Below are 1,025,344 nucleotides of genomic sequence, written 5' to 3' on the forward strand. Positions count from 1 at the left end.
ATCATAGTAAAGTAGTAATTACTTTTCATTGTAATCCATTTCACTAAAGACTTAGTAAGACATAGTTGACATAATTAGATGTAATATTTTCCCATGCTTAATGGGGATGAAGACTGTCTAATAAGTATAAGCAGTCCTTAAAAGAATCACTTGCTATTATTATGTCCACCAGCTGACTGCTCCTTAGTGCTGTTTTGGTTCCCTGATTCAGAAGCGAGAGACAATGGATGTTGACATGCCATTGAAGACAGCACCAATGCAAACCTATCACAAAGAATTTCTCTAATTGCGCAGTCAAGAACAATAACTAAACTTTGAAAAGCATTTCACTTTGGGCAAAGTCAATCACTCTTCTTATCTTCATAGGAATGCTGTAAAGTGTGCTTTATTTCCTTTTCACAATAATAAAATGGGCATAGAAAGATAAAGTGATTAGTCCTCCAACATCTCAGGTTCAGTTTGTTAGAGATCCCATTCCCCAGATATTCTAGAATTTAACTACAATAGCATTTTGGAAATAAAATCGGTTTTAAGACACAGAGAAACATTAGCATGGCACTTTTCCATACCCAAATTTATTTTTAATAATAATATGCTCATATTTTTAGATATAATTACAAACTAACTAAAATACTTTCTATAAAATAATTTTTGATAATATGACTACATTTGAATATCAAACAGCATAAAATGAGATCAGAAGTACTTGTTTATTGAATATGAATTTGGGTTGTAAAATACTATAAAAATATGACTTGGAAAGTATTGCACATATTCTTTCTGTTTGCAGGATACGCAGCTTTGCTATATCAAGTTAAGCCCCATCTTGATTCCTCCACTGGAAGGAATATTAATGTGTTCTCTTTATAGGGATTTCACTAATATTTAATATTTGGTGTCATGCCAGGTATTTGCTTTTATTAGTACAGTTTATGTATGATCATGTACCCTTTATATCCTCATAATTCCCGCTGAAGCAAGCTCTGTTTATGCAGGAACGTTAGAATTTATTAACATGTTGTTGCAAGACAAAGAATGCATTTTTTTTCCAGGGGAGCGTAAAGCTTTAAGTGTCTTAAGTTGGCCTCCAAATTTATTTTTGAAATTCTTAATAAACAATTGTTTAGGTTTCAAAGTTAAAATACTATAGACTATAATTATTGAATTACAAGTTCAAGGTTTAAAATTAGGATATTGAAGTAACTTATTTCAAAGAGCAAACATAATTCTCTGTGAAATCCAGTTTGAATACCCCAAGAAATTGTTTGAGAAAAGCTGTGTCAATGAGGTAGCATGAATTCCATCTTCCCATATAGGACCCCAATGAGAGAGTACTTACGGCTGAGAAATTAAAGTGTGCCAAAAAAAATAAAACAAAACCTCATTTATGGGAAACTAAATAAAATACGGGACTTACTAGAAGTACAGAAAACACCATTGTGGTCTAAGGAAAATATCGGGGGATACATTTTCAAAATTCACAATGATTTATATCTAATGAGTCGATGAGCTCCATTTCAAACCTTGATTCATCAGACACTGAAACGCTATTTCTACTAAAATTTCTCTCTATTTCTACCCAAAATACAGCGGCTGAAGATCCATCTGATCTAGGTTTACTTCTTGGATGTATGACTTTGGGCCATTTGCTTAAAATTTATGACTCTCACCTACAAAATGAAAGAAGAAAGTTCTACATTTCACAGATTTATGAAAGTACCTTATGAGATTTCACATCAATGAGTCCACACATTATACTGATGCTTCTTTTAGTGTCAAGTACCCATCAACATTTTAGGTAAACAACCCTAAACAGTCTACATATATGCTGCTCATGGAGGTAGCCGTCTTGAAGGAAATACTATTTACATCTGTACTGTGCAATGTGAAACTCAAACGCAAGAATGTAAAACGGAAGATCTACATGAATACAGGAATATGATTAGATGGATGCCATTCATGCTGTCATTCTCACTAAGAATGGTTCAAGTATTTAAGCCAATGAAAGGCTGCTGTTACCATGATTAAGCCTTGTAGGCCTGAGCTGAGCCAAATAAATACCAGAGAAGAGTGAAATATAATTCGTTAGTCATATTATGAGGATGTCATTTTTTTAATAGTTAAGGAGGGTCAATTCAATCAAAAAGCAAGTTGGTGGTGCTCAAAATGTTGGATACTCAGTGGTTTTATATTATATAAAAAGTAATGAAAAACCCCAAATTTTATAGCCAGTTAATTAAAGATATACTTTTTAATTCACTCCTGTGCCAAAAACATTTAATTGGCATGTTTTGTGTTTAAGGGGTCCATGCAGGACACATACAAAAAAGGATGCACAGAGAATAATAATGGCCTTTAACTTTAATACAACTGACTAGAACAAATAATATGATAAGTGTATCAAGCAGGATAGATGAGACTATGCTTGAGTAACAAGCAATCCCCAAATCTCAATGATTTAGAAGAACAAAGGTATACTTCTCATTATGTTTCATGTTTCCACATGTCAACAGGGAGATCTATTCATACCTGTTCAGAAAAATGTGTGAATGTGTCATTGTTTCCAACATCTACTTTTCTGGTTGATGAGGCAGGAAATAGGAACTTGAGGAATCACTCACTAGCTTTCCAAGTTTTAATGGGTCCACCTAAAGCCATTGATGATATTTGAATTCACCGTTCAGCTCTTATGCTGAGTTCAGTGGGACCTAGTCAGTCATTCCCTACCTTAACATGCCAGTGTTTTTTTAAAAAATGATTTTGAGGATGCATACTTAATTCATCCCAGTCAGTCACTTGGGAGATGAAATATAATATAAACTGAATTAATTTGCAGATAGTGACAAATTGAATAGCTAGTATCTTGGGTAATTATAGTTCAAACTGACCTTCACTAGTAGGGAATGAAATGACGTTAAGAGCTTTTGTTCAATAGCAATAAATAGCAGGTTGGAATTAAAAATATAAAATATATGTGATGGGAAAATTATAATGAGCTAGCATTATCCTGTAAATTGAATAAATATTGGCAGTCTACCACTTTTACTTGTAAAGTTTCTTAGGTTGTATTATAAATATGGTGGTAGGAGCTGGAGAGATAGCTCATCAGTTAAGAGCTTACTGCTCTTGCAAAAGATTGGATTTATTGTCCACCACCCACACAGTGGGGCACAACCATCTATAAATTTAGTTACAGGGAATCTATTGCCCTCTACTGGCCTCCACACACACCAAGCACATACATGTGTACATACGTAAATGCAGACAAACACTCAAACACATAAATCTTTATATAAATATAGTGGTATTAATCAGGTGAGCACTAGTATGAAGATAAGTTATTTCCAAACACTGCTTCTTAGATCCACAATTTAGTAAATCAACATATTTAGAAGCAAAAGCAGAGATTTCCAAAAACTATGGTTGCAGATTGGAGGACAGAAAAGTTGTCTTTTTTTATACAGACAATAAATATTTTGAATTTTTGCCCGCAAAACCTTCTTTTTTGTAACTATTCAACTCTACTCTGTCACTGAGGTCCAGAGCAGCCATATTAAGTAAATGTCTGCTTGTGTACCAACAAAACTTTATTAACCAAACTGGGCACCAGACTTTGACTATATACAGACCCCTGTTTTCTTCTTTATAAGTCTTTCAGAATAATAAGGTATCCAAAATGATTGCAGGTGCCACGAGTACAGGAGGGATCCAACTTGAGTCATTTTCTTATAGGTCTTGTCCTTTGCACAATGCTTTCTAGAAAGATCCTAGTGAATAAGCTAGGATTTAATTAAATAAAGTAAATTAAATTATCCAAAATGCCACCACTGCATGAAAGTCCCAAAATATTCCAAAACAACTGTAATATATTATTCTTCAAAGTGCCATGAATATGAAATTAAAAATATATTTTACATTTCCAATATGTCAAATAGTTATTAATCATATTTTCTTTGAAGAACAAAAATATTACTTATAAGAAAATATGATGAAACACAGAAGGGTATTATAGTAATGAGATTACAAAGAAGAAAAACTAAGGAAGCAGAATATATTTGCAAAATATTTTTAACATTTTTTTCTATGTTCTTTATAATTAGCCAAGAACAATGAAGCAAATGTCATCTTTAGACACAAGTGAAGATGGAGATAAGAACTTGTCATTTGTCCAATATCAAGATAGTATTGATGGAGACAGAAAGAACTAGATCCCTTCAGTTTCCAGTTCTACAGCCTGACAAGTGTGCAATGGCAAAGGCACAGGAATACATTGACCAGAAATATTTCCTATAAAAGTGAAAATTAGTGCAATAATAAACACAATTTCACACATGGAGGTTGTGTATTGTCTACTTTTCTAAATTCTATGATGTTTCATTCATGCATTTCTATAATTAATTTTAATCTTTTTCACACACACATCCATTCTCCTCTCATCTTCTCCCTGCCCTTATGAAACCTTTCTCCCCTGCAAGACTCCTTGAACTTACATATCATCTATGTGTGTATGTGATCCACCGAATTTAATAATTTGGAGACTGCCTCAAGGAAAGCCCAGGATTCCACATGCCACCTTTCTTCCTACCTAAAATGGTCTCCACAGACTCTTCATCTTTAATTCAGTCTGGTTTGTAGTTAGCCACAAGCTCTCCCTTTTGATGAAACTCTGAAAGCAGAAGCATAGTCATGAATAAATGGCAAATACTCTTGAATCTTAATGGTGACCATTTCCAAGCAGCACTTTCACCTCAATCCTATTGCACCACCTGCCCAGATCAGTTTACTATGTCATCATTATTGGGCTAGATAATTCATCATCAAAGGCCTATCTTGAAAATTGAAAAATACTTAAAATAACATCTCTGGCATCAATTTACCAATTGTACCCATACTCAAAGTCATAACCACAACAAACTCTTTTAGACATCACCAAATACCCTCAAGGGAGCAAAAATTATCTGCTTTTGGAACTGAATTAATATATTAGCTTAATTGTCTTTCCTACTTCTTCCATTCTTTCTCTATATTCTACATTCAGAGGCATATACAGATAATATCTTGTAACAGCATATGCAAGCTTATGCTAATTATTGAGTAAGACAGTTAGAATGCAATGTAATTTCATTTCTGTGGTCCCACATTTCTTCCCAATCTGTTCTGAGCTAGGGCTCCAAACTAATACGGTAGTACTGCATGTACTCACACTGGGATTTCTTCTCTTTCTCCAACATATTCATGTTGTTCAAATGGGAAGAAACTTTGCCCATGCTGTTGCCAAAGTCTGAAATGTATACCTTCAGTGTTAGGCAGAATGTTGACCTCATAAATTGTCCCAGTCACTGTGTGAATAAATTGGTCTATGTGGTAAAGGATACTAAAGTTGTCCATGGAATTAAGGTCCTTAATGAATGGGCTTTAAGATCTCCTGTGCAACATAGACTGAAGACCAGCAACTTTCCAAGACTCCTCCAGCCTTTAGGCCTAGATTTGGATGACGGAACTACTGAGCCTTATGGACAGAGTAGCTTTCAGGTCTCAGCTTCTCCATGTACTGTTGACATACCAACCAGTATTGTAAAAGACAACCTATTAACTATTGCTAGTTCCAACATAGAAAAAGGAACTACAGTCTAAGGGATCAGGGTGGTCTCTAAAGCTGGCAAAGGCCAAGGACCAGATTTTCTCCTAGAAGAAGAGTCACATAAGAACAGAACTCAGTTGACACCATGACTATAAACCAAAGAGACTAGTGTAGGATTTTTGACCCTGACAACTGTAAGGTAGCATATTTAACCATTGAATTTGTAATACATTCTTACAGTGGCGACTCCCATGCTAACACCTCTACCCTAAGGTTCAATGTAAATGTCTTCTCCAGTATATTGCCTACTATGATAACCATTACTGACTTTATTCTCCCTCCCAGTTCCAATAGTTCCACACCAGTCTTTCCGATACATTCCTCCTGATACTTCTAGCCACTGTTTGACAATAGAGCTCATTCATTGCAAAGCAAAAGCAAAAGCAAAAATCTCAAATCCACCTGAACAGAAAGTAGAAAACAATGACAAACTTGGAAAAAATAAAATAAATGTGGTGGTAATTTTATACGCCTTGGGTCAGGAATGCTGGAGAAAGAACCAGGTTTGGATTAAGTAAAGAACGTTTGTGTTGGATGAAAAGAAATTTTTGACGGTAGTTGGAGAAATTGCACAAGGAAACACGCTGCCAGGAAGGGCCACAGAGGCCGAGATTGTGGCAACACTCGCAACAGAGATTAGATAATGCAAGTCTGGAGAGTCAGTGGAGCTCGGCCTGCAGCATTTACTCCACGGCCTGCTTCTTCTTCCTCCAGCTTGAAAATGCATGTAACACAAAGCAATGACTCACAGGACAACATCTGCATGTAATTGCATTTCTGTTCCAATAATAAATGTTTCAACTGCTACGCTATTTACGAAAGCTGTTATCATAAAGAGCTGAGTGGGGGAAATTCGAAACACAAATGCTTATCTTAAGAAGCCTTTCCTTTGCAGTCCTGTGTCCAAGTACCTAGTGCCAAATTTACTGTAGTGTTTGAATTGTCTTGAGGGATTTATCTTCTCTTTTAAATTGATTTTCAGGTGTTTGATTCCCTGCAAAAGCCCTTCTTGTCAGTCATGATTTTCATTATATTTTTGGACCAAATGAAATGAAGACCAAGTACTAGAAATTGTTCATATTTCTTACATGAACTTACTATCTAAAGTTTGGACTTACTGCCAGCCTTAGAAGGTCATCTGTACATTCTTTTTTTAAGTTTTGGATTTTCACATTTATTTATCTATTTATTTATTGTGTGTGTGTATGTGTGTGCACGTGCACATGTGTGTTTTAAATGCCATGGTACCTGTGTGGGGGTCAGGGGTCAAAACACAAATTATGGTATCATGGTTTTTACTTCCACCCTATGGATTCTAGGGATGAAACTCAAGTCTTCAGGCTTAGTGGCAAGCTCTATTTTTATTAATTTATTTATTCAATATACATCCTGATCACAGTCCCCCCCTTCCTTTCTTCTCCCAAACCCTTCTCCCTCCTCCCCTCAGCAGACCCCCCCACACCAAGCAGCCCTTTAATCACTCCTAAAGGGGTAGGCCTACTATGGGCTTCAGCAAAGTATGGCATATCAGTCTGCCCGAAGACCAAGCACTTCTCCTGTATTAAGGTTGGGCAAGGCAGTCCAGCATGAGGAATTAGCTCCCAAGACCTACTCTAAGCACTGGGGACAGCTCCTGCTCTCATTGCTGGGAGTCCCACATACAGACCAAACTACACAACAGTCACATATATGCAGAGGGCCTAGGTTGGTCTCATGTAGGTTCCCTGGCTGTTGGTTCAGACTGTGAGTCCCCATGAGGCAGGTTAGTCGCTTTTATGGGTTTTTCTGTGATGTTCCTGTCTCTACTGTTTTCTACAATCCCTCCTCCCTCTCCTCAGCAGGACTCTGGAGTGTGGCCCAATGTTTGGCTGTGGGTCTTTGAATGTGACTCCATCGATTAATGGATGAAGGCTCTCTGATGACAACCGGGGTAGTCACCCATCTGATCACAAGGATGGCCAGTTCAGGCTATGCATCCACTGATGCCAGGTGTCTTAACTGGGGCCATCCTTGTAGACTTGTGGAAGCTTCCCTTATTTCTACCTGAATCCTTAGAGCTCTCCATTTCAGGCATCTCTTTCAGCACTGTCCCCTCCACCCACCCACCCACTCCATAACCCTATCCTTCAAGTTCACAAGTCCACCCACGCAAGTACAATCCAGAGATAGTCTCTATTTCCCCTTTCCAGGGAGATCCAAGGCCTGCCCGCCCCGCTTAGGCGCTCCTTGTTACATAGCTTGTCTGGGTCTGTGGATTGTAGCATGGTTATCCTTTACTTTACAGTTAATATCCAATTATGAGTGAGTACATACCATGTTTGTCTTTTGGGAGTCTGGGTTCCCTCACTCAGAATGATTTTTTTCAATTTCCATTTTCCATCAACTTTTCTGATGTCATTGTTTTTAACAGATGAGTAGTACTTTCGTTTTTCAGTTGGGGGACATCTAGATTGTTTCCAGGTTTTGACTATTATGAATAATGCTGCTATGAATATAGTTGAGCAAGTGTCCTTGTGGTATGATTGAGTATCCTTTTGGTATATGCCCGAGAGTTGTGTAGCTGGGTCTTGAGGTAAATTGTTTCCCAATTTTCTGAGAAACTGCCACACTGATTTCCAAAGTGGCTGTACAAGTTTGCACTCCCACCAGCAATGGATGAGTGTTCCCCTTGTTCCACATCCTCTCCAGCATAAACTGTCATTTGTGTTTTTGATCTTAGCCATTCTGACTGGTGTAAGGTTGTAACATGAGGGGCCTTGCTTGTTTGTTGGGGTTTTCTGTCCTTCCCTGTTCCCACAGCTGTTTAACCCCAAATAAAATCACACATAGATCTCTGTAGGTTATAATGCTGATTAGCCCATTAGGTCAGGCTTCTTACTGGCTAACTCTCACATCTTGATTAACCCATTTTTCTGATCTATGTTAGCCATGTGGCTCAGTACCTTTTTTTCAGTGGGGCAGCTCACATCCTGCTGCTTTGGTGATCTGGGCAGGACTGGGAGGAATCAACTTCCTCCTCCCCAGAATTTTCTTGCTCTCCTTGCATCATTTCCACTTCCTGTCTGGTTTTCCCACCTACACCTCCTGCCTGACCAATCAGCGTTTATTTAAAACATGATGGACAGAATACAGACAATTCTCCCGTACCATAAGGTGAAATCCCAGCATCATATTGATTTGCATTTCCCTGATGGCAAAGGATGATAAACAATTCTTTAAGTGTTTCTCTGTCATTTGAGATTCTTCTGTTGAGAATTCTCTGTTTAGGTCAGTATCCTATTTTTAAATTGGATTTTTTATTCTGTCTAGTACCTTGAGTTCTTTATGTATTTTGGAGACTAGCATTCTGTTTCTCCCTCCACCCTGTGGGTTTCAGCAATGAAACACAGGTCCTTTGGTAACAAGTTCTTGTATCCTCTGTGCCACTTGACTAGCTTTACAACTTCTTTCCTGTGAATAATGTAGTCAAGACAAAGAAATAAAATGACATATATTATCTTTCCTTCTAAAGGAGTGTAAAATGACTAGCAATCAATGTAGAAAAAGCAGTAAGAACTAAGAGACACTGTTGTTTTCCCAGATCAGTCTTCTGTTCCTCATCACCCTACAGTGGCAGATAAGCTTTGTGTGTGTGCGTGTGTGTTAGTATGTGAGAAACAGGCTTCTTCCTCATGAAATTCTCTAAGCCACCAGCTCCACCAGCATGACTAGCAACATTGTGCTGTTTAAACTTTCTTTTGAAGGAATGTGTGTTGTGCAACATAAAGCAATTTGGGGTTTTAAATAATTCACGTTATTTTATACTCATTTAGCTGTATAAAAGTCACTCCATGAGCAAAGCACAGAAAATCTTCAAGCCACACAGAAAAGGAAGTCACGCCTCTTAAATGTCTGCCTCTTTCCATTCCACTAGGCAGATGTTTCAAGATGATGTTGCAACTGAAAGATTTTAAAAAAAAAAAAGCTAAGGTAGCAAATGATGCCAGCAGGAAAATCTCCAAATAATAAGAGAAAGGACTAATTTTCTAATGGTAATTATAAAGTACATTCCCATTCGCCAAGGTTTGTAAATTCTAAATTATATTGCTAGGTTTCTCACCTTGTTTGCACTGTTTAAAACATCAGAGTTGAATATTAAAACCAAATGAAATCTTAGAATTGTGTTTTAGGAATATGAAAATCTAAAAATATGCCACAGTTCTTCAGAGACATATTTGTGTGTTTGTGTGTGTGGGGGGGGTGGTTGACATTGGGAAGAATTCTGCTGTAGCTCAACTTGTCCTTGAATTCACTTCTGCTTTAGCCTCAATAATGCTGTGATTACAGGAATGAACTACCAAACTCAAGTCTTCAGAGTTATCATAAATCTTAACATTTCCTTATTGTGCTTGAGCATATGTGCCATTGCATTCTTGTGGATGTCAGAAGATAGCTTGTAAGAGTTGCTTCTCTACCTCCATTATAGGGATTGTGGGGATCAAACTCAGGTTGTTAGAATTGGGGGCAAGAATTTTTACCTGCTGAGTTGTTTAGTGTTATCTTTAGTGAACTGTATGTTTTTCTAATCTGTAAATGGTGGCAGTTTACAATTTCTGTACCCACCCAAAGTCCCTGATCCATGACACAGATGAGAGTAGAGTCAGATAGAGAGAGAGTTCATTCCTTCATCAAAGAATAGAGAGCAAATTTCCATGTCAGGAGTCATAAATTAGGATAGATCAAAACAGCATAAGTAAAGGTTGGAAGAATTTTAAAGCTTATACTTTAGTAAAGCAATATAATGCATCTCATCCCCTCCTTTTTGAACTAGAGGCAGTGTGAATTCAGAAGTATTGAAACCCATGAAGACATCATGAGTGACAAGTGATTTGTTTAGCATGCATCCCTTTATGATATAATAAGAAAGGCCCTTACCCTCCCTAGAATGTGTTTCAAGCCTATGACCCCAATCTAATCATATGAAAACAACAGGAATATTCTACAAAATATTGGACCAATCCTCCTCAGAACTATCATGGTCCTACAAAGCCAAGAGAAGAAAGAGACATATTGTTGCAGCTACAGGGGATGCAGAGAAATGTGATAGCTCCATATACAGTGTGGTGCTTTGCATGGGATCCTGAAACAGACAAAGGATAATTGCTGGAAAACTGGTGAAATCCACATAAACTCTAACGTTTAGTTAGTAATAATCTAGCAGATTTGGATTTCATAATTTTGACAAATGTACCATGTAGTATAGGAGTATGGCATTAGCAACAGCTAGGTGAAGGAATATGGGAATTCCTTGTACATTCTTGGTAAACTGCTCATTAATCTAGCATTATTCAAACATTCAAAAGAGATGAAATACATAAGAACAACCAAGCAATATGCAACAAGCAGCAATTATGACTTATGATTAATTGGTTCAGGAATTTTTAATTGTGCAAAAGCAACATGCATTCAGTAGAAACCATACTTTGAGAATTGTAGTGTTTTCCTACACTTAGGGAATGTGTTATGATTCCCCCAATTCATCTCTCTCTCTCTCTCTCTCTCTCTCTCTCTCTCTCTCTCTCTCTCTCTTTCTGTGTGTGTGTGTGTGTGTGTGTGTGTGTGAGAGAGAGAGAGAGAGAGAGAGAGAGAGAAAGAGAGAGAGATGTTTGTATTGTAAGTATATGATATATGAACTTGTAACTGTAGGGTAGGTATGTGTGCATGCCGTTGTAGATGCATATTTATATATGCATGTGGAGGTCAGAAGTCAATGTTGGTATTTTCTTCAATAGCTCTCCACATTTGGTTTTTAAGACAAGATCTCTTACTGTATCTGAAACTCATCATTTTCACTGGGCTATTAGAGAAAGATTTGCAGATATCTGTCTGTCTCCACCCTCTAAACTCCCTCTCTAGCTAATATAATCCACTTGTGACACTGAATAAAGGCAAAGAGCTACAATCCACATTCAGCTACATGATCAAGACATTGTATAATTCTACTGCATTCTCTGAAGCTAACCTATTTGACAATGTGTGTGTCATAGTTAAAACTTGTGATGATTTCATCAGTAAATAACCCTATTGCAAGTCAAGGATCATCTGTACCATATTAGTTTTACATTGTGGTCAGAGAAAGAAAAAGAAAGTAGAGAATGATCAATTGGAAGCGTGAAGAACAGATACACACAAGCAGAGACAGGCAAAATGAAACAGACAGCAATGGAAACAGACTGATGGGCTACTTGGTGTGTCAGACTTACTGGCTTAGTTATGTGACTCCTTGATACGGTCTTATACTATAGATCAGAGATGTATGATTCTTTTAAGACCCAGCAAGTTGGTGTAGTCTCAAAACATACATCAGAACACAGGAAGATTTTGGCCTGACATTATTTACTTTCAATTTTAAGTCTTATTTTTCTATGTGATTCTAATGGTTTACATACTTTGCATTTTGAGAATTTCAATTTAGCAAGTGTTTTAGAATTCTTGAAGACACTAATTACCAAACTTTTGATGATGAAAACTTCCATGTGCCATACTAACAGGTAGTTCCATTTAGAAATCTATCTAGTTTTTAGTTTTCCTTTCTTTAATCTATTTTGGAATAGAAATGGTGGAAACAAAATAGACAATTGTTTTTTTTTATTTTCTAGAGATCAAAGTCTCATAGTTATATTATATATAATGCATATAATTTATAGTTTTGTACATATATATATTATATAAAATCTTTTGGGGACTGCACTCTTAATAGAGGTGTTCCAAGATTTAACAGATTTCCCCTACATTTAACTTTACAGTTCATACCTAGTTCACACATATTAAGCATTTCTACAGACCAACATGTGAATTCATGCACTCATACATTCCAGAGTGGAAAATTTTACACAAGAGACTTGAAACATTATTAAGCATAAATCAAGATAGTCTTTACAAAATTGTGAATTATTAGAGGACAATCAATGAGATTTAATTGGTATATCACATAAGTAAATTCAAGTATGTACTTCATGGAAAAGTCATTCCTCACACCCAGAACTCTTTCAACACCCATCTCTCATGGATGTTTACCAGAGAACTTGCATACAATGCAATATGAATTCTTTATCTAGGAATTGAGATTTTGGTAGTTTTTGATGTGTTGTAATTAGAATACAGAGATAAATCTGTGAATATGTGACAGAAAATGCCAATTTCCTTTGCATTAGTTTTCTATGGCAAATGCAGAGTTCTTGTGAGCTTGGATTTAAAGTTTTATGCAGCCAATTATATAAACTCTTTAGCAAGAGCCAAAGTTCTAAATTGCTCTTTTCCACTGATACAGCATACCAAATCTGTATCTGATTAAGCCTGTTGAATTTGTTATCAGTATCAGAAACTATGTATTCTGTCCAGAAAATTAATTTCACTTAGAAATGTATATTTTGATAGTTTTACTATAAAAACAAAAGATGACCAGAAAGGCAATAAATCTTTAAGAAACCAAACTTCATTTTTCCTGATAAATAATAAGGTTTGCCAGTAAGCTGGAAGCAAAGTTGTGATTCTAAGGTATGAAGACGCACAGTGACCTTTACATCCAATTAAGCTGCTCATGAAGGATGGCTCTGGTTCTTCTCTGCCAAGCATGGAGTTTAGCACTTAGCATATACTCAGCATTATTTCTATAGCTCCAAGTTTATCAACCTTAATATTATTTACATTTTAGTTCCCATAGTTCTTTGCTGAATGTGTTTTGTGTTTTGCTAGAAGCTTGTTATGAATATTGCAAGATATTAAGCAGAATTTCTGGTCTCCACATATTGTAGGCAAATGGCACCTCTACCCACACATACGTATAATATAACCAAATATATCTCTAGACAATTCCAAATGTTCCATGGGGTACAAAATTTTACCCATTAAAAACCACTAGTGTCAGGCTGGCTATATGGTTTAAAGAGTAAAGACATTTTCCTCTAAGGCCCTCAACCTAACTTTAAATCTACATGCTAGAAGGAGAAAATTGATGCCTGCAAGCTGTCCTCTGAGCTCCATATGCATGACGTGGTACATGTGCACCTCCTGGTCCTATAATAAACAAATATATTTAAAAAAACAAGCAAAGCTGACTGGTGGGGGTGCACACCTTTAAACCCAGCACTTGGGCGGCAGAGGTAGGCAGATCTCTGTGAGTCTTCAAGAGCTAGTTTCAGGACAGGCTCTAAAACTACAGCAAAACCCTGTCTCGAAAACAAACAAACAAAAAACACAAAAAAATAAAAAATAAAATAAAAAACAAGCAAACATTGGTATCTCTCTCTACATCTGTATCTGTTAATGCACATCTTTATAAAAATACATGAAAGAACGGATTTTGTAGCAAAACATTCAGGTTTCCATTAGGTATGATCAACTGGATAAATAAGAAAGATGAGTGAGTTTTAATACATATTAAAACATGTTATTAATATACATTAAATACTAGAAAGTTTTGACACCTCCCATGCATCTCCATGCCCTATATATTTTATTCTCCTGCCTACCTTTTCTCTGCACAGTTCTCAGATACTCCCTGGGATGTAAAAGTGAATTGTTTTGCTGACTCAGCTTAGTAAATACATAACAGATCACACCAATCTGAAAGCCAAAGATTGTTGCATGTATAAGAACTAGGATGGTCTTAGAGGAAAACCAGGTGATTTTTATGGAAAAAGTTTTTCTTTAAATATCAAGAGACTGAACCCTAGTGGATTCAGACTATAGTGGTGTGAAAAATGAGATTTGGCTTCTGAAAGCCAAGAGAGTATGTTCTATTTCCAGTCTGGAATGCTGAGAGGAGTTAGACTTGTAGGGTACTCTGTCTCATTAAAGGGTAGCCAGAATGGAACAGAAACAGAGGAAAGGTTTCAGCTGGCTGGCCTCAAGTTTTTCTTGGCTACCCCTTGATGAGGAGGAAATTGGAGATATTCCTGTGTCACCATGAGTGCTATGGATGGAGTGCCTGGAATTGAGAGCTGGGAACATGCTAAGAATTATTTGTGGTGTAACTCTAGAAAAGAGGTACTATGCCAAACGCTGCTCCGAGGAGGGCATTGCAGGCTGGGAGGAATGATAGGATGAAGCTAAACGCCAAGAGCACTGGCAACCCTACCTTCATACTTCATACATGCTCTGCTAATGAATTAGCTTTCCTCTACTGCCTTCTCACAGTAAGACTGCCCTTTTAGGATAACTTAACTGCTCATCAAAAGAGAAATTCTCAAGTTGGTTTAGTTTTAAGTCTAGATGGATCATACTTTGAAAGAAAAGTTACCGTTCCCATTGAATTAACAAAGAATTCTTATGCTAAACTGAAACAGAGATGGCAGTTGAGTTGACTTTAAAGGAGAGATTTTTCACATTAAGGATGCGATAGCTTTCAAATTTCTTACTTATATATGATTTAGTATATCATCCAAAATATTTTTTAATCCAAAAATGTTAGAGAATAACATATACAAAAGATAATTCAGGCCTACACACTATATCCTCAAATACCTAAAACACCGTCTGGTAATCTGTAAGATTTCAGTTCATTCTTTAAATTAAATCACAGTTGGTAAAAGTAAGCAGGTGGACTGAGTTAGAGTACTTGTGTTTATTTTTCTTTTACTGCTCATTTAGGTTTTGTGTGTGTGTGTGTGTGTGTGTGTGTGTGTGTGTGTGTGTGTACATGGGAATACACAGAGATCAACCTCTATTGTTGTTTCACGGGAGTTGTCCATATTGTTTTTTGAGACAGACTCACTGGAACCTTGGACTCATGAAGTAAGAAAGGAGGGCTGTCGAGGATGCCCCAGGGATACACCGGTGTCTATTCCTCCCCAAGATAGGGATTTTTTTTAGCATGAATCACCACACTGCCTCTTTCAAAAAATGACTTCTGGAATTAAACATTGTCCTCATGTTTGCACAACAAGCATGTTACCCATGAAGCTATCCCTTCAACACCTTTATTTGAAAAATTTGAATAAGTCACTCAATGACTCTGAGGCTTAGATTCTTTGTTTAGAAAATGGGAATCACATTTACGCCTATAAACACTATGGGGATGAAATAAAAGACTATGTAAAATATTCATCTCAACAGATTACTCACAGAGCATACATACTCAAATATACCATTTAAAGTAAATCGTAAGACAGGTGTAGTGGAATATGCCTCTATTTTTGGTTACTGGAAGGATGAAGCAGAAGGATTATGAACTGGGCTACATAATGAAACTCGGAATCTAGAAAACAATCAGACACTTTAAAGAATGCTTAACTGGTATTGTTACTCTTAACATTTCATCCTAAGCAAAATCATAATTTAAATAATTTAGCTATTTTTCTTTGAATCGAAATCTCTGGGTCTGTGTTTTCATTAACACAGATAAGTCACCTTAGTTCCATTAGTCTTATCTAATGAATAGAATATAGACATTAGACTCTGAGGTAGCAAATGGTCTTGAGTAGGCCATTAAAATTGGTTGTGAGTCTTTAACTTTATAATTTTCTTTTAAAAAAAGATATTACTTTTTACATCTCAAGTCTTGCCCCCTTCTGAATATTAAATATTAAGTAGAGAAAGTGTCTTATCTTAACTTTTGTTCGGCATTTAATTGTCCTGGAAACCAGTTTCAGTGGACATCTACATTGATTAAAACAATAAAATTCGTTTGTTTGAATTATGAACACACATGAGAAAGCCTGCTAACAAGTATAAAGCATCATATGAATGTAGGCAGTGCCCTGTCACTTCCAGGTAATTCTTCTATTCCATCATTCTTTAAACAGGAGCAGACTACTTGAAAATATTGAACAACATTTACACACTGAGAATTGTTTAACGACTCACAGGCCACGTAATCTTAGGATACAGAGAAGAGACCATCATTAGCATAAATTCAGAACAGAACCATTTATTCCAAGTGGTTCTGGTTTTCCAAACATTACCGGCTCTTGCATAAACTAGTGTATATGACATACTTGATTGTTCCTTCCTATACTATGTGACTTCCATGAATTTGACCCCTGGTTTAAATGACTTTTATGGCTTCATTTAATTACTTCCTTGTTGATTTGGTTATTTTTTTCACTAATAAATTGTACTGAAATTATAGTTACGCAGTAACATATAGTCTTGTGGGAGATCCAAGCATGGTTTGGGGACTCATTAAGCCATCACACACATGAGAGCATGAAAAGTAAAGATAGTTAGCATATATTTGTACTACAAAACATTATGTTTATGTATACATATGCAGATAATACATGAGAAAAGAATACCTATACAGTACCCTTAAAATTAGATAAAAATGATTACAAATAACACACTCACATTTGAGCTAGTCTTTGAAGCACTGTCAGAATTTGAGCGTAAAGAGAAAGTGGTTATGCAGGTATTCATTCTATAAAAACAAGTTGCACATATATGCATGTATGTGCTTAACTACAAAACGTTATGACAAATATAAATATGAATCATTACATTTCTTGAGTTGGTATTGCTGTCTGTGCTCTTTTGAACATTCTGAAATGTGATCTTTAATATATATATATATGTATATATATATATATATATATTTCAATTAGGCTAACAAAATTACTTTGTCAAGCCCTTCTGACAATATTTGGGTGCACTGATAAAATGGAAAACTGAGAGGGATTCATCCATCTAAGTCATCAAAAACCCTAAAACCAAGATAATTTTCTCAAAGAAATAGAGTCTGTACTGCTTTCTGTGTTCTTTGCTCAGTATTTCCTCTTATAACATATGGATAATATTATTCATCCCCCTGAGGTGTGTGATTATTACTTGAGATTCTAGGGCAATTTGTTCAAGTACTTTAATGAGTCCAGTGTATTTGAAATCAGTTCAGAAGATATTTCTTTCATGGGCAAGCAGACCAAGAGTTCAAGACCCACTTAATTCATCATAGCATGAAGGGTCTTAACAGAATCTACCTAATGGGTGGAGAGTGAACTCTTCATGCACGGTCATTTGAACGAAATTGACAGTGGGTTGTATAATGGCTTAGAGGGCTAGGGATGACTGTGAGATGAATAGAGAAAGAAAATTGAGGTCAGATATAGAACAGAAAAAGTAGGGGTGGGAGATAACAAGTAAGAAAATGTTGAATTGGAAGATGGAAGGTAAGAGATTAGGAATCAGGAGATCTAGGGATTAAGCCTAACTGTAGGAATTTATATATCCTAATTCTGTTTCAAAATCAATAAGTGATGCAAGTAAAATAGATCCAATTAAATAGATAACAAAGAAAGAGGAGGCAAGTGTAGCAGAGTCATTAGGGCTGAACATAGTGCTTACCTCTGAGAGCCGTAGTAACCAAGGTCCAAAGAAAACAAGTTACACAGGTTCCACGAAATACAGAAATAACTGAACGTTTTCGTACCATAAATCCATAGCTATCTTTTCAGTCAGTAGGTCTTGTATTATGCAGAATAATATCCCTTCTGTGATGGCTAATCTTGATTTTTAACTTGATAGGGTTTAGAATAAAAACAAATTTCTGGATATTTCTGTGGGGTATTATCTATATGGGTTAAAGGAGGACTTTGTGGGTTAAAAAAGGACACAAAGGAGGAAACAGAGAGGTGTGAATATAGTCATAATTCATTGTATGAAATTCAAAAACTAAAAACAATGGGAAAAAAAGATCGCCATGACATTTGTAGCAACATATTTATTTAATTTTCAAAATTATCATAATAAATCTTTTAAGTTAGAGAAAGTAGGAACTCCAGTTTTGCCCCTGATATGGGAAAAACTTCATTATACTTGCTAATGGTGAATATTTCAGCTCAGGAATATTCTTGCTCCAAGAGAGAGATCAATGGGTTCACTTAGTGAATTTACCAAGGAAACTATATTTTCTATGTTATTTGTCAATTAAATCACACCAAAATTTCAAGAAAATAAATTCAGTACATGAGTAGGCATGGTTTCAACAAAGAAACACATACAATGAAAACTGCCCTTCTGTATCCAGACTTCCCAATGTTATTGCCCACAAAGTCCTCTCAGCATAACATTCCACACTTATCTTCTCATAATAATCCGCTAATAAGTTTATTTGGAACCAAGACTCAAGGCCAAAGATCTTCAAACCCAGCATGACAACACTGGGTTGGCTTCCATCTGCCTCTTAGCGCTCCTCTGTTAATAATCCAATAATCCAATTTTATTCAGCGCTTTATCCTGAGGTATGGAATGCAGCCTGTTCACTTGCTTCACAGGTGTCCAGCTTCAGAAATGTTTTCTTATTGTCAAAAGTGTGTGTGTATGTGTGTGTGTTGGGGTGGGGCGTGACTTCAAGATTTATAGGGAATTAAAGGAAAAGAAAGAAAATGAGATTCTATTAACTCCAATATGGCATATTTCAATTTGTCTTATTCAAAGGACAACAGAATATGACTCTGTTTGCTATGCAAAGTAGAATTAAAGAAATCTATATAGGGACTGGAAAGATGGCTTAGCAATTAAGGGTGTTTATTATTACAGAGGTCCTGGGTTTGGTTCCCAGCACTCATGTAGTGACTCACAACTATCTATAACTCCACTTTGAAAAGATCTGACATCTTCTTCTGATCTCTGCTGGCACCAGACATGCACACAATTCACAGACATAAATGTAGGCAAAGCACTCATATGCATAAAAATAAGTCCAATAAAAAACTTATGTAAAGAAAGAATTTCCTCAGTTGTTCAAAGGATAACTACCAAGGGAAATACCATGGGGCACTACAGACAGAATATCTTAACCAGTAGTTTTGTGAAAAGGTCTTTGCCACCTTGGTGCGGGAAGTCCTTCTGTATATGTGTTGCTTTTATCGGTTAAGAAATAAAGAAACTGATTTGGCCTGTGATAGGACAGAGTAGAGCTAAGTCAAGAAAATTAAACTGAATGCTGGGAGAAAGAAGGTGGAGTCGCGAGACACCATGTAGCCGTCAAAGGGGAAAGACAGGAGTTTCCAGCTGGAACCTTGTCTGTAGGCCATGAACCTCATGGTAAAATATGAAATAATGAAAATGGGTTAATTCTAGATGTGAGGCCTAGCTAGCAATATGCTTAAGCCATCGGCCAAACAATATTGCAATTAATACAGATTTCAGTGTGATTATTTCGAGTCTGGGGAGCCTGGTCTCTGCCTATACCACCTCAACTCTCTTATGTTATTAAACCTCATAGTCAATACTACATTAGAGAACCAGAATATGTTTGCTTCCATTTGCACAGAACTCTTAGCTTGGGCAGGTGATTCTTACCATCTCCCTCAATATACTTTAGCAGAAGGAAATATCTCCCTTTAAGTTATACGCCCCTTGTCTCAGCTTAGAATCGACAATGTGCTATGGAGCAGAACTCTGCTCTATTTACCTACCAGCTACCAGAAATGTATACACATTGACCAAATTTTATATCAGAAAAGTAGACAATTCTGAATGTTTCAAAGAGAGAATGAAACAGAAAAGCTGTCAAAGAGAAACAATGCCTGAAAAGTGTGTCCTCTTTTTGTCCTGCCCTAGATACCCCATAGTCCTATTTCAAATTCTTAAAAGTCACCTTCTAATTCTGAACTCCCAAGTTTAGTCTTCTCCTGTTCATGTTGTGGCTTCTGACCTTCCAGCTGATCTACTGATAACCCAGCATAAGACAGATTAGCTAACCATATGTTGAAAGGTTCAACCATCCCTTAGGGGGTATTGGGCTACTTGGAAAATTCCATGTCCTGGCAGGGAAAATACAGTCTGACAGAATTTTCTTATCACTTCATGTATTTCACAGGTCTGAGAGGACTGGATCTTCTTACTTGTTTTACCAACCTCCATCAAAACAAGACTAGGTGTCACCTAAACCGCTAATCAAAACCTGGATTTTATTGTGATTCAAGCGAGAAAGCAGAAAGAACACTGACATTTTCTTGGCTCTAAAGACACCTTGTGGATGTGGTGGGGGGCTCACAACCAAAACATTCCTCAAGGGATACGATACTAAATGTCACTATTTTTGATATTTAAAAGCATATTAACCCCAGAATGCAAATACACTTAGTCTTGCTTTGAAAAAATATTGACAAACATGAAGAGCATCCTATTTAACAGAGGTTGCAGTATGCATATTCTTAGCATCTTCACAAAGTTTTATCTAAAATATTGAGCCAATTTTCAAAGGCTTTGTTCTGATCCTATAAAATTTGCAATAATTCTCTGCATTCCCATAAACGGGATGCTACTTTTTGGGCTGAAGTCATTGTCAGCAGGGATAACACCCCTTCCATATTTGGAAATCTCTTTATTCCAAGAGATCAGGCATTAAGTAGCAGGATGCCAAAGATGGTCAAGGTACAGAATTTTTCAGTCATCACAATGACATCTCCAGTTTCAACCATTTCTCTTGTTTATAGTCTCAAGGCACCTCCTTCATTTGCAGTGAGCATCTGTATTCTTTACATTATCACAGCAACCTTTTGGTTTTGTTTCGATAGAGATTATGAAGATGTCATTTACATATTCTAAAATTCACCCTCTGTGGGTACCATTGGTTACCTTCCCCTGTGCTTTGACAAAGTATCTGACAGTATCAACTAAAGAAAGGAAGGGCTTATTTTGGTTCATGACTGCAGATGGGTCTCAGTACATTGTGGTGGAGAAGTCACAGTGAAGTGTCTCTATCCACAACACTGGCATGAGGCTTATTACATGGCGCAGATTAGAAAGCAGAGAGAGTTACACTAGAATAAGGGATAAGTATAATTTTCAAAAGCACATTCTAGTGACATACTGCTACTAGCCAATCCCTGTACACACAGTGTGGAGCACAGCATTCAAAATATAAAATCATTTTGATGATTTATACTGAGAAAATTGCATTGTACTACCATCACTTTAATTCATTTTTATTTTTAACATTGCCATTATCCTGAAGAAAGTCCTTCATTAATCTCAATTCTCTATTTCCTTTCATGACCTTGACAACTGGGCATTTACATTTTTTTTTCCTGCACAGATTTGTCTTTTCGGGATATTTCATAGATTTGTTTCACCTTGCCTGTCAAAGGCATCTGATTGGTCTAATAAAAATCTGAATGGCCAATAGCTAGGCAGAGAGAAAGGAAAGGCAGGGCTGGCAGGTAGAGAGATTAAATAGAAGAAAAAAATCTAAATTCAAAAAGGATGGTACTTGGGAGGCAGAGGCAGGCAGATCTCTTTGAGTTCGAGATTCGAGGTCAGTCTGGGCTACAAGAATTAGTTACAGGACAGGCCTCAAAGCTACAAAGAAACCCTGTCTCAAGAAAGCAACAACAACAAAACAAAAACAAAAAAGAACAAAAGGAAGAATAAGAGAAGAAGGAGAGCTCAAGGGACAAACCTGGGGCAAGAAGCTAGGCAGCAATCAGATAGACAGAGAAAACAGCAAAGGTAAGATATATAGAAGGAAGAAAGTTAAGCATAGAAGTAAAAGACAGATAAAGAGAAACATCTTAATTTAAGTTAAAATTGATAGCTAGAAATGAGCCTAAGCTAGGCCAAGCATTCAAACCTAGTTAAGTCTCCATGTCATGGTTTGGAAGCTGGTTGGTGGCCCAAAAGAAAAAGCCTGGTAAAGGGGTTCAACAGTTTAAATCACCAATGAAAAGATATGTAACTTTGGGAGGGTAATATTTTTATATATTAAATCTCCATCTTGAATTTAAAATGAATAACAAGTCTTAACTAAGGGTTCTTGCAAAGATTCGTTGAATTGCAATATGTAAACTTTATCAAATAGTCCTCTTAACTAATTAGGAATAATTAGAGAATTCATGTTTCAGCATAGTTTTAAGAAGCCCCCCAAATTCCTTAAATATGGGCTTGCCCATTGAATTATTTCTGAAATACTTTATTCATATTGCCACTGTCCATTTATGTAACTATTTTTCTAGATAGTTATCCAACTTTTATAAGGAAAACCAAGCTGCTTGAATCCCCATCATTTAATATAGATCATGACCATTATTTTTGAGCCAGGTGTGATAGTGAACACAATTTTTATTAGATTTTTTTTTAAAAAAAATACCAATCCAAATTCCTACTCCCTCCCTCTTCCCATTCCCTCCACACACCCTCCCACCCCTCTCCCCTCTAATCCTAAGACAGGGTAAGACCCTTTGCTTTGTGGAAGGTCCAAGGCCCTCCCTACTACATCTAGGCTGAGCAAGGTATCCATCCAAAGAGTATAGGATCCCAAAAAGCCAGTACATGCAGTAGAGATAAATTCCAGTGCCACTGCCAGTGGACCCCCAGTTTGTCCCAGCCACACAACTGTCAATCACATTCAGAGGGACTAGTTTGGTCCTATGCTTGTTCCTTTCCAGTACAGCTGGAGATGGTGAGCTTCTATTAGCTCAGGTAAACTGTTTCAGTGGATGAACCCTTCATCGTCTTGACCTCTTTGCTCATATTCCTTCTACTCTTCAACTGAACCTTGGGAGCTCAGTCCAGTGCTCCCATGTGAGTCTCTGCCTCTGTTTCCATCTGTTGTTGGATGAAGGTTCTATGGTGATATTTAAGATAATCATTCTGAATATAGGGCAAGACCAGTTTGGGCACCTGCTCCTCTATTGCTTAGGGTCTTAGCTGAGGTCATCCTTGTGGATTCCTGGTCATTTTTCTAGAGTCAGGTTTCTTGATAACCCTATAATGGCTCCCTATATAAAGATATCTCTTTCCTTGCTCTCATATCTGTCCTTCCTCCATCTCGACTATCCCATTCCCTCAAGTTCGCCTCAACCCTCCCCTAACCCCCTCCTCTTCCCCTTCTCCCCTTTCTTCTATCCCCTGTTCCCATGCTTCCAATTTTGTCAGGCGATCTTGTCTGTTTCCAACTTCCAGGTGGGTCTATATATGTTTTTCTTTGGGTTTGATGGTGAACACTTTTAATCCTAGCACTTGGGAGGGAGACAGGTGGATCTCTGAGTTTAATGCCAGCCTGGTCTATAAATGTACTATTCTCTGGAGGTCTACAGGACTGTTTCAAAAAATCAAAATCAACCAAACAAAAAAAACATGAAAAAAAATTGCGTGTGTCTGTGTGTGTGTGTTGAGGGTTACATATATGCAGTACCCACTGAGGCCAGAAAAGGGTCCCTAGAGTTTGCTATAAGCAGTTGTAAGCTGCCTGAACAGGGTTCTGGGAATCTTACTCAGGTCTAATTGACGAGCACCAAGTTAGTGCACTTAACTATTGATTCATCTCTCCTGCTCTGAGCATAGCCATAAAAAGAGTAATTGAATGAAAAGCAGTGCTACGCAGTCTTCCATCTATAGGTCTCATCTATTGTCATCCTGCTTTGGCCAGTTGTTTCTCCCAGAGAGACCTTCATGAACTCTTATGTCTAGATGGCTTATTTACCAGGGGTATAAAGAAGTTTTAGTGGATTTGGGTAAAAGGAGACTATGGTAAGACATGGATGGATGGGTGACAGCAAGGGGTAATAGGTTGTAATTATCGTTGTCATCCTTCCCTGCCTTGGTTCTGCCAGAGGCTACGTGGCTGAAGCTTTTGTCAAGACAATACATTTCTGTAGCTCTAGCTCTGTAATGTCAGCAAAGTTATAGCTTTCCCGTTCTCCTTTAGACCTAACAGTTTTCCTCTGGTGCTAATCCTTTGCTGCTGTCCCATCCTCTGTCAATCCTTTAACTGTGTTCAGCCATCTGTGAAAGATTCATTTATCTCTTTCCATATTAACTCATTTGGATGTGCCATCTGTTTCCTGTTGAGACCCAAACAGGTACGATGACTGAACATACTTAATGCTTCACAATTCCCATGCCTGCTATAGGCCTGAGGTGTTGAGGTGGTAGTGGAAAAAAATTACTTCACTATTAAAATAGTTTGCCGTATTTACAGTTTTTATTTTATATGTATACATGTCCATTGCCACATGCCAAGGGGCCAATGATTTCCATGTGAGTTGTTTGTAAAGCATTTTGCTACAAGATCATTCTTTCCAGTGCACCCTGCATTGAAGATTGCAGAACAGTATTTGACCTGATGAATAGAAAAATTATAGTCCTTCCGGAACACTAAGACTCTGCAAGTAACACAATTCTTTGAACTTCTAGGTGGTGAGATGTCTTCTAAGTTATTTTTATCAATTCTATTTGAGGAGCAATACTGGGCTTACGAGGCCATAAGTTCTAGTTCAGAAGTAGGTTTCAGATCAGCAGTCACCAGACTCTGAGGCCAGGAAATAGGTGTAGGTTCGAAGACCATCCATGGACACCTAGATTTCTTGGGTTGGTAACTCAACATGCATTTGTCATATATTCCTTATGTAGCATGGTCCTCTTTGCTGTGTTCTTAAGATAAAGGAGACTAGAGATTAACCTTCAGTGCATTATAGTATCACTATTGCTTTGTGTTAGTTGGTGTCTTTTCACATATGAATAAAGAGTTACAATCACTCAAAAGACCATGACATTGTTATTTGTTTTTCTAAATATTTTTAATTTTTTTCTTCAAATGCCACAAAAACCCTTGAACAGAAGACACATTCTATTTTTTTTGAGGTGGAAATAAACATAAACACTTGACAAGATTTGATTTTTTAAAAAAATTTAAGAGACTAACATAAGTAGAATAAAAGAAAGCTTTCAGAATAATTCTCTATATTTTGCATGTGACTTTATATGTATTTTAAAACATTAGAAAAATAAATATTCCAAATAGCAATAATTATAATGATTAATCATTGAAATGTCAGTCTGTGATTTCAAAAACTCATTGAACATTTTCATAGTCTATATCTTTTCATCTTCTAAATTAATTCAGGAGAGACAGATTTTTGAACCTGCATGTAATTTTTCTTTACACTATTTGGCCTGTTTTTATACACACACACATTATATACATCTTGGAATATAAAGCAACCTGTTCTGTAAGCATGATTTGGGTAGGTATGGAAATTTAGCCAGTTACCTAACATTTCTAAGATTTGGTGCATTTTGTTCCTGTTTTTTCTTGATTTCTATACCATATATGCTTTAAAGTACAATGGCACATAGAGAATATTAATAGGGCTGGGGAGATGGCATATTGTGTAAGAACTCTTGCAGCAAAAGCATGGCACTATGAGTTCAAATTTCCAGAATCTATGTAAAAGCTGAGTGTGACCACACATAACTGTAACCCCAAGACGATGGAGAACTGGAGGCAAGGGGTCTATGGAATTTTCATGCTACCAGCCCAGATCCAGGTTCAGTGAGGAACTGTTGCAAAAAATTAAAAAAAAATAATGTAAAGAACGTTTCAGGTACAGAATGGATAAAGAAAATATGGTGTGTTTACACAATGTAGTATTACTCAGCTGTTAAAAACAGTGACATCAGGAAAATTGAAGATAAATGGATGGTACCAGAAAAATAATCATCCTGAGTGCGGTAACTTAGACCAAGAGAGACAAACATGGTGTCTACTCACTTACAAATGGATAATAGCTGTAAAGTAAAGGATAACTGGCCTACAATTCACAGACCCAGAGAGGCTAGGTAACAAGGATGGCCCCATGGGGATCTTCCAGGAAAGGGGAACTAAAAGAGATCCCATGGGTGGACTGGTGGTGAGTGGGAATGGAAATATGAAGGATCAGGTTGAGGGGTGGATGAAGGTAGAGAGCACTGAATGATATAACTGGAAATGGGGGGCATTTCAGGGTCAGATAGAAACCTTGTGTAAGAGAAACTTCTAGGAATGTACAAGGATGACCCCAGCTAAGCCTCCCAGCAGTAGTGGAAACATAGCCTGAACTGGTCGTCTCCTGTGACCAGGCAAGACTTCTAGTGGAGGGACTGGGACAAAAGCAGTCACATAACCTTCAATTTACAGGCTGTTCTGCCTTTGGAATATGCTGGGGTAAGTGTGGGGGGCACAAAGATTTTGGGAGTGGCCAACCAATGACTGGTCCAGCCTGATACCCATGCCATGAGAGTGAGCCCACTCCTGACACTACCTGGAGTGCCAGGACCTAGAGTCTGGATGGTACACAGACCTAGAATAGAACCAAATATGACTGGAGAAAAAAATGTCAATGTAATAGGTGACTATCACAATTGTAATCAGAGTCTTCATCTAGTAACTGATGGATACAGATGCAGAGATTCACAGCCAAACATTAGCCTGTGTTCAGGGAATCCTGCGAAGAGAGGGAGGAAGGATTGTAGGAGCCAGAGGGGTTAAAGACACCACAAGAAACCCCACAGAATCAACTAACCTGGGCTCATAGGGGCTCAAAGAGTCTGAACCAACTACCAGGGAGCCTACATGGGACTGACCTAGACCCTCTGCATATATATTACAGTTGGGTAGCTTGGTCTTCTTGTGAGTCTCCTAACAGTGGGTGCAGGGGTTGTCACTCATGCTTTGGCTGGCTTTTGGAAACTTATTCCTCATACTGGGTTGTCTTGCCCAGCCTTAATACAAGGTGAGGTTTTTAAGTCCTACTGCAACTCGATACACCTTGCTTTGTTGATACCCATGGGATGCCTGTCCTTTCCTGAACAGAAATGGTAAAGGAGTGGATGGGTGGGAACAGAGGTGGATTAAAGGATTGGGAGGAGAGGAGGGTAGGGAAACTGCAGACAGAATGTCAAATGAATAAATAAATTTAATAAAAAAGAATACTTCAGATGCACACTTGACCATACATTACACACCTACACCACACACATATACACCATTAATGAAAGCATCCTGTGTACTAAAGTCATGAACACATGCATAGATTATGATGTAAAATCTTCTTGAGGCAATATATAACTTCATGGTGTCTTAAGAAAGGAAATGCTCTACTCATTGAGGAGTGGTAATGGTAGTGTACTTGTGTGTCTATGTTTTGTGCATTCATTCAGTCACATTGGCAGGGAACTGCGAGAAAATAGCTTTCAAAGGAAGTCAACTTTCTCATACTGTGGGGAAAGAAGATATGTTCAAAGCCTGTTGAATTACTATTTACTACTTATTTAAATGTCATGTGAGAGCCCATGCTAGACACAAGAAACTTATCAAAGTGGCCAGAATGAGCTATGAAAACTATATATTTGGATCTGATTATTGTTCCCTGGATATTTTTTCTATCCCTTTCTTACGTTTCCTAAGTTTTCCCTGAAGGCAAATTCTGGGTTGAAAGTTTGGGGGATCAATTAATTCCAAATTCATTTTAATAAAACCATTTCTGGTTCTAAACAGTTTGGAGTCAGTGAAAAGCTAATCCCCATATGGGTAAGGTGGTGGGTTCATAACAGGCCGAAGCTGACTTGATCAGTGGTAGAACAGCAAAGTGGGGTGAAGAAGCCTATTAGTCACTTTGCCCTCTTCTTTCTTCTCCATAAAGATCAACATCGTCGCTTCCTTCATTCTTTATTGAAGTCTAAGAATACCTCGTCCTGAGAGGACAACTTCCCAAATGATTTGCAAAGTCAGTATTCTACAAAAAAAAAATTTGATAGAAACTCAAATATCCTGCTCCTGCTGCCTATCTTGTAATCAGTGAATATATACCCAAATGACTTAATTTCTTCTGAATATAGAAATTTTTTGAGACAAGGACTCACATAGCATACTATGGCCTTGAACTTGCTATGCAGTGGGAGATGTCCTTGCACTACATTTATCTCCCTGGTGCTCTAATTACAGACATGTGTCCCCACACCCAGTGTATGTGGTTGTTGAAACTGAAATTTAAACTTCATGCACACTAGGAAAGCCCTCTGCTAATTGAACTACATCACCATCTTCTTTTTTTCTTTTTCTTTTTTTTCTGAAGATGAGAAAATGTTAATTTCTCATTTTTAATTTCAAAGACATCCAACTTTTCAGAATTCATTGTGTTTTCTGGCATTAAGAAGCTTAATCCTAAGAGGTTAGGGAGATGTTTTAGTAAGTAAAGAGTTTATCATGCAAATTTGGGGGCCTAAGTGCTCATCCACAATGCCCATGTAAAAGTCAGGTGTGGTTTCTTTCTTTCTCTTTTTTTCTTTTTGCTTTCTGTGCATGCCAGTACCAAAGTTTTTTTTTTTTTTAGTTTTTATTGCTTTATAAATAATACTATTCAAAATTTCCACTTCCTCCCTACTCCCATTTCCTTCCCGCTCCCCCTCCCCCTTTCCCTCCCCCTCCCCCTCAAGTCCTAAGAGAGGGCAGGGTACCCTGCCCTGTGGGAAGTCCAAGGCCCTCCCCCCTCCATTCAGGCTTAGGAAGGTATGCATCCAAATAGAATAGGATCTCAAAAAGCCAGTACATGCAGTAGATACAAATCCCAGTGCCATTATCATTGGCTTCTAAGTCTGCCCCAAGTGTCAGCCACATTCAGAGGGTCCAGTTTGATCCCATGCTCATTCAGTCCGAGTCCAGCTGGCTTTCGTGAGCTCCCATTAGATCAGGCACACTGCCTCAGTGGGTGGACCAACCCCTCGCGGTCCTGACTTTCCTACTCATCTTCTCCCTCCTTCTGCTCTTCAACTGGACCTTGGGAGCTCAGTCCAGTGCTCCGATGTGGGTCTCTGTCTCTATCTGCATCCATTGCTGGACGAAGGTTCTATGGTGATATTCAAGATAGTCATCAGTCTGACTATGGGACAAGGCCAGTTCAGGCACTGCCCAGTGTCCTAGCTGGGGTCATCTCCGTGGATGCCTGGAAACCCCTCCAGAGCCAAGCCTCTTGCCAACCCCAAATTGGCTCCCTTAATTATCTTCTTCCCTGCTCCCATATCTATCCTTCCTCCATCTCATCCATTCCACTCCCTCAAGCTCTCCCCAACCCTCTCCTTCCCCCTTCTTTCTCTCCCTCTCCCCTTCCCTCCACCCCACCCCCACGACCATGCTCCCAACTTTTGCCTGGCGATCTTGTCTGCTTCCAGTTTCCAGGAGGATCTATATATGTTTTTCTTTGGGTTCACCTTATTACTTAGGTTCTCTAGGATCGCGAACTATAGGCTCAATGTCCTTTGTTTATGACTAGAATCCACTAATGAGTGAGTACATACCATATTTATCTTTTTTGGGTCTGGGTTATCTCACTCAGGATAGTGTTTTCTATTTCCATCCATTTGCATGTAAAATTCAAGATGTCATTGTTTTTTACCACTGAGTAGTATTCTAATGTGTAGAATACTACTTTATCCATTCTTCCATTGAGGGGCATCTAGGTTGTTTCCAGGTTCTGGCTATTACAAATAATGCTTCTATGAACATAGTTGAGCAAATGTTTTTGTAGTATGATTGGGCATCTCTTGAGTATATTCCCAAGAGTGGTACTGCTGGATCCTGAGGTAGGATGACTCCCAATTTTCTGAGAAGCTGCCACACTGATTTCCAAAGTGGTTGCACAAGTTTGCATTCCCACCAGCAATGGATGAGTGTTCCCCTTACTTCACATCCTCTCCAGAATAGATTATCATTGGTGTTTTTGATTTTAGCTATTCTGACAGGCATCACCATCTTTTTATGGAAGATTTTATTACATTTAAAGTTGACTGGGTACACAGGTTCACACAGCTGCAGTTTAGGATGAAATGACAATATCATACAACATAGCAAGGGTTTCAATTGAATGGAAGGTTGGAAAGCATTTCTTTATCATAAATAAGATCTAGCCTCCCAATGGTAGATACTTAGGGATTTAATACCCTTTGTCAAAGATGCTATTCTCAGCATAATAAAAACAAACACTATCATGAACAAAGCCTGTATAACTGTTCTCTAGCACAATCAGTTTGGACAAAATTGCAGTCTGGAAATTATTTGAGTGGAGTTTTTGCTATATGAAAGTAAGCTCTTTTTAAACTGAATATTTTTACTCTTTTTGATCACACACTCTTGATCACCTTGCTATCAGATCACAGCCTGATTTGTTTCCTTGTGATAATAATTCAAATTGAGAAGCTGCTGAAACAGTCAGTTGTAGGTACCTCATTTTTCTGAATCCCACTCCATTCCTCCTGCTCCATTCAGTATCACAGCTGGCTGTCCAGGGAGCAAACCCTTGGTACAGCTAGCCTCTCCCTGACCACCAAGGACATGCTGTTACACTTAGAAAATATCTACAGACAGAATGCTTATGTTTGTTCACAAATATAATGACTTAATAATAAATAGCAATGCTATTAAAAGTGATAATATTTTGATTCTGACACTATTCACGGGAATATCACCACAAAAGGATACACACACACACACACACACACATTGTATTGTATTGATAACCAAACTTGCCATCAGGTAATCTTTCTGTATGTTATGAATACGTATTGCTCTAACTGGCTAATAATAATGCTAGTTTGGCCTATGGTATAATAGCTCAATTATATATATATATATATATATATATATATATATATATATATATATATATATAAAATATAAACTCTTGAACAAGATGTGTCATGTGTGTGTATACAGGATAAATATTAAACTACCAGGTCTAAAGAAGCTTAAAGCATTGTTAATAAAACTTCTATTACTGTATAAGATTTCTCACATCACTTAAAAAACAATTCCCAAATTCTGATTCCAGACAATCATTTATCCATCATTACAGTTTTACCATTTCTAGAACTTAATGCTATGCCAATTATTGTATCTGACTTCTATTTCTCAGGCTGTTTGAAATTCATTCATATAGTTTGCATAAACAGAGGCTTTCCTGTCCTGACCACCTAGTCTTAAATAATTACATAAAAACTTATTACCAAGTGTTTGACCTATAGCTCAGGCTTATTATTAACTAGCTTTTTGAACTTAAATGAGCCCATTTCTATTAATATACATTTTGCCACATGACTCATGGCTTTACCCGTCCTCTAGCTTCTTGCTTCCCTGGCGGCTGTCTTGCCTCTCTCTGGACTCTGCCCTTCTTTTCTGTATTTTCAGTTTGACTTTTCTGCCTAGCCTTATTCTTCCTTGCCAAATCAGCCTGGCCACATCAGCTTTATTAATACCAATGAGAGCAATACATATCCACAGTGTACAGAAGGATTATCCCATAGCAAGTTATCAATAGTTGTCCTCCTTATTGAGTTCTATCCCACGGAATAGATATACCACAATTTTTAGGCTAATTCAACTTCAATAGATATTCAAACTATTCTTATTTGAGGTATTATGAATACTGTTACTATTAATCTTGTTGACAATACATTTTGTGGATACAATGCACCCAGAGAATTTTTGGATATAATTTTTACTTTATAAGAAAGTGGACAGGGTGTTAAAAACGTCAGGAGTTAAAAAGTGCTTAGTGCACTATCAGAGGACAGAAGTTCATATTCTTAAATTCATATCAGGCACTGCACAAATGCCTGTAACTACAGCTCTAAGGGATCTAAATCCCCCTTTCCTGGCCTCCATTGGCATACAGGCACACTCACACCCACACAAACTTCATTTAATACTGTCTCTTCAACTCAGGGCCAATGGTTACTAGGTAGCAGTATCCTTTGTGTCAATAGATTTTCCTATATTTCAAAAATGCCAGAGATCAAGAATTTAGGGGCTGAAGAGATGACTTAGTAGTTAAGAGTACTTGCTGCTCTTTTAGAGGACCTGGATTCAATTTGTAGCACTTATAACAGAAGGCTCACAAATGCCTGTGGTTCCAGTTCCAGGGCATCTGATCACCTCTTCTAGCTCCACAGGCATGGGATGTACAAAATATATACTCAGGCACATATGCAATATACATAAAATAACTTTTTAAAAGAAAAAGCTTATGCCATATTATTGACAACAGTGTTTGAGAGTTTTGGTTGCTCCAACTATTTAGCAATATTTGAAAGACTCAGTTGCAGTGTGCATTTTTATAAATATTTTTTCTCTTAGTGTGTATTTGGTGAGACATATTAGTTAGCTGTATAAGAAATTATCTGTTCTCACCCACTTTTATGTAGCCAGAGACTGTTCATACTTTTCTGGCTGTCCAGACTTGAATAATCACACAGAAATTATATTAATTACAACACTGCTTTGCCAATAGCTTAAGCATGTTTCTGGCTAACTCTTACATCTTAAATTAAACCCATTTCTACTAATCTGTTTATCACCACGAGGCTATGGCCTTCCAGTAATGTTCTGGCATTTCAGCATCTTTCTCCTTCGGCAGCTATAAAGGCCTCTCTCTGACTCTACCTATTCTCTATATCTCTATTCAGATTTCCCACCTGGCTTTGCTCTGTTAGGCCATTGGCCAAACATCCCACATCACTTTCACCTTTTTTCTTTCTTTCTCTCTCTTTCTTTCTTTCTTTCTTTCTTTCTTTCTTTCTTTCTTTCTTTCTTTCTTTCTTCCTTTCTTTCTTTCTTTTTTGGTTTTTGTTTTTTTTGAGACAGGATTTCTCTGTAGCTTTGGAACCTGTGCTGGAACTAGCTCTTGTAGACCAGGCTGGCTTCGAACTCACAGAGATCTGCACACCTCTGCATCCCGAATGCTGGGATTAAAGGTGTGTACCACCTCTTTCCAGCTCACCTTCGTTCTTAACAGCAAGGTAGTGTGCTCTTGGTCTATGCATGCCCAATATTCCACAGTTCTATCCAGTAGTGTGTAAACCAAAGTCAACTGGGGTCTATTGAGGTTAAGATTTTCTTCATCTGAAAGAGACAAGTTTACTAGAACTCTTTCCTCCCCTGCTCCTTGCTCAGTCCTGCTCAAAGCAGATCTGGGTGCTGGTGCTGTGGACACATCTTGCCACTGAGAGGGAAAGGTCAAAAGAACCATAATAGATAGTGGCAGTGCTGAACCACCAAAAGAGCAGTGGCCTAAGTTTGAAATTCTAAATTTGTAAGGAAATAAAACCTTTACTCGCTGAAGTCACTGTATTACACAAATTCTTTCTGTAGAATCAACTAAAAGTTCTCACATTCTTATTATTTATACAACATAAAAGAGAATTGGCTCCTTTCATTAATGAAAATGCCTATTGACACATGTCCTCATTTCTTCTAGTATGCTCCATGATTTTAATCTAAAAACTAAATTCTGTTTTTCAGCAAAATGTATTTTCTTAATTTTGGCTGTGACTAAAACCTTGTTTGTTAAAAACTACATAATGTTTTACGAGGGTAGTATTGTTCAATAAAAATTATTTTTATTTTAATTCAATTGTTCTTCATCTAATAGTACAAGAACAATTTTGGTTTTGACATTATATAATTAGAAATGAGATGTTGTTCTATATTCAAATGCTGTTTTTGACCCCAATTAGGATCTATTCTACTCTCAACTTTCCAAGTTTAGCATAGGGAACTTTGTTCCTAGGGTGCTGTGGGAAGTCCTTCAATATATGTGTTGATTTTATTGGTTAATGAATAAAGCTACACTAAGGGCCTTTTGATAATAAAATGAACTAATACATACATTATTATCAATATGTAACAAACATATAAGTGAGTTGCCTCTCTTAATTTGTGATGATACTATGTTATTATTAGGGTCCAAATTGTTTCCATTTACGTCTTTTTAAAAAGAGTCTATACCTTGTTGTGCAATCTGTTTTAATTATAAAACTGAATTTAAAACAACAAATGTGTGTGTGTATGTGGTTTGTAAGTATATGTATATGTGTGCTTGTTCATGTATTGGGGTGTGGTGGTCAAAAGACAGCTTTTGCGTATGCATTATTTCCTTTTCTCTGTGTCTGAGAGAGAGTTTCTTCGGTACTGTGAAAGCATACAAACTTTTAGAGATTCTTCTATCTCTGCCTTCTGTTTCCTAAGGCACATGGGAATACACAGACTTAAACTCTTGCGTCTTGCTTTTATGTGGGTTATGAAGATCCAAATTCAAGTGTCGGGCTTATGTGGCAAACACCTTAATCTATGAGCCATCTCTCCAGACCCTTCTATCTTTTAAAATATTGCTTTCTATAAAAGTTGCTAGGATTACCATGGGAATATTTTTGTTGTAGTTGAATAACAGAGTAATAAATAACTAATAGTATAAATAATAAAGTATTTTCTTGGGATTGTAGACTAGGGATATGTAGGAGGAGGCCACCTGTTCATCCCAGCCACCCAGAACCAAAATAACCACACAGAAACTATATTATTTAAAACACTGCTTGTCCCATTAGCTCTAAGTTATTATTGGCCAACTCTTACATCTTAATTTAACCCATTTATAGTAATCTGTATATTGCCACATGACTGGGCTTACTGTCAAGATTCCAACCAACATCTATCTTTCGTGCGGCTACATGGTTTCTCCTCTACTCTGCCCTTCTTTCTCTCAACATTCAGTTTAGTTTTCCCTGCTTACATAAGTTCTGTCCTATCAACAGGTCAAGGCAGTCTCTTTATTCACCAATGGTATTCACAGCATACAGAGGGGAATCCCACATCACCTCCCTCTTCTGTTTAAATAAAAAGGAAGGTCTTAACTTTAACATAGTAAAATTACGTATAACAAAACAGGTATCAAGTAAGAATCGCAATTATAATATTTATAACTACTTTATCTTTTATCATAACTAAGGAAAACTATATTACTAGTATCTATTCTTCAACTCCATCAAAGACTCAAGGATATAATATTACCTAAGTAGACAGGAAGTGCATTGTAAACAACTTCCAAAATTCTAGAACTGACAGAGACATCTCACTGCTTGGACAGTCACCTAAAGTTCTTTTGTATCATTGGAGTATCCATCTTTAGTCTATAGGCCCATAGTTCTGCCTTTATTGGGAGTTTTTAGTCACTTTCTTCTGTATTTTGTGGAATGTCTACAAGACTCTTTCATGAAGCAGGAACCCTAAAGGATCATATAACCTTTAGGCAAGTTCAGCAGTCATTTTTCTATGCGTTGTGCATGTCCAGTTTATCAAGCAGTCCAGATAAGAGCTATTTCTTGCTCAAATGGCTAACCAACTCCATAAGGAGCCTCTTCAATATCATTCTTCCTCTTTAAGTAATTGGTGCTGCCAGGAGCAGATGTGTCTCATTGTCATGAAAAGTCCTAAGTCTTAAAACATTTTAAATGCCATATTCTGAAGGTCTCTGAAAGATTTGAAGAATACCTAACTGAAATCTCTCTATATATATCTAGAAAACCTAACTAAAATGACTAGAAGCTTGAATATTATAGATGACTCTCTATTAACTTATATTTCTTAATTAAACCTTACATTTTTAAATGAGCTTCACAAACAAAAAACCTTAATCAAGAGCAGAAATATTACATATAACAAAATTGATCTAAGATTTGTATCAATAAACCAAGATCCATACCAATACAAATGTCTATAGCATATCCCTCTTTAAATGTAAACAAACATTTATAAACAATATTTGGGAATATGGGCGTAGTTCTTCAAACTGTTTTTTGCTGTTTATTGGATGAAGCAATTTCTTGAGAGTTGTTCAAGGCAACCTTCAGGAGTCTTGGTCCATCAAATCACATTAGCCTGGAATGAATTCACAGGTTCTTATTCTCTGTGGAAACAAGAGCAGAACCTCTTTTCCAAAGAAACAAATCCTTAGACCCAAATTTTAGAATCAATACACCTTTAATATATATATATTATATATATATGTAGGTTTATCTTAGCAGCCCATACAATGAAATGTCTCTCTGTACATACCTCATTCACAGTCAAAAAATTCAAAGAAAATACAATAATATCATAATCCAGACTCTCTCTGTGAATTTTCCATCTTTAAGTGACTTATTTATCTTTATTCCTTTTAATCCATGACTGTCTGTACTCTGTCTCTTTAAAGACTTTGTTTTATATATTTTAAAACAATTTACTTCTTTTCCAACTCTCTATACTCTTTTTCTTCTCTCTCCTAAGCCTACGTACATTTTAAAAATACATTGTGTCTCATTTAGAGGTCTTTTGTGTCTAAAACTGTCCTACTGTGTATCTGTAATTCTTTCCTGTCCAGAAGTGTTCCTTAAAATGCTAAGCTCTTCTTAAAATCTTAAGCTGTGGCATTACTAGAGTATACACTGTACTTCCTGCATGCTCTACACAGTCCAACATGATAGAAGTCCGTTCACTGCCTCTGCAAGCCATGCACATTGCCCCAGTTTTAGCGACATAGCTGGCCCATGTTGCCACCAAGCAAGCCATAGCTCATTGCTCACACACCCCCATTCAAATGCTTGGTCTCCTGAAAGAGCCAAAGGTTGTGCTGGCAGCATGGCCCAGAAAGCCAGCATTTCAAAATGGCACTTTTTTCCTACTATAGCTGAATCAGGAAAAACTCTTTTAGAGGAGCCTTGTCCCTGATTGCTTCTAGCAAACAGAGACCACCCAAGAAAGTGCCACTACCAAACCATCCTTACCTCTGTTTTTTTGAGTCTAGATTTCTTTTTAAAGCTTTGTCAAGTTTTTATGTGGACTTTATTTGATCACGTCGGGCATCAGTTTGTAGGAGGAGGCCACCTGTTCATCCCAGCTGCCCAGAACCAAAATAACCACATAGAAACTATATTATTTAAAACACTGCTTAGCTCATTAGCTCTAATTTCTGATTGGCTAAATCTTACATTTCTTATTTCTAGTAATCTGTGTATCACCACAAGGCTGTGACTTACTGTCAAGATTCCAACCTGCATCTCTCTCTAGTGGGGCTACATGGCTTCTTCTCTACTCTGCCCTTCTTTCTCCCAGCATTCAGTTTAGTTTTCCCTGTCTACCTAAGTTCTGCCTTATTAACAGGCCAAGGCAGTTTCTTTATTCACCAATGGTATTCACAGCATACAGAGGGGAGTCTCACATCAGGGAAAAATATGGGGAATGGTTTTGTCTGGCATTATTGTAGATGACTGGACAAGCATGAAACATATGGAGCCCAAAGATTTTTGTGACCAAAGAATATTCTCGAGTAGTAAATGTTAGTGCATAAAGTCTTGGGAGATATTTGCTTCATCTTATAAACTAAAAATGTATATGTGCACACTATAGAATCAATTATAGGAAGGCTTGCATGTCCTGGATATGTTTCTATGTAGCTATAAACTTAAGAACCATGCAGTAGAAAGGCCAAAGTTGCTTGGATATAAATAAAGTATTCATAATTACTTGGAAATAACTTCAGTGACTAGCTGTTAATATTTATTAAGAAGATAGGCATATGCAGTCATATTTTTTGTGGATTCAAGTCTCAGCTTCTTCACACTAGATATTACATCACTGTGAAAGATTATTTGCTATCAGTGACTGCATTTTCTTCTCTGTGAAACTGGGTAACTTTGATGACTGACAAATGCAGTGTATTTACTATAGTGTTATATCCTGGGGATGAGCTAAGCATCCAAGAATTACTACTTCTAATTGTTATTCACACAGAATCATCAGCCTCATTGTGTGGACAAAGAGAATGCAGCCACGAGAGTGATTTTCAAATTCAAATGTTTACATAATATATTATGCTGAAAAATGAACCTGGACCAACCTGACTCCAAACTCAATGATTGTAATGGTTCTTCTACTATGTATCAAAGGACCTCTAATTTCTTGCTTCCTGTGGTCTCTATGTTTATAGGCATGCATGCTATTTGGTGCACCTCTATGAGAAAAACCACATTACAGCTGCAGACAAGACTGGCTTTCTTTAGTATTCAAACATCTGATCTTTATGACAATGTGGCTCTCTTATGACTTCATCTGGAGACTGGAAGTGGATCATCTTTCCAACAGAAATCATTCCTAAATCACTGGAAAAAAACTATTGGTATTCTTTGCTTTATGAAAAGACAGTATGACATTACTAAGATTTTGTAAAATTGGGGTTACTCTTTGACTCAATATGCAGGACCGTACGAGTATAGTAGATACATATAATAAATACATATGTTTATGCACATATGTAGATACATCTTGTCCTCCCCAAACAAAGTTGTAGCTCAGCTCCCTTTTATTGGTCTTTACTAAAATACTTTAATTTAACTAGTGAACTCTCACAAGGTCACATAAATTAAGTAGAAATTTGTTACAATACAAACTATTAACAAAAATGTATCAGTTCTTAATAATCTACATAGTGTGGTCTTTTCTTTTCCCTTGATGATAATATAAGAGTGACAGTTTCCTTTTTTAATTATGTAAAATTGGAATTTCATACTATGCATTAAATAAAATTATCCTTTTCTGTGGAAGTAGACACAAAGATCTATCTCTCAACAAGAAGCTATTTACAGTTTCCTTCAATGAAGTGTTACTGGGTATATCGGCCTCACACTAGAGCAGGCCCCATGTCTAGAAGAAGTTGGCCAATACAGGTCAGATTCCATGATTTTTGTGTACTTTTGTTATTATCTTGTCATTTTAATGCTTTGTTACTTTTGATTTTTTAGAAAGAGAGAGAAGAATTTGGGAGGATTTGGGAAGATACGTGGTGGGTAGAATATGAATAAATGCATTGTATAAAAATGTAAATAAAAATTAGCTTTTTCCTCAGTCTCATACATTTTAGGCTGTCATTTTCCTTTAGCATGCATATAAATAAAGTTAGCATTCAATGTCTTCATTTTATCCTTTTTTTTTATATCTGGACATTCCCAATTGACCTTTTCATATAATGAACTGAAACAGTAATTCAGTTGTACTGTGTTTAGCTGAAATAATATGATGTTTCTTTGCAGTTTTATTCCTTATGATTTTTCAAGATATGTCATGATAAACTGATATATATATATGCATATGTCTACTATATGGGTGGACATGTGTGTGCACAAGAGGTATATAAACTGTCATATTGTTAATTAAATTGGCAGTTCCAAAGAGTAAAAGATACTGAATAAAAGTAGTGTTAAGAGAGGAAGAAGAAAAGGGTAAATTTATATGCTAAGTGTTTAAAATATGGTAGCTTATTCCTTTTATTTCTACTGGAAAATAAACAATACACTTTTATGTATTTGTTACTTAATTTTGAGAAAAAATATTCTGTTAAATCAATAACTGGGTAATTCTACTTGCTATTCTAGGTCAATTTGACTCTTATATGTTTGAAATAATGTAACTGTAACCCAAGATTTCTAACAGAGTTTGACTCCTTCTCTTTCTTTGGAAGTAACTGGGAATGTAATTGACCAGTCAAGAGTAGCCACTCTACCATTTCTTTGAGGGTAAGATTATGGTAAGGTGACCAATTATCCTATTAGCTTGGAATTGAAAAAGTTTCCAAGAGATGGGACTTTCAGTATCCTAGGAACGTCTTGACAAACCACAATGACTTGGTTAGCCTAGAGCAGAGAAACTTGTCATGAGTGTTACAAATTACACTCATCTGGGTTTGATATTAGAACATATAACCGTCCTTCAACTGCCCAGAACTGAGATCATCCCTGGAAATGTGCACAGTGTCTAAATGGAGGAAAGAATCCTGAAACCACAGCAAAATCCAAAGATTTCAAATGGTTATAACGTGTCCATTTGTAGTTCAATTTCTCCAAAGTAGCCAGGCTATTGATGTGAAAACAAGGAATAAATCAAATTCGGTAAGTGAAAGCAAACTCCCCATAAGATGAGTGTCACATCTAAGGCACACATCAACTTAAAGTTTTACAAAGAAGGAAAAATAAAGTTTATGAAATAGGTGAAACTGCAATTCTGTCTTCAGAACCAAATTAGAAAGGAAGTGTTTTTTTTAATCATCATAAGCATTTCATTTTATAAGATGACCAAATGCCCATTTTATGTGAAAAAGTCAACCATAACTGTAAGAAACTTAACAAGAATAACAAAACTGTGCCTGAAACTCTTACCATTGGCCACATTCAGCTTCAAGCAGAATTGGGAATCACTTCTGAAGGCATCTGGAGGGAAGCAATGAGCTCTAAAGGAAAGATATTTGCTGTTATGAACAAAATCTTAAATATTTTTAAAACCACTAATGCCCCTCTTATTTCATGTTCACTATCTGTCATGTTGTAAGTATCTTGCTTGAGACCTTTATAGTCTGCTTTTATGTTGATGGCGCTAGTTCGATAATGTGTACAAAATGTAAAAGACTGGCTACAGCGCTCTGAACAACTTGCAGGCTGTTCAACAGGTTTGAGAACTCTCTCAGGATCAAAGTTGGCCACACTCTCCTCCAACAGCCGTTCTTTACTGCTTCTCTAATCCTCGGGAAGGATCCTTGTCAAGGCTTTCCCCAATGTGTGAAGTTTATTTCTTGAGTTTCATAAGCCTCCAGTCGGCCCCTGGAAGGCATTGTCTTAGTTAGGGTTTCTATTGCTGCGCTGAAACACTGTGACCAAAAAGCAGCTTGGGGAGAAAATTATTTTATTTGGCTTACACTTCAAAAATCATTGAAGGAAGTCAGTACAGGAACTCAAACCAGGCACAAACCTGGAGGCAGGAGCTTTTGCAGAAGTAGTGGAGGGGTGCTGCTTACTAACCTTCGTTCACATGGCCTCCTCAATCTGCTTTCCTATGAAACCTAGTACCACTAGCCCAGAGATAGCACCACACACAATGGGCTGGGTGAACCCTTCCCTATCAGTCACTAATTAAGAAAATGCCCTGCAGGCCTGCCTACAGCCAAATTTTACGGAGGCATTTTCTCAATTAAGGTTCTTTCCTCTCAGATGACAGTAGTCAGTTGACATAAAACTATCCAGTACAGGGATGTTTCAATTGCAGGGGAAATTGCTATCTAACACCCCACCCCCATCCTCTCACAGTTCCTAGAACTCTCTCTACTACTATTATGTCATCTTTAAAAATAAGTCCACTTTTCATAAATGGGAGAAAAGAAGAGATGCTTGTTTGTCTGGGCCTGTATTATGCTTAATGTGATCATCTCGAATCCCACTGACTTCCCTGCAATAACAAGATCTTGTTCCATATATACAATTCCAGTTTGTATATATATATAACATAATTCTTTTTTTAAAAATTTATTTATTTATTAAAAATTTCTACCTCCTCCCATTTTCCTCCCACTGCCCCCACTCCCCCCTCCCGCTCGCTTTCCAGTCCTAAGAGAAGTCAGGGTGCCCTGCCTTGTGGGAAGTCCAAGCCCCCCCCATCCTAGGAAGGTGTGCACCCAAACAGACTAGGCTCCCATAAAGCCAGTACATGCAGTAGAACCAAAATCCAGTGTCATTATGATTGACTTTTCAGTCTGCCCTCGTTGTCAGCCACATTCAGAGACACCGAAGATACTATATAACATAATTCTTATCCATTTCTCTGTTGATGGACACAGAGGCTAATTTTTTTAGTGTGGCTATTGCAAATACTGTCTCAATAAACATGGAATGCAGGTCTTGTTTATAGTTGATGGCTTTGTTTTGTAGGATCTATCTGGATTACACAATGGTCCTATTTTTAGTGTTTTAAGCAATCTCCAAGCTGACTTCTATAGTGGATGTACAAATTTACATCTCCAGTCAAAACATCTGTGATGGGCTTTCTGCCCCCACATCCTTATCAGCACTAGATTTTTTTCTTTTTGATAACAGCCATTTCCACTGGGGTGAGATAAGACTCCTAGTGTAGATAAAGGGAATGCTTTTTTAGATACTTACTGCCAATTTGAACTTCTCTTGAGAAGTGTCTGTTCAGATCATTTACTCATTGTTGATTGGATTACTTGTTCAATTGGTGTTCAGATTTGGAGTTATTTATATATTCTAAATATTAGTCTTCTGCCAGATTAAAAATTGTCAAATCATTATAGTTTTTTCCCATTACTGTTGTTTCCTTTGTTCTGCAGAAGCTTTCAGTTTCACACAATCCAATATGTCAATTTTTGCTTTTCCTGAACTATTGGAATCCTATTCAGAAAACAGTTGTCTGTGCCAATATCTTGAAATGTTTCTCCTGCTGTGTTCCAGTAGCTTTAAAATTTCAGGTCTTACAAGGAGGTACTTTATTGATTTACAGTTGATTTTATAACATGAGGAATATAGATTTAATTACACTTCTATAGATGTGGACATCCAGTTTTGCCGGCATCATCTCTTCATGTTAAACTATTTTTAAATTTTCTTTTTCTTTTTTTTTTTTCGTTTTTTGAGATTATAATATAATTACATTATTCCACTTTTCACTTTCCTCCCCACAAACCCTCACATATACTACTCCTTGCTCTATTTCTAATCCATGGCCTCTTTTTTCATTAATTGTGTTCCATAATTATTTATGTTTTAGTATAATATATTTATTACATCATTTATAACTAACACCTGTTCAGTCTTTATGGTGTTACCTGTATGCATTTGTTTTCAGGGCTGACCATTTGGTATTAGTTAGCCAAGTTGTGTGCTCTTCCCTGGGGAAACTGTATCTCCTGCTTTCAGCAGTTCATACTTGTTTGTAGTTCTTTAACTAGAATTAAGGATTCATGGTCTTTCCCCTGTCCAACATGGTATGTCTATTGTTTTTGTTCTTATTCAACTGATGTTTAAGCTATCATATTGGTAAGACTTTATAAAATTCTTAGGAGACACGATCTCACATCAAACTCCCTGATCCTCCGCCTCTTACAAACTTTCTACCGCTCTTTAGGCAATGATCCCTGAGTCTTAGATGCCGGAGTTGTTTTAGAGATGTATCAGTTGAAACTGGGCTCCATACCTCTACATTTATGTTGGTTGGGGTATTCTGTAGTCATTTCTCTCCATCTGTTGCAAAGAGAAGTTTCTTTGATGAGGAGTAAGGACAACACTTATCTGTGGGTATAAGGTCAAGTATTTAGAACATAGTTAACGATTGTGCCAGATTTAACAGAGTGGTGTTTGGAGTTTCTCCTCCAAGATCCCTGAGTTCACTATCCCAGGGCAGTTGACTGGGTTTCCAGTAATAGGCATGATTTCCCTCTTGTTAGTGGGTCTTAAGTGCAATGAGAGACCACAGAGGTATGAGTGTCACTACTGTACCTCTAAGGTTTCCGTGTCATGTAGTCATTGTTGTGGTTCATAGGTATTATAAGTGAGTAAGACCATTGGTTGCTCCCCTCCTTCGGAAGGGCATCTTCTGGTTCATGAAAGCTAGTCCTTGGGGAGAAGGCTTAAAATATTTTCTCAAGCAAAATAGCTCAGTGATTTCTTAGCAACATACCTTAGTCAACAAAATGTCTACTAATTTATCATTCTATCTTTTCCCAGAATATGATAAGAAATAAATTAAAGAACCTCAAGAAAAAAGAAAAGAGAATGTGGCTAACCCTAGGGCCATGATTCACTTTAGAAATGTACCATCGCTTAACCATAGCTGACGCTGATCTTAAAATATTAAATTCTAGTCTCTTAAAACCTCAAAAGGGATTATTCAGAAGGAAGTCAGAAGACAAATTGGAAGAGCAAACAAATCTGCCTTATGAGTATTTGAAACCTTAAGAATAAAATCACTTCTACACCCTGAATGTTTCTGCCTAATATCCAATGTGTCAGTAAGGTTCTTAAACACAGACATGCTGAGTTTAAACAATGCTTTCTACAAAGAGAATTATAGCATAGATTGAATTATATTTCTTGATGCAGATGACGCCCGGCTGCCCACAATAGATTGTTGATATATTTAGTGCTCCTTTCTCCATGGCTTCCAATTACTCAGCTGCTGCCCAGGGGTGTACCTGTTGTGTAAACAGTCTGTGTTTGATAAAGAAGAACTTCCGAGGCAATTTGAATGATGTGTGGTCTAGAGCAGGACACTAATCACAGAAATGTTGGAAGATGGTAACACAAAGAAGTAAATCCGAAGACCAATTATGTTCTTTTACCAGATTGTTTTAGATATTTTTTCAACCCATTAAAACAAGTTAGAAGGGTACAAATATTAAAATTTCCATGGTTTGTCAATTTGCACAACAACCTGCTAACCTGGGACTCAAATGAATTTATTATGTGTTCAAGGATAAACAGATGTTACCTTTGAGTTTTTAAAGACTATAATGTAGCCACATAGGTTTCCCTAACTGGACGTCTGATCTATCAATACCATATGAATGTAAAGGCCTTTAGCCATGGTTCAGTGGAGTGCTCTACTACTTGTATAAGTCTAAATTTGAAAATAAAAAAATCAAAGCAAAAATTTGGGATGCAGATCCTTCACACCTGGATCCCTTTGTCAAGACAGGAACATATGCTCATTATTTTCATGTCCTTAAAAAACCCAGAAATTTAATTGAAGCTTAAGTGTAATTGAATCTAAAACCCCTATGACAATACCTAAGCAGACAAATAGATATACTCAGGTGTCTAACCCTAATGCTGAGTATATGTTTTTTTTTTAGAGTCAAATGTATTTTGATTTTTTTTGAAAGTAATTTTATTAAATTATAAAAGTTTCCATTTCCGCCCCTCCTCCCAACACCCTCCCACTCCCCCACTCCCTCTCCTCCTCCCTCTTCGTCCCTAAGGGCAGTCAGGGTTTCCTGCCCTGTGAGAAGTTCAAGTTCCTCCCCCCTCCCTCCAGGTCCAGGAAGGTGAGTATCCAAACAGACTGGATCCCCAAAATCCAGTATATGCAGAGGAAACAAGTCCCAGTGTCATTGTCAATGGCTTTTCAGAAAGACTCCGGGCCAGCCACATTCAGAGAATCTGGCCACATTCAGAGAATCTGGTTGGATCACGTCCTCGTTCAGTCCCAGTCCAAATGGCCTTGGTAAGCCCTCATTAGATCCGTCCCCTTGTATCAGTGGGTGATAGCATCCCTCGCAGTCCTTATTTCTTTTTTAATTTTCTTCGTCCTTCTGCTCCTCATTTGGACCTTGGGGGGCTCAGTCCGGTGCTCCAATGTGGGTCTCCGTCTGTATTGCCATCCATCGCCAGATGAAGGATCTATGGTGATAAGCAAAATATTCATCAGTATGGTCACGGGCCAAGGCCGGTTCAGGCACCCTCTCCTCTGTCCAGAGAACAATCTGGGGATCTCTCCTTGGACCTGGGATCCCATATATAATCAAGTCTCCTGTAAACCCTAATATGACACCCTTAGTTGAAATATATTCTTCCCTGATCCCATATTCATCCTTCCTCCCTCCCCCCCATCCCGGTCCACCGAGCTTTCCCCATTCCTCCCCTACTCCCTTCTCTCTAACCGTCTCCCCTTCCAACAACCCTCCCACCGCCCCCCACCATGCACCCGAGGTTACCTGGGACTCTTGTCTATTTCCTACCTCCGGGCGGATAGCTAAATAATCTTCATCAGGTTCTCTTCTTATTTAGCTTCTCTAGGATCTCGAATAATAGGCTCAAAGATCTTTAACTATGGTTAGAATCCACTTATGAGTGAATATATACCGTGTTCCTCTTTTTGGGTCTGGCTTACCTCAGTCAGTAAAGCGTTTTCTATTTCCATCCATTTGCATGCAAAATTCAAGATTTCATTGTTTTTTATCGCTGAGTAAAACTCTAATGTGTATATGTTCCACACCTTTTTTAACCATTCTTCTATTGAGGGGCACCTAGGCTGCTTCCAGGTTCTGGCTATTACAAATAGTGCTGCTATGAACATAGTTGAACAAATGCTTTTGTAGTATGTTAGGGAATCTCTAGGGTATATTCCCAAGAGTGGAATTGCTGGGTCCTGAGGGAGGTTGACTCCCAGTTTCCTGAGAAACCGCCACCCTGATTTCCACAGTGGCTGCACAAGTTTGCATTCCCACCAACAATGAATGAGTGTTCCCCTCATTCCACATCCTCTCCAGCATAGGCTATCATTGGTGTTTTTGAGTTTGGCTCTTCTGACAGGTGTAAGATGATATCTCAAAGTTGTTTTGATTTGCATTTCCCTGATCGCTAAGGAGGTTGAGCATGACCTTAAGTGCCTTTTGGCCATTCAAAGTTCATCTGCTGTGAATTCTCTGTTCAGTTCAGTACCCTATTTTTTAATTGGGTTAATTGGAGTTTTAGTGTCTAGTTTCTTGAGTTCTTTGTATATTTTGGAGATCAGACCTTTCTCTGATGAGGGGTTGGTGAAGATCTTCTCCCAGTCAGAAGGTAGCCTTTTTGTCTTACTGACAGTGTCCTTTGCTTTACAGAAGCTTCTCAGTTTCAGTAGGTCCCATTTATTCATTGCTTCTCTTATTGTCTGCGCTCCTGGGGTTCTGCTTAGGAACTGGTCTCCTGTGCCTATATCTTGTAGACTACTTCCCACTTTCTCTTCTATCAGGTTCAAAGTGGTCGGATTAATGTTGATGTCTTTAATCCATTTGGACCTGAGTTTTGTGCATGGTGATAGATATGTATCTATTTTCATTCTTCTACAGGTTGACATCCAGTTATGCCAGCACCATTTGTTAAAGATGCTTTCCTTCTTCCATTGTATACCTTTAGCTCCCTTGTCAAATATCAGGTTCATACATTTGTGGGTTAATACCCGTGTCTTCTATTCGATTCCATAGGTCGACTTCTCTGTTGTTATGCCAATACCAAGCTGTTTTCAATACTGTTGCTCTGTAATAGAGTTTGAAGTCAGGGATGGTAATGCCTCCAGAAGTTCCTTTATTGTATAAGATTGTTTTGGCTATCCTGGGTTTTTTGTTTTTCCATATAAACTTGATTATTGTTCTCTCAAGGTCTGTGAAGAAGTTTGATGGGATTTTGATGGGAATTGCATTGAATCTATAGATTGCTTTTGGTAGAATTGCCATTTTTACTATGTTGATTCTCCCAATCCAAGAGCAGGGGAGGTCTTTCCATTTTCTGGTATCCTCCTCAATTTCTTTCTTCAAAGACTTAAAGTTCTTATCAAATAGGTCTTTCACTTCCTTGGTTAGAGTTACCCCAAGATATTTTATGCTATTTGTGGCTATCATGAAAGGTGATGTTTCTCTGATTTCCCTCTCTGCTTCTTTGTCCTTTGTGTATAGGAGTGCCACTGATTTTTTGGAGTTGATCTTGTATCCTGCCACGTTACTAAAGGTGTTTATCAGCTGTAGGAGTTCTTTGGTAGAGTTTTTGGGGTCGCTTATGTACACTATCATATCGTCAGCAAATAACGAAAGTTTGACTTCATCCTTTCCAATTCGAATCCCCTTGATCCCCTTATGTTGTCTTATTGCTATTGCTAGAACTTCAAGCACTATATTGAAGAGGTATGGAGAAAGTGGACAGCCTTGTCGTGCTCCTTATTTTAGTGGAATGGCTTTGAGTTACTCTCCGTTCAATTTGATGTTAGCTGTCGGCTTGCTATATATTGCTTTTATTATATTCAGGTATGATCCTCGTAAATCCAATCTCTCCAACACCTTTATCATAAAGGGGTGTTGAATTTTGTCAAATGCTTTTTCAGCATCCAATGAAATGATCATATGGTTTTTTTTCTTTCAGTTTATTTATATGATGGATTACATTGATAGATTTGCGTATGTTGAACCAACCCTGCATCTCTGGGATGAAGCCCACTTGATTATAATGGATGATTTTTCTAATGTATTCTTGGATTCGGTTTGCCAGTATTTTATTGACTATTTTAGCGCCAATGTTCATGAGTGAGATTGGTCTGTAATTCTCTTTCTTGGTTGTGTCTTTGTGTGGTTTTGGTATCAGAGTAACCGTAGCTTCATAAAAAAGAGTTTGGCAATGATTCTTCTGTTTCTATATTGTGAAATACATTAAGGAGTATAGGTATTAGCTCTTCCTGGAAGTTCTGGTAGAATTCTGCATTGAAACCATCTGGTCCAGGCCTTTTTTTGGTAGGGAGATTTTTGATAACAGCTTCTAATTCTTCATGACTGACAGGTCTATTTAGATTGTTCACCTGGTCTTGGTTCAACTTTGGTATATGGTACTTATCTAAAAAAAATGTCCATTTCTTTTACATTTTCCAACTTTGTGGCATATAAATTTTCGTAGTAAGATCTAATGCTTCTCTGAATTTCCTCTGTGTCTGTGGTTATGTCCCCCTTTTCATTTCTGATCTTATTAATTTGCATGGTCTCTCTCTGCCATTTGATTAGTTTGGCTAGGGGTTTGTCGATCTTGTTGATTTTCTCCAAGAACCAGCTTTTTGATTCATTGATTCTTTGGATTGTTTTCTGTGTTTCTATTTTGTTGATTTCAGTCCTCAGTTTGATTATTTCCAGTATTCTAGACCTCCTGGGTGTATCAGCTTCTTTTTTTTCTAGAGCTTTCAAGTGTACTTTTAAGTCTCCAATGTGTGCTTTCTCCGTTTTCTTTAATTGGGCACTTAGTGCTATGAACTTTCCTCTTAGCACTGCTTTCATAGTGTCCCATAGGTCTGAGTATGTTGTGTCTTTATTTTCATTAAATTCAAGGAAGACTTTAATTTCTTTCTTTATTTTTTCCTTGACCCAGGGGTGATTTAGTAGTTGACTGTTCAACTTCCATGAATTTGTTGGCTTCCTGGGGGTAGCACTGTTGTTGAATTCTAACTTTAATCCATGGTGGTCTGACAAGACACAGTTGGTTACTAATATTTTTTTGTATCTGTGGAAGTGTGCTTTGTTACCCAGTATGTGGTCAATTTTCGAGAAGGTTCCATGAGCAGCAGAGAAGAAGGCATATTCTTTCCTATTTTGGGTGGAATGTTCTATAGATATCTGTTAAGTCCATTTGATTCAATACCTCCAATAATTCTCTTATTTCTCTGCTAGGTTTCTGTCTGATTGATCTGTCCATTGGTGAGAGAGGAGTGTTGAAGTCTTCTACTATTAGTGTCTGTGGATTGATGACTGCCTTGAGTTCTAGAAGAGTTTCTTTTACATAAGTAGGAGGCTTTATATTAGGGGCATAGATATTCAGGATTGAGACTTCCTCCTGGTGAATTGTTCCTGTTATGAGTATAAAATGTCTGTCTCCATCTCTTCTGATTGATTTTAGTTTGAAGTCAATTTTGCTGGAAATTAGAATCGCTATACCTGCTTGTTTCTTAGGTCCGTTTGCTTGGAAAACCTTTTTCCAACCCTTTACTCTAAGTAGATGTCTATCTTTGTGGTTGAGGTGTATTTCTTGTAAACAGCAGAATGTTGGATCCTGTTTTCTTATCCAGTCTCTAAGTCTGTGCCTTTTTATAGGTGAATTGAGTCCATTAATATTAAGTGATATTAATGACCAGTGGTTGTTGACTCCGGTTATTATTATTTTTTGTTTGTTTGTTTAATAGAGTTTGTATGTGTCCCTTCTTTGAGTTAAGCTCGTGAAGGGTTGCTAGATGTCTGAGTTATTGTAGGCAGTGTTGGCAATGTTGGATTCCTTGGATTGTGATTTTCCTTCTATTACTTTCTGTAAGGCTGGGTTTGTGGCTACGAATTGTTTAAATTTGTTCTTATCCTGGAATATTTTGTTTTCTCCATTGATAGTGAATGATAGCTTGGCTGGGTAAAGTAGTCTGGGTTTGCATCCATGGTCTCTTAGTTTCTGCAGTACCTCTATCCAGGACCTTCTGGCTTTCATGATATCCATAGAGAAGTCTGGTGTAAGTCTGATAGGTTTACCTTTATAAGTTACTTGCCCTTTTCCCTTTGTAGCTCTTAATATTCTTTCTTTAATCTGAATGTTTTGTGTTTTGATTATTATATGGCGAGGGGATTTTTTTTTTTGATCAAGTCTATTCGGTGTTCTGTATGCTTCTTGAACCTTCATAGGAATATCATTCTTTAGGTTGGGAAAGTTTTCTTCTATAATTTTGTTGAATATATTTTCTGGGCCTTTGATCTGCAGTTCTTCTCCTTCTTCAATCCCTATTATTCTTAGATTTGGTTTTTTTTATTGTGTCCCAGATTTCCTGAATGGTTTGTGATGAGAATTTGTTGGATTTGCTGTTTTCTTTGATCTGAGCATTTATTTTCTCTATGGTATCTTCAGATTCTGAGATTTGTTCCTCCATCTCTTGTATCCTATTGGTTATGCTTGATTCTGTAGTCTCTGTTCGTTTACCTAGATTTTCCATATCCAGCCGGCCCTTGTTTTTTGTTTTCTTCATTGCCTCCATTTCAGTTTTCAATTCTTGAACTGTTTCCATTACTTGTTTGATTGTTTTTTCTTGGTTTCCCAGTGTATCATTCACGGATTTACTTATTTCTTCAAACTTTTTGTTATACTTCTCATCCATTTCTTTACTCATTTCTTCAATCCTTTTGTTGTACTTCTCATCCAGTTCTTTAAGGGAATTATTCATATCCTGTTTAAGGGACTCTATTGCTTTCATCATGGCATTTTTTTTCCAATTCTTCTGAATTAAGAGGTTCAAGTCCTTCTATTGTAGGGTCGTTGGAATCTGGTGATTTCATGTTGTTTTTTAGATTATTGGAGGAGTTCTTGCCTTGGCGTCAGCCCATCTTTTCCTTCAACTGCTCTATATTGGATCTTCTGGTACCAGGTCAGGTTCCCTTGTTGGGCAGGGACTTCACTTACAGAATGCCTACCTTTCCTCAGGCAGTCTATTGAAACACAGGCTCTCCCTCCTGCCGGGTTGCACTCACAGCCCCAGCCCAGCGCGCAAGGGTGCAGCTCTGGGGAGATCTTGTGGCCCCAGGGGGAGGGGAGAAAGAGAGGGAGGTGTACCTGGATGAAGGCTGGGATGGGATTCGGGAGAGCTCCGCAGGGTATAGCCACCACTGCAGTGCAACCAGAAAGTCGAGGGGGGTGGGGAAAGTCTGAATTCCTTCTAGCCGAAGACCTCAGGCCAGGAGCAAACTCACCCCTCCTCCAGTGGATGTCTGCTAGAAGATCACTGTCTCTTGCTGGCCAGGAATGTGGCTGAGGTGATTCAGGGCCTGTCTGTTAGGCAGGCTCTCAAAGCACAGGAACTGCCCCTGCCTGGCTGAGCCTACAGCCCAGGCTCAGAGTGCCAGGGAGCAGCTCTGGGGAGATCTTGTGGCCCCAGGGGGAGGGCAGAAAGAGAGGGAGGTGTACCTGGATGAAGGCTGGGATGGGATTCGGGAGAGCTCTGCAGGGTATAGCCACCACTACAGGGCAACCAGAAAGTCCTGAGTATATGTTTTCACAGTTCTATTCACCATGCTCCAAAACCCAGCAACTAGGAAAGACGTATGTGTGTTTTTGGGACAAAGTCACTAATAGTTTTACATCCTTAGTACACTAGTGCTATAGTAGTGCTCTTCAAAAACAATGATATGCTAGTGAATGAAACATGGCAATATATTCAAAATACACAGCATGATCATTGAAGGTTGATCTCAGCAATGTATGTTGCCATAAAATATAAAAACCAATCAGGGGCTAGAGAGATGGCTCAGGGGTTAAGAACACTGACTCCTCTTCCACATGGTGGCTCACAACTGTCTGCAACCCCAGTTACAGAAAACCCAGCAAACATACATGCAGGCAAAACACCAATGCACATAAAATAAAATAAAAATAAATAAATTCTCTTTAAAAATAAAAAATAAAAACTAATATATATAATTCACTATATTAATGAGCTAAAAATATAAGAATTATTTGATTATCATAATGTGCACAGATACAAAATTCAATGTCCATACCTGACAAAAACTCTCAGCAAATAGGAGTAGAAGGAAAATTCCTCAATATTATAATGGAACCATTGTAAAATCCACAGATACCATTATATTTCATGATGAAAGAGTGGAAATTTTATAAATAAGAAGTTCAGGACATCCATTTTCACCACCCATGTGTAATGTGGTATAGGAAATTATAGACAAACAAATTAAAGAAAAAGAATAAAGGCATCCAAGTTAGAAGGTAGAAGAACAGCTAATTGTATTCCAGATCACAAGGTAGCTTGACAAAAAAAATCCAAATCCATTAAAATATATCTTAGGAGATTCTGGAACTATTCAGTGAGTTGAGCAAAGTTGCAAGTTACAAGAGAATCAGACAAAAAAATAATTGTACTATGTACTGGCATTCAACAATAGCAAACAGAAATAAAATAATCTAGAATATAATAAACATATGAAAATCTTAGGGATGGACTGGACAATGTGATGGTTTAAATGTAAAATAGCCCCTAAAAGCTGATATGCTGAATGCTTTGGTCCAAAGTTAGTGGTTCTGTTTTGTGAAATTGTATAAACTGTAGGATGTGAGGCCTGACTGAAAGATATCATTATGGAGCTCTCTCCTGGTGGGTTATTTCTTATCCTAACCATTTCTTCTCTCCTCACTCACTCTTTCTTCTTTTTTCCTCCTCTGTTTTTTAACTCTTTACCCCTCTCCTTGCATGCTTCCTATCTTCCATGAGCTAAGAGTATTTTCTTCTACATGTTCCCCCTGCCATAATGTCCCACATCAGCACAGAGTCAAGAACCAATGAAAGAAAGGATTATGAATTGAACCTCTGCAACAGTGAGCAGCCAATCTTTCCTCCCATTAGTCTCTGTTAGGTAATTTTGTCACAGCAACAAAAATGTAACTAATACAGACACCATATATAAAAGATATGCATCAATAACCCTAAAACTTTCCTAAGATAATCACTATAGCTATAGCATTTTTCAAGGTTTAGAAAGTTAAGATCATTTCCACCAACATTGATTTATAGATTTAATGCAATTCTAGTAAAAATCCTAGCAGAGTGCTGGGGTAATTTCTCAGTAAGTAAGAGTACCTACTGCTCATGTAGAAAGACCTGGGTTTGAATCTCCAGCATCTACATAAAGAGTTGAGTATGGTAACATGTAATCCCCAGCAATTTGGAGGTTGGAGACAGGAGAATTTCTAGGCCTATATGCTGCCAATCTGGCTCCAGGTTTGGCGAGAGACCCCGTCTTAAGAAAATAAGTGGAGAATGATATAACAGGACAACCCACATCATACTCTGACCTCATCATACATAGTCACATAAACATGCATATGAGCACAAACACACACAAAACCTCACCAGAATTTCTGTAGTGATTAAAGAGAAAGTCATGCAATGAAACATGGTAGATAAAAGATAGTTTCTTTTTTATTTTTTTAAAAGGTAGTTCCTTTAAGATAAAGACACTAAATGATAAAAAGGAATACCTTATTCATAGAGTGGTGCAATTAATATTTTTAAAAAATGATTATTTTATCCTAACTATTTATAGGCTGAATTTAATCACAACCAAAATCCCCATCTCACTCTTCACTGAAATAGCAACTCTATCCTAAAATTCATATAAATAACAAAAAAATCCCATATAGCCACAAGAATCCCGAGCAAAAAGAACAATGCTGAAGGGATTATCATTCCAGAGCTTAAGATATATTTCAAAGCTATAGTACTAAAAATAATATGGCACTGGCACAAAAACAGGCATGTAGACCAACAGAACAAACTAAAGACTACACTATCAATATACATAAATTCAAGTATTCAATGTTGTCAAAGATAACATAATCACACACTAGCAAAAAAGTATCTTCAACAAATGGTTTTGGGAGAAATTAGTTAATCATGCACAAGAATAAAATTAGATCAGTTTTTATCACCTTAAATGAAAGCTAACTCCAAAGGTATCAAAGACCTAAACATGAAACCCGAAACACCGAAACTGCTAGAAGAAAAACTAAGCAGGTCCCTATATGATATAGGTGTAGGAAAGAACATTCTGAATAGGACTCCATTTGACCAAGAATTAAGGCCAGTAACAACTGACAAGTTAAGCTTCATATAACTAAAATGTTTCTGCATAGTTAAAGAAATAATCAACCCAGGGAAGAAGAAGCCCACAGAATGGCAGAGAAACTTTGTCAGCTATACATTTGACAGAGGTTTAGTACCAGGAATAAAGAATTTAAGAAATTAGTGGAAAAAAAGCAAACAACACCCCACCACCACAAAATATGCCTGGGACCTGAGCAGAACATTCTCAAAAGTAGAAAAATGGCTAAGAAGTATCTCAAAGTGTTCATCTTCCCTAACAGTTATGTAAATGCAAATCAAAATAACTTTGAGAATTTATCTAACCCCAATCAGAATGGCAAAGATAAATAAACCAATCCCACAACAAATGGTATAGAGGTGGGGGGACAAAGGGAATCCTCATTCACTGTTGGTAGCATGGCAAACTTGTAAAAAGACACTATGGAAATCACTGTGGAGAACTCTCAAAAACTTAAAATGAATCTACCATATGACACTGCTATATCACAGCTTGGCAGACTCCCAAAGGACTCCATGGATGCTTTATCAGTCTGGTTCATTGCTGCTCTCTTCACAGTAGGTAGAAAATGGAAACAATCTAAAAGTCCTTCGACCAACAAATGGTTAATGTTAGTGTGGTGCGTCTATAGGAAGGAACACAGCTCAGCTGTAAAGAAGATGAAACTTTGTAAAGAAGATGTGAACTTTGCGTTAAATGGATGGAACTAGAAAAGATCATATTGAGTCAGGTAACTCCAGCATTAGAAATACAAACATCACATTTTCTCTCTTATTGGAAGTTCCTAGCTCCAAATCTTCAGATGTGAATATATATCCTGGACTAACTACAGAAACCAGGAAAGAGCTGGGTGGTTGTGGCATACAGCTTTAATCCCAGCACTTGGGAGGCAGAAGCAGGCAGATATATGTGAGTTCTAGGCCAGCCTGGTCTGCAAGAGCTAGTTCCAGGACAGCCAGGCTACACAGAGAAACCCTCTCTTGAAAAACCAGAAACCAGGAAAGAGATCAGGCTGGGGTTAGGAGCAATAAATACAGAAGAAGAAGAAGAGAGGAGGGTAAAAAAGCAGCAAGAATGTCTGAAAAAGTAATAAAAAGTCATACCATTAACTATTTAACTTAAATAACCTATAATACATTTAAGTCTTTATATAATGAAATTTTCTTATATGTGCTCACAATCCTCCCTCCAAGAATGAAAGACCATATACCAAAAACCCATCACCAGGTCCAGAGAGCCCTCTTTTGAGTTATTGCTCAGGGTTCCAGAATAGATTTCCAAACTTAACAGGTTATTGTTGCTGTTCTTGTTGCCCCACAAAGGTGAAAAAAAAGTCTCAATTGCTTAAGACACCATTCATCCTGGGCTGGAACTGACTTGAAAATCTCCTACCTGAGGATTAGCTTTCACGACCCTACAAGGCACTGTTCATGTTTCCTTAAAAGAAAAGCAACCAAAGTTTCTCCTGAGCTATAACACCTGTTAACCACAACAATAACCATCGCGGAAGAAAATCTCTAATGGTATAGTAGTGACATGCATACCTTGTCACGAACCAACAGTTCTTTAATTTCACTTAAGACCCACTAACAAGGGGGAAATCATGCCTGGTAGTGAAAACACAGGAAACAACTCTGGGCTAATGAACTCCTGGATCTTGAGGAGCAACTACAAACACCACTGTCCTGAACCAGCAAATCATTAACCACTTTTTAAATATTTGACCTTATAACCACAGAGCAATATATTGCTTACCGTCATCAAGGAAACTTCTCTTTGCAACAGATGGAGATAGACCGCTACAGACAACCCCAGGCCAATAAAAATTTAGAGGTAGGGAGCACAACTCCAACTGATACATCTATAAAACTGCCATACCTAAGGCTCAGAGATCATTGCCTCCGAATGGGCAGAAAGATTGTAAGAGCCAGAGGATCAAGGAGTGTGATGTGTGATTGTGTCTCCTAGGAATGTTAGAATCTACCCTCATTACGTCTTATCAACATGATTGCTTAAGCTTAAGCTGAATGAGGACAATAGACATACTAAATTGACAATGAATCCTCAACCCTAGTTAAAGAACTACAGACAACTAAGGAAGGCTGAGAGCTTGAGAAATAGTTTCCCCAGGGAAGAGCGCACCACTTTGATTATCTAATACTGAATGGTCAGCCTTGAAAACGTACATACAACGATGCAAACTGAATAGGTTTTGCCTATATATGTAGGAATATATAACTACAGAAAACAATTAAGGAAAAAAAGAGGCCATGCATTTGAAAGAAAGCAAGGAAATGGATAGAGACAATGATAATCTCAAAAACTAAAAAAAAACAAACTTAAAAATATTTTTAACAAACAAAAAAGGAAAAGAAGTATTGGTTCTAACTTTATATGAAAACAACACATTCACTACCATTTTATATGACCAACATTTTAAGTCAAGTGGCCTTCTTTTATTGAACTTTATTAATATTTTTAGTTTACATAAAAATGGATTCCATTGTGGCATTTGCACGTGCATGTGACATCGTATATAGCTTGTTTCTATCCATTCATACTTTCTCCCATTCTTTTGTCCCCTTACCAGTTTCTTCAGCTAGTCCTATTTTCTGTTTTCATGTTATATATGTGTACACACACATGTAGAGGTAGGAATAGATAATTAAATCTAGATTCCGCATTCCTCCTTCTTTATAGGTTACCCATTACTTCCATGATTTTATCTCTCTTTCAGCTAAATAAAGTTTCATTGTACATAACATAGATACATTTACATTATGTGTTTTTTGATTGAAGATATATATATATATATATATATATGTATGAGAAAAGTTATCCTATCTTCCTTGAAAACCTCTAATTTCCTCCATATTCCTGAAAGTGTCACAGTTTTAATCTTCTTTATGACTGAATAAAGCTTTGCACATTCCTTTTCCTTTTATCAGGTAAATACTTAAACTACTTTCATAGTTTAGCTCTTGTAAATAGAACAAGAACGAACATAAATGTACTTAAATGCCATCTGGGTGCATAGTGCATTTTATTTTTTTAAAATAAGTATTTTATTGCAAAAATAATGTCTTATATTTATTTGTATACTCAAGAACATAAAACAGCATCCAAGGCACCTTCCATAAACCTTTGTTGAGAATTTGAAAAATTGTGCTCAGTGCAACAGTTTTTGTTCATTGGAGATTTCGTTCTGTTTTTCTTCCACCAAACAAGAAAATTTATTATCTTTTAAATAAGTAAATACATATAAAATGTGTATATATAAATATAAATGTAAGCAATATATTTATTTTTTTCTCTTTGGAATCTTGGTATAATTTTGAAAAATGGATATCATCGGGTATCATATTCTATATGTTGACTATTACTCAAGCAAGAATTTCTATGCTACATCTCCTTGGGAAAAGGATGCAGAAGGACTGGCCTAACACATTCAATGGAACTTTCCTTTTCTTGGAAGAAACTTTGTACCAGAAGAACAAAATATCTTCCTCCAAAACTGATTAGGGTATAAAATTCACTAGGAGGTGGGATGCTGCTTCTGAGGTTTGCAGAAGGATTTTCATAGGTGTCATCTCAACAACTTCTCTGGTCCTTCAGTACAATGTTTTAACCCCCTAATATTTGAAGTATGTCTGTTGGAAAGCCAAAAGTTCACATTCAAGTTTCACTGTAGAAGGAATAGTATCAAATCTCATGAAGACATTATGTTTAGGTATCTGGATTATCTCTTTTGTTGCTCTGCTCCATTTCATAGTTAGTAACAAGCCAACAGAAATATGATTTCTATCCTTACCCCAATTTTATGGTATTTTCATTAGCAGTAAAAGAAACAAGACATTGTTAATCTTAGGACTCTATACAACCTAAACAGTACCTTGGAAAACAATCACTAGCCTTATCTTTTGGGGAAAAATGGTTCAAGAATGGATTTCTCTTTCTACCCTTGGTTATATTAGAACTCATTTTGTAGGCCACACTGCCCCCAAACTCAGAAATCCATCTGCTAATATAGTAGTATATTATATTATTTGTGTTTTAATAAATAAAGCTTGCCTGAAGATCAGAAAGTAAAGCAGCCATACAGGCCAGGGAATAGTGGCACACACTTTTAATCCCAGGATTTGGGTGACAGAGACCAATGGATCTCTGTTAGTTTAAGGCCACCTTGGGTTATACAAGATTGAATCTGTCTAAAAGAGAACCAGAGTTTACACAAAGGGGAACACAGCACTTGGGATCACATGCCTTAAATCCCAGCACTAGGGAGGTAGATACAGGAGCGATATGGCTGGGTGGAAAGAGGAATGACTGTACAGGGTAAGAGAAGGAACTCAGTGGAATGTGGAGGGGAGTGTGTGAAGCCTTCAGGATTTGTGGAGACAGAATCTTGTCCATTTTCAGTCTGAGGTAGAAGAACCACTGGCTGACTGCTTTGATTTCCAATCTTCAGGTTGAACCCTAATATCTGTCTCTGGGTTTTCATTATTCCTGCTACATGTTTTTGCCTCCAGGGTACTAGAATTAAAGGCATGTGGCACCATGCCTGGTTTTAGACTAGTCTTAATCTACATTTGACAAGTCATCTACTTTAAATATCACCCAATATAGTCATGAACATAGTAGAGACCAATCATCCACATCAAAAAGAAAGGAAAAAAGAAGCGATTAAAGAAAAATTTGATGGGCAAATGGCTAAATAGAGAATCTTAAATTCAAGGTTCATGGACTGTCTATGTCTAAGCCTCTTTCTTGTGGCATTCTCACTATTATTGCCTCCAGAAAAGTTGCATCCCCACATTTGTGTAAAACATTATTTCATTCAAAACCCAACTATCATAGAGTACAATAAAAAGAAATAGTAAAAAGTTGGCCCTAGGTACATATATATGGTATCCACATATATGGTATCCATATATATACTATCTATATATATGGTGTCCATATATATATGGTTTCCATATATATGGTATCCATGTATATTTGGTATCCATATATATTATATATATGGTAAAAAGATTGTTTAATTTGTCAGCATCATTTTTTAAATTCATCCCTCCATAAATATACTTACCAAACCTCCAAAAAAAGATAAGAGCATATTTAAGTTTAGCTAAACAGATGATTTCAAAGCCTTTTTAGAAGATCTGATGATGTCAAGAGTCATACATAGATTTTTCAATACAAAAATGACATGGTGCTAAAATGTACTTCAATCCTTCTGTTGTCATTGAATGGAGTCATGATTTTACCTCATCCCATTTTTATTTGATTGTTTTACTTCAGTTTGCTGAGGTCTCTTTACATCTTGCAAATTTCTGTATGTTAGAACAAAGAGGGAAAGGGATGACATGAAAAGAGGGAAATAAACTTGACATAGAAGGAGAAAGGTGGGGACAAGTTCCAGAGATATTTTCCATGCACATTTCCATAGTAAGGCGATGGTAATGAGGACTTGCTACACACTAAATACTGGGTGGGCATACAAGGCACCATGCTAGCTGGACATCAAAGAGAGAGCTATAAAACACAACAGCTTGGCAGATGCTTCTCACTGAAAACCCCATTTACACCAGCTTAAGAGAGCCTGTTTTCTCCCGGGGAGGCTTTGGCATGGTTAGAAGAAAACATCAAAGATGGTTCAGACTTTAAATCTCCTCCAAGGGTGCAATCAGCAGGACAGGAAATAGGAATCATCCTAGGAGGGATTTTGGAGGGAAGGAGTATATCAGAAAATGCTCAAAACCCTGTACATGATCTCTTGTGGTGTGGGTATTCAACAGACGTGATATGGTGGACAGCTTGGCACCCTGTCAGTAGCAAGCCTTGTCTTAGCCTCCTGCTGAGAAACTGCATGACTAGGCTACACAAGAAAAGATAATTCAATAAATACATTTTTATTTTTTTCACGGATGACTTAATATTTTGAAAGGACATCATAAAAATGGAAGCCTTCATTCTCAAACAACAGAAGCATAAATAAATCTCCAAAGATTGAAGACCAAAGGCCTAGGGGATGCAACTAGAATTTTCCTGAAATTATCTGGCCCGGTAGACAAGAACTCCTGGTAACGCAGCAGGGTCTCTTCAGGCTTATAATACTGCCATGTGACCAAGGGAACAAGAGTTGCCAACAAACACAAGGAAAGGTCCTTGATTCCATGTCACTGGCAAGTAATGACAGACTATGAAATCCATACATCTACAGAACCCAAATAAAACCAAAATTTCACATGTGGTCTGCTACTAAAGTTGGACAGCAGAAGTGAATGCAGACAAGCTTTCCTAAATTAGCAGAGTGCTACGAAAACAAGGCAGGAGCTTCTGTAAAGAGTAGGAATGGAAAAACAAATGAATGAGATACAGTAGGTATGCATGACTTTTGTATGCCTGTTTATTGAATTAGTATACTATATGCATATGTGTGTATATGCACACAGCCATCTTAATTTTAGCAAAAATGAGAGTTTCTACAATGAAACAGAGACACAGATGTGAGTTATGTTACTATGACTGTCACGATGATTTCTTGAACCAGGCCCAAACAGCATGGCTTTTACCAGATATGACTGCTATACAAACTAAGTGAGAGAATAGACACAAAGCAAACACTAGCTTAATAACTATTCAATATTAATATAAAAATTTGTTTTAGCCTTTGTGCCTCATATATACTCAATAAGTTCCCGTTGTTTAATTAAGAAATTAAAGCTTCATACTTCATTTGACTTCATTCTACACTCTAATTTGTGACATATAAAATGGAAGCTTCCTTTCCTGTAGTTATTTTAATCAGTTATTAGTGCATTTTAAAATTGTACCTAACTTTCCAAATTGAATTTTAACTTTTTAAAACAGAGCAAATGTCTGTTCTTTTCCTTGTTATCAGTATTTAGTCCCGCAAATGTTCATTCTGTAAACAGCAAAAAAGATAAAAACAAAACCATTAAAACAATGTTTCTGTTTTTATATTTGAAAACATGATTGTATTTTAATGAGTAATTTATGTACAAACTAGTATCAAAACAAAGAAAATACAAAACATATAGTATTTCATTTGACATACATCATGACTTCCTTATAGATTCATTTACAAATGAGCTTATAAATAAGTAACAGTCAGTATGGAAACTCAAAAGAGTAACAAATAAATGAAATAGAATGATTATTTAATATTTAATAAATAGTAATTTATAACATTATGTTTTGGCTAACCAATACATGTACCACTGTTAACTAAAATTTTTATAATTTTAGTAAATGATCAAATCCACTAAGGGCACTTATTTAAATTTAGATTTTGTATACTTTGCCATGGTACATCAAAAACAATAGAAATTATTTTGAAATAGCTATAAGACTTATATTTTCATATAAGCACCCTTGCTACATAGAAAATATACAGCTACTCTCTCAATGGATGAAAGATGCATTTATACATATGCATGAAAAAATGCTTCCAAAAGTACCAGAACTCCCTGAACTTCAGTTATCACTGTCTGTTAAAATCTTGATTGATTTTAAATGTAACAAAAAGCTTCATACAACCTAAATGCCCCTCGACTGAAGAATGGATAAGGAAAATGTGGTACATTTACACAATGGAGTACTACATAGCAGAAAAAAAATTATATCTTGAAATATGCAGGCAAATGGATGGAGCTAGAAAACATCATATCGAGTGAGGTAACCCAGACACAGAAAGACAATTATCACATGTCTCATAAGTGATTTTTAAACATAAAGCAAAGAAAAAACAGCTTACAAATCACAATCCTTAGAGAACCTAGACAACAATGAGGACCCTAAGAGAGACATAAATAAATCAAATCTACATGGGAAGTAGAAAAAGACGAGATCTCCTGAGTAAATTGGGAGCATGGGGACCATGGGAGAGGGTTGAAGGGGAGAGGAGAGAGGGGGAGCAGAGAAAAATGTAGAGCTCAATAAAATCAATAAAAATAAATAAAATGCTTCATACAATACTGTTTTAGCTCAGTACAACTCAGGATGTGGTATGTAGTTAAACCATTTGAAAAGGAAAAACAAGTGAAAAGTTCTTTACCAATTTATAATCAGTTAAAATGAACTTTAAGTCAACTTCAAAATTATCCTGCAGTCATTACTATGGGAAGCACTTCATACTTAAGAAAACACTGAAGCGGGCAACGTCAGCTCCATCATACTATTCTGTCTTATGTTATTTTCTCCATTTCTTGAGTTAGTTCAACAATAACAATAATAAAGCCTTTAAATATATAAAAAAATTATCTTCAAAGACATCTTCAAGCTCCATCCAATTAGCGAGTTCAATTCTAATAATTGATAAGACTATTCACACCACACGTTCTAGACCTTTTTACAATTATGAAAGTTGTACAAACAATGATTATTTATTCAATGTTTCTTAAGATTTCTCTAAGGAACAGATTCTCTAGATGTGGATAGGTATTTCTGTTTTTAAAAATTTCTGAACTGCTTTGAAAACCTTAGGGTTAAACAGTGTTAATTGAACATGTAGGAGTTATCAAAGTGCAAATAGTCTGTATGCTATTGATCTGTAAGTGGTGTACCTGAGCTGCTGCCCCTCCCCCTGTTTTCACACATAACTACTCTCCAACAAATCTTAGATCTTCAAATAGAACTAAGAGTCTATTGTAAGGACTTTGGCAATCTTACATTATAGGGGTGACTTGAGATCTATATATTTTACCCTGAAAGTGGACTCACCATTTTATGAAAGCAAAATCACTTTTCTGCTCCCATGGTGTAGAAAGAAATGGTTGCTATAAAATGTTAGTACCTGAGAGCACAGGGCCAGGTGCTCACAGTGGACTGCAATCTTGATTGTTGTACCCAGTGAGCCAGCAGAGTAGCCAGTGCCAAGGGCAGAAAGGTGTGCAGTGGCCTGGAGCACTTGCAGATCCTGTCCCAGACATCCTATCCAACCAAAAGATAACTCTGACTCTGGACAACAGCAGGATAACCAAGAAGAATCTCAGTGATGGTCCAATATTTATGATGCTTCAGAAATCACAAAACTTGAACCAGACCAATGACTCATTGCAATAAGTATTTGCATGTAAAGTTGTTTGAGCAAATATCTATATACTGTGTGACACACAGCTATTTGCAATACTGCTTTGAATAATAAATGTAGCATGAAAAGGTGGAAAAGATGGCAGAACAGGCACATGGTGGAGCGAGGCAGAAACAGAGTTCGCATGATGGTTTAAGGTAGCCTGGAGCTCACATAGGCTCTACCCCTGAACATGCCACAAGATCACCCTGGCTCTGAGCAAGGGCATAATGTTTGAGATGAACAACGGTTCGTTTTTCTGGATTTGGCCTCTTCAAAAGGCCTCTATGGACCACGCTGCAGAGAGGGGCCATACTGGTGTCTTTGGTCTGTGCTGCCACTATACGTTGTGTCAATGTCCATGGTCCGGACTGCTACTGGAAAACATGTTGAGGTTCATAGTCTGTGTTGATGTTTGATGTTCATATAATCATGTGAAGATATATGAATGTCTGAGGCCTGGATCACGTTGCTATCCATGGTACATGCTGTCACCGGGGACCATATTGGAGTTGATGTTCTGCGCTTCTATCAGAGGTCTTGTCTGTGGTCTGTGGTGTTCCCAAAAACCAGGTAAATGCTCACGATCATTGCTACTGCCAGCTGCTATGGGAAAGAAAACTTCTTTTGCAGTGGTGTTGCTGACTGCAGACTCATAATTGAGAATGAGAGACAAAGACATTGAAGGCTTTTGTGACCACTCCCAAAGGAAAAAGACCAGACAGGAAGCCATTGAAGAGAGTCCTTAAAAATTGTGAAAACGATGCTGAAGTATAGCTCTTCACGGTGTATGGTTTCTGGAGGGGAGATGGGGAAGGTTATATTTAAGGGGCTGGCCACTGGGAATTGAACCCTCCTGCAGTGAGTATATAGGTAATACAAATTGGACTTGGTGTATCTTTTTCTTTTCTACCCTTTCTTTTGGGGGGGGACACAAAGGCGGGAGGGTGGACCTGGGAGGAATGGAAATTGTGATCAGAGTACATTGTATGAAATTTCCAAATAATCAATAAATTAAAAAAAAAGTGTTAGTAGCGAAATTTCCAGTCTTGCTCCAGATGCTTTGACTGATCCATTTGCATCCATCTATGTACAGATGCTTTGACTGATTGGGTCAGTCTACTCATCCGTTTGCATCCATCTATGTACAGATGCTTTGATTGATTGGGTCAGTCTACTCATCCATTTGCATCCATCTATGTACAGGTCCCGCCTGTACCTACAAGCTTAGAAAGACCAAATTATTCAGAAGATAAAGTTGATTCTGTTTTCAATCAAATCTACTGTTTGTTCTAGCAACATGTTACGCTGAATGTGACATCAGTGAACACAATGAATAATAAGAAAATATACAGTCACAATCACATTATGCATTCCAGAGTCTTTTGTTTGCTCATTGGTCCCATTCAGAACTACATCTTGTATTAATTTAGCATGTCTTCTTTAGACTCTTCTGATCTCTGAGGGTTTGTTATTGTTTTGCTTGTTTTTTAGAACCTTGATAGTTTTGAAATGTACCAGTTACTCCTTTGGGGAACAACCTTCAATTGAGGTTGGTTAGATATTATGCCATATCTTTCTTGGGTATGTGTTTGGGGCAAGAAAACTGTAGAAGAAATTACTTAGCCATATATTATATCTGAGGTTTAAGATGTCCACAGTCACTATTATTAGTATCAATGCTGCCCACTTGGTTAAGATGATGTCTAACAGGGTTCTTAAATATTGGTTTATTATCTTAAAATGAATACATCAGATGGAAGTGATACTACTTGAACCAATATCCTATTTTTATCTAGGCCATTAGTCACTAATTTTAATATCACTAGTATTTTAGATGACTTTTTCCTGAGACAATTATAGTATTAACATTATAACCCTAATGGGAGCTTTCTTTCTTTTTATATGTTGTTATTTCCAAATGTTATTATATTAACTTGATTAATAACACTCTAACTTCACTTCAAATTTTGAACTATTTGTAGCTGAATGCATAAAAGAGGTTGAGGATGCAAGTCAAATAATCCCAAGCTAACTCAAAAATATTCCAGTTATTAGTCTTTATTGTAAGGGGAAAACTCATGAAACAGGAAATGAGAAGTCCAATCTCAAGGTGTGAAATGCAGGAACAAGAGAGAGAGCACTGAGAGGGCCAGTGGTTTTCTCTGGGTACCCAAAAGGTCACGCCCCAACCTGGTCCAGCCTCTGAAAGGTCATTAGCTGAAGGAGGTTCTCCATCACCTCCCTCTTTTGTCTAAATAAGACAGTTTCAAGCCCAATGCAAACTATATAGACTAGGAACAGATATCAGGTATAAAATTAGGATTACAACCAGCATAAACAATATTAAGAAAGGAATGTATGCTAAATGTTTTAATAAACATTCTATCCCAAGGAGTCTAAGTCTTGTGTTGGAAGTGGTTTGGCTAAATCATAAGAGAAAGGTAACTGTGACTACCTAATCTTCAACCCCATCGAAGGCCTGAGAAGGGAGATAATATTACTTGAGTAGGCAGGAGGTACAATCAAGTAGCTTCCAAAATGTGCAGTGTATGACAGAGACAACTAGCTGGCTACCTGAGCAATCACCCAAAGTCTCATTTACAATGTGAAAGCAACCAACTTTGGCTAAGGCCTAGAGTAACTGACAGACCATTTTCAGAGTCAGGAAAAATTTTCAGAACTGACTTACCCTGTCTTGGCAGCATTTGGCAGTCTTTTTCCTTGTGTCCTGTTTAGCAAATTCAGACACCATGCACTTTGTCAGTGGTTGAGAAATGGGCAGTTCCTTTCCGAAAGACCAATTGCGCCAAGAAGGAAACAAATTCCAAGTGGAGTGTCTTCTGTACTCAACATTCTCTCAGGAATAGATTGGTGCTGTCAGAAGCAATTGTGTCTCACATCAGCAGAACCCTAAGTTATTTAAATACCATGTTCTACAGATCTTTGAAGTGGTTGAAGATTACCTATCTATACAGAATACAATCTTTATGTATTGAAAAAAACCTAATTAATCTGACTATAAGTATAACAAACATGAATGACTATTGACCTATAGTACTTAATACATGTATAACTTAAAGACTAAAACTTCATATCAAAATATTAAATAATCTGTAAACAACTGTGCAGTAAATGAAGACAATGACCTCAAAATATAAACAATGTATAAGTATCTTGATCAGAGAGGTAGGAATATATAATACAATATGATAAATACATCCTAAAAATTGTATCAATATATGAAATGTCTCAAACAGAGGTAGAAACATACATGCACATAATCTAACAAAATTACTTTGCAAATATGTACAAATATTGTAAACAGAAACACCAAATATAAATTGAACTTATATCAATATACAAGAATCTAAACCAATGTAAATTGTTTATTGTAAATGTAAATTGGTGATCCTTTTTGGATAGTTATTTTTTTTTCTTTAAGCATCCAAAAGTCCAGGATCACTTGACTTTATGAAGATGTGTATTTTTCTGTAAAGACAATAACAGAACCCTGCCCCAACCCTATATGAGGTTTCCTTACCACCTGTATGGTTGTTACCTAGGTGGATGAACTGTCATTTCTCTTTTTCAAGATATTTCTCTTTTTAAAAGGGAATCTTTATTAATTTTGATGATATTCATAGTTTTTCTTCTTCTGTGAAAACAAGAGCAAAATGCCTTTCCCAATGTAGCACATCTCATGGTTTCCATTGTGAGGTCAACACACCCTTGAAATTCACCTGCTGGTTTAATTCAGAAATTTTTTTCTATTATCTAATGCTTCTCTGCTGGTGTTGTTCCTTTCTCATAAGCATTAAGAAAATTTAAGGTTAATAAACCATTATGCAATCTATTTCTGGGGGTATTTCCCATCCCTTTCTGTTTGTGTAGCATCTCCTTTATAGTTTGATTTGACCTTTCTATAACTGCCTGACCTGTAGGATTGTTTGGTATACCTATAATATGCTTTGTATTATAAGCAAAAAACTGTTTCATTTTCTTAGATACATATGCTGAACCATTGTCTGTCTTTATTTGTGCAGGAATATGCATGATGGCATAACTTCTAATAAATGCATGATGACTGAATCAGCCTTTTCTGAGATCAAGGCAGTTGCCCATTGAAAACTTGAATATGTATCAGTGGTGTGGTGCACATGTTTTAATTTTCCAAATTCTGTAAAGTAGAACATATCCATCTGCCATGTCTCATTCCTTTGAATATCCTTTGGATTATTCCCTGCAGGTAACAGTATTTAGTTATAGAAAGAGCAAGTAGGACATCTCTTATCTTGATGTCATATAATAGGAAACTCTTTAAAATTTTGCTATTGTCATGATGTTTTTCATGAAATTCTGAGGCCTTCAGCACACTTCGAACTATTCAATTTATAGATATTTACATCATTTCTACTTTAATTCATTGTAATCCATCATGGAAGAGGTTTTGCTTCCTCCTCATTTTAAGAGAAAACACTGACTTAATATAAATAAGTACACAATTTGAAGTACAACAGTAGAATACCATATATAATGGATTCCCCACTCAGAACACAATGCTATACCAGCATCCTGATGGTACTCTACTCTGAAAGCAAGCAAAGCATACATAGTTTACACATAAATAAAGAGCTAGGACAGGGATGGCAGGGTGGAGATAATGGATGAAGAGGATGTTCCTTTTGCTGTTCATCTAAATAATGTGGAACTGCTAGCCAGTGACAATTTCCATACTTAAGACAAAATATGGGTAAAAAGGCTAAATGGGTAAATGGAAATTGGGTGCTTGATCAAAAATAGTTACTGGCAGTGATGTAGCTAAGTGACTGAATACTGGTCTAGTACTCACAAGATACTGAGTCCAATCACCACCATCTAAAAAAATATCAAAATAATTTCAAAAGTGTCCAAAGAAAAGCAAGCAGGGTTCTTTGGAAAAATCTTAGAAAGGTCATAGCTAACAATCTCAGTGGGATTAGAACTCAATGCAGAGTGAGAGTGACAGCAGTGTAAATGTGGAAGGTGAAAAAAATTAAATGATTGCTTGATATCATCAGAATTCTTCTCTATGAAAAGCCAACGAGTGAGTAAGTAGTTTGATATGTGTAGGCTTTAGGGTCTCTCTTCACTAGCTCAAATCTGGAATACTTACTTCAGTTAACACATGAAGGAATTATCATGCTGACGCTGTGGAGGTGGACCATAGTCTGTCAAATTTGAAACAGCAAGCTTTGCTCCCCCACTTTGCAGTTTTCTCCTTTTTCTTCCGTATTATCTTACATACCTATGAAGAGACCGGAAATAATAACAAAAAATATTGACTGCAGTAATTTGAAATGAAGTTCAGCAATTTGGGAATGCTGGCTAAGAATGGGTCTTCAGTTATTTTTTTTTCTAGATAGACAAGTAAGCATTACTTTTGGAGTTTAATTAAATAACTTGTTTATAATTGATTTCCCTAACTAAGATATATTACACACGCATCTGAAAGTTAGCCTTTAGAAGTACTTTATATGAAGGATTTTTGAGATGGCTTGATCCAAACTGACAACAATTCACTGTTATGAAATGGCCTCTTAACTTGAAATTTTATGATATGAGTAATTTGAACCAAGTTCTTGCTTTAAATTATTTCAGTAAGTTGGAGTAAAGCAAATACTAACATTCTCTCCATCCTTTGATTCATCTCTGGCCTGCCGTTTTGTGTAATGTTCCCCTTAAACATTATACCTTTGAAATATAAGCTTTTAAAGCATAATAGTGGCTAAATAGAAGAGGATGAACCAGGGGAGAACTTCAAATAATTTAACTCTAGGAGGGTTAAAAAATATATAAAATGTTAAACTCACCCTTTTGCGAGTGAGATATCAATTCTATTTTTCTTTTACCCTCTGGGCTTTTCTTGAATCTTTGAAATCGTTTCACTAGAACTGGAATCCCTGTGAAGATATGTCTGTGTATTTATTCTCAAGTAGCACAGAAAAATTCTTGAGAATTCTTTGATAGCTTAATATTATATTATACAATTTTAACTAACTTGGAAGTTATATAGAAGCAAACAAAATGCAAGATAGGCAAAAATGTGGAGCCATTAACTAGAGAATGAATAAAAAGAGAAAAATAATTGAATATTTTCAGTTTCCACAGTGTTCTATTAGGTGTCCGGAAATTTAGTTTCAACCCATGTCACACTTTGTATACATTTGATTTGAAGTAAGAGAATCAATTTTAGTAAAATATCAAGTAGCTGCTTTTATATCTTATATTTCATTAGAGTAAATATTGGTATAAGACATAGAGGATCCATGTCTTACGTACTATTTTGCAATATTGGAATCAAAATATTAACTAAGTTGCTTTTCATCTAAGAATTTTGTCAGCAATTTGCTTTTACCTTGTAAGAAACAAAATATTTTCCCCAGCAAACAGGAAACAGACTAGAGACTGACTCTAATGATCATATTCATGCATTCCTTGAGCAGAAATGAAATAAACCACAGGCCAGATTTGGAGTGACCACAGTGAGCCTTATGGCTCAACAAATGTGGTTGTAAGATGTGGCTTTACTGAAAAATATTCACCGCTAAGCAATTTGAGCACTTCTAAGGATTTTATTTAAAAATGTGGACTTTTCTGTGGAAAAGGAGTGGGATTACCTCCATATTGGCTTTGGGGTACAGATATACTGAGTTGTCTCAAACAAACCAACACAGTTTCCCAAATTATAAGATTTTTTAAAGTAATTTGTAAGTCATAGTCCGAAAAAGCTTTTAGTATATATAGTGAGTGGGTTTCCATTTTGTTTTGCTGACTTTTTCTAAGGTGATATTTGGAGTGCAATTTGCCTACCTGACGAGTACTGTGCCACTGTTGTACAATCTCAGTTCTTGACTTTTTTTAAAAGAAGTTTCACCATGTTGTCCAGGATGATCTCAAACTTGAGATCCCCATGTTTCAGTCTCCTGGGTATGGAAATAACAGGTGCAGTTCTTTGCTACATGAGGAGGCATCATGATGGAAAAGATGCTTAATGTTTGAGTACCTTATTTGAATAATGTATATTGTGTAGTAAGAAATATGTATACTGTCTGATCTATATCAAAGCTTCCCACTCTTAATTTCTTGGCTGTAAGGGGAAAGTGAATTTTCAGAGTTCTATTTTTAAAAGAAAAAAAAACTGAAAAATGCTGACATTCATTCAGTCATTTTGGAAATTGTAGTTAAATGTATAAAATCTTCTAGCTTGTCATATGTTATATTACAATCTAAAATTTCCCTTAAACGTAGGTATAGTGCAGAAGAAATTATCTTGACAAAAAGGTGTGAAGGAAATATCAGACGCAGGATGGAAGCACTGTGTTCAGGGTGCACTGCTTCCTGAGACAGGCGCTAACTCAAAAGAGCTGGTTGAAACCACCACAGAATCTCCTGAGTGCTGTCACTTTCAGATTTACACTCATGGAATGCTAGCAATACAGATGACTGGTTTAATTCCTTAGGACTCTTTGATTGCCTACTCACACCATCTATTTTTTTTAATGCTTCTATTTACTTGTAGTATCAATGAAAATAAAAGTATGGAACCCACTTTACTTACTCATATAGACAGATAAGTGAAGATGAGGAAGAAGTCTTATTTCTGTTGTCTAGGAGTTATCCATGTGTTTCTTCATTAGACTCTAAGCTCCACGAGGGACATTAGTATCAGCATTACTACGTTTATTTGCACATAACATAGGAACTTAATAAGCATTTTAGTTTCATTGGTTTTATCTAGGGCAATCAGTTCCTATTCATGTGTTTCTTCTGCTTGTTCTCATTTGACATTTACAATGACTTTTCAATTAGGCAACATTAGTTTCATCTTGTCACGTCCCAAGGTCACATAACAGGAAAACAAAAGAATTGAGACTAGAACCCAATGGCTTTTTACTCAAAATTTAGACTCTCGCTTTTATTTGTTCTTTGAAGGAATATTCGTAGGAAATAAATAGACTCAAAATATTTTCTTAATCAAATAAAATAAAATAAAATAAAAGGTTCTGGTTCTCTCTGTCTCTGTCTCTTTTCCTCCCCCAGTCTCTCACCTAGATATTTACTATAGGAATCCTTCCCTTGATCATAGAAAACCAGGACTTTTGAAATTCATGGGTTTTTTTTCAATTTTGAAGGAACAAAAAATGCTCTGCCCAGTCCAGTATTTTCCCAATTACATTCCTGGTTGAAACATAGGCACCGAATTTGGAACCTGGAGCCTATTTCCTGTCTAAAATGGGCTTCATTCCTTCGATACAAACACTTGTTTTTTATTGAAAAGTTGTTTATAAAGCTGAACTGCTGGAATAGATTTCTCTTAATGAACAAAAGAGTGATGGAATATTTAGCTGGAAGGAATTCACAGAGAGTTGCATGCAACTAGCAAATAGTTTAAAAAATTTCAGCTTAAATGCAGACTCTGATTCCAAACAGGAAGAACGTGCAGGTAAAATCTTCTAATGTAATAATTGAAAATTCTGAACAAAAGGAAGTTGACAATCTCTTTCAACTGCATTGTTTGTTCTTATCCCCAAGAATCATTCACTCAGTAAGTGCTAATGGCTATAAACTCTGCTACATGCACCAAGACACAAAGTTGACTAGCACACGAGATAATTGCTATCTTGCATTTTCATAAAGTGGCAAATGGCTGTTATTTTATTTATGTTTTATTAATATGTATTAATTACACCAGTTAATTAAAGTCACTCTGACGTTTCCATACCTGCACAGATTGACTGTGCCCATCTCCCTTTCTTATACTACTCAATGCCTTTGCCCCCAACACCCTTCGCAGTCTCTAATAGTGCTTTTGGATTTCCTTTTGTATCTTTACCTTTCCCTGTCTCAAATGTTCACTCCTCCATTTTTTTGTGTTACATGGTTGATAATGGTTTCCACAAATGCATGATAATATGGGTTTTATTTGTTTTTCTGTGCTTCGTGAATCTCATTCAGCATAATGTTGTCTAGTTCCAGCCATGCTGCTGTGAATTATAAGATTTCCTTTTTCCCTCAGACTGAATAAAAAACCTAGTGTGTGTGACACATTTTATTTTATTGAGATCTACATATTTATTTAATATAGATGTACCCCATGCAGCATTTATGGATGCCACAAAATGGCATCTGGTCCCCTGGAACTGGAATTAACAGGTGATTGTTAGCTGCCATGTGAGTGATGGGATTCAAACCTGAACCCTCTGGAAGAGTGGTCAGACATTTGGGTTGATTTCATATTTTGGTTATTGTGTGTAATACTGCAATAAACATAGGGTACAAGTATTGCCTGGGTATAAAGGGTTCGACTCCTTTGTTAATTGAATTGCTGGATAATACAATAGTTCTATATTTATGTTTTGAAAAATCTCTGTTGTTTTCCATTACTGCTTTATTAATTTACATTCCCACAAACGCTGTAGAAGTGTTCCCATTTCTCCACATCTTTGTCAGGATTCGTGTGTATGTGTGTGTTTGTGAGTGTGTGTTTATGTGTGTGTGTGTGTGTGTGTGTTTCTGTGTTTGATTATAGTCATTCTAATTGGAATATGATAATATCTCATTGTAGCTCTGGCTTCAGTTTCTTTTATGATTGGTGAAATAAAGCACCGATTCATAAAAAAAAAATGGTGGCTATTTTTATATGTTCTTTTGAGATGCCTCTATTTTATTCTTTAGCCAGTTTTTAAAGTTGGATTTTGTTCTTTGATGGTCATTATTTGGAATTCTTTACATTTCTGAATGCACTAACTTGTTTGACATGCCATTTGCAGGTATTTTCTCTCCTGCAACTGCGTATTAATTCTTGTGAATGTTTTCTTGGCTGTGGCGAGGAAGTCATTGTCATTTTAGGGAAATTAGATTCAATCTAGAGATTGTCTTGAGTACTATGGTTACTTTAATAATATTAAAACTTCTGATCCATGAACATTGATTATATTTCTGTGTACCCTATAATATATCATCCAGTTTTATGGCTTTTACTATATAGGACTTTCACTTTCTTGATGAAATTTTTCCTAAATATTTTTAGATGTTTAGTGATTTAGTGAACATGATTGGTTTCATTTCTTTTTTAGAAATTCCATTACTTGTATAAAAGATGTTACTGTTTTTGTATGTTGATTTTTTTATCCAGCTATGTTTCTGAGTTTTTTATATAAATTCTAAAATTTGGGGATGGAATAGGGTGGCTTTCCTATATATAGAATCGCATCATCTATGAATAAGGACAATTTACTGACATTCTTTACTACTATACTTTTTAAATTTACTTGCTAAGACTTGATATGCTATATTAAATAAGAATGGCGAAAGTGAACATTTTTTCCTTATTTCCAATCTTAGCGGAGACGCTTTCTGGTTTTTCTCCATGAGCTATGATATCTTCTGTGTAGTTATCATCTATAACCTTTATTATTATGAGGCATAATTTTTATATACCTAATTCATTGAGAGTTTCTATCATAACATGCTGTTGAGCCTTATCAGATACTTTTTCTGAACTGATTGTAAGGATCACTTTTGGTCCTTTGCTCTGTTTCTGTTTGTATCACATTCATTTATTTACATATGGCAAATTTTTACTATTATAGCACTAAGATAAATCCTACCTGATCATGGTATATGATCTACTTGATAGCCTCTTAAATTCACTTGCATCACATGGGTGCTGGGTCCAAACACAGGCCCTCTGCAAAAGTAACAAGTGATCTTAACTACTGAGCCACCTCTCCAAGCTCCTAAAATTCATTCATTTCTCTCCCCTTAATTAAAAATAGACTCTCTTCTCATAAAATGTATCCTGATTAGGAATTTCCCTGCCTCTGCTTCTCCCGGAGAGATACAGGTCTGTCGTCATGTACTTTATTCTGTCAATGTCTGGTTTTGTTCATCAGAGAAATTCCTCATAAAAAGCATTTTCCAAGGTTATCTTTATTTTAATTATTAGAAGAATTGAGATTATTTCTTGATTCTCTTTTAAAGTGCTTCATTGCCTTTATTTATTTTGGGTTTATTTAATTTGGGTAACATGCCATGATACGTGTTTGGAAATCAGAGGACAACATACAGGAGTCCTTTTGCTCTTTGTGCCACGTGGATTCTGAGGATCACACTGGAGTGATCAGGCATGACTGCAAGCATCTTTACCCTTTTAGTCATCCTGCTAATCCTTCATCAACTATAAAATCATCAGGTTCTGATTAATTTTTAATGTCAAAATTTTTAATTTATTACTTTACAATTTCATGCCATGCATATAATGCTCTTTGATCAAACTCCTCGCTAAATTGTTCTCTTCTCTGGCATCCCCTTCCACTGCCAATCAAATCCTTCTCCTTCCTAATTCTCTCTTCTACCTGTATATCCTTTTGTGATACATGTGTTTAGTTGGATTTTGTCTACAGAGCATAGGTAGGGTTTCTTTACTTGAGTGAGGAATGATTCCCCTCCCCCACAAATCTTTAACTGTCCTTAGCTCCCCAGAGAGAGGTGGAATCTTATGATCCCCACTCCCATCCATAGTAGAATTTTGATGACCCAAGTCTAGCACAGGTCTTGGGCAGGTAGCCACTGCTGTTGTGAGTTCATTGGTAGAACAGGTGTGCTTCGTCCAAAAGAGAACATTCCATAGCATTTTTTCCCATCCTCCAACTCTTATATCTTTTTTTCAGACCGCTTTTCCACAATCCTTCCTGAGCCTTGGAAGGGTGGTGTAATTGTCCCATTTAGGGATGAACTCTTTACAGTCACTTGCTTTCAGCATAGTGACCAGGTAGGTATTAGTCTCTACATAAACTGTCATTCCTTATAAGTAAAAGCTCCTCTGAAGAAGGCTGAGAGTGACAAAGGTCTACGGCTATAAACATACGTATTTAGAAAGAAGTTTAACATTATGTCTATTTAGTAATGTAAGAATAGTATCTTCCCAAACATGGCATAAGATGATCTCCCCTGCTATAAACTTTATGTTTGTTAATTGGGTTACAGGATAAAGGTATTCTTTGTGACTTTTTCACCTATCTTGTGATTTGGTTAACCCTATCTCCCCACTCTCTCATCTCTATTCTTCAGTCCTCCTCACTGCTTTAAATTTCCATTCCCCCATATTTTCTGTCTCTGCTTTCATATACCTACATTCTATGTGAGGCCACTTAGGCACAGAAATACAGATGTTGCATGTTCTTTCTTTGTGTATATTTACTTTCAAATCTCTAATTTTGGGTGTTCGATTTTTAGTAAATGTAGAAGGCAAAAACCTAAAAGGAAACCATGGAGAGCAAATGCCTTAAGGTATGATGTACAGTGGAATGGAGCCTAAATCAAAGTATGTCTTTAGTTACAAAGATGACTAACTGGTTCCTCCTGTGATTTTATTTGTTTGTTTTGAGGCAGAATCTAATCATGTAGCTCTGGCTGCCCTGATAAACTCCCTATGTAGATGAGGCTGGAACTCAGAGAGATATGCCTGACTCTTCTTAAAGGCTAGGATTAAAAATGTGTGCCATCACTCCCTTATATTTTATGGTTTGTACCGCTTTGATGAATTTCTGATCCATACTCTTCACAAGTTTTCTGATTTATTTGTATTATTTATCTGAATTCTCTTACGTCGCACGAGGCTTCTTTAGGATTCAAATTACTTCTCAAGTATGTCATAGTTTCCCTTTGAAGTGAGGTTTAATTCTGAAAAATTATTGCAATAATGGGCTTTCATCTGGTTGTCATGAACAAACTAAAGGGATGACAGGACTTTGGTAGTTCCAAGGTTGTAGATTTGTGAGAGTCTGCTAGTTATGTACAAGTGTCATCAAGAACTGTGGCTCCTGGTTAATGAGTTTACACAGCCATGGAGATGGACCATTATCAGTCCTTTCATCTTCTGATACATGAACAAAGATATTACTGCAGTGACCACTGTCCTGAGGCTGTTGATGCAGAGAGTTACTTCTCTTTGACTGCACCAGAATGTCAGTTATTGACATACCAAGTTTAAACAAAAATGTCTTCTCATCCCCTGCTGAATCTCAGACTGGGTTTTCCATTTCTTTCCTACCAATGTTTCCTTTTGATTTTCATATTTGATTTTTGTGTGATGATAAAATTTAATTTGGTCTGGGTAAGTACCAAAAAGTGATGCTGTTGTACTGAAAAAGCATGTGCCACCACTGCCTGGGTATTTTGTATAATAGTATGGTATTATGATTCCTTTAAGATTTTTAGTTTATAATTCATTTATTTGTGTGTGTATGTGCGTGCGTGCACGCGTGCATGTGTGTGTCTGTGTGTGCATATCATAACTGTGAAGGCTAACTAAGTCCAAGGATCTGAACTCAGGATGGTGGACTTGGTGGCAAGTACCTTTACATACTTAACCATGTCAATGCCATCCATCCCTTGAAGCTTTAATTACATAAACTATTGTAGATTGTTTTAGCCTGGGCTTTCTTTTCTAGAAAATAATCTAATTTGATGTTATTCTCCTTTAAAACAACATATGCAGGAATAGGAAAATATAATGAATCGGTGTGAGCTGACAAGTTTAAATAATTATCAGTAGTAATCAATTTATTTCATCATTCATCTCCATCTGTTTTTGTTTTTTGCTTACCTTGGTCTAGGAGTGTAGCTCAGTAGGAAAGCACTTGCTTACTATGCTCTAGATCTTATGCTCAATCACTAGCACCACCACATATACATACACATCTACGTTGTTTAGTTTCACTAGTAAATATTTCAGTATGAAGCCACCAAAGGACTTTAAAACTAAAGAAAATTTAATCACATATATCCAAACTAATAATGACTTGTTAGTGTCCTCTGGTACTCTGTGTTCAAGTATCTTCAATAACAACAAAAGCATCTTTTAAAATATTACTTTGTTTAAATTTAATTTGCTCATGACATGAAGTGGAAGCTAAAATTCCAAGGTTCTACTTTTCTCGAATGATTGTGGTTACACTCAATTTTCAGAAATGGTTTGAAGTTAATTCAGATTTTACTCAAGCTATGGTTTATCTATCACAAATTATATTTTTATTGCACAACAGTATTTGAGGATTATAAGGCAGATATTAAGAATACTGAGTTGGCGTATCATCTAACCCACAAGTCAAAATATGTAAAAAGATGTCTGTTACAATCGGACAGTGTAGCCAATTGATTCTGTTGGCAGTAAATGCATGGCTTGGCACTACTAGCCTTGGGTAGCAAAGAGAGGACAAACTCACTGGTAGGGGACAGAAGAAGGAATTCTTTTTGTATTACTGAACAGAAGGACTTGCTTCTTCTGCTTGGCATCCTTCCCAACATATATTCTTCATAGTAGCTCCCCAACATAACTATAAAATGAATAAAACATGCTATCAAGTGCTGTGCTTGTCTCTCAGTGTGTTGTACTAGGCACTCCATCCTAATGGAATTTGAAGTTTATTTTCCTTAAAGGATTTCTTTTCTCCCAGCAGTTTCATTTCACTGTAGTTAGGAGGAAGACATGATTCTATTTTAAAGTGACTCACATCATTATACATTAGCTAATTCATAGTTAAGTCACACAAGCACCATTAAATCAATCTTCAGGCTTGAAGATGAGCAGCTTGGTGTTTTCAAATTTTTCAAATTGATGGTTCAGTTTAAATTCCAGCTTGAACAAGAATTTTCTGGAGTCTAAAACTTAGTCGTGTGTTACATGGATCCCTCCAGCTTCTGGGCTAATTTTTGACATTGGAACAAATGTATTTGCTTGCTCTATAACCACTGAGTACAGATAACAAGGCTCAAGCAAATGCAGACTGCATAATAAGAGTATAATCACTGTTGAAAATCAACTTCAGAGCAGGTCAACAAGGCATAATCTGCTGTCCAAATGATCTGTAATTTGCCTCTCCAGATAGTCATCTTGGCCCTGGAGTAGTTTAAAAGGTAGTAGCTGCCAAAAATTGTTAACCATTAAACAAAGATTTGCTTTTCTTTTATGTGGCAGGAACAAAGGTGCACTTCTAAGCCTGTGTCTGAAAAATACATTGGTTTTCAATTCAGTCCTTTAAACAGCCTTGCTTTTGGTTTCCAGACAGATGTTTTTAAGAGGGTTTCAGTGGGGGAGGTGTCTTTTGGTGTATGCTGTATGTTGTTGTTTCTGTCTTCATTGGATGTCTTGTGCCAAACAATACGAGTTTTATCCCTGGAGGTAAAGTTGACATAAAGAAAACTTGGAAATGCAGAGTCCTAAAAGGAATGTGTGCAATATTGGAATGTTGTCCATTCATTGTCAGAGTACATATGAGCAATGCATCATCAAGGAGAGCAGCCCTTTACTGAGGGAACTGATAGGTCAATCTCCTACTGAACCATGATGCAATTTAACAATGTTCATATTTTCTTTTTAGAGTAGCAAAAAGAGATGAAACAGCATTTTTTGCTCCTTTTCAATTTTGTTATTATTATTATTATTATTAAAAATTTTCATCTCCTCCCCTCCCCATTTATCCCCCTCCCCATTCCCCCACCTCCTTCCTCTCCAGTTCAAAGAGCAGTCAGGGATCCCTGCCCTGTGGGAAGTCTAAGGTCCTCCCCCCCTCCATTCAGGTCTAGGAAGGTGAGCATCCAAACAGACTAGGCTCCCACAAAGCCAGTACATGCTGTAGAATCAAAACCCAGTGCCATTGTCCTTGGCGTCTCAGTCAGCTCTCCTTGTCAGCCACATTCAGAGAATCAGGTTTGATCACATGCTCCATCAGTCCCAGTCCATCTGGCCTTGGTGAGTTTCCATTAGATAAGCCCCACCATCACAGTGGATGGGCACACCACTCGCGGTCCTGACTTCCTGGCTCGTGTTCTCTCTCCTTCTGCTCCTCATATGGGCCTTGGGAGCTCAGTCCAGTGCTCCATTGTGGGTCTCTGTCTCTATCTCCATCCATCGCCAGATGAGGATTCTATGGTGATATGCAAGATATTCATCAATGTGGCTACAGGATAGGGCCAATTCAGGTGCCCTCTCCTCAGCTGCTCAAGGAACAAGCTGGGGACATCTCCTTGGACACCTGGTAAGGGAAGATGGGGAAAGAGAAGTGAGAAGGGGAGGAAGGGGAGAGCATGGGGGAATGGGTAGTTGGGTTGGAGGAAGAGTGGATATGGGAGCAGGGAAGTAGATATCTTAATTAAGGGAGCCATTTTAGGGTTGGCAAGAGACTGGACTCTAGAGGGGCTCCTTTTCAATTTTATAAAGTTGTTTACTGCATTGCTTCAAGCTTCATAGAATCCTGTAGTTTTACTTTTCAGGCAACCCCATAAAATGCAGCAAGCTAAGCACCAGGGGACTCAAGATGCATATACACCCAACTTCTCATGGATTCAATTAGGTACCATCAGGAACTGAAGGTCCAAGATTCTACTTAGATATCTGTTCTCAAGGCAGCCTTCTCCCAAGGCAGTGGGTCTTTTCATAATTACATTGTGTCTCAGCCAAGTTCCCCTTTTAGGATTCAGAATGTCTATTTCAGCTGTCATTGGTAAAAGGACAATGCCAGGTTTTTCATTAGAGTAATGCACCCATGTGCCAAAGCCAATGAGATATCATGTTACTTGTCAAATTCTTTGCAGTAAACATTTTGGCAAAAAAAATCGCTGCTTTCTTCTAATTATTAGTGTATTTTCCTATCAGATTATATATATATATATTTGTCTGCTTTATTATTTTTCTTTCCTCCTTCTCTGGTATTCTTCAATTTCTTTCATTTTACTTTTGAGTCTGGGTCTTGTTTCATATCCTAGGTGGGTCTGGGACTTGCTAAATATAGGCTGTTCTGAAAATTGTGATTTTCCTTTCTGTGCTTTCTAAGTGCTAACATTACAGGTGTGTGCAAACATGTCCTACTGAAATAATATTTTATAGCTATAGAATTCTATCAAAAACTCTGAACATTTGGAGACAGATAATTATTTGCTGTAAGCAGGGCATTCTGTGTGTCATATGGTGTTTAGTCGCATCATTGGCCTCTATAACCTATATGCCATAGAGATCCCCAAGTCACAGAAACCACAAATGTCTTCAGAAACTGTCAAGTGTCCCTTGGATGCCATATTTTCCATCTTCTGAGTTATGAGAAATATTTTTAAACAGCAAGTCAGGTATTCATGTAAATGTATTTATTAACACATTAACCGGTATTGTATAACAAGTGGTCCTTGACATGTTAGATATGACCTTTGGGCTTAGGGTACCCCAAGCAATAAAGCAGGTGTTTACCATGAATGTGGCTCTGGGGTTCCTTCTCAAGCACACACACACACACACACACACACACACACACACACACACACACACACACAGAGAGAGAGAGAGAGAGAGAGAGAGAGAGAGAGAGAGAGAGAGACTTTATTAGTACATGTTTGCACACTGAATTTCTAGAAAGGAACCCTATATAATGCCTGTCTTCACAGAGGTCAACTTGGAAACTCACAACTTAACCAAACTTAAAATATCTCTAGCAAAAGTACTAAAGTTGGTCAAAATGGATGAGGACACATTCTGTGAACTCCCATATTGCCTTGGCTCATGATCTCCCTATTTTTCTACAAATTTCCAAACCAGAGTTCAGATGTTGATTCTCTCAAAGCTTCTTGAGGAGTGATCCTACTGTTATGAGCTCTTTAGGGGTAATGGATGTATGCTTTTGATAGTATATTTCCTAATTTATGGATACTGTATATAGTTTATTATTCTCATCTTTATAATAACCTTTTGAGAAAAGATGCCCACATGACTGTCTGAATGACTGGCTCAGTTGATTATTGTGGAATAATTTGGCAACAATACTAAAAATGTTTCGAGACATTTTAAAATAAGAGAATGATACAGTTGATTACTTAGTAATGTTGTCGATGAGTCATTGTCCTGGAAAGATTTGAATAATGGAAAGCCTGAAGCCAGGTTACAGAGCGGAGAGAGTGAGGAGGCTGCGTCTGGCTCCCGCTCTCACAGCCATTGCAGTACATTGAGCTCCATAGAGACAGCGCCGGGGCAAGCGAGAGCCGGACGGGCACTGGGCGACTCTGTGCCTCGCGGACGAAAATCAACTAAACATGGGCAAAGGAGATCCTAAGAAGCCGAGAGGCAAAATGTCCTCGTATGCATTCTTTGTGCAAACTTGCCGGGAGGAACACAAGAAGAAGCACCCGGATGCTTCTGTCAACTTCTCAGAGTTCTCCAAGAAGTGCTCAGAAAGGTGGAAGACCATGTCTGCTAAAGAAAAGGGGAAATTTGAAGACATGGCCAAGGCTGACAAGGCTCGTTATGAAAGAGAAATGAAAACCTACATCCCCCCCAAAGGGGAGACCAAAAAGAAGTTCAAGGACCCCAATGCACCCAAGAGGCCCCCTTCGGCCTTCTTCTTGTTCTGTTCTGAGTATCGTCCCAAAATCAAAGGAGAACACCCTGGCTTATCCATTGGTGATGTTGCAAAGAAACTGGGAGAGATGTGGAACAACACTGCTGCAGATGACAAGCAGCCCTACGAAAAGAAGGCTGCCAAGCTGAAGGAGAAGTACGAAAAGGATATTGCTGCCTACAGAGCTAAAGGAAAACCCGATGCAGCGAAAAAGGGGGTGGTCAAGGCGGAAAAGAGCAAGAAAAAGAAGGAAGAGGAAGATGATGAGGAGGATGAAGAGGATGAAGAGGAGGAGGAAGAAGAGGAAGATGAAGATGAGGAAGAAGATGATGATGATGAATAAGTTGGTTCTAGCGCAGTTTTTTTTCTTGTCTATAAAGCATTTAACCCCCCTGTACACAACTCACTCCTTTTAAAGAAAAAAATTGAAATGTAAGGCTGTGTAAGATTTGTTTTTAAACTGTACAGTGTCTTTTTTTGTATAGTTAACACACTACCGAATGTGTCTTTAGATAGCCCTGTCCTGGTGGTATTTTCAATAGCCACTAACCTTGCCTGGTACAGTCTGGGGGTTGTAAATTGGCATGGAAATTTAAAGCAGGTTCTTGTTGGTGCACAGCACAAATTAGTTATATATGGGGACGGTAGTTTTTTTGGTTTTTTTTTTTTTGGTTTGTTTTTGGTTTTTTTTCATCTTCAGTTGTCTCTGATGCAGCTTATACGAAGATAATTGTTGTTCTGTTAACTGAATACCACTCTGTAATTGCAAAAAAAATTGCAGCTGTTTTGTTGACATTCTGAATGCTTCTAAGTAAATACAATTTTTTTATTAGAAAAAAAAAGAAAGCCTGAAGCCAAAGAGATTATTTTATATTCTTCCTAAGGATACACAAAACATAATACCAGAATAGTGGCAATGTTGATGAGAATCTAAAGAATAAAAGGGACAATCATTTCAGAGAAATAGTACGACTTTAAAGGAGAAGCAAAAACATCACAGAGTATTGTAAAGTTAAGAGGACTCTTAAGTTTAGAGTGAAAGGGTTAATAGATATGGTTGTCCCATCATATGCAAATGGACATATGGATATCAGTCAAAAATGTTCTGGTATACTGAGGTTATTATTCTTCTTGCAACTTTCTTCACTTGAAAATAAAATTCCAAGGACTTTTTACCTAAAATTGAGCTCAACATTCACAGGAGGTAGACTGAATCACCTTTGGATAAATAGTACATGTAAAAAGGATGAATGAAGTAATAAAGTATGAGTGAAAGAAGCTAAGACTCACAGTTCATATAACTTGGATCCGAAGATGATCTGTGTGAAGACTCACATGACATTATTCACCTCTTCACATTGAAAGAAAAACTGCTAACATATTCAGAAGTGCTCCTTAAGATGGAATCATTTTTACAAAAGTTGTTATACTGTTGTAGTGTCCATTATCAATACAAAATAATGATTTACAATGCAGAGTCCTAGTCACTAATTTTAAGTAAATGATTAGTGAGTATCTGAAACATTTTTTTAGACCCTAGGGATATAGTGGCTGGTGAAGGAAAGGCTTCAACTTCAACTTCATGGACTGGAGTATGCATTCTAATAGGAGGGATAATAAGGAATGAATCTGTGATGTGTTATGTAGCTATGTGTGCAATGAAGAAAACTCAGGCACCCTAATGGGACTGGAGGCAACTAAAGTGCTATTTTCAATCAAATGAACGATCATTTAGTAGAAATAAGAAAGAGGTTAGGAAGCTGGTCATACCAGAGACCTGAAGATCATTTTACACAAAACGATCCCAGCAGATGCAAGGGACAGTTTGGCTCACTAGGGAAGTGTGTGAGAGGCCAGGTGGCTACAACAGAATGAATGACATGAAGAGGAAAGGAAGTTAAGAAGAAACAATACCATTCAGGGTTTTGTAAGCCATGGAATAAACAAGGTTTTTTTTTCTAAATATGATTTTTTTAAAAAAAAAGTATTAGAAGATTTTGAGCACTTGAGTCAGAGAAATTCAGCCACTTGTCATTACTCTAGCTATATAAAAGTATACAAATTTAGTTTTATAGTCCCTGCAATATTGGAAGGTAAGCTAGAGAGGTTCAAAAATAAGTGTTAAATAAGTCAACTTGCTGTGTTTGGCTCATAGAGGCATTAAGGTACAGTTGGTGTTCACATTTCTGTTAAGATGAGAGTACCTAAGGAAAGAATCGGGATAGTGGATGAATGGCCCCTGAAACATCACAATATTTGGATGTCCAGTAAGGAGATTTAAAAAGATCAATTATTAAACGGAGGTAGAAAAATAATGTGTCCTAGAAGTCAAACCAGAATGTGTTCTAGGGATTTGTTGACCAATTTTATTGGATGGTGGTTCTAGGTTAATTGAGAACACAAAACTAACTACTAACCAATGAATTTGTGAGCAGAAAGAGCTCACTGAAATTGTTAGAATGGGCACAGGAAACTTCAGAAGTGGGTAAAGTAGAGACCATAAACTTAAAAGGGATAAAGATTAAAGTCTGGAGAGTAGGAAATGAGAATAAAGAAAGCCCTTTTCTCAAATGTGATATGATTGTCAGATGTCCGTCACTGTAACAAGGATACCTGAGAAAAATCAACTACAAGAGTAAAAATTTACTTTGATGTATGATTTCAGAGATTTCATCCAAGAATCTCTTGCCTTCATTTTTTTCTGGGTTTATACTAAGGTATTAAATAGTGAAGAAGACACAATGACCCAGAGGAAATGAGAAAAAGGAACAGAAAGATCTTCAATATATCTTCAAAATATCCCCAGTGCCTTATTTCCTCTCATTAGGCCCCACCTCCTAAATTTCGAACATCAATTAGCCATTAAACTAGAATATATGAGTGCTTTAATTTATAGATGAAGTCACAACCATCATGATGCAATCATTTCCCAAAAGCCCCATTCTAAAGATTGCTGTATTTGGATCAAACCCACAAAAGGGAGGAATTTAAAAATTAATATGTGAAAATTTATCATTAAGAGAAAGGCATAACAAAGCCACATTTTCAATCAACCTAAGATGTATTTTTTTAAATTCTTTCTTTCACAGAAGTTGGTTGGTTTCCTGATCTTTGCAAATATTGTGGTTTTAAACATTGGCTCCAATCATTTGAAAGGTCCTCATGGGAGTACCAAGGATTTCTGGTTATCAGCTCATTGACCTCTCAACTACACAGAGATAATCATCCTTTTGCAACTAAGATCCCTGATCCTATTCAAGCTTCTCCTGCAGCAGGCCTCATTTAGCTTTGTTTATCTTGATAAACAAGTTTCATCAGAAAGTACACTCTGTTATTCATAGATAACTATAGAAAGTGCTAGAATATGAACTTACTTTAATAACATCTATTGCATCACCTGCTGAGGCACAACTGCAATGAAAGCAGAATGATTAACTACTTCTATTCGCCTCTCCCTGCTCTACCTAAAGGGGATGTATTTGGAGGATTACATGATTTAGTCACATTTAATTACATTTTTATTTCCATGATATTTGACAATTTATGTAGAATAAATTCTTTAAGTTTTCCATCAGGCACTTCTATCTTTTCAGGAAATATTTTTAGTTACGATATCCAGCCTATAGAAATTAGGTTTATTGCTGCAATATAACAGGGAAGATTTTAAAACTTGACAGCAGTTCAGCAATTTAAGGAGTATTCACTTATGTTTTTAAATATCGAATGAATCAACAGAGTTATTTGAGCTGTTTCTCTCAATTTTTTGGGTAGAAACCCTGTATCAAATACATGTCTTGCAAATCTCTCTTTTCTAAGTTGTATTTCACTTCATTGATGATTATCTTTGCTGTGCAGAAGCTATATAGTTGGATTACTACGCCATCATTATTTTTGTTTGAGTTGTTTATGCTTCTGCTATCATAACTGAAAATCATTACCAATCAAATTAAAAGAGTTTTCCCTTATGTTTCCTAGGGTCTTATGATGCCATGCCTTGCATGTACATGAATTTTTTTTCATTATGGTAGAGTCAAATTTCATTCTTCCGTATGTGGAAATACAGATTTTCCACCACCATGTTTTGACAAGACTATCCATTCTCCTTTATAGTCTATTCTTGGACAGTTTTGTCAAGTATGAGTTGATCATCATGGGTTTATTTTTTCTCTCTCAAACTTTATTTTATTGGTATATATATAATTTATAACATAATCATACTATTTTGACTCTAGTTTTGTAATATATTTAAGTTAAGATGTTTGATTCCTGTAGCTTAGTACTTTCTCAAGATTGCTTTGAACTATTTGAGCTCTATTGTGGTTTCATAGGATTTTTTAAAATTTCTGTGAAAAGTGCCATTGGAATCTTGTAAGAGACTGCAGTAAATCTACAGATTACTTTGAGTAGTTACGTGCTTTTTTTGCAATATTAATTTTTCTGGTCTTTTAACAAAGGATATATTCTCTTTTTGCTTTCAATTTCCTTTTAATTTTTTTTAGTTTTTTTTAGTTCTTGGTATACATTTTTTCTTGAGCACATTTTTTGTTTCTATATATTTCATAATTTTATAGTATTATAAGTTGGATTTTCAAATTTTCATTCTTAGAGTGCTGGCATTCAAACTCATTGTCTTGCATATGTTTAACATGTAGTATATTACTAAAGTACATCCCTGGATATGTTTTATTCTACTTTCAGATTGTTATGTATAGAAATTCAGTGTGTATATGAATGTCGCTTTTGTATTCAGCAGTTTTACCATAATTGTTTATGTTAAGAATTTTGGGTATAAAATCTTTAAGGTTTTTTTATATATATAATAATTTCACCTGTAAACACACTATTTAATTTCTTCCTTTATGATCTTATAATCTGGACATTTTTATTCTCTCTCTCTCTCTCTCTCTCTCTCACACACACACACACACACACACACACACACACACACACACACACACATTCTGTCTAGGATTTTAACTAATATGTTGAAGAGATATTGGCAGTAGGTTTTGTTTCCATCCTCAGATGTCTTAGGTAAAAGGTGGGCTGGTCATACAGAGCTTTTACTATTTTGAAGTATACTATCTCTATACTGTTTGCTGAGTTTTATGATGAAAGAATAATTTATTTTTAATATTTTTTCTTTATATATTGAGATGCTTTATGAATTTTATGCTTTATCCTATGAATGTAGTACATTTTCCTTATTAATTTGAATTTGTTGAATCTTCCTTTCATCCTTGAGAAATATCCCTCTTGATCATGATATATGCTGTATATGGTCATGTGTCATATACTGTCAAATTTTGGTTACTTTTATTTTGTGTATATTTTTAAATCCATTGCATGTGTTGAGGCTTACTTATGGCCCGGAATAAGGTATGTATGTATTGTTTCTTATAAGAATAAGGTATGTATGTATTGTTTCTTATACTCATTTACTATATAAGCATATAAACAACTTATTTTTATTTTTATTGATTCTTTGTGGATTGAACATCATGTTTTCCTTTCCCAGTTATCTCCCTCTCCCCTCTCATTCACCCTCTGCCCTTGCCAAACCTCCCAAACAAAATCAAATTTTAAAGAAAAGCCAAAAACAAAACAAAACAAATAATCAAAGCAAAAGAAAGAGACAGACAGACAAAAGTGACTTCTCATAGAAGTTGAAGTATGACCTGTTGAGTTGAGTCACACAATTTATCTGCAAGTCTATTCATCTTCACTTGCAAGTGTTCATTGTCAGAACCGAATAAAACACCCAGATATCAATCCCCACATCTTTGAACACCTGATTTTTGACAAAGAAACAAAAAATATCAAATGAAAAAAAAGAAAGCATATTTAACAAGTGATGCTGGCATAACTGGATATAAACTTGTAGAAGAATGAAAATAGACACATATCTATCACCATCCATAAAACTCAAGTTCAAATGGATCAAAGACCTCAACATAAATCCAGCCACACTGAACCTTATAGAAGAGAAAGTGGGAAGTACACTTGAACACATTGGCACTGGAGATCACTTCCTAAATATAACCCCAGCAGAACAGACACTGAGAGAAACAATTAATAAATGGGACCTCCTGAAACTGAAAAGCTTCACTAACCCCACATCAGACAGAGGTCTGATCTCCAAAATATACAAAGGACTCAAGAAATTGGTTATCAAAAGAACAAATAATCCAATAAAAAATGGAGTGCAGACCTAAACAGAGAACTCTCAACAGAGGAATATAAAATGGCTGAAAGATACTTAAGGAAATGTTCAACATCCTTAGTCATCAGAGAAATGAAAATTAAAATAACTTTGAGATTCGATCTTACACCTGTAAGAATGGTCAAGATCAAAAACACGGATGACAACTTATGCTGAAGAGGTTGTAGGGAAAAGGGAACACTTCTGCATTGTTGGTGGGAATGCAAGCTGGTACAATCCCTTTGGATGTCAGTGTGGTGATTTCTCAGAAAATTAACCAACAACCTACCTAAAGACCCAGTAATACCACTTTTGGGTATATATCCAAAGGATGCTCAATTGTGCCACAAGGACATTTGCTCAACTATGTTCATAGCAGCTTTGCTTGTCATAGCCAGAACCTGGAAACAACCTAAATGCCCCTCGATCCAAGAATGGATAAGGAAAATGTGGTATATTTACACAATTGAGTACTACACAGCAGAAAAAAAACAATGATATCTTGAATTTCCCAGGAAAATGGATGGAGCTAGAAAACATTATTTTGAGTGAGGTAACCCAGACACAGAAAGACAATTATCACATGCACTCATTCATAGGTGGTTTTAAAAAATAAATCAAAGAAAATCAGCCTATAAACCATAATCCCAGAGAACTTAGACAACAATGCAAACACTAAGAGAGACTTACATAGATCTAATCTACATGGGAAATAAAAGGTAGAAAAATCCAAGATCTCCTGAGTAAATTGGGAGCAAGGGGACCTTGGAGGAGGATTGAAGGGAGGAGGTGAGAGGCAGGGAGGGGAACAGTGAAAAAGGTAAAGCTCAATAAAAATCAATAAAATTTTTTTAAAAAAGATAAAAAAAAGTGTTTATTGTCACAAGTCATCGGTATAGCTCAAGGCTTCTGTTGTGTCCCTAAAGTGGGATCTCACTGGGGCTCCTCATGGATTTCTTGTTGTTGTTCTGTGTCCTGGAGATCCTACTGTTTTGGTTCTGTAGGTTTGTCTCCTTCAGCTGCTTCAACAATTTATAGATAAGGTGGATTTTGGGATTTGCCAACTCATAGCACTGGTTCTGGGTTTGGGTGGTAGTTGGGTTAGTTGACTTACCAGATTTGCCTCATTATTAATATCCAGGTGAGTTCTCCAGCACTACCTCAACTAGCTTACTCAATGGATCCTGCATCAAGGAGCAGTTCTGCTTTCAGATCCTTAAATCCCAGGTCATCCACACACAAAATACCAGGACTACTGTTTCCCAGGCAAGGTGCAGGATCCTCTTTCCCAACTGTTTTAGAGGGCATACAAGGGAGGGGGTCAGCTCTCCTGCTCTCTGGACTGACTAGTCTGTGCTCCTCTGGATAACAGGGTCATTTCTAGTGTGCTTCCCAGATGGGGTGCAGGGTAAGCTTTCTTGTGTGCTGCAGTTGATGGGGGATAATTCTCCAACTCTTGTGACTCCAGGGCCAGCTCTCTCACCTGTTGATTTCATGGGCTATGACTTCGTCATGAGCTTTGTAGCATACGTAGTACAGGCATCATATAACATTGCTAAGGTCAGAGTGAAGGTGACTTCTAAAATATACATGATTCTGACAAGAAAAAGAGATGAAAACCAATCAGACAGTGTAAAGATAGGATCTTAATTCTCTTCCTTTGACAAAAGCTAGATGGGTTCTGATTGTGTCCTATCCAAAGGCCAGAAATTCTAGAAGTGTTTGGTGGCTCTACTTGATAGTTTGATTTTACCCACATAATCTGTAACATGATGGGCTGGCTTGTTGGGGTTTTCTGTCCTGCCCAGTTCCCACAGCTGTTTAACCCCAAAGAAAATCACACAGAGGTCTCCATAAGTTATAAGCTGATTGGCCCATTAGCTCAGGCTTCTTATTAGCTCTTATGACTTATATTAACCTATTATTCTGATCTATTTTAGTCATATGGCTCGGTACCTTTTTTCAGCTGGCAGGTCACATCCTGCTTCCTTAGTGATCTGTACAGGACTGGGAGGAATGGGTTTCCTCCTTCACAGAATTCTCCTGTTCTCATTGCATCACCTCTACTTCCTGTCTGGTTTTCTTGCCTATACTTCCTGCCTGGCCAATCAGCATTTATTTAAAGCATGATTGACAGAATACAGACAATTCTCCCACACCAATAATCTTAGTAGCAATGTTATTAATCTTTAAACTCAACTGCTATTTTAATTTTATCCTCTCAATCACTGTTGGTTCCCACTTGAATAGTCTTGCTATAATCTAATTCTATTTAGATTCCCTTGATTATCTTCTAAGGTCAGAAATCAGAAAGTGTAGAGATTCTAAATTATTCTATGCTTCAATTTTAGTCCTTTTCCTAAGTGATTTCAGAGCCCCAGATCTGGAGAAGAAAGATTATATACCTAGACAAACATCATCTGGTCGGGATTTCATTGAAGATGGACACCTCTGTCATACATTCTAGGTTATCAGAGAAGCAGAAAGTATATGATGGAGTCCATCCTCAATGATTCTCCTACTTCTCTGGTAACCTAGAGAGGGATTAATCACAATTTCCTCTTTAATATTTTGATTACCATATAAAAACATGGAGATTTCAAGGCCCACTCAGGGAACACTTTTCCTCCTAGTCAAGAAAATAGAGTCTAAGTTCTACCACTGGCCCTAAATAGAAATATAACATTCTGATATGCTCCAAAGAGTAAAATATTAATACTATTGTCTCCTCCCTTAAGATTAATCCAGTTAGACTTGTCAACTGTCTAGTTAGGAGATCACCCCACAAAGAAACTGATTAAACCAAAGACATGCTAAGAAGAGGAGAGGAATAATTATCCACTAAATGAGTTCTAACTTTAAAAAAATTACAAATTTTAATTTTTCTTTCTTATCTTTTTTTTTCATTTTGGATATTGGAACATAAGTTCCTTGACACTCTGAGCTATCCTCACTCATTCTCTTATGCCCTTATCCCCTGACATGCAGCTGCTTGTTGATCTCCATTGCTGAATCTATCAGCTGTCTTAGTCCCTAACTCAAATGAATGATTTTCTCCCTTCTTCCCTATCTCCCTGGTTTCTAACAGCTATGGGGATTTATAGTTTGCCTGTTTTGGTTTTCTCTCAAACTCTGCTAAAATGGTCCTGGAATTTCCTTCCGATTATGTTTCTAATTTCTTTTACTAATAAAACTAAGAATCCAAAAAGTAATCCCAAAAGTTTCAGAACTTTTAAATAAGAGCCTTTGGTTTTAATATTATCCTTGTGATCCAGAATATGTTATATAGCTTTTAGATGATCAACAACACAAAAGCACATACATTTAAAGACATTCCTGGGAGATGTAGCAATTTGAATGAAAACAACCCCTATAGTCTGATAGGGAGTAGCACTAGTAGATGTTGTCTTATTGGGGTGATTGCGGACTTTTTGGAGGAAGTGTGAGAGTGGGGGTGAGGTTTGAGGTTTCAGAAGCTCAAGCCATGAACAGCGCCTAACCCTTTTTCTCTTCTTGTTGTGTGCCAATCCAGATGTCAAACTCTCAGCCCCCCTTTTCAGAATCAAGTCTGCCTGCATGCTACTACGCTTCCTGCCATGATGACAATGGACTAGAACTCTGAATCTTTAAGCCAGCCCCATTTAAATGTTTTCTAAGAGTTTGCCATGATCATGGTGTCTCTTCAAAGCAATAGAAACCTTAACTAGGATAAGAGAACTTAAAGGCTTTAATAAATATTTTCAAGGATCATAAGGTTTATGATTTCTATTCTAAAAAATGAACAATGATCAATTTATAATATAGAAGTGCTGATTTTTCTATGATTATAGCTGTTTTCTCAGCAAAGGTGTCCTTTGAAATGCTATACTAGCCGTCAGGCAAGCTTAGTTGGCACTTTGTGTGTGGGTGTGAGCATGGGGATTTTTATCCGAACTGTCAAAAGTACTTTTCCAGGTTTTCTGTGATGATTACCAAAGATTTCATGGAAATCCTTGAGAGCACAGCAAATATCAGTCCTGTTTATATCAGGACTCTCTTGCTTATAGCAATTCCATAATTGTTTGTTGAAATTTATTATTAAAACAAAAGAAGTTGGCAATTATAGAAGAATTTTAACTAATAATATTCTGATTATTTTGTAATGAACAAGAGGCTCATTTAAATGCCCTTATAGTTATAAACATTAGCTCTGGCTTAATACTGATCTTTATAAAAATTATTTAGTAGCTGGGCCATGTTAGCACCTGCCTTTAAGCCCAGCACTTAAGCCCAGCAGAAGCAAGCAGATCACTGTGAGTTCAAGGCCAGCCTGGTCTACAAAGTCCATTCCAGCACAGGCTCCAAAAAGCTACACAGAGAAACCCTGTCTTGAAAAATAAAACAAAATTATTTAGTAAAAATGAACCATCAAAGGGTCTTTATTCTACCAAAAGGAGGAAGCTCCTCACAAATAGTTGTTAGGAGTTATATCAATATATTTAATAGACATTGTGAAGGTCAAACAAATCTTAATGCAGTAGGCAGGCAAAAAATAGAAAGAAAATTGGCAAAATTGTGAAATAACTTAAATATTTTAGTCATAAAAATTTGGGGAGCCAAGAATCCCAAAGGAAACTGCTTACATATCAAAAATGTTGATGTCAAAACTATTCTATACATTTTCAACTTCTACTTGCCCAGAATTGAAGAACTTCACTTTATTTCAACAACATAATTGAGAAATTCTTTTAATAATGAGGACTACAACTGCTAGTAAAATCATAGATAACTTGGTTGACTCCATCTCGATGAAGTTTGAGCCAAGAGTTTGACTTGGACGTCTTCAAGAAAAAGAATATTTAGCATGCTTTCTTTTTCCATTTTATATATTTTGCTTCTTTGTAAAAAAAATCAGGTGTTTGTAGGTTTGTGGATTAAAATACGGCTGAATCATGCCACAAGGACATGTACTCAACTACGTTCATAGAAGCATTGTTTGTCAGAGCCAGAACCTGGAAACAATCTAAATGTCCCTCAATCGAAGAATGGATAAGAAAAATATGGTACATTTACACGATGGAGTGCTATGCTACACAGCAGAAAAAAAATAATGATATCTTGAAATTTACAGGCAAATGGATGTAGCTAGAAAACATCATATTGAGTGAGGTAACCCAGACACAGAAAGACAATTACTATATGTACTCACTCATACATGGTTTTTAAACATAAAGCAAAGAAAAACAGCCCACAAATCACAATCCCAGAGAACCTATACAACAACAAGGACCCTAAGAGATACATACATGGATCTAATCTACATGGGATGTAGTAAAAGACAAGATATCCTGAGTAAATTGGGAGCATGGGGACCATGGGAGAGGGTTGAAGGGGAGTGAGAGGATGGGAGGGGAGCAGAGAAAAATGTAATGTTCAATAAAATCACTTTAAAAAGCAAAATATTAAAAGTAACTCTTAACTGAGTGTTGATAGTGTGCTGCTTCTCCTCTTTACTCTGGGTTGACTTCATACTAAGTGAAAAAGTGATGTGGTTAGGCTTTGAATTTGAATAGCATGATCTGTTTGGATTTTTGCTAATAAAGAAAATATATTGTAAACTATATATACTGAGCACTAGTAAGATATAGAAGCCTCATTTTGGTGTAGGAGGTTCTTATGTTCATGTGTTGCTTATAATAATGGCACAGCTTAAGTTTTAGACTGGGAAGGCAAACAGGTGTTACCGAATTACCCCTAGTAATGGTGCAACTTAAGTTTTTAAGAAACACTTAGCATTTTAAGAAGTGCTCCTGGACTGTAAAGTATTACAGATTCACAATAGGATAGATTCAGCCATAAATGACCTCTAAATGGGTCACAGTGTTGTATGGGTGTACATAGACTTGGGAGAGAGAAGAAAATGAGTATAGAGAGTCATAAAATAAATTTAATGCTTAAAATAGAGTAGAGTCTTTAAAGAGACAGAGTATAGATAGTCATAGATTAAAAAAATAAAGAAAGGAGAAGTTATATCCAGAGAGGTGAGTGGGTGCTTGCCTGGACTCTCTGTCCCAGAAGAAAGCACAACCCCTCCCTCCTCAGCTTCTGCAGCAGGGTCTTCGGTGTCCCACGGGACCCGTCCCTGCCCCCACTGCTGCCGCCCTTTTGTCTCCTGTGTCCTGTAAACACCAGGTAGCCCTGCTGCAGTGTTGAGGAGTTCTATACAGAGTCTCCTGGGTCCTGGAAATACCAGCTATCCCTGCTCCAGTGCTGAGGAGTTCTATCCAGAGAGTGCTGAGGAGTTTCATCCAGAGAGGAGGAGATGGGCAGGCGCCAATTCAAGAATTCCTCCAACAACCTGAAAGGCAACATGACATCTCCAGAATCCAGGGATCATGAAACTAGAAGAATTGAACACCCTACTCCAGAAAAAATAGAAGAAATTGACTCTAAACAGATCTTTATGAAAATAATAGAGGAACTTAAACAGGAGGTGAAAATCTGCCGTAAAGAAATGGAAGATAAGTATAACAAAGAGATTGAGGAAATGAGTAAAGAAATGGAAGAGAAATATACCAAAAGGTTTGAAAAAATGAGTAAATCCATAAATGAAATTCTGGGAAACCAAGAAAAAACAATCAAACAGGTAATGGAAACACTTCAAGATTTGAAAACTGAAATGGAGTCAATGAAGAAATCACAAGCCGAGGGCCGGCTGGCTATGGAAAATCTAGGTAAACGAACAGAGACTTCAGAAACAAGCATAACCAACAGAATACAAGAGATAGAAAAAAGAATCTCAGACTGTGAGGACAGCATAGAGAAATTAAACGCTCTGACCAAAGAAAACAGCAAATCCAACAAATTCTCATCACAAAACATTAAGGAAATGTGGGACACAATAAAAAAAACAAATCTAAGAATAATAGGGATTGAAGAAGGAGAAGAATTGCAGATCAAAGGTCCAGAAAATATATTCAACAAAATTATAGAAGAAAACTTCCCCAACCTAAAGAACGATATCCCTATGAAGGTTCAAGAAGCGTACAGAACACCGAATAGGCTGGATAAAAAAAAAAAAAATCCCCTCGCCATATAATAATCAAAACACAAAACATTCAGATTAAAGAGAGAATATTAAGAGCTGTAAAGGAAAAAGATCAAGTAACTTATAAAGGTATACCTATCAGACTTACACCAGACTTCTTTATGGAAACCATGAAAGCCAAAAGGTCCTGGATAGAGGTACTGCAGAAACTAAGAGACCATGGATGCAAGCCCAGACTACTTTACCCAGCCAAGCAATCGTTCACTATCAATGGAGAAAACAAAATATTCCAGGATAAAAACAAATTTAAACAATATGTAGCTACAAATCCAGCCTTACAGAAAGCATTAAAAGGCAAATCACAACCCAAGGAATCCAACAATCCCAACACCGCCTACAATAACTCAGGCATCTAGGGACCCTTCACAAGCAGAACTCAAAGAAGGGAAAAACATACACTCCACTACCCCCCCCCCAAAAAAAAATAACCGGAGTCAACAACCACTGGTCATTAATATCACTTAATATCAATGGACTCAATTCACCTATAAAAAAGGCACAGACTTAGAGATTGGATATGAAAACAGGATCCAACATTCTGCTGTTTACAAGAAACACACCTCAACCACAAAGACAGACATCTACTCAGAGTAAAGGGCTGGGAAAAGGTTTTCCAAGCAAACGAACCTAAGAAACAAGCAGGTGTGGCCATTCTAATATCTAACAAAATTGACTTCAAACTAAAATCTTTCAGAAGAGATAGAGATGGACATTTCATACTCATAACAGGAACAATTCATCAGGAGGAAGTCTCAATCCTGAATATCTATGCCCCTAATATAAAGGCACCCACTTATATAAAAGAAACACTTATAGAACTCAAGGCAGTCATCAAACCACACACACTAATAGTAGGAGACTTCAACACTCTCACCAATGGACATCTCTCACCAATGAGACAGATCAACATCTCTCACCAATGGACAGATCAATCAGACAGAAGCCCAACAGAGAAATAAGAGAATTATTGGAGGTATTGAATCAAATGGATGTAAAAGATATCTATAGAACATTCCACCCAAATAGGAAAGAATATACCTTCTTCTCTGCTGCCCATGGAACCTTCTCAAAAATTGACCACATACTTGGTAACAAAGCAAACTTCCACACATACAAAAAAATATTAGTAACCACCTGTGTCTTGTCAGATCACCATGGATTAAAGTTAGAATTCAACAACAATGCTACACCCAGGAAGCCAACAAACTCATGGAAGTTGAACTGTCAACTATTAAATCACCCCTGGGTCAAGGAAGAAATAAAGAAAGAAATTAAAGTCTTCCTTGAATTTAATGAAAATAAAGACACAACATATTCAAACCTATGGGACACTATGAAAGCAGTGCTAAGAGGAAAGTTCATAGCACTAAGTGCCCAATTAAAGAAAACGGAGAAAGCACACATTGGAGACTTAACAGGACACTTGAAAGCACTAGAAAAAAAGAAGCTGATTCACCCAGGAGGAATAGAAGACTGGAAATAATCAAACTGAGGGCTGAAATCAACAAAATAGAAACACAGAAAACAATCCAAAGAATCAATGAAACAAAAAGCTGGTTCTTGGAGAAAATCAACAAGATCGACAAACCCCTATCCAAACTAATCAAACGGCAGAGAGAGAACATTCAAATTAATAAGATCAGAAATGAAAAGGGGGACATAACCATAGACACAGAGGAAATTCAGAGAAACATCAGATCTTACTATGAAAGCTTATATGCCCCAAAGTTGGAAAATGTAAAAGAAATGGACATTTTTTTAGATAAGTACCATATACCAAAGTTGAACCAAGAACAGGTGAACAATATAAATAGACCTGTTAGTTGCAAAGAATTAGAAGCTGTTATCAAAAATCTCCCTCCCAAAAAAAGCCCAGGACCAGATGGTTTCAATGCAGAATTCTACCAGAACATCCAGGAAGAGCTAATACCTATACTCCTTAATGTATTCCACAATATAGAAACAGAAGAATCATTGCCAAACTCCTTTTATGAAGCTACAGTTACCTTGATACCAAAACCACACAAAGACACAACCAAGAAAGAGAATTACAGGCCAATCTCACTCATGAACATCGACGCAAAAATTCTCAATAAAGTACTGGCAAACCGAATCCAAGAACACATTAGAAAAATTACCCATTATGATCAAGTAGGCTTCATCCCAGAGATGCAGGGCTGGTTCAACATACACAAATCTATCAATGTAATCCATCATATAAATTAACTGAAAGAAAAAAACCATATGATCATTTCATTGGATGCTGAAAAAGCATTTGACAAAATTCAACACCCACTTATGATAAAGGTGTTGGAGAGACTGGGGATACAAGGATCATACCTAAATATAATAAAAGCAATATACAGCAAGCCGACAGCTAACATCCAATTGAATGGAGAGAAACTCAAAGCCTTTCCACTAAAATCAGGAACACGACAAGGCTGTCCACTCCCTCCATACCTCTTCAATATAGTGCTTGAAGTTCTAGCAATAGCAATAAGACAACATAAGGGGATCAAGGGGATTTGAATTGGAAAGGATGAAATTAAACTTTCGTTATTTGCTGATGATATGATAGTGTACATAAGCGATCCCAAAAACTCTACCAAAGAACTCCTACAGATGATAAACACCTTTAGTAATGTGGCAGGATACAAGATCAACTCCAAAAAATCTGTGGCCCTCCTATACACAAAGGATAAAGAAGCTGAGAGAGAAATCAGAGAAACATCACCTTTCACGGTAGCCACAAATAGCATAAAATATCTTGGGGTTACTCTAACCAAGAAAGTGAAAGACCTATTTGACAAGAACTTTAAGTCTTTGAAGAAAGAAATTGAGGAGGATACCAGAAAATGGAAAGATCTCCCCTGCTCTTGGATTGGGAGAATCAACAGAGTAAAAATGGCAATTCTACCAAAAGCAATCTATAGATTCAATGCAATCCCCATCAAAATCCCATCAAACTTCTTCACAGACCTTGAGAGAACAATAATCAAGTTTATATGGAAAAACAAAAAACCCAGGATAGCCAAAACAATCTTATACAATAAAGGAACTTCTGGAGGCATTACCATCCCTGACTTCAAACTCTATTACAGAGCTACAGTATTGAAAACAGCTTGGTATTGGCATAAGAACAGAGAAGTCGACCTATGGAATCGAATAGAAGACCCGGATATTAACTCACAAACCTATGAACACCTAATTTTCGACAAGGGATCTAAAGGTATACAATGGAAGAAGAAAAGCATCTTCAACAAATGGTGCTGGCATACCTGGATGTCAACCTATAGAAGAATGAAAGTAGATCCATATCGATCACCATGCACAAAACTCAAGTCCAAATTGATTAAAGACATCGATATTAATCTGTCCACTTTGAACCTGATAGAAGAGAAAGTGGGAAGTAGTCTACAAGACAGGCACAGGAGGCCACTTCCTAAGTAGGACACCAGTAGCATAGACAATAAGAGAAACAATGAATAAATGGGATCTACTGAAACTGAGAAGCTTCTGTAAAGCAAAGGACACTGTCAGTAAGACAAAAAGGCTGCCTTCTGACTGGGAGAAGATCTTCACCAATCCCTCATCACACAAAGGTCTGATCTCCAAAATATACAAAGAACTCAAGAAACTAGACACTAAAACTCTAATTAACCCAATTAAAAAATGGGGTACTGAACTGAACAGAGAATTCACAACAGATGAACTTCGAATGGCCAGAAGACACTTAAGGTCATGCTCAACCTCCTTAGCGATCAGGGAAATGCAAATCAAAACCACCTTGAGATACCATCTTACACCTGTCAGAATAGCTAAAGTCAAAAACACCAATGATAGCCTATGCTGGAGAGGATGTGGAGTGAGGGGAACACTCATCCATTGTTGGTGGGAATGCAAACTTGTGCAGCCACTGTGGAAATCAGTGTGGTGCTTTCTCAGGAAACTGGGAGTCAACCTCCCTCAGGACCCAGCAATTCTACTTTTGGGAACATACCCAAGAGATGCCCTATCATACTACAAAAGTATTTGTTCAACTATGTTCATAGCTGCACTATTTGTAATAGCCAGAACATGGAAACAACCTAGGTGCCCCTCAATAGAAGAATGGTTAAAGAAGGTGTGGAACATATATACATTAGAGTTTTACTCAGCGGTAAAAAACAATGACATCTTGAATTTTGCATGCAAATGGATGGAAATAGAAAACACTTTACTGAGTGAGGTAAGCCAGACCCAAAAAGAGGAATATGGTATGTACTCACTCATAAGTGGATTCTAGCCATAGTTAAAGGTCTTTGAGTCTATAATTTGTGATCCTAGAGAAGCTAAATAAGAAGGTGAACCTGAAGAAAATCATATAGTTATCCTCCTGGATAGTGGAACTAGGCAAGATTGCCAGGCAAACTCGGGTGCATGGGGTTGGGGAGGTGGAAGTAAGGGAAGATGGTCAGGGAGCCGGGGGTGGGGGGTATTGGGGAAGGCTTGGGGGAATGGGAGGGGGGAGGGAGGAAGGATGGTTGGGGGAGCAGGGAGGTTTATATCTCAGCTAAGGGAGTCATTTTAGGGTTTGCAAGAGACTTGATTCTGGAGGGGTTCCCAGTAAAAATTGAATAAAAAGATTTAAAAAAAATTAAAAAAAATAATAAAAAAAAGAAAAGAAAACGCTTTACTGAGTCAGGTAAGCCAGACCCAAAAAGAGGAATATGGTATGTATTCACTCATAAATGGATTCTAGCCATAATTAAAGGTCTTTGAGCCTATTATTCGTGATCCTAGAGAAGGTGGATAGGAGGGTGAACCTGAAGAAAATTCAGGTAGTTTTCCTCCTGGAGATTGGAAATAGACAAGTGTCCCAGGTAACCTCGGGTGCATGGGGGGGTAGGAGGGTTGTTGGATGGGGAGAGGGTTAGAGAGAAGGGAGCAGGGGAGGAATGGGGAATGCTCGGGGGACTGGGAGCGGGGGAGGGAGGAAGGATAGATATGGGATCAGGGAAGAATATTTCTCAACTAAGGGAGTCAGTTTAGGGTTTACTAGAGACTTGATTATAAATGGGATCCCAGGTCCAAGGAGAGATCCCCAGATTGTTCTCTGGATAGAGGAGAGGGTGCCTGAACTGGCCTTGGCCCATAACCATACTGATGAATATTTTGCTTATCACCATAGATCCTTCATCTGGCGATGGATGGAGATGGAGACGGAGACCCACATTGGAACACTGGACTTAACTCCCTAGGTCCAAACGAGAAGCAGAAGGAAAGAGAACGTGAGCAAGGAACCAAGAACAGAGGGAACCTTCATCCGAAGATGGATGGCGATACAGATGGAGACCCCCATTGGAGCACCGGACTGAGTCCCCCAAGGTCCAAATGAGGAGCAGAAGGAGGAAGAACATGAAAAAGGAAATCAGGACCGCGAGGGGTGCGATCACCCACTGATACAACTCTAATGAGAGTTCACCAAGGCCAGTTGACTGGGATTGAGCGAGCATGTGATCCAGCCAGATTCTCTGAATGAGGCCAGATTCTCTGAAATTGGCTGGCCTGGAGTCTTTCTGAAAAGCCATTGACAATGACACTGGGACTTGTTTCCTCTGCATATACTGGATTTCTGGGATCCAGTCTGTTTGGATGCTCACCTTCCTGGACCTGGAGGGTGGGGGGAGGAGCTTGAACTACCCACAGGGCGGGAGACTCTGACTGCTCTTGGGGATGGAGAGGGAGGAGGGGAAGGAGTGGGGAGAGTGGGAGGGGGTTGGGAGGAGGGGCAGAAATGGAGACTTTTGTATTTTAATAAACTTTGAGAAAAAAAAAATAAGCTACATAAAAATGGAAAATTCATAAAGAGTCTGGATTATGTATATTGTGTTTTCTTTGAATTTTTTGACTGTGAAGCAGCTAAGTACAGAGAAACATCTCATTGTATGGGCTACTAAGTTGAACCAGCATATATGTTCTAAAGGTATCATGACTTCCATATTTGGGTCTAAGAATATGATGCTTTGTAAAGCAACATTCTTTTGTTTTCACAAAAGATGAGAATCTGTGGATTGCTTCTACACCAGTATGGTTTCATGGACCAAGGCCTCCTGAAAGGTTGCTGTGAACATTCTCGAAAAATTATTTCACCCTACTGGTGACTAAGATGAACTTAGCACACAGAATACACCATAAAAGACCTAATTAACAGTGCCCCCATATAACACAAAGCAGTTTGGAGAGAAAAAATTGTATCCATATTCCAAAATATTGTTTATAAATGTTCTTTTTCATTTAAAGGGGGATATGATATAGATATAAATAATTTGCATTGGTATTGATCTTGGTTTATTAATACAAATTTAAGTTCAATTTTGTTATATGTATATTTCTGCTCTTGATTAAGGTATTGTGATTGTATAGATCATTTAAAAATGTAATATATAATTATGAAATATAGGTTAATAGATAGTCATCTATAATAGTCAATATTGTAGTCATGTTAGTTAGATTTTCTAGATGTATAGAGTTTTATTTCAGTTAGATATGTATTCTTCAAATCTTTCAGAGTCCTTCAGAATATGATATTTAAACGTTTTAAAAATTTAGGACTTTTTATGACAATGAGAGGCATCTGCTCCTGGCAGCACCAATTACTTCAAGAGGAATATGGGCATCAAAGAGGCTCCTTAGCCATTTGGGCAAGAAACTGTTCTTGCCTAGACTGCTTCACTGGATATGCAGTACCCACAGAGAGATGACTGCTGAACTTGCCTAAAAGAAAGATGGTCCTTCGGGGTTCCTGCTTCATGATAGAGTCTATGAGACATTCAGCAGGATTCAGAAGAACATGACTGAACTGTCTTTAAAATCTCTTGCTTCGTGAAAAAGTTTGCTGGATACTATGGGCCTGTAGGCCGAAGATGGATGCTCCAATGGTACAGAAGAACTTTGAGTGACTGTCCAGGCAGCAAGATGTCTCTGTCAATTCTAGAGTTTTGGAAGTTGTTTTTAATGCACCTTCTGTTTACTTAGGTAATATTATATCCTTCTGGAGTCTTTGATGGAGTTGAAGAATTTATACTTATATTTATAGTTCTCCTTAGTTATTATAAAAGATAAAGTAAATATAAGTATTATAACTGTAATTCTTATTTGATACTTGCATTGTTATATGTCATTTTACTATGTTAAAGTTAAAGCATTCCTTTTTGTTTAAACAGAAAAAGGGAAATGGTGTAGGAAGTTCTTCTGTTCATGTGTTTCTTTCATTGGTTAATGAACAAAAAAAAACTTCTTTGGGCCTGATAAGGCAGAACTTAGGTAGACGGAGAAGACAGAACTGAATGCTGGGAAGAAGGGCAGAGTGAGGGAGTCCATGGATCTTCTGCCTGAGACAGACACTGGTTAGAATCTTGCTAGTAAGCCGCAGTCAGGTGGCAATACACAGATTAATAGAAATGGGTTAAATTAAGATGTAAAAATTAGCCAATGAGAAACTAGAGCTAATGGGCCAAGCAGTGTTTTAATTAATACAGTTTCTGTGTGGTTATTTCGGGTGTAAGCTAGCCGGGTTGCTGGGACAAACAAAGGGAACCCTCTCCTTGTAACATCATTTCATGGAGCTCTCTTCAGTAAATAGGACAGGTGTCAGGTCATCCATTATTATGATGCTTCCTACCCCATCTTGTAAATCAGGTGAAGGAATTACATGGAAAGCTTATAGGGCTGACATCACATTTTGACTAGCTATTTCCTTTATCTTATATTTTACCTAAATTTTAAAAACAGCAGCAATGACTACAACAGTACTTTCAAAGAATAAGTTATTAAAACCAGCCCTTTGGCAGAGATGTGACATAAAACTTCCTGTTTGCAGTCCCTACTTATTTCAAATTTGAGAAACGTATTTTCTTCTCTGCCTCAGTTTCTTGCTCTATATGAAATATATGTCTGAAGTAGAATGGAGGTTTGGTTGAATAAACAATAAGTGTGCACTGTATGCTTTAAAGAGTGAAAAGGAACAAGCCCGTGCTAGAGGCAGTCATAAGGAAAAATCTTAAGTTCCATGAGATATCAACCTGGACATGACTCTACCCTGTGCTTCCCGCTTTTGATTGTAATGTGGCCACTTACAATAAAAACAAAATTCAACTCCCCCAAATGAACTGTGCACCTGAGTGCTCTGGAAAGTGCTCTTTATTTCCTTTTTCTTCAAAAGCCTACAGCCTGTTGGCCAGGTAAAATAAGAGAACATGTGGTCTTCATTTATTTCTTTCGTGCTCACCGCCAAGACTAAGAGCAGGGTGAAGAGTGAAGATCTCTTGGCTGTCTCCTTTGCTTTCCTTTAATCTTACTCTATTTACTAAGAGCTAATAAAAATCTGAAGTGCTTAACTCTCAAGTGTTGCTTTTCTTCTGAGCATTAGTATTTGATTTGTTCCTTGGCTTAAGCCCCATCCCCCTTTTACTATCAAACATGCCATTGTTAACAAATATCCTTTGTAATGTTAGGTACATTCTCTCTCTGTCTCTCTCATTTCTTGTGTTTTTTAGATTTGTTCGCAATTTGTTTTCTTTTTAAATATTATTTGTTGTGTTTATTTTTTTACATGTATACAGTATATTTTGATTATATCTACCAACTACCACCACCATCCTCACTTCAGCTCACCTGGGACCCTCTAACCATAGTATCTCCCTCCCCACTTCATGTCTTCTTTCATTTTTATTATACAAGTAGTGCTTTCCATATGTATGTGGGTGTAGGGCTATGTACTGGAGAATGGATAACCTATCAGTGGCCACATCACCTCACTGCCATGCTATAATGATTTCCCCTTCCACAGTAACATTAATTGCTCACTCAGAGAGGGGCCTGGCTTCATGACCATCTTTCCTCTTCATTGTAGAATTTTGACTGCATTGATCTTGTGCAGGTCTTATGAGTTCATGAGTGTCAGGATGACATGTCATGTCTAGTAGACAGTGTTTCATACAATTCATCCTTTCCTTCTGGCTCTTAAATTCTTTCTGTCCATTCTTTCATGATATTCTTTGAATTCTGGAAGGGAGGGTAATATTGATGTCTCATTTGGGCCTGGTCACTTGCATTGACTCATTCTCAGTACTTTTGCCGGTTATGAGTCTTTGCATTAACTGTAGCTCACAAAAACAAACATCTATGACCAAGGATGAGAGCAGCAGCGCTCTTTCCCAATTATTTTGTCTCCCATCATTGCTTGAATTTTTTTTTATCTTTTGAAAGCTGATGGTCTTTTTCTCTGCGATTTAAATCATCGTTATTTTACAATACAATTATATTGGATTTATAAAAGCAAAATCATTTAATTATAAAAGTAATAATTTACAGTTTTGGAAAAGAGAAGAGATATCTCTGATCTTATTAACTAATAGCAACAGCTCTTTATTCTCCTTTAATATGTGTTACATATTCTATTCTGATAGTGTTCATAGAATTTCACTGAAACTATCTTTGGTACACATTATCCTAGAAACATGATTCCAAGTTCACCAACATACCTTTGTAATTATTAGATCTGACACTCCAGTCAGTGGCATTGACTCAGTTTACTTAATCATCTTATTGTCATTGTGGCATTTAGATAGGTAATATCTCCATGTAAGGCTCTGTTAACACTGACAGGAAATTGTAAAGCCATCGGATTTGTACAGAATTTACATGGAAAGACTAACAATTGATCTTTGAGTATGTTAATGACAAGTTGGAAAAAATACTTCTTTGGCATATAATCCAACTGAAAATAACTCTCTTCCTTCTTTTCCAGACACACCAAATAGTAGATTGAGGGAATGAGCAGGAATATAACTACAGTATCAGCATTCTTTTAAAGATATTAAGAATATTGCCATGCATAGTCATGAAATTTATTTGCTGCCATATATTCTCCATTATGCATCCTTGAAAGTATAATGTTTTATACACTAATTCTCCAGGTTAAGCTCATTAAATCTTTATCAAAACCTTTAGTTTTTATTCAAGATAAATGTTTTCCTATAAAATGTTTTATGACACCAGGGATCTTGCTGTGAGATTGGGTCTCTTGGTAATGTCACAAGCAACCTTCACAAAGTCTCACCAACATGACTGCTTAGACACACACTAACAATTAGTGAAAAAAGGAGGCCATGAATTGGAAAAAGAGCAAGAAGGGTTATCTGGGACATTTTGAAGGGAGGAAAGGTAAGAGGGGAATGTTGTCATTATAACCCGAAAAAAGTAAAAGACATAATTAAAAATGCGTAATGAAAGGCTTTTCAATGTATTTCTACAGTCTAATATCCATACAATATAGTGTTGTATTTGGAATCCTCTAAAACTTAAATTTCTATTTCTATTTTAAGAGGTTTTCTTTCCTGAGTAGACACTATAATGTTTGAAGAATCAAAGGTGAGTAAATCTGTGTGCCTCACTATTATCAATCTTAAAGTCTTTATTATAATTGTGGAACTGCAAAAAATACAGAAGCATGCTTTTAATCATTTCTGTGTTATCCACCTCACTGCCTCATTTAAAACACTGTTTCTTAGTCTGGATAGCAATATTCCTTCTGTTCAAGATTCTGGTAACTTTTTAGCAAGTCCTTGAATCTATCTATAGAAATCCTTGAGACTCTTCATGCAGTTGGCTTCAAGTCAAGCACATTTAACACTCAAGCCCTTTAATGATCTTTGAAAACGATTCTTTTTTTTCCTTATTCATTACTTTAGCAGATTTTCCCTTTTAACATATTTTTCTTCAATTTGTTTTCAATCATTAACATTCCTGTTTTAGCAAATGAATCCTTCTCTGGATATTTTTTGATAGCCCTTTATTCTAAAGTATTTTCTTTATTTTGTGTTTGGGTACTTGTCTCTCATGTAGAATATAGACATTTTTATCATATTTAGCCAACAAATGTAATAAATTTATTATTTTGCATTATTTCTACCTGTAAAATAAAGTTCTTTGCATCATCTGTCTCTTTTAATTTTTATTTTATTATATATATTATTATATTATATCACATCTTATTATATAATTACATGTTATATATTTACTGTATTATAACATATATTATTTATTTTATTGTATTGTATATAGTATATTACAATATATAGTATGTTAGATTATATTTATTACAATTTTATTATATTATATTATATTAGTATTTTCCTCCATATATGTTTGCATACTATGTACATCCAGTAGTCATGAATGCTAGAAGAGGATGTCAGACCCATGAACTGGAGTTACATATTGTTGTGAGCTACCATGCGGGTGCTCAGAATCAAACCCAAGTCCTTTGCAAGATAAAGTCAGTGCTCTTAACTACAGAGCCATCTCTCCAGCCCCACATTTTTCCTCTTCATCATTTTTCTGTATTACTATGCTAGTTTTACTTTCCTGATATTTTAGATTGCTAATTTTTAAAAGTATGCTTTTAAAGAGATAAAATTTTTCTTATAATACTTTGGCAGATACACATGCTAACATATATACAAAACTTAAATGTTTCAAACCAATGTTATTCTGTATAGTTAGTGTTCATTAATAAAGCAAAAAAAACCTCAGAAAATGGAGTTCTTATAACAACATTTAGGTTATTTTATAGCACCATTTTCTCTAGACTATGGGAAATAAGTCTTTAACTCTCTAGAAATGTCTACATCCTATTTTATCAGTATCTATAATTCCACTTTCATTCTTTCACAAAAAATATTTCTTGTCACAGTTATATTTATTTCCTTTTCTTCTTATAATGCTGGGGACTTGTATATCCTAAGCAAGCACTCTGCCAGTGCAGTACACATTCAGTCACTATTTCCACATTTACTAGCCTTATATTTCCTATGTTTCTTGAATATTCAGGGGTCAAAAGCATAGTTCCTTTATTATGAGCTCTTTTCTATGTTTTTAGTTCCTCACTGTTATGTTGATAGTAGACACTCTATTCCAATGTGAACTTTCTGTGTCATCTTCCTGGAAAGTTTAAACATCTTTGAAACCACAGGAAATAGTCTATATAATATAACGAGCTTCAAATGCTCACATTGGCTCAGATTAAGTTAATTTCATAATAAAGCCAGTTTTAGGATGATATCACCTATTTAGTAGACATTTTGAGATACATATATATGTGTGTATGTGTATGTAAAATTATATAGGTTTCTTATATCCTTCACCTCAACTCATCATTCAAATATAGGTGAAGCATAACTTTGTGTTAATTGCCATCCACTATTATTGGGCTAATGTAAACTAAATGTATGCTATGATTAAACTAATTTTCTTGTAAACCCCCTTTACTCTAGCTCTGATCACTGTCTCATTTTCCTTTGTTTAGTTGACTTTTTTCTTACTATTAATTCTTCCTATGTCCTACAGTATGACAATGTAAAGGTAATTCATTTAATCAAATCTCTCAGTTAATATTTCAGTTATCCCTTTCTTCTCTCTGACTTCTCCCCTAATATCCTCCATCTTCATGTTCCATTAAGGTAAGTTGCTTTTCTTGAATCTCTAATCATTGCTTTTTCAAAACTTTTCTTTTTTTTTTCAAAACTTTTCTTTACCACTATTTTGAGGAATTCTTCCTTTTGTGTTTGGTCTAATATTTCAAACCATTACTTCTTTCTTGATTTACTGTGGGGTGGTTCATGCTCTAGGAACTTTCTAAATAAAAATACAGGAAAGGTTAAAGAAAAAAGAGCCTCTATTTCACTCCTATGTTCAATGAGTAGGACAGCTTATATAGGAGTTTAGTTGGAAATTACTTTCCCGAAGAGTATTTGGAAGGCAGTGCTCCATCTCCTTCCAGATACAGCGTTGCTAAAAATGGTTTTAACACTCATATTTCATATTGAACTTGACATTGTTCCCTGGACAATGTTAGATTTTTTTTCTAACCATCTAAGATCTGTGACTTTGTAATCATACATTATGATGTAGGTTATTTTTATTATTTGAATCATGATCTCTGGAGATATTCTTGAATAATGTGGCAGAGACAGCTTAACTTCCACTGAGATTTATTTTCTCCTTCCTGCAAGAGTCTAGTCCCTTAGACCTTACTCCTTGTACCCAGTTACGCAAGAAGGCATCTTCTCACAAATAGGTTGGCAATAACAATATTGTTACTCTGGTCTAAGGCAGTAAGAAAATGAATGAATTACTCGTCTTTCTTTCATTCCTTTTCCGGATAAATTCATGAATGCCAAGATGTAGGGATGGAAAAAAAAATCATACTTGAGCAAAGTGATGATTCCTTTAGTCATGTGAAAAGGGGCTTTACAAAAAGTAAGAAAAGTTTATGAATTTTGTTAAGCTACTGATGTTTAAAGTGTTCTGTGACTGATTTATTTCTTTAAATTATCCTTCTAGCTACTTTCTCTGTTCTCCAGTTTCTTCAGTATTTATCATTGTAATATTAGACATTACAGATTAACTTTCTATTTTAATATCTTTTCTCTCGTGATATCCATCCCCAACCCTTTTACTACTTTAAATAAGATTGGTTTGAAATTTTCATACAGGGGATGGAAAGATGGCTCAGGGTTTAAGAGTACTTGTTGCTCTTGCAGAGGACCAAGGTTTCATTCCCAGCTGTGACATGGCAGCTCACATCTCTAACTTCAGTTCTAAGGATTTCATGCCATCTTCTGACTGCCACGGGTGCCAGGCACACATGTGATATACATACATATTGTAGGGAAAAGTCATACACACAAAATAAAATATTTCTAAAAGAAAGTTTCACACAACCCTTTCTTCAAAAAGAAATAAACAAACAATGGCCGAAAAAGCAGAGACATCATTTATTTTAATTTCCAATAATATTTTCCTTGATTCTTCACTTTTTATAATTTACAGTTCTTATCTGGTTAACTCAATATTTTGTGTATCTCTGAGAAAACCATTATAACATTCACTATTTTCATACTTTTTGTAAGGTACACTTTCCCTATTTTATGTGCATTGGGGACTATGCTCCAATGTCTTACGATGGAAGGATGTTATGCTCCTTTAATTTGAAGCAATAGCAGTATGAATGGCATATATAGAAGTCATGGATCTCAGCCACTGCAAATGGGCCTTTTATATGATATGGGGACACCATGCAGAGTTAGAGTGACTGAATGGTGGATATTAGTATTGTCAGGTACTCACACTGTACTCTCAGCTCTATTTTAAGGTATGAGAGCTGAGTTTTAAGATTCTCCAGTTTTAAGATTCTCCAGTTTAATATATGAAAAGAATAAGACCCTTGGCATTGTTACAGGAATTGGGGAGAAATGGTTACCTGATTTAAAAATAAGTAGTGTGGGTTGGTTGTAGAAGCTAAACAGTTATAATTGACTAGGACATTGTAGGAGTTTGTGAAATAACTGGTGAGTTAACAGTTCCTTTGCCCAAGACATGGGAGACTGGATTTGGTTTGGGGTTGCATTTAATTGGTCTCCAAATGAGGCAAAAAAGACCCTGGAAATAAGTGAAAGATAATGTAGATTTTTAGGCTGTGCTTAGCTTTTAGATTTCTTCCCTAAAGAACCAGAGACAATGAGTTGAGTGACAATGATTTGTGAGGCAATTTTGGAAACAGAAATAAAGAAATGAAAACAATAAATTGAGTAAGAAAAGTGAGTTGCCCTTGGGTCAGTAACATCTTTGTCATACTTAAGGGAAATGACTGTTTAAGGCCTAAAATGCCTCCTGCTGCTTTGGAGAAATTCCCATGTAGCTAACCAAGGAGATTACTAAGACTGAAACATGGTATGCACGTAGGATGCATGAACTATCCATCCATTCAAGCTGTGCTGAAGTCAGTCAGTGTAAGGGCACATAGTCGGTGACACTGAGAAAAGATAGTGGGAGGTGCTAACACATGTGGCCAAGTAGAATAGAAGCATTTGTCTAGAAGGATCAAAGCCAGAGATTTCAAGATGCAACAAGGTACCATAAAAAAAAACCCTCCATGACAAAGGACAGCATATGCTTCCAGCATAGAATAAGCAATGCTAATGCTGCAAAAACAATTACATCCTTTCTCTTTCCAATTCTTTCCTAATGCCTCCCTCTTGATCGGTTCCACTGAAGTACTGGAATATTGAAGGAGAAATCCAAGTTCATGTCCCTGTATTCTGGAGGATTCAAGCTTGGTACATCATTTACAGTTATCATTTATATCTTAGGCTAGATACAGATTTATGAACTGAGACTTTGCAGCTGTCTATAACCACAAGAATTACATGCTATGTCAGAATGAGCAGAATAAATTTATATTAGACTAGGAATGTTTAAGCCTTCCTCATATAATTCTATCAGCAAAGTGAGCAGTAAGAAATAATGTTGCATTTTGCTAGTTATAGTCTTTTTTCTTATTTGACTTATATGTATCTTCCACCCTCCCTCATCCTGGCAGATCATATTTTCCAAAAATAACAAAATTGTAATGAAGAATGGAACAGCTCAAAATATCTGGATAGAGAATATAAAAGTTTAGCTAATTTTTTTTCCAGTACTCATATGGCCTGAATCATGTTATCCTTCTAATTGTGTGGCTTTTCTTCCTCATATTGTGCCATGGGAAAGATCTGTTACTTCCTGCAGAATGTCTTCAGAAATCCATGTTATTGTATTTTTCTCCTCTCCTCCCTTTTTGAGTACACTTCCTTTTCATATCATACGATCGCAGACGGTGTATCAGGTTCATGCCTGTGTCTCCAGAATCTAAATATTATCTGGTATATAGCATAATTTAATGTTGAATGAATTAATTTATATGTGTGCTTACATAAATATCTGACAGACGTACACAAGATAAATTAGAGCTTTCACAAAGGTGTTTTATATAAGCAAGTGCATACATACGTGGGTATGCTCCTATGCACACACATGTATATCGCGTGGAGGCCAGAGTGCAGCAACCAAAGATGTCCTATCTTAGGTATGGTCCACCTTGCCATTTTGGGGGGTGGGGTGGATGAGACAGGGTTTCTCTGTGTCACAGCCCTACCTAACCTGGAACTTGCTCTGTAGACCAGGCTGGCCTTGAACTCATAGAAACTTTCCTGCCTCTGCCTTCAAAGTACTGAGATTAAAGGTGTGCACTATCACTGTCCAGCCTACCTTGCCTTTTAAAAAACGGTTTCTTCTTCACCTTGAAGTTGCCAAATATGGTTGATTGGCCAGCCAGCAAGCCCAATGGCCCCACCTGCCTCAACTTCCCAATAGTGCCTGTCAACACACCTGGACTTCTTTATGTATATTCTGGAAATTGAATTCATGTCGTAGTGCATAGAAGGCACCTAATCAACTGAACTACATCTTCAACTTTAGAGAAAAAATTATAAGGTCTTAAAACTATCCTGAAAAATTTCAGGATTTTGGTGGCCATAAAGCATAAATCACTTATGGAAATATTTCTCAAAGTGTAATTTTTGAAGCAGTATGATCACCCTGGAAGTTTGTTGAAAATATAAATGATATAGTCCCACTTAGAAACTGTAATGGGGGGTCAAATAAACTGTAATGAGGGGGCCAAATATCTGTATTTTACAAACTATTCACATCATGATCAACTTTAAGGATCACCATTCTAATATTTGAAATACTTCTAATCCTGCAGAGTGCTTAAGTCATTTCTGGGAGAAGATGATATATATGTTAAACATGCCAGAATTAAGACCCATATGACCTCTTTCTCCTTAATGCCATTCAAGCAAACCATCCAAAACTAAAAACTGTCCAACACAGTCCATTACAAGCAGATTCAGCTGGATAGGATTACAAATGAATACTATTGTCAACATCTACAAACGGTCTCCAGGTGTGTGCATGGGGTAATCCTGGCCAGGAAATCACAAGATTATTCGCTTCATTTAGTTTTACTTTTTAACAGTCTGACATTTTAAACTGCATGACTGGAGTTTTAATCAGCCAGACTGATTTCTGTGCCTATCTTTGTACAATAATTTGCTTTGTGGGAGAGTTGAATTAGCAAAGGTGTTAAGCCGAAAGTTTGGGCAAAAAGAGAGCATGTATGGTCGGTCAGTCCACATGGAACCTGAGATCAGAGTCCCTAAATAGACAAGGATAGTGGAGATCCATATAGAAATTACCCAGAAAATTCAATTAGTATTTGTTGATTCCTTCACTTGTGGAAGTGGTATGTTTTCAAATTTCTATAAACTAAAGAAGAAGGGACATCTTAGGCCCTAAGACCTCTATTTTTGCCCATTTGGTTGGTTCATCAACAGGACCCAGTAGATGGATCAAAAACACAGGAGGAAAACACATTTTTTTGATTAAGGAAATTTACAACATAGACCCAAAACAAGAGGAAGCCAGGCACTGGTTGCTCATGTTTTTAATCCCAGAACTCAGAAGGTAGAGGCAGGCAGATCTCTGTGAGTTTGAGGTCAGCCTGGTCTACAAGAGCTACTTCCAGGACAGGCTCCAAAGCTACAGAGAAACTCTGTCTTGAAAAACCAAACCAAACCAAACAAAAAACAAGAGGAACCAATCAACAAGTAATTAACAAAATTACTAAATAATAAACCAATTTAGAATACCAGTCACAATGGAGGGGAGGAACGAAGAATGATGAATAAAAGTGCTTATCACCTAGGTGTCAAAGGCACCTGTCCATCCTTGGGAGAAACTCTGTTCAATAAGGAAGCTGCTAGCTAAATGAAGATATTGAAATTAAAATCAATGAAAATTTCATAAAATTAAATTTTCAATGCCCAAAACAAATTTTAATTGCTAAATGGCTACAAGTGGCTTCCATATTGAACAGAATAGCTTCAAACATTCTCATTATTTTAGAAAACATTACTAGATTCTGCTGCTCTAATATCAAACATACTTTTCTGTGTAATTCCAAGGATGCTTAAATTCATAGAATATGGGCAATCAAAAGGCCAGTGGTCAGTGCACACATATTTTTTTATTATTGATAAATTACAATCCTCCATGAAATTCAATGCAATTATGCCCCCTTTTCTATATTTACACATTTCTCAAGCTTATATTAAACAGAATTGTTAAGTTATATGACTGGAGGACACTCACCCTGGGCCAAACGCCTAAATAGTAATGAAATATACTGTATTCTTTAGGGATATATTTGTTATATCCTAAAAAGCCAAGACAAAATGAAAATATGAAATGAGAGAAATTTGTGTGTTAAGACATGTATAAATCAAGACATATATGTCCAGTTTTAGTCTCTATATAATTCCATGAGCACAAAGTCCCACCACTCTCCAAGAAACTAAAGCCAATTAATAGCTGCTGGGAGAGGGAGAGTTGGTTTTTGTTAATACTGGCAGACCATACATAAAGGTATATATGGGCAGCACAAATTGGACTTGACAGATTTTAGAAAAAAAAAGAAAGAAAAAAGAGAGCATGAAGTTGGATGGGTATTAAAGGAGGATGGAATTGGGAAGAGTCAGGGGGTGAATATGATCAAAACACATTGCACAAAATTCTCAAAGAACTAGCACAGTGCTTTAATTTTTTTAAAATACAGAGTTTGTATCCAGGCAAGTGTATTTTGTTGGCTTTACAGGAGACTTCTAGCATCAGGCTTATACATCCTTGATAAAGACATACACCTATAATGTGTCTAGTAGTTATGAAAACCTAGAGCAGTATAAGCAAATGAGCATCAGTATGAAGATCAAGAGAGGAGAGATTGATAAACAAGTTCTGGTTTAAAAAAAAAAGCATGTCGCTGATCAAACTTAAGCCACGTAAGCAACAGCTCTTATAAAATGGCTGGTTGTACTCTAACATGGAAGGTGAGAGGTGCTCTTGAGTCCCTTTCCCCACCTGAGGAGCTACGGACAGGTAATGCTTTCTGCGGGGAGAAGGAGATGGTTTTCTCTAACAGTGTAGTCCACACCCAGAATTATATGGGCACCACAAATGGGACTCAGTAGGTTATTCAGATAAAAAAAAGGACCTGAAATCAGGAGAGGTGCGAACGTGGGGGTGGATCTGGCAAGAGTGGGAGTGAATATAATAAAAATACATTGTATGAAATTTTCCAAGAATTAATAAAAACACTGTATCACAAAAGGAAATTGCCGGCTATTAGTTCTTTAAAAATATTCACGTGCCAAAAAAGGCATTGAGTAGGAAAATAAAATCAGAAGTAAGTGAGATCTCAAATGAATTAACTAAGAAACCAAATCTAAAGTCATTAGTATTCTTCAAAACCCTAAAGCCAAATTAGACAACAGTATAGAGAATTCTTCTAGGATACATGAGTCATTTATTAAACATTTTAATCTATTAATCAAAAAGTCAGCAGTCATTAAGGGAAAGAGATAGTATTTATAGGTAGGACAACTTTGGACCACAGAAAAATCATTCCTGGGAATACAATATAAGGCTGGCAGTTGCTGGAAAAATAGTATCCCAAGATGCTGTATTTATTAGTTAACAATATATAAGCAGTCTAAAGCTATGAATAACTCCCTAGTCACACACTGTCAATATTATCTCCTAGGTCATCTCTTTGCACTTGACTAATTGACTTAGGCCAGTATCATAATCACTCTTCCTAGTTTGGGGAAAGTCAAAGAAACTGGCATTAAATTTATAATTGGAATCAATAACACTGTAGCTTAAAAACATTTAAATATTAAAATCTGAATTAATCTGAACTAAATACTCTACCTCTGTTTTTCATTATTCATGTGTGTGTGTATCTATTCCAGAATATAGCAAGTTTTTCTCTTTTTCTCTCCCTTCCTTGCTCTCTCCCTCCCAACCCCCCTTCCTTTGTATGTATGTGTGTGCACACATGCATGTGTGTGTTTCTATGTGGATGTGTTTAAGTGTTCACATATGTGTACATGCATACAGAGTATATATATATATGTGTGTGTGTACATATAAAATGCATTTTTTATATTTTTATTTTTCCACTTCAAACTCTATTATAAAATGTATTTTTGAAGATTTGGCTAAGTAAGATAATGCTTTCCTAATTTCCTTTTTTTTCTGTTTTGTTCACCACCATCAGAATATCTTCTCTAACGAAAAACAATTTCCTCCTGTTCCAGATTCCAAGACATTACTCCTCGGGAAGGGCCAGCAAATGTTAGATTGGTAAGTTACATGCAGGTTTCTAAGGAATTTTTATTGAGTTTCAATGGATATGCAGGCTAAAATGCCATTTCTGTCTTTTATTATACACTAAAAGTCTGTATTTCAACCAGCTCAGCAAAGAAAAATTTAGTTGCAACACATAGCAGATGGTAGGAAGGCTATCATGTAAGACTGTGTCAGTTGTACAGTATACAATTATGAGAAAAGGCATCTACAAAACTTTGGATGTGAGCAGTATTTCCTTGAGATGCATTGCCCAATTATGCACGACCACCTTAAGAAAGAAATCTTTCTATATAATTGTTTTTTGTTATTTGTTCATGCAAATATGTATTTATTGGGTGCTGGTCATAGATCTGGCTCTGTGCAAGACGATGGTAAATTACATTGTTGAAGTTTCAGTCCACATGGGATTAAAGCTATATTAGGAGATTAAAAAATAAGCAAACACTCATGATAAAACACAATAGGTATGGCGCCACAACAAACACAGGCTGAAATAAGTACAGAGGCAGTGAGTCTCATTTGGAAAGGGAGTCATGTTAGATTCCTAGAGGAATTGATGGCTAATTTGAAATATTAGGAATGAATGGGAATTAGGACAGTTAACTGATACAGTGGGGATGGGCAGGAGGTATATGGGGGGGATGGGCAGGAGGTATATGGAGGGGGGGATGACATTGTTGTAGCCAGAAACTTATGCTTGACAAAGACTCAACCATGGTGAGGCGTCACCTTATCAGTTGTTCCCTGACATGGTTTTGTTATATACGATTATATTTGTATCAGTGCCCATGTCAGAGCCACTTCTGGGGTCAGCCTTAAAAAGATGACATCTTTATGTAGAACATGGGCAGTTGGACGTTTCACCTGCGTTGTGACAACCATCCCTAATATTATGCCTTGATCCAAAGTACTTGGAGCGTTTTATACCCTATTTTACACCTCAATCAATGATGGAAGCCCAGTTAAAACAAAGTGTGTCTTTTATGTTATCTTCAAATGTGGTAGGTATCCAAAATTGCTGATAGGAAATAATGAAATAGTCATCTATCATAAAACAAATTAATGTAAGATAAGATTTAGGGGGCTTTCCCCTCTTTTTTTTAACCTTTCCATAAATGAAATCCACATGGACTTTCAAGCCAAGCAGAGTTTGAGACTTCTTTTTCTTGGTTTCACTAATGTTATTAGTGAACATATATGAAATGGTTTCCTGATATTGTAATGTGACAGAAAAAGACATTTAGGTAAATACTGTTTGCTGCTAAAGGCCCATGATGTCATGTTCTAATTACAATCATATAAAGACTTGAAAGTGGCTTTATAGGTGTTGGGCTATTTCTGAGAAAGCTATAGTTGTGTGCAGTCAGTAGAAAGAAAATACAGTATCCTGTTCCAATAAAAGGTTCAGACATGGCAATAAATCAAGCTTATCTTTCAGGAGGTAACATTAGGTGATCAGTTTGGGTATAGCATTTGGTAATATATCTGAGATACTATGTGCAGTTGTCATAGCCCATGCATCTAGCAACAATTCCAAGGGTAGTTTTATGTTGAAACAAAATGTGACAATGACATGCCATTTCAGACTTGTAAACCCTCAATGACAATAACTATTGCCTTGACCCTATGGAAGTAACTTTTGTGAAATTTCATAAAATGTCTTCATATCCCCACTGAAAAGTTGCCAAGGAGTGTGGAGGGAGTTCTTAAGTTGTTATTAAATTCAGTTTCAGCTTTTTGTGTAGAGTTGTTAAAATGGGTTTCATGTAGATCAAGCTGGTAGGAACTATGTAGCCAAGGATGATCTTGAATTCCTGATTCTCCATTCCCTATGGTAGGATTACAAGTATAAACTACTAAACCTGGTTTATGTAGTGCTAAGGACTGAACTCGGGGCGTCATTAATGCTGAGTATGTACTCTACCTGTTCAGCTAGATCCTTAGCCCTTAAACAGGCTGCTATGGACAGGGAAGCATCTATTGTAGGGGTATTGATGACTGTGGACACATAACCAAGAATGAAAGACATTGAAGACTACTGTGACAAACCCCCCAAAAGAAATATTTGAGACAGAAAGCTATTTAAGAGAGACCTTAAAATTGTGATAAAGACACTGAAGTATAGCTCTTCACAGCTGACGGATTTTGGTGCTGGTGGGGTGAGGAAGGAATTAGTTTTCTTTAAGGGGCTGACCACTGGGAGTTTTACAAAACTCCAATGAGTATATGGCCAACACAAACTGGACTTGGTGGGTTTGGGGGGTGGGGCACAAGGGTGGGAGGGTAGACCTTGGAGGAATGAGACATGAGTGTGATTGGGGTACACTGTATGAAATTCCCAAATAATTAATAACAGCTATTTGGGGGAAAATGCAGTTTAATACACTTATCAATTTTAGTCCTCAGAGGTCTCTCTGGTTCTTTTGCATGCTGGTCCAACACCCGAAAATTGTCATCTCAGTTGATCTCCCCATTCCTCAGGCCACATATATTACCAGGAAGCTTCAACTTAAATCCCTATTCTCCCAGGACTGAGCCGTCATGTTTCATACCAAAATCCTTCACCATAACTAAATGCTGAGTCTAGACTACCAGTGTCTAGACCAACTTTGATCTCCAGCCTGAAGACATAAGGATATCTGGATTAATCTCTTGAACATCATTTCATACCTTTGGGCTGCCACTTTGGTTCTAAACCCATCCCTAGTTCTTGTAATTGCATTCCTTCTCTGTGCCCAGTATGGTTACCTCAACTAGTACCCTCCAAGATCATCTCATTTGCAGTCTGTACTCCAGAATCAAGTCAGCCTGCTAAGAAATATGTATTCTTCATTCAACCAACAACCTCAACCAATCTCCTGTCTTCCTGCTGGTGACAATGCTAAATGTCTCAAAGGCACTTGCACCTTTTGTTAACATTTCCTCCATTTTTTAGACATTCCACTGTATCTCCATCTGTATTCCTGTTTTCTCTAGCTACCATGGTTGTTTACTGTTATCTGTATCTGTGTTAGTTCAGTTTCTCTCAGAAACAGAATGAAGTGGGTGAGAACTAAAGGAACACATCTATACAAACAAAACTAGAATTGGAAAGGGAGAAGACTAGAAGTATATTCAGTTGTGACACACTCTGATTTCCAAAGGAAGAGAGGGAACCATTATACCAAAAATCAAGCAGGATAAGTAAAAGTAATCCACTAAAAGATACCACGTGTCAGACTGAGAATCTGCCCATTACATTTAGGCATCATTAGGGAGTACTCTGGGAAGCAGATCTGGTGAAAACTCAGAAATAAACATCAGAGTGCAGGGCATCTTCAATCAGTTTTATACCCCCAATGCAGCAAATTTGCTAGGTATATGCACATGGCTTTCATAATATATCAAGTTTTCTTCAAAAAAGCTGGATCTAAATCCCCAACAGCTTACTCTAACCCATCAAATGAATGGTTTGTCCTGAGATTCCAGTCTCTCTGTCTCGCCATTTCCAGCAAAGTCAGTAGACAATCAGGTCAAGTCTTACCACAAACAGTATTTTCAGCCTCCCAAGTTATTTTTTATGTAGCTTTTAAAATTATTTTTGTACTGCTAAGAATCATACCCAAGGGTTATGCTTGTTGGGTCAATATTCCACCAATGAGGCATAAACCCAGTGATAGCAGTTAAATTCTGGGAAAAATAAACTGAGACATCCAGGAAACGAGAAAAGCTGATATAATTTTCCCCTGCAAATTAAAACAGAACAGTCTGCATAGAAACAGAACAGATTTGGAGGAAGCCACTGACACAAAGCCAAAAGTCAGAGCAGGAAACTCCGACACAGGGAATCAAAGCTCAAGGTCAGGATTTCCGGAATCAGGAATCACAACAGAAGTTCAAAAAAAGCCATCACTAGTTAATCAGTCATCACTTGCTAACAGCTGCTGCCATGTTACATGCATGAGTTTCCTGCAAATCAAAGCAATCTTGGAAAGTTCCTATATCTAGTATTCTTTATTCAATGTCAAGGTACGGGCTAATTGGTTTCTGGTGAGGTTTGTCTTCATGTCTTGCAAACGGCCAACTTTGTGCTATGGCCTCACATAGCAGGGAGGGAGGGAAGGAAAAAAGAGAGGGAGCTGTGGAACAATGGTTTGTATCCTGTCAATTGTATTGTAATAAAATGCTGATTGGTCAGTAGCCAGGCAGGAAGTATAGGCAGAGTGACCAGGCAGAAAGGAGAGGCAGGGTGACAAGAACAGGAGAATTTGGGGAAGAGGAAAGTTTGGTCCACAGTTGTGACCCAGCCACAGAAGAAGTAAGATGTGATTGCCTCGCTGAATAAGGTACCAAGTCATGTGGCTAGCATATACAAGAAAAATGAGCTAATATAAGTTAGAAGAGTTAATAAGAAGTCTGAGCTAACGGGCCAATCAGTTTATAACTAATGTAGACCTTTGTGTGATTTCTTTGGGACTTAACAATTGTAAGAACCCAGCAGGACAGAAACCCTGACAACAAGAGGAAGAGAGTGAGCTAGTTTTTTTTTAATCTCTTCTTAACACAGAACTCATTCTGTCATGAGGACCCCACCCTATGACCTCATCTTAGCTAATTACCTCCCAAGAGCTCACTAAATCAAGAGTTCACTAAATATCTTTAACATAGATGTTAGAAATACAACATGTAAATTTGAAAGAGATCCAAAGACTCAATACCGAACATTCAACTCTCCAGCAGCTCACAGATGAAAAAAATAAATCCCAGCCCAATTAGGGAAAAGTGACTGAATAGTTTCCACCCCATCTCCTCAGTACTTCTTATTCTTCTGCTTACATAAATACTAATATCTTCATGGAAGCCCCTCTCTGAGACTGGGGTAGCAAATTATGATGGGGAAGCATGAATTCCTTTGTTTTGAGAGCAGATTTTGTACAGGGATTTCACAACCTGAAATTTCATCTGTCCGGGATTTCTTGTGAGTCCCTCTTCCAGTTTATAGAAGTGCAACATTTGAGCTTCCACCTACTTTAATAATTCACATGTCCAGGTCACATGTTACGCAAGAACAAGACCCAGGTTTTTCAAGATATAATTCACACACTGTAAAATTCAACCTTTTGAAATATACACTTCAGTGGTTTTTAATATAGTCACAAAGTTGCATGAACATAGCTACTGTCAAATCACAGAACATTTACATCACCCCCAGTAGAACCCCATACCCATTATCAGTCACTTCCTATCTCCTTATGGCCAAACTGATGGCAACTACTAATATACTTTTTGCCTTTATGCAGTTGTTCGCTTGGGGATATTTTGTATAAATTAAGTTATACAATATTCGATCATTTGTGCACTTAGCTTTATGTTCAAAGTTCTTTCATGTTGTAGCATGAATCACTACTTCATTCCCACATATGGTTGAATAATATTCCATTGTATGATGAATATATTACATCCCATTTATACATTAATCAAGTGATAATCATTCAGGTTATTTCTATCAACTTGGCTCTTATGAAAAATACCACAGTCAACATGTTTCATTTATCTTGAGAACATATCTAGGAATAGAGCTGTTCAGTTGTGTTAGCTGTGTTTAACTTTTGGAGAATTCCATACAGACCTAATTTAAGTAATTTGTACCTAGGTCAATCTCAGTACACCACATAAATATTACAACTATTGAAATCTTTTTGTACATTTAAATGAACTATAATCCTTAAAAATAGTTGGGAAGCAAGGTGTCTCATCTTTGAGTTTATGATGTATTTGGTAGAAAATGGGGCTCAAGAACAGGCATCCCAAAGCGCAGAGTAGATTCTACAGGGAAGCCAAGGATGAGAACACCTATAATTCCAGTCCTCAGAATCTGAAGCAGGATGATTGATATGAGGTTGAGGTTAGACAGTGAGATTTTGGGTAGAGACACTGCCTCAGAAAGGGTAAGTAGAGAAGATGGCTCATGGTAGAAAGGAAACTGCCACTGAGTCTGGTAATCTGAGCTTGATTCCAAGAACCCACATGGCGGAAGGACAGAACCAACTCCTGCAAGTTGTATTCTGACTTCCACAAACACTCTGTGGTGTGTGTACATGTGTACTTGTGCACCACACACACTAAATTGGGTACACACAATACATAAATTAAAATGTAATAAACAGAAATTTAAAAACACAAAAAAGTGAAAGAGAAAAATCTCACTTTGCTTTATGCATTTCAGTTTTGTGGACCTTTCAGCTGAGTTTGGAAAAGAGACTACGCAAGTGTTAGTTATCTCTCAGTTACACTATATTGTAATAGAATTAGAGATTCACAGGCACATTACAGAACATTAGAGCATAAAAATTTGGAGAGTTTCATAACCTTTATCAAGGTCCTCAAGTAGAAAGTTAGATTTAAATATCATCTAGCCCCAATCTTAACTGATCTGTGATAGGCATTCCTTTCCAATAAATAAATTTCCATGGTCTTAATATAGACTAGGTGAGGTTCTTATATTAGGAACTTTTTCTACAATGTGGGAATTATGCAAGTTTTAAGAGGTATAGCTAAATAAGATGTTCTTGAGTTCTTGGCGGTGCCCAAGAATACCCTAAGAATGGAATTCTTTTCTTCGCAAGTGAGTTCTCATAATGACAACTTGTCATAAAAGCCTAAGCCTGACACCTTATTAGCCAAGGGTTCTCTCTCCCTACCATATGCTCCTTCCCAAAATCAGAACTGCTCTCATAGCGGTATCATGTTTTTGACTCTCCAAAACTGTAAACAAAGAACATTTCTAGTCTTAATGAAGTTAGCCTGTCTCAAGTGTTGTGTTATAGTGATATAATACAACTGACATGCAACTTTAACTATCCAGCAAACATTTCTTCTTCTTAACTACTACAAAAGTGTCATAAGCACAGTGCACAAAAATAACTAAAACACTGGTAAAAACTGAACTGAATAAGTTCAAATTTGACTAAAGGCATTACAAATAACTAAGAATAGTATAGGACTATTTCAGATGCTCTGGACATCAAGTTATACCTGGAATATGAACCTAGAGAATAGGATGCATTTTGTCTGTATCAATTATGGACGTATTTAGTATTTCATCTGCATTATGAGTATGCTGATTATAATTATGTGTCATACATGATACCATAGTCCTTCCTGAGGGTAGGAGGAGTTTTGAAGGTTAAAAAGCTTGCTAAAAACTGTCCTATCACTGTGTGGACTATTTTGCCTCTCCTTCCACAAGCAAACCACATTAGTTTCAAAACCATCCTTCTTGATCGCCTCTGCTTTTATTTAAATTACTGCACTTGGCATTTGATAAGATCTTGAGTAGGTTTCACATTCTTTTACCTCCTTGTAATTTCCATATTGTCTTTCAGCTTTTGTTTCTTTTAAGTTTCTAATGATGCCTAGAAAAAGCTACCTTAAGAGTTTTATCCATATAATGCCTTAAAAACCTGGAGTCAAACATATATATTCTTACTTGGGAATATCATTTGGGTCCATACTTTCACTCTAGGAGGAAGGACAGAATACTGGCAGCTGTAAAACATCATAAACATTATGATACTATTTTATCTGGCATAGTCTAAACCTATGACATATTGTAGACTTCAGGAAAAACATTATATTATAGTTTGTGTGATATGAAATGTAAAAAAGAAGAAGGCATTCCAAAAGACAGGTGGTCATCCTCCAAGGTGTCAGATTGTAAGAGTGCATATGATTTGGGTATAGAATGTTTGCCTGACATGGACTGATGACACATAAAAATGACTAATCCTTTTATGGTTTAACTATGTCCAATTTATAGATCTTTCCTTGTAATAATACCCATTAATCTTTTCACTCCCTGGAAGGTAGGGATTACCATTTACTCATTCAAGAGGTGAGGAAACTAAAGAAGGATGAATGTTTAACAAGGTATGCAATTAGAGATTCAAAGCCAAGCAACCTTCAGCTAAAGTCAACAATTTGATTCCAAGATGGCACAGAGACTATGCATAAGATTGGGAATAACTTTGCTGTTCATTCTATTCAAGCATTCATTTATTCACTCACTGCTGTAGGGACAAAACAAACTGATCCTTAAATTTTATCCTCATGCAGTGGTGTATGTGGCACACGGATGGTTCATCATTTGATTAAGATGCAAACAGAATACCTGGACCCTGACTTCTGGGTGTTCAGAGTCTAAGAAGAAAGAATACTGTAATCATAGGAAATATTCCAGCAAATCAGTTCATACAAAATCATGGAAAGAAAACTTACTATTGGTTATAATAAAGGTAAATTTCATAACATGTAAGTGGACTAAAATTAGAAAAAAATGTATTGCATAAAGAAGAGGAAGGGATACAGTTCAAAGATGACTGGTATAATAGTAAAAGGAATGTGATTTGCCATGAAGAATTATTCAGGATGAAAGACAGAGCAAGCTTGTTAGACTAAAAAATGGCACCCAAAGCACCATGGACACTTGAGTCTCTGTCTAAATGCATCGTGACTTCTCTTGTAGCATCTGAGGATGCTGCCAACACATACCAACATCTGGAGGCCAGCCTTGAAAATCCTCTCCATTCTGGATGACCAAAGAAAGTACTGACCTAATGGAATATAATTATGAATTCTCTCATCTCCCAATTCGTATACTCTGGTCTCAAATGATAATGATTTCAGCAGACTAGGAAGAAAACACGTGATCTCATTGGATGCCTGACAGACTGACTTGATTCCAAATGAACCTTCTTTGACCTCCCCTCCTCCTCTCAAACTTGCCAGTGACAGAATAGAGGAAAGTATTAAGTTAGTTCCTGTAGAATAATTTTTTTTAAAAAATGAAAGGAAGTAAGGAAAGGGAAAGGAAGAAAGAAAGTGTTTCTAAAGCTCCTTTCTGAACTCAAGCTGTGGCAACACTTTGGGAAACTATTTCCAAAGAAATTTTTTTCTGCTTGACCAAAGGTATAATTTTTCCTCCAGGAAGTAAAGGCACCTCATGCTGGTGTAATTGAGTTTCCCCTGGAAGAAGCTGTTGCCCCCTGGGTGGTCACTGCTGTTGAAAATTAAAAGCAGATGTTTGGCAGGTTGACTCTCCATGCATCACACTCTATGTTTTTCCTATTTTTGTTGGAGGAAAGTGAATTCAGGACATCCTTAATGCTAGGCCTCCATACTCATCAGTGACACGACCATACAGTATGCTTTTATTGAAGCTTAGAAAGCAAACCAGCTATTCAAAACACCTTCCAGTCCCCAACTTATTGTTTGCCCTCTCTCCCTGTCATTGATATAACCAAGGCACACAACAGTCCTATTTAAGGAATTTTTATGGAAAAACACAAATTGGCCAAATGAAGATTTTCATAGGAGTGTTCTTTTGTATACACTATAAGACAAATATCTATGATTTTAATCTTTCATGTGAAGGGGGAGCCAAAAATGATCCTTATTTCTCTCACATGGTACAATTAGGAGAGGATGGTGTATATTGATGTGTTAGTGCATTCATCTACTAGAGTAATTAATAAACTATAAATTAGAAGGCAGTAGGTTAACATTATACAACTCAGCTTTACAAATATACTACTATTTCTTAAAACTTTAATATATATATATATATATATATATATATATATATATATTACAATTTCCCTCTGGTTACTGCATGCTTGGTTTCTAGTCATTTATAACAAAACTCTTCTAAAGAACTGTCAGTGTTCCCTGCCTCAGTTCTCTTTCTCTGTATTTAATTTCTTTATCTTGCAATAAAATCCATTTGCATTAAAAACTCCCTCCAAACACACACACACACACACACACACACACACACACACACACACACACACTCAGTTTTGAGTCCTACACTCCAACTTTAGAATAGATTTGTGCATCACTTCAAGCTTAGAATAAGCATGTCTATTACTTCTATCATCTTGTCTCTGTGCTCTTCTCTGGTGGTTCTTTAAATAGGATAGCAAAAACCAAACTATGCCTTTATTCCATAACAAAAATACTAATGCATTGTCAGCTAGTATGTGTAGGCAGCAATATTTCCTAACATAACAAGCTTGTCAAAACAGGGTACTTTGTCAAGAAAACACATCAACATGCCTAATTACAATAATGTGTTTCTTCCCACTTTACTCAGGGTTAATAAACACAGTGCATGTTCATTTGTGTTCTGTGTACATGTTAAGTACAAACATATCACTCGATCATTGTATAATTCTATAATTATACTCACTTAATGTCTTGTTTCCTTAAATGATAATTGCAGGCTAAGTGATTGATTGATTCGCAAGAATATTCAGTCTCCAATGTTAAACCCTGTCAGCAACATTTGACTAATTATGGGATGTAAAGATGAGTAACTCAAAGCTTTGGAATCATCTTCAAAGCCTGAAGCCATTTTGCTCCTTGTTCTCTTCTTCTCCAGATCTTATAGTATCTTTCCAAGTCCATTGATAAGATGACTTTACTTGCAACTGTCCTCCCTGAGTTCTGTTTTAAGTTTCGATCTTTTAAATTTATTCCAGTCATTCTCAAAATTCTTAAAGAAGCTGTTCTAATAAGGGTCCATTCACATATACATTACTATCCCAAAGTTGTTTTTAACCCTTTTTTGTCATGTGTAGTTCATTAGAAGCATTTTTACAAAGTTCTTCTTGCCATCACCAAAACACATTATATACTTTGCTGCTAGGATGCCATGCTAACCAATTTTTTTTTCTATTCCTCTTATTGATGCTTTTTGGGCTCATCATCTCCTTAAATTACCTTTCTGTTTTCTTTCCAACCTCACTCTAGTAGATCTCTTTTCAAAATATTTAATATAATGTATTATATTCATATGTTTTATTATATATATTTATTACTATATTTTACTCCATAATATATTGTATATTTATATAACCATATAACATAATTTATTATGTGTCATATAATATAGTATATATATATGTATATATATACACATTAGATCTCTGTTCTAAAACCCATTCTCTTATGTCTAACTGCCTTTTCAGTATTTACTGGTAATTAAAGAGTATATTTTAAAAGTTGATATCTTGCTCAACTGCTCAAACTTATCTTGAATTCTTGGACTTGAATTAGTTTCTCATCTCATCCTCGCAAGTAGTTGAAATTATAGACACTCACCACCATGCCCAGTTTCAAAATGAAACTTAATTACTGTTCTGCTGTTTTAATAAAACATAATAGTTTATTTTAGCTTATGGTTTTAGAGGCTAGATATCCACAATGGTGGGAAAGACATAATAGCAGGAGCATTAAACTGAGAGAATATATTCCTATCCACACTTAGTGTCTTAGTCACTGCTCTGTTGCTGTATAGAGACACCATGACCGAGGTAACTCCTACAAGGGAAAGCATTTCTTTGGGAGCTCACTTATAGTTTCAGAAGATTAGTCCAGGATTATGACAGAGAGCATGGTGGTATGCAGGCAGGCTTAATTGTAGAGAAGTAATTGAAAGGTACATCACGATCTTCAGGCGTGGGGCAGAGGGATACTAACTGGGTCTGGCACGGTCTTTTGAAAGCCAAAAGCCCACCCACAGTGACATATTTCCTTCAATAAGGCCATACTTACTCCAACAAGGCCACCACACCTCCTAATCCTCAAACAGTGCCACTCCCTAATGATTAAGCATTTAAATATATGAACCTATGCAAACCACCACACTCAGAAAATCAAGAGAATAAATTAGAGGTCCAATAAGGCTATAACAATCTCAAATCCTGCCCCCAGTGACACACTTTCTCCAGCAAAGCCCCATATCCTAAAAGTTTTACACATTCTCCAAATAGTACCGTGAACTTGGAGTCAATTGTTCAATTCATGAGCCTAGGAGGACATTTTTCATTTTAAATTGTAATATTACTTTTCATATTCTCTTCTCTTGCCATTCGCTGCCATTCCTTTTCTTCCCACTCAATAAAGAATATTGAAGTTAATGACATCTTCTTTCCTTTAACCAACATCTCCTGAAGAACTTGGAGACGGGCTGGACTGGTCCCATATTCACAGTTGATCCATTGGAAATCCGGCCACTTCTTTCTGTGACCTTCTTTCAGCACTCAGTTCTAAAGTTCAGTGCCTCTATTTGGATGATCATGGTGGTCCCAATTGGTTTCTCTGATGCTGCCAAGAAACACAAAAACAGACAAACAAACAAACACAAAAAGATATCAGATATGCTCTACACCCAAACCTGACCTCTTCTGGACTTTATCTTTTTTAGATATTCTCACAACTGTTATCTTGCATCATATCACAAAAGATTTCTTAGACAAAAGCATTATGACCTTTCAGGAAAGGTTTATTACATTATCAGTTATTAGAACTTCTCTTCTCAAATGAAGTAAGTGCACAAGAACTGACTTTGATTTATTTATTTTTAAATGTACTTGCTTTCTGCATTTATTTTCCTTGCTTCTAATACTATTGGGGGAAAACCCACATATATTAAGGTTATTTGATCTATTCCAAAGGGGGCCATATCAAAGAGAAAGGAGCAAGTTCTTTGTCTAATCTTGATTGTAATCCCCCCCCACCATCTATTTTAACATATGGACTAACTCCTAATTCCCTGTCCAGCTTCTACTCCACATTTACAAAATGATTCCATGTTGCCTAAATATTTTAAAAAGTAATTAACCTTCTTCAGAGAGAAACACATGAAAAATAAAGAAAAAAGTAATTAACTTAATGTTACTAATCACAACCACAAATAGTTAAAAATGCCAACATTCAAAATGTCAGAATTCAATTAGCAATTAGCAGCAAATAAAATACTCTTATCAAATGTATGACTATACCATCATTATATTCAATGAAAAATACTATATAATAACAAACTTACCATGAAACAGTGATTTTGAACAGGTGGGGGAGACAATTCTGCCTACTAGGGATATTTAGCAATAAGTAGACACATGTTTTTATATGTCAACATGAGGCTTGTAGTTCTACTGTGTAGAAACCAGGAATGTTACTAACTATCCTATAGTACACAGGACAGCATAATAACAAAATCTTAAATTACCTGGTCCCAAATGTCAAGAACATCAAAGAGTAAAATCTCTAATAATAATATGCTTATCAATTTATGTACCCATAGATGTTAAAATAATTTCTATTAAAAGGTTTGAATTTTTTTGGATTTTATTTATTTATTTATTTATTTATTAAAAATTTCCACCTCATCTCCTCCTCCCATTTCCCTCCCACTCCCCATTCTCCCTCTTCCCCTCCCTCTCCAGTCCTAAGAGCAGTCAGGATTCCCTGCCCTGTGGTAAGTTCAAGGTCCTCCCCACTCCATCTAGGTCTAGGATGGTGAGCATCCAAACAGATTAGGCTCCCACAAAGCCAGTCCATGAAGTAGAATCAAAACCCACTGCCATTGTCCTTGGCTTCTTAGTCAGCCCTCATTGTCAGCCACATTCAGAGTGTCCAGTTTGATCACGTGTTCAGTCCCAATCCAGCTGGTCTTGGTGAGCTCCCATTAGTTCAGTACCACTGTCTCCGTGGGTGGACGCACCCCTCGTGGTCCTGACTTCCTTGTTCATGTTCTCCCTCCTTCTGCTCTTCATTTGGACCTTGGGAACTCAGTCTAGTGCTCCAATGTGGGTCTCTGTTTCTATCTCCATCCGTCATCAGATGAAGGTTCTATGGTGATATGCAAGATATTCATCAGTGTGGCTATGGAATAAGGCCAGTTCAGGCACTCTCTCCTTTGCTGCCCAAGGAACAAGCTGGGGACATCTCCTTGGACACCTGGGAACCCCTCTAGAGTCAAGTCTCTTACCAACCCTAAAATGGCTCCCTTATTTAATATATCTACTTCCCTGATCCTATATCCACCCTTCCTCCATCTCAAAGATCCCATTCCCCAAGTTCTCCCCAATCCTCCCGGTCTCCCTTCTCTCTCCCCATCTCCCCTTACCTCCAACCCCCCCACCAACCCCCCTGCTCCCAACTTTTGCCTGGCAATCTTATCTACTTCGAATATCCAGGAGGATAAATATATGTTTTTCTTTGGGTTCACCTTCTTATTTAGCTTCTCTAGGATCACGAATTATAGGCTCAATATCCTTTATTGATGGCTAGAATCCACTTATGAGTGAGTACATACCATATTCATCTTTTTGGGTCTGGGTTATTTCACTCAGTAAAGTGTTTTTTATTTCCATCCATTTGCATCCAAAATTCAAGGTGTCATTGTTTTCTACTGCTGAGTAAAACTCTAAAGTGTATATGTACCACACCTTCTTTATCCATTCTTCAATTGAGGGGCACCTAGATGTTTACATTGAAGGTACAGCTTTGTTTTCTTATTTCCGAAAATGTTAAAAATATTAAAATATATAATTTTAATGATATCCAGGTGGCAATAAATTGATTTCTAGAAGTACTCTGACCAAAAATTGGTGGCAACTAAATTCTTCTACCATCAAACAGATACTCTAGAGATAACCTTAAAGCGCAAAGAAAAGTGCATTGCACCTAGAATGTATGGACAGACAGTGTGTGGTAATTTATTGATTCCAAGTCAAAGTATGATTGTATAGTTTCTAAGTGGTTTGTTTATGTTTATTTTAACAATATATTTCTCAACATGATGTATTTAAATCTTTTTTGTGTCTAGTAGGGTTCTATAATTTCTGTAATTAAGGGTGATGTGAGATAACTTAGAAAACTTTTATGCTCAACTACTCCAATCTCAAAGGCTAGGAGTATATTTAAGTTTTGGCTCCCTGAGAGAAGACTTGCTTGGCATTGATAAAGCTCTGGATATGATACTGAGTACTACATTCAAAAACGTCTCTTTCGGACTTGTGTCGCATATATAAGCAAAACTTTTAGTGCAATCTGTAGCCAGTGAGAGCCATATCAAATTAGAAATCCCACATGTATTGTAGTCTCCACTTTAAGAGGCTAAACAAGATATTAGCTCCATAGAACATGGGTATTTAGACTTTAATGAGTATCTACTTCAACCATTTGCTTTCTATTACAAATGAGAAAAGAGGGGCTCCCTGAGGACAGGAGACTTTTCCAAGGCCACAGAGCTGGTTAGCGGCCAATCCTGGACAACAGTTCAGTTCTTCAGTTAGAATATCCTGGGATTTTTCCAGCAGACTAATCTTTCTTTGCTTGACTTATTTGGAGTCAGTCTTTCCAAAACTGCCGTGTAAAGTTGTGTTGGCTAATTTATTATGGGCATATAAACTTGGCCTAAGTCCCTGAGCAAGCTATTTACTTCCATTCTTTTGTCTCACAGTCCTTTCCATTAAGCAAACAGTGCAATGCTCTCTAAGGTAAGCTGAAAAGCATTTACAATTCAGACTTAAAAAGAATAGTATATAACACATAACATTTAATATATAATACTGCATAGTTAATAACTTTGGCCATGACAGTTTTCAAAATGTTATATATTGTTTTTTTTTGTACAATTTGCTCTTTGCCACAGAATATGAAAGTATCCATTTTAAAACACACTAAATACCATAAAAAGTGATTTGTCAAAGTTAGGCAAATTTTACTTTACATAATTTTGGTCAAAGAATACAATGACATGGAACAAATTTCATGTATACCATGTTTGAATGAACATAAAGAATCTTGCTTAGTCTTTTTGCCAAGCAAAAGGGATGAAGATGTTGATGGCTGTTGACCATGTGCACAATTTCATTATTTTGAAATATAATCACATTTAACTTTAATGTTTACCCTAGAGCATATTTTGGTGTTATAGCTTTGTTGATAATAATGCAACCATAATGCCTAAATGATGAAAATTTGGAAAGAAAAATAGGCTAGCAAAAAATATTGTCACAACAAAGCTTTATAGCATTTTTGATTCAATATTCATCTATTTAAGTATACATTTAATCTAGTTTTGGAACTTAGGTTTAATTAAATAATTTTCAGAAATGAATTAAAGAAAGTAACTTTGGACTTTCATCTTACAGTTTAGTAGCATGTGCCCTCCATACTTAAATTCTACGGGTTACTCCTGCTTTGGACCCCTGTAGAACTAATTATTAGAACATTGGAGTCCAGGTCTTTCCTTATTGTATTTTCCTATCTTCTCTTTATATCTTTTCTTGTGAGCTAGACACTGAAACATTGTAACAGATACTTCAAAAATGCCTCGAGTCAGGCATGCAACTTTATTAGAAGACTCCGCTGGAGCTTTTTGCAATGAAAACCAAATAATTCTGTGTTCAGATGGAAATGGAAATATTTCATCTTGAATTATCTTTACAAGATGATTCCAGCTCTTACATATGAAAATAACAGTTGAGATTTTTATCTGTGAATTTCTCAGGAGCTCCATTTTCAGACTATGTGGTCTATTTTAAACACACCATATGGATTATGTACTCTAAGAACTACTTTCAACTGGAAAAAAAAACTGTGCAAACACAAACCACCCAGCTCTAAAGTCCCAGCTGGCACTTCTGTTACCCGTAAGTGCTCTTTTGTGTTTATGTTTCTTACACCCACATGTATATATGTTTGCAGTTGGAATCCTTCACCCCTGTCTCTTAAAAATTCCTTGAGCAACAAGGCAGCCCAGAGCAAGACTTTGTTCCATATCTTGACTCACTAAAAGGCCAACACTACAGGGAGAGGGCTACTGTGAGAATGGAGTTCAGCGCTCTCTCTTCCCCCCTTTTCTATCTGAATACGTTTCTCTTATGCTTTGTTTCCTTGAAGCGGAACTCTTCTTTTTACAGAAGCCATTTTGTGCAATAAGCCTGAATTTCCCCCAAACACATGTTCGTTACTGGCCTTCAAAAAGAAGTCTTATGGAAAGACTTCCATGGATTAAGTGTGAGGAGTAAAAATTTCTTTAAAATGTTTATGAACAGAATTTTCCATATTAAGGTACTCTGCAAATATGTTAACTGAGAAAGTACAATTTGTTTCTCTCTTAATATATTTCATTATAAAATCTCCTATTTTTCTTGAGTTTCTACTGGAAAGAATATGTCACAGGACTCATTTGTGCAGCTACTAATAATGTTAATGTCATTAAGTACATTTAACAATAATATTACATCACTCCATTATAGTGTCTTTAATATATGATTTTCTGCTTTCCCAGGTGGCCACTCGGGAGGCTTTTTAATTAAGTAGAGTGAATGGCAAAGGTGATGGCCTATTTCACCCCTGATGATAGGCTGTTCATTACCATAGTAACATTATCATATATCTAGGAGCAGAAATAATGATTTTTAGCATAATGAACGACATGACAGGAAATGCAGAAAATAGAACTCTTAGCATTATCATTTAGTGTTAATTAATTGCAAATAAAAATATTTAACTCTTTGTTTTCCCACCACATGATTCATTATCCTGAGAGCAGGGACCATACTGTCCTTTGTTGTTGCCCTTGGGTATAACAACATGTGTGCGCATCAATGAAATTTCTGCAATGATTTAGTGAATTGCTGATCCTCAGATTGGGGTACTACATTAAATTTTCATGTTTTTCTCTTCTTTTCTTCAAATTCAATAGACATTTTCACAAATGATCATAGAAATATGTAGGTATAAGACCCAAAGGAAACATCTGGTGGGTTGAATGGCACTCACTACTCTGAAAGCTTCCTATAGTGAGCATTAGTGGATGTTCATCTCTTTTGCCATTAAAATCTCTAGCCCAGACGGCTTCAATATATCCTTAGAATCCTATTCCCAAGCTTAAGGACACACATTGACAGGAAAACCATCTATAATCACAATTTCTATCTTGTGCAACTGTTCAAAGGCATTTGAAAGATGGTGGCTACTTCTCTGGATGCATCAACACTAAGGAGACATAAATACTTTGGCAAAAACATCAAAGAACAAGTTTTTGTTGATAACAAACAAACAAAAGAAATTTACTGAAGCTTCATTTCCATTCCCACTTTAAGACATATATGTGTTACTGGGAAAAAACACAGTATCTTCAACAAATGGTGCTGGTCAATCTGCATGACTGTGTGTAAAAGAATGCAAATGGATCCATACTTATCACCTTGCACAAAATTCAACTCCACAGGAATCAAAGACCTCAACATAAAACTTTATACACTGAACCTGATAGAAGAGAAAGTGGGAAATAGCCTTGAATTCATTAGTAAAGGAAAAGACTTTCTGATCAGAATACCATTAATACAGGCACTAAAATCAACAATCAGTAAATGGGACCTCATGGAAATGAGAAGGTTCTGCACAGCAAAGAACACTCTCACATACCCACCAAGCCACTCACAAAATCTTTACCTATAATGATGTACTGCCTACAAGATATACTAGTGCAATGGTGGCACAAAGTTTGTGGGAGTAACCAACCAATAACATTGACTTAAGGCCCACTCCACAAGATGGAATCCATACTTGACATTGCTTAAGTGACCAAGAATCTGAGACCACATAGCCCAGGGACCTAGGGTGAAACTATATAATATTGATCTAAAAAATGACTGAAAGACACTTAAGGAAAAGTTTAACATCCTTAGCCATCAGAGAAATGCAAATCTAAACAATTCTGAGATTCCATCTTACACCTGTAAGAGTGGCCAAGATCAAAAACACTGATGACAACTTATGCTGGAGAGGATGTGGGGTAGACAAAACACTCCTGCATTGCTGGTGGGAGTGCAAACTGGTACAGCTACTTTGAATATCAGTATGGCAATTTCTCAGAAAATTAGGAAACAACCTACCTCAAGCCCAGCAATACCACTTTTGGAATTAAAATCATACCTCAAGGACATGTGCTCAACTATGTTCACAACAGCATTATTTGTCATAACCAGAACCTGGAAACAACCTAAATGCCCCTCAACCAAAGAATGGATAGGGACAATGTAGCACATTTACACAATGGAGTACTACGCAGCAAAATAAGTAATGACATCTTGAAATTTGTGGGCAAATGGGTGGATCTAGAAAACATCATATTGAGTGAGATAACCCAGACCTAGAAAGACAAATACCATATGTACTCACTCATAAGTATCTTTTATACATAAAGCAAGGAAAAACCAGACTACAATTCACAAACTCCGAGAAGCTAGACAACAATGAGGACCCTAAGAGAAACATACATGGATCTAATCTACATGGGAAGTAGAAAAAGGTAAGAATTCCTGAGTAAACTGGGAGCATGGGGAGCAGGGGGGAGGGTAGAAGGGTACAGGGGAGGAAGGGAGGGGAGGGGAGAAAAATACATAGCTCAATAGAAACGATTACAAAAAGAAGAACGTAGGTTGAGAAAACCAAGAGGAGAAGGCCAGTAAGCAGCATCCCTCCATGATTGTGCTATTGCATTAGCTCTGGCCTCAAGGATCCTGGCTTGCTTGAGTTTCTGGCCTGACTTCCTTTGATGATAGACTGTGATATGGAAGTGTAAACCAAATAAACCCTTTTATCCCCCAAAATAGAATACTGAGTTTACTATTTACCATCCACTCTTTTCCTTTAGCTTGCTGTTAGATTTCTCATACAAGATTCAACAAACTCTGTCCTAGATTTGGTTACCTAAATACACATCCCCCACTCTTAGAAAATCATTTATTCATTCACCAAGTTAATGAATAAGCTTTCAGCATTGCTATCATCCTGAGCACATTTCTTGGTTCTAAAGTTACAAGAAACGAATCATGCATCAAGAGTACAATCTTAACTGGGTGATGGTGGTGCACGCCTTTAATCCCAGTACTCGGGAGGCAGAAGCAGGAGGATCTCTGTGAGTTCAAGACCATCTTGGTCATAGAAAAAGTTCTAGAACAGGCTTCTTAACTACCGGGAAAACCTGTCTCAAAAAAAAAAAAAAAAGAAATGAAAGACTGCAGTCTTAGACAAGAAGCTACTATGTTGTTTGTCAACTAGAGAAACGAAGTGGTAGGCACCTCTGAGTGCAAACTCCAGTTTAGATCATGCTGTTTACTCTTTTAGTTCTCTAGTACAACTGAAAACTATACGTCCATCAGAAAGAAGTCTAGAACTTCAATCTTGCTGTGGAATCTAATAACTAACTGTGCTTTAGAGTGGTGCTTCTTCTGAGAAACAGATATAGCCGACCCCACATAAACCAGGAAAAGAAAGGATTGCTCATAGAGGCCACTCAAACTTGATTTCTTCTCTTAATTATGATGTTATTTATAATTATGAAGTAAATTATAGCAATGTGTCACAGGCAGAGTTCTTTTTCACTAACAAAATATTTTATATTTTATCTATGAGAATGAGTTAATTTTACAAAGTACATCAACTAATTCAAGGTAAGAATTGTCCATGGCATCCTTAAGAATTCAAAGCAATTGTTTGGGTGTTTGGTGTTAATTATCACTGTAGTTTATGATTTATGTAAGAAACTTGTAGAGGTTCTTTTTCCAAACTCGTCACAAACTAACATGCCAACAATTGAGCAAAAAGAAAAAAAAATTTTAAGCAGACTTAACATTACAAACTCTTATAATTTCTTTATATTTTGCCCATTTTTTTCAAAGTATTATTTGAGACAGCTTACAAGCAAGAGAATATATTTTAAATAAACCAAGAAAGAGAGATTATGGAATGAAGGAGAGAGAAAGTGCATATAATTCTTTTAATGGAACTATAAATGAGAAGTTTAATGCAGGGCTTCCAGTTGGCGAGAGCAATAAGAGCAGCGCCTAGTAATTGAGATCTTCTTAATATAAAGGACCTCATGTATGTGTTTTCTCTTGGAAGTTGTATGGAAATTTACTCATCTAAAGGGCCAAAAAGATGTCTCAGTGCTTAACAATTCTGAGTGTTCCTCTAGAGGACCCAGATTTAAGTCCCATCACCCATAAGGAAGCTCACCCATGCCTCTTCCCATATGAACTGGATCTCCCTTTCCTAGTAGAAGTTCAGATTTCACGAAGTGCTACAAACTTATCTCTATAATTGCAGATAGTATTGTATTTCTAGCTAATAATAGTGATAGCAGTCTTACCTCTTCATTCTCAAATGTCTATCCGCACAGACACATCAGAGCAGTTCTCTTCCACATGCATCCTCCTTCCAAGCCTTTTCATTGCACTTTACAGAAATTCGAGATTCCTCTACCTTGTGCAGGACTCAAAGTATCTGGCCTCTGACTTAGTATCCATTCATCTCTCTGAACTTTTGTTCAGCTCTGCTTTAAACACTAGAGACATGTCTTGTTTGGGGAACACACCAGCTTATTTTCTCCTTAAGGTCTTAGCTCTTACTCTCTCTTCTACCTAGAAAACTGCTGATTTTCACACAACTTCTCTTTCATATGTTCAGATATAATGCAAATATTCACTCAACAAGTACTCTCCTGATTACAATAGGATCGTTGCATGCATTACTTTTGATCACACCACTGGTCTTCCTTTCTCCACCTTGCCATCTGGAGTGGTTTGGTTCCCGTATTTCTTTGCTACTTTGTCAGTATAGAAGGGGCACAAGTATAGAAACCCACAGAAAAGAGACATATCCTTTCCCCCTCTTTGTCATTCCACAGTCATTCATGGCATATGGGATATCAAATTAATAATGAATGTTATTATATATAAACTAATTTTAAATATAAAATGTACAAAAGGAAAAAGAAGTATACATGCATCCTAGTTAATTCCCTTATCACAATATATGGTTAATGTACAAATCTATGTATTCATTTAGCACAGGACTAAGCAAACTTCCTGGAAAAGCTTAGAGAATAAATACGTCAGACTCTGTGTACCATATGGTCTTGTTCTCAACTAAGCAACTATGTCCTAGCACAAAGCAAGAATATCCATATGCTCTAAACACATAGGTGTATCTATACCTCAAAACAACATTTATCATTTTAAAGCAGCCTTTGTATTTGGTTTTCATGTCATAGTTCATTAGCTAGTGATGTAATATGTGCATCACAGTTTGTATTAGTAAAATGACAGCTGATGTTAAAGGAAAAATCAAACACACACAAAAAAAATTTAAGAAATCTGGAACAAAGGTATTACCTCCCCTATAAGCCCTCCCACTCTTGGGAGTTATTTCTTACTTTTCCTTAATAAATCTCTTTGCTCCCTGAAAAAAAAATAACATAGTATAGCACAGTGAAGTAAAACTTTATGTCTAGAAAAAAAATGGAACAATGATAAGACTAATAAAAGGAAAAGCAAATAGCAACAATGTCAATAGTAACATCCTTGATTAGAGCATACTCATAAGCCTCTCAATGTATGAAGTTGAAGAAGTGAACCTCACTCTTGTAGATGCTCTTGAAATCACACAATCACACTTAGAAAAATGTAGACAGGCCAAGCCACACCAACCAAGAAAAAATGGCAAAAACATGTTCCCCTAAACTGAAATGTATTCATAGTCACTGGAATGTATTCAGAGGCACATAGCCAGGAATCCAAAATGGTTGAAGAATGATTTAAAAGACCCCAAAGGACGTTGCGGGTGTAGCTCAGTTTTTAGAATGGTTGTGTACCATACCAGTGAAAGAAACCTGTAATTCAAGCACTTGGAAGATAAAAGAAGGGGGCTCAAAGGTTCAAGGTCATAGTCAGTAACAAAATTCTTGGGTGGTTTAAAAGTACATTTGGACAACCCATCTCAATTTGCTCATTGAAACAGATGAGAATAATTTTGTAACACTTTTTTTTGTATTTGTAAGGGGGTCCTTAAAATTGTTGAGAATTTTATACATGCATATAATTTGTTTTGATAAAATCCACCCCAATTCCTTCTCCTTCAATTTCTTTCCTGTGACCCTTCTATGTTTCCCTCCCAGCTTAATGTACTATCATTTTCAAATCCCAGTGAATCCACTTACTGTTGTCTACAGTGATCTGTGTAGGACCATGTACTGAAGCTTGGGTAGCCTGTCAGGGGCTACATCCCTAAAGAAAATGGACTCTCCAAAATTGTTGATAGTTCTCAGGAGGGGTGTGGGACTTTCTGAGCTCCTTCCTGAAACATGATAGGATTTGGGCTAGCTTGATCTTGTGCAGGTCAGTTATCCTTATTTTATAAAATAAGAGACAGGTGATCGTAGAAGTGGACTGAATAGGTTAGTAAGTAGTGGTAACAAGCTTGGGATTTGGGAATTGGGTAGATCTGAGTTCAAGTTGTGATTTGGTTACCAGGTAACTAAAAAAAGAACTTTCAATTTCTGGACACCAGTGTCAATGGGACGCTTTCAGCAGTTCCCTCCCTACAGTATCTGAATCTGAGTGTTGTCAATTAGAACATAGGCTGGAGCTTCAGGGAACAGATGAGTCTGTATCTGTGTGGATACAGCAAGCACTGAATGACTTGCCACAACACTAGACACATTATAATTATTTGATGATATTGATTCTATCACTTATAGATATCTATTTTTTGGGATACATATTTTCTCTTCTTCATGTAAAAACACGGAAAACTGCCATAATAAGAAAACATACATATCTTACCCTAAACTGGTGTGGAGGCCCAAAGAGGCCAAAAGTCAGAGAGTTTGGGACTTGTTTCTAGTTCCTTCAAGGTCATTGTGCTTCCACCTAGTTGTAAATCAGAGAGTTCTGCTCTTTCAAGGCTATTGTCAACAGGTGTGGCTAATCGCCAGACCTTGTGCTCCTGGAATAGGGAAGTAGTTTGTTCCTTCCTAAAACAAAAGTCTAAGGACTAACTAAGTTCCAGTTCCCTTTATGGAAATAACTTGGGATCCCACCCAGGGAGTGGTTTGCCCATGGAGTGTTTGGTCTAGGGTGTGAGTCTAGTGACTTTTAATTGGTATGGTAATGCAGTCTTTTGACTTATTCCTGCCTTTTGGGGTCAGGGGTATATTAAGCAGTTGGAAATTAAACATGGGCAAATTTTCAGTACTCACTGAAAAATTCTCTCCCAATACTATCCTTTATGTTTCTGCATTTTATTATTTTCATTTGCATCTTCATATTCTTTACTACATTCTAAATTTCCACGCCTCCACTTTGGAGAAAGGTATTTTTGTCGAGGCTGGCCCCCATCGAATTGGCAAAATCAGAGAAAAGAACAGAGACATCCTCAGAAAGATATGGGAAAAATACCAAGAAAGTATGTAAAGAAGCTCCCTCAAAAGATTCCGATGACTATGGCCTGGTTCAGCTGCATCTCCAACCAAGAATCAAAGGCCTTAATTTTAAGTAACCTAGAATATATTAGAAGTTGAGACAAGACGAAGAGTATGTGAGGATTTTATTTTTGTTATTCTTTTGGCCCTTTAAGGGGCAAGCCACGCCCACTCCCGGGACCCCTGACCTCTTCCCACCATCTTTGTATACACACTCTTACTGCTCTACTCTTGGCGTGGGCGCACCTCCCCATTTCCCTCTCCCTCTCTCTTCTCTCTCACTCTCTCTCTCTCTCCCTTCATAACCCCCTGAATAAATATTTCAATCTCACTCTACACGTCCATGTCTCTGTCTTCTGCCCGCCTGTCATGTGTCTGCCTGCCGCAGCACTGGCTGCTCCCAGAGCCCGCCACCTGCCACAGGTCGCTCGGGAACTGCAGGGGGATCTTGGGCAGGCCGGGGATTTTAAAGTGTCTGCCTGCCCACAGCCAACCACTCTCCCAGGACACCAAGCCGCTCTCCCAGGATGCGCTGGCGCCTGCTCTGTGAGCTCGCTGCCTGCTCACATGGCCCCTGGGAATCTTGCAAGGACCCACAGCTGTCTCTGCTGGACTAGCGGCGGCTCTGCTATCCTGCCGAGGTCATGCTAGCATTTTTTAAAGTATAAAAATTTTCACCTGGCAGAAGCAGAATAAGTCTGCCACAGATTGTTTCAACTCCACCCTCCTAATTGTGGTTGCTAGAATATGCATCTAAATCTAGATTATTGTTTTTTAATTTAACATAGGGGATAGTGTTAGTCAAAGCATGACTTTGAGATTCAAGCAACATGATACAACATGATACAATAAATTTACACTAGTAAATTTCACTAGTGTTAGTGAAGTTAATCATGTTTTCATGTGTTCTCAGTTGATGATCAAGTCTGTATTTCCACTGAAATATCTTAGTCTTGTCATCCATAATTCAAGGAAGAATGGGCATGCAACCTTATTCTTCTAGCCACTTGGAGATGTGATGAAATCAGGTAAGGGCTTCTGTTAACGATTTCCTACTTCTTCTAAGACAGCACCAAACAAGATCATCTCTTCTTTTCCTTTGGAAAGCATTGTACTGGGTGGGAGCATTCCCTGGTAAAAATTTTAGTGCTATATGCCTGCTGTCTCAGTGCTGGGGAAACAGAGACAGGACAGTTCTTGGAGCTCACTGGTCAGCAGCTCTCACTGACTAGGTATGTTCCAAGTTCAGTGAGAGAACCCGTCTCACAAGATAGCAAAAGTAGAAGACATTTGACATTAACCTCTATCCTTCTTGTGCATGTGCACACATATACATGTGTATCCTTGCACATGTGTACATACACATACACACACACACACACACACACACACACACGTAATGATATATAGAGATACAAAACGAAAGCCCTGGATCTGCAGGTGGTGCCAAGTGCATACACAGTACTTCAAAAATAATCTATTTGAGCCTGATCAATGCACAGTTCCCTATACTCTAAGTATTAATTTTCAAAGTATTATTCAAATTGTATATTTGAAAAATCATGTTTCTAGTAATAAACAGTGAATGCACTACCTACTTTGAAACCCCTTAGCACTTTCTGAAGCCAAGAGACCTGCTTTTTTTCTAAGTCAGCAGAGAAGTGGTGACCTCCAGGAGGTGATTCCAGCTAGTAGGTCTTACCATGCTATTATGAGGATCTTGAATGAGAAGTGGTTGTTTGGTGATAAGTCAGAGTTTATTCAGTGGCAAGTAAAATAATTGTTCATCCTGGAAAGATGAGCCATTCAAACAGAAGTGAAGTAACAGTTGGAGAGTGAGAGGCCCCATACAGACTGTGACAGCTAGAGAGCTTAGGCAGATAGTGAAACAAGCCCATTGTCCCTTCCTGACAGCAAGCAACAGTTACAGATTTAAGACAGGAGCCAAAATGGCAGCCACTGCTGCCCTGAGAGTTAGAGTTCCAGATGATCTCACACACAAAATAACAGTTACAGATCTCATGCAGAAACTCTAAAGTAGCTGTCACTAGCCCCTGAGCAAAAGTAAAGAGCCTTTGGGTCCCAAATACAAAGTTATAGTTACAGTTAAAGATCTGAGACTGGAATGGAGCATTATAACCTCCCACAATGAAAGCAGACAGACATCTGGAAAGACTAAACACAAAATTATAGAAGGACAGGAACTGAGAAATATCAGTCATAGAGAGAAAAAAGAAACAAAATGACAAACTTCACTGGAACAGACAAACAGCTCCCATTAAGTTGGGAGGGGCCCATAGGAGGAGTTCCTCTTGGGTCCCTGGGTGTGTATTTATAGGTTCCTGGGAGCCCTGCATGCTGCTCCTGACTTCCTCTCATTCCTGATTGGTCCTACCTTGGGAATTCTCTCTCAGATATGCTCTTTCCGGCCTGCCCAACATTTTGCAACAGCTGCAGTGGGAGAGGGGCACCTGAAGGAGCAGCCCTTTGTTGAGGGACCAATGTTTGTTTCCTAACCAGCCCAAGATCCTCCTCAATGCCTTCCATGGTTCCCTAAGTACACATCTTGTCTCTCTCCAAAGAAAGGTGCTAAGAAATAGTTGAGTTTCTTAGTAAAATGAACTTCAGTGGCTCAAAGGTGTGGTGTATGGACAAAGGATATAAACAGGAGTACTGGAGACAGAAAAGTTAGGGGAAGGCCCTCATAAGTGTTGGAACTCAGTAGAATGAAAAGGCTTAGGGCAAAGATGAGAGAGAATATAACTAGAGATACCATTATCAACTTGGAGACACATGGAATTATGTAAGACAGCCAATATCTAAGCTGGACAGTGTGTGTGTTCATTAGTATAAAACCACAGAGGATGAACTTATCTCTTTTAAAGCTTGGGTGTGATTTTTCCAGGTTTAAAACGCAGTGGCTATGAGAAAGCAAATGTGGAAATCAGTAACATAAAATTTAGAGACCACACTGGAAAAGGTAATACAAACAGACAGACAGACAGACAAACAAATAAAATAATATGTAAGACACACAGAAAGGGTAACCATGCAAACAAACTAAACTTATGCTCATTGGAATATCTATGGCTTAGAACAGAGGTTCTCAATCTAGGTCAAACAACCTTTTCACAGGGGTCACCTAAGAACATCGGAAAACACCTATAGTTACATTACATTTCATGACAGTAGCAAAATTACAGTTATGAAGTAGCAATGAAAATAAATTTATGGTTGAGGGTTGCCACAGCATGAGAAACTGTATTAAAGGGTTGCAGAACTAGGAAGGCTGAGAGCCACTGTCTTAGAAGACCATGGGGCCTGAATGAAAGCACTGAATGAGTCATTTGGGTTAAGGGGAGAGCTGAAATAAGGATGGATGGTGTAATGATCTGTCTCTTTAAGAGACAAGCCACGCCCACTCCTTCCCCCATCCACTGAGGCAAGCTGATCTTCATCTTCCAGACTTAGTTTTCTTTTCTGTCTTCCTCTCAGAGAGGCATCTTTGATCTCTCCCCCATCTCTGCTCTTCTCCCCCTTTCCCCTCCCTTCCATAACCACTAAATAAATATCCAACCTCACTCTGCATGGCGTGCCTATCCATCTGTCTCCCACCTGCCACTGCTACATGGCTCGCCGCTGGGAACCAGCCACCTTCAGAGATCTGCTGCTTGGTATCTTGTGCTGTCCCTGCCTGGGACTGGCTGCTCTCAGGACCTATTGCCCGCTGCCTGCCACTACATGGTCCACTGCCTGCCACTGTTTGAGGATCAACAGAAATTTTTTAATTTTTCCATTACAGATGGGAAATCTCAGTTCTGAGTTTTCCAATGAAAAAAAAAATGGAGGCTATAATTGTAGAACACCTTCTCCAATCAGAATAGCATGAAGCAAAGGCCAAGACCACAGCCAGCTCACCTCCTTCAGAATTCTATCTCTGGTCTTTCCTGGCTATGTAACCTTAGAAATAGCACATCATCTTTCTGTTTCTCACTTTTCTTATTTCTAAAGGAGCTCTAGCCATTACATTTCACAAATGAAGTGAGTTAATATCTGTAATATATGGAAGAGGCGGTAAAAGGGACAGAAAGGGAGAAAAGATCTTTCATAGCTGGATATTTGAATTTGAAGACTCAAATGATTTATGTATAATGCCAAAGTGTCACACATAGGCCATGAAGATCAGTCCTGCTGTGTGACTTTTTCTAGGGAGATATAAACACGCAATTATTTAATCTAGATACGACACTGACAACAGACTAAAGAAACAATTTCCACCCAATTTTAGCTTGACCCGTCTGACAAGTTTATGAGGGTTACTTGCAGGACCCTATATGGGAGGTAAGTATGGTTGACAGAAAGGCAGTTGTGTCACCTAAAAGTCCACTGCAGCTTGGTTGATGACTCATGACAATTGAATCCATGGGATTTAGTCTCGAGCACTCAGGCAGCTCTCCTGACTAGTGTCTTCTCCCTTAGCTGTTGTTCACTGCCTATAGCAATTTGGAGAGGGACCTTGCTAATCTTGTAACTTTCTGAGCTTCTCATGTCTTGTACATTTTGTGATCTTCCCGGGCCTTCATCACCTTCGTCATTCCAGGAAGTAATGCTTTTTTTTATTCAAGGGAAATAAATGCACCAGGACCTAAGCAGTGGAGAAATGGAAATTTGAAATTGTTTGAACCTCCAAAGTTGAGCCTTTCTTGAGCTTTGCTGACGATGCCAACAGGATGGCAAGGAAGCATGAGAAAAGAATAATATACATGATGTAAGGATATTCAATGTTGCTTTCTGTACCAAAACACTAAAAGAGAACATAGTAGTTTGCATGCCTCCCTTTTATTATTGTAGTTTGACATTGAACTGGAAAAGCTCTTTGCTGTGAGAAAAGGACAGCATTATCATTCAGATTTTCTTTAGTATTTTATATATTCGTATTCCTAGCCTAAATCAATTCCCCATATGATATTTCCATATTCATCTTGGAATGTACAGAATGATATACCTACCTCCTTCCTATCAACATGTCCTTTGTGATATATGGATTTCATCCCATTAGTAATTGAAAAATAAATTTCTGGAAGCCAGTCTCTTAGCAATTGATGTGCTATTTTTCTCCATTAAAGAGAATATCCATGAATTCACTAGCAATTGCAGCTGTAAAGTGTTTGGTAATGATCTCTGGTTACTTGTCAAGGAGCATTTCTGTCTGACTATGAAAATATAGCATTAATATGATTTGTAACCATTCTACTAGTTCCTAATTTCTTCCAGCAACACAGAATGATTTTTTTACCTCATGTCTAAATTTTATTATCGGTGCTTACTACATTTGGTCTCTTCTGAAGGTACATCTTCTAAGTCTGACAAAGGAAAGGTAAAAGCTAAAATGTCCCAAGCAATCCCTCCAACTCCACCATCTTTTAACTCTGATTGATTCCAAAGCTGAAAGCATCCATCACTCTTTGAGCTAAAGTAAACTCATTTTTATGACATAAAATTAAATCACTGACAGAAATAAAGTCTAAAATTTCCCCAAAGTAGTCCATATAAACATAAGCCATATAATTGAGTTGAGGTAAAAATATTTCATTGAAAGGCCAAAGTAGGAATTTTCTCCTAATCTCGGACATTATTTAATTTGCTTCATTATAAGTACAGAAAAAATATCTTTTCATGTAAATCACTTTTCTTGTAAGCTATTCTTTATCATCCTTCTTTTTCCATGTCTTTATCAGAATGAGGAATAAAGCAATAACAAAAGGTTTAAACTTTTCGCTGACAGCTTTTCAAAATCCCACTGAGTTTTAGTGACTAAAGGAAAAATACCTATATCTATTCATTATTCACAATATCTAAGTGAAAATTCCAGAGAGGGTGTAATACACTACTTCCATCTTGTCCATCTGAACGTCCAGGGCACCTTAATATATTGGGGCTCCTAATTAAACAGCTCTGAAGAAAACATGCACACGTGTGTGCACACAGAAACACAGACACATGCACACACACACACACACACACACACACACACACACATGCAGTAAAACTGATGAATCAGTTTGTACTTTCAGGATTTTGCAAGGACAACTTCAGCTCTTAGAAACATTTTCTGCCTTTCTGTCACTTGCCTTTCCAGAATTGCAGCATCTATACAACGTGGACATTTTCTAAGCCAACTCTTTTCAGGTTTGCCACAAAAATGAACAATAAATAACACATTGACACATCACAAAACATTATTTTTTCCTCTAAGGTTTTGTGTTGTCATTTTCACATTTTCTTCTATGCTTGAAAAATTGTCTTTTCTGTTAAAAAGCAAATTTGAAATTATTTAGTGGTTTAATAAACTTCCTTTAATTTTCTCACACTCCCTTCAAATGTACCACCATTTTAAAACCACTCTCCTTTCTGGAGTTAGTGGAGGAGAGTATACTAAGTTTATGAAAATTGGGGATCCACATAATGTTGCCATGTTTTGGCCATGTGGCCTGTGACTGATCCTGGAGTCTTTCTCAGCCCAGTAGGCTTTATCTGTAAAACAATAATATTAAAACTGTTAGATTAATGGACTGTTCAAAGGTGGGACAGTTGGTAAAGAAACCTTGTAAGTACAAAGAAGCTGTGCAAGGGCAGTTTTCTTTCAAAAACATCTTTGTTATCAGAACCATTTGGTCAAAGAATGCACTGGCTTTCACTACTCTGTAAGAAAAAAAAAAGACACAGACTCAGGTATCAGCACTTTGTGCCAGACAAATTCATGTCTTCCCTCTGGTAGCCAAAAAAATTTCTTTTTTATAATTCAAAACTACCCTAGGCCTGCCCCACTGTTAATATTTTAAAGTCCATGTCTACTGATAACGTCTCTCTCTGACTTCATATTCTCTAATTCCCCTGTCTTCCCCCTTATCCTTCACTACTACTTAAGACCCAGCCTTGACATCCCTTCTTGCACCTTGCCAAATAAAGATATGTTTCTTTTTGTACAACCCATGATTTGAAGATAAAGTTAGAAATGGATAAGAAAGAAAGATTGAATATTTATCTCAGTAATATATATATGTGTGTGTGTGTGTGTGTGTGTGTGTGTGTGTGTAGGTATGCATACCCTTGTGTGCACATGTGGAAGCCAGAGGTCAAAGTTGCATTTTTTCCTCTGTTGCTCTTGAAAGAAAATGTACATAAAGTATTTTTATCATGTTTTCCCATCTCCAATTGCCCCCAGAGCCTCCCCACTGCCCTACCCAGTTTTTTTTGTTTTTTTTTATTATTTTTGTCTCCTTCTTTAAAACAAACAAAAAATAAAAAGTCAGGAAACACACAAAAAAACCACAAAAATACAAATCAAAATAAATAAACAATAATTAATAAATCAAAATAAAGACCAAACAAAACAAAATGAGACAAAAGTCTAGAAAACACCATTAAGTTCATTTTATGTTGACCAACTACTCCTGGCCATGGGGTCTACCCTGAAGTGTAATTAATATACCCAATGAGACTCTATTGGAAAAAAATCTTATTTTTCCTTTAAAAACAGTTACAGATAGTTTCTGGGTTAGCGGTAGGAGCCCATATCTATTTCTCCCTCTCAGTGCTGGTATTCTGGCTTGAACCTTTGTAGGCCTTGTGTATGCTGCCATCCTCAGTCCTCATCAGAGCAGCTTCTTGCAAGCAATGGTAATTAACACAAAGTTGTGCAACTTGGCAATGTGCAGAGATTGAGAGTGCTCAGTCTTGAGTAGGAGGGATTCTGCCTTCAGGTACGGATCACCATTCCATCACCATCCCAGTAAATTGGTGACTCAATAATATTCTAATCAACATTTAATTTATATCACGTGGTTTCCCATTTGGAAACAATTATACGTCCTCTCTAGCTGACACTAACATATGCTTGCCATAGGCGTCAGAAAACCTTACATTTTAGTTTCAATCATTTTTGCTGGTAGTTGAAGTCCCTAGATGAGGATAAAGAAGCATAAAAGTGAAATAAATTTTATGGATATATACATGTATACAACACACATATGTACACATGTATATACACACATACATATATATATAATATATAGTTAACTGATATGTGGATGTTAAATTGTAAACATTCTTTCAAACACTGCTTATTTTAAAATGTCAAATATTATTTTATATAATGTCAAATACTATTTTAGGAAAATAAAGAATGAAATTCTTACAGAAATATAATCCTTGTAGAAAATAGATGTAATTTTTATATCACTGTTTTATCTTTGTTCAAATAAATCTCTGTGTATATCAAATGCACACATACTATATTTAAAAATGTATTAAATATAATAAACATCTCAAAATTTATATTTTCAATCTATAAAGTTAAATATATGTGAGATATATAGTCTATTTCAGTGATACTGTCAGAATACATTTAAATTCCCAATTGATGAATATAGTAAATAACTTATAAAGACTTTTAAATAAGAGAAGTAATACAGACTAGTGTAAAGAATCCATGTAGAGCCTGATGTTAGTGGTGCACAGTTTTAATCTTAGCACTCAGGAGGCAGAGGCAGGTTTAACTCTGTGAATTCAAGGCCAGCTTGGTTTGCAGAGTGAGTTCCAGGACATCCAGGTCTACACTGAGAAACCCTGTCTCAAAAAAACAAAACAGAAAGAAAGAAGAGAAAAGAAATGAAAAGAAAAGAAAAGAAAGGAAAGGAAAGGAAAGGAAAGAAAAGAAAAGAAAAGAAAAGAAAAGAAAAGAAAAGAAAAGAAAAGAAAAGAAAAGAAAAGAAAAAGAGTCCATGTGTTTGAGCCAAGCCAGTCTGGATTTAAATTTTTTTCTTGGTTTTTCAAGACAGGGTTTCTCTGTGGCTTTGGAGCCTGTCCTGGAACTAGCTCTTGTAGACCAGGCTGACCTTGAACTCACAGAGATCCACCTTCCTCTGCCTCCCAAGTGCTGGGATTAAAGGCATTCACCACTACTGCCTGGCTTGGATTTAAATTTTTATAACTCACTATGTAATATTTAAAGAAAGTCAAGCCCATTAGCACCAAATCTTGTATAGAATATTGTGATTCAGATTTTCTCTACATGTTATAAGGGCTTAAGTGAGCCACAATTTTTCAAATAACATGGTTACCTTCTTATTTCTATGCAAGGACTATGTGTGAAATTATTTTTTTCCCAAAAAGTGCCAAAATAAATACTTCAAACAAAACAGACATTCAATAAATGTTTGCTGAGTAAATCAATGTCTTCAAATTTACTTGGCAATGTACATTATATACTTTCCTTCATACTGAAGAACCCTCGAAATCAACAGAATTAATCATTTTCTTCACCTAAGACATGCACCTCAATTTTAAAAAATAAACTTTACATTTTTAATTTCTTTTAAATTAGTTGTCTTCTATGGGGCTCCTCATGCATGTGGGTTATAACAAAAGTCACCTATTTAAGGGTAATATACCCCACTTTAGCTGTGCTACTGCTGCACCAACTGTCATCCACTTGAACATCCATGAGCATGCTATCCCTCCAAAGAGATACTTATGATTTGATTCTAGCTTGGTTTTTCTGAGATCAGAAGCAGCTCATGAGAAGAATCCACTGGGGAAGTGAAGCCAGGCAATTTCCACCCTTTCTCCTTGGTTCTACTTATTTCCCTGTAAGAACTGTATCATTCATGTTCTTATGAGACCTTCTTTTGGAATACAGATAATACATGAAGGAGGGCAGAACAGTTCTGTGTACTGTAAGCACTGATAATATATCGTGCATAAATTATACCTGTTAGAAATCGTCTGGTCTGGGCCTAATCTTTGCTGTTTGGGTGATGTGATGAAATGAATTATGGAATCTGACTGAACCTCAAATATGTTTCTTCTGTAAAAGGGAGGCAGAGTTTCCAGAAGGGATGTTTGAAGGATAAAAGCAACTTCTAATCTACTTTCCATCTGTATGGATTTAGCTATTGAATATTACCCTTATAAATATATTCATATAATATGTGATCCTTTGGGACTGGCTTCTTTCACTTAGCATAACATTTTTAAAGTTTACCCATGTCACAGCATGTATCAGTACTTTGTTCCTTTTATGGCTAAACAATACCCAATTATTAAAAAAAATTTTAAACATTATACTACTTAACAAAAGCTGTGGTAATAAAGTTCAAATGTCTTTTTGCACTGAATATATACATCAAAACACCAAATTTTAGCTCTAAGATTGACTTTAAAAATCTGTAAGACTAGCCGAACAATAGTGGCACATGCCTTTAATCCCAGCACTAGGGAGGCAGAGGCGGGCATATCTCTGTGAGTTCGAGGCCAGCCTGGTTTATATGAGCTAATTCCAGGACAGGCACCAAAGCTACAGAGAAACCTAGTCTCAAAGAAACCAAACAACAACAACAACAACAAATCTGTAAGAGTTAATTATTTGAATCCACCTCCTAACATTATACCTGGACTTAGGATTTAACATAAAAGGTTAGATATATAAGCATTAAAGTCTTTAGCAAATTAAGAAAAGGAAGGTGAAGAGATTCTGAAGGTAAGAGGACTCAATCATATCGATGGATACAGAGCAGTGGTTTTTAACCTGTGGATCGCAATCTTTTTGGCAAACCTCTATTTTCAAAAATGTTTACATTGCAATTCATAACAGTAGCAAAATTACAGTTACAAAGTAGCAACAAAAATAATTTTATGGTTGAGGGTTACCACAGCATGAGGAACTGTATGTATTAATGCTGCTCATCTGCAGCATTAGGATGAGAACCACTGACTTAGAGGAAAATGAAAGAAAAACACAGGCAGTTTCTGGAAGCAGAGGATGGTCTGACTTGATATCCAATGATGAAAGAAGGCCTCAGACCTTCAAATACAAGGAGCTGAATTGAACAACTTGAATAAGCTTGGAAGTAGATCCTTCCAAGCCTTCCCGAGGAGAACCCAGTTCACTGACACTTTGGTTTCAGCTTCGTTGTCTGCTGAGCAGGGAAAGCAGACATGCTGCCTTTAACTTCTTTCCTATTGAGCTGGAGACTTTTGTGCTGTTCTAGTCAATGCCCATGGCAATGCATTCCAGCAGCAATGGGAAACCAATAACTGTATGAGTGTCTTACTAGCATTTACTTTTATAACAGATAGATTTAAAGCTAGTGACAATCCAAAAGGACTGCACTAAGATAGTTGAAAATAAGATTTACCAGTGAGATGATAATGTAATCAACGATTCATACCAGTTTTGTTTTATATACCTACACCTAAATAATTTAACTGTGAAAACTGTAATTTTGACAAAAACTCCCTGGGTAGAAAGGCTATAACTGTTAAGACCTGAATGACAATGGATACAAAGAACTGGACACAGGACTTAGAAGAGATGACTCCTTATTTTCCTAATTGTCACTGTCCCATAAACCTAAAGCCTTCACTATATTGATATTTTGATACCAACAGGATCTCTTCAAATCACATAATGTTAGTTAAAACTGACAGAATTTGAACTGACGAGCTCTAAACAGAAAGACATTTGTATTAAAGGAGAATGTTTGCCTTGACTAACTAGAAGGTCTGAAGGTTAACTCTGCACTCTGTCTAACTTTTAACCACATTATTCTTTCTTTGGTGTTGGACAAGTTCCAGAGTCTTGCTAATGAATTTATTGCTCTTACATGGAGAAAGTCAAACAAATGTTCTTTAATGCAGAAATAAGATGAAAGTTTTAAGGACAGCAGTTATTTTCATTATAATTTATGTTTTACTAGCCAAGTATATGCAACAAAAATCTTTGAAAATTGACTATCTTTTGTGAAAAAAGGACAAAAGAAGTATTTTCTTTGTAATTAGTTAGCAAACTTAAAATAGATACATTTATTAATATAGAGGAGAATATATCAATGAAAATAATTGTTGGATAAATATATAATTTCAAGCCATCTCTTCTAAGTTCTGTGTCTACCTCTTGGTATCCATTGTTCAACAATATCTATTAGGGTAATTTTTGGATGGGGGAAGGTTTTCCCTCTCCGGAACATGATGATGTCTGGAGAAATTTTTGGTTGCCACGGCAACTAATTGCTACTGATATCATTGTACATAGAGGTTAGTCCCCAAATACCAGTATTATCAAGGTTGAAAAACCCTTGTCTAAAAGAATCTAGACATAGATAAGCAATGAATAAAGATGGGGGTTCTTTATTTAGGGGAAGTAGTAAATCTTATATTAGCACAAAATCTCTGGGAGAGGGAAGAAGGACAATGACAAGAAGAGGAGAAAAGTACAAAAAAGAGAGGAGGCAAAACCAACTGATTAAGGAAATTGTAAGAGAAAGTTAATTGTCACACACACAAAAAAGGAGGGACATAGTTTAGAGGATTTGTTTGTTTGTTTGTTTTTTCGAGACAGGGTTTCTCTGTGTAGCTTTGGAGCCTGTCCTGGAACTCACTCTTTAGACCAGACTGGCCTTGAATTCACAGAGATCTGATTGTCTTTGCCTCCCAGTGCTGGGATTAAAGATACGTGCTTGGCTGATTTTGATTTTTTTGAGACAGTTTCTCTGCGTAGTCCTTGCTATTCTAGAATTCACTTTGTATACTACGCTGGCCTCAAACTCACAGTGCTCCACCTTCCTCTGTCCTGAGTGCTAGGATTAATGGTGTGTGCCACCACTTCAAGGATAAAGGGGGCAGTTTTAAAAAGTATTTGGCCAATGAAGCATACTGTCCCGGGGCAGGAAAATTGAGTGACAGCTAAGAAAAAGCAATGTGATCATTCAAAACTACAGTACGGGTGATCCCTGAATAAAAGCTTTAAGTGAACTGATATTAGAGAGAATTTCATGACTTGAAGTATTAAGAATAGGCCTTTTCAAGTACTATAGTTAGCTAGCTTTCCACTGCTGTGACAAAATAAACAGCAAAAGCAACTTTAAAGGAAGAAAGATTTTTTGTTTGTTTGTTTCACAGTTTCAAAACATACTCCATTGTCTCCATTGCCTCTTGGCTGTGGCAAGGCAGAACATCACAGAAGGGAGAATGTGGTAGAATAAAAATGATTGTCTCCTGATAACTAGGAAGCAAAGAAAAATAAATGAGCCAGGATCAAAATATAGTCCACAAAACATATTCTTGAAAATCTATTCCCTTTAAATGATGCTTCAACTCCTAATTTTGAGTTGAACTACAAACTCATCAACTGATGCACCCTAATAATCTAATACTCTTCTAAAGGCTCTACCTTTGAAAACCGTTATACTGGGGACCAAGACTTCCATATGTAGACTCTTTGTGGAACATTTCAGACCCAAAGCATAACATTATTTAAAATAATGACCCACAAATAAGTGTTTTCTTATCAAGGAAATGTCTCTGTGCAACAGGAAGAGATCAGTATAGATGGTACCGCAACCAATCAAAATGAAAAAGCAAAATTTTGGTGTGCTAAAGACTTTGTCTCAAAGCAATAAGGTGGTAATTAATAGAAGAAGTTATTCTGCTCTTGCTCTCTGTATATCTGTGGGCACCCACACACTTATATTTAGGCTGAGGAGAGGGATAAAAATTAGGTACTCTCCTCTTCTCCAATTCCCCTTCAAGTTATAAAATATAGTTTATGCAATATCCATGAAATAAAAGCCAGTTGCATCTCAACATTTAGCCAAGTGAGATGAAGGAAATGCAAAAAGAAAGAAAGATCATTGGTTACATTGGTGCTTTGTCGTGAGCCCCATGCTGAGGGGCATCTCTAGGAGTCCGGTCTCTTCGAGGTTTGCATGTTCCAGGGCAGGGGCGTGTGGATTGGAAATGCCAGGCAGACAGAACAGAGATACAAAATAAAAGACAGAGACAAAGAATAGAATTTGGAGGGCATTTCAATGAATACTGAATTTGTCTGCATTTCCTTTCCATATGCTTATATACCCCAATCCAAAAAGGGGAGAAGACGAAAGACTGCTTTAATATGATACAAAGAACAAACAATAACTTCTTCAATACCTGACGCATGAAACAGCTCGACCCTGAGTTAAGTATTTTGTTGCTTAGGTAAGACATGCAGCAACCACATTTTAGGCCAACTATCCTTTAGGGAGCCACTCCCTGAATCAAACCTCCTGCCATATCCTTGAAGGAGCAGGAATAGACCTGAACTCCCCGACCTCCAGTCAAGGTGGAATTGACCCACTTCTGTGGACTCCCACAGTGCTTAGCCTGAGAAGACCCAACTGTCAAGTTGATTGTTTGTACACTCTAGCTGTTTTTTTTTTCTTACCTAAATGGTATAAAGAATTTAAGTCTGATTCTCCCAGTGGAACCTTGCATTGATTTGACATTACAATTATGTCTTTGCATAAACTACAAAAAATAATTCATTTAGCTGCCTGTTTCCTCCTTGGTGGGTTGCAAACTAGACTGCCAACTATTAAGCCAAGCTTGAAAATCTGTTTCTTTATTTTTTGTGTGTTTTTTATTGACTTTTTTATTGAGCTCTACATTTTTTTTCTCTGCTCCCCTCCCTGCCTCTCCCCTCCCTGTCCAACCCAAGCCTGCTCCCTTGGTCCCTAGCAGTCAGTCTCCTTGTAGTATTTGTGTGTTAGTTATTTTCTTGTTGCTTTGACAGACCACCTGACAGAAACAGGTTGAGGAAGAAAGGATTTATTTTGGCTCACAGTTCAGGGGATACAGTTCATCATGGTAGTAAAGGCATGGTGGTAGGTTATGGCAGTGAGAGAATGCCTCTGCCTAGGAAGGAAATACCACTACATATGCCTGGGCAGGAAGAATATGTAGTAGCATTTCATTTGTGTTTTAATAAATAAAGTTTGTCTGAGGATCAGAAAAGTAAAACAGCCACACCGACCAGCCTTAGAGACCAGGCAGCAAGGACACACACCTTTAAACCCAGTAGCCACACTAGCTTGCCATGAAAATGAGGTGGTAGTGATGCATGCCCTGAATCCCAGAACTAGAGAGTATTATAAAATGGGAGGAGAAAGTTCTCAGGCTCAGTTTCATTCTGAGATTCCTGGAGGCAGGATTGCCATTTCAGACTGAGATAGAGGTAAGAGCCAGTGCCTGGCTGCTTTGCTTTTCTGACCTTTAGGTTGAACCCCAATTTCTGTCTTTGAGCTTTTATTAATTGTGCATCAAGCATAGCCATATATAACTCTCTAGCCTTGGCCCTAACAGTCCTATGTCTGCCTACTAAGGTTCAACCAAGTCCAAAATGTTTGACAACTTCCTCAGAGAGTGTCATTGGCTAGGGACTAATACATAAGCCTGGGCCGGGGGGGGGGATTTCACAATCAAACCATAACAAGGGTCACGTTGTATGACTGTTCCCTGGAATGAATCTATGAGTTGGCAAGTCACAATGTGGCAGTAGATTTGAGTTACTGAAGCAAATCTTTCATTTGGGGGAATGCAACTACAGAAATCATTTTTCTATTTTGATGTGGGTGACTGGCACCCCACATCTATTCTCTAAAGGCAAATAATTTTGCCTAACCTTTGGGAGAATTTCATTCCAGCATACTTTAGATTTGGGTGAAATAGTCTAGTGTAGTGAAAGCTAGCACGTAACATGATATTTACTCTCCCTAAAGTCTCTAATATATCTGCTTGGGGTTACAAATAAAGCCTAGTATTACAAGTATTTCAGTCACTATAGTTTGACTGATTTTGCCAAGTATCATAGCATACTGTTTTATCCTAAATAGGTGTCCATGAAGAGGTGTGGTAAAAAAAAATGTCTTTAATCCCAGAGTCAGAGGCAGATGGATCTCTGAGTTCCAAGACAGCTGATCTACAGAGTGAGTTCCAGGATAGCCAGAGCTACACAGAGAAACCCTGTCTTAAAAAACCAAAACCAAAAAAGAAAAAAAATATTTTCTTTGAAATAATTTGAAAGATAAAGTATATACCATCTGTCAGGTGGAGTCCGTAGCACCTTTGTGGAAGGAGGGGTTATTCTGGTATTCTTTGCGAAAACAGTAGAACAACATAGAGAATATTCATATGAAAACCTTACTAACAATCCATTAGTACTTGTACAAGTTGTTCCCACCATGCAGCACTCCCTCACTGGTCATGCCTATCCAGAACCAAGTCTGATCATTCTTTAATTTTGTATGCACTTCTGCTTCTCACCTTCCATCTACCACCTAAATTCAACACTTTACAAGGTCCTAGTGGGATCTTGGCATTTAGCTTGTAGAACATCACCAGACCTAACTGTATCAATGTCCACACTGAATGTTCATGCAAAGAAATCATAGCTTAGTGCATAAAACCCTATTGCCTTCATAAATGCTGTGATAACACTCATTACATCAGCATGGAGCAAGAAAAAGGCATTCAGACTTAATCCGTTTTAATCTCAGGTATTTCCTAATATAAAAACTGAGCCTTTTCACATTCTTTAGAAGGATTAGCGAAGGCCAACATGAATAACAAATTGACATTTCTGAAGTCTTGGAAGAGCCAAAAGCAATACAAAAGGAAGGCAGACAGATCAAATTTCTGAACAGAATTATTTTTCTAAGCAAAGTTTAAAAGTTAACATTGAGAACAAATGTTAAACAGTTCTGTGTGGTTATTTTGCTTTACCTGGAACATATTTTGTCAAACAGTTAAATCTCCAATTTATAAAGACACATTTTTATATTATGGAGAAAAAGGCAGCTCTTGTATGTGGCAGTCATGGTAAGAGGTTAAAGAGATAAAACATAGTAACTTACATAAATGGTTTTACATTATTTTACTCATTATACTCTCTTAAATATTCTGAAAGTAATGGCATTAATTTTTTTAAAGTGAAGAATGTGTTGGTTTCTGTCAAGTAATTGCATATTGAAATTGAAAAAGATTTTGAAATAAGTGACGTTGGCCTTTCCCATTGTGAGTGAGGAAAGTCAGATCAAAAAAGATTCCCAGCATCCTATGTCACCAACTCAGAAATTTACAGAAGCTTAGTTAGGACTGTTTTGTTTTTCCAAGACAGGGATTCTCTGTGTAGTTTTTATGCCTGTCCTGGAACTAGCTCCTGTAAACCAGGCTGGCCTTGAACTCACAGAGTGAGTTCTGCTGGAATTAAAGGCTTTGTGCCACCACCACCTGGTGGGACTGGGTTTTTTTGTTTGTTTGTTTTTGTTTTTTGATGTCTCATCCAATTGTATTTTTTCAGTCTGTGTATGAACACCTAACCATCGGGTATATATGTGGGTATAACTGTGATTTGTGCTTCCATGTGTTTCTATGTGCACACATGTGTAGAGACCAGATGAAAATCTAGGGTTCCATGTTCAGAAATGCCACTGTCTCTTGAGATAGTGTCTCTCACTGGCCTGGAGCTTACTTACCAATTAGGTCATGGCAGTCCTGCAAACCCCAGAAATAGACCTGTGCCTGTTTTCCCAGCACTGGGATTACACACGTGGACCTCATACCTGGCTTTTTTTATACCCAGACCCTGAGACAAGCTGTGAGGTATAAGTATAAGTTAACCCAAGTCCTTTGACAGTAAGTCTTATCTAAAATGAAAACACCTCTAAGAAAAGGTTCATATGGGTATTCTAGATGCTCACGCATTCTAAAGTCACTCTTTATAAAACCAAATCATCCAAGGTTAAAAACCACTGGTCAAAACTTTTCAGTGTCTATATAAACTTTGACACAAAATAGGAGCAAACACTGACGCAAAGGGAGAGAGAAAAAGACACTCACCAACACTTCAAATATCATGGGGTGAATGGGTCAAATTACAAAATTCTCTAATGAGTCTACTTCTAACATTAAATTTTCTTCCTCTTCATTCCCCTCCATAGCCAGGAGTTAGGGAGTGGGAGGAATGAAAGAAGATTGATTTGTGTCCTCAGCTCTGGCTTTATCCTGATGTTTGCTCTCAGTATAGACATTTCAAGTCTTCAGCACCCATCAAATAACCTTCAAAAACTGCCTTATTTCTTCTGTGTATCATTGGCTCAGTTTTTTCACCCAGAACAAAACAGAAACAAACATTAAACCAAACCCGAGTAAGAAATGGTCAAGTCTCAACAACTTCAGTGATCATGAAGGATAGGAAAACAGGTAACAAGTTATTCTTAATCAAGAATAGCTATGAGGAGGACATAAGTTGGTTTACCAGAATCCACTTGGGGAAAAAAAAAGCCAGATATGGTGGTTTAGAATCCCAGTGATGGGGAAATGGAGACAGACAGATCTCTGGGGCTCACTGACCAGCCATCCATCCTGGACTACCTGCCATGTTCCAGGCCAGTGCAGGAACCTGGCACATACATACAAAAGGTATGTGCATGTTCCTGAGGAATGACATTCAAGGTTATTCTTTGGCGCATCACACATACAGAAAATTACAGATGGGCTGGGACATGGAGGTGCATACCTGTAATTATAACACACAGAATTCAAAGCAGGGGGATTTCTGTGAGTTGGAGGCCATCTTGGGCTACCTAGAGTCAGCCAAAGGAACATAGCAAGATCCTGACTCAAAGACAAAGAAAAAAAAAGACTTATAGTTGTACTTTTATCACAGCTTGTGTTACTTTTGAATATATATGTGGTTACCACACTGTAAAAACTTTAACAGAAATACTTAATAGATGAATTTCTTTTTGTATTTCTTCTCTATAATTTTATATACTAAGATATAATGCTACGATAAAATACTCAAATCTGAAATATAACACTTTACGAATTTTTACATGTGCATGCATTTGTTGTACTGTCTCCCAGATGAAGATATCAAATATTCTCATTATTTTAAAAAGGTTTCCTTGTACCTCCAAGCTAGCTAATAACACTTCCGTCACTCAGGGGAAGTAATTCTATGATTTCTACAAAGAGGATAAGTTTTTTTCTGTTTCTTACTCTATAATTAAGTTGCACAATATATACTCTTTGTACATTTTTTTCATGCATACAATGTTGCTAACGTTCATGTATGCACTTTCATATAAGTGGCTTGTTCTTTTGTATTGATATTCTGTAGTGCTTCATACAACACAGACCTTTGTCAATAGATACTTGTATGCATGGACTATTATGAATAAAACTACAAAGAAAAAGATTGTGCAAATAATTTTATTAACATATATAGCTGTTTCTCCTTGCTATATAACCGAGAGTGAAATTCTAATACTGAGTAACAGGCAATATCAACTATTAAATTGATTTTTTTCACTTGTAGGAAGATTTGAGGGACACAGTGATTGCTACTGATTTATTTTATGCAAAAGGACAAGCAATAGATGAGCTGATGATTAATTATTAATATGTCAACTGAGCTTAGCATTAAGCCAAAAGTAGAATTTCTCTTGAAACTGGAAAAGTTTCACATAGAAAGTGGTACTTTTACCATTTACACTGAAACCATTTAACCTGGACTTTGCTGAGAAAACTGGTTCATCCAACTGACTGAGAAGATGGGAACTGGGGCATATATCTAATCCCAGCTTCAGTATTAAATTGTTTTTTGACCTTGGCCAAATTGTTTAAACTCTTGTCTTCTAATCATGACATTGGTCAGAGTCTTCTCCACTGAAATTTTATAGGGGCTCCATAAATGGCAAGTCATAAATTCTAAGATTGCAAGGCAATAAAGCTGTCGAGGAAGGATTGAGAGCTGAAGAACAGACTCCAGAGTTGAGATGTATGCTTACAAGAACCAGGCTATACCTGCATCTAAAGTGCCACCAAATTAATTTATGAGGTTCTCTCTCCCCTTTCATTTTCTCTTCCAGTTCTGAATACATACTGACTTAAAATAAGTCTCAGCTAGCCACATATGCTCTATGTTAGTTCATGAAAAAGAAGTGAGCTGCAAATTACATCAGCGGTTGTGACACATTTGGCAATATCTTTCTTCTTCATGCTTCAGTCACTGGACTTGCTGTGTGATGAGAATCCCAGAAGCCTCGTGCGACAGTCCCAGAAATTTTCTCCGGGTCAAATACCATGAAATTGTTTCATATTGCTGAATCTCAACATTGAGTGAACTTCATTAGAGCCAGTTTTCTTAAGTTTCTCATGTGGGAGAATATTTTTTTTTATTCCTGCAATGTTTAAAAGCTTGAAAACAAGATAGGACAATAACCCTCAAGTAGAGATGCCTTTAGAACAGGAGGGCTGATAGATTTTGAAGGCATTTAAAATAATATTCATCACTAACTTCGGGAAGTAGTGTGTCTTAAAAGGAAAATAGCATATATTGTCCATTTTACCACATTCTAACACTGTTTTATTGAAATATTTAATAGCACAGTAATGGCCAACTTAAGTAAACTAATGCAAAGCTGTTACTCAGGATAGTGTTTCCTATCGCAACCATCCCATGGGAATTCACTAGGAGTATCACACAATTAGAGGTTACAACAGAGACTAGAAATACAGTAAAAATTTTGAAAATGACTATAATATTTATAACATGAATGTTATGAAGAAACACTTGTTTTATAAAACTATCAATTTCTGTAAAGTTAAATTTACCTTTTCAAACAAGGTGTAAACACTTTAGGATGATTCTATTCCACCTGGCTAATATTTAAGACTTAACTAAGTTGGTAACCTTTTGTAATCACACTTTTGGTCAGTCATCCCAAAAAAGTGAAAATGAAGGTCTACATAGACATTTTTATATAAATTTCATAACTGATTCGTTTGTACCAGTTAAAAAGTGAAAACATCTGGGTGGTGGTGCATGCCTTTAATCCCATCCCTTGGGAGGCAGAAGCAGGCAGATTTCTGTGAGTTTGAGGCCAGTCTGTTCTACGGAGCTAGTTCCAAGACAGCCAGAGGTCTTACACAGCTCAGTCTTGAAAAAAGCTGTCTTGACAAAAAAAAAGTTAGAACACTTTCTCTATTTGTCACCTGATGAACAGATAAAGAATGACATATCAATACTATGAAATATATCTGTGCAATTAACAAACTCTTCATGTCAACAACAACTTGAATGGGTATTCACGGAAATATGTTGAGTGTAGAAAAGCTCATCTTGAAAGGTCATGCCATGATTTCACTTCTATGGAACATTTTAGTGCATTTAGTCCACTGTTATGAAATAACTAGCATTAGGCAATTTATACAAACAAAAATTTATTTCCTCACAGATTTGGTGTCTGGTAAAATGCTTGGCCTCTATTTACATGGTTTTCTTTGAACATAGTATACTTGGGAGAAGGCATAAAAATGGAAAGAATGGCAAAAACTGTTTTCTTGTGGTACAAGAGCAGAACATGAGCCCATTCCCCAAATTCCATCTACAAGGTTTCTAATCCCTTATGTGAGCATTTTGCCTTTTGACTTTACTATCTCCTAAGGGACACACCTCTTAGTTCTATCATGTTAACAACAAAATTTCAATGTATTAACTTGGGAGAAACCATTCTGATAGTAGCAAAAAAAGTGATCAAAATAGTAAAAAATGTGACAGAGGACAAGTTAGTGATTGTCAAGGACTTGAGGCCATATTATGTGGCACACAGGTGTGATTATAAAGATGAAGCATGAGGAGGTTTGTGATAGAAAAGTCTTATATATTGATTATAGTGGTAGTTACACATTTATATGTAATAGAATGAAATAAACATATTGTCCTTTTACTGGATTGGATCACATTTTTTTTGTAAACTTGAAATTAACAGGAAAGAGAGAAGACTAGAGTATATGGAATCTTTCTAGTATTTTTACAACTGCTTACACATCTACAATTATTTAAAAACACTTTAAGAGTTACATATCTTTATCAGTATCTAAACACTTATCACACAGACGCAGGAATATACACACACAGGAAGGCCCCATTTTCTTTTACTTTTTCATTTTCTTTTTCTTTTTTCTTTTTGACACAGAGTCTCACTATGTACCCTTGGCTGGTCTGGAACTCACTTTGTAGACCAGACTGACCAAACTCACAGAGATATGCCTCCCAAGTACTGGGATTAAAGTTGGACACCACCATGCCTGACTTCCCTCTATTTATTGAAAACAATTATCTTCTGAAAATATATCATTCATAAGATGGTGAATTTTCATAAGTAAAATATAAAATCATTGCTAATATCAAAGGAAATGTGTTTTTGTTGGTGGTGGTGCTTTTCTTTTTATAGGTAGCATCCATTCACATTAACATGAAACCAGTGATGTCAATATTTGTGGGTAAGTGTGCATGTGTTTGTGTATACATGTGCTTGTTTGTGCATTTATATGTGTGTATACATGTATAGGCCAGAGTTTGATATTAGGTATCTATTTCAGTATTCTAAATTTTGAGGCAGGATTTTTCACTCATTCAGAGGGGTTATCTGCCAAAAGAGCTCCAGGAGCCCCCATCTTTGTTTCTCCAGCACTAAGATTATAGATATGTTCCACTATGTAACTTTTTACATGATTGCTTGGGATCCAAACTCAATTCCTCATGTTTGCAAATTTAATACAAGTTATTGTATCAAAACAAGGAAGTGGTACTCCATTCAATCACCAACATGGATTATATTTTGTTTATGTACCATGTTATTCATCATTCCAGAAGTTATGTATCATGCATGGAATAAGCCTATGACTATAGTTCATGCATTTGACCTTCAATAACCAAAAATTTCCCATTTAATTTAATGTAAAAGAAAAACAACAACAACAATAATAAAACTCTCTGTTGTAAACATACAAATGGTGCCTAAGATCATCATTGTTCCAAACTAGCTAACTCCAAATTCTGTTGGAAGAAATCAAATTCTGTTGCTATGAAACCAATGGTTACTCTAACAGAAATATTAGTCATCCGTATTTTTGTGGTCATCAGATAAGCACTCAACATTCCTTTTCACTCATCCTCCACTAAACTCAAGTCATCAAAACTAAATTGTTCTTCTCTAATATTCTTTAAAGACAGCTCAACAGACATAGGAATGCTGTCTACAAAGATTGGTGAGATCAAAGATAAGGTGAATTTTGAAGCTGTTTCACATTAAGAGGTGTCTAGCTAAGGCAACAGCATACAGGAACAAAAATACACTGTTTTACTTAGAGCAAAAGGATCACTCTCTGTGTTAAACACATGTATCCATGTGTGCTCTGATGGACCTAATCACAGTTATCACTTGCTGCCATGACACTGGCTGAGGTAGGAGAGCTGTTGTCATTGGGAGGGAGTAAAGCCAATGTAAAGTATGGAACACTTCCTTTGATACACAAATTTCAACTCACCAGGACAAGTCTTTCCTTTTGCCAAGGATTCCTAAAATCTCCAAGAAATGACAAAATAAGAAAAAGATGAGGGAGCCAGGAAACCCAGGGCTAAGATGTCACAATAACTTCAGATAAAAAGTTCAGACCCTTGGAAGATGGGGATGAGAGAACGTCAGTAACAGATGTTGCTCTTAAATGGTCCTCTTAAATGGAAGAATCAAAAGGGAAGGCACTGGAGTACCATCTGTTCATTCCCAGAGGTTCCTGACATTCAACTCCATCTGGTCCATCTGTCATTCTGCAGGTCTTCACTTTCATTCACACTTAAGCACAGATCTCTGCACCCTCCTCTGAAAGAAGCCAGGTATTGATATGACAGACAAACGTAACTGTAGGAAATAATAAGAAAGCATCAGTGGAGCAGAGGAGAGGAGAGGAGTCATCTGTGATGAGATGCCTTAGACTGAAATTCTTCAATCAGTGGTTTTCAAGCAAGAGCAACTTGATCACTACAGCAATATAGGATAGTGTGTGGCAATATCTTTGGTTTAGACTGGCACAACTCAGCAAAAGTAGGGGGAGATGTCACTGACTTTTACTAAATAGAAACTCTGATCTACAAAAAAAACATAATTCCAACTAAGCATGTAATCGTAGTTTTCAGGACGTGGAGAAAGGAATACCAGAAGCTTAAGGTCATCCTCACTTCCCCAGTAAGTTCATGGTAAGAGCTACAAGAGACCCGGCTTTAAGAAGATAAAACAAGCAATTCTTAAAGGTTGGCGTAATAACACAGATTGTGCCTAATTATGTAACCAAGAAAGGCCAAGTAAGGTTTGGGTTATTTCTGAGCTACAGAAGGAGTTCTAAATGAAGGTATACATGGTACAAAAAGTCCGATTTCTATAGCTAAAATCTCAAGGGCTTCACAGTTAGAACTCAGAATGCACCTCCAATCAGCTGTATGAGATCAGCCAAGTACTTAACTTTTCCAACTTTTTTCTTAATATCTATACCAACAGGGTCAGAATTCTAATATCAGCACCACAAGAATTTTTAAGGACTAAAGAAGATATTGACCATGAAATAGTTGTCACTAATGACGCAAATATCAAGCATTCCCATGACCCCCAAGGAAGTTCCCTTCACTTTCCATGTTCTTTATAACCTCTTCAATGAAAATCATATAGGCAGAAAAAAAGGAGATTAATTCATCTTCCCACAGCTCAGCATTTTCCAGTCTCCTTGATCCTTTTCTGCCTTCTTTTATTTTTCTTTCTGTTGCAGAAGAAGTAAGACTTCCTATCCATCAGTAGTCATGGACTTTGAAAAGGGCTTGAAGTAACACTTTTTCTTCACATGGTTACTCTCCAATAATGCCACCAAGGATCTATGAACTTAAGGGACTTAAGGAAGCTCTTGGGACATTGTTTACTCTGAGAAGACAAAAGGTCAACAGGAAATGTATACTTCAAACAGCAGACAGCCTTTAAAGATAAAAGTCATTCTAAGCACACTGTAAATCTTGTCCTCAGAACTGCTCCCTCAGCAACATCAATTCACTCTAACTCTTCACAGAAGGAAGCATAAATAAATAAATATCCATAAAACTCTAATTTTTTTTCTGAAAACTCCCAAAAACTAATGAGGGACAAAAATCAGCAGATCCAAATTATCAGAAGGGAGCTGTTGGCATTAGTACAAGCATTGATATAAAAGGGCCCCAGCTTCATTTTGGTGACCAGGTTGAAGGTATGGTGATCTCTGTTCATTTCATACTCTTAATAAAGAACACTGACTACAACTACAGCAAAAACATCTTCAAAATAAAAGCTCCAATGGTGGAGGCAGTTCATTTGGGGGCATTAAAAGCCATCAAATAACTCCTAACAAAGGCCCAGATAATGGGGGAGAGAGATGGCACGTGGCTCACACTCCCATAGTATTAAGAGTAAACATGGTAAAAATACAGGAAATATGTCCCGGGAATTTCCAATATTATGCAGAAACAACTTGAATAGTGGAGACAAAATAGCTAGAGAAATACTTTTGTAGGTCATTATTTGACACTTTTGATTTAAAGAGGTACAACCAAGGTTACGTTACAAAGAGTGCACAGCTAATATCCCCAACGGTTCCATAGCACTTCTGTGTTGCCACAAAATATGACAGTGGGTTTCAACAGTAACATCAGTACATTTGTTCAGTCTCTAGCGCCATTTAAATTCTGAATAGCCTAATCCTAAATTTGCAAACACACTGATGGACCAGGCCCACAGGTGGCCTTGAAGGTAGGGCACAAGGAGCTACTCTCCGACTAGCTTTATTAACCCCATTGATGTTTCTGTTACTGCATCCTTGCTTCCTTACTTTAGTTAAGGAAACTGATCAAGCCCAGATCTTTCTGCTTTGGGAGCAAAAACTAAGGCCATTCAACATGTTTTACAGGGTGCTAAAAGGCATATGCAGATATGCCTTGCTCATCTCAACATTGATGCTCATGGTTTCCCATCAAATAACACAGCATGGAATATACCCAGTGGAAATAAAGATCTAAAGAGACATAGCCCTGAATTTCTGTCATATTACTGTTGAATGCAAAATATTAGACCTAAGACTTTCATGCTAAGATGCCCATATCATTTATTCTTAGCTGGAGCTTCTTTTTCTTTTTCATTCTTTTTTTGTTTTTGGTGTGTGCGTGTGTGTATGCATGTCTTGCAGACAAATGTTTGTCTTGAAACAAGATTGCAAAACTAAACCATTTAAAATACGTTTATGCTCAGCAAACAGATTTATAATTCAAGAATCATCTAAAAAAGCTAGAATTTTCAATATGATTCAGTAAATATGTTCTGAATACTAGTCTGCAATTTCCTAATTCCATTTTCTGTGGGTACTACAAGTCTTCAAAGAGGCAAAATTATTTTAATTGAAGCTACTCACTCTGTATTTCTTGACAGTTCTAATACATTAATAAACCCCCGTTTTCTTTAATTATTGAAAAATACTTTTTCATTCAATATATTTTGGTTATGTTTCCCCTCCCCAATTCTTATCACACCCTTCCAACCTCACTACTCACAAACTTTATATTATTTTTTCTCTCTCTACTTAAAAACAAAAAATGGAAAAAGGAACACATACACTGCCCCCCACCACAAAAGACAGAAATGAAAATCAAAATAAGAAAAGACCAATAAGACCGAAAAAAACCAAAACAAAGAAAATGAAAACAAAGAGTTTACAAAAAAATATCATTGCGTTTGTTTTGTGTTGGCCCACTGCTTCTGAACATAGGGCCTGCCCTCAAGTGTGATTGATAAACCCAGTGAGACTTCACTGGAGAAACCCTATGTCTCTTTTGCCAGCAAGTATCAATTGCAGATAGTTTCCTGTTAAGGGCTGGACTTTGTGTCCCCTTCTTCTTTTCAGTGCTGGGATCCTATGTGGCTTGAACCTGCACAGATCTTATGCATGCTGATACAATTTTTTTAGTTCATATATGCTCATTAGTCCTATAATGTATGGAAGACACTGTTACCTTGGAGTCATCCATCACCACTGGCTCTTATAATTATTCTGCCTCCTCTTCCACATAGATCCCTAAGCCTTGAATGTAGGAATTTGGTGAAAACATCCCTCAAGTACACTGATCTTTTCTTTGTCTCCTTCACCCTGGATAAAGGCACTCAATTTATTTTATTTTTAGTTTTTTCAGTGCTATAGTTTCTAATTAATATTTTTTATTGAATTTTAGAATAGATTTGAAAATACTTGCAAAAATATTTCTGCAATGTGATTTAACTGTTTGTAGTTATCTTCAATCAATGCTTAATTTTATGTTGGTTTCTGATAATGCTGTATATATTCATTTTTGGGGACAGAGTTTTTCCATGTAGCTATGGATCCTGTCCTGGAACCCGCTTTGCAGACCAACCTGGTCTCAAACTCACAGAGATCCACTTGGCTCTGACTCCTAAGTGCTAGGATTAAAGGTGTGTGCCACCATCACCTGGATTTATCTATTTTTTAAAAAGGACCTACCAGATCCCAGCTTCCATCCAGAGGGCCATTGGAGGGGTGAGTTTGCTTCGGGCCCGTGACAGGGGCCCGGCGAGGAGGAGCTCGGACACCCCCCCGACCCCATAGACTCCCAGGTCACTCTGCACTGGGGGCTCCACCCTGCTAGCTCCCCCGCCAGCCATCCCAGCTTCCATCCAGAGGGCCATTGGAGGGGTGAGTTTGCTTCGGACCCATGGCAGGGGCCTGGCGAGGAGGAGCTCAGACTCCCCCCGACCCCATAGACTCCCAGGTCACTCTGCACTGGGGGCTCCACCCTGCTAGCTCCCCCGCCAGCCATCCCAGCTTCCATCCAGAGGGCCATTGGAGGGGTGAGTTTGCTTCGGGCCCGTGGCAGGGGCCCGGCGAGGAGGAGCTCGGACTTTCCCAGACCCCATACATTCCCAGGTCACCCATGAGTGCTGGTTATACCCTGCTAAGCTCTCCTGCCTGCCATCCCAGCTTCCATCCAGGTACAAATTCCTATATTTCTCCCTTCCCACTGGGGCCATAAAATTTCCCCAGCTCAGCTGCCTTGCACACTGGGCCTGCTCTGTAGGCGCATCCTGGAAAGAGGGAGTGCCTGTGCTTCAATAGCCTGCCTGAGGAAAGGTAGGCATTCTATCAGTGAATTCCCTGCCCAACAAGGGAACCTGACCCGCTACCAGAGGTTCCAATGGAGAGCATTTGAACGAAGAGATGGGCAGACGCCAAGGCAAGACCTCCTCCAACAATCTGAAAAACAACATGAAAACACCAGATCCCAACGACCCTACAACAGAAGGACTTGAACACTCTAACCCAGAAGAAGTGGAAAAAAGTGCCATTATGAAAGCAATAGAGTCCCTTAAACAGGACATGAATAACTCCCTTAAAGAATTGGATGAGAAGTATAACAAAAAGTTTGAAGAAATGAGAATAGAAATGGATGAGAAATATAACAAAAAGTTTGAAGAAATAAGTAAATCCGTGAATGATACCCTGAGAAACCAAGAAAAAACGAACAAACAAGTAAAGGAAACAGTCCAAGAATTGAAAACTGAAATGGAGGCAATGAAGAAATCACAAAACGAGAACCGGCTGGATATGGACAACCTAGGTAAACGAATGGAGACTACAGAATCAAGCATAACCAATAGAATACAAGAGATAGAAGAACGAATCTCAGATTCTGAAGATACCATAGAGAAAATAAATGCTCTGGTCAAAGAAATCAGCAAATCCAACAAATTCTCTTCACAAAACATTCAGGAAATCTGGGACACAATAAAAAAACCAAATCTAAGAATAATAGGGATTGAAGAAGGAGAAGAACTGCAGATCAAAGGCCCAGAAAATATATTTAACAAAATTAGAGAAGAAAACTTTCCCAATCTAAAGAACGATATTCCTATGAAGGTTCAAGAAGCATACAGAACGCCGAATAGACTGGATCAAAAAAAAAAAAAGTCCCCTCGCCATATAATAATCAAAACACAAAACATTCAGATTAAAGAAAGAATATTAAGAGCTGCAAAGGAAAAAGGTCAAGTGATTTATAAAGGTAAACCTATCAGACTTACACCAGACTTCTCTATGGAAACCATGAAAGCCAGAAGGTCCTGGATAGAGGTACTGCAGAAACTAAGAGACCATGGATGCAAACCCAGACTACTATACCCAGCCAAGCTATCATTCACTATCAACGGAGAAAACAAAATATTCCAGGATAAAAATAAATTTAAACAATTTGTAGCCACAAATCCAGCCTTACAGAAAGTAATAGAAGGAAAATCGCAACCCAAGGAATCCAACATTGTCATCACTGCCTACAATAACCCAGACAACTAGCGACCCTTCACAACCACAACTCAAAGAAGAGAAACACACAAACTCTTCTACACACACACACACAAAAAAAAATAATAAACGGAATCAACAATCACTGGTCATTAATATCACTTAATTTCAATGGACTCAACTCACCTATAAAAAGGCACAGACTTAGAGACTGGATAAGAAAACAGGATCCATCATTCTGCTGTTTACAAGAAACACACCTCAACCACAAAGATAGACATCTACTCAGAGTAAAGGGGTGGGAAAAGGTTTTCCAAGCAAACGGACCTAAGAAACAAGCTGGTGTGGCCATTCTAATATCTAACAAAATTGACTTCAAACTAAAATCAATCAGAAGAGATGGAGATGGACATTTCATACTCATAACAGGAACAATTAATCAGGAGGAAGTCTCAATCCTGAATATCTACGCCCCTAATATAAAAGCACCCAGTTATGTAAAAGAAACACTTATAGAACTCAAGGCAGTCATCAAACCACACACATTAATAGTAGGAGACTTCAACACACCTCTCTCACCAATGGACAGATCAATCAAACAGAAATTCAACAGAGAAATAAGAGAATTGCTAGAGGTAATGAATCAAATGGACTTAACAGATATCTATAGAACATTCTACCCAAAAAGGAAAGAATATACCTTCTTCTCTGCAGCTCATGGAACCTTCTCGAAAATTGACCACATACTTGGTAACAAAGCAAACTTACACAGATACAAAAAAATATTAGTAATCACCTGTGTCTTGTTGGATCACCACGGAATAAAGTTAGAATTCAATAACAATTCGAATACCAGAAAGCCTACAAACACGTGGAAGTTTAACAGTCAACTACTGAATCATCCTTGGGTCAAGGAAGAAATAAAGAAAGAAATTAAAGTCTTCCTGGAATTTAATGAAAATAAAGACACAACATACTAAAACCTATGGGACACAATGAAAGCAGTTCTAAGAGGAAAGTTCATAGCACTAAGTGCCCAATTAAAGAAAACAGAGAAAGCATATATTGGAGACTTAACAGCACACCTAAAAGCTCTGGAAAAAAAAGAAGCAGACTCTCCCAGGAGGAGTAGAAGATTGGAAATAATCAAACTGAAGGCTGAAATCAACAAAATAGAAACACGGAAAACAATTCAAAAAAATTAACAAAACAAAAAGTTGGTTCTTGGAGAAAATCAACAAGATTGACAAACCCCTAGCCAAACTAATCAAAAGGCAGAGAGAGAACACTCAAATTAATAAGATCAGAAATGAAAAGGGGGACGTAACAACAGACACAGAGGAAATTCAGAGAATCATGAGATCTTACTACGAGAGTTTATATGCCACAAAGTTGGAAAATGTACAAGAAATGGATTGGTTTTTAGATAAATACCATTTACCAAAGTTAAATCAAGACCAAATGAACAATCTAAATAGACCTGTTAGTCGCGAAGAATTAGAGGTTGTTATCAAAAACCTCCCCACCAAAAAAAGCCTGGGGCCAGATGGTTTCAATGCAGAATTCTACCAGAACTTCTAGGAAGAGCTAATACCTATACTCCTTAATGTATTTCACAATATAGAAACAGAAGAATCATTGCCAAACTCTTTTTATGAAGCTACAGTTACCCTGATACTAAAACCACACAAAGACACAACCAAGAAAGAGAATTACAGGCCAATCTCACTCATGAACATTGCCGCTAAAATACTCAATAAAATACTGGCAAACCGAATCCAAGAATACATTAGAAAAATTATCCATTATGATCAAGTGGGCTTCATCCCAGAGATGCAGGGCTGGTTCAACATACGCAAATCTATCAATGTAATCCATTATATAAATAAACTGAAAGAAAAAACCATATGATCATTTCATTGGATGCTGAAAAAGCATTTGACAAAATTCAAGACCCCTTTATGATAAAGGTGTTGGAGAGATTGGGTATACGAGGATCATACCTAAATATAATAAAAGCAATATATAGTAAGCCGACAGCTAACATCAAATTGAATGGAGAGAAACTCAAAGCCATCCCACTAAAATCAGGAACACAACAAGGCTGTCCACTCTCTCCATACCTCTTCAATATAGTGCTTGAAGTTCTAGCAATAGCAATAAGACAACATAAGGGGATCAAGGGGATTCGAATTGGAAAGGATGAAGTTAAACTTTCGTTATTTGCATACGATATGATAGTGTACATAAGCGACCCCAAAAACTCTACCAAAGAACTTCTACAATTGATAAACACCTTTAGTAATGTGGCAGGATACAAGATCAACTCCAAAAAATCGGTTGCCCTCCTATACACAAAGGATAAAGAAGCAGAGAGGGAAATCAGAGAAACATCACCTTTCATGATAGCCACAAATAGCATAAAATATCTTGGGGTAACTCTAACCAAGGAAGTGAAAGACCTATTTGATAAGAACTTTAAGTCCTTGAAGAAAGAAATTGAGGAGGATACCAGAAAATGGAAAGACCTCCCCTGCTCTTGGATTGGGAGAATCAACATAGTAAAAATGGCAATTCTACCAAAAGCAATCTATAGATTCAATGCAATTCCCATCAAAATCCCATCAAACTTCTTCACAGACCTTGAGAGAACAATAATCAAGTTTATATGGCAAAACAAAAAACCCAGGATAGCCAAAACAATCTTATACAATAAAGGAACTTCTGGAGGCATTACCATCCCTGACTTCAAACTCTATTACAGAGCAACAGTATTGAAAACAGCTTGGTATTGGCATAACAACAGAGAAGTCGACCTATGGAATCGAATAGAAGACCCGGATATTAACCCACAAACATATGAACACCTGATATTGGACAAGGGAGCTAAAGGTATACAATGGAAGAAGGAAAGCATCTTTAACAAATGGTGCTGGAATAACTGGATGTCAACCTGTAGAAGAATGAAAATAGATCCATATCTATCACCATGCACAAAACTCAGGTCCAAATGGATTAAAGACATCAACATTAATCCGACCACTTTGAACCTGATAGAAGAGAAAGTGGGAAGTAGTCTACAAGATATAGGCACAGGAGACCACTTCCTAAGCAGAACCCCAGGAGCACAGAGAATAAGAGAAGCAATGAATAAATGGGACCTACTGAAACTGAGAAGCTTCTGTAAAGCAAAGGACACTGTCAGTAAGACCAAAAGGCTACCTTTTGACTGGGAGAAGATCTTCACCAACCCCTCATCAGACAAAGGTCTGATCTCCAAAATATACAAAGAACTCAAGAAACTAGACACTAAAACTCTAATTAACCCAATTAAAAAATGGGGTACTGAACTGAACAGAGAATTCACAACAGATGAACTCCGAATGGCCAAAAGGCACTTAAGGTCATGCTCAACCTCCTTAGCGATCAGGGAAATTCAAATCAAAACAACTTTGAGATATCATCTTACACCTGTCAGAATAGCCAAACTCAAAAACACCAATGATAGCGTATGCTGGAGAGGATGTGGAATGAGGGGAACACTCATCCATTGTTGGTGGGAATGCAAACTTGTGCAGCCACTGTGGAAATCAGTGTGGCGGTTTCTCAGGAAACTGGGAGTCAACCTACCTCAGGACCCAGCAATTCCACTCTTGGGAATATACCCAAGAGATGCCCTATCATACCACAAAAGCATTTGTTCAACTATGTTCATAGCAGCACTATTTGTAATAGCCAGAACCTGGAAACAACCTAGGTGCCCCTCAATAGAAGAATGGTTAATAAAGGTGTGGAACATATACACAGTAGAGTTCTACTCAGCGGTAAAAAACAATGACATCTTGAATTTTGCATGCAAATGGATGGAAATAGAAAACGCTTTACTGAGTGAGGTAAGGCAGACCCAAAAATAGGAATATGGTATGTATTCACTCATATGTGGATTCTAACCATAATTAAAGGTCTTTGAGCCTATTATTCGTGATCCTAGAGAAGCTAAATAAGAAGGTGAACCTGTTGAAAATCATGTAGCTATCTGCCTGGAGATTGGAAATAGACAAGAGTCCCAGGTTACCTCGGGTGCATGGGGGGTGTGTGTGGGAGGGTTGTTGGAAGGGGAGAGGGTTAGAGAGAAGGTAGTAGGGGAGGAACGCTAGGTGGACTGGGATGGGGGAAGGGAGGAAGGATGGATATGAGATCAGGGAAGAATATATTTCAACTAAGGGAGTCATTTTAGGGTTTACAGGAGACTTGATTATAAATGGGATCCCAGGTCCAAGGAGAGATCCCCAGACTGTTCTCTAGACAGAGGAGAGGGTGCCTGAACCGGCCTTGGCCTATAACCATACAGATGAATATTTTGCTTATCACCATAGATCCTTCATCTGGCGATGGATGGCGATACAGACGGAGACCCACATTGGAGTACCGGACTGAGCCCCCCATGGTCCAAATGAGGGGCAGAAGGAGGAAGAACATGAAAAAACTCAGGACCGCGAGGGGTGCGATCACCCACTGACACAAAGGGACTGATCTAATGAGAGTTCACCAAGGCCAGTTGGACTGGGACTGAATGAGCATGTGATCCAACCAGATTTTCTGAATGTGGCCGGATTCTCTGAATGTGGCTGGCCTGGAGCCTTTCTGAAAAGCCACTGACAATGACACTGGGACTTGTTTCCTCTGTATATACTGGATTTTTGGGATCCAGTCTGTTCGGATACTCACCTTCAGGGACCTCGAAGGAGGGGGGAGGAACTTGAACTTCCCACAGGGCTGGAAGCCCTGACTGCTCTTAGGGATGGAGAGGGAGGGGGGAGGGGGAGAGGTGTTGGGAGGAGGGGTGGAAATGGAAACTTTCATAATTTAATAAACTTTGAAAAAAAAAAGGACCTACCAATCCCACTCCAAGAAATTGAAAATGCTGGCTTATTGCAGACCAGAGAGTGCAAGATCAAGTCATTGCTCGGCTTTTTTACTAAAATGGTACACAAACCAACAGAGCCACCTTGCTTCTTAGTGGAGAATCCCATGGAGGATTAGTGGAGATCTGAGTCACATGATTTTCTTGCTGCTTGATGGGAATTTCGGCTCATTTCCCACTTCAGAACAGCAGACATCAAGAAAGGAAGGCAGAGAGTGAAGTTACAAACGAGTCTTGCCTCCTAGCTTATGCTGCCTTCTTGAAACAGGAGGATGCAGAAATTCAGCTCATGGAAAATCTTTGTTTCACTAGCTCAGTCATACCTCATAAAGCAAGGCGCTGCATTTGACTCTGAATTTTGGAAAATAGAAGTTTTAAGTTTGGTAGCTCCATTTTGTAGGATCTTTAAATGTTTTAATTTCAACTATTTATTGTGAATTTACTATATGTATAAACATATCCACCTCACCCCTCCTTCTAACTTCTCCTAGACACCACTACAGTTCCCCCTCAAATTTACAACCTCTTATTTATTGTTTTTATAAACATCTGAGATTAGTACTGCTCATATATACATAGATATACGGCCACCAGTTAGGGGACACTTACAAGAGCCCACAACCCTGATGAAAACCAACTACCCTTTCTCCTACAACCAGCAAACGCCACCGTGTTCAGCTAAGAATGCTGCCTTGGGAGCCCTCTTCTATGCATTCTGGAATACTGACTGGATTGATGGGCCAGTCTTATATAGGCAGCCACAGCTGCTGTGAATTCATGAGTGCAGTGGTCCTGTGGTATCCAGAAGACACTACTTTGTTCAAGCAGGCCTGACCCAGAAACCTCCACCACAGTAGTCCCAGGCCAGCCACCTCCACCTGACCGTGTTCAGACCAGTAACCTCCGTATGAGCAGTCCCAAGCAAGAAACATGATGGGAACAGGCCTGAGAAAACACCTGGGATTGCAGAGCAACCTCCAGGACCCCCGAGTGACCACCAGGAATACAGAGTGACCTACAGGGTGACCAGAACCATGGCCTTGACTGTACCATGAGGAACAGACGTCTGAGCCTTGATTCCACTGGCACCTGGAAGATTGATCACTAGAGATACAGCCCCAATACTACACCAATCAGAGGGAAAGATGGGTAGACAAGGTAAGAACACAGTCAACACCACAAAGAGCCACACGACAGCAACAAAAACTAGTGGCTCTACAACAGAAGATTTGAACACCCCATTATAAATGAAACAGAAGAAAATGACCTGAAAAATAACTTTAGGAGAATGTTTGAGACCATTAAAGAGGAAATTAGAGATTCCCTCAAAGAAATGGAAGAAAAGACCAAAACAATGGGAAAAAAAATCAACAAAACTTGAAACCGACCAAAATAGAAACAATAACGAAAACACAAACTGAGGAAATTCTGGAAATTGAAAATGTGAGAAAACAATCAGGAACCACAAATGCAAGCATAAACAGCAGAATACAAGAGATGGAAGAGAGAATCTCAAGCGGTGTGCTGAAGATACAATAAACTTAGAAGTCAAAGAAATCATTAAATCTAATAAAAGCTCAACACAAAATATCCAGGAAATATGGAACACCATGAAAAGGCCAAACCTATGAATAATAGGGATAGAAGAAGAAGAAGTCCAATTCAAAAGTACAGAAAAAATATTTAACAAAACCATATAAGAAAACTTTCCCAACCTATATAAAGATATGCACATGAAGAGACAAGAAGCTTAGAATACCAAATAGACAGAACCAAAAGAATAGTCGCCTTGCCACATAATAATCAAAACACTAAACATGCAGATAAAAGAAAGAATATTAAAAGCTGCAAAGGGGAAAAGGATAAGTAATATATAAAGGCAGAAATATCAGATTTACACCTGATTCTCAATGGAAACAATGAAAGCCAGAAGATTCTGGTCAAGCATTATACAGACTTTAAGAGACCAGGAATGCTAGCCCAGATTACTATATCAGCAAAACTTTCTATCACCATAGATGGACAAAACTAGATATCCTATGAAAGAATCAGATTTAATCAACACCTAGCCATAAACCCAGCCCTACAGAAAGTAGTAGAAGGAAAACTCCAATACAAGAAAGTTAGTTCCATCCACAAAAACACAGACAATAGATGATCTCACAATGGCAAATCCCAAAGATGGGAAAAACACACAAAATAATATCGCTAACAATGAAAACTAAGTAACAGAAACTAGCAATTCCTGGTCATTAATATCCCTTAATATAAATGGATTCAACTCTCCTGTAATAACACACAGGCTAAAAGATTGAATATGAAAGCAAGATCAATCCTTTTGCTGCATACAAAAAACACATCTCAACTTCAAAGACAGACACTGCCTCAGAGTAAAGGGTTGGGAAGAAATTTTCCAATCAAATGGACCTAAGAAACAAGCTGGTGTGCTACATCCACGGCTGTCTCGCCAGTGTAGCAGAAATGCTGACTAGGCAGGCAAGTGTTGCCGGAGAATTGGGATCTGTGCTTCTTGGAGCTATATTCCAGGCGGTCCCTTGGCAATCAGTTGTGGTGTAATGCCACCTGAGTCGCCATTTGTACTGACTCGACTTGGAGCCATATATGTGTGTCTTTTTCCTTGTCTTTGTATTTTTTGTGATTCTTGCATATTGCTAACAGATCAGACTATTCCAGGCAGTTGCAGATGCAAACAAGACTGCTAAGGACATTTTTAAATTCCGCCCCACTATTAATTAAAGCCTTAAAAGAAGTAGCCAGTTCTGGGAATTGGCAGGGTCATCATTAGGACAATTCCTTGATGATGTGGAACAAAAGGAGTTAATTTTACTGGGAAAAACCTTAGAAGCCTTAGGCATTTGCCTGAGAAATATGTACAGTTATAAATAGAAGGCCTATGAAACCTTTCTTGTGGGAAGAAAAAGACCTAACCTAAGCTGACAATATCTGAGCCTGAGAATTGAGAAGGGAGGAGAGTTGAGGTTAGTGATATAGAGTAAACTTCAGAGAGATTCAAGACTATGTATTAGAAATTTCCTAGCAGAAAGCTTTCCCAGGGAGAGAGTAGCCTTCTTCTTTCCCACCCAGGCACACAAGGTCACTTAGCTTAAACCAACCAGCCACCTGGTACAAGCTGATAAAGATAGTCTAGCTCAAGGGCAATAGTCTCTCTGAAGGCTAGAAAAAAGAGTTTATTTTAAAAAATATGAGAGAGCATAAGTCCTTGTGCTCAAGTCAAAGCATCTTCAAAGATTCTTTTTGTAAACTGTTTTATGCTGTTCTTTTCTGTTTTATGATTTTATGTTTGATGATGCATGCCTTTGCCAAGTTCTTTGATTGTAAAAAATATATAATCCTGCACTGAAAAAAGTAAAAACGCAGCAGTATTTTCAAAATACATTGAGAGTGACTGTCTGTCAATTTCCTCGCCGTATCCTGAAATCTCCCTTCCTTCGTCCTGTTCCCTCACGGTCTGAGTGGCTCCCCTGAGCCGGTCCGTAGCACTGGTGTAGCTATATTAATATCTAACAAAATAGATTTCACTCAAAAGAGACCAAAAAAGGACATTTCAAATTAGTCACAGGAAAAATCCATCAAGAGGAAATCTCAATACTGAATATCTATGCCCTGAGTACAAGGGCACTCTCACATGTAAAAGAAATACTTCTAAAGTTTAAATCACACATCAAACCCCACACAGTAATAGTGGGAGATATCAATATCCTACTCTCACCACTGTACAGGTCTATCAAACAGAAAATTAACAAAGGAATAAATGAAATAACAGTTTTTTCAACATTGTAAGCACTGTGAAATTACCTGTATTCTAGTAAATAAAATACTTGGAAAAATTATTCTATCCCATGATTAGCACCCATCCCCTTCTTAGCATATACCTTATGGAAGAGGCTCCAGTAATCTCAAACAGGGCTGTAAATATGACCAACCATAAAACACAAACTCTAAATGGAAGGAGAGGAACCCAATAAGGAGGCAAAACTCAAAATTACATTTCTCATTCTGTAATTTGATGGAGAGTTTCACTTCATATGGAGAAAATGAGTCCAATCACTGTAAACAATAAATCAGGAACCAGTATCCAGGAAATTGGGCAGGAGAATAAACAGAAATGTTGATGGTCACAGGAGCAATAAGACATAAATCAGAAGCTAAGAGATTTTAAACACCTGAGAGGAGGCCAACATCTATGGTTCAACTCTGGATAACTCATTAGGAATCATTAAAAGATCACTGTAGTCCAAGAGTTATAGAATCTTCTTCAACAGATGCTTAAGATATCACTAATTTATATTTGGTTTGAATCTTCAGTCACAAATGTAATTGTGTAATAATGTCCTATACATCTAATAGAGCACCATTAAGATGCTCTATTTGCATATTTCTTGACACCGTTTTTGGCAGATTTTTCTCTAACAAAGTATCTCCTCAATCTAGAAAGAGGTTATATTCCTGAGTCATGCAAAGGTATCATGTGGGCTAACAGCAGTTTTGCTTCAAAGTTTAATACAAGGCCATAGAAACAATAGTAGGAGGCTGTTGTATAATATTTTTTAAGATGTGTTAAATTTGCTTATACTGTAGAACATTTGTTTAATGACGTAAAGATGTGTTGCATTCCTTTATGTTGCATTTCCTTAACTCTGTGAAAATGTGTTGCTTTGCTGCCTAAAACACCTGGTGGTCTAATAGAGAGCTGAACAGCCAATAGTGCCGCCGGAGAAAGGATAGGTGGAGCTGGCTGGCAGAGAGAATAAATAGAAGGAGAAATTTGGGAAGAAAAAAAATCAGGGAGTGAGAAAAAAAGGAGCTAGCCACCTAAATACACAGCAAGCTATGGAGTAAGAAGGGAAAAAAAGATATATAGAAACAGAGAAAAGTAAAAGCCCAGAGGCAAAAGGTAGACAGGATGATATAAGTTAAAAAAAAAGCTGGTTAAAACAAGCCAAGCCTAGGTTTGGCATTTATAAGTAAGGATTAAGCCTCCATGTTTATGATTTATTTTGGAGCTAGGTGGTTCTCCCCCCCCCACAAAAAAAGCCAAAATAATGATTAAAAATACAACAACAGGAGATCAGTTCATAGATTCAGATGACCTGCTTTCTATATGTAGCATCAATGAACACGTCCTGTGGTTGAAAGTCCTCTTTCAGCAAAGTGAAATGTGGCTTTAGCCGATGTTTTAGTTCTTTGGCTATGTTACCTACTTCTTTTTTTTATTTATTTTTATTTTTTTACATTTATTTATTTATTAAAAATTTCCACCTCCTCCCTGCCTCCCTTTTCCCTCCCCCTTCCCACCTCCCTCTCCCTTTCTAGTCCTAAGAGCAGTCAGGGTTCCCTGCCCCGTGGGAAGTCCAAGGTCCTCCCCCCTCCATCCAGGTCTATAAAAGTGAGCATCCAAACAAACCAGGCTCCCACAAAGTCAGTCCATGCAATAGAATCAAAACCCAGTGCCATTGTCCTTGGTTTCTCAGTCAGCCTTCATTGCCAGTCACATTCAGAGTGTCCAGTTTGATCACACGCTCCATCACTCCCAGTCCAGCTGGCCTTGGTGAGCTCCCATTAGATCAGTCCCACCATCTCAGTGGGTGGACACACCCCTTGTGGTCCTGACTTCCTTGCTCATGTTCTCCCTCCTTCTGTTCCTCATTTGGACCTTGGGAGCTAAGTCCAGTGCTCCAATGTGGGTCTCTGTCTCTATCTCCATCCATCGCCAGATGAAGATTCTATAGTGATACGAAAGATATTCATCAGTGTTGGCTATGGGACAAGGCCAGTTCAGGCACCCTCTTCTCTGCTGCCAAAGGAACAATCTGGGGACCTCTCCTTGGTCCTGGGAACCCCTCTAGAGTCAACTCTCTTGAAAACCCTAAAATGGCTCCCTTAATTAAGATATTTACTTCCCTGCTCCCATTTCCACCTTTCCTCCATCCCACCAATCCCATTCCCCCAAGCTCTCCCCATCCTCCCCTTCTCCCTTCTCTCTACGCATCTCCCCTTACATCCACCCCACCCCCACCCCGTGCACCCAAGTTTTGCCTGGCAATCTTGTCTACTTCCAATTTCCAGGAGGATAACTATGATTTTCTTTGGGTTCACCTTCTTATTTAGCTTCTCTACGCTCATGAATTATAGGCTCAATGTCCTTGAATTATGGCTAGAATCCACATATGAATGAATACATACCATATTCCTCTTTTGAGGTCTGGGTCACCTCACTCAGTAAAGCATTTTCTATTTCTGTCCATTTGCATGCAAAATTCAAGATGTCATTGTTTTTTACCACTGAGTAAAACTCCAATGTGTATATGTTCCACACCTTTTTTAACCATTCTTCTATTGAGGGGCACCTAGGTTGTTTCCAGGTTCTAGCTATTACAAATAGTGCTGCTATGAAGATAGTTGAGCAAATGCTTTTGTAGTATGATAGGACATCTCTTGAGTATATTCCCAAGAGTGGAATTGCTGGGTCCTGAGGTAGGTTGACTCCCAGTTTCCTGAGAAATCTCCACACTGATTTCCACAGTGGCTGCACAAGTTTGCATTCCCACCAACAATGGATGAGTATTCTCCTTACTCCACATCCTCTCAAGCATAGGCTATCATTGGTGTTTTTTATTTTAGCCATTCTGACAGGTGTAAGATGATATCTCAAAGTGGTTTTGATTTGCATTTCCCTGATCACTAAGGAGGTTGAGCATGACCTTAAGTGTCTTTTAGCCATTCGAAGTTCTTCTGTTGAGAATTCTCTGTTCAGTTCAGTACCCCATTTTTTAATTGGGTTAATTAGAGTTTTAGTGTCTAGTTTCTTGAGTTCTTTGTATATTTTGGAGATCAGACCTTTGTCTGATGAGGGATTGGTGAAGATCTTCTTCCAATCAGTAGTTTGCCTTTTTTTCCTTAATGACAGTGTCCTTTGCTTTACAGAATCTTTTCAGTTTCAGGAGGTCCCATTTATTCATCGTTGCTCTTATTGTCTGTGCTACTGGGGTTCTACCTAGGAAGTGGTCTCCTGTGCCCAGGTCTTGTAGACTACTTCCCACTTTCTCTTCTATCAGGTTCAATGTGGTCAGATTAAAATTGAGGTCTTTAATCCATTTGAACTTGAGTTTTGTGAATGGTTCTAGATATGGATCCATTTTCATTCTTCTACAGGTTGACATCCAGTTAGGCCAATATCATTTGTTAAAGATGCTTTCTTTCTTCCATTGTATAGTTTTAGCTCCTTTTTTGAAAATCAGGTGTTCATAGGTTTGTGGATTAAGATCTGGGTCTTCTATTCGATTCCATTTGGTCAACATCTCTGTTTTTGTGCCAATACCAAGCAGTTTTCATTACTGTAGCTCTGTAAGAGAGTTTGACATCAGGGATGGTTATACCTCCGGAAGTATTTTTTTTTGTATAGGATTTTTTGGCTATCCTGGGTTTTTTGTTTTGCCATATAAACTTGATTACTGTTCTCTCAAGGTCTGTGAAGAATTTTGTTGGGATTTTGATGGAGATTGCATTGAATCTATAGATTGCTTTTGGTAGAATTGCCATTTTTACTCCGTTGATCCTCCCAATCCAAGAGCACGGGAGATTCTTCCATTTTCTGGTATCTTCTTCAATTTCTTTCTTAAAGTTCTTGTCAAATAGATCTTTCACTTCCTTGGTTAGAGTTACTCTAAGATACTTTATGTTATTGTGGCTATTGTGAAAGGTGATGTTTCTCTGATGTCCCTCTCTGTATCTTTGTTCTTTGTGTATAGGAGGGCAACTGATTTTTTGGAGTTGATCTTGTATCCTGCCACAGTACTAAAGGTGTTGATCAGTTGTAGGAGTTCTCTGGTAGAGTTTTTTGGGTCGCTTATGTACACTATCATATCATCTGCAAATAATGAAAGTTTGACTTCTTCCTTTCCAATTCGAATCCCATTGATCTCTTTATGCTCTCTTATTGCTATTGCTAGAACTTCAAGCATTATATTGAAGAGGTATGGAGAGAGTGGACAGCCTTGTCTTGTTCCTGATTTTAGTGGGATGGCTTTGAGTTTCTCTCCATTTAATTTAATATTAACTGTTGGCTTGGTGTATATTGCCTTTGTTATATTTAGGAATGAACCTTGTATCCCTAATCTCTCCAAGACCTTTATCATAAAGGGGTGTTGAATTTTTTCAAATGCTTTTTCAGCATCTTATGAAATGATCATATAGTTTTTTTCCTTCAGTTTATTTATATGATGGATTACGTTAATAGATTTTCGTATGTTGAACCAGCCCTGCCTCTCTGGGATGAAGCCTACTTAATCATAATGTATAATTTTTGGATGTGTTCTTGGATTCTGTTTGCCAGTATTTTATTGAGAAGTTTTGTATCGATGTTCATGAGTGAGATTGGCCTGTAATTCTCTTTCATCGTTAAGTCTTTGTGTGGTTTTGATATCAGGATGACTGTAGCTTCATAAAAGGAGTTAAGCAATGACTCTTCTGTTTCTATTTTGTGAAACAGTTTAGGGAGTATAGGTATTAACTCTTCTTGGAAGTTCTGATAGAATTCTGCATTGAAACCATCTGGTCCAGGGCTTTTTTTGGTAGGGAGGTTTCTGATGACAGCTTCCATTTCCTCGTGACTTACAGGTCTATTTAAACTGCTCACCTGATCTTGACTTAATTTTGGTATATTGTATTTATCTAAAAAAGTGTCCATTTCTTTTACATTTTCCAATTTTGTGGCATACAGGCTTTTGTAGTAAGATCTAATGATTCTCTGAATTTCCTCTGTGTCTGTTGTTATGTCCCCCTTTTCATTTCTGATCTTGTTAATTTGTGTGTCCTCTCTCTGCCATTTGATTAGTTTGGATAGGGGGTTTGTCAATCTTGTTGATTTTCTCTAGGAACCAGCTTTTTGTTTCATTGATTCTTTGGATTGTTTTCTCTATTTCAATTTTGTTGATTTCAGCCCTCAGTTTGATTATTTCCAGTCTTCTACTCCTCCTGGGTGAGTCTGCTTCTTTTTTTCTAGAGCTTTCAGGTGTGCTGTTAAGTCTCTAATGTGTGCTTTCTCCGTTTCCTTTATGTGTGCACTTAGTGCTATGAACTTTCCTCTTAGCACTGCTTTCATAGTGTCCCATAGATTTGAATATGTTGTGTCTTTATTTTCATTGAATTCAAGGAAGACTTTAATTTCTCTCTTTATTTCTTCCTTGACCCAGGGATGGTTCAGTAGTTGACTGTTCAGTTTCTGTGAGTTTGTAGGCTTTCTGGGGTTAGCATTGTTGTTGAATTCTAACTTTATTCCATGATGATCCAATAGTACACAGGTGATTACGACAATTTCTTTATATCTATGGATGTTTGCTTTGTTACCAATTATGTGATCAATTTTAGAGAAAGTTCCATGAGATGCTGAGAAGAAGATATATTCTTTTCTGTTTGGGTGGAATGTTCTATAGATGTCTCCATTTGGTTCATTACATCTGTTAGTTCTCTTATTTCTCTGTTAAGTTTCTGTCTGGTTGACCCGTCCATTGGTGAGAGAGGAGTGTTGAAATCACCCACTATTAGAGTGTGGGGTTTGATGTATGCTCTGAGTTCTAGTGATGTTTCTTTTAAATATGTGGGTGCTTTTATATTAGGGGTGTAGATAGTCAGGATTGAGACGTCCTCCTGATGAATTGTTCCTGACATGAGTATAAAGTGTCCATCTCCATCTCTTCTGATTGATTTTAGTTTGAAATCCATTTTGTTAGATATTAATATAGCCACACCCGCTTGTTTCTTTGGTCCATTTGATTTGATAACCTTTTCCCAACCCTTTACTCTGAGGTAGTGTCTGTCTTTATGTTTGAGGTGTGTTTCTTGTAGGCAGCAGAATGTTGGATCCTGATTTTGTATCCATTCTCTCAACCTGTGCCTTTTTATAGGTGAGTTGAGTCCATTGATATTAAGCGATATTAATGACCAGTGATTGTTGACTCCGGTTATTTTTCCTGGTGGTAGTGTTTGTGTGTTTCCCTTCTGTGAGTTGTGCTGGTGGAGGGTTGTCAGATGCTTGTGTTATTATGGGTGTTGTTGGCTTCCTTGGTTTGTGATTTTCTTTCTAGTATTTTCTATAAGGCTTGATTTGTGGCTACGTATTGTTTAAATCTGCTTTTGTCCTGAAATATCTTGTTTTCTCCATCGATGGTGAATGCAAGCTTTGCTGGGTATAGTAGTCTGGGCTTGCATCCTTGGTCTCTTAGTTTCTGCAGCACATCTATCAAAGACCTCTGGCTTTCATGGTTTCCATTGAGAAGTCAGGTGTAATTCTGATAGGTTTCCCTTTATACGTTACTTGACCTTTTTCCTTTGAAGCTCTTAATATTTGTTCTTTATTTTGTATGTTTTGTGTTTTGATTATTATATGGCGATGGGATTTTTATTTTTTATCCAATCTATTTGGTGTTCTGTATGCTTTTTGTACGTTCATGGGAATATCCTTCTTTAGGTTGGAAAAGTTTTCTTCAATAATTTTGGTGAATTTATTTTCTGGGCCTTTGAGCTGTAACTCTTCTCGTTCTTCTACACCTATTATTCTTAGGTTTGGCCTTTTCAGGGTGTCCCAGATTTCCTGGATGTTTTGTGTTAAGAATTTGTTGGATTTGTTTTGTTCTTTAACCAGTGAGTTTATTTCCTCTGTAGTATCTTCAGTGTCTGAGATTCTTTCTTCTATCTCTTGTATTCTGTTGGTAATACTTGTCTCTGCAGTTCCTATTCGTTTACCCAGATTTTTCATATCCAGCCTTCCCTCGGTTTGTGTTTTCTTCATTACCTCCATTTCATTTTTCAAGTCTTGAACTGTTTCCCTTACCTGTTTGATTGCTTTTTCTTGGTTTTCTTATTTTTCTTGGGTTTCTTTGAGAGATTTATTCATTTCATCTACCTTTTTGTTTGTTATCTCCATTTCTTTATAGCAGTTTTTCACCTCCTGTTTAAGTTCCTCTACTATTTTCATATAGTTTTGTTTAAAGTCGATTTCTTCTATTTCTTCTGGAGTAGGATGTTCAATTCTAGTTTCATGATCCCTAGATTCTGGTGATGTCATGTTGCCTTTCAGGTTGCTGGAAGAATTCTTGTACTGGCGCCTGCCCATCTCTTCCTTCAAATGCAGCCAGGAGAGTCTTGGTGTCTTGGTCCAACCTTTACTGTGATTGACTCTGGGTGGATCTCCTCAGTGCAGGCACAGGAACTGTTCCCTGGTTGTCTGGTCTGAAAAGTTGTCCTCAGCACAGGGACAGGACTCTTGGAGGTCTTAGGACCCCGCAGACAAAAGGACGAACTCTAGGGGGAGGGGAGAGTTGTGCAGAGCCAAGAAGCCCCTGCAGCAGAAGCTGGAAAGGTCATGCACTCCCCTCCGGGGCGGGTGTGCACTCACCCCTCTGGGTGGGTAACCTCAGTGAAGGAGCAGGACCTGTTCCTGGGCCAAGGACCTCACAGACAATAGGGCAGGCTTGTGGGGGGGGTGAGCAGTGGGCAGGGAAGTGTGGAACAGAGAAGCCCCTGCAGCAGAAGCTAAAGAGGCCCAGTGCTCCTTTCCTGGATGTTCTGTCCCGTCCCGGGATGGCACCCACTCACCGGTCTGAATGGTGCCTACTTCTTTATCTCTGGCTTTACACACATGTTATTGCTTTTACTTGGAATGTTTGAACTTTACTTATCACTGTGTTGACCCTCCATATCCTTTAATTCTTAGCATAAATACCAAATCTTCTGGAAGGTTTTCACTTTTACCTTGCCTAGGTCCTTTCTTCTAGAGTATTTCTGTGTACTGTACTCCATCTCCCATGAAAATTCACAACAGATTTCACTGGAGTTATTTATTTCAAGGTTTATTTGTCCCACTAGCCTTTGAACACCACAAGGACAGTAAAAATTTCTTTGTTACAGTTCAGAGCTCTGTCTCTACTTATACAAAAGGATATCGGTATTTGTTAGGAAAAACCATAAATGGTCTCAAGATGTACATGGGAATCAGTGACTCTCAGTCTCCTGAATGATCTCAAGGTGTGTGTGTGAATCAGGGAGTCTCTGTGAATGATCTCAAGCAGGATATGAGAATCAGTGAGTGAGTCTCAGTTTTGAGATTTTTCTGGATTTTGTATACGACTTCAGGTACATTTATCAAAATTCACAAGATTCACTTATCTCCTGATTAAATAGCTCAGTATTTGAACCCTGACTTCCTATCTATACATATTTCTCTAAAATGAAAGTACTATATAGATATAAATATATTCCTCTGAAGTTATGCATGTTTTAAAATGTAAAAAGTAATTTACATTTTAATTTTACTCAGTAAATCAAAGAGAACAGAGCCATACGCAACCCTCCTTCCAATATACCTATTTAATAAATTCTGATTAATTAAGATTACGTTAACTTCGAAGAATATGATCTTGATATTAAAAGTGGAAAGAAAGGGGGACAGCTATCTGATAATTGATGTGGAATTACTTTGATCATTTCTTTCAGTAATAAAATGAAGATAAAGAACACCAGAGGTATTATTTGTGTGGATGCCAATAAGATCAGAGGGAATTCTCACAGTCCTGTTTTCTGGTCTCCTGACCTTATATGTAGCAGTCACGTCTTGGGAGACCAAATCAGATCCTGTGGTACTAGAAGGGAGTAGACAGATCAGACCATTTAAATATTACTAAGAGCAGGAACAGATTTAGGGAAGAGCGGCATATATCCCCAAAGGAAGAAAAACTCACTCTGTTGGTGGTAAGAGCTTCAGTAAATACTTAAGAGCATAAACTCTGACCTGGATGCCCTGAGTTCTAGCCCTACCTCATACTGTGTGTGAACTATTAAGGAAATTAGACTCTTGATGCTCTCATTTCCTCATCTACAACATGAGGAGAGTTGAAGTTACTACATTCGGCAGCTGTTGTGCAGGCAAAACGAAGTAATACTTTCAAGTACTTACAGAAACACTTAATATGATCAGTATTTGATTTTCTATCTTTTTCTGCTCCATATTTAATAGCAGAGGCAGGGAAGCAGTTGTGTTTGAAAAGCACACAGTACACAAGATTTCTCTAATCTAGCTGGAGGCAACTGGCAAAACAAAGGAAATTGTGAAATCCCTTTGGGTGGGATAGACAAAAGAGCTACTTAACTAAGGTTACTTAGAGGCCAGACTGTAATACCTTTGGGATTCTCCAAATCCTCTGACTTTGATGCAGGTAGTGGCAGTAAGAGACAAGAGAAAGCAGGTGAAGGCACCAGTTAACACTGGAGGGTGGCACATGAGAAAACAAGAGCAGACAGACCGCAGATGGGGAAAATGTCATGTGACAATCATAAGACTCCTTCTGAAATGACTGTCAAGCTTTTCTTTCAGTTGTATCCTAGAGAATAAGATGAGAAGTGTCTCTGAGGAGGAAACATCTAGAACCCCAAGCCTGGATAGCTGTCTAATAGTTCTTTAGCTCAACAGAGAAAATCCCCTTAGAAAATTAAAAATGGTCAGAACACCCTTACTTCCAACAGCTCCTCCCAGAATTGTACCACACAAGCATTGAGCTGGGAGACATAAATTGTAGTTCTATAATCAGTAAGTGGATTTCAAGCCTGTTGTTCTCACTTCATTAATTCTATACAATTTCTTGTCACCAAATTACAGAAAGGAGCTTTCATTTGAAAAGTCTTAATACTTGAGGCCACTGAATCATCACTAAGATCTCAGAAGGAATGTCTACATAAAACCCTCTAAAGCCATTTAGAGGAAGAAGACATGAATACTGACATCATTTATAATGGTTGATCTATCACAATATTTGCTCTTCTCACAAAGCGTCCAGAACATTGTTGAAGCTTGTCCTTAAGTCACTTGGCAGAAGTTCTGTCTTGGATTTTTGCCTGGCAATGGCTTCTGACTACCCAGTTTTCTCATCTTTCTGCACAAGCTGTAACCTAACTTTGTGACTGGGCTTGCATACGTAATTTGAGCTGTGTTTCACTGCCAGGTGGTTTCTTCCTCCTCAGCTAATTAGTCCAGATTCCCCTTTAAGGCATGGAGGAACTATCAGTTAAGTTAAAAGAAAACAATAAGTCAGGGATGACAGTTTTTGAAACTGTTGATTGCTTTCCCTATTGTATCATATGGTCATGAGGCTTATTCTACACTTATGGGTAAAATATTCAATTACTCATTAACTCAGTTCAGACACATCAAGGCTTGCCCTGGTTTAACTAACATTTTAAGCCATGTCCCATGGAAAAAGCACATTCTTCTCAATAAGGTGTTAAATTGATACACTAAAACCTAACTATCCAAGTGATTTTTGTAATCATTTTATTCACAGCTTAACAGTTCCAAGATGAGGGTTTGAAACCAAAATCATGGTACTGGAGTTCATGTTTTAACTATAACATTGGTCCATCTTTTGTGGTTTTTAACTGTGGGATAATGATAGATTTATCAGCTTCCTGATAGTAATGGGGGTTACTCCAAGTCCTTCAATACTCCTGCATATTTGATGAAGACTTTAGTAGAAGGACTAGCAGCTTCAAATATTGGTCTCATTTGTTACTCCCTTCTTTAAACAGTCTCAAAACTGTGGTCCAGAGAAAAGAGCATCAATATTGCCTAGAAACTGGTGAGGCAGATTTGTCTGGCTTACCTCAGAAACACCAATCAGAAACTGGGTGTGTGGGAGAGGGGGGTTGTCAGCAAGCCGAGCTTTAAAAACTGTGTAGCTGATTTTGATTCATCTCCATCAGATGGAGCCCTATTGCTAAGCATATGTCCAAATAGTTATGAGCAAAGCCTATATATACATATTTCAACCAAATCCTTAAGGCTGAGCCCATTATCAAGAATCTCAGATCACAGAAAATGGTGTTAGGATCGTTGCTACTTCTGTGAGGGAAAGAAGGGGAAAAAAATCATCCATTTCTTGGTAAATTTCCCCAATGGTTTTAACAATCGTTACCATATGCAAAATATAATGTTCTCAAAGATTAAATACCACTTCTGGGACTTAAAGAAAAGAGGAATAGAAGACCATACCTGGGAAAAGAAATCTCTTTCCTGCTATGGAAGAAATATAACACTTATTATTGGGTCATTCTAAAATCTGTTACATTGATTTGCAGACAAAGAAACTTTGTAGACAGAGTGGCCAAGATAAATGAGAATACCTTTCACAGTGACTTTCCCAGGGTTGACACATAACCTTAACAAGAAATTTTCCTGAATAGATTAACCTAATCACTAAAGTTCTCTTTTACTTCAGTCACAAAGGGGAATGGAGTTTAGGTGAATTTGCCTTGAAATCAGAGTGCCAGACTCCTGCACATTTTTGACATTCATGGAATTCTTGAGACCATCAGTAGACCACCCCTAAAGACAAAGAAAAAGGAGAGGAAAAGGCCAACTGAAGGAAGTTCAAGCAGCAATTATCAACTCTATTTCCAGGAATATAACCTAAGGAAACACTTTACTTTACAGTCACTAAGTAGCACTAAAGATAAGTGAGAGTCTGTCAACCAATGGATACAGGAGAACTGGGTTATCTTCTTTCTAAACTTATCTGTAGGAAGGGCTCAAGATTCCTGAGCACTGAAGTCACCAAAGTTCTAGTGGCCACCCTACCGTGGCCTGGTCCTCTTTAAATCCAAATGCTTCTTTGGATTAGCTTTGCCAGTTTATGATGCTTGGAGAAAATCAAAATAATTTGTTAAGTGGAATTATATGACTAGGACTATCCAGATAATTTTAAATGGATGGAGGTACTGACATGAGTCCAATAAAAACATTATCACCAACTTATTACTATAAGACAATTGAGAGTAATAGATAATAATTGTTAAGTTTTACTTTACCACGTTTTAAGGGTGTATGTTTATTCAGAAGAATAAATTAGAGAAATAGTCTATATTTTAGTTCCTTCTTCAAGAAACCACCAAGAGAGTATATAAACATTACATTTTGCTTAACATCAAATATTAAAAAAGAGAACAATCAAGGCTAAGGAGATAGCGTAGTGAGCACAGTGCTTACTGTGTAAGCATAAGGACCTGGACTTGATTCCAAGAACCCATATTAAGTAACAACAACAAAGCAAACATGGTGGTATGCACTGGTAATGCTGATGCAGGAAGGCAGAAACAGGAAGCCAGTCAGCCTAACAATGGAGTCTAGGAGTCTGGGATAAATAATCGGAAGCATCACCCCAGCCCCTGGCCTGGGAGTTGCATTGGTCCGGCCAAATTCCAACTGCCAGCCTGCCAATTACTGACCCCTCCCTGGGTCAGGACCACTCCCACAGGGTATTTAGGCTTGTGCTGGAAAAAGGAACACATGGTTTCAGGGTTGCATGGGCTCCTCTTTTTGCCATGCTGTCTCGGTTCACCCGTGAGTGCTGCATTTATTAAACATGGGCATTTCAATTTGGTCTAATCTGGTTTGATTGAAGTTCTTTGCATTTCAGAGCGACTTTTCTTAAGATTAAACCAAACAATGTGCACTCATGAGTACACATGGCATCTGCACATGCATGTGCACTCATGCATACATATACACATACTCAAACACAATGAGTGAAGAATTCCTCTGCTGTTAAAAGAAACATTCAATTTGCTTAATCTTGTGTGTGTGTGTACCAATAATTTAAACTAGCTCAAAAGTATCTGGGTGTCTGAGAGATGTGAGATGAATGGGAGTGCCATAAAAACCCATAAACATTGAACCAATTAGAATAAATATTTTAGATCTCCTTTATAAGCCAAGATTTCAAAGGGGAAAGTCGTTGATTCAGTGACATAGATGCCATATCCTTTACCTACTAATGGCATTTCTTACCCCTACCACTGAATCTCTTCTTAAGAAGCACCAGTCCTTCAGACTTGTTCAGCTGAGGCTGCTGTGCTAGGGCCCAGGGGCAGGCCAATTAAGATTCATTATGTCACATCAAGGAAAGAATTCTAAAAGCTGGCCCACGACCAAGAATGCAGCATCCTCACCCTTCTACTTCAAGCCCTGAGATGTTCTCAGTAAAAATAGCCTTAGCAAATCATAACTGCTAGGAAGGATAGAGATAATCTCTATAAGGTCACAAAGAGCTAAAAAAAAAAAAAGTCTCTCGAGATCAAACAACTCTTACTAAGAAAGGGTCAGAAAATTCAGGATATAACCATTCATTGTTTTTCTGAGCCTCAGACAGAGATGCTGAGATTCTGGGATGGGAGTGTCTGCCATAAAGATCAAGAAGCATGCTCAAGCAACTCCTAGTTCCACACTGACTAAAAACCTCATTTTAGAGTCCTGGGTAAATTAGTAATATGCAGCTAAATAGCTCAAAACAGACAGTCATCACAGTGACAGACTTGTAAAAGGCAGTTGCAGGAAATTGCACAAAATAAGCAGAATAAATATTTCTGGAGAGAATTGGATGTTTTTTTTTTCAACAACCACCTGACAGCCCAACTTTCTTTCAAATTTTACTGTTCCTCCCCCACTCTTCTTTGCCAGATGAATGTACTTCCAGCTGGACTTAGGAGAGGCAATGGTGTCAACCAGCGACTCGTTAAGAAATACACACCTGTCATAAATGCAAGAGTCTCTCAAGGGATATATTGAATTGCGTTCCCTGCTTCCTATGAAAAGGTGCAATGAAAAAAAAAATGAATTAACTATCAACTACCAGATGTTTCTAGCATCTCTATTAGTTTGAGTAAGATGAAACAATTGCTACATTGTACAGATGTTAACTCACATAAACATAAGTAAGTATTTAGGATGTGGGAGGAAGGCTCAACTAAATGCGTCTTGAGAATAATTGATATTTTCTTCTTGGCAATGCTTTATAATAACAGGAAGAATTCCTTCTTTCACTGACATATTTTAGCAACACATTTAAGAATAAGTGGGCATATATTTAAGGGTACAAACTTGTAGATGTGCACTTTCAGTTTGACATTGCTTGATGGCATCCACTATAATTATTTCAATCTTCCTGGTGATGCTCATAAATGTGCAGTTCAGGATTCAAAAGCATTCTGGTTACAGGAATTTCTAAATATTACAAACTATATTCTTCAGACATGAATGGAGTCTAGTAAAGAGACAGAGCTGTTGGTACTCTAAAATTATTGAGAAGAAATATGGACAAAATGTTTGGGTCACTCCTGACCCTACAAAAAAATGCCTGATGTTCAAGTATATAGAGAAGTTACCAACCTAGCAGGACTTCTTATGCTTTTTATCCTGAAGACTACTTTCTGCCTGATAAATTTTTATGGAACCCCAAGTACATAAAATAGAAATACAAATCAAATATTTACTGATAAAATATCATAAGGAGATTTATTTTTAAATACTATTTGGTATAAATGTAACTTTGCCATTTACTAAAGACAAAACAGACTTGCATATTAATGGATGTTTTCATTTATTTTGACCATTTTGTATAAATACATAGTACAAAATGATAGACGTATGTTTATGACCATTTCAAAAAGTGTTGGAAATTCTGCTCTAGTTACAATCCAAAAAATTCCTTTAGTGATTTTTTTGCAACTCATATAGCAAATTTTAAAACAAACATGCTAATGCAGTGCAATCCAAAAATATATGAATTGGATACTTGATGGCAATGACTGCAGCAAAATATTAAAAACAGCTTTCCATAATTATCTCATGTTTTTGTGTAAGGATAGAAAAATGGTATGTATAGTAAAAAACCATTGCAATGCATGATGCATAACAGTCTTGACTGTGAGCCTCGGTGTTTCAGGCGGCGTTCATTGGTAAGGTGTGGTGTGACAGCACAGGCATTGTGAAGTCAGCAGACTGTGTGTACAAAGGCAAGGTTGCAGAGAAAAGGTGCAACACCACAGAGACAAGAATTGAAAGAAACACCTCAAATTCATTACATATTTGTTTTTGCATTCATATTTGATCTCTGCAAATTCAGAAACCTTTTACTGATGCCAAAGTTTTCAAGATCCCATCATTAAGATCTACAGCACAAGGAACTATGCTGTGTAACAGCAAGCTTCTCAGATGAATCGCCTTTGGATTCAGCTCCTTCTCACCTCAACATCAGAGAAAACCCTAGAATGGAAGGTGCAGGGAAGACACCATTTTGTGTCTTCTCATATAGGCCTCATAAACAGGGTTTCACTCCTATGCTACATCTGATGAGTTTTTTTCTAGGGGCTTCTGAGAACATCCTGGAGGATTTTGAGAGATTATATCTAGGGCTGCGCAGAAAGAAGGCTGAAGTCTATTAACAACATTTGCTAGTACTCCAGAGAGAGATAAGTGAGCTCATGTGCAAGAATAGTCCAGATTGAAACTCTGTTAAGAGAGTGAGCTCTGTGGTCAACTAGACTGAGGTTCAAAACTATAGCGTCATTACTTTATAATCCCTTTTACACTGGGGAATTTATTCAGCGTCCCTAAGATTCTGTTTCTTCTCTCTCCTCACAAAAGACTAAATAATATTAACCCAGAATATAACAAATGAAATAAATACATGGAAATAGTTTCACTCATTTTGCTTCCCTGACTAAGAGAAACAAGAATGACAACTATTACTATCACAAATAGTAGTAATGGCAAAAGACAGCATCAGTAACTCTTTGGTTTGAAAACATAGACTTGAGATTTTCCTTATGTGATTAGAGATTAACAATAATAAGGAGAGATACTGGGGAAAATGAGGAGAGAAAAAAGGAGAAAAAGGAAAGAGGGAGAAGGAGAAGGAGGGGAGGCAGGGAGCTAGGAAAGGAGAGAGAGAGAGAGAGAGAGAGAGAGAGAGAGAGAGAGAGAGAGAATATGATCTGAATTTTTATTAACCAAGTAAACTGGAACCAGAAGCATTGGCATTTATAGCCCAAAGGTAATTGTTCTTTGGTTGAGTGATGTTCTCAGCCCCTGAGACCTTTTCCAATTTCTCTTAGTTTAGCAGGAGCTACATCTATTGGAGTGACATTTAGGGGAAAAGAAAGTGTCTTGACCTCTTCAAGTAATGTATGAGCAAAAAAACAGATGAAGCAATAAAATATAGTCAGGGAGCACTGGAAATCTTTAAGAGGGAAAGGAAAAACAATGGCGTGATAGAAAACATATTTTACTTTCTCTGATACTGGTACTATGACTCCACATCCTGAAGGGTACCCAAAAGCTACTTATCCTGTATCCTAGAGAATTCAGTGTGTGTGTGTGTGTGTGTGTGTGTGTGTGTGTGTGTGTGTGTGTGTGTAAGAAAGGAATTGATGAGCACTCAGATGTTGTGAACAGAGGTGAAATTTCTGTTCCCTATGGATACTGGGGCCACCAATTACAGAAGAGGGAATTTTAGAGTCACAGATGATAGATGCTTTTGAAACACTTGTGCTCCAGTTAAACTACAGTTAAATCTGTTAGACAAATGGCCAGCTTCCAGATCAATAGTGGGAGGACATTTTCAGAGGGAAGAGCGGAAAAGAATTTTAAAGAGCATTGCTCATGGAATAATAAAAGAAAAACAGCTATAGATCATGGACTTTTATTCCTGGAATAAACCTTCAAGATCATTTAATCCAAACTCATTACTTACAGATGAAGAAATGTACATCTTATGAATAACAGACCCGAGGAAATGGCCTATTAAAACCAGGCGCTATTGTATTGTAGAGAGGGAGAGAGTCCAGAATTGAACATGCAGACTGAAGAGTCTAGGTTCATGCTGTAATTTAAATCCTAGATGATGATACAACTGAATCTTGTGGATCGAACACTTCCATTTTAGCTTCCAAGCAAAGGTAGTGGAGAATGACATACTCATAATAGAATGGCCAAATGGGTATCACAAAGAAGTAAAGTGCTATATAACCAGTGTCAATAAATGGAGGAGATAGCATTTATATTTTAAGTTTTGAGCCTATCAAACTTAATTATCTTAATAACGAATTACTGTTTTCCATTGGGATGAATACCCCCACAACACTGTTAAGGAAATAAAGCAAGTTCAAATGTATACATTGTGAGACTATTCGGTTAAAGTTGTAGTATTATAAAGAACAAGAAAATATTAAGGTTAATCAAAAGATCTGGTGATGAACAATACTTAGATACATGATGAGATAAATATTTCACAATGCAAACAAATGACCATTTTAAAATCAAAACTATATAAGTTAAGATAGGCTTTTAAATAACATAACCCTACAATCTTAGATAATGCCAATAAAAACCATGAAATGCACATATCAGGTGTGCATGGAGTAAAACAAAAAGTTCATGATTTCATCTTCCATGGAATTTATCTGTGTAACTGACAAGTAGCGATATATAAGCAGCACATGTTTTCTAATTTGATAATAACCATTTAATAAAAACTATTAGCATTTCTGGAGGCAAAAAAAAAGCCCAGGAAATGAGTACTAACAGTTATGAGCACCTACTATGTTGCAAGCACATTCAAAACGTCTTTCACAGAGCACTTTTCAGTTACCTGTGCCATCGGGGCTATTTTTAGCCCAGTTTTCAAATTTTATAAGGAAGGACCCGTAGGCACAAAGAATTAACAGTTCCTGATTCTTAACACGCTCAAACGGGATCTGTGCCCAAGCAGGCATATGCTTGAATTTATGGTTTTAACTAATATTCTACACATGGATCAGAAGATGAAAACCATTGTGACAATAGGAAAATGGTTTTAAAAACTATAGATCAAGACATGAAAAGATCAAACATATTACAATGAAAATAAATATAAATTTATTAAACTCATTTTAAAAATAGTTCAGTAATAGATTCATATATTATTTATAGGAAACAATAAGATAAACCAAATTACTGAAAAGTATTAAAAGTAAGGACTGGAGTGTGAGTCTTGAAGGTACGTGTCTTAAATCCCAGAATTTAAGAGACAGAAACAGGAGATCTCTGTGAGTTCAAGGCCGGTATGATCTACACGAATTCTAGGTCAGGCAGGGCTACATAGTAAAACCCTGGCTTTAAAAGGTGGGGGGTAAGAACTGGGAGATTACTTGGTGATTAAAGCACTCCTTGGACTACCCTGATGACATAAGTTCAGGTCCCCAGAATCTAGTCAAAACCACAAGTCAAAAGCAATACTGATACAAATAAAAAAGAAATAAGGTACCTTGATTAAAAATATAGCAATATGAAATATTTATTAACATGATGGCACAAATGTCATAGTAATCATTGAAGAATGCTGGAAATAATCTTAATAGGGGGTATAGGTAAATTATTTAAAAATGTTATAAGATATAAAATATTTGAAAACATTAAAGTCATTCTATTTTCTGAGATAGAATATTTATTTGGTGTTAGGAATAATCCTAAAATGAGCCTCTCCACCAATGCAAATAATTCCAAGAGCCTAAAATGTTTGTCATAAATATCACCTCAGGTTTTTGTCACCCCTTATACAAAGCGTCTGGAATGTAATTCCATCCTGCAGTCTACATCTTAGGAAGCCCCCCTCCCCCTCCCACGTCAAACCTTGACCCCTCCCCAGTGAGAGTCAAGGGAACGCACCAAATCTTGACCCCTCTCCACGAAAGGTCAAGACCACTCCCACAGGCTATTTAAACTGCTCCCTAGAAAATAAACATGTAGTCTTCCCTCTTCATCTTCGGTGGTCCTGTCAGATTTCCATTCCACCCCCTTGGGCCACCTGAGAGTGCAGACATCCAATTAAACCTGGATCTCTTTTAATTTGGTTTGATTTGGTTTGATTGGAATTATTTATGGTGACAGAAAGGCTCGTTTTTAGGAATATTCCTAACATTTTAATGTTAGGAATAATCTTAAAATGTGCCTCTCCACGGACACAAATAATTCCAATTAGACCAGATTAGACTGAATTAAAGATGCCCATGTTTAAAAAATGTAGCACTCCCAGATGGCCAGGAGAACATGGCAAGAGACCATGTTTTCTTTTTCTTGGAGTCAGCATATATAGTCTGTGGGAGTGGTCTTGATTCTCCTTGGGGAGGGGTCAGTGCTTGGTGGGCTTTTCCGGAGGTGGAGTCAGGATCAAGGCAACTTTTGGGGGAGGGGGATTGAGATGGAGTTTACTGCTCCATTGGTGCTCCATTGGTACCCCAAGGATGAATGCCAGGGGATGGGTGATGCTTTCAATCAGTTGGTAAAATATTAATTCTTCCCTAATAAGGTTTTAATTCCAGTTAAAATCCCATCAGCACACATGAAGAGTCTTTAACAAATGACCCATGTCATATGAATACTAAATAAATTTTAAACAAAGATATCAAAGAACTGAAAGAAAATATCATCCACCTGATACTAAATTAATATATACATAAACTGATTTTATGGGTATTTTAAATTAAATTTATTATATATCATGACACATTAATGACAAAGGGAGACATCCATTAAATTACAGCTATTTGACATATATAGTCTCAACTTACATGTGTACATATACAAATTATATAAAAGTATGATGTGAGTATCAGGCTAGGAACATAGCTGAGTCAGTACTGTGCTTTTCTTACAAGCATGAGCACTGGAATCCAACCGTTAGAACCCACTTAAAAATGCTGGAGGTAACAGCATGTACTTTTAACCCCAGCACTGGAGAATAGAAAATGGGAGCATCTCTAGGGGTTGCTGGCTAACTAGCCTAGCCTACTTGAAACCCAGGCCGAGGCACACAGGTATATTTGGACACAAACTTGCATGTATGTATATATACACACATACATTAAATGAATAATTTCATAATTTATTTATGTAAATTGAATACTACACATACAAACACACACAGTACACATACATATACTTATGTAGTTCAAATGAAGTTATTCCACTTTGGCTGACAATACTCCCTACAAGAGCCATAGACTAATAAACTACCTTAAGGGAAAAAAAAGCCGTAACAGAAGGCATGGGAAATCTTTTTGCATTGTTGGTCAAGGGGGTCTAGGGGCCTCTGACAATAATATAGGTTATTGTTGTTGCTACTGGTTGACTCCCAGAGTATCTGAGATAGATCTGACCTTAATGTCTACTCCTTAAAGACACGTTTTATAGTACCAGAAGGTTCTATGTAAGCTTCCAAAGGAGGGAGGCAACCAGTAGTCCTACATAGCAACAATGCTTATGAACCACAATGATGACCAGCATGGAGGGAAAACCCTAAGGATGCAATAGTGGCACTCATATCTTGGTGGTAATGAAAATCTAATTGAACTAAAGCCATGCTCAACAGAAGGGAGAACATGTCTGATACTGGAAACCTAGGCAGCACCTGGAAATAAGGAAGTGTGAAGGAAAACTTCTGAAAAGTATCTGTGTCTGCAGAGACTGACTGGCTAATTAGAATTCCAGTACTAACAATAGATTAAAGTCTTTTGAAACCTATTAACTGAGTCCACCACTAGTTTCCACAAACCTAAAAACTAGGACATTAGATAACATTTTAAACCTGTAAAAAAGTTCGACACATTTTTCTATACCCATCTCACCTCCCCTATGTACTCACCAATGCATTTAAATTTATTTTTATTTATTTTTTTGTTTTTACATCTTATCCAAAGCTTCCCTTCCCTCCCCTCTTCCAAGTCCCTCCCATACAAACAGGGGGAAGGATTGTAGGACCCAGTGGTGTCAATAGCACCACAAGAAAACCCACAGAACCAACTAACCTGTGCTCACAGGGGTTCACGGAGACTGGAGCAACAACCAGGGAGTCTGCATGGGACTGACTTAGATCCTCTGCATATATGTGACAGTTGTGTAGCTTGGTTCTCCTGTAGAACTCCTAGCAGTGAGAGCAGGGAATGATGTCTCTGACTTTGTTACCTGCTTGGGGGACTCACTTCTCCTGCCAAATAGCCTCATCCAACCTTGGTGGAGGAGGAGAAATCTGGTCACCAATGCATTTTTGGTGCAGGAGAATTGTCTGTATTCTGTCAATCATGTTTTAAATAAATGCTGATTGGCCAGGCAGGAGGTGTAGGTGGGAAAACCAGACAGGAAGTGGAAATGATGCAAGGAGAGCAGGAGAATTCTGGGGAGGAGGAAGCTGATTCTCCCACTCCTGCCCAGATCACCAAAGCAGCAGGATGTGAGCTGCCCCACTGAAAAAGGTACTGAGCCACATGGCTAAAATGGATCAGAAAAATGGGTTAATCAAGATGTGAGAGTTAGTTAATAAGTAGCCAGACCTAATGGGCCAATCAGCTTTATTACGTACGGAGTCCTCTGTGGTTGATTTTCTCTGGGACTAAACAGCTGTGGGGTACTGGGAGGGACAGAAAAACACAAACAAACAGGCCCTTCATGTTACAGTTTTAAAATTGTTTTCACTTATTACTTTCTTTGTTTGACAAAACAATAAAAACTTCATGTAACTGTTTACATGTTGGAATATGGAATTTAGGGTAACCTTAATCTGTGGTTCTGGGCCATGGTCACTCAAAACGGCCCAGAATAACTATGACTTATTCTCTTTAAGATGAGAGCTGTGGTTTTTCTGAGTTTACAGAGGTCATGGATTTCAAAGGAGAAACTACTATACTATATTAAACCAGCACAATTTCTACTGGTTTTCTCAATATACAGCTTCATCTCCATAGATAAGTGTAGCTCTTAACCCTCATCAAAGAGACTTCTCATTGCAACAGAATGGGAACATTACAGAAAACCACAACCAGACAAGATACAGGTAACAAGTGATTGATGGTGTTGTTACATCTCCAGCATAACTCCTGCACTTGAGGCTAGGGAACATCATGGGGGAGGGGGCGGAAAGATTGTAAGAGCCAAAGTACCAGGAACGCTCCTATGAGATTATGTCTCCTAGAAATGACAGTGAAGCTTCACCTATGAATAGCTCAACAATACGGCTACCCAAAGAAGTACAACCAAATATGTTACATGAAAGGGGGGCTATCATGGGGCTTCAACACTAGAAAAAAAAATCTACAGGCAAATAAAGAATGCCAAGAGTGGGAGAATTAGTTTTTCCAGGCATGAGTCTCCTAATTGGTTGTCCAATACAGAGTGGTCAGCCCTGAAATCATTATATATAGATATAGATATAGATATATAGATATATAAACATAGATGTAGATATATGCAATAGTAACTGGACTGGGAAGATTGTATTTATAGATTTAAGTGCCTACAGACAAACAAGCATTTTTTTAAAAAATTAATTAATTTTGCATCCCAACCACAGCCTCTCCTCTCTGCAACCCTCCTCATTGAGACCTCCTCGAGGAATGGGTTCCCAAGAGCTAGCCAAAGTACCAAGGACAGCACTTGCTCCCATTCCCAGGATTCTCACAAATAGACCAAGCTACACCACTGTCACATATGTACAGAGGGCCTAGGTCAGTCCCATGCAGGCTTCCCGGTACTTTGTTCAGATTCTGTGAGTTCCCATGAGCCAGGTTAGCTGCTTGTGTGGGTTTTTCTGTGATGTCCCTGAGCCCCCGGGCTGCTACAATCTCTCCACCTCAGCAGGACTTCCTGAGCTCAGTTCAATGTTTGGTCTCTGAATCTGCCTCCATAGTTACTGGATGAAGGCTCTTCAGTGACAATTGTAGTAGTCAATCTGGTCACAGGAGACAGCCGGTTCAAGCTATGCGTTTACTACTGCCAGAACTCTTAGCTGGGGCCATCCTTATAAACTCCTGGAGGTCAGACGTCTTACTTAGCTGGGATCAGCCTTACAGAGTTTCCATTGATTGTATCAGGCTTCTACCTGGTCCCGTAAAGTCTTCCTTTCTAGTCATCTCTCTCAGTACTGTCCTCCTCCACCCCCCTCCCCGCAATCCCATCCCTCATGTTCCTATGCCTTCCTCCCCCAATCCACCCTCTATTTCCGTTTATTGGAGAGATCCAAGCATCCTCCCTTGGATGTTCCATGATCTCTTCCATTTCCCTTTCCAAGGGAGATACAAGTGTCCTCTCTTGGGCTCTTCTTGTTACCTAGTCTCTCTGGGTCTGTGTTTTGCAGCATGGTTATCCTTTACTTTACAGTTAATAGCTACTTACGAATGAGTGCACACATTGTTTGTCTTTCTGGGTATGGGCTACCTTATTCAGGATAATTTTTTCTAGTTCCATCCATTTGCCTTCAAATTTCCTGATGTTATTGCACAAACAAGCTTTTCTGAAAGCATGCACACACACACAAACACACACACACATACACAAGAGTACTCATGTGCATTTGTGTATGCATACATTGGTGCAAGTACATGTTGATATCAATAGCAACTAAGCTAAAGCCAGTTAAAGTTTTAACATGGATAAGGGAAGGCTCCCAGAGGCTCCAACCCTATTGATGCAGTTCTTGGCAGTTGACAGCTGCTGAGGAAAGGTCACTCTTTGGGGATTTGGCCACTGGTAGGTTACTTATGCCCCAATGGCTAGTCACATACCCATGTACATTTAGGAAGCACTAGTTGGGTTAAGAGGGTTATTAATAACAAAAATCATAATAAAAAGAGAACATGAAACTGGGTAGGAGATGGGGTAGGATGCACCAGAGAAAGTTTGAGGGAGATAGTAGTGGATATATATGACCAATAAACTTTGTACAAATGTATGGAACTTATTTTTAAATTAATTCAATTTTTATGTATATTATATCACAATTTTTTAAAAATGGGCTGGCAAATGTATCAGAAGGTAAATGTTCAGTCTTAAATGATAGAAGGAGAAAACTGACTTCCACAATTGTCTACTGTCCTCCATATACACACACACACACACACACACACACACACACACACACACATACACACACTGTGGCACACATACTTCTCCCATGTATACTTGTACACATAATTAATTGATAGCTAAATAAATGTTTAAAAATCAAAGTAGACTATTAGGGGACTATTACAAAGTCAAACATTTAAGCTGTTCCCATTCTGCTTAAAAAGGGAAAAAATATAAAAACATTCAACATTTCCAAATACATATGTACTAATACACACACATATGAAAGCACATATGTGTGGCTTTTATTAAATAGTTAACATTGTGTCCACACATTACATTAACCTGATGTACACAGAATTTCATCCAGATAATCATGTGACTGTATGTGGTAACTTAGGTTACAATTTTATTTAAAATGTCTTTACGTTTATAGAAATCACAATTATACTTAATCTAGCATCATTTACCTTATAATTATATGGCCCAACATAAATTACTAGTGTTCAGAAATTAAACATCAAAATAAGAGTCCTTGGGTGGTCTTAGGAGCTGTGCATCTTTTAAGCAGAATGTTCGGCATGTTGACTTTACAATTGCATATGTTTAGAATACAGATCAATGAAGGAATGTGTCCTCTAGTTTGCTCTGATGAATGACTCTCCTTATCTTTTCTTCTTTCCTGCTATTATCTTTTTATCAGGTTGGAAGCAACCTAGAAAAACTTATCTTCAGATCCATCTCAACCCTGAAAGAGGGCTGGCATTACATCAACAGTTGGTGGGGATGCATCTATTTATGGCCTTTAAGTAGAAGATTTTATAAGTTCCCTGATAACACAGGTCTGCGCTATCTCCTGCTTTTAAGTAAACAACATTCTTCACTTTTTCTTTTCTTTCTTTCTTTCTTTCTTTCTTTCTTTCTTTCTTTCTTTCTTTCTTTCCTTCTTTCTTTTTCTTTCTTTCTTCTTGGCCTTAAATGGAAAAAGAAACAATTAAAATCTGTGTCTTAAGTTCCAACCATTGTTTAATTTTCTCATTAAAGAAATACGTTTAAACCAATTAAAGTTTAAAAACTATTATCTCATAAACACCATTATTTCATTTATGTGAAATTCTAGAAATGGAACAACTTCACTTGCAGTAAGAAGACCAGCAGCTGTCTGGATGCAGGGACAGGTGATTTACCCTGAAAGGCCACAAGGTCAACTTTCCAATGGGAGCTTTGCCAAAAGATTATATATAATACTACAATTCTCCATACTATACACTGGAAATGGGTGAATATTATTTTGTAATCTTCAATATTGCCACCTTCAGAGTATACCTAAGATTCAATCAAGCGACAGGAATTATGTCTGGGTAAGAATGTTTAGTCATTTGCATAGGGTTAGTTATACTTACTGTCAGCAATTATTTCATTATTTCAGCATATAAATGTTACTGCTGAGGAGAAATTTTTTATCCCCTTTAATTCAAAACTGTTTGGAAATACATTTCCAGAAAGATAATTAGACCAAATGATACAGGCTCTCTTTTTTTTTTAAAAAAAAGTTCTTTTCTTTTATTTTTTTAAAAAGAAAACAAACTATTGTTTTTTTCATTTTTCATACTATTTCCAGTTTCTACTCCCTCCCCTCCTCCCATTCCCACCACCCACCCCACCTTCGCCTCAGCCCCCCATCCACGCCTCAGAGAGTGTAAGGCATATTGCTTTGGGGAAGGTCCAAGGCCCTCCCTACTACATCTAGGCTGAGCAAGGTATTTATCCAAAGAGAATAGGTTCCCAAATAGCCAGTACATGCAGTAGGGACAAATCTGGGTCCCACTGCCAGTGGTCCCTCAGTCTGCCCCAGCCATACAACTGTCAACCACATTCAGGGGGACTAGTTTGGTCCTATGTTGGTTCCTTCCCTGTCTGGCTGGAGTTGGTGAACTCCTGTTAGCTCAGGTAAACTGTTTCAGTGGGTGAACCCATCATGGTCTTGACCTCTTTGCTCATATTCTCACTCCTCCCACTCTTCAACTGGACTTTGGAATACAGACATTCTTAATGTACTTGCCAATGTGGTTTCTTATAAAAAATTTATACTAATTTACATTGTCTCTTAACATTAATTAATATCATTTTCATGTCTCTAGAACTGAGTATTACTGTCTTTTTAACTCAATGACTTTACAATGACCTCTCCTTATGGTCTTTCAACAGAGAGAGAGAGAATGGTAAATGGAAAAAATAAAGACAATAAAGAGATAGGTTTTAATAGTTTGACACACAAACGTTAGAGGATGTTGAAAGCTAAATAATAGTTTTTAAACTTTAATTGGTTTAAACGTATTTCTTTAATGAGAAAATTAAACAATGGTTGGAACTTAAGACACAGATTTTAATTGTTTCTTTTTCCATTTAAGGCCAAGAAGAAAGAAAGAAAAAGAAAGAAGGAAAAAAAGAAAGAAAGAAAGAAAGAAAGAAAGAAAGAAAGAAAGAAAGAAAGAAAGAAAAGAAAAAGTGAAGAATGTTGTTTACTTAAAAGCAGGAGATAGCGCAGACCTGTGTTATCAGGGAACTTATAAAATCTTCTACTTAAAGGCCATAAATAGATGCATTCCCCACCAACTGTTGATGTAATGCCAGCCCTCTTTCAGGGTTGAGATGGATCTGAAGATGAGTTTTTCTAGGTTGCTTCCAACCTGATAAAAAGATAATAGCAGGAAAGAAGAAAAGATAAGGAGAGTCATTCATCAGAGCAAACTAGAGGACACATTCCTTCATTGATCTGTATTCTAAACATATGCAATTGTAAAGTCAACATGCCGAACATTCTGCTTAAAAGATGCACAGCTCCTAGGACCACCCAAGGACTCTTATTTTGATGTTTAATTTCTGAATACTAGTAATTTATGCTTGGGTGTGGCCCCAGTTAGCTAGAATAAAGAATTTTAATTGGCTATAAATTTGTGAGTGGTCATCTCTACTGGATTGCCCATAACAGCACATCCCCATATTAGTTTTGTTCTAAAGACCTTCCTTTAGTAGCTCTTACATACATTACATATATCAACTTCTCTCAACTTCATCTATGAAATTCCTTCTTGTCCTTATTTCTGTTATAAAAAAAAACAAAAGCTTGAGGAAGAAGGAGAAAACAGAAATGCAATAATCAACTAATGGAAGAAACTCAGTTTCCCCTCATAATTTGGACTCCAGAGTTAATAATCATTTTAGTGGCTCTCCTCCCAGAATGCTTCAATTTGTCCCCTTTGACCCCTCTTGTCAAGCTCTAACCTCTAGTAATCCTTTACATCGTCCACTAGTCCACTAGTAATGTGAAGTAGAACCAAAATTAGCTCTTTTGCCCTTCTTCATTACCATATTCAAAGTCGTAATGTCCTACTGATTCTCCCTCATGAAAATTCTCAAAAATCCACTTCAAATGCCAACCCCACTCCATTGTCTTCACTGTCACTGCCTTGCTAAAAATCTTCATTATCTTTCAAATGGCCCATGGTAGCAACCTGCAAAAAGTCTTTTCGTTGTGAGGACCTCTTCACTTGCACCATCTCCTACAGCCACCTAGCTTCCCACTTGAAGATACAAACTGCACCTTTCCCATGGAAAACTTTCCAATGGTTTGCCACTGTTTATAGATTGCTTAGAACTACATCCTTCTGACTCCTGAGACTTTCCTCAATCTCATCTCCTTGTATTACTCCCTACTAATTGCTGATACAAAAGGCATCACTATTCTGCAGCAAACTTATTCCACTTCTGTATCCCATGTTTTCTTTTTATATATTGTTTACTCTGCCTAATTCAGATCATAGATACCTACATCTGTCAAGGCCCTTAGGTCCAAATTATGTCCACCAAAGGGGACATTGAGGACATCAATGGCTCATACTGAGTGGTATGGGGGAACCTATAAAATCTCCAGAAGAGTCATGAATCAGCTTATATACTCTCTTCCCAGGAAAACTACTGAAGTACTGTAGCCTCCACCCTATGACTGCAGCTCTTCCCACTCCTGCATACCTCACGGTAAAGTTCTGCTTCTATCATCAGAAGGCAAACTCATAATCTGCCACCTACCTGACTCTTTTATACATCAGTATTTCCTACGGGAACCTCTTACTGCAGGGTCCTAGGCCACAGAGGAGCTTTGAGCTCTCAGTGACACAGGAGAAGAACACTTTTAAGTTCAGTACTAGGGAGGAAAAGCAACTTCCCATGAGTTAAAGAGAATGTAGAGTCAGGCAGCTAGAAAATTTGTCAGTCATCTACTATGTTCTTATATTATTATTTTTTTAAAAAAATTGTTTCTGAGACAGTCTTAAGATGTTGCTCAGGCTGGCCTGGCCTTGAGCTTCTTATCCATTCTTACTCTGTCTCTTCAGTGTTGGGGTTATAAACATGGTTTCCTTGCTCTTTGTGGATTTTATTCATAATTTTCTTTAAAACTTGTCACTGCTTTCCCTAGCATTTGGCTCCCAATTTTATGGAGCATACCTCTACCACAGTCCTTAACGTACGTTACTAAAATTCTGCACTTGCTTCTCCTTCAGAAGCGCCATAAAACCCTTGATTATCATGGCTGTACCTGATTTTTCTCTGCACTGTTCTCTTACCTCATGTAACCAATGCCCGGCACATGGCACAAAATTCTGTGAGAGGTGCATGAATAACACCTAAAGAAGCACTAATTTAAATTACCTTTATCCATTAATATTTCAGTAATATAAGTTTACCTGAAATGATTTTTCCTATCCCTCAAGTCAAGAGAAAAATTAACTTCTATTCTAATAAAACAATAATGTATAGAGTACTTAACCAATAGTAAAAGGTTAGAAATAGTATGTGGTTTTCTAAAATGGGCAAGGGAAATTGGACTCTAGCATGAGTCTTCTGAAGACTTACTAAAACATCAGGATTTCCTGATGGCGTTCACAAAGATGTAACTTTGAAATGGAACACAGTAATAGAGAAGACGCCAGAGTAGAGAGCTCAGCTGTAAAAGTCATTTTTAATGAATTCTGTATGTTTTGTTAATAACCATGGGATTCACATTGATATTATTTTCCTTTTACTTTACCATCATAAAGTGGTCCCCATAGATTTGCTGACAGCTTCATGAGCTGATTGTGACAATAGTCTATGTCCAATGAAAAGAAATAGGCAAGGAGGGAATATATATCTTTTAATATGAACACAAAGAGAATAGTCAATAATTAGAAAAATACATGTTTAACTTATTGAAAGAGCATTTGGTCATCCACAACTAGTTCAAAAGATTTAGCATCTGTCTTTGCTAGCCACTTGGAATAGGGCTTTTAAGAAAGATTTTCTGCTAGTGGGCTGGCAAAATGGCTCACAGGGTATGAGTGTTGATTTGGAATCTTGGTACCCTGAGCTCGATTCCTAAAACCCAAATGGTAGAAGGAGAGAACTAACTCCCACAAGACATCTTCTAATCTCAAAATATGCACACAGACCCAGACACACAAAAATAAATAAATACAGTATTAAATTTTAAAAAGATTTTATACTGTTGACCCCCTTTCAATGAAGGTATTTTTAGGCATGCATAGGTACACGATACATAAAGTAGATATATATTTTTTAAAACTACTAGTAATGAATTATAAAGAAATTAATTTTAAAACAATCCCCAGTACACAGATAATTTTGCCACATTTTAAAGACTAAGGCAAATTTGCATACCATTGAGATAGATGTTTATTTACAAAAAGAAAGAAATCATGTCTGAATGTTTGATAATGAAAGCCATAGGGCAACTTCAATGTTTTTTCAAATTTTATTAATATTTTTATTTTAGAACCATCAGTACTGAGAACACTACTTTGCATACATACCAAGCATTAAATGACAGAAATATATTGAAAGCCATTTCAAAAAATATTAGAAATTTTGTCCTGTACCATATTTTTACATGTAGAACTAAAGTTAGCAAGCTTTAAAATAAAAAATTCCAGTACAATTCAACCCAAAGATATATCAATTTGATATTTACATGCAGAGAGATAACGATATTCAAATATTAAAATTTTGTCCTTCATAAACACAAAAATTATTGTATACACAATAAAAACAATGCAATTTATAAAGTACTCTAACCTCAGATCTAAGCCATAGGATTTTATACAGCACTCATTCCAGCTGTGCGTTACAATAGTCTCTTAGTTTCTTTTCTGTTGCTGTAATGAAATACCCACAATACCAACTAAGAAGAATGGATATATTCAAGCTCATAGTTCCAGTCCATCAAGATAAGGAAGCTGAGGCATCAGGAACTTGGTGGTCATATGAGGTTATGCAAAGAAATTAATGCATGCATGATAGTAATTGGCTTGCTTTGCTACTTTTACACAATCCAGGACCCCCAGCTCAGAGAATGGCCCCATCCATATTTAAGATGGACCTTCCCACATCAATTAACATGATAAAGAAAATCTTTCCCTCAGAGACATTCTCAAACCCTAACCTTAATTTATATAACACCTCAAAAATATGCACGAAGGCCTGCTGCCTCCAAGGTCTCAAGATGACAGCTAGAACTGCTCATACCAGACATTTGCCATCCCTGTGTGTCTTTCTTATATGTTCAGAACTAAGCATGCAGTAGTGTTCTGCAATGCAACAGGGATGTGTGGTGCCAGAAGCACATCAGAATAATTATACATTTGGTTTTGAGAAAAAAATTGGCATTCTTGTTTATGACTAGAATCCATTAATGAGTAAGTACATACCATATTTATATTTTTTGGTCTGGGTTATCTCACTCAGGATAGTGTTTTCTATTTCCATCCATTTGCATGCAAAATTCAAGATGTCATTGTTTTATACCGCTGAGTAGTATGCTAATGTGTAGATGTGCCACAATTTCTTTATCCTTTCTTTTTTATTTATTTATGTTTTATTAAAATTTTCACTTCCTCCCCTCCTCTCAATTCCCTCCCCTCCCCTTCCCGCATTCCTCCTCCCCCTAATTCTCCAGGCCAAAGAGCAGTCAGGGTTCCCTACCCTATGGGAAATCCAAGGTCCTCCTCATTCCCCCCAGGTCCAGGAAGGTGAGCATCCAAACAGATAAGGCTCTCTTTATCCATTCTTCTATTGAGGGGCATCTAGGTTGTTTCCTGGTTCTGGCTATTCCAAATAATGCTGCTATGAACATAGTTAAGCAAATGCTTTTATAGTATGATTGGCATCTCTTGGGTATATTCCCAAGAGTGGTATTGCTGGATCCTGAGGTAAGTTGACTCCCAGTTTCCTGAGAAACCACCACACTGATTTCCAAAGTGGTTGCACAAGTTTGCATTCCCACCAGCAATGGATGAATGTTCCCCTTATTCCACATCCTCTCCAGCATAGATTATTATTGGTGTTTTTTATTTTAGCCATTCTGACAGGTGTAAGATGGTATCTCAAAGCTGTTTTGATTTGCATTTCCCTGATAGCTAAGGAAGTTGAACATGTCCTTAAGTATCTTTTGATCATTTGAAATTTTTCTGTTGAGAATTCATTGTTTAGTTCAGTACCCCATTTTTTATTGGGTTATTTAGAATTTTAATGTCTAATTTCTTGGGTTCTTTAAATATTTTAGAGATAAGATCTTTGTCTGATGTGGGGTTGGTGAAGATCTCCCATTCAGTAGGTTGCCTTTTTGTCTTAATGACTGTGTCCTTTGCTTTATAGACGCTTCTCAGTTTCAGGAGGTCCCATTTATTCATTGTTGCTCTTATTGTCTGTGCTACTGGGATTATACGTACATTGATCCTATAGTTCGTGATCCTAGAGAAGCAAAATAATAAGGTGAACCCAAAAAAAACATATATAAATCCTCGTGGAAATTGAAAGCAGATAAGATCACCAGGCAAAAGTTGGGAGCATGGGAGTGGGGGAAAGGGGAGAGGAAGAAAGAGAGGGGAAAAGGGGAGGGTTGGGGAGAGCTTGGAGGAGTGGGGTGGTTGAGATGGCAGAAGGATGGACATGGGAGCAGGGAAGGAGATATCTTAATTGAGGGAGCTATTTAGGGGTTGGCAAGAGGCTTGGCTCTGGAGGGGGTCCCAGGAGTCCACAGGGATGACCCCAGCTAGGACCCAGCTAGTTGAGGGTGCCTGAACTGGCCTTGTTCCATAGTCAGACTGATGACTATCTTGAATATCACCATAGAACCTTCATCCGGTGATGGATGGAGATAGAGAGAGAGACCCACATTGGAGCATTAGACTGAGCTCCCAAGGTCCAGTTGAAGAGCAAAAGGAGGGAGAAGATGAGCAAGAAAGTCAGGACCAAGAGGGGTCGGTTCACCCACTGAGATAGTGTGCCTGATCTAATGGGAGCTCACCAAAGCCAGCTGGAATGGGACTGAAGGAGCATGGGATCAAACTGGACCCTCTGAGTGTGGCTGACACTTGGGGCAGACTGTGGGGCCAATGATAATGGCACTGAGATTTGTCTCTACTGTATGTACTGGTTTTTTGGGATCCTAGTCTATTTGGATGCATACGTTCCTAAGACTGGAGGGAGGGAGGAGAGCCTTGGACTTCCCACAGGGCAGAGTACCTTGTCATCTCTTAGGACTGGAGGGGGTCCAGGTGGGGGAACAGGGTGTGTGTGGGAGTGGGAGGGAAGTGGGAGGAGGGGAGTAAGTGGAAATTTTGATTGGTATTATTTATAAAGTAATAAAAATGGTCTAACATAAAAAGATGTGCATTTAGAAGTGAAAAGTTAAAAAAAATCGCATTGTTGTACAATAAGATTTATTTTACTATTGTCCAATTTCTGTGACATGCCAGCTCTAGCCCAAAGAGCTACAGATTATATAACTGGGGCTTAGAAAATAGTAGAGGTAGATTCTTTAATTCTTTAAGTTGAGGAGGACAACTTACATGGAGCCTCAGTATTAAGCCCTGCTCAACACAGTCTCCTCAGTACTCTTTGCCCATATAGTCTGAGAGAAAGAACAGTGAATGAGGGTGAAGATGAGAAGGAATAATGTGGAAAATGTCAAGTTCATTAGAAAATTTTGGCTTGAGAAAGATTCATTTTAGCTACAACCTGATTGCAGATAAGAAGGTAGAATAAAGTCAATTTTCATATTTTCATCTACTCTTCCTTCCACATTTTAAAGAATGAAACAATTAAAAAAAATAAAAAAACTTGATGCGAACCTAGATCATTCATTTCCTCTCAAGTAATGAACCTTCTATAACTTAAGAAAAGTCATATGAACTTCCCCAGGCTAAGGCAGTTACAATATTCATGAGTTTCTCATTAAAGAGCAGAAAAGAATCCAGTTTAAAATTCTTGCAATGGTAAGTTTAATGTTGCAGGTAGTATGCAGAGCCACTTTAAACATATGGAGAGTGTTGCATTACAATAGAAATCACTTAGTTTCCAGTTATGAAAGCCTCGGTTTGATTTCATGGAAGGCTTGGCCAGTGAGGAAGGATGAACTAGCAGTCATTGGTGCTCTCAGTTTAGTTCTTTGCTTAATTTCATTGAGGACAAGCTAAAAGAAATCATTAATTAAAATTTGAAAAGCTATACAAAAGACGGTTGTTTATCTAGTTAAACTACTATTTTTCCTGCCTGTCATCGCAGCATTTAAATGAGGATATATCCATTAATTAAAGGAAAGAGCATTTTAGAAACATCTGTGTTTCCAAATATTAAGTTGAAGTTCAAGCACTTCTTATAAAATTTTACAATGTTTATATGTTCATTTAAAAATAGTCATTTACATATTTTTCATCCTAAAATGACTAATCTGCTAATCCATGCAGCTTTGGCATAATATCAGCGGTTCAAGCTCTGATATGCATAATTCAAATCTCTGTTTCCCTTCAATATGCTAATGAGATGTTCTCTTGTTCATACTTTCATCCAACATTCACCTTGTTCTATGTCTCTTCCTTTTCTCTTCCCTCCCCCCTCTGTCTTTATTATCAACTTTAGCAATTTGTTTCAATTTATAAAATACCTTGCACCATTTATAAGATAAAATAACAGTATTGCTAATTTTATGGAACCTTTATGACCCAATAAGAACTAGATGCAGCCAGCTTTTCATAGAAAAAGTTGGTACTGAATAGGAAGATTCCTATCTACTCTCTAGCTCACACAGTATCAGCAGGTACTATGGAGGCTGAGGCAGGGTGAGAAATTATCAACACTCTTTTTCAGTTGTGAACACTTTGGACTATAACAATGTCCATATGGCAAGTTATGCCTTTGTGTACGATAGTGGTATGAAAGCTGTAGGAGTAATAAATCACCTTCTGATTATATTGAAGACCCACTCCACAAGTGGAAGCTTATGCCTGGTACTTAAATATGGCCAAGAATCTATGGTTGTAGATTTCATGGGTTCCAGGGTCAAAGATACTATTATTCTTCTATAAGGGCGCAATGTCAAACTGCCCTAAAAATTTATATCTCTTTACTCACAGTTTGGTGTAGCTCTTAAATCTCACTAGAGTAGTTCCTTTGTGCAATGGATGGTAATTAATGTAACAACTGGTCAAAGTGTAGAATGTTCCACCACTAATGGGAAATCTGCATCACACCCATTCCCCAAGCTCTGGGACAATTGAAGAAGAGGGAGTGGAAAAATTTTAAAAGCCAAAGACCAAAGAGAACCAGAGGGAAATAGTGTCTTCTAGATATGACAGAATTTCTGTGCTCATGAATTCACAGAAACTATAGTTGTTTGCACAATGATGTAGGTGGGTCTTCTTTCTATTTGTTGCTTTCATTGGTTAATTACTAAAGAAACTGCTTGGCCTGATAGGTCAGAACATAGGTGGGTGGAGTAGACAGAACAGAATGCTGGGAGAAAGAAGCAGAGTCAGGCAGAGGCAGAGAGCCACCCGCCAAGAAGCTGCCAGGTCAGACATGCTGAATCTTTCCTGGTAAGCCACGACCTCGTGGTGACATACAGATTATTAGAAATGGGTTGAATCAATATGTGAGAGTTAGCCAATAAGAGGCTGAAGGTAATGGGCCAAGCAATGTTTAAAAGAATACAGTTTTCGTGTAATTATTTCGGGTAAAGCTAGCTGGGCAAGTGGTGGGAAACGGCCCGCCATTCCTCTTACAGTACAAGACCTGCGCAAGATCAAGCCAGTAAACAATGTAGCATGAAGTGGGAAGGGAGCCCTGAGCTCACATGAATAACAGAGGAGATAATAGAAATTGATAGTTCCTAGGAGGAAGGAGAGCCAGTTTTCTTGAAGGGTGTGTTTCCTGGTAGATTGATCATGCTCTGGTGGTGTCCATACAGAAATACATGGACAGCACAAATTAAAGTCAATGAGTTATTAAAGAATTTTTAAAAAGAGGACATGAGTTGTGGAGGTAGAAAAGTGAATGTGCATCTGGGAAGAGTAAAAGGGAATAGCTGAGGGGTAAATATGATAAGAATACATTGTATGAAATTTTTAAAGAATAAAATTATTTTTAAAACAAACATTGAATTTAATGTTAAGGCATGAATATCAACTATATTCACCAAAAAGTATATGTTGAACATCTATTATAGCATCAACAATAAGCATTGAGGATATAATAGGAGATAAGTGGAATTGGTGTCCTTTATATATGAATCAACTAAGAAGACTATTAGATAATTTAATAAGTTGCTATTCAACAAGTACACTGTATATTACCAGTATATATCCAGGAATTTGATGGTAAATGGGTGAATTCTGTCTAGAAATCAGAGATTAACCTTACAAGAGAAATAAGGGAAAATGATTCTTATATTGTAAGAGTACACTAGATTCACTAGATTCTTAGACTGTTCCTCTACTAAAGAAAGTTGGAGACATTACTTAAAACAGAAGTTTTATTCATTGAACTGCCAACAGTGGAGTAGACAATTGTAAGTTCAGGGAATTGAAACAAAACCACAGAAATATAAACACATTATCAAGGTGCCTTTTCTTTAGAGTCATGTGAAAAGATAAGATAATATTCAAATGTTGAAGAACTGATGAAAACATTTGATAGTCTCCCAAATCTACGGGAATGAAATTGACAGTGGAAGATTGTTAAAATGAGGAGTCTGGTAGCCATGCCAGTCTGTAGAAGAAACTTTGAATTCCCCTGAGAAGTTTCAGAGTGCACTGGTAAATGTCATCCTCCACAGATATTGAAATAAATGTTGCAGGTATATGCGATATGTAATAAATACTTGAATAATAGGTTAGATGATCAGGAGATGGTGGGACATAGCTAAGTGGTAGAATCCTTTTCTGGTCTGCACAAATACTTCGATTCCGCCTCTATAATCATACATATGCCCATGGAGCACACAAAGAAGCTCAACTGATCAAATGATTACATCTGTGAATCAATGGGCTGAGAGCCCCTCTTTTGGCCAGCTGCGCATTTAGGAATATACAGTGGCTGGATAGTAATACGGAAAAGGCAACTGGATGCCAAGATTCAAAATAATGTTAATCTGTAAGTTTCTAGAGCAGATACACTAGGGAAGAATGGAAAAAGGGTAGCAAAGCAGTGCAGCTAAGCCGATCACTTCTAACCACTTCTTCCCATTTTCATAATGTACAAGAAGGAGAGAGATAGAGAGAAGAAAATGGGAACAAAGAAGGCAGGGGAGGGTAAGATCTAAGTTAAAAATCAGAAAAAGCCCTTCCTCTTAGACATAAATCATAGTTTCCTATACTTATGGGAAAAATATGTTGTCAATGATGATATTAACTAATTATGTTAATATCAATTTTACTTTATACTATATTAGATCTGATTTTATATTAACTGCAGTTTATGGGGATTGTTGACCTCCCTCAATTTTCATACTCTTTCTAGATCCTCATTATTTATTTAGTTAAATTACTTCTTCACATTGTAGAAATTGCTTTCTGAATTATAAAAAGGGAAGGTGTCACATTGATTTCTCAGAAGAAAAGAGTTCTTTAAATATATGCACATGCTTGCTGCAAACAATTGAGTTATAAGTGAACAAAAAGCCAAGTTTTTATTCTGTGGCTGAATGATAAATGGGGTGACCACAGCCCAGTTTTTATATATGCTAAAGTTTCGTCCTTCTCTTCTCTCATCAAACTTAACAAGAACAAACTCACTTCCCTAAAAAGCATAGTTATTCAAACAACAGACCTGGAAATATTGAACTGCTTTCTGGAGGTGCCATATATTCATGTATATTTGAATCTTTTTTCTTTTCCTCTTTCAAGCAGATATTTTGTATGATGTGTTTCAATGCAAAATTGATTGAGGGGTGAGAAGCACAAAGTCAGGAGATGCCTCATTAAGGATCTTAGAAGCAGGAAGAACATGGCCACACTACATATTTTGGAAAAATTGTGATACAGGATTTTTAGCACATAAACAGAATTACCTTGAAGGTATAAATTCAATAATGAAAAGGGCAATAGAAAAAGTATATTCAAGCCACATCCAATATCATTAAGCTGTAGGAACTTCCTGATAACTGTTCCAAAGTTTAGGCTTTGCACAGATATTGTGGTGGTATTGTATTTACTTTTAATTTTTATTGGTTAAGGAATAAAGAAACTATCCTAGAGAAATCAATGAAAATTTCATAACCTGAACATCCTTTAGTCATGTATCTTCATGGGATTACAATGGAATAAAACAATTCAAAACAAAAGGTTAATATGCTGCTGTAGGATTTTATTATTTACTTTAAAAGAAAGATTTAATGTTTTTCTTTATGTGTGCATGCATGTACACGTTTTTTGGTGTGTTTGTATGTGTATGTGCATGTGTCTGTATCTGTGTGTGTTGGTAGGTATCTGTGTGTGTATCTGTGTGTGCTCACACCTCTTAAGTCCAGAAGAGAGTTGAGTCCAGTTGGACCTCCTGGAGATGGAATTACAGGTGGTTGTGAGTTGGGTGACTTTTGATACTAAAAACTGAACTCCAGTCCTCTGCTAGAAGAGCAAGTGCTTCTTTTTATTTTTAATTAAATTTTTATGCAACTTACTTTGATCATGCTTTTCCTGTACGCAACTCATCCTAGATCCTCCCCATTTCCCTATCCACCCAAATTTATGCTCTTTCTCATCTATTTTCCCCCTCTCTTTCTTCTCTCTCTCTCTCTCTCTCTCTCTCTCTCTCTCTCTCTCTCTCTCTCTCTCTCTCCCCTTTTCCTTATATCTCTATCTCAAGAAAAAAACAAACAAAAAGAAAATCAAAACAAATAAATCCCAGTAAGACAAAAAAATGATGAAACAAAAGCTCCCAAACTAAACAAAAACAAACAAATGAAAGAACATAGTTTCTTTTGTGTTGGCCAACTACTCCTGGGAATAAGACCTGTTCTAGATGTGATGATTATACTCAGACTCCACTGAAAAAACTGATTTTCTCTTGACCAGCAGGTATTAAATTCAGAAAACTTTTGTTTTGGAGTGGGATTCCATGACCACTCCCACTCTCAATGTTGTGATTTTGTCCTGTTTAAACCTGTGAAGATCTTGTGTGTGACAGCAAGTACTCTTAACCACTGACTGCTCACTATGGCTATTTATTCTTTACATAACATTTTTTCCTGAGCAATTGATAAGCATGCTATTAGAATATAACGTTAATAATTCACTCTTTGGACATCCAAACACAAAAATATTACTTTAAAAAGTTTTGAACAATAACTACATAGCAAAGATGGGGACTGGTGAGTTCAGTTACCCAGTACTCACATAAAAAGCAACCACAGTTGCAAATCTCTATCATCCTGGACACAGAGTCAGGTAGATTCCTGGAACTCACTGTCCAAACAGTCTAGCGGAATTGGTTAGCTTCAGATTCAGGGAGAGCTCTACTTCAAACAATAAGGTTGAGAACTGTCAAAGAAACCCAATATTAACCTCATCAAAGAAACTTCTTTTTACAACAGGTCAGAGACCATTGTAGATATCCACAACTGGTCAAAATGCACTTAACAACTAATCATGAGGCACCTATCCCGAATTGATGTTTAAACTACAACCCCTACACCTAAGACTCAGGAAACATCTCAGAAGAGGGGTCGTAAGATTATAAGAGTCAGAGAATCAAGATGTCTGCTATGAGGATAGTATCTTCCATATATGACATGGAGCTGCACTCATGAAATCTTAACAATATTGTAGCCTAAACAAGACCTTCACAATGACACTCCATATTCCAATGGGATAGGGGAAATACCATATGTCTCCCCCCTAGGTGGAAATGATTAATGACTGAGGAGAGATGGAGAACCAGTCTTCTCCAGGGACTAGACCCTGATAGGTAGGTTATCCAATCCCAAACTGTCAGCCCTAAATACGTATACATAAAAACAACTATAAATGAACTCAGCAGGTTGTATTTGTATGTGTGCATGTATGTATGTGTGTATGTGTTTGTATAACAACAGTAATTAAAGAAGGAGTCATGAATTTGAAAGGGAGTGGGGGGGGTCACAGGAGTTGGAAAGGGAGAGTGCGGGGTGGAAATGATGTAAAAAATTACTCATGTATGAAATCCTCTCAGGAAACTGGGAGTCAACCTCCCTCAGGACCCAGCAATTCCACTCTTGGGAATATACCCTAGAGATTCCCTACCATACTACAAAAGTATTTGTTCAACTATGTTCATAGCGGCACTATTTGTAATAGCCAGAACATGGAAACAACCTAGGTGCCCCTCAATAGAAGAATGGTTAAAGAAGGTGTGGAACATATATACATTAGAGTTTTACTCAGCGGCAAAAAACAATGACATCTTGAATTTTGCATGCAAATGGATGGAAATAGAAAATGCTTTACTGAGTGAGGTAACCCAGACCCAAAAAGAGGAATATGGTATGTACTCACTCATAAGTGGTTTCTAGCCATAGTTAAAGGTCTTTGAGTCTATAATTTGTGATCCTAGAGAAGCTAAATAAGAAAGTGAACCTGAAGAAAATCAAAATGATAAATAAATATTAAAATAATAAATGCACTCATAAGACAAAATTCTACTTGAAGGACAACATCTGAGGATAAGAATATATGATAAAAGTTCACTTTAGATGCCAGCCAAATGAGAAGTTGGCTGTTGAAGAAACACTGAATGTTTCAGTCTTTTGCTGAGAGTTGCTAATATGGCAAAACTATTTTAACTATTCTCATGGACTTGGGCAAGCAGAAACCATACACTAACTTTAGAACATGCTAAAAACTTAGAAATAGCAGTAATTGTTTATTTGATAAGGATATTTCCTGAAGGTCGTTTTTTTCCCTGAAGCTTATTTTTAAAGTGACTTGGACTAAGAAAGGAAATTCTCTTCCTTTGTGTCAAGTGTTCATACATGGAATAAGTTAAATGAATCTTACAGTATTTGATCTTGTTCATTTATAAACAGTGAATAATGAGGAAGAACTTGAAAGTATGAATAAATGAAAATGTCATCTCAAGAATTAATCTTCAGTATATTTAATTTAAGTATATTTAATCTATTGAACTTTGAATTCTTGCAACTCATTTTCATTACTTACATGTTCATGAGGTGTATTATTATTATTGGCCTGTGTGTGTGAGAAAGAGAGAGAGACACACACACAGACAGGGGCGGGGAGAGAGAGAGAAAGCACGCACATGATTATGTGCATGCGTGCCATGGTACTTGTGTAAAGTTCAGAGGAAATTTTGTGAAATCAGTTATCTCCTTTGACCTTCTCATGTGTCCTTGGGGTCAAACTCAGCTTACCATGCTTGCATGGCAATTGCCTTCACCCACTGATTGATCCTGCCAGCCCTCACATTCATATATCTTAAAGAATCAAGTACTACAAGCTTTTAACAAGAAATGAAGGCTACCTACTTCCCTAATTTGAACAGTTCCCTCCCCAGAGGTGCAATGACAGAAATATATCACTTGTTCGGCATCTGTCCATACAAGTCATTATCCATCCTTCTGAGTATAAAGATGAAGATGTTCTCCCAATTTCTCTGCCCTAACACACACCTTCCATCTCCATCCTCCCACTGTATTCATTATGTAATTATGATCTGTCTGTCATTTGGTTTTTACATTATAATGACACAGTACATCCTGTTCCTGGAAATGCATAGTTTTGTTTTTCTTACAGTTAGCCATGGTCTTGTATTTGATTGTTTGGCTTTGGTATTCTTGCTAAGCTAACTTATTTCCCAATTGTCTTCAAGTTGTGTGCATTTCTCAAGACATTAGGACAATTGTATAACTCTGGATAAATTCCTTCAGAGTCTCCTGGGCTGCCATCCACACCTACATTAGCAATCTGCTGTCACAATTTAGGGCCATAAAACAGCACACATTGATTATCTCACAATTTTCTTCAGGCAGGAATTCAGGCAGTTCTCAGCTGAATTTCACAGGTTCTTGGAGGAATTCAGTACCTTCAGTTGTGTTTGTGAAACTGAGGGCTATAGACCAACATCCTCTATTTTGTGGCATATCCTCCTAGTCACATAAGTGGCTGTCTGCTTCTTGAAGGTGAAGATGATGATACCTTTCATACTCCCAACTTCTTCTCTTATTTGATTAGGTCATTCCCCAGAAAAGATAATCTATGTAGTGTCTATGTAGTGGCATTTCAATTGTATTTTAATAAGTAAAGCTTGCCTGAGGATCAGGAGAGTAAAACAGCCACACTGGTTAGCTTTACAGACCAGGCAGCAAAGACACACACCTTTAATCCCAGTCGATATGATGACACACACCTTTAATCCCAGCAGACATAATGGCATACACCTTCAATCATAGTAGCCACACTAGTTTGCCATAGAAACCAGGCAGTAGTGGTACATGCCTTTAATCCCAGTGGTGCACACCTTTAATCCAAGCCGTAGAGAGAATTATAAAATGGGAGGAGACAGCTCTCAGTCTCATTCTTAGATTCCTGGAGGCAGGATCATCATTTCAGACTAATGTTGAAGTAAGAGCTAGTGGCTGGCTCTTTTGCTTTTGGGATATTCAGATTGAACACCAATTTCTCTCTCTGAGCTTTTTTTTAGTTATGCTTCAAATCCGCCCTTGAAGAAACATAAAGTCAATTTATTCAGGACTTATAAACTATCTATTTAAAAAATTTCTTTATTATTACTGTATAACACAATCTATTATCCTGTAATATTCACAGGGCCCACCCATACTTAGGGAGGGTATTATACAGGCACATACACCAGGCAGTGGAACATTGAAATCCATTTTAGCCACTACACCTAACAACTAGAAGCCTTTAAGGAATACCTCTCTGCTATTATTATGAGTATTTTCTTAGTTTCTTAGTTTCTCTGAAGTTGGATTCCTAGTTCCTAGAATCCATGGTCTATTTGAGGTTTATTGGACATTGAATAGGGAACTGTTGGTTTGAAATTGTTTTTTTTTTTCTCTTGAAATTCTGAACACTTCATTGCCCACTAGCCTTCACTAAGTGATAATAAATCTGTTTTAATCTAATCTTTGATGCTTTATATGAAGCTAGGCTTTGCCTCCTGATGGTTTATAAAATATATTTATCTGTCCCCAGCTTTGTGAATTCTTTTGATAATTTGCCTTGGAGTTTGTCTGCTTTATCTATTGTTCTTAGGAACCAGTAACTCCTTTCACTCAGGTCATTTATATTCTTTACAAATTCTAGGTAAAAAATAGTAGAATTATTTTATGACTGATTTCCTTCACTGGATATTCTCTATCCTATATTCATAAGATTTTAATTGATTTATATACTACATGGACCTCTTATTTTGAAATGATACAATTCTATTTTCTACTCTGCCTTATTAATGGACGATTCTATATTTTATTTTCAATAAGTTTTTATTTCATATTGGTTTGGGCTTTTTGAAACAGGGTTTCACTGTGCAGCTCTGACTGTCCTGGAACTCACTATGTATTGAACAGATTGGCCTCCAACTCACATAGGTCCTCCTGCCTTTGCCTGTGCCTCTACCTCCTGAGTTCTGAGACTAAAGGTGTGCACCACCACAATGGCCCTATTTTTGGAAAGTTGGTAATCCTTGAGAATTTCATAAATGTATACCATGAAATATGTTCATATCCACTTCTCATTTCCTCCTTCCAATTCCTCCGTGTCACCTTAATGAACATCATGGATCTCAAGGCAAGGGTCACGCTGCCCTTTCACAAGGGTCACATGTCAGATATCCTGCATATCAAATATTTACATTATGATGCATAACAGTGGCAAAAATATCATTAGAAAGTATCAATGAAAATAATTTTATGGTTGGGATCACCACAGCACAAGGAACTGTATTAGAGGGTCACAGCATTAGGAATAACGTAACTCTAATAAGTTGTGTTATTTCCATTTCTGAGGTCTTGTGTTCACTGCATGTTTCCTCTCAATATATTATTTTATTCTGTGTATATATGTGAGTGCCTACATGCACATATCTGGTGCCTATGGAGTCCAGAGGAAGACTTTGGATCCCCTGGAACTGGAATTACAGATGGTTGTGGGCCACATGGTGTGGGAACTGAACTCAGGACCTCTGGAAGCGTAGCAAGGACTCTTAAATGCTGAGCCATCTCTAGAGTCCCTTAACCAAATGTTTGTCTTTTTTAGCCTCCAGTTCTTGCTTCAGATTCCTATTTGCTCTGTTTCTTATGAAGTTTTTCTTCCCGTTTCTATTGGCATTTTATATTGGATTTTTTTCCCCACAAAATCTCAGGTGTCCTAGTGTGTGCATAGATGTGGAGCACTCAAGAGGTGACATGAGTTTTGGGGTAGGTAGTGTCTTTTAGTGCTATTCTCTTTAGGATACTATGTGATAAGCCTCTGATCAGAATGTCTTGAGCTGATTTATTTATCCTAGAGGTCAGATTCTCTAGTGACAATGCTTTTCACATCATGTATCTTAAGTACATCTCTTAACTAACAATATTATTGAGCCATATGAAAAAAAAGATGGCTGAAGATGTCAGGTACTATATAGAAGGTTTCTATTAGTCCAGTGTCTTTTTTTGGTGCCTCTGTTTTAGCTGAGGCCAGTACTGCTGTAGTTAGAGATGATATTACCATGTCCAGTCTCCTGTTAGAACAGTGAATGAATGTCTCTTCATATGCCTAACTTTGAAATGGAGATGCGAGGGACTGAATTCTAAAACAGATTTTCTTCAATCAATTTTTCTGCCTTCCAAATCTCCTCCTTTTGGAATATTCTGCACATTAGGCTTAGTTCTCCCTTTACCCAACTTTTAAATAAAATTTAGTTTTCTTCAGCCCGTTAAGTCATTTAACTCCCATATCTTTGCCTGCTAGTACTCAAAATTTTTAGTAGTTTTAGAAAGTTAGCTTACAAAATAATGGCCTGCTTTACGGCATTGAGAAACATTATTTTTTTAAAAATTTTTATGATTTAATTATCTTTTATTTTATGTGCATTGGTGTGAAAGTGTCAGATCCCCTGGAACTGGATTGTCAGACAGTTGTGAGCTGCCATGTGGGTGCTGGGAATTGAACCTGGGTCCTCTGGAAGAGCAGTTAGTGCTCTTAACTGCTGAGCCATTTCTCCAGCCCCCGAGAAACATTATTTTTATTGGTCTGCCTTTCTCATCCTCCCACCTCTCTCCTGCCAGTGCTCTTCTTTGCTCCTGGTTTTGTGTCATATTCCATTACGCACCCCCTTAAGATCCATCTCTTCTTCTTCTCTCATAGTTCCATTTCTAGTATCATGACAAAATTTTGTCATTATCATCTCCTATTTCATACTTTGTCTCTATATATTCATGCCATTCTTGTTAATTAAGCGTAACTACGCAATCTTAGAATTCACTGTATAGCCCGGCCGGCCTCAAAAGCACAGGGATCATCTTGCCTCAGTTTCTGAGTATTGGGATTATAGATGGGAACCAGTATATTTATGTTTTTTAAAAAACACTCATCTTTCTCATAAATCAGACTATTTGAAGAGAGAGGATCCATGTATTTATGTGTTCTTTCTACCATTCTTAACTATTTATAGGGCGAACAATGTCAATCAAAGGGAGAAACTCGACAACTGATTTAAAAGCATGACTGTAATAAAACACTTGATAAAAAGCTAAATTCTGTAAAAAAAATTCAAAAGCTTGTCCCCATAATACAATATACTATATGTTAAATATATAATCACTAAAATTAAATCATGTTGGCAATTGCAAACACTAATGGAATAAAACACAGCAAAAGAAATGCATAAAATATTTAACATAAAATAATTTATTAGTAAAAACTGATGGAAGTTCCTTGGTAGAATTATTGGGGCTGCTTATGTAACTATCATATCATCAGCAAATAATGAGAATTTGACTTCTTCTTTTCCTTGATCTCCTTTTCGTGTCTTATTGCTCTAGCTAAGACTTCCAAGAGCTATATTGAATAGATATGGAGAGAGTGGAAAACCTTGTCTTGTTCCTGATTTCAGTGGGATTGCTGGGAGTTTCTCTCCATTTAGTTCGATGTTGGCTATTAGCTTGCTGTATATTGCCTTTATTATGTTTAGGTATGTTCCTTGTATCCCTGCTCTCTCCAAGACCTTTATCATGATGGGATGTTGTAGTTTGTCAAATGCTTTTTCCACATTTAATGAGATGATCATGTAGTTTTTATTTTTCAGTTTGTTTATATGATGAATCATGTTGACAGATTTTCGTATGTTGAACCATCCCTGCACATTTGGGTATATATCCAAAGGATGCTCAATCATTCCACAAGGACATGTGTTCAACTATGTTTATAGCAGCATTGTTTGTCATAGTCAGAACCTGGAAACAACCTAAATACCCCGTGACTGAAGAATGGATAAGGAAAATGTGGTACATTTACACAATGGAGTACTACACAGCAGAAAACAATAACAACATCTTTAATTTTGCAGGCAAATTGATGGAGCTAGAATACATTATTTTGAGTGAGGTAACCCAGACCCAGAAAGACAATTATCACAAGTACACACTCATAAGCGATTTTTAAATATAAAGCAAAGAAAGCTAACCCACAAATCACAATCCCAGAGAACCTAGATAACAATGAGGACCCAAAGAGAGACATATATAGATCTAATATACATGGATAGTAGAAAAAGATTAGATCTCTGGAGTAAATTGGGAGCATGGGGGCCTTAGGAGAGGGTTGAAGGAGAAGGGAGCAGAGAAAAATGAAGAGCTCAATAAAAATCAATAAAAATTTTTAAAAAACAACAAAATAAAATGATTAATCTTCAAAAAGTTGACTGATATGCTAATTATCTCACCAATAAATAATAATAGAATAAATGGTTAACTACTTTGAATTTATGCTTATAGGTTAATCAGAAAAGAGTCTAAGGGTCATTGATTCCTATAATCGGACAAAAGTTAAATTTGCACATTTAGCAATGACAATCACTATTTTACTCAGCTCAAAGGCTCAGGATTGGAGTCTTAGGGTTACTATTGTGACAAAACACCATAACCAAAGAAACTTGGGGAGAAAAGGATTTATTTGGTTTATACTTCTACGGTACTGCTCATCATTGATGGAAGTCAAGACAGGAATTAAAACAGGGCAGGAAACTGGAGGCAGGAGCTGATGCAGAGGCCATGGAAGGGTGCTGCTTACTGGCTTGCTTTCCATGGCTTGTTCAGCCTGTTTCCTTAAATAACCCAGGATCATAAGCTCGGGGGTGACACCATTCACAATGGGCTGTTCCCTCTCACATCAGTCACTAATTAAGGAAATGCCTCACAGCTGGATCTTAGGGAAGCATTTCCTCAATTGAGGTTCCCTCCTTTCAGATGACTTTAGCTTGTGTCAAGTTGACACAAAACTAGCCAAGACAACTGGAATACTAGAATATGGAATTATTCAAACTCTAGCTCTGTAATAATATTGATGGCTGAAGTTGGAGTCTCGGTCACAGTATATATGATCTCTTCATATAGCTGAGGTTTCCTAGTTCTTAGTAATGAATGTTCCCAAAATAGAGAGCCAAACAGAAGACAATCATTTTAGACTGGATTCTATTTATTGAATGAATCTCAAAGTACCACTGAGGTTCAAGGGAGGATATATGGATTCTGACTCTTGATGGGAGTGTGGTGTGGTTCTTATAGAACTTGTGGGACTGGACAAATTGCTGTGGCAGGTTTTTGAAACTATAATTGACTGCACTTGTTTTTCTACATTAAAAAGAAGAGGAAAGAACATTGAGAAGACTCAGTGGGTAAAAATACTTGATACACAAACCCAGTGGCTTGAATTCAATCCCAAGGTACCATGGTGAAAGGAGAATCAACTCCTCTAAATTGTTCTGTGACTTCCACATGTGCACCTGTCATGTGATTTTCCCCAAAATTACAATAATAATAATAGTAGAGGATGAGACTAAGGAAGAGGATGAAGAAGAAGAGGAGGAAGAAAGAGGAAGAGGAGGAATTTTCTAATATTTATGTGGAAAATCAAACTCCAGGACAACAACGGAAGAGGAGGAGGAGGAGAAGATACATACAACTAATCTCTTGGTCAGGGTGGTGTTTCATAGTTGAGAGACAAGTGCTAATGTAACCATTGCTTTATTAATTAACTCTGATTTGCTCTAAGGTAATGGATAAAATCCCCAAGTCTAGATAATCATCAACAAGTTCAACTAGACCCTATCTTCCCATCACCACTAAAATAAAAAAGAATAGTTGGTGCAAATACATTTTCACTAGCATACTATCTTCTAAAAGTACATCAGTAACATCTCCTGTGACAAACATACAAACAAACCAAAATGAGGCAATCCATAAACATATGAGTGTCAGGACTGGATATTAATTTGCTTTCTCTTCAAATAAATCATTGAGCATTACTTCTCTGTGAAAGTAATTTATAGAAGACAAGTTCATTCTTTGTAACTAAACACAGGCCACATTATTAAGATGTACCATTACTTGCCTCTCAGCTATGTTGACTTATATTTATGGAAGCATTTTGATTTTTAAAATCATGCTCAATAAACATTTAGTAATTGCTTGTCATATTTTTCCCTCAGAAACTTGGAAGTCTGCTTAGAGACTACTAACACAGAGAATAAGTACAGTTCCATTAAATTTTATGCAATGGTTATTTGATGACCCTAGTCAAATTCTAGGTTGCTTTTAGTAGATTATATCAGAAGTAATGTAAGAGGAGTTTACAAAATTCATGGGTGATAATTCACATCTGAGGTTGAAAGAAAGAGGTGGAAGTAAATGTTGCATGAAAGGGTGACTTAGAGCTTTGCCTATTTCGAAGAAGATTTTAACTAAGTGAACAAAATTTGCACAATCAATTGAAAGGTTTTTCCATTAAGAAAATAACTTAGTGATGTCATCACACCTATTGAGAATCAGAAACATGACATATATAATTCTAGAATCTGACTTTGCCTAATGAAATTTCCTGAAAGATTTATTAGAAAAAGCAATTCCTAGGGCTCCTTTTACTATGTGAAAGGTCAGGGACATTGTCTTGTAATATTTATCTTTGGGGAGTTGAAAGAAGATCTCATTTGGTAGCCCAAGCTGGTCTGGAACTCACTGCATAGCTCAGGCTAGCTTCAACCTCAGCAATATTTTTGTTACCATATCTGTCTTAGAATTTGCATTTGTCACAATAGTCCTATGTGAGACTAATACAAATGATTCAATTATCAAAATTACCAATTATTATCAAAACTTTTTTTGATAATAGCTTTGTTTTATTTTGAATAATTTAATAGAGAATTCTTACCCTTATGTAAAACAAACATTAACTCATTTTGTCCTCATTGGGAACTAGTGATGTAAATACTATTATCTAAGTAATTTATTATAAATATTATAGATAAATACATAAATAATATGATAAACAAGGAACTACAAAGAGGTCAAGGACTCAGAGGTGAACTTAGGTAGTCTGACTCCAAAGTCTATGTTCTTCTGACTTTTGAGAGATTAAATCACAAGCATGGAAATGAAGTTTTTAGAATCATGGAACTGTAGCACCAAAGACTAGTAGCCTACAAGTTGTATGCGTCATTCTTTCCCAGCCTTTTGTACAGGGAGTTATCATTGTATTTTCCACTTACTTAGAAAGAACGAATATAGCACTCCAAAGCCTACAACTGAGGAGAAACAATACTACTCAACTGACCTCACAATTTCCATTGTGGAAGTCATTTTTACAGTAAAAGATCTCTACAAGCACCATTGGAGTTTTCCAGTGATACACATGTAGCTGGTACTAACACCTCCCCCACTGGATCTTGCTAACATTGTGCCTGGGTAATGGATGCTATTTCCCACAGATACACAATTAATGTCAGGGAGGAGTTCTTCTATAAGGGCTCATCATCTATAACCATAAAGATTATCATTTCTGTGCCTATCACTCTGACTCAGCAACCAGACTACATCTCTGCTGGTATAATCACTGTCTAGAACCAAACCTGTATCTTTCCTAGGCTTGATGTCTTCAACTTTGTACTTCAGAGTACCCAGATCCAGCAATAAGACAAACTATTGTACAGGGGTGCTTTATGGAGACAATTCTACATCCTCGTCTAGAAACAAGTTGATATTTCACATAACTATACCTGAAACTTTCCTGATCCAATATTATCTTTTCTCTCTGGAGATGAGAACAAGTTCCAACTAAAAGTAAAAACAAAATTAGCTTACATATAAATAATTTATGATGTGTTTGGATTATGCATTTTCAACTTTTACGTTAAGTGCATAGTATCTGCCAGATCTCACAAGCTGGTTTTGGAAATTTAACTCCACAAACTGACTTTATATAAAATATTGATGAACATTAGAGATGTGTTACTGAAGGAAAGTTCATGGTGGCCCTATTCTGCTCGTCATGAGTTGCGTTAGGAAAGCAGGACTCATTCTTAGTTATTAGCATGAAATATGAATAGATAACAGGTGAAATTTTTCATTCTTAGACAGTTAACTCATACAAAATTAATTGAATATTATATATTTACTGCTTGCTCAATTGTGCGCATGTACCATGGAAAATATCATAATGTCAATTATTCATTCTTACAAATAAAAATTTGAAGAGAAAGATAATCTGTCAAGGTTCTATGCTGAAACAGTGAAAAATATTATCTTCCATGGAATTGGAGCTTTCAGGGCACAAATCAAGCTTTGCGTGTTCAAGTTCCTTAGCTTTGCACAGCTGAATACAAGTGTATGCTCTTATTTCTAGTAGAGAAACTAACATATAAATATGACTTACTAAAGAAGTTGGTTTGTTTAAAGTATGCTTTGAATCTTGCAAAAGAATGAAGCAGGTGCATACTGTGTGGTTTCCCCCAAATGTCTGATTTTATTTTGGAACTCAGGGCATCTGATAAGCTTAATTTGGTGGTTTTAACGTTTGCTATAGTGTAAGGTGAGCAAAAAGGAGACTGGCTTTGCTATGGATGTTAAATGATTACTCATAGTTTGGTTTGTCTCTCCCTCCCTTGATCAAAAGGTCAGGGGCAGATGGCTAGATGTCATGGGTATGAGCTGCAAACGGAAACACTTGACTGCAGTGAAATGAACCATGTAACCATGTGGATCTCAGAGGCACACTAGGAAGGATAAATTGGTCATATTAAATTTATTATATTCAGGGAGAAGTATAGGTAAATACTCCGAAGGAAAAAGTGAGAATGACAAAAGCAAGGATCCTAGGAGTAAGTAAATTTGGAATAATCTCTCCTTCTTCTTAAACTTTACGTTCTCCTTTAAGCTTACAAATTCTCACTGTATTCATATCTACTCAAATAACTGACATGTGGTTAAAGGTCAACAGAAAAAAAAAACATTCTCAGGGCGAGCTGAGAAAGGACCAATTTTCCCTTTAAGAAGTCTTGCAGGACAGGTTTTGTTTGTTTCTTTGGTTGGTTGGTTTTTCGAGACAGTGTTTCTCTATGTAACAGCCCTGGCTGTAGGACTGTTTTTACTTCCTGTTGGTTCATTTCTGTTTTATTACTCCTTCCCTCCTCAAGCTTCTAAATGAGGACAAACTTTACAGCATAATTTTGAGCCCTAACTTCTTATTATTCATTCACACATTTACAGTTAGTCATTTTACTACTCTTGCTTCAATTTTTCTGCTTCAAATTTGATCAACTTCTCTAACATGCTTTAAATTTTTAACTCTGTATACACACATACTCCCACTTCCCCAGGAAGTGACACATCAGGCTTCCCTTTGGTTGTCTGACTTAACCCCCAAATTCCAGCCCAATTGATCTCACATAAGATGCCCCAGGTTCCCAAGCATAAGTTTTTTTCTGATATTTTCTTGCCACTCACCATCACACAGGCACTATGTGCTATAGACTCAGCCCCTCATGGACGTATAAGTCTGTGCCATTCATCCAGTCCTTCCAGACCAACCATGCCTGTTTTTTACCACCAAGACCTCAATCCTGGAACAAATATATCTCCTGAAAACTACAAGCCAAGTGGGATAGGAGATCGGAAGACACTGTTAATTCATGAATAGATTAATCACATACTTGTTCAGATAGTACAAGCTAAGAAAACATGGAACGATTACCTCTCTACTGAAAATCACCTCAAAAGGTACCAAAAGACTAATATGAATATTGTATCTTAAATAGAAGTTAATACATGTGGACAGTGTGATTTTACATGGATAGGACTCTTTTTAAAAATGGAAAAAAGAAAAAGAAAAACCCAAAACTTTTCCCTTCTTTCAAATAGTTAATATATGGCATCAGTGTTATAGCAACATAGGCATGTACACAGCCAAAGAAATGACTCCAGAAAAATGCATCACAATATTATAAAATGACAAGTACTTTTTGATACTTGCCTATATTTTAAAATATTTCTGTAGTGATATGATAAAAATAATGTATGATTTTAAAATAAAGTTCTTTCCCTCTCTCTCTCTCTCTCTGTCTCTGTCTCTCTCTCTCTTTCTCTATCTCTCTCTGGATGTTGCCTAAGTCTGTCAGGTACTAACTGAGATAAATTATTTCAAATAATTAAGAAAAATCCATAAAAGGAAAAGATATCGAGACAGAGCTTTTCCATATATTTTCAAAACTACTATTGAACTCAAGGGGAACCTAAATAATCTAATGGGTTTTTTTTTCATTCAAGAAGTTTTCAAAATTCCAGATGTGTAGGAAAAAGATAATAAAATTATAATACCATTGTTCTTTTATGAAAACCTTGAGTTCTCTTGCTAATAGTTAAGGATACTGATTTATTTAAAACATAACATGTTTCTGCTTCATAACAACATCTGTATTATTTTACATTTTTATTGGCAACTTTCACTGCACCCTGGTGATTTCTAGAAATCCTCATACTTCCTTGCTGGTCAGAGTTTCCAAAAAATAATAAACAAATGATTATTAACTATGATCTTTTTATTCTATGACCATGTACTCCATAAGAAGCATTTGAAAAGACTGAGCTATTAATTTGTGGGGAAATTAGGTGCATACACCAGATCTCAACTGCAGAGATATTTTGTGAGGTAGACAGACCATCTAGCATAGATAGTAAAACACCCACCGTAAATATATTGTACCCAAGAGAGAGCCTCAGCATCTGGCCTTCCACTAATATCACACACACTCCTTGTGGAATGTCCATTGTTCACAGAGAAGCTGCTGTTGCGGGTGGTGTTGCCTGCTGCTCAAGGACCCATCCAGGATTTCTCAGCTCAGGGTGATTTAGATTCCCACGGGACATAGTAATGACTAGAGCTAGTTTTGGCTCTCACATCTTGAAGATTATGCAGTGGGTAGAGCTCAAAAATTATATTAAAAATAATGCAAAGCACCAGACAGCCCCTTCGTCAAGGAATTTTAATGTCCAAAATGTCAGTAGTTTTCAGGTCCAAAAGCCCTGGACTAAATTCATAGTTCCATTGGTGTCTGGGCACTACTGATATTTAGCACACAAATATCTCCCTGAAGAATTAAGACTACAGAGGGAAAAAATAATTCATGCTGGTAGCCTTTAGGAAGTGTATTTTTTTTAATACTATATCTACTGAACAGTCAGCAGCTCAAGTCACTGCAGATAGGAAAAGAGTAAGGGTACTTCCTTTGGCTTTACCCTAAACTACCCAACTCATCCCCACTGACACCTCATGTTCCTGGTACATTTTACCATTAACCCTGACAAGACATGTTCGCAAAGCCTTCATCCCCACACTAGTTTCTATGATGCCTAATATTTAAAAAAAAAAAGGGTTACCTAATAGGAATGGGACTTTTTTTACATTCAACCCTGATTCAAGCTGGATCAAAGAATCAGCTTGTCAATGGAGAATATTTGGGAATATTAAAGACCTTCATGGTGCCATAGCATGTCCAAATGTATGCTAATAGAAAAAGTAGTCATCAAATGCTGTTTTCTTGTCCTCATAGGATCAATGTTAGAAATGTCTTGGCCTCCTCTTTGATGTGATCAGGCCATATCACTGATTTTGTTCCTCATGATGCACATCTATCTTGTATTCTTAGGTATAGTTCTTAACATGCCCCTACACTGTTCTTCATATACTTTTTTCTCCTTTTCCTGTTGGCTACAGATGATACAATTGAATTCCAAAGCCTCAAGTATACAGTCATACTAGAAATGGAGCAGGTTGCCTGAAAGGCTGAATGCAGTGTGGACTTCTTCCACAATATATCAACCTCACTTAGCTTATTTCACAAAGATTTTGGTACCTCTTGGCATTTCAAGTACGTCTTCCTTCACCTATTGAATCCAGCTGCATTTAAATGCAATCATAAGAACAAGATTCATTAGAAGTTTCCTAAATGATTTAGAAACTCGGATTTTGTGAAACTACATATAACAGTATTCTAGCGAATTTGGAAAAGAGAAAGGGCTTCTATGCTGTTACAGGCATGGCAAGTGGAAATAATTTGATCAAAGGCATAACCACTTACAAACAACTGGCATCCTGCTTTTAGCTATGGAAGCTATAAATGGGTCATGTAATTGTATTCACCCATACATATTATACACACCACTGATTGTGTGTTAATGTGTTTAAATTTTGTTTCGAAAACAAAATATACTGCCAGCATGCTCTGGGTAAACAGATTCTTAGCCAAAATGATGAACAATGTCTTGAAAAAGAGAAAGAAAACATAGCAATATACAACAGTATTTTCACTTGAAAGCAAAAAACCCCAAAGCAGTAAGGTTTGTAAGATAGAGGAATTATACAGACATGAACTTTAAGAAACGTGTATTATAGAGGCCAAAACAAGCCGAACATGCTAAATATTACCTTGCTTTCCAGATACTTATATTCCATATTTGGAAGTGAAAGCCATGAAGTGAAACAGGATGAAGTTGCTTTTTGCTGTTAAGTGATTTTTTTTCTGTGTTGAGGGATTTGGCTATGCTTCAGTTTTCTGGAGAAACTCTATTAAAAGAAAACAACATTTAAAAAAAATCTTTGAAACCACAAAGGGCTGAAATTTGAAGTAGTAAGAAAGTTTGGTTTCAAACCTAGAAACGCATCTGATTTTATTTTATTTTAAATTTTATCCTCAAGGAGCATATTACACGTTTTAAGACATTCTTGAAGGCAGCTTCCAAAAATCTTTCAGTTCATAGGAGTATTTGCTAGATTGCAACATTTTCATCCACTTACTAATGTCTGAATGCCACCATCACTTATGGCTAGTTCAATCCAGTGTGTGTTGTCTGCTCTTTGGGTCATTGTGGGGCGTCAAACACAGCTTTATATATCTTTTGTATGTATGAAGTCCCCACCATAACCGGGCAAAAGTGCATTATCAAGGCTAACACTCAATCTGGAGCCATTTAAGCAGCTACACAGTCACACTCAAAATTGCAGGAGTAGATATTGTGTGTCCTATAAAACCACCATATTGGTAAATTCTTTTCTATTGATTTCCATGAAAATGCAAAAACATGATGCATTTAGTAATGTACTTGTACCATTTATAAGCATGTTTCCACTGGCGATGATTGTGATTTTAAATAGGTATCAATATGAATCAAGTCTAGTAAAAAAAAATTACATTTCTGATAACTGGAAAAATTGTCTATAAACTAGATTCTGGCCTCATAGACTTTAAATCTTGTTTGCCCTTACTATCCACAAACATCATCAGGAGTTATCGTAGGGCATACTTTATGCATTAGTACAATCTCTGTCCTATGTCTTCGACCATAACACAAGATATCTCATCACAAATGGGTAGCATTCTGGGAATTTTTTCTCTCATTAGATAAAACAAGTAATGAAAACATATGTGACAGACTTAGTTAAAAAAAAGGAGAGAGAGAGAATAAATTTGGGGGGAGTCAAAATACTTCCTTGCTTTGAATTTTAAACTAGTATCGTTCATCTGTGAGCAAAGGTAAATGAAGGCATTTACATCCTAAATTCAGTTTGCTCTCAGTTATATCCACTCCTTCCCAAAGCCTGGAATACCTCAAAATTCTCTTACTACAAACGGAAGTGAATGGAGGAAGGAATTTTGAATGGAAAGCAAAAGTAATCTTAATCAAACTTTGGTTGAATTATCTCATTTTTTCTCCTGGTACCCAAGGAGAGACTTGTCCAATAGCAGGTCCTCGAGCTTAAGCTGGATCACAGTTAGGGTGCTTCCCTAACTTCCATTTTTCTATGTCCATTTCCTCTGTTCATGAAATGTCAGGAGCCACCTTTTTGTGGTAACTTCTACCGTGTTCCTAGCCAAGACTGTGAGTTCCAAGGTAGGAGGATAAGAATTAGAAATGTTAAGTAGGAGGAACAGGGATAAGAAGGAAACACAGAGACGTAGCATAGTATCGGGAAGGCAATTCAGTGCCTTCTGCATACCAAGTTCTGAGTTTGCCTGTGTTTAATTTCCATACACTTTTAGACCCCAATACAAAAGGGGGGGAAGAAGACAAAAGACTACTTTAACATGAAACAAAGGACAACCAGAGCAGTTACTTGCTCCCATACTCTAAACATCAAACAACTATATTCTTAGTTAAGCATTCTGTTGTTTTGGCAATGAACACACCTTAGACCAAGTATCCTGAAGGCAGCCACTCCCTAGGCCAAAACTCTTATTTCAAAAGAAGTAGCAGAAGTGTGCTTGAATTCTCTGACCGTTGGTCAAGGTGAAGAAAATCTATGGGCTATCTTAATCTCCAAAATACCTAATAACCACACCCTAGGTCAGGGTGTGTAGCCAGCTTGTCGACAACTTTGAGCAAGCAAAACAAGCTCAAGCTCTCTGGCCTTCAGACAAGGTGAGTTAAAAAAAAATTACATCATGGCAATTTTCTGACTTGTAGAAGTCAGAACATAAAAGACTCATCATGTGCTTATTTGGTGTTAACATCTATCAACTAGAACTTTCTCTTATTTTCTTCACCTTCTTATTTCTTCCATCCTCTCTCTAACCCCAGGGAATATTTTTCAGCAAACCCTAAATGTACTATTTGCCAATAATTTTAATCCATGCATGTCTATGGTTAAGCTTGTATTTCCTTTTTAGAAAACTTTTAGGCAGAGTATCACCATTACTCATGCTGACCTGGTACTTTCTATCCAGCCAGGACTTGCTTTGAACTTGCAACCCCAGCTTCCTGAATATTGGGAATAAAGCCATGAGATACTATGCCCAACACTAAATTTACATTTCTAACACAAGGTTTTAAGACAAATTTACCATTATCCATAATGAAAATATGAATTTTTTTGATTTCTGCAAGGAATCTTGCATTTATCTTCACTGTTTTTTTTTGTTTGATTTTTTTGTTTTGTTTTTTGAGACAGGGTTTCTCTATAGCTTTGGAGACTGTATGACACCCCTGCCGAGCATATCTTCACTGTTTTAATAACAGAAACTGAGTCTATTCCATGCTGTTCATTTTTATTATTTGCAGCAGAAATGACATTTCATGCAGATTGACAATGACCCTCTTTGTTTGAAATAGAGCTGCAAATAAACTTCTGCTCCACAAGCTCACATATGTTATATTTTTTTAAATTGTTAATAATGGTCATTAATTTATCAGCATACATACTTGTATACAAATACAAACAGAAGGAAACATGTGGACATCTCACCACTAGCATTTTAGTTGAAATTGAGAGAGAATTCAAGTGGTGTCTTTAGTTCAAGAAGAAATTTCTGAGATTTTACTAATCTCACTAGGAAAACAAAACCTGTTGAGAAACTCTTCCTTGGGGAATTTTCCTTTAGAGCCATAAACATTCTAGGTTAAGGTGAAAAAAAAAAACAAGTATATTAGTAAGAGTGTTGATGCGTGCCTTGGCTAAGGAATTGTGGTAATGTTAAATATGATAAATTCCTTTATAATTGGGAAGCCCACTCTGGGCTAGAATCCAGGGGTTCTGGAGTAAACCCTCACAGAACTTAAGGTCTATGAAACAGGCAACTACATAAGAAAATACAATACAATATTATTCTTATTACAACTGAGAACTTATAGAGGCTTTCATAATATAGAACAGTTCTCAACTTGGGGGTCACAATTCCTTTTAGGGGTTCAATGATCCTTTCACAGGGGTCACCTAAGACTACCAGAAAACACAGATATTTACATTAGGACTAGTAACAGTAGCAACATTACAGTTATGAAGTAGCAACAAAAATAATTTTATGGTTGGGGGTAAGCACAACATGAGGAACTGTATTAAAGGGTCGCAGCATCAGGAAGGTTGAGAACCACTGGCGTAGAGTAACAAGGTTAAACCAGAACAACCTGGGACATGATAATGACAGTGAGATTCAATATCCTTCCTGGTGTAATTTTACTGTATTAAAGGTATGGCTCTGGGAAGTGAAGAGAAACTGGGAGGAGACAACAAAAAGCAGGCAAAACACTTCAAGGGCAGGAAATGTTAGCACCATGAATGACGGTAAATAGCTAGGAGAATGGTTAGATGTACATAGATTCAGAATGTGTTTTAGAATTAGTACCCATGGGAGCTGGGTGATGGACTGATCTGTGTTGAAAGAAAATGTGAAGAACAAATTCTATATCTCAGAATAAAAAATGTTAATACTGGGAAACTGACAAGATAGACGAAGAGGCAAGGCTTTGTGCATATCTGTGAAAGTCTGATTAGATTAGTTTATTTGAGGTAGGAAGATCTAACTTAAATGTGAGCAATAGCATGCCGCACTAGCCACACTATCACTCTTTGGGTTCCATATAGAACAATGTGAGCTGAGAACAAGTCAGTCTCATATTTACTCATTTCTTCTCACTCTGTCACCTCTTTTCTCTTCTCTTCTCTTCTCTTCTCTTCTCTTCTCTTCTCTTCTCTTCTCTTCTCTCCTCTCCTCTCCTCTCCTCTCCTCTCTTCTCCCCTCCCCTCCCCTCCCCTCCCCCCCCCCTCCCCTCCCCTCCCCCTTCCCCTCCCCCCTCCCCTCCCCTCCCCTCCTTTCCTCTCCTCTCCTCTCCTCTTCTCTTCTCCTACTCCTGGCTCTTTCACCCATGGCTGTAGATGTACTACGACCAGATGTTTCAAGATTCTGCTGACATGACATCCCTGCTATGATGGACTGACCCTTGTTGTGGAATATTAGTTTAAGATGTGTTACATTCATTTAAGCTGTGAAACATTTGTTTAATGCTGCAAAGATGTGTTGCATTCTTTTGTGTTGCAATTATTTAACTCTGTAAAGCTGTGTTACTTTTTTTGTCTAAAACACCCAATTGATTAAAGATTTAATTGATTAAATTGATTAAAGAGCTGAATGGTCAATATCTAGGCAGGAGAGAGAAATAGGCGGGGCTGGCAGGCAGAGAGAATAAATAGGAGGAGAAATTTAGAGAAGCAGGGGAATCAAGAAAAGGAGAAGGAGAGGAGGACACCAAGGGCCAGCCACCCAGCCACAAAATAAGAAGGAAAGATACATAAAGAAAGGTAAAAAGCCCGGAGGTAAAACATAGTTAAAGAGAAATGGGATAATGTAACTTAGAAAAACTGACTAGAAACAAACTAAGCTGAAGGTCGGGCACTCATAAGTAAGAATAAATCTCCGTGAATTTATTTGGGAGCTGGGTGGAGGGCCCCCAAAGAGTAGAAAATAAAATAAAACAACTACAGCCCCCCTTCAGTAAACTCATACTTCTTCAAGATACTTTGTCAGGTATTTCGTCAAAACAATGAAACAACTAACACAGAACAAAAGGTAACATTAACAATGGTTTCATGAATTTGGAAAATGAGTTAAGATATTTGGTTTTTAGATTTTCCTATTTCAATTCATGGTCTAGGGACAGACAAATACCTCAAATTAGAGATTGCCCTCACGGCTCATGAAATTCTTTAGAACATGTTTATGTGAATTGATCATGCCTATAATTTAATGTCACTGTGTGCTAATTTACAATTCAGATACAAATACAGCCTTGCATGTTCGGGTTGTTAGCTGAATTACCTGTGACTTTAGTCTATGTTCATAAAGTACAAACTCTTAAGCCAGGCAAAAGGACCACCACTTACCTAACTTTTTGCTATAAGCAAAGAATTTTATGACAAAAATAAACAGAAGCATACAGACCTAAACCCATAAATTATGTGGGCTACTACTTTAAAGAGCCACATATTTGCTCAAGGACTAGGGGAACTTGTCTAAAGCAGAACAGGTCCTAGGAATTCTCTCTGAATGTGATTTATTTTTGCCAACATTCTCTTTCAGTTTAAACACATTCATTTACATACACTTAAATTCCTTTAGATGTTTGACTTTAAAGTTCTACTTGTGATGTACAGAGTTAATTTCTTCAGTAAGATCGGCAGTAAAATACATTAAGACAACTTTCCTCTCGAATCTACAGTTCTCAGACAAATCTCACTCTGAATGTTAAAAGATTATCTGGTAGCATTTCTTTTGAGGTATTTTCTAAAGCATTTACAAGTATGTGTTGTATATATAACAAACTATTGGAACGTCTGGTTTACTTCAAATGTGTTTTCTTTCCAAATAGTCCTTAACTTTTTGACAATGTAGGATTTTCTAAATTAAATTTATTTTTGTAGTGATGAGACTCAAACTCAAGCCTTGAGCATACCTAAAGCTATGCCACTGAGCTACAGCTCAGATACATACACAGTCCCCTTTGACAAAATATTTGAAATACCTACTTTTTGTATGTATACATGCTAGTGTATATCAATACAAATTATTGTATTGCAAAAGTAAAAAGTAAAATTTAAAAAAAAAACACAACCAGAAAATAATGAAATTACAGAATCTCAAGGCCACAAAGGCAAACAGATATATATTACCTCTCTGGTTTACTAAGGGGACAACTAAAAATAAAAGCAACCATGTACAAAATTTGATCTCTGGTGAACATAGCAAAAATTGTCCATTCTCCAGTCTTTGCAATCCATTTTCCACATATCTATGTTAATCATCCTTAACCACCAGAAACTATGCCCAGTCAATAGTATAAATCAGGTTACTTCATATCCCAGGCTATTACTGAGTGCCCAGAAAGTCTCACATTATTTATATTTTCTGTAAAATAATCTTGAGTTCCTACTAGGAGACAACTTTATATAAAATGATATAACTGCATTTGGGGATATAGATCGTATGAGTATATATCATATTAGTATATTATTCCTAATACAAAAATCTCATCTGTTAGTTTAATTGAAAACTTTACTTTCTGCTCACTTGTAACTTACAAAAAGACATGTTGAACAAGTTAGTTATGTCAATACATGTCTGTTAAACCCATGCATTACATTCCAAAAGGATTGAAAGAATATTTTAAATTCTCTGCTTATACTGCTGCTCTGTTAGGATCACTGATCCAATTAAAAACATTCATAGACAGAACTGTAACTCTCTGTCTTATTTAAATGCCAGAAAAATAGTGCACTTCTGTGTAGCTGTCCTGCAAGATTGGGGCTAATAACTCTTATTCTTATAAATGACCTTAGTACTTTCAATTGGCAACCTAGCACCTACCAAAGAGCCATGCCCCCAAAGATAGCACGTTGTCTCTCCTTTTACTACCCAGAGAAACATAAAAGGAAGATCCACTTATTGAGTTTGTTGCTTGGTTCCCACCCCATCCACTCCTTTCCCTGCCTTCTGTCTTCTTGGCCCAACTTTCCTGAATCCAGGAGACACGCCTGGTCCCTTGGATACCTATTACTTTGTCTTAAATACAACTGGAACTCATTCTCTGACACTCATACCTGGGTCTGCTCCTCCTCACAGACTTTAGGCTCCAGGATTTCTCTATTTAGCCAGCACATCCACCTGACTGTACTTTGTGATCCAGAGTAGAGCAACAATGGCCGTTCCCTGAAGGCACTCTATGTCAGCATGGATCTTTAACTCATCAATGGCTTCAAATCAGATCTTTCATTATAGCTGATTCTACATGTCCACCATAGATGCCCTGAACTGCTCCAAAATGCCTTTACCTACAGGCTTCTCTTCTTGGAACATCACTGGCTGACACACAAGAAGAAGAAAGTGTGACATATTGTAAATCAACTCTTAAAAAAACCGGACTCTCTGAATGTGGCTGACAATGAGGGCTGACTGAGAAGCCAAGGACAATGGCACTGGGTTTTGATTCTACTGCATGGACTGGATTTGTGGGAGCCTAGTCTGTTTGGATGCTCACCTTCCTAGACCTGGATGGAGTGGGGAGGACCTTGGACTTCTCACTGGGAAGGGAATCCTGACTGCTCTTAGGACTGGAGAGGGAGGGGGATGGAAAGTGGGGGAAGTGGGAGGGAAATGGGAGGCGGGGAGGAGGTGGAAATTTTTAATAAATAAATAAAAACAAACAAAAACAAACAGACAAACAAAAATTTTCCTAAAAGAGACTATATTTCATGACTCACCACAAGTCACATGGCCATGTTTCTTGTCAAGGGGCACCGGACGCAAATCCACTCAATTACTTGTTAAAACAAAAAAGACATTGCTAAGTGGTATTAACAATTCACTGACACCAACTACAAAACCCTAATTTTATGAGTTTTTTGTTCGTAACATAGACTATTGACAATAAAATTGGTCTATATCTGATAATATTCACCAATAGCTGGAAATAGCTTTAATCTTAAGTCAGATATAAAAGTAATTGACTGAGAAGTAAACCCTTAATAGGTAAACATTGTCTGCTAGAAATATTGTCAACAATAACAATGTATCTTTATCAATAACAACTAATGTTTCATTTATGAGGCATTTTTCTATGTACCAGTCACACCTCTAAACGCTTTACCTATATTAACTCATTGAATTATCCAGAAACGCAATGATATAAATAACATTTTATTTTCATTTATTGAGAAAGAAAAATAGGTGCCATGTTTAAAAAGGCAACAGTTCTCATGGTTTGCTTATTTCTATCAGCCTTTAAGTTACTCTTTTTTGTCTGAACCTGTTGTTCACTTTACATTTTGTCTTTTTATTGAATATTTCAAGGTAGGGATTACTGACATATGTTATTATTCAGGGATGTGATTTTCAAACACTTTCTACAAATCCACAGCTTAAATTTTCATTCCTTGAGCAATGGCTTTGGACTGTTGGAGGGAGAGCCGCTTGTTCATTTCTGGCCACCTGGCTAGCTTAGACCGAAAATAATCACACAGAAACTATATTAATTAAAACACTGCTTGGCCCATTAGCTCTAGCTTCTTATTGGACATCTTAGTTTAACCCATTTCTATTAATCTGTGTATAACCACGAGGTCGTGGCCTACCAGCAAAGTTTCAGCACGTCTATCTCTGGCGGCGGCTCCATGGCATCTCCCTCTCCACCTTCCTTCTCCCAGCATTCAGTCCAGTTCCCCCCCACACCTACCTAAGTTCTGCCCTATCAACAGGCTAAGGTAGTTTCTTTATTCATTAACTAATAAAAACAACACATAGACAGAAGGACCTCCCACACAACTGAACAAAGTATTTTAATTTTTATTAAAGTTATGCTTTCAATGTAACATCTATCAGGTTTATGAATGTATTTGTATTTCCCTAAGATTTTCAAGGCTTAGCACTTGCATGTAATTCTTTGTTTGTTTGTTTGTTTTTCTTGTTTGTTTGATTGGGTTTTTTGAGACAGGTTTTTCTCTGTGTAACAGCTCTGGCTATCCTGGAACTTGATTTATAGACCAGGCTAACCTGGAACTCAGAGATCCAGCTGCCTCTGCCTCCAGGTGCTGGGATCAAAGGCTTTCTCCACCACCACCTAGCACATATAAGCAATGATGCAGTAATTTTTGTATAGGTATATAAGTTAAATGATTTCCCTTTTTTTTTTTTTTTGACGAACAGTAAATGACCAATAGAAAACGAACTTAATGGTATCCTTGGAGGTTTGTTGTTTCATTTTATCATGTCAGGAATTTTTCTAAGTTTCCCTTTCTAATTTTACCTTTACCTTTTTATTTTTACTTTTTACCCTTTATTATTATAAAAATATAACACATTTATTTGGTTCTTCTGGTAACGTCAGGGCTTCTGCTGTGAACATCTTCATCTGTTATATTTAAAGAAATGTTTCTTTGTAGGCTTAGGAGGACACTACTTTGAGAACAGCTCAGAAAGAAAAAAAATGTTGCTAGAAATATGCTAGATTTCTGCTTGTTAGAAAACCAGATGTGAAGAGAAAACACTATTTTCACCTAAGCACAAAGACAATCTTGAAATGCTACAAAATCCAACTTGTACAAAACCCACGTGAGAATGGAAGACAATCAAACTCTGGGTGAACTAAATTCCAGAAAGCAGCAACCCATCAGAGGGAAGAAAAGAGCAGAATGGTGGGTGACATGGAAATCTATAAAGTACACAGTTTCTAATAACTGTTTAGTGGCCAAATGTGTGAGACTGAGAGATAGCTTAGTCAATAAAATGTTTGCTATACAAAAAGCAATGGGGATCTGAGCTTTCCTTCAGAACCCAGGTTTTGAAATTTCCCTGTATGGTAGGTAGTATGCTCTTGCAATCCAAATGCTGACAAGATGAGATAGGCAGACCTTGGGGCGTACTTGTCAGCCAGGCTAGACTACTTGACAAGTTTCAGGTCAGTGAGAGACTTGTTTCATTAAAAAAAAAAAAAAAGGTGGATAGAGCTGAGTAATGACTGACACTTCAGGCTGACTTCTGTTTTCTATATGCAAATGGGTATATGTACACACACACACACACACACACACACACTGCTAAGAATCTTAGCTACAGAACAAGCCTACTTTGACCTACCAAATCATTTATGGGTTGTCACTAAGTACACGAGAAATGGTGCCAAAGGGAGCTTTGGGCAGAAAAGGATTTTCTCTTTGGATAATTGGGTCTTTCCCGTGTTCAAGTTCTTCAAAAACAGAACTGAAAAAATATATAATTAAAGTACACTGGGCCCTGAGGCACTGCAGGACTGTGGCTTGTCACATAAGCTAAGAAAAACCTGTCTATAACATTCCTAAAATCATAGGCGCTGATGCTGTTTTCTTAAATATAGATTGCATAGAATACAGTTAAGTATACAACATAATCTCCTACCTCATTAGTTACAAGGGAAATGCAAATTTAACCAGAAAGTTTGAAGGCTGACAGTATTAAATATTGTTAAGACATTAAAGGTAGCTAGAACTTTCAAACACTTTAGGTCAGAGTGTGAAGTAAGGAAAACATTTTTTTAAAAAAAATTATTCATTTATTTAACACTCCACCCAAACTTTCCCCTCCCTTCTCTCTTCCCAGTCCCTCCATCCCCCCCCCCCATTCACGCCTCTTCCTTTCCTGTTTAGGAAAGGGCAGTTCTCCCATGAGTATCAACAAAACATGGCGTATCAAGTTGCAGTAAGACTAAGCACCTAGGGCTGGGCAAGGTGACTCAGTATGAGGAGGAGGGTTCCAAATCCAGTAAAAGTGTCGGAGACAACCCGTGTTCCCACTATTAGGAGTCTCACAAGAGGACCAAGCTACACAACTGTTACATATACGCAGAGTAAGGCAAGCACTTTCAAAACTGTTGGGCAGTTTTCAAATTGCTAAGCATTCATGTTTCCTCTGACTCACGGACTTTACACTTAGGTAATTATTTAAGATGAATGAAGAACACGTGTTCACAAAACAAGCTGCTTGTAAATGATCAGAGAACCGTATCTTATTCATCATAGTTCAACGACATGTGCTCAAAAATGTGGACTTGAATTAAATTTTGTTGGTTCATATAATCAATTACTATTCAAACATTAAAAAATATGGCATAAATTTTCTCAGTAACATTATGCTAAGTGTAAGAAGAAAGCAAGAGTACATATCCATAAACCCATTTATATAAAGTTCTGAAATGGGCAAAATCATATATGATATGAAAATCAAAACAGTAGTTGAAATGACCAGAAAGAAACACAAGGGAGCTTTCTCAAATTATAGAAATGACATTTTATTTTGTTTTTGATAGATAACACACACACAATTGTCCAAACATATTTGAGAAAAAGGTTTGTGCAATTTTTTGTAGCTCAGTGTAAAAATATAGGATTGCATCATCACTAGGTCAGAATATTAAAAATGACTCAGCTCTAATTTAGTTCATGACACAGAGTTAGAAACCAGGTCCTGCAGGCCACTCAATATTGATATTAAAAAATAAGATCACAATTGATCAAATTTAACTGTTGAGCGCAGACATGACAAAGCTGGGTATTACAAAGGTACTAGCCCAAACTCATCAAGAGTTGTCTCCCTTTATCTCTCTCCACAGTGGTATCTCATGCTGATTCACTCAAACCTGCAGATGTGCCACTGCCATAATCTTTCAGTGTCAGACATAAGTGCTTAGGGTCAGCGCTTAGAGCAGTGGAGACCCTCATCCTTTGCACTGAGCTTATCAATTGCAAGGCTTGCTAGAGCTGTACCAGGAATGGCTTCATTAGGTCATTATTACCAAATGCAGATATTATGGTCTGTCTGAAGGTCTCTGCGAACACTCTCTCAGAAGATGCCTTGGAATTTCAATGAAACCACTGTGGATGACTAAGGGGAAAAAAACAAGTCTTCTAATGTAAACATCGAAATAGCACTTCTCACACTTTAATGTGCATTCAAATCACCAAGGAATCTGTCAAAACCCAGATCGTGATTCAGAAGCACTGGAGTGGAGCTCAGGGCTCTCTGTTTTTAATAGACTCTCAAGTTATCGGGAGAAGTTGCTATTCCTTGGAGCATACTGTAAATTTTACAGAATGGATTTTCTTTTCTTTGTGACTATACGCTTTGTATCCAGAAAACACCTTTCTCTGTGTGCAACTTATAAGTGTAAACTTATAAGCCAGGTTTGCACACTTGACAGTTTCAGTGTCAAAACATATAAGCTGAGGTTCCAGCAGTGAGCAGAGCATCTTCATTGTCAGCTTACCAAATGTGGAATCAGAGAGATAAGAGATACATCTCTAGATGTGTCTATAAGGGTGATTCCAGAGAGATTCAGTTAGAGATAAGATGGATGGAGGTGGATCCATTCAATGAGCTTGAGATATAGACTGAATAAAAAAGGGGAAAAGGAAAAGGGGAGCATGCATATCTATTTCTTTCTATATTTTATGTGTATTGGTGTTTTTGCCTGCATGTATGTGAGCATACAATGTGCATACAGATGCCTGCTGAAGTTAGGAGAGGGTGTCAGATCCTCTGGAACTGAAAGTACAGAGAGTTGTAAACCACCATGTAGTTGCTGAGAACAGAGCTCGGGTCTTCTGGAAGAGCAGCGATGCTCTTAACCACTAAGGCATTTTTCCAGTTCTCATTTCTGCTTCATTTTATTCTTTAAATACTGTATTTTTATTCTTTATACATGAGTGTTAAGCCTGCATGTAAATGTCTACATACCTTCCTGGTCCTCATAGAGGTCTGGAAAGGGTACCAGATCGTGGAGAACTGGAGTTACAGACACTAATAAGCCACTATGTGGGGCCTGGGAACCAAACTTGCAGTCTTTACAAGGGCAGCAAGTGCTCAGAACCACACAGCCATGTCCCTAGTTGCTCATCTCTGAATCTTGACTACCAATACAATGTGACTCACTTTCTGTCATGCCTTCCCACCATGGTGAACTCTATCCCCTCAAGCTGTAAACCAAAATAAACCCTTCATTTCTTAGGTTGCTTTCATCAGTCATTTGGTCAGAGCAACAAGAGAAGTAATTAGTCCAACATTTGAGGATGAAAATCAGCATTTTTGAAATCCAGTCTAGATTTTACCAAGTCAGTATCAGTACATCTCTGCTCTGTGTCCATCAATTTGTGGATTACCATTGAAAATTCCATGAAGGACAGATTGTTGAATCTCCAGAATTATTTGAGACAAGAGCAGTTGAATATCAGCCCACATGGCAAGCAGGAATAAATTGGGTGGCAGCCAAGGAACAATGCAGGTCCAGAAGACCCTGTCTAGAACGGTCTGGAATTGACTTTCACAAACAAATGACAAAAGTGTTTAATTCCTAACGTCTCTGCTATGTGAAGTGCTATTCCTTTAAATGACATCAGGGAAAAAAAATATTTTTCCTAAACTGACTTTTTGTGCAATGGCACAATAAAAATAACAGGGTTATCACTGGGCAATAGTGACACACACCTTTAATGCTAGTACTTGGGAGGCAGATGCAGGTGGATCTCCAGGTTCAGGGCCAGTCTGGTCTACATAGTGAGTTTTAGGACAGCCAGGACTACACAGAAAAACTATCTCAAAAAAAAAGATAGGATTACAATGACAGTGTGACATGGAAATATTATAGGGAAATATTTTAAAGACAGCTCTTTCCATAAATTTTCAAGAGACTAAAAATACTATCTCTATGCAAAAACTAGGCCTTCGTTTCAAGAAAAATGCACTTTAATCCTTGAATATAAGGAATTTAGAATATTCATAACCCCAGCCATTTTAAGCATTTATCACTTAAGATTTAACTTATTCACAGTGAAAGTTTGTTGAAAGAAAAAATACTATATAAATGTACAAAAGCATAGAAAATAGTATAATAATATGATACTAACAGATAATGGCGACTCCTTTTTGGAGAAGAAAGTGGGATAGAGTGATTCATCAAGAAGTGTAGTTTTGTGGAATATTTGGATTTTTGCAGAAAGAATGTGCTCATCATAAATTTGCAGGAAGCAAACCAAGACACCTGAAAAATACTCTTGAGATACTTGTGACAATGTAATCTAAAATATCTTGCAGTTGGTGGTTATTTTTCTCATTGCTTTAACCAATGCCTGATAAAAACTAACTTAAAGAAGGAAGGTTTGTTTAGGATCACAGTCTGAGAAGATACAATCTATCAAGACAAGGTGGCTGGATCATGAGACAACTGGTCCTTTGGCCTCTTCAGCCAGGAAGCAAAGACATGAATGCTTGTGGTCATTTTCTCCTGTTTATTCAGATGTAGACCCTAACCCACAGCATGACACCATTCTCATTCAGGGTAGATCATGCACACTTAGTTTCTTCTCTGTAGAAATGGCTTCCCTCACACACACATATAAAGATGAACTTCTTAGGTGACTCTAACTCAAGTCAGAAATGATGCTAAACCACTATATTATATGTACTATAATTTTATTTACAAAAATCCTTCATATTTCTGCGGGTCATTTCCTGGAACTTTGAATTTCATGCACTGGTGGTAAACAAATTTTATTTATTTCGTCCACTGAAAAGTAAAAACAGATTACATACTCAGTTTTTCAAGCAGTACTAATTTCAAAGAAACCCTAAGAAGAAGTTTCAGAGATTTTTCTCCATATCCCTAAAAAATGATATTTTTTTTGTTGTAAGAAACAAAAGGAATCAATGTGAATGGGTGAGAGAACACCCTAGGAGAATTCTTACCATTGGTCGAAACTGGATTCTGAACATAAGCTCTGTTGCTTGTACATATGTTTCCTCAACATGTACATCAAAACACAAGATGGTTAACAAAAAGTTTGGTTAACTCACAACATTGGAAATCTGGACTAGAACACAAAAAGATCTCCCTTGACTTTTGCCTATTGGTTACAAGACAGCTTCTGCAATTCTAACTGGACACCATATCATGACAAGATAGCAGCCCAAACTGACAAGGACTTTTTATTTATGCAGGCGTTTATCAAGAAGGATCAATTTTCTCAGCAACCTCTACAAATTTCTCTCAACACTGAATGGACCAGATCCGGATTACATGTCCATTGTTAAATCAATCACTAGAAAAGAGGTGGAAAAGGAGTTTTCATCTATACTCAATCATATTGCATACTCTGGGGCTGGGCTTCCTTTCCTGAATACAGAAAAGCCAGGTTTCAAGATAACAACAGAAGAATTAAAATTACTACCCAACTGCCAAACAACTAAATTTAGTAAAATTGATAAGTAAAACGACAAATAGGATCAAATGACCTGCCTTTATAATGTATACTTGGAATATAAGATGAGACCGAGAGTGTCAAGCACTGGCTTACCCTAGCTGTTCAATGAATACCACATTTCTGTTTTATCTTTCTCTTCAATAACTGAAGCATATTTCAATCAGTAGGAATCATTATACTAGGAAGAAAAGGAAAAAAGTTCAGAGGTGGAGTTTTCTCCATTCAAATAGATAGACCAACCCAAAACGATGGTTCTCAATCTTAAGTGTGGATCCCAGTACCTGGAGTACTTCACAAGTCTCAGATTTCTGAGCCCTACCCCTAAAGGGTCTGAAGTAAACTGCAAAGGCATGCAATTCTAACAAGCTCCCTAGTGTGCTAAGGGTGCTATTCAGAATCACTCTTCCAAAACCACTGCCCCTCGAGTAATGCAATAAGCCATGAGAGTAATGTGTAAGCCACGAGCATGATGCATGAACTATGAGCATAATGTATGAACCACAGGCTTAAGTGATGGGATCATTTGCTTCCTGAATGCCCACCAGTGAACTCAGGCTCAGTCCAGCCAAATGACCTTGAAGAAAAAAGCTGCGAAATATATCGCATTTCTGATGTTTCAGGTTGCTTCCTAGTTTCAGAGCCTCAGACAGGAAAGCTTCGTTCAGAGATAGACCTCACAGGTAAATCTGAGAGAACAGGAAGGCCAGTCACCCCAACTAACTAGCTACCATTATCTCACCTGCCAACTCCACAACAAAAGGAAAGTGAAATAGCAGCCATTCAAATATATGAAATGCTTTTAAGGGCTTAGAAGTATTATAAGTAAACCATCCTTCCTTTCTCCTGTGCCTGATAAAACCATTTAAACAGAGACCCCAAGTATTTAGAGCTCTTTTACTTCTTTGCCAAGGGACAATTCTTCTTGATTGGGCTCTATCACAAAATCCAGAGCATGGCCCAGACAAACTGGCTAGACAAGTCTGCTTTCAACTGCTTTGCCAACAGTGGACCAAAGAAATGGATTGGAAACTTTTTCTGTAATTCGATGCAACAAATTTTTCAAAACAATATTTTAATTTGCATACCAAGCCAAATTCTCTCTCAGAGGAGGGATAGAACACATTCCATTGTGTAAGACAATACTCACTCATTCCCACACAGTGATGTCAGTGCTCGGCAAGAAATGCTCTTTCTGACATTCTTTGTCTGGCTTGTAAAGTTCCTATTATAAATTGTGAACCACTTCAGAATCAAGCAAGATGTTGCAAATACTTCTGTTATCATTTTCGTAAAACCCAAGGAGACAAGCCTGTCACCAACTGTCTGGCGCGCAATTATTTAATGACTTTTCCCTCCTGGCATGAATAGGATTTCTGAAGTCTATTTTCACTTCCCAGGACTTTCTTCTCAGAGGAATTCTGATTTGGATAGTTTATTTTTGCCAGCTTTTAACAGCCACGGAGCAATCTCATTGTTTACTAAGATAAGAGGAGGTATGTCAAGGTTGTAGGGCTGAATGCTGGGAGGGATTCTGAGGTTAATGGGAACCACACTAGGCATTTTGTCAGGAGTACAGGAAAGATCAACACATAAATGGTGGAGGATGGCATAGAGAAGTACAGCATAGCATGAACATTTTGGCAAGAGCTTATTTTCACTATTTCTCAAAAGCAAGTTAAAATATCTGATTAATCTCTACCTACCTGTGTACATATCTACTGTGAAAATTTGAGAATAAAGAATACAGACTATGCATGATAGCACATACCTTTAATCCTAGCATTCTGGAGGCAGAGGCAGGTGAACTTGTACGTGTTTGAGACCAGCCTGACCTACACAAGTTGCAAGACAGCCACAGCTGCATAATAGAGACTCAAAAAAATACATAAATAGAAGATATTTTAAAAAGCACAAAGAATAAAGAATAATTGAATTCCCATTGAACTATAATCAAGTGCTAGTTTGTTCACTGTAAAGAGTTAAAATCAGAATAGTAAGGAAAATGCATTTAACAAATTTTAAATTAAAATAAAAATATAACAGCATGACAAAACAGAAATCTCCTTGTTTTGCCATGTGCAGTTGCATTCTCACTACATAATTTGTAAATAATCTTCCAATTATTTTATGACTTTGTTTAATATATATATATATAAAATAGAGAAAATCTTGCATATTTCTAATAACTGCATATTGCTGTTGCTCAATAATTGCAATACTATAGTTTTATTGTTTGCATTGAATGCTATATTTGGAACCTACCTACGTAGATACATATAGCTGTAGAATATTTTTCATGTTCTAATAGTAGTGTAGCATTCAATTGTAAGTAAGTAGGCAGAGTTAAGGAGATGCCATGTAGCTGCCAAAGGAGACAGATGCCAGACCCTTATTGGTAGGCCACAGATTCGTGTCAATACGTAGATTAATGGAGATGGGTTAATTTAAGATGTAAGAGTTAGTTAATAAGAAGCCTAAACTATTGGCCAAACAGTGTTGTAGTTAATATAATTTCTGTGTGATTATTCAGATCTGTGTGACCAGAAAACAAATGAGCAGTCTCCGTTTAAAAAATGATGTCCAACGTTCGGCAATGTATATCCACATAAAACCTAAGAAAGCTTTTTAAAAGGGCTTCTAGAACCACAAAAATGGGAGCCAAGTACAGCTTCTTGGTAGCTGCATGTTTTGTTTTTTTCAGATAGGCTCTGTTTGCTGGCAGTGAGCAGAGGCACGGCTCTGCTGTAAGAAGGTTTCCTGATTCAGCATTAGCAGCAAAAACTATTCAGCTTCTTTATGAAACAGCTTCCTGAATCATGCTGGCAACTCAAACTCTGGCTCTTTTAGGAGGTCCTGAACTTCAATGGGGTGTGTGAGCAGCCTGTTACTAGTTGCTTAATGGTGACTTAAACCCGCTGCATCCGTGCATCCCTGAAGCTGGGGCAATGAGAATGACTCATAGAGGAGGGGAACATCCCTCTGCTATGTTGGATGGGGTGGAGCCAACAGGCACGGCTCAGAGTTGGTCCTAGCCATGCCTGCTTAGCACTTTTAAAAGAAGGCATTCATGGTCAGAAAATAATTACGGATATGCAATAAAGACATATTCTGATGGAAAAGACATCTAAATGGGTCACAGTATGTTTTAAAATGTACATAGGCTTGGGAGAGTAAAAAAAGAGTATAGACAGTTACAAAAATGAAATAGTTTAAAAATAAAACAAAGTCTTTAAAGAGATAGTAAAAGTAACATTAAGAGTACAGACAGCCATAAATTAAAGGAGTAAAGATAATAAACAATAAAAAGTAATAGAGTAAGAAAAGCCACATAAATTCTAAAATACTGTATATTGTTGTGGGGTTTATTTTTTTAAAATTTTTTGATTGCAGAGAGACATTTGATTCTGGAAGATGCTAAGTTAAACAAACATAAAGGCATCTTGACTTCAAAATTTGGGTCTTAGGATATGCTTCTTTGGAAAAGAGGTTCTGCTTCTGTGTATTCTTTCCAGAATAATGTGCTTTGATGGAGCAAGGCTTCCTGAAAGGTCTCTGTGAACCCTAAAAAAATACTTCACCCAATAAATAGCAGGAGGCAGTTTGAAGAAAACAACCCCCAAACTCCCAAGATGATTATTTATAAATTTTTCTTGATGTTTAAAAGGGGTTGGTTATAAATAGTTAAATGTTCACAGTAAATGTCTTTCTTAAAAAAGGGGCTAAGGGGATGGGTCATGATATAGAGATAAATACTTTGTTTTAGTATGGATCTTGGTCTATTTATACAAATTTAAGATTGATTTTGTTACACTGTATATATGTATTTCTACTCTTGTTTAAAGTATTGTGTTTGTGCAGCTCATTGAAAAACGTAATGTATAATTTAAAATTACAGATTAATAGTCATTTATAATAATCAAACTTTTAGTTATATTAGTTAGGTTTTTTAGATATATAGAGATACATTTCAAGTAGATAGATAATTTTCAATACTTCAGATACTTACAAGATATGGCATTTAAACTGTTTTACAAACTTAGACCTTTCTCAACAGTGCTTCTAGCAGCACCAATTTCTTCAAGAGGAAGAGAGGCATCAAAGAGTCTCCTTATGGAGTTTGCTAGCCATTTAGGCAAGAAACTGCTCTTGCCTGGACTGCTTGATGGTATGCTATATAAACTGGACATTCAGGATCCACAGAAATGACTGCTGAACTTGCCTAATGGTGAGACAGTTATTCAGGGTTCCTGCTTCATGAAAGAGTGTGCCAGACATTCTGTAGAACCTAGAAGAAAGTGACTGACAAATTGTTAATATAGGCAGAACTGTCTTTCAAATTTCCTGAATAATGGAAAAGTCTGCCAGATCTATGGGCCTGTAGGATGAAGATGGATGCCCCAACATTACAGAAGAACTTTGGGTGACTGTCAAGGCAGTAAGATGTCTCTGTCAATTCTACAGTTTTGGAAGTTGTTTATAATGAACTTCTTGTTTACTTAGGTAATAATTTATCCTTCTGGGGTCTTTGAGGAATTGAAGACAGATATAACTAAGTTTTGATTATTTATGATAAAAGATAAATTGGATATAAAACTTTAGACTCACAAGATAGGATGGATAATACAGTATTTTCCTTAATTTTCCAAATGTAGATGGACTAAATATTGTAACTATAATTCCTGCTTGATGACTGTTTTGTATATGTAATTTTACTATGTTAAAGTTCAAACCTTCTTTTTTTTTAATTATACAGAAAAGGGGAGATGATGTGGGATGCCCTTCTGTATATATGATTTATTGGTTTATGAATAAAGCTGTTTCAGTCAATGCCTTAGAGCAAAGCCAGGCAGGATATCTAAACAGAGATATATAGAGTAGGTGGAGTCAAGGAGATACCATGTAGCTGTTGAAGGAGACAAATGCCAGACCCTTACCAGTAGGTCACAGCCTTGTAGCAATATACAGATTAATGGAGATGTGTCCCGCGCTACCGTCTCGCCAGCAAGAACCACGCGGTACACATAGGATACTTCTGCAGTAAAGCTTTAATGCCCCTTGGGAGAGCGGGCATCAGCCAACATGGCGGAGACCCAGATAAGATGGAACCCATCCCTTATATAGGAAACAGACCCTGCTTTGGACGTGTCACTCTTTGATTGGTTCACTGCCCATTATCCCAGATGATGCCTCGGGAGTAGGCAGGGACGCAGGGGTAGAGAGTTACCAAGCACGTGCGCTGGGATTAAAGGCGTGTGCTACATCACCTTGAACTCACAGAGATCTGCTTGTCTCTGCCTCCCAGGCATTGGGACCAAAGGCGTATACTACCACGCCTTGAGGTCACAGAGGTCAATCTGCCTCTGCCGCCCAGGCATCAGGACTAAAGGCGTGTACCGCCACACCTTGGGGTCACAGAGGTCAATCTCTACCTTTGTTCCTAGAAGCAATGGAGAATGTGGTCCGGCCCTCCACATATCCCCCTTTTTTTACTCCTTTGCAGAAAGGCAACTCCCTAGGAAGGTAAAGATAGAGGTCGCACTTCCCAAAATGAAAACATAAAAATGGGCTTACACGGAATCTGTCCCTAGGCTCATGACACCTGGAACCTATCCGGCCTGCCCTCTGCCAATTTTCTGGGAAAGGGAATATACGGCAGGAAACCCTTAAGCAGAGCGACTTATCTCTCAGAGAGGGCCATTCTCTGTGCGATGCTCTTCAGCTCGACAACCTTCAGGGCTAGCTAAGCCAAGCACTCCACCCTGTGCAATGGACCACAGTCCTAGGGGTGCAGGAGCTGGTTGGCTTAAACCTTACTGCTTTAACATAGCAGTAGAGGCCCCCTGTTCCAGGGCAGCCAGCGCTTGTGCAATAACCACTTTGTCCCTACGATTTTGGGATTTGAGTCAGCAGACCATCCAGAGGAGAAACACTAATCCATAGCATAGGACTGTTCCAAAACATTTCCACCCCCACCCATTCTTTGAAGTAGGGGAATGAGAGACACGGCCCAGGACTGGAGTCCTACGGCCAAGCTTATAAATCATCTCTAGGACGGTAGGGAGGGGGCCCAGAGTCTTATTGGTTGTAAAAAATCGGGGAGACACCGCCATCCTATGGTTGACTGGTAACAGCTTCAGGAAGGCTGAGAGTGTCCTCCATCGGTGCTCTGTCATCCATCCGCAAAATGGCAGGAGGAACAGCAGCCAGGTCCTCAGGCGAATCCGTGTGTTGTGGATCACTCTTCACTGTTCGGGTCAATCGCTCTGGCAGCCAGAATGGGCTTTCTTGATCCTGTGGGAAGACACAAACAGCTCCCCTGGATCTCAATAAGATGGGATCCGGGCCTTTCCATTCATTAGAAAGCACATCTTTCCACTTAACCAAATCTTTGGGCCGCTGCGGATCCGAACAATGTCGTGTTGCAGCATTTTGGCCATTATCATCCAGATTTAAAAAATTTATGGTGAACAGAGCCATGGCGATGGCCATTCTTGGCATCGGGGGCAGTTCCTTTATTATTCCCCCCCTTTTTGTTTAAATAGATATTTATCCAATTTTTAATTTAAATAACCATGGCATTTTGTAACCTATCTTGAAGATACCCATAGTGTTTAGCAGAAATAACTGACAGGATAAGGGAAACTGATAGCAAGCAATAACTGACAAAACAAGGGGAAATCTAGCAGCATAGCAATGGCATAGCAACAACAACATTGCAATGTACAACAACAACATAGCAATAACTGACAGACCAAGGGCAGGAGCTGGACCATCCCTCAGGAACCCGCCAGCTCCGCAGCAATCAGGCCAGACAGCTCCATAGCAGAGGCTTTGTCCTCAGGCCTCTGGACAGATGAATCCACAGCATGAATAGTAGCATTTCTAGAAAAAAACAAACAAACTCTTCTCCCAAAATAACATTTAAGAGTATTAAAAAACTCAGTGTAAAAATTTAGCATAGTCAGTACTGGAAGTAGGCTGGTCTTGAACTTAGAGACCTATAGGTCTCTGTTTTAAAGAGCAATCTTGTTTGTCTGTGTCATTATAGTAGGCCTTAGAATTAAACCATTTTAAATCTGGCACAGATGAGATTATTGTTTCAAAAATATGAGAAAACCGTTTTCCTGTTTCCAGCCTGGAGTCCTAAGATGACGTGGCCATTGGGGAACCCATATGGGGATCTCTGTTTTTTACGGTATGGGCCGTGTTGCCCCAGTGGCGCCTAGGAAAAACCCAGGCCCTGTTTGTTGATATTAGATTTAAGATTTATTGGCTCCTGTATTCCTTGCCGGTACGGTGGTTTTGGGTTCCAGAGCCCGCCCGTGCGCGGCCCTGGGCCTGCTCGCTGTGCGGATCCCCGTGTCCCAGGCCAGGAAGTGGTGGCTCCACCCCCAGGCGCCCCTGCCTTCCCCGCTGGGCTAGCCTAGTTCTCTGAGGCTGTGTTGGTGGCGGAGTGTGGCGGGAGCCGACACCCAGACCAAGGCTGCACAGGCCAGCAATAACTCAAGGTCCGCGCCAGAGCCTGCGGCTCAAGGGGCCAATGGGAGAGGCGGCGAACAGGGCCGCTTCCCTACTAGCCAACTCTCAACACCTGTGCCACAGCAAAAGCGGCTATAAACTCTCACAGATCCAGCCAACGACCCAATCACCCCAAAATCCAAGGGCCCTTTGCATCCACCTCCCTGCGGATCCTGAAACACCAGACAAGCCAAGCGTACACACAGCAATCTTTTAGGAGGACTTGAGTTCTTAAAATGCTAAGCAGTTCTTAAAAACTTAAGTCACACTATGTAGATGTAATACGGTACTGCCTGTTTACTGCATTTAAACCTTAATTGCGCTTTTATTATGATAAATACGACCAGCCCTGCCTGAAGTCAGCATCGTTTAGCATAGCCAAATGGAACCAGAGCCATTTTACCCTCAGAGACCAGCACAGTTTTAGGTACATTGTAAGCCTTCTGGCCTGGCTGTCTGTGGCACCGCTCTCATTCTCGGTACAGCTGTGATACCCTCCAGGCCAGGCACCAACTGAGCCTGCGCAACGTGCTCTCCACCATAGCCACAGAGCAAAGCTCCGCTCCAGCCGCCCTCCAGCCCCAGCTGCACCCATTCCGAGCCCAAACCGGTGTACGGATCAAAGCGGAATTCAGAGAAGCAGGCTTGCTGCTCTGCAAGGACCTCATTTAATCTTTTAGGGAATTTGGGCGTCGTTTAGTCTCTCTGGCTGCTTCCTGCTGTTATTGGGCCGCTGAATTTCAGGGGTATACACTACAACATTTCAGGAGGTCTCGGTGATTCAAACCACATAAATCCCAAGTACACCCTTAGGCTCTCCTTTTCTGTGGAGACGAAAACAGAACCTCTTTCCCAAAACATCATATCCTTAGCAGTTTCTAAGTTTAAATATCTTTCTCCTATCCAGTACACAAAAGACAACACATATGTTTTAACATAACATAAAGCTTTTGACCTTGTAAATCAGCCTTCTCCCCCATTTTTACTTTTTTTAAAATCACTGGGAGGTCCTTTTTAACTTATTTTCTTTTCTGTCTCCCCCATTCTTTACCGGAGGGTCCTTTTTAACTTATCTGGGTGCGCGCACAACCTCGCACTGCTGCTCAGTTTCTGATATGCTCTCTGGACTTTAGAGCGTACCTCTCTAAGCTTGCATGCCTGCAGTTCTGAATCCTCCTTGTGTCCAAGGGGTCTCCGGCGGTGCAAAGTTCTTCTTTTTCCCGGGTATCAGCACCAGATGTCCCGCGCTACCGTCTCGCCAGCAAGAACCACGCGGTACACATAGGATACTTCTGCAGTAAAGCTTTAATGCCCCTTGGGAGAGAGGGCATCAGCCAACATGGCGGAGACCCAGATAAGATGGAACCCATCCCTTATATAGGAAACAGACCCTGCTTTGGACGTGTCACTCTTTGATTGGTTCACTGCCCATTATCCCAGATGATGCCTCGGGAGTAGGCAGGGACGCAGGGGTAGAGAGTTACCAAGCACGTGCGCTGGGATTAAAGGCGTGTGCTACATCACCTTGAACTCACAGAGATCTGCTTGTCTCTGCCTCCCAGGCATTGGGACCAAAGGCGTATACTACCACGCCTTGAGGTCACAGAGGTCAATCTCTACCTTTGTTCCTAGAAGCAATGGAGAATGTGGTCCGGCCCTCCACAGAGATGGGTTAATTTAAGATGTAAGAGTTAGTTAATAGGAAGCCTGAGCTATTGGCCAAACAGTGTTATAATTAATATAGTTTCTGTGTGATTATTCAGGTCTGGGCGCCCAGGAGTGTCACTCCGGTTTCAGTGCTTCATTTAGAGTCTGCATCAGAACATTACTAAACAGAATTTTTTTTCGGGTTCAATATGGCCAAAGGAGAGAAAAAGATCTCTTTTCTTTAATGCACTTGAGAAATAAGGATCAAGTTATAGTTGCCTGCTGAAGATGAAGCCAGGGAAAGAAAAAAACAACCAAGATTTATAGAAATTCTACTTCTAGGTATACACACCAAAGAACTAAAAACAAAGACTTCAACAGCTATTTGTGCATTGGTGTCCATTTAGCATAATGCACTTAGGTACTTTTCCTGTTGCTCTGATAAAATACGCTGACAAAAGCAGCCCAAAGGAGAAAGGAAGAAAAAAAAGGAAAGAGGGAGGACAGAAATGTTGGTCTACTTGGGCTCACAGTTTAAAAGCAACTTTTTGGTGTCAGGCACTTGAGGGAGTAATGAATGCTGCTGCTCAACACTTTTCTTATTATTCAGTCTGGGGGCCCAACCTCAAGGAGTCATACCACCCACATTTAGGGAGGGTTTTCCTATCTCAATTTAATCAAGACAAGCCCTCACTGGCTTCAAAAGAGACTTGTTTCCTAAGTGATTCTAAATCTTGTTCACAATATAAACCATCACATTTACAATAGGAATAACACAGAAACTAAAAATTCCCACCAGAATATGAACAGGCTCACAAAAATCCTATATACATATAGTAGAATGTTGTTCATTCAAAGAAAGAAAACACTGCCACCTTCCATAGTGTGGGTGAATCTTAAAAATGTTTATGGTACCTGAAATAAAATAAATTAAGCATAGAAAATGCTATACATTTTCTCTTTGATGAAATATCTAGAATAGGAAAATTAAAAAAAATAAAATATATTAGAACTTATCAGTTACTGCTTAATGGGCACAGTTTTTGTATTTTGTGACTTGGGCACAAATGCTATTGAAAAAGTTTTGAAAATAGTAGTGATATTTCTACATCATTATAATGCAATTAATAATATTGACTTGCACTTCAAATTATGTAAATGGAATCTTGTTTTGCACACATACACACACACACACATTCATCACAGTAAAAACTGGAAAACAGCAATTGTCATCAGAGAGGCTTCCTCTAGCAACTGATGGAAACAGATGTAGTCTCACAGCCAAACATTAGGCTGAGCATTGAGAATCCTGCTCAACATAGGGAGGAAGGATTGTAGGAACCAGAGTGGTCAAGGAAATTGTAAGAAAATCCACAGACACAACTAACCTGAGCTCAGTCTGAACTGATAACCAAGGAGCCACATGGGACTGACCTAGATCCTCTATTTATGTGACACTTATGTAGCTTGGTCCTCTTGTGAGACTCTTAACAGTGGGAGCAGGGACTGTTTCTGACTCTTTTGCTAGTTTTGAGCCCTTTTTCCTAATACTGGGTTGCCTTGCCCAGCTTTAATACAAGGGGAGGTGCTTAGTCTTGCTGCAATTTAATATGCCATGTTTTGTTGATATCCATGGGAAGCTTGCCCCCCCCCCGCCCTTTTTTAACAGAAATGGAGGAGTGGATGTGGGGGAAGATGGGAGGTGGAGTAGGGGCTGAGAGAAGAGAAGGTATGGGAAACTGTGGTCAGGATATAAAGTAAATAAAAGAAAACACAAAGGAAGAGAGGAGAGAGGAAAGAAAGAGGAAGAAAGAAAGAAGAACAAAAACAAAAAGGCAGAAGGCTGTTAAGATGATTCAGTAGTTAAAAATGCTTGCTGCTTGCCACCAGATCTGATGACCAGACGTCAATCCCTATAGTCAAAAGCACATGGTAGAAGGAGAGCACTGACTTTCACAACTTGTCCTTTGACCTACACACACACATACACACACACACACACACACATACGCACACACACATGCTTCCTAATTTAATTCTCTAGATCCCACTATACATAAAACCATAACCGTTCTAGTTCTTCCTTATTTTGAATTTGTTTTCTGTTACGATGAACTGAAATAGTTCTAGGTCATATATATTCAGATATAATTGCTTCCTGTTTGTAAAGAAAATAATATAATCCTGACACCTATTAAAGGTGTAAACTTTTAAACTCCCAATGTTTTCAAAGAATCAATCAAATCTTATTATAATCTACTGGAGAGGGTTAGTAAAAGGTGTAAATACCTTCAACAAATATGCTAATTCCCTAAGTTCCCTTAGCTGTTTGTTAAAGGTCTAGTCTAGCCAAAACTGTCAGATTTGAGATATTGCGTTAAGAATTGAGTGATATGTACAAGAAGATATATGTGAAAGAGGATCCACAATGAAGAGAAGATAGAGAATAAAATGATTTATTAATTCTAATACCAAAAAGTAAAAGAAATTATCCAAATTCCTAAAATAAACATAATTCTCACATTTCAAGCACTAATATTGATTTGGAGAATGACACTCCCTTCCAAGAGTCATTATTTCTTTTCAGAAGAACCAGAAATTCCTTTTTTTGGGGGGGGGTTCAATAAAGCCAAGTTTATTGCTGCTCTATTCACAATAGCTAGTAAATGGAAACAACCTAAACGCCTGTCAAATAATGAATGAATAACAAAAATATGGTCCATATACACTATGAAAAACTATTCAGTTGTAAAAAAAGGATGAAATTCACAGGTAAATGGATGGAACTATTAGAAAATGTAGAAAATACTACAGAGAGTAAGTAAGGTGATCCAGACCAACGTAGACAAATCCTCCATGTCCTTTAGATAACCCAGAGCAATAGCAGAAACCAGGAAAATAAAAAGGGATCATGATTAGAAAGGATGGAGCTCTAAAGAGGGAACTAGTAGGACACAGGTACTATAAAGGTGAAAATGGGAAGAACAAGGGGAAGGAAGGGCAATACAGAGGGGAGGATAGATAAATAACATGAAGGATATTTGCAAAAGTCACAGGTAAACATTTCAAGATTACTTGAAGTATAAAAACATAAAAGTTTCTGTATGTATATATAGATTAGATGAAGCTATACATTATGGGATAATAATGCATCCCATGAGAGCTATAGACTGTCTAATTAAAACCATAGTATCAGACATGGAAAACCTCCCTTTAAGATGTTGGTCAAAGGAGTTCAAGAGACTCCTGAAACAATATAAGCTATTGCAATTGTCCTTGGTTGCCTCTCAAATTTTGAAGTCAATACCCTATTGCTAGAGACACCACACACTTCAGGCACATGACTTGGAGGAATGAAACAAGAAATGACCTGGAAGCCATGAGAAGAAGAAAATCTCGTATCTAAAGGAGTGATACAAATTGACAAGGGGAAAAAGTAATTAAAAGTCCTACAATGAACAGTTAGTGTGAACTAGTGATACTCATATCTTGATCAAAACCAACGGACACCTAATTGGACTAAGGCCTACTAAATAGGAACTCAAACCTGATATTGCAAATCATGCCAACTACCTGCAGCTTTAAGGTCGCGAAAGAAAAGAAAGTCAACTACTGTCACTTTCCTAAACAATATAATTTCAAACTGCATTCTAAATGTCTAGATAAGTTTAGCCCTCACTTCTCATCAAAGAACTCTCTTTTTTGCAGCAGGCAGAGATCATCACAAAAATCCACAAATGTCCAAAATCTAGAGAACTGGACATAGAAAATCTTTAGGAAGATTTTTAAGATCCAGAGACTATCTCTGCTATGAGATAGTGTCTTCTGTATACTACAGGAAGACTGCACCCATTAACAACATGGTTGCCTAAACAAGCCCTGCATAATAAATGGCAACACTAGTTGACATACCAACATGGATAGGGGAAATCTCACAAGGCCCCAACCCAGTGATGATGAGCTATAGGCAATTAATGGCTGCTAAGAGAGCTACAATCAATCTTTTCTAGGGATAGCCCAATAAGTTATCCAATCCTAAGTGTTATATCTAAACACATATACATATGAGCAACGCTAAATGACCACAATAAATTGCATTTATATGTAATATAATAATTAAAAAAGAAGAGACCATGAACCATGAGAGTGGAGGTGTGCAAGAGAGTTTACAGGGGAGTTGGGTAGAAATGATGTAAAAATATAGTACTAACATATGAAATTCTAAAAACAAATAGGAAGTTTAATTAAAAAAAACAAAGGCAGACAATGATTCTCACCTTGAGAATCTCATCATCTCACATTCCTCTTACTAAGATGACCCCAACGGGGTGAGGAAAGAGCCTGGGAGAAAAGAAAGGAAGAGAATTCCTTTCTGACTTTCATCTTCCTATAGTTTGACATTTCTATTTTCAGATAAATTTGGCAAGAAACAACTAAAATATTGACAGATTAAAGAATCTAGAAGAGTTGTGAACTTAGATGAGTAATTTTATCCTTTAATACGATAATGAGCATAATCATAATTTGAATCCAATAGTCTCCCCTTTCTTGAAAATCACACATGTGCTACACCCAGCTAAGTGGCCTATGATCTTTTTCATGTTATGATTTGAAGTGAAACAAAAACTAAATTAAGTTCCTTTGCAAAAAGAGAAGCCATATGTTTTAAAATATTCATTGTAAAATTTCCCTAAGGATTTAATTATGACTATCGGACATCAAAATAGTAAAGGATCCCAGAATAATAAGATTATTGATAGAAATACAGTAGTCTTCAGGACAGGTGACAGAGACCCTGATGAATACAATGAAAAAAAAATCTATCACTAACAACTTATTTGGCTAACTCTTGGCAAAGTTTTCAGGGTGATCACATTCAAAAGCAAGTTACGTAGAATAAAAAAAATCAAAGTACTTCCCCCATGTTTCATTTGGTTGTCTCTGCATAGCTCAATAAGAGTTGTAAGTAAAGGAGGGTAAAGGAAGCTGAGGATCTCCCAGAAACAGCATTTCCAACACTTATTAGGTTTCTCGGCATCATCCAGTTTAGTCCTTTTTCATTTTCTCAGATTGCCGATGTGGGTACTTTTCATGCCTCATTCCCCTAAGAAAAACATTGGGAACTCTTCAGCATTGTGCTAATAACGGGGTGAGGAGACACAAAACACAGAACAGCTCACATTCCAAATATTATGGAAAGGAGCTTCTGCCTGAATTGTTAACATTTCAGGTTCTGAGAAGGAACAGCTGGGTCCATGTGCCATTGGTATCAAGGCCTTGCATAAGGAGACAACACAAATGAACTAAAATGTACAGTCTATTCCTTGTTATAACACAATCAGGAAACAACCTGATGCTTCCATTACACACACTTTGTGGGTTTTTAGTATGTTTCACAAATTGAATAAATAATGCCATAGAGGGAAAAAATTTCTTGGCAGAAACAAGGAAGAAAGGAGAAATAATTGACACAGAAAGTCATTTGATATTATCAGTTAAGTTCCAGCGTTGGGGTTTTGAGGGTAATTTAAAAAAAAATCCAAGACATTGGTTTGGAAAGTGTTTCTACAATCTGTGCTCTACTCCTATGGTGTTCCAATGAGTAGCATTTCAAATTATAAAAACTTTCTTCAAACTGTATTGTCTACAAATTGGCAAAAACTATAGCTTAATTGGATTGAAGAAAATCTGTCTAATATTGAAGAGGATATGTTTGTTCTGAAATTTTTGAAGGAACATCTATTCTGATTTAGTAAAATATAAATGGGCCATAGTTGTGAATAGCTCATTGTATAAGGCAATTGTGTGATACATTTGAGGGCTCATCTACAGCCTGTCATTTCCATCGTAACTTGGGATCTAACAGTTAAAGATGTCATTGGAAGTTGAATTTTTAGAAATCAAATATCCATTTTGTTCAGCTGGTCCTGATGGTGTATGTCTATGCTCAACCTCAGGCGGCTGAGGCAGAAGGGTTGAAGAGTTTGATGTCAGCCTGGGCTACAGGTTGAGACTCTGTCTGAAAAAGTGAGGGGTGTTGCCTTTTTTCTCACTGTTTTTTCAAGGCATTTTTTTCTGTGTAGCCCAGGCTGTCTTGGAACTTACTGTGTAGACCAGGCTAGCCTCGAACTCAGAGTTCCACCTGCCTCTGCCACCAAGTGCTGGGATTACAGGTGTGTGAAGCCATCACCCAACAGGTGGTTGTCTTTTTAAGTTAATGTCTTTTGTGTTTGCTTCTGACACTTATTTCCTCCTCATTGAAATAAAGACTTCATCTTTATTTTGCTTATTGGCACACTGTTTAGAAGCAGAGAGCCATGAAATACTTACAAACCTGTTTGTCCTTGGTGGTACCTCCAGATGAAAAGTTTCTGCATCCCATAAGCCTCTCTGCTGATGGAACAATACAAATCAGACCAAATTAAACTGAATTTTTAAAGAGCACACATTTAATGGATAAAAATGCTCCCAGGTGATTTTCCAGTCCACCAGAGAGGAGATAGGAAAGGAAGACTGGAAAACCATGCATCTGTTTTCTGGGGGACAGTTTCTCTAGGAGTGATCTTGGACATCTATAGGGAAGGGGTCATCATTTGGCGGGTGTTCTGAGATGCAGCACGGTTTTGAGTGAGATGGGGGAGGGGCATGGGATGAAACTTTCACCAGAACATTCCAGACTCCGGGTATATGGATGCCAGGAGGTCGGGTGAAGCTTCCACCAGAACAATTAGCACATATTTTAAAGAAGATTGTCAGATATCATTATAAATTACATAATTCTAAGAAGACAATTTTGTTGAGGATTATATTGTATATATCTTCCCCTTCTCAAAATATAATACCAAAGACTTTATTATGAACATTTAAAACCACTCTTTCATTTTTTGGCATAATAGTAAAAGTATTTTACTATTACCTTTTAAGAATATAAATTGAGGTTATATATGGTAAGAAATATGATAATAAAGCATATAAATATAAAATATTTCAATTGCTTTGAAATCATACAGCTTTTCTTAAGATTTTGTTACTAATTTTTATAAGTCTTTGTAGACATTTTATTTTTTATTTTAGAAATAGGATTATATTACTCAATAATTTGCTTTTATCCTTTACTAATAAATCATTCATATTCTTCTGACTAATACATAGCAGCATTATAATATTTAGTGACTAAATGCTTCACAGTATAATAGTTTGATCAGAAATTTCTATTTTTATAAGTATCTTATCAATTTTTAATAATTTTCTTCTAAAAGTGATATAATAACAAATATTCCTCTTCTATTTTGTACTGGTGAAATTATTTCTGTAGAATCAAGTCTCTAAACTAGGAACAAGAAAAGATGCCCATGTTTAAACTGAATATTGCCCTAATCAATATAATTTATTCTTAGCTTAATATATATATGCATGTCCATAAATAAAAATATTTATATAGATACACCACAGTTCAATTTACAAACACGACTCCTTCTTTTACTAACTGAGGGAGTCCAGTAGCACTAAGCCCACCTAGCACCTAGAAGTAGGTTTCTAATATTATCTTCCAATAAAAAGATACAGGGAGCCTTTGGCAAATGTCTGAGCCTAGGTGTAGGGGTAGGACAATTACAGAAAGAGCCTGGAATATTTATCATGATCAGAGCAAGAAAGTACTGGGAAGAAAGACAAGTCATAATTGCAAGAACATATCACAGGGACATAGACACCAGGAAAAGACCTCCAGGTATCCAAAGGTAAAGCAATTAAAGCAACAATATACAGAAAGCAGTTTTGTATCATACATAATTCAAAGTATAAAATACATATGATTCCACAGTGATATGAGTAAATAATTGATGGAAGAGTAAGATAGCAAAAATCTCTCCTGTGTAAAATAATTACAAATAATTCATGTACATCAGTCACACTGTCCTTTTTTAGAGATAGAGAATAATTCTCTGCTTCTTAAGTGTGATCTGTATGTGATAACTTCCTTCTCAATAGAATGTGGAGAGATACAAAAGAGCACTTTTAGAGTGAAGAAACTTGACAAACACAATATAGCCTGATGGCCAAGGCCAACACCAACAGTGAAAGTCATATGGGTGATACGAATCACTGAGAACTGACTGTGCCCCAGCCTTTAGTACAAGAAATTTACCGAGACAGTCATTTAACCTCCATCACAACTATGAGTCTAGTATTTTTCAATAGTACTTTTCTCTTAATATTGTGGACATTTATTCAATTGTTTAATACTTACACTGTTGTTGTGAAATACTTTATTTTGCAGTACAAAACAAAGAAGTAATCATGCTAATGGTGTTATAGAAAGATTTTTTAAGAAAAATAAAGTTGTAACTAGAAAATGTAAGTACAAAGCAGATATTGTTTGACTTAGTGATATTTAAACTATTTCATAAGACTTAAAAATATACACCTTATAATTGCTAACTAAGTTGCCTGGGAACAATGACTTTTAAGCAGAAATGCTCAGGTCCCTAAATTTTGGCATGTAAGTCACAATTTTACAGTGCAAATCACCACAGCTCCTTGAAGAGATAGTCAGTTCCAGGTCTAGTACAGGGCTCTGTGAGGCTATGTAGGGGTAATAGAAAAACAAACCATCAAAGAAAAACAGGATGACTTAAAATGGATACTGAAATTAGCTTAAAAGGTTTTGCCTTGAGTATATATATATATATATAAAAAACATGAGCATTCACAAGAATAACTGCAGTTAAAGATCCGCATTTCAGAAATAATCATTTCAAACAAAAGAAAATGTGGTGGTTTGAATAAAAATGGCCACTCTATAGGTATATCTAATAAAGCTCTTGTTGACTATTCCTTAAGTTGGCCCTGGTGCCCTTGTGGTTACTGTTTTGTAATTATCATCAGCTGGTTGCAACAACACTTTTCAGTTTGACCCTCTATAGGAACATAGGTCTTCCATGACATCACTTCACAAAGCCTTGTCATGACCAGATTTTGTCCGTAGTTTATGTACTATGTGAGGCTAAACACCAAAGAGTTGTATTGCAGAAGGAAAAACAAAACCTGACAATGGCCACGATGCTGTAGAACTGTGTCTCCCCATCCTGATACCTCCTCATCCTTGTAAGGTTTTGGGGTCTTTTCTTCCCCATACCCAACCCCTTCTAAAACTCTGAAAGATGAAACCACCCTCAGGCTTTCTGTTGGAAGGATGCATGTCTTGCCTATATGGAAGAAATTATTGTGTAGATGGTTAGAGTCATGGGTTACCTTTGTCATCCCTGCCCCATTATCACTAAAGAGCAATCATCCTCAATGGGAATTCAAGTATCTATCTCCACCAACAAAATAAACCAGAGGTTCAACACTAGTATGTCATTTTTCTCCCGAGGCTCAAATATCCCGGGACTAATTTCTGTAATTAAGAGCCAGGGTTAGAATTCCAAGGATTCTTTTTATCCTGATTCAGAAGTCTCAGTGAAAGGAAAGCTGTCCCAAAGCATGTGACCTATGATGAACAGATCACCCTTGATATGGAAGGAGGGAAGAATAAGGGGAGCAACCAGGATAGGTTACACTTCAACTCCTGCTACCCATTCAAATGGTTCAATTTGACCCAAGAGTTTCACTTTATCCTATATTTCATCTTGAAAGCTTAGAAGGCACACTGATGTACTGTGACCTCAGGGTAGGGGAGACTATAGACAGGCAAGGTATTCTCAGCTCTCATCTGAAAAAAAAATTTAATTTCCTCCAGCCATCAGAGGCTGCCTGCTGGCTTACTCTTTGTGTTAAGATAGACAGTTCACTCTTTCTCTCTCCCTGCTCCCTTCCTCCCCCTCCTTCTTTCTCTCTGTTTCCTAGTCTGCCCATCTGCCTACCGTTAACTTCAGCTTTAACTTGATCCTGGATTCAGTCAAAGAGAGGCTTTGTTCTCCCTCATAGGACTGTCTCTCTCATAGGACTGGTCTCTGCCCCTGAAGTATCTATGTGGACAACCTTCTATCTGTCCTCATCTGCAGTGTCCTCAGATGACATCAGAGGCAGCGGAGGGTATGAGAGTTAACTGGAGACATCTCTAGTATCCTACCTTCAGGGTTGTTTCCTCAGGCTCCATGTAGAACAAAGGACCCATCCTGGTTAACTGGCAATCCTGACTCAGTTCTCTTCATTAGAGTTCTAGAAGCTGACCTTTGTCCTCCACTCTTTAAGTCTGAGAGGTTAGCATCTATTCACCAACCTGTGATGATATACCTCTTTCTGAGGTTTGCATACCTTTGTAATGAGGTGGATTAGCTAGATCTTTTTAGATTCCTCAGTGAGAATGTACCAGTATTGTTTTGTGTACAGCTGCATTCATATGAGTGCTTATAAGTTTTAAATTAAGGCACATTGTGACAAGGATTTACACTTCCCTGACTTCTTGGAGTGTGAGATCTTTCTAGATTCTCAGACAGTAATATCTGATATAGCATGGCCATTCATCTGAGTCACTATTCCTTGATGCTCTGAAAGGGCTGTTGAAAGGGGATGAGTTAGGAACACCCTCTTTGATTCCTTTTGTCATTTGAAATTTTATTTTCTGCACATGGAGATGATAATAATTTTATGGGATTATAATTTTGAGCATTTTGAAGTATCATCTTATTATTTCATCAATACTTGGCAGCATCAAAACTAGGAAACCACAGGAAACTTGGTGTTTCTACCATCATTAACTTAAAATCATTTCTAGTAGTTGACGTTATCTTTCCTTCTCAAACCTGGTCCTGACTGTAATTTTTCTACTTAACTACTCTTCATTTGCTTCTAGAATCAGAGAAAAAAAACAGGATATAATCTAAGGAAGATAGTCAGTATCACTCCCAGCCGTCCTTACCTTATATCCAATATTCTCCCCTGAAGCCATGAACAATAACCTTCATTCTAGCTCTGTTCAACTGCCTCCGGCTCCCTCAAACCTTCTTGGGTTTCTTTTCTCTGCCTCTAGACCTAGTCCTGAGGAGAAACTGACCATTTCCCTACACTGCTTCTTATCAAATGAGTCAGTATACAGTTCAGACCACATGTCTAGGGATATCTGTCTCCTTCATTAGCACTATTCTATTTTAAGGGAAATTTCCATGTCTTTATACTCCAAATAAGAACAGTTCTGAGACCAGAACAGCAACACTCAACAGACAAGTACCGAAAGAGTAAATGACTTCATCGTGAACGTTAGCATTATTTCACAGCCTAAATGAACTCAACCAAGACTTTATGCCAGACACTCTCTCTTCTGGTTGAGTGAAACATTTTGTCTAAAAAGCACGCTGGGATATAAATGTGAATCATTAGTTTATGCTACCTTGATTATTCAACAGCCTATATATGATAGATGTCTTGGATGTACAACCCTAGCACAAAGCAACAAGCTCTTTCTGAAAACATACCTCAACAAGGAAGGGGAGCCAGTAAGACCCTGGTGGCTACAGACGATAATTCCGTTATGCTTCACAGCCTCCAAATTCCTATCTTACTTCTAAGTGATGAGGAATTTCAAGTCTCCAAGGAAGGCATATAACATGAGAAAACTTTTCAGGAAACTACAGGGCCCTGGGGCCAGAGTTTAGAAAACACTTATGCAGGTGAGACCATTTTTAAGAAGTTTTGACTACATAAATTGCTCTTTGTCAGAGTTACCACATATTAGTCCAAGACAGTTATTACATTTTCTTCTCATAAGCATGCATGGTGTTCTGCATCTGGCACACTTGCCAAATTGTAGATTTATTCCTATTTCTATACATCTGTTAAAGGAATGTGTATTCCATCTCATCAGGGAGTTACTTGAAGTCACAGGTTGCTAATTCCAAATGAATAGAAACAGTGATTAATCTGAGAGATATCACTATTCATGTAACAGATGTCCATTATGATGAGTTACACATTTGTTCTGTGTTTATACTAGAATATAAAAAAAGAAGATTCAAGTGTTTTGTAAAAGAAAAGAAAAAGAAAAATGGGGGTGGGAAGGTAGGGAGCTACAAATACTTGAAAATGTTTATTCAGGTGCCAAGTTGGATGCGACAAAGACTTGTAGTTTGTCTGGAGGGTGGCAGGTAAAGAATGGAGAGAAGGTTGAGAGCCAGGGGAGAAGGAGAGATGCAGGAATCTGTATTCTGGCTTCATTTCAGGGTGTGGATATTAACTCAGTCCATCTCACTTGGCTGACAGAAGTACTAATGCCAAAACCGGCAATTTCATCAGCATCAGTTACACAGAAGATGGGATTTCAGAGGAAGGCACGAGAAAAGGGAGAATGATGCATGTGATTCTATTCAAATAATTAAAAACAAAGTTGGCAGTCTATCTTCCTGTCAAGAATAATAAATATCAGACTATGGACTTGGAAGGAGAAGTGCAAGTGGCTTCCTGCTGCTCCATATTAACTTTGGTCCAATACAAACTTCAGAGTTGACTCTTTACACACACAAAAATCAGTTTTAAAAGATCATCATATATGTTTTTCTAGTTTCTGTGAGAAGAACGATAGATGGAGAGGCCATCAGCCCAAGGTAAGGGTAGAAAAGGACAGGTCTGGGCCACACTAAAGCTATATTCACTTTAATAAAAATAAATATACACCTGAGTTACTTCTTTATAGCTATTGAAAAGTTTCTAAAATTGGTTTTATCTCTTACTATTTGAATCTTGTTCTCATAAGCTCATGCACTAAAGCATCCCTTTACAAATAGGTGATAGACAGAGCAGATGAATGTATACACAGAAAAAAATTTAATGAATGAAATTGGGCTAGAACCAATGAATGAGATATTCACAGAGATAGATGTTATTAACCAATGGGTTCATTATCCTGCGTGTATGCTTTATTCATAGTCAGCTTTTATCATTACTGTGATTAAATACCTTAGGTACTAAAGAAGCACAGGTATATTTCAGCTCACAGTTTCAATAGACTCAGTACATGAGTAATTCCCCTGTGCACTTGGACACAACACCACAGTGCGCAGGATGTATCACAGGGAAAAAGGACTGAGAATAAAGTATAACTTTGAAGATATATCCCCATTGGCTGACTTCTACTATCTAGGCCTCACCACCTAAACTTCCCATCACCTTCTAAGAAAATGAAACAAGTAGATAACCAAACATTCAATATACAACCCTGCAGGACACATTTATATTCTCACCATAACATTCTGTCTTAAAAGGCTCATGACCATCTCAGTGGAAAATGGATTTAGTACATTTATAAGAGTCCCCAGAGCCTTAGCCATCCCAACATTGTTCAAAAGCTGACATCCTGCCCCCACCAAGACTCAAAGCAAACTTCTAACTGTAAGGTTCTGTTAAAATCCCAAAACAAGTTAAATACTCTAATGGCACAGAAAAATTCCAATTACAAAAGGACAGAATGAAAAAACAAAATAGGGTTGGTCCCACAGAAGAATTTTGGCTGGCATACATACTGAAATATCAGATTATATTGGGTTATTAAATAGGGTTGCCAACAAATAGAGAGGCAGATGTTGTATGGGTGTGGCACAACGGGGGTTGATGATCAAAAGCGGTACAGAATACTACTCAAATTTGCAATCATCTCTGGTAAACTTCATCCAGTGATTTAATGGGCACAGGCAGAGGCGCTTTCTCAAGGCCTCCTTGAAAAGCCTCCTAATCCACATGTAACTGTGGCTAAATCTGAAATAGAATACTTCATTTTCCACTTGGAAAACTCAAGGTCACAGAGGGAAAGGGACTGAAGACCTATAGTAGCCCAAATCTCTGCTGTAATACATAAGAACTCTCCAAAGTAGATTTTAGCCACACATGTTTGACAGTAGATAATACAATAAACACCCTTTGTCTAGACATCATCCATGTATAGCCATTTGTTTTGAACTTATAAGGTGCATAGTATCACATTTTTGTCCTACTTGATGTACCGATTTCTCACACATCCAGAATTTATTCTTCCCCCAACACAAGCAAAATCACAAAATCCTATTGTTATTTTTCCTATAACGTGTTAGTGTTATTTGCTTTCCATTTCCTCACAATAATTATTTGTTATCCATCAATTTAGCTGTTAAAATATTGTTTTAACTCACCCATTATAATACATAATGGACAAAAGTAAGAAGAAATCTTATAAATATAAATATGCATGTCCTTACCCAAACAAGTAAGAAAATACACATGAAAACCTCTACCCACATTTCTACAATGGACTTTCTGCCAATGCTTGCTATTTATCACTTTCTTATCAAGCATGTATTGAAATTACAAATACCCATAATACCCAAGTAGGGTCATCATCTATTTGGAACACCAAACTCAGATCTACCACCATCATCACTTGGTCTCCCCTTCTGTAAATTTTTTCCAGCTCAGAATTCTCCAATATCATGAATTCACAACAGAGACCAAAGCTATTCAAGTCATCCACTACTTGGCAACGTCTTTAACCTCTTGGCATAGATATTGGGAGTGTCAAGGAGGGGAGCAAAGCCCATCCATGTTGTGTTTTCTTATCTGTGTATTCTTTCCATTTCCCATCCATTCCATATTTTAACTTTTGAAACTAAACCCCAGACCTTCTGGTGGGCATAAAATTTAACTTAATTTAATCTCTGTTTCTTTCATTCTCTCTCTCTCTCTCTCTCTCTCTCTCTCTCTCTCTCCCTCTCTCCCACTGTCTCTCCCCTTGCCTCTCTCTGTTCCTCCCTCCCACTCTCATTCCTCTTCCAATAGAGTTTACAGAGAATATCTTCATTTAAATTATACCTAAAAGGCATTCATTAACTTTCTTTGATCTAAGCTGTGTAGCTCAGTTGATTACAGACTAGGGTTGGCAGATTTAGCGTCTTCATGAACACATTTTGTTTTGGACTGAGGAAAAGCCTATTTTCAGAACTTCAAAGTCTAACCCCTCCCAGTTAGGAAGTTGTCAATGTGTGGTGCTTGTCAGTGGCAAGTATAATAGATATGATGGTTCACTGCAATCTTTTCCCATCCTACAGAAACAATGGAGAGAACATTTCTCCTTTAATGACGGTCTTAAATGGGTAAAGGAACATTAAATTCTATGTTAATAAAAAGAGAAAATATGACCAAGATGTTAATATAATTTATATAAGCTTAATGAAAACAACAGTATTAAAACATTCTAGAAAGAGGTAACCACCTCGTACGTATTTTTCTTATCTTACATGCAGGTACACATATCATACACACACACATTTCTTAAACTCAATGCAATGAAGATCTCAGTATACTATTGTCAAGTGTACTTGGAATAACAAGTAAAGCATTTAGGGGTCAGTGTTACTAAGACTCTTTTAACCTTTTAACGACAAGCATCAGTGACATTTGTGTGTGTGTGTGTGTGTGTGTGTGTGTGTGTGTGTGTGTGTGTGTGTGTGTGTATCTTCTGTGGAAATTCTGACTTGGTGGAAAGGAAGGAGTTAAGAGCTTCTATGGGGAGCTTTAGGAAAACAGACTGATTTCTGGACTCAGAACCCAGACACAGAAACTTTCTATGAGTGGGTTCAGGAAACTTTGGGTCTAAAATGTTCTTTGGGGTATTAGAAAATTTAAAGCAACTAATTTAGATTCTGCCCTTGGAGAAACAGCCACAATTTCAGGATCAGTTGCTAGATTCTAACATTCATAAGAAAAAGTCACTGAAATTCAAGCGGAGTTTGGGTTTTTCAGTAGATAGAAACCACAATGAAGGAAAGATAAAGAATAATTATAGTCAGACATAGGAAGACTCACCCTCATTTTTTTTAATCCTCTACTCTTCTTCCCAAGCTGGCTATAGTCCTATTGGATTATCCAAGTAGTCAGCCAGGGCTTCAAACACTTCCCTTTGCCCAATTAGTCAGCTATTTACTTCCTCTGGAGATGTCATTTTCAATTTTTTAAGATAAGCATGACATTTTTCTCTTGATATTTTATTTTGACTTTCCAAATTTCATAAATTTTACAGGAATGGTAAAATAAGACCCCATATGCCCAAATCCATCCCTTGGTAATATTTGGTCTCTCCCCCAACTCTCCCTTTGCTCTCTTGCATATTTTGGAGTACAGTGAGACTGGTATCACTGTCCTCTGCCCTAAAGAGTATAGCAGGTATCTCCTATGAATGTAACCACATGACCATTTTCAAAACAAAGAATTTGATACTAACAAATCCAACAATATTTAACGTTATGTTAAATATAAGATGCTATTTAAATGTTAAATGTTTCAATGCCACACTGTTCAATGCAAATCTAAATTTATCCAAATTCTGCCCATTATAGGTTTTTTTTTTTAATCACCCAAATCACCCAGGATTCAGTGAAAGATTACTTATGTTTTGATACTAAGAGAAGTATTTTAAGTTACTCTACGTTATTTTAGAGGTCATCTTAGTAGTCTGCTTACCACAAAGGACATGTCTCTCCCTGGTAATACTCTGCCAAGAAATCTATTTTGTCTGAGATGAATGTAGGCGCTCCAGCTTTCTTTTGAGTGGTTTTATTTTTTTATCCATTCAATTTGATACTCCTTAATACCTCTAGATTCCAGAGAGCATGCAGTTGAATTTTGCATTTATATTTCCTCTACCAATCTTTGATGCTTTTGTGAGTATACATCAATAGATATGTGGGTAAAAATAAAATATTAAATTTCTACTTTGGGGAGCATATACTGCTCTTGCTGAAGACCTGCATTTGGCTCCCAGGAACCCTGTCAGTGGCTCACAACTCTGTGGGGAGCAGAGGAAGCCCTGAGTGAGTAAAGTCCTGAGTGGATATGTTTATTGTTAACATAAACCAGTCCTGTCAAGTACCCTAGCCTCAGACCCATGGGGAAATGGTAAAAACGTCCCCTCCCCTAAGGGGTGAAATGTGAATGAATGGTAAAGCTTTCCTCTGTTCTGAGTGAGAATGTTGACTATGTGTGCAAAAATGTCTACCATAGCTTTCTCCCCCTGAATATTTATTTACAGCCTGAAGAATGCTACCCTACAGAGACAGCTTCTATTGAGATTAGCTAAACTTGCCTTCTTATTCATCTGTATACAATAACCCTCCGCCCTGTGTTAAGCTGTATATAATCACCTTGCTTCCTTGTTTATATGTATGCAGCAACCCTACCTTTCTGCTCAACTGTATATAATAAACGCGCTGATCTTACAGGTGCTGCACTTTTTTCATCGCAGAACTCAGTCTACCCAACCCCAGCTTTTCTGCTTCGGGCATTTCTTCATTCCCTCACTGCCCCTAGTGAGCTCTATCCCTGGAGCTGTATGTAACATAACTCCCTATAACTCCAGCTTCAGGGTATCTGATACTTTGCTCTCACCTCTGCAGATACCTTTACTCACATGTATATATCCATGCACAGGTACACACAGAGATACATAATTAAAAAATAAAATGAAACCTTCAGTTTCTGCTTTTTAGTGACACCATTTAAGACCATTTGTGTTGAATATAATTAATTACTAGTGTGTGTTTTTGACTTTAGCTATTCTGACAGGTGTAAGATGGTATCTCAAAGTGATTTTGATTTGCATTTCCCTGATCGCTAAGGAGGTTGAGCATGACCTTAAGTGTCTTCTGGCCATTCGAAGTTCATCTGTTGTGAATTCTCTGTTCAGTTCAGTACCCCATTTTTTAATTGGGTTAATTAGAGTTTTAGTGTCTAGTTTCTTGAGTTCTTCGTATATTTTGGAGATCAGACCTTTGTCTGATGAGGGGTTGGTGAAGATCTTCTCCCAGTCAGAAGGCAGCCTTTTTGTCCTACTGACAGTGTCCTTTGCTTTACAGAAGCTTCTCAGTTTCAGTAGGTCCCATTTATTCATTGTTTCTCTTATTGTCTGTGCTACTGGGGTCCTACTTAGGAAGTGGCCTCCTGTGCCTATGTCTTGTAGACTACTTCCCACTTTCTCTTCTATCAGGTTCAAAGTGGACAGATTAATGTTGATGTCTTTAATCCATTTGGACTTGAGTTTTGTGCATGGTGATAGATATGGATCTACTTTCATTCTTCTACAGGTTGACATCCAGTTATGCCAGCACCATTTGTTAAAGATGCTTTCCTTCTTCCATTGTATACCTTTAGCTCCCTTGTCGAAAATTAGGTGTTCATAGGTTTGTGGGTTAGTATCCGGGTCTTCTATTCGATTCCATAGGTCGACTTCTCTGTTTTTATGCCAATACCAAGCTGTTTTCAATACTGTAGCTCTGTAATAGAGTTTGAAGTCAGGGATGGTAATGCCTCCAGAAGTTCCTTTATTGTATAAGATTGTTTTGGCTATCCTGGGTTTTTTGTTTTGCCATATAAACTTGATTATTGTTCTCTCAAGGTCTGTGAAGAAGTTTGATGGGATTTTGATGGGGATTGCATTGAATCTATAGATTGCTTTTGGTAGAATTGCCATTTTTACTATGTTGATTCTCCCAATCCAAGAGCAGGGGAGGTCTTTCCATTTTCTGGTATCCTCCTCAATTTCTTTGTTCAAAGACTTAAAGTTCTTGTGGAGTGAGGGGAACACTCATTCATTGTTGGTGGGAATGCAAACTTGTGCAGCCACTGTGGAAATCAGTGTGGCGGTTTCTCAGGAAACTGGGAGTCAACCTCCCTCAGGACCCAGCAATTCCACTCTGGGAATATAACCAAGAGATGCCCTATCATACTACAAAAGCATTTGTTCAACTATGTTCATAGCAGCACTATTTGTAATTGCCAGAACCTGGAAACAACCTAGGTGCCCCTCAATAGAAGAACGGTTAAAAAAGGTGTGGAACATATACACATTAGAGTTTTACTCAGCGGTAAAAGACAATGACATCTTGAATTTTGCATGCAAATGGACGGAAATAGAAAATGCTTTACTGAGTGAGGTAACCCAGACCCAAAAAGAGGAATATGGTATGTACTCACTCATAAGTGGTTTCTAGCCATAGTTAAAGGTCTTTGAGTCTAGAATTTGTGATCCTAGAGAAGCTAAATAAGAAGGTGAACCTGAAGAAAATCATATAGTTATCCCCCTGGATAGTGGAACTAGGCAAGATTGCCAGGCAAACTCGGGTGCATGGGGGGTGGGGGGGTGGTAGTAAGGGAAGATGTTCAGGGAGAGGGGAGAGGGGGAGGATTGGGGATGGCTTGGGGGAATGGGAGGGAGGGAGGGAGGAAGGATGGCTGTGGGAGCAGGGAGGTCTATATCTCAGCTAAGGGAGCCATTTTAGGGTTTTCAGGAGACTTGATTCTGGAGGGGTTCCCAGTAAAAATTAAATAAAAAATAAAAAAAAATTAAAAAAAATAATAATTAAAAAAAAGAAAACGCTTTACTGAGTCATGTAAGCCAGACCCAAAAAGAGGAATATGGTATGTATTCACTCATAAATGGATTCTAGCCATAATTAAAGGTCTTTGAGCCTATTATTCGTGATCCTAGAGAAGCTGGATAGGAGCGTGAACCTGAAGAAAATTCAGGTAGTTTTCCTCCTGGAGATTGGAAATAGACACGAGTCCCAGGTAACCTCGGGTGCTTGGGGGGGTGGGAGGATTGCTGGAAGGGGAGAGGGTTAGAGAGAAGGGAGCAGGGGAGGAATGGGGAATGCTCGGGGGACTGGGAGCGGGGGAGGGAGGAAGGATAGATATGGGATCAGGGAAGAATATTTCTCAACTAAGGGAGTCAGTTTAGGGTTTACTAGAGACTTGATTATAAATGGGATCCCAGGTCCAAGGAGAGATCCCCAGATTGTTCTCTGGATAGAGGAGAGGGTGCCTGAACTGGCTTTGGCCCATAACCATGTTGATGTATATTTTGCTTATCACCATAGATCCTTCAGCTGGCAATGGATGGAGATGGAGACTGAGACCCACATTGGAACACTGGACTTATCTCCCTAGGTCCAAACGAGAAGCAGAAGGAAAGAGAAAGTGAGCAAGGAAGGCAAGATCAGAGGGAACCTTCATCGGACGATGGATGGCCATACAGACGGAGAGCCACACTGGAGCACCAGACGGAGTCCCCCAAGGTCCAAAAGAGGAGCAGAAGGAGGAAGATCATGAGGAAGGAGATCGGGACCGCGAGGGGTGCGATCACCCACTGATACAAGGGGACTGATCTAATGAGAGTTCACCAAGGCCAGTAGTCTGGGACTGAGCAAGCACGTAATCCAGCCAGATTCTCTGATTGAGGTCGGATTCTCTGAATGTGGCTGGCCTGGAGTCTTTCTGAAAAGCCATCGACAATGACACTGGGACTTGTTTCCTCTGCATATATTGGATTTTTGGGATCCAGTCTGTTTGGATACTCACCTTCCTGGGCCTGGAGGGAGGGGGGAGGAGCTTGAACTACCCACAGGGTGGGAGACTCTGACTGCTCTTAGGGATGGAGAGGGAGGAGGAGGGGGAGTGGAGGGAGTGGGAGGGTGCTGGGAGGAGGGGCGGAAATGGAGACTTTTGTATTTTAATAAACTTTGAGGAAAAAAAATAATTACTAGTGTGACTTTTTTTGAAACATGCCATCTTGCTATTTGCTTTCAATTTGCTGCTTCTAGTCTTTCTTTTCTTTTACTAGCATTTTGGTTGTTTGTTGTGATTTTATTTGATCTCTTTAATTTGTAAATTAACTAAAATACTTTGTTTTAAGATTTGAATGGCACATTTGCTACCAGTCTAATATAGGACATATACCATTTCTTTCTTGTATAGCATATAAAATTTCCATTAGTACATTTCTATTTCTTCCCTTGAACCCCTTGAACTAACAATGTGATTCATTTATTTTTCCTGTAATACACACTTGACATTGTAACTATTTTTGTCTAACTATTCAATGATCTCTAAAGATATATAAATAGAGCTGGACGATGGTGGCACACGTCATTAATCCCAGCACTCAGGGAGGCAGAGGCAGGAGGATCACTGTGAGTTTGGGGCCAGCCTGGTCTACAGAGTGACTTCCAGGACAGTCAGAGATACACAGAGAAACCCTGCCTTGAAAAAAAAATAAAAACAAAACAAAGATACATAAATAGTAAGAAAAACATAAATTTATTCGTATAGTGAAAATCTCCAATGGCATTTTCCTTAGAATATTTATTATTCAAATTGATATAAACTTACTTTTGCCTGAAAGATTCTAACTTTTATTATGGTGTGAAGGCACTGGAGATAAGTATTTTTAGATTTTGTAATTTTGAAAAATTATTTTTAAAATTATCATTGGGTATAGAATCCATAGTTAACAAATTCTTTGTTTCCTTAGTCCTTTACAGATTGAAAATCTATTTCTTTATTGCTCATATTGTTCCAAGTAAGAGATCCATCATCTTTAGTTTTTTCTTCTTCGTATATCTCAATTTCTCTAGAAGCATTCATGAATTTCTCTATGATATATATATAGATGGCACATCGTAGTGTCATTGTTTTCATGCTTCTTATACTTTGAATTTACTAGCTACTTGGATATGTATAATTACTGTTTCATCAAAATTAGAAATATTTTTGGCCATTTTTACTGAAACATTTCCCCTTTAATCTACCCTTTTCAGGAACTCCAGTTACACTCAGGTTAGGCTACATGTATTAACCCAGATCACTGACATTTTGTTCACTGGAAATTTTCCTCCATGTTTTATTTTATATACATTATATCATTGTATCTTCACATTCACTGATCTTTATTCTACAGTATCTGCTCAGTCATTGTTTCTCAGCAGTCTATTTTTGGCACAAATATTATAGTTTTGCTCTCCAGGTGTTTTAATGAAGCCTTTCTGTATGTTCCATGTTTCTGCTTAATTGTTTCAATCTTTTTGTCTTGGGATTAAGTCTATTAGGCAGGACAAGAGCTGTATTTAATTTAGGAATAACTATAGACCACCACTGAGGCAAGACCCTTTTGAATATTGAATATTGTATCCAACACTCTATGAGTGTGAGGTTTTCCAGGCTTTCATGGTGTAAATAGGCCCCACTTCCATATTTCTATAAGTGCTGAATACTTTTTTGTACCTTTCCAGATAATTCTTCCTCTGGTCTGGGTAGTTTCCTCTAGTGCATGCCAATTAATACTTTACCAAATACTGTACAGCTCTCCAGTGTTCTTTCCCTGGGAAGTGCTCTTCTCTCTCTGGATTATCAGCACAACTCTCTCAATTCACATGGTTTATTGGGTTTTAACTTGAGTCTCCCTCCTGTATGGTAGCCTGGAAACTCTATCCAAACAGTAAGCTTGAGAAATCACAGTGCTTCCACAAGTCATTTCCCATGTCTCAAGGATCACTGTCTTAAATTGTCTGATATCAGTTTCTTATAAACCAGTACTTTATGCAATTTTTTACAAAATAGTTATGACAGGAGGCTAAGTTTGGTCCAGGCTAGTCTATAATAGTCTGAAGTGTGAGTCTATTATTTCTTATTTTGTTTTATTTTAAACAATAAACACAGAAAACTAATTTTTCATTACTTTATATACAATACCAATCAAAATTTCTACTTCCTCCCCTCCCACTTTCCTCCTACTCTCCCACTCACGTTGCCCCCCTCCCCCTCCAGTCCTAGGAGAGGGCAGGGTACCCAGCCTTGTGGGAAGTCCATGACCCTCTCCCCTCCATCCAGGCTTAGGAAGGTATGCATCCAAATACAATAGGATCCCAAAAGCCAGTACATGCAGTGGAAACAAATCCCAGTGCCATTATCACTGGCTTCTCAGTCTGCCCCAATTGTCAGCCACATTCAGAGGCTCCAGTTTGATCCCATGCTCAAACTGGACCCCAAGCTTCTCTAGGATCCCATGTTCAGTCCCAGTCCAGCTGGATTTGGTCAGTTCCCATTAGCTCAAGCATACTGTCTCAGTGGGTGGACCAACCCCTTGTGGTCCTGATTTCCTTGCTCATATTCTCCCTCCTTCTGCTCTTCAACTGAACCTTAGGAGCTCAGTCCAGTGGGTCTCTGTCTCTATCTCCATCCGTCGCCAGATGAAGGTTCTATGGTGATATTCAAGATAGTCATCATTCTAACTACGCGACAAGGCCAGTTCAGGCACCCTCTCCTCCACTGCCCAGGGTTTCTTGCCAACCCCCAAATGGCTCCCTCAATTAAAATATCTCCTTCCCTGCTCCCATATCCGTCTTTCCTCCATCTCAACCACCCCACTCCTCCAAGCTCTCCCCAACCCTCTCCTTCTCCATTTTCTCTCTGCCTTTTCCCTTCCTTCCACCCCAACCCCTCCCCATGCTCCCAACTTTTGCTTCAGATTTCCAGGAAGATCTATATATGTTTATCTTTGGGTTCACCTTATTACTTAGCTTCTCTAGGATTGCGAACTATAGGATCAATGTCCTTTGTTTATGGCTAGAACCCTCTAATGAGTGAGTACATACCATATTCGTATTTTTGGGTCTGGGTTATCTCACTCAGAATAGTGTTTTCTATTTCCATCAATTTGCATGCAAAATTCAAGATGCCATTTTTTTTTAACCACTGAATAGTACTCTAACGTGTAGATGTGCCACACTTTCTTTATCCATTCTTCCATTGAGAGGCATCTAGGTTGTTTCCAAGTTCTGGCTATTACAGATAATGCTGCTATGAACATAGCTGAATGCTTTTGTAGTATTATTGGGCATCTCTTGAGTATATTCCCAAGAGTGGTATTGCTGGATCCTGAGGTAAGTTGACTCCCGATTTTCTGAAAAACCGCCACACTGATTTCCAAAGTGGTTGCACAAGTTTGCATTCTCACCAGCAATGAATGAGTGTTTCCCTTACTCCACATCCTCTCCAGCATAGGCTATCATTGGTGTTTTTGATCTTAGCCATTCTGACAGGTGTAAGATAGTATCTAAAAGTTGTTTTGATTTACATTTCCCTGATAGCTAAGGAAGTTGAATATGTCCTTAAGTATCTTTTGGCCATTTGAAATTCTTCTGTTGAGAATTCTCTGTTCAGTTTAGCACCCCATTTTTCAATTGGGTTATTAAGAATTTTAAAGTCTAGTTTCTTGAGTTCTTTATATATTTTGGAGATCAGGCCATTGTCTGATGTGAGGTTGCTGAAGATCTTCTCCCATTCAGTAGGTTGCCTTTTCGTCTTAATGACGGTGTCCTTTGCTTTATAGAAGCTTCTCAGTTTCAGGAGGTCCCATTTACTCATTGTTGCTCTTATTGTCTGTGCTACTGGGGTCATATGTAAGAAGTCACTGCCAAACTCTTTTTATGAAGCTACAGTTACCCTGCTACCTAAACCACACAAAAACAAAACCAAGAAAGAGAATTACAGACTAATCTCACTCATGAACATTGATGCAAAAATCCTCAATAAAATACTGGCAAACTAAATCCAAGAACACATTTTAAAAAGTCATCCATTATGATCAAGTAGGCTTCATCCCAGAGATGCAGGGCTGTTTCAACATATGAAAATCTATTAATGTAATCAATCATATAAATAAACTGAAAGAGAAAACCATATGATCATTTCATTTGATGCTGAAAAAAACATTTGACAAAATTCAACACCCCTTTATGATAAAGGTCTTGGAGAGATTAGGGATACAAGGATCATATTTAAATATAATAAAAATAATATACAGCAAGTCAACAGCTAACATCAATTTAAATGGAGAGAAACTCAAGGCGATTTTACTAAAATCAGGAACAGGACAAGCTGTCCACTATCTCCATATCTCTTCAACATAGTGCTTGAAGTTCTAGCAATAGCAATAAGACAACATAAGGAGATCAATGTGATTTGAATTGGAAAGGAAGAAGTCAAACTTTCGTTATTTGCAGATGATATGATAGTATATATAAGTGACCCCAAAAACTCCACCAGAGAACTTCTACAACTGGTATATACCTTCAGTGATGTGGCAGGATACAAGATCAACTCAATAAAATCAGTAGCCCTCCTCTACACAAAGGATAAAAAAGCGGAGAGGGAAATCAGAGAAACACCACCTTTCACAAATAGCATAAAGTATCTTGGGGTAACACTAACCAAGGAAGTGAAAGATCTATTTAACAAGAACTTTAAGTCTTTGAAGAAAGAAATTGAAGAGGATACCAGAAACTGAAAAGACCTCCCCTGCTCTTAGATTATTAGGATCAACATAGTAAAAATAGCAATTCTATCAAAGGCAATCTATAGATTCAATGCAATCCCAATCAAAATCCCAACAAAATTCTTCATAGACCTTGAGAGAACAATAATCAACTTTATATGAAAAAAAACAGGATAGCCAAAACAATCCTTTACAATAAAAGATTTTCTGGAGGTATTACCATTTCTGACATCAAACTCTATTACGGAGCTACAGTAATGAAAACAGCTTGGTATTGGTATAAACAGAGATGTTGACAAATGGAATAGAACTGAAGACCCGAATATTAACCCACAAACCTATGAACACCCGATTTTTGACAAAGAAGCTAAACTTATACACTGGAAGAAAGAAAGCATCTTTAACAAATGGTGCTGGCATAACTGGATGTCAACCTGTAGAAGAATGAAAATGGATCCATATCCATCACCATGCACAAAACTCAAGTCCAAATGGATTAAATACCTCCATATAAATCTGAACACACTGAATCTGACAGAAGAGAAAGTGGGAAGTAACCTTCAAAAATGGGTACAGAAATCTCTTGAAGACCCTTACTGCACGGTCATGTCTTCACCATCTAATCTTGACCAATATTCTTTTAAATATACCCATAAAACACCATTTAAAATGTGTATTAGTCAGAATTTTTTACTATTGAGTAGTAAAAATGGTGAAGTTTTACTAGAATGCTGAATGAAGAGACAGTATCTTGATAATGCAAGAACCAATTACAAATAAATCATAGATGTGTACTACAACATTGTAAACAAAAATCAATGAGTCACAACACTATGAATTAATTCAGTATTCCTGATCCCCGGAATTAATAGCATAGTTCCCATATATCTTTCAGTGTCTATTTTAAAAGAGGCCAAACTTACTACAAATAACATCAAATTGAAGAGGTGGGAATGAAATCAATTCAAACATTTGTGGCTCTTTCTCAGTTTTCTTTCCTCAAGCCTCAAGTCACTGCTGCCAAAGTCAATCTCTCTCTTTCATTTTTAGCCTGAGACAAATCTTACTTAGAGTCTATCTTTAGCATAATTGCCTACACCCTTCTTTATCCACCCCCCCTTATAGTCTGGTTTGCTTGCAAACGATGAACCAACCTTCTAGTATACACATGTTTATTAAAGTAAATAAAACACAGTGAAATTCATGATCAGACAAAAATTTACTGTACCTGATGCCAGCTAGCAACAATAATTATACAGTGGAAGCTTTTCACTGCATTTGATTTTATTGTTACTAAATGCTGATCTGATTTCATTTAAGCAGTGTGGAGTACATAGTAACATGCAAATAAAATGTTAAGGGACAGATCAATATGGAATTTTAACTTGTATAAGGGAGTGATTGAGGCATCTAAAGTACATGGGTTCCACTTTTCCTCTATAATTCTGTGGTAGCCTTATTATGTTATTCACCATTTGAAAGCATCAATTTCCTCATTAGTAAAATGTAGATAATTAAAACTTTGATAAGAACAATTATCTAAATTTGGGCTAAAGTAGAACCAGGAGATCTTTAAAAATCTTACCAAGGCAATATTTGTCCTACCTAAAAACTATTTTATTATCTAGAATATATACCCATGGTATGACTTTCTGTTTTATGTCTAATTAGAATTCAGATATTCAGGATCAGTGTAAATTCAAAGATTTCTATCTGATAAAAAAGAAAATTCTGAATACTGTCATTTCATGTATTAATAAAAGATATTAATAAATTTTGACTCTTTTCTTCAAAAACTTTTTCCAAAACTTTTATTCATCAAAATGCCCAAAGTACCAAATTCCTCAAAATGCTCCTGAAATTAGTTTAATTCCTCATGGTTCTTATCATCAATGAACGAAATAAATATCTGACATGTGTTCATGTTCAATTTGTATTTGAATAGTATTTATATTTTTAACTCCTTCCTCAGTATCTATAGGATTCAGTATCAATAAATTTGACCAACTGTTAGTTTTAAACATTGAAAAAACTGCATGTGTCTTAAGAACATATGGACATTTTTGTCACTAGGCTCTAAACAATGCAGTTTATATAACAATTATATATGTAGCATTTTTATTCTTTAAAGTTTTATAAGCAATGAGGAGATGGCTAAACTGTAGGGGAAGATGTATTTTTGCTGCATGCAATGTGACACCATTTGATATTAGAGATGAGCATCTACAGATTTTTTTGACATCTATGGGGGTCTGGAACCAATCTCCCATGACTATAGAGAAACATATTCATATACATATGGAGTTTTCTGGAAGGATAAGTATGTCTGAGAACATCAGAAACATTTCTGACCCCCACATATTATTTCTTGATTTTTTTTTGAAAAATTCATTTAACTCTTCTTTGGTTCCCAGGGACTGAACAACAGCTCGGTGTATTTAATCTGAATTTCAGTCTCTACATTCTTTTGTTTGGTTTTTCAAATGAGTACAGTTGATTTCTGCATTCTACATCAATGTTTGAGACATTTCAAAACTATTTGATGATCCAGGTTCTCTGTGGTTTTGTGTACTGTGCAGAATAAACCCAAGTTCCACTTAGTTCTCTTATACATGGAAAGTTTGAGCCCTTTCTTTCTGTGGATGCTTTTTTTTTTTAAAAAAGAATTATCTCCAGACATTGGTGTAAAAATGAGTTGCTTCTGAAATGCTGTTTCAACATTTATTCAGTTATTCAATTGATCCCTCAGTGCCAAAGCTTATTTTACTCCTTTGCTAGTTTCTATAAAACAACCTCAGAAAAAGAAAACCTAAAATTTCCTGAGTTCCTTTTGAACTTCTTAATGTTGCAAAAATTAATACAGTTTCTGATGTTGTTGTGACCCCGCCATAAAATTATTTTCGTTGCTACTTCATAACTGTAATTTTGCTGTTATTAATCTTAATGTAAATATCTGATATACAGGATGTCTGATATCTGACCCCAAGGGGACCATGAACCACCAATTAAGAACTACTTTTTTTGAGGATTTATAAACTGAAAAAGTTATCTGAACATAAATAGCACCAAAATGCTAATGAGATTAGAGACAATGATCTCACTTCTTATTATCCTTCAATTTCTTTCATGGTGGAGGTTTTTAAAAAATATTTATGGATTTAATTTTGTGTAAATGCTTGTGAACCTGGATCAGGCAGCAGATCTCTTGAAACTGGAGTTGTGAACTGCCGTATTGGTGTTGGGACCTGATCCAACAGGTAAGAGCAATAAACATACTTAACCACTGAGCCATCTCTCCAGCTCAGAGCAGTTTTTTTTTGAGGAAAATTATCACTGTTTTCAAGTAGTTATTGAAACTACATGAAGGAAAAGAGCATGGTATAATTATTAACACTTTTCTTGAAAAAAAAAAACAGGGGGTTAGGCAGTGGTGGTGCCCATCTTTAATCCCAGCACTCTTTCGGATGGCAGAAGCAGCAGATCTCTGTGAGTATGAGGTCAGCCTGGTCTACAGAACTAGTTCTGAAAGACCCCCGGTATTGAGAGACTCTCACTCAAGTCTTGGGATAACACGACCCCTGCCCCCCCCAGTAACTCACAAGAGACCATTGTTATTCTTTGCTGCCACTTTAAGAACTAACCACGCCCACCCCAGCTACTTCTGACCCCCTCCCCCCCCATCTTCTCTCTGTGGGTGTTTGTCTCTCGTGTTGTGTGTACGTATGTCTTTGTTCTCTTTATGTTTTTCTTATGCCTCTCTGTTTATCTCTTCTTTAAGCAATAAATGTCTCCTTCTTCTTTAAATAATACTATGTCCTGTGAGCCTTTTATCCGCTATAACCGCCTGCCTGACTCCCCCGGCCGCATGGCGCTGCCACTTTGGAGATCTTGCAGGGACTAGAAACTGCTTTGCGAGCCACCCGGGGCATCCCATCATCATATTTAACATATTTTAAATATTGTTCTTTAAAAAGAATATAATGATGGGATGCCCCGGGCGGCCTGCGAGCCAGGCAGAGGCTGCCGCCAGAGCAGTGCAGGGTCCCCGGGCGAGCGGCAGAGTCAGGCGGCTGGATGCGGTGGACGGCAGAGTAACTGGACATAAGGCTATACATAAAGCTAGACATTTATTACTTAAAGAAAGGGAGACATAGACAAACATAGACAGAGACAGAAAACACGTGTGCACACGGCAAGAGACAGAGAGAAAAGGGGGAAGCCAAGATGGCAATGAGGTCAGAAGTGGCTGGAAGTGGGTGTGGTTAGCTCTTAAAGTGATTGCAAAGGAATAACAACCGTCCTTGCTGCAATCACATGAGGTTTATTAACAAGACAGGAACCAGTGCACTGGAGCCAAGACTCATAACCCATGCAGGAGAGGAGTTCGACCCCAAGTAACTGGGAGAAGGGGTTTTTAAGGGAAGAAACCACAGCTCAGTAATCTGAAGGGGGCAGGGAGGGCGTCATAGAAAATTCCAAAAATACCAGTGATGATCACAAGGGGGCAGCTCCCTGTTTCTCAAGATTATTCTCAAGATTATAATCAGCTAGTTCCTGAAACAGAGTATTCCAAAAATACCAATGATAATCACAAGGGGGAAACTCCCTGTTTCTCAAGATTATTCAAGATTACAATCTAACCTTATCTTCAGCTAGTTCCTGAAACAGAGTCACTGAACCGGATAATCCTAGATTTCTGATTCTTCCCTACCTGCTTAGATTTTTGGCTCTATTTTTTTCCTTCTAGGGAGGTTTGGATTTATCCAGGTCTTTCAGTTCTAGGACAGCTAGGGTTGTTACACAGAGAAACCCTGTCTCAAACCCCTCCCCATAAAAAAAAGGACATAAAACACTGAAACCCTAAGAAATAAGATGAAACAGTGAAGAGATACATTTTTATATTAAAAGTTTAAATTTAAAAATTACTACTCAGTACTTTTAAACATATTTGGAACAATTTGTACAAATGCCTATAAATACAGATCTAGTATTTCTGATGAAAATTTAGAATACTAATTTTAAAAATACTGCAATTGTTTGTTTTTCTCCCCCACCCCTTTTTCAGACAGGGTTTCTGCTAGAACTTACTTGGTAGACCAGAATGGCTTCAGGCTGACAGAGATACACCTGTCTTTGTCTCCCAAGTTCTGGTATTAAAGGCATGCTCCACCACACCTGGCCAAAGTACTATCATTGTTAAGATGTATACCAGATTTTAGGCAAGAGCCTATCACCCTCCGTGGGAGCAGGCAAAGCCCAACTGACCTCCATGGAAGCAAGCAAGGCCCAACAAAACTCTGGGAGCACCAAGTGACCTCAGGGAGTGCCGAGCAACCTCTGGCGTGACCAGAAGTGTGACTCCAACTCTACCACGAGGAATAACCATCTGACCTTGGATCCACTGGCATGTGGAATACTTATCACGGAAAAGCAGTACCAACTATAACAATTGGAGGAAAAGATAGGTAGAAAACACTGTAAAAACATACTCAACAACACAAAGAGCAACACAGCATGTAGTTAGTTAGTTTGTTTGTTTGTTTGTTTGGTTGGTTGGTTGGTTCGGTTTTCAAATTTGAGGGTTTTGTTGGGGAAGGAAGAGAGAAAGAAAGAAAGAATGTGAAGTTGGGTGGGTAGAGAAGTGGGAAAGATCTGGGAGGAGTAAGGGAAGGAAGAAAACATAATTAAGATATATTGATGAACATTTTTATGAAAAATCATCTAGCTAGTGTTATCTGTCTGGAGTTTGGGGTGTTATAGTATTCTTCCTCCGCTTCAGGCAGAATCCAACACACCCAAGCACCCAACCCAAATGAAAGCTGACCTCCAGAAACTGGTCTCAGTTCCTTTGGCAGTGAATCTCCCTAACTGGCATGGTAGATCTCAGTCATCTGTATACTTAGAATAATCTCCTTCATAGTTGGTTTAAAAGAAGATTGTTCAGACCTAACAAGCCACACGATGAGGTGACTACCTATTCTGGCTTGCTCAACATTGTCAATTGTTTGGATTTTAACACGAAATAATCCCCAAATTGGGCAGGTGGCCATCCTATTTGAGGGAAGTGCATTTCCAACAAGCAGTCCAAGTGGCACTCAAAAGTAGTCATAGGAACACGATCTGTAATAAATGATCTTGAATAATTTTTAGTGATATTCTTCCTATATTAACCAACTGTCCTACTCACAAAGAGCCACTGAAATTATAGGGTAAATCAGCACCTGACTTGGCACATTAGTTTACTTAAACACATCACCAAATTATTTTACTCCATTTATAAACATGAAGAAAGAAACTGCCTTGGTAATCCTGGTGGGAATGTTTACAAAGTCTGAAACTTAACAGACACCAGGGAGACAAAGTAAGCATGTAGCACATTATGCCAGTCCTGTGTTTAACCCAGGGCTTGAATCTGTTGTTTGCTGTCTGACATTGCTCCCAAAGTTTCTTAACCTCTCTGGGCCTCAATTTTTCATATACAATGGACAAGTAATTGATATCTACATTAAAAGATAGCCATAAGAATGAATAAAATACATTACATCTGACAAACCTCAGTTAGGGATAGTCCTCAGTGTTCCTGACCTGTCAATGTCATCAGAAATAAAGAAAATATGAGAATCTGTCACCACTGAGAAAAGCCTAAGGAGACATGATAATCAAACATTAATGTGATATATTAGATGGAATTTCTATTAGATTCAAGCACAATATCCAGGAGCACAAGAGAGGGGAAGGAAAGTTTATCTTGGCTCACACCTCCAAAAATTTCAGCTCACAGTCTTGTCTCCACCACTTCCGCTCTTCTGATAAAGCAAAACACCATGGCCAAATACTAGTCACCTCTTAGTGAACAAGAAGCAGAAAAAGCAAGTGCCTCCAAGGACAAGGTACAATCTCTGAAAGAAAGTCCCAGTGACCTGCTTCACCCACTATGGCCCACTTCCTAAACTTTCCCCAAGTATAATGCCATTACCTAGTGACCAAGTGTTCCGCAGAGTAGCCCGTGGGGAACGTTGTGTGTTCAAACCATAACGAGGATCCTGAAACAGATAAAGACCCTTAGGTAAACATCTACAGCAGTGTTTCTCAACCTGTAGGTCTCGACCCACTGGAAAATCCCTATCTTCAAAAAATATTTACATTATGATTCCTAACAGGAGCAAAATTACAGTTATCAAGTAGCAACAAAAATAATTTTATGGTTGGGGGTCACCACAACATGAGAAACTGTGTTAAAGGGTTGCAGTATTAGGAAGGTTGAGAACCACTGACCTATAGAAACCCAAATGCAGTATGGATGGTATATCAAAAACTTTACTGCAGCCTGGAAACATGGACTGCATTTGATATTCATATGGGATAAACTGACTTATAGTCCCAGTGTTGAAAAATAATAATGCAACAATTTTAAAAAACAACAAAAATAGTTATTGCTTGAAACACATGCACTACACTAATGTAAGTAATTAACAATAAGGAAAAATGTGTGGGAGTATGTGTGGACTCTGCATATCTGCATCCTTTCTGTAAATATAAAACTATTCTGCAATCAAAAGCTTTCACAAAAATAAAATGCTTTAAATAGGAATGCCCAGTCCAGAACTACGAAGTTCAATATGTTAGGATTGTTGTAAACCATGCATTATGAATGACACTAATATGATGAACATCATATTAACACATTGATTCAAGATGTTCAAGACATGCTGGGAGCTTCAAGCCATGGAGTTTAGAGTGGAGTAAAGAACCTGGAAGGGAAGGCGAGGGAGATATGCAGCTCTTACTTCGTTTGCAGCCTGCAAGCTTGTTAGTTCTGTCAGTTTCCTTCCTAGCCTAATTATAGTCTGTAATGATTTTATTGATTTGGAGTTCTCTGTTTAGAGTCGAACTTCTCCTTTGCTCTAACACATCAGCTCTCTGGCAGTAGAAACCTCATCTGTTGTTGTCATTTTGCTATTCATCTTACCTGCTCACAGTACTGGCATCACATAGAGACTATGTGAATTTACTAGTTGAATAAATGACCAGCGAGGCATAGAGAGAAAACACTCTGCTTGGACTAGAGGTTGAATCCTTTCTTGTTAGTGTCATCTGTAATAAGTTTGCTCATCCTGGTCTTCTCCAAGTTTCCCTGCCTCTAAAAGAAAAGAACAGAAAAATAGAAGCAAGCAAGCAAATAAGCACATACGTCACTCTATGACCAAGTAACAACCCTTAGCAGAAGAGACACTGCAGCACTTAGACCCAGGTTTGCTGTCCTCCATGGTAGTCAATATTTGCAAATATGACTGCCATTCTGACACCTATTCCTAGTACCGCGGAGTAAATTTGGAAGGGGAAATAAAGTTCTCAGAATTGCATCAATTGGCCACAAAAATTATTCCTGCAGTAAAGATGTATATTTTTAAAATTATTTATGCCTGTGTGAGCCTGAGTGCTTGCTTCTCATAATATGCAGATGAAGAACAGAGGACAACTTGCAAGAATTAGATCTCTCCTTCCATCCTATGGGTCCTAAGGATTGAATGCATATCTTTGGGCTTGGTGGCAAGTGCCTTTAACTACGGAGCCATCTCACCAGCCCCCTAATTTCTGCTTTGTTTTCCATAGGGAACATTTTTGAACCTTCCCAAGTTCCCCTTATTAGAATTTTTAAACGTCCCTTGAAGTGTTAACTATCACTCAGAATTCCTTATGCCAAACTCTGTTGCTTCCCTACCTTCCCCAGGGCAGTTACCAACTGAGGTCCACACACAGCAGCCAAGGCCCTGTTCCAAGGGGCTGAGAGATATCTTAAAGCCATTTAAACTGAACTCAGCATGTGTTTTCAAGTAATTGTAAATAAGCGCTCTTCTGTGTTCTGTCACTTCTTTGCAGTGTAAAGCGACTTCCCTTGTTTCAGACTGAAGGGAATTGAGGGAAATTCTAAAGACCGTCAGGGAAGGCAACATTTTTGTGTTGAAGGTGGTCTGCCAAGGTGCTAATTCTAGCCCTGGTACGTTCCCCCCGCCCCAGGACTCTGCTTCTCATCCAGGAACTGCCATGAGCATAGTGGCTCACACATCCAAATTCCAACTTTGAATAAATAAACCAGCTGATGTGCTTGCTTGCCTCGAGATCGGCAGGGCAGTTTCTGAACTTCTATCGCCCCCAAGTGGCAACGTTGGAGATTTTTATTACTGCTAAAATTTAGGTTCTGGTTCTCCTCTCCAAACGTGTTTCTCTTTCTTTCTAGTTCTCCCAGGTGACCCGCTGAAGTGTTTCTCTGGAGGTGTGTTAGTAATGTGGAATGAACACCTGGTGACTCATAGATGGAGCACACATAGTATCTACTTTCATGGTTTGCAATGTGAAAGGTTTTAAATCCAGTCTCTATCGTGACATTCAAGCCTCAGAAAAGGGTCTAATAACCAAATCATTAAACCCTTAAAACTCTCATTAGTAACATCAAAGGAACTTATAAAGCTAAGATGCATAGAATAGAAATACTAAGCCTGCCTTCCATTGCTATTCGGTATCTTCTTTGGAATACAAAACATATATCCTGAGGAATTCAAAAATGTATTGAGCAACATAGTGTGTTTTGTGACCTACCCATAAAACACTTCCATGGCATGAGAAATTCACAAATTCATGTTAAAAAAAGGAATAATCAGTGAGTTTTGTAGTATTTTAGTAAACAAATCCAGAATACAAGCCTAATATTCAACTTCAAAAACAGAAAGTGCTCAACATTCAGTCCACAATAGGGTTGATATTTCAGTTTGTTTTTCCAATACAGTAAATCCCCTTGGTTCACCACCTGCTATGCTCCCACGCCCTGCTTAAATCTCAAGCTTGTAGTCTTTCAAATAGTCGTAACCGGTTCTGAACATTTGCCTACACACCACGTATTCTTGCCAGTGCTAAATCCCAAGGGGAAGCAGGTGTCTTTTACCTTCTTTATTTCAACGCTTTTCCTGTTAGAATGTTCTTCATCTGAGGTTGCCTACTCGCATCCTCTTTGGAAGTCATTTTATTTTTTGCTGCTGCTGCTGAGATGGAGTCTCGCCACATGTCATTCCAGCTGGCCTCAAATTCCTAAGCTCAAGTGCTCCTTCTGCTTCAGCCATCTAAGTGCTTGGAGCCATAAGCATAGATAACCAAGGCCTGATGTGAAGACATCTTTGAAATCAGTTGTGTTAAAAATTATAAACCCCAGTGACCTAGATCCTCATTATCAATGCCAAAGTAGGTCTTTCTCTTTCAGTGTGTGGATAGCACAATAGCTTGCAAATGGTAGACATTCAGAAAAAGCAAAGGAGAGGAAAAAGCAAAGAAAGGAAGATGGAAAGAAAGCAAAAGCAAAAACGTTCTTTATATATTTTGAAGATCAGTCCTTATATCAGATGTGGGGTTAAGTGAAGATCTTTTCCCATTCTGTAGGCTTTCATTTTGTCTTATTTACCATGTCCTTTGCCTTACAGAAGTTTTTCAGTTTCAGGAGGTCCCATTTATTGATTATTGCTCTCAGTGTCTGTGCTACTGGTGTTATATTTAGGAAGTTATCTCTTGTGCCATTGCGTTCAAGGCTACATCCCACTTTCTCTTCTGTCAGGTTCAATATAACTGGATTTATGTTGAGGTCTTTGATCCACTTCGACTTGAGTTTTATGCACGACAATAGATATGGATCCATTTGCAGTCTTCTACATATTGGCACCCAGTTACACCAGCACCTTCTGTTAAAGCTGCTTTCCTCTTTTCATTGTACCATAAAAAACTAGATATCAAAATACAAAAGTAATCTGATTAAAAATGGGGTACAGAGCTAAACAGACCATTTTCAGCAGAAGAATCTCAAATGGCCAAAAGACATTTGAAGAATTGCTCAACATCCTTAATCATCAGGGAAATGCAAATCAAAACAACTCTGAGATACCATCTTCCACCTGTCAGAACGGCTCAGAGCAAAAGCACTGAGGACAGCCTATGTTGGAGAGGATGTAGAGTCAGGGAGTCACTCCTTCACTGCTGGCTTGCTGGAGTGCAAACTTGTACAGCCACTTTGGAAACCAGTATGGCGGTTTTTCAGAAAATTGGGAATCAATCAACCTCAAGACCCCGCGATACCACTCCTGAGCATAATCCCAAAGGATGCTCAACCATCCTACAAGGGCATTAGTTCATACTAGCATATTTGTAATAGCCAGAGCCTAGAAACTACCTAGGTGCCGCTCAACTGAAGAATGGATAAGAAAATGTGGTACACTTACAAAATGGAATATTACTCAGCTGTTAAAAAACAATGACATCATGAAATTTGTAGTCAAATGGATGGAACTAGAAAAAACAAATCCTTAGTGAGGTAACCCAGAAAAACAAACATGGTATGTGCTCACTCATAAGTGGATACTAGCTGTAAAGCAAAAGATAATCAGATTACAATTCATAGCTCCAGAGAAGCTAGGTAGCAAGGAAGACCCTATGAGAGAAACATGGATCACTGTGGGAAGGGGAAATAGATGATATCTCCTGTGTAAACTGGGGACGAGGGTGGCGGTAAAGGGGAGGGGATGGGAGATGAGAACTTGAGGGAACAGGATGGTCAAGGAGGAAGAGGGATGGAGTGGGCGAGCAATGAAAGAGAGATCTTGGTAGAGGGAACCACTATGGGGTTAAGGGGAAACCTGGTGCTAGGGAAATTCCCAAGAATCCATAGGGATGACCCCAGCTAAGACTCCTAGCAATAGTGGAGAAGAAGCCCGAGCTGGCCTTCCCCTGTAATCTGATTGGTGAATACCCCCAACTATCATCATAAGGCCTTCATCCATCAACTGATGGAACCAAATGCAGAGATCCACAATCAAGCACCAGGTCAAGTTCTGGGAATCCAATCGAAGAGAGGGAGGAGGGAATGAATATATGAGTAAGGGAGGTCAAGATCATGATGGAGAAATCTACAGAGACAGCTGAATCAGGATCATGGAAACTCACGAACTCTAGATGGACAGCTGTGGAGCCTCCATTTGAACTGAACTAGGCCCTCCGTATGTGGGAGACTGCGGGGCGCCATCCTGTCCAGCAGGAAAGAACCCCACCAAAAACGAGAATTCCTTCTCTGGTCACATCTTTATTTGGAGCATTCCCTTGAGGAAAATTGGGGGAAGGGACGATAGAACAGGGACGAGAGAAAGCTTAGAGAGAGGAAGTAGGGTCCCGAGGCATCTGCTTTTAAACGGTGGAGCAGCTTGAACGCTGTCCTGATTGGTTAATGCCATTCTGCTGGTCTGAGCATGTGCAGGCAAGGGTGCAGGCAGGGTTGCTCAGCCCCACGTGGCTACCTCCAAACTGCAGGACTACCTGTGCCTCCAGGTGGCTCCCAACATCTCCCCCTAATTATTGTCTTTAAGAGCAATAAGGCAAAACTATTTTCCAATCTGGTCCCCACCTAGACGCAGCATGCCAAGGATATCTCTGCTCCCACCCATTCCTAAGGAAGGAAAAGGCAAAGTAGAGTAAGAGATAAGAGGTTGCACAGGGTGTTGCTCAAGTCGATGGTGTGAAACAGCTGCTCTTGGCACCGCCCAGAAGGTCATCTCTGCTGCCTCCGCACGAATCTTCCACAGCAGGACACTCAGCATCCACTGGGTCGTCTTCTTTATCTCTCTGGTCGGTCTCGCTGGCATCCAGATGTATGTCAGCATTCCTAGAAAAACATAAACAAAACTCTCCTCCCAAATAAACATTTAAGAGTATTAAAAACTCTCAGTGTAAAAATTCAGCACAATCAGTACTGGAAGTAGGCTGGTTTTGAACTTAGAGATTTGCAGGTCTCTGTTTCAAAAAGCAAATCTTGTTTGCCTGTACCAGCAAAATTTTGAATTAAAAATTAAGTGTAAAGAATGCAAGAGAAATCCTTTCTCTGGGGGAAGCTGTCACTGGTAGTGTAGTCCCCCTCTATTGTTTAAAAACCAAAGCAGTTGTCACTGGGAATTGAACTCAGGACCTTTGGAAGAGCAGTCAGTGCCCTTAACCGCTGAGCCTAGCCTTTAACGGCTGAGCCATCTCTCCAGCCCCCCTATTCAGATGGAAAAACCTCTAGGTAGCATTGTTTATCTCACCAGGTGCCTCAGGCAAAAGGTCCGCCTTTCTTTGTTACCTAGGATACGGTAACCAGGTAAACATGCCTTTATTATGATAATCATGACCAGTTCTTTAAGGGAGAATGGGCGTAGCATCGATCTGGCTACTTCCTGCTGACGAAGGGGCGATGTTTGGGGGATAAATGTTTTTATCTGACTGAATTTTTGGCGACAAATGTTTTTATCTGACTAAATTCTTAGCGACCTAGGCTGAGGGCGGCGGCAGCAGCGGACAGCGGCGGCTGCCACAGCTCCGCCTCTGAAGCCCATAATGGCGCGCTCCGCATGGCCCAAAGGCATGGCTCCGCCCCGGGCCTTGCGCGGGCTCGCCGTTTTACCTCAGGCAATGAACTCGCACCGCCGGCTGTGAGTCTTTTTCAAGCTCCGGCGAGGGGGGGCATCCGCCCACCCGTGGAGGGGCTTCTCCTGCCCGGTCCGCCCGCGCGCAGAGCCCCGTTCTCTGGGAACTCACCTCCCCGCTCGCCCATGTTGCTATGGAAACACAGTTTTTTCGCAGAGCCGATTCAGCTCCTCTCTGTCTTCTATGGCGCCGCTGCTCACCATGCAGCTTTCGCCTCAGTCAGGCGAGTCCGCTCAGGTGCTGAAAAAGTCCTCCAAAAACCATAGCCCCGCCAGAAGGCCTCTGCGGACTCCAGCAAATTTCCCGCCAGCAACTGGTTAGCATGGCCACGCCTCCCGAACGAGCTAGCACTGGAGAGTGCAATTTTGCGTCTCCCTCCTGAGTAGCTGGGATTACAGGTGTGCACCACCGTGCCTGGCCCACTTCCGTGTTTCTAATCAGGCATTACCGCTCAAAGGCGGGCCGGCTGCCGCCAGCACTCTCAGCACGATCAAGCAGCTTGTCTTTCTCAGTCAAAAATTAAAGTTTTTTGTACGTGAGAGCCAGAGACTGAGCTCTCTTATCAAAATTAGGCGAAAATCACCTCCAAAAGCTCTGTGGCTCTTTAAGAACAGGAAAGGCAGTGATCAAGCTCGCCTCCCTACGAGACTGTTGCCTCCAGTCTCTAACAGCGAGTATGCACGGAGGAAGCCGCGGATCTCCCAACCGTAAACCTCGCTTTTTCTCAGCTCCACCTGCACTGAACTTAAGGGATTTTTCTTCCCCGTTGCTTTTTGTACCTTCTTTCAGATACCTTAACTTTGATTTTTTTTTTTTTTTTTTTTTTTTTTGTATTTTCTTTTCTATTTTAGGCCTATCCTTTGAAATTCCTTTTTACATTTCTTTTCCTCCCCTTTCTGGGGATTTCAACCGACGTCACTCACCGCTCCATGTTCTCAGAGTTCTGAAATTCAAGGCTCTCTGTGCTGGTGTCTGATCTTGGCTTTTTCTCCCGGGCCCCCGGCGTAGTTGTCAGGGTCCCTCAGCGTCCCGGAGTTTCGAGCACCAGTTGCGGGGCGCCATCCTGTCCAGCAGGAAAGAACCCCACCAAAAACGAGAATTCCTTCTCTGGTCACATCTTTATTTGGAGCATTCCCTTGAGGAAAATTGGGGGAAGGGACGATAGAACAGGGACGAGAGAAAGCTTAGAGAGAGGAAGTAGGGTCCCGAGGCATCTGCTTTTAAACGGTGGAGCAGCTTGAACGCTGTCCTGATTGGTTAATGCCATTCTGCTGGTCTGAGCATGTGCAGGCAAGGGTGCAGGCAGGGTTGCTCAGCCCCACGTGGCTACCTCCAAACTGCAGGACTACCTGTGCCTCCAGGTGGCTCCCAACAGGAGACAGTGGTAAAGCTTGGACTATTTTAGTGGCCTGCAGCAGTAGGACCAGGATCTATTCCTGTTGCATGAGCTAGCTTATTGGAGCCCATTCCCTATGTGGGGATGCCATGCTCAGCCTTAATTCTGGGGGGAAGGGTTTGGTCCTGTCCCAATTTAATGTGCCAGATTTTTGTCTTCCCATGGGAGCCCTTACCTGTTGGGAGGAGTAGATAGGGGGTAGACTGGGGGAAGGCGGGTCCGGGGGAGGCAGTAGAGTGGGGAGAACTGTTGATGGAATATAAAATGAAATTACAAAATAAATTATAATTAGAAAGAAAAAGAAGACAAAAAGAAAGAAGGGATAAATAGAAAAGGTGAAAAGAAACAAAAGAACTAGTTTTTCCTAAGGACCCAGTATTCTTTAATAGGAACAGTGAAATACTCATTTTTTCATCCTAAAGAAATGTCCAAGATACATTTCTAAAGCTCTTTGTCAAGATTTTTATTTAACAAATAGATGTAACCTATTATGGTCAATAATATTTTTCACAATAGTTCTTATGATATTCTGTGGGTTTGACAGAGATTTCCCCACTTAAAATACTTGTCTGCCCATGAATAAAATCATCAATTATCAGAAACATGTAAATGAAAATCACAATGAGCTATCCCTTAATACTTGGTTAAAATGAGCATCATAAGAAAGTCAAAAGATGACAAATGTTGGTATAAATGGAAAAGAAAACCTTGGTGTATTGTTAAATTAATACGGCCATTACAGAAAAGAGCTTCTTCCAAATGATGGAATCATATTTTAACTTCAAAAATTAAAATAAAAAGAGAATTCCCATATGATGCAGCAATTTCATTACCAGATGTATAGTTAAAGGAAATAAAATAAATAATTAAAATATCTACTTCTCCATATTCACTGAAGTGTTGGTCACAACAACCAAGACAGATGCATATATAAGGAAGTCATGGTTTATGTGCACAGCCGAATACTGCTAAGCTCTTAAAATAAGGAATCCTGCAATTTGTGACTATTCAGATGAAACCAAAGGACATTATGGGAAGGTATTGGCATGGCAAGACAAATAATACATGATCTCACTTAGATGGAGAATCTCTAAACTATATGGAGAGAAAAAGGGTGATGACCTGAAGTCAAAAGGTAAGTGAAATGGAAAGATATGATCAAATGATACAAACACTCAGTTATAAAAGGAATGCATATATAGGAGTGATAGTATATGCCTATAATCCCAACACTCTAGAAATGAGGCAAATTCAAGGCCAGCCTGGTATAAAACGACTTCCTTGTTAAAAACTTGCATAGTAAAAACCTGTCTTCTGCTAAAAACTGTCCAGTGAATTTAATGTATAGCATGATCATTAATTATCTTAATATGTGGTATACTTGAAAAGAAACTATGTGAGGTGATGGATATACTAATTATATTATCATGGTAATCATCCCACAGTGTATGCACATATCGATCATTTTTTTGTAATTCTCAAATAGATTCTTGTTCTGTCAGTCAGTCCTCGGTAAACCTGAGAAAAGTCATGACAAAAGGTAACATTTAAACGTATAACTAACTACCAACATTTAACCAAAATTTGTTCCTCTTGAGCCAATCATTTCAAGTCTAAGTATTACACATATGCTGACATGGTATGAGTGTTGTTAATACATTAGCCAATATACTATTCTTTGTAATAGGAAGGTATTGGAAGTTCATGAGTAAAAGGCCAGTTATGAAACTATAATAATTACAATAATCTACAACTGGCATAGCATACATTTATTAAGTACAAATGAAAGGGAACAATATATGTACTAATATGGAAGATATTTTAAGTCAAGAAAAACAATGCTAAAATGCTGTCATTTCTGTTTTTACAAAATGAATCCAGGGAGACAGTAGCTGTTCTATAGCATCTAGAAAGGTTTACTATCCAGGAATAACCCCTGCAATAGCCTACAAAACTTAATTCATTGTGATGTTTATATAATACCGTGGATAGACTTAGAGCCACTGAATTGTTCAATCATAATGTTCAAAACTGTAAAATAAAAATGAAAATTCTGGGTTGGAGAGATGAATCTGTGGTTAAAAGCACTAGTTACTTTTGCAGAGGACCCATGTTCAATCCCCCAACCCCCCCCCCTCTCTCTCTTTCTCTCTCTATGTCAAAAGATCCATATATGTTGCAAGGAGGGCCTGCTTATTTGCTCCTAGTGCCCGGCTAGCTTAGCCTCAAAATAATCACACAGACACTGTATTAATTAAATCACTGCTTGGCCCATTAGCTCTAACTTCTTATTGGCTAACTCTTACATATTAGTTTAACTCATTTCTATTAATCTGTATATCACCATGAGGTCATGGCCTACCAGCAAAGTTTCGGCATGTCTATCTCCAGTGGTGGGTCCATGGTGTCTCACTGACTCTGTCTTTCTTCCTTCCAGCATTCAGTTCTGTCTTCCCTGACGACCTAAGTTCTGCCCTATCAATAGGCCAAGGCAATTTTCTTTATTAATTAGTGGTAATTACAGCACACAGAGGGGACTCCCACATCACATACACATAAAAAATAGCTTAAATACAAAGATTCAAGTTCATTTGGAACAGAGTAAAGATACACAGTACATTTTCTTTACACTCCAACATATTTTTATAAATCAACTACAAAAAAATTGAAAGTATATGACACTATGTCTGACTTGCTACCTGGAGTATTGATGAACAGCAGAAAATATCATCCCTGCATGCCCTGGCCTCAGAGTATAGCACCGCATCTAACACATGTCAAGAACTTAGGAGATGTTTGTCTACAAGCCTGTCCCCTAAAGGTGTTACACTTGCTGGCCCCCATAATGGCTTGAGCCAATCCCTATAATTTATTTTTAAATACATATATGCACACATGCATGTGCACATGTATGCATACCCACACATAAATGGTTACAAAGAACCCTGAAATAGTTGATAAAACAGAGAGATCTGGAGACAATAGAGTGTTCCTAAGAAAACCTCATGGGCCATGCTTCCCAATAACATTGTTACCTCTCCTTAAGAAGTAGGACAAGAACTATTGGCTCATTGACAGAAAGTTTCTAGAACAGAGGGGGAACTGGGATGTCTTAGCATTTCTTGAAACCATTTCATACAACATAATTTACAATGGATTATTTTGAATATAAAGTGGTATATTGCTGTTGCTACAGTATGTGTGTGTATGGGGGAAGGAAGAAAAGGGGAACAGAGAGATATATTTTGATACTATTTTCCAAATACTTGTGCCAATATCTTTTCACTTAAATATTGTATCTTTCTTTTTTACTGCAGAGAATCTACACAATAGAATAATATCACAAACATCTGTGCCTATGAAGATTTGAGACTTAAAATATGAATTTCAATGTTTCCCAAAGTTCATTTCTTGGGAAACCACATTTCATGTGGTGGTGGTAGAGAATGGCTTGTCATCCTGTCTTCTGTGGCTTTAATCCTTCGATTCTGCTTTAGAGTGACTCCAAACCGCTGGAGTGCCTTCTCCTCTTTCCTCTATAGCAAATTCTTCCTCACCTTCTCTATTTTCCTTCCACTTTAACTTCTCTTCTTTCCAATTTATTAATTCACAGTGCTTATAATAAGAGGTAAAACCACCAGAGAAAAAGGATATATTTAGGTTGGCTAGTGATGCAGTTTTTTTCCTAATAGGGAAACCAAAGTCACAAGATTCTTTCGAATATGGAATGAAAACAAAGAAGACCAAAAGTCTTGAAGGATGGTGCCATCCATTCTTGTGGCTTTAGCATCCAACCAATCTAATGAGTTACATTTCCTTATCTGCAACAAACTGCATTCTTTTGAGTTCCAAAGGATATTCTGAGCTGCTCTTAGTATTTCTCAGCAACAGCTACTGTTACAGCCTTCATGGACTACTCAAACCAGATCTCACCTCGCATATAAATCTATTCAGTTCTCAAAATTAGCAGCCAATTATTTTGCTCCTTTCACGTTATTCCACTCTCATCTTTTCAAGAAGATTATAATTTCTGGCAACTGTAGTATACCACGACGGTTCATGCCAAAGAATAAGCGAGCTTACTGGGAGGTAGACACTGAAAATTCACAGCATCAAGGCTGTCTCTCTTCTCTTGATCACCATTGAGCACTAGCCAACCTGATCCATCACTAAGCATATCCTCAGTGACAAAGAGATTGGATCTCCGCTCCTCTAGGCAAAACTCTACTACTATTTTCCACTTGGAGCAAGGGGAGCTTTAGTGGCTCTATGAGGTTCTCCCCGAAGCAATGCTTGTTACATTCACTTTTACCAGTCCTTTTACCATGTTTTCCCACTCATATTAAATGCTGCCACCCATAAAAAGCTCATGTGCAGCAACAAATGAATCAGCAACTTCATCATAATGACATCAATATTAACAATCTTGTTACTAACCTACAAACTATTTCAGTTTTATGATGACGGTTGTAATAGAAATAAGTTAAATTACCCCAATGTAGTTGGCTAGTGTTTTTCTCTGTCTCTGTCTCTCACCCCTGCTCTGTCTCTATCTCTCCAAATTGTGAAGGTCTATACTTCAGCTGTCAGTTTGGGTTCACGGATATCTGAATCTAGTGTTTCTCCACACGGACACTGTTGTTGACATTGGACAGACAAGGGTACAGTGAAAGCCTTTTTTTTTTAGTGGAAGGTTTGTATGGAGGAGTCTCTGTAAGAACTAGAGCTGACCATCTGCTTATCAGCTGGGCCAGTTATAGGACAGAAAGGAGGGGCAGGAAGGAAAGAGGCTGAGTTTCTTTTTTTGGTCCACAGTTGGACATTGCTAGGAATAACCAGCAAATAGTCAAAGAATGTTAGGTAATCCATAAACATCTTTGTTCTCTGCGATGAGGTTCTCACTATGCAGCAATGACTTGTTTGGAACTCATTCTGTAAACCAGACCAGACTGGCCTTGAACTGGCTGAGATCCACATACCTCTGCCTCCTGTATGCTGGGATTAAAGGCTAGCTCTCAGCACATCAGGGGCCTTTCCAAGGATCAGGAATCTAGAAAAATAAGCTAATTACTGCGGTTTCAAGAAACTGACATCATTTTAATTAAACTGAAGGAACTTTTCAAAATAGTATGGTTGTGGCCATTTTGATGAACCCAGATACTTCTCAATTACAAAAGTAGGATTGTGAAATTTAGGAAGGGACTAGGGACCTTGAAAAAAGAAGAATTTATTCTGAAAATGGGAAACTGACAGTGTAAAATGAGAGAAGAAAGACTTGTAGAACACATGGGAAATTTTAAAAAGATATAAATATATGTTATATAAAAATATGGTACATATTATCCAATACAACATGGTTAGACCTGAAACCATTTACACACAAACTTCAAAAAAAAAAAAAGATTTGGTGGGCTGGATTTTATACACACACCTTAGAACAATGGTTCTCGGTCTATGTACAAAATGTTACAAAAATGTAACGGGTGCAATAACTATCCCCCATCTGCTGATTTACCATACACAAATTATATGAAAACTTATTTTACTTTATATGAAATATAATACTTATATGAAAACTGTAATTCCTTGATTACATGGAGTACACTCACAACCGCTGCTGGAGTCCTGAAAGGACTAAGCAAAGAAAGTTTAAGGCACGTACCAAATTATAGTATTTTATTCCGTAAATCCACACAAATACTATGTGTCCATTAAAAAATACAAACTGGTCTTTCAAGAACCTAAAGACACTTGCTCGGGGGCAGTTTTAAAATACTTCCCCCTTTGGAGGAAGTACCGTGAAACCTATGACACTTCTCTGAGACACTGGAAAGGACGCACATAGTGACAGTGAAAAAAAAAAACAACCAAAACAAACCCCCAGCAATTTGACAACTCCAGAGCGCCCCCTCTGCTCCCTAAAGCACACATTCACAGTGAATGGAGTAGCTCTCTCTGGCTCACACTGCGGCTTAGCCGCCTGCAGAGTTGAAAACACCGCCCAGACCATAGAGGCGGGGTCGGAGAGAAGGCGCGGATGGCCATAGGCCTCGAACCGGAAGGGGTGGGACCCATCCTCCCTGACTGACAGGGCGTCTCCTCAGTCGGCAGCCGGCTGGCCCCCGTGCTTCCGGAAGTCCCGCCTTCGGAAAAGGAAGGCGCTCGAGAACACCGGCTGTGACCCGGGCGTTAGCGGTGACCCGCTTTGAGGTAAAGCGGCGGCGGCGGCGGCGGCGGCGGTTGGTCGTTGCCTTGAGTATCCGGCTTGGCGGTTCGACGCGGTGGCCGCCCGGGCCAGTCCGAGGGGAGACTGAGGTACTGAAGGGCGTGCGGTGGGCTTTGGGGACCGCGGACTGATTCGGGTGGGACCCGCATGGACGGGTGGACAAAATCGGTGGCGTCCCGCCCTTCTTTGGTGCTTCTCGGCCTCCCAATTTGGTGACACTCCCCTGTTTTTTGAACCTCCTTGTCTTCTCTGAGCCCCCCCCCCCCCCAAGACAGGGGTTCGAGTCCAGTTCCGTATGCTTCGTCTCCCGGGCCCGTGTCAGCCCCTCCCCCCCAGGACCCCACCACCAGGTCTAAACACGTCTATATGACAGGTTTCACCTTATGTGTTTCCAGTCTCCCGGAGAAGTGTCACCAGATGGTGGCATAGGTTTCACGGTACTGACCCCCAAAGGAGGCAGTATTTTAAAACTGCCCCCAAGCAAGTGTACTTTCCCGTGGGATGGGGAAGAAGAATGAGGGCCAGCCAGTGTCAGAATAACAAGGGGCTGGTAGTCTGGTTGCTAAGCCTCTGCGTTGAAATCGAACTTATTGCGTTGGCAGTTGGAAATTTGAGACTGGGAATCATCCCTGTGGTTCCAGCCATGGGTTCCTCCACATCTACTCCTGCTGCTGCAGTGAACACCTCAAACGGTTCAGATCATCAGTCCCCTTCACCGCCTTCAGGATGCCCGATGCATGAAGCACGGAGGAAAGGTAGTTTGCTTGTTGGCTAGAAATTTGAAAGAGAGATAATGGTTCTAAAGGAAGAGGCCTGTAGTTTGCGAGTGAGACTTGTAAGCCTGGGAGTAAGGCACCCTGGGACTGGTCCTAATTTTGTTGCTCTTTAGCCATTATCATAAACAACTTCTGTATGTCTTAGTCTGTCATCTGTAAGTGTAATATAATATTTTTCACAGGATTCTGGTGATGGCTGTCTGAGATCATGCATGGAAACCCAGCAGCTGTTCCACAAAAACAGCCTCCCCAAAGTTTCCCTGTGCCTACATCAGGGGTTCTTAGTCGTGGATGAGGAGAGCCATCATTCAAGGGGACATTTAATAAATATTTTGCGTTGTCACAACTGAGACATATAGTGGGGTGGGGCCAAAGATGCTGCTAAACATCCTACAGCCTGGGACATGGATGGAGTCTTTGATTGCTAACTAATATGAAAGCCAGAGCTGAGAAAGCCCAGTCTAGCTGTGTTTCAATAAACTACTCCCGTATCAGCTGCAGTCTTCATCTAGGTCAAAACAAGCCTTCACCAAGTGAATTTATAGACCATTATGTCAGTGCAAGGTTGGAAGCATAAAAAGTTCTTTAATTAGTGCATGTCTGCTTTTGCTAGTTCAGATTGAGGCAATCGGTATGCTTATTGCATATTCATGTTTCCTGCATGCTCATGGATCAGGTCCTGTGCCCTCATTCTTTGCCTGGGTTAGCCAGCCTACTCCAAGAGGTCAGCACTTACCCTCTCACAAGCAGTGCTGGGTTTTGTTTCTTGACTGAGAGAGAAATAGCAATGCAGATTGTAGACAAAAATCCTTTGCCTGATAGGGCTTACATTCTCACCTTTATAAACCTGTATGGGGGTTGATTTTCTGTTTGTTATATAGTCAAGGAAACTAAAGCTCAGAGAAACTAACTTATGTACTCCGAGTCATTTAGCTAGTAAGTGCTGGAGTTGGTGAAAATATTGTGACCTTGGACAAGGACAGGTCCCATCCTCTTCCAGTATTTCTTCTAGAAATTGAGAGAAAGCAAGCAAAGCGAGTGTGCCTTTGCTCCGAGCTTCTGTCTCTAGTAGTCCTCTTTATGATTTTATCTGCCACAGAGACTTGTAATCCTGCTTTATTTCCATTAATAAAGAATGTGAGTCTTTGTAGGAGACTAATGGGCCTCTAAGTTATATAATGTGGAAAGTATAGCACTGTTTTCCTTCTGCTATCCACCTGGGATCACTGCTCTGGGAAGATTAGTGTTTTATTGATGTAGAGAGAGGTATTGCAGTTATGTTTTCATCCCTAAAGTGAACAGCTGCTTGGGGTCTTGGAAAATGAAGGACTGGGAGGAGAGGCTAAGGAAGTGAAAGAAACTTGTCTTTTCTATGTATGACATCTAGCATTCAGGATATTCTCTATTTCCAACTGGTGCCTGGAACAAGGGAGGATTCCATGACAGAAGCAGCCATTATTCTGGGACACAGATCTTTAAGTGCCTTCCTGTTCCCCTGATGTTTAAACAAGCTTCTCGGTCCACACACCTGCCTGGATCCACACCCTAGGAGTTTGGGCATTGACTGCCACTTGTGCCCTGCTGTTTATAAGACTCAGAAGCATGAGTCTCTCATGGTATATTTCCTAACAAGTCTACCTTTCTTGATGAGCTTTTATATCTGCTGACAAGGACTAGACCTCAGATGAGTAGGAATTTTCTGTGGCTTACTTGAGTCTTTGAAAAAACATGAGCAGAGCAGTACATTTTTCTCTTAGTCCTTGTAAAGTCTGTTCATTTTCTGCTCACGTGCCCAATATTTGAGAGGGTGTATCAACAATAGATGCTTACATAGTGACTGCTACCCCATTGACTTGTCTGGAACTAATGGCTGGAAGTCAGAGAGACCTAATGAAGTATGGTCAGCCCTCACTTAGGTTCCTTTGTCAGCTCCCAGCTTCTGGTCCAAGTAGGAACTTTGTAGGACATTGCTAATAATATAATGGGCAACACCCATTGTTGACTCTGCAGAATGAATTTAGTTTATTTTTTGCTGGGGCATGACAGAATTGAAGAATGTATATATATTTCTCTTAAAGGGAAAGTACATTTGTAGCTTCTTGTCATCTTTAGAAAGTTAACTGGCTTAGTTCTTGGCACCTTTAAGTAGAAGGAACATAGTTTTTCAACTGTGTTGGTCACATTTTTAGCTCTTTAAGGTCTTAACTAAGAGTGCCTCCTTTCCCTGTTGGTATGCTATCTTAACAGTAATTGTTTTTTTAATACTTGGTTATTTCAGGCTGTCCCATGACTGCAGTAGCATCTGATCCAGCCGGTGAGAGCAAAGCAAACTCTGTGCCTGCCCACCAAGATCGGGCTTATGAGTACGTGGAATGCCCTGTTACTGGTGCTGCAGCTAAGAATAAGGAGAACCTAGATCCTTCAAACCTGGTAATCTCCACTTATCTCTTCCGAAGACATTTTATGTACCCCTGCATTCTCTACCATGGTCAACTGTGTCTCCTCAAACTATGAGCTAGAATAAGTCTTTCATAAATTTCTTCTTGCTGGTTGTTTCATCATAGCAACAACAACAACGAAAAAGTATTCTGACCAAAAATGTCAGAGGTTGAAAGTCTGGTGTTGCTGGTTTAATGGGAATTTGTACTTCTTATATGGTGAATAACTTTCCAGGGTGTACTGGCTATTTTTTGGTTTATATCATCGTGCTTACCTTTAAACACAATACTGATTTTCTTTAGATGCCACCGCCTAATCAGACCCCATCCCCGGGGCAGCCATTTGCTTTGTCTACCTCAAGAGAGGAGTCATCTATTCCAAGAGCAGACTCCGAGAAAAAGTGGGTTTACCCTTCTGAACAGATGTTTTGGAATGCCATGCTACGGAAAGGGTAAGTGAGAATATCATTTAGAAGATAATTTGCTTACTACACTTATACCTCCCAAAATACAGTAATTTTTAGTGAGTTAATCGGTTTATAATAGAATTTTCAGAGTTATCAGAGTAAAGTACAAATATAGTACTTTTACTATATTTGTCAAGGTCAAGGTTTTTTTTTTAGAAAAACAGAAGTAGCAGGGCAAAGGGGTGGTGGAGTAGGGGTGAAGTTGTCAGGAAGACATTTGTTATAAGGAATTGGTTCCCATTATCATGGACGCCAGCAACAAGTCCCAAGGTCTGCTGTCAGGTAGTGGGAGACCTGGGAAAGCCAGTGATGTGGTTAATCAATCACACACCCTGAGAACCAGGGGAGCTGATGCTAGAAGTTCTGGTCTGAAAATTGGGACGCTTGAAATCCAGAAATAACTGATATTTAAGTTCAGGTTGAAAATCAAGTAAAGCCTAATATTGTAGCCCAAGCAAACCTTCAGGAGTTCCTGCTTGCGTATGGAAAGGACTGCACCTTTTGTTATACTTAGGCCTATAACTGATTGAATGGGATCTATCTGAGCTGGACAATCTGTTCTACTCATATCACAACAATCATATTTTTAGAAATATAAAAAGAAACTCTTATGTAAAGTGCCAGGAAAAAGTTGGTAAATCATTTATCACTGGTACTAAATGAATAATGCTTTGGTGAATTAGTATGCTTGGAGAATTCCATGAAATAAGGTTAAGATGAACCATTATTCTTTGATTTCAATGTATAAAATAAACGATTTTATGAATACATGAATTAACTATTTTAGCTTTATCAATGATATTTGATAAATTTTGGCACATTCTTTCTTAGGTGGAAATGGAAGGATGATGATATTAGTCAGAAAGATATGTATAACATCATTAGAATTCACAATCAGAATAACGAGCAGGCTTGGAAGGAGATTTTGAAGTGGGAAGCCCTTCATGCTCAGTAAGTATGTTATCTAAAAAAATTCCTGCTTTTTTTTTTACTGCATATCAGTCTTCCTACAGTGTTAACATTTAAATAATTTGTTACTCATTTGTGTAACAGTGATCATTCTTATTAGGGTCGACCACGCTTTCTTACTCCCTGAGCTTTACGTTTATAGAGAATTTGAAGCAAAGATAGCTCAGCTGTGCTCCATGCTGACTTAGGCCTCAGATGATCAGGCCATGATCAGAAATGGCTGCTGCAGAGCTGTGGGCTAGAGTTTCCTGAAGGCATGACCCATGAACCCCTACCTAGCAAAGGGGTACCTGCTCACAGTCTCTAAATGTGGCTGTCTCAGCTGCCTTACCTCACAGTGGCTGGGTTCCAGAGGCACCAGACAGAAGCCAAATCTCCTTTTCTGACATAGCTAGAAAGACTCAAGTATCTCAAACTTGACCAGATTGAAGGGGCAGGTGGAGCCTCATCTCTCAGTGAATGAAGTATGGTAGGTCGGTCATTGAAAGACTGAATTGCATTGTGATCCAAGGGATATAGGAAAGAACTGCTTTGTTCCTTCAGCACTGTTTAGAATCCTTGTAAGGACTGACCTTAAAGGTCTGTCTTCACATGGGCCCCTTTTCTCAGAGAGAATAGGTCAGTTGAAAGAGTAGTGGTTCTCCACATCACCTGGAAGTTTTATTGCAACTCTGCCATCTGAACTTCGGGTTGTGACCCAGTCCATAATGGGTCATAGGCTTGATGTTTATGGAATGATGTGACACTGCTGGTTGAGACCATCACCTCCAGAAGTGAAGCGATGGGGAGTATCTTCACAAAGAACCATGTTTCGATGGGGGAAGATACAAAATAATCCCACGCTAGTTCAGAATTACATATAATAAAGAGTTACTTATTTAGGGAAGACTTACAGATCACTGTCTTAAATCACAATCCTCTGCATAAATAGGGGACAGGAACAGAGCCTAGCAGCCGGAAGTGAGAGCCGGAAGCAAGAGAGTCAGTGCATGCTTTACAGCTGCATTTATAGTATAAGAGACCACGCCCAAGTGAGCTGGTATCTTAAAGGCTTTTGGCTGTAGGAGCTTCCATAGCGAGGGCCTATCATAATCTGGCTTACATTTCAAATTCCTTCCAAAGCATAATTAATAAGTTCTTTTAGAGAAAAGCCACTTGCTGTTTTATTTTTATAGTAGTCTGTTTTTGGTATTTGTACTGAGCATTTCGGTATGAACTCTACGTGAGTGTTGCTAGCTGGATGCCAGTTGGGTAGACTTTCCTGGTGGTAAGTAACCTCTGACCTAGAGGAAAGACCTGGCTGGCTAACTCAGATGCAAGTAGCTGTCATAACCTAGGTTAAAAATGTACTCTAATTAAAGCCACCTGCTCATTACTTGCAGTGTGGTTTTAAAAACAAAGAAATAAAAGCTAAAGGAATTTCAGCTTGTCAGTTCAATTACCTCTAGTTATTTTGCCGATATCTGGCAAAATTAGCTAGGCCATAAAAGTTCCCTCTAATGTCTTCAAAAGAAAAGTTGCATACATTGAGTTACTGCTTTACCTGTTAACCTCTTGAGAAGTGATACTAGAAAGTCCACAGTAAGGCTTTGTTGTACTTTGAATATAGATTCTTTTCTCCTTTACATGGTAGGATTATATAGCTTGTCTTACCAATGGGAGAAGCTAACAAAATAAGTGGCTCCTGTCTTAATGAACCAGTCAGTACTTCAGCCCCCATCAGGGAATCAGGTTTGTGTCAAGGGCAGCATCTTGAATATCCTCTGTACTCTTATGCCAGTAGAGGACAGACCCTTAAGGGAACTCAGTCATACTCTCTAATTAGGACACTGCCAGTGGTCAGTTTACTTAAAAAACAGACTCAGCAGTACGTACAACTGGTTCCTGAAAGTCAGTCCCCATTCTTTTTTGCTTCAAAAAGTCTGTTAATTGGTTAAAATGAAAGAAGTACTCCCACAATATTCTTGTATTGGTTCCAGAACATTCGAAGATAACAAAGCTGTATATACTGAAAGTTCCTTATATTATAATTTCATTGCATTTTCATATAATGTGTACATCTTCCTACATATTTTAGACAGTCACTTATAAATGACTAAAGTAATGTAAATGTATTGTAAATAATTGTACTGTTTTATTCAAGGAACAATGAAAAGGAATAAAAATCAGATATGCTTAGTGCTGTTTATTGTTTGTTTGTTTGTTTGTTTTTGAGACAGTCTTGTATGACCCAGGGAGACCTCTATGTAACCTAAGGATAACCTTGAATTTGTAATCCTCCTTACCTTCACCTCCTGAGTGCTAAAATTACAAATACACATCACAGTATCTGATTTATGTGGTACTGAGCATTGAACCCAGAGCTTTGTGCATGCTGACAAGTACTGTACCAACTGAGCTATATCCCCAGTCCTCAGATACAGTATTTTTCCAAGTATTTTTAGTGTATAGTTGGTTGAATCTGTGAAGGTAAAGCCCATACACCTAAAGGGCTGATTGTATATAGCAGTTTCTGTTGTTTCTCTGTAGAAAGCCTAGCTGCTCTATGCAGAAGAGAAAGAATATACATAACACATAACAGTTTTTTCTGAGCGTGTGCCTATGCCCTTTTCTCAAATGAGAAGGTCCTTTCTCCCGAATTTCACAGGAAAGCCAAGCAGATGCCTAGAGAGAAACATATACAATCTAAAAGGAAAGTGAAATGTTTCCAACAAATAGGATCAATTTACTTGAATTCTGTTCAAAGTTATTGTCTTCTGTAAATGTGGTAGTATAGCAAATAAATATAGGGAAAAAAGATATTAATATAAAACTGTAACATCATTCTGTCAAAGGAAAGAAAGTATCTTTAATAGACTGTTCTTATTTGGGCATTTTCAGTGAGTGTCCTTGTGGCCCATCATTGGTCCGATTTGGAGGCAAAGCCAGAGAATATTCACCAAGGGCAAGAATTCGTTCCTGGATGGGGTAAGTGTCAGTATAAAACTGCTGTTGACATTCTCACCACTGAAATTAGAGTGTAAGAAAGTGGTTCCATCTTGTAAAGTATATCCAGCCTACATTTCTTTATCTCATTGAGTTTACTCATAGATGGGCAGAATTATGAGGGTAGAATGGCTGTCTTCCTACTTTATTCTCCAAAGATTGAATTGTGCTTTTTTGAGGGATCCTTAGAACTATCCTTTTGCTCTTCTTGTGGTCTTTATCTTGCCTCATTCTTCCCTTGTCTTTTGTGTAATTGGGTTTCTTAGCATCCTGGATTTCTCCAGGCTTCTAGTTAGCCTTCTGGCATGGGTCTCTTTCCCATGAACCTTTTTCCTTTATAGACAGATATCTGACATACACTCATCATAGTTCTTCAATGCCACATTCTCTATGCACCATAGGCTTATTGCCCAAGTCTCATATCCCCTGCTAGGCATTTGCATGTGAGATTAGGCATCTGAACATGTGCTGCTTTTCTGTCTTTCTGCTTACACCAAGAATCAATGCAGAGCAGCACTTAGCATTCACTGTTATGCTTTCATTCCAGGTATGAGTTGCCTTTTGACAGGCATGACTGGATCATCAACCGTTGTGGCACAGAAGTTCGGTATGTGATTGATTACTATGATGGTGGTGAGGTCAACAAGGACTACCAGTTCACCATCCTGGATGTGCGTCCTGCCTTTGATTCGTTCTCAGCAGTATGGGACAGAATGAAGGTTGCTTGGTGGCGCTGGACTTCGTAACCACTGTTTCGTTTGTTTTGAAAAAACTGAAACTTTTTTTTCTGAGAAAGATGTTAAACTATTTTCCCCAAACTAAATGCATTCATAATGTCACCATGGGTACTTTTCAAGTGTGTATTCAAACTTGATCTTTTCATGCAAAGATGCTATGCTCCATTAAATTTTGAGCCACATTTTCCATTGCAGTTGCTAGGTCATTAAATTTTTTTTTCTCATTTGATGTTAAGAGGAAAGTAGTCACTTAGTTCTCCCATTAACTGTGGTATTTTGTGTTATTCTCTATAGACAGTCTAAAAAAAAGAACTCTTAAAAAAGCATAGATAGCTCTTTTTGTCCTTATTGTTTTCTCAGGAGTATTTGAAAATGTGATGCTTTTACCTGCCAAATATTTTAACTATAGTCATTATAAAAGAAGCACTTACTCTTGTTTTAAAAGTAAGCAATATTTCTTAAATCCTTACAGTCTAAATAGCAACCCTGAAAAAAATGCAAAAGTATGTACCCCTGAAAAAATGCAAAAGTATGTACCCCTGAAGAAATGCAAAAGTATGTACTGAATGTACTCTGTAAGACTAAAACATGCCAAGGTTTTTCTTTTTCAGATTTGACCTTGATAGAAGTTTCAAGTAGATGATACATGCAAATTTCAAAATACTTTCATTTCTGTTCTAATATATAACTATTAAGGAAAAGGTCATTTCATTGTCCCTGAAGGTTGACAAATTACCTTATGTTAGCACATCCCAAATCCATTCTCTAACCAGGAGCTTGTTCACAGTAGCCTGATGTAAACCTTGAAAGCCTGGCTGCAGTTACAGGGCCTGCAATGTCCCTTTGAAAAATAAAGTTATATTGGATAAGTGTAAGAATTCACAAGAAGTGGTTTTTTTTTTTTTTGGAATGTTTGCATCAATTCACCATCAGTTTTATCTTTGTTTTAAGCAAGACTAAGTTTGTTGCTGGAAACTTGTTTTAATTTTAATTATAGCAGCATGTTAGAAATAACTTGTTTTCTTAAGTGTTGATGCAATGAAAATTTAGCTTATCCTAAATACTGTAGTATTAAATTAGTGGATGGTGTTTGTATCTTTGAGTTACAAATTTGATGTAGATTTCTTTGTTATATGATGCTTAAAATCCAACATTTAAAAATATTTGTATTTTTTAAATAAAGCTGACAGTAAAAAGGTTCTGAAACATCTCAGAGTGACTTTATAGTTATTATTTTTTTTTCAGGCACAAACTTCACAAAATGCAACCGTGGTCTCATCTGTTAATCACTTTTAAACTGCATAAGAATGTCATCACTGTTGGTCCTTTTCACAGCTGCTGTTGATTGAGTATAGGATAAAATATTTTGACAAACAGCATTATGACTGGAAACTGAAAATTAAGCTGCAGGCGAGGATTCTTGCTGTTGCAGTGATAAGGTATTGTGAAAGTCATTTGTCAAGTAAATTACAAGATAAACAGTTTTTACCAGTTCTAGAAAAGACACCTGCTGAACATTCAGAGTTGCTTTGTGGCTAGATTACACTTGAGCCTATCTACAGAGTAGAACTCTGCTCTGATATGTTTTATATAACTTGAGATTCATTTTGGATCTTCTCCAATATTTTAAAACCTCTTGTTTGTGGGAAAGTCATTTGGAATCAGAATATACTTGTGTATGTCAGGCAAAGTATTAACAGAAAAGTTAAGTTCAAACTAGGTTACATATTAGCAGTTAGTATTCCTATGAATTCACTAGCTGTCATTTATGTGATGTTGATGTCCACTCTACATCACACCCAGGACACAAAATTGCAAAAGATAACTCTACCTACAAAAACTCAATATCAGAGCTCATTCTGTAAACAAAATCATGGTATTATAGAATTCTTATGTAAAGAGTTCACTATGGTCCATGTGGTATTGTTGCACGCCCTTAATCCCAGCACTCATGAGGCAGAGCCATGTGGATCTCTGTGAGTTCGAGGCCAGCTTGGTCTACAAGAGAACCCTGTCTCTAAAATCCCTCCTCTTTCCCCCCAAAAAGAAAGAAAGAAAAAAAGAGAATTCACTATGGTACTAAATGGGTTAGGGATACACATAAGTACTTTTCAATATATTTAGTCACTTTGATGATTAGTGTAGTCAAGTTGACAGAATTTAGAATCTCTTGGGAAAATGGGACTCCAGGCATGCCTGTGGGGGACTGTCTTGATTGCATTAATTGAAGTGGGAATATGCAGCCATTGTGTGCTGCACGGTTGCGTCATTGGTATTCTGTATTGCATAAATGAAGAAAGTGAGCCAAGCTCTAGCAGCTACATATTCACCTGTTTCTAGATTGTGGGCACAAGGTGACCAGCTGCTTCAGGTTCTTGCTGCTTTGACTTCCCCACCATGATGGAATGCCTTGAACTGTGAGCAAAAGCCCTTTCTCAAGTCACTTTTATTGGGCTATTTATCACAGCAACAGGAATAAAACCAAGAAAGTTACCAATTTCTTTGGTCCCTGATGTGTTTACCTTCTAGCAGAGTTACTGCTACCTATCGAAATCGAAGCATTCTGTATTTATTTCCTGTCCATGTGACTGTTAAAACCATGTTCAATCATTTGTATTGCTGTAGACTCGAGACTTTTGTTGATAAGAGGGCATACTGTGAGGGCTGGTGGCTTGTTCGAGTGGTCTCTACGTTACTTGCTCTGCGACATTTCTGTCTCTAGGCCTCAGTTTTCATGACTACAAAATGAGCAGAACGAGTTGTTTTGCAAGTTCTGTGAAGTGATGCCTGAGTGCTCTTGGAGCAGAGCCCTGGATGGAGAGAACTCAGTATCAGCCGTCCCCACAGTTGACAGAGACAAAGGGAGAAGTCAAGTTAAGCTTGACTTAAGACTAAAAGTCAAGGTGCTGAGACACTCCACAGGAAGAATCTGGCAAGATAAGGAGGCTCTTCTGATTTTAAGTATTACTAGGTAGATATATAGATGCTTAATTTAAGCAACCACATGTTATTTAAAATGGGTAAAGGAATATCCTTTTAATAATACATAGACCTAAGGAGAGACTTGGTTAGCTTAATATGCAAGTCCCACTGGGCAAGCATGATTAAAGCTGAACTTCTTAATGTAAAATGTAAATACAAACCAACTTCATAAATAGAAGTTCAGTACATCCTACAAGAGAGCCACTAAGAATGCTGCCATGAAGCTGAGAAGGACTGGGAACACAATCAGAGAAATTAGAATTCTTTCACAGCTTTGCCGTTTTTTTCTTAAACTCCCTGCTACAAAAGTGAACTGAAAGAGTCGGCGATGTATCTGTATATGGGTCATGTAAGGAAAAAAGGTTTGCTGGCACACGTCACCCAGAAGAGCCAGAGGCCTTTGCTCCTTGCAGAAGGACGAGTGGACGATGCTGTTTATGGGCTTTCAGATAAAATCTAACATGTGATCATTTTATAATTTGATTTTAGCTGTTTTTGAAGTATGGCATGAAATTATTTAAGCAAAGTAGTACATGAAGGCTTTGAGATTTTTTTTCTGCCTTTCCCATCTCTCATCCTTGTGTACTTTGTCCAGCCAGGCTGTTCTCAAATTTCTGGCAATTAGATTTCCTTGGAAGGCTTGTTAAAATGCAGGTGCCTGGGTTCCCACCCAGGGTCCTTTATCTTGTAGGCATGGGACAGCTGGGGATTTAACTTCCTAACAATCTCTCAGGAGATACTGATGCTATTGGTCAAGTCACCATGTGGACCTCATTTTTCCCTGGCATCTTTTGGGCTTCCGCCCACTACCAACTTTGCACCTGTTTCTCCGACTGCTGCATATTACCAGTCATGTGCCAAAGTTATAAGTAGGAGATGCCAAAGCTGAGGTTAACTGGAAATACCAAAAATTTCCCATTTTGCTTACTCACCTTTTCTTTCCTGAAGCCTGTCTTGTTCTCATTTCTGAAAGGTGCTTCATTTATCCAAGTTCTGTTTTAATAACTTGGAAAGTATCTCCCGTGACTTTTGTAGGTGATTGCACCAAGGCTGGATTACAGTGGGGTAAAGGCAGTGCGCCAGACTGATGTGAAAAGCTTTATACTCTGTCCTGCTTCTATGTGAATTGGTGGTGACCACTCCCTTGAGCAGGTGAGATGTTTGCTTTGTCTGACCTTTGCTCACCATCTTAATTTGCTAGATAGCTATAACTAAATGCCACAGGTTGGAGCACCTTAAACAGCAGAAATTATCCTCACAGTTCTGAAGGCCAAAAATGTAAGGTCTTGTTCCCTCTAGCAAAAGCAAAAGATTTGATCCATATCTTGCTTTTAGTTTCTGGATATTCCTTGGCTTGTGTGAGGGTAACACCTGTCCTCATATATATTCATTCGTTCTCTCTCTCTCTCTCTCTCTCTCTCTCTCTCTCTCTCTCTCTCTTTCTCTCTGATAGAGAACTCTGTTTTGGGGAAGATGTAAATATATGTCTATTCCCTCCTTATAAGTCTCCAGTGACAAATCAGAGTGCAGTTCCACTGAAGGCCAGACTCTTTGGTGAACCAAAGAATTTACTGAGCCTACAGGGCATGGCTGAGGGGTTATTTATAGGGTATAGGTGACACCCAAACAGCTGTACCACCAGAAAGTCTCATTTCAGTGTTGCTAACTTCTCACAGCTGTGTAGATGGAATTGCCCACTTAACCATCTCACTATCCCTTAATATTTCCATCAGGAGCAGAGCGGCATCATGGGCTGCTCTCTTTCACTGTCCCATACAACACACAGCTAGGGTGCCAGGAGTCTTTGCAGAGCAGTGATTCTTAAAAGATGGTGTCTCTGTTTGTCAGTCCATTTTCAGAGCTTTTTTCTTTAGAAAATGTGCACATTTTCAAGGAGCTGATGTCCTTGCATGGTTTGTCATTACATATGGCAAGTGTCTTAAAAGCAGCATGCCTATGTTCAGAATGCATTTATCAAACATATCCCAAATAGATGTCTTATCTCTGCCTAGTCGAAAATGTACAAAACTCACACAATCCCTATCCTGAGGTAAAGAGCCTTCAGATAATGCTGCAGACAGTAATGCTAATGGGTAGTGATGCTTGACTGAATCCTGTGCAAAGAGCCAGAAGGATCTTCTATTGATGTATTCATGTAAAGAGAAATTTTAAGCTAATTTTCTTCAGAAAATGATATACAACTAAATAGGATGGGTAAGGAAGAACATTTGAGGCCTGTGGAATAGAAATGTGACAGACATTGTGTCCTGTACGTAAAAATGGGGAGTTTACCATATATATGAAGAGTATGGGTTTTTACATTGCAAAGAAGTGAGAGTCTGCAGATGGATGAGCCAGAACTGTGGAGTGTTGTTGTGGGATATTTGTACTCTCTGTGAAAATGGATTGCTGTGATTAGTGTAATAAGCTGAATAGCCAATTGCTGGGCAGCAAGAGGTTAGGCATTACTAGAGAGGACTGGAGGAAGAAGGAAGGCAGAGTGGCTAGCCAAACACAGAAGAAGCAGGATAGGTAGAGAGTAAAGGTAACAGAGCCTTGTAAAAGAACGTGGATTAAAAAAATATGGCTTTAAGTTATAAAAACTAGTTAGGAAAAAGCCTAAGCTAAGGCCAAGCTTTCATAATTAATAAAAAGTTTCCTTGCCATTTTTGGGAGCTGGCTGGCAGGAAAGTGTTTCTTCCTTAAATTGTGTCTGCTGAGTATTTCACCACAGTGATGAGAAACATGACTAATAGACCAGGTGAGGCTCCAGGCACACAGAAGGAAGAAGCTCCCTAGCCAAAGATGTGGGGTGATACAAGTGAAATTGGAGTTCAGGGTAGCACTAGAGATAGAAGCTGGTCCTTCAGAACTGTTGAGGCACTGTGGGACATTCAGTGAGAATTTCAAGCAAAGCATTGAGAGCCAAGAGTGATGTTAAGACTAGAGATTAGAGATGCCAGATTTAGCAAATATGTCAGATAAACATAGACATTCTTTTTAATACAATTATATCTCATATAAAGCTTCAAGGGATGAGTCAGTATTTGAATATAAGTATATCTCAGATTTTACGGGGGACATACTCAGACTAATGTGATCTATTGTTAAGCCTTCAAATTGAGTAGACTCTGTATCTTATTTGGTATGTGTACTTGAGAAGTCCCATGGTCAAGTGTCCTTTGTCCTCAGCCCAACTGATCCATTCAGATGGGAAAAAGCAAGGGCTGGTGCTTAAGTTTGGGATATTCTAGTGCTAAACATGGCACAGCTGCAACAAACTAGGATGCGTCGGAATCTTAAAGGGATATTAGCTGGCTTGAGCTAACTGATCATTGGTTGACCGACCCTTCTGCCCCTTGGCGGATTGAGGGCTCTGTAAGGTGGGGATCCTCAATGCCAGTTCAGAATCTCTATGCTGCCATCCTTGATGAGAACTTTCCTTTGTACGTTGTTGGCTTTTTTTTTTTTTTTTTTGTCCTAAAGAACACTTGCTGCTGTTTTACAATTCTGTCTGGTCAAGACATCCTGTTTGCATCTCTTTTTGACTCTTCTGCGGACAAGTCCTTTCTTCTTAGTTCAGTGAAATCTACCTCCTGCCGTTTGCTTATCAAACCAGCAGACAGCACAAGCCTCCACTTTGTTCTAGTATCTCTTTATATTCAGTCCCAGTACTGTTTCTCTGCCAAACAGATGTGTATTAAAATGTGCATAAGAAAAGAAGCAAGCTGGATTTATTTATAAATTTTCTCAATTTGCACACCCCCTGTTGGCATCAGATGGTTGTTTTTGTTATCAAAACCCACAACAAACATATGTTAATAGCTACTTAGCAGAATCAAGACAAATGTGTATTTGGCCATTTCTGTCATCACCATTCTGGCCCCTTTGCCAGAGACACAAAAACAAAGTGATTGCGTATTCATAGACATGGAGGCATCTGTGGCACAGGGCAGCTTTCCTCTTGCCCCTAGGATCACTTTCCTCTTGAGGAATGAATGGCCTGAACATCCGAGTCAAAGTGTTTTATCCAATTTGACATTTGTTTTCCTTGGCAAGCATCATATCGTATTTTATACAGTATTTAAAATGGCCTCACTGCACAGGTTTGGTCATGTGTGTTTTAAAAGATTTGTGTGTATGATGTGTGTGTTGGAGGTTTGTGTGTGTCACAGTGCACATAGCAAGATCAGAGGACCATCTTGGGTGTCAGTCCTTGCTCTCCACCTTGGTGGAGATCGGATCTTTCTTGGCATTCACGTCTGTCTAGGTCAGGTTAAGCTGGCCCATGTTCTTTCAAGAATTCTCTTGTTTGTACCTCCCATCGCCAGTAGGAACACTGGATTATAGATACCTGTGCTACTGTCGCCAACTTTTATGAGTTCTGGCACTTTGCTCACCAAGCCATCTTTCGAGGCCTCGTGAGTGTTTTAAAAGTGGCATATTTGCAATGAGATAAAGGCATCGAAACTCTCACCAAAGAAGTGAAAGATGTGGGCACAGAACAGAAATGAAAAAAGAAATAGGGACATGACTACTGAGCTCTTTTCTATACTGTCAAATTTAGATCTAGTAACTGAGGGATATACCTTCCATATATGTGTATGCATGTATGTATGTTCATTTGGTTCGGTTGTTATAAAAGATTTAAGTAACACAACTTTGACAGTATAAACATGGTGAGAAGGAGGTCCAGGTATCAGGAAGTTCACAAGAGGAGAAAGAATTTGTCAGGCCGTGATCAAATTCAAGGGTTTGGGTTAAAGGTGAGTGTCATAGAAAGCCTCATGAATGCTACAATCAGGTAGCATTTGCTGTGAGTCCTATATTTATCTTTGGTCTTAGTGAAGTCCATAAGGAATAACTGAGATCTTCAGACAAATCTTCCATGTTCTGAACCCCAATACCCAGTGTGCTGAGCCTAGTGACTGAGCCCAAAAATCATTCAACTTGTCCTACAGTCCATATCTGGAACCAATTAGGCATCTGAGTCCTGTGGAGCAGACACAATTTTCAACAACTGTGTTGAGATACACCTACCCAGGAGGCACAAAATCCAAGTTTCAGTCAGGTATGAAATCACTTTCTCAGTGACAAGAAAGCCGGACTTCAATTGAACTTATCATTATAGATTTCTACATATTTCCATATCACTGACTTGATGTCCCCAAGCTACCAGCTATTTTAAATGCAAGCTCTCTAACAGTATGTGTGTATTTATGGAATTGCCAACATGTAATGCCCTTGTCCTTGTGAGTAGTGAATTATCTATCTGAAATGGGTGCATTCCTTTATTGGATTTAAAGGCTGGTAACACTTTGCTTAACTTTTTTATTCATCATGGCACAAGATAGAATTTTAAGAAACATTATTCATCATGGCACAAGATAGAATTTTAAGAAACATTATTCATCATGGCACAAGATAGAATTTTAAGAAACACCACTGAGAAATTTCATTGCCAACATGACAATTAAGAGTAACACGTTATATATATATATAACTCTCTTTGTTTTACATAGTACACTGTTCTGATGTGAAAAAAAAAATCAGAAAATACTGAAGCAAACTGCCACCTGCTGGTCAAAAGTGGTTTTGCAGTTGTAACACTTCAAATTGCTGAAGTAAGGTAGTAACACATTACAATACACATAAAATTACCGAAGACACATTTCTCAGCCTTTGGCACATGGTAAGCGCAAATATGTAGCTGTTTTTTGCCCCCTCCCCCGATAGGATTTACTTTACAACGAATTGCTTGTAATTGAGCTAATATAATAGGGCAGAGGGGGGAATGATTGTATAATTTGAATGTGTATTCAGATTTTAAAACTTTCTGTAGTTGGATTCCAGTTTGTAGTTTTGAAAAATACATCAACGTTACACATTACAAATACATGTTAACTGAATTTGACCTAGAATGGGATGGACATGTTCTTAAGTACTGTTAGGCACTGCTTTTCTCTCATTTGATTTGCTGAGTTCTTTCAAAACAGTTTCTAAAAATATATCTCTCAATGTATCAAATTTAATATTTCCTTAAAACTTGTTCACTATGAAAAAGCATTCAGTGACTATAACTTTTGTTCCTCGATTCCGTATAAAAATATGGCTTCTCATATTCTGTTTTGTTTGGTTAGTATTGTTCTTAGGCATTGAAGGGAGTACTGTCCCGCGAAAAAGCGATGGCAAAAAGCACAGAAACCCGCTTGTGCATATTCTAGAATATTCTATAGAATTTTGTTGCTTAATATATCTCATGGTGTAATATAAGTGCAGTGATTTTTTTAATTGTTCTGTTTTTTTGGTGAATATATCATATTATCATATAGAATCTGTTACAGACTATACAAGTCAAAATTGAAGACACATAAATACAATTAAGCTATATCAAAGCAAGAGTTTGATCTTATATAGAGCCAATGTGGGTAGTTTTAAGGTTGGGTATTGTGTTTGTTTGTTTTCCTAAGGCTGGCTATGCAATAGAATTTTATAATAAATGGTAAGGGTAGGAGGGCCTCTCAGTAAGTGGACTTTCTCTTGTGTTGATTTTCAACGTGTGGAAAAACAAAAAGAAAAATGAGTAATTGTCCAATTGTCCATCGGCAAGTTTCCCGGGTCTGGTCCGGAAAGGGGTGTTTTTTGGGAGGGTGGGCTCCAGCTGCTGGCGGGTGGGCTCATACCAGGGTTTCCGGGAGGGCGTCAGGGTTGTCAGTTGACAGGAGCTCCCAAATCTGCCACCGCTCTCGCTGCCAGTCGAGCCAGCTGGCCTCCCCCAAGTTCTGCTTGTCCTCCTGCTCACTGGCTGAGAGGGAGTAGGCGCTGCTCAGTTTTTTTGGTCTGGCCGGATGCTTTCCTGAGGCCTGTTGGCCTCCCTCTTCTGCGGCTGTTCCCGAATCTTCTTCATGCCTCTGGAGTCTCCATAGGGGAGACTCAGAGGGCTGTTGGGCCGAGGTCACGGCAGGCTTCCCTGATCCGGGGTAAGGAGGAGGGGGGCGCCTGTCATCTCTGCCACTTTCCTGAGGTCTCTGGTACACAGGCTGAGGTCTCTGGTACACTTCCACCTCACCCTCGGCCATGTCTTCTGTGCTGTTTAGGGACAAGAATGGCTCAGACCTGGCTGCAGGCCGCCTGGACCCCCTGCCACCACCCAGGATGTGGGGAGTGCTGCAGACACGCGACACAGGAAGGTGGACACTGCACTGTGCCACGGTGGTCGCCGTCTGAGTCCTCCGAATGACCTGAGTGCCACTGTCCAGCCCTGTGGGGCTCCCTTGACATCGAGGCCAATTCAGGGATAGGTTCCCTTGAGAAAGGGAACAGGGCCTCGGTCGCAGGGAGCTACTTTCAAAAATGTCACCATAGGAACCTGGAACCAGAAAAGCAAGAACTGGGGTTAGTTTGGGCAATTGCTTTGAGCATTAGCGGCTTGCTGTTTTCTTTTTCACTGCTGCTTCTATTGCTGAAAAAGTGCAGCACACTCTCAGCACCTGGGAAGAAAATCTCCCTAGCAAGACCAGTGGCAGGTTTTTGTTGGTGGTGGCGCCTGTTTGTGTGGCCACTCCTAGACTCTCCCAGGCTTAACTGAGCTGCCAAACTACATAAACTGCCCCGTTGACAGTTTAGGCTTCAGGAAGCGGAAGAGCAGTGGATTGCTGTCCAAGCTTAGCGATTGGGGAGGAAAGCCCAAGGAGAGGTAGTTTTTGTCCTCGTTTTCCTCTCTTCAGTATTTTCTGAATAATGGTTGGCAAGCAGTTACCACGAGAATAGCAGATAAGAGTTAGGAACGATCCTTTCTTAGATAAGTGCAATGAAGTTTAAAAATGGTACTTCACCTGTCATTGCTGGGTCCTTGGAGCCACTTTTTAGTGTTGAATGCCAAGTTCCCCAGATATTGAAAGGCTCCTCTGACATATCTAGGAAAGAAGATAAAAGGGTTCGCAACAGTTAAGAATGAAATAAAAAATAATATTACATTTTTGGCACAAAATACCATATTCGAGGCTGTACTACATACAAAACAATACTATGTGGACCTGGCTTCCAAGAAGTTTGTTTGTTCTGTTGGAGATGGACAAAAGTGCTCTTTCTACATCATGTTTCTGAGAAACAGAATGAATATTTACTAAAGAATTCTATATCATAACCCCCATAACATTGAAAAATAAACTTTGCATATCCCCCCCCCCCTGTTCTTGAGGATTCCTGACTCTCCTGGAGGATCTGGGCAGCTCTCATATCCTCAAAAGGGGTACCTATAAGAGGGAAGCGAGGGAGAAGATGCTGCTGTGTTGGTGGCTTCAGACATGGAAGAAGCAGGCCTGAGACGAGGCCTACAAAAGCTAGCAGAGGGCAGGAGACAAAGATTCTTCTCCAGACCCCCCAGAACAGAAGGAAGCCCTGAGCACCCATTCTGTTTCTGACACCCCAGATCATAAGAGGTCTAATCTGTGTGTTGCTTTCATTGTGATAATGGTAGTAGGAAACTCATATATGGGGGCAGTTGGTGATGGCCACATGGGCTCAGGCTACAGGAACACATACAGGGATGATAGTGCTGGTTTCTGAATACCCTTAGGGACACCACCCTACTGGCATCAGCAGTTCCTGTGCGTTTCTTTCTGCTCCCTTCTCCCCCAACAAGGGCATATGTAGTTATGTAGCAAGATGCTCTAGTCGATGTCTTAGCCAGCTCAAGTTTTCCTCCTTCCAAGCCTATGCTGGAACTATCAGAAATCAGAGGTCTACTGGATGTCTCCACATGTTTGTTACTTTCTGGGAAGTATACCTTGTTTCATTCCTTAGAGGGTATCAGGAGATCATGAGACAGACCAAACGCATAGTAACAAAATATCAGAAGTGCCTACAAGGTTGGGGAGCACAGATTAGCCAGGGAGTATTCCATGCTAAGTATTGCCATAACAACTGCATGTAGATTCACTGATGAAATCCAATCCACGAGATCCATGGGTACCCTTCTTAGTTATTTTATCAGGAGTCCATAGGCCTCTGTGGAGGTTGATTATTCTTTCGAGATCCTGCAAGCTAGAAGTGGCAGGACATTCTTTTGACGTTTAGTCTGGGGTTTTCGTCACTGCCTGGTTCTGGATATTGCGTTGTTATGTGATACAGTCAGAACCTTTTCTTTATGAAGATAGTTGAAGTAATTCAGTGACATCGTAGACTAGCAACTATGCAATGCAAATCCACCAGCAGGGTCATATACTCCCCTGGATGTTACAAGGAGAAAGTAAGTTGGGAAAATGAGTGACTCCTTTGGGCATTTGCTCACTTGACAGGTATTTGAGAATCAGAAGTTGTCGAGACCTTCTGCAACAACATCAGGGCCACCATTCTTTTCTCCTATCGTGAGCATTTAGCAGACACTCAGTAAATGTTCTTTGAATGGAAGAAACATCAAACAAAGGCCCAATGAAGAAGGTCCAAATTGACCCACCCCATATAACATGCCACAAGAGGGCAGATACTTGTTTGAGGAGATACTTGTTCAGTTACCTTTTCCAAGCCTTGGTCCTGGAGAACTTTCTCTTGACTTCGACTTTGGCGATGGCAAGTGGCCCACCAGTGTATACTGCTCTGGCACTTTATAAAGTTTCTCTGAGCCCCCCCGGGCCCTGTCCTCTTGCATAGCCAGCAGGGAGCGCTCAGACAGCACAGGGGAGTTGTTGTCGTAAGGGGAGATGTCTCCGCTGGAGGCCTTGTTGGAATCGGTAGATGAATGCCTCCCTCCCATGGAAAAGGAAACTTCCTCCGACTGCAGCATGTCAGGGCTCCTGGCATAAGACAATTAGAGGTCTGTAAGCATGGTCAGATTGAAACATCACTCAGCTGCCAAGGGCAGATTCAAGGACATGGACATGGAGGCCGAAACAAGACGACTTTTTGAGCAATGCTCCACCACATCTCCATCAATAACGTGAAAGCGTTTCCATAAAATGACCACAAGATGGAACTAAAACACAACAATGTCAGCTGGCAAATGATGAAATGATGATCTGTAGCGGCCAAAGCTCAACCAGCAGAGGGCAGTAAAACCTAACAAATGTTAGAAAACAAAGGTCAACTAGAAGGGTGGAGACCCACAAGCCTGTGTTCCCCAACACTGCCTGCTGGTAGCCTTGGCGAATAAAATGTAATAGCAATAAAATGTAACAGAGTTAACAAAAACAGGACACAAACGGAGATGGAGCCTTGTCAACACCTTGCAGTGCTAGAGTGCCTAAAACGGAGTGATGTCTGATTAAATTTAAGAGTTAAGCCCTGGGAAGGTCACTATCTATTAAGCAAGAAAAAAGAAAAAAAACCCAGATGACTCTTTTTTACCTTCCTCAGTCTCTGAAGTAAAAAATAGTCCAGACTTACAGTTTATTGTGGTCTTAAGAAAAAACTTCTTTTCCCACAGCATATTTAAAAAACAAATGTATTCTTCCTGTGATGAAGGCAGTGATACTACTCATGGGACTATATGTTTTTGTATGAAAAGGCGGTAAATAGATAAATCCGTGGCAGTCATTAAGAACCCAGTGCATTTAAATACACAGAACAGGAATTTGCAAGGCAATAGGATTTCCGCCGAATAATCTATGGCATTATCTCACATACTATTATCATATGCACATATGAGTTGTCATAGCAACAGAAATAACAGTGAAAATGTAAATGGAACAGGAAAATGAGACTACCAGGAACATGCTAGCTGGACAAAGTCTTACCTGGAACCATCTTTATTTTCTACCTTCCTCAAAACAGTGGCCCTGACATCTTAAAGGGAAATGATCAAAGATTGATTAAAAGTTTCACAGTGTGCTTCTGCCCCCCCCCCACCCTATTTGCTTCTCTTTACTGCTCTTTGCTTTCCATTTGTTGCAGCTATCAAAACAAGTCCTTTGCGGTCCAAAAGAAGGTAAACACACAGAGCAATCCTCTCCTCGCCAAAATGATTTTTGTCATGCAAAATGAAGGAAGTAGATTCATAGGGACCGTAGCTTTAGCTCAGGTTGCCAGCAAGGGTAAGTACCCAGGGGAAAAACATCCTGGCACTTGTGATATGTCATGCCTGTCACAGCCAGGACTCTGGCACTTTTGCTGAGGACATTTCCTACCCACATAGAATAAATAAGACCTCTGCTTGCCTCTTTGAACTGATACCACACAATCTTATGGGCAAGGAGCCAAAGGACAGCCATGAGGATAATTTTCCAGACGTGTGGGCCTCTGGTGAATTTGAAGGGAAAAGCAACCAGAAGAACTTAACTGTTTCCGCTGAAAAGGGGTGGTGTACACTAACGACCACATATAATTCAAGGGGAAAATATCTCCTTAATTCTAGGTAGGGAAACACAAATTCAAACAAACTGGACAGTTGCCTATTGTCATGAGATATGGCTCTCCTTGGGAAAGGCTTGTTATGAACATGAGAAGAAGTGAATGCATTAAGCTAACACAGACTTCAGTTCAGAATCAGAAGAAGTATAGATCATATTATTCGGCTGATTTCATTAGTTTCCATTGCTTAGTTGATATTTTCTTTCCAACCATTAATGAAAATGTCTTCACTCTATTCGATAAGAATAAGTCATGGTTGTATACCTAATAGTGGAAAACCATAGTGTTATTTTATGGGATATTTTAAGGAGTGCCCAAGTAATTGCCTAATTCATGAGCCCAACTGAAACAATGTATAACTTGGATTTTGCCTCCTCTTATTTGGAGGAGAGTTTTGGAAGTGGTCACATCTTAATTCACAGATAGCATAAACCTTTTGGCTCAAGTCTTACACATGTCTTACCAAAAATGTAGAAGAGAAAGATCCAGGACAATGGTCTAAATGTTCATTCAGCCAGGAGTAATGAGCATAAATGAGAGACAACAGGAAAGTCATTTCTCTCAAGTCTTCATATTGGGAGGATTTAAGGTTTTCACAGTAGGAGGGGGTTTTTCTTTTACCCTGTGTAACCACGAGGTACTAAGAAATACTGCATTTCTGCCAGCTATGCGGGCTAAAAGGCTCAGAGGACATAGGGCCCTGTGTGAGCTGCCACATGGACACTTACAGGGCATCTGTATGTTTTATACCACAAACTAAGCTTGTCACCCTTCCCATTGTTTTCCTTCTTGCCACCACTCAGATTACTTCTGAGGACGCTGGTTCACTATACATACTTTTTCAAGATGCCTCCGACACTTGTCATGGACCTGGTGTGCAGGCGGGAATTATACTTACATTGGTTGTTGGGGAAAGTGCAGAACAGGTAATATCATGTTTAATGGTTTGGTGAAAAGAAAACAAAATAAGGGTGTTCAAGAATAATTGAAACATTAGCTCCTGCTGCTCTGCCACTGTTTCTTCTCTTTTCATTGCTTTGATTGGATCTGACTGGATCAAAAGGAGAGGGGTCTTGTCCCTTTTTGATTTACCCCCATTGATATATTCCAGCCAGGGAAGTAGGTACCATATAGGACATGGGTACATATGGGAAGCCCCTTGTAAAATACATGGCATGCTGCTTTGGACTGTAGAAAGAGTGCCATCTGTTAGAGTTCCTTACATGAAAGGCCTTGCACTTAGTGAGTCTAGACTCTTTGTTCCTGATCTAAGACCAGAAACAACCAAGAGTAACAGGTAGTTGACAAACTATCTTGTCTGTCTAGTAGTCCAGGCAGGAAGGTTTGGACTCCCTGTAAAATTTATTAAACTCATACACTTGGTGTTGCAGATTAATAAAAAAGGCTATATTTTATACTTTTAGTTAATGACCATTTTAAATGTTTAGAATATCCCCTTCATTTTATTTTCTCAGCAGAAATGAGGGAGGTGTAGTCAAATCTGCTTAAGAACCCACCTCAAAAGAATTCTCAGATTGAGACAAACACCCTCCTCTTTGGAATCTTTGAAACAAAATGAAATGGCCTCAAAAGTCTTCTCTCTGATTTGTGTATAGAATCTTCACCTTTAAGAGAACTGTTCTAAGTAAACATTAAAATATCTGTGTATTTGTTTACAGAGAAGACTTGCTTTCATGAGGGTTACATTTGCTGAGGCACTGTCTCTGAAACATGCTGTGGCCTTTATGTTTTTGAATCTTAACAGACTATTGGCTGGATAAGTTGCTAAGTGATGTGGTTTTGAGTCCAAATGAGTCTAGCTCCTTTACTTTTCACAGTTAGTGTACAGCAGACTGAGGTTCGGGGCTTTGAGTAGATGGGTTGCCAGACAACATGGGTTTGTCTCTAAGCTGGGAGATAATTAGATAATTAAATCCCAGGACCGTCCCCAGCATGCATGGCCAGCCCTAGCTAACCAAACATGAGATGGACATGGAGAGGGAATCAACATTCTCACCCTTAGCTGGTCCCTCCAGGTCAGGGTGTAAACACGCCGGCAGCGTACTGGGAGCAAGCCTGCACTGCAGCCGGCAATACAGAACTGGTTCTGTGAATAAACGAAGAACTCCAGTTCAGCCCTCAGCGTGGCTGGCCCAGCGCACTGCTGAGCTAGCTAGCTGAGAAACAGAGATTTCAAATGTTTGTTGTCTTCATCCGTGGCTCGATCACTCAATCAGTAATCTTCAGACTGCTTGAATGCAAGGTTTGTATTCATCTCAGAAACTATTAATTGCACCAGGAAATAATCCATTGTCACAGAAGCCCTGAAATTATGGAAATTCCCACATCAACTGTGCACGGGGCTGCAAAGCTTCCCTTGGGATAAAAGCACTGCTCTAAATAGGTGCTGATGCAAATTTCACCTCTCTACCAGAGGGTAAAGTCAGTACTGGATGATAAATACCAGGCGATCAGGCGATACCTCTCCCACACACACACTTTTTTTTTTTTGAGGCAGGGTTCCTCTGTATTTTTGGCTGTCCTGAAACTCCAGAGACCAGGCTGGCCTCGAACTCCCAGAGATCAGGCTCCCAGGCTGCTGGGATTAAAGGTGTGTGCCACCACACCCATGCGCCACCATCTCATTTCATTTTAAATCCTTATTAATATCCATTGAATGGTGTTGGGGTGCCTCAGTGACAGGTGAAGGTACAATAATGCTGTCCATATTCTTTTTAGTTATAGCATGCCTGACAAGGTATCTTTGAAAAATATTTTTTCAAAGTGTAAAACGGCTAAAGATCTAAGTAAAGACATTAGGATGATGGGAGGATGGGATAAAAATCTTCCTCCATCCCAGATAGCTCTATTCCTGAGACTTACTTCTGTGTTCTCAAATCCTTCATTGGAGAATTTCATATTGCACGTAAAGTTCTCCCTAAAACTCTGCTGGAAAAATATGTGGGAGAAAGAGGCTTAATACTTGACAATTTCCAGGATACTAGAAGAAAGGGAACATTGAAGTCACTGGCTACTGCTAGACAACAGAATTTTTTGCTGTAATGCCACAGGTAAAGTCAGATTTTGGAACATTCTGATTCAGCAAATCAGAAAAAAGAAGGCAGAAATCACAACCTATTGTGTACCAGCTCACAGACTGGTAAAAGATGACTTTGTTGTGAACACTGATAGGTTAAAATGAATGATCCCCATGGTACTGATTTGATAAGCTGAACAAAATACCACAAACTACAAGAAAACTCAACACCCTTTCTTTTTATTGTTTTTATTGAGCTATATATTTTTCTCTGCTCCCCTCCCTTCCACACCCCTCCCTTTCTGCCCTCTTCTATGATCCCCATTCTCCCAATTTACTCAGATCTTTTCTTTTTCTACTTCCCATGTAGATCAGATCCATATATGTCTCTCTTAGGGTCCTGATTGTTGTCTAGGTTCTCTGGGATTGTGAACTGTAGGCTGGTTTTCTTTGCTTTATGTCTAACAGTCACTTATGAGTGAGTATATGTGATAACTGTCTTTCTGTGTCTAGATTACCTTACTCAGTATGATGTTTTCTAGCTCCATCCATTTGCCTAAAAATTCAAGATGTTATTTTTTTCTGCTGTGTAGTACTCCATTCTATAAATGTTCCACATTTTCCTTATCCATTCTTTGGTCTAGGGGTATTTAGGCTGTTTCTAGGTTCTGGCTATGACAAATAATGCTGCTATGGACATAGTTGAGCACATGTCCTTGTGGTATGATTGAGCATCCTTTGGGTATATACCCAAAAGTGGTATTGCTGGGTCTTGAGGAAGGTTGTTTTCTAATTTTCTAAGAAACCACCTTACTGATTTCCAAAGTGGTTGTACCAGTTTGCACTCCCACCAACAATGGAGGAGTGGTCCCTTTACCCCACATCCTTTCCAGAATAAGTTGTCATCAGTGTTTTTGCTCTTGGCCATTCTAACGGGAATGAGATGAAATCTCAGAGTTGTTTTGATTTGCATTTCTCTGATGGCTAAAATGTTAAGCATTTTCTTAAGTGTCTTTCAGCCATTTTCAACAGATTCCTCTGTTGAGAGTTCTCTGCTTAGGTCTGTACCACATTTTTTATTGGATTATTTGTTCTTTTGATAACCAATTTTTTTTTTTCAGTTCTTTGTATAATTTGGAGACCAGCCCTCTGTCCGATGTGGGATTGGTAAAATATTTTCCCATTCTGTAGGTTGCTGTATTGTCTTATTGACTGTGTTCTTTGCTTTACAGAAACTTTTCAGTTTCAGGAGATCTTATTTATTAATGGTTTCTCTCAGTGTCTGTGCTACTGGGGTTATATTTAGGAAGTGGTCTCCTGTGCCAATGCGTTCAAGTGTACATCTCACTTTCTATTCTATGAGGTTCAGTGTGGTTGGTTTTATATTCAGGTCTTTGATCCATTTGGACTTGAGTTCTGTGCCTGGCAATAGATATGGGTCTATTTTCATTCTTCTACATGTTGATATCCAGTTATGCCAACACCATTTGTTGAAATGCTTTCTTTTTTCCATTTTGTATATTTTGCTTCTTTGTCAAAAATCAGGTTTTAGTTGGTATGTGGATTGATATCCATGTCTTCAATTTGATTCCATTGGTCTTCCTGTCTGTTTTTATGCCAATACCAGACTGTTTTCAATACTATAGCTCTATAGTGGAGTTTGAAGTCAGGGATTGTGACGCCTCCAGAAATTCTTTTATTGTACAGGATTGTTTTGGCTATCTTTGGGTTTTTATTTTTTCATATGAAGTCGAGTATTGTTCATTCAATGTCTCTGAAGAGAATTTTGCTGGGAATTGCATTGAATCAGTAGATTGCTTTTGGTAAAATTGCCATTTTTACTATGTTAATTCTACTTACCCAAGAGCATGGGAAATCATTCCATGTTCTGGTGTCTTCTTTATTTTCTTTCTTCAAAGATTCAAAGTTCTTGTCATACTGGTCTTCCACGTGTTTCGTTAGAGTTACTCCCAGATATTTTATGTTATTTGTGGCTATTGTAAAGGGTGATGACTCTCTGATTTCTTTCTCAACCTATTGATTATCTGTATAAAGGAGGGCTACTGATTTTTTTAAGTTAATCTTGTATCCTGCTACATTGCTGAAGGTGTTTTTGAATTGTAGGAGTTCCTTGGTAGAATTGTTGGGGTCATTTATGTAAGCTATCATCTCATCAGCAAATAGTGAGTTTGACTTCTTCTGTTCTGATTTGTATCCCCCTGATCTCCTTTTGATGTCTTATTGCTCTAGCTAGGACCTCAAGAACTATAGTGAATAGACATGGAGAAAGTGGACAACCTTGTTTTGTTTCTAATTTCCGTGGGATCACCTTCAGTTTCTGTCCATTTAGTTTGATGTTGGCTGTTGGCTTGGTGCATATTGCCTTTATTATGTTTAGGTATGTTTCTTGTATTCCTGCTCTCTCTAAGACCTTTATCATGAAGGGGTGCTGTATTTTGTCAAAGACTTTTTCAGCATCTATTGAGATGCTCATGTGGGTTTTTTTTTCAGTTTGTTTATATGGTGGATTACCTTGATGGATTTTCGTATGTTGAACCATCCCTGCATCTCTGGGACGAAGCCTACTTGGTCATGGTGGATGATATTTCTGAGGTTTTCTTGGATTCGGTTTGTCAGTATTGTGTTGAGTACTTTTGCGTTAATGTTCATGAGTGAGAATGGTCTGTCATTTTCTTTTTTAGTAGTGTCTTTGTGTGGTTTGGGTATCAGGGCAACTGTAGCCTCATAAAAAGAGTTTGGCAATGTTCCTTCTGTTTCTATTGTGTGGAACAATTTGAGGAGTATTGGTATTAGTTCTTCATTAAAAATTTTGGTAGAATTCTGAGCTGAAACCATCTGGTCCTGGGCTTTTTTTTTTTTTTGGTTGGGAGATTTTTGATATTGTTTCGATTTCCTTAATGGTTATAGATCTATTTACTTTGCTTATCTTGTCTTGATTTAATTTTGGTAAGTGATATCCAGAAAATTGTTCATTTCCTTTAAGTTTTCCAATTTTATAGAGTGCAGGTTTTTGAAGTATACCCTGATGATTCTCTAGATTTCCTCATTATGTATTGTTATGCCCCCCCTTTTTTCTTATTTTGTTAATTTGAGTATTTTCTCTCTGCCTTTTAGTTTCCTTGGTAAAGGTTTGTCTATTTTGTTGATTTTCTCAAAGAACCAACTTTTTGTCTCATTGATTGTTTGTATTGTTTTCTTTGTTTCTATTTTGTTGATTTCAGCTCACAATTTATTTCCTGCTATCTAGTCCTCCTGGGTGAGTTTACTTCTTTTTGTTCGAAAGTTTTCATATGTTCTGTTAACTCACTAGTGTAGGAATTTTCCAGCTTCCTTATGTAGGCATTTAGTGCTATAAACTTTCCTCTTAACACTGCTTTCATTGTGTTCCATAAATTTGGGTATGTTGTGTGGTCATTTTCATTGACTTTTAGGAAATCTTTAATTTCTTACTTGACCCATGATGATTTAGGTAAGCATTGTTTAATTTTCATGTGTTTGTGGGCTTTCTGGAATTAGTGTTGCTATTGAATTCTAGTTTTAAGCCATGATGATCTGATAAGATATATGGGGTTATTCCAGTTTTTGTACCTGTTGAGGTTTGCTTTGTTACAGAGTATTTTTGTGAAGGTTTCATGAGGTGCTGAGAAGAAAGTATATTCTTTTCTGTTTGGATGGAATGTTCTATAGATGTCTGTTAAGTCCATTGGAGTCATAGCATGTTAGTTCCCTTATTTCTCTGTTAATTTTCCCTTTGACAGACCTGTCTAGTGTTGAGAGTGGGGTGTTGAAGTCTCCCACTATTTGTGTGTGGAGTGTAATGTGTTATTTAAGCTTTGGTTGGTGTTGTGTTGCTCTTTGTGGTGTTGACTGTGTTCTTACCCTGCCTACCCATTTTTTCCTCTGGTTTGTGTAGTTGGGTCCATGTCTCTGGTGATCAAATTTCCAGGTGCCAGTGGATCCAAGGCTCAGATGGTTGCTCCTTGAGGTAGATTCAGGGCAAGGGTTCCAGTCATCCTGGAAGGTCAGTCTGCATTCCTGAAGGCCACTGGACATTCCTGGAGGTCCTTTGGGCCTGCTCCCATGAAGGTCACTTGCTTGAGCCTGTTCCCATCAGGGTGGCTCGCTTAGACCTTCTTCTGTGGAGGTTGCTGTTTCAAACCTGGTCCCATGGAGGCGGTTGGCTCGGTCTTGCTCCAGAGGAGGCCTCTGGCTTGGGCCTGCACTGATTTGAGGTTACTGGCATGGGCCTGCTCCAGCAGAGGACACTGTCTTGGGCCTGCTCCTGTGGATGTCTGCAAGGCTTGCTCTTGCAGAGGTTGCTGGCCTGGTCCTGGTCTTGTGGAAGTTACTGGCTTGGGCCTGCTCCCACAGAGGTTGCTTGCCTGGGCCTGGTTCTATGGAGATCACTGGCTTGGACCTGCTCCCACGAAGCTAACTGGCTCCCCAATACTCTTTCATACTGCAGAAAGTGGATTTATGATTGGGGCTGACTTTCATCTCTAAATAGCAAAGATCTTACAGTTTGTAACTAGTTTCTTTTGGAATGAATAGAGGTCTTCATCCATAGTCTTGATGTAGTTGTCACTATTTTTTTTAATTTCAATTACAACTTTGTGAAAGACACTAAAAAAATTAATCATATTGAACTTTAAAGATAGATACATATGGGCTTTGTTCATTTGTGTCTACTTTTTCCCAAATTACAGTTAAATTTGGCTTGCTTTCCTCTTGTTTCCACATGTGGGTAGGGATGAATGCTCTGTCTATTTTGGTTAATTACTATTATATTTCTGGGGCACCTATAAGGATAGGTAGATGAAAAGAAAAATGTCTTTACTGTGGTTTAATTACTATTATATTTCTGGATAGGTAGGTATAAGAACAGGTAGGTAGAAGGATAGGTATAAGGATAGGTAGATGAAAAGAAAAATGTCTTTACTGTGTTTTGTTTGTTTGCTTAATACTTTGAGACAAGGTCTCATGTAATTTGTGGTGGCCTCAAACTTACTATCAAGGAAGGACTGGCCTTGAAGTTCCTGATCCTCATGAGTGTTGAGACTACATGTCTGGTTCCTTAGGTTTTCTGAAGGCTGAATTTGAAAATTACAAGAACTATTACAAGAATTAATTTCCATACCACAGATAATCCTAAGCTCTACTAGGTTCTCTCTCTCCTGAACTGTATGTTGATTTACAGATCATGTTCACAGATTTATGCTCAGTTCTACCAAGCATTCCTTATGCAGAGAGTCAGGAGTCTGAAGTACCTTTGTGAAAAAAAAAGCTGTGCACTTTGATTTAAATAATTTTATGTACGGTTCATTTCTCCCCTTAGAATGTTAGAGAAGTAAAGATACTATTAAAAATACGAAAAATAGGCATATCAGAACCCTTAACACTGGATTAAGATTAAATGCATCATTTATACCAAAAAATGTTATCATTATCTAGTTTCAGGTTTATTTAACCAAAAATTATTTCAGATTGTCACTTTGTCAACTGTCACACTTAGTAATAGTAAATTAAAAAGAGACAAAGATAGGGGAGGTTGTGAAACATGATTGATAGGCTGCGTCCATTTAGGCCAGACCCACACATTTTACTATCAGCTTGGCATCTTCAGTGGCTAAGTATGACACTTGTCTTTAGAAAATATTTCTTTTTTGCCTTCTCATTTTCAGGGGGAGGCAGGGAATCAAATGTGATTTTGTAAACTATTATATTACAATATAGTATTTACGAATGAGTTCTTATTTCCTTAAATTTTGTGCCTAGGTATCTCCTTTACCTCACACTAGCCCTGACCCTGCTATGACACCTTTATTTTGATGTAGAGGTCCTCATTCAACCCACATTGTCCTTTTAGATCAACTTTCTGCCATCTTTCCCTATATTGTCACATTCCTGAATCAGAGAGGCCGGTCTCTTTTAAGGACTTCTGAAGAGAAGAGCACACAATTCTTGCAAGACATGCTGTTCAAAACTGGGAAGCCTGGCAACTTTGGTACTGAAAATCTCTTCTAATCCCCCTTTGGCGTGCTCCTTTGGTGAAAACTAAACCCTGAAGTGGACAAGCACATGAAAAGACAATGAATTCTCTCTGAGCTCACCCAACTCTGATGTTGCACACAGAAGGGAAAAACACAAATCAAAACAAACACCAAGGTCCCAAGTATCATGAAATGTTTGTTCTTTCAAAACAGAAATAATAATACATAGTTTCTCATTCTGGGTTTTACACTCCTTAGAAAATTTATTTCGTTTCCCCTCCAAATTAAATCATGTGGCATTTCCACTTGGCCTCACAGGAATCTAAAGCTTTACTTAGGTATGTGAACTGGGGAATGGAGGTTTCAGGGCAAAGAAAATCAAAAGTCTCCAGTGCTTAAGGCGCACTGCTTGTAGACCCGCTGATATCGCGTTCTCATGGGCCATAGTTTGTGGCCATCTACTGTCTCATAGATGTCAAGGGACACAGTCACAATACTGCATATGCAACAAGTCTCAGGTAAGTAGTTGTAAATGAGGCATTTGGTGAAGTTCACAGGAACACAATAGTAACTGCTAAATCTCCAGTAAACATATGAGAAAACCGAGTCAGAGAGTCATCGATGAGCATACTCCATGGCATAAAAAAATAGCAATAGGGTTGAATTTGGACATAGATCTTGATCTCAACTTGAAGCTAGAAAGCGGTGTCATAAATTAAACAGACACAACTGATTGGTGGTTAATTGATATGGGTGCCACTGTAGCCAGCACCATCTGTCACTTTGGGGTACTGTAATTTACAACCTCTATAATTACAGGGTTATTTTGTCACTGTATTCCTTTATCACTACTTTGTGATTTAAATGTCACCCCACCTTACTCCAGCCTTCTATTTGAGGACATCTACCTAACTTCATTATCCTGTCCCCAGAGAGATGGTAACTTTGCTGTATTGACCACATCCAGGACTAGCTATCTGAACACCCAGACTCAGTTACATCTTTACTCGGCTTCCAAGTGCACTGCAAGTCTTCCTTCCCCCCAGAAGCCATTATGAGACTGAAAATTACATCTCCCTCCTTTCTACAAACTCCATGGATTTATAAGTCAGAACATTTGTTCTGCTCTTTTATCAACACAAGGACACATGTAAAAGGTCAAAACTCACCCCACTCAAGTCCCCATGGGATTTTAAATATAGAGAATCCAAGTGGTAGATCTGAGTCAGTCCTTTGGAGTTTGGGTTGCTTATTAGAATCATGTGGAGAGCTTTGCAAATCCCAATGTCTGGACTGCAGGCCAGAATAAATGAATAGGCACCATGGTGATAGGGAGACTCACAGCTCTTCTTTACAATCCCCAGGGATTTGTAATGGGCAGGTGAGTCTGAGACCATGCATTCTTCTGTACACTGAGTAATACACCTCTGGCATCAGGTCTGAATGCACATAAAGTCAAGAATATGTTTTGTTTTTTTTTAAGCTTTCTTACTCCAAATGTGGATCATGGACCAGTAGCAACAGTACTACAGGGCGCTTGTCAGAAGAAGAGAATCTCAGCCCACCTCCCAATCCAACTGACTCAGAAGAAGCACCTTCCTAAGATTTGAAGAGCTTCATATTCTCCAGGAATTTGGGAAAACATATGTTTATGGCCCAAAGCGACTGCCTACAGCTCAAGCCTCAGAAGACCACTTAAAATTTTTTTTTCATAAATATCTATAGTTTACTTCATGAAATTATTAGCGACCTTTTGGACTGTTCTTTGCCTGTACCTAGCAGAAAAGAAACAAAAAGGAAAACAAAGCGAATCTTCCTTCTATTCACTTCCCTAAAGAGTCATTCATACAAGGATAGGGAACAAAAGAGGCTAGGACAATTGCACAGCTCGGCGTGGGCTTGATATGTGCGCTATGTCCTTCCTCAGAGAAGAGGAAGCAAGGTTCTGTTCTTACCTTGGCATTTCTATACCAGAAGCATGCTTGCAAATGGCATTGTATTCCTGCTAATGATTCTTTCAAGAATAAAATGTACCAATCTAAATAATGCCACACAAAATAAGACATTTGGACAGTCAAAATTTCTTAATTTTTTTTCCGGTATATGTTTTCTATATTTCCTACCATACAGCAACAAAATATTATAAACAAAGAGTAAGGAGGAAATTACAAATAGAAATATCACTGAGTTTCTTGCCCACAGAAGAGACACAAGTACAATTAGACGAATTCTCATAGCATATGATTGGGAAAAAATGAGAATTTATACCTTGATGAGAGTTAGAATTCTAGGGCAAAACTTAAGTGCAGTTCCAATTCCCTGATATAAAAGCAAGACCATGAACTGCGGGTCCATTTGTATTTTTTATGTATTTGCATTTACTTGTATTTCTTGGAATTGAATCCAAGCAAAGCATCTTATTTGAACCAGAAATTGCCTTGATATTGATTGACACACAAATAGTCTTTTCTTAAAGTGCATTGAAAGGGTGATCTGATTATAAGACCTTCCCTGGACTACTGAAATGGGAGGGAAACTGAATTCAGTAAGGGTCTTAATGTATTAGCCTGGAAAGGAGGGCATTAAACAATGTGGAATTCCTTTTCATTAAATTTCCCTAAATCGTATACTTTTATAATCACTTGAAATAATTTGAAATGAAAAGCAACCACATTTGTTATTAGTCTATGGAAATAACTGAACATGTCTTGTTTCTAAGTTACATCCAAATAAGCCCTGTCTTTGAAAAGTCTATGGCTGAAAAAGAAAAAAAAAATAGTGCTATGAATTAAGCTTAGGCATGTCATTGGTTCTAGGATTAATCTCACTTTTGAAGTCATTAGAACATGGACGAATGCATGCTAGACTTAAGGATTGAATGCATAGCACAATGACACTCTCAAGAGAGAACAGCATCAACTCTTCCTGCCCTAAATTTAAGGCTGAGTGTTTGTGTGGTGATGTGCTCCCGGTTAATGCGGCAATGTGCGATGCCATTCCTTTGCCTGGCACCATCAAGCACTCTGCCTCTATAGCAGCTGCTGGGACTAAACATAAAATCGGAACAACAAACTATTCTGTGCTTCTTTTAGGGCAAAATGGTTGCAAGTCATAACTTAAAGCATGCCTTGCATGTGCTTCATTGCAAAATTGGCTAGTATGCATTTTCTTCAAGACAATACAAGATGTATGTAATGACAGAGCTGGGAAAGTACACACTTCTCGTTGCAAATGGGCACTTAGGTCTCAGCAAAGGTTACTCTTGTGGTTTAGAAATGGATTGCTCCCTCCTGCAAAATAGCACAAGGAAGATGCTCTCCTTGCCCTCGCCCCAGTGCAGCCTCTAGGGCATTAAGTGTTTACTATGACTCTTAACAGACATGCTTAGACTAGGCAGGATTTTCAGGCAAACCATGCAGGATTTTTTTGGGGAACCTGCAAGAACTGTACAATTGAGTTATAAAGAAAAAGTTTTTATAACATTTTTTATGAAGTTTGTAATTTTCTGTTGGGCTGAATTCTTAGATATTGTGAGGTACATGTGGCCTATGATCTACAGGTTGAACATGCCTGCTAGAATCATTTATCCACATTTTACTCCTTTGAGCTTCTTGCCAGTAGTTTAGCACATTTTTCCTGTGAACATAGTCAGAAGTTCCTGAAGGTTCTAGAGAAAGTTGAAAACAAACAAGAAAAGTCCGGAAAAGTGGCTTGGATTTTGGGAAGTCAGTAAGACTAAAATAATTTCTGCTTGGGTAGATTGATCAGGATTACAAAAAAAAATTGTCAAAATCCCACATGTGTCACTATGTATGCAAATATAACCACCACGCAAATTCTTTAGAAATGAAACTAAAGAGTAAAATTACCAGTGTGACTCTAGGAGCTGAAAAGTGGGTATACTCACGAGGATTGGGAAGCCTTTCTTCTGAGCAGGTAGTCCACAACGTCTGGATCTGTCTCCAGAAGGCTGATCAACACTTCATTCTGGAGATCCGGGGGAACCTGCAAAAGCCAGAGGTTGAGGCCTAAGCAAAACCTTCTCCCGCCCCGTCAAAGATGCAAAACGTGACATTGGCCACTTTATGTCAGCATATACCAAGACTTTGGATCCTTAAGAAAGCAAACTGACTTATTAGTTCAAACCAAACCTATACCAACACATACAGCATGTTTAATTCTCAGGATAAACTAGAAGATTATCAGAGAATCACATTCAATTCAATTTGTCATTTGCCTGAAAATCCTGCCTGGTATTTTGTTGCACAGACTAGATTTTCCTGGTTTTGAGTAAGCAAACGATCATGGGTAAGAGGACTAATGTTCAAAATTTATATCCAAATGAGGACACTTTCTAGAGACTATATTTGAACTATGCTGAGAGAATGGGCATTAATTATGAGCTTTTGAAAATGTTCTGGGACATACAATAAACTGATTTAAGTGTTCATGTCCTTGAGCCACACTCCTTAAATTCTAGGTCCACCATTTTGGTTTTGGAACTTTAAACATGATACATTACCAAGTACGTGTTGGTCTCAGTTTCCCCATCTGTACATTGGAAATAACAGTAATAAATAGTTATTGCTAAGGTGAATAAATGACTAATTACTCTGTTTCCTTCCTTCCTTCCTTCCTTCCTTCCTCCTTTCCCCCTTCCTTCATTTCTTCTTTCTTTCTTTACAAGGTTTCTCTGTGTAACAGCCCTGGCTGTCCTGAAATTTTCTTTGTAGAACAGGTTGCCCTCAACTGACAGAGAACCACCTGCCTCTGCCTACCGAGTGCTGGAATTAAATGCATGTACCACCACCATCCAGCTTCAATGACTCGTTTTGTGTTGAGAATTTGCAACAGTACCTGGTCAATGATAACACTCCAAAAAAAGCCAAAATAAACAAAAAACAATTCTGATACCTTTCTGCACAGGCTATGATGATTCAATGTCTGTCCTTCATTTCTTATGTCCAAGTCCTACCACATTTTTCTTGCTTCACAATTCCATGAACAATAACAAGGGCACATTATACACGAGTACTACACTTCTCCCAGTCTAATACATAATGCATTCAAAGAGAGTCTTAACTCAGTCATGCAGAAATGTTCTCTGGGAGAAGATTGAACCCAGCTCTAACGGACAATTTTCTGTTCCATGGACCCTGGTAGCTCAAGCAAAAGCAATTCAGACTACTGGGAGAAAATAAATTTTCTCACACGTGAGTTCCAAGAGAAGAGTTTTCAAAACCACAGAGACAAGTCTTCTGAGAATAAGTGGTTGGTAGAAGAATTTGCCTTCTGCCCCTTGCAGTATTCAATTGTTCTTGAGTTTGAGAAGCTGGAAACAATCTTATTAACAAACACAGGGACGAGAAAACAAGAGAACGCTTTCCTTCTCTTGTAAATCTGTTTCTCCTACTTCATCCCGAATCTTAGGAATGACATTGCCAAATTCTAGCCACATAGCTCAAAATCTCCAAGGTGAAAGCAAGCCTATGTCCTGTCCACTCCCAGTCCTAGCCAGGAGGTCAGCTTGACTTCCTCTGTTTGCTACTTCTTCACTTCTCTTCCATTCCAACTGCAAGGTCTGAAGTTCAAACCTTCATTACCCCTTTGTAGTGCCCAGCTGCTAGCCATTAGCACCCTCCATTCCCCTCTTCTTAGAAAAGTTCTATCCTAACTCCTCTCTGGAGAACCAGCTACTCTCTAAACCTTGGCTCAAGGGTGAAATGTATCTTAATTTAAGTTGACCAATCATTCTATTCCCTGAGCAGCACATCTGCCTGGGAAATAGGCAAGTGGTTCTACAAGAGTTGACACAAAACCCTGGTACTCTCTGAAAGGCTTCTGAGAGAGACCAGAGACAGATCCCTCAGCCACATTTAGCCTGAGCATTGTGCTGCTACTCGAACAAATAATGGCAGGGGCAGTAGGTAGATCTTGATAGCATTTGAGTTCTGGGTTAAGCTATACCCAAAGTCACACTCAACTTTCATTTATCCAGTCATCTGAACCCTCAAATTCTTTAAACTTATTTGGGTTTCTAGAGCAAAAGGCGTATATACACTTGATGGGCCTTTCATGTGGTAGCTCAATCAATAGCTTGAAACCTATTTCCTTAAAATGTACATCGGAATTCTCAGCATGGTTGGGAGATATTCACTCAAAACTCTTTATATCCCCCCAGCTGAAGCCACATCTTGCTTGCTTTCCTTAATATATAGTTCCCTCCAGAAGTGGATTAGATATGCTTTATTTCATCACCACTGTCTCCGTCTCTGGCATTCTCCCAGGACCATTCTTTTCCTTTATTGCATTGGTATTTGGTCAGTTCTTAAGAATACTAGGAATTTAGGGATTCAGCTACAAAGCAAACAGATGAGAATCCTTGTATTTGTGGATCTGGTAGCAAACCTAGGAAGATGGACATTTAAAAACTGCAGAAGGAAAGCATAACATGAGGCCTATAGAGAACAGCCAACACAGTGACAAGTAATGGTGAAAGAGGTACAATATTAAATGGGATGAGCATGTCATGAGAAAAGGACATTTTAAAAAATCAAAGTTGGAGAATATCACACGAGGCAGAAGAAAGAAATGTTAAAAGTCTGGAGTCTGGAACAGTGAGAGTCTAGCAAGACTGCAAGAGTGAGGAAGACGTGGGTGGTAAGAGGAAAGCAGGTAGCCGGGCCAGATGTTGTCGCATCCTGTGAATCATGATTCAGACGTCTGCACTTGTTCAAAGTGAGTGGGGAGCCATTAGAGACCTTGAGCTGATGACTAACACAACTTATCACTTCGACTTCTCAGTGAAGAGTATATCAAATGGAAAGCGAGGGTTGAATCAAGGAATAATGGGACAATTAATGGGTTCCAACCAGTAACTGTGGTGCTGAACCAGGACAGCAAGATGCTGGGTAATATTTAGATCTTGAACACAGTAAAGACTCAGGTGGCAATTCAAGTTAACTTACTGCAAGGAGAGGAAGAGTATGAGAGGCAGAAAGAGAAAAGATGGTTTCACCGTTTGATCGAGATGCTAAAGGAAGAGAAGGCTGGGTGAAGTTCAGGAGTTTGGCTTTGATATAATAATGCTGGCAAGTCTGTGAGACATCCAAATGGAAGTGTCTACTGGGCAGCCAAAAATGAGGACTCGGAATTCAGTTTATAGATTCTGGCTGGTCATAGAAATGTGGAAGACACATATACATAGCAGTTAAAGCTCTATGATAAAAAGAATGATCTAAGAATTAAAAGGGAGAGAGAAGAAAAAAGTATGGGGATTTTAGAAGAACGATAGACTGCATTTTCTTACTATATTAGATAATTAAGCAATTAAAAATCAATTTATCTTAACTGCATGTTTCAATGACCATAATCAAGCAGTCATACATTGCATCTATTTTTAAAGCAATACATAAGTGGTAAAATCAAAAATGGTTTTATTTATTGCATTTTTATATATTCAGTTATTTAATGTGTGTGGGCATACATGTGGAGGTCAGAAGACAAGTTGTGGAGTTGTCTCACTTCACTATGCGGCTCATTAGATCTGTGTTATAAGCCCCTTTACTCATTGAGTTGTTCTGTTAGTCCTAAGAGAGAATATGCATACATACACAAATGTATGTATTAATAAAATGAATAGCAACTTGGCATTGCGGCATGTATTTGTAATCCTAGTACTTGGCAGGCTGAGGCAGAAGGCATAAGTGTGAGGCCAAATGTGGACTGCATAGTAAGACCCTTTGTCAAAGAAACCAGGACTGAGTGGGAAAGCTCGGTGGAAGAGCGCTTGCTTTGCAAGGGTAAGACCCTAAGTTTGATTCCCAGCACTGAAAACAAAGTTGAGCAGAGCAAAAATAGTATCAGCCAAAAATGTATATCTTGAACTTTTAAAATAAGAAACATCGAGGGGCAAATTAGGAAAATGCTTGTATATTCAGATAGTTAATTCAATTTTAAAATTTGTTATGCTTAGATATGTAATACAAGTTTTGCTCCAAGCACCAATCTGTTCCCACTGAAAAAGAAACACGAGTGCATGTCCTTTGGAGTGATAAAGAGTACTTCAGTTCTAATTTCCTGACACTCTATGGTTTATCTAATGATAAAATATCAATGTGGAGAATCAGAATAGTTTGCATTATTACAATAGGTTACAGAAAGCATTCGTGTTTAAAAGATAAGTTGCCATACATTTGGTTCAACTATCTTGCATTTTTAAGTTTTTACTTATTCAACTAGGCTCAACTGCCAAGAAATTATAATTGTTGAGGGTTATTTTATGTGGTATACGTGACTTTTACTTGGTAACAAATGCACATAAAATGGGTCAGGACTATAAATCTATATATAACTTCTTTGTGGAAGCCCCAGGACAGCATTTTGGCTTGGAGAAATGATTTACATACACGTACAATGATATAGTCAAGAATGTGGATCCATGACTTAAAGGAATATTCTCTTATGTATTTTGACAAAATTCTCCTATGTATTCTGCAAAACTAACTTGTGTGCATAGAATTTATTAACAGCATATTTCCTTTAAATCCAATTTTGTTACACAGTGATTTAAAGAACCTTCCAGAATTCATACGATAATATCACATTTTATTTTTTCAGAAAAAAATGGATCTAGTGGGGAAAAGAGGTAAGAAGGTAGAAGTGATGACTTGAACTGATTTTCAAATGCTCACATTACAAGCTGCAGCTAGCATTCTTTCCAGTGTCTCCTCATTTTCTATATTTGTACTATTCAATAGCTATTATTTAATAAAAAAATATTTAAACTACAGGCTCAATTCAATTGGATAAACATTACTTTGCTATTAATTTAAGGACTTAATAGAGAATCAAAAGCCCAGTAAATACACGAACAGGCAATATTCACTTAAAAGAGCAGTGGGATAACCAGCCTCCCTACTCTTGGAAAGGTACACACAAGGCAGTGCCATTTCCTATCAGTTTATTTACTGGGCTTTTGTTTGTCTATTAAGTCCCTAAGTTAATAGCAAACAAACATTCTTTCAGGCTAGTCACTTTTGCCCACTTGCACGGAGGTGGAGTTGCTGTCTAAGAAGAATCTGACTCCACATCCATTGAGGTCTGGTTCTGGCTGTGTTGCTTATAATTAAGGCAAACTGGGACATGTCAACAGCCTTCCTTAGAATCCTGTGCTTGCATCTGCAGCTCTGGCATGTTCACCGTACTAATCCTGGTTTTCTTTAGGAACAAGTGATCACAAAGGCTAACACATCTGAAAACACTACATTCATTGACTGGAGGGTTAGTAGTGAAAAGGCTTCATTAGAAATACTTGAAATAAGCTAAATATTTATATGAACAGGTACATACTGATATCACAAAGAAGAATAACATTTGTTCTGACATTGTCTTTCACTCTTGTGTGTATGTGTGTGCATGCTAGCATGACCTCAAAATTATGTTTGTGTGTGTGTGTGTGTGTGTGTGTGTGTGTGTGTGCGCGCGCGCGCGCACGTGAGTGCATCTGTATGTGTATGTTGGAGGAAAATCTCAGGAGTAATTTCTCAGGAGCTGTACACTTTGTTTTGTGAGACAGGGTTTCTAATTGGCCTGGAGCTCATTAAGCAGGCTAAGCTGGCCGGCCAGCAAGCCCCAAGGGTTTTCCTGTCTCTGCCTCCCTAGCTCTCTAATTACAAATGTGTGTTTGCACTTGACCTTTTTGTCTTTAACATGGGTTCTGGGGATTGATCTCAGACACCTCATGCTTTCACTATAAATACTTTACTGAGTGAGCAATCTCATCAGCCCCCCCCCCCCGCTTTAGTTTTGACTAGCAACTATGAATCTGTCTGTGTTTCTCCACTGATCCAAAGAATCCCTCTCTTCTTTGCTTAATTAAGTAAGGAGACTTTCTTGGAACTTTTATAATTCCCACCCATGACCTCACAGCCCTGTAATTGCAGTGATGTTGAAGCATGTACTTTTATTCTCCCCCTTACATTGCTTCCCTCCCATCATACCATGTCTTAGTTAGGGTGTCTGTCACTGTGACAAAACAATATAACCAAATTCAACTTGAGGAGGAATCCAACTGAGGGAAGTTAGGGCAGGGATTCTTGGTAGGTACCTGGAGGTAGACATTGAAGAAGAAGCCATGGAGGAGTGCTGTTTACTGGCTTCCTCGGTCTGCTTTCTTCTAGAACTCAGGACCATGGGTCCAGAAGAGGACTGGGCCCTCTCACATCAATTGTTAAATGATCCACACGTCAATCTTGTGGGATTATTTTCTCAATGAGGTTTCTTTTTTTTTCAAGTGACCCTAACACGTTTCAAGTGAACAGAAAAGCTAACCTGGAGAGACCTCAAGACTTTCTGCTGGGCCATCCTGAGAAGGCACGTCTCCTGATAGCAGGGATTGTCTTGGGCTGTACAGTTGTACAGAGGCAGGCTCTGTTAGCTACTCTTGCTTAGCACTAGGGAAAGATCGTGGGTGCAGTCCTGATTAAGCTCCCCAAAGCACCGGCTTCTGGAAAAGGTTTTCCTTTATATTGAAAACTGATACATGAGAAAAAAATGTTCGTATTCATCGAACAATTCTATATGTTGAAAGAAAAAACAAAACAAAAAACAACCAATCAAATAAACAAAAGACCAGCTAGTCCAAAGTGATCATTTAATTAATTCATTGTTTGCCATCAAAATTTCAACTGGATTTTAGTCAAGGATTTGGTAATTTTAGACATTTTCTAGGGGTACCATTTATGGTTGTGTTTATCTGGAGACTGAACTCCTTAGATTTTAATGTGTTATTTCAAAGCATAATGTTATTCCAAAAATCAAAAGAACTTTGTACTCCCTTGCTTCAGAGAAAAAAATGTAAACACTGCACATATGAAGGAATAAAACTGTCACAATTAAAATCTGCCCTATCAAATTAAAAATGAAACCTTGAATGATCGCCTAGAGTATAACTGCTATGAGGTAGTTTATTCCATAAACCACGGAGAGGGAAAAATGGTACAAGCTTTCTCCATAACAAATTATTAGGTGCTCTCTGAACAACAGTTCCCAGGACCCAGCCCTACCATATACGCCAGTGGGTGTTCCGCAACAATCCTCCACTTTGCCCTTGACCAAGAAGAATGCTTTGGCATTTCAAATTTTCACCACTCCCCAGCAAAAGTAAATGCCACTGGAAATCATGCCGGTACATTTCAGCCAACACGCTAAAAGGAATCACTTTGACTTGTTAAGGACTTGTAAAAGGTCAACCAAGGTCAAAAATCAACCTGAAACCTTTTGTGTGGCTCTGTAGTGACAGACAGTTCTTTATTTTAGGAGGACCTGGGTGTATGTGGAGGTTCAAGAGGAAGTCAATTGGTAAATATTTCTTTGCTTTTCATTTTTTAAGACAGGTTCTCAGGCTGCATATAGCTCAAACTGGCCTGGAACTGAATGCTGGCATTAAAGGTATGATCCACAAAGCCTTGACTCCAAAGAATATTCCTTGAAGTTTTTGAGGGTAATTGAAGAACTTTAGTGAACAAATACAGTGGAAGATCCAAAGGGTTTCTCTGAGGATGACTTAAGCCAAAAAAAAGGAGGAGGAAGAGGAAGAGGGAAACGGAGGAGGAGGAAGAGGAGGAAGAAGAGGAAGAAGAGAAGGAAAAATTAGCAGTGTTCCATGGCAAGAGCTGAAACAGCTCAGGAGTAATGTCCTTTTGTTCTTGTCTGCCTGTACACGATGCCAATGGAAAAGTGTTGTGGCTTTGCAGATAAGGACAGGTAAGCAAAACACTAGCAGGAACTCAGACTAGCTGTTGGACATACATGCTGGCTTGAACATCAAGTTGGAAGATACTGTAACTAATTTAGAGATGCGGAGATTGTTTAGGGTCTCCTGACTCCCCACAGTCTCTTTCTTAGTCTACAATTGGCCTCCCTATCCAAAATACTGCATCTCAAAGTACCTCTGTTACTTTTCACTGTGGGGAAGCATTATACTTTACAAAGAAGCTACTTAATCATGGCCTTCCTTGGGCACACAAACTTGTCTTACTCCTCACAGGCTGTAATATCTAGAGAAACTGATGTTGTATATAGTGCCTAGCTTAACCTGTGCCACATAAACAGTGATTGTTTTGTCCTCTATTAGCATGGGAATGGAAAGCATATACAATTAGAGGTATCCATGGCTCAGGGTGATTTCTTGCTTAATGACTTGGACGACTGCTTGACTCGCTTTGAACGGCATACAAAAGAGATTCAAAAGAAAGGCAATCCACACTGGGGAATGAAGGGAACACAAAGCAAAATTTGCCTCCCAGCTGAGCTAGTGCAAATCTCACCAGAGCTTCTGATCTTTTTTTTATTAAATTTTTTCATTTATTTTGCATACCAACCACAGTGTCCCCTCCCTCCTCTCCTCTCATTCTCTCCCCTGACCTCCCATCTACAACCCCATCTATTTCTCCTCCATTTCCATTCAGAAAGCTGACCTTTTTTAAATTAATTTTTTCATATGATATATTTGAAAACTATGGCTTGCTTCATAAATTTGCATGACTTCCGACCTTTGCTGCCAGTAGTGCTCATTTGACATTTCTCAAGTGCCCTTAGTGGATCTCCAGCTTGGGCTGCCGAACAGTGCAATGAGTATATGCTTCCTTCCATCTCGCATCCCCACTGCCTTCAGGACTTCTTCACTACCTTCATGTGGTGTTGTCTCTTCCTTGCCCCTTTCCAGAAAAGCTGTGTGATGAACCGTGCAATATCAGCCCTTAGCACAAGCTGACAGCTTTCTCCACGCCACTCTGAAACTCTCATTAATTCCAAGGGTAAGGAGTTATTTTCCCTGAGAGTCCACCATCACTCACAGAAGAGACAGCTTGCAGACCAATTAGTGCGTCAGTGATTTCCACAGTGAATACTTTGTTCTTGGAATACCAATCTACAAACAAATGATTCTTACCTTCTAATTCTGGTGTTTTCAGAAAGTATCATTTTATGTTAACTAGTTTTAAAATTGTTGTTGACAGAAATGGAAGGTCATGTTTTAGAAGTATGGGAATTATAGAGGTATGAGCTCAGAATCAAAACGGCAAAAAAAAAAATGCATTTTTTTCCTGGCAGTATAGAGTCACAGTATTCAAGACATAATTACTGAATTATGTCAAATTCTTTCTAGATGCTGTGGGTGTCAGTGTATAGAACAACCTTAAATCTCTCTTTTCATCAGGTTCAATAGTGCATGCCTGCATTCTTAGCATTGGAAAAAATGGCACAGGAGGAATGTGAACTTAAGGCTAGCCCAGAGTATATAGAGATACAATATCTCAACAGGTAAACAAAACCCTGCCATTATAAGAATTGTATTCTCTTTGGTTTCAATGATAATAATAAATCAGTTAGCTATGGAATGAGTTAAAAAGGGAGCCAATGCTATGGAAAGAAGAAAAAGAAGAGTAGGGAAGGGACTAGGAACATGTGCACATGCTAGCTGATGACAGTATCATTCACAATAGCCAGGATGGGACTTTATCCAAGGCAGCACCTGAATGTGTTTGATAAAGGAGGAACCATATTATTTAAGTGTCATGATAGCAATTCAGTTTTTGTGCCCAGTATATGTCAGTCTTGTGCTACATGCCTTTTCTAAAGGACATGTGTTACATGGTATTTCTACGTTTCAAAACAGTCATATAAAATGGGTCCTTTAATCTCACTTTTTACAGAAGAAAAGCTAGGGCTCAGAGAAGATAAACATAGGGTCAGAGGTCATATTACAAATAAATAGCTCGGAGGGAATCAGGATTTTGATAACTAATTCCAAAGCTCGTGGTCTTTCTAGCCAATCTGTGTTTCCCAATCTGTGGTTTCCCTAGGCATGATAGGAATCTAGTTAAAGCTTCTGAAGGGATTCAAAAGAAAGTGTGGATTCCTGAGCCCTTTGCTATTCAGTTCGCTCGTCTGGAGAGTAGTCTAGGAATCTAAATGTCCAGCAAATTTCCTCGTAAACTCTGCTGCACAGTGAGGTTTGAGAACTACCACCATCATCTTTTTTTCTTGGTATTTTTGGGGAGGCAGGCTTAGACAGAGTCATAAACTGTAGATCAGGCTGACACGGAATTCACTCTGTAACTCAGGCTGGCTGCTAGTTCCGAGATTGTCCTGCCTCAGTCTCCTAAGTAGCTGGATTTTAAACATCAGCTACTACATCACTATTGCCTTTGCCTGTGATCATGAGGGTTGTTATCAGGATCTATTTCCAGTTCAAAGATTTCCAATCAAGTGCCTAATCTGACTTCTTAAAAAAAAACAGTTCTCATGGTTTAGGGGATAGAATCCAAGACCTCAAACATACAGGGTAAGAACTCTTTCACTTAGATATAGCCCCAGACGCTAGTCTGAATCTTGAATCATGTTATCCTCTGAATTTAGGTGCCTTTTTAATACTGGGCCAAAGCCAAATTCTTTCTTGTCTTTTCCTGTTTCCCATTAACTCAGATTATGGTTGCAGAGGAAGCATTCTCAGTATTAGAAAATGTACATCATTAAGAACAATGTTTAGATCATTGCTTGGCTTCTTGGGGTTTCTAAATCCTTTCCACCAGTTCTTCAGTGGAATGACTGCTTCCAGGGTACTTTGTGCTTTTAAGCAAAATCTCACAGCCATTGCTGCTAATAAGTCTTCATTAGTAGTGTCTGTCAATGGTAGCAGTTTATCCCTTTTCCAGCTTATAAAACCTTCCTAGGGACTATGAAGAGACCCAGAGACTAACTACCTTCAGTCAGCTGGCAGTGTCCGTCTGTCTAGGTTTATCACTCTTTATTTGCAGTAGTAATTATTCTAGAAGCAACTTAAAAATGAAAATACTGAACAAAATTTTATATGCATAGCTGAATTTTTACCTACCCAGATGCATGAGCTTCCATGATACTTGGTATAACAGAAAAGATTCTGAAAGGCCAAACATGCCAAGAGAATAAAAAATTGTGATGAAATTAATTTTTCTTATATGCTTTTAAGAAATACAAAAGTCAGTTTTGGAGCACTGAACCACACAGATGTTAGACCTTTAAAGGATCTTGGATAGCAATTTACTTAAGACTATTCCATGATAACTAAAGAAATGGAAATTAAAGATGAGGTCATGAAACTAACATAGCAGAGACAGATTGTAGTCAAGTTTTCTGGTTCCCCTTTAATTTTTCAGAGTCTGGTTTGGGAATCTCTGTCTTTCTCCCCTTCAGTTACTTCCACTGTTCTTTCCTTTTTCAGTATAGTTCCCACAGTCCATCTAAGGAGAGCAGACACGATTACACTGGTGGTTAACTTATGCTCAGCAAAGTATACTTAATTCCTGCATGCTCCAACTTTTCCCACATGTAAGAGTAAGGACTTGTGAGACAGAAATCATACATCACACAGCTACTATCAAGTCACTCATGACTCTAACCAATGTTTATCTTGTTTCTACCATGTCATTGGCACAGCAGTAATGAATGCATGGACCAGAAAGTAATACATTTTAGTGAGGAGAAACAGAACTAAAAAGAAAAATTAGCAAAATTCTCTATTAGCAGTGGTGAATTCTAAGGAGAAAAAGAACAGAGTGTGAATATGAAGTCAGGGTATGGTGTGTGTGTGTGTGTGTGTGTGTGTGTGTGTGTGTGTGTGTGTTATCGGGAGTAGTAGGAGTCATAGCAGAAACAGCGGGAAGGCAGAGGCATTAGATTTTAGACAAGGTCATCAAGATGAGCTTCTTTAAGAAACACAAACCATAACTTGTGCACATAAATATTTGTTAGTGCATAAGAGAATTTCAACCTCAATCTCTGCAGAGAATGATAAAAATAAAGTCAGGTTTGGAAAAGATCACAAGAGACAGAATACTGATGTTTTGCTGTGCTTCTAACTCTTCCAGGTGGCAGGAAGTTGAGAGAAGAAGGATGACATAATTATAATGACCTCTGCCTTCCAAGGAGATCAGGAAGCATTTTGTTAGTATCTGAGGTGAAAAGAAATTCCTGATGGTTTGTGACTTCATATAAAGGAAAACTTCGCTTAAAATACAGACTTTAGAGAATAGAATTAAGATTGATGAGAGATATTATTTTGTTAAAAAAAATTCAGAGAACATGAAGTAATGCCAAGACAACTTGGCAAGATGATATGTGACTTAAAACTCGATGAAAATATTGAAAAGTTCAGACATTTGATTCATCCAAATATGTAATTAATTATGAGGATTTGGACTGAAGTGTGAATTTATATAGTTGATGACTAATTCAACATTTTTGAGAGCTTTCCATGTACAACACAGGGACAATGCTTCAGAGACACAATAGGGAGCAAAATGCCACTGTTAGTCACTGTGGTAAATGCATTTCCTCTTCCATCTGGGCATCTAGCCAGAGTACAACTCCCAGCCTCTTTTGCTGTAGGACAATGGTCTGTACCCTGTCAATTATATTTTAATAAAATGCTGATTGGCCAGTATCCATGCAGGAAGTATAGGCAGAGCAACCAGGCAGGAAGTATAGGTGGGGCAAGAACAGGAGAATTCTGGTAAGAGGAAAGAGTCAGTCTGCAGTTGTCATCCAGATACAGAGCAAGCAAGATTTGACTGCCTCACCGAAAATGGTATCAAGCCACATGGCTAAAACAGACAAGTATTATGGGCTAATATAAATTATAAGAGTTAATAAGAAGCCTAAGCTAATAGACCAATCAGTTTATAATTAATGTAGACTTCTGTGTATTTCTTTGGGACTGAACGACTGCAGGACTGGGTGAGACAGAAACCGCAGTCAACAAATGGTGCCCATGTGGACAACTGTATCCACAAAAAGCCTGAAAGAGCTTGGGAAGTAATTTTAGACAGAAAAAAATACAGTTAAGCACGACTTACTGATAGCAGCACTTTCTCAGGTAGGCTCTGTTTGCTAGAGGCAAGAGCTCTCATTTATGAGAGGTTTCTAGACTCAGCTTTAGCTGTAAAATCTTGCAGCTCTTTTAAGAGGTCCTGCCATGAAACACTTAAATGGTGTTAATGAAAAGGTGACCACATGCTTTTTGGTGGTGGCAGGGACCTTGCAAAGCCATAGAGTTGTGGCAATAAACATGGCTCCAGCCAGTACCTCTGCCATGAGGCTAGAATCCCAGAAAGCTAAGGAATGGGCTAAATCCAGCTGTCAAAGCCATGGCTTTAATTCTAGTCATATCGTTTAGCAAATTAAAGACTCATGTGATCAGAAAAAGAGAGATACAATAAAGGTAGACAAAAAGCCTCTAAACAATTTATAGTGTGTTTAAAAATATATGTAGGTTTGAGGAAAAAAGAGAAGGATAAAGTCCTTAAAATAAAAGAGAAAAACAGAGAGTAGTTGGGTGTGGTGGCACACACCTTTAATCCCAATACTTGGGAGGCAGAGGCAGGCAGATCTCTGTGAGTTCTAGGTGTGGTAGCATGTGCCTTTAATCCCAGCACTTGGGAGTCAGAATCAGGAAGATTTCTGTGATTTCAAGGACAGCCTGGTCTACAGATGATGCTGCAGGGCGATCGGTAATGAAAAGTCCCCAGACTATCTTAATACAAAATATATAGCTTTAATAAACAGAAGTAAGACTTACACCAGAATCCAAACGATCCATCTGGACGCAGGAGCCAGACGAGAGAGCGAGCTAGCAGGAGCGCACTCGCCAGGTTTATAGGTAAACTTTAGCCTAAGGGTTCTGCCCCATGAACAGAATATGATTGGCTGAACTCCCCTATCATACAGAGTGAGTTCCAGGACAGCCTAAGATATACAGAGAAACCCTGTCTCATAAAGCCAAAAATTAAAAATAAAAATAAGAGAAATAGAGTTTAAGATAAAGCCATGTAAAGATGAAAAATACACAAAGAGTCTGGATACTGTATGCTATTGTGTTTTCTTTAAATTGCTTGATGGCTGAGGAAGGAGCAAAAGCTTCTAAAAGATATTTGATTATAAATGCTGCTGGATTTTTGTGACATATATATATATATTATATTGAAAATACTTTGATGTTAAAATTTAAGTCTTAAGATATATTACTTGGGAGAAGAGGTTTTACTTTTGTTTTCACAGGAAATGAGAAGCTGTGGATTCATTCTGAGTTAAGAAAAATCAGGCTGGATCAACAAAGACCCCCTGAGAAATCTCTGATAGAAGCAGATGGCCCAGATGTCTAAGTTCTACATCCAGAATAGCCTCAAAACTGCTGGCTGAGATGATCAAGCCTCACAGAACATTCCAGCCAGGACTTGACCATAATTTTAAATTTTCTTTAGGTCCCCATAAGATTATCAGCACCCCCAATTAGCAAGAAGTAGCCGATAAACTACGCCCACATTCCCAAAAAATAGATTATGGATGTTTGCCTTTGTTTAGAATGTTGATTTGATAACAGTCAGGAGAAAAATTAAAAGGCGATTCGATTCAGAGTTCTTGTTTTAAAAAGGGGGGGTGCTGTGGGACAATGGCTGTACCTTGTCAATTGTATTTTAGTAAAACATTGATTGGCCAGTAGCCAGGCAGGAAGTATGGGTGGGGTAAGAACAGGAGAATTCTGGGAAGAAGAAAGAGTCAGTCTGCAGTTGTCACCCAGACACAGAGGAAGCCAGACACAGAGCAAGCAACATGTGACTGCCTCACGGAAAAAGGTACCAAGCCACGTGGCTAATACAGACAAGTAATATGGGCTGATATAAGTTGTAAGAGTTAATAAAAAGCCTGAGCTAATAGGCCAACCATTTTATAATTAATGTAGACCTCTGTATATTTCTTTGGGACCAAACAACTGTAGGACCGAGTGGGACAAAAACCTCAGTCAACACTCCCTTGCAGTTAAATATGATCTGTGGGTAAGTTCTGGCCAATAGAATTCAGTGCATATGATGGACACTCCTTTTCGGTATATAGTAAAAGCCCAGGGATAGCATAATCTTATAGTACAAATATCTGAGGTTCCAAAGTCATCGTCTGTGAGGCAGTCTACCAAATGTCTGATAAACATTATGATACTTATGTATCTGGTGTTAAAATACTGAAATTCAAAGCAGTCCATGTTGCCAAGCTAATACAAGTATTAATTAGCACTTGGACAGATATTTATAGTCTGTATAACTTATTCTCATAGGAAATGATTCTGGTCATAATTTTAAGAATTAGATTTTTTTCATTCTACATGAGTCAAATTAATGCTCATGGGATATTGAATTACTTGATCACAATCAAATAGGTAAGATAAATGGAGTAGTTATTCCAAATCATTGACATTTGAATATCCAAAATAAATGAGTATAGGACAAGCATGACAATAAATCTACTATGAAGAATTTGATAAGTATAGATAAACTCTGAAGGAGATTCAGAAGAGGTAGCTAGCTAGTATTCTAGGCTGAAGTAGCCACAGGAGACCCCAGTGTAATATGCAGGCTTTATTGCATTTGCAAATGATAAGACAAATAGCAAAAGAATCATGGAGAACATTCTTGTAAAAAATGATATGCAATCTGAGTAGAGAACAGAAATAGAAGAAAATTGGCATTTGTTCTACTGTTTCAAGGGAAGTTTGAGCAAGCAATGCAGTTTTATGAAGGAAAACAGGAACTGGTAATTCAATACAAATCAAAAAAGTATTTACGGAATGCCTAACAAATGAAGGATCTTCCAGAAGTGAACAGAGGATACAATGAAGCGATAACAAGGACACGGTCCTTGCTTTAAATGCATTTATAATCTACTAAAGGAAATGGCCATACATGACTGCAACACAAGGCTGGACAAGATAATCATAAATAGAATGATAATGGGCTTCAGGGGATAGATAAGTGGCACGGGAAATGACATGGGAAGGACATAGGGCAGAAAGGTGAAATTTCATACAGGAGGTGTAAAGTATAGACTGACCTTGGAGAAATCATGTCACCATTGTTGGCTATGAACACGTGAATTTACTAAGATTATAGGATTCCACAGAGGTGTTTTACGACTATTTTGAACAAGAACTACTGCTCCATAGGTAACTAAATCTTCACATGTAATTATTTAATTATTTACATGTGATTATTACTATTATTAACAAAATAAAATTTATACTTCTGATATACTGGGTAAAACATGGAAACAAACTTTTGTAGTGACACCAGAGTATTTTGAACACAATTGCCTGGATTCCAGTGAGTTCACTTATGACTAGCACAGCAAACCAGAATGTGGATAACCTGAGTTTCATTATATCAGCAGAGGCAACCAATAAGAAAATCATCGCGATGTCTCAGTGCTGAAGGGCCACTTACCATGAACAGGGTTTCATAGTTTTCAATCATCTTCTGTACCACCGCTATGATGGCTGTGCTCTCCTCAGCTCTGGCTGAGCTTTGCACGGAATATTCTTTGTCTGATGACTTTTGTTTGTGGAGCAGGTTGGGCCCAAATATGGTGGCCAAGTTCAGAGATGTCATTTTGTTCCCAGTGACCTATGGGAGAAGAAAACACAAGGACTATTCCTAAGTTACTTTTTTTAAATGCTGGGGGGTTCAATAAGCCATGAAATATTTTCATTAGTAATTTTTCCTTTCATGGAAAGTATCACCTTTATCAGAATTAAGGAGGATGTGGTAACATGCTTTTGCTTCATATTTTGTGTAGAAGACCAAAATTCAATGGTCATCCCAATAGCACATTGAATAAAATGTTGCATTTTTGAAGTGTTTATTGCCAAACTCTTGCTATTCAACATTTTCAAACAATTTGTACTATAAAAAAATTGATCCTCAGCAATACATATATCAATGTGGCTCTTCACACATCAATCCATAACCTCTCCACTGATCCATCCACTCAGCATATTACTAATTGATATTTTTCATGGGTCAAAATTATTTTTAACACTTCCAATGATAATCATTAGAGCACAGTCCTTATTTTAGAGGGCTCACATTCTAGGAAGGAAATACACTTCCCATTCTCAGGTAATGAGTACAAAAAAATGGACCTTATCAACTCCAGAGACCCTAGAATTTGGAGGTAGCAATATTGACCAAACAATCTGGAAAGAAAGAAAGTGTTATTTCTGGTGCAAAGCAGAGTATCTTGGGTCAGGACCATTTCCACAGTGGAGCACACAAAAACACATGGACTATATTTGGGGGGGATTTTGTATGGAAATGGAAGTTTGCCTGTTAGAAAGAGCACTTTATGACCCCAGAAACAGCAGTGGTGTGACAACACATGGGACAGGGTACACAGTCTAGGTTTTAGTAGCTAGTTTCTGAACTATAACAGAGGAAATAGGGGATAAAATATAGTGTTCCAATTGTCATGTAGATTGTCAATGTTGAGAATGAGGGTGTCATGCTGTGGGTGAGGATTGCATGTTTAAATAACAGTAAGAGAAACCGATTAGGAATAGACAAGGACTATGAAGGATTGAGGTGGGGTCCATTAGACTTGAACACCCTTAAGGAACATCTGATAAAACAAATCAAGAAGGGGCCAGACATTTGGAGAAGAAGAGGAACATATGCTGGGAAGGAATGCTAGGGACGTTTCAAGTGTGTGACCTCCTGTGACAGATGTTCACCATGGCATTCTACATGTGCCTCTGGGTTGGATTTGAGGGTGGTCTGATGGTCTAGATCAGAGCTTTTGCAGGGTTTCAGCAGGCAGTGAGAACAGTGAGTGCAGATGCGTCTTCAAACACTCTCACAAACAGGAATAAAGGAAAAAGACAGAGTGGTCTGGGCGTGGCACTATCAGGAAAAACAGAATGAAGGCAGCGAAGTACTCTTTAGGTGAAAATATTAAAAAAAGAAACACACACATGTTCAATATTTTAATGAATAGAAAGCATGGACAAGTATGTAGAAACGAAACAGCTTTCATCTACCACTCCCCAGATCCAATTGTTCAAATGCTTTCTTAAGGGCCTATTTGCACAGAGACACGTGGTACAGTTTTTTTTCCCTGAAAGCTAGAGTCTCACTCCATAACCTATTTTGTAACTTGCTTGTTGTCTCTTATCAACACGTTGCATTCATCTCCCAATTTCAAACAATTCATCACTTTTTCTTGGCCATTAGCAACCTGTTGCATAAACTGATCATGATTTGCTTTAAGCACCGGTAAATGACGTGCATTTGTGTCATTTTCACTCTTCTGTTGCTATAAATAATGTATGGAATAGCTACATACAGGCATTTTATGTGATTGGCTGAGCACTGTTTTGGGAGTCATTTCTCCAATTTAAATTGTTATAATAAGGAATATGAGCATGTTTAAAAGCTTGGTAATCTTTTTACTTACTTGCCTTTTTCTCACAGGAAAGAAAGTTTGGCTGAATATTTCTAAACTAGTGCTTACCATGGCAGTGGTGAAATTTGTGGCCTATTCTTTGCTGCAGGGACTGTCTTACGCAGGGTAGGATAGTAAGCGGTCTTACATCACTAATTTCTAGTAGTATCCCTTCCCGCCCAGTTGTGCCAACCACAGATGTGTCCACATGGGGCTCTGCGTACCTTGTAAAGCAACATTTCCCACAGTGAGAGCCACTGGTCTGTGTGAACTCTGATTTCTCATGGTAGCTTAGCCCCAGGAAGATCCACACCATCTTTGAGACAGTGTGTGGGTGCCTAGTGTAGGATTCAGGAATCCTCACAGAATAGCCAAGTTGAATCCCTCCAGTCTCCCCTTTACCATGTGAACCTCTGAGCTGCTGGTAGTCTTGCCCTACAAGCTTGCTGTAGAACTAGGGTTGCTTTTTTGTTGTTAAAAGATGAGGTTGTTTTCAGATAAACAAGTCGCCACCATGGGTAAGTATTATTCCATGTGGTAAACTTTCCAAATAAGAGACAGTGCGTTTTCTGCAGGACCTTTAGTTACTTGGTCTTTGTCTTATTTTGTTGACATGAAGCTCCAAAAGTTTTCATTCTATTTTCAATCCTCTTCCTGGAAATTTATGGTTAAGGGGAAAATAAAATACGTGTCCTTTTCCAATCCCTCCATTCAGAACTTGGAGGCATCTGGAAAGCTTCCCCAACCCCCTTTAAAGTAAAATTGGAGTTTTCTCCTTTTTTTTAAGCATGAAGAAACTGAAGATTTTGTTTTTACTTAAAAGAATGTTTAGTACAAGGACAATCCAGAGCTCTGTTTCCGCTCTCTCCTTCTCTGGTTGCTATTCTGGGAAAGCAATCCTATCCGTCTGCGAGATCGCACATGGATTCCAGCTGCAGCCCAAGCTGCTCTGCCGTGTTCCCATTTTATGTTTCGGTTTGCTACTTGTTCAGTGTGGAAGAAATCTTGTTCCTGGACATCTCCCACCTTTGCTCCCCATGTTTTAATTTATACACATATGGCCATTAATTAATTAGTTAGTTAGTTCAGTATATGTGGCCTGTCTAGGTGCTAGGGACACTCAAAACCAGGCAATTACTGCATGATTTAGTTAGCCAGTCAATTCCAGGAAATCTTCTCTCTTCACTAAGTAAGCCTCCCAGATCATTTCAAAGCACTATATAAATAGCATGTGTTAAAAGTCCAGCATTTCCAGACATTAACTAGGGAATTTCCGTAGACTTTTAGAGTTCTTTCTCCAGAAAAGCTTATGTGGAAAGCAGTTTCTCCCATGGTCATTATTTTATACATAGTGGGGCAGCAAGGCCTAGAGCCAGGAGGAGGTGAAGCGGTAGGAAGTAAAGTCATACAGCTGTGCTGGCGCCAACCTCTTGTACATCCATCATATGGGTGTACCTCCTCCTGTTTGCTCTTGGTTGGCAGACCTTATAAGAGCAAGCAGAAATAGGAAAATGCCTCTAAATAAAGACTGGAGGAGGCTGAGGCCAGGGAGGCAGGATCCTGTTGAAGATCTAGAGCTAAGGTAAGTTAGACCATGCCCTAGAAGCAAGCACCTCCTCTAAGATCAGAAAGCACAGCTCCACATTGGTTTTCTGTTGCTTCCTGTATAGTTCCTTTGAGAGCTGATGGCACCTGTGGACTTTCTCATGAAACAAATGCCTAGTCACACCACCATTTCTGTGCAATGCCAGCACAGTCTTAAATTAGGAAAAAACACCCTCAGGAACTTTGGATTTTATTCCTACTGTAACCTTAAAAAAAAAGAAGATGAAATAAAAGGTTTCTTAAACCTGAAAATCCTTTTTTCCCCCTCTAAGTGACAAAGAAAACAAGCTAAAATGTAATAAAAACTTAGCACAAGACAAAAAGTCAATAATATACCACAATTTTCCCCAAAATTGCACCAATGGGTTGACCTCAATGATGCATATACTTTTAAGATTTATCTTCATGATCTTACTAATGAAGGGTGCACTGAGTTTTTGGCACATATTAGAAAAGACATTATGCTTTTACTTTGTAGATGAGGAAATATAGGCCTTTCTCAGCCTCCTTCACATAGGCAAGGCTCTGGCAAAGCTTTGTCAGCCTCCAGGCTCATTATTATTATTATTATTATTATTATTATTATTATTATTATTATTATTCTCTAATCTGAATAAGTTTTCTTCCATGCGACAATCCATAAGGAAGTGATGGCCTAACAAGTGCCTTACAAATTAACAAATAGATAGAAAAACTGAAGAAATGCTCTGTTATTTGTCCATAATTTATAATATAGTATTTTGCCTTTCTCTATTCTCCTGCCCATTTTATGTTACCTACCTGTTCATGCTATTAAAATATTCTAAGCAAAGACCCTTAGCTTCTATTAGAGGAGTTTAGCTAACCCTTAGTTCTATGCCATGGTTATGTAGTCCGTCTACTCAATCTTCTACAAGGCTTTGTTTTAATATTCTCCATGGAGCTATTTGCAGGTCTTTTAGTTCATGTCTATCCCTTCTTCTATGAATGTCTGTTTGTCTTTTGTCTTCATTTCCTCTACCTCTAGACTCCTGTTTTCTCTACTGTCATTGATACAAAAACTTCCTAACAATTCTTTCTTTCTCTTTCTCTCTCTCTCTCTCTCTCTCTCTCTCTCTCTCCCTCTCTCTCTGTATGTGAAATTAATCTACAGCATAGATTAGATCATCTTTTTATCAGTGCTCCCAAAGTTCATATCTTAGCAGGATAGAGATTCTACTTGCAGACACTTTCAGTACTTTATAAACATGGCCCAATTTCCTGCCACCCCCTCAGTACTCTCTGCTCTGTAGCCTTACAGTTGCTTCTAACATGTACAAGGAAGTAATGCTGTCCTTCCATTTTCCCTGTTGTTTTAACTGAGTAATTTAGACTGGCTGTAGTATGAAGGACAGCTGCATATTCTCTAGTTGCAGAATCCATATGATAACTAGCCAGTATGATGATACATATGCATTGATGAAAAGGACCCTTCTGCAAGAGCTTTTTACTGTTCCTTACAGGGTTACTCTATTAATGACTTTACAATCTACAGTGACGAGAGGGTACACAGTGCCTCTCCAGAGTTGTAAAATCTACAAACTTGCCAGTTATATTGCCATAAATAGAAGGTCCCTGGGGGACATGGCTAAATTACCTAAGCACTGTCTTTCAGTTTCAATCAATTTAAAGTGGGCACAATAACATTTGCCTTGCCTATTCAAAGGATTAGGTACTATGGCACAAAACCAACACATGATAGAGAGAGTCATAAATGATAGCTAGGATCCTGGCAGGCTAAGATGAATTGCATTTTCACCTAGGAATATTATCTTCTTTGGAGCATGGGTAATGAAGGCTTGTTGAGCTTTGAACTGAAAAAATGGTGCCTGGTAATTCTTCCCCAAAGGTAATATGGTAGCAAGGGGGACTGGACTTTTTGCTTTCCTCAGTGCCTTCTTAATCACCCAAGACTCAACTTTCTCCTTCTCAAACAGTACTTAGCAAACACCAGAGAGGCAATTGGCATACCTTTCAATCAGGGCTCTGTTTTCACTCAGTCACAAGACTCTACAGCTTCCATTATCTCTGTAGTCCATAAAGGCTGACACCCAGACGGATAATGTAACTATGCAACAATTATGAGAATTATAGTATACCGGTGGAAGAGCTGAAGTAAGGTGTCAGGACCATATGATGAAACCTGAAGCCAGTGGGGGTTTAACTAATTATAACTCCTACAGAGAAAAATGGCTACCTTGGGAAAGTTCAAGTTCCGTTCTCACACTCCTGGTGGGAAGGAGGAGAAATGCAGAATTGCTTTTCTGATCCACTTAAAAAGGAATTACATATGTCCATGCCCGGTGGGAACTAAATCTGACAAGCACAGAGGTCCATCATATAGCTGAGCTCTGCTTAATAATTTAAATAGCAGCATATGTAGTTAAGTAAGATTGGAACACCTCTGGCTCCCTTTCGTTGATTTAAAGTACATACTAACCTATTAATGACTCTGAGGCCTCTTGGGAAAACCAACATCAGAGAGAAGTATGGCTGTGTGAGATCAAAGAAAATGCGGTCCCTTGTGAGGGTGAATATTTAATAGGGTACCAGCTAGCAGGCTATGCCTTTTGACCAATGCTGAAACTGTAAAATGCTTGAAAGTATGAGTATGACTGAAGAGAACCATAGCTCCAAATCTCATGTGGGAGGAGGGATAATACTAGCCCTGGATTTGGACCAGTTTCAACTAGAATATACCTAAACAGTCTATAGAACTTTAGCAAATGTGCCTTTAACAGGTGATCTTCAGAAGCATTGCTATATAACAGCAAAGACCAGAACTTCCAGTTCCCTTCACACTCAACTTAAAAGCAGCAAATTCAGCGAATGCCTGTTTTGAAGAAGTGATTTAAGGAGTAAAAGGAACTCTCTACACTGAAGCAGATGAGATAAGAGGAGCTGTGATATTTGGTTTCCAAGTCAGCACAACAGATTTGGCCAGTTACAACAATGGCATTCCTCGCTCACTCCTGCACTCTATTTTTACACATTTTCAAACTCTGCTGTAGCCAGCTGTCTTATCTTCCCCTCCCAAATGGAAGTTTAGTCTTGAGCAACCCATATTTATGGAAAATAGGAGTTTCATTTTGAGGTGTCATTGAAACATCAAGAAGATCAAGAGTTTTTGTGTTTTCAGAAACTGAGCCTCCAGAGATACAACTATTACATAAACATCTACGTCAGAGAACTTGTGATTGGATTTATAATGACCATGAAAACAAATCTTTCAGCATGTCAGTGATGTGTAATCTACATTAGATGGAGGTGGGAAGACCCATTCTAAATGCGGGTGATGTCATTCCCCTGGCCTGGGGTCACCGCTGAATGAAAAGGAAAAAGTAAGCTGACTGTCAGCAGTCCTCTCTCCCCTCTGTCTCACTATAGACACAACGTGACCACCTTGTTGCTTGCTCCCAGCACCACGACTTGTTATGGCAAACAAACTCCTCCTTCCTTAAGTGGCTTTCATCAGGTATTTTGTTGATGTAATGAGATAAACAACTTATGCAGATGGCGAGGTCTTAAGATTTCCAGTGAAACGTATGATCATATTGATACTTTGTGCTTTACCAGCTAGAACAACAGACAGCAGAAAAGAAGTCATTCTCCTTATGGCAGCGTACCTCTTGTCCATCTTTGCTGACGTCCTCGGCATGGCTGGCCACAATGGAGAGGAACTGGAGGAGGCGGTGGAGGGTGTCGCAGTTGCAGGGAGGTAGAAGGTAGATGAGGAGTTGCAAGGTGCCCAGTTGTTCCTCTGGCTCCAACACTACACAAGGCAGAGAGAGGGACTCTGAGTAAGACTGGCAGAGCTGACACTGTTTGGGCACTGAGGTCAAGTTTCCTCTCCACTACTTTAAGAAAAAAGTTACCCAAGCCATCTCTACTTTGTGACTTCCACCATTTTCCCACCACTTCAGCAGCTTAGCCACAAAAATCTATGAAACTTATAGAGAACAGTTAGACTGCAAGAGAAATCATGGGAAAGAAACCCATTTCCCTTATTTCCATCAGCCTCCTTTCTCTTATTTATTACTTTGACTTAATGGGTTTTAGTGCACAATGCTAAATATTCACTGACAGTATCTGGGAATTGGTGAATGGTATGAAATCTTTTATAATGTGTTTAAGGGCCTTTCCTTTTGAACAATATATAAGGTACGGATTTTTTTTTTGGCAATACCCAAGGCATGTGACAAAGACACTGTCTTCTTTCTCAGCCACAATCTCAATGGAATTGGAGCTTTGTAGGAAGAAATGTGTACAGACTGATACATCTCTGACATTTTCTTTTTCCTCCTCCCCAATCTTTTCTGGGATCTGTGCAGTCAGACACAGCTCCTTTGAAAGTATTGGTACTGGGCTATGCCATTTTGCTTCCACTGAAAATGCTGTTGCCCTCTTTCTTACTCTGGGTTCTTTGGCTCCCTCCTTCCTGATACCAGAAGCCAGGATTAATTTTTAGGCACAGACTCAATGCAAGTTCTTGCCAGCACTTCAAAGCATCAACTTATAGCACTTTCTACTTTCCTGGGGTTCATTGGAAAACATCTGAAATTCTTCTTGACTTTTCCCATTTCTTTTAGCCCAGCTTTCTTCTTGCTAGTTTCCCCCAGGGTATATCTCAGAAAATCCCCCAAATAGCCCATTCATTTGAGAGCAATAAAGGCAAAAAGCAGTTATCGGGAAACACATGTACAAGATTTTCATGAGTGTGCTGGACACTCTGCTATTCCAGGGATGCTTTCCCGCAAATCTGGCTTTGCTACGTACAGAGAGTGTTGATGAATGCTGTGTAGAGCTCCCTGGTGAGAAGGGGGTCAGGCATGTCCCTGAGGAACTCCTTCAACAAGGCTGCCACGTCATGAACGCTGTGCTCCTCTTCCAGACAGACATCAATCCCACGGTCAAATTCCTCACGCAACTGGAAAAATCAACGGTTCAAGTATTGGTTACATAAGATTCAGAGGGTTGATTTGACAAGAAGTTTGATATAGCCAGTGATACCTTAGAATCATCTAACCTTGGTGTTTACTGATCTCCCCCCAAAATGTTTTTGATGAACAACATCTGGTGTTAAGTCTGCACAGATCACAAGAAAGGAAAAAAGGAAACAATATGTCACCTTGAGCCACGGACTTTCTGCATACTAGTTATGAATGCATATATGTGTATATGTTTTTAATGTGTTGTTACAGAAATAGTTGTTGATTTATTGTTAATGATGTATGTAGAGGGACTAGATAACAAGAATCAGGAAGTTGGGAGTAAGGGTTAAGGGTTAGAGAGAATTTAGGTCAGGTGTGAATATGAGAAAACAACACTTGGGCATGTCACCAAACACATCACGTTGAAATTTTGATAGTTGACTAGAATACCGACAAAAAAAATCAGTATCATTTGACAAATCACAAAACTAAAAATGGAGATGAGATGTGTATGTTGAAAGCTTAAAATATGATACATTTAAATGAAAGTTATCTTTAATTTGTCAGAGAAGCCTTGTGAGCAATTACCAGAATTTTTCTCTAACTTAATAATTATACAAAACTGACTAACATGGATAGCAGAAAGAAAACATGCTATCAATATGGTAGAGATATTATGTCTTAGTTTTGCCTCTGACAGGTTGATGTCCCTTATGCATTGTTCTTTGTTGTATAAATTATTATGCAAGTCCATGGATAGACAGTATAATAAACTTCTGTAAGACTTCTTTAGTTCATTCATTCATTCATTTATCCATTCATTCAACAAAGACTCATCACATTATGCTGAGTCTCAGACCCTATTATAGGTCCTCAAAGTATGCAAGTACACTAGTAAATAAAGAGGCAAAGTCTATAAGACAACTTCATCCCTTAGAAGTAGAGCTACAATGTAGATAAGTAGGTGACATCACAAATGACAATTTTTTTACTTGCTAAATATTCATATTTCCCCTCCTTTCTCTATGAGTACAGAATGCATGTGAACATATGTGTGCAGGTACACACATAAAGAGGCCAGGGAATAATGTTGGGTGTTTTCCTTTATTACTGGACTTTTTATGCCCCTGAGGTAAGATAACTCATTGAACTGAACCTAGAGTATCCATTTGTTGGTTAGGCTGGAGGCCATCAAACTTCAGGGATTTTTCTGTCTCTGCTTGCCTTCCTTCACTTCTAGTGCTGACGTCATAGGTATGTCATTATGCCAGGCTTTTTATGTGGTGCTGGGGACCGGAATTCATGCTTACACAACAAGAGCCATTGTCCCAGTCCTAGCTCTTACTTTCTAAAGAAAAAGTGCAGGGTATGTAAAAGTTACATAAAAACATAGAATAGCGAGTGAGTTAAAGCATATTTCATACTCAAATCTAGTTCTAAGTTACCACTAATTACATCTTATTGAGTGAGTAATTCTTAAGTAAATCCCTATGCAAAGATATCTCCCTTTTTTATGCATCAAAAAATGTCAAGGGATAATTTCTGGAACTCATCTTCTGTCCACTTGATGAAAATACCAATCACTGTCCTCAATTGCTCACTGATTTCAGACAATTTTCCATCAGCATTTACAAGACAGGCAAAATGAGGAGTTCACCCATAGCATTACTGCAATCAAGCTAGTTCAGACACACCATGATCCTTTCCTGAGCGCACACATATGACATAGAAACACATATGCAAAAGACACACACACACACACACACACACACACACAGAGAGAGAGAGAGAGAGAGAGAGAGAGAGAGAGAGAGAGAGAGAGGTGGACCATTAAAGAAGCTTGTTTAATCACAAGATCTTGAATTAAATTTCTGAATATCTATAAGCCTGAAAAGAAAGAGGTGAAGGGGACTACAGCTGAAGGGCTGATTCAGTAAGATATTATTAATAAAGATATCCCTTAATTATATATAGGTGTGAAGCATAGAAGATAGTTTTACATTTTACAAGTGTCATGGTGAAATGTTAAATGCTGTTCACTCATTTTGTGTGATTATTGAGAATACAAATAAACCAGTCAGGAAAAAAAACAACTTTGATTTTTTTTATTTTAACAATGAAAAACATACATGATAGGGTATTTACTTCAACATATAAATAAATAATTCTTTAACTTCATCCAACTAAAATTTTTACCTGGATTAACTTTTAAATTGTAGAGTTTTTTTTATCTTCCTCTGTTTCAATCAATAGGAGAAAAATGACATTGCAACCTTCTTTTGCTAACAAATGGGTTCTGTTTGTTAAAGGATGGTTTGTCTTTTATGAAGTCATCACAACCTATCTGATCAAAGGAAACTACCTCAGCAATCTAATATCAAATTTCTACCAGAAGCATGTAGTGCAAGGTTGGCACACACACACACAAAAATCAAGAATTACAGTTGATCATGAAAAATGGATCAGAAACCAATGGTTTCATAGGATCTTATAAAGCATTTATTTCTGCAAAAGCAAATAAATGTAGCACCAGATTAGATGAGAGTGTTATGGCATTTTACAAGTACATTTGTATAAAACTGACCTCAGTGAAATTATGTTCTATTTGCTATCACTTGCTGATTAGGCATTTTTCTGAATCTGCCACTTTGCCAACTTCAGTGATATCTTTATCAAATAGTGTCTTTCAGTTGAGCACAGAATGAACATCTCCAGTTCCATTCTTTCAGTCTTTTCACCCCAACTCCACTTTTCTAAGCTTCTGAGTTGTTTTTCATTTCCTGGGATTTAATTATACTATAATCGAATGCTTGGGAAAAGATAGTCAAAAGGGATTTACATAAACTTGAACTTTCCACCTAGTAATTCAATGAAATGTCAAGGGAAACAGACAATATAACATAAACTTCATTTTCACTTACTTGTCTTACTCTCTTTTTTGAACTTCCAACTCGAAATATCCCCACTGTCTGGAGGCCTGTAAATAAGCAAACAAAATCAGCAGGCTGTTTTTTTTTTAATGCTTGAGACTTTGAGTGAAATAAATGTAGAAACAGTGCAGAATGCTTGTATATAGCATGCAGAACAGCAGTGACTTCACAGTGTTCAGTGTACATAATTGACCCTTTCAACTTCACAATTATTTGACATTAAATGTTTGAGGATAAGATATTTTTCCATGGTGTGTCTATTGATGTTATAGGTCCGAGAGATCATTTTTATAGGATTGGCCCTATAATTCTACACCTATGACATGATTCTAAGATGATCAAAATGTTAACAAAGGCATATACACAGAGGAGGTTGGAGTAGGACCATTTATAACAGAAAAAGTTGTTTATTTGGAGCTAACTTGGGTCCATTCACATGACAGACTACTTGGCATCCTTTTTAAATGATATTTAGAAAACATTTTTATGAACATGAAAATTCTGTGGCCTACCCTCCATTCAGAACAGTGGCATTCTCTTTATATATGTATGTATGTATGTATGTATGTATGTATGTATGTATGTATATATGTATATTGTGTGTGTCTGTATGTAGTGTGATTTCAAATAAGTGATATATGTATATTTTAGGGAGTTTTAAATGCTAAGTAGAAGTAAACAGAAATTTAAAGTGATTGTTTCTTTTTTTGACACAGAGTTTCACTGTATAGCCTTGGCTGTCCTGGAACTTTCTCTGTAAAACTGGTTGGCCTTGAACTCACAGAGATCTGCCTGCTGCTGCCTCCCAAGTGCTGTGTTTAAAGGTGTGCACCACTACCACTCAGCTGTGATTGTTTCTTATCCAGTGTTTAATTGTTCTACATTTTATATTTTTTTAAGAAGTATATTTTCTTTATGATCAGAAAATAAAAATATCTATTTCAAATTTGATAAAGAGCAAAATTTCTCATACAAATCATGTTTAAAAATTATTTAGAATATTGAAAAAGTTATAATATTTTATTTCTTGTGGGGAAATTGAAGTTGAAGAAATGGCTCAGTTGTTAAAAGCACTTGCTGTTCTTCCACAGGACCCTGGTTTGTATCCAAGCACCCACATGGCAGCTTACAAATTCTTGAACTTCACTTTTAGGAGAATCAACAGCCTCTTCTGGTCTCTGAAGATAGCTTCATGCATGTAGTGTACAAGTATAAACTTAGACTCACACACAGGCATAAAATTAAAAAAATTGATAAAATAAGTCTTTGAAAAATTTGTCTTTAAATAAAAATCAATCTTACCACCACATATTGTTAATTTCAACAATAGTTTGCTGTAGGAAGTCTTACAACCAGTGGTTACCCATCCACTGGGGCGTGGCCTCTTTTACTATATAAGCTGATGTAGAGCATGTGTCTGCTCTCTTTTTCCGTCTGTGGGATTCAGTTTCTGATCTCCATTCAAACGGAGGATTCTGATTTGTGAATCTACCCCTAAATAAATAACCATCTATTTCTCAATTCTGAGCTAGTATGGAATTTCTTTTAATTGTCCTTCTTCATTTGGTGCCCATGTTGATTCAGACTCAGGACTACTGGGTGGACGGCCTAAAGGCCTAGCCAGTCCACAGTACAGATAGTCTCCCAACCCTGCTCACTAGGCTTGCTTTTACCTAAGCATTTTTTTTTTGGAGAATTCCTGCCACAGCAGAGTTTACTGCATATGGCAACTTGGAAATTTCCCAAGCACAAGCACGACTGCTGCATTCCCCTGGTCTGTTCCTTGCTGCATGACAACTTCTGCAGCTTCTGGTTTCTGCTCCCTGCCCTGATTTTCTTGCTCCATGTGTAGAATTGATTTAATTGCTTTTAATTTGTCAAACAAAGCATATTTCTCAGTATTTAACCAGTACCAAGGTGGAAAACTAAAGCGGCTTGGAAACTAAAGTGGCCCAGGACCATTCCTGTCACCACCAGTTGCATTGCTTTTAGTCACTACTCTGCAACCATGACATCTGCTGAACAATAAAAATTACAGTTTACCGGATCACATAACAGGTAATTTATATAGTTATGGTAATATTTCAATTTATTGGGTATTGGGACTCAGTTTTCTTCTCCATATTCTATCATTAAGAAAGAATATGGCACTTTTAGAAATGATACAGTCTTTTCAGAATAATAATGAACAGCTAGTTTACAGGATTAATACCCTCGAAAATTAAAATTTGCCTGAAAAATTAAAACTATTAAAAAGGATAACATTAATTTGATAGACAAAATTGAATCCATATCTAAAGAAGTTATCTGAAAGAATTTATAATGTTGAATTTGACCATCAAAATTTATTAAAAACTTATGATTAAGTTAGCAGGTAGACTATTTATCCAGGATGGCAATCTGCATGCTATTCATGTAATGTTCAAGGATGAGATGTTATCTTTAAAGGAGAAACTTCAGACCTTGGAATCACATGTGCAGAATGAGGACCAGAGGCGAGGTGCCTCAATGAAATAACTAGAAATATATACAGGCCAGGAGATTCAGGCATTACAAAAGACAATAATAAAAGGATTTGAAATAATTGAAGAAATTATTGGAGCTGATGAACAGGGAGAGAAGGCACAAAGACAGGATTCAACATTGCCAGTAGCTGTCAAAGATGACTTACCCAGGATTTTAGCTTCCTACCCTGTAATCTACTCTGACAAAGCATCAACTTCTAAAGGCCCCAAAGGATCCAAAAAAGTTAGATAAATACCTATCGGAATGAATGATCTAAAAGAAATTCAGCAAGCTGTGGTAACCTATGAATTTCATTCTGCATTTGTTAAGAAGATGATAAAGTCATGGTCTTCTAGCATTAAAGCAGTGTCACATGACTGGATTCAGTTTGTTTCAGGACACCTGGATGATGAACTTCAATGTTTAAAATTTATTTCAGAGAAGAGGCAAAAATTTTGAAACAACAGGGAAAAGCAGAAGACTTTGAGACTTCCCAAGATCAAATTCTTGGTGAAGGCCCTTATGCTGACCCACAGGTTCAAGCTCTTCACGATGAACAAATCTTGTCTGTATGCCACAAATGCTTGGGACAGTATTCAAGAACTAGGAAAAATAATTGAATCATATACCAGGGTTAAACAGGGCCAGAGAGAACACTTTACTGACTTTTAACAAAGATTAACTAAGGCTATACAAATCGGATTAACAGACCCAAATGCTCGACAAGTATCTATTGAATCTCTGACTTTTGAAAATGCCAACTTAGAATGCAAAAAGATACTTGGGCATTTAAAGATTAGAGCAACACCTATGGATGAATGGATCCTGCATACAATGAACATTGAGACTTTTGACTATAATACGGAATCTTGGGTAGGAGAAACAATTTCCAAAGGAATGAGGAATCATCAAACTGCCAAATATTTTAATTGTGGTAGAATAGGACTTCTGGGAAGGGATTGTAGACAAGGAATTCCTAGGAATAATATTTCCTCTGGGAATGGCAAGAATAGGAGAACTCAGCCTTCAGGTATATGTAGAAGGTGTGGCAATGGCTGACATTGGACCAATGAATGCAGATCAACAAAAGACAGACAAGTCAACCTGATACCATCAGAAAACTACTTGAGGGGCCTCGCGCAGGCCCCCAAGCCAAAAGTGGTCCAGTCATTCCCAATAACTGTGGAGGACCTGTCTCAAAAGGAAAATTAAAAAATCCAGACCCTTCTGTAAAAGACCATACTGTTCTAGATGATGGCATAAACATGGAGAATAATTCAAAAATTCTAATAGAAAATAGGAAATGTATATTCTGGCAGACTTCTATAAATGATCAAAGACCAAAGCTAAGAGTGCCTATAAATGGCATTGTAATTGTTGGTTTGATAGACACAGGTGCAGATGTGAGTATCATTACTACGGAATCTTGGCATCTAAATTGGCCTCTTCAAGAGGCAGATGTTCAATTACTAGGAATTGAAACCATATATCAAGTTAAACAAAGCATGAGATGGGTTGATTGTATTGGGCCAGAAGGTCAAAGATGGAAACTGAGGCCATATATGGCTAATATTGCAATAAATTTATGGGATCATGACCTGCTGCAGCAATGGAATACCCAGATTAACATTCCTGCAGTCCCAGGAACTCATAATTCTGGGAAGGATATTATAAGGTACTATATACAAAGGTCACCAGCCATTCAGAACAGAAAGCAATTAACAAACCTCTAGAGGTACCAATAGGCCTACCTTTAAAATGATTAACTGAGAAACCAATATGGGTTAAGCAGTGGCCTCTAGCTGAAGATAAGTTGCAGACTTTAGAATAACTGGTATAAGAGCAACTAGATGCTCACCATATTGAAGAATCAACCAGCCCTTGGAATTCTCCTGTATTTGTTGTAAAAAAGAAATCTGGTAAATGGAGAATGGTAGCAGATCTAAGAGTTGTTAATAAGGTAATTCAGCCTATGGGCCATCTACAATCTGGAATCCCTCTGCCTTCTCTATTACCAAAGTGATGGCCTCTTACAGTTATTGATTTGAAAGATTGTTTCTTCACTATACCTTTACAAGAAAAGGATAGAGAAAATTTTGCCTTCACAGCACCTACTTATATTAATTCTCAGGCTACTAGGAGATATCAAAGGACTATCCTCCCATAAGGAATGCTCAATAGTCCCACAGTGTGCCAATGCTTTGTAAGTCAACCATTGGAAATAATATGTAAACAATTCCCTAAGTCTATAATTTATCATTGCATGGATGACATTTTGCTGTCTGATTCAAACATGGATACCTTAGAAAGAATGTTTGAAGAAGTAAAGAAAGTTTTGCCAAAATGGGGATCACAAATTGGTCCTGAAAAAAATACAGAGAGGAGATTCTGTCAATTACCTAAGTTATAAAATAGGTTTGCAGAAAATTAGAACACAAAAGGCACAAATTAGAAGAGACTGATTGTGGACTCTTAATGACTTTCAAAGATTGTTAGGAGACATTTCTAGTCTGTGGCTGGTTGTTGGGATAACACCTGATCTAATAATTCATTTTTTAGAAAAAGTAGATGCTGATAAAGACTTGAATAGTCCCAGAGAATTAACAGCTGAAGTGGAAAAGGAATTGACGATGGTTGAGGAGAAATTACAGGAGAATTAACAGCTTAAGTGGAAAAGGAATTGACAATGGTTGAGGAGAAATTACAGGAGGCACATGTGGATAGGGTGAATCCAAATCTTAATTGCATTCTAGTCATATAGCATTCCAGAATTTCTCCTACAGGAATTTTAATGCAGAGGGATGATATTATCTTAGAATGGACCTTTTAACCACATAAACCAAGTAAAAAATTAAAAACTTATGTGGAAAAATAAGTCTCTGAATTAATTATAAAAGGTAAATTGAGACTTCATCAATTAGCAGGTATAGACCCAGCAGAGATTATAGTGCCTTTCACTACTGATGAAATAAAAAAGTTATGTGAAGACAATGAACCATGGCAAAGACCTTGTGCTAATTTTTCGGGAGAAATTAATAGCAATTATCCTAAAAGTGATAGACTTAATCTTATAAAGAAAACTTCTTGGATTCTTCCCCAAATTGTACATGATGCTTGAATAACTGCAGCCCATATCTTTTATACTGATATAAACAAATCAGGGAAGGCAGGATACAAATCAGAAGAATTAAGTAAAGTAGAACAAAACCCTTATATGCTATTCTCATGGTGCTACGGGATTTTAAAGAGCCCTTTAATATAGTTACTGATTCACAATATACAGAGTTATCTTGCATATTGAAATCACTGAATTTATATCAGATGATACAGAATTGACTTCATTATTTATCTAGTTATAAGACATAATCAGGAATAGATTTTGTCCTATACACATAACACACATCGAATCTCATATGTGCCTGCCAGGTCCTCTAACAAAAGGCAATGCAGAAATTGATCTATTATTGATTAGAAGCATATTCCAGTCCTCAGAATTTCATAAAAACAATCATGTCAACAGCACAGGTGGTGTAGGAGGGTCTTCTGTTCATGTCTTGCTTTCACTGGTTAAGGAATAAAGAAACTGCTTTGGGCCTGATAGGGAAGGTAGGTGGAGAAGACAGAGCTGAATGCTGGGAAGAAGGGCAGAGTGAGAGATGCCATGGATCTCCTGCCTGAGACGAACGCTGGTTAGAATCTTGTGGGTAAGCCACAGTCACAGTCACGTGGCAATATACAGGTTAATAGAAATGGGTTAAATTAAGATGTAAGAGTTAGCCAATAAGAAGTTAGAGCTAATGGTCAAGCAGTGTTTTAATGAATACAGTTTCTATGAGGTTATTTCGGGGGCTAAGCTAGCCAGGCAGCAGGGATAAACAAGGGGCTCCACTCCTTGCAACACAAAGGTTTCAGGAAAGAGTTTTCTATTACATGGAAATATGCTAAGGAGACTATAAAGAGATGTTCTACTTGCTCTTTCTATAACCAAACACCACTACCTGCAGGGACAAAAACAAAGGTCACACAAATGAATGAAATCTGGCAGATGGATGTGTTCCACTTTGCTAAATTTGGAAAATTGAAATATGTACACCACACCATTGACACTTATTCAGGTTTTCAGTGGGCAACTGCTTTAAGCTCAGAAAAGGCTGATTCAGTAATCACACATATATTAATCACACATATATTAGAAGTTATGGCCATCATGGGTATACCTGCACAAATAAAGACAAATAATGGTCCATCATATGTCTCTAGAAAAATGGAAAAGTTTTTGCCTATTATAATATTAAGCATATTGCAGGTATGCCGCACAACCCTACAGGTCAGACAGTTATAGAAAGTTCAAATCGAACTATAAAAGATATGTTAAACAAACAGAAAGGGATGGCAAATACTCTCAGAAATAGAAATAGAGTACATAATGCTCTATTAACCTTGAATTTTCTTAACGCTAATGAGAAAGGGACAACAGCTGCAGAAAGACATTGGGTAATAGAAAAGTCTTCTGAATTAAATCATCCAGTTTATTTCAAGGATGTGCTGACCTCACAACGGAAGCCAGGAGATGTGCTGCCTTGAGAAAGGGGTTTTGCTCTTTTTTCCACAGGAGAAGAAAAGCTATGGATATCATCAAAATTAATAGATATCTGGTTTTAAAAGGAGAAACCTCTTGAAAAAGAGAAATGACAGCTCATCCACAATGGTGACAACCATACAGATGGTAAGGGACGCTCATGAGGGTGGGGGCAGGGTTCTGTTCTTGTCTTTGCAAGAAAATACTCATCTTCAAAAATTTAAGAGACACTGGATGTTTTGATGTTGACAGAAGGAAAATTTGCTAGCCACTAAGGATCATCGAGAAAAAGGAATCCATTTTATGAGACCAGGTAACTGATACAAATATGTTTAAACATATGGAAAAGCAAAAAAAAAAAAAACCCAGGATAGCCAAAACAATCCTGTACAATAAGAGAACTTCTGGAGGCATCACAATCTCTGACTTCAAACTCTACTACACAGCTAAAGAAATGATGGGAGGGAGTTGGAAGGAGGGGCGGAAATGGAGACTTCTGTATTTTAATAAACTTTGAGAAAAAAAAAGAAAAAAAGAAATGAAAACAGCCTGGTATTGGCATAAGAACAGACAGGAGGACCAATGGAACCGAATAGAAGACCCGGATATCAATCCACACATCTTCGAACACCCGATCTTTGATAAAGAAGCAAAAAATATCAAATGGAAAAAAGAAAGCATATTTAAGATGTGATGCTGGCATAACTGGATATCAACTTGTAGAAGAACAAAAATAGACCCATATCTGTCACCATGCACAAAACTCAAGTCCAAATGGATCAAAGACCTCAACATAAAGGCAGCCACACTGAACCTTATAGAAGACAAAGTGGGAAGTACACTTGAACGCATTGGCACAATGAACCACTTCCTAAATATAGCCCCAGCAGCACAGACACTGAGAGAAACAATAAATGGGACCTCCTGAAACTGAAAAGCTTCTTTAAATCAAAGGACATGGCCAACAAGACAAAACAACAGCCTACAGAATGGAAAAAGATCTTTACTAACCCCACACCAAACAGAGATCTGATCTCTAAAATATACAAAAAATTCAAGAATTGAACACCAAAAGATCAATCACATAATCCAATAAAAAATGGAGTACAGACCTAAACAGAGAACTCTCAACAGAAGAATCTAAAATGGCAGAAAGATAGTTAAGGAAGTGTTCAACATCCTTAGTCATCAGAGAAATGCATGTCAAAACAGCTCTGAGATTCCATCTTCCACCTGTAAAAACGGACAAGATCATAAACACTGATGACAACATATGCCGGAGAGGTTGTGGGGGAAAAGGGAACATTTCTGCATTGGTGATGGGAATGCAAGCTGGTACAACCCCTTTGGATATCAATGTGGCAATTTCTCAGAAAATTAGGAAACAACCTTGCTTAAGACCCAGTAATACCACTTTTGGGTATATATCTAAAGGATGCTCAATCGTGCCACAAGGACATGTGCTCAACTATGCTCATAGCAGCCTTGTTTGTCATAGCCAGAACCTGGAACCAAGTTAAATGCCCCTCAACAGAAGATAAGGAAAATGTGGTACATTTACACAATGGAATACAACACAGCAGAAAAAAAATAATGACAGCTCGAATTTTGCAGAAAAATATATGGAGCTAGAAAACATCATATTGAGTGAGGTAACCCAGACACAGAAAGACAATTATCACATATATTCACTCATAGGTAGATTTTAAACATAAAGCAAAGAAACCAGCCTACAAACCACAATCCCAGAGAACCTAGACAACAGTGTAGACACTAAGAGAAACTTACATAGATCTAATCTACATGGGAAGTAGAAAAAGACAAGATCTCTTGAGTAAGTTGGAGCATGGGGACCTTGGGGGAGGGTTGAAGGGGGGAGGGGAGAGGCAGTGAGGGAAGCAGAGAAAAATGTAGAGCTCAATAAATATCAATTAAAAAAGGAAAAAAAAAGGATTGAGAAGGCATTTGAAATGATATATAAGTGAGGAAGGGCTGGGTACATGAATACAAATGGAACCAATAAAATTTTTCAAGAAAACTTTTGGAAAGGCTGGCAAAACGGTTTCTGATAAATGCTTAAATGACTAAAGGGACAAATTTCCTCTACCTACTCATTTCAAAAAATCAGGCAAATAAAGTGTTAGGGAAGAAATGCAGAAATGCGTTTGATGTTGTTTGTCTCAAATAATGTGTCCCTGTGTCAAAGGAAAGCAAGACAAAAACCAATAACATCTAAAATACTTTATAAAATAGTATTTTTTGAAGTTTTGGAGTTATAAATCTGATATCATACGTATCAGTTTATACTGTGATTCATAACAGCTGCAAAATAAAGATATGAAGTAGCAATGAAAATAATTGTATGGTTGACGGGGTCACCATAGCATGAAGAACTGTGTTTAAGGGTCACAGCATTAGTAAGGTTGAGAACCATTAGCTTAGAATACTAAAGTTAATATCTATTTCAATTTGAATGTGTAGCCTATTATTCTGGAATCATAGATATATTATGATAGAAATACATAGATATAAATTGATAAAAGTGCTATGGACACTTGAAATACAGTCAGGACCTTGGATAATTGATTAGTATAAGCCTTGCCTTTAGTTTTAAACTATGTATTAAACATTCTGTGTTGAAAACTAAGTCTAAGATTTAAATACATTTATTTATTAAGTCATTCCATTATCCAGTGATTTTTACTTGTATTGAATTAATTAATTTAAATGCACATTTATATTTTTTCACAAAATTCTGTTCTTGTAATTAGGAAACAAATGACAATGTTCACAGTTTGTTTTATCCTTACTTTCTCTCCTGTTTTTTTTTTCTTTTGTGTAGGAATGATATTTAACCTAGGACATTATGCTAATATCAAAATGCATCTCTGACAACGTTACCCAGGTTAGCTTGAACTCACCGTGAACTTGAAATCTTCCTGCCCAGTCTCCTAAGTAACTGGGATAGAATGGCTATATCAATAGTACCAGCAGTTTTTTATCCTTTTTGCTTTAAAAAATTATAATGAAATCACAGAACTAAGGAGGCATAGGCAGGAAAATTTCTGAGTTCAAGGTCAGTCTGGTTTACAGAGTGATTTTCACTATAGCCAGAGCTACAAAGAGAAACCTTACCTTGAAATTACAAGACAAAACTAAAAAGTATGATGAACATATTATCTATAGGGCAAATAAATAATTAAGGAAGTTTTCCCAAATCCATAAAGTGTGTGGTAAATCTCTATTTAGCAAATGAAATATGTGATAGATATGGCAATTTATGAGCCAAATATCTAAATTACAGAAAATAAAGAATTATTCATCATATGATAGTTATCATGTTAAGAGAAATTGAGCTGCAAAGAATTAGCTAGAGACATTCAGAGTAGGTATCTCCCAAAAAGCAAACCTTTGCTTTTGTCAAAAGAAATGTTGTAAGGAACCTCAAGGTATAAAAACATCCAAGGGACTTGGCTCTGTTTGAAGGGGATTCTATTCCAACACAAGTGATCCTTTTCTAACATGCTTGGTCAGAGCCTCCTCTGAATATTCTTGAGATCTGAGGACTCCAAATAGCTTCATACCTATTAGTCCTTTGATCCCAGTAGCTTCTTAAGTCAACACTTATATTGATATACTTTATTTACCCCAGAAATTTTGGTCTAGTGCTTGCTCAAAGAAACACATAATTGAAATTGGGTACATAGAGGGATGATACTTGGATCACTGATGGCTGATTACAAGTCTACTTACCATGTTTTTCCAGATGCTGGCAGCAGCTGTCCACCAGCCTGGGGACCTGCCTGTAAATAGGATTCAGACTCAGCTTCTTATCTCTGGCCTTTTCTTTTTTATTCTGAGCCTCAGCAGGCAGGGAGAGTTGTAAAGCTTCTAGGAGTCGAGACTGGTTGTCATCCAGATCCGTGATGGAATCCACTGACATGGCACCCTGCAAGTGATATGTAGATTTGGAAATCACAGGCAGCAGAAAGACAAGCAGTTGCTTGCAGAGGCTACCCAGTACCTGTTCCTGGAGGACTATCACTCTCAAAAGATACTGCTGCTTGAATTTTGTTATGGACTTTACAGATTTGTTTATTGCTGACATATTAAGAGGCAAGACTAAATACCTTTTGAAAAAGCTAGACAATCTCTACAAGCATTGTTAGTTATGATTTCAATACATGGACTTTTCCTAATAGAAGATGGGAAACATAATTAAAATACTTTGATTCAACCATTTCACTTTTGAAACAAAAAAAATGAATACTCAATGAATGAGGTAAAGTCATAGAAGTCTTTTGAATAAAAGAATCCTTAACTATAGCTCTAGAAAGTAGACTTTATACATAGGAAGACTCAAACTGGGCATGCTGGCACATGTCTGTGACTCCAGCATGCAGGAGGGTAAAGCCATTCATCCTGGATGAAGTGTGTGCTAAGAAGTCAGCTAATAGAGTCCTGGTAGAGAAAGGGACTTTTAAGAAGTCTACTGCCTAGGTTCTAGATTCCCAGAAAGCTCAAATTTAGAGTTTCGCTGTTACTGATATTTGAATTTATAAACAGTCTAAGACAATTACAGGCTTAGAAGAACAAATTCATCTGGAAAATACAAAAATTCCTTAATTTTGTCATTTTTCCACTTTGAATCATAGTCAATACCATAAAAGAAAATAACAGGGCTTTAGGTCTTGCTATACCTTGGAAGAAGTCCTGAATGCTGATATCTAAAAAGTGAGAGTTATAAATGGAGGTTTGGTTGTATATTTAACTAGGACAGTATTTCGTGGCTGGATTGGCAAAGATTTCTAGCCCAAAGCTTAGAGAAAGGGACATAGGAATTCTTAGAGCTGCTTTGCTGTGACTATGCTGACTCCCATCCAGATGGCCTGAGAAACACAGTTTTCTAGATTTGCAATGTGACGCACAAAGAACACAGGACCTAGAACATAGTGCCCACTCCATCGCTGGCATCATATTGCTACCACACGGATTTGAAAGAGACTGCATATAGGACTGTACAGCTCTATTTAAGAATGACAAGTGCCATCAATAAGGAAAAGCTAAATTGCTCATTGATTTTGAACAGCTGTGGCTAATTCACTGATCCAGGCACATTTTAAGAATGGCATTGAAAAAAATTATCAGAAACACTGGATATTGGTCTCAAGACTCAACTTCTACCATAGGGGTGTCCAATTTGCAGCCCATTTGTGCAATATATGCATACATATACATAGTATGTGTGACACTGTGATAGTATGATGTCATCTATAAAGTTCATGCTCAAGAGCTACACAACTGACTTAGAAAACAAAAGAGCCAAAATAATTCTCATAATGTTTTACCTAAGTTTATGGATTTGTGTTTTGGCATATTCATAGCTATCCTGTTATGCATGTGGCCCATAAGTTGAAGGTTGGGTTTTTCTATTTGAGCAGGAAGTCTAGTGAAATGGCAGGAGATACCAAGAGACCAGCATCCATGGCAGTAGTGCAGAATATTTTGAGCACCAATTTAACTAGGAGGGAAAGGTTGGAGGAAATGCTAGCTGCCACATGCACAGCACTGGTTATTGCCGAGTAGAAGAGATGTCTACTATGTGTCCGGGTTTCAGGTTAATAGAGACTCAAAAGACAGCCTTACTAATTTTCAGTTTTCTCAAAGTCAGAGGAGATCCTGGCCAACTCACCCTTCTCCTGACCCGAGGAGCCGGTTCCGGAGTATTAGGTGATGTGGACTCATTTGGTGTTTCTGAGGTTGAGCTGAGAGATGAGTTACTGCTTGAGAGCTCTTTGTTTTGTCTTTTATTCCCAAATGGGAGGAGGGAAGACACAAAATCAGATGCATCCTTTTGCTCCTCCCTCTGCAAGTCTTGCTTTAGCTTATATGCCCGGTCATTAGCAATCACTTGGGATAAGGGCATGCCAAATGCCTGTGGAATAAATTCTGTAAGGAAAAAAAACCCAGATATTTACATTCAGGAAAAACCCAAACAGAAGAGGATGCTCATTCATATCACATCCATAAAAGCAGACATAGTCAAATTATTGATTCCTTAATTAGCATACTGAGATGGCTTTGTCTTGTTGAACAAAATGTCCCAGTTACCATTTCAATAAAGAAAGTAGGGGCAAATACACATTTTAGAAATGTAGGTCTCTAATAATCTTTTCCCAACTGCTGAAGTCTTTATTTTAAAGGAAATAACTTTGTAAAAAATGTATGATATTTGGATAGACTATAAATAATACTCTATGCTCTTGATCACACATCTTCATAAACCACTACTCTTTAATTTTTATCTTTAGAAGTCTTTGAAAGCATGGGAAACTACACATATCCATTCACTCAAAAAGCATTTATTGAACACCTATTAATTGCCTTGTCAGTTTTATAATGGAGGGAGCTATAAAAAAAGTCTCAAATTTTTTCTCATGAGAGCTTCTGGGATGTGGTGGGGATGTGCAGAGTCAGACATGTAAATAATAGAGAGATGAGGAAATCCAAGGATGAAATTCAACTGATATACTTTAAAGATCCTAATAAAAGATGCAATATCGAAAGTAATAACCTAAGGGTCAAAGAAGCAATTTAGGAGCACTTTAAGAAGAAATTTGTACTTTTTCTCCCTTTTGTTCTGTGTTTCTACCGCCTGTCTCCAGCTGTCTGGGTTACACATGCCCCTTCATGATTTATATTCAGACTCCCTGATGACCACATGCAAAAGTGGGCTTGACCATGATATAGAGTGTGGGAAGCCCAGGGTACATTTTTTTAAATATTTTTTTACTAGGTACCATTTGAGAAAGAGACAGCACACAGAACTTTTTGGCTTCATTTGGCAATATATATATATACACACACACACAATTGCTTCCTGCACCACTGTGATCCATGTATGTTCATATATATTAGCTCCTCAGAGATAGACATTTTATTAACAGCATTTTAGATTTATGTTTAAAGTATTAATAATTCAATTAAGTAAATTATTCTTATTAGACTCAAAATTACATCTCTTAGCAGTCACAGCATTTAGAGTACTGGGGAGCCCTTGTTTTTACAAGTCCAGTGAATGAAACTGGAATGATCAAGGGAAAATAACTCTAAGGGTATTTGTTCTTTGAACAAAAAAGCTAACATTAAACCAGGTAGAAAGAAGTTTTAAAAGGTTTTCCTGCTTGATTCGTGGCAACATTTTAAACTAGGCTAATAGCCAAGTCTCCATTAAGAGCAGAGATGGTATTTTAAAGGCATATACCTCTGATCCCATCAAAAGATGCAATTTGTTTTGAAGTAGAAAGTTCTAAGTTCATCTGGGGATTTTTCAGAGGTGCTTGCTCTGCTAGTGGACTATCGGACATAAGGGCAGTCACAAAGTTCTGCTTTTCTCCTTTGAGATTAGACTAATACTGTGAAGAGCAGTTTCAGGTTATAGGTGGTACATTTGAAGAATTTCTTATAAGAATTAGGAAATAATCAGATGTTCTTCAAAAAGTTTGGACATACACATGGCAAGACTGACAGCCACAGAATATACAGGTATGGGTGGGGATAGTAACAACAGAGAGAACTTTGAATTAGATCATGTGATATTGGCTGGCTAATGCAGGCACATGTATGGCAGGGATTTGCTCTATACAATGGGGGCTCTTCAGTCCTCTCTTGCCATGTTTGCATATAAGGAAACCCAATCAGACTTATTTAGAGATCTCCAGTTGCTCTGGGAAAATGAAGAAGGACAGTTTCTCTGAATTCAATAATTTAAAAGGCTATTTCTTTCATCTTTAATTATGCGTAGATGCGTATTTATTTGTAGGTACATGCATGTGTGTGTAAGTGCCCACAGAAGCCAGAAGAGGGTGTTTGGTCCTCTGGAGTTGGATTTACAGTTGGTTGTGAGCCACCATGTAGGATCTGGGAACCAGAATTGAGTCCTCTGGAAGAGTGGTTCTCCAACTCACCCTAATCGACTATTTTTCAATCCTGCAACTGTGTTTGTAAACTGTAATAACCGAATACAAATTAAAGAGGAACCATATGGATTCATTATCTCCCATTTTAATCTCAGTCAAAAGATGTTCCCACTAAGAATGAGTTTCTATTTTTCTCTGGTATGGTAGGCTTCTGTTATGACTGAACTTATTATTTCAAAGCTAGAGTTTCAACGGGTTCTCTTTAGTTTCTTGCTGTTTTTCTCAAAAACTATTACAAGCTTCAGAACATAGAGTCCTCTAAGCTCCAAACTTTGGGATGTTGTCTTGAGGTCTTTATAATATTCTAGGAAGGATCCCTGTATACATTTTCTTCTTAAAAATACAACTATTGTGAAATCAAGAACTTATCAAATTTCTATTGGGCAAAATTGTCATTTATGTGGTAATTAAGAATTGGGTACATATGCCCCTCTCTGAGTTCAAACCTTTTCTTTGAGCCCCTTTTCTGTGAGGGGGTCACAGAAATCAGAGGATTCTTTACAAAGACAGAAGCTAACAAACTTGATGATAGAATTTTTAAATGACAAAGATATTACCCAAGGTTCACTGTGCTATGACTAGGGACAACTAGTAACGTGTTCTAATGGGAGACATGTGTTCCACCAGGATATTAGCAGTGGTTGTCTTTACCTTGTCAAGAAACACAGGGTCAAAAGGCAATGAGTTTTCCTCTCTGCTCCCAACTGTTCCCTTTAGAGCCCCACCCTCCCACCTGTGGCAGAAACTTACTATCACAGGCTTGTTCTTGTCCTTTACTCGTTGTTGTTTTTTTTTTAATTGGTTTTGATTCACCATTAAACCACCAATCTCATATAAAACTTGGTGACTTGCCAGTCCATCTTAATGGCTCACATGACTCTCTGTTCTCATATCTACTTGACCCTTTCTCTCTTCTGACCTTTGGCCGTATACCACCTTTGTCACTCACTTCCTTAGTCTCACGTAGTACCTTGTTTACCCCAGAATTTATACTTCATTTCCTCCAAGCATGAACTCTTGCTCCTTTACAGTGTATGTTCCTAAGGCATGCCTCATTCTAACTCTTTAACACTTTGCTTGGATTGCTAGGGATGTCTTGCTTCATGGGGTAAATATGACATTAGAAAGTCATACATTAATACTTCTTTTCATGCCTCATTTTTATTTCATCATCTCGCCATACTACCCTCACGTTATTTTCTGTTTTGATCTATTCCTCTCCTCCTCTGCCACAATCCTCATTCCATGGTACCTGGATTTTATAGCTTTCAAATGGCCCTTCCTTCATTCCTTTGTGCTGGTGTCACTTCTACTCCAAGTTCATACTTGAAAGCACCATTAAGTCATTCCTTCTTAGTATATTTTGATGATGTCTCAATGTAGTTATCATGTAGACCAAAAGTTGTGTTGTCGTCCACAAAGTACTCTGTCTCACCTTTCTTGGAAACTGCACACATCTTGGCCATTCTCTTCTCTAGTAGTGGCGTGTGTATGCGTCTGTATGTGTGTGTGTATGACTATGTATGTTATGTGTGCATGTTCATGTTGCGGTGTTCTTGGGGATTTGGATTTGCATATGCACATGAGGATGTCAGAAAACTGTGTTTTCCCTGTTCGGGTACTTACCACCTTTTATTTGAGATCAGAAGTCTCATTGACTTGGAACTTTGCCAAGTTTACACGCTAGATGGGCAGTAAGCTTTCAGGGATCCACTTGTCTCAACCTCCCATTTCATCGTTTCTGGGGTTATGGGCACACACCACCCAAATCTGGCATTTTTATGAAGGTTCTAGGAGTTTGATTAAGGTTCTCACAGTTGTGTGTTAGCTACTTTACTTACTGAGTGATATCCTTAGCCTATAATGATGGCTTTTAATGATACTTTTGAATCTATTTTCTTGGAGAATGTCTACATGTAATTAATTCTTAATTTTTCTATTACTACTTAATGTAAAATAAAAATGGAAGTTGCAGCAAATAGTCTTTTGTAGCTTTACTTCAGAGCTCCCATATAGTGACCTGGACAGTGAGTAACCATAAGACATGACACAGGATTTTGATACCCAAAAAGGTACCACAATTGAACTAATCTTCTTTTCATGTCGATACTCTATCAGTGTTCTGGTGGACACCTATGCCATAGTAACTCTTAGTCCCAGTGTACCTTGATTAAGGAAACCCTGGAACTAGATCAAAATAGTTTTTAAACTATTTATTTATTTAGCTTTTCCACAAACTCTGCTTTGTTTTGTTTCTTTGAGACAAGAAAGAAATTTTCTGAATTTCTGAAAGTTACATTGGTTTGCCAAATAATTAAACTACAAGAGACTAGGAACTTGGAAATCTTTTGTTTGAAAATATGTTTTGCAAACCAATGTCAATCTTGAATTAGTTTCCATATGACAACCACAACTTAGATGAGCTTTGTTTAAGTAGCAGCCTGGATGCAAGAATGTCATATGATTTGTTATATATTTTTATATCAAAAAGTTAAATATCACGCAGGACATGATTCATGCTGATGGAATCAGTTAATAAGGTAGCATATCAAAGATTTGTGAATCACGTTTTTTATTGGGAGAGCAGGTCAGCCGTGAAGAGCTGCTCCCCTTTATTTTTAGATGGTCTAACCCAAGAGGTCATTCAGAGTTTCCTGTTTTCCTTCTTTCCCTCCTGGATTTCAGAACTGACCGCTTTTCACATGTGCATCTGTTGGGAACCCAGACACTAAGGTTCAAAGGGAAGGAAAGAATGTGAACTGATTGCAAATGTGCCACACCAGCACCCAGCCACCCCCGAGTTCCGGTTCCCAAGATAGCCTGGTAATGGCTCCCTGTGTTGACATGGACGAGGCTTTATGTTTTGAAGAGTTGTCAAGAAGTAACTCTTCAGTTAAGCCTAGACTGCCTTGAGTTTTACACATAAAAGCTAATTCATGCAGAGCAAGCTTCATACAGTGAAGCTTGGTACTTCTCTTCTTAGAAAGATGGATGGCCTGCCTTTTCATTAGAATCACCAAGACCTTACTTCGTTTCTCCACTCATCTTCTCTTATGTCAATACTGAATACTGTCAAGCTTTTACTGGGTATACATTAGCATGAGTTTGTCTGAACCATGTCTGTGTCCCAGGGGACACTAATTAGTTTCTTACTTGCTGACCCTTACTTCCCTATTAACTCAGGTTCTTTCTGATTTCGTTATATACAATATGAGTGTATGCGCACAGGCATGCACACACACATACCCCCCATCCCCCACACCAGTTTTAGGGAATACAAACTAAATTGTACTAATTGATACAAAAATCAATTTCCCCATGCCAAAAAATAAAAATTCATTCCTCTTATAGTACTCTGAATGGGTACTTTCTAAAAAATAGCCTAACATCTTTATTGTGTCTCAAATCCTAGAGTAAAGCAACTTCAAGCAGTAACTAATTACTCATATAGTTGTCTTTACCTTTAAGTGTTTCAGTTACTCATAGAAAACTGTAGTAAAATTAAGTGGAAAATTACCAAATAAGAAAGTCATATGTTTTACATGGTTTTTGTTACGGCATATTATAATAATTGTCTTATTGTCAGTTATTTTGTTTAGGCTTCTATTTTGCCTAATTTATAAATTATATTTTACCATATGTATGCATGTATACAAAGGGACGTATACTGCACATAGGCTTACTATTAGTCAAAATTTGAGTCATGGAAAGTTCTTGGAATGTATCTCCCATGGATAACTGTGGGGCTAGTGGTAAGTAAGAGCCCAACTCTAAATGACTTGTCAATTTTATCCCTTCTAAAGTCAAGGTGACATTGAAGAAAGTAGAAAGGGGACTAGTTAGAAAGAAAAAAGGATTAGCAGTAAGATATCAGAGGATGTGAGAGGGAATGGATATGATCACAATACAATATACAATATACTATAATATACTATATGCAATATAGTATAATATATGATAATATAATATACTATAATATATATTCATGAAATTGTCAGAGATAAAACACAAAAATTAAGGGTAATAAAACGTCAGTTATATATGTATAATAAAATTTATCAGATAGTGGAAATGCAGCTAGCCCACCCTTGGTCTTCATTATTCTAGCAACAAATTCTGCTGAGGTTGTTCATATCTTACTGAGTATCCTGGTGAATATGATCTCAGTTCTCATGTTAGAATGTATGTATTGAGAGTTTTTATTCATAAACAACAACAGTTCACGCCTGAAATACTTTTGCATAATACTCAGAGTGATTGCAGTGAAGATCTGCCCATTAGGTGTTCTTTGGTTTGTATTTGGGGGGGATGCTGGGCACAGAACGATTGATCTTGTGTATACTAGACAAGTATTTTACCCCTGAGTTACATTCCTCAGCCTTTGGGCCTCAGGATATTTAAATATTACAGTCATAATTTTTTCTTGCAGCTAGAGGTATGGATTCCTAACACTTTTATCTCTTTTTGCCCAGCTAGAGGTATACATTTAGAAGGCTGAGCACAGTTTGCCTAGAGGAAATGCTGCTAGCATTTAGCAGGGGCCAAGGATGCTGACAAACTAGAGACAGTGTTACTGGCACTTAGCTAGGCCAAAAATGCTGTTAAACTAGAGGCAGTGCTACTGTCACCTAGCAGAGGGCAATGATGCTGCTAAACTGGAAGCAGTACTACAGGCGCTTAGTTAGCAGAGGCCAAGGATGCTGCTAAACATCTCACACTGTGAATTACAACATATGCCACAAAAATTTTCCAGTCTACATTGCTACCAGCACCAAGGAAGTCAAACACCACTGTAAGGGAAGTAAAACAGTGGGTTTCCATTCCTTATGACCAAATGTCATGAAACTTAAAGCACACTCTAAGCTATGTGTATGTAAACTGGTATCAGTGTTGGAATAAGGTTTGTCTAGTACAATTCACAATGCATTTATTTTAAAAGTCATTGTTTTCCACTGCAAGCATAAATGCAGTTACTAGATATATGAGAACTCCAAAATGAGACATGTGTGGTTCCTCATTCAACTCTCACTCATTGTGGCACATAAAATGAACATACATTCACTCAATCACACCATTAAGAAAATCAGTTCACATAATTTAATAACAAGTCATAAAAATTACACTCTGTTAATGGGGTCCAGGTGACCCTTACAACTAAAGAATACACATTCAAATTGACCACAAATGTCTCTGAAAGACTGACTTTAGTGTCATTTCCCTAAATAGCCATAGAAATAGACACAAATCAGTATGATGAAAGCCAGTAATTGCCAAAAACATATGGGGCCCAAACCAAGCATTCTGTGATCTAAAAAAGTTGCTGAGGATGACCTATCTTCAGTAAGCCATGAGACGAAGATTGTTTCTTTTCTGTAGTCATAGTAGATGAATCTAAACTCCTTTTCATTTAATTAGTCCTGCTTAATTGTCTCCATTTGCCAAACAGCTGGTTAGTATTAGGCATGCTGTCCATGGCTACTCAACCCAGGTCGTCTTTAGACATAGCTGATTGGACAGAATAATTGGAACCACACCATTGGCTATAGTCACCCACTGCTCGAACCAGCTGAACTCATCAGTTCAGCCTAAGAATACTAAAACACAGAAAAGTAGGCCCACACCAGCTCTCAATGACATTCCATTACAGAAATTCAGTTTACATAACAGAACTCAACCATGTAACCTGATGTAATTCAAAATCTCTACCCAATCAAACCAGCATGCTCCCTGCAAGATACATTGGTTTTAGTTATTTGGCCCTTTACCTTTGTCTTTGTTCTTCTCCTTCCCTAGGGAATCCAGTTTCTTTCTCAATGATTTCTTTCTCTTTTGTCCATCTGTAAATATTAAAAGAATAGGAAGCAGTAAAAAAATAAGTACCCCAACGATTTTCATATTAAAAACAAATGATTGCAGTTGATTTCTGTATTCACTCATAGAACTCAACGGTGTAAACAGAGAAATAGCTCTGTGAATACTGGAAAAAATCCTCACCTTGTAGCACATGAAACCAGCCTTGAAATGCGCTCTGAAATGTTCTTTCAATCATGGGAAGAGCTAGAAGCAGCCCTCATTCGTATGAAATTCATTTTTGACATCCAGATGTGTTTGTTTTGCTATCACATAAGGCTTTTCTTATTTTATGTGGTTATATAAGTCACCATTCATCTTGGACAAAATCTCCATGACAGAGTCAACTATACACACATATAGCTTTGACATTTATAAGCTACTGCAATGTAACTGGAAAGGGAAATGGATTTGGCAGCTCGCAGAATTCAGGCCTTACTATTACCATACCATTTACAACCTGCAGTGCTTTGATTAAGACTCAGTGGTCTTGCATAAATAGTGATAATGGCATGGTTTTGTCGTAGGAATTAAATGAAACAAAGTATATAAAATGCTTAATGTGGCGCCTAGTAGAAATCCATAAGTTCAGATCTTCTTTATTCCTGTGGTTTGCATGTTATTCTACACAATGACTGTCCCATAATTTAAGTATTCATCCACTGATGGATGTTGGAGTTGTTTGGGATGTGTCACTCGAAGCAGGGAATATTCTCTTTTAGCATCTAACACTTCTAACAAATGTACTTAGTATTCTGCTTAACTCACCAAATAGTAAACATAACACTCATATCGGTTGGCAGCTCCAATCAAATTCCTGGGATGTCATCATAAAATATTGGCATTTATCATTGCCAGAACATGCTTTGGGATTATTCAACTTAATGCGTAGGGGGTGTAGAACAGGATGCCACACTGGGTTCAAATAGGAAAAATTTTTTTCATACCCAAGGATACTGTTTAAAAAGTGGATTAAGAATTGTCTCGCAGGATACACTAAAACGTGTTGTAAAAAGGCAATACCACAAAATAAAATTTACAAAACAAGACTATGATCTCAGGAAATGACCGAGTAAAACTTCTGGATGAGATGAGCATTCCTGGGATCCTCTAGGGGCTACAGTTGTTCCCAGCTCCTCCTCTGCCATGAAGTCTTAGAAGTGCAGGAAAACCCCAATATAGTTAACAGGCACATTTAATACCTCTTCCCTTCCAAAATACCACCAGAACCACTTTCTTTCCACAAAATGAAAATAGTAGGATTTTCTACCTTTGGAGTCATGAGATTTGTAAAATGAGAAGACCATGTAAATCACTTGTACAGTGGCCAAGAGCCATTAATCTCTTTCATCCCTGGTGAGTTCATATCTTAAAATCTAAGAGTTGATCTGGCTACTAGGGACTGTTGTGACTTGTTATATATACACAGATGATAAAACACACTAACTACACAAGATTCTAATCTCTTCTCCAAATAGAATTGATGGTGCTTTTACTTTGTATTGCTTTCTTTATTGCTAGTTCATATCACCAAATGTGTTTGGTCAGTGATAACATTCTCTTCTAAAAAATCCTCTAATTCCTTAATATATGTATTTGACTGAACAGAATAACTAAACAATACATCTATTAAAGCCTAGAGATCTTTTTGTGGTGCTAGGGATGAAACCCAGGACCTTGCATATGCCAACCAAATGTTCTATCACTGAGTTCATCATGAGAAGTCACAAGTTTTTTGCCTATTTTAATTTTTTTATTTTTTTGCTTAGTATATAGGCTAATGGATTTCACTATGATGTTTTATACATATATTTCATTATACTTTGCTTTCAAACATTCTCCTCTCTCACTGTTCTATCCCCATGCAAAAAATCTTTCTGGATGGTGGTCTTCCTGTCTCATTATGGGTATACATGTTTTGCTCTAAAGCATATTCCTCAAGAAAAGTCTTACTTGGAAAATGTAGAAATTTGACTTTGAATCCAAGCCTCACCACTTATCAGTTCTATGACTTGGAGAGCTTTGTGCTTTAATTTTTGGATTCTCAGTTCTGGTAACTGTAAGATGAATAGATTTTTCTGTGGGTTGCATCATAATGCATATTAGATTATATTACAAAACATGAATTTTAGTGTCACATCAATGATAACTTGTTCTAGTCTTCATAACTAGTTAAAGGTTAAGATTATTGTGTACTCCCCCTACTTCTCTAACTTTATATTACCTTGGGCATGTCAAGACATATGTCTGCTCTCACAGGCACACCCCTCAGGTAGGCACTTTATTTTTTCCCCTACCACCTAGGCAGGTGTGGAGAGTACTAGCTTTGACATTAGAGACTTCTTTAACACGGGTTTTGAATTTACCACTTCCCACCGATAATAAGTTCTTTAATCTCTTCAAACCTCAGTTGCCTCACCTATAAAATAGGAGACATATAGTCTTGATTGTAAGAACTGTTGCATGGATTAAATAAGGTTAGAGACACCATGTACTTAGAGGACAGCACATCTTCAACACGTATTGATTATTCATTGATCTGTGCACAGAGTAGAGGTGGAAAGATGAGACCACATGGATTCAGATATTCAGAAATGGTAAATAGATAAGAACTTTCTTCTTTACATCTTTTTGTTAATTTTCAGCTTCATTTAGTTCATCTCTGAAAACATTAATGATGACTTGCTTCCACAATACCTGGTGAAAGGAAGATGCATGGAAACCAAACCTGAAAGACTCATTTTAAGAAACTTTTGATGGGGACATGTTGCTCAAGTTCCTTCTCTAAGTAACTGCTGTCTCTAAGAAAGCATACACACCAGAAGTGTAGCCTTGCCACTGATTCTGTCACACTGGAAAAACAGTTTTATAGATATGTATAATTGGGAGGTTTTATTTATCTTCAATCCTGATACAGCCTGCTTGAGTCTTTCCACAAAAGCATGTGTTGGGCCGGGCAGTAGTGGCGCACTCCTTTAATCCCAGCACTCTGTGAGTTCGAGGCCAGCCTGGTTCACAAGAGCTAGTTCCAGGACAGGCTCCAAAGCTAAAGAGAAACCCTGTCTGCAAAAACAAAAAACAAAACAAACAAAAAACAAAATAAAAAACAACAAAAAAAGCATGTGTTGGAAACTTAGTTCTGATTACAACAGTGTGAAAAAATGTAGGCTTAATGGAAGGACCTGAAATCATGCATGTACCCTTGTGGATGGATTAATGACAATTAAAAATGACTTGAAGCTATTCTTTCTCTTTCTCTCTCTATAATACCTTCCACCACACTATGAAACATGAAAACCCTCACTTGATGTGGCCTTTGATCTTAAACTTACCTCCTTACCAGTTCCATATAAACTCCCATTGTTTATAAATTATTAAATAAGCTAGGACATACCTTCATCTCCACCTCTCTGCTTGATATGATGCAAGCTGCTTTGTCTATTATATGCTCCTTACAATGATGATCAGCCTCATCATACATTGATATTAGATGGGCCTAAGTTGGAAATCTCTAAAACTGTGTGCCTCTTTTAAATTTTTTCTTTAGTATTTAAAATAATATTTATTCTTTGTCTTTCATATATATTACTGTTTTCCTTGAATATATGTATATGTACTGTATATGTGCATGATGACTGCAGAAGGTATCTGATCCTTTGGAACTGTAATTACATATAGTTGTGAGGTATCATGAGCGTGGTGATATGGGGCAATGGTCTTTATCCTGTCATTTGTATTATTTTTAATAAAGCGCTGATTGGCCAGTAGCCAGGCAGGAAGTATAGGCGGGGTGACCTGACAGAAAGCAAAGGCAAGGCAATGAAAATTCTGGAAAGAGGGAAGCTTCAGTCTGCAGCTGTGACCCAGACACAGAGGACACAAGATGTGATTGCCTCACCGAAAAAAGGTAGCAAACCACTTAACTAACACAGACAAGAATTATGGGCTAATATAAGTTATGAGAGTTAATAAGAAGCCTGAGATACGAGGCCAATCACTTTATAGTTAATGTAGACCTCTGTGTGATTTCTTTGGTGCTTAATGACTGAGGGGAACTGGGCAGGACAAGAACCTCAGTCAACAGAATGGCCCCCAACGTGGGGCACCAACTGTAAAAATTAGCTTGATTCAGGAAATAACCAGGCTGGCTAAAGGATATAACAATTATATTTTTATTTATTATGAGGGCAAAACTCATGAAATAGGAATGAGAAATCGAAGCTCAGCTGTGCCCCCATGGGAATCACAGAGACAGAGTACACCTGGGCTGTGCTCCTGTTTTATTCCCTGTCCTGGAAAGCCACACTGGAACTTGGCTCCACCTCTTAGAGATAATTGGCTAACAAGGCTTTCACATCAGTGTGGGAACTGAATCTGTGTCCCATGCATAAATAAGAAGTGCTCTGAAATGTGGAGGAGTCGCGTTAGCCCCCTTTTGGGTATTTGGTAAGAGTGATGAAAACTGACCAACACAAGAGAAGGCGATACATACACGTAATGATGAAATGAAGGCAAAGAAAGTATTAGTAGGCACCTGCTGCCAGGGCTAAAGGTCTCCTTTGGTTCTATCACAGATATAGTCAAGCATATAGCTCAGTGGGCACAAAACAGCCACATCCAGTCCACTACTGTTCACCTGGAGATCATTGTACAATGGTCTTTAACAGTTGAGAACTGCTGTAAAATCTTGGTTATTTCCCACACAGATCTGGAGTTTTAGCCTCTCAAGAAAGGCAGAAAAGCTCTATGTCTATTATTCCTCATGCCCACCTAAAGTCAGCATAGGCACCTGACCCTGAGCTATTACACTCATTTATAGTATCTGGCAGGCACTGAAATTTTCAAACCCATTCGAGCCTGAAACGGAGGTTCTAACTTGTTCAGTCCTCTCAAACAATTCCTGCTGAGAAAACTTTGGCAGGATGATTTTGGCACTACCTCCCTTGTTTCCCAGCCATAGCTGCATCACTGTTTTGTTGAACCAGAAAAATAGACTCTTAGAGAAAGTAAACCAAAGGAAGTCATAGGAAATGTGGAGAGCTTAGTGGAAAAAGTGAGGAAAAATATAAAGAGACTTGTGGGTTCTCAATCTGATCACTGGTGACATATGTAGCCAGGTAATTCTTTATTATTGTCAACTGCCCTATGAATTGTAGGTTACATTCCCTGCCTTTATTTACTAGCTGCCAGACCATCTACTCATATTCTGTTGTACCTACCAATGATGTTTCTGGGCATGACCACAGGAAGCACAATTTCTGTGGCTGAGGACCATTGCTTTTTTCATAATTCTATGTAGAGAGCACAGAAATATACACAGGAAATGTGAAGAAAACCTTCATGTTCTCCCCCAACAAATGGCACCTAGTCTCCACTTCTGTTTTAAACAGAACCATATCAAAATATTTACAAATTATTAATACTTTAACTATTGGGTTGAATTTAAGGAAGAAGAGCAATTCCCTTCCATCTATGTAGAAACGAGAATCTGCCTATAGTTAGTGATCTTTGTACCAAATGCTTAAAGACTATAGGTTTTAGGATTAAAATAAGTCCCTGGAGTAAAGAGCCTTCTGATTCCCCGCTGGAAGATTGTCTTCCTTACTTGTGTGGCAAGATGAGGTGTGAAAGTGTGTATGCGTTGAGTGGTGGTATGCTATTCAATTCCCAGGAAAGATGCCATAGTTCTTTTTTTCAAAACCACATAATGCTATTTACACAGACTATGTGGACTGAGAAAAGTTGTTTATGTAAAAAGAAGAAAAGATGCCCAACTCAATGTAATGCAGTGTCATGGATGCTGGCAGAAAACTGGCACAGATATGAATCAAGCCTATCATTTTGTTGATGGCAATATATCAAGGTTGTTATACTATTGGGGGAAACAGGCAAAGGCTCAAAATGAAATGCTGTATCATTTTTGTAACTTTTTGATATGTCAAAAATTATTCAAAAAATTAAAATGGCCTTTAAAAGCCTTTCTCTCAGATACCAACTGTTTTGAGTAAGGTCTTTGAGTAAAGGCTGAAAATTTATTTGGTAAGTGTGAGAAAATGGAGGTCTGGTCTGCTTCTTGAGGTGTTTCACAGAATTGGGAACTCAAATTTGTGGCAAGAAGGGAGATGACTCACAAAGCCATAGTTCCTGACCTGGTTGAAACTATGGAAATAATATGCTATTGCCATCTCCCTCATCTGAAGAAAAACACGTGTCCAAACTGACACAAAACATTCATTGTGGCTTCTATTTTGGTGGAACATACGTGCTAAAAAGGGAGTGACCAGCTAAGAGTCACAACCTGTTTTATTTTTATGGTTCTAGTCATGGTTTCATAGGTGGCTGATTAAACCTTACAAATGTTATCTTTTTCACTTGTTTCTTTGAACTCCAATTTCTACAGAAATATTTGTAATCGTCTCACATCTATACAGCCAAATCAAATTATTGCCTTATATATACACATATAAAACAAATATATTTATGTATACATGGATATGTGTAACTACAATTCAAGTGAGTTATATAAAATATGATATTTTCAAATATATTTAACACAGGTTGGGTGTGGTCATGCACACGTTTAGTCTCAGAATTTGGGAGGTAGAGGCAGGTAGAGGTTTGTGAGTCTGAGGCCAGCCTGGTCTACTCAGTAAGATCTGTCTCTAAATAATTGTTCAGTATTGTTTTATTCCTTACTAATGTGAAAACCCATGGTTTCTTTTCCTCATGGTGTAGACCTCTCAAAACAAAGGAGAGGTAAGGACTAAAAGCTTTATTTTTTTTAGTGTACAATACAGCACTATTGTTTACACATTTTATTTACCAATACAGTAGGATTGTTAAAGAAGTAATTATATTATTAGTGGTCCCAGGAAACCATTCATTGTATCCATGCTCAACATCTGCTACTTTCCAGTGATAAATGTTATCCATGTAAGTTAAATTTTTCTGGTAAGTCCACCCTGGAAAACAGATAGGTGCTGATAGGAGCAGGGCAGCCAAAATTCCAGGGAAAGCCAGAAAAATGAGACACTGAAATGAATTCCAAACTGCCCCTTGTACTTTAAGTTGCCTTCTCTGTATTTAAAGCCCTTCCAAAGAAACAGAAGGAGAGCATCTCTGGCAGCAAAGGGGAATCAGCTGTCCATAAAAGGGAGATTCATGGGACCACTGACAATGCTGTGGTCCAGGAAATGGCTTAGGGTGATGCCTAGATATTTAAGAAAAGAGCTAACATAGAGGTGTCTTTTCCATTTTAACATAAAGGTCTTTTTCTGCTTGTTTTAATTTTTCTCCAGGTTTATCATAGCACATGATTATTCTTAATGACTTGGGAACATTATTTACAGCATAATACTTATACCTTTACATATCATCTTTTCTCTAGACAGTAGATTGATCATTCATCTTTTTAGTCACCTACCCATTCATCCATCTGTCCACTCAACACTGATTAGTCACACAGTGTTGGAGAGACTGAATGGTGAGCTTTAAACTTAGATGAACAGACACTATCTGTTCTTCTGAGGGACGCAAGAGTTTAGTGTCAGAGATAGATCTGGGAAAAGCTGACTAAAACCAAACAAGGAAATGCCTTTGTGAACATTTAACTAGGTGTTAGGACAGAAGAGTGAAGGGTGACCCCAAGTATGCTTGCAAAGGCTAATGTTTACTTCCATCCTCAGAGGATAAAGTTACTCTATTCAGGACCCTTTGAATGTTGGTGGTGTTTTCCTCAATAAATCACATGGTGACTAAAGGGGTTAGTAAATCCTTTTTTTTTCCTGACTCTCCTATTCTCTGAATGTTTTAATTTTAGTAATATAACCCCTATTTCAGTGGTTCTCGACCTCCCTAATGCTGAAACCCTTTAATTCAGTTCCTCATGTTGTGGTGACTCCCAACTTTGAAATTATTTTCATTGTTGCTTCACAACTTAATTTGATACTGTTGTGAATATATAAATACCTGATTTACAGGATGGTCTTAGACAACCCCTTTGAAAGAGTCATTTGACCCCCAAAGAGGTTGTGACCCATAGGTTGAAAACTCCTGCTTTATTGGCTAAGCCTCGTATTGGTGAACAAAGATGACAATATAACAGATCCAGAGGGTAGTATAGCTCCTTCAGTGGGCACCAGAGTTCTGGAGACTGAAAACAAAAATACTGGAAAAGAAAAACAGCCTACACTAAAAAATATGAACAAAAAACCATTTAAGTCCAAAATAGTCCCACCGTGTATTCAACATTGTCTGAAAATTGGGCATGTTTGTATGTGCACAGGTATGGCATCATCAAGAAATGTTATTTCACGAGACATATCTTTCTTTATCATCCTATCTTCAGACTATCAATTATAATTTAAACAGAAGAAGGCATGTTGGAATATGAGCATGGTGTCATTTCTCTTGGCACAAATCCTACTGAATTAGGCTTTGTTTCTTCATCCTTATAGTATCATGTGGACTCAGATTTCCGGAATCTGTTTTCAAAGTGTCTCTATTTCCCTGGAGAAGGGAGAGTTTTATGGCATTATTAAGCAATAGAGATGCCTCTTCGTAGAGTGTAGGCTCCCCCAATACTTGTGAAATGTACTAACCTCCATAGTTTACATGCTGAAGTAGCGGTAAAGTTAACAAATCTGTGGTCACAAAATAAGAACGTTCCGTGAGTTTCTTACTGCTGTAATGAGACTGAGCTGTTGGAGGTCACCATGCTTCTAGCTCAATTAAGTACTAAAAAAAGAAATCCTTTTCTGTTTTGTGTGAATTATTTTGCTAGGACAATTAGTTCTAAAATTTTTCTTTATGATATTCAAGAAGGACAAATAACTCCCGCGGATTCTTGGATCTCAAGCAAGTGTTTTCCTATTTTACAAAATCGTTAAGAAATTTGATTTATTAAGCATGTCTCCTCATTTGGTCAAAATGTGAGGCAGGAAAGCTGATCTTAGGGGTTGAATGTCAGCTTAATAGCCCAGCTATGGTTTTTTTCTTAACTAGGCATTCTTTGTAATTACTCCTTGCTTCAACAAGTGGTCGTGATCAAATTATACCCTAGAAGGACCTTTTTCTCACTATCATTTTTTCACATTTAAATTCTATGAGTTTTTTTTTTAAAAATTAAAAAACCCCAAAACATCAGATGCACATACTCAAAAGGAGAAGGCTTACTACTGTCTTTTCCAAAGCTGGGAGCTAACCTATTCTTTGCTGCTTCTCAATTTGTATCCTTTATCTTCTTACCCTTACAGAGAAAAGAATACTTACTAACTTAGTCTAAGTAGACACATAGTTTTCAGATAGAGAAGTTTCTAAACATCAAACCAGAAAAAAGGTTTTTATCAAATCATTTCTTTTGGCTTTATTTCTTTCCTGGACTTTAAAAGAAGGGAAGTAGGAAGGAGACCACAAGTTAAAAATTTCACACTCATCTCCAAAGACACCTTGAATTGTTAACTCAAGAGAAGAAAATCCAGGGGTAGGGACTGGGGATGCAGCTCAGTTGGTGACTAGGATTCATGAAGCCCTGGGTTTGATCTCCAGCTAGTAGAAAACCAGAGGTGTTGACACAGGCCTACAATTCTAGTACTTGGGAAGTAAATAGAGGAAGATCAGAAGTTCAAAGTCACCCTTGGTTATATAGGGAGGGAGACAAACCTGGGTTACATGAGACCCTATGTTTTGTTTTTTGTTTTTTGTTTTTTTTTTAAAGAAACCCAAGTTATAGAATTTCACCATTATTTGTGTCAAAGCCAAAGCCTGTAGTTCACAATAATAAAATGGAGTCTGAGAGTTGTGCCTATTTGGAGTGTGATTTTTTTTGACCTATGTAAGAGACTAATTCCTCCTACTTTGCTTTTGTTTTATAATGGAAAAGCCAATCAGATATACATAAGCCATGAACTTTAAATCTTGGCAACTCCTAAGAATTTCTGCCAGTTACTCCCATAAAAATAACTCTCTTAGATAGAGTAACTGGAAAGATGACACAATTGTATAAAAACTTAGACTATTTTCTTCCCCATCACCTGGATGCAGAGCTAGATGATACCATTACCAAATCAATGTTTACCTTCTTTCCTCCACTCTCTCTAATTCATCCTTGCCCCATTTTGTTACTTCATGCCTCCTGGGATGATCCTTCACTCCAGCCTTGGCAAAACACTCTATAAATTCAAGCTAATCCTTATGATTTAGTCCTGATTGTCAGTACCCAGTTAGGAACCTGAAGGTATTTCAGTCCTTGGGCTTAAGAAGGGAGAGAAGTCTACGAGGAGACAACAGTGGAAATGCTTCTTCCTTCTTACAAAAGCACTCTTTGGGAAGTCAGTATCCCTCCTGATCACTTGATGCTACTATAAGTATAACAATGCCAGAGGTTGCTGCAGCACTTCCAAGATGATGAAGAAAGTCAGCTAAGCAGCATGGGGCTCCACTGATAACAGCAAAGGTAGAAAGCCACTGAAGACATTGAAGTAGCTTATCCCTGGACTCTTCATGAAGTTAGATACTACTTTAAACGATTTCTAATTGAGCTTTTGTAACTTGTAAATAACGAATCTTAAGAGTAGGAGATCTTAATAGTGGGAGTTTCGTGACTTTCTACTTCTAGGCCCATCAGACATGTCATGCCAGGTCTACTTACACAATGTTTTGAATCTGTGTGTATTTGACATATGGTAGGTAGGAAGGAGTTCAGATTACCAATAAATCTAAATCTATAAATAAGCAACCCTTTTCAGATAAATGTTTCTAACTTGCCAGTCATCAAATCAGATAGTACTAATAAAATTATAATTAATCCATAGTGGAGATTATTTTTTTATTAAAAATCATCTATTCAACACATTATTTATATGTCTACAAATATATGGCACACTACTTATGTATATATGAGTATATGGTGACATTAGTTGTTTAAGAAATTCATAAAATATTACCTTTGTGACCATCTCATTTTGAAAAAAATCTATTCACATGTATAAGCACTAAAATCTGAGAATATAAAGTTCTCACCATTCAAAACCACCCAATTACAAAATTAAATTCAAATAATGAAGAAGTTAAACTGAATAGAATAGTATAGTTGAACTGTACAGATAATAGCTATGAATTACTATATCAAGTTAATAGTAACAATTTAAATCAAGGGTTGTCAAGGGTTTTCTATTAAGGTCAAAACAGTAAACATATTTTTAACTCTCTGAGCCACCCAGTCCCTGTTAAACCTACTCAACTCCATCAATGTAGCCTTACAATGAAGTCACAGACAATAAAGGAATGAATGGACATGGCTGGGTTTTAATAATAAAACTTTATTTATACTAACAAGCATTGAGCTGGTGGCTCATGAACTATAGTTTGTTACTCTTAAATAAAGAGTTTTTAAACTTATTCTTCCAGAGCTTTCTTTTTGTAAACATCTTGTAAATACTAAGTAAAAATTTAAATAATCTTGAGACTTTGATCTCAAATGTTCTAAAAAGCTTAAATAGTTAAAGAAACAGCAATTAGTTTTAGTGGATACTTATTTAACTTTATTTTACCCATGAACTCCACATAAATATGGAAGATCCTGACCATATTTCAAGGATGAAGCATTATTTGCAAATTATCGAGTTTACTCTAGGCAGTGATCACAGTGTAGAGAGCAAGGTAGTCTTAGAATCTTTGGAAGATGCCAGAATATTTTAGAAGCTTCGGTGATGAAAGCTTTGTTCAAGATGTCAAGACTTTGTCCAATGGTGGGTGATGCTCCAGCACACATATTTAGATGTGTGTTATTGTGACCAGTAGAGACAGGCCTTGGTTGAAAAAAGATATTGTCTCCGAACATGAAAGACTATCTGTGAATACTAAAGAACAAAGCATGTGGCTTAAAAAATCAGGCACCTGCTCATTACTGTTACTGAGTCATACAGAAGCACGTACTTGAAAACTATATACAACATGACAAAAGTCTTCAGCTCTTATGAAAAGCATCCAAAAAAGAAAGTTACAAAAACACCTTCAAGGAACTACCTGTCATTCTTGGCCTTTAGTGGAGTAGACGAATGAGGCAGCTTCTTTCTAAAAGGGCTTCTAAAGGCAATTTGATCAGAGTTAATCGTTTCTTATACTTTATATATTTGCCTTTTCTCTGTTTAATGACCTGGGACACTTAGAGGACAAGGATAGCTTTTGACATGGCTAGCCATATAGAGATATGAAAATAAACCTAAGGTTAGAAACATATCTTAAACAGCTAGGGACAATCTGTGCGAGTGACCCCCCCCTCATCCCAGAGAGGTTTCTAAACTGCTTCATTTCTTTCTTTAGTAATACTAAGTTTTCTATGCTGTCCACAGGCGATAGGTAAAGCCCACAGAGAATGATATCTTTTACTCTCTCTATCTTAAGTGTGTGTGCTTAAGATATGCACCCTTCAAATACCAAATACATACAGAACCAAGACTTCTGAGAATGCCTTTTCATATATATACTGGGCATTATATAACATGTTTGCTAGACCTAAAAGTAGAAAAACACACCTTAGAGTAGAATCTGGATTATCTATTGTTAAGATGCATTTAAATAAAAATTAAGGAATTTCAATAAAATGGCTAATTTTATGCTTTGTCTATTCTATGAATTTCCATATTTTCTCGCTTTATCTTCAGTAGGTTACATATCTGTCTCTCTTGAGCTTTGTATCAAGCTTGTTACTACTAAAGAGAGTGGGAAGACATATAGAAAGTCTCCCAGGTATCACTTTCACTGAGGGCATGGTTCTAGCCCTAGCTTCATATACCAAGCCCTACAGAAATAAAATGTTCCTTCTGACTTACCAAGTCCCCTAGAATCACAGCAAAGAACACTTAAAAGTTATTCATATTGATAATTTTCTTATTTTCCTCCTGATTCCCTGTTCTCCCTTATATTTACTTTCTACAAATGAGTGATAGTCAAATTGTAGGGCATAAATCTACATTGAACCAGGAAAACGTACTTTAGGAAGAGACACACTATTAAAGAGAAGTGGAGATTAGAGAATGCTATAGAAAATAAGTATTTAAGCTTATCTCTGATAAAAAGAGCACTGTTTGGTTCATGTGTTCCCCAGGATGAGATATAAAGTGTATTTATTACTCAATGTAGATTGTAGACAAATGTTAAAAACTTGATGTTCCAAGAACATAAACTTAAATCTTTGGTTCATAATCATCATAACAGACTGTTATCTAAATGGGTTTCTTCTGTTATATCAAACAGTATTATAAACCATTTCAACAGTGAGATACGCAGGCATCAGGAAACTTTGAGATTGTTTTTTTCAATAAAGTAGAAGCATCATGGTTGATGATTACTCTGGCGGTTTTAGGTGTGATAGAACTATGTAGAAATCCTGAATTAAAGAAAGCAAATATAGGTTCATGACTGTAATTAAGATGAGATATAGGGTTGAGGGCAGATGCACGACAAAGTGATATAGCAGTGTTGACAATGATAATTATGCTGATGGAGGTGGATAGCTTTTATGGAGAATGTATGAGACGCCAGTAGATGCTTTAAACTCATTATGGTTGTTACTCCATTTAAACCTCACATTAACCCATGAGACCATCAATTAAAGTTGGAAAATGAGTACAGGGCGAAGCTACAGGAAATCATTAAGGTAACTTCAAACCCATTCCTGAAGATATTAGGGAAGAAGAAAGAAGGGTGACGGATGGTTTTTTGCAAGGATAGGGAAGAGAAAAGGGAGAAGCTTAACTTTAAAGAAGAGTATGCACACATTCACTCACTTCTCACAGACATAGTGGTGCACTGTGCCCTGTATCTGGTGTTCTAGATTCAAAGGTAAATGATATATAGTCCAGTCCCATGAGAAGTAATGATCTTCTGTGGGAGGACCACGGAAAGTATGGTAGAGCAAGGAAGGCACCATTAGTTCCAAAACTCCTTGCAGCAGAGACCCTCTTTGAGGACTTTCAAGCCCAGAAGTCATACAAATTTGGTAGTGCTAATTCCTTTGGGATTTTTTTAGCAGATCGTGGATTCTGGTCCATGATACAGGTTGGTTTTTATGCACACCAGACATTTCTACAGCGAGATTGAGCACATCACTGTAGAAATACAAACATGCCAGCAAAGATAGCCAGCAAAGATAGCATAACACAGAACAGGAGACCCTTGCTACCCAGATTACTACATGACAACCTAAGCAATTGGTTCTCAACCTTCCTAATGCTGTGACTCTCTAATATGTTTCCTCATGTTGTAGTGACTTCCAACCGTAAAATTATTTTGCTGCTATTTCTTGACTGTAATTTTACTACTGCTATGAACTGAAGTATAAATGTCTGTGTTCTCTGATGGTCTTAAGTAACTTCTGTGAAAGGATTGTTAGACCCCTAAAGAGGTCACAACCCATAACTTGCGAGCTACTGACTTAATTTTGCTTCTCTTATCTACCATATTACTCTAACTTTCTAAATCAACATATAAGTCACAAACTGAAAGCAGCCGTGGTATTCTTGGCATACCAAGAACACTCATGTTTGTTGTTCCATTGAGTTGCTTATTTGGGTTTTGTAAAGGATAATGACAAGGATATGCTTTATAAGGAGACCGCATAATTGAGCAATTTTGAGGTGTTAGGGTGCTTTTTTAAAAAAAAAAATGGAACACTCTTTATTAGACTATTGTCTTCTGATTCTTAAACCATTAACTATTTAATACCATTTTTAAAACTCATAAGCAAAATCTTTCTCAATTCTTATACCAGATATTAACTGAAACAAGAAAGAAAGGAAATAAAAATTGCAAATTAAGCAAATTAATTTAAGAAAATGAATATGCAATTTATTTCTTATGAAAGGATTTCTCTTTAAAAACTTAAATACAATGAGGTTAAGCCACCTCACCTACAGTAATACCCTATACTGATTGTGGAAAAAATCAGCTAGTTCCTTTCATTTTACCTTCAACTAAGCATCAGCATTTTTTCCTATAAAGGGTCAAATAGTCATTATTATTGCATAGAAGATATGCTTTTGTTTGATAATAATATAGATTATTTGTACAAAAGGGGTTTCATTATGCTATTTCCATACAAGAATATTATATATTTCAATCATATTGATCAACTCTGGTGTTTTAGTTTTATTTTGTTGGGCTTTTCTTAAAGCTTAGTTTTATTTTTTTTAATTAATTAATTTATTTTCATCCTGGTCATAGTTTTCCCTCCATCCTCTCCTCCCAGTTCCTCCTTACCACCTCCCATCTGCCCCCCAATCCATTTCTCCTCCTCCATTTCAATTCAGAGAAGGGCAGGCCTCCCATAGATATCAGCAAAACATGGCATATAGGGTTTCAGTAAGACTAAGCACCTCCCCTTGTATTAAGGCTGGACAAGGCAAACTAATACAAGGAATAGATTTCCAAAAGTCAGCAAAAGATTCAAAGGCAGCTCCTGCTACCGCTGTTAGGAGTCCCACAAGAAGACCAAGCCACACAAATGTCACAAATACAAGTGTACTGTGAGTGTCTGTCAATTGTGTGTGTGTACCCAGAGAGGTGAGAGCAGTAGTCAGACCCCCCCCCCCAGAGTTGGAGTTATAGGCAGTTGTGAGCTACCCGACATAGGTGCTGGAATCTGAACTCAGGTAGTCTGAAAGAGCAGTAAGCATTCTAAGCCACTGAGCCACCTCTCTAGCTTTTATCATAACCGCTCAGCTGTGATGTGAAGTAAAAGCAGTCATGCATGCTGCTAAACAAATGAATGAACATGTCTATTTCTCAATATAACTTACTGTACAAACCTGAACTGTGACTTAGATCTGACCCACTAGTTCATATGTCAACTCCTGCTTTGGCCACTGCTACTAAGAAGCTATCAAATATCCATTAAACTTAACACACTACATGATATTTAAGATCTTTTCATATATGCTTCCTGATTCTGGTTAGTAAAACCTGTGTTATTTATAGATTCGTTAGTCTGATTAAAGAGACCCCACAGATGTAGTGATCTGAACAGTCAGAAATCATTCCTGGTTGCTTCTATAGTGGCAGTCCCTCTATGTCTGACAGGGAAAAAACCTGATAAATATTACTACTGCTGGAAACTCTCTGATGAAAGCCACTAAAGATTTCTTTATGGTCTTTAGGCTTTTTAAAAGCTGTTGCATCTTAGCTCTTATGTTTAGAAGCTGCAATCTCATTTTTTTATAAAGCTTATGAAAATGTTCACTGGTTATTTAGTATTTTTGATCTCTCCCAGATCAGTAAATATAAGGAAGGGACAGGCCACAGGATGCAAGAAGCCTGCATCTGTGTAGCTGCATGGAACAGAATCAACCTTTCTATTTTCTTTGACCAGTGTCCCTTGAATGATGCTTGAGGAAAAAAAGACATTTTTTTGGAAGGCGTCAACAAGCTGTTAGCCTCGCTTAGCTAATTCATTGAGTATATTAGATACAACAAATGCTGTCAGAAGAATTGATGTGCCATTTCAAATTGGAATGTCAAATTGGAATTCAATATTTCACAGCCCTATCAACAGTATATGAAAAACGTCCACTTACCTATCAAATACAGTATCCAACTTTTTGGATCTGTGACAGTCTGAGAGAAAAATCTTACTGTTGAGCTTGTATCTCTCCAATAAATATAATGGTGCCTTTTAATTCTTTTATATTTATTGCATTTTTCTGTGAGCTGCATGTAATTTATTTGCATTTTATATAGATTTTTCTTCTTTTTAAGTTATAAGTTAACATCTCATTCATCAAATATGTGATAAAAACTGTATGTATTTATTTGGCACACAAGTGATTCTATTTTTTAAAGTAGCATGCACGTACAAGTCTGCATGTATGTGTGTATGCCTGTATGTGGAGGTTAGAGGTCAGCCTGGAGCATCTTTCTTAACCACTCTCATCCTTATTTTACTTTTGGAATACAAGGTTTCTTTCTGAAAATGGAGTTCATATTTGCCTAGATTGACTGGCCAGAAAACTCCTAGAGTCTTATTGTTCATGCTTCTTTGACATTATGCCTGACTTTTATATGGGTAGTAGGAATCAAATCCTGGTTTTCATGCTTTGGAGGCAAACGCTTTACCTACTGAACCATCTCCCCGCACTCTGGTTTTTATGTTATGGGCTTTATTCCTCTTTGTGTTTTCTGAGTGGTCCCTTTATAATCTAACGACATTCCCTAATATTTTCTTATCCATTTATACTTCCTTTTTTAATATTCAAATCTTTCTTTTACATCAACTCATTTTGGTCACAATCCAACTTTATTTCTTCAGTGATTGTCTCATTGCCTCAAAATTAAATTACAACGTTCCCCTGATAATAAAAATAATACATGCCTGTCATGTAATAGAATCTCATACATATTTTGATGCATTTTAACTGTTATCTCCTACTTGCTTACCACTTTTTGTGCATCAGTGCAGCATGTTTTTAATTGCTTGAATTTCATGGCGTACTTTAACAAATGAGCAATTACGTTGCTTAGATCTCCCTGACTGTATTTATGCAATTAGAGACTTAAATTATGTTCAGACCAATTTTGTGAAAGTTCAAAAATTTACATTGGTGCTACTATTTGGAATCACATTCTGTTTACAGATTATTCATAGAATAGTTGGCATGTTTATATTATTGATTTTTTATTTTACCAAAAAGTATTTGCTACTCCCCTATTTTGATTCAGGAGCTTGCTAGGTAACCCAAGCTGGCCTTGAACTTACAATCTTCCTACCTCAGACTTCTGAGTATTGGTATTACTGACCACAGCAAACAACCTAACTTCCATTCATATTCAACTTAAACCCCATTGTCTTTCATTTTTAATGATTCCCTTGGATAACATTTTGGTTTTCTAACACTGCTGTAACAGATGACCCCAAACTTACAAATAAACAACTCCAATTTATTGCTTTGCAATGCTGGAGGTGAAAGTCTGAAATGGATCTCCGTGGGCTAAAATCAAGGTGTCGGAAGGACTGTGTCCTTTGAAGGCATTTCAGTAGAGTATCTATTCCAATGACTTTTTCATCTCCCAGGGCCATGTATGTCCCTTTAATTATAAATCCTTTGTTTCACTTTCAAAGTCAATAGCATTTCACTTCTTTGACCCTTCTTCCACAATCCTTTCCTTCCTGACTATGACTGGGAAAGTCTCTTCACTTACAACTTTTTGTGTGATTAGTCTGGGCCCTTTCAGACAGTGTCAGAGAATTACCCTATCTCAAGGATGCTACTATATCACATTTGCAAGATTCTTTCTGTCCTGTGGACTACTATGTTAATCATAGGTTTAAGATGCAGGCATCTTTTGAGTGTCATCATTCTGCAGATGATGCACACATTTTAAATTAGTTATGAACCTTTCTCCTTTCATTAAACTTCATTCTAATATTAATTGAAGGAGACTGTGATTAACTAGGGCTAGGGGATTTAAATAAAAAATGAAGTATAATTATTTTAACAATGCTTAACTGTTGGGAAGTTTATTTCACATTCTAAATTTCCAGCTACTATTTGCATATGAATCTTCAACTTCTCTGAAATCCAGCATTATTGCTGGTCCATTAAAGATCCCATTTCTTCCATTTTTCTTTCTCTTTCTGTGACTTCTAAGACCTCCTCCCCATCTTTACTCCTAAATAAAACTGCATCTGACTTCACTGGAAGTACAGAGGCAAGATGAACTGAAATTCCACATGGCCCCCTCCCTTCTGCTAACTCGCCTGAATATTTGCCCTATAACCAATGTCTAGTCATCATGGCTCCAGGCCAACGTAAAATATCCACTGTCATTTATTGTAGGAGATTATCTCAATGTCTCAGTGACTTCCCAGCCCCCCCCCCCCCGAACCTCAATTCTTCCTTCTCTCTGCTGAATTCTGAAGTTATAGAGTATGGCAGAGTATCTTTATCTGAGACCAGGAAGTTGTATTCTCTACAAATCATCCCACAAATCACCCCTAAAAGTGACAGGAAACGGAAATGTGAGTTTGAATGGGTTTTTATGCCCAATGATTCTCCTTTTTTATCAGGAATGGTATTATTTCTTTTGGTTCCAGACACTGGATACTGTATTTATTTTCTTTTGGGAATTTATTCACATAGTGAATCTGGCACTGTTTAGAACTTCTGTTTGGGGGTTTGCCTGGGGATTAAGAGGCCACATTCATCCTATAGATGTCATCATTGCATAGGTTAACCTATTGGTAAATGTCAGAGCCCTTGGGATCCAATCACATTCCTAAAACCATACCTCAGCGATAGGGATAAAGCCTTCAACACATGAACCTCTGGGGAACTTGAAGATAAACTATGACACACATGTATTCATGGACTTTTTATCTAATGGATAAATATTCACACCATGTTTATCTTTCAGAAACTTGCTGTCCTTATTCTGCTTTTTGCTTTTATTTCAAACACATTAGTCAAAACACTTTATGACAAAGTTTACTATAATCTGCATAATGAATTATGGATTTCCATTCTGTATTTTTTTTTTTGCTTCACGCAAATATAAAAGCTGCCTTTACAGATTACGATAACCATTCAGAGACAGACTTCTATGAAGTAAAAAAAAAAAGATCAGGTACCCCATTCTCAGTTTTAATGGGAACAAGGCCCTGCGTCAAAACACTATCAAGCAGGTGTGCCTGTGCCCAAGTGTCACAGTAGCAAAGTACTACCCAGGCACACCAGGAAAGACTGGCGACAAAATGAGTTCACATCCACGGTATCCCTAATTCTCTGTTTGCATGAGCTCAAACCTGCAAGCTTAAAAGATCTGAGGCACTCTTCTCAGATGCTGATTTTGAAATCAAATTGAGATAGGCCCAGCTTTTCCTCCAAACCTTTGAGTTGAGCCCTCTGTAAGCTTTCTCCTTGGTTAATGTGAAGCCACTAAGACTTTTGAGATATTCCCAGTTAACCGTTTCTTGTTTGCATGCTTGTTTGCTTGTTTCTTTGTTTGTTTTAACTAGCTGGCATGTACACTGCCCTGCTTGGACATGTCTTTTAAAAAAGGCAGGGCTATAAGCCACCCACCAAAGAGCTGTAGTTTCCCATTCTGTGTTAATGCCAGGCGTGAGAAGAATCTGCAGCCTGTGGCTTTGGCAAAGCAGGTGGTTGACTACAGAGGCCCCACAGAAAGGCAGAACGTGTGAACAGGGCCTTACCTTTGGGGATGGTGATCTGACAGCCCAGGTCACAGTCCTGTTGCAGCTGATAAAAAGCCACTTCCTGCAGCCGTGCCCGCTCCAGCTCCGAGAGGCTCTGGATGGGGACGGGCCTCAGGCGCACACTGCGGCCAGACATGCTGTTCCAGGTGAAGTCACCCTGCAACCAAGGGAAAACATGAAGCGTTACACAGTTCACTCATTTGTCACAGACTTCCGTCTCTCTTAGACAGTGACAAAGGCAAACAAATTTCACATTTGTGTTCTACAGCTGGTGCTCTTGTCCCCAAACCAAATTCTGTCTTGGCTTAGCATGAAGTTTCTTAGTTGGTTGCAAAAATCCAATTTGCTAAAATGACCCCTAGGTCAAAAACTCTCATCTGATGAAAACCACACGGAGAGAGGTCACAAGGGCTCTATTTTTTCTTATAGGTATATATAGAAACTGTTTTTTGTGTGTATTTTCATAACAGGAAAAACTGCTTGCCCTTGCTATTATGTGCAGCTCATATAGGGGACAAATGTGTTTTGAGAGAGTACTGTGCCGTGCATTTTTTAATCCATCTACCAACTCACTAGGGTGGCCAACATCTTTTACCTCATCGATAACATAATGGCAGCATTGAATAAATGATATTGCTAAATTATCCTATATAACAATATAATTTTTACTTAGCATCCAGTGGAATCTATTTCAGCAATCCCCGTGGATTTTAAAATATATAGATGCCCAGTACTTTTATTTTAAGCTTTCAGTATTGCCACATATATCCTCTTGTATGATTTAAATAATTTCTAAATTTCTTTTACTACCTAGCACAATTTAGATAATGTATAAATCATTGTTACAATCATGTATCATTTAGAAAATAATGGCAAAAGAGAAAAATCTGTACTTATTCAGTACAAATGTAAGATTTTCATTTTAGGAAATATTTGCTTCATGGTCAAATTCTATTTGTGGATGTAGGGCCCCAAAACACTGAGCACTGGTCATTATTTCAACATTGAACACATATGTAATATATTGTTGTAATATATGTTTAAGGAACATTATATCACTATGGTAATATAGTACCAACAATTATAATAATATGGTACTGGTACAGGAACTGAATATATATCTCTTTACATATTTACATAGGTTGAATAAGTTTCACAAAATCCTAAGGACCAAGCTAAAATTATATGACTTTAAAGTCTATGGCAAAAGAGTAACCACCATTTCTACTTATAGCACTTTCGTGAGCCATGTTTTTTAACAAAATAAGTACAGACAGATGATAATTAATGATTCGAATGTATAGAGGCATTTGATTTTAGTGTGTTCTACCCCAGTAAATCTAAGCATGTTTTCCTTCAACTGTAAGAGTACATTTGTGTGTACTTACACACACCTCTGCTGTTCACGGAGAGTGCTGGCTCCTAACTGCACTGAAGACTGGCAGAATGTGATGACCCGTGAACAAAACTACTTCCCACTCCTCTGTAACTCACCGTCTTTTGCTTCTGAAGAGGTCATTCTCAAATCATAGAGAATAAACACAGTGCCATGGATTCAAAGGGGCAGCATTTCCTCCACAATCAAGAGGGAATTTTGTTGGTAGTAGTGGTTTTGACTTTTATGAAGAACATCCAGTGCCTGGTAAGCACTCACATGTTCTCAGCAGGCTTTGGGAGGGTGATGTGGGGAGAAGAGTAAATTGACAAATATACCCCCAAGAGAGTAGGCTACTGACATATCTGGTCAATTGATGAAAAGGCCAAGACCAGTATATTCTTTTCTTTCTTTTGTCTATTGGAGCATGCTCAATTTTAAGAAGTTAAGATCTGGGGATTCAGGTCTTGGTTGTGCCCCTAATTCACATCCACAGAGGTGTTATGTTGTCTGTGATTTGCCTTTTCCCCAGATGAGAAATCTTAGATGAGTTTGTGAGATTAAATTTTGCTTCACAATTGTTTACTGGCACACGCGCATGCGTGCATACGTGCATGCGTGTGTGTGTGTGTGTGTGTGTGTATACAGGCACAGGTGTGTCAAAGAATACATGTGGAGGTCAGAGGGCAACTTATGATGATCAGTTTTTCTCTTCCATTCTGGGGTTCCTCAGATTGAACTCGTGTCCCCGAGAACAGTATTGAGTGCATTTACTCACTGAACCTTCTTGTTGGCCTATGTTTGTGCCTTTTAGATATGAAGTTTGAATATCTAAAACAGCTGATTTTTATCTAAGTGTCAAAATGAAACTACATACCCCTTTAAAAAAAAGTATTTAAAAATGTGACCTGTAGAGCACTCAATTACCTTTTAGCTGAGATTGGCAACCCCTTTCTGTCAATGGTCAGACAGTAAATATTTCATGTTTTGTAGGCCATTTTGATCCTGTCTCAACAACTTAACTGCCTCTCGGGTATTTGAGTAGCCATAGATAATTTATAAAAGAATTCTTTGCAGCATATTTTCCTAAAACTTGTTTACAAAATCAGATGTGCAGGCTACATTTGACTGTTGGCCTAACATACAGTCTCCCAATCTCTGATCTATAGTTTCAAATGAAATTCACTGATCCCTACTATCATATTTTGTTTTTATTTACTCTCTCTTCCTGATAAATTCAAACAATATTCAGGAGCATGTACTATACGATAAGCACTGTAGTAGGCTTGAGTTTATTTAGGTGGCTGCACAGTCTTTGTCTTCAAAGAGTTAACTTTCATGTAAGAACACAGTCTAGAAAGTACACAGATTGTGGTGTTAGAAATAAGCATCGCAAATTACATCAAATGCAATAGGTGCCTGAGGACAGAGCTGTACCATCTGTGTGCAGATCAAAGAAGGATTTGTAGATAAGGTAATGTTTTGATGGAGACTTGAAAGTTGACTAAGAGGGATAAGGGTTTTCACAGCAGAAAGTCAAATTTGAAGCAAGCACTAGTTACGAAGGTAATGAGTTTGAGGACACAAGCTTATTACAGACATCTGGAAGAATGGAAATAGCAGTGGGTAAAGGCCAGCAGAAGACAGGGCGTAAAAATTCTCTGAAGCCTTCCGTGTAAGCAACGCATAGTAGATTCATTTTTTTTTAACAGGTAAAGGCCAGTATATCAAAAACACTGACTAAAGAGGAACACATCCAGATTTGCAAAGGAAAGGATGGTGCTAAGAAATTTCTTAAAGAAATCAAGGAGAAAACAAGTCAAAGATGAAGAGATAAGAAATGCAGAGATGGTGGGCGTCAGGGCATGGCGGTGCATACATGAGAGCTTAACACTGGAAACATAGAGTCTAGGGGATCTTGAGTTTGAGGACACCTTGGGCTATTATATACTATCCCCAAAAGCCAAACACATATAGAGAGAGGAGGAGCGAGGGGGAACGAAAAAAGAGAGAGAGAGAGAGAGAGAGAGAGAGAGAGAGAGAGAGAGAGAAATGTCAAATTAGGAATTTTGATTCAAACTTGAAAAGAAATTTTAATGAGCCAAATAGAATTGTTAGTATACAAGTATAAAAGATAAATATGATTATAAGTGACCCAGGGAAGACTTCATCTGTGGTACCCATGACTACTCATCAGATCACATGGAAAAAATAAGACGTAAGCACAAAACTCAGTGATAGCACAAAATTACAAGATCATTCCCAGAATGATTGAATGAAAGGGAGATGTGTGTGTGTGTGTGTGTGTGTGTGTGTGTACGTGTATGGCACATGTGTGTGTTTCACTTGTGTGTGTGTGTGTGTTTGATACCAGGAGGGAAAAGGTTTGAGACACTACAAATTATCTCCTAAAGCACAAAACACTTTGCCATAGTAAATGTCTATCTGATTCAAAATACTAATAGTTCAGAGGGTGAGTCACCCTGACAGAGTATACATTAGGTCTGCTGTTAAGTTCAAATTACAGAGAATCCTCTTAAAATGATGGTGTCAGGAAATCTCAACAATCATTTATACATTTTGTTTATCATCAGAGGCACGAACTATATATTTTGTGCATCTTATGTAGGACTCTGTATATTATGCACGTAAGTAAAACCTTAGGACCTATTTTTGAACCAGCCTCAAGAAATGCAAATGCCACAAACCAATTTCTAAAAAACAAACAAAAGTCTCAATAAAATAGAATTTTGATTAACTGGAGAGCAACTCACCAACAACGTTAACTAGAGAGATATCTTTTTCATCAGAAGTGTATGTATCCACATTTAGGCAAAAAGAATCACAAAACAAACCCCAAACCCAATATTTATGCTTTATTCAGAAAGGTCATTCTTTTGAGCCAGTCTGTGTGCCTTTACAAACAGACTTGATTTTTCCATGAAATAATATTGATTGAAATAATTTTGGTTTGAGCCTACACCACACTGTTTTGTTATGTGTTTGGGGTTGGACTTTAATTGGAGTATCTCTTTAACCACACCCAAGAATAAACTGTCCAGACCAAGAAGGCCAGAAAAGGATTGGTGTAGGCCTGCTCAAAATATTTTCTGTGGAACCAGTATTTCAGAATCAGCGGGGGCAGATTATCACTATCAAACTTGCACGTTCTTCAGCTTTAAGCCAGACTTCAAATTTTAAGATACCATGCCTTGGGGTCAACTATATATGAACTTTTTGACAAGACTCTGAACATCCTTTAGCCTCATCTTTCTCAACCGTACATGAGGAAAGAGGAAGAATTAACTCTCAGGCATGTGTGGATCACACAAGGCAATGTAAATGAACTTTTTGTGGAGGGCTTATTAGCTCCTGACAGGCTGTGAATAAGTGGTAATTTAAGTTATAATTAATATTAATCATCACTCTAAATTTGCATCTCCATCTGAAGCCTGGCAATTTTAGTGATATGAAAATATCTTAAAAGAAACATGTGCTGAATTTCTGAATAAATAGTTCCACTATTTGTTGAAGTGGATTTCTATTTTCTAGGTGCCAGTTGAATCGTGGTTTCTTGAAGGCAGCAGGAAGCACAAGGTAAGCGTAGGGACTAAAGAATGGTCTGTCATTTAGATCATATATATTACGAGTAAATCTTTTCCCATTGTTTCGTAAGGTGGCCAGTGTTGTGCAATAAACATTAGTAAAGGCACTCTTCCCGGGTAATCAAAATGTACCACTGAAGCATAGCGTAAGTTGAAATACCAAGCCCCATAATCAAATGCTTTCTGAAAAGGTCTGCCTTGATCTTTATAACTCCAAAATAAACAAACCACAATGACAGGAAACTTCCTTCTTTGTGCGCACCTGGGGAAAGCTGAGAGCGTTTGTATGATTGTTACACCCCTGGCTGGACTCACCAAAGAGACTCTTCTTTTATGCACTCACCAGGAAAGCATCTTTCAATTCTCCTCTCCTGACTCTAGTTACTCCTCAACACACTTTTTGTTATGGGGCTTTAATACCTCCACTATGTCACACACTTTTAAAAATGCGTTGAGACTGGACCTTTTTTTTTTAATTTTATTTTTTTTATTTTTTTATTTGTTTGTTTATAAAAATTTCCACCTCCTCCCCATACGCTTCCATTCCCCCCACTCCCTCTCCTCCCCCCCTCCTCCCTCTCCTACTCCCTCTCCAGTCCAAAGAGCAGTCAGAGTTTCCTGCCCTGTGGGAAGTTCAAGTTCCTCCCCGCTCCCTCCAGGCCTAGGAAGGTGAGCATCCAACCAGACTAGGATCCCAAACAGCCAGTACATGCAGACGAAGCAAGACCCAGTGCCATTGTCAATGGCTTCTCAGTCAGCCCCCATGTCAGCCACATTCAGAGAATCCAGTTTGATCACATGCTCGTTCAGTCCCAGGACTTAACAGATATCTATAGAACATTCCACAGAGACTGGACTTTTTAATAAAAAAAAAGTTCTATTTTATCTTGAGCAGGAATTCCAGAAAATTAGAACCAGTTTATAAGAACAGTAGCCTACTTTGAACTTTTGCCGTCATATATTACGGTTACTTGAGACGTGTTCAAGTCCAAATATGCAAAAGCCTATCTTGTTGCTTCAGCAAGCAGTAGCTGGGGGAATTCTATAGGCCAGGAACTCTTCAAGGTACTTAAGAGTCATTAGTGAATAGCTGTAAGTCTCTTACAGCTGATAAACACGCACAATAACGGAGTAACTGGCAGGAAGTGACAAGGTGATAAGCACCAGAGAAGCCGGCAGGACAGGGCAGAGGAAGAAGGATGACTGTGGGAGCTTTCTGGACATCTTGACTGGGAACACCGTATTTGAGAAGGCGCTTCTGGAGATGATGAAATAACCAGGCAAAATTCAGGAGTCAAACCTCCCATTGGTTGACATGGATTAGTTGCTAAAAGCAATACCTTCCTAGACTTGGGTCCCAGTTTTACTGTCTGTCAGTCATGTGGGCTCTTGCACACCCCGTCCTTCACTTTGCTCACCTGTAAAATGGGAATACTAAGTATTTTGCTCGTAGTAAGTTGATGAGGCAGGAATCAGCAAGTTGCTGCCCATGCGTCAAATCTTAAAGTTTTACTGGAGCACAGCCGCCTTCACTCACTCGGGTACAGCCTAGGGCAATGTCCAGGCCTCGCTGGTAGGTCTGAACAGCTTGCAACAGAGACTGCTAGGTCCACAGAGCTGAAGAAGTTTATTACCTAGCCCTTCCTGAAGACACTTGCTGACCACTGCACCAGTTTAAATGTATTAAGGTATGTTTATGTTTAGAATTAACCCTTTGGAGCAACGTTTTCTAACTCCAAGACGGTATACAATATTGTACAAATATTCTTCGGAATATATCCCAAAGAGCCCATAAAGAATTCATACAAGATGGTTATAACTGAGGTACTGGAAACATATAAATGGTAGGATGGAATACAAGTGCCTTTCTAGGGCCATCAACTGGTGAGATAGGTCAGTGGGAAAAGGCACTTCTTGCAGGCCTGAAGACGAGCTCAGTCATTCTGAATCCGCATGGTATAAGAAGAGAACCAACTCCAGCTGCCTGTCTTTGGACCTTGATGGGCATGCCATGCCATGTGCAAGAACACATGTGTGCATGCATATATAAATAAATATGTGGAAAAAAAAGTTAAAAGAAATGGTCATGTGAGAATGGTTCGTATATGTGAGGATTACTGAGAAGCCCAAGACAAAGAAACAAACATTGTCAGACCTGGAACTGTGCTAACACCATCTGGGAAAAATAAATGTCATGTACATATTTTCTTGCAGGAAAAGCCTTGCTAATGGCTGGCACAGAGGGGATACATTGACATATTCAATGCCCTTAAGCAAAAAGATGTCAGACTGAAAGGCCATTTTCACTTCTGAATCTCTCCAGTTGAGCCGTGAACTTGTCTAGTACCCATAAATTCGATTCTTAGTTTTAAAAGCTTTGCTCAAATCACAGAGGCAAAATGGCCTGCATGGAGCACAGGCTGTGGAAATAGAAATAACCTGAATGGATTAGAAATATCTCACAACAGGGGTAACCTTCAACAGTTCTTCTTGCCTTTTCATAATTGAATCAGATAGAACAATTAACCCCTAGCAATGAATTAGGCCTTAAAAATTCCACTCACAGTATAAATGGTTGATTGGCTATTAAGATCTTTATGTTATCTCACACAATGGTTGCAACATCCTTGGGGGGCAGTGACACAATTATCTTTGTCTTTGTAGATGGGGAAACTGAGGCACAAACCTTATATAACTTTCCCAGGTCATAAAATGAATAAATATCAGAGTTAGGATTTGAAGCTAGGTTTCAGGATGTATAATTTAGTCGGATAACCACTACTATACATGCATGCAATCATTTCTCAGAAGAAACCAGCCCAAATCCCTCATCTTACAAATAAGTAAAGCAACAACTATTAGTAATGTTACTCTTACAGAAGCAAAGAAGGACCCTGAACACTGGAGTTAAGCTGCCTTCTTTCTACCACCAAGCCATGTCAATAGCAGATTCTTCTGTTTGTTTTGTTTTCAAGACAGGGTTTTCTCTGTGTAGCCCTGGCTGTCCTGGAACTAGCTCTTGTAAACCAGATTGGCCTGGAACTCACAGAGATCCGCTTGCCTCTGTCTCCTGAGTGCTGGGATTAATGGTGTTCACCACCACTGGCTGGCTAGATTATTTATAGTTAGCTAAACCAGACAGTGTTTCCAAATCCAGTAGCTTAAGATCTCCCTTTTTGGTTAAGTAACATGCCGATTTAGCATTAGTCTTATTTCCTGTATAAATTGTTCTCTGAAGTCTGTATCTGTCCTTGCCTCAACAGGTAAGATGCTACAGTACATGCAAGAAGTTGAGAGAGGAAGGTAATTGGTTGGCTGGGAGACCTCCAACCAATTGGTGCCTGAATCTTAGAGCAATCACACTAATGATGCTGCACCCGTTAATTGCAGAGCACTCCTTCCTGCCGCAGTTCGCATATTTCTCGCTGCTTCAGCATCATCAATCAGTCTGGAAATGAGCTGTGCTCATAAATCTCTATCGGCACAAAGCAGTTTTTAGCGGCCACACATCCCACATGCTGATCATTCACTTTTCTTCCCAGATCACAAGCTGGGAATGACAGAATTGCTATCTTATCATAATCATCTTCTGCAAAAGAAAGAAGAGTATAGACATATAGATTTGGTGCTTACCCATGAATTCTATCCTCGGCGTCTGTCCTGTCCTTTCTAATCTAACCAAATTTAGCTTGGACTAGGAAATTGACGCTGCTTTATTACAAAAAATAACTTTTTGGTGAAAAATGAATCTTCAGACAGAAGATCTTATCAAGTGTGAGAGAAACCGCCCAGCTGGCTCTCTAATGACTCCAGGATACTCTTTGTTGCTAGATATATCCTCTACCCCATGATTCTTGGAAGAAAAAAAAATCTTTTTACCAGATCAGTGAGAAGTTTCTGCTCCTTTTGAACATAGATAGGCTGTGCCACTGAGTATGTAAGTGAGATTAAGACAAAAGTAAGGAGGGAGGGAGGGGGAGGGAGAGAGGGGGAGCATACTTGCTGGAGAGGAAGTGGGAGGGCAGGAGAAAAAGAGAAATTGAAACTGGATTTCTCTGCTTCGTATTTTAATAAGACTGTTTTGAAAAAATATATACTGGAATTAATAGAGGATTCCACTTTAATAATACCCTGTCCATAGGAAACTACAAATGGTAATTGAATCATACTGCAAAGTGTCCTTATTAGGAAGTCATCAAAGAAAGCTGAATGCTTCTGGGAAACCCCCAAGAGCATGATAAAGCACACTACAGCCCATAGGATGCTTTCTCAGCTTAGAAAAACTTCTCAGCTGTTAAACTGTAGTCTAAAACCCTGACTTTTTTTTTACAAGTATTAAAAACCAGAACATATTTATTCTCTTTTATAATGAAGCACAACACATGCTTCTTTGTCTTATTCTTTGTGGAAACAAAACTCCTGGAGAAGTTGTTCACTTTCTGAGCAGAGGGGGTGGAGGTCCAAGTAACTGTACCCAACTGACTATGTTTTAAAAGGTACGGGAGCAGGGAAAGGTGAAGTGTAAAATCCATGGAGGGCAGAGAAAAAATAAAAAACCTAAAATATATCTTTTGCATATATACATATAACAGCAATCAATTTTAAAAGAGGTCATAAACTTAAAAGAGATTATGCAAAGGTATAGTCAGTGTCGGGAGAGAGGAGTAGGAAGAGGAAAATGATGTGATTATATTATAATCTCAAAAAGAAAATAAAAAATTTCTTATCACTCAGTATCTTCATCTCAATGAATTCCACATGGCACCAAACCAACACACAGTTCAAAAAAGTATTTTTGTTAGTCTGCTGACATGACGTTATAAATCTCTCATGGATTTCAAGTGAATTTCAACAAAACAATTGCTGCGGTTATATTGGACTGAGCAATGATTTTTATGGATGATCTTTCTGATTCCAACGCAGGAATCAGTATAATTTTACTGGAATTCTGTGACATTATTCATGGAAGGCAATACAGTTTCTGTTGGTGTTATTTATTTAACATGAGGAAAGAATTGAAAAACAGTAAAATGCCACCTTACTAGAATGATTAAAGTTGAAGAGAAAACCAGGATGAAAGCTAACTGTTCTTATACATACATCCACCTCCATCAACGTCAAATCTCACATGTTGAAAGTGCCTTTAATTCTGGCTACATGTTTCACATAATGGTAGACAATCCCTCATAAATTTTAGACGCACATTTAAAGTTATTTAGTATTATTACATCATATGAAAATAATACATCTGTAATTTCATTTTTTTTAATCATTAGTTACCTTAGTTAATTAATTCTTTAATTAATCAGATTGTGCCATGCACTGTCCTAAGCATGTTATGGATACTAAGTCATTTACTTGTGAAAGAAATTCTAAGCAGTAAGTTAGTGATACTTTTATTTCCCACCATGGTCATAAAAAGAATCTCTGAGACATTAAGTAACTTGCCCAAGGATTCACAACTCTTAAGTGATGCAGCTGTGAGCCTAATCCCTCTGGCACTTACGTATTAATTAGAAGACAAAGTCACTGTTTATCATCATCATCAGGAGATGCTGTTTTCTAAGTGTTCAGTAAGAAACGGTGATTAAGTAAGATCCAGTATTTAATGTCAGAGTGGTCTCTTAATCTATTATTATTACAGATTTATTTTTATTTTAGATTTATGAGTATTTGCATGAATGTTATTTGTGTGCGCCGCATACATGCAGTGCCCATGAAGGCCAGAAGGGGGCATATGACCTTCTGTAGCTAAAGCTATAAAGGCACTGACCACTATGCCTGTCCAATAGCGAAATCAGAAAAAGGTGATTTATTCGGTGTGGGTACATTGGTAAAAGGGACAAAGCTACCCAACCACATCCTCCAGCCAAGTCCACGTTCATAGCCCTAACAAAAAGTTATTTTTAAATATGTGTATTGTCATGTCATGTATATGCCATGAGAAAGTAACTACATCGTTAAGTGAATAATCCCATTATCAAGAAACAATATCTTGAAAAAAATCAAAGTTTATGGGTTGAACCAAATCAAGCTTTCAAGGGAAATATAAAAAAGATGAGAAAGTTGGGTATTTGGCATTATTTGGAAAATACAAACGGCGAAGATAAGGAGTTCTTTTTAAGATGCAAATACCGACACTTTGAGTAGAACCAGTGAAAGGTCTAAAATCCTCCAACCAGCGTTGTAACTGAAAATCAGAAAACGGGTAAAAAGTTTTTATTTGTGGGAATTTTGCTAATCAGAAAAAATATGGTGCAGGCACAACAGTCTTTTCCCACGTAGTCTTTCATTGTCAACAGTGTCAATAACAATTTACAACCTTGGAATCCATGCATTAACACTCATGCTTCCTTCTACGCTTTGCTTCTCTTTAGACAATTGGTGACATTTTACACATTCGTGATAAAGTACTGTAAGAACCACTTCCTCAAGCTTCTTGAGTAGGCTTCTGTTCATGCCTGTCTTTGACTTTAACTACGTTCCTCATCATGATAGCCAAGAGAATGTGTGTTGACTTAAAGAGAATTCAAAACAACAAAACATCATGATAGTAGAGATTAACTGAGCATCAATACAAGCTAGCAGGTGATGTGTATCAGGCATTTCCTTACACAATTCCATTTGACAGAAGAGGTGATGGAAATCCAAGTATGACTGCTCACAAAAATCTGTAGCCAATAATTCCTGGGAATTCCATTAGACTTCATGTCCTAGTCTTACTTGTGGTTAATAGTTAGTCATATGAGTGGGCTCTAGCCAGTGGAATGTTGGAGAAAGTAATCTGGGACAGGCTTTATTTTCAGTCCTAGTTCCTAAAATACTGGGCAATCCTCAAAGGCATGCGTGGTACTCAAGGTATGGGCCACACCTCACAGTATGTACGCTTGCTGTAATTCTTTGTCCTTCAGTCCTGGTTGGTCTTGAAATTTTCTTTAACTACCCAGATATGGTAGAAGGTGATGCTGTGACAAGTCTGAGACTAAGGTATAAGAATTCCCAACAAGTACCTCTCCTTTCTTAGGGCCCTTAAGTCTCCATAACATAAATCTAACTACTGTGTTGGAGAGATTATCTACAGAAAGAACCATGAAGAGATCACACCGAAAACAGCAGAAACTTGTTTGTCCCAATGTCTCAACTAAACCCAACCCTAACTAATCTTCCTGATGAATGAAGTCTTCTAAGTTAACACTGTCAAGTTCAGAAGAACGATCTAGTTGAATTCAACTCATGGTACGGAACCAGTGGTGGCTGCATTAATCCGCTAAAGTTCGGAGTGGTTCGTTTTTTTTTTTTTTTTCATATTCCTACGTCACCAAATCAGTAATAGCCTGTGTTGAAAATGGTAGAGTCTGTCTGTGTCTTTAAATCTTTTTGTCCCACTAATCATGATTACCTTTAGAAATGAAATGAGGAATAAACTTTCATTGAGAGATCTGGATATGTGTCTGATGGATCTGCTACTACGCATGCTGTCCTTTGTCCTCATAGAAAACAGGCTTTCCCAATCTGAGTCTGCAGTAGCCCTTCCCCATTTATCTTCCCATGGGACTATGATGGAGCTCGTTCCGTCTCTTTCAGTATTTCCTTGGAAAGAGAGGTAAGTAGATAGTAAACCAGAAAGGGATCTTTCTGTATTGCTTTCCAGAGCATGTGGGAAATCCTTCAGTGACAGAGGAGATAAATGTATTTTGGCATCCTTCAAGGTTTAAACAAAATAAATTCAATTTTTAGAAATAGATAATGCTTTCATTTTTCAGAGCTAGAACTGAATCCCAAGATGGTGGGATGAAATTTCATTTAGATTACACCAATTCCATCTTTTGTTGGTCTGCTTAACCTCCTTTGACAGGCAGCATTCTGTTGTCACTTCCTTCTGAATTATTTTAAGACTATGCCTAAAACTATAAATTGTGAAGGATATTTCCATGTATCTATTCCTTTAACGAGCTCAGTGAAAATGAGGCGTCTTTTAGCTTAATCCTTCGCATTGCTGAGAATGTCCAGAGGCTTTGTGACCAGCAAAAGGTCCGGAAGACTCTGCTTTCTCTCACTGTTGACACTTGCTTCTTAAACTGTACCTGCTTGTCCTCTCCTCATTCCAGGCACCCTGACTTTGATCCTATTTCTAGTATCCTCCAGTGACTCTTGTGACTTATCTACAGGAAGAATAATGGTTAGCTGTTTCAGATAAAATATGCCATTAAAGTAAACCATTAGGTAGCTGGAACACTACTTAAGAACATGAATCTGAAAGTCAAAACCACAATAAAAAAGCACTAAGTTTAGTGAATGTTTACCACCGCCATGAATATTTTACATTCTAGACAGTGATCAAACAGGCAAAACAAGGGGGAGATTTCTTCATAAGAAAGCTTTTTTTCCCTCCAACAAGATCTCCTGAGTAAATTGGGAGCACGGGGACCATGGGAGAGGGTTGAAAGGGAGGGGAGAGGAAGGGCAGGGAGCAGAGAAAAATGTATAGCTCAATAAAATCAATAAACAAATGAAAAAAGGCTTGTTTTTCAAGTATATTTTGGATCCTAGAAAGTCAGAGTGGCTTGTTATACTGCTTCATTTAAATTCTTTTTCAAGCAAGAAATTTTATATTTTCAAGGAGAAAAACAATTTATTTATTCTTAGTCACAGGCTAATAGTTAACTTATTAAAACCGTTCTTGGCAGAACAAATGAACAAGTAAGCACTAGAAGTAAAAATATGATGCAGCTATCTTTCTAGACTTCGGAGAAGTCTAGCTTTTTTTTTTTTTTTTGAGGCAGGGTTTTCTGTGGCTTTGAAGGCTGTCCTGGAACTAGCTCTTGCAGAACAGGCTGGCCTCAAACTCACAAAGATCTGCCTGCCTCTGTCTCCCGAGTGCTGGGATTAAAGGTGTCCTCTACCACCATCTGGTTTTAGAAGACTAGGTTTTTAAAATGCTTACTTATTCATTTTATGTGGAAGGGTGTTTTGTCTGCATGTATGTCTGTGCACCTTGTGTGTGCCTGCTGCCCACAGAGGCCAGAAGAGGGCATCAGACCACCTAGAACTGCAGTGCCAGATGTTTGTGAGCCATCATGTGGGTTCTGGGAATGGAAAACAAGCTTTTTCAATGCTCTTTATCACTGAGCCATCTCTTTACCCCCAAAGTCTAGCTTTACGAATGCTCTCGAAAGAAATTCCTAAAACAAAATCTAAAAAAGTTGAACCAAAAATAGTGACATATTTTCAGAGGGAATAAGAAATTCACATTTTGTCTTACGTACCTGAGAGGGTATTCCTAAATAAGGTCATTACCTCCTGGTTCTCACAGAGAAACTTGGATGTGACAACATTCATTCTGATAAGATACAGAAGGACATTTCGTTCATAGCTGCTCTTTCTGACCCCTACTTCCATAACGAACACCCAAGTCTAAGATTGGATTCTACAGGATACTCGGGATGATGCTGACACTCATTATGAATATTATGTCATATGAACTCTCCACAGAGAAGAGTACAGGGTACTTATTCCAATATGGGCAGATTCACTGAACTATGAATAAGTTTGGAAAAAGACTAAGAGATACAAAGACGCTGAAATTATGTTCCTTTAAACTTAAGAACCCAGTGCCAAAACAGATATTTACCAATCAGCGTGCAATTAAACAAGCCCTAAGCATAGTTGAATATCATATCTTGGAGACAAAACTTTACCATGAAAATTTGTAAGTGAAACAAAATAGGCTAAACAAACAAACAAACAAACAAACAAAAAGGCCACTGAAGGAGATTCTTTCCCACCCCTTATTTTTAGTGGTACATTTGATGGCATTTTGTCTTTACTACTTCACAAAAAGCCTCCTCCTGTACTAAGAAGCAAACAACTTCTTCACATTTACATAAGATTTAATGAATTCACTCCATCAACGAATTAATTGCAGGTATCACTAGAAATACGGATTTCTATCGGTTCTAATTTGTTGCCTAAATGTGATCTACTGACAACAAGTCTCTTAATTTTGGTTTAAAATCATTTATCTTATTAAATGCTCTTAATTAAGTTACAGCCAGAATAAACAATAACACTTTATTTAAAGTAATAAAAAAGGCAACATTTTCAGTCCAAAGCTGGCAGTTAATTTATCTAAACTTCCACTTGTAGAGCAATTGACCAAGGGACCTTAAAAAAAAACAAACAACTTTTTAACTTTTTATTGATACTTTGGGATTTTCACATCATGCACCCCCAATCTCACTCATTTCCTAGTCCTTACACATCTGCCCTTCACCCTTGTAACCTCTTCCCCAATAGAAAATTTAAAAAAAATAAAGTTAAAAATAACAAAAATATCAAACAAAACAGCGTACCAAGCAGTCTGGGCAACTATCTGCTCCTTGATAATCCCAGCCTTCTCTCATACAGGTCACAGTGCTCATGTATCCAGTCTCTCTGTACTTGTGCCAGGCCGATGCTCTCTCTTTCTCCCCTCTCCATCACACATTCATCCATTGTACCGGCATTGGAAGCCGTGGTGTGTCACACAGTATACCCTTTTGCCCCAACAACTTTACCCACAAATGTTCATCACAGTGAGACATTGATCTGGTTCAAGGCCTCTGACTTCTGTTACACTATCAACGCTGGACCTTCACTGAGGCTCCTTTCACATACCCTATTGTTGTACTGTGTCCTGGAGATCCTGTAGCTATTGTGCCACAGGACTGGCCCCTCCGCATGGTCTAGCAGCTCAGAGGATGGGGTAGATATTGAGGTGGGCCATCTCAAGGCCCTGGATCTGGGCCAGGGTGATAGCTGAGTTGGTTAACCCAGGTTTCTGCCTGCCCCCCTCCACCTCCATGAGGGACAGGACCAGCTCTCCTGCACCCTTGCCATTAGGGCCATCCTAGATTCATGCCTTTCAGTTGTCTTGTGTGATCTACTTGGTTTAATCAAGGCCATCTGTGTGACCACTGGATACGAACGATCCTTTGGAGGCTGATGGGGTCACTGGTAGGTGCACCATTGAAGGCAGTAACTTCCGGTCTCCCCCAATCTATCCATAGGAAATACTTTATCGGTGAGGGGAGGGCACCTTGAGTTCCTCCTTCATCCATGCTTGGTTGTTGCTGGTCCCACTCCCATGTAAGACCAGTGCATACATCCATAGTTATTAATAACACGTGATTGCATGTCTGTGTTTTGCCCAAGAATCACCTTTCACAGACATTCTCCCTATTGGTAGGTTCATGTCTACATGACCCTGTCCCATCCTTCCAAATATGGTGGTCTAGTCCAACTTTTAATTTTTATGGACATATGTGTTATACTTACTATCTGATAATTACTGGTCACTCATAGTTGATAAGCATTTGAGACAGGACAAATAAAAATTATTAACTAAATTTAAACTTTTACTTAAACTTAGTTGCATTTAATCCAAATAAGTACAAGTAGTTTGTGACTACTGTGGTGAACAACACAGATACAGGTCAAATCAATCAGACTCCTTGGAGTTGGAGATCAGGCAATAATAGGTATACAAAGCTTTCTTTTAATGGACAATCCAAGTTGAAAACCAGTGTAAAGGCTTGGAGAATCACAATAATTATTGAAGGAAGTGAATTTGTTAAACTTTTCTGGGGGGTATAACTTATTTTCTAAATTTCACCAAATAGTTGTTTTGAACTTAAGCTTCTCTTTGTCCAGCCTCTCCTACTAACTTCTCATACCTTTGCACTCATGTGATGCATGACCTGGCCCTATGCACTCAGCGACTGATCTTGGCAAATTTCTCTCACGCTGTAGGCATAATAAGACTGACCTCACTTTGAAATTGAAAGCCAGAAACTCTTTCATCTCCTCCACAGGCAGCAGAAGTAATATAATAATGCTACTAATTAAGACAAGTCCCTACACTTACATACCCATAATTGAAGATTTTTTTTTCCCATATGCAGGACCGCTCTAGATGCCGACTATTTCAGTTAAGTAGCTGCCATCTAATTTTCTCCTTTGAATTTCTTTTCTTTCATTTTCAAAATGGTGCTGGGTTGGTTAAACCCAGGGCCTTGTACATGCTGGCAAGTACTATACCACCGAGTATCCTCCAGCCCTCGTCTGCTCCCTCTGTGGTTGCTACTTGACTATGGGACTCATTTGTAGAACATGTTGCAAGGAGGGCTCTGAGGTCCTCGTCCCCAGGTTTGAATTCCAACTCAGTCTTTTCGGATTCATCTATCGTTCTAAGGGCCAGTTACTTGCGACATAAAATGTAGATAAAAATAGAAAAATGCACACAATTTTTATGGTAAGTGAAAAGAACCGCATATTCTCCTCAGCCAGATTTTTATGTCTCTCTCATATTACACAAAATAAATAAATGTGTGTAATTTTAAAATTTAAAATAATAGTAAGACTCGGAATCTAGAAATAAGCATAATGGTTGATATTTAGGCATGCCATCACTTTATTGACATATTGAAAATTCCAACTGTCACCCCTAACATTCCCCCATGATTACTACTGATTTGTGCATGTACACATTCTCTGCATTGATATTTGCTGTTTTTTTTCCTTGTTACCAATTCATCTATGGGTACATTTTTTTTTTAATGTAAGGAACCGAAACATGACAAGCCATTATTGCCATGAGAGTTTAAAGACAGCACGACTATTCATAGTACACAGTGAGGATTGCTCATCAGTGACTCATAGCAAGGACAAAATAAGTGGAGGACTGTGTATGCTCCCAGGGGATTGAGATTTCTGGGGAAATAACAAACATCTTGAGCACAGAGCGTGTACCCACTGTTATCCCTAGCCTTTACTGTGCACTCACAGCTTTAACCACCAATCTATTTCACAAGGTGAAGTCCATTAACATTATCTCTTTTATCGATGAAGAAATCAAGGCAAAGGAAGAACTAGTAACCTGTCCCCAGGCAGAATGCTTGAGACTTGCCTAGGACTCAAATGCAGGAACCTTATCCCACTATTCTGTGTTGCCTTCTCATGTTTTTCTCTCCTACTCAAGACAGTTCTTGAGAATGACAGGAAGTGTGAGGGTAGCTCTATGTTCACCTTCAAATCTGTCTCCCTTGGCTTTCTTGTAAAGACAGATTCTAAAGTTTGTGATTTACCTCTCTCATCAGAAATATGTCTAACACATAGACGGAGGCATTGGAGTGACAACTGTTTTCCAGTTAACAAGCTCCACCTCTAGCCCTCCTCAGCCCAAAGGCTTTTGTGGGGGGTTGTTGTTGTAAATCAAGCTTTATTGGAATACAAATACACCCACTCATGTCTATATTGTCTGTGGCTGTTTTCCCAATATAATTGCAGCGTAGGTGCACAATAAAGCTTGTCTGACTTGCAACCCTTTTGCTGACCTTTTACTGAAAAACAATCTAAAATCACCAGGCATATGATAGAGGAGATGGATATTCACATTATATGGCTTGTTTGACTCTTCTAAAAGCAAAAGAAACTCATATTTTAAAATATCTATGTTCATAAAAGGAGAAGGGCTCATAGCATTACAGACTTGGACATTTCATATGAGGTAACTCATTAGTAATCATTAGCTTTCATGACTGGTCACCTATGTTGGAGTGAGCTTTTCAGTGACACAGTTGCTTTTGAGTTATCAATGCTAGTATAAATAACCCTAATAAATAGAATGTTCACCAAACTCAACCTGGAAATAATAATTTCATTGGCATAATTATTATCAGTGCTTTATCTCAGATAAACAGGCATTTGTTCATGTCTTCCATGAAAAAAATCATGCAATATTCCCTATATATGGACATTACAAATGAAACAGAATGGGGCATCAAATAAATAAGCAAACAATACTTTCTAGAATACAGAATTCCTATAGATGCTGTAAGGAATGAGTAAAAACATGGCCATGGGGAATCTACTTTGTATTAAAGAAGGTAAACTTGGTTCTTAGAAGATCTGAAATAATAGGTCTCAAACCTAGACACAACATATGTAGACAATTACCTGAGGTGTCTAACTTCGGGAGGAAAGTGGAGGGCTGGGGATATTGAAGGGTCAGTTCTTTATCCAGAAGACTCTAACACCATAGATACCACCTCCTACATAACCATCACGAGTGCTCTCCATCTATTTGCTCAACTCTACAAACACTGGGAAGTTGTTTGACTCTCCCAATCTGTGCCTTCTCTGCCTGGTCAGGATATAGAATCACAAGGCCAAAAACAATGCCTAGAAGAAACAGCTTTTATATTTTGTGTCTTTGCAAATCTGTTGGTTGAAAGGTAGTTTGGAGGAGTACAGCAATTCTACATCTAAACGGGAAACTATTTGTCCCTGTTACATGGAAACAAGGCCAGCAGGGAATATTTATATTGGGGACATTTGCTTTAAAGTAGCTAAAACCACTTCCAGTAAAAAATGAGAAAAAAAAAACTCGCTTCCCAGCTTCTCCTATTAAATGTCAAACATGTAAAAGGGGAAATTGAAAAGAAGAAAGCAATTTACAGAGTCACACCAAACACCAGGTAAGACATAAAAACAAACTGACTGGGTTTTTCAGTTGCTGGTTTTTTTTCTGGGATTTTCCCCTCAACATACTATTTTTGAAATAATAAATTAAAATGTGTTTCACAGAGCTCCCTAGGCACTTCTGTTTTGATATATGAAGTATCCTCTGGGCAACAAAATATGCTGCATGTTAGGTTTTAAAAAGCAAACTGTAATAAAATAATAGAGGGACTTGATGAGCTGTAATTAAACTAATGAAAACAATTTCTTGAGGTAAAAAACAACACTTTTAAGTTGTGCAATTTACTGTCTTGTTAAGCATATTTAAAGATATATGTGAACAGCATCAATTCTGGAGCCGCTTCATCTCCTTAGAAAAAACTTCATACCCACTATTAATCACTATTGATACTTCTCTCACCCCAGTACTTGAAAAGCACTAACATACTCACTATCACTATTATGCTCCTGCCTAATTTGGGCACTGAATATAGATGGAGTCATACAATATGCATGCCCCATTTATGTCTGGTATCTTCCGTAGAGCATCGTTTGAGATCTTTCAGTCCTGTACCATTTATCAGCCCCCAAATTGTTTCTTACAATGAAATAACATAGATTATATCTTGCTTATCTGTTTGTTCCTTGAATTTTTCAGCTGTTCCCACTCTTTGGCCATTATGAATAATGCTATTGTGAATACTCACCAAACAAGTTCTAGTGGAAGCATGGTTTTGATTATCTTGGGAGTTTTGATTATCTAAGAGTGGTATTGTTGGATTATATAGTAAATGTACACACACCCGAAAACAGAAAGGGGGAAACAAAACTTTAAACAGCATGACTCTAAACGTCAAATATTAAAAAATACATTTTCTACATCATTGCTTGAGATGTAGAGATCATCAATATTGAGAAAACCCATAATGTCTCTGCTTCATGTGTATTGGCCCCTAGAGCTCTGGCCAAACTAAGAGAATAAGCAAAAATTTTCTGCTTCCTTTTGTTTTCATATGCTAATGATCATGAATGACTTGCAAATTTAAAAGATTTCTAGTGTCCCTTTCTTTAAAATGTGAGCTACATGTTGGGTACACTGAAATAACAGGTAAGCAACTTTTACTTTAATACCAATAAGTTGGTATTAAATTTTATAGATTAAAATACAGCTCAACTCTAGCTGAGCTGTTATTCCCTATATTGCTGCAATAACCTCGTTTTGTTTACTCTCCTGCTCTCTGACTTTATTGCTCTTTGAATGAAGGCAGAATTTAATATTGCTTACAAGCTAATCATTTCATACAGTGAAACCTGATAGGAAGAGTCAAGCAGCAAAGATAATCACTGACTGTCTCTCTGGCTCTGTGGAATATCACCAATTTTAAGAGATGTCAAAACCCAGGGAGACTAATAGCGTAGAAGATATCTATGGGTGGGTTCTCAAAACCTAGGAATCTAGGAATGTGTTACCTGGAACGGCGAAGGGGACTTGCATATGCTGTTACATTCGCAACTTGCTAGTTGGAGAATACACTAGATTATCCAGGTGAGCTCACGCTAATCATTTGAGTTCTTCACATAGGTTAACCTTTTCCAGCAAAACTCAGAGCAGAAGATATGACTACTAAAGCAGGGCCAGACAGACATGATATTGTTGGCTTTGAAGATGAACGAAGAGGTCTACAAGTCAGGGAATGGAGGCTACAGAAGCCACCCACATTTCTTGGTTTTCTGGTGCCTCATCTTATGAAAGTTAGACCTCTAGTGGGAGAATAAGGTATCAGGTAAGCTACATGCCAACGAAACTAAAGGCAACGTTTCCATTCAGCAATAAAAATATGGTTTCTTCAGCCTTGAATATACATTATTATTTAAAGTGAAAGTGTTTGGATAATTGTTTATTAATTTCATATTATTAGCAAGAGTAATGCAGTAAAGGATTTTCTACAATGACTGTCTTCCAGATACCACCTAATTCTGCTACTGAACAACATTTTCTACTACTTCTTTCTATAAATTCTATTGTTTGAAAAAGATAGATAGACACAACCAAATGCTGCTGTCTATCTTTGGAACATTCAATAATGCTTTATTCTTACCATCCCCCCACACAAAACAAACCGGATATCCCAAGAGCTCTGAGAACATTGTCCTTTGGAAATTTTTGTACCCACATTTCCAAATCATTTTCTCTAATATGTGAGTATATTTTAACTCCTCAGCCTTTTAATAATAATAAGGATATATTACAACTAGTAAAAGACCAATTTTGTATACTTATTTAATGCCAGACCAGGCTAGGTGCTTCATATTAAAAATCTCAAGAATCCACAGGGAGGACACCAGCTAAGACTCCTAGCAATAATGGAGAGGGCGATCAAACTGGCCTTCCCCTGTAATCAGATTGGTGACTACCCCAACCATCATCATAGAGCCTTCATCCAGTAACTGATGGAGCCAGATGCAGAAATCCACAACCAAGCACCAGGCCGAGCTCCAGGAATCCAACTGAAGAAAGGGAGGAGGAAATATATGAGCAAGGGAGGTCAAGATCATGATGGAGAAATCTGCACAGACAGCTGAAGCAAGCTCGGGAGAACTGATGAACTTTAGACCGACAGCTGTGGAGTCTCCATAGAAGTGAACTAGGTCCCCTGCATCTGGGAGACAGTGGTGAAGCTTGGACTCTCTGAGGGGTCCCTGGCAGCAGGAACAGGGTCTATACCTGGTACACGAACTGGCTTGTTTGATCCCATTCCCTATGGTGGGATGCCATGCTCAGCCATAATGCAGTGGGGAGGGTTTTGGTCCTGTCCCAAGTTAATGTGCCAGACTTTGTTGACTCCCCATGGAAGCCCTTACCATTTTGGAGGAGTGGATGGGGGTTAGCAGGGGTAGGCGGGCAGGGGTGGGAGGGAAAACTGTGTTTGGAATGTAAAATGAAATAAAAAAATTAAAAATTAAAAACTCATACAGGCATCTAGGGATATATGTATGTAACAACGATCAATTTAATTTAAAAAGAGGTTATGGATTTGAAAGAGAGCGAGTAGTGGTTTATGAGAAGGTTTAGAGGGATGAAAGGGAAGAGAAAAATGTAATTATAACCTCAAAAAATAATTAAAAAAATATCTTCTAAAGGATCTCATGGGCTGGACCATAGGACCTGGGTTCATTTCCCAGCATCCACATGGTAGCTCACAACTACCAGTTACTCCAGGTCCAACACCAGTTGCCATCCAAATGCAGATGGGGAAATCTTATGATGCCCTACCCTTAGATGAATAGCTGCAAGCAATTAACACTGCCCATAGAGGGAGCATTCATTTCTCCAGGAATGAGCTCCCAACCCCAACTAGTTATCCAATATTAAGTCGTTGACCCTAAAAATATATACATACAATCAGCACTGAATTGATTCAGCAGGTTGTATTTATATATTTATTTTTATAAGTATATGCAACAACAGTGGTTAAAGAAAGGGAGGGTATGAATATAAGACAGAGTGGAAGGCATGTATAGGAGGGGTAGGAGGGAGGAGAGGGATGGGGAAATGATATTTTAGTATAATAAAAAAGAAAAAAACAAGCTGGTAGCTTCATCCTATGCTCTGGCATCTCATATATACAATTAGAATGTTCTGCCTTTTTAGGCCACCTGAGAAAGGCACTAGTTCATTAGAGAATGTCAGAAAAGTCACGTAGAGAAGACAGTGATTTTCCTTTTTCTTGCCTGGTATTTTAGAAGGCACACAACAGCACCTGTGCCACAGAGCTACAGGCCTACCTTAAAATTTAAGATATTTTCTGGTAGCAGTTCTGCAATGCTTACACAAAAGTTAACTCTGTTCTGTTTCAGCCTCCTGAGCGCTGGGCACTCTGCATCCAGTGAGACTTGAGTCAAACTTCTATCCATAACACCTAAAAAGGCAAATGTACCACCTTCCATGCCAAGAAAGACATAATTAATCACGCTATGTCCTGTGCAGCCCAGACAAGGCCTTTCAACACACTTTTGGTGTCAGTTAGGAGTAACTAAAACTTCATGTGCATACCACCACGTGCACCCATCCTAAGTACTCAAGTTATAAGACTGCTTATAAAGTAGACAAGATATATTCACAAATATATTCACTTCAGAGTTAGCAAGATGATTCAGAGCGCTAAAGCATTTGTTGCTCAGGACTAGCAACCTGAATTTGATGCCAATATCCTACATTGGAAGGGTAGAACTGACTCTCAAAATGTGTTCTCTGACACAGACATGGGCTGTGTCACACATGTGCTCAACTCACAGATGCATCACACACACACACACACACACACACACACAAAATGAAAAAATATGTTAACTTGAACAGCATCTTCAATAGTGAAAATATCAACAATTCCAATCCTTGTCTGCAAAAACAGATCCAAGAACATCACTAATTTCATCCCTCCAAAACCCTCTACTTTGGCTAGCTAGTGAGATGCCACAATAATAATGACAAGAAAGCATAAAGCCCCTCTCCTAAAATCAATGGAAATGTGTGCACATATTCTCCACAAGATGCATGGCAGAATGTTCATAGCATCATTATTCACAATAGCCTCAAACCATAAACTAGAGAAATGTCCATCAAAATAGAAAGGATAAATTGTGGTCTATCCACATAACGGAAAGCTACACGGCAATGAGAACGAAAAAAACAACTTCAACCACTTAAACCAATACACATGAATCCCACAGATATCATGTTGACACCAAAGACAGCACATGAGCCCATAAATGCAAAGTTTCAAAATAGTAGAAATCAATCTAAAGTGTGAAAAGACAGAATAGGAGTTATTTTTTATTGGGAGGAGCGACTGGAAAACTTGAGGATCTTAGGTTGCCTTTTCATCTGGAACACATAGGTTCATTTTGTAGAAGCCATTTAGTTTGTAAACTTGCAAAATACACACACCTTATTTTGGGCATATTAAACTCTACCAATATCTATCATACAGTACTAATACATGTTATAAATAACCATGTCATATTTTATTACATGTTTAGAGATATCAGCAGCCTACGTGTCTATCAAGGTGCAATTAACTAAGTAAACTCTGGGATATTTATTCAATTTAATTCTCTGCAGGTATGAAGGCAAAATGAAGTCACTATTCCTGTATACACTTGAAGAGATGACAACTAACAAGGCTGTAGAACAGTACAAGTTGTCTAAAACAATTCCTCACAATGAGCTGCCTGCCTCGGCATCCGTGAGTGCTGGAATTAAAGGCATGTGCCACCACCACCCAGCTGACAGTGAGATTTTTAAGGGCATTCTGCCTAACACTTTTTTATATCATGAAGAGTCTATTTACAAACATGAATTATGTTTGTACTAAGAAATAAAAGCATATAAAAATTTAAGAACAAAAAAATGTCCCAAGTTTGAGTTTCTTCTTGTCTCATTTGTGAGGACTGGGATTTTTGATGGATGGAGGAAATGATAATGGAATAAACATAGTGCCTTGCCTTCAGGGTTGCTAAGTGAACCCAAGGATAGAGGTCACATTGGTTGGTTGCTGGCAATCTTAACAATTGATTCAAATTAGCACTTGTTTGCTCCACATTCAAATCTAGTTGTGGTGTGGTCACCGCAAACAGGATTCCTGGCCACACAAAGAATGTGTCTACAAAATGGCAAAACAACTGGATTTCTTTGATTAAATGAACAAAACCATGTACTCAGAGGGAGGGAACAAAAATCAAAACAGCTACACCCAAAGTAACACAGTCAGATGGGTGGTTCACAAAATGCACCATTTCATTGAATCAACATGTTAGTAGTCTAACATGGACTCTGAGAAATCCAGTTTCAAATGAAATATTTCTAATAAGCCAAGAGGCCGTGAAAGACACATTTTATCCTTCATCAGCAAATGCTGAGTGCTCCTTGTGGATTTTTCATTGTGTTAAAGTCTGAAGATAAGACACTACTTTCATAATCATCAGTGATACTTTTCAGTTGCTCTTAATTTTAATCGATTGCACTGAATGATAATTCATATAGAAGATTAAAAACATTGGCTTGGGCAAGACTGATAGAAAGCATAGCCTTCCATATGAAGTAAAGGTTTAACAGACAGAACAGATTGTTCACAATACATTGCCTTTATGAATCTCAACTCTGGCTGCACATTATATTCAACAGAAACAAAAGTTCCAGAAATAGCACCTACTCATCAATACTTTTCCAAGCTCCTCTGGTTCCTGAAAATTACAATAACAGATAAAACCTGTGCTTGGTTTAATTAAATGAGAAATTGGATGGAATGAAACCAAGACAAAAATGTCTTCAAAAACTCACCAAATGGTTCTTAAATGTAATGAGTATTGAAGATCATTACTTCTAAATTATATTAGAAGTCAAGTGTATAAGAAGTGCTTTGTAGAGACTCAGTGCTACCCAACTATCCCTTTGTTCAGTTTTGCTAAATATTCAAGCATGTTTTAGTTTCATGTATTGTGCAAATTACCTAAAATGGGGTTATATTCTCTTAAGTTTATCATAATATGAAAGTATCATAAATATAAACTTTGATACACACAGCCTATAAAATGTTCTAGCCGATCCTACCTTAAACATGTTTTAAACATCGCTAGCTGAAGCCTACAGGTTCATTTTATTCCTGGGCCTGATTTTAAGGGTTTGACTTCTAGGGCTGTTCAGTGGTGGAACTCTTATACATCATGTTTGAAGCCCTAGGTTCCATCCCTAGCACCATGACAGGAAAAAAAAGAAGGAAAAGAAATGAAGGGAACTGGAGAGAAAGAACAGGGTAAAAAAGGAAAGGAATGGGGGGATAGTAGGGAAGTGGGTGAGGCGCAAAGAGGAGAGAAAAGGAGGGGGAGGGGAGGAAAACAAAAATGAGGACATGTTCACACATGGACTTTCTGATGTTTTTTATGGCCCAAGCACTTCCTGCCTTTCCTCCATTCCTGAAACTAAGTTAGATTAGAAGGATATGATCAAAGAGTGATTGCCCACTTGTTCTCATTAGCCACGGTATAAATCAAATCTCATGCTTCCTTTCGCTGTTCAAAGAGTGTTTATAGAGCAGAGAATGATTTAGGTCAAGCTCCTTTAGAGTTATCAGCATACTCTTACAGCTGTAGCATGGGAAAGCTCAAATGCTAATTTAGACATTTTAAAAAATGCTATTGACACCACAGTTCCAGTCCTTTAAATGAAGTTAAAAACCACAGGCATAGATCTACTTAATTCTATCTTAAAATAATTTATTTGCATATTTTTTTTCATTTAAAATTGTATAAGACTTTTTTTATTGTTTTCTTTTGTGTTTGCATGGATGAAGTGTGTGTCACAGTGCATGCCTGAGGTCAGAGGACAACTTGTGTAAGTTGCTTCTGCTTCCCAACATGTGGGTCATGGGGTCATCAGACTTGGCCAAGTGCCTTTATCTTATATCAGCAATCTCACCAGCCCCAATTCATTCATTTTAATTGATTCTTACTTTTTGCTGTTTATAACATTTAAAAATTAAAACTAATATTTTGTCAACTATTGACATATATAAATATGTCATAATGCATCTAATGGAATCTGATCACATTCATGTCTCACCGTTTCTTATATTCCTCCCATCCACACCAATCCCTAAACCCAACAATTTCTCTGTTTTTTCAACAGACTGAAGATTGGATGATTTTTATCTTCCAGGTAGTTTTTGAACTTTTAAGTCCCAGGTAAATTTCATTTAACTAATTCTTTACTTGCTTTTCCCCATTCATCTTTCTATTTGCTTTTAAACAATAGAGAATCTTTTATTTACTTTTTGACAATTTTATACATGGAAACTCTTGGTTCATTATTTTTTTAAAAGAAGGAAATCAGAATTTTGAAAATGAAGGTGGGAAGTGTGGAGTTCCGGGAACCCTGAGATATTGGTCTCTTTGTGATAACACAGGGGTCTAGGTCTCCAGCCAACTTCATACCACCCTATATCCAGCTCAGCTCATAGGCACCGTGGTGCTACAATTCTCTACTTAGAACAATTTGGTTCTTTTGGATATGTGACATGTCTGGAGACAGTTTTAGCTTGTCATATTTTGGTGGTGGGTACTGGGATAAGGTGGGGTGTTGCTACTGGTATGTAGGGAGAAGAGCCCAGGAATGCTGCTGAACGTACCACAGCAGATAATTGGTTAATCCCATATGTCAAGTATGCCAGAGATGGCCAGAGATCTGTTTTTCAAACATGTGTTATATGACTCCATATGAAATATTAAAAACAGGAAAATCCAAGAAGACGAAAAATCTGTAGAGACTGAAAATACATTGTTGTTTGGGGCTCAAGAGTGGAGGCAACTAAGAGTAACTGCCAATCACTATTTCCAGGTAATGAAAATGTTTGAAAATTAGATTATGTTGATAGTTAGAAACTGGGTCAGGATACTAAGGCTGCACATTTTGAGGTAAATTTCAAGGTATGAAAATCACATATGAATAAAACATTTTCAATCCTTTTTATATGTTTCATTTGATTTTATTTTTAAATAAACAGGAACTCATTTTATAGAGTAATATCTAGGTGACTTGAACAATAATCTCTAGCAAGAGATCTCATATGCTCCCCTATATTTAATATGAAAATCATTAACTGAGATCTTTACTTTTTGAATGTATATGCTACCACTTTGTCTAGGACCCCGAGATATGTGAAGTGTATATGATATATCATTTCCGTTCAAGAACAATGGAAGAAAACCCTATATACTAAAATATGAGTAATAATTTCCAACCTTTTGACTATTTTTCCTTTGTTTCATTGAATTTTCTCCCTTTCCTTCCCCTGCAATTACTTAAATTGTCACTCTTGAACAGGTCCTGATGGTGCAGCCTTTTAATCCTAGCACCAGCAAGGTAAAGACTGAGGAAAAGGTCTGAGGCTATCAAGAACTATGTATCAAGTTCCAGTCTAGCCGGTAGTATTACATAGTAAGGCCTCATCTCAAGAAAGGAAAGAAATAGTCACTCTTACTTTTGCAAAACATATTTAAGATTAAATATTATTAGAAACACCTTACTTAGGAATGCCCATTTTCTAGGCATTATAGCAAATGAGCAAAGGATTCACACAACTGGGCCAGGCACAATGGATCAATGACCCAAGCATAATTATGCCCTAGCCTGTCCTCTGCCAAAGAGCAAATTTCTTGCTTCCCTTGACAGTATAGAGACTACTGGCCAACGTGTGTGTATATTGGACAAAAGTAGGATAGCAAAATGAATTTTGGTGCATTCTGTTCAACAAACTTAAATAAAATAGCTTGTTTTTACATTACTGTGCTACCTCTGTTAACACAGGTATAATATTTTCACTCCTGACAATTACCAGCTAATTATAACCCAAACAACACACTGCCATCTGCATATAATTTCCTTCATTGAAAGTTGTTCCACCAGATACTTAGCAAATGCCTGCAGACTTCCAAATTACAAGCTATATGAATTCTTTCTGTGAATACTTATATTACTAAGGTATTATCTATATGTAATCAAAAAGGCCTTTCTCACTTTCAAAGTACTGTGCTTTTATCTGAACTTTTTATTCAACCTTCCGCCACGCCAAAGGAACATTAAATAAGCCTGGGCTCTAAGAAAGGGTTAGGCATCATCAATCCTGCTGAACATGAATAAAAAAACTCTGTGGCCCAAATATCTTATATTTCTCCTGGGTTTATTGAATTTACAGATTACCTTAAAAGATGAAATGAAATGCTGGCTACCCAGAAGTGTTCAGGAATGAGTTCCTTACATAACTACTGTTAGTATTTTGGCAAAACATCTGCACAAATTGAAATAAGAAGAAAGGGAGGGAAGAAGGGAGGAAGGGAAGAAGGGAAGAAGGGAGAAAGGGCTTTGGAGAAGGAGGTCTTTCCTAGTGAGTCAAGTATTTCACCTAAATTACTGCAGTCTTTGCCTATGAGGAATTCACACTAAACAACACAATTTTCTATATTTTCACAATATCATGAATAATTTTGACATTTTTACCAATCAACCATCTATCACCTACTTTCTATATGTTACTGAAAGTACCTCAAAGGAAGTATAAGACACAGTACATTTCAAGGGTTTCAATGGGTCAAGAGTAATCAGTGTCTATCAGAATCAATAAGTGGTGACATGCCAAAGTTTGGACTCTATATTTCAGAAAATATTCATCTTAGCAAATGGTATTTTCTAGTTTCTTAGAAAAATAATTTTTGAGAATTTCTTATATGAGTATATTGTATTTGGATCTTTTCCACCCAATCCCTCTTCCAACTCTGTGTTCCCCCAACCACATACTTTTGAGTTCGTGACTATATTAGTCCAGTATTTTCATGACTTTAGGGCTGACTCCTTAGGACTGGGCTTATGCTTTTTTAGACAGGAGAAAAAAGTACTGGTTTTCTTTCTTTAACAGTCATTGTCATTGTAGCTCTTCACTTAGGTGTGGAGTCTTGTGAAATTTTCCTCTATCCATATGGAAATTTCCTTATGAATGAATTCTACAACCAGATAATTTTCTTTTTTATTGTTTTTATTAAGCTATACATTTTTCTCCGCTCCCCTCCATTCTTCTCTGCTCCCCTTCTACCCTCCCCCAAGGTCCCCATGCTCCAAATTTACTCAGGAGATCTTGTCTTTTTCAACTTTTCATATACAGTAGATCCATGTATGCTTCTCTTAGGGTCCTCTTTGTATAACTAAATAATTAAAAAGCTAACTTTAGTTTTAATTACCCAAAAGTAGTTAGTCTTGGGATGGTTCTAGAATATTAGTCAATTCTGAGTCTGCTTTAAGAGAAGGCTTGAGAAATGAGGTACTATGTAGTTGATATGAAAGGGCCTCAGTATTCACTTTTCCAATGACCACTCTCATAAATCAAAAGTGACTGAGACTCAGGAAGTAAGCCAGAAGATAGAATTGCAAAGCAGTAATAGAAAATATCCTCCCTGAAGCCACCATCTCCATCAAATGCTATGAAAATTAATCTCTTGAGCAATTCTCACAGGTGATCCCAAATGCCATGAGCAGATCATGTTGTCTGAGAGTGTTCCTTTGCTTTAAGTTGATAAAAATCTCTAACTCACTTGGTCATATGGTTTCCCAACAAACCATAAATCAGAACCAGCAAATTTAAAGCGGGAAACTTGCTAGCATAACCATCCTGGGAATAGCAAAATGTGATGGGCTGCAAATCAAATGAAAGAATAACAACTACCAAAAACGACAAAAGAGCTATTTTAATTCAGAAGGGCATTTAAATTTACTCACTTATCACTTCCAAGGACAGTGTTTAGAAGTAGTAATAAATTCACACACTTTTTGTTCTCTATAATAACAAGAATAACCTGCAGTTCATATGTACTCGGCACAAATACATGCTCTTACAGGTATGTGAAATGAAACTAGGAAGAAATAGAGACATAGTTGGGATCCACATTGTTACACTTGTCTCAGAGATATCACATACAGGAAAATATCTTATGCTTAAAATTGTTTTAAATACTGATTTAAAATAACAAATAATCAACTTCAAAAAGAAAGAGAAACAGGATTACTCTGGAAATGTTATACACTCTATATAAAATAAACAAATTTACTTTTGTTAAGTTGTGTTTTCCAAAATCAACTTATGCAAAAACGAAATAAGTGGATTTAGGCAAAATTTTAATTGAAATTTGAATTTTTTTTCCTAAAACACTCAGTAATTTTGTGGATTTTGAGTTTATTATGCATATTTTTGGAGGAGAGTGTGATATTCAGAATTACATGATCATATCAAGCTAGTTAGCATTTTCTGAAAACTTGTTTCTAGTTCTATATTCATTTGCTGGAAATGACAAGATTTCATCTTTATTATAGGACAATAAAGCAAGATTGTGTACATATACACTTTATTTATCCATTCATCTGTTGATGAGCATCTATGCTGATTCTGTATCTTAGGTGCTGTAAACAGTACCACAGTAAACCTGGGAGTACAGATGTGCCTTTGAAGTAATGAATTCACGTTCTTTGAGTGTATACACAGATATGGATCTCTGGATCATGGTAAAGATCTATTTTTAGTGTTCTGATGGCTGAGTATTGAGAATTTATATCTTTGCCAAGGCGTGTAGCACTTTTTTTCTTTAAATGTTTGACAGCCTTTGTTACTTCTTATCTTTGTGAGAGTAGCCATTCTATCTTTGGTAAGATAATATCTTCTCATAATTTTGATTTGTATTTTCCTGATAGCTAATGACAGTGAGCATTTTCCATGCATTTACTTACCACTTGTATTCCTTCTTTTTGACAAATGTCTATGTAGATCATTTTTTCATTTTTAACTGGACTTGTGCATTTCTTTGGTGACAATTTCTTACTCCGTAGCCCAATTGTACTGAAACTTACTGGTAGACCAAGTTGTTTACAAACAGTGATGATTCTCCTGCCTCAACTCCTAGAATGCTGAGAATACAAGTATGAGCCACCACACATGGTTGTACTTGGTATTTTTAATAATTATATGAGTGGTAGCTAAATTAGTGGAGGAACTTCCAGATAAAAATCCATATTTTAATATCCAATAATTTAGGACATGACATAGAGGAATATACAGAAATAACTGTATCATTTCTATGGAACTGGCCATCACTGTCTGACCAACTGCTACCCACAGTGAATGCACAGTAATTGCTTTAGTCAGAAAATAAGTGTTATAATAAGAACACATCTGTGGATCACTGTGACCAAATCTATCACTTTTTCATTCTTGAAAGATAAAAAACAGTAATGAGATACACTGCATGTGGCTGTAAGGCCAAGAGTAATTCATCAATGTCTTTATTAATTAGGTCTTTCTTATTATCTACAATTTTGTGAAAGAAAATATGTTCCAAATCCTTTCAGGCATCCCAATACTTGTAATTAAATAAAATGAGTAGGAGATTGAATGAAAATATATGATCTACATTTCCTTACTCTATCATTTATAACTTCCTTCAGAGAGACTATGTCTTGCATCTGATATATATATATATATATATATGATTCAGCAATAAACATATTCATAAAAAAGTGAAAACCTTGAACATACTTTTAGAGTCATATTCTGTGTTCATTATGTGGTAAACATTTGGCTTATTATGTCCTTCCACTTACTACTCTGCCATTTTTCTCTTCCAAATTGAATGATCTACCTTTCATCATGATGTTCAGTTGTCTTTACTAATTTATTCTCAAAGATAAACTTTTACCTTAGCCCACCTTAGATCTTATGTATTATTTGTATCATTTAAACACTTACCATTTTCCAGGTAATAGGAATGGCATGGGCAACAAACAACTTTCAGTTTCCCTGTGTATGTCTCTCCTCTATGTTTTACACTAATTGTCTTAGGTAGATTGTATTATTGTATTCTTCCTACACATGAGGAAACTGTGACTCACATATCCAGGTAATTTCTCAATGTTCCCTCAGTCTGGGGTGAAGCAGGAGTCAAGATTAACATTGTCTAATTTCAATACTGTCATGAATACTATATATTACATACTCTTATGACTATTTGGAGGGTCTAGAAGTTATGCATATTTGTGGCTATAGAAAAATATGTATATGTGTGAAAGTTTAAAAACTGTAAGTATTTGAAAGGTCTAATTATAACACCAATTTATTGAACATCATTTAATACTGATACAAACCCCATTAGTCCCTGTCATTAGTTATAAATTTATATCTTAAATGATCATATTGTAGAATAAAGTAAAGCCAATCCATTCTTTATTAAGGCAGTGGAGTAAAATGCTCGTAAATTTAATAGCTAACTTGGTTAATACTGTTTAAGTAAAGGCAAGATTGGTGAAAACCCAGAGGCAATGCCACTAAAGGGACAGTTAATAAGCACTTAAAAAGAGATGTCAATTTCAGTTTTCAATATGAAAAACTGGACTTAGTAAATACTGGAAAAGTCTAGAGCAGTGGTTGTCATCCTTCCCTTGTGAAAAGGTCATCTGAATCGTGAAGGGGTAGCGACCCACAGGTTGAGAATCACTGGACTAGAAATGCCAACTGGCTCTGTAGTAGAACCAGGGCAATATCTCCTGTTACACATGTTTCTAAGTATTCAAGTATATTTCCAAGAACATTCTCTGGCATGTGATAAATATTTACTTTGTCCCTCAGGGAGTGCATTAGAATAAGCACTGTGACTGTAATAGTCTTGAGGTCACAGTAGTTTGCAGGACAGGTGGTTTTCTGGAAAGGGCCAAGAAAAAAGACATTGGTCTCTCCTTTCGGTGGACATCAGAGTGGTGATAAAGGACACAAGGGACAGAGAAAATATTTTTAATAGAAACAGAAAAAGAACATTGGAAACTGTAGAATTCTGAGAGAGCTTTGGATTTATTTATTTATCTATCTATCTATCTATTTATTTATTTATTTATTTTTACCAGAATGAGATATGAATCTATGCATCTTGATATGAAAAGTCTGGAGAACCTTAAGCGGTTTCTAAAAAAGGACAATGTTAACTGCTAGAACTGAGTAGTAGATGATGGAATAGAACTTCCTTAAAAATGAATTCAAATATTCAGCATATGCAGTCAACTCATTTGCTGACTTGAAGAAGTCTCCCAAACCTATTATTGCCTGTAATGAAAGACTATATGCACTAATCACAACATGCAACCGTAACAGTGCTCACAGCATCTAAAAAGTCATGATACAGGGATTTTTCAATAGACTCAGCACATTTTTCATTTTGAAACCTGATTGGCTGTTCTAGATGCTCTGGATGATATAAATTGGGGCTCAGAGTTGGAAGAAGTCAAAGGATCAAGCATCCCTGAGCTTCAGACAGAAACTCACTCAGAACACATTCAAAGGTATGTGGAGTTTATTCATAATTTACCATCTTAATTGTGGTCATTTTTTTCTCTGAATTTTATCTTTCGAAGGTGTGAATATATTGCACATTTCTATTACTTTGTGCCATCCACACCATATGTGGCTCTTTAGCTTTACCTAATGAAGTTATAATCTCTGATCATTGAAAAGGATTTTCAACTTTGTGGTACAGCAATGCATCATTTCTTTAAGTTTTAGGTCAAGGATTCCAAAGCTTTTAGAAAGCCATATTTCACACCAAAATGTTTATTTGCTTTTTTAAATTAGGATAGTGCTTTAACAGGCTATGACCTACTTCTTTATAAAGCTTTGTTTAATTATATCAAGTGTAAATGCTTTTTTAAATTAACTTAACCTCTGTTAAAAAATAGATTTAGAAGGTAGAAAATCTCAACGTACTTTTCATAGCCAGCACCATTACATTCATATCAAACATGAACTTCATGGTGTTGTCATAAAACAATGTACATTTTATGGGATGGCCAGTTCTTGTTTCATGTCTCAATGACATTAATATGTAGAATTCCACTGTTGACAAGCAAAAAGATGATGTTACTGACTGAAGACAGAATTTTTTAGGTAGAATTCACTTAGAACCATTAAAGAAGCAGCAAATGGTAGCACTCTGCCCTCCCTTTGGTTTAACCATATCTTTTGATTCCCACCTGGAACTCAAAGGTGTTATGGGAGATTGTTGCATAAAATTCTACAGATGGTGACATCTGGACCTAAACCAACTCTTCCATTAATCTCAAAATTTTCTCAAATAATTAGTTTATGTTTTTAACAGTAGCACTGTTCAAGTGGGTGAGCTGTAGCCAACAAGAACATTTTTATGTCTTCTTACAAAAGTATAAAATTACATTCACTTTGATTATCTCCCCAACTTTTCTATTTGATCCGGTTCTTTTAATCATTATTTATAGATCATTTACCTCCTATGAATCTATAGGCTGAATATATACAGAAAAATGCTGTACAAAATCATTTTAGTAGATAACTTGTGTTCCTATAACTTTTTAGCTTAACTGAAAGGCCTCTTTAGCATTATTGTGAAACAGAAGCAATGATATGGGTTCAAAATGAGAATCACAAATGAATGAAGTGCTTTATCAAGAAGGACCCCATCTGTTTTATTAGCAATACACTAATGTGGACTATATAAATGTATGAAACATAATTATGTTTATTCCTATAAAAATACATTTTAAATGGCTGGTGTTGATTTACATTTCAGAACCATCAAGAAATGGGGACCTGGATCTTGTTTGCCTGCCTCCTGGGAGCAGCTTTTGCTATGCCCGTGAGTAAAATACCCCTGCTACTGATTGTATCCAATTTCACAAGCTTGGAAATATGAATCTGCCCCCATGGTTGGTGAATTTCAGGGTTTCATACAGCACAAGATCTAATATCCCCAAGTGTCTAAGTGTTGAAGAAACCCTTAAGGAACTTTTAAAAAAGAAAATCATGAAAGTCTCCGCCACAGATTGTGACTCAGTACAGCTGAAATGGGGCCAGGCACTCAACACTTTAACAAGCATTTTACCCTCAAAGAACTCTGCCATAACAATTAACTTGTAAACACCACTGCCCGTCTCTACAAGGAGTCATCTTACTTGAAGGAATCCTTGAAAGGCTTCCAGAGAAAGTGTTTACTCAACCTTAGGCAAATGTGACATCCAAACAATCTCTAAGACTCAATTCCTCACAAGTTTTAAATTTTCTTCTTGCCTTAAGGAGGTAACATTTCTATATTTGATACTTTCACTTGTACCACCTCACTGTTCCCCAAGGACCTCCCACTTTGGTGCATTGATTTACTCCTTAAGTAGGACTTGACCTTAGCACATTTATGGAATACTGCCTATGCCAAATGCATAGATACCAAGCAATTATAGTATAAGGTCTGTACATTACTGTTCAAATGTACCAAAGACCAGGAAGTCTAGCCCACTCTCCAGACACAGGTACATAATGGCAGAAAGCTAAGAACATACACTAGCAAAGATTTTTGGTGGTATAAAGAATATTCGATACTACAGAAGCCAATAAGCTTGTATACCTGCCTCTCTTCTCTCACACAAAAGACCAAGATTTTGTGCTTCTGTGTTCTTTAAATCCTGCATTTTGATGATTCCTCGTTCTCTGAGAAACTGACATTTATAAATTCACCCCCTTTAATACTCCAGTCTCAGAGAGCTTATATCAAGATAAAATAGGGAAGACAGTTACCTAACTAATGCTCATTTGCATTCAGATGAGAGTGGATAAATTGGGCTGCAAAACACAAGCATTTTGGAAGAGTAGATTTGAACTGACCTTTCAGTAGCTTTGTGTCTGAGGGAGATTTTCTGCTTTATGCTCACACCTTTCTGTCTTCTGCCCCCACCACCAACCACAACTCCCTAGTCAGTTGACCCCACTTTGGGAAGCACAGACAGTTCTGGTTTAGAAAATTGTTCAGGTTGCTTTTTATTTGGAACTTCTAAATTTCTGTCATAAATCATTTATAAAATAATAAAAACGGTTGGCCTTGATCTTCAATACATTAATTATTTTATTGTTCAGGGGATGGATTTAGGACATTTATATTTTATTACTCTCATCTTGTTCTCACATTGAACACTATTGTTAGGGTGTTATTTATTTACTTTGCATGTTAATTACTAGGAATCCCTTTGATACTTCAACAATTAACCAGCTGACCTTTAAAGGGACCCTTGCTGAAACAATTCCTTGCTTGTTGCTATTTTTAAGTGGTGTAATAGAAATACACTTCTTTTCCTAACACAGAGGGAGTTTGATCAACAAGTAAATGGGTGGCTGGAAAGGGGTAGGATTCTTTGATGGTTGATGAGCTTAATTCAAAGATTCCTGAAGGAAAAATGTGTGGTGCCTTCTGCTTACAGGTCTCCCACTAAAAGACTATGACCCCTGGGAAAGTCATTTAGCTAATCAGAGCCTCTTTAAAATGAGAAGGCTTCTCCACCACAGTATACATGCTCAGGCTAGAAGTAGACCTCAAATACATTCTGTACTATATATATATATATATATATATATATATATATATATATATATATATATATATATACTTTTTTTAAAAAAAATAAAGCTTTAGACAACCTTAATATGAACAATTAATATTGACTTTCTTTCTTTCTCTTCCTCTTTCTCCTTTTTCTTTGTTTCTCCCCCCTTTTTTCTTTCAATCTGCCCTCTTCCCTTTCTAAAAAAGCTACCACCTCATCCCGGGAGCCCTGGTTATATCAACTTAAGCTATGAGGTAATTTTTCTATTTACTAATTTTGACCATTGTTTGAGTTAACGATGTCCTGAGATCTGTAAAGAGTGGTGTATTGATTCTTCATTCAAGATGTTTCTCAAACGGTCACACTTTTTCAGTTCCCACCAGCAGCTTTAAGCCCCGACTGATGGCCTCAAATCTGCATTTCCCAGCACCCTTCCACCTGGTCACTCTGACTCAGCCTCTACTTTTAAACCTAGTTTTAAATGTATCCACCATGAACTACCACTCAGGAAGGCTCCATGATAGGGCAGAAACTGAACTCGGCTTCAACAGTCTTGTTCTATGCCAGCCTATAAAATTCGAGGAGTAAGTAAGATGTTAAAATCTTTTCTAGCTGGAAAAGAATTGCTGATTCAAGGACATCCACATGCCGTGTGCATTTCTCATGGGCTCTACTAAGCGGTCAATGAGAAGTGGTTTCAAAGACTCTCTTCAGAGTGACGGAAAGCAGACGAGTTCTAAAAACAGGGTTTGGGGGTTTCCTCAAAGGCATGCAAATTCTATAACCTTGGGAAGATATATTTTTCCCCATGGAACTTTGGTTTCTTCATCTAGAGAAGGGAGACAATGATAACTACATTTCAGAAATATGATTTGGAGAATAGTAAAGGGCATGGAAAGAGCTATGCCACTCATAACTTGGGTGAGGTTAATAATTTTTTGTTGTATTGATTAAATGATGTGCCATACAAGAGAGTTATGAATCTGAGTCTAACTAATAAGGCAATACTGTCTAGAGAGGGATGAAATCCTTTATTTATCTCACAGGTTCAGATAAAGATATGAATCTGTTTACTCATAAACTGAAGAAAATTGCTAGTAGGAATCTGAGGCAAATTTTACTGTTTTATCTTGAAATGTTGATATATTTCATCAAGAAATCTATGCCTTAAGGATGAAAGGCAAGGCTTCCACCTTCTTTCTCCATTGTGATATCAAATAAGAAAGAATCAAATGAATATTATATCATATTGCTGGGTCATAAATTTTTAATTGTTTGTTTTGCTCTTTCAATGAAGAGCAGGAACTGTGGAATTAAATCGAATTACTACTTTTGTAACTTCAGCTAAGTGAATGAACCTACCTGAGTTTTCATAACATTACCTATAAAAGTGAGGGTGATACCTGCCTCAGATCATGTGAGAAAACATGAAAAGTGGATGGGATGGATATAACACAGTACCTGACACATAGGAAACATCCAACAAATGTTTACCTTCTTCTTTCTTTTGTAGAAGTCACATTCTCAGGCTATCAATACTGACAGGACTGCATTAGTGAGTCTATATTTCATACTGCATTAGTGAGTTTAGTATTTAGTTCTTATGTAGTTAAACGTAATCAAATGCATTCTAATGTCTCTTTCTCTTAAGGTGCTTACCCCTTTGAAGTGGTACCAGAGCATGATAAGGCAGCCGGTATGTAAACATTTTGTTCTTCATTCCCTTTAGAGAATACGCATGCATTTTAATTCCCTTTTTAACTGAAATATCATGTCTACTCCATCTACAAACACTAATGGGAATTTTAGTTTGTAAAAGGTCATATCTGTGTACACTGTTAGAAATTCTTGCAAAGGAAAAAATGACTAAAATATTCATAAGGTCATAATAACAAACACTACTGCTACTTCTCCAGTTAGAAATCAACTGAGCCAATGGTAAACCTGACTCTTTGTTTTTCACCAGTATCCTTCCTATGGTTACGAACCCATGGGTGGATGGCTGCACCACCAAATCATCCCTGTGCTGTCTCAACAGCATCCCCCGAGTCACACCCTTCAGCCTCATCACCACCTCCCAGTGGTGCCAGCTCAACAGCCAGTGGCCCCCCAGCAACCAATGATGCCAGTTCCTGGCCACCACTCCATGACTCCAACCCAACACCATCAGCCAAACATCCCTCCATCTGCCCAGCAGCCCTTCCAGCAGCCCTTCCAGCCCCAAGCCATCCCACCCCAGTCTCATCAGCCCATGCAGCCCCAGTCACCTCTGCACCCCATGCAGCCCCTGGCACCACAGCCACCTCTGCCTCCACTGTTCTCCATGCAGCCCCTGTCCCCCATTCTTCCTGAGCTGCCTCTGGAAGCTTGGCCAGCGACAGACAAGACCAAGCGGGAAGAAGTGGTGAGTATACCTTGAAGCCAGAAAAAGACAAATCCTAGGAAAGCGATTGCACAGAATTGGCCCCAGAGTTCTGAGTTTCAAAACAAATCATACCCCAGAGTTGCAGACACTATAGGTCTTTGCTTCTGTTAGTCCAAGCATACACTGTATCTTTTTCCTTCTTTTTCACAAATGATTTGTTGACATGTCTTGGTAATTAACACCGTGGATTTTGTGGTAAATTTAAATTCTAATCATTGAATTATCACCAGAATATGCATTACTGAATGTAACCATTTAAGAGTAACAGAACAGGTCAATATCATTTTTCTAGCATTTGACTAGTTTGAATAGGCTTAAACTACAGGAAGGATACAAAAGGAGTAATTTTTGAGAAGGAAGAGAACAAATATTTGAACAAGCTGCAAGAAGTAGATGGGAACTATCTTTCAGGACATACAGGAAAATTGCCTGTCTAAAGTGATCATTCAACTTGAAAGTGGCTAAATTAGTGAGACTATTAGGTTCTTCTTCAGTACTAGGACTCCACAGACTGAGTGTTTGACAAGAGGTTGTCACAATTTAGCATTAAATGCAACCGTGTTACAGAAAGCTCCTACAAACAAGTGAGAATAGTTAATGAAATGATCCTTATGCACACAATATTGGTTATATACATGAAATGATGTGATTATACTATGCACATGGATTCAAATGTGCTAAATGCTATTAATGATTTGCTACTAAGAATCAAAGAGAAGTGAGGCAGGAGTGACCTAGATTCTAGTCCTAGCTTTTCAATCAAAAAAAGAAAGTTGTGGTAGGGTACCAAGTTACTTCTATTTTGGGGGTGATTCCCTTCTTTAAAACAGGGAAAGGAAAAAACAGATAACTTTTAACTCTAAATATTATTGCCACAGTTTCCTTATAAAAATACTGACATGCATGTCTTCACAATTGTAAGCCTGTTTATGAAATGAGATAGAACTCTTAGAAATTGACTAGAATTGAATAACCTGGTAGCTATCGTGATTATCCTAGATTAAGGTACATGTTCTCTGTTTGCATGCAAAGGGGGTTTATTTGTGTCTTTATTAATGATTAACACTGTGGATGTGATCATGAGTTTTTATCTTGCCCAAACTGTTTGTGGAAAGGTGACTTTGGGGAGGTAGTATGAACTTTTTAAACTCAGTACTTTCCTGTTTAAAATTAGAGAAAAAATAATGATGATTGCCTAGAGTTGCCTTATGGAAAATGAAATAAAGTAAAGAGATTATAGCAGGCAACACTTGATGCAAAATGGCAGCTACTATTATATCATTAAATAATATGTCTTAGAGGCTTGAACATAAGGAACTTCTATTTAGTAGCAAGATGAGGAACTTCAGAAATTACAGAATCAAACTCAATGATTGTACATTGTTTTACAAAACTGAAGCCATGACTTATTATTGTAAATAGTATTCACTAGGACTGTTTGTAAAATATGTTAATTGTTCTTTTGCTATATTTTTTCAGGATTAAAAAATTCAGAAAATGAGAGAACCGAAGTGGATACTTCGGTTGTTTTTAGGAATAACTCAAGAACACAATGATTTGTGCCTACAATCACTTAGTAAATTCTGTAACTAAAAATAAGTATCATTAGCAGATAATAAAATGTTTTAAAAATCATTCATGTCTTTGTGTTGAATTAAATTTAAAATTTCCTATCACTTGAGAGAACTTATAAGTGACTATTTGTGAATAATGTAGGGACTGGTCATTTACTTTTACAAACTGACCATTTATCAGGCAAATAATGACTATATGTCTCCTTGGAGAACCTTTATAGTATCTCAAATCTTTTCTTAAAATAGAAATTTGTACATCATTAACAATAGCTGAGAAAGCTAAAGAAATTTCAGCATGGATAGTCATTGAACCTGAACCAAATGAAAGCCAGTTTAGAAGAAAAATTCTTTACATTGAAAAAGAAAAACTTTAAGAAATGCTTATATTCTAAATAAGTTAGGACTTGGAACTCTAGCTTTATTCTTCACACTACATTAGTAATCAAAATTTTATCTTTTGAACTCATTTTACAGAAAAAGATATTTTCAGTGAAATTATGTTATATGTAGAGTAATTCACTGAATTTGAAATTATTAAAATAATCATTTTGCCTAAGAAAAATTTAGTAATGGAGCTTCAAACAGAGAATTGCAGTGATTTTATACACAAGTCATTTCTTTCACTTCATAATCTTTAAGCTGATGAAGTCTACCGCATGGTCTTCAAAACGTTAACAGATGCATAAAATGGACTTAAAAGAAGTTTTCTTTCCCACTCATATTTATATTTGAATCATTTTTTCCTCTTACACCCACACAAAATTGTAAACAGTCTTTGCAGGGTTTATATTACACAGCATCCACAGTAACTTTATTCCAGTACCTTCATGATTTAAGGTCCCTTAATCATTTTCTGGAATGTATAAACATAGCTTTACTGGGAAGGTATCAATATGCAGACAAATAAGTTGATTTTTAAAAAAACTGAAATGCAATAAGAAAGGTAAGAAAACATTTAATTAGCCTAGGCCACTTTTAATCAATTGACTAAATATTTCTCAAGCACTCACTAGTTTAGGTACTATACTATATGTAATAGTAAAAATAGTAATTCCCTATCCTTACAGTTCTATGAAAGGGATGAAATAAGATAGCTAATCAACAGAAAAGGATGCCCAAATGGCGTTAATCCTATGGCAGAAATACAGTCAAAATTCTATGGCACATAGCAGTCACAATTAGAAGCTGTTCATCAGCTTGCTTGCAACTCATTCCTCATTGGCAGAGCTGGAACTGATCCCACATATGGCCTTCCATCTGCTCGTGAGAGCGACGTGTCCTCTCTACTGCCCAGGGAGAGAAGGTCCATTCATTTACACCAACTATGGCATCAGTTACCATGGCTTAATACTGCTTGTCTCTTATTAGTTGAGGGAAAGGTTGTAGTGAACCATGAACATAAATGAGAACAGAGGACAAGTTTCCTGGGAAGAAAGAACTCTTAGGGATTAGGAATCCTTTTCTTAAAGGATGTATAGATACACTCCAGGAAAAAAAAAGGGTGTTGTTCTTTTGATCATTTGTCTGAAATTGTGATTCATGGAGCTGTGTCTGCTGTCTTTTGATCAAAAGTTGGAAGTAGAAAAATGAAATCTCCTGAGGATATTGGTGGCACCAATGTGTCCTGAAATTACCCATCCCTGGGACCACCTACAGCAATATGTTTTGATATTTCAATGAGAAGCATGAGCCAAGGAGCTTAAACAGAATTACCATTTTTCTAGCTGTGTTATATAAATTGACTCTAACTCTTCATGACTATCTCTAAAAGATGAGGGTGATTGTACTTGCCCAGACCATGGACAACAACTTGCAGAATGTGCAGGACTGTTAGTAACATAATACTTGATATAGGAGCACTGGACATGTATTTAGCTTCTTTCTTTTGTAGAAGTCACATTCTCAGGCTATCAATACTGACAGGACTGCATTAGTGAGTATATATTTCATACTGTATTAGTGAGTTTAGTATTTAGTTTATATGAAACTAAATTAAAACAACTGCATTCTAATGTCTCCTTCTCTTAAGGTGTATAACCCTATGAAGTGGTACCAGGGCATGTCAAGGCATCCGGTATGTAGACATTTTGTTTCTTATTACTTTAAGTTAACAGGCATGCATTTTAAATCTCTTCTTTCATTCAAATATGTCCACTCAAATGTGTACATTTAGTGCTAGCATTTATGAAATACTGTTGGAGTTGAAATGGCTTCAAATGGCATGGAGGTCATAGGCACATTACAATGTTTATAAAATAAATTTTTAAAACTTGAGGTTTTACAATAATTTTTCATATTAAATAGCATCCTAATTTCAATAAAAGCCTAATCTATTGCTCACATGTACCTCACAAATGTTACTTTTGGGTGCCTATGTATTTTTTTCCTTGAATGTTTTATGATATGGGGTTTGTGCCATATTGAAGAGTTCAGTTTCAATAAATAATGGCTATTATTAGTAAAATGCTCATAGTTCACATATTCAAAAATATGTTTAAGAGCAAATACTGAGGATAGATATTTTAAAAAATCTGTAAGTAATTATTATTTATTAAAGAATGTAATGCCTGCCATACTACCCAAATCAACATGTAGATACATAGAATTACAATGCAATGTGATGTTTCAAGCTTCACACACATAGACAGAGAGAGAGAGAGAGAGAGATAACTGGTAATTACATTTTATACCTGTACCATTCAACACATTAGTCATATTGGGACATTTATTTATAAATGAATTCAAAAGGAATAAAATTTAAAACTTAGTTTCTGCCATATTTTATATTTTTTAAATGTTCAGCACCCAAACTGGACAAAAGACTCCCATATTGGGCAACACAGTTCTAAGACACTGCTAATAGAACTGAGAATTTTATCAGTGTTCCTCTACACAATACTCTCTGAGGCAGAAGCAGCTTATTTATTAATTCCAAGATTGAGACAAAAGATGACACAAAACAGATTGACTGGTTAAAACTGAAGTTGTTCCTAAGAGGCTATTTCCTAAGCAGGTCAGAGATAATAATCTTAAAAGAGGGTTTTCTAAGAACTGGGAAATCTGTTTCTTTCTTTTGTCAAGTAATTATACACTACAACGGTTTCTCCTCTAGTTCCCTTTCAAAACAGACAAATCTGGAATTGAAATAAATTCATTTCCCTGATTGTAATAGAATTGTTTTGACACTAAAGGAATGGTCTCAGACCTTGAGCCAGCCACATCTGGACTGGAGGTAGGTTAGGTCGGCCCTGGACCTAGAGCTTCACTGGGAAGAGGTGAAAGTTTGAGCTGATGAAAAAGTGAAACTAAGAAAATTATTTTGCTCAATTTTAATGGAGACTTATTGACTGTAAACGACAGAAAAACTGTACTCTCTTCTGTTTTATGATTCAGAAATTGCAGTGTTATTAGGGCATATACATGTGTGTACATACACAAGTCCATTAGATTGACCTATAGTAAAAGGACACATGTGAAGACATGTACCATTTGAGCAACTTGAAATCTTAAATAGGCCTACTCTCCATTCCAAAAACGTAAAGAATATACAGTGATGGCATTAAATAAAATTCAAGAAAAATATTTCAAGTTTCTCATTTTTTTTCAAGAAACACATTTACAACTCCTTTCCTAACTCCATACAAAATGAAACTATAGACTCCCCTCCCTGCGCCCCCCCACACCTGATGTTTGCTCCTTGGTAGCAAATGATAGCAGGAAATGCCAAGAATGAACTTGCGCACCAAATGTAAAAAGTTATGTGAAATAAAAATAATTGTGTTGGTTTTTAAAGTAATAAACGTTCTACTTTTCTTAACAGCTTAACATGGAAACCGCAACAGAAAAATGATTTCAACCAGTCTCCTACCTTTCCAGAACATAATGGCATGTAGTAGTGTTCAATATTGCTTTAATAAAATTCTCATCGGCTTATATTTGTTGTGAAGTTCTTGCTACTTGTAGTTTTCCTTTGGGGTGATAGGTTTGTTAATCCTATCCCACCCCCTTTAGTTTAGAAAAACAATAAAATGTAGGTAGCTTTATCAGTAGGGGCCTTTGGCTGAAATTTAATTATTCAAAATACTTTATGGGAAAAGTTCACAAGAGATTCATATGAAGCACCTGACATTTATAAAAGATATATAATAATTGGAAATTGTGGGATGGAAGAGGTGAGGGGTAAAGAACATGGTAACAACAGTCACTTTGGCCCCCAAACATTTACCACAGTAAATAATAACTGGCTCCTTTATTTACAAAATCAAAATCAATAAATCCCCCTTATACATATCCCTGTCCTTTAAAGGAAAAGAGAAAGGAAATGAGAGAATGGAGAGAGAAGGAGAGGGAAGAAAACACCACAGGGTTAAGTATTAATCTTTCCTTATGAGCCAAAAATATCTCAAACAATATTCAATTCCTTCACCATAAAACATCCAAATCCTGTATTTGAGTGTGGAATTTGGGTGCTCTGAGGCCAGTCAAGTGTCTACACAACTTCAAAGATGCTTCCCTGCGTTGTGAGTATGGTTCCTGGTATTCAGACTTTACAAACAGAGCTTCAGGTTCATAATCATGACCATAGCTGTGGAAAGTTTTACAAATCTCTCATCCTCTCTGTATCTCAATTTCCTCATCTATAAAATGTAGTGATATTATTCTTTGAGTCGTTCTTAAAATTGAAAATAGATTCTTCTATTGGTTAGATTCTACCCAATAGTGGAGAAAGTGCCTTAATTGCCCTTTCCCTGTAATCAGATTGATGACTACCTTAACTGTCATCATAGACCCTTCATCCAGCAACTGATGGAAGCAGATGCAGAGATCCACAGCTAAGCAGGGGGCTGAGTTCCCTGAGTCCAGTCAAAGAGAGAGAGGAGCAATAATATGAGCCAAGGAGTCAAGAACATGATAGGGATACCCACAGACACAGCTGACCCGAGCTAGTGGGAGCTCACTGACCCTAGACTGACAGCTGGGGAGCCTGCATAGCACTGAGCTAGGCCCTCTGAATGTGAGTGACAGTTTTGTGGCTTGGGCAGTTTATGGGGTCACTGGCCATGGAACCAGTATTTATCCCTAGCTCATGAACTGGCTTTTTGGAGCCCATTCCCTGTGGAAGGACACCTAGCTCAGTCTAGATACAGAGGAAAGGCCTTGATCTTGCCTCAATGTGATATGACAGACTTTGTTGACTCCCCTTGGGAAGCCTCACCTCTCTGAGGAATGGATGAGGAGTGGGGTGGGGAGATATTGGGGGGGGGAGCAGAAGGAGGGGAGGGAGAGAGAACTGAGATTGGTATGTAAAGTAAAACACACTGTTTAAAAATAAATAAATTAAATTAAAAAATCGATTCTTCTCTCATACAACCCATCCTGACCACAGTTTCCTCTCCCTCCACTCCTCTCTTGCTGTTCCCCAAAAACCCCACCCATCCATGATTCTTTCCCCCTCCCTCTACTTCTCTTCAGAAATGAGCTGGCCTCTAAGAGACAACAACCAACACCACAAAACAAGATCCAATAAGACAAGGAGAATGCCGTCATATTTAGACGAGACAAGGCAACCCAATAGGAGGAAAATAGGCCCAAAGGCAGGCAAAAGAGTCAGAGACACACCCTCTCTCACTATTAAGAGTACCACAAAACACCAAGCTAACAGCCATAAATGGCTTCTAAATACAATCCCTGCTGGATGTAGTCATTTGTAGGTTTACAGGGGAGGTGTGTGTGAGTGGGTGTTTGCGTGTGCTGCGTGTACATGCTTGAATGTTTACACATTTATATGCATGTGTGTATATTCCTGCATCTGCAGGCCAGGAATTGATGTCTTTATCTACTGCCCTCCACATCGTTTGCCTTTGAGACCAGGGTCCTCACTAAACTGGAAGCACACCAATTCTTAAAGACTAGCTGGCCAACAAGCTCCAGTGATCCACCTGTCTCCACCTCCCCGGTGCTCGAGATTCCAGATTCACACTCGCATGCCTTTTTATGTGGGTGTTGGGTATCTGAATTTAGATTCTAATGGTGCCTGGCAAGCACTTGATAAACTGAGCCATCTCCCCAGACACCATATACAATTCCTACATTCACAAATGGGATCTTTCGACTGTACAACTCAAAGGGAATGCTGCGCAGTTGGAAGTTGAATTAATTGATTCCAAATTTTTTATATATCATAAGAGTTTTCTATGCAAAACGCTCCAATGTGGAGCATGTTTAGTATTTACAGATCGGTAATTTTCTGACATATTGCCACTGTGATCCTGCATGATATCCACCACTTCCTACCTGATATTCTAGATTCTCTAAAACATGTACCTCCAATACCAACATCACTCTCCACTCCCACCCTAGAGATATCAGAGCTATAAGTTTACCAAGTGTGCATAGGGAACAATTTCTAAGCATTTTTCTATGTCTACCCAAAGAATCTTTTCATCTATCGGGAAGACCATAGTATTTGTTTGATATAGTACTATTCACAACACATCTTGGGAAAACCTCTCAACGGAGAATTAAAGCTCCCTTGGATGAGAGAGAGATGGCCCTTAGAAAAGATCACATGAGCTGATGCACAATGATGAATGCTCTCCTGATACATGGTACACTGAGACAAGTGGTAATTTCACTTTTCGGAGTATCTTGAGTTATGGACAGGCTCCTGTCTCTTTTGATTCCATTGGTTAAACTGAAACAAATGCAAGAACAATTTTCAGAGGAAACAAAAGAAATCGTCTTTCTTTCATTGGTCAGTTCTGAGAAAGCTCTAGTGTGGAATCCTTATGCCATTGTAAAAATGTTTCCTTTCTCCTCAGACTTCCTTCTTCAGGCACATGCAACTCATAGTTAGAGGCCTTTAAGTGATTCTCTGAAATTCACTAAGATGACTATAATAAAAATACCATTTAAATGTCCCTAGTATGATATTTAATCATAACTAATTGGTTTATATATTCTCTCTCTACATGGAATTTAAGTGCCTAGATTAAAATATATGAAAAAGTTCAAAGATCTAATGAAAACATGTGCATGTGCACATGCACGTGCACGCGCGCACGCACACGCGCACACGCACACGCACACACACACACACACAGAGGCTTAGACTTTGCTTCCTGTTTTGCAGCTTCCACAAATGTTAGTTACTGAGGCAACAGTCCAAACTGGCTCCTTCTACTGGGTTTTGACTGGAGAAGGAAAGAAGGAAATGTTTGCAAATTTGCACAGCTGCATGCAATAACAAATCCAGTTTCTACAGGTTTACAAAATCCCATTTTCGGCCTGTGATGAGGAACTTGGCCTCAGTCTGGTTTCTACAAATGATTTTTCACATCCAAAAATAGGTACAACAGAAAACTTCAAAATCTATTTCCTTTTCTTAAAAGACAGCACCCAGTTTTCAAATACTTATAAAACATTGCTGCTAAAAGGTGCAGTTTCTGTCCACAAGATTTACAGAAATGGTTGAGAGAGAAAAACATTTTCTGCCTTTGTGGCTCATTCAGGTAGAAAACAAATGTTCCGAATGAATAATAATAGTTAAGCAAGAAACTAAATGGACAAGTTGATTTAGTTGATGGCTGTTATTATCAGTAATCAGAAATACAACAGAAAGCCTTCCCTGGCACTTGGAAACATTCAACAAATTGCAAAAGATCAGAATTTAAGGGCAGTAATTTTCTTCAGAAACAACTTACATAATATAATCTTTTTGTACATATTTAAAGTATGTATATAGTATAGTGGCCTATGTACATGATGGAGAAGGGAACTCTATAGAAACAAATTGAAATGCTTACACTGTTTGACGTTTTACAGAGCCAACATTTAGAAAAGTTTGTGATGTCACCAAAATGGTGTGAAAAAAAATCACCAAACTAATACTTACTGGTACTTCATGGGAGACTCAAAGATACTTTCACGTATAGATATGGGATAACATCAAGAAACTTAGCTTTGTGAACATTTTGGTAACATTCAAAACTATGAAAATATGAATTTTAGAGATTTTCTATGATGTAAGAAGAATAAGACGTATGGAAAAAAGGCCTAGTAAGGTATGTTCCCAAGACTGCTGTTGTTATTTGCAAACAGCCAATGCTGTTTTATTTGCTTTCCTTCAATGGAGTAGCCACAAGGAAGGGGACATGCATCATTTTGGGGTTCTACACCAGTATATAATAAAAGCTCATAATGTCTCAAAGTCAGCAGCATCTATGGCAGCACCCTCCCTTGTTGCCTGTTGTCATTATATATAGTACTAAAAGAATGAAACTCAAAAACGTCTCAGCAGCAATGATACTCGGTATCACTTCTGTTATAGACTATTCAGGTGACACTGCCGAAGTCTCATCCACCAGGACTCTGTTTTCTTAGTTAAGACAAAAAAAAATGTTAAACTGGAAGATCACAGGGGCACTCACATTATGAAGCCATGTGTATTTGAAAGTCAAGTTTCAAATGCTGAAGAAATAATTCAGAAGAGAGATAATGGATCCTTCTAAAGATATGCTTCTAGTTCGTAACAAAAATACGAACGGTTTCAGCAATGACATTTCATTTCAGTTAGGCTGGCTTGAAGGCCCCAAGCCTTCTTTGAGTGCAGCAGTTCTCAACCTGTGGGTTGCGGTCCCTTTTTGTGGAGGTGGGGTAAATGGCCCTTTCACAGGGCTGCATATCAGATATATACATTATATTTATAAAAGTAACAAAATTACAGTTATGAAGTAGCAATGAAAATAATTTTATGATTGGGGTCACCCCAAATAAAGAACTCTATTAAAAATTACAGCATTATGAAGGTTGAGAACCACTTATGTGTTACAGGGAGCGGGGCCCCATGTTCTGTCCCGCCCGGCTAGCTTACACCCGAAATAACTACACAGAAATTGTATTAATTTAATCACTGCCTGGCCCATTATCTCATGTCTACAAACTTGATTATTATAGATGATTATCTATTAACATATATTTCTTAATTATACATTACAGTTTTAAATGAGCTACACAATCACAATCCCTTAATAAAGATCAGAAATATACATATAACAAGATTGACCTTAAATTTATATCAATAAAGCAAAATCCATACCAATGCAAATTATTCATATCTATATCACTGATGTAGATGTTCCAGAGTAACAGGAGGAGAGACATCTTAAGGGCCATCCAAAGGAGATGCAAACACAGAATGGAGTGAACTGAGTGAAAACAACCCATCCAGTATGACTGCCTCTCTCCTTTCCCACTGTGTCCCCTTCCTTCTATGGGGTCATTAATTTCTGAAGCTTTCTGTATCACACTGGCTCTGGTCTTAGTCTGCTTCTCACAAGCAGTACAACACACATACCCTGAAACACATATGATATCTTACCTCTCTGAGGCTCTTATATCTCAGTAGCAACAACAACTTCAGACACAACTGATCCCCCCCACAACAAACACGCCAAACAGAGCTCCCAAGGAGCCAGCCAGCCAGTCTCCCCAGCTGGAATGCATGACAAGAGGCCCTGGGAGGGAGAAGGCCTTGGCTCACTGTGATTCTCTGAGTCAGAAACCCTGGGGATCTCTCTGCTCTGAAAGGCCTTCCTAGGAATACCAAGTCAAGAGATGCATAGTGTTCTCTTAGGGAAGAATATTTAAAAGTTAAAATCTTGAGATAAGTGATTTTATCGACATATGCCTGTTTAGAGAAAACACTAGAAATGCAATATGAATGTCGGATGAGGGACAAACTATTTAGAAGAATGCTCACACACATATCTGGTAAGGGGTTCCTATACAGAATATATCAAATCACTCTTCCAACTCAATGATAAAAAGAAAAGTGCTCAAGAGAAATGGGTGAAGGATTTGAACTGTAAAAATGCATGAGTAGCCAGTAAACTTAGGAAGACACCAGCTATCAGGGATATGCAAATCAAAATCATGGAAGATAAGCATCGCACACTGAAATAACTTCCAAAAGCAAGGGTGAGGACTAGATACCCTTAGACTGCACTGTTCAGTGGGAATGGAAAATGCTTTGGCAAACCGTTTGGTGGTTTCTCAAAATGTTAGGGCTGTGTTCTATGACTCAACAGAACTGAGAGTAAATTTGTATCCAAATGTGCAGGTGCGTGAACAGACAACATAATGCTGACTGAAAAGTAGCAAGCCCAAAAGACCAGATTGTGTGATTCCATTTCCAAGAAATGTTCAAAACAGGCACATTTAGAGCGACAGGTCGGTGGTTTCCAGGGATTCAGGGGATGGGCAGAAGACAGTGATGATGAAGGGAGGCAACTCTATTTTCGGAGTGATGAAATGGTTCGACAACAGAGTGTGGGAATGACTCCGTGGAGACACCATTGAGTTATTCAGTTTAAATGGACAAATTGTATGATAGGTGAACTTTATTTTGATAAAGCTGCTTCATTAAAGAAAGAATGAAATGCTGATTTTTATTCCTTCACAAGAATCCTTGCCTAATGATGGAAGGCCCTTCTGAATTTTTCATTACTCCTGCCAATTTAAGGACCGCAATGTAATCGGGCTTCTATTTGAGAATGGAACTAGGACCACTGTCCCCTAGAAGTAGGGTTGGGGGCCTTCTTCTCAGTCGCTGAGAGGAAGGATTCTCCTCAAGCACCATGGTACAGTCACGCTGCTCTCTAATGCTTCCAATTCTGACCTGCTAGCAGCTCCCATCTCTGCATGCTCATGACCTCCTCTATGACAGCCCTTTAGAACATACACTTGTTCTTGAATTCCACTTACTCTGTGAATAAATGTCATATAGTGCCAGCAGAAGAGCTCAGTGTATTCCTCATAATTGAAATTTAGCACCTCATTGTTGTCCTTTACATTTTATTTATTTATTAGAAGGGAAAGAATCTACTTAAAAATTGTGTAAATTTATTTACCGTGTGTGTGCATGCGCAAGTGTACATACATGTGCGAGTGCATTTAAGTCAGAGGACTCCTTATGGAAGTCAGTTCTTTCCTTCCACTACATGGGTCCCTTGGCTCAAACTCAGATCATCAGGCTTGGCAGCAAGCAACTTTCTCAGCTGAGCTATCTCACAAACCCTAAGAATCTATTCTTTCAAGCAGTTTTTAAAGTTAGAGCATTCCCTCCAGGGGCGAATGTCTATTTTCACAATTATAAATAGAAAAGAAACTAGCAAGAGTTGACAATGAAGAGAGTGGTCACTGAACTCAGAAAAGCCCGGGCATTATTATTTATCACCCACTAGAACAAATGCAGTTGAATTTATGACACACTTACTAAAATTATATTAATTATACTATGTTACTATTACTGGTTTGCTTTCTATTCTTCATCTTTTCAAAAGATTCTTGGGCACGCAGGATCACTGCCTATAAATATGACTTTATTAGTGCTACTATGTGCATTATAACTTGGACTTAAGATTTTGTTTAAAATAGTGTGTTCTGCTAATAGGGTTAATGCTTCCAAAGAATGGTTTGCTAGTCACTTCAGTTAACTACAAGGCAAAACTTCTGGCACTTATGTTCGTGCAATAGCACTAATGTATAGCTTTCACCTCTTCTGGGTTTGTTTTAAATGTTTCCAATATAAAATTACTTCATATTATCTGACTTTTTTTTTTAAAAAAAAGATGATTCCATTGCATTCTAAAAGATATTGGTTGGTGTGAGAAGTAGGTTTTCCCTGAGGAAAGCTATCGAACAATGTTTCCAAAGGAGTCCCTCTGTGTCCTTGTTTTTACTGAAGCAACCATATAGGCTTCTTCTCAAGCAAGCCAGAGAGCTGTATAATAGATGCTGAACAATAAAACTCTGAGGCACATGCTTCTTACTTTTTAAGGGAAAAATAGGGGAAAAAAATCAAAGAGTTTAACAATCTTATTCATTGGCATACATTCAACACCTCGGAAATTTGGCCTGTACTTGGGGTTTGCAAATTTCTATGGAAAATGAGCTGTGTTTGGCAAGCTTTGTGAAATTTGAAATTGATAAAAATGCTTCATGCTTTCTCAAGACCTTATGCCACTAACTGTGTGGGATTGGAAAAAATATTGTTTAAATGTCCATTTGAACACCATCAACAAACAATTTTCTTTATCCATCTGAATTAATGAAACTCTGTTGATTTCAAAGCATAACTTGAACTAAGCTTTTTGAACTTTGATTAGGAGATGGTGTTCCATAGACACCACAGACATAGCTCCATCAGGTTCAATAGTGTTCAAGTTAAAGCCAAAAATGTTGATAAAGTATTTTATTTTACATTGTGGGGAACTAGCTGGAAATTCCATTGATACTTAGGTTGTTAGGAGGCAGGTCTTGAACTCAGAAGAAAAGATTAAACCAAAAGAGGTAAAAATATTATTTTAACATCCCAAGCCGTTATATAAAAGAACATGATGATGAATTCCATTGCAAAGTTCATGACTCTCAAATATTATCATCTCTAAGCCAATCGTCTCTGAGTTTTCTGTGGAGTTGTCTATCCAAATGCCTTTTCGACCCTCTCACCTGCCATCCAAGGTCATATCAAACTTCACCTATCCAGTATCAAACTCCTCACTTTTCTTTCTTTGTACCTCACCCTCCCACATCTTGAGAAGTGTTGATTGTTGATAAAGCATTTTTCACTATTATCGTTAATGATTATGATGATCACTGAAAGTAAAAGGAGAATGATCTTTTCCACTGAGTTTGCTCAGCCAGATACTAAACTGTACTTCTTTATTCTTTTCTGGAACTTGTGCCCCACATTTCATCTATTGTAGAGTTCTACTGACTCTCTCTCTAAAACAGTTCAGGAACCTGGCACTCCTCTTCTGTCGCTCTTCCTTTACAATCACCCCATCTCTAGCCTCCATTAAGTCAATTTAACAATCTACTCTTGCTCTTGATTAGCTAAGTTTTCATAGGAGAAATCAGAATGGTCTCAAAGACAAGTCTTCCTTTTATAATATACACATCATGTGTTGTGTGCATATTAAATACACTAAACCGCATTACTAAGAGGTACACTTCCATTTTATAGGTGAGTAATTAAGAAAAGCAATGTTGGCACATATTGAAGATCACTCGAACAGAATTCACACCCTGTTCATCTGGGTTTAGAGCTGTGCTCCACCACTACATAAATGAATATGCCATTTTATAACAAAAACAGACAAGAAAGGAAAGAGTCAATGGGTTTTCATTGTCCTTAGAACAAACTTCATCCATACCAAGCCTCCTGGACGAAATCATCTGGCCAGCTTCTTCAACCTTTCCTCTCCTGCTCGTCTTTCCCCTTATTCTCCAAACACTAGGGCCAAGGCAAGCTCTGGCCTGCTTAGGGATTTCCTCTTGCCCCGTTTCCGGTGCCTGAGCTGCTCATCCAGGGCATTTTCCCATGGCTGGCCCCTCCTTCATTAGGTCTCTGCTTAAATCTCATTCGCTCAAGAAAGCATTCCCTGACCTCCTCAGTCTGAAGTCAATGCTCCCTGGCTTCTCGATCTCAACCTTCTGTTCATTTCTTCCTAGCGCTTATCTCAACTTGTAATTGCTCTTTATGATTGTGCATTTGTTTATTGCTTTCCCAATTGCTTGGAAGCTTCACAGTGGAAAAGAGTCTCACCTCGTTTTATTTCTACCCTATAACATCCTGCTTTACAAAAAGGAGGTGCTGAGAATTTTGAGAAACAACTGAACGAAGAGAAGAATATTTGGGTGATGGGCGCTATAAGGTTCTCCAAGGGTAGATACAGCATCAGATTCCATCAACGGGGCAAAGATCTGCGTTGCTGAGCTTACTTCTGAAGTCCATCACTTCTCTCTTCAAATATTTTTACAATTTTTGTTTTGAGATGAATGATTTGGCAACAAGTAATTTATAGGATTCCAAATTGGTCGTCACTTTTAAGTATCCAGTGTGCATGTGCAGAAATACTACCTAATAGTACAATATATATGTTATTAATAGATTTCAAAAATATTAGCAATCGTGAAATTGATACATATTATGATTTTAAATATGCAGGTAAACATTTACATGAATTAGAAGTGAAGACAGGAAAACTCTTCCCAGATTGATAAAAAGATACTGTTTTGTTTTTGTTTTCCCTTTTAAGGAAACAATCCTTATTCCTGAATATGACAGAAGACCTTAAGTTAAAATAAACGTAACAAGAAAACAAGTAGCCATCTCTTCGTAGTCAGGTAAATAAATGTATCACTTAGCCATGCTCCTGTCCAAAGAACAAAGAGATCTGATGAGAACTTAAGATGTTTCCATCTCTTCCATACTTACCCTTACGCCCCCTAGCACCTACAGAACTTTCACCTTGAACCTCTAGAACGAGTTCTTCTATTGTTTGTTATGATGTTCCTGCCTTCGAGTACCTTCCATAACTGTCCAGCACTTGGCAGGTCAAATATGGCCTTCAGTACAATATTGTGGCCTTGCTATGGTTTCCTCCAGGAAACCCTACATTCCAGCCAAACACAATTTCCGTATTCTGTGGATTTTCGTCTTACCTTTCTTTTCTTTCCAGCTGTGAAGTTTCCTGCTTATCTTCTAGCTGGGAGTTTTTCTCTTTCTCTCCTTGTTTAACATAGACCAGCATGCCGAATATTAGATATTGAGCTCACTATACCTTATATTCCATTTTGTTTCATCAGGGAAATCAATCCAGCGATTATCTTATGCACCATCCATGGTCTCACTTCAAATGGATCTGGCTCATCAGCCTACGCCATGATATGTCCCATCATACAAAACTTCTTGCTGACACTTCCAGTGCCACCATCTCACAGTAAAAATCCTTTTAAAAAGCTTAACGCACATGCACGCATGTACGTGCGCACGCGCGCACACACACACAATCTTCCATGTCCACTCTTCCTTAATGTCCATTTCTTGAGCCCACTTCAAACTTCAATGATTCTTTTGCTTCAACTTTTTTTTTTTCTTTTTGCAATAAGGGGGACCGAACTTTTGACCTCATGCATATGGACAAACCCTTTACCACTAAGCTACACCCTCAGCCCCACCACTCACCTGATTAAGGGTACCCAATAACCTCCACGTGACGAAATCCAAGCAACCCTCAAGCTGCCTCCTACTTGACAGAGCAGCAGGGTAACCACATGATTTATGCAAACCAGAACTCTTCAAAGAATGCAAGGAGTGCTATTGATAATTATATTGATTGGCAATTATGCATTATCCAGGACTGTATCTGGCCAACTGATGCATATTTTCACCTACCCACTGGAAGCTCATACAGATGATGGGGAATTGCCCACTCCCTTTAAAACACTGTCATCACTTGGCTTTCTGAACTCACTGCCACGCGTTCTCTCTCTGCTCTCCTGACTTCAAGCCCCCGAATGTAATACAGTGTCCGTTTTTCTTCATGTTTTTGGATCTCCTTTACTTTATTTCATTCAGTGGCAACTCAAACCTTCCAATGTCTTACAACTTGGTTTCCATGTCATCGTGTTTCTATATCATATTCCTAGGCAATCTGTCAATAAATTCCATTGTGCTACCTTCAAGCCATACCTACATCTGACCTTTTTTGGCCTGGTTCTTTGTTTCATCCTGATCCAAGCTAATACTATTTCTCACCCCAATTAGTAATATAATCACCAGATAAGTCAATATAGAGAAGCTTGATTAATGCTTTATTTAAAAGTTGCCATTTCACCTGTTTGAATATGATTGTTTTTGTCAAAAACTATCTGATTGTTAATAGGCCCATGAGTCAACATTTTTTTTTAAATCTGTGAAGGTCTTGAGGCAGACAAAACAGAAAAATACCGGAGCAGAGGGGCTACTCAAAAATCCCACAGGAAGGACTGAAAATGCTAATCAAGGGAATGTTTATTCTTCAGTGGTTCAAAACACTGTTAATGATTCCCCAATTCTCCTTTCTCTCTCATAAAGAAAGTAGTATGAGTATAAAATGGTTATTTGCTTTTCTTGTTGACAGAGTATAGAGTAGCTACACCCCAGGCATTTGGGAACTAAGTAAGCTAAGCTTGGAAATATTGCCTCTTCTGCCCACAACTAATCCTCAAACCCAGGCTTAATGCCATCAGACCTCCCCTGACTCCCTTGGAGCCGCCAGTTCACAGGGAAATCATGGTTAGAGGTTTCTAGAAAATGTTTCCTTAAACTTAAGCAATAAATACAGAAAATGACACATTTCTTTCTCTCTACCAGTATTCGCCAACCTCACTACTATGCACGTTTGTAATTTGAGAGTTCTCCTAAAACTTGTAGAAGGTTTACGAGGAGCTCTGTACTCAACTACCAGATTACATTAACATCTCCATTAGTTATGAAACGAAAACTATCTTCCAATATTTGCTAGTTATCTCATGTAAGAATTACCACAGTGTGCAATTGCTGATCTGGACATTGACACGCTTATGGTGGAATTGCCTCACCTTCTCTTGCTACTAGCCTAGAAACAACATTTAGAAGAACATTTTAAAAAGTGGGGGAAAATGGGTATGTGTTTTCAAAAACATCAGCCTGTAAATCCATAATTAAGCTAGTTTCATTTTTATTTTTGTTATTATCAGTCAGGGGTATCAAGGTGACCCAGGGCATATCTCCACACCCCACAGCATCTGAGCATTCCACATCTTAGAGAGAAATGATTGAGGAACACTATCCTTTTTATTTCTTTGTTTTTAATTTCATTTTACATTCCTTCCACAAGTCTCCCCCTGCACCCCTCCTCCCGCCCCCATCACCTTCCCCATTTGACTCCTTGTCCACTCCTCTCAATGGGTAAGGGCTCCCATGAGGAATGGGCTCTAACAAGCTAGCTCAACAGGATCGTGGTTCTAATGCCAGGGGCCTCTCAAGACCATATTAAAGAAAGTTTTACATAAGAGAGATCAAAAAAGAAGTTCTTTTTTGTTTGATAATTATTGATCTACATTTGTTTAGAATATTCAGAATTTTAGAGCTAGAAGGAAATGTGTGGAAAAAAACTAAAGTCACTGACTATGTTTATCTTGCAAAACAAAGAGGTCTTCAAAAGAGCTTCAAGCCTCATGCCTCTAAATGCTAGGGAAACTGCCATTATCCACCCTTAAACACTTCCTGAACACAATAGATTACCATAATCTTGGGTTAAAATAAAGAGAAACATTTCCTTAAAGCTATAAACTCTTAACAGTCCCTCATCCCTAAATAGGAATTCTCCATAGTTTAATGTCAATCGTCTGTTTGTAACAGGCTTGCTCACCCTCCAAAGGGGAAAGCCACCATTGAATTTTATCACCAAAAAATATTGCTTTTAATGTGAAAACTGATGAAAAGAAAACCATCACAACAGGTAAACAAGTAAGTTCAGGATGCAGTGTGAAAATGGAGAAAGTAATTTATAATCCATTTTTTTATTGTTTTTATCATTTTGTAGTTCTTACTTTGTACTGTCTTTGGTTATTGTAAGAACGACGTAAGCAAAATGAATGATATCAAGACAAGTCTTATTCTCAGAATCAAGCTGAATATTTTCTTGAGTTTTGAATTTTTTCAAATAATATCATATTACTTTGTGATGAACTATAATATGCTGTATTTAAATGTGCCTCACACTAGGTATTTAGCAGTGTCTTATTCATCTCCATTATATATAATGTTGTATGACTAGTAGGCTGGAAGTAAATTATACATGCTTAAAAATGAACATTATGGGACTCGAGAGATGGCCCAGAGGTTAAGAGCACTGGCTACCCTTCCAGAGGTCCCAAGTTCAATTCCCAGCAACCACATGGTGGTTCGCAACCATGTATAGTGAAATCAGGTGCCCTCTTTTGTCATGCAGGTATACAAGCAGGCAGAAGAGTGTGTACATAATAAATAAATAAATGTTTTAAAAAAATGAACAATAAAGGGGTGGGAGAAACCAACACAAAGACATTCAGACAGCATGAACCAAACAGTAAGACATTGCTTCAGAATCTCATATATCCAGTCATCAAAACCGCCAGAACTATCAACAGGTGGAACAAGGACAGAGAACAGCATCACCAGCTGGGACAAAACTAAACGAAGTGCCCAGTCTTTTGGTAACAGAAACTGTCCCAGTAGCAACTTGATGGGCAAACACTTTAGATGAGCTAAATTGGGAGGCAGTCAACAAATAACTTCTAAACCTGTCTTCTCTGTTTATGAGTCATTAAAGTCACTGAAATGAAATGAATGAATGAAATGTATGCCCTGACAATGATGAAGCATGTATTGGCAGCCCATATATAGTGGTTCTATTGAACTTGTTCATATTGGACTTTATGGTCTAAGTTGCCTAGAGAAAAATAATAGGTTTTATCTAATCATACAATAAGTTCACAAAGTAATTTGCTCCACTACAAAAATCCTGCAGTAGCAATTCCAAATATCTATCTAGCTGCATACATATTCATATCTATATCTGTATTTATATATATATTGTATATATATTATATATATATATATATAACTGTTCCTACGCACACACCTCTACCTGACCATCTATTCTTTCACCCACTCTCTCACCTATTCACCTGTTCATCCATTTATTCATATTGAAGCAATTCTCAAATAGGAATGTGCATCTAAATTCCCTAGAGAGCTTTTTAAAACGTAAGATCTATGCCAGAATTTCTGATTCAATAGGTTTCTCAAATGACCCAAGCATTTTAAATGTATTTGCAAGTCATACACATGCTGCTCTTTCAGGAATTACTCTTTGAAAACCATTGCTTTTACCTGTATCTGCACCTTTATCACAGATTGCCATTTCTCTTTGAATAAGACATGCCTCCATCACATCATCTATTGATATTATGTTATGTACCATAGTGTCACATGGTACACAAAATCCATCTTGCAGCTGCTTAAATGTTCTCCGCTCTTAATAATACTAATTATAAGATCAAAAATTGTAACCATGCAGTTTTCATTCAGTACAATAAGTTAAATTTTGGAACATCTTTTGATTTTACTTGGTTTTCATTGCCATTTGCTTTTGAGTTGGTGCATTTATGTCTTAACCACTCAGATTTATTTTTCAAACACTAACATGAAACAGGGACGACTCAAAGGCAGCTTCATTTTGAAATTGGCTAGGCTTTTGTAAACAAGCTTTTGACAGAGCAATTTATGATTCTCTAAACAGCTGTGGGGGATATCACACAGAAAAGCAGATGTTAGTCTTCTACCATCTAAGTTTGGGGTCTGAACTCATTGTCTACAGCGCTGTATTCACTGCATCACTTCATGGGAATGTTAGCTTTTCTATATTTCAACCACATTACCCATCTGGGGAATCCAGGTCAGAGAACAAAGCTTCTCAGAGACAGTTCTGGGGCTTGTTTTCTCATGTTAGTTTGACAGCTCTTGATTTAAAGACTGTGCTGGTTCATATTTGCAGTGTGTAATAGGAAAACAGTTCCACAGATGGTGACATCAACCTAAATAAAAAGCTAGACTCAAGTTAACGAATATGGGCTGTACTGTCTCAGACCTTAGTGGGTTCTGATCAGTGACAGACAAGACATGAACACAAGGGGATGTTATCTGTGATTTTAATGGATAAACAGCTAGACTACTGGGGAGGGGGTAAAAGGAATCAGCTGCATGGTGCAATTAGAGAAAGCATCATAGTCCATTTGTTCAAACCTTGAAGAACTAAAATTGGTTCTCTAGAAAGCAAAGAGTAGACACTGAAGTCAAAGATATTTTTACAAATGAGGTGAAAACAAAGACTATTTGAAACGTGAATGTGAGACTAGAAAAGGAATAATGTTCATGGATTATCAACTGCATTACCGAAGTGATTATGAATTATAGTGTTCTGCAACCCGTTGTGAAGCCAATTGCCTTCATTGTATCAGAACTGAAGAGCAAGGGCTATAGAAAGAACAAAAACGAAACAACACAACAAAAACCAACCCTATTTGTTCCCTACCGGAGAAAGGGAAATTACATGTTTTGATCAATTCAAAGAAAATATCTCCTTTGTCCTTTGCAATGAATTCTACATTCACAGAGAACATGGATGAGTTCATGGAATAATTTCAATTAAAGTCCCCTTGTTCACAGCAACATTAAAATATACAAACATTTCAGTGAAAACATTTCAGCTAATGACATTGAATGAAAGATATAGTTGGCATATGTTGAAATAAGGCTTTCCCATTAAAGATTCACAGAACAGAAAAATACGTTGCCATCATTTAAACGCATCTTCACTTAAACATATATAGAAATTTCAATATTTAATATTTAAATATAGGCATATGGCCATAGCCATATGTGCATGCCTGTTGTGGTTTTTGTGTTAGGTAGACATTTAATATTTATCAAGTTTTTTCAAATTGAGCCACGAAGAGAACTTATTGTAAAACAATATAATAGGGTAAATGAGCACTTTAGCCTGTGATTCTAAGCAGTTTAAGGTTTTATTTAATTAGAGTTAGGTATGGTGTCTCAAATCTGTAATCCTAAGGACTGGGAAGGTAAGACATGGCTATGAGTTTGAGGTCAACTGAGCTACATAGTAATTGCCAAACTGGCCTGGGATGAAGGGTGAGGCATGTTTAAAAAAGTGTAAGAAATGGAGAAGGAGGAGGAGGAAGAAGAAGAAGAGAAAAATGTTTATCTGGGCAAAAATTCAATTGAAAAATTGAAATCTGATGTACAGTGGTACAAAGGTAGAAAAAGTAAACTCAAAATAAATATATATCCTTTTTAAAAAATGTTAGACACAAAGAAAAGTGTAATACAACTCACTAGTAACCTCTTGATAAAATGATGTTTATACATTTAAATCTGTTAGGTGCCAGAATTTGAGTGGATACTACATGCATGTATATACATAAATTCATATGTGCATTCTCAAATTCAATAGAATCCTGTGAAAAGAAGTCATAGCACTCTATCATGCCTAAAGTAGATCGTCTAACTGTAGCCAGAATAGTACTTTCTATAATGTTCATCATAAATCAAAAGAACAAATAAAGGCAGAAGCAGTCATTTGAAAATATTTGCATAAAAATCAGAAACAGGAATACCACAGGAGTGAAGCATAACTTTTTACTTTCATTGTTAATCAAAATTGACTGCCAGGCAGTGGTAGCACATGCCTTTAATCCCAGTACTCGGGAGGCAGAGGAAGAAGGACCTCTGTGAGTTCAAGACCAGCCTCAGCTACAAGAGCTAGTTCCAGACTCCAAAGCTACAGAGAAACCTTGCCTTGAAAAACCTAAATAAATAAATAAAATGACCGTAAATATCTGGGTCCTGATATCCTAGAGAAATTTTTAAAAATAAATTATACCTGAACTGACAGCTCTAGATGCTGAGATAAGGGGCCAATTATGAGACCATACTTTTCTTTGTGCTATGGTAAGACATATACAAGAGTAATATGGTTGACATACCACTAACATGACATATCACATAACATTACAGTTGCAAAACGGCCTAGGTCCGAGAAATATCCCAAGAACAGTAGACTAAAGAAAAGATTTTCGTGAATCTTCTCTGTAGTAAAGGATATCTTAGCTTTGGCATTCTTGGTATTTGGAATAAGACCATTCTTGGTTGCAGGGGTTGTACTACACTCTATGGTATATTTAGCATCATCTCTGGCCTCTACTAACTAGATCCCAGTAAAAAGGCACCTTCTTCCAAATGTGACCATGTACACCTTTCTGGTATTGTCATATATCAATTGGTATATGTCAATATTCCACCAATGAAAAACATTGATAACACACAATTCTATATCATTTGGTGTAGCACTGAGCCAAACTCTGTGAGTCCAGTTGAAGAGAAGAGGGAGGGATTATACGAGCAAGGGGTGTCAAGATTAGGATGGGGAAACCCACAGAGACAGCTAACCCAAGCTCGTGGGTACTCATGGACTCTAGACCAACAGCCAGGGAGCATACATGGGATAGACCTAGGTCTTTTGCATGTGGGTGACAGTTATGTAGCTTGGTATACTTGTGGGGTCACTAGGAGTGAGACTAGGATCTGCCACTAGTACATGAGCTGACTTTTTGGAAACTATTCCCTATGGTGGGATGCCTTGATCAGTTTTAATGCATGGGTAGGAGCTTGGTCCTGCCTCAGTTTGATATGCCAGGCTTTGTTGACTCCCCATAGGAGGCCTTACCATTTCTGAAGAGTAGATTCGGGGGATATAGAAAGCAGGTGGGAGGAGGGAAGGAAACATGTGATTGGTATGTAAAAATCAGTTATTACTTTAAAAATATTGCATTTGTTGTGATAAACATCACCAAACTGGCCACACTCTTATGCTCATATAGAATTGATTCTGTGAGCTTCGTCCAAATGTTACATACAATTCTTATGTCTAAAAGCAACATTTTGACAAATCTAAATGACTGTTTCTTAGGTATAAAAACTTTTTTTTTCTGAGACAAGTTTTCCATATGTACCCCTGGCTGCACTGGAACTCACTCTATAGAGAGGGCTCTCCTCAAACTCAGAGGTCTGCCTGATTCTGCCTCCCAAGTGCTGGGATTAAAGGCATGTTCCACCACTGCTTGGCAGCTTTTGAATCCCACTAATATGTATTAGTAGAGGTTTCTATTGCTGTGAAGAGACACCATGACCATAACTCTTACAAGGAAAACATTTAACTGAATGGCTTACAGTCCAGAGGTTCAGTTCATTATCATCATGGTGGGACATGGCAGCATGCAGGCAGACATGGTGCCCGACAGGATGCTGCTACATATTGATATGCAGGAAACAGGAAGTGAACTGTCACACTGGGTGTGTCTTGAGCATATTTGAAACCTCACAGCCCACCTCCACAGTGACACACTTCCTCAAAGGCCACACCTACTCCAACAAGGCCACACTTCCTAATAGTGCCACTCCCTTTGGGGGCCATTTTCTTTCAAACCACTATACATGTTCTTAAAAGCTTCCAGGGACTATTCATGTAATTTTAATAAAAAAAATACCTAAAGTCTCTGGGCAATACTTGAAAATGTGGTGAACCCCACCAAGTTACACACCTCACTGGCACACAGTGGTGAGAGAACTCTTTAAAAGGTCCCCATAATTTTATACCAAGTTCCCTGTTTTCAGAAGTCCTTGCTGAGAGGAGGACACTGAGTCACGGAGGGAAAGAGATGAGCATGAGGTCAGACTGCAAGAGACATATGGGAGGGACCCAGAAATCGTCATTCCTCTATGTAATTTATGATTTGTAACTTAAATTGTTATTACTGTTTTTTGTAATGTTATACACATTATATTTCAAAAGGACAAGAACAACCAGTTCATGTTATTTAAATGAAATCTTTGAGTAATATTGCTAAGCACAGTTTGCTCTCAAATTCTGAAGTATGATATTAGCTTTCTGAATTATGTAGCTAAATATTGGTATTTTATACTAATTACTCAGGAAGTAACTGGAAGACTTCTTTGTGGGGTATTCTAATTTCTTATTTCTTATCTGTTTTCGTGATAAAATACCTTGACAAAAGGCCACTTATGGGAACAAGTTTATTTTAGTTCACTACCCCACTATAGAGGGGAAGTCAATGGCAGGAACTTGAAGTTGCTAGTCACATCACATCCTCTGTCAAGGGCAGAAAACAATGAATATGTGCATGCTGACTACTACTGAGTTTACTTTGCCCAGTCTTCAGGACCCAGTCACGGAAATAATGCTGACCACATTCACGGTGGGTCTTTCCACCTCAATTAATCAATTGAGAAAAATCTCTCATTGGCACACCTAGGTAACCTTACAACAATAATACCAATTTAGGAGAACTTGCTAGCAAACAGAACCAAGATAAAGTGTGAAAAGCACAGAAGTGGATGTGGACTTACAATTTTGAATTTTTGAGGCAGTTCCCTTTTTGTAGCCTAGGGTGACTTAGAACTTACCATCCATGGGCACTGGTAGGATACGCCTTTAATCCCAGTACTTGGGAGGCAGAGGCAGACAGCTCTCTGAATTTGATGCCAACCTGGTCTACAGAACAAGAATTCATCATCCAGCTGACAAAGACTTTGGGCTGGTGGTATAACTAGTGTGCACTTCCATGTGGGAACACTTACAATTTTGATATCTAAAACATTAAAACTCCAAATAAGGGAAATTGGTGCATTTTCTCTGTTGTCTGTTTTGAAATGTGACTATATTGTTTAATGAAAATAAAACTGGAGATCAAGTGCTCACAAATAACTATGAAAATTACAGGGCATTTACTGACAATTCAGAAGAATTACTCAAATTACCCAAGAAATGTTGGTAAATTTTAAGACTAATTATTGGGTAAGTCAAATGGGAGCAACATTTTTGCTTGAATAATACAAATCAAATATGAAAACTATTATTATTTTTTCTGAATTGCTCATTCTTTTATGTAACTGTCTAATAAAGATGATTCGTTTATCGCTAAATATAATCATATTATCATATCACTAAGAGACATTTCATAGAACTAAACATACAAATCATAAAAATATCTTGCTAATTTATGAATTATACAAATCATTGTTTCAGAACTTAATGTCACTATGGTATTTACACTCTTATGCAAATAGCTATATGATATGATATCTAAGATTTTTGTCTTCTGGAGATTAATTGACAGTCATTATTTAAAATATAATTATCTAAAATATGCATCATTTGAAAGAAAAATGAAATCTACATCAAAGTCCTAAAAGTTATGCTTTTCTTGATAGATTATTCTTCACAGCTAGGGGTGACTTTCCACCCAGTGGGAAGCTTAGAGATGCCTGGAGATACTTTGATTGGTCATTACTGGCATTGAGTTGTTGATGACTATGGCTAGAACTGTGGTTAACTAACTGTCCTGCAATCTCCAGGGCAGAAAGAATGATCAGGATCAAAATGTCAATAGAGATGATGCTGAGAAAACTTCCTATAGGTTAAAAGAATTGCATCCCAGTTAAACATATACAACAAGCCAAGAAGCATTCAATTCCAAATAGTACAGAAAAATCATCCATTTAGAAAGCTTTTTTATCTGAGAGATGTTTCTTCTTCCATGGCAAGTGGAATTTAAAAGCACTCCCTCTTGTTCTTTTTGGCAGTTCACTGAACAAGAAATACAATGGAAGGCTGAAGCATAATACGTTGCTTTGATATTGAGTCAAAGTAACACCTTTACTGCAAAACAGCAATCACTTGACATGCTATGAAAAACCCATCATAGGAATCAATACAGCTAAAGTTAGAGCTACAAGGTTGACTAATTCTCTTTTTTCCTTTTGATATCAAACACAAAGGATAGTCTCTATTGCTTAGGAGTCACTATTAAAATCAGAGTTCTAAAAGGAAATTGAGTAAACACTTTCATTTTCCATAAAACTGAGTAACGGCAGGGTAATGAGCACTTGCAAATGTCCCCCTTTTTTTCAATTAACAGAGTTGTTAAATTAGAATTAGATTTCCCTTTAGTGACTTACAGTTTTCTTTCAAATATGACTTTTTGCATATGTTATTAAATAAAGCCATAGTAGATCACTTTATTTATTTATAATAATTGTAGTCAGGATATCTGTGAGTTTGAGGCCAACTTGGTCTACAAGAGCTAGTTCAAAACTGGCTCTAAAGCAGCACAGAGAAACCCTGCCTCAAAAAACAAAACAAAACAAAAAACCAAATAAACAAATCAAAATCATTGTAGTCATTGACCAATAACACGCGGATCACATGGTAATTACACATCAGGGAAAACCTATATTACTCAATATAAATCACATTGTATTTTTAATAAGGGACTAGCACTGTGCAAATTGCTCTTGTTTTACTAAATCTGAAAGTAAAGTAAAAAACTTCATGCTAGGAAAGAAAAAAAAAACGTTTCATGTGTATTTAATTCTCCGAATGTCTATCCATGATTTTCTTTACATTATGTACTATCAACATATCAGAAGAGAAATGTCAAATTTTTATAGTGGGGCACACTTACAGGTGGGACAGCCAGACTCAGATCTCAGATTTTCCCTTCCCTTCCTTCTTTTCTTCCCTTCATTCTATCCCTCCCTCCCTCCTTCCCTCCCTCTCTCCCTCTCTCCCTCCCTCCCTCTTTCTGGCTAACATGCAACTCCCTAAATTCTGTCTCTTCTGCCTCCTGAGTGCAGGGATTAAAGGCACAGACACTTGACCAAAACTCAAATTCTAATCCAGTTACATTATTCATTAAATAATGTATGGGAGCAAGCTGTTTGGTGAAAGTATAATTTTTACAATAGCTCTGATTTTTGCGAGGACTAAGCTATATGTGAATGTGTGCCTAGTTCTTAGAATCAAATAACAGTGCATAACTGGATGTTGGTATCTGTGAACCACCACTCTTTTTTATGAAGTGTCAGGGTGTTCTGAGTTATTGGCTTAAATCTAAGGGATGCTCAATATTTCATTTAAAGGTTAATGACATGCAAGTCCCTGATCCATAAAACTCCAAATCTATCTTCATAATTTTTGAGTACTTCTGAGAAAATCTTCATTTCTATAGCTCATTTTGAGATATTTTATTTCTTTACCTCTCAAACATTTTTAACAAACTAATTTCTAGGCTTAGAGCTGTGGTTCTCAGCCTTCCTAAGGCTGCAACCCTTTTTAGTTCTTCATGTTGTGCTGACCCTAAGCATAAAATTATTTTAATTGCTACTTCATAACTGTAATTTTGCTACTGTTATGAGTCATAATGTAAAAATATGATATGCAGGATATTTGATATGTAAACCTTGCAAAAGTGTCTTTCAGCCCCCAAAGTAGTCATGATCCACAGGGTATGAGCTGCTAGTCTAGAGGAATATTAGTACCTGACACATTGGCGTATGCAATTCTAACTTCAATTCAATTTTCAACACACTCAGTCCTAAGAACATTATCTTCCATATGCTGATCATCTGAGAGCTAAGTGTAAAGATTTAAAATTATTAGCGTTATGAAATAGCAAATTTCATGAAGGACAATTTGATAATCATAGAAGCATTCCAGTGACTCATTAGAAGAGGCAATTGTTAGAAATGAGCTTTCTCTCTAAATGCCAGTTCCATCATCCTTATCACTCTGCTGATCCCGTTACACCTACGTGGGAACAGAGCCCCAACTTTAGTAAGTAATGAACTTCATGGAGGCTGAGAAACCTGAGACTTGTGAGCCCCAGGATTATGAGGTCATTACAGGAAGTTCCTGGAGCTGATGGCGAGGAGTGATTCATTTGCTCTCTGCAGGATGGTAAAAATTGTATGGCTTGACCCGAAAGCAGTTATCTTTTGATAGTTGGAATGTTTGAGTGGAGTGTTGCATAATTAATCATGATTAGTATCAGGAACAACTTTTTAGCACAGAAAAACACATAAGAGAGGACTAGAAAATGTCAAGCCAATTTTCCCCTCAATGAGGTAAAATTAAGAAGTAAAAACAGGGTAGCTAGTAAGTTAACTCTTTAGTGATTAATCAAACTAGCCAACTCTAATCTCTGTCACCAAGGCCCAATTCCTTCCAACAAGTTGCTCAAGAGCCACATTTCTGTTAAAGGGTATTCACACGCAGAGCCTGAGCATGATTTTGTAGTAACAGTAGCAACCTCAACCACAATCTCCAAAATGAAAGGTGGCAATTATTTGGAACTTCTTAAGCACCAACTATTGTTCTAGACATCCCAGAGTGCTCCACTGCTCTGCTTAGAGAGAGGCTAGAAGAGGATAGTGCAGTCAAGCAGAAGCGTGTCCGAGATTTACAGATCTGTTGCGAATATAGCTAATGACAAAATAGCGTGCATTTCCAAACCAGTAAGAGTGATTGTCAGTGTTTTTGTCACAAAATGGCAAATATTTGAGGTGATCAGCATGTTCACTACCTTAATTTCATTATTCTCCACTGTATCCAAACTTGTTACATCAACTTATGTACCATACATGTATCCAACTATAATTGACCAATGTGTGTTTTTTTTAGAAAAACTCTCACTGAATATATTAGCTACTTTTCTCATCTCTATGCTCCAAATATCTAAGAAGAAACAATGTGAGGTGGGCAGTATTTTGGCTCACAGTTTAAAGGGATAAAGCCCATCATAATATGGGAGGCATTACAGTAGGGGATTAAGTGAACTCAGGAGTGTGCAATGCCTTGCTTATGTTTCAATGGAGCTGGAAGCAGAGGGAGAGATGAATGCTGATACTAGGCCTACATAGCATCCAAGCACTAAGCCCATGTAGTGATGTCACATTCAAGGTGGGTCTTTCTTCTCAGTCAACCCTCTCTGAAGCACCCTCATGACATTCTGAGAAGTGTGCCCCAATCTCCTAGGTGATCCTAAATCCAGTCCAGATGACAATAATAATTAAGCATCACAAAACAGATAGCAGATTTCTTAATGGTTAAAGAGATACTTATGAGTCTTAGAATGCTTGCTCTCTTCACATCTCTGAAAAGGGTGACCGCAAATTGAAAACCAAATAAACCTGGTCTTTTATGTGATCTTCAAATACTAATGAGGAGGGCTTGGTATCAAGTAGAGTTCTGTGTTCTATATGTACCTATTAATTGCATCTTCATAGCAACACTGACATTTCCATTTGACAATGAAGAAGGTGGCGAAATCTGCTTACAGACTCATAGCAAAATGGCAGAAATAAAAATGGAGACTTGAGACTTAGGCAATCATTCTGATTCATGAAAAAAAAAAAACAGTGGCACTATCCAGGCATCTAACAAGAAAGCTACAAAAGCCTACCCCTCTGCTTCCCTCTGTAGTCCTGTCCAACTCTCTTGAAGGGATTTTCCTTATTTTTCTCTAGTTTCATAGCCTTGCCTTGGATTAACCCACATAAGCTTTAAAAGTACATTGCATGAATCAAATTCACCTAACATAAACTAACCATTTTAAGAATGGAAGTCAGCGGTGCTTAGTTCAACCCCATTTTTATGCAACCAGTGCTTTCATCTAGTTTCAGAATAGTTTATGAGCTTTTTTTTAAGAATGTAGGCATTTATTCATTATATATTCTTGTCTGCGCCCATCCCAGTCTTTCCCCTCCCCTTCAACCCTCTTCCATGGTGCCCATGCTCCAAATTTACTCAGGAGATCTTGTCTTTTTCTACTTCCCATGTAGGTTAGATCCATGTAAGTCTCTTTAAGGGACTTAAAACATTGTTGACTAGGTTCTCAGGGATTGTGATTTGTAGGCTGGTTTTCTTTGCTTTTAAAAAAAACACTTATAAGTGAGTACATGTGATAATTATCTTTCTGGGTATGAATTACCTCACTCAAAATGATATTTTCTAGCTCTATCCATTTGCCTGCAAATTTCAAAACGTCATTATTTTTTTCTGCTGTGTAGTACTCCATTGTGTAAATGTACCACATTTTCCTTTTCCATTCTTTGGTCAAGGGGCATTTAGGTTGTTTTCAGTTTCTGGCTATGACAAACAATGCTGCTATAAACATAGTTTAGCATATGTCCTTGCTGTATAATTGAGCATCCTTTGGAAATATACCCAAAAGTGGTATTGTTGGGTCTTGAGGAAGGTTGTTTCCTAATTTCCTGAGAAATCGCCACACTGATATCCAAAGGGGTTGTCCCAGCTTGCACTCCCACCAGCAATGCAGGAGTGTTCCCTTTACCTCACAACCTCTCCTGTCATCAGTGTGTATTTGATCTTGGCCATTCTTACAGGTGTAAGATGGAATCTCAGAGTTGTTTTGATTTGCATTTCTCTGATGACTAAGGATGATGAGTATTTCCTTAAGTGTCTTTCAGCCATTTTAGATTCCTCTGTTGAGAGTTCTCTATTTAGGTCTGTACTCCATTTTTATTGGATTATTTGTTCTTTTGATGACTAATTTCTTGAGTTCTTCGTATGTTTTGGAGATCAGACCTCTGTCTGATGTGGGGCTGGTGAAGATCTTTTCCCATTCTCTAGGCTATTGTTTTCTCTTGTTGAACATGTCTTTTGCTTTACAGAAGCTTCTCAGTTTCAGGAAGTCCCATTTATTAATTGTTTTTCTCAGTGTCTGTGCTCCTGAGGTTCTATTTAGGAAGTGGTCTCCTGTGTCAATGTGTTTAAGTGTATTTCCCACTTTCTCCTCTAAAAGGTTCAGTGTGGCTGGCTTTATGTTGAGGTGTTTGACCCATTTGGAGTTGATTTTTGTGCATGGTGATAGACATGGATCTATTTTCATTCTTCTACATGTTGATTTCCAGTTATGCCAGCACCATTTGTCAAATATGCTTTTTTCCATTTGATATTTTTTGCTCCTTTGCCAAAAATCAGGTGTTTGAAAGTGTGTGGATTAATATTTGGGTCTTCTATTCAGTTCCATTGGTCCTCCTGTCTGTTTTTATGCCAATACCAGACTCTTTTCAGTACTGTAGCTCAGTAGTTTGAAGTCAGGGATTGTGATGCTTCCAGAAATTCTTTTATTGTACAGGATTGTTTTAGCTATCCTGGGTTTTTTGTTTTTGTTTTTGTTTTTCCATATGAAGTTGAGTATTGTTCTTTTGAGGTCTGTGAAAAAATTTGCTGGGATTTTGATGGGCATTGCATTGAATCTCTAGACTGCTTTTGGTAAGATCGTCATTTTTACAGAATTGTTTATCATCTTCTGGGTAGTGGTGGCACACACCTTTAATCCCAGCACTTGAGAGGCAGAGGCAGGCAGATCTCTGTGAGTTCAAGGCCATCCTGGTCTACAAGATCTAGTTCTAGGACAGGCTCCAAAGCTACAGAGAAACCCTGTCTCAAAAAAAAGGAGATCCTAGTTCCCATTAATAAGGTTTTACCCAGTCTCTAACCCCAGTTCCTGGTAATCACTAACTTTCTTTTTGTCTCTAGCAATTTGCCTGTTCTGGATGTTTCTTACAAATGGAGCAAGTGACCTTTACTGTCTGACTTCTTTCAGTTAGCAGAATGTATTCAGGGGTCTGTGCAAGTTATATGATGTACAGTGCTCAACTCCCTTATTATTGCCAAGTAATAGTTCACTGTATGGATAGGCATTATTCCACTGGTGGGCATGTAAGCTGTTTTCAATTTCTAACTTATAACCAACAAAGACAAGAAATGAGTATTCACATAGAAGCACCTTCTGATTACCTGCTTTCTAGTGTTTTTGAAAGATGTACCAAGGGGGAGAATTCCTTATTTTACGTATATGCTGAGCAGTGAGATTGTTGGGCTATGTGATAACTTAATGTGTCATTTGTGTGTGTGTGGGGGGGTGATAGATGAACTCCAGGACCTCATGCGCACTAGGCAGACACCCTATCATTGATTTACACCTTTAGACATATACTTATTTTTCAAAGAAAAAGCTTTGAAAGGTTTTCCAAAACCCATGTAGCAAGCACATTTCCTGACAAAGGTCTCCCCTTGTCTATTTCACTACTGTTCCCTGCCAAGATCATCTTTTTGCATCAGAATTTTCATGGGGCCATTTCTCTACTTATAAATTTGCAGCAGTTCTTCAGGGTATACAAGGACACTCAAAAAAAAAGAAAGAAAGGAAGGAAGAAAAAATAAAAAAAGAAGGGACAGTTGGGATGGAAGAAGGGTGTATATGGGAGCAGGGAAGTATATATTTTAATTAAGAAAGCCATTTTAAGGTTGGCAAGAGACTTGACTCTAGAGGGGATCCCAGGTCCAAGGAGAGGTCCCCACTTTGTTCCTTGGGCAGCTGAAAAGAGGGCCCCTGAACTGGCCTTGTCCCATAGCCACACTGATGAATATCTTGCATATCACCATAGAACCTTCATCGGGCGATGGATGGAGATAGAGATAGAGACCCACATTGGAGCACTGGACTGAGCTCCCAAGGTCCAAATGAGGAGCAGAAGGAGGGAGAACATGAGCAAGGAAGTCAGGACCAGGAGGGTGCACCCACCCACTGAGACGGCTGGGCTGGTCTAATGGGAACTCACCAAGGCCAGCTGGACTGGGACTGATGGAGCATGTAACCAAACCGGACTCTCTGAACATGGCTGACAATGAGGGCTGACTGAGAAGCCAAGGACAATGGTACTGGGTTTTGATTCTACTGCATGTACTGGCTTTGTGGGAGCCTAGTTTGTTTGGATGCTCACCTTCCTAGACCTGGATGGAGGGGGGAGGACCTTGGACTTCCCACAGGGCAGGGAACCCTGACTGCTCTTTGGACTGGAGAGGGAGGAGGAGGAGAAGTGGGGGAGGGGGAGGGAAGTGGGAGGAGGTGGAAATTTTTAATAATAAAATAAAATAAAATGTAATGTTTAATTTAAAAAAAGAAAAAAGAAAGGAAAGGAAAGAAAGGAAAGGAAAGAAAGGAAAGGAAAGGAAAGGAAAACTCAGTGTTTCACAGAGTACCATGGATTTAGCATGATCTCTCTTAGGATTTATCTCTTTTCCCAAGGCTCTCCCCCAACATAACTTGTTCCCATTTCATCCACTGCCCTACTCTCCCACTGTAGATCACACAAACGCTTGCAGGAAGAGGAACCAATTAGGCCAACTAGCTGTGACTTCCTCCCACATCTCAGCGCTGCCTCTCTTGAGTCTATTCCAACACCAATTCCAACACTATCCCTCGAAGACAGCATTCCCCAGTCCTCTTGTCATTTCCCCAGCTGGAGAAAAGCCCTCCTTTGTTTGCTCTTCCCTAAATGCTTCATCTGTGCCAGTTTGGGCCCATTTGCCTCCTTTGTGAACAGTTCTCATTTTTTCACATACCATGAACATGCTTGCATCTTCTGTCATGATGTGTTAAGCATGGTTTTCACCTAAAGAATGTTTTCTAAAAGGACACAGAGAAGGCATGAAACCAGTGGATACTGTCAGTATGTCAGAAGCATCGCTTTTGTTTCCTGACTCAGCTTTGCCAGGCAGTCTGCCTTAGGGCTCTAGTCAAACACACAGGAATATATGGTCAGAAAACCTGCCATCCGCAAACTGATCTTGAAAGGACTTTGAGAAAGGAGCCCATGCTTTCTGAGTCTTTGATTCCTGACCTGTAATCTATAATTAATACAGATTTGTTCTGAGGATAAAAATGAGCTAACACAAAAGCTCCAGTATGCAGCTCTTAGAATAATTTCTGGCACTTGTTCTGAATTTATAAGTTTGTTAAATAAAACAAGTAAAAGAAATGAATAATGAATTGACTGTTCAGAATAAATGAGCAATCCATGCTTAAGATATGCAAAAGAAACCCATGACTCTAGAAGCTGCAGTATCAAGGCATTGAGTCAAGTACTGTGATGGTTAATTTTCATAGTCAAATTGATTGGACTGACGTAGACTCCTCCCCCCCCCGTGTGTGTGTGTGTGTGTGTGTGTGTGTGTGTGTGTGTGTGTGTGTGTGTGTAGAGCATTAACTGAAGGGAGAAAGTCACATAAATGAGCTGAAGTCCTGAATGAATAAAATGGAAAAAAAAAGAGAAAACTAATGTGTTTTCACATTCACCTCTTTGCGCTTTGCTTCCTAATCCACCGAGGTGTGAGCAGGTAGCTCCATACTTCTCCTGCCATAGCTAGAAGCCCCTCTAGCTACCATGACTTCTCAGCCATACAGAACTAGATCTCTTCAAATCATGAACCAAAATAAATTCCTCTTCCTATAAAACAGTTGGGTTTTGTCCAGCATTTTTGCTTTACACTGATGGCATATGGATAACTAAAATCCTCTGTGTGAAGTCAGTATTTCTGCTACTGATTTAATGTATGTTACTGTACATATTTACTGCATGTTACTCTTCTGCTCTGTTAGCTTGCAAGACCCAAAGTTAGACTAAAGAGGCTCTTTCAGTCTAATACTGGCATCTCACTTCATCCAACGGTCCCATGGGTTAAGACAGCTCATAAATTATTTGTTGATTTGGCTTCCTTAGGTAAGTGGAACTGAATAGAGAAATCATAGCCTTAACTTCCTTTACATATTTAAAAGTTAACTATGAAGCTACGTGCAAACAACCAATAAAACTGAGCAAATTGCTCAACCAATGGAGGAGGAGTACCTAAAAATGAGCAATTTTTAGGGAATACCTAAAAATAATTCAAGTGATGCAATTACTGTCTCACCCTAATCTTTTCCCTTTACTTCCTTTAGTAAAATTTAAAAACTTAGCTTCAGCGCTTTTCAAGAATGAAACTCCATGTTCATACCCAGTGACCCTTATTATGCGGCTTCCATTCTCATGAAAATGCTCCTCTCAGATCCCTCTCTCAGAAACAGGCCTTCTTCGAATAAACTCAAATTATCCAGTTCCCTTTTTATATATTCCATTCACAGCTTTCCATGACATTTATTTTAGTACTCAGGAGTCTTAGATGTAAGGATATATTTATTCATCTCAATGTGCAACATTTCCCTGCTGCTAGCAAACATAAGGCAAGAGAACAAAATGTAGACAATATAGAATTACACCGCAAGTAGCTTATGAGTGGAGGATGGACCAGCAGCAGGAAGTCACTGATAGTCTGTGTGGCTGGACTTGGGGCAACACTGGGGAGAGCTTCGATCCTTGTAACTGCTTATGAGTCTGTCATCCAGCTAAATGTTCAACTCTGGACTATTTAAAGTCCAAGGAAAGATGACAATTATCTAAAAAATAATTTTACAGTTTCATTTAGAACACAGAATACTTCCATGTGAAGAAAGTGGTGATAACTGAATGTAACCGCTGATCATAATTATTAGAATTCTACCTTTTGGATATTATCTCCTTTAAAATTTGTGCAAGAATTAAAGTGAATTTTTGGCAAAGGACTCTAATGCTTTGTCTGCATTTTACAGCTTCCTGTGCACCTGGGAGTAGATATTTTAGGACTGTCTAGACAATTACCCCAACTTCAAAGGTATTTTCCTTTCTCTTTCAATAGTCACCGAACATAGGAGAAGAAAATTAGATGATGTTGGCACTCTCTTGTCCAAGATATTGTTCAAGCACAGACAGAAATAAGAATATTTTGATCAGTCACAAAATTAAGAGGGCTTAAAGGATATCCCCTGTCTTCTGCAGACTTTTCAAGTTGCAAACCACCAGGAAATTATGCCACTAGCCATTTTTTCTGAAAAGGCAGATAGGCGGACATACTTTTTTTTTTTTTTGAATGGAGTGAAATGCTTACTATGATCATTTTTTTAGCAGATAAAAAATGGGAGCCTCAAATGATTCCACCCAAGAGAATTAGGACGGATATTTGCGGTAGTTTGTTTCAATTTTGCTATTTCAGTTTCCAGCCAGGCAGCATTCATCTGAGCTACAACATTGATTGTCATGAGTGACTGTCCTCAGGTGAGCCAAGCTACTGCCATTTTAGGGTTGTGCTTCCTTTCAAAATATCACCCTAGCTGGGCTTGTTTACAGTTTATTCTTGCATAGAAGGATGGATTGGGCATGATATTGCCTTCTGAGTATCCAGCTGCTCCTTACCACCTGGCAACTCTGCACATGGTCTGGGGGAAGGGCTAGGGTACATACACATAGGCAAGAGAAGACTAAAGCTGATATTTCATTTATGCTACTGAGAAGTCCTTACCCCTGCTGGATAAGACTTTCAGGGTGTGTGGCCAATTGGGGAAGGATTGTGCATCATGCTTGGCTTGTAGTTTTCTACTTTTAAAATAACATTTAAAAGTTGTTTCTTCGCCAGCTCCACAGTTGTTCAAATCCAATCCTCTATTCATACTGAATTCAAAGGTTTGTATTCATTCTGGATTCCCTATATTAGAGTTTTCTACACTAATGTATATTGGGTATGGATACTGTTCCCAAAACCTATTAAGAAAAGATTCATATCCTAGCTGGAGAGTGCAAAGAACCTTTAAGAGGTGAAAGTCATTTGGTCATTGGGGATACGTCTTCAAGAGGGATTGCCAGACCGAAATCTGTTTCTTTTGTGCTCCAATTGCAGATGTGAGTAGTTTGCTTTGTTGCATACTCTTGTCATTGTGTGCTAGCTTGGGTAGGCGAAAGAAATAGGCAAACCATTTTTGCACTTGAACCCCCAGAACCAAGAACCAAATTAAGACTCGCTACCTTAACTAGCCTGTATCATGTATTTTATGACAATGTTTCAAAACTAATGTATACAAATACGTAAAAATACCTATCAAACCATCCCAATCAGATGCTCATCTGAATTCAACAAAATGATCTTCCTGCAACAGCATAATGTTGTATACACTTTATGTATTCTGTGCCTGTTTGTCCACAACACCCGATGCCATTGTTATCATCTCTCAGGAGAACACTAACTCTGTTTGGCTTTCTGTTTCCTCTACCTGCAATGACTGTTTCATGCTGTCAACTTTTCATGTTGACTCTTTGCCATCCTTTGGTTCTCCAATTAAAGGACACTCTAGAGGAACCATTTCTAATACTATCTAAATTAGAGTTTGCCTTCTAATATGTTATCATAGAAATCTGCCTGATTTTTATACACCTTTTACTACAATGTGAAACTACTGATTTAATTTGGTTTGTGTCTTATTTCTTGATTTTATTTTCTTCTCTAGACCTGCATATAGCAGAGTGAACAGCTATCACATAAGGAAGATAGTTAAAGCTATTTTAAAAATATTTTTAAGATTTATTTATTTATTATGTATACAGTGTTCTGTCTGCAAGTATGCACCAGATCTTATTATAGATTGGTTGTGAGCCACCATGTGGTTTTGGGGAACTGAACTCAGGACCTCTGGAAGAGCAGTCAGCAGCCAGTACTTTTAATCTCTGAACAATCTCTCTAGCACTCCACCCCTTTTTTTAAGATTTATTTGCTATGTATACAGTGTTCTGCCTGCATATGCCCCTTGAGGTCAGAAGAGGGCACAAGATCTCAATACAGATGGTTATGAGCCACCACGTAGTTGCTGGGAATGAAACTCAGGACCTTGGGAAGAGCAGGCAGTGTTCTTAACAGCTCCACCATCTCTCCAGCCCCAGTGAAGGATATTTTAAGATCATTCTAGCATCTCAGTGATTGCCAGGGGCCCTAAAAGGGTAAGGGTTGATAATAGAGGCATCATGAGGAAATCTGGATTCTATGATAGAGCCCCCTGATTGGTATTGGTAGTGAGCAGTACCAATTTTACGTATTTATTAAAATCATAGAATGGGCTAGTTAGATGGTTCAGCAATTGCCTCCAAGCTAGATGAACTGAGCTGAGATGACTCTATGGAACCTATGTGGTAGAAGTAGAGAACCATATCACACAAGTTGTTTTTTAACCTTCCACATCAACCCAATGTATACACACACATGCACACACACACACACACACACACACACACACACACACACACACAAAGAGAATGTAGTAAAATTTTCTTTAAAAATCATGGAATTGTACTCTTCAAAAAGCTCAATTTTAAAAACAAATAAAACTGTTATGATTTTCAAACTCATGTCAACGTCAACCCCAAACAAATCTAGGTTCATCGGTTTTGTTTTTGCATGTTTTGTGGGGGAGAAGGGTATGGGGGTGGATTTAGTTAACTTCCTGTGTTCATGGTCGAGTACTGACTCAAACCTTACTTCCCCATTTTTCATTTATTATTCAAAAGAAAGGAAATGGGAAACAAAATAAAGACGTGGAAGATAAACATTGTAAGAAAAGGCACAGTGGTAAAAATAATATTGAAAATTGTCATGTGATAAAATGTCAGCATTTATTTGTGACATTTGGCTCTGTGTGTTGGATCACCTCACTGCTGCAGTGGCTGTTGGTTGATTTCATAACGGTGCCTCCCACAGATACACCCACAGCTGACCTCTGCTTTGTGTGGTTGCTAATGACTAAACTTCACATATTATGCTGGCAAAATCTACCCTTTCCCCGGAGGGCTGTTACACACAGGGAATTAGAGTTTCATAGCCGAACAGTGGGTTTTTTTTTTCATTACGATCAACTTTCATTAGAACAAAGTTATATGGGCTGATAGATTGCTGTCTTTTGCCAAAGTATTACTCATCCCTGTATATTCACCCAACATATGCCACTGAGAAACCCCATCCTATCAGGGAAAAGAAGGATGTGGAGGTATTAGATTCTTTAAACACAAGTTGCATTGTCTGTGGCAAGCACATGATATACACATTTCATCTTATGATTTTCTCCCACCCACCCCCACGACTGACTTTCATCCATTAGAACATGTTGATGGATATACCATTTCAGAATGAAATATTTGGGTATCTGACTCTGATTTAGGGAAAGGGAAATGGTGAGCTAATTTCCTCTTTTATCAAGCTGAATCACTCAGTTCACTCCGTTGCCATGCACGCACAAGTAATGTCATAGCAACCTCTGGGCTTGCTCTTAAACACACAGGAGTAGAACGGCACTCACAGGCACTTGCTTTTTTTTTTTTTAATTCTAATATTTAACTTCTCCGAGCAGTTCAAATTTTACACCATATTTTGAAATACAGTGTCATTTACTTCTTCTTTGGGAGTCTTCTTGACGACTGTCATTTATGTCAGCATCAACACAGCAGAAAGGCTCAGTTAGGTGTCAAAATTCTTTTGGTAGTTGATTTATTGTCAACTCCTAAACTTATGGCTAAAAGTTTTCACAGTGGGCAGTATAATTTGGGTCATCTCTACAATGATACTAACTTTAGTTTTATTAATTTTTAAAGATTTATTTCTGTGTGTTTCTTTTTTATTACTTCTTTTATTTTTTTGAGAATATAATTTCAATATATCTTCACTTTTTTCCCCTTCCAACTCTCCCATACACTTCTCCTTGCTCTCTTTTAAATTCATGGCCTCTTTTTCCACTAATTGTTGTTATATGTATATATGTATATGCTTATTTATTCCTAAATATAACATACTTTGTCAGTAAGCATTACACACACACACACACACACACACACACGCTCACGTGCGTGCACACACGCAATGTTTTCAGGGCTGAGAATTTAGTATTGGATGCCAATTGCTGTGTTTTCTCCTGGGAAAGATTATTTTTCCTACTTTCAGCATTTTTTAGTTGTCTGTAGTTCTTTGTGTAGGGTTGAGGTCCACTGATCCTTTTTTTATTTATTTTACATATATGAGTGTTTTGTCAGCAGGTATAAATGTGCATCATGTGTATGTCTGATGCCTGTAAAGGTCAAAAACAGTGCTAGGTACTCCGTAACTGAAGCTAAGGATGATTGTGAACTAACACATGGGTGCTGAGAGTTAAATCCAGGCCCTCAGCAAGAACAACAAATGCTCTTAATCCCCGAACTACCTCTTTTGCTCCTGATCCTAACTTTAAATTAGATTGTAATGTATAATTTCAAATTAATGAACTGTAGAAATACATAGACTTCTTAATTACCTATAGTTAGTGCCTTTTCTGTTTCTATGATACAGCACCTGAAACGGGGTAAGTTATAAAGAATCAGATTTACTTCACTCATGGTTACCATTGCAAGAGATTTGGTTCATCTGAGGTCTTTCATTTTCTTCTTTAAAGACATTAATGCTATGGTAGTCTAGCTCCAAATATCATTGATATGCAAATGTAGGAATTAAACTTCTAATATATGAACTTTTATAGGACTCAACCATCGCAGTTGTATAAATAAGATCTGACAAAACATAACTGTTACTTGATATTGACGAAGAAATGCAAAATTGTAAAAAGAAGTGACAAAACTATCATTATTGGGGGATTTATAAAGCATTCAGAATCAGAGATAAAAATAAACTATAGCATCCTCCATACTCTTCTTGCTTTAGGAATAATGGGTGGGCACTAATTTACTGAATAATCACCTAGAAGCTACCTCCACCTATGTCTATAAGTCTGCTTCAAGAAAGGTTTAACTGAGGACAGACGAGCAGCCCTGGATGCAGGTGGTCCCATGCCATATTCTGGAGTCTCAGATTAAACAAATAGTAAAATGTGACCAGTCACTTCATACTCCTGCCACCTCACCTAAAGCCACACTTACCACCGTGTCCTCTCCACCATGAAAAAGTGTAACCTCAAAACTGTGAGAGAAAGGAAGCCATTCCTTTCTAAATGGTCTTTTATGGGGTGCCTTGTCTCAGTAACGAGAAAAGTCGCCGATGCAACGACTGATATCTGAGGACACTAACTCACATTCACAGAACGTTCACAGTCACTGTTGTCCGTTAATTGTGATTGGCCCATTGACTTGTTTTTGAAATTCTGGATACACGTTTCCGACTTCATGTTTTACTATTATTCATCCACTGTAGCCAATAATTCAATTAATTAAAAATTTAATATTTGATTTTTAAAAGAAATAAAACATTTCCTTGAAATTTAATTATACCATATATCCTTTAACAAGTAACATGTTAATCAGTTCAAAGCTTAGGGAGGTTTTGCATGGATCATTTTTTAATTAAAGAAGTACTTATAATATGTACAAATCTCGTTCAATATGATAGAAAGTAACATTTTTTACAATGAAATGCAAGTGTCTCATTAAGCTAGCATTGTTCCATTTTTCATAAGGCAGGAAGCCATCCATTTTCAATACTAGATTTGTTCTTCACCAAACTTATGAGGCAACCCAAGTTGTTCTTAGAATCAGAGCCAAACACTTGATACTAAAGGATTTTTTCGGATTACAATCCTATCATTTCAGAGCCCTTTGTACTCCCTTTAAAGAATCATATTTCAAGTCATTCGTGTACTTTGATAAACTGAGTTTTGTGTTGCATTAACTTTCAGTGTTCACAAATGCTTCCTGGCATTATTATTCCCATAAAAATCTAATAGTGATACATTCTCTATATTACTTATTCTCAAGGTTTGGTCTCTAAGCCTGGAGTGTATACCTATCTAGAAAGTGTAGAAATACACATCTTTGAAATCCAACCCAGATTCACTGGCTGGATGTTCAGAATAGGACCAGTAGTCAGTGGTTTCTACAAAACCTACAGGAGCTTTCAATGGAGCTTTTAAAAGAATCATATTTGTGTGTATGTGTGTGTGTGTGTGTGTGTGTTGAGAATGAAAACCCTTGTTCTTAATATTGCTGCCTTTGTCTATTTTATTGTTTTATGTTACTTTTGATAGTTGGACAAGGGTAACAAAAATTTAATAAGCAAATGTATGATAATCCTTGCATGGCTATAACATAAGATCACATGAATCCTGATAAACTGAACAGTCACAGTCATTGCAAACATTTTAGATTTGAAGAGTAGCCTGTTTAAAATTCATTTCATTAGCAGCATCAATAAGATCATGACTAATTTGTATATAGAGTTAGAAAAATTCAATCCATCACCTATCAGCCAAATTAGAGTTCCTCAGCCACAGCATCCTAGTGTCTTGGGGCCAAATAATTCAATGATGTTCAAGGTGTTGTGGAATATTATTTTAACTGGGCAAAGATGTGTTACATTTGTTTAATGGTGTAAGAATGTGTGTTTAATTATGTAAAGATGAGTTGCATTTGTTTCACTTTTCCTGCCTAAAGCACCTGATTGCTCTAATACACAGCTGAACAGCCAATAGCTAGGCAAGAGAAAAAATACGTGGGGCTGTCAGGCAGAGAGAACGAATAGAAGGAGGAATGTAGAAGAATGAAAAAAAGAACAAGAGGAGAAAGAGAGAGATAGAGAGAGAGAGAGAGAGAGAGAGAGAGAGAGAGAGAGAGAGAGAGAGAGACATACCTGGGGCCAGAAGCCAGGTAGTTGCCAGACAGACAGACACTGGAGGAAGAAGTGAAGGTAAGATTTACAGAAGTAAAGAAAAGCAAAAAGCCAAAGCTGAAAGATGAATAAAGAGAAAAAGGTTAATTTAAAAGAGGTAGGCATAAAGGAGTTTAAGCTAGGCCAAGCATGCAAAACTAGTAATAAGACTTCATGTCATGATGTAGAAGCTTGTTGGTGGCCAAAAAGAAAAAGCGTGCTACAAGAGAATACTTAGCAGCATCCCTGGCTTCTCCCTAATAGATGTCTATATCTCCCTTCCACATTAAAATGTCCAATTAATTTATATTTCTGGGATAAAATGGCCTTTAGTTGAGAACTGTAGGGTTCAGTGATGTGGACAAGGGTCCACCGATTCATTGGGGGTTTCAACCTTGGTCTCGCAGTAGAATCATTTAAAAATACTGATGCTCATGATCTAGCTCAGCACAGTTGATTTTTATCAGCTCTGTGGAGCTTAGGAATAGTACTTTTGTAAAGCTTGGTTAAAAGTGCAAAGGTGAATTTAAGATTGACAAGAACTGTACTGACACCATAGTGCTCTCAATTTTCTTATGTGGGAGATAGTTGTAATACCACTTATTTTAACTGCCACGCAGGATGAATAGAGACAGCATTCTGGAAAGCATCCGAACAACAAACTAATGACTGTGTTAAAGGCAGCAAAGAAAAGAATGCATCTTTTTAAAGTTGCCATGGAAATTTTGAAAAAGCTGCATTTAGCCCTTTATTATGAATTAGGATGATTAGTATTCACGCTGTCATAAAGGAACATGCCATCCCCAATATGGAGGAAATACAGGGCGCTTTCAAAGGCTTCCTTGCGTGTGAGGTCATGGTGGTCATGGTAATATTTAGACCTTGATGAAAAATGTCATACAAAGTAATATCAAATCAGTTACACTAAATAACAAAGATACTCTGAATATATAAAAATATGAAATATAATTAATTATCATCTTTTGGCTTTCAACAATTAATGTTGGTAAGTGGAAAAGACAAAAAACAGACTCCGAATAAATTATCACAACAGGAAAACTTCTTATCAAAGGTTTCATCTGTGTCTATATTTTTTAAAAATAAAGCATAAAAATACCCAAGGCAAACAATAACAAATGTTAGTTGTTATTCAATCTGAATAACAAATTCACAGATTTTTTATTAGTTTTCCTTTATTTTTCTTCTTTTATTATAATATTGGATTAAAACTTAGAATATTGAAATTAGCTTGAATAAAACTCAAAAGAAAATACGACAGGGAGAAGGAATTATCCTCATTGGTTTAAAGTGACTATAGGTCCCCATAGGAATGAACAATTCATAGGGGCAAAGTTGTTTCATCTCATATTATCTTCCTCAATTTATGTTGTGGGTTTATGTAGGAAGGGCACTGGGTCTTTGACACCGAAGAACTGTTCTAACTTTCCCATCCTTAAAAGAAATCTTAGAATTATATTTTTTTCATATATTCTAACAGTTGTTAAATGAAGAATCTTATTGCAAAATAATCTGCCTTTCTATATAATAAGTCAAGAAATTGCACAGCCTCTGCATTTTCTCCAATAGCAAGTAGGTATGGTAGCAAATGGAACATTTTCCACGAAAAGCAATGGGAGAGGCTAGCCTTTCAGGCACAAGTTTTCAAACCATCCATTTGCCTGAAGCTCTATACTTCTATGGGGGGAAGGGGTGTGGGCTGATTAAGCACACCAAAACCCTTTTCTCCTTGATTAGGAGCTGCCCAACTGTGACCCACTGACTACATTTCTAGTCAATGTCTGGGAATGATTGAAAATAACCTGGTCATCACCACATGCCTGTGGTGCGTAAAATCAAGAAATGATTTTTTTCAACTAACTTTGAAGATTAAATAGCAAAGTTTGATATATTAATATGTAAGAAGAATTAGGAAACAGTTTGGTAACAAGACCAAGGCTTTAGGGGCCTATACAGGTTTGTCATAACCTTTCAAACTGCTATACACATTTAAACTTTATTTTGCTTTTAATATAAAGAATAAGAAACAACCAATATTACCTTTTACCTTACAAAAGCAGATGTAGTCTAAAGGAAACCCTAAGACATCCCATATTACTAATAGTTCAAAATCACTTTTTGAATCTGAAGTGTCCAGTGATGCCACCATCGGTCATATAACCAAAGTATGTTTCATTCTAACATTAAGGTATTTGCTCAACCATGTACATTGCTCCTACATTAATAATAGAAATTCCAAAGAACCTAAATGTCCCTCAGCAGGAGAATGGACACAGAAAATATCGTGCATTTAAACAATGGAGTACTACTCAGCTGCTAAAAAAAATGAAATCATGAAATTCACAGGTAAATGGATGGACCTAGAAAAAGAATATCCCAAGAGAGGTCGCCCTGACCCAGAAAGAGAAATACGGGATGTATTCACTTATGTGTGGATATTAGCTGTTAAGTCATTGACAACCAAGCTACATTCCATAGAAGCACAAAAGTTAGGTATAGAGTAAGGCACTGGGGAAGACAGATATGTCTCTTTAGGAAAGGAAAATAGAACAGATAAGCTATAGTTTGATGGGGTTAGGTTGGGATAGGAGGATGAATTAAGGGCCATTTGAGGGGTAGTATGGAAACCTAATACAGTAGAAGCTTTCTAAAATATGTACATAAATGGAGGCGATCTAAATGAAATCATGAGATAATGGGAGCTAACTGAGCCCAAACTAGTCTCTTCTCACTACATGAAGCTTGTAGTTCCAGGATTGGGTTACATCTAATCGAGTTGTTGGCCAAAGGGTCCCTGAGGAATCCTCAAACAATTTAGGGGATTTCCAAAACCATAGGTTGCGTTCCAGAAACTGATGGCAAGGCACCATTGCTAAAAACAATACCTACACAAGCCATTGAACACGGACAAATAGAACTAATGTCTACTAAAACCTGGTCAACAGAGTGCCAGGACAGTCAAGGATGTTATACAGAGAAACCCTGTCTCTAAGAACTAACTAACTAACTAACTAAATAAATAAATAAATAAAAATAACCCTTTCCTCTCTTAAGTTGTTTATATCAGGTATTTTGGTCCCAGTGATGAGAAAAGTAACTAACATAGAAAATAATATTTAAATATCACTGACAATCTTTCAACCTGGTACTTTTCTACAGTAAACCAATTTTGGGTATACATACATTTGTACTGAATAACAAGCAAAAGTAATTACAAAATTTACTGACCAAAAATCTTTCTCACATCCAAGAAAAATAAATTCCATACTTGTATGCCCAAGAAAAATACAATGAAATAAATTCTTTTCATAGTCTTTTAAAACTAATTAACTCTATAGAGAGCAAGGGTATTTAGCCTTTGACTTACTAATAGTCCATTTTTCCTTCACTTCGTATATCTGCATGTTCCAGCATTTCAGGAAATTTGAAGAAAAGGAGATAGTTTTATAGCTATATAAATTTTATCATTTCTTGCTGCTTCAATACATCATAATTTGAAAGTGATACTTTAAATGATATTTTCCCTTGTTTCTCCTCCAAATGATACTAAAATAAGAAAATAGTAAGTAAGAAAACAAAGCAAGTGCAGAGCTACGGTTGCTAAGGTAACCATAATCATATTTTCTTTAAACTGTGGTGAAACAGCTACTGCAGTTCAATTCAAGTTCACGTTTCTTTATATATGTTCAACGCCCCTATTGTACACACCAGTATCACCCGATCGAGCAGGTGAACATAGAGGTGAAAGAGCAGTACTCACAACACTCAGATTACAGAAGAGAAATGGGGAAACAATACTTGTTAGAATTTGGGATGCCAAGAAAATAGTTCCCTCACTTCTACTTCACTTGCCCTCAGGGCTCCAAGAAGAAATTGATACCTGTTTTTATGACAACTGTGTTGACTATAGTATTAATGAATTCTGCCCAGATATCATGCCGTGAAAACAGGTTAAATGGACTGCCCTCCTCTGATAAAGATTTCGCCTCATAATAAAAACAAAGAATTTAGGATGCACACTCTATGAAACATCATTTTTGTGAATGAAATGGTGAATATTTATGACCTGAAGAAAAGACCATTTTCCATACACATTTGAAGATGCATCTTCATTAATTCGTATCTTATTTCATAATGCCTTCAGGACTGAAGGGATTTCCCCTTATCCCAACCACAGGGATTAGTCAATATCATGGAGATTGGGAGGAGCCCTAAATGATTTCTACTCCTATTTTCTAACCCAGGCACTCCTCAGTTCTGTAACTGTATAAGATGGTTTCAAAGTGGTGAGTCCACACACATTTTCCCACAGAAACAAAAACATGGCGCACCAAGATGGGAAGCATAAATATAAAGGAGAACTACATTCTCAACCGTCTGAGATTCTGGAAAAGGGAAAAGACCCCATCACCAGTCATGGGAAAGGGGAATAAATGCTGACTTGGAGGCAAAGACTCTGTAGTAGTTTCTTCTGGAAGTTTCCAAGCCAGAAATCATGCCATGAGAGGTTCTGCAGAGTCTTTGATCCAGCTCGGTAACCTGATTCAGCATAGGAACATAATATACCATTTACTGAACCAATGACATAACAAGCCTATGAGTCTTGGTGATAATTTAGTATTTCTGACACTTCATCACCTCCTCTGGATGAACTATTTGGAAAGAACAGGCCAAGTGCTTTGATTGTTTGGTGCTCTAACTTTATTGCCCTTAGATCCTTGTAGAACTCCTAGTATTCCTGTTTTGTTTTGTAAAATAGGGATAACACGGGCCTCAAAAGAATGGTGTGGGAGGCAGAGCTCAGAAATAAAATATTTTAAAGGCAAATTTAATTTCATGCTGAAATGGTCCTTTTGTGTTTATGACTATGTCCCAAAATAGAGTCCTAGAAAAAAAAATGTGTATTTTAGAAACACGAAGAGAAGTCTCAACAATTTAGCACTTTAGGTGATGTATATTTTAAATTCATTATTCATTTATTAATTCATGCATTTTTATTTCCCCAGACAGGATTAATTCCACAATGCATCAACCATGAAAAAAAGGAAAAATATTTCATTATCATGAACCCTATAAAGCAACTTTAATGCAAGTCTTATATTACAAAGGGATTTACTTGTAACTCGTATAAAAATGATTTACCAGTTGCCACTTTAAAAATAATTCTGCTGATTATTTAAGTACAAGTCAAAGACCTACTGAGGGTAGGGATGTGGCATAGTGGTAGAGTACTCGCCTAGCATGTGTCAGTCCCCAGCACTACTAAAGTCAAAATAAAAATGAAGCGCTCCTTGAAAAAAAAGGCTTTTAATTCTCATACTCCTTTATACATGAGCTAAAATATTTATAGATGAGTAGGTAAAACAGTGCGTCCCAAGAACAAACACAACTTTTAGTTTCTAAAAGCATATGTTGAATATGAACAACACACCAGAGCGAGCGAGAGAAAGAGAGAGAGAGAGAGAGAGAGAGAGAGAGAGAACACCAGCCACTTGTCCAAGTTCCTCCCACATAAGGCGAATGGTTCCTTTTGCGCAACTGTGCATACCCTTTTTCTATTTGCACAGGAATAATACTGTTAAACCATTAAAGAAGCACACGAACAATTTAAGCTGAAATAAGTCAAAATGAAGTTTAAAAATATAAAACACTACCAGATTTAAATTCTATTTTTTTTTGTCTAAACAAAGAGATATTATTGTAAAGGAAACATCCATACCACATAATTAAATACAGGTGACCTACAAACGCTCAACTTACAAATATCCTGTACATGGGAACAGTCAATCCAACACAATGAGATCAGCAACAGAGTAGGCTCTCTAGACTTCAAGGTGAGAGAAGGAGTCCCTTAGGAGTCATCCTGATCTCTCCGCAATGGATACTGGAGTTGGTAATGATTAGAGTGGAAACGGAAAATGGGAAGTCATGGTCCTCGGGGCCACTGCAGTATTCACTTCCCACCATTCTCACCAAGGAATCTATTTCCCGCAAGTGTTACAAAGACTGCCTCGGTTCCCAGGCCGGCCCATCAGAAGTCCACTGGGTCCGCAGTTCAGCTGGAACTGTGCTATTAATACTAGGCTGACTTCCCACTTGGAAACTAACTCTAGCCCTGACAGTGCTGGTCAGCTCTGTTATGGTTAAATGAATTTGTGGGCGGTCCTGGGAGCCTGCCAGTTAGAACATCCTTTCTGTGGGAAAATTCCTTTAGAGGCCCAAACAACTCACTGTCAAACGTGGTTTTCAGCCACAAGTTGGGAAGGGCCTCAGGCATTGACAAATCAATCCTCACCTTTCTTTTCTGGAAACGTTTGGGTAATCGTTGCACCAAAATAACACCGAAACTCCACACAACAACATGCTCCATGGCAAAGAATAGTATATTTCACTAACAATGATAATGTATCAATAGATTGACTCCCTACCGACACACACACACACACACACACACACACACCATGCACAAACATACATTTCATCATACGATGCTTCTTGCAAATGTGTTGTCATGAATGCAGAATTGCTTTTATTGTTGCTAAAAAAAAAAGGTCATCTATGACCCAGGCCCCCTTTTATTCTCTTCTGAGGGTTGATTTTTACTCATTGAGCTACATTCTCAACTGGTTCTCCTCAGGCTCCAAAAACATCTGTGCAATAACTTGATAAAATTTGAAGCTGTTCAGTCATGGGGCAGGAAGTGAAAAAGTTGCAATCGACAGTGGTCTGAGGACTCAGGAATATCAATTTAAATCAGCTAAGAGACTAATGTAAAAGTCTTCCTAACTGTATGGGACGAATGTGTAAAACGGATATTGTTCCCATCAATAGCAAATAGGTTGTTTGGTACAAGATGGTGAACTACAGACCCCAATTATTTTCACACACAAACAATAAAAATGAATCAGAGACCATACTAATAATGTTTACAGTAGCAGATTATAGTTTGGTAGGAGATGACTATCTGCTGCCTAGGAAACTAAAATCACCACTGTTAACACACAAAAAAAGCAATGGTCATAGTGAACCAAACACATGCAAAAAAGCTTCAGTGCATTTGGCAGAAGCAGGGCAAAGTCTTCCATTTTCATTTAAAGACAGCACAAAAATCACTGGAGACCCAAGCACTGAATGAATGACACTTGCAGTTATGCATTCTGGCTTTCTTCCTAAATCATTTCCAAGTATAAAATGGCCCAGGACCCACAGGAAATCTGAGATGAAGTGATTGAAGATTTGAGAGAATTCTTAAATAAGTGCCTGAGAATGATCTTTCAATTGGCCTATAAAATATAGACTCGAATAGAGAAAGACTGTATCATCTAGAAATATTTAGAAGAATGTGGTAGTCTCAACCCTATCTTACATGAAAGAGAATAACTAAATTAGCGATGTCAGAAAAAAAAATTTCTGTGAAAACATTTTTTTCAATCAGAGAATGTATAATTACTCAGTTTACCCTTGAGAAGAAGAGATTTCATTAAACCACAAGAGGAAAAGGAAATTATGTTTAACTTGCATGTTAATCCTGTAAATTACACAACAATCTTACTTACAAAGATGGAATTAAACTGTTTTGCTTTGCTTACACATTTTTTCAATATCTTATTAAATCTACAATAATATTTGTGAGCTTGTATATCAGTACCAATTTTCTTGTCATTATATCCCTATTTAGAAGTTCTGATTAAATTAGCATAATTTATGTTAAACTGTGCATTTATATATTGTGTTGGTTTCACACTTAAAAATACATCCCCATCTTTGTCTCTAATATGGCCCTCCATAGATACTATAGGCCTTAGATTTGTCTTCTTTCTCTTGCCTCTTTCATCATCCACGAAACTGTTCTGTGAAATTCAGTTGGCTATTTACCATTCAGACACATGGATACTATTTGCCTCTGAATTCTATACAATTATATATATTTGATGATAATAGAGGTACTGATTCCTTTGGATATCTCCCTTTAAAGACCTTGGTGAAACAAGAAAAAAAATGAGGCCATATAAAAGAAAATTAGAGACCTTTCCATTCCTGTTTAAAAAATATTTTACTTATGTAAAGTTATGTGCATGTGTGTGTATGACTTGGTATATGCGTGTGAGCACAGTGCCCATGGGAGGGGTGGGGGGGCAGAAGAGGCTGTTTAACTCCTTGGAGCTGGAGTTACAGGTCATTGTAAATTACCTGACATGGGTGCTGAGAGTTCAGCTCATGTCCTCTGGAAGATCAGTATGTCCTACTAATTAATAAGCCATCTCTGAAGCCCATTGTTTGCTTTTCTGAAAAGGCTACTGAGTTCTACAATAATAAGGACAATCAAAATGCTTGAAACAAAGTATTTTGAAACCAATGTGAAGAGGTCTATCTTCTAAGGGAGCCACAGTATGTAAAGGGAAGTGAAATTTCTAGGGTCAGCACACATATGGTGTTAAGAAGAAAACCCACATGCATGCTGCACTATGGCTTGTTTAGGAGATTGGCCCCTGTTGGGAAAAATGCATGCTATGTCAATTTTTAGCTCAGACAAACATTAGCAAAACAAATTTTCTCACATCATTACCCATAGCCAAATATAACTTTGAGATGGCTTTCTCTCCAATCTTTATTCAAAGTGAGGGTAACATTTATGTAAAGGATTCTTGCCAAATAGAAGAAGCTACTGGCCATTTGCATGTTGGGATGAAGGAATTAATGAAGCAATACATGTATGACAGTTGGATTTTTAACATGCAGATACATAAATTTTATTAGCATCAAATTGTTGACTAAGCCTCATAAGATTTGTCCACTGATCTTGCTTTCAGACAACCTGACTTGGAATAATTTTCTAGCCACAAATATCTCTGTTACCTCTAGGAAAAGTAACTTTATGAATAGCCTCAGTCAGTTGCCTACTTGTCTTTCTATCCTCCTTACAGATTTCTGATGCCTGGCTAGTCAATCTTCCCCTGTAGTCAAGGGAAGATGATCCATCCTAGCTCCAAAAATAGAGCTGCATAATTTTTACTTGGTGTTACATCATTTAATATGCCAAGTATGCTTTAAATGTATTTCAGACTAAGGTCAGTTGCATGACATTTAGGAAAAGGGCAATAAAGCAAACACAACAGTGTTTTTAAAACTCAGATGCAAGTAAAATTCACTGCTGGATAAAGAAGCAAGGTGTCCTGTAATCTGGGACATAGTGATACATGAGGGGGAAAGCTTCCAATAGCCTATGCTTCCTCCATCTTAGGCAGGAGACTCTTGGTGAGAACGTTGCTGCTAAAAGCTTCAGGTGACTTATCTGTACTTTAGTCAGCAGGAATCACGTACTGGTGGAGATTTTGTCTCAAGCAATGTAGAAGGCAGTAAACAGTAGGTAGGGAGAAGAGAAGGCACGTAGCAGTCGCTGCCACAGTCTATTACCCAGCCGCAGCCAATTCTACAGAAGCTTGCAGAATTCTCCTGCTCAGAAAGGAAAGTATGGCATGTACATCTTCCTCTGTTCACTGGCACACCCCAGTGTGGTTGGTGAAATGAAGGAATTGATAGGGAAAAGAGAGTGGATCTGTGATGTAAATGTGCTTCAGGACCAGGTAAGAGATCCAAGGCTTGCAGGGAAGACCAAGGCATAATGTTTAGTGCAGTGGTTTTCAACCTGTGGGCCCCAGCCCCTTGTGGGGGTTGCATACCAGATCTCCTAAATATCAGATATTTACATTATGATTCATAACGCTAGTAAAATGATAGCCTTGAATTTGCAATGAAATAATTTTACGGTTGGGGGACATGACAACATGAGGACCATATTAAAGGGTTGCAACATTAGGAAGGTTGAGAATCACTGACAAGATTAGAAGTAAAAAGGAACTATGGAGATAAAAAAAAGGAACAGAGGTTAAATGCAGTAAGAACTCACCTTATAGATCTGGAGGTGATGGCTTATGTAAACTGCAAAAAAAGAGGAGACTTGGAAGAGAGATAGAATAGAAGCTACTTAGCAGAGGGTTGAGGACTAGACAGAGATGAGTATAGGACCATCCTTATTAGATTTTTAGCTGTAATCGGGAATGACTTGTAGAAGTGTTTTTGCCAAGGCAGAGACTTAACATGAGATAACTGTACAGAAAAACAAATTTGAGGCAATGTGTGTAGTCAGATGACATGCTCTGGTGTGATCCCCAAAGAAACAGGACTATATAGGATTTGGATAAAAAAAAGAGATAGGTTTGCCCTGAAATAGGAGGGAAAGATATGTGTGATGCCTATAACTGATTCACGTATGATAAATCTTTTAGCAAAAGGATAAGCTCGCCCAGTATGTTCGTATGCAATGAAAAGAATGGAATAGTAAGGCTATAAATAAGCTTTCTTTAACTTTACAAACACATATATACTGAGACTATTTTGTTTATAATTTGCCATGAGTTTTTGCTCTCTCTGGATCTTGAACCCATTATCACAAGAGCATTGTGGGGCTGAGCTTCTGGAAGTGATTGACAGATCTTGCACTCATGGCTGGTTAATGAATCACCCAGGAAGCATGGGAGACCAGGATATTACCTCCTCCAGACCATGGGGCTTCCAGGCATCTGCCCTATCAAGCAGGCACATCTGCTTCTCCACATGAAGGAAACAAAGCCAGAATAGAGGGCCGCCTGGCAAAGCCACAAGGTCAAGCCTTGGCCTCTCTTCCTGGCTTCCTGCACAGACCTGGCCTGAGCTACATGACCTAACTTGTAGCAATTCTGCACACCGCAGAAAGAACTAAATCGGGAGCCACTGCGAGTTCCTCTTTCTAAACCTGCAGAATGCCCACTGTTGCATTTACTCACAAGCCTTAATTGGCCTCCTCCAATGTGTTTGACACTGCCTGGGCTCTGAAGAAAGTGTAGTGGTGACAGAAAACCTTGTTTGTGTAGTACCAATTGCGACAGTTTTTACACAGGGACTAATCATTAGTAAGGCTTCTTACTGTTTATCTAAACGGATGCATCTGTAAATCTTGCCCAGCATACTGGATTACTGTTTACAGAGGGCGAAGCTGCTGTTTATTTCTCAGCATGGAAGATGCACATGTTGTACTTTTCATCTATGAGGTACAGATCAGAGGAAACAAAGCCTCTGAATAAATACTTCCTTCTAAACTCACAGAGGCTGATGAGCGCCCAAACTGACATGTATTCTCATTTCTGCTCTGCTCAGGCTTCCAAACCTGGCAGAAGATCCAGGTGCAATAAAGAGAGGACAAGTATACTGTGACATCACCTCAAATTTGCATTCTCATCCCTCCATTATTAACTTCCCAGTGTGTCTTGTTACCGTATAGAGATAAATCTTCTAGGAATTTATTTAAAATTGTCTTAAAGTTTGTACATTTTAATAGAACCTAAGAACATGGTTCTTCACACTGGCTTTAATATTTTGGGTTTTTAGCTAAATACATTGGTATTTCTTTGGAAATTACAGAACAACATATTACAGACAAGATATACAACACTTGATTTTCCATGATAAACTTTAAATATCTCTGAGGCACATGGATTAAACAGTTTTCTGTAGCTTGCATGTACACATTCCTTTTTTGCCTTATTTTTTAAATGTGTTATATTAAAAACAACAACATACACAGATTTTGCAAACTACTGGAAAGCAGAAGAAGTAAATTGTCTACAATAATGTAAACCAACCCTAAGATTTATGCATTTGTCCTTGCTTTTATTAATATGATATTGCCTACCGATCTTGGAATTATTTCAATAATGTAAAATAACAACTGGGTAGCTAGTTCTCAGTTCAAGTGTACACATTTTGAAACAAATAATTTCCTCAAAGTCTTAGACATTAAAACTTGATACAAACGAATATAGACAAAATTATTCATTTCAGAAAGTTTCTACATTTTAAAATATTGTATCATTTCCAATGCTACAAGATACAAATACAACCCAGATGCTCACAAGATGTATGTCTTCCATTAGGTTAACTACTATTTTGTAGTCATGTTTCCTAACACACAATGGGTATTGCCATTATTAAAATCTTAGATCAAAAAAAATACTGTGAGTTTAAAAAGTCTATGTAAATACTCCCAAATATGGAAGCTTTTGAAATCTATACTGTCAGACAAGACATACTTAATCTGCGTTGCTATGATTGAACTTATACTCCTATATTCAATCCTGTTTACATCTCTGCTCATATAACCTATAAAGTACATAGCAAGGAAGTAAAAGTTTTAGTAAATATTTGCATAGTAAAATAACAAAATGTAATTGTCACCCTTTAAAATTTGTAAGCTTTCAAGTTCCCACCTATCTGTTTTCAGACCTTTTCACAGACTACTGAATCCTGCTCTTTGATAAATTCTCACCAAATAGGACTTCATTATCACTTCCTGTCTACGTCTCCCCACCAAGTTCGAAATATGGATTTCAGGAGTAGGGAAATCCTTCTTGTCTACAAAGCATTGTGGTAGTTCCTGTTTATCTTGCTTCCCAGTGAGCATTGTGACAAAAACATGTTTCTATGACTCTTCAAACAACTTACCAGAAGGTTGAGAAAAGCCTAGAACTGTGCTTTTTATATTTCAATGTGCTTATGGTACCAAGAGAAATTCATTTTCTGTTCAGCTTGGCTGTGATGAAGATACTACTGCTGTTAGTCTCCGTGCCACACCTTGAGTAATGTCTGTCTGTTCTCCTACTTAGCTATGTCTTAGATCCCACGCATCGTGACGTACGTACTACTACTGAAGCAGTAAGTGGAGGCCTCATCATTGAGGTCAAAACAATCAGCAGGTAATTTCAGTACAAACTTTAAGGCATAGAAATAAAACATCTATCTCAAATTTATGACATACGCGTTAAATGAGATGCTAAATATAAAATAATGCTATTCCCATCCACTGTAAATATTTTTAAAATGATGGTAGTTGAAATTGCCATCATCCTAATCTCCAGAGTGCATTTTGAGTTCGTCTCTTTTCCATTTGATCTAGTATGTCCCTGTCATTCCCCCATTTTCTTTAAAGCTGAATAGAAACATCACAGAGAAGTGAGTAGAGGCACATTATGACAAGTACCTTAAAATAGCACTTGAATGTGCTAAACTGTAAAGTGTTAGGTATATGTAGAAATGACTGTCAAGACTGGAGCAGATCCACGGGCAAAAGAAGGGCAAGCCTTTTGCCTGAGAATTGGGGACAAAAGAATGGCTGTTCACAGGTATTTAATTATCTCTTACCCAGATTCAATTTTATGGACCAAGGTTGCGTTCCATACTTTGCATTTGTCAGTCGTAATTGCCAAAAGTAACTCAACTGCATCTACTATTATAAAACACCGTGCTACCTAAAGAAAAATCAGGGTAAGTATCAGGAAAATAGACTGAATAATGTATCATTTCCCAATTTAATGTATTTCAATTTTGATTTCTTTCTTTCAACCTTTCAGAAGTACCTTCGTTTCAACTCACATAAAATCACAGTATTGAAGCTGCATTTTTATGAAGAGTAGTGAGAGTTAAAACTATAAGGGTCAAAATCATTACTATGGCTAACAAAACTGTAATCTTTTTCCTTGTGATAAAGGAGATTTCAAGCTATAATATTGCTCTTTCGTGTGATGTCAGTTTCAATGTCAGACTCCAGGAGTTGTTTCTCTCAGTAGAGCTAATAGAAGAGGAAAGGTGAGATCAGAAACTTCGACAGTTTTCTTACTAGAAAATGATTTAGTTTTTAAAGTTCTTGCTTTATAAACACGAGTACCTAAGTACAGATCTCTAGCACTCATACAAATACCTGGGTGTACACACACCTGGACTCTCAGCTCTAGGGAAGCAAGACAGGAGAATCCCTGGGGTTTTCTGGCCAGCCAGCCTAGCCTATTCTAGGAGGAAAGGCCCTGTCCCCCAAAATAAAGGCGGAGAGTAATAAGACACTTGATGTTAATCTTTGACATCCGCATATACACACAAGGAGATAATCAGTCTCTGACTGCTTAACCATTATAAAACTGGATACTGTATTTGAAGTGACAACGTGTTTTATGTTGATCTGCATAATTCAAAGTTCACAGCACAGACTAAAATTTCCATTGACACTTCCAGTGAGTTTTATATGTAAGCACCTGCTTAGACTGCAGTACTTACAGCAATGAGTAAAAGAAAATGGATCTCTTAAATGAAAGCTCATGGAAGCTATTGGAGAATGTCTCCCCAAGCTCATCATGAGCTACAGATGACTATCTATGGGTCCACTCTGCCGGAAGTATGGTAATACTTGTCAACTAGACAGCAGGCCATTTTCAAAGTATGCCTAAAATAGGATTGTAATGAAGATTGTCCCTACTGATATATAAATAGGGAAAAGAGACTATAGAGAAAATAGAATTAACATTGCTTTTATTCTACTAGGGCTGCTTCTGGCACTGGCTTATCTCCTTTGGTAGATAAATCTCAAAATTCCTTTGCAAGGGAGAGAAACCAAGAGCACACATGGTTGGAGTGGTGCTGTTTTCTAGAAAACAGGCAGTCAGGACCCGGGCAGCATTAAAATGACCCTGTTCCCTCATGTGGATTTCTCATCAAATTGGTTCAACAAGTACACAGTCCTTTATCCTCTAAGGCAGCGGTCAGCAAACTACACAAAACAAATCCCGTTCTCCTGTTAGCGTAAGTATAGTTTTAATGGATTCAGTCATACATATTTTATTTACACATCATCTATGTCTATGTGCAGCGTTCTGCGAGAAACCACCTAATTTGAAACCAAGCCTAAAACATTTTACTATCCAATCAAAATTAATTAAAAATGTAAATTGCACACAAACAGACACACACATATACACTCAAAACCCACCCCACAGAAACAACAACAAGAAAATACACTTGCTTTGAAATTTAACTTACTGTTTTGAAATGTTCACAAATTGTAATAATTTAGAATTATTATAAACCTTAACAGTGACTGTGTGAAGGTGGCATAAACAGATTACTATTGAAAATATCTATACAAATTCTCTTTAATACATGGTTGACCTCTGATAAATCAATTAAAAATGAGCTATCAGAAATAGAATTCTTACTTTTATGTATTGGCATGTAAGTGGTGAAAGATACAATAAGTAAACATAGGGATACTGTGCTTCTTATTTCTTTTTTAAAAAGATAACTAAGATTCTTACAAACTTTACTGTCTAAGTAGTAAATGGCTCATAACCTCCTGCCCAAAGTTGTGTGTCAGCCCTTATTATAAAAAAAAGGAAAAAATAGGTCATGCAAAACTGATATAGGCAATGAGTTCAATCAGATGTTGACTTAAACAGATAAAAAATGTTTTAAGGTATTTCCCAACCCCTGTAACCTGGAAAATAGATACCAGTTACTCTAGTCATTTGTGCCTTGGGGAAATATACTACAAAGTTTATAACCTGCAAAGTCCCAATAAACTAAGTCACCAGACTCCCCTTAACTTAGTATAAAAATAAGCACATTCCTAGGAAGAGAGAGACAATTAGGTTCTACTCAAATGTTCCCCTGCCAAGGATATAAATAATTTCTGAAATTTGATGACACTGTCTTAGAATTGATAAATGCCTTTCCCACCTTGGCTAGGAGAATTTAAGAAGTGTTTCTGTAGAATAAAACGTCTCTTCCCCTGACTCAAGTGCATGTTGAGGGGAAGCCCATTTATTCCTAGAAACCAGCAGAATCCAAATGTTGCTTCGTATTTCTCTACATGTATCATAAAGGAAATGGCAGCTCCTCTGCTTCTGTTCATCTCTCAAATATCAAATAATTAGGAATAAGTGAAGTGACCCATAAGAAATGTCTCCACAAAAGTATATTATAGTCTTGATTTAGATTTAATATACCTCATTATATATTTTAAACAATAAAAACATGCAGTTGTTTGAAGACCTAAATCAGATAAGGAAAATTATGCTTAAATTGAGAAGAGACTCATCTTTGTGTTCTGCTCTAGTTGATTTTAAGATGTGAATATTTACATTATTAAAACAAAAGGCGAGATAAAGCATCTGTTGGGACCAGTTATGCAACTTTCTAAAATAGAACCTCTTTTCTCTTTCAGAGGCTTTTAAGAATCTTCTTTGGATTTATTACTAGAACATATTGACAGATGCAATTATAATCAAATTGCAAATTCAACGAGATAATATTTTCCAACATTTATGCCTATATTTCCCTACTTGATGTTAATATGTAAAAGTAGGCATTTCATCATTATAAATATTTCTGATTATGAGTGATTCTGTATATATCAAGTGGATAAGGAATGATTGCATTTTAAAGACTTCATATTACATTTAGTACTTTGAGCTTACATTCTTCATTTCTTCTACATTTTAAATAATAGCTAAAAATAATCAGTGACTTAATTGAAACAATGGTTTACCATTTTTGATATACTAAAAGTGACTGGGTAGTGACCTTTAATCCCAGCACTAGGGAGACAGAGGCAGGCAGATCTCTGTGAGTTCAAGATCAGCCTACTCTACAGACCTAGTTCCAGGACAGCTAGGATTGTTATACAGAGAAACCCTGTCTTGAAAAAAATCCTGCCCCCAAAAAATCAAAAATTATTTTAGAAATTCAAAAGCCAAAGTATTACTAAAGGAATATTTATCATGCAAATTTTTAAAAATTATATAAATGCCATGAAACTGTAGGTTCTAATTATCCTGAAATGCTTAATATAAACATTAAAAATTTAACTTTTTTTTACATGTATGGATATTATTGTTATATCTGCTTGTTAGCACAGAGACCAGAAGAGAGTGATGGATCCCCCTGGAACTGAAGCTACAAGACAGTTGTGACCTGCCATATTGGAACTGGGCATTGAACTCAAGTCCTTTGTAAGAACAGCAAGCACCCATAACCATGTGGCACCCTCTTCTGACCTGCAGGCATATATACAGACAGAATACTGTATATGTAATTAATCAAAATAAGATTAATTAATTAATTAATTTAAAAATAGAAACTGGGTGTGGTGGTTCATGCCTTCAACTTTTTTTTTCCAGTTTTTGAGACATGGTTTATCATTAGCCAGTCCCATTGAGTAATACTTTCATCTTCAAATCTTCTAATTTTTGGTATGCATTTTTACTGAATAAACATTTTTGAAAATTTCCTACCTGTACATAGTGTGTTATTGCCCTCACCCCACTATCTGACCTTCTCCCTTCCCCAGTTAGCACCCCTTCCTCCTTATAAGTCCCCTTTACCACATTCGTGTTTTTACTTTGTTCTGTGACCCACTGATTCCTAACCAAGGCTGTCTGTGTGACTGCAGAGTTCTGAACTATACATTAAAGCCAAGTGAGGGCACTGAAGTAGGTACACAACTGAAGACTATGACTTTCCCTCCCTCAAAATCTATCAGTAGCCAATAACTCAAAAGAAAGGAGTAGGGCCCTCTTGAGCCTCTTCCAGATCCATGATTAGCTTTTAATAGTCCCACTCCTTTCCAGGCCTAGTACAAGAAACTGAAGTTGCTATTATACCATAGTTGCAATGCCTGTATCCTTCCCTGAAAACATCTCATAGCCCTTCTTCCCATCTTCTGACTCTTTGAATTTGTTCTTCTGCAATATTCCCTGAGCCTTTATAGGAGGTTGTTTAAATGTTGTTTAGGGTAATTTTTTCCAATTCTTCATAAACATTCAGATTTAAAATTTTGCCTATCTTTATTAGTCTTTTTAAAAGCTTAGGGTTGCCAATAGTCAACCTGAGAATACACAGATGGAAGTATGGGAGATAAAAGACCAACAAAGTCCTGTGTGGTGAGTACAATGAAAAATAAAACATGAAACAAGAAATCTTGTTTTCCCTACTTTGGGGGAAAATACCCTCTCAAGTTGATAACAAATACAAGGAAGAGCAGAGCAAAACAAGGAGAATGAGTGAGTTAAGGGGAAGAGAGGACAGATAAGGAGAAGAGGCCAAAATTTACCCAGATTTTTTAATTATAGAACTTCCTAACTTAAAATATCATTGCCTATATGGTTTTGAAAAATGGAAGGTTTGAATTTCACAAGGGAAATATCTTCTGTTGTAGAATAACATTTTTGTACACTGTGAATATGTGTCACTTGGATTGGTTTAGCAAAAAGCTGAACAGCCAATATCTAGACAAGATTTTCTGGACAGAGAGAATGCTGGGAAAAAGAAGGGTGGAGTCCTGTGGAGAAGCCAGGACCCAGAGAAAGCAGCATGGGCAGTAGAGAGTAAGCCATGAGATAAAATGTAGATTGATTAAAAAAAAAAAGTTAATTTAAGTTGTAAGAGCTAGTTAGTAACAAGCCTAAGCTAACAGCCACATTTTTATGATTAACAGTAAATTTTCATGTCATTTACTGGCTGATGGGACAGAGAAAGACTAGTTATAGTCTTCAGGTTTTAAAATGATTCAAATCCAAAAAAAATAACACTTTGAAAGTCATACTTTTAGGATGGAAGTTAACCAAAGCAGCAATAAAACTGACGTAGCTATTCTTACTTGGGTGGGACTCACTGGACTTGAATGACTGACTCAGTGTAAACATCTAGGTAACATGGGCACGGTAGGTGTCAGGGAAGTAAATTTGACTTGTAATTTTATTCCCTTTGGGACCCTAGGTGCTAAAAAGTAGAAGATATGTTGTCTATAATCAAATGTGTTTAAAATTGGATTTAACCATTGTTCTACACAAGTATCAGCAACCATCTGATTAACACTCCAATATGGAAGTCATTTCTTATTGATATAAATAATCACCCTTTTGGGCTACGTAACATGTAATAACAATGTTAGGAACAAAAAAAATATGGAAATAATTTTAAGAAACAAACATAACCTAAAGAGACAACTGTATAGCTAGTTCTACTGAATTAAAGGACTAGAGTTATTAAGCAAAGGGCCGTCTTTCCTGGAGTGAACACTGATATTTAGCTGTGTTTTCTCTTGCGAGAGTCCTGTAGTGGTCCTGGCATAGAGGGTCTTGAAAATTCTTAATAATAATCAGTAAGGCCTTACTTGTCCAAGTACATGAAAGCCACAATGGAAACAAGTTTTGAACTTCTGGGTATAAAACTGAGGCCTAGTTTATGTTAGGTAAGCACAGTGTCACTAAGCCGTAGTCATACTGTAATTTGGATCGTAAGTAAGCCTCAGTCACTCTTTCACTTGTGATAAGTTCTAGGATAGAGATTCTGTCTTTATCCTTGTAGCATTCAAACAATAGGGGCTTAGTGATCAAAAAGAAAAATCATGACTCTGGCCAGGGAAGCATGTTAGTGCCTTGCTCAGCCATCATCAGAGAAGCTTCCTCTTGCAGCAGATGGGAACAAATACAGAGACCCACAGGCAGACATTACACAGAGAGTGAGAGACCTTGAACACACAGTTTTAAAAGCAATAAATATCTCCATCAAATCCCTCCCCTGTGGGATTCAGGGAATCCTGTAGAAGAGTAGGTGGAAAGAATATAAAAGCCAGAGGGGGTGTAGGACACCAAGAAAACAATGCCCTAGAGCTGGGCAGCAGTGGCGCAAGCCTTTAATCCCAACACTAGGAGGTAGAGGCAGATGGATCTCTGTGAGCTCGATGCCAGCCTTGTCTACGAGAGCTAGTTCCAGGACAGGCTCGATAGCTACAGCAAAATCCTGTCTCGTAAAACAAAACAAAACAAAACAAAATAAAACAACAATGACAAAAAAAAGAAAGAAGAAAAAAAGAAAGAAAAGAAAAAGGAAAAAGGAAGAAAGGAAAAAAGGAAGGAAGGAAAGAAGGAAGAAAACAAGAAGAAAGAAAGAAAGAAAGAAAGAAAGAAAGAAAGAAAGAAAGAAAGAAAGAAAGAAAACAAGGCCCTAATAAAGCAACAGGACTGTCAAATAGATAAACTCAGACTGAGGCAGCATGCACAAGGACTGTACAGGTCTGCATCAGATGGAGTCCTAAAGCTGAAAGAAGAAGAGAACATATTCTAACCAAGAACATAGCTCCAAATGATAACTACTTACAAATAAAATTTTAGTTTTCTCCAAGGGAGGTTCACTGGGAAACAAACCACCCTTAAGGGTGTGCTGCAGTTCCAACAGTACATGGCCAACAGAAAATAAACTCAAGAGCATTTTTGGATGTTTCTTGTCTCATAATGTCATATCAGGGATTTTCCTTTTATTTGTTTTTAAACTTATCTTATTTTTAATTATTTTTATTTTATTTATATATCTTATCTCTTTTTATCCTACATGTCCTTTGAGTATATATTATGTCTTCCAGTTTACTGTTTTTGTGGAATTCCTGAGTATGGAAATGAGTGGATCTCTGCTTCTATATCTTTTTCCTTGGCCTCTTTTTCTTCTGTTTTTTTTAAGTCCTACTCCAATGTGTCAGTTTATGTTTTGTCTTATTGTATATTATATTATATTATATTATATTATTATATTAAAATTCCTTAGAAGCCCAATTGTTTTCCAATGTGAGACAGAAAGGGGATAGACCAAGACGTGAGGGAAGGTGGGGAGGAACTGGGAGAAACGGAGGGAGGGGAAACCATAATCAGGATATAGTACATAAGAAAAAGAATCTATTTTCAATAAAAAGGAAAAAGTATTTTAAAAAATAAAAATCTCAAAGGAAGATTAATAAGTACAAAGTACTTCTCAAATATCTTTACCATCATGAAATGCCTAGTTGGACAATGCTGTATAGTTAGACCCTATAAAAATTTAAGGTGTTAGCATTTTACAAAATTTTCTTTTTTTAAAGTAGATCTGCAATAATTTGTTTTTTTAATTCCTTAGGTATGGGAAATATAATACCACTTTTAGAGCTTCTATTTTAGTAGATAATTGTATGTTTGTTTAGTCCCATTGGAAACAAATAAATCTGCAAGAGTTTGCATTCCCTACAGCGTGCTAATTTCCAGTTCCTTTTGGCTATGTACAAGAACTTACACTAAAATCAAACCAGCTTTTCACATTAGCCGACTAAAGCGTTTTGTCTGACTATCTAAATTGACTTCCCACACAGGAACCTAAGTGATAGCAAGCTGTTAACAATAGTTGACTCATCCTTTAAATATCAGCTTCCTGCTTAAGTCATATCTCTTATGAAATGTCACCTCTGAGAAAGCTTCCTAACAATTGAACTAACTCTGCTGCAACACTATAGCCCCCTATCTTGTTTATTGCCAGCAGAAATACTACCTATCAATCCATCAGTTTGCGATACTCCCATTTTACAGTAGGATCTCTTTCAAAGGAACTATTTGTTTTATTCGCCAATGCACCTACCATGTCTAGAATGGAAATTCTAGAACAGGATTTCCATTTTATTAACTTTATATATTCTTTGTAAATGCTTCTAGAGTGATTTAAAAAATACCCGAAAACTAGATGCCATATTTTACACACACACACACACACATGCACACATGCCTCCATGTTCTTTGAGAAGAAAAACGGACTAGATTTTATTGTGAACATATTAGGTCTGTGACCTAAAAAGATGAAAATCCCAAGGTATACACAAATATAACTCATTATCATTTCATTATCAAAAAGCTTATTGCTGCAGAGCTCCTAAATGAAAATTCTGCAGTAATGGTAATTAAAATTCTGATATAATACCCCTTTATTAGAAATATATATTTCTCATATATATAATATGAGAAAGCTGTGATGTAGAGTACTTACATTTTAAGTGCTTGGTTATTAGTAACTGTTGTTGTGTGTCAGAAAATTAACACCAAAAGACTTCATTCACACTAGATCATCCAGATTACTCCAAATTATATTCTAGGCATTGCTACTGAAGATACCTCTGAGTTTATATAGGCATGATAAATGATCATGTACCATTCAGATTTTAAGACTTCCTGATGAGCTGTTAGTGGGGGTTCAAAAGAACTAAAGTTTGGCTGTGGAGCACAGAGGCCCCATCGAGGAACCTGTACAAGAATGGCTGTGATACTCAGCACCAATGACTTTGTTCTGCTATGTCTGCTACCGCAGCTCCTCTGCTTGCCAAACTATTAACTGCACAGTCAAGGCTGAAGGAACCACAAAAGTTAAACAATATGTGCCTGGAGAGATAAGAATTCTGGATGAGAGTGAGGGTTAAAAGGGGACGAAGCTAGCTGGGAAAGGACAGAAAAAGACATTGGTCAATGCTGCTTAAAAAACAGCGCTCAAGTGGGCTCAAAGGAAAATGATAAGCAAATTCAATTAGAGAGAAAAGAACAAGAAGATAAAAAGTTCAAAACAGCTCCCAAATGCCAACTAATGTGGATTACAAAGAAAATGCTAAAGAGGAAAAAAAAGTATTATAATGATAAAAAGGAAAAGAAAAGGTACAAAGCCAGGCAATAGCATAAAAATAGAAAACAAATGGGGTTGTAAATCTAGAAGAGAGAAAATACAGACATGATCATGTACTCACAAACACAGTGGGGTTCAGTTGGGGAGGACATCCATCTCAAACTTGTGTATTGACAACCATGGTGTGTTAGACTCAATAATGGCCCCCAAAGATATTCACATACCAATCCCTAGAACCTATCAAAATGTTGCCATGTGTTGTAAGAGAGGCTTTGCACATGCAACTTATTGTGTGAACCTTAGAGGGAGGATATTCTGAATCAGCCAGGTGGGAACAATCTAATCCAATGAGTCTTTAAAAAAGAAATTTCCCCAGCTGGGATCTGTCAGAGAGAGAGAAATACACAACGAACTAGAGAGATGCAGCCCAATGGCTGAGTATATACACAGACACAAACACACACACACACACACACACACACACACACACACACACACACACACACCACTCTTCTTGCTAAATAAGCTTGTTGCTTATAGATAATATTGATAGAGCTCAGCTTTCTTTGATTTCTTTTGCCATTGGTTGAGAATTCATCTACAAAGTTTCAACTCCACAATTCTCATGGGAACAAAAATCTTTTGGTGTGTTTCTTTCAAGATTTGTCACATATTTGACATTAATTTACCTCAAAAAAGTAGTTGTCTTATCTCTCTCCTCCCACCATTGTGATCTTGTGCTCTCTTAAACTTGCTTCCTAGACACTAGTATCTAAAGATACTCCGTAAACAACTGTTTTACATTCCTAGAGTTAATATTTACAAGCAACCGTGTTCTTATTCTCTTTAGCTATCATGAGAAGCACTTTGCATTTCTATATTAAAATATGACATTAAGAACATATAAAAGATAAAGATGATAAAGCAACTAATCTCAAAGAAAGGTTAATACAATTTTATTATTGCTACTAGTATGCATCAACGGTGTGGTGATAACTAAATCAGTTGAATGAGTCATAAATTTTTGAAAGGTGAATCAGTTATGAAAATCTGTATTTCGAAGTCAAGAAGGCAGAGTAGTTAGATGCAATTATGTTCCTTCTTTCCCAAGATACATGTACTGTCAATGATCAAAAACACATTTTCAGGAAGGGTGAAATTAGAAGACGAGGAATTCCACAAATACAGAACACTGGCTATGTTTAAACATGAAGTCACAGAATCCTGAGAGGAGTTTCAAAAGGGAGATGCAAAGAGATTGCAATGATACAAGTGACTAGCACCAAGACCAGAAATAGGCCTGAAACAATTTGAGGAGTTGAGAATAAATAAAATTCAGAAGATCTGAGACACTCACATGTCCTTCTTTCCATTCTCCTGTGTATGCAAAGCATCTAGCAGTATTAGCTGTGATGTGAAGATAAAGTCCTTGACTTGCCAAGTGTGAGCATTGGAGTCTTAATTAAAAGAAATTGGTATCAGACTGTTGTAAAGGTAACTGTCTACCAAATGACGGCAAAACCCCATTGCTGAAGACAACACCCACACAAGCCATTGAATATGGAGAGATCAAGCTGCATGTTCTAGTGTCTATGACACAGAAAGGTACTCTACAGGCTACCAAACAAGAAAAGTAAACACCAACCCAGCCACAAATCCTTTGATTTACAATCTGTCCTGCCTGAAAAATACATCAGGGCAATGGTGGCAAAAATCCTTGTGGGAGTAATCAACTGGTGTCTAACTTGACTTGAGGCTCACTTTATGAGATGGAACCCATACATGACATTGCTTAGGTCAGCGTGAACCAGAGTCTAGAGAGCCTAGACACCTAAGATAAAGCCAAATACTACTGGTTAAAAAAAACAAGAATTAAATGGCTCCTGATGATTCTCTGTTATACTCATAGATTGTCATCTTATTCATTCATAATCAGAAAAACTTCCTCCTCCAGCAGATGTGAACAAATACAGATACCTACAGTCAGGAGAGAGAGAGAGAGAGAGAGAGAGAGAGAGAGAGAGAGAGAGAGAGAGAGATCTTTCTTGGAACACACAACTCTAAATGAGATGTCTCCGTCAAATCCCTCCCCTCAGAGCTCAGGGAACCCTGTGGAAGACGAGGCAAACGGAATGGGGCAGTAAACAAGGCCCTCTCAAACCACTAAGCAAAGCTCACATGAACTCACAGAAACTGAAGCAGCAATCACAGGGTCTACATAGGTCTACACCAGGACTCCTGAGTGTGTGAATGAGTGGATCTCTCATTCTTGTACCTTTTCGTGAGGTCCTTTTATTTTTTTCCATTACCTTGTCTTGTCCAACTTGGACATGATGCTTCTCATTTTATCTTATATTTTATTTTGTTATGTTTTGTTGTTATCTCTTGAAGCCTCTTTTCTAATGAGAGACTGATAGGGAATGGATCTGGATAGGAGAAAAGATCGAGAGGTCCTGGGTGAAGTAAAGTTCGGGGAAACTGTATTCGGATTATACTGTATGAGAAAACAATCTATGGTTAATAAAAGAGGAACAAAAACAGCAAAAAGGAATTCTTTATCAGAAAATCAAAGCAACTAAAAGGGCACATTCTTCATGTTGGATAATGGTGGCATTTTCATCTATTCAAATTTTTAAAAAAATTTTTGTGTAAGTAAATGCATGTATCTGTGTTTGTACATGTGAGTGTCAATACATTCTTTTGTCATTAAAAAAGATATGGGTATGAAGCAACTGCTTGAAAAAAATTTCAAGAAACACACATACAGAGAGAGAGAGAGAGAGAGAGAGAGAGAGAGAGAGAGAGAGAGATGAGATGATACAATTTAGTGGCTCATATTTACCTCTCATGGCCATTAGGATATTCATCCACAATTCTATATAATCTCTGGTAGAGGGTTGCTCTTGCAAGGAGCAGGAGGCAACGAAAGCTGTAGCAGGAGGAGAAATCCATCAGGTCCTGGAATGTAGGTGCTGGGGTTACAGTTCCTGTGAACACTAAAGTTAGGGTGAAGAGAATATTGACTTGACAGGGAGTCAATAGCCTCTGCTCCCATCTTCAATAAAAAGGCTCCAAGCCTGATGGATAATAGCAGTGGCTTTGGGTGTGAATGAACTGACTTTTAAACTTCATTATCTCTATCTGTATTTCACTCTTGACTTTAGCATGTCAGTCAACTCTTTGGTCTACTCTTTCTTCACATAAAATAAACTTACATATATCCAGCCCCAACTCATATTGGTATACCAATATTTGGTATATTGGAATACCAAAGAAGACATTGCAAAATGAAATACTGTAACCCAGTGACTGACACTTCAATAAAACCATTCATGTCATAGAATCTTATCAACCCCACACTCCTTTCAGTCTGCCTGCGTATACTCATGCATTACATTCACTTGCATGCCTTTCTAAGTTAAATTCACCTGGAAACCCTAAATGCATGTTATCTCCCATTTCAGTGATGCCTTCAACCTTGATGTTTGCCGCATGCAGCTCTTCAACTCCCAGAACTAAATAAGGTTATGGCTGTCCTTGTTTAAGAATGAAAAGAGGGAAACATTATATAAATCCGAAATCTTTAATATAGCAGTAAAATGTGGTTAGTTGGAAAAATAGTGTTGCCAGGCATGAGGATCTGAGTTTGAATTCCCCAGAAGCCATGTAAAAATCCAGGTATGATGGCACACAACTGCGATCCTAGTGCTGGGGAAAAAGCAACAGGAGAATATCTGAAGTTCCAGGGCCACCTAGTCTTACCAAATACATGCATTCAATGTTTAGTGAGAATCCATAGCTCAAAAATAGGGTGGAGAGAAATGGGGGAACGACATAGGCAAACCTTTGACATGTGTGGATGCACATGTACACACAAACACACACACACACCATTAACATCTGCCAATAAAATTAACCAATAAAAAAACCTATTTTTTTGAGGTTTCCGAAAGGGAGGGTAAAAAATAAGTCAAACGCCTTTCTTCTTACATTAGTTTTTACTACAAGATGGTGTAACTTCAATAAACCCTTAAAATCTCCTTTACCGACTAGTGTTACAAATGTCCCCCCCATATCACAAAGTAGAAATAGCTCATATGTGTGCCACACAAGTAGGGTACATAAATTATACAGCCCTTCCTTGTACAAAGTGAAATCTTGCTGTTAATCGCTGGGTCTAACTCAGACACTGGCCTTCTACTCAAACTGAAGAAAATATCCTGCTGCTGAAATAATAAAACCATAAGCATGATGCAGAAGTTTGATCTCCTCACAATGGGAAGTGAGGAAAATGGTTGCTAGACTTAGCGGTTTGAAGCTGTATTATCCAGAGACACTGTCTGTAGACAGAGATCTTCACTATAGTCCAATAACCATTGTTTATGATTAAACACTGCTTTTCTTGCACCTTAAACTACAGAATGAGTTCCTGATCTCCAGTGAATTATTAGAGGAAAAATATGCCCTTTAGAAATTAAAGCCAGTGATCATTTTTATAGAAATAAGAAAACATCCAAATAGCATTCTTTTAAAATGTGCATTTCCATTAATTATCTTTCTTAAAATATGTCCCACGTGAGTGGAAATGACCTGAAAACAATGGTCCTGTCACGGTGCTCAAGATAAATTCCATTCTGCGTGGCACGCAGACTTTGAACATAAAAGGGAATGTAAGAGGTATTGAGCTGCTTCACAGAGAAATACTATTTCATCACCACAATTTCTCCTATTCAATGTGTTTTTGCACAGACATAGTCTGTACTTTTCTCTATTTTGCCTTTTGGGTTCCCTTCCATTGTTTCTTGGTCACTGTTGCGTTTGGCATTTGGAAAGATGAAGTGCTCCAGAAGCTGGAATCTACCCTTCAAAGATGACAAGCAGGAATCTGCAAACAAATTATGTTCTCGGGAGTGTGGAATTCTATGAACTCACACCAGCTATAAAAATATGTGCCATCAGATTTCACAAATCAAATCCTTTAGCAACAAATGGTAATATTTATATTTCCAAGCCTTTTAGACGTTGGGACAGAAATGCCTCCATTTACTCTTTTGCCTGTTATTGAGAGAATTTAAGTATCCAGAACATGATCATAAAACCGGAAGTAACATGTACATTTTCTCATGAACTCTCTTCCCAAGATAGGGAAGTTCTGGGACCCCCCCCCCCCCGCTCAGGCCACAGTTGACGGGCTTCAAGTTGTGTTTATAACTAAGGTTACTTAATGAACTGGTTATCTGGTTTCCTGTGGTAGCCTTCAATTTTGCCTTCAGTTAGAGCCAAGCAGCAGGAATGTGGGAGCTGGGATGGAGGACTGTGATAGATAGGGAACAGAAGAATGTCAGCATGTAATTGGGCCTAGGCAAACCTTGGCTCGCACCTCTAGGTTCTCTTGAAAGACTCCTCATTCAGCAGAGTTTTGCTAAGCAGCCTCCTCTCCAGTTGAGACTGAAATGCACAGAGAAAGAGGGCTCCATCTGGATCCAGAACTTAGGAAGGCTGGGGCGGATCCTATGTTCTAGAACTCATCTAGAGAGTTCTGGGCTCCAGTCTGCAGAGCTTATGGATCAGGCTCATGGGCAGAATATGACCCTCTCAAATACTAGAAGTAGGCTTCAGCCTTGACTGGGCCCCTGAGGTACATATGCAACTCATTTTTCTTAAATCGGTACTTCACTTCATGTGAAGTATGCTTTCAGATTTCTATACTAATAATTTTGAGGAAAATGGAAGACAGCCCTGAAGAACAGGAAAACTGATATGGCCATTTTTCTAGTAGTCCCTTCTCACTGGAGAACCATTCTGGATCCCATTTGGTGAATTATTCCTATCTTCAAATTCTCAGTCTATGAGGGGATCTGATTCCTTTAATTTCACCTAACAAATTCGCAGTACCATGTACAGAGGTGAATAAGCAGAATATATGCATATAGAATCGATGCATACTTCTGATTACTTAGCAGAATGAAGTATTTACATAACATTCTGCCATAAAGTGGTGACATCATAATTAAGATACATCCATTTATTTTACTAATATTAAGAAAGTTATTGATACTGGGCTAATCTTGGAGTTCTGAAAACTAACATTTCTGTCTGTGCATCCTAATAAGTTGGGATCCCAGTGCTGTGAGGCCCATTCTTGAGAGACCATTGTATGTTAATAGTTGTTGTGTGTGGAGGGAGGGTGTCATTTTCTTCAACGATGTAGACATAGACTGCCCTTGCTCTAGTAAATAATCTTCCACACTCAGATAAGGAATCAATTGAACTCAATGAGTGGGCCACATACAAAGAGAAGACATGAAAGTAGGAGCGAGTGAGAGAGGGCAAAGACGGTGTGAAACGACTAAACATTAATAAATAAATGTGTGACACCACCAACGATAAAATTTTTAAAGCCTGCACAAATACAGAAGATATAAGACGTGTTTGGGAGCTGTTGATAAATCAGAAAATCAGTGTGACTTTCAAATTTAATATTCTTTGGTCCTCCTCTTCTGGGACTTTATTACAATATTAAGGTTATTTTTTGATAAAAATACAAACCAAACCTGTGTACTCGTTAAAATTTTGAACCTAGATTGAGTTCTAAGTCTTCCCGACACACAGTAGAAAAAAGCAAGATGAAAAAGATTTGTCTTCCTAGATTTTCAGTAGGGTGTGGTTCCTGGATGTGTAATTACACTGATTTCCCCATGAGTCACACTTGCTCCTAATATATGTCAGACTTTCCCCTCTTGGATCCTTGAAGAGAAACTTCTATGCAATAATGGAAGACAGGAAAGTGATCAATAAGATACAAAGCAGCCTGGTGTTTAAAGATTCTCCTGTGTGCATGGATGCGAAGGACCAGAGGGGCTTGTAAGACATGTGTTCCCATTCACTCCCCAATAGGCCTTTTCCAGAGTTGTGGGTTCACTGGAGTTTTGATGGGGCCTTTGATTCAATATGTATTGCAGATGCTGATGCTCCATGGACCAAACATATTTGCAACAGCATTGGCCTTTCAGGCTTAGCTACTTACTCGTGCACTCAAGGAAAGTCTTCGTTACAGATATTCAATAGAATCCTCATCCTGCAATAACTAGATGCTTTAGACATATCCCTTAAAAATGCCTCCACACACGGTCAAATGCCCTGTGGGAACCAAATCATTTCCACCAAGAACTATTGGCTCACTCTAAGTACAGGCTTCAAAAAATATATTTTAAAAAAGACTTCTGCAGCAGAATGTGCTTTAACCATTCTGCTCCCCCATGTGATTCTCAGAAGCAGGATAATATGTTCGTAATGTAAGGGTGCTAATGTTCATTTCACATAGAGCCATTGGAAGCATGAATTAAGTGGAGATGTATTTGATCATGTAACAGGGTCTCTGCCTCCCCAAATCAGCACTAGATAAAAATTTGTGAGTGTTAAGAAAAAAAAACAAAACAAGTCTTTGTTTGAGTCAATATTGTCTAGATTCTGTGACCATAGACAGGTAAGTTTCTAACCGCTGCTTAAAAAAAAAAAAACCTCATGAGTATATACATATAGTATTTAGAATTCTAGTCAAAAGTAATAAGATAAACCCAGTACGGATTTCTGTTATTACAGATTCTAAAGCCTAGTTCCATGACTAACATGTGATTATGATTATACTAAAACTACCTTGATTTTAAGACATAGATGTATTCTCCAGTTGTTCCTAAGGACATGTGTTATGGCAATTTTTCAAAGACCTTTCATCATAACCACCCCAGGCAGTAAGAATCATCTGTTATTCAAAGAACAAAAGCAACCAAAGAGACAATGAAATTTCACAAGATACTGGTCAAAAGGTTAAGGCAACATTCATCCCCTATCTTATCTATACCCTTCCTTAAGGTGCATGGCTGTTGGACATTTTGCCACCAGGGGGAGCACAGAACTTTCTCACACAGGCAAGAGCATGTATCAGATGGGAGTTACAGAGGCTGGCCGATCAGAGTTGAATAAACCTTTTAGTTACTTCCTAACAGGATAAAAATATCTGCTGGCGCGAATTCAGGAGCAAAGGCTGCACGAATCACTTCTGGATACAAAGTTCTCTTAAGCTCCTTTAGCCCAAACACTGTAGCAGCAGCTATATTTGATTTTGGAAGATGACAAATGACAAAGCTAACTGTCTTGTTGTGCTGTCTTCCTGTGATTTTTAAGATGAGGCATTAGAAATAAGACAAGTAAAAATCAATGCTGTGTAAGATAATGGTCTGAGATTTGGATGCCACAAAACTACATGCCCCGTGGCCAACAGGCTTTCGTTACAAGGAAGAGGGCAGGCAAGAGTGTCTTGAAAGAATAGAAAGGAGTATCTAGTTACCTTCTGAAACCAAGTATTAAATGATGACAAGAAAAATGATAACCATGACAGTGACAGTTGATGAAATTTAGAAGTTTTTTGGAGAAGTGATGGCAATAATGAAGATGGTGAGGAGAACAAAGAGTTTAGCTTAGGTAAACCTTACAGTAATAAAATAGATCCTAGGTCACACTATTTGTAGTTGTAGCTAACAAGATCCTCACCTTCACCGTAGGAAGAAGCTATAGATATTGTTTTCATTAAATCCCAAAGATGAAATTTTAGATGTACTGATTGGTCTCAAAAACCTTTCAATGTTCATAAAGGCAAAGATAAATATGTTAAGTAGATATGTTTTTGTTAACAAGATATTAATGCTTATTTTATAAAGAATGCTTTTATGTTTGGATATAACTCCAAAGAGATATATTTGTGAAAGTTGCCTCTACATTTTATGAGTTTCAGTCCATTTTCATTGACATCTGGAGAAAATAAGCCAAGAATACACATACTATATGGATTATGTCATGTCGTATACTAGGGTATTTTCCTTACTATTATTCATGACTTATAATTCTTTCTATATTTGTAACATTTTCAAGATGAAAAATCTAGCTTAGCAATGTTCAAACAAAAGATGTGACTGCTCAAATTAAATACCATCCACACATATGAGCTTGAAACACGGAGTCTATCCTGAACTACTAAATCATCAGAGTGACTGAGATCTGGCTCAAGCAAATCAAAATACAAAGGAAATCATCATCAACAAAATCCAGGAAAGAAAACGTACATATACTGAAAAATTAGTGAGTCCAAAGCAGCTTATATTGACACTACATATCCCCTACATTCACTGGCTAGAAACAAACTTGAATGGAGAAGTGTATGTGGGGCCTTCAGTCACATTACTATCAAAAATAATTATGTTGCTGTCTAGATATGTAAACTCCACATTGTTTATTAGATATCATGTGTTTTCTTGGTGAAAATCGCTCTGAGCTTTGAGTCAAAGTCTCTTTTACATAAATGACATCAATCAGAATGGCATTCACCAGAACATTCCAAAATCAATAAGGCATGTCATTTTAAGAGCTCTTTTGCAGGCTATCTTTAGATCAACCAATGAAGTTCTAAAGAGCAGGCCTGGGAGTCCCACAAGGAAACATCAGGCTTCATGGTTCCCTGTGGAGAAAAAAAATCTGTAAACTCTCAAGGGAATATTATTCTTGATCTGAAGAGACTTAAAAGGGCCAGGAGAAGGCCAACAAGTTGGCTCTTTGGGTAAAGGCATTTGCCAGGCAAGCCTGACAACTTGACTTCCATCCTCATGACCCATGGTCAAAGGAAACAATGGACTCCCGAAAGTTCTCTGAACTTTAACTTGCCTGCTGTGCTACATGCATGACTGAAAGCACACACATACACTTGCGCGCACACACACACATAATAATAATAACAATAAGTGATTAAACAACAACAAAAAGAACAACTCACAATCCCCAAAGAGTAGCAATCTGGGATTGCCAGGGCTTGTCTGACACTTTCTTTTTCTTTTTTTTTCCCCTTTGGTCTGACGTTGTCTTAAATTGGATGCTCTAATTACGAAGAGTGAGATCTACAATCAAGCTAAAAAGGATTGTGAAGAAAACTTCCTGATTAGCTACATTGTCTTGTTCTTCTCATCCATAACCTTTCTCTGCATACCGGTTGAGGAGAAACACAAAACACAAGAAGAGTAATCTTTATTACACAGGGGTTTTTTGTTAGTTTGTTTTGAGTCTTGTCCTATGCTACCTGCCACAAGTAACTTTCCTATTCGGATCCCAATTTATGATCCAGAAACGTACACAAAAATTTTCAACACCAGTATAATAGTGGGGAGAGTGGTTCTTTTCAAGCTGTTTTGCCTCCTTTCAAACGGGATCAAAGCAGCCACTTTCTCTTAGTTCACTTGGTGTATAAAATTGAGTTGGCTATGGTTTATGATGAAATAGGCTAAGAAGTGATGACACTTCAAAAATATGAGGGCTCGAGGATAGCAAAATGAAATAGAGTTGGGAACCTGAAAAAATAGAACAAGATGTTTCCACTTGCTTTTGAGCATAAACCAGAAAGTATTGATACATAAACTGCCTTTATATAGTTATCCTATTTCACAGTTGAATGGGGCAACGAGTAAATAAAGAGGTAATACTATGTTAATGATTAAAAGAAGTGCAAAGAATAGGTCATTATCACATTTTTAAAGGATAAAAATCTATAGGACGAACAAAGAGATACATGAAATTATGTTAGTAAATTCCACACTTATGTGGCAGCCAGGTTTATGAGTCCAAGTTTCCTCTACTACCAGCAACCTGATGTGTCTCCCCTTCTCTCATATAAGCAGCCAAAGTGTGTGGATGTAAATAAAACTTTCTCCACTAAAGAGAAGAAAGAATCTCCAGAAATCATTTTGTAATGATTGTAATACCCAATATGGGTGAAAATGGCATACGCTTGAGTAGTGATTTTCTCTTGGATAAATTGGCCAGAAGAAACAAGGCTTCCCTGATGTGGCATCACGAAATACATACAAGCATGCCAAGGGGTCAAAGGGTCCTCGAAACACAGAGTTTGGGAAGAGGCCAGCTATGTAGTTAGAGGGCAGGTGAGTAGCCCAACTTGTGGGAAGGGAAAAGGTGAATCCAGACGTGATGAGATACCTGAGGCCTAGGATTCTTTGCCACGCCCAGATCCACTGACCATAATGGGAACCTTGGAGTCCTGCAGACATGAGGTGTCACATGTTAATACTCAGGTTTGGCCACAGGGGCATTTTAAATAACACACAAACCAAGTGCCCTGTTCTGAAGAGAAAAATAACAGGCAGGTGGGGATCAAAGAAGCAAACAGATCATGACCAAGGAAATAAAATAGACTCTCCCACTATCTTGAAACACACTTAAGAATTCGCAAAATGTGAGCATGTCATCTAAGGATGGAAAAATCAATAAGAGGAAGCACAAAGAAAAAGAAAATCTATAAATAGCAATAATGAAAAAATAGAGGCGAGTGGCAATGGGAAACATAGATGGGAACTGAGGCTAATGATCTCCTGGTTTCTTCAGGTGGAATGAGCTTACCAGTTGTCGTGAAGACAACAATCGAAAGAAGGTCATCCATGAGCTGGACGAGATTGCACCAGCAGCTTCCTTACAAGCACACGTCTAACTAAAAGAAAATCACTCGGAGAAAACATCTTGATTACAACCACCAAGAAGGGATAGTCTAGAGCTGGAGGAGCATGCTGCCGAGGAAAGCAGCCGGAAGGTGAAGGGGAGAATCTGATCAATGAAGGCTGAAGGCACTAAGGCCAGATAGAACTCCAGCAGTGGAGAGCAAGCTTCGTTGTACCTTGAAGCTCTTTATTTATTTACCCGTGTCTCACTCCACACAATTAATCTGGGATCTCTGGGGCTTGGGCTTAAGCACAAGGTCACTTATACCTCCACAAGATTTCACTGTACAACTAGGGCCTCACATCACCCACTGCTTTGACTATTCAGATGGAGAACTTGAAATTGCCTATCAGTAAAACACTAGGCCTAAGCAGCCACTTGCACGTGAAGAGCTTCCAATCATTACAGCCAGGGACTTTCTTATTTGACCTTGGCAGATAAATGGCTCATCTTTTTTTTTTCACCTGGCTTAAAGAGCTTTATAATTCAGAAAGAAGAATGCTTTCTTCACTCAGAAAGAAATGCAGGGTGGGGGCTATGTTTGTGTGACTTGTAAAGAATTAATTATTTTAAACTTTTGGAATTGCCTTTAAATAGAAATCCAATATACCAATGCTTTTCATACTTACTACAGTTCACACAGACACCAAGGAAAGCTGAGTGACAAAGGAAACTGTCACCATTTGGATGGGAAATATCCCCTAGAGGGTCACATGTTTGAGTACTTGGTCCATAGTTAGAATTGTCTAGAGAGGCTGTTGAACACCTGGGGGGGCTATCTGGCAGAAGCAGGTCACGAAAACAGGCACTGAAAGCTGTGTCTGCCTCTGTTTCTGGGCTGTGCTTGTCATGGGAAGACCCCCTGGCCATATGCTCCCACTGCCATAGATAGAGCTACTCGGTCACCATGCCTTCCATGCCATGATGAAATAAAATCACATAAAATCATGATTTGAAAGAAATCTTTCCCCCCAAACGAGTTGTTCTGTGAGGTATTTTGTCATGGTGACAAGGAATTACACAAAACCTAAGCGTGCCTTACGTAGGCTGTAGAACATGGACAGATTCTTTTTCTGTTTCCATCTATTCTCAAAATCAGTGACAATCAACTGGAGGCAATTTTGTTCTCTCAAAGGGCACTTGACATTATCTCAGACATTTTCTATTGTTATAAATGGGAGCTTGTACTGGGGCCTAATGGGTAGAGTCCAGGGACATGCTAAATAAACATCTTACAATACACAGACTGTGCCTCAAAACAAATAATTATCTAGCTCAAAATGTTAATGGTACCTTGAATGATAAACCTTTCTCTACATAATACGGTTAATGTTTCTGCAGATAATAATAGCTACTCCCTGCCTTTCATTTGAAACATGAATAAAATAAGCTTTTGCGTGTACAATTTATATGCTGAGTTCAGGAAAAATGAAAACGTCTCTTGCTGAAAACAAAATCACAAGAACATTTACTTGCAGGTTTGCAAAAATTCAAAATTGAGGACTTCACAATTAGAATCTTGGACTGCCATCATACTGCAGTGAAAATTGCATTTGAAATTTAATTAAATTGGTGGAACAATGTTTATCTAAGATAAATTGAGAATTCATTAAAAGAAGACATCCAAGAGTACCTTATCATCAATATTTAATAAATAATGTTAAAGTAAAATATTCATGTCTAATACTATATCTTAAACTTCCTTAATCATATAGTTCTAGGATATAATGAATAGGAATAATGGGGGATTTGCAAATTATCCAATTATATTCATTTCTTCTAAGCCACTCAGTTTTCATACTTTAGAGAAATCCAATTAAAAGTGGGATTTTAACATGTTTTTCAAAACTGTCATGCAAGTGTATGTAATTAAAAATAGAACTTTCAGTAAGACAGCATGGGTGAGTTTGGGCTCCATCAAGAGTCTTAGCTGCTTTAGAAAGACAAAGACAACTAATCATCTAAACACTCGATCTGTGATGAGTCATCTCAAATAAGTACTAGAGAACAATTTTAGGGAAATATTTACACGTTATTGAGATGATTAATTTCAAGACAGGCAACAGAGAAATATGAGTGGAGGCTCTAAAAGAGGCAATTTAAACAATTCTTTCCTATGTATTTGATAGTTAGCAGAGTGACTAAGTGCCTAAGAATGGTGTAACATGACGGGGGCCGGCTTGTTGGGGCTTCTGTCCCGCCCGGTACCCCAACAGCTGGCAAATCCCAAAGAGAAATTACACACAGGACTCCATAAGGTTATAAACTGATTGGCCCATTAGGTCAGGCTTCTTGTTAACTCTTATACCTTATGTTACCCCCATTATTCTTATCTATGTTAGCCACATGGGCTCAGTACCTTTCTCAGTGTGACAGCTTACATGTTGCCTCTTCGGTGGTCTGGACAGGAATGACTAAGGGAGTTTTCTCCTCCCTAGCCTTATCCTATTCTCATTGCCCCGCCTCTACTTCCTGTCTGGTTGACCCACCTATACTTCCTGCCTGGCCAATCAGCGTTTTATTAAAATACATGATTGACAGAATACAGATAATTCTCCCGCACCATTTCCCTCTTTTTTTTTTTAAACAAAGGAAAATACCCATAATCCATTTGTTGGGAATGTGGGCGTAGTATTTCAGGCTACTTCCTGCTGGTTGGGGGCGCTGATAGTCTTAAGGGGACCTAAAGAAAATTTAGAGTTATAATCAAGTCCTGACTGGAGTATCCTGTGAGACCTGATCATCTCAGGCAGCGCCTTGAATCCGTTCTGCATGTAGAACTCAGACATCTGGGCCATCTGTTCCTACCGGAGATTGCTCAGGTGGTCTCCCTTGGCCAAAGGTGATTTTTCTTAACTCTGAATAAATCCAAAGCCTCTCGTTTTCTGTGGAAACAAAAGCAAAATCTCTTCTCCAAAGTAACATACCTTTTGACTTCAGTTTTGAAGCCAAGGTATTTTTAAAATTCCTATCTTGGGTTAGTTTAGTAGTATTTATAAACAAAAGTCTTTTAGCAGTTGTTGCTCCTTCCTCAGCAATCAAACAATTTAAAGAGAGCATAATAGCATACAGTATGAAGATTCTCTGTGTATTTTCCATCTTTATGTGGCTTTATTTTAACCTCTATTTCTTTTATTTTTACTTTTACTTTTTGAGACAGGATCTTTGTATATCTTTGTCCTGGAATAACACTGTAGACCAGGCTGTCTTTGAACTCACAGAGATCCTCCTGTCTCTGCCTCCCCAGTGCTGGGATTAAAGGTGTATGCTACCACACCTTGAACTCACAGAGATCTGTCTCTGCCTCCCAGGCATTGGGATTAAAGGCGTGTACTACCACACCTTGAGGTCACAGAGGTCAATCTACCTCTACCCCTTGAAGTCACAGAGGTCAATATGCCTCTGCCTCCCAGGCATTGGGATTAAAGGTGTGTACCACCACACCCAACTACTCTCTTTCTTTCCTTTTAACTTTAAGAACTTTAACTTTTAGCCTGCATATACACACTGTAAACCATTTAGAGGTTTTCTTCCTCTTTGAATCTCTCTTTACTGTTTATCTCTCTTTTTCTGACCACATGAGCCTTTAATTTACAAAGCAATATGGAAAGCCGTGGCTTTGACAGCTAGATCCAGCTCATTCCTTAGCTTTCCAGACTCATAGCTGAGATACCAGCCACAGCTGTGTTCACTGCCACAACTCTGTCGTGTTTCAATGTCCTTGCTAGCAAGCAAGCTGCAGCATTCTGCTCACAGACCACACTCAGTCGGACTGCCTGCCTGCAAGAGTCAGAGTTTGTCCTGGCAGGACAGCCCAGAAAGCCGGCATTTTAAAACAGCACAGCTTTTTTCCTGCTACGACTGAAAACCGAAAAGCATGCGTTCAGCTTTTCACCAACAGCATTTAAGTGTTTCATGGCAGGACCTCTTAATGAGCTGCAAGGTTTTGCAGCTAAGGCTGAGTCAAGAAGCATCTCTTAGATGAGAGCATTTGCTTGCCTCTAGCAAGCAGAGCAGAACCGAAAAATTGCTGCTACCAAGAAAACATACTTTACTCTATTCTTTCCCAAACTTTCTCAGGCTTTCTGTGGATTCATTTATCCACGTCTGGGCGCCATATGTAACATGACGGGGGCCGGCTTGTTGGGGCTTCTGTCCCGCCCGGTACCCCAACAGCTGGCAAATCCCAAAGAGAAATTACACACAGGACTCCATAAGGTTATAAACTGATTGGCCCATTAGGTCAGGCTTCTTGTTAACTCTTATACCTTATGTTACCCCCATTATTCTTATCTATGTTAGCCACATGGGCTCAGTACCTTTCTCAGTGTGACAGCTTACATGTTGCCTCTTCGGTGGTCTGGACAGGAATGACTAAGGGAGTTTTCTCCTCCCTAGCCTTATCCTATTCTCATTGCCCCGCCTCTACTTCCTGTCTGGTTGACCCACCTATACTTCCTGCCTGGCCAATCAGCGTTTTATTAAAATACATGATTGACAGAATACAGATAATTCTCCCGCACCAGAATGGGAACAAGCAAGCTACTGAAAAAAAAAAAAACTTGGCTGTACATTCTTATTAGTGATTGGGACTTCCAGAAGCAAACAACAACAAAACACCAAAGTTATGTCTAGGCTTCTTCCAAGACAAAAAAAAGATAAAAATTTCTAGAAACAAGCCTGATTCTTGGTTCAATGCTATATGACATGCCTTAAATTGCAGGTGGGGTACCTTGTGGTCTTGTCTCAAATTTGGATGCAGATGGAGCAGTTCTGGAATTTGCCTGTGTTCTATATTGCTGAAGTCAACAGTGATGGTCTAAAGACCACAAGACCACAATTTGAACTGTGAGGTATGAAAAATGACAAGATGGTTCTATCGTGCAGTTAGCATCGAGAAACAACAATGTCTGAACACCTGTTTGGGGGTTAGGGGATATGTGGGCATAGAAACAAAATAGAAAATATGAAGAAATATTCCTCAAGTAAGCCATTACTCAACCCTAAACCACTGGCATGCAATCCCCATATCTCTGTCTAACTTCCACAAGAAGACAAAAGGTCAGGTTTTTCTAATAGGAACAAATGTAAACCTGGTCACTCTTTTGGACGCACAAGCCATTAGGTATTGGTCTTTCATTCTATGAGGTTATTTAATAATGATTACAATTTTATTAAGTTAAAATTGGAAGTGCTATATTCGAAGAAAAAGAAATAAAACAGATAAAAATGGCACTAATTATTCCTGGTGAATCTGCCCTTTTTATATTTTATTTTATTTTGTTCATTTTAACATACCAACTACAGTTCTCCCTCTCCTCCTCTTCCTATTCCCTACCTTCCCTCAACCACTCCTTCACAAGGGTAAGGCCTCCCATGGGGAGTCAACAAAGACTGGATGATTCAGGTAAGGCAGGACAAAGTCCTTCCCCTCATCTGCATGTATACCTAGAAAATTCTCAACTCTTGACCAAAAGATCTCAAAGTAATAATATCAGTGAAGAAGCGGAATTTAAAAGCCATGCATTCAATTTGTTGAAAAAGAAATCATGACAACAATCCCATTCATAATATCCTTTAAAAATAAAACACCTGAGGGAAAAAACGTAAAGAAGATAATGATTCCCTAGTGAAAACTATAGGACAGTAAAGGAGAAAGCAAAGGTACCAGACATTTGAAAGACCTCCATGTTCAAGGACTAGCAGAAGTAATGTGGCAATGATGATTATATTCCCCAAAATAATGATAATGAATGATGCAATTTCCATCAAAATTCTAATGAAATTTCTCATGGAACTTAAAAAAATTCTTAAATTAATATAAAATCACAAAAACCCTGAATAATCAAAGTAATCCTGGGCAAAAAAGAGCAGTGCTGGAGGTATAACAATATAACAATATGTAACAGTATAACAATAGCATAGTTCAAATTCTTCTGCAGAGACAGAATAAAATGGCATAATATTTTCACCAAACAGAGACATAGACTGATAGAATAGAACACAGGACCCAGAAATAAAACTGCACAGCTACAGTCAACTGATTCTTGGCAATAAATGAATAAATAAAAACTAAAGCTCTCTATAAGATAAAATGTGTCTTTTTCAGCACTGCAGCTGGTGTTGGGGGAGCTGGGTATGCACAAAGTCATCTAAACATGAGAGGTAACAGGGTGAGCATGCAAAGAAGGGTTAGAGGGAGGGAAGGTGGATCAGGGAGAATGATGTATTTACGTTTTATTTTTCAAATTGCAAATAATATTTTTACATAGAAAATGTGACAGGAATCCACAGTGGATTTGTATTCAGCCATAAAGAATGAAATCATGCTATTCTAAGAAAAATGAATAGAATCAGGAAATAAAAATATCCTAGATGTCTATCGATGGATAAATGAATAACAAAAATATTGGTACGTTTATACAACAAAATATTATACAGATATTAAGAAAAATAAAACTATGAAATTTGCAGGTTTGTGGATGGAGCTAGAAATCATTCATAACTAGTGAGACGAATGGCACATTTTCCCTCATTCGTGGACATTAGTTTTGAGTCACTAGATAATTGTGCGTCATTTGGAATGTTCACAGAGGTCAGGAAATTAATAAGAGCCATGGAGAAGGAAGGCTTTTAAGGGAGGAGAGAGAAAACTGTGATACAAAGGGGAAAGAGGGAATAATGGAATAGGGAGGTTACATGGGGTAGAGAATGGGGGTACAGGGTAAAGGAAGGGATACTGGGAGGAATAAATAATAAAGACCTGGTGACAAAAACTGCTAATGCAGAAGCTCCCTTAAATATACATATACAAAAGGAGTTTAAATATAAGAGTATACACATATAAAAGGAGTTTAAATATAAGAATATATACATATAAAAGGAGCTTCGATGGAGTTACCCGATAATGAGGCAACAGTGCCCCTACCAGACTCCACAGGCTAGCAAATAAAAAGATCAAAGTCAGCAATGACTTACCTCTATTGGAGTTGAATGCCAGTAAGGTCCCAGAGATCTTCTAAATATTTCATTCTATTGCCACTATTCTTGATTACCAACCCAAATTTGATGGTTAGACCCTAGTTCAGAAGGTATCAAACACTTGGCTCATAGATCATGGAAAAATCAAACTGGTATTGACCTGGCAGTTTCATCTTTCCTGGCTAGCTTTCACAATGCTGGAAGGTGCTATGCATATTACTGGAGGAGAAAAGGACCCATCAATCTTCCCCAGCTGGGAACCCTGTATGCTGGATAAGAATGTCCTGCCCGGCAGGATCTGTCCACTGGTACAGTAGTGCCATGAAAGTTAGTTTGTATAATTTCTACTTAAAAAGTTTGCCTTCACCAAAGAAGTTTCTTTGTGTAGTGGGCAGTGACTAATGCAGACACACACAACTGATCAAAATGCAGAGCATAAGTGTCAGTAGAGTACACAGTTGCTGTGGGAGCTCCTTCCGCTCCTTCAGCCAATCACCACTGAGTTACCAGCCCACTGGGGCGTGGTCTCTCTCTCTCTTTAAAAAAAGCAGCTATTGTCCTCCTCTCCCTCTCTGGCTTCCGGCTCCGCTTCCGGCTCCCAGACAACAGCCCCTCCATGCGAACAGGAAAGGAGTCATGTCTATCATACTCCACAAGGCTTGGGGATCACTGCTGAAAAGACGGTGGAACGAATTGTAAGAACCAAAGGTCAAGGAGGTCTGGAGAGGAACAGCATCTTCTGGACATGGCAGGAACCACTGTACTCATGAGCTCAGTTGCTACTGTCCTTACACAAGCTAAAACATGTCCATATTCTTGCAGTGAGGAGAACAGGTTCGTAAGGCCCTACTCCTCACCAAGGAGCTATTGATAGATGGTGCCATTTAAGACACGAAAACTTAATTTTCTTTAAGAGTGTGCCCCTGGTAGATTGAACACACTCCAGTGGATGAGCCTACTCTCTGGAGTATAAGGGCAGCCCAGAATGCATTTAGTGCATTATTTAAAGAAAAAGCACTGATGAGAATGTGGGGTGAATCTTGGAGGAGTTAGGGAGTGTTAGGGGAGATGAATATCATCAAAATACAGTGTATGAAATTTTCAAAAATTAATATATTCTACTAAAATTGTCCTATGATGTTTTCATATTTATATAATGCATTCTAATTACTTTTCCACCATCCTATTCTCTCTTTCTTCCATCCCTATCATCCACAACTTCTTCCCTACAGATATCTTTCCCACATTCGTGACATTTTGTTGCTTTGTTTAAGGTCACAATGAGGTTGACCCTAGTCATCTGGGTGACCATTGACTTGGAACTATCGATTGGAGCCTAGTCGCTCACAAGCAGATACAGAATGCAACACCTCACCTCCCCCTCTCCTGGAATCTGTTATCCGGCAATGGTTAAACAGTACACAATAGGGCCCCATGAGTCCCTCCTCTAGACAGAGTACTGTTGACCAGGTTAGTCTTGTGTAGGCCCCATGCCAGGAGGTACAATTATTGTGAGCTCATGATTGCCATGACTATGTCTTACTTTGAAGATGGCATGCCACAGCCCTTCTAACTTCAGACTCTTTTATTCTTTCTGTCTCCTCTTCTGAAACGATCCCTCAGCCTTAATGGCTAGACAAAGCAATGGCTCTCTACGCAAAATTTCCAATGCCAAGTGAGAAATGACATCATAGACGTTATTGTTCAGGGAGGTCACAGAGGGCCTTAACCAATTCAAACTCTTACTACTACTCTTGCACTGATCAGAATTAGCTAATAAGATCTACTGCTGAAGACTTCACATTTATAGGATGCATACTTTTTAAGTCATATATTAAGCTGGGAATGTAGCTCAGTGGTAGAGTGCATAATATGTGTAAGGACCTGAGTTCTGTCCCCAGAACCACAAAATTCTAAACAAAGTATGCATTCATAAGACAATAAAAAGTCCTTATTTATTTGTAAGTACAGGATGGAAATACATTCGAACTTAAATATGTCTAACATTATATTATAACTTTTTCTTCTAATGCTGATTCCTTGAAGAAATAAAATATAAGTCATGAGAAAAGACATCGTCTTTCAAGTACCTATTCAGAATTCCCTGTGATCTGAGCAAGCACCCATCTGTGGTTAATATAGCAGCATCCCACTGATCTCAAAACCAGACTTCCAAAACATTCAACTTTCTAAAATCAGAAGGAAAAAAAAGACATCTGAATAACAATCAGAATTGGCAACAGAGCTTGGGATTGGATCCATCAGCAAAAGAAATAGGTAGAACCTTGGGCCCCCCAAAATTAAAAAGTTGGGGATGGTGATAGCTGAGCAACTGCACATGCTAACTGTCCACAAAACTGGCAACGGAAGTAACTGCCACAAAGTTTCTGACTATGGCCACGAACTTCACATAATCATTTATTCTCTACAAGAAGTAGTTGAGAGCTGATAAAATATTTTAACTATGGCTCTCTAAAGGAAAGTCACAATTTGGAGCATTTGTCAATTTCCATGGTATAAATACTCCTATTGTGACAGATTTTGAAGTACCAATATAGGACATGGACCATTGGCCTTTGAAGAGATTTACACAATTGGTTCTCCAGGCAGTGCAAGCTAAAATGGGGAAAACATTAGTTACTACAGGAAATACAAGGCAGGCCTGAGGCCCAGGAATAAAATTCTCTTATAAAACATTTTGTCCCAAGGATTAACAAAGACAGAAGGTAGCTGCTGCTGTTTGCTAAAATAAGTTAATAATGTCAGGGGCAAAAATCATCTTGGATAATCAAAAACCGAGTACATAACAATTTCCCTTTTCGTTTTCTTCCAAAATGAATTGTCTCTGAGTGATTTCACTATTAAAGACTACATGCTTAAACAGCAACCAATTGTAAAAACATGAAAAATTAAAAACCCTGACAATTGTGCCAGTCACACACTTTTATATAAAAGTATTTATTTTTAAAAAGGAAGGCATGGCCAAGTAAAAATATTTCCCTTCTCCTTCCCTCATGGTTTAGCCTATGAGTCATCCTGTAGGAGTGTTATCATCCCAGAGAGCTGGAAACTTTATCCTTTATAGTAGAAGCATAGGCCTTCAGTGCAGGCTCTATCGCTTTCCGTAGAAGGAAGCATACATGTTAAAATGTAATTATTTCCGATCATAACAGGCGAGGCTGAGGAACCCTAACCTAAAGAATAGCTCCCACCTCATTTTGAAATCTCAAAAGTGAAGCCAAATTCTGGCTATGATTATGGCACTATGCGAGATACTTTCTGAATGTTCTCTAAAGTAGCAGACATCTTGTTTACACAGTATGATATGAATTTCAAAATGTCTCTTCAATTATCCATCTTTTACCCAAGAGGCAACATAAAGAAATTTGAAATGATTGTGCACTCATTCCCCGCTCTGAAACAGGTAAAATTTAGTTATCTTTTGGACTGCCTGATAAAACTGTAGACAACCATTCCATTTTTTCCAAAGTATTTACCAAGTTCTTACTATATCCAAGACTATTTTATTATTCTTGATCAATATGAAGCCTTATTCTGACCTAGTACTTGGTGATATTGTGATGTCATCATAGCTTGTTTATAAGCAAGATCTAAAATGAATTCCAAGATAAGATATATTATCTTAAATAAATACTATATAATGTTGATTATTCTTGTTACATTTGTTTTATGTAAGTTTATCCTTTTAAAAAATAATCTCAAGGCCTATTTGGAGATTAGTTTTAAGTCAGTCTATTTTCTGACTTTATAGCTTGCTGGTACAAGTACATGCAATGTCCTACTGAATCTAATACACTCTAGACAGAGACATCTAGAAATTTATTTATTTTTTTGACATCTAGAAATTTAATAGCATCCACTCTTTTATGCCATTAAACATACACATAAACCCACACAAGAACATTCCAGCATGCACGTGCACACCACACTAACCACACGGTATCATACAAAACTGTCACTGCTCCAATATACTTGGAAGGTGGTTTAGTTGCTAAAGTGTTTACTGTGCATACATACCTGACTTTCTTTCTCACACCTACAGGAAAACACGGACAATGTGCCGTGGTGGGACTCTGTAATCAGTGTTGGGGAAATGGAGACAAGGAGATCCCTGGAGTTTGCTAGCCAGCCAGTTAGCTGCATTTCAGAGCATTAGATTCAGTGAGAGGGCCACCAACAGTGGCACCAGGATTTATCCCTACTGTTTGTATGGGCTTTTTGGGAACCCATTCTCTTTGGATGGATACCTTGCTCAGCCTAGATATAGAAGGGGGGCGAGGGTCTTGGACCTTCTGCAAAGCAATGTGCCCTACCCTCTCTGACGAATGGATGGGGGTGGGATGGGAGGGTAGGTTGAGGGAATGGGAGGAGGGGAGGCAGTGGGAACTTGGAGAGAGGGGAGGTGAGGAAGGGAGGGAGGGAGGAAGAGAAGGGAAGGGAAGGAAAGGAAAGGAAGATAAAAGAAAGGAAACTATTGTGGGATGGCCTTACCCATAACAATTTTAATGGGAAATTCCATTAAGCAGAAGCTGGAGTTGGAATAGAGAAGCCAGTGACAGGATGCAAAGCTATGGATATGTCTGGGGCCTTTGGGTCTTTCTTCCATGAACCAGTCATGGTATTTGGAGACAGCTTTACACTGTTAGCCTTTCAATGTCTATCTCACCAAGAAGGAAAAAATAATAACTTCCGGGAAAGCTAATAGCTTTGAAGTTCCTGAGAATCAGAGAGAGGAGCAACAGGCATGGTGTGTGCACATTACTCAGTCTATGGAAAAGAATACCAACAAGAAAGTATTTATATATAACATATGTACATAAGTAGATGTGTGCATAACAACCGTACTACTATCAATATATGAAAGCATTTTGTTAATATATGGTCTATAATACATAATATTATGACATAGATAAACTATTATATAGACCAGAGGTTCTCAATCTGGGGGTTAATCTCTATGGGGATTAAACGACCCTTTCACAGGGGTCACATGTCAGATATTTTGCATATCAGATATCTACTTTACAATTCATAACAGTAGCAAAATTACAGTTATGAAGTCACAATGAAATAATTTTAAGGTTGTCGGTCACCACAACATGAGGAACTGTATTAAATGGTAGCAATATTAGGAAGGTTGAGAGCCACTGATAGAGACAACAGAGCATGTAGGTTACAATGTGTACTATCACTACCCGCACTTAATTTCATTGCTGTCCTAGGCTTTGAGAAAACCCTGTAGTCAAGTTTCTTCTGGAATTTGAAATAATATCAGGCCTTCAGAACTCCACAATGGTCTAAATTCAAAGATGCCTGTCTTTGGGAGCGATAAGAGCAGTCATTCTGTCGTCAAATGACATGTGGTTACATTAACATTCTGGTTAACCTCAGGTAAATAACCGTAACACTTAGGTTCTTATTCTTCAAAACAAAGATAGTAGCTGGCCTGGTCCCCTAGGACAGTGGTGCACATTCAAGGAGTGAGGACTCGTAAAATTTTAAACCCACTGTCGAGTAAACAGCAAGTTCTGGGTAAGTTCTGAAAAAGAAACCACACAGGAGCAACCTGTTAAAATATTCACTAAAGTAATAAGGCTTTCCCTCCTCTCTAATGTAAACACGACTCATTCTAAGTTCATCTTTAACTTAATCTTCTTTTCAAAGTACAAGAACTTTCAAGTTGTTGTCAAAATTGACATGATTTTCAAATTAGAATAAAGAATGCTACTCTTCCCTTGACCATATAAGGTGACCAATGATTTTCTTCCCTAAATACAAGAAACTCCTGCACGTATCTGCTTTGGGGTGGAAAATGTTGACAGTTTTATGTTAAGCAGTTAAGCACTCAGATGAAAACAATTTAATGCTATTGTTAAATCACTTCAAAAAGAAAAACATGAGGTGTGTTAATAATTATATACTTAAATTACATGATTATGTCTTCATGTGGTATAGCAAAGCTTTTATTACAACAGTTTGTAGCTCAATTCCTTTTATTTCTCGACATTGCATAATTTCTCAACAACACTGACTGGGAGTTACTGAGAGACAGATATTAAATGAAGTCACCTGCAGATGAGTACAGCATATGAACAGTTTATTTTTGAATACTTGAAATTAAAACTTTAAGAGGTGCCTGTTCTCTGTTAGCCTAGAGTCTCAAACAGGTTTTCAGTCTACAAATCAAAAGATTAGCATCCTTGGTGACTCACCGCTTCAGAGTAATTCCCGTTGTAAGTCCAAAGCTGCTGTTTAAAATATCGCTGCCATTTATTTTTTTAAGAATATTTGCTAAATGGTATGAAAACACAAAAGATCAAGAAAAATCAGAGCTTCTACATTTGAACTGAAAAGAGGACACACACAGAGATCTGTTCTTTCTCTAAAGCAGGATTTACTAAATAGTAGGCTTGGGTGGCATTTGTAAGTACAGCATTGTGGGAGGGAGACAATCAATATGAATTATGGGAAGCCATGGCTGTACCTTGAATAGGCTGTCATTATTGCACCTGCCACTCACAAATAGGCTGCTGAGAACTGCATGCACCTCCCCCGCTTAACGGAGCGTTTTCATATTCATAGCCTTGACACTTTGTAAGTCTTGCCTCAGAGAGGCGATCAAAAAAAAAAAACATACTAAAATAAAAAGCAAATAAATGGATCATTGTCCAATGTTGCTTAAAGGCTAAACTGAGTGGTAAGATAAACGTATGTGGGATAATTAATCTTTAGGATAATGGTGACATCCACAGTCTCATGCAGAACAAAATGTCTGAAGAAGATGTGGAAAAACTGAAACCTTTGTATACCACTTGGATAAACGCAAAATGGCAAACAACTTTGGAAAGAAGTTTCTATGTAAGCCATCAATCTAGTCTCAGGTATACTTTGTTTGATGAGAAAATAGGTTCATATAGAAATTCATATATGAATGTTCACAGTAGCTCACAAAGCTCAAAGACATGTAGAAGCCTAGATGTCAAATAGCCAAAGAGTGCATCACCCAAATATGGCATTGTATACATGAAAAATTATTAGGCCATCAAAGGAAACAGAAGAAGAAGAAGAAGAAGAAGAAGAAGAAGAAGAAGAAGAAGAAGAAGAAGAAGAAGAAGAAGAAGAAGAAGAAGAAGAAGAAGAAGAAGAAGAAGAAGGAAGCCCTAATGGTGGCTGCAATGTAGATTAACCTTGAAATAGTTTTATAAAGTGAAAAATAGAAATAGAACAAAGTGTCACAAAATAAATTAACTATCCATTAAAGGCAAGCCCATGGAGACAGAAAGTAATTAATGATTGGCAGGTGTACTGGAGAGAAATGACGGGATGCCTGCTAATGAAAACATTTCATTTGAGATGAGATGGCTTTCTTTTAGATTCTGTGGTGATAGCTGCAATTACCCCGTGAGTATATTAAAACCACTCAATCGTCCACTTTAAAATGGAAAAACTAACGTATGTGAATTGCATCTCAGTTAAAGTCACACACCAGAGAGTAGTCTTTTCAGTGGGTCAGTAGAAAGAGAATTATTAAGTACTAATAAATTTAGAAGGCATTTAGAGACTTCCAAAAAGAGGTGAGAACTGCAGTAGATTTGCGGGGCTGCGCTGGGTTTATTCATGGGGAGAGAAAGGGTTTCTGCCGTAAGAAAGGTGACAAAGTGAGTGGGCTTGCAGTTCCAGTCACACAGAGGACCCACCTAAGCTGAGGTGAGATTGTCGGTTAACTTGTACTCTCTGACGCTTACAAAGCACGCTTATCTGCCTCCACCTCATGTAGAATTCACAGCTAAAGAGCAAGCAACCGAACTGCAAATCATCCAAGATTGCATTCTTTCCCATCAATGACTTACCAGTTTCTCCTTAAAGTACCAGCTTTCTGAGTTCCATCCCACCAGACAACACCGAAAGAAATCCCACATAGGTCATCAATTTATCGAGAGACTTGATCTCCACTGTACAGAGAGCGATATTTATCCTATGACCAGGTAGCATTTTCTGGGATTCTATGAATTTCAAGACGGGGTTGTCTGTGTATCTGCAGGAATAGGAAGCTTCTAGCCATGTGACTTGTCTGGAACTCACTAGTGATGATTCTCTGGTTAAGGTTTCAATAGCTCACTATGTGATGCTATACCTCATGTCTCCATTTGGCACCAGCTCCATTCAGGAGATGGTTTCATGACGTTGCACAGCAGAATGCTATTTTAAAATACCACTTTCAGCACATTCATCAGCATTCCAAGAATACTCTGCTTGGCTATGATGGTAGGGTCTGAGAAAAGGCTGGCTGTGGTAGATATTTTGAGGGGATCTTTGTTGAAATGCTGTTTTAATGAAAAAGAAGGAAAGAACAGACTTCCTGGAATTAGCAGGACATCTAAGAGTGAGTAATCTACCCGCCCACCTGCTGATCAAATTCCGTCTGACGTTCCTTACTAGGACTTACACTTCCAGCTTTATGTCCAAGTAGCTTATGACTGGACAGTTTTTATCTCAACAGTTCTCATTGTTTGGCCAAAACCACAAGTGAGAACAGACATCAGAAACCCTAAAAAATGCATACTATCAAGAGCATACTTCTTGCCCCAACACTAGAAACATATGGGGCTGGATAGCTCTATGCTACAGGGGTATCTTATTCACTGTAGGATATGTAATACCATTCCCATCCTGCACCCACTGAATACCCCTCGCACTCTATTCTAGTTGTGTCCACCAAAATTCTCTCCAGACATTTCTGAGTGTCCCTGGGGAACATGTACGGAGGAGAAAAAGAGTTCCTCCAGTAGAGGCATAAAATTTTAAGAGTAACAAGAAGAAATGCATCCCTTAACCGTAAACTGATAAAAATGCACTCTTCATCCCCCAACGGTAAGTTCTTTGTTATTACCTAAATTTATCAAATGTTTGTCAAGTTGAATAAATAGATGATGGCGCCTATTTCCTGTTTTAGAATGAGAACAATTAACTTAAGTATTACTTTCCCCACTATATGTAGTGAATAGAGTATATATAGTGAAAATATATAATACACCAGCATGTAACTGAAAGGCATCAAGAAACATGTTAAATTCTAGAACAGAGTAATACCATTTAGGCAGGCTTTCTTTGATTACAAGCACTTTATCTACACTGTCCTACTTCACTCTGACTTCAGTTCAGTGAGGTAGGTTTGCTGATGTGATTATGAGATGATGACATTGAGACTCACAAAGGATTGGGTGAAAGTTTCTCTGTTAATTAGTAGCCAAGTCAGGAGACCCTGTTCGATTCCAAAAGCAAAATACAGCAGTTCCTGGAAACTGAGGACTTGATCACCAAGCCCTTAGCCAAAGGAGTATATTGTACATGATTATTTTAAGTCTGTCTCATCTTAAAAAATTATAAATATGAATGAGAACAACTGAAATACACAGAAAATTATTCTCATCCATTTTGGATCCGCCTTCAGTGAATATTTTCAAAACACGAAAGACTGTGAGTGAGTCACCCTTTGAGCCGAAGCCTAATTTAAGCAAAACTGCATCACAGGTTAATTAGCAAAGGAGAAAGTTGCCCTGTGTTTCACATGGAGAACAGTATAGTAGCTTGTGTTGACAGGCTTCGTCATCCAAGAGTCACTAATCTTCAAGGCTGGCCTTGGCTAGAATTTTGCTTGTATAGAGAAGTCTACAGATGTCTACTTCTTGCACTTAAGCACGGCCCTGTGGTGAGAGCATCAAAGCATGTTTCTGATGCAACAAACTTTGCATTTAGAAGCACAAAGAACCTTCTCTCTAAATGCACAAGAGCAATGTTTGAAATATCTACTCCACATTTGCCTTCCACGTCTCTCTTTTCCCTGAGCCCTGTTACATAAAGGTTTAGGTGTTCTGGGGAATAATTGGGCATCAAGTGTGGCAGGGTGTGGGAGGATCCTTAGTTACCTCCATTATTACACACTTTATTTAGGAGGTGGGCAATTCCTATTTATATCACCTCAGATGAAGATACACCCCAGCAATTTGGGAGGGGGAGAGCACCAAAACAAGTGGATAATTTCACTTGAACACCTTGTACTAAGTACAAGCCTGATTAGTTCCTTCATCTTAGACAGGAACAGATAGCATTGCAAACAATAGTGTGTATTAGCTGCTAACTGTGGGACAGCCAAAGGTTTGGAAATTTAAAAAGGAGTAGAACATCAACAGAGAATAGCAGTGATTATGCATACAATGTGAACACGTGGCCCCACACTTAACCGATGTATGAAGATTTAGCAGTGTATTTCAGAAGGAAACAGAAAAGTGGTTCTTGGTGCCTAGCGTGAATATATAGATAGACTGGATCTCACGAAGTATTTCACTAAGTGACATGGAAACCCCCTAGTATATAAAATAAGGTCTTTTTGCTTTGTTCCTAATTCACTCCTCTAAAGCCCTGGTGTCAAATCCCACATAGCTATTGTGTACCAGCATATAGCAAGTTGAAATTGAGACCTATTATAAAAGCAAAATACGTGCTTGTACTTCAAATACTTGGCAATTAATATATGTAATGTGTCTTTTTTACTAAATTTTCTAGTGCTGGGGTATCAAAATTATATTTCAGCTGTATCAAGTAAAATTAAACATTATCTTACTTTTTATAGTTTTAATATCATTTAAGCATGGCTATACGAAAATTTTAAATTATATATGTTATTTGATTCACATTTCTACTGGACAACCCTGTTGTGAAGACTGAAAGTTATTTTAGGGCATGATTTATTTCGAACTTGAAGGCACTTCCAGGCAAAAGTGTTGTTTGACTGAACTTGGCTCTGGCACTACAAATGTTAACTTCAAACATACTTGAAAACTGAAATTTCATTCACTGCCTTCTTGGCAAAATCTGTTAGAAAAACAAGTCTTCTGTGCTTTTGAGACATGAAAAAGTAACTATATTTTCTCCCTTTGCAGATTTTTTTAAACCATGTTAAAGTCAAGATGAAACAGGCTCTAATATTGAAATGGACTCATAATTAGGTGCTGAGGTCTACAATTCTGTAATGATGTAGAAAAAAATCAGGGATGGAGAAAGGCCAGGACTGTTCATGATGGGAGAGAAAGTGTTGCCTATAAGAACACACACATGCTACAGATCCCTAAGTTTGATCACTCAGTGCTTTCCTGATTCTACTATTGGCTTCCTGGCTTTCATATTTCTTCTCTATTTTCCCTACTGTCATGTAACTGATTCACACCTGGGTCACAAGGCCTACGCTACTCTTCTCAGCACTCTGCAGAGTCTGCATTCTTTGCCTCTCCAATTGCTAATTTGTCTTAGACCTTACCACTGAAACTCCTTCCCAGAGTCTGACTCAAAATGTGTCACAGCAGTAAGCAGCCTTCCGATTTGCCTTACATTAAAGTTTAAGGATTCGACTCTACCTATGGCAGGTAGGCAATCAAGTTCACAGATGAGGATGAGAATTATCTGTGATCAGCTCTGCCAAGTTCTTCAAGTCAACGCTCAGTCGTCACATTGCAATACACAAATTAAACGCTTAAAAACAGAAGTCGAGACTGGGCTTAAAAAAAGATAAACAAATTAAAAAGAAATTAGGAACTATAAAGCTAATCTTTTCCATTGCTTTGCTTTATCTACCTAAAACTTATTCCATGCCCTTAGAACTCAAAGGAAGTAACAATGTCTGCCAATAAAGACCAAGTTTTCTTTCCAGTTAAGATAAGCTTCGTGCCCTGCCCCCGCCATGCCTCATCTTAAGAAGTGTTGTTATTTGTGGGTGGTTATGGATTTTTTATGATGTAGAGCTCAAAGAAAATAAGGTCAAAGAATACTGCTGTGGGTAACCTCAGGAAAGAAAAATGTCTACAAAAATATTAAAAAGAAAAGAGAAGGTCATTCCTCTTAAGGCAGGTTCAGTCCAGTAAATCCTCCACCATTTGGGAATGAGTCACTCTAGATAAGCATACATCCTGCTCAGCCCAGGATGAATCCTCTAACCTTATTTTTTATAAGAGTTTCATCTCTTTAACAGAGACCCATCCAAGACTTTTTTGGAAACTGCTGAAGCAATATGTATTACAGCTACAAATGTGGTTGAAACGCAGATCAAATGAAGATCTGAGTGAGTTTCACAGTCTTACCACATGAAGTTGATTGGTCTCGGCACAGTGACACTGACATTTTATTAGCACTGATATGCCTTTTCCATAAGGTACTCGGAGTACTGATGGTCGAGCTGTGAGACGCCTCTGGCTACCTCTCCAGAAAAAGTTAAAGGAGTTCCTGATTCTTAGCGTTCTCTTTTCCACTTCCAACAGTATGAATAGATCACTATTCCTCTGTAGATTATAACCTCTACTACCAAATCCCAAAGTCCCAGAACATGCAAATGCTGCTTCCACTGCCATTCTGCTCTTTTGTGCTTTCCACACGTGTTCTTGTTCTCCAAACGAGCTCGTGTATCTGTCACCTGTCTCCTTTTATAAGACACACCTGTGATGAAAGAAAGACCTGGATGAAAAGCTTATCTGGATTCCAAGTCTGCTTTTAAAGAGAATTCCCCCTTTTCAATAATAATAATAGTAATAAAGAAACCCATAGTCATTCCTATCAGTTATAATTCTGAATTCTTAAGTTTCTACCATATGGTTATTATGTTATCACAAATATATAAACAATGTTTTTTAAGTTTTAAATGCTGAATCACTGACACAGAAATCAGAAATCATTGGTTGCTGAATTGTTGTACAGTAATTCTAGTCAAATAAGAATGTCTACTTCCTTTTCATTGACGAATAAATTTAAATCACAGCAGCCTTTTTATCTGTGAGGACCTTGGAGCCAGGCAAGACATCCCTGTTCCTGTCCTGAGAGAATCCAGACAGGTGAGTAAGTGGCCCTGTGGCCAGACAGTCCTGGGGAATTGAGTACAGGCCCCATCAAACTCCCTAAGCTATTCTGGGTATCCAGCTGGGTGTTTGACAGCTGCTGGTTCTCTTTAGCACATTCCAGGGTACCCCCAAGCAATCCTTTTCTTCTGCAAGGTCATTGAATCACCCAACTCAGCCTGCTCCAGGGCAGAGAAGATCTGAGAGCCAGCTCGAGTGCTGAGGTGACCTAGGAGAGGGCAGACCAAGAAAAACTCCCAAGTACACAGTCAGCCACAGCAAAGACTGGACCAAGATGCTAAGACTCTGTTGGCCTCATTTGAAGGAAGAGATGGGCAGATGCCAATGCAAGAATTCTTCCAACAACCTGAAAAGCAACATGATAACACCAGAACCCAGCGATCTTACAACAGAAGGTCTTGAACACCCTAAAACAGAAGAAGTAGAAGAAATTGGCTTTAAAGGTAACCTTATGAAAATGATTGAGGCCATTAAACAGGAAGTGAGAACTCCCTTAAAGAAATGGAAGAGAAGACAAACAAAAAGTTAGAAGAAATTAATAAATCCTTCAAAGATACTCAAGAAAACTAGGAAAAAACAATCAAACAGGCAAAGGAAACAGTTCCAGACTTGAAAACTGAAATGGAGGTAATGAAGAAAACACAAACTGAGAGATGGCTGGATATGGAAAATCTGGGTAAACGAACAGGAACTACAGAGACAAGTATAACCAACAGGATTCAAGAGATAGAAGAAAGAATCTCAGGCATTGAAGATACAATAGAGGAAATAGACTCATTGATCAAAGAAAACAGCAAATCCAACAAATTCTTATCACCAAACATCCAGGAAATCTGGGACACCATGAAAAGACCAAACCTAAAACTAATAGGGGTAGAAGAAGAAGAATTACAGCTCAAAGGCCCAGAAAATATATTCAACAAAATTATAGAAGAAAACTTTCCCAACCTAAAGAAGGATATTCCTATGAAGGTACAAGAAACTTAAAGAACACCAAATAGACTGGATCAAAAAAAATCCCCTCAACATATAATAATCAAAACACAAAACATACAGGATAAAGAAAGAATATTGAGAGCTGCAAAGTAAAAAGGTCAAGTAACATATAAAGGTAAACCTATCAGAATGACACGACTTTTCAATAAAAACCATGAAAGCCAGAAGGTCTTGGATAGATGTGCTGCAGACACTAAGAGACCATGGATGCAAGCCCAGACTACTATACCCAGCAAAGCTTTCTTTCACCATCAATGGAGAAATGGTGTGGGAGAATGGTCTGTAATCTGTCAATCATGCTTTAAATAAATGCTGATTGGCCAGGCAGGAAGTGTAGGTTGGAAAACCAGACAGGAAGTGGAAATGATGCAAGGAGAGCAGGAGAATTCTGGGAAGGAGGAACCTGATTCCTCCCTCTCCTGCCCAGATCACTGAAGCAGCAGAATATGATCTGCCCCACTGAAAAAGGTACTGAGCCACATGGCTAAAATAGATCAGAATAATGGGTTAAGAGAAGTCATAAGAACTAATAAGTAGCCTGACCTAATGGGCCAATCAGCTTATAACTTATGGAGCCTCTGTGTTATTTTTTTGGAAGGCTAAACAGCTGTGGGAACCGGGAAGGACAGAAAACCCCAACAAGCAGGCCCCATCATGTTACAGAGAACACAAGATATTCCATGACAAAAATAGATTTGAACAATACATATCCACAAACCCTGCCTTACAGAAAGCACTAGATGGAAAACCTCAACCTAAGGAAGCCAACAACACCCACAATAGCAAAGACTTCTGACAACCCTCCACCAGCACAACTCAAAGAAAGGAAACACACAAACACTACCATCAAAAAAAATAACCAGAGTTAACAACAACTGGTCATTAATATCGCTTAATATTAATCGACTCAATTCACCTATAAAAAGGCACAGATTAAGAGAATGGATAAAAAAACAGGACCCAAAATTCTTCTGTTTACAAGAAACACACATCATCCACAAAGACAGACACTACCTCAGAGTAAAGGGCAGAGAAAAGGTTTTCCAAACAAATGGACCTAAGAAACAAGTGGGTGTGGCTATCCTAATATCTAACAAAATTGATTTGAAACTAAAATCGGTCAGTAGAGATGGAGAAGGACACTTTATACTCATAATAGGAACAATTCATCAAGATGAAGTCTCAATCCTGAATACCTATGCCCCTAATAAAAAAGCACCCACACATGTTAAAAAAACTTTACTAGAACTCAAATCACACATCAAACCCCACACACTAATAGTAGGGGATTTCAACACTTCTCTCTTGCCAATGGACAGGTCAACCAGACAAAAACTTAACAGAAACTTAACAGAGAAATAAGAGAACTAGCAGATGTAATGAATCAAATGGACTTAACAGACATCTATAGAACATTCCACCCAAACAAAAAAGAATATACCTTCTTCTCAGCACCTCATGGAACCTTCTCGAAAATTGATCACATACTCGGTAACAAAGCAAACATCCACAGATACAAAAAATAAAAAATGGAATGACCACCTGTGTCTTATGGGATTATCATGGAGTAAAGCTAGAATTTAACAACAATTCCACCCCCAGAAAGCCTACAAACTCATGGAAACTGAACAGTCAACTACTGAATCACCCCTGGGTCAAGGAAAAAAAAATAAAAAAATTAAAGCCTTCCTTGAATTCAACGAAAATAAAGACACAACTTACTCAAACCTATGGGACACTATGAAAGCAGTGCTAAGAGGAAAGTTCATAGCACTAAGTGCCCAAATAAAGAAAATGGAGAAAGCTTACATTAGAGACTTTACAGCACACCTAAAAGATCTATAAAAAAAAAAAAAAGAAGCAGACTCAACCAGGAGAAGTAGAAGACGGGAAATAAACTGAGCGCTGAAATCAACAAAATAGAAACACAGAAAACAATTCAAAGAATCAATGAAACAAAAAGTTGGTTCTTGGAGAAAATCAACAAGATCGACAAACCCCTATCCAAACTAATCAAAAGGCAGAGAGAGAACACTCAAAATAACAAGATCAGAAATGAAAAGGGGGACACAACAACGGACACTGAGGAAATTCAGAGAATCATTAGGTCTTACTACAAAAGCCTGTACTTCACAAAATTGGAAAATGTAAATGAAATGGACATATTTTAGATAAATACCATATACCAAAATTAAATCAATACCAGGTGAACAATTAAAATAGACCTATAATCCACGGGGAAATAGAAGCTGTCGTCAAAAACCTTCCAACCAAAAAAGGTCAGGACCAGATGGTTTAGTGCAGAATTTTACCAGACCTTTGAAGAAGAGCTAATACCTATACTCCTTAATATGTTCCACATAATAGAAACAGAAGAGTCATTGCCAAATTCTTTTTATGAAGCTATAGTTACCCTGATACCAAAACCACACAAAGACTCAACCAAGAAAGAGAATTACAGATCAGTCTCACTCATGAACATCAATACCAAAATTCTCAATAAAATACTGGCAAACCAAATCCAAGAACACATCAAAAAAATCATCCATTTTGCTCAAATAGGGTTCATCCCAGAGAGGCAGGACTGGTTCAACATATGAAAATCTATCAATGTAATCCATCATATAAATAAACTGAAAGAGAAAAAAAAACAGACGATCATTTCATTAGATGCTGAAAAAACATTTAACAAAATTTGACACCCCTTTTTGATAAAGGTCTTAGAGAGATTATGGATACAATGTTCATATCTAGATATAATAAAAGCAATATACAGCAATCTGGCAGCTAACACTAAATTAAATGGAGAGAAACTCAAAGTCATCTCACTAAAATCAGGAAAAAGACAAGGCTATCCACTCTCTTCATATCTCTTCCACATAGTTCTTGAAGTTCTAGCATTAGCAATAAGACAACACAAGGAGATCAAGGGGATTCGAATTGGAAAGGAAGAAGTCAAACTTTCATTATTTGCTGATGATATGATAGTGTAAATAAGTGACCCCAAAAACACTATTAGAGAACTTCTACAACTGATAAATACCTTCAGTGATGTGGCAGGATACAAGATCAACTCAAAAAAAAAAAATCAGTAGCCCGGATTTTTTTTTATCAGTAGCCCTGATAAAAGCAGAGAGGGAAATCAGAGAAACATCACCTTTCACCATAGCCACAAATAGCATAAAGTATCTTGGGGTAACTCTAACCAAGCAAGTGAAAGATCTATTTGACAATAACTTTAAGGCTTTGAAAAAAGAAATTGAAGAGGACACCAGAAAATGGAAGTATCTCTGATGCTCTTGGGTTGGTAGGATCAACATAGTAAAAATGGCAATTCTACCAAAGACAATCTATAGATTCAATGCAATCCCTATCAAAATCCCAACAAAATTCTTCACAGACCTTGAGAGAACAATAATCAACATTATATGAAAAAACAAAAAACCCAGGATAGCCAAAACAATCCTATACAATAAAGGAACTTCCGGAGGCATTATCATCCCTGACTTCAAACTCCATTACAGAGCCACAGTAATGAAAACAGCTTGGTACTGGCATAAAAACAGAGATGTTTTTATGATGTTGACCAATGGAATTGAATCAAAGACCCAAGCCTATGAATGTCTGATTTTTGACAAAGAGGCTAAAATTATACAATGGAAGAAAGGAAGTATCTTTAACAAATGATGCTGGCATAACTGGATGTCAACCTGTAGAAGAATGAAAATCGATCCATATCTATCACCTTGCACAAAACTCAAGTCCAAATGGGTTAAAGACCTCAATATAAATTCGAGCACACTGAACCTGATAGAAGAGAAAGTGGGAAGTAGTCTACAAGACATAGGCACAGGAGACCACTTACTACGTATAACCCCAGTAGCACAGACAATAAGAGCAACAGTGAATAAATGGGACCTCCTGAAACTGAGAAGCTTCTGTAAAGCAAAGGACACAGTCATTAAGACAAAAAGGCAACCTGCTGAATGGGAGAAGATCTTCACCAACCCCACATCATATTTAAGATCTCCAAAATATATAAAGAACTCAAGAAACTAGACATTAAAATTCTAAATAACCCAATGAAATAATGGGGTACTGAACTGAACAGAGAATTCTCAACAGAAAGTTCATATGGTCAAAAGATAGTTAAGGACATGTTCAACTTCCTTAGTTATCAGGGAAATGCAAATCAAAACAACTTTGAGATACCCTCTTACACCTGTCAGAATGGCTAAAATCAAAAACACCCATGATAGCCTATGCTGGAGAGGATGTGGAGTAAGAGGAACATTCATCCATTGCTGGTGTGAATGCAAACTTGTACAACCACTTTGGAAATCAGTATGGCGGTTTCTCAGAAAATTGGGAACCAACCTACCTCAAGATCCAGCAATACCACTCTTAGGAATATACCCTAGAGAATCCCAATCATACTACAAAAGCATTTGTTCACCTATGTTGATAGTAGCACTATTTGTAATAGTTAGAACCTGGAAACAACCTAGATGTCCCTCAATGGAAGAATGGATAAAGAAAGTGTGGCACATCTACACATTAGAGTACTACTCAGTGGTAAAAAACAATGACATCTTGATTTTTGCGTGCAAATGGATGAAAGTAGAAAACACTATCCTGAGTGAGATAACCCAGACCCAAAAATATGAATATGGTATGTACTCACTTATTAGTGGATTCTAGTCATGAACAAAGGACATTGAGTCTATAGTTCACGATCCTACAGAACCTAAGTAATAAGGTGAATCCAAATATATATATATATATATATATATATATATATATATATATATATATATATATATATATCCTCCTGGAAATTGGAAGCAGACAAGATTGCCAGGCGAAAGGTGGGAGCATGTGTGTGGAGGTGGGGTGGGGGTAGGGTACAGGGAGAGAGAGAAGGAGCAGAGGAGGGTTGGGGAGAGCTTGGAGGATTGGGATGGTTGAGATGGAGGAAGGACAGATATGGGAGCAGGGAAGAAGATATCTTAATTTAGGGGGGTATTGTGGGTTTGGAAAGAGGCTTGACTCTAGAGGGGGTTCCAGAAGTCCTCAGGGATATCCCCAGCTAGGACCCTGGGCAGTGGAGGAGAGGGTGTCTGAACTGGCCTTGTCCCATAGTCAGACTAATGACTATCTTAAATATCACCATAGAACGTTCGTCTGGCGACAGATGGAAATAGAGACAGAGTCCCACTTGGGAGTACTGGACTGAGCTCCCAAGGTCCAGTTGAAGAGAAGAAGAAGAGAGAATATGACCAAGGAAGTCCGGACCACGAGGGGTTGATCCACCCACAGAGACAGTGTGCCTGATCTAATGGGGGCTCACCAAAGCCAGCTGGAATGGGACTGAACAAGCATGGGATCAAACTGGACCCTCTGAATGTGGCTGACAATTGGGGCAGATCGAGAAGCCAGTGATAATGGTACTGGGATTTGTCTCTACCACATGTACTGGCTTTTTGGGATCCTAGTCTATTTGGATACATACCTTCCTAAGCCTGGATGGAGGTGGGAGGGCCTAGGACTTTACACAGGGCAGGGTGACCTGCTCTCTCTCAGGACTGAAGAGGAAAGAGAGAAGGGTGCGTGGGGGAGTGGAAGGGAAGTGAGAGGATGGGAGGAAGTGGAAATTTTGATTCCTAGTATTAATAAAGTAATAAAAAATTTAAATCATAGCCAAGAGAAAAGTTGGCAATTTCATCCTTGGGAAGAAGACAAAAAGCTTAACATGATGAAGCCTGAAGACAGTGTTCGGAATCAGATATCATGAGTTCCAAACACAATTCCAACACATAAGATCACTGTGAACTTAGGGAAGTTGCTTAGCCTCTACAAGCCTCGGTTTCAACAGAATTGAATGGATAGAATCTACTAGAAAGTTGCTGTAAATCCTTACTAGCTAGTATGCATGCAAGGCATTGAGTAAAATAATTTGCTACATAGTGAGTGAGAGAACTTCTTTTACCCAAGTTCCTGATCTTCTCTCAAGAGAAAAATATATTGAGCTTTCTCTAGGTAAAGCCGTCTTTGAATAATTGAAAGAATTCAAGAATTCATTTTCCAAGATATTGATCTTTTTTTCCTTTTTGAAGTTCTTAGTATTATTTTGCCTAAAGCAATCTGATTGATCTAGCAGTAGACACACACACACACACACACACACACACACACACACACACAGAGAGAGAGAGAGAGAGAGAGAGAGAGAGAGAGAGAGAGAGAGAGAGAGAAAGAGAAAGCCATGCCACACAACCACCACTACTAGGAATAAAATCACCACAGCAGCCACCATGACTACCAGCTAGATAAATAGACCATGGTACACTTGCTTACAAAAGTCTATGCAAAATGCATCCTTGTTTCCTGTGGTTGGCAGTTGTGGTTGTTCCTAGCATACTGGCCCTGATTAATGTGTGGGATGTGTGGGTTTGGGGGCATTAAAATATATCCCAGAGTCAAGAAAAAGACTAGACTATACTCACTTAAATGACCATTGCTCATTCATTTCTGTTTTGCAGGACATAAGATAAACTGGCTGTCAAATCCATATTGTAAGTAAACTAAAAATTTTCTTAGGTACAAATATGGCAAAGCATCACATAACAAGATAACTAGGGAGCTTTTGTCTCATAAGCTAATGTGGATAGTCAGATATAAAAAGAGAGCATCTAACTTTCTCATTGGTTAAATTTATTTTTTATAACTATTTTATTGATACATAATTCATCTACTATAAAATTCACACATTTCAGGTGCAGTTCACTGGATGCTTATATATTCAGTATTGTGCAACTTCCACCACAACCAATTTCAGAATCTATTTTTCAACTTGAAAAAAGCTCTGTATCCATTCATAAACAGGTATTCTTTATTTTCTCCCACCTTACCCCTTGCCTCAGTCCTGGGGAAGCACCAACAAATCAGTTGGATTTGTCTATTCTGGACATACTATAAAAACAGGATTTTATGTCATGTAACTTTTCGTATGATATCAATTCACTTCTTTTACTTAGCATAAAATTTTCGAGGCTTGTCCATGATGAAGAATCTACTACTACTTCAGTTATTGTGTCAATGAATACTGTTCCCTTTTAGGATTAGACAGCACTTTATCAATTTACCAGTTGATGGAGACTTAGGCTTTTTTTCATTTTTTTTTACTATTATGAGTAGTATATATATACTCAAATACATATTTCTCTTGTTTATGGCCCTAAGAGTAGTACCATGAGCTCACATAGTAACTGCATGTTTAAGTTATTGTAGAACTGACAAGCTCTTTTTTCAAACTGGCTACATCATTTTAAAGTCTCACCAGCAGTTTGTGAGGGTTCTAATTTTTTTCAAATCCTAGGCATCACTTTTTATTATCTTTTTCATTGTTGCCAGCTTAGTGGTTATAAACTAGCATTTCCTGTGATTTTCATTTTTATTTCCAAGTGAATAATCATTTGATTTTGTGTGTGTTTTCATGCCCTGTTGGTGAGCTTTATGTTTTCAAGGGCTTATTGGAGAAAAATAGTGAGGAGTTGTGGTGCGGGAGAATTGTATTCTGTCAATCATATTTTAATAAAATGCTGATTGGCCAGGCAGGCAGTATAGGCGGGAAAGCCAGACAGGAAGTAGGGGTGGAGCAATGAGAACAGGAGAATTCTGGGAAGCAGGGAAGTTCCTCTGCCACTCCTGTGCAGACCACCGAAGAGGCAACATGTAAGCTGTCACACTGAGAAAGGTACTGAGCCCACGTGGGTAACGTAGATAAGGATAATGGGGTAACATAAGTTATAAGAGCTAATAAGTAGCCTGACCAAATGGGCCAATCAGTTTATAACCTTATGGAGTCCTGTGATTGATTTTCCTTGGGACTTGCTGGCTTGTTGGGGTACTGGGTGGGACAGAAACCCCAACGAGCTGGCCCTCATGCTACAGATGGCGCCAACGTGGATAACTGAATCCACAGAAAGCTTGAGAAAGCTTGGGAACGAATAGAGTAAAGCATGTTTTGTTGGTAGCAGCAATTTCTCAGGTCTGCTCTGTTTGCTAGAGCAAGCAAGTGCTCTCGTCTAAGGGAGGCTTCCTGACTCAGCTTTAGCTGCAAAACTTTGTAGCTCATTAAGAGGTCCTGCCACGAAACACTTAAACTGTGTTGATGAAAAGCTGAATGCATGCTTTTCGGTTTTCAGCAGTAGCAGGAAAAAAGCTGCGCTGTTTTAAAATGTTGGCTTTCTGGACTGTCCTGCCAGAGCAAACTCTAACTCTTTCAGGCAGGCAGTCCGACTGAGTGTGGTCTGTGAGCAGAATGCTGCAGCTTGCTTGCTAGCAGGGACCTTGAAATGCCACAGAGCTGTGGCAATAAAAATGGCTTCAGCAGTACCTCTACCATGAGACTGGAAAGCTAAGAAATGGCCTAGATCCAGCTGTCAAAGCCATGGTTTTAGGCTCATGTGGTCAGAAAAAAGGAGAGATATACAGTAAAGAGAGATTCAAAGACAAAAAAAAAAAAACCTCTAAATGGTTTATAGTGTGTTACAAATAAATGCAGGATAAAAGTTAAAGTTCTTAAAGTAAAAAGAGAGTAGTTATGTGTGGTGGTACACACCTTTAATCCCAATGCCCGGAAGGTAGAGGCATATTGACTTCTGTGACTTCAAGGGGTAGAGGCAGATTGACCTCTGTGACTTCAAGGTGTGGTAGCACACACCTTTAATCCCAATGCCTGGGAGGTAGAGACAGAAGGATCTCTGAGTTCAAGGTGTGGTAGCACATACCTTTAATCCTAGCACTGGGGAAGCAGAGACGCATGGATCTCTGTGAGTTCAAGGTGTGGTAGCAAACACCTTTGAGCCCAGTACTGGGGAGGCAGAGGCAAAGGGATCTCTGTGAGTTCAAGGACAGCCTGGTCTACAGAGTTATTCCAATACAAAGATATATACAGAGAACCTGTCTCAAAAAGCCAAAAGTTAACAGTAAAATTAAAAGAAATAGAGGTTGAAATAAAGCCGCATAAAGATGGAAAATACACAGAGAATCTTGATACTGTGTGTTATTATGCTCTCTTTGAATTGTTTGAATGCTGAGGAAGGAGCAACAGCTGCTAAAAGACTTTTGTTTATAAATGCTGCTGAACTAACCCAAGCTAGGTATTTTGAAAATACCTTGGCTTCAAAATTGAAGGCAAAAGGTATGTTACTTTGGAGAAGAGATTCTGCTTTTGTTTCCACAGAAAACGAGAGGCTCTGGATTTATTCAGAGTTAAGAAAAATCACCTTTGACCAAGGGAGGCCACCTGAAAAATCTCCGACAGGAATAGATGGCCCAGATGTCTGTTTTACATCCAGAACAGATTCAAGACTACTGCCTGAGATGATCAAGACTCACAAGATACTCCAGTCAGGACTTGATTATAACTCTAAATTTTCTTTAGGTCCCCATAAGATCATCAGCGCCCCCATCCAGCAGGAAGTAGCCTGAAATACTACGCCCACATTCCCAACAAATGGACTATGGGTATTTTTCTTTGTTTAAAAAAAAAAGAGGGAAATGGTGCGGGAGAATTGTATTCTGTCAATCATATTTTAATAAAATGCTGATTGGCCAGGCAGGCAGTATAGGCGGGAAAGCCAGACAGGAAGTAGGGGTGGAGCAATGAGAACAGGAGAATTCTGGGAAGCAGGGAAGTTCCTCTGCCACTCCTGTGCAGACCACCGAAGAGGCAACATGTAAGCTGTCACACTGAGAAAGGTACTGAGCCCACGTGGGTAACGTAGATAAGGATAATGGGGTAACATAAGTTACAAGAGCTAATAAGTAGCCTGACCAAATGGGCCAATCAGTTTATAACCTTATGGAGTCCTGTGATTGATTTTCCTTGGGACTTGCTGGCTTGTTGGGGTACTGGGTGGGACAGAAACCCCAACGAGCTGGCCCTCATGCTACAGAGTTGTAGAATTCAACAGAGTAGTGAATGAATCAGATATAGAAATAACATTCTACAGCTGAATATTTTTTCTTCTGCTAGCACACTTAACACCCTAAGGGACTTTTGAATAGTTTTAATATTGAGAGTGGACTTTGTGAGCTATCAGTCGCTTACCTAAAATATGATAGAATTATCTTCAGCAAAACACTGAAAATAGAACTATAAGCTATGTGTTCACTGGCCAAAGGTCTTATCCATGACTTCTGAGTCAAAAATTAAGAACCCATTCTGGCAGCCCACTAAGCAGATATGATGTGCGCATATTTGTAGGTGGCTGGAAACAAGGAGAAGGGGATGGTTTGATAACAAAAATGGCAACCAACTTCTCAATGTATAATATGTGACAAGTTTGTTGTAAACAGCAAGAATTGTGTAATTCTCAGTTAAAATATCTACCAGTCTCTTCATAATCCTTCAAGGGTCTTTTATTATTACTGTTCTTGGTGGGAATTTGTTTTTCTGCAACAGAGAAAGGAAACCAAGTCCTTTTCACAGCCATGGTCACCTTCTGTTATGGTTAGCAGCCATGGAGAGTCCTTAAACAGAAAACTCCACCCTGCTGTTATAAAACCATCTCTAGTGTTGGATAATTGTACTGGGGATGGTTCAAAAGACATCCAGTAGTCCCCGACTGGACTGACAGGGTTCTATAAGGAGATATGATGACAAAATTTGGTCAGCAGGGATGCTGCTATTCAAATTGAAATACTAGGATCCTCTTTTTGCTAGTTAATTGGCATGGAAAAATTGCTGTTCAGAGGCAGCTAAGACCAGGAGAAAGCATATTTACAGGAATTAGAATCTCACAATATGTATCCATCAATTTTTATGATGATGGTTGAGAAGATAACCAAATTTGGAGAAGCTATGGCTATCCCAGCAATATAAAGGCACTGTATGCTAACTGTCTTTAATTTCATTGTCTTTTAATACTATGAGAAAATTGATCAACACAAACACACTCCATACTTTACATATTTCATCTTCCCTTTTTTCCTAGATCTCAATCTTCATACTGTGATTCATCCAAGACTATCATTCTTCTTACTATCCCAACCCACCTGGTAAGGCCTCTCAGAATACCTACTGCTTCACTCACTCACTTTTTGTACTTACTTTCTTCCATCTTCTATGTCTTTTGGCTCCATGAGTTTTTCTTACCAATGTCTTCCTAAAGAACATTCCTTGTCTTCAACCATCTACTATCCCTTTAGCCTATAGATCAGGCAGAGACATCACTTTTCTAAGCATAACAGATACAGTAAAGTTGAACTGACTCTATGGCCTGCAGGGAAGTGGGCAGAGTTTGTCTCAGGATGTATCCCGTGATATATATGTCAAATGTTAAGTCAGAACCTGTGGCCACGTGCCCTCTGACCTTTCAGAGTGCTGCTGCTAAGCATTGGAACAGAACTCTTAACCCAGGGGCCTTTGCCACTATTCCATAAGAGATATGAAGGTACACCAGGGAATCCATGTTCAGGGTTACATTTCCAGAGCTGAACAGGGGGAAATAAGAAGGGTGTGCCATTTACTTTGTGAAATGGTTACTGTTAGAATACGTGCAAACTTCAGGGATCTATTTTTAAGAGAAGGATTCTGTTTATAAATACACGGGTGGTTTAACAATTTTTAAAAAGAGCACCACAGGAAATGAAACTATATGACCTCCTTCTAATGTGTCTTTGCTTCCAAAGAGAAAAAAGATGAGACAAAAAAAAGTTGTTCATAAGCAACTAGGATGGCTAGGACCAAAACGCTGAAGAGGCAGCTCCTGCTCCCGAGGATGTGAAAAAAAAAAAAAAAAAACTGGACCTGTTGAGGATGTGTAAAAGTATTTAGTCAGTTTCAGAAAACAGCTCCCCAGAAGAGAGAATGGAGTCCCCATGATGACCCAGAAACTACACTCCAGAGGGAATCTTCCTGAGCAATGAAAGCATGCATCTACACAAAACACGTAACTGTTCATAGCAGCAAGAAAGCAAGTGAAAGCAAGACAAACATATGTTCCCTGATTAAAGAATAAACAAAATGAGTCCTATCTGTAAGATGAAAGATCAGGGTTAAAGATGTGACTCAGTCTATAGAATGCTTGCCTGGCTTGCACTTAAGCCCTGAGATCCATCCTCAGTGCCACATAAAACCAGGCATGATGGCACACATCTTTAATCCCAACACTCAGGACACAGAAGCAAAATGATCAGAATTTCAAGGTCATTATCAACTACATAGTGAGTTCAAGATGAACATAAATATACATATATATACATGTGTATGTATATAGTTATTTGATGACTATATATATACATATACATATATAGTCATTTGATAGAGAATTACCTGGTTGTAAGAAGGAACTTCTTCCTGATAACATGCTTCAACATATATATAACTTGAAAGCATGCTAACTGAAAGGAGTCAACGGGAAAGGATCCTACATTACGTGGGCTCATTTATATTAAAAAAAAATCCATATTAAGTAGTCGAGAGGCAGAAAGCAAAGTATTAGCTTTCCATGGCCTAAAGTGCCAGTCGCCATGGAGATGAATGAAGAAAGACTGCTAATAATATGGAGTTACTTTGAAGAAGGCAAAAGTACACTAAACTTTCTCAGCTGATATAACTGACCACTCCCACAAAATATGTATTAGTGTACATATTCCTTCTTTGTGCATTGAAAATTCCAGATAGGTTTAATGTCCCTTAAATTTGTACCACAGGCTAAATTGAACAAAAGAAATTTCTCACTACGACATTCTGTTCCACAGCCTTTCAAGGGCCCTAGAAAATACCCTACATAGCAAACAGTCTTTAAATGTACCCTGGAACTGTGTCCCAATATTAGTAAAAAAAAAAAAAACCACCAGTCTTCCTAGCAACCTCATACTAATGTACATTTTCAACTATATTTAACAACTTTAGTAAAGGATAAAAATATTAAAAGCTTTTATTTTTAAGGAACAGCGATTAACTAAGATCTTTTCATTGAATTAATGAGAGAAGAGTATGTAGCTTCCACAAAATAACTTATTTTGCCACCTAACAGGGGAGAAAATTCTTGTGAAGGTATATAGGAAGTTATTCACCAAACCATATTCTCTCTCTCTCTCTCTCTCTCTCTCTCTCTCTCTCTCTCTCTCTCTCTCTCTCTCCTTTCCTCCTTATCGCTCTCCCCCCCAAGAAAAGAAAATACTGGTTTTGAATTGTCTTTCTATATTAAAGAACAAAGCATTGATCAGCATGACACTACACAGAACCGAGTCATTTCCACATCCCTGTGCAACACAGCACAACTGTGAAAGGAGGTAAGTGTGTCTGAGTTTGGATTTGCACCGCCCAATTACTTTCCTAAAACCAAACCCCCTATGTAGACCAAGCCACAAACTTTTTTGACAGAGGTCTCTACAAGTCACAGGTTGCCAGTTTCTAAGTGAAGCATGCTATGGTTCTCACAAGGGTGCTGACCTGATTTCTATTTTCAACTGGAATTTCCTCCTCTAGGGTCATTTGATCCCCACCCTCAGGGACATTTTTCTAGTTCCCTGTTCCCACCCCACCTAGCCCCTTGCTTTGGAATCAAAGAGAATTCCAAGCTCAGACTCCTGTACAGTGCAACGGTAAGACTCATGGTTATGCTTAAACTCTTGGGGGAGCTAACACAGTGAGCCTATGGCGATGAAGAAAGACACCAAGGTGACATTTACTCAGGAAGCTGCTGAGATCTAAGGCAAGACCTGCAGGAAATGATAGCAGGAGGCCATGTCGTAGAGCAAAAGCTGTTAAGGCATCTCCATTCAAAGGGGTCACAGGAATGTGAACAAGTCAGCCAAAAGAAACACCAGAGAGTGGAAGACCAGGCCACATCCCTTGGCAAAATACGGCTGCACTGGCAAGACAGCAAGCTCACTTACACACTCATCCAGCTCTGCGGCAGAGTTACTCTGTAAGCTTACTATGCAGGGTTGAAAGCACGGAACAGTTGTATGTTTATAGTGAGCCTTTCTTTACAGTCTCTCCTTTACAGGAGCTCTGGATGCAGTGATGTTAAACCTCAGTGTATAAACAAGAAGACCCGCAATTCTAAATCAATAAAAGAATGACAGTGTTCACAGTCTAATTCTCCTCTTTGACAAGATAAACACAACAACCTTTAAAATGTTATTCTCCTTACAGTACTTACCTAATAAGTCATGAAAACCCCCATTGTTTTACCCTATACTCCCATTTACTTGGGTATTGTTTTGTTTTGTTTTGTTTCTTTTTTCAAGGTAGAGTTTCCCTATGTAGCTTCGGAGACTGTCTTGAAATGTGTTCTGAAGCTGAGGCTAGCCTTGAACTCACAGAGATCCGCCTGCCTCTCTCTCCCGAGGGCTGGGATTAAAGGCGCATGCCACCCATTTATTTATTTTTATTTTTTTTATTTTATTACTTAAAAAATTATCAATCCAAATTCCCACTCCCTCCCCTCCTCCTTCTCCCCTCCCACACCTTCCACAGACCCTTCCACCCCACCCCACTCCAATCCCAAGAGAGGGCTATGCACCCTGCCCTGTCAAAAGCCCAGGGCCCTCACTACTACATCCAGGCCAAACAAAGTTTACATCCAAAGAGAATAGGATTCCAAGAAGCCAGTACATGCCATAGAGACAAATCCCAGTCTGCCTCAATTGTCAACCCCTTTCAGAGTAGACTCTCAGTCCAGTTGGAGTTGGTGAGCTACCATTAGTTCAAGCAAACTGTCTCAATGGATGAACCCTTCACGGTCTTGGATTCCCTGCTCACACTCTCATTCCTTCCTCTCTTCAACTGGACCTTGGGAGCTCAGTCCAGTGCTCTAATGTGGGTGATATTAAAGATAATCATCAGTCTGACTACAGGGTAAGGCCGGTTCAGACACCCTCTCCTCTATTGCTTAGGGACCTAGCTGGGGTCATCCCTGTGGGTTCTTGGACATTATTCTAGAGCCAAGTTTCTTGCTAACTCCATAATGCCTCCCTCAATCAAGATATCTTTCCGTGCTCTCCTATCAGTCCTTCCGCCATCTCGAATATCCCATTCCCTCAAGTTTTCTTCAACCCTCCTTCTCCCCTTCCTTCTACCTTCTGCCCCCTTGCTCCTAACTCACCCATTTATTTTTAACATCAATTCCGTTTATGTGAAGTTGTACTTCTTTTTAATTTGACAACACTTATTGTAACATGTTATCCTAAAAGGACAGTGAAAGTATCCTAAGATCAGCAAACACATTGACCTGCTAGTAAGTTTCTTTATGAATCAAATCTGGTTTAAACTTCCAGAAACATCACTGTTAAGGAGTCTTTAGTATATAGTATTGTAAACCGACCATTATAGCTATAATGTACATAATTCAAGTATGGTATTTATAAAATTCTGCATCTCTAGGATTTCAATCCAAGAGTTGCATGTTTTAGTACCTAAAGATTTATAAAGTTTTATATGTTTTTAATGTTATAATGTATCTTTTGCAATTTTAATTTTCCTCCTTAATTAAGTGTATATGTGTGTTTCTGTGTGGATGTTTGCACATCAATACAGTTGTACACAGGGGCCAGAAGGCACTGGAGCCCCTGGATCAAGATTTACAGGCAGTTCTGAGCCAATTTGGGTGCCAGAAACTCAATTCAGGTCCTCTGGGAGAGCAGATGCACTCTTAACCACTGAGTCATCTGCCCTGGCCCCCAAAGTTAAGGGGTTTTGTTTTTCTTGAGACGATGTATCACTGTGTAGCACTGACTGGCCTTGAACTCTCAGTGTAGATCAGGCTGGCCTTGAAACTCAGAGATTTGCCTGCCTCACCCTCCTGAGTGCTGAAATTAAATGTGTGTACTACCATGGCAGGCCTTGATTTTATTTTTTTTAATTACTATTTATACCTTAAATCCAAAGGATTTTCCAGTGAAGTAGAAACTGGGAAAAGAAGATCAGCTTCACACACTTCAACCTATATACATATATGCATTACTTTTTGTGCAAGAGCTGGCTTTATTTTGTACCTTGTACTTACATAACACTAGACCTGTCTAAAGAAACTATGGTAGTTTGAGACTCATTTTAGACTAGAAATAAACTCTTGCAGTAAAGGGCCAGATAGCAAAGCTATACAGTCTTTTGCAAATATTTGATTTTGACATTGTATCCACAGCTAATATGTAAATGAATGGATGTGGATGTGCTTTAATAAAACTTTATATATAGACCCAAAATATTATTCACTATAATTTTCACATGACCTGAAATATTCAGATTTTTTTCAACCATCTAAAAATGTAAAACTTGTGCTGGAGAGATAATTCAATGGTTAAGAACACTGGCTACTCCTATAGAGGACCCAGGTTGAATGCCCAGCATCTGCATGGAAGCTCAGAACCATCTGTAACGCTGTTCCAAGGTTATCTGCCACCATCTCCTTACTATCTTGAGCACCAGGCACAGACATGGTGCGCAGATACACATTCACGCAAAACACACATACATACAAAATGGTAAATAAACACAATGCAAACATTATTCTTAGTTTGCAAGACACTTACGAAGGAGGCAGGGGTCTGGACTGACCCATGGGCCACAGTTTGCTGACCCTTCATTTAATAACTAACACTACAGTTTCGGGTATTTGTCTGAACAAAGTAGAAGAAAAGGCAGGAAATGGCAGCTGTGCAATTAAGTTGATATAATGAAGGAAAATGAAGCAAAATTTTTACACTTCAGATACAAGAGATTTCATGTATCTATTTTATTTTTAATTTACCCCATTTATTTACATGTCAGGATAGATAATAAATTAGTCATTTTAAAATTATTTTTTCCAACTGTAAATCACCTCATTTGTAATTGCTTCTGATTTTAAAACAAGCACCAAGGGTATAAAAACTGTTAAGTGAGACTCATAAATAGAAGTAAATATAAAAATCTTCAGGGAGTTGTTGGTCAAAGGACACAAATTTTCAGGTAAACAAGAGGAGAGTTTAAATTTTTATTGTTAGTACTAAGTGATGACTATAGTTAAGAAAATTTTTATTTATTTGAGAACTGCTAACATAAGATGCAGTGTTCTTACCACAAAACAAGCGTAGGAGGCTATAATTCTGTTAGCTACCTTTATTTATGCATTCCAGAATGCATACATGCTTAAAAATTTATTGCATATCATAAACACAAACATATTTTTGTGCAACCAAGAATAAACTTTGAGGTACTGGGGAAATGGCTCAGTGGTTAAGAGCTCTTCAGAATGCAAAGGGACAGAGAAATGAATGGAACTGATGTGCATGCTATGAAAGACACAAGGAAGAAATGAAAATTTATAATAAAAAAAGAGTTCTTCTGGAGGACCCAGGTTCAATTTCCAGCACCCATATGATGGCTCATAATAACCTCTAACTCCAGTTCCAGGGGATCTGATGCCCTCTCCTGGCTTTCATGGCCACTGTGCATATGCTGCACAGACATGTACGCATGCAAATCACAAACACACAGAAAGTAAACATAAGTCTATGTATAAAAAAGAAGAAACCTTGAGACAGTTGTGTTGGTGCACATCTATTTCAGTACACAAGAGTTAGAAGAGGATTGGCAAGAGTTTGAGAGCAGCCTAGGACAGGTAGTGAAATCCAGGGCTGTTTAGGCTACAGACTGAGTTTTTTTCCAAATCATGGAAGTATTACAAATGAGTAGAGAAACAGAAATATAAAAAGATAGACTGATTGGTTTTTTTTGAAGTCTTTAAAGAAATTATGAATGCCTCCATTTGCTAGTTTGAGGAACAAGAGCTACTGAAGAATAAACTAGGGAAGACTGTGGCAATTCTGATTAAACATAAACATTATTTATATAATATTTTAAAAGAAAATTATTATCCTATTACTATGTTCTTGGAATATCAGTGAAAGGACACCCAAATTTTACATCTGTTGTATATGATGAAATATATAGATTTTCAGTATAGAACAAATTCATTGACCAAATTGCAAGAAAAATGAAATAGATAAATTTCTGTCTTCTTAAAAACATTAGTGCACTCAGCAATATGATTAAACATTGTGTGTGTGTGTGTGTGTGTGTGTGTGTGTGTGTGTGTGTGTAGTCAGTGCATTTCTGCACTTCTTAACTTCTTTTTCCACTCCCCTTTTCTGCATCTTCATCTTGAAAGGAAAGCATTTCCTTACCCAAGACAATAGCTATGTAAATGTGATTTGCTCTGGCCAATGGCAGGTAAGAGGAAACAGCAATGTGCTAGATTCCTGTTTATACCCTGGGAGTACTTTATTGATTCTATTTACATTATTGCGCTCCTAACTATATATGAAGCATCCTATGAGCCAGAGTAGTCTGTCACATAACATTAGTCTGACAATAGCTAACCGATACAAACACAACTCTATATTCATACAGCACACTATAAAGTAAGCATTAGTTCCATGTTCCAATACTTTATGATGATGATGCATTAAATAGAAAAGCGCATCTCAGCACAGATATCACCTAGAACAGTGGTTCTCCACCTTTGGGTGACAATCCCTTTGAAGCTAAGTGACCCATGCACACGGGTTGCCAAAGACCATCGGAGAACACAGGTGTTTACATTATGATTCATAACAGTAGCAAAATTACAGTTATTAAGTAGCAACAAAATTTTATGGTTGAGGGTCACCATAACATGAAAAACCGTACTAAAGGGCTGCAACATTAGAAAGGCTGAAAATCAATATCCTAAAAAAAATCCCATAATTCTTCAAATCAAAGCTGTCCTTGGGCTCTCTAGAAGAATCGAGGCTTTTTTTTTAACAAATGTTTGCGATGAATGATAATAGAGAGTTCTAGTAATGGAATGCTAGTTGCCTAACTTACTGAAAGGAAGAGCTGGGTTCCATATGTCTAAGTTGTAAAAATAGTCTCCCTTTCCAATATAATCATATAATGAAGCACCACTGAGTGAGGCACACAGTAAAAATTGTGCTTATGTTTGCACAATCGGACAATATCAACACTTGTGATACCTTATGTTTTTTTCTAAATGGTGGGAACTAAATAAATGCAGGAAGTCTTTGTAGCTGTGTCCTAATGATAAGGTTTTACTCTGCAGCCATCCTGAAAGAAAAAAAACCCCAGCAATTACGGGTGTTTTAAACCAGCTAATCTTGATAAGGGCCAATCTTTTCCCCAAGAGAGGTCTATGAACTGCCGCTCCCTTTAGAATGAATGAGTAAGAATGCGTGTGTACCACAAATGCCAGGGTTTACATAACCACTGTACTGACCAGAGCCACTGCAAATACATGAGGTGCTTGTGTTTATCCTTGTTTATAAACATTTTTGGAAAACATTGATGAAGGAAGACGGCAAGTTCACGTGTACCTTTTCCAGGTTTAACCATTAAAGTTCCAGGTCATTCCTGAAATGGATATTCCATTAGGACAGTCATGTAAAAAAGACAAGAGAAGCATTCAAGCAGCATTAAATTCTGCCATGTTTTATTCAAAATCACTTTAATAATGAAAATTATAAAATCACAACAGTCAATTAAAAGTATCAAACAGGAAGATCATTGGTAGTGGTGGTGGTGGTGGTGGTGGTGGTGTGTGTGTGTGTGTGTGTGTGTGTGTGTGTGTCTGTGTGTGTGTGTGTGTGTGTGTGTGTGTGTGTGATGCTGATGTTGTTAAGAAAACAACACTAAAATCCTGCTCATCTCTTTATAATTTTATAATTTTCTCTCGCTGTTTATGTTCAATGTTCAATGCGGTCAGAGACCTTCCCAGTGTGGGAAGGATGAAGAGAATACTTAGATTATAGAAGCATCTTTTTAAAAGATTAAGTAAAATGATATATGTAGGCTATTCATATCCTCATGAAAAATGCTCAACAAATATTGAATATTATTATTACTACTGTCAAACTAAATGTTTCTAAAAGGTCAAGTGCATTAAATCATTAATTAATCCTTTGCCAGTAGTGCATGGACCAAGCATGTATCAGGCACATGCTACAAGTTGCCAGCTAGACAGTCATTGGTCCATGGTTTTGGCCTCTGTCTTTTAATATTTTCCAATGTTTTCTGCATATTGTCTTCAAAGAAACAATTAGAAACAATTAGACAGACACGGTGACAGTAGATGTACATGTGTTTTAGGCTGTTTTCTAAAATGCTCTGACACATATATAGCCATTTTCTTGAGAATATTACTGTTTGCTTTTTGTGGCTGCATAAAATTCTAGTGTGTTTGTGTACCTCATTTTCTTTATCAATTTTTTTCTACTTCTGGGCAACTATGGCAAATCCACTCTCAAGCTATTGTGAATAGTACAAGAATAAACATAGATGTGCAAGTGTCTCTTTGATATGCCATCGACTTAGACTCCTTAGGTTTATTCCTAAGAGTAGCACAGCTGGGAAATATAGTAGCTTTATTTTTTAAAGAAAGCTCTGTATAGATTTAAACAGTGGCTGCAACAGCTTATGTTCCCACCAGCAGTATATAAGGATTGCTCTTTCCTCACATCCTCACCACCATTTGCTGGCATGTGTTCTCTCTATTGTTTGTTTTTATGATGATAGCAATTTTTTATATGGCAAGATAGAATTTCAAAACAACTTCCCTGATAGCTGAAGATCTTGACATTCCTTCCCTTTTTGAGCATTTATTGGCCATTCATATTTTTTTCTTCTGAGAACTATTGACTTCATTTTACTGACTGGATGATTTGGTGGGTGATTTTACAGTACTCATGCAAGCTGAATATCAGCACCCTGTTTGATACATAGTTATCAAAACATCATGCATTATAAAAGAAATAACCACCAGCAAAGAACCAGCTCACAGAATGGAGTAAAAGATCTCGGAAATGGTCATTTTCTCTTTGCCAAATTAACTGGGTTACAAGGAGGTTCCATTGCAGTCTTAGGTTGCAACCAGAAGAAATAAATAACAATACTTTTATGCTAAAAGCTGAAACCATACTTATCAATCAGGGAAAAGCTAAATGAATTCTTTGTTTTTCACTGTTTAGAAAAGAAAATACATTAGAGTAATCATGAGCTTAGAGGGAAAATTATCCCTCGCAGTTTTTATTTATGGTAATAAATTTTGATCAGAGCACTCAATAGTGTTCTTCTAAGTTACATATGTAATTATTATTTTTTTTGAGACAGGGTTTCTCTGTGTAACATCCCTAGCTGTCTTGGAACTAGCTCTTGTAGACCAGGCTGGCCTTGCACTCACAAAGACTCATCTGCCTCTCTGCCTCTCAAGTACTGGGATTAAAGGCATGTGCCACCACCACCTAGCTATGTATATAATTATATGTTTACATATACATATGTCATAATGGTAGTGAAGATTATATCCTTTAATGAGCATATGACTATCCCTACTGGGATATATAGAACACATTGGTGGATGTAGCACAGTTAATAAAAACCCAGAAACAGATATTGGGGTTCAATCTGAAGGTCAGAAAAGCAAAACATCCAGCAAAGGGCTCTTTACAGCACTTCAGAATATCTTGCTTCACAGAAAAGTCTGTTGAATATGCTAGGCCTGTAGTCCAAAGATAGAGGCTCCAACGCTGCAAAGGAACTTTGGGTGATTGTCCAGGCAGCCAGCTGTTTCTGTCATTTCTCACATTTTTTGGAAGTCATTTGCTCACACTTCCTGCTTACTCAGTTAATATTATTTCCTTCTTGGGTCTGTGAGGGAGTTGAAGACTAGATAGTTATAGTTTTCCTTATTTACCTTATGCAAGTTACCAGAAAGCAAGTTATGATAGAAAATAAATTAGGTACAAGACTTTGGACTCATCAAGATAGGATAGATAGGAAATATTTTCTCTGACATTGTCAAATGCAAATGAACTAGACACTGTTGATGTATTTATTGCCTGTATATATTGCATATAGTCATTGTACTTATTGTATATAGCTTTCTTATATTAGCTATAGCCTTCCTTTTCCTTTTAGACAAAAAGGGGAAATGTAGTGATATTTCTTTTGTATTTTAATAAATAAAGTTTGTCTGATGATCAGAGAGTAAAACAGCCCCACTGGTCAGTCTTATAGACCAGGCAGAGGTGACACACACCTTTAATTCCAGCAGTCACACTAGTTTGTCAGAGAAACTGGGTGGTAGTGGTGCATGCCTTTAGTCCCAGCCATAGAGAGGAATATAAGATGGGAGGAGACAGCTCTCAACAGTCATTCTAAGTATTCCTGGAGGCAGAATCGCCATTATGAACTGAGGTAGAGGTAAGAGTCAGTGGCTGGCTGTTTTGTTTTTCTGACCTTCAGATTGAACCCTAATATCTGTCTCTGGGTTTTTATTAATCATGCTACAGGTGGAATTTGAACAATACATGAATAGTTTAAATATGCCAGTTACATACTTTAAGCAATTTGGGACCCCTCTAAAAGAATATAGGCTCTTTCATTAGTAAATGAGCTCAAGACTGCATGCACTGAGGTTGAACTCTCTGTTCGCCAATGCCTTCAACTCAGGTTGGTACTCTCTGCCAGCATCTTCCCCTCCACACACACAGTGAAAGGAAACAAAGCATCTGCCCTTCTATGTTCTGGGCTCTGCCTTACCGCACATATCTCACTAGAATGTCTGGGCTTTGTTCAAGGAGATGGGAAAACAAAAGGCCAAGATGCCAAGGGATGGATTGTTGCAGCCTACTGTTTCATCTCCAGATTTTGCTCTCTGGACACATTGCTAGTATCCCTTCCAGTCATGCTGAGAGTCATTGGGTTGTCATACCATTGCTCCTTCCATGACCAGAGTTCCACATAGCTAATCACTGAGTCCTTTGCCACCCTTCATTGCTTTCCTTACATCTGTCAACATGTCAGAAATAGCTCTTTCTTCAAGTTAAGCATTTTGAGTGCCTTTTCTGTTTAGATCTTAACACTACGATTTCCGCTATGATTCAATAACTTAAAGCAAGAGAATGGCCTATGTTTTGAGACAAAAGTGAAATGATTTTTGTTCAGATAGTCATTTTAAATTTTGTTTAGACCATTAAGACCAACATCATAGCATCGGGTAGAGCATGAAAGTCATATGCATATATACAGAAATAACACTGAGCGCTACCATTTCAAATTATTCTGAAAACTTAAGTTACAATCCCTTTAGTACAGTTCTATTGTTCTGTGGGTGTAACTAAAGTGATACCACTATAGTAGAGATCTACAATATTATCCAGGGATTTGTGCCTGTATGAAGCAGCACCCACCCAACATAAGGTTGCTCAGGAAATGCAGAACAGGCCACTCTCCATGCCAAAAGATGCCTTCAGTTTGTTTAAAACTTGTACTGACTCACACAATTTCTTTACCAGATACTTCAGTCAGCTGGATAAAGGGACCATCTAAAAACATATTGTTAAAGTTAATCTTCAAAAGTTGGTGTTCCCATAGCAACTTTCCTCCAAATTCTTCTGAAAAAATCTTTTCAGAAATCTAGTTTAGTTGACACCCCAAATGCTCACATTTTATTATAATTTTTTAATTAGAAAGTGCTAAGAATATATCAGCCAAGATGGAAAGGAAAACCTAATGGATTTTCACTTCAAAGGGTCACAACATCTTTTAAGGAAAGCAGAAGTAAAACCATATTTAAGTGAACAATGATCATATTTAAACTTATGATCAAATTCCTAGTGTGCCTCATATCCTTTGTTCATATCAAATACTATGCATGTAACTCCGTGGACGGAGTACCAGGCTAGCGTGCTGTATTCACAGCAAAGTAACCTGCCTCTACATAAAGAAACCAGTACTATGTCGGTGGTGATGACAGCCCCTTTTTTCCCTCAACCCTTGTTCCTTTTATCCTTTGTTTAAAAGAGAACACGTGTGTCTGAGAGAGCTGGTGACTGCTGTCCAAAATCTAGCAAGTTGCTAGTAACTCTATCTGCTCCTTGTCCATCATTTGGGAGCCTACATTCTAAAACATTCTTAAAACAGATCATTAAGTGAGATGGCCTGAGGTTTAGAAAAGACGCTTACAATCATGTCACCAGTAGAGAAGATCACTCACCAACAACAGGCTCCCCTGTGCTTGTCCAGGTGGGATTGAGGATGAAGAGTTTAAAGCCACAGCCTCCCTCCTTTCTCACTTTTCCTTTCAGTGCAAAAAATCTATGCCACATCCCTAGGCAATAGAACAAAAGAACACGCCCACACGTCTTGCTCTCAGGCTGTTGAAGGTCTGTTGTCCATCCATGAAGGTTTTCTGAGAACGATTCACATCCTCTTTTCAGAACTATACCTTAAGGTTTTAGACATAGACTTACCAGATTTGAGCAACCGTCATGCCTGCTGAGTCCTAAAAGAGAAAGGAAGCACACCAGGTATGGCTAATAGCCGTTAATGCATAGAGAAGGAAACAGTTCTTAATCCCAGGATTTGGAAGAACATTGGGACTGAGAAAACAAGAGGCAAAGTCCCAAAGTGTCAAGACTTCTATAATGACGACACCCTTCGCAGTATCAGTACTTCAAGGCATGCAATATGTTGTATAGTTGGGATTCACATCCATCACAGTGCATTTTTCATTTTATCAAAACCATCTTCTAAAAAGCTGAGAAATATACATGAATTGTTTTGAGGTACATCATACAAAATGGTTCTCCAAACAGTAAAGATTTTGATTTCTATGTAAATACATCTCAGGTGGGGCTTTGGGTGCTCAGCACAATTGACACTTGGAAGTGGACAATTCCTCGCTGCGTATTGTTATATATTGTAGGATGCATACCTGTCCTCCAGTATCTAAAAAGTAGATGACAGGCACAGCTCCTTCCATTAGTGACTTTAAAAAAACTGCCCTGAGACCTTGTCAAATGTCCCCTCATAGAGAACTACTAACTTAAATTAAAAACGAAAATTGGGGCGCATATTGGCAGCCCACAATATGTAGACCAAGAAGCATTTCTAAGTCTCCAATATCCTGAGACAGTTTCACTTAAATGAACACTAGCCTTTAAAACCAGGGAGCTCTCTGAAGCTTTGTACTCTACCACTTTGGTGTCACATAAAGTATAACGTTGTGCTATCAAGTACTGCTTTATTGTTGATTCCTAGATTTCAATAGATTGGAGCTTTTGCTCCTTCAGCAGTAAGTTCTGAGCTAAGTAAGTCAGTATCTACTGTTTCTAAATGTGACTGATATCAGAATGACCCACAAAGGTTTTTCAGATTATTGATTTCCAGTCTGGTCTTTGGATGCTCATTTAGTAGAAATTGTGTAAAAAGATGAAGGCAACATCTTAACAGTACCCACTCTATCTGTAACTCACTAAATAATGAACGACAAGTAAACTTTGAAAACTCCCATTATAGTCGTTGTGAAAACCAGAAGCTAATTTGTTCCACTGCCTAGTCTAGGCAGTGGAGATAAGATGGAAATATATTGGTGAAGGCTTGTTCTGAACAAGCCTCCACTTCAGTTTAGAGAAATGAGCCCTGAATATAAAATATGATAAGAAACCCAATTAAAGCAGAGACTCATGAGGTATGATCGATAGGAACTGAGAGGGGTCAGAAACACTTTGAAGAAAGCCTTCAAGGAAGGAGACTCTTTCCCTGCCTATAATGTGAAGGCTGCAGAAGAGTGTGCCCTACAAAAATTGTTCTCGGCTTAAAGGACAGATACAAAGGCTCCTCAAGGAGACAGTGGTCAATTTTATAGATCATAAAATACTGTGACAAGACTAGAGAAGATCATGTAAGAGGGCTTAAAGGGTTAAGGTCAAGAACGAATATTATTCTACTTGCAATAGAAACAAACCAAAGGGCTAAAAGCACTACATTTCCCTGTATCCTTTTATTATTAAAGGATTCTTCTCAATACATGGTCCCCCACCTGTTTTCTGCGATGGTAGAGTCTAGAAACTATCAAGGGGGAAATGAGGAACCAAGAATACAGCAAAGAATTCTTATGATTGGACCATACTCTCACAACCAAGTTGAAAATCAAAGCCATCCAGTGAAGGGTTATCACAAGATGGGGGAAGAAGTTCATTCGAAAAATGCAAAAATAAAATTAAGCAACATGTAGTATCTGTTTCAATGATTGGCTGATATCTTTACTATACAGTATCCAGTGGGAATCTGATTATCCAGTAACAGTGATGCTTACTGCATAGTTTGGAAGTTGGGAGGCATGCCTTCTTTAAACAATAGGGCTTCTAGACCAAAGAGGCTTCATCCAAGAAAGAATGTAACAGAGAAAAATACCATGCTGGGAAGATGGGAGGTTAGGAAAGGTGTTTATAATGAGTAGAGGTGTTCATCAAGGGAATTCAGTGACCTCTCATTTATTCACAAGTTGAAGTTTTTGTTGTTGTTTTGTTTTTAACTTTTATAAGGAGACAAATGCAAAGCAAACAGTAATATTTTTTGCTCCATTACTTAGCTGTCCCCACTGGCAGCACTTATGGATGGCAAGTGATTTTTATCTCTACAGCCCTGCAGCAGAGCCCAGCTTTTGACATCTTCAGAATTACCAAAGAGCACCCTGTATTCAACATTACTGAATCGTGAAACAACTCTAATGACTTCAAAGTCTACGGAAAATGAACGCTTCTAGAGGGACCACAGGGAAAGTTTTGTACTAAGACCTCTGCGCTCGATCCTGTGTTAAGAGAAGGCTCACTACCAAGGCTCACTACCAAGGCTTAATCTTTTGGGTCAGCTCCTTAGAACACTGTTAAGTGGAACTGGGTGGAGTCAACTTCTGATTACAATGTTTTGGTCAAAAGTACAGATGACAGGGCAAGCACACCAAACAGGAAATGAGGTCAGCAACGGAACTGTTAAGAAGTCTGCTGAGTGAAATGGGAAGAGAGTGAACAGATTAAGATTAGGTCTCATCTCTACAGGATTCATGCAGCCTAGCCATCATGACATGCTCAACAAGCACCTACTAGGCTCCCAGCAGTTTGCTAGATACTGGTATGATGACAGGGACAAGATGCACCCAGTTCTCCACAGAGTTTTCTATCTACCAATCAAACAGAAATAAATGCTCTCAGTCCAGTGGCTTTTCAGGTGGGCTATACTGAGCATTTCATTTGCCTTTCTTTGTTCAGTTCAAGAAGAGCAAAGGTCAATGACTCAAAAGCAAAAACTTGGAGAGAACTCACTGACACCACAGGGCCAATTTTCAAATCTAAATCTTTTTCTACTGCCTTTTTGGGAAAGTCAAGAGGATATGGCATTGAACTTCTTAGAAATTTAAAATTCTAAAAAATTTAAATTTAAAATTTAGAAATTTAGAATTAGGACTCTACTATGCAAATTAAGAAGGTATTTGACCAAGTGATTTGACAATATGGGTGAACATATTAAATCACTAAAAGCCATATTAAATCACTAAAAGCCTCTTATTTTGCTGCTAGATGTTTTCCACAACAGAGGGTATTGGAAGAGAAATAATTGGGTTTAACTGTTTCAACCATATAAATAACACAGAAGAATTCCGTCAAGACAGGACACCTGGGTAATGTCCTTGGTTCTGTCACTGAACTATTTCTGCACCACCTTCATCTCTCCTGCTCTTCCGTTTGATTTATTTAAACCAGAGGATGGAAAAATCTGCATAATCCACAAGTCTACCAGTTGAATCTGAGGCTAAAATAAACCCAGTTTTTTTCCAATCACTTTGAAATTTGAATGAAATCTGATGATGCTTAATAGCCTGTAGGTTCTCCAGAAGTGTGGCCAAAAACCATTGGTTCACTCATTGCATCCTTAACATCCTTGCTATTTATACTCTATTCCCTGTACATCCTATCCAAACTAAGTCTGGTAGGTTTGATTTCCTAAACTCCTCTCAAATACGTCAATGGCTTACTACGTTCTTCCTAGCTATTATAAAACACAGGTCATCTTCTCCCATCTCTCTGTTAGAAGACAGGTCGCATTATAGATACAACCTATTCTTCAATTTGGAGCCAGAGCAAGCATCCCCAAATCTGATCAAGTCACCAAGAGATATTCAAGGACAACACCCAGTTGTGATGATGGAATAGCCAGGAACTGAATGTGAGAAAACCACGGAGGGAACACTTTGAACAGGAACATAAGCTGCTATGATACATTCTGCAGTGAAGATAAAGAAAAGCATCGTTGTACCACACTTTGAAAAAGTAACTGATACTATAAATTTCCAATGCTCTTATCACTTATGCATTTTCTCAGTGATGTTTAAAGTGGACCTTAAGAGGTGAATGAAGTGTCCTGTGTCTGGGAAATTGTTCAAATACATATCACACAATAGGCACTCCACAAAAGGTTTTTTTTTTTTTTGAGTGAATAAACGACAAGCACTTATTTAGTATATATAGTCTTGCTTTGGACAGGAAATAAAAAGCTCCAAGGAAAGAATATTAACTATTTATCCCTGGGTTTTATTTCAGGGGAGTAAAGAAGTACAAAAGACTCATAGAGGGGAATTCTTTCCCAGAAAGACCATAGTGCAGTCAAACCACACAGAGCAAAGCAAGCGGAATATTTGTGATGAAGGACAAAACAAGTCCAGAATTATTAAAATCCCAAATGACTGAGGTAGACAGAGTTCAGCACTGAATCTTCAGCCCAGAAGGGTCTTGCTACTGTGAAAAGCAACAGGTTGTACTTCAAATTCCACCTACTATGCTGCTGAACACAACTGCTTCATCATTATAGAGGATATATATATATATATATATATATATATATATATATATATATATATATATATATCAGAGCACCCAGGTGATTTCTTTCAGAAACGCTCTCTAAAATCTCCCCTTTCCCAGTCCTAATACAAAGCACATGTGTATGAAGCCCAAATTAGTAGAAAGGGCTGCTCACCGTCAAATATTTAGAGCCTAAGAGGATACAGTAGCATGAGCTTGACCATGAATTTATTATTTTAGGAGAGATAAATTAAAATAACAATGTGAAATACTTGGGTTGTATTTATAGATTTGTATATGGAAGTAATAACCATTCATTAAATGGTCACATAAGCTTTTAAGTAAGGAGCCAGCTATCACCTCTCCTCGGCCACCAGCACGCTAAGGAGGGGCTCAAAACAACCTGTAATTACAAGCCAAAAGGCACCAGGACACAGCTTCTGGACAATATGTTGAAGGCAGATGATGAGAGAGCACAAATAGGACAGAATAGCAACCATTGCAGAAACCTGATTACCCTTAAGACCACTTTAAAAGGTCAATCCCATAGCCACCAGTGCCTCCGCAGAAACGCACAAGCATCAGTAACTGTGGAACGCTTGCTTGACTTTTCTGGACAAACAACTATGCTAAACCAGAGAAAGAGCTGTTTCTTGTTCCTTGAAGATCATCCTAGGAAAGAAACTTAACAGTTTCCTAGCTCACAACCTCACCTTTCCAGTGGAAAGGCGTGATAAGAGATGCTCAGTCTGCCCCAGTGGCCGGTCTAGAACCAACCCAGGCAGCTCCTGAAACCTCGGAGCCTACCATTTCTGATTGCATCATAGCCTTCCTTGAAATAAAAAAAATACACTTTTAATGTAGGGAGCAGATTGGGAGTATGTAAATTCCAGACAGCCTTTGCCTTACTATAAATATTGATTTTTTTTTCTTGTCAGCTCTTTGTCTTGTCTGTTTCTCTCCAGTTTTTTTTCTTTTAAATTGGCAGTCAGAATGCTCAATCTCAACAGTGAAAAGCACGTCAGAGAAAGCACAGTAAACTAGGAGACGACAGAACAACAGTGGCGTCTCATCTCAAAACTACGCATCTTCAAAGTTGAAAATAAAAGGTCTAAAAGCTGTTGCCTGTCCCCTCCCGACAGTCTTCAGAAGTAGTGCTCATTGTTTAAATATCTTTCTTTTCTCCCTTCTTGTCTTCTTTCTCTCTCTCTCTCTCAAAAAAAAAAATTCTTAATCTAGAATTTTGTTTGGTTAGCCATTAATGTGAAAGGTGGACTCCTTCAAAGGACACAAGTTCCATAAGCTTTCCTTATATTGCCTGTGTTCAGTGGGTACCTGCAGCGACAGCACAAAATAAATCCCCAATAAATATTTGTGGGACATTGAAGTCAACAGAAAGAGGAGAGGTCACCATGAGGTAAGGAAGGATCCAACAGAGGACTCCCTGGTAAGCCCTTGGATTAAGTAGATAATTGGTAACCTCCTGTCCCTTTCCACACTCCTAGGAAAATGTACAAACTCCTTCCAAGGAATAAACTCGGTGCACTTAAAGCTCCCTGCGACATTTCGCCAGCAACTCCGCTGGCCGCACATCCAGATTAGCAGATAGCCTTCACTTCTATCTACCTCAATTCTGGTCTTTCCATTATATCTGACCAAAAGCAGCAAGGTAGTGATGGGGTCCAGCCCCAGGTAGTGGACTCAGTGACCACTGCTCAAGTGAAAGGAACAGGGACACTGAGTGCACGGACTGCTTCACGCATAGATTTCGAGGAGCATGGCTGAGTTCTGGAGCAGGTGGCCCTCCCGGGTGAGGTACCTCCACACCCAATTCCCCAGCCAAAAGACCTCTAGAGAGCGACCCCATCACCTCCACGCAGTCCCCCTACTTCGCCAGCCAAGTGGCGCCCCCTTTTGTCTCCGTGCCTGCCGGGACACTCACTTACCGCGTAGTGCAGTCGCGGCTTCTCGCTGTAGGACGGGTCCCCCATGTCCCCGCCTGGAGGAGCAGCAGGCTCTCCTGCTCAGCCTAGGGTCACAGTGTCTCTCGGAGGTTCCCTTACTTCACTGCCATCTCAGAGTAAGCTCTGGGCGTCAGCCCTGCTGTGCTCTGAGCGCACTGAGCCCGAGCTTGGCTCCGGGAGTCGCTGGCACCAAGTCCCGAGGCAGAGCCTGTGGGGACCGGGAGGAGGAGGCAGTGAGCAGGGGGAGGGCGAGGAGGAGGAGGGAGCGGCCAAGTCTGATGAGATGGGCGGGCATTTAATTCCTTCCGCTCCTGGCCAGTCCCTGCTGAGGCAGTGGCCGCTGCCAGCTGTTGGAGGCTGCAGCCACTGAGGTCGCCCAAGACAGGTGTCAGGTTGGTCAATGTCCCGCCTCCTAGCACTTGACTCCTCCCCGGCCCCCTAGTCTTGACATTCAAGGCTGGGACTTCAACACCTGCGCAGAGAAGAGCTGAGGTTTCCAAGAGAAATTTTGATTAACTTTGAAAGAGCTGGGCGCCTGTTGCTAGAAGGCAATTCCCATCAGTTTCAAGGGAGTTGAGGGTCTTGCAAAGCCTTGATCTGAGTCTCAAAATGCTGGGACCCTCAGAAATCTCAGGCACAGGAGAAGGATCTAAGCAATACTGCCTCTGGGACCTGCTGAAGCTAGGAGGATGATTTCGAAGGCTGGACCAGAAAGGCTAAGGAAGTTTGCACTAGGCAGAAAGTGGGAAGAAAGCCCAAAGAGCTAGTGGTAGAGAATTTGTTAGAACAGGAGTGAGTTTCCACCCCGGCTGGATTTGAGCATGCACTGCAGGGTAAGGGGCAGCACTGAACAAGGAGCTATCTGCTGCTTTGATCCTTAGGTGTCAACAGGGAAAACAGAGCTGCAAAAATTTCGAAATAAAAGAGGAACACTACTGGCAAACACTGCCAGGCAAATCAACTCGTTTTTTTAGCACACGCTGGAACTGCACAATAACTCATACAATTGGTTTCTGCTCTAAATTCCCTCCATGGAAACCTGTCCTTTAAAACACCTCATTAAAAAAGTCACCAAGTTTCCTCAGAGAGAAATGCGGACAAAGCAGGAGGTGGGGGTAGAGTGGGGATAGAGTGGAGGCTCCAGAGACGTGAAATTCACTAACTCAGGCCCCAGATTGGTAGCTTTGATGAAGGAAGTGGACTTGGGGGTGACTTAACACTAGTTCTTCAGTGTCCTGTCTATTGAACTATAGAAACACCCTCTGCCAGATCTGTATTAGGGGCAAAGAGAAAAAAGTAGGCTTTGGTCCTTGTCAAATTTATGTGGACAGACCTGTTCACCAACAGACACATAATTATTTGAAAACAATTGACAGCATATTCATAACAAACAGTGGAAATTGTGAGCACCAAGGTGCAGGAATCCTAGCTGATTTCACAATGGTCCAACCGTCTGAAAAACTGGACAGTTATATTGAAGCTGACTGCATGTGTGCCTTCTCATGCAACGATTCACTTTGGAGCAGCGCTGGTGGTATAGCGGTGAGCATAGCTGCCTTCCACTCATGCATACATGGGAATAATTTAAATGATCACACCACATACAATTATGTTCATAATATTTTCAGGCATAGTTGCACACAATGGGAATACTCCAAACATTGGTAAACTGGTGCATAGAAGTCATCTTCAGGATATGTGCATTGTAAAATAATGCTCAGAAAAAGTCACATATGATCCCTGGTAACAGAAGTCAGAATAGCAATGATCAAGGTGGAGAATGGGGACTAGGAAGGAAGCAGAGAGCAATTTGTGTTCTGGGGTGCTAAAGACGGTCTGTAGTTTGATCTGTGAGACAGTTACTGGAGCATATTTGTGTGTAAACAGCCATTGCACCATAGAGTTCAGCAGACTGGAGCCACTTTACTATGTGTATTTTACTCTGCCATAAAACATACAAAATAAACTTAAAGTCAAGCTTCTTCTCAAACAGAAATCAGCAGCCAGAATGTTGCCTATATTATGAGCAAGCCGTTCAGTTGTTTGCCTGTACCTCTCGTTCTCCCTGCAGTCTGCATTGCTCAGGTCCCCTACTCCTGTGCTATAAAGCGAGGACAGGATCAACCCATTCACTTTTGAGGCTTTCCTGCTCAAACATGTCCAGGCAGGACTGGGAGAATGACACACTAAAATTCTCTCCTTTTACTTTCATTCTTATCTGTTGCTGAAAATATCCTTTAGAAGGAAGTCTTCAAAGAAAATAGAGAACTACTGCCCACTTTGTAATCTTCCACCCTTCAAAGACGAACAACTGCCACAGCCTAGGGAGGATGTGTGTATGAAAACGAGATATGAGGTGGGCTAACCATGATAGGCCTGGCTTAGGGACGTTTGCTTCACCGATTTCGACCCAGATGAACTCTCTGGCAGAAGAGGATAACTTAGCTTTGGGGCCACACAGTGAGGCCCTGTTTCCAACAAGCAAACCAGATGAACTCTGGCTTCAGGAATTCTTTTGTCATCGAAGCCTGGAGTTTCAATTAAGCACCCATCTCTTTGAGGAATGCTACATTAACAATATATCTAAACAAGAAACATTGAGTTTCTGTTTGATAAAAAAAACCCTTCATTAGAGTCTTTTGATCATTACTTTTGAGCAATTCACCTTTTAAAACTGGGTTGTCCCAGAATTTGCTTGCATTGTATCCTTGAAAATGCAGCAATAGAAGAATTCATGCTTCCCAATCTGTGCACTTACATTTTAGACAGGATTTTTGTCTTCTAGAATATTTCTTTCTAAAGTGCTATTATTAAGTTGCCATGAAATCGATGTGATGTCTCACACATCCCATGGTAGAAGGGGTTTTGTGGTATAGGACAAGGATTTAAGAAGATGAATGGTTAGTTCTCCAGCAAAGACACCTCATAAAAACATCATCTATGCATTCAAATCTCAGCCCATGTGTTGAAGGCGCGAGTCACAAAACGGAACCTTAAAGATTGTACCTAGTACTAAGAGGTCTGGGCACTTGGAAATAATTTAAATTCACCAATTATTTCTAGTTAAGTACATTTATTTCTAGGTCTACTCTTGAATCTCCAGGTGTGTCTTCCCAAATTGTTCACTTTTCCAAACCCATTCAGTGCATCAGTCCATGTGCTCTGGGTGAGCTCAGCTGTATCTTATGGTGCATGAGGCTTCAAAGTTCATATTTGACCATTTAGGATAATGGGGGATACTGCAGGAAACAAGAGACACAAGAAACTTTTCTGTTGGATCCAAACGTCTACCCATTCATTAGTTAAGGGCTATGAGGCTAATACTCGCTTTTCTTCTGTTGTTGTGGCACTAGAATGGAACCCAGGGCTTCATGCATGGTAGGGCAAGTACTTTTTCCCCCCAAGCTATATCCCTAGGCCTGGTTCCACTTAAAAATAAATTTCTCTATATTTATAATTCTCCCCAGAGGCGACTCAAAAATAATCTCTGAGTTACTCTAACAGTATCATCGCCAAGAGAAAGGCGTGTGTGCCACGTTAATAGTAGAGCGCCTGTGCATTCCTGCTCCCAGACACTGCGGCACTATGAACACTGAATCTTGTCTCCCAGAGCATTCAACTTAAAATGGACTCCACCAGCCTATATGTTCAGTTGCAATTTTCCATGTTTGGTGAAAACTCAAGGGTGATTGCTTACTGTTGCTCGGGAAAACCTTAATTACATTTGTGAAAGCAAATTAAACTGCGGAGTTTCGAAGGCGCCAAGAACACACCTGAGAGTGCTTAGCTCCATCAATGTTATTGCAATGGCCATGGGAGCTGCTTGAGCAGTGTATTCCTACTCCAAGTCCAGTGTTTCCACTCCTCCATCCAATTATCCTGATAGCCCAGCCCTTTAAAGTAGTTTATCGTTTTGAAACAGAAAGAGACACCAATTTAGGGGCAACACAACTAATGTTTTACAGAACATTTCTGCATCTACGTTTCAGCCACGTTAAGGAAAGGAGTGCTCTTAATTCCAGGTCCCCATCCCTTTCTATTCATAGCCATGGCCTCATCCTGAAGTGTAAGACATCTATTTTTTTTTGATTTGTTTATTTTTATTTTATGTGTATAGGTGTTTTGCCTGCATGTATGTCTGTACAACATTTGCGTACAGGGTTTTTGGAGGCCAGAAGTTGTATGATACTCTGGAACTGGAGTTCCAGGCAGTTGTTATTTGCCATGTGGGTACTGCAAAACAAGTGTTCTTAACCATTGAGCCATCTCTCTACTCCCAACAGCATCCTATTTTTGATTGGTTTCATTTCCTGTCTTCCTTTTTACACTATAGTTCCTCAAATCACGTGACACTCATAATTCTTTGTTGTGGAGCAGCCCTGTGTCCTATAGTATGTTTAGAAGTACCACTTATCTTTAACACTAGATGCCAGTAGTATTTGTTCTCCTCCAATTACAAATATTGCCAAATGTTCCTTGGCGCAAAAGGATGAAAAATCACACTTGGTGGAAAGTAACCACATTTTAGAAAGCTAAGCACCCAAAATTGTTAGTCATTTCCTAACTTTATGTATACATATACACATTATACACATGCATAAATATGCTTTTATTATATCCAGCCCCTTTTCATCAATACTATATTTGAAAGTTCATCTGTATTGTTGAATGTCACTGTAGATTGTCATTTCCATTGCTGTGTGGTATTCCATTGCATGTGGTACCATTGTTTACATTTTTTTTACTGCATTTATGGTCATTCCAATTTAGAACTAGTGAAAATCACATATCTTGAGTATCTCTATACATATCCCCATGTGCACACATGCATGCCTTTTTACAGGGTAAGGAACTAGAAATGGAGTTGCAGGGCTATAAGCATGCCTGAGTTTAATGTTACTGGATAGTGCCCCACAGTTTCCCAAATGGATTGTATTAATTAAAAGCTTTATTTACTCTACCATATAAATAGACTGAACATAGTTTATATAAAGGCTGAACATAGTTTAGAGTTGACTCTCTTTTAGGCTTTCTCACAGAGCTACAAAAATTAAAGAACCAAATCCCAGGATAAAGAAGAAGAGCTAGGAAGTAGCTCCTTGTCCCTCCCCCTTTTCAATACCATGTCTCCTGTAATTAAAGGAGGGCCTTCCAGCTCTGCTGGGGCCCTGGCATCAACGATGTCATTGCTGATTTCACCCATTCACAAGTGGGAACAAATGAGACACTTGGTATGTTTTAGGTGGAGGGCATTTCATCTGGGAGAAGTTCAACCTGCTTGTGTGTGTGGGGGGGGTGACAATCTCAAAGAGCAAATTGTAAACCTATGTGCCTCTTCAGGAATGATCAGTTTGCTTGGTAGCCACAATTCCTTACTTCACTTGCTAAATCCCTAGGAGGGATCCAAGGAAGAACAAAAGGCCCTTGTTCCCTTTCTCCAACTCAGTTAAAAATATAACTCTCTGCCTGAAAGCAGATCTGGGACCAAGACTAGTGCCTGAAGAATTCCTGATAATCCCAAGGATATTGCCTGAAACTGCAATCACACGGAAGAGATTAGAGAGAGGGACAAGGCTTTGGTATAGCCTCATGGTGCTGTCTGTGGTCTCAATCACCAGCATAAAGAACATCACAGAGTTATGTATCAATTATGAACAGAAACGTGATGACCTGAGAATGCAGGGGAGAAGGCGAGCAAGGGAGGATTGGGGTAAAGCAACTATTATGTTAGATTTCCATTAAGGTACCATTGGTTCTACTGTACTTGCTATCTGATATGTTCACTGAAGAATTGCTACTCAGTGCCAAGGATCCCGGGAGAATGCCCTTTAAAAGAACCCACAGAGAGATGGTTCTAAAATAAATGTTCTATTCAAGGGTCATTAATCAAAAAAGGAGAGGACACAATCCCTCCAGCTATGAATTTCCAAACTGCTGCTTGAGAATCAAGAAATGACTTGGCCAATTCACTCTTGAACTAACAGCAACTTCAATTAACTGACCATGAGGTGCACAAGACTGTGTCTGCCAACACCTATCATGGAGAGGGGAGGGACTCATGAGGGCCATGCCCTCCTTGAGGATTTGGAGGCAGTTAATGGCTTCTGGAAGAGGGAGAGATATTTTCTTTAGTGGCATAGTCACTGATAAGGTGGCCATGCTCGTTTACTTATTTTTCTTCTTCTATAATATTTTAGTTTTTAAATTATAATAAAATTACATCAATTCCCCCTTTGCTTTCCCACCTCCAAAACCTACGGTGTAGCACCCCTTGCACATTCTCAAAACCATGGCTTGTCTCTCTTTAATTGATTATCATTATTATTCCTAAATGCATAAATATAACCAGCTCAGTCTTGGTAATATTACTTATATGTACAGTCCCGACTAGTTAGTATTGGTTATGGTGTGCTCTTCCCTGAAGAAGATTATTTCTCCCACTCTCAACAATCCTTGTTGACTGTAGTTCTTTGTCTAAGGTTGATGTCTTGTGACCCTACTGTGTTATCATGCTCTTTTAAATAGTACTTCATCCACACTCAAATAAAAAATTATAATTAAGACTGTTAGGTTACCACTAAGAAGAAGAAGAGAAGAGGGAAGAAGAGGAATAAGAGCAGGAAGATGAAGAGAGAATAAAAAGAATATCCAATAGGAATAAAAACAGATATGAAAGTAGAAGTAGAAAGACATAAGAGATGAGTAGGAATGGGAGGAGGCAACAGCAGGGTGAATATGAAGAAAATGCTTTAAGTACTTTCTCAAAAGGGCACAATAAAACCTGCTCTTATATACAATTAATATAAGCTGATGAAAAGAAAAACAACTTTTCATTTATACCCACAATCAAGGGTATTATATTCCTTTCTATAATTCTAAACTTTCTTCGTCTTCATGGTGGCTCAAGACTGTGACACCACTGCAAGTAATAGAATGATTATTCTAAATAATAATGATTTCACTGTTTATTGAGCACCTAAATCAGGGGTTCTGTAGAAACAACAAATAGTATCTTCATTATATTGATGTGAGGAAAACATGATTACTTTCATTTTTATTCAATAGGAGAGTTGCTGTATACGCATAATATATGGTGCAGTTTAAATGTAAATAGAAATTTGAACATAAACCAGTTTTCACAGGAATCAAGGAGGTTTCAACATAATAGTCGTATTTTATAATTAGTTATACTCATTTATTTATTTTACCAGTATCTCTCTCCATATCTCTTTGGTCAGCAATTTCCAAGTGAAGATGATTTTGCTCACAAAGGGACAGTTGGCAATGCCTAGAGCTACCATGGCCTATTAAAATTTGGAAGAAAGGTCGAATAGAAGATAACCCTCATCATAAGAATGATATGACCCATAATACCAAGATTACTGAGGTTGTGAAATCTTTAGTAGCCATAGGAAAGTCACTCTTTAAGAATTTCTACATAAGAATAGTATATCTCCTATCGAAAACATTGTCCCTGCTAGTAAAGTATGCATGTTGTACCAACAAAGGATAAATATACACATTGCAAAAGAGTATAGCTAAGCTGACACCTGGGAACCACACAACATGGCAGGTTGTTGGAATGCCAGTAGATTGGTTGGCCATTTGTGGCATCCTTTTCTAGCACTTGTTTTTTTTTTTTTTTTGTCCAAATAAACGAATTTTGTAACCTCAAAATGCCTTAGTTTCTAGGCACAGCAGTAATACAAAGGGTGACCCTGTGTTACTGTGGTGACTATAGTTTTCAAAACATTTTCACATGCAATGGTACTCCCCCAATAAATCTATCTTGTGATAGATCCATTTTTATGAAAACAAGGAGAACATATAAGGCCAACATTAAAATTTTGTTGTCAGGCATCTAATAAAACGAAGAGAATGAAACAAAATGCCCCTCTCCTGCCAAGACACTTAACCTATCTGGAGCCCATTAATCCAACAAATACCATGAGCCAGAGCATTCCAGAATCCTGAGGAATGTTTAACACACAAGGTCAGAACACCAACAGTTTAGCAGCTTCTTGCCTTGTAGCACAACAAAAACCAAACAAAGGAAAAAAGGGTTTCTTAAATTCTTTTCTTGGGGACCACATTTTATGAGCATGGATCTCAACTGAAGCGAATTAGTAGACAGCCCCTGGGCACATTTGGTAATAAGGAGAAGCAGCTAGGGTTGCTGCAACCTGAAAGCAGGGAGAGCTGCTACCAACATCTAGTGTGCAGAGGCCAGGAATGTTGTTCAGTATCCTATTGTGACTACATGAGACAGCTTCACATACAGCAAAAGATGGTCCGGCCACAAATGTCCATCGCACAAAGGTTGAGAAATTCTAGTTCATATAGAAATTGTTCTGGTAAAGGGAACTAAGCAGGATCTACACGAGAATTTCTTCTTTATTTTCATTTTGGTTGTCATCTTTCTTTGCGTGCACACACAGAAAGATGAAAAAGTATTACACGAAGATATAAAATTTTCTTCCTTATCAGCAGAAGATGATACAAGATGAAAGGGTCCAAGCATAAATGGCTAATTAGTAATCAAAAGAATGATCTTCAGAGCTACGGGCATCAGCACACATTTGAATGTAGGTTTTTAAATTATTATCAGGAAGAACGTCCTTAAAACACACTGGTCAGAATCGCTTTAAGCATCAGCTCAGAGCTGACATTTTCAAAAGGATCTCTATGTACAACACAATTTGAGAATCACAGAAATGGTCAGGAGATGCAGAAAACGATGCTTACAAAGGCTTGTCCTTGGTCAAGAGATTTGTCCAAGGTCAAACAGGCAATACAAGACAATACCGGACGCTATCCTAAGCCCTAGATATTGTATTTTAAAAGGTATATGCAAAAATATATCGAGATATATGACTAAACAGTAAGAATCAGATACACTGGTAGCTACTGAAAAAGAATGAACATTACATTTTACCCAGTTCAGTAGAACTCTGAGTCTACTGAATAAATGGCTTCATTTTCCTGCGACATCATCAAATTTTCTGCCTACTGTCTTCAGGCCACATGATTTCTTTGAAGTTCTCAAGATATGCTATTTTTCTTTTTCACAAACAAAGAATCTTTCATATTAACAGGTTAAAAAGTGACAATGTACGTATGAATTGACCAGTCCTTACGATTTTCCAAAGGGAAACCCCTGTTAGCGTCTACTGAAGAGTTTTCTTACCCATAAAGTGATTTTTTTCCTCTGATGTTGGAAAATTAAAAATAGCCCACTACTGGTTCACTGTTGTTGATGGGAAAGCGTTAGCTTCGGAACAAAAGCAAGCTGCTTTGTACATCATAACAGATATTGCAACAACTTCCAACTCTCTGTTTTCACCCCTGTAAGTACCATCGCTGAACTGCAGTGATTAAAAGGACAGAAGAGAGTCAATCTGTAAAGGTTGAAGAAGGAGAGGAAGACAATGATGAATGATTTGAAGGGATGTTATGTGTAAGAAAGGAAAGTCTTTATCCATTTTGCTAGAGAAGCTTGGACAAAAATTGAGGGTTGAAGTTATGAAGACTCGGGTTTTGGCTATAGATAAGAAAGAAATCTCTGTGTTTGCACTATCAGCTCTAAGTGGATAACCAAGAGAAATGAAAATGCATATCCACATAAAAGCTTGTACAAAAGTTGTCATAGCAGAACTATTCACAATAGTCAGAACAACTCAAATGTTCATCAGCTGATGAACAGACAAAATCTGTCTACTCGATAGGTTACTTGACCATAAAACGTCAAGTGTAGTTACATTATATAATCTGAATTCACCTTAAGATATTGATCGTGAATGAAAGAAGCCCATCAGAAAAGATCACATACTGTATGATTCTATTTATATGAAATATGCAAACAAGTACATCAACACAGACCAAGAGTTCATTTGTGGCTGCTGAGGACTAGGCACTCGAGTGGTTAATAAGTTAATAAGCTAAAAAGTATCATGCTTCTCTTAGTGCTCATAAAAATGTTATAAAATGGGCTGTAGAGATTGTTGTTTACTTTAAATGAGTGAGCTGTGTGGCATATGAATTCAACGGAAGGAAGGAAAGAAGGTGGACAGAGGGAAGGAAGGCAGGGTGAACTGTTATCTTTTTCCCTGGTAATATTTAAACTGAGCTTGGAAATCCTGTAGCTGGAGATATTGCACTACACCACAATTTCTCCCTAGGCTTGCCGGCTTTAAGGTCTCTCAATTCTTTACCCATTCCCTGTTTTTCTAGCCCGACCTGGGTGGACTAAGGCTGAAGACTGGCTTCTATTTTTTTTTTCTCTGAGGCCATTCTTTTATTTACTCTTCTCGTGATAACTGAAGGCAAGATCTCGAGCTCTTTGTTTGTCTTACCTATGTGATTGCTTACTGACTTAGGTAGAGTTCCCCAGAAATATGATAGGACAATGACTGACACCGGGGTGATTTTCAACGAATGTGCTCCCAAGAGAAACTTGTAAGGATAGATAAAGGGCCGGGAAATGGAAGAATTCAATTCTGGGAACAGGGTCTAGTGTTACTCCAGCCTCAGTCTGACTCTTATGGGAGAGATGTGGAGTATAAAGAAATCCCAGAGTTTGTTCCTCTTTAAGCCAAGGGACCTCTGACTTCATAGTTTTCCTCCCACCAGGCATGATCTACGGGATGTCCCAGGATGACAGAAACTCCCAGGAATTTCCTGTTCCTTGTGGGTACAGAAAAACTGCTCCAGAACCAATAGGAAATCCTTTGGAGACATTCAAGGGTTGCTCATTAGAAGCTAAGGAATGACACAGAGAATTGGGGTGTGTGTGTGTGTGTGTGTGGTGTTGTGTTTATTTCTAAGGGTATATATGTGTTTGGTGATATAGGCACATATGTTCATGTGTATATAGAAGCCAGAGCTCACTAACATCCCCTGTCTTCCTGACTTGCCCACTGACTTGGTTTTTGACACCAGGTCTTTGGCTAATCCTGTAGCTCACCAGTTCAGCTAAGCGCTGGCCAAAGAACTCTAATGATCTGACTGTCTCTGCCTCCCCAGCACCAGAATTGCAGGCATACACAGTAAAACCTGGCTTTTTTTTTTTTTTACATGGGTGCCGGGTACCTGAACTCAAGTCTTTATGCTTATACATCAAAACCAATGTAAAAAGGAAGGAAGGAGTTGGTTCAAATAAAAAGATCTGAGATGCTCTGAGCAGAACTCCAAAAGGAATCAGTACAAGATGGCCTGAAATATTTAAGCTGTTCAAAAAAAATAGAAAATCTGTTTATTATTCTGGGTCTCTACCAGGCCCTGAACATGGTAGAAGCTTGAAGCATCTAGATACACTTTCAGATTCTGTGGCTCAAGCTTCTCGGGCATGGCCTCTGCATTTCTGCCATCCTTGCTGATGAATGCTTTATCTGGCATCTTTGCCCACATCACACTTGTTCCATTTCAGAGGCTGGAAATCTTCTGAAGTATCAGAGCTGCTGGCTCACACTGCAGGCATTTCTCACCAGCTTCATCAACCTTATTTACTATTTCACCACTTAGTTTAAGGTCAGACAAATTCCAAAGCTGCAAACCCACGGAAACACCTATGACTGGATTGAGTTCTCCCGAATTAACACAAATTGGCCCAATATACTGATCTACCACGCACACAAAGACTCTCTGATTCATCAATTTGCCAATCATCACATTTAGGGAGTACTGAGAATTTAACTTAGAGCTTCAAGCATGCCAGGCAAGCACTCCACCAGAGAGCTATATTCCTGGCCTAACAATATTTTGGTAGTGTTTAGGATAGTGTTTGCTGTATGTATATCTAGAAACTCCCACACATTTCCTGCTCCTTCTGTGTACAGGAAAACTGTTTCAGAACACCATAGGACATCCTTTCCAAAAGTTCAAATGCTATTCACAGAAGCTGCACAATGGCACAGAAGCAGAATTGGTGGGTGTGGTGGGGGTGTGGGTATATGGTATATGTTGTATAGGTACAGATGGGCCTTGATTTACAATGGTGTGAATGTGCCATTTCCCCACTTCATTATGGTTCAAAAGTGAACAGGGATGACACCAATAGCCATGCCAATGTGGACAGGGGAAAGCCTATGAGACCTCTACCCTACACGAAGAACTACGCATAACTAAGAAATGCTGAGAGTAGGAGAAATAGTCGTCCTCAGGGAAGCGCATCCCAATTGGTGGTGCAATGCCAAAGGGTCAGCCCTGAAAGCATACATATAAGTAGCATTATACAGACTGAACGGGTTGTACTTAGGAGTGGGGGGTGGGAGACGGTTCATGTAATAACAGTTAGTGGAAAAAGAGGCCATGCATTTGACAGAGAGAGCGAGGAGGGGGATATGAAAAGGTTTGGAGGGAGGAAAAGGAAGGATAAGTGATATAATTATATTATAATCTCAGAAATAAAAGAAGAAAGTGATATTCATTAAGTAGAAATGACCCATTGAACTACAAAGTTTTTTTTTTCCCTTGACTTGAAATATACAGTACAAAAAATTCTGAAAGTCAGTCAGCAGCAGTCAGCAACAGCTTCTGGTCAATCTTGTGCTCATGGAAAAAACACAAAATACCGCACAGTGTAGCATGCTCCTTAGATACGGGAGCTAGCAGGTTAAGGATATTGGATGCATAAATGCATATTTGACTTGTGACATTTTCAATCTCTGATGGGTTTATTGGGATGTAAGCTCACTATAATTCAAGGAACAATATGCCTTTATATATTTCAAACACTGTCAGGTAATATAAGTACTCTCTAGAAGACCTTTTATTAGAAGCATGTACCTTCTCACAATAGGCATGACAGCATCTTCGCCCTGAAAATTGTTCTGTCAACAATCTTGACAGGTTTCTCTGAGAAATCTCAATTTTTTACAAGCTGTTTCTATGTTCGGTTACCACTTCCTGCATGTTTTCCCTTTCTTATGTCCCATGAGGCTATCACACAAGATGAGGTTTAAGCAGAAATGCAGTAAATATCTGATGGATTGAGTAAACGAAAAATCAAAGACAGGAGGGAGTAGAAATAAAAAGAGCTCCCAGAAGCTCTTGACGCATATTTGGGTGGTAAGGAGTGAGCCAGAGGGCTTTGCTCCAGAGCCTGCTTTTGTTTGTATCTATGAAAGTGCACGAGTTGAAATTCCATAAATAGAGGAGCTTCTGTACCACGTCCTATTGCTAATATTTTCTTTTCCTCTGACGTCTGTCCTCAGCTTTTCAGTTCATGGTGAGTGCTTCATAAATGCATGACGACTAGTGTTGGAAACTGTCACAGGCACCAAAAGCATCTGAGAGAAACCTAGGAAAATACCAAAGGGGGGAAAAGTCATCATTCAATAAATTCTCCTAAACTTAAAAGGGCAAGGATGTTGCTTTTCAGCTGGGAGTCTCTGAAAGGACAAACTTGCGAGGAGATGTTTGTCTCAAATTTAGCACAGGAATGAATTCATTTTTCAAACCGTTTGGGAGAAATCAAAGAACTGTTATTACATGATGTGTGAAAAGTATTTGAAATTCAGATTCTTGCCCCTGTAAATAAAGACTACTTAGAGCGCAATCCTGCCCATCCATTGAAGTATTTGTATATGTTACTTTCTCCTTAAACTGGGAATGCTGAGCAGCTGTTACAGGGAATCATTGAATATCCCAGAAAACATACAGGGTCTGGCCCTTCACCGACCATGTTCACTGATCCTTAGATTTAAAAAGTGAAATGGCACTATCTTTCTCTCTTTTTCATACTTAGAGCTTTCATCTTCTCCCTCCTGGGACTTTACAAATCCCCCTAAAAGATTCTATCTTCCATATATTCATTTCTATGAACATGCAAATTATTTATATCAGACATAATCAAAGAAAGCACCTCAAGCTCCATTTCTTCCCAAACAATACAAATCACAAACATACAACCAACAACACAAAACAAACATTTCATTGCTCCTTGTATTTATGTCAATCTCAACCAATTGACAGTCTTCTCCTCACTGGACGGTGTTTAAGCTTTGTTCGTGCCCTTTTTGTTCCTTGAAACTCATTCTACTTTGGAACACATGTTGGTCCCTTGATGTTGAACCAAGCTTGCTACTTATTTGTGCTGGACTGAAGTACAATGAGCCATGTGCTTGGAGACTAGAAAAGCAGAAGATTGGAAAGCACACAGATCCTCACTTAGCCCCCAGAGTCCTATGATTCTACCTTGTCATTTAAACCCTAGGACACTTACAAGAATCAAATTCATTTTCTAAGTTGAATTTTTAAGGCATAAAGTTTTTTAACAGACTGTGACTTTAGAGGAAGGTCACACTGCATGTATACACACACATATAATGTATATGTGTACATACATACATATACATATATGCGTATCTATGTTCAAAAGTTCAGACTAGTAAAGATTCTGGGGGCTATTCAGAAATCCAGCTCACTTTCCATAACTAAGTGTACATAGCATCCTCACTATGGTCTAAATATTCCATAATGCAGCCATGCGTCTTTTTGGTATTTTTATACTCTACAATTTACGGTCACATATTAAACAAGATTCCTTGTTTACAAGAGGAAAGTTCTCTGCGTTATATGGCCTTCTTTCTCCATCGCATCTATCACCTCTCTTCCCTTCCACATCTTCCATTTCCCATTAGCTACCAAAACCCCTAATGGCTTCTCTGGAGTTCCAGAGGACAATTCCCGACTCACATTACCATGCTCCTAAAAGGGTCTCCGCAGCCTTCCTACTGGCATCTCTGCTAGAATACTGACCTTATTTGTTTTGTTTGATATATCTTTTCAAACAATGTTCTCCTCAAAAACAGAACTGTCACATTAATCTTCTTTTATCCAGAAGTCTGATCCCCTTCCTCCAGTATAGCAATGACTTGAATAATATTTGTTAAACTATGACTACAGAAGATGAGAACAAATGCCATGAGTGTTTACAGCTCCAATGAATCTATAATGAATCTGGACCAGAATTAACTGCAACTACAGCAATTGTTCCTTGGAGTAGCCTGGTGATGGTTACAACAGAAGCATTCCTTGGGCCCAGACTTGATGAACACACATATGGTTTGATCATTACAGATAGCCTAGCAACTCTCTTTCAGACACTGGGACATGTTGCTTCAAAAGAAAAATCTTCTAAAATCAAAATTATGTCCCTTTAGAAATAATGAAGCACTTGTTCAAAAAAGGAAATCACAGGGCCTTGGTATCACAAGGCACTATTTTTGGTTATGAAATGTGTTAAAGGGTCTCCCGCAAAGGAATTCAATGGGTGCTGCTTGCATGCTAATCTCTGCAGAGTTCAGGAGTCAAGACTCCTTAATTTGACTGCCCACTGAAACATTATAATCTATGAAACGCTTTTCCAAAGGGCACTTGACAAATCTGAGCTCTGTCTTTTGGTATTTGTGAGTCTCATTTGTACAATCTGCCCTATGCAACTCTGTCATCAGTAATTAAAATGTAAATCTCTTCAATTCCGCTCCATGGGGCCACAAACACGCAGAGTAACTTAAGATACCATTATCCAAATGTTCTGGTCCACAAAACAAGAATTTCACTTAGCTTTCCAGCATAAGAACTTGGCAATTGGATCTTGTTCCAATAGCCTCAATTCCACCAAATCCATTCTATTTTCACGACCAGGATGGAAAGTAAAGGAACCTGGATATATTTTTCCTAACGAGATGTCCTTGGAAACAACAGAAACCCAGACACTGTGACCTAAGCAGCGGAAAAGCCATCACTTCATCTTCTCCTCCTAGAGCTCAGTACTCACAAAGCTAACACCATGTAGTTTTCTCCTAAAGCAATTGCATTTCTTTGACTACATGGTTCTTTGAGGTGTTGCAACTGATCTGAGAGGATGAATGAAGACCATAAATCTTCTGAGAGTCTAAGAAACAATCAACTCCAGTTCCTTCTTATCACTTTTCAGGTAGCTTAGGAGATAGCAATTCTAAAAACAACACGCGTGTCTACATATACACATTATTTATACACGTATGTATCTATATATGTGTGTATATACATATACAAATACTGTGTGCATATGGATAAGGTGTGTAGGAATGCACTGTAATATACATAGTCTCAGTAAGAAAATTGTGTTATGTTTTTAAATGAAGGGTTTTGAAAAATCAAAATGTTAGTACATATTACATATATATACAAACTTTTATATTGTGTATCTAGATTTATTTACAGTTACTTAATTTTAGTTTATGGCAATGTTATTTTAAGAATGGCCATCAATCACTCTAATGCCTGGGTTATTACATTCCTCGTATTCATTTTAAGAATTTAATGTAGTTCTTTCTTTTATAATTTCTAACTTGCATCTATGGGAGGAGATGAATTTAACTCAATATGTCAGCCAATTATATGAGCAACTCTTTTTAACCTTCAAGCCATTTCTTCTGGCCTTCGCCTTTAAAAAGAAAAACCTGCCTCAAATTTCTCCTTGGGGAGTAATAACACTTAAATCCTTTTGTAAAATCTAAAACTGACTTTTTTTTTTGAGAAGCACACACATTCTATTTGGACTCCCACAAAAGACTGGGCAATCAGCCAAAATTCAAGTGTGCAATTGAGGCAGACAACATTCTGTGTATAAACAGCTCCCCCAGTCGCCACTATCTCTGGAAAATTTCACCAAATTAAGACTAAACAGAAGTAGAGAGATGCTATCCTTACAAATTTCCCTCTCTGGCTCAATCAGTCCCACCATGCAGCCCTTCCTTGAGTCTTCAGTGTCTCCTTTGGGCTAGCAAGCCTAGAGGCATGATGTGTGCTCAGGTAATGCATCACCTGTAGTTAGAACTCCACTTTCTAAGATTTGCCCATGATGGATACTTGAGGTGGAAAGACCTGGTCTTCCATACTTAAATGGTGGAGACAATCTAATGCAAATAAGTATTCTATTTGCCAAAACACAGTCCCAAGCACAGATTCAGGCCCACTGTTGTGCTGTGTAGCTCTACATGGTTATTATGAACTATATGCCAGAAGTAACATTTGTAGTAAACTGAGTGCAGGGTTACTAGTTCTCCATCATTATAAAGATGGATGTTCTGTTGGGAGGTGGTGGTGTGCACCTTTAATCCCATCACTCAGAAGGCAGAGACAGGTAGATCTCTGTGAGTTCGAGGCCAGGCTGGTCTACAGAGTTAGATCCAGGACTGCTAGGGCTGTTACACAGAAAAACCCTGTCTCGAAAATCAAAAAGAGAGAAAGAGATGGGGGGAGGAAAGAAAAATGAAAAAAAAAGGAAAAAGAAAAACGAAGGGAGTGCTTTTCCTTGCCTTTAGTTCTATATTTAAAGCTTTGCAAAATAGTATATAAGCAGATGTGCTGAAGTAATAAGCTCACATATAAATGTATTTTCCTGAAGTACCCACAACTGTCCAATGTCCATCTGGGTCATGCAGGTCTCTTCCAATTCTCAATCCCCAAATGTTACTGTCTCCTGATTTACAGTCTCATTGATTTGCTGGTCTGATTCTGAGCTTTAATTCAATAGATTCACACAGTACACACTAGACAATCTTCTTACCAAGGCTTTTTTCACCCATACTACATGTTGTGGCATATATGCATACTTCATTTTTGCTGCTGAGAAGTTTTCTATTGCATGAATAAAACATGGCTCTTTTTCTTTCTGCCTGTTGATAGATATCGGGTTGTTACCAGTTTGTGATGAACATTCTAGCGCATGCCTGTTGGTGAGCATTTGCAGCCTTTCTGTTGGATGTATAGCTGAGAGTAGAGACATTCCTCTACAGAGAATCCCAATATCCCTCCTTAGTAGGTACTGACAAACAGATTTCCATATCGTTAAACCGACCTACACAGCTACCAACATATGCACGTATAATAAACAAACACAAATAAGTAAAAATGTAAATAGTGAAGAACATCTTTCTTTGAGCAAAGATGACATCATATTTTAGACTCGAAAGACAGTTAAAAAACAGCAACATTAGAGTAGGGGTATATAGGCAAAAGATGAAACTGGCCAACATCTTCAGGAGAGTAATGCAAAACCATTACTTTAAATATTGGAATTGTATGCCCAGGAGAATCAAGAATCCTTACAAATTTTGGCACACTAATGAGATACTGATTGATCTGACATTTTGAATATGTTTATGATTAAGCTTTAGGTGGCATTTAGAATGCTCTCTCTTACAAAACAGAGTAAAGGGATAATGTTTCTTGATTTCTTGCAGTTACACAGAATTGGCCCTCCGCCTTCAGCAAATGTCTTATCAAGATACTATTCTAAATAGCTGAAAACTATGAAATATCATGCTTCCCAAAGCAGGATACAACTTAATAATTTTAAAACATCCACTTTTTAGATATTATCCATAGCTTGCCTGCTAATTTTTGAGCCAATGACAATTTTGCAATCCATTATTTAATTAGGAAAAACTTGAACAGGGACCATCGGGAAATAGCGCACTGGCTCACTCCTAATGCAAATCTGTATGAAAGAGCACCCAGAAATGAGAATGGCCTGGAGAAAACATTTCAAGATGCAGGTTTAGGCAATCATGTTCTGAATATCTAAAGAAATACTGCCAATAATTCACCACTAAAATCCGCTGAAGTTAAACTAGGTCTACTATTGGCAATTTACTGCTGCAGGGAGAGGGAGGTGGACCTGCCGACCACACTCCAGTAAATGAATGCCCACACATCTACAAGTATATGGATTTGATAAGTTAAAAAATGGATTTGGTGGGTCGGGGAGAGAGAAGGAGTACACAAAGTTTGGTGGGTCATGTAGGGGAATGTATCTGGAATATGAAATTCTCAGAGAATTAATTAAAAGCTTAATATTAAAAAAGGTTTCTGGCTAGCAAAGAAACCCAAACAATTAATAAGTGTGTAGAAGACAGCAGGCAGAAGGCGAGGAAATCTCCACTTCTTCCTTCCTAGTTAGGGTTTCTAGTGATGAAACACTATGACAAAATCAACTTGGAGAGTTAATTAGCTTACACATTCATATCACTGTTTATTACTGAAGGAAGTCGGGGCGAGAACTCAAACAAGGCAGGAAGCTAGAGGCAGGAGCTGGTGCAGAGGCCATGGAGAAGTACTACTTCCTGGTTTGTTGATCATGACTTTCTCCGTCTGCTTTCGTATAGAACCCAGAATCATCAGCCCATTATGGCTTCATCCACAATATACTGGGCCCTCACTCATTAGTCATCAATAAGGAAAATATTCAACAGCTGGATTTTCTGGGAACATTTCCACCTGAGTCCTATCAGAATGGTTAGCAGTAAGAAATAGACGATGACGGATTCTGGTGAGGATATAGCGTTGGGGGTAGGAAACACTCACTACACACAATTGGCAGGAATGTAAATTAATCACTGTGGAAATTAGTATGGAGGTTCTACAAAAAGCAAAACAGAGCTATCATACATATGACCCAGCCATTTCACTATTGTATATGCACCTATGGAAGCACGGCACAGAGATGCTTGCACATTCACACGCATTGCTGCAATATTCGTAACAACCAGGAAATAGAACCAGCCTAGATGTCTACCACCAGATGACTAGACAAAGAAAATTACATACAAAGAAAATTTCACTCACACACACATACACACACACACACACACACACACACACACACACACAGAGAGAGAGAGAGAGAGAGAGAGAGAGAGAGAGAGAGAGAATCCATCATAAAGGAGAGCAAAATTATGTCATGTGCAGGGAAATGGATAGAACTGGATATTTTAAGTTAAGTGAGATAAACCAGATTCACAGAGAAATGCCATATATTGTCTCTCATATGTGGAAATCTAGATCAAACATATTGTTGTACATATGTGTGATATAGAGATTAATTGGTATTATTTGGAAAGAGGGCCAGCAAAAGGAGGAGCATGGTAAGAGAGGTGGTAGGGGATGGATATGAGTAAAGAGAAAACAAGCAAGACCTGGAAGATCCTCTAAAACCACGTGATGGCAAATGCATGACCTCGAGGAGGGTTTTAGAGAGCACACGTGTTACAAGCACCACCCCAAGGGCCTGCAGGGAGAAAACAGGACACTGTGAAGGGAAAGAGATCTGGGCAAAGACTTATCAGTGGAGGCAGCCAGCTGGTCTTGATTTTTCTGAAAGGAATCTTCAACTACAGTTCTCAAGACCAGGGCTTTGTCAGAGTTAAAGATCGGGGAAAGGCTCACAGCTGCCAGCAAAGAAAATGGTGGCGAAGAGGGCAGATTGCATGCTCAACAGCTTCAAATGGATTCCACAAGTTACTATCACTTTAAAAGCCAAATATGAGACAGTCACTGAGTGCAAATATAGTAATTAACTCCAGTTCTTTGTACAGGGTAGATCTTTTGATTATCTTAGCTTTTCTCCAGACTGCACAACATCTTGCCTTCACACTTCCAAGGGAGAAGCCAATTTTGATTACAGGTTCAAGTGCACATTACTACCTGGAGATTTTTTTGTTTGAAGATTTTCATAAAGGCACATGCCAGTGTGCAACACAATGCAAATGTCCACTCCAAGCCTTAATGAGCAGCCTTTACAACATATGACAGGATTTAATGGGAAGGCAAAACATTTTTCCCCTATTCTTAAGAACAAAATAAAATGATTGTTTTTCAGACTACCACCTGGTTTCTTCAGCTCACTTGTCATGCAGCCTAGTCTGTTCTAAACATTTAAAATTTTTCCAAGCAGGAGGCCTGAGCCCAGTAATAACGTAATTTCTTCTTGCTCAGAACTTCTGAATCTTTTTGTCTTAATTGGGCAAACATCATTTACTCAAAAACACTGTTATTTTCTTTTTTCGCTAAGTTCACTCTGCCTACTTTGAACAAAACCTAAAACCTCCTGGAAAGTGTCAAGGCTCAGAATTCGTGTACGTAATCCCTACAGGGCTGGAATATTTCCAGGCTTTGATTGCAAGAGAGGATGGTGTCTAAAACTTCCGCTGAGTAAAAGAAGGGCTCACTGAGATTGTAAGATTCCTTCAAATTCTTGCCTATTTCCCAAAGCCAAAAGTGGGCCAGATAAAATCCATCCTTCCCTGGACACTTTTCAGGGTTGTTCTACTTATCAGGATTCTAGGCACAAACATGATTGTTCTAGGCATACCTAAAAGTGTGGGCACTCTACACGTTACCTCTTCCTCTCCACACTGAACACAAAGCTATATAAATAAAGAGATAAAGAATGTAGAGAGAATCCTAGAGGGGAGTCATGTGATTATAGCCAACATTTTTTTCAGGCCACCAGTTACATGCCATCAAACCTAATACTTAAGTAGCTAAAGAACTAGCGTCAACTAAGGTGATTCTGTCCAGGGGCAACATCTGTAGGAATTTTGGTTCTTGTGACTGAGTTAGGGAAAGAGACACTATTGGCATCCAGTGCATATAGCTCAGGGATATTGCTAACTATTCTACCATGAGGACAATCCTCAAACCCACGAATTTCCTAGCCACAAATCTAGAGCTGAGAAACCCTGGATGAGAACAAGCAGAAAATATAGTAATTGGTGGTTTGGTTCATACAAATTCCAAAGTACATTTGTGTGGCACCTATACTTGATGAGTGAATCAAAAGAGATTCAGTCTCACAGGTTGGGCAAAGTTAATGTTCCATCACACCATGGTTGCTACATACAGAGGGAACAGAAGTTAATATCGGGCTCTTATTACTGTATATGTTCAATTTATATTTCTAAATGGTCTAGATGATTTCATTCTGTGGGTCATTGCTCTCAACAAACTCCAAGTTATTGATGTAAGTCTGGAAGAGAAAGAACCTTTGGACATTACTTCTTAATGTCACCCTATTTGATAACTCAAGAAATCATTTCTACATTCAGGGTGAGAAAAGCAAGTCATGACTTCTGGTCTCTACACACAAAGCATGACCCAAATAAAGCTGATCCCATCCAGACACATTTCAAAGGAAAAGTTTAGCAACTTGCCTCTCCAGTGAACAGAAAGATGAGTGGTAACGCTACTTACAGCCTACTTTCAAATATGCACTCACACGGATGCAAAAAGCTTTGTTTATTCTCCACAGTTGGTTTTCCCTTGATCCTTTTTTTTTCAGATAAATTGTCTATGTGACTCAGGTTGAAGAGAGAAAAAATTGAGAAACTTTCTTGCAGCCAGAAGAGTTGTTGGCAGAAAGCTAACATTCCATTCTGTTCCTGTTTGACCAATGTACACACATTTAACTCCAAAAAATGACTGGTGAATTAAAAATAAAAAACCCTCTCTCATCCCTGAAGGAAGCATCAAACCACCTCAGAGTAACAGTTTAGAGAGTATACATTGAATAGGTCTTGATCATAAATACATAAATCAGGATACATCAAAACCCATATAATTTTGATTTGACATTTTAGGGCATATTTTATTGGTGGATATCTTCCCACTTCAGTATGTCATCTAAATCATAAAAACAACATAGATTCTTGACATCTCATCAGAGATTATTCTGGTCAGGGCATATTTTTATCATAAAGAGTTACATACTAATTAAAATCTGAGGACAAATTTTTCAAAGCACTATTACTTTTCCTAGAATGCACTAAATAAGCCTGAAGAAAATGATACTGCAATGGAAGATACTCTGCCTTGATCCTAGAATAGAGAGGAAGTATGTAGATCATCAGGGAGTAAGTTTAGATGGCAAGCCAATACTTATGATTTCAGACCACTTAGGTGTACATAAACCCATCAGGAATTGGAAACATCTATGTGTCATCGTCATTTACATGTTGCTTAAAAGCCAAAATTGAAAAAGCAAATTTATTAAAATGTGAACTTGATTTTTGTGCAAAATTATACAATCCACTAGAGAATTTTATTATTGCCCTTTGGGCCAAATCCAATCATTACCTTTTTTTGATAATTAAAGTTTTATTGGCACACAGCCACAACTCATTCATGTATTGTCTATCTGCTTTCAACCTATAAAAGTAGAGTTGAGTAGCTATGGCAAATTCTCCAGTCTGAAAAGTTGAAACTATTTACTCTTTGAACCTTTATAGAAACAGTTTACTGACCCTTGCCTTAGATCCCTGGACCTCTTCTACTGGACATTTTTACACAGGAGCATTTGTATATATAGTTAATAATTAGAAAGAAAGAATGCTTTTTGCATATTTAGCAACAAAATCTGAAAACAATCGAAAGGGAAGAAATCATGGTTCTAGCAAAAACTCTTTCTAAAAGATTCTTACTCTACAAAGCATTAGCTTAATTCACTACAATTTGCATAAATAACCTGCATTTTCTATAAAAAGTTTATTCAGATAGTATATACACTTCATGATGCAAGAATATTTTGATCTGCTATGGTTAGTGTTGTAAACAATGGAGATAAAATATACTATATAGCTATGATCAAATACTTAACATTGCTGTAAGACAGCCTTTATGTCAAAGAAACTGTCTATAACCAAAGTAGGCTGCCAGAAGAAAGTAATACAAGAAGAAGGAATACCTGTTTCTCTGCATTTATTCTTACAGATCAATTGGAATGCCTTTGATCTTCAAGCCAACTTGGCCAGTCTTTCCCATGTGTCTACTTTCCTTTTGAAACCTTCAATTCAAATAGTCTAGTCTATGAATATAACTTTCAGCCTTTCCTGTCTTGATTATCTTCCAGATAATCAGCACTGTCTTGAATCTTACACCTTCCTCTCTAGCCTGGATGCCAAGGTTAACTACAGAAACCATTCTAACCATCTGTTGTTTCAATGACTCAACGAAGTTTATTGCTAATCAACATCAGACCACACTCCCCTTCCTTGTGATGGATGTGAAGTGCATTGGCAAAAAATGTGCACAAATATGCGGACGATACACAATCACAGAGAAACTTTCAGGAGCTCCAGCTTTTAGCTTAGGTTCCTCTCATCTTCCTAAATCCCCTTTTGTATTTGCACCACTTTATGCTACCTCCTTTCCCACAGGAGAACCAGCTCAGGTTCCCAGGAATTCTTCTTTATCTGCCTAACTACAGCAGATGCTATTGTTCTACAGGCCAATGGGAGTTTAATTCACAAAGGAAGTCTATGAGTTTCCCAAATTTGCCATGTGAAAAAAAAAACAAAGGCTGCCTATACCATCATTTTACTACCTGTAGTGCCCTGTTCACTGAAATGTAAACCTTTATCGAAATTTCTAATCCAGAAGCCACCTAATGATTCCAGAACTTGACATAGTCCTTTAGAGACAGGAAACTAGGGAACAGATTAATTTTGAGTTACTTTCTATGCTTATCTTGGGGGATGAGGTACAAGATGCTTATGAAATTTTTGTTAAATCAGATCCTTCACGAGCCCGCATTTGCTTCTGTCAATCAGTATATCAGCATTGTAACCTAGTCCAAAATGGTCCAACATCAATGGGTCTGTGCCAGAAGTCCATCAGATCCATCACTTCCATTTTGCCATTACAAACCATCTCTTCACTGGCCATACTGGCCTCCCTACTCCACCATACCCAAGCACAATCCATGCCTTCTCTTTCCATAATAGAACTACCCGCTCCCTAGGCATGTTTCAGTTAGCTACAGTTCATTAGAGGTGGAATGAGGACAGCCTGACAGCCACTGGGTGTTGTTTGTGAGTGCCTCGAAGTCCCCACATTAACCAGTGTTTGCATGTGTAAATCCCTCTTCTTTTGCTTTCTTTGCCATGTTTGCTTTTATGGGTGAGTACTGAAGTGGCATTTCTTCTGGTGATGCCTACCCTAACATTCCTTGTGCCCTGCCATCCTTGGATCGCCTCCGGATGTATCTGTACATGGATAAAAATCCTTTCACTTGGTTCTTAAAGCAGGAGAAGCAACTTTCTGAATTGTAGCACTACAGCTATTGCCTTAGGGCAGAGCACACAGCAGGCAGTATGGGGAACATGTCTTCATGATGGGCGCATGAAAGTCCAGCCCTCTGGCTGGCATGAGTGAACACTGGTGCCTTGGGAAGATATGTGAGAAAACATTGGTAGGCCAACACGGCATGAAGCCTTGGCTTAGAGAGGAAAAGACTGACAGATTGTCAAGGTGCACAGTGTCACTGGGAAACATTGGAAGACGTGTACGCAATTGTGGTATCATTTCCTTGTGACAGGTGAGGAATTCACCCTGACAGTGATAGCTGATGAATGAGGGTATTCCAGACCTGTGCAATCTCACAGTTGTCATCAGAATGGCCTCCAGATACCATTCTGTTTCTTTGTAAGAGATCTATCTAGAATAATAAAAGTGTGTCAATATACATTGAAAATGGTAAGTGATTTATGGTTAAAATACACCTTCTAGAACAAATACTAAGTGTGTGTGTGTGTGTGTGTGTGTGTGTTTTCTTTTGCTATCTCTTGTGTGTTTAATCCCAAGCTTATGAGAAGGACAGAATTCTACTCTTTAAAAAAAAAAGATTTACTGGTCTAGCAGTCTTGTTAACATATGATTCTCAAACTAAATACAAGAATACCATTTAGATGTACTCTGGTAACCAGGGCTAAATACTAAGAACGTATAGTGGAGCAAGAGATATTTCTTCCTGAAATTAAGGCTCTAGCCTTGTCAAGTTTCTAACTCATCATACTTGCAAAATGATCCCATCCTGGCAAGATCTTGCCCCCATGAGCCCTTTAGAAACCACATTTTTCCAAGATCAACTGTCTTTGAAAATCCCTCAGAAATTACAACAGAAAACTAAAAAAAAAATAGAAGGAAAGAAAGAAAGAAAGAAAAACCTGAAGAAATCCCCTTTACAGCATCGTATTCCTACACAACTCTATTACTGCTTCCTGAATGTCAGCCATTCCAAAACATGAAATCATGCTCCATGAGTTTTTCTCAGTCTCAGCATTATAAATATTTGGGGCTGAACAGCTCATTGGTGGGGCTCATTCTAGGCATTGCAAGGTTAGTGGCATACCTGACCTCTCCCCGCTCAATGTCATTTGCACTCCCCATTCCAGTTGTGACAACTAAAAACATCTAAAAGCTTTACAGATGCCCTCTCGGGAGACAAAAATCCCCCTCCACCTTTTCACCCCATGTTGAGAAGCACTGGTTCAAAGGATGGCATTTCATTAGAAGCCCAGGCAAGAAACTCAAGCATCCCCACTAGTGGACCTATATGTCCAACAGAGTTCATCCAGTAAAAATCATCTACCCCACCCAGCACACACACCCCGTATTCCACACAATATGCAGTTCTAAAGCCACAGTCACGTGGAGTCTCAAAGAAGATTTATCCCAGTAGCTACCCCTTCCAGGAGGCTGTCAACCAGAAGGGCAAACACCATGACACTGCCTTCGTTTCTTTCTCCTTTTTGTTCGTAATTACCCAAATGGAAAGCATAACTATCCTGGAACCACTTGTTGCCATAGCAACAGAGCCAGAGTGTATTTCCTCTACCCTTGTGAGTTCACAGTGCAGACTCCTTGTGCCACCTGACTTGATTTTCTAATTGCTTGAACAGAGGAATCCAAGCGTCCAAGCACTGAAGTTAAAGAAAGAAAACCTTGATCACTAACGATGATAAGTTTCAAATACACACATACTCTTCAAGCTAAAGGGGGACTTTGTATTTGAAAAAAAAAAAACATCTCAACAGAGATACAAGAACCCTGGGGGCTCTTTGTAGATTTCTCATGTCACTTCAGAATGAAAGCCAATACAAGGAAAGGTTACAAAAAGTGAAAGGCAGGGAACTTAGAACTCCACTCATCTGAACTCTCAGCTTTTGCAAGTGTCTCTGTCTGAAGTAGCTTCTACACCTTGTGACCATGTTACCTCTTTGATTTCCTTTCTCTATGCCCCCCAAACACCTTATTAATCATTTGCTCCACTGCAATGGCATTATTTTACATATCTAAATGTGTTGCTAGACTGGAGATTCCAGTCAACTGAACTGAGAAAAGCACTTCCAGTTGAATTGAGAGGACCTTTTCACCTGACTTAAAAGAAGTTTTCTTTTTCACTTAAAAGAAGAAAATCAAAGCATAATAGAAGAAACTCGCACAAAGAATTAGAAAAGGAAGAAAATATAAATTATCTCCAAGCCCCGACTTTCTGGGAGGATATTAAAAGTTGGTATAAACAAGGTCTGAAGTCCTACATGTTCCATTGATATGTTTAAAATGCCTATGCCATTCATCCACTAAAGAAATACTGTCTGCTCTGTGCTAGGCATATGGTATCCTAGAAGAGCACATCATGTTTCTGTAATGTTTGACAGTCTATTCAACAATTTCATATATATATAACCTAACAAAAAGAAATATCCAGAAATTTGTTCAGGGGTCAAATGTCCTAAGATAGAAAAGTGACAGATTATACTTTTATTCCAGGTGTGATATTCATGGATATTTTACAGCCACTTCCATTCAGAAAGATACCTCAGAAGGGTGCGTGCCTCTAAACAACAAACTATTTAAAATTTCAGTTTTTAAATGTTCAATGTTGCACTCATCCAAGAAGCATGCTAGTGAATCAGAGTTTTGCTCTAGGGAGATTCTGTCATGGAAGCAGGCATCTCCACATAAGAACTTCCCCCCATGACTAGTCTTTTGGGGCCTGTCCAAGCCAGGAAGCCCACCGAGTTGTTAAGAGAAACAGCAAAGCAAACCACACAGAAGCTAAGCGAGTCTGACAATTACTTCTTTGCAAAGTTGTCACTGCCAAGATCTCTAAAGTTACTCCTCACTGGTGCACTCCAAAGGTTAGGTTAAAGATGCTTCTAAGCCCTGACAAAGCCTCTGTACAAAATAAGTTTGCACCAGTTGTGTTTTTAAAGGCTGGGAACAAGTTACATTTGGGCCATGTTGGCCACAGAAGTAGGAGAGCTCCAAGTTCATGTCGATTTGCAGCACCTCTGTGTGTGTGTGTGTGTGTGTGTGTGTGTGTGTGTGTGTGTGTGTGTGTGTCACAAATTTTAAGGCCGCCCCTAGATATTTCCCTTTCTGAATAACAAACATATCCTCTTAGCTGACTCGGCTTCTGTATGCTCTGACTTCCATGGGGAACTCAACCATGCAAAACTGGTTCTTGAGATTTCTGAGTACTTGAGACATACTTGGGATCCGGTCATGAAGTTTGGGTGTAGTAGATGGATGGAGAAAGAGAACACTGTATGTAGCATTTCTTTTTTTTTGAACATTTTGCTATCCTGAAGAAGTTCATGTAGAAGGCTTTACTTGTTTCAAAAATTGCTTCTGGTGGAGCCGACGGTAGTTTTCAGCTCTTCAAAACTAAGCCGCAGGAGTTACATGATTGACTCCAATCCCGTTTAAAGTCTACTGCTCAGAAATCTACTTGCTTTGTATATTTCAGAGAAGAGTAAGCAAAGTTATATGTCAGCTCTTATTTTGGGGAATGTTCATATGTCAAGACAGGTTAATAGTATATCTTCTGAGAAAGCTTGGGGCTGTTTGCACCCCAGGTGTTATTTCATCTTCGCTCATCAGCTCTGTTTCATGCTGTCCCAGAAACTAAAGAGTCCAGTCTTGAAAGTTCATTTCGGGAATTACCAGTTTCACGTGGAGCCTGCCAGAATGAAGCTCATTTTGTATAAAAGCACTTGTGAAATAGAAGCTTTGAAACACTTTCCTTGGAGCAGCAGCAGCAGAGCAAGAAGACAAGGGACATCTCATTTTCTTTTTACTTCAAATAAGCAGAGAGGATCTTTTCTCTTTTTTTTCTAAAGAAAATAACTACCTGAATAAGAAAAATAGCATGTTTCCCCCTTGAGGCGGCTTTCCGACAATCTGGTATTTGAATTCATTAGAGGCTTCCCTATAGTGAATTTCCACGTGGGCTTGCACTGGCAAGAATCACGGAATGTGGTTTTCAGGTTTTGGAGTTGATTAGGCTTATGCTGTTTCATTTACTGATGGGATAGCCACGCACAGCTGGAAATCCTACTTGCAAATCCTCGGTTTCCATTTCCCTGTGAAACAGATGGTTCTAAGGAGGAGTAATCTGGGAAGTGAGAATTTCTTAGTCTACCTTGCCATGGGAAGGACCTCATGACACAGGCCAGAAATTATGTGAAAAAAAATTATTCAGAATGCAGCCCTCAATGCAGTTTTTTCTCATGATTGGAGCCATCTCAGCTCATGGGTCAATAGTGAATTACCTTAGTTGGAATACTTAGATTGTCTTATACACATTTTTTTTCCAGTACACGTGGAGATTTGTCAAATCTTTATTATAAACATGGAAAACAACGCTTGTTTTCACATGAGTTTCCTGGACTATATTCCCTGATTGTCAGCTAGGCAAAATCCAATGTATCGACTGGACATGGAAGATGAAACACATTCTCCAAGGTGGTGGAAGAAACTCCTATGTTTACCAAATGGAAATTCCATCACTTGCTTTCCAGGTCGTCTTTTGAAAATAACCACAGAAAGAAATGGGATATACTCTTCCCGGTTCCAAAATCTAAAGTACTTTAGCAGATTCTGCAGAAAGAAGACAAAAGAAATCGTGCTCTTCCACTGGAAATAATGGCTGCTATAATAGGACTAGACTCTTTGGTGACCAATTTGTCATCCTGTAAAGCATTGTGAGACAGGATGGCTGCTAATACAGTCCCTACAACTTACAAAGTAACCACCCGGAACAGTAGCAGGTGGTCTGATCACACTCATATCAATATAGCCAACGACTTCTTTATTTTAGTAGCATTGCGACAAAACTGAGATGGTAAAGTTAATAAACATAGCAATGATATGGAACCTTGTGACCTGGAAAAAAACTGGGGGAGGGGGAAGCATTTTTAAGTCCCTATTGCTAATAAATCAAGACTTGGCTTATTTGTGCTATTTTGATGTTCACATAGCAACTGGAATTATTTTCTTCTTTTCCATCTACCCTCATGATACTGGCATCTCTCTAGCTATAGCTTTCAACTCCTTTTTAAGGATGGTGATTTTAGGAGACAGAAGGCTACATGAATTAAAAATAAGAAAACCAAGATTTTTCTACATTAATCATTCAGCATGTATGGCAGGTCACTTAAAATCTTGGCATCTATTTTCTAGCTTCTTACGATGTGGCTACTGCCTGTTATGGAAGAATCAGAAGGCATGAGATACAGGAAACTCTTTGAAAATTCTGACCTGTCGTCATGGTCTCCAGACAGTACTGAAGTTAGTATCAAAGTTCAGCATCTCAATAGAAAAAACCAAATGGAATTTCTATAATCTTTCAGCCACCAGTGGTAAACTATAATATTAGAAATCGTGCCTTTTATAACTTTAGAATCATGTGTAATTTTTAAATTATCAAAATATACAAGACTTTTAAGTAGGAGATTTAGATATTTCTGGATATTAAAAGATACCCAGGCAGAGCACGGGTGGTACAGGCCTTTAATACCAGCGCTAGGGAGACAGAGGCAGAGGCAAGCAAATCTCAGAATTCAAAGCCAGCCTGGAATACATAGAAAGTTTCAGGAAAGCCAGGGTTTTACAGAGAAACTCTTTCTTGAAAAACCAAAACCAAAACAAGAGATACCCAGAAAAAAAGGGAGAAAAAATACTATGTTCCTGTACATGAATACCAAAAAATAATAAGGATGTCAATTTTTCTTAATTTTTATGAATTTGCTAACGTTGTAATCAAATTCCCTATTGATTATTGGCTGTGGAAGTTAATTAGAAAATGATCACGAATGGCCAAGATTTCCTTGAAAGAAAAAATAAAGACAGGCAGAGAGAATTGTACTACCTCGTGGTGTTAAGGAACTGTAACAAGGACACTGGGAAGGACAAAGGAAACTTCAAAGCAGATCAGACTTTTGTTATAGACCTTGACATCTTGGAATGAAGAATTTCAACTACCCAATTAAGTTGACTAGGGCAGAGTCTAGGGCAGAAAGAGTTCAGGCACCTAGAGCCAAATGACCTTTTGTTGCATGCCAGAGAGCCTAAGAGCTCTGCTTGAAAATGGAAACATACTTATTGCCATGGTATACTTTGGAAAACCTATACCAAGTCAAACAAATGGATCCATGCTCAGTCACTCAGCATTTCTCGTGTTCAGGACTGACATTTTTACTATGTGATCGATAGACTTTGCCCCAACAAAGGCAGGAAATAATATTTGCTATAAAACCTTTTAGTATGAAAACACAAACATCAAACTCTAGTTACAAATTACAACCCTAAACATTTCTTAACTATTCGGCATAATTTAATAAAAAATAATACCTATGTTCAACATCTAATATAAATGTTACATTTCAAAATGGAAAAGTTTTCTGGAACTTGAAAAATCGAAGACCGAATGAGTATTCAATGAGCGATAAATGGGTATGTGCACATAGGCTACTCCTCCCCCCAAATTTTGTTCTTCTTATTCTTAAAACGGGACTGGTAGTCCGTAGAGGAATGCAGTGATAAGCTTTGGTGTTCAAACAAACAGATAGGAGGAAATAGAAATTTGACACTAATACCGTTATTAAGAGGGCGAAACAATGGAAGTACTGCTAGAAACCCCTCCACAGGCTCTGGGTACGCCCTCAATATCTCCCAAAGCTGAGAAAGGGCTGAGATTTCACCCTACTTGTGAGTCAATAAGTCATCCTGTTATGGTTTCACAGATACCAGCAAAAGACAGGCGACACCTGAATCAGAGACGAAAGGACAGTTGTTCACGGCAATAGCAAAAGTCAGAGTTTTATCGTTTCCTTCATTCGCTACAAAGTGACCTGAAGATCTAGCATCGGCTGCTCGCATGCTCATGGATTTCATTACAAGTGATGAATCCTGACGTTAGGAAACTGAAATCTTATAACAGGTGGCAACCCTGCTTAACCTTTGTCCCCAAGGGAGACATTCTCTTTTATTAAACTGGATAGCGAACAAACTTACCTCAAGTCTTCCTCAGTGTGTCTGGCCAAAGGTGTGTGCTGGATCCTCTGCACAGAGTAGGCTAGAAGTGCAGGGCACAGAAAAGATTACAGAAGGTGACATAAATGCCCCTGGATCATTATTTCTCGCTGATATATTTTCGGCATACATTTTATGCAGACTCAGGAGAACTGAGTCCCAGTAAGCCACAGAGCACTGACTCACTAATACCCATATTGGCTTTCCTCCTGTGTCTGTCTCATCTCCATATTCTTTCAGTGTGTTACTAGGATTGTCTCTAAAAAAGAAAATTCCTGCTTTCAATTCCTGTTGTCAAGCATAGTTTTGGAAAACCTGTACCAAGACAGATAAAGAAATGAATCCATGCTGAATTTCCAGTGCCTATGAATAAAAACTTTATTATGTGATGGGTGGACCTGGCCTCCAAAGTAGAAGAAAACCATATTTGATATGCAATATCTTAGTATGAAAGCATAATCTTGGGCTCTTAAGACAGCTCAGAAGGTGACAAAACTGTTGCCAAGCCTGGAGATCTGAGTTCAGTCCCTAAAACAGACATAGTGGAGGAAAGAACTGACTTTGCAAACCGTTATCTGACCTCCGAGTGTGCATTCCCACAGACACACAGAGACACACCATGCAGTAAATAACTAAATTTTAACTTAAAAATGTTAATGAAAAAGTAAAAACAATCTTTCCTCTAACAGAATGGTTTCTGTTTCTGTGTTATTTTGATGACACAAATCTTAATTCTTCTGGGTTTTTTTTTTGGTGGCTTAAAAGAGGATAATCATAAAGTTGATGGAGTCCAACCTTCTGCAATACATTCAATAGATTTACTGAAGACTTTAGCAAGGCTACAGGCCAGGAAATGAGCTCATCCTTCAGAAATATACCTCGGCATCCTGACACCTTCATACTTTGAAATGCAACAGGGCAAAAATAAGGAATTTGCTTGGCATAAGAAAATAAATCAAAAACCCAATGTAGGTAAGCATACAAATTACTGTGGGTTTCTAGTGCTGGACAATAAAGCCTGGCTCAGAAAATCTGGCCAAAGAAGGTCCCATATAGCATCCTATAGACAAAAGTGTATGTTTTGGAGTTGTGTCAACTATCTATGTATCTTTTGGCAAACTACAATTTATCTAATATTTGCTGTCTTCCTTCCTTTACTGAATGACAGTGATATCCATATCATGATTTTGGTGTAAGGATTATGTATAGTCATATATATATATATATATATATATATATATATACACATACATACACACACACACATATATATATATATATCTTGTGCAAGAGATTTCTTCTTTTAAGCAAGTATTTACTGAGCACTGGCTGTATCATTGTTTATATGCTATACTTTGTTCTAAGAGTTCAAGATACAACCATAAAATTCCAGAACAATTCCTAGCCCCATGGAGGTTGCTTGAGGATAATAGGAAGTAGATGATTAAGAGTAAGCGTGATATGCAAATATTTTGGATGTCAGACATTGATATACTAAGAGAAAAATGAAAAGTGGAGCAGGATATTGAAGCATCAGGAGGGGAAAAAGCGGGATGAGGAGAATCGAAGCAAGTGACACCAAATGAAGTCATGAGAGCGGGTCCCAATGAGATGGAGACTGAGGAGCATATAGACATATCTGAGAGGTATCATTGGTTCCCCACTGAAATAAAGGAAATATAATGGTAAAGTCAATTGTGATTTTTCAAAATTTCTCAGTGCACATAAAACTTTGAGTTGTAATACAGTCTAGTCTATTATGGGGTCAATAGCATTATGCATAAAACCACAATGTACATATCTAAAATGAAAGGGTGTTATCGGTAAACAAAACAAAACAAAACAAAAAAAACCCAAATGACAATGACAATCTGAGCTGTGGGAGAAATGATAATAGTTCAACCTTAGATTGCCACAATCCTTCAATTTGAAAAAGAAAAGAAACCGTATATTCAAAGCAAGATTAAGAAAAAAATAAGCCATAGATGCAGAGACACCAATATAGTTTCATATACATTAAGTATCTCCAAGTAACCATCTTCAAAAATGTAGTTGCTTTATAATTTGATTAAATTACACTAATCATTAAAAAAAGATGTGTCAAGCACCATTTAGGCCTATTTTTGTAAAATATATTTTTCATTATTTGAAATTATGTGTAGGTATGTATGTTTGCATGTGGGTATGTGTACATGAGTGGAGGTGCCTGTGGAGGTCAGAGGCAACATATCTCCTGGATTTGGAGTTACAGACTGTTATGAGCCAATTAACATCTTGGATGGGAAGTGAACTTGGGGCCTCTGGTTAAAGCAATAAGCTCCCATAACCATTGAACCATCTCTCCAGATCCTAGGTTTATTGCATATTAACAAAATTGAATTTCAGAGACATTTTGAGATATATTCTATTCTCTCTTGTTTTTGAAATAAAACTGAAGTAAATAATCAACCTGCTATTTTGCATGTTGCATTGTGTATAATGAAATTACATGCTGTATTTGTCCTTCTGCTTTAATTATATATTAGTGGGGGTGTTAACATACAAAATAATGGGTTTGCTGTAAAATTTCGTCATTGCACCTTCCCCAATCTCCCCTCATTAGTTTCCATTCTCTCCTCTAAATCATTCCTGTTCTGATTTCATGTCACATGTGTCTGCACACATGCATGCTTAGAAAAGTCACATAGGTTCTATATATAGGTTAAGATTTTGGATCTTTGTCTTCTTCTCCCAAGTCTCCTCAGTCACCTCCCTTTAGACCTCTTCCTTCATTAGCCTCCTTCTATTTACATATAATATTGATTTTTACATTTAAATACAGATTCTTTATACAAGAGACAATATGATTTTTTTAAAACTCTAGGTATGGCTTATTTTGCTTAGAATGCTGATCTCCAGTTCCATTCATTTTTTTTAAAAATGACAGGACTTTCTTCTACTTCTTGTCTAGTTTTAGTTTTCTGAAACCTCCACACTAGTGATTGAACTACTTTGCATTCCCACCAGCAGTATGCGAAATCCTCCCCTTACCCCAATCTTCATTTTAAAATGTTTTTGTTTTTGTTTGTTTTGCTTGTTTTGTTTATTTATTAAACTTTTTTTGTAATTTTATTAAATTATAAAAGTTTCCATTTCAGCCCCTCCTCCCACCACCCTCCCACTCCCCCCACTCCCTCTCCTCCTCCCTCTCCATCCCTAAGAGCAGTCAGGGTTTCCTGCCCAGTGGGAAGTTCAAGTTCCTCCCGCTTCCCTCCAGGTCCAGGAAGGTGAGTGTCCAGACGGACTGGATCTGCAAAATCCAGTATATGCAGAGGAAACAAGTCCCAGTGCCATTGTCAATGGCTTTTCAGAAAGACTCCGGGCCAGCCACATTCAGAGAATCCAATTGATTTTACATACTGACCAACGTTTCCCCTCCCTCTCCTCTCATTCACTCCTCCACCTGCCTTCTATTGCCCCCCCCCATCCACTTCTCCTTCATCTCCATTTAGAAAGGGGCAGACCTCCCATGGCAGTCAGCAAAGGATGGTATATCCAGTTGAGGCAGGACAAAGCTTCTCCTCCTGCATTTTGCTTGTTTTCTTAATTATAGGCATTCTGGCCAAAGTGAGACGGAATCTCAAAGCAGTTTGGGTTTGTAGTTCCCTGATGGCTAATGGTATTGAGCACATTTTCAGATAGTGACCATTTCTATTTCATCTTGTGAGAACACTGTTCATTTCCTTTGCTCATTTAATGATTGCAGTATTTGTATTTTTGTGGATCAAATTCTTCATGTAGTCTAGATATTAATCCCCTGTCAGATATATACCTAATAAAAATTTCCTTTCATTCTGCTGGCTGCCTTTTTACTCTCTGTGGCTACATTTACTGTTCAAAACCTTTTTGTTTCGTGCAATCCCATTTATCAATTCTTATTTCCCTAGCTGCTGGAAATATTTCCAGAGGGTTCTCGCCTGTACCTATATCTTGAAGTGCTTCTGTATGTCTTCCTGGAGCAATTTTAAAGTTTCAGGCCTAAAGTTAAAGTCATTGATTCAGTTTCAAATGGTTTTTGTATGAGGTAAGAACCAGGTATCTACTTTCATTCTTTAACATGTGGGTATTCAGTTTTCCCAACATCATTTGTTAAAAATATTGTCTTTTCTCTAATGTATGTTACTCATACCTTTATTGAAAATCAAAGGCCTCTACCGGTGTTGGTTTATTTTTTAATCTTTTATCCCAGAGTTCTTCATGTTTTTTCTTGGGCTAGCATAAACAAAAATCAATAACTTTTCTATATACTAATAATGAACATGTTGAAAAAGTGATCAAAAAACAATCACATTCCCAAGAACTTCAAAAAGTCAAACCCATTGGAATAAACCTAATTAAGAAACCAAAGACCTTTACAATGAAAACCTTAAAAGGCTAAAGGAGACACTAGAATATGGAGTTGTCCCATGCTCATAAACTGACAGTATTAATATTAGGAAAATAACTATATTATCTAAAGTTATCTACATAATCAATGCAGTCCCCATAAAAATTTCAGTGACAATTCTCACAGAAGTAAGAAAAGAATCCTAAATTTCAGATGGAAATACAAAGACGTCAAATATGCTAAACAACCCCAAATAAAAAGAGCAATGCAAAAAGCAAAAAATGAGGAAAGAAGAGCTGGGAGGGGGGTGTCGCATGCCTTTAATCCCAGCACTCTGGAGGCAGAGGCAGGTGAATCTCTGTGAGTTTGAGGCCAGCCTGATCTACAAAGTGAGTTCCAGGAAAGACTCCAAAACTACAGAGAAACCCTCTCTCCAAAAAACCAGATAGATAGATAGATAGATAGATAGATAGATAGATAGATAGATAGATAGATTGATAAGAACAATAAAGGAAGTGTCATGAACCTACTTTTAATCTGCACATCTATTTATACTTAGTCATGTTCCAAATTCATGGTAACCGCAATTTTTGTTATTTGTCTTAAGTTTCTCACTTTTACTGGACACCCAACTTATATAGAACATTCAATTTGTCCCTCCATGGACTTTGAGTCTTGATTCTAAATTATATGAGTGAACAGTCAATGAATTTGACTAACTACAAGGTAGAACAGCTTCTTTTCTGTTCTCTGGTTGTGTTCAGAATTCTGTTGTTGTGTTCAGAATTATGTCTCCCAAGATCCTATTCCCTTAGTACACTGTTATTATCTCTTTTCTAAAATGGGGATAGGTCATGACCTAAGCAGGACAGACTCTCCCTTGACTGAGTTATCTTATATGGCTAACGTTCTGGGATTCTATTCCTATAAAGATGTCATATTATACCAAAAAAAAAAATGACAATTGACCTGATTTGCTTACTTGGTTGGGAGAAGTAAAGTTCCATATTGTGAGAGCAACTGTGAGGAAACCACATGACAATGAACTTTGAGGTCCTCCAAGCGCTAAGTAAAGTCCCTAGTTCAGTTAGTAGGACAGGGGCCTTAGGATAAGGCACCTTAGCTCAAGTTCTCAATGGCAAAGAACTAAATTCAGCCAGTGGTACAATTCTTACAACAGGATTCTGAGTTCAGGTTCTCAGTGATGCCATCTTTAAGATGCTGAGTAGATCCAGTTGGGTATGTCTGAATTCCTGACAAAGAAACTGTGGAATACCACATGCATGCCATTTTCTTTCACTGGCTGTGGTACTGTTGCACAGCTATGGAAACTGAATATATGCTAATTTTTATTGAGATTATGCTATATGTATCACCGCAGAGAAGCTTCTCCATACTCAAAGTTTTCACTGTACTTCCTTTGGTTTAATCCAAGTATTTTACATCAATATTTTATGATCAAGTCATTGCTTCTATGTGCCTCTGTGCCCTCAGTTCTGAAATGATGACAATAGTTTCGACTCAATACAAATGAGTCTAAAGACGAGTCTTTTAATCACAGTCAGTTAAGTTCTACTGGAGTGATGATTTGACCATGGAAGTTTAGTGGCTTAATCCAGAGGAACTAATTTTCAGAGTTACTGCAGATTTTATCTGGATTTGGGGGGAATTCTGGTTTTTTTGGTTGCTCATGCACTGCCACCGGTAGAGAACAGTTCAAATGACAATGTCTCAGAGAAGATTTAAACAAAGCCAGAAAGTCATTTATCACCTTGGCCAAGGAAGAATATGCATTAACTGCCTCTTAAACACGGTGGTGCAAAACTGATCACATGATCCGATCTAGATCATATGAGTCAGGAAACACACACACAGAGAGGAGACTGCTATGTGGGGAGTCGTCCCAGTTCCAGGTCGTCAGACTCTGAGGAAGAAAAAAACCAACATAGTCAAGGAAGAGTAAGAAGTCAAGTAAAATATCTGGGAATGATTAAGTATTAGAGTTGTAGAAAACAATATCAGAGAAGTAAAATGGGGCATGGTCATGAAATGAGAGTGACAGAAATTACTGTCTGGGCTGTTCTCTGCCTATTACCTAGGTGAATGTAGGGCATACCTGTGCTTTCAACATCTTTATCCTGAATGAGCAGCACATTTTCCAGGCTCATAGGAGCAGCTCAAAGATGCCTTGCTTATTAAATGGCTGCTGTATTAATGAGGCGATGGGGTGGGCAGACTTGTCTCACTAAATATTCTTTTCCCCAGACTTTCCCAAAATACAGATTGCTTCTTTAATATCACAGTCAGGCCGTGGAAGTACATTTCAAGGATGATGAAACAACCGAAGTATCTTGTGTCCACGACAGCTCAGCAGAACCTTATCAAAAGAAACAACATTCCAGTCTCATAGGTGAGGGATGAAGCTGAAAGATGTGATTAGAGTTTAGATTCCTGCAGCCACCAAAGCTTTTTTTGATGCAGGCTCTGTTGGACAAGAACCAGAAACCACTGTCAAAGAGAAATAGATCAGGTCTGACCAGGAAGAGCCAGGAATGACACCCTTCAGACAGGGAACAGCCCAGGGTCAGGAGGGCAGTTGGAGGTGAGACAATAGCACCTCTGGGTGTCAAAATATTTTCTCTACTCAGTTGCCAACTTGCCAAGATGGAAATTAACACAAAGCTACTTTCTTAATTTAGGGTGAATATTTTTTCATATTTTCCTAGAAATATTTTATTTATGATACACAAAAGGAACTAGAGTCACACAGAAAATCACCGTGTCTCCTGGCCTTTTAGCGCATGGGAGGTGGAACATTTCCTTCTTGCTCTTTTAGAAAACAGCTGTTATTTGCTTTTAAAGATGCCCCAACTTTGAAAATTGCACACATCTAATTCTTTCTGAGGTTTGAAGAAAAGAGGGATGACCTGAGCTGAGTCACATCTGGGTCAAAGGGTGCTGCTGCATCTCTCGGCCCTCCACAGCAGTGCTTTCTTCACAACAAATCTCCAACTGAGCTTGTCCCAGATTAACATCAAGCCTCAGGATGATGTGGGAAAATGACCTTTGCTTTATTTGTACAGAGTAGTAATGGCGTCCTTGTGTTTCATTCTTCCCAACCTCTGAAATCACTTTCCAAATTTATCTCGGTTGTGATAAAGAACCAAAACAAGAGGAATGGTAGCAGTGATTCTGTAGTGTAGTGACTTAATTAAGAAGAAAATATTGCAGCTGTGCTGTTCGATGATTTGGGACAAATGAATCAATTGAGTTTTTCTAATGAGATATGAGATGCACAGGTCTCAAATCAACTACAAAGTTTTCAATGCTATGGGATTCATATTTACAAGCCATGTGGAAAGAGCTCTGTAATGCATTTACTCTCAAGTTTTACATTTTGACTGATGTGCATTCACTGCACATAACAATAAATTTCACTAAGGCCTTTTTATTCAAATGCATATTCTTTGACCTTACTTGCCATCCTGTACTCTAGAAATTCTCCCTCACCTACTAGATTCTTTCCTTCCTACTAAACAATCTCACTTCTGATTTCAGCACAAATACACGTTATTTGCATATATATATATATATATATATATATTCAAAGACCCATAAATGAGAGAAAATAAGTAGTTTGTCTTTTTTAAGTCTGATTTGCTTGTATTAATGTAGTAATGCTAAGTTTCACCCATTTACCAGAAAATGATATATTCTTTTTTCTGTTTGCATAGAACGTCTATGCCACATTTTCTCTATCCATTCATCGGCTGATGGACACCTACGCTGGTGGTTTTGAATCTTGGCTATTGTGAAGCATGCTACATTAAACATGCATGTATCTCTGTCATGTGCTGACTTGGAGTCCTTCAGGTCAGGAGTGATATAGCTGGGCCATATGATAGCTTTTGTTTCAATTTTTTTTCTGAGAAACCTCCATGATGCATTCCAACCAACTGTTTATAGGATTCCTCTTTCCCCTCACCAGAATTTGTTATTTATTTCTCCAATGATAGCCACTCTAATTATGGCTAAGATAGAATCTCAAAATAGTTTTAATTTGCACTTCCCAGATAGCTAAGGATGTTACACATTTTCCATATGCTTCTTGTTTATCAGTACTTTATCTTTTAGAAATTGTTCATTTCATCAGCACATGCATTGGCTTTATTATTTCTTTGAGTAATTGGGATTTTGTTATCTTGTATATTCTAGATATTAACCTGTGTCCAATATAAAGATTCTCTCCCCTACTGTAGGCTTTCAATTCATTCATTGATAGCTTCCTTTGCTGTGCAGAAGCATTTTAACTTCATGTAATATCATTTGTTAATTCTTAGTACTATTTTTTCAGCTACTGCAGTCCTTTTCAGAAAGAACTAATCTGTACCTACATCTTTCAGTGTTTCTCTATGCTTTCCTTAAATAGCTTCTGTATTTAAGTACTTAAACTGAGATCTTTGACACATTTTTAATTGATTTTTGTACATAATGAGAGGTGGTGTTGCTTCCAATTTTTTAAAGCAAAATATGTATGGTATCATGGATAGCATCAGAAAAAGTTAGATCCCTCTGAGTGTTTTGCTAGACTCTCCTAAGTACTTCCACTAAAGTCCTGGATGGTTGAAACCACACTCTCAGTGCAGAAGAGACATCCATGGCAATTTATGAGCCTGCTTTTCCACTGTTTTCCTCTGCTCTGTCTTTGCCATTAGCACAGGCACTAAAGTCATTTAATAAATGGGACCCCATAAAACTGAGAAGCTTCTGTAAGGCAAAGTGCACTGTCTATCAGACAAAGTGATAGCCTACAGAATGGGAACGATTTTCACCAATTCAACATCTAATAAAGGGCTAATATCCAATATATATATATAAAGAACTCAAGAAACTAGATATTATGAAAGCAAATAACCCAGTTAAAAATGGGGTATAGATCTAAACAGACAATTCTCAAAAGAGGACTCTCAAATGGCTAAGAAGCACTTAAAGAATTGCTTACCATCCTGGGCCATCAGGGAAATGCAAATCAAAACAACTCTGAGTTTCCATCTTATACCTCTCAGAATGGCTGAGATCAATAACACAAGAGACAGCCCATGCTGATGATGATGTGGAACAAGGGGAACACTCTTCCACTGCTGGTAGGAGTAAAAACTTTCACAACCACTATGGAAATCAATAGGACAATTCCTCAGAAAATTGGAAATTGACCTACCACAAGACCCAGCTGTACAACACTTGGGTGCATCCCCAAAGGATGCTTCATCGTAACCACAGAGACAGCTGTTCAACTGTGTTCACTGGTGCTCAATTCATGATTAGAAACAACGTAAGTGATGGATAAAGTCAATGTGGTACATTTGCACAACGGAGTGTTATTCACTCCTTTAAAAAGTGACACCATAACATTTGCAGGCAAATGGGTAGAACCAGAAAGAGATCATGATGATCTATCTGAGACTCAGAAAGACAAATATGGTATATATTAGCTTATATGTGGGTATTAGCTGTTAAGTCAGTAATAATCAAGCTACAAACCATAAAAACACAGAGGATAAGTATAGCATAAAGGAGTAGAAGGAACAGATATATCTTATTAATGAATTGTGAAAACATAGCCAGTACAGAAAAGGTTCTCACTTATACCAGCTGGTAGAGGGAAAATCAGTTGTCTCCAATAGAGTGACACTGGGTATAGCAGCGACTCCAGGGCAGGCCTCATGTTCAGGAGTAGTGGATCAGTATATAATGTACTCCAGGGGTGGGGCCAGGGGTGGGGTTTGTTTTTGTTTGTGTGTGTGTGTGTGTGTGTGTGTGTGTGTGTGTGTGTGTGTGTGTGTGAGAGAGAGAGAGAGAGAGAGAGAGAGAGAGAGAGAGAGAGAGAGAAAGAGAGAGAGAGCTTTTATTTGGTTATAGTTTGGTGTTTTTATTTTTCTTTCATTTCAGGTGTTGTTTCATGTTGTTTTTTTTTTTTTCTTTTTCATTTTGGAGGGTTTTGTTGTATTGATTTTTTGTTGTTGTTTGGTTTGGGGTTTTGGTGGTTTATTTTGAGAAAGAACCTAAAATTGATAGGGTAGGGATAGGATGAAGATCTGGAAGGACTTGAGGGAGGGGGAGAAGATGATCAAAATACATTTAAATTTAAAAATAACTCTAGTTGCCCAGGATCGGATGCCCTCTTTCTTGGCCTCTGTGGACTATAAACACACAACAAGTGGTGCACAGACATACAGACACATAAAAATACAAATAAACAGGTCTTTAAAAAAAGAAAAAAGTGAATTGGACATAATGATCCACACTCAATCCCAGCACGTGAGAGGCAGAGGTAGGCAAGTCTCTGTGAGTTCAAGGTTAGCCTGGTCTGCAGAGTGAGTTCCAGGACAGTCGGACCTACAAAGCGAGTCCCTCTCTTGAAAAGAACAAAACTCTCAAATTAAGGAAGAATGAATGCATCATTGGAATACAGTTCAAGAATGGAGTCCTGTGAAAGGAATTCTGAGAGCTTCTGAGGAAACTCCCAAAAAAACAAGAGGAGAGCCTTGTGACCTCAGTTTCTTCAAAAACACAGAATTGTTCTTGGAATGTACTTTTGTGCCCCTCCCAGGTGTAGCAGATAGAAGTGAGTTTACTTTAGATTATTCATTACATCTGACTATTGTTACTTGTTTACATGCTTCTATGGAAAAACGTGTTTCTGCCACTTGCAGCTTGCCCAAGTCATGTGGCTTATCCTTGGGACTGGATACTTCACTCATATGACTCTTAACCTGTGGAGTACAAATTGTTGAATACATTTGCGATTGCATGAGACTTTAGTTGGCCTCAGTTTGGGGCTCCACTTTCCCAGGTTCACACTGCCAACTAGAGTAGTCGACAATGCATCATCTGTCTCAGCCTGAAATCTGGACACCCATCTTTATATGGAATGATGGTGGCAATGTGAGAGCCTACCATCTGTGGCATTGGTCTTCCTGTATTTAGTTCATGACTGTATTATCTATAGGACCTAAATCCTATACATAGGACCTGAGTAGAGTGGAAAGTAGCATTGTGGAGTTCAATGGTCTAAGCAGCAAGAGAGTTATGTAACATGCAAATATGTCTACCTTGAATTTATTTATGGGTGCTCAGGAAAAGGAAGCAGGTGAGCAGGTGCATGAAAGGGGGAAAGGGGATCCCCAAAAGGTGCAGAGACATCCTATGTAAAAGTACAAGCATAGCTTAAATATCAATTCCACAATATAAGTTGTATGCCATCAGCCCCCCTCTGGATTTCAGTGGATCTCTGCCCCAAAGGTGAGGAGTTACAGAAGTCTACATACCACTGTTCCATTAGTACAATGGATGGATCCTGTTTACTCTGTTTCTGGCTCTATGTTCCTCCCACAAAGCATCCTCTCTCAAGCTGAACTGAATTTGCTATTCAAAGTCAACCCTTTTCTCAAACAACATGGATAACCATTCATGCAGTGCTGACACAAAGACCCGAGCTTAGCTCCATGGACACACAATAAACTAATGGAGTGTTGGGAAGGACAGGAAATGGATAATCCCATCATAGCTGGGCAGAACAGGAGTAAGCTGTAAGCGGACTCAACACCTAACTTTTGGGTTCAAATGAAACTGAGCAGTTGCTCAGAAAACTAAAATGACCAGCAGCCCTGTGGGCAGAGTACGTATTCAAGGTGATCCGCTGCCTGTGCTAGGTTTACAGGACTCTTGTTTATTTACTTGTCCCTATTTGTTTCGACTTTAGAGAATCCCACTGTCATTTGGGGAAGACATTATGTTTTGTCAACATATAATCATTTTGTAAATTCTCTTTCCTCTGATGTCTTAGTTAATGTTTCTATTACTGTGATTAAACACCATGACCAAAAGCAACTTGGGGAGGAAAGGGCTTATTTGACTTTCACTTCCCTATCACCTACAGTGGGCTAGGCCCTCCCTGATGGATCACTAAGTAATAAAATGTTCTGCAGCCTAGAGTACAGCCCATGGTATGGAGGCATTTTCTTAAATGAGGTTCTCTCCTCTCAGGTGACTTTAATTTGTTTCAAGTTTGCATAAAACTATTCAGCACACCCAGTTAATAAAATGTCAGTAGATTCTGGTCAGTAAATCCCGGACAGCAATGTGAGCAGATTTCTAAAAAGGATGCAATGGTAAACCTTTAAGGAAGCTTCTCAGAAATCTAGCAACACAGACATTCCTCCATTGCCTCTAATATGGCTGTAATGGCTGTCAGAGCAACAAGCATCTTGAATGAGAAAGGTGTGTTCTAGGAAAAGGAGGGAATTTCATCCCAAAGCAGATATTTGCAAAGCTCCAAGCCAGCAGGAAGTATTAACTTCTCTTTATTTTAAAACAAATTGCTGTGCATCCAATACAAATGCATCTTGCTGAGCCTTTCCTGTTTAGCATATTAAGATCATGGGATTAATTTTACTGCCAGTCTAAAGCACACAGACACAGACATGAAAACGGAAATTGAATCACAAGTAAATAAGATGTACACATAGCAACATACCAAAAGGCAAAAGAAACAGATGTCTGAAGCCTCAAGCAAATACCCACAAACTCTAATTAGCGAGGAAAAGGCACAGGCTGTTCTTACCTGTTTATAAAATGAACAACTCTTGGCCAAAGACTCCTCATTTCTTATCTACAGTAATTGTCAAACAAGTTCAACTGCAAAGTCAAAGAATTTTCCAGTCTGTCCCCCAATCCTGGTTCTCTTTTTATTTACTGTTCATTTTCTTCAATATTTCTTTAGGAGCTCCTTAGACTTACCTTTAGAAAACTGCCCCTTTTCCTGTAACCACAAAAAGGATTTTGTACAGAAAAACACCAACATTTATGAGTAATTTCTCTTCTACTTCTTTCTATCTAGCCCCAAAATTGGCTGAGAAAGAATTGGAGCAGCCATCTCTTTCAGGTATGTGATTCTGCCAAATGCAGGAAAGAGTCTAAACAGTAACCTGGCTTCACATCTGAAGTCAGTGTTTGAGAACACAGCACAGTAAGAACAACCTGCCAAGCCTAGGTCAACTCTCTGGCTGAATACTCCTAGTCTTCACCTGTCTTCTCTCTCCTTTTTCATTCCTGCTTGCCAGTGCACCACAGAACCTTCTTTACAAGTTCACCGATTGATAGCTCTGTAGTCATCTTTGCTATTTATTTGCTATTATTGTTGTATAAGTCAACCAGACATACAGTCTCTGTCCCTTTTCTGCACAGCTGTATTTATGTCTTTCAATACAAGTATCAATATGTAGTCATTGAGCTATTTGTTATTGAACTAGCAGGAACTTTACATGCAACTCTAATATTGCCCTGCCAACACCAGGATGGAGTAAGAGCCATAGGAAGTACAGAATTTCTAGCTGAGAGAAATAAAATAACTAGCAAAAATTTCCCTGTATGCTCCAAATTTGTCTCTAGGGTAGCACTGTCCAATAGCAGTGTGATACAATCTACATGTACAATTTAAAATGTTCCCACAGCCATAATGAAAATGCAAAAATAAGGTGTATATTTCATTTAACTCAAATATCCCAAACAGTATCATTTTGACATGAAATCAATATATAAAAAACACTACGCACTGGGGATATATTTTACATTGGTCCAGCACATTTCAATTGAGACAATCAATTTTCATTAGAAATACTTCATCTCATCTTTCTTGGCTAAGAGCAAGCGTACAAATATGTGATCTTGATTTTTATTTCGCAAAAATGTATGGTTGAAAACATAGATTCCCATGGCCAATGATTTCCGAAAAGGGAGCATAGTATCAGTTTCCACATTTAAATTTCCCTTTATTACAATTGTATAGAACTAAAATAAGCCCAGCAGCTGCAATTCAGGAGCCAAGTGTTCCATGGTCACATGGAGTCAGTGACAGGCATATTTAATGGTAAAAGTCGGTATCTATGAATGGAGCTTGCAAACAGACTCAGCCACTTATATGAACTCACACAATGTGCGTGGTTCTTCTTCATTCTCCATAAAACAGCTGGTCCCTGCCCACCTGTCAAGAACCATATCAGACCTGTTTCTGCACACTGAGCTTTCTCATATCCGTGCTAAAGGAAGGCAGTTTCTGCAGCTTGTGCCTCACTTTCTCTCGATCTCCCGAATGCAAGCAATCATCTTTTCCTCGGTATAATAGACAGTTTCTTTCATCAAAATTTCATTCTCTCCACCTTCTCCTCCACCTCTATTGTTGAAAAGCTATAAAGGCCTACCTCAACTGTGTATTAAAAAGTGGTTCCTGAAAAATATTTCATCTGAATTGCCCAAGATGATTTCTGGGACCAGAAGAATTAAAACGAGTCAAGTCCAAGCATTTCAAATAAACTATTGACTCTCCACAAACAAAACAAGAAGAAAACAATTTTTGTAAAATTATCATCTTTCATATCCGTATAGAAATTTTTAAGGAATGTGAAATTTCAACAATATGGTTGCTTGAACATGACCTGCACAATGGCATGCCAATGTAGATTGTGAAAACAATCTTCAGATGAAGGGTACCAGGCAATCGATGGCTTCTGAGAGAGAATCAGTTCCCTCTAAGGAATGATTCACCTGGTAGGATAGTCAATCCCAAGTGGTCAGCCTCAAACACATGTGCATACAAGCAATGCCAAAAGGTTTTAGTTTGTTGGAACAACAGTACTTATTTATAGACGAGGTCATGAGTTTGTAAGAAAGCTGTGGGGAAGGAGTCGGAGGGAATACAGGGTTGGATGAAAATTATGAAATTCAGTACTCACATATGAAATTCAAAGAACATAAAGAAATAATATGGAGGGATAAATATTAACATGTCTTATTTTGATAAGTTGTACAATAGACACATCAATCTCACAGATGAATGAGTATCTTATTAAAATTACATGCTCACATATGTTTCTTTCAGAAAGACAGAATAAATAACCAGACTAATCGTCAATGGAAAACAACTAGGAATGTTAAATAACATATTTTACAACTCAGTTGAAGTTACGCATGAGTGGATAAGAGAACTAAGAAACACTTAGGTCTCAAAATATTCAGAGAGGACATTGTAGCCCTGCAGCCAATGCTTGCTTTGCGGTCATTTATTGCACCTAGTGACCTGGAGTAGAGCTTTCCTGGCATAACAGGATTAGTGAGGACAAAATACAAATGTCAAGATTATCCATATTGACAAGCTGAATAGGACATCCCTTCCCTTAATACTGAGACATACATCACTCTCGTAACGATGAACAACCCACACTCCAACCAAAGTCCAGAAAATTTCTTCCCTCAAATCCTGACTGTGGAAACAACTCTAATCCTCCCCCACAGCAGAGTGGGTAGGTTATGGGTTACACAGTAGCCTAAATACCACATTGCAACAAGAATGTGTGTGTGTGTGTGTGTGTGTGTGTGAGAGAGAGAGAGAGAGAGAGAGAGAGAGAGAGAGTGTGTGTGTAAAGCATTGGGCTTATATTTCCTCAGTATGATAAACAAAAGAAGCAAAACAGAGTAACTATTTATGTAAAGTACAAAAATGAGCAAAACTAATCTATAGTGATAGATGTTGGCATAATAGTTTGCCTTGGAAGGGAGAGATTTATGCTTCAGTATTAGACTCTGAAGAAGCTTATAGGGTACCAGAATTGAATTCATCAGGGTGGTAGTCACATGAATGGTGCTACTTGATGAAAATTTGTGAAGTTGTTCACATAATATTTATGCATTTGTATTGCATATGATCTATTGTGGTAATAATACAAAATAAAAGCAAAGAGACACTAAACAACTTAGAAAGCAAATGAAGTATAGCTAAATCAGTCACCTGAAGGATGATTTGAAGAAATGATGAAAAATACAGCTCAGTTTCTGCTGTTGTATTTCACATCAATCTTCCAACATTCTGCAGCCTTCCTCCTTTCATTGACTCCCAACCCACTGGTTCTTGAATCTGTGTGTCTTCTCAGGCCCTACTTATGCCTTCTTCTTTTCTTAGCCATGAATTTCACTTGTTACTTCCTAAATATTTAGTAAAAGTAGTACTTTGAAAAGACATTGATCTGGGATCAGCAGGTTTTGTTAAAAAAACTACTAATAAAACTGTTCATATTTAATAGCAGAAACACTCAAAATCTTAAATGACCATAGTAAACATTTTCAAATCAGCATTTATTTTTCAATTTGAGACTATATCTTCCCAACAAAATCTCAAACACAGACCTGATACTAATTATATCACAGTGTTATAGAATATTCATTATACACACAATATACAACATGATGGTATTTCTATTGGGGCCTTTGGGAGGTGGCTGGACCACATGGATGCAGCCTCATGGATGGTGTTACAGTCTAGACACCCAAACTGTTGAAACTTCTCTCTTGGACTCCTGGAATTCCCAGCCTCCAGAAGTGTAATAAATGTAGGCAACTGCAGTGGAGGTATAGGAGTTGGAATTGTCTGAGACACAAGAACAATCAAGTCTAGAAAGTAATATCTTTTATGTGACCACATCGTCATTCTTTGAAGAGTATCTGGATGTCTCCAAAACATATGGTCTTATTCTTCAGAAAAAAATATTAAAATGTGTTGATGTTAAGGATAAACAATTCAATGTAATTTTAAAGCAATTTTATATCTTAAAAACTTTTTATTTTTGCTCTTCTGAATTCTACAAAATTCAAACCAATTTGATAAAAATACAAATGTTATAATATTTTGAAATGCATTTTTACCTGTATAACCATCCATAAAATGTTGAAATAATAATCTCAAGGGTTTCTCAACTCAAATCTATTGTTGACATCTAACAACATGAATCCACTAAAACATAGCCTAAAACTCCAAAGGACAATTACTTCTTTGAAACTCAGGGACTAAAGTCAAGAGTAGCAGGTGTAAAGTAATAGGTATTCACACAATTGCACACAACAACCATATTCAGGGAACAAAGTAAGTGCGAAAGAAGGCTGTCCCAGTGACATTCTCATCGGTCACCTACCCATTTGCTATCAATGAACGTCAGTTCCTAGATGTCAGTGGAGAAACAACTATGACTCAAAAGAGCCTAGAGAAGAAGCTGAGTGCATTTCTTCTATCTGATCCGATGCTGTCCCATAGTTGAGCCAGTGTCTATTATTGTATATACAGAAGGATCCATTATCAGATCCAGTACAGAAGAGAAAGTGGGTTCTGTATATCATAGGCCCTAAATGCATAGCTATCTGGTTAGAACAGCCAAGAAAATACTCTGAATGAACACTGTGGTATCAACTTTCAACATGCAGTCTGTTGCAGTTTGATAAGTAAGCAATGAATGAAGGTAAATCAATTCCCAGTTGTGTATTTTTCATATACTTTCAAAGTTCCAATTTACCAAGATTTGTCACAACTGATTTCCTCACAGAACTTTTTATAATTTCCCCAGAAGTGACCAGCTGATGAATTCCCCTGTGAAAGTGCCCCATTTGGACAAGTTAAATGGGTAAACTTGGTTAAGAAAATATAGTCACCAAAAGCCTCTGGGCATAAGGTACAGATTATAAGAGCTCAAGTATTCTTGGCTACTTGTAAGTATTACTGGAAGATGCTCAAAACAAACACTATGTTTGCAAAGAAAATATCAGCCTGTATGAGCTAATGTGGATATTATTTTAGAATTAGATCTGCTGCCATTTCAGGGTGGCTAACACGATTGTCCCCAATTCAAAGTCTTATGAATTAATATTTAGAAGGAGGGAAGTTGCAGAGTTTGTGACTTTGAATGCTCTCAAAAAAAAAAAAAAAACTCACGGAAGAGTACATCTTGCTCAGTTGTGCAGAGACTTTCTCTTAGCTTACAGAGTATTTGTACCATAGAGGAAGTTGAACCATAGGTAGGAACAGCAAGGGTTTACTTCACAGGCAAGCAGCTGTGAAATTAATCTCCCAGGATGTTACACTCAAAGGGCTCCATGCTGAGTTCAATGTGATGCTGCCACAATCTTGAAATTCTTAATAATCTCCAACAAAGATCTTCATGCTTCATTTTGCAACGAACCTCATGTGTTACGTATCAACTCAGGAAACATCAAAGTGTCTATATTTCTATCTAACCCCAAGACGTCTTCCGTTCTCGTCATTTGCAAATATGGGATTCTCTAATCTTATCAGATTATAATTTTATCTTGTAGGAACTGAGTCTTTTTGGAAGGTGTTGCCAACAAAAAGGATAAGAAAATGTTTCAAAAATGATAACATAAGAAGAAATAAACCAAGTGTGAGATCGATTTAGCAACTGTTGTATTTCAATAAAGGGACACCATGACCAAGGCAACTCCTTTAAAAAAAAAGCATATAATTGGGGGCTTCCTTATAGATGAAGGTTAGTTCATTATCAGCATGGTGGAGAGCATGGAAGTGGGCAAGTATGGTGCTGAAGAAATAGCTGAGAGCTACTTCATGATCCATAAGAAGAATGGGAGAGAGAGAGGGAGAGAGAGAGAGAGAGAGAGAGAGAGAGAGAGAGAGAGAGAGAGATTGATTAAGACTAGCATGGGCATTTAAACCTTCAAAGCTTACTCTCAGTGACTCATTTCCTCTAACAAGGACACAGATATATACTCTAACAAGTCCACATATATATGAGCCTATGGGGGCCATTATTATTCAAAACACCACAGAGATATACAGGAATAGTCTCTCTATAATCTTTGCAGCCTTTTAATAAATAAAAAAATATTAATAGACTAGGTGAAGAAACCAATTCATCCTCAATTGAAAAAAATAAAATAGGTTCTTTAAAGAGACAATTGCAAGATAACCAAAAGTTAAAATAAGTTCTGCATATTTAAAAATTAAAAATAAAAAGGAAGTCATATTATTTAAAAATCACCGAATAAAATAAGTTTTAAAATAGAAATTCTAATCATGAGACTATAATTTTAGCGTTTTATTTTTAGACTACACTACTAAATGATTTAATGAATCTATTAAACTATTACTTTGTGAGCACCAATCCTTGTTGGGACTTTTTTTTTTCTAGTAACAAGAGAAAGGGGTGAGCATAATGCAAGCCAGACCAAGCCTCCGCTTTCTTAGGATGTACATCAAAAAGAGAAGTATAATAGTGAAGACAGAGAATACAAAATCAATCAATTAATCAAGACTCCACAACCTTGACACTATTGGTACTCAGGGCAGAAGAGTTCCATCTTATAGGGACTGTTCTGTGTACTATAGGATGTTTATCAGTATCCTTGGTCTTTTTTCCCACTTGATGTCAGTAGCACTTTTTGTCTTACTTATAATAACAAGGTGTCCAGGAATGCATAAACGTGCCCTAAAGAACAAAGGTAACAGAGATCACTTGAGAATCGTTGAAATAAACGAGTTCAATTATTTCAGGTAGTAATTAGTTAAATGAAGAAAATAAAACTGCATGAGAGGTAAAAAATGGAAAAATACCAATTTAGACTGGAGCATTGCAGCATGATTGTTTCAAAGATGGAAGGTCCAGAGGCATGCATTGGTACGTGGGGGAAAGAGTTCCAGGTTGTGTAAACAATACGTGAAAAGGCCTAGAGGTGCCAAGGAGTTGGATGTGTAAGAAGGTCGTGACGAAAGCAGGATGCTTGAGGTGTGATGACACAGAGTGTGTGGGGAGAGGCTGGATCACACGGTAATCTGGGGTTTTTAATTGTAGAGGTGAAAGAGGAGGGTGGTGTGAGGGGAGGGATAAAAGGAGGTTTAGTAGTTCATAAAAGACATCATGAGAGCTGGAATGGGTATTAGTAGAAGAAATGGGGAGATTTTGAACAAATTTACCTCATAGTGATAGGAAGTTAGCAGATGGGGACTGGGTAAGTTTCTTTTCCCACCAAGATAGGTCCTGTTTTTCAGATCCTGCTGGAAATCTAGCCTGGTCTACCCCTAGGACAGACTTGCCACATTTCAGTTTACACTCAAACTCAAATTTTTGGTCCCCTTTATACCCTCATCTTCTACTAGGTCATCTGACCTCTGTCCTAGTGAGCTCCATGACCAGTAGCTCCATCTTCCTTCAATCTCTCTACCGTCCCCTCTCATCCTCTTTCCCTCCGAGCATTGTCAGAATTCTGCCTCCTTTGGAAACTGGAATTGAACATCCTGTTTTTATGAAAGTAGTAAACCAGTATCTCCATTATGAATTCTAGAGAACAGGCCTAAGGGGTTCTCAGAGATGTCTTATGAACAAAATACAATATAGATGTCTCAGAAGTGCAGAAGTGACTAAGTCTGAGGCTAGTGAAATAGCCCAAGGAAGAATACTTAAACAGCGAACTTTTTTTTGGAGAATGTATGCTTGCAAGAAGTTGCATTGTGACTGCCCAAAGGAAATGTTCAAGACCAAACTCCTTGTACCTGTTCACATGACCTTATTTTGAAGTAGGGTCTTTGCAAATGCAATTAAGATGGTCTTGTCCACTGACTGATACCGTTCAAACAGATGAAATGAACATAAACGGCCCTAAGTACAAGAGGAAAGAAACATGTGTGACAATGGAGGCAGAGACTAGAGTAGTCAAGGACTATCAAGGATGGCAAAGAGCTACTAAAAGCTAGGAAATGGTGGGAAGGAGTCTTTACTTTGGACTTCAGATGGAGCATGGTCTAACTCAGACAACCATTATATTTAGTCTCTATAGTCAAAAAGCATATATTCTCTTTTTCTAGATCCAACAGTTTGTGGTCATTTGTTTTTGAATCCCTAGAAAATTACTGATGAATATCTTGCATATCACCATAGAACCTTCATCTGGCGATGGATGGAGATAGAGACAGAGACCCACATTGGAGCACTGGACTTAGCTCCCTAGGTCCAAATGAGGAGCAGAAGGAGGGAGAACATGAGCAAGGAAGTCAGGACCACAAGGGGTGCGTCCACCCACTGAGACGGTGGGACTGATCTAATGGGAGCTCACTAAGGCCAGCTGGACTGGGAGTGATGTGATCAAAATGGACACTCTGAACGTGTCTGGCAATGAGGGCTGACTGAGAAGCCAAGGACAATGGCACTGGGTTTTGAATCTACTGCATGGACTAACTTTGTGGGAGCCTGGTTTGTTTGAATGCTCACCTTTATAGACCTGTATGGAGGGGGAGGACCTTGGACTTCCCACGGGGCAGGGAACCCTGACTGTTCTTAGGACTGGAGAGGGAGGGAGGGGGAGGTGGGGAGGGGGAGGGAAAAGGGAGGTGGGGAAGAGATGGAAATTTTTAATAAATAAATTAATTAATTAAAAAATTATATTCATTTGGATGGTTTAGCCTAATGCAAACATATTACTTTTGATATGAAGGTTCTGTTTAAAGCTGTAGAATGAAGAACTTGAATGATGTAGAGAGAGAATACCAGTTTGACCTTCAGAATAGGGTTTGTTCCAGTGACATCAATTCTGACTTTGTTGCCTTCTCAGCACTTCCTTTTGCTTCTCAACGGATCCAACAGACCAAAGTTCCTAGGACTTAAACTCTCCTGTTGGGTTCTTAGCTCACTGAAGATTCACATGTAGTCTCTGCTTCTTAAATCCCAAGGACAGTGGCCTTGGAGGCACAGAAATACCTGACAGAATCATTGCAGGCTTCTCTTTGCATGACAGGTATGCACGGATCTAAAAAGACCTAGAAAAGTCTTTTCCTGTCATAATCTGAGTCTGCGTCTATAAAATGCCAGGAAGTATACAATGGTCAAATTCCCCAGTTCAACTGGAGTCTTGCCTATGGGTGCTTCTTTAAGTCTGCACACCTACATGAGAGGCAAGAAATATTATCCATCTGCATGTTCATTTAATAAGTGACTCAAACCACTGGCGCTGGACAGTGAGAGAACTATTCTGCATAGTGCCACTTCTCTGTCATTTTTCCAACTTCTAATTTCTTTTCTGATCTCTTTAAGATGGTGTCTCAGAGAGCTGAGGTTGGCCTTGAGCTGGGGATGTAGCTGAGAATGATCTTGAACTCCTGACCCTCTTCTTCTACCTCTCAGTATTGGGCTCACAGGTTGATAGGCAAGCAACAGCACGCTGAGCACAGTTGTTTCGGTGCTACATGTTCATTTGCTTAGTCATACTGCAAAACAGACAAATGAAATCCAATTGACAATTGTTTAATGTAAAAGAACTGTGATTTTTTTTAAACTTTGTGACATATTTGATTGCGTCTTCTGTCATCCACAAAGACATAAAGGTCCTCGCTTGTTACGCAGGCACATCTGCTGGTGATTTACCTCGAGGCTTCCTGTTCCCTCACACTTTTCATTCTTCTGAAGGCAGGGATTTTGTGTGTTTTTTCTTGGAAAACAAGCTCATTGTACGAAACTAAACAAATATAAATAAGTGTTCTTACCTGGGATAAATTATAACCCTTCTTGTGTCTGGAGAGAGGTCAAAAGACAATCAACTTTAAAGTTAGATTTTATAATTTGCCTTTCAAAAATATCCATGGACACTATACTAATGACTACTCTACAACATTATCTTCAGTGATTAGTTTTTCATGTCAGTGCTATTTTCTAATTTAACCAATTCACTCGTACACACTATTTCTATTTTCATTTCCTTTTATTTAAAAGAAAAACGGAAGGCAGTGGTAGCATATCCTTGAAGCTGAATTTGGCACAGAACTGATATTATTTCCATGGAATAACTTTTGAAATGTGTCCCCAAGGGACCTCAGGAATTCTTTTTAAAGCTTCCAATAGCTACTGCTTGGACTTCTACTGTTGTGTTTCCCCACCACCCAAGCCAAAAGGCAGTATGCACGGGGATCTGCAGTGGCATATCTGTTTCCCACCCAATCAAAACACCAGAACTACAAATTAATTATACATTTACATTGCTGCTAAATGTACCCATGAAAACTGGAACAGGGCTTGTGAATTAAAGAAACAGTATGTATACATGTGTGTATAAAGCTTTTGAAATGTTCATAAATCTAATTGTAAGAGCGAAAGCTTAAGACAATTCTAAAAGAAAACAGAGAAATCTATCTTGATGACTTTGAACATAAAATCTGATAAACGTGACTTCCTGTGGCTATTAAGAAGTCAACAGCTGTCTCTTAGGAAAAACTATCATCGCTGAAGTGAAAAGGGGGTGAGGGTGACACAAACTGGAGAAATATTTCAAAGCCAACATGGAGCCAACAAGATTTGTAGTCAGACATATTCTTAACATTCCTGCAAATAATGATAGAGATACCAACAGCAATGGAGAAAAGGGCTAAAAGGGCTAACAAGTTTTCAACATCAAATACTAAATGATTGCAAACTTCCAAAAGTTGCTCAATAAAAGTCCATATTGGAAGCCAGGTATAATGATGCCCACCTTTAATCCCAGCACTTGACAGATGGATACAGGTGCATCCCTGTGAGTTCAAAGACAGTCTGATTTACATAGAGAGTTCTAGGACAGCCAGAGCTATAATGCAAACTCTTTCTCAGAGAAAAAAAAAAACAAGAGGGAGAGGAGCAGAAGAGGATGAGGAGAACGATAAAGAAAAGAAAAAGAAATTTGGGAAGGGAAAACTTTGATCAGACTATGATGTATGAATTTTCATTCAAAAAGAGAAAATTCAAAGAACCATGCACATTTAGGCAACAGCAATTAAAAAAAAAAGAAGTCCATAATGGGGATTGGGGTTTGGTCAGTGGTAGAGCATTTCCCTAGCAACCTCAAAACCCTAATTTAAGGCAATATTATATGGCAAGCAAAACATAAAAAGGATATGTACACCAGAACCAAAGACAATAGACAAAATTGACCCCTCCAACCACAACTAATTACTAACTATGTATGAAGAAAATGTATAAATGTACGCTCAAACTTTGATATAAATGAATTTGGTAATATCTATAAAAACAATCGCCCTTTATTTACTATAAATGAAGTGGGAGAAGACATCAGGAAAATAATAAAATCTATAATCTAGTCAAAGCATATAGATCACTCAGAGATAGATTTAGCCAAATATATCTAACCTCCAAACTGAAAAAAATATATATCACAGGAGAAAGAAGACAATCAAGCTACAACTACAACTAAAATTCTACCATCAATATTGCAGAAAACAACATTTTCTAAATTCATCAAAATGTAAGAATGCATATTAGCCAACACTTCTTGAGAAAGAAAATGAAGGTTATAGGACTTACTTATACTATCTGACTTCAATATTTACTATGAAGCAGCGGTAGTCAAAATGAGGTAATATTTCCATGTTAAGAGACCTAGAATATGGGAGCTGGACAGATTATTCAATGGTTAGAAGAACAAACTACCCTTTCAAAGGACCTGAGGTTGGTTCCTAGATCCAATGTCTGGCAATTTACAACCATTTAACTCTAGCTCCAGAGGAATCTAGTCCTTCTTCTGACCTCTGAAGGCATCTGCATTCACATGTGAGAGTGTGTGCATACATGTAACACACACACACACACACACACACACGCATAGACTTTATTTTTTTATTATTTTTGATAGAAAATGACATGGAGTAGTTAAATACAACAAAGACTACACCAACTCCTATAATAAAGTAAACCAATTTAAACCATTGTTTGTGGTGTGGGAGAATTGTCTGTATTCTGTCAATCATATTTTAATAAAACACTGATTGGCCAGGCAGGCAGTATAGGCAGGAAAGCCAGACAGGAAGTATGGGTGGAGCAAAGAGACTGGGAGTATTCTGGGAAGCAGGAAGCTCCTCCACAGTTCTGCCGAGACCATCGGAGAGGAAAGATGTAAGCTGCCACGCTGAAAAAGGTACTGAGCCGTGTGGCTAACGTAGATAAGGATAATGGGGTAACATAAGTTATAAGAACTAATAAGTAGCCTGACCTAATGGACTAATCAGTTTATAATCTTATGGAGTCCCATCTGTGATTTTCTTTGGGGTTTGCCGGGTGTGGGGTATTGGGCGGGACAGAAACCCCAACAAGCCGGCCCCTCGTGTTACATATGGCGCCCACGTGGATAACTGGATCCACAGAAAGCCTGACAAAGCTTGGGAAAGAATAGAGAAAAGCATATTTTCTTGGTAGCAGCAATTTCTCAGGTCTGCACTGCTTGCTAGAGGCAAGCAAGCACTCTCATCTAAGAGAGGCTTCCTGACTCAGCTTTAGCTGCAAAACCCTGCAGCTCTTTTAAGAGGTCCTGCCACGAAACACTTAAACTGTGTTGATGAAAAGCTGAATGCATGCTTTTCGGTTTTCAGTCATAGCAGGAAAAAAGCTGTGCTGTTTTAAAATGCCGGTTTTCTGGGCCGTCCTGCCAGGGCAAACTCTGACTCTTTCAGGCAGGCAGTCCGACTGAGTGTGGTCTGTAAGCAGAATGCTGCAGCTTGCTTGTTGGCAGGGACCTTGAAACGCCATAGAGTTGTGGCAGTGAACACAGCTCTGGCTGATACCTCAGCCACGAGGCTGGAAAGCTAAGTAATGGGCTGGATCTAGCTGTCAAAGCCACGGCTTTAGTCCTACCGATATTGCTTGGTAAATTAAAGACTCATGTGGTCAGAAAAAGAGAGATATACAGTAAAAAGAGATTCAAAGACAAAGAAAACCTCTAAATGTATAACAGTGTGTTAAAAATATATGGAGGCTAAAATGTTAAAGTCATTAAAAATATAAAAGAAAGAAAGGGAGATATAGGGTGTGGTGGTACACACCTTTAATCCCAATGCCTGGGAGGCAGAGGCATATTGACCTCTGTGACTTCAAGGGACAGAGGTAGAGATTGACCTCTGTGATTTCAAGGTGTGGTAGCACACACCTTTAATCCCAATACCTGGGAGGCAGAGACAGATAGATCTCTGTGAGTTCAAGTTGTGGTGTGGTAGCACACGCCTTTAATCCTAGCACTGGGGAGGCAGAGACAGTGGATCTCTGTGAGTTCAAGGACAGCCTAGTCTACAGAGTTATGCCAGAACAAAGATATTCAGAGAACTTGTCTCAAAAAGTAAAAGTAAAATTAAAAGAAATAGAGGTTAAAATAAAGCCGCAAAAAGATGGAAAATACACAGAGAATCTTGATACTGTATGCTATTATGCTCTCTTTGAATTGTTTGAATGCTGAGGAAGGAGCAACAGCTGCTAAAAGACTTTATAAATACTGCTGAACTAACCTAAGCTAGGTATTTTGAAAATACCTTGGCTTCAAATTTGAAGTCAAAAGGTATGGTACTTTGGAGAAGAGATTGTGCTTTTGTTTCCACAGGAAATGAGAGGCTGTGGATTTATTCAGAGTTAAGAAAAATCCAGTTTGAACAAGGAACACCACCTGAGAAATCTCCGATAGGAACAGATGACCTGGAGTCTGAGTTCTACATCCAGAACAGATTCAAGACTGCTGCCTGAGATGATCAAGACTCACAGGATACTCCAGTCAGGACTTGATTATAACTCTAAATTTTCTTTAGGTCCCCATAAGATCATCAGCACCCCCAACCAGCAGGAAGTAGCCTGAAATACTATGCCCACATTCCCAACAAATGGACTATGGGTATTTTCCTTTGTTTAAAAAAAAAAGAGGGAAATGGTGTGGGAGAATTGTCTGTATTCTGTCAATCATATTTTAATAAAACACTGATTGGTCAGGCAGGCAGAGTAGGCGGGAAAGCCAGACAGGAAGTAGGGGTGGAGCAAAGAGACTGGGAGTATTCTGGGAAGCAGGAAGCTCCTCCACAGTTCTGCCCAGACCATTGGAGAGGAAAGATGTAAGCTGCCACGCTGAGAAAGGTACTGAGCCATGTGGCTAACGTAGATAAGGATAATGGGGTAACATAAGTTATAAGAACTAATAAGTAGCCTGACCTAATGGGCCAATCAGTTTATAATCTTATGGAGTCTTGTGTGTGATTTTCTTTGGGAATTGCCGACTGTGGGGTACTGAGCGGGACAGAAACCCCAACAAGCTGACCCCTCATGTTACAGTTTGAAGTAATTTAGGTTGTTGAAAATAAAGTGTTATGGATGGAGAGATGGCTCGATGTTTAAGAGCACTTGTTGCTCCTGCAGCATGCTTAAGTTCAGTCTCCAGCATGCACATAGCAGCTCACAACCAGTTCCAAGGGATACAACGCCCTCATGCTGCCTCTGTGGGCACCAGCCATATGTGGTACACAACCATACCAGAAGGTAAATACACATACACATAAAATAAATAATTTAAGAAAATGTTTAAAAAAGAATAATTCTTCAAGAGGTGACACTGAAACAACTTGCTGTTTTTTAAATGAGGTGCCTCATGACATAGATAACATTAATTTTGAAATTGAATCATGGATCCAAATTCAATTATTTAAATTATAAAACATTTTGAAGAAAGCCATGACAAGTTTGTGACAGAAAAATATGTCTTAGAATACAAAAATAAATAAACAGAAGTGAAAATACCATGAATTGGACTCAAATTTAAAACTCGCAATGTTTGGAAGTTATTTAAAAAGCTTTCAAATGAAGCTTACAAAATAATTAAATCTGGCTTATTCTTAGGATACATAGGAATCTTACAGCTAAAAATTAGATAATAAGAAACCAGCATTTTAAAATTAGCAAAATATTTATTAATTATTAAAATAATAAATACTGAAATAAAAAAATATGGAAGATGTGTGATGACTTATCAAGAGAGGCAAACAAGGTGCTTTAAATGAGGTGGAAGATGAGAATCAACACCATCTGAGCTTGCTTTCTGATCTCCAATGAGCATGGTGTCCCTTCACAGTAATATGACAGTGACTAAAACATAGGGGAAGTTAGAAGAAGAAAAATACAGGGTGGATATGATCGAATTTCTTTTTATACATGTATGATGTTATCAAGAATAAGGAAAAAATATGATTTAAAAATGTAATAAAGAAACCAAAAACAGAGTACACATAGGGTCAGAGAGATGGGTTAGCAAAACAAAACAAACACTTGTTGTGCAAGTCTAACAACCTGAGTTCAGTCACCAGATAGGAGAACATTGTCTATAGAAAATTATCCTCTAACCTACATACGTGTACCCAGATACATGCATGTCTATATTCATACACAATATAAGAATAATAAATTCAAAAAGAGGACTCACAGTATGATCGATACCATTTAGAAGGACTTCAGACACAGGCAATACTATTCTACATGGTTAGAAACCAAAATGGTGATAGCAATACTAAAGGAAAGAGCACACAGAGAACTTTATAGAGTGATGAAAATGTTTTGCATCCTAGTCTGAGTACTGGGCATGTACATTTCTAAGAACTGAACAGACTGTATATTTTGGTGAATTTCATGACATACTCATGATCTCATGACAGAACACAAGAATGAAAGTCAAAGCAGGAAGATGTAGAATGGAGAGTTAAAAGAGCCTGTGTTCATTTTTATTATTGTCTCATTTTCCTAGATTTTTCAAAGATGCTAATGATCAAAAATACCCTTTACCAACAACAAAATTCCTCTGAGAGCAAAGTGACATGGAGCCCCAGTCCTCTGAGGACACAAAGAAACACAAACATGAGCCTGCTGAGATGTAGAAGCTCCAATTCTTTGAACTCACAGAAGACAAGAGTCTAAATTGGGAACTCAAATATTTTCTGCTTGCTAGCAGAAACGTTCATGCACACAACACTTCAGGCAAGCAACGGGCAATTGAAATGGCAATCTGGCCATCACAGTTGTCTTAAGAAGCATTTGAATCCACTCATTTCCCACTTTAAACAAATGTGGCTTTCTCCCAGAGTTACTCATAACAACTCATGTACCCTGTGGTCACAGTTAATCTGACTTGCGGGGTCCTGGGCTTGAGGGCTGTATATGTCAGAAGGTTTCTCATAGGCTTTTGAACAAACACTGCTTGCCACACAAGAAGCAATGCATCTCCCATAGCATTTTATTGTTGCAGTCGTCATAGAATTTGAAGTGGTGCTTGGGAGGACCCACCCAAACAAGGGCAACAACCCAGTTCAGCTCATCAGAACACAGCCTCAAGGAAATGGAATGCTGGGGACACCAAGTGGCATGTCCATTTCTGGGAAGGAGCATCCCTGTGGTCCACAGGCCAGAGTGTCTATTCGGTTGCTTAGATTGCATCTGAAGATGCAGAAATCTGACTAAAGCTTGGTAGGCTGTGGAAGGTGGAGTCTGGAAATTCACAGATGTCAGTTTTCAGGGCTCACACTATGTGTATGGAAACGGTGCAAAGGGCCTCTGTTCACATCGGCCCTTGGTTGGATCCTCACTCCTTACCACTGTCTTGCAGTTCTGTTTTTCGAAAGGGCTTTCCGTTGTCTGTTTCCCACTAGGTTCTGCCACTTATGTAGCCAGCACTACTATGAATGTTTGTCTGACTCATCTTTTGAGATTTAAAAGGGAACTTTGGTTCCAAGGGTTTGATGAAGAGCCCATCTATATATTTCTTTGCTTCTTAAATCACTGGAGGATGTCAGGGTGGGGGAATCCACTTACCAGACTCCCTACTGATCTTGAACTACGTGAAGAGAGGTAGCAACTAGATACAGTGAAGTAGAAGAGGAAGCTGGGGAAGAATGAAGTCCGAGGCATGAAGAAAGGAAAAGGAGACATACACATAAATGCTCAGCTTCTAATCCCTACTTAGCTTTCTGCATCTAGTCTGTGAGTGATTTCCCTGACCTTTCTTGCCACTCTATCTACCCATCCCCCACCTCGCTGCCACACTGGTATTTCTTAAGAATGCCTCCCTCTTCTGAAGTCCTCCCTCAATTCTCCACTGGGCCAACATACAATGCTGATAACGTTGCCCACCAGGCCTCTTGCACATACCCTTCTGGTCCTCTGGGCCTCTTGTCTCTCCCACTTCAGTCACACTGGACGCCTTCACATCACAGAGACCAGCCCTGCACCGAACTCGCTGCAGTCCAGCTCCTTCTACATTTGCAGAAGAGAAAAAGACCTTCCTCCCACAAATTCCTCATCTGTTGACCTATGCAACTGTTTTCAAGAATGATTCAGCCACCTGGCCTGGCCTTGATGACTTCTTTCTGGATCTGTAGGCTACCATATAAGCCTTGCTAATGGTGACATGTCAACCCTATTTACAGGGTTGACAGTTGCATGTTTTATTTGGTGTTACGTCTATAAATCTGTACTGAATGGCACAGATCTTCTTTCCTTCTTATAAAAATACCCAGGCTAGATGGAGAATTTTTCCATAAGATTCTCTGGGTTAGCAAGGTAGTTAAAGATAAGACCCAAAACACGTGGCTGGAGGGAGATGTTATATCAGTATTGATATGAGCTACCATGTTTCAGTCAATGAACTAATTGCTTTGCATGTCATTAATCATTTAATACTCATTGTAGTCCTATAAATAAAGTATTAATAAGAGATATAAACCTGATCATTAATGGGAAGGTCAGGCTCTCACATTAAGCTGATATCTGTCTTTAGAACCCCATGTTTGACTGCTGACAGAACCACCTCCTGATGGGCAGGAAAAAATAGACTAGGATTTTTTTAAGGGCATTGATTATGGTTTTATGATCAGAGTTAATAGGTATAAGGATGAAGCTACCACTACTGCAATGCCTAAAACCAAGCTATCCTTAGCAACTGCCTCAGTGTCCAGTACAAGACAAGAACTTAAGATTTAAGCACAGGAGAAACCAAATAATGGCTAGCTAGAGTTAGCAGTAGCATCCATATAATGTATGTTGATACCCTTGGTAGGCCTAGCTTCAGCAGAGATGGTGAAGATGACTGAACATGGAATATGGGTCAAAGCAAAAATAAAATAACAATAAAGCATGATGCCAATGAAAGGAACAGTAAAGACTTCCATCATTTGCAATTTTGCCCAAACTCAAGCCTGATCTGAAACAAAGACTCAAAAGCCATTTCAGTTTGCAAAATCATAAACTGAAATTAAAACACAGATCTTGGATTTTTTGCATGCTGGTGTGTTGCTTTTAGAAAGCATTATGATAGACAGTGCTTTTGTCATTGGGAGCCACAGTTAATTAAACCCAGAGCATACTCAATGAAGTGACAGGCCAGAGACAATCTAACACTCTGACCAACACAAATACATTCATTTCAGTTGCCTACCTGGCAAACTGGGTGCCGGAGTCTCCCTGGAAGTTCACAGTGATCTGAGATAGAATAGAAATATAGGAACCTGCTGTCCCACTCCTGGATATATCTAGCCAAAGGAATACAATTCATATAATAATCACAGGCATATTTACAATCCTATGTTCACTGCAATCTCCAAAAGAGGGAAGAAAGCAAGATGTCCACTGTTGAAGTTTCAATTCTGTGGCTGTGCTAAAACATTCTGACAGAAAGCATCTTCATAAAGAAAGGGTTTATTTAGCTTATCATGGCCGGGTTATCGCCGCAAAAACACTAAGGGGTTACATCTAAATAAAGCTTACATCTAAGCTTTCTTGTTGAAACAAGAATTAAATTGGAGACTGGTGAAATGGCTCAGTGAGTAAAGTAGGTGCTGGGCAAGCATGAGGAACAAGGTTCAGATCACCAATACCTGCAGAAATGCCAGGTAGGCAGAGCGGCCCACTTGTATTTGCAGGTCACAGGAGACAGAGGCAAGCAATCTCCACAGCATGTTGGCTAGACTGACTAGACAAAAGAGATAAACTCTGGGTTCAGCAAGATATCCTGCCTCAATAATGTGTAAAATGATTAAGGAAGACATCCCATATCAGCTTCAGGCCTACATACTCACACTTGCAGTCATGTATATGAACCTATATGTGTGTATGTACACACACATCACACATGCATACCACAATAAGCATAGGCTAATAATAATAATAATAATAATAATAATAATAATAATAATAATAATCACAGTTACAGCATGTTAGATTAGCTGTTTCTCACAACTATCCACAGTATCTTTTAGATGAGTAAACCAAGGTGTTAAGGGAAAAATCAGCAATGTGCACTTAGCTTCTTTTCCCTGGACCCCCAGACAAATAGCTGTATGAGTGATTTAATTCCTTTGCAAGGCTTTGGGTTCAATGCTTATTCTTGTATCTCTGCTGTCATTTTTTTTAGCTACCAAACATTCAACCACATCCTTTCTGCCACAAAATTAGCAAATCTTAGAAAGCAAATATCTCTTCTTTTCTTATTTGGGAGTTTGTTTTAATCAAGGAACTCAAAAGTCAAAATATGCTCTTTTAGAGGCATATTAATAATCAAAATCTTCTAGAAAAATCATCCTGGAGCTTATCATGGTAGCTCAGACCTCTTATCCTAGTACTTGGGAGGCTGAAGTAAATGAATCATGTGTTCAAGGCCAACATAGAATACAAAGTGAGTAGTTATTTTTAAAAGAAAAAGAAAAATTGTCTTTTGAAGGTTAATTTTTTTTCTCATCTTAAGTAGACAGTACTGGGGCTGGAGAGATGGAACAGCAGTTAAGTGTGTGTAGTATTTTTCCAGAGACTGGCTCTCAGCATGCAGTCTCCTATAACTCCAACTTCAGGGCATCTGAAATTCTTTTCTGACCTCTGCAGATTCACACACAGAAATAAAAAAAAAATAGGGACTGGGAAAGATAGTTCAGTAATTCAGAGTATTTGCGGCTCTTCCGCAGGACCTGACATTGATTCCCAACACTAACATGGTAGCTTGCAACTCTCTATAACTCCAGCTCCATTGGATCTGATGCCCTCTTCTGACTTCTGCGGGCATGAAGCACACACATGGTACACATCCATCCATGCAGGCACAACATTCATATACATAAAATAAAGTAAATCTTTTTTTAAAAAAAAAAAGAATAACATTTTAAGGAACAAAATTCTAATACATTTCCTGAGTAATTGATTATTATTTTCAGAAGAAATTCCTTGCCTCTGACATTTTCTTGCCTATGCTGGCTGGAGGCTGTCAGAAGAGGACCTATTGCGGAATGTTAGAGAATTCCTTCCCCAGAATCCACCGAAGTTAGTTACTCAGCTATTCCATTTCCATGAGCTTCTCTTCAGGGACAGTAATATTTTTTTTTTCTTACACACATGCATACCCACACACAATTGCTTCAGACCTTAAACCAAGATCATATGATGAACATGGGGAAGAAAGGATGCAGAGCTCAAGAAAGGAAAGGATGGGGAGCCATGGGAAGTAGAACCAATGTTTACAATACTGCCATGGAAACAGACCAAGTTGTGGGGTTGTGGTGAGTGGTAAAAGTTAATCAGGCCACAGAGTGAGTATTCTGTGGTTGAAGAATAAACTGAGCACACCCGGACACTCCAGAATTTAGTCATGGCAGGCATTTCCATAATGAAGTCCCTGGAGAAAGAACACATTCCAAGCACTGTTGCCAAACAAACCACATGGCAGCCAGTTAAAATTGAAATTTCAGATAAAACAGGAATACTTTCATGGTGTCCTTCTTAAATATTACACAGGATTGATTCTGCTTAAAAGTTACTGTTTTTCTGGAATTCAAAGGTAAATAGACATCATATATTTGTATTTGCAAATCTAATTTCAAAAGAAGAAAGCCTCAACTAGGTAATGATAGCTGTAGCAGTTTGAATGAGAATGCCCTCCATAGACCCAATTTGAATCCATTTGAATACTTGGTCCACAACTGGTGAAACTATTTGGGAAGGATTTTCTCAGCTACCAATAAGTGGGGAGGAGCTTGGCCCTGCCTCAATTTGATATACCAGACTTTATTGACTCCCCATGGGCAGCTCCACCCTCTCTGAGGAGTGGATGCAGGGTTGGGTGGAGGAATATGGGGGGAAATGAGAGGAGGGGAGGAAGGGGGAACTGTGGTTGGTATGTGACATGAAAAACAGTTTAAATAATTGTTTTTTCAAAAGGAGGCATGGCGTTGTTGGAGAAGGCATGTCACAGGGCAGACTTTGAGGTTTCCAAGTGTATTCTCTGACTCTAGCTTGTGATTGAGATGTGAGCTCTCAGCTATTCCTGTCACCATGCATTGATTCTGTGACCATGGACTCTAATCCTTTGGAAATATAAGGCCAATTAAATGTTTTCTTTTCTAAGTTGCCATGGTAATATGTAGTGTTTTACCACAGGAATAGAAAGGTAACTAAGATAACAGGTAAATGTGAGAAAAAGAAGAAATATAACATGACCAGTGTACTCTTCTTCTCTCCCCTAACATAGCAGAGAGAAGGGCACAAATGCCAAACTCACTCACTAATTAACAAAAAACGAAAGAATTGTGCCATATCTAATAAGTTTCCAGGGAGCCCATAAATTCCGCAACACAGAAATAATTTCCTCCCATTTGATAGGTAAAAACCTAGAATCCAGAGGTGCAGGAGATCAGTGTTGTGAGCTAGTAGTTCTCAATCAGAGATAATTTTGAAAAGGCCTGTGGAACATCTGTCATAAGTGGTGTGTTTGTGTGTGTGTGTGTGTGTGTGTGTGTGTGTGTGTGTGTGTGTGTGCGTGCGCGCGTGCATTGCCATCAAGTGGGTAATGTTAGCCATACTGCTAACATTGTATGTTGTGCAGAATAGTCACTCACAAAGAAGGATAATATGGCCACAGATATCAACAGTACTTGGTTTACAGAAAGCTTATATTCAGTTTAAGGGAATTTGGGTGAGCTTAGTGGAACCATGGAACACAGAGAGAGTTTGAAGAACACTAAACGAAGAAATGGGGAGTAGCACTAGAAGCCATCACCAACAGGTGGGGTAGCCCAGAAGTAGCTCTGTTAGAAGATGTGGCACTACAGAGTACTTGTGCAACTCCTGTGTAAAAATCCATTCTGGGAGAGGCCCTAATAAGCTAGGGGAACATGTGTGGGTATTAATGGGAATGAAAGGGTGTTCTGAGATGAGAGCCTCTTAGCATCCTTCTTTCCACTGAGTGAATGGAATGCCCTTGGTACTTCTATTGACCTGGTTTACTTACCAGTCAACAACCATGTTCACTCTTTCCCTGACTCTGGGGAAATGATATAGGTCTGGGCCCTCATAGACTTAGTAATGAATTCCCTTAAGAACTCTGCTCACCCTCCAAACTCCAGTGTAATACTCAATATCTACAAACATATAGTCTTGAATCTCTTGCTTGGGGATACCAGACTCAGGCTTCTAGAACCATCTTTGCTTATACACATGGTAGACCAGGAGTTTCTGGAAGTTTATATTTCAACCTTCATCCCGAAATGATTGACAAACAGCCTTGATGGAAAGGACCATCAGTAGTTGCAGGAATCTATGTGGTCCTCGGGGCTTGTATGTGAGGCTGATCTTAAGTTGCTTTCTAGGGGTGGGGGTAGGAAGGAATTTGAGACCTATAACCTTTGCGAAGCTTCCTTCCCCTCATCATCATATTTCACTTTCTGTATTTCCCCTGAGACTATTCCTTCCCTGAGACCTGCCATATTAATCCTAGTCTTAGAAAGGGGATTTTCCCTTGGGGCACAAGTGAAAACAATTGATCTTCCTGAGCTTAGCAGGTCTGAGGCATGAGCCTGTGATCCAATTAACTGGGGACAGATACTGACTTTATCAACAACAATCTGCACATAGTGCCTCTCAAACCTTGTTCATCAAACATTTGATGTAATCCTGTAGTAGACATAAAACTTCTGGTCCCAGGAAAAACTGAGCCTCCCCTTAACCTCAGAACCTGAGTCCGGGTAGCTTCCATCCACTCATAGTAACTATTCTTCACTAGCGACTTCTGGAATGGCCTTTTTCTGGCCAATGCAGTATAAAGAAAAACACACTGAGATTTCATTAAGTATAGATCTACTCACACACACATACATCCACAAAAAGAGTGGTACGGGTATCAATTATTTTTCTACTCATTATAAAACACCACTATCAAAGCAACTTACAGAAGGAGTGGTTTATTTTGGCCTACTGCTCCAGAAGTATATCAATGTCATGACAGGGAGACTTGGCAACAAGCAGCAAACATGGCACTGGAGCAGAAGCTAAGAGTCACATGTGGAATCTCAAGCAGAAGACAGAGAGGGCATACTTAGACAGATGAGAAGCTCTGAAACATCGAAGCTTCCCTTCAGTGACCTAATTCCTACAGCAAGATCACACCTTATAAAACTATCTTAACCAGGCCAATTGGAGCCTATGAGGGACATTCTCATTCAAGCCACCACACTGTAAAGAAGGATAGTCTTATCCTTCTTTCTTCTTTATGACAGTAAGGTGTAGAAGTCCAGAAGAAGGCTGAGAGAAGCAACCAATTCCTATAAGCACGACCCCAAACTCAAGATGGTCAGAACACACTGTCTAGCTCCTCATATCTCTGAGTCACCAAATCAACCCAAGTCACCACTGTGTCCAAAACTACAGGTCAGAGAATTAATCTGAATGTTTCTTTTCATTTAAGACACTAATAATCACTCTTCGACTTTCCGATGAAAACATCTAGGGTGCCTGCTAATCACAGCCCACCAAGGAAATTGCTTAGCATGGAAATTAAACTGAGTGGGAAGACTGTTCATAAGATAATACTGATTCTAATGGTGATACTGGTTTTGAACAACTTATCTATAAGTGAGATGATGGTTTGAAATAACATTTATGCAGTATCTGGTTCTACTTCTGTTAAAATGCTTAGCGAATGAGTTATCCCATCCTTAGCTGCAAAGACAATTAATGTGTTATTAGATGCTATCTGGGTAGCATACTACAAGACAGCATGCCATAGCTTGAAAACTGGGGTCTCCTATAAAGACTCGAGCCTGATCCAGCTTTCTTTGTATAAAAGGAAGAAGGGGGATGGAAAAAAAGAGAGGATGAGAGAAAGAACTATGAGGGAAAAGGAAGAGGATAAAGACAAGAGAAAATATGTGATCCTACCACTTACTTTGGAACCCAACATAGAAGAATTGCGAGTTTAAAGCCAGTCTAGGCAATATAATGAGTTTAAGTCAGCCTGAGCTAGAGACGAGATGAAAGAGAAGAGATGAAAGGAAAAACAGAGAGATAAGAAAATTAAAAATGGTCTGTTTGATTGGAATTCCAAAATGTATCATGGAACTTGTACTTCCCTATTGAAGCCCCACTCCATTTCTGAAAAGTAGCTCCAACACCCTGGATATTTACTGTCACAAAAGAAGTCTGGTTAACAATACATTTGTGCTATTATGAGTAACACTCAGAAAGATAACAAACATTGAATAGGGTCTCTCATTATTTGTATTTTATATTTGAGAAAAACCAAAGGACAACAAAATTAAATCAGATGCCCAGAGAAACCCCACTAAGAGGGCAGGAACTCATTCCTGGTGTGCCTAAGAACCACACGGGCCAGCTCTCAGAGACTCGTCTGCAAAGCGCCTCAAATGAAAAGTTAGCTAGCACATGGCCCTGCGTGTCACAAGCTCAGCAGTGAAATCATGCAAATTTAGTACATTTGAAATCTTTAGCATAATTATAAGCAAATGAAATGCAAAATTCCTGTCCAAAAGTGCATAGCGGTCTATAGTGGAAACAATAGACCAATGAGCAACCACTATTCTTTAATAACCTCAGTGGAGAGCTATTGCAGACATCACAGAAACGATGTTCTTCATGTCTGATTTCCCAGGGTGAGTGAGAATTTCTCAGAGAGGAAAAGAAAAGAATCGCTCCTAAAAGGTGTACAAGGCATAAGGTATTTTGAGAAAGGTGAACAGCTGAATATATTAGAAGTAAAATTGTAGGAAATGCCATTTAACTTCCCAAAATATTCTGAGCCTGCATAATGTTCATCTCACTTCTCAGCCCCCATGGCAGTTCTTAGTCACAGAATAAACATATTTTGAGCGTTCTCATCCACTTTAGTCTCACTTCCACACACATAGCTAGGATGAACTTTAAAAGTGTGCAGTATTTGGTAGCAATTTCCTATGATTTTTTAAATCAATTCTACTAAGTGCTAAATGAATGTAATTTTGTATTCCCATGACACACATTGCTCATTTGCCTCGTGACAACTGGACAGGGCAGTGAACATACCTGCCACATTCTCCCAATTTTCAGGTTTATCAGGGAGATTCTCTCCCAAGATTTTCAATACATAGTGAAAGCATAAGAACATTGGACCCTGAAGCGTCTGGATGTCTAAGAGTCCCTTCTCTCTGACTTATTCATACCAACTGCGGAACTGGTCCACAATCCCCCCTTTCATGTGTGGAAGAATCTCTACTGGGCAGATATCTCATTTGCTACCCTAAGAAGAAGCAGCTGCTTTTGATTGGAGCCTATAGAAATCTCTGTCAGACATAGTATTAAATCCGCACAGGAAGAGATGGTAGATGCCTGGAAGGCATGAAATGCAGGCTTTACCCAAACTCACAAGGTACTTCCTAATAAGGAAAAATGATGTTTTGGCCATTCTCTTACAGGGAAAAAAAAAGTCTAGGTTATAGTGACCCGAAAATAAACTTGTCTAGATGTCATGCTAGGTCAGGTAGAAAACTCAAAGCAGCCATTGGGTTTCCAGGGACAAATTTTAATTAAAAGTTGAATGAGTTCAAGGGCAAAAAGAACATAAATATCAAAGGTGTTAAGATTTACTTATGAAAATAGGTTTCTTAATGTATTGTATTTGTCCATCCATTTGTTAATTCGCTTACTTATCTATTTATAGTTTATTCATCTTGGAGTGCCTATTATAAGCAAGGGACTGTTCTGGTAATATAGCAGTGGTTGAGCCAAGTCAAGAAAAGTAAAGAGACAATAGATAAATAAATCAAAATTTCCCTAGGGGAGAAGTACATGAGTTCCTTCCTCCCACTCCTGGACAATTCAGACTAAGGGCCTTGAAATGTGCCATGGCAGATCGCAATAGTCTAAAGATACATGGCCTGCAAGCTAAAAGCAATGTCACAATCTTAGACAGAATCATTGTAATATAAAGAAGACCACTGAGAAAGCAGATGGATCCTGTATGGCATGGCGCCTAGCTGGTAGTCATATAGTAATATTATTAATATCCTTACCTCAAGCAAGTATCGTGACTCACCCCTGTAATTATAGCACCCTAGATGCTGACACAGGTTCGCTACAAGTTCCAAGTCACTATGGACTGCAGAATAAGGCCTTGTCTCAAATGAACTTGATGGGTTTAAAATTTTGAAACAACAAAACTATCTTTAAAAAGGAAAAAAAGAGAGGACCAAAAGTTGGCTGAGTAGGGGGGTGAGGGTAGTCAAGAAAGAGCTGGAGGAGAGTGATCAAAATATATGATATGAAATTACCCAATAATTAATCAATTTTTTTAAAAAATCAAACAATTCTTGATAGTGACCATTACATTGATGTCATTGTCTAGAAGAGTAAAATGTTAGCCAACCATCATTAAAAACAATATGGTATGTACTCACTCATAAGTGGATTCTAGCCATAATTAAAGGACATTGAGCCTATAATTCATGATCCCAGAGAAACTAAATAAGAAGGTGAACCTAAAGAAATCATATAGTTATCCTCCTGGATATTGGAAGTAGACTAGATTGCCAGAAGACAAGATTGCACGGAGGTGTGGGGGGTGGATGTAAGGGGAGATGGGTGGAGAGAAGGGAGAAGGAGGGGATTTGGGAAAGCTTGGGAAAATGGGGTGGGTGGGAAGGAGGAAGTTTGGATATGGGAGCTGGGAAGTAAATATCTTAATTAACGGAACCATTTTAGGGTTTGCAAGAGACTGAACTCTAGAGGGGTCCCCAGGTCCAAGGAGAGGTCCCCAGATTGTTCCTTGGGCAGCAGAGGAGAGGGTGCCTGAACTGGCCATGTCCCATAGCCACACTGATGATTATCTTGCATATCACCATAGAACCTTCATCTGGCGATGGATGGAGATAGAGACAGAGACCCACATGGGAGCACTGGACTTAGCTCCCAAGGTCCAAATGAGGAGCAGAAGAAGGGAGAACATGAGCAAGGAAGTCAGGATCACAAGGGGTGCATTCACCCACTGAGATGGTGGGACTGATCTAATGGGAGCTCACCAAGGCCAGCTGGACTGGGAGTGATGGAGCATGTGATCAAAATGGACACTCTGAATGTGGCTGGCAATGAGGGCTGACTGAGAAGCCAAGGACAAAGGCACTGGGTTTTGATTCTACTGCATGGACTGACTTTGTGGGAGCCTGGTTTGTTTGGATGCACACCTTTATAGACCTGGATGGAGGGGGGAGGACCTTGGACTTCCCACGGGGCGGGGAACCCTGACTGCTCTTAGGACTAGAGAGGAAGGGGGAGGTGGGGAGGGGGAGGGAAAAGGGAGGTGGGGAGGAGGTGGAAATTTTTAATAAATAAATAAATAAAATAATATCAAATAAATGAAAAACTTCATTTTAATAGCAAAGTCATTTATCACATATACTTATCAACAGTCTCTACTTTAAATATGACTTTGATCAGTTCAACCAAGATGCAAAATGTACAACACAACTCTTGTTTATGGTGAACTTTAATCTGGGAAAGACCTAGGGCTAATGTAGGCTAAAAGGTAAGCATTAACCGGACAGTTTATAAGAAGTTCTAAATAAATCATATACCTGAACCATACAAAAGCTGAGGTAAGTCTTTAAGCTAAGTGTTTACTTTCAGCCTGCATAGCAAAGCCCAGCTTCTGTTACAGAGCAGAAAATAAGCCCACATAGAAGAGCCTCTGATGTTCAGACAACAGCAAACTACCAAAGGACTTTAAAGGAGAAACAGTGCCTAGCTGCTCCAGCCCAGCTAGGGAATGGTCTGTCAACTCAGACATGTACAAACAAGAGAGTTAACAAGGTGAGCAATGGCAGAAAGAAATGAAAGTAAGGAATAGAGGTTGCCAGCATTTAAATGAGCAAAAAAAGTGAGCTTGATCCTCGTCACTCGAAAGCACAAGACAACACATGGAAAGAGGCAGATACTGAGTATTTTTACTGCTGTAAGTTAGGGAGTGCCTTAGTGTGTATCTATTGTGTGAAGAGATACCATGGCCACAACAATTCTTATAAAGAAAACATTTACTTGAAATGGCTTATATTTTCAGGGGTTTAGTTTATTATCACCATGGTGGAAAACAAGGCAGCAAGCAGGCAGACATCGTGCTGGAGAAGTAAAGAGTTCTGCGTCTTGACTCACAGTAAGTGTTCTGACTCCCTAGGCATAGCTTGAGCATATATGAGACCTCAAAGGCTGCCTCCACAGTAACACACTTCTTCCAACAAGGGCACACCTCCTAATAGTTCCCCTCCCTTTGTGGGCCCTTTTGTTTCAAACCAACACAGACTGTCTTGATAGAAGCCACCAAATTCTGTTGCTGTAGTCCAAGAGAAGTCATAGAGGTCACTTAAATAACCATGACTGTACAGCACAGCAACGTCATTCACAATAGCAGGTTTGTAGATAAGATGTGACCCATGGGTCAGAGTTTGCCAATCTTCACTTCAACAAAGTCGAAGATTGTTCATGTTTTAGACTTCCGATGACAACCATGTGCTGAATATAAAAGCCAGGACAGATTATTTGACATAACAGGCTCAGTGTCATTTCTATACATGCTACATTTGATCTCCAAAAGAAGAGAGCTAAGAAAGTCAAGGAATTGGTGGTTTGATCATAAAGAAGACACGGAGAAAAGCATTTTATGGTAGGTTTTCAAATGTGGGGTACAGTTGCGGATATCTCTGCCCCTGGAGTGCACAAACTTTGAAATGGCTCAGTTATTCTCAGGTTTGTTTTTTTATTTTTTTATTTTTCTGGTTGCTTTTCAAAGAGTGGATGAATGGTGGAAAGAAACCATCCCAGAGTTACGTAATGACAAAGTTGACTTTATTGTAGATAATAAGATCCACTTATAGAAGAGCAGCATCAAGGCATCAGGCAAAAACCCTAGCCATTTTATAAAAAGAAGACTATGTTGACATTGTAATGCCAAAGCTAACAGTGAAGAATGGGGACGAAGCAGTTGAGAGGTCAGAAGTAAATTGGGCATCATATTATTCTTCACCCGTCCTCGCCTCTTCTGAGGAATGTCAACAGTGTAAAAGCAAGCCAGTAACAGACGGCAGAGGAATTTAGACTTGTCTCCAGTTCTTGGAAAACAGAACACAAGTTGCAGTGTATCATTTTAACTGCCCTTGTTATTTAACAGTGCAATAATAAACAGAACAAATCAACAAGTCCTTAATAGACAATTCAGGAGAAATACACATCAAGCATTCTGGACCTGAAAATATGAAGTTCTACATTAGGGAAGAAAAAAAAAAGAATGTCTAAAACAAAGAAGCTCCAATCAGCCATTCAAAGAACATTAATGTATATTGATCAAGTTCTGTATATGCCGAGCATTGAGTCAGCAGTTAAACTAAAGGGTCCTAAAACACAACTTGAAAATATTTATATACATGCCTTCCAAGAGTCAAGAATACATAATCATTGCACTGGTTTTGATATAGCTACTTTAAAAGAAGAATCTATCTTAATTGTCATCAGAGAGCCTTCATCGACTCACTGAAGGAAGCAGATGCAGAGATCCACAGCCAATCACTAGGCTGAGCTTTGGGAGTGAGGGAGGAGGGAATTGATTGAACAAACCAGGGGAGTCAAGGTCATGATGGGGGAACCCACAGAGACAGCTGACTTGAGCTCGTGGGAGCTCACAGGCTCTGAACTCACAGCTAGGGAGACTGCATGGGACTAACCTTGGTCCTCTGCATGCATGTGACAGTTGTGTAGCTTGGTCTGTTTGCAGGACTCCCAGCAGTGGGATCAGAAACTGTTCCTGGCACTTTGAACTGGCTTTTGGGAACCCATTAGGGCAATACAGAGTAGTTAGAAATTATTCATTCTGTGACAGTGTCAACACAAGCTCTGCAAGAGCTGTGACAAATGTTAAGAGCTGTCTACCTAGTGGTTGGTTGATTTTAGGTTCTTGGTTGCTACTGGCTTAGGATACAAAAATCAGGAGCAGATTCTTGAAACCCTCTGGTAGAGGGTTTCTGATCTGTAGGATCCGGATACAATAACCAAAAGAATTACATAGTGGAGAAACAGGACAGCTGTGGGAAATTTAGAAACACTTGGGTTCTACATTCAAATAAAAATATATATAATAGAAATCCTATAGAACTGACATAAAGGTTTGAGTTTTCCATAAAAAAATGCATAGCAATATTTATTATTCTTTGACAATTTCACATATATATCTGCTAGATATAATGAATTGGGGTAATGTCGTCCCCATTACTCTTTCCGACTGAAATTCATCTTCTCCACAAGCCCCCTTTGACTTTGATAACCCCCATTTTCTATTCCCCACTTAATTTCACCATAGTTGCCCATTTTCTTCAGTGGGAGAGTCCATTATCCAGGAATAATCCCATCACTATGCTCATAGAAAACATTTCCTAAAGGTATATTTCTGAACTTTTGAGATTGAATCATTTTTGGAGGGATGACTATCCACTGCTCTGCGGAGTATTTTGCAGCAGTCATGAAGTGGATTCATTATGTTAATAGCGCACCCCTTGACCTCCTTCGCTGTGGCAATCAAACTTGTCTCCAGATGTTGCCTTTCCTTCCACCAAGGCTGTGCACCAATGCACTGAACAAATGAGCTTTTAAAAAAATCGCCACTTAACCTCACACTGATTTTCTTTTAAAAATCCTACAAAATGATCAGACTGTTTGGGGTCAGAACATGGCTTTGGCTCAGTTGTTTGATGTGCCTGACAGACTTAAAACTTGTGACTAACACAGTGTGGAACATTCGAGAATTAAAGGGGATTATAGAAACAAGGTTCAGGAGGTTGCATCAAATGGACCTAGGAAGCAAGGTCCATTTGCAAAGAATAAATATTAACTTATCCCCTTCCATCCAGATGCCCACCAGAAAATTATAGGATAGGAGGGTAGCAATTTCCCTCCTGCAAGGGAGAAAGAACTTCTTTAGGAACAAAACACAGTATGGATGCTTACAGGAAAAGGTCTGCTCAGATTGCTGTCACACAGAGGCCTGGCAGTCAACTAAAGCTCTGGTGAGTGGTAGTGGGTTCAGTTGGCGGAGTTGGTTTTCAGGCTTGAAAGAACTTGAAGGGACAGCTGGAAGTCTCATAGGCCAAGGCACCAAAGGGTGCAAGTTCCTTCTCTAATTACACAGAGATGTATTTAAAAATCAACCCACCATCCTTTGAATACTTTCCTGGAAAAGTTTTTTTTTTTTTTTGAAAAACTAAGGCCAATAAAAACCTCATAACTGGTATTTATTTTCCTAATTGTCTTTACATGTCTAAAGAAAAAAAATTGACTTAAATGATTAGAAGTTAATGGTTCCCAAAAGAGCCACTATTTTTGTTATTGTTATTGTTATTTTGTTTTGTTTGTAAGACAGGATCTCTATACATAACCCTGGCTGTTCTGGCACTCACTATGTACATAAGGGTGTCCTCAAACTCAGAGAGATCCAACTGTCTCTGGATCTCTTAGTGCTGGAATTAAAGCAGGTGACAGCTGGGACAGGTTTTTTTCTTATTTAATAAGATAGATAGATAGATAGATAGATAGATAGATAGATAGATAGATAGATAGATAGATAGAGAATAAGAAATAAAAAATATTTAAGGATTTTTTTTCAGTAATGGAAATTAAACTTAGTGCCACATACATGATAGACAAACACTCTACCACGAAGCTACATGTACAGCCTTAGACAAAGGGTATTTGAGTTTTTTAATTATTTGGAATATTATAGTTGCATATAGTGCACTGATCACAATTGCTCCCCCACTACCTCCCTTCATCATTCCTGCTCCTGTCCTGGTTCATGTTTCCATCTAGTCCCACTCTGAGCACATAAGCACTTTATGACTAGCATAATAACTTTATTTAGTAAATGTTGAAAGAAAATAATCACAGTGGTAGAGAATTTCAAAAAGCTTCAGGATCTAAGCTTGCATTTTGTTCAAAAATATTTGAGTCACACGAAGACTCAATGATATCATAGTGAACTATATGAGTGGCCATCACAAGCAAGAATAGGGACAGAAAACAGGATCAGCTGGTGTTGAACACAGAGTGTATAGGCAGGTATTCCTGGAGGGGAAAAGCCCATCCTTTAGTTACTGGTTGCTGTGCGTTGTATTTTTTTTCCCTCTACAGTAAGTTCCCAATCTCCATTCCATCCATACGCATTTATCACTGCAGGCAGGGATTTACATTTCATTGAGGATAAAGATGCCAAATTCTTATCTTACTTTCTTAGACGCAGGGGACTTTTGATTTAACCACATTGATTTTAACAAAGGAACCTGAGTCTCTAAGGGGATGTTTAAAAAGGGTTTCATGTGTATTTATTTATTTATTATTTATTTACTTATTTTCTCATATATTATATCCCAACTGCAGTTTCCCCTCCCTCCACTCATCTCCCCTAACACCCTCTTTTCTTCCCATGCATACAGCGTTGTCTTTGCATGGCACTTGACAGTACCAGAGACAATCTCAGTATAGAGGGCGACACCCATGATCTATATCAGAGAGATGGACTACATCTCAATTGTAGTTCTAAACTGAACAGGACTTGTGCCCATGATACATTGACTCTAAAATGGCATCAAAGGTTTCCCCCACCCCTAGTATTGATGGTGTTGCCTAGTCCTTTTGAGTGTGAGCTAATCTACCCAACATGCTTTTAACAAGTAAAACAAAGTCTGAGTGATAGGACATCATTTCCAATATGGCAACCTTTGCTTTAGTAGCTGATTGTCTTCTTAGCTTGCAAAGTAAACCACCATTTTGGAGAATCCTATGTGGCAAGGTATTAAGTCTTCAACAAACTTGCAGTGACAGAATGAGGTCATTTACCAAATAACATTTGAATAATTAAATTGTGACAGGAGCCAAAGAGAATGCCTAAGTAGTGTGGAGTAGGTGAGCCTTCTGTCTCTGTGCTACTTTCATTGGTTAAATAAAGAAGCTGCCTTGGCCTTAGGTTGGTGGAGTAGACAAAACAGGATGCTGGGAGAAAGAAAGCAGAGTCAGGTGGAGGCCATGAAGCTCTGGCCTGAGATGGATGTAGGTTAGACTCATCCCGATAAGCCACAGTCATGTGTTGATATACAGATTATTAGAAATGAGTTAATTAAAATGTGAGAGTTAGCTAAGAAGAGACTAGATATAATGGGCCAGGCAGTGTTTAAATGAATACAGTTTCTGTGATTATTTTGGGTAAACTAGCCGGGAGGCAGGTGGCAGGAAGCGGCCCACCATTTCATTTTACAACAGTAGTGCTTTCCTCCTTTGGCCAGTCTTCAGATAAGACCCTAACTCAGGCTTCCACCTAGACTGCAGCCTCATTTCAACCCTGAAGCTTGGGAATCAACTAAACTGTATTGGAACTGCTGAGCCACAGAAATCATGAGATAACAAATACAAACCCTTCAGAGTCAAAATGCCAGTGACGATATGCTGCATGGTAGTAGACACCTAAGGTAATGTCTACATGAGACCAAAGAGTTCCTTACTACTTAAGGGAGTCACAGTCATCTTTTTGGTTACATGCCTCCAAAAGCATTCTAGCTGAAGTATAGCAAGCTTTCTTGTATAAATAATGTCATTTTAGGCTGGCAATATTTAATTAGCATAATAATAAACCCCTGCTTATTATAAGATTTATTATCTTATATATCTGCCATTATACTATTACAGAGAGGATTCTTCTGTATTAACTTTATATACAAAAGAACAAGAGAGATTTTGCAGAATTGCCATTAGCATTGACATTTGAGGGTGATTCATTTTGGTTAAATGAATCCTAATTATCCTGAACTAGCAAAAAAGAATTATTGTGCTTATTAATAACATTTCTACAGCACTGAAAGGCAAACAGGCATTTTCTACATTTCATTTTCCTATTAAAGTCAAAGCATAGAGTTGGACTCAAGTCTTCCTTTTTCAACCATAAATTCACTGTTGGATCTTGATAAAGTCAAATCAGTCATCAAATTGGGTTAATTTTGCTAATGTGCTTGTTTTCCCTGGTTTTTGTAAATAGTGTTTGTTTTGATTAATAGCTTTAGCAGCTGGTGGTTATAGTGCAGAAAAAACATCGCACAAGACCATTATCATCTATAAATAAATTCCATTTTCCTGTATTTGAGAGCATACGAAGCGGTAGCTTGAGAAGTTCTTGCACACTTTGGCCCTGTAATTAAAAGAGACCATTTTGGGAACTATCTTTAAAGATGCATATTGTAAAGTGCATCTATTTTCTGTGCCAGACGTACATAGATCTTATTGGTGAACCATCACCAAGCTCTTTTTCCTCCACTTCAGCTTCAGTTTCTTTGAAAGAAAATGACTTCACTTTAAAGACTTCCCCTAAGAGCCACCAAAGTGAATCCCTATGTGCCAAGAAGCCTATATTATAAGTCATTACATATGTAATTGTAATGTAACTCATCCAGTGTGATTATAATAGGAACTTAGCTGGGTCATCTAGATAAACATTTTAAACATAGCAAGTTCATCCCTCATTTAATATTTAACTATAGTTCAGTAAGATTAGAATAAGTCAACATTGAGCATCTGTTTTGAATGTAAGGTTTTTTTTGTCCCTTCCCCCAAATCTACACCTTAATGGTCTACTGCACCCCTTCCATGTTATGCATGTTATGTATGATATTGCAGACAGTGACTTAGGAAAGTCATTAAGATTAGGAAAGACCGCAAGAGTGAAGTGTATGTGTGCTATCCAGCCTTAGAAAATAAACCAGAATGCTCGCTTTTCTATCCCCAATCCTATGTGATTCCACAACAAGAAGGTGGCCATGTGCAAGTCATGCTGAAAAGCTTCACCAGAAACCAAATCTGCCAGCATCCTAATCTTGGACTTTCTAGCCTCCAGAATTATGAGAAATAAATTCCCACTATTTAAGCCAAAAGGTCAGTGGTATCTTATCTTGTTACAACAACTTGAGTTTTGTTTTTGTTTTGGTTTGTTTTCCAAGAAAGGATTTCTCTATGTAGCACTGGCTGTCCTAGACCTCGTTGTAGACCAGGCTGGTCTCAAACTCAGAGATCTGCCTCTCTCTGCCTCTTGAGTACTGGCATTAAAAAAGTGTACTACCACTGCCTTGCAAATTTTGCTGTTTTTTGTTCATTTTGGTTTTTTAATAAGGCAGAGCTCATGAGAATTTGCACTCACCATTGGCCATAATTTGAATAAACAACTTTAGAGTGATGATTCCCAACCTTGTATTTTCTTTTCATTTTTAACACATGAAACAAAGATGGATGTCTCATCTATTACATTCTTCCTTAAAGGGACAATCTCCAAGGTCCTACACAATAAATTGTAACCTTTTTATCTTGCAAGAAAGAAAGTATATAAAAATATGTTAATGTGTCATTATTATTGATGGAACTTTGAATTTTCTTCTGTTTAAATGTTAAATTTTATCAAAATTTGAAACTCACCCATGTTGGCATAACTTAGCCTTCTTCTATTGTTTTTATCCAACAAGGTCATTCCATAAGCAATTTTACTAGTCTCACATGAGGTAAGGTCTTTCTCATTTTTTTTATTACCAATAATACTGCAATGAATATTCTCATGCAAGTGGGTGAGAATTTCTCTGGAATGAACAGTAAGTCCTCGGTGTGGTGATGAATGGTGCCAGGATCCCCTTCTTAGAGGATTCCAAAATCTGTGAGAATCAAGTCCTTGAATACTATGGGATAGTTAATTGCCTAAGTAAAATCTTCCTACACTCTCAAATTATTTATTTATGCTTTTTAGATATGTTGCAAAATAACTGCTATTCTGCATCACTAGGGAAATGGCAAGAAAAAAGTCTATACAGATACAATTATTTGCCATATAGTTTTGTCTCACAGTTGGTTTAATCCTCAAATGAGAAACCCGTGGATACAGAGAGCCAACTGTATATTCAGAAGTGGAACTGATGATCCAACAGCCTAGCCCTGCTTTAATGTTCCCAGACACAACCACATTAGTCTCCCCAGAGGTGGTAGCAATTTAAGCATACATGCAGTAATAAAGAATTTCCTTTGCATGTACAAAATAATGCTATTTATATAGACTTTCTTTTATTCACAAATGCACCCATGCCTCTTATTTCTACCTCATTTCACTCTTGTCATTTGTGTTGTCAATCTACCTGTCACTGAATAGACATTAATAGAGGGCCTATTATGTGCTCAGACCAATGAGGGGATCAGAAAAGAAAACTTCCAAGGTCCGAATAAAGATTTGTGAATCCTCTCCCCTCTACAAGTCCTCAGACCACATACATTTCACTTCTCTGAACTTCTGTTTCTTTATAATCAAAGCACGTTAGCACTCATCTTCCTGGGTAAACAGTCAAAAGTTAACTAGAGTTTGATTATATTGAAACATTTGTAAGGAGGAAGAATTTTTTTAAGGACAAAGTAATGGCCACAGTCTCAATAACACTTTCGCTGAACTAAAGCAATTATATCCATATAAAGAAAGAAAACCAATTTGTCTTGCCTGCCCACACTTTAAAACCATTTGGCAAAAGATCAATCTCTGTAAGCGTTTTTATACTACAAATTCTTTTAGATTTGCTTATGCTATTTTCTTTGCAATTATTCATAAAACATGCACAAAGCTTTAGCCATTATAACATGAAGGAGTTTTGCCTGTGTGCATATATGCGCACCATATCTGTGCCTAATGCCCGTGGAAGTCAGAAGGGGGCATGAAATCCCCTGAAACTGAAGTTAGGAGCCACCATATGGATGTTGAGAACTGAACACAGATTCTCCACAAAAATCATTAAGTGCTCCTTACTACTGAACCATCTCAAACTCCTCTGGCAACATTTTAACACAAACAAACTAAGCTTCATTTGATCAGGGTCTCTGGTAAGTTCCCCTAAAGATTTTAAGAACCAGGGACATCCATGCGAAACTGAGTTCTAGTGAGGAAAATCGTTCAGTCTTTCCCTGCCCACGCCATCACTGAAATACCATCCACAAGCGAGGTGGTTCTGTTGTAATAGTTTCTGGCTGTGTCTATGGAATGCCAAAACAAGTGAAAGCGAAAACACACAGACAAACCAGGTACTTGGCACTTTGAGAATTGGTTGTTTTATTGACTTAATCTTTGCTCCCCCTAGTGCACTGAGTCAAGCTGACTTTTGTGTGTAGACATAACTTCAGTGTTTATAGTTGAGTTGCAGGTCATTCATCTTGAGTCAGTCATGCGTTTGATCTGAAGATATTTGCAAAGTTTACATTTATGAAAATGTTTTACTCCACTTCAGCAAGCAGAGTTTTTCTTCCTTCTAAACACATCACAGGACATTTTTCTATGAATTCATTTATCTTCCAAATAGTTATTCTGTGGTCCTCTGCTCTTTTCTCTCATAAACAAAATGGTGTCTCCTCATTGCTGCTCTCAATGTTCTTCCAGGGGCCTCGAAGATTCGCGGATCTTCTGAGATTTTTGGGTCTTCAGCAATTTTTCTCTAGACAGTGTAGCTTTCTCTCACTTTGGGGCATTTATAACATGAGGGTTTCTTACACCTCCTTGCTACCCTAGGTTCCAGGTTGCCTGACTGCTACTTTCCCATTATTAATATTCGCATTCACCCCTCTCACCCCACTCTTTCTGCCTAGAGAAAGCCTGTTCCCACTCTCTCCTAGGCAGGATTAGATTCAAATGGGAAGAGGAAGGAACAGCATCGGGCTCTGCTTCTGGATAAGTGCCACCTTTACATTCTGAAGCACCCCAACTGGCCAAGTGTGACTTCAGCTGGAAACTATCTGGAGGCAGGAAGACTTACAGAACTGTCTTCCTTGGTTTATGAGTGTTCCAGCAGCTTTCTCCCCAAGCATAGATTCAGACTCCTAGGTAGCTGTAGACTTATTTATGTAGTGACTTGATTTTCTATTGCTCTTTTCTAACAGTCTTTGGCACTGGAGGAGATGGGAGAAAGAGGTGAACTGCTTAACTCTATGTAAACAAATCTCTATATGTGATTGTAGTAACTGAGAAAGCTAGAAAGAGTGGTAAGAGAAATGCGGCCCACTTTTGTCTTTCTTGGTATCCAATTAGTAGGTACGTAGGGAACCTTCATTTCTTGGGAACACACTTTCCAAGGCACTCCACCATCTACCCACCTCTTCTCTTTGACTCTATACTCCACTGAGAATCAAATACTCTTTCCCAAACACATTTCCGAAACTTTTTACTAAACCCTACCAATTCACACACAAAGCAAATCAAAACATTTCCCCAAAAAAAAGTTAAGTGTTATAGACTGTCCACAACAGGCAAAGGTTTAACTTAGGACACTTTTTTTAACTTCCAAAAGGCATTATTTCCCACAGAACTCAGAAACACTTACGTTTCATGTTTTGCTTTTTTTCCCTAGCCTGATAATATGTGGTCAGATCCTGTGTCACTACATTGGGCAGATCCCAGTCGGTCATCATGTAATCACAAGGAGAAACAACAGATATTCCACAGTGTGTCGTATCGACTTTTAAGCAAAGATAGTGAATTAAATACATTTTAACTGAACTGCATTCAACTTTTGACAGTTTTATTGATAATTACATGCATACTATGTAGAAATTGCATTAATATAACCAAATCTTAGGGATGGCTTGTAGCTCAGTGGTTGAATACTTCCTAAGCATGCACAAGACATTGGGTTTCGTCTCCAACATGACTGAAAAGAAACATCAAATATTGTCAGGGAGGGAGTTACCCCGCTTCCAGTTGGGTACCACATGTAAACATAATAATGACAACTCCTTTCTACCTATGTGTCCAAATTCTGATGTACCAAAGATTTTCATGAGAAAATATACATAGATGACATACCATGACATGTAAAAGATCCACAATAACACCCATAAGAACAGCTGAGATTGCTGTTAAGAACAATGGCATCATGGAATTAGAAGACAAATGGATAGAACTAGAAAAATATCATCCTGAGTGAGGTAATCCAGACCCAAAAGACAAACATTATTGGTGCCTATCTCAATATTCATCAGAGAGGCATCACCCAGCAACTGGTGGAAACAGATGCAGAGACCCACAGTAAAACATTAGGCTGAGCTCAGGGAATCCCGCTGAAGAGAGGGAGCAAGGATTATCAGAGCTAGAGGGGTCAAGGACACCACAAGAAAAACCACAGAATCAACTAATCTGGGCTCAGAGGAACTCACAGAGACTTGAACAGACAACCAGGGAACCTGAGTGGGACTGACGCAGGTCCTCTGCATATATGCAACAGTTATATAGCTTGGTCCTCTTGTGGGACACCTAACAGTGGGAGCAGGGGCTGTCTCTGACTCTAGTGCTTACTTTTAGAACCCTATTCCTTATACTGGTTTGCCTTACCTAGCTTTAATGCAAGGCAAAGTGCTTAGTCTTACTGCAACTTGATATGCCATGTTTTGTCAATATCCATAGGAGGCCTGAACTCTTCTGAATAGAAACAGAGAAGTGGATGGCGAAACAGACAGGAGGGACTGGGTGGGGGGACTGCATTCAAGATGTAAAATAAATAAATAAATAAATATTTTAAAAGATCGGATAGTTTATCAAAAAAAAAAAGAATAGCTGAAGTAACGTGAGAGGCAGCGTGTACAAATGTTGACAAGATTTGAGATATCTTTAAAATTCTGACACAGGAATCTGCACCCTGGTGCTGTGAAGAGCTGGATTAGTAAATATTTTCAGCTTTGTAGGCCATACACTATCTTTTGCACCTACTCCATTCTGTCTTTGTCTCAGGGGAACAGACATAGATGATAAATAAAATCTGTGTTCCACTGATACCACTTATAAACACAGGCCTCATTCTGGACCATCATTTGCCAATATTTGCCCTAATATACTGTCAATGAGAAGGAAAAACTGTTCAAGCTAGTTGGAAAACTAAAGCTGAATTATGTGTATACATATGTGTTAATTAGCATGTACACTAAGTCTCATCGTTTCAATATGTAGGAGGATTACAGCAATATATAAATGAGCTCATTAGGGAAACATAAAAGAATTCGCATCCAAATAAGACTTCTAATAGCCCCAAGTTGGAAATTATATATATATATATATATATATATATATATATATATATATATTCCTCAGTAATAGAATAGGTAAACTGTGGTATATTCTGACTATGAAGAACGTACAGGATAATGATTTTTTGCTGAAGCGGGGTTATATTAGGGGCCAATGAGATGGCTCAATTGGTGAATGAATTTGCTGCCAAGTTTGACGACCTGAGTTCAGTTCCAGAATTCTGCAAGTTGTCCCTGATTTCTACAAGCACACCATGACAGACACACTAAATACAAGGAAATGAAATCATTCTTATAAAAAAATAATATCAAATTCAGATGAAACCAGTACATAACATTACTGCATTATTTAACTAAAAATAAACCTATCTGGAAAGAAATGACTTTGATTTCATGTATTTCAGTAATCATATGGTGAAAATGGTTAACAGTCACCATAATGTGAGAAAGAAAATGACTGAGAAGTCTGGGTGGCACCCAGAGAACACACTTTGCAGGTTTGCTAAATTCTTTCCTGTGAGAGATGGCATGTGAGGAATGTCACAATTGAGTCTGTGAATAAGAGCAGCGTCAACCATCACATTTTCCCCTGCAAGTTCATGTTGGTGCTGAAACACGGAGAAAACAAATGCATCAGGAACACAATCGTAAACTTGAGTTATTGTGTGCTATTTATGGTTACAGGAGAGCTTAGAGGGGAGTTACATTCATTATTCACCAACTACAAAACTCAAATCCAAAAGGCCCCTTCCTCTCTGAGGTCTCTTGGGGTTCCCCTAGCCTGTCTATTGGGCAGTTATCTGGTTTCTCCTCCATCCTTCCTTAATGTTGCCTACCCCTCTGTGAACATTTTTATCCTTCTCTGGAACACAGTCTGTCGATCATCTTTATTTTGTATGTTGTTTTAATCAAGCACAGACCTTGTCAAATTGGAAAAAAAAAAGCATTTTGTTTAACTGAGTCTGATCTGATAATGTCTTGGACTCTGAAAGGTTATTCAGCAGAAAAGTGGGAGGAGTGGTAAAACCTTGTCTCATGGGAAAAAGGAGTTCCCCTAAGATGTCTAGAGGCTGCAGCTCCAAAAAGAAATTCACAGATTTATTATCAGACAGAGGGAGCCAACTGGTCTTTGCAGGGTGAATCTTTTGCCTATACCTCCCACAGCATGGTATGAAAGTGGGAGGCAGCATGAACATGACAGCACAGACTGACAAGGAGCCACTAAAGGGCATGCCTGAGTGAAAAGAATATTTACACCAGAACACTCTGATGGGGCCATATCTCGTAGGCTTTGACTCTTTCTGTGACATGAAAAGATGCCCATGTACATATATACATACATATGCATGAATTCTCAACCCTCGAGTGTTTACATGTTAGAAAATCTACCCCTGTTTTGTTAAGAAAGAAATTGAGGCTCAAGATGGAATGACCTTTCTGAAGTCATTCAGCCAGTTAATGACAGCAGGCAATCTGATTCTCAGTATAGGGTACTGTGTCTCAGGTCTCAGCTCCCAGAAGACATGTGGAAATGTCATGGCTTGGACAGAGGGTGCTACTACAAGAGCCCAGGGACGCTGCTAATGTACAAGGTAGTTAATGCAAGAAGAGGTACCTGGCTCCTCTTCTATATAAGTATATAAAGTATATAAGTGATAGACAAGGTATATAAGTATATAAGTGATAAGGTTAATCAAATGTTGAGCCCCCCCCCTCTCTCTCTCTCTTTCTCTCTCTCATATTGAATATCTATCTTCTCCCCATCTAAGACACCTAGCAAAATGATTTTGTCTTGTGGCCCACATCATGAAGAGTCACTTAGAAGAGCTGCAAACTGATGTATATTCTGAGGATGTGTGAACCCTGAGCCCAAACTGGCCACTACACCAGATGAGTGTGGAATGATAGAGACTTTGATCAATAATTCTCTAAAAGACTTTAAGGCCAAATTATTTCAGTCTGTGTGAGTGGCCACTGATTTCCCAATCTTTGGATCTTTTGAATATTTAAAGTCACGATGATGACATTAGATAGATCTCAGACTTAGGAATTGTTTTCTGTCTTCCCCTATACACATAATTGAAACTACCTAAGAACAATAATGCCTCGAGCTTCCGAATCCAGTTCTTCTCTCTATTTCCTTATTTTCTTTACTTGTGGAACAATTGGAATCATTTTTTCTTTGCCTTCCCTTTAAAGATGGCCTTTCTATTAAAGTATAACCAATGTCGCTCAACAGCATTAGATTATTATCATGTGCTTTAAGAATACCTCTTTCGTGACTAGTTCTAGAATAATCCATAAGAGAGCTCTAGTTGAGTTGTTTAAAGATTCCTGGAAAGGGAAGATGTTTGTTGGCTAAGTCTGTACTAAGTATATGATTCCTCCAGAGCATAAGTTCCCAGGTAGCTCACCCTCTGCCAGTTCTTAACTTCCTGGGAGAAACAGTGAGATTTTCACTGAATCCCTCTGCTCACATAAACAAATTGCCACAGAAACTCCAAATATGTCTACCTCTTTTTTATTCTGGTCAAGTTTTGTTTATATTGGTATGTGCAGTTTATAGCTTTCTTCGTGCTTATTTTTATTCTATTTATCAAACATGGGTTTTCTGTGCAGTAGGTATCTGACAGGGTTCTGGATGCTTTACAAATGTTACTTCAATGCAAATAACAACCTATTGAAGCACATGTGATAATCTCACATTTTATAGATGTAGGTAGAGAAAGATAAGGCAATTTTCTAGAGTCATACATCCAAGAGGAAGAAGGCAGGGTGATGAAGGGCCCTGGCTCAGTGGCCAGTCTCCCTTCTTTACAGCCACCACTGATATGGTGCTTGAAAACACCACATAATATGAGAACTAACCATGACTGTGGCTAAAATATTATAACAATTTAAATTACAATATTATAAAAATTATCTAGCTCAAACAGGAAAGTACATTTTTCTGCTAGATTTGTTCTGAGGGTGGCACATCTATCCAGTATTGTGATCATGAAGATACTTATTTACAAACACATTCCATAGTGTATTTAATTTTGAGAATAATGATAAATTTAGAGACTATCATTCCTGTCTCGGCCTGTTTTTCCACTATGGCTGCATCTACTGACAAAACCCTTTGTCCCAGCTGAACTTTGGCCAGAAGCCTCAGAGATGCCATCTAGTGGATTGTGAAAAGTAGTCCCATTGTCAATAAAGCAGTACTTCCTCATTCAACAAATAGTTTTTAAACACCAGCTACATTGATTGCTCATGAGGAAGTGAACTGTCAAAAGAAAAAAGTAATCCAAATAAATAAAGTTCAAGAAGAAAAATGTAGAGTGCTTACCTAACATAAGTATGGGGTGAATATGCTTTCTGTATTTTTTTATTAAAATGTAGAAGATCCAGCTAAATTTGAATTACATATCAATCATAATTATCATAAGTATAACCCACATAACATATGAGATATAGTTTGCTAATATTAGCAAAATTATCGTTCATTTATCTGAATGATTTTTAATTCGGCATCCTATCCTTGGTTATTCTGGAAGTAGGGCCATGGATGTTATTGCAGACAGGTAGGTGTGCCCCAACCTTAACCCCAACATTTCATTCTGGGCCATTAACTATAGAACCATCACTTCCTCTCTAATCTTCTTTCTAATTTGCATGCTATTCAGTCTATTAGCCCAATAAACTACTCACCCTCCCCCACCTACAACTGGCTCCAGGAGTCTTTGAGCCATCAGGGGATTTAAGTTCTTGTACAACTTGTCTTCCAATGATTTCTCCATGTACTTCCCCTGAATACCATGGTTCTTGAACTCAAAACCACTTCTATAACAATCTGATACAGATACACCAAATGCCTGAGCCAACTTACATTACGCACACACATGTGCGCACACGTGCGTCTGTGCATCTGGTATTTTTGCTTTGCTTCACTCTTCTTTTCTTTATTTCTGAGATAAACAAGCCCAGGATGACCCAAAACTTCCCATGTAGCTCTGCCTGGCTTCACACTCATGTTCCTCCCACCAGAGCTGCCAAGTGCTAGGAACACAGATGTGCCACCATGACTGCCTAATGATGAGATATGTTAAACAAGATGGCTCACGCTCTACAATGCCAAGTAGCAGACCGTATTATAATCTGAAATTTCCCTCCTGTTCTTTGTTCACTATTCATCCTATGGTAAAAGTCTCCTCAAAAACTCATAGAATTCTTACCAACTAAAGAAAATCAAATTTGAGTGTTTCACGTGGAAGGGTAGGAAGGAATGAGGATAGTTTTGGATAGTGAAGTTTCAGCCTACACAGGAATGATAGAAACATCTTAGTTGAATCTTAAATTTTTTTCAGAGTTCTTTTGTGGAACCTCAGGATGACAACACTTCCAAGTGTGGACTGGCTTTTCCTTTTACATGCACGTGAGAGAGCTAATTTCTCTCCCTTCCTAATAGGTGGACTTTGCACTTTCCCTGGCCCCCTGATATTTTGCTGTACAAAGATGACTGCTCACTGATTGATGACTTTAGTGTATGCTAACGGTCCATGCTTTTAAGAAAGGGTGCATTGTTGTGAGAAATGTCCTACGTCATAAGTTGCACACCTAAAATCCAGAAGGTTATCAGAAAAAAAGTCCAGAAAGTGAAAGCAGTTAGGTAACCGAAAGACACATTGTCTGGTGCTAACAGTTGCATCAAGACGTAGTGAATGGAAGGAATGCGGCTAAAGGAAGAAAAGATATGTTAAACAGTCCTTGCTCAGTGACGTGGGCACAGCCATTGTCAGGAAAGGGTCCAGCAATTTCACTGACCTCACTTCCAGGAATAATTCCTCTCACATCCCTATGATCAGAACGTGAGAGCCTCTTGAGTTACAAGGAGCCTTCGGGCTTCAAATAATGAATATTCACCAGCAGCAGTTGATGCTTCAAAATTCTCTAAAGGAAAATACTGAGTTGACCTTTTAGTCTATCCACAACATTTAATGTTCACTTTCTTGTGCAAGAAATACGGAATGAAGGCAGAATTAGAAATGGTACTTTCCTGCAAATGACTGCGAGGGATAATCATACAAGCTATTCTCTCTGCCAAGATGGGTTTTTCATTCCTTCTTTTCTATCTCTAACTTTAGGGAAAAGATAAAATGGAAATCATTATATCGTTCAATGATGAAAAGAGGTGAGGATGGTGGGTGGAATTAATGGTACCTGTTCTTTATAATTTTCTGAAGTCCTTAAAATAATAGAAAGGGCAAAGAGGATCTATGGGTTTCTGAATGGGTAACACAAGCTGCCTATTTTCTTATATTGTCAGGGATCCTTGAAGAAATTGTTTCCCCTGTGCTTTGGCAGATGCTTTTGCATGGCTCTCACATAGTTCTAGAAAAACAGAAGGCACTTGAAAACTCATGCTGCTTTACAATACGTCTAAAAGGTAAAAGTTCTCTGGAAAGCAAATGTTACAATAAAGGAATGGGGTACAGTGAAACCCTGATACTTTTAGTCCATTCTAGAGAATTCTATGTGGCCCACCCTGCTGGGCCACAGGTGGGTTACAGGTACTTGGAGATGGTAGTCATCCATTTTCAAGCTAGACAGGTGACAAATGGGACAGTGGAGAAGCCATAGCCCCCAAGGCCAGGGCTCTCAACCATCAGCAGCCTTGTACTTCTACACTACAAACATGTAAGAAGTAGTCAAGACGACAGCAGTCAGCTCCAGCGAGTAGCACCCACACCTCAGTGTGTATAGATGAAAGAGGCCAAACAAGATCAGAAACACAATGAAAACGACTTAAATTTGATATGGACAGCTAAAAGTCTATTGTGAAAAATCACTAAGTTTCTGAGTGGTTTATTATACAGCAAATGATAACTGATGCACAGACATGTAAGAAGCAGGTTTCTACACACTGAAAGAAGGAAAGTGATTTCTCTCATTTATACAAATACCCATTCATTTGCATACCCAACACAATGTTCTTAGGCATTGTCAGGCATGATGAAACCTGAAACCCCTGGATATGAGGCTGAGGCCGTAAAGACAGTGAGTTTAAGGTCAACCTGGGCTACATCCAACAGTGAAACCCCATCAAGTAATGATTGCTTTCCAACAACAGCTTGAACACTGTATTGGCTTTAGGACCAGCTCTATTGGGATGTTTATCATTACTGAAAGCCTCCAAATGGTCAAAATCTTACGTTATTGTTATCATTCTCCTACAGGAATCCCCCCATTAAAAAAAAAAAAACCTGCCACCACTTACAACAAAGAAACCCTACAGGTTTTGTTCTAAATTTCAGTCCTACACATCCATATGTTCTTACATTAAAATGAGAGCCCAAATGAGCTGAGATTTCAAAAATGAATAACATTCAAGGTCACCTTCAAGGTTCTTGATAGCTAACTTATCAGACTTTCTCTTATTGGCTTCTTTGAACTCCATTTTGCTTTCTAAATGAAATTTCTCTCTATGTCTGATATTGTCCTTCGCCATCACTTGCCCAAGCTCCGGCAACTTCCCACTGAATTTTTATAACAGTTCCCTAGCTGACCCCTGGATCCTTACCATTACCCCTCACTATGTGGCACATACCCAGTTCCTCTTTAGGGGTACAGCGCTAAGCCATGGCTCCCAGCTAAGTATCTTGCGTCAAAGTGGAATCCTGGAACTCATTCATCTCTAAGGACGATGAGTGGGAAAAAGAAGCCAATCATGGTCTAAAAGCAGGTAAGGGCACGTTTGTCATCCTTATAAATTTACCGCCCTTCTCTTCCTGTATGTACTTCATTGTCTAGACTTTAAAGATAATGGTTTTACATGGTCAAAGGAACTGCAGGAATTCCAGCTTGTCTACTTGAAGGAGAACTTCACCTGGAACATTTGTTTGGGCCTTTTTGTATGACTGGTTTTTGTTAAGTCACTGAGATTTGGTGATTAGTCATTAGCATCTTACTGTGACAAATAGTTTTAATAATTCCTTATTGTTGGAGATTTGTCTGTGTATCACAGCACATCTAGCAGCATTGCCGACCTCTACCACCAGACATTAACAACAACCTCTGGCCTTACTTGTGGCCACAAAGAGTGATTTCTTCAGACATTGGCAAATGTCCCCTTCAGGGCCAAATTGCATCCATTTGAAGCTTACTTGTCTAGGATCACTAATCTACCTAGCACATTTCTAGCTTACTTGGTATAACCAGGCATCTTTTATTTAGCATGTGGAACAATTCTCTGCCCTCATCATGGCAGAGAGCTATTTGTCATTTTCCAGATCTTCTTAATGTTGTCATCCTTTTCCAAAGTTCTTGATAATTACTCTCCAATATATCTTCTAACAACCTCAATTTATCTTCCCCTTCTGTTAGTGACCATCGCATACAGATAGATGCTTACTGAGAGAGTGAACAATACGTTTCATATGAAAGAAAAAAACAACCTTTAGTAACTGACAGTGCTTGGAGCACTGAAAGGTTCACTCTCTAATGTGTTGAAATCAGTAAGTACCATCAGCTAGGGACTTGAAACAGCATGGCCTCATCCTCAGCATCCTAGACACAGAGTAGCACTCCTTGCTCTCTGTGGACTTTTTTCAAGTCTGCTATAATCTCCTTAAAAGCAAGACCTGTATTTCTCCATGAAAATAAATTGTTAATGTATAGGTCATCATCAAGGGCAGAGAGAAATATTTGAAATCAGTCCAATACCTGTTACTAATACACTAATCAAGAGCAAAAGTTGCCTCCTGATGCAGTCATTCCCATGGCCCCAGGTCAATTACACTGTCGTGTTTGCTTTCTTTCAATTATAAGTTTGAGTAGTAATTGGGGCATGAAATGTCCCTCCCCCTACTTTTAACAACCACATTTCTCTTCAATAATCTTGTCCAACATTCTGGACCGGGCTTTAAGAACTATAGTCCATAAAATTGTATGCTTTATAAAATGCTGTTTTGGATATTTGCCTCCTAAATGTTTCACTTTTATTTTTTTTTTCTTTTCAAACATATTAAAAGAACCAAATGTGTCATTGTCGTGGGCACAAAATCATCTTGTTTATTACAAAGTGATTCATACAAATTAGTAATGGAAGAATTCAGTCCTCTTCAGAACAGTAAACAATCTGCACAAAACAGTTTCTAGAATCTAGTGGAGCTTTATCTTGGAACCTTATTGTTCTGTGAAAATGTACAGCTATTTCAAGAGCAAAAATAAAAGGAAGATTAAAATCTTGGAATGGAATCCAAAGACCCCATGAAATCACCACATTGCCAAAGCACCCCCAAACATGAGATCTCCAGCAGAGACTCACTACTTTCTTTTTGAAGTTGACTGTTGTTGGGTACATGTAAGTAATCAGAGTTTTCTGTCAACGGAATGTGGCTGTTTCTGTTTCTAGGCACCCCTCTCAGCCCTTATACTTAGTATTCTCATTTATAAAAACAGTTATAGCTATATCTCGGATTCAGTATTCACTGGTGGAGAAACTATCTTTGTACTTTTATTTCCAACGAGTTATATTTTACATAATAACCTTTAATTCATCTCTTCTTTATCTTTTCTGTTGTGTTTCTTTAATTAGAGCAGTGGTTCTCAACCTTTCTAACGCTGCCACCCTTTAATACAGCTCCTTACATTGTGGTGGCCCCCAACATAAAATTATTTTGTTGCTACTTTATGACTGCAATTTTGCTCCTGTTAGGAATCGTAAAGTAAATACCTGCTATGTAGCCTCTGTGGGGGTCATGACTCACAGGTTGAAAATTGCTGAATTCGAGCGCCGTAGATGGAATAGGAAAGTTACCATTTTAACCATGTTTAAAAGTGCAGTTTCTCTGGTGAGGTGGTACAAAGAAGCTCCAGCGGCAAGGACACTCCCACTGGCTCCCCAACCTCTCAGCCCCGGAGCAGGCTGAGTTGGAGGATCCGAGGACCTCGCAGATGAAAAGGGGTGCTTGGAGGCAGGCTGGAATGTGCTAAAGAGAGCCAGCAGCTGGGAAACACCCCGCTGGATGGCCAGAAAAGCTTAGGGGGTCTGTACTCAGTTCCCCTGGACTGTCAGGCTGCGGGGCCACTCATTCGCTTGTCTGGATCCCTCAGCACAGGAGCAGGGCCTCTTGCCTGCCTCCAAGGACCTCGTAGACAAAATGGCAGACTGAGCTCCCAAGGTCCAGTAGGAGAGCAGAAGAAGGGAGAATATGACCAAGGAAGTCAGGACCACGAGGGGTTGATCAATCCACTGAGACAGTGTGCCGGAACTAATGGGAGCTCACCAAAGCCAGCTGGAATAGGACTGAACGAGCATGGGATCAAACTGGACCCTCTGAATGTGGCTGACAATTGGGGAAGACTGAGAAGCCATTGATAACGACACTGGGATTTGTCTCTATGCCATGTAGTGGCTTTTTGATATCCTAGTCTATTTGGATGCATACCTTCCTAAGCCTGGTTGGAGGGGGGAGGGCCTTGGACTTTCCACAGGGCAGGCTACCCTGCCCTCTCTTAGGACTGGACAGGGAGTGAGGGAGCAGGAGGGAAGTAGAAGGAGGGGAGGAAGTGGAAATTTTGATTCCTAGTATTAATAAAGTAATAATAATAGTTTTAAAAGTGCAGTTTCAGTAGCATTGGCAGCATTTACATCGCTGTGTGATCATAAGAATGTTTTCGTCTTTTCCAAATGGAATTGTCCTCATTAAACAGCAGTCCCCCACTTCTTCCTCCCCCAGTCCTTGCCTACCTGTCTTTTCTCTTGAGAAGCATCCCTCTGTACTTAAAAAGCCATCTCAAATCTGAGCCAGAGGATGCAAGCAATAGTTTAGCCATCATACTGAAGTTTTTAGACAATAGTTAATATCTATTGAGCACTCTGCTATACTACATTCAGCATGTACTGCAATAAGTACACTTACTACTCAAAGTGATACTTAACATAGGTCTCCCTTTCCTCCATTTTGCAGAGGAGAAAACTGAGGGACAGGGAAGCTTCAATGTCTTGTGTAAGGTTACATTGCTTGTAAATGGCAAAGACGAGATTTAAACAGAGGTTTTCCGATTCCAAAGCTTATGCCATCCACTACTTTTCCTGCACTATAGCTTTCTTTCTTTGTCATATTTTCCACTCTTCCTCAGAACTACAGATGTAAACACTTGCAGGTTGTACACTCTGCCAGGGCTGCTATTCTCCTTCACACTTCAGTTTCTACTCTCCGGGCCATTGTCTTCAATGTTTGTGGAGACTTCTCTCCAAAATTCAAAATTCATTGCATACAACCATATGAACAACAAAAATCATGACATTTCACGGGCTCATCACACCGAAACAATGGGCATTAGGTTAGTTCATCTGTTTTCAAGTCGGCTGGGGCTAGCCAATCTAGGCTGGGCCATACTCCACATATTACTCATCCTCCACTCGAGAAAGTGAGTTAGTCCAGGCAATTCTTTCTTGGCAGAGTCTCAAGAGAACAACCAGACTCCAAGCAAGGCCTCTTAGGGCTTGGGCTTGAAACTGGCCTGCTGTCACTTCTGCCTTATCTACCCGCCAAAGCAAGAGAAAGAGCTGAAAGTCAAAGGGTGAGGAATTCCATACTGTTCTTATCAGGCGTAGAAATTCAGGGTGTCTCAAGGTGTGGACCCAGCAAGGGTGAGGAATTTGAACCTACAGCACAATTGCAGTCACCAATCCTAATCTTCCTCTCACTCCCCTTCCTGTATCTTGCCTTATCATGAATCCTTTGCGACTCCTTATCTTCAAATGGCTTGATCTATGAAGATAATATCCAAATACAAATCTTTAGCCACTGGCTTGACATCATCGTGTGAATAGCCCTTCCCACCACTATCTTAACCTAAGCATTTTCAAATCTAAAACAGGTCATCACCTATCTCTCTCCTGTGTAACTGAAACCAATTCTTCTCACTATCAGAAAGTGTACTAAAGACTTCTATTCTGTAGGAGTCCTTCCCGTTATCGCTCAGGACACAAGCCACGTTTCTGACAGCTGAGAATTATCCAGCCCCAAATAACGTTGGCACCCTCTGTTCAAAATAAGGTAGTAAAACCCAGTTGTAGCAATCAAAGATGTCCCACCCCCTGTTGTTACCTGAGAGACACAGTGCTGGTCTAGTCTGTCCTGATCACAGATTCACATTCAGAGGTATTGACAGCTCTGCATGACCTTCTCCTCTCTCCTCTCAGGGGGAAAGGAGTAAGAAATATGTTGGTTGACACAGAGTCATAATCTTGGATCCCTTTCTTTTCTACATGTGATCCCTGAATCTTTTATTGGGTGTTGGTATCAGAAATATTTACTGGGGACTGGGTTCTGATAGATCATTTGGTCCATAGGGAAAATAGGACTGAGAAATACTGCAGGTTGTACAGAAATCAGGACTTCCAGCTACCAGTTTTCTACTCTGTAATTCCTGGCCTAAGACGGGGTGGATATATTGTTCTGTTTAATTATTGCATAACCTTGTCAGAAAATGAAATAATCCTATTTATATTTCATAGTTTAGCTCAAGGAGAAGGACAAAAAATGCTGGGCAGGAAGCAGTGAAGGACGCGAGTTACTCACCATGCACGATACAGAAAACAAAATCTGTCAATTCTTTATTTACAATGTTTAAAATTTACAGGGAAAAAAATCTGCACAAGAGTAATTAATCAATGTCAAGCTCTATTTACCGCTGTTGTTAGTAACTAAACGGGGCCCTCTGTCAAGAACTGATATTACTCAGGCTCACCAACCTGCTAGCTCTCCAAAGACTGGGCTAATCCCAAGGAGTATCAGAAAGGGAACTGAAAGTTCATTATTTCTAGAACTGGGGTCGATGGTGGGGCACAAAATCTAAAAGCCTTCCCAGTCCATATTTTACCATTGACTTCTTCTCATATTTTACCATGAAAAATGGAGAATTTGCAAGCAAAGACTTTGAGAGGGGATCCAAAGAAATGTTAGGAAAGGATAAAAATAATCCAACAAAGATCAGAGGCTAGCTAATTTGTAGTGTGTTCAAGAGCAGGTGGATAGCTAGGACTCAATCCTATTAGTGCCTTCCAAGAGAAACTCAGTCATCCTCTAATAAATAAGGACCTTAGTTGTGTTAAATACACCTCCCTGGGTCTGACTCCCTGCTCTGCTCTGCTGCTAGGGACTGGATATGAGGACGTCTAGGGATGGGCAGCAAAGAAATCTGAGTCAAAGGTTCACATTTTAACCATACAACCAATACCTTTATGTGGAAGAGAAAAACAGTCCCAAAGCAGAAAATGGTCCAAAGCAGAGTCAATGGCCCTCTACATCCATTTCCCTGGACTTTCCCCAGCATCTACAGCTCCCTTTCCTTTGAGCTCATCCCTGCATTCAGGGGAAGGAAACTTCTTCATCTTGGCTCTTCATTGCTTTATATAGAAGTCCCCTACAAACAATCTACAGATGCTAGCTATCAGTGTTGCTTGGGGTCTCCTCCCAATTCAATCCCTTTCACACAAATTCTCATCACACCAATTCCTCCTGGAAGAACTCAATCATCAGAAAGGTTTTCACACTTTTGAACCCTGCTATAGGCTCCACTTTCGGAAAATATGAACTCTCCTTTCTTCTTTTGATATCTAATAGATGGAAAACAAACTTAGCATAGCAGGTGGGTGAGCCTCGTGGGAGTGACTGGAACTTCATCTGCAGACAGGAATCCTGAAATGTTCCTAAATCAGGAATCATGTTTTCAATCATGTATCTCAATATATGTATCTTACTGTTTTTCATGTGATACTTTGATGCTATTTTGAAAATCATGTTAGTTTATTTTAAAGCATGTAATGTGATAATTCCTGACATTATGTGGATTTTGGACAACAGACTGCAGCTAGCAAATTGATGCCAGAGAGGTTAGAATGGGGACCTCCATAAGAAAAGGTTTGGAGACCATTAACATGAGTATTGTGCTGGTTAGTTTTTATATCACCTTGACACAGGCTAGAGTCATTTTAAAAGAGGCAACCTCCATTGGGAAAATGTCCACCAGATTGGCCTGTGTGCAAGCCTGTGGGGTATTTTGTTACCTAATGATTGATGTGGAAGGGCCCAGTTCACTGTGGGCGGTGCTACCCCTAGCCTGGTGGTCCTGGACGCTATAAGAAAGCAGGCTGAACAAGTCATGGGAAGCAAGACAGTAAGTAGCATTCCTTTATGGTCTCTGTATCAGCTCCTGCCTCCAGCTTCATGCCTTCAGTATCTGTCCCAATTTCCCTCCGTGATCTACTTATGACTTGAAAGGTTTATGATGAAATAAACCCTTTCTTCCCTAAGCTAATTTTGGTCATAGTGTTTTATCACAACAATAGAACTCCCACTGTTGTAAAATACAAAGGAAAATTAGCCCTAATAATAATTTTACACAAGTATGTGTGTGTGTTTCTTGTAGTTCATCTGCTTTTAAAGTATTTTGACATGTCACCTGGACTATGCTTTGTTATTTATTAAGCTATTCATTAAGCAAATTATGCTCTTAGTAGACTAAGAATATAGTTCCTTCGGAGGCTTATTTACATAAAGTATACCCTTTAACCATTCAGCACAGAGGGAAGTGAATCCTTTTTAGTGAGGTGCAGTCTAAGTAGACCAAGCTCACTTGTCATGCCATTTGGTCACACACAGGTTCCCTTGGTACACAAGTACACACTGATGCTCATATTTCCCTGCATAGGCTCTGGAAGGACGGCTGCCTAGCATTACCCTCAGGGTTCTAACAAAACTATAGAAATGGTTGTGTGCTTGCTAGTTTTATACCATTGTGGAGGACAGAGCCTCAGATGAGAAAAGGTCTCCATAAGATCAAGCTGTGAGCAAGTCTGTGGGGGCATTTTCTTAACTAGTGACTGGTGTGGGAGGGCTTAGTCCATTGTGGGTGGTTCCATCCCTGGGCTGGGGATCCTGAGTTCTATCAGAAAGCAGGCTGAACAAGTCATGGGAAGCAAGTCAGTAAGCAGCTCCCTCCATGGTCTTTGCATTAGCTCCCGCCTCCAGGTTCCTGCCCTGACTTCCTTCAGTGCTGAACAGTGATGTAGAAGCATAAGACAAAATGAACCCTTTCATGCTCAAGTTGCTTTGGTTATGGTGTTTAATCACAGAAATAGTAATCCTAATTAGGACAGGTTTTCTGTCCTTTTGATCTCTAGAATGTTGTGAACACAGAATCTTCAAATGTTTTGAAGAGGTCCTAATAGGTGAGCAGGCTGTTAATTCCCAGGCTTCTAAGCAAACATCCTTCCTGAGCCTCCCTAAAGACCCTAAAGCAGAATCACTTTAGCAAGGTCTTCACACAACAGAGCCCATGTCGGGAGCACTTCATGTATTTATGTCTATACATCGGTCAAATAGGTCACATTTCTTCTATTTAGCTTTGGGGACAAGTAAGGGAACAAAGTAACTTGAAACTCTTCACCGTCCCTATACCCATCTGAGTCGGCTTGTGAGAGCTTCCATTATCAAAATATTGCAAAACCAATCCCGGAATGAAAGAGAATAAATATTCAAATCAGCAGACTAACAATGGAAGGCTTGGCACATGGCAGTCCTCAGAGACTTGTGCCTGCCTGAAAGAAGTAAGGCACAAACACACTCTCCTCGCCCCAGTGGCTGGTGCTTTTCTCAGCCCTTTGCTCCACAGCAGTGGTTCTCAACCTGTGGCTTCGTGACCCCTTTGGGATCAAATGACCTTCCACAGGGGTCACCTAAGACCATTGGAAAACACAGATATTTACATTATGCTTCATAACAGTAATCAAATCATAGTTGTGAAGTAGCAAAAATAATCATTTTTTGTTGTTGGGGAGCAGCACAGCATGAGGAACTGAATTCAAGGGTCACAACATTAGGAAAATCGAGAACCACTGCTCTCGGGGTCATCTGCTGAGTTCCTGGTATAATGTTTGGAACATAGTAAGTGCCCAATGTCAGCTGTCAACACTATCAACAGAGATTGTCACCTGAAGTGTGACTCCAAGTTGAGTGTCCCTTGGACGTTAGACTTTAGAGAACCATCAGGATATACTAATAAATTTCTCAGAAAGAATATAGACTCTCACACTAGAAGACAATTGATTTAATCAATATGCTGACATTATCTGCCTCTTTTCTTAATGAGATGTTACTATGGCAATCAAAAACCATATATGAGATTTGAAAACTTATCTAGTAATATTTTCCTCAGGAGACCCTTCAAGTATTTAGGCAAATATTCAAATCTGTATTTCCCACAGAACATAGTATCAACACAAGTAGACTTGTCTGCTCAAGAAACAAAATCTAAGTATACCCACTACTGGGGAGGCAGAGGCAGGTGGAGCTCAGTGAGTTCAAAACCAGCCTGGTCTACAAAGTGAGCTCCAGGACAGCCAGGACTGTTACACAAAGAAACCCTGTCTCAAAAAACAAAAACAAAGCAAAACAAAGCAAAAATCTGAGTTAAAATCCCCAGTGCTGGCATAAAAATCTGGGCACAACTGTTCATGCTTTAATGGCAGCATTGGGTGGATCCCAATCGTTTTCTGGCTAGCCAGCTTAGCCTAACTGGCAGTCCTCAGGTTCAGTGAGAGACCTTGTCTCCAGGAAACAAAGCAGAAAGCTAATATTGATGTTTCTCTGGCCTCTGCATGTGTGCACACAAATGTACACCCAAAACCTCATGCTGCACCCCCCCCACACACACACACACAGTGAAAAATAATGACTTTGTGAACACTACTCTGTGTATCATGCAGATATGTATGGAAATTTATTCCAGGCAAGGACGAGCAAAAGAAATCACAAAAACGTAGGGCACTTCTTGAATGTGGAAAAAAAGCTGAGAGTTCTAAGTGGTTAGAAAGAGGAAGAGGGAAGAAACAGTGAGGAGGACAGAACCAGACAGGACTGTCCTCAGGAAATCCAATCCAAGCATTTCTACCTACCATGCTATTCAAATGGTAATTACGGGACAATCATCTTAGGTTTACTCAAGCTGTAAAAGGCTACTGGAAAGATTAGTTACGATACTCATCCCTGGGTCTCTGCATCCAGCACTAGAACATACTTAGAGAACGGATGACCAAAGAAAGAATAAAGGAGTCCAAAACTTTCCCAAACATTTTCCACATTAATTCTTTGTCGTGTTTAAAAGAGGAAGGCCTGGTAGTATTGCATCAATGTCAGAGAGTGAATTGCAAGGATATTCTAAATTCAGGATTTCTTTCACTGCTGCTTTAGCCTTCTTTGGTGTATAGCCGGCTTTCATCTTTATCAACAGTTAGGTTGTGTTTAAGGGAAAGTGCAAACATGCCATTATGCTTTCTTGTGTAAGATCTTGCTGCCCTCTGCTGGCAAAGGGAGATGTAATAGAAATCTGTCCCTGTCACTTCCTCTTGCTGCTTCACTGCGCTTTCTATCCTGGATACACATTCCTCTCCATCAGTTCTTCTTCATTACAAGGGTTCGTGTATTCTTACCTATAGCATTTATTTCTTAAACCTGAACTGCATCAGACACTGACTACCCACACTGAAACTTTGCTCCTTTCAAATTTATTCCAGGAGCCAGTAAGATGGCTCAGCAGGTATAAGGCACTTGTTGGAGAGCGTGACAAGCAGGGTCCAGCCTTCAGGACTCACACTGTGGAAGGAGAGGACCACTCCCTGACAGTTGTCCTCTGACCCCGACAGATGCGCAGGTATTCACAAGCACCCACATGCACTGACACGCACTCAAACACACATACACAATAAACACGATATTTTAATTTTGGTTACAATACATACTATATTAAATTTTGAGATTCAGCCTGAAGTTGCAATCATTAAAGACAAATGCAGTAAGATGACAGATGGAAAAACTTGATCTTGCTCTAACACAGTGCCTTTACACACACACACACACACACACACACACACACACACATAGATAATCCCCTGTGTGGATTGGGCTGACCAAACCCTCACAGAAATCCCTCTGTGCTGACCTACTGGGTATAGTATTCTACCTCTTAATACTTCATGTATATTCCCCTGAGTAGCAAAGTCAGAATCTGATACTAGATCTCCACTGGACCGTGTGCACGCTTTCCCTTGAGAAAGTTAGTTCCAACCAAGGACATCGCTGAAACAATAAGATCCTTTATCTAAGCCATGGGAACAAGCAATCTCTCGTCCAGGTTGCATGGATTCTTCCAAAATCCAGCTCTGTTTGGTCACTAATTTACTCTTGGGCAATGTCATTTCTTAGCCACAATCCTTTGTTATTCATAACTTAAACATGCTACTGAACACGTCTTCTTGAAAACGTTGTCTTTAAATCCAACACCTGTAATCAGATTATGGAAAGCACAGTTTTCTTGAAAGGGAACCAAGCACTCATGAATGAGTGAATTCATTTATAATGTGGAGCTTGCTTGTTCGGTAGTCCAGGCTGACCTTGAAGTCACTATGTAACCCAGACTCAACTTGACCCTCATCATCTTCCTGTCCCAGCCTCCCCAGAGCTGGGACTCCAGGTCTGTGCTCCCACACTCACAGTGCATACTTTAGTGAAAAGTGTGGCTACACTGCTCTGTGGTCACAATCTTTCCTTTGCCTATCTGACTCTCAGCATGTGATTGAGGTCTGGCCAATGCTATAGATGGTCTTTTCTAGGCTATGCCAGAAATTCCTCCTGATTCATTGTTCAGCTCACTGTGGTAAGGAAAGAATGCCAGGCCTCAGGGTAGGAGAGGGCAAACTCCAGCCTGGATACTAAGAATGATTTTTATAATTGAATAGCTGAATAAAAATCTGAAGGGAAAGAAGTTTCATGAAAAGCATATTAAACGCAGGTCTTGGCATTCAAATTTCAAGTTCTTTTGGCACATAACCACACTCACTTACGCATTGCTTACAGCTGTTTTCACACTACACCAAATAGTTGGGATAGAGACAAGATTGCCAGGCAAACTTGGGTGCACGGGGGGTGGGGGGAAGATAATCAAATAATACTGAAACATTTTCAATCTGGTCATTCAAAGAAAGTGAGATGACCTTTGCCCTCAAAACTGGCTGCTCAGTACACAGAAAGAAAAAACCTCGGTCCCAGGGTTACTAAAAGGAAGGTCTTCCACAACCTGATTGGGAGCTTATGTACAGAAAGGAGCATTTTCTCTATGACCGTAACCCCGAGACCACTCCTGATCTAGAAAGTTAAGCAGGGTCCACCTTGGTTAGTACTTGGATGGGAGAATGTATTGTTCCTAGACATTTAACAAGATTCCTATTAAATGTTGTCTAGAGGCATGGGCAGAATGATAACTAAGGAAGGAAGGTGTAAGACTGCGCATATTTAAAGAAACAACATTTTGCATTTTGTATTCACTATTTTTTCTAAATCAAGCAAATTTCCAGTAAAAAGTTTTAAAATACATTGTGTGAAATAGCAGCTTCCTGCCACCATGCGGCGCCAAAATGCAATTTCACTAAACTGGAATTTTCCAAGACTCACTGCGCATGAAAAATACCAAAGAAACATAAATCAGAGACCCTCCAAAGATTTGGGCATTTGTAGATTTAAAGATAAAATAAGGAACTATTCCTACCTAACTTCCAAGTCAAAAATCTTCTCATTTCATTAAACATGGCGTTGGTTTGATAATTATTTAAATATGAGCCTTAACCTTTAACCACCATAGCTATCTCTCCAGCCCTTGTACCTTATTTAAGCCACACAAATTTGGTTCTACCCAAAATAAGTTCCTAAAATCTTGATTTACAGACAGAATAATCAGCAATTCTGATTAGTCCTCAAGCAACTCTTCTACTTTTTTTATTATTGATTTTTATTGAACTCTACATTTTTCTCTGCTCCCCTCCCTGCCTCTCCTGTCCCCTTCAACTCTCTCCCATGGTCCCCATGCTCCCAATTTACTCAGGAGATCTTGTCTTTTCTACTTCCCGCAACTCTTCTACTTAATGACACTGACTAACACAATATCTTGGAGTTATTTTGTGATTTTTACCCTACTTTGAGTAAAATAAGCCAGGCACCCTTAAGAAAAATGTACTAACTGTGAGTCAGAGAAAGAGTGATGAAGGTATTCTGCAGTTATAGGAGAAATATCCAAAGCTTTGGGTGGTTTAGGAAGATTGATGTTGCATGGACAAAGAACTAGAGAATTGAAGTGATAAAAATGAGGATCACTTAGGTGGCCTGATTCAGAAGGAATGGACTCAGGAGACATGGTGGTGACAACTCCTGTCTCCGTGGTGAATAGAGGTCGCCTATAAAACTACAATCAACCGACTTACATTTAAATATGGTATATGTTCAAGCTGAATGACAAAATCTACAATTTGTCACTGTTGTCCTGAAGATGGCTTTTGAGCTAGAATTTAAACGGGGTGGCTATGGCTACCTTAAATTAAATTCAATGCAAAATAACTCCACAGTTTGTCAACATGGAAGCCTTCCTGGCCATCTAGAAGGTGAGATTCCTTCTTCTTGTATTCACGTATGGCTTTTGTCCATATTCTCTTGAGGTCCTGTTTTGGTTGCTTTTCCTTTGCCTATGTAATCTTTACCATCTCTTGAGGAAATGGACAGCAAGCTTGGTGGGCTACACTGGAGTGAGTGAAGTGAGCCAATTGCCAGCATAGAGGGTGGACGGGACCCAGCCAATGGCACTCTTATCCTTTTAGCACTCATAGCTCTGGTGCGCTCCAGTGTTGTACTACTGCATAGAGAGGGCAAGAGCAAGAGAGGGGAAAGAAAGACGGGGCACAGAGAGTCATGCTTAAGGGCTTTTTTTCTTGGTCACAGGATAAAAGGCAGGCCAGAAGTCCCACGGAGTTCTTGCCCATAGACTCAGTCGTGATCCAACGGTACGCAGGAGTTTGCAGACATAAGTATTTCAGCATCTTTCATTCCTGAATGGGCTTTCTCTGCAGCCTGTTCTGTCTATCTGGCTCCCAGGATCTCCTAATGAGATTAGAGCCCATTGCCTAAGGAGATGTGTACCACACGGACAGCTGTTACTGCACTTTCCCCTCCTCTACCCCATGCTGTTGCTCTTGTGTCTGCACTACCCAGATAAACTCCTTGTACTTGACTCCTGGACATAGAGCCACTTTAGGAAGATCCTAAAGATCCCACCCACATCATGCTAACTTTTGGAGATAAGTGTTTTCTTTCCTTTGTGAACTAGAGATATCAAAAAAGATGATAAATCCTTAGTGAAAGTTGGAAAAACAGTTGATTCTTTTCTGGGAAACTCTTTATCAAAGATACTCACCATATTTATGGGCCCAAATGATGACACCGAGAAAGCAAGAATCCTGTATAATTATTTTCATGTTTATTTTTGATATTTGAATTTTTACGGTGTGATATTTAGTGAGGATAAATGGTCTATTTAAACTCTCTCAAATAATATCCCAATAAAATTTTGGAGGGGGAGAAACCCAAAGTTACCTAATAGAACTCTTTGAATGGAAGCGCTTCCTAATGTCTATACCTAGACATGTCAGTACAATCCAATGACTTGTTTTCATTCTTCTAGAGTAGACAGAAAGACATCACCATCACACATATTTCACAGGATAGATTCTCTTTTCCCAAAGAAGATGCTCCTAAATATCTGTTCTTCTGTCACAGAAACAGAGCATCCTATTTTGTCTGGCATCAACCCACCTCGAACAAATATTGCATGGCCCAGCTTGTTTACAGTTACAAATGACTATGAGACAAAATCCAGGCCTGTGGCCTGGTACAAACAACAGAATCTATCTTAAGAGATAGTCTCAACTGGGCTTTTTGCCATCAATAGGACGTTTGGCACTATCTTGATATATTTTTGGTTGTTGCAACTAGGGACTGCTACTGACATCAGGTGCATGGAGACCTGTTGTGTGAGAGAGCCTGCTTTTTGTCCCGGCCACCCAACTAGCTTAACCCCTGAAATAATCACACAGAAACTGTATTCATTTAAACACTGCCTGGTGCATTATTTTTAGCCTCTTATTGGCTAACTCTCACATCTTGATTTAATTCATTTCTAATAATTTGTGTTTACCGTGAGCTTGTGGCTTACTGGGAAAGATTCAGCATGTCTGACCTGGCGGCTCCATGGCAGCAGTCTTCTCTTCCCAGCATTTTGTTCTGTTTTCCCCACTTATCTAAGTTCTGCACTATCAAAAGGCCAAGGCAGTTTCTTTATTCAACCAATGAAAGCAACACATAGACAGAAGAACCTCCTACACCAGAGACCAGTGATGTGGCCAAACACCCTACATGGCAGAAGACAGACCTTTCACAAAGAATGTTCCTGATCCAAACAGCAGCAGCAGCACCATTATAAAATGCCACATAGGCTCTGGAGTAGAAACAAAGGTTTGGAAACAATCGCTCCTGTATCTTTCAAGCTTCAGCATAGAACCCAAGTGTCTTTTTCTTCCCTGGTATCTACAGAGGAATATGCCAGTCTCAGGACTCCTTTACATTCTTACATTGAGTGTTTAAAAGGAATGCATTTATGTAGGTTTTATCAGTTGCTATTGATAGAATAAGGAATTAAAATAGAGTATCTCTGTGCATGCATTTGTGTGTGTGTGTGTGTGTGTAACAGTTTCTAGTTTAGTATGTTCATGGGATTTCAGAGTGTGTGAATGAGTGGGTCTCTGATTCTTGTGCCTTCTCTTGGGTACTTTTTGTTCTGTTTGCTTGTTTTGTACAGTTCTGCTGAGTTGGTTTTGTGTTGTAACTTTTTTTTCTTATTTTATATTTTACTATTGTCCCTTAGAAGCCAGTTTTTACTACTGAGAGACAGAAAGGAAAAGTATCCAGGTGCAAGGGCAGGGAGGGAGGAATTGGGAGGGGTAGAGGGAGGAGAGTAGAGGATATAGTATGTAAGAAAAACAATCTATTTTCAATAAAATGGAAAAAAATTAAAGCTATATTAACCCTGTCTCTAAATACCAAAAAGGACACTATTTTATAAGTTAAAAAATTAAGTGTGCACTACCATTCTCTGCTTTTTAAATTCTGTGCAAGTATTTTGTCAACTAAGCTATGTCCCCAGCCCCTGAACTGAGAATGTTTGACAGCACAGAATCGCATTTCTCCAGGTATCAACATGACATCATCACATACCAGCACACAGTCTCAGGAAAACTGCACTGAGAGAACGGGAGCAAAAAGCACACAAGCTGTCAAGAAAACAGTCTGAGTGTTTTAGAAGCAGAACCTTGCTGTATACCCAAGGCTGTTGAGAATTTGCTGTACAGTTCAATATGGCCCTGAACTCAAAATTCTGGTATCTCAGCTTCTGACGAGATAGGGGTACAAGAATGCACCACTATGCCCAATTGAGAATAACCTTGAGTTTAAGAAACTCCTAAGAACAATTCCTCATGAGTTCCTCACACTGCAGTTGAAGAACTGCAGAACCAATGATGCTGGATTAAAGGTCTGGCAGTTAGGAGATACTCTGGTGTTCTTTGTGATTCATAAAAGGAGTCACTTCTCCGTGTAAATATTATACTCATTGCAGGGTGTGTGTACTGTCTGATTTTGTGTGTCAACTTGTCACAAGCTAGAGTCAGAAAGCAAGAAGCCTCGGTTGATGATTAGCCTCCATGAGATCTACCTGTAAGGCATTTTCTTAATTAGTGATCATTGGGGGAAGGCCCAGTCCACTATGAATGCTGCCGTCTCTGGGCTCGTGGTCTTGTATTCTATGAGAAGGTGGGCTGAGCAAGCCAGGGGAAGCAAGCCAGTAACCAGCACCCCTTCAAGATCTTTACACCAGTTCCTGCTTCTGGGATCCTGCCCTATTTGAGATCCTGTCCTGACCTCCTTCAATTATGAACAGAGCTGTGGAAGTGTAAGCTGAGCAAACCCTTTCCTCCATAGCTTGCTTTTTACTTATGGTGTTTCATCACAGCAATAGAAACCCAAACGAAGACAGTATGCTAACTCAACTTGTAATCCCAGTACCTGGGATGCTGAAGCAGGAGGACATGAGTTCAAGGCCAGCCTGATATACCTGTCTCAAACACACACATGCACACGCACACACACACCATATGAATAAAATGACATGCCAATATTCTTTCATAGCTTCTCTACAACATAAAAGGCACATAATTAAGAAAAACCAAAACTGTCTCTTATGACAACAATGACTTTTTAATCTTTTAATACTGAATATGTGAGCTGAATCAGCGTATTGATCCTGGAGATCATTTGAAAAAAGATCTCATTCAATTTTTCTTATCTGAGACATTCGTAGCTACCGGATGATATTGATCTAGTGTCTCATGAGTACAAATCTAGTAAAACTGGCAAGAAAGGGGGCCTTTGACATCTTAAATGGTATCTCTCTCTTTGCTTTCCTTTGCCCTTCACAGTTGGACACCTGCCAATAACATTTCCACGTGGAAATGCAATGCAAGCTCTCCTCCCGAAAATCAATTGTCAAGCAAGAAACAGTACGATGGCTTTGTTTGCTTTCCTGATGATTTCAGGTGCAACTCAGTATTTCTGCAATTTTTCCTATACTGGATAAAGAAACTCAATCCCAGAATGCATACAACACTGAGCACATCAGATGTCTCATATGTAGAATTCTGTATTAGGATAAAATATTACCCTCCAAGCATGACAGCCATTATCTTTTTCATCAAAGCAGCTGTGACTGCTCACAAGAGAACCTCAAGATGTTCCCTCTTGATGTTCCCACGCAGAAGGAGCGAATATAGGGGCTGCTACACTCTCATCTAAGACTTCCACCCCTCCCTTTCTCAGCTGTCTGACAGCTGTATTTAATTTGTTCAAAGCTATAAGTGGTGTTAACAAGTGGTAGACCATACAGAGAGCAGTGGTTCTCAACCTTCGTGTTGGGACCCTTTATTACAGTTAGTTCCTCGTGTCATAGTGTCCCCAAACATTAAAATTATTTTCATTACTACTTCATAACTGTAATTTACTACTGTTAGAATCATAATATAAATATCTGATATATGGGATGTTTGATATGTGATGCCTGTGGAAGGGTTATTTGACCCCCAAAGGGGTTGTAATAAGGTTGAAAAACACTGATATAGAGTGTGGGAAATTTATTGGAGGGGTCCATCTATATAAATATGGAGAAGGTGTCCTCCATGCTGGCTGAAGTGAGATTTTCCAGTGATGCAATTGTTTGGGGGTCACTAATGCTCCTGTTAGTAAGCCCTCATTCATGCTCTTGTTAGTAACCCCAATAAACTCACTAGTTCATAAAGGTGAGCGTGAGTGGAACTGTTTCTTTTGTCTGTCGTCTGTCACTGGAGCCCATTTGTTTACATCTCCATAGGAAACGTTCATGCAACAAGTATAGTTTCAGGAAGATACCAATAAGTGGAAGTCAGTGGGCGTCTCGGGTAAGGATTCTATTTTCAAAATATTTAATATCTTAAATACTGAATGTTTTCAAGATATCTTCCAAGGTATTTTCTCTATTTACTAATTTTTGCACACCTGATTTTCGCATGAAAGATCCCCTGAAACTAAAGGCGTCTGAATGAGAAGCGCCCCCTGCAGGCTCACACTGTTGACCTACCATTCTCCAGCAGGTGGAGGTTTTGAGGTGGAAAGTAGGACTGGGAACGGTTGGTCAACAGGAGGGCTCCTGTAAGCTTTAGCCTGGTCCCTTTTCTGACCTGAGTTCTCTGTTTTCTGGTCCAGAACATGTATTGCAAGTTCAGAAAGGGATTTGAGGTCATATTTTTTTTTCCTGTGGGAAGCGTTTCTGTCCCTAATCCCCACTTTTTTTTGCCTCCACTAGTTTGCTTTGGCTTGTGACAATGCAAATTGTCTCTAGGTTTTGCAAAATTAGCCTTGCCTGAAAATCACTCACGGGTAGGCCCATCAACTTAGCATTCAACTACCTGACAAATCAGTTATTGAGGCAATGGATTTGGAAAGCACACTCTTTCCCTTTGGGGCAGGACCTCATCATAGTGTCTTTGATTATTAGGAATCAGGGTTAAAACTGTTACAAAAAACATACAAAAGAGGAAACTTTTTTGACTGTGCAGAGGTAGCTACCCATCAGGGACAGATATCAATCCCTCAGCCATGCACAAGGAAATCAGCTCAGATACTCAGGGGTAAATAAGTGTCCCCGTCCTCTCAGGAAATTCATCCCAGAGGCCCTGGATCAGAATTCCCACCTCTTAATCAGAAGAAGCAATCTAACCTCAAGAAGTTCCCATACCAAAAACATTTTAGCTGAGGGTCTAACCACAGCCTCACACTACATTCAGGGTTGTGGGGATGGGAAAATAAAGGTGGCTACTTTTCTGAAAGTGGAGAACACAGATCCCCTAATCCCAATGACTCTAACTATACTTCTCCCCACTCCACTGTCAGCTGCCTAACCCTTTAACAGCTCCTTTGCAACTTTGTGGACAAAACTGACCAGGGTAGATTATTAGCTGTAAGTTTATTGGGAAAAAAACCAACTGCAATATTTAAACTGATTGCCTTTTAAAAGTTATCACGAGGTCAAAAACACTGACGACATCTTATGCTGGAGAGGTTGTGGGAAAAGGGAACACTTCTGCATTGCTGGTGGGAATGCAAGCTAGTACAACCTTTTTGGATGTCAGTGTGGCGATTTCTCAGAAAATTAGGAAACAGCCTTCCTTAAGACCCAGTAATACCACTTTTGGGTATATATCCAAAGGATGCTCAATTGTGCCACAAGGACATGTGCTCAACTATGTTCATACCAGCTTTGTTTGTCATAGCCAGAACCTGGAAACAACCTCAATGCCCTTTGACTGAAGAATGGATAAGGAAAATGTGGTACATTTACACAATGGAGTACTATACAGCAGAAAAAATAATGACATCTTGAATTTTGCAGGAAAATGGAAGTAGCTAGAAAACATTAATTTGAGTGAGGTAACCCAGACCCAGAAAGACAGTTATCACATGTACTCACTCATACATGGTTTTTAAACCTAAAACAAAGAAAATCAGCCCACAAATCACAATCCCAGAGAACTTAGACAACAATGAGGAGACTAAAAGAGACATACATACATCTAATCTACATGGGAAGTAGAAAAAGACAAGATCTCCTGAGCAAATTGGGAGCATGGGGACCTTGGGGGAGGGTTGAAGGGGGAGGGGAGAGGCAGGGAGTGGAGCAGAGAAAAATTTAGAGCTCAATAAAAATCAATTTAAAAAGGAGGGAAAGAAAAAAAGTTATCACTGTAGTTTCAGAGAACAGCTAGTATAGTGGGAAGAGGAGCAGGTTCCAATCAAGAAACCTCTTTCCCTCCCATTCTTTATACTAGAATCTTTTTTTCAAGAATCATGGCAAACTATCACCTTTGAAAGGAAAGCGTCCAAGCTAAATTAACCCCTGGACAGATGAGCATCTTTCTTGTCCAAGTACTGATGATTCTGACGCTAGGATCTTTTAGATAGTCTTCCAGACGTGTCTGGATCTGGCCCACTACAAGTGACTTGGTGGTGGGAGATAGCCCATTAGCACCACAATGACCTTGAGAGGGTTTTCAGAAAACAGCACAGAAGAACATCTTTTTAAAGGACAGAACAGGTGCAGAGTCACAGCCTACTCGGTAGGGTACCTGCCTAACATGCAGAAAGTCCCAGCATCTAATAAGCCGGCTGTGGTAGCCAGTCCTTGTGAGCTCAGCACTTGAGAGGTATATGCAGGAGATTCAGAAACTCAAGGTTATATTTGACTACATAGTGGGTTGAAGACCAGCCTGGGCTATATGAACCCCTGCTTTTTAAAAAAAAAAAAAAGTGGGGGTGAAACGGTCAAAATGATTGCCAAAGATAGAAGACAGGAAATGTGGTGTTGCAAGTTGTTCATAAGCAATGCTATTTAAGCCGTCTGATTTCTCTGAGCCACAATTTAAGAACAACTTACAAGTCTTCGCACACACTCGGTCACAGGGGAACAAAGAGCTGTTTTGGACCGACTATGGCAAAAGACCTGTATTTTGTGGCACGGTGGAGCACAGCTCTGAGCTGCTTGAAACAGTGTTTAGCTGCGGTCCTCAGCTGAGCACCTGAGTGAAGCTCTGTAACAACACAACTGTTTCTAAATATAGCTGTTGCTGTTACTCATGATGTCTGATCAAGCTAACAACATATCAGCCAACTTCGAAAAGCTAGCTTGTTGCTCCCAGCAGGAGGAGGCATGCTATGCCAAGTAATGCCACAAGGAGGCGCAAGTGAAAAACCAAGAACAAGACCCATTGTTGAGATTTCCCAGGAAAGGAATGGATCCTGGATCCAGCCGGGTAAACTGGATCCAGTTTTATAGAACATTAAGGAGGTGACTGGAGTGACGGAGAAGCATTTACTGTCTGGTATGTGGCCTGGGGTGGTCAGGCATAGGGAAAAGTGGGCTAGAGTTTGAGCGCTCTGTGAGAGTCCATGAATGAAGTGATTAGGTTTGGCTAGCCCCAGTATCTGGGATATGAATGATATGCCTTTGGAGTTGTTGCCTGTCTCTGGAAATTAGCCAGCCCTGAAAGAGCAGTTCCTCCGGAGTCAGCAAGTCTTCAGCACATATGTCAACCATTTAGCCATCTGTCCCTTAAAACTGTCTTTGTTGCCAAGTGCTCAGCGCACTTTTGTGGTTGCTCAGTTGATTTACCTCTTACCACACACTAGCAGCATGCCTTAGACCATTCGGTTTTCCTCCCTGTGCTTCCATTTCTTTATTGGTGGAGGAGAATAACAGAAAGAATTCTTATAGTAATATAAGTCCCAAGCAGTTGGTTGGGGATGGAAGTGGTTAATATTTATAAGAAACATGATAAACACCATGTAAACATTTCATTTTCCAAATGCCAATGGAACCGAAGAAACAGCAGTTACCACTGCCCTCTGGAATGGAAATAAAGAGCTCGTTTGTGAATGAATTCTATCTTCTACAGTTGAGTCTACATGTTTCCCTACTTGGCGTTAGAAGATGCATTTGGTTTTGGGGGGTTTTGTTTTGTTTTGTTTTTTTTGTTTTGTTTTGTTTTACAGCTGTACATGACTGGGCAAACCATGGTTTTATTTATATCAGTTCCCCAAAGGGAGAAGACAACTCTGCTCAGGCAGTGGAAGTCAGTGACATCTGAAAGTCTTGTCCTGCCATTGGAATCAGAAGGAGCCCGAGGGAAAAGATGTGAGTGGAGAAATTTTCAATGGTTTAGGGAAAGACCATGCCTATGCTTTCACCCCAAGTCTCCTACTGCCAGCCACCAGTCGAACGTCAAGTCTGAATTTGGGGACAGGTCAGAAAAGTGTGATGGGAGGGCAAGAAAGCTAACTCCAGGTCTTACTGATGAGTTTTCTGACTCTTCATTCTCTCCCCACTACCCCAGACACATGCAATCTGTCACTTCCTGAATCCTGCCGGTGTGACCAGCCACTTAGAAACTCAGAGTCTATGGGTTGGGAAGCAACGTCAGAAACCCCTTCCAGGCTTATTAAGTTACCCAGCTGGGCAAATCTTCGGATTACCTGTCACACATTAATCTTCTTAGCCACCAACTTATTAACAGTCAACACAAAGATGAATAAGGATACAGGGTTAGGAAGATCATATCCAGGATGGAAAGAAATATCTGGAGTTGGGAATAACCAAAACAGTGGTTTTCACCACTTGGGATTTCACATGAGAGCTGGAACAATGATCTGAGTTAGAGCTGGGGGCATTACATTGGATGATTACTTGGGGACACTAGCAACTTTTGGAGATGAATAAATGCAGACAGGAGGCCCTCAGGAGATTCTCAAAGCTTCAACTCTATGCCACTGCTCAGTTCAAATGTCCTCGAGGACTGACTTATTTGCCACGTTCTCTGCAGCATCTTAGCATGCCTAAATCCTTGACTTTATCAAATAAAAGTGGCTACGGTTGCCCTCTGATTCCCCATTCCTCTGTCGGTATGGGACTGCATACACAATGCTGAAATTATCCAATGATGCTCTAGCCCCTTCTTCAAACATCAGACTCCACCTTCTCTGATTTTAGAACAGTGGTCTTCTGCTAGGGTGACCGAACCACGGGGAACATTTAGAGATATTTTGGGACATTTTAAGTCGCTATAACTTGGAGGTGGGGAGTCGGTGTCAGTGGGTTTTGTCCAGAAGTGGTGCTAGAAATCCTACAGTGCAGAGAACACGGCCTCCCCACAACAAAGAGTGACCCAGCCTTTGAAATGTCAGTACTGCCAAAATTAGGAAAGATTGGTTTAGACTATGTCAAAACATTTTGCTCTCATTATCTCACTTAAGATCTTAAGAATTGGAGTAGTATTTACTTCCCCCTTGATACTCACTTGAGTATAGAGGATGCCACCCCTGAGTCTAGGCCTGACATTAATTTCGTATGCTCCATGGGTGGTCCAGATGTCCTGTAAATTATCATATGTGTGACATTGAGATTGTGTGTACATAAGGAAAAGGAGGATAGAGTTTTAAATGCTAGTTCTAATTATTAAAATGCCTAAGCAACGGAGCAATGAGTTAAGGACATACTTTTTACACAGCTGCATTATCTTACTTTCAAGGATCACAAATACAAAAAAAAAAACTCCTTAATATTAACATTATATTCATTCAATTTTTGATTGCTTAGATTATGCTTTTCCCCATAAGAACCCACATAGCATTTGCTCTTGGCTCTCATTCTATCTCTTCCCCCACTTTGTTTCCCTCATTCCATTTTGTTATTTAAGTTCTTTCTTAATTTCTTTCTCTCTGTTTGAGGCATGGAATGATCTCGAACTCAAGCTCCTTCTGCCCAAGCTTCTGCAGCTCCTTCTGCCCAAGCTTCTGCAGTGCTGGAATTATAGATGTGTGCCACCACAACTTGATGCAAGGAGACGTTTTCTAGTTTCTAGGCTGTTTCAAGTGATGCTGGCCATTTGGATAATACTTTGCTAGAGATGAAGACAAACAAAACAGTAGTAAAAGAAAAAGTTCAGTACACGATATAAACAAATAGTAGCTGTCTACTGGTCTGATGTTTATTTAGCTGATACGGTATGTTTGAAAGCTTAAAATTCATGGTATTAGTTACCTTTTGCCTTACCGGAATCAAAAAAAAAATGTCTGATGAAAAACAGGTTGAAAGAAGGGTTTGTTTTAGCTTACAGTTCCAGGGTATACAGATCATCATTTCGGGAAGACATAGTGACAGGATATCGAGACCACTGATCACACTGCAACACAGTTCGGAAGCAGGAAGAGAGAACATGAAGCAGGACAGGGCTTAAAGCTTTCAAACTCGACCTTCAATGGTATACTTAACCAAGCTCCACCTCCGAAGGATTCCCTAACCTTCTCCAACTGTCCCGCGCTACCATCTTGCATGCAAGAACGACGCGGGACACTTAGGATCCTTCTGCAGAAAAGCTTTAATGCGTCTTGAGAGAGAGAGCATAAACTTCCAAAGCAGAGACCCAGAATGAGGGGAACCCGTCCCTTATATAAGAAATAGTCCTCGCTTCGGACGTGTCACTCTTGGATTGGTCCGCTGCCCATCAACCCAGATGATGCCTCGGGGGTAGGCAGGGATGCAGCAGTGGAAAGTTACCAAGCACATGCGCATTATAGTCCCACTGTCTCTGCTTCCCCAATGCTGGGATTAAAGGCGTGTGCTACAACACCTTGAACTCACAGAGATCTGCCTGTCTCTACCTCCCAGGCATTGGGACCAAAGGCGTGTACTACCACACCTTGAGGTCACAGAGGTCAATCTGCCTCTGCCTCCCAGGCATTGGGACTAAAGGCGTGTACCACCACACCTTGAGGTCACAGAGGTCAATCTCTACCTCTGTCCCTTGAAGCAATGGAGAATGTGGTTGCGGCCCTCCACATCCAACAATGCCACAAGCTGGGAACCAAGTGCTCAAACACATGAGACTATGGCGGCAGGGCGGGGGGGGGGGGGGGATACTTCTCTTTTGAACCACAACATCCCCATGTGCAGAGAGGCTCAGTGACCATTCCTTAGTGAAGAGGTGCATATTTATTCTGTATGCAGTAAGCTAGCAAATGTTTAAACCATTCCAGAAATCTGAGTGACTTTAAGAACATGACCAAAATTCCAGTCAACCCTCAAGACTGGGTTATGACTAGCATTTTGAAATTAGTTTCATAATGATTTCATTTTTGAGACTAAAAACTATTACACTCAACACAATTCACCTTTTCAGTTATTGTAATGCTTATTAACATCACATGTGGAACAGAGTTTATTTGTTTCAAATGGGGTCGATCCTAGTATCGTCAGTTCTCTGGTGGAATTTAATTTCACACTGACGTCTTGGTCACTTGAAAACTGTGGTTTCTGGATTATAAATAAGTCGATTCTCTATTAGCCTTGCAGAACACAGTCTGGTCTTATTCAGAGGTAAGGAGATCAGACATTTCAGCAAATAAAAGATATTATAAATATACTAGACTCACATAATGAAACTTTCCCAACAGAATTGATGCTATTTGGCAGAAATTAAAAACATTATACTCAACAAACAAAATATTGAAGAAATGATCTCATCACTCTAAACCTCCTTACCAAAAATATGTAGCTAGCTAAGAATTTTGCTTAAGGTTCAGCTGGAGAGCATTTACAGTGTGGCCTGGACCACAACTCAGGTGGAATTCATCAGACATCGAGTGTCCATGTGAGCAGAGGTCAGTCCTTTCCTTATCTGTTTGGCCTTGGCTACAAAATGGAGGGGTTCAAGTTCGGCTCACTCTTCCTTTAAGAAGAAATGGTTCTTAGAAACTACCATAGAATTCTCCAGTATATGAGGAAAAACTGTGTGACAAAACCATGTTTAAATGTTAAAGAGATATTGCGTTTCTTTGAACTACAAATGCATTAACTTTAATCGCCTTGCATCTAAAATCACAAAGCTTCAGGTGGCTCTAGAATGGTGTTTCTCAACCTGTGGGTCAAGACCCGTTTTGGAAGTCACCTAAGACCATCGGAAAACAGAAATGTTTACATTACGATTCACAACAGTGGTGAAGTTGCAGGTATGAAGCGGCAATGAAAGTCATTATGTGATTGGGGAAGTCACAACATGAGGGACTGTATGGAAGGGTCGCTTTCAACTGTAGGAAGGTTGAGAACCACTGCCTAGAGTGTGTTTCATCAATGTTTTATATGGCAGGGACTAAGTGTTGCAGCTAGTGCTGTCTGCCCTCCCACAAAGGAAAGCAGAAGCTGCTGCATTTAAAGGAGCTCAGGGCTGACCTAAGGAGGCATCCACATGGAGCCATGATATACAAATCATCATCTTTCTCACAGTAAGACATCCTAGCAGTAGCTGCGCATTTTCTACCAGATAAAAAGGGAGAGAAAAACAAAATGAGTGTGAGTGTCCCCATTAAACTCCCGGCTTGGGATGGTGAATGAGGAGGGAGTTGCTGTAATTAGCCTAGCCCTAGACCTGCTGCCTTAAAAAAATAAAAAGGGAGATGTCTCCTATTGGAAGCATTAAGAAACCAAGTGTGATTTAATGATTGCTTTCTTGGTTTCGAGGGATTTTCTTTCTCGTTTTCTGTGGTACACTTGATGTTCAGAATTATTTTGCTCTTCTACACTGTCATATTTATGTTTCTATTCCTAATTCCTGACACTAACTGGATTTACAGGAAAATATGGGTAATTGTGCGCATAAACGTCTTTCTCTTTCCCATAAGCCATGTTTAATTGTTATGCTGAGGAGAATTTAATTATGTTAACAGGACTCTTTAAAGTCTACATCTTTAAAATACTACAAATATTATAACAGAGGAAATAGTAGGGAAGTATTAAGCCTATACTCATAGCTGTTTTCCCCCATATTCCATCAGAGGGTTGTAAAGCAAGCGATAAAGATGCACATTCGAACAGCACTTTTGGTTAATTCTTGTGGATGTAAGTAATTTCCTTCTCTGAACTGCTTCGCTCATTGACGGAACATGTGTGTATCGCCATTACAGCTTTCACACTCCTCTTTCCAGCTCACTGTACTGTCTTTGAGGACTGCCTACTTCCCTGGTAAGCACTTTCTAGTCAATTCCAAATACCTCTAACAAAAAATGAAGAAACTTGGAGTTTGGGATGTAGCTCAGAGGTAGAATGCTTACCTTACATGCATGAGACCCCTAGGTTCAATCTCCAGTACTGCCAATATATACACCCACACCCACCACACGCATGTATGTACTCTTCATGAATATATTCATATGTATTTTCCTCACATACATATTTTCTCACATATATGTTTTACACACACATACACTTCAATCTCAGTCATGTCATCCTTTACCAGGTCTATTTTCCATATTTCTCCTCACCTCAAACTTCAAGGCAAGCCGGAGATGGAGATGACCGTATGTTATATTTGTTGAACCAATTGCGGAATCTATTCTTTTGATAAAGCAGTATTGATCAACGTGATGTTTCTTTGCAAATGAGAAGGGGTAAGCACAACCTACTGCAACTTGGGACACAGGAGACGCACAGCTTTCACCAGTTAGTAATAGCACATCTGAGCTCAACAGTGGACACCTAACACACTTTTCAGAAAAGCAAGAGTCATGAGAAAATCTGAGATGCATCAACTACACGTTCTTTCAAGTCATGTGGACAGTGGAAGTTTGGTCTGTCCAAAAAAACCAAAAATAGTTTATGGCTTCGCATGATGGCATGTAGATACTGGGTTTCCAATGGAACATGTCCTGACACTCCCACAGTAGTGTGGAAATGATGTTTGAATGCCCAAGTGAAAAACATTCCCAGACTCTCCCTGGCTTCCCTTTGTGGCAAATATACCTTCCATGACAGCAGAAGGAAAACATGGGATTTAAAGTTTACAAAAGAAAACTCCATTTGTCTCTGACGATTGCTTCTCAATCTTTGTTGTGCATAGCAATCGCCTACACCCTGATGATTCTGTAGGTCTGGCTGGTACCTGATTTCTGCCTTTCTAGCTATATAAGTGGCTTTCTGATGCAGTAGCTGGCCTATGATTCATGCTTGGAATAAGATAATAGAGCATATCTGTTTTTAAAATACCATTATTGTTTGTGTGCACATAAACTCACATGCCAGACCAGAGTACAATCACATCTCTCTGTCCACCTTTACATGGATTCCAGAAATTGATCACAGGTCACAGAGTACTTTGGCCTGATGACCCATTTCACCAGCTCCAACAATGGATTGTTTCTAAATGCAGTCTGCTCTCCAGCCCTTAGTCTCTGATTAGCCAATTGGCTCACTGAGTAATCTGTATTCGCATAGCAGAAACTGAGACACTAAGGAGTTCAGCTGAGTAAATACAAGAATAGACCTCTCTCACTGACAGTCCTCTTATGTCTCATTCTGCTTTTGTCTGGGTTGGGGAGAGCTACACGGCATAAGTTCCTCACATCTTCCTGGACAAGATGAATTTGCCATAAGACAGGCTAACAAAGGTAGTGTTTGCAGGCACTTTTCTGCCATTAGGAAGAAAAAGTAAAGAATGGCCAATGAGAAATGGGAGCTGTCTGCACCCTTCTGTACTTTAGTGATGGTACAGCGAAGGCATAGACCTTGAAACTATACCATGGAGATGCACCATCCAATTTCATAAACTGTCACAAAACCAAAGATAGAGAGCAATCAATTCAAAATTGTCCACCAGATGATTGTTCAGACATGGTCAGAAACACCAAGTAAGCATCTAAGAACCTGAGATGATATGAGTATTAGAACAATGGATGGACTGGTCCTTTCCCAGGACTTTTATAAATTTCTGGGCTGAGTGATGGTTCTGCCTCTGTCTTATAATTTCTGCAGTTTACAGGCTAATGCAGGAGGAGTATCAAAAGTTTGGAGACAGAATGACCTATACAAGAGACTTTTTTCTCTAAATAAATAAATAAATAAATAAATAAAGGCAATAAAGGCAAGAGGAAATAGCTTATAGAAAATTGTTCATCAAAGTAAATGTTTTGAGATAACTAACACAGTCAAGTTTAGTACCATTTCTATCATCTCATACAGTTTTTATAGGGGAATTAAGAACAACAGAGATCTGTATTCACATCAAATTTAAAATATACAACATTATATTTAGTGACCGTAGTCACCAGGCTGTGTCTTTGATCCCCAGAACTTACCCATCTGCTATAACTGAGAGCCTATCGTTTTACAGACTTCGGCCCATTTTCTAACCCTAGTCCCTAGCAATAGCCACTCTTCTCTATGCTCCAGTGAGTTCAGTTTTTGAAGATTCCACATGTAAGTGAAATCACATAGCAATGATCTTGTATCTGTCTTCACTCGTCACAATGGTGTGGTTCATGCTTATTGTCTACAATGGCAAAACTGCCTTCATCTCTAAAGCTGAATATTTGTGAGTAAGTGTGAATTTTTAAGTTTAAATTTTTGGTAATTTTATGCATAAAAGCAATAATTAGAGTCCCTTTTATATCACCCATCTCTCAACCCTCTACAGTTTCTGCGAACTCCTTTATTCTTCCCAACTAGGCTCCCAGCCTTGTATCTCCCTCCCTTCATTCTTTCTTTCCTCTCTCTCTCTCTTCCTTCTTTCCTTCCTTCCTTCTCTCCCTCCCCTATTCCATCCTTTCTTCCCTCAGTCCCTCCATCCTTCTTTGCTACTTTGCTTTGTGCAGGTGGTCCTAGCTGCTGTATATTCAAGATTACATCATCTAAACCATATGCAGAAGACAACACTTCTCCCTAATCCTCTAGTTCCCACAGTCCTTTCATTCCATACCCTGAAATGTTCTCTGGGATTTGGGAAGGGTGTCATGGGTGTTCCACTTAAGTATGAGCACTCCTCAGCAATTTTACTCATTGTGAGTTCTTGCTTTGTCAGTCCAATTGGTCGAATTTTAAAAACTCTCACATTGACTCCAAAATGAAATTAAGGGTAATAGCCACTGCTTTAGAATGATGCGTCTTAGTCTGTCATATGCACAAAATCAAATAATCTGGGAATCTAATTAAAATACTGACCATATTTCAGTAGACTTGTGATAGGATCTGAGGTCCTGCTTTTTTAATTTTTTTATTTTTTATTATTTTTTTTTTGCAGATGCTAATGCTGATGCTTTTCATACCCTACTTTGTCTGCCAAGGGTCAGAAATAGAGGTGCTCAAAGTATTATTCATGGATCAATATGGTCTGAAAGGTACCTATTGTAACAGAGAAAGTGACAACATTCATTTTGAAACTTTTACTGTACTGTGACCTTGCTGGGATGCCCACATGTGAAATTTTGTGGTTTATTAAAGAAAAAGAGATTATAATAAAATACATCAGCACAGATAATCTATAAATCACTTGTGTAGAAGAACATTCTTGCCACAGACATGCAAATTTAAGAACATGAAGCACATATTATGAACCAGGCAATGTCTGGTTCTGTGACAAAAGGATGCCTAGGAAATGTTGACTCAGTGACTAAGACATCAGTCCAAACCTTTAACACTGCAGCACAATCCTGGCTTCTACAAAGTTCATTGGCAAGAAACACATGGTCACATGACTGAAATACCACACAGAAAAACTTCGTGTTTTAAGTAGTTTTTTATGTTGGGCTGTATTCTTAGGTATTCTCAGGACACGGGCTGGACCTATCTGAAACAGTAACTAAAAGTGGAAATAGGAGGATTGCCATGAGTTTGGAGCCAGCTAAGCCACATAGTAAGTTTCAGGTCAGCCTAGGCTATAGACTGAGATTTTTTAAATCAAAACAACAAGAAAACATTAGCCATCCATGTATGGGTAAGGTTAGACATGAAAAAGAGGTAGATTTAACCTTTAGCCATCATGCAGGAGAATGATGGAAATTTAGGGAAGTTGAAATCTGATTTGGTTTCCAGCACTTGCTAAGAGTTTGTACATTAAACTCTGGAGACAAGAAGACAAGCAAAATACGATCCAGAAGTTCAGTAAGTTCTATACAAAAAAGCAGACCAGGAGCATCACCAGTTGTTAGTAATGCAGCATCTTGACTTTATCCATATCTACTCAAACAGAATCTGCTCTTGATTCTATTGCACTCAGAAGCATGGTTCTCTGGGTAAGTGATTCTCAATCCCAACTGAATATGATGACTACACCACACTCCAGACCCATTCCATTAGCACTCCTAAAGTGAGATCCAGACAGCAGCAGTGTGTATCTCTCCATGGGTGTTTCTATGTGTATGCAAGCCTGAGAACCCTAGGATGGGGATCTAATAGGTATATGAAAATGAAATGTCATCCCAAGGAAAGGACTTGTTAAACAGGCAATGGATGATGGGTGGGTCTTCATAGATACTGAACAACAAATTGCCATCTCAGAATTGCTCAGTGGAAAGATGAATTGAATAACTACAGTTCATCACACAGGGTAGAGACTAGCTCTGGAAAGAGACACTTATGAGACCATCACAATACTGATCACAAGAAGACGATATCTTTTTTTCGTGAATTCACTCCCTTTGTAGAGAAACTAGAGAGCTGGTGTGGAGAGTTATTGGCACTGGCAACTGATGTCAAAGAGTTGCCTAAAATTTGAACCAGAGGGATCCAGTAAAGTTTATCTAAATTTTAAACAAATTCTTTTGCAGAACGAAATAGATAAATACAGAAGACAAATCCAAATGTCCAAAAGTGGGCGGTAGAAGCAACATTTCTGTAGCTGGAGGAGACCAAGACAAATGTTAGACAACATCAAACTGTCGTGATTTTGCCATGATAAGCAGGCAAGTCCATGAAACACAATGTGGACCCAGATGACAGTTTTGAAGTCAGAAGAAAAACTAAACTCTTCACATATCAATACACACACACACACACACACACACACACACACACACACACACATATATATATAAATATTATATGTGTGTATATATACACAAACACATATATAATACATGTTTGTATGTATACACACATATGTATGTGTGTATATCCTGGAAGATCCCCAGCCAGTGTCTCACAATACCATCTACATATTAACTGTTGGTAAACGGGAAAATTCTGTTGGGACTCTTCAACCTATTTAAAATAAGCATCACTATATCTAAAGAGTCAAAGGACTTTGGAAGGAAGAAAACTTTTTAAACCATGCCAATAATGTTGTACTGAAATACCATCTTGTTAACCTCTAAGTTCCCTGGTTCAGAGAAGGAGCATTATGGGTAAATTATGCCCACTCAAGTCTCCAGAAATTCCAAATGTGACCTTATTTGGAAATAAAGTATATACAAAGGAAGCTAAACTGGAATGAGATCATTAAGATGGCCTGTAAACCAAAATTACTGGCATTTTTATATAATATATAAGTTTGAAAACAGAATCTCCAAAGGTTGTAAGGAGAAAGTCATATGAAGATGAAAGAATTGTTTAGAGAGAGAGATGTACAAACTAGCTTTTACCATCATCCACAAGAAAGAGAGAAAAGATCATGAATGTTAGTGAAGATGTGGAGAAAAGGATATACTTAGAGTTCACTGGTGGGAAGGTAAATTAGTATGGTCATTATAGAAAATAACGTCCTCAAAAATTAAGTGCTATGTGATCTAGCAATCCTGTTGCTGGGAATATGCCCAAAGGAAATGATACCAGTATGCTTGGTACAGTACTATAAGAATCAAAAGATGGAAGCAATCTAAGCCTCCATCAGTTGATTAACAAATAATGAAAATGTGATGGATACACATAATGGGGTACTGCTAAACCTGAAAAAAAAGGTATCTCAAAATGAAGGAAACTAACACAGAGGTCTAGAAGGCTTTTCTCAAAAGCTACAATATAAGCATAGGAAATAAAACAAGTTGGCAAATAGGAAGGCTAAAACACACACACACACACACACACACACACACACACACCCCTATGTCTTACACACAAACACTCTAGCTCAAGGTTATCTCGATAGAACCTTCTGGACCAACTGGCAGAGATTGAGAATCACTCCAGAGTACTTGAAGGAGACTTCTAGCTCATTATCCTAGTAAAACACACACCTCAGAATAGAAATTTAGATGATACAAGGACACAGGATATATGAAGTTATATGTTGACCTACACAAAGCAGTATTTTCAAGAAAGCTGGTGCTAAGCAAATGGCTCACAAAGCTTGGGTTATCTAAGATAACTACCACAAAGAAGAAAAAATAATAACTATATGAAGTAATGTAAGTTAATTACCTTAATTAACTCATTCCTCTGCATGCTTGCAATTTCAGATATAAAAAGGCTAAGAAAACATGTTTCCTAAAAAAATTAAGACAGTGGTGATTACTTGAGAATATATTCTGTGAAGAAGGCTTCAAGAAAGTGTTTGCTTAAAGTTTATCCACAAAGAAGAATTGAAAGATAGAAAGTACAATCCTTACCGAATAAGAAAAGATAAAACCTGCTTCATATATCTTTGTTGTACTGATGATTTGGCTTTTTGTGGTAGGGCTGTTTGCTTGTTTGTAAGACAAAACTGAAGGAGCCTCTACTGGCCTTGAAGTCACTAGGACCTTAAGAGGTCCTCCTGACTCCATGTCCCCAGTTGCTGAGGTATTACAAAGAGTCATGCCCAGCTTTGTAGGTTGCTGGAGCCTGAACCCAGGGCCTCTTGCATGCTAGAAAAGCACTCTGACAACTGAACTGCATCCCTAGCCCTGGAATCTTTGCAAAGAAAAACTTAGGTAAATAGTGAGATCCCAGAACCAAGATCAACAATGTTCTCTCACTAGTAAGTAATGCAGAGCTTTACAAGCCTGAAGGATTCTCCACTAGGTTACTAAAGCAGACAATGGCTTCCCAAATTCCAAGAGGAGGGAATAGAGCGGGGTGGGGGAAATAAGGAAGGATCCAACTGGATGAATAAGAAAAGGAAGAAGAACAAGCAGATCAACATGTATTGTGCAACTAGTTCCTGAAAAAAATGTGTCAGCAAGTCCCAGGCCAGCTGCCACTGGCAAGGAACTGGCCTCAATTCTCTGGGTAAGGGAGGATGTGACACTGAGATGAAGGTGAATAGCAACATTGATTTAACCATTTCAAAAAGATTCATCAACAGCATCAAGTTCATAACATGTAGCATATACAAACACTCCCATAAACAGACACTCCGAACCATAATCTAACCAGAATAACTTGAATGTAATCAGCTAAAAGTCGCTTGTAAGAATTATTCTATTTGATCTTTTGAAGTTCAGGATTTGTTTCTTTTTATAGAGAACCTGCATTTCATCAAAAGGAGAAAAAAATACTATCTGGCTTTTATAGCCTTCTTGGTACTTGGTCTTTGGTGTCTTGGTACAAAAACTACAAGGTTAACGTGCATTCTCTGAGAAAAGAAAGAATTGCTTTCATGTATTCTTCCCTAAGATGTTTAACACAGAAAAAAGCACACTGTGTGAAGACATTCCAACAAAGCAAGATGAGAAATAGAGAGACTGGAAAGTGGTTAGGCAGAGAGTGAAGAAAAAAAGCCCTTCCATTAAACTGTGTCTTTTAGATAAGAGAGCAGCAAACACATATCCACAGAGGAAACACTGTGTGAGTGAGTCTGGGCTGGTCTCCACTTGGGAGAAGTATCTGGTGGAATTTACGTTCTTCATAGGGCTATATAATGCACAGAGTGAAGAGAAGACAGGGCAGATTGGAAGGAAAACCCTGAAAATGCAAGCCAGTCTTGGAAGCATGTCTTGCAAAGGTAGAAAAAAGTCATTGGTTCCATTCAAAGTTGCATCTGTGCACCACAATGTGTTCTAGGTTGGTGTAGGATGGTCTTCTTTCTGTGTGCTGCTTTCATTGGTTAAATAAAGAGACTGCTTTGGCCTTTTGATAGGACAGCAGCTTAGATAGGCAGAGTAGACCAAACAGAATGCTGGGAGAAAGAAAGCAGAGTCAGGCAGATGCCATGGCTCTTCTCTCCAAGATGGACACTGGTTAGACTCATGCCAGTAAGCCACAGTCAAGTGGCGATACAGATTATTAGAAATGGGTTGAATCAATATGTGAGAGTTAGCCAAATAAAGACTAGATATAATGGACCAGGCAGTGTTTAAATGAATACAGTTTCCATGTAATTATTTCGGGTAAAGCTGCTGGGAACTGGGAGGCAGGAAGAGGCCCGCCTCTCCTATTACAACAGAGTTTTGTTTAAACAGAAAAAGGGGAAAATGGAGTAGGGGGGCCTTCTGTCTATGTATTACTTTCATTGGTCAAATAAAGAAACTGCCTTGGCCTTTTGATAGGACAGCAGCTTAGATAGGCGGAGTAGAATGAATAGAATGATGGGAGAAAGAAAGCAGAGTCAGGCTGATGCCATGGTTCTCCTCTCTGAGACGGATGCTGGTTAGACTCATACCAGTTAAAGTGGCGATACAGATTATTAGAAATGGGTTGAATCAATATGTGAGAGTTAGACAATAAGAGGCTAGAACTAATGGACCAGGCAGTGTTTAAATGAATACAATTTGTGTGTTGTTATGTTGGAGTATAAGCTAGCCAGGCAGCTGGAGCTGGGCAGAGGGAAGCAGCCCTCCGCTCATTTTACAACACTAGGTTCAGTTGGGGAATAGCTGAAGAAAACCAAGGTGTTGATCTCAGGAAGTGATCCATTAGTGATAGGCGAGTCAGGGTACACAATGAATATGTACATAAATAAGGCAAAGTGAGAAAATATTTCAAAGGAAAATAAGGCTAGACAAGGGACTGGAAGAAAGGGAAGGAGGGAGGAGGAGATGAAGGGAGAGAAAGAGAGGCTTCTCTGAGAAGTGAATATGGGAGTGTAGGTTAGAGAAAGTAAAGAAGTGAGACTCTTTGATCATCTAGGGGGAAACACTCCAGGTAGATGGAAGAGCATGTTCCAAAACCCTGAGGTTGGAATGTGGGGAAAAGAATGTTGCAAGAAAAGCAAATCAGTGAAAAGAGATGATATCAGCAGCGCCAGACTATCAAGTCAAAGCAAGAAATGTGGGTGCTTTGCTGAGAAAACAGAAGCCAACTGTGGGGTATTGGAGAATAGGGGTGTCATTCCCTTTGTTGGATTTTAAGTGGCAAACACTGAATGGTCACTGCATCTTCAACAAACTTTTTGAAATCCTTGCCTCTGTGCTAAATACTTGGCACAAAAGTAACAGGCCAATACTGCCTTATTACTGTTATCATTATCATTAAGATCACCAGCACCTGAGGCTGAAGGCATGGCTCAGTAGTTAAGAACACTGGGCTGCTCTTTCAGACGTCCCAGGTTCAATTTCTAGCACCCACAAGGCAGCTCACAACTATTTTGAACTCCGGTTCCAGACCATCTGACATCTTCTAGCTTCCACGGACACGCACACATATGATATATGCAACCAAAACATCCACATGTGTATAATAAATATTTCTAAATTATTTTTAAAAACACTATTGGCAGCTATGTAAATACCATTATAATCACCACCACCACAGTCTTCAACATCATCATTACTATCACCAGCATCACCATGATCATTGTCAAAACGTTGCTATTTTCCACATGACCAATGTTCAGTGCAGTCTCCTGAGTAGTAAGCCATGATTCAAAACCATTTTCTTCTAGGAAGAACTGGATGTATGTAGTCAGAGTCAGGAAAACATCGAATTTCTGTGCACCTGCCTGAGTTTGTCAAGCAACTTGACCTATGAGAACAAGTCAATAGGTTAGGCCATTGTGTCAGATCAAATAGGCAGACATATGGCATGCCATAGCAAGCCTGTTACCTGACGAACCAACAAACAGTGGGACAACTTTCAGTTCCAGACCTGCTTTCTGTATGTGAGTTTCTTTACAAAACAAGCATCCCACTCTCAGAATTAGTCTCTTTTCTGTGGCCTCCTGAAGAAGTGGGTCTTTGAAGACTCAAGGAAAGGAGTTCTTCCCCAGATCTATAGATAAGTTTCCACTGGGTCAAGCGGTTAGAGCTAATTATGCTATGATGTGATTCTGTTTGTCCTTACTTTGCAGAATTTAATGTCAGAACCTGAAATTCCTCCTCAGAAATAAAAATAGTTCTGTTTCCATTGTCTTTGGCACTTTTAGAGCATCCTGCTTATTGTGTCCTATGTGACAATCTCTCTTCTCACTAACTCTAACATTCACAAGGACAGAGATGATGTCTCATCCATTATTGTACCCCCATAATTTGCTCCCTAAATTTGATTCTCACTGAAATAAGTCATTGTTTTCTCTTTCTTACAATAAATTACATATATATATATATAATATATATGTATGTATGTATGTATGTATGTATGTATGTATGTATATGCCATCAGGCATAGGTAAGGAAAAGTACAAAGACATTGCGATACTAAGGAAACATAAAGGTGTTACAAGTGGAGCTTTTGATCATTGACAAAGAAGGTGGGAATGAGGAAGGGGAGTCCTTGGTGACTGGAAAATAGCTCATTCCAAGAAGGTAATATCCATTATCCAGTTGACAATTCTCTCTGTAAATCCTACTACCCATGTCAAAGTCCTTTCTGGAAGCTGATCAAAGTTTGTCAGACAGTATTACAGCTATGAATAGAACGTAGCATGGATGCCAGACAGCAGTCCCAACACGGCAACAGAATTAATAGGCCAGGGGTGTATACAGTTTGCAAATGGCTTCAACAGTCTGTAAGATTAACACAAGCCCTCAAATTGCAAGCTTCTTTTTACTTTTAATGAAAAGTTTGTATTTTGTTTAAAAGAAAAGGCAACAAGGAAAAATTCCACAAAAAAGTTATTATGGGAGCTGACTCATGAACAGTATCATTTCAGAAAGTAACCCTTCTAAAACATAAGGGGAGGGGCATTGCCTCTTTCATATGATGACCCTCATGGGTCATTTCAGTGTTAATTATCATGAAAAATCCTTAATCAATCTTAATAATAATGCAATCATTATTGCAGAAAATTTGATTCAGTAACTATTTCCATGGTAAGTAGCATCATGTCAGTCCTATATAGAATAAATATTACAGATGCTGCAACGCAAAATGGGACTTTGTGATCAAATCCCAAGAAAGGAAGTTTCTAATCTACAACCTGTTAACGAAATCCAGGCATCCCTGGGAGCACATCCTAATCTCTAAATTATACTGAAGGCTAATAAACGGCTTCCAATGACATGTAAGTATGAAAAATAACACAGAACAGTACTAACCTTTGTGAATAACTCCAGAGAGAAGAGGAGGGTGGACAGAACATATTACACATTGAATGACCAAGTTAAAATCTGGTTGGAGCTCCCATTCACAAGCTTTCATGCTCCGTAATATTCAGTGCCAAAATTAAAGTCCAAGCAATCTGCCTGAGAAATGATGAAACCTGACCATCATGGCACTTTAGAGGGGGCCCCAGCATGACCTTGAGGCATTATTTATTATTGGTGTTTGCTTACTTTCCCCCCAAAGCCTGTGGTTTATCCATAACATCTGGGCTTCATCATTGACTGGAAAACACGAGAGCCTTAGTACGGAGTGAGGCAATGGAAACAGAAAAGGATGTCGGAAGATTGTCAACAGGCATTCAGACATTGCCAAATGTCATGTTCTTTTCCAAGGAACATTCAGGATGCACATAAAAATCATATAACACTTCTCTTTGGCAAAGGAGTGGGCAGAATATTTGCTTTTTGTCTTCTTTTCTCTTGGTTTGAACTTGAACCGGGCTGCAGAGGACCGGGAAGACTTTATCAAATCTTGTTGCTCTTCTAAGATAAAGAGATTGTGCTAGAGTTTGGAAAACAGAAGTTTTATTCACTCTCCTGAGGACGTTCTCCCCACTCCTCACGGAGGGTTCTGGAGTAAAAGGCCATAAATCTCTCCACCTGAAGATCTCCTGTTTGGGGATTGACTAGGGCCTCTCATTCTTTTTTTTTAATATTTATTTATTTATTATGTATATAATATTCTTTCTGTGTGTATGCCCGCACGTCAGAAGAGGGCACCAGACCCCATTACAGATGGTTGTGAGCCACCATGTGGTTGCTGGGAATTGAACTCAGGACCTTTGAAAGAGCAGGCAATGCTCTTAACCTCTGAGCCATCTCTCCAGCCCAGGACCTCTCATCCTTGATTTATCAATTTGTCTGCTGACCCCAAAGGTAATTTCAGCTGAAGTGACAGCTCTTCAGGCTCCCTCCTTTCACAGAGATCAGAGATGGTACCAGGTTCTCAGGCAGCAGCTCCTCTAGCAGCGGCTACTACAGAACGTCAGAGTCCTACACCCTGCCACAGCAGTCTCTACCTCATGGGGACCTGGAGCTCTCTACTTGTATGGAGGTGATACTACTTGTACCTCCCAAGTCTTCTTGGTCTCTCACGAGGAAGCCCCATTATTTCCCTGTCACCTCCACTTCTCTTGCCAGAGTCTGTTTAAAGGGATTTAAGAGCTCAACACCACTGTACTACAAAGCGTACCCTCTGCCTACCCATAATACTTTCCTTCTTTTTTCCCAACTTTTCCAAAACTTTATTTTCCCTATCCTGACCAGACTTAGCTGCCCCCTATAACGTTCTCCCACAATACTCCCACTGTAATATCCCACTCACTATAATCACTGATTTATTTATCTGTGTCAACCACTGGCTGCCAAGTGTGCTTTTTAAGAGCAGGAAATCAAATGTCTTTGCCTTTGCACTTCTGGGCTTAAGCATGACTGGTATTCATTTGCTGTCTATTCAGTAAACTATCTATATTAGACGGTCAATTCCATTCAGCAACCAAATTTGGTCTTTATATGCTACGAGTTGGCTAATTATAAAATATCCATTCTGAAAAATAGTAATAGATACCATTTCCACAACTTCAGGAAAGAAGGCACCAAATCCCCAAAGGTGGAGAGAAAAAACTATAATCTATAAGAAAAGCTGGGCAGATTTTTCTATAAACTATAAGGCAACAGATGTTTTGGTTCTTATGGGTTCTGTGATCTCTGTCTACTCAACAGTTCAAGTCCACTGTTGTATTCAGATCAACAAAAGGACATGATGATGTTGCAAAGAGCAAAACAAAGAAACAAAAAAATCTGAATTCTCAAAACAAGCAGTGATGTAGATTTAGCCTCTGTAGTCTTAGTTTATTGACCCCCTTACAAAAATCTTGAAACAATAAAAAAACTGTCTCATTAATGTCTAATGATAAGGGATGCCTTGTACCCTAAAATCTAGGGATCATAAAAAGTTCACAAGGGGTAAAAACCTGAGTGTGGCAGTCTTCAGTGACTATCCCAGGGGAAATGCTCACCTTCAGGATTGAAAATTATTCAAAATTAAATGACATTAGAGCTGTGAGCTACCCAGTTTGGTGGGAGAACCGTTTCTTTATCGGTTCTTTATTGGTGAACCAGATGGGTCATGGGGCAGCTTGGAAAATTTCAAAGAGTGATGGTTGAAGGAAGGACACCATTAGTACCAAAGTTCATTCTTCTCCCGATGCGCAAACTCTTTCATCATTGTTTCCTACACTTAAACATGAAGTCAAAGAACCATCTCAAGATTAAATTTGAACGCCAAAAAATAGATTTCTCTTAAATTCAGGCATTCTCAATTTACTGCATTTCTTCATAACACTGTCTTTTCAACTCTCTTGTTGTTTGGTGTTCCTTTCTCAGCAAATAGCCCATTAGCCACTCAACAAGAATCTATTAAACATTTCCTGCAAGTCAGCCACAGTGCCAGGAGCTGACAGTGCTTCTCAAAATTGTCTCATCATCCAAGGAGTGGCCAACTCTGGACTGCTGCCTGTTTGTAAAAATAACATTTGGTTGGCAAACAGCCACACCAACTCATTTATGTATTATATGTGGCTACTTTCCATAGCCTGCAAAGCATCCAATATTTCACTCTAAAAAATGTTTGGCAATGCTTGATCCAAAACAAAGAACCCTAAACAATATAAATATCAATCAGTGGAGGGAGGCAATTTAGAAGAATTAAGGACTAGCTATTGTACAATTCATTTTCACAAAATAGATTACTATGAAGGTCTTACAAGAAACGATGCATAGATATACCCACGGATATTAAACTACCTTCAACATATGCTAAATAAAAGAAATTACATGCACATAATTAATCAAAATGCAGATAACAAGTGACCATGTGGTGCCCAGCCACAACTGATTTATCTACAACACAAGTTCTGCACCTAAGGTTCAAAAATCGTGGGGAAAGAGTGGGCAGAAAGGTTATAAAAGCCACAGAAATAAGTCTTTGGTGAGATTTCCTCTCCTAGAAATGTCAGAGAAGCCACACCAAGAAGTCTCATCACCATGGCTACCTACACAAGACCTGACCAAGGATGACACCAATAGACGTACTAGCATGGGGCCTCAATACTACACAAAGAACTCCATACAACTAAGAAATGTTGAGAGCAGGACAAATAGTCTTTTCTATGGAATGGCCCTCAAATTTATTATCTGATACCAGGTATTCTGCCCTGAAATTACATATATATATATATATATATATATATATATATATATATATATATACAAAATAGTATTATATGGAATAAATAGGTTGTTCTTACATGTTTAAGGATACATGTTTTGAGTGTCCGTGTGTGTGTGTGTGTCCGTGTGTGTGTGTGTGTGTGTGTGTATAAAAATAAAGAAACCAAGGCCATAAATTTGATCTAGAGCAGGAGATGTCCATGGGAAGGGTCTTAGGAGAGGGGAGGGAAAGGGGAAAATGATGTAATTATATTTTAACTTCAAAAATAACAATATTTTAAAAAGAAACTGGATACAGATTGTACACTACAATTTTATTAAAATGATATAGATATAAACATAGAAGTCTAATGCTCTATCCATCACATGATAGTAGATACATATGAAATCACAAGAATGGAAATATATGCAAGATATTAGTATTACTTGTACTCTATAGGTAAGTAAAATTGGACCCTGAGGACTGAGATGGAAGAGATACCTTTAACAAGCTGGTACAGCCCTCTTGGATGTTACTCTGACGATTTCTCAGAAAATTAGGAAACAAATTTCCTCAAGACCCAGTAATACCACTTTTGCGTAGATATATATATATATATATATATATATATATATATATATATATCCAATGGATGCCCAATCGTGCTACAAGGACATGTGCTCAACTATGTTCATAGCTGCATTGTTTGTCATAGCCAAAAACTGGAAACAACCTAAATGCCCCTCGACTGAAGAATGGATAAGGAAAATGTGGTACATTTACGCAATGGAGTACTGTACAGCAGAAAAAATAACAACATTTTGAATTTTGCAGGCAAATGGATGGAGCTAGAAAACGTCATTTTGAGTGAGGTAACCCAAACCCAGAAAGACAATTATCACATGTACTCACTAATAAGTAGTTTTTAAACATAAATCAAAGAAAACCAGCCTAAAAATCACAATCTTAGAGAACCTAGACAACAATGAGGACCCTAAGAGAGACATACATAAATCTAATGGACATGGAAAGTAGAAAAAGACAAGACCTCCTGAGTAAATTCCGAGCATGGGGACCTTGGGAGAGAGTTGAAGGGGAGGGGAGAGACAGGGAGAGGAGCAGAGAAAAATGTAGAGCTCAATAAAAATCAATAAAATTTAAAAAAAAACAAAGATATAAATGTTTGAACAACTGGAATCTTTCGCGGTATGCATATATGATCTATTACATATTTAAAAGTATTAAATGGTTCTGACATCCATGCATTAAATAAAGTTAAGCTTGACTTTTGCCTTAAAGGAAATAAAATTCTGTTGGCCAACAGAAGCTTTCTGACACCTCTGAACAAAAGTAGACTGAGAGACTTACATAGATCTAATCTCCATGGGAAGTAGAAAGAGACAAGATCTCCTGAGTAAATTGGGAGCATGGGGACCTTGTGGGAGGCTCAAAGAGGGGAGGGAAGAGGTAGGGAGAGGAGCAGAGAGAAAAATGTAGAGCTCAATAAAAATCAATTTAAAAAAGTAGACTGACAATTTCCCTTTTCAATCCTATTTTTCTTTTATTTTCTTTTTTATTACTTTACAAATAATATCAATCAAAATTTCCACTTCCTTCCCTCCTCCCACTTCCCTCGCACTCCCCCACTCACCCTCCCCCGATCCCATCCAGTCCTAAGAGAGGGCAGGGTACCCTGCCCTGTGGGAAGTCCAAGGACCTCCTCCCCACTACATCCAGGCTTAGGAAGGTATGCGTCCAAAGTGAATAGGATCCCAAAAAGCCAGTACATGCAAGTACAGACAAATCCCAGTGCCATTATCATTGGCCTCTCAGTCTGCCTTAATGGTCAGCCACAGTCAGAGGGTCCAGTTTGATCCCTTGCTCGTTTATTCCCAGTACAGTTGGAGTTGGTGAGCTCCCATTAGCTCAGGCACACTGTCTCAGTGGGTGAACCAACCCCTCATGGTCCTGAGTTCCTTGCTCATATTCTCCCTCCTTCTGCTCTTCAACTGAACCTTGGATGCTCAGTCCAGTGCTCCCATGTGGGTCTCTGTCTCTATCTCCATCTGTCGCTGGACAAAGGTTCTATGGTGATATTCAAGATAGTCATCAGTGTGACTACATGACAAGGCCAGTTCAGGCACCTTCTCCTCCACAGCCCAGGGTCCTAGCTGGGGTCATCCCCATGAACTCCTGGGAACCCCTTCAGAGCCAAGCCTCTTGTCAACCCCAAAATGTCTCCCTTAATTAAGATATCTCCTTCCCTGCTCCCATATCCGCCCTTCCTCCATCTCAACCATCCCACTCCCCCAAGCTCTCCCCAACCCTCCCCTTCTCCCCTCTCTCTCCCCCTCTCCCCTTCCCTCTACCCTTCCTGCCCCATGCTCCCAAATTTTGCCTGGCTATCTTGTCTGCTTCCAATTTCCAGGAGGATCTATATATGTTTTTGTTTGGATTCACCTTATTACTTAGATTCTCTAGGATTATGAACTATAGGCTCAATAGAACATTCCGCCCAAACAGGAAAGAATATACCTTCTCAGTACCTCATGGAACCTTCTCGAAATTGATCACATGCTCAGCAACAAAGCAAACATCCACAGATACAAAAAAATGGAGTAACCACCTGTTTCTTATCGGATCACCGTGGAGTAAAGTTCGAATTTAACAACAATACTACCCCCAGAAAGCCTATAAACTCATGGAAACTGAACAGTCAACTACTGAACCATCCCTGGGTAAAGGAAGAGATAAAGAAAGAAATTAAAGCCTTCCTTGAATTCAACAAGAATGAAGACACAACATACCGAAACCTATGGGACACTATGAAAGCAGTGCTAAGGGGAAAGTTCATAGCACTAAGTGCCCACATAAAGAAAATGGAGAAAGCTCACATTAGAGACTTAACAGCACACCTGAAAGCTCAATACCATTTTTCCTGTCAAAGAAGAAAAGCTGCAGGAGGCTGGAGCCTGTTTGTTATCAGGAACTGTGAAGAATGGCGGCAGCACCTCAGAGGGAGGGAACATAGGTCTAGTGCTGAAACTACTGCAGCAGGTGACCCAGGAAAGCCTAGAGCGCCTGAAGGAAGTGCTGACTCTGTCCACCAACCACATAAAAAGCATGACTCCACCTTGACTTCTTAGGAGAAGAAAGCAAGGGCAACAGAGACATGACTTCATCCCTAGACTGCCCTGGATGCAAAGGACGAAGGATAAGAATAAATAACAACAAAATGAAAACCAACCACATTAGGAAAACTATAGAAAGCAGTGTGCGTGTGCGTGTGCGTGTGTGTGTTTAAAAGAAGTTCCAAAAACTGTGTAAAGTGAAAATGGACTTCCAAAGCAATCCATATGATATAGTTCTTTGGGGAATGGCCCTTGAGTCTGCATCAGTAGTCTATGAAACACCAGTCCAGCATCTTACAATGGAAATAGCATTATCGATTGATGGTGATTTCAAGAATCTATTTATTAATTCTTTGAGAATTACATACAATGTATTTTTGGTCATGTGAGCCCCTATTCTTTCTCCCCAATTTCTTCTGGATCTTACCCCCACTTCCCTAATCTCCACCAACTTTGTGTCCTTCATTTTTCCTAAATAACCCCATTGATCATGGAGGGATTCTTAAGACCCTGCTACCTCCGGTATCTACAACATTCAGCTAAAAGACAATGATCTCAAATCAACCAGGTCCTGCCATTACTGAGAGCCAGCTCTCTTCAAAATGAGAACAACTTCATCATTTCTTGAGTGTTACAAATATACAAGCGGCATTCAAAATCATAATGTAGAAAGATTAAGACCGTGAGGGCTGCTTTGTAGAGAGTAAACTTCCAAACCTAGGGCTGTTTCACGTTCTTATTCCCATAAAATAAATGATCACTTAATGATATCTAGCTAGAAATCTCAAAATAGAGTAGCAATTACTAGCCCAGACTGATTTCAAAGTGAAATCCCTTCTTTGTTGTTATTCCAATACCAAAAGCGACCTTCCCTCTGGCTCCCACCTTTGAAATGCAATGTCACTCAAGGTTCACTGGCTATTTTGAGAATAAGCAAATCTAATTATCTAAGACTTTTGCAAACTCACGAAGTCTAGGACAAGTTAATGTCTTTATGTTAATTCTAATCATTTTCTATTTTTGGCATTTTATTATTTTGAACAGGTACCAGCTATTATATTTCTCATTTAATCACCTAGTTGTGAAAATTTCTATGCCATACGTGGTGGACTTCTGCTTTGAGGAGAAAAATCAACAACAAGTAAAGGTTATGGTTTAAAAGAACATTGAGTACTTGGGATAAGTGCATAATTATGACCACAGATTAATAAAGTATTTAAAAGCCTTGAGTTGTAGAAAGATGGAAAGAAAAATATACTTGTTTAAAAACTCACAAGAAAACAAAAATTATATTGAATGAATTCATTTGAAATAAATAATATTTTCAACATTAAAACCCCTTGAATGCATGAACTGTGAATTCTAATTATTGAGCTATATGTCAGAATATCCACTTATGGAAAACCCATAAGGGAGCACAATTTAATAATGATTTTCAAGTTAATGTGCATAAATAACTTACACAAGACAGTAGGAATAATGGAAACATGCCTTGGAAACAACTGAGTATGTTGCTCTTTCTAGCTAATTTCAAATTATATTAAATTCCGCACAATGTGCATAATGGAGAAGTTTATGCCTTTCTCCCTCTTACATGCATGTACACAACTATAAAGCTGCACTCTCAGACTAGTCAGAAAGATTCTCCCTGGAGCCAAAACACAAACTGGAAGAGCACCTTTATGAAAAGAAGACAACATTCATAATAAGTAAGAGCTTGATCATAACTAGCAGTTCTCATCACGATTCAGGCCTACAAGGAATTGGCATGGATTTATATTTCTGTTTGCATTTAAAATCAAGTCAAATTTCAATTCAGGAGTATATACTGGTACTCATGGTTTCTCCTAGAATGTGAAACATAATCCCTTTGATAAGATGTTGTTGATTAACAGAACGATTTCATGTTGGCCTTGCTTTCCATAATAGACCTTTTGTAGTAGCCTTATTTTCAATTAGTCATATTTTTATTGGCCCAGAGGTCTGCAACATTGGGAGCCAAAGGTCACAAAGGGTTAGAGGCAGCCACCAAATCTATTCGCTTATAAAGCATTTTGTTTGGAAGTATAAAAAAATGCATATAAATCTAAAAAGTACCTATACGCTAAGGAAAAAAATGGATGAGTGATAACAAAAAAAGATGCTGAACTCAATGCAATGAAGTAACATTTACAGTATGTGATCAATAGTGTTGCCAACTTAGGATGTAGAATCACCTGGGAGAAGGGCCTCTTCTCTGGGCATGTTTCTGTGGATTGTTTTGGGAATGATGTAGAAAGACCCACTGACGATCAGTGACGCCGTTTCTTCATTGGAATCCTGGACTCTATGCATGGATAAGGGGAACTGAGCAGTAGTGCACAGCCATTGCTTGCCGCTTTCTAATAGTGAATGCAATGTGACCAGCTGCTTCAAGCTCCTGCCAGCTTGACTTTCCCACAATGATGTTCTGTACCCTTGAAGTGTGAGCCAGGATGAACCCTTTCTTCTTTAAGTTGTTTCTGTCAGCCCATTTTATCTCAACAACAGGAAAAAAAAAGAAATTAAGGCAATACATACATAAAGACAACTATACCTTCCAATTAGTTAGCTATATTTACTTCGGTAAATTATATGTATTAGCAATTACTATTTTCATTATTGGCTTACTATGCCTTTATGCATATTTATAAACATCAAAGATACAGAGTTTCAATATAAATGGTCTCTGAATTATTTCTCAATGTTTCTAAATCTTGAAAATAATATAGGTTATAACTTCTAATACTTTTGCTTTTGTTAACAAAGTAGTAAGAAAATTTGAAATTATGAATAGAATATTACTGGATTAAATCCAGAGTCTATAAATATATAGGCCTAATAGTTTTTATATAGTTTATCCAAAGGAACAATTTCTTTTACAGAGTCCTGGTTTTATAATATACTATTGGGGAAAAGATAAGCAGTTCCTTAATATTTACTACTAAAGAAATAAGTAAGGGAAAATTTTTTCATAAACTGTGGAGGAGGAGGAGGAGTGGGAGCAGGAGGAGGGGAGGGAGAGGGAACTGTGGTCGGAACATAAAATTAAAAAAAAAAAGTTTTAAAAAGTTCTCCATAATACTAACGAATATACAAAGGCTATTTGACCTTTTGTTGAAATTGTTACTGACTTCTGCAATCTGATGAAAGATGAATCAGATGAGACTTTTAACAGGCAGTAACATTCAGACATCACGAGGTCAATTTCATGTATGCTTTAAACTTCCAGGCTTGTATTCTGGCCAAAAGCATAAGTTTCTGGAAGTAAACACTGTCAATCAGATGGCAAGTAGAAGATGCCACTGCAAACAGCCCTGGCAATAGCTCTGGCATTTCTGGCCAGATCCCATGTCTAGTTGGGTAGAGCAGATGTCCAAAGATAATTTTGTGGGCAATCCTCACAGTCTCCTGAGGACTGTTTCCAAGTCTGTCTCTAGAGGAACGGCCTTATCCCTTGGCCTACAGAAGTAGAGCAGATACTCAGCCAAACAACTCAAGCACTCACTATTTTTATTTTTCTAACCAATAAGAAATATCTCAAAGCCCAGCTGTGCTATTATTATGCTTTAGATATGAAGTCACCTCCAAAAGGCCATGTTAGGAGCTTTGTCTCCAGACGGTGGCAACAACGTGAAGTTTCAGAACATTTGGGGGACAAGAATATGTCACCTAAAAGGGGTTCATGGGCTCTGACATCTCAGGTCTGTTCCTTTCTGAATGTACCTCTCTTCCTTTTTTTCCTCTCTTCTTCCTGTCTTTCATGAGATGAGCAGCCTTTACTACAATATCCTACCACCATGAGGTGAAGAATTATCGATCAAACCCTCAAAACCATCAGCTAAAATAACTCTTTTTATTTAAGTTGTTTGTCACCAATATTGTAACGAATTCAACTACATATAGTAAAATCAGAGTTGCCTGATTTTCCTAGTCAATCTGTATAGCAAAGGTCTTTGTCTCCTCCCATTTCATATCAATAATTGAAACTGTTAATAGGTATATCACATCTATTTATCACTACTAACAGAAATAGTATAGATCTCATTTTAATTTTATTCACCCCCAGTTGTCATTTGTCCTGTTTTCTATCAGCAGTGTTCTCTTAGCAAAGCCAATGTCCTTCTGTTTTTAGTTGCCTTGAGTACTCCAGTTTCAGATAATGCTTTAGTTACTTTTTACTATTGCTGTGATAAAACATCATGACCAATGACACTTATAAAAGAAAGTGTTTAATGCGGTGCTTATGGCTTTTGAAGATTAGTCCTTGAACATGATGGCTGGGAACATGACAGCAAGACCAGCTGAGAGCTGTCATCTCAATCCACAAATACGAACTAGGGGGAGAGACACTGCGAATGTCTGTGTCTTGTGGAAACCTCAAAGCCTGCTCCTAATGACAAGCATCCTCCCACATGGCCATACCTCCCAATCTTTCCCAAACAGTTCCACCAACTAGGGACCTAGTATTCAAATATATGATTCCATGGGGGCCATTCTCCTTCAAACCAGCAGAGATGAATTACAGAGATAGATGATGGCCTGAACTAACAATACTCATGATCATGTACCGTAGGTCCTAGAGAATTACATTTTCCATACTGTTTCTCATCACAGTTCAAGATGAGGCCATATAAATGGGATGTACTCATAGGCAAAAGAAGATTCAAAGTGGGTGCATGTGTTTTGGCAGATGGCTAATGGGAGGTGTATCTCAATGGTGTTTAACACAGCAGGTAGCTTTATTTCTTGTTGCCTTCCTTACTTTCTGAATGTTAATTCCTGTTCTTTTCAATTCTTCAATAAACCTCAAACTCCTCTAACAAATCTCTTTCTTCTGGAAACATGTACATTTTTTTGTCTTCTTAAATCATTCTTGTTCCATATAGAAAGAACTTATGATGACTGATCACCTGGCATCCACTGGAGCAGCTCAGTTACCAAAGGCAGAAAGTTTGAGTTCAGGATGGTAGCTGTCCAGAGGGACACTGACTCAGAGTCATATATTAAAGACAAGAGAAGCAGGCACGTTGGTACACATCTGTAATTCCAGGACCTGGGAGTCTGAAGCAAGAAGGTCATGAGTTCCAGACCAACCTAGGCTACACAGCCTAATTACATGGCTTTAAGGGGACTGATCTTCCACTGGAGAGTGTCAGCGGGAATGAAGAAATGCTGCTTTCATCCCCGAATCACAAGTGTATATGAGAGTGATAGTACCTAGAGTGTTTATTCCTCTCTATTTTTTAAGAATATGGTGGGGAATCAGCAGATCTAAATCCCAGAGGATCTGTAGCATTGATTCTCAAGCACCTCACACCCTATAGCTTAGTTAATGCTTCCCGTGGAAATCACACACTCTCTCTTTGTTCCCTTTGCAGAACTCTTTTTCACCTAAGTGAGACTTGTTTTATCATCGTTTTCATCACCAACATGATGAAAGTGCCAAAGAGAATCTTATTTAGATTAGCTGGAAGCTGGCATGGTGGTTTGTGCCTGTAATCCCAGCTCTCAGGAGGGTCTTTGGTGCAGGAGAATTATCTGTATTCTGTCAATCATATTTTAATAAAACGCTGATTGGCCAGGCAGGCAGTATAGGTGGGAAAACCAGACAGGAAGTAGAGGTGATGCAATGAGAACAGGAGAATTCTGGGAAGCAGAGAGGTTCCTCTGCCACTCCTGCGCAGATCACTGAAGAGACAGCATGTAACTTGCCCAGCTGAGAAAGGTACGGAGCCATTATGGCTAACATAGATGAGAATAATGGGTTAATATAAGTTATAAGAGTTAACAAGAAGCCTGACCTAATGGGCCAATCAGTTTATAACCTGATGTAGACTCCGTGTGATTTTCCTTGGGACTTGCTGGCTTGTTGGGGTACTGGGCGGGAAAGAAACCCCAACAAGCTGGCCCACACACTACAGATGGCGCCCACGTGGATAACTGAATCCACAGAAAGCTTGAGAAAGCTTGGGAAAGAATAGAGTAAAACATGTTTTCTTGGTAGCAGCAACTTCTCAGGTCTACTCTGCTTGCTAGAGGCAAGCAAATGCTCTCGTCTAAGAGAGGTTTCCTGACTCAGCTTTAGCTGCAAAACCCTGCAGCTCATTAAGAGGTCCTGCCACGAAACACTTACGGTGTTGATCAAAAGCTGAATGCATGCTTTTCGGTTTTCAGCCGTAGCAGGAAAAAAGCTGCACTGTTTTAAAATGCCGGCTATCTGGGCTGTCCTGCCAGAGCAAACTCTGACTCTTTCAGGCAGGCAGTCCGACTGAGTGTGGTCTGTGAGCAGAATGCTGCAGCTTGCTTGCTGGCAAGGACCTTGAAACGCCATAGAGTTGTGGCAGTGAACACAGCTCTGGCTGGTACCTCAGCCTTGAGGCTGAAAAGCTAAGGAATGAGCTGGATCTAGCCGTCAAAGCCACAGCTCTCCATATTGCTTAGTAAATTAAAGACTCATATGGTCAGAAAAAGAAAAATATACAGTAAAGAGAGATTCAAAGAGGAAGAAAACCTCTAAATGGTTTACAGTGTGTATATGCAGGCTAAAAGTTAAAGTTCTTAAAGTTAAAAGGAAAGAAAGAGAGTAGTTGGGTGTGGTGGTACACACCTTTAATCTCAATGCCTGGGAGGCAGAGGCATATTGACCTCTGTGACCTCAAGGTGTGGTAGTACATGCCTTTAATCCCAATGCCTGGGAGGCAGAGACAGATCTCTGTGAGTTCAAGGTGTGGTAGCATACACCTTTAATCCCAGCACTGGGGAGGCAGAGACAGGAGGATCTCTGTGAGTTCAAAGACAGCCTGGTCTACAGTGTTATTCCAGGACAAAGATATACAGAGAGCCTGTCTCAAAAAGTAAAAGTAAAAATAAAAGAAATAGAAGTAAAATAAAGCCGCATAAAGATGGAAAATACACAGAGAATCTTGATACTATGTGTCATTATGCTCTCTTTTAATTGTTTGAATGCTGAGGAAGGAGCAACAGTCACCAAAAGACATTTGCTTATAAATGCTGCTGAACTAACCCAAGATAGACATTTTGAAAATACCTTGGCTTCAAAACTGAAGTCAAAAGGTATGTTACTTTGGAGAAGAGATTTTGCTTTTGTTTCCACAGAAAATGAGAGGCTATGGATTCATTCTGAATTAAGAAAAATCAGTTTTGATCAAGGGAGGCCACCTGAAAAATCTCTGACAGGAACAGATGGCCTAGATGTCTAAATTCTACATCCAAAACAGATTCAAGACTGTCTCCTGAGATGATCGAGACTCACAGGATACTCCAGTCAGGACTTGAATTATAACTCTAAATTTTCTTTAGGTCCCCATAAGATCATCAGCGCCCCCAACCAGCAGGAAGTAACCTGAAATACTACGCCCACATTCCCAACAAATGGACTATGGGTATTTTTCTTTGTTTAAAAAAAAAAAGAGGGAAATGGTGCAGGAGAATTATCTGTATTCTGTCAATCATATTTTAATAAAACGCTGATTGGCCAGGCAGGCAGTATAGGTGGGAAAACCAGACAGGAAGTAGAGGTGATGCAATGAGAACAGGAGAATTCTGGGAAGCAGAGAGGTTCCTCTGCCACTCCTGCGCAGATCACTGAAGAGACAGCATGTAACTTGCCCAGCTGAGAAAGGTACGGAGCCATTATGGCTAACATAGATGAGAATAATGGGTTAATATAAGTTATAAGAGTTAACAAGAAGCCTGACCTAATGGGCCAATCAGTTTATAACCTGATGTAGACTCCGTGTGATTTTCCTTGGGACTTGCTGGCTTGTTGGGGTACTGGGCGGGAAAGAAACCCCAACAAGCTGGCCCACACACTACAGGTCTTAAGATTGAGGCTAGGCCAGACTGTATAAGGAGACTATGTCCAAATACACACACACACACACACACACACACACACACACACACACACACACACATACACACACCAGAAAGAAATAAAAATAAGCAAATAAAATCAATCCCTAAGAACTCAGCTGCTTCTTTTATTAAGCTGTGATTATGTTTCAACTATTTTGTGAAAGGGATTTGTGAAGATTAAAGGAGACAATATATGTATAATAGCTTCAAAATGTAAGGCATTAGCAGAAAAATATCTACTGCCTGTTAAGTATTATGAAAAGCCATGTCCTATATGAATCCATGAGGGTCCTTTAGAAAAGAATCACAAGGTATAAGAAAAGCTGAAATTAAAAAAAAAAATGTTTGGTTTCTGGAAAATGACATCACTGGCCAAAACTGTTTGATTTTTCAGTTAATAAGGGGAGACACATGTGCAGACCCTATCAGGAAAACCCAGTTTCCAAAAGCTTTACTCAAAACAAACTCAAGAGGAACAACAATGTCTACATCATTGCAGACATATACGTCAGTGAAAATACATCCCAAAGTCATCCTGGCCCACCTAGAGTGTAAGCCTTAGAAGGCTTGTTGACAAGGTCAATGAACATTTATTTCATGAACAAGTCTTTGTGAATTAGCACAGAATTTCTCTAAGTATATTAGATATTGGATTTACAAGTTTGTAACATGCAGTCTTAGCTTGGGTTCTCCTTTAACCATACTCTGAGAAGAGAACTTGGGTGTAGGTAATTTATTGGGGAAATGAGACAGTGAGGGAAAGACACAAGCAAATAAAAGGTGTGTCATTTAACCATTTAGTTCTGTGAGCAACTGAAGATCAGTCCCACTGCAGAGCACATACAGACTTACCTCAATAAAGAGATAAAAAGTCAATAAAGAGACTATGAAAATGGGACAGCTAGTCACCAAGTCACCATACATCACTGACTGAGAGCTGCTTTCATGGCCACGTACTTCCCATTGATGGGGGAGAACCCAGAGGAATAGAATTTTCTGGAGCATAGAGGATGATAAGGGAAGATGAGGAGATATTGTGTGTGCCTCTTAGGCATACATATTACGAATTAAATTCCAGGAAGCTTCCAGAGAAACAATCTATCAATATTAGGCAAAAAAAAACACTTGAATCTATGACAAACGTGATATGGTGTCAAGACATACAGACACGTGTGTCTGGGTCTCTTAAAAGTTCTTGTGGTCCAAAAGCATGCTTAGGGTATTTGATTCATAAATGTATTCAGTATAGATGTGGATTTGGTTCAGTCAGTAAAGAGCTTGCACAATGACTTGAGATTAGATCCCTCATACCCCCATATAAGCTGGGCCCAGTGGCACCCATCTCTAATCCCAGGACTGGGGATTCCAACACAGGCAGTTACCTGGAGTTTGCTGATCAACCAGTCTATTCAAATTAATGAGCTCCAGGTTTAGTAAGAGATTCTGTCTCAAAAATAAGATTGATGGAGACTGGAGAAATGTGCCAATAGTTAAAAGCGCTTACGACTATTGCCAATAACCAAGGATTGGTTCCCATCATCCACATAGAGGATCATGATTTCCTATAAATACAGTTTCAGGGTATTAAATGCCCTCTTTTAGGCTGTGTGGCTTTATGTATGAACATGGTGCACATATACCTGATAGACTCACACATGTATTCATTAAAAATATAAATAAATACAGCTTTAAAAATAAGGTAGGGTGTAGCAAGGAGGGCACCACTTGTTGGTTCCCAGCCGCTTAGCCCCGAAATAATCACACAAATACTGTATTAATTAAATCACTGCTTGGCCCATTATCTCTAACTTTTTATTGGCTTACACTTACATATTAATTTAAGCCATTTCTATTAATCTGTGTATCACAACATGGCTGTGGCTTACCAGCAAGATTCCAACTGGCGTCTGTCTCTGGTGGCTCCATGCCTTTTCTCTAACTCTGCCTTCCTCCTCCCATGCTATAGGCCAATCCAGTTTCTTTATCCATTAACCAATAAAAACAACACATAGATAGAAGGACTTCCCACACCAGTAGGAAGTGACATTTAGGCCTTGATTCTACTCTTGTGTGTACACACATGAACACATATACCCCCACATACACACACTAAAATAAGAAATGTATCTGCTACATGAATACCTATAGATTCTATACTGGTGGATTTAATGTATCAAGGATAGAAAATATTTTTTAAATTGCTGCTGTACCAAACACTGAACTTTTTTCTTTTCATTATTCCCTAAAGGATAAAATATAGCCATTATTTACACAGCATTTACACTACACAAGTCACTGAATGGTGGTCTAAAGAACTAGGAGAATGTGTATAGGCAAGGTGCAAATACCACACCATTTTCTATATAGAGCTTTGGCATTCATTTAATTTGGTGTCCACGAGGATTGTAGAATTAGTCCACTACAGATATGAGGACAGAAATTTCAACTAGATATTCTGAGAAGATCAAAAGTAATTAAAATTCTTTGTATGTTTATCCTCAATAGAGATTTAAAGATTTAAAGAGTCTCTTGGATTCTGAAACAATTGAATAATGATAACATAGACACATAGTAGTCTAATACATACAATTGGCAAGTCACATAAAATTATAGTTCTACTCATTGAACCAAAGCTTTTACTGAGCTAGTGGTTTAAAAAATATATAGTAACAGAAATACTAGAGATATTTTGTTAATAAAGTCAGACCTTCCCATAAAAGTAACAAAATGCTGACTTATTAGAAATGGAAGCTACAGCAAATATATAGTTGGTAAATCTATGTCTAGTGTAAGGAGATAGGAGATGTCCAACGATAGAGCCTAAGACTAGATGGAATTTATGAACAAGTTGTTTTATACAGGGAGCATTGAGCTGTAAAGGAAAAAAAAGTGGAGTATAGGACAGGAGTGATCAATAGCTAGTAGTTCTCAAGAGCAGACAATCCTGACCCTCAGATGACAGGCAACAATTCTGCAGCTTTTATTGTCAATACAGCACAAAGTAAGCATTTTTACACTAAGTTAGAAGGGAAAAGGATGCTATGAAATAGCATATAATAAACAGGAAAGAACTTAACAGAAAGAATTTGTTGGTCCCTGTGATTATTAATATTGTCAACTTAAAGGGACCTAGAACAGTGATTCTAAACCTTCCTAATGGTAAGATCTTTTAATATAGTTCCTATGTTGTGGTGACCCCCAACCATAAAATTATTTTGTTGCTACTTAATAGCTGCAATTTTGCTACTGTTATGAATGGTAAAATAACTGTTTTCTTTTTTAATTTTTACTATATTTTATGTATTTATTTGTTTGTTTATTCATTTATTATGCCATGTGGCTCATGGGGATTGAATTCAGATTATCAGACTTGGAGGCAGGGCCCTTCACGTATTAAGCCATTTTACTGGCTCTATTTTTTAAATTGTTTTTATTGAGTTACATATTTTTCACCACTTTCCTCATTTTCTCCCCGCTTCCTCCTACACTGTTCCAGGATTCCCACTCTCCCAATTGACTCAGGAGATCTTGTCTTTTTCTATGTCCCATGTAGATTAGATCCATATATGTTTCTCTTAGGGTCCTCTTTGCTGCCTAGGTTCTCTGGGATTGTGATTTGTAGGCTGGTTTTCCTTTCTTTATGTCTAAAAGCCACTTATGAGCGAGTACATGTGATTTTTGTATTTCTGGGTGTGGGTTACCTCACTCAATATGATGTTTTCTAGACCCACCCATTTGCCCACAAATTTCAAGATGCCATTATTTTTTCCCACTGTGTAGTATTCCATTGTGTAAATTTACCACATTTTCCTTACCCATTCTTCATTCGAGGGGCATTTAGGTTGCTTCCAGATTCTGGCTATGGCAAACATTGCTGCTATGAATATAGTTGAGCACATCTGTGTTTTCTTAAGATCTTAGGTGACCCCTGTGAAAAAGTTGTTTTGATGAAAAAGTTGTGACCCACAGATTGAGAAAAACTGATCTAGAATCATTGAAGAGAGAAACCTTTGGGCATATGAGGGAATTTCTAGGCTGTGTTAAATGAGGTGGGAAGGTCCACCCTAAATATGGGCAGCACCATCACATGGGCTGAGTTCCTGGATTATATAAAAAAAGAAAGTAAATGGAGTACCAGTGTTTCTCTCTCTCTCTCTCTCTCCTCCCCCTTCTAACTGTAAATACAATGTGACCAGGTTGCCTTAATTCCTACAGCCTCTGTATTATGAACTGTATCCTCAAACCATGAGCCAAAAATAAGTTGCCAATATTTGGGATTTAGACACAGCATCACATACAGTAACTAACATAGGCTTTAATGTCATAAAGTTTTGTTGCACATGATCAAAGTCATATACATGTGTGAAAATTTCTTCATTATACCCATGACATACAGTGAATATATGCCAAATATATACTCCTCTCTCTAGTCTATGGTTTGATAACACATATGATCCATGTATGGTGATTTCAAAAACAAGAATGAAACTTCCAACTTTAATGTAAACTGAGAATTTATTGCTGACTTCTACAGAAGGTGCAGTGGGTGCAGGTCTGAAGCTTGGTGGCTTCTCCTAAGCACGTTGTCCATCCTTATTAAGGTATGGGGAAGCACACATTTTCTTGAGTTTACACTGTTTAAAGACAATGATGGAGAATACTCTTGGTACCTCTACCTCTTTATTCAAATTTCTGCTTAACTAACGTAGGGCTCATACGCTTCCTTCCACAGGGGACATAGCAGGCATTTTGGTTGGCTTCCACAAAGCCTTTCTTCCATGGCATTTCTTTTTCTCACACTTAAAAAGTTGGCTTAGTAGAAGCATAGGAATGTGGTGAAATGCAAAAAGTGAAAAGCTCTAAATAAATTGCAGAGGCCAAAAAAGAAAAAAAAAGGAAAAAGAAAAACCTAAAAATAAATTTCTGGTTAGCAGCAAGCTTAAGCCTGGAAGAAAATGAAACATGTGTTAGAAATCTTCTAATAGTGGATCTTGATGCAAAGGGAGAAGAAAAAGCATAGAACAAGGCCCTGGAGGTGACACTGAGTGTCATGAGTAACACACAAAAACTAGACACACCTACTTATTGAGTGAATTGAAAGCCTTCATATTACAGGAGGAGCAAAGAAATGCACCCTCTTCATTTATTTCTGAGTCTCTCAAACATCAAAAAGTGTGATGTTTATTAATTCATAGCTGAGATTGTAAATGCTGATACAAGTTAAAATGATATCAAAGGAAAAATTATGTCTGCTCACCTGATAAATTAACACGATTTATCTTTAGGTTGTGAATATAAAATTTTAAAATATTTGATTCTATGTTAGTAGGTAAAAGGTATCTGGGTGATGGTTGGACTTAATGACAATTGATGATAATGTTGCTAATGATAGCCATGGGACCTTTTAGCAAGTACTGAATACTTCCAGCCATGCACATGCTTGGAGTTTCAGTACTTGGGAGGCTGAATCAGGAAAATTGCCACAAGTTGAGTATATATATATATATGTGTGTGTGTGTGTGTGTGTGTGTGTGTGTGTGTGTGTGTGTGAATAGATAAATCAATTAATTAATAGACAAATAGATAGCAAGATGTCCATAGAGAGACAGATGGATGGATGCCTGGATCTATGAGTGGGATGAAAAGAGAAATAGTATGTGTTAATAGTGATCAAAAGTTATGATAATGGTTATGTAAGTGTCATCATTTTGCTCTCCCAATACAATTCTTACACAGTACAGAAACTGATGTTTGGTAAATCAGAGTTTTTCTTAACAAACCACACTCATACAATATCTCTGGTGGTGGCATTTTTAAATATTAAGTCTATAATTTTAAATACAACAGTTACTTAAGTTATATGTCTTACTGTGATCTCAATGTATGTGTTGCCTTCAGGGTTCATGTTAAAACTCTGAGGTGAGGCCTTTCAGGGAAGCGTGACATCGTAAGAAGAGTCATGAACATCTGCCTAGGAAAAGGGTTGGAGGGAATTTCTAGGGCCCTGTTATCCCTTTAGTTCCTCCTACTATGTAAGGATGGAACAGAGACAAACCCTTAGGCGATATTAGCCCTGCTGGCACTTCCAAGCAGGAACTTTACCCATCTGATTTCTAAGATTTGAGAAATACATATTTCTGTTTATGAATTGTTTAGTGTGTGGCATCTTCCTGTAATACTACAAATGGGTTAATGCATGCTTGTAGGTTAGGAACTGGGGTTAGCCTTTCCTTCCAGGATAGTGGTTCTCGACTTTCTAAATGCCGTGACCCTTCAGCGCAATTCCTCATGTTGTGGTGACCCCCAACCATACAATTATTTTGTTGTTATTTCATAACTGTAACTTTTTACTACTGTTGTAAATTATAATGTAAATTTCTAATATGCAAGATATTTGATGTATGACCCCCCAAAAGGTTTGAAACCCACAGGTGGAGAACCACTGTTTAAGAACATTCACTTGAGGCAAGTTCCATCATTTATTTTAGTGGATGAACAACCTGATAGATGGCAAGGATAGATTTTAATGCCAGTTGAATCTGTAATCTAATCCTCTATAGAGGCATGCATTCAATTAACTTAGTTACTGTAGCTGCAGAATTCATAGGGTAGCCTCCAAAGCTTCCCATCCCATAGTTAATAAAGCAAGAAAGTGTTAATCAAACTGCTGCCATTAAGGGATTTCACTGAGGTAATTAAAGTTTCAAAATATGGGTAGTATCTAGTTTGACCTTTTAAAAGGCAGACACTGGACAGATCGAATGGATGAGAGTGCTTTGACACACTATGACTACCTTTGAAGATGGCAAGATCATGAGCCAAAGAATGTTGGTAGCCTTTCAAAGCTGAGAAAGACCTTCAGCCAATTGCCAACAAGGAAACAGGAAGCACATTTGTACAGCCATAAGAAACTCAGTCTTGCTGTCCACCTAAATTCACTTGGAAGCCGGCCTCTTACTGCCACCACCAAGAGCCTCTATCACAGAACATATACATTACACTTGTGGTGATTTTTTTTACATTAGCAAACAAAAATAAACATAATTACCTTCTTTGTGTTTGTTTTTCAATAAGCAAACAGAATCATATACTAACTCCCTATATCCATCTTTTCTACACCTGAAATTTCAACCAATCATGAACCACAGCTATTTTTAAATAATATATATCTCAGGACTGAGGAGATGGTTTAATGGGTAAAGTGTTTATTGAACAAGTGTGAAGACCTGAGTTTGAATCCCCAGCACCCACAGAAAACACGGGGCATGGTACCACACACCTGTAATCCCAATGATGAGAGGTGGAAACAGGAGGATCCCTGGGGCTCACAGCCCAGCCTGTCTATTCAAACAGCGAGCTCCAGGCTCAGTGAGAGACTGCCTCCAAAAAAAGGTGGAGGGCAATGGAAGGGGATGCCTGACATTAATAACTGGCCTCCGCATGTGCACACATACATACAACATACCAACACACACTTGCTTCAAAAGATGTATGAACTTTTTCTGTCATTATTACATAAACAATACGCTGAGCATTTACACAACATTTACGTTTTACTGGGGTTATAAGAGACCTATAATTGTTTTAAAGCATTAAGAAGGTATATGCAGCTTCTTTGTAAATACCATGCCACTTTATACAAAGGACTTTACCATCCAGGGATTTGGTATCTTGGAAAATCCTGAGTTCAGTCTTTGATGGATACTAAGGGCAAACTATGTATTTTTAAGAATAGTTAACAAAGGATTAAGTTGAAGATGATTAAATAAAAGTTCCTATGGTACATTTGTTTAACACAGAAAATTCTGTCCATTAAGAACTTTAGAAACAAAGTTGAGGGCAATTTGACTGTATCTTCAATACAGATATGCAATTAATATGAAACTGAGGGTCAGTTATAAATCTGATTTTTAGTTTAAAACATAAACTATGATAAAGTAGAAATTAAATCAAAGTGAACATGTATTATTATACCAAGCTTTTAGATAAGGTCAAAAAACTGGTTATAAGACAGAGATATGAGTTGGAGAGACATAAGAGGAATGTTAAGACCAAGTAATACTGGGACTGACAGTACAGGCCTGTTACAGGTACTCAAGAGGTTATGGTAGAGAAATTGCATGTTCAAGGTCTGCCTGAACTAGAGAAAGTTCATGACTAACTGAAATTAAGGGGCAAATTAAGGAGACTCTGTCTCAAAATAAAATGTGAAAAAGTTCTTGCCTAGCTTATGCAAGACTGGTTTTGATTCACAGTACCATAAGAAAGGACGGGGTTAATAGGAACTAAGTCCAGTAAATTAAGTGCTAACATGAATTATGAGAAGTCAATGACAGTGGGCAACAAAGTTTCTGTGAAGAAAACACTTCCTCCCATCTAACTATACATTTTAAGCTACATGGAACTCTTGCATATATTTGTATCTTTAACCCACATAGCAGCATTTTAAGTAAGCATGAAGAGAATGTTGGATGGAGATCAAGAAATGGTGAGATCTACTTTTATCTGACTGCCTTGCAGCAAGGATGGGGTCAGAGGATTGACTTCTAGTCAATGGAATAGTCAATGTTCTGGTCAAAGGCAGGAGAGGTGAATATCACATTCAGTTCAGAGGCATGGGATCTGAATTTCTAGTACCATTCCATATTACATATTGAACCTAGAAGCTCCCCCAAATGGAAGAAACCTGAGTCTTTAAGCTTCTCACTAGAAGTGTACTCTACAAATGCCTGGCTCAAGTCCAGTGTAACAAGAACTCAACTTGTATGACACTAAGGCCAGAAATATCCTTGTTATGTGTAGTCATTTGCCCACCATCATAGAGATATTTGATCTTTAGAGAGAGGCTTTGTGGTCATCAAGACCTAATAATATATTCAGAACTGATTAAGCCATCAAGTAACAAGTAGAGAAGAATTAGATGTTAGAGGCTAGGTACCCAGATTATTCACTTTATGCAGCAATGGAGCTCTTGCTAAAATATTTGCCCCTGATAACCTAGAAGCAAGTGCCTTGAGAATCAAAGAGGCCACATATGTTGGCTGCTCTTGACCATATTTAGCAAGGGATTGCAAGAAAGGGGAAGAAAAAGTGGAGACAATTTGGCCATTTTGCAATTGGAAATGAAAGGAACAGACTCCGGAACATGAACTTCAAAGCTTGGCAGAGGTTTCTCTTCTAGATGCCCAATGAAATAAAATAAAAACCTGAGGCTGGAGTACGTCCTGACCTCCAGCAGCTGTCTGGTCTGAGAAGCTCCTGTGCTTCTTGGCATGTAACAGTGGCAGTGGCAGTCCAGAATAGCTAAATTTTTGTCTGAGGGGACATGATTTTATGAGGTGAGAGACATGGGATTTGAACTCATATCTTATGCATCTGACCTCAACTCTCAGTATATGTCACAGCCAAATTTCTGCATCACATTACCAGTTTTCAAATTCTCTGATAGTTCAGGAACTAAACAGAAGGGAACTTCTTTGGGAACAGAATAAACTTCCCATGCTTTTTATGGTATTCTAGAAGGTAAAAATCATCTTTCCAGTTCCCTGAAAGGGGATCCCTGAATTGTATTTTCATCAAACTCCCTATTATGCATTTTTGTTACTGAAAAAAAGATGAAACTGGCCTTTTGACAGATGATACTGTTGTTATTATTAAAAAGTAAATTGAGTTTTTTATTATTTATGATAAATAACATCGTGTGCTAACATCTCTGTTTGACATATATTGTCAAGGATGATACTCTAATCAAGTTTCACAGCAGATACTAAAATCAATTTGTGTATTTGACTATTGAGAATACAAAGCTCAACAGTATGATATACATACTGCAATGTTTTGTGGTATTTATTTCCTTCGTCCAGGAGAGGACTGAATTCATTTATTCTTTGTGACCATCTTTAGAGCAAGCATTACAGAAATACACAAAAATTAATTGCTTTTTTAACCTTTAAAACACTAGCATTTTAAATAAGATAGAAATAAGCATACACATCAGACTTGGGAGTATCTTACTTTGGGTTCCCCCAGAAGCAGATACTGAAGTGAAGATCTGAAAATACATTTTTTTTTATTTAGGAGAAATAGCAGTTTCTTTATTGCCACCAATTCAGTACTTTAAATACATACATACACACACACATACATACATACATACATACATACATACATACGTACATACACACACATACATACACACACATATATACATATATATGTATATATACACACACATATATATACATATATATATGTATACACACAAAAGAGAATCCAAGTGGATTTTACCATGCTGAAATAAAAGAGAGAATCTTTAGCTTAGCGTTTTCTAGGTTTTAGAAAACCCTGCATTGTGTGGTTTGTGGCCTTTTCTGCCATCTTCAAAGTCAATAAAGTAGCATCTTCCAGTCTCTCTGTCTTCTTACCTCCATCTCCAATTTGGCCTCCCCTATGTTCTTCTGCTTAAGGACCATGTGATCACTCTTGGCCTACCTGAATAATCAAGATTAATTTCCCCATTCCCAAATCATTAATTTAATGCCCATCTTCAAATTCCCCTTTACCATGGATGGTGAACATATTAATTGGTTTGGGGATTAAGAGGCTGCTACTCTGCAAACCACAGGAGATGATAAGAGAAAACAATAATGAGTGAGTAAAGAAATGATACAGAAAAAGGCAAGTCATCAATAAAGCACACACTAAAAAGGCAAATACTAGGGAGGACAACTTGTAGATGAAGTCTCTGGAAGCCCGGTGGATCTGCTGCAGAATTATCTTGGAATTAACAACTTCTATGCATTCATCACCAAGTGAGGGTCATTCCCAGGGTTCTCAGTGGCCTTAAACTTCTAATCCTTACCTTAAGATTGCAGAATGTGTGTCTGTGGCCAGAAAGGAAAGACTAGAAAAAATCATCATCTCAAGAGACCAGTGTTCCAATACCTGCTGAATTTTGTAAGCAAGCCTTCTACCATTGCTATATACCATGGCACACTTTCTAGCGTGGTTGAGTGTAGCAACTAAGAAGGAAAGGAGAATAGCAGAAGGAAGCAAAGAGAACACTTTTACGTTTGTTGTTATTGTTGATGCTGCTGCTCTGAAACAAGGTCTCACTGCGCAGCCCAGGCTAGTCTGCAGCTTACTAATGTAGCCCAAACTGGCCATGAACTCATAATCCTCCTGCTTCAGACTTTGGAGTGCTAAAACCACAAGTGGATATCGTCTCACTCAAATTATATATATTATATACATATGTGTGTGTGTGTGCATCCAAAATGTGAAACAAACAGAGGACCAAAGGAAATATATATATATAAAGCCACTAGAGGTTTTCTCACAAAAGATGGAATCTCAGGGTCCCAGTAGTTGGGTGTTTAGGGCAACTCCAATTCACTTCCGAAGTCCAGAAGACACAAAGTAGAGGTTTCCTAACCAGAATAATGGGATACTAGCTCCCAATAGATGGAGTAACTCGATAATTTGTTTTGCTTTCCAGATCAAATAGGCTACTTCTTCTATTCAAGGGATTTTTTCTTAAAGAACATTTAGGCCATCGTTAGCCCATTGGGAAAAAGAAAACAGTTTCAGAGGCAGATTAAAGAACGTCTCTCTTTACCTACTTTAAGAGGCATAGAGAAGGTAATAAGTGTGACTTACAGTGGCTCCTGTGTCAATTACTATAGTATTATTGTCCTATAGTATTATAAATACTAACTCAGCAAAAATAAGACCATCATTCTTTACTTGAAATTAACTTTTTTCAGCTTTATCAATGACTGCTTGATAAATGTGGACTATTAAAAGGTCTAAGAAATAAGATCTTGATAAAATGTCAATAAATCAATTCTCCTCTTACCTTGAGATACAGTGAATTATTCAAGGGCCATTTATTTGCAGGCAAAGCTCTTTCACCCTGTCTAACTTCCAAAAAGTGCATAATCCAGAAAATTCCCAGTGGGTCTAGCTGCCTACAAGGTATCTAAATGAATTATGATGATTCTCCACAGCTTGTGAGTTCGCTGCATTTTCTGAGGGAAATCTCAAATTCCAAAAGGGACGACTTTATCTGGGCAAATATTTTAGTGTAAAAGGTATAGGACTCAGCACTTGTGAAACTCTCATTCAAAACTGCATCAGGAGACAAAATCTCCATTAGGAGGAGCAGAGATGTTGACAGGCTCATTGTAAGCTGTAAGCATGTGTGTGCGTCCCAGGAGAAGACATTTGTGGGTGCATATTTTCCATTTTAATGTCTTAACAATAGACTTGAAAGCATCTCAAAATTATATCGCCACCCACTGGAACTAGCATTAACCACTGCAATGTCTCATTAATTGTCAAGGAAAAAAAAATCTCTTGAATATAAAACAGTCTCTGGAAATAATAGCACTGGATTTTATTGGGTTGTTTTCAGGCCTGTAGCCACATACATTTATGACATATATTTTAGTCACTATTTCTACAAGTCTAGCTAGCCCACCTGCAGTCTTATACCATTTCTGCCTGTCTCACTTCACTGAAGGTACCTCCTGAAAGTTCCTTAACAAACACAGTTTTTAATGGAAAGCTGCTCATTGACTGAAAGAAAACATTTCTTCTGGTTTGTGTTTTGAAAAGACAACAACAACATAAATATGATTAATTCTCATCTACCAAAAGGTAATAATTCAGTAAAAAACAGATCAGTGTTAAAATTGATTGTTGTGAAAACAACCAAACTTTTAAATGGTCAAGGGGTCTAAATAGATATTTTCTTCAGAGATTCACCACACACATACACACACACACACAAACACACACGGTTAATTGCAACATAAAATGATTGTTATCTTTTTAGTCATCAGGGAAATACAAATTATAGCCTCATTGAAAATTGCATTACACTTAACAGAATTATATATTAAAAAGACAAGTGATAATAAGTTTGGCAAAGGTGAAAAATGGCAAAGGCTCTAATAGGAATGGCAAATGATGTTATGGTTTTGGAAAGCTGTCTGACAGTTCCTCCAGTGGAGTATGGCCCAACAAGTCCAGTCCTCAATATATACTGAAGAGAAATAAAATATGCTACCACAAGAAAAACCTTGTACATAATGTTAATTGCATCACTATATATAATCAAAAGATAGAAGCATCTGGAAGGATGAATGTATAAACAGTTGTAATACATCAATATAGCAGAGTATTAGTCATACATGAAGTATTACTACATGCAACAAGAGGGGTAAAGCCCTTAATATATGGAAGAAGCTGATTAAAAATGGCCAAATATGGCATGATTGCATTTTTATGAAATGTCCAGAATTGTTGAAAAATTCACAGAAACAGAAAATGAAGAGAAAACTCCACATAGCTTAGGGTCAGCTAGGTGAATAAGAGGAAAAAGTATGAACATTCTGAAGTGCTAAAAATGATGTACAATTATTCTGGTGATATTGTTTATATATGTAGATATGAATATGTGTAGTTATAAAAAATGTACTAAATTGTTAAAAAGCAAAATACATGCACACAATAAACTCCCTCCAAAGCTTGCAGTTATGACATGCCTGCTTGTTATGAAGACTTACAAATTAGACCAAAGAAACTGACAACAAATGAAGTGTATGAAATGACATATTACTGATTGAACATTTTTATGTGTTCAGGATTCTTTATTAATCCTGCACAGAAATTTCCCCTAATAATCATCCCACCAAACGGTGAGTCTCCATCACTTTACAGATGACAGTAGAAGGTTGTTGGAAACACACCCAAGGTCCACCTGTCTCGTGAGCAGTGGTAAAGGCACATCTGGCTCTTAGGCTTCTAAGTACAACCTGCACAGTCTTCCTCCTCACAGAGTCCTCTAGTTGCAATTTGGATGTAAATGCTTCTTCGAAAGTCTCCTGTGGTTAAGGCTTGCACCTCAGACTTCAGGAAGTTTTACCTGAAGTGGTGATTGGATTGCCAGGCTAGTCTATTGATGAGTTCATAGCTGATTGTGCTATTGGGAGGTGGTAGGAATGGAAGATGAGGACTAACGGAGAAACTTGTTTACTGAGGATGCATCCTTATATCTTGTCCTACTACAGCCCAGCCCCCCTTCTCCACTTACTCTCTGGTTATAATGACATGTCAGGCTTCTTTTTTGTTTTTTGCTTTTTGTTTTTTTATTTTCATTTTTAATTTTTTTAAACAATCTTTTTTTTTAAATTTTACATACCAATCCCAGTTTCCTCTCCCACTCTGCCGCTTTCTTTCACCCCACTCCCCACCTATTCCTCAGAGAGAGTGAGGCCTCCCATGGGCAGTCAACAAAGTCTGCCACATCACTTCAGGCAGGACTACAGGCTTCTTCTAACCTATGTTCCTGCCATGATTTTCTGTCCTGCCGTAACCCTGAAATCAACATAACCAGCTGACCCTGAGCTACTAAAACACATCCTTTCTCCTTCTAAGTTGTTAATTTGGCACATTCTGTCACGGTAAAGGAAAGATGACTGACACATGTTACAAGTTAGTTTTGCAATTTGTGAATTAAAGGTACGTGTGTTTGAATATTTGGTCTTCAAAGAGTGATTCTGTTTTGGGAGGCTCTGGAATTTTTTGCAAATGCGGCCAATTTGGCATACACTGGAGTCAGAAGGAGTAGGTTGTGTAGGTTATGTCTGCTTCTAACAGAAGCCTGTGTTTCTGGGTTCCGCTACCATATGAAGAGATAAGCCCATTTCCCCACTATCATGGCGCTGCTCTGCCAAGCCTTCTCCAGAATGGTGGACCGGAGTCCATGTGAACCCATGAACAAAATAAACTCTTCTTCCCTTAAGTTACTTGTCAGTATTCCCTCATGGTCACGAGAATATTCATTAAGTCAGTACCAGAGAAATAGTGCTGCTGTTCAGACAAACCTGACCACATGTCTCTTGGGCTTTCAGAAGTGACTCATGAGAAAAATTTGGAAGGCTTTACAGCTATGGGCTAGAGTAGCCAAAGACTTCTGTAGTGGGTCATTCTGATATAAACCAGAATGCTACAGTGCTGACAACATAGAAGACAGTAAAGACTGTGTCCAATAAGTTTCAGGGAACCAGGAGGACCCTATCAGGAACGGGCCTAGAGGCAATGTTAGAGTCTGGCAAAGAATCTGACTGCATTCTTCCCATGTCCTGAAAATTTGAATGGAGTCTGAATTCATAAAGAGTGAGCTAATAAGCTTGGTGGAGAGAATGTCAAGAGATCATACTACTTTAGCTGTGGCGTGGTTACTGATGGGCACTGTTAGCCAAATTCATAGTGAGAGGAAAGAACAAAAGGATGAGCTCATACATAGGGAACATTCACCTTGGCGAGGAAAAGGGAGTGAACACCTGCACAATTGCAAGCAGGGCAGGTGGTGACAAAATGGCTGGACCTATTATAGAGATTGGCACAATTAAAGAAAAATTAGGTACAACAGGAAAGGTATACCGAGGGCAAGGTCCCATCTGTCAAAGACACCAGGCTGTAAATTTGAGGGACTTGCGTTGGCAAAGAATGCTGCCTGAGGTCCCTTCTGAGAAACAGCAGCCTAGGAAAATGTTTTCCCAATGACCGTCACACAGGTACTCGGAGGTACAATAGGACCAGGGTATATCTTAAGATAACAGCATAACTTGGTGTCATGGGATGCTGGTTAGAGACATATGCAAAATTCAGAAAGTATGGGGTTCTGAGAAAACCAAGTTTTTGAAGCAAGGTGTAGTAGAATCAGATACTCTGCGGGGAAGCCCCAAGGAACTGATGCTTGGAGCTATGAAGATGAAGCCTAAGTTCCCAAAGAAACTCCACAATGTTGGCTACTCCAGGGACATGGGACATCTGCCCGTAGAAGCTGCAGGCACTCAGTAGAGACAATCAAATAGAGAGGCTATTCGTGCAGGGTCCTTGGGGAAGGGATACTCAGACACGCTGGAACTCAGATAATGTCATCATGTACCCTGGATGTAAGTCATGGAACTCCAAGATGATATGTTTACCCTGCTAGGTTTTTGGTTAGCTTAGGCTGATCTTTCCTTGCTATGCTACCATTTCTTCCCATTGGAATGGCAGCTTTGTCCACTGTATATTGGAGGTATGTGACTTGATTTTCTCTAGTTTTACAAGGAGTTTATGGCTAAGACTCTGCCATACGTCTCAGGAGAGAGTGCTGTATCTATTAGGACTGTGGGGACTCCTGAAATTGGATGGAATTCAATGTACATGGAGATGCCCATGAGCCATGTGAGGGTGAAATCCAGAATCTTCAATTTGAATTATTTTAAATACTCAAGCAGTTTTGGAAAACTGCAAGACCTGTGAGACATGGGAGCTAGCTGCTGGAAGGTGGGTTACTAGAAAACAGACCCAAAGATTATACCTGATTCTGCTCTTCCTTTGTATTCCATTTCTACTCTTTCTACCATGTAAGGTGCTCTACCATATGCCATGGCACCTGTAGGTTTTACCTCTACAAAGAACTATAAAAATGAACAAACCACATTCCAATACAATGTAAATAATTAGCATGTATCACATATAAAATATAATTCATTGAGCACTATTTCATTTTGAAACTTTTAAAGCTTTATTTTACTATTTTGTGTGTAGGAGTGTTTTGTCTGCATATGTTTGTGTACCACATGCATTCCTGGTGCTTCAAGAGATGGTGAGACTCCATGTGGGTGCTGGGACTCGAACCCTTGTCCTTTGCAAGAACAAGTGGTCTTAACTACTGAGCCAACTCTCCAGCTCATCATCGAGTACAATTTTAATTGTTTTCTATTTCCTCATTTAACATTCATAATAATGCACAAGGAACTTTAAATGGTATCATTTCTTAATGACAAAAGTAAGAAATTACACTTTTCATGGCACGTTATGTGAAGCCAAAGAATGTATGTTCTTAACCACTACACCTTAGCAACCATTCTCTAGAAAGATCACCAGAAGAAAAGGCTACTACTGCGTGCATGACTAGAGATTGCCCGGCGAAGATTAATGCAGGACATTTACATCAAGCCCATTTCACACATGCAGCTATTCCCACAGGCCCCAGATAGAATTTCAACCGTACTGCTGTGTTTCCCCTTAGGGGATCTTGAACAGGTTGTTTAAATGCACAAAATAAGTCAGAGGACTATGCAATATTAAATACTGGCTGAATTACCAAAAGAGATGCTGCCTACATAACTAGGAAACTCTCTCTCTTTCTCTCTCTTAGGACTAAATTTTGTAGCTCATGTCGACATAGAATGGAATTCTTTGGAAAAATGAACAGTATGACCAACTAGGTAATTTGCGTGACAAGCTTTAATTTCAAACATTTTCAAGGTTCATTAGCTATTTTGGTATACTCAGCCAATAATTTTTTTTATGAAGCATGATTATAAACTAAGTAAATAAAGAACTCCATAATAATGAATCATGATCAAGTAAGTTTAATCCCAGGAATTCAAGGAAGTTCAACATTAGGAAAGCTATTCATGGAATTCTCAGTGCATTTATACTAAAGGAAAAGGGAAAATGATCAATCATCCCAACAAATATTAAGATAGATTTTACAAAGTTTTAGAAGGATCCAGATTGAAGTCAGAATACAACTATTAGAACGACACAAGAGAAGTTGACCACTTTATCACGGTCAGGCTAAAGAGTGGTCCTTTAAAAGATGCCCATGTTTAATATCATTCCAGAAGTTTTCAATGACAAGTAAGACAAGAAAATGAAGAAGATTCCTCAACATGGAAAAGGACTATGCCAAGCTAAGAATAGTAGAAATGACCTCCTGTCTACAAATTTAACCTTTTCAGTTTAAGACTTCTTGGAACTAATGCAAAAGCAATAACATCCCTGAAACAAGACCGATACAGTCAAGTTAATAGATGTACACTATCAGTAATGAAACGGAGAACATATTGAAAAGCTAGCTAAAAAATAACACCAAAAAACAATCAAAAACCTGTACAATACGGGGGAACAAAGGCCTGTCCATGTTCAAATATTATAAATTGACCCACTGTTTTAAACAATAAAGCACCTTCATTCATTGCAATGGTATCTATTCAAACCATTTTGTTACAGGTTTGACATTCCCGTGTGTGTTCAGGTATGTACCTCTAAAATATTATGATTGTAATGGCTGCATATATAACAAAAGGGTGAAACTCTGCATAAATTATAAATTAATATTTTAGTTATACATATGAAGAATGCATGAATTTCAAAGGAAAAAACTCTTGATTTAAGTTGAACCACAGAATTAATCTGAAAGATCCCCAAGTCAAGACTGGTTCAAGGGTTCCGAGAGCTAAGAATAGGATTAGTATAGAATGAAAGAAGACAGAAATTCAGTTATCTGGATAAATAACGACAGAGTTCTAAGCCATGTGTTTTAAGTAATTTAAAGCAGGTTAAGATCCTGAAATGTTTGCAATAAGAATGACTATCACCAAGAAAACAAATAATTACAAACAGTGGCCAGAATAAGGACAAAAGAAATTCTTATTTACTGTTAGCAGGAATGTACACCAATCCAGCCACTCCTGACACTAGTAAGGAGGCTCCTCAAAAACCTAAGTAGACATGCCATATGATCCAGCTATAGAATTCACAAAAGGCTCATCAACCTCGCAGAGCACATTCAACGTTTATTGAAGCCTTTAGTATTTACAATAGCCAAGTTCTAGAACCAGACTAGGTGTCCAGCAACAGAGGAATGGAAAAAGAATGGCGTTTACTCAGCAATAAAGAAGAGTGAAGTTATGTCATTTGCAGGAACTCGGATGCATCTGGAGATCATCATATTAAGTGAATTAAGTCAATCTCAGAAAGACAAATGTTGCATTTTTCTCTCATTTTGGAATCCTAGACTTTTATAGAGATATATAAGATCATATGTGTACAGATGAGTTCAAAGTAGAAGCAAACCTGTCTATAGGGAAGAGGGAACTAATGAGAGGGTTGAGTGGGGGAAGGGAAGGGTGGAAGGACTTGAGGGCAATATACTTAAAGTACTGTGCATAGTTTCATAAAAACTGATCAATTTAAACCGCTATAATAAAAAGGAGCATCTAGAGAGATGAAGCATCAGGGAAAATGCTTGCTATGCAAGCCTGAAGGTCTGAGTTCCTTAGACCCACACAAAGATGGAAAGGGGAAAACCCACTCTGTGAAGTTATTCTTTAACCACAGCCACAACACATGTGCCATAGTGAGTGTGCACATGGATGTGAACACACACATCAATCAATCTATCAATCAATATTTTAAAATACAATATTACAAAAAAATCAAGGAGCTTTGAACTTAAAATATTGAACTATGCTGCTGTCATAGGAATGGCTCTTAGAAAAGAGAATGCTAGAAATAATGACAGCAGGTGGTCTATGCTTCTGTGGGGTTAGAGAAGTGAGCCTCTCACCAGAAGTAGATTTCATGGAAGGATCATCTAATTTGCTGCAAGATGGACAGCACTGTAAAAATCTGTGACACATGGGATTCTTCACCTGCCACCAAAAAGTTGCAAGCAGGGAAGACAAACCTTAGTTGGCAGAGTAAGTCCTCATGTCGTCAGACGCTCCTGGTTTAGATTTGTTTCATTATTTGTTTGCTTGAGGTCCCACGGATGGAGCATGAAACATGCTACGCAAGGAGTATAGGAAGGAGCCTACAACATCTCTAGGCCCAGTGTTTTGTTTTCTGTACATGAAGCCATTGCTGTGATTTCCAAAGTGATATGTGGCCACTGAAGGACAAATTGACCTTTTCTGTTGCTAAGAGGTAAAGTATTATGTTTGACTATGGTTTTTATGGTTATAGGTTTGCTCTTAGGGTTTGAAGAGTTTCAAACCAGCACATTCAATGCTGAGGTCCAAGCGCTCAGTTACCACCTCTATCTCTGGAAATCCTTAAAGAATCAAAGAGGGGCTGGAGAGATGGCTCAGAGGTTAAGAGCATTGCCTGCTCTTCCAAAGGTCCTGAGTTCAATTCCCAGCAACCACATGGTGGCTCACAACCATCTGTAATTGGGTCTGGTGCCCTCTTCTGGCCTGCAGGCAGACACACAGACAGAATATTGTATACATAATAAAGAAAGAAAGAAAGAAAGAAAGAAAGAAAGAAAGAAAGAAAGAAAGAAAGAATCAAAGAACTTCACGTCTAGAATGAGCCAACCTATTTAAAGGGATCAGTTTAGCTTATGAGTTTAGAGAAAAATTTAACCTATTTGCCCACACCTTTGGCATGCAAGTATACAGAATCATTATATTAAAAATTGCCTGAAGTTGGGCAGTGGTGGCACACACCTTTAATCCCAGAACTTGAGAAACAGATTCAGGAGGATCTCCGAGTTCAAGGCCATCCTATTCTATAGAGAGAGTTCCAGGAAGACAGGACTTCTCAGTGAAACCATGTCTCACAAAAAACAAAAAGAAGGAAAGAAAAGAAGAAAGAAAGAGTAGGGGAGGTAGGGAAGGGCAGGGGAGGGAGGAAAAGGAAAAGGAATGAAAAATTGCCTGAGTTTCTCAAAAGCTTAAAATGGTAGTCACCATATGATCTGGTGTGGGGGAAATGAAAACAAACTTCTATACCAATTTTTCTTTTTAAATATATTTTGTATTATTTACAACAATCCTTACATTTAAATATATTTTGATCATATTCTTGCCCTCCCTTAAATCTTTCCAAATACTTTTAAACTCCCTACGTACCCAATTTTTAGTTCTTTCTAAACAAACAAACAAACAAACAAACAACAAAACTGCCCCCAAACTAAGAAAACAAAATAAAACACCCAAACAAGAAAAAAAAGAACCACCAAAGTGCAATCAAATAAAATCACCCTCAAAATATTAGAATCCAGCTATATATTGATCAACTTCTCCTGAACATGAGGCTTTTCCTGGAGTAGTTGATATACTCAGTGTCACTCCATTGAAGACAACTGATTTCCCCTTTCCATGCAGGTATAAGTGAGAGTTCAGTCATGATGGTTTACCCTAGTGGTTAGGTTTTCATTCATTCATTCATCCATTTAAAAAAGTATGTATGTATATATGTATAACAAAAATAAAATAAGACAAAAGGAAAACTATCTCATCTAAGTTGGACAGTATAAATCAACAGAAGGAAAAGGCTCAAGAGAAGACACAAAAATCAGAGACCCGCTCATTTGCACACTCAGGAATCCCATAAACCTCTAATCTAGAAGCCATGACACATAAGCAGACGACCTGGTGCAGACCTGTGTAGGCCCTGTGAATATTGCTTCAGTCTCTGGGAGTTCGTATGAGCTTTGTTCATGTTGATTTAGAAGGCCTTGCTTTCATGATGTCCTTCATCCCCTCTGGCTCTTCAACTATTTCCACCTCCTCTTCTGCTGGGTCTGTTGACTTCTGAGGGAAAGGATTTGATGGTGATGTCCTACTTAGGGCTGAGTGTCCTAAAGTCTCTGACTCTCAGTGTAATGTCTGGCTTGGGTCTCTGTGTTTGTTCCCATCTGATGCAGGAGGAAGCTTCTCTGATGATGGTTGAACAAGGCCCTGATGTATGAGTATAGCAGAATATCATTAGGAGTCATTTTGTACAACATTTATTTTAATCTTTTTCCTTTTCAGAATAGCACTATTTGCTTTTCCTTTAGGTCCCTGGGTTACCTAGCCTCTGTTTCTTGGTCATCCAAGCATTGTCAGGTATGGGTTCCTTCTCATGAAGTGGGCCTCAAGTCAAACCGAAGTTATTGGTTGGTTACTCCCACAGGCTATGTGTCATCATTGCCCTAGCATGTCTTGTTGGAGGCAGTACACTGTTGGAGATCGAAAGGTTTGTGACTGGCCTGGTGTTTATGTTTTTCTTTGGGTAGCATGAAGAATATGTTCCTGCACCAAAAATACTGGAACATAGGGGTGGAGGCTCTATGTAGGCACCAGCTCAACATCTCCATGTTCCATGTGTTGTGTAGGTGTTATCTTCAGCAATGGGGTCTTGTTGTCAGTTTGTGGAGAGCATCGTATAGTCTTGGCAGCAGTCTGGTCTATATCAAAACTTGTGCATAAATGTTATAACAATATTGTTTATATAAGCCAAAATGGTAGTAGCAACTATCAGTGAAGGAAGGCATCAATTAAATGGAGATTGTCCACACAAGTGATTATTCTGCAGCGAAAGGAAATGAAGTTCCAATACTACTAGGTCTTAAAACATTATGGCAAATAGAAGAAACCAGTCACAAAAGATCACCGACTTGGTACTTTCATTTATGTCCAGAAGAGGCAAATACAAAGACACAGAAGTCAGGTTAGCAACTTTGAGGAGCTAAGAAGGACTAAAAGAATGATGAGTGGCCGCTAAATGGCACGAGTTTTATTCGGAAGGATAATGAGAATATTCCAGATCACATTCAGGATGGCGTGACCATAGACAGAGCAGTCCAAAAATATTCCAAATTAGATAGTGATAGTAAGTGGATAGAGGCATAAGCAAAACACTAAACTCTTAAGCTGTAGGTTATATAGTTTAAGAGATTGGACCAATGCTATGTAAATTATATATCTCAAAAGACTGTTCCTGAAAATAATTATTAGGTCTGAAGAGAAGGCTTATTAGTTCTGGGCACTTACCACTCTTGGAGAAGAGTGGGTATAGTTCCTACCACCACGTGGCAGCTCACAACAATCTGCAACTCCAGTTCCCAGAGCATCAGCACCCTCTTCTGACCTCCACAGGCACCAGATAGATCCATGGGAATCAGACATATGTGTAGTCAAAACACTCATACACATAAAATAAAAATGAAGAACTCTTACACTAAAATTTTCTCTTCTGTGAGTTTGTCTGTAAACCTACCACCAGTATCTGAATACAGAATAATGGAATACATTTGTCTGATACAATAATAAATAAATTGAGTGTACACCAACACATTTTAATAATGAAAAAACCTTTACCAATCAAATGTGACCATTTTGCATTTTCTCATGCCCAGAGGAACTAGAAGTCTTCATACCAAGAGACACACTGTGGTGTTAGAAGCTTGTGGAGTTGAGATTAAGCTATAAAAAGCCTGAGAAAATGAACTCACTTGGAAAGTGTGCCTTTCAGAAGCCCTTCAGCAACTCTTCATGTTTTCTATAAAAACAGGGCGCTTTTCTGCGTGTAGGAAAGAAGGTGTCCCGTTATTATCTGCTGAAATGCTGAGCCGAACAAAATTATCTAGTGGAGAAACTGATAGGCTGTTTTGAAGGAAAAGGCTGATACAGGAGCGTGACAAAATCCAGACCAGCCCACTCATGTGGTGATGTTTCCTTAAGAGACTGGTGGAAGAAAATTGACCTCATTGCAAAAACTTTTGCCCACACTTCCCAAGTTCCCCTTCATCTGCGCGAGCTTATCACTAGCCCATAAGAACCCTGAAACTCGGCAATGTCACACATCCAGTGCGTGCTCTTGTCTGACTCCAAGAGGTAATTAGGCAGCTGGGAAGGAAAACAAAAAGGCCAAGACCAATTAACAATGCTTTTAAACAGCCGTCTTTTTAAAGAAACAGAGAAGTTGGTAAAGAAGATAGAGTGAGAAGAGCGGGGTGGGGAAGGGGGGGAGAATGAGAAAATATCAATCTTACTGCATTCTTTTTACACACACACATATGTATATATATTGAGGGGGAATTGTAAACATTGACTGTCATTCTCTTTGAATATGTTTGTACCTTTCATTCATGACAGACTCTGGAAATCATGCAAATAAATCTGAAATTTGAACACACAGAAAATAACTGTGTGGATTAAAGAATGGATTCTGCCTATATCTCTTCTGGCAGCACCTTTCTGAGAAATTATCTCTGTAGGATTTGGAAGGAATTACCAAACAGTTAATAATCAGTGGGTGCCTTGAACTAATTTGGAAATGTAGCACAGCCAAAAGATGCCAGGTTAGAAATCTCAGCCAGGCCTCGTGGAGCACATGCTTTTAATCCTAGCAATTGGGAGGCAGAGGCAGACAGATCTCTCAGAGGTTATGGTCAGTCTGGTCTACATGGCAAGTTCTAGGCCAGGAAGAGCTACACAGTGAGAGATCAACATACTGTCTCAAAAAAATAATCATTCCATTCCTTTTTATGTTATAGTTGAAGAATATTGCAAACTGTGGCATGTCTGTCCTCCAACACTCTAAAACTGATTGTTCTGCAACCTTCTTGATCTTCTCATTATTTTAAGAAGAGCAGACGTGTGACAACTGGCTCTGGCTCTCACACAGTGGCCTCCAGGATCATCCAAATCCAGAAAGTTGAAAACACCAGTCAGAAGAAGCTAATCAAAAAAGTCTGTGTACCGTGTAACTCCCAGCATTCAGCATTCTAGAAGATAGTCACAGATGGTTGATTGTCAAAGCATAGAAGAAAGAGAATAAAGAGGTGGAACACAGACAATGAATTGTTTGTTAAGTCAATGATTTATGATGATTGACACTATAATGGAGGGCACAGAAAATTATTCATTTTCCCAAACACATAATATACACCACCACGAGTGTGCGCCCAGCCAGGGACTTTAAATGATGAAGATCTGTGAATGCAGATTCATCAGCTGTAATAACTGGACCACTCTGGTACAGGGAAACATGAAGTTGTAATAGCTGGACCACTCTGGTACAGGGAAACATGGAGAGTGGAAGAAGTTATGTGTTTCAGGGTACATTCTATTATGGGAACTATTTGTAATTGTCTCTCAATTTTGGTGTGAACCTAAAGCTGCTCTAGAAAAATAACAGAAATTTTATTTAACTTTTAAAAGCAGAAAATTCAATCCTCTTAGTAATCATTAATTTACTATGTCCCACTTATATAGAGTAACAGCTAAGATGAATTACATAGTTGTGAATGCCTATTGAAAAATTAAGATGCAGAGCCCCCATGGTCAACATTTAAGAAATCTAGTATGAGGCCAGGCATGGAGACACACGCCTTTAGTCCCAGCACTTGGGAGGCAGAGGCACTTGGATCTCTGAGTTCAAGGCAAGCCTGGTCTACAGAGTGTGTTGAGTGTGTTGCGGGACAGCCAGGGCTTAACAGAGAAATCCTGTCTTGAAAAATAAAGAAACAAAAAAGAATTCCAAGATGAAGACAACAGAACATGCAATCTAGTTTGAGGCCTCTAAATACAAGATTTTATGCAAATATCCATATCTTACAAGAATGAATTTTGCTCTGCCTTCAACATAATGTTGTGCCTTTGGAAAAAAAAAAACCTTCTGAAAGTTGAAAAATAGGAAAGGAGTGACAAGTCCTTAATTGGTTTGGCAGGTCCTTTATGATCATTGTATGCTTTGGATTTCATTTGTACTCCAAGTGTCCATATGTTGCGAACTTGATCCACAGTGTGGTGCTATAGGAGTTGGTGGAACCTTTGAGAGATGAGGCCCCCAAAGGAGTAATAGTGCCACTTTTATCTCAGAAATAACCAACAGCATCTAATTGAACTTGAAGGGAGGGAATTCATGCCTGGTACCATAAACCTAACCAAGTGCCCTTAGCTGGAGGGAACATTTACCCAAGAGGAGAATCTGCCACTGCCATTTTCCTAAACCAATGTCATTTCGAACTGCATTCTAAGCACTTATTGTTTCACCCACAAGTAAATGTTGCTCTCATCCCTCCTACAGGAAGCTTCCGTTTGCAACAGACGAAGGCTATTACATAGACACTCAGATCTCCAAAATTCCAAGAATAAGTGACAGCAGAATGGCAAGTCCCAATTGATACATATGCAATGGAACCCATACCCCTAAGGTTCAGGGAGCATCACCAAAGTGGTAAGTGGGGCATGTAGAAAAATCCTGTGGATCAGAGGACCAGGGCGCACGACGCTAGCATTTTTCAGACATAGCGGAGATACATCAGCTGTGAAATCTTAAGAGTGTGGTTACCTATGTAAGACCTGCATAATAGCAACACCAATTGAAATGCCAGTGTGGGTGGGGAGATTTCATAAGGCCCTGCCATGATATAAACAGTCACAGGTAATCAATGGCTGCAGAGAGAGAGAGAGAGAGAGAGAGAGAGAGAGAGAGAGAGAGAGAGAGAGAGAGAGAATCATTCTTTCCCAGGAATGAACTCCTCGATAGACTATTCAATTCCAAGTCATCAGCCCTAAGCATATATACACTCAAACAGCAATATTAAATGGACTCAGTACGTTGTATGGTGGAAAGAACATAAATAATATGTCTCATCTATGAAATTATAAATACACACATATATACAATTTAAATATAAGAAAGAGATAAGTATTAGGAAGAGGGGTATAGATCATTGGAAGAGATAGTGGTGGCTGTCACAGGTGAGTTTCTTATATAAGCTTAGATCTGGCCCCACTCAGTCTTTTAGTTTCCTGTACTAAGATGAAGTCATTTGATCTCACATTGTTCCACCATTGCTATCTTCTGTAATATGACACTTGCCAGAGAAATCGCACCAGAACTGAATCAACAGAGACATCATATCCTTTTCCAAAACTCCAAGCTAAACAAACCTCGTTCCTTTATAACGCTAAAAGCCTCTGTTCTTTCATGGCAGAAATGGAAAGCTCACTAACACAATCATCCAGCCAACTCATTTCCAAGTCACAACTCACAGCTGATCCGTGATGTCTATGTTCTACCATCAGAGAACATTCCTTACGTTCGTAGAATTTTCCACACTGACTTTGTCTCAGAGCCTTTTTATACACTCGATGATTTGTGGAAAGATTTGTCCTGATAAACCCACAACCAACTGGAAATATCTCTAGTTGAGCATGGATTTAATCCACCTAACCTAACTAACATCACAGTTTAGCAACGCTACATGCTGCGGGTTTTAGTGAACTTGCATATTTAAAATACTATTTAATTTAGAAATGAAAAATATGCCTTTTAGTGCAAAAAGTGATTCATTTATTCAAACAAATCTGGATTTTGTGATGTCATTTTATATAAAATAATGAAGACCTGAAATTCCTTCATGGACTTTCTCACATTGCTTATTGTATTATATTGTTATATTTAGTAATAATATTATTATTCCTCTGTGTGTTCATGTGTGTGTGTGTGTGTGTGCATGCATGTATGATAATTTACGCATATGGCTGTCTGAGGACAACTTTGTGGAACTGGTTCTCTCCTTCCACCTCAAACATAAATACTTTTACTCAGTAAGCCATTTCATGACCCCATGCCTCTGGCATTGCTTATTATTTAAAAAAAGTATTTTATACTGTTTTGAAAGTGTGTTTAAAGCTTAAGATGATGCTGTCTTTTTATTTTTTAGTGTGTATGTGTTTTTTGCCTGAATGTATATCTGTGCATCACTTGTGTGCCTGGTGCTTGAGGAGACCAGAAGAAGGTACTGAATCTCATGGAACTGGAGGTATAGACAGCTGTGAGCTTCCGAGGGAATTGAAAGTGGGTCCGCTCTAGAGTAGCCATTGTTCTTACCTGTTCTCTTGTCTCCCCAGTCTACATGAACACAGTTTTGGGCATATTTCTCTGTTATCTTAAAAATAAAAGATATAAGAAAGGAGAAGACTAATTCTACAAAGAAAACATTTTGGAAAAGTTTATATACTTTTATTTTACGTTTTGAATGTTTTGCCTATTGGTGAGTCTGTAAACCTTATATGTGTGCTCTCAGAGGCCATAAAAGAGGGCCAGATCCTCAGGCACCAGAATTATTAAGAACAGTTGTTAGCATGTTGGTGTTGAAAATTGAATACATAACAAGAACTCTTAACTCTTGGACCATCTGTCCACCCCTGAAAACATCATTTCTATGATATAGCAATTTTTATTAAACTTATCTAAAATAACCTCCAAATTAGTACCAAATCCACTGAAGGAATAAAGTCTATCCATCAAGGTCGAAATCTGAATGGTGTTCAACTTTGGCATTTTTGTAGCCTTTCAGTCATGTTTGAGTCTAGGTAAGCTGTTGGTAGCATGGCACATCATCTGTAACCATGCCATTTTCCTATCTTAGAATTGTTTTTGACATCTTTTCTTTACTCATCTGATGAAAGCATTTAATAAATCATTTTTTGTTTTAAAAACAAATTTATGGCATTTTTTCATAAAACAATCCATGTTATTAACTTATTATCTAACTACTATAATCAACTAGTCCTAGTTTTTATCAGACTAGCTTCTGGCTAGCCCATTGAAAATCTTCTATCTTAGGATTCCCTACCCCCATCTTCAGTTAGGGGCACACTGGAGTGGATGGTTACTTACCCTTTCCACTTGCACACAAGTGATGAACTTATCTGTGTCCTTCACAGGCTTGACATGGGGCTGTAAGTATACCATTTACTCAAAAGTACTTTGATTAATTTCATTTACATGCAATTTTTGGTCACTGCACTTTTAAACCATTTCCAAACTATGGTTTTCTATATTTTCCCTATAAAGTCCAGGCACTGTTATAATTAGACAAAACGGTCTGTTGGTTCCTGGCAACCTACACATAAAGAGAAAAAAAATGTTCAAAGCCAAAATATTAATAGTTTTTTAAAAATACATTTGAGCTAGAAAAAAATCCTTATGGACTGAATTTACATCTATCTGCAACCATGGAGAAGTGAGTTTGGATTTTATGGCTGGATGAAGAGAATTGAGTAATATATCCTCTAGCACCTTTACTTCTTGGTGCTGATGGTCAGGTACTGAATCTGTCCTTTCCTCTTTGGTAAATGCACTGCATTAAAAATTACTAGGAAGCCCTATGAAGGAAGCAAATATCATTCTGTAAGCTGTGAGGAATTATGGAGTTTATCATTGTTAATAAAAAAGCAAAGCCAATGTCAACATTTTTAATCAAAAAAAAGACAGTAGGTCAGGGCCCGATCTTGGCTCTTGAAAAACACAAGCAATCAAGACTGTAATAATATTCTAAACAAAGGGAAGAGCATGAGCAAAAATACACAGTAGACACCAAGAAATATTTTCAAAGAGCAAAAAGAGTTTACTTTCCATTTGAAAGAATTTGAGTAGATGATAGATAATTGTGGCCATTATCAGAGAAAGAGAGGTAGATAAAGATACCATGGGACCCTACAAACAGGACCAAGAGTTTAGACTTGACTGTAATAGCAATGCAGAACGATCCAACATTTCATGTGAAAGTAAATGTTAGAGTTTCAATTTCCAAAATCTCCTCAATAACGAAAGGAAAGAATACATTCTTTATAGGTCATATTGAAGGCAAAGAAGCCAGTCTTAAGGTTATAATAGGTGACAATATCATCTAATAAGGAACACTGCAGGTGTTCCCAAAAATAGAAGACACCTCACTTGATTAGTTAGTAGTGTGGAGATGTGGAGAGAAAAAGACTAAAACTGAAATTCAGGCAGCTTCAGAAGTCAGTGTCCCTCCCCTCCTACACAAAAATGGAAACTCTGGATGAGAGATTAGTGGGTGTTAGGGAAGACAATCAGTTCAAACATCTCATACCTTGACCAACAAATGAACAAAAATCTAAAGCTTACAAAAAGCACAGCTTACATGGTCATGTCTGGTCTTCACACAGTTTACAATTTCCTTCCTCTTCAGGCTAAGCAATATTCCATTGTGTGCATGGGCCAGGCTGTGTTGATCTACGCACTAACTTGTGAATAATTCTATGTCTTGGTGAAACATGACAGTACGGGTAACCCTCTAACAGCCTGATTTTAATCCCTTTGGATAAATATCAGAAAGCAAGAGTGTTGGTTAAGATAATAAGTCTAGTTTCAATGTTTTGAGGACTCACAATACTGAATGGGCTATAAAGCTTAGTGAAATGATTCAGACACAGAGGCTATGATGATTATAGAAAATACACATGAACCTGTATGCACACACACACACACATACACATAATGTATGGGTAGGATAATCAGTCAAAGTATATTACAATTACAAATGTGCACATCTACCAAATCAAGAAAAAGAATTGGGGAAGAATAATCAAATGTGTCATTTCAAAACAATGTCACCAGATATGCAACATATAGCATGCAGAGTAAATGGAACCATCATTAATTTGCAATAATACTAGGCTTTCAGTGCGAAAACAGCCGATGATCTAGTACATTGCTCATATTTCCCATTCTTGTGGCCGAATGTCTGACAAAAAGCAACTTTATAAAAGAAGAGTGAACAGCTAGGCATGGTGGTGCACACCTTTAATCCCAACCCTTCAGAGGAAGAAGAAAGTAAACATCTTTGAAGTCGAGGCCAGCCTCCTGCTCTACATAGTAAATTCCAGAAAAACCACAGCCATGGTTACAAAAAGAAACCCTGTCAAGAGAGAGAGAGAGAGTTTATTTTGAACAGCCCTTTGCATTAGAGCAGGCATGGTGGCAGGGGCTTGAGGTAAGAAGTCACACAGTCAGGAAGCAGAAAGATGAGGAGCAAATGGATCCAGGCTCTAAAAGCTCTGCAGCGATAATGAAGATGCCATCAGAAAATGGGTCCAGTGTGCACAGATTCCTGGGAAGTCGAAACAACCTGCAAGAAAATGGTTTCCAGAAAGAGTATCGTAACCTAGCCTAAATAGAACTCCCAGAACCTTTTTGAATGACACCACATTAGCTCCACTAGGTTATCCAGATCCAAATTGGGGAAGACAGTGCTGGAATTCTACTTCAAAGACTCCGAACCTAGAAGCAAGTAGGACCCAGGAAAGAAACCCTCAGTTACTGTGATGTAGTAACATCTTCTAGAAAATGAGGCTGTGTGGCAGATATTGTTGATGCCTCACCCTTGACCTTCATTTCTGCATGGTGAAGACTGCACCCTGCCTTAACCTTCATTTCTGCATGGTGAAGACTGCACCCTGCCTTGACCTTCATTTCTGCATGGTGAAGACTGCACCCTGCAAACACCTGTAAATCTCTGCCTAAGGGCTCTTTTTCCTGGCTGAAGGAGAAAGAGCAATGCGTCCTCAAGGAGGGCTACTGAAAATATCAGAAAGTTAATGTGCCTGAAAGCAGCCCTTACCTATGACAGATAGATAGATAGATAGATAGATAGATAGATAGATAGATAGATAGATAGATAGATAGATAGATCGGGGGGAGAATATATCAGCCTCCCCTCTCCTGGTTGGAATAGTTGCGAAGCCATATTTTATATTGTACCAACCTGGCAGGATGGATCCCAGGCATCAGTAGTAGAGTGCACGCAGTTTAGTTTGGTGGTGTTCCCAGGAAATACTAGTAGAAGAGTGTGACATGAAACAGAGAAGGGAATGAAGCCAGGAGCACAGATTACCAATATGGGCAACTGGGCTTTACGCCTGCTGGGGACCTTGGGAAACTATGAAGAACACATCTCTGAGTTCTCTGTACAAAGTTAAGGAAGCTAGTTTATTTCTGCATCCTTGCCTGTTGGACATGGGCTGTGGATTGATCCTGGCAAATAAAGACTGTTTGGCCAGGCCGTCAACGGAGTCCACAAAAGCATATCCAGAGAGCATCCTGTGCTGGGAAATGGAAGTCTGGAATCAGGCTGTAGAGGAATGGTGAATGCCAAAGGGACACAATATCATCCACTACAGAGCATCACAGACACAAGGGACTGTCAGCATCAGCTCCTAGTGATTTATGGACATTTTGAAGGACAAATAAGAGCAAGTGGGATTAAGGAGAGGGCTGTGAAGAGAGACAAGAGCAGCAGAAGGGAGGAGAGTTATTCTCAAGGGGAATCTGCTAAACAGAAGGCTGTTGGACCTAGTCAGGAAGGTATAGTGTGCGGGTATAATGCCAGGGAGAGAAAAGAGAGCTAGGGAGGGGATCTGATGAGTGACATGAGGTATACTCATGAAAAGTGGGGGAGGTCTACCTCGAGACCCTGCAGCTGCACCATTCACTGAGCCAGGGACTTCGGCAGACAGATCATTCATGCCACAGAGGGAGCATCATGATTTGCTTTTTAACACGTTGAATGCCAGGCTTCTTTTATTCTCTTTTCTCATTGCTGTGACAAAATACCTGACAAGAAATAAAATGAAGGGAGTAAGAGTTCAGAGAAATGCAGCCCACTGTGGGTGGCCACAGCACGGTACATGGAGTTTGAGGTGGTTGCCGCAGCTGCAAGTTGTTCTTATCTTGGTGAATGAGGAAGCCAAGAGATAGAATTGTTGGCACTCAGTTGGTTCTCTCTCTTTTCTCTTTTGATTCAGGCCAGGATTCAAACCCACGAATGGTATCACTCACATGAAAGGCCCGCCTTTCCTCTTCAGTTAATTTCCTCGAGTTAATTCCTCGAGAATTGCCCTCACAGACATATACCCAAAGTCATGCTTCCTAGGGGATGCTATATCAGGGCTGGATGACAGTGAAGATGAACCATCACAAGAATGGGTATATTGGTCATGGGAAATCCAGAAAGAATATGTGCCACCGACCGATCTGATTTTATTAAATATATGAGGCAAAATTGATTCAATAGATTTTGAAAGTCCTCCACATGCCAGGGACTGTGTCAGCTACTAGAGCTCAGAACTGACAAATGGAAAATGAAGGAAGAAGTCATTTCTCTCTGGGAGCATATAGCTCACTACAGTAACGTTTCATAAATGTTAGCAGAACCATGGTAACCAACAAGACAGGAGCCCCTGGAGAGTGTAAGCATTGAAAACAGAAGGACTTCAAGCAACTGCAGGTTTTTATGAACAACCAGAAGGAAAACATTTTTTAATGGATTAAGAACAAATGTAAAAGAAACTTTTTTTTTTGTATTTTTGAGACAAGGTTTCTCTGTGTAACAATCTTTGCTTTCCTAGAACTTGCTTTGTAGGCCAGGCTGGTCTGGAACTCACCTGCCTCTGCCTCCCAAGCACTGGGATTAAAGGTATAAGACACCACTTAAGACTCAAAATAATCTGTAAGAATTGGGTGCTTTTATGGTCACTGTTGCCTACATTGAGGTAACAGGGGTCACTTAGCAGACATATAAATACACTGCATTCTAGGAAAAAGTTGAAGATGAGTAAGAACTAAAACTATTCATATCATCTAGGTAAAAATAAATAAATAATATATTAAATAAATATATAGTCTAGGTAAAAGTAAATAAATAATGTATTAAATAAATATTCCCTGCCACTAGACAATGAAAAATAAGTCTCAATTTGAATCCTTCATAAACAGTTCTTGCTTTTCCCATTGATTCTGATATCTCAGTAAGAAGGGTTGCTATCAAGTTGATCTCATAAGATGTAATTCTGGATATCTCTAGGTTGCTTGGCTGAAAGTAACAAAAATTTGATTCTAGGTTAAAATAATTGCAATGTATTGGAGGATACCAACATCTTCTAACAGTCAGGCTTGGAAAACACACAAGGGTTAAGAGAGACTAGGTAACAAGAGTGTGCCTCCCGGACACCTGTCACTGCCACAGGGACAGAGAGCGACTCCGCCTTGCCACAGACCTTCAGACTTCTTTGTTTCTCTATCATACACTCAAGAGACCAAGCTCAAATGGATATAGTTCCACCCCAGCCCCCACCCCACTTGACCTCATGACTCTCCTGCATGGGATGATGGAATCTGCTTCCAACCCTAACTCTCATAATGGAGGGGAGATGGGTTCTCTGTAAGACATTGCCAAGAACATGACCTCAGTTCTGAAGTAGGTGGTTGAGTTCCTACCCTGGAAAATAACCTCAATTTAGGTTAAACTTCAAACCTTCTAAAGCAATTCCCAGGCTACTTGGTCTTCTCAGAATATGATTTTTTTCTCTGGAAATAGTAAATACTATTCAGACAACGAAATGGATGGATGAGTGAATGGATGGATGATAACATTTTGGTCTTATTTTTTTAAAAGTTGTTTTCAATGAGCAGAACTTCAATAGCAAGGTCTCTTTGCTCCAAACATAAAACAAGGTACAAAATAATGTTCTAGAATGTGTGTGCCTTCCATCAGTTTCTGCTTTGGCTTACAGATCTATGGGTGAGTACATGTATAATGTTTGTAGACACAGGGTGTGTGCAGACATGGGGAGAGTAGGAGATGGTTTTTAAAACATCTGACTGGAGACATCAAAGTGCTTATGGCTTCTTGATTATTATTTCATATTGTTTGTAATTTGTTAATGGAATATTTTTGCTTTTTGCTTTATTCCTGTCGTGGAAAAAGAAGGATTATATTTTTGAATATAGTTTACCAAGAAAAATGAAACAATTTTACACCATAAAAAGGAAACAAAATTGTGGGTAAAAGGACTTCAATTTACACATGAAGAACAAAATCTTCTCAAATGTGCTCTGATTCTGGCTAGAAAGACAGCTCAGTCAGTAAAGAACTTGCCACACAAGTACAGGAATCTGAGCTCGGTTTCCCAGCATCCGTGTAAAAAGCCAGGCTTGGTGGCACACGTATGCAATTTCAATGAAAGAATGTAAAAATCCTGTAGTGAAGAAGCTGGCTGGCCAGTCAGCCTAGGCAAACTGGTGAGCCTCAGATCCAAAGGCAAATAGTACCTAATGACAAAGACCTGATGATGACCTCTGGCCTTCCAAGATGTGTGCCCATGCATGTGCCACGCATGTTCACATATACATACACACACACACAGGAGAAAAGTGTATATATCTGTATATATCTAAAAAGTGTATAGTCTGTATATATCTATTTCCAGTTTAATGAAAGAAATGAATATAATAAATCAAAGTGGAAATGAAAAAGCTCAGAAATTGTTTTATGTGTGAAGCCTTTAAAAATGCTAATGCAAATTATTGGCACACTGCATCCAACAGTGACCAGCCCCATTCGAATCTATTTAGTGGCTCTTTTTTTTTTTTCCAGGCGGCACTAATCTGTGGTTGTTTCTAGGCTTCAGTATGGTGCCTGATTTGTTTCAAGAGTCTGGACTGAAAGGAGAAGAGAAACCTGAGGCATACTCTAATCTTGGCCATTTTAGAAGATCGGAACCTAAGCCTCACTATGCAAGCATACAGAGCATCTGTACTTGTATCACAGATGCAATGTTCCATTGGCTAACAAGTCACATGGACAGCACCCATGACTGTCTGAAAATACCCTATACACTCTAGCATACCAGATGATCCTTCTGTGTGGGAGAGATTAAGGAACTAAGAACACAATCAACCTTTCACACCATACAAGGAGTCCATTACTGTGGCCCCAAAGGTGTTCAGTTTGAGCACCCAAAGCACATTTGATGAAGAATATCTTCATGTAGAAGATAGCTACAGTTCCTGTATATTAAATCACAAAGCAAGTCCACACTGCATGTGCGAGTTAAAAGGTTGGATTCTCTAGACCTCTGGACAGACCCAAATAGCCACATACTCTATGCAACATATACCTATTATTTATTAAGTAACTGAACTCAAAACCTAGTCTATTTGGAGCTTCTTCTAAAAGCATCATCTTCTCAAATAGTGGCATTTATTGGATCATAAATTAGGAAAAGTTCTTGGAAAAGTGACTGAGCTCTGGAGTTTCATATAGAAGGTTTCTAGAATATTTTCTAGAGAGGTAATCTATGGTGCAATGACCGGCCCAAGGAAGGGTTGACCTGCCATTCAATTATAAGGGAAGCTTCAACTATTTCAGCAGGTAGCCCTGAAGCTTTGGAGATAAAGACAAGATGAATGTCCCTAATCCAGCCAGTCTAACTTTGGGAGGGTCAGTTTCTTTGTGCTGAGGACAGTTCCAATGAAGAGCACAGTTGGTGGCCATCGGCCGATAACAATTCCAATAGTGAGATTTCAGTTGTTTGACCTACAAGGACGTGGGTGGAGCTACATATGCGTCCATGCATCTGTTTCTGAAACTATACCACGTAGCTGGAAAGTATTACTCAATCTCCCTCTTACCTCCTCATGTCCTAAGGGCCCAAGCACACAACCATAAGGTTTGGTATGAGTTCTGTGCATCAGCATCTGGTTTTCCATGAGAGACCCAGCACGTAAGCAGACTTGAAGTGACAAAGCTGTGCAGCTGTCTACTCTTCCCCACTTCTATATAGAAGCCAGCAGCATGTCGGAGACCAGAAATTAGGGAACACCTGATGATTGAGACACCAGTGTTCTCCTGAAGAGCAGTGCTTGGATGAAACAGCCTTGATTCATCCAACTTAAGAGTCGATGTTCTGGTTAGTTTTTCAACTCAAGATAGAATGACTTAGGAAGAGAGTATCAGTGAGGGACTATTAGGTTCGTCCGTGGACACATCTGTTAGAGATTGAATTAGTCATTCTAACATATATGAGAAGCCCCATACTGAAATTGGGTATCACTATTCCCTGGCTTGTGACCTGGACTGTATCAAAGCAGAGCAAGTGCACCAAGCACTAGGCATGTGTGCACTTCTCTTGTCTCTGTTATTCTTGGAATTACTCCCTTGACTTCTCTGCCATGATGGGCGGTCATTGAGAATTGCACACTAGCATAAATCCTGTCTCCCCTAGACTGCTTTCTGTCAGGGAATTTTATCATGGCAACAGGGATGAAACCAGGACAGAGCAGGAAAAGGGTGAGCAACAGTAAATATGTCAACTGAACAGTGTGTGTGACTTACGCAACACCCATCTTCATGCCCTGCAAATCAAAAGGCAAGAGTACTTTTCAAAATGCTGGTCCATGCAGAGAGCACAGGTATGCACACACCTGGACACAAGATGTTTACAGTGAAATGCCTTAAGGTAATTTTGAAGTTCAAGGGCTTATCCTTGAATCCAGATATCTCATGAGTCATGAGAAATCTAAGATTATGTCTCCCAGACATACTCCATAAAGCCAATGTGACAGAGTAGACATAATAATAACATTTGAATATTTGCAGTTACCCCCCACCAGTCTGCAAGAAAATAGTCTCCCTATCTCTCTCTCTCTCTCTCTCTCTCTCTCTCTCTCTCTCTCTCTCTCTCTGTGTGTGTGTGTATGTGTGTGTGTGTGTGTGTGTATGGCTTTCCTTCTCTCCCTCCAGTGCTGACAATTAAAACCAGACAGTCCAGTGTCCTACCTATAACTACAGGCTGGCAGGGGTCTCCTTTGATTGCAGAGTACACAGTCTAGCCTTTATTTGTGTTATCTGCTTTGACTTCAAAGGTGAACTGGACAAGTCCAGAGAAGATAGAATCACTCTTATGAAGCCAAGAGCAACTGCACCTCAGGGAGAAAAGAGTTGATCCAGAAAGGAAGCTGGGGAGGCAGGCAGTGCTGCGATAGACAAGACCATAAGTGAGCTGATTAGGGAGAGGAACAGGAAGAGAACGGAAAAAAGGAGAGAGGAAGAGAAAAGAGAGAAAATTTTGCAAATCCAGATCCTGAAAGCATTGCAGGGGGACTTACTGTGTGTTATGTAATCTGACGTTGCTTAACAAAAGATTTATTTTTTTTTCAACTTTTGAAGCTTACTGAATTTGTGATTTTTTTGCTGTGGTATTCATTAGCTGTATGCACTTGATTGAGACATGAAGTTAGTTAGATTTCTCCAAGTTATACAAAGGAAGAAAGACAACCAATAAAGATTTGTTCCATTAGAAACACTATGGTGTATTTCCTTGTAATGGATCCCAGAGGGCTGTTTCACATTCTTATAAGCTCTTTGCTGTACTATCTACGTATAAAAACCTCACAGGTTCTTCTTTCTTGCAATGGTAATTATCCATATTATGTACATGATTTATGACCGCTTTAAAGACAAGGGCTGCCCGTGGAGACACTAAGACCTTATTAGTCCATACAGAGCACAGGACCAATAAGTAAAGCCTTTGAGAATAAGACTGGATCCTGATGTTGACTCACAATTAACTAAAGTGAAAATGAAATCAATGGCGTCCTCCACGGAACCCAGAGGGCAAACCCAGAGGAACTCTATTTGTAACATTAAAGACACAGTCCTTAAATTACTTTTAAATCTCTTGAGGCTCATTTTTTTGTCAGTCTAAAATCTCCACCTGGACCCCAAAAGTAAATATATTCATTGTTCAATGTAGGAACTATTTGCACTTTCAAATTAAACTTGTCAGGAGTAATTTAAAAGCTTAAACGGATTAGGAAGAACCCTTAGAGAATCCTTGCTCAAAATACAGTGATTATGAGTGTTACATGGAGAAACCACTAGCTGGGTGTGCTAGAACCTACCTTTAATTCCAGCACTCCAGAGGCAGAAGCAGGTGGTAGCTCTCTATGGGTTCCTGGCCAGCCAGGTCCACACAGGCAGACCCCCATATCAGATACAAACAAAACCACATCATCCATTACTTAATTCTCTCCTGTTTCTCATGTCCTTTCTGCAAATCCTTCCCCAGTCCTGATTAATTTGGTTAAATGGAATTTGGGGCTTAGTGTTACTAAGTCACAAACTACATCCATAGATCCTAAAAGAGAGTAAAAATGTATACTAATCTACATAAACCTGCTTGGGTAAAGAGCATCCCCTTCCTATTGCTGCCTGTTTGCACTTTGAGCTATCGCCTTCTCTTTTCAGGCAATGCTACACTGTGAGAAACACTGCTTCTCATGTCAGAGTTCTTCTCACTCCCATCGTGGGAGGCAAGCACAGTCAATGGAAGACGCATAGGCAGTGTTTTCCAGCCAAATATGCTGGAGAGGATGTGGAGTGAGGGGAACACTCATCCATTGTTGGTGGGAATGCAAACTTGTGCAGCCACTGTGGAAATCAGTGTGGCGGTTTCTCAGGAAACTGGGAGTCAACCTCCCTCAGGACCCAGCAATTCCACTCTTGGGAATATTCCCAAGAGATGCCCTATCATACTACAAAAGCATTTGTTCAACTATGTTCATAGCAGCACTATTTGTAATAGCCAGAACCTGGAAACAACCTAGGTGCCCCTCAATAGAAGAATGGTTAAAGAAGGTGTGAAACATATACACATTAGAGTTTTACTCAGCGGTAAAAAATAATGACATCTTGAATTTTGCATGCAATTGGATGGAAATAGAAAACGCTTTACTGAGTGAGGTAACCCAGTCCCAAAAAGAGGAATATTGTATGTACTCACTCATAAGTGGATTCTAGCCACAATTAAAGGTCTTTGAGCCTATAATTCATGATCCTAGAGAAGCTAAATAAGAAAGTGAACCTGAAGAAAATCATATAGTTATCCTCCTGGATATTGGAAGTAGACAAGATTGCCAGGCAAACTTGGGGGCAAGGCGGGTGGGGGGTTGGGAGTGTATGTAAGGGGAGTTGGGTAGAGAGAAGGGAGAAGGGGAGGATTCGGGATAGTTTGGGGGGATGGGATGGGTGGGATGGAGGAACGATGGATATGGGAGCAGGGAAGTAAATATCTCAACTAAAGGAGCCATTTTAGGGTTTGTAAGAGACTTGATTCTAGAGGGGGTCCTAGGTCCAAGACGAGTGGCTCTAAAAGTACTGATCATCCATGATTACAGCATGGTGGTGGAGTCCGCTCTTGTTTGCTTCATTAAAAGAAGGCAAAGAAGGGGGTTCTCACCCTTGTTTTCTGTTCAGATGCAGGTAAAATGATCTGAGTTGTTCAGAGGGAAAAATCATGAAGCTATGAGAACTCCAGGCAAAGTAACTGAGAATTAGAGATTATGTTAAGGATTTTACAACTCTATTTTCAGAACCCAGATGGCTCAGGAAATAAGGCCAACAATCAATAAATGGGGCATCATTAAAAGGGTAAAGCATTTCTGTCCAGCAAAGGAATTGAGTGAAAAAACAGCCTACAGAATGGGAAAGAATCTTTGCTAGCCACACATTGGACAGAGGATAGTATTTAGAATATACAAAGGACTGAAAACACCAAACAACAAATATCAAGCAAATGGAACAGGTTGATGAGTTTACAGTGGATTGAATACAAATCTCCACTAAACATACAGAAAAAAAATGTTTAACTTCACAAGTTATCAGACGAATGTAAATCAAAACTATATTGTGATTCCATCTTACTGTCTGACTGCCCGTCTCTACAGAGCAAGTTCCAGGACAGCCAGGGCTATTTAGAGAAAGCCTGTCTTGAAAAACAACAACAACAAAAGTGAGAAAAGAAGAAAAGGAAAGAAAAGAAAAGAAAGAAGCCCAAAACAAATACTGGCATGGATGAGAAAAAAAAAAAAAAAGGAACTCTTCCACATTGCTGATGGGGAACCAAATGGAGTCTCAGGAGAACTACATTAACCTCTTCCAAGGACAGTGTCCTCAGTGACTTAATTACCTTACATCAAACTCCAATACTTAAAGGTACCAAGTTCCAAAGTTGCTACCCTGAGAAAAACCTGAAACTTTGAATACATATTCTAATCACATGAGGTTTGATTTGAAACTAGTTCTTATTGCTCAGTTCTCTCTTTTGTTATTTTATTTTATTTTTATTTCATTTTAGTTTTAGTTTTTCAAGGCAAGGTTTCTCTGTGTAACAGCCATGATTGTCTTGGTACTCACTTTGTAGACCAGACTAGTCTTGAAATCATGAGATCCGCCTGCCTCTGACTCCTGAGAGCTGGGATTAAAGGTGTGCGCCACCAAGACCCAGCTATTTTACTGTCACTTTAGCTTGTCTCAGTGACCTTACAGTCTACTTGACTTTTTTCAAACATTGAAGTTTTAGTTTCACTTACCCCAAAATATTTTTTTGTAGTTTGAGAATTTTTTACAAGCATATAATGCATTTTAGACAAATCCTTCCCCCTTTCTCTTCCCTCCAACTCCTCCTCTATCCCCCCAAACACGTTCCCCTTCAGACTTCATGTGATCTGTTTTTAGGCCCACTAAGTTCACTTAATGTTGTCTTTATGTAAATGAATATAGGTCCACCTACTAGAGAAGGGGTAGTGATTTTTATCTCTAGCAAAAGAGATAGGAAAACACATGACTTGTATTCTGGCTTCTTTCAAAAAATTTTGAGTGAACCCATGCAAAAAAAAAATTAATGGCACAGCAATCAAAGGGAATATACAATGAAAAATAAGAGAAAGAAACACATTTTGGACTCATTTTAGAGTATTTTCTTCAAGGATACTGTTTTGAGAATTATGTTAATAATCTATGTAACTGTATCTAAGGATATAACAATTGTTTAGGATTCTTTTGCTCTTTTTAATAGGAAAAAACTAAAAAAGCCTTGTTTCCATTAATCATCTATTGACTACAACTTCATAAATACAGCTCAATTGTACACAGTGTTATTTTTGGTACAATTCTCTTTATATAAATCTAGCAGCAGGATTGTGTGAGTAAAAAGGCAGAAATGATACTCAATCTTCAAATATGAGTAAAGTAATAGTAATGTTATCGGTGAGAAAATAATGATTCTGGTACATTTTAGCGTTCAAAGTATTAAAAAGTGGGAGGACCTTAAGTCTTTTTTTGTGAAATTGGATTATATCATATATCTGATCTTAATATGCAATCAAGATATATTGCATATTTCTAGGCTTAAGATAAACATTTGGGAAACTTTGATCTCCAAAACCACAACCATCAGCAGGAAGGATATCACTATCATTAGCATCAGAACCACCATAGATAAGCTGGAGGTTTTCAGAGATAGGTTCCAGCCTTTGAAGTGGGACAAGTCTGGCTCCGTGACACCGGAATGTGTCCTTTGAGCTATGTGGTCATTTTTGTTTCTTTTCCTGTTCCTATGATATAATACTATGATCAAAGCAACTTAATGGAGAAGAGTCCAAGAGGAATACAGTTTATCACCCCGAAGAAAGCATGGTGCCAGGATCAAGAATCTAACTGACTAATCTGTGTCTGCACTCAGTTAGCACAGCATAAACAGGAAGTGTGGCCAGGATACAAAGCACCTTCCTTCTCGCGGTGACCTACTTCTTCAATAATGTCCTACTTCCTAAAGCTTCCACAACATTGCCAAACAGCTCCACCATCTGGGGACTAAAGGGTTAAAATACATGAGCCTATGGGGAACATTTCTCATTCAAACCATAACAATAGCATCTAAGCATCTTTAGGTGGCTGGAAAACTACATAATACCATGGATGCTAGATTCCATCATAATTAAGAAACTAACAATAGGCTGGTAATAGCAGGCACTGCAATGCCAGGAAGATAGAATTTCTGACCCTACAAAACTAAGGTACAAACTTACCTCCACAATATATCTGTGGGCCCTGGTCAATATCCCCACGTTCTCCCAAGCCTTGTTTTTTTTTTTTCCCCTCTATCTTAAGTTGAATTCTACCAAAAGAAAAACTCTGGGAAGGAAGGAGATACAGAAAAATATTTGTGAAAGAAATTATCCAACGGTTAAGGAAAAGATTAGAAAAATGAAGCAGAGAAGAAAAGTCAACAAAAAGTGCATCAGTCAGAAGGCTCCTGGTATTGACTGCTGAGGCAATTCTTTTCCAGAACTTAGAGAAACCCCAGAAAATGCGACTCAGGAGGTGGAAATTTTTAATAAAAAAAATCATTTTACTTTAAAAAAAGAAAAGAAAATGCAACTCAGAATGACTACTTAAAACAGGAAGAAGCTCTGGCATTTTTATCCTTCCATCTAATATTGATTAAGGGCTCTCCTCTAAGGTGTCAATTGCATGAAATATCAAGGAAATTCAGTGAGCTCCACAGTTGCAAGACGAAACTCTCAGACTTTGTTTCCCTTCTTTTGTTGTTTGAGATAAGGCTTCACTGTGTAGCCCAGGCTGGCCTTGAATTTTTGCTATATACCAGATTTGTTGGGGGATATTTGATCATACTGTGAACTTCAAGTATGCATTTGTGTTATTTAATTAAATTATTTAATTAAAATTAACCTTGGGTCAACCAACAATCACAGCGTCTGAATGGATCCACCTTAAGACCTCTGAATTTATGTTATGATTCTATAGCTTGGTGTTCTTGTGGGACTCCTAGCAGTAGAAGTGGGGGGTGTCGTTGACTATTTTGGCTGCTATTGGGACCCTTTTACTCCTTCTTGATTGCCCCATCTAGCCTTGAAATGAGGGTTTGTGCCTAGGTTCATTGCATCTTGTTATGTAGTGTTAAGTTGTTATCCCTGCTAGGGGAGAGAGGAAGTAAGGAGGCACTGGGAGCAGGGAAAGTAGGGGAAACTATAGTCAGGATGTAATGCACATAAAGAAAATAAAAATAAACTAAAGAATGAAACTCAGATAAAAACTCAATCAGAAAAAAATGTTAAAACAAAATAAAATGAAACAAAATTTCTTTTAAAAAATACCTTTGAGTTTATTTGTGTTGTCCTTCCACTTCTGAGCATGGGGCCTATCTTGAAGTATGGGTGATATGCCCAGTGGCAATTCATTGGAGAGAACTGAGTTTCCCTTTCCCAGCAGGTATCAACTGCACATAGCTTCTTGGTTAGGAATGGAACCCTGTGTCCACCACCCCTTCTCAACTGGGACCCTGTGCAGCTTTAACCTGGCTTGCTTCCAGTCTCTGTGCGTTTGTATGTGCATTAGTTCTATTGTGTCTTGAAGACACTGTTTCCTTGGAGTCATCCACCACCTCTGCCTCTAACAATCTTTCCACCTCCTCTTCTGCATAGGTCCCAGAGCCTTGAGGGAGAGATTTAATGCAGACATCCCATTTAGGACTGAGGAATTCAAAGTCTCCGACTCTCTGCACATGAGGATGGGATCTTTTTAAAATAGCCTCAGCCTCACAATTTCAAAGGATGACAACTTCCAAATCCATAGACTCTGCCATCAAAAGGATGCTGCAGGTGTGAGTAAGTGTAGACTTTAAGAAGGAGAGATGGATCTTGATTATCTAGGCAGACTTAACATCATCCCAATAATCCTTACAATTGAAAAAAGGAACAAAAGGGTCAGAGGAGATGAGATGACAAAAGTAATGTTGGAGAGAAGCTAGAAGGGGGTACACTGCTGGCTTTGAAAACAGAAGAAAGGCAAAATCCACAGAATGAAAGCGGCTTCTAGAAATAGCAAGAAGCAAAGGAACAAATTCCCTAAATTCCCCCAGAAGAAACATGGTAGTTCCGGTGCCTCAGGTCTAGCCTGGTAAGAACTTTTGCATACATCAAAATTCCAGAACTGTAAGGTAACACATTTGTGTTGTTCTTCCTTCCTTCCTTCCTTCCTTCCTTCCTTCCTTCCTTCCTTCCTTCCTTCCTTCCTTCCTTCCTTTCTTTCTTTCTTTCTTTCTTTCTTTCTCTCTCTCATTTTTTATCTTTGAGATCATAATATAATTTGAACCTTTCTTTCCATCCTTTCGCTCTACCCAAATCCTCCCATATATGCCCCTCAATCTCCTTCAAATTCATAGCATCTTTTTTCATTTTTATACATGCATATTTGTATATACATATATTTATATATTGTTAAATATAACAACCTCACTATAGCTAACCAAAATGCTGAGGGGTGGAGTCCAATATAAATGAATACATCTCAAACCCTCTCATATTTAAGGTTCAGTGAACATTGTGGAAGAAGAGGTGGAAAGATTATGAGAACCAGAGGATCAGGGAGTTTTCTGTGAGACTATGTCTCCTAGTAACATCAGAAGTTACACCCATAGTCTCACTGTCATGACTTCCCAAATATGACCTGAACAATGACAACACCAATGGACATGCTAAAGTGGACAGCGAGCTGGTGAACTCATGAGGCCTCAGTGCTATACAATAAACTACAGGCAAGTGAGGAAAGCTGGGAGTTGGGGAGGTGGCCTTCCCTATTGGTTGTCTAGGGCCAAATAGTCAGTTATTTTTTGACAAGTGCACACATGTATACAATGTATTGCGATTATATTCACTCTCCATTACCCTATGGTGTCCCCCTTCTTTTCCCTCTAAACTTTTTCTTCCCACCTATTTCCCCAGTGTCTAAACCATTAGAGAAAATAGCACCCTTCTCTCCAGCAGCCATTAACATTCATTAGCACTGCAAAAGACATGGAATCTCATGGACACCTTCTCTATCAAAGATGGAGGACCCAATCTTGTGCAGTCATCCACACCTGCTGTATGCTCATAGCTGTCAATGGTAATGTTTTATAACAAGCTTCTCCATCCTCTTTCTCTTATATTATTTCTGCCATGTCTTCTGTGATGTATCCTGTGCCTTGGTGGGGGAGGGGAGTAGTGATATAGGTGTCCTGGTTAAGGTTTGTCCTGTCCTGAGTCACTAAGCATACAATATTCTGATGTAGCAGCAACTGGAAATTAATACATATGTGCATATCAATTATGGCAGACACTACCTGTTCTTCAAAACTGAAGGCTATCAAAATATATGTGAATCCATCTTAGCAATGATCATGATAAAAAGATACTCAGTAATAACTGTTATGTTCTTAGGCCTAATCATATTCACATTTATAAAACAATACCTTCCCTAAAAGACTTTACCCAGTGAATCAATACAAACTGAACTTGGCTAAACCATATCTTATTACTTGAACAAATAGAAATCACTAAGAAATAAAATATTGTCCTAAAGCAACAGAGTTTCATCACAGAGAATATCATGCTACATATATAGATGAATTGTTATTGCCCAACCTGTGCCATTGAGATAGCAATATAAGAGCTGCTCTGTGCTAATGATCATATATAGAGGAGGAAACATAGTTGCTAGAAGTCATTCTCCTTTGGTCAGCACTATTGAGAGTCAATCCTTATTCCCAGTCTTCCGTGTTTTGAGTGCATAGCTGGTGCTCAAAAAGTTAATAAAGTTAATTCTTTAGAAAATGTCACCCTTCAAAAATGGTGGGTTTCCATTTTTAAAAAATGTTGAAGCGTGTTTGAAAATATATGTTTCAAAAAATGTTTCAAAAATGGTTGAAGGGAGATTAATAATATATTAATCTGCTTAATAACTGAAGTTAATTTATGAGACCTATAAATATTAATCTATTTCCAACTTTAAAGGGAGAGAACATAATATATATAAGCAGATTAATGTATTTATGGCTAGGTACCTAAATTAAAGTGGACAGTCTTCCAGGAAGAAGTAGCAAGGGCTAAGATTTAGTCCCTGAGCAGTATTGGAGGTACTGTCCAGCCTTAAGCAAGTTTGTTACATCCTCTGATACTCATTTTCTTTTCTGTAATATTAAAACTTGAAAGTCACTAGGGAAGTCTAAGGCTTTTTACAGCTCAAAACCAATCTATAATTAAGCCTAATCTCAAACTTGCTTTATTAATCTTATTTTGTAATAATAAAAATCTAACTAACAAAAACATTTAAATCTTGGGTTATGTCTTTGACAAGTGGAGAGGACTCAATGAAAAAGTGCAGAACGATTTGTCTTATAGCCTTTAGAGATTTGATGTCTTCACTTGTCTGGTAATGAAAATGTTGATATGGACTATTGCCCTCCAAAAACCTGTTATTGTTTTTTGACAAGAAATGTGTGTGGACCAAAGGAGTCCAAGCAGCAGACACACGTGCCAACATGTGCAGCTTTACCACCCCCTGCCCTCCACCAGTCCCTTCTCTCTTCCCTACCTCTGTCCAACATCATTAATCAAGATGCAGGCTTAACTATAAATAGGCCCTGGAATTGACTTTAACATAGTGGGAAAGGTCTGGGGTAAGTTCCAGCTTGGCTGCATTTCACTTCATTCCTGAAAACCTTCCAGCAAGGTCTAAGCCTCCTGCTGCCCTCCCCTTCTCGGTAGTCACCATCCTTCACACTATAACTAGAGGCCGCACCTTCCTTTGCTTTCACTTTGAACAGTTCTCACTCTTTTCCATTGTCACATGCAATGCCTGTACTTGGTGCCAAAAGATGATATAGGCATAAAGAGGTATCTATAAATAACATACAAAAGTGTCTGAAGGTTTTAGTATGATCAATAATCCAAATATAAAATTTCACTAAGAACAAAACAGATTTGTAGAGATTTTTATTATGTAAATACAGGAAGATAAATAGTCAAGTAGGAAGAGGAAGAAAAGAGAGGAGAAAAAGAGGAAGAAAATGATGAAGAGGAGGGGGATACAGAAGAGGACAGTGGAGAAAAGAGTATGAGGAGGAAATTGAGGGAGGAGGAAGAAAGAAAAAAGGAGAGAATGAGAAGTATGGACAGGAAAGGAGGAAGGAGGGTGATGTGGGATTCCCCTCTGTAATACCATTGGTTAATAAAGAAGCTGTTTTGGGCCTATTGCCGTGCAGAATAGGGCAAGGCAGAAATTCCAAGCAGATAGATGTAGAGAAAGCAGGCGGGATCTAAGAGAAGCCATTGCAGCCGCAGGAGGAGAAAGATGCCATGTGCCCATACTGGTAAACCACAAACCTCATGGTAAGAGCTAGGCAAAAAAAAAGCATGAGCTAATAATCCTAGCAGTGTTGCAATAATATAGTTTCTGTGTGATTATTTTGGGTCTGGGCAGCTGGGAAACAAACAAGCAGTCTCTTCCTACAGAAGAAAGAAAAGAGAGAGAAAGACTGGTAAGAAATGGAAGAGATCAACAGGAAGAGAATACACAGCATGGGAGAAAAACAAAGAAGAAAGAAATGGAAGGAAGAGGTAAAGGAAGGAAGAAGAGGGGAGAGAATGTGAAGAGGAAGGGAGGGGATAGGACATAGAGAAAAGGTAGAGAAGAAAAAGAGGAAGAGGAGACGGAAGTGGGGGAGAAAGAGGCACCACTGTCAAGTCAGAAAGTAACAAGAAGACATTTAAAGGAGTCAATAATAAGGACAAGTTTCCATGCTCTGTAAAAGTTCTGATCCATAGTTTTGTGTTCATGCGTCTTGTCCATCCTGCTCTAAATATCTAACATTTATAAATATGATAAAATAAATACCAAAATACTATATTACTAATGTCAGAATAAAAATCCACATATTCTTAAGGATTTACAAGGACAGGTAGAGTCTAAGTGTGCTGAGTCCTGAGCCCCACAGAAAGCAGTGAGTGGGTCTCAAAATTCTTCTTTCCATTATGTAATTTCCAGTCCTTTTTTTAGACTTAATCTTAAATTTAGACTGGATTTATGATACTATAGTTGTTAAAGGACGCTAAAACCAAGCACTGACAACTAATTGCAGGGTTTACAAATTTTGTCATTGCTTATCAAGGGGCAGAATATAATTTTATTTTCCAGAGAATGTTTTACAGTATCTAGAAATATCATTGGTTCTCATAACTGTAGGGAAGTTAATGGTACTCGCATCTCGTGAGTAGATGCCAGGTATACAACTAAACACCCTACAGTATACAACAAGTACCCCTATTGAGAAATCCTGAATTATGTATGGCTGAGGACCTACAGAAGGTGGCGGTTTCAATATAACATTTGTCTAGACAAGGATCTGACCCCAGCTGCTACTGGCTATATTTTATTTCTAATTAACTATGGAAAAGGCACTCCAAACATCACACTGAATTTGGTGATGTAGAAGTCAGCTGAAAAAACCCAGATGTGAAGAGGTTCTATAAGGGAAGGAAGAGAGATGGAAGGAAAGGAGAGAGTAGGGGGAAGATGAGGGGAGGGAGAGGAAGACAGAATCAGAATGAAGCAAAGTAAAAGAACAAGAGGATAAGGTAGAAAACAAACTGTCTGGGGAAGAGTCTCTTGGTAAAGCACTTGCCATGTCAGTGTGAGGACCTGAGTTTGAATCCCCAGAACCCATGTAAGACTGGGCATTGAAGGGTGCCCAAGGGAGACTCACTTTCTATAATATTATGGGTCACCTAGACTGGCATATGCAACAGTGAACAACAAAAAAAGGTTAAAAAAAAAGCAAGAATGAATACCTAGGATTGTCATTGGACTTCTACTGCCCACTCCTGTCCACTCTGACATGGGCACATATACATCATGTATGCACTTAAATAGGCATCATACAATACTCACATATACACATATACCATAGACACTTATCCAATACACACATTTGCATATATATCACAAACACACATATAATGTACATATATACACATACATAACATACACACATATATAATATACAGGCATATGAATATACCATACATAAAAATATACATTATATTTTTATACAATTATATACATTTATATTTTATATACAATATAATATACATTGTACACAATATGCATATAAACATATATCATATATGTGAGTGTTATATATATAGATAACACATGCATGTATATCATACATGTAAATATATACATCATGTATAAATGTATAATATGTACTGTCCATACATACATCATACACACATTAACAATACACACATATACATCATACACACATATGAATATACACCATACATTTGCATATACATTGTACAAACACACATATGTGTACATATACATTGTACACACATATACAATATGCAGACACATATAAATATATTTTACATACATACGCATGATAAAAAGCATACCCACTTTACACACATATACATCATATGCATATATAATATATACATGTGCATATACATTATATCTGCCCATATATATTATATACACACTACACACAAAAAGTTTTGTAAAAAAAAGAAAACCACAAACAAAAAAATCTTCCTAAAATTAGCCTACACTAATGCAGATCTTCACCTTTCCCTGCATTATAAGAGTTGCAAGCAAAGTTGTGAAACTAGAAAAAAAAATCATCTTGAGTGTATTATTCCAGACTCGATAGACAAATATGGCTTGTATTCTCTTATATGTGGATATTAACAGTTGAGTCAATGATAACCAAGTTACTATCTGTAGAACCACAGAGGGTGGGAACAGAGTAAGAGAGTAGAGGTGAGCAAATAGGACATGGAGATGTCAAGCTGGTGCCTTTATAGAGATTTGGTCCCTACATGTGTCATTAGTACAGGATGGTTCTCTGCATGTTATCAAAGGAGAAACATCAACACCAACTGAACCACAAACTTTTGGTCTACAATGGTGTACTACCTGCAAGATACGCTAGAGCAATACTGGCACAAAGCTTGTGAGAGTAAACAATCAATAACTGACTTGACTTAGTACGTACTCTATGAGATGCAACACATATTTATCACTACTTGGCTGTCCAATAACCAGACACTCTATCACCCAGGGAACTAGGATAAAACTACTGCTCTGCAAAATAAATGCAGCAATAAAGGACTCCTACTATAATCTGCTATACATATAGATCAGTGCCTTTCTCAGTCATCATCAGAGAAGATTCCTCCTGAAGCAGATGGGTAGAAATATAGAGACCCACAGCAAGACATTACATAGAGAGAACTTTTAACCTTAAATGGGATGTTTCCATCAAATCCATCCCTATGGAAGAGGAGGCAAAAAGAATGTAAGATCCAAAGCAGATGAAGAACACCAAGAAAACAAGGATCTAAAGCAACAGGATCAAAGCTCAAATGAACTCACAGAGATTGAGTCAGTATTCACAGGGCCTGCACGGGTCTGCACCAGGTTCTTTGCATATGTATTATAGCTTCCAGTTAGTGTATTTATAGGATTCCTGAGTTTATGAGTGAGTAGCTCTCTGATTCTTAGGTCTTCTCTTGGGGCTCTTTTTTTGTAGTTGGATTGTCATGTCTAACTTCAATGTGGTAGCTTTTGCTTTATTTTGTTATATTTTATTTTGACATATTTTTAAAGATGAATGAATGAGTAAGTGAGAGAAAATCTAGTCACTAGGGTAAAAGTTAACAACTGAACTGTCATTTGCACTTCCTAGGAAAGGGAAAATCAAATTTTCCCCAGTGGAGTGACACTGGGTGTCAACCACTCCAGGGGCAAGCCTTATGCTCAGGAGTAGTTGACCAACACAAAATGAATCAACTTCAAAGGTTTTGTTTGTTTGTTTCTTTTCTTTTTTTTTGGTTACAGTTTGGTGCTTTGTTTGGGGTTTTTTGTTTGTTTGTTTGTTTGTTTTGGTCTTTTTTGTCTGTTTGGGTGTTGTTTTATTTTCTTGGTTTGGGAGGTTGTTGTTTTATCAGGTTTATGTTTGTTTGTTTGTTTGTTTGTTTTTGAGAAAGAACCTAAAACTAGGTAGGTAGGCATGGAGAGGGAGAGGATTTGGAAGGACTTGGGGGAGGGAAAGAATATGATCAAAATATGTTTAAATTTAGAAAATTGTTTTAAGTAATAAAAATTTAAAAAAAAAGAAAAGAAAGAAGGAAAAACCCTGTGAGTTTATGTACTTATAAGCCCAAGGCTCATGTTCCTTACTCTACTGATAATGAGTCAATGTTTATAAGAAAAAACTGAAGTCATTACACACACACAAAAAGAGCTATCATACAAATCAAAACCCTAAAAACATGGAAAAACATCACCAAAGAAGACATACAATGATATCACTATTGAAAACTAAGAGATGGTGAAGTTTGAGTTGAAAACAATTACACTTAAAATGTTTACCAAGCCCAGCTGTGGTGTTGTGGTGGTTTGCACAATTGCTGTGAGTTCAATGCCAACTTGGGCTACACAGTGAGACTTTAGTTCAACAATAAATAAGCAAACAAAGAAATACAATGTTTACCTAGCCAAAGGATGAAATAACAGCCACAAAAAGCAAAGTAAGGCTTGAAGTCAAGCAGAAAGGAGATGAAAACGTGTGGCATTGTTAGCAATGATTCAACTGTATTACTCTCGCAAATGTTGAATTTACTAAGATTAGAGTTCAGTCATCTTCAACTTTACTTTTATAATCTCCACTTCACTTGTTTGGTTGTTTTTTGTTGTTGTTACTGCTTTGTTTTGCTATTGTTAAGCCAGGGATTCCCTGTATAGTTTAGGCTGGTTTTGAACTCAAGATCCTTTATTTTATTTAAATTTTCTATTTGAAAAATTTCAAAGATAAGTACTGTAATCATATCTGTAATTAGTGTAATAATACCAGTAACACAATACACCCTACTGAATCAATTTAGGATTCCTAGTAGACATACATAATGGCAATACCAATTGACATAGAAATGAAGAAGAGAAATTTCACAAGGCCATACTCCTAGATGAAAAGCTACCATCCATCAATGGCTGCTGAGAGTGGATCTTGTGTTTTCTCCAGGACAGAGGCCCCTAATAATTTATCCAATCTCATGAGCCTTTTAGTGAAGCCTTACACAAATTGGAATTATAGTTATCCACCACCTTGTGCAGCACAATATTCTGCTTTTAGTTTTACTAAGGATGAAAACTTTATTTTTGCCCAGAGATTTTTTTAAAGTACCAAACAAGTAGATGAGGATCAACAGAGGCCTTCACAATTGACCAATAAGAGAACAATAAGAGTCTAGAGACTACAGGATGTTCAGCCCTATGTGCAGAATATAAAATACCACCACCACTTCCTGAAAAGAGCAATGGCTCACTGGGAAAGAGAGAGAGCAGAAAGAGTATAGGAGTCAGGGGTTGAGTGGGTGATGACAAGGAAACAATGTCTTTTAGATACAACAGGGCAATTACAATATAAATTTAAGATGGTCGAGGAAGCAAGCACAAGACCTGTTGGTGCAGGAGCTGCTTCCGCTCCTTCAGCCAATAGACTTTAAGATACAAGCCCACTTGTGCATGGTCTCATTTGCTTTAAAAAGCAGCGGTAGCCATGTGCTCACTCTTGCTTCGGGCTCTGCTTCCAGCTACTAGACTCCTTTCCTGATCATGCAGATGGCTGTTGTCTGGGACAGTGATCTGTAAGTTTTTCCCTTTTAAATAAATAACCATTCTATTAATCATAATTCCAAACTGGTGTGGGATTGTTTGTGACTTACACCTTCACCTGGTGCCCAACGTGGGGCAAACTTAAGCCAGACCAAATTCCAGCATGGAAAAGGGAATTAGATAGGCAGGACATCCTACACCAACCCAAGAACTCTAGACAACTGTTAGCTGCTAGGATAGAAAAGGTCAGCTTTCTCTAACACTGTAGTCCTTGATGAGTCATCCAGGCTCTAGTGGAAAACCACATATCCAAGAATATTTGGTCAGCACAAACTGGTCGTGATCGGGGAGAAAGGCCACAAAGTTGGGTGAGAACGGGAAGAAAAAGAGATTGTGGAGAGCTGGAAGAACGATCAAACCACACTGAAGAAAATTCTCAAAGAGCTAGCAAAAAAGTTTCTTTAAAAGGAAGTTTCTTTTAAAGGATGTTCAGAGACTCCTGGAAACATTAAGTTACAGGACCAAATCACCTGTACATAGTAACAAACAATGTACCAAAGAAAGGGAACGATTATTTCGAGAAAAAAAAAACAGTTATCAAAACGCTAATAATAAATGGGCTAAGTGAAAGAAGAGATTGTAATTATCAAGCAGTGAGAAGAGCATTATATCTAGACTTGTTATGTCACAAAAAGACCAAGATTGCCTTAATCGTTTAATCTACAAAATAAGGACTTGGAGGAATCTATGTCTGATCCTTGAAGGAAGATGTTGTTTACTCTAAAAGATCCTAAGGAATATTTAGCATGTTATTCATCCAGCACTTGCAACTATAAAAATCTTAGCATTAAAATATGAAATATGAATTGAACTTTTAAGTTTTCTTAGAAAATATTTTGCATTTCTCCATGTCTCAAGCTCAAGTTCCTCAGAGTAGATGTTCAACAAAGACTGTGAAAACAAAATCAGAAAGTTATCAACAATCCAGGCAAAATCTTAATATTTATAAATCAGAGAAGTCTGTTGTACATTACCTTTAACATTTGTTGATAAAATTGCAAAAGAATCATTGAATTGTTAATCTTGCAATTTCTAAAGTTTGATATTCGCTTTATGCCAAACTTTAAACAGCGCCTGGCTTGTAATATATTGTCAACATATTTTCATGAATAAATACAATAAAATTGTAAAAATGAAAGGGAAAAACTGATGAAATAGAAAACAGCTTATTGGTGATATGTGGACTCAAGAGCTAACAAAATAGCAAACCATATACAAGGTATGCCAGGAGAATATATGTACAATATTAAGAATGCAAAAATGCTATTGTAGTCACTTAAATTCACAAAATAAAATGCAAATATAGTATAGTTACATTTAAAATTTAAGTAAGATACATCCTTTCCAAGAAGCATATAAATTATATTGTTTATGAGGCAGCATAAGACCAGAAGAAACCAGTAACTATTGCAGAAATGTAGTTGGCAGTTTGAAGCCCACCCTTCAAACTGGCAATCATACCAAGATGGGCTGATAATTTGCATAAGCTATTTCAGAAGATGAGGGTGAAAGGCTTAAAAGAATCTAGAACATCTTTATACCAATTTGAAAAATCCTGCAGGAGAATTTATCATGAGAGATCTACCCAAAAATAAACACAGCCACCAAAGCCTGAAAGAAAACCTAGTAGATTGATTTGTGAACTCACAGATTTCAAAGTCGTAAGTCTGGGAATGGACTAGAGAAGAAGCTGATAATAACTAGAGAAAGCCAGGTGTGGTGGCATACACACCTTTAATTTCAGCACTTGGGAGGCAGAGGCAGGAAGAACTCTGTGTTCTGAATTCAAGGCTAGCCTGGTCTGCAAAGTGAATTCCAGGATAGCCAGGACTGTTAATAGAAAAACCCTGTTTTGAAAAACCAAAATATACAGGATTCTCTCGTATAGCAGCATGGGCTTTTTTATACATCTCCTCCATGTCTGGAGTAACGTTCTTTATGTACTGAGAGAACTGTTTCTTGTAAGCATCTTCATCTTCCTCCATTAAGCAGCGCATGTAGTCTGCAACGTTCTGACCCATGTTGTGCTTACGATGTACCTTTGCCTTGAACTCCTTGCTTTCAGAATCATAACCAGGGAATCGTTTGGTACTATGAGGAATAGACAAACCTCCATCCACAGCTCCCTTCAGGGCCCCGACAACTTTATTGCCAGTTGTAGTCCGGGCAAGACCTGCATCCAAATAGCAAGTGAAGGCTCCAGGCTGACCATCGATGCTTTCCACATTGTATTCATCTCCAGTCACCTCCACTTGGCCTTCATAGATCTTGTCCATACCAAACCTATTGAGAAGCCTGTGGGCCAGCAGCAGGCCGGTACAATAGATGGCAGCATAGTTCGTCAGGCCAACTTAGAAGTCCAAGAGAGAAGTGAAGAAGAAGAGGTGGAACCGTCCCAAAATGTCTCTTGCCCAGAAGAAAGATCTGGTTGCTCAAAAGAAGGCAAGCTTCCTCAGAGCTCAGGAACGGGCTGCTGACAGCTAAAGCAATTTTCTATGAAGGTTTTTTTCATAAAGATAATAAACTTATTGACCAAGCCAAAAAAAAAAGAAAGAAAAACCAAAATAAGAGAAAAAAAGAAAGGAAAAGAGAAAGAAAGAAAGAAAGAAAGAAAGGAAGGAAGGAAGGAAGGAAGGAAGGAAGGAAGGAAGGAAGGAAGGAAGGAAGGAAGAAAGAAGAAAGGAAGAATGAGAGGGAGACAAGATGTGATGAAAGGAGGAAGTAATCAGAATGCATTATATATGTGCATGAAAATGTCAAATAAACTTAAATATTAAAAAAGAATGCAGAGATGCTTCAAAGAAAATAAGTCTAAAACTCTACTACAGTAGTAATTCAAAGATGGAAAGCTATGCCTTCAAGGTTAGCCTAGACCTCCATTAGTGATGGACTGTGACCTGGTGTTGTACGCTAAAGAAGCTAAAGGAAGTCCCTTTACTCCCTTAAGATGCTGTTGGTGAAAGGATTCTCTCCCAGCAACAGAAATGAAACAAGAAAAAGAGACCAAATATCCTCACTTTTATAGCTCACCCAGTGCCTGGTCTGAGAAGCAGTAAGCTCTCATTCAATGACTATTCTGCTGGGTCTCACAGGAACCCTTTCCCTTATAGAGCTCAGAGACTGTGGCGATTGCAATCTCTGTGCACCATTCAAAATCATGCTGTCTCCACAAACCTCACAGTTCCTTACTGCTGTCTCATGTTGGTTTTACCTCTGTGTTAAGACCTGCGGGTGGACTTTCCTTCTCAACATCATAGGAAAGTGTATATTTAGCGTCACTGTACACTGAAGGATATCGTGAAACAAACGAGGCATTTTATTCTCAGCAAATCTCTTCACTAGCCAATCACTTTCTGAGCTACAACTTTTTTTTAAAAAAAAGGCCTATTTGTGTAATATTTGATATTTTAGAGCAAACAAAATGTACTAGGTGGAATCAACTGCCATCTAAAATGTTTGACAGAGGGGAAATATTTATGGTCGTACTGTCATGACTAAGTTTCTGAAATAGAAATCATAAAATTATCTCACAGATGATTATTTGGAAGCCACAGACAAAATCACATTGCTGTTATGCTTGAAAAGCAACTGACTCCCAACATCAACTTCTGATTTGGTAAAAATAGAAGAGAGCCTGGAAAAGAAGGATTGCATTATCCATACCTAAGGAATTGAAACATTTCTTATTGAAAACCTAGTAATCTCATTTGATCAAATCTTCACTCTTAAAAAAAACTAAATTCTTTGTACATTTGCATCTGTGCCAATGGAAGTAAGACTATATTCTTGTCTGATATTTTCCAGCAGGTTGGAATATGAAGACAGATAGAAATTCTAGCCATATAACGTTATGCACTTCTATAATATGGGATGACAACAACACATAAAGAATAAATAATAATAGAAAAACTTTCTCCAGGGCTTCCCTATAACCATCACCAAAATTGTTCTATCAAAGCAAGAAGGCAAAGAACAGATCAGCTACTGTGTAGCCTTGTCATAAAATGAATATAAGAATAGTTCTGGAGAGGAGGGGGTCATTCAGACTGGTAAAAGTGTTATACAAGTCTGACAATCTGAATTCAGTCCCTGGAACCCACGTAAAAGCTGGATGTGATGAGATGGGAAGCAGTGGTAGGAAAATGGATCCCGGAGCAAACAGTACAATGGCAAAGATAACAGGAGAAACCCTGTTAAGTAGGGTTTCTTGCAAAGCAGGAAGAAAGGCTGACCTCTGAAAAGTTCTCTTCTGACTTCTACGCCGGCATTGAGAGAGGGCTCATTTGGTAAAGTGGTTGCTTGAGGAGCAAGCATGAAGACCAGAGTTCAAGTACCCAACATCCAAATTAAAAAATCAAGCCAAACAGCCCATGACTGTAATCCCAGGGACAAGGAGGCAGAGACAGGTCACTCTCTAGAGTTTAGTGTCTACACAGCCTCGCACTATCAGTGAAGTCCAGGTTCAGTGGGAGATCCTGTTTCAAGAAAGAAGGTGGAGCCAGGCATTAGTGGTACATGACTTTAATCCCAGCACTCAGGAGGCAGAGGCAGGAAGATCTCTGTGAGTTCGAGGCCAGCCTGGTTTACAAGAGCTAGTTCCAGGACAGGCTCCAAAGATACATAGAAATTCCATCTCAAAAAAGAAAAAGAAACAAAAAACAAGAAAGAATGAAGGGAAGAAAGAAAGAAAGAAGAAAGAAAGGTGGAAAGTAATTGAGAAAGATATCCAACATCAATCTTTGGCCTACACATGCACACTCGTGCGTGCGCACGCACACACACACACACACACACACACACACATTAATTTTAAATAAAGAACAGTTGGAAGCTAGTGAGATGTCTCAGTTCATGAAAGATACTTATCTCCAAGTTTGATGACATGACTTCTATCCCGGGAGTTCACATGGTGGCAGGAGAGAACCTTCTCCCACAGTGTCCATGTGCTCATGGATGGATCTCCCCAAAGCATGGCATGTGGCCCCATACACAAATGAGTAAAATATATATTAGTTTCTTTTCTGATGCTGTGACAAAGCACCATGACCATGGCAACTTACAGAAGAAAGAGTTTCTTTGGGATCAAGGTTCTAGAGAGATAAGACTCCATCACGGAACAGAACCATGGCAACAAGGAGTAGGCATAATAGTAGGAACAGAAAGCTGACCGCACACACCTTTGAAAACATACAGCAAGTGACCCAAATTATCAAAACTCCAAGCCCATCCTCAGCGACATCCTCCCTCCAACAAAGTTCCACCTCCCCAAAATTCCACCAAACTAGGGACTAAGAGTTCAAATACTATGGGGGATATTTCTCATATAAACCACCACAAATATCGTATTTTAAAAAGGAATGGCTTGACAATATTTTTCTCCTTAGTTCTAGGAAGTATAAATATTTCCTTATTTGCTACCAGCAGGTAATAATTATGTGCACTGACTATTCCATTGTTTCTAATTCTAGCTAACTTGGTCGTCTGTCTAGAAGAAACATTTCATCACTGTTATCACTTAATTAACCTAATGCTTCAGGTCCATTCATGTACATTGGAGGGCAAATCTTGCAGGTTTTCTAGCGTCCTACATCTATATATAATTACCTATTTCATTTTAAGAGAGTGCTAGAAAAGGTGGGTCCTTTCCTACCTTGGTCCACTTTAAGGTCCTTCTTCTGTTGCGATCTTCATTGACTTTGACAACAGAAAATCTCATAACTTTCGAGCTCTACTCATTCCTCGAGCCCCGCGAACTTTATCCTGTTTCAATAGTGCTGTGAAGGGGTGCGGTTACCACGCAGTAGATATTGGCTGTCATTCGGAAGTGCCTGTCTGACCCAGGAAAATGCCCTTTGATAACCTAGTTCTAATCTTCAATGTAACATATGTCTTGGGTTTTTACAAAGCTGGTTTGATTTGTTGTAACTTTTAACTAACTCACTCAAGAAATATATATGGTTTTTTTGTGCCTAGCACTCTACTTGAAACTGTGAGAAAAATAATGGTCAAGGCCAATATGAACACAGTGAACATGGATCTAATAAAACCATTATAAATATGTACACTTTGTACGTGTGTGTGTGTGTGTGTGTGTGTGTGTATACCTAGACAAGTTCTATTTTCATTGTGAAACTAAACCTATTCAAATTTTGCTACAACTTTCTCTAAATTCCTTAGAGCAGCAGTCCGTTTGTAAAGCACCATATTCACAAATTGGGTGGCAAAGGCATTTCTCCCATGCCCAAGAATCAGCTGCTCTGTTAGGTGCCTCGTGGCTGCAGGAGAGCTGGCCCGAGACTCTCCTTCGAACACCCTGAAGGGCTCTCTGCCAAACCTGACCTCATGTTTCAACCGCAAGCACACAGCTAATAATAACTGCAGCTCTTAACTTACAAAATACAATTCTTAAAGGCAAGTTTTGAGAATCTGCCAGCTATCTGAAAGACAAATTTACAAAGCCTGATGAGTAACTGCTAGCAAAAGAAAACTTCTCCTAGTGGGCACCCGGCACTTCCAAGCTTCCCCCAACAAAGTCGTCAGAAAAGAATCTGAAGCACCCTAGCTAGCGTGTGCATCTGTTCACCCTAAAGGTCAAGGCTATTAATTACCCCCAGCCAGCTTCTGTTCTCTCAAAGCAATATCTGAGAGATAAAAGTGTTCTGGTGCAAGATCAATCAAGAACATTTTACTATGGAAGTCAATAGCTTATCTGCACACACATGTATGTTTATATATTGCAGTTGTTAATGAAATTTGGCATGTGTTTTAGAGGCACTGAAAGTCAAATTTATGTAAAATGCTAAATTTCAGTTTTTAAAGTTGTTGCCTTGTATATTCTTTTATCATTCCATTAAAAACTTGAATTCTAGCATCTTCATACTAGTGTTCAAACTATAAAAGCAAAACATCTAAGATGTCCAAGCCAAGTGGTTTTCTAAAGGAAAAATTACAAACCAGGTAGTCATCAAGGCCCAAATATAATGGTGATGGTCACAAATCTATAGTCACGTAAAGCAGGTTCTGTTCATCTCTGGCAGGGAAAAATGTATACTAACATCTATTAGAGCAGGGACCATGTATCTTCTACTCAAAATTATATGCTATTGCTTATACTGTTGGCAGAATAAAGTGCTCAATAAACACCTGATGTGTGCTTGAATCCATGGTGATAAAGAAGAGAAAAGGATAGACGGTAGACCAACAAATAGATAGATGGACAGACAGATGCACTGATGGTTTTCTCTATCTGGATGAGGGGAGGAGTATAGAGGTAGGTAGAGAATAGTAAATTACTCAAGAAACTAGTTCTGAGCCATTCCTAAGACACCCTTCCTTTGCCACTGGGTCAAAATGCTTTAAACAATCTTAAAGGTAGATGAATGATAGCATGGATCATCTCTGATTAGTAATGTAATATGAATATAAAAAACTACCATATCATTAAAATTGAAAATTTAAACACAGTTTTAGCCTCAGTCATGGGGTAGGGATGAAATGACAATGAAATAAACAGTTTTAACACTGTTTGTTTTTTAAACACCACAATAAGGTAATCTGATGCAGGTTTATAATTGTTTTCGCATTAAAGGACAATCACTCACAGCCAAGGATGGAAAGAATACTTCAGATAATTTAGGGTCCTGGAAGTGACTAAGCACTTCAAATTTACACACAGCTCTTCTGTTAGGTCTGTGACAAAGTAGTATGCCCTTCATGCTAATCAAGCCAAGTGTCTGAATGTCAGAGAGTGTGGAGGTTGACAAGCAGAGTTGCACATCCCAACTCAGGATGTGATTGTTTGGTTCTTTTGAAATTAAGACAGGCCATGCCATCCTGACAGGTGGTCAGGATATGCAAATGTACTTCTGCTCCATTTATTGTAACTATGACGTCACCTAGGAAAGGGCAGTCTTCAGCATTTGTGACTTAGAGCACCTTAGCTACCTAGACAACAGAATGCTAGTGATTCAATGTCTCAGAGTTGACTGTGTGAGTTATCCTTTGTATCATGTTAATAAAGTCTTTTGTTACCTCATCCTCATTTATGCTGGATATAAAAGCTGTGGAAAAATAAATGTGGGGGATTTCAGGATTTCAGTAATCACTGGAACACCCTCCTGGTATTATTCTGTTTTCTGTCTTATAATTTTTATGCATCTTCATATTCTTATATTTTTTCAATTCCCATGCCTCTACCCAGCAAGGAGTATTTTTGTCGAGACTGGTCCTTGACATATGACAGCCCAATGTGGCATAGTCTCTGACATCTTCCCACATGGCCCAGCTCAATTTAGTCATGTCCACTGTGGACTGTTCCAGATGGCCCTGCCAATGACTTTGTTCTCCCGTATGTATATCTACAATAAACTTTTTCCTCCACCAAATGTAGAAGCAGTCATAACCTTTCCTTTTCTTTCTTTACTTTTATTCAGTATTCATATTTTCCCATTGATCAAATGGCAAGAGTTAATAAGGTCTTTAAAGTTTTATTTAGAAATGAAGAACTTCTTACAAGCTACTTCATTTACAAAGTTTGGGAGTACACAGAATAGGTGGACACTTGTAACAGGGCAAGGCTGAGACATTCCCTGATATCCCTAGCAAAGGCATTACTTTGAGAATACAAAAGTAAGAGAACAGGATTCGCTATTGGCTCCCATTTAATCAGTTGTGAAGTGCATTGAGCGATGACAACTGGAAAGGCATATTTCATTTCCTAATAATAAATAACATCTTGCTATCCTGCTGGTAGAAAACCTTTGGGATTTCTATTTCTGTGATTTTATTACGGGGACAGAGAATTGAAATGCCATCCCCATAACTTAGCCATTTCCATTTGCAGGGCTCCAATTTGACTTGAACACTAATCCTGTAAATTAGAGACTTAGAAAGGGTTTTTATTTCCTCTTAGAAAATTACCTTCTTTAAAGTGACCTGATTCTACCTGTCATGAATTCTCATAAGTGATCACAGTGCAAAGAGCTTAATGTTGTCTGGACTTCTGTCTAGAACATTGGAACTATTCAGGAACTGACCTGTGCAAGTATCAAGTTAAAAAATAAATCCCCAATTTTTAAAAGTAAAATGTTTTTTAAAACTGTGTTATATATAGTCTAGATTATACTGTAGTGGGCATTACTGTTGCCCACCATGAATTCAAAGATTCCTGGTAAAAAGCCAGCTCTGGTGTGCTTTACTACCAGCAGCTGGCACCTAGCCTCTTGGGTATTGACACTGGAAGATCTCATCCCAGCCAAAAATGCCTGAGACACACAGCCATTGACACTCTGGTGTGGGGGTACAAATATCCAGAGCCTAAACCTTGTGGTGGGGCAAATATAGGGGTGCTTTGCCCACCTGGGCACCAGTAGAGTCAGGCTAGGCGTCGGATATCTTCGTTTCTTTCCCTGTTGCTGACAAAAGCAACTTGAGGGAGAAAGGGTTTATTTGAGCTCACAGTGCAAGGGGAATTCAAGGCAGCAGCCTGAGGCAACTTGCTGAATTTCACCCACAGTCAAAAAGCAAGGTGTAGCACATCCATTCTACGACTCAAGTTGCCTTCTCCATTTGCTACAGTTGAGGATCCCAAGGAAGGAATGGTGGCCACCTCCCTCTGGCAAGTCTTAGTCCACCTCAGTTACCAGAATCAAGATAATTCCCTACAGGAATGTCTCCAGGCACGTCTCCCAGGTGTTTCTAGATTCAGGGAAGTTAACTATTAACATTAACTATCACACGTGTCTTTGGCTGCATTCTATCCTGACCCTCCTCCTATTCTGGCTTCTTTCTAAGACTCTTTCCTAGTAAATCATTAACGTCTGAATTCTCGACTTTCTGGAAACCTCAACTTATGATAAGTGTATCTGTCTCAATCTTGCCAGTGACGACTACAGTTCCCTCCACAAATATATCTCACTCTTTCGAGAACTGGGGTGGATTCCTTCATAGTCAGTGTACCAGACCTTTTCCCTACTCAAATTTCATGAATATCTTTGCAGAAACAGTTATCAGTTCATCAGTGAATGTGTGCTATTTAAACTTGTTCATGCTCTCTTTGCTTTCCATAATGCATTCTCCAAATCTTCTTCCTGTGGATCTGATCACTGGGAGGCCTTCTGTGACCTTCCCTAGTAGGTCATTCTTAGCCTCACCCCACCATATGCATTCTCGCCAATTCACTGACATTCTGTCCCATACTCAAATTGCATATTGCAATAACTTGGAATTCACCCATGTTCCATTCACTGAGCATCCATTTTATGCCTTCCTTCCTTCCATGATCTATGGAATTGGAATGGAATGGGGCCGGCAGGCATCTGTGCTTTATGAAGCAGTTGTGTGACCATGAGCTCCTCACAAGAGATGATACACTGAGTTTCATTTTTATGATCCAGAATGAAGGAGTGACAAGACCTTTAGTGTTCATTGAAATGATGTGTCTTGCTTGTGGTGTCAACTACTAAATGATTAAGGAAGAGCATGCCTGCCTTCGCCTTCCAGCTCAGTCATGTGCTAGCTGGAGTCTCCATAAGTTGTTCTTTGCCCCTTCAGTAAAATGATGACTATAGCAGGTGCTTAACATGAAGCTGCCATGGGATAAAATCGACAACTTATATAAAGAAAATGAGATAGTTGATCAATGCTATGGATTAGCGCCTGTGAACACATATATTTACTTGTAGAGCTGGTAGCTTGAGCCTTGGGCTACCCTAGTTATTTTATTTAAATATTCAGTAAGCTTAAACCAACTGCCATGCAAAATATATCAAAACCAGCAGCATTTGTAACAGGGTTACCAATTCTCAGTTTGACTAAATTTTTTAGCCATTTAGTGTTGGCAAGGATTCTGTGAAGTACTCATCACAATGTTCCAACCTTTCTGAAAACTAAATTAGTAAAATCCTTAAATTTTTGGAACTAATTATGCCCCTTACCTTATTTATTCCTCTTACAGCAATGAATCTCACTGGAATAAGATGTACACCGCAAACATAAATTAGGAAGATGTTCATTGTAATATTACTTATAGAAGCCAGTAATGAGAAATAGTTTAAATAACATGACACAAAAATAAGGTATTACTTATTTCTATTAATATGATTATCTAAAGTTGCATTCATTTGGTTACAAATGAACTAATTTCACTTCTTTTAAGCTTGGAAAAAATGTTTTATGTATATAAACCACATGTTCCTCATCTGTTTTGGTTCTATAACTTAGCTGCTGTGAACAGTGCTGCACAATAACACTGAGGTACAAGTATCTCTGTTACACTTTTCTTTGAGAGTCCTTCAGGTAAATACTCAGCTTCATCATGTAGAAGGTAAATTTTTAGTTTTTTTTTAAAGAAACTCCATACTGATTTCTATATAAATATTACATGTTTACGATAATTTGTGATTCCAAGTTGTTACATCAATACATAAAACCTATATGTACATATGACATGAAAGTTGAAACAGTGGGACTGAGGAACAGTCTCAGCAGTTAAGAGCACTGTCTGCTCTTCTAGAGAACCCAGGTTTGTTTCCCAGCACACACATGGCCTCTCTGATGGTCTGAACTTCAGTTCTAGGGGGAGGGTGCTCTCTTCTAGCCTCCAAGGGAGGGGCATATATATGGTACACTTACATGCAGGCAAATCACTAATAAACATCTAAATAAATATTTTAAAAAGAAAGAAAGCAGCAGCAAAATTGTTTGGGAAAACAAGGGGGTAACAGAGAAAGGAGTGAGGTTAAAAATAGGAAAAAAGTAGGGGATAGGGAAAACACTATATACTTGTATGTGAATGTCTTTATACAAACCAATACCATATGCCATGAAAATAAACCATAGAGCAAAATGATTAAGAAAAAAATTAGAAAAAAGACCTATACTTACTTGTGATTTTCACCCATCAGGAAAACTTATACATTTTCAGTAATTATTGACAACATAGATTTTCAAAGGGTGACTATTAAGTAAAAATATTAGAAAACCATTAATGACAAGTTCTTTAACTGTGTTCATTCCCTAGTGTTTGAACATTGGCAGATGAAATAACATACATTTGCTATCTCACGGGCTTTGTGAGTCAGGAATCAAGCTCAGCTTAGCTCTGTGCTCTGTTCAAGCTCTCTCAGATGATGATCAAAGTATCACTGAAACCGGGTCTCCTCTGGAGGCTTTAACCAGATTAGGATTTCCCTTCAACTTGCCCACATGGTCACTGGCAACCTTCAGTTCCTTACAGGTTGTTTGACTTAGAGCTTGATTGAGTTTCTTGCTGCCTGGTGAAAAAAGTCCATTCTCACACCTTTGCCATGTAGACTCTCAGTTTTTTTTAATCAAAACAGACAAGAAAGACCCAGCTACTAAGTTAAAATTGGCAATGCTTTGTGACCTAATCCTCAGAATGGCATCCCGTCAAAGTGACTGGCCTGTATTGGGTTCAAGCAAGTACTCACAGAAGATGATTATGTATGTGTATGGAGTCTAGAAGCTAATGATCGTAGGGGCCATCTTAGAAATTGCCTGCCATGCATGTGCTCGCTTATAAGTGGATTGGATGTTAGCTGGAAAGCGAAGGATATTCATGCAATAATCCTCAGATCCAAAAAGGCTAAGGTCTGGTTTTGGCTAAAAAAGGTAAATCCAATACTCTCAAACATCTGGAAACTAAAAGGGTACTTAGACCATGCTTGACTTTATTTGATTTGATTCTTGCTCTTTCCTACCTCAAACTTTCCTTACAAACTCAGGAGATTCACATTCAAATTACCAATTTGGGGGCTGGCAAGACCACTCCATGGGTCACAGCTCTTTGGGCAAGCCTGATGACCTGAGTTGATCCCTGAAACCCCCACAGCGGGAGGAGAAAACTGACTTTAGCAAGCTGTCCTCTGACTGCTGTATATGTGACACAGCGTCCATGTACACAGGGAAACATACAAGTAAATAAATAAGTTAAAAAATACCAGCATTTGACACAATCGCAGAGAGGAAAGTTCCCATGAAAGGGTGCCAACCACTTGGCAACAACGTTTTCTCTGTTCACTTTAGGCAATGCAATTAGTATTAAAAAGTCCTTAGTATTAAAAAGGCAGAAATCTAAAACAGACTCTGTGATCAAGCTGATTACATTCTAATTGGTAAGAGGGTGCAATACACATCAAACATCACTCAAAGGCTCCTTAGAGGTATAACACATGATCTGACATGCTTGTACCACTGATCCCTCAATAATTCAGGCACATAATGGCTAAGTAGTCCAGACATCCTTCTTGGAGGAGACTTGATCTACTTTTTCTGATGTAGGTGGCACTTCAATGCTGTATATGACAGAAAGGACAACAAGGCATCTTTGGTAAAGTTGGACAGGGACAATCCACGTTATGATCGTTACTCTGTTAGGATTATTAACAGTATCCCTTTTCACTTTCCAAAGGGTTATAGTTTTGATGAGGATTTATAGGAACACCCTAAGCAGTGGGCGCTCATGGCTAACCAGTGGAATCAGCCTGCTCAGTAAGTAGTAACTCCTGTCAGCATCAACAAAACACAGTTGTTCATCCCAAATGTCTGTTCACTTATTTAATGGGATTTTAACTTGAATGGTAAATTGCTAACACATTTTGGGTAATACAGAGAAGAGCCTATGACAATATTTGGAATATTTGGAATGTGTATAAAAGCATGTGTTTTTGCATAGTTCTATTCTCTTTTGTAAAATTTGTTTGTTTGGTGTGTGTGCAAGTGCACATGTGTGTGCATGCAGGCAGGTGTGCCTGTGTGTGTGTGTGCTCATAAATGCATGTAAATTGTGTGTATGGGAGCATATGGAGGTCAGAGGAGAGCTTTTCAGGAATCGGTTCTCCCCTTCTTTGTTTTGAGGGGAAAGTCTTACTTGTACTCTGCACTGTGTAGATCATAGGAGTGCTGGGATTACAGATCAATGTCATTTCAACCACCTGCTTATGTGGATTCCGGAAATCAAACCCAGGTTGTCAGGGCTTCTGGAGCAATTGTTTCTTACTCTCTGAGTCCTTTGTGCTACTCATTTTTCTTTTTTTACTAAACAGCTATCTGGATCCTAGAGCCAGTACCAAAATGAATGCTAAAAAACCATAGTCACAGGTATATTCAGAACCTAAAGAATGAATGAAGGCACCCAAAGACTCGTGAAAGGTAGAATTGTCCAGAACTGAGATGGAAATGAGGTTTCTTCCCCAAGCATTTTCCTAAGAAACAAACTTTAAGGATCAGAAAAATGAAATGATTTGCTTATAAGAAGTCGACAAGAATTCTGGGTAAAAAGCTGCCATCTCCAGGGTCATCAGGTCAGACTTCAGTCGGGCATGTACACTTCTCAGTGCAATCTGAAACTGGAACCGCTACATCATATAAAACAGCTGGCACTAGATAAAAGCCACCGTCTTTCAGAATTCTTGCCATGACAAGAAAAGCACAACTTGTCAAAGAGAATTCACTCGGAACCACAGGATATGAAAACCAAATTTTGGTTAGGCCAAATTTAACAACTTCAGTTGACCAAACATGTTGTATTAAGTCTTAAGTCATAACCAATTTCATAAAAAACAAATTGCACAATGTAACTTTGTACAAAGTGAAACTAAAATGCCCCTTCAAGTTGAATTTCTACTATAATGAAATGATGCTTGCAGGTAAGTGACTTAGCCATAAACATTTAAGCTCTAAATTTAAGAATAAACTTTGAAACAAAAGAGAATATGAATGCATTAACAAATGAACAACTTATAATAACAAAAGAAAGACTTATTTTCAAAAGGTTCTTTTCCCGCCCCCAAGATGGGTCTCATAAGACTCACTCATTTACCAGCATATCATCAATTTTCTCAGGGTCTTACTATACACAGAAGACCTGAAATCTAAAGCCTGAAATGTTCAAGTTAATGATTGGGGCAATTCCATTCAAACGTGGCCACAGGAAACTATGATATTTCACAAACAAGCCCTGCCTTTCCTCAAGACTGTGCTAGTAGCATATCAACTGACTGGAACCATTCCCCAACTTCCATAAAGTTCTGTTCTGTTAACAGGGTGTGATGATGCATGCTGGTAATTGCAATCCTTGGAAGATAGAAACAGACAGATCAGAAATTCAAGGCCACCTTCTAGCTACAAATCTAGTTCATGGGCACTCTGGGCCATATTAGATCCTGCCTCCAAAACAATATCCTATTCTAAAATTTACTTTATTTTGTTTCTATTTGTCTTGTTCCTCTGACAATAAACAGAAGGAAAACGTCTCAGCCTAATGATTGCCCCCCCATTCTAACATATCACACTAATAGAAAACACAGATACAACTAGTTACAATTTATATAGTTTGAACTCAAGTGCATCTCAGTTAGAAGCACAAAGAGTCTATTCAGTGAGAAAAGTTTGATGTCCCAATTTCTTCTTCACACTAATTAATTTTTTTAGTAATTGGTTTTTTTTAATTTTCTCTGAAGAGTCAGATTTAATAAATGCAAATTTTGATAATGTTCTGTTGACATTTCAGAAATCTTTTTTTAATTACCAGTGATTAGGTGGTTTAAATTAAAATAATTCTTGAGGGATCTCTGAAATAAGTTTCGAAGAGGTTCGGTAGGTGATCAAGTATTAAAAACAATGATGAGCTTCTCCTTGCTTAGGGGGAAAAATGTTCTGTGTGGAAGCGATGTACTAGAATATGTACTGTACAGGATGTTTTACTTTCAAACCAATGAGGCCAAAGCCAAAATAAGGACAAGTTTTCAGAGAAATCTATTCTTATAATAAATCCCTGAGGAATGAAGGCTTGGGCAGATCCTGGTGATAATCATCTGTGTGGCATGTTGGTAGTAAGGAGACAATTTGATGGCAGAATGCAAACAAGTATCAGGAGAAGAAACAGACGTGGGTTGAGGTTGGGAGTTTGGTATCTAGGAAGATACACTTCACTGCAAAATCAGTTCTGAAAATTGTTTACATTTGCACCAAGAGAAATGGAAAATTCAAGAAAGAGAAAAGAGCCAGGAATGGTGGTGCATGTCTGGAATCCCAGCACTTAAGGACTGGGAGGCAGGAGGGTCAGGAGTTCAAGCCGATCTTCAGCTACATAGTGAGCTCAAGACCAGGCTGGGCTACAGAAGACTCTGACTCAAAGAATCAAAACAAAAAGAAGTGAAGAAACCCATACCTGGCACCATTATTTGGTCAGAAGCCTTAGGGGGAAACTACGGCTATTACATTGCTAAACAGGCATAGTATTAAACACAACATATAATTGTAATGATATGATGCCAGTTCAGATGTATGGGGTTGGGGTAAGGCAAATAGAACTACTCTTAAAAGTCCAAGCAAGAATAATGTTGATAAAAAGGAGAATCAGCAAAGATTTAGTTTCCAGAGGTCAGTCTGGGTGACCTATATACTTGAAAGTTGTCAACATGTTGACTTATGTTAAAAACCAGAACTTGACAACTCCTGACTGCGGAGAGAGAGAAGATAAGTCTTCCCCAAGGATGAGCTCCCTAATGGGTTTTCTAGTACCAAGTTCTCAGCCCTGAATCATGTACATACAAAGAATGCCAAACAGATTCAGGAGGCCATATATATATATATATATATATATATATATATGTGTGTGTGTGTGTGTGTGTGTGTGTGTGTGTGTGTGTGTGTGTGTGTGTATGTCTACATGTGTAACTATAATAATAAAAGAAAAAGAGGCCATATATGTGAGGGAAGGGGCATAGAAGGGGTTGGAGGTAAAGGACAAGGTTGGAGGGGGAAAGGGGAAGGGGAGAAATTATATAATGATATTCTAATTAAAAATATTAAAAATAAATTTCAAAAGAGTATGAAGTAACTTAAGCATTGGGATGAGTTGTCTACATGGTATACAAATAATTTGAATACTTTACACATAGGGGTTATTGTCATCTAAAATTCATTCTGTGTCCTTCAGTAACATTTCTGTTAATGGGCAGGACATGTAACTCAACTGGTAAAGTACTAACCTAGCACACACGGAACCTTGAGCTCCATTCCCAGAACTATATAAACTGGTCCTGGTGGCACACTGTTGTAATCCCAATACTCTAAAAGTGGAGGCAGAAGGGTCAAAAGGTCTAAATCATCCTTGACTACATAGCCAAGTTCACTCTAGTTTTGTAAAAGCTCCATTTGTTTTCAGGGGTAACAGTACTTCATCCTGGTATTTCTCCTGAGAGCAAGGAGTTAACAAGCAGAGAGAGTAAACCGCTAAATGAAAACTTGTTAGATTCAAGTTTTAATCTCCAACCTAAAAGAAGAAAACCCTCCTCTCTCCAGCAGATAAAAAAGAAGTCATATAACGCCCAGGACTATGTATCAATTTAAAAGTCACAGATTCTAACAATGAAAGGTTTGTTAGCTACTGAGAAAGAGAGGTACAAGTACTAAAGCTGTGTCTTAAAGTGAGCAAGAGCTAGAGGACCAACTAAATGTTAGACTGCAGAGGATGGCACACTTGCACATAGGAAAGTTGATGATTTAGCTAATCAGAAAATTAGAGGTTTCAGGAAGCATGAATTGAGTCACATCTGAAGGGATGTCTCGCTGCCAAAAGTCAAAAATGGAAACCCAGAGTCTAAGGGATATGAATGGCTAAGACGACGAGAAGCCATCCTTAAGGCACGAGAGGGAGCAGGAACCTAACTCTGATACTAAAGAGGCATTTGGGACCAATTACGAAAAGAACTTTCAAAACTTTGGTTAAATTATTCCTCTAAGATTAAACAACAGTACTGTGACTTTCTAATAAATTTTCCTGCTCTGTGTGTGTGTGTGTGTGTGTGTGTGAGAGAGAGAGAGACAGAGAGAGAGAGAGAGAGAGAGAGAGAGAGAGAGAGAGTCAAACATGGTAGCACACAACTTTAATCCCAGTACTTGGGAAGTAGAGGCAGTGAGATCGCTAGGAATTCAAGGTCAGCCTGCTCTGCAGCCTGTAAGCTCCAGGTCAGCTAGAGCTTTGTATTGGGACCTGTCGCAAGTACAAAGAGAGGAAGACAGAGAGAGATCATTATACCAACTTGATTCTGAATTCCCACCCACACCTAACCTCCATGCCCCTAGTCATGTTGAACTTTTAAAAAAAGATGAACAGAAAACAATTACCATTTTTAAAGCCTCCTTTTAAGTTTAAGCCAATTTCTATTAAAATGGTAAGTGATTCTTAGTAAGCAAGCAGGTCATTCCACAGCTGTGATTTCATGCCAGAAATAGGACGTGTCGGGGTGACGGCTGGCACGGACAGAGGAAAGAGTCCTTGCTCAACTATCTGCTTTAGTGTGTTTGATCACAGTGATGTTTGGGTCAGTTTGAATTCTTGAAATCAAGTAAATTGCAATGGGAAAAGGGGAACACGAACATTCCACCATCACCTCCAAATTATCCTTTACTCAGATATCTGCTTTTCACTCAGGAACATAGAAGTTTGGCATTTGCACTATTTTCAAGACTTGTTCAGCACTTTGCTTTCCCTATGAAAATAGAAAATGCTCTCAAAATTCTTCAAAAACTTTTAAATGAACTAATAATATTTTATTAACATTTGTTCTATGAAATAAAATAAATTCTTCTTTATAGTGAGTTAAAGTAGAAAACTTTCCTATTGCAGCTTTGGGGACTCATTCCAATTCTATCTTTGGATTACTTCTGAAAGTCAAGGGCTTTTAGAATATCAAACTTATAAATCTAAACCTGGTGAAGAAAGCACTTAACATCACCTTTAAGAACCTTCAACTAGGGGCTGGAGAGCTGACTCAGAGGTTAAGAGCACTGGCTGCTCTTCCAGAGGTCCTGAGTTCAATTCCCAGCAACCACATGGTGGCTCACAGCCATCTGTAATGAGATCTGGCACCCTCTTCTGGTGTAGAGGCATACATGGAGGAAGAATGTTGTATACATAATAAATAAATCTTTCAAAAAAAGAGTTTTCAACTATAAATTGTATATTGGGATAAGAAAGGAAAAGAACTTAGAAGACATACGCCTTTTCATCAATTGTCTCATCTTCCTTGGAAATAGTATCTGAGCTGCTTTTGTCTCAAACACATTGTCTGAGTTTCCTATCCATTCTCAAACATCCAGAAGAGACTCCATGTCACATACAGACATTTTGTCTACTCTCAGCATCAGCTCAGGGCCATCCTCCTACAAAGGATTCTATGACTGTTGACAAGTGTCTTAATTTTTCCTGATCTCAGTGCAAACAGAATTACCGCAGTCATCCCCATATAGTTTCACCCCAAGTTTAAAGTGATATGTTCATCTATAATTTTTGTTGGGCAATTCCTGAATAGAATGATAAACTGAATGAAGGTTTGGGCAGTTATGTATCACTAGGACAGTCAGTGCTGCATAGTGAGACCTATCTAAAACATTTTAGCCATACTGGTATGGGTAAGCTAGCTCAGTGAGTAAAGGTGTTTGCCATCAGGCCTAAAACTTGAGTTCAACCCCTAGAACTCACAGGGTGGGAAGAGAAAACTGCCTCCCATAGGTGGTGTCCTCTGATCTACACACAGAAAAAGGGAGAGAAAGACGGAGAGAGACTGAGAAAAGAAGAGAGAGGAGGAGAGAGGGAGGGAGAGGGAAGAAGGAGGAGGAAGAAGAGAGAGGGAGAGAGAGAGAGAGAGAGAGAGAGAGAGAGAGAGAGAGAGAGAGAGAGAGAGAGAGAATATGTGTTTCCTAGTACACAGACTGATAGATCGATTATTTGTCCTGGCTGGTAAATGGAAGAGACTATAGGGAGAAAACTCTATCTTGAGAGAGTTACAAGATTTACAAAAGGTAACAGTATAAGCATTCCTTTCTACCTTGGGGAAAACAAATATCAAATGTATCCCTTGGTTAGACCTGCACTGTAGCCTGAGTCTGGGTGGGGAGACCATGCTGAGATGATACATAGAGTGTCCACGAGTGAAGTCTATTCCCTTCACAGAGGAGCAGAGGTCTGGCCTGCTGTGTGTTTTACTTTGTTCTGCTTTGCGATAAAGTCCCAAAAACTCTACACAGCCAAGAATGGCCTTGAACTCCTGATCCCCCAGCCTCCACCTCCTCGAGCGCTGGCATTACACGACTGTACCAACAACCACATTTGATTTCTCTGGAATGGAACCCAGAGCTTTATGAATACTAGCCGTAAGCCACGTGCCCAGCCCAAGAGTCTATAACGATTGTCCAAATGCAAGAAAATGTCTCTCAATCACATCTATCTTGTCATTTGGCACAAGCAGCAAGTAGCTTGGGACTTGGCATACCAATTGTGGCAAATGGCTCAAAGCCTCACCATTTCAGAAAGAGGGAAACCTTTTCATTACAAACTGCTGAACTGTCATTTTCAGCCTGAAGAAGGTCACACCACATGTAGCATCTCAAGAAAACAGATGATAACATACATTTGGTCATACAGACACTGAAAAATAAAACTTCCAAAAACGTGCATTATGTGAACAAACTGGTATGCATACGATAAAGAATACCACAATGTACATGCACGATATATGTAGTGATCCAAATTGGGAGGCTGCAATATTCTCCTTGCCCTAAAGTCCTTCTACTGAACTAGGTGAGGAATCCCAGGAGAAAGAAGGTTTGAATTGGTTTAAGGTCATCCTGAGCATGCCCCCGTTGCTTCTGCTCAGCTGTATGCAGTTATCAATCCTGTCATTCTGGAAAAGCATGGGCAACATCCTTGCTTTCTCATCTTCTATTGTCATCATGTGTTCTCTTCCTATGAAAATATGGCATTCTGAGAAACAGCAAACACCCAGATTCTCTACACTGCTTGACTGCACAAGAACAGTCTGTGACTCCATCCTTTCTTTAGGCTTGTTTTCAGGGCACAAACTCATGTCATCTTCCTTCCCACCCCTCCCTGTCTTGCTCTTTCTCACTATGGAGGACTTCCTTTCTTACTTTTCTCACTCTGTAGCTCCGGCTGTACTACAACTCACTATGCAGACCAGGCTGGCATCAGACTTTTAGATATCTGCCTGCCTATGTCTCCAAGTGTTGGGATTAAAGGCATGAGCTACTATGACTGGCTTTTCATGTCAACTTTTCTGACTCATCTGCATATGCACACCCATACCAAGTATAAGCCATGTATCATACGCTCAGCATAAATCTAGGATGTGGTCGCTTTGTGTCTGTAGACATCTTTGTACTAAGAAGCAGAGCTCACACAGTTCTAACCTAAACATTAAGTGGGTTTTCCAACTTTGGAGCCATCACTTCAAAGCATCTACAGAATGACTTTTGGAAAACTCTTCCAAGGTGTTTGGTTTTTTGTTTTTTGGGGGTTTTTTTTGTTTTTTGTTTGTTTGTTTGTTTGTTTGTTTGTTCGGTTGGTTGGTTTGGTATTTTTTGAGACAGAGTTACATTGTGCAACAAACAGCCCTTGTTGTCCTAGAACTCCGCAGACCTGGTTGGCCTCGAACTCACAGAGATCTGCCCGCCTCTGCCTTCCCAGTACTGGGATTAAAGGCATGTGTCACCATCAACCAGCTTCAAGGTATTTGTTAATAGCATACCCTCTATCCTGTATTTGTTAGATATTTAAGTCAGAAAATGAAACTGTCAGCAGAATTATGATCAGAGCAGCCCAAGAAACGTAAGCAATAAATGTGTTTAAAATCCAGTTTACTAAGAAATTCTCCATCTACTCATATACAGTAGTTTGCTTTCAACTATACCATCAGCAGTCCAAGATTATTAAATGGAAAATTCCAGGCTAGAGAGATGGCTCAGTGGTTAAGAGCAGTGGATGCTCTTCTAGAGAAACTGAGTTCAAACCCAAGAGCCCACATGACAGCTCAGAACTGTCTGTGACTCCAGTTTCAGGGGATTTGATACCTTCTTCTGACCTCCACAAGTACCAGGTATACATGTGGTGCACAAATACACATGCAGACAAGATAGTCATGCACATAAGACATAAATAATTTTTTTTAATTACAGAAATAAATAATGCATGAATTTTAAGTTGTGTTCTCTTCCCAGTGGTATGATGAAATTATGTACTGCCCCCACTCCTTCCCACCCAGAACATCATAATCACATATAGAACCTACTTATTATTCACATAGGAACTACAATGCTTATAAGAATGGCTTCTAGTTATCAAAATAATTGTGATAAAAATAACACTGATTTTACTTAACAGTGGTACTGATATGCAAAAGCGATGCTGACAGTTCACATATGCCCGACAGAAGCTGTACAGTGCTTTCATAAAGAAAAAGAGATGTTTTCAACTTCATATATAAAGGTAAGTTGCATATTATCAAAAATTATTCACAGATTAAATGCAGTTCCAATCAAAACCATCATATCATTCTTCACAGAAATAGGAAAAATATATACTAAAATTAATATGGAACCACAAAAGACCCTAAATAGCCAAAACTATCCTGAGCCGAAAGAACAGTACTAGAGGGATAATTATTTCAGATCTCAAGATATATTACAAAGTCACTGTATTAAAACAGTATGATATGGACACAAAAACAGACATGTAGATCAATGGAAGAAAATAAGATGCAAACGTGAGTTTCTGCAACTTTAGCCATTTTGATATTTGAGAAATATGCCAAAAATATAAGCTGGATTTAAAAAAAAACGAATCAACAAAATGCTAGGAAAAAACTGATCATCTGCCTGCAGAAGAATGAAATTAGACCTGTGTCTATCATCTTACACAAAATCTAATCCCAAATGGATCAAAGACCTAAGTGTGAAAGTCAAAACACTTGTTCTAATGGGAGCTCACCAAAGCCAGCTGGACTGGGTCTCAACGAGCATGCGATCAAACTGGACTCTCTGAATGTGACTGACAAGGGGGGCTGACTGAGAAGCCAAGGACAATGGCACTGGGACATGTTTCTACTGCACATACTGGCTTTTTGGGACCCTAGTCTATTTGGATGCAAAGCTTCCTAGGCCTGGATGTGGGGAGTGGGGGCTTGGACTTCCCACAGGGCAGGGTTCCCAGCCCTCTCTTAAGGAGGGAGGGGGAAGGAGGAGGGGGAGTGGGGGAGTGGGAGGGGAATGGGAAGAGGGGAGGAAGTGTAAATTTATTAAATGGAGAAAATAAATAAATAAATAAATAAAAGAAAGTCAAAACACTGACACTGCTGAAAGAAATCACAGGCAGGGCCCTACATGTTCTAGCTATAGGAGAGGGCTTTCTCAATAGGATGCTATTTAACCAGGAATTAAGGCTAAAAACTAACAAGTAAGACTTCTTAAAACGAAAAAGTTTGCACACAGCTAAGGAAACAATCAACCAGGTGAAGAAGACCACAAAATGGGAGATAATCTTTGTCAGCTACATATCTGACAAAAGATTAATATCCAGAATATGGATATTAAAGAATCAAAAAAAGGTTTAAAAATACCACAAATGGTATTTAAAACAAATGGGCAAAGAGTCTGAAAATAGGAAAAAATAGCTAAGAAATTTCTCAAAAATGTTCACCATCCCTAGTCATTAGGGAAATGTAAATGAAAATAACTTTGAGATTTCATCTTACTCCAGTCAGAATGACAAAGATCAACAAAGCAACCAACAACCATTGCCTGGGTAAATCAGCGTAGTGATGATCTGATAAGGGAAATATAAATAGGAGAAACATGAAAATGGGGGGCTGTAGTTAGAGAGAGGGATAAAAACAGAAGAAAGAGGGGAGAAGAAAATAATAGGATGTCTGAAAAATCATCAGGAATCATACTAATAACTATTTACCTAAAAGTATCTATAATGCACATCAGTCTGTATATAATAAACAATTTTTTTTCAATGCATGCTAACAATGCACCTTTCGAGAGTCAAAGATCATCCAAAAGAAACCCCAATACCAGGCATGAGAAGTTCTCTTTTGAGTTGTTGGTCAGGGATGTTCAAGACATTTCCAAACATTACAGGATATTGGTATTTGCTCTTGTTGCTCCCTTCCACTCAGTGAAGGAAGGTAAGTCCTTATTGCTGAAGGTACTATGCATTTCAGACTCAAATCCCAGAGACCCCTGAACTGGAACTGACCTAAAGCCTCATCCTTGAGAACTAGCTTTCATATCAGAAGACACCATACAAGCTCCAAAGTTGAGAAGAAACCAATAGTCCAACCCAGCTATGACACCTATGAGTAACAATGATGACCAGCATGGCCCAATAACTCTAAGGGTGCAATAGCAGCGCACATATCTTTGTAGTAACCAAAAACTTTCTAGTTGGACTACGGTTCTCTCAATAAGAGTGGACTCATGCCTGATACTAGAAACCTAGTCAACTACCCAGGGCTAGTGAAGTCATGAACCTTGGAAGAAAACCACAACCACAATTTTACTAAACCAGCATAATCCCTAACTATATTCTCAATAGTTGTCCTTATACCCACAGATAAGTGTCCTCACCCCTCACCAAGGAAACTTGTCATTGCAACAGATGGAGACCACTACAGAAAACTTCATACAATCAAAACGCAGAGTTGTGGCATCCAGTCTCAACAGATAAATCTACAGTATAACTCCCACAGCTAGGGCACTGGGAACATTTCAGAAGAGGAGGCAGAAAGATAATAAAAGGCAGAGGAATAGGGAGCTTGCTGTAATTCTGTGCTGTCTGGTAATTCAGAAGCATACCCATGGAGTCTTAACAGATGACTGACTAAACATGCACTGAATAAGGACAACAGCAATAGACATATAAAAGTGAATGGAGGAGGAGGAAGCCCATGGAGCCGCTAAACTATAACCCTAAAGAACACTGAGAGTGAGAGAAATAGTCTTGCACAGGGAAAAACACACTAATTGATTATTCAATAGCGAACGGCCAGCCCTGAAAACACATGTACAAGTAACATACAGACTAAGCAAGTTGTATTTACATTTTTAGGGGAAGAAATATATACATATACATATATATATATATGATGAAATAAAAGAGACCATGAACTCGAATTTGAAATAAAACAAGAAATGATATATGGGAGGGTTTAGAGAGAAGAAAGAGTAAATGAAGTGATTATAATTTTAAAAAAGAAAAGAAAATTTTTAAAAAATTAAAAAAGAACACTAGTCAATTTAGATATTGGTTTAAAATGAAAAAATTCAAATTGACTCTCTCACAGCCTTATAATTAGAAGCAAGGCAACTGAGTATACAAGTGACCATTTGAATTTAATTCATAGTGTTTGCTTATATGAATGTCCTCAAGTATGTCACAATTTTCATTTTATCCTAAATCAGATTTGTCATTTTTCATATTTTATTCCATATTTATGTCAAGGTTAAAATTTCTCTATAGACAAAATACATTAAAATGGGCTATTCTGAGGTATAGAATCATCCCAGGCAGCATATGTGAAGGTTATTCATTGCAATGTTTCATAAAAAAAATATGCATTCACTTCATAAAAATATTATGTGCTAAATCCTGTTGTGTTATACACCACAAAAATATGCCATGTGAAAGAATGCAGATACATATGATTCCATTCATATGAAATGGTGGAAAAACATGAGTCATTAACACAAAGTAGGTTTGTGATTGTCAGTAACTATAAGCAAGGAAGAATTAAATTACACTGCATTTGGAAAGGTTAAGGGTTTTTGCTTATTTGTTTGTTTGCATGTTCCATTATTTTTTTGAAAGATGAAAATGTTCTAAACTTAGGGCCAGCAAGACAGTTGCATTGGTAAAGGCACTTCATGTCAAGCCTGACCACCTGATTTCAGACCCCCAGTCCCACATTCTAGAAGGGGAGAACTGACATCAGAAAATTCTTCTTTAAGCTCTACATGCATGCTGTGGCATGTGTGCAGCACACACACACACACACACACACACACACACACACACACACATTCAAATAAATAAGTACATAAATAATAAATGCAAAAAAATAAATTCTAAAATGTATTGAACAAATTGTAAATTACATAGCATGTGAATTAAAACTTGATAAAGTCTTTTTTTTCTGGAAGACAGACTCCTAAAAGAACAAAATTTATTACTCAACGTACCCCCCACTGCAGTAACACAGAAGACTTTTGCGACCTTAAAACAATTTCTGCCCTCTAATAAGCAAACAACTTTGAAGCAGACATTAGCTAGTCATCCTCTAATTCAAATCCATTCAGATATCATTCACCTGGAAAAAGGATCGGATCTCACAGGTTGAGGGCCATGACTGTCTTGTGGTGTAGGAGGTTCTTCTGTTTGTGTGTTGATTTCATTGGTTGAATAAAGAGACTAGTTTGACCTTTTGTTATGGCAGCCCTTAGGTGGGCAGAGTAGAGAGAACAGAATGCTGGGAAGAAGGGAAGTGTGACAGACGCCATGATTCTACTGCCCAAGATGGACGCTGGTTAGACTCATGCTGGTAAGCCACCATCAAGTGGTGATACACATTAATGGAGATGGGTTAAACTAATATGTGAGAGTTAGCCAATAAGAGGCTAGAGCTAATGGCCAGGCAGTAATTTAATAAATACAATTTCCATGTGATTATTTTGGGTGTAAGTTAGCAAGGCGGGATGGAACAAGGGGACTGTGCTCCTAAGACAACAGATTGGCTCCCAACGTCCACACAAGTTAACCTCCAAACGTATTAAAATACACCAATGTTGCCATTTGTGAAGAAATGTCAGTACCTTTCATACACATGAAAAGAATCAATGTCTCTTCTAAGCTTATAAAATACTTTAACTTTTAACAACCATTGGTTAATTTATACAACTTATATCTGTTGATTGTACAAGAAAGAACTAAAAGAATAAAAATGCAAAAGAGAGTTGAAGTTAATCCAAAGACATCATAATTTAATAATTGGATATATTTCTTTCTGTATTTCCACTTGAAACTTTCAAGTCACTTACATATGCAGAAAATTACTTAAGGAATTGGTTCCTAGTAATTTGGTGGGAATGTATATTAGTAGGTAAAGTTTATTCCTGATTCCCTTTGAATTTGTACTAGCCTCATGGTTTGATCAACAGAAGACATCAGAGATGACAATTCCAGTTTCCAGTCTGCCCAAAGAGGCTTAGAGAATCTTATTACTCTATTATATTCTTGCATCCACCATTAGCAGAAGCCTGAGCTTGCTTGTGAGAGAATGAAGGACTACATGAAACCTAGGTGAGAACATGTACATGAGCAAGCATAACAGAGAACAGCCCTTTTGCTAACACCAACTGAAGTACTCTTTGAACCTATAGGCACATGTTTCTAAAAAAAAAAAAAGCTGTATGAAGTCAAGCTTTATGTTTGCATCTGTTACACAGCTTTACTGATTTGTACAACTTTATTGAGGCCAAAGATAGCTGATGTAGTGTTTACTTTGATGTTGTCATGTAGGCTCATAGAAACTGTCTCCAACTAATGAAAACAAAGAGTAGAGATGATATTGGACAGCTAAAAGAGCATCATGGAGATGCTCAGAACCAAGCTTCCCAGAATAATTTCTAAAACTCTAGCATGGCTGAGAGCTGGTGATTAAGCTGACCTTGTCTTCCTCAAGCTTCAGATTCTATAATTTATGTTGAATCTAAAACATAAGCCTTGCTGTAACTATATTGTTACTATATAGATAATTTTCATGGGAAACTCTGCCTTACTGTCAGTACCACTCCCAGACTTTAAAAGCCTTGGGCTCAACCCTTGCTAGAAAATGGATATTTTTGCTACATTCTTATATAGAGCAATCTAGGAAGAACTTTGTCATACACAAATTAAAGTGCTTATGACACAAGCCAGGGACCCAACTTGAAATCCCCAATACTCATGTCAAAACCAGGCAGAATGACATGTGTCTTCAATCCCAGCACTGGAGAGGTAGAGACAAGACAATTAATTGACCAGACAGCCTAGCTGAATTGATGACCTTCAGGATAAGTAAAGACCCATGACTCAGTGAGAAAGCAGGCATGGTAACTCAGAAAGAAAGAATGAAAGAACAAAAAATAGACAGAGGAAAAGTGAGAAAAGGAGGTGTTGTAGGGATCTCAGGCCCTTTGTTCGTCCCGGCCACCCAGCTAGCTTAACCCCCGAATTAATCACACAGAAACTGTATCTATTTAAATCACTGCCTGGACAATTATCTCTAGCCTCTTATCGGCTAACTCTCACATCTTGATTTAACCCATTTCTAATAGTCTATATATTGCCACAAGGTCATGGCTTACCAGGAAAGATTCAGCATGTCTGACCTGGCAGCTCCATAGTGATTCTCTCTCGTTCTTCTTCCCAGCATTCAGTTCTGTCTACTCGGCCTACCTAAGTGCTGCCCTATCAAAAGGCCAAGGCAGTTTCTTTATTCAAACAATGAAAGTAACACATAGACAGAAGAACCTCATACACCAAGGAGGGAGGGAAAGGAGGAGGAAGGGAGAGAGGGAGGAAGGGAGGGAGGGAAGAAGGGAGGGAAGGAGGGAGGGAGAGAAGACAGCAGGAAGGAAGGAAGAAAGGAGGGAGGGAGGGAGGGAAGGAAGGAAGGAGCACACCTGAGGAAGTCATTCAGCATTGACCTCTTGTCTCTACACAAGCACATGTACACACTTCTACACATATATTGACATACATATGAACAGGCACACAGGTCTCATACACACATGCACACAAATGCTTAATTTTTATGATTAAGACAATAGGTAGAGTACTTGAACAAACATTTCACCAAAGAGGAGCTAAGGATTGCAAATACACACAAAAAAAGGATGGTGGTCATCATTATTGGCAAACACGGAAAAAAATCTGATGAAATGCATCTGCATACCACAGAACCAACAAAATAGACAAAGCTGAGTGATAACAAGGGTTCAGAGCAAGTGGAATTTGTACGTATTGCTAATTAGAATGTAAAAGAGTTCGACCACTCAGGAAAATGGCTTGACAGTTTCGTATGAAGTTATACATGCACACACTGTGATCCAGCAATCCAAGTTCTAGGCTTTATTCCAAAGAAAACAAAATTCACACCTACACAGAAGTCTGTGAATATGCTCGTACTCATTCTCATTGCTGAAAACTGGAACTAATTCTAATGAACTTTGAACAAACTATACTATCTCTACATCATGAAATTCATTGGTCAGAAATAAAAAGGAGAAAACTAGATGCAATGTTAAGAATCTGGATGTATCTCAAAACTTTACCTTGAGCAAAAGAGACCAGTCCCAGAGTTTGCTTACTGGACAATTATCTTCATATGAAATTCTTGAAAAACTAAACCAAACTACAGTGACATAGTGCAATAGAACAGAACTATGGTTTCCAGGAGGGCAGGATAGAAATGGAAAGAGACAGTTTTAGGGAATAATGATATGGTGGGGAAATTTGTCAGTATCCTAATCATAGTGGTGCCTACACAATCTATAAATATATCAAAGTACAAAGAACTTTACAAGAAAAATAAAATGGCTGAACCTTGTAGTTATCTCTGATAGTAATATTGACTATTCAATACTCCAAACATTTCATTCATTCATTAGCAGTTAAGGACAGTGATGGCAAAGTTACTGCATTTCTAAAGAAGCAGGCAGATTTGAAAAATATTACTAGCTATCAAGGTCCTCAACAATTGCCAGATGCCTGCTTCTGTAGATATCACTGCGCTTTACCTATAAAACCAGTAGGGCATTCTCTAAAGATATTAGACAAGCAACAGTTATTTGAATTTCTTCTAAATCTCTGTTCAAATAAAGGACCTTGATATTTTCTTTCATTCGTTTTTCAGAGCTTCGAAGACAATTACAAAAACAAAATGTGATCTCTGAAAGGCACAAGGAAGAAGTTTTGCATTCGTGACAAAGACCAGACAAGGTGTGCAATCAAAGAAGATCTCCTGAGGATGTGTGGCCAAAATGGAGATGAGAGGCCGGAGTCAGAGCCAAGATTATGTCTTGATGGCAACAAGGACTTCATAACAGGAAATGAAATGATGATATCTGTACTTCAGGAAGAGGAAGCATGGATGACAACAAACCCTCAGCCAGGATATTATTTATGAGACCCAGCCTGAGAGGTGAGGGTGAGTACAGGGAGGACTAACAAGAAAAGACTGAATACGAACATACTCTTGAAAGGGGGGGTCAACTTTAGGATGGCCAATAGACTATTAAAGAGGAGCAATTATTAAATGTATGCTCAGGGTTCTGAGACTGTGAAAATGATGATCGCAGAATATAGAAACATTGAGAGAAAGAGCTATTGGTTTATCCAGTGGTTTCCCCTTTATTGGAAGAAAGATTCATCAGTCATTTTAAAGAGTTAGTTTGAAATGATGGTGGAATCTGTAAGTATCCTGTAGACACATGAAAAGATGGGATTCAGCTGGGCTGGGACACAACAACTGGCACTTCTAAAGGACAGAAATGATAGTTGAAAGAAACTAAAACATGATATAAAGATAGAAGCCAGATGAACAAATTGGTTGAGAAAATCCATTTGTTCCATTTGACTAAAAGCATTTTGACAAATATAAATTTCTGATTCAATCCACAAATTCCTGCTATTAAGGTGCATTATAGACACCTGTTTTGGTATTACTCCATCCTAAAAGAAACCTTATAGTGTGTGTGTGTGTGTGTGTGTGTGTGTGTGTGTGTGTGTGTCTTCTACAAAGTATTTTCTGAGCATTATATAAAATGATATCAACTTTAGTCAATTAGGAGAAATATTTGTGTTAAATCTGAGCTTACATGTAGCAACGTCAGTATAGTCTAGGAATGCAACAGAAGTCAGACCCATTTTCCCTTCTGTTTGCAAAGCATGTCCTATACTCCATAGTTTGTTAAGTAGAGATACTAACATAACTGCTGATAATGCTAGGCAATGGTATTTTTTCCAGTGGTATTTATTATGAAACAATCCTGACTGGCAAATGAAAGAAAACAGCACACACTGATAATATTTTGGTAGAATTATGTGTTTATTCTAGCACAGTTAACAAGAGAGAAGTAAGCATCCAATGAGCACAGAGGAATGCTGCTTATGTAAACGAATATTTACTCAACATCCAGTTCTTTCTTTCTTCCAATAGGAAAATGATAAAAAGCATTCTAATCTTGGAATTCTACTGGCTAAATACACCAACAAATGGAACACATAAGACATGTTACTGGGGACTAATGGTAGCAAGAGAAGACAAAAGGGATGGATTGTCATGAAAAAAGGCTTCACATTGAAACAGGGAGGAAGGGCATATAAATCCAGATTGAAAAGAAAGAATATTGCCAAGTGGTTACTGAAGTCAGCTGGTTGCAAGTGGCACAGCTCTAAACTGGTCTCTTCTTTTCTGGCCTTTAACTACACTCTATGTCTTCAATACTACATCTTCCCAACAAGCATATGACCATCCTACCATGCCAAAAGGGCAAGATGATGATTCTTTTTGGGCTTTAAAAGCATCAACATTAACAGAAACATTAAATGTTACTAAACTAGATAAATAGTGACACTGGTGTTCAAATGATGGCTCCGCGGATTCTCCCATCAGCCTATTCCAATCCTAGAACAGAAAATCAGGAAAAAGAATGGAGGGACTTTCTTCCAAATAGGTGGCTAATGCTGTTCAAGAGTGCCAAAATAAGAAAGGACAAAGACTGATTGGAAGAGACCGAGAAGCCATGTGGATCAGATGGAATTTGGGATCCTGGAGCAGAAAAGGGACATTAATGGGATGACTGGAAGATCCAAGTTAATTCTGCATTTGAATAACACATGCATACAGACACACACACCACAACAAATGCACACCCCACACACCACAATACATACACAACATATACACACTTATAACTACACACACATACATACCACACACACACTACAAGCATATACACACCCCATACAAACACACACGCAAACGCGCGCGCATACACACACACACACAGCACAACACACTATTTAAAAATATGGCTTAAGGCAACCTTAGCAATGAATCTGTTACCAAGACTGATTCTCAGTTTCTAAGAACATGTGACAATTATGTAAGATATTGGCATTGGGAGACATGAAGAATATGTAAGGACCCTCTGCACAGTCTTTGTTGCTTTTCTGGTCATTAAAAATTATTTTCCAAAATTAAGAGTTTAAAAGATGTTAAGATTTTGATGGTTGCTTGGATAGTAGATTACCTCATGCAAATCAATTCCACAATTCACGCTCTACCTTACAGTCTTATCAGACAACTTTAAGTATCTAACTGTGCCCTTCCTGCTTACTGATGCTTACATCCTTTTACTCATTTTGTCCTCAAGCATCCTCCCTGTTTCCCAGATAAACACATATTTGTTGTTTTAACACTATCTTCAAATGTGATCTCGCATTGCTTCCGAAAGCAGAACCAAATCTTAGATTCCCTTCTGCAAACACCTAGTTTAAATAAAGCACTCAAAACAGTCTGTATAAAATAGTGATTACAAGCAAGAGTTCTAAAACCAGGCAATCAGGTTTGAAGTCCCAGACCCAATTCCTATGAGCTACACAATTTTGAGCAAATTACTTAATTCTCAACTTTTCCTCCTTTAGAAAATGGAACTAGTGATAAGTCACGAGACTGTTATGAAAAGTGAACAAATTGTTGCAAAGAAAAAAGTTCTGAGAGGGCATGGCTCCTATAAATGATTAATAGTTATGAACTATTATTTTGGCAGGCACATGTCTTTAAACTGAGGAGGTCCAAACAAGGACCATGTATAATTATTTTTGTAGGTGAAAATTCCCAGGTCTGAAGTCACATCTTAATATTTTCCATTTCTTAATTTTGAACTCATTTGGATAGTTGTGGAGATTTAATGATCTCTAGCCCTTTAAAGGCATTTAGTAGGGGAATGAGAGCAAGGGAAGCAATTCAATAAAAATTAGCTATTATGACTGTTCAGCAAATCTTAGAATTTTTACTTGCATGTTGAATTCTTTGATGAATGAATGAATGAATTAATCAGTCAGAATTATGGGTTATCATTACCATCTAATGACAGTACAAACATAATTTATTCCTTCATCACTCACGCTCTGAAGCATGTCAATTTGAACAAAAGATGGCTGGTTTTGTTGCTCTGTTTGGTTCACTTCAAGCCTTTTGGAAGCATCTCTAGGGAGTAGATAGAAACATTCTAAGGCCATGCACAATGATACTTTTATGGTAAATGAGCCTTGCCTGAGCTCTTGGCACTGCCAAGTGAGAAATATGCTTAAACTCTTGGGGAAAAAAAACAAGATAAATCAATAATAGCTCTCATTAAATGGTTAACTATTCCAGGGAGAGGAGATATAGTCTTTTTTTAAAAAAATCATTTTATTTTTATTTATATATGTCTGCGTGGATCTCTCTCTCTCTCTCTCTCTCTCTTTCTCTCTCTCTCTCTCTCTCTCTCTCTCTCTCTCTGTGTGTGTGTGTGTGTGTGTGTGCGTGCATGCACGTGTGAGGATGTCTTAGGAGACCAGAAGAAGGCATCAGATCATGTATAGCTAGAGTTATGGGCAGTTGTGAACCACTCAGTCTGGTGCTGGAGAATGAACTTAGGTCCTCTGAAAGAGCACTCCCAGGATGCAGAGTTTAATTACTTCTTTGTTCTAACTCTGAAACTAAAGAATATCTTATTTTGCCATTTATTCACGGACACAGATATCTGACAAAGCTCAGATAGCATTCATTTTAATACAACTAGAAATGCAGAACCCAGGCTTTAAAATTTAAATATAGAGGAAAAACTGCACTGCCTTGTAGTTCCTCAACTACTACATCTTTTCCAGCAATTTACAAAACCAAAATTGTATCTTACAATAGTGATTTACATTTACCATAGCACAGTGGCTTTTTCATCCCAGAAATATGATAAAATCTACTTGTATCTTCCTACAAAAACAATTCAGAATAAATGACAGCAAGTAATTAAAACAGACACTTTTGTAAACCTCATATACTCTGGTTCCCAACTACACTCTGCAACTGATTGAATGGCTTTCTACAAAGCCAGTGCTATTATATTCCCCTTGCACAGTTAATCGGTTGAAAGGACTGAAGTTTAGAATTCACAGTGGCACTGGGATTTAATCTCAAGCTTAGCTATCTGTAAGGAATCTGGTTATTCTGTCTATTTGCTGTGCTTTTTGTTAGTGAGGATGCTGAGAAACTATTTCTAAATTTGTGAACCTTTGCTAACATATTTTGGGATTCTGCTATAACCGTTCAGGGCAGCTTTGCACAAGCGCAGGCAGATCTTGTGCTGCTAGTGACCCATCTCTAATGCACATTCTGTCACATGCCCAAAGGGCAGGCTAGTCAAAACCCCAGGAGCAATCTCAACTCATGACAGAAAGAAACTACTAGAGATATTCTCCAACTTCACCTCTTTTCGCTTCCAACAGATGAAAGAAGACCACAAATTATGCCTCATTTCTCCTATCAAAAGGTGGAATCTATTTCCCTTGCCTTTGAGTTGTCTGATCCTGTCACTCCCTTTGACCAAATACCAGGGATCAGTCATACAGTAAGAAAACCCAAAGCATATGGAGAAACATCCAGACACTAGACAGCAAACGAAGCCACAGTGAGCTTTCCAAGACACTCCCCCCAGACCCAAACAGAAAGTAGGCAAGTGAATGAGCCCAGCAGATGCCACTGAAAGCAGAACTCCCCAGCTGAGTCAGAATCTAATTACACACACACACACACACACACACACACACACACACACACACACTCACACCACTCAAGTCTGGGCTGATTTGTAATGCAAATTGGCTATCAAGGTACTTTTCAACCTTCCTAATGCTGCAACCCTTTAATATAATCCCTCATGCTGTGGTGAACCCCAACCATAAAATGATTTTTGTTTCTACTTCATAACTGTAAATTTGCTTCTGCTATGAATCATAATGTAAATATCTGGTGTGCAGGATATCTGATGTGCGACCCCTGTGAAAGGGTCATTTGACCCATAAAGGGGTCGTGATCCACAGGCTGAGAACCATTGGTCTATGGACATGGCTAACTGAAACACAGGTGGACCATCCTAAGAGGTAGTCTACACTTCCCAGTGATCCTGGTGGAATGTCAGCCATCCCCTTGGACTGTGTCCTACACCTGTGTGACACAGCTTCATGGTGGCATTTCCTTCTTTTCTGTTTCAATCTGTCTTCTTCCTTCCTGCTTCCTGATGTCACCTTCCAGATCAACTGCAGCCACCCACATCCTGTCTTTGAGGGAATTCAAAGTAAGACGCAGAACTTTGGCTTCTATATTTTTGCACAAATTTTTGGAAACATACCTTTATAGAGTTGGTTATCCCCATTGCTTCCAATATAACCAAATTTTCATTTTTATTTCTAAACCAAAATGCTACTGTGAAGTTTAAAAATTGTGTACATATTAAACAAAACATTATTTTTTAAAAGGTGCACATTTATTCAAAAACAGAGACGTGACACTGGTAAATTGTGACATCAAACTCTCACAAAGTCTTTTCAAATAAAATGAAAATACTAAACTTTCTGTTGTAAAATATATTTCACAATCATTAATTAATTGAAAGGAATCTTTGTGTTCTAAGTTAATTTCCTTTTTAACTATCCAACTTTCTATTTCAATGAATTTGTCTATAAATTCACTTTATAGAATGGCTTTAGATTCAGTGAGTGAACAGTGACGTGAGCTATAATCTACCATTTTGTTATATAACTCCGAAAGCTAATGAGGAGAATGAGCTACAGCACATATATTTTTCTATAAAAGGGTACTTCTACATGAGAACAGAATAAATCATCATGACTCCTTAACTCCCCTGCATCCAGCTGCCACCAGGGAGAACCAAATTCATGCTAATATTTAAAAGAGAAATGAACTACACTACTTTTTTTTTAACTCATAACTCTGAATGATCAATTTCAACTAACAAAACCCTGATCATGAACCTAAAAACTTGGTCAACTTTCTGACCCTTTCCAGCATATGAGAAATAGTAATATAGGGCTGGGGATGTATTTTTCTTAGTTGGTAGAATGCTTGCTTAGCATTTGTGAACTTCTGGGTTCAAACCCCAGCACCTCACTGGCCAGGTATGGTAGTTCACGCCTGTAATTCTAATACAAGGGAGGTAGAAACAAGAGGGTCAAAAGTTTAAGATCAAATGTCCAAGATCATCGTTGGTAACATATCAAGTTCCAGGAAAATCTGGAATATGGGAAGTTATAGGAGGAGAACAGAAGGAGCAACAAATTTCTAAGTTAATTATAAGTTAATAGGCTAGGGCTGGGATAGACAGACTCCTTGTCTAACATGCATGAGACTCTAGGTTCAATTGCAAGCACTGCAAATAATAAATATACAGATATATAAGTAAACAAACAGATTAGAGCACAGTTATGGCAGCAGAAGAGCAATATGTTTGCTGAGTGCATGCCTCAGAGCTTCTGGAGTCAGCCTTTACCTAGTCAAGTCTGAGGGCCATCTCTCTGTCATCTTCTGTCTTTTTTCTCAGCGTTTTGACAGACACATTCTGACAACTCAGTTCATTGATAGCATGTTAGTGTGAAAACCAGACTCAGCACAGCTCTTCAGAGGTTTGCTACATGACCAAGATCAGTGTTCTCATGGAACACGAATGCTCTGACTTTCACTGAGCTTTCATAAAAATCATTAACAAGATGTCTAATCCACGGTGTTGACTTCAAGTATTTCAAGATACTTCGTGTTGATCTTATATTGAAATATTCGGCAAAAAAAATGTCTTTGGATCAATAGTATTCTTCAGTTTCAAGTTTTCTTCAATTCTGAATTTGATAGATTCACAAAAGGAAACCATGACTTAACCCTTGTATTGGTGTTTGTACTTGCTAAGTATACTAGACGGGTGGTTATTTGTATATTAGGAGAGGTAGAATTTGCCCGTAGCATGATGGACATCACAGGAACACCATTGCAATAGATTGAAAGAGAAATTTCCCCATAGGCTCAGACATCTGAAAACATGGTCCCCACTGGAGAGTGCTGTATGGAGAGGTTATGGCAAAGTGCAGTCTTGCTGGAGGAAGTGCATTGCAGGAAGCAAGCCTTGAGAGTGTAAAACCTCACCCCCTTCCAGTTCATTTTCTCTGCTTCATGTGTATGGATGAAGATGTGAACACCTTCTGCTCTGCTTAACTGCTGCCATGCCCTCTGCCATGTTGAACTCTCATCCCTCTAAAACCATAAGCCCAAGTAAACTCTTTCTTTCTTCTTTAAGCTCCCTCCGGTAGTGTTCTATCACAGCAACATAACTCATGTAACTGTCCTCTTAACACAATACCAGGAAGGTTTTTTGCCTGCTACTATCTAACATAGCAAGAAAAATACATAGCTCTTTATCTTCATTGTAGATTAATGGGCATAAAGTTAAAGTACCATAAATGGGATTTAAATATCACATAGGTGTCTGGATGGGATAGAAGACTTTTAAGAACTTTCTCCCCAAGTATTCCATTTAGTTATATTATAGAATATTAAACATCTAGACATGTTAGTAGGAATTATAGGTATGTTTTTCTATAAACAAATATCTGCATATTTTATCTAATTTCTTCCAAGACTTTTTTTTAAATTTACTTATTTATTTATAAAAATTTCTACTTCCTCCCCTCCTCCCAAAACCCTCCCATTCCCCCCCTCCCTCTCCCTTCCAAGACGTTTTTAGAAAAAGACAAATACACCTGGTAATCAGACACTGAAAACCTGTCAGTGTTCACACAACTGAAAGTGATGGCCCACAGTTTCAAAATCAAGGCTCTTTGCTACATTATTTAGGAATATGACTTTCAGGTCCTTCTAAGACTTTAGATGAGCATCTTATTGGCCTATACTCATCTATTCTTTTTTATTTTAATTATTCTCTCATATATTACATCACTACCACATGCCCTCTCTCCATTCCCTCAGTCCCTGGCCTCCACCTTCCCTCTTCCCAAGAGTCTCCACTCTTCTATTTCCCTTCATAAAAGAGCAAACTTTCCAGTGATATCAAAAGAACAGGGCAAAACAAGCTATGATAAGACTAGACACAAAGCCTCATATCAGGGCTAGACAAGGCAACCCAGCAGGAGGATTTTAAGCAAAGGACCTGAATATAGAGACACTGTCTCAACTGAGAGATGCTGCCTTGTCATTCTAGAAAGACGTTTGTAAGATGAGCTACAAAAAAAAAATGTCAGTAGCATAGGAAATAAGAACACGGTAGTCTTAAAGAGAAAAACATACTGTCATGACCAGCTAGAGCTTCACTGATGATTAACCACTTTCCCAACTTTGAAGTATCCTACATAGAACAAAATGTCTGTTGAATCTCATAAGGTTTCTGTGTTGGGATGAAAGCTTCCCCTTGACCTATTGGCATGTGTTTGGTTACACCAAATCCACAGTGCAAGTGTGTCAAATTCCTGTGTTCCAACTCACTGAGCCAAAATGCCTGGGGTGACAGCCTGTTGATGTCCAGTGCTGATCATTTACTTACCAACTTGTAAAATAAATTTCAAGTCACCGCCTGCTGTGGTCCCATGCAACTGCACCTACTCCTTCACGTGTTGATTATCACCCCTTCAAGGGCCGTGGAGAGACCAAATTCCCAGTACATGCAGTAGACATCATAAATGTTTTTTGATTAAGTCATCACTTTAGTTTTAGTCTTACAGGTTTTTGCTGTTGGTTTTTCTGGGGGAGGGGATATTTGTTGTTGTTGTGAATGTTTTGCGTCATAACTGTGTGGGAGGTCACATCTTCAATTTTGTTTTATTTTGACTTTTTTCCTTCCTGTGTCCTGGTTACCTTGCAAGTATCTATGTCATGGCATCCTCACAAAACCTCTGTGAGCGAGGCACCTTCATTAGTCTCATTTGGTAGGCAAAGAATCAGAGGTACATAGAAGATAGGTCATTCATTTGCTTCACTTGCAGGACAGAGCAAGGATTTGAATCCAGGTCTTCTGGTTCCATCCACTTCGTTGCTTCTCCAACTAAATCCTCAGTGTTCATGTGAAACATCAGTGCTGATACCATCACCATCCCCCAGAGTTGCCTCAGTAACAACAGCAAAACCTGGTGCACACTTTCTAAACACTACAAATACTAATAGCCCTTTCACCTAGAGTTATCATTATCCATCCACTCCCGTTCGACCAAAGTAAGCAAGGACCCAATGGGAAGTTTCAACTGGAGAAGAATTGGACTCTGTTCAGAAACCAAAAAACTGGCAACCCAAGTCCAAGATTCCCCTGGCTCAAATGATTCGCTAAAGCATATGTCTTACTGTGATAAAACTTAAGTTGCCATAGCTATTGTCACCTAATACTTCTCCCTTCCCTTCTCTTCTGCATTTTGTTCTCTGAGTATGAGCTGGCCCAGCTGAAAGTGAAGTTATCAGAGTTGCAAGCTGAGAATTGATCCAACTCACACTTCAGCTTTGGTTTCCATGAGTGATCCAGAGCTACAGAAGGAAAACACACTATTTTGTTGTTCCAGAAATTCACAGAACTTAGTTCACTCCATCTCTCCAAAGACTCCTTGGGCTCAGCATTCTCCTCTTGGGCCCATCAACATTATCACTTAAGAAGTGGGTGGCTTCGCAAAGACCTTTTAGTTCTAATATTTCCTGAAGGCCTTTAACTAGTTAATGACTCTAGTGATACACAGCCACGATATTTTTCACAAGTGTAACTGGTTGTGGTGCTTCTTTTAAATATCTGCCATTTCTGCAAAGCAATCATTTTAATAGCTTCTCTGTGCTTGATTCCAAAGTTAATAAGCAGTGCATCGAATTTCCATGGTAACCAATCTCAGAAAATCCCAGAGGTAGCTGCTGACTCCTCTACTGAATCTTCCAAAGCTGTTACTACTTCCCTTATGGCATCTTCGAAGAAAGCGTGCAAAATATTGTTCCCCTACATTTGTGTTTATTCGTATTGCAAACATGACATAGCAGCAATGCTTGGTGTGTTTTATAAAACTAATGAGCACCATCTTTTTTCTTTGGCTGAAGTTCAATTCACAGGTCAGGTCATTAGACCTTCGAAAGTGTACATTTGATGATTTTTAGTGCATCAACAAGGTTGTACAGCCATCACCTATATCTAGTTTGTGATCACTTTCATTGCCCTAAAGAATGATACCAATCAGACGCCACTCATCACTTCTCCCTCCTGTCAACTTCTCACAATTACTAATTTACTTTCTATCACTATCTGCCTATTCTAGATAGTTCATTTACATGCATTCATACAACCAGTGGTCTTTTGTAATAGACTACTCCCATTTAGCACAATGTTTTCACAACTCACTTCTGTGTAGTGTGCATCAGTACTTTATTTCCTTTGTTGCTGAATAATCTCCCTCTGTGTGGCTAGGCCATGTTTTGTTTTCCATTCATCAGTTGATAAATGGTTGGATTGGTTCCATCATTCTGCTCACATGAATAATACTGCTCTGACCCTTGTGCATATGTTTTGGAACAGACACATTTTCATTTCTCTTGGGTATGTAACCAGGAGCAGGATTGCTGAGTCATAGGGTAATGCCCTCTAACATGTTAAACAATTGTCAAATGGCTTTCAAAACTACTTCACCAGCCTACATTTCTGCTAGCGGCAATATGAACATGCTAATTTTTCACATCTTGTCAACACTTCCTGTTATTGCTCTTTTCAAGTCTTGTTGTCCTAGTGATATCTTATAATAGTCTTGATTTGCATCTCCCTAATGGCTAATGAAAACATCATTCTTCACCAGCTAACTAATCTCAGTTTTTACACACTGCATTCCAGGTATCTCTTTCATATTATGACATAGTTGTACTCATAATCCCGCTCTATTTAGCTAAGTAATGGCTTAGCACAGATGCAGTAAACTTTAGAACAAGATGTTATGTTCCCAAATCATGTCTCCAGGATCTGGAAGAACCACTGTCAACACACAAACTTTGTCAATTCTTGAGCATATTCTGCTATGAAACATATTTTCCTGTATGTGAGAACTAGATTATAAGACTCGGGAGCTCTACGTGGAAAAATAAGTTCATGATTTTGCAAATCCTGGCTGTATTAGGAAATGCACCAGAGTGTAAATTTATTTGTCTGATCATAGTAACTAGTTGAGCCATACAGCATCGATGTAGACTTCTCAGACAGATGTGGAACTAAGTCACCAAAAATCAAAGAGAACGGAATAGACATAATATCTACAGGGAACTTCCATTAAATGACAAAATCACATCACAGAATTTCAAGTCCAGCCAGACCTCTACTTCACTATCTTCCCACTCTCACACTCCACTCTACATCCCTCAGACATTCTAAGTTCCGTCTTTTTATGCACCTGTGTGCACAACCTTGTGTACTTGGGTGCACATAAATTTGGAAGAATGGGGACAACCTTGGTATCCGCATCAGGAATGACATCCATTTTCTTTGACATAGGGATTCTCACCGGCCTGGAGCTCACCAATTAGGATAGCCTGACTATCCAGTGAACCCAGTCTATTCCATTCTCTTTGATTTTTGGTGACATATACATATATATATATCCATGTTCAAACACAGGGGAACTCATTCTGGTCCAGATTTGCAGAACCTGAGCCATCCAGTGGCCAGGCTGAGAAGATTTCTAGCAGGAAATCAGCAAATGTATGTCACATGCTTGCAGTGATGAGCACCCCTGGGAGGTCTAAAACTCTGGAACACAGGCTAGATATTAAAAATATAAAGATAAATGGGAGATCTGCTTTCAGGTATTTCAATGGTTGCAAGAAAACAACTTGGGGCTGGAGACATGGCTCAGAGGTTAAGAGCACTGGCTGCTCTTCTGAAGGTCCTGAGTTCAATTCCCAGCAAGCACATGGTGGCTCACAACCATCTGTAATGAGATCTGGTGCCCTCTTCTGGCCTGCAGGCATACATGGAGGCTGAACACTGTGTACATAATAAATAAATCTTAAAAAAAAGAAAGAAAGAAAGCAATCTACTCAAACGGAGGGTCAGAAATACAGAAGTTTTTATAGTAATGGCTATATTCCAATTTGCATTTGTTTACAGCGTGCTAGACTTGGTAGTCCCATGTGCCTCTCTCCTGAGTCCCTACTTCTGCTTGTTTTGTGATTTTATACAATGCTTCCCTAGATATCAAAGCAATGACTAAAATGTTTATTTATTTGTGTTATACCCTCAGACTTCAAAACTCCTAAGTCCCCCCCATTCTCAGCAGAGAAGATACCCAACTTTGGCACTGACTATCTTTGCGTAATGATTCTTTGACTCGGGACTGCCCTGAACACTGCAGGGTGCTTAGCCATTTCCCTGGCCTCCCAACTAGATGTCACTAGCAGAAACCTCTCCCTGTGGTAGATAGCCTAATATCCTGCCAACAATGTACATGCCGAAGTTCCTGGAACCTCTTAGTACATCACAGAAAGGGGGAATTAAAGTTTCAGCTGTAATTAAAGTTTGCTGATCAGATGTCCTTAAAATAGTGAGATTACCCTGGATTACCCAGATAATCCCAATGTAAGCATAAGTGTCTTGAAGAAAGTCAGATGGAGAAATGACTAGAGAAGGAGGATCAAAAAAAAAGATAACAACAGCGGGCTTTGAAGATAAAGGGGAATGTGCTGCTGGGAAAGGGAAGGCTGCAGCACTTCGCAGCCTTTGGAAAGAACACAACCTCACTGATATCTTAAATGTAGCCTAGTGAGACTCACTGGCACTGCTGGTCTCCAGAAAGAGAGTAGATTTGTATTGCTTTGAATCATGAGATGTGCGGTCAGAAACTAATACAGCAGCACTACTAACTGTAATATCCCAGAGCAACTTCGAGATTTTTCCAACTATGTCTTGAGGACAGAGTTACTGTCAGGTTAAGAGTCCATGGTTCTATATAGCATAGTCTGAATTCCTCAGGATCCCCTATTAGGGCTTTCTGTGATAAACACTGCGCTGCCTGTTGAGCAAGGTCACCCAAGAGCGAGTCAGATACCATCCCACCTAACTTCGCACTCCACAAATAGGCTGCATCATCTCACCTCTCTCCAGAAGACAAGAGACTCCTGGGAGAAGAGAGAATGTGTTCCTTATCTATGCTTATAGGTACTCCTCCAAATGTACCTGATTTCTATTTTCAACACATTTCTGCATCAAAAGCCTTGCAGTTGCTACATAGATTAGGTAGATAGTATCCTAACCACCCCACCTCAAACGTATTGTTGCATTGAACCCCTTATCATTCTTTGTTGAGACTCTAGTGTGACCAATGCCTCTGCGCCAATGCATACCCGCCTTTTTTCTCTCTCGGCAAGAAATCATCCCTCAGGGAGCTGAGGAGTTGGTTCACCATGCATGTATGAGGACCTGAGTTTGAGTCCCCAACACCCATTTAAGTCTGGATACAGTATCATACATCCATAATCTCAGTACTCATACTTCAAGATAGGAGGTAGAGGTAGGAACAACCGGAGCTCGCTTTCAAACCAGAGTGGCTGGCTTAAGGGCTTTCAGTCAAAAAAAGCAATCCTGTTTCAAATAAGGTGGAAGGTGAAAACCAACATCTGAGGTTGTCATCTGACATCCACACACATACCCCTCAGATCGGCACACAAATATGCACAAGAAATGACCTCCCATCTCCTTGTATGTAAGTATAGCTTAAAGATCAAATCCAGCTGTTCTCAAAACTGCAAAAACCTCCAAGACACTGCCAAAAAGACATTGAATCATTACTTGTTCAACTCTGTTCCCTCATAGTGTTAATCTTTTTATACTATGCCCTCACTAAGAACTTTCCCCATATCAGGACTTCTCTGTACTCAATGGTGCCTGGAGAAACAATGCCTTAGACAGGAATGAAAAAAGAATAGAAGCCATAGATCCAGAATTATTGTAATTGTGAGGTACTCAAGTTGGCTAATGTCCAGTAGCATGAGAGCATAATTCCAGGCCTTGTTAACAAGAATCAGGAGAATTCCAGTTTTGAAAGAACAGGTGGTATTCCATTATCAGAGGCAGGGGTCTGTTTAAAGATCACCAAGTTGGTAAACAATTACTTATCACATCATCATGCTGTGTGTCTATGAATCGGACTTGGGAAAAATCAATATTGAAACACATAGTACAAGAATTTTAACAGAGTCATTCTTAATTTTGTCTAATACCTCCCAGGTTTAGAACATAAATCAGACATTCCTGAGCATCAAGTGTCACAAGAAATAAGACTGTGGACATTTATGAGGATCTTGAGAGTGGAAACTGTTGTGTGCCCAATTTTGTTTAAAATCTCAGCATCTGCTCAGAATACTACTAAATACATGCAAATAATACAAATAAATGCAAATGGATGTGATACATCACTAATTAAACCTGAAAATGAATTCTCAGATATTCATGTGCACTTATGGAAATAGATAGAAAAAATACGAAGAAAACTTTAGAAGTGTGTGAAATCTTCAAGCATGGCTCCAGAGGTATCTTCATGGGTTAAAAATCAGAGGAAAACACCAGTAATACAGTAGTCTAGCTCACAGTCCTTCTGAAGGCACTGTTTAGAGCCCAGTCTGGGATGCTGCATTAAACATCACAAATGTGAAGGTTCTCAGCTAGGGTGGTTATATCCCTAGAGAGTATTTGGAAGCATCAATAGTTTTGTTTTGTTGTGTTACTGGGATAAAGGAGTGGTGCGCTGACTAGTTTTATGTCAACTTGACAGAAGTTAGAGCTACCTGAAAGGAGGGAACCTCAGCTGAGAAAATGCCTCCATAAGATCTAGAGTTTTTTCTTAACTAGTGATTGGTGGGGGAGGATGCATCCCACTGTGGGTGGTTCCATCCTTGGGCTGGTGGTCTTATGGTATATAAGAAAGTAGGCTGAGCAAGCCATGGGGAGCAAACCAGTAATCAGCACCTCTCCAGGGCCTCTGGGTAAGCTCGTGTCTCTAGGTTCCTGCCCAGTTTGAGTTTTTGTCCTGACTTCTCAGTGATAGATTGTTGCATGGAAGTGTGAGCTGAAATAAACCCTCTCCTCCCCAACTTCCTTTTTGGTCATAGTGTTTCATTACAGCCAATAGTCCCCCCAAACTTCACCAGGTGCTTTGGAGCACCTAGTGGGCAGAGGGCAGAGCTACTCAACACTGCAATACCCATAGCAGAGAATTATTGGGCCTCAGATATCAATAGTGTCAACGTTGAGAAAGCTTGAGTCAGAACAACCAGGAAAAGTGCAAGAAACAAGCCTTTGTGAACCAAAGTGCACTTTTAAGGCTTCTGAGCCACAGGGTGCTCATTTGCTGGATTTTTGCAGTCATTAATAAAGTTAGGATCTCTTAGGACAAAGGACATAACTTTCTTACAAGTAAGAAAGATGGGCAGTGCCCAGTGGATGAATTTTCTTAGGTTTTGAAAGGGTTCCAGGACATTCAACCTTTGAAAGGTAACCAAGACCATTAAATTCCAGACCTAAGGGTTATATTAGGATAGCTTGGCCTCTACCAAACAAAACCAGCATTGGACCTACATGCCAGGATTCCACCCAATCACCTCATAGCATAAAGGGATTCCCATCCCTGCCCACTTACACACATAAATATTTTATGAGAAAATTTTGTTCTTTTGCTAGATGGCAATGTACTCACTCAGTTTTAACCACTACAAAAGGGTGAAAGTCACGGCAGATGAGTTCCGTGTAGACGGCCTATACACTCTGAAATGGACAGAAACCACCCAGTATCACAGCAACTCAAATACTTGTTCTTTGAGTCTGAGATGCTAATGGCTAAGAATGTCAGCAACTATCAAACCTCAAAAATTGGCTTGCTTCTGGTATCTCTTTCTCCTCTCCCCCTTCTTCCCCCTCTCTCTCCTTTCTCCTCCTTCCCCTCCCTTCTCTAGGTTAATATGCTAAGGTGTGTTTCTGAAACTGAACAAGAACTTAGCTTCTCTGCTTCCCAATACCAAGCCAGTTTGGGATGTAATGTGTATCCCTGCTTCAACTTTTCTTCCCCCTGACCACCTCCCTGATCTTGGTTGGCAAGGTTTTTGATCATTTCTTCCCTGATTTGCATGTCGTGCAGCAGCAGCACCAGTGGTTACTCTGAATCAGTCACTAACACCAGGTGATCCTGGTATGTATTATCAATAATGCTGGTTTGATTTTTTTTTTTTTAGGTTGGTCCACTAAAACTGAAATCTAAGTTAGCTCATGCTAACAGAGCTGAGAGGCTATTTTCAAACTGTTTGGCTGGCTTGTGTTTCCTTTATTTAGCCTAAATCTCCAGCAATTGCATAGTATTTCATTTCATTTCTGTAATGCTAACTGTGCTTTAAGGTACTTAATTACAATTGATGAGATCGCCCTTCCTTTATGGAAACAGATCCCAGGCGAACCTACAGAGCTTGTGGACTAAAGTGGGAAGGAGGTGGTCATTTTTTAACCAGCTACTATTTATTTCCTAAAAGTATGCTGCTCTCCAAGGCCCCATCAACCACAACTTCCCAATGGCTCTATTCTCAATTCAGAACCAGAGAGCCAACATTTGAAGGAAATCAGATAGCTCCCTCTGAGTTCCCTATTTATTATTGATTCCTGATTCATGTCTATTCCAGTAACTACTAATTGTCCTTAGTGGAATTTGGGCAGATTTCTATGATATTTCAGACCCTTAAGTACAGAAAGTATTCAGTACCATAGATTTCTGAAATTACACCTTTAGCAAAAGGAAGAAATCAAAACTAGAATTATTCTACCTTGCCACCCAAACTCTCTCTCTCTCTCTCTCTCTCTCTCTCTCTCTCTCTCTCTCTCTCTCTCTCTCTCTCACACACACACACACACACACACACACCACATACATCTTTCAGAATAGTTTCTGAATTCTGTTGAATAGTCTAGTGGCAGATGTATATCAAATTATATTTTCACCAGAGCATCGCAAAGAACTTAGCAATGAATCATTTTGAGTTCCTAAAATTATTCATTCAGGTTGGGTGACGAGATGAGAGGATCTTTTGATTGACCTCAACATCAAAAAGAAATCAGAACACCATCTCTTATTCCAAGTCCCGTGACCACTCCAAAGTGAACCCTAGTACACCTCCAGACACACTCCTATGATGACATCCTAGGGTGGTCCCATTCTGGCACCAACGAACCAGCCTGAGTCTAGCAAGAGGTAAAGTGGATGCCTCACTCTGTAAATAGGACAGACTTAAAGACAGCCACCTGGAATTGCCTGGGGCATCCAGTTTGGGGCTGTGAGACACATGGCGCTAGTCCCTACCTCGGACCTCCACACGACATAAGGGTGGCTACGACTGTTAGGTGGCGGCTGGAACTTCCTCTGCTGGAGCCATCTCCTAGGAGAAGCGAAGATCCCATTGGGGCCTCCCCCGGAGGAAAAGAGGATGCTTGCGGGACTGCGGCCACTCGCGGACCCGGCCAATACCGAGGGCAGGTCCCAGGCCATGCTCTTCTTGAGACCACTGCGACTCAGTGGAACCTCATAGTCAAAGTGGAAGCTGCCAGAAGGCGACTTTTCTTGAGGGGTACTGGGTGTGGAAAAAGACGAGCATAGAGGTCTGGGTGTCGGGAACCGGGTAGCCCGAGGGTGCTGACTTCGGGGAGAAGACGCCGAGCCCGAGCGGGAACCGAGACCCTCGGGTAAGAGCTGCGGAGAGTGGAGACGGCTTACTGTGGAACCCCGCAAGCCACCCTCGGTGCCCATCTCGCTCCCGCAGTCACCGATCAGGGCTGGGTCCAGGCTGCGCGTCTGGCGCAGCTTCCTTTTGGAGAATCCCTTGGCCGAGGCCGTGCCGCCCGACGCGGGCGAGGAGCAGGAGAAGACGCTGTGCAGCAGGCTCTGCGCGGACATCTCCGCAGGGCTGGGTCAGAGGGCCACCTTCTTCTCTTTTCCCTCCTAGATCGTTGAAGGCTGTGACCTGAGAAAACAAGTGGCTGGAGTAAGCTGGAGGAAGGATGCCAGGCGAGGCTCGCCGAGGATGATGGAGGGCAGTGCCCGGTTCACGCGCCACCAGCGCGCTCAGAGTGTCCTCGCAGAGGCAGAAAAAGGAGCTCCACTCCCAGCCTTCTAGGAAAAAAAGAGGTGCTGATCCCTTTACCGCCTTTAGAACCTTCTCCCGGGAGTCCGAGTCTCAAAGAGGCTAAGGAAGAGGAGGAAGGTCAGTGGCTCGCTGAGATCTTAGCTCCAGCCCGCCAGCGCCACTCCCCCTTCCCAGCCGAAGGCGGGAGACTCTGCGCTCCAGCTCTTTGGCTCTGGACAGGCTTGAAGTCTCCAACAAGCTCCTCCTCGTGGCCTGAGGACAGTCCAGAGGGCTCGGGAGGAGGCTGCCCGAGAGTCCGCCCAGAGCACGTCTCCCGTGCTCCCAGCGCGGTGAGAATTCCTCGGGGGCACCGAGCTCAGTTGCCAGGTTGCGCCCCCATGCACCTTCTTGGTGACTTGGGGACCGCGGCTGCGCTTTGGGGATCAGATGGGTTCCTGCTCCCTCCTTTCCTACTGGCGAGGCTCAAAGGTGTCTTCAAGTTCACATTCCTGCGCGGTCCCTGTGTTGCTTCAGTGGGACACCCTGCGTGTTGCACCCCGGGCCTTCCAAAAAGCGACGTGACAACGGTGGCAAAGAACTCTCAGCTGCGCTCAGCGCCACTCTGAAAGCACTGAGCTCAGAAGACACCCTCCGAAGCCGGTGTCCCTGTTCCTCTGTAGAGTGACACTTGATATTCGCTGCCAGCCTTGTTTGGGCCCAGAGCTGGCGCAGAGATGTCTCAGCACCCTTGCGCCAGAGGCATCGGGAAAAGGGGTGGCCCGGGACGGGTAAGGCCGGAGGAAGGCCGGGTCTGGAGCCGGGGCGGAGCCAGGAGCAGGAGAAAGCCGAACGTGAAGTTTTCCAGGCGCCAAACCTGGGAAGCAGCTCACAGAGCAGACGGCTGGTCTGTGATACCCGGCCTCTAGGGAGAAAGTCTGGAGGACGGAAGTGCGGACCTTCTCCCCGACTCCCCTCCCCCAAACCCAGGGGCGCGCCTTCCCCACACACGTTTCTACAAAGGAAGGGGAGTGTCAGATTGCACCCCACCCACTTGTGTCAGACCCGCAGCCCTGGACGATTTTTCTGAATTTAGAGTTAAATCCCCTGCCTTCACTCCTCCTACCCTAACCCCGCTGCTTTTTTTTTAAAAGGAATGCTGAAGATGCAATTCAAATGCTTGAGGCTGCCCACGGGGACCTACTAAGAAAAGTGGAAGGAGGTGGGAAGTCCTCGCGTGTCAGGTTCCCAAGCACGTGTGTAGATGTGTTCTGTTTAGGAGGAGAGGTGAACAGAGTTTGCTCGGGGTATATAGATCCACCGAACCAAAATTAATTGGCTTCGGGTTGCGCCTGTGCAAGGGGCTTAGCTGCCAGGTCTTGAGTAATTGAAAAACACGGGAGAAGTCATAGTCAGTAATCCGGGCTTGCAAATGAACCCGAAGCAGCTTCTTCCACTTTCCCACTCACAGAATCCGTAAAACGCCAAGCTTCACTCGTCCCTTGTGGGCCTGTTCTGATGTCACGCTTAAATTTTGCTAGACATTTTACAAGCATCTCTGCAGGGACTACAGGGATTGGTCAGAACGTTGGAAATCAATGATTACCTTTTCTTGTGGTTCTGTGTGTTAAAAACAAAAACAAACAACAGCAATAACAACAACAACAAAAACAGCAGGGCAGTGGTGGCACGAGCCTTTAATCCCAGTGCTCTGGAGGCAGAGGCAGGCAGATCTCTGTGAGTTCAAGGCCAGCCTGGTCTACAAGAGCTAGTTTTGGGACAGCTAGAGCTGTTAGGCAGAGAAGAAACCCTGTCTCAAAAACAAACAAGCAAACAAACAAGAACCACCAAAAAACAAAAATAAAAAAAAAATACGCGTGGGGGTGAAGAGAACTAGGAATAAAAACAAAACGAAGTTATTAATATGGGTGTTTGACACAAGTATTTATTTGCCTTGTGAAAATCCCAGCAATTGTCTGATTTTGATTTCCAAAGACCTTATTCAGTGACACTGACTGCACCGGCAGATGGCTTTATTGTGGCTTTTCACAATGCTACCTTGAGGTTCCTAGGTGGTTTACTATTTAGCAGGAGGCGGGTCATAAAATCTAATTCATTACCTACACACAAAAAAAACCCTGGAGCCTCCTGTCCAGATTTTCTCCTGTAGCCTGTACTTCTGTTTGGAAAAGCAGGAGCCGGCCTCCCTGGGATAGCTTGAAAGGGAATGAGCTGATGGGTGAAGATACTTTGTTTTAGTTTTGGTTGTTTGTGGCTCTGTTGGGTTGGTTGGTTGGGTTTGTGTTGTGTGGGTGGGTGAGTGGTTATCATGGCTGGTTTTGTGTCAACTTGACTTGAGCTGGAGTCATCAGAGAGGAGGCAGCCGCAATAGAGAGCAATTAAAAGACGGGGCTGCAGTCAAGGTTCTATAAGAAAGTGGGATGAGCAAGCCATGCGGGATGAGCCAGTAAGCAGCACCCCTCCTTTCAGGGGTGAATTAGCCCCCGCCTCCAAGATTCTGCTGTTTGAGTTCCTGTGCTGATTTCCTTCAGGGATGGATTATGATATGACCGTGGAAGTCAAATAAGCCCTTTCCTCCACATCTTGTTTTTGTTCATGGGGTTTCATCATAGCAATTGCAGCCTAAGACCGTGGCTATCATTATTCTAATTTTGGTCAGAGTTACACTATGTAGTCCCAACTGGTCCGAAATTTTCTATGTGTTCCAGGCTGGCCTTGAACTTAGAGATTTTCCTGCCTCTGTCTCCCCATGCTAAAATTTAAGGTGTGAGTCACCATAACTGTCTCTCCTGCCTGAAAACAGAATGTGAGATTCTAAGATCCCATCACCGTCTGCTGCTGTCTCTTTCTATTTACTTGGCATGCCCCAAGAGTTTTCTGTGGTTGTCAGTCAACTGTTTTGAGAGAGGTTACAGTGTTTAAAATCATTTGGTGGCCTACCTGAAAGTATACCAAGTCATCTTTGATAACCTTAGCAATCTTTCCTCCTCAAAGAAGTAAATATGGGTGTATCTCGCCTGACCTTTCTTTGGTAACAATGCCTCATAACTTTTCACTCTTGACGAAAACACCTATTTGAATAGTCTTCAGTGTTAGGATACCACTGCACAGTTATGCCTCATTGCATGGCTATGCCTCACTGAGTCTTGGCATTCGGGGTAGATGTTTAACAGAGTCACACTTTATGGGACCACTTTTAACTCAAGGTGGCTGAGTGAATGTCATTTCTAATTCAGATGGGTGTTCTCCTTGTCTAAGCTCCCGTGATGTTCATGAGGTTGAAAATGCACCCCCGTCAGGATTGCAATGGTCAAAGAGGAATGTCATACAGGTGCAATGGCATTTCTGGTCATGGATGGAGAGCCAGGAAGCAGGATGACTCCTCTATCTAGGGCTTGGAGCAGATACTTTTCAGTTAATTCATCACCTTGCCTCCAACAGGTCCTGACCTAACACTAACTTGGAAGTTGCTTCGTGGTTGGGAACAATGAGTAAGTGCTTTTAAAATGTACTTTTATCTGGCATGGTTTAAGAAATGTATCGCTAGTGATTTGTCATTGTACGGATATCAGAGAGTATCTACAAACATAGTGGTATAGATCTGTCCCTTGAAGTGGCATCTTGAGGCAAACAAGAGATATAACAAATTCATAACATCTGAGGTTGCTGCCAGTATAACATGACATGCTGATTTGTGGTAAACATTTTACAGTGTAGTAACAATAAAAGAATAGCATAGTAAATGTATAAGTGCCTATAACTTGCAAGTAGGGTAGACTAATATACTGAACATAAGTTGGTACATTCTACTGGAGTTTGGGGGTTTGTTTTTTGGGGGAGCAGGGTCACCCTTTGTAGCCCAGGCTAGTCTACAACCTTCAGTCCTCTGCTCTCTGCCTCCCAAGTGCTGAGATATATCACACACAATACACAGTCGACAATACACAGACAATACACACGACAATACACAGTCGAATGAGGAACTGCACAGTAGCATCACCACAGCCAGTAATCTTTTCACTCCATTAGCATCTTACAGAATGGCAAAGATAGGATCCATCCTTGGCCGTGACCTCCCTGTCCGGTGAATGGCTACATTCATTAACCCAAGGCTCCTTGGGCAAAGTTAGCTAATGTATTTATTTGTGCTTTTAAAACATGGGAACAAATGTAATGGTTTTTCTGTAATGAAAGATTTTTGTAAGAAAACCATGTGGATTCTTTAATATTAAAAAAAAACTCTTTTGTGCTGGTACTTACCACAAAAAAAGGAAGACGAAAAGCTATGACAGAGTTGAAACAAACAACACACACACACACACACACACACACACACAAAAGTAGCTTTATACCCTCTTCCACAACTCAAGTGTCTTTCTGTCTGTATTCCATCCACACTTATCATCTAGTATTACCCTTTCTTGGTCTCTTTCCTAAATGTTATTACAATGTGCACACAGTTGTTTACATGTAAACATGAATACTTTCCGGCTAGCATCTGCCTATGAAGGAGAATTATGGATTTTTTTTCTTTCTGAATTTAAGTCACCTCAATTAATATTATACATTTTAAGTTCATACATTTTCTCTTAAATATTAGTTCATTTTACTTAGCAGCATAATAATTCATTTTGTATATTTCCCACGTTTTCATTACATTATAAATCAATAAGAATATAATTAAGAATAAAAATAGAAAACCCTAAACAAAGTTCCCTAACTTCAGAATGGTCATTCTAATTGTGTAGAAGTTCACTGAAGTATTTGTGACTGGGCAAGTGTAAACTTACATGGCAACCCTAATCTAGCTGTGTGATGATTTTATTTGTGAATTCAATGGAATAAAGTAATTTGAAAATAAATTGGCTATGGTATTCCACACCTTTAATCACAGCACTCAGGAGACAGAGGCGGATGGATCTCTTTGGGTTCCAGGTCTGCTAGGTATATACAGTGAAACCCTTTCTCAATAATAGTAGTAATAAATAAATTTACTAATAAATAAATTTACTAAAACAAAATTTAAAACTACATTCTTTTTCACCTAAGTATCAAGTGTATGGTGCAGTTCCCATAACTTTTGGTATTACTCACTCTTGCCCAGGGCATCCCATGTTACTCTTTCCACTCACTCCTTCTGCTCACACAGACTCAGCTCCTATTGCCCACTCTCATTGACGGCCAGGTTATGTTACCGGAAATGAAGAAAGAGATGCCAGTCCATTTACCAATTCCATAAACAGGTGAATGTGTTAAACTAATTAGCAGAAGCTCTCTTGTTTTAATATTTTCCTTTTTATTTTCTGTGTATGAATATTTTGCTTGTGTGTATGTCTATGCACCTCATATAAGCAGTGCCTGAGGACAGAAGCGAGTGACACAAGCCCTTAGAAGTAGAGTTGCAGTTGGGAGCTGCCCTGTGGGTGCTAGGAACCAAGTCCTGGTCCTGAGGAGGAGCAGCTTCTTAAGCACTGAACCATCTTTCCAACTACCAGAGTCTTTCTAAACATTCATCACCTAACTTTCCAGGAAAATAAACGGCAGCGAGAAAAATTATTTCCAACATATATTCAAAAGCAGTTCCAAGACTTTGCTCCATATCCCAAATTGCTATTTGAAGATGGGTTTTTTGACTGCTTATTTGAGTTTGGGTTTTTTTTTCTCAAGGCCTTCATGAAAAGTTCTAAGATACATTTTATTAAGGAGCAGAACAGTCTGTTCACTACTCATTCGCATTAAAATTATCACAGAAATCTGGGCTTTAAAAAAATTGATGCTATCTATTTCATCTGGTCATGGCACAAGACTATTGTAGTGAAAGTTCTAGAATCCTTGGTCTGACATCAAGGTATCCTCTTACCAAGGATCTCAGAAAATATATCAGTTTTTTTTTCTATTCACTTAAGAAATTTTTCTGCAAACACATCTTACTACCAAAGGATATATTCTGATGTTTAACCTAAATTTCCTTTTGTGTATCCTAACTTTATCCCTTGAAACTTTTCATGTCTCCAGCCAAAATTTCTCTTTACTCTTGGTGTTTAGCCCCTTGAGCTATTTGTAGATTTGTATCAGGTCCCTTGGGTCTGACTCTGTGGTTTGGCTACACTAAAAAGTTCATATTTTACTTGAAAACCATCACTGTTGATGATCTTCTTTGGGTTCCTTCCAGTCACTTATTTCTTTTCACTCCCTAGGTCCAACATTCCAGGTTAGAGCATCCTATTTTGCCCTTGTTTGTTACATAATCCCATTTCTTAAATAGTCCCAAATCCCACTGACTGTTCAGATTTTATGTCATATAATATTTCAGACTTGTATCTGATTGGCTTGCGACTCTTAGTTGGCATTGCTGATTTCTGTTTCATCTTGCCCATGTCTCCCAAACTAATTGGGATCCTTCTGATATCATTTCCGTGTTCTTAGTGAGTGAACGGTTCACGGTTATCTCATTCATCCATAGACATCAAAGGTTCTGTTTCTATGGTTCTAAAACAGGAAGAAGGAGCATGATTTTAATCTGTGTGATGGGAAATATATGAGAAATGTGTGGACAACTTTGACAGAATGTGAGAATGCAAGTTGTAGTCAGTAGCCAGACTGCCCTATTCCTAACCTACTTCTTGACTTGAAGCTAGAAATATTTGTGCTAAAACTAAGAATGTTTACTTAGATTCCTGTGTCTGCTTGTGAGTGTGTGTGTGTGTGTGTGTGTGTGTAAACATGTGTGCAGATATATATGGAGGCTGGAGGTCAATGGTAGGTGTTTCCTCTATTATACTCCACCTTATTACATGAACTTGAAGCCCACCCATGACTACACTGGCTACTGAGCACACTCCGGATCCATCTGTTTCTGCCTCTTGAGTGTTGAGATTTCAGGTGTGCACCACCATGTCTGTTTTCTCCTTGGGTGCTAGGCATCCAAACCCGGGCAATCATGTTTGTGAAACAAGGACCTTACCCACGAAATCAATTCTTCAGGCCCTTTTTAAGTTCATATTTAAGAATCATATTGAACAAACATTACTGCTAAGGAATTGAAATTAGAAATGATGAATTTTTATTGGGATCATTCTACAGTTTTTTAATACAGAAAAGATTTTTGCAACATAAAAGCATTTGGGTTCAGATTTTAGATCACTTTCATATTGCCCCAAAATTGGAATAATGAAACTTCCAGGCATTCAGCTGAGGTTCTCATATTCAACTAGTTGACATTAAGACCTGTGACAATAAAAAACACACAAAGGGAATGACTTAAATATATTGGTCAATTATGTGGTTAGCACATACAACGCCCTACAAGAAGGGTAGGAATAGAAGGCGGAGAGAGAGCGAACAAAAGAGGGAAAGAGAAGGAAGAGGAAAGAAAGGATAAAATAAAAAACAGCTATCTGTGACAATCCCAGTTCAAACCAGGTAGAAACGTGTCTTGCTCCTAGAATCAGGTAGCTGTCTATGAAAAAATTTCTGACAGTACATTTTAAAAACACAAATGGTTATTTTAATTCATCTCACTCAGTTTCACCCTTAAATACACACACACACACACACACACACACACACAGAGAGAGAGAGAGAGAGAGAGAGAAAGAGAGAGAGAGAAGTCTGTATACCTAGTTACACCTCCCTCTCTCCTTCCTTTCTTAACTGTGACCTTAAAAGTTTCAACAAAGGGCCTGGAGAAAAGGCTCAGCAGTTAAAAGTTCTCTCCTAAAGGATCCAGGTTTAATTCCCAGCCATTTGTAATTCTAGTTCCAGGGGACCCAACACCATCTTCTAGCTGACCTGGGCACCAAGGATCCAGTGGGGTGTAAACATACATGTAGTCAAAACACATAAAATAAACTAGTTTTTAAAATTTTCAGCAAAGAGAAAAACAATCCTTGTCCTTATCAGCATTTACATTGAACATAAAACAGGAACCCATTTCATTGCAGCGTTGTTTTTCCATTTTTGTGCGGACATTAGCAACCTCTCCTATGTTTGTTGGTGTTCCTTAGAAATTAGAAAGTGGGCATTCACAATAAGCACCAGTTTTAATCATGTGATTGTTAGCCTGGTATGAGCACAATGTTTCTTTACATATAATATATTATGTCAGATTCTCTGAATGAGGCCGGATTCTCTGAATGTGGCTGGCCCGGAGCCTTTCTGAAAAGCCATTGACAATGACGCTGGGACTTGTTTCCTCTGCATATACTGGATTTTGGGGATCCAGTCTGATTGGATGCTCACCTTCCTAGACCTGGAGGGAGGGGGGAGGAACTTGAACTTCCCACAGGGGAGGAAACCCTGACTGCTCTTAGGGATAGAGAGGGAGGAGGAGAGGGAGTGGGGGGAGTGGGAGGGTGTTGGGAGGAGGGGTGGAAACGGAAACTTTTATAATTTAATAAACTTTGAAAAAAAAGAAGAAAAAAAGTATATTATGTCAAAACACAGACTTTTTTATTGAAAATTGTAGGTGTCAAGTAGAAAATCAATACGTTCTCCATCACAAAGCAGAGCCTATCTTCGAACTCCCAGAAGTATCCCCAGCTGCAGAAGTATCAGAACCCACGATCATCATCACATGAGCAAGCATCCTGGAAGCCCATTCCTCTCCACGCCTCCCACAAAGGATGTCTGGACCAGAGAGGAGAAAGCAAGCAAGTAGGTCTCAGATCAAGCTGCTGACCAGATTCTTCCATCTGTGTGTGACATGTGCATGGGTATGTGCCTGCTCTCAGGAGCACAGTATTTCTGAATGTCTAACATTCCAATTTCGTGCTTCCTTAGCTAGCAAGGAAGGTGGCAGATAAGGTTGTTTATGAGCCTTACATCCAGTTGTAATGTGGGTATGCTTGGCAGAAACCCAGGGGTCACTCACTAAACAAACCACAGTTTTCCTTGTTGGACTGTTTGAAAGACTCCCAACGTCAAATCCTAAGTGGATCATGACTCTTGCTTTTGTTTGTGGCTTTGAATCCTGAGCTTAAAAAGATTTTGAGGAAAATGAATTGACTGACAACCAAATGTAATATTGACTGGGAAACATTTTTGAGCACAGACTGCTTGTCAGGGGCACTTTTTTTTTTCTTCGCTAGTTTTCATTCTTCCTCCATTTTTGTGGATGAACATATATTTAAAACATTTTAGGACTGGCAAGAGAATTCAGCATATCTTAAGGTGCCCATCATAAAACAAAAGCCTGATGATCTGAATTTAATCCCTAGAACTCACATAATGAATGGAAAGAACCAACTTCAACTCCACCCCCACATGTACACACACATACACACAGATGGGGGGGGCAGAGAGAAAGAGAGAATATAAATAAAAAAATAAAGTCTGGGGAGATAGTTCAGTGGTTAAGAGTATTAACTATTTTTCCAGAGGACCCAGGGTCGATTCCCAGCATCCACAAGGCAGCTCACAACTGTAACTCCTGTTCCAAAAGATATGACACTCTCTTCTGGTCTTCTCAGGTACCAGGCATACAATTGTACAGATATATACATGCTGGAACAATGACCATATGCATAAATAAAATTTTTAAATATTTTTATCACCATCAAAGCTATTAAATCCCGTGATCTACAACAGTGACCTGTCTGCATGAATTATTGCTGCAATAGTGGCACGATCTTTGTAGGAGTAACCAACCACTTTCTGATTAGATTTAAACCCCACCCCATGAACTGAAATCTAGGCCAGACAAATGCTCAGGTGGGCAAAAATATTAGCCTAGATAGTCCATGGGCCTAGAGGAAAACCAACATGGCAACGAAATGACTCCTAACAGCATTCTGCTATCCCCATAAATGAGTATCTCATTCAGTCATCATCAGACAAGCTTCCTCTTGCAGTATATGGGAACTAATACAAAGATGCACAAGTGTATAATGTGCAGAGAGTGAGAGACTTTGGAACACTCACTCCTAAATGGTATTCCTTCACAAATGCCTTCATTCAGGCTCAGGGAGTTATGTAGAAGAGAAGGTGGAAAGATCTTAAGAGCCAGAGGGAAGGGATGGCACCATAGAAACAACGTGTTCCAGATACCACTAGACTGACAAGCTTATGAACTCCCAGAGACTGGCAGCATACACAGGGCCTGCAGAGACTGAACCTAGACAAGTTTCCAGTGCTGAGAAGGGAAGTAGATATGGGCTCCCATCCCTAACCAAGAAGCCATTTGCAATTGACATCTTGCAAAGAGAAAATCGACTTCTCCAAGGTAGTCTCATTGGATATATCAACAAGACTTAGGGGTAGGTACCATTCCTAGCATATGGCCAACACAAAATAAACTCAGTTGTAGCAAGGAGGAGGCCACTTGTTGGTTCCTGGCCGCTTAGCCCCAAAATAATCACACAGATGCTGTATTAATTAAATCATTGCTTGGTCCATTAGCTCTAGCTTCTTATTGACTAACTCTTATATCTGAATTTAACCCATTTCTAGTAATCTATATATCACCACGTGACTGTGGTTTACCGGGTAATGTTCCATCTGACTCCAGTGGTGCTACATGGCTTCTCTCTAACTCTACCTCCTTTCTCCCTCCATTCCATTTAGTTTTCCCTGCCTAGCTAAGTTCCTGCTATAGGTCCAAAGCAGTTTCTTTATTTATCAGTGGTAATCACAGCATATAGAGGGAAACACCACATCACTCAGTGGTATTTTTGTAGGCTTTTTTTTTGTTGGTGGTACCTCATATTGCTTTGTGTGGACATGTTTTGCCTTACTGGTCTTTTGTTCATGTATTGTGTTTTCTGATTTTGTGGTTTTATAGGTTTTGGGTTTGTGTGTGTGTGTGTGTTTCTTGGCAGTTTTGTTTAAAAATATGTTTTTAATATTTAATATGTTTTGTTTTGTTTGTTTTCCAAAGAAAAGAGAGAAAGAAAGGACATGACATTACATAGGTTGGTGGGTAGGTGGGAAGGTGGGGGAGGACCTGGGAGGATCTGGGGAAGGGCAAATTGTGATAAAAATATGTTGTATAAAATTTTATTTAAATATTATTAAAACTATTGCAGATAATTAAAATACTAAATATGTACAAATATGATGACTAAAGCAAATTTAAATCTTTAAGAACATTCCAGAGGACAACTTTCCATGGCATCATTTAGAAGAATCATTTGCTAGTTATTCTACAATTTTTATAACATAAAAGTTTTAATATGCCCAACTTTTAAAAGTAATGTGAGATTCTCCTCTGTATGCTGTAAATATGTTTTATTGCCATTGGTTAATAAAGAAGATGCTTTAAGTCAATGGCTTGACAGAATATAGCCAGGCTGGAAAAGATATATATATAGAGAGAGAGAGTAGGCAGAAAGAGTGAGAAGTCACGTAGCCACCACAGTATACAAACGGCTCCACTGGAGTCTGCCAAAACTTTGCTGGTAGGCCACGATCTCATGGTGATGCAAAAATTAATGGAGATGGGTTAGTTTGGGATATAAGAGCTAGCTAGAAATACACTTAAGGTATTGGCCAAACAGTATTGCAATTAATACAGTTTCTGTGTGATTATTTCGGGTCTGAGTGGCTGGAAACGAGCAAACAGTTTCCGATGACAAAAAGGTAATTAAATAATATGGAGTTTTTTTTCCTCAGAAATTTTATTTTTTTCTTTCAAACCTATAACATCGAGTAGAAGTGGGAGTTTATATAACCGGAGCCATGTCTGTGAGTGTGTCATCAACTTAACTGAGAAAACATTTACGTTTGAATATAAGAAACTCCATAGATGAACTTTGACAGTTGAACATACTCACAAAGCTCCTATGACAATCAGTGAAGATGCAGAACACTTCATCTCCTTCTCTTATTAATGTTTGGTGAACACTGACAACTTAACTTTTACACTGTGTACTGGTGGAATCATTCCGATCAATTAAGGAAGGGCGACGGGAAGAAGAGAGTGAAGATAAGCTAAAGGCAGATAAGGCAAAACCCAGGGCAAGCTGCCAGACATGGTGGCTCACACTTATAATCCCACCACTGGGAAAGGTGAGCCTGGAAGGTTATCATGAATTTGAAACTAGCCTGAACTGTAATGTGACTTCCAGGGCTTGAGGTACACAAGTTTGAAAGTTGTGTCTAAAGACAATATGGGGCTAGGGAGTTAGGTCAGAGTTTAAAAGTACTTGCTTTCCAAGAATGAGAACCTGGATTTGAATCCCCAGCATCCACAGTAACAGCCAGGCACAGACTCAGAGGTTCGGAGCATGTTTTGCTTTTGCACAGGGCCCAAGCCTGGTTGACAATACCTACATTAGGTAGCTCATATCCTCATGAAAATCCAGCTCTAGGGAATCCAATGTTCTCTTCTGGACTCTGACAGTACCTGCCTTTACATGTGCACACACATACTCTGACAGCACCTGTATTTACATGTGCACACACATATTACACATAATTAAAAATAAAATCAGTATTTTAAAAAGAAACAAGAATGGTTGCATGTTCCTATAACCCCAGCATTGAGTCAGGAGAAGAACAGGGACAAACTATTCTAGGATGTATCCTAAATCCAGTGACTTATGTCTTTCTGAAAGAATTAAGAAGGCAATTTGGACATAGACACACACACACACACACACACACACACACACAAATAGGAAGAGGGTATGTGTGATGATTAGAAATTAGATTGATACCACTATTAGCCAAGAACCATCAAGGATCACCAACAGTCCCAGAAACTGAGAGAGAACCCAAACAAATTCTTCCCCAGAGCCTTGAGTAGGAATCCACGCTGCCGACACCTTGATTTCAGACTTCTGGCATCCAGAACTGTGATCGAATAAATGTCTGTTGTTTTAAGCCACCCACTTCGTAGTAATTTGTTAAGACAACCCTTAGGAAAATTACCCATTTCTAAAGCACGGCAGACCGCAACTTGGTTTGCCTACTTTCAAACAATTTAATGAAACCCAGAGCCAAGGAACTCATTGAGCAAAAAGGCAATTCCAAAGAATTTTTCAATTAGGCGGGAGCATGGTTAATGAATGAAAGCTCATTGGTGTTTCCTTCTCAAAGAAAGAAGCATGATGCATTGGACACCCCGGCCTGCGTTAAACATGGTTTTATGCCATGCTTCTTAGCTGTAATGTGCTCCCTTAACCATTCCAGTTCTCACTAGAGTGGGGTTCTCTTTTCCCCTGGGGAATTTCGACCCTTTTAAGCAGTTGTTTCCAGAAAGGTGTTACAAGCCTGGGGTTTTGTGATTTGTCAGAATTATGCAGAAGTCTAGTCTAGCTCCAGCCAGAAAGAGACAGTCACACCAAAAGCAGTCTCAAGATGGCACAGCACGGGAGCATGCCCAGGGAACTGATGTTCTGAAATCTATTGCCAGCATCCAAGCAGAAGAGAACGAACTCCTGAAGGCAGCCTCACTCCCGACATTATGCTGTGGCATGTATGTATACACACCTCCCCAACACACACCTAATAAAAACTTAAATCCATGGGGCTGTGGTGATCCTTTAGTTTGCGTTTCTTTTATGGTGTTTACCCCATTCCACTTTAAAAGGCTCAAGGGCATACCTGAGTTCAAGTGCTAGATCAGGCAGGAGAGGAGGAGAAATACCATTTCACAGGCAGCTGGGGGCTGCACGAACTCCTCAGCAAGAGAAGAATACCAAAGGCACGTGAGGGTTTCTCGCAGGAGAAACTTTGAAGCATGTGGATGAAGCAGCAGGATGGTGGAAGATCACGGCTGCATGCCCTTCAATCGCCGCCTGTGTTATCTCTGGGGAAATTCCTCAGGTATTTCTCCCAGTTCACCGCTCTATGGCAGGACACAGATTGGAGACATACCGACGTGCTCGCTCCCCAACCCCTTGTAAAGACAGGGGAATGCAAAGAAGGTCCTCCTGAGACTGCAGTAAACAAGGTGTGACTCAAAGCTAAAGCCAGGGGGTCCCGTCCATTTAAATAAAAATGGCTTTGGAATGTGATGCCCTGTGAAAATGAGGCCTCCATCAATAACCATAAATCAGCATCTCAGCCCAGACTCCAGATCCTGTCTGTGGAATTATCCTCAGGCATCAGGGGAAAGGACCTCTGTTATAGCAAGACTAAAATGAGCAATAATAGTGTAGACAACTGCTTATTAAAGGCTTGATGATTGTCGAGAATACAGCATATCACTTTTGCTTTGAGTTCTGAATGTCGGGGAGAGTTTGGGAAAGAAAGACAAAGAAGGAAAGGGACAGGCCAACTAACTGACCTGGGTAAAATTATGTAATTTCTTAGAGGCTTGGTTCTTCTTTTGATGTGTGCACCTAATAACTATATGATAAAAATTATTAGCATGAATTCAAGAAATAAGACATGTACTGTGGTTTGTCTCAACTTTTCTATGTATACATATTATCATAGTATTAAATTTCTAATGATAAAGGCTAACAAGGTCTTAAGATGTATAAGACGCTATGCTAAATACTTTAAGTGATTTATAATATTTACTCTTCACAACTCCATGAAACATTTCTGATTATCTTCCTTGTCCAAAGAAAGAAACTGAGTCAGCAAGCTTTCCTAAGGTAACTGGAAAATATTATAGTTGGAATTTTCTTTCATAAACTGAGAGAGAGAGAGAGAGAGAGAGAGAGAGAGAGAGAGAGAGAGAGAGAACCAATGAAAGAACCCTAACACTATTCTAAACTTGATTTTTAAAAGGTTTTCTATACGAAGTGTGTGACAAATAGAAAATCCATACCAATCTCCCCCATTTACATGATCTATACCACATTAAGAATTGAGAATGTGAGGTGAGGGACTGGGTATGGAAGGAGAGAGGAAGAAGATGTTATTGCTGCCCAAGTATCTGTTCTGCACTACGAACTTCCCATACATCTTTTTCTACATAGCATTACTATGAGGTAAATATCATTATTGTTATTTCACAAGTCAGTGGTTCACACCCATATCTATGGAATGTCAAAAACCCATCTGCTACCAATTACACTCCTTGAGCGTCCATACCAAGGTCATCATAAACCGTGACCGTGAACAGGAATGTCACACCCTATCTTTCCCTACTGCATTTTTATTGAAAGTAGGAATCAGCTGTAGTTTTGCTTTCTGAACATATTCTTACTTTGTAAAGGAATTTAAAGCTTCTTTGCTGTAAGATACATCTTGATTTTACCCCTTGTGTCTCTGTTTAGTGCTTTAAAGATATTCTTTAGGGCATTTTCCATGCACTGTGTGTTCTATCTTCATTTCAAAGCCCGACATTGGATGTAGTACTCTTAAATGTGAGATATTCACATTCTGTTTAGTTTGTGTGCATCAAATAAGAAATTGTGTAAGGTGCTTTTATTTACCCTTTCTAAATTGCCTGATGTCCTTATCCTGAGAGTGATGGTAAATCTTTCACATGTATCTCATGGTATCCATGGGAAATCACTTCTACAGACTTCAAGGATATCAAAACCAATTTCACTGATAAAATACCATAGTATTTACATCTGGTTGCACACTTCAAATCCTCTCTTGGTGATTTGCGATACCTATTGTAATGTAAATTCTATGTAAATAGTCATACTGGTTATTAAGTAATGACAAGAAAAAAATTCTGCACAGGTTCAACTTAAAAGTAATTCTTGCAAAGATTCTCAATCTCCAGTTGCTCAAGTCTACTGATGCAGAACTCTTACGTCCAGAGAATTGTGTGTATATCAACTGTTGTTATCTATAAACAGAAGGGAGGCCAATCCTGACAGACTGGGCTCCAAGGTTATGAGAGCGACTTTTCTTAAATTCCCTTTTACTGTTAACAACAGTTCATTTTGCCCAAATGAACTGCAGTCAATGGGAAGTCAGTGTGCTTGTCGCAGATGATACTTGGATCCAGAACCCTTCCAAATTGCCTGCTAGAGCAAATGGTGTCTCCAAACAGATTAGCCAGATAAAGCTGAAAGGATCAACAAGGATGTATTTGGCCCAAGCATATGACATAATAGTGGTTATTAAGATTATAAAAAGATGTTTAAAATTACTTAATAGCCTGAATTTAGAAAATACCTAAGCAACTTTGATTTGATTCCATAAATATTTTTTTTTTTTCTGGGACAAGATTTCTCTGTGTAGTTCTGATTGCCCTGGAATTCACTCCATAGACCAGACTGGCCTTGAACTCATGGATCTGCCTTCCAAGTGCTGGGATTAAAGGTATGCATCACCACTGCCTGGACCCATAAATCTTTTGATTCCATAAATCATTTATTCACAAGTCCAAAAATGAGGTAGAAAGTAAGATCCTTTATTGACAGTAAATAGTTGCATCTCACCAAGTGTTAAGGCAAGCTAGCTTTTCTGCATTCAGTGTGCTTTGGAACCTATGCCTCTCAGGCGTCACTGCTGGTACGGGCACAAGCAGTGGCACTCATACACACAAGACAAGCACAAGCACAATATCTAGTTCATTTTCATAAAAGATGCTGAACTCTACGGCACAGTAAAGGAGAAGAAATGATAAATGGAACTGAATAAGTTAATGTCACAGGTACAGTTCAGAATAATATTATGGACACATTTCTGGAACAAGAATTATCACCTGACACGCCGTCCACAATGTTACTCTGAACGGCCCCTGTGAGAGCTAGCTCAACTGCATTAACTGTTTTGAACATCTTTATTAGGACCTATAATCGCCAGTTCCAGCTCAGTTTATTTTCCTTTGAAGCAGCTGGATAGTGCTTACAGATATGTTGTGAGGCCAGGTGAATGTGCACAACTCAAACAGATTTGAGGGACTATCTGTCTGCTTATTTGTTTTAATGCATCACTTGAGACCACTAACTGATGCCTGAGGATTTTCCAGAATATATATTGGTTACAACTCCTCGAGGCACAAGATCACCGGTGTTTGAGTCAGCATATTGCTGTAAAGACAGGCTTCCAGGGGAGAGTCACGGGATGCGGAGAGGAATGACCAGATGCAGACTTCCAAGGAGAAGCCAGATGGATTTATTATTACCGATTCCCAACAAGATAAAGCATTTGTTTTCACAGATTGCTTCAGTGTCCTGGTTTGACATTTGCTGTTGTTTTAAAAGGCAAATTAAAAACATTGGAAAGCAGAGGGCCAGATAAAACACAACTCCAAAATAGCCTCAAGGGATGGAGTAATTGATAATGGTGACCTTAAGGCCCTTCTGCAGCCCCAGACACATCAGAACCCCAAGGGCTAGTATTTGATTTTTTTTTTTTACAAACTGGAAAATTTTATTTAATCCTTTTCTTTGTGTTTAACTTGAAATGTTGGTTACAGACCCATGTACAATGTGTAAGCACACTGCCCTGGCAGATTTAATCAAACTGTCCTGCCTATAAACTGAGCAGACTAGGGGTTCCCAGGCAGTACAAGATAAAACCCTAGGAAGAGAAAAAGGCCTAGAATCAGATAGAGCAAGGGCTGAGTGCCTGTTCCCACCCTTCCCTGGCATGTTACAACAGATACCCAGGTCTCAGCCTCCTCATGTAATGCAATTCTTTTTTTTGTTTCTTTAATTGCTTTTTATATATTGATCACTGTTTTTTTTCTCCCCCAGCTCCTTCTAGATCCTTGCCACCTCCATACCTGTCCAATTTCATGTTCTTTCTCAAAAAAAAACCTCACAAAAAAACAAAAATCAAAACAAACAAAAGCCAACAACAATAACAACAAAGGATGTCAAAATGAAACAGAAAGCCCTTACCTGACACACAAATAAATAAACACTGGATTCACTTTTTGTTGACCAAATACTCCTGAGCATGAGACTTGCCCTGAAGTGTATTTAACATATCCAGTCACCTTCCCTTTCCCTTTTCAGGGATTATCAACCGCAAAAAGCTGTTTGGTTAGGAATGGACCTAAGTGGACTCCGTGTCCACTTAACCCTCTCAGTGCTGGGACCCTGTCTGGCTTAAAGCTGTGCACTTCAAGTGTCTGCTGCCAAGTTTCTTGTGAGTTCACATGTACATCAGTCCAGTAATATGGAAGATTTGATACACAGTCATCTATCTATCTCCTTCTTTTAATTTTATACAGTGTGTGTGTGTGTGTGTGTGTGTGTGTGTGTGTGTGTACAAGCATTGCACATACCACAGCATCTACGTGAAGGTTAGAGGACAACTCTGTGCTCTTTCCTTAAGACATCAGTTTGTTGTTTGTTGTTTTGGTCAACTATTTCACGAAAACAAAACTATTGTGTAGTGTGCCCTCTTCCCTACTTTATGTAGCAATAGTGGTACACCTTGGAAATACTGATTTTTATGGGAAATTTGAAAGAGAAAATGGAACACAGGTCTCCTGGATAACCTGATCCAAGTTAGGTTTCAGTAGGTGGGCTTGAGACTCTAATTCCTAGTTAAAGCATCTCTAGAGATATTTCATCTCTGCAGAACAGTTATTATGGTTTTATGACACTGGTCAAACAGGCACCAAGTGTGTATTAAGTAAGTACTTTCACCAGGAATTCTCTGAAATCCTGGAATACAGAGAAGACCCATTTGCCTTGTGCAAGCTCTCTGAGCAATGAAGGCAGATGGATATATAACAAATCCAAAAGCTAGTTAATACACCAGATCAGGATGCTGGGAAGACTAAGGAGAGAGCTTGTCAGTTGGAGCTGCAGCCATGGCAAAGGACCTCTCTGAGATTGTAGGAATCTGTTGGGTTTCTGTTTGACTATTGAAGGTAACCTGAAATAGCCACAGAAAACTGGAAGTGAAAACTTTCCTAGCCCCGAACCTCTCTCAAAGGCTAGCTTCTCTATACTGCCAAAAGCCAAAGAAGCCTTCTCTTTGGAGACTTAATTGAAGTTTTAAATGGTCAACTTCCTTGGGGTCATGCATGGCTACTCCCTTTAGGAAGCCAGGTATTCTGATTGAATGCACATTTCTACAGTCATACAGCAAAGAGTATTTCTGCATTTGAAACAAAACTCTTTGAAAGAAAGAAAAAGCTCCACTTACACTCAAAATATAGTTTCCAGAACTAAATTTAGTTTTGGCCCAAATGCCACTGGCTGACTTCCTGCACTGCGTTTGCCTTTCAGGGCATGCTTGCGTTCTGGTTCTCATGCATGCAGCCACTGCGGCCAGTTGAGTTCACAGGCCTGCAGGGGCAGTGTTTAAGTGACCCCTCATGTTTTCCTTAATTCTTAAAAACCTTACACAAACATTTCTCTTCATATTGGATTTTGCAAAGCTTTGCCCTTGTGCACATTTCCCTCTTTCACAAAATCCTATATTTGGTGCTTAGACTAATTTGACCTCGTAATATATCATCTTTTACATAAATAGAAGACTTGACAAGACCCAGGGTCTGGTGCTAAAATGCAAGTCAGGATCCTCTCCAGTTCGTAGAGGCCAGGTCAGCAGAGCTACAGTAACTCCACAACTCAAGGGGCAAATAGAATGTTCTATTTTAGGGATGGAAAGTAAACAAACATTTAAGAAGAAAATCTATTTGGGAGGGAATTGAAGACAGAGAGCTCTAGAATGGTTATGTCCCAGTCCTTTGTTCTATATTCTGAACTCTATTTTACCTTAGGCTATGAATTTTAGTCCCAAGGTGATGATTTCATGGTCATAAACATCCAAGCAAACTCAAATGATCAGCAGTAAATGGGCTGACTAAACATGACTCCAAAATTCCAGGAACTATTCTTGACCCCAACTAACAGATGGTTCCCTTGGTCCTATCTCTAAGTGATTGCAGCCCTTTAACTTTCTAGTCTGGTGGCGATAATGGTGATAAAAAGCCAAATGAAGCATGGCAGGCATCTCTGCTCACTCTCTCGTCTCCAGTGTATGAGTGCTACGTAAATGCGTAAGCCTTCAGAGACCAATTGGTGGACTGCAGCTTTAAGAGAAATGAAAGACTATAAACGTCTGTCTTGTGAAGCAAGGCTTAAACTTAGAATTTGCATGACTTTTTAAGTTTTGAAGGATAATTTGTAGGACACAGTTTTTAAGTGTTTTACCTCATTATTTTCAAGGAAACCACAGGGGGGAATAGCATAGGAAAGATGAGCCAGCAGTTACATGACTAATCTACATGGAAACACTACAGCTTTTCGAAGAATTTTCTGGGTATCATAGCATTGAAGACAGGGTGAAAGAATCTTCTTTTAAAAATGGAGAGGTGATATATTCAGTGATCAAAAACCCTTGCCACTCTCCCAGAGGATCCAATTGCGATTCCCAGCGCCTATACAGCAGCTCATAATCATCAACTGTATATTCTAGGGGATTTTATACCATTTTTTAGCCTCCAGGGGCACCAGGCATGCATGTAATACACATACTTAGATGCAGGCAAAGCACCCATGCACATGAAAAGAAAATGGGGCTGAACTAAGAAAGATTAATTAATGGAGAAATTAGCTGTTACAATTCATAACATTTATGTGCATAGTAAATTTTTCTGAACCCAATCATCTATGAGACTCAGAAGTAAGAAAATCCATAGCTCTGGAAATGTAACTGCTTCATATACATGCTGAGAACTGAGGGGAAAGGGAGGAACTCTGCCAATATGGACTGTTTACTCTTTACTTAACCAGACCAACAACAGAGAGAGGAGAAGAGAAAGAGAGTGAGAGGAGAGAGAGACAGAGACAGAGACAGAGACAGAGACAGAGACAGAGAGAGGTGAGAGAGAGAAGGAAGAGGAGGAGGAGGAGCGGGGAAGGGAGATAAGCAGGGAGAAGGTCAGAAATCTACAGCTGGAAGATTGCAAAGGGCTGGCACCCTCTCAGGAAGGAAGTGAACTGAGATACTGCTGGCTATTGAATATTGAATTGATACCTTTGCTTTCCCTTTGTGAAAATTCTCATCCACCAAATAAGCATGAATAACAACGTGTGTTAGTGCTCTTTGTATTGCTGTGACAAAACTCTTGAGATAACCAATTCAAACGGTAGCAAGACGAATTTTAGCCTTATGATTTTATAAACATCAGCCAATGGTGCCTTGGTCCCACTACTTTGTGGTCTGGATATTATGCTTGGGAAAATATGATTGAATAAATCTTTTTCATATAATGGTGGCCAGAGGAAAGTGGGGGCAGGAGACAAATGGCCAGGTCAGAGTACTAATAATTCCCTTCAAGGGCATACCCCAATGACCTAACTCCCTAACATTAATCCTGACATCCAGAAGGTTCCATCACTACCAAACAGCACTATATTCACATGTCTTTAACATACAAATCTTTGGAGATCTAATTTATAACACAAAGGAATCCAGGAAGTGTGCAATAAAGTTAAAGACCATGAATCAGAGTCAGGTGGAATACAGCCTCTAGTTCTCACCAATACTGGACTTGTTTTATGTGCTGTAAAATGGGACCACAGCAGTCGTCTTTGCTTCTGGTTATCATGAGAATTTATTGAGTACATACTTGGAAAATGCAAACAACTGCACCCGACCCCCAGAAAATACTGTTTGAGCATTTGTTCAATTAGTAAGGGCAATTGTACCAAGCACACATTAATCCATGTTCTGGTAGGTTTCACAGCTGACAGAAAACATTGTGAGGGCTCATAGTTCATCCCTCAATTTCATTTCTCTTATTCTTTCTGATTAGAATGAGAAACTGATTATAAAACTCCATTTGATCTTGTAATTTCAGGAATTTTTTTTGTAATAGGAATTTCCACTACTAAATTTTTCTGAAATAAACTTTTAGTTGATTACTTATATAGACTGGTTCTATCATGACCCTGTAAATATTAACTTTAGCCTGCTTAGCACATGTATATTATAGGAACTAAAGACGCTTTTATCCAAGGAGAAGTGGTCTGTAGTTCATACCAGAGCTTCCAAAGAAGTTATTTATAATTTTATGAAAACTTCTCTAACGCATGGGGCTGGTGTTTCAAGTGACATCCATTCACGCTGTGAAAAACCTTGATCCATAAGAGAAGAGTAAATTTTTTAACATCTTTAGATATTTCTCCACAAAAGATGAGCATCAACAGTCTTGGAATACGTAATAAAACAAGCTTTGCCCTCATTGCTCAGACCTATCCTTCTCACGAAAAATATAAAAATGCCATTAACCGTCTCTTTTGTTACTGGACTACCACAAGAATGTGAGTTCGGTTAACTAACTTTGTCCTTGGAATTTTCTTAAGCCTCGAGTCTGGTGGTCTTTGCTGGTGCCAGACTTCCTTTGTTAACTCAAAACTACTTCTACAAAATATAATATAGCTGTTTCACTGCTCCTCATGTTTTGGAAGAGACAGTTTCAAATTAATGCCCCTCTTTCTGTTTATTCTGCTTCTGACGCTGCTTTGCTCAATTCTCTTGCAACTCAAATTAGAATAGTCTATATGTGGATTGCATTTGGTTAGCTTTGTTTCCTCAAACATATTTTTAAAGCTAGTATTTTTCCCAAAGAAAGCTTTTTTTAAAAAAATGGGATCATACTAATTTTTGGCAAAGGGATGGAACAAAATTATTGTGTTATTAAATTAAGTTCATATACCTTGATAGCTTAAAGAGAAAGTATATTTCTTTGCTAAGGAGTCATCTTAATGTGCTCCAAGAGAAGGCCTTAGGCATCATATCCCCTGGAGTTGGAGTTAGCGATGGTTGGGAGCCAGCCACCTCAAACTTAGGACTTCTAGAAGACCAACAAGTATTCTTAACTACTAAACCATCTCTTCAGCACCTTAATAATGTTTTTTCAAGGTACATAATTTTGTTTCAATTGACAGGAGAAAATGATTTGAGCATGGGAACTTTTAAAAGTTCAACTTTGGGCTCTTTCTGGAGGTTTTTTTTGGGCAGTTGGCCATGTAAAGACGAAGCTGATAATCTCCCCCACTCAGCCACCAGCTGTCAGAAACTCGTTGAAGTGGGTGATGAATGCAAACTTTGTATATTCTAACACAAGGAGCTGGTGATGTTCTGGGTGAAGATCTCTGGGTGAAGATGCTCTGGGTTATGTGGTCCAAATCAGTGGTGGGAAACAGGGGTTTCTCATGAAGCAAGGTGTCTTGACCCTGGGTAGGGTGTGCCTGCTGTTGAGTTAATGGGCATTCTTGTTATAGACCAAGGAGAACTGGAGAGAGGAAGGGCAATTCTGTTTGGGATGTGTTGTGGATGCCAATCTGAGCGTTCTCAACTTGATTATTGTATAAAATGAAATAAAATAGGGAAGGATATTTTTGGACTGACAGAGACCACTGTGCCTCTGCAGTTGAGGCCATAAAGAGCTCGTAGAATCCGAAAGCTTTTCAACCTCTCTAAAGATGATGATGTCTAGCAATATGTTTTTAGAAAGCCCTAAAACAAAGAAGGTAGAAAGTCCCTCAGCACCAAGGCACCTTAAGTTCAGTGTCTTATTACTCCACACGTCCTGTAACACAAATGCTGATGTATTTCTCTGAAGAAGCAACAACATACTAAGAATAAAAAGATAGAAGCTATAGAATATGCCAAACTTTTGAGCAAGCGAATGAAGGAAGTCGAAGAAAACCACCAGGAACAGATTGCCAAGAGACAAAGGCTGTCATTCTGAGAGCTTCTACTTCTAAGTATTATTTCCTGAGTCCGGGAAATAATAAGGTTTTTTTTAAAAAAGATTTATTTATTTTTATTTATTGTGTATACACCATTCTGTCTTCATGTATGCCCACATGCCAGAAAAGGGCACCAAATCTCATTACAGATGGTTGTGAACCACCATGTGGTTGCTGGGAATTGAACTCATGACCTCTGGAAGAGCGGCCAGTGCTCTTAACCACTGAGCCATCTCTTCAGCACAAATAATAAATTTTTAAGAGCAACTAATAGGAGCTGGATGGTTGCAGTGCACGACTTTAATCCCGACACTCAGGAGGCAGAGATCTCTGTGAGTTTGAGGCCAGCCTGGTCTACAACCCCCCTCCCCCACAACACACCCACAAGCAAAGTAACAAATAGGAGCAAGGCAAGGGTAGCACATACCTTTAATCTCAGACCTTGGGAAGCAGAGCATAAGCGGGGCGGGGGGGGGGGTGTCTCTGAATTTGAGGGCAGCCTTGTCTACAGAATGAGTTCCAGAACAGTCAGAGCTACCTATCTTGAAACTCGTCCCCACCACACACACACACACACACACACACACACACACATCCTGCCAATAGAGTAACAAATAAATGACCAGACCTTGAAGAATAAATTCACCTTTGGGCTCTCAAAATGAAGAAAGAATATCAAGTGATTGTGTCTTAAGGCCATACAACATGGAAAAAAGTTCCAATGTTTTCAGAAAACATAAAAATCTTCTTGGAAGACTGATATGAACATTGAAGATGAAGAAAGCTGTGGCTTCTTCACTAGCTAAGGAAAAGCACAGTTGCTTGCCTACCAGGGGCTTAAATGCACTCATGGTTAAAGGCTGACTATTCTCCACGTGACCAGATCCTGCCTGGTGCTCTGCCTAATAGCCTTAGGTGCAAGTCATACACCTAAGCAAGTCATACAGGGACTGGGCACTGAGAACCCTGGTATGTCCTTCCATGGCCATGACCATCAGTTTTCCTCAGCTGTCTTGTGGAGATCATTCCATGGATCATTCCCCATGATGCTCTTCATTTTCATTGACTTTATGTTTATGCAATTCATTCAAATATTCCAAACTGCTTGCTTAGGGTGCAAGTTGATTGATTTGGATCTTAAATTTTGTCTGGATATGAAGTACATAGATTCTTTGTTTTTGCTCTGTGGTTTGAAATGCTGATTATAGTGCACAATGAATCAGGATTTTTTAAGGGTACATTAAAATGTAAAGGTATATTAAAGTTCTGTGGTGTGAGAAAAAATGAAAAGGAAAATCATTTGAACGGTGTTAAACAGGTACTGTAAGCAATAGTATGTAAGCTCATTGCAGATCTAAGATCTAAATGATGAAATTCAAAACCTTAGAATATGCCAAACAGTAGTACTTGCTCAGTCTCATAAGTTAGTGTGACTACAGAACAGCAGGAGCCTCACTAGTGTGTAATGTCTCATTCTGGCATGTGGAAATCAGCCGGAGAATCTCTTGCAAAGCCAATGATGGATAACAGGCCAAAGGGTGGGCAAAACAGGCTAATGCCTGTTCTGTCTGGGAATCCCTGTGTGATCTCAACAGGACAGGCCACTCTCCTGGGCTTGGCATCCTTATCAGAATGTGACCGATAGCATATCACTAAGGAGGGCTGAGAGACTGAGGGGAGCAGGCAGAAGGGCCTGCACCATGTGGGTCACTTTTTTCCCCACAATGATAAATGCACCTTTCTCTCTCTCTCTCTCTCTCTCTCTCTCTCTCTCTCTCTCTCTCTCTCTCTCTCTCTCTTTCATACACACACACACACACACACACACACACACACACACACAGCAACACACACACAGCAACACACAGATACACACACAAAGGGGATTCTAGTTCACCATGAAACACAGGTGCCGGCTACCTATTATCAGACATACATAGCCATTACATGGGAATGAGAAAGAGGAAAAAAGGAAGAGAATTGATTCACCCATTGAATCCACTTCACCTATCCTCTGGATCTGCTGCAGCTCAGTTAGCTAGCTAGCTATATGTGTGTTCTTTTTTTTTTTTAAGATTTATTTATTATGTATAAAACATTCTGCTTCCATGTATGCCCGCATGTTAGAGGAGGGCGCCAGGTCTTATTACAGATGACTGTGAGCCACCATGTGGTTGCTGGGAATTGAACTCAGGACCTTTGGAAGAGCAGCCAGTGCTCTTAACCACTGAGCCATCTCTCCAGCCCTATATGTGTGTTCTTAGATGTTCATCCCAATTTCTGGCTGTATGACCACCATAACATGAATATTTCTGGACTCCCATTTCATCTCTGGAGAATGATGCTGGATTACAAGCAAATATCAGTTGGGACTGCCATTGCAAGAGAGGTCCCTCCTCAGTAAGAAGCTGTTAACTGCTTTCCTAGGACCAAATGAGAGATTTGCCTGCTCTTATCATCTGCCAACATAAATAAGAAAAACTATTATTCTCTCCTTTGTAAGGAATAATATATCTGAACTTGTCAAATCTTGTTGCTTTTCTGACACAATTTACAATGAGTATTACCTACAGGTTAGGTTATACTGAAGGTAAATATTTATAAAATGTGGGAAATTAGTTTTTTTAAAAAAGAACTGCATAATTACTTGCGTCCAGACAAAGGGGAACTGTAATCTTTAATTAGCCATTAATAGGTTGATCTGCTACATGAAGAACATGAATACTTGTAAAATTACTCTCTTATTCCAAATGTTCTCCTGGGCTATTACTGCTAATAGTTTCTTTCATCAGTTTTATTTTTAAAAAGTTAGCAGTATTCTCGCTGGGCAGTGGTAGCGCACACCGTTAATCCCAGCATTCCGCGGGCAGAGGCAGGCAGGTCTCTGTGAGTTCAAGGCCAGCCAGGTCTACAGAGAGTTCCAGGACAGGCTCCAAAGTCGCACAGAGAAACCATGTCTTAAAACCTTCCCCTCAAAAAATTAGCAGCATTCTCAAACTGCTTGTTTGTTTTTCTTTTTATGTTTTCATTGTATATACTTATTGGATACAAAGTGATGGTATGATTTATCAATACATTTATTAGCAAATCTTAAACCAAGTTTACTACATGTCTGTCCCCTCACATACCTAGGTTTGTCATACAGGGACTTTGGAAAGTTTCACTCCCGTTGATTAAAAATATACAATACAAGCTATATCTGAGATAGTCACAGGAAAAGAATACTGACCACTGAAGTTAAATTTAAATTAGAATAAGACTTGATCAATATTAGAGTAAAGAACCCAAGCCTCTGATTTGATTTTAGAAACCTGAATTGGTCTTCCTTGTTTTATAATACCCATTTGTCTACACAGGAACCTGAATCACTAGTTGAGATTTGTCCCATGGTAAAAGACTGACATGTGAGAAACACAATGGACGATTCGACCCATATGGAAAACCATTCGGGCCAGAGATGGCTCAGTAGATAAGAGTGATTGCTGCCAATCCTGACAATCTGAGTTTCACTTACCAGGACCCACAAGGAGGAAAAACAGAACCTACTCCTTCCAGTTGTCCTATGACATCCAACTGCATCCTTATAACACAACATGGGTACACACACACACACACACACACACACACACACACAAATAACTTTAAACTTTAATTTTATGAAGAGAAAAAGAAAACCACGAATCTGGGAGCTATTGGTTGTGTCGTCAGGAACAGGGAATACAAATGGTTGTCCCACTGCTACACATAAAATGTTTAGGCAAATCAGTTTCTAGACTGAATGTACAATTATCTGATGCTCCCTGTTCATTTTTCCCTTTTAATGAAAATAGATTCTTTTCTCACACAATATATACTGATTAGAATATCCCTCCCTCTACTCCTCCCAGTCTCTCCCCACTTCGGCTCTCGGCCTCTGCTTCCATTAGCTCCTGGATGGAGGTTCTGTGGTGATATAAAATAATCATCAGTCTGACTACAGGACAAGGCCAGTTCTGTCATCCTCTCCTCAATTGCTTAGGGTCTTAGCTGGGGTCGTCCTTGTGGATTCCTGGGAATTTCTCTAGTGTCAGGTTTTTTGATAGCCCCATAATGGCTCCCTCAATCAAGATATCTCTTTCTTTGCTCCCATCTCTGTCCTTCCTCCACCTCAACTATTCCATTCCCTCAAGTTCTCCTCCTCCCTGCTTCTTCCCTCTTCTTCCAGCCTCCCTTCTCCCCCACCCCATGCTCCCTATTTTGTCAGGCAATCTTGTCTCTTTCCCCTTTCTAGGTGGATCTATGTATGTTTTTCTTAGGGTTCACCTTGTTACTTAGTTTCTCTAGGACCATGAACTACAGGCTCAATATCCTTTGCTTTACAACTAATATCCACTTATGAGTGAGTGCATGCCATGTTCATCTTTCTGGGTCTGGGTTACCTCACTCAGGATGGCTTCTCTAGTTCCATTCATTTGCATGCAAATTTTAAGATGCCATTGCTTTCCTACCGCTGAGCAGTACTCCAATGTGTAAATTGCCACATTTTCTTCATCCATTCTTCGCACAACAATATTTTTTAAAGGAAAAGGCCTGACACAATATTAGGAGACAAGAAGCTTCCAAAGATGCTGGTGAGTTTGTTTTCTGTTGCTCATCTACTGCTGGACTTGCAAACCACCCTTCAGAGTAGTAGTCTGTTTCCCCAGTGAGATTCCCTTAATGGAAACTAAACTTTCATTTGCAAGTGGCTATTCATTACAGATTGCGTCTGGGTTAGGGGCACGAGTCCACTTCTCATTTGAGTTCCAAGGAGCCCTACAAGCCTGTCTCTGCTCTTTCTTTATGTGCACAGGCTTTATCAGGACCACAAACTTCAAATCATTCATAAGCCAGTTTCCTTCCACTCACTGTGCAAGGTTGCATCCCGACAGTAGAAAACCATCTTGTACTGTGAAGCATCAGAAATGGAACAGCAGTGACATAAACCCTGCTAGATAAATCTGATGCTTCCAGGATCATTGACGTCATTCTTTGCTGACTGTCAAGTATGAAGTATGAAAACTAAGCCTCCTGTTTCCAGTCTGTTCAGTTCAATCCATTCATAAGATATTTTCCGAATCTAGGAAAGCAAATGTTGGAAAAAATGAACACGAAGTAGAAAGGGATTAGTAATCTAATCGAAACATGGTGACTCTTTAATGATTATCTGAGGTATGTGAGAGTTGTTTAAAATCACTTGGAGATTAAACTTTAAATAGTAAAATATAAGTAATTGTGAATGGTTTAGACGACTACTATGTTTTTTTTAAACTTTTATTTTATTATTTTTCTGTGTGTTTTATCTGTAGTGGTGTGTGTGTGTGTGTGCACGCACGCGTGCATGCACACAGGCCATAACATCCCTCTGGAAGTAAGGAAAACTATGGAGTTGGATTCTCACGTTTCACCTTTACTTGTATCCCAAACAGTGACCTGGAGCCATCAGGCTTACGTTATAAGCACTTACTTACTGACTCACCTTGCCAGCCCTTAGTTCTAGGTTTAACTGATCATAAGTAAATATATTACTATGGATGGGGAGATAGTTCAGTCTGCTGCACAAATATAAAGACCTGAATTTAGAACGCCAGCAACGGTGTAAAGAACCAAGTCCTTTGGAATACATTTGCAACTCCATGGGTGAGATGGGGGTAGGGAGCAGAGTTAAGCAGGAGCTCACTGGCCAATCGGCCTAGCCAAAATGGTGAGTTCCAGGTTTAGTTAAAGAACCTAGCTCAAAGAGCAAGGTGGAAAGCAACTGAAGAAGTTACCTGATATCAACCTCTGGGCTTCACAGGCACCCATGTGTTTATATGCACACACACACTAGTACAAATATACCATACACACACATTTAAAAAGGAAATATACTCTTATGTATATAAACCACATTTCCCTCAATGTATAAGGAATAGTATATTCAAGAAATTAAATATTAGTAAATAGCTACCATGTTGAAGCATAAAATAACTGGGCTCAATCATTTGTTTCTTCAACATTCATCCCCTCCCAAAAAAAATCATCATAGGTAGAGGATTTTTATTTTATTTCAAAAACATACCATCTAAAACATAGGAGTGGCAACATACTTATGTAATCCTAAAACTATGGAGACTGAGGCAGGAGAATAGCCAGTAGTGCGATTGCCAGTTTGATCAACATACTGAGTTCTAAGCCATCCTGGTCTACATATTGAGTTCTATGCCAGCCTGGGCTATATAAAAAGATCTTATCTCAAAACACAGAATAATAATGATAATAACAACAAAATAAAATCCTACCAACTGAGTAAGTCTTCCATCATAACCACCAGTGGAGGACATAGCCTTCTTAGTAGTTTGTTATTGTTTAAATATTTGAAAATCATTTTAAAATTATTTTCATGTGTGTAGGTGCTTTGCCTACATGTATGTCTGTGCACCACATTCTTACCTGGTGCCCAAGGAATCCAGAAAAGTGATTCTGTCCCTAGGAACTAGAGTTTCAGATGGTTGTGAGCCACCATGTGGATCCTGGGAATTAAATGTGGGTCCTCCACTTGTGCCCTCACAGCTTCATCTCGCCAGCTCTTTAATACAAAGGAACTCCCTTGCCATTTTACAAGGAAACACATATTTATTTACTTGTAAGATATCCTTTTGTTCAAAAACGTATGGTTTTTCACGTCTAAGCATCTTTCTATGGCTTTTATTTTTTGACAGAATTCCTTCTCCAAAGCCAGCACCACTGCGTGAAGCATTGCTTCAGAAGGAGAGTTCCCAAGTGGTTTGGACAAATGCATCCCCTCGGGAGACCCAAATAACTTCTGCATCTCTGTCTCAGGGAAGACTAGTGCATTCCATGCACTAGCAAAGTTGGGTCAAACTGCACATAAACCCTGAGTCTCAGCGCTCTGCAGCCCAGGACCTTGCCTCTTTCGTTGTTTCTGGGGTCTTTTTGCTCCCTATGCTCAATGACACTGTCTCAAGGATTGGCCTGTGTTTTTTTCCACACTAAATCTATTCCAGGTCCCCTTTATTCCGAGCAGTCTTGTATATGAGCAGTCTACATTCTAGTCCATGATTCTCGTCTTGGAAATTTCTGGGGCACCCGTGGCTTTAAGTTCTATCTTCCTACAAATGCTGGTGTTTCTTTTGGCTTGCTTTGGCTTCTTGTCTCTGTTTTGGGAGTTTTAGCAATTGTTTGTCACCATTGTTAATGGTTTTCTTTTTTAATTGTGTGTGTGTGTGTGGTGTAAGCACACATGTGTATGTGACTCCATGCAGCTGTGAACCCATACAGAGGCCAGGGGAAGACATCTGGTTTCCTACTCCATCACCCTCTGCCTTATTCCTTGAGACAGAAGCTATTATTAAACCTGGAGCTAGGCTGGCGTTCTTCAAGCCCCAGTGACCCTCCTATTTCTAGCTGTCACAGCTCCGGGGTTATAGACACATATGTACAGCTTTTCACTTGGGTTTTAGAGATTTGAACTCAGGTCCTTATGCTTGCATGTTATACTAATTTTACCTGTCAAATGGTAGTTTGCAACCATTTAAAAGTGTGCAATATATTTCATTTCTAGTGTCTCATTTATTCTCAATTTTGAGTGCAGTTGGGATTAGAAAGAATGAGATATTAGAGAATAGATTTTTTTATACATGTGTTGAGATTAATTAAGCTTCTCAAATGTAGTCAGATTTTCAGTAGTTTGGCATGTGCTTCAGCCATTTTATGTAATGTGTGTACATACATGTGTCTCAGTAGTGTGTTATCCTTAGACACACATTTTTAATGTAATAACATTTGATTGGTAACTTTACAGTATACAGCACATTTTTATCATTAGTATCATTCTCTCTACTTATTACATTGAAAATATTTTCATATAATATGTCTGGTCACAGTTTCCCTTCCTCCAACTTCTACCAGATCCTCTTCAACCTCCAACTCTCCACTTACCAACCCTATGCCCCTTGTCTCCCTCCCTCCCTCTTTCTCTGTGTGTAAAATAAATGGGCAAATTTTAAAAAAAACAGATATTTTAAAAGAAAAAGCACAAGAAGCACACAAACAAAACCCATGAAAACACAAAACAGGAAACCAGCGTATAACAAACAAAAGAGCAGTAAATAAAAAAAATGCCCAAACACAGAAATATAAGACAAAAACCTAAAAGAATGCCACTAAATTCATCTTATGTTGACCATGTACTGCTGGGCATGGGGCCTACTCATAAGTGTGGTTTGTATGTCTAGTTAGGCTCCACTGGAGAATTCTGGTTTTTCCTTTACAAGTGGTTTCTCGGGCATACACTTCACCTCCCAGGCTACTTCTTTACAATACTAGGGATAATTCAAACTGTTTTTGCTTAGTACTAATGTGATATGACTTTTTAGTCATGTGACTTTCAACATTTCTGTGCTACTTTATTTTAGATATGCACACTTTAAACAATACTGTGTATAATATTTTTTTAACTAAGGCTTGGAGCTTGGTTTTCTAATTCTTATTCTATTTACTTCTTGAAACAGTGTTTTACACTACAAGTCAGGCTAGAATTAAATAATTAAACAAACTTAAAGTCATCCTTTTGCCTCAGTTTCCTGAAGCCTCAGATTACAGTTACAGGAGGCTAGATTACTGTTGTTGTTGTTTTAATTACACAAGTTAACAAAATTTGTAATTACAAAACTAACTGGGTTCATTTATTCCATCTTTGTGATTTTTGCCATTGGCCCTCTCGGTGTATTTCTTTGTGCTCTATTCCCATTCTTTTTTAGATTGTTTAAGATTCATTTCTACATTTCATCTATTTGAGTGTTTGCTATCTGGACACTGGTGTATAAAAGGGCATTTATAAAACCACATATTGTTTACCGTTTCTGTTCTTTCCGATTGAGTTGTACCAGCAGTCGGGAGTTATGTCTGCTTGCACTCTAGGAAATAATCTAGCATCAATTCATTTGCATTCATTCAGATGGCTAAGTAGTCCCAGTCTAGCCTTTCATTTGAGGATATTGCACAATTGAGTCTGTCAACATCCTGTCATAAAGTATGGAAGGCTTGTGAGATCCCACCCCTCCCCTCCCTGAGGATAGATACTCAATTATTGGTCGCTGGAAGGCTTAGACACATTTTATTCAGTGTTTAAGTCACAGGGAAAATGCCCAAGTTTCTACAAATAATCTCGCACCAACACTTCTATAAGCCACCCTAATGAAATGCGCACTGGATCACCAAGAAAACAAAACAAAGTAAAACAACAGGTATTAAAGCAGAATGTAGACTGGTTGAAAGGAGGAAGGGAGTCACCGTCTTAGACAGTAGACAAAAGAGGGTCAAGAGGGAGGTAAATGTAAGATCAAAATACATTAGATGTGTGCATGGAAATAACATAATGCATTTGTTTATACATAATTTATATATGCTAGTGAAATATTTGATCTAATTATTTAAGTTCAGAAAATGTTAGCTGTTTTCATGGGCTACAAAAGCACAAGTGTTTAGACCAGCACTTAGCCATTGGAAACGCTAGTGAAGAAGAGGTGCAGTCCATGCACAAAAACAGTGAACGAGAGCAAGATCTATCTATACTTAAAGGTTGTGCTGCTGGTAGAAGGCTGTTCTATGTGTGTTCAAAAATGGACATTTTCTTTGGTTCTTCTCCTAGTGTGGTGATAAAATACTACTACAAATGTAACGAGTGAGTATAGTGACATTTCAAATGTATTTTAATAAATAAAGACTGGCTGAAAATCTGAGAGTAAAACGGTTCCCGCTGGTCAGCCTTACAGACTAAATTATGGTAACACACATTTTTAATTCCAGTAACCACAATGACACACACCTTTAATCCCAGTAGCCACCCTAGTTGCCATAGAAATCAGGTGGTGCATGCCTGTAATTTCAGTGGTTTATGTCTTTAATCCCAGCCCTAAAGACGCGGGAGGGGGCAGGGGAGAGGGGGAGACAGCTCTCAGACACAGACTCATCTGAGATTCCTGGAGGTAGGATCACCATTTTGGACTGAGGTCAAAATAAGAGCCAGTAGATGGCTGTTTTACTTCTCAGATCTTCAGGTGGAACCCCATTTTCTGATCCTGAGGTTTTATTAATCGTTCTTCATTTAATCATGCATCAAGAGAGGAAAGATTTATTCTGGTTCACAGTTCAAAGGTATAATTTATCATGGTAAAGTCAAGGAAGGCAGCAGGAACTTCCAGCAGCTAGACATATCAAATTCATATACAATAATGCAGAAGGAATGGTGGGCTGTGTCCTACCACTCACCCAGCTAGCTTTACCCGAAATAATTACACGGAAACTGTATTCATTTATACACTGCCTGGCCCATTGTCTTCAGCTCCTTATTGGCTAACTCTCACATATTAATTAACCAATTTCTAATAATCTGTACATCACCATGAGGTCGTGGCTTACCGGGAAGATTCTAACCCACCTCCATCTAGGAGAGGAGAGCCATGGCATCTGCCTGCCTCTGCTTTCTTTCTCCCACAATTCTGTTCTATCTACTCCACCCACCTAAGGGCTGGCCTATCAAAAAGACCAAGGCAGTCTCTTTATTAACCAATGAAAGCAACACAGACAGATGACTCTCCTCCATTACAATAATCAGAGAGAGATAAATGCTTCCTGATGCTCACACTGCTCTCTCCACTTTAGACAGTCCAGAATCCACTGCCCAGTGAATGGTGCTGCCCACAATTGAGATGGTTCGTCCCACATCAATGAACCAAATCAAGATGATCCCCCACAGATAAATTTTTCCCCAGGTATTTATATGTTGTGGAATATTAGTTTAAGATGTGTTACATTCATTTATGCCATGGAATAACTTGTTCAATAATGCAAGGATGCATTGCATTCTTTTATGCTGCACTTGTTAAACTCTATAAAGCCTGTCTAAAACACCTGATTGATCTAATAAAGACATAAATGGCCAATAGCTAAGGTGGGAGAGAGGGATAGGTGGAGCTAAAAGGCAGAGAGAATTAATAGGAGAGAGAGAAGAAGGGAGGAAAGAAAAGGAGGAGAGGAGGACACCAGGGGGCAACCACATAGCCAGACACAGAATAAGAAGGTTAAAAAGCCCAGAGGCAAAATGTAGTTAAAGAGGATAATGTAAGTTAGGAAAAGCTGGCTAGAAACAAGCCAAGCAAAGGTCAGGCATTCATAAGTAAAAATCAGTCTCTATATATTTATTTGAGAGATGGGTGATGAGCCTCCAAAGAGGTTAAAAAACTACATTTATAACTCTCATAAAGTTGACAATTACTGTGACAGGGATTATGAGGGTGGGGGTAAAGAAAAGGGTTCAAGGGGGATGTAGAAGCTGAGGCCACTGAGGAGCACATGAACCTAATTTCATCCATCATACAAAGCAGCAATCTGTATGGTTAATATCTCTTGCTCCACAGTACTGCTCAGGTTTTGACAGCCATCTGAGTCACCTAAGATTCTAGTTAAAGAGAAAGTTCTAGCTCACCGGATCTGAGAGAGACTTGAGAGTTGGTGTTACTCTCAAGGGATGGTTCTGGTATTACTGCTATTACTGCTGGTGCACAGCACTGGGCTGATACACCTCTAGTTAGTTCTCTGAGAAAGGAACTGTGTTGTATTTACTCTTAACTTTCTAAATTCTAGCATTCTGCCTGGCACAGAGTACCCTCGGTCTATGCTAAATAAATGTTAAAGATAAAGGGAGTGCTAGGTGAAGGATTTGTTTGCTATTTTTTATTATTTATTTACATATATACAAGTGTGAGCATGTGTGGGCATGTGTCTGTGTTTTGGGATATTTGTGCATTTGTGTGTGCCTGTGTATGATGGCCAGGGGGCACCATCAGGTGTTGCTCCTTGATTTTTGAGACAATGTTCCTCGCTGATTAGGCAAGGCTAGTTGGCCAGCAAACGCCAGGGATCTTCTTGCCTCCATCTACCCAGCACTGATATTTCAAGTCCCGGCTGCCATGCCAGGCTTCTTACATGTGTACAGGGAACTGAAGGTGGAGCATGCTGCTTATGTATGGTAAGCATTTTACCCATGAAGCTATCTCTCCAGACTCTGAAGGATCTATTTAGAAGGATACCAGGAAATGACTAAATCAATATCTGAAGGAAGGACAAAGTGTTAGTCTGGCAGATGCAGAGAGCTGGGTCATTGAGAAGTATGTTCTATGAAAATCAAGTTTCGAACTTATTATTGGAAATCATGAAATACAGGACTAATACAGACTTTGGGTAGAAGGTCAGAGTGTTGACAATGAATTTCAAAGGTGATTTAAAAAAAAATTAAAACATAAAACTTAGGGATGTTTTCTGCAAATAAATGAAATAATTACCATCAGATACTAATATTCTCAATCATAGGTTTTCTATAAGACATGTACTCATTCAGTTAAGACTTACTTTTATGTAGAGCCTAGTCACTACCTCCAGGGTTGATTTAAATGTTCTGTAGCTGATGTCTTTTTCACTTGTAGAGCCTCTCTCCTACATTATGTTAAAAAAAAATAAAAAAACCCGCATCCCTCGGGAAGCGTAATTCATTACTGAACAACACATGGCCAAGAATTTGTAATTATAGTTTATGATATTTGGTTACAAGTAACTTTTGATTTATGAATTGGTTATAATTTCTCAACAGCCACTATGAACGCACGCCCTCATTAACAGAATGAGAAAATACAACTTACAGATGGTTTTTAAAATGTAATGAAATGTTTACAGATATGAAACATATTAATTATGGAAGCTGACAAAGTTGGGAATTTAATTAAACATTTATTGATTTCTGTTTTACAGACTTCACTTTGTATTTCTCCATCCATACATTTCATTTTAAATCCTCAATTAGTTTTATGTTCCCCAAAGCCTTTAAAGTCTTGATCACACATTCCCAGGCTTAATGAATTAACTGACCATACACCACCTCCTTCCACTTCTAATCCTGCTTTAGAAATTAACCAATCACTTTTTTAATCTTAGCAACATTTAGCAAGGGGTATGTCTTTATTGTACAAAAATAAATCAACCCATTCAGTCATTTTCTAATAGGAACTGCTATTTTGAGTTCATAACATCAAGCATGAAGGTATTTCTTCTCATTTCTGAAGTTGATACCCCACTTTATCTAAAAAATAGCATTGCAATTGGATGGTTACTTAAGTTTAGACACTGACAGAAATTTTTGGTGCTTTGTTTTTTTCTTTTCAGTTCTTTTGCAACAAAGGCTTACTATATTCTCCAGACTAGTCTCAAACTTGTGGACTCAAGTGATCCTCCTGCCTCAGATCTCCAAGTAATTTGGAATATGGGCACACACCACTGCAACTGCTTTAATTTTCTTTTGGCAGGGTCTCAATGTGTAGCCCTAGAGTCTTGGTTAGCCTTGAACTCACAGAGATCTACCTGTCTCTGCTGAGTGCTTGGATCAAAGGTGTGCACCATCATACTCACCTTAGACTGTATTATGTTGCCACAGCAAAATATTTAAGACCTGGTGAATGTAAAAGAATAGAAGTCATTTTCTCTAAATATTCTAGAACCTGGTCTGTTCAAGAGGATGATGCTGGCACCTGATTGGCATCTGGTCCAGACCCACTTGCTCACGTCATAACACAACAGAGGGTATTTCATGATAGATAAGACAGGACAGTCATGCCAGAAGGAACCCACTTTAGTAACAAAGCTAATGCAGCAGCCTCCTATACAGGAGAGAGGAGCCCTAATATCCCAGTCCCACCTCTCACCTCTGTGTATTGAGGCCCAAATTTCCAGAACCGAAAATTCAGAAGGCATATCTAACCTAGAACAAAATGCAAATACATTCTCAAATAACTGGAACCTGAGTTTATTTTTGAACTCTAATTTGACTCTGTAGCATATGAATTTTGTTTCTTTCATTTCCACAGAGCGTGTTAAACTTTCTTGCAAGGAAATATGTTTATCTGTTTCCTTTCAAGAATTACTTGTACAGTAATTATATTAGACATCTCATTTATTTGCTATTACTTAAATTTATTATGAAAAATGCTTCAATTCTTAAAATAGCAACTAGGGTTATTTTACTAAAATAATTCCTCTATAATGCCTATTTCAAAAGTCTATTTTCAGCAGGGCTTTTGAACTTAATTTTGTTCTGTGTTTTTTGTGTATGACTGATTTTCTATTTATAACCAGGGGATTAGCATTCCCATGTTCCCTTTGACCTATTATACTTGACATCTCATTCCTTCACTGAGGTGTAATTTGAATGTAAATTCAAGTATTTAATTTATGGAACTGAACTACTTAAGTCAAGTGGTATGATCTGTGTTTACTATGAATACCAACTTTTTATTAAGAATTTAAAAGCTGACTATATTAATTGCAAATTATATTTTGTGTAGTGATTGATTAATACTTTGATTTATGTCTTGTGTGTTATAAAATTTCTAGTGTGACACAAAAACCATGAAAAGTAACAGATCTATTTGAGGCAGAAAGTAAATCTTCAAAGGATTAATATGTATTTGAGTATATGTGAAAGGTATAGATGGAGTTTGGGATGTAGCTCAGAGGATAGAGTGCGTGTCTGGCACTCATGAAGGTGTGGGTTCAATCCCCAGTACCACATAAACTAAATATGATGGCACCATCCTATAATGCCAGCACTCTGGAAGTGGAGGCAGGAGGCTAAGAAATTCTTTAGAAATTAAAACTCATTCTAGGCCATATGCTGAGTTTATTCCCTGTAACATGAGGCCCTGCTTGTGGTGGTTTCTGTCCTGTCCTGCTCCCACAGCCTGTAAGGTCCCAAAGAAAATCACACAGAGGTGTACATTAGGTTATAAACTGATCGGCCTATTAGCTCAGACTTCGTATTAGCTCTTATAACTTATATTAACCCATTATTCTTATCGATGTTAGCCACATGGCTCAGTACCTTTTTTTGGCAGGGTAGCTCTTATAACTTATATTAACCCATTATTCTTATTTCTGTTAGCCACATGACTCAGTACCTTTTTTGGTGGGACAGATCACATTCTGCTTCTTCTGTGATCTCGGTAGGACTGTGGAAAGAGCTTCCTTCTTCCCAGAATACTCCTGTTCTCTTTGTTCCACCTCTACTTCCTATCTGGTTGTCTTGCTATACTCCCTGCCAGGCTATCAGCCAATGATTGTTTATTTAATATTACATAAGTAAACAAGAAGTAAGCAACTTCTAAAACTCTAGAAATGACAGAGACATCTAGCTGCTTGGACAGTCACCCAAAGTTTTTTGTACCATTGGGGCATCCATCTTCAGCCTTCAGGCCCATTGTATCCAGCAGACATTTCCATGAAGCAGGAAATTTCAAAGACAGTTCAGTCACTTTTTTCTGTGTCCTACAGAATGTCTTGTAGATTCTTTCATGAAGTAGGAATCCCAAAAGACCATTTCACCTTTAGGCAAGTTCAGCAGTCTTCACTCTGCAGGTTCTTCATGTCCAGTTTTTGTAACAGCAAATTACAGACATATTCATAATTTAGATGCACACCAAAGCTGTTAAATATAAAGAAGAAATCAACGTTATGAAGTCAATGTGCTTCTGAAAACAGCTGAAATTTTCAGCTCTCATGGCTGTTTTCTCAGATGAAGTTTAGGAGATTATCTGCAGCACTCATTTCTGTTCACATTCACAGACAGGTTTGACGATTTTGTTGGCTTAGCATCAAACATCTGGCCAGGAACAAATCTGAATGGCCTAACACATACTGATTCTATAACCTATGAAAACACAGAGAGAACTGGACAAGAATACAAGAATGGGGGAGGGGTTGTTTGTACTTTAAGACAGTTATGCTCCACAAATGTGATCATGAGAGAATATCCAGGTCTAAATGTAGCAGACAATGAGCTACACTGTGTGGTTCAGGGTCGGGTCTAACATGGGCTCTCCTGCTTTTTTTCTAAGAAGTATAGCTCCTTCAGAGGCTTTATTAGCAATAAAAGAAACAGAGGGCCAGCAAGACAGCTCAGTGGGCACCAAATCTGACCACCTGAGTTCAATATCCAGGACCCACATGATGGGGGAAGATAACTACAACCCTTAAGCTGGTCAAAGGCTTCCACAAGTGTGCTGTAGCATGTGGTTACTCACCCCCATGTACCCAATAAATAAAAATTAAAGAAAGAGAAATAATAACCTTTCTTTATGTTCTGCACTACACTGGAACTAATATGTTTTGAACTGCTTTCATATTTGTATTAAATTTTTCTACTAGTTACTCATAAAATCTGTCAGAAGGTACTATGAACTCTGAACCCTACCAACAAAACAACTTACATCTTTATCAAAATGTTTTCTTCAGTGTTCAGGGACATAGAAATACTAACTATGCAGATTTGATCAATAGGCAGTGTATACATGTTTCAAGTAATGACACCATGACCCATACATTTACACAATTAGAAAAAAATTTGAGATAAGGTCTTGTTTTTATTCTTAAAAAATAATATGTTGGCAGGTGACCGAGGCAGGCTAGTCCAGGCAGAGGCTGCCACCAGAATGGGTGCAGGTTCCACGTGGCGAGTGGCAGAGCTGGCGAGTGGAGTTGGCGGATAAAAGGTGTACAGGACATAATAAATAGACATAAGGCTAAACATAAAGCTGAATATTTATTATTCAAAGAAGAGGGAGACAGAGAGACATGGAAACAGACATAGAGAGAGACACAGACATGTATGCACACACCAAGAGACAAGGATAGAAGAGAGAGAGTTAAGATGGCGACCAGGAGGTCAGAAGTGGCTGAGAGTGGGCGTGGCTAGCCCGTAAAGGGACCAGAGCAAAGGAATAACATTCCTGGATCCTTTTTATAATAAAAAGTAGAAGGTTAGACATTACAGTTTGAAGGAATTGGGGCGGCGAATTCTCAAGACTGCTTCCGGCTGATTTGTGGGTGTTTTCTTTGGGGGAGGGGAGATCCGAGAGAAGGCTGGGTGCTGGTCACATCCTGGCATAGTTGGTCTCTGTCCCTGACAGGTGTCTGTGGCATGGAAATGTCTGATGTCCCTTGTACCTGGTTAGGGTGTTGACAGAACAGAGATCAAAGTTAAATTAAGAAAAAAAAATTTTTAGGACCAGGGAATTGAGGGGTATATATCTGACCTGTTTACAGTGGGTTCTTTAATTTGGCTCCCTGGAACTCATAAGAAAAATAGAAGTTTTAGACATATACATTGTATAATGGCTGTGACATATTGTTGTACAATGAAAAGTATTTTTTATTTGGTGAAGCAACCTGGCAAAACCTTTTAGCTATCAAACTGTCAGAGATCTTTCAGAAGGATAAGATTTTACTTGAGTTACTGATTAAAAAAAATGACAGAGAACTTACTTGGTTGGCACCCAGGGCTACTCTTTTGGGTCCTCCCTTGCCGCTGAAGGTTGCATTTGACCTTTGCTGTTTAGCGCAGAGCCTGTCAGGCTTCAGAAGACCCTGTTGGTTAAGAAATTTGTAGGAAGACAGGCCTACCTTAACCAGGCAACTAGGCTGTCGATTCTAGTGATTCTGTCCACGTATGGAGGTCTTCAGTCTAGGTGAAAGGCAGTTTTTGCCCAATGGTCAGCGTTTGGCAGTCGAAGCGAACTGCAGATGAATGTTGTTCTGTGACCGTTTGTCTTCTGTCTTCTTGGAGGAAACAGAGTGCTTGCTAGGAGCCAACCTGTCTCTTTTTGTTATGAAAAGTTTTTTAAATAATTAAATACTTAAATATCACATTCCCCAGATCTCTGAGCAGTTGAGGCTGTTTATTAGGTATAGCTGCAGTATAGAATCTGTCTGGAAGGTTGGGTTTGACTTTGACTGTACTTACTCTTAATAGGTAAGATCCACATTTTTAAAATGACAGACAGAAAGAAAAAAACTGTTTGTAACATTAAGATTAGTGGCAGAACTGACAATGGAAGAGAACAGCTTAATATTAAATATAAGAGAGGTAAAAGTACATACCAGTTTAAAATATGAAAGTTATGATTTTGTAGTCTGAAATGAGATGTAATGAACAATTATTATATATAGAAAGAATGAACAGGAATTAGGCAAAGTGCATGCTTCTGATGGGCCCTATCAAAGGCATGTCATTATGCAAAACACCTGTAATCAGAGTTAACGAGAGGATTTCAGTGAACACTGAGGAGGGGGAGGGGAAGGCAGGACATACATAATGGGAGAGCTTGGTCACGTGACCTGGCTCTCCGCTGAGATAGCAATAAAGTTACCTGACCCCAGTGAACATGGCAGCAAACACGTGTTGTGGGGGAAAAGTTACAATTTTTGAGCTGTAAGAATTTTAAGCTTAATAAAGAGTGACCAAAAGGCATGATCTGCCCTGTTGCTGAGCTGCCATGCCGAACCATAAGCCGCAGAGGGGGGCAAAAGGCTGGAACCGAAAAAAACTGCACCATTTCACGGCTGGAATGGAAAGGCCGCAGGTATTTTAAAAGCCGGGGGCTGCCTGCCATGGGCAGTTGTTATCCAGACTCTTGAATCGTGAAAACCCGCACAAACAGACAATTTAAAGATGGATAAGTGTGGAGGATTTTAAGTAAGGCATATTTAGGCTGGAACAACTTGCTTTCCCAGGTCAAGACCGTGAAAACACGCGCAAAAACCATGGCATCTCAAGCCTACAGCGGGAACGGCTCCCCGTTTAGGTGAGATGCAGATGGATCGACCACCCAGGAAACGTGGGTGGGTGTCCCCAATCCATGTGTGGGGTTCTATAGGCCGAACCAGATCAGCCATTCCATCCCTGATAAATATGAGAAGGAAGACAAGAATGAAATAAGAGAGGAAGAGAACCGGGCCCCCAGGTGCGGGAATGTTGGGAGCTGGCCATTAGCCAAGCTGTCCCAGGCACAGGCTTAACAGAGGATGCAAGCCGTAATGAACGCCAGTGAAGGGATGGAGAAGTTCCCCCCCGAGCCTAAAAATAGTGGGAAAATGGGTCAATCCCGAGTTAAAAGACTCAGTTAAGCTGGCTGGAGTGGGGAAACTCACGATTAGAAGCCAGTGTTTGTAGGAATGACTCCAGGTAGATGGAACATGTGGGTCAGTGTTGAGAAAGTCCTCGGTCCCAATTCAATTCCAGAAATTGGAACTCAGAGTCCCGGACGAAACCTGAAGCTGGGACCCTGGCCGGGTGAATCTCTCGAGTCCACGGCACCAATATTGTTGTTTAAACACGGCACCAATTTTGTTCTTAAAAAATAATATGTTGGCGGTTGACCAAGGCAGGCTAGTCCAGGCAGAGGCTGCCGCCAGAATGGGTGCAGGCTCCACGTGGCGTGGCGAGTGGCAGAGCTGGCGGGTGGAGTTGGCGGATAAAAGGCGTACAGGACATAATAAATAGACACAAGGCTAAACATAAAGCTAAATATTTATTACTTAAAGAAGAGGGTGTAGGTACCCAGGTCTTTTTCCCTTTTCTTCCTTGGCATTTCGCAGGGCTGTTTGACCTCTGGCCCCTGGAGATTCTGCACTAGCACTGGCTTGAGGGTAGCTTAGAAAGAACAAGGCTGTTTTTGTTATGGTAATTTCACCTGTAAACAAGGTTGCAGCTGCGGGCCCTACACGCCTCCCATGCCTGCCTCCCCCATAGCTGACCCTGCCTGAGGCTCTGGGAATGTATCAATCTATTCTACTGCTCCTGATGGGAGGGGGCCATGCCCTTTTGAACCCTCTTGCCTCCTGGTATATATACCTGACCTGAGTTAATAAACAGCGGCTTTTTTACTCTCTGGCAAGCAAGCAGGTCTCTTGTGTCTTTGTCTACTTAAACCCTTAGGACAGTCATCCATTCTCGTGGCCCTGGTTCAGGAAAGCGTGCTCCTGGATTAGGCCTGGGTATCCACAGAAAAGTGCGGAAGCTAACAGAGGGAGACAGAGAGACATGGAAACAGACATAGAGAGAGACACAGACACGTGTGCACATGCTGAAAGACAGGGATAGAAGAGAGAGAGTTAAGATGGTGACCAGGAGGTCAGAAGTGGCTGGGAATGGGTATGGCTAGCCCTTAAAGGGACCAGAGCAAAGGAATAACACTTGTATTCCAGGCTTCCCTGACCTCATTATGTAGCTAAGGATGACCTTGAATGACTGCTTGGATTGTAGAATTTTGATACCATATTGGATTGTATGTGATGCTGGAGATCACATCCAGAGTTTTGTGTTTGCTAGGCAGGATCCCAGCTGGTTAAGCTACATCTCTAAAGCCTACAACCAAAAAGCTCTACCATTAGAGTGACTCCTAATTCATTTAGGAAAACAAACTTGAGGAACTGTATCCAGAAAAGGTCAAGTCAGAAAATGTTTAATAAAACATTTAATATGAGGAGAAAAGAAGGTCAGAGACTGCTTATTCTCATTGTTGTATGAATGTTTATTAAGCAAAAATAAATGTGACTTCCTATGGCATTGTTTTGGTAGTGTTAGATCCTAGTTTTATTAAAGAGAGAATGCATTTGTAATATGGTCTTAGCCTTTGGCCACTCTTTTTCTTACTGCCTTGTTCCATTACTTTCACCATGGTTGTCATTATCCAAAATAATCTTGTTCAGCTTTTTGTGGCTTCCTCCTTGTTACACTGTCAGATCTACCCTATATATCCTACATGACCTGTTGATGTCTCTCCATTTTGGTGAAACCACCAATATTCCTCTGGGCCATACATGCATGCTCTGCTCTTTACTGTACTCTCATGGTATATTGTCACCCCTTGGGCTACATACCAGGAATATTCTTTCTACATTCTTTTTCTCCTCTCACATATTATTTTTAAATCTGAATTTGTATGTCATGTCTTATTATTTTGCTATGTGTGTTTGTGTGTGGTAATTGTCATTGGAACCATCCCACATAGGCTCATGTACTTGAGCACTTGATACCCAGTTGGTGGCATTGTTTGGGAAGTTTAGGAGGTAGGGTCTTGTTGGAGGACATATGCCACTGGGGGTCAACTTTGAGAGCTTAAAAGACTCTCACAATTTCCAGAGTGTTCTCTCTGCCTAATACTACTTGTTCAAAATCAGAGATAACAGCATCCCATCCCCGCTACCATGCTTGCCACTGACTGTTATGCTGTCCCCACCATCGTGGATTCTAACTTTCTGGGAAAATATAAACAAAGTTTTAACCTTTTTCCATATGTTGCCTTAGTGTGATGGCTATTCTTGGTTGTCAACTTGACCACATCTGGAATTAGCTAAAATCAAAAGGGAGGGCACACATATAAGGGGATTTTACTTAATTAGAAGTGGGAAGATCCACTTCTAATCCAGGTTTTTGAGCCAAGAAAACTCACCTTTAATACAGATCTTTTGACCTTGGAAAACCTACATCTAATGGGGGTTATGCCTTCTTCCAGAACCTATATAAGGACATGGAGGAAAGAAGGTTTTACTCTTAGCCTGCTTGCTCTTACTTTACTAGAAAGTTCATACCTTCAACTAGCATTAGTGCCTACTTTTTGGGATCACAGTGAGTACTGAAGACGAGATGAGACATCTACCCTTTTTGATTGAACTACTGGATTCCTGAACTTTCCATTCATGAGTAGCCATTGTTGAATTAGGTGGACCATAGCCTGTAAGTTATTCTAATAAATCAACATTTATTATGATAATATATTTATTATGTATGTGATTTACATAAAGTTGACTTATTAGATATATATATAGATAGATAGATATCTCATATGATATATATAGAGAGAGAGAGAAAGAGAGAGAGAGAGAGAAAGAGAGAGAGATTATATAAATTCTGTTCCTCTAGAGCACCCTGACTATTGTGGATATTGGTATCAGAAGTGATTCTAGAGGAACAGAAATATAAAGATAACTCTTTTCAAGTATCTGGAATTGGCTTTCCTATGCCTGTAGTTAGCAAAGCCTCTCCAGTTACTAAAACCTCTCATGGAGCTCAGAGAGTACTGACAGCCTATGGTGTGAATTACTTTAATAACACAAGAAGATAAATTCATTTGATTATCCCAATTCACCAATTGTGAGCAGCAACAGATTTGTTAACTCGGTATATAAAACTTTTGACAATTTGTGGAACAATCAAGAAAAATATGATGTTTGTCAGTTGCTCTCTGGATAAATTGACAAAGGAAAGGGAGAATGAGCTTCATGATAAAATTAACCAAATTCTAGCATCTCAGTTTATGGTGAAGGATAACAATGAATTCAGTGATAAAAACTGGTCAGCTCCAGATACACATAAGCAGTCTAAAGCACAGCCCAGTCTGTCCCGGATAAAGAGCAACCACCTAAGTCACAGGCCCCACCTGCACCATTTGGAGGAAAAGAGACCCCTGAAATGTAGACCCCACCTTCACCCATTGAAAGAAGAGATGGGTAGACATAATGTAAGAATACATCCAACAACATAAAGGGCAATATGGAACCACCATAAAATAGTGGGTCTACATCAGCAAGACCTGAACATCCTATACAGAAGAAGTAGAGGAAAATGACCTTAAAAATAAATTTATGAAGATGATAGAGGCACTTAAAAAGAAAATGGAAAATTCCATTAAAGAAGTGGAGGAAAAGACAAAGAATTTGAAAAAAAATCAACAAACGTCTTAAAGAAAGCTAAGGGAAAAAAACAATTAAACAAGTGAAGGAAATGGTTCAAGACTTGAAACTGAAATAGAGGCAATAAAGAAAACACAAAATCTGGGTAAATGATCAGGATATAGATGCAAGCATAACCAACAGAAGATAAGAGATGGAGGAGAGAATCTTAGGCACTGAAAATACAACAGAGGAAATAGATTCATCAGCCAAAGAAAATGTTAAATCCAACTAATTCTTAACACAAAATATATGGGACACCATGGAAAGACCAAAGCTAAGAATAGTAGGGATAGAAGAAGAAGTCCAGCTCAAAGGCACAGAAAATATATTTATCAAAATCATAGAAGAAAACTTTCCCAACCTAAAGAAGGACATGCCTATAAAAGTACAAGAAGCTTACAGATCACCAAACAGACTGGACCAAAAAAGTCCTGTTGCCATATAACAATCAAAACAATAAATATTCAGAATAAAGAAATAATATCAAGGGCTGCAAAGGAAAAAGGTCAAGTAACATTTGACTTACACATATACAATTGGATGTTATTCATTTGTCATTCGATCTACATATAGTTATTGTTACTATTCATTTGCTAAGCATTAAGTATCTCTAAATTATTGGATAACAACCATTTATTTGTCATCCAATCTCTATACTTTCAGATATCATTTGTTAGCATTTAACCTACATCACTTTTTTAAAGATTTATCTTATTTATTGTTTTTATGGAACTGTATATTTTCTCCATTCCCCTTCCTTTCTTCCCTCTCCTCTTCTACACTTTCCCATGATCCCCCCTCTCCCAATTTACTCAGGAGATCTTGTATTTTTCTACTTTCTACTTCACATGTAGATTAGATCCCTATATGTCTCTCTTAGGGTCCTCATTGTTGTCTAGGTTCTCTGGGACTGTGAGTTGTAGGCTGATTTTTCTTTCCTTTATGTTTAAAAGTCACTTATGAGTGAGTACATATTATACTTGACTTTCTGGGTCTGGGTTACCTCACTCAAAATGATGTTTTTCTAGATCCATCTATTTGCCCACAAATTTCAAGATGTCATTTTTTCCCACTATGTAGTACACCATTGTGTGAATGTACCACATTTTCTTTATCCATTCTTCAGTTGAGGGGCATTTAGGTTGTTTCCAGATTCTGACTATGACAAATAACGCTGTTATGAACATGTTGATCACATGTCCTTGTGTCATTAGATGCTGATAAAACCCTTGCCAAAATCCAACACCCCTTCATAGTAAAAAGTCTTACAGAGATCAGGGATACAAGGAACATACCTAAAAATAGTAAAGGCAATATACAGCAAGTCAACAGCCAACATCAAATTAAATAGAGAGAAACTCAAAGTGCTTCCACTAAAATCTGAAACAAGACAAGACTGTTCACTCTTTCCGTATCTATTCAATATAGTACTCGAAATTCTAGCTAGAGCAAATAAGACAACAAAAGGAGATCAAAGGGATACAAATTGGAAAGTAAGAAGTCAAACTTTCTCTATTTGTAGATTATATCAGAGTTTACCTAAGTGACCTGAAAAATTCTACCAGAAAACACCTACATCTGATAAACACCTTCAGTAAAGTGGCAGGATACAAGATTGACTCAAAAAAAAGTAGGCCTCCTAGATACACATGATAAATGGGATGAGAAAGAAATCAGAGAAACATTACCCTTCACAATAGCCACAAATGATATAAAATATATTGGATAACCCTAACTAAACAAGTGAAAGACCTGTATGACAAAAACTTTAAGTCTTTGAAGAAAGAAATTGAAGAAGATATCAGAAAATTGAAAGATCTCCCATGTTCTTGGATAGGTAGAATCAACATAGTAAAAATGGCAATCTTACCAAAAGCAATCTACAGACTAAATGCAATCCCCATCAAAATCCCACCACAATTCTTCACAGACCTTGAAAGAACAATACTCAACTTCATATGGAAAAACAATAAACCCTGAATAGCCAAAATAATCTTGTACAATAAAGGAACTTCCAGAACCATCACCATCCCTAATGTCAAGCTCTACTATAGAGGTACAGTAATAAAAACAACTTGGTATTGACACAAAAACAAACAGGTAGACCAATGGAATCAAATCAAAGACTCTGATATTATTCCACATACTTTTGAACATCTGATTGTTGGCAAAGATGCTAAAATTATACAATGAAAAAAAAGCGTCTTCAACAAATGGTGCTAGCATAACTGGATGCAAACATGTAGAAGAATGTAAATAGATCCATATCTGTCACCATGCACAAAACCAAGTCCAAGAGGATCAAAGATCTCAATATAAATCCAACCACACTGAACCTCGTAGAAGAGAAAGTGGGAAGTAGCCTTGAACACATCAGTACAGGAGACCACTTGCTGAATATAATGCAGTAGCACAGATGCTGAGAGAAGCAACTAGTAAATGGGAACTCCTGAAACTGAGAATCTTCTGTAAGGCTAAGGACACAGTCAATAAGACAAAATGGCAACCTACAGAATGGAAAAAGATCTTCACTAAGCTCACATCTGACAGAGGGTTGATCTCCAAAATATGCAAAGAACTCAAGAAACTAGACATCAAAATGCCAAATAATACAGTTTAAAAATGGCGTGCAGATCTAAACAGAGAACTCCCAACAGAAGAATCTCAAATGGACAAAAGGCACTTAAGGAATTTCTCAACATCCTTAGCCATCGGGGAAATGCAAATAAAAACAATTCTGAGATACTACCTATACCTGTCAGAATGACTAAGATCAAAAACACCAATGACAGCTTATGCTGAAGAGGATGTGGAGTAAGGGGAACACTCCTCCAATGCTGGTGATAGTGCAAACTTGTATAGTCACTTTGGAAATCAGTATGGCAGTTTCTGAGAAAATTGGAAATAAATCTATCTTAAGACCCAGGGATACAAGTCTTGGGTATATTCCCAAGGGTTCTCAATCATACCACAAGGATGTTTGCTCAACTATGCTCATAGCAGCGTCATTCGTAATAGCCAGAACTTGAAAACAAACTAGATGCCCCTCAGTTGAAGAATGGATAAAGAAAATGTGCTACATTTACACAATGCAGTACTACTCAGTGGTTAAAAACAATGACGTCTTGAAATTTGCAGGCAAATGGATGGAACTAGGGAAAACAATTCTGAGTAAAGTAACCCAGACCCAGAAAGACAAACATGGTATGTACTCACTCATAAGTGAATATTAGACATAAAGCAAAGGATAACCTTCCCACAACCCCAGGGAAGCCAGGAAACAAGGAGGACCCTAGGAGAGACATACATGGATCCCCCTGGTAAGGGGAGATAAACAAGATCTCCTGAGTAAACTGGAGTTGTGAAGGGAGGGGGGATGTTGAAAAGGGAGTGCAGAGAGGAGAAGGGGATGGGGGAGGAGAACATGAAGAATGGGGAAGGTGAGGTTGGGGGAAGAATAGAGAGGGCGAGCGAGGAAAGAGATATCTTGGTAGAGCCATTAATGGGGTAAGTGAGAAACCTGGAACTAAGGAAATCCTTAGGAATTCACAAGAATGACACCAGCTAAGAATCTAAACAATAGTGTCTTTCCCCTAGAAGCAGTTGATGACTACCTTAATTGTCATCATTGAACCTTCATCCAATAACTGATCCAGATGCAGAGATCCACAGCTAAGCACTGGGCTGAGTTCCTGCAGTCCAGTCATAGAGAGGGGGGAGCAACAATATGAGCAAAGGGATCAAGACCATAATGGGGAAACCCATAAAACAGCTGACCTGAGCTAGTGGGAGCTCAATGACCCCAGACTGACAGCTGGGGAACCTACATAGGACTGAACTAGGCCCTCTGAATGTGGGTGACAGTTGTGTAGCTTGGACAGTTTGTGGGGCCACTGGCCGTGGAGCCAGTATTTAACCCTAGTGCATGAACTGGCTTTTTAGAGCCCATTCCCCATGGAGGGATACCGTGCTCAGCCTAGATACAGGAGGAGGGCCTTTGTCCTGCCTCAGGTGATGAGACAGACTTTCTTAAATCCTCATGGAAGAAGCCTCACACTCTCTGAAGACTGCATAGGAGGGGGGAGGGGAAGGAGGAGGAGGGGACAAAAAGCAAACTGAAATTGGTATGTAAAATAAAAAAAGATGGCTTTTAAAACAGAAAATAAATTTAAAAAAGAATGGGTTTCTGTGTATTTATTTGGGAACTGGGTGATGGTCCCCCAAAGAGGAAAAGAAACAAAATACAAATACAGGAAGGTGCATTAGATATACCCTTCATTAATCCTAGAAGAAATAAAATGGTAAGAGGGACACCAGCACATCTCCAGAGATTTATTGTTGCTCCTTTCTTTGTGCCAGATCTTAGGGTTGCAGATGATGCTGCTTAGTAGGGTGAGGTAAATGTAAAGGGTTTAATTGGACCCTGAGGTAGCAGGGCCAAGATGGCAGCACTGAGTTACCAAAGGCAAAATAAGCGTAGTTATTAGAGGCAGCACAGATGAAGCGATGTCCATAATGGCCTGGCCTGTATTGGCCAGCACATGTGAGGTAAATTTTATGGTAGCATAACTTATGTGAACCTTTGGCTAATCAAAGTAATTATAGTATTTCCAGGCATAAAAGTGGTAAGAAGCCTACTGAATTTTTGTTTGACCTCTATTATAAGCAGAAAACTTGTCAAACAAATGAAAGAAAGGCTACATTTAGTCATGGCAAAAAGGTATCTCAGTTCATGAATCAATTTCCATACCTTTAGCCAGTTTACAAACCCAACCCCTCGAAAGGACAACGAAGTTTCCCTGAGGAAGGACCTTGATAAAACACCCAAACATTTTTCTATTAGCCTTTCTCCAGGCCTTCCCCCAAGAGAGACTTACAACTTTTTACAAGAGTAACTGTACCCTGGGGGAAAAGAAATCTTCTCTTGGATATTGGTTCCGAATTGACACTGATTGAGGAGATTTCAAGAAACACTGCGGCCCTCCAGTTAAGGTAAAGGTTTATGGAACCCATAATTAATGGAGTCTTAGCTAATATCTGACTCACAGTGGGCCCAGTGGGTCCCAGAACTTATCCTGTGGTTATTTCTCCAGTCCTAGATTGTAAAATTGGGATAGATATACTTAGAAGTTGGCAGAACTCTCACACTGGTTCCCTGACCTGTGAAGTGAGAGCTATTATGGCTGGAAAGGCTAAATTGAAGCCTTTAGAGTTGTCGCAGCCAAAGAAAATAGTGAGCCCCAAACATATCACATCCCCAGAGGAACTGCAGAAATTAGTAACTTCGTACTTGGGGGATGCAGGGGTGGTGGTTTCTCATTTTAACTCTCCTATCTGATCAGTGCAGATGACAGATGGACCATGGAGAGTGACAGGTGACTATCAGTCAGGTAGTGACTCCAGTTGCAGCTGCTGTGACAGATGCAGTGTCCTTACATGAGCAGAGTTAACACATCTCCTCGTACATGGTGCGCAGCTATCGATCTAACAAATGCCTTTTTCTCAGTACCTGTCCATAAGAGCCATCAGAAGCAATTTGCTTACTGTTGGCAAAGCCATAAGGATGCCTTCACAGTTTGACTTTAAAAGGGGTACATTAACTCTCCAGGCCTGTGCCATAACTTAGAAGGATCTGAATCCTCTGTGCCTGTGCCATAACTTAGAAGGATCTGAATCCTCTGTCTCTTCCACAAAATATCACATTGGCCCACTATATTGATGACATTATTCTGATTGGATCAAGTGAGGAGGAGGTAGCAATCACTTTCAATTCATTAGTAACACATATATGCCTGTCAGAGGATGGGAAATAAATCCAACCACAATTCAAAGGCCTCAGTGAAATTCTTAGGAGCCCAGTGGTGTGGGGCATGGAGAGATATTCTTTCTAAGGTGGATAAATTATCTTACCTGGTCCCTCCCACCACCAAGAAAGAAGTACACTGTTTAATGGACCTTTAGATTTTAGAGACAGCACATTCCTCGCTTGGGTGTACAAGTGACTTGGAAAGCTCCTAGCTTTGTGTGGGGCCTGTGACAGAAGAAAACTTTTCAACAGGTCCAGATGGCTGTGCAGCCTGCTACATCGCTTGGAAAATATGATCCAGCAGACCCGATGGTACTTGAGGTGTCAGTGGCAATAGGGATGCTGCTTGGAGCCCTTGGCAGGCCCCTAGGACCTTCGGGATTTTGGAAGGAGACTCTACCACCATCTGCAGACAACTATTCTCCCTTTGAAAGACATTTCTTAGCTTACTATTGAGCCTTAATGGAAACTGAGCATCTGACAATGGGCCACCAAGTTGCTGTGTGACTTGAGCTGCCCTGTTTTGGATTCTCTGGCAGAAAGAGCAGGGGCAGAACTGAAACCACTGGACTCTCCCTGGGGCTGAGCAGGATGATGAGTGTTGAATGACCAAGACACCCTCCCTCCCTTGGCCACTGGAGAGAAACACACCTACTGAGTCTATCAAAGCAGGATCTCGGTTAATGGTATCAAGCAGAGACTTACATAGGGTTGAGATGGGGATGGAGAAGCTTGGGATGAGTTAACGCAGAGTAAGGAACAAGGGCCAGTAATATTCTGCCACGCTAGAGGTGGCTGGGCAGAGGTGGGTCTAAGTCAGGTAGCCAGAGACAGGTCTCCAAACTCTAGCTAGGCTCAGGAAGTTACACTAGGCCTCATGCTAACTTAAATAGGGCTCAGGAAATTACACTGGGCCTCACGCCCAGGTCTCATGAGGCCCAGCAGCCCTGAACTGGGTATTTGTTACCTGACTCACCAAGTCATAAAGTAGGATTGAACAGCAGCAATATATTATCAAATGGAAGTGGTATATATGTGATTGGGCCCAAGCAGGTCCTGAAGGCATAGCAAGTTACATGAAGAAGTTGCCCAAATGCTTATGGGTTTCTACTCCCATTACAATGATATCTGCTGCCAACTGTACACTTACAGTCTCGCGGGATGTGCTCTACAATTGGTTGACTGAGGAAGAGAAGAGCAGGGTTTGGTTTTACTGATGGTTCTGTACTTTAGAAAGGCATCACCCAGCAGCAGACAACTGTAGCATTATAACCCTCTTCTGGGGCAAGCCTGAAAGACACCAAAGAAGGGAAATTTTCACAGTAGGCAGAACTTCAGAGAGTACTCATGGTCATATATTTTGTTTGGAAAGAAAAGTGGCCATATGTGTGATTGTTCACTGATTCTTGGGCTATAGCCAATCGATTGGCTGGATTGTCAGGGACTTGGAAAGAGTATGATTGGAAAATTGGTGAGAAAGACATCTGGGGAAGAAGTATGTGGATAGGTCTCTCCAAATGCATATGCAAGGTATAAAAGGTATACAAAGGTATAAAAATACTGTGTCCCATTTAAATTCTCATCAAAATGTGACTTTGGCTGAGGAGGAGTTCAATAATCAAGTAGATAAGATGACCCATTCTGTGGACAGTCAGCCTCATTCCCAACCATTCCTGCCACTGTCCAATAGGCCTATGAAAAAAGTGAGCATGGTGGCAGAGATAGGGGTTATGCAGGGGCTCATACATGGACTTCCACTCACCATGACTGGTTTAGCTACAGCTTCTGCTGAATGCCAGATCTACCAACACTGAGCCCCAGATATGGCACCATTCCCCAGGGTGAACAGACAGCAACTTGATCGCAGGTTGATTACATTGGACTACATCTTCCATGGAAAGGACAATGCTTTGCCATTATTTGAGTAGATACTTATTCTGGATATGGATTCAGCTTTCCTGCACATAATGCTTCTGTCAAAACCACCATCCATGGACTTACAGGATTCCTGACTCACTGACATGGTATTCCACATAATATTGCTTCTGACCAAGAAACTCACTTCATAGTCAAAGTAGTACCACAGTGGGCCCAGGATCATGGAATCCACTAGTCGTAATATGTTTCCCACCATCCTGAAACCACTGCCCTGATTAAAAAAAAAAAGATGGCCTTTTGGGAGACACAGTTTCAGTGCCAATTAGGTGGCAGCAGCCTAGAGGGTTGGGACAGGGTTCTGCAGAAGACGGTATATGCTTTGAAACAGTGTCCAATATATGGTGCAGTTTCTCCCATAGCCAAGATCCATGGGTTTAGGCATCAGAAACTGGAAAAGAGAGTAAAATAACTCCACTCGCTATCACCTCTAGTGATGCACTAGAAATTTTTTGCTTTCTGTACCCACCACCTTAATGTCTGCTGACCTAAACATTTTGGTTCCAGGGAAAGGAGCATTCCTGCCAGGAACCACAACGAACATTCCACTGAATTGGAAGTTCAGACTTCCCCAGGCCACTTTGAGCTGCTGATATGCTTAAGCCAACAGGCTAAGAAAAGAATAACAATGTTAGAAGAGGGTGGTTGATCTAAATTATCATAGGGAAACTGGATTGCTTCACCACAATGCAGGTAAGAATGTTTATGGCTGGAGTGCAGGGGATCCTTTAGGGCATCTCTTAGTGCTGCCATATCTTGTCATTAAAGTCAATGGAAAACTACAACAACCTAATCCAGGCAGGATGACAAAGGGTACAGATCCATCAGGAATGATGGCATGGATCGTTCCTCCAGGAAAAGAACCAAGAGCTGTTGAGGTGCTTGCTGAGGGTGGAGGAAATGCAGAATAAGTAGTAGAAGAAAGTAGTTATCAATACCATCTAAGGTCAACTGACCAGTTGCAGAAACAAGAGTTATAATCAGTTGAAATCAGTATGTCTGTTGTATTTTGTTAAGACTGCATTTGTACAGATATTTGTGTTTTCTTCACTCAATTTTCTTTATCATGTGATGCAACATCAATTAAGAGATTATCAAAACTTATATTTAAGTTTGGTATACTAAGATAATGTACCTCAAGGGACTTTGCCACCTAACCTAAATTTATAATGTATTTGTGGTTGTATAAAGGATAGTTATATTATGTTAGGCCTAGTCATGTCCTGGCTAAATATATTATGTGTTTGTGATTGTACATTGGATAGTTATATCATGTTTGGGCATTATTATGACCTGTTCATTATTTTCATTTGGAAATTAACCATGACATAAGGAGATATGATTTGTGTCAAGTTGACAAGGGGGGGGGATTTGTGATGGCTCTTCTTGGTTGTCAACTTGACTACAAGTTGAATTAACTGAAACCAGAAAATGAAGAGCACACCAATGAGTAATTTTTATTCAATTCAAATTGGGAAGACTGACCACTAATCTGTATCTTTGATGTAGGGGAGACACAATTTAATCCAGATCTTTTGAGCTGAAAATCCCACCTCTAATCTGGGTTACGTGTTCTGCTGGAAGCCTATATAAGGACATGAAAGAAGGGAGCTTTTGATCTTTGCCTGTCTGCTATCACCTCATTAGCAAGTTCATTCATTCACTGGCATTACAGCTTACTTCTCCATAATTCTATCATACACTGAAGACCAACTGAGCACCTAGCCTCATGGACTGAACAGCTGCTGGATTCTTGGACCTTCTGTTCATAGGCAACCAAGGTTGGTTTAGCTGGACCACGGCCTGTAACTCATTACAAATTATAAATCGCCTTTTTATATATAGAGAGATTTATTCTATAAGTTCTGCTATTCTAGTATAGCATGAGGGCCTGCTTTCTGGGGTTTCTGTCCTGCCCAGTTCCCACAGCCCATAAATCCCAAAGAAAATCACACAGAAATCTCCATAAGTTACAAACTCATTGGCCCATTAGCTCAGGCTTCTTGTTAACTCTGATATCTTACATTAGCCCATTATTCTTATCTGTGTTAGCCACATGGCTCAGTACCTTTTTCGGTGGTGCAGGTCACATCTTCCTTCTTCGGTGTCTGGGCAGAACTGGGGAAAGTGCTTCCTTCTTCCCAGAATACTCCTGTTCTCATTGCCCTGCCTCTACTTCCTGTCTGGTTGTCCCACCTTTACTTCCTGCCTGGCTACTAGACAATCAGCATTTATTTAAAACATAATTGACAGAATGCAGAATTGCCCCACACCACTCTAGAGAGCCCTGATTAATACAACCAGTCATGGTGTTTTATCACAGCAATGGAAAAGTAACATATATACATGCATATTATGTTAACATATATATTAAACATAGCATACTTTTGCAAGTTAAATGTGATATTTTTACATTATAGACCTTATAAAGATATTGACTGATTAATAGATTCATTAGCTAACTAATATAGAAAATACAGTACTAAGGAACTGAGGAGGAAGTTCCCTCTGATGTTAACAATGTTAAAAGAGCAAGTGTATAAAATACTGTTTGTCAATTGTAACAGCCATTACCATCCTGATCACAGATGCTATGAAGACCAGCAACAGACCCTTAGCAGCTCCAATCTGTTGACAGTCCCTCAGAGGAGGAAGGGACAAGGAGGGTCATGAGACTATAGCCTCTCCCTCCTGTGTCCTTCTACTAACTGGATTTAATTCTGACCCAGCAACAGGTAGTTTCCAGAGTTACTAAAGAGAGTGGACAGTTTGTGGAAGGTTAAATAAAGGGGAAACTCTATTTACTAATCACATTCCTATAAGTAACCTCTAACCCTGGGGTTCTCAACGACCCTTTCACAGGGATCAAATATTAGATTACGTTACAATTCATAACTAGAAAAATTACAGTTATGTTGTAGCAACAAAAATAATTTTATAGTTTAGGGGTCACCACAACATAAGGAACTGTACTAAAAGGACACAGCATTAGGAAGATTGAGAACCAGTGTTCTAATTTCCTATTCTGTAAATAAGTCTAATAAACTTACCAGTTCACCATTGGACTAGGACGCAATCATTGCTCTGACCTGCTGTGGGTGCTCTATCTGCTGTGAGTAGATGCTTTCCCTATCTGCCCAGGAACAATATCGAATACTCTGACTCAGCAATGCTGTCCCACCATAATTAGCAATTAAAACCCAACACAAAGTGCAACGGTCATCCTCATCTACAGGGAAGAAATTTTGTTCACAGGAAACAAGAAAGAATTGTCTGGCAAATGGTGATATCCTGTGTTCTAGGGACAGGGCAGAAACCTATTTTCAAAGAACACACAGAAAAACACTTCTCAAAAGACAACTCCCAGGTCACAAGTGAAATAGTAGCATTAGCAATTCCACATAAAAGGTACGTCTGGGGGTAAAAGAAAAAGCTCAGTTGTTAAGGGAGTTTGCTGCGCTTTCAGAGAACTGGAGTTTGGGTCCCAGCACCCACACCAGGTGGATCACAATCCCTTGCAACTGCAGCTCCAGGCGATCTGATTCCTCCAGGGGATCGGTTGCCTTCTTCTGGCTTCCATAGTCACCCACTTGTATATGCATGCTCACATACATACAGAAAAAAAAACCCCACACCTGATTTTTAAGTAAGATTAGTTTAGAGACTAGGAGCTAGTGTATAAAAGGCATCCAGACCGTCTTTGAGCCTTGACTCTTTCCTGTGTGTGTTACATAGGAAGTGAGCCACGTTCAGCTGGGTGTAATAGGTTCACCCGTGATCCTCTCCCCGACTGTCTCATCCGGAAATGCAGGTAATTACAGATTCTACTCTCAAACCCCAATTTTAGCTTGGAAAAAAAAATCAATGATTGTCGCCTAACAAATATTTTAACTGGTTATTCTTCCTGGCACCTTATTCAACGTAAGTTGTTCCTCACATTTTGTCCTTTCTTGCATAGTGGGATATAATTTCTCAGTGTGCAGATGGGATAAAGGCAATGATTTCTAACAGATGTGTATAAAAGAGCACTCTGCTTACTTCTTGGCTCGCTTTTCAAAGGTAATGTTTGCACCACAACCTTGCTGGAGCCTATGGGTGCATACAAAACTGCTCCCTTCCTTTCAAATCAAGGACAAATTGGACTTCTTTGAAGAGGATTCCAGGCTCTTGTTTGCCAATCAATGGTGAAAGTAAAAAATTAACTCCTTTTCTATTTTTTGAACTTCATTCTGATGCCTAAATTGCCAGGTTGCTCTGGCCTATGAAAACATATTGTACTTGTTTCAAAAACATTCACACAAATCCTGTCTAGCAGTCAATAAATCTTTAAAAAGTGAATTTTCTATGACAAAAATAGATTTTTAGTTATTTTACTATTAAATATACAATTGTAAAATCAGATCAACAACATAGTTTAACTTTTAATAAACTTTAATAAAAAATAAAATTTTATTTAAAATATTAAGAAGCTAATTCCCTGTGCACATATTTTCACTGTTACATAGCTTGATACAAACTAAGTTTTGTATTTATTTCTATAACTATTCAAGATCCTATAAAAGTGTCTTTGCCTCATTGCAAGTGAAAATACTTCAACCCAAAAGTTGTGTGGTCTTTATTGATATTTAGAAATCTATTTAGCTGCATTGTCATATTAAAAAATCAGATGATACAGAAGATGGTGTTGAAAGGCCCATTCAAAAGCTATGCCTACCCATCCCCTAGATTCCAATGTGAAAAGATGTTCAGGGTGTATCAATTAGTGGGTCACTAAAAAGTATACATAGAATATTATCTTTTTCTTGGGAAAAGATGGAAATCAACCAATTTGCATCTTTTTTATTATAATGTCTTTTTATTATTGAGAATTTCATACATACACACAATGAGATATGATCACAGTCATCCATAGCCTTCCAACAAGTCCCATTCCCAACTTCATGTCTTTTGTACACAACCCACTAGGTCCCTGGTGCCTGCATGTGCATGTCTGTGGTGCTATCCACTGGAACATGGGGAAACTAGTAGTGAGAATAACCTCAAATGGGAATGGTCCCCCCCCCCCCGCAGCCATAGTTCCTGATGAAGAGGTACTCAATACATTATAGGTCAAAGTGCTAGAATACAAGATTGGGTGCTCTGCCCTAAATGAGATAATCTTTATTAACACTCTCCACCCTCCCCAACTTTCAGGGAACATCTTGGAGGAGGAGACAAAAAAAATGTAGAGGCCAGAGGTGGAGAGGAGTGCTGTGAGATGCTGTCATCTGTACATCACATGGCTATTGCAGTCATGCACTCACCATCTGCGTATTTTAATTGGAGAGTTAAGGACCTTTACATTTAGAGTTACTGTTGAGAAGTATGTGCTTATTCTTGTTATTTTGTCAATGAATCTCGTCTAAGTCTTCAGTTGAATTTTGTATTTCCTTCATCTCTTTATTTGAATCCTCTCCGGCATCATTTTTAAAACTAGACTTCTCAATTGTTTGCTATTTTACCCATCTCAATACCAACGGTTTCAATGTTTAAACATTTATCAACTTTTAGAAGAGTTATATTGCCTTGAAGTTTTGCACGTCTTGCGTTTCTACATCTATTTGATCTAGACATCTATTTGAATATCATTTTCAGCTTTCTATGGGAGTCTTTCTAGCCTCAATCTGCACTTTCACTCAAAGGACAGAAAACAGATTGCAGCAATTGCAACACTTAAAAACAAGTCGGGTTTTTAAGTGCAATATGAAACCATTGGAAAGAATAACTCTATCCCCATATTGGTAGAAAAGAAAGGCACTAGAATACTGGCTGGTAGCACAAACTGGGAGTTTCAAACTTAGTGAAGGTTGACTCTCCACTGTGCAGGGAAGCTGAGCAGTGTCTTGCTCGGCCATCATCAGAGAATCTTCCTGTTGCACTAGATGGAAGCAAATGCTGAGACCCACAGCCAGACAATGTGCAGGGAGTGTGAGACCTTGGAATATCCAGTCCTAGATGGGATGTCTTCAACAAATCCCTCCACTCAGGCCTCAGGAAACTCTGTGGAAGAAGAAGCAGATTATAAAAGCCTGGAGGGGGGGCGGGATGAAAGATACCAGGAAAACAATGCCTTCAAGATGCCACAGAACTGATGCACAAATGAACTCTCAGAGATGGGAGCAGCAGGTCTAACCCGGATGGGGACCCAGATCCAGGGTGGGAGGTTGTGGAGGTAGACATATGCCCCATCCCTAACCAAGAAACTATCTCCAATTTGCAAGTGCTCCCAAAGGAAAATTTAGTTTTCTCCAACAGAGTCTCACTGGGGAAACAAACCACACTTAAGGGCAGGCCCCATGCCCAGAAATAAATGACCAACTCTAAACAAACTCAATGGTATTTTTGAAGATTTTTTTGTCTCATAATTCTTTGTCTGGGCCGTTTTTTTTTTTTTTTACCTTACTGCTCTTTTTGTTTATATTTTATGCTTTCTGGTTTCTGTGTGTGTGCATGTGTCTCTGTGTGTATCTGTGTCCCGTGCTTTTTTGTTTTCTATTTGTTTTGTTCTATTTTGGTTTGGGTTTTGTTATGTTTTGTTCTTTGCCTGTTCTTTTTTTTTCTAAAGAGGGAGAGAAAGAAGACATAGAGTTGGATGGATGGGGAGGTGGGGAGGATTTGAGAGGAAATGGGGGAACTGTGCTCAGAATGTAATGTATGGAAAAAAAAACTTTTTTCAATCTTAAAAAACTGCTGAAGGTTAAAGTGTGAATAAAAGAAAGAGTGAAAAAGGGGGAAACATAAAAAGAAACATGGGAAATAGGGGAAAATATATGGGAGGAAGGTATGAGGAATGATAATGAAGGAAAACAAAACAATTCGAAAAAGCAGTCAAGCATCATTCCTTGCTGAGGACGGGAATGCTTTGTTTCCCCACCCCCACCTTCAAACTTGTCCTTTGCAGCTTATTTGGAAAGAGAGCAGAGGGTACAGAGGGTTTTTTTCCCACTCCCTTGGTGAAGTCCAAACTGGCCAGACCAGAAAGGGCTGTTTGGAGGCTGGGCCTCACCCTGCCTTTTACTCTGCAATGAGATAGCAACCATGGCTGCTGTGGGGTTGAATTCCTGCTAATATTCTTCATATGCTGGCCTAGCAATATAGTGAGTATAGGGCCTCATATATATAGTGAGTATATTGTCAAATCGGACCCGTCAGCTGAAACCATGAACTGACAACTTGGATACGCCTCCCACCAGAGATGCTTTGCTGATCCCATGCGGGTAGAGGAAATATTCAGCAGCAGTTGCGTTTCCAGTAAATGTCTGGGGATCTGTCTGTAGATCTCAGGAAGTACATAGTCCATCCAAAAACAATCTGCACTTGATGGAGAGGGTGTAAACCCTAAGGGATTCTGCTTATCCAGGTGATGCTAGGTGCTGTCCTTGCTTATGCCCCTACCACAGACACTCCCATCCACACAGAATTGTTCTCACCCTTTCTCCCAGGAGTTGAACCATGGTTCTCAAATGTAAGTACTCTCCACTTCCTTCTGGAGGATGATATTCCCTTCCCACCCTGTAGACCAAAGTCAATAGGTCGGCATCCTAGTGACAAGCAGTTTTCAGGGCCCACCATAAATCTTAGGTTGATTTCTTGCTATATAAATCAAAGATCTCTCTCTTTTTTTTTTTTTAGGTAAACACACCACTGTGTAACTGAGAAACCTAAGACACATTGCATTTCTCTTCTGCTTAAAGCCATGTGGAGTGGGATTGTCTCCCTTCTTTATGATTTTGCACAGTACACTGTTAGATTCCTTTGTTTGTTTAACAAATCTGAAGTTCAATAGTTTTCGATTTCACCTGATGTTATCTCTGTTTACAGCTGCACCCCTGTGCCTTTCAACACAGCCCAGCTCATCCTGCAGCCATGCAGCTGATGTTTTGCTTCAGAGCCAGGGATGCCACACGCAGGGATTTGCTGGTTCTCTCTAATCCACTACCTTCCTCCATGAACTCAAAGATGATTTCTTTAAAAAGATTTCTTTCCCACATAGAGGTGATAAGATGGTCGTGGAAGGAAATTAGCCTAAATAGGGAAATTATTCAACAAGACTTCTTAAACACCGAGTAGACACAAAGTACGATGTGAACATGTTCTCTGGGGGAACAATAGAGAAGGTGACCCTAGCTATTTCTGGACTTTCTATTCAGTAATAATTCTTAGTGACTGGTCTTTCATTCTGTCATCGTTCTTAGCTTTTCCAAGTTTCTTGGTGCTCACTGAGAGGGATTTTGTTTTGTTTTATTTAATGCTGGACTACTTACCAGTTCCCTTTCTTTGTCTCCATGGCTATTGTTTTGTCTTGTGGCTTTCTCATCATCAGTCCATAGAGATCCTCCTTAAGGCTTCACAGAGCTGTAGCTCTGTTTCTCTTCCTCGTTGGTGCTACAGAACTGTCTCTCAAACGCCCAGGCCAATTTGTGTCAACTGCTTGTTTCAAATCATATGATGGCTTCATCTCGGTTACAATATAAATTCTGTACCTTGCATGTCACAAGTTGTCTCGATCCAATCACGGCCTATCTCCTGTACAGTCACACACCCAGTCCACTTTTGAGGCTGCCCACCAGATTACTTCCCCACAGAGTGTCCCCCAAACAGGACATATATTTCCCACATATATCTCACTTCTCATATACATTGTTCCTATTTCAACAGCTTGTCCCCATCCCTGAACACCTAGACCACTTCTTTTCAGGTGGAAGACATGTTACCTCTGATGCCTTCCTTGACTGAAATACACTATCAATGTGATATGATAAACAGTATTTCATCTAATATTTATTTTCATTTTATGTGCTTATATACGTGTCTGTGTACCATGTATATGCTATGTCCGTGGAGACCAGAAGACAACATTGGATCCTCTGGCACTAGAATTACAAGTGGTTGTGAGTCATCATGTGGGTGCTGGCAACCAAACTATAGTCCTCTCTGCAAGTGCAACAGATACTCTTAACCCTTGAGTTTAGTTCTCATAAGAATGATCAATTGACTAGACCAAGCAAAAGAAAAGATAACATGGATGAAGGCCAAAATGGAGAAAATACTACTTTATTAGTTTTATTTTCAATGCTGCTTGATAAAATTCCTGGAAGCAAGTAATTCAAAAGAGGAAGAATTTATTTTAACTTATAGTTGGATGCAATCATTCTATCATGGCAAGAAAGGCATAGTACTAGGAACAGGAAGATGCCGGTCATGTTGCATCTCTAGTTAGGAAGCAGAGGGTGATGAATGTTTTTACTAGGTCCACTTTCTCTTGATTATTCAGTCTGGAGCATAATCCCATGGAATGGTGACAGTTATGTTTAGCATGAGTCTACCCACCTCCATTAACCTAACCTAGAAACTCCCTCACACATAAATTTGTCTCCATAGTGACTCTAGATTGTGTGAAGCTGAAAGGTAATATAAACCATCACAACTACTTTTAAAGGTTAAAAACAAAACAAGCAAGCAGTACTGTGACTTTGAGGAACTCTGGGATATGAACAAGAGACCAAACCCAAGAATCCATGGAGCAAAAGAGAGAGCAGAAATAAAAGAAAAACTCAAAGCATAAAAAGTGTATTCAATGAAGTTAACAGACTATTTCCCAGATCTAGGCAAGGAAATGGACACCAAAGCACTAAAAGCACTTACAGCCCAGGTAAACTTGACCAGGGAAGCAAGGCTCTACAACACATGATTCTCAAGTTGGCAAAACTGCAGAGTATAGAAGCAATATTACAGCTGCAAGAGAAATCTGCTATTGATTTGGTAGATCTGTCTGTGTGTGTTCCTTGGTGCCTATCTCCCACAACATCCAGGATTCAATTTTCAGTATACTTAGTCTTCTATCAATAATATGATAGAGGGAAGTTAGTTCTTCACTGAGTTTGCCTCAAGGAGAGTTTAAAATTATGTCTTTTCATACTTCTTTACATTTTTGGTTCAAGATAGATAACTACTGTGATAAACTTGTATTAAAAGGTTTGTATTGGGACCGGAGGGGTGGCTCGGTTGTTAAGGTTGTTAAGAGCCCTGGATGCTCTTGTAGATGAAACATGTTGTTCCCCCTCCCCCGGCGATGCTGAAGCACGCATGGGCAGCCCACTTGTATTGGGTTTCATGGTCTGAGTTGATAAGGATCACTGACCAGGTCTCTTCTTCAAGGAACAGGTTCCACAGAGATACAAACTAGGATTTCTGGATTCAGAGTCCAGAGCATTAACCATTACATTACAGGAATGATCCATCTTCTATTCCCAGTGCCCACATGGCTCTTTACAATCATCTGAAGTTCCAGTCCCAGAGAATCTGATGCCCCCTTCTAGCCTGCACAACCACTAAATGCATGTGGTACACAGACATACATGTGGGCAAAACATCCACCAATATACATATTTTTTATTGAAAATTTTTTTTTATTTTAAAAAGACTTATATTGCCAACCAGAATCCATTAAGAAAAATGAAAATCATCATATGTTTGAGCAGAAATAATTTCATATAACAAATTAGTTGAATGAGTGTGGAGGTACTAAAGCAAACTCCCTAATGTTGTGACCCTTTAACACAGTTTTCATGTTGTGGTGACCACCCCCCCCCCCAACCATAATGTTATTTTCGTTGCTACTTCATAACTGTAATTTTGCGACTACTATGAATAGTAATGTAAATATCCGGTATACAGGATATCTGATAGGGGGCCCCCCAAAAGGGTTGTGACCCACAAGTTGAGAACCACTGTAAAGGGATATGAAGGGCCCACTGAGCTCAAGAAAGACATGATGATATCATGAAGCAGCAGTGACCATAGAACTGAGGGAATAAGGGTGAGAGATTAGAGTGGTCCGGGCCTAAGAGAACTGAGTAGGGGCTGTGTGGAACCGAGACTCAGACCTCTGAAGGGAACACTGGCTCATGCTGGTGACTCTGAGAGGTACAATGTAGCTGGTTTTGGAAATCTGAATAAAAGAAAGACCTGAAAATTTGCAGTGTTACTACCAAGTGATGCCATTGTCATGACAATATAAGGCCAAGAAGCAAACGGTAAAGACCAGAGCCCTCCTGCCCCAAAGTCTCCCTGGAACCCCCATTCCCCTTTTATGTCAGACCTACTATGTATTGAAATGGCTAGTGAAGTAAAGTTTATAGGCCCTTAGCTCCAAAAGCCAAGAAAAATTTCTACATCAGAATACATGCTAACTTAAAGTACACAAAGTCATTGTTTTTTTTTTTTTTTTCAATTATAAACTATCCATAAGCTACCAAGTTCGTGTGTAAAATTCCTAGATTCATGGACCTGGATCCTGTAACAGTTAATTTGCAGGAACAGATGCCTTAAGATGTCTAACCCAATTTGGGAACAAGATCAGTGCAGATGAAATGTGTATCTACTGAAAATACGCTTCAAAGCTAATGTTGGTGGCATCTGCCCAAGATGCCAGTAGTAACCCCATCTCCAAGTTATGATAACCAGAAGTTGCCTCTAAACATCTCCAAATGTCAGCTGAAGGTCAAAATTAGCCTAATGGATCTTAAGTGTAGGCCCCATGCCCAGCAGTAGGTGGCCAACACAAAGAGAACTTAATGGTGTTCTTGCAGACTTGTCTCATATCATTTTGTCTTTCTGTTTTTTGTTTGTATATTATGGTTTCTTCTTTTGTGTTTTTATTGGTTTTGTTTAGGGGGTACATGTGTTTCTGTTGTTTTTACTCTGTGTGTGTGTGTGTGTGTGTGTGTGTGTTTAAATTCTGATTTGTTTGTTTTGGTTGCTTATTTTCCATAAAGAAAGAAAGGATGCAGAATTAAGTGGGTACAGGGGGCAAGATCTGGGAGGAGTTGGGAGACAGGAACTGTGATCAGAATATATTGTGTAAAAACTTTATTCAATAAAAATATTATGCTAGTAGAGAATATTAACCTACCATCTCGTGTGAACATGTGTTGATTAAATCTTTTTATAAAATAAAGAAAAAACTATAAATTAGACTCTTACTTTTAGCATTGCTAGTCAGAATGATCATTTGGCCAACTCAATATAAAATTTGTAACAGCTTCCAAAACTCTGTCAGCTTCACTTTGGAAAAGATGGTTTCTTGTCTTTGGAGAGATGTTCCTAGATTTTTTTTCTGAACTCTTTTAAACTGTCATTACAACTAAATGAAGAAGATTAATGAATTCTGTTGTATCTTGATGCATTCCTAATTAGAAAGCTAAAACTAGTGAGGTTTTTTTTTTATTGCATCATATTATTTTTCTTAGTCGTTTTCTGGTCAGAAGCCAAACTTCTAAGATGACTAAGTTGGAATATTTCTCAAATTTTAATTTGGAAAATGGTAGATGAAAAACCATCAACAATTAGAATTTGCATTTGTTAGCAAAGGAAGAATTTACTACAAATACTAAAAAAGGTTAAAAATTATTTTCTTCTTGTGCCCATAATTAACCTAAGAATGTTTGACATAGTTGTAGCTAATGTTTATTTATGTCTTTTATAAACTCAGGAGAAAATCCAATAGCAGTCAAAACAGCACAAAGAAAGTTAAGTTTTTCAAAGAACATTTGGTCAGGTGAACGAATTAGAGAAGTCTTTATGAGAAGGGTTACATTTGGGGGATATGGATAAAACTGGTGTCAGAGCAACTCCCAGGAATCCACAAGGATGACCCCAACCAAGACTCCTAGCAGTGGTGGAGAGGGCGCCTGAACTGGCCATCTACTGTAAGTAGATTGATGACTTCCCAAATTGCCATCAGAGATACTCTGTCCAGTAACTGATGGAAGAGGCAGAGATCCACAGACAAGCACTGTGCTGAGCTCCAAGAGTCTTGCAGAAGAAAGAAAGGAAAGATTGTACCACCCAGGGCGTCATGATGGGGGACCCCACAGAGACAGCTGACCTGAGCTCACAGGAGCTCATGGACAGTGGATCAACAGTCAGGGAACCTGAATGGGATTGACCTAGGCCCCCTGCCCGTGTGACAGTCGTGTAGCTTGGTCTCTTAGTAAGGCTTCTAACAGTGAGAGCAGGACCTTTACCTGGGGCTTTGCTGGCTCTTGGAAACCTGTTCCCATGCTGAATTACCTGGCCTCGCCTCAATGTAAGAAATAGAGCTTGGCCCTGCCTCAACTTGATGTGCCATGCTTTGTGCAAACCCATGGGAGATCTGACCCTTTCTTAATGGAGATGGCAGAGGAGTTGGGGTGGGGGTGGGGAGCGGGGGGAGGGGCTTAGATACAAAAGGGGAAGGGATTAGCGGAGATGCGGGAGGGAAACTAGTTGGTATGTAAAATAAACGAAAGATGTTATTTAAATAAAAACAATTAAAAATTAAAAAAGAATATTTCTTTATAAAGACCTTCCACTGTCTAAAATGTCTGTGTAGGGTGAAGTAACATTGTCCTCTAAGTCTCTTAAACCTCATCATGCATTTCTTGACACCCCTGAAATGGCTAAAAATTAGCCGTGGAAGATGTCTGCTCCAGAGTGTTTCATAAAAAGCCACATGATGAAGATATTTGGCTTCTGAAAATTAAACTGTCTTTTCATTTGCATCTAGAAACTAGATAGGAGCATAAGATACTAAAACGAATTGATGTAAAATGATTTATGAAGTACTCACTGCCCCCTCCATCTCCTTAATCCTCTCCTTATGTTTTTGGTATAAAGACTCTATCATTAGTAGCAATATAAAGTTAAGCAAAAAAAATGTGTTTTAAAAATTAGGACAGCCAGGGTGATACAGAGAAACCCTATCTTGTAAAATAAAACAAACAAAAAATTAAGTTGCTAAGCTCAGTTGGTAAATGCTTGCCTAACAAGCATGAAGCTCTGGATACTCTGGATATAATAAGACCTTTAGCCCTACATAAAAGCCATGAGTGGTAGAGGCAGGATGGTCAGAAGTTCAATGTCATCCAGTTTCTTGGCAAACTGAAGGCTAACTTGTGATACATGAGACCCAACACTCCCCTTAGTTAAAAAAAAGAAGAAAAGAAAGAAAGAAAGGAAAAGAAAAGGAAAGGAAAGAAAAGAAAAGAAAAGGGAAAGGTTGGTAATATAATGAAAATATTTGGAAAACCCAAGAACAGCTTACTTTGGAGAAAACACAGTATATTAGTAGCTATAGCCTTTGTTCTTTTGCTTTCTTTCAATTTTTAGCTTAAACTTACATTAGAATTTAAAGGTGCATTTAGCAGAACATCAACTTCACTATGATTATAATAATAATAAAATCAATTGTGTCTGAATGTTTTATTGAAGGTAATGCTAGCTGCTGTAACAAGTAAGGCACTTAAGTTTGATGATTACACATAGAAGATAGAAGTTCAGTACTCCCACAGCAAATCAATGTGGATATTTTTAGTCACCGGGCAAGCAGCATCCTTCCAGGAATATTTGTCACCTTTAAGCCTTTGCGTCTCGTCTCAGGGTAAATAATTTTTAAAAAAAATCATAAATATCATCAGGTTTTTTTTAAAATTTCAGACATTTTATGTATTTCGTGTGCGCATGCATGTATGTGCATAATAGCTTGAGAGTCGAAGTCAGAGAACAACTCGCAGGAATCAGTCAGTCTTCGCCTATTGTGTGGGTCCGGGGAATCAGGTCATCAGGATTGGCAGTGAGTGTCTTGACCAACTAACTGAACTGTTTCATTGTCCTTGCATCAGTTCATTTGACACTCCAAGATGAACTGAGAAACCTCCATTCTATCCACATGCAATGGGTGAGAAGCAGCCTTGTGGGTAGACCTATAATCAAGGGCTGCTGGGAAGTGTAGTGCTAGGCTCACCAGGTTCCTTCAGATGCCCACTCTTCATAAGGGAAGAGGAAAAAGGCAGACTATAAGGATCCAAAATGAACAGCTTTCTTTAACTCAAAGCAGTTTAGAAAAATCAGGAATTACTGTAGATTGAATTTTGCCTCCCTACAGCACATGTTGGGTGTTCTAAATTCCAGACCTCAGAATCTAATTTTATTTAGAAATAAAATATAATAATTAGAATCAAAGTGGCAATGGAGTGGGGTGGGCTTTTCCTCCCATCTGAATAGTGTGTTTGTAAAAAAGAAAAAAAAAAGAGGAGCAATGATGTGTAAGTCAGTCATGTGACAACACAGGCTTAAATTAAAGTGGTCCATCTATAAACCAAGGTTTGCTAGACTCTTCTTACAATCTATGAGAGACATGGAAGGGTCCTCCTCTAGAGACATTGGGTGAAGCATGGCCCTACAGACACCTTCGTTTTTGAACTTGAAAACTGTGACATGACAAATATTTTCTACTGAAAGTCACCTGGTACATGGCACTTCATTATGGCTGTCCTAAGAAAGAAAAACAGTAATCAAATGCCCTTACATGCCAATTTCCCATTGACCTTGAACTTCTGCATTTCCTTGAGTAATGTTGGCCATAGGATGTGTGGCTGATGGTGGGACTAATGTGAATGTAGCAAGTTTGACAAATGTATCTTTCAGTTATGATCTTGATTTCAAAGAGACGTTTATGTGTCTCTGTATCTTCCTCTATGAGGCTAATCTTCCTGCCATGATTCTTTTTGATTGTGAATCTGAGAGAGGCCCAAGACATTAGTAAAGCTTCTTTAGTAAAGTCACACTTCTGACTATGTCAGGCGTGTGTATATACAGATGACTAGCAAGGAGGAAGATACCTGGGCGGGGGAAGAAAGACCTGCTCTAAATATGAACAGTACAGAGTCATTGGTAGGGGGCCCAGCTGGAACAAAAGCTGAAGGTAAAAGAAGATGGGCAAGCTCAAGGTTTCATTCATTCATTCATTCATTTTTAAAGACAGGATCTTGCTTCACAGCCTAGACTGGAATGAAATTTTTGATTCTCCTGCCTCAGCCTCTCAAATTCTAGGATTACAGGCACATGCCACCTCATTCAGTTTCTGATTTATTTCTTTTGAATTAGTGTGCCCATTACTGTCTATGGCTATCAGATCATGTTTTCCAATCTTTGAAAGAGGGCATAAACCAGAGACTCTCTCCAGGGAGCCTTTCAAGCTGTAGCAGGGGCTGCATCATTAGTCTTTCTTGTCGTGTTGAGTAAATGGCAATTATGAAACTATCTAGCTTATATTCATGTGAGCCAGCAACCCCTCTCAGTCTGTTGGCTCTCTGCTTCTAGCCCCTTGGTATTCTAAAAAGACTCTCTTTATATTCTTGAAGTTATTTTTAAAAGAAAGTGTGGAGATACAAAAAGTTTGGTTTTTTATCATTTTAACAAGAACTTTGGGGCGGGGCATAATGCTCAGTTGGCAGAGTGATTATCTAGTACAGACAAAGTCCTTGGTTCCATCACTTGTACTGAATTAGACACGATGTCACATACTGACATTCAGGAGGTGGAGGCAGGATGATTGGAAAATCAAGATCATTTTTACCAATACATCAAGTTCAATCCCACATCTGACAGAGGACTGATATTCAAAATATATAAAGAACTCAAGAAACTAGACATCAAAATACCAAATAATCCAATTAAAAATGGGGTACAGATTTAAACAGAGAATTTTCATCAGAAAAATATCAAATGGCCAAGACACACTTAAAGAAGTGTTCAACATCCTTAGCTATCTGGGAAATTAATTTAAAAATGACTCTGGGATATCATCTTAAACTTGTCAAAATGGCCAAGATCAAACACGCTAGTGACAGCATATGTTGGACAGGATATGGAGTAAGGGGAACATTTCTCCACTGCTGGTAGGAGTGTAAACTTGTACAGTCACTTTGGAAATAGGTATGGTGATTTTTCAGGAAATTGAAATCAATCTACCTTAAGACCCAGTGTCTCTTGGGTATATACCAAAAGGATGCTCAATCATACCACAAGGACACTTGCTCAACTATGTTTATAGCAGCATTATTCATAATAACCAGAACTTGAAAACAATCTAGATGCCCATCAACTGAAGAATGGATAAAGAAAATGTGATATATCTATACAGTGGAGCATTACTCAGTAGGAAAAAACAATGACATCTTGAAATTTGCAGGCAAATGGATGGAACTAGAAAAAATCACCCTGAGTGAAAAAACCCAGACCCAGAAAGACAAATACAGTATGTACTCACTCATAAGTGGATATTAGATGTAAAGCAAAGGATAACCAGGCTACAATCCTCAGCCCCAGAGAAGCTAGATAACAATAAGGAGCCAAAGAGGGATGAAAGTTCGGTCTCCCTGGGAAAAGGAAAACGATGAAATTTACTGGGTAAACTAGGAACAGAATGGAGTAGAGAGGAGGGGATGGGGGATGGAAACATGAGGGATCAGAATGGTCAAGTTGGGGGCAGGATGAAGTGTGAGAGGAATAAAAAAGACATCTTGATAGAGGAGACCATTATGAGGTTAGAGAGAAACCTGGTTCCAGGGAGACTTCCAAGAACTCACAAGGATGACCCCAGATAAGACTGCGAGCAATAGTGGAGAAGGTGCCTGAACTGGCTTTCCCCTGTAAACAGATTGGTGATTGCCCTAATTGTCATTATAGAGCCTTCATCCAGTATCTGATGGAAGTAGATGTAGAGATCCACAGCCAAGTACTGGGCCGAGCCCTGGGAGTCCAGTTGAAGAGAGGGTGGAGTGATTATATGAGCAAGGGGTTGAGTCAAGATCATAAAGGCAAAACCCACTGAGACAACTGACTTGAGCTTATTGGAGCTCACAGATTGGACAAACAGCTAGGGAATCATCATGAGACCAATCTAAGCCCTTTGCACCTGGGTGACAGTTGTGTAACTTGGTTTTTTGGGGGGTCCCTAGCAGTAGGACCAGGACCTGTCCTTGATGTACAAGCTGGCTATTTGGAACCTATCCCCTATGGTGGGATTCCTTGTTCAGCCTTGATGCAGAGGGGAAGAGCTTGATATTCCATGCTTTGCTAATTCCCAATGAAGTACTTATCCCATCTGAATGGAGACAGAGGAGGAGTGGATGGAGAGTGGGCAGAAGGGAGATTGGGGGAGGGAATGGGAAGAGAGCAGGCAGGAGAGATTGTGGTTGTTATGTAAATTAAATAAAATAAAGAAAAATCTTTTTAGATCTAAAGAAAATCTTTTTAGATCTTAAAACATCTTTTTAGATAAACAACTTAAGCTTTTGTTTCTCAACCTTATAAACTTTACATCTCTTATGTAAATTTCTTTTCTGAATTTGGTAACAAGAAAAACTGTAAAACTATAACTATCTAATCTAGTCTTCAATCCCCATCAGAGACCCTAGAAGTGGGTAAACAGGAAGTGCCGAGAAAGCAACTTCCTAAACTATAAAAATAACAGAGACATTTGGCTGCCTGAACAGTCACTCAAGGTTCCTCTACAACATTGGGGCATCCATCTTTGGCCTACAGGCCTAGATGATCTAAAAAGCTTTTCTATAAAGCAGGAAATTTGAAAGACTATTCCACCTTGTTTTGGCAATATTTGGCAGGCTTTTTTCCTGCATGTCCAGTTTGAACAGTTAGCAGTCAAGGCAAGGGCAGTTTCTTGCCCACTGCCTAACTTTGCCACAATAAAAGCAAACTCCGTAGGAGGTTCTTAGAGGGCCTTTATCCTTTTTTAAAGTTTATTGGTGCTGCCAGGAGCAGACATGTCTCACTGTCATGAGAAACCTTATGTTTTAAAACATGTTAAATGCCATATTCAGTAGGTCTTTGAAGTGTTTTAAGATCACCTATCTATCTAAACTATATCTCTGTTTAACCTTGAAAACATATCTAACATGATTACAAGTTTGGCTGTTATAGATGACTAACTACTAATCTGCATTTCCTAATTATTCTAAATAGCTTACAAGGACTAGAACTGTACATTTTAAAATGAGATGCATAGGTATGATACCTTAAACAAGAACATAAACATATATAGTATAACAAGATAACCTTAAATTTGTATCAATATACAAAAATCTGTATCAATGTAAAATATTTGGGATTAATGGTTGTTCAAAAGCAGACTCAAAAATCCACCCTTTTAATCCATCATTTCTATACTATATGCCCGCTTTATCCCTTCAGAAAGAGATCCCTGAATCTAATCTCTTTTGTTCAGTTTTTTTCCTGACCATGACCATTAACAAGTTATAACCTACTCCCCTAAACAATGACAAGCATCTATAACCCACCAAACGGGCAAAAACCTTGCACCCCACCTCTTGGGAATGTGGGTGTCATGTTGTCTAGACTGCTTCCTGTTGTCTGGGTATGATGGCATCTTTAGAAATTTGGAATACTTGGGGTTTAGAAAATTGGGATGATGGTCAAGTCCTGGGAGAGATAGCTGTATAATTTTTGTTTTTAGTCTCTGTGTGAACGAAAAGTGGAGCGCTTATCTGAAGTCTTGGTTGGATAGTCTGTGAGGCTGGATGATTTCTCAGCAGCTTTGAAATCATTCTGAATGAAGATTTTTGAAGATACTTTAACAGAGGAATTCTGAGAGGCTGGATCACCTAAGCTATGTGTCTTTATTGGTGCCTGGCTTTTTTTTAACACACAAAATTTAAAGGTAACATATATACCTGCATTACCACAAGAATGGAATACGCAGTGTGTACAAATCAATTTAAGATTTTTTTTTTGTTGTTTTATGCTTGAGCAGGTAAAAGGCATCTGACAACGTTATAAGTTTATTTGGACTATATAACCAAACTCTATCCATGCCATACAAAAGGATGACATATACTAATGAGTCATGAGGATTCTATAGTCAACAAGACTTATCATGTCTCATTCTATCTCAGAGCAGTTCTCATAGTAGAGAGATCAGCATGATTTCACCTATCCTGTAGTCTTTTGGAGTTTATTTTTTTCATGACTGTAGCCAACATTTTCATGAGGCATTCCTCAATCAAATCTGATTTCATTAATTTTGAAGAGAACCATAACTTTTTGCTTTCTGTGGAAACAAAGGCATAACCTTTCCCCAAAAGCAACATATTTGCTGACTTCCATTTTTATATTAAGACATTCTTAAAATATATTACTTGGTTTAAATTAGCAGTTTCTATAATCTAATGTCTTTCAGCAGATCTTACTTTTGTACATTAGCATCTAAAGTATTCAAAGTCAACAAGGATGCCCTGTATATTTCCCATCCTTACATAATTTATTCTTTTTATATTACTTTACTCCTTTTTAAAAGACTTTATTATTTTTATTTTAAACTATTTATTTTTCTTTGACTACATATAACCATTTTTTCTTATTTATTTTACATCTAAATTCATTTTTAAACACACTGTCACCTGCTCAGAGATTTTGTCAGCCTGGACCTGGTTTTATTTTGGCAGGTCTGTGGCCTCCTTTGACCACCTGAGCCAAATCTTAAACTATTATAGTACTATTGCAAGGGTCTGTTCAGCATATAATACAAAGGCGACTGGCTCTGCCCTCCTCAGTTCATGAGAGCCTAGTCTCATATCTGTGGGTACAGCAAATAGCTGCAAATACCTGCCCCAGCGCTGGGAATTTGTAGTGTCTGACTGAAGCAGGAGTTTGTACCCAGTGCCCGCTGCTCAAGTGCTCAGCTATACATCAGGGCCTCTTAAGAGGGTTGTTCCTTTGTATGCCAAGCCTAGTCTAGAGACTGCTTTCTCAGGCCCTATGTAGATATTCGAATGTCCATGTTGGTCACCAAATGTAGACAGATTTTTCTTTGGGCTGCCAACTCACAAAAAATAACACAGAGACTTTTCTTTCTTTCTTTCTTTCTTTCTTTCTTTCTTTCTTTCTTTCTTTCTTTCTTTCTTTCTTTCTTTCTTTTGTTTTCTTTCCTCTTTGGGGGGAAGGGGGATGGGGTTTCTCTGTGTAGCTTTGATGCCTGATCTGGAACTAGCTCTTGTAGACCAGGCAGGCTGGCCTTGAACTCAGAGATCTGCCTGTCTCTGCCTCTGCTGGGATTAAAGGCATAAGCCACCACCGCCTGGTGACACAGAGACTTCTTAATTAAAACTGGTCTTTTTATTTTAGGCTTGTCTCTACTTGCTCTTATAACTTAAATTATCCTATTTATACTAATCTATGTTTTGTCAGGTGATGTTACCTCTCTTTCATCTTGCACCTCCTGTTTCCTCTCTGTGTGTAAAGCAACTCTACCCTTCTTCTTCCAAGAGCTTTCCCCAAAAGCAAAATATTTGCTGACTTCTTTGTTCCAAAGTCCCTGCTATACCTCCTGCCTTGCTATTGGCCATTTAGCTTTTTATTAAGTCAATCACATTGATGCATCTTCACGCAGTGTAAAAGAATATTCCACAACAACACTCATTTTAAAACATCTTGTATCAGATCTTAAAAGGGCTTGGTTATGCTTTGGAAGCATCTTTGAACATTATATTTGAACATTATAGGCTGGGGATGTTGCTCAGTAGTAGAATCTTTGCGTAGTCTACCTAGTCTATGCATGAGGTCCTGGGTTTGATCCCCAGCACTGCAGAAGAAAGTGAATGTTATACTAAAAAAGCAGAAGGTATTTGGAAGGGTGAACATCTGGAAATTTCTATACTTACCTCTATCACAAGAGCTTGTGTAGGTTTTTGAATAGGCATACAGTTTGAAATCAGAGACTCAAAAGAAGAGAACCACTACAAGAGCCTTTAATATTCTGAAACTGCAAAGATACTTCACCACTCGGGCTCTAGATTAGCCCCACCTGATTCAACCTAAGGCAATCCTACTAAAGTCTAGTATCTTGGATCTCGGACGTCTCCTGTTGCTCTTGCATTTGGCATCCCATCACAGAGGCCCTCATTCCATCTAACACTTCTCCCAAACTCTGTTCCAGCCAAGGCAGTTCTGAGAGCGCTCTGCCTGAGGGTCATTCCATTTGAATAGAGCCTTGACTGCCCTTTCTGACCCTCTCCCTGATTGCTGGAATTTGAGACAGGCCTTATTGCACTCTAACCCACATATCGGAACAGCTTCCCGTGAAGTAGGCCCCAATTTCCATGTATGTGCTTGGACTTGATAATTTGATCCATTGGCTGCTGTTCCGGTCAGGCCCAGACACAAGACATTTCCTAAGACCAGTATTTTAAAATCCGTGATCTTCAGATTGTCTTTCCTCTTAGTTTATTTCATGTTGCTACAACAAAAACACCCCAAGCTGAGTACTATATAAAGAAAAGCTATTTAGCCCACTCCTTAAGGACCTAGAGCAACAATTCTCAACCTGCGGGGAAAAACCCCTTTCAGGGTTGCATATCAGATATCAAGGATATCAGATACTTGCATTAGGATTCATAATAGTAGCAAAACTACAATCATGAAGTAGCAACAAAGTAATTGTATGGTTAGGGATCAGCACAACAGGAGGAACTGTATTTAAAGGCCGCAGCATCAGGAAGGTTGAGAAACACTGATCTAGAGTGTGACATGGGCATGTCTTGGCTCCAGTGGGAGCCTCATGTGGTGGCATCATGACGGTGGAAACATAGCCAAGAGGATCATATTAGGTGGTAAATTAAATAAGAAGTGAGGTAGCTGAAGCAGCTTTATAGCAAACCATTCTCACTGGAAGAAATTCAGTTCTGGAATAAGCACATCAGTCCCCTGTGAATGTGCTACTCTGTTCACCAAGCCTCTGGCTCATGATCCTTTGAAGAACATGCTCAAATCCTACCCTAACTACAGAACCTACCACAGAGTCACATGTAGTGGTGCTTTTCTAGGATGGAGTCTTGGAGCAGGGCATTGGTTCAGTGGATAAAGGCACTTGCTACCAAGCCTAAAGAGCTCAGCTGGATCCTGTGGACCCATGTGATAGAAGAAAAGAACCAACATCCCCCTCCCAAGTCATTCTCTGACCTCCATACAAGATGTGCCATTCACAGACATCCCAAAATGTAATTTTACGTTTTTACATAAAAATGTAAAATCAAATTTTTAAAAAATTTACTTTAAAAATGAAATCTCAAGGTGATTTTTTTCAAAGACACTTTTCTAGTGCTGCAGTTTCCTGTCTGCCTTATTACAAAATATGTTCTTCTTCCTATATCATATTTTTGAGACCAAGCATGGATTGCTTACACCAAGGCAGCTTTCACTTCCGTCAAAGTCAAACTTTAAGCCCCAGCTTGTTTTCCCAGCAGGCTTCTTCCGAGATTGGCATTATTTAGCTCATCTTGATGTGCATTGTGCTGAGAGAGTTTTTTATCATACACCAAGTGTTATCCTCAGTAGAACACTGATACCAGTGAAGTGCCACCGGAGTCACCATCTGGTGGTCATGCTGGGGAATGACATATTTTGCTGAGAGGACAGAGAATTTTTTTAAGTCCTTTTAATATTTTCAAGGATTGACAAGGATAACAGCCTTTCGCTTGATCTTTCGTTTGCTGACTTCTTATACCAGAAGAGAATTTTAGCAGATGTCTAAGGAGTGTACTTTCATTTTGACACCAGGAATGATTGCAATTAAATGACCAAAGAAAGTATTTCTTCAAAGGCCAAATAGTAAATGTTTGGACCTTGTGGGCCATATGGTCTCTGTTGAATTGCTAAATCTTGCTTCTGGGGGATTCGAGTCATACGTATACAACTAGGCATGGTGTTCTCAGGAAATCTTTGTTTATAGATGCTGAAATTTTTATTTCATGTCATTTTCACATGTCACAGAATGTTCATATTTGTTTCAACAGCTGGAAAATGTAAAGACTCGGGGGCTAAAAAGATAGCTCAGCAGTTAACAGAGGATACTACTCTTACAGAGGACCTGAGTTCAGTTACTAGCGCCCACATAGGGAAGCTTATGACCTCCTGTTTAACTGCACCTGCAGGAGAAATGCTGTTCTCTTCTGGGCTCCACAGGCACTTCACTCCCATTCATATGCCTACACACACACACACACACACACACACACACACACACACACTCACATAATTAAAATTTTGAAACAATCATTTAAAAAAATGTAAAAGCCCTTTCTCAGTTTACAGGGCTTGAACAGCAGACAGCAGATTGGAGGTGGCCTACAAGTTATGGTTGGTAGACCCTAGTCTAACCTAAATGAACTGCCCTCTTCATTGTCGTCATTTAGGATGACTTCGGTAGAGGTGTACTGCTCTCTGAATCTGGCAACTTCTCTTTGCATCTCTGAAAAGCAATGGATAGTTATGAGTATGACCTGCCATCTGACTGAGCAAAGTTGAACCCTATAGATCCATGACAAGGGTGACCCTGAAAGCAAAGACTATGCTGAAGGAAGGAACCTTATAGAAGATAGTTCTAAAGAGGAGCTCACGAAGTCTCCAAAGCATAGAGGAAATCAAATGTCATGAATAATTACAAAGAACTAGAAATAATCAGAGTTGATCATTCAAGCAGAGAAGTTACCAAGGGAGTTAAATAATAGAGAAACAGAGTTATAGAGCAAACTGTGAACTGAGAGAGTTCAAAAGAGAAGATCAAACTATAGAGCAGAAAGGGAAAGTGTCACACTAAATAGAAGTGAAGAATCCAAACATAAACTGGATTTCAAATGATAATTTCTTACCCATTTAAATAATAAATAGTGTGAAGTAAATAACAAGTTTCTATGAACTCTGAGTAGTTACTCATTCTTGAGTGATACTGTTATTTTTCACTTTGATCCCATCTTTCCTGTCTGCCAACTCTCTACTAACAATGTCTTCTCTGTGTTAAGATTATTTCTTTGTAGGGTGACTTCTTGGGAACAAGGAGGGGTTAATTAGCATAAATAGGAAGGAATTGGGGGAGGAAATGAAAGATGCATAATTGTCATGAATAAATTTGTCAAAGAATAAAAAGAAAGGATGGCTCCTTTGAAGGCTGAGGAAATTGCTGCTCAGTGGACAAAGTGCTTGCAGTACATGCATGAGGACCTGAGTTCAGATCCCCAGAATCTAAATAAAAGTCAGACAAGTAGCATACATCTGGAAAACCAGCACTCCCATAGTCAGCTGCAAGGCAGAGGCAGAAGAATCTCCAGCAACTCATGGGCTAGCTAGTCTGGCATATGCAGTGGCAAAAAAAGAAGTTCTGCCTTAAAAAGCTCAACATCCACAACCATCAGAGAAAAGGAAATCGAAACAACTCTGAGACTCCATCTTATACCTGTAAGAATAGCTAACATAAAAAACACTTATGACAACTGGAGAGGTTGTAGGGTAAAGGAAAAACTTCTGCATTGCTGGTGGGAATACAAGCTGGTACAGCCCCTTTGGAACTCAGTGTGGCAATTTCTCAGAAAATTAGGAAACAACCTTTCTCAAGACCTAGCAATACCACTTTTGGGTATATACCCAAAGGATGCTCAATCATACCACAAGGACACGTGTTCCACTATGTTCATAGCAGCATTATTTGTCATAGTCAGAACTTGGAAATAACCCAAATGCCCCTCAGCCGAAGAATGGATGAAGAAGATGTGGTACATTTATGCAATGGAATACTACACAGCAGAAAAAAATAATGACATCTTGAAATTTGCTGGCAAATGGATGGATCTAGAAAACATCATATTGAGTGAGGTAACTCAGACCCAGAAAGACAAATATCATATATACTCACTCATAAGTGGCTTTTAGACATAAAGCAAAGAAAAACCAGCCTACAGTTCACAATCCCAGAGAACCTAGACAACATGAGGAACCTACGAGAGACATACATGGATCTAATCTACACGGAAAGTAGAAAAAGGCAAGATTTTCTGAGTAAATTGGGAGCATGGGGACCATGGGAGAGGGTAGAGGGGGTGGGGAGAGGAAAGGAGGGGAGCAGAGAAAAATGTAGAGCTCAATAAAATCAATTAAAAAAAAAGAATTCCTGCCTTAAATGAGGTAAAAGTCAGGGACCAACACACACACACACACACACACACACACACACAGAGAGACAGAGAGAGAGACAGAGAGAGAGACAGAGAGACAGAGAGACAGAGACTTTAAAAAATAATTGTTACTTTGTAAAAGAAAAATCAATAAGAGTTTTCTAAAATACTAATTAGAAAACATAAATTTATGCTATAATAGTATACTATTAGCTGATAATTAAGACATGCGTTTGTGTCAAAGGAAAACTAATATGACCCTTTGTGCATTATTGAACTTTCAAAGTAATATTCAGTAGCTTTGGTAGCCTTAGACTACTTCCTGCTCTTACTGCTTTTGAATGCCATCTCTTTCAAGGTTAAGTCCTGGGAAACATAATTTCTGTGGTGGTTTGAAAGAAAATGGACCCCAGAGGGATGGCACTATTAGGAGTTGTGGCCTTGTTGGAGTAGGTGTGGTCTTATTGGAGGAAGTGAGTCACTGAAGAGGCCGGCTTTGAGGTCTCATGTATGCCCAAGCCATGCACAGTGAGACAGTTCCCTTCCCGTTCCTTGCAGAAGCTGTAGAGCTTTTAATTACCGCTCTAGCATCATGTCTGTCTGCACGCCACCGCGTCCCACCGTGATGATAATGGGCTAAACATCTAAACGTCAAGCCACCCAATTATATGTGTTTTCTTTATAAGAGTGCCCCCTCACCCCTTGCTACCTGTGGCAGGCCTGAAAACTGACCGAGTACCTCACCAACTGCAGCGCTAGGGAGATCAGGCCTCGTACCATGCCTGGGAAGGACAGCGGAATTGACCCTGTTGACAGGGGCACAGGGGAGTTGTCCTGAGAAAATGAGCGTGGAAGATCCAGCCCCACCCCTCATCTACCGGATGGTGGTGTGGGCCATGGGGGGGGAAGTCTTCCACCACTACCGCCTGCCTTTCACTACCTGTGGTATGTAAGAGAGCTGACCCCGAGATCGTGAGAACCAGTGAGCTGCCTGGCACCTCACCGGCTGCGGCACTCAGGAAAGCAGGAAAGCGGGCCCTGCACCTCACCTGAATAACATAGTAATGCTGACCCTGGCAAGTGCACGGGTGAGCAGCCCCTAGGGTGTGAGGGTAGCAGAGCTGGCTCCACTACTCCTCTGTCGTGTGGTAGGGTGGGCAAGGGAGAGATGCCCCACTGCTCTTCACCCCCACCACCCGCATCAGGCACGAGAGCAGGCCCCTGGGTCATGAGAATTGAAGGGCTGGCGCTGCAGAGTCCTGGTCCGTACTTCTACGTGCACTACAGCGCCTGTACTACGCACAGGAAAACAGTGGTTTGGCTCAGAGCCGCTGCAAGCATAGGAAAAACAAGTTGTTTACAGGAAATTCAGGGTCTGGGGGTCTGGGGGTCTGCAGTTCCCAGCACTGCAGCACGCAGGGTAGGAGGCCCTACACCTCACCTAGGCAGTACAGTAGTGCTGACCCTGCTAGCGGGGTGCTAGTGAGCCTGCTCTGAGGTCATAATAGGGGGACTGGCCCAGAACCCCTTGTCTGCCATGTGGTGGCAAGGGTGAGGGAAAGATGTCCTTCCCTTCCCCACTAGCCACCAGCAGCAGCTCTCTGGAGAGCCAGACCTGCACCCCACCCATGCAATCCAAAAGAGCTGACTCTATCCATGGGGATGCAGGTGAGCTGGCCCCAAGCAATGAGATGAGAGATGAACATGTGGCCTCGTCTTTTACCTGCCACAGTGACTTGAGCAGGGAGGAGATTCTCTCTCTCTCTCTCTCTCTCTACACACACACACACACACACACACACACACACACACACGCACACATGCACACCTCACTGCCTGTGGCAGGGGGGAGAGCTGGCCCTGCCTCTCTCAGGAAAGAAGACCCTGTATCTCACCTGAGCAATCCAGCAATGCTGGCCCTGTTGGTGGGTACAAGGGTGACAAGGGTGAGTGGCCCTGAGGGTGTTAGGGTAGCAGAGCTGAATGGCCCCTGCCCCTCTCTGCTGAACAACAAAGTAGAGTGGCCCTGGTGGTGTAGGCATAGGTGAGCCTGCCCCCAGGGCATGAGAGCCTGAAGAACTGGCCCTGCCCCTGGATGCTCACTGCATAGGGTGAGCTACCTGGGTGGTGCTAGAGGGCTGATCCTGGTGTTGAGCATGAGAGAGAACTGGTGGGCTGACCAATCCAACAACCATCCAGGACCAGAACTAGGACTATGAGTTGGCCAATCCCAACATCCACCCCTATATAAGAACTGTTGGAGCATGTGAAGGGGCCAGCCCTGCAGTCCCAAAGTTGCAGGATCTCCAGGACACAGGACAACAGCAGGATTTCCAAGAGGAGTTCCCAGTGAGGGCCCAGTGTTGATAGTGTAGCAGAAACTAGAGGCCTCGAACCAGACCAACAATTCTCTGCAACGAACACTTGCAAATAAAGATGTATGGACCCAAGGGTACACTGTGCGACTCACTGTGTCGCACTACAGCTTCCACGATGAGATTTTTCTTTTCTTTGAAATTTTATTTGTTTTATTTTAGGGGGAGGTTGCCAGGGCAGAAGGTGGTTACAAAGGGACAGGGAGATCAGTGGGATCAAGATGCATAATGCGAAATCCACAAAGAATCAAAAAGTTTAAAAAAGCAAAAGCAAATCCCAACCAATCAAACAAAACTGTCAACATAATCACATATCTGTGAATAAAGTCAGTTTGTTCCATTCTTTCAAAAAAAAAAAAAAGGTTCCCACGGACGTGGTGTCTCTTCACAGAAATAGAAACCCCAGGATGCTCTCTGTTCTTGTAGGTCAATCAGTAGAGGCCAAGAGAAAGCAGTCAGTACCTTCCGCTCGTTTTGATCCGCACTTAGCTTCTCCTCTACTGTTGGAACACAGTCCAAGAATAAAGTCTTGCGAGGAAATTTCTTAGTGCGTGCGAAAAACTCAAAGAAACCAAGACAAGAGTCTTGTGACCTCAGTTTCTTCCAAAACACAGAATTGGTCTTGAATGGTGCTTTCGTGCCTCTCCCAGCTGCAGCAGACAGGAGTGAGTTTACTTTAGGTTATTCATTACAACTGGCTATTGTTATTTGTCCATATGCCTCTATGGGAAAACGTGTTTCTGCCACATGCCGTGTGCCCAGCACATGCAGCGTATCCCTGTGATTGGACACTTTACTCAACTGACCCTTTTAACCCTTGTAGTATAACTCCTCTGATGCTCTGAAGAAGGGAACTCTTGCATGTGACCTTCGTCTACCTCATTTATCAACTGCATTCTGTCAAGCCCCGCTGCCTCTAGAGCAGTAAACACTCTATTACTGTCCTCTTCTCTGAAGATAGGGCACTGAAGTGTTGTTACTTGTGGATGTGTGTGTTCATGCACATGTGTAAAGTATGTATGTGGAGACGAGAGGACAAATGTACTTGCAATCTTCAGGATGCCATCTACCTGTTTTGAAACCGAGGCTGTCATCAGCCTAGAGCACATGGTTAGGCTAGGCTGGCTATCCGGGGAGCCCTAGGGATCCCATATCTCCTCGTTTCCAACACTGAGATTACAAATGTAAGTCACCATGCTTGAAACTTTTCTTTAGGGAATAAAGTAATATATTCTCGAGCCAAATATAAGTGACCAGACCTTAGGACCATGGATTCAGGCCACCCCAAGTAGTATGTTCCAACATGGTAACAATTTCCCAAGTTTTCTAGTAAGAAAGTCAAAAGCCAAGTACTTTTAAAATTCACTGGTAGGAACATGGGGTTCCTGGGTTACAGAAAAGTGGGGAAATCTTGCTGCAGGCTTCAGATGCTATCTACTGGCATTTTTAGCCTTTGGGTTGGTAGAAGCTAGCGTTTGTTAGTACTTGCAAAAGGAATTCACCTGACAGTCACGAGGCTGTCAGGTCAAACACAGAGACAGACAATGAATGGCTGTTGAGGAAGATAAAGATAACTTGAGATAATTTTGCTCAGGACGTGGAATATTCCAGCTCTCTATCATTTGTCAGCCTTGTAGAATCTTTAACACGGGTGAGGGCCTTTTAGAAAGTCAAGACTTCAGTTCAAAGTCCCCTCTTGAAGTAAACTTCAATGAATTAACTCTTTGTCTTTTTTTTTTTCTGGGACGGCTTGAAGGAGAAATGTCTCATATAAGCTCATGCATTCGAACACCAGGCCTCCAGTCACAGGCACTGTTTGGGAAAGTCATGGAAACTTTAGGATACTTGCTAAAGAAGAATGTCACTGGGGACAAGCTTTGAAAATTCATAGCCCCATACACTCCTGTTTATCTCCCTGCACCTGTCACATTGCTGTGAGTAAAAGTTTTCTGAAATTTCTGCCTCCTGAGTTATGCTGGCCTCGCACGCCTGCTGCTGTGCCTCCTCTGCCATCTTGGATTCTATTCCTTGAGAACAGTAAGACAGAATTAACACCTTTCTCCTCTAGGGCGCTTTTGGAAAGGACACTTTATCATAGCAATAGAAAAGTAATGAATGCATTTGGCAAACTCTTTGCTCTGGCACGCCACTGGCATTCGTATACGGTTTTGTACTTTATGTTTCTCATGGCCACGTTTTCCTCCAGTGCTTGTAGCCGTGGCAGCTGGATGAGTGATTCAGAAGCAGCTGAGGGCCTCTGGCTAGAGCATCATCCTAGTGTGACCTGAAGGCTGCCTGGACTGTGACCTGCTGACGCTCATTGGTAGACAAACTAAGGAGCTACTTTCCACATCGTGCAGAAGGTCTTCCCTTCCGTTCACAGCTCCAAGTCTCCAGCCCAGGCAACTGTTGGGGAGGACAAATAGCTCCAGATAAATCAGCTCAGGACTAGGAATATCCCAGCTCATCATAATCAAAAGATCTAGCCAGTCAGTCAGTCTTGTAGGAAAGAGAAGATGGCTTGCTATCGACTGTCGGGGTAACACACTCCTCAGGGAATCCTCTTGTCTCAATGTGTGGCCTACTGAATATTTTCTTAGGAAACCATGTATGGTTTGTTACATGGGATAAGAGGTCCTCCTCCGTTCCTAGCGACACTTGATCAATCCCTGTTCCCAAAGGCATCTGCTAAGGATAAATGGCGGCACTGAATCATCATTGTCTTCTTATTCCTTCCAACTTGCAAACTAAAGTATGAATTTCTCAACGATGAACTGGGATCATCAGGTAAAGAATAAGGGGGCTTTAATGCGTCGAACGTGGACCTTTAAATGAGCACCACAAGAAGTTGGAAATAAAACAGGAACAAAGACATTAATCATCAAATTCAGATATTAAGGAATGTCAGAGGCTATGCATACACATTCATGAAAGCGTAGGCATCTATTGTGTGATAGACCTTTTTGGAGGAGGTGCAGCACACACATTTGCCAGACCTGAGTAATGATGGCACCAGTGTCTGATTTGGTCAACCAATGAGATTTTCATTGGGGTTAGTAACAGGGAGTATGGCTGAGGGGTTACTTCCAAGGAGCAGGGATAACTCAAAGGTAGCTGTATCACAAAAAAGTCCACCACAACATGGGTGAGGACTCCCCAAAACAGCTCTTTATACAGCAGATTGCAGGCAGCTCCACAGCCCACTAGAAACTGTTTACTCCAGTTCACTTTGTAGGTAGGGGCCTTCAAGAACTTCCAAGCTGCTGCTCTTCCTGAATACATGATCTTTTGTTTGCTATCTGTTTATCACCTGAGGCTCCTGAGAACTTCCCCTCTTTCCTGCAGCAGATGATTCAATTTGGAGGAAATGTTGCAATTCTGATGAACATGCCATAAATCAGTGTCTGAGAAAACAAATCAAAAAATAAATTTTAGAGGAAACTAAGGTACTGCTGCATAGCAAAGGAGAATCTCCATGGCAAGAAAATACAATCTAAGAACAAAATATTTAGAAACAAGTCATCTGATAGAAAGCTCACATGCAAAACACACATGGAACTCAACTCAATATCAAGGAAACAACACAATTCGTACGTGGGTAAAATATTTGAATAGACATTTTTTTTTGAGGTGAGCAATAACGAGGTTGAGATAGGGTTTATTTATGTAACCCTGGTTGTCTTGGAACTTGCTATATAGACCAGGCTGTCCTAGAACTCAAGGAGAACTGCCTGCCTCTGTCTCCTCTGGGGTTAAAGAGGTGCATCACCATACCTGGCAAGACATTGCTCAAATAAGACAAATGACTGTCCAGCAGGTATATGAACAAAACCCCCAGTGCTGCAAACTGTAAGAGAAATTAAAACCATAATGAAGTACCACTTCACACCTGTTTGGATTTGTTTATTTCTCGAAGACGAAAAATAAGTGTTGATGATGAATTAGATAAAAGGAGACCTTTGTACTCTGCTGGAAGAAGTGTAAGTCAATAGAACAATTATGCCGAACTGTACAGATCGTCCACACAAAAATTAACAAGAACAATCAGATGACCCCTCAAATCCCACTATGGGATATCCATCCAAAGGCCTTGAAGTCAGCATGGTAAAGAAACAACTACACTCCCATATTCACTAAAGCGTTAGTCACAGTATGTTAGTTGTCCAATCACAGGGTCATCAACTGCTGCGTGCATCAGTACAACGTATGCATATGTACATCATCACATACACATACTATGCAGTCTTAAAAGAAAAACAAAGAGGAAAACTCCTGTTATAAGCAACAGCATGAATAACCTTGGAAGAAACAATGCTAAACGCGAAGAGTCAAGCACAGAAAATCATAAAGCATATGACCTTGATCGTATGTGGGATCCGCAAAAGCTGAACTCTTACTGGTGTACTGTATTTTTGCTATCAGAGCGTAACTTGAATGCTTAGAATTGGTGGATATTCAGAATATGGGGCAAAGTACCATATCATTTCAATTACCTAAAGCGCAGTGAGTGCTATGTATTCACACATAGGAACCAGAAGTACACGACCAGCTGAATTAATTTTGACGGTGGCTTCTTTGCACTTTGTGGGGTTTGTTTCCTGTAATGCACATGTGTGTTAATTATTTTAGATTGTTGGGATAGAGTACCCGGACAAAAAAGCAGGTTTTGGAAGGATTTCACATGGCTTATATTTCTGGAGGGATAGAGTCCATCAAGGCAGGGATGGGCCGACTGATCACACGTCTTTCCCTAGGAGGAAGCAGAAAGAGAGAACAAGAAGTGGAGCCAGGCTATAAAACCTCAAAATGCCCCTCCCCCACCATTTAAGCACTTCTTCCAGGAGAACTCACCTCCTAAAGGCTCCACAACCTTGCCAAACACCACCAACAACTCGAGACCATGTGTGCAAATACACGAATCTATGACAGTCATTTTATTCAAACTATCACACATGTTAAATTAAAAATGTATTCTTTTCTTTTAAAAGTTAAATTGAGGTTAGGGATCTAGCTCAGAGGTAGAATGCTCCCACAGCATGCACAAAGCCCTAGGTTTGGCCCCTAACACGATTCAAGGGCATCCTTTGCTACACAATGAGTCTGAAGCTAACCTTGGCTATAAAGATAATGTCTCGGCGGACCTGGTGCCTCTTTTGTGAAGCGGCAGCTGAGGAGACTCCGGCGTTCGCCATGGCCGACGAGAAACCCAAGGAAGGAGTCAAGACTGAGAACAACGACCATATTAATTTGAAGGTGGCGGGGCAGGATGGCTCTGTCGTGCAGTTTAAAATTAAGAGGCATACACCACTTAGTAAACTAATGAAAGCCTATTGTGAACGACAGGGTTTGTCAATGAGGCAGATCAGATTCCGGTTTGATGGACAGCCAATCAATGAAACAGACACACCTGCACAGTTGGAAATGGAGGATGAAGATACGATTGATGTGTTCCAGCAGCAGACAGGAGGTGTCTACTAAAAAGGGAACCTGCTACTTTACTCCAGAATTTTGTTATAGACCAAGAATACATTCGCAATTAGAAAGCCGCAATTTGGTTCCACCACATCCTGACTACTACAGTATAGTTTTCTCTATTCTTTCATTTCCCTGTCCCCATTTCTTTATTGTACATAAAGTAACTGGTGTATGTGCACAAGCATATTGCGCTTTTTCCTTTTTTCTTTTTTTCTTTATTTTTTTTCTTTTTTAAACTAAATGGCCAATGTTCTGTTTTGATTGACATCAGATGGAGGTGGTCGGGGGAAGTACTGGTTCTGTGAAAATACCCCCTACTCCATTAGTGGCATGCTCATTCAGCTCTTATCTTTATATTCCAGTAAGTTATTTTGCTCTCAATGTTTTAACAAAAGAACCCAACCACAAAATCCTTGCATACCTTGTTCGATTGGAGAATTTTAATGTTTTTCATTTATCATTGTAAAACCAAGGACAATTTTATAACTTTTTTGTACGTAGCTGTTACATGTAGGGCAATCTGTCTTTAAGTAGGGATAAATTACTCTTGAACAAAATGATCCTAGATAGTTTTCCCTTCAAGTCAAGCGTCTTGTTGTTTAAATAAACTTCTTGTTTAAAATGAAAAAAAAAAAAAAAAAAAAAAAAAAAAAAAAAAAAAAAAGATAATGTCTCAAAAAAAAAACAAACCATAATGGGGCTAGAAAGATGGCTCAGCAAATAACGGCTCTTGTGACCAAGACTGACAACCTGGGTGTGGTTCCTCAGAACCCACATGGAAAGGAGCACTGGCTCCTGAAAGATGTATTCTGACCTCCACAAACACATCATGGCTCATGAACCCACAATCATATGTGCACAGATAAACATAGGTAGAAATATTAAGACGAAATAAATAGGTAGTTGTAGCAACGTAGTAGGAAGTAGAGTGCTGAATGACTCAGGGCACTGCCTTTTTACAAGTAAGTCTGACTTTTAAGGAAAATGGAAATGGAAGATGCTTTCTCTGTTGTCTACTCTCAGAATTCCTTTCTCTGGCTTTTCTTCGACTCCCAGGCTCTGCTCTGTTCTAATCCATCGAAGGATAATTAATCAGTGAGAAGTTAGCAGAGTAAGTTGCCTAAGGAAGATCCTGAAATAAAGTATCCATGTCACAAAAGGAGACAAAACGTCAGGGGGAAGAATCAGTAACTGGAAATGACAGGACATAGGGTTGGCAGTGAGGTCCGAGTCCCATGAACCTACACTCTGTCTAGGTGATATTTCCCTATGCTTAGAAATCAGTCATTTATGGCTGAACTGATTTGATTTTTAATGTACCTCTAGGGATCCAGTTAGAAGAATTGCTTTCTTTTCTGAGTTATATGTCAGAAAGTCATAGAAAATAAGCAATCAGACATTTTTAATTTTTTAAATTCTTTCTTCCCAATTACCTTCCTCAATCTCTAATGAAAGCCACTTTTTTTTTCTCTAAAAGAAAATGGCCTCTAAACGACTAGCCAGCATGTGCAGAGACAAACATCTGGAAGCCAGATTGGAACTCATGTTTTTTAATGCGCTCTGCTGCAGCAAACTTCAGTGAATTGAAAGTGAATTGAGTCAAAGACCCACAAAGAAGAACATGGAGGCAAGAGACAGACTGAAATTTTACCGAGGTTAAAAGTGTTGTTTTCTGTTATTTACTTCTTGTATTTCCCTGTTCTCCTATGTTCCTTTCTTCCTTGGGCCTCACTTCAGTTTAGAGCATCCTGTTGTAGTTTAGTGATAATTAATGCTTGCAACCACGAATGACACTTTTCTTCAAATGGGTGGATAGAATAGTTTAACCGTATGAGTACTCCCCTCCTTTGTGTACATCAAGATATGATGCCTTAGACTGGTGTTCTCAATTTGGGTATTTGTGACATTTGGGGTTGGACAGCTCTCTTTTGAGGTGCCTGTCTTGTACCCTGCATTTGGAATGTTTCTTGGTACCCATCATTTCCACTCTGGAGATGCCAGAACAATAACCCCTCCAAAAAAATTTTCTCCAAGAATTGCTAACTTTTCCAGCCCAAACCTGCCTATTCATTTATGTCTACTGATTTATAATAACATATTTCTTAGTACTCTAGGTTTACCATGACTACAATTAATTAAAATATAAAACTTTTTTTCTCAAAGTCTTGAGCTGGATACTTTGATTCATAAGTCATAACTGGTTTCATATCATTTTAAATGTTCTTAACATTCTTCTACTCATGTCAATACCTAGTTCTTATGAAATTAAGGTGTTGTCATATAAATGTCATGTCACTGCCTAGCTTGAACCCATGAATGACTGGGCATGGTTCCCATCACCATTTCTTCTGTCGTCTATCTAGTGTACCAGCCTACGGCACGGTCACAATTGCAGCATCTGCATTTCCTCCCTTGTTCTTTGAAAGTAACCCCATCTTCTATCTATTTTCCATTCTGCTTCATTCTCAACTTTTTGTTTTGTTCTCTCGCCAATCTCTTTTTTTTCCCAGGGTTTCATCAAGAATCCCTGCTGTCTTTGGTTTAAGCAGCCTATTATATGGAACAGTATCAAAGGCTTTCTGAAAATTGAGATTATCCATGTTGCATGCATTACCATTCTCCAACATGTCTGTAAGCTACTCCAAAGTATACAAAAGAACCAGTGAAGTTAGATAGATAGCATCTTTCTGCAGAAACCCCCTTTGCCCTTATCCTTTCTTAAGCCAAAAGACCAATCTGAATGGGAGAGATACTTGTTGAGTGTGTTTTTAATGCATTCCAAATATTTACATGTTTGGCATCCTGTCGATCCCCATCTGGCAGGCTGATAAAATTGTTCTTCTGGAAATCATGGAGATTTGTAGCCATCGCTTGTGTCTTCTCCAGATACTGTTGGCTTTGGCTAGTTCAGAGTTAACTACCATTTACTGAACCCTTACCAACAGCTTGTACACAGTATCTACCTGATCTTTATGAATACTGCATGCGGTAGGAGTGATTTGTTTCTTCCCTTTACAGATACATGAAAAGGGTCTCAAAGGCTAGGGTCATAAAATAAATGGCACACTCAAATTTAAATTTGGATGTTCTGACTTCTACTTTGGTCTCCCTCCTCCACAACAATAGGAAGAACAGAGTCTTGAGCCCAAGGCACGAGTTTCTCATTAACTACCACCATCTTCGTTGCTCAAATTGTGGGCCTTTACTAGCAACTTCAGTAACACCTGTATCAGTTACTTTTCTGTTGCTGTGAGACAACACCATAGCCAAGGCAACTTAGAGAAGATGGGCTTTATTTGGCCTCGTCCAGAAGGATAAAAGTCTGTAATGGCGAGTGGTATGGCGTCAGGTATCGTGGCTATAGCAGAAAACTGAGAGCTCACTAATATCTACAAGCTAGAAGCAGAGAGAGCAAACGGCAAGGCGGGAAATACCTTAAAGTCTCAAAGCAGGCCCCCACTGACATACTTCCTTCAGCACGGCTACATCTACTAAGCCTCCCACACAGGACTACCAGCTGGGAACACGTGTTCAAATGTCTAAGACTGTGGAGACTTTCTCTTTCACACCAGCACAACACCCGTGTTCTTGTTAGAAATGTAGCATCCTGAGTCCTTCCCAAAATATGATGCCTCAGAACTGCCTTTCAAAAAGACAGTGGCCATTCCTACATAGAGGAAATTGAGAAGCCCTGCAGTTAGGTCGTGTTCATATGGAAAAAGGATTGTCCAATTGGTCTCTATGCTATGCCCTCTTCCTTTTGCCACTGTTGACCCTTCTCCACCGTAGCACAGCCTGATCAGGTATCTCTTTGACATTCTTCCTCATATTATAGGTCCAAAAGGACTGAACATAAATTTCAACTTATTTACCAACACTGATGAATCCCAGTTTGTTTCTCTAGGGCTTTGTATTGAGGATTATGAGGCTCTGTTTGACCTAGGCTTTTAAGAGTCTGATGTTTGCCATGACTTAGGAGGAAAAAGAAAAAGTATGCATGCCTTAGGATACCATTCTTATTCTAGAGATTCCTTTCCTGTCTCAACATCTACACTATTTTGATACCAACATTAAGTAAACAACGGCATAGAAAATTTGATGAGACAATTCTGGTAGATGCTTGATCTGTACTAAAGAAAATTTTATAGTTCTGAAGTGACTGTATATTGTGATAAGGCTCTTTAATTCGTTGTGAGGGGCTGGGGAGATAGCTCAGCAGGTAAATGTGCCTGCCATGTGTCTTAGTTAGGGTTTCTATTGCTGTGAAGAGATACCATGATCTTGGCAACTCTTATAAAGGAAAACCTTTAGAGTTGGCTTACAGTTTCAAGTAAACCTTCTCATCACATGAGATGCATGGCAGTGTGCAGGCAGACCTGGTGCTAGAGAAGGAGTTGAAAGCTCTACATCTTAATACACTTCCTCCTACAAGGCCACACCTACTCCACCAAGACCACGCCTCCTAATAGCGCCACTCTCTATGGGCCAAGCATTCAAACACATGAGTCGATGGGGGCCAAAGCACTGCACTCAAACCACTGCACCACGAGTCTTAGCTAGGAGTTCTCTTGCTGCAACTAAACTCCATATCCAAAAAGCAAGTTGGGGAGGAAAGGGTTTATTTGACTTACACTTCCACATTGCTGCTCATCATTGAAGGAAGTCAGGAAAGGGACTCAAGCAGGGCAGGATCCTGGAGGCAGGAGCTGGGATTGGGGCCATTGTGTCTGCTTTATGTGACGCTAGGGATCAACATTAGGGTAGGCAAGCACCCTCACAACTAAGCTCCATCTTCAGTCTTTGAAAGTGAGTCTCTTAAGATAGGTTTTTGTGACAACACAGGATTCCTTGGGGATCTTGATTCTATCCTAGTCCATCAATATGCAATAGATACACAGGGGCCATGATGAGCATTATAGGCCATGTAATATTTGCACATCTGTAATACTTTGAATATATGAAGTTTAAATCCCCAATGGCACAGTGTTAAGATATGGGACTATTCCTTTACCTATATTCACATGTATATGTATGTAGCCACACATATATGTGTATGCATGTGGAGGTCCGAGGGTATGTTGGGAATCATCTCTGATTTCTCTTCCACCTTATCCATTGACACATGGCCTCTTATTTAAAGACGAAGTCTGCCAATATGACTGGTATCACTGGCAAGCATAATCTGGGAGCCCACTGTTTCGTCCCTGCCTTCCAAGGCTAGAATTACAAACCAGTCACATTGTATACCTGATATTTACATGTCGCGCTAGTTAATTTTTGTCAACTTCATACAAAATAGAGTCACCTAAGAAGAGACAATCTCAGTGGAGGAATTTCCTTCACTGTATTAGAATGTAGGCATAACCATGGGGAATTTGCTTACATAATAAAATTGATGTGGGCGGGCACAGCCACTTAGGGGTGCCACCACTGAACAGATGCTCCGGCAAGATACAATCAACTTCCCTCTCCAAGCTGCTTTTGGTCATGATGTTTTATCACAGCAACAGAAAGCAAATTAGGGCATATGGATGCTGATAATCCAAACGAAGCTCCTCACACCTCGCACAGCAAGTGTTTTAATGGCTGAGACATGCCCCCAGTCTGAGAAGACAGTGCCCTCATGACCTCATGAATGGATTAAGAACACTATCTGGGGAGAGTTCATTAAAAAGTTTGCTCTCTTTCTCAAGCCTTTCAGCACTTTAGCATGCAGCCAGAAGGCCTCTGCCAATCGCTGCCCTTCAATCTTTGACTTCCCAGCATCTCTAAGTAGGTGCCGACCAGACTTCTCATGCCACCGCTTACCCAGACTTGTATTCTGTTACTGCTGTGGAAAACGGGCTAGCCCAGTTAGGGTTTCTACTGTGGTGAAGAGACACCCTTAGCACAGCAACTTTTGAAATGGAAAAGCATTTAATTGATGGGGGAGGCCTACAGTTCAAAGGTTCAGTCCATTGTCATCGTGGTGGGGAGCATGGCGGTGTGCAGGTAGTTTACATCTTGATCAGAAGGCAACAAGAAGCAGACTGAGTCACTGGGCGGTATCTTGGAACATAGGAGACCTCAAAGCCCACCTCCACAGTGACACACTTCCTTCAACAAGGCCACAGCTACTCCAACAAAGTCATACCTCCTAATAGTACCACTCTCTATGAACTTATGGAAGGCAATTACATTCAGACTATCGCCCCCAGTAGCTCTTGCCACTAGAGATATGGGGGAACTGAAATGTGCACTTTCCATTCGTCCATCCCCTTAATCTATCATTCAGGATTATGTCCATTTATAAGGGACAGCTAGGACCTGGAGAACAAAGATGAATCACAGAGCCGCTTCCTTCTAGAAATTCATGATCTGTCCTAATTCTGATTCATATTCATCTTTCATCATCTGGTCATCACATACTTTCCTCTCTCTCCCTAAACCACCTCTAGGCTGATAGGTCCATGCGAAGGCATTTCCTTCTTTTGTTCTGTTTTGGTTCATTAATAGCAATGTTCTGGTTCCTGGCTTTCAAAGTTCATCAAAACTCAGCCTCAAAAGAGAGGAGACATTTTCTTTGCACTCATTTAAGTACAGGATGACTATATGAGTAAACACATTTTCCTTGATTAAACTCAGTTGCAATTCTCTGAGTCTCTGAGATAGGCTTGGGTGTGTTTCATGCTTCCTTACCGTTAGATATGGCTCTTGGCCTCTTTTCTCTTTGAGAATATCTTTCATTTTCCCCCTCTCTCTCTATTTAAGAAATATAACAGAAATCCAGGCACAGTGACATATGTCTTCAATCCCAACCCTGAGATGCAGAAGCAGGTAGAACTAGCCTTGTCTGCATAGCCAGTTTCAGGTCAGCCAGGACTACACAGTAAGACTTTGTCTCAAACAATAAAAATAAACACACACACGTGTGCACGCACGCACACACACACACACACACACACACACACACACACACACACGAGCAAATAAAAAAGTATAAACTCCAGTGTTTTTCTAAAGATGTTGTATGTCAGAGGATGCTGATACTCTTAAAAGATGAAGGAAGTAAGACTGTAGGTGGGACCTGAGGGTCAGTGCTATGCAGGAAACTCACCCTGCCCATCTCTTTCAAGAATGCTTCATCCTAAGCAGAAGCAGAGACCTACAGCCAAACATTAAGCAGACACAGAATACAAAATGGAGATAACCATCAGGTCCCCACCCATGGGAACTCAAGGAACCCCTTGGAAGAGAGGGAGGAAGAACTGTAGGAGCCAGATGGTTGAGAACACCGAAAAACACAGCCCAAAGAATCAACTAAGCAGGGCTCACAGAGACTGAAGTGGCAAACATGAGCCTGCCTGGGTCTGTACTAGGTCTTCTGCGTATACATTATGGTTGTGTAGTTTGGTGTTCTTGCGGCACTCCTAAAGTGAGAGTGGGGGTGCCTCTGACTCTTTTGCCTACATATGGAACCCTTTTCCTTCCACTGGGTTGCCTCATGAAGCCTTGTTATGAGGGTTTGTACCTAGCCTTCTTGTGACTGAGGCCTGATTCTTTCAGAAGGGAAAGGAGTGAATTTGGAGGAGAGCAGAAGTCAAGGGGACTGGGAGGAGCGCCATGAGGGGAAGCTGTGTATTTATTGTATGAGAGACTCATGAAGAAAAAGAATTCTCCATTCCAAATATTTATCCCCATAAATCTGTGCTGCTTTCAGCCATGGTCAAGGAAACTTCTTTTTCCAGTGGGCAGCGGTTAATGCAGGGATCCTAAATAGTCAATGTGCTGAGAGTAAGTTATTATTGGGTGCTCATCCACATCACCCCATCCAAGGCCCAGAAAACATCCTGAAGAGGGGAAGAGAAAGAACAAGAGAATGGGAAGGCGTGTTATGAAATGCTGTCCTCTGGACGTGAGGGGGCTGTTAGCGACCTTGAATACCTGCAGAAGACTGGGCCAATCAACATTCCATCATGGAGAGGGGAGGAGCTCATGAGGCCCCACCCCTCCTGAGGAGCTAGAAGCAGTTAACCATTGCTTGGGGAAGGAGAGATCATGTCCCACACAGACAGACACATTGTTGCCACTTAAGCCAACAACTCTCTACCCATATTCATGAAGGAATCCTAATTAAGTGCACTAAAGCACAAAAACATGAAATTGGGGAGAAGGGGTTCATTGGGAGCAGAAGGCTGATAAGGGAATATAAAGACATCAGATATGATCGAAGTACAGTACATATATATATATGTGTATATATATATATATATATATATCTTAAAAAGTGCTCCAGCCATTTTCAGAGACATATTTCCAGTAATAGGAGATGATTTATATGATATAAACTGATTACTTGTTTTACTTTACACGACTTGAGATGGGCTTGGGTATGGCGCGGTCTGGGCTCCCAGTTCCAGTCATAATAACCATAGTGACAATGTAAAACTGCTCCATGTATGACGGACTTTCTCACTCAGCTAGGAACTGTGACATGGTTTATCTTTTGACACTGAACAACATATGCATGAAATTCATGTAAAAACAAAAGAGCCCATTCTGATGATTTGGAGTCTGGAAAGTGAAGGACATGAGAACATTTGCAGCAGCAAGGTTCTTCAGTCCAGGGTCATCGCACTGGCTGAGCATGAGACACAGTTGTTGGGGTGGTAGAGATAGCACTACTAGCAGCTTTCTGATACCTGTCACAGCAAGTGTGGTATGACTTTTAAACTATTAGCCCAGAGGCAAACCCCTGATTCCTGCTATGCTTTTTCTACCTTAAATATTTAGATTATTTTCTGCATGTAATCTTGCAGAGGGCAATATTTGGCACTACGATAGAGAACTGGGGCTATCTAACCTTCCTGGTTCAATGACAATGATGACCTCAATACCATATTTATTTATATTATTCCACCATATAATGTAAACACAATTTTAAACTGAGTACAATCTCATGAACAGCCATGAAACTGGGGAATATAGTAACTACATATACATTCCTTGCCATTTTATAGATCTGCCTTTATGTATAAATAGTATTTCTTCTCTTTCGCTTGCCAACTGCTTCATACGTTATGAAAGTAGCAGTTATTTTTAACAGATATTTCTTGGGTTACAGGGGATAACATTTCAATTATAATTAAAGGAATAGCAAAAATTATCCAGAATAAGGTAGGCACTGTGGTGCATGCTTGTAATCTCAGCACTCCGGAGGTGAAGGCAGGAAGATCATAAGTCCGAAGCCATTTTTTGGCTAGTTCAAGGCCAGCACAGATTGCATAAGATCCTGTCTCAGAAAAAGAATAAACAAAATACCCAGATATGGATCATGCAATTGATGAAACTGACTTCATCCTGAAGAGATTTTTCCATGTGTATAAAAGTCTAATTACATTTCATAAGGTGTGACCATGTCGGTGCCATTTCAGGGATATTTATAACTCAGTATGTTAAATAGTCAAAGGAATGGACAGAATTGTTCAATCAGCCATCGCTACCCTTTTCCATGCTCTGGTCTGCTTTATGTGAGTTCTGCTGTGAGTTAGTTGCTCTTACAAAGAAAAATAAATCCATCTGCAAAGTATCCGGGAATGATGTAAGACAGGAGAATTTGACATTTTGTAGGCTGCATACCAAGTTAGACAGGTAGATGTGAGTGTGCGTGGCTGTTGATTTCCATCATCCAGCATCCGCGTACAAGCTTTGTGGAAATGACACATAAGTGGCTCTTGTAGCCATGGCAACGGTAGCCTCTGGATCTCTGGATGACAGCTATAGTTATACAACTTAGAAATCAGCAACCCCATTATTTTTATTCCTTCATCCGTTTGAATTGCTTCATTTCATCTAATTTTCCTAAGCTCTTTATGGTGAAAATAAAATGAATTTCTACTTTCTGTACTGAAATTTGGATATATCCAGATGTAGGCATATTCTTCATCCACATGCACAGAAACGATGCAGCCCTGGATGTATGTCTGTGGAACAAGTTACATGACTGACATATTGTTAAGCAGTAAGAAGATAAGATACACAAGCAGTTTTATACAGCATCTGGTATATGTGTATATAGGATATCTCTGCAATGATCTATAAGAAAATCATAACAGAGAATGCCCACAAAAGAGAAATCTGGTGGCTGAAAGTTGAATGCAAAAAAACTTTTCATTTGACACCCGTTATACTTAGGGAACTTTCAGCAACTGGGCATATTAGAGCAGCAACAACCAAGCAGCAGATCTAAGAAAGAGAATATCTAAAAGAGCTTCTGATGTAGGGTGCGAAGAGGGAAAACCTGAAAACCAAGGGAGCATCACATGTAAAGGAAGAGGTGTGTACAAAAGAAACTGAGAGCCTTGGGGAACAGTAGCCGAGGGAGCAGAGTGTTAGGGGAGGAAAGGCTACTTCACTGGACCGATACTAAAGGATGGTTACAAAGAGACTGGAAATTCTGGTCTCACTTAGTTTAGTCTCAAGGTACCACCACGTTTCATTAGAAGTGGCCACATCAGCAAGTACTCCCAAGGTTGACTCTGTTTATCCAGACTCTAGGATGCTTGTGGCATCTCAACTGTAGCTGCTTTCTTTCCTCCTGTGGTGTTTTCTCCCTGCGTTCAAGAATGGGGTTCGATTCTAACTGGTTCTGTATTCCATCATGGTGACTAGGTTTTTACCCATCCACTTTGGGAAAAAAAAAAAAAAGGACTTCTCTACTTTGGGCCAGCTGTGTGCCCAGCCTGAGGCCAGAAAATATTTGTTATCAGAATGAAGAATGTAGAAAGTCCAGTTAGGCAAATGTGTTTTTTTTTTTCAACTTGACACAAATCTAAACGTATCCAGAACAGGGAATCTCAACTGAGGAATTTCCTTTATCAATATGCCCTGTGGCCATGTCTGTAAGGCATTTCCTTAATTGATACTTGGTGTAGGAGAACCCAGGCCACTGTGGGTCTTACAATCTCTAGGCAGGTTAGCCTAGGCTGTATAAGAAAGTAGCTGAGTGGTGGGAATGCAAGCTGGTATGTCAGTGTGGCGATTGCTCAGAAAATTAGGAAACAACCTTCCTCAAGACCCAGTAATACCACTTTTGGGTATCTATCCAAAGGATGCTCAATCGTGCCACAAGGACATGTGCTCAACTATGTTCATAGCAGCTTTGTTTGTCATAGCCAGAACTTGGAAACAACCTAATGCCCCTCGACCGAAGAATGGATAAGGAAAATGTGGTACATTTACACAATGGAGTACTACACAGCAGAAAAAATAACAACATCTTGATTTTTGCAGGAAAATGGATGAATCTAGAAAACATTATTTTGAGTGAGGTAACCCAGACACAGAAAGACAATTATCACATGCACTCATTCATAGGTGGTTTTTAAACATAAAGCAAAGAAAACCAGCGCACAAATCACAATCCCAGAGAACTTAGACAACAATAAGGATACTAAGAGAGACATACATACATCTAATCTACATGGGAAGCAGACAAAATCTCCTGAGTAAATTGGGAGCATGGGGATCTTGAAGGAGGGTTGAAGAGGGGAGGGGAGAGTCAGGGAGGGGAGCAGAGAAAAATGTAGAGCCCAATAAATATCAATGAAAAATGTGCTACTTCTTATAAAAAAAAGAAAGAAAGAAAGAAAGTAGCTGAGCAAGTCAAGGGAAGTGAACCAGTAAGCAGCATTCCTCCTGGGTCTCTGATTCAGTTCCTCCTTGGCTTCTTTTTTAGTTAATAAGGGTTTCTAATACTATGGTAAAATACCATGACCATTAGCAACTTGGGGAGGAAAGGGTTTGTGTAGTATTTTTTTTCTTAACTCTTTGTGTGCCCACGACCTGCTTCCAAATAAATACATGAAGATTTATGAATGCCTGGCCTTAGCTTGGCTTGTTTCTAGCCAGCTTTTCTAACTTAAATTATCCCTTTTCTCTTTAACATTTTGTCTCTGGTTGATGTCTTGTTCTACTGCTATTCACTTCATTATTTTGAGCCAGGGCCTCTTTCTTAACCTAGTGCTCACTGTTTAGGTCAGGATACCTGGCCAGCAAGCTCCAAGGAATTCTTCTGACTCACCTCACACTTCTTGCTGTAATTACAGGTATTACCAATGTGTTGTGCCTGGTTTTTAAAGTGCGTGATAGGGATCAAACTGAGGTCCTCATCCTCTAGAACAAATACTTTACCTACTAAGTCATCTCTCCAGGCCCATTTTTGGTATAGGCTTTACTATATGTTGTCTTTGTATAATGAAGGTTAACCCAGGTAACTAATTTTTAATCTAATGATTAAGCTAATAGTCTCATGATCACTGAATCACTTGAAAATTGCTTCAAGAGTTTTGGTTTTCATGCCATTCATTAGCTCAGGGAACATTACTGAATGGGGTGGGGGGAGGAATATATGAGCCATAAGCAGGGAAAGGGGCTACAAGATGCTATCTTCTGGACATGCAATCATAACCTCCCAACAAATGCATATGACTGCACGGGATCTGTAAAAAAAAAATGTGGGCCCAACAACAGCCAAGCAAGGATGGAGGAGGGGGTCAGGGAGCCCTATCCCTTACTGTTGATCTACTATTGCTTATTGCCAGAGTCAGGAAGTGAGGAAGTGGGTCTTCAGTTGTATATATACTGATGCTCCTCAAACCCCCACCCCTGGTCCAATGGATAGTTCCAATGCAGGGTTAATGCAAACGGCCCTGGTTAGACTACAGAGGTACCAAAACAAAACTAAAAGGCATGAATCTGGCACAGTGACTAATAGAGTGGGGGTGGGGTTGAAAGGCATGAAGAGGGATAAGAAAAGAATGGGAGGTGAGTAATCAGAGTGCATTATACATGTATTAAACTATCAAAGAATTAATTCAATTGTAAAAAAGAGATTCAGTTTTAAAATCAGCAGCATGGTATCTTATTAACATCCATTTATAGATTGGAATAAAATGGCAGTAGACAAATAGCTGTGATACCTAGGAAACAGAAAAGCCCATAATAAATCTTCAGTGTTGCTTGATTCTCTTTATCACCCCTCCAGAAACTTAAAAGAATAAATTCATTACAGGGATCAGCCCCCAGAGCCATGTTTCAAATGTACTCTAAAATGATTTTTTAAAAACGCTATTTTTAAGATATAGAAAAATTTATGATCAAGAAATCAACAACTCTCAGAATATGGCTAACAACACAATTTACAGCTCGTGTGTATTTTGGTCCCCAATCAAGGTTCGCTGACAACTCAAAATTATTTCATTCTTCTTATGCGGAGTCATTTTGTTTGAAATCACTCAAGGATACCGTCATCTTACTCGAAAACATCCTGTGAGTCTTCAGGAAGCAAACTGCATGTGAATAACACAGGCAATGTTCCCTTTAAGCCGCCGCCAGAACATTTCAAGAACTCTCAGCCTTTGATATTTGGAGAGTGTCACAATTATTTCAATCATTAAGAAAGATTTCAGACTTTGTAACTCTCAGAAATTTGTCCTGTAGCTTTCTCTAGAAATCGAACAGTAAAGGTATGCCTGTAATTTGTTTGCTTGTTTTTTTTTTGTCATTGATAGACTCTCAATATCAAGGCCGCAATAATAACATGACTGCGATGTTAGTGTCCTCCTTATGCAAACAATATGCCCCAGGCTCATGCCAATTTGATATGACCCAGGTGCAGAGGGCACAGATTATAGAGCAATCCAAAGACACTGCTATTGGAAACCTCTTTAGAGTTTAACAAGCTTCTTTCAAAGCTGGTAAAACTTGTTGGGATGCTCACGGGTAAACTGGGAAAGAAGGGCAAGGGAATTTGAGTAGCTCGGAAAACACCTTACTGTTCTGTTGTGTAGTTGTGGGTCCCTTTGGGAACACCCCTTAACAGTTCTGACACTCAGCTTTCCTATTTTTAAATGGAGGCGGAATCTAAATCCAAGCTGGGTGTGGTGACACACACCTGTAATCCCAGCACTGGGTGGGAGTGGAGGCAGGGGATCAGGAGTTCAAACTCATCTTTGGCTACACAGTGAGGCCAGTCTAGGACACCCGAAACCCTGTTTCAAAACAAAACAATCTGCCTTTAAAGAGTATTTATAGAGCTAGAGAAACCACCAATGTAAAGCATGACCTGTAGTCACTCGCTTTGCTAGCTCAGAGGAGGTCCCCAACCTGACTATTTGAGGTTGGGGACCAAAAGTTCATTTTTAAAAAATTATCACCAGAGACAAAATGGATTTTACTCAGACTTAGCAGTGGATGTCAATAATCATTGGCACCGCCTTCTAATGCACCAGTTGACCTTAATTAAGTAGAGTGTTGCAAGAGAATGTTAATTACATGCCCCAGTTCTCAATCCATCAGAAGCGACTATACTGGCGCATTGGCACTAATGCGTTTGGTCTTTAAGCAGAAACACATGACCAGAACCGCACAAAGATAGCAGTGGGGCTAAGAATATATAGAAAGGGTCCCATTCTTGGATATAGAAGACACTGGACCTCACCCCGGGATTTCCATTCAGGAGATCTAGGCAACTTCACAAAATTCCTTTGGTGGTCCAAATTTGGTTTGGTTAATGTGCTTTTGTTGTTACTAAAGAATTAGTTTCCCAAGGGTTGATACTTATCTCTCTACAGCATACTCCAAAAGGTTTCAAAATGTAGGTGTGCTGTGGGAATTTGTTTCAGACTTACGATTGGTTTCTAGTCCAAGACAGGCATTTCACATGCGAATACTGTTGCTATTTATAAAGTGACAGCTATTTGACCCTGGAGTCTCGCTTCCCAAGCACAGCTGTGTGGTTTTGTCTCGTGGAGTGATTAGGAATGTCACAGTCAGCCTGAACTAGCATGCCAACTTGGGATAAATCTGTCTTAGTTTCCATATCGAGTGAGAATGAGTGTACTATTGACAGAGGCACAGGCAAGGGGTTAGATAGGAGGTAAGCAAGAAACGCGGCAACTGCATCTTGGTATCTTTGTCTCCTGGTAGAACAGTCCTCTATGGTCAAACATGCTTGAAGTTGCGGTTAAGATGTTTCCAATATACCAGAAACTAAGGGCCCTTTTCCTACATGTCTATACCCTGGAAGGCCCCATATCTTCAAAAGATCTGATGTCATTGCTATACCATTTGCATTATGGGGTATTTTTGTTTTGTTTTCTTTTGTTTTATTGTTTGAGACAGGGTTTCTCTGTAGCTTTGTAACCTGTCCTGGAACTAGCTCTTGTAGACCAGGCTGGCCTCCAACTCACAGAGATCTGCCTGCCTCTGCCTCCCGAGGACTGGGATTAAAGGAGTGCGCTACCACTGCCCAGCAATGGGGTGGTTTTATTGTTGCTGTTTCCATATGAATTTCTATAATGACACACTAGAAATTTTTAGTTTATCAAATTTTTAGTTAGCTCGACTATTTACTAACTTACCTACTTATTTACTTGCTTACTTACTTGAGACAGAATCCCACTATGTAGCCCAGGCAGACCTCAAACTGACAAGAGATTCTCCTGCCTCTGCCTCCCAAGCACCACCACACTGGGCTTCAGCCCCCTTTCTTATACAGTCCAGGCCCAGCTGCCCATGGATGGCACAGCCCACACTGCGTTGGGCCTTCCTACATCAATTATGCTGTAATAAAATGCCATGAACACAAAAGGCATCTTGGAGAGGAAATGGCTTCTTTTAGAACACAGTTCCACACCCCGGTTCATAACTGATAGAAGACAGGGCAGGCACCTGGAGGCGGGCAGCTGGCGCAGAGGTCATGTAGGAGAGATGCTTACTGGCTTTCTTCCTTGTGGATTGCTCAGCCTCCTTTCTAATAGCACCCAGGAACACCAGCCCAGGAGTGGTACCACCCACAGTGTGTGGGGGCTCTCCCACATCAATAAAGAAAACACCCCACAGGCTTGCTCACAGAGCAATCACGGGTAGTGGCATTTTTCTCAATTGAGGGTCCCTCTTTCCAGATGACTCCAGGTTTGTGTCAAGTTAACAAAAACCAACCAGGACAATTATTAATCGGGAACATAGCCCCCACAGACCCGACTGAAGGAGGCGATTTCTTAACTGATGCTCCTTCTCCAGTGTGCCCCCCAAAGGCCTTTCCTGGGCTCTCACCGCTGCTGTCTAGGATTCCTTCAATCCTGCTGCCTGCATGCCATCACAAACAGTACCATGTGGGACTCTGACACATTACTAAGTTTGGCTACCAGTTTGAGATGCTGCCTAAGACCCCAGCTTCTGTGTGCTGGCTGTAAAAGATTTTGCTGCAACGAGTCCTGCTCCCCTAAGTCAAAAATGGTTTTTGTTGAAAACATTTGTATTCAATAAATTCTGGACATTTTCTTCTTCCCCAGTTCCTCCCATATCCTCCCTACCAACCCAACTCCAACCCCTTTATTTCTCTCTCTCCCTTTACAAAACAAAGAGCCAAATTAAAAAAAAATCAAACAAGGATTCTTTTTGTCAAAAATGAAAAAAAAACCCACACACAATGAAAACCATAATATACAAGCAGAAGACAAAGCCCCCCCCAAAAAAATCCCTAAACAAAGCAATATGAGAACAAAAAGTCTACTAAAATAACATTGAATTTATTTGGTGTTGGTCCTCAACTGATGGGCATGAGGTCTACCCTTAAGTATAATTAGACACTAGTGGAGAAAACTAATTTTCCTTTGCAAGAGGTGTCAAGTGCAGATAACTTCTTCGTTGGGGTGGGAGCAGTGTCTACTTCCTCCTCTTAGTGCTGGGGTCTCGTCTAGCTTGAACCCGGACAGCCCTGTGAGTGCTGATTGAGGCTGGTCTCTTGTTAATCACAGCTGATTTTCCAGTCCCTGATAACTAGCTTCAATTGTTCCAGGAAAAAAAAAAGATGTTCCAGAAGGTTTTACTTCTACAGATTCTTAACCCAAGATATTACACAAATGGCTCTGATAGATTTTGCTTCCCTTTGAAACTTCACAAGCCAAGTCTCCAGTTGTCTGAACCTCTCTCAACATCCCTATCTTCAAAGATCGTGAAGTCCTCAGTAGTCAACAGCCTTTTTGAGCACAAAACTTCAAAATCCTTCCACAATCCTCCCAAAGCCAACATGGTCAGGTTCAGCACAGCACATTCCTGGTACTGATTTTGTCCTATTTAATTTTCCTTTTGCTGCGATAAACACCAAGGCCAAAAGCAACTGGAGAAGAAAGGAGTTTGTTTGACTTATAGTTTATATAGTTCATCATCTGGGGAAGCTAAGGCAGGAACTCAGGACAAAAAGTGAAGCAGAGCCCAGTGAAGGAATGTTGTTACACTGGTTTGCTCAGCTACCTTTCTGATACAGCCTAGGCCCTCTTGCCCACAGATAACACTGCTCACAGCCGGCTGGGCCTTCTTATATCAATCATTAATCAAGTAAGTGCCCCCCACAGACATATCCATAGTCCAGACCAATAGAGGCCATCATCCTTGTGAAGTCAGCTTGGCCTACATGAGACCAGGGTGGGGTAGGAGTGGGTGGGTAATGGGCGTGGGGGTGTCTCATTGAAGTGTCATTCTCAATTGAGGTTTCTTTTTCTATTATTCTTAGTTGTATAAATGGATCGGTCTAGGATTCCTTTTTGGGTGTCCCCTGCCCCCCACTCCCTCTGCACAGCCCATGTCATGTATTCCAGGCTGACCTCTAACTTGCTATATATTTAGGGATGGTGCTGAACTCCTGATCCTCCTGTTCTACCTCCTAAATGTTGGGCTTACTTGTGTGAGCCACTGTATCCGATTTAGACCATGCTGAGGTAAAAACAGAGTTTCCCATAGACCATATAAGCATTTTACCATCTGAGTTAGCTCCTTGGGCCCTTGAAGCTTGTTTCCAGAATAAAACACACCTTCTGACTGAACACACACCAGAAATGGATCATTAGCTTTCCTCTATTCCACTCCATCGATTTTGTCTGCACAGTCACGGAAAAACACATGCTTATTATTGAAGGCCTGCCTCACATTACCATAATTGGCTGCACAGATACGCTAGATGTAAAGATTGTTAACTTTAAACCTGCACAAGAGATGTGGTCAGGATGTTTTTCACTACACAGCAAGAAGTCCTGTTAATTCGGGGAATCTAAGTTTAACAACACATTAATGACACAGAACAACAAATCTATGGGCTATCTCATACTCAGAGCGTAACAGTGACAAACTTCCTCTTATTATGATGACTATGGTATTTACCCACATTCCTACACAGAATAAGCAATGCCCAGAAAGGAAGGGGTTACTCCAAACTGTCAAAATGTTTCACCTGGCCTATAGGTTGTCCTTTTCCATAAATATTCTCTTTAACTAGCTCTGGCTCCACAAAAACTTCCTATTGGCCAAGAGTGGATCACATGGTCATGCCTATCTTTCTGCAAGAGAAAAAAGGATTGCGGGATTAGTTTAGATCTATATTTCTCAGCCTTGCCTGTGTCTTGACGTCGCTTGGAAACCTTGGAAAGACAATTACAATGCCTGGCAACAGTGTGTCTCCAATATTCCCCAGCTGTTCCAAATGTATCCCCGAAGTAAATGCTACTGTGTCAGCCTAATTAAGTTTCACCGCAGCCTGCACCCTTGTGGGGGGTCCATTCTGTGCTGGAGTAGAGCAAACACGGGAACAAAACCGAGGCTTTGACACCGAGGCTTTGACGCTGAGGGTGCAGAACCAGGTTTGCCGCCACAGCAACTGGGAAGATTGTTGAGCTCAAGAGTTCCAGACCAGCCTGGGCAACGCAGCAGACTCCCTCACAAAACAAAACAAAAATGTAACTGATAAGGATAGGTCTGGGACCCAACATTGTCATGTTGGAAGTACTTTGACACATTTCAGTTTCCAAGATTATTGTGACAGTGCCCTCCTCCTAGGTAAAAATAAGGACGTGCGCCACCACTATTCCACGCTAGCTTTATCATGGTATTTAGAAGGCTCCAACTTGTTTGCGTAGTGCTTTGCCATCCTACAAGCTGGGAGTGATGTACTATGCCTGATGTTTCTAGCCTCTAAACACTCAGGAGGCTCAATATTTATTACATGAACAAATGAGAGATCAGGTGAGCTAATAGGCAGTGCCTAACATTAAGCATTTACCTAGCATTTATATGCCAGGTACTAAATAAAGCTATGCAAACTGAATGCTTTACTTACTCCTTCTAAAGTAGGAGCCACTCTTTTTTTAAAGCCAATATTTTTCTTAAGCATAACAAAACCATCTCACAGAGACTAATTACTTGTCCAAGGTCACATACCAGAAAGTGATAATCATGGGACTGGGCCTCACAGAGACTAAATTACAGACTTCACTGAGTTCTTCGCCTTTTTCACCCAAGAGAGCAAAGGGTGGAACATTTGGGTAAGAAGAGATGGAGACCTCTCCAGTGGACCCTATCCCAAAAGAGGAGGGGGGCAAGACTGCTACCATTCTAAGAATTACACACACACACACACACACACACACACACAGAGAGAGAGAGAGAGAGAGAGAGAGAGAGAATCAGACACATGTGATATATAGATATGTCATTCTCAGATTTTATAGAGGAGGGGAGAGAAAGAGACAGTGAGTGACCCGTGACCTAAGGATAGAAATGAATAGAAACAGAAGAATCCACCTTTCCCCCAAAGGTTAGAGCATGGAGTGGAACTTTCCATTCATGAACAAGAAAAACCAAAAGACTTCAGCTATGGTTTACACGTGACAAGCAATTACCTGTGCTTCAGCGCTGGCCCTGCGATTTGCAGAGAACACTCCCATCTACTGCCCACATCCCTGGAGAATCAGGGCTCCAATTCTGACTTATGGACTATTATCTTAGATACAAGTCATCATTTGGCCATTTTCCCCAAACCTGTCCCTCCTCTTCCTATCCCCTATCTGGCCAGTGGAGCCATCACTCACCCAGCTTCTTATGCTACAAAACCTGGAGGTCTCCCAAGATTCCTCCCTCCCTCCCCTCCTTTATATCCAATTGGCAACTGAGTTTTATGGATTCGATTTCATAAATCTGCAACCTGTTCATTCATTCATTAAATATTCATTGTGTACCAGGAGTATACAATGATGGACTGGATGAGACACCCCCAACCTCCAGCTTCCAGCAGCTTACCATCTTAATGGGGGCATTTTGCAAATGAAGAACTCATTCATCAGCCAGAGCAGTCAATGCAAGAAACAGGTAAGTAGAGTGCTGGGAGGGAATACTGGGGGTATGTAATTCATGTCACCCTAATGTGTGGCTACGACAAGGGGGTCTCTTTGAAGTGCCCAAGTGGAGATGTGAAAGCTGCGTGCGGTGTACCAAGTGAGGGGAGGAGTGGCGGGGTGGGGGTAGGCAAGTGCAAATTTCTGGAAGCAAGAGCAGACTAGCGTGGGAAACCAGGCAGTTCACTAAAACTGCAGGGATTAACCTCCCTGCCGCTCGGCTCTGCTCTCTGGCCAGGTCTTGATCCAGTAACTCCACAGCTCAGGGGCTTTGCACTCTAGAAGAAACGAGCCAGCTCCGCCCTCCCTGTCGCTGAAGGTCTATGCTGCAAGTCTCCCATGCCCTGGTCACTGATTGACGGAGTATTTACTGAACTCCTCCTCTGGGCAGCTACCCTGTTAACAACGGCCTCAAAGGTGCTTCCACTCTTCAGAAGGTTTTGAGCCACTGAAGACAAATCGTGAGGGAGCAATTCAGGAGTGCTGGAAACTGACACATAAGATGTTAACGACCCTTTAAAGACCCATCTGCCTGGCTGCCCACTGCTCACTTGGGGCCTCCAGGCCTGCTACCTGCTGGTCCTTTCGGAAGGATGACCGAGTGTTCTATTCACTGCCCGGAATGTCTCCTCCCCTCGCCCAAGGCCATTGCCCGACTCCGGCCAGCTCCAACACCGCGTCCTTCTCGCGTGGCCACACTCATCGGCGCGCAGCACCGCCGAGGGGGCTGACGCGCGCGCGCGGCCAGGAGGCTCCTGGGGGCAGACGCCATCCAGCCTCCCCGGAGCCTGGTGACTACCCCAGAGCAGCCGTCTCCCTAAGAGACCCCCACGCTCCGGCCGGAGAGCACGCGACAGGGGTGACGGCCCCGCGCACGCGTGGGCGCAGCCTGGAAGCCGCGGGGACCCTAGCCCATGGGAACGAGAGGGGACGTTCTGCAGGAAGACCTCGGTCGGGTGGTCTTGCTCCCCGCCCTCACCCCTCCCGGAGCCCCAGAGGGGACAGGCGGGGACGAGCCCTGGCGGGGACGCGCGCTTCCATCGCCACGGCCGAGGTCCCCGCAGTGGCGCGGGATGGCCGGAGGAGGGGCCGAGGGCGGGGCGGTCATAGCCTCCGCCACTCCCGGCCCCCCCCGGTGGCGGAGCGCCGCCTCCCCGGTCGTCCTCCCCCACCGCGCGCGCTCCACCCGCCCCGGAGCCTCGCCCTCCGCCACGATGAGCAAATGAGCGCGAGCGAGGGCATGAAATTTCAATTCCACTCTGGGGAGAAAGTGCTGTGCTTCGAGCCTGACCCCACCAAGGCGCGAGTGCTGTACGATGCCAAGGTGCCGCCGCCGGGGGGACAGGGAGGAGGCGCGGGTCTGGGCCCCCGGGGATGGGAGGCAAAGGGGCCAGCGGAGGACAAGTGGCTCGGAGCACTGGACAGCCACCAGGGTGCGCCTCGGCCTGCGCAGAGCGGCCCGGGACGGCAGGGGACGCTGACGAGACGCGTGACGCGCTCAACTGCCCTAACTTGGAAGGACCCTCGACCCTTCCGTTTCTACTTCCGCTTCCGGTCGTGGCGCGTCGCATAGGCGCGGTTGCTAGGCCGGGATGGTGCTTTGATCGCTGGGCGCCAATTCGGGCGCCCGGTTTAGGAGGACTGTCGCCTGAGGCCTCTGCTTTTGCGATAAGTCCATGTCCGCTGCGGTTCAGCGCCGCGTGGGCTCCCTAGAGGACACCCTGACCAATTGACCCACCCACGTCCTCAACCCCTCAACCCTGGCCTCAGTTTCTTGGCAGCTGTCAGGAGGCGACATCATGGTCCCCGGACCCGAGTCCAGTTTAAGATCACAGGCAGTTAACTCTCACCCTGGGGGAGGGGCGGCAGGAAGGGGCTCAGGGTGGCTTAGTCGCTTTGACATCCGCAGTTTCTAAAGGATTTGTAGGAGACCGACAGAGCTAGGAGAGAATTGAGCATCGCCTGTATCCAGCTCAGTCAGCCGAGGTTGAGCTGTATCTTGCAGTTGTCAGTTTTTAAGTGGAGGGCAGGAGAGGTCACCTAAGTGCTCCGGTGCCCCCAAGAGGGTGAAAATCAGCGCGCTGGGGGTCGGGGCGAGCGTCAGTGTTTCCAGCCACCAAGGCGAAGTCCTTGGTGGCGGAGACAACTTGGAACAGCCCCAGGTGCGTCTTTAGCGATGTTTAAGCGGTGCTGTCCTGTGGGCCACCCTAAAGTCTGGGCTGGGTTATGTGTCTTTGGTCTCTCCTACAACTCTAATCACTGTTTAAATCCTTTCGCCGTCCCTCAAGTTTGCTGCGTCGCTAGGGGAGGGAAGGATACGCTGATGTGCCAGAACTTCCCTCTGGCTATTAAGGGGAGGGGGAGAGTTGTGGAAGTCTCTGGCAAGCTTGACTGGACACCGGACAAGGCAAGGCCAGGGTGACTACAACTCCCAGAGGTCTCAGGGCTTCTAGTTCTAGTCTGGGTCCTCGCTAATGACAAATCTACCGACCAATGGTTTCAGAATGCTTCACCCGGTCTCAAACTCAAGAGACCAATCGTGGGTTGGTTGGACGGATGTTTCCTATTTTGAGGCAACCACTCAGGCAAAAGAAAAAAAAAATGTTGAAGAATGTTACAACCTTGCTCTTGATCTAAAAAGGGAACAAATTCTTTCTTTTCCTTTAAAAAGGGACTGTGATCTAGTTTTTTTTTAAACTTATAATTTTAACATAATTTTTGGTTTATTGTGCCACTCGTGAGCCGTATTTCCTGGTTTCAGATCGTCGATGTTATTGTCGGGAAAGACGAAAAGGGCAGAAAGATTCCAGAATATCTGATACATTTTAATGGTTGGAACAGAAGGTGAGTGAACTTGTTATAATCAGACTAAATATTAATTGCTTTTGTAGCATACTAGTTTTGTAACTTTAAGATTTAGAAACACTTGTAGAAAAGTTTAATTTCCTGCTTCTGCTTTGTTTGGGAAGCTTTCGTATTCTGAGGCATGCTTACTAAAGTAAATCAGCTACTTGGATTACCTGTGGGTAATCAGTGGAAACCCTGGTGACTGTAACTGAGTTCGCTTTGTGCTTCTTTGCTGCCCTCCTGGTGATTTGGAAGTCTTCATATGGCTTTCTAAAATATTAGCAACTACGGGGCACTTCTTCGTGATGCTTTTCAGGATTAGTTTCATTTGATTCGAAATACTGACTTTTACATCCTCTTCCGTTTTCCAACTAGTTGGGATAGATGGGCAGCCGAAGACCATGTGCTTCGTGATACAGATGAAAATCGGAGGTTACAGCGTAAATTGGCCAAAAAAGCAGTAGTTCGCCTGTAAGGATACAAAAACTTTGATGGAAGTGTTATTCAGTATGGTTTTTTTGTTTTGTTTTGTTTTGCTTTTTTAAACTGTTTTGGATTTTTATGATATAAAAGTAATGAAGTGATAGATTTCAGTCATCTTACATATTTAAAGTAATTGAGTTTCTATAGTATTCTAAAGACTCATAGATGTTTTTCAGAATGAGTGTTGTCCATTTGGTAATGAGGATTACCGTTGTGTTTTAAAATTTGATTTTCGAATTATTATTTATCATGTCCTGTGTCGTTTTCAACTCCTATACTAGACTGAAATTTTATTTTAATTGTGTTTATTGTTTTCAGGAGAGGTACAGGAAGAAAGAAGAGACGCTGTAGGTTACCTGGTGTCGACTCTGTCTTAAAAAGTGTGCCAATTAAAGAAAAAACTCAAAATGACGAAAACAGTGAGTGTCTTGACTTTATTTTCCTCAACTAAAACCATTTTCATGTAATGTTTTTAGACCTCAAGATTGAGAGCAAGAATCATTGAAATTATAGACAGGGAAATAGTGCAAACTCATAACGTACAGATGTTCTCCAGTTTAAGATTTTGTTGACTTTATGGTGGTATGAAAATATACTATTTTCTTGTTCCAATTTCAGTAAATATGCAATAAAATGCATGAGCTATTTAGCACTAGCATAAAGTAAGCTTTGTTTCAATGAGTTTGCCCAATTGTTGGCTAATGTATGTGTTCTGAGTTCATTTAGAGTAGTCAGCTGTGATATTCAGTACGCTACCAGTATTTTCATCAGTTTAGGTGTGGCTCCATCATAAGTGAAGGAGCAGCTTTGTACTATGCGCTCGGTTTATTTTAGGTCATTACAGCGGCAGTCAGTCTGATCAGTCAGCATGTCGATAGAAGACTCTCAGAGTCTCAGCAGTGACCACCTTCATCTCAGCCAGGGAGCCCGCACAGATCCTTGCTCACAGTCCATTCTCTTCTTGATACCTCCAGGGCCTTGCCACCACTTAGGACTCCAACAGTGAACCATAGGATCCTAGTTGGTGAAACACTTTCAGATCATTAGCTCGTGTGGTTTTTGTATCCATTGAAATTGGAGTTATATTTATCAAAATAAGTTTCTGTTCCGAAAGGTACAGTATTTGTGTTTAGGATTTAAAATGTATGCAGAACTACAGACCGTTCCTCTTAGTCAAGTGCATGCGCCACCTAAAAAATTTGCAAATGTAAGAATTGTCAAAGTATAGAATATGAGTTTGTCTGATGGTTTTGTTTTATGTAGCAATAAGCAGTACCTGTCAGGACAGCTGTGGCGGAAAGAATGAAGAACTAAAAGAACATCGCCAGCGTCGTATTAAAGTAAAGACTAAAGCGGTACTAAAAATTTTTTATTGTAGAAGCTTTGATATTTATGGGAGTGGCAAATTTCTTAGGCTAGGAGTTCTTTCCGAAAGACGTACCATTCAGACCGATAGTATGAATGTTTTGTGACTAAAGAAAAGACAGCATGTTTGTAGTCACTGTGTGAGCATCATTTACTTTTTATACCCACAGAGGGTTTCCACACATTAGACGTCTTTTTAAAGTAAGATTGTGAACTATATTTTATAATGACTAATTTTTAATGGTGCATAACAGAGATTGGTCTTTGCTTGCCTCCAAGTTGGACATAAGCCCCAAGGGTAATCATAAATGAGGAAGAAACAAAAGTGAACTTGTAATGTTGTTAATGCTGTGAAAAACACTTGAAAATGTGGCATAGTACCTTTCTGTCTTGTCCTTTCATACAGGACATGTGGCATGAAGTGACTCCTGTGACTTAACTAGCTTGTTGCATAGCAGACTCTTATGTGGGGACCTCTCCCATTGTTCTCATTAATTAAACAAATGGAACTGTGATATTGCAGAAAAAAAAAGTGTTGTCGCTGCGCTCAAGAAAGGACATGGATGAAAGAACAATAACCATAGATATCCCTGAAGTTCTCAAGAAGCAGCTCGAGGATGACTGTTACTATGTCAACAGGAGGAAGCGGGTATGCTGGAGGAATGGATTCTTTGGGATGCTTTTACTTGGTTGTATTTGGTAGTCACAGTGTCAAACACCAGGCAGTATGGAAGGGTGGTAGTTTCGTTTCCAGTTTTCTCCTCAGTCCAGTGTTGTTGGTGGTTTTACTGTTAGCTCTTTGACTCTTTTGGGAGCCCGCCACCCAGCTCTGAAGTAAATACACACAGAGAGGCTTTTTCTTTCTTATAAATGCCTGACCTTATTAAATTATCCCATCTGCCTTTTGCCTCTGGGCTTTTACCTTTCTCTGTTTCTGCATATCTTTCTTCTTGCCCCATGGGTTGTTGTATAGCTGGGTGGCTGGCCCCTGAAGTCCTCCTCTTCTCTTTCTCCTAGATCTCTGCTCACATATTTTTCTTCCAATTTATTCTCTCTGCCTGCCAGTCCTGCCTATCCTTTCTCCTGCCTTGCTATCGACCGTTCAGCTCCTTATCAGATCAGTCAGGTGTTTTAGGCATGCAAAGTAGCACAGCTTTACAGAGTTGAACAAATGCAACATAAAAGGACGCAACACGTCTTTGCATCATTAAACACATGTTCCACAGCTTAAACAAATGTAACACATCATAAACTAATATTCCCCAACAGTCCAGTTATAAAATTGACTAACAGTGGTGCTGGGTTCTTGCATAACTTAAGACTTGTATACCTTATACTGTATACTGTACATTTGAGCCCCTCAGGAGCTTTCCAGAATTCTGATACCTGGGCTCCAACTATGATTAGGATTTATGCCAGGAGTGATGGCGCACATGTTGAAACCCAGCACGCAGAAGGCAGAGGGAGGTATTGATCTCTGTGAGTTCAAGGCCAGCCTACTCTACATAGAGAGTTCCATGAGAACTATATAGCACACCCTCTCTCTAAAAGAGAAGTGCTACGATAGATTAGGATTTAATTGCTAGGGTAGGGGCACATCTCTTGGTAATACTTTGAGAGATTTTTCCCAAAATTCTTAAGATAACGCTAAGCCTGAGAATCATCACTTGTGTATTCAAAATAATAAGACAATAGTAGTATGTGAGTATGATCAGTGCAAGGAAGGATTATTAAAGAGCTTCTAGACATATTTAATTGAGAAGTTCTTAAGCAGAATTGACAAAGTTCAACTGATAGAGCCATAGCTATTCCTACTTGGAATATATGTTTGATTATAATGGGATGTGTGTATCAGATGTTTATCTTTTTCTTAACAGTTAGTGAAACTTCCATGCCAGACCAACATCATAACAATTTTGGAATCTTATGTGAAGCATTTTGCTATTAATGCAGCCTTTTCAGCCAATGAGAGGCCTCGTCACCATCATGCCATGATGCATGCACATATGAATGTGCACTATGTCCCAGCAGAAAAGAAGTGAGTGATTGGGGTAGTCTTTGGATTCTGTCTTTGGTTGTGTTACTGTTATTGTTAGGTTTCTTGTTTAGTTTTGGAGTGTGTGAGTGTGTGTGCATGTGTGTGGTACAGGGATTGAACTTTGCCTTCATGCATGCTAGGCCAATGCCCTTCCATTCATCTATACCCTCAACTTTTTCTTTGTGTATTACAATTTCGAACAAGGGATCGTTCTCTTTGTTCAGTTTTATTGAATTCGTCTCTTATTTCATAGCTGACTTGCTGATTGTTCATTCAGTTGTCAGTGTGCATGAAACTATTGTGATTTTTGTGTAGTGTTTGATAATTCCACATGAGACCTGGCTTTATTAAGCATCCCCTTGTCGCCAAGACCAATATTTTCAGGGATACCACTTTGGACAAGAATTGTCTACTTGAGGAAGTAGAATGGGCAATGAGAACTGGATAGAAGGTTGCTTATGACTGATCAGTTTTTAAAATGAATTTATGCATGCATGTGTTTGAGTGTATGTGTGCCATGGCATCCATTTGAAGGTGGGAGGACAAGCTGTGGTGTAAAGACCTCACCTTCCGCCTTGTTTAGGACAATCTCTAGTGTTTACTGCTGGATACACCACCCTGGCTGGCCTCTGAATTTCCAGAGGTTTGCCTCTCTCTGTATTTTGTCTCCTCGCAAGAACTCTGGGATTACAGATTTGTACACTACTGCATCTAGTTTTTAAGTGGATGTTGGGGATCCAGACTCAGGTTATCAGTCTTGTACAGCAAGCGATTTTACCCACTGAGTCATCTCCTCAGCTCCAAACCATTCTTTTTTCTAGTCAGAGTAGAGTTCCTCAAATCCTACTATACCATCATGTCTTGGCAGGACCAGTGTTAGGGATGTATAGAATTATGATTGAAACAGGAGCCAAGAGCACTGGACTGCTGGGATGCCTCATGTTGTAATAAACCTGTTCATTTGTGTTATATGGATACATTTAAGTTATTACCATACAGCCTGCATTTTATATTAGGGTCTATATTTCTGTGTTTTTTATTATTAGCATCTATAGATTGTATTTATTCTTTTTATATGTAAGTGAATATATAAGGTTTTAAAAGTGCCCTCAGCTGCATGGCACCTACCTTTAATCCCAGCACTCACCAGGTAGGGTCAGGTAGACCTTTGTGAGTTTGAGACTAGCCTGATATACATAGTGAGTTCCATGCCAGCCAGGACTACATAATGAATACCCTGCCTCAGAATGAATGAATGAATGAATGAATGAATAAATAAATAAATTTAAAAAAAAGTCTGCTCTCTTAAAAATATACTTTTATTGTGAAGCTTGGAAAATCCCTGTGACTTTACAGAGTCTCTAATCTTTTCTTTCTCAATCCTCCTAGTGTTGACCTTTGTAAGGAGATGGTGGATGGATTACGAATTACCTTTGATTATACTCTCCCATTGGTTTTGCTCTATCCATATGAACAAGCTCAATATAAAAAGGTGACATCATCTAAATTTTTTCTTCCCATTAAGGAAAGTACCACCACAACTAATAGGTGAGTTAGACAACATGGAAGTGTACCTTCATCCTCGGGTGTCAGCACTGACGTGACTGAGTTCCTTTTTTGAAGTATTTGATCTGCTGCTATTGGGGGCCTGAATGTTTGGAGGCAGGGAAACCACCGGTTCTTTTTACTGTTGCTTTCTTTTTATTTATGGGTTAGCTAGATCATCACTCCCATTCTCAATGGGTGTGTAAGATTTTCCCAAGGAAACATTTCAGGGTAGCCAAGCATAATGGCATATGCCTGTGAGGCAGAAGGACTGCTATGAATTTGGGGACAGATGGTCTCTAGAGGGGAGTTCAGCAAGACCAGGGCAAACAAAAGATTCCTGAGTAGATAGAACTTTGTCAGTGGATTCTGAGCAGCTGTCCTATCGTTCAGAAGGCAGTGGAGAGGGTGAAGGCAACATGGGCCAGAAGGGAAGCGGAGGTACAACTGACATCCTTCATTGCTGTTAGCTATGTGATTTGGGTCAGTGTTTATAGAGCCTCTTGCCTACTATTTGTAGTATGGAAAGAATGCCTGTCTCCCTGGTGGGTGGAAGTTCACGATATTGTTCACAAGGGGCCAGCAACCTTTGCCGTAAGTATAGGTTAGTTCCCTACTTTTCTTTCATTTCTGCTTTTCTTCCTTCTGTAACTAAGAGTACTTAAGCCTGTTCTCTGGCAGAGGGTATGAGGATAGATCCCTCCTTACCTAAAGTCTTTTCCCTTAATCTAAGGCACTCTGCCATGCACTCTTCCTTCTCTTCCTTAATGTTGTACAAGGATCTAAAAACCAGTTCACAAGTCTAGCTTGGTGAGAGAATGAGTTTAACCAGGACCAGTTCTAGGACCATGTGCTACTTCCAAGTAACTACAGCACTGGGGAATAGCCTCCCTCTCCCCACAGGCATTAACTGCTGGAGTATCCTCAGGCAGGGGAGACCTCTGTGTGCTTTCTGAGCCCTACCACCTTTCACAAGGGAATATTAGTTATGAGCATCTCATGTGGGTCATCATAGCTGCTCCGATTCCAAGATGGCAATGATCTTGCCATGCTCAGAGGACTGAGTTCTCTAGCACTAAGAGTAGCATCCCTCTATGTTTGACCACTCAGCATCTGCTCTGCTCTCATCTACAGCTATCTTGCTAACTCTCATTTCCTGTTCCCTGCATTATTCTGCATTCGCTGCCTTGCTGCCTTTCTTTTCTCTCTCTCTCTCTTTCCCTCTCTCCCTCCCTCCCTCTCCCTCTCTCCCCCCAACTCACTCTCCCTCTCTACCATCTTTTTGGTGGCCTCTCTCTCTATCATCTTTTTGGTGGCTTCTCTCTCTCTCTTCCCAACTCACTCTCTACCATCTCTTTTCGGTGGACTTTCTCCTCCCTTCCTCTCTCCCTCCCTCCCTTCCTCCCTCTCTCCCTCTCTCCCTCTCTCCCTCTCTCCCTCTCTCCCTCTCTCCCTCTCTCCTCTTTTCCCCGTGTCACTTTCACCTCAGGCAAGAGGCCGACAAAACGCACTGGGGGCCTGTATTGAAGTCATGAATGGCCTACTTCACACCTGATGATTCCCTGAGTCTGGGGTAGACTTTGATAATGCTTATGCCATTTTCACATCCTGGCAAGTTTTTACATTTTGAAGACATTGCGTGATAGTCTTATTCCCTAGACCAGAATTTCTCTGTCCTAGGGCCAATCTTGGGTGATGTTGGACACTTCGCAGTATCTCTGGTCTCTAGCCACTAGACAACAGTATATCTTCCCACAGTTGTGACAACCCTATAATATCACCAGACACTGGTAACTATTTTCTGGGCTAGGGCCAACCCCCAAAAGTGCTTGTTCTAAAACATATAGAAGGGGTGTTTTAGTTTCTAATAACAGCTTGCCTTGCAAAGTTATAGTGACCTCATCTATTCAGGGACTGTTTACGAAAATGGATGTTTGAGTATACTTGGGGATATATGCCCCCCCCCCAAGCTGGTTTGTGAAGTTGCCTTTAGGAGGCCTTACAGAAGACTTTAGAGGCTGCCAGTGACTCTGTCCTTCTTGCACAGGAGCCAGGAGGAACTGTCCCCTAGCCCGCCTTTGTTGAACCCATCTACACCACAATCCACGGAGAGTCAGCCAACTAGTGGTGAACCAGCCACTCCCAAGAGGCGCAAAGCCGATCCAGAAGCCCTGCAGTCTCTAAGGCGGTCCACGCGCCACAGCACCAACTGTGACAGGTTGTCGGAGAGTAGCTCGTCACCTCAGCCGAAGCGTCGGCAGCAAGACACATCTGCCAGCATGCCAAAGCTGTTTCTGCACTTGGAAAAGAGTGAGTTTGCTGTAAGATCCCCAGGCTGGGGAAAGCCACTTTTGCCTTTGCCTTTAGCCTTCCTAAGTATATGTAAAGGGTGTGCTATTCCTGGGCCGTCACCCACATGCTATAAGGCTACTTCATTTGAAGAAGAGGAAAACATCCATAGGAAGACAGAAAAGCAACTGGCTTGGGTAGCTCTGAGGACTGGGGAGGCAGGCCTGGATTCTGTGTTTACGGCTGCTTTCCACGCTCCCTCTCTGCTACTTGTGAGCTGGTAGAGTTATTGAAATACTCAAGGTAAATGGTGCTAGTAGATTGTTACATTTCTCTTCCTGTTTCCAAAGCTTGAGTCAAGTGTCCAAATCAGATACTGGGTGTAGCAGAGTTTTGGGTATATACTTCATATGTTGGGAAGTTCAGCATTCCAGGTGGTTTTGGGTATAGTTAGAATGGTGCAGCCATCGCCAGAATCAGTTCAGATGCCTTCTTCACAGAACAAAGATGCTCCGCGCATCTGCAGCCATTTGCTTGTCCTTCCTCCCCTCCCCTGGAAAGCAACAATCTAGGTAGCACTTTAGATTTGTTTATTTCAGACATTTTACGTAAATTGAGTAATGTAAAATGTATGTACATGATTAATAAGTTGATGGAATGAAAACTGGGATGGTTTTATTGGGAAATAAAATGCCTTTTTTTAAAATAAATTCTAAAACACGAAGTTATATCTCCCCGGCTGCCAACCTACTCCAGTTTGTTATTTTGGCGTTATTGATTTAGGCAAAAGCACATATAAAGCTATACATTTTTCAAGATTTATTTTTATTTTATAAGGATAGGTGTTTTGCCTGCATATATGTCTGTGTTCCATCGGGGTGCCTGGTACCCTTAGAGGCCAAATGATGTGTCAGAATCCCTGGACCTGAGTTAGAGAGAATTGTGAGCTGCCATGTGACTGCTGGCGATTGGAGAGAATCCAGTGCTGTTAGCCTTGGAGCCATCTCCCCCATCCAAGTTAATCGTTTTAAAGTGACTAATTTAGTGGCCCTACTTTTTAAATTTGTTGAGCTATAATCCACACTGTACAGTTTTCCCATTTCAAGTGTCCAGTCCAGTGACTTTTAATGTATTAACAGAGTTGTCCGGCCATCTCTCAATCAGTTCCAAAACATGGGAAGTTCTCCCCCAAAAAACCCATACCCATTGACAGTCACCCCACCCTTACCTCCGTAGAACCATAAATCTCCTTTCTATCCCTGGATTTGCCTATTCTACATATTACATATGAATGAAATCACAGTATGTGATTTGGGCTATGATGGGCCCGTTTCGGCTTAGCTTAACCTTTGCAAGGTTGACTTATGTTGACTTATGTATGGTATTATCAGTACCATGCTAAAAATGGTATTCCAATGCTATAAAGTTGAAGGTCATATTGGTGAAGGTTTGCAGCTTTTGAGAACTGATTTACATTTGTAGTCTAGTGTTTTTGGGGGTCCTGAGGAGTGTCTCTAGTTCGGTCACTCTGTAACTTTATGGGTAAATAATTGCGACTTTCTCTTTGGCAGAGACGCCTGTGCATAGCAGATCATCTTCCCCCATTCCTCTGACTCCGAGTAAGGATGGGAATGCTGTATTTGCTGGCTTCGAAGGGAGAAGAACCAATGAAATAAATGAGGTAGAGTATTTGATGTTCAGCTCCAAGAGTTCTCTTACCCATTGTAGTTGCTTACAGTCCTAAGTCTTGTAAGTATTATATTGCTTTACAAGAAATAGCAGCGAAAGGATACAGAGGATTCTGTTCAATAGTCTAATCAGAGAAAACTGTCAGGACTCCAGCTTTACGAGTATAATGACTTTTTACTACAAAGATTGTTTAGCTATTGAAAGACTTGTGTCTGCGTTTTCTATAGCACATCAGTCGTTAATACCTTTATTCTTAAGAGTCTGAGAGTACATATTTTAGGTTATGTGTGTTATGTCACGTGATGCCTATGAAGACAAATCAACTACAAAGTAGCCGCAAACAGTGTGTAAATGAGAGAGATGTACTATGCTTCAATGAACCATTATTGTGGACACCGAAATGTGAACAGCATGTGATATGCAAGAGCTAAAAATATCCTTTTAGTTTTCAATCATTTAAAGGTGACCTAGACCAGTAGGTCGTTCTTAGGTGCTGGGGTCCTAAGGCAGACGACCAGGAGACCCAGAAGATAAAGAGGATAGACAAAGAGAAAATAAGGGTTGGGACTGGGAATTCTTTCACAGGCTATGTGTTTACCACACAAGCTTCTTAAGAAATACAGTGGGACAAAGTCAGCTGAAACTCATCCAATGGACTGAGTTAGTGTGAAGCTAACCAAACAGTGTTGCACAAAGGGAGCCCAGGCCATCTCAAGAGCATTCCAGACCTTGAGACTGATAACCAAAATCCCCATGGTGGGCAGAGTTGGGTTCTTAGAATCGGGACTGTCCCTTCTCCATACATCAGGCCTCAGGAAGAGACTCCCAGTTGAGACAAAAAGCATAAATTTAGTTTGGGGGCAATATAGACATACACATGGATAATTGGATGAGATGTGAGCAGCAAGCTGTCGTTTCTGACTCACTTTTGACATTGATTCTCCTCCTCTGACAGTAACCTTAATAGCCATCCCTTTGAAAGCATGCTGAATGTCACCATTGGGCTGGACTTGAAGCCCATTAACTTAAAGCCTTGCCACTACAGGCTTTGTTTTAAGGGAAATGGTATTTATATTTCTTTTTCTTTAAATTGTATTCTTCTCATATACACTAAATCTTGACCCCAAAGTTACCCCTTCCTCCACTCCTCTCAGTCCCTTCTTTCATCTCCCCTCTTTCCCACAGCTACTTTTCTAGTTCCCTTAAAAAAAAAAAAAAAAAAAAAAGCAAAGGCAAAGCCACTTCCACATAGGTGAATGCTGCCATCTAGTGGTTAATAGTAGAACAGGCTGCTTCGTGGTAAACAGTGGCGTTCAGCAGGCTCTAGGGACTAAAGAATCCATAGTGACTTTAAGGACCTCTAGGACTTCTTCCACAGTGGGTTTTAACCAAGACTATTTATCCAAATCCATTATAACCTTTTTTTCTATTACTATCTGCTGATTGGGAAGGGTCTGGATGAAAACTTTGCTGGTTAAGATGCACAGGTGATTCCCATTGAGAACTTGTACTAATTACCGATGCCTATCTGTGCCCTCTGATCAACACTCAATGCCAAAGCAGTTCTAAGCTTCCCCTGTGGGAGCTGGGTTAGATTTCTGATTGATGTGAAGATGCTTGTACTGGCTGCCAAGGATGAGATAGGGAATTTACATGAAGGCTTCAAGGAGCTGAAATGAAGCTGGAGCCTTCATCCCGGAGTCCCATAGCACTTGTGAATGTCTAGTTTACTTCAGGTCGACTGTGCCAACATCTCTGATGTCTTGGGGGTGGGCACCCTTCAGCTCTTTCTCATAGAGGATTTCCTGCAACATTGGTTAATAGATTAGACACATGCTTTAATAAAAGCTGTTTTGCTGGTTGATGAAGGTACTGGGAAAATCCATCAGAGAGCTCTGAAAGACGGCTCTCACTTTCAGCAAAGCCCCATGTCCATCTATAGTTCTGAAAATCAGAGGAAAGGCAAGGAAACCAATGACCAGGTTGGAACTCTGAGCTGATTCAAATTAGTTTCCATAATGATGCAAATAGTAAGGAACCAGGGACTCTCGATACTCTTGCTAGTGTTTCGTGTTTAAGGAAAAGGGGCTAAGTGATTGTGGTGGTATGCATGGGAAATGTCCCCCAGAGGCTCATGTGTTTGAACACTGGCTCCCCAGCTGGTGATGCTGTCCGGAGAGACTGTGGAACCACTAGGAAGTCAAGCTTGCTAGAAGAATGGCTCACCGGGGCTCAGCCCTTGGTCTTTATAGACTGGCCGTATTGCTGGCCCACTCTCAGCTTCCTAACTTGATGCAGTGTGAGCAGCCAGTCTCCTGATCCTGCCAGTACGGCTTCTCCACCATTATGGAATGTCTCTCCAGAAAATAGTAGATGCAGAAAAGTTTAAAATCCAATATCTTCCTAATCTAATTTGGAGTCATTCTGGTCCTCACATTTATTTTTATATTCTTGTGTTCATTAGATAACAATATGGTTTTATTCTCGCCATATGATTTACTATCAGAAGATATTGGTATCTAGAAGTGTCTCCATTTGGAATAAAGAAAGCATTCACATCATGTTTTTTGTAGGTCCTATCTTGGAAACTTGTGCCTGACAATTACCCACCAGGAGACCAGCCACCTCCCCCTTCATACATTTACGGTGCACAGCATTTGCTGCGATTATTTGGTAAGAACCCCTGTTCTTTATGCCTTCTTTCCAGTTTTCATTTCTGTTTGCATCTATTAATTACCTACAGTAGTGACTTCCACTGATCCTTTCATATGTTTATAGAATGATGCTGATCACAGTCACTTCCCCTGTTATCTCTCTTGTCCCTACTACTTGTCCTTCTATTTCCATGGCATGTGTGTATGTGTGTGCGTGCCCCCCCCCCCCCGAGTTTCATTCGAGTTGTTTTTAAGTGTTTATGGGTGAGGAAAGAAACAAGAGCAATTTACCAGTGGCTTCACCACTGGAAAAAATGTCTCTCCCTCTTAGCAACCATTCTCTTATAGAATTATAGATCGTCTAACTGAAGTGGGGCCTCATGATACCCTCAGCTCTATCAGCCTCATCTTTCTTGACTCTTTTTTTTTTAACCAGGGTTACTAGATTGTAGACATCTTGTAAGCTTCTAACTAATGTGGATACCAGGTTTCTGCTTCAAAGAAAAGACATTGGATGTACCTTAAATTTCATAAACGTTGTACTTACAATACGTGACTTCCCACTCTGTCCTTGTTCAGTAACTCACTGTTTGATTCTCCAGGTGTGGATTCAGCCCCCGAAGGGGAAAGAGTGGCCCAGATGATGAGCCACAGTGAGTCCTTTCCATCCTAACCTTCTGCTGATTACAAATGCTTTTGTTTTTAATCCAGTAAAACTTCCAGAAATCCTTGGGAAGATGTCCTTCTCTGAGAAGAATCTGAAGGCTTTACTGAAGCACTTTGATCTCTTTCTGAGGTATTTTTATTACCTTGTCACACCTACCTCTGCCAACAAACGTGAATTTTCTAGGCTTAACTTTAGCACGCAGGAAAAGTAGCTCTGTGGTATTTTCCATATTGTGGGGAGGGGTGTGTTCTGACTGATAGGGTAAGTAGGGCAGGATTTTTGTTTGTCTGTTTGCTGCTTGGTTTTGTGCTTCCTTTAGTCTTCATTTCTCCAGTTTCTGTGGCAAGGATACTGAGGTATGTATCATGTCACTAGAGGAATCCAGTTGGCTAACCTTGTAAGCAGAAAATGAATTTTCCTATGTAGACGTACTTAAGATTGATATTAATTTTACATTTTTCTTCAGGAGTACCATAACTAGTGGCCTTTTTTGTTGTGTGTACCTAAGTTAATTAATTAAGTTGTGTGTACCTAACTTAAATATGACTCTGAGTATATACTGACGTGTATGAATTCAGAGAAGGTGTTGCTTTCTTCACCTGATATAGCCAGTCATTTTCTTATGTAACGGAATGTTTCATCTGTGGATCTTATGCCCATCTTTCTCTCATTGTCCATTTAGTCCCTCTCTTCCATCTAGATGTCTGTTAGCTGCGTCTTTACCTTGGCCTTCAAAGCTAGCCTTCACCTTGCCACACCCAGCTCAGCTTAGCTACTAGACCTTAAGGGGTGCCATCTTCTGTCTAATGGGCTGCATTCTGACTGGTCTAGGATAGTCAAGAGTAGAGAGTACTCTACCCAGAGAAATTAGTCTTAAAGTTTGAAAAGGGATTTTCCTGTAGGGATTTTGAATAGCACGTCCTTGAACATAACTAGACTTTCCAGCCTTTTAGTGAAGAAAAGTTTTAAGAATATTCTCTTCCTTCCCAAATGCCCCTTCAGACAAACCCACAGTCACGTTTACCCTGAAACTTTGGGCACTGAAAGCAAATAGTGCTAAAACTGCAGCTTAGTATAGGGAAGCGTGCAGATTTTGAAATATTCCTCATATAAAGCACAAGTTAGGACTTTAGCGAACAACATAGAAGGTTTTATAAATAAACATAGGAAAAGGCTTTTCAAATGTATACAAGGTATGAGAGGGAAGATTGGGGTTCAATATGATCAAGGTCTGTTGCATGAAGTTGTCAAAGAGTAAATAAAAATATTCTCTGAAAAAGTAGAGAGTGGCAACAGTTCAAATCAATGAACTACACAGTGACCTTCAAGAAGGTGCAGACAGAGAAAAGCGCTCAGCCGGCAAGTGTCTTTGACAGTGCTTTCTTGTTTAAAGAGCTGTGATAGTTTAGGAATTCGGACAGGTGGGAGATAGCAGGGTGAGTGCTTCTTGCACATCTGCCTTCCACTTGTCCAGGTTCACTTGGAATTTCTTTTGTTTCCTATCTTGTGGGTGTACTTGCTTTGTTTTGTTGCTGTTTTGTTTTTTGAGATGGAGTGTCACAAGTTAGTTCTAAATGCTTGGAATGCAGACTTGAGCCACCAGGCATGACTTTCACTTGAAGTCCCATCATCAGTGCATTGCAGATTCTTGAGTGACTTGCTACATTTTAACAGCTGTCTACAGACATCCCAGTCTTTTTGACATGTTGTTGGGCTCTCATTCAGACTTATAACTAACCTCTTAGGATGGCAAGTTCGTATGTAAAGTGCTGGTATTGGATTTTCTGTTCAGTTTGGATGTAACTTTTTTCTCCTGTTTTTCTTTATTAGTGCCAGATTAATTATTTCAATTTTAATTATTCTTTTCCATATTAATCCCAGTTCTCCCTCCCTCCTTTTCTCCCAATCCTCCAACCTTCCCCCCTACTCTACCCACATTTGATCCTCAGAGAGGGTAAAGCCTCCCCTGGGAAGTCACCTAAGTCTGTCCCAGCACCTTGTTGAGACAGGACCCAGACCCAGACCAACTTAGTTTGTATAAGCCCTGTGAATTTCTTAAGTGACATTTATTGGATTTGTCATGTATTATTTTTAGAGTTTGAAAAACAGGCAAGTATTTATTGAGGTTATTTTTCACAGATGCATGTATGTAATCAGACTGTCACCTAATCAAGTTCAGGTTCTGTTTCCGTAACACTGCTGATGAAGAGATTTGGATGCACAGTGATTGACAGAAACCAGTTCAGTGAGTGCTGTGGAAGTAATCAAATAGAATCAAGACTAGAAGCAGCCTCCCTTCCTAGTGCACACAAGAGTTGAAATGTGAAAGCTGGTTGTAAGCTAATACTTAGCTACACGGTGTTCATTTCTTAGTACGATGCTCATTAGTGCCTTCTTTCTTTCTCTAGGTTTTTGGCAGAATACCATGATGACTTCTTCCCGGAGTCAGCTTATGTTTCTGCCTGTGAGGCACACTACAGCACCAAGAACCCCAGGGCAATTTACTAAAGTTTCCATGGTTCTGGAAAAATAGTCGCATGATGTGGCTTTATATATGAGGTGCCAGGTGAAGCGTGAATGAGATGGTGGACTTACCCTGGGGGTTCTCTGACAGAAGCAGGCTCTGTTGTTTTGAGTTGCTCATATACTGTTATTTCTGTTAAGAATTATGTTCTGGGGGACACGCCTATAGGGGGAATTGATTTAATTAATTAGTGATTTTTTTTTTTTGGTGTCATGATTACTTCCTGGGTGTCTGAACGTGTTCCAAAGTAACACTGCTGCTCAAACTGTATGTGCTAGCAGGATAAAAACAGCCATAGCTGTATTCATAGGGAAACGTTCATGAACAGATACTTAGGTTAAACATTGTTCTGGTAGCCATTGTGGTTGATTGTTAGCAAGAACCACATTGTTTGATTGTTTGTTAATGTTAAACAAAATGGTTTTGAAAACTGTTTTCTGTTCAACAGATCCTAGTTTGTGCTTGGAAGCCACAAAGTACTCTGAAAGTATTTTAGAGGGAATTGATATTGATGGCAAAGGAGAAATTGCAGCTATGCATTGCTTTTAGCAGTTCCCTTTCTCAGAAACATTATTTTTGTTGCTCTAAATAAAGCATTGCCTGTCTTGTTTGAGATTTTACAGCCATACTCTGCCGTGTAATGTTATAGTTCTTTTTCTATAAAATGTTATTTTGGGTGATCTAAATAAAGCTTTGCAAGTTTTGTTTGAAAGAAGCAAGAGAAACTTTGCTCTGGCCTTCCCTGTTCTTTTTATTGCAGGGCAGCAGTGGGGTACCCTTCACTCACAACTGTTTCCCTTGTTTTCTCTTTCTCCCCTTTTGTCCCTTGCTTTTTTGCTTTGGCCTCTCTTTTCATCGTGACTGCTGGTGGTTATGAGAAGTCACTGTGACTCTGTGCCAACATGTGGCTGTTCTGTGGGCCCTGATGGGCCCAGCACAGCTTTATCCTTCTCCCAAGTTTACCAGCTGGCGTGCTCTGTAGTCATCCTTGCATCTTCATTTTCCTCGTGCGCATGCCTTTCCCCTCTATGGTTTAGAGCGCTTTCAGTGACTGGAAAGGATACCGATGTCATGAAAGCATTAAACATAGCACTTGTCTTCTCTTAAGGCTCAGTTCAGTTGACTTTAATTTCCAAAGGTCATCAGTCATGAACAACAGGAGCTTCAAGGACTTTTAACTACAAATGGTTCCACTAAAGTGCCTTGTGCATCACTGACTACTAAGATTCACTACCTCCCAGATGGCCTGAGTGTAGACATCTTCCTTTCTGCATTTAGTTGCTAGCGCAGATTCAGGTTTGTGGGGACTGATTGGAACAGCCTTCAAGGTCCTGGTAGGTAAGATTGTTAATCTTAATTGTCGATGTGATGGATTTCGAATCACTGTGGAAGCACACTTTTGGTGTGTCTATGGTACCGATTCAGCAAAGTTTGAACTGAAGAGGAAAGACCTGGCTCGTGGAGTTGCACACGATCAGCACCATGCAGTGGACTGGGGTCTCTGATGCAGTGAAAAGGAGAAAGTAAGTGAGATCCCAGCATTCATTTCCTTCTGCTTCCTGACTGCATGTGTAATGCATATGTATTGCCAGTGGCTTCATGTTCCCGCTGCCACGGCTTCTCTGCCATAATGGACTGGACCGTCAAGCTGTGAGCCAAAGTAAACCCTTTTCTCAGGGACTTTGTCGCAGCAAGCACAAAAGGAGCTGATACACAACATTGGTACTGAGAAGTGGGGCTGCTGTGTGAAGCCTGACCATGTGGGTCATGGGCGTTTGGAACGGGTTTAAAAGTTCAGAGTTTGGAACTTTGAGCCAGAGAACTCTTGGAGTGCTGGAAGCAGAGTTGAATGGGTAGTTCTAGTGGCGTTTTGAAAACTCAGATGCCGAGACAAGAGCGGACAGTGGCGATCTGGCTCGTGGAGTTTTGGAAGGGAAGGAGACTATTGAGAATTGAGCTATTTGGCCATCCATGCCATCAGGGCCATGTCCTGGGAACTTGAGGCAGGCTAGTGTCAAATTTAATGGACTCGTTTGCTTGGTGGAAGAAATCTGAGGCTCGGTTGCATTTGGGCTCTGTCATGTTTACTGACTACTGCTGTCATCCTGGTCTCCAGTGAGGGAAAGCACAAATGGGGTGAAAGAAGACAGACGTGTCAACTTGGTGGGGAAAGAAAGGAGGTTAAAAGTGCAGGCAAGGCAGATGCAGAGAAAACAACTGGAATTAAAAGAGATTAGCAACATTAATGAGAAGCCTTGTGCTCTGTATTAAACATTACTGGAGGTTTTCTGAAAGCAAAACCCCACCCAGTAAACACTCCCTTTTGTGAAAATAAGAATCCATTTGAAAAGAGAAAACCTATAACCTGAGAATATTGCTGAAGGAGTCTCCTACTTCTAGAAAGGAGTTACCCAGGGAACTTTTTCCCCATGGCCCCCACACAAACATCAGTATACTTATAGTCTATGCGGAATTTTGCAAAATGTCACCCACATGGTAGTGGCATACAGATGTGAAAGACGCATGACTGGAGGGGTCATGGAGACGTACACTAGAGTTCCCGGAAGCGCTGAGCAGGCCATGTGTAGCCGGGTTGGAGTCACAGTAGTGAGCCCCGAGAAGCCATTATGTGAAGGTGTGAAAGTGAAATCTAAGCTTCAGTGTGGAGCCCAGAGGTGCCGGAACTGTGGGTCGTCACCGGAGGGAAGCTGCAAGCATGGAGAGAAGTGAGTGAAGACGGAGCTGGAGACCTTGGACCCCCAAAGCCCTTTGAGGCCCGTATGATTCCATCATGAGCTCCAGATGCTGGATATTTAGCTGCAGGATTTGGTGTTGGCCCTGCTGGGTGATGGTCTTTTTTTTTTTTTTTTGGTCTCACCTTTCCTTGTTGTACTCTTCATTCTTCCCTTTAGGAATGGGGATGTTTATTCTTTGCGAGTGTATTTTGAAATGTTGATTTTTCTAGAAGTTTACAAGTAAGAGATTGCCTTGAGTCTCAGATGAGACTTTGGACTGTTTAACACTGTTCGAATTGTTAAAGACTGGGCAGCTTTAGAGAAGGACTAAATGCATCTTGAATTATGAGATGAAAATGATAGATTAGGGGCCAGAGGTGGAATGCTATGATGTAGTGATGTGTTTGGGGGTCAGGTTGGCCTGGGGTAGGTTAGCGATGGTTAATCTTGATCGTCAACTTGGTTGGATTCAGAATCACCCTGGAAACACACCTGTGGATATGTCTCTATGAAGGTGCTTCCAAAGAAGTTTAACTGAAGAGGAAAGACCTACCCTAAAGGTGGGTGGCCAGTTGGGGGTCACAGATGGATCAGAAAGGACAGAATGGAACACCAAAATTCATCTCTGCTTCCTGACTGTGAGCCTTGCTATCGTGACATCCCCCACCGTGATGGACTGTATGTATCGCTTCAAACTGTAAACCAAAATAAACTCTTCCTTCCGGAAGCTGCTTTTGTCACGCATTTTGTTACAGTAATGAGTGGGGGATGCCTAACACAATAGGACTCCCCTTTATTTGGCTCAGGTCGTGCTGGCTTAGGCTTGTGCACCTGCAGTGCGCTCACTGCCTTCACTGCTGAGCTCTCTGCTGCCGGCAGACCCAGGGAGGGAGACGTCACTCCTTCAGTTGTGCACCCACTCTTGCCTGCCAGTGTCCAGCAGCTGCATAGTCCTGATCCAGTTGTCACACAGTTGGCCCTCATTAAACTAAATGGGCCCCCGAACTCAAAGGTGATGAATCTGGGAAAGTAATTGGTACAGGTGTGTGTGTGTGTGTGTGTGTGTGTGTGTGTGTGTGTGTGTGTGTGTGACAGGGATGGGGAATGGGTAAGAGAAGATGTGAGATAGAGGACAATTAGAATACTTTATATTCATGTCTGCAATTCTCAAATTACAAATTAATTATTATTTTTTTTAAAGCTGTAATCTAAGCACCCAGGAGGTGGAGAATAGAGGATCAGGAGTTCAGAGTTATCGTCAGCTGTAGCGTAAATTCAGGGACAGCCTGGGCTACATAGAACTCTGTCTTGAGGGAGAGGGATAGGCAATGTGAGGGCAAGGGAAACAGGCTGTGCAAGTTAGAGTAGGTGACATTTTTTTTTAAGTAAAAAGAGGGCTGGGGGATTGTGCAGTCAGTGGCGAAATGCTTGCCCAGCATGCATGTTGTGCAGCCTGTTTCAGTGAACTGCCTGCAAGGACTGGGATATGTTGCCTGCCAGTGTCCCTGCCACAGAACAGTGACAGGGCATCGGCTGGGAGGTTGTCCCAGATAATTGTATCCAGATGGCACATGTGACCAACATGCATCGTGTGACAATCCCACTGAATCCATCTTTCATCACAAGGTGAGGAAGGAAAACAATGAGCCAAAGAGAAGTAATGAGGAAGGGAGAGAAGCTATGGAGCGGAAGGGATGGGGAGATGGCTCAATCAATGACGTTTCCCCTGCACAAACAGGGTGATGTCAGGTCAGATCTCTTGCCACGTGTGTGAAAGCTGAGCGTGTGGTGAGAGGCAGGTGTCTAACATAGGGCAAGCAGGCCCTGGAATTCTCTGACCAACCAGTCTAGCCAAGTGATGAGCAAGGGGTTCCGTGGCTCAAACCAGCCAGGAAGTCACATGACACCAACATTTGACTTCCCTGCTTAGATGCACACATTTGCACACACTGGAAACGACAGAAGAGGAAGAAGGGAGGGAGGGAGGGAGGAAGGGAGAGAGGGAGGGAGGGAGGGGAGAAAAGCAGTCTACCCAGGAACCTTACAGCAATGGTGCTCACACTTTGTGGTGGTGCTACAAGTTCAGACTCAGCAAGTAAGGCAGACTTACAGGCAGACTCTGTTCTAAGGAATGCCCTCAGCCTACGTCTTGAAGAGGGCAGTTATCAAATGCCGTGGGAGGGGAGAGAATGTAGGCTATCAGAGATGAGACTGGGAATGAGATTCAAATGTAGATGGTCTTGTGCACATACTTTCTGTATGCTGGCTTTTCCCTCTCGGGACAGCTGCATAAGGACATTATATTTACATAAACAAGGAAATAGACTAGTTAGGGGCCAAAGCAGAATTCAAATTGAGATCTGTCTTGATGCTAAAATTGTGGGCCATCAATTGTTTCAAGTTGAGGAAACACAGTAGTGAAGTTGTATTGGTCAGAGGGCAGTGGAGAGGCTGGGGGATAAATTCAGTCCATCTCGGCAGTCTTTTCACTTTCCCAGCTTCTCCATCCTTCCCACGTGTCCTCCAGAGTTCTTACTGTTGGAAACTGCCATCTGCTCGGCCATTTGCTTCATTCTGCTCTTAAAGAAATAGGCCTCTTTTTTTTTTTTTTAAGTTTAGGCTTTATTGTTTGCACAGTGAAAAAAAACCTTTTTCCAATTCTAAAATTGGAGGACTGATTGTGAAAGAAATAGATTACATTTGTAGAGGATTTAACCACACTCCTGGAGTTATTTTTTTCTTTTTAAATATTTTACATTTATTTCTGTTTGAGAAGAGAGAATATTTTATTATTAATATTTTATACTTATTTTTACCGTGTATTGCATGAGTGCATGCGTATGTGCATGCATGCTCGCGCACACGCGCATATGTGTGTGTGTGTGTGTGTATGCGCATGGGGGTCACAGGATAACTTTTGGGAGTCTATGCTCTTTTCACCATGTAGACTCCAGGCATTGAATTTAAGTCATTAGGATCAGTATCAATTGCCTTCACCCCCCTGAGCACACATATTTAAGAATTTTATTAATATTTACCTTCCTAGAAAGTACCAGAATATCTGCATCCATGTCCTTTGTTACATGGGGGTTCAATAAGAACATAAGTACTAAAAGAACAGGGTTGTTAGAGGTACATTTAAGAAAGTTGGGAAATAGGTGCCTCAAGTCACTGTTAGGAAAGACTTTAAAACAGCTGATATCGTCATAGTTCTGGGGGCTTTTGTTTGTTGCTTTGTTTTTGAGTCCCGGTCTCAGGTAGCTCAGGCTGAACTCAGACTTACTGTGTAAATGAGGATGACCTTGAACTTTTGATCCTCCTGCTTCCACCTCCTAAGTGCTTAGACCGTGGACCTGTACCACGATGCCTGATTTATGTGGTGCTGGGGACTAAACCAGGGGTACTGTTCTTAGTAGACAAACACCCTACTGACTGAGTCATATCTCCAGCCCATGGCTCCTGATTTCTGTCCATCAATCAACATCATCTATCTAAATGGGCAGTAGTAGAATCTTACATTTCTATTCAAGTATTTTTTTTATCATTTTTATTAGTTTTGCTGGACTTAACAGTTACCAACAAACTGTTCTGAATACCAGCCAATGTGTTATCAGTTCGTCGACAGCATTCCTAAAACCAAAATTAGTACTTAAAAGTGGTTATTGTTATATAGAGCAACACCATTCATTCATAGGTTGAGACTTGCTAACTGACTCCCTGCCTTGGACTGCAGTGTGCTCTTACGTCTATGCCCTCCTCCAGGAAAGCCACATACACTTCTGCCTCAGGGACAGTCTTGGCTGTCCTCTTAGCAGGAATGTTCTTGCTCCAGACGTCTATATGTCACATTCTCTTCCTACCTTCTGATTTGTCTTCAGATGGCACGAAATCCTCCCTCTCTTCATCCCAATAGCACTATTTTGGTTAGAGTTCACGTTATCCATCAACAACCTCAGAGAGCGGCTGATTAAGTCTGCGTTTTCTGAGTCTCAGTTGGCTGCAGTATGGAGGCTTGAGTTCTTTGATTATAATGGAGGAGGTGAGGCTGGAGCTTCAGCTTTGGGATAGGGCACTTGCCTAGCAAGTTCCAAGATGTGAGCTCAGTTGCTGGCACCAAAAAGAATAATGATTATGTCAATAACTTCGGCCTTAAACTTCATTGTCCAGCTGTGGGTCGAAAGTGAGGAGCCATCTCAGCCACTTAGGTTTGGCCACTGCCTACCAGAGCCATTCTGGGCCAGTGGTCACCTTCCAAATCATTAGCTTGAAAACCTGCCAATCCTAGGAGCTTTCCAGTGTAGGACGACGCTAGGAGTGCTTTATCCCATGCTACAGAGCCCAGGATGACAGGAACCTGCATGACAGACAGCTTCTATACTCATCTGCAAAAACTCTCCAGAACTGAGCTGCTATATCACTTCTGGGTTTGATGCTGTGGGATTTTTTTTTTAAATCATTCTCTATTCATTTCCAGCAAGCAGGAGCGGACCACAAAGCAGCGTGAAAATGGGGAAATGCTGTTTACTGTACAAATCAGAAAGAAGAAAATACAGAGGCATATCTTCCATGAGGTGTCAGTATGCACACTTCCCAGCTTACTGCAGTTTAGCTTGTAGTTTCTCAGGTTTCTCATGCTGGGAAAGTTATATGAATTCAGTTGATGCTGGACTTCCAAGTTTGATCTTCTCCTGGGCTAGGAATATATGCAGTATGATTCTCTCCTTGGTGAACTCTGAGGATTTTAAGGAGTATTGTAGGGTGGAATGCGGCCTGCAGCAGGTCCATGTTCATTTTTAAGTGTGTGTGTGGTCGTATGTAAGGGCGCAGGTGCCCACATGCCATGGTGCATGTGGTGGTCAAACTACAACATCTAGTGTTGCTCCATGCCTTGCCCCTTGGGACAGAACTCTTATTTGCAGCTCCATGTGCTAGGCTAAGTGACCCTCAAGCTTCCATTGAGTCTCTTTCTCTGCTTCGTGTAACATGAGAAGCTGGGCTCGTTGGGGTTTCTGGCCTGCCTGGTCCCCCAGCCATTTAGTCCCAGAGAAAATCACACAGAGGTCTCCATAAGATTATAAACTGATTGGTCCATTAGCTCAGGCTTTGTATTAGCTCCTTTAATGTATATTACCCCATTATCCTTAACTATGTTAGCCACATGGCTCGGTAGCTTTCTCAGCCGGGCAGGTTACAACTTGATTCTTCTGTGGTCTGGGCAGGAATGTGAGGAATGGGCTTCCTCCTTCCCAGAATTCTCCTGTTCTTATTGCTCTGCCTCTACTTCCTGTCTGGTTGACCTGCCTATACTTCCTGTCTGGCCAATTAGCATTTATTTAAAACATGATGACAAATTACAGACAATTCTCCCACACCAGCTTTGCACCTCCTGGTGCTAGGATTGTAGACACAGGCTGCTGTGTCCATTGTATATGGCATCTGGAGAACTGAACTTCTCACCTTCATGCTTGTGAGGTAAGCATCTCCCCAGCCTTGATATTTCCTTCTGCTTATTTTACAGTTTAGATTTATTCATTTTACTTAATGTGTGTTTTTACACACACACACACATATAACATATATAACATATATATATATATATATGTATCTTATATATATACCATATTCATGCCTCGTACCCAAGGAATCCAGAAGAGGGTGTCAGATTCCCCTGGAACTGAAGTTACAGGTGGCTGTGAGCTACAATTTGTGTATTGGGAATAAAAAAAAAAAAACAGATTCAAAGCAGCAAGTGTTCTTAACTGCCAAGCCATCTCTCCAATGCCATGGGTGTTTCTTTTTGTTACCTGATGTCTGCAAAGAATAGAGCCGGGAGAAGGATCTAGGGAACTCTGCCTCAGAGAGATGGCAGAGATTTTCATGGAGGAGAGGAAGAGCAATGAGGAAAAGGTTTTTCTTTCAGGAAAAGAAAAGGCTGGAAAGGGAGGCTGAACATTTGTGCTGGATCAGCTTCCTCAGGAGACACACCTTTACTCTCCCCATGTCTGCCCCTAGCTCAGCCCTCCTAACTGATTTATGCCAAATTTCTGTGGCAGGGGATAACTAGGTTGAAACTTGTTCCCAGGTGAATGAGGAAAGAACAGGGATATGTGAGGAACTGGTGACACTGGGCTTCTGCTTCTTTCATTCATCCAAAATCCAATAATACACGTTATACTTTGCAATTCCAGCTATATGAAACATCCAGAACAAATGAGTTAGTGGTTGCTAGTGGGTGGGAAGGGATGATGTTGTGGGACAGTGGCCTTGTACCCTGTAAAGATTTGTTACTTGTGTTTTAATAAAACACTGATTGACCAGGTGCCAGGCAGGAAGTATAGGTGGGGAAACCAGAACAGGAGAATTCTGGGAAGAGGAAAGGCTAAATCTGCAGTTGTCACAGAGGAAGCCAGACACAGAGGAAGCAAGATGAGAACACCTCACTGATTAAAGGTACTAAGCCACATGGCTAATACAGACAAGAATTATGGGCTAATTTAAGATGTAAGAGTTAATAAGATGCCTGAGCTAATAGGTCATCCAGTTTGTGATTAATGTAGACCTCTGTGTATTTCTTTGGGATGGAATGGCTGTGGGTCTGGGTGGGACAGAAATGTCTGTCTACAGGATGGAACTGAGAGTAAAAGGTATACAGATTCCTTAGAATGATGAACATTTCTGGACTCTGATAGTTGTTGTGGAATATTATTTTAACTAGGCAAAAAGTGTTACATCTGTTTATGCTGCGGAATATTACTTTAACTGTGTAAATGTGTGTTACATTTGTTTATGCTGCATTTCTTTACTGATGTAAGAATATGTGCTTAATTATGTAAAGATGTGTTGCTATTTCACCTTGTCTGCCCAAGGCACCTGATTGGTCTAGTGAAGAACTGGACAGTCAATAGCTCATCAGAGAAAGGATAGGTGGGGCTAGCAAGCAGAGAAAAAAATAGGAAGAGAAATCTAGGCTTAAAGAATAAGAAGAGTGAGAGAAGAAGGAGGAGAGAATGAAAGAGACATCCAGGACAAGAAGCCAGCCAGCCATCGAGAAGCAGTGAAAGAAGTATATACAGAAGTAAGAAAGGCAATACGCCCCGAGGCAAAATGGAAATGAAGAGAAACAGGTTAAGTTCTAAGAGCTAGCCAGAAAAAAAGCTAAGCTCAGGCCGGGCATTCAAAACAAATACTATGTCTCTGTGTCATGATTTGGGAGCAGGTTGGTGGCCCAAAAGAAAAAGCCTGGTACAGATAGTGCTGACTACTGTGCTGCTCTTGTGAATATTCTATGGAGTCTTTTTTAAAATTTTTTTTTGGCTTTTTTTTTTTGGAGTGAGACAGGCATACATTTTCCATTGTGCACATGTTATTTTGTTGTTATGGGATTGTTTCTTTGTTATATGACAGCATACACTAGACTAATTGACCAGAGAAATTCCAGGGCAGGTCTTGTCTTTACTTCCTTCCTTTTCATAGGACCATTGGGGTTACAGACATGCTACTGCATGCAGCTCTCATGTGGGTTCAGGAGATTTGAACTCAGGTTCTCATGCTTGTGTGGCAAGTACTTCACCCACTGAACCATCTCCCTCGCCAGTGAATTACATATTTTTTTTTAAATATAAGTCTGACTTCTTTGCTCTTTACCAACTTTATGCAACATGCACCCTGAAAACCCATTTATCCCGCAATCTGGTGCATTTCCTTTGTACATCACTCCCTAGGAAAGACCGGGTTTTTGTTCTCCTCTTCTTTGAGTCCACATGGCATCTGAAGGTCAGAAATGTGAGCACCGTGTCTCTCTACAATTCTTCCACGAACAAATGTGTATCGTGATATCTTTACACTTCTTTAGTTTCCACAATTTTCTGCTGCAAAGAGGGTGTAAGCTGATACTGTGATATAAGCAAAAAAAAGAGAGAGAGAGAGAGAGAAAATTTAATGCAGATAGAGGTTGGTGACATCCCAAATAAAATGAATTGTTACAAATAATGCAGGCCAGTTCATCTTTACAAGCTTCATGTTGGGGATTTCTTTGCAGCATCAAACTTCACCCTTCCAGAAGGTTGCAAAAATCGCAGGTAGGCAAGTGCTCCACTGTGTTTTCCTATTGATTTGTTCTTTCCCCACTTAGATTTACAACTTTCCATGGGATTATTTAATAAGTCTTTGTGCAGATCTGCTTTGGTGCAGGGTAAATTACTCCAGTTTGCAGACTGTATTTACAGCTCACTCTTCACTGTGACAAAGGGGACTTCGAAGGGAAATTCAGGTCGCTAGCCTCTATTAGTTGTCCATTAGTAACCAGAAAATAATTTGAAGTGAGATAATTTGCGAGTTGCATAAAGATATAGCTTTTTCAGGGGATAAAGTCTGTTTAAATGTGGTTTGGCATTACATAAAAGTCTGAAGTCAGGCATGGTGATGTGTACCTGATCCTCCACAGGCTGGAGGATCAGGAGATCAGGGTCATCCTTGGCTATATATTGAGTTTGAGGCCAGCCTGAGACATGTGAAACCTCTTTGTGAAATAAAATAAGGACAATAAAGATGGCTTAGCAGTTAAGCACACTCTCTTCCAGGAAGAGGACCCAAGTTCAATTTCCAGCACCCACATGGCAACTTACAACTGTCTGAAACTCCAGCTCCAGGGGATCTGGCACCCTCACACAGATATACATGCAGGCAAAGCACCAATGCACATAAAAATTAAATAAATCATTTAAAAATTACCTAAAATAAATAAATAAAATACATTATCAAAACAAATAATATATGTAGTATCCTGTAGTATGAGGGCTGGCTTGTCGCCCTGGCTACCCAGCTAGCTTAGCCCCGAAATAACTCATGAAGGGCCAGGCTTGACACGAGGGCTGGGCTTCTCCATGGGGTTGATATGATGTCATGATACTGATAGCACTACTACAAGGCCTGTTTTGGGTACCAGCTGCACAGGACAGTTCCAACTTGGTTAGCTGAAATGGTGCATATCTTTTACAACATTCTAGCCAGACCTCCACAAAATACTCAGAGACTATTTGCAATCTTACCAGACATTAATCTTGAAGTCTAACCATCATTTTACTTTCACAGGATCCCCCAGAAAGAACGTCACCTCCATGACAGCTGGAAGTAATTCTAGAGGACGATATCCCCTCTCCCAGTAAAGTTTGTCCTTGGGTTTAGGGACATCATTTAGGGGTTGATTATAATTAGTATATGGTTGAGAGTTGGGGGAGGAATTTTATAAGCTCGGGGATCTTTTTGAAAAAAAAAAAGGATAGTTGGATGATGGGATAATAGATTAGTCCTTGTGAGTTATTGTTTTTAGACAATTATATTGGTATTGATTCTTGTATATTTATACAAGTTAAATTATATTGACTATTGTATGCATGCATGCTTTTACCTCTGTTTAAAACATTTTTATGTATTGATATATATATTTACCATATTGCAGTGTATATTTCTACCTCTGATTAAAATACTTATATACTGTTTATGTATTGATATATATATATATATTTACCATATTGCAATGTATACTTGTACATTGTTTACATTTAGAGTTCATTGTCCTCATTTATTGCACAGTTGTTTATTGTCTTAGTCTTTAAGTTAGATAGGTATTGAGAATTATATAGATCAATAGTCATTTATGTTTGTCAGTTATAATTAGACTAATCAGGTTCTTTAGATACATAAAGATTATATTCAGTATAGATAGATAATCTTCAACCTCTTCAAAGAGCTGTAGAAAATGACCTTTAATCTAACTCAGAGTTCCATGGTAGTGAGACACAATCGCTCCAGGCAACACTGATCTATTCCTGAGAGAATGTTGAACACCAAAGACACTCCACCTGGAGCCTTTCTTCTTGGCAGAACTGACCTTTTGGCAAAGAAATGCCCATACCTCAACCACTGACAGAGATACAGAGTATTCGTAAATGGATAAAACGGGACTGTCATATCCTGCCAAGACAGGGTAAGATAGTTTTGAAGTTTCTTGCCTTTGAAAATGGTATGTCAGTTACGTCAGGCCTTAGCCAAAGTTGGCTGCTTCAACACTGCAAACGTGACTTTAGGGGATTGCCCAGGTAGCCATTTGTCTCTGTGATTTGTTTCATGTTTTGGAAGTTGTTTGTTTGCACTTCCTAATTACTCAGGTAACATTATTTCCCTTCTCAGATCTTCGTTGGGGTTGAAGACTATATAAATGTAGTTACTTTCCTCTCATGACTTGGCCAAGTTATTTATTATACAAGACTTAAACTAGTTAGAATAGGATATTTGTTCTTATTGTATATAATTTCGTAGTAGGTTTAGAACTCTCTTACTTAAACAAAATAGGGAGGTGCTGCGGGAGCTGCTTCCGCTCCTTCAGCCTTTAAGATACCAGCCCACTTGGGCGTGGTCTCGTTTGCTTTAAAAAGCAGTGGTATCTGTGTGTTCTCTCTCTTGCTTCCAGCTACTAGCCTCCCTTCCTGATCGCGCAGAGGACTGTTGTCTGGGATGGTGATCTGTAAGTTTTTTCCCTTTAAATAAATAACCATTCTATTAATCATAATTCCAAACTGGTATGGGATTGTTTGTGACTTATGCCTTCAAATATGAACATTGTTGGAGGAAATCCCTAGTAAAGTTCTATTTAATATATATCTTACCTGTTATATATTGCAGCATTTTATTGAAACTCTATACAAAGCCATGGCGTGGTAAATGAGCTCCAAAACTTTTCTAAAACTTTGTACTGTCAATATTCCCACCACACTCACTTTTTTCCCTAGTCTTTGTGACTTTGAAGTCTAATAAAGGCAGAAAATCTATTTTCATTAAATCTGTCTGGCTTTGTGAATTTCTGTGGCCAAGAAAATATGACAGAAGGGACTCCCTTCCATCACCTCCCTTGGAACCTTGCTGAGAAACAGGCAAGTCCAGGATAATCTGCCAAGTGACAAAAACCAGCTGACGACTATTTACACTGCCTCAATAATCAGCTAATTGGCCAACGTGTGAGGGAAACCATTTTAGTTCAGCCTGCCTTCAAGGCTAGATCCATACATGAGCTATCTACAACCAGCCAAGGATAGCCCAGTTTAGCAGAACTCTTCAAGTGATTGTATACTATAGGTCAATAATAAATTCATATCATTTTAAGTCATTGGGATTTGGAGTGTCTACTTAGGCATCAGTAGCTAAGTCCACACTGGGCCTTTGTGCTGCTCACATTTTATAGTCTATGGTAGAGCTCAGACTTCTCTGCCTTGGCCCAAATGGCTGAAATTTTAACATGTTCAGAATCCACCAGATACCCTAGGTGCACGTGCTAGCTATTGCTAGTGCTCAGATAACAATGTAGAAAATGGAGACAGGTAGAATCTCACCTTGGGATTTTGATCGTTAGCATGAGGTCTTGTGGGGAGGGGCATTAAGGGGGTTTTTAACATTAATTTCCAGAAAACTTCATACTAGCTTTTCTCATCACTATGACAAAATGTCTGATGTAAAGAACTTACAGGGAGAAAAGATTGACTTTAGCTCAAGATTTCACAGGGTTCAGTCCATCCTGGTATGGAGGTTATGACTGAGTCCAACATATCACATGGCAGGGGTGGGAGCTGGTGGCAGAGGCCATTCATCTCACTGTAGGGAGTCCGTAGAGAGGAGAGATCAAGAAGCTAACACAATCTTAGAAGGCGGGTCACTAGAGACCTGCTTCAGCCAGGTAGGCCCTGCTACCACTCAGACTAACTATGGGCCAAGTCGTAAACACAAGAGCCTTTGGCTGACATTTCCATTTAGACCATAATAGCCAGGAAAGAGAACAGAATACATATTTGTAGCGTTAGATGGGCTGTTCCTGTTCTGTAATATTTGTTTCCATTCATTATTTGAAATTGAATGAAAAGCTTTTGTATTGAGCTAACATTCTCTTTCATCCTTAGTTCATCCCCCCCACCCCCGCTCCTCCCTTCTAGAATCAACATTAGCCTGAGTCTGTGGTATTGTGAGCTCAGATTATGAACATGAAACGTGTACACTTTAACTCATCATCATACTTTTGACATACATGCAGATATGTATCTCTACAGACATACATCTGGATGTAGGCATGCATGTGTATTATTTACACAAATATATGATTTAATTATCTTACCAACTGATAAGTTAACCTACAATCGGGATACAATACCATGAACTAATTCCTCTCCCCTTCCTTTTCACTAATTCAACTGTACCGAACAACACTGTTACAGAGTTCTTTGTATTCAAACGCCAGTCTGTTTCCAGGTCACATACCCAGAAATTGGGATGGTTAGGCAGTACCTCCTGCACTTTTGAGAGCTTCTTCATCAAAGGCATGACTTTAGGAACTCCTGAGTATTATGCTTAAGGCTCATTTTTCTTGTGAGACCTATTTATAAGACAATAAGCTAAAAGAAAAATAAGTACTCAAAAAGAAAGAAAATAAAAGTACATAAAAAACTGATATTTCTTTGAAACGTTTCCCAAATATCTTCATCTCTTCCATCTTACTCTCAGTGTTTTATGAACAATTAAGTGTGCCTATTCTGGTGTTCAGATTGGAATTAGAAATAACAACAATAAAAATCTGGAACAATAGTAACTGTACAGTGATATACGCCAGAGTAGGAACAATGGTCTGCTACTTGCTCACCAACTGGTTTCCAGTACAACTATTTATGGCTTTGTGAAAAGGACCTGAATAGTCATCCAAAGAATACTGCCAATATTGTGCTGACTAGAGCAAACACCACACTGGATCATTTCTGAGTGAGCTCAGATTTACTATTTAGTGAGGCAAACCAGTTCCTCCCACCCCCTTGGATTTTAAAACCTGTACTTTAGGGGCTAGAAAGGCTACAATTAAGAGCACTTGTTGCTTTTGCAGAGGACCCAGGTTTAGTTCGTAGCACCTACATGGTGCCTCACAACTATCTGTAACTCAAGTTCCAGGGGCTCTGAAACCCTCTTCTGTCTTCTACACATACCACATACATGCAGGCAGAACACTCACAGACATGATGTGCGATATCCTTCTATATATGTGGTGCTTTTATTGGTTGATGAATAAAGCTATTTCGGCCAGTGGCTTAGCAGAGTAAAGCTGAACTGGAATTTGGACCAGAGATAGAGAGAGTGGGTAGGCAGAGTCAAAGAGATGCCATGTAGCTGCCAAAGGAGAAAGACACCCATTGGAACCTTGCTGGTAGGCCATGACCTCGTGGTAATGCACAGATTAATAGAAATGGATTAAGATGTAAGAGTTGGTTAATAAGAAGACTGACCTAATAGGCCAAGCAATGTTGTAATTGATATAGTTTCTGTGTGATTATTCAGGTCTGGGCATCCGGAAAATGAACTGTCTCCGCTTACAATAAAATAAAATAATAACCTTAAAATATAACCATCAACAGCCATCATCAATAACAAAAGCAGAAAGCCTGTATTTTACTGTGCTATTATATGAAAGGATACCATAGTATATTTTGGTAAAAAAACAAAACAAAATAAAATTGCCTCTTATAAATGAGCAAATTACTTTTGTAACTTGAGCAATGAGTAACTAAATGCTCTTAAATTTTATACAACCCTTGTCAAAAGTTAATTAGCATGCAAGAAGCCTGCCCTCATAATCAATGTTCTTTTCAGCAAATTGCATATACCCTCTGCCCTTCAGGCTGAGCAGAGAAAGACCGACCATAGCAGGATGTCAACATCACCTCTTTGCTTTCAATTTGTAACCATATCTGAGGGCTGCCCTTGGCTTTTTCATTTATGTCAGGTTACATTACAAATCCCCTTAGTTTTAAATTCTTATAAATGTCTCTGCTGGTGTGCAGTATACTCCAGCATGTATTTTGCACAGAAAAGAGAGAAACTAAGCTATTGAAAAACTACACATTATCCTTAAAAATCCCTAGCTAAACCTGAGACAAAAATCATAGCAAGCCTAAGCACTAACGCAAATTGGACACCATGGGGAAATAATTTCTTTTTTAAAAAGAAGTAATCTCAAAGTTAGATAGGGAGAGATGGGAAGGTGGAGAGGGTGGTAAGGGAAGGAGGTGGGGAGACATGTTGAAAATCTTCACAAATATGAAAATGAAACAGAATTGTTCAAAAACAAAAAACAAACAAGGCCTGGCATGGTGGGGCATACCTTTAATCCCAGCACTAGGGAGGCAGGGGCAAGTGGGTAGGCCATCCTAGCCTATATTAGGAATTCCAGGCCAGACTGAGTTACATGATAAAAAAAAAAAAAACCTAACAACAGCAAACAATATTAAATGGGTGCATAAGTATTAAGTAAGTAAAGTGATATTTATTAATGAAGCAGAATCTTCTCAGCTTCCAGAAGTCACTCTGAAAGGAAAACCTTAGTTTCTTAGCTCTCGATTTTGGAGAATCAAGGCTCGATTTTTTTAAACAGCTGATATATTTTGTGCACTTGAGTTTTTTTTTTAAATTTAAAAATACACATTTCCTTATTGTGTGTATGCACACACCACTACAGGTGTGAGGAGGTCAAAGGACGGCTTTCTGGCATCTCTCTTTTCACTGACCTCCAGAAGGTACCTTATTCCCGGCAGAACCATCTCACAGACCCTCTTTCGGGGAATTAAGAGGTCTCAGATGTTGCCATTCTTTCAGCAATGATCAAAGAGCTCACAATCTACAGCTTTCTTCAGCGTTCTGTCTTTTCTGGGACCAGCACTCTTGTCTTTTTGCTTATTAGCCTAGCCTTTAATGACAAAACCGCACCAGGAGCAAGCTCTTCAAAGCCCTTTTTCTTTTTGCCGGCTTCCTGCCTCCGGTTTGGGTTATGACTCGCCAGCAGGCGGCGGTAGAGAGGCAAGGCGGGACAGGAGGAGGGGACTTGTCCTGATTAGCTTGCTCTCCGCCCGCCCGGCGGTTTCTAGAGATTGCAGACAACCACTTGATCACTTTTGGAAGTGCCTTTTTAGAGTTTAGAGATAGGGTACCAAACAAGCAACACCTAAGTATTCCTTCCCCCAGTATGAGCCTTGGACTCGAGTCCCTTTCCTCATCCCCTGGTCCCGCCGCTGGCCTGCAAGCCCGCTTTCGCAGGGTTAACACGCAGAACCATTTTTAAAACCGGACTGCTTTTCGTACACGTTTTCATGCAGCCCACTTTGATAAATTCATGTTCATTAACTGTCCGTTGTCTTCAATGATTTTGACAATCGACTTAGGAACGCCTCTGCTGAAATACTAGCTCCACATAGGTTGTGCCAGAATCATCCAGCAGACAGCACCTCTAGAAACTCTGTTACTGTTTAAGCTTTCTAAAGTGAACCGTGAGAACTTTTCATGTTTTTTTTTTTATTTCCAAACTTCTGATTGGTTGGCTTAGGATCACTGAGAACATTAAAGTTTGAACCAGATCGACTTTGAAATTCAGACCTCCTCCCTTTTTGAAGATTTATGACTTTTCCAGTTCTCTCGAAGATTATGGCATTTCTCAAATCCTTTACTTCCCAACTCCTGGGAGTACACGTTTGGGACTTGTGCCATCACCCCCAGCCTCGTTTTATGTCTTTTTTTCTCTTCAAGAAGTTTACTTTTGAGTTTACAAATAATGCTACACATTTCTGTTTTCTAACGTTTATTTTTATACTTTAATTATTCCCTTCATCCTACAGAGACTTAGACATTTTTCTAAAAATGCAAAGATAATTATTATACTTTTAACAAACCATTCTCACTGTCTTTGAAAATCATAGGCAACTAGCATTTCGACTCAAAAAATAAAGGCAAGTTAAAAGGCATACATATCAAAGCACTAATAAAACAAAAATCACCCACTATTCCACGGCTATAGCTGGTCACCAGAATCTGGCAATTTTCCTTAGCGTCTCCTATTTAAAAAGCAATTGTTTTTCAGTTACGGTTATAGTACATTTACCAGCTTAACTTTCCCTATTTTTTTTATTTTTAGATATATTTATTTGTTTTACTTCATATGTATGAATGTTTTGCATGCATGCTGGTTGGGTTCTCTGGAACGAGAATAAATGCATGTTTGTGAGCCTCCATGTGGGTGCTGAGACACAAACTCAGGTCCCTTGCAAGAACAATAAATACTCTTAACCACTGAGCCACCTCTCCATCCCCTACCCCTTTTCTTGGTTTTATGAGACAGATTCTCAAGTATTCCACGATGACCTTGAACTCACTATATACTGGGAAATGACCTTGAACTTCTGATCCTCTTGACTCCCTCCCCCCCCAGTTGAATTATGGGCCTGTATCATCATGCCTGGCTTCCCACTAAGTATCTGATTTACAAAAAAAATTATTGCTGTGTGTATGTGAGGGCTGGATGGGGTGCATACCAGAATGCATGTGTCAAAATCAGAGATCAGAAAACTTTGTAATGGTGCTAGGTATCTCTTTCTACTATGTGTGAGTTCCAAGAATCAAACTGCGGTTGTCAGGTTTCCATCTCTGCAAGTGTCTTTACCTACTTTCTCTCTATTTAACATTTTTAAAAGTGTATGGTTAATTGTGTCCAGCAAATCACTAGAACTTTTTCCGATAGCACATCTGGAAGTTTGTTCACAAAAACAGAACCTTTTCATTTTCAACTCTTCCCAGCATTGCACAACTACTATTGCCTTTTATATCTATTAACCTGACTATTCTGTGGATCTCACATAAGTGAATTTATACAGTGTTTGTCTTTTTGCATATTGATTATTTCTCTTAGCACAATACCCTTCAGAATCATATACGCTGTAGCATGTGCCAGAATTTCCTTGCTTTTTAAGGGCTGAGTAATATTCTATGTTGGCCATTTTGTTTTCCATTCATTTGCCAGTTGATATTTACATTGCTTCTGCTTCTCTTCCTGGCTATTATTATTATGAGGCACATTGCAAAAACCATTGGTGTGCAAATACCTTTTGAGATTCTTATGACCAGGTACCCAGTAGTAGGCCAACCATGTTTGATTTCCACGGAGTCATTTCCTGGTTTGTTTACTGTATTGGAGGGAAGAAAATACTTTCTTCAAAGAAGAAATGTTAAAGCCCATTACCACGAAGACAGTGGATTAAAGAGAATTCTCCCAGCGTTTAGTTTAGATTGTGCATTTTATAGTTGTTGCCAATTGATTCGGCCCTTTCTGAGATGATTCTCTCCAGTTTCTGTCTAGTTTAGGAGAGGTACCTTTCATCCAGAGGTTCACACTGCCATTCAAACATGGCAATGTTTCTTGCTTTTATGTTCTAAAGAGGATGGAGGTGTCTTGGCCTAGCACTACTTTTAAACAGCTTTTTAAAAGTTCAGCAATACCAAATGGAACATAAACACCTTAAGGTGGGTTCCTGTATGGCTATGCAATGACAAACCTGGTGATTTAAAGCGGCAGTGATTGACTTTCCTCACTTTGCCGGTTGCACAGGGAGTTCTACCACATATGGTGCTGGCCCTGGATGCTCCCACGGCTGCACCCTAGCTGCGAGCTCATGCGAAGCCATGATTTCCAAGATGACTTCCTCAGAGACTGGCATCAGGCCTGAAGTGTCCAGGCCAGGTGAGGCTTCTCTCCAGCAGGAGGTAACAACCTTTCCACAGGGTGATTTGAGGCGCCAAGAGAAGAAGTAGAAGTTTCCAGGCCTCTTCTAGTACCGTCTCATGCCAAAGCAAGCCATACGGCCACCCTAGATTCAAGGGATGGGGAAGTAAATTGGTAGCCATAGCAGATTACTTGGAATCTAGCCCCCAGATAATCTTATTCACAAAACAAAGCAAGAAATACTGACATTTTACACATGTCTGTTGTACAGTAAGGGGATAAACAAGAACATGTTGACTATGTCAGCAGTTGTCCTTTGTAAAGAGCCTGGTGGTATTTTAGGCCCTGTGAGCCATGCAGTCCCTGCGCCAACTGGTCAGCCTCTGCCACTGTGCGAGAGCAGATGGGGACAGTAGGTAAGCAAATGGATACAATAATGAAACTTCACTGGGACTGGAGTTCAGGTGGCACAGCCCTTACCCGCCATGCTCAGAGCTCTGGGTTCCACCCCCAGGCCTGAATAAACTAAACAGACTGGCTCATTCCAAACACCGGGAGGCCGGAAAATCAAATGTTTAAGGTTATCCTCAGTTACATAACATATGCAAAGACATCCTCAGCCATGTGAGGTGCTGGCTCAAACAAGCAAACAAGCAAATAAATAAATAAAACTTTATTTACAACAGCAGGTGTCAGACAAGGTATGTCCTGTGTGTGTTGCTGGCATCTGGTCTTGAAAAGTAGTGCCTTTTTTTTTTTTTGCTGCATTCTAAGTGGATTGAAAATTCATTATGTAGGCTAGAGATTTCAGATTATAATAATACTACCATAAGCTATCCAAAATCAAGGTTAAGATGATGATGAACATGTAATGAGCTTGTGTTTGTTAGTTTTTGTATCACCATCCTGCCACACTAACAGTATGAGGCAGCCAGCATTCTATCTGCCTTTTTCTTTGGCTACTATTGCCTTTTAGAGCCTGTGAAATCACTTAATGTCCTGGGAGAAAGTATACTTAATAATATGAAATCCTATTTGGGAAGCAAAGGCAGACAGTGGGATGGTTGCTATTTGCAAAATGCGTTTACTAGCTTTATGTTCCCCTGACGCCAAATATTTGCTTTCTTGAGTTCCGAATAATGAATCAAAGGGAAAGACACAATTTCAAACCCTTCTTGACCACTTTTTAGTAGCTATTGATTCTTTTGACCTCTGTACTTTTTTGAACTCTTAATATCTCATATTCCATGCCTGAAACCTTAGCCGTGTATGAGATCATTTCTTTCCCTTGCAAATGAGACACCAGGATAGAAGTTCTTTGTCATCTTGCTGCTTCATTCTTCTCAGGTGTTAAATGACAGACGCTAACAGCGTGTCAGAACTAATGTGAAAGTGCTGCTTTTGGTAGCAATGTCATTGTATTTTAATACTGCCCCCTGGGCCACACTGTCACCTTCAGCCTACAGAGGGAAAGACTTCCTGTCTCTGGCCCCTGTCTCCCAGGAGCACAGCTTTACAAAGTGCTTGTTTCATATGTGTGAAGGGCTTTGGTTCCCTTCCCTTGTGGATCCTGGTCCACAAAGCTCATGCTGGATGAAAATAGCCCTGGGCATTCGGGGCCTCAAGCAAACAGCTGTGAACTGAAGACCGGAAATGTCCGCTTCATTCAATAGCCATGGTTGTCTAGGCTCCTCCTCCTTCTGCCTCACAAAATTCTCTCCACTCCTGGGGCCAATGTGAAAGTCTCTCTAGGAACTGGCTTGAAATGAAAAGAAGAAGAAATAGAATCCATTTCTAACAACTGTTGAAAGTGGGTTTTGCCCTCCTCTTAGATCCTTTGAAATAGATGAATCTTTAGTATTTTCATTTTGTGAAAATGGAACGTACCACTTGAAGGTTGGCTCCACCTCTTCAACAGCTTGGGACCAGCCTTTCTTCCAGAATTCATAATAAAAGTTGGTGCCCCTGAAGGCACCATTTTCTTTTTTATGCTTCCTTGCAGAACTATCTACATTTATGTGCAGATTTTTATGGTTAGACAACAATTTTCTAGTATGAAGTTACCGTGCTATTTTAAATGTTATTCTTCATTTCATGTGTTTTTGTGTGCTATGTGTATATATGACTTAGCATGTATGTTGGCATATGTGTGTGGGATTGAGTAGCCAGAATCTTCCTTGATCACTCATCCACCTTATAGTTTGGAGACAGTGTCTCTTAAGCAAATCTAGAGTGTTCCAGTACAACTACTCTTCCGTGATAGTTTGAATGAGAATGCCTCCCCCCATTGGCTCATGTCTTTGAATGCCTGGACCCTATTTGGTAGAACTGTTTGGGAAAGATTAGGACATGTGGCCTTGTTGGAGGTGTCATGTCACAGGGGATGGACTTTGAGGTTTTGAGATCCCATGGCTAGGCCCAGCCTCTCCCCATCCCTTCTGCCTCCAACTTATCGACCAGGAGGTTAACAGCTATGGCTCCAGTGCCATGTCTGCCTGCTGCCATGCTTTCTGCCATGATGGCCACGAACTCACCCTCTGAAACATTAAAAAAATAATCTCAAATGAAATGCTTTCTTTTATAATTTGCCTTGGTCATGGTGTCTCTTCACAGCAATAGAAAAGTAACTAAGACATCTTCCCAAACCACTTTGCTCTAGCTCTCTGCCTTCCCAGACAGGCAAATACCAGAACCACCCATCATTTACTACCATTTACCTGGGTTCTGGAAAAGCAAAGTGCATTCATTTTGCTTGGATAGCCTTTACTTCAGCTGCTGAAACATCTCCCCAGACCCTTAGTTTTTCTTTTCTTTTTTTTTTTAAGTTTCTTTCCAGAATTCTTTTCTTGGACTCTTATCCTCGTCTAGTTTTCATCATCTTCTATAGATTTTTAAAAAGTTGTTTGGGGGGCTGGAGAGATGGCTCAGAGGTTAAGAGCATTGCCTGCTCTTCCAAAGGTCCTGAGTTCAATTCCCAGCAACCACATGGTGGCTCACAACCATCTGTAATGGGGTCTGGTACCCTCTTCTGGCCAGCAGGCATACACACAGACAGAATATTGTATACAAAATAAATAAATATTTTTAAAAAAGTTGTTTGGGTTTGGGTGTTCATTGAGATACCATCTCCTTGTGGATTTTTAAAAAGTTATTTTGGTTTGATTGTTCATTGAGACGGCATGTCATGTATCCCAGGCTGGATCAAACCTTGCTATATAGCCAAACATGAACTTCGGTTTCTGATTCTCCTGTCTCTCTACCTGGTAAGTGCTAGCATTACAGGTGGGCACTACCAATCTGCCTTGTGTTTTTTCTTTTTCTTTCTTTCTATTTTTTTGGGGGAGGGCAGGGTCTCTTGAAGCCCATGATAGAGATAAATTCACTGTTCAGTAGAGCATGACCCTGAACTCCAAATCCACCTGCTTCTACTTGCCGAGTCCTGGGCTCCAGGCATGCTCCACCATATCCAGTTTATGTGGTACTGCAGATTGAATTGAAGGCTTTGTGTGTATTGGGCAAGCATTCTGAGCACCTCCACCATCTCTTAAAACTGAGCTTTGCTAAAGCCAAATCATGACATTAATTTCGCCGGCTGATATTGGCACGCCAAGCTAGAGAAAGCGGCCATGGATGGGCTGGGAACCTGAAAAACCCTTTTCCTTTGGTTTCTAAAGCACACGGAGTGATTTCAGAGTGCCAATAATGAGTTTGTGGAAGACTTAAAATGACAGTTATTTCATTTCGATTTGCTAGATTACTGTGTAAATTGCCTGCTCTGAAAGATCCAGGTCTTGGCAGTTAGAAAGTGAGCAGCATAAAAACATGCCATTCACTTTTCAACCGACTTGCCTTCATCAAATCATGTATATCCTAACCTTGATCACTTCACAGTAAACATTTTCGAAAACACATCCTTCCAGTACCTTCTGGATTGCTTTTTTTTTAAAATCCTGAATATCTCATTGTAAATGATAGTCTTAAGAAGCACACCTATCCCCTGAGGATAGTGTTCTGTTTCTCCGCATTTCTGTATTTGATAGAAGGCTAACTTTACCATCTTTCATGTAATCTACTGCGACTGACTTGGCTCACAGGCCATGCACCGAGGATGATGTATTCAAACTATATTTTCAGTGTTGAAGACCACGCTGTGTATTTCACTTAGATTAAGCAAACAGCCTCTGAGCACATTTTTTTTTGTCACCTTGGGCTATGACATGATTTAAGACAGTGGTTCACAGATAATATGTAGTAATTAGTGATAGTTGCGTTGCTTTGCTGAGGCCCTTCTTGGCATCAAGGGTTGGCTCCTAGTCAACATGGGGCCATGCTTTCAAAGCCCGTTTGTTGTTCTTGATGTACTTTATGATGGCCAGGTTGACAAATAGTCCATGCCAAGTCCCTGTGACTGCAGCACCATTTTTCATAGCTGCCTGCTCTATAGCCAATTTGTCAAGATGTAGTCTGCTCCAAGTTGCATTATTAAGTGATTTAACTCCCGCAGGGTTATATGACTCTGTAATATACACGAGAGAACCCAGGCCCTCTGGCTAACCAGACTTGACATGCAGAGGTGTGCAAACAGGATTAAGAACACACCTAACTATCCTGCAGCCCAGGAGTGGGAGGTAGCCTGACTGGTGTGCCATCTCTCTGTCACATAGTAACCACGCCTCAGTCCTCTACCCAGAGACGGGATGATTTCTGTCACATTGTGTAAGTTACTTAGGACCTGATCTGCTACCTTTATCAGGTCACATCAACAAGTTCACTTGCCCCCAAAGTCTTAAAAAGTGAAACTCCGATGTCTTTCCCCAGGAGAGCCTGAAACTTTACTCCAGCCACTCCAGTCCCGGGCCATGCCTCCATGTTGTTTATGTCAACAACCTTTTGAGTGACAGAGATATGACTCAATACCCCGTCCCCCCTCCCCTTATCTCCTTCTCTCCGTTCATAAGACCTGATAACACAGTTGATGGGAAAAGGTGATCCTTGCTACATGGACTCTAAACCCACAATGTAAAACAAGAAAAAAGTATGGATTCGAGTATCTCTGGAAGAAAGAAGAGAGAACACAACAACCCAATAAAAAAGATTTTATGTTTCATAACAGAAAAAAAAGACAGAATGGTTTTTTTCTCAAATGAAAAATAAAAAGATCCAGTGGTTTTTCTATTTGAAAATTTGACTTAAATCTATACAAGTAATATAAAAACATTTATTTTGAAACATTTTAAGCTATGGGTATAGCTCACTTGGTAGAACGCACTCATAGCATGCAGGAAGCCATGGGTTCTCTCCCAAGGACCTCATACACCTGTAAAGCCAGGATTTGGGAGATGGAGACAGTAACATCAAGTTCAAGGACATCCTTGCCTACATCTTGTGTTAAAGGTCAGTGGGGGTGTAGGTCACCTGAGATTCTGTCTCAAAAATAAAAGAAATAAAAAATGAACAAAAACTAAAAATACAAATCTTGCTTTCCATGAGAAATGCTAAATGTATGTACAAGTTAGCCCAGGAAGACAGTGAGAGCTTAGAGTTAATGATTAATTTGTACTATTGACTCTCGGCCAATTTGGTTTCATCTCGCGTTAGCGATGCTGTTCCTCATTGCTCATCCCACCCACGTTTTAAAGTAAATTCCAAGTGGCATCTTATGTAAAACTCCCTTTACAAACAGAAGCCTTCTCAAAACCTTGGGCAAAAAGATGCATAGCTAATGGATTAGGTAATAACACCTATGATGTCAACCTGACATAAGAAAATGGCATGAGGTCAAAGGTTGACCTTGTGGTATAAAGGTAAACAGTGACAACACTATAAATTAGATAGAAACGGAGAACCACTTAAAGCAAAATACTGAGTTTGGTACATGCAGCTTGTCTTGGTGCTACAATTGTTTGACTTCAGCTTTTTTGACTTCACTATGGTACTAAAGTGGTACCTATTCACTGGAAGCTGTCCTTAGGGTTTGAATTTGGATTTCTTCCTAGGCCAGTGCCAAGCAGTCCCCCCCTAATGACACCAGACAGCACAGTTTCCACTTAGACTACATGATCCTGGGGCAAGCTGCTGACTCTATGGTACATTGGGCTGCTAAATCGGGGCATGTACTAAATACATTTCCTTTTCTTTATAATAGTGCATTTTAATAGCAAATTACAGGAACAATACAGAAGACAGACAACATTGAAAACATGCACTTGCATGTAAGACAACACAGGAAAGTGTAGTAAGGGGATAGAATCTGGCATAGTATATGATCAAAATGCTACACATACCTTTTGATTGTGATCAATAAGAAATTTGCTTATTTTTCTTTTTAAAAAGTCCAAATGCTGGTCTTGTCTCTTTTTTCTTTTTCTGAGACAGGGTTTCCCTGTGTAGCCTGTCCTGGAACTCACTCCAGAGACCAAGTAGACCAAAATGGCCTTGAACTCATAGAGGTCCGCCAGCTCTTGCCTTCTAAGGGCAGGAATTAAAGGGTCTGCACCACCGTCACCTGGCTGACTTTTGCAATTGCAGTAAAGTTGAGCTGTTGTAACCTGTGTACTGAAACATTTTGAGTTACATTAACAGTTTATATCCTGCGCTTATATTAAATATTCACACAAAAGTGAAAAATGGAAAACCTATAGGGAAGTGGTTCTTAACCTGTGGGTCGTGATTCGCAGGGGTAGTGGAAGACCATTGGAAAACACGGATACTTACACTATGATTCCTCAATAGTAGCAAAATTACAGTTATGAAATAGTGGAGAAAATAACTTTATCATTGGCGGTCACCACAATGTGAGGAACTGCATTTAAAATGTCGCAGCATTAGGAAGGTTGAGAACCACTGCTGTAGGACTTGATGACACATGCCTTTAATCCAAGCCCCTGGGAGACACAGGTAAGTGGATCTCTTTGAGTTTGAGAGCAACCTGGTCTGCATAGTAAGTTCCAGGACAACCAGAGCTACATAGTGAGACTCTGTCTTAAAAAAACAAGCAAAACAAACAAAAAAAATCAAAAGAAAGAAAATAGAAAAACTGCCAGCATATGGTTTCTGTCCCATTTTCCCCAATAGCAATCATATACGTATTTACGTTTTGACCCCATGGGAGGAAATACCTCACATTCAGAACTAGTGATAACAGAAGGAAGAGGGGAAGTTTGTTTTGGAAAATATAATGTTCCCCCTCATCGTGGATTCTTAAGCCTGTTTCTTTATGTAAGCAGCCCGCTGGCTGGATATCATTGGGCGTATTTGTTGCCCGTTTGTCTTGGACAGCACGTGGACTGATATCTTCAAACAGACCCATCTGATAGACCTCATTTGCCTCCTGCAAAACACCAATAGCGGCACTCTGGAAACACAGATCTGTTTTGGAATCCTGAGCAATTTCTCACACCAGGCACCAGATGCTGCAAAGAGAGTTGGGTGATCAGAAGTTCAGCCAATAATTCTCTGAGTCCTTTACCACCCATAACTTTTCCAAGAGTAGACTTTGCATAGCCATGGGATAGACCCCTTTTTATTCTCCCCACCCACTTCTCTCTTCTGGCGGGGAGAGAGGCAGCGCTGGTATAAAGGAACAGATGGCTGTGAACACAATTATTAAGTACATTTTCTACTTACATTAACTCTTTAAGTTCATAGCCCTGCACTATGGAGGAATATCTGCATTCATTTTGTAAATAGATGAGTGTAATGACCTAAGCATGGTTCCTGAAAACTTTCAACCTAAAGGCCCCATGTAACTCAGAAATCTCATTCCTTTATGGGTATATATCCAAGATAGCTAAAAACATATCCATTCCCAAATCCGAGCATTTGTGATGATAGCCAAATAGTGGAAACACTGTGAATGACTGTCAAATGTGGAATGGATTAGTAAATATGGTCTATCTGACCAACAGGATAGCATTTGGCCATAAAGAGAAATGACATTGATTCCACGTGTATACTCATCTGCTTAGTAACCCTTTTCACAATTGACTTTTTACAGATTGGGACTGACAAAGTGTCAATTTGTCCTTTAGTTTCTTTTGAACAATGAGTTTTACCCTCCTGTCTCTCGTTAAAATTCCCCTGCAGTGTGGTTCTTGAAGAAATTAAATCTTCCTCTTGGAAAATTGCTTGCCATCTTGATTAGCATTTACATGATTTGACATTTGCACAATAATTGCATTTACATGAAGTTGTATCATATTCCTTTGCCCTCTTTAATGCCTGTGCATTAATATACAGACTGAGAGAGACTTAACCAGATTCAAGGCTTTCCTCCCCACAAGATTGCTTCACGGCTACTACTGTTATTTAAGACAGTGACATTTCATACACAATTGTTTCTCTTGTGGTGTCAACAGCTACTGATGATTATGGCACAGATGCACTCGTTGACTGATGGATGAAAACTGATATTTGTCATGGTTAGCCTCAGTGATATGGCTCCCAGAGCTCCTTGATTCCTGGTATTCATTGGCTCATGTAATGTTCTCTTGCCTTTCACCAGCTGTGTAGGGCCAGTCGATCTTGAAAGAGCTGGTCATGGTGGTGCATACCTTTAATCCCAACAACGCCCAGGAGGTAGAGGCAGGCAGATTTCTGAGGTTGAGGCTAGCCTAGTCTATAGAACAAGTTACGGGACACCCAGAGCTACACAGAGAAACCCTGTCTCGAAAGCAAAAAGCAAAATATCATGGAAGAGCTATATCACTTATGAGATCAGGTTGCAAAAAACAGTTTGGCCACGTGCCTCCTCTCTCTTTGACCCCTCTGGGTCTAGCCAGCCTTCATATCAGGAGGTGTATGCCAAGTTTTCATACGACTGCAGCTCTAGCTTCTATATCTAATGTGTTTCTAGAAAGATCTTGAGATCAACCTCTGCTACATTCCTTACTCACACAAACTGCCATTGGACCTTTCTGTGTTCAAGGGTGATTTATTACCTCCTGAAGATACTAATCCAGTATTATTCTAATGTGTGCCTTTGACCATCCGTTTTCTGGAACATGTCTATAAAGACAAATTTTCATTCCCAAACTGACCTCCAATTCACTATGTAGCAGAAGATGCCTTTGAACTTCTGATCCACCTCCCACAAGTGTTGAGAGTATAGGGCTGCACCTCCAAGTAGATCCCGTGGTTCTGGGACCAAACTCAAAGCTTTGTGCATGTTGAACAAGTACTCTATCAACTAAGTCATGTACCCAGTACCAGAAAATATGTGATTATAGTGTGTATGTATATCATCATCTGCATACTACATATCTAACATATAGCATAGAATTACTTCATATGGGAAATAGTACTTATTTTATGTAGATTTATGTCCATACTGTGTATATGTTCTGTGTACATATAAACGTGTATACATGTGTGTATGTGTGTATGTATATGAACATAAACATTTGGATAGTTAAGAGATTAAGTTTAAGTAATTCAGTGTATTTTCTTAAATTTTATGGGTTGTCCTGAGCAACGAATATTCTTGGTTGTGTTGTATATTATACCACTGAGTGTAATAAGCCATTCTGCTTCATTAGAAACTTGACGTGTTTTCAGTTTTACTGTTAACAGTTGATTGACTAAAAATATATTTAGCATAATTTTAATGTCTTGAACTTACAAATTAGCTAAACAAATTCTTAGAAATCTCTAAGTCCAAATTATAGGCCATAGGTCAAACTGACTTTGAATTTGCAGCAATCCTCTTGCCTCATCTTCTGGAAGACTGAGATTACAAGCATGACTCATTATGTCCAGCGAGTTGTGGGGTTTAAACCTTTTTGCATTATATTTAGTGTGTGTCTGTGCATATATGTGTGCATGCATTCAATCCCCCTGAACATGTTTGGAAGCCAGAGGACAACCTGCAGAAGTCAGTTCTCTCCTCCTACTATGTGGGTCCCTGGATCCAATTCAGATCTTCGGGCTTGCTGGCAGGTGGCTTCACTCACCGAGTCACCTCACTGGCCCATTTTAAGGCCTGAAACACTTCCCTAAATTGGATTCTAAAAATAATACACTTTTCCGCTGCCACCAGTGATGTCTCTGTGGTCATTTGACGTTATTTCCCGCCAGGACTCTGTGTTCTCTGTCTGTTCAACAACTATTCGGCAGACACTTCTAAGGTGTTAACTGTACACCATGTACTGTTTATAAAACAAAATGACAAAACTCTGTTTTCTTTGTCTGGTCCAATAAGAATTCACAGTCCTTCGACCATTTTTAAATATCTGCTTGTCAGGATGCTCTTAGGACTCGATATTTCCTCCTCTTAGGCGGGCAGACATTTATTTTTGTCCACTCACTGACACCAGCCTTGCAGTCTATTCTGTGTCTCCCCAATTTCATGTCTTTTATTCCCCCACAGATTGAGAAGCCAGATAACCATGCTTGTTAGGAGCATGAATTAAATAGCATGACTTTGATTCATCTGCTGCTGCTATCCATTCTTGTAAATGGAAGTGTAAATCCCCTTTTTAGGCCATATTTTATTTAACTTGATTTATCATTTCTCTGAAGAAGAGCTTTCTCTGGAAGTCCTGAAGGAAAAGAAACCTTGTAAGGATATAACAAGACAGTTTCTACGAAATAATCTTTCGTAGAGAAGTCTGTTGTCTTCTAAACTGAGGCAATAACAACTTTTAGAATGATAAATTGGTGCTAGAGATTAGATTTCGTCTGAAATCAGTGTCTTGTAAATTCTATTGCTAAACGAAACTGGTTGATTCTGTCCCAAATTGGCAAATAGATGTATTTCTCTTGAGGGGCTACAATTTGGGTGATCTCAAGTTCATTTTATATAATAGCTGTGATAGTTAATCTCACTTATCAACTTGATGAGATCTAGAATCACCTGGGAGATGAGTCTCTGGACATGCCTATAGGAAATTAGCTTGGTTACATTAATTGATGCAGGAAGACCTGGTTTAATTGTGGGCAGAGGATTTTGGACTGTAGAGAAGGCAAGCCAAGCAGCAACATGCATTCATGCCCATTTCCTAATTGGGGAAGAGTTATGGCCAGCTGCTTCAAGCTCCTGCTGCCTTGACCTTCCCACCGTTATGGACTGTGTAGCAGTTTGAATGAAAATGGCTCCCCAAAGGCTCATGTATTCAAATGTTCAATGTAGTAGAAAATTTAGAAGAGCCATTGTACCTGGCATTTACTCCAGAGTGGTGGCAGCCTGGCAGCACACGGTCAGACATGGTGCTGGAGAGATAACTGAGAGTTCTACATCTGGATCAGCAAGCAACAGGGAGGGAGAGAGAGAGAGAGAGAGAGAGAGAGAGAGAGAGAGAGAGAGAGAGAGAGAGGAGAGGAGAGGAGAGGAGAGGAGAGGAGAGGAGAGGAGAGGCTGGGCCTAGATTGAGCATTATGAACCTGCTAAGCACATCCCTCGTGACATATTTCCTCAATAAAGCCACACCTACTTCAACAAGACCACATCTCCTAATCCCTCTCAAGTAGTGCCATTCCTTAAGGAGTAATCATCAAATTTATGAGCCTGTAGCAGCCATTCCCCTTCAAAACGCCGTCCATAGTTTGGATTTTGGTTCTGGATGTTTGCAGAGCTGCCCAGAAATGCAACTGTCTTAGTTAGGGTTTTATGGCTATAAAGAGACATCGTGACCATGGCAAATCTTATAAAGGAAACTATTTAATTGGGGCTGGCTTACAATTTCCGAGGTTTAGTCCACTGTCATCATAGCAATATGTGTGACAGAGAGTAGGCAGACATGGTGCTGGAGAAAGAGCTGGGAATTCTACATCCAGATCAGTAGGCAATAGAAACTGTACTGACTTGAGCTTCTGAGACCCACCGCCAGTGATACACTTCCTCCAACAAAGCCCTACCTACTCCTGCAAAGACACATGTTCTAATAGTACCACACCCCATGAACCAAATATTCAAACGCATGAATGTATAGGGGCCATTCCTATTCAAACCACCGCAGCAACCAAATAAGAATCCTGGGATGTCAGACTCTAAATGACACTCTGTCTCACGAAAGGAGCCAATGTACCTATGGGTAGCTTCAAATAAGGCTTCCTCACTGAGGAGAGAATCAACACCCACAAATTGTCCTCTGTGTCCACATGTGCTGTGGTACGTACACACACACACACACACACACACACACACACACGTACACACATGTTCACACACGCACAATATTAAAAACACACATCACTTTATATATTTATTTCTTCATGGGAAGATTTTTTAAAATCTATTTTTTTCAAAGGTGTCTTTTACATTTGTTTACTTATATTATGAAGAGAACGGGGGTGTACGTGTGTACCACTGCTCATGTGTAGAGGAGGTGGTTCTTTCCTTCTACATTTTCATAGGTCCCAAGGATTAAATTCAGATTGCCAGGCTTGAGGGGAAATACCTTTATTCACTGAGCAATCTTGTCAACCTTAAAATCCCTTTTAGAAACTAAGAAGTGTTTATAATTATCTGGAAGCCGACAAGTCGCTCCAGCCATGGAAGCCGGTAGACTAATTACTGATCTTCGCCCCTTCCTCCCCTTCTCCAAATCCAATGCCCCGGTCTCATCTCTTCTGTGCAGCCAAACATCTGTTGCAGACTCCTCTACAGGGAAACGAGAAGCCGAGACAGGAGAATTTCCAGAGGCTAGAGGGCCAGCTAGCTTGGCACAAGCAGGAACAATGTGATCATGTGGAAGGGTAAGAACTGACACTCAGATATTGTCTTCTGAGCTCCAAACGAGCACACTGGAAAGCATGGATTTGTACCCACAATTGATACAAGTATACATGTAAGCAAACACAAGCACACAGACACAGACACAGACACAGACACACACACACACACACACACACACACACACACAGAGAGAGAGAGAGAGAGAGAGAGAGAGAGAGAGAGAGAGAGAGAGAGAGAGAGAGGGATATTATAAGTGGATATGGTGGCACATACCTGAAATACTAGCACTAGCTCTAACACGGAAAAAGCATATGGGCCTATGTGGGAATATGGATGATATATATATATATATATATATGTGTGCATGCAAGTTTATAATGCATTTTTCTAGCACTTATACATTCATAAGAAGATAACATCCTAAAGAAACTTGCTTCTTCCCCAGTTGATTCTGGGTAGAGTGAAATATTACATTTTTCTTTCTTATCATCCTCTAAAGAGATAAGGTGTCATTTGACAAAGTAAGGGAGAATACTAATTCTCCACAAGAAATGTGGAAACTTTCTATCATATACTGTTCAAGTACTGACGAGACACTGTCTCCCATGATTTTTGTGTGCTCTGTGGCCTAGATTTTAATGTGTATCTTGTATTCTGTCACTTGTAATTTATATCCCTTTGGGAAGGTAGATATTGGCTCTAAGTATATTATTAGCATCACTTGAAAGCATCTGTTTTGTAAACATCCCATCAATTTTGCTTCCAAGGTATGTTTATTGTCATGTTGGAAGATGCCAGAAGAGACCAGGAAAGAGGGAATAAGTATGTTCCAGCTTTCTACTACTCTGACTGGTGTTAATTGAAAATGAAGGAACTATTATTCCCCTTGTCATTTTGATGTATCTCTGAAGCTTTGTAAACAGATTTTCTTTTAAGCTTCAGAGACTACAAGCTACACGCTATTCCACCTCAGCTACAATAATTGATTAGCCACATCGTCCATTCTAACAGCTCGCAGATAGAGTGAAATATAATAGATTAGAGTTGCAGTCTTCTAAACTGAACTTTAGTCTGTTGAGTTTCAGTTTGGGACAAAAGAATTGAGTGCCTAAGTTTCTCTTTGGCACAAAATTTTGCAAGTGTGACACATTTTGGGGGGGGGTGAGGGACAGAGACAGATAGACAGAGAAAGGAAGGGAGAGGGAGAGAGACAGGGAGGGGATGAGGGAGGAAGGGAGAGTGTTTTACTCTGCAAAGTTGTGATCCTTGTGTTTGGCTACACACAAAAACTAGTTCTTTTACTCAGATAAGTAGGAGACTGAACTATGACCTCTTTGTTTTATTTCTATTTTTGAAGCAGGGTCTCACGTAATGAAACCTGACCTTGAATTTCCACCATAGCTGAAGGTGACTTTGAACTCCTAATCCTCCTACCCCACTTCTTGAGAGCTAAGATTACAGATGTGTATGACTATGGCCAGATTGTATGCAGTGCTGGGGTTGTACCTAGTGTTTTGTGCGTACTAGGCAAGAACTCTGAGCTACATGCTTGGCCCTCAAGGCTTGCTTCTTTTTAGAAAATATGTTAGTTCAGAGTCAAAAAATATATGTATGTATGAAAGAAAACATTTTTTTCAGGTAATTGAAAAGCTTGCCATTTTCCTGATTTATGCTTTCATTTATGAAAATCTGTTAGTATCCCATAAGTCTCAGCATGTGTGTTTATGTACAATCATAGCATTTCACAGAAAATTTCCATTCATGCTTATACTTCAAAATACCAAGATGAAAAATATAATTTTAATGCATCAAAATTCCATTATGACCTGTCTGCCTAAAGTTATAAGGTAAGAAATTGTTGCCTATGTTTATAAAATCCAAAGAACCACTTTATAAATTTGAGGAAATGTGGGCCTGTTAATCTCCGAGTTCTTTAAATATTTACCTTTCTTATCACTGTGGTACTACTGAGTATCATTTCTCAATCTCTTTGAGGAGTACTCATACCCCTAGTTAACGAATGATGGTGTTAGAATCCTAGGTCAACTAGGATGTACCTCAGTGATAGAATGCTTACCTGGAATGTATGGGGCCCTGAGTTTTATTCTCAGTACTACAGAAAGCATGAGAGTGAGAGGAAAAAGGTGGACTGGCCTTGTCGGGTGACAGCTTAGTACGTGCACTGAGGGATGGAAGCTGTAATATGGAAAGGGATGCTGGAAATCTGGTGATTCATTCATGTTCAAGCCAAAGCTGAGTTTCATCACTTAGGGTTTTACCTTTAAAACAGCAGGCTCAGCATCGTAGAAGGAGGCAAGGCAAGGTTCAGGTAAGTGTAAGACTGGAAATTTGAGACCAGGCAAACTGGAGGAACCATATTAACAATGGCTTCCTAAAGCTGAATGTGGCAGCATATACCTGTAAGCTCAGTGCTTGGGAGAGACTGAGGCAGGCTGATCACTATGAGTTTAAGAACAACTTGATCTACATAGTTCTAGGCCAGCCAGGGCTACACAGTGAGATCCTGTCAAACAAACAGCCAGACAAGCAAACACCTATTTGAACATTCTCACGTTGTTTTCCTGTTCCATTTCATGAACTTAAGCCCTCATTCTAGAGAAGGGACTGAAGATTTGAAAACAGAGAACCTCTGCATGCTCTAGGAAGGCTTTTTAGGGTTAGATGCAAGGGAGCCATAGAGCTAGCAATACTTTTAGAGGTGTGTCAACAGAGACTGCTTGTTCATTTCTGATTGCCCCGACCACACAGAAACTGTATTATTTAAATCGCTGCTTGTCCAATCACCTAAGTTTATTGCTACCTAGCTCTTATATCTTAAATTAACACATTTCTATTATCTTATATTTTACCATGAGATTCGTGGCCTACCGGCAAGGTTCTGACTGGCAGTTCGCGTCTTTCTCTTCCGGTGGCTCCAGGGCTTCTCCCAAACTCTGCCTACTCTCTCTAAATATCTTTTCCAGCCTGGATATATTCTGTTAAGCCATTGGTCAAAAGCAGTTTCTTTATTCATTAACCAATAAAAGCAACACAAATGCAGAAAGACTTCCGACACCAAAGTCCCACAGTAACCTACTGTAATAAGCCAGCTTTCAGAGACAGCACAGGAGGAGAAGCCATGAAGTGTGGGGCCTGTGAAATTCTCATGAGTGTGAGTTCCTGAAACAGATAGGTGGGCTGTCAAGGATACTGTTTGCCTTCCTTCAGTCAAGGATATTCTTTGCCTTCCCTCATGGTATCTTACACCTGGGTATGATTCATGCTATGACAGGCTACAGAAACATAGTGTGAAATCTCAGTTTTCTGTTATTATATTTTACCTCTTCTGTAGAAGATAAATAGTCATAGTCATTGCTGTGGAAATAACTCAGTTGATGAGTTCTTGCTTTGCAGGAATGAAGAAATGAATTAGGTCTCCAGAGCCTGGTTAGGGAGTGAAGGGTGGGGAAATGGTGTGCATTTGTCTGTGATGCCCGGGTTGGGAAGGCAGAGGCAGGCAAATTCCTGGGGCTTGTTGACAAGCCAGCCGGCTGTCCTGCAATATTTCAGGCCACAGAAGCAAAAGCAAAACAAAATAAAAAAAGGTGGGCAGTGCGCAATGAAACATATCCAAAATTGCCACTTTTTATGGTCCTTGTTGTTTGATTCCAGTCTCTGCTTGCAGCAAGGTGAAGATTTTTGGTTCTTTGATTTCCTCAGTGAATTTTATAGTCTTGAGTTTTGTGATGAGGCCTGTGATCCCATGAGAGAAATTCTTCTTTGCTCTTTATACAAAAAATTTGTCAAGGACAGGAAAAACAATTTGTAAAATACAACAGCTCTTTGTGAAAGCAATGACATGCAAAACACATGTCCTAAAAACGAGTTATTCATAGTGGTCCATTAGATTGCAGCCCTGTATTAGTCAGCCAGTGATTTAGAAAACGGGCTGCCTTTCATTCTTTCGCGAGAGCTCGCTGGTGAATGTACAGCTCGCTTTTGTAATAATCTAGCAAAGACTATCTGGCAGAATGTGGCTTTGCTAACAAAAGGGTGGTCAGGTTTCCACATGCATCTCTTCCTCACAGATGCAGCTCCTCATTTGGAATTATTTCTGGTCAATGGTGTATTGTCTCTAGAAATAGTTCCGGCTTGGGAAACCTCTTTCCTCAGCTTCCATGCAGAACTGCTCATCAGCCCTTTTCTGAGTGGCACATGGCAAACTCTACAAGAGGTGCTGAGCAGGGGTCTTCAGGGCAGCAAGGGCAGGTGGTACAGATCACCTCCCTCTTTAGGGCCAAGCAGGAGCCCTAGACAAGCTGTTTGCATATGGAAATGCCTGTCAGCATCAAAGGTTTAGGAAGCATTTCTATTACCCAGGGTAGTACACATAGCATACCATGGAAACATCCTTTTTAAATTTTATATTGTTTATTGTTTCAGTCATCGTTTTGTGTAATCTAGGTTGGCCTTTAACTAGGTACGTACGTGAAGATGACCTTGAACTTCTGATCTGTCTGCCTCCACCTCTCAAGTGCTGGGATTACAGGTGTGCTCTCCTATCTTGTTTATGTCATACTGGGAATCAAACCTAGGTCTTCTTGCATGCTAAACAAGCACTTAACCAACTAACTATCTTGAGCGTTATATATAATTTTTATACTGACTTCTTAATCAATATGTAAATACATAAATGGCTATCGGCTGGAATTCTCCCAGAGAAACTGAACGAATGAGATATCTGTGGGTATATTTGAGTGAAGGCAGATTTATTTCACAGATGTGACTCACATGATTGGAGTGTTAGGTTGCAGACCCCCTAGATTCCACTTCTCCCCCATAAATTCAGCCAGGCCTCCCTGTAGCCTCCCTGTATTTGAAATGTAGAGTGTAGGCTGGCAAGCTGAAAGCTCAGGCAGGGCTTTTATGTTCAAGTCTTGAGCCAAAATTTGCTCATCAGGCTCATGTGGTGCCTCACATCTATAATCCCAGTCCTTAGGGAGTAGAAGCAGGAGGATCAGAAGTTCAAGGTCATCCCTAACTACCTAAGGAGCTGGAGGCCAGTCTTTGCTACATCAAACCTTCTTTTTACAATACTTTGTTTCTGGAAAACTTCACTTCCTGGTCTTATAATAGACCTCTTGGATGAGGCCCATTCAATTATGCAAAGCCTTGTGAGGTTTTTTTTTATGTATTAACTGACTTTACTGAAATACAATTTACGTAAACACATACAGCCACTTAATGCTACAATTTGGACACAGAATGCTTCTTTTACCCTCAAACTGCTCTGGCCTCTTTGAAAAAAATTTGTTGGTGCCAGGAAAGTTGGGCCCGCTCAAAGGGTAGATGATAGGCACATCTCTACATGGTGGTTGACCCATACTCTAGAAAAATTTCTACACAAATTGAATGTAGCATATAGGGTAGTTTATATTACTAGGTCATTTAGAGCCAATATCTTACAGTAAAGGACAGGATCTTTGTCGGTGGACGTGGTGGCAGCATTTGTGGTGGTGGTTGCTGCGGAATATATGATCACACTGTGAACGCTGAGTTGGCGTTTGCATTAATTAAATAAAATCAACCTTGGGTCAGGAGGCAAAGCTAGCAACTAGTGATCATAGAGAACCAGGGGGAATCTGGAGAACACATAGAGAGATGCACAGGAAGTAGTTGGAAAGGACATTGAGTTTGGCATCTCTTTTGGTTTGGAGCAACGGGAGAGATGGTCAGCTAGTTGCTCCTCCGTCTCTCTGAGCGAGCAGGTTTTCACCCCAGCCTCTGACTCCCCAGTCCTTATTGATAAATAAAAAAACAGAGATTTAATTAAATATAACAATTTGTGGCAGCAGCATGAGGCAGATCTACTCCCGAGAAGCTGGCTAGGAACTGCAAAAGCAACCACAGTTGTTGGCTGACACAGGAGTAGATTCGGGTGCAGTTGCTGTGCTGGTAGAAAAATAGCATCAGGTAGTGGTGGTGATGGTGTGTGTGTGTGTCTATAGGTGAATTTATGCATTCATGTGTTTGAGTATGTACACATGGGTATACCAGAGTGGAGCAATCAAAGGACAACACTGAGTGCTTTCCTGTCACTCTCCACCTTATTTTGGGGGATGGGGTCTCTCACTGAACCTAGCGTTCACCGATTGGCTGGACTTGCAGGTTCTCCAGCCCCAGGTATCCTCCTGTTTCTGCCTCCCATTGTGATGATATGCACATGCTTCAATGCCCAAGCTTTTAAACTGAGAGGAGGGCTGAGGATTAGAACTCAGGGATTCACGTTAGCACAGAAAATACTTTATTAATTGAACTCTTAAAGTTCTGTTTTTCAAATCAATAGAAATATTTTGAATCCTGCAAATCTTAGGGCTACTAGGAGGTAAACAATGTCTAGCAAAGGCACAAAGTTGCTGATTTATTTCTGTAAAAGTAATAATGAGTGGAGTACTTTTTTTTTGTTCTGACAAAAAAGAAAACTGTCAATATGAGAATATTGATAGTTTCTGGGTGTGACCGAGCTTTTTCTGATGTGCTCAGTTTTGTGGCTAGGGTCCTAAAAGTTGTGCCAAGCCACTGACTCTCAGGTTCTTTTCTCTGAAATTTGAAGAATAAAATTTACAGATCATAGTGAATTTTAGAGAGAAGTTTGCAATAGAGTCATAGGTAGGCATTTAAGAGGGAGACATAGCAAGAGCCTCCAGAACTCCTGCGTAGTCGGGGGTCCCCAGAGATAGGGTACTTTTAAACTGCTAGTCTACTGGGGTAAGGTATGAGGAGAGATATCAGCTCATTTAGTGGAAGGGGTAACAAAGAAACAAGAACCCGAATTCTTCTGGAATTCCTGCTCCAGCAAAGACATTCTCGGAGCTGCTGCTTTGGAGTCCTTACTCTAACGGGTCATTTTCTAGCCCTTGTTCCTATCACTGTCAGCCTAAATACTATACAGAGCAAGTATGAGTCTACTTGGAAATGAGCAGGGCATTGCAATTCAGGATGCATGAACTAATATAAAACATAGGCCTATCTGGGGAAACTGAAGCAAGGGAAAACTTGGATTTGCTTAATTTGGACTTTTCAGACTGAATCACACTAATAGGAATTAGTAGCAAGGCAGCACCCCCTTTGTAGGCAGTTAGACAGAGTTATAGGTCGAAGAAAAACAAAATGCCTAATGTGCTGGTGGAACTGACAAACAGCTCTGGGAATGTCACAGTGTCACAATGAACTCATCTAAACAGTGGGTCAAAATCCAGAGAGTCCTGACTCATCCAGATGTGGGCTAACCACTAGTCTTTATTCTTCCTTCCTGGTTCTTCCTTATACTTGGAACTTTTGGGTAGGATTTTTCCCTGCTGGAAGACTTTTTGGAGCCTGAATTTTCACCTCAACCATCAACCAGTCAAAACTCCCCACACATACTCAAATTAATCAACCTGCTTCATCCCAAATAGATGTCTAGATGACATCCGGGCAGGATACAAAAGAACTTTCAATCCAGACTGCTACTCGGCAACTTATTTTCTTAATTCTTAAATTTTTTTAATGGAATTTATGCATGTATTTGTAAGTGTGCATGTGTTTGTGGGCACACATACATCGTGGCAGTCAAAGGACAATTTGTGGGAGTTGTAACATGAAGGGGCCTGCTTGTTGGGGTTTCTGTCCTGCCCGATACCACATCAAGCTGGCAAGTCCCAAAGAAAACCACACAGGGGTCTCCATAAGATTATAAACTGATTGGCCCATTAGCTCAGTCTTCTTATTATTTCTTGTAGCTTATATTAACCCATTATTCTCATCTATGTTAGCCACATGGTTCAGTACCTTTCTCAGCAGGGCAGCTTACATCTTCCCTCTCTGGTGGTCTGGGCAGGAATGCGGGAAGAGCTTCCTTCTTCCCAGAATCCTCCTGTTCTCATTGTTCCACCTCTACTTCCTGTCTGGTTGACCTGCCTATACTTTCTGCCTGGTGAATCAGCGCTTATTTAAAACATGATTGACAGAATACAGACAATTCTCCCTCACCAGGGAGTCAGTTCTTTACTTCTATCATGTGGATCCCAAGAGTTGAACTCAGACCATCAGGCTAGACACCTTTATCTCCTGAACCATCTTAATGGTCACATAGACAACTCATTTTAAAGATCACTTCTGGCTATGGGGAGCTGTTTCTTTACTTGAATTTTCTTGCCATTCTTCTGATGTCTGCTCTCATCATTCTTTGAAATGAGCCAATGAACTCAGCTCTGTTTCAGGAAACTGGTATAAACATATGTAACCTTGAGCTCTTGGTGATTTTCCTAAAGGAGAAATATTATTTAATTATTTTATTTTATTTTATTTTTGAGATTATAATTACAACATTTCTTCCTTCCATTTTCTGCCTCCAAACCCTCCCATATACATCTTTTTGCTTCTTTCAAATTCATGGATATTATATATATCTCAGTCTGTAAAATGCTACCTGTATGTGTATGTTCTGAAATGGCCACCTGGTATTGGATAATCAACTGGTGTGCTCTTCCCTAGGGAAGACTATTTCTCTTGTTCTCAGCATTCGTTAGTTGCCTGTTGTTCTTTGTGTAGTGTTGAGGCTTTGAGGCTTCATGGTCTTTCCTGGTCTAACTTCCCATGTCTATTGCTGTTGCCTTTGTCCAAGTCATGTTTAGGCAGTGACATTTTGTGGATGTAGCCTCTGACATTACTAGGACATTGTCTGAAAGCAAACTCCCTGATTCTTTGGCTCTAACAATCTTTCTGCCCCTGTCTTCATAATGTTCTCTGAGCTGTAGGTGCAAGAGTTGTTTTGTGTATGTATCCCTTGGCACTGGGCTCCACAATTCTGCATTATGATTAGTTGTGGTTTTCTGTAGTTGTTTTGAAGGAGAAACTTTTATAGGCAATATGGAGAAGTGCATTCAGGTTGATCTGAAATAGAAGTCTGTTGATTCTAGATGCTTATTTCAGTCAGTTTTTGTGGGTGCAGGTCGTTGCTAAGAGAGGGTCTTCATAGAACATACCCAAACTACAGGTTAGCAAGGCATTCTTTAAAACTGATACTTTCACAATTTCATACACATATATACTATGGTTTGATTATAAATCATTTTCTGGAAAATTCCACAGGAGTGGGACTGAACAAGCCACCTAGAATAGAGAGGGCCTGAGGAAACAAGTTCCACCAGAAGCAAAAGCTAGGAGCAAATCCAGTCCATGGGAGCCAACTCAGTCCTGGGAAACTGGCTGAATAACCTCTGAGCTAGTGAGCCAGAGCCGGAGATTGCTCAGGGTTCGAATGTGTTTCTGGGACCTTCAAAAGAATAGACCTAGGCCAGGACCCTGGTGGGTCTGAGTGTGAGTCTAGGAACTCCCAGGAACTAGGCCTGAGCCAGGACCTCTGCCAAGGCTGGGCGTGAGTGAACCTGGGATCAGGCAGGAACCAGAGATCTCGGTGGGGCCAGGAGCGAGCCTGGGACCTCAGAGAAAGTAGGCCTGAGCCATGTGCTCTGTGGGTTTGGGCATTGGTCTGGGACATCAAAGGGAATAGGCAGGAACCTGGAACCCCTGCAGGTCTGAGCAAGAGTCTGAGACCTCTGAGGAAGTAAGCAGGTCCTCTGTGGGTCCTGGTTCACCCAAGTCTGGGACCACCGAGGCAGTAGACTGGAGCCAGAAGCCTTTTCAGGTCCAACTCCAGCCCAGGGACTTCTGCAGGAAGGGATCCAGACCAGGATTTACAGATACAGGTCAAAGCCAATAACCTAGGCCAAAGTTGCCCTGAGGCAAGGAGCTCCACCTTAGGCAACAAATTCCACAGGAGTAGGACTAAACGAGCCACCTAGGACAGAGAGGGGCTGAGGAAATAAGCTCCACTGGGAACAGGAACCAGGAGCAAATCCAATCCCAGGAGCCAACCCAGTCCCAGAACACTGGCGGATTAAGATTGAGCCAGTGACCAGATCCAGAGTCAGCGATTTCCACCAGAACAAGTCCAACTCCAAGCCAGGGACTTCTGAAGGAGGAGATTCAGACCAGGATTTACAGAAACAGATCAAAGCCAGCAACCTAGGCCAAAATAGGCCTGAAAGAGCAAACTCCAAGGGAGCAGAGCAAGGCACAAGAGTGCTGAGATATCTCCAGGAATACTGAGTAACCATCAGGGTAACTAGAACTGTGGCACTGACTGTACCACAGGGAACAACCACCTGAGCTTTGGATTCATTGGCACCTAGAAGATGATTCAATAGAATTTCAGACAGCCCCAACCATACCTATTAGAGAAAAAGATGACTAGAAAAGGTAAGATCACATGCAACACCACAAAGAGCAACACAACACCAGAAAACCAAAAAGACCCTACAATAGCAAGACCTGAACAAGCAAATATGGACGAACCAGAAGAAAATGACCTAAAAAAATAAATTCAAGAGAATGTTTGAAATCCTTAAAGACAAAATGAGAAATTCCCTTAAAGAAATTAAGGGAAAAACACAAAAAAATGGAAGACATCAAGAAATCACTTAAAGAAAACCAAGAAAAAGAAATCAAGCATATGAAAGAAACTATTCAGGACTTGAAAACTGAAATGCAAACAATAAAGAAAACACAAACCAAGGGAATTATAGAGACAGAAATCATAAGAAAAAGATAAGGAATCACAAATGCAAGCATGCACAGCAGAATATAAGAGATGGAAGAGAGACTCTCAAACATAAAGGTACGATAGAGGAAACAGACTCATCAGTTAAAGAAAACATTAAATCTAACAAAAGCTTAACCCAAAATATGCAGGAAATATGGGACACCATGAAAAAACCAAATCTTAGAATAATAGGTATAGAAGACGGAGAAGAAGTTCAACTCAAAGGCACAGAAAATTTATTTAACAAAATCATAAAAGAAAACTTTCCCAACCTAAAGAAAGATATGCCTATGAAGATACAAGAAGTTTATAGAACACCAAATAGATGGTTCTAAAAAAAAGTCCTCTTACCACATAATAATCAAAACACTAAACATGTGAATAAAGAAAGAATATTAAGAGCAGCAAAGGAAAAAAGCCAAGTAAAATATAAAGGTAGACATATCAGAGTTACACCTGACTTCTCATTGGAGACAATGAAAGCCAGAAGGTTGTGGTCAAGCGTTATGCAGACATTAAGGGACCATGGATGCCAGCCCAGACTACTATACCCAGCAAAACTTTCAGTCACCATAGAAGGACAAAACAAGATATTACATGACAAAACTAGGTTTCATCAATACCTAGCCACAAACCCAGCCCTACACAAGACCCTAGAAGGAAAACTCCAACACAAGGAAGCTGGCTACACCTACAAAAACACAGACAATTGATGGTATCATAGCAGCAAACCCCAAAGAAGAGAAAAACACACAAATTAACATCACCAACAATGAAAACTAAATTAACAGGAGATAGCAAACACTGGTCATTAATATCCCTTAATGTAAATGAACACAACTCACCTATAAAAAGGCACAGGCTAACACATTGGATACGAAAACAGAATCCATCCTTCTTCTGCATACAATAAACACATCTCAACCTCAAAGACAGACATTGTCTCAGAGTAATGGTTTGGGAAAAAATATACCAATCAAATGGACCTAAGAAACAATCAGGTGTAGCTATCCTAATGTCTAACAAAATTGACTTCCAGCTAAAATCAGTCAAAAGAGACAAAGAAGATCATTTCATATTAGTTAAAATAAAAAAAATCCATCAAGAGGAAATCTCAATACTGAATATCTATGCCGCAAATACAAGGGCATTCTCATATGTAAAAGAAACACTTCAAAAGCTTAAATAATACATTAAACCCCACACACTAATAGTGGGAGACTTCAACACTCCCCTATCACTACTGGACAGGTCAGTCAGACACGAAATGAACAGAGAAATAAGAGAACTAACAGATGTTATGACTTGAATGGACATCTATAGAATATTCCATCAAAACAAAAAAATATATCTTCTTCTCAGCACCTCATGGAACCTTCTCAAAAATTGACCACATACTTGGTAACAAAACAAACTTCAACAAATACAAAAAAATTGGAATAAACCAATGTACCTTATCAGATCACCATGGTTTAAAACAAGAAGTCAACAGCAATACTAATTTCCCCAAACCTATAAACACTTGGAAATTAAACAATGCTCACCTGAATCATCAATGGGTCAAGGAAGAAATGAAGGGGGAAAATTAAAGACTTCCTAAAAATCAATGAAAATGACCACACAACATACTGAAATTTATGGGACACAATGAAAGCAGTGTTAAGAAACAAGTTCATAGCACTAAATGCCTACATAAAGAAGCTGGAAAAATCCTACAGTAGTAAATTAACAGAACATTTGAAAACTTTAGAACAAAAAGAAGCAAACTCACATGAAAGAACTAGATAGCAGGAAATAATCAAATTGAGAACTGAAATCATCAAAATAGAAACAAAGAAAACAATACAAAGAATCAATAAGACAAAGAGTTGGTTCTTCGAGAAAATCAGCAAAATAGACAAACCTTTATCCAAATTCACCAAAAGGCAGAGTGAGAATATCCAAATTAACAAAAAAGGGGGACATAACAACAGATACGGAGGAAATACAGAAGATCAACAGGTCATATTTCAAAAACCTGTACTCCACAAAATTGGAAAACTTAAAGGAAATGGACAACTTTCTGGATAAATGTCACTTACAAAAATTAAATCAAGACCAGATAAACAAATTAAACAGACCTATAACTGATGAAGAAATAGAAACAGTCATCAAAAGTCTCCCAACCAAAAAAAGCCCAGGACCAGATGGTTTCAGCTCAAAATTCTACAAGACTTTCAAAGAAGAACTAATACCAATACTCCTCAAATTATTTCATGCAATAGAAACAGAAGGAACATTGCCAAACTCTTTCTATGAGGCTACAATTGCCCTGATACCCTAACCACAGAAAGACATTACTAAGAAACAGAATTACAGACCAATCTGACTCATGAACATTGATGCAAAAATACTAAATAAAATACTGGCAAATTGAATCCACTAACACATCAGAACCATCATCCACGATGATCAAGTTGACTTCATCCCAGAGATGCAGGGATTGTTCAACATATGAAAATCTGTCAATGTAATTCACCATATAAACAAGCTGACAAATAAAAACCACATGATCATCTTATTAGATGCTGATAAAGCTTTTGACAAAATACAACATCCCTTCATGATACAGGTCTTGGAGAGAGCAGGGATACAAGGAACATACCTTAACATAATGAAGGCAATATACAACAAGCCAACAGCCAACATCAAACTAAATGGAGAGAAACTCCCAACGATTCCACTGAAATCAGGAACAAGACAAGGTTGCCAACTTTCTTCATATCTATTCAGTATAGTTCTTGAGGTCCTAGCTAGAGCAATAAGACACCAAAGGAAGATCAAGGGGATACAAATTGGAAAAGAAGAAGTCAAACTCTCACTGCTTGCTGATGATATGATAGTTTACATAAGTGATCCCAAAAATTATACCAAGAAACTTCTACAACTTATAAACACTTTCAGTAATGCAGCAGAATACAAGATTAACTAAAAAAAATCAGTAGCCCTCCCATACACAGATCATAAAAGGGCAGGGGAAGAATTCAGAGAATCAATATCCTGCACAATACCCACAAATAGCATAAAATATCTCAGAGCAACACTAACCAAGCAAGTGTAAGACTTGAATGACAAGAAATTTAAATCTTTGAAGTAAGAAATTGAAGAAGACACCAGAAAGTGGAAAGATCTCCTATGCTCTTGGGTAAGCAGAATTAACATAGTAAAAATGGCAATCTTACCAAAAGCAATACACAGATTTAATACAATGCCCATCAAAATCCCAGCAAAATTGTCCAAAGACCTTGAAAGAACAATACTCAACTTCATATGGAAAAGCAAAAAATCCAGGATAGCCTAAACAATCCCGTACAATAAAAGAACTTCTGGAGGCATCATAACTCCTGACTTCAAACTCTACTACAAAGCTACAGTACTGAAAACAGCCTGGTATTGGCATAAGAACAGATAGGAAGACCAATAGAACCAAATAGACTACCCAGATATCAATCCACACATCTTCAAACACCTTATTTTTGACAAAGAAGCAAAAAATATCAAATGGAAAAAAGAAAGCAAATTGAAAAAGTGGTGCTGGCATAACTGGATTTCAACATATAGAAGAATGGAAATAGACCCACGCACAAAACTCAAGTCCAAATGGATCAAAGACCTCAACATAAAGCCAACCACAACGAACTTTTTAGCAGAGAAAGTGGGAAGTACACTTGAACGCATTGGCATAGGAGACAACTTCCTAAATATGACCCTAGCAGCACACACACTGAGATAAACAATTAATAAATGGGACCTCCTGAAACTGAAAAGCTACTGTAAAGCAAAGGACATGGTCAACAAGACAAAACGACAGCCTACAGAATGGGAAAAGATTTTCACTAAGCCCACATCAGACAGAGGTCTGATCTCAAAAATATACAAAGACCTCAAGAAATTGGTCATCAAAAGAACACATAATCCAATAAAAAAATGGAGTATAGACCTAAACAGAGAACTCTCAACAGAAGAATCTAAAATGGCTGAAAGACTCTTAAGGAAATGTTCAACATCCTTAATCATCAGAGAAATGCAAATCAAAACAACTCTGAGATTCAATCTTACAACTTATGCTGGAGAGGTTGTGGGGGAAAGGGGAACACTTCTGCATTGCTGGTGGGAATGCAAGCTGGTACAGTCCCTTTGGATGTCAGTGTGGTGATTTCTCAGAAAATTAGGAAACAACCTTCCTCAAGACCCAGTAATACCAATTTTTGGTATATATCCAAAGGATGCTCAATTTTGTCACAAGTACATGTGCTCAACTATGTTCATAGTAGCATTGTTTGTCATATCCAGAACCTTGAAACAACCTTAATGCCTCTTGACCGAAGAATGGATAAAGAAAATATGGTATATTTACACAAAGGAGTACAACACAGCAGAAAAAAAAAATTACATTTTGAATTTTGCAGGAAAATGGATGGAACTAGAAAACATTATTTTGAGTGAGGTAACCCAGACACAAAAAGACAATTATCACATGTACTCACTCATAGGTGTTTTTTAAATATAAAGCAAAGAAAACCAGCCTACAAACCACAATCCCAGAGAACTTAGACAACAAGAGAGACTTACATAGATCTAATCTACATGGGAAGTAGAAAGTAGAAAAAGACAAGATCTCCTGAGTAAATTGGGAGCATGGGGATCTTGGGGGAAAGATTGAAGGGGAGAGGGGAGAGGCAGGGAGAGGAGCAGAGAAAAATGTAAAGCTCAATAAAAATCAATAAAAAAAATCATCTTCGTTATTCTCTTATTCCTCTCCTACTAAACTTCAGGTTCTTCCCAAAATGCTCCTCTCGTTTTCATGCCCCCACTGCATTTAGTTAGGATTACTTGCATGAGTGTTGGTGAGGTTATTTACTTGAGCCTGGGCATCTTGCCAGTGACTACATTATTCTGGTTTGGCAGAAACTTGTGATATTTTGTCTTATCAGGCAAATAGGAGGACCTTTCCTACAATGATCCCCACCTCCATCTTATTAGGATTTTGCATGTGTGAATTCATTCTTAGTGATCATTTTCACCGTACCTAGCACTGGATAATTTCCAAGACTTGTTTTAAATTAAATTAAATTAAAGGTTGAACTGCTAGCCAAAAGAACAGCCAGACTTTTGCATTCTGTCTCTGTTCATGCTTGTTCTCCCCTTGCATCTTACCCCAGACCCAGAATTCCTCAAGTTTCTTTTTTTTTTATTGTGAGATCACAAAATCATCCTTAAAAAAGAAATTTCTCTAAAAATAACTACCACTCTGTGGGATTGCTAGAGACAGGAGGGCTCTGTCCTGAATGCCTTTATCTGCACTTATTCTCTAGGGATATGGCTCATGCCCAAAGTTTTATCTCCTGTCTATATGCTGATGACTTGAAAATTTATGATTCCCACACAGACTTTTCACTGGCCTGGCAGCTCAAATTTGTAATATGAGATTACTGTTTGATTATTTAAGGGATTTTCAAACTTAATATACCTAAAAGAAAATTATCAGAATTTTGCTTTAAGCTTCTTCTAGTAAAGGCTTCTTTATTTATTTATTTATTTTATTAAATTATAAAAGTTTCCATTTCCGCCCCTCCTCCCAACACCCTCCCACTCCCCCCACTCCCTCTCCTCCTCCCTCTCCATCCCTAAGAGCAGTCAGGGTTTCCTGCCCTGTGGGAAGTTCAAGTTCCTCCCCCCTCCCTCCAGGTCCAGGGAAGGTGAGAATCCAAACAGACTGGATCGCCAAAATCCAGTATATGCAGAGGATGGGGGGAGGGAGGAAGGATGGATATGGGATCAGGGAAGTATATACCTCAACTAAGGGAGTCATTTTAGGGTTTACAAGAGACTTGATTATAAAGGGGATCCCCGGTCCAAGGAGAGATCCCCAGATTGTTCTCTGGACAGAGGAGAGGGTGCCTGAACCGGCCTTGGCCCACAACCATACTGATGAATATTTTGCATATCACCATAGAACCCTCATCTGGCGATGAATGGAGATGGAGTAAAGGCTTCTTTAGTCAAGAAAACAGTATCTTCAGCCATGTGGTTGCTGAGGCAAATGTCCAAACATTATACCGAATTATATTTTCCCATCATGCGATGTGGTTAATAATGATTGTCAACTTGACTGAATCTAGAATCACCTATGAGACAAACTCTGGGCATGTCTGTGAGTATGCTGGTTAGTTTTAATGATGTCTCACAGCCTAGAATCACCTGGGATGAGAGTCTTAATGAGTAATTATGTAAACCATGTTGGCCTGTAGGCTTATCTTTTTTTTTGGGTGGGGGCGGTTCTTGATTGTAATCGATGTAGGAAAACCCAGTACTTAGTGAGCAGCACTCTTCCCTAAGCAGGGATTCTGAACAGTAGAGATACATGAGAGCAAACAACCAAGAATCCATGCATTTATTCTCTCTTCTCTTGACTCTGGATGTGATGCTTTAAGTTTCTGCCTTAAGTTCCTTACAATAATAGAGTCTAATCTGGAATTGTAAGCTAAATAAACACTCACTTGCTTTTGCCGGTATATTTTATCACAACAGAAATGAAATTAGAATAGCAAGGAAGCTCTTACACTGGGGCAATTGAGGTAGAAAGACCCACTTTAAATGTGAGCAGCACCATCGCATGTCCTGGTGTACTGAACTGAATAAAAGGAAGAAAACAAGCTGAGCACCAACGTTCATTTCATTCTGCTTCCTAACTGCGGATGCAATGTGACCTGCTGCCTCCAGCTTTTGCTGTGATGGATGAAATCTCTGTGATGATGGACTGTCCCTTCAATATTTGGGCCCAAATAGACTTCCCACACTTAAGTTGCTTTTATCAGTTATTTAGTCACAGCAATGAGAAAAATAATATCTCTCCTCTGTTCTTTTCCTGTTACTGTGATAAGACACCGTGATCAAGGGAACTTATAAAAGGAAGGGTATATTTGAACTTGGAGTTCCGGAGGGATGTGAGTCCATGATGGCAGAGAGTGGAGGGAAGGAAACTGGATCAGAAAGCTAAAGGCCTACATTTTCAAACTGTCAACACAGTAGAAAGAATAAATTAGAAATGGAGTGAGTTTTTAAACTCTCAAAGTTTTGCCCCAGTGTTATACTTTCTTTAGTGAGGCCATACCCCTTAAGCCTTCCCAAACAGTACCATCAACTAGGGACCAATGTTTTCAATGCCTGAGACTATGGGGGACATTTCATTCAAACCACTACACTTTCCAATCTAGGAAATCTTTCATCTATTTCTTTAGCAACATACTCTAATCTGTTCCCATTTTAGCACCAATTAACATCACTCTGGCCCTACCTACTAGCAAGTGTCATCTGAGCTATTGAAATTCAATTCTGGCTTGTTTTCCTGCTTCTGTTGGCTTTGTGTGGTTTTGTTGGAAGAGGTGTGTCACAGGGGTGGACTTTGAGGATTCAAAACCTCAAGCCAAGCCCAGTGACTCACTTTCTTTCATCTGCCTGCCGATCTAGATCTAGAACACTCAGCTATCTCTCCAGCACTGTATTTGCCTGTGTGTTGTTGTGCTTTCCTTTGTGATGCTAATGAACTAAATTTGAACCTGTAAATCAACAAATCAAATGTTTTCCTTTATAAGAATTGCCATGATTATGGTGTTTCTTTGCAGCAATAGAAACCCTAACTAAGACAAGTAGGATTTCCAAAACAGAGTAATCAAATTAAGTTAATCAGATCATAATTCTGGAACTTAAGTCCAAGATGAAGGAGGCAGCACCTGACAATGGCTTTTCTTGATGCATTGTTTTATGGTGTAATGGCAATAAGAGAGTGAGGGAGACTGAACAATTCAAGTCTTGAGCTACTTTATGATTAATATTAATGTATTCATGAAGGTGAAGCTCTCACAATCTAAAATACTTTCCGTTAGACTTTGCCTGCAAACATTGTCACACCAGACATTAAGTTTCCAACTTAAGTGTATAGGGTACACATTCAAGTCATAGCACTCCAACAATCTGTTTTCTAGTTGCTTGCTATTTTAATATGACAGTACTGTGAATTTCCTAGATAACAAGGCTATAAAAAGACCACAGAACCTACTTGAGTGTCTAGGATTAGAGCAGAAAGAGGTCACTCTCTTTACAAGCCAAACAACTTAAAAAAATTATCTTTGACATTTGGAGAAAGGTCCAGGCTTCCCTTAGAAGACTCAAGAATCACATTTCATTGAGCTGAGGTGTGAGGCCACTATATTCAGAAATCATTAGTGTATTGGCTAAAAATAGCTTATGTGTCCCTTCAGGACTGTGTACAAGAATCTTTTAGGGGCTAATAAATCACATGTAGAAGAATTTGACCCATTAAAATCACTGATCAATTCAAAAGGAGTGTGTGTGTGTGTGTGTGTGTGTATGTGTGTGTGTGTGTGTATGAGAGAAAGGGGGTGTTGCATGTAGCTTAGGCTGACCCTGAACTTGTTGTGCACATTAGGGATGGTATTGAACTAATAATATTGCCTTCTCCAGCCAGAGTGCTGAGATTACAAATGTGCATGCACCACTAAGCTCAGTTTTCTGCAGTGTTGGGAAACTAGAACTTGGTGCACATTGGGTAGATGCCACATTCTGAGAGCTCAAACTGTATATTTGACTTGCTGATTAAAATTTTTCGTTTTCACTTGAAGTGTTATGAACTCAATCAGCAATATAAGGACATTTCTTGAATCTTAAGTTTAATAACAATTTGCTAATTCAATGCTTTAAATTTGTAAATACTACTTAAATACTTGAGGAAGATTTATTACATAATTGAAACCTATAAAAAAGAAATAGAATCTATTAAATTTTTTGAATGATGTTTAGTATACCAGAGAGTCTAATCAACTACACCGGTGATGGGAACAAATATTAATTAGAGATCCCTCAAGAGTGATTATAAAAAACTTGTGGAATTATAAATACAATATGATTAGTGATTTTAATTTAGAAGCTTTCAAAGAACTAATTTCAGAGTAGTAAGTTTTTATGAAATTTTACTTTTTAAATAGTGAAAGTAAAGTCAATTTTTTAATTTTTAATTTTTTTATTTTTTGAGTCATGGTTTCTCTGTGTAACAGCCATAGCTGTCCTAGAACTAGCTCTTGTAGGTCAGGCTGGCCTTGAACTCACAGAGATTCACCTCCTTCAGCCGCCCTAGTGCTGGGATTAAAGGTCTGTGCCACTACTGCCTGGCTGGGGAAGTTGATTTTTTAAAGTGTTGAAAACTGACAACAAAAGAAAGTACCCAATGAAATTTAATATTAAGTCTTATTGTTTTTGAACACTCAGGAGCTGCCCCCAAAGATAATTAGGCTCTCTGTACAGCATAATTAATTGGCAGGATAATAACTACATCAGTCAGGAAATCCAATCTCTCAAATTCAGTTATACTTTCAATCATCAAATATTCAAACTTCAGAGACTGCATGATCAAGTGTCCTGCTACCCTCCCTGCCTTTCTTCAATACATCTTTCTCCCTTCTAGGGATCTGCTTTCTAGTATCACAGTCTATAGGGTAAGTTACTGGGAGTGAGTGGTAATGTGGGATTCCCCTCTGTATGCTAAGAATATATTTACTATTGGTTAATAAAGAAGCTGCTTTGGCTTATGGAAGGGCAGAATAGAGTTAGGTGTGGAAAACTAAACTGATTGCAGGAAGAAAGAAGGTTAAGTCAGAGAGACACCATGTAGCTGCTGGAAACTTTCTGGTAATACACAGATTAATAGAAATGGGTTAATTTAAGACATAAGAGCTATCTAGGAATATAGTTAAACTATTGACTGAACAGTGTTGTAATTAATCTAGTTTTTGTGTGATTATTTGGCTCTGGGCACCTGAGAAATGAGCAAGCAGTCTCCACTTACTTAATGGTGCCTACCATCTAGGGCATGCATTCACATAAAACCTTTAAAAAGCTTTAAAAAAGATGGCTTCTAGGACCATAAAAACAGGCACCAAGCACAACTTCTTGATGACCACATTTTTTTCAGATAGGCTGTTCCTGGTGATAAGCAGAGGCACAGCTCCTTTAAGAGAAGGCTTCCTGCCTCAGCATTAGCAACAAAAATTGCATGGCTTTTTTTTACAACTCAAAATATTATTTTTACTTTTATTTATATGACAATGATATTACTTGTAGTAAGAGCATTTTCATTCTCTTTCCCCAATGGAATTCTTTTTTTTATTGATTTGATTGAGCTCTACATTTTTTTCCTGCTCCCCTACCTGCCTCTACCTTCTCCTTCAACCCTCTCCCATGGTCCTCATGCTCCCAATTTACTCAAGAGAGCTTGTATTTTACTACGTCCCATGTCGATTAGAGCCATGTAAGTCTCTCTTAGGGTCATGGCTTCTTTAAGAGATGTTGGCTCTGACTCTTTTGGGAGGTCATGCACTTAAATGCAGTTTGTGAGCAGAGAGCTACAAATTGCTTAATGGTGGTATAGACCTGCTGCATCACTAGAGCTGGGGTAGTAAGCATGGCTTTCAGAGGTGGTGAATATACCTCTGCCATGTTGGACTGTGTGGAGTCAAAAGGCAAAGCTGCAGTGTTACTCATAGCCATGCCTGCTTAGCATTTCAAAAAAATTAAAAAAAACTCTCCTGGTCAGAAAATGAATATAGGTACACAATAAGACATATTCAGATGAAATATATCTCTGAATGTGTTACAATGCTGAATAAATGTACATGGGCTTAAGAGAGAGAGAGAGAAATAAGAGTATAGACAGTTATAGATTAAAAGTAAAGATAATAAAATTAATATTAAAAAGTAATATTGCAAAAAGAAGTCACATATAGATGGAATATACACAGAGAGTTTGGATCATGTATATTATTGTGTTTTCTTTGAATTTTTTTGACTGCAGAGAGATATTTGATTCTGAGGGCTGCTAAGATAAACAAATATATATATAAGGTTTCTTGACTTCAAAATTTGAGTCTAAGTATATGTTGCTTTAGAAAAAAGGTTCCGCTTTTGTTTCCACAGAAGATAACTTGTGAATTCCTTCCAGACTAATGTGGTTTGATGGAGCAAGAGCCCCCAGAAGGTCTCCATGAACCCTAAAAATACTTCACCCAACAAACAGCAAGAAGTAGTTTGGAGAAAACAATGTCCAAATTCCCCAAATGATTCTTTATAAATGTTTGTTTTCATTTAAAGAGGGATATGATATAGAGATGAATACTTTTCACTGATATAGATCTTGATCTATTGATACAAATTTAAGATTGATTTTGTTACACTACACACACACACACACACACACATATGTATTTCTGCTCTTGTTTAAGATATTTTGTGTAGCTCATTTAAAAATGTAATGTATATTAAGAAATATAAATTAATAGATAGTCATTTATAATTAATGGCGAATCAATCCCACATCAGTTAGGTTTTAAAGGGGTATTTATTTTGGGGGGTAAAACTTACATACACAGAAACCATCAGGAAAGGAGCCTAGTCGCTGGAGCAGGAGCTGGAAACAAGCACCGGAACCAAGAGAGGCCGAGCCGAGACTTGCGGCTCTTTTTAAAAGAGAAATATACCACGCCCCAATGGGCTGGTATTTTCAGCGGCTATTGGCTGAAGGAGCGGAAGGCGCTCCTGCAGCATTGTGGGCTCGTACTTCAGTGACTATTGGACATCAAAGAGGCTCTTTATGAAGTTTACTAGCCATTTGGACATGAAACTGCTCTTGCCTGGACTGCTTGATGGTATGTTGTATAAACTGGATATGCAGGACCCACAGAAAAATGATTGCTGAACTTGCCTAAAGAAGGTAAAACAGTTCTTCAGGTGATGGGCAGTTCAGTCAATCACATTCTGTCCATGCCCCCTTCATTCAGGGTTTCTGATTGATGAAAAAGCCTGCCAGACATTCTGCAGGACACAGAAGAATGTGACTGACAAACTGCCAATATAGGTGAAACAGTCTTTCAAATTTCCTGCTTCATGGAAAAGTCTGACAGATACTATGGACCTATAGGCTGAAGATGGATGCCCCAATGGTACAGAAGAACTTTGTGTGACTGTCCAGGCAGCAAGATGTCTCAGTTAATTCTCAAATTTATGAAGTTGCCTACAATGTACTTTCTGTTTACTTAGATAATATTATATCCTTCTGGGGTTGAAGACATAGTTATAGACATTGTTATCCTTAGTTATGATAAAAGATAAATTAGATATGAAACTTTAGACTCACAAAGAAATATTGTAACTATAATTCTTGTTAGCTACCTGTTTTGTTGTATGTAATTTTACTATTTTAAAGTTAAAAATCTTCATTTTTTATTTATACAGAAAAGGGGAGATGATGTGGGATTCCCATCTGTATGCTATGAACATATTTTATTACCATTGGTTAATAAGGAAGTTGCTTTGGCCTATGACAAGGCAGAATAGAGCTAGGAGGTGAAAACTAAACTAAAGGCTAGGAGAAAGAAGGTGGAGTCAGGCAGCCACCATGTAGCTGCTGAAGGAGAAAGATGCCACTGGAACCTTTTCGGTAAGCCACACAGATTAATAGAAATGGGTTAATTTAAGATATAAGAGCCAGCTAGGAATACACCAAACAGTGTTGCAATTAATATAGTTTCTGTGTGATTATTCAGATCTGGGAAGCCAGGAAACAAATGAACAGTCTCTACTTACAGAGTGAAAGGGTACAAGGGTGTCAGGAAGATGAGAAGGCTGGAGAAGGAGAATCAACAAAAATCAAATTTTGTTTGAAAATGCCACAATTAAACCTAATCTTGTATATGCTAGTTTTCAAATATTATTGTATCAAGAAATATAGCCATGTCTTCTGTGATAATGTACACTTTTAATCCCAGCAGTTGAGAGGCAAGGATATGTAGATTACTGCGAGTTCAAGGTCAGTTCAAGGTCTACAAAGCAGTTCCAAGCCATATAGCCCTAAATAGTGAGACTCTGTCTTAAAGAATCAAAAAGAAATTTAAAAAGCAGAAGAAATGTTTCCGCTATAATCTTTGTACTCAGGAAGCAAAGCCAGGAGAATTTATGCAGATTTTAGGGTAATAGAGTGAGTATAATATAACATTGTATTAGACCAACCAGGACTACATACCAAGATCTTATTTCAAGACAAATAAAAAAAAAAACAAGAAAAAGGAAGAGAGAGGGAGAAAGAAAGGAAGGAAGAAAAAAAATAAAGAAAGAGGGGCTGGAGAGAAGGCATACACACAGACAGAATATACATAATAAATAAATGAATATTTTAAATAAAGAAATAAAGAAAGAATGGAAGAAAGAAAAAAAGAAGAGAAGAAGAGAGAAATAAAAATTTTGTGTGTTTTTGGGGAAGGTCATCAAAACACTCAGTCCTAAATAGGATGTCTACATCAAATCTCTCCCCTCAGAACTCAGAGAACCCTGTGGAAAAGGTGGAAAGGTGAAAAAGTGGATGGAAATATCAGGAGAACAAAGCCTTTTAAACACAGCAGGACTGATATGCATAGGAACTCATAGGGACTATGGCATCGTGCATAGGCTAGGTGGAAGGCCCAACACTGAGAAGAGTAGACACATCCTCCCATCCCTAACCCAGAATAAGTTATCTCTAATTGACAACTGTTTGCAAAGAAAAATTAATTTTTCCTAATAAAGTCTTACTGGGGAAACCAAACACACTTAAGGGCAGGCCCCATGCCCAGTAGTACATGGTCAACAGAAAATTAACTCAATAGTATTTTGGGAAGATTTTGGTCTTATAATGCTTTGTCTGGACATTTTTACCCTTACAGGTCTTTTATTTATGTATTATGGTTTCTGAAATTATGTTTTTATAGGATTTGTGTGTGCAAATGTGTGCTTCTTATGCATATTCTTTGACTGTATTTTTTCTATTTGTCAGTTTGTTTTGTCCTACTCTGGTTTTGTGGTATTTGTTTGTTTGTCTTGTTTTGTTTTTAGATGCTTGTTTATTTTTTAATGAGAGAGAAAGAAAGGAGGTGGATTTGGGTGGGTGGGGAGGATCTGGGAGGAGTTGGAGGAGGGGAGAAAAAAATCTATTTTCAGTTTAAAAAAGAATTAATTTTCTAATGGAGACCAGTTTGTAATTCTTGTTTCTTATCTCTGATGAATGACCTTCTCTTCCCAACTCATCATTATTAGTGTATGTGTGATGAGTGTGTGGGCCAAGCATACCACAGTGCAAGTATTAAGATCAGAGAACAGCTTGCAGGAAGCGCTTCTCCCTTTCTACAATTTCTTGGGCCCCAGGGCTCAAATTTTTGTTGCCAGACTTGTGCAGCCAAATGATGAGAAACAAGACCTACAAAATGATCAGGCAAACTTAAGGCAGAGACCCAGAGAGTAGCACTTCTAGATGTGTCCACAGTTTGGGGGCCAGGAACATTAAAAGGGAGCTCTAGTTTCTTACCTCCTATACCTTCAGAAACAGGCAGATAGAAATGTGGGAACAAGTGTTCCTAAAGTCAAATTTTATCATTTGGCTTTCTTTTTTTTTCCTGAGACTGTTGCAGCCAGCTCAGAAGGCCTATTCCTGGATTCCTTGGCAGTTGTCAAAGTGGGGAAGGTGTGTGCTGCTACCAGTTTCTCTAAAGTGGCATGCTTGTCTTTACCTCTTCTCTCTAGCCTTACACGATGGTTTAAAAAACTGTCCACAAGTTCTGATACTGTTCAAAAACACCAGTCGTGTTTCTCTCCATGACTGTAGGCCATGCTGCAGGTGGCAGTTTGAATGCAATTGCCCCCCCCAAAAGAAACTCATAAGGGAATGGCCCTATTGGGGTGTGTGGCTTTCTTGAAGTAGGTATGACCTTCCTGGAGGAAGGGTGTCACTGTGGAGGCCTGCATATCAAGATGTAAAACTCTCAGCTACTTCTTCAGCACCATGTCTGCCTGCATACTGCCATGTTGCACCATAATGATAATGGATTAAACCTCAGAAATTGTAAGCCACTCCCATTAAATGTTTTCCTTTATAAAAGTTGCCATGGTCATGGTGTCTCTTAAGGCCAATATGAATGACTCGCTTCTAATAAGTATATTATGTAGAAGTAGTGATATACTACTTCTGAGACTGTGTCACAGAGAGCTTGTGGATGCCTCCTTGCTTACTCTCAGATGGCTCACTTTGGAATAAGGCAGCTTCCATATTTTTGGTCACCCAGTAAAAAGTCCATGTAGCAATGAATCCCGGCCTTCTATCAATAGTCAGCATCATGTTGTGAGCCACATAATTCCTCTTGGTAGCACATCTGGCCACAGTCAAGCAACTAATGACGGTTGCCCAGAAAAATCTCCTGAGATCCTGGGCTAGCCTTACTCGGTCAAGCAGCTTCCAATTTGTAGCTCACTAGACCTATAAAATAATGTTTGAACTCCTAACTTTCAAGGATATTTGGATTTTTTTTGAGACAGGGCTTTCTACATATCCTGGACTGTCCTGAAGCTCACTAGGTAGACCAGGCTGGCTTGAAACTCAGAGATCTGCCTGTCTTGCTTCCCAAGTGCTGGGATTAAAGGTTTGCACCACCATGCCTGGACTTCAAGGGTATTTATGTTAATAGGTATCTAATATATCTTTCTTGGTTGAATCCCACGTTGTGCATTATCACATACCAACGATAGTGTCCCAAGAATATGTTTGGATTTTTATCATCCCCTTTGTGCTTCAAAGCAAAAAAAAAAAGTAAAATATCCCAGATCTTCAAGGACATCAGGACCTACAAAGACAGGGCTGCACACAGGTGGAAAACTAACCGAGCCGATCAGTACAAGGTACCTTGACTGAAGCCTCGTTTGCCTATCCTTTGTCTGTCTGAGACCATTCACTCAGCCAATGTGTCTGTGAGTCTCATGAAAACACTAATTCCCCATTGTGCAGGTTACATATCAATTATTCTTATGAAGCAGAATCTTCCCCTTCCCCCCACCCTATCCTTTCTGAAGAGATGGTGTCTAGCAGGATTTAAGACAGTCTTCAGATTCACCATGCTGGGCTGCATATCAGTGGGATTAACATAGCTTTTGCCTGAAGGACAATTTGACCCAATGCCTTTCTTTTGAACATACTCCTTCCTCTCTTCCTCTCCAAATTTAACACTTTAAACATCTCAAATTTTCAATGTTTTAGATTAATCATTGTAAACCCTGTATTTCCTTTTGCTGTCAAAACTTTATACAATGAAGCATATTGTTAAAAATCTCACTCTGTAGAAAGGAATTTTTATCATTTTAGGGCTAGTTTTTCTAATATTCTTCTTCTTCTTCTTCTTCTTCTTCTTCTTCTTCTTCTTCTTCTTCTTCTTCTTCTTCTTCTTCTTCTTCTTTTACATCTGACCACAGTTCCTTCTCCCTCCTTTCCTCCAAGTCCCTCCTCCACCTTACCTCTGCTCCTCCATCCACTATCCTTCCAGTTCCCTTTTCCTCCCCTCTGTCTAACCCCCATTTACTCCTCATTTATTTCTATTCAGAAAAGGGCAGGCCTCTCATGGATACCAACAGAACATGGCATATCAAGTTGGAGTAATACTAGACACCTGCCCTCATATAAAGGCTAGACAAGTCAGCCCAGTATGTAGAATAGGGTCCCAAAGGGCAGCAAAAGAATCATAGATAGCCTCTGCTCTGGCTGTTAGGAGTCTCACAAGAAGACTAAGCTTCATATATGTTACAAATGTAACATATGTATGTTACAACTGTGACATATATGAATAGGGCCTAGACCAGTCCCATACAGCCTTCTTGGTTGCTGGTGCAGTCTCTGTGAGCCCGTATTAGTACGGGTTAATTGATTCTGTGCATTTTCTTGTGGAGTTCTTGACCCCTCTTGCTTCTATAATCCTTCCCAAATCCTTTTCCTCAGGCTTCCCTTATAATTTTAACATACTATACCTAGTCTACGTTGTTCTTCTGAAAGTTCTTAAAGACACAAGGTCCTTCTGATAAATCCACTTGGGCATGGAGAAGGCACATTCTTCTACTCTGTGACCTATCAACAACCTAGACAGAAAGTCAACCTAGAAAACTCTTAAAAATTGTGATAAATCGGATGCTGAAATATAGCTCTCTACAACTGATGGCTTCTGTTAGAGGTGTAGATGGTGAAGGACTCAGTTTTCTTTATGGGACTGGCCACTGGAGTTTGACCATGCTCCTCCTCCTCCCCCTCCTCCTCCTCCTTCTTCTTCTCCTCCTCCTCCTCCTTCCCCTTCTCCTTCTTCTCCTCCTCACCTTCTCCTTCCTCTTCCTCCTTTTCCTCTTCTTCCTCTTCCTTGTCTTTGTCTTCATCTTCATCCTTGTTTTCTTCTTCTTGGGGTGAATCTGGGAGGAGTGAGAATTGTGATATGGGTTCATGGTGTGAAATTCCCAAATAATCAATAAAATCATCATGTTGGGGAAAAAGAGAAATACAATCTGATACATTATATACTAACCCTAAAATTTAAATCAGTAGGGAGCTGAATGACTCAGCATTTTGTCTCACAGTCTTGAGAACTGGAGTTTGGATTCTCAGAAACCCATGTAAATGCTGGGTGGGTGTGGTGACACATCTGTAGTGCCAACCCTAGAAGGAGGAGGGCTCGATCCTGTCTCAACTTAATGTGTTAAGTTTTGTTGACTCCCCATGGGAGATCTTACCCTTTGGGAGGAGAGGATGGGATATAGGCTGGGGGAAAGGCAAGAAGGGGTGGGAAAAGTCTTGGAAGGGAGTACTGTGGTTGGAATAGAAAATGAATAATAGATAAACGCACTTAGGAAGGCCTGCATGTACCGGCATTTAGCAGCTCATTGTCCAGGGAGAGGCTAAGGGCCACTCCTTTGGATACCACCAATAAGGAAAGCACTTGAGTATCTGCTACAAGGAAAGCATGATGCTGGTCATTCTGCAGTTTAGCTCTCATATGCTACAGTCACTTCATCTTTTTGGACACATTTTCTAGACTACTATTTGACACCTTGGCTAAAATACTGCGAAACCTTCAAAATCCTGGATCCTTTTTCTCCTCTTTCTCCTTTTGCCTGTATGGATGTGCACAGACATCCATACAGGCAAAATACCCATACAGAGAAAAAGAAAATATATAACTTTTTAAAAGTTATTATTAAGTATTCACGTTTTTTTCTGAGTTACCCTACAGCTATCTCAGTGAAGCAAACTAGAGAAGCCAGAATGGCAAGGAATTGAATATGGTCTCTTGGCAGCTGCGAGTCAGAACCTCTGTCACCCAGTCTTTGAAAAAGTAGATCTTGCTAATGATCACTGCCTAAACGTGGAAGTGGATCATTCCTCATAAGCTGCCAGATGACACTTACCTTTGATCTCAGTCTCATATGTAACTAATATATACAAGCAGAACGAGATAACGGCTACAAAGAGCAGACTGGAGGAAGTGTTGGTGATGTTCCCTTTGAGACTCAAAGCTCAGTGTAACTGAGGCCATTCTTCTGATTTCCAGCACGGCTCATCCACACAGAGATTTATTACAAGCATCTTTTTGCTTTCATCTCCTTTGGGATGGAGGAGTCCCTAGGAGGAAATTCTAGTTGCCTAATGATTCTGGAGAAATGGTTTGCCACAACCATTTTGTGGCTTTATTCCTCTGAGTGTGAATGAATGCTCATTCAAATAAGTCTGTAACTAGGGGACTGAGACTTCTGGGAAAGTAAGACTAGACAAAAGTAAATTGATACATGTTTTCTTTTTTTTAAATAATTATTTATTTATTATGTACACAATGTTCTGTCTGTGTGTATGCCTGCAGGCCAGAAGAGGGCACCAGACCCCATTACAGATGGTTGTGAGCCACCACGTGGTTGCTGGGAATTGAACTCAGGACCTTTGGAAGAGGAGGCAATGCTCTTAACCGCTGAGCCATCTCTCCAGTCCTCGATACAAGTTTTCTATGTGTTAATCTATGCTGAGCACTTGACTGATGCGTCAGTCATAAATGGAAGGCCACTATCAATTTCCCATTTCATGGAAGAGGAAGCAGACTCATTCAGTGAAGGCACTTATTGGTTTCCTAAGTTATGTTTTCTGAGACACAATTCTACTCCATGACTCATTGTTGTGCTATGGATGGGTGTTTATTCCCACTTACAACTCTTAGTGCCAAGTATAAAACTTTATCTCCCAATGCACACCAAGTAAGTTTGTCAAAATAATTTGTCATTGTCATCATCATGATTATTATTTTCACAGAAAGACCAGTAAGTGATGCAGAATGGTTATTTTTGGCTCCTGTCTTGGTTGGAAATGGGTTTCATTTCCGTTGCCAATGGTAATTGATTGGTAGTGGTTTCTGAAACTGAATATTAAAAAGGAGGATAAGGCCAAATCAAGGCTTAGTTTGAAAAAGGTTGTGATTAAAACAAGCTTAGTTTGGAATAGAGTAAGCTGACTATGATCCCTGTTGTTTTCACAAATAAATGTTCATTCTGTTATAGCCAGGTCCCTGCGTGAGACAATCAGCTCATTCTACCTTAATCTGGAACATTCCTGAAAACTGACACATACTCTTCCAACCTCAGCAAGCTGCAAATGTTGGTTATTCTATACAAGGGCATCTGGCAGCAGGTAGACTAGAAATTATCACTTTGATACTCAAATGTCATCCATGAAGCAGCAGCAGCTCTGGAAGCCTCTTTAAAAATGTAGAATCCTTGACCTACCTCAGATCTGCTGAATTGAAAGCTTCCCTATCCACAAGATGCCCAGGTGATTTGCCCATATCAAAGCTGGAAAAGCTGCTGGAGAACCAATTTAGACCAGAAGCTCCCAACTCTTTCAGAGTTGGAGTATCCATGATTGATTAACAATAGTTCACATGTGACATGATCCCACAGATACACCTCAAACTGTGCAGAGGTCTGTAGGTGAAGGTGTGTCTTACCTTCCTTCCTTTCTTGCTGTAAAAATCACATTAAGGAATAGGGAAGTTAGGTCGGCATGTAAAGTGTGTGCCATAGAAGAAGGCAGACTTGAGTTCAATCCCTGGAATCCATGTAGAAAGCCAGGAGTGATAACACCCACTTACAAGCCCAGTTCTGGTGAGACAGGATTGCAGAGATCGGCCCCTCATTCTAGACTATTTGGTAAACCCCAGGCCAGCGGCAGACCCTAGCTCATAAAATGAGGTGACTGGCACATGAGAAATGGCGGTCAAGGCTCACGTCTGACTTCCACATGCATACACACATACTACACAGTCCCACAGGCACACACACACACACACACACACACACACACACACGAATCACATGAGAACCAGAGGAAGAAGAGTGAGGCTAATCAATAACCTCGAATATGCTCTCATATTTGTCAACAGGAAGAATCTTTATCCTCCTGCTTCCACCTCCCAAGAGCTGTGATTACAAGTGATTTTACCACCACGTTCAGTTTACAGAGTTCTGGGGATTGAATTCAGGCTCGGTGCATGCTAGGCAAGCATTCTGTGAACTGAGCCGAAAGGCCTTTTATTTTCAAATTTTTTGAAATAGATGGCTACCTTTAAAGCTAGTTTCTCCCCTTGGCCTTCTGCTTTGTTCCGCATTGTGCCTTCCAGTCTTCAGCCTTCGCTTTGCTTTCCCATTCTTGTTATGAGCCACTCGCTCTTGACCACACTTCTGTACACCCCAAAGAAAAGTTCTGCTAAGCTGTACTTCGGAATATTGTTTTCTTTTGTGTGTGTGACAGGGCTTCTTGTAGAGTCTTACCCCAAGGTCTTGTTATGTAGCCTTCATTGGTCTGAAACTCTCTATGTAGACCAGAGTGGCTTCAAAACTCACAGAAATCCACCTGCTTCGTCTTCACTGGTGCTAGGATTAAACGTGTGTGTGCCACCACACCCAGCCCTGAACTTGTTTTTAAAGCTTATTTGTATGTTTATTTGTGTGTGTGTGTGTGTGTGTGTGTGTATGTATGTGTGTGTGTGTGTGTGTGCATGCACACACACATGTGTTTCCTCACACTCAGCACCATTGCAGGGAGGCTCCAGGTATATACCTAAATGGCTGGAACAATGAGCGGTTGTGATGTGCCCTGTCAGACAGGGTTGAAGACTGCTTGACAATAACTGGTCAGGATGGCACCTAAGGGGTCTTAGGCTAAGGAGGATCTGAAAATGTCCAAGAAAGAAAGAAAGAAAAAAAAAAACAACAGGAATGCTAGGAATGCAGGAGAACTTCACCTGCTGAGCCAGCACTGGGAGGCTGAAATTTAGAAAATCTTCCTTCTGTTTGCCCATCCATCACCAGTCTTTCATCTGATGGCGAAAATAATATCGCATCATGAAAGAGTTGGAAAATAGAATACCGCACTTGTTCACCAATAGACTACCCTAGATATAACTTCTTTTTGTTTATTTGTTTATTTTGCTGGTGTTGGCAATAATGTGATCAGGGTGTACGTGCAGACCATCCTGGCCTTGGACATGTGATTTTCATGTCCCGGTGTCCTGAGAACTGGAATTTCAGGGATGTGCTTCCACATCTCTATTTATGGTTTGGGTTTTATTTTTTTTTCCATCTGTGCACCTCAAAGATGGCAATGGCCTAGTCCTCGAAAACTGGGAAGGTTTCACGAAAATGTGAAAAATTAAGATTGTAGTTGGAACGAAGCTTTTTTACTGACGGGCTTCATCTGAGGGAGACCGTGCTGGATTACCAGGGTGTTTAACACTAATGCCGTGACACAATCCCTGGCAAAAGAAACTTAGGCATTTGTTTTCAGTTGTAATTTGGGGGTAAAGTCTATCATTGTTGCGGGGGAAGGCACGGTGGCAGGAGCTTGAGGCAGCAGGTCACATGACATTCACAGTCAGGAGGCAGAGATGAATGTCAGTGCTCAGCTCACTTTCTCCGTTTTCTTCAGGCTGGGATGGGACGGTGACAGCCATAATCAGGGTGCGTCTTTCCACCTCATATTAACGGGACTTAGAAAATCTCTTACAGCCATACCCAGAGATTTGTCTATACAGCGATTTGGAATTCTGTCAAGTTAGCCATCACAATGGTGAACCCAAGGTATACAGAAGGGTCCTTCAAAATGGAAGGAGGTGGGGAGTCAGAAATGCAAAGGGAAAAGGTGACTATAGAGGGAGTTCAGTTGAGGGAGGTCAGTTTAGAAGTCCACCGGAAGTTGTTGGTGGAAAGGGCCAACAAGCAAGGAGTGCGGGCTCCCCCTAGAGGATGAAAAGAGCATCGAAAGTCATTTCAGAGCCTCCAAAAATGTGCCTTGGTTTGAGCCCATTGAGACCAGAGTTGTATTATTTAACAAGTTCTATTATTTAAGAAGTTAAGTGTGTAGTAATTTGTTGTAACGTACCTTATACAATTTTTTTATGTTCATATAGTTTCCATTGTTATTTTCTAAAACTTATTTGGCCACATAGGATCATACTAATCTATGGAGTTGAAGTTCTGGCTTTGCCTTAATTATACCTTTTAAGTATGTGCGTATCTTTCTGCCTTTTATTTTTATATACATTTGATTATATCCAGAGACAATGTAACAGAAGTGAAATTTGGGCTTTGAGTTTCATTCCTTTCTTTTTCTATATTCATCTTAAGGAAGAATGTCCAGCCCTCCCAGGATATGACTTGACGTATGACGTAAAGTGAGAATGTACTTTTAAAAAACTTAGTTTCTTTGTCAACAGTATATGCTAAATGACCTTCCACATCTTTTCTGTTTCTTTCCTTATTAAATATTCAGTTTTTTTCAAAAACAAGCTCATTTTCCCAGCCACCAATTCTCTTCCATTAATTGATTTTTGTTTGTTCTTGAGCCAGTAAGTAATTTTTGAATTTCTGCAATACGATACATATATATACACATACATGATCTAGTTTTTTTCTCTAATTATACTTTTGGTAAAATTTTAGAATTGATTCTTCTCATCTGCATTTTAAAAATATTCCTTCCAGCTCCCAGGAAAATTCCATCGAGAGTGCCCAGTGCTGAATGTCTTGACAAATACTTGGGAAACATTTAACTTGGCACATGGAAGCTCTCAATCATGGGCTCCTGTTTTTTCTATTACTTTTTGTGATAACCCTTACTGTAGTTTTAGGGTACATATTGGCAGCTTTCCTTATGAACAATATTCCTTTTTAGGCCCATGACCATACTGATGTATATTTTGCTTATCACCATAGATCCTTCATCTGGCGAAGGACGGCGATACAGTCGGAGACCCACATTGGAGCACCGGACTGAGCCCCCAGAGGTCCAAATGAGGAGAAGAAGGAGGAAGAACACGAAAAACGAAATCAGTACTGCGAGGGATGCTATCACCCACTGATACAAGGGAACGGATCTGATGAGAGTTTACCAAGGCCAGTTGGACTGGGACTGAACGAGGATGTGATCTAACCAGATTCTCGGAATTTGGCCGGATTCTCTGACTGTGGCTGGCCCGAAGTCTTTCTGAAAAGCCATTGACTATGACACTGGGACCTGTTTCCTCTACATATACTGGATTTTGGGGATCCAGTCTGTTTGGACACTCACCTTCCTGGACCTGGAGGGAGGGGGAAGGAACTGGAACTTCCCACAGGGCAGGAAACCCTGACTGCCCTGGGGGACGAAGAGGGAGGAGGAGGGGGAGTGGGGGGAGTGGGAGGGTGTTGGGAGGGGGGGTGGAAATGGAAACTTTTATAATTTAATAAAATTTACTTAAAAAAACATAAATATTTTTCTTACTTTTAAATTCATAATTCTTAATTCATAAAATGTATTTAATTGCATTCATCCCCAACTCTTCCTTTTAACTCCTCCCAGATCTACCTCTACCTCCCTACCCACCAACTTTCGACTCTACTTTAGACATGGGCATCCATCCACTGGTGAGCTTACTATATTCCGCTTTATGGATTTTGTTCATTCTTTTCCCAGCCCAGATGGTACAATTTCATTTATTTGTCTTTCAAGCTTTTTAGAATAAATTTTTGTTGTTTCTCACTAGCCATGTGGTCTTGAATTCATCACCTTTCCTGAGGGCCACTTTCATGCTTAAGGAGAAGTCATCTGTAACTCCCTTGCAGAGTTGTCAGCTGGACACTGGTTCATTTAAAGGAAGAATCTAGCAAGATCCCTTCCACTTAGTATATTAAAAAAAAAGAATGCCACTCTCCGTCTCATTACTATATTATTCCACACTCATTAAGCCATAAACTCTTTAAAAGTAAAGCTATGTTCTTCTTGATATATGTTCTATTAAGCCTAGGGTATAATAGTGCTCAAGTGCTGGATGCCGCGGTGTTACATTCATTTTAATATGATGTCTTTTATTTATTCTCTGAGAGTTTCATACATGCATATGCTGTATTTTCATCATATTCATTCCCCATTCACCCCCAGCTCCTCCAATGTCCTCCCCCAAAACATCTCCCTCCTAACTTCATGCTCTCTCTTTCTTTTCCTTTTCTTTCTTAAATAACCAACTGAGTCCAATTAGTGCTGCCCATAGGTGGTTGAGTATAGGGCACCCATTGGAGCATGGTCAACCTATTAAGTGACTGCATCCTTAGAGAAAATTGACTCGTTCTTGAACCCTCAGCACACATGCAGAAACATGGAGTGATTCCGAGAAGATTAGCACGGTATGGACCCTGCACAAGGATGACATGCAAATTCCATTTTTAGACATAAATTCTAGATGACCAACATTACATATTTATTTTAAAAAAGAAAAAAAAAGAAAAGAAAACTGACTCTTTCTCCCTTAGCAGCCATCAACTGTCAAGAGCTCCTCAGCTGGGTGGGGGAGGCTCATTTTTGAAATAAAGAAATGAGGAAATACAACATCATATTTTAAAAATGTAAACATTAAACTGCAGAGTGAAGACTTTGATACCTATTTCCTTGTCTCCATGTAATGACTCTGGAGTGAAATCTCCAATGCTTTACATGCAGTTCCTCTGCTCTCCCTTTCTTATTCATGCCAGAAGAGCCCACAACTTCCTCCCATGAACATCCTCACATCCTTCTCAAACTGCAGATGTTGATTTGGCCCAAGCTCTAGACAGACCCGAGAACCAGGAGTCAATATCCCTAGAAATATCATTGACAGTGATGGGTGAGTCTTATCGGCTAAATGCCCTAGACTTCTCAACTGGTAAGGGGAACCTAGAGCTTTGATCAGTGAGGATGGATGAATGGGATCAAGGTCTCAACCCATCTGACCTGTGTTACGTGGAGAATTCCAGAGATGGTATTTAGAACCTTTTAACAACTGAATTGAATGATTTAGTGTCTTTTGATCTAATAATTGTAAAAAGATTTTTATTTTATATGTCCTTTTGTCAACTGGCACATGAAATATTTTCATTATGGGATACCATGTGGTGTGTTGATATATGTACTATGTAATGCTAAGTTCATGGTAAGCATATTCACCGCCTAACATGAAATATTTTCATTATGGGATACCATGTGGTGTGTTGATATATGTACTATGTAATGCTAAGTTCATGGTAAGCATATTCACCGCCTAAAGCATCCATGACTTTTCTTTGTAATACTCAAAATCCTTTCTTGTAGTTTTTTGAAGAATATAGCAAAAAATAAAAATAAAAAATAAAGAGAAGAGGGACTGGGGAGATGGCTCAGTGGTTAAGAGCACTGACTGCTCTTCCAGAGGACCCGGGTTCAATTCCCAGCAACCACATGGCAGCTCACAACTGTCTGTAATTCTAGTTCCAGGAGACCCAACACTCATGGCAAAACACCAATGTACATAAAAAATAAATAAATATTTAAAAAAAATAAAGAGAAGAAAAATCCAGTCTTATTATCAGTATATATTCATGTTGCTGTGGAATAGAATATACTATAATTGGGCTGGGAGTGCAGCTTTGCTTAACTATCTACCTACTATATATGAGGCTCTGGATTGTTTCCCAATAGAGGAAACAAACCAGTAATGGAACAAGGGAAACACCAGAGCATCTCGCTCCCATCTAACTTTAACTTAGTACCTATTAACCAGACACTTCTCTTCCATGTCTTCCCCATTCTTCCCAGCTGCTGGTAAGGACCACTCTATTCTCAACTTCTAGGAGACTGACTGCATTACATTCTCTATATGAGTGAGATAATTTAGCATTTATAGTTCTGTGTCTGGCTTATTTCCCTCAGCAGAATGAACCCCAGTTCCATCCATGCTGTTGTAGATGGCTGCATTTTATCATTTTTTTGTGGTTGAATGGTGTTCTCTTGATCTATGCATCAGTTGGTGGACACTTAGGTTGTTTCCACTTCTTGCCTAGCGTGAACAGTGCTGCAAAAAACATGGGTGTATAGATGTGTCTTCCAGGTACAAATTTCATTTGATGTGTCTGTGTGGCCAGTAACGACTGTCTTCCTTCCTTCCTCTCTCTTTCCCTTACCACTTCCCTCCTCTCTTGAGAAAGGATCTCAATCTGTAGCCCAGACCGGCCACCTGCAACTCATTATGTCGCCCATGCTGACCTCTACTTGTGGTAATGCTCCTTCTTCAGCCTTTCAAGTACTAAGAGTACATGTGTGAGCCTCCATACGGAGCTTGGTAGTTTCACGCTTAGGTTTTGCTTTGTTCTCAAAAACTTTCATACAGTTGTCCATAATGGCCACAGTTACATTGCCACTGCAGTGTGCAAGATTCCCTTTTCTCTACTCCTATGGGCATTTTTATTTATTTTATTATAATGGTGTTTTGCCTGATTGTATGCCTGCAGACCATGTGTGTGATGGTGTCCGTGGAGGCCAAAGTAGGAACTGGAGTTAATGATGGTTGTGAGCCACCATATGAGTGCTGGATATTTAGTCTGGGTCCTCTGGAGGAACTGCCAGGGTTCTGAAACCCCGAGTCAAGTCTCCAACACTGTATCTATCACTCTTTTACTTGTCATTTTTCTTCTACTTGACATTTGCTATATTGACAAAGTCTCATTTGAGGTGAATTTGATACTTTTTAAAGATTTATCTTTATGTGTATGTAAATATGTCCATGTGAGTGAATGTCACATGAGTACAGATGCCGTTCCTTCTAGGCTAGAAGATATCATGGAGTTTCAGTTAGAGGTGATTGTGAACTGCTGGAGGCAGATGCTAGGAACTTAATTTGGTCCCTTTGGAAGATCAGCAAGTGATCTTGCACACTGAACCATCTCTCCAGGACATTAAAAAAAAACTTTTTCTATTTTTATTAAAAGAATTCAAGTACTTTTACAATGCTTTATTAGAGGCTGGCTCACAACTGAGCCGTCATTCCTGGAGGAAACTATGGCTGCAAGTACATAGCTTATGGTTGGCTACACACCGCCACAAATGCCCCTGTGTCTCCAGGAACCAAAAGTTCAGCATGGGGACTCCTGACCAAACCTTCTTATTAAAATTTGAGTTTTCATGGAGGTCCCTTCTTAACATCAGTCCCAAGTTCAGTATTGCCGCCATTGGGGTGCAGCAGCATCACCTCAAAGTTGCCTCTCCATGGCTCCTGCACTCAGAGCTCTGGGGGCTCCAGCCGAAGCTCCTGGCTCAGGGCAGCTGCGTGGTACCCATAGATGTGTCAGGCCCTGATGTGAGCAGTGACCATGGTCATGCCTGCTTGTTCTTCCTGGTTCCACCATGTTCTCTCTCTCTCTCTCTCTCTCTCTCTCTCTCTCTCTCTCTCTCTCTCTCTCTCTCCCTCCCTCTCTCTTGTATTTTTCTTTATCACGACTGGGCCAGCTTCAACCCTCTGCTTCTTCAGGCAGGGGCCATGGAGCCATCCTGAAGGTGGCCGACAAAATGTGGAGATTGGGCATTGGTGGGATAAGATGGAGTCACAACCCCTAAGGGACAAATCAGCTGCCCAGAACCACAGCTCCCAAGTCCCAGGACAATTTTAAAAAACTGTTTTTTCCCCCCTAGGACTGTGGCTGTGGCTCAGTTGAATGTTTGTCTAGAATGCTTGTCTAGAACACACAAAGTCCTGGGTTCCATCCCTTGCACCATGTAAAATCAGGTATGGAGATACACCTGTAATTTCAGCACTCATGAGGTAGAGGGGGTGTCCTGATTTGAATGAATTTGTCCTCATAAGTTTGCACTTCTGAACAATTGGCCACCAGTTAAGGCGAGAAGATGAAAAGTTAAAGAATCTTCTCAGCTACATAGTAAATTTGAGGCCAGCCTCAAACAATAAATAAATAATAACTAATTAACTAACTAAAAATAAGTAGGCTCTTCTCAGCAGAAGATTGAAAAACTATTCTATAGGAATAGTTGACAACTCCTAGGACTTGTCCAGTTTGCCTAGTTTTGTAAGCATTTGATTGGAGCACAGCTATGTTCATTTCTGTGTCACTACTGGCTGATTTTTATGGTGACAGAAGAGTTGGGTGACAGAGACTGGCTGCCCTACAATGATGAAGGTATGTACAGGGAAGCTTTCTAAGGACAAAGATTGTCCAGACATGGTCTACTTTGTCTCCCTAAGTCCCCAGATGGATTGAGCTGAAATAACCCTTAGTACTAATTTGTTCTGTGACAAACTTTCCCCTGCCTTCTGTTTCTTCCCTCTTGCTCTCACTTCTTGTCAGTGTTCCCAGGTCTTTTGACAGATCAAAGACCCGTGCTCATGTTCCTGATCCAAGATTGATATCCACCTCATGCCCTGTCTGCCCTGGTCCTTCCCTCTCTTTTCTGAGACTCTATGTGAAAATTCCACTTTATAAAGGTGAATTTTTCTGAGTCATCTCTTCTCATACTAAATACTACCTCACACACACACACACACACACACACACACACACACACACACACGCACACACACACACACACACACACACACACACACACACACACAAACCCCACCTTGCTTTACTTTTGATGATTCAAAAAAATAAATAAATAAAAATACAAGCCAACTAGCCAAACAAACAAATAGCTTGTGGGAGCCTGTATCCAGCCCCGATGTATCTAAGCACCCGCATTTCAGCCAGCTGTTTCTCAGCTGCCTTTGGTCCTTTACAGATTCACCTGTCATGGCTAGGTCATTGCCCCTCTCTCAACCTTATTGCTGCTGCTTCCGTTTCTTTCTGTCTATCCTTTCCTAATTACTTAGGTCACTTCAGACTTTAATTCTGTCTTCTAAACTGTAACACAGCTGTAATTAGGCCATATGTTAATTAGCAGGATGACGCCTTGTGCCTTGTCACTAGTGATGGATGTGGACCATCCCAGAAAGTGCCTCAGCCAGGGGCGCTCAGAGGGAGAAGGAAACCTAACATCGCTGGGCGTGACTCTTCGCACAGCAGAATTTGCTTTAAAGATCAAGAGAAAATGGTTGTATGCAAGCGGAGGAAAGGATGGGGTCATACCAAGAAAAAGAGTTAAAGTTGACTTCTTTTCCATGCCAGGAATGAGCTGGAAGAGCGAAGGCAAGTCCGAGTCTGAGCATCCACTAGGGATGGCAGAATCTCTTGAAGGAGTGGAGTCGGTGGCCAGGGCTGAGGTCAAGGTCCCGAAGAAAAGCCCAGGTAAGGTAAGTGCAAGGCGTGCCCTGATGCCTTTATTTCCTAACCTTTGAAATTTGAGAGAGGCCAAGCAAACATCAAAACATTGGCCTCTGCCTCTCTGAACACTGTGAGTACCCTCCAGGGACTCTGAAAGACAGGGGGCTCTGGTAGCTTGGGCTGCTAGCATATCACCATCGTAGTCACTCCCCTCCCACTTCCTGTTAACAAAATGTATTTTCTGACATTCTTGATACTGGACAGTTGAGCAGAAGATCAGGTTGATCATGACTGTTTCCCACTTCAGATATTGTCACCTGTGTCACTGAAGAGAGCGTTTTGCGGGAAGCTACTTTACTAGGGGAATTCATGATTAGACGGGATGACGTGTGAATTACAAAGATACTAACCTCTCTCCTATTTTTTATCTGCTCATAATGTGAGGGAAAAGTGTTCAATCACCAACCCACTAATGGCCCAAATGGACTAGACAGTTAAATTTGGAGTTACAGAAAGGGGCACTGCACATAGATACTCTCAAAGTATACCGAAGTTCACTCTAGTAATAGGTATCGTTGCACTATTTCTGCCAAGGTGTACTGAGTTCCTGCTATAGCATAGACATTTATTGGCTTTCTTTTTGTCTGTCTAACATTTTTTCTCAGGAAAATACTATCACTTCCATTTAACTAGGAGCTTACAGAAGTGGGATCACACTCAAAGACCATACTGCTAACTGAAAGAACACTTAAATCTGTCTTTCTGTATTCCTTTTCTTTTGATGAGATTGGTGATGATTTGGGTGTTGAGGGTTGAATCTGGATCTTTGCACATGATAAGTATATTCTCTCCCTCTGAAAATATATCTACAGTCCTTTTTCTTTTACTTTTTTATTTTCTTTATTTTTAATGCAGGGTCTCATATATCCAAATCTATCTTTGTCCTAACTATGAACTCAAGGCTGTCCTGAACCTTCCTCTCCTCCTGCCTCTGCAAATACAGGACTGTACTACCACACCCAATTTATGTGGTGCTAGCCACTGAGCCTGGGTTTCCTGCATGCTAGGCGAGCATTCCACCAACCGAGCAACATCACTAGCTCATTTTATCTTTTTTGAGACAAGATCTTGTTACGTAGCCCTGAATGATTAGGAACTCATAATTCTCCTGCCCCTGTTTTCGAAATGCTAAGTTACAAACCTATCACATGTCTCCTGAGTCCTTTTCTTTCCTTTAAGATTTATTATTATTTTCTGTGTATGGGTGCTCTGTCTGTGTGCATGTATGTGCACCTCATACATGCCCGGTATCCTCAAAAGTCAGAAGAAGGATTGGAGTCCCTGGAACTGGAGTTATGGATAATTGTGAGCTACTACATGGCTACTAAGAACAGGACCTGGATTCTCTGTGAGAGCAGTCAAGTGCTCTTAATCACTAAGCCATCTCTTCAGACTTAAGTTCCTTTTCTTTCAGCCTCGAGTATGTATGTAACAACTACTGAAGGGGTCTGCTATTGTCTAGGGCAGGGCAAGACAATACCTGGACAAATGAATGTGACTTTTGCTGATGCAACTTAATTTAAAGATACGGAAAACCAGATTGGTTATAAATTTCCACGAGTCGTGAATTCTTTGCTTCCCACCAATTATTTAGCAATTGTAAAATCATTCTGCTAATAGGGCATATGGAAAGAAATGACAGCTCGTGTTTGACTCACAGGCTGCTACCAGCACTGTCTGAAACGACCTTTCTTACAGCAACTTAGGAAAACCGTGAGTTAAAGGTAACTGTGATACAGGTTTCACCCAAGGGAGCCGTGACATCCGTGGGAAAGTTGCTGTCCAAGAATCAGCATGAGACCTCTGGTAGCTGGGGCTACTATCACAGATCAGAGTAAATGAGCAAGTTTAGTCTTATACTATGAACTATTGGTCAAATTTAGTCTTTTACTATGAACTTTTTGTTCTTGGTGCTATCCTTGCTTCCCAGATGAAGTTTCTCACAGTTCCACTGTTGTTTAATTCTAATCATTATAGCATTTCCATGATATAGCTTCCATAAAACTGAAAGGTAAATCTAAGATGCTCACTGGGGGCTAGGGAGATGGTTCGCTCTCTGTGGTGCTTGCCATACAAGCATGAAAACCTGAGTTCTGATCCTCAGCATTCTGAAATTCTCATGCTGGGGAAGTGGAAGCAAGTTGTCCTAGTTAGGGCTGATATTGCTGTGATAAAACCCCATGACCAAAAGCAACTTTGGGAGGAAAAGGTTTATTTCACTCACAGTTCCATTTAACAGATCATCACCAAAATCAGTGAGGGCAGAAACTCAATCAGGGGAAGAAACTGGAGGCAGGAACTGAGGCAGAGGTTATGGAAAGAGCTGCTTACGGGCTTGCTCTTCAGAGCTTGCTCAGCCTTCTTTCCTATAGGACCCAAGACCACCAGCCCAGGGATGGTACCAAAAACAATGGGCTGCACCCTTCCCCATCAATCACTAATGGAGAAAATGCCTTGCTGCTGAATCTTATGGAGGTCTCTTTTTCAACTGAGATCCCCTCCTTTCAGATACTCTTGCTGCGTCAAGTTGACATATACTAGCCAGTACACAGGTAGATCTTTCAGGCTTCATGAACTATTCATGGAGCGTGCTCCATGTTCAGTGAGAGAACGTGTCTCCAAAAAAAGATGATAATAATATGGAGAGTGATTGAAGAAGACATCCAATATCAACATGGAGCCTCAACATACATGCGAACACATGTGCACATGCACACATAGACATGAACAAGGATACAGAGAGAAATAGAGCTAATTGGATGATATCGGTCATAGGCTAGAGACTGATTTATGGATTATGGTCAATGATTTATGGATAATATGAGGAGTTGAATTGTGACAGGTAAAGTTAGAAACATCTAATATACCTAAGTTGAGGAATGTGAAGTTGGGAGAGAAGACTAGACTACAGAATCCAGTTTAGGACTCATGAGAAAATATTCTGAATCATTGTATGCCATGAGTTGAATAAAACATTTTAGGTCAAGATTTCCTAAGTTTAGCATTATTGCCATTTGGGAAGGTATAATTCTTTATTGTGGAGAATGCAATTTAGAGTATTTAGCAGCTGTCTTTATCTCTACCCACAAGAAACCAGTATTGCCTTCCTCTAAATGTAATGATCGAAAAGGTCTCCCAATATTGTCAGGTGACCCTGCAGTGAAATTACCCTCTGTTGAAAAAAAATCACTGTTTTAGGAGAAAGACCAAAGAAGGTTTTCAATGATTCCAAAACGGGAAGTCAGAAAGAGAAAGAAGTGGGGAGAAATTGAAGAGATGAGGGCAAAACGAAAGGGTGACTTATAGATGAATACTGAATGTTTAGATCAGTCTTGGTTTGATATTTGTTAAAAGGAAAATAAGGAGACAAGACAAGAAGCAATGTTTCAACATTCAGGACTGTGCCCCACTGAAAGCTCCCATGTTTCCTTTGTGGGGTCTCCAGTGGTGACTGAGGGGAGGGGCCTATGAAGAGATGCTCAGATATAAAGTCCTTTCTAGCTTCATGGGACCTCCAGGTGGTGCAGTGGACAGAGTTTTTCCTAGTAGGGAGTGATGTTTAAAATAAAGAGGTTAAAAATAACATTTAGAAATCAAAGATAGAGACCTTGATGTCTTTCTGATTTTATTTTTAGAAATACTCCTCAGAGGATAAAACTGTTACAGTCTGGGTGTAGGAGGGGAAAAAAAACGAGAACGGAAATAAAGTGGCAGTTCTGAGGACCAACAGACAGAACTGAGGCTTTGCCAACTGGGAGTTGCAGCATAGACCCTTATTGGATTTTTTTTCTTGTTGTTGTTGGGTTTTAATAATCTACTCATTAACTTCTCTATTAAAAAACAACTGATTTTACTTAATACTTACTTACACTTCAAAAGCATAGTGAGAGGCTAGAGAGATGGCGCTACAGTGGGTATGAACACTTGCTAATCTCAAGGAAAATCCACGTTTGGTGGCGAGCATTCAACTCACAACTGTCTGTAACTCCAGTACCTGGGGATCCAACACCCTCTTCTGGCCTCATTGGGCAGGAAAAGAAACCTCACATACATAATATAAAAATAAATAAATTTTTACAAATTAGATGTTGTGGATTATCTCTATATACTTTCAAATTGAAGAGTTAAGGTTTGATAAACCCCCAACATTAAGATTTAAAAAATGTAATCCTTCATATTGAAATTACTAGACCAGAATACCTCTTAGTCTCATACATGAGTAATAAATGACTTAGTAATAAACGAGCAGACGAAAGAGGAAGTGTGTGCTGTGTCCTCTTTATTGAAGCCTTCTGGTCCCCAAGCAAAGAGAATAAACTTACTTCGAGAGCATTGCACGTGGAGATGCCCTTGTTGTAGCAGTCACTTCTCTCATTGCTCTCCCCAATACGTGACAAAAGCAGCTTAAAGAAGGAAGCATCTATTTTTGACTTACAGTTTGAGAGGAAACAGTTCATCTTGGCAGGGAAGGCATAATACCAGGAGCCTGAAGCAGATGGTCACGTTGCCTCTACTGTGAGCTCATCTGGATTTTTCTTCTCCCCAAATTTTATTCCGTTTGGGACACTAACTCATGGAGTGGGGCAGTCTGTACTTAGAGTTGGTCTCACCCTTCAGCTAATCCTCACTGAAATTGCCCTCACAGACATATCTAAAACTGTGGCTCATAAATACCATGGGTATTTGTGTGTGTGTGTGTGTGTGTGTGTGTGTGTGTGTGCTCTTCTATGCACATGTTGGTGTGCCTATGCATGTATGTGTATTGGCAAGAATTTGATTTAGGGAGTGTTTCTCAGTCTTTACCTTACTTTTTGAGGCAGAGTCTCCAACTGAACCTGAAACTCACCAATTTGGCTCTTCTATCTTTCCCTACACTCCTATCCTGTCCAGTCTTAGGGCTACAAATGAACACCACCATGTTGGACAGGTACATGGGTGCTGGGGATCTGAGCTCACATCCCTTTTGCAGTAAGCACTTTATCACTGATCTATCTCCCCATTACCTCTAGAAAGATTTTAATCCAATCGAGTTGATAATTGAAAGGAATAGAACACTAGTAATGTCTAGTGTATAGCTGGAATTCCATAAGTGCTTAAAATATTCTGTGCTGATTGTTACACAAGTCTAAGCAAGTAGGAAAAAATTCACAGGACTATATCATGCATCCCATGCCCTGCCCCACAAAACATGCAGAAAAAGTGAAATCCAAGCAGATTACTATTTGAATTAGCATTATTGTATCAACATAGTAGTTATAAAAAATGTTCTCACGGGGCAGCTAGGTAAGGGCTACTCAGAATTGTTATTTTTCCAGTTCTTCTGAGGAACTGTTTTTTTTTTTTATTTTAAGATAGAGTCTCATGAATCCTAGACTTTCTTGCTACATACTAACTATGAAGCTGATGAACTTGAAGTTCTTATCCTCCTGCCTTTACCTCCTGAGTGTGTGTGCCACCATACCAATTTCATGTGCCCTTGGGGATTAAACCCAGGATTTCCTACATGCTTGGGCAACACTCTACCAACTGAATTATATCCTCAACATTGTAAAGAAATATTTTGAGTAAAATATACAATCGTGGTTGTGTAATCATTATATTTGGTGTTGTTCACCTTCATTTTTGTCTGAGTAGACAGTTATATCATATATAAGTCACAGTCTCAGGTTTGATTTATAAGTAAAATAGAGAATCTTTTCTATTTATGTTTAAGCTAATGCAATAGTTTATAACCCAGCTCATGAACCAGAGTCACTCTTAATAAAAATATAGTCAAGAGTGTCTTGCCAGGTGGCGGTGATGCATGCTTTTAATCCCAGATCTCGGGAGGAAGAGGCAAATGGATCTCTGTGAGTTCGAGTCCAGCCTGGTCTACAAGAGCTAGTTCCAGGACAGGCTCCAATGCTACAGAGAAACCCTGTCTCGGAAAACAAAAAACCAAAAAACCAAAAAACAAAACAAAGCAAAAAAAGATTACTGGCTCAGTGGTTAAGAACACTTGTGGGTCTTGCAGAGAACCACAGTTCAGTTTCCAGCAACCATATGGTGGCTCATAGCCATTTGTAACTCCAGTTCCAAGAGATATGACATCCTCTTCTGACCTCTATGGGCACAAGACATGCACATAGTATGTATACAACTACATACAGATGAATACATAACATATTTTAAAACTTAAAAAAATATGTAGTCATGAAGTCTAATGGTAGTTGAAAGTTTGAAACTAAATAGAACTACCATTTACTCTTGGGCTTTAAATACTTGAAGTAGTCCAGAACTCAACTAAGTTTGTCAAAGATTGTGATTTTCACAGAACACATCTTTAAATTCCTGGAGAAGTAGAACTCGGAAGTGGTTTGTCTGTCTACGCTTTTTAAGGTGAGAATTTCTACTTCAGCAGACTTTGGGTAGGGCAAGCTGCCTCGATCTTGCTGATATGCCTAAGCTGTGGTCTATTTATATTACAAAACATATGCAGAGCCTGGCAAGCCCCTCTGAGAATGAGCTCATCAGCTCTTCCCTAAAGTGGGAGATTGGAGGGGGGCGTGGAGACACTAGGGCCTTTCACAGCCATTATGCCTCTTGGTGCTGATTAAAAAGGAAGGCTAAACAAAAATCTATGATTTCTGACAGGAAGGATAAATAATGAATACCTGCCAAGGAGAACTCAATGTTCTCCTTGGTTTTCTTCACAGGCCGTCAAAGACGACTTGAGTCCTTTTAATGGATTTTTCCCCTTTTGTGTATTGTGCAATTTCTAAGTACAGGGTAT

The 1,025,344-nt window shown here is 38.9% G+C and overlaps 6 protein-coding genes and 2 pseudogenes across 13 annotated transcripts; 6 read left to right on the plus strand and 2 right to left on the minus strand.

Annotated features, from left to right (window-relative positions):
- Window positions 1–81,233: 81,233 nt before the first annotated feature.
- On the plus strand, window positions 81,234–82,120 carry LOC148117446 (high mobility group protein B1-like). Its single transcript, XM_087902713.1, has one exon. It carries the CDS (start codon window positions 81,380–81,382, stop codon window positions 82,025–82,027), a length of 648 nt encoding a protein of 215 aa, XP_087758839.1. The 5' UTR covers window positions 81,234–81,379; the 3' UTR covers window positions 82,028–82,120.
- Window positions 82,121–294,020: 211,900 nt separating this feature from the next.
- On the minus strand, window positions 294,021–294,210 carry LOC148117447 (Nuclear RNase P; annotated as a pseudogene).
- A 7,395-nt stretch (window positions 294,211–301,605) lies between these two features.
- Window positions 301,606–311,252, plus strand: Hccs (holocytochrome c synthase). Its single transcript, XM_048446257.3, has 7 exons — window positions 301,606–301,761; window positions 302,275–302,427; window positions 304,727–304,878; window positions 305,190–305,338; window positions 306,185–306,304; window positions 309,203–309,289; window positions 309,855–311,252. The coding sequence occupies exons 2-7, from the start codon at window positions 302,316–302,318 to the stop codon at window positions 310,051–310,053; spliced, it is 819 nt and encodes a 272-aa protein (XP_048302214.1). The 5' UTR covers window positions 301,606–301,761; window positions 302,275–302,315; the 3' UTR covers window positions 310,054–311,252.
- Window positions 311,253–318,343: 7,091 nt separating this feature from the next.
- Arhgap6 (Rho GTPase activating protein 6) lies at window positions 318,344–819,581 on the minus strand. Of its 3 annotated transcripts, none has more exons than XM_085685233.2 (13): window positions 818,699–819,581; window positions 406,326–406,485; window positions 386,038–386,109; window positions 377,986–378,242; window positions 376,047–376,242; window positions 365,201–365,256; window positions 362,125–362,275; window positions 360,975–361,120; window positions 353,730–353,909; window positions 337,328–337,425; window positions 322,543–322,820; window positions 320,862–320,942; window positions 318,344–320,395 (listed from the first exon to the last, which is right to left on the minus strand). In XM_085685233.2, exons 1-13 carry the CDS (start codon window positions 819,287–819,289, stop codon window positions 319,704–319,706), a joined length of 2,958 nt encoding a protein of 985 aa, XP_085541359.1. In that variant the 5' UTR covers window positions 819,290–819,581; the 3' UTR covers window positions 318,344–319,703. The 3 variants fall into 3 exon arrangements, with proteins under 3 accessions (XP_085541359.1, XP_048302209.2, XP_048302210.2); XM_048446252.3 differs by lacking the exon at window positions 818,699–819,581 and adding an exon at window positions 574,885–575,136; XM_048446253.3 differs by lacking the exon at window positions 818,699–819,581 and adding an exon at window positions 495,231–495,426.
- On the plus strand, window positions 440,666–451,694 carry Amelx (amelogenin X-linked). 3 transcript variants are annotated; one of them, XM_085685070.2, is made up of 7 exons: window positions 440,666–440,724; window positions 441,984–442,049; window positions 443,988–444,035; window positions 445,433–445,477; window positions 446,111–446,185; window positions 449,810–449,854; window positions 451,601–451,694. In XM_085685070.2, the coding sequence occupies exons 2-7, from the start codon at window positions 441,996–441,998 to the stop codon at window positions 451,628–451,630; spliced, it is 297 nt and encodes a 98-aa protein (XP_085541196.1). In that variant the 5' UTR covers window positions 440,666–440,724; window positions 441,984–441,995; the 3' UTR covers window positions 451,631–451,694. The 3 variants fall into 3 exon arrangements, with proteins under 3 accessions (XP_085541196.1, XP_048302212.1, XP_087758765.1); XM_048446255.2 differs by lacking the exons at window positions 449,810–449,854; window positions 451,601–451,694 and adding an exon at window positions 447,686–447,841 and having other exon boundaries at window positions 445,748–446,185; XM_087902639.1 differs by lacking the exons at window positions 440,666–440,724; window positions 441,984–442,049; window positions 443,988–444,035; window positions 449,810–449,854; window positions 451,601–451,694 and adding exons at window positions 444,622–444,702; window positions 447,686–447,841 and having other exon boundaries at window positions 445,748–446,185.
- A 611-nt stretch (window positions 819,582–820,192) lies between the features above and the next one.
- On the plus strand, window positions 820,193–881,298 carry LOC146889043 (small ribosomal subunit protein eS6-like; annotated as a pseudogene).
- Window positions 881,299–906,738: 25,440 nt separating this feature from the next.
- LOC148117448 (small ubiquitin-related modifier 2) lies at window positions 906,739–907,258 on the plus strand. Its single transcript, XM_087902772.1, has one exon. It carries the CDS (start codon window positions 906,790–906,792, stop codon window positions 907,075–907,077), a length of 288 nt encoding a protein of 95 aa, XP_087758898.1. The 5' UTR covers window positions 906,739–906,789; the 3' UTR covers window positions 907,078–907,258.
- A 20,627-nt stretch (window positions 907,259–927,885) lies between these two features.
- On the plus strand, window positions 927,886–948,841 carry Msl3 (MSL complex subunit 3). 4 transcript variants are annotated; one of them, XM_048446246.3, is made up of 13 exons: window positions 927,886–928,602; window positions 930,040–930,122; window positions 930,501–930,596; window positions 930,927–931,027; window positions 931,872–931,963; window positions 932,497–932,622; window positions 933,851–934,011; window positions 935,401–935,559; window positions 937,604–937,866; window positions 939,417–939,526; window positions 942,108–942,207; window positions 942,900–942,984; window positions 945,264–948,841. In XM_048446246.3, exons 1-13 carry the CDS (start codon window positions 927,901–927,903, stop codon window positions 945,361–945,363), a joined length of 2,178 nt encoding a protein of 725 aa, XP_048302203.3. In that variant the 5' UTR covers window positions 927,886–927,900; the 3' UTR covers window positions 945,364–948,841. The 4 variants fall into 4 exon arrangements, with proteins under 4 accessions (XP_048302203.3, XP_087759222.1, XP_048302204.3 ...); XM_087903096.1 differs by having other exon boundaries at window positions 931,872–931,948; XM_048446247.3 differs by lacking the exon at window positions 930,501–930,596.
- Window positions 948,842–1,025,344: the final 76,503 nt, after the last annotated feature.

This window comes from Myodes glareolus, chromosome X (genome assembly GCF_982192425.1).
Source record: "Myodes glareolus chromosome X, mMyoGla1.1, whole genome shotgun sequence".
Lineage (NCBI taxonomy): Eukaryota > Metazoa > Chordata > Mammalia > Rodentia > Cricetidae > Myodes > Myodes glareolus.

Bases quoted from the DNA above. Each gene is read 5' to 3' on its own strand.
- LOC148117446 (XM_087902713.1), top strand. From the start codon at position 81,380: ATGGGCAAAGGAGATCCTAAGAAGCCGAGAGGCAAAATGTCCTCGTAT.
- Hccs (XM_048446257.3), top strand. From the start codon at position 302,316: ATGGGTTCCTCCACATCTACTCCTGCTGCTGCAGTGAACACCTCAAAC. The intron at 305,339-306,184 runs GTAAGTGAGAAT...ATTCTTTCTTAG, and splicing joins AATGCCATGCTACGGAAAGG to GTGGAAATGGAAGGATGATG. The intron at 306,305-309,202 runs GTAAGTATGTTA...GGGCATTTTCAG, and splicing joins TGGGAAGCCCTTCATGCTCA to TGAGTGTCCTTGTGGCCCAT.
- Amelx (XM_048446255.2), top strand. From the start codon at position 441,996: ATGGGGACCTGGATCTTGTTTGCCTGCCTCCTGGGAGCAGCTTTTGCT. The intron at 444,036-445,432 runs GTAATTTTTCTA...CTTTCTCTTAAG, and splicing joins ATATCAACTTAAGCTATGAG to GTGCTTACCCCTTTGAAGTG. The intron at 445,478-445,747 runs GTATGTAAACAT...GTTTTTCACCAG, and splicing joins AGAGCATGATAAGGCAGCCG to TATCCTTCCTATGGTTACGA.
- Arhgap6 (XM_085685233.2), bottom strand. From the start codon at position 819,289: ATGTCCGCGCAGAGCCTGCTGCACAGCGTCTTCTCCTGCTCCTCGCCC. The intron at 386,110-406,325 runs GTAAGGCCCTGT...TAATATTTACAG, and splicing joins TCAGATCACCATCCCCAAAG to ATGGACAAAAGAGAAAGAAA. The intron at 320,943-322,542 runs GTAACTGAACAA...CTTCTTTCCTAG, and splicing joins AGGACCAAGGCTTGGAAAAG to ATATGTCAGAGGAGCCTTTC.
- LOC148117448 (XM_087902772.1), top strand. From the start codon at position 906,790: ATGGCCGACGAGAAACCCAAGGAAGGAGTCAAGACTGAGAACAACGAC.
- Msl3 (XM_048446246.3), top strand. From the start codon at position 927,901: ATGTCTCCTCCCCTCGCCCAAGGCCATTGCCCGACTCCGGCCAGCTCC. The intron at 931,028-931,871 runs GTGAGTGTCTTG...TGTTTTATGTAG, and splicing joins AACTCAAAATGACGAAAACA to CAATAAGCAGTACCTGTCAG. The intron at 932,623-933,850 runs GTATGCTGGAGG...TTTTCTTAACAG, and splicing joins ATGTCAACAGGAGGAAGCGG to TTAGTGAAACTTCCATGCCA.